This window comes from Leptidea sinapis, chromosome 18 (genome assembly GCF_905404315.1).
Source record: "Leptidea sinapis chromosome 18, ilLepSina1.1, whole genome shotgun sequence".
Lineage (NCBI taxonomy): Eukaryota > Metazoa > Arthropoda > Insecta > Lepidoptera > Pieridae > Leptidea > Leptidea sinapis.
Genome location: NC_066282.1, coordinates 6,819,601 through 7,958,476, shown reverse-complemented (window position 1 = coordinate 7,958,476; position 1,138,876 = coordinate 6,819,601). Strand labels below are relative to the sequence as shown.

General features: G+C 35.7%; 2 protein-coding genes and 2 long non-coding RNA genes across 4 annotated transcripts; 3 read left to right on the top strand and 1 right to left on the bottom strand.

Annotated features, from left to right (window-relative positions):
* The first annotated feature begins 192,612 nt into the window (after positions 1-192,612).
* Positions 192,613-836,063, top strand: LOC126969335 (protein eva-1 homolog C-like). The gene is made up of 8 exons (XM_050814691.1): positions 192,613-192,720; positions 213,263-213,449; positions 243,989-244,206; positions 257,343-257,481; positions 258,539-258,688; positions 277,004-277,147; positions 308,286-308,378; positions 835,903-836,063. The coding sequence occupies exons 2-8, from the start codon at positions 213,374-213,376 to the stop codon at positions 836,061-836,063; spliced, it is 981 nt and encodes a 326-aa protein (XP_050670648.1). The 5' UTR covers positions 192,613-192,720; positions 213,263-213,373.
* LOC126969420 (ecdysone oxidase-like) lies at positions 369,958-376,082 on the top strand. Its single transcript, XM_050814826.1, has 4 exons — positions 369,958-370,074; positions 372,503-372,639; positions 373,688-373,818; positions 374,453-376,082. The coding sequence occupies exons 1-4, from the start codon at positions 370,007-370,009 to the stop codon at positions 376,007-376,009; spliced, it is 1,893 nt and encodes a 630-aa protein (XP_050670783.1). The 5' UTR covers positions 369,958-370,006; the 3' UTR covers positions 376,010-376,082.
* Positions 710,382-713,050, bottom strand: LOC126969461 (uncharacterized). Its single transcript, XR_007730394.1, has 2 exons — positions 712,892-713,050; positions 710,382-710,723 (listed from the first exon to the last, which is right to left on the bottom strand). It is a non-coding gene; the product is annotated as an uncharacterized LOC126969461 (long non-coding RNA).
* A 47,411-nt stretch (positions 836,064-883,474) lies between the features above and the next one.
* Positions 883,475-888,274, top strand: LOC126969456 (uncharacterized). Its single transcript, XR_007730389.1, has 4 exons — positions 883,475-883,588; positions 886,004-886,140; positions 887,188-887,318; positions 887,971-888,274. It is a non-coding gene; the product is annotated as an uncharacterized LOC126969456 (long non-coding RNA).
* The last annotated feature ends 250,602 nt before the right edge of the window (positions 888,275-1,138,876 follow it).

Below are 1,138,876 nucleotides of genomic sequence, written 5' to 3'. Positions count from 1 at the left end.
GAGATCTCGCGACGCTTCTTTGACAAGGCGCCTAAACATCCCAACATCTTGGTTAGGAAGGCATGCGGGTACACCCCCCTTCACCATAGTCTCAACCCAATAAGACGTCCCAGACACGTAACGGTAGACCCGGATGACGACATCACCATCGCGAACGCGACACCCACACAAACACCGACACAGACACGCACACACCGCATTCGCAGGCGTAGGCGCGGTCAACCACCGCAAACCACTGGCACTCGTCGCTCTGACGATGGCCAGCGGCCCGCACCCTAGATACACCACACATTGTTTTGATACCCGACGAGACGTTAGTCCTCGTCCTGTAATCGCTTCACTACACTCACTCACACACAGACTGACTGACGGACTGACATACACCACTTACACAATCACAAAAACACTCCACAAACAGACACAACCATACATGCACACAAACATTTACACTACGTACATACATACAAACACACATACATACAATCATAAACACATACATACACTTACATACATTACACAAAACATCACCACACTCGCCGGCGAGTGTGTTCTTATCACCTTTTCATATTTCATCTTCATTTTCATTCTCTCTCCTTCCCACAAGCACACAGACGGTCTGAGGTTCGAGTCTCCTTAGGAGACGCCCCGCGACTGTTGTTGCGTAGTCTTTGCGGCCTCCACGGCCCACGTCCTACTTCGCTGTGAAAGCCAGGGCTGCTAACAGCACAGAGGAGGTTTTAGTCGGTATGGGGTGTCCGCTTACGCGGACACTCGAGTCCGACATATTACGCCCCGTTCCGGTGCGTAAATACGTAATAGTATTTCCTCCTCTAAAAAAAAAAAATCCTGGTGCTAAGGTGCGTGCGTGTTACTTCCTCTCGGCGTATGCAGTAAAAGGATTTTTGCGTTGCGTTTCACCGAGAAGATAACAATTAGGTCGTTGATTACTGATGAAGTCTTTTAAAGAATTTGCTTATGATATTAAACTTGTATTTATGCATATGTTTCGATTTTGCCTTCCAACTGTGTTGCTCGGAGACAATGTAGTTGTATTATTATAATAATAATAATAATAATAATAATAATAATAATAATAATAATAATAATAATAATAATAATAATAATAATAATAATAATAATAATAATAATAATAATAATAATAATAATAATAATAATAATAATAATAATAATAATAATAATAATAATAATAATAATAATAATAATAATAATAATAATAATAATAATAATAATAATAATAATAATAATAATAATAATAATAATAATAATCATTTATTTCAGGCATAACCCATAGAAAATACAAATTAAAATCAAAATTACAGTTAATTTACAACTAAATCGAATCAACTAACCATGCAAAAAAATTAAATTAAATAAATTACAAATTACTTACTTATATTAAATATCTTATTTTCTATTTTTATTAAGATGGATGTCCATCCATCTTTTGAAAATATCGTTATTATATACATTGTTAGAGACAGTCATCAGAATTCCGTTGGTGGAGCGTCTCATTCGATCCCAAAAAGAAGCAATTCGTGTGCGAATTATTGCGAAGAAGTCGGGCACTCTCGCTCTCGCAAACATACTTGCAGCACTGCAATACCTTGGAAGTTTCATAAGAGCTCGATAGGAATCATTATATTGCACTCTTAGTGAACTTAAGGTCTTGTTTGAATAATTACACCACAGTTGGCAGGTGTACATACACAGGCAATAAGTTTTAAATAGTGTTGTTTTCACCTCATTGCTGCACTTTGCAAACCTTCGTGCTATCATGTTGCTACGTACCGAGAGCGCCCTTCGCTCCCTCTCAATATCGCAGTCGTCTTTCAGATCTTCCGTTAAGATATGACCTAAATATTTGAATTGATTTACAATTTTTACACTATTCTCATTCAGATATACCCCAGGAATATTTTCTGGACCCTTTCCAGATTTAAATACCATAAACACGGTTTTATTAACATTATACTTCAATCCATGACTGTTAGCATAATTTTCGCATATTGATATTAATTTACGTAACCCTTTGATCGACGGACTCAGCAGGACCATATCATCAGCGTAACTTAAATTATTGATGCATATATTTCCCACATGACAGCCTATTCTGGCCCTCCTGAGTTCGACGATCAAATCGTTGATGTAAAGATTGAACAGATCAGGAGAAGTCAACCCTCCTTGTCTCACACCGCAATCTAGTCTGTAGCCACTAGATAGGGTGTCACCCCATTTAACGCAGTTTGTTTGGTTTCCGTACCAAAATTTTAATAAATTTATGATATCAGTAGGAGCTTTCGTAGCAGAAAGCTTTTTCCAAAGAATGTCATAATTGACCAGGTCAAAGGCTTTACTTAGGTCAAGAAAACATGCATATACCGAGGTTCTACGTTCTGTATAATAGCTCACACAACTCTTTAGTGTAACGATAGCTGAATCCGTTGTCAAACCTGGTCGGAAACCAAATTGTGCGTCATCAATATTGATAAATCTTTGCAATACCGGGTGAATTAGACGCTCCAGAACTTTACTAATAATTGTGCCAAGCGAGATGGGCCTGTAATTTGCAGAATCATTTAAATTGCCTGTTTTATTTTTAACGATAGGAACTACTAATGTTTTAGTTAAAGAAACCGGTAAAAATTCATATTTTATGCATAGATTAAAAAATGTACATAAATGATGGTATACTTTATCTGTACCCCACACTATGTGTTCGACACTAAGACCATCATGCCCAGGTGACTTACCGCGTTTAATAGATTTAACTGTATTTCTAATATCTTCAGGCGTAAACTGTATAAAACAACCGGAAGAATCTAACTCTGACCTTGGTACTTTTTTGGTGTCAACCACACAATTTGTGGTCAGGGGTTTGGCTCTAAATTTAGTTTTAAATATGTTGGCAATATGTGAAATTTCTTTAGACCCATCTATGGATACCGGCCTACATTCCTTACCCTGTAGTCTTTTGGTTGCATTCCAAAATTTTATAAAATTGTTTTCTTTCTGATGTGTTGCTAAAATATTCATTTTAATGGATTCTTCGTTTTGTTGGCTCCATTTAAGTTTATTTTTGAATTCCCTTCTACTTATTTTCATTTTCTCGTAAAGCTCCCCATTACTAGGTTTTCCCACACTAACCCAGGTTTTAAAATATAATCTTGCTAACTGATGACTGTCTCTGACATAGTAATTCCACCCCGTCACATGTTTTTTTTTAGTATGAAGGTGCGTCGGACGCGAACTTATTAATGCTGCCTTCTGCAATACATCAACGATAAAATTGTAGTACAGTTCTATACTCGAGAAGTATTCTTTATAATGCGAACAAGTTTTATGACTATTACAATTACAGTGAAATACACCTGGGAAATTGTCGAAGTGTTCATAGCAATACTTTTGATATTTATTTATTTGCTCATTACTACGTGACCCCCATTTTACCTTCACTAAACCATCATCACTGACAGTTACCACCGCAGGTACAACATTTTCAGGGATGCAACATGTAATACATATGGGATAATGATCTGACCACGTCACATCGTATAACATCTTTACGTCGGTTACAGTTTGTGACGCTGCACAAGTAGTGAGACAGTGATCCAGCCAGCTCTGAGAGCCGCTGGACTCGCTCATAAATGTAAAATGATTTGACTCAAGCCCTAAATAATTAATATCAATGCATTCCAATTCCATATCTTTACAAAATTTTATCATTTCTCTGCCGAAATTAGCCGAAGGGTGGGAATTAAAGTCTCCCAGCACATAAGCACACTCTACATTCGACTCTTCAATTATTGCACTAATCTCACCAAGACAATCTATGAACTCCGACATGTTGTCCGTGTGGTCGACGGGCATATAGACATTAATTACTAAAAATAATCTTGATCCCATATGTATTTTTACAGCCGCGATTCGATTACTACTACATTCAATCGGAGTTACTGCGTGGAATTTATTATTATTCCATAATATTGCAAGACCGCCGTAAGGCCGACCTTTTAACATTCCTACGGATGTATCAACTGACGATTTGGCAATACTACTAAAATTTTATTATTATTATTATTATTTTTTTATTTTTACTTATCTCATTGACGAAATTAAGATCATGTGGAAGGAGCCATGTCTCTTGAAGAACTACAATATCAGCTCTAATAGTTAAGTTCTTAACACATTGAATCGATCTTTTGATCGATTTACAGTTATACGATATAATAGAAAATTGAGTTGACTTATGGTCCATTATATTTCTTATTACTATTTAGTTTTTCTACCTTACCTTTCGGTATAAAGTCTCGATAAATTCTAAATTTGATCCCCTCTGGCCAAAAGTCCGGTTTCAGGAAGCGATCTAACTTGTTTTTACTTACAATAATTTTATAAGATGTGAATTGCGTTTCATTTTTTTGCGTTAATAATTCCACTTTCACACACTCCTCACCCATGTCTTTAATATACTCCCGGATGTCATCTGCCGAGGTCGATTTATTTACTCGAGAAACATACACTGCCGATGTTAAATCCGCCACTCTTAACTTGGTAGAAATCTGAGCTGTACCACTTGAGTTAACGAGCTTCTTTCTTTTTCTATGTTCCACTAGAACAAAGTTGTCATTTTCGGGCTTGGAAATATAACTTGGCTTTTTAAAATTCGTATTCACCGCTATATCTCTATACGATGGTGTATTAGTAGGGGTATCCAATGCCTTCATGGCGGTCACACTTGGATCGGAGTACGAATCCCTCGGAGTACTCTCAACACATATAGTGCCATTGGTTTTATTATCCGGCGCACATGGAGAAAACAAATGAACACTAGAAGCCTTAACAGATTTCTTAGAAACAGATTCTTGCGAGGTATTCTGTTGTTGTTTTTGATTTTTAGGGTCGCTATCATTGCGTTGAGATCGTTCACAGCTACTTTGTTCGGTTTGCAAGTTAAATTGCAACATACGTTTTACTTGTTCAATTTCTTGTTTCAAGTATTCAAAATCAGAATTCGATGTAAACTTGTCACTATTCAAAGATGTCGCCTTAATATTGGCTACCTCACTCTTTAATATTGACATTTCTTTTAAAAATGTAGTCACATCTATGTGATCAAAAGTAATTGGTGGTAGCTTGTTAAGATTTTTTGCCACAAATGTAGGCAAGCAATCCGGATCGTATTCTTTTATTAGTTTTATTATATCCTGTAGGCCCTTTTGTTCCGAGCCATCTCTCCTCCGCATGAATTTTTTTGTCGGTGCTAATAATTTGTATGCTATCAATCGCGCAGACTCGATTTCATCGCAACTGTATGCACTTAAACATATTTGTATGATACCCGTTTCTGGTAAAGTATCTATTTTATTACTCACAAAAGCCAATAGTTCATTTACCACTAATTTGCATTCCTTACATTGCACAGTATCACAAACAACAGTGTTATCACTTCCGCGACTCGCGGTATTGCGGGTAGGTGAACGAAACATAGGTATCGCGTTCGCAAAACAACCGTGCGCTGCGGGCAGCTGCGAGCGGGGTACTGGTATTATGCGGCGCAAGAGACAACTGTCATAAGTTTCGCCTCTCAGATGACAATGCGACTGTTGTCTATGGTCTTTCTTTATTTACATGAAATCGTCGGCGCTATAAATTGCCATAAACAAGTAACAAGAAAAGAAATAATTGCGGCGTATCCACATTACAAAAAAATATAAATTTTTACTTGTTCTTGCAATGAAATAATGGTACAGCAGAACTAAATAAAATCTGAAAGTAAAAAATATTAAGCACTTGTTACTTCACCAGTGGAAGGCTCCTTTACACAGTATGCCGGCTAGATTATGGGTACCATAACGGCGCCTATTTGTACCGTGAAGCAGTAATGTGTAAACATTACTGTTTTTCGGTCTGAAGGGCGCTGTAGCTATTGAAATTACTGGGCAAATGAGACTTAACATCTTATGTCTCAAGGTGACGAGCGCAGTTGCAGTGCCGCTCATAATTTTAGGGGTTTTTCAAGAATCCTGAGCGGCACTGCATCGTAATGGGCAGGGCGTATCAATAACCGTCAGATGGACGTCCTGCACGCCTCCTGCCTTATTTTCATAAAAAAAGAGAGATATTGGGTTAACATTTAAAAAAAATAAAACAATAAAATATTATTTTATACGTTGATATAAATAAAGCTAATTTACTACATTAAAAGTAAACATATTTTCTAAAATACAACTGATAGTAAAAGCTCAAATTTTATTAGTCCCCAGAGATAAGTAACACAGAACACAATTATAAATTTTAATTAAGTTTGTAGTTGAGCCCAAAATCCTTTCATGAGAGTTAATATTTCATGAACGAATATTATCGAAGTAAATAATTAACTCCTACAAAACTTAGAAAGTATACATATTATAATATTATGTATAGCTTTAATTGAAGCCTTTATTCTAATTAGATAAAGCTCTTAAAGTTATCCAATCAACTAATCTAATAAGATTGCTGTTGCTGTAAAAACCATAATTTACCGGCAGTCAGCCAATCAAATGTTTTAAGACGACCAATTTAAACTTTTCTTATTGGACACAATAGCCAGATACGAAGCCAGTGATTCGTGTAATTAGAATTTTTGTTCGATTTGAATATAGTTTATGGTGCGTGCATTGGATTTTTAGCAAGGTAGGCACTATAGATCTAACTAGTGTTAATTGAGCTTTGGTATATGTGGTCTGGAGATTTCTTACCGTAGGTGTTTAGTATCTAGCGTAAGAGTGTTCAATAGAAGTTTGGTTCTAAAATAACGGAACCAAATTAAGCTAGTTTTACTTTAACACTATATTAAATTAGATTCATAACGAGGTAGGCACTGCCTAATTTCCTATATGATATGCACGCACCCAGTTACGTACTTGTGTTTGATAGGAAGGTAATTTTTAAAGGGACGTTATCATTTGAATTCTCATTATTTTAAAGTCATTTCTTAGAATTCTAGCAATATGATATTCAAGTCTGTATCAAAATATATGGATGATATGGCAACTCGCGCCTCCAGAATCATTAGAGCGTTCGAATAGCGAGGTATTGAATCCCATATCACAAATTATTACAGAAAATTCGATATCATAATGTGAAAAAAATACACGGTTACACATAGTTCATTTAACACAGATGATTGAAAGCAAGTCAGTCATAAAATATAGTAATAGCAGCTCAGATTAGATATCAATTTACGTAGTTCACCAAGATGCAAAACCATAACCAATTTTACGATCACCATAAAACTACCCATATTTGTCCCATCCCGTACGATAGCTGACGCTCCAGTCATTAATGAACCGTTAAACATTAATTATTCATACTCATATGACTCAATTTATTCGGTGACAGGAGAAGAGGATATGTGAAACATGATCAATCATTCTTTTCCTTTAAATTCTCATCTCTCATTCTCACCATTTTATCGTGCTTATTTTCCTCGGTAAAATTTGTAAAGGGTTTTAATTAGAAACGAAGAGACATATTACATCAGATTTTCAAATCAACAATGATTGTTAATCGAATCATGATATTTTTTATGACAATAAGGGACGAGACGAGCTGGAAGTTCAGTTGATGGTAATTGATACGCCCTTACCATTACAATGCAGTGGCGCTCAGGATTCTTGAAAACTCTCGTCACCTTGAGATATAAGTTGTTAAGTCTCAATTGCCCAGTAATTTTACTTCAGACCGAAAATATATATAAATATAAAATACAATTTATGCTTACACATAACTGCTTCATGGCGGATACAGCCGCCGTTTTGGTATCCTTACAGGTACTACATCGGCGGTCAGCTAGAACCTCCCTCCTTTGCACAGGATACCGGTTAGATAGCCTCCCACTGCAAATAATAGTAATATAATACGAAGGTATAACATTTAAGACAGTGAATGTTTTATATTTATACTAGCAGTTGCCCGTGACGTCGTCCGCGCATAAATTCTGATTTCCTATGAAATTATTTTCGTGCTGGAATGGCAATCAAACTTATCGACAAAGTCCTACCGCAAGTAAAAACCGCACTTCATAGTTAGTCTAAAGAGGTCGCAATTTACAGTTTTTTTTGGAATAAAGTGCTGACAGTTCTATTTTTCCAAACTTCCCCGTAAACAAAATTTCAATTTACATATTGTTATAAGCGACCACGTACGTACAACTGGTCGTGATAGAAACAGTTTCTGAGATGTACACCGGCAGTTTTCAAAGTTTGATTCTGTCTTTATTATAATAACCCCCGAGGTGCCAAGCTCAGGCACACCGCGCGTTGCGCGTTGCGCTTATAGGGACAAGCGACTCCAAGGTCACCGCATGACGAAACGGGCTCGGAAACATAATTTATTGCTCTTCAACTGTTTGGGTTTCTTTCGGGTTGAAGAAAAATCTGGTAAACTGACTCTGGAGCACGTCACATACAACTGCCCATGCAAGAAATAATCAGTTCTCTGAGATCTATACCGGCTAGTTTCAAATATGGCCCTTAGCTTTTGCATCGTTTAACCGGGAATTGCAGACGTTTCAATTCAAATTGGTAATCCGATGGTATTAAGGGAATCCTAGGGCCAACTAAGAGGTATAGGATGTGAGGTGGTATTCCTGGTGGCTCAAGAGTGTGAAGAAACTAAAGAGTGTAAAAAAAACAGGATAATGCACAGCATCATCGACCTCCAATACAGAGTCTTAAGATTCATATTTTATTTGAACTAACTAAAAAATAATTAATACTGTTGGCTGAGTCGTTTCTTTGAGAAAGAATAGCTCTTTCACTCAGCCATACAGTGCAATTTACTCCAGATTGAACAAAATTGGGGTAGATTCTGTCCGTTAAGCTAGTCAGATCTCTCCTATCATGACCAAGATTACTGGGAATGTTTATTTTACCATCCCTCCTCCAAAATGTTTCCATCACCAATGTCTAGCAACAAAGTGGAGAACTCCTCCGCCTTTGAATCATGTTGAAGACAGACCACCATATTTACTTTTAAGGATAAAATATTAACTTTAGGCCATAGAACTGAAGACTCTAGGCATGCCTTCACTTGATCTTCCTGAAGCACTTGTGCCGTGTTCAGGATAAAAGGTAATTTGAAAGCAGAATGAGCCGAACTTCATAAGACTTTCGTCCAACATTTCAAACCCAATTTACCCTCTTAGGAAGGTTTTCTTTAAAATTTTCATTAGCTGATACCTACTCCCTAAAAAGACCTACCAAACTTCAATTTAACAATAATTAAAACTTTCCCATACATAATTTCATCCCATATTTAACCACCCTTAAGGGGAGATTTTCTAAAATAACGTATAGGTACAGATTTTCATTATTTATAGCGAGTAACCTAAATTACGATTTTTATGTCTCTAACTTCAAATACATAGGACTTTCATACAACCTTCCAATCCCCATTTCACCCCGTTTGGGGTGGAGGATTTTCATATCACCCTTTTTACTTGCATTTGCCCCCTATAAAGAACCCACATTTCGAATTTCAATTTGAAATAACTATATTTACAACTTTTCTAATCAAACTTTACCCCCCTATTTTACCACCCTTAAAAGGGGATTTTCCCAAAATGACTTACACAGATATTTATTGTTTAACGTTAATAATCTAATTAATGTTGATATTCACGTCTCTAACTTCAAAAACATAGGACTTTTAACTTTTATTCGACCCCCCCCCCCCCCTTATCATCCTCTTAGAGGAGGAGTTTCTCAAATTTAATTTTAATTATAATCAAAATTACAAGTTTGTAGGTTTTGTAGTTTCTTAGATTTCGTAATGAGTTAATTACCGGTGGAAATCTCTTTTATATATATTAAGATTATGGCTTTAATTTAGCATTTACCAGATAATATTGTCCAACAAGCTATATATTATCTAAATTAAATTCAAATATTCTTATTCAAAGTAGATTTTATATAACATATTGGATTGGAACCACCCATTCAAAAGTATATGTCGTCAGACCTGAGAAGAATGGGCGCAATAAACTCAGCGGGCATCTTCATCTTTTAATAGAATTTCATTACAATAAAATTAATAAATCAAACTAGTTGACCCGGCAGACGTTGTCCTGTACACACGTCTTAAATTTGAAAAATCGGTCCACCCGTTAAGAGGAGTTCGCTAACATACACATGAACAGGAGAATTATATTATATAGACGGAATTGAGGATCTAAACCAATCTCAAATTCACTGGACCACACAAAAAAATCATCAAAATCGGTCCAGCTGTTTAAGAGGAGTTTAATTACACAGAACAGACGCAAAAAAAAAATATATATATTAAGAATTAAGATGGCCTGAGAGCGTTCAACGTATTCGCAAGAATTGGTATCATTTAGTTATATTAGTAACATGAAAATATAAATTAGAAAACCGAAAAACACCAAATATTAAAAAACATAAGTAAAAACTAAAAGTTTAATTGATTTAAAACATAGCTTGTATCTAACATATTATAACTTGTAATCAATTGAAAAAAGTTTTTATCATTGTGAATCATGAGTCTCTTTAAAAGAACTTTCAAAACAGTGGTGCAAATGTTGCTACATTAAATAAAATTGTTTTTAAGCGTTGTTGTATATCCCTAAAGTCGGCTTAACTCGTCTCAAGCTAAAGCTGACTTATCGTCCCTTCGGATAGATTTACACCGGCCTCTTCAAAACAAAAGATCTCAGTGGATTTAACTAAATTTTCGTATAATTTTATAGGTGTTCTGCTGTGGCTAAATTAAGAGTAATATAAATATAAATACGATTTATATCTCTATGTTACTCATTATGTGGTCGGCTTACAGGTCTTATCATATTTATTAAATTTATGCAAAAAACGGAACCCTTTTCCTGTCTGTCTGTCCGTCCGTATGTCACAGCCACTTTTTTCTGTAACTATAATAATTATACTGTTGAAACTTGGTAAGTAGATGTATTCTGTGAACTGCATTAGGATTTTCACACACAAATAGAAAAAAATAATAAGTTTTGTGGGTTAATAATACTTAGAACTGAAACTCAAAAATTGTTTATCATTAAACCCGTTCTTGTGGGGTATCTATATATAGGTCTACAAAAATGATATTAAGGTTTCCAATATCATTTTTGAAAACCTATCTATAGATACATTTTTCTAAACTAAATAGTTTGCGTTTGAGACACTTCCAAAGTTGAAAAAAGTGCCCCCCCCCTGTAACTTCTAAAATAAGGGAATGATAAATCAAAAAAAAATATATGATATACATTATTACCATGCAAACTTCATAGATAGTTGGTTTCAACGAGATATAGTAGGTAGTTTTTGTAATCTATATATATATATATATATATATATAGATTACAAAAAGGTGAATAAATAGGAAAAAGCTCGGAATTAAATAAAAACAACAAATTTGTTTTTCCTTTGATGTTTGAATTATAATTTCTATGAGAGAATTTATTGACGCACGGATTGACAGTTCTGCTGAGAAACAATTTCATTACGACAGCAGGGTGCAAATTTTACGAAGTAATTCTTGGTGTTATGATATATTATTAACAAATTCATAAAAAAACACTATTTTATTTATTATATACAGAACAACGTCTGTCGGGTCAACTAGTACATAATAAATCTTATTATCAATTACTTATTTGAAAAAATAATACACTATTTTTAAAAAATCGATTAAAGTTACAACGAACTACAAGAACTTTTATATTCTGTTACTTGCTGCTACGGAACCCTTCACGGGCGAGTCCGACTTGCACTTGGTCGCTTTATATCACTTACGTGTTATACAAATTATTTAATTTTTCTTTAGTGTTTATTCCGCCAATATTTGTCTATAATACAATTCGACACGTGTTTCGCCTCTACACGAGGCAACCTCAAGACGGGTTGTCTCGCCAAAATCTGGCACGAAATTCGTGTTTCGCCTCTACACGAGTCATCCTCAGGACGCGTTGTCTCGCCCAAATCTGGCACGAGACTCGTTTGGCATTTTCAATTTTGGCACACGTGTCGAATTGTTTTAAAGACAAATATTGGCGGGATTAACACTAAAGAAAACATAAATCATTTGTATAATTATGGATTTCCGCAAAGTGACGCCTACTTCAATAAATTCACTTACGTGTTGGTAAACAGGTTTTTTTTATTCTTGTACAAGTGCTGTTACATCGTTATTAAGTACCGCCCGTTATTGTATGAATTGTCATATTATGTAATGAAATGTTATTGACTGAATTACTTGTATTGTTAATATATAGGTGTTTCTAAGTAAAAAAACATAAGTTCAGGATAAGTAATCACCAAATATGGTGACTGGTATAATATAATAATATTATACCAGTGGGAGGCTCCTTTGCACAGGATGCCGGCTAGATTATGGGTACCACAACAGCGCCTATTTCTGCCGTAAAGCAGTAATGTGTAAGCATTACTGTGTTTTGGTCTGAAGGGCGCCGTAGCTAGTGAAATTACTGGGCAAATAAGACTTAACAACTTATGTCTCAAGGTGACGAGCGCAGTTGTATCCCGCTCAGAATTTTTGGGTCTTTCAAGAATCCTGAGTGGCACTGCTTTGAAATGGGAAGGGGGTTAATTTCTTTATTAATTACCATCAGCTGAACGTCTGGCTCGTCTAGTCCCTTATTTTCATGAAAAAAAATAAACGTAAACAATCTCCGCTGTATCTTATGGTGCAAGTATTATTCCGATCGGTTCAGTAGTTTTTGCTGTTTATCTATTGTTCTAGGAAGAAAAAAAAGCGGCTCTCCATTTAGCATTAATAATAATAATATTGACACACTCTTAGACAAAGAAACTAGGCATAGCCTGTACTATGGGTGGAAGACAACGATATATTTAATACAATACACTTAATAAACATACATAAAAACATTCATATTCATCATATAAATAATTACACCTACTGGGATTCAAACCTTGGCCCTAAATAGATAGTAAATAAATCAATAGATTGTAAGGTTTAGGTCCAGCGCCATTTTTAAATTTCATTGAAATATTTAACCGCGGGCAACGCATAGCTTCTAGAATTTTCAGTGATTCAGTGATTCATGGGCGGCGGGCCCACATTCTCCTGCAATACTAGAGGAATCACAGGAGCGTTGCCGGCCTTTAAGGAAAGTGTACGCGCTTTTTTTGAAGATACCCATGTCGTATCGTCCGGGAAACACCGCACAAGGAAGCTCATACCACAGCGCGGTAGAAGACGCACAATGAAGCGACGTCTGTACGCAACGCCAATATCTGGATGTGTGGTGTTCCACAGTATCGTCTTCCTGGAAAATTCTTATACTTAATGGTTACAAATTGAAAGAAATAAGTCTGTTGTAGCATAGACGTTTTCATTTTTGCTCAATCATCTTAATCGGTAAACGCCGTAAATATGTCAGCATTCCTCCATTTGTATCGTTCACCATAAATAATTTGCCATGGAGTAATTAAACCCCAATGACTGACATAAAAATAATGCTATTAAATAATTGCACGAACACAGGATTTATTATTTCTATAGATAAGTTGGTTTACTTTTAGGTACAAGCTTAGATTAAGGATTGTTCTCCGCTTCGCTCCATCTAGATACCGTACTACCTAAAAACAATAGCTCTTTTATTATGGCAACTTTATATTGTTTTCTGTTTTGGCTATATTTTGTAAAGATGCTTGTGTGCGTGGCATCATGGCACTCAATGGCAACTTTCAAATTTGAGCTGACTAACTTATGTACGCTGCGTGTCATTTATATAGAAATTTATAAAATACCAAAACTTACTGAAGATATGTGACCCCAGTGTCTTTCTTATATCTTGTAGTATAAATTTTACGCCCTACGCCCGCCCACTTGGGTATAGTATTATTTGGAGCACTTTGCGACTACGCCTGCGGTATCTAGTTGCAGCGCAGCGGAGACGTATCCTTAACCTAAGGGTACAAGGGTAAATTGTTCTTTATAATAAACTAGCTGACCAGATAGACGTTGTTCTGCAGATAATTAAAAAAAAACTGTTTTATAGAAATTTGCCAATAATATTTCAAAACATCATGGATTATCCCTCTTGTTGTGATGAAATCGTTTCACAGCAGAACTGTCAAACCGGGCGTCAATAAATTCTCGCACAGATAATATGTACATACAAAACAAATATTGGAAATTAAAATAATTATGGGTCCCAAATCGAAATAAAAACTATCCTATCTCTCAAGTTGGAGTAAACTGCACTCCATGAAGTAATCCCCATTAAAATCCGTTCATTAGTTTAGGAGTCCATCGCGGACCAACAACGTGTCACGTAATTTATATATATTAAGATATTTATAGGTTAGTATCTTTTTATTCACTTAGGTACTCAGTCAATCTACTGTAAAAGCTGTTAAACACTATATTGTCAAGAATATTTTTAAGGAAAACTTTCTTATTTTAATTGCCGCTCAGGATTATTTATTGAACGCATAATTCCTAGCGGCATTACAATTGCGCTCGTCACTCAGATGTCACGAGACAAGATGTTAGGTCTCATTAGCGCAGTAATATCTCCCTCTCTTTTAGAGACCTTCAACGTGATCACCGTATTAATGCCACGCTGACATCTTAATGAAAATGTATTGCTTTTCTTAATGGTTGATTCATGTAAAAAACTTCATATCATCATCTTCATCATCATCAGGCGGAAGACGTCCACTGCTGGACAAAGGCCTCCCCCAGAGATTTCCACGACGATCGGTCCTGCACTGCCTTCATCCAACGTATTCCGGCGATCTTGACCAGATCGTCGGACCATCTTGTGGGGGGCCTATCAACACTGCGTCTTCCGGTACCTGGTCATCATTCGAGGACTTTACTGCCCCAACGGCCATCTATCCCTCGAACAATGTGCCTTGCCCACTGCTACTTCAGTTTCGCAATCATTTGGGCTATGTCGGTGACTTTGGTTCAGCGACGGATCTCCTCATTTATGATTCGATCTTGCAGGAAAACTCCCCTTTGATTTACGTGCTCTATTTTTTTTTGTATGGAAAAGTAGTAGGGACGAGCGTAGGGGTCACCCGGTGTTAAGTGATCACCGCCGCCCACTCTTGCAACACCAGAGGAATCACAGAAGCGTTGCCGGCCTTTGAGGAAGGTGCACGCGCTTTTTTTGAATGCACCCATGTCGTATCGTCCCGGAAACACCCCACAAGGAAGCCCATTCTCAAGCGCTGTAGTACGTGGAAGAAAGCTCCTTGAAAACCACACTGTGGAGGACCACCACACATCCAGATGGTGGGGTCCATTTATTACTATCTATAAAGCAGCTAATTATTGATGGATATATTTAAAAAAATGCATTTTTCTTTTAGTATTTGACTTGATGAATAGTTTCACGGATATACCTTTTTATTTATTATATAATTATTTATTTTGCAATAATTCAAAAGATCTCTCGTTTTACTTCCAGAGACTTGACCTTTTCTGTCTTTTTAATAAACGCAATGAAAAGTTACTCCAAGCTTAAAATTACTTCTCCCTGTTAAGTAATTCTGTAGTGACAAAGGTAAGATAAAGACAAAAACAAGTGTTAACTACTACCTCTATATAAGTTTATATATTATATTTTTGGTTGATATCAAGAAATATTTTTTTTTATGAAAATAAGGTACGAAACGAGCAGGACGGTCAGTTGCTGGTAATTGAGAGGCCCTGCCCATTTTAATGCAGTGCCGCTCAGGATTATTGAAAAACCCAAAAATTCTGAGCGGCATTACAACTGCGGTCGTCACCTGGAGACATAAGATGTCAAGTCTCATTTGCCCAGTAATGTCATTAGTAACAGGGCTAGTGTTAAATAGATCAAAACTGAAATTATTAACACTATTAGAAAAATATTGATTTTACTCAACAAACGAATATTTTCAAACGCAGTGATAACTGGCACCAATAAAATTTTTACCAATAATATTATATTTTTTGTGATTATTTTAACTACATTATCTCTTAGCATTTCATCATTTATTGTAATTGTGTATTGTAGGGTTTTTAGGTATGGCTTTACGTTGGTTAAATTAAATGTAGCAGTAATTATTGGTTGTGTTAGGTTTTCAATATTGTAAAGCAAAACCACAAAATATTTGCATATCTGTGAAGACGAAACAAGTGCCTGCTCTTAAATTTCTAACAACTTTACTTGTGAATGTTTCTGGCTAATACAGAACTTAGACTTCGACTTTCAGACCGAAACACAATAATGCTTACACATTACTGCTTCACGGCTGAAATAGGCGCCATTGTGGTACCCATGATCTAGCCGGCATCCGGTGCAAAGGAGTCTCTCACTGATAAATATTAAGTAACTAACTCAATTCTCGCATATTTTCTTTACAATTTAAATTAAAAATTATTCCTGTAGCCTGTTTGTGTAGAAAATATTGCGTAAGAAAAATAAATTTGAATCATTTTGTATAATTTTTGTTATCAAAGTTGTCCTATCTCGATGTTAGAGTTATTACTCCGGTTATTACGGTCATCAGAGTTAGCTTGCTTGTCACGTTTTGTGTAATATAAGGACAAAATATGTAACCTTAACCCATTTTGTTTTGATGAGGATCAAGATATTCAAATATTTTTACACAAGAATATAACTTTATTTTCGAATAAGCAAAATATTGATATTGACTTCATATTTAAGTAAATACAAATTTTATATATAAAATTCTCGTGTCGCGGGCTTTGTTACCAAACTCCTCTGGGCTAAGCCGGGCTGTTTGAAAATTTGTGTGTATATCGGGTTTGTTACCTAAAAACATTCGATTGGGTGAACCGATTTTAATAATTCTTTTTTCATTTGAAAGCTGGTGCTTCCCGTGTGGTTCCATTGTATTTTGGCCCAAATCTGACATTGGCATCCATGAGAAAGGCATAATCTTAAATTTGCTATACATAGATATAGCAAAGTGGATGATAAATTTACGAATAACTCAATATCGCGCCAACCGATTTTGATGATTCTTTTTTTATTGGAAAGGATATATATACTTCAAAGATAGTTTGGTTAGGTTCTGATTACGGAATCTATGACAAAGTAACGGAACTCTTCAATTCTTCGGAGTAAATTGACGATACTCGGCCGAATCTTATTTATACACATATTTAGACAAATTGTTAGTTAGTGTACTTCAAATTCACTAAAAATCAAAAAATATTTTTTTTTACCATAAACAACCGACTTCAAAACACTATTCAAAAACAATTGATAAAATGTGCACTATAAAGTATAAAAATAATTGCGTATTTTTATACAATCTAATTAGTTAATCTAATTCTAGTTACGATTATTGTAATTTTTCGAGTCATCCAAGATAGGTTTGTAAATACATACATAGTTATAGGTGGATGTGCTTGAGTTGTGAGGAGGCCAGAGAAGAGAGCGGGTCGCGGCGGAAGGACCGATTCCAAAAATAACAATAATCGTAACTAGAATTAGATTAATTAATTAGATTGTATAAGAATACGCAATTATTTTAATGCTTTTAGTGCATATTATATCTATTATTCTGGAATAGTGCTTATGAAAAGGTTGTTTTTTTGTTAAAATGTTTGTTAATTATTTAAGTTGTGATACAAAGACGAAAAAACAGGTTTTATAGGCACAATACTCCTGATAAAAGCAGGATATATTTTTGGGATTTAAGAATTATGATATGTTTTTTTAATAATGTGATAATCACAATATTAACACTAGGAACAAACATAAGCTTGTTATGCCTACTACTCGGTTAAGGTGTAGGTTGTAGTTAGTAAGTCTTTCGTTGAGCGTCGTATATGCTTATACAACTTGATCCCAAAAAATGTACAAAACAAATGTGTTACGATATATAAATGTATTGCTTAAAAACGTTTGTGTGGTAAAGGTTAATATAACATGACTTTCATGATATCGTAGATTGGGAATGGAATGACCGCCCTCAGTTTATTAAATAATAAAGTGTATGATATTACTTTGTAAAGATATTTTTTGAAATAAAAAAAAGAAGTCCGCTGAGTTTCTTGCACCAGTTTATCTCAGGTCTGAGGCTTACTTCTTCGAATGTGTGGTTGTTGGCGTTCAATAAGTGATTTTCAAACCTATTTTGTATTGTTTTTATTCAAAAAAATTCTTACAGCAGAATATATCGTTGATAAGACTAGATAGCAGTCGAAATTTTTTGGAGGTTTTTTGGAGGTTGTGAAAAGACAATGACTGAAAGTGGTGATCTCATGGTTTAAATTACGATTCTTGAAATTATGAATTATAATTGTAAATTGATTTAAATTATAATATAATATGTATTTTTTATGACAAAAGTTACGGTCCGAGAAAGACGTACCGTTCTTTGCTGACTTCTACTGGGCAAAAGGAATATTCCTATCAAATTTCAATTCTCTACGCCTTATTGTTCCAGAGATATCGTGATGAGTCAATATATATTTACCAGAGGGAGGCTCCTTTCTACATGATGCCGGCTAGATTATGGGTACCACAACGGCTATTTCTGCCGTGAAGCAGTTATGTGAAAGCATTACTGTGTTTCGGTCTGAAGGGCGCCGTAGCAAGTGAAATTACTGGGCAAATGAGACTTAACATCTTATGTCTCAAGTTGACGAGCGCAGTTGTAGTGCCATTCAGAATTTTTCGGGTTTTTCAAGAATCCTGAGCGGCACTGTATTGTAATGGGCGGAGCGTATCAATCATACCAATATACCATCAGCTGAACGTCGTGAACATAATATAGGTGGAAATCTCTTATATATATTATATATATAGATTTTGAAAATTTCATGGAATGATTAAATGAGAAAAAGTAATTCAAATCAAATCTTCATCTAATTCTCAAGAACTGCAAAAAGTATTGAAGAAATTTTGTGACACTTTCAAAGTGTTCACTTCCAGCTTAGTTAAATATTAAAAGTTAATTAACAAAGCAATCATCTACAAGGCACTTTATTAAGAGCCTTCAGTCACAAGTCTCATTGGCAGCAATTTAAATTGATTATTCAAGAAACTTCAAACAACGTATTAGATATTCATTCTTTATCTCACAAAGGCAGAGTAATGGCGGATTTGATTCATCCAAGTTCCATCTCCTATCGTTATTTATTGTTATTGTTTAGGCTACCGCTCGACTTGGCCGTTTCCCTCGTTCCCTGTTTGTTTTCGTTAAGCCTGGATATTTGACATTTATTTGTATATCCCAATTCAGTATAGTGGAAGCAATATTTGAGTTCACATGCTCAGTGATATGTTATTATTTTTTTATTAGATTGCTTACTGGTTTTTGTATCGTTAATCAAAGATGCTTGTTTTGTTTGGATTATTTAAGGATAGTATAAAGGTTTTGCAATATTTGTGTGTATACGACTACCAACATGCTGAGTTTGCATATGATTTGTTCTTGAAATATAAGTTTTTTTTTGTATAAAAATAAGAGATGAGACGAGCAGGACGTTCAGCTGATGGTAATTGATACGCGCTGCCCAGTACAATGCAGTGCCGCTCAGGATTATTTAAAAACCTCAAAAATTCTGAGCGGCACTACAACTGCGCTCGTCACCTTCAGACATAAGATGTTAAGGCTCATTTGCCCAGTAATTTCACTAGCTACGGCGCCCTTCAGACTGAAACACAATAATGCTTACACATTACTGCTTCACGGCAGAAATAGGCGCCGTTGTGGTACCCATAATCTAGCTGGCATTCTGTGCAAAGGAGCCTCCCACTGGTTATAAACATCTTTTATAATTAAATAAATTACTAAAATTATGTCGCTTAGGTTGGGTTGTATCAACTAACCTTAGCAATAACTAATATAAACCAGTCAAATGTCTGGATTTATATTAGTTATCCGGACTGGAATATGAATGATTATGTACCATCATGGGCATGATAATATAATACACTTAAAATTATAAAAAAAAATACTTATTAGTTTGATTGACGGTCATTTTAATAGAAAACGCTATCTCAGTCTTATGCTGAAGCGGCAATAGTAATAAAGATATTAAATCACTCTTTGAAGTCAAAAACTGCCACCCATTCAAAAACACATGCCTCAAATATGCAGACTATTTGTGCCTCGGATATTTTTGTGAAAAGAAAAATTGATGGCGGCGATTCCTTTATTCTAAAGGTGTAAATATAATAAATGTTATTATAAAATTTCAACATTTACGAACTAAAATGTTAACTTAACTTAATAACTTAACTGATGCTTAGTATTCTCAGCACAGATCTGAAGTAATAAGTGAAGTTGCTGTACAGTAGCGTACACAGATATTATGTAACGTGACGAAGGCTGATTGCTTCTTTTCTTAAATAAATGTTCGTTACAATAATATTAATTAATTAAACAACCTTAGTACGGTCGCTCCATTCTCAATCTATCGTATCATTAAGAAAGTCGTTTTTTTTCTTGTAACCTTTGCCACATAAATTTTTCTTAGAAATTCTTTTGATTTTCTTAACACATCATAACTGTATATTTTCTGGGATCATTTTGTAAAAGCATACTAACTCTAAAGAGTCCTCACCGAGTAGTGAGCTCATAACAAGTGTATGCTTGTTCCTGGTGTTAAACAATGATATTATAGTATTAAAAGAGGTAGATATGTCACTAGCGCGCCGAAAATCAATTGCCTACATGGAGTCAATTGGTTCCTTTGGTCGTAGTCGCTCTCTCGATACGAAAACGGTACACACGCGTTTGATATTGACAGAATTGCTTACAATTTGATATAGGTACCACATTAAAATGCCGTCTTGTGTTATGGGAAGATGCACTTATTACGAAAGTAAAAAATACACTATAATACTAATAAACATACCACAGTTAAGAAATCATGAATATAGAAATATTTGATTTCATTATTTATCTAACAAAATAAATATGTCGCCATGACAACGCCGATCGCCGCCAAGCCGTTCATAGATTAACGAACAGAAATGACGAAATATTCATGCTGTCTGATGCGGGATGATCGAGGTAGAATATTTTAGGAAATTATGTTAAAAAGTCGTTGTTGCAGTGAATGTAATACGAAGCGTAATAATTTTTATAAACAAGTGCGTATATAGGTAGCTGAACTATCAAACTACTAAAACAAGTTTTAGGGTAGGTAGCGGATGTAGACAGTGAGCGCTATTTGTTTACGTAGGAGTTTTTTCAGTAACACTGTTCCTTTCAGTATATCCCTTGCTAACTGCAGAAGAATCAATGGATCATTTTCTTCTTCTCCCATCACCTTATTGTAATAAGCCCTCAACAAAAAGACATTCATAAATAATATAAGATACAAAAAATAATAATTGTAATCTTAAAACTTTTTGGGAGCCGTCGTTAGAAAAATTGTAAAAATGAGACCCTTACTTTTTATTATTTTATGTTTAAATAATTGATATCATCATTGTGGCTATATATTATAATCAATATTAAATTATTTTTTTATAAAATCAATGACACATTATCTACCTAATTTCAATGCAGTTTTACTACTTTATAGCCTTTACTACATGAACTCATGAATGAATCGTAATTTAGGCATAAATCACGGTGTACGGTAAAAAATCATATCTGATGAATTAACTGTATTTTTTTCTATACAAATACGAAGCAATTAGCAAATTAGATCTATCTCTTTTTCGCTTGCGATAATTGCATTTACTATGCTTCTTTGACGTGTAATCGTAATGTAGTGTGCTATTTCAATGTTAAATTATTCATGTGTGCGTTAGTGTATCATTTTCAAACACCGAATGTTGTCTACGTAACCTATCTATACTTTTAAATATCATTGGTGTTAACATTGTAATAATCACAGCTTTAAGAAATTTTTCTAATGTGCCTATGTTCATACATTACATTTTCAAGAATATAATAATAATAATAAAACCTATTTATTTCCAATCTACTATTAAATTACATTCTTACAGTTATATTACAGTTATATCTATGATTACATCTATTATAATAAATATTACTTATTGTTAGCATTATTTACATAGCCCCTTCTTGGGTATAGGCCTCCTCCAGCTTGTTCCATGCCTGTCTGTCCATTGCTATCTTTTTCCATAAGTGTCCTGCTCTCGCTTGAATGTCTTCTATCCACCTTTTCCAAGGACGTCCTATTCTCCTTTTTCCTATTGGCCCTTCCCACATAGTTGCCTCTTAGGTCCATCTATTGCCTCTACATCTTGCTATATGTCCAGCCCACTTCCACTTCTGTTTCAGAGCGTAATACATCTACAACCTTTGTTTTTCTTCGTATCCCTTCACATTTTACTTTATGTATTCTTTTTATTTTTGGTACGCTCCTTTCCATTGCTTTCTGACATGAGACAAGTTTAGTTTTAATTTTTGTATTATACGTCCACGTTTGGCATGCGTATGTGAGATTAGGTAAAACACAGGTATCTACGACGGTTTTCTTTAGGTGGAGGGGAAATTCTCCTTTTAGGATTTCCTTAAGCGACCAGAACTTTTTCCAGCTGATGTTAATACGGCGCTCGACCTCTTGTTCTTCGTTTTTGTCATCGAATGATAATTGCTTACCTAAGTATATGTAGTTTTTAACATATTCAAGCGGCTTTCCATTCAAGTTGATTATGTTTGTGTGGCTGTTTGTCAATACCTTGGTTTTAGTTTCATTCATTTTAAGAACTACTTCTTCGCTTTTTGTGTTCAAAGTATTTAACATTTTTTCTAATCCCTTACTTGTTTCTGCAAATAAAACAATATCATCCACGAATCTGAGCAGAGTTACTCGATTTCGATTGATTTTGATCCCTTCCCACTGCCAGTTGAGATTATCAAAGATGTGTTGCATTACCATTATGAATAACTTGGGTGATAGGGGTCTCCTTGTCGCACTCCTCTGCAAATCGGTATAATATCTGGGCCTCGTGTCTCTAGTTTGACTTGGCTTACGCTTCCCTTATAGATGCTCTTTACCACTCGAATATACTTTTCGTCTATGTGACATTTATACAGAGCTTCCCAAATAGAGTCGTGGGAAGTCGTGTCAAATGCATTGGCGTAATCGACAAAAGCGATATATAGTGGCCTGTTCAACTCCTTGTATTTCTCTAACACTAATTGTTGCATTACTTGTATGTGGTCCGTTGTTGAAAATCCGGACCGAAATCCCGCTTGTTCTATCGGCTGGAGCTTATCGGTTGCTAGACTTAATCGACTTTGTAAGATTGACGTGAACAGTTTATACACACATGATAAAAGGCTTATAGGGCGATAGTTAGCTATATCTCGGGGATCTCCCTTCTTGTAGAGAAGTATTATGTCTGATCTCTTACACTGATCTGGTACCTTACCGGTGACAAGAATTTTGTTGAATAGGTATATAAGTGGGTGGGCTAGCAGGGCAGCTCCAGTTTTTAAGGCTTCGTTTTGTATACTGTCGGGACCAGGGCTTTTATCTGCCTTGAGTTTTAGGAGTGTTTGGTGACTTCCGTAATATTTACTGGCGGTGGGTTGCTTCTGTCTGGATGATATCCCATTGTTTTATCGATTGTAGTGGTACAATATGCTGAGTTTGATGATTTTTCATATAATTGCTTATAGAAATTTGTGGCAACGTTTATGATGTCTGGTCTAGTCTTGGTTTCTTCTGATTTTGTTTTTAAGTTTGTAATCCAGTTTTTGTGCGTGGTCAGTTTCTTATAGGCTTTTTTTGTGCTTCTGTGTTCTTTTAGACTAGTCTCAATTATTTTATTCCTGTGGTTTTTGTAGTCTTTATCAATAGCCCTGCTTGTAGCTTTAAGTAATCTGCTCAATTCTTCCTTCATTTCTTTCGATTTTTGTTTTGTTTTTAAAAGTTCAATTCGTCTTGTGAGGAGGGTTCGAGTAGATTCACTAAGTATTTTGTGGATGGTTTTTGATTCTTTATTTTTTGAATTACGTACAGGCTGGTGTTGATAATATTGACCAGTTTAGTGTAAAAAGTTTGAATATCTTCTTCTTCTTCTTCATGTTGTGTTTCCAGCTGACCTATGTTGGTTTCAAGGTTTATTATATACGATGATTTATCCTCTTCCGTCCTTAGAGACTTAGGTTGTGCTTTGAAGGATATTCTACTCTTTTTGCCTTGATCTAGTGTGTAGGTAGTTCTTACCAAGCGATGGTCAGATCTAAATCCTAATCCATGTAATATTTCCACGTTTCTTATCTGCTTAGGGCTGTTTGACAGAATAAAATCGATTTCATTTTTTATGTTGCCACAAGGGGAGAGCCACTTGTATTATTGTTAGCATGTGGTTGTCAAATTTCATTTTTAATACAACAACTCTGTCTGAAATCGCTGAGAAACTTACTATTTGATTTTTATGTTTCTTTATTAAAAAGCTAACTCCATAGAGGCCTAGTGTTTTGCCCTTGTAACAAAAGATGTAATCTTCATGTTCTTCAATTGCACAGCCCATTCTCCTAACCTCTGCTAGGCCTAATATATCAATTTTTATGTTGTGGAGCAGATATGTCAGTTCAATAAATCGTTTTGTTGTTGCCAAAGATCTTAAGTTAAATGTACCAATCTTAAGATTTTGTTGTGAGTATTTTATCATTGGAGTCGATATTTAAGTGTTCGCTGGAAGGTTGTGGTCTTTTTTCCCCACGGGGACCAGCCGGCTTGCGGAAGATTGTTACTTTTCTATTGATTCATTGTTATATTTTTTATTATATTTATGATTCCGATCAAGATTCAAGAATATATTGGGCATTAATTAGTTTAAATGTTTATTTTTAAGAATTTTTTCTTTTTTCAATTTATTCCACTCTCAAAATTTTAAGGGACTATTGCGGCTAATGAGATAGGGCCGTTGACAGACAAATGGACTGCAGATTGCAGAGCTAAGTAAGTGATAAGTTACAAAACATCATTGAAAAATACAAAACATTCTTTACTTAAAATTAATCTTAAAATAAAACAACTAAGGCGCTTCGTAAATCTGATTATTCAACATACAGAAGTGGCATATTAACGTAATTTTCGCAATTGATGATTTAACCGCGACTGACCAAATTAAAATCTCAACTTACTAAAATATTTAGTCTTAACAAAAATACTATAATTATAATGTAAGTTTTAACTTATCTTACAGCCGTTCCCAATATTCAGTATATCATCAGTCAATCGTAACTAGCGTTGACTTTTCTGTCCCAATAAACTTATCAACGGTAACTCACCTTATCCGTGCACGCTGCCTGTCAATGGGACGACGTTTAGCTTACCAGCAATATAAAGTTTGTATGGAAATTGGAATTCACGCGTCCCAATATATGACGATAAGAATGACTTATCGGGTATATTGGGAAAGCTTCAGATTATTGATAGCTAATTACTGATAGTAGAAGGTAGTAATTTATCTCTATCTGTAGATAGTATATTGGGAACGGCTGTAAGTTTACTTAATCGTACTTGAATGTATTGTTTTCAGATTATATTCGTACAGTGGTATCTTACGGCCGTACCTAATTTACTATCTACAGATAGAGATAAATTACTACCTTCTTCTGTCAGTAATTAGGGAACAGCTGTTAGTCAATTATATTTCGAAGTGGTGATGAAATGGCGTATTAAATGAAGATAAATACAAGAACCTCCTTTTAATCAATTTCAAATTAAACTATATGACGTAACAAATAAAGTACAAACGATTGAGATGACAAAATTACATCAAGAACACTGCATCAAATCTAGGATAAAGTATCAACCGGATTTTCCATGTGTCACATCCGAACGTACAAATAATCCTAAAATCTCGACAAAATAAAAAGCATTAACCATGCTGGACAAGCTTGGCCTTTGTTCCAAGAATAATAACTCCAGCTTACTTCTGACTTGGTGGAATAATTTATCAATTAGAATGATAATAAATAACATTATGACATATTATTTTTTCGTATGTACTGTACAATACGTACTAGCTGACCAATTTTTTTTAGTTTATTTAGTGGCACGGGATGTAAGTCAATAGGCCACTCTAGCTGACCCCGCAAACGTATTGCTATATTCAATGATATAAAAAAAAATTGGTAATAAAAACTTTTGGGGTAAGAAAAATTGTATTCGATTGCCTTCTTGCAACCCTATTGCGGATCTGTGGATGGAACAGAATAATATAAAATCGCGATACAAAAATAGGTGTTGCTCGAAGGTGTTTTCTTTTGTTGTCAAAAGTGTAAAAAAATATTAAGAGGTAGGTGTCGCTTATCATTAAGGGGTATGGAAAATAGATTTTGGCCGATTCTCAGACCTGCCGTTATGCACACAAAATTTCATACAAATTAATAAACACCGCGACACGTGAATTTTATATATTGGACTTATCAGAATATACTTTTACTTCCGTTTAGTGTGGCATTAATAGCCTTCTTATTTATAACCAACCCTTAAATTACTATCTCTCATGCAAAATTTACAAATAAATTACGATCACAACTGGCGTGTTGGTCGCAAGTGTATGTTGTTGTCTTTTCATCCATGCACGATAATTATTATTATTTCATGTCACATCCAGTTATATACTTCATCATAGCTTCAAATAAATTCACAAACAGCATACGTAAATGACATTTGTCAATTTGACAGCTGTCTTGGTCGAGAGAGTCGAGAGTTTGTCAAAATAGCTATGAATGTATAGTGTGCCATGCAGCCGAGGATATCGATTTATATGACGCCGAAGTAGTCTGCTTGGCATTGGTGAAAAGAATAAACTAAAATCATAGGTACTATTATATTATTAAGTATTTATTAGGAGCAACCATTAATTACGTGAGGGGATAATGGGGGAAGAGGGTCGAATCGAATCACATCAATCTTGTCACATATTACGTATTATATTTTTGAAGTGAAACTTTATGAAGTAGCGGTAGATTCAATAAGAAATATATTTTTTTGGCATTCATAAGTGTCATTACCGTTACCTATATGAATAAAGTGATTTTAATTTGATTTGGTTTTGATTTGATTTGTAACCCACCCGCGTGAGTGCAAGACTGTATTAGTTTGTCATGAGAGATTGTAATTTGATTAAAGTACATTTCTCGAAGTGTCGGACATTTTTTATTATATCCCCGTGCTAGTGAAAGAAACAAGTTGGTCCTTCGAGCCGGATCTGAACTAGCGACCTATGGATATATCCATTTAAAAAAACACTTTTAAAAGTTTATAAAGCGTATAATTGTTACTATTTTAGATTAGATTTTTGCGTAAGAGTTACATTGCAAAAATTTAATGTAAGAACAGTTACAATTACACACGTATTAATTCTTTAAAGGTGTTTTATTTAAATGTGTAACACTAGCGTAATCAAAGAAAATACTATGTATAGTCCAGTTTAAAGTCCTTTATTGAAATACAATATTTGGATATGCCTATTATATAGTAGTTAGAATTAATAATTTATTATACCAATAATTTTAGTTTTCTTTAGTGGTAATTCCGCCAATTTTTGTTTTTAAACAATTTGACACGTGTTTCGCCTCTACACGTGGCATCCTCAGGACGTGTTGTCTCGCCAAAATCTGGCACGAGACTGAGTTTGAGTCTCGTGCCAGATTTTGGCGGAATTAACACTAAAGAAAACTTAAATCATTGGTATAATTATGGATTTCCGCATAGTAACGCCTACTTCAATAAATTTTCTAATAATTGATTGTTCACTTGAGCGTAAGCCATTTCGTGATTCGTATAAATTTCAATGACATCCTGTAATAATGTGTAAATGAACAAGGCGTCAAGAAGCAACGTGCGCTAGTAATCAATCTCCTATGTGATCCACTGGATGACGTCACTCGACCTGATACGCCGCATCATCAATCAAAATGGAGCCGAACATTGATAAACTATACTGGATATGATTATCCACTTTATGACTACAATTAGAAATTTTATTCTTTGAATCGTTTTAATTAATTAGCAAATTAATTTATATTCCCAAATAATAAAATACTGTTTATTATTATTATTTGTATATTAAATATTAAAAAAAATTCACATACTTTTTAATAAAGTAACCGAGGCCAAAATACAGTTCTTAGAATTTTTGACAAACATGCTTTGTTTTGACATTTGAGCGCCAAGTCGCTCGAATATAAGCCCTTTCTTCCCACTTATTCTCACTTCACTTTTGAAAAGCGTCGCATAATCATATATTTTAGTGATCCTTTTCTCTTTTATTCTGTACTGTTACTGTTTGGTCACGCGTTACAACCATTGTTAGCTATTTTCGTATACATACTACATCATTTTTTATACAGCTATTTTGTGGGCTTAATTTGATTGTTATTTAGTTTTATATATTTTGATACTTATTTCATATAGTTTATAATATTCTTGGATTGGCGGTAGTTTTAAAAAATGCAATTGACTATTGTTTTAAAGAGGACTTTATTCTGGTCAAATTATAACTAAAAATAGAAGTGAGGTTACGTAAATTCTATCCCAGCCAAAAATTGGTACTGCTTACACAAAATTAATACTATTTCTTGTGCTAGCACGTCGCCAACTAGAGATAATGAGAGACGTATAGGTATGGCTAAAAATGCAATGTCCCAGTTGCATAGGATATGGAGAGACCGTAACATCACGCGAAAAACTAAAACCAAATTTGTGACTTCGCTTGTTTTTTCCATATTCCGTTATCTAGCAGAGACCTGGACACTGAAAAAGGCCGTCGGAGAAGGAGACCAAATAGACGCCTTTGAAATGTCTATTCTGAGAGAGCTAAATGTCAAAAATAGACTTTGCACTATATGCCTTCGTAGGGTGCTGGAATTCTTCGGATATATTGCTCGTAAAGAGGGTCACAATCTTAGACAGGTGACGGTGACAGGCAAGGTAGATGGCAAAAGTAGCAGCATATGGTCGGACCAAAAACGATCTTCTCTGAACATCAACTTCCACAATGCTATTAATGAAGATTAGAATCGCAGCAGATGGAGGGAAATCGCACGGGAGAAACTGATGCAGCGGGGGAGTCTCAACCCTCTGTAATGAGGAAAACGACGTGAGGAGATAAAGAACCTATATTGTCAAGTAAGTTGGGTATGAAATGAAAAGACTTAAATAGAATATTTCATAACTAAAAATATTGCAAGCTGTCCATAAGGCTCTGCTCGCATGTTATATCCGATAGTTGTTAGAGAGTATTTTCTAGAGCGTATTTTAAAACAGATAATCTGGCTTTAGTTCTGAAGTTACTTTTATGTACTGTAGTATTAAGAATTGCACCTGCAACTTAATATTTATTTTCTTTTAATATTATTGCACGGAACTTTATTTCATTTTTTGAAGTAAAAGTGTCTTTTATAAGCTCTTAGAATGATTGGCTAGATGTAGATTAGCTGGAATAAACAGACAGGTAGACATAGAAAAATAAAAAAAATGTTTCTTTATGAAATTTTTTTACGAAAATAAGGAACGAGACGGGCAGGATGTTCAGTTAATGGTGACCGATACGCCTTTCCCATTACAATGCAATGCCGCTGAAGATTTTTGGAAAACCCAAAATTCTGAGTGGCACTAGAAGTGCGCTTGTCACCTTCAGACATAAGATGTTAAGTCTCATTTGCCCAGTAATTTCACTAGCTACGGCGCCCTTCAGACCAAAACACAATAATGCTTACACATTACTGCTTCACGGCAGAAATAGGCGCCGTTGTGGTACCCATAATCTAGCCGGCATCCTGTGTAAAGAAGCCTCCTACTGGTAATGAGTGTAATTAATTCAAAACGACAGAATTAACAACTACATCAACTCGAGGCTAATAATAGAACCAATATCATTCATCATTTTTTTGTTCTGTATACATGAAGTGTAAACCTTTACAATATATTGATAAAGGTTTAGCTTTTTGTTTAATTAGGTAAATTAAGTGCTAAAATTACATACAGTTAACTATCAAAAAAGTAAAAAACTTCTATTTGAATGGCTGAAATACATGGAATACACTAAATCTGAAAACTTACTAAATGTTATAAGGTAAAAAATTTCTACAACACACACACCAAGTCACTACACACACACAAACACACACACCTACACTTAACCATCACCCACACTAACACCAATTACTTTCTTTATCTAAATAAGTTTTCATTATTTATTAAGTTTTATTAAAATATATTTATTTTTTGTACATCCTTAACCTCAATACCACGTGCTTTGGGGGCCCGGTGACTTGTAGCACAGGTATTCGTTACCTATTTCAAGCACCGGTATCTCACAATTAAAACAATGTTTAAATATAGATTTTAATATATTGTGTATATACTATGTATTTATTGTGAGAGAAAATAAATATATTTTGAATTGAATTGAATATTCACAACACGCTCACGGACCGTGATAGCTCAGTCTTATTCTCCCAAACACGGTTTCTAAAGTACGGAAGGAAACTTTTTACTTCAAAACTTGTTTTCTATTGGTAGTGCTGCGCAAATATTCACGTGTATGAAATAAGTAGTGGTTGTTTAACACAACAGATTTTGTATGCAATTGGACTTGATTCAAGTCATCAAAATACAGTGCAAATACTATAAAATACTCCTTCACACAAACAATGCCTGTTTATAGGGCGGAATAAATTTGGAATCCAAATGAGTTGGTAACAAAATACAACTGAAAATTCTGGGGATATTCAAGCTTGGAATGATGAACATGGAGTTTTGCTTATTGATTGGTACGACTCTTGGTTATTATATCAATTTATATTAGCCGAGTATTATCTCGAATCAAAAGCATTAAAGTTTTGTCAGTGATTCAATACACACTTATTGGTGTGTGTGTGTTTTTTATGATAATAAGGGACGAGACGAGCAGGACGTTCAGCTGGTGAATGCCGCCAGTTCCGCTCAGGATTCTTGAAGAAACTAAAAATTCTGACCGGCACTACAATTGCGCCCGGCTCCTTGAGACTCAAGACTCTGAGTCTGATTTGCCCAGCAAATTTACTACTTATGGTGCCTTTCAAACCGAAACACAATAATGCTTACACATTACTGTTTATACTGCTCCCACTGGTGAAGTCTAAGCAAAATCTAAGTACGCTCTAAGGATCTATCTTAAAGTCCAATAAATGCTCTTATAAGTTCATAGCTTGATACATATTTGTAGTAATAAGAAGAAGCTAAAAAGTTCTATTAACGGCCGTTTTCAACAACCTATTTATCCTTATTTTAACTTACTAGAGGTAGATAAATCTATTCTTTTACGCTTACTTACATATCAATAACCTAGCGACAGATAGCATTAGACTATAACTATATTGGACATAACTATGGATAGATAAGATCTTGTCATTAATCGGTGACAGCAATGTATCTGTAAGTTAAACTAAGGGTACATAGGTTATTGAAAACGGCCGCTAGTCAATTAAATCAAGTATTTTCATGCTACGTAATACATGCATCGTAAATAAAATTGTGATTCCCAAAACTCAAGATATAACTATATGTGACATAGCTATGGATAGATAAGATCTTGTCATTAAACGGTGATAGCAATATAACCGTAACTAGAGATACATTATTGAAAACGGCCGTTAATACTTTGTTCATATCTAGTATTTATACATCTATGTTTATTTACGACCCAATTCTGCCGCAACTAAATTCAAAGCCTTAACGCCCGATCACTATAAATTTAATTATAGTTAAATGATCGAAAATGATTAGCCTTTACTGAGAAATTATTACCATTAAATGGATATAGTGTTAAAGGGATTAGGAAATGTATTTGTGTAATTACTATTTACAATATTTTTAAAATAGTTTAAAAATATTGTAAATAGTAATTACAACTTACGCACATCTAGTACGTATATAGATACGTACTAGATGTGCCCCCAGGGATTCAGCTACTTGTACTCGGGTAGTATACCCGACCAGCTGACGCACCAGACGACCCAGCAGACGTTGTATTGCCTATTAAAATAATAAAAAAATAAATAATTAAAATTTTTGGGCTACAATAAATAGATGACGACGAAGATAATATAAAAATCGCAATCCAAACATAGGTGTTGATTGTAGACAGTTGAAAATGTATTTTTTAATGCTGAATCATAATGAAATAAAATTAAAAAAAGTCAGAAAAATAAAAATAAATATTTAATTTAGGAGAATGAAAAAAAGATATTGGCCGATTCTTAGATCTATTGAACATACATATAATATTTCACAAAAATCGGTCAAGCCGTGTCGGAGGAGTTTGGTAACAAAATTACAATATTTCATAGACGACAGATGCAGCTTAAAACTAGGTAGATTATACTGTTCCTCCTCACAAACCAACAAAATCCCTTAAGCTTTTTAATATATTATTAGTTGTATTCATTATAAAAAAATACTGTCAAGTCAGCGTGAAAATTCAGTTTTCTAAATAAAAAGTTGGATTCAATATTAAATTCCTAAGGATATAAAATTTTACTACGTAACCCTTGGACTAAGGACGCAGGTGTCCATCAGACCCTGGAGGCTAGTTTGCTGAGATCGAAAAAGAAAATCAGACTAAGCCATTAAATTTGGCTCAAAGTCCGTCCCAAGTTCATTTTCAGAATGAAAATAAGATTTGCTGATATAAAATGACTAATAGATATCAATAAAGTTCTGTTTTGATTAAAAAGTATCTAAAAATTATTAAAGTAATTTGTACAGTTTTTCATATATATTGTATCCTCAATTAGATAAAAAGAACTTTCGTCTTCTTTCTCCAAACTCAAACTCAATTATGAGTTTATTTCGTAAAAGTATTTGTAATTGTTAAATAACAAAGACGAATCATTCTCGAAAACTGCGGCTTTCGAAAAAAGAACTTTTTAAAACGTCCCTTTGGCTTTTTTTAATGGAAAACGAGGACAAACAATCATCTGGTTTTAAGTGATCAACACCACTCACATTCTCTTGCAACACCAGAGGAATCACAGGAGCGTTACAAGCCTATAAGGAAGGACTTTATAAGAAAAACGCTCTCCTGGGTTATAATTCAAATTCAAATTCAAAAACACTTTATTCATGTAGGTCACAAAAATGACACTTATGAATGTCAAAAAATATATATAAATATTGTTTCTTATTGAATTTACCGCTACTTCGTAAAGGGTTGAGCTAATGAGAAGAAGTAGCAAGAAACTCATTGCCACTCTTTTAAGTCAAGATTTACATTTTAGTTGTTTTACAAATCATTTCAATTACAATATATGCAAAGTGACGCAACAAAAATACTCAAAAGTCAAAAACTGAAAGGCTTACATGAGTAAGTCAAAAAAAGAAAAGAAAAGTAAATTAATACTTATAAACACAAGAGTTATTGAGTATAGTAGATGCATCAATCCACACATACCGTGAATAAATAGAGGCATTATGTGAGCATTTCATAAAATAAAATATATAATAACTTTAACTTTAAAGGAAATAATAATAATAAAAAAAAACACATCAAGCAGACCTCCCGGTAACAAGATCATCCAGCCCCCACGAGTAGCACCCGTTCACGAGCATGTCGCATGGACCAGCCATCGCCTCCCTCGACCATATTTTAGGGAAGGGAACGACCCGCCCCACGTCGCCGCCACAAGCAGAGGCATTTAAGCGAGCATGACGATACCTGCCACGAGAAATCTACCGAATAACAAAACAATTCAAGTTCATCTACATATTATGCAATACTTACTAAATGCCTCTATAACTTCTAAAATTATGAAAAAAATCCGAAAATGTGATCATATTGCTACTAAACTAGTAATACTTATTAAAAGGCTCACATGTTTTAAGATTCTTCTTGGTCTGGCCTTTTCCCGTTTTATTTGGGGTTGGCCCTCCGTATCATGTGTCTCCAGGTGGCTCGGTCCTGGGTCGTCTCTTTGTTTATGTGGGCTTCTTTCAGGTTCTTATTTACTATAGACATCCATGTGATTCGGGGTCTTCCTCGTCCTCGAGGTTTAGTTACTATATCTAACACTTTTCTGCTCATGTGGTTGTATGGTCGCCTCATAACATGTCCGTACCACCGCAGACGGATCTCCTGCAGTTTATCTAGTATAGGTCTTACTTTAAAGGTGCCTCTTATGTGTATGTTTCTGACCTGATCCAGCCTAGTTACACCACCTGCCCACCTGAGCATCTTCATCTCTGCGCAGTGCAATTGATTCGCATGTTTTAAGATTAATGTAGAATAAAAGATACTTCAATAAGAAGTAAATATACTATGGATGATTCTTACTTGAAATAAACTTCATATTTTTTTTATTTAAATCCAATGAGAGTGTATACGTTTACTTTTTTTTGGAAATTTTGCTTTTGTATTTAATTTAAATAAATGTTTATTAATAAATAACATAACTAAATTAATAGATACCTGAGCTTTGAACAATTTTATAATATTTAACAATGCTTATATTTTAGTTTGATATTGAGACTAACTCAAGTTAGTCATGCTGTTTGCATAGTTTTGCTGCATCGCATGCATGTTATTAAAATAATGTCTAAAATTATAAGCTGTAAATATTAGTCAAAAAGAGTATGCACTTCTTCTTTTTAAAGTTTTACCTTTTCCGAATGGGTCGTAAACGGTAAAATGTGTATCTTTAGTCATTCATAAGTGTAATTTTATGATCTCAATGATTAAATCAAAAATTTTGATTTTAAAAGCAGCTGTATTAAAAAGGTCATGTTTGAAGCTATTTATCATATTGTGAAGTAGAAAGTGCAAAGCTTGGGAACTATCGTAAGTCTTTTCGTACCACAAGCATAAATTCAACTTCAAGTCTACTTTGAGGAAATTTACAACTTACCCATGCTGCGATGTTTGGAGCTTAACCTAAGTTAGCATTCAACTTGTCACCCTGTCTGCGTAGGATTGAGATTAAAAAAGTTTGCCAAGTAACAGTTGAGCATTTGATAATGTTTTCAAATTACGTACGAAATAAATTTATTATTATCTCTCATAAATGTTGCGAATGAACATACTAAACTAATAAGGAATACATATATAAATATTATTAAATATTATAACATTATATATAAATCAGTTTCAATTAATTCAGCTAATGTAATATTATGAATTACTAAATATTTGTTAAAATTAAATATTATTGTCACTACAAGAGGAATCAAAATTGAAGAAGTTGGAAAAAAATATTCACAAAAAAAACTTCATGTATGCATACTTCAATACGAGATAACTTAAAATTAGTTTTTTTTTTTATGGAATAGGAGGACAAACGAGCGTACCTATTGTTAAGTGATCACCGCCGCCCACAATCTCTTGCAACACCATGTCGTATCGTCCCGGAAACACCGCACAAGGTGTTTTAAATTTTCTGTGCAAAATTTTTGGAATTTGACTGTTTTTTAATTGTTTGTTAGTTTATATCTCCGCTATTTATGGACTTATTTGAATTTAAAAAAGTGGTCTTATATCTTTGAGTAAATTTTGTTATTAGGTAAGTGTAGCTGATGAAGAAGACCAGAAATGGCTTCATGAAAGTTCATGTAGGTGTTTCACGGGTGGTAACAAGTTTGATAATCAAATATTTAACTAATCAAATTTGACGAGAATAACAATAGTGCCTTTGTACTGATCTGGTGATACTAGCCATGTAAATTATAGGCCTATAGTAATTGTAATGAGACGTACCCTTCCTATATCAATTATCAATCTTTCAAAAGAAAATTATTACTCAAATAGATTCAAAAGAAAATTATTACTCAGATTTAAAAACCCTGTTAAACTGAGGGAAAATTTGAGAAAGAATATCAGGAATATATATATAATACCAAAAATATGTAACTACTATGGGGAAAGATTAAGGGAATATGTTGTGCCAAAAATTTTTAATAGTATAGAATGGTTAAGAGAGGATAAAAAAGACTGTAAAGTAGTACTTAAGAAATAATTAAAAGGGCACTTTCTTAACGTCTCCACATAAGCCTTAATATTTAAAGTAGTATAGTTTAGTTATATGTATACAGGTAAGAATTTAATATGTTTTTAGGAATATTAACTAAGTAATGATATGTGTGTAATGTTATATGTGTATTAGTAATAGTGTATAATATAACGAACAAATTAGGTATAATTTATTATAGATGCACAATAGTATAATATTGTCTAAGAGCGTAAACTCGCCAACAAACTGTTGCAACAGTTTGGCGAGATGTAAAATTTAAGTACCAACTGTGCATATATTTATGATTAAATAAATTAATAAAAAAAAATATATAAATTCCCTTGAGATTGTTATGGTGTTGTCCACGTAACAAATAACACTTGTCCACGCTTCTTGTTGTATTTTCGTAATTTATAATATAGACTTAATTATCCTTAAATAATTTAAAAGATAAAGAAAAACTACAAAAGATATCGACTTCTTATAGGCACAACTCATCACACTAAGGTGAGTGTGTGCTTAACAGAAATTCCGGCTGAAGATTTTTGGCAAGTAAACAATCTGCTTGTCAAGATATATTTTATCTGCAATGCTACTAATATATTGTTATTTATGAAGAGGTGTGCGTATGGGTTTTAATCGTTCATTTCGTTCGTACGTGATGCGTGATTCTCACAGAATTCTTCGCTTTGGAATATAACTGCAGGCCGTCTCCTGCACTCGCATTCCGTGAACACTTTACTGACACGATTGTACCTACACGCTTTATTTCGACATGATTGTACCGTTTAGTATAATTATATTTAAGCGATGTCATATGTATCTTGTAAGACAACTAGTCACGTTAAAGAGGATGTTAATACTACGCAGCCTAGCGAAACTCTAAGAAAAAAGCGATTCACTCGATTGTATGAAATGTGCAGTCATTTATAGATTGGCAGATGACGGCTGTAATCTTGTAAAAAACGGAGATAGCCGAAATCCATTACAATTTAAGGCCATTTTCAATAACGTGTCTCTAGTTACGGATATATTGCTATCATCGTTTAATGACAAGATCTTACCTATTCATAGTTATGTCCAACATAGTTATATTATTAGTTATAGACCAATTCTATCGGTCGATAGGTTATTGAAATGTTAGTAAGCGTAAAAGGGATAGATTTGTCTACCCCTAGTACGTTAAACTAAGGATAGAAAGTTTATTGAAAACGGCCGTTAAGTAACTATTTACTTTCAAACTTAGCTGGATTATACTTCGTCGCCTATCGCCAAACTGTAATTACTGCTATTTCAAACTTTTGTCAAATCACTGTACGTTTTGGTATATGATACTACGTAATGAGAGGCAGGACTGCCTAAAACAAATTTAAATTAAGTTTAGTATGAAACGTGCAGTGAAATTCGACTTAATAATCAACTTCGATAATATCATTCAAATTTCGAACATCTCTGAAAAAAATAGATATTTAATTTGACCTCTTTTCTAATATCGAGATGACGTTTAGTTCGAATTAAAATATCAATTTGCTAACTTCAGATATCGAACCATATGATAATTGGGGCTTATTCTAGTATGACAGCTGCCAACTTTTTATTACCGCTATTACCGGTTAAAATTTATGGTGGTCATAATATGCAGCTCCTGAATGCATCATGGAGGCATTTGATTGATTGATTTATTTATTTAGGCATTAAAACACTTCATTCGCATAAACACATAAACAACTATTATGAGAAAATAAAATTCATAAGGCGGCCATCTTGTTTGTTATTTTGATTTTATAGCTATGGAGGATGAGGCAAGGAGAATCATCTCATATGGGAGCAAAAGTTGAAAAAGAGTCCAGTTTATGCTTATGTAAATAACGGTTCAAAAAGCTTCCAAAATGGCGCTACTGTACGCACAGGGCATGGTACGAAGTATGGTGAATGTAGCAATTGTAAACGAATTGAAGTATGCCGAGTTAAAAAAATAATATTATAGTTGACTAAAGTAGTTAATTATTGAAATTTCAACAAATCTGTTGTCCAAATCATATAGTAAATGTAACTTTACAGAATTATTATAGGGAAACGTGCACCTAGAGTGATTAGTAATATTTTATATTTGGCGCTTCTTTTAAGATCTACCCTGATGATAATGTAGCGCCACCCTTTGTACCAACCAGTGGGAGGCTCCTTTGCACAAAAAGCCACATTAATGTGTTTCTGTCTGAAGGGCGCCGTAGCTAATGAAATTACTGGCTAAATGAGACTTAACATCGTATGTCTCAAGGTGACGAGCGCAATTGTAGTACCACTCAGAATTTTTGGATTTTTCAAGAATCATGAGCAGCACTGCATTGTAATGGGTAGGGCGTATCAATTACCATCAGCTGAGCGTCCTTCTCGTCCCATCTCTTATTTTCATAAAAAAAACCCTAAGTTAACGCATTTTACCACAAACGATTTTACCTACCTCTACCCTCCATAGTTATACCGACAATATTAATACCTTCACATCACAGTTGTCTATTTCGAATTAAAAGATACAACAAAAAGGTTGCCCTTGGTTGTCCTTCGCCTACAGATCCCTCAAAATAACAAGTAAATTTTAGAAATACTTCCATTAATTAGTCGTGGCTCGCGTCTCAGTCCCCAGGCTGCCAGCTTTAATATCTCGATATTTATAAAGGAAATGACAACATACGAGTTATTATTGTTAACAATATATCTTGATATTTATAAAGTAAATGATAACACAGCAGTTGTTTTTCTTATCTTTCCAATTTATATATAAAATTGTTGCCAGTGATTTCATCTGAATTTAATAAAATGTGTGATATATTCATTATTTATTTATTTTATAAAACGAACACAAACAGAAATACATATACGGATAATCAGTGCGTTTGATGAATTATAATACATGTATTCTAGACCACGTGTTCTGCTTATTTTTAACAATATTGCGTTATCTACGCCTAATAGTATTATTAAAAATCAAGATTAAAAATAATATTTATTTATTAACACAGAGTAGGGATGGATACTTAGGTAATAGTGACATATTTACATCTAAAATATTCAAACAATAAAATACAAATACCTAACATACACATTACATTACATTATATCTTTAAACGAGCAATTTTTGTATAATATATATAAATTTAATCTCGGAAACGGGTCCTACGATTTTAATGAAATTTCGTCAGTATACAGGTAGTTTCGAGGGCAAGAAATCGATCTAGCTAGGTTTAAATTTAAAAAAATGTAGTTTTATCCGTGTTTTAATAAGAAACAGTTACAATAATATTAGAATACAAAGGTAAATTTCGCCGCTATAAACAAGACCATAATAGCTCAGATGGGGCATTGGGTGATCCGGAAAGCAGAAGACTCCGGTTCGAATCCATGATGTCCTAATAGTTTTTTTTTTGTTCAAGTTTTGTACATTCTTAAAAATCCGAGCAAGGCTCGATCGTCTAGATATAGTTATACATTAAAACATAATACGAGTATATATTTTATCTATATTATTCACATTAACTATAGCAAGGAAGTTGTACACATTTTGGCTGCATGTAGTTATTCTATGTATAGGTCATATTTTAATTTTGAAGTCGTTTTCTTGTTTCTTTCTTATTATTATAGTTAATAATATCTGTAACACATTAATTTTCAACATACCAACATAGGATTTATATGATACAAATGAAATTGAAAATTGTCAATACGGTGACTTTTATTTCGATTGGTATTTTTAAAATGGTCTCAAATTCGTTCTGCATCATACCTTATTTTAAAAATCTTTTATGAATTTCAACATCAGATGTTAAATTAAAAAGTGAAACTGGCATTTTGCATGAAACTTTTAGCCCTGCACAGCCTCTTCGTGGTATCAACCGCCAGCTGCAGTATCTCCGAACCATTGCGACTTACGGCCGTTCCCAATATTCTCTTACTTGAGAAAAAATCCTAACTATCGTTTACGTTTCTGTCCCAATAAACTTTTCGATGGTAACTCACGCTATCCGTGCACGCTGTCTGTCATTGGAACGACAGCTTATATAATAGCTTACCAGCGATATAAAGTTTGTATTGAAATTGCAATTTACACGTCCCGATATAAGGTGATAAGAATGACTTATCGGTTATATTGGGACAGCTTCAGATTATTGACTGCTAATAATATAGGTAGTAATCTATCTCTATCTGTAGATAGTAAATTACAGCCGTTAGAGACCTTCAAGCTTAGGGTATAGTCCCACCTTAAGGCCAGCAATGCATCTCCTGACCTCAGATAGTTTGCCACTTAAGTGATCACCGCACCCACTTCTCTTGAAACACCAGAGGAATCAGAGGAGCTTTGCCGGTATTTAAGGAAGGTGTACTACCAAGGGTACCCATGTCGTATCGTCGCAGTAACACCGCACAAAGAAGCTCATTCCGCAGCTTTGTAGAACTTGGAAGAAAGATCCTTGTAAAACCGAAAGTAGAATAATCAAGTGAAATAGCTCTTTAAAACATAGTAGTGATAAATGCGATAGAAAACACACAATGAAGCAACGCAACACCAAGTGATCCAGCCATTCACAGAGCACTGGCTCCCCGGGTTACATCACGTAGTAAGGATTTTTCGTCAACCATCTTAGGTATCACTAAAAATCCCAAATTTGTTTTAAGTTATTCCAATAACTTTGAATATAGTTCACTTCCTTCCATAGCTTTCTTTCGCCATCATTGACTATTATCTGGATGATCTCAAAGTAGTATCATGCTCCTTGGTAAAGTCAACTTCGAGATAAAAAGTACCCTATGTGTCTTTCTGATAAATATTTCATCATGGGAGGAGTTAAGGCGTGAAAGCGTAACAAAAAACTACTTTTCCCATTTATTACTTACACTTGTAAGAATAACATTTGATACCGGATCGAATGACAGAGGTATGTCAGCAATATTATAATATTGATTACATACCCCAAGTATGTTCCGATATGCACTGCGACCACTGTAGAGTGTGACGTCAATTTAGTATACTGTGAAGTCGTTCCTTTATAGCTATTTATACTCGTTACTATTTTAAACAGAACGCAATCCCGTATACTGTCAGCCGCATTTTTTGACGCAGCATTCAAATGAGTGTATAAAAGTTTTCTAGTTCATCAAAAAAAACTGTTGTTGGAGTATTGTCAAATTAAAAATATTTGGGATTAAACTGTAGGTATTGCTTATAAAACGTTAGGCATTCGAGTGGTTTTGACTGATCACGTGATCAAAGTACTGCGAGTACCTTACCTCGAAAACGCCAGTGCTCACAGTAGTATATGGGATTTAAGACGTCATATATTTCCCTAGGGTACTGCCGCAGTATACTGGTAGTCCATAACGTAACGAATTTTCTGCTCGTCGCAGTGCTCGCAGTGCATATCGGAACATACCCTTGATGTGTTAATAAGCTACCAATGTCATGAACTACCGTAAGATATTTCACATTTTTAACATTATTTGACATTATCAGTTCACGATATATGATTGTTTAGATTAGATTAGACATCCCAATTAATTATAACATTTATTTAACTACTTACTGTGTTAGTACTGTTTTAAATATCTATAATAGTATACTATATTCAATTCTTTGGTTAACTTGATTCATGTAAGCTGGTTGGCGCTACGGTAGTATAAATATATGTCGTCTCCTGCGCATTTATAGTCTTATTAATAAACACAGTGTAAGGTTACTCTCAGTTTAAAATTATTTCTCCCTGTTATGTAATTCTGTACTGACAAAGTTAAGAAAAGACAAAATGTTTTAAACTGGGAATAACTTGACTTCGCGTTAATTGACAACATATTGTCTTCCTGCGGTTCTTGTCTATAAAAATATTTCAAATTACATTGCCATGAAACAGATTTGTTTTGTTTTCTTTTTTTATAAAAATTAGAGATGAGACTAGCAGGACGCTAAGTTGATGCTTATTGATACGCCCCACCCAGTACAATGCAGTGCCACTCAGGATTCTTGAAAAACCCAAAAATTCTGAACGGCACTACAATTGCGCTCGTCACCTTGAGACATAAGATGTTAAGTCTCATTTGGCCAGTAATTTCACTAGCTTCGGCGCCCTTCAGACAGAAACACCGTAATGTTTACACATTACCCATAATCTAGCCGGCTTCCTGTGCAAAGGAGTCTCCCACTGGTATTCATAAAAAGTGTACTGTCATTTTTTTTTTATGGTATAGGAGGACAAACGAGCGGACGGGTCACCTGTTGTTAAGTGATCACCGTCGCCCACAATCTCTTGCAACACCAGAGGAATCACAGGAGCGTTGCCGGCCTTTAAGGAAGGTGTACGCGCTTTTTTTGAAGGTAACCATGTCGTATCGTCCCGGAAACACCGCACAAGGAAGCTCATTCCACAGCTTCGTAGTACGAGGAAGAAAGCTCCTTGAAAACCGCACTGTGGAGGACCGCCACACATCCAGATGGTGAGGACGATATCTTAAGTTGAGGCGTGTCGTGCGAAGGTGGAATTCGGCGGCAGGAATCAGGTTTAACAGCTCTTCGGAACACTCCCCGTGATAAATGCGGTAGAAGACACACAATGAACAACGACGTCTCTACGCAACGCCAAGTGATCCAGCCGTTCACAGAGCACTGGGTCCCCGACAATTCGAGCTGCTCTGCGTTGCACACGGTCAAATGGATCGAGCTGTTACTGGAGTGCGATACTGAGACCAGAGATGACAGCAATACTCCATGTGTGGCCGGACCTGCGCTTTGTAGAGCGCTAGTATGTGGGCCGGCTTGAAGTATTGCTGTGCTCTATTAATGACGCCCAGTTTCTTTTAAGCCAATTTGGCTTTGCCTTCCAGATGACCACGAAATTGGCAATCGCTCGAGATTTTGAGACCCAGTATTCCGATACTAGGCGAGGCATTGAGGGAAGTGTTGTCGAAGAGCGGTGATACGACAAATGGGGTTTTTTTAGCGGTAAACGCACAAACTTGAGTCTTCTGGGGGTTAAATTGAACCTTGAAATTTAGAAGGCTAAAGAGAGGACTCGATAGAAGACACAAGTTTCTCCCGGCACTGGTCGACGATTTCCCGAGAGAGACCTGCATGGCCCGTGTATACGGAATCACCAGTGCTGTCGTCTGCATAGCAATGAATGTTGGAGGTGTCCAACATATCATTGATATGCAGAAAAAACAGCGTGGGAGACAGCACACAGCCTTGGGGCACTCCAGCATTCACGGGCTTCGGGTTCGAGCAATATCCGTCGACAACGACCTGTATGCTGCGCCCAGTGAGGAAGCTGGAGGTCCACTTGCATAAGCTCTCGGGAAGCCCAAATGATGGAAGTTTTGCGAGGAATGCCTTGTGCCATACACGATCAAAGGCCTTCGATATATCCAGGCTAACTGCCAGGCCTTCCCCCTTGCTTTCAATAGCCGCAGCCCATCTATGTGTTAGGTATACCAGAAGATCACCTGCCGACCGACCATGACGAAACCCGTATTGTCGGTCGTTGATCAACTGGTGACCCTCTAGGTATACCAAGACCTGACGGCTAATTATGCTCTCTATGATTTTGGAGAGCAGGGAGGTAATAGCAATAGGCCTGTAGTTTGCCGGATCCGAACTGTCTCCTTTTTTTTGGATCAGATGGACAAGGGCTGACTTCCATGAGTCAGGGACTACGCCTTTAGAATAAGAGTGCCGGAATAAACGCGTTAGCACCAGCGTCAACTCAGGGGCACACGTTCTAAGCACGATTGGAGAAATGCCATCCAGCCCGCTTGACTTCCTGACGTCCAACGAAAACAGAGCTCGCCTAACAGTTTTCTGTCTGAACTGTACTTCAGGCATAGAGCTCTGACACCGCAGGATGGTCGGTAGTGTTTTTCCGTTGTCGACAAGAGTCGAGTTGGAGGCGAAAAGAGTGCACAAGAGATCGGCTTTCTCTTTTGCCGTATTGGCCAGGGTGTCATTCCTCATGTGCAACGGCGGCAAGGACGGCTGGCTGAAGTTACCAAGAGCAGCTTTCAACAACGACCAGAACTTGCGTGTTCCGGTCGAGTAACTGGAAAGCTGCTCGCCGATTTTGACGACATGTTTTGACTTTGCACGGGCGATTTTCCGCTTAAAAAATCTGGAGGCACGGTTGTATTTCCTCTTAAGAACTGTGCAGTTCGGATCCTTTGTGCCCAGCGCCGCAACCCAAGCTCGATACGTCTGTTTTTTGCAGTCACATGCTGCTTTAACTGACGCATCGAACCAGGGCTGTGATCTGCCACCGATGGGTACTACAGAGTTTGGTATAAAAATATTCATACCCTGTAGTATCACATCGGCTACTGCAACGACGCAGGCACTAGGATCATCCGAAGGGAAACAAACCCTGCCCCAAGGGTAGGATGCAAAAAAGGAACGCATCCTATCCCAATCTGCTGACTTGTAGTGCCCAACGCGGCGGGTCGCTGGTGGTCTGCGACGTTGGCGTCGGAATGGCACTACACTCCTGACCAGGTAATGGTCGGACGTTCCGAGAGGGGCGTCGACAAAGACCTGGTAACCATCGGGATGTGTAGTCAGCAGAAGATCCAATTAGGACGGCGTGTGGCTATCCACATCCGGGAGCCGCGTTGGCGACTCAACCAATTGGGACAGACCATACGCCAATGCAAAATTATGCACAGATCGCGCTGCGTAGTCTGTGGTACGTGATCCAAGCCATTCGGCATTGTGCCCGTTGAAATCACCCAAGACTACGATTTCAGCGGAGGAGATCTGTGCAAGCACGTCGTCAATTGCCGCTTGAACGCAGCCCATGAGATGATCGGTTTCTGCGTTACCACTATGGGACCTGTAGACACACGCATAGATGCGGATGCGGTCCTCTAAATCTACGTGGAGCCAGAGAGTGGACAGGTCCCTACCCTCAAAATTGCCGAGACGGCGACAGCAGATATCCTCCCTAACGTACACACATACCCCGGCATGAGGCAAAAAAATGTGCTCAATTTTGTACCCGGGGTACATTAAATATGACGTATCGCTAGGTCGAGATATCTGCGTCTCCGTAAGGAAACACAAGGCCGGCTGCGCCGTCTCAAGGTGGTGGTGGACGGCGTTTAAATTGGAGTGAATTCCCCTGATATTGCAAAAGTCCACATTAAGCTTGGAGCGGGGTGCCGTGGTGTTGCTGCCCTGTTTGTCCTGTGACATACGCGGTACTATGCCCTCCCCAGAATACGAGGGCAGCCCAAGCGCGAATGCTCGGGGAGGGATTCTCCGACTCTGGTAGAGCCGGTACCCTCCTGGGGTAAAATCTTTATGTTTAATTTAACATAATTTTTGATAATTATGTTTTTCTAGGGTTTAACCCAGGTGAAGTTAGGGTAATGGTGACCACGATTAATGCAATTGGATCGAAATATCGGCATCGAATATATAAAATATAAATCGTGAGTACCCGTCATAATAATTACAATGTTAGGGTAAGTTGATAATTTTGTAAAAAAAAAGTTTTTCATACAATTGTGAAACAGACCCTCCGAGATACTGCAGCGACCGTACTTAATAAACATTTAAATTATACTTAATAATTGGTAATAAGCAAAAGTTACAGGAGTTTGAATGATAAATACAATATTTTATTTGCATAAGGTTTCCGCTTTCCGAGAGCTTGAGACAACAAAGATTTGAACAAATAATTGTACACGGAAATATACAGCGAATTGTGAAAATTATATCTTCATCCGTTTTATTTATACGTAGAATGCAATTTTAATATAAACTTTTACTTAAATATTGCAAGCTTAACGTTATTTGAATATAATTAATAACATATTTTATTTCGTTCCCTATAATTGCAAAAAATGCTGAGTTTTCTTAAATACTTTATTTTTACAGGAGATAACAGGTGAATGAGTTTATATATTTGGGTTCTAAATTTACAAGAGATGGAAAGTATGAGAGTGATATTGAAAGAAGGGTGAATGCAGGAAACATGAAGAATGGAGCTTTGCACTCCTTTACGAACAGGCAGAAGGTGTCTAATAAGGCTCGTTTCGCTGTGCATGAGGGGGTGTTGGTTCCAACACTCATGTGAAAGTTGGGTATGGCAGAAGAAACATGAAAGCTAAATGAATAAAATAGATAGAATAAATGCAGTTGAGATGAGAGCGTTGAGAAGTATGATAGGAGTTAAACTGAGTGACAGGATAAGAAATAGTGAGATAAGGAAACGTTGTGGTCTGAAAAAAGATGTTGTGACAAAAATTGAGAAAAGTATGCTGAGATGGTTTGGACATGTCGAGAGAATGAATGAAGAACGATTGACGAAGAAAGTGTATAAGGCCAGTGTGAATGAAAGTGTTGGAAGGGGTAGACCTAGGTGGACGTTTCAAGATCAAATCAGGGACGTCTTGAAAAAAGGCCACTTCAAGAGTACCCTAAACCGGAGAGCATGTATGAAAGGAATAATGAAAGTGGACGAAGCGAAACAAGTATGTAAGGATCGTAGCAAGTGGAAAAAAGTGGTCTCTGCCCACCCCTACGGGAAAGAGGCGTAATTTTATGTATGTATATTATTATGAGTTAAAGTAATAAATTAGCTAAGTATCCAAATGTTTTCATACTTAGCTCATTTATTACTTTTTCTTTGGTATTAATTCCGCCAATATTTATCTTTTAAACATTCGACAGGTGTTTAGAACATCAAGGTGGAGACTCAAGGTCTCGTGCCAGATTTAGGCGAGTCAACATGTCATGAGGATGCCTCGTGTAGAGGCGAAACACTTTAGGTCCATTTTGATACTGTCTCAGTGTGGTGCGCCACCATGGTGTCACGGTGAAATATATCCCTTAATTGAATGTAATCTTAACATTGTAAATACAGTATGGCAAAAATATTAAGCAAATATTTGAATTTCATATGAAATTGAAATAAACAATAACATGACAACAATTAAAGAATCGTAGTAAATTATCGTAAAGAAAAAATAGTGTCGTTTTTTTTAGGAAAAAAAGGGACTAGACGAGCATGACGTTCAGCTTATGGTAATTGATACGCCCTGCCCATTACAATGTAGTGCCGCTCAGTATTTTTGATAAAACCAAAAATTTTGAGCGGCATTACAATTGCGCTCATCACCTTGAGACATAAGATGTTAAGTCTCATTGGCCCAGTAATTTCACAAGCTATGGCACCCTTCAGCCCAAAACACAGTACTGTTTACGCATTACTGCTTCACGGAAACAGATTTATTATATTTAATTAAACTCCAAAATACAAGAAAAGAAAAATGATGTTTGCTATCCGTATCACTGCAATACAACTAATATATGGGACCGAGCGGCTAGACTGTCACGCCAACTGAAAAGTGAAAGATTCGCGAGAAATGATGCGCTCTAAAAACGTTACTATCCCATTTGATGAGAAGGTTTTACTCTCCATATTTTTCTCATGCCAGGCGCCTTATATGAAAATTGATTCTTAAGGAGTAAACTCCAATAAACATTATGTGAAATGTAATAAAAGTTAAAATTTCACACTCTTCTAAAATTTATTATTAATTTTACAATCAACCAGAGAGAGGACCCAATGAAACCGCAGCAGTAAGGAATCGCTCCATACTATAGTCGTATATTGGAAAGTTACGAGCTTAATATCTGAAATGCCAAGTAAATCTGTTACCACTTTTGTACGCCGCAATATTGACGTGCATTATTCGATAATATTGGAAAATTAATCTTTTTGCAGCGTATTCTTGCAAAGATACTTTGATTAAACTTCTTGCAAGCAGGCGTGCGATCTAAAACATATTGAGTGCTTTAAATATTTTTATTCTTCTTTAATATGGTTATAACTTTTGTTATTTTTAAAAATAAACTATTCATTTCAGACAGGGTGTTTTTGAGGCATTAATAAATCCTTCATTTTGAAAAATGAATTGACAAAGTTTCCCTTGCACGATGCGGGTGTCTATAAACTGGACTATGTCTGTGCTCTGTCTCACATAAGCAAACCAAACGCAACATCTAAAGCCGTCTCAAAGAAGACATTGCGGATGATAAACACAGACGTCACTCTAAGTCAGCAGTATGTGTACGTACATTATACCGTTCAAACCACTACGTCATCCGCTTCGATGAAACAAAAATTTTGGCATTATAGAATACATTTTATCCACCAAACGCAACATCTAAACGACTATCCGACTTAAGGAAGACATTGCGGATGTTAAACACAACCGTAACTCTAAGTCAGCAGTATGTGTACATTCATTAGACCGACCAAACCACTATATCCGCTTAGACGAAACAAAAATGTTGGCGTTATAGAATAGATTTCTTCCAAGAATGGTACGTAAAGCCATTGAAATTTAAAAAAAAATCCAAAATTCAATAGAGAAGATGGGTTAAAATTATCTAACACCTGGAATCCAATAATCTCCAAATTAACACTCAAAACTATACATACCAAAAACAGGAGGACACTGTCAGTAAATTTTGCCAAATACAACCTCGGAGGTAACAAATGGTGTCATATCACATCATAATGACAACTAAAAAAAACTTGACAATGGCTCAATCGCTTATCGCGCGGAAACAAAAAACCAAGAAGAATGACACCCAATACCATTCTCGACTCCTGTCAACCGCTGTCCCCCTGAAAACGTGCTCGGCAAAGCTCTCGAAACGTCGGGTTGAATAAAATAATAATGTTGCTTTTACGCAATTACCTGATGTAAAAATACAGTGACACTCGTTTTAATGCTTTAAAAAGTATTTCATTTAATCATTTAAATTAGTATTTAAATGGTGTCATCACCATATTTATAGATTGCACAGAGTTGTAGCGGATCACTTAAAGAAAAGTGTTTACCGCCAACCATGCATTACAACACCAGAAGAATCACAAGAGAGCGCTTACAACATGGTCACATCTTGTTTTTTTTTATGAAAGTAAGGGACGAGACGATCAGGATGTTCAGCTGATGGTTATTGATACGCCATGCCCATTACAATGCAGTGCCGCACAGGATTTTTGAAAAACCCAATAATTCTGACCGGCACGACAACTGCGCTCGTCACTTTGAGACATAAGTTTTCAAGTGTCATTCGGCCAGTTATTTCACTAGCTACAGCGCCCTTAAGTCCGAAACCCATTAATGCTTAGACATTACTGCTTCACGGCAGAAATAGGCGCCCACTGGTATAAGTATCTATTCTTCAATAAATTGTTACTATAAAACCATATAAACGACTTGTGATTTCATTTTAAATATCACATATGCTCGAAACAATTAATCTCTTTAAAACTATAAAAAAAAATACACTTGGTGAACAAAATGAAAGCTTGTTTGTGCGCTACGTGTTAAAATCTTTTATCGCGAAATTTAAGTTCAAAGGAACCTTAACAAAGATAAACTATGTAAGCGAGAGTTTGCAAACTTTATTCTACTTCGCGTTTCTATATGCATTACTGTTGTACAAGCTTTACAAGAACAATGAATATGTAGAAAGTAATAAGTTATAGAAAAGTATTATAACTTTTTTCTTATGAAAATAAGGGACGAGACGAGCAGGACGTTCAGCTGATAGTAATTGATACGACTTGCCCATTACAATACAGTGCCGCGCAAGATTCTTGAAAAACCCAAAAATTCTGAGCGTCACGACAATTGCGCTCGTCACCTAGAGATATAAGATGTTTAGCTTCATTTGCCCAGTAATTTCACTAGCTACCGCGCCCTTTAGACCGAAACGCAGGAATGCTTACACATTACTGCTTCATGGCTAGCCGGTATTCTATGCAAAGGAGCCTTCCACTGGAACTAATGTTCAATTGAGATTTCAGAGGTTGAAATAATCGAGATCGCGTATTGTTAGTAAAATCAACTGTAAGTTTAGAAAAGTAAGTAATTTTAAATCATAAAGTCACTTACATTTCTTATTTTCAACCCTTCTAGCGTTTTGCAGGGTAATTGGCATCAAACGTATTAAAAGGGAAAAGAAGCTACATTAGAAGCGATTAACATGTAGGCTGTATTTTATAAAGTAAAAATATTTTCTCAAAATATGCTTTGTGTTTTTGTTTATTCAACACAACCTTGTAAATTTTAACGAGCCGTTTCTGTTGAGTATTTTTGTATGTATATTTTGTGAAATGAAATGAAAATTACTGCTTTTTTGGGGTAAAAAGACCAACAGAGCTAGTCTCACTGTTTCTTTTTTAATTCTACAATTTAATTCATCTATCAGTGAACTCACGAAGTCGAAATTTATCTGTTTATTATGCTTTATTTATAATTTATTAGGAATAATAAAGTTACAAAATAAGACTGGATTACTAGTATACATAAGTACATATTAATTATTGTGAAACCCACACCACATATTCCTTTAGGCAGATTATTCGATAATGTTCAATATCTTATTTACAAAAGCTTCCATTAGATACATATGGATACAGACATATTAGACCAAAGAATAGGAAGAAATAGAAATGAGAGAAAAAAAAAATAAATAACAAAAGAAAACAGAAAGACAACTCATTTATTAATTATTCTTGGTTCTTTATATTAATTAAATTGAAGTGAATAGAGATAATTAATACACCAGAGGCTCCATTACACAGGATACCGGCTAGATTATGAGTACCACGACAGTGCCTATTTCTGCCGCGAAGCAGTTTTGTTTAAGCATTATTGTGTTTCAATATAAAGGGCGCCGTAGCTAGTGAAATTACTGGGCAAATAAGACTTAACATCATAATATGTCTTAAGGTGATAAGCGCAATTGTAGTTCCGCTCAGAATATTTGGCTTTTTCAAGAATCCTGAGCGGCACTGCATTGTAATGGGAAGGGCGTAACAATTACCATCAGCTGAATGTCCTGCTCGTTCACCCCTTATTTTCATAAAAAAACTACTATCTTAAAATATTAAATAAGTTTTAAAATATTTTACGATAAAAAAAAACATCAAACAAGTTATTATTTATTGGATTAAGTCTTATATTTCTAAATTCATTAAAAGTTATATTTTGTTTGGATTAGTAGTTGCAATGTTATGTTTCAATTTAGTCAGAGTTGCTGAACGTTATACTAGCAAACACGATGCAGCTACGAAAACCACAATATGCTTTGAACCTCAACCTCCCCCGCAGTATTAACGAGGTATGTAAATTTAGAGATGCGGGAACACGTGCATGATAGGTCAATGTTAATTGGATGCAGTTAATATAGAATTGTTAGTTTATTGAGGACAGAACTAGATAGTATAGCTTCAGTTATTAGGTTATTGATATAATAAATGCTTCTTCTTCTTCTACTTCGTGGTTTATTGGCTCTGCGCGTTAAGCGATTGAGCCATTGTCAAGTTTTTCTTTATTTCTCTTTAAAACGGAAATTTTTGATAGGATCTGGAAAGGATGGAAAATAGTATATAATGGAATACTTATTACTTATTTACAGTTTAATATCATTTAATAGGATAAATGTGGAAAGAAGTTTATATACACAAGGTTTATCAGAGGACAAGAGGATGTCAACAGAAGTAGGAAGTGGGATATGACACTGAATAAGACCCGGGTATAACGATTCCCGGTTAAATTTTGGGCATGATAAAAATATATGGTTCAGGTCACCCAACTCACTACATTCAGACAGATCACTATTCACAATTCCAAATTTCGCCAGTTGAACAGGATAGCAAACGTGGCCCAAACGCATACGCGTCAAGATAGACGTCACTCTCCTGCTCAACACCAAACCTGAAAACCATGGCCTTAACGGAATACAGTTTTGAATTCTAGCAAATGTTCTGATTTTACTAGTATGAAGTCAGATACATAGAGGTGAGAATATCGAAACTTTAGATAGATCGATATTAATTGGACGGAGTGATATACTATTGTTACTTCTCAACAATCGGTACTCAAGCTTAGGGTGGACAGTTAAAATTCATGTGTAAGGAATCATTTGATTTGATTTTTCCATTCATCCAGGATTCGTAACACGGTATCAATTCTTCTTAAATAAAATTTCAACATGTGATAATATTGCAGTATATCCAGTTACATAGATTGTTCGTTAAACTTTTTAGTTAATTCGTTAATCTACATTAAGAATTGAAATGGAGGAAGTCGTGTCTTGCAATACAGGCACTAATTGCTTACCGGAAGACACTAGCCCAAATTATGTTAACGTTTGTTTTAAATAATGTAAATAAATATATTTTTGATTTTGATTTGATCAAAATGATATGGATCTAATAATCTATTTTAGATTTAATGCTTACGTATTTCGTCCTATCATAATGAAGTAAAAAATATGTTGTCGTTGGAATAAATAATCTCCACGCTGATATACCAATGAGATATCAATTAAAAAAAATATATTTTCAAATTTTAAAAAAAGCAGGCGTTGAAATGTACTTTCAACGAATTTTTTGCTAAAATATGCTAAAGTAAATTAATTACCTTCTACCTAAATATTAATTTGAAGTTAATTTTTATATTATTTCAAGGTAATTCTTAAAGTCTTATACAATTTGAAGAAGCTTAGATGCCGACAATCTAAATTCAGCCAGAATTTAAATCTTGCCAATATGATTTTTTGTTACAGAGTTAAGTTCATGCAAAACGTATTTAAGGTTGGAGTTTCTCTTCTCGGTTGATAATTTTAGTCGTTATTGTCAAGAAATTTTAATACGGGCAAATGTTTATGCGCTTTACAATTTCTAGCCATCTCTGTCTGTTAGAGCCGCCCACAGTAGATTTGATCTGATCGGCCCATCGTATAGGTGACCTTTTTGTCTAATGCCTTTCACTTTATCCTGAACAATAAGGCTATATATAATACGCTATTTAAAAAAAAATAAGGGATAACACGAGCAGGACGTTCAGCTTATGGTAATTGATACGACCTGTCCATTACTATGCAGTGCCGCTCAGGATTCTTGAAAAGCCCAAAAATTCTGAGCACTACAATTGCGTCATCTTGAGACATAAGATGTTTAGTCTCATTTGCCCAGTAATTCCACTAGCTACGGCGCTCTTAGACCGAAATACAGTAATGTTTACACATTTTTGCTTCACAGCAGAAATAGGCACCGTCATGATAGCCATAATCAAGCCGGCATCCTGTGTAAAGGAGCCTCCCACTGTCACGGTGTCATACGTGTCCAAAGAAGATGATTTTGCGGGATTGCACTATACAGAAAGGTTGGAGTTATTAGACAGCAATAATTATCATAAAACTTTTACGTGCTCAAATCGTCCCATAATCCTAAGATTTATATAAATTATTTGAATATAAAATAATTCTATCTGGCTACGTCATAATATATTTGTTGTACTTATATTTTTTTTAACTACGAGTTAATATTGGACGCAATAAGCTAAAACTGTTATCTGCTTTTGGAATTAATAATGAATAATTCTTTTTGCTTTTTTTTACAGAGAAAGATTGTTTTACACATTAAAACTCTGTTCGAAAGAGACATCCAATAAAAACTTTAAATGTGCCAACAAAAGATTGGAAAAAATATTAACTGCCCATTCCCATTTTCAATTTAACAATTGAAGTTGAATATATTCTAGAGAACAATGCCTTTTTTTAATAATTTGCTAGACATCAACCCACATGACACGGACGGATTTTCGCATTTTCGTGTTATGTACGGTGGTGGAAATCTGCTGCTAATTTCAACCCGAACAACTCCTATCAGTGATAAATGCGATAGAAGAGAGAACTTATGAATCAAGCCGTTTAGAGATGACTTCATCATCGACGATTCGAGCCGCTCTTCGTTAAACCAATGCGGTCAAATGGAACTGCTACTACTGGGGAGCGCCCACCCAGAGGTCAGTTCTCCATGTGAGGCCAAATTTGCGCCTTATATATTTGCAGGCGGTGTCTAGAAGTGAAGTACTTTCGCTTTACTGAGTACACTAAGATAAATAATCCAAGAAATAGAAATAGGTTTGTAGGAAGAATATTTGGTTGCGTAAATAATAGACTATATTAAATGGTATACACTAATAATGGTAATTCATCAATTCAGCCAAAAGACAAAGTTCTCTCCCAAAGATCTTCACGATGTTTGGTCCTGCGCTGCCTTCATCCAACCTATTACGACGATCTTGACCAGATCATTGGTCCGTCTTGTGGGGGCTTACCTAGCTCCTAAATGTGGCATCAAGAGAGTAGCACAGGTTTAGTTTGCCAAATCCTTAATGAATGGAATTGTGATTTCAATGTACACAATAAAAGTCATTTGTCAATGAATTGCTACTTTCGCGGGATAATGTTTAGACATAACTTTTTTTTAAGCGACTACAAAAAGGTAGATAGTTTATCAATTCGATCGGTATTTTTTATGTATTTACTACGATTACTCTGAGATTTATGATCCGATTTACGTAATATTGTAATAGTATATTTTATAATAGTAAATTTTACATAGTATGGCCCAGTAGTTTTCATTTTATGAACATTTATATAAAAATTTTCGTCTACCTGGATGACATAATTGTTCTCTGTGTACGGCTTTTTTTGGAGTTTTTATTCAGGTTTATTATATATTATTAACTGACACTAAAACATAAAAAATAAAACTAAGTTTAAAAAAACCGACTTCAAAAACTGAAAAGTATAAAATAACGAATAATTTTGGTGGCGAGTGTTGGTACGTTTATTACATTTGGCTTGGCACTGACTTAAATCCTATCAATAGGTAGCACATATAAATAATAGTATTTTATTAATTTTAAAGGTAAAGGTTTGCACAAGAGGAGTATTTAATAAAATTTTTAGTTATTTTATACTTTTCAGTTTTTGAAGTCGGTTTTTTTAAACGTAGTTTTTTTTTATTCATTATAAATTCAGTGATGGTAACTGATTTAGCTATTTGAGTAATTTTAAAATTATGGTGTAATATTTAGACAAGGAAAATTCACAAACAATTATATATTATTTAAATCTGAGCTTACCGACAGCTGTTACTCTGTTAAGAAAGGAGAAAAAAAAATCAAAATCTACAGGACTCATGTGTGTGCCAAGGCAGCGTTGTTGGTCCGATCCTCTATCTGACTTTTACTTCAGCCTTCCATGACAATTGGGGTCGTGAACGGAAATTTTGCCGATAACACAGCAGCCTTAACCCGGCGAGCATGAGGTGAAAAAAAGTTACATATAGAATGAGGCAGGGTATGACACACCCATACTTTGATGTATGGACATAGAACTTATTATTTATCTCTTAAATTTGTTGATCTTATTTAGTCAAATAATGAATAATTTTATACAGAAATATTTTTTAATTATTAATGTTTTTCTTACACTTAGTAATTACAGGAACTAAAATTTCGAGTTTCACATAAAATAAACACTATAAGAAAAATATTATTTTTGGACTTGTAATTCAACATCAAAAATAATCGATAATAAAATTCTGTTCGTTATAAAACGAAATTTTTTTACTGGACATATGATTAATTACTACTGTCCAGATCAGCACAGTTTTTGCAAATAAATTTTGCATGCTCCATGCAAATGGGCTTGGCACAACCATTGCAGGCATGCTTGATTTTTTTTTGTATTTACAATCCCGGCCTCTGATATTTTGTCCTGGTACATTCTCATGTCCAAGTGATGGTTCACCTAGCTGTTTCTCAATTTGCTGGCGGAGGTATGTGGGATTTTTTTTAATTTCTTGATTGCTAGTGTTCGTAAATCAGTATAAGCCCAAATTATTTTTTTCTCTTCTTTATTCTGAATTATATTCTCGATAAAACAAGCAATTATAGCTGCCATGTTCAAGAGGCCATAGAAAAGAGTCCATAGGCTATCGTTAACTGTTGCGAGAAAAGTTGTAATTGGCATTCAACTCATCAACCACATCAACACCAGCTTTGGTACAATCATAATTCGTGCTCGCTGGGTTTCATCTTCTGAACTGGACTCATCAGAATAATCACTTGATTCCTCCTCTAACAAGGCACGAATTCACTCTTTTTGTCTTTCAATATACATTTTGATCAAAAACTGTAAATAATAATAAAAACTCAACTAAAGAAACAAAAGACTATCAATATAGTAAATCATCAAAAAAATTACAATGGTTTATTAACATAAAACACTAATAAAAGTTAAAATTCATCAATGGAAAACTTACTTAAAAAATACGTCAAAAATGAGGCAGGGTACATACCCGTAACAGGTTTGCGCTCTAATATCCCGGCAGGCATCCCACGCCACACTGCGATCACGTCACTATCCTCTCCCTGACGCCCATGCCTCCTGCTATTGAGTGACCGAGGGCTGCCAGACAAAGATTTAAAAAAATACACTACTTTAAAACCTTACCAGGGTGTGAGATACCCTGGATCATACTCGCCGGGTTAACTGTAGATTTGAGTAAATCGAGTAACATGATCAACTAGCCTTTGTACTTGCCTCTTAATAGAACGGTGAAAGAATTTCGAAAAGTATTATTAAAACCATTTTGTATTTGACATGGACAGAACAAGTTTTTGATAAATAGCTCGGATTTATGATATCCAAACACTTGACATCATCTTGACATAGTCTCAATTAGGGTTGTTGAGTCTTAATTACAACTCAAGTTATCAAATGAATCTGTGATTTGCAACAGTCTGTAAGGATCTTCGGATCCATGATTGATGTTAGCTATAATCTATCTTACTCAAGTTAAACCTGAGCCTCCGTAATCAACACTTCAAGTGTCGCCTGATTATCGATCTGAATTTTTCCTCGTGATAGCTGCAGTTCAACCTCATTTGCTACATTAACATACTTAATTTATACTTGTAAATTGAATATTTGGCGCATGTATTAACGTTATAAGGAAGAAAATAAAACAAAAAATTCATGAAAAATAAATTACGGGCGATCTGAGGTCGGGAAGTGGCAAAGTTGTAGCTCTTTTTACTACCTACTTTTTTCTATAGGTCTTATAGTTGCGCTGGAAATCGAGAGTTTCCTTTCATTTTTGTTATATTCTCTTCCTTTTCCAATGGGTTTCATCCAACTATTATTTTTTTGGTTTAAAAAATTATCGACCTTGGTCTCAATAGCGAGAAAAACTCCCTTTATATCTCCATATACGTACGTCGTGGGTGTTGTCATTAACCCTTCGCGATCCAATCCCTCTTAGCTTCAAATCGGTTGATTACTGAGCGATTTTGGCGCGAGATTTTTACGCACCATAAAGTGTACCTATGCATTTTATTTTACCTGTAGCAATGCTTAAGCCGTAGACCGCTTCTTTGCCTGACTGCTTTTTCGTATTTTATATCATAATTTGTTATTTTCACTGTTATCTGACAAACTGTCCACGTCGTGTTTCTTTCCATCCCTGTTCATCTATATGTTCATTGCACCCTCGTAACATGACATGGTGTAGTAGGCAGACAAAAGGTGGACAGTGTTCTTAATATTATATATGTCGGGGGAAGGGCCGGTCATATGTTCAGGATCTTTGTGGTTGTCAGTCGTTGTGGGTTTTGCTTATGACAGCAAGTAACACACAGTCTCACAAACACACGGTTATAATAATCAGCAAGAAAAGTTTTACTTCACAGCTGTAATGGATTACGTTATAAGAAAGTAGTGTTCCCGGCACCACACCGCCTAGATCTGAGTGCCTGCTCTTTTCTTCTCTTCTCGCCCATACTCGCACCGCACGCCGATTACACACCAGCTAAGACGAATACTGAATCATTGTTCTCGCAAGAACTTCTTGGCTAAGACATATATCTATCTTATCTGCTTAAGTTGTATAATTTTATATATATGGAAAATAGGTTTTAAATCAAATTATATGGAACTGCTTAAAAACTATTTCAACAATTTTACAGAAATTCGACTGAGCCTTAAATTAATTTAAAAACAATACCTTAATTCCAACGCAAGTTATTGATAAAAGTCTTACGCAATTATAAATTCAACTCTGAAGGCCTACTCCAATTTGATTTGAAGAGAAAATTAAAGACAAGCGGCAAACAAAATCCAATAGAAATGTAGGCCTACAAGTTTTTCTTTTTATGTTGATAAATTGAGATTTTCAGTGATATTATATATTATATTATTTTACGTATTACTCAGATACAGTATGATTCTTTTACTTTATTACAGAGTGATACTGGCAAGTTTTTGTATGATAATAAGGGACAAGACGAGCAGGACTTTCAGCTGATGGTAATTGATACGCCCTGCCCATTATAATGCAGTGCCACTCAGGATTCTTGAAAAACCCAAAAATACTGAGCGGTACTACAATTGCGCTCGTCACCTTGAAACGTAAGATGTTAAGTCTCATTTGCCCAGTAATTTCACTACCTACGACGCCATTCAGATCGAAACAAAGTAATGTTTACACAGTACTGCTTCACGGCAAAAATAGTTGCCGTTGTGGTAACCATAATCTAGACGGGAACGGAGCATCCCACTGGTAAAAAGTGCTACAAATTCCGGATAAAAAATGTATTGAGAGACATAAATTTGTATAAAGAACACATTTACATAATATATCTAATATAATATAAAGTTCTCGTTTCACAGTTTTTGTCAAACTCCAATTGTTATGAAGTATTTATTGTATATTCGGTAGGTCTTGTCTTGTTGTAAACTATTTTTATACCCCTAAGTGTTCCTAGTGTATTTTTATTAATGAAGCCGCCTTTCCATTGAAACAGATGTATTTTTCTCTAAGTTTACTAAAGATACATCGTTTGTTTAATTTTGCAATTATACTTGCAAATTATTTAATACTGTACACAGTACAACAGTAATGCATCAGTAAATAAAAATAAAATAATTAAAGAATACATTGCTTAACTTAACACGACATCTTAAGTCTTGTTATTAAATTTCTGGAGCTGCGAGTTTGTATCCCAAATTGTACAAAGGACATAATATAATATGGTGTATGTATTTTATACATACAAAACAAATCCTCTAACCATAATTACAAAATTATTACTACATTAAATTAAAACTCTCATTACGCGGAAGCGTACCAAGAATACTGGCATCATTTCTGCGCTGGATAGCTAGGCTGATCCGCTAACCAAAATAGCTGCCAGTGCTTAGCTTTCCAGTAGTCTTATTGAGGCGCGAAGATAGTACTTTGTACATTCTCCGCGCCTCTGGGCCCCATGGGTCAAGTGTCTCGATACCAAACGGCACGTATGTAGGTTTGTATTTTATTATTTGGTTTATAACAATGAGTTTAAAGTTAAAAGTTTTCAAATTAAATGCCGAGTGGCTCCTTTTTTTAAACACAACGCGTTTTCATATTTTTTTTATTTTTAAGTTGCATCATTTTTGTTATATTTGTGTGTGTCTATATAAATGCTTTTCTTTCTTTCAAATACAGGCAAAAACATAATATAATACAATACATTGCAGATAACAACAATAACTTTTAGTAAATTAGTATCTACGGTAGGTATACCCTCCTAAAAGGCCAGTAAGTATCCTGTTTTTCCTCTGGTGTGCAAGAGATTGTTGGCGGCGGTGATCATTTATCACCAGGAGACTTCGTATGTCCATTTAAAAAAGAAAGTTGTTGACAGAATTGCTTACAATTTGATATAGGTACAACATTAAAATGCCGTCTTGTGTTATGGGAAGATGCACTAATTACGAAAGTAAAAAAAAATCATAGAATTACATACCACAGTTAAGAAATCATGAATTATAACATTTTATTTGATTTCATTATTTATTTAACAAAATAAATATGTTACCATGGCAACGCCGATCGCTGCTAGATAGATTAACGTACAGAAATGACAAAATATTGATGCTGTCTGTTGCGGGATGATCGGGGTAGAATATTTTAGGAAATGATGTAGAAAAGGTAATGGTTGCAGTGAATGTTATAATTTTTAATAAACAAGTGCGTACATAGATAGCTGAACTATAAAACTACTAAAAAAGTTTTAGTAGTTTGATAGTTTACGTAGGAGTTTTTTCAGTATATCCCTTGCTAACTGCAGAAGAATCAATGGATCATTTTCTTCTTCTCCCATTACCTTATTGTAATAAGCCCTCAACAAAAAGACATTCATAAATAATATAAGATACAAAAAATAATAATTGTAATCTTAAAACTTTTTGGGAGCAGTTGTTAGTAAAATTGTAAAAATATGACCCTTACTGTAGATACTTTTCGGTTTTGTTTTGGTGTCTGTATGTTTTTTATTATTTTACATATAAATAATTAATATCATCAATGTGGCTATATATTATAATAAATATTAAATAATTTTTCTATAAAATTAATGACACATTATCTACCTAATTTCAATGCAGTTTTACTACTTTATAGCTTTTACTAGATGAACTCATGAATTAATCGTAATTTAGGCATAAATCACGGTATACGGTAAAAAATCATATCTGATGAATTAACTGTATTTTCTCTATACAAATACGAAGCAATTAGCAAATTAGAGTTATCTCTTTTTCGCTTGCGATAATTGCATTTACTATCCTTCTTTGACATGTAATTGTTATGTAGTGTGCTATTGTAATGTTAAATTATTCATGTGTGCGTTAGTGTATCATTTTCAAACACCGAACGTTGTCTACGTAACCTATCTATACTTTTAAATATCATTGCTATTTGGCGTGAAATGCGCTATATATGCTCTCCAAACATTTAATTATGCGCATAGCTCATATAAATTTGTATCAACTATATTGATAATTCAATATTAAATAAATACAAAGCACTCATGTTTATATATACAATACATGTCATATTAATGTATGAATTGTAACTTACTTAGTACCCACGTGCTTATCAGATTTTCCGGTACTAGTATTTACACCGCTTTCTTCCATAATTTATAAAATTTTCACTCAAATTTATGAAAGTATAATAATAAATCAATGTCAATAATATAATAAAGCTTCAAAATACAAGAAAGTAAAAGGCGCGCGAGAAATGATGCGCACCAAAAACGTTACTATGAGATTTTGATGAGCAGGTTTTACTATCCATATTTTCTAGTACCGGCCGCCTTATATGAAAATCGATTCTCTCTCGAAAATCTCGAAAAGGAGTAAACTCCAATAAAGGTCCTAGGATTCAGCCTTGAGTAACTCCGGAGCGGGTTCGATTTATAAATTCCATATCTAATAAACTGCTGCCGATCACGGAGATAGTCAGACAAGAGATTACGAAGCTTTGGACAGAAGCACAAAGTATAGCAAGCAGGATGTCATTATTAACCCTATCGAAGGCCTTACAAAAATCAAAGTAAATCACATCTACTTGTAATCGTATATCTAATTGTGTTGATATAAATTCTGTTAATGTTAATAAATTTGAATTTACTGACCTTCTGCATTTAAAACCATGCTGATCATTATTAAGAAGTTTAAATACATGTAAACAAATTAGGCTGTGGGGAAAATTTTCAAATATTTCAGCTGGTGAAGATAGAATTTCTATGGGTCGAACTTTCAACATCGGATTTATCGGAACTCTTCGGTATAGGCGTTACACTAGTTGTTTTCCATTGGAGGGGATAGCAACTTGTTTGCAAAGATAAATTAAATATATGAAATAAAGGCAATGCACATCTTGAAATCCTTGAAGAGAAAAGATGGTAATGTGTCAGGTCCTACAGAACTGGAAGATTTTAATTTATTAATACCATAAAGAATATCCTGAGATGTGAATTTAAGTATATTTACATAGTTGCTATTATGAGAAGTGTCATTATTATTGGCTTGTGCTATATTTAGTTGGGGAATATTGGTAGAATACACACTTGCAAAGAACCTGGCAAATGCATCAGTAGCTGCAGCTCCCGTAAAACTCTCACCCTGTAACTTTACCGTTGGCTCAAAACCTCCTTTGGAACGAAGACTTGCTATGTACTTCCAGAATACAAGCGGATTAGATTTGATATTATTTTCTACGCGTATTAGATATGCTTTGTAAGCCTCAAACTTCTCATATCCGAAAAGGCCCGGAAGTCATCCAGCCGCTGGGTTTTCCTCCAATTTATATGTAATTTAAGTTTAAGTTTAGTGTCTTTTATAATATCAGCCAATATCAATATAATAAAAGTACTGCGTAACATAAATCATGACAACAGCGAGGCTAAATTTTGCAGAAATTGTTTTGTTCCAGCAAAATATTGCTCCGGCAAACAGGTCCACTGGTGCTATGGTTACTATTCGAGATGCTGGTTACGAAATACTTGAGTATTCTCCATATTGACTCAACTCTGAAATTAATAAAACATTAAAATTTATTTATAGATAATGCCTGAACAGTGGCTGGGACTTTAATTAAAAGTGTATACATTTATCCTTAAAGCTATAATGTATCTTATGAAAACTAATAGAATTTGTTACAAGTAATCCTTTATTTCTAGTGTTATAATAATGAAAATCACTATTAAGAGCAAAAAGGTGGCGATTTTTGTGAACGTATATTAAGTTTTCATAAATGTACTGACAATGAACAGTCTAAATATTTTTTTAATTTTTCTTTGAGAGACTGTCTATAACCAAGCTGATATATAGCACGAACAGCTCTCTTTTGCAGAGGAAATGCTATATCAATATCAGCAGCATGACCCCACAGTAAAATACCGTACGTCATAATGCTGTGAAAATAACTAAAGTACACTAATCTAGCGGTCGCAACGTAACGCATTGTAACTAACATTGCAACACTAATATTTCTAACTGCAAATGCCGCACAGCTCATTCTATCTGCTAGTTGGGCAATATGTGGACCCCCAGAAGCTTTTTATCTAACGTGATATCCAAGAAAACCGTAGTGTCCACAAGTTCCAATCTCTGGTCATTTATAAGTACGTTGGTTTGTACCTCCACTGTGTTTGTTTTAATGAACAAGTTCAATTGCAGATTATCTTTGAGAGTGCATTGTTTACCTCACCAAAATAAATAATATGTTTAAATATGAGGTTAATGAACAGGTTCACTCGATGGTACAGATTTCAATAGTTTTATTTTTAATTTAATCTGATAATAAATCTTTTCCATTTATATTTATTTTATTATGTCTCATGAAGCGTACTTTCTTTTATCTTTCATACCTGCTCTTTGTCTCTCTACGATAAGGGTAGACACTTAAGTGGCATATTAAATTATGCGAAATGTCGTCGACGAAAAAGGGATAATCCAGCAGGCTTAGTTTTATGTTTTTATTGGATATGGCATATTATATATTATTCAAATTCCAATCCAAAATGTTTGATACCAGCAAGTTAACATGCATGTTGATTACCATACTTAAATACTTTTTAATAGAAATTGCGTAAAAGTGATTTTTTTATATGATTCTGCATAGGTTACGAAACATACATTGATGTATTCATATTTCTTAAAAGAAAAAAGTTATCAGTTTGTTGAAGCGTACTGTCGAAACTTGATAAAATTTTATTGCGTGCGGTTATTTGATGTAAATGCTTGAAAATTTTCATTACAGAACAAGTTAATCATGATTTGCAGGATTCTTTAAGATAAAAATGCTCCACCGCATTCTACAGTTGCACGTTAGTGTGCCGAAATTGAAACATGCAACACCCATCACAGATCACCCTCACTCTGGTCTCTGGTCCCACTCCCTCTGGTAGTGACCTAACAAATGACTAAAAAATGATTCGGCAGCTAATCGTCACAGTACTTTTTTATAGCCAAAAAAAGATTTTGACTTGCAGTGTGCATGGCATTTTACATGAACGCTTAGGGATGAAAAACGTTACTGGGCGCTAGGTTCTCTGAATGCTATCACGTACAAAACATAAATGAGACTGAACATTTCTCGAGTTTCTTTGGAACTCATACATTCTGAACATCAGGTAAGAAACCTCAATTTACCATATTGAGCACAATTGAGTACATTGAGTCACAATTACAATCTAGTTTAGTGTTTACCAGCATGGCTTTATAAATGGTAGGTTGACTTGCACAAACTAGGTAAATTTTTCTGAATTATTAATAGATGCGGTTGATAAGAGGAAAAGAGTACATATTGTTATCTACACTAATTTAAGCATTCGATCTAGTGCCAATTACTCTTGAGTTATCTGTATATAGCATTGCTGGATCAATTTTCAATTTGTTAAATTCATACCTTACTGACAGATGTTTTTACGTAGTGGCTAATGGTTGGAATCTGTTAAATACGAAATAACATCAGGAGTACCCCAAGGATCGGATTTAGGTCCTCTCCTATTTAACATATTTATCAACGACCTTCCAAACTGCCTTAAATACTGCACACCATTTATGCTTGCTGATGACCTAAAAATTCTTAAGATCATCAATGGTCCCAATGATGTTAGCGTGTTGCAGTCAGACCTAAATAGTTTATTAATATGGTGCGAGCTTAATGGTATGATACTGAATAAAAATAAATGCATTCATTTAACGTTCACAAAATACAAAAGTAATATTACAACTACTATTTAGATAATATGCCTCTCAGTACAGTAGATACTATCAAGGATTTCGGTGTTATATTTGATAGCAAACTTACTTTTATACCGCACATAGACTTTATTGTAAGCAGAGCGTCTAAAATGCTGGGATTTGTAATTCGCAATGGCAAAGTTTTTAGGAACTGGCGGACGAAGGTGATCCTATATAAAAGTCTGCTTGTGAATATTTTGGAATACGGCAGTACCGTCTGGAGACCAAATCGCTTGCCATTTTCTCAGAATCAAAAGAATCCAGAAGCGTTTTCTTTATCACTTGGCTTTCTCAATTGGGAAATCTAGATCACGCGCAACATACTGTGAAAGACTTACATATTTTAATATACTAACTCTGAAACAACGTAGGGACATATTGGATTTACTTTTCTTATACAAAAGTATTAACAACATTTATGACAACTCCTTTCTTGAGTCTATGTTTAATTTAAGAGTGCCTAGATGCCCACGTAAACCTGTGAACTTATTTGAAAAACCTTCTCGCAGAACTATTTTGGGGATGAATTCACCTGTGTCGCAATTATGCAAAATTATTAACGATTATAAATGCTTAGTTCAGTGATTCATTGCCAAGGTTTCGCAAAAATCTATGGTAAATAAATAATTAATGAGTACTCTTGATTTGTTTAATACTTTATCTTGACTTATTTGGTAGATTTTTTTAACTTCTTATTTTCATTAAATCATAGAATGGTTGTTTTATAACTTATACTTATTTTGTATAACTATTTCACACATAATTTTTCATGCGGTAATCACCTTAGAATGTAATGCATTTAGTAATAAGACCCTTGTAAATTATCATAATTTTAAATGTATTATTGTAATTATCACTGGTGAATCTAAATAAATATATAAAATAAAATTACAATCTAGAAACAAAATAACAGGATACAACCTGGAAATACCATTACCTACGACCCATAAAAAAAAATAAGGGAAGTCGTTTGGCCGAAAAGGGGGGGATTTTGGGGGATAGTATAGGGGTAGTTTAGATTAAATATCTTAACTGTTACTGGCCCTGAAAACTGCGTAAAGAAAATTATAATAAATGATGAGGCAAAATTGAAGAAATTGTTTTGTTCCAGCGAAATATTGCCCCGCGCGGCTCACAGGTCTACTGGTGCTATGGTTACTATTCGAAATGCTGATTACCAAATACTTGAGCATCCTCCGAATTGACTCAATCTTACCCACATTCATTTTTATCAATCTAGGTTGAAGGGTTGTTTGAAATTCAAAGATTAAGTGAAAGACATTCGAAAATGTGAAGCCGTAGTACCTACATGATTTTTTTAGGTGTGCAAAATGAAGAGATTTTAAATTTTGATTGCCTTGTGCTTCCCGGGGCATAAAAAGAATAGGGAGTCGTCCCAGGCCCAATGATGTCGCAAGAGGCGACTTAGTGTATTTACCAGTGGTAGGCTTCTTTGCACTGGATGCCGGCTAGATTATGGGTACCAAAACAGCGACTTCTGCCGTGAAGCAGTAATGTGTAAACGTTTTTGTGTTTCGCCGTAGGGCGCCGTGGTTAGTGAAATTACTGGGCAAATGAGACTTAATATCTTATGTCTCAATGATTTTCAGGAATCCTGAGCAGCACTGCATTATAACGTACAGTACGTATTAATTACCATCAGCAGAACGTCCTACTCGTCTTGTTCCTTGTTGTCGTAAAAAAGGAAATTCCAGGCTTATTACGATTAAAGACCACTATATCGAAACAGAAAATTACATTTCATAATAATTTCCAGCATTATACGTATTATCAATGTTTACTGAATGCCTTAGGTATTTAACAGAAAACATGCAATTGTGAAAAACTGTTATATTTCATCGCGGTAGTTACGTACGAAGGATCCTTAACGAAGACAAACTATGTTACCAAGAGTTTTAGAACTTCATTCTGCTTCAAAGCTGTACGTTATTGTTATACAAGCTCAATAAGAACTCTGAACCCGCATTGTAAGAAAGTAAACATTTTTAGAATTTGCAGTTGAAATAAATTTAGTTCAAGTGAAGTTGCATAAATAGACCAGGGTCGATTTTTTTAGAACCCAAAAAAATAATATAGTACAATGAAATCCATTGGAAAAGGAAGACAATATAACAAAAATGAAAGGAAAAGTTTTTAAAGGGAAGTGTTGGGAAGGGGGGGATGTCTTAAGAAAAAAAAAACGTGGCAAAATTCTTAAGTCAAACTACAATTTTTTTTAATCGGTGTGTTTTTGTTTGTTGAAATCTCTAAATTCCGATACTATAAAAATAATAAGTTTCTATGGTAAATATTCTCAGAATATCCAAAAAACCTCAAAATCGATATTTTTTAATCGTTGTGTACAATTTTGAGCTATTTATTAAAACTTACACTTTAATCTAATGATTCAAAGGTCATTTAAAAAATATCATCTAAAACTGCTGTAATTTTTTTCAGTAAAAAAGTTGATCTATTAAATTCTAATGACATTTGTCATGGAAAATCCCATAATATAGAAATCACTTATCAATTAGTTATTCACTCTCTCATGGCTTTTGTCCATCGTTAGATGGCATTTTACACCATCAAGAAGTAGAGATCTCAATGAACAAAAAGCCCACCGACTTTTACAACAAAGTTAGAAAAGCTGAGGTTTTGCCGTGAGATTCTTAGATTGAAAATTAGGGCGCTTCTTCGATATTAAGTCAAATTAATCTGAAAAATTATATATTAAAATTATAAAGGTCAGTTTTTCGTTGATATTGTGGATTTTTTTTTATAAAAGATAAAAATAAGATAACAATATATTGGTTATTTGAATTTTTCACATAAATTTTGAGGTTATATGAAAAGAGATAGATCAATATTTTTCTACAACTTTCATGTATTTCAGAAGTATTTAACACGGTATTGCAACTGAAAAATCCATCAGTTTAGTTAATAAGAAAGACAGCTGTCTATTTTATGATCATTCATCATCTATGGAACACACAAAGAGTTAATAATATCAAGTCAATTAAAATACAATTTGAGTCCCATTCAAAATTACTAAGAATTGCCCAACGCAATTATTAATTCAACTCAGAAGGGTTATTCAAATCGGATTAAGGACGAAGTTGAAGACACCGTCAAACGAAATCCAAGGGAAATTCCGATCTTCGAGTTACCCATTATTATTTTACAATTGTGAGTCATTTAACTTTTGTCACAACTTACAGACGCTTGTTTGAATTAGAGATACTGAGACTTCAATCAGAATTATATCGTTGAATATTTTTTGATGAAAATTGCGGAGTCACCTCTATGTGAGTCATGTGGAACAATTGAGGATGTTGAGCACTTATTAAAGGAATGTGTCCGATTTCAGTCTAGTAGAGACAAAATTGTAGTACTTATGGGTTTGAACAGATTTGATACGGGCATGTTTGTAAATATACTTGCCCGTCCTGCATCTAAGGATGCCATAAGTCTGTTTGAATCCATAAGTCTTATTTGTTGAACACTATAGATATAACTTTATTAACTTTTTTTTTAGTTTGTCAAGTTAAGAATTTTGTTTTTATTTTGTCTTTTTAATATACTTAGATTATAATGGGGCTGACATGTACATACGTATAAAAGCCCCTAAATCAAAAAAGAAAAAAAAAATAAGTTTTGTCAAAATGTTTGTATTTTTGCAAAGCGTGCTTCGATTAGTTTGCCAATTGATGTTAATTAGCCAGCAATTAATATTTTCGTGGTATTCTTAATATTAGAAGAAATAGAGTATATTTGATTTCAAAGAAGGTAAGTAAAGAGTACTAGTAGAGCCTTCCAAAAAAAAGAGTATCATTTATTTTATATTTCTTAAATTATATTTTTTGTACATGACATTAGTGGCTGCGTTCAGTTCTGCGTTCGTCCTAATATGGCTTGAGGATTTAGGGATACCAACATGTTAACAGTAAATAGTAGACATTTTTGGTTATGATAATGGGTTTGCATAATTTTACATGACTGGCAATTCACCATGCTCCTTTGCACAGGATGCCGGCTAGAGTATGGGTGCCAAAACGGCGCCTATTTAAACATTACTGTGTTTCGGTCTGAAGGGCGTCACAGCTAGTGATATTACTAGGCAAATGAGACTTACGACTCAAGGTTGCGAGCGCAATGTTTGGGTTTTTCAAGAATGACGAATGAGCGGCACTGCATTGTATTGAACAAGGCGTATCAATTACCATCAGCTGAATGTGCTGCTCGTCTCGTCCCTTATTTTCATAAAAAAAATTGTAAGGTAAAATTTTTGTGAAAAGTAATATTTTAGCATACTCTATTAGTGTTATAGATTATTGAGTACGCCTACATGATATAGAGTACAATATTATACACAAATAAAATTTGAAAAACAAACTTTTAAGAACGATGTGGGACTCGAACCCACGACCTCTGGCGTTCCGTGCCAGTGCTCTAACCAACTGAGCTATCCGCTCGAGTGACGTATCGTCACAAAATCTAAGCTATAAAAGGGTCGTCAAATTGTATTGATGTGATTGAGTAACCAATATACCACATTTATAATATTAGTATAAATATCATTATCAAGTCGTTTCTTGCTAAACATAGGCCTTCTGCAAACACTAACAAACTTGGGCGGTCTGCATACCTTCTCGTTACCTTTATTAGGTCATAATAAGCTGATTCGATTGTATACACCTGGCAATTTTAGTCGTAGCAGAATTCACCGTCTTTTGGCGGTACCCGAGTGTCGCACGGTAGTACGCACTGCGGCACGGGCGCCGCACAACTACCGGCGTTGATATTGTTTAATCAGCTCGTAGAAGCCTGACCTGATTGTTATCTATTTACTACCAGACTTGAGGTGTTGGTGCAGTTGCTGCTCCAACTAATGTAATTGGTATTGTAACCGTTTAAATCAAAATAAATAAATAAATCATTCCATATTGTGGAGGCCATCCCATTCTTCGTCTTCCTACCCGTAGTCCCTATTCAAGTACCTGTTGAATCCATTGATTATCAGTTCTTTAAATTTTAATTCCGAACATAGTCCTCTTCATAGGTCGTTGAACGACTTTAAGCTTTTGTATTAGGCTAACATTGATCACTAGCATTTTGATTAGGTCCTCTAGTGTTTGAGTGATGTAGTCACCGTTGATGTCGATGCCATAACCTTTCCATTCCGAGAGATTGAACGTGTTCTACGCTAACTATGGTCCTTATGAGAAAGCTCATAGACGCTCAGAGGGCAGGAGAGGGCTATACTCGGAGTTTCCCTGCAAGATCGAATTAAAAATGAGGAGATCCGTAGGAGAACCAAAGTCTGACTAACAGAGCCCGAATGATTGCGAAACTGAAGTGTCAATGGGTAGGGCACGTAGTTTGACGACGGACAGATGGGTAGTAAAGTCCTCGAATGGCGACCACGTACCGGAAGACGCAGTGTTGGACAATATGGACCGACGATCTGGTCAAAATTGCCGGAATACGTTAGATGAGGGCAGCACAGGACCGATCGTCGTGGAAATCTTTGCTGAAGGCCTTTCTCCAGCAGTGGACGTCTTCCGGCCAGTGATGATGATGCACATATTCTACAGTGCCGCTATGAACAGATTCGTAGAATAATTCTTTGTCTCACACCTTTATGTAGCTAAATTGAATTCGAATTCTGAGTCATGGATAATAGTTTCCTTACCCCTCCTTCCTACTTCAGATAGCTCTTATATGTCCCAGCGTAACCTATCAGCAACTTCTTTTTGCTCTATTATCTTCTCACCCTCTCTCAGAATTTGAGCGTTATTATTAGTTTACCAAGTCCAGGTATCGATATGGATAGCAAGATCTCTTTCGTAGATTTTTTGCAACCTCTGCTCCACCGTTACTAAGTTCGCTACCGTAGCCTGCAGTAGTGGGTATTCCAGTGATTAGGGCCGTTACCTAGTTATATCTGTCATAATGGTGGGGATGGTTTGTTATAATCACCGTGCTTGTCATGCGGGTTGGTAACCGTAGTATTGTGAAATTCATTAAGCAGTGAACAGCTGCTGTCTATTACCTACTAATATTCCAGTCTTTTCCCTTTAAGAAGGTGAAGACACCAACGGGTAGAGGGTTCTATTTAGTTCTATCCATAATTAAGCAGAAGTTAATATTTTAATAATAATTTTATTTTAGGTTACGTTTATCTACAGCAATATATTAATATAAATAGAAATATCATTACTAATATTAAAATATTAGTAATTTATTTATATTAATCTGTAATATTTTTAGTGTGTCTAGATTGCCATGTGGATCCGATTGCTACGAGCCGATCTAATTCCTAGCCAAAAGATATGTTTGAAGCGTTTAAGCAAAAAGCAATCACTTTTAATGTCAATCCCTATAGAAGAAAAAACCTATAGAAGTTTTTTTTACATGTTTCTTTGTATTGAAGGTATTTTCTTGTTCAATTAACTATACTATGACTATAAAGTTTATCTTTAAATACCTGAAAATTTAATTCAGATTAGGATTCGAATGAAACATTAACTTCACTGTGCAATATTTTATGATCAGTACCTAGTTCGATTCCCTGTGGTAATTCATGGAAAAATTGTAAAATACATTCACCACTATTGCTTGTAAGATCGATAGTATCTCTCGAAAGATTAAAAATAAAAAAATATGTATAGGTTTTAAATAACTGCATGTGGTCGTTGCCTGTAGTTGCAATTATACTTAGATTTATTTAGAATAATATTTAATGTAATTAGTTAGTGATTATTGTGATTGCGCTGTGCTAAATAAATAAATCGATCGATCAGCTTGGCAAAATTCATTCATTCAATTCAATTTCGAAGAGATAAATACTTTCCATCAATAGAAAGTAAAATTTTTCCTGAGTGTTATACGAGTAGAATATATTTTAAACCTATAAATTTTGTTAAAGTGCAGGTAGATAAAGTTTTATCAATTACAGGAAAAAAGCAAACGGCGACTATTTCTGCCGTGAAGTTGTAATGTGTAAGCATTATTGTGTTTCGGTCTGAAGGGTGCCGTAGCCGGTGAAATTACTGGGTAAATGAGACTTAACATCTTATATCTCTAGGTGACGAGCGCAATTGTAGTGCCGCTCAGATATTTTGGGGTATACAAGAATCCTGAGCAGCACTGCATTGTATTACCATCAGCTTAACGTCCTGCTCGTCTCGTCCCTTATTTTCAAAAAAAAAACAAACATAGTGCATTCAGGCAAAAACTATTTCAAAGCACTTAGTGACTTGTGACTGAGAAACAATGTAGTGACAAGAAAGTCTTTGGAGCAAGCGCTATACAAGAGAAACTTTTACTTGTTACAGTTGAAACTACTTAAAACAAACCTATAAAATATAACGATACTGACAATTTATACACACGCGCTTCGAATTATAAATTAAACCCGTCGGATTTTAGAAGATTCTTTGTGTAATATATAATAATAATAAATAAGTAACTCTAGCAGAACTTGATCATTTTCGGAATTAGCACACAGGCTTTTAATTAAGTATAATCTGAAGCAAAACTTTGCTTACGAGTCTATTAAGCAGAGTTTTCGTTCAGTTGTGTTTCAACCGCACTTTGAATACAACACCACGCAATGATAAAGGGTTCAGTGAAAAAATGTTCAAATAATAGCATGTCCAAACATGAAAAGAGAGTAGTGTCGTATTGCAGGTAAGTGACCCTTAAAAATTAACAAAATTGCTTAACAGACTATAAACGTAAAAATATTTAATTTTAAAACTTTATCTGTGTAAAATACGACAAGCCGTCAAAATGTGGTCAGCCGTAAAAATTATCTGTAGCAGTCGATTTAAAAATTCTTTTTTGTATTATCTATGATGTTTCAGTAACTATTCTATGACTAATTAGTTACTTTGAAGTATGTTTTAGTTATAAAAAATTACTACATTCATTAGTCATAATCGAAATGTAATCTGTATGTTAATCTAAAAAAACATAAAAAATGCATAACAGCCCTACTTTAAACGAAATTTGTTTAAATTACGCAGTATCTATTGTTTATGTTATCTAACAAAGCGCTAGCTTGTTTAATAAGAAAAGCATTGACGTTCGTTTTTATAAACAAGCCGAAACACGTCAAAAGCAATAAATTTTATTGTAACACGGGCCCGTTGAAATTGGCGTCGGTAACGCGCAGCGGCTTAAGACGGGCATGAGCGCCACGCGCTTTGTGGCAGGAATAACTAACTTAAAGTTTTTAATCATTTTGCTAAATAATTACATTTTAATTGTTTAATCAAAATATTCTTGCGTCATGTTCACGTCCATCTAGAGCGTATTACTTGCTTGCTAAATCCTTAAACAGCCCATAGATACATTTTTTGGATTAAAGCAAATATGTTTGAATGTATGCGGTTTTAGTTTTCTTCAGTTTTAATTAGTTCACGCAGATTTAGTATTATTTATCAATGTCAATCAAAAGAAACTCATTGCCACTCTTTTCAATTATTAGTTAAATCTTCAGTCAAATCAATTTTAGTGTTTTTGAAGTCGGTTGCTTTTTGTTAATTTTTTTTTAATAAAATCAATTGGTTTCATTTAATAGTGTTTATGGTTTTATAATCAACTTTATGTGTTCTTTCTAAAATAAAACTAAAATAAACATGCTCAAACTCATTGCCACTCTTTTTAATTAAAAATTTTAAACTTCAGTTAAATCAATTTTACACAAGAAGTAATTGAATCATTGAAAACTTGGCTAACTTTCACGTATTTTATATTGTTGTAAGAAATAAACAATTTTATCACACATAATTAAGAACAAGCTCTGAATCACATAATATGAGGAAGCATAATTAAATTCAGCAATTCTTAGCACAGGTCATCTAAGAAACGTACAACTGTCTAATTAATTAAGGCGAGGGAGTTCCTGACAGAAATAGGGACTTAGATTGATATAGCCACGTTCACAATGAAATATCCGACTCTACGGTGATTTGTATTCAGAATAAATACAGCAGAGTCTTTAGTTAAAGTTGCAAATAATGTATTGCTGTGGCACAGGTGAGTGGCTTTGAATAACTTTCTTAGTAATTGAATATACTTGTAAAATATAATTTATCTTTAACATTAACGTAATAATAAATGTTTTTTTAATGAAAATAAGGGACGAGACGAGCAGGACGTTCAGCTGATGGTAATTGATACGCCCTACCCATTCTGGAAAATCCCAAAAATTCTGGGCGGCACTACAATCGCGCTCGTCACCTTGAGACATAAGATGTTAAGTCTCATTTGCCCAGTAATTTCACTTGCTACGGCGCCGTTCAGACCGAAACACAGTAATGTTTACACATTTCTGCTTCAAGGCGGAAATAGGCGCCGTTGTGATGATTGTGATGTAACGAAAAAACCATAAATACTAATAAGTAAAACCAATTAATTTTCATTGAAAAATCATACTCATTTATTTTACAATGTAACGGTTTTCTAACTTTATGTCGTGTGTATAAAATAATATAAAATACAATATTTTTGCAAGGTCTTATAGCTAGTTTCGATAGCTATTACATTCTTAGCATTCTTTTGCTACTCATAAAATAATAAACTTTAACGCGCGTAAAATTCGCGCGCCTAAACCGCCTGATAATCAACGGCGTTGAAGCTTAGAAAATCGGATCACGACAGGTTAAATACAAAAAGAAGAGAAATACCAGAAATATCACAAGAGATTTGCCAGCCCTTGAGTTGGGCTTACTCAATTTTTTAGGTCAATCCATAGTATACTGACTTAAAAACACTGCTAATAAGGAAGTGCGTTCATTAGATAGATTGTACGTAAAAGAAGTCACATCGAAGGGTGGATAATGGAGATGTCTCTTTGACACGTTTGTGTCAAAGAGTCAAAAGCAACGGTAGAATATTTCGGCAGAAGTAAAAACTGGCAAATTATTAAAAGGAATGCGCAATAATTGATGAACTAAAATGGGGTTAATTTTCTTCTTAATCAATTGCCATTCATTCTATCTACACCAGCACGAACTCTCTGTTATAATGGCTCACCTTAGAAGAATTCCAATTATTCAGAATATACACCATTCTATCAGCAAAAAAGGACAAATCATCACATATACACAAATATACCATACTAAATAAAAAGAAACGACACTCGCGCGTCCTCGCCCGCCACGTAGCAAAATGTTCTAGGATTTTAAATTTATTTATATGTTTTCTAAACGCTTCTGTTCGGCAACACTTGCGATTCCCTTGCACGCAAAATAGGTGAATAGACGTCGAATGGTGGGAAGAGGCACATACCATCACGTGTCTTCATTGTCAATAATTAAAAAAAGAAAACATTGCAAGCAAAATTATACAGAAGTCTGATTAAGTTCTATTTTTTTAACATATAATACAAACACCTGATGAAATAAACACACATTATGTTATATGTTTTTGATCAGCTATATCTTTCAAAAATATTTTCTTGTGTGACGTCGGACAATGCTAATGTCTCGATTGGAACTGTACCCCGAGGCTATGTCACAGATAATTTAAAAAAATAGTCATAGTATGAGGTTTTTTATATTGAACACATCCGCAGCGACCCCCTTAAATATTTGAAAATTTGAACGGATTTTGTGGACTAGAAGAGGAAAATACTGCTAAAATTCTGCTATGACACAAAGTCGCAAGGCTAGAATTATGTGATATAATTATTTATATACTAGTTGACCCAACAGAAGCTGTTCTGTCAATAGAAAAAAATTTAATTATTATAATATGTCGGAGAATTAGAATATTAAAGTAATATAGCCTGTATATATTCTATTCTGTGTATTGGGCTGAACTGTTGGCGAACGTAATCTGTAAAAGGGTGTTTGAAGTTGTCACTGTGTACGTCAATGTCTGTGACATGATTGAAATTAGTTATTATTGTCCATCAGTAGAGCGTTCATCTAGAAGGCGCATTCGTCTTCAAGCTAGCGCCCGCGCCGGTTGTGCGCACTAATCGACTTATAACAACATGGTGGATACCAATACCGTGACGCCCGATTTTAATTCCAAATAAATCTCCGAAATATTATTTGGAGAAAAAACTGTCGAACACTAAAATAAACTATATGGCAAAACAACGTTTGCCGGGTCAACAAAAAAATATTAAATAAGAATTAATATCATATTGGTGTAAACAGCTTTTACATAACCACTTTGTAATTGTCGAATTTACTAAAGTATTTAAATGGATATAGTATGTTATCCTTACGAGATAAATACATGCCTTCGCGGACTTTTCTGTAGACCTATAGAAGAAGGAATTGTGTATTCCACCATATATAACTTTGTTTTATCTCTGAGGGTTTAGACAGCGTTTTCGTTGAAAGCTCCCAGGCAGCTAATTAATTTCCAACACCTTCAACAAATACCGTTATATTTTAGCAAATGTATACAAAAACTTAACATATTGTGTACTAAAACCTTCCTCGAGAACCACTCTATCCGTTGGTGGAATCAGCATAAAAATCGGTGCAGTAGTTGACTTTATCGCGAACTAACGGACGCGGCGGAGGACTTTGTTTTATAATAATATGTAGTTATTATATATTACATCTTGTCTTAATATATAAAAACTACGTGTCAAGTTGTTTGTCCGCAATGGACTCCTAAACTGATGAACGGATTTAAATGGGGATTACTTCATGGAGTGCAGTTTAGTCCAACTTGTGAGATAGGAGTTTTTATTTCGATTTGTGACCCATAATGTGTTGACCCATGTTCTATGAGAGAATTTCTTGACGCACGATTTGACGATTCTACTGTGAAACAATTTCGTTTCAACAACAGCGACAACATTTTAGGAAATAATTCTTGATGTTACTAAATATTATTGACGAATTCATAACATCACACAATATATATATATCGGCGCAAATACTACAACACGAATTGAAAACACGTGCACGTGCACCGAGCCTCATAAATACGGCCGCACGATCGACACTTTAGTCGCCCAGTTTGATTCAGGCAGGCAACGCGAGCACACGTGCCGCGTTATCTGTCCTCCTTCGAATATTTTTATTACCTGCGTTATCGCACTATCTGCTCATGCCACCTGGGCTATCTATTGTTATCACGCGCCATTGTTCGGGACTCTTTGAGTCTCGCACCTGTTACGTTCCTTCGCGGAACGTAGCTTAGTTATTATCAGTGTTAATTACCCGGTTTTACGATCGTGTTAGTTAGCACCTGTGCTGTGTTTCGCGATTCTGCACGCTAATCGTGTGTGTTTGTGAGTTGCAGTTCGTGCCGTGTGTGTCTTCTCCGCGGAGGCCTGCACAGCGTGCATCGGGGTTCCGGCCCAGCCAGTCTACATCCAGCAAAGCTAAGTCTTAGGCTTGATTATTATTATTAATTTCTTTTAATTTTGCATATTTTACTATTATTAATATTATTTATTAATGTGCAAGTGTACAACTTAACTATTATATTCCCCCTCTGCCTGACTCGGGCAGCGGGGGTTGTCACCCGCTTAACCTAATAAATACACATGACAACCATGGCTTCACCAATGGTTCCCGACGAGGGCTTCTTCAGCGCTCTCTTAGAAAGATTATTTACGGAGAAGATCGCTCCGCTAATGAAAGAAACAATCAACGAGACAGTGGATGCCGCTATTAAAGCGAAATCCAACAAATATAACATGTCCTCTGACGTTTCGGGTTCCGACGGGGAATCCGAAATGGAATTAGGCAACATCTCCGATGTTAGTTCCGTGGCCTCGGTCAAACCGAGAAAAGTGATCACCCGATCAGCCCGCCCGCCTGTCCTTCAGCCTTAATTTGACGCGCGGGCGACCCCTAAGGTCCCCGCGGTCACTCCTGACCGCACGGAAGCCTCTCAGGCTTCCAGTGCTTCACCGGCCCAGCCAGAAACCGCTCTACCGTCGAGAGCGGAGAGTGTCGCGTCGGACACGGACGGCTTCACCACCGTGAGCCGTAAAAAGAAGCGCGGTCGCGAATCGCCATCTCTCAATGGCGCGCCCGCCAAGAAAGCCGCGGCCACGACTATCCCCACACCCGCGCCCGCGCCCGCTAAAGCCCGCGTACCGCCTCCGACCAAGCGCCCGCCCTCTTTTTTTATCGGAGACCGAGGCCGCTGGTTGGTGATCAAAAATAGGACCTCAAAGACGCTCTCCTTCCAGGCGAGGGCGTACCAATCTCTTATCAAATTAGAGACCAAAGAGGTAGCGGACCACCGCGCCTTGACATCTCTTCTTAGAGAGCTGAGTGTGGGTTTCCACACGTACGCCCTGCCTGAGGAGAAGCGTCTGAGGGTCGTTATTAGGAACGTCCCCAGAGAGATAGACGAGGCCGACATTCTGTCGGACCTCAAAGAGCAGGGTTACCCTGCACACGAGGTGCACTGTATGCGCGGCACCAACAACAAACAACCATTTAACATGGTTCTCGTCATCCTCGACCTCACGCAAGAGGGAAAGGAAATTTTTAATATAAAATCAGTTTGCTCCCTTCAGGGCATCCGGGCCGAAGCTACTCGCAACCGCGGGGGACCCGGTCAGTGTCACAGATGCCAGTTATACGGGCACTCGGCACGCAACTGCGAACACACCCGGAGGTGTGGGAAGTGCCTCGGCAAACACGGCACGCCGGAGTGCCCTCGACCAGCGCAATGCGTGGAGCCCCCGGTCTGCGTCTTGCGCGGGGAGAAAGGGCACCCCGCGAGCTATCGCGGGTGTCCCAAGGCACCCAAACACAAGCGTCACCCAGGGCGCCGCCAGCCGCAAGGCAGAGCAGAGAAGGTGGAGTTCACTCCGACCTTCAAAACTGCGCCGCCTCCTAAGGTAAACGCCTGGGCGAGGTCTCCTCCGGCTGCCAACGCGGCCACAGAGGCCACTCTCGCGGCCCCCGTGCCCCTCCGACCACCGCTAGCGTCCCGCCCGGCGGCATCGGTCCCGCGACCGAGGCCACCGGCACCCGCGTCCGCGTCCACAGGCAACCAAGGCGGCAGCGCCTTTGCATTCATGTTTGAGCTTTCAGAGCTGTTCGACATTGACGAAATCACAGCCCTGGCCAGCAGGCTCGAAGCTGTCCGGGACGACCCGCCGTCGCTCCTGCAAGTTATGGCAGACAACGCCAAAATATTCCGTGCCCTCACCGATATAGGGCGAAAGTATAAAAACATTCGCGATGCCTAATTACGTAAGCGGACGGGTTAAACCACATACGCTCCGTATAGCGTATTTTAACGCCCAAGGACTTAAGCCACAACTAGACTTGGTGAAGGAGTTCGCTCACGAAAATCAATTAGACCTATTCTTAGTGCAAGAGACATTTCTAAAACCACGAATACGTGATCCGCGTATCGCTAATTATAACTTAGTCAGGAATGATCGCACCACCCGTATGGGCGGTTTATTTTAAAAGGTCTCTACACTGCATACCTATAGATCCTCCGGTCCTCACTAACATCGAGGCCTCTGCCATCCGAGTCAGTATGGCGAATCACCGATCACTGTTATTTCAGCTTATCTTCCGCCTAACAAACAAGTATTAGACACAGATATAGAAGCATTACTCGGCCACGGGGCCGCAGTCATAGTGGGCGGCGATCTTAACGCCAAACACTCCAGCTGGAACAGTAGAGCCACAAATAGAAACGCAATCTTATTAGATTCGCTGACAGACACGCTGAACTTTTCAGTAATAGCACCCGACGAACCAACACGTTATCCGGATAGCGTCGCGCACCGACCCGACATTCTAGACCTTGCGTTACTTAAAAACGTAACGCTCAATGTAAATTCAATCGAGGTTTTTCACGAATTAGAGTCAGACCACCGGCCCGTCGTCCTAAATCTAGGCCCACCGGTTAACTTTCAACCACCGACGAAAACAGTGATCGACTGGCAACGGCTTGAAAAGGATCTCGATTCTATCAAGTCCGACGACCTTGACCTTATACCGGACGTCATCAACTCGGTCGACACGGCTCACAGTGCTATCTCTCATGTGACGTCACATATACAGAATAAGATCAAGGCCTGCTCCAGGCAGGTTCCGACGATGCAACCGCATCGCCTAAACCTACCTCCAGAGGTCAGGAACCTACTCACACAGAAGCACAGAGCCACTAGACTTTACGATAGGTATCCGTCGGTCGAGAATAGGCGCCACCTCCGCTACCTACAGCGGGTGGTACGGGAACGTATCGCGGAACTCCGCGGCAAACGTTGGGACCGCTTGCTCGGCATCCTTAAGCCATCACATGTGGCTTTCTGGAAGCTGCCTCGCGCGTTCAAACAGGAGCAGCCCACTGTCATGCCTCCTTTGGACAGACCGGGACTGCAGCCGGCACTCGATGACGATGAGAAGGCTGAATGCCTCGCCGATAGTCTCGAGAGTCAGTGCTCTCCAAATGCAGCAGCCGACCCGACACACGTTGACGAAGTTGATCGTAAAGTTGAACGTCGCTCCGCTCTGAGCCCTTCAGGCGATGTAATAAAACCCACCTCTTACGAAGAGGTGAAGCTTATCATTAAGGAGCTTCACTCCAAGAAGGCCCCGGGGCCCGACACTATAAACAATAGGGTTCTTAAAATCCTACCCTCGACTCTTATTACTTTATTGGTTACCATTTTTAATATTCTATTGTCTAATAGCGCGTTCCCCAAACAATGGAAGGATTCCATTGTTATCGGTATCCCAAAACCCAATAAACCTAAAGCTAATCCGAGTAGCTATAGGCCTATTAGCTTAATTAACTCGATCGGGAAACTTTACGAAAGATTAATTCTCGCGCGTCTTAATCATTACATCGCGGACCTTAACCTGATACCCGACATACAGTTCGGATCCAGAACCGCTCACTCGTGTCCCCAGCAGGCTCACCGACTCACCGAGTACATTCTCATACGGCGTCAATTTCACGCTACCATTGCAGCCGTGTTTTTCGATGTCGCGAAGGCCTTCGACAAGGTATGGCACAACGGCTTAGTATTCAAGCTGTATCAACTGGGAGTGCCAGACAGGCTCGTGCGCATCATTCAAGCCTACCTTACTGATCGCTCCTTCCGATATCGAGTAGAGGGCACCCTATCCTCACCCAGACCCATCAGGTCTGGCGTGCCACAGGGTTCGGTCCTCTCTCTCACTCTTTTCTCGCTCTTCACGAGCGACATTCCCAAGTTTCCGAGTGTCCAGCTAGCTCAGTACGCGGACGACACGGCACTCTACTTTGGCTCCAACCGCTCAACCTTGAGCAAGAACATTAAAGTGCTTCAAGCCGCCGTCGATGAACTAGGCAACTGGTTCAGAAAATGGCGGATTGAAGTGAACTCCACCAAGAGTGCAGCGGTACTCTTCGGTAACGCGAATAGCATCCACGCTAAACAACAACCGACCGACTTTATTAAACTGTATGAAACACCCATACCGTGGGTGAAGGATTACAAATATTTAGGAGTCACGTTCAACAGCAATATGAACTTCAAGAAACATATTGATACGGTATGCAATAGAGCCCGATTTGTCCTCAGTCGCCTTTATCCACTTGTGTGTGGGCGAAGCAAGCTTCCGCTCAAACACAAAGTGACGCTGTACAAAACCATCGTACGGCCCATACTGTCATACGCAAGCGTCGTTTTCGCGCACACCCGACCGAGCTACTTACGTCGTTTGCAAGTAGTTCAAAATAAATTCACGTGCATGGCAACCGGAGCCCCGTGGTTCATCCGAAACGTTGACACTTCCGACGATAGCTCAACACTTTATAGAGATCTCGCGACGATTCTTTGACAAGGCGCCTAAACATCCCAACATCTTGGTTAGGAAGGCATGCGGGTACACCCCCCTTCACCATAGCTCAACCCAATAAGACGTCCCAGACACGTAACGGTAGACCCGGATGACGACATCACCATCGCGAACGCGACACCCACACAAACACCGACACAGACACGCACACACCGCCTTCGCAGGCATAGGTGCGGTCAACCACCGCAAACCACTGGCACTCGTCACTCTGACGATGGTCAGCGGCCCGCACCCTAGATACACCACACATTGTTTTGATACCTGACGAGACGCTAGTCCTCGTCCTGTAATCGTTTCACTACGCTCACTCACACACGGACTGACTGACGGACTGACATACACCACTTACATAATCACAAACACACTCCACAAACAGACACAAACATACATGCACACTAACATTTACACTACTTACATACATACAAACAAACATACATACAATCATAAACACATACATACACACTTACATACATTACACAAAACATCACCACACTCGCCGGCGAGTGTGTTCTTATCACCTTTTCATCTTTCATCTTCATTTCATCTTCATTTTCATTCTCTCTCCTTCCCACAAGCACACAGCCGGTCTGAGGTTCGAGTCTCCTTAGGAGACGCCCCGCGACTGTTGTTACGTAGTCTTTGCGGCCTCCACGGCCCACGTCCTACTTCTCTGTGAAAGCCAGTGCTGCTAACAGCACAGAGGAGGTTTTAGTCGGTATGGGGTGTCCGCTTATGCGGACACTCGAGTCCGACATATTACGCCCCGTTCCGGGGCGTAAATACGTAACAGTATTTCCTCCTCTCAAAAAAAAAAAGTCACTTTAGTCAGTCGTGCTCGGGCTGTCGTACGATACGGACCTCTCTGGGACGTCGTAACGCTGCCCGTTGAATAAACGAAAGTAATAAAATACCTACTCGTGTAGTTTTCTTTAGAAGAACCACTGAGTGATCTTCAGCAAGATAGCAGTTGTGATGGCAACCTCACACGTCACACCTTTTAAAAACAATACAGAGGTTCTTTCCTCGTATATGACGAGTAAAGTGTATATATATATATATACATATCTGATATAATTAATTGTACCTCAAGTTTAATTTATCTCAATAATGGATTCCTAAGGTTATTACGATAAGCCTTTAGCAATCAAGTAATGCTTAATATATTCAAGAAATACACACTAAGGAAATACAAAATTAACGCGTAACTTGTAATCCGGCAAATAGCGTTGGGATCTGTGAATACTAAATTAATTGCTGAGGCCGGAGTCATGAAGATTTATTGCCTCATCAAATTGGTGCCCATCGACTAAAACAGACTGAGTCAATTAGAAATGAAAGAATGCCAAAAACAATACTGTAGTAACTGCTATGTTTAACTTTTCGAAAAGATGAGATGATCTTACTTTTTAAGCCATATAAAAGTGTAAACAATTTGATATATTTTTAAAGTGATAACCCTCACTTCTAGGATTAATACACAAATAAAATTTGAAAACAAAATTTTATGAACGATGCGGGTCTCGAACCCACGACCTCTGGCGATCCGTGCCAGTACTCTGCCATCTGAGCTAACCGTTCGAGTGACGTATCGTCATAAAGAGAGTTGAAGAAAGCATACAAGACTTTATTTTGTTTTCAAATTATATTTGTGTATTAAGTGAGGGTAAAAAGCACAATTCCGCGTTAGTTTCGGATATACATCATAGCACCTTGCCCTCGACAAATAACGCATATCATGTTACAACAAATTTTTCGGAATTATTAGGAAAATTAAAGAACTTGCCATTCATTCCGCCATAACAAAACTAAAATCAAAATTTAATGTTTGGTACTTGGATGATGGTACTTTGGGTGGTGAAGTGGACTCTGTTTTAGATGATTTGAAAATTGTAATAGAAAGTTTTAGCTCAATCGGCCTTGAGTTAAATTTTTCGAAATGCGAGCTTTTTATCGGCGAAAATTTCCAAATTTCAGACCGGGTTGATATTACCAATAAATTTAATGTTCTGGCCCCCAATATTAAAGTTTTGGATAAGAATTCACTTGACCTTCTTGGAGCTCCATTATTTCCTATTTCAATTCCAACGATCTTAAACGATCTCATTAAAAAATTTAATAATGTTTCGGACAGATTATTGAAAATTAATTCTCATATGGCCTTAACTATTATTCGGTCTTGTTTATTTGTTCCAAAATTTACGTACCTCTTAAGGTCTAGCCCGTTATGGAAATTTCCAAATTTGCTTGATGTGATTGATATTTCACTTAAAAATATTTTAGAAACCGTTTTGAATTGCGCGTTTACAGATCGTGCATGGTCTCAAGCCTCTTTGGCGTTGCCTTACCAGCATTTCTATCTTCAGTTCATAGTGCGCAGCCTTTGGTTACTAGAATTGTAAATCATGTACCAGGTAACTCAGAGATTGTGTATTTGAACGAAGCTAACAATGCTTGGTTAAATATTGCAAAAATTCAAAATTTTCCAGACGATTTAAAGTGTCAAAAAGCATGGGACGCACTTCTTTGTAAGTCAGCCTTTGATGATCTTTTGATCTCATCTACTGACATAATAGAGCGTGCTCGTCTTTTGGCCGTGACAGAAAATGAGTCGGGATTTTGGTTACAAGCCTTGCCTTCTGCGCCGATTGGAACGCTACTTGACAATATGACATTGTCAATATGCCTATCACTCCGGCTAGGTATAAAACTGAATGAACCACATCAATGTAGATGTGGCGTTCAGGTAGATGCTCTTGGACGCCACGGGTTATCCTGCCTAAAATCGGCAGGTCGTATCAGTCGTCACGCCAGCATTAATGAAGTCATCCGCAGGGCATTTGTCGCTCTTAATATACCAGCTGTTTTAGAGCCAAATGGTATTACCCGCCGCGATGGCAAGCGTCCTGATGGAATGACGCTGGTGGCTTGGGCAGGGGGAAGGGCGCTGGTGTGGGAAGCTACTTGCGTCGACACTCTGGCTCCTTCTCATGTCCAAGTTACGTCATTTGGTGCTGGGGCTGCTGCTTCGACTGCCGAAGACAGCAAGCGTCGCAAATATGTTGGTCTCAGTGAGTCATAAATCTTTGTGCCGTTTGGTGTCGAGACACTTGGCCCATGGGGCCCAGAGGCGCGGAGAATGTTCAAAATACTATCTTCGCGCCTCAATAAGGCTACTGGAAACCCAAGCGCTGGCAGCTATTTCGGTCAACGGATTAGCCTTGCTATCCAACGGGGTAATGCTGCCAGTATTCTTGGTACGCTTCCACGTAATGATAGTTTTAATTTTATGTAGTCGTAGTATTGTAAATATAGTTATAAGATTTGTTTTGATTAAATAAATAATTTTTCTGCAGTGAGGGTTATCACTTTAAAAACATAACACCTTATTTAGATTTACAAGAGCGACATTGATATTGAGGTTGAGCAGGTTATTAACAACTGTAAAGTAGTACCTGTTGATGAAGCCACAACCTGAGAGTTGAACAATGCATACAATGCTTACAACTAACACATAAGTTTGAAAAGTACACATTTGAGTTCATTAATAACATTGACACGTTGAAGACCTAAGTTTAAGAACTATCGTTAATCTTTTTTTTGTCGCACAAACATTACTTTCACTTAAAGTCTACTTTAACCAAACTTGCAACTTGTCCGGGCTGCGATGTGTGGAGCCTTTAGTATTCAATTTGTCACCATGTCCGCGAAAGATTGAGATTAAAAAAGTTCGATGAGAAACTATTGAGCATAGTTAAGGTTACAAGATGAACGTATTAATTTATTTTTGGTTATATCTTTTTGCGAAGAGATAAATCAGGAATGTCCAGATAAGAACACTTTTTGTTATATTTAATAACTGACTTCAAAAAAGGAGAAGGTTCTCAATTCATCAGTATTTTTATATATTTGTTACCTCAGTACTTTCAACTGGGTGAACCTATTTTGATAATTCTTTTTTATTTGCAAACTGGTGCTTCCCGTATGGTTCAATGTAATTTGGTCCAGATCTGACAATGGTATCCATGAGAAAACCTTAAGAATCGTAAATTTGCTATAGGTACGAGGGCGATAGATGGAAGAATAACTCAATATCACACCAACCGATTTCGATGATTCTTTTTTTATTGGAAAGGATATACTTCAAAGGTGAGAGTTTTATTCAGTGCTGACGAAGTAACGGAACTCTTCGATTCTTAGGAGCAAATTAACGATACTCGGCTGAATATGTTTATGCTATCCAGATATTTGCATCATCTACCGTAACGTCGTTATGGTCAAGTAATTTTTGTTGTCGAATATAATGATCAATGGAACTCCTTATCGACTTACAGTAAGGGGGCGATCTGTGGCAGAATTTCTGTCTGCTATCAAATTGCAATGCACTTTCGTTCATTGCTGCATTGCATAATTTTGTAGGTCTACACATATTTAGAGAAATTATTAGTTAGTGTTTAAGTAAGTTAGTTAAAAGATAAAAATAAAAATTAACAAAAAACAATCGTCTTCAAAAAAATACTATTCCAAAAACAATTTGCACTGAAAAGTAAAAAAAAATTGCGTATTTTTGTACAATATTTTTTTTTGTAATCTTACATACCTATATAATTCTCGTGTCACAATGTTAGTTACCTTACTCCTCCGAAACGGTTTTACTATTTTTACCAAATTTTATATGCATATACAGTAGGTCTGAGAATCGGCTACTATCTATTTTTCATTCCCCTAAATTAAGGGTAGTCCCCCAACAAATTTTTTGACAATTTATTTTTATTTTTATTTTATTATGATTCAGCATTGAAAAATACATACAAATGTAAATTTTCGCCCTTGTGCGATCTACAACTATTTTTGTATCACTATTTTTATATTATTCTGTTGCATCCACCAAACCGATATAGGGTTGCAAGATGGCAATCGAATACAATAATTGTAGTATGATATATTTGGTAGGTCTGAGAATTGGTTGCATCAAAATTTTAATAATTGAATTTTTTAAAGATGTTATATGGCAATAAGACGTTTGCTGGGTCAGCTAGTATTTACATAAAATGCAATGTAATTTATAGCTTAAAATATAATAACACACACTTGAACTTTAAGAAGCTTATCTGTGTGTGAAGCCGCTTAAAATACATAATATTTAAAATGCAAAGAAAAAATATTTCAATTACACTTAGATTACAACATATATTTTATTTTAGACAAAGTAATATAGGTATCCATAAAAAGCAAATAAAAAATAAATACCGACTAAACGTGAACAATTACAAATTAATTGTCTACTAAGCTTACTGCAAATAACATTATATTAAAGAAGAATTATGTAGAACGTACTTTCTTAACGATGACTTATATTTATTTTTATATATATATAGTTTTTGAATCTTTATGGGAGTTTGGTTTAAAGTATAGAGGAATGACGTAGTTGTTTCCCTAATATAATTAATTAATCTAATTCTAGTTACAAGTATTGTTATTTTTGGAGTCGTTAAGTCGGTAAGTAAAAAATAGTACATTCCATCAATAATATTTTTCTATGAAAATAAGGGACGAGACGATCAAGACGTTCAGCTGATGGTAACTGATACGTCTTGCCCAATACAATGCGGTGTCGCTCAGGATTCTTGAAAAACCCAAAAATTCAAGCCGCACTACAATTGCGCTCGTCACCTAAGATTTTAAGTCTTATTTGCCCAGTATTTCACTAGCTACGGCGCCCTTCAGGCCGAAACACAGTAATGTTTACACATTACTGCTTCAACACAGAAAAACAAATAGGCGCCGTTGTAGAACTCATAATCTAGCCGTCATCTTGTGCAAAGGAGCCTCCCACTCGTTAGACCTATGTTCACGAGATCTCCGACCTTCCAAAGTTAAACTCATGACTATTGTAATAAGTTTGCTCTGAAAAGATAATATCAATAGCACATAATATTATAATACAATCTATGCAAATTGGAAATTTTACAATGATTGTTCATGCATACAACCATGCGAAAAGCGTTTGTAAAATCTATTCTATTGTGATGGACGTTATTGTTTCAAAAAATGATTTAAAATGTGTTTTGATTGATTGTATTGTTGTCATAATTGTTGATTTGCAAACTTCCAATACAAATAGTTTTAGTCCCTAACGTATTAATATGGGTAAGGTATGGTAAAATATGGAAATGGGAATTCAACCATGATGGATCAATATTAATTGGATAATTTTCGTGATGTCTACGACGACTAATCTGACTTGGTTAGTGAATTTCAAGTTGTTTAGCAGAGCAGTGATAAGACCCTTAGTTAATTGAATAAATGAAATGGGCGTGATATTATGTAGAGTACACACTATGCTACTAAAAATAAAATCCAATTTGTCTTTGAGAACTTTAGTCTGTATTTTTTTTATGATAGTAAGCAAAGAGACGAGCTGGACGTTCAGCTGTTGGTAATTAATTCGCCCTGTGCATAACAATGTAGTGCTGCACGGGATTCTTGAAAAACCCAATAATAGCACTACAATTGCGCTCGTCATCTTGAGACATACGTTAAGTTTTGCCGATTAATTTCACTAGCTACGGTGCCCTTCAGACGGAAACACAGAAATGCTTACACATTACTGCTTCATGGCAGAAATAGGTGCCATTGTGCTAACAACATTGTTAGCACAATGGCACCTATTTCTGCCATCCAGGTTTCCTATGCAAACCCACTGGTATATCAGATGCTAAAGTATTTAATTGCTATATCAATGACACTGCAATGAACTGAGCTGTTTCTGCTGAATAAGTTCCACGGAGAGAACTCGCATTCAAAATTATTACTCTATTTCCAATGTTAATCTTTCCGTTAAAGCCGAAAGAAAAAGCCAAACTTAAACCTTCATTAATTCTTAGCGCCGAATTCTATCTTCATGCGACACGCCACAAATTAGAATACCATCCATACCGTCTGGATGTGTGGCGTTCCTCCACAGTGCGGTTTTCAAGGAACTTTCTTCCACGTACAGCGAAGCTTCCTTATCGTCGGTTTAAAGAGTCTGCAAGAACTCATTTACTGACAAAACCAAACTATGAATTAAGCTATTTTTAGTTTTAGTAATATTGTTTACCCTATGTCATCTTAAATATGATTATATGTAATATATCATTTATTATTAAAATCAAGTGAGTTTTTTAAATAACTTGTCATAATTTGAAAAAAAAATTTGTGTAGTTAATAAATTCTTGCCATTGGGCTTTCGATCGAGGTTTGAAATAAGTACTTCTTAAAAAAAAAGGCTATTTTAATATATATGTTATACCTATTTGAATAAAAATAATGTTTGTTTTGTGGAAAAAGAGGGCAAACGGGCATGAGGTTTACTTGATGGAAAGTGATCAATGGAAATGGAAATCACACATGGAAAACTACACCACCGGAGAGCTTGCAGATGCGTTACTGGCTTTTCAGGAAAAGGTGTGGGAAGGGAAGCAGAGTGGAGCTACGGGGCTCTGGGGAAGGAAAAGGAGGCAGACCTACGGGACTATGGTGGAGCTAAAGTAGTGGGCCTCCGGGACTCTCACTGACCAATCGAACCGCGACAACATAACTAGCACTTGTCGCCGGTTTTCTTTGCATGGAGATTATTATTATCTACAAATAATCCGAGCTCTCTTCAAGCAATGAAGCTACATTTCTACGCAACGCCAGGTGATTGATAGTGCACTGGGTCCCCGCCAATTCAAGCAGTCTTGTGTTGCACTCGGTCAATTGGTTTGAGCTGATACTGGAGTGCCAGACCAGAGAAAACAGCAATACTTTATATGTGGCACCTACGCTTTGAAGAGCGCTAGAATGTGGGCCGGGTTGAAGTATTGGCGTGCTCTTTTTATAACGCCCATCTTCTTCAAATCCAATTTTTGGCTTTCAATTAATGTCTTTGCCTTCCAGATGACCGCGGAATTGGAAATCGTTCGAGATTACAAGACCTAGTATTTCGATACTGGGCGAGGCTTTAAGGGAGGTATTGTCGAAGAGCGATGATACGACACATGAGGATTTTTAGTAGTAAACGCACAAATTTGAGTATTCTAGGGGTCAAATTGGACAAGGTTCATTTTACCCTATTCCTCGACCTTCTCAAGAGAGGACTCGATGGAAGACACAGGTTTCATCTGGCACTGGTCGACAATTTTCCGAGAGAGACCTGCATGGCCCGTGGCCTGTTGGAGATGTCCAACATATCATCGACATGCAGAAGAAGCAGGAAGAACAAACAGGGTAGGAGATAGCACACAGCCTTGGGGCACTCAGGCGTTGATGGGCTTCGGGCTTGAGCAATAATCATCGACAACGAGTGAGTAACTGGAGGTCCACTTGCATAAATTCTAGGGAAGCCCAAATGATCGAAGTTTTGAGAGATGCGCCTAGTGCCCTACACGATCAAAGGCCTTTGCTATATCCAGGCTAACTACCAGACTTTCTCCCTTCTTTTCAATAGCCGCCGCCTATAGTTCCTTTTTTTTTTTACTTTTCTGTTTGATATAGCTTATCTTACAGCATAACTAGGGGCGGCTGAAATATTTTAAACCTAAGGTACACTTCACACACTTTTGTCTGCAATGTGGCATTAAAATGCCCGTTCATCATAGTTTTTTAGAAATGTATCGATTAACAAAATCCCTTCACAATATCAAAAAACGTAGGCTATGGGTTTGGACACCGATTTTCGAGTTTGAACACCCCTGGCGGCTTTTGCCCCTTTTCTATGCACTACAATGACGCCTGTTTTGACTCTGGATCAAATTGTAGGATCCATGTTTCGTTAATTGTGACAATAAAAGTAAAAATATCAACAGATGTCCAAAAACTCCATTGTGCTCAGCGCTGCTTGTCCAGTGGCGTAAGCATTTTTGGCATCTAGCGCGAGCACACCTTTTGCGCAAATGATTATGCAAAATTCCACAGATTCGTTCCATACAGTTTCAGCTTTATGCCACAACTTAATTAAGTGATTAATATGGTTATTTATTAATTTAGTTTAGTTAAATTAAGTGACCGACTACCGAGCGAGTCGGCTGGTTGAAACAGTCGACCCCGTGCGTTATCCCCCGTTGCAGTTATCCCACCTCGCGTTTCATTCCTGAGCTAGAAAAACGCTACCTAAGCTAGAGTAGAGAGAGAGGAGAAAATTCACTAAATAATAATAGAGGGATAATGAATTCGATCATAAGGTACTAAACTGCTTTTAATCGATATAACAATGAGAGTTTGGTGAGAGTTTGGTTAGGTTCTGATAACGGAATTCAAGGGAAAAGTAACGGAACTCTTCAATGAAGCACTTACGTTCATTGCTACATTGAAAAATTTAGTATATCTACTCATATTTAAACAAATTCTTAGTTAGTTTACTTCGACTTCACTCAAAATAAAAAAATAAAAAAAAATTAACAAAAAACAACCGACTTCAAAAACGCTGTTCCAAAACAATAGATATAATATGCTCTTAAAAGTATTAAAATAATTTCGTATTTTATATAATCTAATTAAAAAATCTAATTATAGTAACGATTATTGTAAATTTTGGAGACGGTGTCATCCAAGATAGGTTTGTAACTACACACATAGTTATAGGTGAGATGGGTTTGAGTCGTGAGGAGGCGAGAGGCGAGAGCTGGTCGCGGCGGAAGGAGACCGATTCCGAAAATATCAATAATCGTAATTAGAATTAGATTGTATAAAAATACGCAATTATTTTAATACTTTTTAATGCATATTATATCTATTGTTTTGGAAGTCGGTTGTTTTTTTGTTGAAAAAGTTGTTCATTATTTCACTACTTTTTTTTTAAAAAGTTTACAAAGTGATTTAATGATTTTAATAGAACCAATAGTGCCAAAATTCTTCTAAAAAACTTCCAAATTAGAGCTCGTCAAGACGATGTTTGCGCAGTTATTAATTACTCTACTTTATGTAGTATTTAATGATTTTTTGCCTTTTATGTAGTATAGGTACCGATGTTATGCGGTATTTTCAAGGCGATACGACACCTTCACCGGGTACCTTCAAAAAAAGCGCGGACACCTTCCTTGAAGGGTGGCTGGCAACGCTCATGTGATTCCTCGGGTGTTGCAATCTGGAAGGCCCGTACGCTCGTTTGTCCTCCTCTCCCGTAAAAAACATTCTATTTAGATAGGTTAACATAAAATCAGTAGTCAATACTAGTTTTAATTAATTAATTATTCCTAAGCCCAAACACTGACAAATTATCTTAATTAATACCTGACTTAACTCTGCTTCGTCAAAGACAACATACTTTTGAACAAAAGTATTAATTCAACTTCTTCAGATCTAGGTTCGCAAAACAGGATTTAACTCCAAGTTAAAGACATCGTCAAACAAAATCCGATGTAAATTTCGATATTCCGGTTATCCTTTATTATTGTAAAATTGAGAGGTATTAAAACTTTCGTTATGACTTACAGAAGTTTAAATTTGAGGTAAAGGGACTCGGGTGTCAATCTAACTTCGTAGACTTCTAGAAGTTTCTCCAAACTGTTTGTAAACTTATGCAAAACGTGTTTCTCTATAGGGGTAATTAGCTAGCAATAAGTATTTAACCGACTTCAACAAAGAGGAGGTTTTTTTATGATATTAAGGGACTAGACGAGCAGGACATTTAGCTGATGGTAATTGATACACCCTGCCCATTACAATGCAGTGCCGCTTAGAATTCTCGAAAAACCCGAAAATTCTGAGCGGCACTACAATTGCGCTCCTCACCTTGAGACAAGATGTTAATCTCATTTGCCCAGTAATTTCACTAGCTACGGCGCCCTTCAGACCGAAACACAGTAATGCTTACACATTACTGCTTCATAGCAGAAATAGGCGCCGTTGTGATACCCATAATTATGAATATTTTTGTTATTATGTGTACGGCTTTTTTAAGAGTTTTCATTTAGGTTGATTATTTTTATTATAAAGTAGTAACCCGTGTTCCGATAAGTGGGTCTTAGTCAAAGGTTACACGCTCAGTCTCAGTCAGTCACGTCAGTCAATGATGGGAGAATTATCGTCTAACCGGTTGACTGACGGACCGATGGTCCAGAATGACAAAAATTAAATATTTTTCATCATTCTGTAGTGAATGACAGCAGACTGATGCCAGACTGATCGTGTAACCGCTCGAATCATTCTCACGTCAGTCAGTCACCGTCCCCGAATAGAGCAGACGTGCCAAGCAACGAAAATGGTTTCCAAATATGGTTTGACCATTTGCAACAAATGATCGTAGCAGGCTTCTTTCATTCGATAGTAATTTTGAAAGTCTTCTTCTTCATCCTGTTGTTGTATTTCATTTAATAAATTTAGATGCGTGTAATGTTCTCTTTTTTGTTGCCAGGTTTTCATCCATCGCTTCCTTTTTACGCGTTTCTTTAGCAGTAAAGCGATAATTATAATAGGACAGGCTCTTTTTTTCTCAAAATATCTATGGCTAGGCAGGATCTGGTGACTCACTTGACTGTCGTCTTCACTTTACGAATGATTACTAACGTAAGTTTTATCAGTCTGCTGTCATTCCAGACTGAGCGTGTAACGATGTTTTTCAGCCATCATTTTGGCATCAGTCTTAGCCGGACCAAACTGATGGACTGAACAGACGCCAGACTGAGTGTGTAACCTTTGACTTAGGTTACCTGTCATTCAAAGCTAACAAACGATAATTCAGTGTCTCACCAGAACGTGAAATAGAGTTACGAACAGCATTTTTTCGGAGTCGATTCCTTTTTTCCTTCCCCGTTTCTTGGGATATGTATTGTTTAAGGCGCGGGGCACCTTTTGTATACCTACTCATACGTACTTAAAAAAATATATTTTATATATGACGTAGTTTTTTTTTAGTTGTAACTTTTTTGTCAGACCTTCATAATGTTAGATTAAGTATACTATGTATATTTTTTATCCAGCATAAATGATAAAATTGTGACTTAATAAGTGATAGAAATATTTATTAGAGCTTTGTGTTAGAATAAGGCCTCTTTGGAACGGTTGCGTTGTGCCAAGATTTGAGTCTAAGCCGGTGAGATCTTTAAAGTGTACACACACTTTGCACAAACTTTACTTAGGTAAAAATTAGCTGATTGTGAGAAAACTCGATGTTGACTTTTGCATTGGGCTGTCTTAGCTTAAGCTCAGTATAATTTTAACTGTCAAATGATTATAAATATGAAATCAAAGATGATGCTAAACTTCACCCTTTAATTAATGTTAATTTTATAGTTATAATTATCTTTTAATATTAATTTTGTTACGAATAAGCTAATTTTAATAGATAAAAAAATCCATTGCACAATTACACATTATAGACAACATATAAAACATGTACGTATTTTTTCTAATTTTTTATATTTTTACTAATGTTCTAACCGTAGGTATAATTTTAATTTACTTCAACTGTTAAGTCGTTAGACACATCTAGTCATTCTTATTCCGTATAAATACAAATATGTTAAGCTTTTTTTTATGTAAATACCCTCATTTGTTGTAATTGTTCACTTTATTTGTTTTGCATGCTTAGTCACAGTAACCTAAAGTAATATTATATTGTATAATTATGTAAAATTCTCATATAAGTGATTTAATGTTAAATTTTATGAGAATAAATGTCTTTAAACCAAAAAATACTACCATACTAGCTAATGTTTTTTTTAAACATTATGTAACAGATGTTTAAATAACATAAATAAAGTGAAGTTTGCACTCGTATGTTCTACTCCTAGAACACAATATAACTTATGTCCGAGAACTTAACAATGTTTCTACTTAGAAGAAGTTTGAAGCTTTAAACTTTATACACGGCAAGAGTCTTAAGCGTGGAGAATGTACGTGTTTACTTATAACAATTGCAATAAATTTCAACGATCAAGTTATACTTGGATTTTTTTTATTAATATTTTATTAACACCTCCCACTGCTTTGGGATCCAACCTTATAACTAATAAAGATCGTATTTAGTAACAAATAACCGTAAAAAACTAATAAGTAAAAAATGTCTGTTATAATGGAAGAAATCTTAAACACTGAGGCCTTAATAAAACGGTCACGGCAACCACAGCTCCGTAGTCTGCCTACCTAAACACATACATATTACTTAAATGTAACAATGCATATGGTAGGCGGAAATGGGAGTATTTATTGCCAGGCACAGTAAATGGTATGCCAGCAAACGTTTTAGAAAGTATTGAGAAAAAATCGTAAAAGGCAAAGAATATATTAAACAAACAATTTTTAATGTAATTATGTGTATAATAAGGCGTGTTATTATAATTAGTATAAGATTTTAATATAATAATGTAAGTAATTAAGAGCGATCTCGTCCTCACGGATAAAACTTGCATGGTTTCTTGTGGGTGATTTTACATGTATTTTGTCTGTAATACTTTTTATTATGAACAAGAAAGAAAAAAAAAATTGAATTTAGAAAATTTAATCTACCACCCCGTACCGGTGTTACTACTTGAATGCCTGTATTCGTGGTCAACTGACAACGTCATTTTGGTGTTGTCAGTTGACTATCTACATTTTACATTTTAATAGATTATTACAATTCAATAATAAAATTGATAAGTAAATAAATCATGCTAATTAATTAAAAACAACCAATTAAGATTTAAATGAATTAAAATAATAAATATGTTGGTAACGCTAACAATAACGTATCAATTCCTTAAAGAATTTTAACTGTATGACTTCTTCTTGGAATTAATTTAATATTTAAATTAATCTTCTGTTAACAGAAGATTAATTTAAATATTTAAGTCGAACCAACTGTATTAAGTTAAGACACTCGCTGCCCGGGGTACTATAAATTACCTAGGCTTACGTGAATAATACTTTTTGTTGTCAGTGGTGTACCACGATGCCTGTCTTGCCATCTAGTTCAACAAAAAGTGATCCAGCCTAGCAAAACTCTCTAAGAAAAAATCACTCGATTGTATAAAACGTGCAGTCATTGATAGATTGACAGATGACGGCTATACTGTTGTAAAAAACGGAGATAGCCGAAGTCAACTACGTTTTAAGCAACTGTTCGCTTTCAAACTTAGCTGGATTATACTTCGTCGCCGATCACCATACTGTAATTACTACTATTTCAAACTTATGTCAATTGACTGCACGTTTCATACTAAACTGAATTTCAATTTTGTTTAGACAGTCCAGCCTCTTATTACGTAGTATTTACATCCTCTTTGGAGTGTTTGATAGGCAATGAGCTTTTGACAGTGTCAACAGAGTATTTGATTTAAAGTACATATAATAAGTTTTATTTATAACCACAGACCAGCGTTCGATTCGCTTTGGTTATCAAACTAAGTCATAAAATATAGATTATTTTATGACTCATCAATAATGTTGGTATTGATTCTCCAATATTGATTTGTATTGACAAATTTTCGATAGTTTGGTCTAAATTATTTCAGATATCTTAAGCTAATAAACATAAAAGACTTTTTTAAATTTTACTCAACTTTCAAAAAATATCATAAAAAAATAACAAACTTTAACTAACTTTTATCGCATGATTTGTCACAGGTACTTTTTTCGGAATATTCTGTTGAAACTTGGTAAGTAAATGTATTCTGTGAACTGTATTAACATTTTCACATAAAAATAAAATCACACAATAAATTTTTCCCCATATTTAGAACTGCAACTCAAAAAATTTTTTTCATCCAACCCATACGTGTGGATAGGTCATATCTATGGATAGGTCTTCAAATATGATATGAAGTTTTTAATGTCATTTTTTTCTAAACAAAATAGTTTGCGGGAGAGACAGAAAATGGTAAAATGTGACCTCCCCCCTCCTGTTACTTCTAAAATAAGAGAATGATAAAACTAATAAAAATATATAATGTATAATGAACGAGTTCCAGTAAGTAGTTTTTTTAATACGTCATAAGTTTTTACACACTTTTGTTTTTAGTCACAACGAACTTTAAGAACTTTTATATTATGTTACTTGCTGCTACGGAACCCTTTATGCAAGTCCGACTCGCACTTGGCCGCTTTTTCTTGTTGGTATTTCGAATCAATTTGGCCACCACATATTCTTAGAAACTTTATCAAGAATTAACATGTTTTTCAACTTACTGACTAGACTTAAGCGTTCTGTTAAAAAAAATATTTATGTTTTACATATACTCTTTTACTCATTATCACTCTATTATCTATTTACTATTTAATGATAATGTTCTTATCAACTTTACTTTAATTACATGATTACATACATACCTACTTATTTAAGTTATATATATTTTCTTCAATGAAAAAAATTCCGACTTCAAATAACAAATAGTTTACATTAAAGGACAAAATTTAAATAACTAAAATAAGTGTATGAATACTCTTAGTTGTTTGGCAATAGACACCACAATTGGTAATCTTTATTGTACGGTATAGATGCTTTAGTATACAAAAAATAAATAACAAATATAATTTTCAAACCTGTAATAGATTTATATCAAAAATTTCTTATATTTTTCCATTACTCTGCAATCGCGAATATGTTACGTCATATCCCGTCTGACGACAACATTGACAGATTGTATTTTACAAGTTCCAACAACTAAATTAGTTACTTCTGTGAATGTTTGCGCTTTGTGACTTTTGATTTTTCTTTTTGTTATTATTGTATTTGTGAAACATGTGTTAGGACGCATCTACATTTATATTTTGTGTCTCTTTCCTATATTGTTCAGTTCTTGTGATGTGTTTGTTATGTTTCCTTGTAATAATAAATAAATAAATAAACTTTTTATCCAAACAAAAACGAACTAAATATAATAGGGAGTTTTGCCCTAGTTTTAGTAGTAACTTTAACTTTGTAGTAACTTTGTAGCTTATAAGTAAATTACATTAATGAAATCTCAATGCGGATTTGTTTATATGACAATAAGGGACAAGACGAGTAGGACGTTCAGCTGATGGTAGCTGTGACATCCTGCCCATTACAATGTAGTACCGCTCGGGATTCTTGAATACCCAATAAATCTGAGGAGCACTACAACTGCGCTCGTTACCTTGAGACATAAGATATAAAGTCTTATGTGCCCAGTAATTTCACTATCTACGGTGCCCTTTAGACTGAAATACAGTAAAGGTCACACATTACTGCTTCAAGGCAGAAATAGGCGCTGTTGTGGTACCCTTAATCTAGCCGGCATCCTGTGCAAAGGAGCCTCCCACTGGATATTAGTAATCCATTAAATAATCCTACTTATGATGTATTGAGACCACTTTATTGTGAAAGAAAGCTTTATTTAAATACTATAGATTAAATAAAATCGTTATATTTTGAATCAAAAATAAATCAATTCAAGTTAAAGTCACTTTATTCATGTACGTCAAAGAAATGAAATTTATGAATGTCAAAAAATTTCCTTTTTTTGTTTATATTTACCACCAGGTCCGAAGAGGTGAGATGAAGTGGCAAGAAACACATTGCCACTCTTTTAAATCAATATTTACAGCTTCACCGTATTACAAATCATTTCAATTAGGTACAATATACTATGTAAAGTGATGCGACAAAACACTAAAACGTCAAGAACTGAAAGTCAACCGACTCAACAGTTAAGTAGTAAGTAAAAAAGCACAAGAGTTATTGAGTAAAGTCGACACACAGCAAAATCCACAAACAGCAAATAAATACAAGTATTATGCGAACAAATAACTGATACAATTATTATGATTGTTTCTAAAGTATTAACATTAATTCTGACACCTTTTGAAATCTGCATTATGGTTGAATTAAATGAATGATGATGCGAGGGAGTCAAAATGGGGTGCGGTGTAATGCTAGATGTCCAGGTTAAGTGAGGTTGCGGGTAATCTAGTTTGGCCTGTTCACAATCAATAAACATAAAACGCCAAGTGGCTGAAGTACTCACCTGATACTGGTCAGCCCTTTCCTCAGACAAGCACTTCACTTGGCACTACGATGATGCGAAAGAAGTAGTATAAAAAACCACGTGCGACAATGATGCTCGAATGCGTAACGCGGCGCGTGCGTGGTCAGCGGTGTCCACTCGAACAAGGTCAATCGGTAAGTGTCGCGTTGTAAGCGGCCAGAGAGTCGTTCAGCGCCCGATGCGAAGACCAGGGTGATGCCAATTGCTCGGATTGTACATCAGCCCCCCAGGTGGCGCTATATGCTATTGAATGCGAACAATAACGGCGCAAACAATGAAGTAAAATGGGTTGTTTTTAAATTACAAAAAAATAGTGATGACTATATAATAAATATATGAACCGTATTAAAACAACATAATCTTGATTTAAATATGTCTAACTCGCATAATAAAGTAATAATTTTTTGAAGAAACAATAAATTATAAAGGACAATACCAATTTCACAAATCTATTTATATATTATAAGTATCTACATATTATAAAATCATTCATTTCCGATGGCTTTAGACTATATAATTCTCGAATACTTAGGTACATTCTTAGATTAAGGATAGGTCTGCGCTGTACTCCTACTAGTTACCGTACAACTTAAGAACAATAACTTTTTTATTACGGTAACTCTTGGTAGTGTGTATTAGATATTTGTAAAGATGCTTGTGTGCATGGTATCTTGACACTCAATGGCTTCTTTCAAATTTTTGTCATTTTACATTTTTACATTGAAATTAATAAAATACAAAATACTTACCTACTGACGACTTGTGATCCCAGTGTCTTTCTTATTTCTTGTAGTATTCTTTTACATACACAGGTTTAGTATGCAACCCGGCTTTTAGCTTCAATTATTAGCAAAGCTTAACAGATATCATATGTGACAAGTCAAAGTCACAAATTCTTCAAAACTGGATCGAGTACGCCCACTTGGGCGTAGTATTAGTTGCCGCACTTTGCGACTACGCGTGCGGTATCTAGTTGGAGCCCAGTCCTTAATCTAAGGGTACTTATTTTTTTTGTAGTGACAGAACAGAGTCTGTCGTATCGGCTAGTTAACTATAAACACTTATTGCCTCAGATTGGAACAGTGAGAGGTTTCTGAGTACGGCTTGCCTTTGTGGCTACCTCCGCGGCACCTCTGACATCAATCGTGTGGAATAAATATTTTAGTATAATTTATTTATTTTAATTCAACTCAAGCCGGCGTGAAATAGCGGCTTAGTGCCGCTATGTTTCGCATAGGTTAGTGTCGAAAACCGGAGAGACACCAGAATATGACAGCGGTGCTTTAAGAGATTTAGAGATTTTACCCCAAGACGGTACCAGCTCTACCAGACTCGGAGAATCCCTCCTCGAGCATTCTATTTCGGGCTGCCCATCGTATTCTGTGGAGGGCACCACGGTAGAACCACGGATACCCGAGGACAACTTCCTTAAAGGCTGGTAACGCTTTTGTGATTCCTCTGTTGTTGCAAGAGAATGTGGGCGGCGGTGATCACTTTATACCAGGTGAACCGTACGCTCGTTTGTCCCTCTTTTCCATAAAAAAAATTTGAAGGCCGACGTTTTTAGTAAAATTACTAAGCTAAATAGAATTATAATTGTATATGTCAAAGTGACAAGGGCAAACAGCAATGCCGCTCAGAACGAGAATTTTTGAATTTGAGTTTTCCAAGAATCCCGATCGGCACTGATATGTAATGGTCCGGACGTATATCATACCATCAGTACATCATGCTCATCTCTCTTCTTCTCATAGAATACATGGAAACAGCTGCAATAATAGTACCTTATTACTAAACAACTTCTCCCTCATTTCTTAAATTGTTTTACTGGGAAATTTAATTTTCTTTACACAAGTTAAATGTTTGCACAACGGAACGTGGATGAAATAAATAATAATATTATGTTGTGCAAACATTTGTTGGCCTTTACTTATAATATAAGTATTTTTTTGTTTTTTTTTTTTTCTTTATTTATTTAGGGGCTTTTATGCGTATGCAGATGTCAGCTCCATTATAATCAAAGTACATTAAAAAAAGAAAAAGAAAATTCTTAACTAATCAAACTAAAAAAAAAAGTTTATAAAAGGAAAAGCAAGTTATACCTACAGTGTTCAACAAATAAGACTTATGGATTCAAACAGACTTATGGCATCCTTAGATGCAGGACGGGCAAGTATATTTACAAACATGCCCGTATCAAATCTGTTCAAACCCATAAGTCCTACAATTTTGTCTCTACTAGACTGAAATCTGACATATTCTTTTAATAAGTGCTCCACATCCTCAATTGTTCCACAAGAATCACATAGAGGTGACTCCGCAATTTGTAATTTTATAAGTATATATTATATATACCTAACTGAAGGATTGAATAAAGTAATCATTCAAATATTTTCATTGCATTGAATGGGCAAAAGTATTAGACAATATCTGGAGCGATAATTTAAATATTTTTCTTAATAAATTAGGCGCTGATAATTTCTAAGATTTAATTAATAAATTATAGTTCACACAGCTAAACCAACACGAATTATAAAAGAAGCAAATAATTTTCAAATATTGAGATCGACAGCGATCCACTGAGGTTTTTTAAGGACTTTTCAAGATAGGCTTGCATTTAGTTCTGTTGTGGTGGAAAATTGACAGCAGTTTCTTTACCTTATTGTAAAGGTTATTAATTACCTTGAACACAGAAGAATCTGTGGGAGAAACTAGTATTAAACAAAAATTTTTCAAAGATTGTATCTTTTCGTCGTTGAGTTTTTTTATCCGGATCGTAACTCATACGGCTATGTTTTTTTTAAACATCGTTTAAAAACGTTGTTCGTCCGCGATGGACTCCTAAACTTATGAACGGATTTTAATGGGGATTACTTCATGGTGTGCAGTTTGGTCCAACTTGAGAGATAGGATTGTTTTTATTTCGATTTGGGACCCATAATTATTTTTATATTCAATATTTGTTTTGCATGGGCATATTTTCTATGAGAGAATTTATTGACGCACGGTTTGACAGTTCTGCTGTGAAACAATTTCATTATAGTTAACAATAGGGAACAATGACGTTCTATACATAATATAGAACGACATTGACAGGGAGCATATTTTATAAAATAATTCTTGGTGTTATGAAATATTACTGACAAATTCATAATAAAACAGTATTTTATTTATTAAGCACAGAAAAACGTCTGTCGGGTCAGCTAGTAATAATATATTTTTTTTTATTTGACAGCACAACAGTGGGAGTAATTGAGATGAGATGTGGAACGGCTAAAACATAACCCTGTGGTATTTATAACAACAACATTATGTTAAAGGTACACAGTTGCTTTTGTCCCAAAACTTTGTTCACGTGAAACTTCGAGATCTGTGTGTGTATGACCTAAACTCTGCTAATGTTTTCTATATATTTGCATACATTTGTTTTTATTTCCAATTTTGTTACAACATGAATAATACTAAAAATATATACAATATATTGTATATATTTTAAAGGGGACAGCCTGAAGTCAGAATGGAAAGTTTTCTTTTATTTTTTTTTTCCCTTAAGCAGATTTTTTTAAAGGGATTGTAAATTGTAAAGCTTATTAATAGTTTCTTGCGTATACAACAAACAGAGAAATAAAATGAACACACGTCCACTGCTGGACAGAGGCCTCCCCCAAAGATTTCCACGACGATCGGTAGTATCTGTCATGTTCGGAGGAGTTTGCCATAAATATAAAAAATATTATTATTTTTAACCGTAATTATAAAAGAATATGAATATTTGAGTAAATAACTTATGTTTAAAAATTAAACATTCTTATGAGGGCGCTGCTGACGTAAGAGTTCTGAACGGCAACAGCGCGGCGTGGGGCAAGTAGGCGTCAGTGCCTACGGTACTGCCAACTACTATTGGGTGTGCTGGTGAGGAAAGATTTCCAGGGATGGAGGGAACTGACCGGGTAAATGCTGGTACTCCACTGCAGCCCCCGGGGGAATAAAATAGGCCTTTATGTTAATATTTTCTTCTATGTTAGTAATTCTAGGTCACTTAAATATCACTGATGGGGTTAGTTAGGTGGCGTGTCCGCCATTACATTAAGAAAAAGGGTCGTGAAGCGCTGTACATGCGTGTGAGCGCGTGATCCACCCACGAGAAAGTGTCAGCGAGGTAGGGGGAGAGGGCACGGGGTGCGGAAAGAGAGATGAGGAAGCGGGAAGTGGAAACGGGAACTTGTCAACTGACGTTGACGCTGACAGTTACAAGTTCGTTCCGACACGAGCATATGAAATATGGCGCCAACAACTAGATTACTTACAGGGCGTTCTGAAATGATATTACATACAATTGATTTATCTTTGTCATGTATATATTGTTTTTAATAATTATTTTATGATTTCGATTAAATAGTCGGTTAATTATAGCTCCACTTTGTGTAAGAACAATAATCCAGGATAAAATGCCAACAATATAACGTATAACGATGGATATTTTCTGAGAAAATTGTTTTGAAATTACCGAGAAAAGGCTGACGCGTAACGCCCATTGTATTAATATGTCAATGTTTCAAGATATTATTTTATATATAATATTACGGAAAAGGGTAAAACAAGGCCTGTCACTAGTGCCATCAAGGAAACAATGATATAATGTACGAGAAATTCAATATCTTTGATGAAAACACTGCGCAGTTACAAAAATAAGAAAAAAATAGTTAATATCTATCTATGTATATATTATAAAAAACCTATAGAGTTGACGTGCCTTTAGATTGGACATTTTTTCTAATAGTAGATATGTAGATGATAAAAGGAGTATTATAGCCGAACACAAAAATACAAATAAAAAAAAATATGTTTTCTAATTGTTTTTTTATAATAATATAATATAATTCCTTTATTTAAGGCTACAAGGCCCATAAAATAAATACCTTATAGTCTAACATACATATGATATATACAGTGCGTTCACAGTTATTTTACCTCTAGCCGTTAGGTTAGCTAACCTGAGCGTTATATTGCCATATTTAGCTTCAATCACTCCCTCAAACGACGAGTAAAATTTTACGGTATTGATGATTTTTTTTTCTTACAATATAATGATTTGAACGTAAAGTTTGTAATAAGATCTTTTGTTATCGTGACGGTTGAACGTATTTATATTTATATTTGGAGTCATTACAGAGATTTGCTTACCAAATTTTAATTTTTGTTATGTAAAGGTTAATTTTAAATAATAATTACATCATTGTGATATATTTATTACTATAGTCTATTTTGCCTAACTTCCTAACAAATGTGGCGTACAGAGAACCAGCTCGTACCAAGAGATAATTCGTACAGATAGGATCATCGTACGCATGAACAATTCAACTTAATGGTTTTTATGCGGTGAATGAATAGTATCGGGTAGAAGAGTAGAAATAATACGACAACTTATTTTAATAGTTTTATTATTCGGATTCCGATGATAAAAAATATACCTATCTTATAATATTATTTATACCTATCTTATCATATTAATTTCCGTTCGCTTTGTTATTTTATGTAAGACTATACCTTTATATATCTTTAAGAATATGCCTATCTACTAATATTATTTTAAAATAAAAAACAATTCAGTGATCGGTTGATTTCCGTCAGAAGCGAAGTTCATTATTCCATTTTAATAAACTGTTCAGTAAGATACGAAATGTTAATAATTACAATATGAAAATAACTCAAAAAATATGTGTAAGCTTATCAAAATGTTTTTAACTAGTACCAAAGGATTACCAACCCATTTATGAGTTGCTACTTTGTATCATAAAAAAGCACGTTTAGTGTATTAATTGTAAGCTGTCATTTGTTATTGTATTGGTTAGTTACACAGTAATAACCACAATATATTCATCGGGATAATTATCTTAATCGGAAATAAAGTAATCTATTTGCGTTTTAGGCTACCTGTCATTCATAGCTATCAAAGTTTTCACGATATTTCACTTTCTCACAAGAAATAGTGAAATAGAGTTTCGCACAGCATTTTTTCGTAGGTAGCTATAATTTTCCATAATGTAGTACGACCTCTACTAAAATTTATATAAATTTTTAACTCTGCTAAGAGTTTCCCCAAAGTCGGTACCTCCTTTCTAACGGTATACATTTCATGTATTTTATTTCGAACTGCACACAGATCAAAATCATCCAAAATATTTTTTTCTTGGATGTGTTTTTTTCTGGGCATAGAAATTTTTTGAAAAGTGGATGCAGCAACTTCGCCTTCTTTAGTTATGGTGCTTACGGTTTTTTCAGATAATCCTGAAACAGGAAAAAAGTTTTATTTTATAAAGCCGATTTTATTTCAAATTAAAAACAGCTGTGTATATATGTAGAGAGCTATTTCTTACCAATAATGTTCCTATTTACATTTTTACCTAATCGTATCAAATGCTACCAAACGAAAATTGTAGTTCTAACTAAAAAAAATAGAGGTCAGCTTGGCATTTATAATATTTATTTGTTCAAATTAAAACCACTCAAGGCGACTAATTGCCATTGAATACTCTATTAAATTATGAAATCATATAATATATTAAAAAGACAAATATAAAGAACATAGAACTTGTATATCAAATTGAAGCAAATGATTGATTATATTACTATAAAAATAAAACATACAAAAAACATCACAAGATAGTTTACTGTACTCGCAAGAACAACAACAAGCAGTCTAACATTTATGGTGAGAGAAAATCAAAGTTGACGCGACAGAAATTATGTACTGATGGCGGTAACGCTAGGACATCAATTTTCCGCTAAAATTGGGAAAAATACTAAAGATGGGTAACCCTAATTTACATACCCGTCATGGCGGCAAATCGTTGACGAACATTTCCAAATGGAATTAAAGGAGCATTATTTTCTTTTTCTCTTTCACAGAAATCACGCACCGATAGTATAATATTTCTTCCGCTACTTTAAATTCTTTTCGACATGTTAACAGATGAAATATCACAAATATGAAAGAAAAACGCTAGGAACTTCACAGAACGACTCGACAGGAACACCAACATAAAGAAAACATATAATGACTTCTCTCAGAGGTAAAATAACTGTGAACGGACTGTAACTTAAATCTACGTCACATTTTCGCGGCGATGTGAGGCGCGGGTTCGGTAGCTTCCGGCGGCGCTCGGCGACGTCCGCGATACTTGCGGAACACGACCCCCTTCGGCTACAGCTGCACGTCCAGGAAGGTCGATATATGTTCTGACGGGACGCGAACAACAAAAGAGTTGAAGTCTACTGCGGGATGCGTCACCAACTTTTCGACTCCCAACCGGAACCTTGTCTTCTCCACCAAGTACTGAACAATGTCGGAGGCCTTGGTGGTGTCGTGAAAGCGAGAGAATTAGATATACGTCGCTGGGATTACGGGACGCAGGAGCTGATTCTGTCCAATCGGTGCTGTGCCACATTGGTTATGACTAGGAGGCCTCCTCTTCTTCCGCTCCACCTTAATGAAGCCATCCTTGTCGGTCAGACCCTTCGACACAGTTCTACAAGCGGGTTCGTTGCGGGCGTGCCCGCTTCCACTTTCTGTCCTCAGCACTGTCCGCTTTCTGGGTTGCTGGCGAAACCACTTTTTGTACACTGTATCAGTTTTAATTCAGTGCACGGACAAAAAATTATGTTTTTTGTGTTGTTAACGGTAAAAAAAAGAATTTATACTAAAAGCAGTGGGAGGCTCCTTCGCAACCGGATGCCGGCTAGAATATGGGTACCAGAACAGCGTCTAATTCTGCCGTGAAGCAGTAATGTATAAGCATTACTGTGTTTCGGTCTAAAGGGCGCCTTAGCTAGTGAATTTCCTGGCCAAATGAGACTTAACCATCTTGTCTCAAGGTGACTAGCACAGTTCTAGTGCCGCTCAGAATTTTTAGTTTTTTCAATTATCTTGAGCGGCACTGCATTGTAATGGGTAGGCCGAATTAATTACCATCGGCTGAAAGTCCTGATCGTCTCGTCCCTTATTTTCATAAAAAAATGCGTCCAAATTTATCTGAACGAATCTTTACGAAAAACTTCTACTTAAGCGTAAAATAGACTCCCTTATAATTAAAGATTTATTTAAATTATCATGGATATGGGACTGCTGTACTAAAATTTTTTCATTAAAAATTTAAGTTGATACTTTTTTTCATAATTGTTCAGTAGGTACTCTTATTGTTTACATTCATTGTAATAAAACTGTCTATGCAGAATATGATGACATCAAAAATGCAATAAATTTCATTAATTTGCGGCCGAGGTGTACATTCAAGTACTGTAAGGTCAATAAAATTCTATTTTTTTTTAATATTCATAATTTGGGCACCAATTGGAATTTATAGGGTATTTTTTTGTGCACGTCATAACTGTACTACTTATGCTCCATACATAAATGTATACTTGTCATTCATTTAAAACTGTTATTCAGACTTGTAATCTTTCATCTTGTTTATTATTTAAATATTTATATTTTTCTTTGTCATATACGTGTCAACACAATCTCTTTTATCTGTTTTTATTTAGAAGAGGGTAGACACTGAAGTGGCATACTAAATTATGCGTGATGTCGCCTTGGACAGAAAAAGGATAATCCCACAATCCTTAATACATATTTTCTCGGATACTACGTTTATGTTTGTGTGTATGATCTGGTTTATATTTACAGTAAAATGATGAATATTTTATCAAGGCTCATTTATTAGCATTTCAATATTGAACGGGACGTGGTTCTTGATAATGGCGTCCGTTAATATGTATGTATGTGTATGTATGGATGCATGTAAACCTCTTATAACTTTTGAACGGCTCGACCGAATTTCTCGCCGTTGGCACCATTCGAAAGGGCTTAACTAAACTTAGATATTGAAATTTTTTTTTATCGATTGTTTTAAAAAAAGCTCTTAACATCAAATCGTTGGTCGCACCAAGCCGGTCAAAATTGGTTGATTCGTTCGTGAGTTATCGTTGACGAAAGAAAACCAAAAAAAGTGTTTTTTCGGAATTACTTCAAAATTCCGAGTTCGATCTCTTCAAATATTCTGTATAACACTCAACTGCGTCGAATGCCGCCAACCGCGTGAAAATCGGTTTATTCATTCAAAAGTTATTGCATTTTGAAAATTCAAAAAATAGTGTTCTGTTAAACTTTTTCCATACTTTTGAGCTCGAAGAGTTCAAAAACGGAATGCTAACTCTTTGAGCTCGAAGGGCTCAAAACAACAAAAATTATATCTTTGAGCTCCAAGAGCTCATCGTCATAAGTAGGTATAATTTGAAGCGTGAAGGTATGATATTACCGGGAAGTTGCAGGGATGGCCTTTAGGGTAAACCATTTTCTTAATTTTTTACAAATTATTTTAATGAAAAAATGTTACAAATATACTCAAACGTCATCATATACACAAGTTAAACATCTAGTAGATATATCAGTACAAATGCACTACACATAGAGTATGGCATTATGGGAGCATTAAATCAACGTTATGACTATAATATATATTATTATAACTCAAGTAATATTAAATAAAATATATTAAGCTTGAAATTAACAACATGAAGTATAGTTCCTGATGACAGGACTATCCAGCCACAACAAGTAGTACTCGTTCACGAGCATGTCACGTGGATCAAACATCACCTCCTTTCACTATATTTTAGGGAAGGAACTACCTGCCCAATGCCATCACCACAATTGATAACATTTAAGCGTGAAATGATGAAAATGACATTAAATAAGAAATATTTCAGTTTGTGATTCCGTTTGAGTCTTCGTTTGAGTATGATTTTCAAAACTGTCAATTAAAAAAGTGGTAAGGTAGTATTTTTAATTTTTAGCAACAAAGGATGATAAAGCATTATGCATCAACAAACTTCTTTAGAATCGTTGTGATTTGAAACTCGATTAAACGAAACAGCGAGAGATAAGAAAATTAAGATTAAGCCTACTGAGCTATAGGTCCCGGTAGGTGCAAACATTTATATGATGAATATGAATGTTTGTTTCGAAGCCATGGATGTTTATATGTATTAATGTATGTTTAAGTAAGTATATTGTATTAAATTTATCTTTGTCTTGTACCCATAGTACAGGCTATGCCTAATTTGGGCCAAGATAATTTGTGTAAAAGTGTATCAATATTTATTATTATATTTTTACTATAATACAGTGTTTTGGTACCAGGTGATCAAATTTGAAGAAGAGATTGTGTTATGTGTGACGCGAATATACCTTAATATATTCTGACGGCATGTGCTCGACGTATTACTACATAGACACCAAGAGAAAATAAATATGGTAGCGGTAGTAATGTCTTTCATAGCGGTTGAAATCATGTGTCATCATAGCAACATGTACCAGGATTTCATACGCAGTTTATAGGTTTCATGTAAATTTTGCATCAGATACAGCGATTCCATTGATTGAGTTTATGGACGCCAAATTAAATATGAAAATGTGCAGCAGACGCACTTTATCAACAACAAGATCAAAAAAAATTATGACGCAGTATTTCAAAGATTTATGGGCCATATTATTAAGATTGACGACCTGTATAGCCGAGTGGTTAGTGATCCTATATATTCTTTATATGATGAATATGGATGTTTGTTTCCGAGTCATGGATGTTTAAATGTATTTATGTATGTGTAAGTAAGTATATTGTATTAAATATATCATTGTCTTGTAACCCATAACACAGGCTATATATATGCTTAACTTGGGGCAAGATAATATGTGTGAAAAGTGCGTCAATATTGTTATTATTATTATTAAAATGTTTATTTCATAATAAGCTCTGGGTCTGAATAAATATAATATGTAAAATATACGAATAAAATGTAAATAAATTACCAAACATTATACCACTATGTTCATTACTAAAACCTACAATTATCCTCTTCCCGCAATTTTACATTCGTCTCATTATCTTGAAATCAAAATCTTCGAAGGTGTCACTTCTACCACGTGTGAATTACACATGTTTTTTTCTAAACATTGTATTTAGTTGAGTATGTAATATAACGTTTTTATTATTTATCCAACTAAACGTTTCGTAAATATTTTCAAGAGGATTACTGTTGACATGGATCGAGAAAGTATTTGACATAGTTATTATTGTAACGTTTAGTGCCATAAATTGCCTGAGAGGTGGAATTTTCTGTAGACACATGGGCTTTGGGAAAATTAAGTGATAGTATCCTCTTTTTGCATGTGTTGCTTTCTGAATAAACACCAAATTATTTCACACTACTACAATTTGAAAACAAAATTTATGAACTAACGGGACTTGAACCTACGGCCTCTGGCGGTCCATGCGAGCTCTCTTACAACCTGAGAGTTGAACAAAGAAAAAATTTACCAACGATACGTCACTCGAACGGTTGGCTCAGTTGGAAGAGCGCTTGCACGGAAAGCAAGAAGTCACGGGATCGTGTTTCGCATCGTTTATAAAATTTGTTTTCAATTTTTTTTGTGTAATTAATCCCAGAAGTGAGGTTATCTCTTTAAAAAACGCAACAAATTGCTCAAAATAATTTCCTCAAATCCTATCAACCACATTTCTCTGTTTATCAACCACATTTTCTCGTTTTCATCTGAAAACGATGACGCGCAAGGGTGATAAATTTCTTAAACGCCTTTTAATCCTTAAAAAAGTATTCAAACGAAGAATATGACACATATTAATATGTGTTCGATTTCCAAAATATAGAATGTCATGTTGAGTCATACATACACAAGCTGTTAATTCTTAATCAATTTAAAAGCGGCTTATTGAAAAGAGTACTCGCAAAAATCAAATAAAAAAAAAGCGTGTGTGTCAGCTCCGACACAGCACTGGAGTTTACTCCTGAAGAACGATTGTCTTTGAACATGTACTAAACAAAATCAAGTCCAATTGAGTCGGTTACAAAGAGACATACAGCAGAAGCTAATAAAAGCGTATTAATTAAAAAAAATATAGATATTAATAGATATTAAAAAAATAAAAAACTTCACAGGTAATACTGATTTTTCTTATGGTCATGCGCCATCTATCGAAAACCGTTATTTATTTATTTTGAATAAATTGGTTACAACACCAATTACATTGATCAAGTACATTATACTATTGCTAGACGCTATAATGCGAGGACTCACAAAGTTGGAGCAGCAACTGCACCAACATCTCAAGTCTATTAATAACTAGATCACAATCAGGGCGGGCTTCTACGAGGTGATTAAACAATTTCAAGACTCGCGTTACGGGCGCCGCAGTGCGTGCTAATGTGCGACACGCGGTTACCGCCAGCAGACGGTGATTTCTACAACGAATATAATTGTTAGGTGTATATAATCGAATCAGCTCATTATGAATATGAGGGGCATCTATTAAGCCCCGGCTTACTTTAAGCAAGTTAGTTGCCTGGTCGAGAGCCCGTCTGGTTTCCAGAGTGTTGTGTCCGAGGCAACCGGCGAGATACGCGGTTGGGTACAAGTACGGGTAAGTAACCCAGTTTCCACTTATACAGGAAACGCAAAAAAGCTTTTTGTACTTTCTCCAGCATAAGGGAATAGGTTACTTCGTCGGGATTCCATACGCACGAGCTCGCTTCAAGCTTACTACGCACAAGGGTAAAGCAGTTGTATTATATTGAAGTTGTGGATATCGCACGCATTTCTACGAACCCTAGTCTCAAAAAGGACTCTTGAGTGACTTTTATCGTGTCAGGTAAGCTTTTGTTCAAATGTCACACTTAGATCTTTCATTCTTTCATTGCTATGGGTCGATAACTTTCAACACCTAATTTATCAGAACTCTTCGGTATAGGCGTTACACGCGTTGTTTTCCATTGGAGGGGACAGCAACTAGTTTGCTAAGATAAATTAAATATATGACATAAAGGGGAGGCAATTCATGTCTTTAAATCCTTGAAGAGAAAAGATGGTAATCTGTCAGGTCCTACAGAACTGGAAGATTTTAATTTATTAATACCATAAAGAATATCCTGAGATGTGAATTTAAGTTTATTTACATAGTTGCTATTATGAGAAGTGTCATTATTGTTGGCCTGTGCTGTATTTAGCTGGGGAATATCGGTAGAATACACACTTGCAAAGAACCTGGTAAATGCATCAGCAGCTGCAGCTCCCGTAAAACTGTCACCCTGGAACTTTACCGTTGGCTCAAAACCTCCTTTGGAACGAAGACTTGCTATGTGCTTCCAGAATTCAAGCGGATTAGTTTTGATATTATTTTCTAAGCGTATTAGATATGCTTTGTAATCCTCAGCATCACGACGTTTTAATGAACTTCTCATATCCCAAAAGGCCCGGAAGTCATCTAGCCGCTGGGTTTTCCTCCAATTTCTATGTAATTTAAGTTTAAGTTTAGTGTCTTTTATAATATCAACCAATATCAATATAATAAAAAGTTATGTTGTCGTATTACTCGAAAGATTCAGCTGGGTCTGTGGTTCAACGCCATCTAATAAAGTTTAGGAAACTAACTTTCACTAGCCACACTTCGTAATGCAAAATAAGATAATTTTCAAAAGTAACGATAGGTGGCCGACAGGAAAATACAATGCTAATTGTTGCCTTATTTGTAAGCTGACGAAGCCTGTTTTTATTTAAATGAGAAAAACGTTACTATCAAATTTTAATGAGCAGATTTTACAGTCCATATTTTCTCATACCGGGCGCCTTATATGAAAATCAATTCTAAAGGAGTAAACCCTAAAAACATAAAGTTATGGTACAGTTAAAATAATATACGATCAAGACTTACTAATGTTATCGATTGAATGTCGTAGGTTTCGGAAGCTTAATTTGTCGATCGTTTGAGTGAAAGGATAGCTAGATCTCACGTACTGCAATGCTTGTTAGCAGCTCTGATCCTATTTACATTCCAAGGAGACTACCCCCATACATCATTAGGCCCAAATTGAAATTTCATCGGGGCCTCTCTTTGCAATAACCAATAATAATATTATATCAAAAGCCGTGAAAGTATACACAGGGTATTTTCTTTCTGTTAAAAATTTTTCTAAATCTTAAACTGCAACTCTTTTAATGTTTGGGTCTGATATATACATTTCTTGATATCTTATTTTTCTTACAATAGATTTGTTCTGTTATAGTTATCCTGTAATTTAATCTCATTTTCGTTATCAACTCTATACATATTTGGCATATGACATGTTTCTTTGGTCAATGAAGAAAAAGATTAGTTAATTTAATAATGAATACTCTGTGTGTAACTAAAAAAAAATTTATTGAAGTAAGCGTTACTTTGCGGAAATCCATAATTATACAAATGATTTGAGTTTTCTTTAGTGTTAATTCCGCCAATATTTGTCTTTAATTCGTCACGTGTTTCGCCTCGTGTAGAGGCGAAACACGTGACGAATTGTTTAAAGAAAACTCAAATCATTTGTTTTGATATTAACTGGCTAATTTGGAATTCAGCTTCAGACAACCAATATGTATAGAGCCTTACATATTTCAAATATTTAAAAAGTAGTATCTAGTAGATTTTTCTCTTGAATAATATGACCGTTAGATTTAGATGAACCGTGACAATGTGCGAATTTGGGTCATAACCAAGATCATAAATAGTAGTTAAAAAAACTATAAGACACGCTTTATATAGAAAGTCGAACTAAAAAATAGAATATATACATAAGATATATACTATAAGATAGTTGAAATTTATATAAGTTTTTTTTTATCAAATTAATGTATTGTCATCGATCCTCGATAAATCTTCGAAGTTTGAACGAAATCTGGCCGTTAAAAGTGGGTCAAACCGCGCTCAAATGAGTCGGTTACAAACAAACATACTACAGGTGAAGCTAATAAATAGTGTGTAAAACAGCAGTATTAGACTGGTTTGATTTCGTTAAAAGTGCATAAATCCACCGACATACCGTACATGAACTGCGAGTCACCCGTTGCAAATGCATAGAATGGTCATGTAAAAATTTCGTCACTAATCAGTACCGTCCTACTTACTAAAGTAATAAATAAACTAATATAATATATTTGATTTGCATAAATTCTTTGATCATCCTTAATTTTACATCAAAATGATGAGAGATATGGATTGTATGTTATTTAAGATTATGGTGAGACGTTTGAAATGGACAAATATAAAAAAATATTAACAGTAATTATCCAAAAATGATTAAAAAATGGAAGAAATCTGCTTTTGTGGCCCCATAAATTGTATATAATTTCTCATGCCCATGATTTCTAAGGAACATGGGATGGACATTTATTTCTGATTTTTCTGATGATGTTTCGGCTCGACGTTGAATTTTGGGACACCCTATAAATTTTAATTATTCAATAACTCATGAATATATTTATCACTTAGATATTATTTTATTATTTACTAGACTGAAGGCCGTTGAGCATCAACTCAATCTGTTATGTTTAATTATCGTTTATTCCATTTTCAAATTAATTTAAATAACATAATTTCTTTTCACTCTTTGCGGCCAACAGTGTAACAATGAGATCTCATATCACATCGATATACTAACATATTCCTGCTATTCGTACCTCTTTGGATGCGGCTATGTATAATGTCATGAAATGCTGGCTGTGAACTCTCAAGAAAATTCAATTTTCTGTATTCTAAGTGTTTGTTTGGTGACACATGATTTGATCCAAAGAGGATGTAAATACCATGAGTATGCTTACATGTCAGTCAACAAAATGCAAAAATATATTGTTTATGAATGCTATAATGAAATAATGTTTCACTGGAGGGGTGATTTGAATTCCTCTTTGAGATAGAATTAGAATAGGTATAACATTTATTTATGTATGTTAGTTAATTGTAGACTGTAAGTTGGTGTTGTAATAGGCAGCACCGTTGATTTCTCTGGTCGCCGGCCACCAATGTATTGTTGGATTTAAAATTCATATTACGAGTATTGTATACAACATTAGGCAAAGGATAAAACTGATAGATGCTCTTGAGTACGCTGTAACACAAAAGTGGCGCTGGGCAGGTCATGTGGCGAGATTCATGGACGAAAGATGGACAGTAGAAACGACAATTTGGGAAGGACCATCTGGCAAGCAAAAAGAGGCCGCCCAAGAAACAGATGGGTAGATGATATAATAAAAATAGCAGGAAAATAATGGAGAGGGACAGCACAGAAGAGGGATACATGGAGTGAGCTGGAGGAGGCCTATACCCACAGTGTGGTTCCAATAACATTATACGCTTAGTCTTAAGATTATATAATTATGTATTTGAAGGTTGTTGGAATTAACTAAAGGCTTATCATTATTATTGTATATGGGAGGTTTATATTCGAAAGGTGTCCGCTTATGTGGACACACGAGCCCGACGTATGGGCCCTGCTTATTTAAGCATTCGGGCTGAATGCGTAAAAGTATTTTCCACCTCTCGAGAAAAAAAAATAATCATAACATTTTTCTATCTTTATAACAATTTTTTAAGTCGTGTATTACCAACTTTTCTCTAGAAATACTAATAGCATTGAACTAATCCAATATATTTTGCACCATTACGTTTTTTTTCACTATAATGTTTATTTAATTAATTCGTTATAAACAAACATAACCATTTCTAATGCTAGCCACGTAATAATATAAATTATAGCTTAAGTGGCTCTAGTTGAAACTTGATAACAGGATTGGAAGCATCTAAACTCGGGCACTACAGAACGTGTGGCTGACTCGCCTTTGAGTCAAACGTTCGACAAATTAAGCTTCCTAAACGTTTTGAAACGCCCGCTCGCTTTTTGTTTTACTGTCCATTTGCCGCTTGGTTTTCATTTTCTAGAAAGTACCGACAGCATTCAATTTTATATCCATTGCTTATTTTACACGTTTTCCTTGTTTCACGATGTGTAGAGATAATTGTGTTGGTGAAATGGTTCATTGTTATGTTATAACTAGACTTTTAATCGAGTTTAAAGATAGGTATTAAAGTCGTTGGTATAATTTCATTTGTCTGAATCGCGTCAATTGGTTTATAATTAGTTACTGTTTTTCAAAAAGTCTTTTAAAATTTACAATTTATTCAAAATCAAAATTTTAAATAATATCATCGACTTTTACTTACCTTCTTCTTCTGCCTTCCTTAAATCCTATTATTTGGGTTGGGTCGCTTCTCACGCACTGCCGTTTTATATGTATATATTTTATATATGTTGACACACTTTTTACACAAATTATCTTGCCCCAAGTTAAGCATATATAGCCTGTGTTATGGGTTACAAGACAATGATATATTTAATACAATATACTTACTTAAACATACATAAATACATTTAAACATCCATGACTCGGAAACAAACATCGATATTCATCATATAAATGCTTGCACCTACCGGGATTCCAACCCGGGACCTCTAGCTTAGTAGGTAGGATCGCTAACCACTCGGCTATACAGCTCGTCATATACTACTATATATATATTTTACCGACTTTTACTAACATAAAATTGTGGAACTGTTTGTATTTTGAAATTTTTGCACTCCGCGAATATGGATGACTTAAGGTAGATTCACACTGTGACTTTTAATCTTGGGTCCATTACTTTTCACAACAAAAATTAAGAAACTATCAAGGATCAAGAAAAGGTAACCAACAGATATTTGATATCATGTGACGTCATCATGGACAACATGGTCGCCGTGTTTAGGTTGTTTAAATAAACAGATGAGAAATCGAAAATTAATTTAAAAAAATAAAATACTTCCAATTTTACAAAATAATTTTATAATTTTTCCGTCAGTGGTTATCTATTTTCAATAGCAATAGAAACATTAATTTGCATTTAATAAATGGTTATTTGGCGAAGAAAAAGTCATCGAAACATACTGTAGAAACTATATTTTATTCTTATTTTAAGTAACCTTACCTTAAAAATATATATCTTAAAGAAAATGTTTTTAAACTGGACATATTATTTTATTTATATATTTATGAAATAGTAGAATAAACGTGTCATTTAGAACTATATCTAACTGTAAAAAATAATATTTTAGTAATTAACCTAGTATCTAGTTGGATCGTGGATTTCAGAAATATTACAGATTGCAGTGAAATTCTCAGGGCACCTATAAAATCTGAATTTCAGGTACGGGCATCATTTCGTTAAAATTTGAGGTTGACGAAGTTTTAGTTTGTTTCTGACATAACCCATCCTCGGATACCATGTTGCTGTTTTTTACAGAAAGATTTTTAAAGGTTTTCGGCAAAATATTAAAATATTTTCATAGCGATATGCGGTTTATTATGAAATTCCAACTAAATCTTATTATTTTTATGGAATATGAGGACAAACGAGCGTACGGGTCACCTGTTGTTAAGTGATCACCGCCGCCCACAATCTCTTGCAACACCAGAGGAATCACAGGAGCGTTGCCGGCCTTTAAGGAAGGTGTACGCGCTTTTTTTGAAGGTATCCATGTCGTATCGTCCCGGAAACACCGCACAAGGAAGTTCATTCCACAGCTTTGTAGTACGTGGAAGAAAGCTCTTTGAAAACCACACTGTGGAAGACCGCCACACATCCAGAAGGTGGGAATGATATCCTAACTTGTGGCGTGTCGTGTGAAGGTAGAATTCGGCGGCAGGAATCAGGTTAAACAGCTCTTCGGAACACTCCCCGTGATAAATGCGGTAGAAGAAACACAACGAAGCGACATCTCTACGCAACGCCAAGTGATGCAGCAGTTCACAGACAGTTGACGGTAGTTGATACATCCTGCCCATTACAATGCAGTCCCAGTCAAAATTTAAAAATTCTGAGTGGCACTACAATTACGCTCGTCACCTTGAGACATTAGATGTTAAGTCTCATTTGCCCAGTAATTTCACTAGCTACAGTGCCCTTTAGACCGAAACACTGCTTACACCTTTCTGCTACACAGCTGAAATAGACAGAGTTGTGGTACCCATAATCGAGCCGGCATCTTGTGCAAAGGAGCCTCCCACTGTAATAATAAATAAATATTTAGACAAAAGAGGCTAAATTGATGCTCAAGATATGACATGGATAGCTTTTACCTTTCAATATAAAACATTAACGGCCGTTCCCAATATTCAGTCTATCTCCGGTTGTGGCCTTCTTGAGATAAAAAATCGTAACTATCGTTTTATGTCCCAATAAACTTATCGACGGTAACTCACCTTATCCGTACACGCTGTCTGTCAATGGGAGGACATAGCTTGCCAGCGATAGAAGTTTATATGGAAATTGCAATTCACTCGTCCCAATATAAGGCGATAAGAATGACTTATCGGGTATATTGGGACAGCCTCAGATTATTGATAGCTAATAACTGACAGTAGAAGGTAGTAATTTATCTCTATCTGTAGATTGTATTTTGGAAACGGCCGTTAGACAATTTATACGTCTAGATAGATAGTGACAGCTGACAACTCGAAAAAAATAGCAGTGAACTGTAAGCCTCTATTTTCAGCAACGCCCAAACACTAAAACAAAGTTACAATATATAAAACTATAATGTACACAAATTAAATTTGAAAAACAAAATTTTATGAACGATAGCACGGGCACGGAGGTCCTGGGTTCGAATCCCGCATCGTTCATAAAATTTTGTTTTTCAAATTTTATTTGTGTATCAATCCTAGAAGTGAGGGTTATCACTTTAAAAAAAATCATAACATATTGTTTAGATTAACAAGAGCGACATCTCAAGTCAATTTCCTAATATGCAAATATTGGGGTTGAGCAGGATGTCAACTGTAAAGTAGTTCCTGTAGATGAAGCCACAACCTGAGAGTCGAACAAACCAAACAGAACTTTATAACGAGGCGGTACTCGAACGGTTAACTCAGTTGGTTAGAGCACCGGCACGGAACGCCGGAGGTCGTGGGTTCGAATCCCTCATCGTTTATAAAATTTTGTTTTTCAAATTTTATTTGTGTATTAATCCTAGAAGTGAGGGTTATCACTTTAAAAAAAGACATAACATATTGTTTAACTATAATGTACTATTTGTTCACATTTTCTTGTATTTTATCGACTGTTATTCTCTATGAATGACAGTGAACACAATATATACATAAAGCTCGATAACATTATAACTATGATTGTCACAGACTAATCCCTTAGCAATCAAGGCCCGCTTAATGTACTTATACGCGTATCTACATGAAATACACGCAATGGAAATACGAAATTATCATGTTATCCGGCAAATAGCATTGGGTTTCGTGAATACTTAATTAATTGCTGGGGGTAGAATCGCAAAGATTTATTGCGTCAGAGTAAATCAATCTTTGTCAATTACAAAGTAAACAGATGGTTGTTTTTTGATAAAGAATTTATTATCATTTCGGTTGCGTTAAATGGTTGTTTTTATTTTATATGAAATTAAGGGATGAGACGAACAGGACGTTCAGTTGATGGTATTTGATACGATGCGACAGCGCCGCTCAGGATTCTTGAAAAACACAAAAATTTTGAGCGGCAATTGAAAAGCGCTCGTCACCTCGAGACATAAGATGTTAAGTCTTATTTGCCCAGTAATTTCACTAGATACGGCGCCCTTCAGACCGAAACACGATAATGTTTACACATTACTGCTTCACGGTAGAAATAGGCGCCGTTTTTGTACCCATAATCTAGCCGGTATCCTGTGCAAAGGAGCCTCTCACTCGTGACATTTTAGTAATTCGAATTATGACATACTAAACTCATTCATAACAATTCAACAAACCTCTCGTAATATGTCTCGAAGTTGAAAAGTGTCGCACAGAGAAAGAAAATTCGTGAATATTTTCCGTCTTATCCCTACACCGATGACAACATTGATGTATTGCATTTTCTCACTTCTAAGAAAGTTTATATCCAGGAGAATTCAAACTTAATATTATTATTATTTTAAATAGTGAGATTTGCAAAATGATAGCTTTGGTTCACATCTTTATTATAAATGTGAATACTTCAACTAAACAATTTGGAAAAGTATGAATACTTAAATTGTTGTTACAATTTTAGGTGACTTTTTTTATTTATGATAAAAATGGACGAGACGAGCAGGACGTTCAGCTGATGGTAATTGATACGCCCTGCCCATTACAATGCAGTGCCGCTCAGGATTCTTGAAAAATTCAAAAATTCTGGGCGGCACTACAATTGCGCTCGTCACCTTGAGACATAAGATGTTAAGTCTCATTTGCCCAGTAATTTCACTAGCTACGGCGCCCTTCAGACCGAAACACAGTAATGCTTACACATTAATGCTTCACGACAGAAATAGGCACCGTTGTGGTAACCATAATCTAGCCGGCATCCTGTGCAAAGGAGCCTCCCACTGGATCACGATTTATGATCAGTAAAATAATGAATGGACAGTTTCCTTTTAAATAATAAATTTTGAACTGAAATTTTATGACGTATGGGCCCTGCTTATTTAAGCATTCGGCCTGAATGCGTAAAAGTATTTTCCACCTCTCAAGAAAAAAAATAATCATAACATTTTTCTATCTTTATAACAATTTTTTAAGTCGTGTATTACCAACTTTTCTCTAGAAATACTAATAGCATTGAACTAATCCAATATATTTTCACCATTACGTTTTTTTTCACTATAATGTTTATTTAATTAATTCGTTATAAACAAACATAACCATTTCTAATGCTAGCCACGTAATAATATAAATTATAGCTTAAGTGGCTCTAGTTGAAACTTGATAACAGGATTGGAAGCATCTAAACTCGGGCACTACAGAACGTGTGGCTGACTCGCCTTTGAGTCAAACGTTCGACAAATTAAGCTTCCTAAACGTTTTGAAACGCCCGCTCGCTTTTTGTTTTACTGTCCATTTGCCGCTTGGTTTTCATTTTCTAGAAAGTACCGACAGCATTCAATTTTATATCCATTGCTTATTTTACACGTTTTCCTTGTTTCACGATGTGTAGAGATAATTGTGTTGGTGAAATGGTTCATTGTTATGTTATAACTAGACTTTTAATCGAGTTTAAAGATAGGTATTAAAGTCGTTGGTATAATTTCATTTGTCTGAATCGCGTCAATTGGTTTATAATTGGTTACTGTTTTTCAAAAAGTCTTTTAAAATTTACAATTTATTCAAAATCAAAATTTTAAATAATATCATCGACTTTTACTTACCTTCTTCTTCTGCCTTCCTTAAATCCTATTATTTGGGTTGGGTCGCTTCTCACGCACTGCCGTTTTATATGTATATATTTTATATATGTTGACACACTTTTTACACAAATTATCTTGCCCCAAGTTAAGCATATATAGCCTGTGTTATGGGTTACAAGACAATGATATATTTAATACAATATACTTACTTAAACATACATAAATACATTTAAACATCCATGACTCGGAAACAAACATCGATATTCATCATATAAATGCTTGCACCTACCGGGATTCCAACCCGGGACCTCTAGCTTAGTAGGTAGGATCGCTAACCACTCGGCTATACAGCTCGTCATATACTACTATATATATATTTTACCGACTTTTACTAACATAAAATTGTGGAACTGTTTGTATTTTGAAATTTTTGCACTCCGCGAATATGGATGACTTAAGGTAGATTCACACTGTGACTTTTAATCTTGGGTCCATTACTTTTCACAACAAAAATTAAGAAACTATCAAGGATCAAGAAAAGGTAACCAACAGATATTTGATATCATGTGACGTCATCATGGACAACATGGTCGCCGTGTTTAGGTTGTTTAAATAAACAGATGAGAAATCGAAAATTAATTTAAAAAAATAAAATACTTCCAATTTTACAAAATAATTTTATAATTTTTCCGTCAGTGGTTATCTATTTTCAATAGCAATAGAAACATTAATTTGCATTTAATAAATGGTTATTTGGCGAAGAAAAAGTCATCGAAACATACTGTAGAAACTATATTTTATTCTTATTTTAAGTAACTTTACCTTAAAAATATATCTTTTAAAGCAAAATGTTTTGTATGTAATGTAGAAGGTAGTAATTTATCTCTATCTGTAGATTGTATTTTGGAAACGGCCGTTAGACAATTTATACGTCTAGATAGACACACAGATAGACAGTGACAGCTGACAACTCGAAAAAAATAGCAGTGAACTGCTTACAGTACAGGCTTACCTCTATTTTCAGCAACGCCCAAACACTAAAACAAAGTTACAATATATAAAACTATAATATACACAAATAAAATTTGAAAAAACAAAATTTTATGAACGATAGCACCGGCACAGAACTTTAAATTTTATTCGTGTATTAATCCTAGAAGTGGGGGTTATCACTTTAAAAAAAAACATAACATATTGTTTAGATTAACAAGAGCGACATCTCAAGTCAATTTCCTAATATGCAAATATTGGGGTTGAGCAGGTTATCAACTGTAAAGTATATCCTGTAGATGAAGCCACAACCTGAGAGTTGAACAAACCAAACAGAACTTTATAACGAGGCGGTACTCGAACGGTTAACTCAGTTGGTTAGAGCACCGGCACGGAACGCCGGAGGTCGTGGGTTCGAATTCCTCATCGTTCATAAAATTTTGTTTTTCAAATTTTATTTGTGTATTAATCCTAGAAGTGAGGGTTATCACTTTAAAAAAAGACATAACATATTGTTTAACTATAATGTACTATTTGTTCACATTTTCTTGTATTTTATCGACTGTTATTCTCTATGAATGACAGTGAACACAATATATACATAAAGCTCGATAACATTATAACTATGATTGTCACAGACTAATCCCTTAGCAATCAAGGCCCGCTTAATGTACTATATACGCGTATCTACATGAAATACACGCAATGGAAATACGAAATTATCATGTTATCCGGCAAATAGCATTGGGTTTCGTGAATACTTAATTAATTGCTGGGGGTAGAATCGCAAAGATTTATTGCGTCAGAGTAAATCAATCTTTGTCAATTACAAAGTAAACAGATGGTTGTTTTTTGATAAAGAATTTATTATCATTTCGGTTGCGTAAAATGGTTGTTTTTTTTTTATGAAATTAAGGGATGAGACGAACAGGACGTTCAGTTGATGGTATTTGATGCGACAGTGCCGCTCAGGATTCTTGAAAAACACAAAAATTCCGAGCGACAATTCAAAAGCGCTCGTCACCTCGAGACATAAGATGTTAAGTCTTATTTGCCCAGTAATTTCACTAGATACGGCGCCCTTCAGACCGAAACACGATAATGTTTACACATTACTGCTTCACGGTAGAAATAGGCGCCGTTTTTGTACCCATAATCTAGCCGGTATCCTGTGCAAAGGAGCCTCTCACTCATGACATTTTAGTAATTCGAATTATGACATACTAAACTCTATAATTCATAACAATTCAACAAATCTCTCGTAATATGTCTCGAAGTTGAAAAGTGTCGCACAGAGAAAGAAAATTCGTGAATATTTTCCGTCTTATCCCTACACCGATGACAACATTGATGTATTGCATTTTCTCACTTCTAAGAAAGTTTATATCCAGGAGAATTCAAACTTAATATTATTATTATTTTAAATAGTGAGATTTGCAAAATGATAGCTTTGGTTCACATCTTTATTATAAATGTGAATACTTCAACTAAACAATTTGGAAAAGTATGAATACTTAAATTGTTTATAGCTTTTTTAGGTGACTTGAAGATTTATGAAAAGATATAAAGAATGGATAGTTTCTTTTTAAATTAAACATTTTATTTAAGTATAAAAAATATTATTTCTTCCTTCTCAAGGCCATTTCTTTCCGAACCCGTGGCAGCGTATTAGTTGTTAACGTCAAAAAGAAATGAAAAGACATTAATTTTGAGTACAAAAATAATTATTAGGAATGTAGGCATTCTGATACCATTTAAATTTAGATTAGTAATTATAATACTAGTAAAAATTATTATTTGTATAAAATCACTAGTAGTAAATTATCTAATTAAATATGATAAGAAAACTTCCGACGTAATATGATTATATTAAACTGATAGAGCACAATAATTTAATTCAAATAATATGATATAATTGTACGACTTTGATATACATGTTATTAGATTTAATGATTGCAATAAAAAAACATAATGCAGGAGACAGCATAAAGCCAGCAAAACACTTTATTTTGTTGTCACATTGAATTTTCTTCTTAATCTTAACTCTATTCTGAATTCAAATTCTACTTTGAACTATCATGTACTTAAGCTTTTATCTAGATATGCTTTTCAGAAACAATACGTTTGCAAAAATATAACAAACAAATAAATTTTTAAACTTAAATGGAATTTAAATTAGGTACAATTTAGAATATCTGGCGGCGACCGAGATTTTCTAGAGAATGTATGAAATTTTCCCAATAAAGCGGTAACACGTTTGGACATGTTCCAACAATAGCTGTTTCTTATCTAGACTCAGCTTGCCATTTACGTCGTGTTGCCACTTAATTAAGCCTTTATAAGCAGAGAATTAATGTTACAAGAACTTGGTAGTAAATTCTGGGCTGCCTTAAGCGATTATCCAATTTTAAAGGTTAAATTGATTTTGAACAATACTCTAAAACAAAATATTTTTGATATAATAGCATAAAAGGGAACTTAATTTTGTGAACTGACTAAAAGAAATATCAGAAATGAAATAAAAACTTTTTTTTTGGATTATTGTTATTCGTACTACAATTCCGTTATTTTAATGTTAAAGTCTGCTCTAATTCATAATATCTGGTTGATTTTAAATTCAAATTGAATATGTATTAGTTTTTTTTCTATTTTTTTTGTCCCATTCGGTGTCGAGATCCTTGGTCCGTGAGGTCCTAGCGCTATAAGGCTTTTTAAGGAAATAGCAAAAAGGTTAATCGACATCACAGGAGACTGAAGAGCTGGCAGCTGTCTTCAGAACCTTGCCTAAAGAGACTCCTTTTAAGAATATATTTCAGTTATTATATTATATTTTTAAGGTTTATAGTTTTAGCAAAAAATATTATTATATTTTTATTATTAGGTTATAGTTTTAAATGCATTAGTATTCAAGCCACCCAACCCAGATGAAAGCCGAGCCCTAATAAGAATAATGCCCAAATTTGTAAAAAATGTAAATATATCATCAGTGAATCACGTTTCACTGATTTGTCTGTGCCATCATTTTTTACACGCTTTTTATTAGATTCACCTGTATGTATGTTTGTTTGTAACTGACTAATATCGACGTGATTTTGGTCCACTAAAAACGACCAGATTTCGTTAAAACTTCGTAGATTTATCGAGGACCGATGACAATACATTAATTTTTGCTAATTTATATAATTTTCATCTATTGTATGTAAGGAAGGAATTGAAGTTAATTTTGAATTTCAACCACTATCTTTAACCCATTTATCTAATGTTAGGAAATTTTCGAATACCAAAGAGAATTTTTAATTCAGCAATGCAAATAATAATTAAGAGAAAAAAAAAGTCACGCCTCTATAAATAAACCAAACTAAAAAGAAGAAAAATTTGTTCTATTTTTTAGTTCGGTTTTCTATAAAAAGCCTGTTTTTTAGTTTCATATTAACTACTATTTATTTTACGTTATTTGACAGGCCAATAATATTTACAAATGTAAGATTATCAACGAGGAGACTTAAAACTAAAACACACATAGTAAAAATATCAACATCAACACTACAAATTTGACAAAGATAAACTATTATTATATTACTACAGATTTGTTAAAGATAAAATAATAGGCTATGAATATTTTTTTAAAAGATGAGCCGGTATTAAGAATGTTATTACTTTCTTATAAATATTAAATGTGTATCCGTAATCATCGCTACTCGAGTGCTCCAGCTAAGTGCTTTTGTAGGCAGAAATTTAATTTTCCAAGTGCCTCCATTACTGATCACCAACCATTCAACTTTGATCGTTAAGTTAATTCAAACTGGTGATTACAGTTTTCAGGCTACCACCCTGTAATTCCTTTATACGGACAGACCGACAAGGCTTGTTAAATTTAATTTATATAATTTACATTTGTAAGGCCACGCTATATCACCAAAAACATTAGCCACGCCTTATTAGTTGGGAGGCTCCTTTGCTCAGGATGCCGGCTAGATTATGAGTACCATAACGGCGCCTATTTCTGCCGTGAAGCTGTATTGTGTAAACATTACTGTATTTCGGTCTGAAGGGTGCCGTAGCTAGTGAAATTACTGGGCAAACGAGACTTAACATCTTATGTCTCAAGGAGACGAGTGCAATTGTGGTGCCGATCAGAATTTTTGAGATTTTCAAGAATCCTGAGCGGTACTACATTGAAATTGGCAGGGCATATCAATTACCAGATCAGTATCCCGCTCGTCTCGTCCCTTATTATAATAAAAAAAAACAATTTCTGTATTCAATCGAAATCCTTATGAAAACAGGCGAGCAGAACTTAATATTTTAAATCCATCTCCAGGTTTCCGCATTTCAATAACCAATCTACGGAAAATAATTTTCAAACTAACTCTGAGATAAATATTGATATTGTCACGTAGCAACGCTTCGACGTATATGACGAGAGTTGTCAAACTTCAAGACATCGATAATTTCAACAGCTCCGTCAGCAATACTCGTAGCTTTAGCGTAAAATAAGAGAAAGATAAAAAGAGAGCATAATTAGCCACCAGCTTTTAGTATACCTAGAGGGTCACCAGTTGATCAACGACCGACAGTACGGGTTTCGCCATGGACGGTCGGCAGGTGATCTTCTGGTATACCTAACACATAGATGGGCGGCGGCTATTGAAAGCAAGGAGGAAGGCCTGGCAGTTAGCCTGGATATAGCGAAGGCCTTTGATCGTGTATGGCACAAGGCGCTCCTCTCAAAACTTCCATCATTTGGGCTTCCCGAGAGCTTGTGCAAGTGGACCTCCAGCTTCCTTACTGGGCGTAGCATACAGGTCGTTGTCGACGGATATTGCTCGAACCCGAAGCCCGTGAATGCTGGAGTGCCCCAAGGCTGTGTGCTATCTCCTACGCTGTTTCTTCTGCATATCAATGATATGTTGGACACCTCCAACATGCATTGCTATGCAGATGACAGCACTGGTGATGCCGTATACACGGGCCATGCAGGTCTCTCTCGGGAAATCGTCGACCAGTGCCGGGAGAAACTTGTGTCTTCTATCGAGTCCTCTCTCGAGAAGGTCGCGGAATGGGGTAAATTGAACCTTGTCCAATTTAACCCCCAGAAGACTCAAGTTTGCGCGTTTACCACTAAAAAAACCCCATTTGTCGTATCACCGCTCTTCGAGAACACTTCTCTTAAAGCCGCGCCTAGTATAGGAATACTGGGTCTCGAAATCTCGAGCGATTGCCAATTCCGTGGCCATCTGGAGGGCAAAGCCAAATTGGCTTCGAAGAAGCTGGGCGTCATCAATAGAGCACGGCAATACTTCAAGCCGGCCCACATTCTAGCGCTCTACAAAGCGCAGGTCCGGCCACACATGGAGTATTGCTGTCATCTCTGGTCTGGTGCACCCCAGTATCTGCTCGATCCATTTGACCGCGTGCAACGTAGAGCAGCTCGAATTGTCGGGGACTCAGTGCTCTGTGAACGGCTGGATCACTTGGCGTTGCGTAGAGACGTCGCTTCATTGTGTGTCTTCTACCGCATTTATCACGGGGAGTGTTCCGAAGAGCTGTTTAACCTGATTCCTGCCGCCGAATTTCACCATCGCACGACACGCCACAAGTTAGGATATCATCCCCACCATCTGGATGTGTGGCGGTCCTCCACAGTGCGGTTTTCAAGAAGCTTTCTCCCTCGTACTACAAAGCTGTGGAATGAGCTTCCTTGTGCGGTGTTTCGGGGACGATACGACATGGGTACCTTCAAAAAAAGCGCGTACACCTTCCTTAAAGGCCGGCAACGCTCTTGTGATTCCTCCGGTGGTGCAAGAGAATGTGGGCGGCGGTGATCACTTAACACCAGGTGACCCGTACGCTCGTTTGTCCTCCTATTCCATAAAAAAAAAAAAAAAAAGTGTTTACTTTAGACGCTGTAGACCCGGGTTCGATACACCTACCAGTGTATGGAATTTTTTGGGTTTTGTAAAGTTAATGGCAATTTCTAGTAAGTTCAGGATCAAATCGAACAGAAAAAAAGGGAAGGAAAATGTGCAAGCAAGATAAAAATAGTTAAAAGAATTTACTAGTGAAATTTCAATTTAAAGATGGAATGGGAGAATCATTTGGAAAATAGAACAGATCCGGGGGTATATAAGCCGTACTAAGCGTGGCCTACGGCAGTTATAGTTCTGACTCGAAAGTGTAAAGAAGAAGAAGAAGAAAAGAAGAAGTAGTGAAAAGTGGAAGTGTTCCAAGAAGACGAAGATAGAAGAGACTTAGTGATCGGTGCGGTGTGACGCGTTGAAGGTACCGCCGCCCACAAGAGGAACAGCGGCAGACCGGCGAAGTGCAAGTTCAGAAAAAGTGCACGCAAATAAAGACTCGTTCTTATAAGCGGAGTATCATTTCCAAACCTGACCCACTCTCGTGTCAATATTATTAACTTGATATTTGAATGAAAGAGGAACTGTATTATTTTTGTATGGATTTGAAAATGAATTTTGAGTTATTGAAATGCAGATTCGGGATTGCTTGATAAATGACTTAATTAAAATTCAGGTTCATGTTTTATTATTATTCAAAATATAATATTTAAATCACTTATTGAACATCAAAATATACCCATTCGAACAAATATGCAGCAGACGAAATAGAAAAATAGACTGAATTGATTACTATTATAGAAAACACTAAGGGCTATGTGGGGTGAATGTCGAGAATGCTAAGGTATATCGAATCCACCAGTGGGAGGCTCCTTGCACAGGATGCCGGCTAGATTATGGGTACCACAACGGTGCCTATTTTTTTATGGAATAGGAGGACAAACGAGCTTACGGTTCACCTGGTGTTAAGTGATCACCGCCGCCCACATTCTCTTGCAACACCAGAGGAATCACAAGAGCGTTGTCGGCCTTTAAGGAAGGTGAACGAGCTTTTTTTGAAGGTACCCATGTCTTATCTGCATTTCTATGTTATTATTTTTATCTATATTTCTGCCGTGAAGCAGTAATATGTAAACATAACTGTGATTCGATACACTGAAAATCAGTATTGAGCTCATTATGTATGTATGTATACACAACTATACTCGTAATTGAGTGGACTCCAGTTTTGCAAGACCAGTGCCACATTTAGTACCTATTGCCTTTTTTATTTTGTACCTATTATTGAGTTAAGTAATTTAAGTACTAAGATTGAGCATATTATATTTTGTTTTCATTAACTTTTTTGCGTGAATGTGTCAGTTTTCATCCAAAGTAAATTCATTTTCATTTCAAGTTCATTTTAATTTCATTTCTTTCGGTTTTAAAGGGCGCCGTACTGATATTACTGCGCAAATGAGATCTAACATCTTATATCTCGTAATGGGCAGGATGTATCAATCAACATCCTGCTCATCTCTCCCTTATTTTCATAAAAAATAAAAAAAAGCATTTCCAAAAGCCACGGCAAAGGCATCCTGTGAGTCGAGGTTTTGTCTTGATGGAACAAAATTGAATGAAATGTAAAGAGTGGCCGTTGAGTTTCTTGTATATTCTTCTTACAGGCTCTACTTTTTCCGAACATTTAGTTGATTCAGTAATTTAAAAAAACATTTATAGTGAATATGAAAAGCGCTTAGTTTATAATAATGATATCATTTATTCCAGGCCATAGCCCATATAATGTTAGTAAAATCTTATTCTAGGGTTAGTAACACATTAAATACATTTATTTGAACACTTTTATTTTAACAGCCAATGTCTATTCATTATATTTTCAAAATTATTCATTACAATTAAAACAATATTGGAACTTTTACAAATGTGGTCTCTAATAAAAAAAGTCTTTTTTATAATGACTGCATAAAAATGATGATAAGGAAACACTACATTAACGTGCAAGACCATAAACTGTTATAATAATTGGCCTAATTGCATAAAGTTATTTTGACTTTGACTTAAATAATCTTCACTAATTTACCTCGCTATTTGTGACGAGAAAAAGACAAATTAGCAATAAATTCGTCAATTTCTCTACGCAGTTTTTGTATTTATTCTGCATGTTATTATAAAAAGCTAGGAATAATAGGTTTATATTCAAAATATTCAACCTATAGGGTTTACCAGAAAACAGAGCAGAACATGGTCTTTACGCCCAAACGACTGGCGATAAATTTCGAAGGAGTTGATGGTCACTTTAAGGTCATAAGACTGATTTTGTTTCTGGATCATATGCTGAAATCATGTCTTATTCATGATTGTAATTCGAGCTATACGAGTTAAATCTTATTTTTTTATTTATTTATTTACTTACACATCAACAGCATTACATTCAAAAAATTAAAATAATCATGGTCTTATAGGTACATAATCTGGTATGAATGCCAATTACTGGTGCATACACCACTCTCATTGGAAGACATTTAAATACAACATAAAGTAAAGAAGGATTTGAAGCAAATTATCAAAAATATTAGATGTAATAAAAATAAGAAATATCATTTGCGTGAATATCAACTATCATATTATTATTTACGAACAGGAATGTGCGGTGAGTTTTTTTTTCAGACTTGTCAGTGAGTCATGAAAAGTATCAAAATCTTTTATGGACGCAGAAAAGCGATTGTAGTCAGAACACATCCTTGATAATGGAGAATGTTTAAGGGCATTTGTCCTACTTACTGGTTCAATAAGTATGTTAGTAATGGGAATTCTTGGATATCTGTACGGGATTTTGAAATTTATTTTATCCAGTAATTTACTGCATGCTCTGTCCTGATAACTGCTTTTTGGGGAATGTTAGATCCAGTATTGTGCAACATTATTTTATCAGTGATCTAGTAAAGGATCTTTGTAGTCTCTCTAAACGTTAAGAAGGTGCTGCTTATTGGGGACTCCACACAACTGATGCAAATCTTGTTGTAAGAGTGCAAAAGAAGCTCGAAAAATTGTCACTCTTATTTGTTTCTGCGCATCGGTAAGTATTCTGGGAACCCAGCACTCGAAAAATATTTTCATTCCTAAGCGTTCATAATAAATTATATTCGTACAACCAGTTGAAAGTTTTGTTTCGTTGAAAGAAACGTTCTGTTATACGAGGATCTGCAAAATCATTTTTTCAACTTTTTTAAGCATTTTCTCACTAACATTGTTCGACACGAGCGTGGGTAATCTTTGGGGGATGTGCTTTCACGCTAAAATTCGATGCACCAACGTTCATCTACAGAATACAATGGAGCATTTTGTGCATAAAAATCCTGTAATTCTCCTTTACTTAATCCATATAAAAAATTTTCAAGTACAGAAACTTAATAACCTTACACAATATATCTTTACATTCGCGACCATACGCTTCTACAAAATATCTTTATCTCTTTTTAATCTTATAATTAATACTCCGGTTTTACCAACCAGTATTTACATCTATTGGTTTCAAAGTGTTTGTTTATTGAATGGCCAGGTTTGTATCATGTCTAAATTTCTTTAATGTGATGAAAGAAATTTAGACGTCATTGTCAAACCTAATAAAAATATTTTTCTCTTCCAATGAAAATCAAATCCCAAGGCAGTAGTCAAACATAGAATGATTTCATCAGTTTTTTCAAGCTTTTTATTTAGTCAAGCCAACAAAGAAAGAAACCTGACTGATTCTGAATAAGACCCTTTGACTTTTATGTTTGATTATTCAGTTGATACAACGCTATTAAGCCAAATACAAACGAGATACTCTTCCAGCGTTGGCAGTCAGGGCAATAACCGTCAAACAACATTAGTAGTTCGTCGTCCTTTTGGAAACGGCCACATTATGTGTAAGCACAGTGCGGATTTGTTTATAGATCCTAGGGGAATCACACGAGCATATCGTATGAAATGACATGTTTTGCATATTTAACTTTATCATTTACAAGCTTAACTTTCAGCAATTTTCACTCTCAACTCGTGTATCTAACTGTCCATTCAACTACCCACGTATCACACGTCTGGGTATTTTTGAAGTTATACTTCTTTTGGCGCGTAATGAAAAAATGATGAGAGTGACATTTTAAGATGCGCGCGCATCACTGTAACACAAAAGTAACAGGGTGAAGTCGGTTATTAAAATTTTCTGACGTTTGCAACATTCTTTATTTTGTTTTTTCGTTTCTTGCTCCATTATAAGGATAGGCAAAGGGTTCAAGCCCGTACAACCGCATTCGTTCTTTAATAATTAATTTTCAAAGCCATCGTTGCATGATTTTTACAAAATTGTTCTTTCTACAAACGTACTCATTCAAAATCATTTTGAACGTTTCAAGTTTAGAGTAGGATTTTTTTAATTATTGTTTTTGTTACTATTATTTATTTAATTCATCCACATGCCATACCACCACCTTACTACTTACATGTGTTGCTTTTAGAACTTTAGAGTACAAAATAATTGTGGAAAGAACTTCCTTAAACAGTTTCTCTTGGTCGATCTAAAATGGTTATTTTTAAAAACCTCATACACCTTTTTTAAGTGTTGACAATGCTCTATTCCTTCTGATACTGCAAGAACACTGTGTGCACATTAATATATCAATAATTGTGATAATTGTGCACAGTTTATTGGCCTTTGGAGTCAACCCACAGAATCAAGTATATGCCAGCACACTTTTATCTGCCGCATAACAACAGCACTCTTGTACTTTTAGGTTTCAATTTGAAGCTTGGATGTTGGTGTTATTATTAGCATAACTTTCCATCTTTATTTTAACTGCAACAAGATGCGGTCGTATTACTTTTATGAGAAAAGGTAACGAGACGAGCAAACTGATGGTAAGCGATACACATTGCCCTAATGGGCATTACAATCAACACTGTGCTACTCAGGATTCTCGATGAAACCATGAACTCTGAGTATCATTGCAATAAGGCACGTCATTTTAAGACTCATGAGACCAACAATTTCACTAGAACTTAAACTAAAATACATGGTTGCACGTTACTGCTTCATGACAGATAAAGGCGCCAATGTGGTAAACCCCAATAGCTGGTATTCTGCGCTAAGAAGTCTACCACTGATTAAATACCAGTCTTTAATCATTTTGAAATTTATTTGGACTTATATCATATTTGCACTGCTAGGGGCAGATGATGCGAAAAATATCATTAGGTGGATCCAAATGTGTGTTTGTATTAAAATTTGTATAAATCTTGCTATTTACCAGTTGATCAAACATTACATGATATGAGTTGGATCGTCGACGTTTATCTTCAAAAGCGTGGATTCAAAACCCGAATTTGTTCATTTATTATTCCTTCATTTTAACTTTGATACAACTATATATTTGAAACATTTTATTCCCAGAAGTGAAGGAAATCACTTAAAGTAATGAAATATGATCAGGTTGACCTTTTTCTAGCTCTATTATGACTTTCATAAACAATATCACTTAGTCTCTTGTTTCATTAAAATTGTATTACTTCAGGCAACTTCTTCGAAAATTAATGGAAGGGTTTTTTTTGTGAAAGGAATATTCACACAGGATAATCCAAACTTTGATAATATAATTGATTCTGAATGGGTGAAGTCGTAGAGAACTAGGAGATATTAGATTCAATAATTAATTTAATTAATTCAAGATTAACTAAGGAAATCCGTAGGAGAACCAAAGTTACCGACATAGTTCAAATGATTGCGAAACTGAAGTGGCAGTGGGCAGGGCACTTAGTTCGACAGACAGATGGCCGTTGGGGCAGTAAAGTCCTCTAATGGCAAACACGTACCGGAAGACGCACAAGATGGACCGACTATCTGGCCAAGATCGCCGTAATACGTTGGATGAGGGCAGTTGGGGGAGGCCTTTGTCCAGCAGTGAAAGTCTTCCGGATGACGATGATGAGTGAAGTCCTGTAACCATCGGGCTAACCTGAATTTTAATTGGCCTATAATAAAGATTTTCATAAAAGAACTTATTAGATTTTTTCATGCCTATTTTCTTTGATCATACCTATACCTAACCTCAAATTGTTGCAGATCCAGGCAATAATATAGCAAAAAACCATATTTTATCAGCGCATTTATTGCATTAATTTTTGTATATTACAGACATAGGTATAACATTAATATAGTATTCATAAACCTATCCTATAAAAGCAATGTAATAGAAATCAGAAAGCAAACGTGAACAATATTTTAGTCCGGGGTTGTAATAGGTGGTTAAAGTGCCCCCTAACACGTTATTGCTCGCCCAGGTGGTAGACACGCGTGCCTTTTGAGTTATGTCACTTTGCCTTGCTTTTTATTGCCGTATACTAAAATGTATTGAAAAACTAAAATTTATATATAAAATTTCGTTTACAAGTATTGAAACTGTTGATTATACACAATATGACGGTTTATTCAATGAGCTCTCAAATATGCAAAAAACTAAGGTTCAACGGTTTTTGAGTTACTGAGCTTTTTTTTGAAATATCGAAAATGTGATACCCCGCGTCAATTGTATGGTTGTTATTACCCTAAAATCATTGAAAGATCGCATATTTTCTGTTACACATTTAAATAAAACACTTTTAACGGATTAAAACGCGTGTAATTGTAACTGTGTTTTCACATTACATTTTTGCGTAAATATAACATTTTTGTTTTTGCTAACCCGTCGTTTCAAGACCTTTCCAGATCTCGTGTACGTGTGGGGGTCTCCGGAGACAGTCCCGCAAAGATCTAATGTAAAAAACAGTTAAAATTACACGCGTTTCAATTCTTTAAAAGTGTTTTATTTAAATGTGTAACACTCGCGTTAATCAAAGAAAGTACTATGTAATACGGACTGGAAAATCGCTTATAATTTCAAGCGTTTAAGTTCTCTACTATCAAAAAGTTGCTATGGGTTTTGGCCTTCGTACGGTGTGTGCAGTATTTACTTTTTATGTAATTTATCTCATGAAAATAAGGGAAGAGACGAGCAGGACGTTCCGCTGATGGTAATTGATACGCTATGCACATAACAAGGCAGTGCCGCTCAGGATTCTTGAAAAACTCTGAGCGTCACTACAATTGCTCACGTCACATTGAGACATAAGATGTTACGTCGCATTTGCCCAGTAATTTTACTAGCTACGGCGCCCTTCTTACCTGACCTTCTGAGCATAATAATGTTTACACATCACTGCGTGAAGCAGAAAACGGCGCCGTTGTGGTACCCATACTCTTTCCGGCATTCGGTGCAAAGGAGCCTCCCACTGGTAGTCTGATGAATGCAACCATAACAAACTATTCAAAAATAGTAATATAACACCATTCTATTTAAAGAACACTCCATTATAATTTAATGACTATAAGCGTACAATACCCGCCCCAACAGTAAAAAACAAGAAAACGCAAACGTCGAAAGACTGATTAATAGGATGTCTTACCCTAAAAATATGCATTCGCTATAGAAAAGACAGCGGTGTTAATTATAGACTAAAAAAATTCGAGGGTGACTAAATTTATCACAAAATCTGACGCTTGAGCGTGTCGTGAACATTTTTCCCTCTCACGAAATTGGAAGAAATAATTAAGAGATGAAGCGAAGTGTAATAAAACACTACGTTGAGTGACGGTGCTTTCTAACAGCCATATATAATTATGTTTTTAACTGTCCCCTGACTAGAAACACCTGTGCAATGATGGTGTCAAGTATCGTCTCATTGTTTCGTCGTGTTTTATTAGTTTTTGCACTATTAAGCGAGATTGACAAGCTTAAGCAGATTGATGGTAATAGTTTGGAACGTTTATCATCAGTAATAGACAATCATCATAGATTGGGAATGGAGCGACCACCCTCAGGCTATTAAATAATAAGATTAATTGTACGATATTACTTTGTAACCATGTTACCATTTAGAGGCATTCTTTTGGAATGGGTGTTAGTTTTTGACTTTCAATAAGTGATTATATATCCTATATATAAAGATTTTGAATAATAATATTTGAATATGAATTATAACTCTTAGATATTACTTTTATTAGGTAAAGATTAAATAGTGTATAGTGTCATTCTTCCAAGCCAAGTGCACAAGTCATAGATGCTTAATATTGCAAATTCGGATGAAATTCACTTAATATTATTGTATATTTTTATACTATTCTTAGATGTTAACTACTCTATTTGCTTGTCTATTGACAAAACCCTCTTCCAACTTCTTCCAATCTTTTCCATATTTAGCTGTCCTTAGATATAAATTACTCTATTTGCTTGTCTATTGACAAAACCCTCTTCCAACTTCTTCCAATCTTTTCCATATTTAGCTGTCCTTAGATATAAATTACTCTATTTGCTTGTCTATTGACAAAACCCTCTTCCAACTTCTTCCAATCTTTTCCATATTTAGCTGTCCTTAGATATTAATTACTCTTTTTGCTTGTCTATTGACAAAACCCTTTTCCAACTTCTTCCAATCTTTTCCATATTTAGCTGTCCTTAGATATAAATTACTCTATTTGCTTGTCTATTGACAAAACCCTCTTCTAACTTCTTCCAATCTTTTCCATCTTTAGCTGTCCTTAGATATTAATTACTCTATTTGTTTGTCTATTGACAAAACCCTCTTCTAACTTCTTCCAATCTTTTCTATCTTTAGCTGTCCTTAGATATTAATTACTATATCTGTTTGTCTATTGAAAAAAGCCTCTTCCAACTTCTTCCAATCTTTTCTATCTTTAGCTGTTCTAGACCAGGACTTGCCTGCTATCGTCCTTCGTTCTCCTGACCCTCTGTGTAATTGTCCTTCCCGTTTTCTTTTTAAATTTCTGGGATATTCAAATTCAAATATTTTTATTTAAAATAGGACATGACTTCACTTATTGAAATTCAAAAAATATCACCCATTCGAGCAAGTATTCGAATTTGTGTAAGTTTTAACTAGAAGTACCAGTCTGGGATATATTTACTCCTTTTGTCTGTGCCCGAAGTGTGAGCAATAATACATTTCATGCGTTTATTAATACGATAGTGTTAGTATATAGTTTTATACCAATAAGTAGATGTCTAAAATATGTAGATATTATTTCGAAATGGGTTATTAGAGGCAACTAACGCGGGTTTAGGTGCGAAGAGTCACTTCCCATGCGACCGAGGCTAGCGATAGACGTGTCGAGCATTTCAATTCGTATATTTTGTTAAGGCTCGGGACTAAGACAACGGCCTTGAGAAATCAAGCGTAGCAAGGTTACCTCTCTCGCACAAGTTCGCTATAGTTTTAATTCAGAATTAGAAGTATTTTTAGTGTATTACAAACATAATGCAATTTTCTTTACAAAGCTAACAAAACTATGTCATGTTAAACAGTATTGGTGTACAATTAATAAATTTCGAACAATTTTTATCTAGATTGATTTATAAGCATGGCCAACTGTAAAAGGTAGGGGTACTTTGGTGATTTTTTTTCGCATTCTTTATAAAAATAGAAATGTAATGAAAAAATGATTTTTTTGTTGTCATATAGATAGTAGATATATAATTATGTTTTATTATATAACTCATGAAGAAAGGGTTTTAACTATGCGCTATTTTGCCGATTTCTTGAGATAGCCTTAAGCAGACCTGTGTCTTAGCTGAATACAAACTTTTGAATGTGGTGAATACTTGTATTAGAATCACACATAAGTGGCTATTGAACCAAAGATCTGTTGCCTTCAATACAAATATAAACATATTTTTTTAATTAGAAAGTATCGAAAAGTATTCGCAACGGTGAGTTGTATTCTTTCATACAAAAACAAATCAATACGCGACTATTTCAATCATTCTACTTGGACTCTTAGATTATCACCATAATAATTAATTTAATATAATTGTAAGGAAGCGAAAGAAAATTTATATTTTTGCGTCAAACTCCTCCATTGAACGATAAATCGTTTTTCACTTCACTTGATTAGATTCCTATTATGGCTAATTTTTATCGCAAAATTCGATCGAAGACTTATGGTTTGCCACACCTGATGATACCCTAATATTGCTAGCGAATGGGAAGCCATTATTCGACGTCTGTTTCATGCTTAGCTGTTATTTCCGGTACCTCCATTTATTTGAGTTATTAGGTTAATTAAATTACATGATAGCTTGTAAGTCTCAGATTTTTCTATGTAATAACATTTTTATATGTTCGCAATTAAACCTTTTATATTTATTAACACCATTGGTAATAACATTTCTTATAGAAGAGGAGGTTCACGAGTCACTTGATGGTGTGTGATCACCAAAGGCTTTATATGAGATTTGCAATGAGTTAGCTTTATATTAGATTTGCAGTGAGATTCTTGCTACTTCTTCTCATTAGTTTAACCCTTTACGAAGTAGCAGTAGATTGAATTAGACAAAAAAATTTTTTTTTTGACATTCATAAGTGTCGTTTCCGTGACTTACATGAATAAAATGATTTTGATTCGATTTGATTTTATAAACTCAAGCGGCTTTTTTGGTATTTTATTATTTATATATATTGGTATTATTTTGTTAAGCTTTATATTGTATTTTCGTTTACGAACAATAAAATACGAAAAAATATAACATTAACTGTTATATCAAATGTCACACAAGAATATCGTAACAAGCACATAAAATAATATAAAATCGTTAGCGCACTGTGTCTGTACTTTTGTTTGTTCTTCTCGAAAATTTTTTTTTTGTGCACGCTAATCTAATAAACTGAATAATTAATTGGAATGCTGTTTTCAATGGAGTATTATGCAGTTTTCAATTAAAAAAGTTTTAATTGAAAACTGCATAATAATAAAAGAGACTGTTTTTTAAAAATAAGCTGAAATCTACGCGAACAAAACCGCGGACGCCCGTTAGTATAATACACTTGTATAAGCGCGTACGCGTACGTAGGAATACACAAAATATAAATAATTAAAATTTTGTTATGGCGAAACAATAGACAGACATACCTGAGGAGGTTCCGAGGAGAGATGGTCTGCTGGGGGCCAACGCTAATCCTCTAGGAACTCCCTGGCGTAGGTGCTAAAGTGTGTATCCGCTCGGCGTTTGGTAAATGAATGCGTTACACTGAGTATTTTGATGCGATGCAACTATAGCGGTGCCCACTGATGAATTAATGAATATGGTGACAATTCATTAAGGCGAGGAGTAAGCAGAAAACACGCAATCATGGTGTTTTTAGACAAGTTTTGTGGTGAAAGTATAGCATTTCGAGCTATGAACACTACTTAATCCTGTTACACATATCCTTAAGTCTTATTTGTAGGTTGCTAATGCTTGCTGTTGGTTATAGTTGGCACTGCCGAGCCTTTTTGAACTACCACATTTCTTTGAAGTTAAACAAGTTTTTTGGCATGGCGTGACGCATTTTTTTGGTACTTCTCTCAGAAAAGTTATTCTTATAGCTTGTACTTTTTTGTGTAGGTTCATTTATTCAGATTAGTAGTGAATAACGAGGATTATAAGCATATAAACTGTTTTCCACGCAAGAATTTTGAAAATATTGGCTTTGTTACATAGATGGCGGGCCGGCAGCCGTGAACTCATATCGCTCAAGGTCGCTGGCATTTAGTGTCGCCTTAAGATTAAGCGCGAGAGTCACAATTAGCATTAGATCAGCCAATGAGATACTAATGCGTCTGTTGTCTATATGCATCTCTCTATTATCTACAGGAATCTATCTGCACTATAGTTTGCCATAACAAAAGATTACAACAAAGAGAACAGGCAATTGCGGCGCAAACAACACTATTTAAACAAAGTAATAATATTAGTGCAACTGTGTCTCAGGCCTAAACACCAGTGGGAGCCTCCTTTGCACAGGATGCACTGCCGTGTAAGTATTACTGTGTTTCGGTCCGAAGGGCGCCGTAGCTAGTGAAATTACTGGGCATACGAGGCTTGACATCTTATGTCTCAAAGTGACAAGCGCAGTTGTAGTGCCGCTCACAATTTTTGGGTATATCAAGAATCCTGAGCGGCACTGCAATGTAATGGCAATATCAATTACCAACAGCTAAACGTCCTGCTCGTCTCGACCCTTATTTTCATAAGAATGAATTAAAATGGGTAGGAGGTTTTGACCAATAATAGGTAATAAGTGATTTGGAATCCTATATTGAATAAAAATATTTGAATTTAACACAGAATTCTTTTAATTTGTAGAATACTGTTGTTCTTATAATGATGACGGTTTTTTTTTATTTGAAATAAAATCTATTACAAAGATAACATTAATTTCAGCGTTAAAAGAAATATTTTGTCTTGCAGACAGACAGTAAATATTTTATCAAAACCATCTTAACAGTTGGCGTCGCAAAATAATTTATGAATATCCTTTCAGTTCCAAACTTCTTTTCAGACCCTTTTTGGTATTCACTAAAGTAACAAGAAAAAGAGTTTATGTACAAAGTAAGTTTTGGAAAGTTATTTGTGATGACGTTTTAAGAAATACCATTAGACTAGGCTTTTCGCAATTTGCATTTAAAATGAAGTTCAGATAAAAAATTTATTATTTTGCCGATAAGGTCGTCCCAAATATAGTTGAGATGAAAAGGCTAACGGTTAATATGAGAGCTATATTCAATCCTAATCCGAAATTGGCAAGCCAAGCTTAATATTTTAATCTATTACCTACTTTAAGAGCGTTGCCGGCCTTTAAGGAAGGTGTACGCGCTTTTTTTGAAGGTACCCATGTCGTATCGTCCCGGAAACAGCGCACAAGGAAGCTCATTCCACAGCTTTGTAGTACGTGGAAGAAAGCTCCTTGAAAACCGCACTGTGGGTTTTTTAGATATCTATTTTTTATTTTGATTTGACGCACTGTATGCAAACTGCACTGTACTATTTAAGTATTCACCACTAAAATTATTGATATGTTTGTTTCATACTTACATGTGTTTTAATAATTAAAACGAAAAAACGGATATGGCCAAGGCACAACATACCCTATGCACCTACGCCAGTACTATGTTGTAAGTACCTAGGACACATCAAGGAATTTTGTTATTTATGGAAAAGATAACTATTTTTAACCAAAACCGTTTTATTCTTTTAAATAATATATTTAACAAAAAATTACTCACAAAATCTAAATGATATTATAAGTTTCCTTTTCTTATGAAAAATAATAATAATTTAACTAACAAAATTTAACTTTTGTATATTGAAATAGTTAATGGTTTCCCGATATGACCTAAAGACATTTACGTCGTTAGCCGCTGTACTAAAATAAATCTTGATAGGCCCAAAAACTGACTTGTCTAATGGTCTCATATGTTACTAGTATGTTGATACAACATCTTAATGTACCTGGGCCACTAACCAAGGTACAGCTGATTGACATTGACCGAGGCACTTTTTTTATATGAAAAAACGGGACGAGACGAGCAGGACGTTCAGCTGATGGTAATTGATACGCCCTGCCCATTACAATGCAGTGCCACTCAGGATTCTTGACAAGCCCGAAAATTCTGAGCCGCACTATAATTTACAAGCGCTCTTCACCTTGAGAAATAAGATGTTAAGTCTCATTTGCCCAGTAATTTCACTAGCTACGGCGCCCTACCGAAACACAGTAATGCTTACACATTACTGCTTCACGGCAGAAATAGGCGCCGTTGTGGTACCCATAATCACACTACTCCAACTTCAACAAAACGGTGTATTTAAAATAATTTGAGGTTATTTATCTCGTAACTATATTATAGTTTTAATACTAGTTAATGAAAAGAACCAATGGTATTTAAAAGTTCAGGGGCCATTATAAAATGTTTAAAACTTTCAGACTTCATAGTATTTCATAATAATATTGACACACTTTTTACACAGATTATCTTGCCCCAAATTAGGCATATATAGCCTGTGTTATGGGTTGCAAGACAACGATATATTTAATACAATATACTTATTTAAACATACATATAAACATACATGTAAACATCCATGACTCGGAAACAAACATCTTGCACCTACCGGGATTCGAACCCGGGACCTCAAACTTGTAGGTAGGATCGCTAACTACTTGGCTATACAGGTCGTCATTATTAATAAAAAATACTAAAATAGACAACACCAAACACCGGCTTAATGACGGTAAGTGACTACATTCACGTTAAATAGTCAGTAGTAACTATTGACATACAGAAAACACTAGATAATAGAATTTTTAGTTAGAATTTTCAATGTAAACAATCGTTTTTTTTCTCCTAGATGCGATGTCTACACGCATCACGCACTTAACCTGCGTTAATAAACGCTAGTAGAGAAGATGTTCTACTTTTATCTAGTTCATTTTTAACAACATCTAAATCCTTTATGCTTGTTGAACAAATAAACCATAGACCGTGCTCAAAATTTCAGTTATTGTCATCGCCCGCTCTGTACATAGCAGGGGTGAAAGAGAACGAATGAATTGTAGACAGATTATTCTAACTCGATTTATGTCTATGGCGTTCGTGCGTTTTTAACCGACTTCAAAAACGGAGGAGGTTCTCAATTCGTCGGTATATTCTTTTTTTATGTTTGTTACCTCAGAACTTTCGACTGGGTGAAACGATTTTGATAATTATTTTTTTTATTTGATGGCTGGTGCTTCCCGTGTGGTTATAAGCTATAAACACTACTTAATCCTGTTACACATACCCGTAAGTCTTACTTGTAGGTTGCTAATGCTTGCTGTTGGTTGAACTTAACACTCCAGAGCTATTATGAAGTACCAGTTTTGTTTGCAGTTAAACAAGTTTTTTCTCGGCATGATGCATTTGTTTAGTATACTGCTCTCATAAAAGTTGTTCTTATAGCTTTTACTTTTTTGTGTTGGTACATTTATTAAGATTAGTAATCAATAATGAGAATTGTAGGCAATTAAACTGTTTGCGCCTGTTAAAATGTTCAATTTTCGATGCAAGAATTTTTAAAATATTGGCTTTGTTACATAGGAGCCGTGAACTCATATCGCTCAAGGTCGCCGGCATTTAGTGTCGCCTTAAACTGACCATCATTTTTAGTCCAACAGATTTATCTAGGCTACACAATCTTCTTTATTTTTAACCAAGCTTGGATATACCATGCCTTGTCCATGCTCACAATCTAGCTGAAAAATCCAAGGTACATTTTAAAAAACGTATTTCTAAGCAGATTTTTATTACAATTTAGGACTGTCTCTTGATACACTTTTACTAAACTCCATTTTCACAAAAAATATTCTTTGTAACTCCTTGATACTACTTTTTTAATGAAAATAAGGCAGGACTTTCAGCTGTTGGTAATTAATACGCCATGCCTATTAATGCGCTCGTCACCTTGAGACACAAGATGTTCAGTCTCATTTGCCCAGAAATTTCGCTAGCTACGGCGCCCTTCAGATCGAAACACAATAATGTTTGCACATTACTACTTCACGGCAGAAATAGGGGCCGTGATAACACTTCTTACCAATCCATGACTGGTGCAAGAGGATGAATAAGTGACACTTTTCTGCCACATGTGAAGTTTTGTTCTTTTGTTTGTTATAATGATCTTCAATCTTGAAAGAGACATCAGTGGTATGAATATTTCTGTTTTCAACAGAAATAAGTCTTTTAAGTTCTAACAGCACGCGGCCGTCCAAATTTCTTATAATCTTCAACAGAAAATGTGTTGGTTGATAGTACGATATCATCTATAGATAGCATATCTACGATGTACGAGTATGCGACTGATATCTAGCACTTTGGAGAGTCTTGAAAATTACCAACGGTTCCGTACCCAATGTTTTCTAAGCAATCAGTGCAGTTCTGTTTTCTTTAACTCCCTATTCTATTATTGTGAATTAATATTTACATGAGGCGGGCTTTAAATGGCGGGAAATGATCAAAGCGTCTAACATAATAAATGCGTTCTAAATTCAAAAATATTAAATATTAGTTTTTCAAATAATAAAAATATTTATGCCTAGACTAGTTATATTCTAGTTGGTATATAGAGATACATACACCTCTTGTACGATAAAAAGTATGCTAAGCTATTTGTAGACATGTTATTGATTTTCACACCTAGTGGTTAGCTTCCTCCATACTTCTCAATTTGATGTATATTTTATGAGATTTAATAACAAATTATTTGATAACTAACTGTTTCGTTATATTATATGTACAGAGAATAAGTATTATTTTATAATTTAGTAGAATAACATTGATTTCGCCTGTTCTGCGATCCCCTTTCCTGATTTTTGGAGAAAATGATAAACTTAAATTGGTGTTTAAAAAAACGAGACTTCATAAATAATAATCATATAATATAATATTGACTCACTTTAACACAAATTATCTTTTCCCAAACTAGGCAGGCTATGCCTAGTACTATCGGGATAAGACAACGATATATCGACCCCTGTAGCCCAGTGGTTAGTGACCCTGCCTAATGAGCTAGAGGTTCCGGGTTCGAATCCCGGTAGGTGCAAACATTTATATCATGAATATGAATGTTTGTTTCTGAGTCATGGATGTTAATAAGTATTTATGTATGTTTAAGTAAGTATATTGTATTAAATATGTCGTTGTCTTGTACCCACAGGCTATGCCTAGTTTAGGGCAAGATAATTTGTGTAACAGTGTGTCAATATTTATTGATTTATATATTTAATACAATATAATTACATAAACATACATAAATACATATTATCCATGAATATGGAAACAAAAGAAACAAAACAATTAATATAAGAGACAAGAAACAAAAAACAAAAAACACAATTGAAACTTGTTAGGTACATCTTATTATAACTAATCCATATTTCGACTTCAATAATCTCTCTCTAAATAAACTTGTATCAACTATATTAATAAACTCTCTAAATGAACACCGAAACGCCATTTTAATCAAAGGATCTTTATAATCATAAAAACAGGAGCAGAGGCGATAACTTATAGTTTAACAGGAGTTTTGTGGCGTGAAGCGTGTCAAGAAACAATTTGTCTTTGCATCCACCTTTTACAAAATTCAATTAATAATGAGTTCTCTAAACGGAAAAATAATGTTGATTACTGAAATACGATGTGAATACTTTGATGCTTTTTACAAATTGATTGAAAACTTGGGTGTGATTGCTTTGCTTGGATTGGTAAACGTTTTGATTTAGTTAGTTAATATATTTATTCATGAAAGTTACAGTTTATTTTTCACCATGCCCCGCAAAACTGCTTACGCAGTTTGACTGCAGGTAACTCGCTTTACATAAACATAGCTTATAAATTATTAAGTAAGTTATTGATACAATTAATTTACATAAATGGTTATAACGTATTTAACAAGTATTTTTTTAATAAACTTTTAAATTTAACAAGTCTAGGCTCACGTCTTATGTCCTCGGGTAAACTGTTGAGTAAGTATGGAACTCGTTTTTTTAATGTTCTATCTCCATAGTAATTTTGTACCATGGGTGTTTCAAATTAACCTTTGGACAATGACCTTGTGCCAGTCTTATGTTGCACCAAATTAGTGAAATGATCCTGTTTACTATAATTGTTTACAAGTAGAAGATATTTATGTTTCAGGCTAGCCGGTAAAATTTTATATAGTTTAGAGTAATCTCCTTTACATTGATTCTTTGTTTTTTATTTACAAGTAGTTTTAAAAATCTTGTTTGCAATGATTCTATTTTATCTATATATGTTTTAAATGTTAATCCATAGCAATCAAGAGTGTAACTTATTATAGAATCCACTAGTGCAAAATATAAACATTTTAGTATTGGTAAGGGGACTTTAATACTTAAATGATAAAACTTTTCTCGTAATATTCTTAATTTTTTACATACGTATTCTATGTGGGAATCCCAGGAAAAAGAGGTATCTATTTTTACTCCTAGATAATTTACACAATTAACTTTTTCGATAGGATTACACGTGCAGTTAATTTTCTTATTATGAAAGCAATCAAAGCCGTGTGCAATCAGAGGAGGTGGATTATCAATAGATCGTATATACGGGGAGTGAATAATAATCATCTTTGTTTTGTCAGCGTTTATTATGATGCCGTTATCATGTGACCATTTAACTACCGCATCCACATCCTCTTGAACCCGGCGACACATTTCCGCGAGGTCGGTACTAGCGCTCAGAGTACAAAGGTCATCGGCAAACATGTGGGCGGAGCAGTGACGTAATACTCCACAGAGGCTATTTACGTGCATCAGGTAGCACACGGGCCCACACACGTCACCCTGGGGGACGCCGCAGTTTACTTATTTCTCCTCGCTAAACGTGTCGCTGACGTTAACACGGTAAGAGCACGCTCTGAGATAGTCGCTGAACCAAGGATTCAGCGGCTGCCCCATGCCGCACTCCTAAATTCCATTTAAGAGGGTTTCAGTCTGTAGGGTATCAAAAGCCATTCTAAAGGCATAAAAAATAGCTACAATTTTTTTTTCCAAATGTGTATTAATTTCGTCTGTAAAATTGGTAATAAGTTGTTGGTGCTTTTATTTTTCTGGAAGCCATGTTGAAATTCCGTTAAGATATTATTTTTTTATAAAAAAGTTCCTATTTGATTGACAACACATTTTTCCATAATTTTATCAATACTTGATAGTATAATATATATATATATATAATAATATAAAAGACATTCAGATAAAATTACTACTTTATCTAATTTGATTGTGATGATAAATTAACATTTTAATCTAGCTTATTTTAAGAACAATTTTCTATTCCATGTGTAATTTTGATGTATTTACAAGCGCTAGGAAAGTCATTAACTCCTATTAGATATTCCAATTAACAATTACATTTATTTAACTACTAACTGTGTTAGTAATATTATTCAAATATAAATTCAAATATTTTTATTCAAAATAGGATTTACAATCACTTATTGAATGTCAAAATCTACCACCCATTCTTTTATATAACTATCACTATAATTCGAAATAACTTTAATAGCATAAAATATTCAGATCTTTAGTTAACTTGATTCTTGTAAGTTAGTTGGCACTATAGTAGTGCCAACAAACAGTTGGTAGCATCATCATGATAGACGGTCGTGCCCTATATAAGCCGTGCGCTAGGTTCGAGTGGGCATTAGATAGCAAATAGCCAGGTTTTCCCAGTTTCCTGGATTTTCCCCCACAAACCTTATGTATTCATTTTTTAAGCATAATAAAGTTTTATCCCTCAACACGTAGATAGATAAGGCTTAATTGTAAATTGCTTTAATAAGTAGATTATAAGTAATTTTGTATATTATATATGCCACTATCAATTATGAAATTTGGAATATGAATTTGAATTTTTTTTTTTCGAGTGGGCATTACTTATTGTCAATTCTAAGGGGTAACACTGCCCAAATTGTATTAAGTCAGTTATTATTATAATTAATAGTGGAAACTGTAAAATACAGATATTTCAATTTTATTTAAATTACCAACCTCTCGTACACATGTATGTTGTACAACAAACAGGAACAAAAGGGCCATATGATATATATCTTAATATATATAAATTACAAGACACGTTGTTTGTCCGCGATGGACTCCTTAACTAATGAACGGACCTTAATGGGGATTAGGTACTTCATGGAGTGCAGTTTAGTCCAACTTGAGAGATAGGATACTTTTTATTTTGATTTGTGACCCTTAATATTTGTTATGTCCAATATTTGTTTTGTATGGACATAATTTCTGTGAGAGAATTTATTGACGCACGATTTGACAGTTCTGCTGTGAAACAATTTCATTACAGTTAACAACAGGGACCAATGATGTTCTATACATAATATAGAACGTCATTGACAGGGAGCATATTTTACAAAATAGTTCTTGGTGTTATGAAATATTATTGACAAATTTATAAAAAACAAAATTTTGTTTATTATTATATACAGAACAACGTCTGTAGGGTCAGCTAGTATATTATAAATAAAGGCTACACTAACTATGCTTAGATTTTTTTGTCAAAAATAAATGAAAAACCGTGCCCGCATGAATTCAGTGTCTGTACTGTTGCAGAAGCCGATTTGACAATACAAGGCTTGGAAATTTAAAACAAGCTCTGTAGAACTGATCACTTGGCGTTGCGTAGACACGTCGCTTCATTGTGTGTCTTCTACCGCATTATCATTCATCAAGCAGAGAGAGAGAGCAACAGAGAAGAGCTGTTTAACCTGATTCCTGCCGCCGAATTCCACCTTCGCACGACACGCCACAAGTTAGGATATCATTCCCACCATCTGGATGTGTGGCGGTCCTCCACAGTGCGGTTTTCAAGGAGCTTTCTTCCACGTACTACAAAGCTGTGGAATGAGCTTCCTTGTGTGGTGTTTCCGGGAAGATACGATATGGGTACCTTCAAAAAAAGCGCGTACACCTTCCTTAAAAGCCGGCAACGCTCTTGTGATTCCTCTGGTGTTGCAAGAGAATGTGGGCGGTGGTGATTACTTAACACCAGTTGACCCGTACGCTCGTTTGTCCTCCTATTCCATAAAAAAAAACTGATAGGTGGCAAAACATAGCCATGGTTCGATGAGTCAGTTAAAGTAGTAGCTGACTGCAAAAAACATCGGGAATCTGAGCTGCGGCGCTAGGAACAAAGAATCTTAGCTTCACAGTTCTCAAGAGGAAAGTAATCGTCTCTTAAAATTTTTTAGACGGCAAATCGTCCATGCAAAATCTTAGTTTTTTACCAGTGAGAGGCTCCTTTTCACAGCAAGCCGGCTAGATTATGGGTACCACAAGGGCGCCTATTTCTGCCGTGAAGCAATAATGTGGAAACATTACTGTGTTTCGGTCTGTAGCTAGTGAAATTACTGGGCAAATGATACTTAACACCTTATGTCTCAAGGTGACGAGCGCAGTTGTAGTTTCACTCAGAATTTTTGGGTTTTTCAAGAATCCTAAGCTGCACTGCATTGTTATGGGCAGGGCGTATCAATTACCATCAGCTGAACGTCCAACTCGTCTCGTCCCTTATTTTCATAAAAAAAAACAATATATCTGAGATAATGCCGGTGCTAACGCGTTTATTCCAGCACTTATACATAAAAAGCGTAGTCCTAGACTCATGAATGTAAGGCACTATCCATCCAATCCTAAAAACGATAACAGAACGGATCCAGCAAATTATATTCCTAGTGCTATTGCTGCTTTACTCTCCAAAATCATGTAAAGCATATTCACCAGGATTTCGTATACCCTGTTCCAGGACGATCCAACAAATTCTATTTCTATTCTAAAAGGGCGTTAGCACATTTGATTCCTTGATCACTTAACATCTCGTGACCTGTACTTTCGTTTTACTTTGTCTTCCATACAAGAAGAACTAAACATTGCCAATTTGTGAGGGCCTACGGATCTATAAATATATTATAGCTATTATAGTGATTATATTATCTTAATAGTGATTTTCATTATTATAACACTAGAAATAAGGGATTGCTTGTAACTAATTCTAGTAGGCTTCATAAGATACATAATAACTTTAAGGGTAAACGTATACACTTCTATAATAGAGTCACTGTTCAGGCATTATCTATAAATAAATTTAAATGTTTTATAAAAAAAATAGCTCTGTCGTAAATCCTATTACTCCAATGCTGAATATCTAAATGATCGGACAGCGTGGGACTAGATTGTGATAATTTTATAGTGATAGAAATGACAGTACAACATTGTATATTTTTATTGAAAACAGTGCAAAAAAAGAATGCTAGGAGAGTTTCTTGCGCCGCTTCTTCTCTCTCAGAGCGCCATTTGTTTCCGAAGCGGTAGTAGTATGTAGTAGTTATTAGAAATGACATCAAAAAGAATTCTAAAGGAATCAATTTGAGAAAATAAATGCCTTTTATGCCTTTATAGCTATATTAAGTAGCTGATCCAGCAAACGTTGTATTGCCATATAAAATAATAAATAATGAAAATTATTGCGTATGAAAAATAGATGACGACCGATTCTCAAACCAAATATATCATAGATCCATAAAATTTATCGTACTACAATTGTTGTATTCGATGGCCATCTTGCAACCCTATTGCGGATCTGTGCATGGAACAGATATATGTATGTAGATATATAGATCGTAGTAGGGAAAAATACAAAAAAATAATACTTAATAGAAATATTTAGGCGTGGGTTACCCTTATCGTTTATGGGTATGATAACTTGATGCTGGCTGATTCTCAGACCTACCCGATATGCACACAAAATTTCAAACAAATCGGTTAAGCCGTTTCGGAGGAGTTTGGCAACAAACATCGCTACACGTGAATTTTATATATTAGACTAGTTGACCCGCCAGACGTTGTTCTGTATATAATAAATAAAATAATGTTTTTTATTAATTTGTCAATAATATATCATAACATCAAGAATTATTTCGTATAATATGCTCCCTGTTGATGTAATGAAATTGTTTCACAGCAGAACTGTCAAACCGTGCGTCAATAAATTCTCTCATAGAAAATATGTCCATACAAAACAAATATCGGACGACGGGGGACACATCAAAGGAAAAAAAAATGTAGTTTTTATTTAATTCCGAACACTTTCATATTTATTCACCTTTTAAACCTTCCCTGGACTTCCACAAATAATTCAAGACCAAAATTAGCGAAATCGGTCCAGCCGTTCTCGAGTTTTAGCGAGACTAACGAACAGCATTTCATTTTTATATATATAGATTGATATCATATTTTGATTATTCGATAAGCAGGCGATATGTAACTTCTTATTAAAAGCGTAGTCGTTATGTGATGAAATTGAGAAGTTTGTATCGACGTCACGTACTAACGAATTAGTCTAATCCTCAGGCATTAAGATCTCTCCCCCGTAGATTGTCGTAGTGACAACCGCAATAGGTCCCGATAATAGTTTTATACAAAAACGTTATAAAATGTACGTTCCGAATTATTTTATTCCTCATAGCTAAAACTTTTTAATTCCTTCCTTTTTTTTTAAATTGTCTAATAATCATCCGATCACGATATAAAAGTATTACGTTATTCAAGAGAATTGCTAAAAACGCTTGTGTGATAAAGGTTACTATAACATAAGTGACTTTCTTAACGATACCACAGATTGGGAATGGATCGACCGCCCTCAGGCTATTAAATAATAAGTTTAATTGTACAATATTACTTTGCAAACATATTTTTTTGATGAAAAAAAGCCCGCTGAGTTTGTTGCGCCCATTCTTCTCAGGTCTGAGGCATTCGTTTTGGAATGGGTGGTAGTTTTTTAAGTTTCAAAAAGTGACATCATATTTTGAATAAAAATATTTGAATTTGACATTGATATATTATAAAAACGATTGCACTAGAGGAAGAATCTTGTATGCAGATAGAATAATATAATAGAAATAGATATTGTGCGATCGACATACGTGGCTTTGCAGACGTGATCCTTTACCTAAGTAGTTTAAAGCAAAACTCTTTAGAATTTATTTTGCCCTGGTATTTTTCCAGCATAAAACTGATATATTTTGTTGTTATGTTATGAATTACCAGTGGGAGGCACCTTTGCACCGGATGCCGACTACATTTTAGAAGCAGTAATGTGTAAGCATTACTGTGTTTTGGTCTGAAGGGCACCGTGGCTAGTGAAATTACTGGGCAAATGAGACTTGTTATTCAAATTCAAATTTTTTGGGGATTTTCAAGAATCCTGAGCGGCACTGCTGTAATGTGCAGGGCGTATCAATTAACATCAGCTGAACGTCTTGCTCGTCTCGTCTCTTATTTTCGTAAAAAATCGTTACGTTCTTTTTTCTAAAGTAGCTGTTATAAATATTTATATTTTACTGTTATCTATCTATATATATATAAGAGAATGTATATTTGTATGTTCTCTAATAACTCCTAAACTATTCGACCGATCTCAATGCCATCTTTTGTAATAGATTCGTTGAAGCTCAAGGAAGGTTTACATATATAATTTATTTGGCAAAACAACGTTTGCCAGGTCAGCTGGTGTGTAACAAAACAAGAATCTAAAATGTTGTTTATCCAAATAATACGGATTTGCCATATAAGTGACGAGAAATTAGATTAAGGATAGGTCCCCGCTGCGCTCCAACTAGTTACTGCAGGCGTAGACGCAAAGTGCGGCAATTAATACTAACCGCAAGTGGACATAGTCGAGCCGGTCTCGAACAATGTTTGACGTTGACGTGCCACATATTCTGTTAAACTTTGCTAATAATTGAAACTTAAATGCCGGGTAGTAAAACCTTGTAAAAATAATACTACAAGAAATAAGAAAGACACTGGGATCACATATCATCAGCACGGACGAGTAAAAAAAGGAAGGACTCCGTGCCACCTTACATAACAGTGAAGCACCAAAACAGGCCGGTAAACGAGTACGCACACACTTACACTAATGCAAGCCGATCGGCCGCCATTGTGAGATTTGCCATCGTCTGACAAATCAGTTTGCGTCGCAATAAAATATTTTAAAAATGCCGTCGTACGTTGTGTACGATACTATAAAAGTATTTGTGGCCATATATGATTATTTAAGAGAGAACAAATTGTGTAAATGGTGTCCCCCGTAACCGCACACACACTAGCATAAAGGTGCTTCACTTGCTAATATCACGGCGTGGAGTCCTTCTTTTTTTACTCGTCTGTGATCATCAGTAACTATTGTATTTTATTAATGTCAATGTAAAATAACACGAAGCGTACTCGTACATTTGCCCACAAGCATTTTTACAAAATATTGGCACACTACAATACCGTTATAAAAAGCTAATGTTATTAGATAGTGTAGTATCTAGTTAGAGCGCAGCGGAGACTAATCCTTAATCTTAGAACGAGATGTATTTTGTCATAACATCAGGCCATAAAAGAATAGAAATGTTTTAGTCTGCCATTCCAGAGTCGATGGTTATCATTATCAGGCTGCACATTGAAGATTCATCAAACCCTCGATATTACATATTCAATATAAATGTTGATATCAAATATCGGAGCCAAATATTCAATAAAGCGACACCTGCATTGTTTTCATAAACATTTTATTGTTTCCATGCTAAAATTCGATTTGTTGCATTAGCATAATTCGATACATACGAATCGCACAACCACTGAATAAAGTTATATGCGATAGGTATTTTTAGCACTTTTACGTTTCTTTAATCTAGAGGTTTTTTATGAGGACAAACGAGTGTACACTCCTGCAATATGTAAATAAGTATATAAGATTTTGTTTTTATTCCGCGTTCCTTTTAGTTTCGTACCATTTATAAGTTTAGCTTTATTTTTTATCTAAATAATGGCCCAACGGAAGACCAGCGTTGGTTTTCAAACCAGCAAACATGTTTTGAATCGTATATAGAAGAAATGTTTCGGTCTTTTTGTTATTCTCTTGTTTATCAATCTTAAGTTTATTTTTATATATCTTTTGTATTTGTGTGTACATACTTCTTATATGTTTCAAAACAAATAAAAAGAAGCAAAATATTGGTCTTATTGTATCGTACAAAATTAATAAGAAAAAGAAAGTGCTTGTTTGATATCCATACAAATAAATAAATTTATCAAGTTAACGTCAAAATTATAACATTAATGACGTACAAACTTTTACCTAGTGGACAGCTGCCCGTATAACTTTTGTTCTAAGCTTTTTATAGTGCCCTGACCACGAGCGTGTTAATGGATTTGTCGCGTTCCTTAATGTGAAATAGTGAAAAACGACCAACCTAAAGCTCTCATTATGAGTAAGTTTCTCTTATACATACCGTTACATTCTTATCGTCGTAAAATATTCAGTCTCCCCAAATTTTAGCCAATGATTAAGCGAAATTAGTTCTTTTAGAGAAAAAATTTTCACGTTTTAAATGGGATATTTTTTTGAAAGACAAATTGAAAGAGCTGCCCTCCGGGATAATGACGGGAGGAGGTGGTGAATGCTGATGTATACCAACGCAGCCTATGACTGCTGCGTTATGTGGGACTCACATAAAAAATTAAGTACACCTTGGGCTGGCTTAGAGCAGGTGCCCTCTAAGCCTTAATCGAAGGCGACCGTCTCTTGGGGAGAAAGAGGTGTAAGTGGCACTTCCTTGGGAGTATCCGATGGGATATAACACAGAAGGTACTATCTACTTGGGACTAGCGATATCAGAAGGATGAGTAAAATAAGATATTAATGCAATGACGTTATATGGAACATGCCACAAATAACATCATAATAAGCCTCGACTGCTATATCTGTACATTGCCGCATTTACTCCAGGTGTTTAAAATATTCTTGATCAATAAGCAGCAATGTAAAACATTTATTCAGTTCAGGTTTGATTCGTACAATGACAGCTGTTGACACAAGACTAAGGAGAAAATTGTGCTTACATTGTCTTAAAGCACACTTTTGCCGTTCCGCTATCAGACTGCGAATGATATGTCCTTATATGTGTATAGAACGTCATTACAGATCATTGTATTTTTTTAATTTAAAATCTTAAAATTTGTTACATACACTTTTTCTTTACTTTAAAATCTTAAAATATGTTACATAATTAACACAACCATCTAAAATAATACGTTGATTTCAAATACTGCAAGTCACTGGGGACTTTTTCAATTTAGGAAACATATTTTCTTTTAACTCACTCAATTGAACCCGTGTTCCAACAATTCTTTGTATCCGTTACAAAGATGTTGGATCCTGTGGGATTCATCCAAGTTTCTTCTTGCTGGGATATATTAAGTTTAACAAGGTTAAAATTGAAAATAATATTGCCATCAGACGAATTTTTTTTATGGAAAAGGAGGACAAACGACCGTCACCTGGTGTTAAGTGATCGCGGCCGCCCACATTCTCTTACAATACCAGAGGAATTACCGGAGCGTTGCCGGCCTTTAAGGAAGGTGTACGCGCTTTTTTTAAGGTACACATGTCGTATCGTGCCGGAAACACCGCACAAGGAATTTCATTCCACAGCTTTGTAGTACCAATAAGAAGTTTTCCACCAAAATATGTTTTTGACGTAACATTTCTTTTGGCGCGTTAGGAAAATAGTGTCAGACTAAATTATTACGATGCGCGCGCACACCGTCACACAAATTCGACACCCTGACGTTAGCTGGTCAAAAAGACCATTTGTATCATACTTCAGCTACCAAACCTCTTGTAAATCATATGTCTACTGAATCAGAACCAATGAACGGGAATTAAATAACTTAACAAGTCTTAGCTTAAACAAATAGAGATTTTTGCAAGATTTTCAAATCTATTAAGAAAAGAAGTGAATGTTTGTAATAAAATCCTTCAAAATAAAGTTATTACTTTTAAATTCCGGTAAGAGCGTCAGGAATAAGAAATCCAACAGAACTGTAGAAACCTAATGGATTTCATCAAAAACAATGGAAAATAAAAATATCACGAAAGATATTATTTGTCTGCTTTGGAGCCTGGGACGCGACGTCCGCCTAACGGCATTAAAAATGATCCTCGGTTTATGCAAATATACCTTTTAAATAAATCTAAAAGGAAAATCTGAGAACTTCCTCGTATAATTATGATATAAGTATTAGAAAATTGAAATGTGTGTACTACAATTTTCTAAGCACAGAACATCAAAATAAATATTAAAGATCTTTCTTTAGGTTCAATATTTAAGAGGAAACAAAAGCTGAGGAGATTAATTAAGGATTGGTTTCCACTTGACTCGAAATAGATACGGTACTAGCTAAGAAAATAGCTTTTTTAAGGGCAACTTTATACCGTAGTCTGTATTGACTATTTGTAAATATGTTTGTGTGCGTGGCATCTTGATACTCAATGGATTATCAAGATCTATCTAATTTTGTATATACTCTTGTTTATGTACGTGTTATTTTACATTGAAATTAATAAAATACAAAATACTTACTGATCATTGTGATCCCAGCGTCTGTCTTATTTCTTGTAGTATTATTTTTACAAAGTTTTACTACGTAACCCGGCATTTTAGTTTCAATTAGTATTTTCTTTGAGTGTTACACATTTAAATAAAACACTTTTAAAGGATTAAAATGCGTGTTATTGTAACTGTGTTTTTACATTAGATTTTTGCGTGAAAGTTAAATTTTTATTATTATTTTAGTTAACCGGATCTCGTTTTCAGGGGGACTGCAGATGAAATGAGTCAAAATAGTATATCTAATGTAAGAACAAAGTTACAATTACACGTGTCTAAATCTTTAAAAAGTGTTTTATTTAAATAAGATTCAATTATTAGCAAAGTTTAACAGAACGTTGGCACCTCAAGGTCACACATTGTTATGATACTTACAGCCGAAAGCTTATATTTATAGTAAAGGGAATGTAGTCATAAAAGAAAAGGGAAAATTCGAGATATGAATTGTGATTACAAACTGTTAAAACACAGATTGTAATATAAAACTATTATTTCAAAAAGAAGACTCAGCGGAAATCAAGTTAAAATTACATTTATGAATATCGAAGCTATAAGCTATAAGCATTTTACTATCTATATTCACTTCGAAAAAGTTAAGATTTATTCAGAAGAAATATCAACTTTGTCACCCTTTTCAGTATCATCATTTTATAAGTTATTTATGCAAAAAAAAACGTTTCAACTGAGTGAGGGCACAAAATAAAAACATTATAAGTAAATCCTTATTAACTTTATAATATTATCAGAAAATCTCTAGATTTGTATGGGATTGGGTACAACGGATGCATGATTTTACTTACACTGTTCATGCATAAAGGTTTATGCAAATATTTTAAAAATATTTAAGGTATTTAAAGAAAATTTATTAAATTTAACAACAAAAGTTTTTTTCAAAAACATGGGTTTTCAATGACAGACAGACTATCCATTACTACCCTGGACCAAATTTTAAGAAAAGGAAATGACTTGCCTCACGACGCTATCACAAGCACTGTCATACATTCAAGCATAAAAAGGCATTTATTTTCTTAAAATTGTTTCCTTAAGAATTCTTTTTGATGTAATTTCTAGAATTGTGCTCTGAGAGAGAAGAAGCAGCGTAAGAAACGCTCCCAGCATTCTTTGTAATACATAACGAAGTCTCCATATTATTATTTGGTTTGACGTGCAAAATGTCAGAAAACATATTTAGAAGAACCTGATACTAAAAGACAGTCATAAGATACCATAATGTATATGTATAGGATAGGGATTCAAAATGTTAAAATGGATAAAATTGCATAACAAAGGCTAGATAAGTGACATAGAAATCTAAATAAGAAGATGATAGAAAGATATAGAATACACATAAAATTTATTTATTAAATATATTTCTCTACGTGAAAGTATATATAATATTCTAATTTAAGTATCTGTATGTTAAAAGTTTTGAGATGGACTTTTGTTCGTAAAACATATGATCTTATGATGTTGTACCGCTAGGACTTAATATACACTGGCTTTTGTACATTTTATTTATATTGTTTTGATAATAAAGATATTTTAAAATTTAAATTGAATTGATAGAAAGATTTGTGTATTAAGTGCAATTTTAAGGTTATGTCTGGTGCCTGTATACATACACATACACTAGCTGACCCGACAGACGCTGCTCTGTTAAATTGATGTAAGTGTTCGGGAATAATGTAAACTAAAGCCATCCGGAAATATGCAATCAAAGTTAATGAGTTAAAAATGAAACAAAAACATATTTCTGTATGATTTTATGATATTATGTAGTGAACAAATGAAAAGGATTAATATCGTATTTATGTAAATAGCTTTTATATTATCGGTTTATAATTACCATTTTTTTAAAGTATTAAAATGGATATAGCATGTTATCTTTAAGAGAAAATTGCCATTTGCCGTCGCGGGCTGTTCTGTAGACATATATGAGATACACAATTCGACCATACATTATTTTGTTATATCTCAAAGTTTTCGTTTCGACGTGTGGTTAAATGAATAAATGTTACTTTTGCGCAAATACCTTAAGTAAGAAATACAGCTACAATTTCGCGCGTTTTAATCTTTTTAAAACTATTTTATTTAACTGTGTAACTCTCCGTTCATCAAAGAAAATACTATGCTAATAACATTACCGACTCAGCAGTTAAACTTCAATACATTGTACTTTAAATATGTAGTTTATAATTTTTAAGCATTTATAAATGACTTGTAATGTCTGAAACGAGCCAGTATCAGTAAGCTAGCATGATAGATGGCGAATTTCAGGCGAAAATATGCTGTATCGGGGAATATTTATCACGAGCCATGAAATATGCTTGGAAATTTCAACCTCGCGAAATGTTTTACGTCTTAATCGAGAATTATTAAGGGGTTTGGAATAGTCTTACAGTGGTTTGTGTATATTGGTTAGAGCTTGTTACTGATAAATATTTTCTAGAAATGTAAAGGTTGTATTATATTTTATTTTGACATAAGATAGCAGGAGAGTGTTTTAAATTTATGTTCTTTATATTATGTATAGTCTGTTAAATGTTTGAAGAAATTCAAAGAGGGCGACAATGTAATTACAAAAGTCAGTACATAGACAAAACTATAAAACTCAATCTACGGTCGCATATTTGGAAGAAATAATGTTTTTTATGAAAATAAAGGTCGAAGAGGACGATCAGCTGTTGGTAATTGATACGCTCTGCCCATTACAATGTAGTGTCGCACAGGGTTATTGAAAAACCCAAAAATTCTGAGGGGAAACAACTGCGCTCGTCACCTTGAGACATAAGCTGTTAAGTTTCATTTGCCCAGTAATTTCACTAGCTACGGCGCCCTTCACACCGAAACACAATAATGCTAACACATTACTGCTTCACGGCAGAAATAGACGCCGTACCCATAATCTAGAAAAACTTTAAAAACATAACAAATTGTTTAAATATTTACTTAAATCTATTGAAGTGATCTCTTGAATGAAACGTTACAAGTAAATCTGTATTGCCATTCTGTTTATAGTCAAAACATTACATATATTGTATTTGCAGTAAGTCCATAGACAAGTCTGTTTCTCTTAAAGCAGCAACTCTATTCACCCCATTTAGCAGAACCCGTATAAAATATTCAAAGGGGTTTCAGTTTGAAATGTAAAACAACATTTTATTGTTCTGCATCAAAGTCGTAAGTCATTGTGGAGTGCTTTTTAATATTTACCGATGAAATAAATAAATTTTGCTACTGAATATTTTACTAGCCTTTGTATCTATGATTTGAAAAGGGTATAATTTGTATTCAATTAGCTATTCACGATATACCTGATTAATTATTGAAATGCTGAAAGAGTTTACGAGCATTTTTATTACAGTAAAATTCTTTTACGGTATTCAAAATAGGTATTTTGATGTAATTGAATTTATTTCATACTGGCCCCAAGATCTTAGTTTTCGTCAAATTATGGAATATAGTGTTGTGTTTGATTTGTTGAAAGAAAAATCAGTTTATTTATCGTTATTAAATGACAAATTTATTTGTATATTTTAACAAAATATTTTAGAGATGATGACGTAACGTAAGTAACGATAGCGAACAGAAGAGACAAAGAACATACAGCAATTAATGTCAATACAAAAAAAAATCCCTATCACCAATTAACTTGAACTTTATTTATCAGAAATTCAATAAATTATCATTTAACTACATTTTTTTTGTGGAATAGGAGGACAAACGAGCGTACGGGTCACCTGGTGTTAGATGATCATCGCCGCCCACATTCTCTTGCAACACCAGAGGAATCACAAGAGCGTTGCCGGCCTTTAAGGAAGGTGTACGCGCTTTTTTTGAAGGTACCCATGTCGTATCGTCCCGGAAACACCACACAAGGAAGCTCATTCCACAGCTTTGTAGTACGTGGAAGAAAGCTCCTTAAAAACCGCACTGTTTTCATAATAAAATAACAAAGTTTATTTACAATTTCAAAACAAAGTGAATAAATATCCGATCCATTATCATAACATTACATCCTTTATTATGAAAGCCTCGTTCCAATATAATTTTAACATTAAAATTATTTACAACGGGACGCGGTTAGGTGCGATTTTACCATGATTTGAATTGATCTGGAAACTCCTCTACTACATTAAATTTACATAAAAGTGCGTCGGTATCTGACCTATTTTTAGGAAAATAATATATTTCTTTATAGTGACTCAAATTGTTTCTTTTTTGTAGTAATGTAAGCGTGATATCATTTATAGAGATCCGAGCCAAATGGCAAAAAAATGGAACCCTTGGATTCGTCATGTCTGTTTGTTGAAACTTGGTAAGTAGATGTTTTGGTTGAACCGCATTAAGATTTGTACACAAAAATAGAAAAAAAAACCAATAACTTTTGGAGGTTCCCCATATTTAGAACTGATACTCAAATTTTTTTTTTCATCAAACCCATACGGATCTATGGATGGGTCTTAAAAAATTATGTCGCGGTTTTTAATATTATTTTTTTTCTAACTAATAAGTACATATATTAACTGAATAAAAACATTTTGCGCGAGAGACACTTCCAAAGTGGTAAAATGTATGCCCCCCCTGTAAATCTTCTAAAATAAGAGAACGATAAAACTAAAAAATTATGATGTACATTAACCATCCAAACTTCCACCGAAAATTAGTTTGATTAAGATCTAGTAAATAGTTTTTTTTAATATGTCATAAATCGTAAAAAGCAATTTAACTTTCATTCAATTAACTCGAATATTAAAAAAAAAAACATTATTAAAACATCGATCAAAGTTACAACGAACTACAACAACTTTTATAATATTATGTTACTTGCTGCTACGGAACCCTTTATGGGCGAGTTCGATTCACAATTGGCCGCTTTTTTAAATTTTATTTTATTTTAAATTCCACATCTTCGTTGAACGTCGAATAAAGTTCCGCAGTAGGGATGACACTCTAAATTGTGGCATGTCGTACAAAGGTGTAATTCGCCGCTCAGAAATTTTGGGTTTTTCAAGAATCCTGAGCGGCACTGCATTGTACTGGGTGAGGCGTATCAATTACCATCATCTGAGTGTCCTGCTCGTGTCGTCACTAATTTTCATAAAAAAAATGTATCCTTTTTGATGGTAAGGCCTTAATAATAAACAGTACTGAAAAAAGAAACAATAACAATATAAACATTTATTAAACTTATCCCACCATCGTCCGTAGTACATTCGGCTCTCCAACAATTACTCTTTTATTTTGCGAGTTCAATGCCCTATCTATCTGCCACTCTCGCAACGTTATTACCCTAGTCCCCGGAACAATATTTTCATCTTCGTACTTAGATTTATACAACTCATCCCGAAATATTAGCAACTGCTCTCGCATATAATCAACTGGTACTTTAGATATTGCTAGTAATCTCGGTTTGTAGCTATTAATATCGTCAAAATGTTCAGCCTCGTAGAGTTCGTATGTCAGATATTTGTCGTGTGACTCCGGCTTTTTGAGGAAGATGGCGTAATCTTTACCGACGTGAAGAAAGCCTTGTAAGTCATGTTCGGACTTGTACCCATCTATGTACTGGAATAGTTTGTGAAGACGGACTGCTTCCGTTATTGTTATGATAGCGAAGAATATTACTGGGCACATTATCTGTAACAAAATTAAATATCCATTTAGGTCACACATTAAGATTCAAGAATCCTGAGCGGTACTGCATTATAATGGGCAGGGCGTATCAATTACCATCAGCTAAACGTCTTGCTCGTCACGCCCCTTATTTTCATTAAAAATACATTTTTCTCAAGGTTTATTCACATTTTAATTTCAGTATGTATTTGCCATTTTAATCGAAGGCCTTTTGCAAAATTTAAGAATTTCTAATCAAAAAAACTCGACAAATAGACTCTCTTGACGTTATTCTGGCACTGTATAGATAATTCTGAAGAAACCGAAACAGATGAAAATCTGAAAATCAAGGCTTTAAGTATTAACACTTCCCTGAAACTTTATTTTTGCTAAGTGGCTAAGTTGCGTTTTGTGTAGTGTTATAGTGATAAAAGATTTTCTATTAATCAATTCTGTATACTTTTCTTAACTTCTTGCTTTTTATATCATCAGTTGTTAGCACTAAAAAGGCATTTATTTTTTCAAAATTGATTCCATTAGAATTCTTTTTGATGTCATTTCTGATATACTACTAGATACTACTACCGCTTCGGAAACAAATGGCACTCTGAGAGAAGCAGCGCAAGAAACTCTCCCAGCATTCTTTTTTTGCGCTCTTTTTATTGAAATATACATTATTGTACTGTCCGATCACTTAGATATTCAGCTGTGAAGTAGTAAGATTTACGACAGAGCCATTTTTTAATAAAACATTTAAATTTATTTATATAAATAATGCCTGAACATTGGCTGGGACTTAATTATAATAGGGTATATACATTTACTCTTAAAGCTATTATGTATCTTATGAAGCCTATTAGAATTGGTTACAAGCAATCCCTTATTTCTAGTGTTATAATAATGAAAATAACTATTAAGAGTAAAAAGGTGACTTGAGATCTGAATCAAAGGTTCTGCCCGGGGGTAATGACTCATAATGAATAATGCCCTACCAATTCCAACAACACACGACGTCATTTATTCCGAGTTAAACCGAGTTTTGTTTCAATACAATTTGTAAAACATGACCAACCAAGTACACCTTTTTCAGACACTCTTGTCGTATCTGGAGGTCTATTACCAAACCGAAAGCCGAAGTTTCGGTCTGAAACGAAAGAACGACGAACTTTGAATTAAACCAATGTACTTCGGATCCGAATAGGGCGGACGGATATCGTTTCGGTATCATAGACGTAACCATAAAAAGTAAAATTGTAGCTACTATCATAATAATGTCAAACAACGAAAAAGTAAATGCCAAGTGGACTTGGGAATAAGGTAAATGAAAGACAAAATGTCTAATCGCGAACTTCGGATCCGAAACACTTTCGTAATAGGAAAAAATGTACGATCCGTTAACCGAAACTTCGTATTTCGATATAGGTAATAGGGCTGCTGATCTGCTTTCCACCCTCCGTTTTCAATACGTTCAAAAACGGTTCGGTGCCAATTATAGGTCTCAATAAAGAATTGCAAATGAGTATACGGTTCACTAGGCTTTATTCAGTGAGTTTCACTTTTCCGCCGAAATTTCCACCGAAATATTGAACTTTCGAATACCTAGTCTTATATGGATCAAAACTGTTTGTGAGTGTGCTCCTAGTTCCTTTCTTCAGCTTTGTCTTTACTACTTAGGTCGTGTTTCACATAAATATCGTGTTTTTTTTTTAATTACGTCCATTAGATTCGTAGCAAAGCGAACAGAGTGTGGTGCATCGCAAACATCATAATTCTTAGAAAACGCTTAGAGTCTAAGATCAGCTTTGTGCTACTTACAATTTCTTTCCCACCTCGATGAAAAGCTGTTTTAGTCCCTGGTACGAGGGACAAAAGTGGCCGATTCTCTCCCGGCAAGACGACGAAAAAATCGTATACGTAATTGTCACTATTGCTCGGGTGAGAATTACCTACTTTTCTCCCTAGGTGCGTGATATACTATTCTCGTGGAGAGCGTTGCATTCATTTCTATATAATTCTAAATTCTTCATAAGGTTCCACTTATTTTGCTGATGATGATGGAAATAAAAAACAAATGAAAAATAGTTGGATACAATATTTTACATTTATTTTAAATGTAACAATTTAATTAAAAGTAGCCAGTCAAAAATAGGAAAGTTAAAGAGATTTCATTACAAGTTTATATATATCCTACTAGTATATACGAAGACATTTTCCCCTACCTACTTAATGTAACTGCTATTCTATGAATTCTATATCATAGCTATTTGACATATGTTTGCATTGAATTAAATATAAAGTAACCAATTAAAACCAGGCATGTAATTACTGGAATTCACAAATTATGAGAAAACACAAATTGTACCTATATAATTAAAAGTTGTAAATGTATAGTCGATTGTTAACCGAGAGCCGAAAGAATCATTTCCCGAGGTATTTAGACGCCCGAGCGCAGCGAGGCTATAGTCCGAGTAGGAAATGATTCTTTTACCCGTACTAAACACTGTACTTTTCATTTCGAATATGAGGAAAATAAAACTAGTTCTTTATCTAAACTTTTTATTTATAATATATAATAATATTAGTAACACCTATTTAAAATTAATTGTCAAATTAGGACAATTCGATAAATTAAAAATTACATTTTTGTTTGGAATGTTTATGCTCGTTTATATATTATGACAAATTTGGCTGTTCTGGATATCTGTAAAAGTGGGAGACTCTGGTATTTCATCAGACGATGGATTCCATGGCGGATACTCCCTGGAAGTTGTCGGCTGGGGCGAATTAGGGCGTATTTTTACAGTTTCAGTTAATTTGGTTGAAATTTTAGTTTTATTTTGGACTGAATCTTCAATGAAGCCTTCGGCGACTGTGCTGGATTTCCAGCCTCCATGTCTTTTTAACGTTGTCATATTTGCCTAGGCTACAAGTGTTGCTGACGTTCTTCTATAACAATGTCCGGTTTACTGCCCACAGTTTGGTAAATTCAAATATGTTGCTATCTGCTTCGGCATACCTGAGATTTTATTTTTACCGATCACTTGTTTATAGCATTTTTCCTTCTGATAGTTGAGAAAAACGGTACGTTTTTACATCACTAGGTCTCATTTTTTGATATTTCTTTACTATTTGTGCAAACTCTTCTTTTACTACAAACGAGCGCTTAATATTTGTTTTTGTTTTAGTCAATTTTACTAGTAATAATTGGCCTTGACTTTCAATGTCCTTAATTGTCAAATTTGTGTGTTCACTGCTTCTGCAAGCGCCGTTTATACCGAGTATCAATACCACCTATGAAACACGTAATTTTTTAGTATTTGTTTAATAAATACTTTCATTTTTAGAATAAATACATAAACACTTAGGGAAACTTACCTTCACTGCCAAGATATATTTGGCAGGAGCATCATTTAAAAAAAAAATCCACCCAATTTTTCCACCCAATAATCAGATCAAATCAACATTACTTTCCGAGTATGAGAAATGAAAAATATTTTTGTTAAAAAATAAAATAAGAATCAATACATACATAAAAATAACACTTTATTAATAGTCAATGTATTAAAATAACAATAAACATTGACGTTGTTATTACAAAAAAGTTAAACATGGTTTGAACACTTGTTTTAAAAAAGTTCTATTACAAACTGTCTCTTTCTCTTGTTTAGCGTCAATCTTTATACGTCGCTGGCATAGTTAGATACTGTTTAACAAAACACGTGTCGAAGCCATGTTTTTTTTAATTTATTATTATAACGGTGTTGTCTACGGTCTTCCTATAGTAAAGGTTTCATCAAACTTAAAATTTGCATTTTTTTTGACTGGGGTTGTTACTTTTGTTATGTTTATTGTAACCTTGTGTATGTGTACCTTCCTTAAAGGCCGGCAACGCTCCTGTGATTCCTCTGGTGTTGCAAGAGAATGTGGGCGGCGGTGATCACTTAACACCAGGTGACCCGTACGCTCATTTGTCCTCCTATTCCATAAAAAAAATTGAATATTTCAATAATTTTGCGTAACAGTGCGCGTCAATTAAATATATAAAAAAATATTTTGTATTACTAATGATTCCACCGAAATGACTATTTGCAAATAAATTTGTACTGTGACCAGCGTTGAATATTTAATTCAAATAATATTGTAGTAAATCGTGCTCAGACTAAAAAGTGGAACAATGTAAAGAGTAGCCGGGAATTGGATGTAATGGGTTCTCTGTCTACCCTTAAGATAAATTTATGATTCGAAGTGTTCCTACTTACGTTCACATGAAAATCAGCATCCCTAAATATTATAAATGTGAATGTAAGTTTGTTTGTTAGGATTTCACGCCTAAAATACCAGTGGCTCCTTTGCACAGGATGCCGGCTAGATTATGGGTACTACAACGGCGCCTATTAACGAAGCAGTAATGTGAAAACAATACTATGTTTCGGTCTGAAGAGTGTCGTAGTGAAATTACTGGGCAAATGAGACTTATCATCTTATGTGTGAAGGTGACGAGAATTTTTGGGTTTTTCAAGAATCCTGAGCGCTACACATTTTCACAAAAAAAGTACTGAATCGATGTTGATGAATGAATGATGAATCTCATTGCTTTATTTTTTTTATTTCGCGTAGCAAACGTGTATTTTATTTTAAAATAATACATCACGAGGGTTTCATTATTACATGAATAATATATTTAAGTTTATATATATATGTACATAAAAGGCAAATATGCTTTTTTTTTCTCAAATTAGATTCCTTTAGAATTATTTTTGATGTCATTTTTAACACTACCACCGCTTTGGAAACAAATGGCGCCTTGAGAGAGAAAAAGCGGTGCAAGAAACTCTCCCGCAACAGCATCCTTTTTTTGCGCTTATGGTTTGGGTAAGTGCATAAAACATTATAATTATTATTTTATTTTGCATCTCAATAATTTATAGTTTATTAATTACTCTAGATATGCAAAAATATATTTTCAATATTATCCTACGGACCCCCAAAGCACACTTACAGTAATTTAACATAAAATATTCACGTACCCAATTCATGACTTCACTACAATATTAATTTCGTCCAAAAATTACTTCGGAAATATGAAATCGCGAAACGACACATCAAACCATTTATGAATATTCAACATTTAACTCCGTGCGAAATAAAACTCCAATATTTTGTTTTACGACGATTAAAAATTTTACTGCTACAATATTATTTTGTGTTGCAACATTATAGCGATGGCATAAAGATTTCTATTTCGTTTCATTTAATTATTTTAATATATTTTTTGCAAATATGACGAGGAAAGAACCTCTGTATTGTTTTTAAAAGGTGTGACGTCATTACTGTTGACATCACAATTGCTATCTTGCTGAAGATCACTCATTGGTTCTTCTTAAGAAAACTACACGAGTAGGTATGTTATTACTTTCGTTTATTCATAGGGCAGCGTTACGACGTCCCATAGAGGTCCGTACCGTACGAGAGCCCCAGCACGACTGACTCAAGTGTCGACCGTGCGGCTGTATTTATAGGACCCGGCGCACGTGCTAATTCACGTGTTTTGATATGCGGCCGTATTTATGGGGCTCGGTGCATGTGCACGTGTTTTCAATTCGTGTTGTTTTTACAATAATTTCACATCACAATGAACTAATTTTAACTAAAATTAGTTAAACTGAATTATTTTCGTTTTTATAATAGGTGTGTTGTTGTATTTGCGCCGATATATATTAAATCAAAATGTTTTTGTCCCGGACGACATAAGAGAGACCTGAGTCGTGAAGTAAATTAGTTTCACCGGGAGTGCACGGTGTTTTTTTTTTATCACATAAGGGACGATACGAGCAGGACGTTCAGCTCATGGTAAATCATACGCCCCGCCCATTTCAATGAAGTGGCTCTCAGGATTCTTGGTAAGGCCACAAATTCTGAGCGGCACTACAATTATTGCGCTCGACTGAGACATAAGATGTTAAGTCTCATTTGCCCTGTAGCTATGGCATCCTTCAGACCGATACACATTACTGCTTCTCGACAGATATAGGTACAGCTGTGGTACCCGTAATCTTCATTTCTCGATTTTTTAGAGCACACAATTTTATTTTTGGGACATATTATGTGGGGGGTCAATAAAACCTTAACTCCAAGTTTGTGGAGTTGCAGCCTTGTCCCCCGGCCGCCATCTTGGAAAAAACTGTGCAAACACCTTTTTCGCGATATCTCGGAAACTATGCGTCCTAAAAAAAAATTACAGAAAAAATAACTTAGAATAATCTTGTTAATGGTCTTTTAAGGAAAATTGTCTGTGTTACCTTTTTTTTGATTTCCTTCATAAAAAGCCTGTTACAGTGCTCCAAGGTTGACCGGGTTCGTCAATGCTCATGAGAATCCGATCAAAACGAAATGTTTAACTAGTTTATGATCTTTTTTTCTATTGTAAATACATTATATATTTTTTTTAAATTAATCCAGTACAACTTTACTTGTTCACCCCTTTTTGTTTTCCTTTCTATAGAACTTACCAAATTATTGTTTCTTATTGTAATTTCTAAGAGGAGTATAGGAACACTTTCGAGCATTTAATTAACATCTGCCTGCTACTACACGTTTTCACAGTCTCCGAGTTTATCACCAGGTCCAGTTGTGGCTCGGAAGATATCAAAATACTGAAGATTGGGGCTGGAAAATGCATGCAAACATTTGGATGCCTATACAAGCTTCCCACACATGTCCCAAAAATAAAATGGCGACCTCTAAAAAATGCAAAGCTAATGTAACATTTCAATGGACTACTAGGCTTATCATACGGACGATTCATAGATTATTATTTATAAATATTGTTCCCATGTAAGTGACAGTTTATATGTTTTTAATGAGGATAAATGATCTTTTAACAGTACAATATCTTACCTGGATTTTAAATAATTATTCAAACAAAACAAATCTTATAACTATATGTACAATACTATGACGACATATTTATAACACATTATTATAACACTAGAAATAAAGGATTGCTTGTAACTAATTCTAGTAGGCTTCATATGATACATAATAGGGTAATTTAAGGGTAAATGTATACACTTCTATAATAAAGTCCCAGCCACTGTACAGGCATTATCTATAAATAAATTTAAATGTTTTATAAAAAATGTGATTATTTTATAGCTATAGAAATGACTGTACAAAATTTTATATTTTTATTGAAAAGAGCGCAAAAAAAAAGAATGCTGGGAGAGTTTCTTGCGCCGCTTCTTCTCTCTCAGAGCAGCATTTGTTTCCGAAGCGGTAGTAGTATCTAGTAGTTATTAGAAATGACAGCAAAAAGAATTCTAAATGAATCAATTTTGAGAAAATAAATGCCTTTTATGCCTTTTACTAATAATAAGGCAGTATTTCCCCGTTGGATAATAAAGGCTGATCCGTTGACCGAAATAGCTGCCAGCGCTTGGGTTTCCAGTAGCCTTAGTGAGGCGCGATGATAGTACTTTGTACATTCTCCGCACCTCTGGGCCCCACGGGCCAAGACGTACGTGTGTATTTTATTATTTGATTTATAACAATAAGTTTTAAATGAGTTGAAAGTTAAAAGTTTTCAAATTAAATGCCGAGTGGCTCCTTTTTTTAAACACAACACGTTTTCATATTTTTTTTTATTTTTAAGTTGTATTTTTCTGTTATTTGTGTGTATGTCTATATAAATGCTTTTTATTTCTTTCAAATACAGGCAAATACATAATATAATAAAATACATTGCAGACAATAATAATAACAGTTAGTAAGTTGGTATCTACGGTAGGTATACCCTCCTAAAAGGCCAGTAAGTATCCTGTTTTTCCTCTGGTGTGCAAGAGAATGTGAGCGGCGGTGATCACTTATCACCAGGAGACTTCGTACGTCTTCGTAACGTGTGATTTTTGAATTCATTTTATAAAATGAAAACGTATCTAAATACTTTATTAGTCGTGAAGTCCTGTCTAAATTGAGAGTTGCAAAAAAAAGATGCATCAAAACTGACCGACATGTTTGCGACGCTTGCTGTCATCTTTAAACCTTAAAAAAGATTTACAATCAAAAGTTTAAGATATAGTTGAATATCATATAGATGAAAGTAATAAATTGTTTTTTTTTTATGGAATAGGAGGACAAACGAGCGTAAAGGTCACCTGGTGTGAAGTGATCACCGCCGCCCACATTCTCTTACAACACCAGAGGAATCACAAGACGCGTTGCCGGCCTTTAAGGAAGGTGTACGCGCTTTTTTTGAAGGTACCCATGTCGTATCGTCGCGGAAACACCGCACAAGGAAGCTCATTCAACAGCTTCGTAGTACGATGAAGAAAGCTCCTTGAAAACCGCACTGTAGAGGACCGCCACACATCCAGATGGTGGGGATGATATTTGCGACGCTTTCTGTCATCTTTAAACCTAAATTAGATTTACAATCAAAAGTTTAAGATATAGTATATAATATTAATAAATCATTTATTTCAGGCATTTTACTCATAAATCTACAAACAATCTTAACTTAAATTACATTTTACTTTGATTTTAATAAAATTACAGATAAAAAAGAAAAGTTAATATATTATGTCATAATTACAATTAAAAAAGGAAATAATTAAATTATAGAAATAAAAATTATAAAATTGATATAGTCTAATACAATTATTCAATGATGTTTAATTTAATTTCAGTTCTTACATTATTTAAAAAAAATATATATATTATGTCAAATATATAACATAAATAAATTGTCACAGGTCACAGATATCATACTTACAACAGTCATACACAGAATTAATTATTAAATTAGAGCATTTTCTAATGCGGGGTCCATAAAGGAAGCGGCTCTTTTTCTTAACATGGCATAGAAATCGTCAACCCTATTCTCCGCAAACATGCCCGACGCGCTACAGCGCCACGGTAGTTTAAGCATTGCTCTAAAAGCGTTATTGTATTGCACACGTAGCGTATGGTAAGCTCGTTTTGTATAGTTTTTCCACAAGTAACTGGTATAGAACGACTGGCAATAAGCGCCGAATAAGGTTATTTTGACAGGTACACTACACCTAGCGAATCTGCGGGCTAACATGATACTTGTAGCGGCAATGGACCTCCTTTGTCTTTCAATGTCATCATCATCCTTCAAGTTATTTCTTATGATGTGCCCCAGGTATTTAAATTGAGAAACAATTTTGAGCTGAAATCCCGCCAAAGTGATAGCTGGGTTTGAAATCTGTGACCCGTCGTGCCTGAATACCATAATTTCTGTCTTATTTCGTTATACTTTAAAATATGTAATATCATATGGATGAAAGTAATAAATTGTAGATTAATAACAAAACATTGCAATGATTAGATAGAATGATAAACCAATTCCAAGTTTCACATGTATAAATGTGGCAAGGTATTACGTTGGGTTATCGTGTCCCCTTCCAGTTGAATTGCTTCTGACCCCCGCCTTATCGCTGTTTGATACAAATTTTCGGCCGCCGAAGCTTTTGACCAAGACAGATGTAGATTGATGAAGATCAAACGTGTTTTATGTGTAACTATAAATTGAATTTGCTTTCATTCATTGCTTTTGAGGCAATTTAATTTGTAGATAATTTTGGCTTCATAAAACCCTACTACTCGGCTAAGTCGAGTAAGTCTTTTGTGGCGCGTTGTTTAAGCATTTACAATAAGATCCCAGATAATGTTGAAAACAAATGTATTAGGAAATTCATAAGAATTGTGTTAAAAGGTTACTATAACATAAATAACTTTCTTAAAATACCACTGATTGGGAATAGAGCGATCGCCCACAGGTGATAAATAATAAATTTTATTGTACGATTTTACATAGTAACCATATTTTATAAAAAAAAGCCCGCTGAGTTTGTTGCGCCCGTTTTCTCCGGTTTGAGGCATACTTTTTGGAATGCGTGTTAGTTTTTAACTTTCAATAAGTGATTTATATCCTATTTTAAATAAAAATATTTGAATTAGGATAGCATGTCCTCATATGGCAGACTTGCTTATGTATGAATAGTTAGTTCATAGATTATTTAGTCTGTATAAATTTGCGGGTGGAAAAAGTCGAATTAATGGTTTATGATATTGTTTTGTTAGTGGGATTAATATAAAATATATTTCAAGTATTTATTCAGCTACAGAGAAGATATTATCTTAATATGTCTAAATTATATTTTATTATATGAAATAATTTATTTATCTGAAAGCGTTCATACACATTTAAAGAATTGAATGGTTTAGGTTTAAAGAGTTTATTTCTCAAAAATGAACAAAAGTTCACTTACATGAGAACAATGATTCTAAATTAATATAAAATAAATTATAAATTTTATAGTTTTATAGTTACGGTGACTTTAAAGTTAAACAAACAATAATAAATTAAAAACACGCTATGTTCTAAGGTAACAATCTATCTATTGTGATTGACAGTGCTTTTTTAATTTAGCTTTAAATTTTGGAAAAGATTTTTCCTCAAATATATCTTTCGGCAAGTCATTAAATAGTAGGGCTCCCTCAAACTGTATAGTTTTCGTACCATAATTTGTCCTAGCTTTAGTTAATTGTAGTTTATGTTTGTTTCGGGTACCATGTTTCTGTGATTTTGTCTTAAAACAAAGGTTTGATCAAACAAATAAAAAGACTGTATTTTATTTGTCGTGTGAATTATTAAAGAAAATTCTAGGCTATTCTAAATCTAGGCAATAAAATTATAAATTATTATTGTAATTGCTTAAACATAAAATCCACGCTATCTGAAAAGTTCATTAATTATTGGAGTAATATTTTTAATTTAAACAAGTCTTAAACACGATTTTATAACTCTACGTTTCTCGAACGGTTGGCTCAGTTGGTTAGAGCACCGGCACGGAACGCTGGAGGTCGTGGGTTCGAGTCCCGCATCGTTCATAACATTTTGTTTTTCAAATTTTATTTGTGTATTTTTAATTTTAATATTATAACATCTTGTAAGAGTTGAGACTTGTCTGAGCAAATTGTTACAGCTACAGCTTTACATTAATATTAGTAAATAAAAATGAAATTAGACATCATATTTAAATTATTATTAGGAATATGTTAGAGCCACTTACAACTTCACACCTTTATTATGCAAAAAAACCGTTACTAAAACTAGAACTGCATGTGAATGACAAGCATTTACCAGTGGGAGGCTCCTTTGCACTCCTGTCGGCAAGATAATGGGTACCAAAACGGCATCTATTTCTGCCGTGAAGCAGTAAAAAAACATTATCGTGTTTCGGTCTGAAGGGTGCCGTAGCTAGTAAAATTACTGGGCAAATGAGACTTAAAATCTTATGTCTTAAGGAGACGAGCCCAATTGCCATTCAGAATTTTCGGATTTTTCAAGAATCCTGAGCGGCACTTCATTGTAATGGGCAGGGAGTATCTGAAGGGCATAGCTGAACGCCGTGCTCGTTTTGTCCCTTATTGTCTGTCAGAAATAAAAATCAAAATGTTTTACTACATCAAATATCTACGTTTTTCAAACAAGCTTTCAAACTAAAAAGGTTGTATTAAATCCTGCTTAATCCGTCAGCTTAAGAGTTAAAAATCATTTACGCTTGGCTGGGTTGAAATAAAAATCGAAGGCAAGCCTGAAATCTATTTACACGGACTGAAGCGAACTGGCTGGCTCGAACTCGTTTCGGAAATAACGTAGAATAACAATGTTTAGAGTGCGCACATTTAAGAAGAGTTATTATATTTTTTGTGCTGCAGAAGAGGGCTATTCGCGCGATTTATAACCTAGGTCCTAAAGAATCATTAAGAGAAAAATTTAAAGAAATAAACATTTTGAATGTTACTTCTCAATACATTTTTGATAATGTTCTGTATGTTCATAAGCACATTGAGGAATTTTCTAGAAACTATGACATTCATAATGTTAACACGAGGAACAAACATGAACTTGTTATGGCTTCTACTCGGTTGGGTCGAGTTAGTAAGTCTTTTGTTGGGCGATGTATATGCTTCTACAATATGATCCCAGAAAATGTACAAATCCAAATGTGTTACGAAATTTAAAAGAATTGTTAAAAAACGTTTGTGTGGGAAAGGTTATTATAGCATAAAAGATTTTCTTAAAGACACCACGGACTGGGAATGAAGCGAACACCCTCAGGCTCTTTAATTATAAATGTTTATTGTCCGATATCACATTGTTATCCATATTTTATATTTAAAAAAAAAGACCTCTGAGTTTCTTGTGCCCATTCTTCTCAGGTCTGAGGCAGTCTCATTTGAATGGGTCAAATGGAAATCCTATTTTGAATAAAAATATTTGAATTTGAATTTGAATATAAAAATACCCAAGCTACAAATGTATACATTCAGTAGCGTGGGTGAAAAAATTGTTATAATACAGAAATAAATAATGATACTAATAATAATAGTTGTTTTATCTGTATTAATTTTCTACTGGTAAATAATATTATTTTGTATAAAACTTATTTTATTTATTTAAAACATTGTTGTACCTTTGCACAAATTGTCTATCTATTAATGTGTCACCCTTTTGAAATTATCATCATCTGAACGTCCTGCTCTCCTCGCCTCTCATTTTCATTAAAAAAAAAATTAGCTCAGATAGATAACTTACACACATTATATGAAAAAGTAATGAGCAATCTGTAATGTATGAGATAAATAAAATTGAACACGCGTCATCAATTTTAAAAACGGCCGTATAATCTTTTAGAACCAATAAAATGGGTGAAATGGAAGAAAATAATATTAACTTAATTGGTCACTTAAAGCATAATGGTCGTCATTGGAACCTGACGCTTGCAAAATAAAGCCATCAAATAAACAGGAATACTTAATAAAACGGACACGGGACGTTTTGAAAGCCATTACATGATTGTGTGAACAGAATTAATATCCGGTCATCGGGTACATAACGACTCGTTTTAAATTCTCATTTCCATTTGTACACTTCCGGTTACGTATGCCATTAATTCAAAAGGTTTCATATGTCTGTAGGACTTTTATCTACATTTTCAAATAGCAGGTATTAAGATAATATACATGAAATTTTGTCATCTAAGATTTTTTAACAAAATAATATTGTATTTATGACTTGCTATTATAATATTACATAAAATAACAAAGGAGTTACCGAAATCCACAACATTAATTTGAGAAACAAGAATAGATTACTTTTACATAGTAGCAACACAGCTTCGATGTATAGTTCGATGTAGTGTTCTTGAAATGGCGCCGAGAATATTTAACAAGATACCTACAACTATCACATAACTTAAGTTGACGAGTTTTAAAAAGCAACAATTTAATGTGCTAGTGACGTAATCGTACTATTCCATAAAAGACTTCTTTTCAAGTTTTCAAGAATCATTTTACTTAATTTAGTTTCTTTTTACCAATTTCACTTGTTATATGTTATTTCAAAATATTCAATTATTGATATGTATATCAATTAACTGTCATTGTGTATAAATATATTTGTTTGACTTGTTATTAATTACTATTTGTACGCCACAGCATGCGGGCAAGGAATGGAGAACTTTTATTGTGATTTGAAACATCTATGTATACCCATGACTACAAATAAATGATCTTATCTTATCTTACTATTTAAAATTTTTGCATTACTTGATGTATACAAAATACTTTTTAAGGGATTAAAACGCGACAATTTATTGAAGTAGGCGTTAATTTGCGGAAATCCATAATTATCTAAATGGTTTAGGTTTCCTTAAATGTTAATTCCGCCAATATTTGTCTTTAAACAATTCGATACACGAGACTTAAAGTCTCGTGCCAGAGTTTGGCGAGTCAATATATCCTGAGGATGCCTCGTGTAGTAGCGAAATACGTGTTGAATTGTTTAAAGACAAAAATTGTCGGAAATAACACTAAAGGAAACTCAAAACATTCGGATGACTAACGGCCGGTCTCATCTACCTTCAGTTAAAGTCGGTTAGCTACTAGAGTTTACTGGTAACTTCCAAACTATCTGTTACTGCCGTCTCAATAATAAAATTCTCGCAAGGTTAACTACAGTTAAAGACAGATAGGTCTTTGGTAAATGTCTCCCTCACACGCGTTCTGTTTTTATATTTTAACAAAACGGCTTCGTGTTACTTGTTTGCAAAATAATTTTAAGTAGTATTATGCTTATTTTTAAAGTTCTACTTAAAGTTTATACTTAAAACTAGCTGACCCGGCAAACGTTGTTTTGCCAAAATGATTTTTAGATTTAGATCGTTTCTTAGACATTGCAACATTACTTTATTTTTCTAAAATAAAAGACTTTTTCTAAACTAAACGTAGCCTAAGTTACTCCTTATTACATCAGCTACCTGCCAATTAAAGTCCCCTCAAAATCGGTCCAGCCATTTCAGAGATTAGCCGGAACAAACAGGCAGACAGACAGACAAAAATGGTAAAAAAATTATTTTGGTGTATGTACCGTATATTTATTCATATACATGTAGTAAAAAACGGTTATTTCAATATAACAAACGGACACTCCATTTTTATTTATATGTATAGATGTATAGATGAAGGCAAATTTCATACTAAACTAATTTTTACGTAGGTAAGTACAACAAAGACAAAGAGGCAGGGTACCTCTTGTATTAATTATAGCTGACCCGGCAAACGTTGTTTTGCCATATAAAGTATAGCGGCCCGTCCCGGCTTCGCACGGGTATTAAACATTACATTTAGATTTGTTAATTTTAACACATTCATAATAATAATAATAATATGACACATATTCATCCCATTTTTGCGTCGAGCTCCTAAAAAAGAGTAAATAAAAAAAAATAAGAATAATTAAATTCAGATATTATTTAATGATTTTTTTGTATTTATGTGTTTTTTTTTGTATATTTTTGGGGTTTTTTTTCTTTTTTTTTGATATATTTTTTTAATTTTTTGTTTTTTTTTTTTCAATTATTGAGGTCATAACCTTAAAAGAAAATACATTTATTTTGTTAGAGCTTCTCTGTAAACAATATTTGATGTTGTTTTATTTTGTGGCAGCAAAATAAATTGATTTTCAGGGGCTCCGACTCGCGATAGACCAACATACAGTTGACCATGAGTAAAACATTTCTTTCGCAGATCGATCCCTACTAATTCGAAGGTTTGGCCTTGGGACTTGTTAATTGTTAATGCGAAAGATGTTTTTACCGGAAATTGAAGTCGTTTAAATGGGATTGGCAGATCAGTTGGGATCATCGGTATCCTCGGTATATGAGCTAGTTGACCACCTGCTGGGCCAGTGATAATAGTTGCTACTATTAAATTGTCCTTTAACTCCTTAATAAGCAGCCTCGTCCCATTACACATGCTCGGAGGGTTTAAATTTCTTAAAAACATGATTGGGATTCCGATTTTTAACGTCAATTCATGGGGTGGCAGTCCAGAAGGGTTCAACGAATTTAAAAATTCCTGTGGATAATGGACTGCATCTTCAATATTCGTTACAGTGTCGATCGATTTGTATGTTTTTGTTTGGCCGGGGACTTTTTGAACAATCAGATTGTTTATTTCATTGACAGTATCATTCTTAGGTGATACTATAGCCCGAGAACACAGCCAATGGAAGTCTCTTTCGTGCAAATTGTCGATATCAGGGTATACAGAATCTATTAAATTTTACAAATTATGGAGTATTTGGCCTAGAGACTCATCCAGAAGAATGTCACAATGACCGCTTAAATTTGGAGTTGGAAAAATTCCTTCCCCAAGTTTTAGCAGTTGCTGTGGGAAATCGCTATCAGTGATTCCATGAAGATGAGCTCTCATATTTGTCCTTAATTTTAATGTTTCAATCGTAGTCCATAATTAAGACGATTTCAAGCATGCCTTGATGATATCTGCTCGCGTGCCTCTGTTAATAACGGGGAGAGTCTGTCGAAAATCTCCAGCAAATACAAAAGTAATCCCACCCATGACTGCAGAGGAGTTCCTTAGATCCTGTAAGGTTCTGTTCACGGCCTCTATATGTGCTCTATGGCTCATCGTGCATTCGTCCCACATAATCAATGAGGCGTCTTGTAGTAATTTACCAATAGGTCCATTTTTGCGGATGGAACATGTAGATTGTTGTTCAAGATTGACGGATAGTGGAAGTTTAAAAGTAGAATGAGCAGTTTTGCCATCCTTCAAGAGAGTTGCAGCAATTCCTGAGGAAGCAACTGCTATTGCTATCTTCCCTGATTGTCTTATCTTAGCAAGTATCAAATTTGCAAGAAACGTCTTTCCCGTTCCACCAGGTGCATCCAAAAAGAAAACTTTTCTTTTGTCATGAATGACGCTATCGACTATAGTTTCAAAAGCATGTCTTTGATCTGGGACTAACTTTGGCAGGTTTTCATTGACAAAAGCGGTCAAATTATTTGTATCATAGCGATGAGTCATAGTCTCTGCTGCATTGCTTTCTGTACGAACTGATGATGGTAATCCGAAATCACTTAGGCTTTTGTCATTTAATTGCAACAGTTTATTTTCTATTTGTATCAAACCTTCGTTATAAATGTCCTCATTGTATGGTAAGGTGATGTCTTGATTTTGCTGTCTGATTCTGTGTCTAATATCTTCACATAAATCGTCTTTGAAAATGTTCCATAATTTTAATGGTTCCGATGGCTGACAAAATAAAAGTATGACCACAAACAATTCTCTCAATTGTAATGGACATTGAGAAAGCCAAGCTTCTCTGAGAGTATTTTCCCAATGGTCATCGTTTTCTAGCAAACCTCTAGCACGGCAAGCAGCTTGATACGTTTCTTTCAGAACTCCGTCAACGGTTTTCAAGTACTGGAATGAAGTTGGACCGCGTACGTGGTGCAGCAACATCCTAAGATAGAAACACTCGGATTGAGAAGGATGGACACCGTAGACTCTACCTAAAGCGGAATCTTTTTTTATGCCTGGATAGCCAACTACATTCTCACCACGCTTCCTTCTGGTGAACTTATTATTGGCCCATGTGTATTATTGCGGGACTTCGTGGTAAAGAAGTGTTTTTGCGAATTCATCTTCATTACAGAGCTCAAAAAAAGCCAGCAATGTTGTTTTACGTGGATTTTGGGCCACTTGTACAGCCGTTTCTGTGGTAAAATACACCCTTTGGCCATTTTCTAAGTGGACAGCTAACTGCAAAACTGTAGGATGCCGCTCATGGATCGGGAATTCGAATATTCGCCAAGCAGCTTCGGAAGTACTTATGTAACGGCCATTTACGTAGTTTTCCACTTCATCATTTGGGTTTCTGACGCCAAATGTAGCTTGGTCCGATCCTTTATTTATGTATTTACAAATGTATTTGATGGCTTGAACTGAGTGACAGTACTCTACATTTATGTGAGCATTAAACGTCCTGCACAAAAGTGGAGAATATGGGACAATCCAACTATTATCTATAGTGAAATTTCTGCCTCTGATATTTAGCGAAGCGCTCAGTCCTCCATTTGCGGCATCACGACGACGATAAACTGGATATCCGTCCTCTCCAGTCTGAGTTTCGTTGACTAAACGTCGTGGGTATTTTTTTGTGCAAATACCGTTTTTCATACATGGTGCTGATAAGTTATGTTCTCCGCATGGTCCGTGCACCATATTTTTTGTTACGATATCGTACAATATCGGATCGTTTTGTTGATTGGGCAGTTCCGCAACTATGACGCTATCAATTTCGTCTGGTTGGATTTTTGTTTCTAGCCAAAACAGCAAATGACAGTGTGGTAAACCTCGCTTCTGCCATTCTACACTTGCCATGTAACATTTCACTTTGCCGAATATTTCATTTTTAACGAATAAATTTAAGAATTTCTTCATTTTCAAATGAAACACCCTTGAAATGATGTCATGACGATCGAAAGATCGCTGATCAGGTAGTAGTTCCGCTTTAATTTCAGGCCATTCGGGGTTGCACGTAAATGTGACAAATAAGTCTGGTCTCCCGTAATTTCGGACATAAGTCATCGCGTCTTGGGTTTTTTCATGCAGGTAACGCGGAGAACCTGTAAATGAAGATGGCAAGATTACGCGTTGACCGATATTTGATAGGTCAACATTTCCGTCTTGATTTAAAGCATCTCTGAGATGAATGTATTCTTCAGCCCTTAGTCTCTGTTGGTTACGACATATGTAATTCAATCGTTCCGATATCATTTTTGCCATCATATCGACAATATATTGACTAAATAAGTCCCTGTAATAATGTAATGCATTAAAACAGTTAGCTCTAACCATCAACCTAAATGCATAAAATTGCATGCACGTCACAGTTTTGTTACGCGCTGTACCTTCCTGCGGAATGGTTAAATAATAACCGTCTTCTCCTTTCACGAACATTAAGGGATACTGTAGTGGATCATACGATCGGTGTAACTCAGAGACCCTTTTAAGTTGGCCGTCTCTTCCGTGGAGCACTATATCTCTGGGGCCTTTTTCTTCGTCAACCAAGAGAACGGCTACCTCGTTTACAGCTGAACTGGAGCATTGTATCTACCCGGGTGTGCTGTCTGTGGTGGGCGGTCGGAATGAATAATTAATTTTAAATTATCCGAAGAATTGCGTTCTATGTTTTGTTTAAAGCTTCGTATATATACATTGTGGCTTTTCAGTGCGGTCTGTAGTTCGTTAATTAAATCTATTTTCAGCGTTGGAGCTATGTTTCACCTCAATGATAGCTGATCTGCGTCTGAAATGAAATATACCTGCAAGTATTGTGGATTTTGGCCTGGTGGTGGTAAAAGGCTACCAATAAGATGATATACCTGTCCCTCTATTTTAAAAGTTGGCATAAAATTACCCTCTCTTATTTCTTTGGCGCCAAACGAAGTCATTTGAAATAGGCTATTGTACTTACGGATGTTGGTTATGAAATGTCTAGATAGCGAATGATTATTTGTCAAAAGATTTTTTATTGGCTGTGGTGGTTCCTGAATACTGGGGAGACTAACTTTTCCAGAAGCACAGCACATGCCATTAGTTTCATCGACCCATTTTTTGGCTGAACACTTAGGGCAGATCTTATTCATGTCGCCGATTTGGATGGAAGACTGTTGAGCATAATCAATCTTTGGATCGTATCTAAAAGCCGATCTTTTACTGTGGGCTAAAACTTGATTGCGACTTCTCGCTCTTGACGTCTGTTGTCGTTCTCTCTGATCTTGAAGGCGTTGGAAACGCTCAGAGCTTGATTCCCTAGTGCGAGATTGAATATTTCTGATATTTTGCTCTTCAAGCCGCTGCAAACGCTGAGTACTTGACTCTCGCGCATGCACATGAGAGGTTCTTAGATTTTGTTCAGTAAGGCGCTGCGAACGCTCAAGACTGGACTCTCGCGCGCGTACCTGAGAGGTTCTCAAATTTTGTTGAGCTAGACGCTGTAAACGCTCAAGACTCGATTCTCGCGCGCGTGCTTGAGAGGTTCTCAAATTTTGATCAGCTAGTCGCTCTGAACGCTCAAGACTGGACTCTCGCGCGCGGACTCGAGAAGTCCTCACATTTTGTTCAGCGAGCCGTTGAGAACGCTGCAAACTGGATTCTCGCGCGCGTATTTGAGCGGTTCTCATATTTTGTTCAGCGAGCCGTTGCGAACGCTCGGTACTCGACTCTCTAGCACGCGATTGTGCCACATATTGTCTATGAATTGAAAGACGATTTTCAGTTTCTGATGAAGATTCTTCATTTCGACGTATTTTTGATGCCCTGGCCTGGAAACTATTTCTAGAAAGTTGAGATCTTGATCTTTTAGGCATTTCAAAATGACAAAAGAAAAAATGCCTTTGAACTACATTAGCATAACTGTAAGCTATATATGCTACTATATTACAACGTACACAACTACCTACTATTTATTAAAATTAAATTGAAAATCATGAAAAATATTCAAGTAATTTATTAGGTTAATAACTAAGTGAACAATATTTTATATAAATGGGTTTAGTTCTGAAAAGAACTTTTTAAATCGGTTTAGTTACTTACTAAACGAATTATTATCAAGCGTAAATTCCGCACACGTCCATCACGTAGGGAGCCGACCGCGCGAGTAAGCCGCGCGGCAAGTTTATTTCGTGATCTTAACCCCCCTCCCGTACCCCTGCCCGAGTGACGCCTACAACGCATAGCTAGCCGAATACAGTTTATTTTTTAATTTTTTTTAACTCGTGATATCTTTTGAATGGATTGTCAGAATCGAATAATTCAAAAAGTAATATAAAGATATTGAAGCAGTCTTAAATAATACATCATTTATTTTGATAAGGGTTAATACCAAGGTACAAATAAAGAGCTTTTTGTAGCGGTGGTATTTTAATTTCTTTTTTTCAATAAAAAAACGCTTATTGTGACATGACTGTAATAGTTAGAGATATGCTGCCGCTGATTTTTTGTAGATAATGGTGTGTTCTAAAAAAATGTAGTATATCATTTTGTTCTATCATCAATAGATTTCGCAGCGCACGCGATGTAAGGTAGTTTTTTGATATTTTTTTCACACCTTGGATTACGTTATCGTAATTTTAGTAAGGATGCCTATTTTTTTTGAAAATGAAATATAGCCTATGTCACTCAGAAATGATGTAGCTTTCCAACAGTGAAAGAATTTTTCAAATCTGCCAAGTAGTTTCGGAGCCTATTCAATTCATACAAACAAACAAACAAACAAAAAATCAAACCTTTCCTCTTTATAATATTTGTATAGAAAAACAACTTTAAATAACTAAAAATTTAATTTAATATACCTCTTATGCAAAACTTTACCTTTAATAATAATAAAAAAATTTATAATAAAGAAGCTATCCCGATTCCCGCTCAAAGTCACGCGTGGCGAGTGTAGTACCTACTATTACATTTGGCTTGGCTTTTAAAATTTTTAAAATTTTTAGTTATTTGATAGATACTATTCAGTTTTGAAGTCGGCTTTTTTAAACGTAGTTTATTATTTTATTTTTTACTTTTTATTGTCAGTTATTTATAATATATATAATCAACCTGAATAAAACTCCTAAAAATGCCGTACACAAAAAACAATTATATCATCCACGTAGACAAAAAAAAATCATAATAAATGTTCATAAAATTAAAACTACTGGGCCAAACTACGTTAAATTTTGATGAGACTAAATGGCATCTATTTCGCATCAAACGCAAGAAGAATTACGTAAATCGGATCATAAATCTCAGAGAAATAGGTGTATATACATAATAAAATTCCGATCAAATTGGGAACCTCCCCTTTTTTGTATACGGGTAAAAATGGTACAGTTCATAAATTAGATAATCTTTAAAATACTAAGGCTCAGAATAATCATACTCTCAAGTAATGTAATCACAACAAAGTCAACGAATGGGACTAATAATAAATTAAAAGACAGTATGAAATATATCGGCCTACAATTCATTATCACTGTCATCACTAAACAAATCTATTTTATATCTAACTAGCTGACCCGACAGACGTTGTTCTGTGTATAATAAATAAAATAATGTTTTTTTATGAATTTGTAAATAACATATAACATCAACAATTACTTCGTAAAATATGCACCCTGCTGTCGTAATGAAATTGTTTCGCAGAAGAACTGTCAAACCGTGCGTCAATAAATTCTCTCATAGAAATTATGTATGGGCACATCAAAGGAAAAACAAATTTGTTGTTTTTATTTAATTCCAAGCATTTTCGTATTTATTCACCTTTTAAACCTTCTCTGGACTTCCACATATAATTCAAGACCTAAATTTGCCAAATCGGTCCAGCCGTTCTCGAGTTTTAGCGAGACCAACGAACAGCAATTCAATTTTATATATACGTTTAAAGATATTTATTTCTCATTAAAAACATAATATTGTCACTTACATGAGAACATAAAAATATGATGTAATAATTTATCCGCCGTTCTTTAGATGTTCAGTACATACATGTTACACATTATAGTACTTATTCTTCTTCACAAAATTTAAGATTACACACTTTTACAGGGCACTGTCACATAACAAACAATTTCAGACATGTGTTTTATAAAAACTTTGAAACAATATAGTCTGATAGCTCACGTTTAAATGTTTTTAGTGACCTAATCTTTTTGAGAGATGAAGGTAGACTATTAAAAAGTTGTGCGCCCTCGTAAATAAACATACGCTTGCCGTAATTTAATTTAAATTTAATATATATAGATTAAATTCAAAGTTTTCTTTGGAATAGAGAAGCTAATCGAACGAATTCGAGAGATAAGATAAATTTTCGACTGACAGTATTAAAAACAAACAAAAGTTTACAGTCAAAATGTTACTGAAACGGTCTACGTCTTTTTTCTATAGCTCTTACTATCAATGGTAAGCGGTAAGCCCTCCCAAAGGTAGATCAAAGTTGAAAATATAAATTTCTATCTTTCCTAGATTATTGAAACGCAAAGATGCGGCTACAGCTATCTATGGTACTTAAATTAACAAACTGTTAAAGATAAGTAGGTTATCGACACCGGCCGTTAAACGCGTGTAATTGTTACTGTTTTTTTACATAAGTTATTTCATAAAAGCTACATTTTTTAAATTATTTATTTAACCCGACCCTTGCATAGCACGTTTTCCACCTGAAAAGTATTTTATTTAAATGTGTAACACTCGCGTTGATCAAAGGAAATACTTTTATGTTATGCACTACCAAAAAACGATTTATTACGGAAACTATTAGATGCTTGTGAGCGTGGCATCTTGACACTCAATGGCATCTTTCAAATTTTGAAACATACGCTTCGTGATATTTTATATTGAAATTGAAAAAATGCAAAATACTTACTGATGATATGTGATCCCAGTGTCTTTCTTATTTCTTGTAGTATTATTTTTACAAAATTTTAGTTTCAATTATTAGCAAAGTTTACTAGAACATGTGGCATGTCAAGGTCAAACATTTTTCGAGACTGGCTCGAGTACGCGCACTTGGGCGTAGTATCATCTGCCGCACTTTGCGACTACACGTTGGAGCGCAACTGAGACCAATCCATAATCTAAGCCTGTCAATTATGATAATCAAAGATGGCTTGTCTGTTATGGCTCAAAACAATGGATAAATGAAACACATATATTTTCATGAGAAAACAATTTACAGCCTATAAGTCTCTCATGTATCGGGAAATTGCCGGGTACAAGAAAGGTCGATCTAATTCAATGAGAACTCAATTCTCTTCGGATATTGTATATACTATAAAATGTATAGATATAAGTTTAGTTTTGTACCCACCATCGATAGATAGTTATGTTGTTATGTTATTTTAATTTTTTATTTCATAAACAAACGGCAATACAAAACTTTTTACAATTCATACTTAACATAACTTAAAAACCTTTAGTTTCCTTTACTTTTAAACATAATAAACATAAAAGTACATGGTAATTTTATGATTCAACAGTCTCGTGCCAGAGTTTGGCGAGTCAATATCTCCTGAGGATTCCTCGTGTAGAGGCGAAACACGTGTCGAATTATTTAAATTCAAATATTGGCGGAATGAACACCAAATAAAACTCAATACATTTGGATAAATATGGATTTCCGCAAAGTAACGCCTACTTCAATAAATTTTCGATGGTAATTTTAAACAAAATCCGATATTTGACATAAAAATGAAATATACTAAAATACTGTATTGTAAAAAATGTTATGTAAAAATAACTAATTTGTATATTATTGTAATCTGCAGCTTAGTTTTAGAGCAGCGCCTATTTTTAATTAAACCTTTTATATTATCTACAATAGCTTAATCTCGACGGCACTTTTTTATGAAATGTTGTATAACAGAATTTTCTTTGATTAACGCGAGTGTTACACATTTAAATAAAACACTTTTAAAGGATTAAAACGCGTGTAATTGTAACTATTTTACATTAGATGTTTGCGTAAAAGTTACATTTTAATTTTTATTTTAGTTAACCCGACGTTTCAAGACCTTTCCAGATCTCGTTTTCAGGGGGACTGCAGATGAATCTGTTTTTTTTTTTGTATTTGTTTTAATCATTTAAAAGTGTTTTTTTTTTAATGTTCTGTAACATGCACCTATTTTATATTTTATTTACCTATAACTTTAATGAATAGACATAGTCACCGATATAGCCCAAATGTTTGCGAAACTGAAGTGGCAGTCGGCAGGGCACATAGTTAGACGGACATGTGGCCGTTGGGGCAGTAAAATACTCGAATGGCGACAACGTACCGGAAGACGCAGTGCTGGTAGGCAGACAAGATGGACCGACGATCTGGTCAAGATCACCGGAATACGTTGGATGAGGGCAGCGCAGGACCAAACGTCGTGGAAAACTTTATGGGAGGCCTTGGTCCCGCAGTGGACGTCTTCTGGCTGATTATGTATAGACATTCCTTTGTTGTAGTTCCTAATTAAATATCCGCCAGTATAATAAAACAAATCTTAATATATATAAATTATTACGTGACACGTTGGTTGTCCGCGATGGACTCCTAAACTAACGAACGAATTTAAATGAGGATTACTTCATGGGGTGCAGTTTAGTCTAACTTGAGAGATATGATAGATTTCATTTTAAGACCCATAATTATTTTTATTTGTAATATTTGTTTTGTATGGACATATTTTCTACGAGAGAATTTAATGACGCACGGTTTGACAGTTCCGTTGTGAAACAATTTCATTATAACAACAGGGAGCATAATTTACGAAATAATTCTTGATGTTTTGAAATATTATTGGCAAATTCCTATAAAACAGTATTTTTTTTTATTATCTACAGAACAACGTCTTTTGAGTCAGCACAGCTTCAACAAAATTATATAATACTAATTATAAATATAATACTAATTATATAATTTTGTTGAAGCCTCAAATACCGAAAGCTTGTTCAAGATGTATGCCCCATTTAGATTTTGCCAATTATCATGAAACAAACAGTACAATTCGCAAGTTGAATATCATTTGAAGAATGGAAACTATTTAATCGGATTAGTTGTTCGGATATTCAGACGATAACTTTTGATGAACAAACACAAACAAAGCAGTTTCGAAGCTTATTAAATCTACTCTGTTATGTTACAAACGTAATTAAACGGAGGAATTTAAATTTGGAGTTAAATTAGATTTGTTACACGACTAACAGAATTACTATTATGTGTTTTTTTTTATTTCTAACTTGTTTTTTTTTATTACAGTAAGAGATGAGACGATCAGGACGTTCAGCTGATAGTATTTAATACGCCCTGCCTATTACAATGCAGTGCCGCTCAGGATACTTGAAAAACCCAAAAATTCTGAGCGGCACTACAACTGCGTTACCTTAAGGCAAGATATTCAGTCTCATTTGCCCAGAAATTTCACTAGCTACGGCGCCCTTCAGACCGAAACACAATATTGCTTGCGCATTACTGCTTCACGTCATAAGTAGGCACAGTTGTGTTACCCATAATTTAGCATCCTGTGCAAAGGAGCCTCCCACTGGTTGATTCATTGTGTTTTATGCATTTGGTGACATAATACACGAGTGAATATTTGGTTGATACCAGCATTACACCTTCGGACGACACGCCACAAGTAAGGATATCATCCCCACCATCTGGATGTGTGGTGGTCCTCCACAGTGCGGTTTTCAATGAGCTTTCTTCTTCGTACCACAAAGCTGTGGAATGAGCTTCCTTGTGCGGTTTTTCCGGGACAATACGACATGGATACGACCTTCAAAAAAAACGCGTACATCTTCCTTAAAGGCCGGCAACTCTCTTGTGATTCCTCTGGTGTTGCAAGAGAATGTGGGCGGCGGTGATCACTTAAAACCAGGTGACCCGTACGCTCGTTTGTCCTCCTATTCCATAAAAAAAGACGACAGAGCCATCAAGTTGACATCTGGCTACAGCTATGCGTTTTACGAGACACCTCTTGCCTCGCACAGCGACACTCGACACTCTCTAAGTAATAAGCGATTCAGTCGATTGTATGAAACGTACAGTAATTGATAGATTGACAGATGACGCCTATAATCTTGTTAAAAAGCCGAAATCCACTACATTTAAAGCAATTGTTCGTTTTCAAACTTAGCCGGATTATACTTCGTCGCTATATTGTAATTACTATTTCAAACATATGTCAAATCACTGTACGTTTTATACTAAACTAAATTTCAATTTTTACTTCGGCAGTCCCGCACCTTATTACGTAGTATTTACATACTCTTTGTTAAAGACCGGCAACGCATCTCTTGACTCCTGGTGCTGGGTTGCCTCACAACTTCCCATCGCGTGCGCCTCTTGACTGTTTGCCCCATCTGATTTACTAAAAACGAATCACAAAATTTGCAACTTTAATCTGAAATTCAATAAATAATACAAACTTATTTTCGAACATTATTTCTGAAAACGAATTAAAATGATATAATTAAATAATTATGGATTACTGCAAAATGCTCAACACAAGGAGGATAGATAAACTAAGACATTTTAAGATAAAAAAACCACCAATGTGACCAACGCTCTTACTTATGCATTAAAACTAAAATGCAAATGGGATGGCCATGTCGCGAGATGTACAGACCAGAGATGGACTGCGAGAGTATCATCGTGGAGCGGCCCAGCGGACAAGAGAAGCCGAGGGAGACCTGTGACGAACAGCTGGCCCTAACTCAATAGACATAGCAAGGACGGAGACGTTTGGGCATCTTTGGAGAAGGCGTTTACCCAATCCAGGGTTCTTCTAACTAAATCTTCTTATAATATTTAAAAAACTTTGAATAAACAAGAAATAAATGGCTTATTTATTTATTTATTTACTGCAAAATAACCCTCATGCAATTAATTTTCCAAAAAACTTATTAAATCATTTCTTTAAAGATTATCAATAGTATCCGGAGTTACATCACTCATTAATTATACAACTTAATAAATTTAATTTGCATTGATAATCGATTTTAAAAATTATGCAATAGTTATCTGAGAAACTCTATTTACTACAGGGTATTTCCAGACAAATGTGTGTTATATTCGTTGTAAATGAGGCCAGTGCGTCAATAACGCACTTGGCACAAAGCAATCTAGCTACAATGAGAATTTCACTCTATTTCCATGCAACTTGCAAGCCATTGGTGTAAATCGATTACACGAGCATTGATGTAGACTGTGAATTTAACTTGCTGGAAGACAATATAGTACAGAAATGAACGCCTTGTTCTAGAAACACTTACGGCCTTACAAATAAACTTGGTATAAACTTATACCTGAAAATAAACCAAGAATATGCAAAACTACAGACATAAACTGATGATGCCTACTACTCCGCTAAGTCTTTTGTGGGGCGATGTATATGCTTTTACAACAAGATCCCAGAAAATGTTCAAAACAAAAGTATAACGTTATTCAAAAGAATTGTTAAAAAACATTTGTGTGCTAAAGGTTACTATAACATAAATGACTTTCTTAATGATACCACAGATTGGGAATGGAGTGACCGCCCGCAGGCTATTAAATAATAAGTTTAATTGTACAATATTACTTTGTAAACATATTTTTTCGATGAAAAAAAAAGCCCGCTGATTTTGTTGCGCCCATTCTTCTCAGGTCTGAGGCATTCATTTTGGAATGGGTGGTAGTTTTTTGACTTTCAATAAGTGATGTCGCATCCTATTTTGAATAAAAATATTTGAATTTGAATTTGAATACAGACACACATTTTGTTTATAATTGGTTTATTTGGATGTACTATAACTTTTCCCGCATTTACTTGCAAGGCTGCTTGACATTTGGAAAACTTCAGAATTATATCTTAGTGGGCTTCTTTTTTTAATAAAATTTTGTAACAATTTCATAATATCGTACAAAAAAAAATATTATTACATAGCCTGAGGGCGGGAAAATCAAGAGAACGTTACAAACGTTTTGTAATAATTCTCTTGATTTTCATAATTCATTTGTTTTGTACATTTTCTGGGATTATGTTGTAAAAGCATATAAATCGCCCAACAAAATAGTTATTAAGGTATCACTAATTGTGTTTCGGTATGGAAGTGGTTATTAGTAGTAAAATTACTGGGCTATTGAGACTTATCGTTTTGTGTTTCGAGGTGAAGAACATCGACGGTGCCCCTTTTGAATTTGTGATTCCAAGAATCCTGAGCAGAATTTTAAATCATTTATAAAAATAAAATTATATAATAAGCAGAAAAAAACATTATAAAGATATACACAGCACTAATGTTGCACAATACGTCAGCTGTATAGCTACAGATATACTGCTTTAAGCATTTCGGTGACGTGAACTCATGAGATTTTACCTATCCAAAAAGTGTCAAACCACTATTTAAATTATTATTATTATTAAATTTAATATTATAATATTAACATTTATAGTAACCATAATATATATTAAAACTTATTTATTATTAATAACCACATATTTTATGATTTTTCCGTCGTTAAGATCTAAATGATCTTCTTTTAACGTTCATTTTTTATTTTTATTTATATATATTTTTTTAAGGGTTAAATTCAAAAATTAGATCTATACTGCATTTATTTATTTATATTCATAGACTTATAGTCATAATTATAATTTAAAAATTACTAGTCACTGCTACTCCCAGACTCAATAATGTTGGGGCTGCTGAAAACCAGTGCTACATTGGCACCACGCCATTGCAGCTTTTTACTGAGTTAGCTCCATTTGGTGACATTCACTGCCGCACAGTACCTTTTTCGTTTTAAGCTATAAATTGTATTATTTAATTTGTTTTATTTGTTAGTTCTAAGAAATTATTACTTATTTTGGTTTGTATCATTTTAATAATTGTGTGGTGGTGGTTTTTGTTATCAATAAATTTTTATTCTATTCTATTCTATATATTTATATTTTTTTTTTCATTATTCATTTATCGCGTGCGCCATAAGATTTTCCACAACTCAAAACTGTTCAACGCAGCTAAAGATGTTTTCGCTTCAAAAAATATAAAAATATATTATTTCATAGAATATTATATCTATTAGGTCCGTTCAAATCAAGACGTTGCAGATTCAGTTAACTTATTCCGCAGCAGCTGCTCAAAGTGGGTTACGGATTCTCACAACTCGCCCACTACAATTATATTTAGTGCATTTCTTGGATATTTGATAGGTTCCTCACTCCCGTTTATAATAATATTACTAATAAGGAAGCATGATTTATTTGCATGCAAAGTATTTACAACAAACTTATCATGCTTCTAAATTACTATCTACCATTTGTATTGACTCATTTTTAACAGACTTTATAATGGAGGTGGTTTTCAATTCCATTGGTATAGTTTTAGATTAGGCTGAGATTTCTGCTCCGATTTACGTGATTCTTCTTTGGTTTGATGCGGATTAGTTGCCATCACTCTCTCTGTTTTTGTTTCTCATGTCATCGGTTATGAATATTTTTTTTTACGTTGACGATGTCATTTTAGTTTGTATACAGCTTTTTCAGAAGTTTTCATTTAGATTAATATTATACTATTACTAGCTGACCCAGCAAACGTTGTATTGCCGATATTAAAAACGCGATACAAAAGTAACTGTTGATCGTAGATGGGTGAAAATTTGAAGTTGTATGTATTTTTTAATGCCGACTCATAATCAAACAAATTTAAAAAAAAAACATGTCAAAAAAATTAAAAAAAAAATCGTGTGTATCACCCTTAACATTTAGGGGGATGAAAAATAGATGTTGGCCGATTCTCAGACCTACTCAATATGCTCACAAAATTTCATGAGAATCGGTCAAGCCGTTTCGGAGGAGTACGGGAACGAACATTGTGACGCGAGAATTTTATATATAAGATAATTAACCCGTGTCCCGATAAGTAGGTCTTAAGCTACCTGTCATTTATAGTCAACAAACGTTCTTCACGCTATTTCACTGTCTTACAAGGACGTTAAATAGAGGTTCAAACAGCATTTTTCGAAGCCGATTCCTTTTTTTAATTAAGGCGCGTGGCACCTTTTTTTTGTAAAAGCCTCCTCCAAATAAATACTTTTATTTCTGTTTATCTATTACTGTTCAGTTCTGTTTATTATACATCACTATTTCATCTGCCCATCTAGCACAAGACCTGCATCCAGTTCTGGCGGCTCGAGGATCCCACTATTTTATTATTCTGTGTGTCCATCTATCGTCGGTGTACCTGGCCACATGCCCCGCTCAATTCTTTTTTCTCTGAAAGCCATTTACACCAGAGAAAACGTTATTGAAATAATAATTTTTTGGACATACAATTGAAAATTTATAATTAAATAGTAATTTGTTTGATCTTTTTTACAATTAATTCTTTTCAATATAGCAAAAGGTTTATTTTTATTTTTGAAGCTGTGGTTCATGGTTTTACTCGGGGTTTTTATAATGTTGTTTATATTAACTTACATCAACTTACATTACAATAACAGTGTCACCATACCATTCTGTCACGACAGAATGGTATCCATGACACGGGAAACGAAGGAAAGGTAGACAAATTGGAAGGTGGGAAGACGATTTTAAAAGGCTAGCAGGACCGGAATGGATTAGAGTAGCTAGAGACCGAATAAAGTGAATGTAATTAGAGGAGGCCTTTTTCGAAATACAAATTACAAGTTGAGATAATTTAAGTTTCACTTATATGAAAAAAATAAGATAGTAGTAATAATTAAGGATTATTTAATTATTATAATTAGATTGGAATAACATTGACGTCACATTATAGTATAAAATATTACGTTTAATTTTTTTATGAAAGATACAATCAAACGAGCATACAAACGGATACGGACAGCTATCTTATTACATTAGAATGACAAAGAGTTGTTGACTTATAAATCAATGAATAGTACAAATCAATTCAATATCACATTGGTATATGAATACCCTCTCTTATAACAACAGAAAATCAATGATGATCTGTAAAATAACAAAAGCTTTGTCGACTTATAAAGCGTCGAACATATAAATAACTAGCTCACTCGACATACGTTATTCTGCAGATAATAAAAAAATATTGTTTTATAGGAATTTGCCAATAATATTTAAAAACATCAAGAATTATTTTGTAAAATCTGTTGTTATCACAGAACAGTTTAAAGAGATGTCTTTTACCTGTTCTGTGGTTGTTATAGTGAAATTGTTTCACAGCAGAACTGTCAAACCGTGAGTCAATAAATTCTCTCACAGAAAATATGTCCATACAAAACAAATATTGAAAATAAAAATAATCATGGGTCCCAAATCGAAATAAGAACCATCCTATCTCTCAAGTTGGACTAAACTGCACTCCATGAAGTAATCCCCATTAAAATCCGTTCATTAGTTAAGGAGTCCATCGCGGACAAACAACGTGTCACGTAATTTATATATATAAAGATGAATTAAAAACAAAAACATATCTTACGTGGCGGGCGAGGATCGAACAGGGCAACATGTAGAGAGTCAACGGTTCTACGTATTGCGTTAACGTATCAAAATACGCCTAAAGACAATGACGTTCTGTACATATAGAGAAATCACGTCTCATAAAAACAAAGCCGTAACAAGCCACACCATAAAAAGCTTCGACTGCTTATTACATTACCGCATTTACTCCAGTTGCTTAAAATATTCTTGGTCAATAAGTAACAATGTAAATAAAACATTTATTTAGTTCAGATTTGAGCCGCTAAAGAAAGGGTACCCGAAATATCGAAACTCGTGTAATACGGTACTTAAAGTAGTTCCACTTAAATCTGGTCATCATTTATACGGATAAGTATTCAGGGGATAGCGATATTAATTTATATTTCATAAGTTAGGACTGCGCAGTTAGATGGCGCGGTTTCGTCTGGAGCATCTCAATGGGCCAGTCATCGGAGAGATTTCAGTAGTAACGCTCGTGTCCCGTCGCGAGAGCTATCGCCCAACTTTTCTTGATCGGATTTGTGTGTTGTGTTGAATAGTGATGTGACTGTTAACACTGTGATGTGTGATTTATTGATGTGAGTTTGTTTTACTATTGGGTGTTATTCGTAAGTAATATATTATCAATATTATTATAGTTATACTTTTCTCGTATTCCTAAAATTTGTATTTTTATATACTTAAAATGTATGTATATTTTTTAGAGAATTATGTTTTTATTTTATTAAGAGGAGTACAAACGAGTACCGGTATTTGATATGTGATAAATCCATAATATTATTGGAACTGATAATTTTTATTTATTTAATTATTATTAAAAGGAAAACGTAATGTATAAAAAGCATATCTCTTATAATTCGGTTTCATTGAGATTAACAGTTAACAAAAATAAATAAAGATTAACATTTTATTTAATCTTTATCAAAAAGCTCTTACTCTCTAGCAAAAATCAGAAAATCAAAATAGAAATTGCTGGTTTCTAAGTAAATTCACGTTCTTCGTTTCTTTTTTGACCAGGCAACAGAACATGCATTTAATATTTTTTTTAAATATAATGTCACAGTAAATAATGAAAAATGAATAAGTAGCCATAACAGTGGCCATAACGGTCGCATTAAGTGGACTACTAACGATAAACGGAACCTGCGGCATAAGTGATGGGTTTATAAGCCCAGTTAGGATGTATCCCACCTGAGACAACCTTACCTTTTGCTATCATTAAGTATATATGCAAATAAAGTATTTTTATCTTAAAATTTAATAATATCTTATATAAATAAAAACTGTGCGTTGAAAATTAAAAAAAAGAGAACACTCGCTATGTGTTCTGCAAGCACTTATACCGAATTCAAAAAAGTAGTTTATAGAATTTTGGGCATTTTGTCTATATGTATCTGGACGAATCTCAAAAACTAATGAATGGATTTAATTCAAATTTTGCTTGAATATTTGCAAGAGATCGGGACAACATATAGGCTACGTTATATCACGCTAGATGCAGATAATTTTTGCTGGTGATTTAATACCATTAGGAGTGATTTGGTTATATAGAGAGGATGGAATAGATAACTTGACTGCACTAATTTACTTGATGTTTCCATGTTAAGTTGTTTGGATGGTTATGGATTATAAATTTAATATTAGGAGGCTCCTTTGCACAGGATGCTGGCTAGATTAGAGGTACCAACGGCGCCTATTTCTGCCGTGAAGCAGTAATGTGTAAATATTACTGTGTTTCGGTCTGTAGAGCGCCGTAGCTAGTGAAATTACTGGTAAAATGAGACTTAACATCTTATATCTCAAGGTGACGAGCACAATTATTGTAGTGCCACTCAGAATTTTTGATTTTTTTAAAAGTCCTGAGCGGCACTACATTGTAATGGGCAGGGCGTATCTATTACCATCAGCTGTACGTCCTGCTCGTCTCGTCCCTTATTTTCTTTAAAAAAGCAGCTTTCGCACAGTTCACTGCAGTCCTCGTTCACTGCGATTGTGATCTATAGGTCACTGCTAAGATTGATTCTTTTCATGAATCTTATCATATCTTTGGCAGTGAGCTTTCGTATCTCAAGTGGTTGAATAATTGTACTCCCAAAAGATATGCTGCGTTTATACATAAAAGGAAATTTGTAGAAGATGTGTAAAGGGGTTTCATGTGCACTATTACATAATCTACAAGCTCTGCGATCTTTGAGGCCTAAGATTTAGAGGTGTTTGTTTAACCTGCAGTGCCCCATAAATTAGTCCATGTGGATAGAATTCGGTCTAGGCTTTCTATGAATGATTAATCTAGGAATACACTCCACAAACAGGTCTGTGAGGCAATGAAGAGGGACCAGATCATGATCAACAAGAATAAGAGAGTGGGGATACCGAATGAATTTGTCTGAATACTGGATACTCGAAATCTAGAGCGTATGCCAGTTCCGTGGTCAATGGTAAAACCAAATTGGCTTCAAACTGGGCGTCATAAATAGAGCACGGCAATACTTCAAGCCGGCGCACATTCTAGCGCTCTACAAAGCGCAGGTCCGGCCACATATAGAGTTTTGCTGTCATCTCTGGTCTGAGGCACTCCAGTATCGGGTTTAACGATTTGAACGCATGCAAAGCAGAGCTGCTCGAATAGAGAGAGATAGTTCTGAAGCGCTGTATGACCTGATTCCTGCTGCCTAATCCATCTTCGCTGACATTTTGAGGGAGTCGAAAATTACGTTCATACCAACTAATAAAAGAATTAATGAGTGAAGACAGGAATAAAGCAGGGAATACTATTTAAAAGGCATAAAAGGCATTTATTTTCTCAAAATTGATTCCTTTAGAATTCTTTTTGATCTAATTTCTAATATACTAGATACTACTACCGCTTCGAAAACAAATGGCGCTCTGAGAGAGAAGAAGCGGCGCAAGGAACTCTACCAGCATTCTGTTTTTGCGCTCTTTTTAATGAAATATACTTATACAATATTGTACTGTCATTACTATTGCTATAAAATAATCATAATCTAGTCCCGGGCTATCCGATCACTTAGATATTCAGCTGTGGAGTAGTAGGATTTACGATAGAGCCATTTCTTAATCAAAAATTTAAATTTAAATATATATTTATAGATATTGCCTGAACAGTAGCTGGGACTTTATTATAAAAGTGTATACATTTACCCTTATAGCTATTATGTATCTTATGCAGCCTTAGAATTAGTGACAAGCAATCCCTTATTAATTTAAATTATTGCACTGTAATCGGTGCTTGATAATAATTGTGCAAAATTGTAGTTCAATCTGACGTTTTTAAGTGTTTGAGTCGTAAAGGTTACCATAACATAAATGCCTTTTTATTTGTACCACTGATTGGGAATGGAGTGAGGCTATTTAAATAATATATTTTATTATAACTAAATTTTATTATAAAAAAGGCCACCGATATTCTTGCCCTCGTTCCTCTCAGTTCTGAAGTATTCATTTCCGAATTATTGGTAGTTTTTGATGTTAAATAAGTTATGTAAAATCCATATTTCAATAAACATTTTAATTTGTGTTTGATTGATGAAATTAAGTTTATAGTACTTATTTGAAACTTTTAATTGAAACTGTAATTTAATGTTTGTTTTGTGTGGCAATGGCAAGTTTAAATCAAGTTTAATTGTTGTTAGTTTTAATTTTAGATCCGAGTTTCACTATTTTTTGTGCTTTGTGCTCATAGAGAATTAATAGTTTGTACACCTTCGCGTGACAGGACTGTGCGTTAGTAGCACTCTCTGGGTTTCCACGAAAGACCAGCGTTGTGGATTCTTTCGAAACCACAACTATGCTGAGTTGGGGGCCCATTGGCGTCTATAGATCATAATTAGATTAGTATAACTTTAAGAACTACTATCAGAATGTATAATGACGTAAATAAACATTTTTTCTTTCTTCCTTTCATTTCTGGGAGATTATACAAATTATATTTGTGACCAAAATGTGACAACACTGCGGGACTCGAACCCGCGAGCTCTCGGGCTCCGTCCGAGCGCTCTTTCTAACTGAGCCAACCGTTCGAGTACGCATGAATCGTTAATCTAGTATGCTTTGTTCAACTCTCAAGTTGTGGCTTCATCTACAGGATCTACTTTACAGTTGATAGTCTGCTCAGCCCCAATAATTGCATATTAGGCAATTGACTTGAGATATCGCTCTTTCAAATCTAAACTATTTGTTATTTCAAATATTATACATATATTCATAGATACATACCATGCTAATTAACGCGTGTTAAAATACGAATTGATTATTTATATGACATTTTGAGTTTATTATTATCGATTTATTTATTATTTATTTAAAAGGACGAACAACAATAAGTACGATGACGTACTCTCGATTAAAATAAATATTTAGTTAAAATATCTAAAATGTTACGGTTGATAATATAATTCTGTTTTTTTTTTTTCGTAATTAAATAAGTTTTTATTATTAAGATTTAAATTATGAATAAATCTTCATATATTATTTTGCATGTCAATTGACGAAACATATTGGATTATCAATAGTATTATGTCAACATATTAAATACAATGTTTATTGCAAATAAAATCATTTCAATTTCAATAGAACACCACAGTGCGGTTTCCAAGGAGCTTTCTTACACGTGCTGCAAAGCTGTGGAATGAACTTCCTTGTGCGGTGTTTCCGGGACGATACGACATTCCTACAATACAATTCCTTAAAGGCCCTAAACGCTCCTGTGATTCCTCTGGTGTTGCAAGAGAATGTTGGCGGCGGTGATCACTTTACACCAGGTGACCTTTACGCTCGTTTGTCCTCCATAAAAAAAAGAAAAATAGAAGATTGAAGAATATTGCATAACTACCGTAGACATTTTCGTATCTAAATTGGTTATTAAATACTAATAATAATAGTTTTATAAAAAAATCTGTAACAGAGAGCTTTAAGGTGCTAAATTACATCCAGCTTCATGAGGTACATTTTATTTTTTAAATATACTCGCTGACCCGACAGACTCTGTTCTGTCAATAAAAAAAAAGATAAAATTTGAAAAACAAAATTTATTGAACGATGCGGGATTCGAACCAATGACCTCCGGCGTTCCGTGCCGGTGCTCTAACCAGCTGAGTTAACCATTTGAATGGTGAACGATGCGGGATGCGAACCCACGACCTCCGGCGTTCCGTGCCGGTGCTCTAAACAACTGAGCTAACCGTTCGAGTATCGCCTCGTTATAAAATTCTGTTTGCTTTGGTCAACTCTCAGGTTGTGGCTTCATCTACAGGATCTACTTTACAGTTGATAACCTGCTCAAGCCCAATATTTGCATATTAGGAAATTGACTTGAGATGTTGCTCTTGTTAATCTAAACAATTAGAGCACGGAACGCCGGAGGTCGTGGGTTCGAATCCCGCATCGTTCATAAAATGTTGTTTTTCAATTTTTATTTTTGTGTTAATCCTAGAAGTGAGGGTTATCATTTTAAAAACATAACATATTGTTTAAAAAAAGATGTACCTTCGGGAAAAATGTAGTCTGAAGCCATCGAAAATGATTTTACAATGTGTATTAATAAACTTATGAAGATAACTATCGTATTTGTGTAAAAAGCTTTTACATTACCGCTTTATAATTGCCAATTTCTAAAGTATTTAAATATATAATATGTTATTCTTAAGAAATAAATATATTCCATTCAAATTTTCCTGTAGAACTATATAAGATACACAATTCCTTCATACATTGTTTTGGTGTATCTCAAAAGGTTTAGACAGCGTTTACGTTGAAAGCTCTCAGACGGCTTATTTTTTTCCGACACCTCCTACAAATAACTTTAATGTATACAAAGTAAATACAAAAACTAAACAAATTGTATACTTAAACCTTCCTCAAAAATCACGCTATCCATTAGTGAAAATCACATGACAATCGATGCCGTAGTTTTTGAGTTTATCGCGAACAGACAGACAGGCAGAGGCGGATGACTTTGTTTTATATTAAGTAGTCAAGTCACAAACTTTACAAACTTTTAAGGTTGTAAAACTCATCCAAAACATTTTTGTTCACTTTTCACACACGACTGAGCTATTTTGTAAGTCATTTGAAAACAATTATGAATTGCGACAGAAATGATCGAACTTACATTAGAATATTCAATTTTATTTTTAGTGTTAAAATAGGCCGAGAGTTTTTAGTGATTGGAGCCGTCGAAGCCTTCACACCGAGTGCAAATTAATGACGGGAATGAATTTGAATTTCATTGAACCATTTTGTCGAGCACGGAATAATTTTTCGCGGTGGAAAAATGATCTTTGATTTGTCTGAGGAATATTATTATTTTGCGAAAAAATTTTAACGGATTTATACCTCAAGAATGAGCAAAATTCAACACAAACAGTAGGTACTTATTAAAAGTGTGTCAGATTTCAGTTGTTTCGGTGTTTTGAACCGTTAACCGACTTCAAAAGTTCTCAATGTGTCGGTTTTTTTATGTTAGTTACATTAAAACTTTTGACTGGGTGAACTGATTTTGATAATTCTTTTTTTTATTTGAAAGCTGGTGCTTCCAATACAATTTGGTCTGATTTCGAAGATTCTTTTTTTATTGGAAAGGATATGATTCAAAGGCCACTTCAAACCAAACTAGGTTAGGTTTTGACTATGGAACCCATGATAAATTAACGGCATTCTTCAATTCTTAGAAGCAAATTAACGATATTTTCAGATTCACTAAAAATCAAAAAATTTAAATATAAATTAAGAAAAAAACAACCGACTAAAAAAAACTATTCCAAAACAATAGATATGATATGCATTAAGAGGTAAAAAATGCGTATTTTTTTAAGTCGGTTCTTTTTTGTTTAAATTCATTTGAAAGACGTCATTAGCAAAAAGTTCATCTAATTCGATACGCCCTGCCTCTTACAGTGCAGTATCGAACAGGATTATTGATAGAACCCCAAATATTGCCGCATCACATATACGGTGTTTTTACAAAAAAAAAACATGGCTTAGACCCGTGTTTTGTTAAACAGTGTCTAACTATTGAGCGACCTCTAGATTGACGCTAAATAACATAAAGATACGGATTTCTAATAGAACTTTTTCAAAACAAGTGATCAACAAGTATTTAACTTTTTTGTAATAACACAGAATATGATGTTTAATCTCATCAACCCAGTAATTTCACTAGTTACGGCGCCCTTCAAACACGTCCTCCACAGTACGGTTTTCAATGAGCTTTATTCCACGTACTACAAATCTGTGGAAAGAGCTTCCTTGTGGAGTGTTCCGGGCCGATACGACATGTGTACCTTCAAAAAAAGCGCGTACACCTTGAAGGCCCGCAACGCTCCTGTGATTTCTCTGGTGTTCCAAGAGAATGTGGGTGGCGGTGATCACTTCACACCAAGTGACCCGTATGTTGTTTGTCCTCCTTTTCCATAAAAAAAAAACTCGCACCAGTGTGGCACCCGTAGACTTCCAATATAAACTAGCGTATATACAAACAATGCGTGCGAAAGAGAACAAGACCTCTAATGGAGATATAGCAAGATAGAAAATTAAATCGAATGTATTCTTACTGTAACCGATTAACTTGACAAGTCGTAGAAAGACAGCTTGGCTTAGCTTAGCTTAGTATTTTGAGTAATAAACCACTATATAACGCACACATTGATAAATCAAAATTGGTGAAACATTATCGGGCTGTCAAGTCGTCTTTACGTTAGTATATTTTAATATTTGTAAGATTATGGTGATACCGGCAAAAAAAATTGTGAAAATTACACTACCTACCACCGATAAAGCCGAATGGTAAGTGACCCTGACTACTAAGCTAGAGGTCCCGGGTTCGAATCCCGGTATGTTCAATCATTTACATTATGAATATGGATGTTTGTTTCCAAGTCATGCTTATGTATATTTATAGAATTTATAGTTTACTTAATTTTTAGTGGTTTATATTATAGTTTGGTTTATATTTGTATAATGGCGTGTTTTTTAGTTTTTTTTTTTTTTTAAATTGCACCTAATTTTCATTGTTGAATTAAAATTATCTTTGTTATTCGAATATTACCTAATATTAAGTAAATTGGGTAAAAGTTTTAACGAAATCTGGCCGTTTAAAGTGGGTCAAAACGCGTCCAAATAAGTCGGTTACAAAAAACCATACACACAGGTGAAGCTAATAAAAAGCGTGTAAAAATAGACGAAAATAACACAATAATTATTAAGAAATATACAAAAACATCTGAAATCACCGTTCCGATTCAAGATTTTCATCATAGATACATTAGCAAAGTTCATAGGTAGTCCAAATATCTTGGAATCATTAGTTTCCTTCCATTAACTATGTATAAAGGGTCGTTCTGGTAATATGGTAATGCAACATTTACATAATACGCTTGGCTTGTCACTACTGAACAGTGATTAATCATTCTCAAGTTCTCCACCCCTATATTTTGTACAAAAATAGCTATATTATACACAATTGGATGAAGTTGCCTTGACGTTGTTTGGTAATCCGTCATCTTAACTCGTACGATTTATTTCCCGACGGAATTAATCTACACCGTGGCTCAATTACGATATACCACTTTTTATATTTATTGGAGTTTTGTTCTTAAGGCGAAGGGTAAACAGAAAACATGCAAACAAGGTGTTTTTAAGACAAGTTTTGTGGTGAAAATATAGGATTTGGAGCTATGAACACTACTTTATCCTGTTACACATACCCTTAAGTCTTACTTGTAGGTTACTAATGCTTATTGTTGGTTAAAGTTAGCACTCCAGAGCTATTATGAACTACCAGTTTTCTTTGCAGCTAAACAAGTTATTATTCGGCATCATCCATTAGTTTAGTATACTACTATCATAAAAGTTATTCTTATAGATTTTACTTTTTTATGTAGGTACATTTATTCAGAATAGTAATCAATAGTGAGGATTGTAAGCAATTAAGCAGTTTGCGCCTGTTAAAATGTATCATTTTCAACCCAAGAATTTTGAAAATATTGGCTTTGTTACATAGGAGCCGTGAACTCATATCGCTCAAGGTCGCCGGCATTTAGTGTCGTCTTAAGACGCGGTCATACCTCAATATCCACAAAGAAAGTATTCCAACGCAAAAATACTGTGCACATATAAGGACTTAAAGAAAATTTTGAACGAAATAGAATATTTATATATAATTTGAAATATCCAATAAAAAATTTGGAAGTTGCTCCCCAAAAATAAACTTTTCAAATAAAAATCTCCGGATTTTCAGCTATAAGAACATTCTTTATTTAAATAATAGAATTAGTTCTTCTCTAAAACTTGAACCGAAGAATTTTTCAATTTTATATGTAAATTTTGAACAAACAAAAGAAAATCAGTAAAATAAATGCCCATTTGCAGCTTAGCCACATGATCAACACAATTTGTAGGGTTGGTTGTAGCATTTACAATCCTAGTCAGCCCGCGCCTTAATTTTTTTTTTTTATTTATTGTATAATCTACGACATCCAAGTAATAAATAGGTCGTGGCTTCGCATGCGATAGTTGCGCACATTGTTATACGAGGAATCAGAACAAATCTGGCTCAGCACAAAGTTGTGCAAATTCCGATGCATGGAACGTTAGTAACAAACTAAAAAAAAACAGATAAGAGTGACTCTGTTTCCCCCATCGAGAGCACCTTATAAATTTATAGTTTTCAGACTTTTTCTTATACTTGTAAGACGGTTGTATTTGCCAAATTGCATAGTTCTACGTCCATGGAAAACACCCTATAAATTTTGCTTCTCTTGAGAGTGTCGGCATACTTAAAAGATTTTCGAATTACTCAATTATCTTTACGTTAACTTAGAAGTTTGATTTTTCACAGCTTTAAGAACACTTGAGGTACAAGACCTAAAGACCCAAGAAAAAATAAATAATTATTTAATTTAACATTATATTGCTTAATATTTATAACAAACAAACAACAAACAAGCATTACAGTAGTGTCACCGAGCCCTCACCACAGGGCAGTAAAAATTTATAATTATATCCCAAACGAAATTAAAAATAAAGAGAACCCTGCTCTATATGAAAGATCTTAAAAATTTCTTAGTTTCGAAATGCTTCTACGATTTACCTGAATTTTTTTATTTCACTAAGTGTGAGAATTAGTAACAACATAGAAAGTTATACAGTATAACTATATAGTATATATATTTTAATATCTGTTTGAATAAATCTTATTTAATGCTGTGCCCTTGCAGGGCGTCACATAATGTCTACCCATTTAATGTACCACCCTTTTGTAAAATGTGACTTGCAATAAAATGTTTTGATTTGATTTGAAATTAAAGTTACGTATTACTTGATTTTCTTAAGTGTCAGTAAGTTTTCAAATAAAAAATTTCTAATTTTATTTATGTATTAACCTAGAATCACTTCGCACTCACAGGTTATCACTTTAAAAACATAAAATATTGTTTAGTAAGTTTTGTCCACCCGACTCTTTGACACGCGACTTCTTACCTCTAGCTTTGTTCGTAGCAGCGAGAACGATACATTCCACATAAAAAGGCAAAAATTTAACTCCATTGTTCAAGTTAATGACACACTTCTCTAGCTTTTTCACTTGCATCAAACCATTAATACAAGCTCCCTTATTTTTCGTTCTACTGACCTATCCCTTTTTACATTATACGCTATACTACACGCTTTTTATTAGCTTCACCTGTATGTATGCCTGCATGTATGTTTGTTTGTAACCGACTCATTTGGGCGCGATTTTGACCCACTTTCAACGGCCAGATTTCAAACTTCGTAGATTTGTCGAGGACTGATGACAGTAAATTAATTTGATAAAATTATTCTATTTTTCAATTTGCAAAATAAGAATTTTCCTAATTTATGCAATTTTTATCTATCGCCGATTAGGCTGGAATTAATGTTAATTTTAAAATTCAAACATTATCTTTAACCGATTTATCTTAATTTAGGAAATTTTCGAATACCAAAGAGATTTTTTAATTAACAATGCAAATAATAGATAATACAGGGTGGCGCAATAGAACGTGCATATTTTATTTTGTAGTATGACATAAGTGTTTTAACACCTAATTATCAACAGTTGCATACAAACTTTATACCCATAATATGAATCTTCTGTAGATTCTGAAACAGTTAGCTTACTGCTAACATTATAATTAATAGTAACCATAACAACATCCAAAGAAGTGTTATTATGAAAACGGATGATATAATGTTGTACTGAATTTCATTACAAAACTCGTTTGGATGATGTAATGGTGATTAGGACATAGGGTGTTTTAATATTGGCAATAAGCTAACTGTTTCAGAATCTTTAATAGAGGATATAAGTATGGGTGTAGATAAATATTTTTATGTTTAACATAAAAAAGTGTGAAGAAATCAGAAGAGCCTTGTTGAACTTATCTCGTAATTACATTTCACAAAGTTAACTATTTATTCTGCCCTAAGATTCTGAAACGAACAATAAATAAATTAAAAAGGGAAAATTGCTTAATGGAACATAAATAATCATTAGAAAAGGCTTTCGGGCTATTCCCACAAGAGACGAGCAGCTACGACGAAAATATTAATTAATACATCAGTTAATGTCTTCTAAAGCCTTGTCATTAACGATTAATCTTAGCCTAATGAATTCTATGCTTAAGTTATATTTACTTTGCCATTTGTGCGAGCTATTCTAGCATCAAATCACTAATGCCTATGGCTTAAATAAATATTTGAAGTCATTTTTTTTTTCAATGTTAAAGTTTGACTTCATAAATCTATCATATAGGATAGGTTTGGTGAGAAATCATTTAGCAAGTTGTGGATAAAATACCCGCAGAGAGTATTATTGGACATATTAAACAGAAATGTTTCAATTTCAATCTTTAAAAATAACTCAAACATCGGCGGAAGCTATGGAACTAAACCTAAAATGTTTCAATTTCAATCTTAAGAAATAACTCAAACATCGGCTGAAGCTATGGACTAAACCTAAAGAATCAACTATGGGTTCTGTTCGTTGTAGTTAGTATAGTGAATAAAAAAAGAAAAACACCTTTATCTGTCTTTAGAATTGAATAGAATCAAACTAAATCTTTTTTTAAATACACGCACCACTATCAAGATTCTAAAGGTAACAGGGAACGAAATTGGGATCATTTTTGAAATCCAATATGGATATCGATATCAAGGTTCTCCGGTAGCAGAAAACAATTTTTTGATCATTATTGAAATTCAAGGTGGATGCCATGAAACATGATCTTTGTTAGAATATGAATATTGTTACGAAACCCTTAAATTTGACGTTATAGTTAAAATATTATATCATTTTCTGTACCATATTTTTATTAAATTTCCAATTTGTTGCTTAGTTCGTTGGACCGTAGTTATTTTTTTATGGAAAAGGAGGACAAACGAGCGTACGGGTCACCTGGGTATTGAGTGATCACCGCTGCCCACATTCTCTTGCAACATCAGAGGAATCACAGGATTGTTGCCAGCCTTTAAGGAAGTTGTACGCGCTTTTTTTGCAGGTATCCATGTGGTATCAACACTGCACAAGGAAGCTCTTTCCACAGTTTTTTAGTACGTGGAACGTTAAATTTAACATGATAATTAACAGGGTATTATTTAAGTTTCTCTGTCTTAAATTTAATCAATGTTGGTCGTTCCTCTGTATTGCCAGTTATCATAAACAGCACCTACATGTAACACTACATATTCTTACAAAACTAAATCACACAATTTCGACACTTTAATATTGACACACTTTTACAGAAACTATCTTGCCCCAAAGTAGGCTTAGCATGTACTATGCGTGCAAGACAACGATTTATTTAATATAATATACTTACTTAAACATACATAAATACAAATAAACATCCATGACTCGGAAACAAACATATACCAAATCGAACCCGGGACCTCTAGCTCAATAGGCAGGGTCACTAACCACTGGGCTAAGGGGTCGCCGATATTTTATAAGTCTTTTTTTATTTATACTTCGAGGCAAACTGGGCGTTGACTAATTAGAATCTAAGTGAGTTTCTACTTTAAAGTACATTTGTAATGGACCACTCATTCCATTAATTTATTCAGCGGGGCTTAAAAACACGTCTACAATCTCCATCAGCGAAGTAAATTAAGGATTGTTCCCTCAAGGAGTAATTATCTTGTTCTGTTACAAATGTACTGATACTACAAAGACGTGAATTGCTCTTTTGTGTGAAAAAATGGAACATGAAACTGCTGACACGGTTTTAATTACACCGCGATTGCACGATACGAGTTCGTGATACGAGTACTTTAGTACGATACACATCGTCATTTGTTTTTCCGTTTATTTTCTATTGAGATAAATCTGTGGGCGCTTTTTGTATCAAAAACTGTCGTTTAGGGTTAAATGGTACTCACTTAATGACTAGTGATTACCTTCGCCCTACTAGATCATTAGTAATGTTTAAATAATAACATCAATTAGTATTGCAGTGACTTACGAAGTTGTCATCGTTCCGCTGTCGGAATTTACTTAATAGGTATTCATATACAAATTTAATTTGTTCCAAAATTTATGAACGATTTGAACACGCGTCTCTCGACATACGCCCCAGCGCTTATACCAACTATGGCAACTTTCAGCGTTACGCATGATCCGTAAATGTTGGTATGGTGCATTAACTGTCGGCCTGTGGCGCCATCTACAGGACCTAATTTACAGCCCATAACCTGCACAATCCCAAGTCTTTAGAATTGAAAATAATTAAATTTAATTTTTCTTAATACGCGCATCACCATCTCGCGAATTATAATTGAAATAACATTTTCAAGATTCTAACGTAACAGGAAACGAAATTGGTATAATTTTGGAAATCTGATATGGATATCGATATCAAGGTTCTACGGTACCAGAAAACGAATTTTTGATCATTATTAAAATTCAAGATGGCTGCCATGAAACTCATAACCTACTCAATCCCCATATATTCATATTAGGAAATTGACTTGAGACATCGGTCTAAGAAAAATTATATTCCTATTTATTTTATTTTTGTGAAAATAAGGGACAAGACGTGCAGGATGTTCAGCTGATGGTAATTGATACGCCCTGCCCATTACAAATCAGGTTCGCTCAGGATTCTTGAAAAACCCAAAAATTCTGAGGGTCACTACAATTGCTCGTCACCTTGAGACATAAGATGTTAAGTCTCAACTTCTTTAGGCGCGCTGAGCCCTTTGTATTATCGGTATTCAATATATTTGGACTGTTACGCTCGGATATGTAACGCAGTGTTCACTATAGAGAGCAATTTATACATAATTATAATAATGCTGTCAGTATTCTTGGTACACTTCCTCGAAATAATGTGGGCTTAAACTAACCTCTGTCTCTGTCTCTGTCCTACCAGACAAGGAAAAGTATAGGAATATATATATATATATCTAGAATTCAAGCGAAGAGACTATGAAGAGAAATATGACGCAATGAAATATGTAAAGAAACATTCTAAGTATTAGACTAAAAGAGAAAATAACAAAGAATGAAATACGAAACAAAGGACACTAAAAGACGTAGTTAATAAGAATTCCAATAACAATTAAATCGAATTGGGCAGGCCATATATCAAGGGCCATTAACGAAAGATGTATAGTGATACACCAACCACGAACTAGTAAACCCATTAGATGCCAAAAGAAGAAGTGGAAGACCTGGTATAAGAATACTCCCGCTCCCGTACAGTAAATAAAAAAACGAATGGATCAAAAAGGGCGAGGACTTTATCAGCAGTGGGATTGAACCTTGAAAAAGAATAAGGGAGGAGACGAGCAAGACGTTCTGCTGATGGTAATTGATACGCCCTGCCCATAACAATGCAATGCCACCCAGGATTCTTGAAAAATCAAAATATTCTGAGCAGCACTACAATAGCGCTCGTCACCTTGAGGATGTTAAGTCTCATTTGCCCAGTCATTTCACTAGCTACGGCGCCCTTCAGACCGAAACACAGGAATGCTAACACATTACTGCTTCTGAAATAGGCGCGGATGTGGTACCCATACTCTAGCCGGAATCCTGTGCAAAGGCGTGGGCAATGACTTAACATCTTATGTCAAGAATTTTCAATTTTCAAGAATCCTGAGCGGCATAGCATTGTATTGGGCAGGCCGTATCAATTACCATTGGCTGAACGTTCTGCTCGTCTCTTCCCTAATTGTCATAAAAAAATATAATAAATAAGTATATAGAATTAAATTCCACATCTGAACTAGCCTTATTTATATTGATTTTGTGAACTGAGTCAGGTGATAATGCGCTTCTTAACTACATTATCAGAGTGAGCTAGCGTAATGAATAGTGATCCGTTAATACAATGTTCTACAAAAAAGTTTCCTTAATTAATCTGGAAATAGTATATTTCATCACGAGTGCGGAAAGCCTGTCATTACAAAGAGTTCCGACAAATGTCTATAGGTTGACAGTCGGAACAAGTTGCAATAACGGTTCCGCACGTGTACTGAACAACTATTTTGAATACAGTTGCGAAAAAATTAAGCAATTTAATAGAATAATAATAACACAATAAACTCAACTAACTAAAATAACGCCAACCGTAAAAGAATATAAGCAGAGATTTTTTTTTATTTCTTCACCCATTTTGAGTAGGCAAAGCGTACTATGCCCATACAGCCAAGTCTTCAGTAGATTTTTTTTATTGATATGAAATGAAAATGAAATTTAATGAGATGAAATAAAACCTAACCTAACTCATTTAATCAAATCATTAAATCTGATATTGAACCAAATTAGTAGCTTCTATTTAGAAATATTTGCATAAATCATAAAAACTTCGTGGTTGGTTTTTTCTTTTTAATACATATTATTTTGACAGTTGGGAAAGAGAATGCACGAGTTCGGAAAAGGTAAAGAAAAACAACGAGTATGTAATAGCCCACATCCCGAACCTTATACGTTCCTGCAATACGCCACTTTTTGAGCAACTGTATTAAAAAAGTATTTTTTTAATTGCAAGTTTCAATACATTTAAGAAATTTCATATTTAAATCAGATAATTCCAAATTCCAACCCAAAGCGTAAAATGCTGATTTCATAACAAGTTTGTACAATTAAACACACCTTAACCCTTTATTTTGAGTTCAAAACTTAACTTTAGTCGATAATTTTATCGGTATAATTTACAAAGTTTCGTGTTATCATTCGTTTTCGTTTCAGTGAACACGTTAATTAGCGGTTTAATTTTGCGATTAGTTATTTTAATGCCCGTACCGCCAACGGAATTTGCAAGTATTTGTAATTTGCAACCTTATCAGGGAAGGAAGACTGTGAAGTGATATTTCTCTATCTTGGTTTATTTAAGTTACTCTGAAGTTAGTTTAAATGAGTTATGTTTTTGTTGTATTTTAAAGTGAAACTTTTATTACATCGTCTCAAACTTTTTCGTCTGTGTGTTGCATGTCGCGTGATGGTCGGGCGGCGCCTATAGTTCGCAGCAGCTGACCGTGTAGTGTATATAGACTATTACTCATTTGTGCCAGTGCCTCGCACTAATTAGTTTGTTTTTGTCAGTGTTTAATGTAACTGACACAGCTAGTGAGTCCGAAAAACTGATCAACGAGGAAAAAGCAGAGAATAGTGTTTAATAAGTTAGTTTCACTTTTACCGAGGTTTCATAAAGCCTTACAATCCTTTTTTTCTTTGAGTAATACAAGTGTTACATATTTATTTATCTACACCCATGGTGACCCAGTTTCGAAAATTTGAGTAATACAAGTGTTACATATTTATTTATCTACACCCATGGTGACCCAGTTTCGAAAACAGTTAGCTTATTGCCAACATTAAAACACCCAATGTCCTAATAACCATTACATCAACCAAACGAGTGTTGTAATGAAATTCAGTACAAGATTATATCATCCGTTTTCATAATAACACTCCTTTGGGTGATATAATTGTTACTAGGACTGGCTTTTTTAATGTTAGCAGGAAGCTGACTGTTTCAGAATCTTAGTAGTAGGATCTTACTAGAGGATTCATATTATGGGTAGGTATAAAGTCAATTGTTGATAATTAGGTATTAAAACACTCATGTAATACTATTATCACATTCATCTTCGCCTCATGAGATAAACCCACATTTTATAGTATATAGTATATAGTCATATTAATTTTTTGAATGGAATACCATAAAAAAAAATATGATTCATTCCTCCATTCCATGGAGGACAAACGAGCGTACGGGTCACCTGTTGTTAAGTGATCACCGCCGCCCACATACTTTTGCAATACCAGAGGAATCACAGGAGCGTTGCCGGCCTTTAAGGAAGGTGTACGCGATTTTTTTGAAGGTACCCATGTCGTATCGTCCCGGAAACACCGCACAAGGAAGCTCATTGCACAGCTTTGTAGTTCGTGGAAAAAAGCTCCTTGAAAACCGCACTGTGGAGGTCCGCCACACATCCAGATGATGAAGATTATCTGATTATTTAAGGGAGAAAAAATTCTGTAATTAGTATCCCCCGTAACCGCACACACACTAGCATAAAGGTGCTTCACTTATAATATCACGGCGCGGAGTCTTACTTTTTTTACTCGTCCGTGTGTGCAGTGCAATCTTTCTTGATGTTTCCAAAAATAAAAATGAGATTTCATAATCCGTATCGTTGGTGTGTTGCTAAAACCAAATTGTTACTGCTATAGTGACGTCACAGAGTGATGGTCGGCGTGACATACAGATAATAAAACAAGTATTTTACATTTGAAAATATAAATTATTCTTATGTTTTCCATAACAAATTAGTATTGAATTCTTATATTTTTCTTATGATAAAAACTCTATAAATAACACACTATCATAATTTAATTTTGATAGATGAAATTGACTTACGGCCGTTCCCAATCTATCTCTTACTTAAGATAAAAATCGTAACAATCGTTGACTTTTCTGTCCCAATAAACTTATCGACGGTAACTCAAATTATCCGTACACGCTGTCTGTCAATGGGTCGACGTATAGCTTACCAGCGATAGAAGTTTATATGGAAATTGCAATTGACGCGTCCCAATATAAGTCGATAAGAATGACTTATCGGGTATATTGGGACACCTTCAGATTATTGACAGCTAATTACTGACAGAAGAAGGTAGTAGTTTATCTGTATGTGTATATAGGGAACGGCCGTTGTCTTATGTGTTAAAATTACATTTACTGAATTATTTGTATTGCGAATATGGTTTCGGATAAGTAATCACTAACATATCTTAAACTAAAGCCTTCTCCGAATCACGCTGCATCTTACGGTATAAGTATTATTCCGATCGGTTCTGTAGTTTTCGCAGTATAACCGAAGGAAAAATTCTCTACATTTATTAGTATAGATGCATGAGGTAAATATATCAACGCAAGTTGCCCTGCTTTTAACTCTTTCAATACCTTTCAGTGAAGTTTTATAACAAAGTTTTACAATTAGTAAATTTTTTCCGTCCAACGCTTTCTTCAAGAGTTTTGATTGGAAAAATAAAACCTTCTACATAGTCTCGCTAAAACTCGAGAACGGCTGGACCGATTTGGCAAATTCATTATTCATAAGATAGGTCTTGAATTATTTGTGGAAGTCCAGAAAAGGTTTAAAATGTGAAAAAATAGGAAAATGCTGCTAAATTAAATAAAAACAACAAATTTGTTTTTCCTTTGATTTTCGTACATAATTTCTATGAGAGAATTTATTGACGCACGGTTTGACAGTTCTGCTGTGAAACAATTTCATTACGACAGCAGGGTGCATATTTTACGAAGTAATTTTTTATGTTATGATATTGACAAATTCATATAAAAATATTATTTAATTTATTATATACAGAACAACGTCTGTCGGGTCAGCTAGTTTATTAATATTTATTGTTTCTTGGAGTGGTCATGAAAAATTAATTAAATAAAAATGCTACTTCTTGATAAATTATCTATGTTACATATTTTGACTCAACTATGTTTTTTTTATATATAAGAGAGGGCAAACGGACAAGGAGCTTATGTTATGGGATGTGGTAAGGAAACCGCTCATGGACTCATGGGTGGCTCATGGAATGTGTGAGTATTATTGTGTTTCGTTCTGAAGGGCGCCGTAGCTAGTGAAATTACTGGGCAAATGAGACTTAACATCTTATGTCTCAAGGTGACGAGCACAATTGTAGTGCCGCGTACTTTTTTTTTATAGAAGGAAAAACATTTACGTATTGAAGACCCAGAAACGGGGCCCACATGTCGGGTCGGGTGTTAACATCTTCTACTGACTAAAAACCTTTTCTGTACTGATAGCCCTATAGGCTTTTACAGCGAAGCCGGGCTTGCCCTTGGAGGCCGATCTCGTACTATTACATATTCTAAGGGTGCACAGTATTTTTGAGCTTTTCAAGAATCCTCAGCGGTTCTGCATTGAAAGGGGCAGGGCGTATCAATTATCATCAGCTGAACGTCCTGCACGCATCTTCCCTTGTCATAAAAGAAAATTTGGACAACCGCTGAACCTGGAATTAAGAGATACGTTGATTTATTGATTATAAATAAAATACTTTATCTAAAATCCACTCTTTTCATTAAGTTACGTCCCAAAAGATATATTATTATGTCTTTTACACTGGCATTCCTATTAGTTTTACATAATCTTAATTGGTCATAATGCCATAATAAAGCCTTTGTAAAAATTAGATTATTTAACAATAAAATAATTTCTACAACAGAAAACAGATATCTGAAACATTGAAATTGCTAATTAACCTTTACTAAATATTGCCTTCCAACGTGATTGAGTTTAATTAATACCAGACAGGAGTTGGAAAGTTTCAATTTCAAACGGCAAGCCGATAAGTACTTAAGAACACTCTAGTCACAGAATGGAGACTTGTGAAAACACCTCTAACCTAGAAACCTAAATAAATCGCGAGGGCGTGGTGGAAATTGAAAGATTTAGCGATGCTATTTTGTTTTGGCAGTTCAAAGGATGGCTGAAACAAAAAGAGGAAAACGCACGGGGAAAGGTCGAGTTTTTGCCGATGGATAAATTGTTGGGCCTTTCGAACACTTCTGCTTGGTTTATTCAGCGAATTTATCGGTAAATTCGTTTTCATTGCGATACACAAAAGGCTTTTTTTGCGCATAAACTACGCAAAAAGGACGGGTGATCTTACCATCTTTATTTGTGCTACTATTTCTTTAGTATATTAAGTATCGATAACGAAACAGCACGATATTGAAAAAATGTAAACGAGTACATAAAAAATATTAAAATTATTTTTCTTGTAAGTATTAATTTGCAAACTTCACCAGCTTTACGATAAGTACAAAATATGTTTAAAGAATTGAAATAAAGTCGAGGAACGTTTCTGAGGAATACTTTTTAATCTGAATGGTCCCAGGACTTCAATGACTATTTTATTTCTTCTGTGATTCGCTTCCGTGACTTCGTTCGCATTGAGCCTTGTCAATGAACAAAGAATGATGCAAACAAAATCAAGATAAAGATCTTCCTTTGTACACTACTTTTTTTTTATTTGAAAATTTTCTTTCAGCGTCACCTAATTCGTATCGCGCTTCCACGTGAATTGTTAAAACATCATTACACAACTTATGTCAACCGTTTGACTAATGGTTTTTATGTGAAAATAACAGTGTTGTTTTTACCAGTAGAAGGCTCCTTTGCACAGGATACCGGCTAGATTATGGGTACGATAACAGCGCCTGTTTCTGCCGTGAAGCAGTAATATGTAAGCATTACTGTGTTTCGGTCCGAAGGGCGCGGTAGCTAGTGAAATTACTGGGCAATTGAGACTTGACATCTTATATCTCAAGGCGACGGGCGCAGTTGTAGTGCCGCTCAGAATTTTTGGGTATTTAAAGAATCAGAAGCGGCACTGCATTGTAATGGGCAGGGCGTATCAATTACCATCAGCTGAACATCCTTCTCGTCTGGACCCTTATTTTCATAAAAAAAACACACTCGAGCAGCCCATAAAATAAACTATACAGGTCTCTCTTTAGAAAGTATCTCTTCTAAAATGATTTATCTCCAAAGCATCACTTAATATTACTTTTCTTATCTTTACAGATACTGAAGCAAAGAATACAGCAATTACAAAATGAAGAAGTATCTAAGGGAACATTTTGAAAAGTATGAGTGTTGTGAAAATTAATGATATAGTGTTGTGACATTGTGAAAATGGCAATAGCAAAAAATACCGGATTATTATTTATGATGTGGGTGATAATACCATTGCATCGAGCTGATAATTTAGGTGAGTGTAAATATAATTATATATATTTTTTTAAATTGTCAAAAAAAAGTGCTAATATGAAAATATGAGTATTTTGCATGTCTAATATTAACAACAGATTAAGATGAAATTTTCAAACAAACTTGAGCTTAGTTTGGTGATTGATGGCCAAAGTAATAACAAACGACTAATCAACCGCATTTATCACGGGGAGTGTTCCGAAGAGCTATTTAACCTTTAGCCACAAATAAGAATATCATCCCCACCATCTGGATGTGTGGCGGTCCTCCACAGTGCGGTTTTCAAGGAGCTTTCTTCCACGTACTACAAAGCTGTGGAACGAACTTCCTTGTGCGGTGTTTCCGGGACGATACGACATGGGTCCTTGAAAAAAAGCGCGTACACCTTCCTTAAAGGCCGGCAACGCTCCTGTGACTCCTCTGGTGTTGCAAGAGATTGTGGTCGGCTGTGATCACTTAACAACAGGTGACCCGTACACTCGTTTGTCCTCCTATTCCATAAAAAAAACGAAGATGGACAAAATAGTATTGAGATCAGCAAATACTCTTTTAAGAAAATTGTTTTTGGATCCTTTTGAAGTCAAATTTTTTAAGGGGCTAGCGCAGTTTGTTGTAATTTACAAATAGATAAAAGCAAAATACCCTAAATGACGGCAGAAGCTTGATTATTATTGGTAGTTTTTTATTTGAAGAAGTTTGAATGCAAGAGGTAACAGGTATTTATTCAATAATAAAGCATATGTCACACACAGCGATAACTCGCTGCGAAAAAATTCCCTGCCCGCCTGTCACACACAGCAAGTTTTTGAATGTGCCCCAAATACAAATATGTATGTCGAATATTCGTCATCGCATGAAAGTGTCTTCGCTTGCATGTTTTAAAATTAATGCTATTTCTGTCCTAATATTTTCTATACACTTCGAAAAAATTAGTTATAGATACCATTATTTTCTCGCTTAAGACAATCTTTATTGGTTGACTATTTGTATATACGAGTTATATGCAGTGACAAAATGGTCTATAGCAGGGCCACATAGAATGTCTACAACAAGTACCCATTCATTCGCATGTGCGGATAATTGAATATGCACAATTTTAAATCGCTGGGTATTCACGCGGCGAATGTATTTGTTCACATAGAATAGCTTGTCACACACAACGAGTTGTCCCTGCAACTACATAATCGCGGCGTGTATTCGCTAAGTGTGAACGAGGTTTTATAATCATAACTCACTCAGCTTTCCCATGCCTTTAAATTTTTTTTATGACAATAAGGGACATTCTAGAAAAACCCGAAACTTCTGAGCGGCACTACAACTGCGCTCGTCACCTTGAAACATAAGATGTTAGGTCTCATTTTTCCAATAATTTCGCCCTAAAAACGCCCTTCAGACCGAAACACAATAATGCTTATAAATTACTGCTTCATGGCAGAAATAGGCTCCGTTGTGGTACCCATAATCTAGCCGGCATCCCGTGCAAAGGAGCCTCATTTCTGTATCATTTATATCATTTTCACTTTCACCATTGGGGAATGGTGAAATAAAATGAAAGTGTCATTTGCGTTACATTTTACATAATTATCTTCAGACACGAGCTTTAAATCATTTATCAAGTCGAGTGGGATTTTCTAAAAGATAAAAACATTTTGTACTTAGATTTAAAAATACTTTTGTAACTTGTAACTGGCTTACAAGCAACGCTTATTAAAGCAACTATGACGCATAGACCAGCCGTCGCCTCCTTCGCACGAAATACCATTAGAGTTCAAACGATTCATCGGGCGTTACCATGTGATTGATTCAGTTAAATATCGAATCAACATAACAAATGGCTCGAGTGAACACATAAAACCCACATTGATTAAAACAATGAAACTCAAAGTGAAATTCCGAAAGTTTAAAGCACTGTCCGCTGGTTAGTTCCTGATTCTGTCGTAACAAAACCGCCGATTCGGTAATTTAAATGAAATGTGAATTTAGAGTACTTCAAGAATTCTATTCGTGCAAAGGTAGATTTTACGCATGTCTGCAGCATTTAGCATAATTTAGATCCATTGTGTTTTCGATTGATCGAAACACTTAAAGTGGATAGAAAAATATTTTTTCTATATTAATATGTTCCTTTCGGGGATGGGTAAGAAAGTATAATAAACTACATTAAATTAATAACTATATTCAATTTATTTTACAAATAATATGCATGCCATGGCTGATAGGTATTTAATTCCTTTACGGCCGTTTTCAATAACGTCTATGAAAATAACGACTACATTGCCGTCACCGTTTAATGACAAGAACTTATATATCCATAGTAATGTCCAATATAGTAATTAAAGTCCAATGCTTTATGTCGATAGGTTATTGAAATGTAAGTAAGCGTAAAAGGATAGATGTATCTATCTCTAGTAAGTTAAATTAAGGATATATAGGTTATTGAAAATAGCCGTTAGTAAGCGTGCGCGACTGGTGACCGTCTTTGTGACACTGAGTGGGTTTATTTAAATTTAAACGATAAAAATGAAGCAAGAATGAATTATTTATTAATATTTCTTAGTTTAGTTTTAATTAAAATTTTAGTTTATTTTGAAAAAAACTCAGTCAGTTGTAGAGATTGCCGATACATGCGAAAACTTAGAGCTTTTAGTATTAGGGGTTATAGTATGAAATTGAAATTCTTTCTTTTAATTTAACATATTTATTCAATCAAAATTTATTATCTATACATTGCTACCATCTAATAGGAAGGTTATTTATGCCTTTGCAATAGAACTGTGGTGATCTAGATTCGACAAACTGTGTGAAAGTATTATTTACTGTCAGGAGAGAAGAAATCTTATTATCGCGTAGAAAATTGTCCAAATCATGAAAAACATCAAGGTCTGGCGAATACGCAGGGTGACGATTGGTTTCTAATTGCAGTTTCTGTAGAGGTAAAATGGTTTCTCGTGCTTGTACGAGGTCTCGCGTTATCGGGAGCAATAATGGTGAAGATCGATTCACGAGTCGGGGCTGTTTCACTACTATTTTTGATATCATTGTTTGAGGTTCGGCACAGTAGACATCTGTCGTTACTGCTTGACCGAAGTTATTGTGAATAACACTATGCTGAGACCACCAAACAGAAATCAATACCTTTGACTTGTTAAGATTTGCTTTAGGTGGCTGTTGCGGTGTTTGACCTGGAGTCAATTATTACATTTTTGCTTACGGTTATCGTAAAGAATCAACTTTTAATCGCATATTACAATTCGATCTAATATTTGTTCATTTCTGTATCGATTCAACAAGGCAACGTAACTGTGTGTGCTCCAGAACTGACGCCGGTCCTAACCCGTCTTTTCCGGCTCTCCTACTCATCAGGCGTAGTTCCAAAATTATGGAAGGCGGCTTTAGTGCACCCGATCCCTAAGTAAGGTGTACGCTCAGATCCGTCCAACTACCGCCCCATTGCCATTACCTCCACTTTCTCCAAAGTAATGGAGTCGATCATCAACCGCCAGCTCTTGGGATACCTAGAGGGGCACCAGCTGATCAGCGACTGCCAGTACGGTTTCCGTCAGGGTCGCTCAGCTGGTGATTTTCTTGCATACCTCACCCATAAATGGACGCAAGCGGTTGAGTCGAAGGGAGAGGCGTTGGCGGTGTTTAGTGTCGAGAGTTTGGACATAGCGAAGGCCTTCGATCGGGTGTGGCATAAAGCGCTTATAGATATGCAGAAGAATATATATATTATATATATATATTATATATATTCTTCTGCATATCAATGATATGCTGCAAATCAGCAATATTCATTGCTATGCGGACGACAGCACAGGGTATGCTTCCTACACCGGCCGTGCCAACATGTCCCGGGATAGCGTCGACGAGAACCGGAACAAACTTGTGTCTGAAATCGAGACTATGCTTTGCAAAGTCTCGGAATGGGCCCGACAAAATTTAGTCCAATTCAACCCCAAGAAGACACAAGTTTGTGCGTTCACCACTAAAAATTCTCCCTTGTCGTATCCCCTCGATTCGAGAACACTCCTCTAACTGCCACAGCCTGTTTTGGCATACTTGGCGTCGATATATCGAGCGACGTTCAGTTCCGTGGTCACTTGGAAGAGAAGGCCAAACTGGCCTCAAAAAAGCTTGGTTTACTAAGTAAGGCGAAACAGTACTTCACTAAAAGCCACCGCCTGCAACGTTATAAGGCGCAAATTTGGCCTCACATGGAGTACTGTTCTCACCTCTGGGCGGGTGCTCCCCAGTACCAGCTTCTTCCATTTGACCGCATACAACGAAGAGCGGCTCGAATCATCGACGATCAAGTCATCTCCAATCGGCTTGATTCTCTAGCATTGCGTAGAGATGTGGGTTCTCTCTGCATCTTCTACCGCCTTTCTCACGGGGAGTGCTCAGAGGAACTGTTCGGGTTGATTGCAGCGGCCGAATTCTACCACCGGACATTACGTGCAAAGTACCATCCGCATCACGTAGACGTCTGGCATTCCACAACCGCGCGTTTTGTCCGAAACTTCTAGCCTCGCACAGCCACTTTGTGGAATCAACTACCGGCAGCGGTCTTCCCGAACAGATACGACTTAGGGACCTTCAAGAAAAAGCATACTCCAACCTTAAAGGCCGGCAACGCATTTCTTGACACACCTGTTGTTGCGGATGTCCATGGGCGGTTGCCTCACCTCTCCCCATCCCGTGAGCCTCTTGCCCTTTTCCCCCCTATCATATAAAAAAAAAGTATCAACATGCGTTTCATTCTGCATATCAGTCAAATCATGAGATACCCATTTTTCATATTTTATTAGTTTGACGCACGTTTGAGTCAATATTGTATTAATGGTAAGGTAACGTTAAACCATGCTGCTAATTCCTGCGAAGTTTGGCTCGGATCAGCATCCACTATCTCTTTCGATTCATTGTTATTAACCTGTGTTCCAAGTGGTTCCTTCTTCAAATTAGTTTCCATCATGAAAGCGCTTCAACCAAAATCGCACGGTTCCTTCGCACCTTTCTTGTCTAAGCTGAATAAAAAAACCGACTCAAATTCGATAATAATATGTTCGGTGACGCGAACTCACGAGATTTTACCCATCCAAAAAAGTCTAACTATATACATTTATATATTTTTTAATTATTTATTTTTCGCGTGCGCCAGTCAAATCCATACATATCAAGTGCATATCGGTGACGCGAACCCATACGATTTTCTCCTACCAAAAAGTGCCCAACACGACTAAAATCGACACTTCAATAATAATTATATACTTATTATATTGAGGGTTAAGCACCCCTTAAGTACATTAACTTCTCAATAGTAATAATATATCAACATAATAATTCACAAGAGACATTCAAATAATTGATTTATTTGAGACCTAAAAGGGTAACTCGAGCGTCTAAGCACGCATGGAATACTGCCCACAAATACAGCCCCGGCTTAGTGATTCCTTTTCATGTGTGAAATAATACCAAAGGCACTCGTAACATGCTTCCGGAGCTCCCTATCGAGCAAGTACCATGTACGTGACAAGCGGCTTGGATAATTCTCGAAGAACAAAAGTACTCTTGGCTATATAATGGACCGATTTATCTGACTGGCAACGTTATCGAGTGGCTGTTGATAAACTGACTGCTTTATTAAGTTTTGTGAACGCACTCGTGTGGAAGTTGGCCTTTCCAATATTTTGTAATATTGCTTTTTCGGAGGTATTTGTTGTATAGATTTATTTGAAAATGACCTGTGTGTGTCAAGCTGCAATCAATGATGTCACTATAAAAGAACATACAGACAGAGACTCAGACAGTCAAAAATTTCAAAAATTGTCAGTCACTCATAAAATGCATATTTTTCACAAAATAATGATACAAGATAAATTTTAATATGAATACCAAATGAATACAGATAAATTTTGACAGAAATTTAATTTTCTTTTATATACATTATTATTTACTTATACCCAATGATATATTACTATGGGGCAATGTAGCCGATATAAATATCATCTTCGTGCTGCAGAATAGGGCTATTCATAACCTAGGTTCCAAAGAATCATAATAATATAAAATAATAAGCCGTCGAGAAATAGTTTCAACTAAGTGCCATTTTGGCGATTTCTTTGGAAAGAATAGCTTTTAATTGTCTGCCTTTGTTTCTTTTAAAGGCCACACTGTGACTATTGTGTGACTCTTGCTCCATTTGTCTATACTACGAACTTATAATATGTCCCCACTCCTCTTCAATGTTCTCCTTTTGTATACAACATTGAGATTTTATGACAATAAGAGACGAGACGAGCAGGACAGTTCAGGAGATGGTAATTGATACACCCATCCCATTACGTTGCAGTGCCGCTCAGGATTCTTGAAAAATCCAAAAATTCTGAGCGGCACTACAATTGCACTCGTCTCCCTGAGACATAAGATTTTAAGTCTCATTTCCCCAGTAATTTCATTAGCTACGGCGCCCTTTTGACCGAAACACAATAATGCTTACACATTACTGCTTCACGGCAGAAATAGGCGCCGTTGTACCTATAATCTAGCCGGCATCCTGTGCAAAGGTGCCTCCCACTGGTGAATAATAACAAAATTAGGAGAATACAGATGTTTGTGTGGTAAACTAATATAAAAAGAACCTAATGTAGTAAATATTTATTCAAGATGTGAGTGGCGATGAAAGTTTCACTACAATTGGGCACATTTCAACCCATCTCACGTTGTCACGTACATTTGTATGCTTAGTGAATGGACGTAGAGTTTTGGATGTTTGATAAAGCAGTTCAAATAGGCCTCTGAAATGTTAGTTCAACTAATTTTGCAAATATTTATTTTTGTCGAACTCATAGTCCAGCTTACGATGTCCTAGGTTAGTAAGCCTGACCTGGGAGCTAAGATTTTTTTTTGGAAGATGAGAACAAACGCACTAAACCAGTGGGAGGCTCCTTTGCACAGGAAGCCGGCAAGATTATGGGTACCACAACGGTGCTCATTTCTGCCGTGAAACAGTTCTGTGTAAGCATTACTGTCTTTTAGTCTGAAGGGCGCCGTAGCTACAGAAATAACTGGGCAAATGAGACTTAACATCTTATGTCTCAAGGTGACGAGTGCAATTGTAGTGCCGCTCAGAACTTTTGGGTTTTTCAAGAATCCTGAGTGGGACTGCATTGTAATGGGCAAGGCGTATCAATTTCCATCTGCTGTGTTCTCGTCCCGTATTTTAAAATTAAAAATGATTTAATGATAATTAACTTCCTAAGTTACGTCCATATTTTAAATAATAATTAATTACTGTTATAATTTGATAATAGATAATATATCTTATTCAACTCTAGCCTAAACAAGATAGTAATTGCTTTTAGTAAAGTTTTCACTTAGTGGAACAAACATGGGGCAAGTTCTCCAAACTTAACATTTGTTAGTTTGACTGTACTAATTATGAACAATTCCATCTCCTTTGATAACAACTTAATTGGATAATACTGAAATTCATATAACACCATTAACAATTTTTTTTAATGAAAATAAGAGACGAGACGAGCAGGACGTTCAGGTTATTTATATGCCCTACCCATAACAATGCAGTGCCGCTCAGAATTCTCGAAAAACCCAAAAATTCTGAGTGGCACTACAATAATTGTGCTCGTCACCTTGAGACATAAGGTGTTAAGTCTCATTTGCCTAGTAATTTCACTAGCTACGGTGCCCTTCAGACCAAAACAAAGTAATGTTTACACATTACTGTTTCACGGCAAAAATAGGCACCGTAGTGGTACCCATAATCTTGCCGGATTCCTGTACAAAAGAGCCTCTCACTGGTAATTCAGCTGATTTTCACTTTTACTCAGTGATATTTCTCAGTTCAGAAATGGGAATGTCTAAAAAAAATATTTGTGCCAAAATTATTTAAAATACAAAATTGTTTACATTTGAAAGCGCCATCTTAAGTACATTTTTAATACTCTTATTTATTTTACCTTGTTGGAAAAAAACATGAATTAGTACTATTTGCTAATCACATTACTTCGATCTTTGAAGTTTAACGTATACAAGTATTTGGTGACGATCTAAACGTGGTTATTTTGAAATAGTTTTATAAATATTGCAATAGCATAGGATAGCAAAAAAGATCTTTTTTTATGGAAAAGGAGGACAAACGAGCGTTCGGGCCCCCTGGTGTTGCCGGCATTTAAGGATCTAGTGCCAACAATTAATTATTTAATTAAAATAAAACTAAATGTGCCGGACTTTTATGCCCAACGTAAAAAGAGGCAAAAAAAAACATAATAAATTTTTATATGTAAGGAACTTATCATAAAAAAATAGCGTTTTGTATAGAAGGAATATAGTTTTCTTTGTAAAATATATTTAACTAATCAATGTATGTACAATTGTTATAAAAATACCATATTGTTTTCTTTTGCGACAATAGCGCCACTCACATCGTTAATCCTTCGAGCTGTTTCTGTAGCACTACTGCAACAGCTCGTACTCGTAAATAAAGCCATATTTCAACCGATATTTTCCATTGTGCGATATGAGTGACCCCAGAGAAAGAACTAAATAGCAAAGAGGATGTAAATACTACGTTATAAGAGGCGGGACTGGCTAAGTAAGAATTGAAATTTAGTTTATTATGAAACGTGCAGTGATTTGACTTATGTTTAAAATAGTTGTAATACAGTACAGTATTGCGATTGGCGACGAAGTATAATCCAGCTAAGTTTGAAAGCGAACCTATGCTTAAAACGTAGTGGATTACGGCTATCTCCGTTGTTTACAAAATTATAGCCGTCATCTGTCAATCTATCAATGACTGCACGTTTCATACAGTCGACTGAATCGCTTTTCTTTGAGAGTTGCGCTAGGCTGCTAAACAGAAAAAACGAATGACTGATTTGGAAATTCAAAATATATTCCAGTTTGATATGACGTCAATTTAATATTTAATAATCTAATATTATGTACGCAAGTTGTCGTGCAGAGTGAACTGTGTCCAGCACTGCGCTAAAAAAAATTCATAATCCGAAAAGCGTGAAAACCACCTCTCGTTTACTTTAATTACGTTTAAAGATATTATGGTCTGTTATTACCTCTTTGTATTCCAGAAACGACTGTTCATGCCATATATGACATAATAGGCTGAAAAATACAGTGCTTGAGGTGATCGATTTCCTCAATGGCGCTACGTATTTATGAGCATATAAAAATACAATAAAAGAAAATTAAGGCAAGAAATTATTAATAATATTTGCTTAGATAATAATTGTGTTACTTAAAACAACATGTACCTAGTTTTTATTTAAATATATTTCCATTACTTAACTCATGAAGTCTTTATGAACAGAATATCATTTCTTATATCTTTGTCGTCAAAAATAAATGTTCCAATTTTAGTAATTCATTTACCAATCTCACCATTTGGATATATGACATCTCCACATCATCATCAGTAAACTTTCTTCTACTATATTTCGAGTTAATTACACATTATTCCCTTACGAAAATTTTATTTCAAAAATTCTTGAGAAATCGCCGTGCTGACAAATTTCTTTTCATTCCTTTAGTGTTCTATCATTCATTTTAGAATACACTTCAGTAGTGATTTCTGAACGTTCAGTTAGATAATCAATTCACATATTATTTTAATATAAAGAATAAGACCGAAATACTACTAGTTTCATTTCTTTAGTATGTACAAACCAAAGTTCTTGAGGTGAACTATTGAAATACATAAACCTCATCAACACCTTAAAGTTCAGCCATGATGTGTATGACATGGGTAAGCTTAACTTCAACTTATGACCGCCTTTACGAATCAATGACCTTACTGAAGAAAGTTTAATCCTTTACTGTCATATCCACTCAAAGCCAAGATGAAATAAACTTTTTTCAATTAGGTTTTTTTATGAAAAAAAGGGACGAGAAGAGCAGGACGTTTAGCTGTTGGTAATTGATACGCCATACTCATTACAATGTAGTGTCGCTCAGAATTCTTGTTAATCCCCAAAATTCTAAGCGGCACTACAATTGCGCTCGTCACCTAGAGTCGACATAAGATGTTAATTCTCATTTGCCCAGTAACTTCACTAGCTACGGTGCCCTTCAGATCGAAACACAGTAATGTTACACATTATTGCTTCACGGCAGAAATAGGTACTATTGTGGTACCCATAATCTAGCCGGCTTCCTATGCAAAGGAGCCTCGCACTGGTATAGGTTTAAGCTTATGAATCGTCACTTGAAATTTCTTTTAAAGTACTGAATGTACCACACTTAATTATTTATTATTTACTAAAAGGCTTTACAATATTAAAACTATAATAAATTAAGTAACAATATTTTATATATCATCCCACTGCTGGGCGAAGGCCTCCCTCTTCTTCTTCCATTCGTCCTTATTGGTTGCTGTGCGTTTCCACTCCTTCGTAATTTACTAGACAGTCTCTCCATCTAGTACCAGGTCTACCTCTTCTTCTTCTTCTAATGGGTAGCAGTTTGTTGCTGTACTGCTCCATCTTTCGTTACTGAATCTACCAAATTATATTCGGAAAATGTAGAGCTTGTGAGAAGAACATACAAGAAACTCAACGGCCACCCTTTTCAACTATTAACAAAACTAAACATAATGGATATATTAAACAGTTTAAACTTGAATGAGAATATCTATGGCAGGCAATCGTAACACAACCAAACAAAATTAATGTACAATCAATAATTAATATTATATCTTAAGAAACACAACAATGGAGATGAAAGTGATATAATAAAAGTAATCAATTGGTAAAATTAAAAGCTGAAAAAATATTATTGTTGTTTAAATTCGCTTTTAAAGAAATGATATTTGGAATTTGTTATTACTTAAGTTCGTATAAAATCAGGTGTCACTATCATAAAAAGATTTGATATCTAGATTAATTGAAATTTTTGTATTAGTATCTTAGTTAAGAATATTATATTAAATTGTTATTTGCAACCGTGTGTTAGGTTTTTCATAATTTTCTACATACCTTAAGTTTAGCAACAGTAATAATTGTAATCTGATCCGTAAATGTAAAATTTTGTATCTAGTTAGTAATCATAAGGCCTATCGCAGATTACACACTTTTTTTGCTACAGAATCTGCGGCACACAAAAAGTCTTGCATTGTGCGCAAAATGTCTTTGGCAGATATTTCACAGACTCAACGCACACGACGTACACTTTTGGTCATTTTGTCGTCAGAAATGTAGGGATGTACACGCAATGGAAGTACAGAGATTGCGGTGGATTAATAAAGGGATTGTTTCATATTAAAAATTCAGTTCTCAAACTATATCCAAATTAAATTGCACACTTCATCCCACAATTTTCATTTTAAATTTTTGTCATGATACTCTTCTGCTGCTGTGCTGGTCTGTTTTCTATTTATTGAATCAACATCGATACATAATTGTCTAGCGCCATTATACACGTCATCGGCGCGGTGCGGCGTGGTCTGTCAGATCTACGAGGATATTTTGTGTGTCAGAATCGTTGCGCGTTGTTTGCGGTGCTGGATATAATTCTATATGTTTTATTACCATAGTCTAAAAAGTGCGTCACGTCTGCGATAGGCCTAAGTAAATTTGACAGTAATGAATAAATTTTGGAAATCATTAACAATGTTAAGAACTTATGATGAATTCCTATCTCTTCACATATACATTATGTTGAGAATAATATACAATTACAGAATGGAATCGCATGTTTAAGGAAACACAAACAGGTTGTTTTAAAAATACTTCAAAAGATTCGTCGTATATCCTAGATACTATCGATAAATTACTTCTGTGTCTTCGACCGTAATATATTGGGGTTATCACGTGCTGAATTCTTACCTACAAGCACGAAGCTTGTAGGTAAGAATTCACTGAAACCCTACCTAAATCCTGAAATATAAAAAAAGCGGCCAAATGCAAATTGGGCTCGCCCATGAAGGGTTCTGTAGCAACAAGTAACATAATAATATGAAAGTTCATGTAGTTCGTTGTAGCTTTGATTAAATGTTTTTTTTTATATATTTGAGTTGAATGAATGGTAAATTGCGGTTAACGATTCATAACGTATTAAAAAAAACTACTTACTAAATCTCGTTCAAACCAATTTTCGGTGGAAGTTTGCATGGTAATGTATATCATCATATATTTTTTTAGTTTTATCATTCTCTTATTTTAGAAGTTACAGGGGGACACACACATTGTACTACTTTGGAAGTGTCTCTCGCGCAAACAATTCAGTTTAGAAGAAATTTGAAACCTCAATATCATTTTTGAAGACCTATCCATAGATACCCCATGGGTTTGATGAAAAAAATTTTTGAATTTCAGTTCTGAGTAGAGGGAACCCCCAATTTTTTTTCTATTTACACCACGAACGATTTTCAACAATTCCTTTGAATTTCATAATTCGTTTGTTTTGAACATTATCTGGGATCTTGTTATATAAGATATGCTTATACAACACCCCACAAAAGACTTACTATTATATATATGTATAATTATTGAAACTTAGTTATTGATAATCCATACTTAACAAACCTTAGTAAAAACATTCTTCGAATAATAAAAAAATAACCGTTATTCCTAGATCTCGTTAAACTTCTAACCTGAAATCCAGCAGTTAACAAAGACAACGCTATAAGGACAATCCTGTAAATAAACAAAACAAAAATCACATTAATGTCCTCCAATAGTTTACAACATGGAATCCCAATAAATCGTAAAACTCGAACAAATGTCGACAGCTGCGTGTTTTTCAACTACGGGCAGTAAATCACTCGCTGCATTCTAGTATTGACCATGCTTGTAGCAATCGTAAAATCATTTGATGGAACATCTTAGGGCATTAATGTTGAAATCCTCTATCTGTCAGAGTTTTTTTCGTTGACGATCGTAAAGTGATCTCTTTGAGTGATTCCTGGGAAGATTGAGTTTCACATGACTTCAAAGACGTATAGTTCGCTTAAGAAAATATTTTTGTGGGGTGCATTTCATTCTAGTATCATCTCTTTGATGTGTGTGTTTCGATGTTTCTTGTAATGTTACATGTTTTTGTGGTTCTAGAGTATTTAAGAAGTCTTTTGATTTTATTAATTCAAACGGAGCCTTCCTTAAATTGAATTCGCTTCCGTGTTGATTTTCGACATTAATTAAAGGCAGTGGAGTTCTGTTTATGCATTCATTTTATGAATCAAATTTTACAACCATAATTGCTTCTATTATATTATTTTGATATGAGACAGGTGGTGTCTTTTCAATTAAAACCATGATATAGAATTCTAAAATGCCAGTCATGCACTTTTAAAATGTTTCTTTCACCAAAGTATTTAAAGGTATTAATACTTCATAATCGTTGAATTTAATGATACCGTCCCCTTCGTTTGCAAATGCGACTCACACTTCATTGTTTTTTTTTTTTTTTAATATAACTTGTAAAGGATCTACGCGATATGAACTTTTGAAAATTTACTTTTTTTGACTCACACGATCCGTCAGGTCACGAGATGATTAGATATAGTACTGATTTGTCGTCTAGAAATCTTTCAACGTCATTAGACACCCGATTAACTTAAATTTGCAAACTTATCAAGGGCAGATGACATAACAATATTTTATAACAACAACAAGGTCTAATAACAAGAAGAAAATTATTAAATTACTTGGGTCCATCCCATTTTGATTCCGGGTGAAATTCATACTCAATATATCTTTATTCACTGTAAAACTTTATAAATTATTAAGTGCAAGTCAGAATGAAGTACAAAAGTTACAATAGCATTCAAATGAGTATAACAATGTTCATTAACAATAAATTTAGAAACTCAACTATCATTATCATTCTAATAATCTTTCACATTTTAATAGGCCTTAGATGTTATTTAATTTAAGTTACTAGAGGTAGACAAATCTATCCTTTTATGCTTACTTACATTTCAATAACGTATCGATATAAAGCTTTCAACTATAACTATATTGGACATAACTATGGATAGATAAGATCTTGTCATTAAACGGTGACAGCAATGTATCCGTAACTAGAGATTAGAACGTTATTGAAAACAGCCGCAAGTCAATATAATGTTAATCAATCAAATATATTGTTATAAGCCTTTACGGTCGTTTGTCTTCCATAAAAAAAAAATGTTTTTTTATATTTTTTATGAGAACCATTAGCAAAAGGGCATGGGTTTGTTGATAAGTAATCAACCTCTCAAAATCATCAAGGTGAGGTTAACTGTTAACGTCTATATTGAGCAATGCACGCACAGTAACACAAAGTTATATACAAATCGCCAGTGTAAGACGTAGCTTGTCACGAACACTTAAGTAATAAACCTGGCCTGTTTTCATGGGTTGTCTAGCAGCAAGAGACTCTATCTAGACTTATAATTAATTCACAAATAAAATCTGAAAAACAAAATTTTATGAATGATGCGGGATTCGAACCCAATAACTCTGGCGTTCCGTAGTAGTTCCTGTAGATGAAGCCACAACCTGAGAGTTGAACAAAGCATACAAGATTTTATGACGATACGTCACTCGAACGGTTAGCTCAGTTGATTAGAGCACTGGCACATCGTTCATAAAATTTTGTTTTTCAAATTTTATTTGTTTATTAATCCTAAGTGAGTTGACTTAACAAATCGTTTATAATTATCTATGATATTATCTTAATATCAATTTTATCAATATAGTTTCTATATACATATATAGTATTCAGTATTTTCTCTGTTGTAATATTTTGAGCAAAGCATACCTACTACTGTAGGTACTACTACTAAAGCATACCTGTGTAACAATTCTTGTGTAACATACCTGTGTAACATACCTTATATATCTATGTCTATCCTAAGCGTAACCACTCAACCATACTCCATCCGTCGCAATCGATTGAACGGTCCTTTGATTACGTTGAAGGAGAGCTTTTGTTTCGACGTTACTGGAATTTACTAAACTTATTTGCAGACAAAATATTGTTTCTTATATAAAATAAATTTACTGATAAGTTATTTAATTGTTTTGTACTGTTGAAAAACCCAACGGAACGCTCTCAGTAATACTTATTACGAACAATTAAAACAATTATTTTTTTTTATCAACCGTCCTTATTGAAACAACATCAATAAAGTTGTGTGGTTTTCTTATTTAAGCTTCTTTTGTGTATGGAAAAGAAATTGATCATAAAAAATTTCAGTAGGATTCCATTGAATAGTATACTAAATTCAAAGACGTTCTTGTAGATAGAAAGTTATTGGCTAAATTCACGGACTAGTTATAAAATAAGGTCACCTTACATAACAGTGTAGCACCAAAACAAGCCGGTTAACGTGTAAATACATAGCCCTACGCACACACTTACAACACCTATCACGTCTGTGACAGATCAGTTTGCGACTCAATAAAATATTTAAAAAATGCCGTCGTGCGTTGTGATTAAGTGGAAAAACGGTACTAATAAGTATTTGTGGCCATATATGATTATTTAAGGGAGAAAAAATTGTGTAACTAGTATCCCCAGTAACCGCATACACACTAGCATAACTCACTTGCTAATATTACGGCGCGGAGTCCTTCTATTTTACTCGTCTGTGGCTAAATTATATAATTTAAAATGAGTGAATACATACAAAAACAAAAACCTCGGACTGGAGAGCTAACAATTTTTTTAGCTAAATATTTTTTTATTTTTAGCTCGAACTTAGCTTTTACATTTTAACAACACTATTTGAATATAAGCAAGACAGATTCCTGTAATTTCAGCCATTCCTTCCTCGACAGAGATAGATGACGTGTTAACAACGTCGTTATTTCGTTCAACTTTAATTATAATGTACCGTTGTATCTTTTACGGTACAAGTTACGCCTTCACATGTCATTTTTATTTATAGGCATTTTTGGGGAGGTTAGAACTACCAGACAATATTTTTACAGAAATATCTATCCAGAGATACAGACGCACCATGCGTGTGGTGTTGCAATGATATACTAGATAATATAGAATAATAATAATAATATTTCCGGTTGTTCTCGTCTTGCCAATGGAGACTATTTGCACAGATACAACCAAGTAGCCAGGATTATCCATCAGCAACTTGCTCTTCGATACAATCTTGTGCATTTTGAAGTTTCATATTATAAGTATACTCCGGAGCCAGTTCTGGAAAACAGCCGAGCCAAGCTCTACTGGGACCGATCTATCAACACGGACAGAACTATCATTGCTAATAAGCCTGATATTGTGTTGGTAGATCGGTTAGAGCGTCGGGCATTTATTGTTGATATCACCGTTCCGAGTGATTATAACCTTGTGAAAGCTGAAATAGACAAATTGTCAAAGTACCTAGACCTAGCACAGGAGGTTACTGACATGTGGGATGTTGATTCAACAATTAATTGTGCCAATAGTCGTTTCCATTAACGGTCTTATTGTAATGAGCCTCGACCATCATCTTTAGAGGCTCTCGCTTATTAACTAGATAAAGGGTCAATTACAGAAAGCAGCTGTTTTGGGAACGGCACGCATCGTGCGGAAGTTCCTCAGTCTGTCGCCCTAACCACCGGCGGAATTGTCGTGAACCAACGTCGGCGGGACTCTATTTTTTATATTTATATTTGTAATATTGTTTTTTATAAATATGTTATGTATATAAATGTAGAAAATAAGATGAAATTATAATAAAGAGAATAATAATAATAAATAATAATACGAAACAAACTATCTCTTACATCGTCTTAAACTACTAGAATTATTTACCAGTGGGAAGCTATTTTCACAGAAAGCCGGTTAGATTATGGGTACCACAACGGCGTCTATTTCTGCCGTGAAGCAGTAATATTTAAACATTACTGTGTTTTGGTCTGAAGGGCGTCGTAGCTAGTGAAATTACTGGGCAAATGAGACTTAAAATTTTATGTCTCATGGTGACGAGCGCAATTGCTGTGCCGCTCAGAATTTTTGGGTTTTTCAAGAATCGTGAGCGGCACTGCATTGTAATGGGTAGGGCGTATCAATTACCATCAGCTGAACGTCCTGCTCGTCTCGTCCCTTATTTTCATAAAAAAAATAAAGGAAACTCTTCACATCACCTTATAAAAAGCCGCCATTTTAAATACGTGCCGAATTGTAAGAAAGTTCTTGCAAATTAACGAACACCACATTTCACCCAACACATTAATTAACACACTACGCGCTGCATTTAGTTTTGAGCCGTAAATGCAGACAAACCATGTAAAGTTTCAGAAAAATTATCAAATATAATAATAATATTCTTTTTTTAAGCCCTTATGGTATAATAAGCATAATTGCAAGCAATATATGATTCTAATTAAAAGTAAACTTAAAAACTAGAAAACCATCACTGTGTAGGGGTGTGGTGTCAAAAATATAAAAATTCATATCATTTATTACAAGTTCAATTTATTGAAGTTATACTTCTTTAGGCGCGTTATGAAAAAATGATGCACGTGAAATATTAAGGTACGCGCGCATCACTGTAACACAAAAGTAACAGGTTGAAGTTGGCTCCTAAAATTTTCTGACGTTTGCGTCATTCGTTTTTTTTTGGTTTCATCTTCCATTATAAGCACAGGCAAAGGGTTCAAGCCCATACAGCGATATTATTATTTGAATAAGGTTTATTTGACTTAAGCTTTGACCTTGCATTGGCCTAATATATGACCTTGACTTGTATTGTCCTATTGACCGAAAGCTTTAATGCCTTTCAATATCTGAAGATTGCTTTAAGTACTGTAAAAGCGATATATTTAATTGGATATAATTATACTATTATAGATTATATAGATACATTATACGCCAAATAGAATCTCAAAAGTAAAGCTAATAAGTTTTTATAGAAAAAAGATATCCATTGAGATAATTCCCTCTTTCCATTTCATATTAGTTCTATCATAAGTTATTTTTATCGGAAGAAAATTAATTATGTTTTCATTTGTTGCTTTATAATAAAAAGCTTGGTAATTACAAAAGGCCGCAGGTGTATCTGTTAAATTAATTAAATATTTTACATTTCAAAACATTAAAAATACACTGTTATTTAGAAATTGTGAATGTACATGTTTCTTATTATTTAAGCCAATTCATAACCTATCTTCCATGAAACAAAATGAATTTATTAATTTTTTTATAGAATACACTTTTTACACGCTTTTATAATAGTATCGTCTTTATAACATTGCCCATAAAAGTTCATTATAAAGTTTCATAGTACATGTTTACCAATAGGAGCCTACTTCATATAGGAAGAGTAATTTGCGAACATTATTGTATTTTAGTACGAAGGGCACCATAACCAGTGAAATTAAATTAAAATGAAATGAAATTAAATCTCTGCATCGTATTTTTCAAACTGACAAGCGAAAATGCAGGGCCGCTTACAATTTTAGAATTTTTATTTAGAATTTTAGAATTTTTCGAGAACCCTGAGCGGCTTCGCTTTGAAATGGTGAACGAAAAACAAATGAAAAATCGAAGTCCTTGAAAAGTATACTGCAGAGGAACGCCACACAAGTTGCAAGAGAATGTGGGCGGTGGTGATCTAAGTGATCGCGAATATTTATCTACTTAAATACGATCTTTTATCGAATATCTAAAACAAAAAATCACAAAGTGATATCACCATATGATAGTTCTGGGTCTTTTCCACCTCTTGTTGTTCTGAACAAATTTCCACTTTTTCAATAGATTTTTAACAAAACCAACCACTCTTGCAACCAAATCGCAAGCTGGCACAACTTACACGTACAATGCGACGTTGCCAGCTTACATGAGCAAATTACAAAATACTCATACAAAGATCTCGAGAAATGGACAAAGATGACAATATACGATATAGTTTAAGAGAGACAACAACTCAAAGTGATATATAGATTGATACCTTTACTATACTCAAATTAGCCGTATTTTTATTTTATATTAGTAATTAAATATTAATTTTTTATTTTATGTTCGAATGTTTTTATTGCAATTCTTTACATAGATTGTAATTAAAAAAATAAGTAAAACTGTATTTTTTATAATGAAAATAAGGGATGAGAGGAGCAGGACGTTCAGCTGATGGTAATTGATACGCTATGCCCATTACAATGCAGTGCCGCTCAGTATTCTTGAAAAACCCAAAAATTCTGAGCAGCACTATAATTGCGCTCGTCACCTTGAGACATAAGATGTTAAGTCTCTTTTGCCCAGTAATTTCACTAGCTACGGCACCCTTCAGACCGAAACACAGTAATGTTTACATTACTGCTTCACGGCAGAAATAGGCGCCGTTGTGGTACCCATAATTTAGCTGGCAACCTGTGCAAAGGAGCCTCCCACTGGTAAAGCTGTGAAGCTGTAAATGTTTAAGTAAAAGAGTATAGCACAAAAATTTTTTCATTAAAGCTCAATCTTTCCGAAGTGGTAAATTGGAGTTAATTCGATTAAGATCTTAAGATGAAAAGTATTGATGAAGTAGTTAGATTTTCGTAAATGTTTTTTTTGGACTTTGATCATGGAGCGCTATATCGCTATCAGATGTAAAAACAAAACCTGTATATGTATATAATTTATTATAAACAATAAAGTTTGGGATAAAAGCACTTCATAAACATATCTTACGCTCTATCTTCTCACTTATAACAGGCAAGCCACGTGCGCTCTATTACTGCACATATGATACTCAACTAAAAATAGACTTACCCTTAATGACCCCTTGTTCATCACTTACGGCCAACAGTTGGCTCTTGTGTATAATTTTACATTTATCGCTTTACAGTGTGGTCATGCCATATGCTTGGCGTAAACATTTAAGATCTGATTTATATTGCTCAAGCTATCAGTGTTTTAGTATCGAGTTAATAGTTTCCAAATGTTTTATGCTTTGTTGCGGGAATTCTGAACGTTTAAAATTAATGTTTGATTTAATTGGCTGTTAGCGTGGAATAGGTAAACATGAAATTCTCTCACAAATATAATGAGCTATATAAATTAATTTTATTGAAGTTCACAATTTTTTGTTACTTTAGTTTAATTCTATTACTGTTAAAATTGTGTTACACATGTAACATTGGCATTGTACTCACTTGATACTTTAGATCTAATATATAAAATTCTAATGTCACGGTGTTTGTAGTTAAACTCCTTCGAAACCGCTTGACCGATTCTCATGAAATTTTGAGTGTATATTGGCTAGGTCTGAGAATCGGACAACGTCTATTTTTCATCCCCCTAAATGTTAAGGGTGGTCCACGCCAATTTTTTTTTAATTTTGTTTGACTATGAGTCAGCATTAAAAAAACATACAACTTAAAATTTTCACCCATCTACGATCAACAGTTACTTTTGTATCGCGATTTTAATATCGGCAATACAACGTTTGCTGGGTCAGCTAGTATTCTATAAAAAGAATATCTTACGATACTTTTAAGTAACATAACTATTGAAGAATTAATGAAACTATAGTATACAATATATGGAGAAGCAGTAACGTCTCAAACCCACAAAGACCAGGTCCATGCGAACGCTTTTCCTACCTATTTCTGTATGCTGGAGAATTTCCTTTTCACACTTCCTACAAACATCTCAATCAATACTGTAAGATACTGTAGGAAATAAATACCAAGCAGCGTTTATCTGTCATAGTGCAGTCCCGCATTCTTGCATTGTTTTCACATAATTATTGATGCGATACATCCAGTACATAGAAGGTATTGTCGTCCATGGTAAAGTGACCAATGGGAGGCTCGTTTGTACAGGATGCCGGCTAGATTATGGATACCACAACGGTTCCTATTTTGCCGTGATATAGTAATGTGTAAGTTACTGGACAAATGAGACTCAACATCAGCTCAGAATTGTTGGGGTTTCTCAAGAATCTGAGTGGAACTGCATTGTAATGGGCAGGGCGTATCAATTAGCGTCAGCTAAACATCCTGTTCGTCTCGTCCCTTATTTTCATAAAAAAACGTGACATTTTCGTAATAGATAGACCTCTCGCCATAATAGTATTTGCACGGTGGCAGTAGTACAGTATTCCCAAAATGCCAATACTTCACGTTGTTGGATCAACTGTCACGTCGTTCGCTTTTTGTTCCTGCTCTCAGTTTTTTGGGAACAATAAGGAAAGTCTGTATTTTTGTAACCTTTATATGTTTGGGTCCGCCAGGATAAAATGGCGAAAATGTTTATTTAAACTGACTCTTGTGATGTAATACTATGCGGAGTAATGTAAACAATAATTGTTTTCACTTGCAAGTTGAGAGTTTCCACCACGGGGTCAAGGTATGGCGATGTGAGTATAATTTTAAAGTCACTCAATTTCATTACTTTTGTTTCGTACTTACTCACATTTACACACAGATAACGTTTACACTTAAAACTTTGAACTGTAGTAACAAATTGAATTAATTATTATTCCACAAAATTAACGAATTTAATTATAAAATATAAGGAGCTAGTTTGCACGACTTCAATATATCGAAATCTATTATCTCTATTAGAAGTATCTAGGTCATTTTGAAAAATAAATGCTTCCATAACTTTTGAATACGAATTTATATAACTTTTGTATGTATGTATGTATTGTAATTTAATTTAATAGTGATTTAATTTTTAAAACAGAAATTTTTACTTTTTAATGTACTTGCTTTTTATATAAGAATGTTATTTGCGCCTATATATCTTCACCCAAAACTAAACACATAATATAATAATAATGATGTATATTCAAATCACATTTCCTGTACTATTTTTAATGTCTTTTATTAATAACCGTACTCTGTTTACTATTTAGATCTTTGTGCATGGAACATCATTCCTAATTGTATTCGGAGAAGGGCGTTGTTAGCTGCGCTGCAGTTTATACTTTTGCAGCTATCATCGTTTTTACTTGTTTGTATTATCTTTGTTAAATTGTTCCAAATAAAAGTTTTATTATTAAAAAAAAAAATTGAGGTAGCACTCAACTTGTATTTTTGTCTATACATATATATATTTTATGCTTGAATTAGTGTATACTTTGTTGGTGCTATAAATAAATAAATAACTTAATAAGCTCTTGGGCTTACTTATTAATAAGCTTAACATCATTGTAAATAGTATATTTATTAATAATCACAATATAATTATTTTACTAGTTAAATTTACATGTACCTACCTTCATGGATTAACGGTAATTATGCGGTTGAACGCATGATGTTTACACAAATTAAATACGGGCTTACGACTGATACTGAAATTTGCTCGAAACGTTTTTAGATCCTATTTGGAAGAACTCTAAACAATACAATACCATTGAATATATTGGACTCAATGGAATAAAATAAAATATCAAAGAGTTATTATAAAATTATTAGTAATTTGCATGCAGTTATACAAAAATACAAAATACTAGAAAAAATTATAATAAGAGTGACAGCTTCAGTTAACCGAAGCATATAAATACGGAATACGAATTTTTGTTCTTCATGCAATAACATTTACAATATATTGGCTTGGGAAAAAAGTTCTTTCTGTTTTTATATGAAAACTTTAGACATTTTTCTTAAAGTTCATCTACATTTAATTACTGTATTTATTTGTCATTTTATTCCAACATTTATTGTTGTAGAAATTTCGGGACTTCAGGTCAAAAAACGCGACAAGTTCTTTTAAATTCTTCTTTAGATGTTAATCTGACGCTGCCTTAAAATTTCGGAAAATACCAAAACAGGTAGAAATTTGAAGAAACAAGATCAGAACTACTTGGTTAATGCTATAACTACTCGGAACCAAACTCTCGTTACTTTTACTGAGTGGCTAAAGATGTTTGTTCTCTAGCGTTATCGTGATGAAACTCCGCACCTCTATTGATCAATTCCGGCCGCTTTATTTCAACTTCTTACTTAAATGTCATTATTTTTTGGAAATAGAGATCCAAACTACATGGCGGTAGAAGCTCATAATGAACAATACACTCCCAATCCCACCACACACTTCGGATCAGCACATTGCGAGTTAATCCAGGTTTTGCTTAAAGTAATTAACCCTCTTAGCATGAACTTTTTCGAACGCTCACATCAATCTCTTCAAAACGGTTCGGTTTCATTACGTCTCAATAAAGAATCGCAAATGAGTACACGGTTTATTAGTTTTCTTTCAGAGAGCTCGTATGGCATGATAATATAGAGCTTTTTTGTGTTCCATGCCTTTATGAAATGGGTTCAAACTATATTTTGTGAACAGTTTCCAGGACTTCAGCTATTAACTGTGTCATAACTACTGATACACCATTTTTAATAGTGGAGCACGTTTTTTCAAAATTGGCGCCCTTTACTGACATTGAATTAGGTCCAAACATTCTAATATCTAGCATTTCATTTTTCATGTTCTTGTTATTTTAAAATGTATCTAATGTCCTTTATGAACTCACTAATTTGGACAAAAAGAAAAACCAAATAAAAATAGTTGTAACAACATTTAACTATTTTTTTCTCAGGCTAACGAAACTCGCTAAGAAAAAAGCGATTCATATTGTATGAAACGTGCAGTCATTGATAGATTGACAGATGACGGCTATAGTCTTGTAAAAAACGATGATAGCCGAAATCCACTACCTGTTCGCTTTCAAACCGGATTATAATTCGTCACCAATCGCCTTATGGTAATAATTACTATTTCAAACTTATGTCAAATCACTGCACGTTTCATACTAAACTAAATTTCAATTTTTTCTTCGGCAGTCCCGCCTCTTATCACGTAATATTTACATACTCTTTGTTGTTTATTTTTTTAAATTTATTGTTTTTGTTACATGTCACCTTTGCATGCTTCTCGTTTAATTTTGAATTCTGCTGTTTCTTCATCTAGTTTATCATTAGCTTGGTTCCTTAGAGCTTGCCAGATCGTTTCATGCTCGACGCAATCATAACTCAACGGATCAATAGTGGCAAATATTTGATGCACTCTGCCCTTAAAATGCGTAATAGGACAAGACAGCAGGATGAAAATTCTTGGTTTTTTTAAATAGTCATTAAAATTTTTGCTAAGCGCCATTTGAAGTAAGTTATGGATTGGATGGAACCAAGATATCTATAACCTTCGCTCAAAGTGGGCAACAATAGTAGATGAACATTATGACAACACATTTAATACAAAAAATCAATTTTTTCAAAAAGCCTTGGCGCACCAATTCTTTGGTGATTCATTGATTGATACTTACCATCAGGTGTCCCTGAGCATCTTTATCATAGATATGAACACTCACAATTAGGATGTCTTTTTCCTGCACATAAACCAAATAAAAATTAAAATATTTTAATGCGGCGACAGTCTGCTCAATCGACATTTAAATGTAAATAATTCATGAACCTAAGCTTGCGACGAAGAGAGTAATTTATCATAAAAAAGACACAGAATTCAGATGGGAGTTACGATTGATCAATTTAGATTTACGATGTAAGACTCTTAGATTACATTACTTATTCAAATTACTTGGTATTCACAACACTGAGTGATCCTTCATAGATTTGATGAGACGTGGCTTATTGAAATCATTATGATATGAACATCTATTCTTTGTTCATTGTGGAGTTCAAAAGACAACACGAATATTTTCATGGGAACGTAATTGTTTCTCGCCATCAGATAGGTTCGCATAATGTCGGCTTTTACATCGTTCTCAAATTTCATGAAAAATTTTATTCCTTTGTACTGAAATAGTAATTTTTTCATCCAATAACATCCTTTTTGCTGTAATTTGCCACTAATTACCACTGCTGTAAAATGAGTTGGTAGCGTGGTTGACCTAAGCTAGTGATTACCAATAAGAATTAAAATTACCTAAATAAAGTGCAGTATACAAATCTTCATCAACTAAGCGGTATTGAAGTTATTAATTTAATTATTTATTGGCACTTCAACAGAATACATATTAATACATTTGCAAATTTAAACTGAACATTCTTTACAATTGAAATATGCACACCTATAAGAGAAGTGCACAGGATTGACTTGTAATAATAAAAAAAAAATAACAAATAAACCGATTTCAAAAACACTATTTCAAATCAATAGATATAATATTCACAAATAAAGTATAAATATCTGGACGACCGAGCCTTGCTCGGATTTTTAAGAATGTTCAAAACTTGAAAAAAAAAATACTATAGGACATCTGGATTCGAACCAGGGTCTTCTGCTTTCCAGATCACCCAATGTCCCATCTGAGCTATTATAGTCTTGTGTATATAATATATATATAAAACACGGATAAATTACATTTTTTTAATATTGAAACCTAGCTAGGTCGATTTCTCGCCCCCGAAACTACCTGTATACTAAATTTTATTAAAATCGTTGCAGCCGTTTCCGAGATTCAGAATATATATACAAGAATTGCTCATTTAAAGATATTAGATATAAAAATGAATTGCTGTTCGTTAGTCTCGCTAAAACTCGAGAACGGCTGGACCGATTTGGCTAATTTTGGTCTTGAATTATTTGTGGAAGTCCAGAGAAGGTTTAAAAGGTGAATAAATAGGAAAACGCTGCTAAATTAAATAAAAACAACAAATTTGTTTTTCCTTTGATGTGTCCATACATAATTTCTATGAGAGAATTTATTGACGCACGGTTTGACAGTTCTGCTGTGAAACAATTTCATTACGACAGCAGGGTGCATATTTTACGAAGTAATTTTTGATGTTATGATATATTATTGACAAATTCGTATAAAAACATTATTTTTATTTATTACATACAGAACAACGTCTGTCGGGTCAGCTAGTATTTGATAAAATATAAAGTTTTAAATATGGAGATAAACACATAGATAAACTATGTGTGTAGTTACAAACCTATCTTAGATGACACCGATTCCAAAAATTACAATAATTGTAACTAGATGTAGATTATTTAATTATATTGTATAAAAATACGCAATTATTTTTATACTTTTTAGTACATATAATATATATATATATATATACATATCTATTGTTATGAAATAGTGTATTTGAAGTCGGTTGTTTTTTAGTTATTTTTTTTTCTGATTTTTAGTGAATTTGAAGTACACTAACTAACAATTTGTCTAAATATGTGTAGATGTACAAAATTTTTCAATGCAGCAAACAATAACTAAACTAAATTAAATACCAGCAAACGTAAGCGCTTTGCAATTTGATTACAGACAGTAAGAAATTCTGTCACAGATCGCACCCTTACTGTAAATCACTGTACCTATGTTATGGTAGATGACTTAAATATCCGGATACCATAAAAAAGATTCGGCCGAGTATCGTTAAATTGCTCCATAGAATTGAAGAGTTCCGTTACTTTGTCATGGATTCCGTAATCAGAACTTAACTCTCACCAAACTATAGTTAGTTTAAAGTATGTTAGTATTTTATTCATAAGTGAGCCATGAGAGTCAGTAAATACAGGGTGGCGCAATAGAACGTGCATATTTAATATATTGATTAAAAAATAAATACAAAAGGTATAGTTAAAATAAAACTGAGGTATTATTAAGAAATAACTGATGTTTATTTTTTAAAAATAACATCGTCTAAATGATGACTCTCTCTACGACGACACTCCTCTAATCGCAAACGGAAGTTATTGAAAACTTTCTTCTGTAATGCTGGTGTAATTGCTGTAGACTTTGTTCTTGAGGTATCCCCACAAAAAAAATTCAGGAGGCGTCACGTCTGGACTACGTGGGGGCCATGGGATATCACCTCTTTTCGAAATCAGTCTGCCAGGGAACATCTGTTTCACAACCGCCATGGAGTCATTTGATGTGTGACAGGTAGCTCCGTCTTGTTGAAACCAAGTCCTAGAATTCACTATTCTTGAATTTTCAAGCTCTGGAGCCAAAAAACCTTCCAAGATCGCAACATAGCGTTCGGTATTAACAGTGACGTTTTGCCCCTGTGCATTTTCAAAGAAAAACGGTCCAATTATTCCTCTACCAGAGATATACAGAGCCCATACTGTCACTTTAGGACTATGGCAGTGGTTTCTGGTGCTTGAGTTTGGGATTCTCACTGTTCCAGTAACGACAATTTTGACGGTTTACGAACCCATTGATATGGAAGTGGGCCTCATCTGAGAAAAGGATATTGTCAAAATTGGAAAATCGATTAAGCATTTCATTAGCAAATGCGAGCCTTGCTCCGAAGTCAGACTCTTTCAATTCTTGTGTTAACTGCAGCTTGTAAGGATGCAGTTTAAGATCCAAGTTTAAAATTCGTTGCAAACTTCGTCTCGATAAGTGTAAGACAGACGATCTCTTGCGAGTAGACATTTGTGGATCTCCTCGTACAGACTGCATAAGTCTCTCAATATTGTCGTCGGTCCTAGATGTTCTTGGACGACCTTTTGCTTGTGGCTTAAACGTTGAACCAGTCTCTTCAAAACGCTGTACCCATATCTTAATTAAATTAGCACTCGGAGCTTCACTAATTAGCCGTAGTCCATATTCAGAACAATATAAACGCCTAGTAACGATGTATGAACGAGAGTTCTCGTAAAATGCGCGCACGCAAAATGCGCGACGCTTCCCGTCGAAGTGACTCATAGTGACTAAAACTCCATGAGCCCGCCTACCCAACGATGCAGACTCCCCCCGCCCGCGTACTTTCTACCCCGCGAAAAAAGGTGATGCAATATGCACGTTCTATTGCGCCACCCTCTACATTTAGGTGTTTTCTAACAAGCATGTAATATTGTTCTCTAGCTCTGATAATTGGGGGGCTTTGTCTTAAATTTGATTTTTTAAAAGGTCTGCTAAATGTATTATGGATACTTTTAAGCGGATACCTCTTTAACCTGATTCCTGCCGCCGAATTCCACCTTCGCACGACACGCCACAAGTTAAGATATCATCCCCAACATATGGATGTGTGGCGGTCCTCCAAAGTGCGGTTATCAAGGAGCTTTCTTCAACGTACTACAAAACTGTGGTAAGAGCTTCCTTGTGCGGTGTTTCCGGGACGATACGACATGGTTACCTTCAAAAAAAGCACGTACACCTTCCTTAAAGGCCGGCAACGCTCTTGTGATTCCTCTGGTGTTGCAAGAGAATGTGGGTGGCGATGATCTCTTAACACCAGGTGACCCGTACGCTCGTTTGTCCTCATATTCTATAAAAAAAATGACCTCGAAGATACGATGAAAGATATTTTATCGAGTAGCTCCGTATTACTGACATAATTGTTAACTATTTTGAATATAAGTAACATATCAATATATCTTTTAAATCCTGATAATGTAATGTATGTTCATAGGCACATAACTGAATTTACTAAAAACTGTCATAACCATAGTGTTAGCACCAGGAACAGATACAAACTTATAATGCCTGCTACTCAGCTTAGTCGAGTTAGTAAGTCTTTAGTGGGGCCATGTATATGCTTTTACAACAAGATCCCAGAAAATGTTCAAAACAAAATTATTACGTTATACAAGATAATTTAAAAAAAAAATGCAAAAATTGTGTGGTAAAGGTTACTATAACATAAATGACTTTCTTATGAATCATGAAAAAAAGTCCGCTGAGTTTGTTGCGCCCATTCTCCTCAGGTTTAAGGCATTCGTTTTAGAATGGGTGGTAGTTTTTGACTCTCAATAAGTGATGTCATATCCTTTTTTGAGTAAAAATATTTGGATTTGAATTTGAAACCTTTAATTTCACGTACAGTATAAAATTTGACCAAATTCGGCATTGTTACCATACCGATATGATACGGATATGTTAAATAAAGGTGCGTAAACACTTTTAACTGTGATAATATCCTTGTGATTCATCTTATAATGTAAGAGAATAAGAAATACCTTACTATAATGCATACCATAAATTCCTTTATATATGTATAATTATTACGATAGCAATTCAAAGTGTACACTTAGAACTTTTGAACGAGAAGAGTAAAACATGTAATCTGTCGAGAAATAAGAGCTTAAGCTATGGTAATTACGTTTTCATGCACTTAAGTTAAACAGTATAATGGCGCTGTCGAGCTTTCTAGTTATATAAAACTATTTTATTTAAATAAAAACTTTATATAACCTCTTTCATATATTAGTTATTTAGTTAGATAGTTTGAGTCAATGATAAATATTCAAACTTTTAAATTCTTCTTTAAAATATTCAAACTTAAACAACATCGCTCTGTCAATAGTCCTTTGTTAGGAGCAGATGTAATGTGTTCGCTCGTTTGTCCTCCTATTCCACAAAAAAAAAAAAAAATGCCCTTAACAATTTTGCACCATCTTTTTGGGTTAGAGACTTGATGTATGCTGATGATACTAAAATCTTTATAACAATCAAAGATAACTCAGACTGTTCCAAACTGCAAGCCGATTTATATAGACTTAGTTGTTATTATAATTGTAACCGCATAGGTGTCAACGATGAAAAATACTTCTATATCTCTTTCACGAGAAAAAGTTTCCCACAGAAATAAGTTACGAAGTTAATCAAGACCATATTGATAAATAACAAGTAATCAAAGATTTAGGAGTACATTTGGATGCTAAGTTAATATTTGGAGAAAAAATAGACACTATGTTAGTAAGTCATATAAAACTTTAGGCTTCATCTTGCGCGTAGGTAGCTCCTTTTCTGACTTGCACTGCATCAAGGTTTTGTATAACTCAAATATTATTAGAAGCATTCTTGAATACTGTAGTGTTATATGGAACCCTCAATATTCTATCTATATTAACAAATTAGAAAGAATTCAGAGAAAATATGTTAAACACCTTAACTTTAGTACTCACACTTATAATAAAGGTTGTGAAGAATCTTGTAAGCACTATCAAGTTATTAGTCTTGAAAACAGACATATTTTTCTTGACTTATCTCTTTTACATGGTTTGTGTCACGGTTATGTAGACTGTCAGGAACTAACTACTAAAACTTTAAATTTTTGTACTCCAAAAAGACGCTCTAGGCACACTTGCTTATATCCTATTCCTCTGGTGTCGTCAAATTATGCACATTATTTTATAATTTCTCGGTTACATAAAACTTATAATAATAAGTTTAGTTCGGTTGATATTTTCCACCTCAGTAAACTCAAATAAAAAATGAGAAGAATGAGATATTAAGAATATTAGCCGAAACATAATTTTATGATCTTATAAAGTTAGTTATCTTTTCATAGTTTAAATCCTGTATATTATCATATAAGAACGAATACAGACACACACACACCCACACGCTCATATATATACATTTGTGTATGTAAATATATATACTGACTAGCTTCCGTCTGAATACAATCATGGTGTTTTACTGTGTTGATTGTTTAAAATTCAGGCTTTTAAAATGTTCATATTTCCCTTTTGGCTGTCAGATCATATTAGTATGTATTTTTTGAATATTTTTAAGAGCTGTGGATTATGTATAAATAAATAAATAAAGAACATAAATGTCACTACATAAAACATTGTTTCATTATTAAAACTAAGTAATGTCTATAAACTATGAATATTTTCAAGTTAAAAAAAATACTAAACTGATTTAATATTTCTCAGAACTGCTCCTTGGCACACTCCGGACGCACCAGAAAGGCGCTTGTGACGAAGAGACAGTGACTCTTATATGTCCCAGAGGCACAACTATCAGCATACAAGTGGCGCAGTATGGGTCTTCAGCAACCCAGACATCGTGTTCTCCGGAGCTATTGGAGTATCCACCGGTGGCTGTTGAAGTGGTTGGGGACACGAGCTGTACTTGGCCAAATGCATTACAGGTGTGATTTTTTCCTTTGTATGTAGATTTACGGCTAATTAACATCGACACAAAACAGTATGGCTTATAGAAGGTGATTAACGGCTGTTTTCAATTACGTATCTCTGGTTATGGATATATTGCTATCACCGTTTAATGACAAGATCCATAGTTATATCCAACACAGTTGTATTATTAGTTATAGTCCAATGCTATCTATCGATAGGTTATTGAAATGTAAGTAAGCGTAAAAAGATAGATTTGTCTACCTCTAGTAAGTTAAGCTAAGGATAGATAGGTTCTTGAAAACGGCCGAAAGAGAACGTGGTAATATATTAGGATAATATATATATATATATATCACTATAATCCTAAAAAGGTGAAACTTGTTTAAATGCTCTGTACACTATTATAGTTCTGGTAAATTCTGTTTGAGTTGACTAAGGCAGACTTAAGTTAGACTTAACCATCCGTTACGGTATACGTATAGTAAATAAATAATATAGTATTTACCCATTCAAAAATAAATTCACACAAAAATACACAACAAAAAACTCAGTTTGGAATTAAAGTAGTATTGAATATACATATTCTTCTGTTATTTATTTATTAAAGGAAAACCTACAGATAATGAAACATTATATTATGTATTACAGAATATAAAACAAACAGCTAATTAACGGTTTTTACATATAAAAAAAGAAGAGAAAAAGAAAAACACAGTCAAACACTCATGGACTAGTAAAAAAAGGACTCCGCGCCGTGATATTAGCAAGTGAAGCAACTTTATGCTAGTGCGTGCGGTTATGGGGTATACACAATTTTCTCTCCCTTAGATAATCATATATCCACAAATACTATTATTGTTTTTACACTTTTTCAGAAGGCACAACGGCAATTTTTAAATATTTTAATAATCAGCAAGATATTGTCGCGTAGCAACGCTTCGACGTACATGAAGAGAGTTACGTTCCGGACGTTTTTACCGGTTAGGGTACCCCTCCGCATCGTCTCATAAGGAACTTCGTTCCAAAATTAATCAAAAATTGACTTTAATTTTTTTTCTTAACAACTTATCAACATTTTGTATTTCAAAATCAACTCGAGTAGAATACGCTATCTCCACTACTTCAAACATAAAATTTTTAGCAAATGCAAAAGCATTTAAACTTTGTAGTGTCTGCAATTTTGTGAAATATTTTACTCGTAATTGAGTACAGCTTTGTATTGTGTATCGTATCAGGTTTGATTTTTTTTATTCAAAAAACGAGAAATTTTTTCATTGCGCTGAAATATGGTGCCTTTTATATTTGAAATGTTTGAAGCAATTAGTAACAGAACACTGGTATACAAATAAAATTTAGTCAGCTTTCAGAAGATACATTTTTTCAATATTAAGTAATCAATTGTAATTTAACTTCTTCTAATTGAAAACATACGTCGGATTGGCATGAGTAGAACTAGGATTACAATGAATTTCTTACAATTTAAAAATTGGTAATTAGAAGCTAAAACTAAACAATCTTTAATTTTTTAGGTTTTTATCACAATATTTCATTTAATTTCAAGTAAGTGACAAGAATTCGATGTTTCTACTCTATAGATGCGCGTATATCTTGAGGTTTTTGCACCAAAAGCGCAGAGTAGCGTGTGCTACTCATACCCAAAAGGTCTTGGATCGCTATAGCACTTTCATCATTTGGACTTCCGACAGGTTATCTTTCCGTTCCAGGAAACTGTGATCGCGCGCGCTATGCTTCAGATCGGCGTGATTTTGGTGCAGCGTTCTATCAATGCCTATTATTTTACGTGTATTAATAGATTGCTTATAATTAGGATGATTTGAGTGAATGTATTGAAACAAGCTATAAGATCATGCAAACCATCTAAAAAACAAAATAAGGGTCAGAACTTGGTAAGGGAATAGAGTGCCGTATGGCACTTTCAATTCTGGTGTATCTGAAAAATCTAGTGCCCTGGGGCACTTGCCGATTTCGGAAGACTGATTTAGTGAATCACCAGCTTCGTCACTGGGCACAGGATACAAGTTGTAGTCGATAGATACTACTCGAGCCTGAAGCCCTTGTGTGATGACGTTCTCAAAAGAAATGTGCTGTCTCCTGCATTATTCCTTTTTGCATATTAATAATATGTTGGATGCCTCCAGCATGTATTGTTAGTCAGAGAAACTTGTCTCTTCTATTGAGGGCTCTCAAGCCTTCCGATTTGAACCAAACATCACTCAAGTGTGCGAGGTAACCACTAGGAAATCCATTTATCGTAACACCACTATTCGATAAAATCTCATCTAGAAGACAAATTGGCTTTAAAGTTTTTCGGTTTCTGGTTAAGCTTTCTGGACTGGTGCACTCCAGTACCAGCTCGAACCATTTAAACAACGCAGTGCTGCTCGAATTGTCGGTTATGTAAGACTCTGTGAATGGCTCTCTCACTTGACGTTGCGTGGAGATGTAGCTTCATAAGAACTTTTTAAATACAATATTCATTTATTGAAACTATCGTACATAACTATGACAATTTATATAGCGTACAAAATTTAACACGTCTTCAGAAATATTACAATTATTTTATACTAATAAGTTTATCTCAGAAAAATCAACTTTCATCCAAAATTGTAACGCGTCTTACGAATTTACGGTCTGGTCACGTCTCCTGACAACCTTAACATTTTAAACCCATCCCAAGAAAAGTGATCAACACCGCTAAAGGAGTTTTCACTTGAATAATCAGATATTACCAGTCTTACTATCTGGATGTATAGCATACCTCTACAATTTGGTTTTTAAGAAAATTTCAAGCACGTTCAACAAAACTGGGGATGAGCTTCCTTGTTCCTAAGAAACTTCTTAGACGATACGACAAGGGTACCATATAAAAAGCGCGTAGACCTTCTTCAAAGGTCGGCATCGCTATTGTTGTTGAAGTCATTCCTTTGGTGTCGCAAGAGAGTGTGAGCAACAGTGGTCACTTCAACAACATCAGGTAACAGGTATGCAAATTGGCCCTTATCTTCCATAAAATATACATTTTTGATGGTTTATTTGAAATTTAGGTAATTTGTTTCAATCGTCTTTTCACTCTTGTTTTATTTTGAATTATTGTAAAACAACAGGAAATAAAGCAGTATGTAAACAATTACTTTATGACACTGATTTTACATTTATAATCCTTGTAAAAAACTATTCTCTCTCCTCTCCTCACTCCTCCACTACTCTCCTCACACTTCACTAGCACTACCGCTCAAACATCCGTTTCTCACTTCTCTTTACTCGTTACATTATATGCTTAAAAATGCTATGTATAAAACCATCAGAACAACCCAAACAGTGACAATTAAAAGAAATACTGGGCCCTTTAGTATCTGTTGTTTTTAGCAAGACTTCTGATAAATTCTACAATTGAGAGAATCAGTGATCATTTTATTTTACTGATTTAATTGCTTTTTTTATGTCAATAAGGGACAAGACGAGCAGGATTTTCAGCTGATGGTAATTGATACGCCCTGCCCATTACAATGCAGTGCTGCTCAGGATTCTTGAGAAATCTAAATGCCTGAGCGGCACTACAACTGCGCTCGTCACCTTGAGTCATAAGTTGTAAAGACTCTTAACATCTTAAGCCTCATTTGCCCAGTAATTTCACTAGCTACGCCGCCCTTCAGACCGAAACACAGCAATGCTGACACATTACTACGCATAATCTAGTCAACATCCTGTGCAACGGAGCCTCCCACTTGTAAACTTGTTTTAAATACTTGGCGCTTATTCTGATTGTAATAGCTTTAATTCTATTAGACACAACTCATTTAGAGATAACTTCAAACTTTTTTTTAAATTTAAAAGCACAGAATAGGAATTTCACATTTGACGATATGTAAATGCTTATCTGTGTATTAATAATGATTATAAATAGAATTAATAATTACTTCAAACATAACTGTCAATTACTTAAGTAATTATTTAAAATTATACCTAAACAATTATCCATAATTATTCTGTTTGTGGTAACATTATAATATAATAACAAATATTACGTGGGATGACCGCAGAACAAAGTAGAAAAGGGTAAATTTATATAAACGCTAATGGAAGGGATATGTTTGCGGTGAGGCTTTATGTACCAGTTTTATTAAGAGCACTCAAAATTGTGCCTTTTATGAAATATAGTGAACTATTGAAGTACCGTACGCTATTTTGTTATGAGAAAAACTTTACCTCACTCTTTCGAAGAATTTATTGGGAGATGTTATACCTTTGATTGCTAGCTTCTGATAAAATATATGATGTTTTATGGTTTAGTTGATTAAGGTAGGGAATTGGAGTCGATCTTAAGATGACGATGTATCATAGAATCATTATAAAATTTGAAATACTTATATAAATAGTAAAATCGTATTGCGGTTGTCAACTAACTGACAGATTTATTAAAAACTCAACAAAATTGCAATAACGCCACAGATGGCACTAGTAACAAAAACGGCCAAGTGCGAGTCGGACTCGCCCATGAAGGGTTTTGTAGCAGAAAGTAACATTATATACAGTCGTGGTCAACTAATTAGGGACACTCTGTAGTTTAACCAAATTGTGAATTAATCTTTTATTTTCCAACGAGTCTAAACAAGATTTCATGTAAGTATAATTAGTCATTTATGTGCCCGATTATACAAACAATAATAACTTCCTAAACATTAAAACTCTTTAAAGTATAGCTGATAGATTATCACAGTGCTATTTGTTCAAAAAATGCTGGCTGGTCATTTAATTAGGGACACTGAGATATTATTGCGTTCTATTTTCAAAATCTGAATCTCAATATTTTTTTATTTCTTCTCCTATTGTTTCGTGGTAGTTTTGGCGTCAATCAAGATTATTAATTTTAAATTTTGAGAACTATTTTGAAGAAAAATGGGCAAAAATAAAAGTTGCGATGCAACACTACGAAAAATCATCATGAAGTTTGTCGAGCTTGGTTGGTCATACCGAGGGGTATTTAAATTGTTAAAAAACTATGGTGTGCAATGCAGTGCAACATTTCAGGCGCAACAACACAGCTTTAAATGTGCCCAGATAAAAAAGATGAGAGAAATACAACTCCGCAAGAAGATAGAATGATAACCAGGTTACCTAAGAAAGATCCATTTTTAGGCTCTGATTTAATTAAACACGAAGTGTTTGGGGCGGACGAAATAGCCGCTGTTACAGCGAGGACCGTTAGACGTAGCTCGCAAAGTACCGTTGTTGAAGAAAGAACATAGAAATGCTCGTTTGACGTTTGCACTTAAATATTTACATTGTACTTACGCCCGATGGCAAAATGTATTATTCTCTGACGAAGCCGAGGTTAATTTGATTTCTTCAAATGGAAGGAAATACGTACGGCGTCCTGTAAAAGCGGAAATGAATCCAAGATTCACAAAAAAGCAGGTGAAACCTGGTGGTGGAAACATTAAAATGTAGGGTTCATTTTCTGGACGTAGAGTGGGACCTGTGAGGAAAGTTCAGGGTAATTTAAACCAACATCAATACAAGTAGATTAGAGGAAACTATGCTTCCCTACGCTGAGGAACATCTCGCTATTATATGGACGTTTCAGCATGATAACGACCCGAAACATACCGCCCGTTCAGTCAAGTCGTTTCATAACAGTCAGTCGGTATCAGTGCTAGATTGGCCAGCAAATAGCCCGGACCTCAACCCAATCGAGCACCTTTGGCACGAAATCAAGAAAAAAGTTGCCACTTATCGTACCATATTTTTAGATAAACTTAACGAAGCTTTTAGTGAGGCATGGGCAAACATTCCTGTCGAAACATGTCAGAAACTGATAATGTCTATGCCACATTGGTGTCTAGCGATAATAACTAACAAAGGTTTTGCTACTGGGTTTTTTACACGTAATAAAATGGAGTTGTTAAAGAAATTAAAATACTGGAGATTACTAGTTTTGTTTACCTCTATTTTTAATTTTACTTTACTTTACTTAATTAAATGTCCAGCTACAGAATTATACCTTAAATTGTATACATGGTTAACCTTGGATATTAAACACTTTTTTCTATTCATTTAATATTTTATTTACAGCCATTTATTGCATAATAGTTGGACCAAACTATGCAAGTAATAGTTACTGAGAAATCAACAGGGTTTTATATTTATATGTACATAACCGGTTATTTCTCTTCACTATCTTGAATGTCCCTAATTAGTTGACCACGACTGTATACAAGGAAAATGATGTAAAATTATTTAAATGGAAAAAGAAAAAGAAAAGGCAAAAAATTTTTGCTAAAATCATACAGTGCAAATGAGCTCTCATCATTTATGCGTATTTGTAACAAAAGTACTTACTTACTTAGTTTTATCATTCTCTTATTTTTGAAGTTACAGGGGGGACACACACATTTTACCACTTAGGAAGTGTCTCTCATGCAAACTATTCAGTTTAGAAAAAAAGTGATATTAGACACCTCAATATCATTTTTGAAGACCTATCCATAGATATATGGATACACACCCAAACAGACGTATGGGTTTGATGAAAAAATTATTTTGAGTTTCAGTTCTAAGTATGGGGAACCCCCAAAATTTATTCTTTATTTTTCAATTTTTGTGTGAAAATGTTAATGCGATTCATCAACATACCAAAATTCAACAGTATAGTTCTTATAGTTTTGGAAAAAGTGGCTGTGACCTAAGGACGGACAAACAGACATGAAGAATCTATAAGAGATCCGTTTTTTGCCATTTGGCTACGGAGTCCTTAAAAGTACAGTGACAATACAACCATATATACAACTATAATGTTATTGTAGATATCAATTTAACAATTTAACTGATAGAATGAGAAAACTGGTGCCTCTATTTTGTTTCCTTCTGTTGTTGTACGAGCCTAGTCATAATAAAATATACTTACCATACTATTGATGGCACCGTGAAAATCCATATTAATATATTACGTACTTGGCAAAGAGCCTTAATCTGTCGATAGGGTATTTAAATGTAGTGATAGATTTGTCTACCTCAAAGTTAAACTAAGGATAGATAGGTTATTGAAAACGGCCGTAAATTTCAACGAGATAAAGTTACATTATCTATCTACTACACAATAAATGTTACACATGGCAATTACGGTTACAGATGTATAATGGTTCCCGGCTCGCTCCGGCACTATTGTGCGGAGGAGCAGAATAATTGCGACGGATATAGCTAACAAATAGACTTACCAAGCACTTAGTGTAGGATACATTTCATTCACATAATAACACAATATATCATTTCAGGCATTTGAAAGAAGAACGAAACACATTTTTTTATGATAATACGCAACGAGACGAGCAGGACGTTCAGCTGATGGTAATTGGTACAGCCTGCCCATTACAATGCAAATTCAAAAATTCTAAGCGGCACTACAATAGCGCTCGTCATACATAAGATGTTAAGTCTCATTTGCGCAGTAATTTCACTAGCTACGGCGCCCTTCAGACCGAAACACAGTAATGTTTACACATTACTGCTTCACAGCAGAAATAGGCACCGTTGTGGTACCCATGATCTGGCCGGCATCCTGTGCAAAGGAGCCTCCCACTGGTGAAAATGTGACCACATTGAAAAGTAGAGCTGCGAAATGCAGGCGTATTCTATTCTCCATATTTAAAACTTTATATTTTATCAAATACTAGCTGACCCGACAGACGTTGTTCTGTATGTAATAAATAAAAATAATGTTTTTATACGAATTTGTCAATAATATATCATAACATCAAAAATTACTTCATAAAATATGCACCCTGCTGTCGTAATGAAATTATTTCACAGCAGAACTGTCAAACCGTGCGTCAATAAATTCTTTAATAGAAATTATGTACGGACACATCAAAGGAAAAAAAATTGTTGTTTTTATTTAATTTAGCTGCATTTTCCTATTTATTCACCTTTTCAACCTTCTCTTTTTTCCTTCTTCCACAAATAATTCAAGACTAAAATTAGCCAAATCGGTCCAGCCGTTCCCGAGTTTGAGTTTGCGAGACTAACGAACAGCAATTGATTTATATACATATATATAGATAGATGTAGTAATGTGACTAAGAAATGTATTAACAATACATTTAGATTACAGTTCGTATTTTGAATTGAATAATTCAATACGAGACTATCATGCATCGACATTTATAATAAACTAAGTTTGTGGACTTTAATTTAATATTGTCATCATGTTATGCGTGTTTCCGCTCAAACAAATATGCTCGTTAATCCCAATTATATTGGAATGAATATTGAATACGTTACTTCGTCAAATTATAATAGGTAGTAGCTGTACCGGCAAAGCTTTCAGTGATATGACATAGCTTTTGTTAAATCAATTTCGGCATTTCATTATTGTTAGTTGAAATATGGAGTATATTGTCTGTTTTTGTTGGTATGATTTTTTTTCCACTCCACTAGCCAAAAGGTCTCATGCAAAATTAATATTATTACAGTAGGTACACTGCCAGTACATATACGATTTAAAAATATTTAAAAAGAATAGTGATGCCAATTTAAAAAGAATAGTGATGTACATAATGTCAATACTCAAAACAAACATAATATACTTGCAATTCCTTCTACTAGGCTCCGTAAAATTGCTAAATCTTTTAAAGTGGATTGTGTTATATTTTATAATAAACTCACAAATTATATTAAAATATTACTTGTTAAAAAATTTAAATGTATCGTAAAAAATAAATTAACATCTAAGGCCTATTATAATGTGAAATATTATTTGAATAATAAAGATAGTTGGAATTAATGTTTCTAAATTTTGTTAATGAATATTGTTATACTCATTTGAATATTATTGTAACTTTTGTACTTCATTCTAACTTGCACTAAATAACTTATAAAGTTTTACAGTGAATAAAGATTAGTTTTGAATTTTAATCAATCTGAACTTAATAAACTGAGTAATCTAAATAACAGAAAATCTGCGATTTGCCTCAATCTCTAATTTACATAGTATTCTTCCATCTAATGTATGTAGATGTTATAGCAACATTACTCAGACACACAAAAGCAATTCTAAATTTAATCAGATGACAGACACGCAAAGCGTAGAGCATCGCCCAGGGCACGCACATTCACCACATAACTGAGTCAATTAGAGATTTACAACAGGCATTCATCAAGTTAACTCATTTATTAGTCAGACGCTTTTGTGAATACATAAAAAGGAAGAGTGTTTATTTTATAAAGGCTTAATAGAATTTTAGAAATGATAAGTGTAAGTGTCTACAGATCACTTTGGTCGTAGTAAAACAAACTTTAAATACATAGTACATACTTATAATGGGTCCCGGCTTATTTTAACCATTAGTTTTTGGCCATTACCGGATTTGTTATGAGTCTTTTATAATAATCATGTACCACCTTTTTGCTTTTTGGTGATAATAACGACCAGAGAGCAATATTCTTATTTCTGACTAATGAATGATGTAATTTTTATAAATTTACTAGCTGACCCAGCAAACGTTGTATTGCCATATAAAGTAATTAAAAGAAATTCAATAATTAAATTTGTTGGGTATATAAAATATATGACGACTGATTCTCAGACCTACCAAATATATTGTTCAAAATGTATCGTACTACAATAATTATAATATTCGATTGTCATCTTGCATCCCTATTGCGGATCTGTGAACAGACTAGTATAAAAATCGCGATACATAAAAAATAGGTGTTGATGGCAGATGGGTGAAAATTTGCAGATTTATGTTTTTTTTAATGCTGAATCATAATAAAATAAAAATAAAAAATTATGTTTGGCGGTTATACCCGTTAATATTTAGGGGTATGAAAAATAGATGTTGGCAGAGTCTCAGACCTACCCGATATGTACACAAAATTTGGAGGAGTTTGGTAACAAACACCAGAACACGAGAACTTTATTATATGAGTTTGACTTCGTAAGGTTCTCTTATTAGATGTAAAAGTTTTAAATATTAATATTTATTAACTACAGAAATATTATCATTTTATATAATTGAACAAACACTGGAACACAAAACTTGGGCGTGAGTTACATAAATACCATTCATTAGCTCGTTCTCTGAAACTAATTAACAACATCAAATTTGAACTATCTATCAACGTTACTCATCAATGTTCTAATTAGTGTTATAGCAATCGTTATAGTAATAGTTATGTTTATAGCTTCAGTTGTAACGTTTTTTATATAAAAGGGCTCACGATATGACTAGTGGAGAGGCAATAACCCATTGACATCCGCAATTCATATTTTTTTATGAACATTAGGGTCGAGACGAGCAGGGCGTTCAGCTGATGGTAATTGATACGCGCTGCCCATTACAATGCAGTGCTGCTCAGGATTCTTGAAAAACCCATTAATTCTGAGCGACACTACAATTACGGCTGTCACCTTGAGACGTAAGATGTTAAGTCTCATTTGCCCAGTAATTTCACTTGCTATGGCGTCCTTCAGACCGAAACACAGTAATGTTTACATATTACTGGTTCACGGCAGAAATAGGCTGCCATTGTGGTACTTATAATCTAGTCGGCATCATGTGCAAAAATTATCCACAAGTTATTTTTAAGTAATCAATTATTGCACTGGAAACGTAGGTCCTAGCAAAATTTCAATTATATCGTTGTCCTGAAACTAAAAATTTCTAGAACTCCTCAAAATTATAGGGTAAAATAATGTTCCCGCTTTTGCAAGACTTCGTGTAGATCCATTGAATAGGTGGTAAAATCTAACTCACATTAACAACGATGTTATTGCTTAAAATAGATAATATTTTATCCACTACCCACTCAATAGGCTATTTCTGTATTTTTATGTAAAAGTGTAAAGTATATATTTTTTTATATATCTTGTTTAATTTAATAATACGGCCGTAGATAGATTTACACACCATTCAATACATAAGGTATTTTGTTGAGCTTAGAGTACTGGAAATTGATTGCATATCCGTACTATTACGGAAATAAGAAAATTAGCAATATCCAATGCTGCGATTCCGGTGCTAACTTCTTATTATTTACACCAATTAAATTTTACAGAGAGAAATTCTGATAGATTGGAAAGCTCTTGTGCCTTACAAGATTTTATTAAAAAAATTTTAACAAAAAACAACCGACTTCAAAATCAGTATTCGAAAACAATAGGTATAATATGCACTAAAAAGTATAAAATAATTGCGTATTTTTATACAATCAAATTAATTAATCTAATTCTAGTTACGATTATTGTTATTTTTGGAATCGGTGTCCTTCCGCCCACGACCCAAGCACTTCTCACCTATAACAATATATGTAGTAACAAACCTATGTTGGATGACACCGACTTCAAAAATTACAATAATCGTAACTAGAATAACATTAATAATTTAGATCGTATAAAAATACGCAATTATTTTTATACTTTTTAGTGGATATTATATGTATTGTTTTGGAATAGTGTTTTTGAAGGCAGTTGTTTGTTTGTTATTTTTTTTTATTTTATGGTTTCTAGTGAATTTGAAGTACACTAACTATCAATTTGTCTAAATATGTGTAAATATACAAAATTTTTCAATGCAGCAATGAACGTAAGTACTTTGCAATTTGATTACAGACAGTGTTCCGTTACTTTGTCATGGAATCCGTAATCAGAACCTAACCAAACTCTCACCAAACTATCTTTGAAGTATATGCTTTCCAATAAAAAAAAATCATCGAAATCACAACCAATTTCAATGATTACGTATACGAATAACTCGATAGAGTTATTCGTAAATTTATCATCCACTTTGCAATACATATGTGTAACAAAATTTAAGTGTTTTATGGTTTTCTCATGAATTCCATTGTCAGATCTGGACTAAATTACAATAGAACCACTCGGGAAGCACCAGCTTTCAAATAAAAAAAGAATTATCAAAATCGGTTCACCCAGTCGAAAGTTTTGAGGTAACAAACATTAAAAAAAAACCGACGAATTGAGAACCTCCTCCTTTTTTGAAGTCGGTTAAAAATCGGTTCGTTTTGTGCTAATTTTATGAAATTTTTAGCGTTTGCTACTTCAATAATTTTAAAAATCAAATAGACTGTTGTGTTTTTATAGTTTAAAGCCTCAGATTAAGAATTGGTCTCCGCTGCGCCCCAACTAGTACCACACTACCTAAGAACAATAGCTTTTTTACGGCAACTATTAGATGCTTGTTTACGTGGCATCTTACAAATTTTGTTACAAAATACTTACTTACTTGATGATATAATATGATCCCAGTGTCTTTCTTATTTCTTGTGGTATTATTTTTACAAAGTTTTAGTACGAAACCCGGCATTTTAGTTTCAATTATTAGCTAAGTTTAACAGAACAGTAAGTTATGGCACGTCATTGTCACAAATTGTTCGAGACTGGCTCGAGTTCGCCCACTTGGGCGTAGTATTAGTTGCCGCACTTTGCGACTACGCCTGCGGTATCTAGTTAATCTCATCCTTAATAAGTTTAAAACATTAATTTGTATGAACAGAATGTTACAATTATATAATTGTGACATTAGCTATAAAAACACTGATATCTTCTTTTCAAACTTTCTTAATTTTAAAAAATAAATTTATATTGCTCTCCAAACTTTATAGATTTTAGATTTTAAAATATCACATGTATTTCTCATAGTAATGTTGTGCCTACTTATAATTAAAGTACATTTAAACTATTTTATTATATTTGTTTAATTCTTAGTGCATAAGTTAATAAATTGTATTTAGTTGGTAAGCCTTTATGAATAAATAAATAAATAAATAGATACCGCTAAGCATCAGGTTCTCTACTCTTCTTGTTAATTATTCCTAAAAATTAATTGGTATTTATCCGAACAAACAAATCTCATAACTATATTTACAATACTATGACTATATAAAATTAAAACTATCATAACGTGGGAGCGTACCAAGAATATTGGCAGCATTACCGCGTTGGATAGCTAGGCTGATCCGTTGACCGAAATAGCTGCCAGGGCTTGGATTTCCAGTAGCCTTATTGAGGCGCGAAGATAGTACTTTGTACATTCTCTGAGCCTCTGGGCCCCACAGGCCTAAGAATACATAAAATTTTTCTCAAATAGGATCGGCATACTAACTGATATTACAGTATTCCTTGTTGCAGACAGTCGTCGAGGCGTGCCAGAAAAAACGACAGTGCAAATTCAACACGAGCCCTAAAGCTTTTGGTATAGACCCTTGTCCTGGTTCCAGAAGAATTGTTGAAGTAGCATATAAATGTCGTCCATGTAAGTACCATTCCTCAACAGCTATTTTGTATAAAAATAAGGGACGACACGAGCGTAATTGAACCGCCTTGCCCATTACAATGCAATGCCGCTGAGGATTCTTGAAAAACCCAAAAATTCTGAGCGCCACTACATTTGGGTTTGTCACGTTGTGACATAAGTCTCATTTGCCCAGTAATATCACTAGAAACGGCGCCCTTCAGACCGAAACACAGTAATGTGCACATTACTGCTTCACGGCAGAAATAGGTGCAGGTGTGGAACCAATAATCGAGCCGGCATCCTGTGCAAAGGAGCCTTCCACTGGTGAAATTTATTAATAAATAATTTATTCAAACAAAACAAATCTTATAACTTTATTTACTATACTAAATAATAATAATACTTAATACTATTTAATTTAAATATTTTAATTCTCTGTTACTGTGTTTCAGTCTGAAGGGCGCCGTAGCTAGTGAAATTGCTGGGCAAATGAGACTTAACATCTTATATCTCAGGTGACGCGCGCAGTTGTAGTGCCGCTCAAAATTTTTGAGTTTTTCAATAATCTTGAGTGGCACTGCATTGAAATGGGCAGGGCGTATGAATAACCATCAGCTAAACGTCCTGCTAGTCTCGTACCTTATTTTCATAAAAAAAATATAAAGATATTTAACATTTGAATTGAAACTTCTTTTTCCAGTATTTATTTAATTACTGCCGTTGAAAATAAAGTTTGAAATAAGCGGTGGCTTTAACTGTTCTAAAGTTAGTATCGTTCTAGCTGCAGAAAAACCAAGATTTTCAGCGGGTAGATTTTAAAATAGACTATTGTTAGGAACTAAAATACTTTTATTATCTACATTCGAAAATCTACTTTAGTACCTGAGGATAAAACTGACATTGTAAAACTGAGAGGAAAACCTACAACAGCACTCTCTGTCGTAGCAAAATGAATCTTGCTTTATTTGGGATAAGGTGTATTTTAGCTGTTACAAATTGTTAAATATAAATACTCATAATGTTTTATAGCTAATTTCCACCTTAACAAACTGTGATATGGTTGAATTTCCTACAGACGAGTTTCGAAGTAAAGTTGGCTGTGAGAACGACGTGCTTCATTTGAGCTGTAACCCACATTCAAGGGTTGCTATATACTCGGCACAGTACGGGAGGACTGAGTATGATTCAATACAATGCCCACAGCCTCGAGGGATGAAAGAAGAAAGTGAGTAAATTATTATTTATTGTCTTTATTAGCTTTGGGCAATGTGGACTATTCGTACAATATCGCCATATCATTGGTTCGAAAGATTGACTTGAATACTTTTTATTTACTTAAGACTGGGGACAGAGGATAAATCTGTTAAAATCAAATTTAAGCGAAAGAGTTCAGATAGTCGATGTAAATGGCAAACGGTCTTCGAGTAAACCTGTGGGAATAGGTGTTCCACAGGGTTCTATTCTCGGTCTAATCTAAATGATCGCACAGCCTGGGACTAGATTGTGATTATTTTATAGCGATAGAAATGACTGTACAATATTGTATATTTTTATTGATAAGAGCGCAAAAAAAGAATGCTGGGAGAGTTTCTTGCGCCGCTTCTTCTCTCTCAGAGCGCCATTTGTTTCCGAAGCGGTAGTAGTATCTAGTAGTTATTAGAAATGACATCAAAAAGAATTCTAAAGCAATCAATTTTGAGAATAATAAATGCCTTTTTCCTTTAAAGAATCGAGCGGAGCTAGGTTACCTCTCTCAGACAAGATCGCCATAGTTTTAATTTAGAATAAGAAGCATTTTTAATTTAACAAATATAAAACAATTTTCTTTACAAAAATAACAAAGCCATGTCATGTTTAATAGTATTGGTAAACAGTAAATAAATTTTCATACAATTTTTATTTAGATTGAATGATTAACATGGCTCCAACTGTAAAACTAAGGGGTACTGTAGTAATTTTTTTATCTCTTTGTATCCCCGTTTGGATGATTTGTTACGTAAATCAAATCAAAAATATTTATCTATTAGGCAAATTATATAACACTTGAAATATTTTTTTTTTCATACACCTCTTTGGAGGGCAGGTTTACTTAGAGAAGAACAGGCCAGAAACTCAAAAAAAAATGTTACTCTTTCCAAACAGATTAGGTATTACAAGTTCTTATTTTTGATGCAATTTACAAATCATTTCAATCACAATATATGAAAAATGATACAACAAAAATACACAAACGTCAAATACTAAATAGCTTACACGAGTAAGTAAAAAAAAAAGTAAATTAAAAATTACAAACAGGACTTATTGAGAAGAGAGATTAGATACATCAATCCACACATACCATAAATAAATAAAGGCATTATGCGAGCCTTTTATTAAATAAAATATAAAATAACTTTAATTATAAAATTATTGAACAAAGACATGAAGCAGACCTGTAATTAAATAGAAGAACCATCCAGCCACCACAAGTAGCACCCGTTCATGAGCATGACGCAAGGACCAGCCATCGCCTCCCTCGACCATATTTTAGGGAAGGGAATAAACCGCCCCACGTTGCCGCCACAAGCAGTGGCCTTTAAGCGAGCATGACGATGCCTGCGACGAGAAATTTACCAAATAACAAAAGAATGTAAGTTAATTTACTTGGGCACTAAAAGTACATCAATGAATTAAAATTTTTAATAAAAAAACTCTTTTTAAAACAAGCTTTTATTTAAAGAATTTTTACAAAAATAATAATTTTATGCAAGGTTTTTGCTGATGAATGTCTAACTTCAACTTAACAACTTAACTAAGGCACCAACCGAGAAAAGTGAGAATTCAAATTTAATGGGCTTATCTTGATTGTTTGAAGACTTGTTAACTTTGAGTTCCATCATTAGACTCTGTAAGCCCTTCAGTATAAAATTACTGTAAAAATCAGCATTTTGTTTCATCTTATCTTCTCGTAATTCTCATGGCCTTGTTATCCATGGCCAGCTCCATCATCAGTTCAGAAATCACTGTTTGCCAAGGCAAAACTAATAAGCCCAAACTCAATTGAATGTCTCGATCAACTTAAAACCAAGCTCTCATGCTACCTTTCAACTTCGTCATCAGGCACTACAAATAATTCAGTACCAAAGGCTGAGTCAAGACGAATAAAAAAGTGGCTCCTTTTCACAGGATGCCGGCTAGATAATGGGTCACAATGGAGCCTATTTCTGCCGTAGCTAGTGAAATTACTGAGCAAATAAGGCTTAACATCTTACGTTTCAAGGTGACGAGCGCAATTGTAGTGCCGCTCAGAATTTTTGCGTTTTTCAAGAATCCTGAGCGGCACTGCAATGTAATGGGTAGGGCGTATCAATTACTCTTCTCGTCCCTTATTTTCATGAACAAAACGAACAAATTTCAACTCGATGGGTATTTTATTCTAAGAGTTCCTATAGGCCACATCCAAACTCCATTATCAATATAACGGTTTTTTTTTCATTATTATTAATACATTTTCATCGAACATCCACAAGTATACCAAAACGCTAAATCCAACGTCAGAAAGTGGTTCTAATTTAACTTCCAAGATTTTACAAACACGGCTAGATAAAAGCTATTCCACCACTCGCAATTAGTATTATTAGCATACTCATAGGAAAAGGAACGGTGACCAAAAATCTATGAGTTTCTTTTGAAACACAACACAAAACTTATTAGATTTTTGTAAAATTAGTCCCAGGCCGAACAATTTTCGTGTTGAGAATATATGTCGGGAGCATTTCTTTAAATATACTCTTTTTGAAATAATTTCTTAGACAAATAAAGTTTGAAAACAATATTTTATGAACGATGCGGGACTCGAACCTACGACCTCTCGCGTTCTGTGCGAGTGCTCTTCCGCGTCATTCATAAAATTTTGTTTTCAAATTATTATTTGTGTATAATCCTAGAATTTCTTAGCAACTCATGACGACTGTAAAATGTTCATCTATTTCATTCTTTTTAATTTCATTAACTTATTCATTCACGCTTCAGGAAGAATCCGAATACTTTAAACAGTTCCGCCATTTTAGAATAGAATAGAATAGAATAGAATAAAAATTTATTGATAACAAAAACCACCACCACACAATTATTAAAATGATACAAACCAAAATAAGTAATAATTTCTTAGAACTAACAAATAAAACAAATTAAATAATACAATTTATAGCTTAAAACTAAAAAGGTACTGTGCGGCAGTGAATGTCACCAAATGGAGCTAACTCAGTAAAAAGCTGCAATGGCGTGGTGCCAATGTAGCACTGGTTTTCAGTAGCCCCAACATTATTGAGTCTGGGAGTAGCAGCGACTAGTAATTTTTAAATTATAATTATGAATATAAATAAATAAATGCAGTATAGATCTAATTTTTTAATTTAACTCTTAAAAAAAAAAAATATATGTAGTTAGAAGTTTTTCGTCAGAAGATCATGTAGATCTTCTAACGACGGAAAAATCATAAAAAATGAGGTTATTCATAATAAATAAGTTTTAATATATATTATGGTTAGTATAAATGTTAATATTATAATATTAAATTTAAAAGAGGTACAATCAGTTAAACAGGTTTATAAATATCATTAAGTAGGTAATTTTTAGTTTTTATTTTGAAATTTTGAATGGTATTACTAAGTTGAAGTGGAGGTGGCAAATCATTCCAGCACTTGGTGGCTTGATATCTAAAACTTCCCCGAAACGTAGCAGTTCGGTGGCTTGGAATAGCTAATATCCGAAAGGCTGACCTCGTATCCATATTCAAAGCTTTATGCTGTCCAAGCCATTCTAGCTTTTGATATAAATATGCTGGTGTTTTCCAAGCAATTATGCCAAAGAGTAACACAGCAAGATGTAAATGCCTTCTTCCGTCCATCTTGAGTACTTTTGCCTCTTTGAGATATGGTGTAACGTGACTACGGGGAGGAATATTCCAGCAAAATCTAGCGCACGCATTTTGCACTCGCTGTATGGCATTTTTAGTTTTACTAAGTAGTCGTGGGCCATAAACGGTGTCCATATAATTAAATTTAGAAAGGACGAGAGCATCACACAGACGGATGCGTGTTTCTAAATTTAAGTATTGTCTTAATTTATATAAGACTTTAAGACGATAAAAACAATTTGAAATTGTCAAGTTTATATATTTCTCGAATCGCAGACTTTCATCCATTATCAGTCCTAAATTTTTTGCTTCATGCACACGTTCAATTTTATAATTATTAATTTTTATATCAAGATTGTATCGCTCAATTGTATTTAAACCATTCTGTGTACCGAAAATCATATATTTTGTTTTAGCTGGGTTGAGAATTAATGAGTTTTTCTCTGACCATTTGAAAATTTCGTTTAAATCTGAATTAATTAAATTGATTGCATCAACTATGTCGTGAGGATTGAAAGATAAATATAGTTGAATGTCATCTGCATACATTTGATACTTACAGTGCTTTATATTTTGCAATATGTCCGCACTATACAAAATAAATAAAAGAGGGCCTAATATAGAACCCTGTGGAACTCCTCTTTTCATGTTACTACAGTCTGAATAGCGAACTTTACCATCTTCTTCTGTGGTTACAACTTTCTGAGTTCTATGACTGAGGTAACTATGAAACCATTGTATAGCATTTTCACTGAGTCCATAGTAGGCTAATTTTGATAGTAATAGAGTTAAATTTAAGGTGTCAAAAGCACGAGAATAATCAAGCAATACTAAAATGGTTACTTTACCCACATCCTGAGCTGCTAGAATGTTGTCAACTACGTCTAAGAGTGCAGTCATGGTACCTCTTTTCTTTCTGAACCCGGATTGATGTTCTGGTAAAATTTTATAGGTTTCTAAATAATTTATTAATTGCTTATAGACAATTTTTTCAATTATTTTAGAAGGACAAGGAAGAACACTAACGGGTCGGAGGTCTTTAAAGTCATCGGGGTTGTCTTTTTTTGGCACAGGACGGATAATAGCATGACGCCATAAGTTTGGAAATGAGTTAGTTTGGAAGGAGACATTTATTATATGTGTTAGTACGGATAGTATTTTAGGCATTGTCAGTAGTAACATGTCAAGTGAAATATCGTCAATACCAATCGCTTGCGATTTAAGTTCAAAAAGAGCTTTACGTACTATAATATCATCAATCGTTTTAAATTCAAATGTTGTATTACTGTGTCTGTGAAATTCATAGTAAGTCAGAGTTGATAATGTCACATGGCCAGTGCCTGGAATTTGAAGGAAGTGGGAATTGATTTTATTTGGATCATTAAGATGATGAGGTAAATTACAAATTTTATTTTTTAGCCTAATGTGGTCCTTAATATGCTTCCACAATATTTTCGGTTTTTTAATATTGGAGTTTATATATGTGTTAAAGTATACTTGTTTTTCACGACGCAGTGCTTGAGGAACATAACGTTTCAAGTCCTTATAAAACTGTACATGTGCTACATTATTAGTTTTACGAGCCCTTTTAAATGCTTCATCCCGCCTTTTCATGATCAATTTTATATTATACGTAATCCAAGGGTATTGAGTATCTCGAGTAAATCGTGTTGTATTAGGTGCATAAAAATCAAACAAAGATATAATAATACTAGTAAAATTGAGAACTATATCACTTACGTTATTCATTAATAATAATTTGTCCCATGTAATGCTGTCCAGTGATTGTTGAAAACTAACTCTATCAATATTTTTGAAGGGTCTGTAGGTAATAAATTTTGGTTTCATTTGATGCTTGGGAAAATCCAAGATACATGTGATATACGCATGAGAACTTAATGCCTCTATATGATCCACAACAACATGTGTGACAGAAAGTGTTCTGTTAGCACACACACAATCTAGTTGTGTTTCTGAGTGAGCAGTGAAATGCGTAGGTGTCGAGACGTGCTGTATTAGATTAAACGAATTTAAAAAAAGTTCCATTTTTTTAAAGTTCGGATGATTGTTACACAACCCATTAATATTGAAATCACCCAATATAACGACATTGTCACACCAGACAAACGATCCCAAAGATTCCGTTAACGCATCAAAAAATGTCTCAGGGTCCATCCACGGAGGGCGATATGCTGTACCGACTACAAGCTTATTACCACTTACCTCGACCTTGAGCCACATTTGTTCAACCGTAGGAGCAATAGGGTGCGACAGAATCCGCATCGAAATATCTTTCTTCACGTAAAAGCCAACACCACCCCCGCGCGAGCGCACGCTGGGAGGGCGCGGCACGTGGTGCAGTCTGTAGCCAGCCGGGGCTGGAGCGAGGCCCTCATGCCCAGCGCGCAGCCACGTCTCATTGATACACATCAGATCCACGTTGTGCCGATCCATTGCTACGAGAAACTCGTCGTGATTTGTGCCAAGGGATCCCGGATTAAGTAGCCCAATTTTTAATTTGTCCTTCCTATTTGGCATAATTTTTAAATATAATATTATATATAATAATTAAATAATATATAAATATATTTAAAGTAGTATATTGAATATGTGTAATAAAGTGATAAAATACTAATAAATAACGATCAAAAACTATAGCATTAAAGCAACCATACAATAACGAAACTTTTAAATTTATAAGATAATTATATAATATTATAAAAGAATAAAGCTCGTTTGATATATAACATTTAAACTGCATAATATAGCTGATTTTAGACCGCATTTTATTTTTGATGTAATTTATCTTAATAAAATTGAGAATATAATATAATAAATTTCTAATACGCAAAACGTGACTCATCACCCCATTTGAAAATTTAAAATTTAAATAATATTTAGATTTGCCGCACAGTACTCTTTTGTATAAATTCGATACTACTATATCATTCATAAAATTAAACACTCCTAAGAAACCTATGGAAAAAATATATAATATAAAATTAAAATGAAACATATAGAAATTAAAATAAATATTAAAAAAACTAACAAATCTGAAATCTAACTGACAATAACAAATATATATTAAACACAAAAAACCTTTTTTAAATCAGACTCTGATCGAATTATAAATTTTTTAGACGAACTGTCTCGTCTAGCATATATCTGACCATCACGAGTCCAGATAAAACGCCAATTTAGTTTTCGGCCTAGTTCACGCGACTTATAGAACAGGTTACGATTATCGAATGTTAAATGTTCGTTAACGTAGAACCTTTGCGGTTTGTGACCTATGCCGGTCCCCGACGTATCAGCGTGGCGCCGTACCCGGGCCGCGTGCAGCAGCTCGTCACGCAGGTGTCGGCGAGCGAGCCTACACACTAAAGCTCGCGGGCGCGTGCCCTCACCTCCCGCCGGCCCGCTCGACGTCGCCTCACCCCGCGCGGCTCGCAGGGCCCCGCGCCGGTGCACGTTGACGATGTCACGCTCGTCGATGGCTAGACCTATCTTCTGCGCTACGGTGATGACGACATGGAGGAGATTCTCGCCTCCACTTTCCTCTACTCCGGTAATTTCTACGTCGTTCAGTAGTCGCTCTTGTTCGCTATTATTGAGTCGCTTCCGTAACGCATCAAGTGAACTGTTCAGCTGAGCATTTTGTTGTTGGACGTCTTCGAATTTAATTAGATTTGAGGCGTCCTCAAGATTTGACACCCGTTGTTCTATTGTATCGAGCCTTGTATTAAATTCAGATACCAATGATGACAGTTTTGTCATCTCAACTCTAAAGCCCGACAACTCTGAGCGCAACAGTTGAATTTCTCGAATTAGACACGGGGTCTCGCTAGGTTCAGAATCGATGGTGACATCTTCGCCATCCTGAGACCGGTTACAGTCTACCCTTTTATTGTTTGATCTTCCTTTACATGACTTACATACCCATTTATTACTGATTCTCGAATCAGGACTGATATTGTTGCACTGTCGGTGATATAGAATAGAACACTTACTGCACTTAGAACTGTCAGCCACTGCGAAGAATTTCCCACAATCAGGACACTTGTTAGGCATTATTTGTTTTAGAAACTACTTAATATAATAATTATAATATCAGAACGTGTAACACTTTCAAAACAAATGTTGTGGGTACTTTAAAATAATTCGAAGTGCAATATATTTAAATATTAAAATTTAACACAACACAGTTAGAAAACACCAATAATAACACTTTTATTTAATTAATTAAGAAGTATTAACGTTGTACTATACTGTATATATTATATACATGGGTAAATACAAAACATTTAATAAAAGTTTTGTTTTAAATGTCGCTACTACGTGCTCTGTGCAGTTACGCTTATTGATGAGTAAATAAATAAATTACATAAACAGTTACACCTTGAAAGTAAGGATTGCTGGTTTGATTCCTGTGCCCGTGTTTTGTTTGCAGTATCATTGTTTTAACTGATATCATTTTAAAGATGATGAAAGTATTTCTTTTGTTTCGATGCTTAATACGATTTTCCTTAATTGGATTGAGGATCGCGAACAAGGAATAAATTATTTTCTGAAATGTTCACGGTACAAATAACTAAGTTAAAATCTTTTTAAAGTGTGTTCCTCGGGTACGCGGAGCACTTCTTTTGTGGATATTAAATAAGTTTTTTTTTAAAGAGGAAGCCAGGGTTTATGTGACGGGATTTACTGATGACGACAACCAGGGGTTAAGAGGAACATTATTGGCTTTTAAGTTGGGAGTATGCTCTGTTCTTGAAGGTAAATGCCCTAAGTCATATGGGTTCGAGAAAACTGAAGCCAGAAATTAATTCACCAAAGTGGCTGTGCGAATCAAGAAGTTTCTCACTAATTGATTACTAGAGGTCAGCATGAGACGGGTGGAATTTGATAACTTGACATAATGTCTGGTGGTGGAATTCGACGGCTGGTATCAACCTGAGGAAGTCATCTGAGGACTCCAATTACTATATGCAGTAGAAGATGCAGAGATAGTACACATTTCTACGCAACATCAAAAAATTTCGAGCCGCTCTTCGTTGTATGCATTCAAATGGAAGAAGCTGGTACGGGGGAGCGCCCGCTGAGACGTGAAAAAAATGCTCCATGTCAGGTCACTTTTACACCTTATGTAGTTGCAGGTGGTGGCTTGAAGTGAAGTACTGTCTAGCCTTACTGAGTACAACAGCATTCGTAAAGGCAAATTCGGCCTTTTTGCAAAGTTACCATGGAACTTAAGGCTGCTATACCAAGAAATCGCCAAAATAGCGCAAAACTTATATTTTTTCAAAAAAATAATTATATATCTACAGAACATGAGAAGAAACTTAATGAATTCATAACATTTGTATTTTTTATAGAGAGTAAAAAAATAAGACACCTAAATACCCTTACTTTTACAGTTGGAGCCATGCTTATTATTCAATCTAGGTAAAAATTGTACGAAAACTTATTAATTGTACACAAATACTATTAAACACGACAAAGTATTTAGTTTTGTAAAGAAAATTGTAATATGTTTGCAATAAACATAAATAAATGCTTCTAATTCCGATTTAAAACTATGGTGATCTTGTACGGGAGAGGTAACCTAGCTCCACTCGATATCTCAAGGCCGTTGGCTCGGTCCCTAGCCTTAATGTCGCTAGATATATGAACGCTTAGTACCGAGCACAATCGAGAAACGCATCGAACTATCGAGTAAGGGAGATCGCTCATTGAGCACAGTTGTATTTCCTTTTATTAACCTTGCTTTAATGAAATTCACACTTTTTTCGTATCGTTTTTGTTATTTATAAATATAATAGCAGAGAATTGTTTTTGTCTTTAATTTTACATTTTTAGTTTATCTTAATCTTTCGTTTTTAACTAAACTTACAATTAGCTAACTGATAATCAGATCATACTTTCTCCCTTATATTATTAAAGTTACAAGTTACATTAAAATCAATTTAAACCTTAATTACATTATTATTATCCTCTTTATTAAAATTTCATCTTATTTTCTACATTTATATATATAACATATTTATAAAAAACAATATTACAAATATAAATATAAAAAATAGAGTCCCGCCGGCGTTGGTTCACGACAATTCGGCGGTGGTTAGGGCGACAGACTGACGAACTTCCGCACGATGCGTGCCGTTCCCAAAACAGCTGCTTTTTGTAACTGACCCTTAATCCAGTTATCTTTTTATACATATATAACTCTTTGCTATAAGACCGTTTACGGAAACGACTATTGGGACAATTATTGTTGGATCAACATCCCACATCCACATCATGTAGCCTCGTGTGCCAGGTCCAGGTACTACGACAATTTGTCTATTTCTTATTATTATTGTTATTAACTGTAATTATATTTTATAAATGTACCTAAACTTCTTGCTGTATCTTGAACCACGTGTAAAATACAAGCAAAAATATAGTTATTATAATTTTATCTTAAAATAAATACTTATACCATAATAAAAATAATGTTATAATTAATATACTTGTTACTCTACTGTTTACCAGTACTGTTTACTTCCCTTTGCACAGGATGCCGGCTAGATTATGGGTACCACAACGGCGCCTATTTCTGCCGTGAAGCAGTAATGTGTAAGCATTACTGTGTTTCGGCCTGGCCCAGTAGCTCGTGAAATTACTGGGCAAATGAGACTTAACATCTAAAGTCTCAAGGTGACAAGCGCAGTTGTAGTGCCGCACAAAATTTTTGGGTTTTTCAATAATCTTGAGCGGCACTGCATCGTAATGGTCAGGGCGTATCAATAACTATCAGGTGAAGGTCCGGCTCGTCTCGTCACTTATTTTGAAAGTTATAAAACACAACACATTACAAGTAAGATAGTACAAACTCCTCGAACAATATTGAATTTCGTTATCATAATCTTCGTTTCTTTTCGAACTATTAAGTTACATACAAAAATATTAATAAGTTGAAGAAATAACTTACATTTTCCGAGTATGTTTATAAAAGATAGTGGGGCTTGTGTTATTATGTTCAAGCCGGACATTGGGTCGAGCGAACACTTTCCTGGCTTGATCCTATAATAACTGTAAGTCTGATTTAGAACAATATTCGTAGCAAATCCTAATTGGAAAATGCTATTATCTTCTTTGCAGCGGAAATTATTAACAACACAAGCCAGCTAACGTTGTTTCATATTAAGTACGTGACTATAATAATTAATGAACGTGGTTCATTATTAAATGATAATAAAATACTTCCAAAATTTTTCTTGGATGCACTTTGTATAGAAAATCTGTAGTAAATACTTAGCGTTCAGATAATATGCCACGGTCTTTATTCTTTTTATGTCAATAAGGGATGAAACGAACAGGATGTTCAGCTGATGGTAATTGATACACCCTGTCCATTATAGACAACCTGTATAGCCGAGTGGTTAGCGATCCTACCTACTAAGCTAGAGGTCCCGGGTTCGAATCCCGGTAGGTGCAAGCATTGAATATGATGAATATGGATGTTTGTTTCCGAGTCATGGATGTTTAAATGTATTTATGTATGTTTATATGAATTTATGTATGTTTAAGTAAGTATATTGTATTAAATATATCATTTTCTTGTAACCCATAACACAGGCTATATATGCTTAACTTGGGGCAAGATAATTTGTCTAAGAAGTGTGTCAATATTATTATTATTACAATGTAGAGTCACTCAGGATTCTTGAAAAACCCTACAATTCTGATCGGTAATACAATTACGCTCGTCTCCTTGAGACATAATTGATAAGTCTCGTTTGCCCAGTAATTTCACTAGGTACGGGGCACTTAAGACCCACACATATAAATACTTACACATTACTGCTTCACAGCAGAAATAGGCGCCGTTGTGGTACCCATAATCTAGCCGGTATCCTGTGCAAAGGAGCCTCCCATTGGTGAAAATGACAAAAAGTGACGAGACGATCAAGGCATTGGTGGCCGCACAGGATTATTGAAAACTCTAAAATTCTGGGTGTTTATTGCGCGCGTTAATATTAATAAGCCCAGTAATTTCACTACGGTGCCCTTCAAACCGAAATACTTTCACATTACTGCTTGATAGCAGAAAACACTTTGGTTCCTATTTAGATCCGAATTCTAAAGTCTGTATCACTTTTATCACGGAACTTAAGTAGGTAGGTCATTATGATGTGGTGTTCATCTGAAATGAACATTGAACACTTCGAAATAAAGCGATCATGTAAGGAATTGGCAGGGCCCTATTCATAGAAAATGAATAAGATTTTATTAAGCGATAGAGGTTTATATAGAGCAATGCAGAAAAAAATAAGTAGCCTGCATTAAAACTTTGTTAATTAGCATTAAAAGGTGCAGGTCTTGCTTTGAATTGCCCAGTACCATATCAAACAATTTGACCAAAACAAAGCTAATTGGACTATCGGGAATCGGAGACATTACTACCATCTATATCACCTGAAGGCTCTTAAGTTGTTTTAATGATGTCTTCTTCCGTAAATCAATCAGATTAACTACGATCTTCTCTTCGATCGTTTTCCTTCGTCGTGCTCTTCGTTTGGATCCTTGCATCCAAGACGACATGTTTCCCAAGTTACGATTTAAGACCATTATTTCTCTGAAGAATATTACAATATTCACTTAAGACACTGAGAAAATATATTCTAATTACTATATATAATATTACGCGAGAGAATATAACAATATCTATATATCGATTATTTTTCCTGTTTATATATAAATATTAACAAAGTCAGTAAAGTGGCAAAAAAACAGTGAGCACACACTAGATGAAACCCTTAAAAAAATAACTATTCAAATTATAATCAAAAGAGCATTTATAAATAAGTTACCTACATTACACTAAATAATATCAACTAAAGACACACTACATACAATAATACAAAAACTTTAGTGAATTACGCGACCGAGCGGCGCAATGCGCAGACCGACACTCACAATTTGTAAATATTATAAAGGCATGACTACACTGCAGCAACAAATATTCGTTAATTTATTTTAAATCATAATATAAGCACATATCTTTAAATATTGTGTTCTTTTAATATTTTTTAAAAGTATTAGAAGTTTTTTTTAATGAAATAATAAAAAAACTAATGCTCTCAGTACTTCCAAAAACAGAAAGAGTTTCTAACATATTGTGAGGCGTATTGTCTTAGGGAACAACAAGATGAGAGCGTATTATCAAATAAAACCTCGACAACGCATCTATATCAACTCTAGCTCTGGTAGTGGTGGTCACACCTCTTCTGATAAGGTCAGAATTAAAGCGATCGTTGTGATTGTTATTAATTGGATACAATTAATTTTAATTCAATTTTATATTCAAAAGAAAATCCTACCAAGTTTCTTACGCTTCGCTTCTTCGCTTTTCTCAGATCTGACGCATTGCGTCTTGAATGGGTATTAGATTCTGACTTTCAATATGAGATTTAAAATTATATCATAGAATATTTAAATTTAAAATTGGAACAAAAGAAAGCGGATATATACGAGTCTATAATGTGATTCAGATAGGAATAGAAGTTCAATGACCTCTCTGTGTCAAATGTTAATTGAAGTGTACAGTTTGCAAAAAAAATTATTTGTATAGCAATAATAATAGTCGTACACCAAATTTTAATAAAAACGTTCAATACAATAATACCATATAAATTACTTGAATATAATATTAAATAAAAGTTATAATATGACTCAGTGGCATCACAATATAAAGCAAAGTAGATACTCATTTGAATATATCTGACGTTCCATACTTAAACGTTACTCATTATCGAGTGCCAACTTTATAAAACGACTTCAAAGTTCAAATATAATTTACTTATAACAAGGTTACTAAAATATATATTTAAAATATAAATTATTACAGGTAAAGGTGAATATATACTACTTGAAGTTTATTGCATTAACTAAAAAATTGTGAAATCGGTCTTTAAATGGCAGACCTCTCAGGTAAAATCTTCAACTCTGTTGAAAACTAAACTGAGATTTTATAATATTTACATTAACCCTGTTAGTTGTTCAAATTTTATTCAGATAATTTGCTACTTGAGCAAGGTTTTAATGAACTAAGTACAAAGTAATGAAGATAAGGCTAGTCTCTTGAACATCTTAACTTACTCTTCAACGTGGAAGGTCTGAATCACTAATGAGAATTGACTCGTGAGAGCTCTTGAACTATTTTTCGCAAAATTTGTGATAAATTTTTGTTTTTGTCTGTTATAAGGTTATCGTATTGATAAAACTCCTTATTATGTGATTTCAAACATTGTTTTGTTTAGAATAGCTTGTAGAAGATGGTAGTAATAAATCATCTACCCGTACACTTATCAACAGAGATACCACAGGGATCAATTCTGAGACCTCTGCTTTTTCATTTGTACAGTTCATTTATTATGATCTCAAATATTAAAAATAGTAAATATCATATGTTCGCTGATCCAAGACCCAACAATATCTCATAAAAAATTAAGGATACTTCGAATTTCTATTTGGTCACATCGTAATTCATTAATTCTTAATCCTTCTAAAACAAAATGTTAAGGTAGTCCTTGGCAGCCTGTATCTGTGGGAACAAGTGAGCCGGATAATCCGAAGTTGCAAATAAATCATGTAAACATCGAACGGGTTGACGAAGCTCGTAACTGGGGATTAATATTTGATGAAAACTTGCGTTGCAAGAATGTATAAGCATGGTCATATCGAACTGTGTCTACAGATCATATGTTCTCTACATAATATGACAGTATGTGACTACAGAACTGTTAGTCATTAATTTAAGTTAATGCCATCATTGTCGTTCCATGCTGTATATAATATTTTTATGTGAAGCGAAAACAATCCATGCTCTGTTTTGAAAGCTTGAACGGATCTAATGAAGCTGCGAATATCTAATGATTTGTGCTATGAAAATACCACTAAACGAATACTGAATAAAGAAATAACAGCACGTATAACGTTAATTACAGACAAGCATTATTGACGTAAGTGTAATGAAATAGATACCAATGATTTCCTTACTGTGAAAGGTTTTCCTTATTCTTCTCAATTAGTGTACAATCGTATTCGGTTACATGTAATAAAATACAATGTTTATTTTATATATTGGATGCAGTACTTTACTGTGTGTGTGGTGTCACACCAGAATAACATCACCACACCTATTCCCGTGGGTGTCGTAAGAGGCGACTTAGGGATACAAAGAACGGAAGATGGGCAGCAGTATCATCAGCATCTCTATCTACTAATATCGCCTACCCGTCTGCCTATTTTGGCAAATATCCCTAAAATACGACTATAGCGTACTATTAAGTGTGTTACTATCGCAAGGAAGGACGATGGAAACCTTGGGGGGCTCATTGTGGTTGGCAAAATAGATGGGAAGAGGCCTCGTGGACGCAGTCCAACACGATGCTCCGACTAGATCCGCTCCGCCCTCCACTCTACGCTTCACAATGCCTTTTACACCGCCAGAGACAGGAATAGATGGAGAGCGATCATACGTGAGAAAGTGATACAGAGGGGAGGTCACGACCCTCAGTACTGAGGATTACGACGCAGGGAGGAGGAGGAAGTGTACTACAGCGGCCCGTTCGTGGTGGCCATTGTAGCAATCACATAAGCGCTGACTTTTTATTACCCCTTGTGTTATGAATACCCGGGTTTGAAAAACTACCACAAATAAAGACACAGCGGATGAACGAGACGTTCTAGGAGCTGGAGAAGCAGCTCGAGCAGACTTCGATGGCATGTCATGGAGTCGTCTGAAGTTTCTAAACAGGTTGAGGACTTTATAGCATTAAATTCCCGGCAAATGCTTTACTTCCGCAAGGGTGACCAACTGTCCCTAGTTGTATCGGGGTCCTCATACGCAAGTCACCTTCTAGGTGACAGTGGATTTGGCGATCGCTAGAGATTTTGTGGCTCAGTATAATTCCGATACTAGGGAGGCTTTAAGGAAGTTTTGACGAAGAGCGGTGAAGTTCGTCACTTTTGAGCCATATACATATATAAGTTGTTTTCTAGGTCTATCATAAATCATCTCTTGTGCAGGTTTTGACGACTTCAGCGTCACGAAGCCAGATTCTGAAAAGGCTTTAGCACCATAGGCCACATAAATACGATGGGGCAGAAGACGGAGAAATACCAGCCACTATGCTTGGGGTTTATGGATTATGAGAAAGTCACATTAATTATCGGTATATTGAACCGTTGAAGTATTTGTATGAAAAGGCCCATATACGGCCGTCTCCAGGTTTAGAATTTGAACCCTATATGATTGCAGCGAGGAGTCAGACAAGGCGAAGTCATATCACCGCTGCGTTGGAAGAAGTATTTAAGCTTCTGGATTGGAACGGACTGGGCTTCAAAATCAATGATGAAACACGACTCGCTTTGCAGACGATATTGTAATCATGGCCATAGTCAAGGGACTACAAATTATAATACATTTTAGAGTATTACATATTCCCTCAAGATTACTAAAGGGACTAAAAATTACAATCCAGAGGGCTAGGATCGCGACTAGATAAAGTCAGATACGATCGTTTCATACAGTGTTTGGATCGAGCTTGGCGTTGAGACTTATTACTTATGGACAATTCTTAGTTATAGAACACCCAACCAAAGAATCGCTGAAGTTTTATAGTATTCGTTTTATACTTTGCGGGTTAGTGTAGACGCTTCTTAATTTCTTAATAGCGCAATAATAACACAAATTGACGCGAAAATAAGAAAACACAATTAATATTCATAAAAGTGTGTACATTTTTCTAAAAGGCTGGCAACGTTGAGAATGTGGGCGGCGGTGATCACTTAACATCATCAACACTCATTTGTCCTCCGCTTCCATAAAAAATATAATAATGGAAATGATTCTAAAAATAAACGTCACAGCGTTTCAAGTATCGGAAGATAGTTTATAAAATATTATTATAAATATATCTTATACGTAGAGAACGCTATTACTTTTAAGTTACAGCCATTCATATTCTACTTTATGTCTTTGAGAGATATTTGCAGCGTGGATTCAAAATGACAACGCCGTCTCCGAATTTGAATAGCGTAATTTAATTCAAAGCCTTCATAGAAATAGAGTTAAGTTGCAATATTGCAGTTAAAATGGGAGTATTTTGTCTAAATATGGTATTCTTGTTTTTATCTTTACAGTGGCGATTTTCTGCTAAGTAATTTATAACTCTTTTACGAAAATATTAAGCTAGTTATGATATTGTAGGTATATGAAATCTTACTAAAATTGACTATCACATGAAATGACAATACAATATGATAATTGCCAGTATCTACGTAAAATATTCAAATTTAGAAACAAAATCAATAAAAATATAACGTTTCTGTTCGTTTCATAGCAGTTAAGTAGTCATTGAGTATAAAATAGGTCAGTGTATAAAATTAATCTTCTTTCACTCAATCGAATACTTCGATGACATTTTGTGCTCTAACTTCAAGAATAAAACATTTAATTTTATAATAGTTATTTATTGAAGTAAAATTAAACTAATAAAGTATTATTGATGACCATGTTTTTAACACATTTGCCGGTTATGTAATGACCCTAATGGCCTTGGATATGGCGCTGGTGTAGGACGTGGCTTGCGTTGACACATAGGCTCCTTCTCATGTCCAAGCTACGTCAGTTGGTATCGGAGCTGCTGCTTCAACTGCTAAAGATATAAAACGTCAGAAATATATTGGTCTCAGTGAGTCTTACATCTTTGTAACGTTTGGTTCCGCAACACTTGGTCCAGAGGCGCGGAGAATTTGCAAAGCGAAAAAACCTACGTGCCTCAATAGAGCTACTGGAAACCTAAGCGCTGTCAGATATTTGGGCCAATGGATCAGCCTAGCTATCCAACGCGGAAATGCTGCTAGTATCTTGGTACGCTTCCTTGTAGTGATAGTTTTTAATTTCTATAAGCATATACAGTTTTGTTTTTTTAGTTTTAAGCATTGCATGCTTCTATAGGACGCGTTCAACCCCTAACGTTAGGCCGTTTTATCCTGCATGGAGAGTTAGGCATTTATTTCTCAAAACTACCTTTAGAATTCTTTTTGATGTTATTTCTCATATACTAGATACTACTACCGCTTCGGAAACAAATTGTGCTCTAAGAGAGAAGAAGCGGCCTAAAAACCTCACCCAGCATTATTTTTTGCGCTCTTTTTAATATAATTTACAATATTGTACTGTCATTGCTATTGCTATAAAATAATCATAATCTAGTATCAGGCTGTCCGATCACGGAGATATTCAGCTGTGGGGTAGTAAGATTTACGACAGAGCCATTTTTTTAATAAAACATTTAAATCTATTTATAGGTAATGCTGAATAAGCCTACTAGAACTATTTGCAAGCAATCCCTTATTCCTAGTGTTATAACAATGAAAATCACTATTAAGAGCAAAAAGGTGACGATTCTTGTGAACATATATAAAATTTTCATAAATGTAACTGAGAATGAACAATCATAATATTTATATATTTAAATTTTTCTTAGTTACAAAACTAAGCAGAGTTAAAACTTAAGAGAACTTATTAATAACATTTAAATAATTATAGTATTAAATTTTCTTAGAAAGTAAAACATGAAATTATTTCAGCATGCCTAGAACCATACGCAACGGAGACAGCTATGCGAGAATGTCATGGAAAGAGACGGTGCGTTCTATCGGCTGACAGCAACATGTTCGGCAAACCTTGTCGAACGGGAAGCAGGACTTATCTTAAAGTTGTCTACACATGTGGTAAGTGCTTAGAGTTATAATATTTGACGGCGCAATTTAATTATTTTGTCGAAGTTAGGTTAGTTTGTCATCTGTCATTGTTGCCAACATTGACGGATGACGTAACACCGGAGACTGGGGCGGCGGCCATTACAGGGTATATAAGGCAATGTTTAATTTCTCTAGGGTCATTTTGGATTGAGCAACGAGAGTGTAAAGACTAAGTGTAGCTCTCTGAGTCGCTTTATTTTTAAAGCTACCCTCAGAAAGCGCCGCGCCATCATCCGTGGTGCGAGGACGCCGTCACCAACTCCGATCTCCGGCGACGTAGCTGCCCTCCAGGCTCAGTACCTACTACCCGGCTTCCCACCAGCGGGATCCCCCGGAGAACGGCACAACTGCAGGGAGGGATGTGCTGCTGGCCTTGAGCAGTGAAGTACGGTCCCAGCTCCACCGACGTTGGAGCCCGACGCCATGTCATCAAAGAAGTCAAAGAAAAAGGAAGCCGTCCGTCGTGCAACCACAATCGCCGATGGACACGACGCCTATCGCCTCCGCGCCGCACATCAGCGCAGAACCGCCGCGAGTGCCCGCCGCGTCTAAAACACGCGTTGCGCCCAACAAGACGCCACAGCAGACCCGCGACGACACGCCCGTCGAGACCATCCAGTGCGCTCCCCTGAAGCCCAAGACCGAATCCCTAGCACACAACATTATGTTGTGTAGCCAGAGCATGCTCAACTTCGCAGTTGCGTACTGTGGTCTGGGGATCAAGGTCGCGGGTGTTAAGGCGGAATATGCGCGTCTGGTCACGACCGCATGCCACGCGGTTGAAAAGAAGCTCTCTCCAAACTATCATTCTATTAGTGTGGAGAGCATCCTCGAGGAGATGCAGACCTACAACGCACCTCCATCAACCTGCAGCCAGCGCTCATCAACAGATGAGCACACCCGTATACGGGTGCGCACACCTGAGATGCCGCCACAGAATACATCCCCAACTGCGAGCTTCGCCGCAGTTGCATCGTCTCCCGGCCGCCAAATGGAGACGCAGACTGCCCCCACGGCCGCCGCCACCACCCGAAAGGGAAAAATACCGACGCTGACGATTGAAGAAATGCCCGTATGGATCCCACACCTGAAGATCTTGCTCGAGAAGTTGGGTCGGAACGCAAACGCCCGTCCATACCGCAGAGGGATCCGCTTCCTGCCAGCGGACGAAGAAGAATACAGAGTGGTACAGCAGTACCTCTCAAGTCAAGAGGATCTCACGATCAAGGAGATACAGACCTACAGTGCACCTCCATCGACCTGCAGCCAGCACCCATCAACAGGTGAGCACACCCGTATACGGGCAAGCTCACCAGAGATGCCACCACAAAATGCATCCCAACTGCGAGTTTCGCCGCAGTAGTATCGACTCCCGGCCACCAAATGAAGACGCAGACTGTCCCCACGGCCACAACCGGCCCCACGGCCGCCGACACCACCCGCAAGGGAAGAATGCCACCGCTGGTGGTTGAAGAAATGCCCAACTGGATCCAACCCTTCAAGATCCTGCGCGAGAAGTAGGGTCGGCCCCCAAATCGCCCTTTCGAAAAAGGGGTCCACTTCCTGCCAGCGGACGAAGCAGAATATAGAGTGGTACAGCAGTACCTCTCAAGTCAAGAAGAAACCGCGAAGCTCCCCTGGTTCAGTTACGCGTTGCCGGTAGATCGCAGACTTAAGTTTGCGATTCGGGGCCTGCCGGTCGACACTGAACCAGCAGATATTGAAGACGCTTTGCGCTCACGGGGTTACAGTCCCGAGTACTGCCGGCGAGTGCAAGCAAGAAGAGGCCGGCCAGGATGTATATATTTTATAATCCTGAAGAGATCTCCTGCATCAAGGTAGAACTGTGGCGCTCGAAGAAAGGGCCAGCACATTGCCACCGCTGCCAGGGCTTCCGACACTCGTCGCACGGCTGCCATCGGCAGCAAGCTTGCGTACGATGTGGCGGACCGCATCCAGCCAGAGACTGCAGCCGTCCACTGACGGAACCCGCCACCTGCGTAAACTGCGGTGGACCCCACCCGGCAAGCAACACAAGCTGCCGGGTCTACAAAGAAGAGGCTCGCAACAGACGCGCAAGCACGGTTACGCGCACCGGCTCCAGAAAGCCTGTTGCCTCCCCCACGCCGCCCCTCCCACAAGTCGAGGAAAAAAATGAGGAATATGAAACTACCCGCAATGAGTTTTTTGTAGATACCCGCAACAACCATGAAGAGTTGTTGCGTCCAGAAAGAAGCGATCCAGAGCCTAACCCACGATCAGAAGACGTGGCGGCAGACGAATCCATACCCGGCAAATCAAGCCCTGCCTCGAGAGGCCAAAGGAAAAAAGAAACCAAAGAGTACCCGCATAATGGAAAAACAACCATTGCGGATTGAGGACATAAGTGATGAGGCATTTGGAATGTTGGGCACCCTCATAAAATCATTCCAACTAGAACACTTAGTCCCGGAAGTCTTGAAGGCAATAATCCTCGCCGACCAGCTAATCGCCCCGTGTATCCTTCCTACGGGGCTCGATCGCTCGGGACAAGCGGGGGCGTCAACCCAGAAGCCAAATGAAGAAAGTAACGATGAAAAACGGAAGGAAAAACGTCATGGGGGACGCAAGAACCCCACCCCAACGACTTGGACATAGTCATGTCCAGCGCTGATACCTGATGGAGGAGGCTATCGCCTCGATCATCATCCCCCACGCGCCCTTCGGGCGCGCGTGAGATGACATCACATGTGTGTCTAGGGTCAGTTTGGATTGAGCAACGAGAGTGTAAAGACGTTGCGCACGCTCCCCACGTTCAGGTGGAACGACGGTTATAATAAAGTGATCGTTCTACATCCAATTGATCTGTCTGTATTATAATTAGTGATTGTTAAATTTGTAATCAGTAAAGTAGTGTCTTGTAGATCTACCCCGTACTTTTATTATAATGAAGCCCTTGATCTCCTCGCCCGCCTACTCACGTGAATCATGGATACTTCACAAGGAAACCCTAACGTGTAACTTATATTTATACTCTTAGATCATTTATACGTCTAGATAGACCAGAGATTATCAAACTTATTTCTTTTACCGCACCCTTTGAAAATTAATTATTTTTCAGTGCCCCCAATTATTTTTACACTTCAAGTACAAGTATATCTAGTTTTGTACCAACATACAAGGCAGAAATATAACTATTTAGTCTGGGCCCTTTAACGCCCCCCTTTAGGTCACTAACGCCCACAAGGGGGCGTTATATACGTTATGAATGTGATAAAGTTGTGAAGAGTTTACAATTAACCTCTGTTTTGAGCAATGAACGCACACAAACACAAAGTGTCTGCCAAATCGCGAGTCGAAGAAGTAGCTTGTCATGCACACTAAAGTATGAAACCTGGACTGTTGGCCTCATCGGTTGTCTAACAGCAAGAGACACTATCAAGACGTATAAATTATCTTAAATCATAATTATTTTTTCCTTTTTTAAATAGAAATATGACCCAAGTAAAGGTTTTATTGTTAAAAAAATACTTCTGATTGAATGCAGAAGAAACATCCAATTCATAATAAAAACCTCTTTTTAAGATGTTTCAATTAAAACTCCTCCAAGTATGACCAGATATTTAAAAATATCTATGCTCAATTGTGTATAGTCAGTCTTATTATTCTTATTTTAAAATTATTTTCCTCTAACTGTGCTAACTTGAGAGTACAACAGAAATTATGGTGATGGTACGAGTATGTTTCCTATATGACAGAGAGATATTCGGTGGCTCATGAAAAGTTATTTAATCCAATACAAACATTTTGTGAGGAGCTTATTGATAACATAGTTATATATATATATATATAGTTATTATCTGCAAGTCTTATGGATTATTATAATGGATGTAAGCATTGCTGTCATCTCTGACCTGGCAAGTCCCAGTACCAGCTCGAACCATTTGACCGCTTGCAACGAAGAGCTGCTCGAATTGTCCGGTGCTCCATGAACGGTTAGACCACCTGGCGTTGCGTACAGATGTCGCTTGATTGTGTGTCTTCTACCACATTTATCACGGGGAATATTTCGAAGAGCTGTTTCACCTGATTCCTGACGCCGAATTGCACCTTTGCACAACACGCCACAAATTAGGATATCATTCCCACCGCGTTCCTCCAAAGTGCGATTTTCAAATAACCTTCTTCCACGCACAACAAAGCTACAAAATGAGCATCCCTTGTGCAGTGTTTCCGGGACGATACATTACGGGTACATTCAAAAAAGGGCGGCGGTGACCACTTAACTCTAGTAGACCCGTATGCTCGTTTGTTCTCCTTTTCCATAAAAATATGCTGCCAATGATTTTATTTATATATCGGGAAACAAAGAAAATCCTGCTTTTGACTTCAAACACGTTACGCATACTTGAAACAGTAGAAATATATCAATAGATATGTGCCTGGCATTAGTTCACTTGTGATTTAAGGGCATTGCAATAGATTTGGAGCAAAGTTCAGCAGAGCATACGATGTATTCGATTATATGCTCTATTGCTAGAGCTATGTAGGAATGTACGTTGCTATACCGCATGCTTTAATTTTTATATGAAATATATATAGTCTTGGATCATTTATACGTCAGACAGACTGTGACAGCTGTAAAAACGTCGAGAAAAAGAGATTGACTGTTAACCTCTATTTTGCGCCAAACAAGGAAGGGCCTGTGCTATGGTTTGCAAGACAACGATATATTTAATATTATTTACATACTTACATAATATGACTAAGACTCGGAAACAAACATCCAAAATTATTAAGAAAATATTTGCACCTACCTTTATTCGAATCCGGAACCTCTAGTTTAATAGGCAGCGTCTCTAACCACTGGATTTTTTGAACAATTTTAATTTATATCTTTGTGTTAAGTTATTAATTAGAGAAATATTTTAAATAGCTTATACCCACAGCTGAAGATTTGATAATATTTCTTTCGGCCCGTGAAGTAGTAATGTGCAAGTATTATTGTGTTTCGGTCTGAAGCGCGCCGTAGCTAGTGAAATCACTGGGCAAATGATACTAAACATCTTATGTCTCAAAAAGACGAGCGCAATGAAGTGCCCATCACAACGTTTGGGATTTTCAAGAATCCTGAGCCGCTGTAATGGGTAGGGCGTATCAATTACCATCATTTGACCTGCTCGTCTCTCCCCTTATGTTAAAAAAGTCCCTTACTGTCTAGAAAACAAGTGTGATTGGAACTAGTCTTATCGGAGATTACGCCCCCGTTCCAGCTCAGTGGTTGAAAAAAACGGGAATAATTGAATACACTGAATGAAAAAAAATATTAAGAAATATATTGAACAAGTTTATGTTAATTTAATTTTATAAAACAAATGATTTATGTTTTCTTTAGTGTTAATTCCACCAATATTTGTTTTTAAACAATTCGACACGTGTTTCGCCTCTACACGAGGCATCCTCGGACGTGTTGTCTCGCCAAAATCTGGCACGAGGCAAATATTGGCGGAATTAACACTAAAGAAAACTTAAATCATTTGTATAATTATGGATTTCCGCAAAGTAACGCCTACATCAATAAATTTTCTTAATTTTATAACTTTGATTATGAGTTAAGTACAGAAACCATCGTAGAGAAATTTAAATACCTAGGTTCCGTGCTCACACCTGATGCTAATGTTAAAGCTGATGTGATCCACAAAAAAACATTGCATTGCAAAAATGGAGATAGCTCACTAGTGTGCTGTGCGATCCATTTATACCCTACAAATATGAATTCCATAAACAATAAACCAAGAATATGCAAAATGTTTACAAATAGCCATTTTGCTTACGATTTATTAATATCAGACGTATAACGTTTTCCGCGTTTATTTTCAAGGCTGCTTGACATTCTGAAATCATCAGAATTATCATTGTATTGATAGTGTTCATCGATATAGTCAACATTTTGCATTTTCTTTGTTTATTCTCAGGTATAAATTTATGTCAAGTGTATTTGTAAGGCCGATAAAATCTAAGGGTAAAGTTTATAAAACGGCAGACCATCCTGCACTATTATATGGGTCTGAATTGTGGACTACAAGGAAGACGCATGAATTTAAAGATACCAATATACATACCAATGAATGCTTAGGTGGCCACCTAAGGTGAGAGGTGTAACACGGCTGGAAAAAATTCGTAATGAATACACAAGCTTCAAGGTTGCACAAATTGTCTTCAAAATCACCGAAAACCATCTTTGTCGACATGAATATGTTAAAAGACGAGGTAAAGACCACGTAGTGCAAATTGCTCTAAACCTACCGGAAGAGAAAAGAGGTAGAGGGCGCCCGTCATCGACTTAGTGGTCTTACATAAGACGAGACCTTAAGAAAGCCCAATCGTCAGAACCGACAACCCAAGATATTTCGACTTGGCGCAGGAAAGTGAGGAGATCCGACCCCATTTAATAAGATTCAGGCAGAAGAAGAAGAAGGGATTATAAGTTAAGTCAATCAAATAAAAGCTTATTATATTATTTTTTCTCATTAATTCCATCACTCCCTAGTTTTAAAGCACATCACGTAGAAATTCCATTAAAAGGTGATTTATTTTTATGTCTTAACGTAACAACATCTCGGCGCTCCCGAGAAATCAGAGGATTTCATCCAATCAGTCGCAATATTGCTGCCTGTTTTTGTTGCCTCAGGGGAGTTTACGAATGTTACTGGAAAACATATTAACTTACATTCAGAATACTGTTGAAAATTATAGAAGTGAAAACTTCTTTAGCATCGTTGTGATTACAAGTTGATGAAACGAAAAAGCGGCTCATAAAATCATATAATATAACGTGGGAGAAAGTGGGAAAAGTTCTCCACAGTGCGGTTTACAAGGAGCTTTTTCCACGTACTACAAAGCTGTGGAATGAACTTCCTTGTGCGGTATTTCCGGGACGATACGACATGGGTACCTTCAAAAAAAGCGCGTACACCTTCCTTAAAGGCCGGCAACGCTCCTGTGATTCCTCTGGTGTGGCAAGAGATTGTGGGTGGCGGTGATCACTTAACAACAGGTGACCCGTACGCTCATTTGTCCTCCTATTCCATAAAAAAAAATGAGATAGGAAGCAATATGCAGTATTTTGGTACCAGGCGATCATAGATAAAGAAGAGTTTGTCCTATGTATGACGCGAGTATACTTTTAATATATTCTGACGTCATGCGCACGTTGTATTACTACATAGACACCAGAAGAACATAAAAATGGGAGCGCTGATAGTAATGTTTTTGATAACATTATCATCAAAGCAACACCTAGTACACTAGAACTACACTTGCAGCTTAGAAGTCCTTGCACAATGCAGGTTTGACGTATTTTGTACGGACGCAATTTTTTTTTAAAGAGAAACAGTGGTGAGACGAATAAGAATTTCACGTTATGGTAAATGATGCGCCTTGTCCATTGAATTGCAGTGTTGTTATACCTGAGAATAATCCAAGAATATGCAAAATGTTGACTATTTCACCGACAACACTGGTTGTGTTCAATGTCAAGCAGCTTTTCAACTAAACGCGGAAAACGTTAAACGCCCAAATCAACCGAAGATGTCTAGTTTCATTGACCCAGTAATTATTTCTCTTGCTAATAGTAGTTGAAGTTTGTGTAGAACAAAATCGTCACACATGAAAAAAGTCTAAGCAAAACTAATTGATTTTTAATTTTGCAGATTTTGTTTTATTTGTTTCTATTCTACATATTTTTTCCATTGAGTATTTTTTGTTGTTTTGTTTTTTTTTTTTTGTTTTTTTTTGTTATTTTTTTTGTTTTATTTGTTTCTATTATATTTTATCCATTGAGTATTGTACTAATTTCGGTAGGTACGTAAACACTTATTTATCAGGCTTATGCGACTAATGATTATCGGTACAAATGAACGAAAATGAACTTTGCTAGTGTTATGGTTATTTGCACTGACCTGTATAAATACCACTGGATAGGCTGTTCCATATGTTTGACAGCAATTTTTTGTGCCTATTTGAAGCGCCACTCGCGAGCGTCCAGAGAACTAATTTTGACTTATAACACAAATGGCTGCGAAGGAACGTACTATACTCTGAAGTATTTTTCATTATGAATTAATTTCGTTCGTTTTCCGTGTTATTTACACATCAAGAATCAACGTAATAAAGTACAAATTTGTTTTTTTGTAAATAGTTTCCCACCATCTATCCATGTTTGCTGAGGTTGTCATCACTAGTTTTAGTACCGCAGACTCTCATTACATTGTCAACAGCGCCAAAATGTCGAATATCAAACAGGCACAAAAGTAGTTTGACGGCCGCCAGTCCAGTGGTATATAGTAGAGCTAACCCACACGTTATTTGACATTCCAATAAGTACCAACATTCAGTAGACTAATTTAGTACCGTCGTACCGTCGTCGTTTCGTAGTAGTGTAGTAAGAGTAGATAATTTCAATAGACTAATTTGTAACCTGTTAACATTAGGTATATTGTTTTAGTTACTATAATATTATTATGAATGTTCTTACTAATTGTAATATTATATTTACATGCAATATCTTAGTGATGTCACTTTATTTTGAAGTTGGTTGTTTCATATTATCAAGTTGGTTAAAATACTGTAACTGTGAAATTATTGAATATAATATATTCAATTCAAGTGGATCGTAGAACTGTTTATTATACTAGTAAAATCAAAAGTCATCTTCTAGGCAGTTGGATTAAAGCTGATTCATTCTTCTCGACTGCTTAAAATTTGCCTGCATCGATTATATATGAAATTCATAAATTGATATCGTCCGGGATCCACAGATATTTCAGCTGCTATTTTGTTGAAATTCCATCTATATCTTTCTGAACACATCAACAATTGTGACGTCACACCTTTTAAAAACAATACAGAGTTTCTTTCCTCGTCATATATAAAGTGAAATTTATAAGAAATATTCTTTCCGAAACAACAAACTCCTTTGCAAAATGCATCAAACTTAATGTAGATAGTTTAAAACGAAACAAAGTTAGTTTGTTTAAATAACAAAGTAACAACCGTAGCGAAAATCTCCCATTTCTACGCAATCCTTTGTTTAAAAGTGTATCAAGTAGAAATACTGTTAAAACGAGATGCTTTATTTACGTTTTGCTATTACGAGTCTTCAAGAAGTAATGTTTAAATTTCAAAATTTTGTCTGATCATCTCGATCCGAGCAGGTGAAAGCTTTCTAATATTGTATCCTGATTCCTGCCGCTGAATTCCACCTTCGCACGACACGCCGCAAATTAGGATATCATCCCCACCATCTGGATGTGTGGCGGTCTTACTTCAAAGCTGTGGAATTAACTTCCTTGTGCGTTGTTTCCGGGACGATAGGACACACGCGTACACCTTCCTACGCCGGAAACGATCCTGTGATTCTTCTGGTGTTGCAAGAGAATGTGGGTGGCGGTGATCACTTAACACCAGTTGACCCAACCCGTACGCTCGTTTGTCCTCCTCCTCCATAAAATATAAAAACTCAATGACCATTAGCGGAATGTCCTTCTAGTCTCGTCCCTTACTATCATAAAAAAAAGTAAAAACAATCGATAAAAATTCTTTGATGCTGTTTTGAGACTAATAAATTGGATAGTAAGTATATAAGGTGTTAATAAATCTTATAATCATACATGGGGCACATTATAAGTTTTTCACTTCTAGCTTATCGGAATTATTTGAATTTCAAATGTTATATTTTTGAGACGTTGCAACCTGCAAAGTTAGGCAGGCATAAAACTTTGGTAAAAAAAATGATCCCATTTTTTTCTCAGCTACGGGTCCCATCTGCACAATTCCACTTAAAGATCAAAAGAGTGAGGCGGTACTCGAACGGTTAGCTCAGTTGGTTAGAGCAACGGCACGGAACGCCGGAGGTCGTGGGTTCGAATCCCGCATTGATCATAAAATTTTGTTTTTCAAATTTTATTTGTGTATTAATCCTAGAACTCCACTTTAAAAACATAACATATTGCTTAGATTTACAAGAGCGACATCTCAAGTCAATTTCCCAATATGCAAACATTGGGGTTGAGCAGGTTATCAACTGTAAAGTAGATCCTGTAGATGAATCCACAACCTGAGAGTTGAACAAAGCAAACAGAATTTTATAACGAGGTGGTACTCGAACGGTTAGCTCAGTTGGTTAGAGCACCGGCACGGAACGCCGGAGGTCGTGGGTTCGAATCCAGCATCGTTCATAAAATTTTGTTTTTCAAATTTTATTTGTCGATCAAAAGAGTGTTAATGCCGAGTGGTGTTCTACCATTTGTTTATCCAGGGTGTTAAAAAAAGTTCGCGACAGACAAACAAAAAGCCGCGTTCTCCTACATCATGACGACACTTCTTCACACACGGCCAACAAAACTAACTCATTTTTAGCTTCCGAAAAAGTACAACTCGTCACTCTTCTTGCACATAACCCCGACCTAGCACTGCGATTTCTGTAATTTCCCTAAATTCAAAGATTGATGAGAGGTTTCACTTTTACCAATACCGAAGAGGCAGTGATAGGGTTCAATCAGCACACAGAAAACATGCCTTCAGAACTGTGGTCCTCCTGTTTTAACAGATGATTCGATCGCTTAAAAACATGTTTAAAATGTAAGAGTATTTTGAAAATCAATCAACATTATATTTTGGTTACAAATCATTTTTTTAAGTCACGCAAAACATTTACTGTGACCTACGTAAACTGTACACTAATATAAAATTCTCAATAACAATAGAAAACGCCAAGCTATTTCTTGTGTAGATTTCGTTATTATTTAATTATCTTTTATATAGGTCAGAAGAAATAGCAGCTGAGAATAAACAATACAGAATATGAAACTCAATTATCATTTTTAAATATTTGCTTGTTAATGGCGTCGGCTAAAATATTACTCAGCACTTTGTTTTGTGCTTTATATATGAGAAAAACCTTACTGCCTCTACTTAATCATTATAAAGCGTTCTTAAAAATTCTGTTATGAACAATTTGTTATGTTTTTAAAGTGATAACCCTCACTTCTAGGATTAATACACAAATAACATTTGAAAACAATATTTTATGTACGATGCGGTTCTGTTATGAACTTGAATAATAATTCTGAGTGTTGGGCAGAAGTTGTACTTGTAGCGGTAAATAATAAAGCCTACACTTATTTTTACTTTATGAAAATAAGGGACGAGACGAGCAGGACTTTCAGCTTATGGTAATTGATACGCCCTACCCATTATAATGCAGTGCCGCTCAGGATTCTTATTATTTGAAAAATGATCACGAAATCGTTGTCTGCACCCTCGAGAACCTCGGATACGATACCCATAAAGGAGTTATCATACTTTTGAGCGGCGGCTATATTGGATTTCAAAAATGATCCCGAAACCATTCTCTGCACGCTGAAGAATTTCGGACACGATATCCATATTGTTGAAATCATAATTTTGTGCGACGGCCATCTTGGATTTGAAAAATGATCACAAAATCGTTGTCTGCACCCTCGAGAACCTCGGATACGATACCCATAAAGGAGTTATCATACTTTTGAGCGGCGGCCATATTGGATTTGAAAAATGATCACAAAATCGTTCTCTGCACCCTCGAGATACTCGGATACGATACCAATAATGTAGTTATCATAATTTTGAGCGGTGGCCATCTTGGATTTCAAAAATGATCACAAAATCGTTCTGTTCACTCTCGAGAACCTCGGATACGATACCCATATTTTTGTGATCATAATCTTGCATGGCGGCCATCTCGGATTTGAAAATGATCCAAAAAATGTTTTCTGCACCCTCGAGAACCTCGGACACGATATCCATATTGCTGCAAACATAATTGTTTGCGGCAGCACTCTTGGATTTCAAAAATGATCACAGAATTGTTCTCTGCACCCTCGAGAACCTCGGACACGATATCCATATTGCTAAAATCATAACTTTGTGCGGCGGCCATCTTGGATTTGAAAAATGTTCACCAAATCGTTCTCTGCACCCTCGAGAACCTCGCATACGATGTCCATATTGCTGAAATTATAATTTTGTGCGGCGGCCATCTTGGATTTCAAATATGATCACAAAATCGTTCTCTGCACCCTCGAGAATCTCGAATACGATACCCATAATGTTGTCATCATAATTTTTGCGCGGCGGCCATCTTGGATTTCAAAAATGATCCCGAAACCATTCTCTGCACCCTGAAGAATCTCAGACACGATATCCATATTGTTGAAATCATAATTTTGTGCGACGGCCATCTTGGATTTGAAAAAAACCGAAAAATTCTGTGCAACACCACGATTGCGCTCGTCACCTTGAGACATAAGATGTTAAATCTCATTTGCCCAGTAATTTCACTAGCTACGGCGCCCTCCAGACCGAAACACAATAATGTTTACACATTACTGTTTCACGGCAACGGCACTTACAAATAATGTGGCTTTATATTGGTAAGAGAATTAAACAATTTGTTATGTTTTTAAAGTGATATATCACTTCTAGGATTAATACACAAATAAAATTTGAAAAAAAAACAAAAAACCTGAGAGTTGAACAAAGCTTACAGGATTTTGTAACGATACGACACTCGAACGGTTAGCTGTGGATAGTTTGTTAGAGCACCGGCACGGAACGCCAGAGCTCGTGGGTTCGAGTCCCGCATCGTTCATAAAATTTTGATGTTTTTCAAATTTTATTTGGGTAATAGAATAATTGCTATTACTAGATATTACTAGATACATAATTATAGGTGTGATGTGCTTGAGTCGCACGCGCGATGTGAGGAGGCTAGAGGCGAGAGAGGGGCGCGGCAGGAGGACACCGATTCCAAAAATAACAATAATCGTAACTAGAATTAGATTAATTAATTAAATTGCATAAAAATACGCAACTATTTTTATACTTATTAGTGCATATTATATCTTTTGTTTTTTTTGTTAAATTTTCTTAGAGACTGAGAACGTGTAATATATTCTATATAATTTTCTCGCTGGCTGATTCTTATACATTCACCTGTTTGTGTCTCTATCGTCTCGCTTTTTTTTTCATCGAGTTTCAAATCACAACAATTCTGTAGAAGTTTCACTTCAAAAAAAAAACGGTGAATGTGGTTTGGTTTTGAAAAATTCTGGATGTCATTAGATTAACTAGTATTAACCAGCCTATAGAAAAAAATGAAAAAATAAAAGAGCCAGTTCAATGGTTACAAACACTATACATAGGACGGATGTAATAATATATATAATAATATAATATTGACACTCTTTAACACAAATTATTTTGCCCCAAACTAGGCATAGCTTGTATTATGGGTACAAGGCAACGATATATTTAATACAATATACATAAATAAACATCCATGACTCGGAAACAAACATCCATATTCATCATATTATAAATGATTGCTCCTACCGGGATTCGAAATCGGGACCTCTAACTAAGGAGTCAGGTTCACTAACCTTTCGGTTATATAGGTCGTCGTATATAATTATTGCTATTATAATAATATTTGGATTTACTATTATAAGGAATATTGCAGCCGCTAACTTGTGAATAAGCCATGTTATATAATATGCTAAAGTATTTGAAGCCAAAGCGCTCAGCAGAGCATGGTAGCTATTTGATTATTCGTGCTCGGATGCCTGAACTATGCATGATAATATACAAAACCTCATATCGTGGCTTACATTAGTACGTTAATTAGTTATTAAGACTGAATATGTTCTCATGTTTATAAACCTTTTGAAGATATGCATTTTTTTCTCCTAACTGTTGAGTTACAACAATTTTTTGGGCCTGAATTATCATACTCGCGCCCACTGCCCACTGCCACTCCAGTTTCGCAATCATTTGGGCTGTGTAGGTCGGTGACTTTGGTTTTCTTACGGATCTCCTCATTTCTGATTCGATCTCGCAGGGAAACTTCGAGGATAGCCCTCTCTAGTAATAATATTTATAATTAATATGAGTGATAACAAAATTCCGAAAATAAGAATAAGTAACCAGCTTTGTGAGAATATGACGTGACTTTTTGTTTGTAATATTAAACATTAAAGTGACATACATACGGCACAATTAGTTTTTAATAAAAATAATTAAATTACTTATTTGATATAATATGTCCTATGGTATATTGTTATGGGGCAATGCAGCCAATATTAATACCATGTTTTTCTGCAGAATGAGGCCAATCGCGCAATTTAATATACCAATATCTAATAATATTAATACTACGAACAAACATAAACTTGTTATGCTTACTACTCGGTTAAGTCGAGTTTGTAAGTCATATTTTGTACACCCAAAGTAGAAGGAATTTAAAAGAATTTTTAATAGCAGTTTGTGTAGTTAATGTTTCTATAAGATATTTTTTTTTAATGAAACCATTGATTGGGAGTGGAACCACAATCCGTAAGCTATTTTTTAATTAATTTTATTGTACGAAATTAAAAAAAGGGAAAAAGCTCGCTAAGTTTCTAGCGCTTGTTTTTCTCGCCTCTAAAGCGAAAATTTTCAATTGGATGATAAATCAAATCAAATCAAACTCACTTTATTCACGTATGTCACGGAAATGACACTTATAAATGTCAAAAAAAATATTTTTCTTATTGAATCTACCGCTACTTCGTAAGGGGTTGAGCTAATGAGAAGAAGTAGCAAGAAACTCATTGCAACTCTTTTATATCAAGATTTACATTTTCATCGATCTATAAATCATTTCAATTACAATATAATATGTAGAATGATGCAACAAACTTTTATATACATTGGCGATAGGTTTTGGCATTTAAAAATATTTATTAGATATAAAACTTTCCTTTTATTAAATGTTTCTAGGGTGTACAAAGAAGATATAAAATAAAAATTGTAAATATAAGCTATTGATTATTCTTAAATTTTTCCAAAATGTTAATTTTTTTTTCAAATAGTTTCAACTTAAATCAGTAATATACTTTTACTTCAATTTTGTAACTTTTCTCATTATTGGAGTATATATTATATTAAAAATAAAGATTCAAAGTTTAAAAAAATATCAAAAATCTTAAGATACCTATTTCAAAAACGGCACTTACAACAGCTGCGACGAGCATTTTCTACACGGAACAGAAAAATTTCCATTTACCGGACACGTAAAAAGCCTTATTGCAGAAGAAAGCTTTAATTATATAAAATACTTTTAAAAAGTTTTAATTTGTATGAGCTTAAGTGAATTTAAAGATGACGATAATAGAAAAATAACATTACTTATAACGCCAACGTTTTAATTACAGTAGGTATCCTCAGGCATCCGTGGTAATTACTCAAATTACCACGCATTGTAATTGTAATTCCTGTCGAAAGAAGTTACATGATCTATATTTTATATTATTATGTTATATATTGTCTATAAAACGGCTCTAAATAAGAAGAGTTGGTAAAATCTAGAAGAGGCCTTTACACGTAGAGAGATGAGTATAATAACAATGATGATAAACTGACATACTAATTAACAGATTTATATTTATATTATAAAATTATTAAATTTTCACATTAACTAATAAATATTACCTGGTACAAACACAGCTCAATTAATTTATATAACTGTGAATTTAAATTTTTTCATGTTCCTATAATGTCAAAAAAATATTAAAATGCACGTGTTAAGTTTTACTTATAAATATGTAAACAAATTATGAAATGATGAATAAAAGGCTTTTTTATTTTATTTTTTATTTTTATTTATCTGATTTATAAAGTTTATTAATATTCATATTCAAAATTGATTTATTCATGTGATGCAACATTCCATGTTTGCATGCAATGTACCTCCAAATAAACTAAAACAATGACGTAGATAAAAATTAAGTCGGCCATGACAGACACAACATTTTATTGGAACAACCTTAAATCTTCAATATCATCATAATATAATAAATAAGCATCCGGAGATCTGAAATCTGGCAGCAAAAAGCAACAAAAAAAATCAAAAATTTCTGTCTGGCCAAATAGGATTACTCTAACAGCAATTATTGGAAATTACGAACGATATTTCTTGGAGACTCATCCTGTTGTGATGTGAAAACGAATATAAATCGCGTTTTAAATGTTAGTTCTACGTGATCCGTTTTAAAGCAAGGGATTTCGTTGTAATTTATAAGAAACTTGCCCTTCAGTTGTGACCTTGCTGTTTAATTAAAAAGACTTTATTAAATGCTCAACATTTATGTATCTTTTTAATACTTTAAATGTGTGTGGAGTGCTTGTCGCCACGTTTATGTACGGAAGTGAGACTTGGGCATGGCAGAAAAAGCATAAAAGCAGAATTAACGCAGTTGAGATGCGATCACTGCGTAGTATGTGTGGGGTAAGACTGAAGATAGAATTCCGAATGCAGTAATACGAGCGCGAAGATGTTGTGACAAGGACTGAGAATGGAATGCTGAAGTGGTTTGGACACGTGGAGCAAATGAGTGTAGAAAAAATAGACGCATCACATATATAAGGCAAGTGTGTGTGGGCAAGTCGGTCGCGGGAGACCTAGTAGAACATTCGTCGACCAAATTGGGGACGTTTTGAGAAAAGGAAATGTCCCGCAACCGTCGAGCATTAAGAAAAGAGAAATGAATGTAGAGGAAGCGAGGTTTGTAAGGATAGAAGCAAGTGGCATTCTATTGTCTCTGCCTATCCCGACGGTAAATAGGTGTGAGTGTGTGTGTATGTGTGTGTACTTAAGATGTATGCTTTCGCACACGAATCCGTACTATGGTACCATTGTATTAATTTGTAGTACTACTTATTATTCGAAAAAAAATTAGCGGTCATTTCGAATTAGCCTAATTGGTTTTTATCATACACTTAGACATAATAGCGTATAGAAGAACTGACAGCCCAATAACGCATGATCAATTATTATATTCACCAGTAGGAGGCTCCTTTGCACAGGATGCCGGCTTGATTATGGGTACCACTATGGCGCCTATTTCTGCCGTGAAGCAGTAATGTGTAAACATAACTGTGTTTCGGTTTGAAGGGCGCCGTAGGTAGTGAGATTACTGGGCAAATGAGACTTAGCACCTTATCTCTCATGGTGACAAGCGCAATTATAGTGCCGCTCAGAAGTTTGGTTTTTTCAAGAATCCTGAGCGGCACTGCATTGTAATGGGCAAGGCTTACGTTAGACACCATCATCTGAACATCTTGATCGTCTCGTCCCTTATTTTCATAAAAAAAATATTTGTCAGTAGGTCCGATAGCTAAGGAGCCACTGTCAAGCATTGCTGACTGTTGACGACTTGTCATTCAAAATCAGTTACTGTAACGATACATTCGCTGTCCTTTTCTATCTTTTCGTATCTCCGTTAGAGATGTACTTCTCTCTCGCTCGCTTTGTTGTCTCTACGCTAGAATAATGAAAGTCTGTTTGTATTACTACAAACTTTTGTTGAGAGTTTATCTTTCTGACTATTTTGATTTATGAGATATCTCTATATCTCTTTGAAAGACAGACAATGATAGATGGATTGACGATAATGCTTAGTAACAGAGTTTCCCTTGGCTATCCTTTGCTTACGTAACCCTAAAAATTTTCACTTACAAAAATACATCAAACAAGAGCGTTAACAATAACTGAACTGCTGCTGTAGCAGTTGAAATTAGAATCAATTATGATAAATATACTCGTATCAATAGTGTGAAGTCATATAAAATACTATCCACTATTCTTTCATCAAATTGTAGAACTTCTTAAGTAAGGCTCAAGTCTTGGCATCCTCTGAAATACAATGGATACATGTTTAAAATTTTAATTGACTAAATAATACGGAGTGTTAAATATTTATTTATTTAAAACATCACAAAATCCATAGAACTTAAATTAGGTTATAATAATACTATTGTAGAACTTACTTCTGATAATGGATGTACAATATTTATAATAAGAGGTGGTATTGTGGTTTGGTGAGAGTGTGAGTGCGTCTGTTGTGTGTCTGTGTGCGTGTCTGTGTGCGTGTGTGTGTGTGTGTGTGTGTGTGTGTGTGTTTGTGAATTACTTTTAATTTAGATTTTTATTAACATATAAGTCATCAAGCAATTGATATGTTTTATGTGCATACTTTAGATAGATATGTTAAGGCGTCAATCCAAATAGAATGAGCAATCGCTCATATTTTAGGAGCTTCATCAGGAATTAACATGTTGTTGAATTTGTTGAGTATGCTATTTTAAGACGAAAATTGTTAACGTAAAATAAATTATCTGATGTTGAATTTACAGTCAAGATGACGTTGATCAGACGTTCTCGGTCAGTTGAGTACCAGGGCTTTAGAATTGCTTAAACCAAGAAACACTTTCATTTCGTTAGTAATACGAAAAGGGGTGGTAGAAGAAAAGATGTTCTTTGTGTTGGTTTGCAACAAGAAAATAAATCGTTACCATTTTAAACTTGATAAGAAGTTAACAGATATGTTATATTCACCTATATAAACATGTATTATATTGCTACGTATTCTTGCAATGCTCCGGTTATTTATGGTCTTGTGCAGCAATGGTTTGCAAAATTACTTAAATTATCTTAGTGAAAAATGATCAGCATAATATATCTCATTTAAAATCAGAAGTTTCTATTAAATTGATGTAGTCTTTTAGTTGCAGAAGTGTTTGTTGTTATTTACTTGTTGTTTTGAGATCAATACTAATATCAGAAATGAGGAGATCCATAGGAGAACCAAAGTTACCGACATAGTCCAAATGATTGTGAAACTGTAATATAAAAATAGTTCGACGGACAGATGGCCGTTGGAGAAGTAAAGTCCTCGAATGGCGACTACGTACCGGAAGACGCAGTATTGGTAGGGCCCCCCAAGATGGACCGACGATCTGGTGAAGATGGCCGGAATACGTTGGATGAGGGCAGCGCAGGACCGATCGTCATGGAAATTGAAAATTTGGGGGAGGCCTTTGTCCAGCAGTGGACATCTTCCGGCTGATTATAAATGATGTTGAAAAAAAGATTGTCACCTGTAAGTCATCTGTGAGGTGGAATGTCCTTATTTACACTTCTATGATGTATACCATAATTGAAAGCTATTTGCAATAACAGTGGCAAGGACGTTGGCATAAACAAGCCTAAGAACAAAATAATTTTAACTATACAAAAATGCAGGCAAAAATCCTTAAAGTAATTATTGTGTGCCGTTGCGTTGTGGTTAAGAGCGTCATCGTGCCTAAATATTTTTTCTTTGTTCAAACTTTTTTATTAAAAATATTAAAAACTGACTGGAATTAATTTACTTGTGTCCCCAAAATGCTTTATTTGAGACAATTTATGACATGATGTCTAGTCTATAAACCAAATCTAAAAAAAGGATAGTGTGGTTTTATGAAACCACGGTAAAAGTTTTTCACATTATAGTCATTTAACTAAAAATTATAATATATACTATAGTATATACTATAGTCGTGTATACACGACACGGTCAGCTGCTACGAACTATAGGCGCCGCGCAACCGTCACGCGCCATGCAACACACAGACTAAAAGTTTGAGACGATGTAATAAAAGTTTCACTTTAAAAATCAAATCGCTTGCTCTTTTTCTTTCAAAAGAGCGTCTAATAATAAAGAAGATTTATTGATGAATAGCTGTTCTATAATTGACTCAGTGGTAATTTTACCGATGGAGTAATGTACGGCGCTTTGCGTGCCTATTATCAGATTACATTTGGTTGGCTTTTGCAGGTCTCAAAAAGGTGACTTTAGCTACAAATGTGTAAATGTATACACTTTTATAATAAAGTCCCAGCAACTGTTCAGGCATTATCTATAAATAGGTTATATTAAAAAAATGGCTCTCTCGTAAGACCTACTACTGCACAGCTAAATATCTAAGTGATACGACAGCTTGGGACTAGATTATGATTATTTTATAGCAATGACAGTATAATATTGTATACTTCATTGAAAAGAGTGTAAAAAAAGAAGCCATGGAGAGTTTTTTGCGCCACATCTTCTGTCTCAGAAAGCCATTTATTTCCGAAGCTTTAGTAGTATCTAGTATATTAGAAATGACATCGAAAAGAATTCTAAAGGAATAAGTTTTGAGAAAATTTGCCCTTTATGACTTTTCATGATGTTGGTATTTGGCGTTGAAAGAGAAAAATGTTCTCAACAGATTGCGTCAGTTGTATTACTTAATTTATTTCAAAATAACGAGTTATTTTGCTTGCAAATAGAAGCGTTATATTATGTTGTTATGTGAATGAAACATATCCTACACTAAGTGCTTGGTAACACTAGCTGGCAACAATTATCCTGTTTTTCGCACAATAGTGCCAAGAAAGCCGGGAACAGTTGAATATCTGTTACCGTAATTAGCTTCTGAAGTACTACACATTCTATCGAAATTCTTTGCAATTTTCAAATTGAGATATAACAGACCATTTTTTAACGCAAGAATGTTTGCACTATTCCTGTAATTATTTTAGATAATACTTCTTTAAAATTATCATTATTTTGTGTATAAATGAATGAATGAGTTTCATTTGTTTTTTTTGCATACAATTATCAAGGAATGTTATAAAAAACAAATAACATTAGAATAAAAAAATATAATTCAAATAACTTAATATATATATTTCTTGTGTGCGTGTGTTTTTGTGTGTGATTTTGATGATAATTTGTGTGTTCCTGTGAATTTGAGATTGGTGTGTGTCTTCAGGATTCGAGAATGGTTTAGATTCACGATTAAACTACCTCCTAAACGGCTGGACCTATTTTGATGTTTTTTTTGTTTGTTTCAGTGAATTTGAGATTGCTTTAGATTCTCAATTCCGTCCATATTATATAATTCTCCTGCTCATGTGTATATTAGTGAACTCCTCCTAACGGCAGGACCGATTTTTCAAATTTAAGACGTGTGTACAGGACAACGCCTGTCGGGTCCACTTTATTTATCATCATAATCTTATTAAATTATAATCTTATTTTACTTACCTATATTAACATTTTTTGTATGATCTGTGAATTTGTTTGTTGATATTATGCTCATTTCATTTCTCACACCCACATTCTCCTGTAACACCAGAGGAATCACAGGAGCGTTGTCGGCCTTTGAGGAAGGTGTACGCTTTTTTTTAAGGTACCAATGTCGTATCATCCCAGAAATATCGCAAAAGAGAGCTCATTTTTACACCAAATTTCTTCACCTGAAACATTAAGATATTGAATAAACAAAAATCTTTCGGCAATATGTTTACGAAGCGACTGAAAAGCAATAATTCGACACAAAATTTGGCAATTTGATGTCTAGACAGGATTGTATTGATATGATAATGATTTTAATATAAGAATATGGGTCAGTATGAAATGCGAACAGAAGTATATAAGTTAAATACATACGGATGTAGTATATTGTATTACTCATGGGGGAAAAGTATCTTCGCGCTCGCTGTTGCGGTTGAAAAAGAGCCGTTTGCCCATTTTAAAAATACGCGTGATTTTGTTTGCTGAATGATACTGTTGTTTGAGTGTGAAAAGTTTACTTTACACACGCAAATTTACATAAAATTGCTAAGATAAATAAAATAATTACAAAAAGAAACACAATCGAAATATCAAAACTGAATTGAGGTTGACGCGTCTCACGGTTTAATTTAATAAAATTATAATTTGAGTTACAAAAGTTTAAAAACAAATATGGAGTCGGAAATAATACATAAATTTTCGCATTTGTAAAACAAAATAGTATTCTATTCACAAGTATTTTCTGAAGGCACATAAAACTCAAGGCGTTTGATCGAAATGTACATAGTATAAGTTTTTTTATCAGCCATTAACGGCCATGAATAGATACGTGGTCACCATCACCTGTGCCATCTACTAAATTAATAGAAGCTGTAATTTAGATAATTAATCAGTTGAATTTTGCTCCGTTAATATCACAATAAAAGTTCCGTTTACGTAAAACCAATAATTTTTGCATCTATTTAAAAATGTTTTTTTTTATGGCAATAAGGGACGAGACGAGCAGGACATTCAGCTGATGGTAATTGATACGCCCTGCACATTTTAATGAAATGCAGCTCAGGATTTTAAAAAAAAACATTATAATTCTGAGCGGCACTACAGTTGCGCTCGTCACCTTGAGATAAAAGATGTTAAGTCTCATTTACCCAGTAAATTCACTACATACCCTTCAGACCGAAACACAATAATGTGTACACATTAGTGCTTCACGGCAGTAATAGACGCCGTTGTGGTACCCATAATCTAAACGGCTTCCTGTGCAAAGGAGCCTTTCGCTGCTATTCAAACGGCATGCTATAACTAAACTGTGTATAAGAGAAATATTGTAAACGTATTCTTAAAAAAATAAAACAGAATAAACAGTGATACAGTGAGCACAGAGTATAATTCCAGAACAGGATATATTTTTTCTATGACGTCAGAGCACTCGTATGTCTTCGACAAAAAATATCGTTAACAGTTTCCAATTTCAGTTTGAGAATTCCAATACGATCAGTCAAAAAGTTTGTTCATTTCTCAGTTGCCTTTTTTGCTGTCTCGGGTTTGGATACCCGGATGTTTACGAGTGATACTCCTGATAATAAGAAATATAAAAGAAAATATCAGCATTTTGTATCCTTTTATATGTCCGTAGCCATGGCAAAAAACGGAACCCTTATAGATTCGTCATGTCTGTCTGTCTGTCCGTGTATGTCACTTGGTAAGTAGATGTATTCTATGAACTGTATTAACATTTTCACACAAAAATAGAAAAAAAAAACAGTAAAAGTAAATTTTAGAGGTTCCTCATACATAACTCAAACTTAAAAAAATTTTTTCGTCAAACCCATACCCATCTATGGATAGGTTTTTAAAAATGATATTTTTTTTCTAAACTGAATAGTTTTCGCGAGAAACACAAAGTGGTAAAATATAATATGTCCCCACCTCTGTAACTTCCAAAATAAGAGAATGATAAAACTAAAAAAATATATACTATCATGTACATTACCAAGCAAATTTCCACTGCAAAATTGGCTTGAACGAGATTTAGTAAGTAGTTTTTTTTAAAACGTATAAATGATGAGAGTTCATTTGCACTGCATGATTTTGAGCAAAGATTTTTGAATTTTCCATTTAAATAATTTAATATCATTTTCCTTTCTATATAACTTTTATATTATGTTACTTGCTGCTACGGAACCCTTCATGGACGAGTCCAACTCGCCCTTGGCCGCTTTTTTACGTTTATTTTTATTTGAGGCTTCAATTCTATAAAATATGCTGATGTTATAATATCTATGTTTTTGCTTAAAATCTCACATGAAATTTAGATTGCATTGCATAGTTCATTAAATATTATATTTATTTGAAATGTTCTTTTCTAGGAACTCCGACTGGTGAAGTCGGAGGCTCCTTTGCACACGCCGACTAGATTATGGGTACCACAACGGCGCCTTTTTCGGCCGTGAAGCATTAATGATGAAATTACTCGGCAAATGAAACTTTGCATCTTATGTCTCAAGGTTACGAGCGCAATTGTAGTGCTGCTTAGAATTTTTGGGTTTTTCAAGAATCCTGAGCGGGACTGCAATGTAATGGGCAGATCGTATAAATTACCTTCAGCTGAACATCCTGCTCATCGCGTTCCTTTTTGTCATAAAAAAAAAGATTATTATCTATTCCTTTGTATTTTATCACCTCCTTGCAATAATTGTGTATTAAAATTTCGTCTGTTATTGTTACTGGTGTTTTTAAGGGTGTAAAAAGTATGTTTCTTAAATAAGGAGTATATTTTATGCTTAACGTGCATACGTGGTGATTTATACGTCAAAAATGTTAATGTTTAAGATATGCTTAAAGTAAAATGGTATGAATCAATCGCATATATCTAACCTTTATACCGCTTCATCTTATTTCCAAACTATTTCCTCGGATGAAAGGATTGTTGAATGGCTACTGAACAGCACTTTATATATACATGTTGGTAAATCTTGGTTGAAGGATTATATTTAAGCTTGCTCTAATAACATAGAAGCTATTGCAAACTTATAGTTATTCTTTATTAAATGTTCTTCAAAACTGTAATAATAAGGAGTTATGACAGAATTGGGCTCTCTTTTAGATTTTGAATTACAGTAGCTAATATCGTTGTTTTCTTAGATTAAGGATTGGTCTCCGCTGCTCAACAACTAGATACTATACCTCAGGCGTAAGTGCGGCAACTTAGACTACGCCCAAGTGGGCGTACTCGAGCCAGTCTCGAACAATGTGTGATATCGACGTGCCAAATGTTCTGTTAAACTTTGCTAATAAGTGAAACTAAAATTCCTGTAAAACTTTGTAAAAATCATACTAGTAGAAATAAAAAAGACACTGGAATGACATATTATCATCAGTTAGTATTTTGTATTTTATTTATTTATATGTAAAATAACACGAAGCGTATGTTACAAAATTTGAAAGATGCTATTGAGTGTCAAGATGCCATGCACACAAGCATTTTTAGTTGCCGTAATAAAAAATAATAAAAGATGCCTCTTTATTTTATTACTATATTTGGTAATTTTATAGTAAGAAATAGAACCATAGATTAAAAAGTAACAATCCACGCAAAATTAAGTTACGATACACGAACAGACGCCCAACAGATATTTTTTTTATAAGGGATGAGACGAGCAGGACGTTCAGCTGATAGTAATTGATACGCACTGCCCGTCTCATTTGCCCAGTAATTACACTAGCCACGGCGCCCTTCAGACCGAAACACAGTAATGTTTACACATTACTGCTTCACGGCAGAAATAGGCGTCGATGTGGTACCCATAATCTGGCCGGCTTCCTGGGCAAAGGAGCCTCCCACTGGTATCTCTATAATATTTGCAATCATTTATATGATGAATATAGATGTTTGTTTCCGAGTCATATATCTTTAAATGAATTTATGTATGTTTAAGAATATATATTTGCACAGGATGCCGGCTATATTATGGGTACTACAACGGCGCCTATTTCTGCAGTGAAACAGTAATGTATAAACATTACTGTATGTTGGTCCAAAGGGCGCCGTAGCTTCTGAAATTACTGGGCAAATGAGACTTAATATCTTATGTCTCAACGTGACGGGCGCAGTTGTAGTGCCGCTCAGAGGTTTTGGGGTTTTCATGAATCCTGAGCGACGCTGCATTGTTATAGGCAGGGCGTTTCAATTACCATTAGCTGAATGTCCTGCTCGTCTCGTCTCATAATTTCACAGAAAATTTCGTTGTCTTGCACCCACAGTACAGGGTATGCCTAGTTTGGGACAAGTCAAAAATGTGTCAATATTATTATCATAATTTACAAAAATAAGAACTTGAAAAAGAACTACAGCAAACTACTTATTTATGCACGTGCTGATTAAAATTTTGCCATGAAAATTACGACACTAAAACTATATCGTATGACAAAGGAGCTATTTCTTAATAATAACATAATTAGTTAGTTTTATTTTTGCACACAACACAGTTGTTATATCTATAAAAAACGTGAATGAAATTTATCTATCTTGAAAGTGCACGAGAACTCTAGCTAGCAATATCCGTTCCAATTACGCGAACATACTCTGTCTTCTTAAGCCTTGTCTTCTGCAATTATAGAGCAAGATATTATTTATTTGCCCCTTAATTGGATTTTGTAGCTTTTATTTATCAGTTAAAAATAAATAATCTGATAGGTGACAGACTGATTAACTCAAGAAATTATCTTTATTTAATAATAGTATGTCCTTACAAATTAAGTTTATTATACAAATAGACTTTTTGCTTATGATTGGTTTATTCGGACGTATAACGTTTCCCGCTTTGTCTGCAAGGCTGCCTAATATCGGAAAACTTCAGAACTATCATTGTATTCACAGCGTTGTCAACGATATAGTCATTATTTTGCATATTCTTGGTTTATTAACAAGTATAAATTTGTAGCAAGTTTATTTATAAGGCCGTTACTGTCGATCCAGGTTGTTGAGACTGCAACCGATTCTAACAAATTGAAATGTTTTATTATTAAAATAAATGTTGGCTTAACCCTAAGGAAAATATACTTTAAAATCAGTTAGTGGGTTTTCGGATAAAAAGATTCAAGACAATAGACAATCAGACAATAAATCTAAAAAAAAAAACACAATAATAGAATTTTATTATTAAACAGTCATTATAGTACCAAAAGATGTTATGATGAGTAATAGTTCTATATATATAAATGGAAGAAAACTTTTTTGTGTAATATTTAATTTATTTACGAAAAAAGTGACTAGATGAATATTACGTATTTCCCTGATTAAAGTGATACGCCCTGCGTATTACAATGCAGGGCCACACAGGACCCCAAAATAATAACCCATATTTTGGGGTCCTGTGTGGCCCTGCATTGTAATACGCAGGGCGACTGCAATGAACTCAATATTGCAATAGCGCTCGACATTTTGATGAAAGACTAACGTCTTTCATCAATTTTATTATTAGTCTAGTAATTCCACTAGCTACTTCAAACCGAAACACTATTATGCTAGTAATAAACAAATTGGATTTGTACAAAAATTTATAAACGATGCGGGATCCGAAAAAACGTCTCTCGGGGTACGTATCAGAGCTCTTATGGTGCGTACAGATTGGTGAAACGTTACATAAAATGTATATAATGAAAGAATTGGCCGAACACATCGCTGTAATGTATCATGAAAAGTTTGTAACCATTTCTCATAGTTTAGACGTATTGAGTGCGCAAAATGTTCATTTCACGCGCACGCTACGAGCATTACAACCCGCGCGCATAGCGACTCGTGATTTGTAGGTTTTTCGAACGAACACAAAGTAGAGCATTGCTGCTGAATGGCGAAAATAAGGGAAAAATGTACGCGGGAGGTTTGTCGTGAATGCACGAACATGCAATGAAAGGTAGAATGATACATTTCATGTCACGTATCACTAGTCTGTACGCACCATTACCAAATAAGCTAACCGTCAAGCGGACGATGCGGCATGCTGGACCCAAGGGACGCGAGTTTGAATACCGAATCGTACATAAATTTTTGTAAAAATTTTTACATACTGGGATTAAGTAGGAAAGAAGTGAGGCATACCACTAAAAATAACAAAATGCTTGCAATTACAAAGGCTCCGCTGTGGTTTAGTGTGTCTGTGCCATTACTTGGAATTTTCATATAAAGAAATATTTAAATGAACAGAAGATATACATAAAAATTGTAATTACATTATGTTTTGACAGCTGTTTCCGAGAACAAGTAAACTATAACTCTCGGGTAAATGGCTGAACAGGCCAACAGGTAAGAATGGACTTTAGGACTTTGAATAAAGTTGAGGGTAAGGGTCGCGGTTAAGTGGCTTCGTGTTGTAAGTTATTAGAAGAAGCACCCTCTTGTACTTATAACTTTATGTTTTACTAAGAATGAGGGGACTTAATTATGTTTCGTTTTTTTTTTTTCATTTTGGGTGTTCGCTAGTCTTATTTATAATTTACTCGTCCCGACTTAACTTTCAACTTATGTACTTCACCTCCTAGGGTTTTAAATATATATACATCTATGTCTACACAATATCAGGAATAAAATGTTTTTTTTTTTTTTTTTCAATTTGAAAATTGTAGACCTGCAACTGTCAATCCTTTTAATTCTCATACAGAACCCAGTACTGGATCTGCGTTGATTATTAGCCAATCAGTCAGGAGAAATGATTTATATTATATTAGATTTATACCGCAGTATAAAAATACTTGGGATGTCCATGTAATGTCGGAAATATTATTAATTTTATACTTTTTCTGGGTTTCACAAACAATTAGACGATGGATCTTGAGATGATTTTTGCAGATATATTATTTTATCTTACTTGGGAACATGCTAATTATAATAATTAATGATGTGTAGAGGACTTATAAAACTATAACCAGTGGGAGGCTCCTTTGCACTGGATGCCGGCTAGATGGAGCCGGTACCACAACGGCACCTATTTCTGCTGTCAAGTAGTAATGTGTAAACATTATTGTGTTTCTTTCTGAAGGGTGCCGTAGCTAGTAAAATAACTGGGCAAATGAGACTTAACATGTTATGTCTCAAGTTGACGAGCGGAATCGTAGTGCCGCTCAGAATTTAGGGTTTTTCAAGAATCCTGACCGGCACTGGATTGTAATGGGCAGGGCTCGTCTCGTCCCTTATTGTCATAAAAAATATTATATAGTTTTGAGGGTGGGTAATGAAGGGAACCCTATTATTGCAACTATTGACTCCACTGTCTGTATTATAAATAATATCCAATCATATTACATCCTGTTTCTAGAAAGTTTTCTCGAGTGGAAGTAATCTTGGATGGCTACTGAAGTGCACTTAACGGCGAATACGTCTTGAGAAATCCGTTCGTATTTCGAGGATTATTCTTTAACTTGCTCTATTTTCATAAAGGTGTTGATCTTAAGGCTTGCTCTATTTTTCCAAGGTTTCATTTACCTTGCAAGCTTTTGTTTTGTATAGGTAAAATCTTGCAATTGTATTTATACGAACTTTTTGAAATCGTTTATTACAGTATAAAAATAATGTAATAATAATATTGACACACTTTTACACAAATTATCTTGCCCCAAACTAGGCATAGCCTGTACTATGGGTACAAGACAACGATAAATTGAATAAAATATACTTACTTAAACATACATAAATACAAATAAACATACATTCATAATATAAATTATTGCACCTACCCTCCCGGGTCTAGCTCAGTAGGCAGGGTCACTAACCACTGAGCTATAGGGGTCGTCAAAATCGGAATAAAGACACAGGAAATTAAACATAGATTTATGTTGCTTTTGTAAGTTGTCAAATATTTAATAATAACTTGTTTTTATTAATTACACATATAATGCTCTATGTGTTCTCAATCACGCATCAATTTTAAGAGGAATATTCACATAGCTAGTGATGATAAATTATAATGTTAGTATTCATTTGATTTTGTGCTTATAAAATTGCTTTTAAAATCTTATGTATAAAATTCTCGTGTCGCGGTGTTTGTTGCCAAACTCCTCCGAAACGACTAAACCGATTTGTATGAAATTTGGTGTGCATGTCGGGTAGTTAGGTGAGTATCATCCAACATTGAGTTTTAATACCCCTAAATGATAAGGGTGACCCACCCCTAAATATTTCTTTTTATATTTTGTCAAAAATTGTTATTTTTATTTAAAAAAACATATAAGTAGGTTAAAATTTTCACCCGTCTACGATCTACACCTATTTTTGTATTGCGATTTTTATGTTATTCTGTTGCATCCACAGATCCGCGATAGGGTTGCAAGATGGCAATTGAATATAATAATTATTGTACTACGATAGATTTACGATATAATATTTGGTAGGTCTGAGAATCGGTTATAATAAATTTTTATACCCCAAGAATGTTATTTATCGAATTTTTTGTATTAATTTATATGTCAATACAACGTTTGCTGGGTCAGCTAGCATTATATAAATGTTCCTCCGTCTGGTTATCTTTAAGTCGGTGAGGACCTACACTTTACAAATATTTACAATAAGTGTTAAGATTAAATATGTTTCGATAGTAATATTATGTAGTAAGAGGTTATGGTAAGTTTTTAAAAAAATCTGAGCGGCATGGGCAGGGTGTATCAATTACCATCAACTGAGCGTCTAATCACTTAGTATCTTTAAAAAAGAGGAAATCTAAAATTGAAACCAATACTATAGATTTGTAATCAGAAAACGTAAATATAAATGTCATACAATTATACTAAATATCTGTGTACAAATGAAGAAAATAATTTAACCGTTAAATTAATTCCTGTCTCTTATTAATTCAGTAATACAACATACAAGATATTTATAACGCTATTGCCTCAAATAATTAATCCGTACTCAAGCGACGAAAATGCATAGACATCATACGCTGACAATGCGGTTTTTGTGTTAGTGCTGTGCTTGATTTGAAATAAAACATAAACGAATTAAGATTATTAATTACAGTATGTGGGGTACGTATTTACCAGTGGGAGGCTCCTTTGCACAGGATGCCGGCTATATTAATAATTAATTAATGTGTAAACATTACTGTGTTTCGGTCTGAAGGGTGCCGTAGCTAGTTAAATTACTGGGCAAATGAGACTTAACATTTAATGCTTCAAGGTAACGAGCACAGTGGTAGTGCCGCTCAGAATTGTTTGGTTTTTCAAGAATCCCGAGCGGCACTGCATTCCAATGGACAGGGCATATCAATTATCATCGGCATTACATTCTGCTCGTCTCATCCTTTACTCCAATAAAAGAAAAAGTACGGCATTGCATTAGAAAACAAATAATGAATTTGATATGCGTTTTCTAATTAAGGTGGATGGGTGGGTTAACTGAGAAAATTGGATGAATTAACTTTTTCCAACAAAGTGTTTTCAAAAAGTATTTTTAGATCTGTAGATGGACTTTTATATGATTTGAATAGAATTATCTTTGTTTTAAGCAGATAAGTAGTGGAATTGGGAATGGAATTCTATTTTAATCCAAAATCATTCAAATTTTATACTACTTACGTAGGCAACTTTTATCCAATTCCAAGATTTTTTTCTTGTCATTGGTATTTGCCAATATGGTCAATGCTGAACGTCCTGCTCGTCTCGTCTCTTATTTTTTTAAACAAATAAAAAAAAATATATAAAAAAGTACAGGATAGCTATTGATATGGTACTTATTCTTTTGAATGTAAACTTTCTACTCCTATGAATGTTATAAAGTTCAGTTTCACGTTTATTTGACTATGACTAATAATAATATTTCTTTTAAATTACTGAGGTTACCATATTTTCGTAAAAAATATATGTAATTTATATTCACATTAATATTGATGTAAGTGGAGACAAATTTAAGTGTTTCATAGATTCAATACAAGTCATGGTATCACGTACCACTTTACTAACTGCTGTAAAAATAAAAAGCTTTTAACGGTATCTGTAGTAAGCTCCTTACAGTAGTATCACCCTCATTCTAAAATTAAAGTAACTTGAGCATTTTGTTATTGATATGCAATTAAGTTTGATTCTTACTCCTCTACAATAAAGTTTAATATTGTTTGTAGTGCCGCAGACAGTGTTGAAGGAGAGGTACGAGAGTGCTCCTGAAGAAGACGAGGTAGCCCACGTGGTGCCTGATCTTGAGCACGAAGATATTGGTGAGTGTATCTTTATATAGTTTTACTAGCCGTTCCCGCCCGCTTCGCTGGCCGAATTTTAAAAGGAAATAAAATAAATTTTACTCATCTTAATACAAATACAATAAAAAAATAGGTAGCCCTAAAGCATGTAGGATAAATTTCGCATCGAATGGTGATTGAGCCTCAAACAAAGACCATTTTCATTATATATAAGTATAAATATTATAAAGATAGATAGAAAAAGATATATAATAATAAAAGTTCACGGACGATGCGGTCCTCACACCCCCGCCTCTCGGGTTCCGTCCGAGAGCTCTTACCAACTAAGCCAACCGTCCGAGTGATGCATCGACCGAAATGTTTTATTCAGCTCTCAGGTTGTTGCACCATTCATGTGAATTTGATTTTTTATTTTTATGAAAATAAGGGACGAGACTAGAAGGAGGTTCAGCTTATGGTAATTGATACGCCCTACTCATTACAACGCAGTGTCGCTCAGGATTCTTAAAAAACCCAAAAATTCTGAACGGCACTACAATTGCACTCGTCACCTTGAGGCGATAAATGTTAAGTCTCATTTGCCCAGTAATTTCACTAGCTACAGCATCGTTCAGAACGAAACACAGTATATATATATATATATATATTTTTTTTTTATTAATTAAATAACTTACCGAATTTTAATATCTTTTATGTCTGAAAAAATACATGAGGCAAATAAATTAAAGTAAATATTATAGAATAACAAATTCTATCTCTGAACTTTTTATTGTGTTTGGCTGTATGGCTCATTTTCTTTGCCTCAATATAGATACATTTATGAGTAGATACGTTACTGCACTTGTACACAAAAATCGATGTTGTGCAGCCTATATCGTGCACAAAAAGGCAATTTCAGAGCATGAGAAGTGAAAAAGTAATTTTGTCTAGTAAATACGTTAGTATTGAGATAATTACTTGTAATTGTGAATTACTCAACGTACCTACATCTTAAAGTGAAGTGCAAATTTTAATTTTGTACTACAGTTTTTTACATTGCAATTTACTTCATCTACGGCGAAAAATTTGTTTTTATTTAAAGTGACACCCGTGTAAGGGGGATTAATTATATATCATCAAAGGGATTTATGCTTGCTTTTGTTTAAAAATATATGCATTTGTATTTTCAAAATATCTATTATTTATATATTACGTCAAGTATTAGACAATTTGCCATAATATAATATTTGATAGGCCAATACCTATCCGAGCAAAATATACATAATATTATCTTAGATTAAGGATTGGTCTCCGCTGCGCTCCAACTAGAAACCGCACTACGTAAGAACAATAGCTTTTTTATTACGGCAACTATTGATTAGGTGCTTGTGTGCGGGGCATCTTGACACTCAATGGCATCTTTGAAATTTTGTAACATACGCTTCGTGTTATTTTACATTGAAATTAATAAAATATCTACTTCATTATGATATGTGATCCCAGTGTCTGTCTTATTTCTTGTAGTATTATTTTTACAAAGTTTTACTACGCAACCCGGTATTTTAGTTTCAATTATTAGCAGTTCAACAGAACATGTAGCTCATCAACGTCAAACATTGTTCGAGACTGGCTCGAGTACGCTCATTAGACGTAGTATTAGTTGCCGCACTTTGCGACTACGCCTGCGGTATCTTATCGTCGGTCGGAAACCAATCTTTAGGGATATTAAGTATAATTAGCAAGTCTAAGCTGGTCTCAACAGTCTGAAAGTGGTTGAATTAAGGTCTGTTGTAGATTTTTTATGTAAGGAATTCAAGAAATCAAGAAAGAATAAAATCCTTAACTAAAATCGTTGATCACAAAACTGACATGCAGTTCAAATATTATCTATGACAGTACCTTCATATAAACTTCTGTACCAGCTGTGACAAGTGCAGAAACAAATTTCCTCTAAACATCTGAAACCTGGCTGAAACTAAAAATATATAAAAAAGCGAGTTCATTAGCAATTTTATTCATGACTATACCCATTCAAGATAAAACGTGCTTATAAATGGCTGTCATATAATATACAAATTTCATTAAAATGATAACAAAACGGCACAAGCGCTATCGAGGCACCATCGTTCTATGTAATTCTCTCTTCACTCATAATGAGAGCTTTGTGTAACACTAAAACCGCAATGTAGTACAGTCGCGGCCATAACAAACTTTATCATATAACGGTATACGGGGGATGAGTTTACACAAATTACGAACTAACTGGCATCATTGCTTTGAACTGTTTTTTATGGCTTTATTTATTGCAATACTAACTTTAAATGGAGTTTTCGAGATATTATTTGAGTTTTCTAGTTTTCTGAGTTCTGAGCAGTTCTGTTATAAGCAGAATATTTCGTGTAAATATTATTAATTAATAATTCGTTTGAGCTTTCTCTAAGGTGATGAGAAAACTCGTGGTCGCTCAGAGGGTAATGGAGAGGGCTATGTTCGGAGTTTCCTTGCGAGATCGAATCAGAAATGAGGAGATTCGTAGGAGAGCTAAAGTCACCGATATAGCCTAAGTGATCGTGAAACTAAAGTGGCAGTGGACAGGGCACATAGTTCGACAGATAGATGGCCGGCGAGGCAGAAAAGTCCTCGAATGGCGACCGCGTAGCGGAACATGCAGCGGTAGGAGGGACACAAAAGATGGACCGACGATCTGGTCAAGATCGCCGAAATACCTTTGATGATGATGATAATGATATGGTTTGATTTTCTTAATATCAGCGTGTTACTTAGTGATGCACTTAATTTAAAACAAATTCGACTTTATAACCTTTTGTGTGAAATAAATCTAAGTCCTAAAAAGTCTGTTTTGACATAATCCAGTATGAGGTCAAACCATACCAGTCTGCAATGCAGAGTTTCTTCAATTAGCGAAGATCCAGTGCTCTGTGAACGGCTAGATCACTTGACACTACGTAAGGACACCGCTTCATTGTGTGTATTTTACCGCATTTTAATCACGGGAAGTGTTCTGAAGAGCTGTATGACCTGATTCCTAAATTCCGTCTTCGTACGAGATGTCACAAACATGGATGTAATCCTCACTACACAGATGTCCCTCTTCAGTAAGCTTCTCAAATTTTTCAACTTTTTTTTTTTTTATAAAATAAGGGACGAGACGAACAGAACGTTCAGCTAATAGTAATTAAAACGCCCTGTCCATAATAATACACTGCCACTCAGGATTCTTTAAAAACCCAAAAATGATGAGCGGCACTACAATTATGCTCGTCAACTTGAGACGTAAGGTGTTAAGTCCTATTTTCCCAGTAATTTCACTAGCTACGGCGCCCTTCAGAGTGAAACACAGTTATGTTTACACATTACTGCTCGACGCAAAAATAGGCACCGATGTGGTACCCATAATCTAGCCGGCATCCTGTGCAAAGGAGCCTCCCACTCCACGACAGCAAGACTATGAAATGAGCTTCCTTGCGTGGTGTTTCCAGGATGATGCGACATACATGATGAGGGTACCTTCAAACAAAGAGCACGGCCATGCTCCTCTATTCCAGAGTCTAGTGTTTCAGAGAAAATGTGGGTTGCAGTGATCACTTAGCACCAGGTTACCCGTACGCTAGTTTTTCCTCCTCTGCCATAAAAAATGTCTTACAACCATTCAAAAAATAAAATAAAAAATGACCATGAGACCATTCTTCATCTATCATCTAAGCTTACTAAACTATCTTATTTAAATGTGGGAATGAAATGAACAGTTCAATAAATATATCAAATATATCGAGAAAACTTTTCCACTTTGCTAAGAATGTAAATAGTTTATATTATTAAACCTCCTGACTATATAACAACACTCTCGGGTCAGATTCGTGTTATCTCAGTATACGTCGAGCAATCCCATCAACGATAAAACATTTTGACGCGAAAAAAACTCCCCGAATGTTTCAACCTCTATCAAAGAGCATCGTCAAAAGACATAGTTATTGCAAAATATAATCTTGAAATGTATTGTACAGAATAAAGATGAACTGAAATAGTTGCGAATGGAAATAAACAGGAAATCGTAATATTTATTTTAACATTGTCTTTGTTTTTTCTTTATATTTATGGAAAAAAGGGGGTTACATTCACCCGCCTTGAATTTATCAAAGTTCTTCGTTTTAGTTCTTTAAAAGAATTGTTGATATTTTAATCTACTTCTTGTGAGTATTTTTGTTATTTTGTCAAAGAGCATGTCGAAAGTACAAATAATCACTGCATATTATAAAACAAAGACATTCGCCGCGTCTGTCTGTCTGTCTGTTCGCGATAAACTCTAGTAGTTTCTAGAAAGTTTTTATAAACACATATATACATTAACGATATTTGTTGGAGGTGTTGGGAAAAATTAAACTGTCTTAGAGCTTTCAACGAAAACGTTGTCTCAACCCTTTGAGATATTATAACAAAATGATTTATGGTGGAATTGAGTACCTTATATAGTTGTACAGAAAAATCCGCAATGGCATATGTCTATCTCTTAAGGATAACATGCTATATAGCTTTTAAAACTTAAAAAATGGCAATTATATAGCAATAATGTAAAAGCTGTTCACAACAAATACGATATTAATCCTTATCATTTTATTACTACTACATATTATAAAATCATTCAGAAATACGAATTTCCGGTCAAGTTATTATAATTTAATAATATTCAGTTATTTAAAGGAAAGCCCTTGTAGTAAGATTGAGAAATATTTAGCAAAATATGAACCATTTAAAAAGAACGCTGCGAAAATCTTTCGAATTGATGACTTACAAAGGTGTTCATAATAATCAAAAAAAAAATCAAATTCAAGATTTCTATATTTGGTATTAAATACATTTTACAAAATTACTTAAATCTACTTATTAAAGCAATTTACAATTAAGCCTTATATATGTAGGTATCAGAAAACTTATTTCTACAACCCTATCTACGTATTGAGGGATAAAACTTTATTATGCTTAAAAACTAATACATGAGGTTTGTGGGGGGGGGAATCCAGGAAACTGGGAAAACCTGGCTATTTGCTATTGATATAACGTAATATTAATCGTAACCTAACACTTAACCTAACTTAAGACTAATGACTAGAACTTAAAACTAACTTAAAAACTAAGGTAAATAAATACATAGATATGTATACATACATATATAACATAAATATAAGAGGGGGGGGGGGAGGGGGGGATCTTGGGAAAGGGAAGGAGGGAGAGGGAATAGGAGGCCAGTTTTCGCCGTTATTTAATTCTTATAACTAAACCAATTTACAATATATTGGTTTTACATTTATTCAGACCTAGCTAGAACTCTGTGTGCGTGAGTGTGTGTTTGTCTATACGCTAGTGTTCTGTGAGCTCTAACCAGTTGTGATGTGGTAATGCATGTTTATAACGTTTTATGCTGAGGCAGTACTCTGTGAGTGACTTACGACTACAAGTCGACCGGAGGGCGGGGTTTATTCCGTCCTTCAGTCGGCGTAGCCCTCTGTAGAAGTTATGAGATATCTCTTGTATGTGTTGTTCTAGTGTTGGGATGTTTTTCTTTACATGAAGTCGTTTAAGATTTGTACGCGGGTGGGTCCGGTAGATGGTTTTAAGGGATCTATTTTGCACAGTTTGTAGTTTACGATAATTGTTTTGATTTGTGTTAATCCATACCGGACTTGCGTATGTCATGACCGGGCGTATGTACGACTGGTATAGTAGACGCTTGTTACTAGTTGAGAGAGTGGAATTCCTATAGAAAATGGGTCTCAACAGGCTCAAGGCAGTAAGTGCCTTAGAGCGGGCGTAATTAATATGAGGCGTGAAGGAAAGTTTCCGGTCGAGGATAAGTCCTAGGTATTTAGCCTGTGACTGCCATTCGACCGGGTGGTTATTAATATGTGGCTTTAAAGAGGTATTGAGTTTACGGGAAGTTTTGTATGAGAAAAGAACCGCCTCGGTCTTTGTGTCATTGATTTTAAGCTTCCACTTAGAGAAGTAGTTGCTTACACAATGTAGGGCTGTATTAAGGTGTGAGACTATAGATTTGATGTTCTTACTGCTGCACATATAAGCTGTGTCATCAGCGTACAGGGCGAGGACCGTGTTCGGAGGTTTTGGGATGTCTCTCATATAGAGTAAAAATGCCCTCGGTGAGATGATGGAGCCCTGTGGAACACCTGCTACTACTGGATGTGGGGAGGATAAACTATTTTTGACTCTAACTCTAAGAAATCTATTCGTAAGGAATGATTTTATTATTCTACAATATTCAAAGGGGACTTGTGCTTCGAATAATTTGTGAACTAAGGCATCATGCCAGACGGTATCGAAGGCTTTCTCAAGGTCGAGTAGAACCATACCAGTCTGGTGTCTCAAGTTAAATTGGTGTGTTATATGTTCGACTACGCGCGCCAGTTGGTGAGTAGTCGCGTGTGACCTTCGGAAACCGAATTGTTCGTCAGGTAGGTTTGACTCTATAAGTGTGTTTATTCTATTATTAATTAAAATTTCTAATATTTTACTTTGTGTGCAAAGTAAACTAATTGGTCTGTAGTTCGCGGGGGAGGTGGGATCTTTTCCCGGTTTGTGTATCGCGGTGATTACTGCTATTTTCCAGGACGAGGGAAAATAGGTAAGACGAAGGCACGCATTAAATATATTAACTAGGGTGTCTATTGCTTTTGACGGGAGGTGTTTTAGAAGTATGTTCTGTATGTCGTCGTGCCCGGGGGCTTTTCGCGGTTTACAGGTTTTTAGAATTAATTTGACTTCGCGAGGTACAACTGGCGTAGGTGCGGTCGGTCCGTTTATTTTGTAAAGGTGGTCTAGAGACCGCGACACCTCGCGTTCGGTGTCGGGGTCGCTCAGATCCACGGTGAGTCTATGCTGTCGCTCGAAGTGTGTACCTAGGGCATCGGCCTTTTCAGCGTCCGACCGGGCGGGGCCCGAGGGGGTGCTGAAGCAGGGTAGAGGGGTGTGTACGTTTTTGAGGCGTCTCGCGAACTGCCAGAGGGAATTGTCGCGGGTGTCAAGCGATTCGAGCTTTTTGTTCCATTCGTTGGAAGTGAGAGATTTTATTTTAAAAGATATTTGGTTTTGAAGTGAATTAATAATCGTGTTAAACCGACGCGTATGGAGTCTCTGTGCGTGATGTCGGTATTGGTTTTTTAGTTTGATAAGTCTTGTTATGTCGTGTGGAAGTTTGTTTGTTTGTTTCGGTGTGAACGTCGGGATGTTCGCGTTACGGGCTTTGATTATAGCGTCAGTCAGTGTTTGTATGGCGTTGTCCACTAATTCGGGTCGGTGTAATTTTAAGGAGCCGGGGGAGGGGAGGACTTCGTTAATCTGTTTTTTATAAGTGTCCCATTTAGCATTACCGTATTTAAAAATAGGTCGCGAGATGCGCGGGATGAGGCTATTAATTTCGAAAATAATGGGACAATGGTCCGAGATAACGTCGTAAGTCAGTGGGTCTGTAACGTTTGTGATATTTTTGGCAAGGGTGAGTTGTAATTTAGCGGCCGAGTGCCTAGGGTTGGAGGGGAGGTGGGTCGCTTTGTCCGGAATTAAAATATTATATTCGTGACCTGCAAAGTGATTAAAAAGACGCGATCCATTGGAATTTGCTCGATTGCAATCCCAGTGTCTATGGCGGGCGTTAAAATCTCCGGAACAGATGACGGTGTTGCCGAGAGAGAGAGCTTTTGCGATGGCTGTCGTGATTCTACTGTCTTGCTTAGGGCAATAAAAGTTAACTATTGTGATGGGTGTCTGTCCGCGGTGAGACTCTAATCTAATTGCAATTATATCGCATATATCATGCTCCACCGGTGGGAGTGAATGATGCGATATATTTGACTTGACAAAAATTGCGACGCCACCTCGGGCGCGGTTGTCTGTCTGTCCGTCACGTCTGTAGCAGGTGTAACCGGGAATTGAAAAACGTCGTGCGGGAACGAGGTGTGTTTCTTGTATGAGTGTAATGTCGATGTTGTGTGTACCTAGGAAATGTATGAGTTCTCTTTTCCTACTCACAATACCGTTTATGTTAAGCGACGCTACTCGTAGAGGACGAGCAGTGCCAGTCGGGGGAGGGGTCGCCGTCTCTTCATCCATGGATGCTCAGGAACTCGAATACTGTGATGATTTGCTCCTCGTAGCTCATGCTACGGCGGAGCAGAGGCTTCAGCTGACCTGCGATTTTAATTAATTTTATAATTTCATGTGTTGACATTTCCTCCGAGTCTGGCTCTTCGGTTGTTTTAAAGGCGGCTGAGTCTGTCTCGACTCTTTTAAAGCCACCTGGCATAGGGCCAGTGGGCCTAAGGCCTGGGAAGATTTGTCTTCCGGACTGGGTGCCCGTGAGGGGCAGCGGTCCGGCAGTGGACCGCGTTGTGGGTGGCTGAAGGCCCTGTGGCTGAAGGCCTGACGGTGACGGGGCGTTCCCTGTCATAACTGAGTTCCACCCGCGGCCGTTCGCCATGTTCGATTTGAACATGCGGGGCTGGGGTGGTGCGCTTTGGCGGGTCTGGAAGCGCTCCTGGCGCTCCTTGACGGCCGCAAGGTAGATGCGGCGTTGGGGGCACTGGCGGTACGAGGCCGCGTGCTCTCCGCCGCAGTTGCAGCACCGGACTGGAGCCTCCTCCTTCCGGTCGCACTCCGCTGTGAGGTGGGCTCCCGTGCACTTGACGCAGCGGGCGGCCCGGTTGCAGTTCCGCTCTGCATGTCCGAAAGTCTGGCACCTGGAACACATGGTGCCGTATTTATTGTTAGGTTTATATTTGTAGATACGCACCGATTGGTGGCAAATATATTTAATTTTCCTGAAGGCACCGATATCAGTGCTCTTCGGGAGCGTCACTTGGTACCTTGGTACCAGTGCATCGCCCTTGAAGGCGACAACTTTAGTGGGTTTGAACCCCAGTTCTAGGAGTGCACTACCTAGCTCCTCTGCGGAGCTGTAGTACAGCCCTTGGACGACAGAGATGTGAGCTCTGTCGTCCTTATCTGTGTATGTGTGGAACTGCAAACGTTCCACACCTTTGAGCGCTGCAAGGGCCGATTCTTTATCGGCCTTTGTCTTGCAGGACAGCTGTGCCATATGTGGCTGGATGTTGAAGTTAAAATTTTTGATGCCCGCGGCGATAAGCGCCGCTCGGCATCTTTCAAAGTCGAAATTCTCCTTAGAGATAACAATTGGAGTCGGCCTCGCCTGTGAGGGCTTGGCCGTTACCTTGGCTCCCGGTGTTCATAATAATCTAATTTATAAATTTTCTAATAGAATATAGCACTCGAAGAGAATTAGAGAGCTATTTATTAAGATGCAAGATAATAGGACATTTATTTAATCGTGTAATGATTTTAGTTTTGAGAGATTTGTTTGGTTACGTTCTGTGGCTTACGTGTTTGTTAAAATGGATTAGGAGACAGGATCAAAAATACGACATTTCACGGGAAACCATCTTAGCTATTAGCGATGTCAAGTAAAGATTATGCGGTGAGTATTTTGTTTACGAAATACTGTGTCGAGCACGATTTTAAGCCGGTTTAATGATACTAGAAATTGCTTTGAGCTCTTAACATTGTTCTTCTTGTGCAATTTGCTGTTTTCAGGCTTAAATTTTGGTAAAAAGGCATAAAATACATTTATTTTCTCAAAATTCATTCCTTTAGAATTCTTTTTGATGTCATTTCTAATATACTAGATACTACTACCGCTTCGGAAATAAATGGCGCTCTGAGAGAGAAGAAGTGGCGCTAGAAACTCTCCCAGCATTCTTTTTTTACGCTTTTTTCAATAAAAATATATAATATTGTACAGTCATTTCTATCGCTATAAAATAATCATAATCTAGTCCAAGGCTGTCCAATCACTTAGATATTCAGCTGTGGAGTAATAGGATTTACGACAGAGCCATTTTTTATAAAACATTTAAATTTATTTATAGATAATGCCTGAACAGTGGCTTTACTATAAAAGTGTATACATTTAACCTTAAACCTATTATGTATCTTATGATTCCTACTAGATTTAGTTACAAAGAATCCCTTATTTCTAGTGTTATAATAATAGTAGTAAGTACGTAAGTAATTAAATCAAAAATTTTCACCAAAACCAAAGAAGACAAAGTATGATAACGTAATATACTGATTTTTTATTTCAAATTTCAATAATTTGAATTTCTGATCTGAATGATTAAAGAACTTATAACTGAAAAAAATTATGTTACCATTGATAAGAATCTAAAATGAGTTTTAAAAATTTAATCATTAATTTTTTCTTTTATCATAGATGACCCAGCAGACAGATGGTGGGGTGAAGCAGTGCCGCCTGCACCAGCTGTGGCTGCTGTACCACCTCAACGGCCAGCACATTCCACTAATGCGACCAGAGAAGAAACTTCAGTTATACCACCACAACAGCACTTGCCAAAAGAAGGTAAGAAAGTGTGAAGGCTGCTTCAATATATTACGTATCATCAAAGATACCAGATATCACATTCATCAAAAAAGCTATAAGTATGGTTTATATTTCATTAGTCGTAGAAACAATTGTCAACCATATCGATTTCTGATTTTTAATCTTCACCGTATCAGGTTATAAAGTATTTTAAACAGTTGATGCAAGCTAAAAAAAAGTGTTTGTGTCAGCTCCGACGCACGACTGGAGTTTTCTCCTCAAGAATTGTCTTTGAACAGGTACTAAACAAAATCACGACCAATGGAATCGGTTACAAACATACGTACAGCAGAAGCTGATAAACCCATGTGCTTATCAGATTTTCCGGCACTATTATTTACACCACTTTCTCCCAAAATTTATAGAATTTTCACTTAACTTTCTGAAAGTATATTAACAAACAATTTCAATAATATAATAAATCTTCAAAATACAAGAAAGTGAAAGGTGCGCGAGAAATTATGCGCACCACAAAACGTTACTATGCCATTTGATGAGTAGGTTTTACTCTCCATATTTTTTTCATACCGGGCGCCTTATATGAAAATAGATTCTTAAGGAGTAAACTCCAATAATAAATAAAAGTCTCCCTTTGTCGTATCATCTAGATTCGAGATCACTGCTCTAACTGCCACAGCTTGTATCGACATACTTGATGTAGAATTATATTAAGCAACGTTCAGTTCTGTGGTCACTTAGTAGAGAACGTAAAATTTATCTCTCAAAAGCTTGGTACATTCTCTTTTTTCTTCGTAATCACTTCAAGCCACCCTCTATCTTTATATAAGGCGCAAATTGGGCCCCACACGGAATACTGTTCTCACATCTAGGTGGGTGCTTCCTAGTACCAGCTTCTTCCATTTGAGCGCATACAATAATATTATCAACGACGATCAAGTAATCTGTGATCGGCTTGATTATTAGGCGTTGCGTAGCGATGTGGGATGGGATCTCTCTGTATCTTTTACATCATATATCACGGGTACTGCTCAGACAAGTTGTTCACGTTGACGTGTTGCCAAATTTCACCACCGGAGATTAGGTCAAAATACGAAATTCCATCTGCATAGACGCCTGGCATTCTAAAGCCTCCTGTTTTGTTATGTACAGCCACTTTGTGAAATCGATAACCAGCTGCAGTTTTTCCCAAAAACAATGCAGATACGATCAAGATATCCTCTGGTGTTGTGGATGGCCATCGGCCCATTGCCCTATCATGAGAGGCCCTTGATTGTTTTCCCCATTTATATAAAAAATACAAAGTCATTTAGCAATAGCCTAAACAAAATAAAAACGTAATAAGTAGTCCATGGTACTGGTCTCACTTCTGGGTGGGTGCTCCCTAGTATCAGTTTCTTTCGTATCGAGCGCATACACTGTCACGATCAAGTCATCTCTGATCGGCTTGATTGACAAGTTATTCACGTTCACCTGTAGCCAAATTTTACCATTCTAAGCAGCCGTTTTTCTAAACGATAATGCAGATATGATCAAGAGATCCCCTGGTGTTGTGGATGGCCATGGGCCATCCTCCCTATTCATTGCCCTATCCTGCTGCCCGTTTTCCCGTTTAATATAAAAAAAAACAAAGACATTAAGCAATAGCCTATCCCAAATACAAACGTTGTTAAAAACCTACTGTTTTGACAGCACAGGAAGTAATGAACGCGATCTTTTTCTGAATTCAGCACATTCATTAACGAAGCTATATAATATTAACAAACAACGTCATTCCCGAAACAAAATCACCTTCCTGATCCCAAATGTAACCGCAGAATGCTCGGCAAAATTACAAGGGTAACGTTGGACAGAACATAGAAGAATTCAGCCAAACGTTTATTGGAATTCATTAATGTATTTGTGGGTTTTTATTTGGTTAAACTTACGTAAGAATTATTAATGATTACCTAAAATTTAAGTGATATACAGGTTATACGGGTACCAGTGGGAGGTACCACAACGGCGCCCATTTCTGCCATGAAGCAAGTAATGTGTAAACATTGCTGTGTTCCAGTCTGAAGGGCGCCGTAGCTAGAGAAATTACTGGGCAAATGAGACTTAACATCTTATGTCTCAAGGTGACGAGTGCAATTGTAGTGCCACTCAGAATTTCGGGTTTTTCTGGAATCCTGAGTGGCACTGCATTGTAATGGGTAGAGCGTATCAATTACCATCCGCTGAACGTCCTGCTCGTCTCGTCCCTTATTATCATAAAAAATGATTGCTGTTATATTTTGTTTATTAAATTGGAAAAGCAATTATTTAGTGTATAATGTATCATAGTGCTTATGATTTTTATCAATTCTATGCGAGTCACCTTATGATAAAGGATCACACAAGCTCTTCAATACTTGTGTTTGTTCCAGTATTACTTAAAAATTATATTCGCCTCTTCAAATTAAACTAATCAATAACCCACAATAGAGCACGGCAATACTTCAAGTCAGGCCACATTCTAGCGCTCTACAAAGCGCAGGTCCGGCCACACATGAAGTATTACTGTCATTTCTGGTCAGTATCAGCTCGATCCATTTGAGCGCGTGCAACGTAGAGCATCTCGAATCGTCGGGGACCCAGTGCTCTGTGAACGGCTGGATCACTTGGCGTTGCGTAGAGATGTCGCTTCATTGTGTGTCTTCTACCGCATTTATCACGGGGAGTGTTCTGAAGAGCTGTTTAACCTGATTCCTGCCGTCGAATTCCACCTTCGCACGACTGCCACAAGTTAGGATATTATGCCCACCATCTGGATGTGTGGCGCTCCTACACAGTGCGGTTTTCAAGGAGCTTTCTTTCACGTACTACAAAGCTGTGAAATGAGCTTCCTTGTGCGGTGTTTCCGGGACGATACGAAATGGGTACCTCCAAAAATAGCGCGTACACCTTCCTTATAGTCCGGCAACGCTCCTGTCATTCCTCTGGTGTTGCAAGAGATTGTGGGTGGCGGTGATCACTTAACACCAGGTGACCCGTACGTTCGTCCTCCTATTCCATAAAAAAAAGAGATAAATGGGTATTTCGAACATTCTGGTGGTCATTACTATTTAACTTTGTTTTTTATTATTTTTCTGGAAACTCTTGCTTTTTATCAGGTGCTGCTGTTCTTTTACTTTTAGTTTTCTATGTTTTAATAATTGGATACTAATAAACAATTATTATCTTTTTGTTTACAGATCAATTCGACGTTATGTATGTATATATAGTCGCAGGTGTGGCTGCTCTCTGTATTCTCTGCATGATTATTGGAGTCATTCGTTGTGTGATCCGCAAACAAAATGCTGAACAACCAAAGGGACCTGATGTTTCTGCAACCACAGATATTCCGAACGGCTTTAACGATAGCATATCAGAAGTAGACAACGATATAAACATAACCAGTCTCTCAGGACCTGTGGACTTAGATTCACATGTGAAACAAGACGTGCAAATTGCCAATGTAGCTCTCAGTCCGAATATCAATCGATATGTCGGTCGGCCAGTTCCTAACACATATCCTCATGTAAGTAGTAACATGTATGGACAGGTAGCTGAATTCCCTATAGAAATGCCCCTTCGAACTATGCCACATGGCACATTAGGCCGAGGAGTTGCGGTTAAAACCCTTCCGAGAGTTCATATGCAAGCAGAAACAGATCATAACACAAGGAGCTTATACCGATATTCGAACGCTCAGTACTATTTTGGGTGACAAAACAGTGGACATAGTGTTGATGTTGCAAGAACTTACTGTTTCTAGATCGTGTAGATGTATTGTCCTACTTTTAAACACAACTGTGATATTAATTGAAACTACAATTATTGTAAAATGTTCTTAAACTATAGACACGGACAAGCTCTGCTCAAGTTCTGCTATATACTTGAGATATATTTTGTCGGATGTTTCAAAGTACTTTTTTTATCAATGCAAGATTTTAACCCAAGGTCCTTAAGTGTAGATTTTAATAAAAATTTTCTTAATTTTAATTATAAAATACTTATATAATAGTTACATTTTACTTATTTTATTTTTGCATGAGAAATGCAATAGTTCTATACAAAAAAACTGTTGTTGAAATTATCTGATAAAAATTAAAATAATGTTAATTTTTTTATTTAATTGTGCTGGAAATAGGTAATGTTGGGTGGTTTTTTGTGTCTCAAAGTTTAGGAACATTTTCAGTGTTATTTATCAATATCCAAATAAGTGCAAATTGGATATTGTTCTATATTTTCTAATTAAACTTATTTTATTCAAATTCATTTTCAAATTAAGTCACGGCAATGCTCAATTCAATATAGTCTGTTTAATTATTGACGTTTTAATTTTCTTATAGTTTTTAATAGATACTATAAATTCAAAATTTTAAGAACATTGTGATTACTAATGTTAAAGGAAGATCAACCAATGCAGTTATTATTATCCTCATTTTAACGTCACAAAAATGAATGAAGCAGAGAAATTATTCTAGAGTCTAGACGACGTTGAAATTGATGTATGTAAAACCCTCACTTCTGGTATTAATTACACAATAAATTTTGAAAACAAAATTTATGAACGATGCAGGTCTCGAACCCGCGACCTCTCGCGTTCCGTGTGAGCCTTCCAAGAAAGCCAACCGATCGAGTGACGTATCGTTGATAAATTTTGTATGGTTTGTTCAACTCTCAGGTTGTGGCTTCATTGGAAGAGCGCTCGGTCGGAAGAGCGAGAGATCGCGGGTTCGAGTCCCGCATCGTTAATAAATTTTGTTTTCAAATTTTATAGGCTAACTTTACTGAGATAAGAAATAAGATTTTTATTTAAAATAAATAATGTACATAAATACAAATATTATTGAAGTTTGTACTTATTTGGATATTACAATATAGATGGTTACTATAACTGTATGTAGTTTGTAGACTGATTTTATTTATAAATTTTAATAAACTTCAGTGTTATTTTTAACTAAAACAAAAGTGTTTTGTAAATATCTAAGTTAACGTTGGCTTCTGTATATTAATTAAAATAGTTTGAATTGTACATAATAGATGATAATTAGTTGAATAAACTTCACGAGATCCTGATACCCTGGTACAGCAATATACATTTGAAAGTATAGAGATTACATATTATGGTGCTGCAGATGTATATACCGAGGGTAGTATATAAAGTTGCTCTGTCTATCGATGAGTAAGCCATTAGGTACTAATCACCAATCCAAAAATAAATTATTGAATATTTGGAACTTCGAAATTACGTTGTTAAAGTTAAAATGCTGCCAAATCACGCATACATTTCTTTAAATGATTATGGCGTATGAATTTAATATGAGTTTTCATGAATTTCGTTTCTTTTAATGTAATTTAAATTAATCATAACATAGCATGGAAATTTTATTTTTGAATACATTAAACAGCAACTTTAAAGCACTAAATTTAATTTTTCATGTTGTTTATTAAATGTTAGTTGTTTGAGTTTAATATTATATGGAACCATTGTTTTTATAAATATTGTGTTTTTTTCATGTCATTTTAATAATTTAATTGAGCTCTTGTAAAAATATCATTCATGCTTTTGATTGTAAAAAATATTCAATAATTTTATGAATGTCTGAACAAACGATGAATTTAATGTTCTGGATATTTTTGTGTTGACTGTGTATAAATAAACATTTTTTATTACAATTTGTTATTTATCTAATACCATACTACAAGCAAAATAAGTCCAAAATCTATAATTAATATAAAGTAGGCGACACTTATTGATTAAAAATTATTTACAAATAGAATCGAGTGAATCGCTTTTTTCTTAGAAAGTTTCTGATGTCATTAGTTTCTGTTGTGTAGGTAAGTGTTTATATTAAAATTTATTTGGTAAGCAAGTATACAATAAAAGATATCAAAGAGGCAGAAGTTTACGTGAAATGTCTTGTAGATTTTATGTTAGTGAAGCTACGAATAAATAAGATCGATCGAGCGTTAGTTCGTAGATGCGATGTCGACACCACTACAGACACGCCTCTAGTGTTAAACCTGCGTGAATCAATACCAATAGGGAAGATGTTCTACTTACTTGTACTAGGCCCTTTCAAGTTCTTTGCTACAAACATGAATGAGTGTCGTTTCCTGTACTTTTTAACCGACTTCAAAAAGTTTTAAGTTTTTTAAGTTTGTACACTTTTTTTATATTATGACCCGATTTACGTGATTCTTTAGTTTGATGCGGAATAGTTGCTATTTGGTCCGATAAAAATTTTCACATAATTTGGCCCAATTGTTTTCATGTTATGAACATCATAATGATTACGTGGACGATGTAATTTTATTTTGTGTACAGCTTTTTTAGAAGTTTTTATTTAGGTTGTATATTGGAACGAAGTTCCTTACGGCAGGCTTGGAGGAGGTAGGGATTTTGCTGTTATTAGTATTAGCTCGTATCCCGATAAGTGGGTCTTAGGCTACCTGTCATTTATATCTAACAAACGTTCTGTATAATATTTAATTATATCACAAGACCGTCAAATAGACCAGCATTTTTCGGAGTCGGTGCCGAGCCAAATGTAATAGAGGTACCTACACTCTCCACGCGTAACATTGAGCGCGAGAGCTTCGTCTAAAACGAATCAACCCAAGTGGGCAGACGTCGTTGATAATTACAGTAAGTAAGCTGTTTATAATATTAAGTTTTTTTAGTTTACGGCTTGGCACTGACTTAAAATCTATCAATAGGTAGCACATACAAGTAATAGTATTTCTTGAATATTAAGAGAATTTGCACATTTGCATTTTTAAATTATTTTATACATTTTAGATTTTGAAGTTGGTTTTTTTACCGAACCGTTTTCAACGAAGATTTTTCGTATATCTAATACTAATTAATATATTAGTAATGACGTTGACATTTACAATATTGATGATGTATCAGAAACTATTTTGTTCATACAAAATGTTGATTGCATTGCGACTTTATGGCTATGAACATTACGCTGATTTGGAGCACATGAATTTATAATGAGGTAGATAAGATGGTTCAAACCGAGATTAAGATGATCAACATAATGTTGATTTAAACTTGGTTGTTACATGGCTCCAGTATGATGAACTCTTACCATGAGTCAAAGGACTTGTTTCTGTATGATCACGAACAAAAAGATGATGAAAAAAACAAATAAGTCGGTGTCAGGTTTGTAACTACATAGAATGTTATAGGTGAGATGTGCTTGTGTGGCACGCGCGACGTGAGGAGGCGAGGGGTGAGAGCGGGGCCGCAGCGGGAGGACACTGATTCCAAAAATAACAATAATCGTAACTAGAGTTAGATTAATTAGATTTTATCAAAATACGCAATTATTTTTATACTGTTTAGTGCATATTATATCTACTGTTTTGGGATAGTTTTTTGAAGTCGGTTGTTTTTTTGTTAATTTTTTTAATGTGACGTAAGAAATAATAAAAGGCTCCTTTAATGTAATGGCCGCATAATATTTTTTAATAGTGTATGTCCATTGATGCATCAACTGTACTAAGTAACTCTTGTGGTGTTTGAGAATTTTAATGTATCACTTTACACAGATTTTTTATTAAAATAATATATTATAATACAATGAATCTATAGACTTTGATTTATAAGAGTGACAACGAGATTCTTGTTCATTATGACCATCTCTTCCGGAAATATGATAAAGGGATATCTAACTTTCAATATTCATAGTTGTCGGGTCTTTGATCGTAACGCATTTAGTGATATTAATTTGATTTGATACTAAATATTAGTCTGAGTTGACTGATTAAAATATATTCAAATGAAAAAACAGGTGGTTAGTATATAATTTACATTATAACAACTCTAAAACCGTTTATTCATTAATATTAAAAAACAAATTCTTAAAGAATTGACAACACAGAATACAATTTTTACCAGTTTTTCCACTATGTTGGAGCAATAACAGATGAAATGATCGAATAAAGGATGAGACTGTCAATCTGTCTGATAAGATTATTTCACTACAATAGCCAGAAATGGGTAAAGGGATTACTGTTGACTGCAGTGTTATTCAATTCCGGTGTATCATTATTGAACAAATTTACTCTTTATATGTACTCCCGCATATATTTAATTACGTATTTATTTAATCAAAACAATTACCATTATTTAAATGGCTGCCATCTAATACGAAGGTCATTTATGTGTTTGCTATAGAACTGTGGTGATCTAGATTCGACAAACTGTCTGAAAGCATTTTGTTCTGCCACCTGGGAAGAAAACTTTTGATTATGATTGAGAAAATTGTCCAAATCACGAAAAAATGGTAGTTCAGTCCGTGAAGCAAGGTCTGGCGGTCAAAGTATTACGGAGGGTGACGAATGGTTTCTAATTGCACTTCCACAATAGGTTTCGCGTTATCATGGAGCAATAATGGTGAAGATCAATTCATAAGTGGGGTCTGTTTCACTGCTAGTTTTGCTATCGGTACAACAGACATCAGCCGTTTTTGCTTGACCAGATCGCAGAAAGCTATATATATCTATATATATATATATATATATATATATATATATATATATATATATATATATATATATATATATATACAGTATATACACCTTATTTATTTGTAAGCTTTGCTTAAGGACACAGTGGTGGCGTTTGACCTGGGGTCAGCCATTGCGTTTTTCGCTTACGGTTATCGTTAAGATTAATACACTTTTCATAGCATGTCACAATTTGATCAAATATTCCTTCATTTCTGTATCGATTCAACCAGGAACCCAAGTTTCAACACGCGTTTCTTTCTGCAAATCAGTCAAATCATGAGGCACCAAAAAACATTTATTTATTTTATTTATTTGACGCAAATGAGTTAATATTGTTGGTAAGCTAACGTCAAACCATGCCGCTTATTCCTGGGTAGTTTGGCTCGGGTCGGCTTCCACCATCTCCTTCGATTCATTGTTATTTATTTGATGTTACCTGTGCGGGCGGTCTCCCACGTGGTTCATTCTTCAAATCAAAGTTTCCATCACAAAAGCGTTTAAACCAAAATCGTACGGTGCGTTCATTTGCAGTCCTCTCTCCAAACGCAAAATTGATATTGCGAGCTGTTTCTGCCGCGTTAGTTCCGCTTCGGAACTTGTTCTCAAAAATGACTCGAAGTTTCGAAATATCCATCTTTCTTTTCTAAGCTGAATAAAAAAAACAAGTGAAAGTCTATAATCGACAGTTGCACATTTTTCAAAATAAGATCTACAAAGGTACCATGAAAAAAAATTTCACTCAAAAATCTCAAATCATGAAGGTTCTATGTCAATTCGAAGTACCTATTACAATAAAAGGGCAATTTCATACTTTTACCCCTTTTATAATTATTTATACAGAAATATTATATAAAAGTACAATATCATACAATATCTTACTACCTTAATAGTAAAAATTTCAAGATTATACAGTACCAAAATATGTATGACGATTTTAAGCATTAATTAAAATGAAAAACCACCATGAAAAATGCTTAAGTGCCCTTTCTGTAAAATTGTGATGACAGGAACACGTACGGTAAACAAAAGAATTTTTTCTAGAAATTTTTGACGGCAGGGAAACGTTCATAAATCACTAGATGCGACATCTTGATATATTACAGCTTTACGCCAGCCTAAAGTGGAACTAAGCGTTTTATTTCACTCTGTAACTGTCCTTGGTAATATAATATTACGTTGATATTATTAAGAACATATTTGTCTCTTTTGTTATTGGTCTTCGAAAACAATGATTGCCGGTAGGAGATCTACCCAACGCTGTATTGTCTTTATGGTTAAAAATACGCTTATAATTTAAGCCATAGATGATGAAAAAATATATTCTGATCATCATTATCATCGAAAACTTTTTATTAATTAATAAACATAAGCCCTTGTTTATTATCGCATCGCTTTGAAAATCAGTATTTTAGTCCCAACAAGAACGCAAAGATCTGAAAATCTAAAAGATTCTTATTTCTATAGGGAACAAAGAGTTGCAGCGACAATTACAGCGGAGCTATAATTGACGTCACTTAATATTAATTACCTAGTATTGAGCGACAGTGAACGATCTAGTTGAAACAATACTTGATTTCTAGTAGGTCACTAAACTTACTTTTTCATAGGTGTGTCAAGTGGACATATACAGGGAGTATCTTGTTATTAAGGACTATCTTGTTATTAAGGAATTAAGGCGTTTATTGGTATAGTGAGTACATATAAATATCGATTTTGAGGAAATAATGACATTGAAAAATACCGAAAAAGAAAAGTAATGACGTACCCAATCATAAAAGTTTTGACACCTCTGCCGGCGGCCATTTTAATTTTTCCCCGTCCACCCATTTCATTCGTGTACCTGCGAAGGGCGCGTGCCGTACTCTTCCTGGAGATACTCTCGAACGCCGCTGGGCTATGCCCGAAGTGTATTTTCGCATGTACAGGCGCAGGAAAGTATTGCAAGACGGCAACTCCAAACCGAGCGGAAAATTGTTTGTTTTTTCTTTGTTCGTAATACCATAGTGATTACTACTACGGCGTAGTTACAATTATTGCGCCCTACACATATGAGCATGTTAAAATACTCTTCATTTGAGTACATGACGAACAAACTAACAAACTATATATAAATTTGCATAGGCGATCCTGACGCGAGGTGACGGGTAACTGAGTGAGTGTAAGTTGTAATTTTGCAAAACAATAATTATGATTTCTGTGATTGACGTTATCGGACAAAGGACAGTGGCATAACTTATTTGTTTGAACCGCCGCTCAGCTGATGCTAGCTCTACGTCATTGGACCGAGTTCAGGGCGATGACCTTAGTTTGGTAACTGATAAAATAAATAAGTCAGGGTTTCTCTTGATTTTTGGACCATTTAATATGAAATGTTCTATTTACTGTTGTAGCATTTTGATTTTTATTTTTATTTTGTGGGGTCTCCGCATTCTATTTCATATCCGTGTCAATTATCGTACAGGGATTTTTAATCACAATGTACATAATATATAAGTCTATAGTCAAAGTCAAAGTCAAATAAATTTTATTCAATTAGGCTTAAGCTAGGTGCTTTTGAATAGTCACAATATATATTACTTTTAAATTACTGAATTTACCATATTATGCATGCTCGGTTAAGGCACCCAGCGGATACTTCATAGGGAGTGCCTTTTGCGCCTCTCTCTCCCCAAGAGAAGGTCACCTTCGATGAATGCCTAGCGGGCACTTGCCCAAAGCCAACCTCAGGTGGTGGTTGGTGGGTAGGAACTTAGGTTTTAAGTGAGTCTCACATTACCAACACAGACTTAAGCTGAGTTGGTATGGATGAGCATTCACCAGCTATCTCCCGTCGCTATCCCGGAGGGTAGCCCTTTCCCTTTGTCTGGGCGCAAAAAAGAAATGGGAAATAGTTGAGCTCGTGAGAAGAAGCTCTTGTCAATGAAATAGAAGACTTTACAATCGCTGTAATATACACAACAAATTAGTTTGTAAGGTGCTGCATCCAATATTTCACACAAAGTGATAAAGAATAAAGTGAATATTGCCTTATTAAACCATTTCGATAAGGGAAAGAATACAATACTAAAAACTCAACAAACATACAACAGTCTTCTTACTTTTCAAATAAACTAGTTTAGATCGGGGGATTTAGTCATACCTTTATTTGAAAAGCTTAAAATACACAATGATTTGTGTATTTTAAGATTTTGTTGGGCGAAATATATGCTTGTACAACATGATCCCAGAAAATGTTCAAAAAACAAATCTGTTACGAAATTCAAAAGGCCTTCATGTCGTTAAGGTTACCAAAAAATTTACTTTTTTAATGATACAACAGATTGGGAATTTAGCGAAATGAATTGATTTACCTATTCTTCAACTATGCATTATGTCAATCAACATTATCAATTTGTGTAAAAGTGTGTCAATATTATTATTATTATAATTATTAATATAACAGTTCATTATATTCTACTTCAAGGGATTCCACAACGTACTCCTAGCAATCTAAAGATGATTTGGTTAAAGCTGACTAGACTTGGAAGAAAGAAAATTAGTAGAATTAGGTGTAATTTATGAGAAAACTATTGATTAGGTACACTCTCATTGCAGCGTTTGGCGAGTCACTTATAGAACCAATGTAAATAATATTGCGTTTATTATTTGCATGTACGAATTATTTCAATAACCTAGTACTGCTTAAACTATTTCCAGATAAAGTAGAGGGAACGCAGTAAATAACTTAAAGGAGATTTCGCATTTATAGAAGTTATAACGTTAATAAAATAGGCTTTGCGGTAACATGCCTTGCGGTGGAACGGTCAAGCAGATCGACAATTTAACGATTTTTATCGCAACCTTTTAGAGGGTCAGGAAAATTTACCTGTATATTGTACAGTCTCGCACGATTTGGCCGTTTTCTGCCATCAAATTTATCGAAGAGCTTTCGTATAATTTCAGTCTAAAGGTTAAACAATATATTATATAAATATGTATAATATATTATTTTTAAATTGAGTCTAATCGGAATTTTAACCGCTTAAACATTCTGAAAGAGATTTTCAAGTACACACATTAAACATTTAATAATAATAATAATATAAGCCTTTATTCAGATAGTATCATTTACATATATACTTACAAACTATCTTTAACTAAGTATCTATCAGTATCTGGTTGTCTATTGACAAAGGCCTCTTCCAACTTCTTCCACTGTTTTCTATCTTTAGCTAACCTATACCATGTCTTGCCTGCTATCGTCCTAAGTTCGTCTGACCATCTCCTGTACTGTCCCCCCGGTTTCCTTTTTAAGTTTCTGGGATACCAGTCTGTGACACATTTGCTCCATTTGTCTATACCCCGAAGGGTGTGTCCCGTCCAGCGCCATTTAAATTTTCTTATAGCATTAGTGACATTAGTGATTTTTGTTTTCTGTCTTAAGTCTGTGTTTCGAACTTTACGTGTTACATTAAACATTTATAAACATATCGACTCAATTCTTTCTAAACACATTACATTAGTCTCTTATTCAATTTAACTATTAATATAGTTAACATTTTCTCAACAAGAGTTATACATAATACAGTTACGTCATTGCCAATGTTCATGTAAAACGGCCTAAGTGAGAAATAATACATTATTATAACTATTTGGTTTTCTTTAAGATTACAATATTCTTTGGTAAGATTCTAGCACATTATTATCACAGAAGTACCGACCATCTCAATATTATTTATTTTTGTAAAATAATATAATGCAACCAAACATGAGTAAATCTATACCCACAGACTTTATTACAATGCAAGAAAACAACCAAAAACTAGCTCCATGGGCTGAATATTCACGAGACCGAGAATTTAATAAAATAAAAATTCTATAAATCTTTCATCCCTTATTTCAACCCCTTTATGCCCTTTCTAACTACAAAGGGCATCTTATTTGTCCATTTTTAAACCAAATTAGTCTCGTCTCGTCCCTTATCCTATTCGTCTCGTCCCTTATTTTCACAATAAAAAAAATTTAAGTGATCTAAAACATAAACAGTCATTTATTATTTTTGAGGACTGTACTCAAAAGCAAAATTTGTATTAAAAATTTATTCCAAATATAATACGGAAAATGCGACGGTTGTTTGGCAACACTGCCAATATTAGAAAACAGTTATTTTGAGAACGACGGCTACGATTCATTGACCTGAAAAGTATCTCATCTGAACTTTATGTTATTTTGTATATTATTTTTTGCAATTTCTTGGGATGGATATAAAATGTTAATCTTGCGTCCGGACAAGTGACCTAATCAAAAATTATTAAATATAAAATGAGAAAACTCAATGAACAATCATATAAAAATTAAGATTCCAAATTCAATTGTAATAATATTGTTTATTTTTAATTGTAACAGTAGGTATTTATGGCCAAACTAAGTATATATTTATATCGCGTGCGCCAGTCATGAGCATGTCGGTGTTGCAAACCCATAAGATTTTTCCCTTACCAAGTGTCCAACGTGGCTAATGAAGTATTCACTACAAAAACAAGCAGAAATATAACGATCTGTCTGTGTTCAGTTACTGTTTTTAAAATTAAAATTTTCGAATGTTTTAAGCAATTATATTTTTAGATAACTAGTGCTCATTTTTGAAACAATTAATGTCATTACGCTGTCAATAAAATGACTTTACTTATAAATTATAATAATAGAAAACGTTACATAAATGTTCATAAAAATAATTTCTAAAGGTTAATTATGGTTTATTACTCTTATTAAAAATTTATTGCAAATCCATGATAAAATATAAACGTACTAGCTGACCCGGCAAACGTTGTATTGCCATAGCTAATAAAATACTGTTTTTTATGTATTTGTCAATAATTTTTCATAACTGTGAAACCGTGCGTCAATTAATTCTCTTACAGAAAATATGTCCATACAAAACAAATATTGGAAATGAAATAATTATGGGTCCCAAATCGAAATAATAAGTATCCTATCTATCAAGTTGGACTAGACTGCACTCCATGAAGTAATCCACATTTAAATCCGTTCATTAGTTTAGGAATCCATCGCGCTAACACCGGTCACGTAATTTATATATATTTAGATAAAAATAATGACAAGTAGCAAGATTCATTTGTAGAGATAATATTCCCGTAAGTGGAGCGTATGTTACAAAGCTTACTAACTGTTCCACTAATTTACAATGAAAGTGCCTACAACGTACAGGTGTCATATTAAAATGGACGGTATACGAGAAATAGTAATGAACTGCGGTGTGGATGAAACAAAGGACTTACCCAGAGAGCTCAAGAAGTACATGTCCGCTTTGGTGCAATTGTTTTCAGACGAAATTGTAATCTAATATATAAAATTCTCGTGTCATGGTGTTAAACATTGAACTCCTCCAAAACGGCTTCACCGATTCTCATGAAATTTTGAGTGTATATTGGGTAGGTCTGAGAATCGGACAACATCTATATTTCATCCCCCTAAATGTTAAGAGTAGTCCACACGAATTTTTTTTATAAATTCTTTTGGCATTTTTTTTAAATTTTAGTTTGATTATGAGTCAGCATTAAAAAACACATACAACTTCAAATCTTCACCCATCTACAATTAACGGTTACTTTTGTATCGCGATTTTAATATCGGCAACACAACGTTTGCTGTGTCAGCTAGTCATCTATATAAGTTCTGGTAACTTTCATCCCTACAACCTACATGAAACTTTCGATGATTTAAATACATACTTAAGTACCTTAAATTAATAATTATACTTATTATTATATTATTAAACTTATTATTTATAAGATAATCGTTCAATTATTATTCTTGAGCGTCTACTGTAAATAATTCCAAGAATATTCAATAAGTTAAAATCAATAAGAGTTTTTATAAAATCTTTTTCATTCTCTTTATAGATATTTTAGTGTTTATACATGTATTACTAATGGCACCTTTTTTTAAACAACTTCAAAAAAGGAGGAGGTTCTCAATTCGTCGGTAAGTTTTTTTTTATGTTTGTGATCTCAACTTAACTTTGGACTGCGTGAACCGATTTAGATAAATCTTTATTTGAAAGCTATTGCTTCCCGTGTGGTCCCTATGCAATTTGGTCCAGATCTGACATTGGCAGCCATGAGAAAACCATAAAAGTCTTTAATTTGCTTTAAGTATGTGCACGACAAATTTACGAATAACTCAATATTGATACCGATTTCGATAATTCTTTTTATTGGAAAGGATATACACTGGCCTGCAAAAGTAAGTATCACACTTTTCAAATTATTTTTTTTTCTTAACTATAGAAGGTAGAGATTGATTAAAAACATTTGTTGCAAATTTTATAGGCTTTAATTCTTAGAAACGAAAATTATAAATTAGTACATTTTTAACTTAAAAAAGAAAAAACAATGAAAATAGACATTTTTTGTTTAGTGTAAAAAAATTCAACTAAAATGTATTACATCGTCGCAAGAAGGGCAGAATTACTGAAGCGCCAAAATAGGCATATTGAGTTATATAGATATTCGGAATCAGCGTTTTTTTTTGCGTCGGTCAGTCTAGGTCCCATAGCGATACGAGCACTATTTTGACGTTTCAGTAAATGAAGAAAAAGGGGATTTTTCATCAGCCAGAGTCCTTAAACGACACTTTTTTGGCATTTTATTCGTGCCTGTCACCTAAGTATATTTGGACTACTTGAAACAAACATAAAAGTTGGTATAAAAAATTTTGAATTGAAGTATTTATAATAAGTAAGGCTTGTAAGAATATAAGTCTTTCCATTTTTACGCAGGAAGCGGCGTATACATAATTTTGCCTTACTGTTATTGAGCAAGTTTTTGACTTTCAGTATCTTTACTATGAAGTAATATTTTAGCAAAAGTTATAGAAGTAAAAATAGAAAGCTAGTCAATACGTCATTTACGTCCCTAAAGTAAAAAATATGGAATACTGCAATACTGCAAAACCTGACTAACCCGCACGTACGCCGCGTATCAGTCAGTCTGCTCGACAGAGCCACTGAGAGTGTGTACACGTGTGTCGGTATTTGTAACAAGGACATAGATTTTAAATGCATGGAAGATTTCAAAGAAAGATATTATTAATTTACAGTAAAATGGAAAAATAACCGCTGAAATTAATTTTATTAACATAGGAATGAATATACAGGAAGACCAAAAAAGCTATGAAGGAGAGATTTGTAAAGATAGGAAAATACCTGAAATAAATGAAACAGTACAAAATGAATCGCATATAAGCGAAAACGCCAATTTGGATAATAAGATAAGTGGAGATGAAAAAGATGAGATAAGAACTGACAATCACAAAGATAGTAACCAAGAGAAGCATGAAAATGTTACAAAAAATGATCATGATGAATACATAAAAAATAAGCGTTTGAGACAACAAACAAGAGAGAAGTACGTACTCTTTGTCAGATAATGAAGATTTTGTATGGAGTTCTTCGTCATGGGAACATTCATCATCTGGATCGGTATCCGATGGTACGAAGAAAAGTAAGAAATCAAAGAAGAAAAATGAGAGAGCTAAGAAGACTACGAAATCGAAGATTCAAGAAGAGGAGAATAAAGTTTCTGAAGTTGAGGGTAGACAAAAGAAGAAATAGAAGAACAAAAGAAAACAAAACAAAGCAAAAAAAGATTCCGGGCCAAATGAGTATGTAAATTCTAAAGGAAAAGTTATTACAGCCAAAGAAATGAAACAAAATCACTCTAATTCACAAAATTGCTCTAACGCATGTTACGAAATAACTGATGAAAAGAGAAAAGCGATATTTTTACATTTTTGGGGTTTATCGTCTGAAAGACGTAAAGACTGGTTGGTAAGCCATTCTAAAAAGATGGGTGTAAAAAGAAAGCGAGCAGATACGGCTAAGCGTACCAACACTTTTAATTACTTTATTACCGATGGTGAAGGGCAAGCCCAAGTGTGTCAACAATTTTTGACTTGTACACTAGATCTCAAGCAAAAAACATTGTACAATACAGTAAACAACGCATCATTTGGTAGAGTAAAAGAAGATATGCGTGGAAAACCCGAACCCCAAAATAAAACCCCAAATTTAGTTACCGAAAAGGTACGAACATACATAAAGGAATTACCAGGTTTGCCTTCACACTACTGCAGGAAAAGAGCACAAGAACAGAGAAGAGAAGAAAATAGCAGAGAAGAGACTCAGCTTGCAAATGGCAACGCCTATGCTGGAGAAAAACTTTTTAAAATAATATTCAACACTGAATTTAATATTGGATTCCATTTCCCCCGCAAAGATAAGTGTCAAGTGTGAAATGTGCACAATATGAGAATAATAAGAGTTTTGATGATGAAGAAAAACGGAAACTCTTAACTGACAGAGAAGAATCTGCTGAAAGGTTTAGCACATCAAAGTATTCATAATAAAGACAACAGTGTTTTATGCGCATCAGTTGACCTTCAAAAGGTGTTGAACACGCCCCATGGTGAAAAAATGATGCTGTATTACTCGAACAAAGTGGCTGTCTATAATTTAACATTCTATGAATCAGGCACTAGAAACGGGTTCTGCTAAACATGGTCAGAAAATACTGGAATAGGGGGTGCCAATGAGATATCATCAATTTTAGAGAAGTACATCAATAATGTGGATCTAAGGGGTACAGTGAAACATTTATTACTATATTGTGACTCAAAAATTCCGGGGCAAAATAAAAATAAGATAGTAATAACATGTTTAAATGAAATACTTAAGAAGTGTAACACTCTTCTATCAATTTAAATAAATTATTTGCTCCCGGGGCATACCTATATTCCGGTCGACTCTATGCACTCCATTATAGATAAAAGCTTATGAGGCATTATAGTGTGGGCACCGTCGCAGTGGAGCACAATTTTTACTATGTCTAGGAAGTCACCAAGACCATATACCACCAATTATGCTGATTTTAACAAATGGGACACAGTTGCTGAAAAATATTTTAAAGGTAATTTAACAGGAAAAATTAGCAATTTGAGGACAGTACATAACATTTAAGAAATCGGTGGCAAATATGGCTTTTGTGAAATTGTGCTCAAATAATGTGATATCAACTGTGTATCATACGAAATATCGAAGTATGAATAATGATCCCAAAGTTCAAAACTGCATGGCTGAAACAGACGAGGAAGATGAAGTATTGGCCTAAGATTAAAATGGATCCAACTCACCATTTGCTATTTTATACTGGTTTTTTTTAAATACCGTCGAAAAAGTTTATTAGTTAATGAAGATTGTATTGATTAGAAATTTATTTTATTTTATTTTTAAATTTCAAACACTGAAAGAAATGTTGATTCTCATTTTTTTTATTTCAGTAGTTGATAATTTTTTGTAATAGGTAGGTACTTAGATACCAATCTTTTTTTTTTTATGGAATAGGAGGACAAACGAGCGTACGGGTCACCTGGTGTTAAGTGATCACCGCCGCCCACACTCTCCTGCAACACCAGAGGAATCACAAGAGCGTTGCCGGCCTTTAAGGAAGGTGTACGCGCTTTTCTTTAAGGTACCCATGTCGTATCGTCCCGGAAACACCGCACAAGGAAGCTCATTCCACAACTTCGTGGTACGAGGAAGAAAGCTCCTTGAAAACCGCACTGTGGAGGACCGCCACACATCCAGATGGTGGGGATGATATCGTAACTTGTGGCGTGTCGTGCGAAGGTGAAATTCGGCGGCAGGAATCAGGTTGAACAGCTCTTCGGAACACTCCCCGTGATAAATGCGGTAGAAGACATACAATGAAGCGACGTCTCTATGCAACGCCAAGTGATCCAGCCGTTCACAGAGTACTGGGTCCCCGGCAATTCGAGCTGCTCTGCGTTGCACGCGGTCAAATGGATCGAGCTGATACTGGGGTGCGCCAGACCAGAGATGACAGCAATACTCCATGTGAGGCCGGACCTGCGCTTTGTAGAGCGCTAGAATGTGGGCCGGCTTGAAGTATTGCCGTGCTCTATTTATGACGCCCAGTTTCTTTGAAGCCAGTTTGGCTTTGCCCTCCAGATGGCCACGGAATTGGCAATTGCTCGAGATTTCGAGACCCAGTATTCCGATACTAGGCGAGGCTTTAAGGGAAGTGTTCTCGAAGAGCGGTGATACGGCAAATGGGGTTTTTTTAGTGATTAACGCGCAAACTTGAGTCTTCTGGGGGTTAAATTGGACAAGGTTCAACTTACCCCATTCCGCGACCTTCTCGAGAGAGGACTCGATAGAAGACACAAGTTTCTCCCAGCACTGGTCGACGTTTTCCCGAGAGAGACCTGCATGGCCCGTGTATACGGCATCACCAGTGCTGTCGTCTGCATAGCAATGCATGTTGGCGGTGTCCAACATATCATTGATATGCAGAAGAAACAGCGTGGGAGATAGCACACAGCCTTGGGGCACTCCAGCGTTCACGGGCTTGGGATTCAAGCAATAACCGTCGATAACGACCTGTATGCTGCGCCCAGTGAGGAAGCTGGAGGTCCACTTGCATAAGCTCTCGGGAAGCCCAAATGATGGAAGTTTTGCGAGGAGCGCCTTGTGCCATACACGATCAAAGGCCTTTGCTATATCCAGACCAACTGCCAGGCCTTCCCCCTTGCTTTCAATAGCCGCCGCCCATCTATGTGTTAGGTATACCAGAAGATCGCCAGTCGACCGACCATGGCGAAAGCCGTATTGCCGGTCGTTGATCAACTGGTGACCCTCAAGGTATACCAAGAGCTGGTGGTTAATTATGCTCTCCATGATTTTGGAGAGTAGGGAGGTTATAGCAATAGGCCTGTAGTTTGCCGGATCCGAACTGTCTCTTTTTTTTTATCTCTAAGATTCTAAATATTGTTAAAAAAAATACGAATTAACAGCTGTATTTTAATTTATTTCTCGAAACTATTTCCCTGTTAACTCAAATAGGAGGCCTTTGCCCAGCTATCTATCCAATTTAAGAACTGAGCTCTTATCAGAGGAGGCAGCCCGGCTCTAGCCCATCTCAATGCCCTACTAATTTACGTAACATTATTAAAAAAAAAGGAATTTTCATAATCTTAAGCAATTAAGACTTTACTCTTATACATTAGTAATGGAGTATACGTTATTAATTATGGTTCAAGTAACTTTAATTTTGGCACTACAGTATTTAAGTAGCTCTTATTGTGTATTTACTGAAGTTATAAGTAGTTTTAAAGGTGTGACTAGACAAAAGTAATTATCTCTTACGTCTTTTTACTCGAAAAACTAAAACAATAACCTACCTTTAAGGATTTTTAGTGATTCAACATAATGAGCCGATCACTTTTTAAGTTGTTTTAAGATGATGAAACCAGACTTGTAAAAGTCCTTCCAGTAACTTAAGATTACGAACATTACATTATTGTTATAGTTCCAGAAATTTTGTCGTTTTCCAATTTATTAATAGAGTTATAAGTAATTTTGATTGCTATAAATATTTGAATCAAATGGCGGTTAAGAAATTTTGCTTTACTGTAAATAGAAGTCATTTTTACTTAAGCGCCACTATATCACAAACCAACAGTCCAATTAATATGGTTTGTACTTCTGGACATAGAAAATGATAAATTAATAAAAGTTTACCTTGACGTCATCAAAATTCGTGTGCTGGGAAAAAAGTTATGAATTACAAACGAAAAAAAAAACTTTAAATGGCTTTTTCTCGAAATGGTCATTTGGAGCTTCAGTAAATTTGCCTTCCTGCGACGACATGTTATTTAATTTTTAATAACTGGTATTGCCTCCTCGAGCTCTGATTACAGCTTCAAGCCAGCCGGTTTGGCATACTGAACACTAGTTTTCGGAGCCGATGTTGGGGAATATTCTCCCATTCTTCTACCAGGGCCTGCTTTAGTGCCCTGAGGGTAGTAGGTGGTGGTCTGCGATTTCTGACAAGCCTCCCAAGCTCATCCCAGACGTCTTCAATCGGGTTGAGATCAGGACTTTTTGATGGCCAAGCCATCACGCTGATATCCACCTCCTGAATATACTCTTGTACGATATGAGCCGTGTGTGGCCGGGCATTATCATGCATCAGTATCGATCCATCACCCATATTTGCTAAATATGGCCCTGCATACTCATTGAGAATCTCTTGAGCATATCTTTGCCCAGTGAGGGTGCCATTTTCTATGGCTACTAGCTCTGTGCGACCTTCTGAAGATATGCCAGCCCATACATGTACACTGCCTCCACCGTATTGGACTCTTTCTGAGATGCAGGCTTGAAGGTATCGCTCACCAGGTCGCCTGTAAACACTTCGCCTTCCATCAGAAGTGTAAAGGGAGGATCGAGACTCATCTGCAAACAAAATTCTTGACTATTCTTCTTCATCCCACTGCATGTGTTCACGGGCGTATCGCAGTCTCGCTACTCGATGCTGTCTCTCGAGTTTTGGGCCACTCGCTGGTCTTCGGGGTTTCAAATTTGCTTCAGCAAGTCTTCTTCTCACTGTATTGTCACTAATGTAGTCCCTCCGGGTCTGAAGTAGCTGTTGCTGGACTTCAACTGCATTTTGGTGGCGATTTATTAACACAGTGGAAATAATATAACGATCTTCTCGGGCACTGGTACACCTGGGTCTGCCATTACAAGGTCTCCTCTGATGGTGTCCAGTCTCTTCGTACCTTCGCTTTACCTTCTGGACCGTTCGTACCGTCACACCCACCATTCTTGCAGTGCGACGCATACTGATGCCTAGTTCCAGAAAAGCCATGATCCTAGCACATTCTTCAACTGAAAGAGGCATGATAAATAAATGCTATGTGCTTTTTAGCATACATTTTTAAAACTTGACCAATCGATCTTGAAAAAAATTTAAAACAAAAAGAAAATTTGAATGGTAAAATTGTAATTCGGAAACGTCCACTTTGAAAAAGGAATGGTTTTGTTTTTGAAGTTTTTTTTCAGCCAATTCTTAAAAGAAGGTTACCGACTATAAAGTTTTTATGTACAAAATCAAATTCTCTTTGGATTCCTTTTTATTTCGAAAGTATATCTTGTGAACTTAAAATGTTATCCCAATTTTAAAAGTGTGATACTTAATTTTGAAGGCCAGTGTACTTCAACGGAAGTTTGGTGAGTATTTGGTTAGGTTCTGATTATGGGATCCATGACAAAGTAACGGAACTCTTCAATTCTTAGGAGCAAAGTAACGATACTTGACTATATCTTTTTATGCTATCCTGATATTTGGGTCACGTACCGTAACGTCGTTATGGTCAAGTGGGTGTCGTAGTCAAATATATAACTCCTTAACGAACTGACGACGACAGCGACTGCATGAAAAATTTAGTAGATCTAGTCAAATTTAGACAAATTGTTAGTTAGTGTAGTTCTGATTCACTAAATATCTAAAAATAAAAAATAAATTAACAAAAAAACCGACTCCAAAAACACTATTCCAAAGCAATAGATATAATATACACTAAAAAGTATGAAAATAATTGTGTATTTTTGTGCAATCTAATAAATTAATCTAATTCTAGTAACGATTATTGTTATTTTTGGAGTCAGTGTCAGCCAAGTTAGGTTTGAAACTACATACGTAGTTATAGGTGAGATGTGCTTGAGTCGCACGCGCGACGTAAGGAGGCGAGAGCGGGGCCGCGGCGGGAGGACACCGATCTCAAATGTAACAATAATCGTTACTAGAATTAGATTGTATAAAATAGTGCAATTATTTTCATACTTTTTAGTGCATATTATATCTATTACTTGGGAATAGTGTTTTTGTAGTTGGTTGTTTTTGTTATTTTTTTTAATTTGTTGGAATTAAAAATCTTACAAGGCCTAGAACAATTTATTAACACCTTAAGCCTAATATTAATTAAAACACGTACAGGCGCGTTCTGACTACATGTCGAGCTACCTAATAATAACTCCGTGATTGCAGTAACTAAATGTTGTAAATCCTAAATCTTACGGGAGTCTTTCTTAATTCGTCTTAAATCTTGCAGTATTACTTAGTTCACTACTCAAAATGGTATATTGTTTCGGATTATGACTGAAATTAAACAAATCACAAGGCATGCTAATGCCAACGAGACTGGCTCGGGTACGTCAACTTCGGCGTAGTATTGTTGTTGCATTTTATAAGTACGCCGGCGTTATCTAATTAGACCGCGTAGGGAGATAATAAACTAAGTAAGATCTTTATTAAGGCTTTTGTACATGACGCTGAAGCCGCAGTGGTGCTGAGTACAATTTTCAATAAACGAATAAATACCACGCAAGAGCGGCAACGTCGCCGCGCTAGTGCCTGTTTATGCTGATTTTTAAACGTACATTTCAATATTCACTATTATCGTTGAAAAACAAGAATGTAAAAAATTATGATTCAAGTCCGCATTGCAGAAGTCGTCTCCATACGTTATCCGCGATAAGTATGTTTTGTCACTGTCTTCATAACTATAGATAAAAGAGACAAAATACAGAGTTGATGATGGTTGACGTATTGAGGCACCTTCTAGTAAACAGGCCTTACAGTATGAAGATTTTATCTACTAAATAAAGAACTATCAAATGTAATTTTTTTTATAGAAAAAAGGAGGACAAACAAGCGTAACTTAGTATGCGGCGGTGATCATTTAACACCTGGTGCTTAGTGCTCACCGCCGCCAACATTCCCTTGCAACACCAGAGGAATCACAGAAGCGTTGCCGGTCTTTAAGGAAGGTGTACGAGCTTTCTTTTAATTCAAATTCAAATATTTTTATTCAAAATAGGATGTGAAATCACTTATTGAAAGTCAAAAAAAACTACCACCCATTCCAAAGTGAATGCCTCAGGCCTGAGAAGAATGTCGTATCGTCCCGGAAATACCGCACAAGGAAGCTAAGTAGGACATGGAAGAAAGTTCATAATAATCTGTTTAATTATTTGAAGAGTATTATTGCAGAAATGAAATTAATTTCTTGAGGAGTAAATTTTCTTGATTATTCTTCGTTGGATTGGATTCTTGAAAAACTTAAAATAATTAGCAGCATCGCTATTGTGCTGATCAATTTGTTAAGTTACGTTAAGTCTCACTTGCCCAGTTATAATATTTTATTATCTACGGTGCTCTTCAAACAACACACCATAATGCTTGCACACTACTATATCTAGCCGGTTTGGTGCAAAGAAGCCTCCGACATCCTGAAATTCTATGTGCAATTAGGTCATCACTGAACAGAACATGCAGGTTATTCTCACAAACAACACGTCAAACTCGAATAAAACTTTCCCTGTGACAACACAAGTGTCTCACACTGTTGTTGTTGTAAATAATGCGCCCGTGCATTCCAACAAGTAAGTTAAAACAAAATATACAGAAGTAATGGGCTTATTTTTGCATAATATGTAAATTTTATTTGTAAACAACAATAAAGCTATCTACGATAGTTAAATAGACGTCTGCCAAAAACTCATACATACAAAGTTTCCTAATAAAATTACATATTACTAGGTCACTTTGGCATACTTAGTACCTTCTTCGGGTACTATTTTACTTTTTCAGGTCCACTATCAGATTTTGTTATTTTTATCCCCTGGGATTCCTACTGGAAGAATCTATTAAAATTTATAATCATAAAGCTAACCCCATAGGATAGTAATAGTTCTGTAACGTGCAGTTATTTTGCGTGATACCCCTTCAAAGTAATGGCGTTTTTATTCACAGATTATTTTTTTACCAGTCGGAGCCTCCTTTGCACAGGATGCCGCCTAGATTATGAGTACCACAACGGTGCCTATTTCTACCGTGAAGCAGTAATGTGTAAACATTATCGTCATTCAGGCTGAAGGGCGCCGTAGCTAGTGAAATTACTGGGCAAATGAGACTTAACATCTTATGTCTCAAGGTGACGAGCGCAATTATTGTAGTGACGCTCAGAATTTTTGGATTTTTCAAGAATCTTGAGCGTCACTTTATTGTAATGTACCCATTATATCAATTACCATCAGCTGAACGTCCAGCTCGTCTTGTCCCTTATTTTCATAAAAATAAGAAATTACTTAGATAATTTATGCACTCTATAAGTCGTTATAAATTTTTGTTTATTGGTCTACTGGACAAAGTAGTCTATTGTATAAAAGTAAAGTAAGTATGGTATAAATATGATATAAAAAAATCAAAGTGTTGGATATTTTTTTATGAAAATAAGGGACGAGACGAACAGGACGTTCAGCTGATGGTAATTGATACGCCCTACCCATTACAATGCAGTGCCGCTCTGGATTCTCGAAAAACCCAATAATTCTGAGCGGCACTACAATTGCGCTTGTCACCTTGAGACATAAGATGTTAAGTCTCATTTGGCCAGTAATTTCACTACGGCGCCCTTCAGACCGAAACAAAGTAATGTTTACACAGAATGAATTTATGGAATTAAGAAAACACATCAATCTAATCTTACAGCTAAGTTTAGCAATAGTCACTCTTTGGTCGCCCCATGTAAGCTTTATTACTCGTAAGCAGGTCAGCATTACTGACCACCTGGCAGAGGCAATATATCTACTTTCCGAGAGCAGCTCAGAATACATAAACGTATCATAAAATTAAATTATCCAAAAATATTTATAGCAAATGCATCTCAAATACGCTGGTTTTAAAGGCAATTTTGCTGCAACGTTAATGAAGCAAATCATGTTTTATTAACGATCGACTATTGTTTGCTTTGGTCCCAGTAGATTACGGTTTTCATGCGTAAATAGATTTATTTTATGGATAGTTAAGACACTTTTCGGATATTCTGATGCCGTTAACATAATTATAAAACACTAGCTGACCCGACAGACTTTGTACTGCTTCATTGATAAATAAAAGACCTAAACTTTTGTACAAAATAAACTTAAAACAAACAAAAGGGATACGTTTTAAAAAAAAATGCTCGTTATGAATGAAATTTAAATAATTATTTTGAATGAATGATGCTTATTTACAAAACAGAGTTTTCCTGTAATACTGGCTATTTATTAGGTTTTCAATCAATCAATCAATTTTAATCGATATTGACAGACACACACAGTTATGATACAGTCGGTTAATCAGTTTAAAGCTTTTTGATAAACTATATTTTTTGTTTTGTGGTGCGGTTATTTAATGACAAAACTTAAGATTTATTAATCCATACATGGTTTGTTGTCAAATGTCAAATAATTTTGCGTTCAGAAATTTAACTTGTGAAAAAACTTAAGATTTATCAATCTACATAAAAATAATCTCATAGATAGTCAAAAACTGTAGTTAATCTACCTACTAAAGTTACCTTAAATTAAGTTTATTTTTTACCTCCTGAGAAAGTTAGAAAGATATAAAAATTCTAATTAGTTATTCAATTTAAACTATTATTTGATTTCCGATCGACCAGGGAACACATCAAAGGAAAATTAAAATCGTTGTTTTTAATTAATTCCTAGCGTTTTCATATTTATTCATCTTTTAAACCTTTCCTGGACTTCCACAATTAATTTGAGACCAAAATTTGCCATATCGGTCCAGTCGATCTCGAGTTTTACAGAGACTAACGAGCAGTAATTCATGTTTATATCTATACTAATATTATAAAGCTGCAGTGTTTGTTTGTTTGAACGCGCTAATCTCTGGTACTACTGGTCCGATTTGAATGATTCTTTCAGTGGTGGGTAGTCCATTTATCGAGGAAGGCTATAGGCTATGTTTTTTTTTTTTCAAAATTAGGGATCCTTAATAAAATTGCTATTTTGTAACACAAGGTGTAAAATCGAAAACCTATTTTTGCGTGCGCTGCAAAAACTATCGACAATAGAACAAAATGATGTACAGGCTATAATATAAGCAATATTTTATTACTTATAAAACTATCGCGTGAATTATACTTTATATGGCAAAACAACGTTTGCCGGGTCAGCTAGTATATAGATAAACGGCTTAGGTTTTTCATTCTTTCTTCGTACGAAGATATTTTTGGCAATTTATTTTCGTCAAATTAACTAAAATTTTGATAAAATGAATCTTGCACATACTATATTTGAATAAGATAACGGCTTATTATAACTACCGCACCCAAGTCAACTTTTTTACGTGTTGTAACAAAAACAGCATCAACAATCAGGAAATAAAGATTAATAAAGAAAAAAAGAACAGAACAGGAAAAAAGGAAAAGAACCATTTGGTGTTGCGGAATTTTGTGGACTGTATGCGCTGGTTCAAATTAATGTGGAATAGTCATTTTTAGATTTAAGTTTTCTATTTTATTGTTTTATTGCACCTTGGTACAGTAGCAGTAAGTATTGTTTTCAAAAGGTTGTAAATAAAGGGATTGAGGAAAATTCCCAAATAACAGATGTTTAGTTAAGATATTTTAGAAAGCGTGGGAACGTAAGTATAGTTTTGTCTCGTGGCAAAAATGTACATTATAAGTACTGAGAGTGTAAGGACGAAGTATGACTGATGCGGGGGTGAGAACCCAGGTAGTAAGTAAGATATAATTGTATGGGACTCAAGCGGGCAGTTTCTACTTAACTTCGATGTACGACAGACCTCTGTCCCTTAACTCTGTCAAAGAAAATTAAAGGTGTGTAATAGACGCGTCGGTGTTGTGTGAAAGTTTCGTATAAGTGCGCCAGTTAGTAAGCCATAGAAGACGTAATTGACCAGGTTGTAAGAGGTGTTGCCGCGGCGGATTGAAAGATGACCAACTTCCGCGACTGAGAGTCCTACAGCTCAGAGAGGAGCTAAGGCGCCGGAACCTCCGTGTGACAGGTCGAAAACCAGAGTTGTTGGCGAGGCTAAGAGCTGCACTATTGGTGGAACGGGATCATGTAGCCGACGATGATGAAGAAAATATTGCAGACCTTGTAGACGACGAAGAATAAGACGACTTTGAAGACGCTCGAGCTGTCAATGTTGAGGGACTCCCAGGCAGAAGAAACCGTGATGTACGTATTCAAAATCCTGTTAATGATGGCCGAGGACACCACGACGAAGACGACGACGATGGCGCAAATAGTGAGCGTGCCAATCGTACTCCAGTGATTCGAAGACGTGAAGAATCACGAGTATTACTTACCTTTAAAGACGTTGAAGGTTCGTTAGAGAAATTCAGTCGGGATGACCACACAAACGTCCAGCAGTGGTTAGATGATTTTGAGGAAACGGCGGAGCTTTGCAAGTGGAACGAGATCCAAAAGATTGCATACGCCAAAAGGTTATTAGACGGATCAGCAAAAATGTTCGTGAGCTATGAAAAGTGCGCGAAAACATGGAAGAAGCTGAAAGAATCTTTGAAAGAAGAGTTCGAGGAAGCTGTCGATTGTTTGAAAATTCATCGAGAGCTGAGTAAGAGAAAGAATAAGAGTGAGGAAACTCTGCAGGAATACGCATATAAAATGTTGCAGATTGCATCACCAGCGAAGTTAAAGGTTCAAGATGTCATACAATACATAATAGAGGGTATTCCTGACGATGTCGTAAATAAAGCTGTGCTATATGGAGCTAAAGATTTTAAACAGCTTAAAGAAAAATTTGGACAGTACGAGAAAATGAAACAGGAGATGTCCAAATCAAAAGCACGACCACCAGAGAGGAAGCTAGAGAAGATAGGACGGCCACAGAGCTTCAACCAAGGAAGAAAAGGAAGTCCAGGAGGTGCCGTTTCAACTTCAAGAAAGAAGACGAGTACCAAGTCTTACAACTGCGGAGGAGAAGACCACGTGAGTGTGATGTGTCCCGAAAAATAAAAAGGGAAAAAGTGTTTTAAGTGCGGAGAATTTGGGCATATAGCCTCCGAGTGTCCACCGAAGTCGAAGGAAGTGTATTTAATGTCGCGTCCTGCTAAGGAAAAATACCAGAAGGAAATCAAGATTAAAGACAGTAAGATTTTAAGCATTAGTAGACACTGGTAGTGATTTAACGTTAATGAGTATGAAAGAGTATAAAAATCTAGGATCACCACCTTTGTGTGACAAACAGGTATGTTTTGAAGGTTTGTGAGCTGAGATCACTGAGACCTTAGGTATGTTTACTACCAGCATGATGGCAGAAAATTATAATTTTGATGTAGATTTTCATGTTGTACCCGACTCAATACTTAGACGTTCGGTTATACTAGGCACTGACTTTTTAGACCAGGTAGAACTTAGAGTTAGACGGGGCACAGTTACCCTTTTTAAATTAGACGCTGATGAAAGTACAGACGACGAGATAAAGCCTTACATTTATAAAATAAACACCATAGACGAGACGAAAGAACTTGAACTATCACACATTAAGGAGGAGCATTTTCGGGAAGAAATTAAAAAGAAATTTAAACTATAAACCAGAAGCTACGCGTGATATTGGTATACGGGCGAGTATAATCTTAACATCAGATTAAAACTTCGGAAGAGCATTTGGAAAGAGTAAACTTAGTGATTAAAGTCGCGGCTAAGTATGGGTTATTCATAAAGTGGGAGAAATGTCAATTTTTTAAGACGACTGTTGATTATCTAGGGTATGTGATATGCCGAGGTGCTGTTCGCCCGTCCGAGGCAAAGACATTAGCTGTACGAGATTTTCCTCGACCTACGACAGTAAAATCGGTTCAAAGCTTCTTGGGACTGACAGGGTATTTCCGTAAATTTATACCTGGATATTCACTCATTGCCCGACCATTGACTCATTTACTGAAAAAAGACGTTAAATTTGTATTTGGTATGAGAGAAATAGGAACTTTCGAGAAATTAAAAGCTGCATTAGTGTGTGAGCCTGTTTTAAAATTATATCGTCATGGTGCAGAGACCGAGCTACACACAGATGCATCTCGTTTAGGGTATGGTATGATATTAATGCAAAAAGATTGTAACGACGGCAAATATCATCCTGTATATTATGCGAGTGGCAAAACGACGGATGCTGAATCTCGATATAGTAGTTACGAATTAGAAGTATTATACATAAGTTAGTAAGTATACCTCGTCGATCGACTGTCAAATCGTAAACATAATTGTTGAGTAGCTCCTTCTTTTATCGAGTTTAAAAATATACTTACCGTTACAAATATAAACTGCGATATAAATTGTGATTCTGTGAGTTCTGGGAAAATAGATTACACTTCAATCCATTAATCGTAACAGTGATATGAAGCAGATTTCATTTCTCAAGCACAGTGTTCTACAAAGCTGAAAAGTAACACTTGGAAAAGACAAGGATAGAATATCAACATCACAAAGATATCAGAATAATTATAGAAGGAAATACCGAAAGAAAATAGCCAAAAAACAAATTGGATCAACAAATTTACTACAAAGGTACAACTTGGAATATTTATCTTCATAATATTATTTTAATTGCATTAGGAGTCAATGTCAAAATCCATTTAAAATAACATCTTAACAGGTGACATCCGTCAAATTGACACTGATCGACATTAAAATAAACATCATAAGGGACAGACTATAAAAATCAGACACGGTACTGTGCAGTTGAGTTGCCAACTGACAAAAACATTTTGATAGAAGTCAAGCGACGTTCCGTAACTCTGTGTTACATTAAAAAATGACAACAAAAATGTCTGAAGAAATGTCACTGTATTTAAAATGGTGAAACAGGAAATGGAAAAACAAACTTCTGTAATAACTGATGCTATAACAGAGCGAATTATGGAAAAAATAGACGGAATAATAAAACCAATAGCACAAGAAAATAAAAACCTTAAATTAGAAATTGATACCTTAAATAAAAAAATAAATATGCTAGAAAATACTAACAGGAAGAATAATATAATAATTCACGGTCTCAATGAAACAGAAAAAAACTATACGGAACTTAAAAAAACAATCATACAAACAATTCGGAAACTGGGTGTAAAAATTGAAGAATTCGAAATCAACAAAATACAAAGAATTGGACAACTTAAATCAGGAAAAATAAGACCAATACTTATCTCCTTTACAAGCTATAATAAAAAAATTGAAATACTTAAAGACAAAAAGAAAATGCCTGGAAACACCTACATTACAGAGGATTTCTCTAAAGAAACTTTACAAAAGCGCATAGAACTCCAACAAGAACTGAAACAAGAAAGAGAAAAAGGAAATATAGCATTTATAAAAAACAATAAGATTATTATAAAACCCAAAGAAATAGAGAAAATGAAACGAGACAGCTCGATATCACCACAGGCACTTTCGCAACAAGATGGTGAGAAAACTTTATTAGCACCAACGAAACTACACAAAACCGATCCATTTGCATATATGAGATCCAGATCCCACTCTTTAAGTGACAAAACAATAACCCAAAAAATGGCATAGGAAACAGCAGACACCGGCAACAGAAGAAAGATACAAATGAAAAACAAGCAACAAAATATTTACACAATACTCCCCAATCCGGCTGGTCACCGTGGGGATAGAGACCACACGCCCCAGTTTTGCTCACAAAAACCAGAAACGAAAAAAATAAAATGAATAAAGAAAGGAACACAAGTATATACATAGGAACTCTAAATACAAGAACACTAAAAACACAAGAAAGATTATACGAACTAGAACATGCATTAAAGAACATTAAATGGGATATAATCGGCCTGAGCGAAATACGAAGATCTGACGAGCAAATCGAAAAATACAATGAATATATATTCTATTACAAAAATAAAACCCCAGGTCTTTATGGAATTGGGTTCTTGATAAAAAAATACCTGAAAAATTGGAAAATTGTAATCTCAGACAGAATAGCAATACTCAACATTGACCTGTTTTGTAATAAGCAAGCTATTTCTATAGTGCAAGTTTATGCTCCAACAGAAAATGCAAAAGAAGAGACAAAAGACGATTTTTATAATAGTCTAAAACGAACTATGGAGAATTTACACAAAACAGTGATAGTAATGGGAGACCTAAATAGTCTAATTGGTAAACGCAACAGCAATGAAAACAAATGCTTAGGCTTATTTACATCCGGAAAACGAAATTCAAATGGAGAGAAACTAATTGAATTTGCTCAAGAATATAACTTACGGATAATGAATAGTTTTTACAATAGGAAACTTCAACATAAGTGGACATGGATTTCACCAAACGGAATTTTCAAAAACGAAATAGATTTTATACTTACTAACAATCCAAATATATTTTTGAATGTTAATACTATAAAACAGCTGGACTTCAACACTGATCATCGAATGGTGCGCGCCGAAATCAGGATCTGCAATTAAAAACACTCAAGAAAACACTTGAAATCTGGCGGACAGCGACCAAATATACCTGTACCAGATAACATGTTGGAATATGTTAAAACAACACTAAAAGAAAAAAACAAACGCAATACAGAGCGTACAAGAACAGTATGATGTTTTAGTTAGCGAATTAAAAAAAGCAGAAAAAACACTCAGCTCAGTTAACTTGATAAAGGATAAAATTGGAAAAGAAGCCCACGACTTAATCCAAACAAGACGAAATATGAGACAGCAAAAAGCAATAAATAGACAAGAGATAGCAATTATAAGCAAACAAATAAACACATCAATTCGAAAACATAAAGAAAAGATAAGTATAAATATAAGTATATAATATAAGTTTCAAAATTGTAATACTCCTAAATTTAATTACCTATCTTTACAACAGCGTAGAGAATACAGAGATCAAGTTTTCTTTTTCAAAATATTACATGACTTAATTGATTCCAATCGTATTTTAAGTAACATTAAACTTAACTGTCCAAAACATTATACACGTTCTATAGATACATTCTTTATCCCTGTTCGTAGAACTAATTATACTAGCAATTGTTTTATTATAAGAGCATGCAACACTTATAATAATAATTATAGTCACTTAGACATTTTTCATAGCAGCTATCCAACTTTTACTAAAAAAATTAAAGAATATCTTAAACATTCTTAAAATATGTCCAACCGATAAATTTGATAAATTTTGTTTCATTTGTATTTTTGTGTACTTTTTTCGCCTTATGTTTAATTGTATATAAAATCGTTATATTTTGTATTATATTCACTCCTACTTTGTTTATATTTAAGTGGAAACTTTATTGGCTTGTGTAATATAAATTATGTGTTACAATGTGTATATAACTTAAGCTGTTTGTTTTCCAATAAATAAATAAATAAATAAGAATAGAAACCATTAAATACCACATAGAAAAAAGTTAAAAAAGCACAAAGATAACTGCAAGAATATACAAATTGGATACCAGAAATGAGCAAACACAAGAATAAAAAGAATAAAACCAAACGACAGGATATATTAGATATAGCAACATTCTTCTTCCTGAACTTGTACAAGGATGACACGATATATTCAATAAAACACCTTTTTTATACAGAACAAGAAGAAGCGATTCCATTAATAATGAGGAACGAAGTTGTAAAAGCGTCAATCGCTTTATCACACAAAAAAACCAAAAATCACCTGGAGAAGATGGAATTTCAAATGAACTGCTTAAAGGGTTAAAGAACGCTGTATTGGATAACTTAGTGAATCTGTTTAACGAGATTCTAAAGAAGGAACAAATACCCTTCCAATGGGCAACATCAACCATAACTTTAATTCACAAAAAAGGTAAAAAAAGACGATATTGGCAATTATAGACCCATTAGCCTCATGTCAAACCTTTACAAGATATTTTCGAAGATATTATCGGATAGAATCACGAACGTGTTAGAGGAAAACCAACCGAAGGAACAAGCTGGTTTTAGAAGCGGGTTTTCTACTATAGATCACATACATACAATAAAACAGGTCACAGAAAAATAGAAAGAATATGGTCTACCCTATTATCTAGCGTTCGTTGACTATAACAAAGCATTTGACTCTCTCAAACATGGACCGATATGGAAAGCATTAGCTGACCAAGGAGTACCAAAGAAATACATAAGAATTCTTGCAAATGTTTATAAAAACATGACAGCTAAAATAAAAACTGAAAGGGCGGGAGATCAATTCCAAATTAAAAAGGTGTAAGACAAGGAGATCCTCTTTCCCCCAAACTATTTTCGGCTACATTAGAACATATATTTCGCAAATTAAATTGGACAAAATATGGGATACGAATAAACGGGATGATGCTGAACCACCTCCGATTTGCCGATGATCTGATAATAATTACAGACAAACCAAGTAAACTGCAGGTCATGCTCAAAGAACTAGAATCAGAAAGCGAAAAGGTGGGCCTGCAGATGAATACAAAGAAGACCAAGCTGATGACGAATAGTTTAAGATCACCGATTGAAGTAAACAGCGTAACAATAGACTACGTCGACGAATATACTTACCTCGGCCAGATAATCTCCCCTACGAATACTACCTCAAAGGAAATACATAACAGAATAATTTTAGCATGGAAACGTTACTGGTCCCTAAAGAAGATTATGAAAAACCCGTCAATACCACTAGAACTCAAAAGTATTGTTTACAACACCTGCATACTCCCAGCCATGACGTATGGATGTCAAACATGGGCACTAACCAACGATAATCTCAACAAACTAAAAACATGTCAACATAAGATAAAATGAAGTATACTAAGGATTAAGAAAAGCGATAGAATAAACTTAAAAGAAATAAGAAAAAGGACAAACATTGCAGACGTATCACAAGCTATTAGTAAACTCAAATGGCAATGGGCAGGACACCTAATACGAGCAAACAAGAAAAATGGGCCAAAATAGTAACAGAATGGTATCCTAGAGAAGGAAAAAGAAAGAGAGGGAGACCGAGTCGTAGATGGAGCGACGATTTAAAAGATGCCGCTGGTGTGACGTGGAGCAGATCATGTCATGACCGAGAACAGTGGAAGAGCCTAGGGGAGGCCTATGCGAAAGCAAAACAATCTGTGCTGATGTCTACTGCAAACTAAATGTAAATCGAAAACTATGTAAAGATTGTTATTAAAGGCTATTATTAATTAATTATTAATTATTAATATTATGCGAGTGGCAAAACGACGGATGCTGAATCTCGATATAGTAGTTACGAATTAGAAGTATTGGCTATTGTAAAAGCGCTAGAGAAATTTAGAGTGTATCTGATTAATATAGCGTTCAAGATTGTAACCGATTGTCAAGCCTTTACTAATACTGTAAGTAAAGAGAAAGTATGTTAACGGGTTGCGAGATGGGTAATTTTGCTTGCTGATTTGCATAGAGCATAGACCAGGTAAAAATATGCCACATGTTGACGCACTGAGTAGACATTCTTTACCTGAAGTATTGTACGTTTGTGAGAATAACGATGGGTTGATTGCGCGATTAAGAAGTGCACAAGACAAAGATAAATGTCTTAAACAAATTATAGATGCTGCATCGCACAATGAAGCCAACGGATATTCGTTAAGAAACAAATTATTGTACAAAAGTGTGATTGGTGAACCGTAAGTAGTTGTACCGAAGAGTATGGAAGCGCAGGTAATCAAGAGAGCACACGAGAGAGGACATTTTGGCGTTACCAAAACAGAAGCCATTGTGAAAAGGGACTTTTGGTTTAAAGAGATGCGTCTAAAAGTTGAGCAGGTAGTCACAAATTGTATCGACTGTATATTAGCCGAAATGAAACAAGGTAAACAAGAGGAATTATTGCATCCTATTTATAAAGGTGATACTCCACTCGACACTTATCACATTGTCCATGTTGGGCCAATGACTAATACCGCTAAGAGATACAAACACATATTTGTGGCTGTAGATGCTTTCAGTAAATTCGTGTGGCTGTATCCAACTAAATCAACGGACACCGCTGAATTGCTTCATCGACTGCGTAGTCAGTCTAGTATTTTCGGGAATCCTCGAAGAATCATCTCGGATCGAGGTACGGCTTTCACATCAAGAGATTTTCAGGAATACTGTGAAAGTGAAAAGATTGAACATTCGCTAAGAGTAACGGGTATTCCAAGTGGAAACGGACAAGTCGAAAGAATTAATCGAACTCTTATTCCGATTCTCACCAAGATGGCCGCTCCAACGCCGGAAAGCTGGTATAAGCACGTGGAAAATGTGCAAAAGTATCTCAACGCAACTCCAAGCCGCAGTACTGGACAAGCAACCTGCCAGTTGTTATTTGGAGTTAACATGCAGCTCAAGGACGACTGGAATTTGAAAGAACTGCTAGAGAAAGAGTGGACCACGCAGTTCGAAGAAGACCGAAAAGAACTCCGAGAAAAAGCAAGAAAGAAGATACAAAAAACCCAAGAGGAAAATCATCGAGGGCTTAATAAACATCGTAAACCAGCAAATGTTTATGAGGAAGGAGATTAGTAGCTATCCAGAGGACGCAGTTTGGGCCAGGCTTAAAGCTTAAAGGAAAGTTTTTGGGTCCCTACCGCATTACCAAAATGGTAAGGGGTGATTGCTACGTAGTTGAGAAAGTAGGCGAGCACGAAGGGCCTCAACATACATCCACAGCAGCCGATCACATAAAGCCATGGGGATTGGGTTCGGAGGAAAGCTACAAAACAACAGATGTGGAAACAGACGATGACAATTGAGGGCAATTGTCGATGCAGGATGGCCGAATGTGGAATGGTCATTTTTAGATTTAAGTTTTCTATTTTATTGTTTTATTGCACCTTTGTACTTAGCAGTAAGTATTGTTGAAAATTTATTGAATTAGGCGTTACTTTGCGGAAATCCATAATTATACAAATTATTTAAGTTTTCTTTAGTGTTAATTCCGCCAATATTTGTTTTTAAAACAATTCGACACGTGTTTCGCCTCTACACGGCACGAGTCGTGCCAGATTTTGGCAAGACAACACGTCCTGAGGATGCCTCGTGTAGAGGCGAAACACGTGTCGAATTGTTTTAAAAACAAATATTGGCGGAATTAACACTAGAGAAAACTTAAATAATTTGTATAAGTATACTTACTTATTGTTGTTTTCAAAACGTTGTAAATAAAAGAATTGAGAAAAATTCCCAAATAACAGACGTTTAGTTAAGATATTTTAGAAAGCGTGGGAACGTAAGTATAGTTTTGTCTCGTGGCAAAAATGTACATTATAAGTACTGAGAGTGTAAGGAAAAAGTATGACTGATGCGGGGGTGAGAACCCAGGTAGTAAGTAAGATATAATTGTATGGGACTCAAGCGGGCAGTTCCTACTTAACTTCGATGTACGACAGACCTCTGTCCTTTAACTCTGTCAATTTTTTCTAATAAATATACTCACTTTAAATTAACCGCCCCGTGATTCCTTAATTATAACATCTTAATAAACATTTAGTATCCTATCCATTGAATTTCGATACTACATTAAGAAAGTAGGAAATAAGTATATACTTCAATTAGGATTATATTGTAATATGGCGGAAGAAAGGCAACGTACCTACTTTGTTTGATGAGCTCGTTCTGTCTCCAGCTGATCTTCAAGTAGGTAACACTATGACTAACACTTGACACATACACAGGTATTTAATTATTTTATAAAGTTAGTGCGGTGATTGCGCGAATCTCATTATAATGCGTGCGGCGGCGCAGCGGTGTCACTCAGCGGCACTTCGAAGGCAATAATGGTCGTCCTTCGATTCACCTCGCGTAATTAGCGGATTTGAAGGCTTTTGCGAACGACTAGCGCCATCTCTGTGGCCTTGTACGCTGCCATTAGGAAATGGAATATAAGAGCGGTAAAGCGGATACTGAAGGTGGAGTAGGATAATAGGAAATAAATATAAATACATATATTCCGCGCAACCACCATTCAGATGAAGGGATTAGTAAAAAATATTATTGCGACACCAAAAATCAACTAGAAGGACTTTACTAATCTTTCAATTTATATGGATTGTCTTAATTGTGTATGCATTGGCTTATAAAATGATGTTAATAAATAAGTAAAAAAAATCACACTTTAGAATGTAAAAAACAAATTACGGAGTGTTCGTTATATAGATACATAAATTCTTAAAAGTAAAGTAGTAAATGAAATGATACACCTTTCCTTTACGTAGATAAAGATAGTTAAAAATTAAAATTTTACTCATGGTCATCTAAGAAAGTTCAAATTATCAATTTTAATGCTACTAATGAGACACAAAAAGCACACGCTTCCAGAATTCCATACGAAGATGAGGAAAAATATTAGAGTCCTTGTTTCAAGTTATAATTGAATTGTTTTCTCTTCGCTTATCTGACAAACTAAGCCAGAGTTCCCGAAGACATTAAGCACACAAGCAGAGCAAACCTATTTGGCTCCGCGCCATTATAGAAAATAGACGTCTGTGATGACGACTCATCCTTATAAAGATGGAATGATAAAGGCAAATGATATCATTACGAGGGTCGAAGCATTTCTGGAAATAATTTTCTTTTCATTGCCTGAAGGTGCCTGCTATTATCAGTATTATTCGCCGTTTGTATTTTACTTAGCTAATGAGCTGCGTATTGTGTTTTATCAATTGTTAGCTTTTGTCCTCTGCCCCTGTTATTAGTATATTGTTATTAATTTATTTTAACCTTTTTTTATGACAATAAGGGACGAGACGAGCAGGACGTTCAGCTAATGCTTATTGATGTGCCCTGCCCATTACAATGCAGTGCCGCTCAGGATTCTTGGAATATCCAAAAATTTTGAGCAGCACTACAACTGCGTTCGTCACCTTGAAACATAAGATATTAAGTCTCATTTGCTCAGTAATTTCACTCGCTACAGCGTCCTTCTGACCGAAACACAGTAATGCTTACACATTACTGCTTCACGGCCGAAATAGCCGCCGTTGTGGTACCTATAATCTAGCCGGCATGCTGTGCAAGGGAGGCTCCCATCGGTATGATATTATAACCTATGTTACTCCTGAAGGGTGTAAGTTTAAGCTGGTTACAATTTTTTTAATTTATAACACAAGCGTATATTTGGGCTCGGTCTATTGTTGTAATTTCTAGCTGCCTTTATTTTATTTTATTTGATGCCCAAGTTTGTGGTCTGAATCTTTTAACATTCAGCTAAACATAATCTTCTTAATGACTGCGGGATCAACAGACAACAAAAAACGGAAAAAGGCGAATAATGATTTGAAAGAAATTTTATTCTCAGTCCTTGGAATAAAATTACCGCATTTTATAAATCTCAACTTCAGTCGAGACATTGCCGTGACACCCACATGTGGCGTGTCGCATGTGTGCTTCGCCGCACCCCAGCTGTCACTCTTCGTCACGGCCTGTCAGGAACACAGTCGCCCGGATCAGTTGCTCTCCAAACGGCAAGCAAACTCGAATTACTCAATTTGCCTTTTTCTTTGAACTTTTCGCTGCCGTGATTTGCGATGTTGTTCAACTTGTTTGACTTTCAATAATTGATTGATCAAATAAGAATTTTCCGTCGGCCAATTTTGGCCAACTTAAGAATATTTTTTAGGTGCGTGAAAACTATTTTACTACTATAATATTATCTATAGAACTAAATAAATTTTATATTGTAAATATTGTTTGGCTTTTTACCCACATCCACAGATTTTTGTTCTTTTTATTATTATGTCGAGCGCTGTTATAGTGCTCAGAATTTTTGTGTTTTACGAAAATCCTGAGCGGCACTACATTGTAATGTGCAGGGCATATCAATACCCTTATTGTTATAAAAGAGTTTATAATACTATATTCATAAATAATTTTTCCAGACATATTATTTTGAGCACTATTTTGCACTTTTATCTTTTTGTTTGCAAATAGCTTAGTCGCCCTCTACTTATCGTAATCATAATAAATAAATTCCAATATCTTGGAAAAATTTGAAAATTGGAAATTGATGGGTAAAAGAATAATAATATGTTATTTTCTTTTTATATTATGCGTTAATTTTAATACATAATGTTAGTGTTTAGTAGTAGTGTGTAGGTAACTTTTGAATCCTTTCCTTTGCATTGCGTTTATTCCATACACATGTGAGTTTATGTTTTTTCCGATCCAGGCTATGCTATTAGTCTGTCATTCATTCTGTAGTCATTTCCTAAGCATCAAAATATATGTTTTTTATTTTAATTTTTTTTAGTATTTTTATCAAAAAAAAAACCTTTTTAAACCAACTAAAGTCGAGTGACTGGGGTTGGGCATATTTTTGTCATAGTGTGATTTCTTAAAACTGAAATATTTATTTTAATTAATTTACTTTTATTGGAAACTATTAGCGAAATTGGGGATTTGAGTACATAATATAGCGAGTATACTTTCAACACAGTTTAAGGTACCCAAAATTAAATAACGCTAGGTACTAGATTGAAAGTCAATAGTAACAAAATAATTGACAGGTTACAACGCATAAAATAAAGATTATTTCCTTGAATTTATCTATTTCCTTAGAAAATCCCATTTAATTTTAAACTTGTACAGTTTTCATTAGCTTATTAAAATTATTTATTTACAATTATTTCTATTGCAAGTGTTGATTTGAGTGTTAGTTGCTTTTTGTGCTCTCATATACACTGCGCAAATAGCACACTGTGGAGATAAGCCAGAATTCTAATCTCTAAAACGGCATAACAGGCATTTATATTCTCAAAATTTATTCCTTTAGAATTCTTTTTGATGTTATTTCTAATATACTAGATACTACTACCGCTTTCGAAGCAAATGGCGCTCTGAGAAAGAAGCGGCGCAAGAAACTCTCCCAGTATTTTTTTCCTGCGCTCTTTTTAATGAAATATACAATATAGTAATGTCATTGCTATTGCTATTAAATAATCATAATCTAGTCCCAGGTTGTCTGATTACTAAGATATTCAACCGTGGAGTAGAAGGATTGACAACAGAGCCACTTTTTATATAAAACATTTAAATTTATTTATAGATACTACCCGAACAGTGGCTGGGACTTTATTATAAAAGTATATAAATTTACCCTTAAAGCTATTATGGATCTGACGAAGCTTATTAGAATTAGTCAAAAGCAACGCCTTATTTCTAGTGTTATTTATAATGAAAATCACTATTAAGAGCAAAAAGGTGACATAATATCATATATGTATATTATAAGGGGTAAGTAAATCTTTTGTTTCAACACAAAATCATGTCACATTACAATATAAATGAAATCTACCCTTATATTATTATAAGCATAATCGTAGTATACAATTTAATATAACCGTATAGCTCCATTTATTATGGAATCAGTGAACTCAATATTCAAACAATCATATAAAATCGACACGGTAATCAACAGTTCGCTTGTGTAAATAAATGTCAACACTTAATTGGGCATGCGAATGAGAGTTTGCGTTTTTATTATTAATCCATGGCTAAGTTCAATCGTCAAATAATTTAACGTTAACTCATCTTAGAAACCTAAATCTACTGACGACCGAATAATTTCCCGTGTAGATTGATATAACTATAATATTGATTTTCATCATATTACATCGAGCTAAACCTCACTGTTCCAACCTCTCAACCAAACCTTCCCTCAAATATCTGCGAAGGGAACGATGGCTGGTCTATGTGCCAACTCATGAAAGGGTGCTCCTTGTGGTGCCAGGTCGACCTGTTATAGTTATCAAATCACTATTGATTGCTAATTATGACAGTAATTACGACCATCATGTTCACGAAGCATCCTTACACAAATAATGAATTCAAGCTCTAAAGGTTGATGCATCTAATATAGGATAATTTATATTTATACAGCTTATTCTTTATTACAGCCATTGTAAAATACCCTCTTTGATTGAAAATATTGGCCGTTGAGTTGTATGTTCTTCTCACGAGCTCAACTTTTTTCGAACACATGGTAGATTCAGTAATTTCAAAAAAATATTTATAGTAACGATTAAAAAGCGCTTAATTTAAGCCTAATTCAATAAAGTTTATTTGACTTTGACTTTGAAAGTCATACGAGAGCCTTCAAGAAATATAACCCTTTTCTTTGTAACTATGCAGGATCTAATTTAGGCTATTATTTTTATTACCAGGGAATATAAAAGACATCACGATGACATATTTGATTTGAATTTTAAAAAATATAGTTATTTCAACGGTTCTTTTAAGGGTGGGATGAATTCAATCTATTTTTGCGTTAATTTACACTTAGATTACATTATTAGATATATTATAGTCCTTATTTTATTTTGTAGCTTAATTTAGTGGAATAGCATTTTCGCCTATAACTGAGGCATCACTTACTTTAAGAATGTTATTGCTGTTGTATTATACTGTGTTTGTAGTTGTGTAAACCTTGTTAAAAGAATTTGTTAAATAAATATTTAACATAATATATAATATTGTTATGAGCCATATTCTGACTATTAAACCAGATTTTGTTACTGGGATATTTGACATTTCGATCGCAAGTACTAAGTTTGTGTTGAATAAGTTCTGACTTTCTAAGTCTAATCAAAAACTGAAGTATAAGATTTTTAATTATAACATTGAAAACTTTCGCCTGTTTTGTAGTAAAAGTTAAATAATTGTTCGAAATTAATGCTTATGTATAGCCGTAAACCACTGTGTATATGTATTTATTTATTTATTAATTTACTCATGATACACTATTATTACTACACTAAACATTTTAATCACAACTTTAACTATAATTCTCAGTAAGTAATAATAAATAATTATATTATAATCTATATACATTAACCATATAGCTCAGTGGTCAGTGACCCTGCCGACTGAGCTAGAGGTCCCGGGTTCGAATCCCGATAAGTAAGGCAAACATTTATACGATGAATATGGTATGGTATATATGTTTGTTTCCGAATCATGGACGTTCATATGTTTAAGTTTTTTTTTTTATGGAATAGGAGGACAAACGAGCGTACGGGTCACCTGTTGAGAAGTGATCACTGCCGCCCACAATCTCTTGCAACACCAGAGGAATCACAGGAGCGTTGCGGCCTTTAAGGAAGGTGTACGTGCTTTTTTTGAAGGTATCCATGTCGTATCGTCCCGGAAACACCGCACAAGGAAGCTCATTCCAGAGCTTTGTAGTACGTGGAAGAAAGCTCCTTGAAAACCGCACTGTGGAGGACCGCCACACATCCAGATGGTGGGGATGATATCCTAACTTGTGGCGTGTCGTGCGAAGGTGGAATTATGTATATCTAAGTAAGTATATTATATTAAATATATCGTTGTCGTGATCCCATAGTACTGGTTATGCATAGTTTGGGTCAAGATAATTTGTGCAAAAGTGTGTCAATATTATTACTATCGTATTTTGAATGACTTCAAATATACAGGACTGGTGAAATCCATACTTATAAACAGCTTTAACAAATTCGATATATGAAAAACGTTTCTCACAAGACAAATTAACGTATTTCAAATCTCAACCAATAATATAAATCAGCAACACTTTTGTGATTCCTCTAGTGTTATAACAGAGGCTGCGGGGTTCACTTACCTTCAGCGGTATAGTATATGTTGACAAGTGGGAGGCTCCTTTGCAAAGGAAGCCGGCTAGGTTATGGGTACCACAACGGCGCCTTTTTCAGCCGTGAAGCAGTAATATGTAAACATTACTTTGTTTCGGTCGGAAGGGCGCCGTAGCTACTAAAATTACTGGGTAAATGAGATTTAAAATCTTATTTCTCAAGGTGACGAGTGCAATTGTAGTGCTGCTCAGAATTTTTGGGTTTTTCAAGAATCCTGAGCGGCAATACATTGTAATGGGTAGAGCGTATTAATTACCATCAGCTCAACGTCCTGCTCGTCTCGTCCCTTATTTTCATAAAAAAAAAAAAAAACAAAATTAAGATGACCCCTATCCTATACTCATTTGTCCTCCTTATCCATAACAGATGAAATGTTTTACCTTTTTAGTTACAATCAACATGAATCCGAAGTGTAATATAAAAAATCTGAGACACGCATGAGTCATGAAGCTCCGAGATATATCACCGCTTATCTGTGTCATTCACATTTCGCTCCAGACTATCTAGCGTCAAATCTTTGGGAACTTTAATCAGGGGGAGATGAAAAATTGGTCTTATTTGTTACTGTCACCGCAAAATATGCATGTAGTAATACACCACTATATTGGATTACGTATTCAAACAAAAATTAAATAGTTTTTGGTAATTATTAAACGACAAATTAGTAAGATTATACGTTTCAAATTTATCTACAAAAAAAACTGTATTATTTGTACAAAATATTATGCTTACATGTTAAAGTGTTTTTTTATTAGAAAAACAATATTTTTTGTCTTTGGAGCAATGGGCGTACATTTTATTATTTTGCTTGTCACACTTTTTAATAATATTTATCTTCAAAAGAATATGTGAAATGGCGAGAAATTATCGAAAAAAGAACGCTACAGCTTTTTTATTTCATTAAAACTCCTACAGGAGTATACATATATACATACATATATACAGGATATATATATACAGGAGTAGGAAAATAAAAATTTAAGAATTTTAAGTTGTTACAATATTGATGACGAGAAAATAGGATGTCCCTTTTAAGAATTTTCTAGTTTTCTATTTTATAATTTATGTAAAAATATACAATATGTGTCGCCTCAGGCATTTCTAACTTGAAATACGTACAACTAATTTTAAAACTTATGTACCTATTCTCGAACGTATGCATGGAAACTATATGTTTCCTACAAAATTTCTTCAGGGTACAACTCCCTCGAGGTTAGGCGAAAACGACAGCAGCTCACAGTTATGTGCAGTGTTCTCAGAGGTGATATAGATGCGCCAAGTTTGCATGTTGAGCTGTGTAGCGTCTCTATACCGGACAATTACTGTTCGAGGCGCAGGCATAGATTGTTCCCGAGTCCGACACATCGTACTGTGGCTCGCACCAACTCACCTATACGGAGGTCTCTCTCTGCTCTCAACGCTCTTCTCGAAGCCAACCCTGCTTGTAATTTATTTGCGGATGGATGGCAGACGATTTTAACAGAATGTTTGCGTTTTTGTGAGAGGAATGGATGAACGGTATTTGGATGTTAATTAATTGTTAGTTATTTACAGTAAACTTTGTTTTTATTAACTATTATTTGCGTAATATGTTTAGTTTGTAATTAATTCTTTTTTTAATATTGTAATTAGATTGCACCGATTTAGATATGAGTAAATAAATAAAATAAAATAAAATAAATGTAATCTCGTTACATACATTACGTATATGTATATAAAAGGACAGTTTAACTTCTTTCAATATCAGAAATAAGACAAGCACTCTCTATCACTTCGATCTCGAAGGCGTCGTTAACCTCGTGCAATAATCACGTGGCTATCGTAAAACGTTTTACTGGAACACAATAAACTAACGTCGCTTACTGCAAATAAATGAGTGGAGCAATCTTATTTCTTTGCTATCTTTGAATAATATACAGGGTGCTATAAAATAATCTAAACATAAACCAGATTATTTATAGCAGTGGGAGTCTCCTTTCCACTGAATGCCGGCTAGATTATGGGAACCACAACGGCGGCTATTTCTGCCGTGAAGCAGTAATGTGTAATGTCTGAAGGGTGCCGTAGGTAGTCAAATTACTGGGGAAATGAGACTTAACATCTTATGTCTCAATGTGACGAGCACAATTATTGTAGTGCCGCTTTTGAATTGCTGAATTTTAGGGGTTTTCAAGAATCCTGAGCGGTACTGCATTGTAATGGGCAAAGCGTATCTGTTACCATCAACTGAACATGCTGCTCGTCTTGTCCCTTATTTTCATAAAAATAGAAAAGGACTTGTCTTGTGCTGTTAGCTTAGTTTTGACATTCAATGAATTCAATAATTAACAGACATAGATATGGCGCGACTAGTTTACTTAAGTTATTTCCATAGTATTATGTCCTATGGTATATTACAATGAAGCAAAACTGTTGATATTAATACAGTCATTGTGCTACACGAGAGGGCTATTCGCGCTATTTATAACCTAGGTCATAAAGTTTCATTGTATCTGTGATGGCTGTTAATGACGAACTGCATTGCCAATTGTGATAATGATTATGTTAAGGGTGGTGAGCTGTCGATAAGATACCATCAAATTCTAATTCAAATAATTTTATTCAAAATAGGATGTGACATCACTTATTGAAAGTCAAAAACTACCACCCAATCCAAAACGATGATCTTAGACCTGAGAAGAATGGGCGCAACAAACTCAGCGTGCAGGCTTTCGTCCAAAAAATATGTTTACAGACTAATATTGTACAATAATTAAACTTGTCATTTAATAGCCTGATCGCTCCACCCCCAATCTGTGGTATCATTAATAAAGTCATTTATGTTATAGTAACCTTTACCACACAAACGTTTTTTAACAATTCTTTTGAATAACGTATCACTTTTGGTTTGGACATTTTCTGGGATCTTGTTATACAAATGATTTAAGTTTTCTTTAGTATTAATTCCGCCAATATTTGTTTTTAAAACAATTCGACACGTGCACGAGACTCGTGCCAGATTTTGGCGAGACAACACGTCCTGAGGATGCCTCGTGTAGAGGCGAAACACGTGTCGAATTGTTTTAAAAACAAATATTGGCGGAATTAACACTAAAGAAAACTTAAATCATTTGTATAATTATGGATTTCCGCAAAGTAACGCCTAATTCAATAAATTTTCTGGGATCTTGTTGTAAAAGCATATGCATCGCCCCACAAAAGACTTACTAACTCGACTTAGCCGAGTAGTAGGCATTATATGTTTATGTCCGTTCCTGATTTCAATTTCACAAATTCACTTATGTGCCTATGAATATACATTACATTATCAAGAGTATATTGAGAAGCAACAGTCAAGATGTTAATTTCTTTGAATTTTGCTCTCAATGATTCTTTAGGACCTCGGTTATAAATACTTTGCCCTTTTTCTCTCGGTCAAATATAATACATTTCTCATAATTTATTATTTACTATGAAATGCTATAATTATTACTTTTACATTTATATTGTATATTGTTGATGAAATTTGTTGTTGATGTCCCTTCAATTTTTCTCCCGTCTATTTCAATATTTTTTTCTAATTTAATAATGTTTTAATATTAATTTTCTTAAACTTATGTGATGCGCTGTTTATGTCTGTTTTGTTACTTTATTTTGATTTGCATCTATAATTTAAGTGGCACCTAAAGAATATTAGCTAGTTATTAGAAATTGTATTGGTGCTCACCCTAATAAATAAATTTGAAACACATTATGAGATTCGAATAAGGATCGATTATGAAAAATTATTCATGTAAGAAGGTTGCAACTTTTCAAAAAATATAAAATTCGAAATTCGACTTTCCTTTTTGTGAATCAAGCTGCTGCCTCGTTTGTTATCATTCTAAGTTATTAAAATAATCCTTCCATGTTTATGCATTTATATATTTTTTTTATTGTTTTGTAACATTTGTACTGTTATTTTTTCTTTTATTCATATAATGTTAATTGTTCATTCTATTGTATTTGTAAAATATTTGGTGGCAGTTTTCGCAAATAAAGATTATTATTATTATAATTAATAATTTACAACATATCGCCCTTAGTACCCAAGCTTAGATAGAATGAACTTTTCTACAACGAGAAAACAAACTCTCCTTCAAACCCTACCCCAAAAATAAGCTACTAATTTGAAATAATTATTAAGCATGGGAGATTTGCGTAGTAACAAGTTCTAGAGTCAGACATTCAAAGTAAAGCCGGTTTACGTACATATAAAATGCTATCTTGTTTCATTTAACAAAAACTACGAACGTCGTTTAATTGAAATTGAAATGAATTTTTTACTAGTAGTATGTGAATTATTTAAAGGTAAATAAATAGCCTCGAAACAGTGCAGAGGTAAGAATTATTTAATCAACTATAATGTCGATAGAATTCAAAGCAATATAATTCAAAGCAATTTATTGTGTTATCAGTATATCATGATTTGGTTTTACTGGTAATATGTTCATTTATATTTTAATAATATTTTATTAAAACATCAATAAAAAATTTTTGTTTAAATAATATTTTGAGGTGGCGAGAAAATTGCTTGCTTTGCCCACTATTTCAGCAGTGTTTCTGTGTAACGATTTTTTTTTATTTACACCAGTGTATTGGTTTTTGAAAATTCGGCGTGATCTCAGCTTAATTTTATAGTTATCTATAAATGAAACCGCAACCAATGTCCCTCTCTTATCTACAATAATACTTCTCTGTATCATCATCATCACCTCAGTTGGAAGACGCCCACTGCTGGACGAAGGCCTCCCCCAACGATTTCCACGAGGATAGATCCTGCGCTGCCCTTGCCCGCCTTCCAGCGATCTGGTCTAGATCGCTGGAAGGCGTTGGATAATCTTGTGGATCATCATTAGTATCCATCATCATCTCCATCTCATCTTCATCTTCTCTGTATACCTCGATGTAAGTCAAATTTGTATGAAATTTAAGTTACCAATATGAAAAAGACCAATGTAAGGTAAAAAAAAAATATTCACTCTCAAATGTGCGGAAACTTTTGTCTTCGCATTTTTATGTTCATTGCGTAACGCACTGGGCAATAATGCTGCAGATGAACTATCAGAAAGGCGATCCGAAGCTGTAGCATATGGACCGGAGCCATTGCTATCCATACCTCAGGCTCAAATTAAAAAGTGACTGCGAGAAACAACGGAACATTTCAACTAACAGAATTGAGAAACAGCAAAGGATGCAGTCAAATAAAGAATACGGCTCCGGTGCCCTCAAAGAGGTTCGCCCGCAACCTGATAAGACTACACAGGGACAATATACGTACAATTGTGCGTGTATTCACAGGTCACTGTCCCTTAAACAAACATCTATCTATCACAGGTGTAACAGAGAGCCCTTTGTGCAGATGATGCATGGAGTGCAGGAGTGTGGCCGTACAACGGACATAAATACTACCAATCACCAGCATCGCTTCCGGATGCTTGCAGAAATGTAAAAAGACTGCTAGAGTTCTGGAATGATCTGGGCTGGTTGCAGTAAGAAGGCAAACAAAACTCTCGAAATATTCCACTCAGGATCCTCAAATGCTGTATACATCATCGTATCAGGTGACAAATCCTGTATATACGCGTACGAACCCGAAACAAAAAACCAGTTGTAAATTTAAATTTCGAGTTTGGGTGTTCAAAAATGGGTTAAAGCCAACAAAAATTTTTCGTTCACGGAATGTTGCAAAAAAAATGGTGGCCACGTTTGTCTCCAAAACCGGCCATGTTGCGACTATTCCTCTTGAGGGACAAAGAACGGTTAATGCAGAATGGTATGCTAGCATTTGTTTGCCACAAGTCGTTTCTGAACTCCGTAAAGAGAACTGCAACCGCCGCATCATCCTCCATCACGACAATGCGAGTTCTCACACCGCGCACAGAACAAAAGAGTTTTTAGAGCAAGAAAACATAGAATTATTAGACCATCCGCCGTACAGCCCCGAAATTCCCTAAAATAAAGAATTAATTGCGTGGTCAGAGATTTTCAGTGTGGTGTCATTAGGAAAATCGTTTATGCTATAAGAACCTTTCCCACACACACGTTTTTTAACAATTCTTTTAAATTTCGAAACACATCGGTTTTGTACATTTTCTGGGATCATATTGTAGAAGCATATACATCACCCAACAAAAGACTTACTAACTCGACCCAACTGAGTAGTAGGCATAACAAGTTTATGTTTGTTCCTCGTGTCAACATTATGAATGTCACAATTTCTAGAAAATTCCTCAATACAGAACATTATCAAAAATGTATTGAGAAGCAACAGTCAAATTCCCTCTTCTGCAGCACAAATATGGTATTAATATCGGCCGCACTGCCCCATAACAATAGACCATAGGACATAATACTATGAAAATAACTAAAGTATACTAATCTCGCCGTATCTATGTCAGTTAACCGTCTTATTTTCTTAACCGCATATGCTGCAGAACTAAGCCTATTCGCCAATCCTTCAATCTGGGGGCCCCACTGCAATTTGGAATCAAGAGTAATGCCAAGAAATACAGCAGATTCCACTGGTTTTACCACCTCTCCTTTTAATAAAATATTCGCATCTACATTTTTGACATTTGGCGCGGTGAATTTAATATATTTGGTTTTATTACTATTTAACAATAAGTTATTGGCGCTTAACCAGTACACGATGTCAGATAGAGCATTGTTTACTTCTTCATATAAAACTTGGCTTCGTTTCACTTTGAATATAAGTGAAGTGTCATCCGCAAACAATACCACCTTGTGTTTTTTTTTCTACAAGGTTAGGTAGATCATTTATATAAATTAGGAAGAGGAAGGGTCCAAGAAAAGACCCTTGTGGTACCCCCATACCGAGAAGAGTCCCAGGAGATCTCCTGCCATTCACCTCGTTCTCTGTATCCTATTTTTTAAATATGAGATCAGAAGATCGAGTGCAGATCCTCGTATACCATAGTGACATAGCTTCCTGACCTGCGTTGAATGTTGAACACAATCAAAAGCCTTAGATAAATTACGGAAGATACCAAGTGCATTCTGTGATTCCTCCCAGGCCTCAAAAATATTTCTGATGAGTTCAACAACTGCATCCGTAGTCGAGCGTCCCCTAGTAAATCATAAAGTTGTGTCACTTCCTTGATTCCCGAAAATTTCAGTGCCGCCCTCGTAAATGCTTGTAAATTTAAATTTTGTGTCTAATATAAATATAAAATATTGCAAAAATCACTACTAAATACTTATCATAATTGATATTATGTCGCATGTAGCTATTTAATGATATAATATGTAATTTCAAATTAACTTCAAACGAACAACTTCTAACATTAGTATAGTACATTTTTCTATGCTGCTCAAATATGAGCGTGTACTACTTTTTCTTGCTTTGTGTTATATTTGTGGTACATCCAAATCATGTTATTTGTAGGTGAGTATATTATAACTTTTACAAAAATGACTTAAACGCCGTTATAACTTCTTAGATGTGGTACTAAACTATAATTTCAGTACTGGCACAGTCATAGATATAAAAATCAGCAGGTAGGGAAGGAAGAAGACAAGCAATAAGTGCTATTCCTAGCGGGATAACTGTCGCCCTATGTATACATACATTACATGCGAATATTAAGGAAATGTGCAGAAATTATGTGCAAAATTAAATTTCTAATAAATTAAGAATTTAATATGTCTAGCTCATAGTGGGGACCAGGGTGCCATTTTTTATCTGAAGCAGCGGCTAAGACGGCTGACTAAAGTGCCAAGGGATATCAACAAAGCCCGTTGAAAGAATCTGGCAAGGCAAGGTTGTATTTCCTCTTCTCAACTTTGCAATTCAGATCCTAGATGACCAGCGCTGCAGCCCAGGTTCGATTAGCCTGTTTTGCAATCAACTGCTGCTCTATCTGACGAATTTAACTAGTAAATATGGCTGTGATATGCCGCTGTTCTGTTCTGTTCAGCGTGGTATGAAAATATCCATGCCCTGAGTCTCACAGGCCACTGAAATGGGACCAACTAAAGGGATACAAATTCTGCCCCAATCTGCTGACTTGTAGTACCAATCGCGGCAAGTCACTTGTGTTCTCAGATTGGTACTACACTTATATATTTGGGTAATTAATGGTGGGAAATCCTTAAAGAGGTCTTGAGAAGTGTCTCCTGAATGTGGACAGTTGCAACATAACATTCGTTGCAAATGTCCACATTAAGCGTAGAGTGAGGTGCCACGTTGTTTCCACGTTTTTCCTCGGTGGTGACAGTACTTCTTACTGTGCCCTCCAGAATACGAGCATAAGCATGTGGGCAACGATTCCCCAACTCTGGCAGAGCCGTTAGCCCCCTAGAGTATTGTGGTAGAATGATAGAGGATAGGGAGGAATGGGTGCCGGTTGTCGACACTAACCTGTACGAAACACAGCGGCGCTAGGCCACCAGTAAAGTCTGGCACGGTTCTAGTGTCATCGTAAGTTAGGAGCGTGACTCTCTTATATCGAAAATCATCTGAGTGAAACCCTTGGGCCTGAAACTATCCCTATTCTTTTACGCCCCGGTACAGCACAGGGATTTTAGAAAATAATATTGATGAAACGTAATATTTTATATGGTACAGTTACAGGCTTTTGAAGAGTTTCCCTAGTCAGATATAGTGACATTTCGATTGATACTTAATCACTACATAGTTACTGGATTTACTTTGGCCCGTATTTAGTATAATTTGTGGAATATCGATAAAATTAATTTAGTACAACTATCAATCTTCTTATTCGTAAAAACACCAACCGCTTATTGAATCGATTTTATGATAGTAAGACAAAACTGTTTGATAACTAAAATAGATTTAATTGTGGATAGTTATTATTACTAATATTGTTAAGAGGACGGGTTAAAGGAAACATTTTCTCGACTTTTCTACTTCTTTTTTAAGTGAAACGCCCTGCCCCTTATAATTAAGTTCCGCTTAGGCTTCTTAATTGAACCAAAAATTCTGATCGGTATCGCATTAACATTAGATGGATAGGCATGAGGTCATAATCAGTAATTTTAATACGGCGTCTTTCAAACCAAAATACAAATATACAAAACCTTGCACATTACGGCATCATATCAGAAAATGGCGTCGCAGTCGCATGTATCGATTGTTACTTGAGGTATTCGACTCAAAAAAAATCTCAAAAAAATCTCAAAAAAAAATCTGAACTTTAAAGTTCAATAGAGGACTGTCCATTATGATTGAAAACTGCTCGAGTGCAATCATACATATCTTCGAAAACCAGTGAAAACCCACGACCCTCCTATCGGTTATTTAATGATGCATTGGTACTATTAACACGCTGGACGAAGAAAAATTATATTCTGAACATACTTCTTCAATTAAATGGACTCTTGAAGTAAGCAAAAAGACATTGAAGAATATACTTACATTTTTTCCACTGTACTCATCATCACCCAGAAGACCACTGCTGGGCAAAGGCCTTCCCCAAAGATTGCCATGACGATCGTTCCTGCGCTGCCATCATCTAACCTAGCGATCTTGACCAGATCGTCGGTCCATCTTGTGGTCCTACCAACACTACGTTTTCCGGTACGTGGTCGCCATTCAAGGACTTTACTGCCCTAACGGCCATCTGTCCGTCGAGCTATGTGCCCTGCCCACTACCACTTCAGTTTCGCAAACACCTGCACATGAACAAGATGTTCAGCTGATGGTAATTGATACGCCCTGCCCATTAGAATTCGGATTCTTGAAAAACCCAAAAATTCTGAGCGGTAGTTTAGGTTGGCACTACAGCTAATTAAATAAATCAGTGAGTTTCCAAGACAGCAGTTATTACATATTAATATCGCATGTTTTGCAGCCAAACATACAATGATACAGAATGCCCAAAAATTACCCCTGGATCGGCATCTTCCACCTTCACTGCTGCACTGAAGTATTTTGCAGGAGAGCAATGCAATGTTTACAGTGATGTCCATCCCAAGTCAGAAGTTAATGGTAAGTTATTAGTTAAACAAGTATTCATTATGAAACTCATTTAAAGGCTTCAAAATCATTAAATGGCTTTCATTGTTATGTAAATCAGCGTTATAATTAATAAATTGATGCTATTTATACATACATTCCTATAAGATATTATGTCTAATATATAAAATTCTCGTGTCGCGATGTCTGTTAACAAACCTTTTTATTAATTTGCCAAATACAACGTTTGCCGGGTCAGCTAGTAACATTTAGATTTCTTTAGTTATTTCATACAAAATGATGCTCAAAGACATCTAGTTAGGTCCATTCCAGACTAGCATCTTAAAATAGAAAATTTTTTTGAATACCTATTCTTATAAAATTGCATTTAAAATTAATTTATTTATTAAATCAATCTGAGAAAGAGGTAAACAAAAATGAATTCAGCTGAATAAAAGTTTTAAAATATAAAATCACCAATTACTTTAAATTAATAAGTAAGCAACTATTTTCAAGCTCATTTATGTTACGTGTTACTTTAAGTTACAAATTATTCTATGAATTGTTAAAAAACGTTAGTGTGGTAAATAAATGACTTTCTTAATCATGCCACAGATTGGGAATGGAGCGACCGCGTTCAGGCTATTAAATAATTAGTTTAATTGAACAATATTACTTTGTAAACATATTTTCATGATGATAAAAAAAGCCCGCTAAGTTTGTTGAGCCCATTCTTCTCAGGTTTGAGGCATTCGTTTTGGAATAGGTGGTAGTTTTTCACTTTCAATAAGTGATGTCACATTCTAATTTGAATAAAAATTTGAATTAGAATTTGAGATATCTTATTGCATTATCTTTATTTGTAATAAATATCATGATTAAAATCAAGATGTAGAAAGTCGATTTGAATGTTGCCATATTATGTCTGGCTTTCTGTTATCACAAAGATGAAATTTATTTTTCGTTGTCGTGATTCATGAGATTAACATTTTACTTATAAAAATTTGGTAATTTATCTCAACGATGTGGCAATTGCTTGGTTGGCTTAGTATGATAAATGAGATATGTTTAATGTTTGTAGATCATGAAGAATTCGATTTTATAATTGTTGGCGCTGGAACTGCTGGGTGTATTGTAGCAAGACGTCTTGTAGATCAAAATTTCAATGTTTTACTTCTTGAAGCTGGTTCAGACCCACCTGTCGAAGCAAAGGTGATTGTTATTATTTGATAATAGATAGATAAGATATAAAAATATTTCTACCAATAATTTATTTATTCATGTATAGGAAACAAACAGTATTAGAATAATAAATATTAACAGAACTTAAAACTCACACTTTCACAATTGAAGTTTCCAAAAATTATGCTACACTTTTAGTTAAAAGGTAACTATAAAAACAATAACAAATTTATAAAGAATCACTAAGTCATATAAGTTACACAATACTCTACACTCCTATTATACAGTACTAAAATGAGTTAAGGATTCAGGAAAAAATATATATCATATTATACTTCCTAAATGTATTTTATTTTGTCGGAAACTATAAATTACATAATTTTATTAAGTTTGCTGCATATTATAAAGAAACATACACAAAATATGTTTTAAAATTATATAATTTCCCAATAAAACAATATTGAAATCTGTTGGCAGTACAATCAACCTATTTATTCTGTTATTAATATAAGAACTACCCTCTCATAGACGATTCAAGGACGCGCCACCAATTATCTTTCAGTAAGATTATTTCACTGTGTTCGATTGTGTGGAACATATTCACACTGGACACTTTGTTAAAATATCACATCATTTTGATTTCTACATCAATGATTTGTTTCAGATTCCTAATTTGGTCACCTCAATTTATAAAAAGAAATATGACTGGCAGTATTCAACTGTTAACAATGGTCGAACAAGTCAAGCACTGATTAATGGAAATACGTACTGGCCTCGTGGAAAAATGCTTGGTGGTAGTCACCAACTAAATATGATGTTCTACTACAAAGGAGCAGCACATGACTATAAGTCTTGGGAAGAACTCGGTAATAATGAATGGAGCGAACAAAACATTAAAAAATTTTTCAAGAAAGCAGAGAGCTTACAAAGTCAAAAATTACTAAATAATAATGAAATAAAAAATTTCTATGGTCTTGATGGTCTTCAAGTCATAAATACAGTAAATTTTACATACGATCACATTATTGACAAAGTACTTGAGTCATTTCAAGAAATAGGAATAGAAAATAAAGAAGACATAAATACTGCAAATTTAAGTGGATCGAGTAGAAGTACAGTGACAGCTGCAGATGGCACGAGAAAAACTACATACGCCATGTACGTAGAGCCAATAATATCAAGAAAAAATTTCAAATTGATAAGTCAATCATACGTGACGACGATATTAATTAATGATATGAAAGCTAATGGTGTGGCAGTTAATTTTGATGGAAAAAATATGACTTTTAATGCTAAATTAGAAGTTATTTTAAGTGCGGGTTCAATTAATACACCCCATTTGCTAATGCTTTCAGGTGTAGGTGACAAAAAACATTTAGAGTCAAAAAATATTAAATGTAAAGTCGACCTGCCAGCAGTCGGTCAAAACTTACAGGACCATGCGGCGGTGGGGATCCCTATAATGCTGGACCTACCACCTGGCACATCAGAAAGGGACACAAATTTTGACGTTATTAAATATTTATACAACCGTACTGGGTACCTAGCCCAGTTAAGCGTAACAGATATAGGTGCTTTTTATTCACATAATAAACATCTCTCTTACCCGGAATTTCAAAACGTACTTTCTATAGTAAATAATCCATTGCGACTCAGCTTTTTAAGCTATAAAGATGTTATGATGAAGTCATTAATACAACAGGCTCAAAATCGTTCAACTTATGTATTTGAAGTCGTTTTACTGCATCCTTACTCCCGCGGATCAATCACATTAAATTCTTCAAATCCGTATGATTATCCTATAATAGATGCAAATTATTTTGGAGAAGCGCGAGATTTGAAATTAATTACACAAGGTATTAAAATATTAACCAAAATAATAAAAACGGACTATTTCAAGTCTAATAACGCGTTTCTTCCGAGATTGAAATGGCCTGATTGTGATAAATTTAAATTGGATAGTGCAAATTATTGGAAATGTATAGCAAATAATACAGTCACTACAATTTATCACCCTGTTGGAACATCAAGTATGGGCCCCGACCCTAAGAAGTTTGTAGTTGATCAACGACTTCGAGTGCACCAAATAAACAATTTAAGAATAATTGATGCAAGCATTATGCCAAATATCACAAGCTGTAACACAAATGGACCGACTATAATGATTGCTGAAAGAGGCTCTGATTTTATCATTAAAGATCACCTTAAATATAAGAATTAAATATTGTGTTGAATCTCTCCTTTGAATGATACAGTTTTATTTAAAAATAAAATAAACATTTAAATTGTTAAAATACTTGTTTATCTTGTACAAAAGTTTATTTCCCTTGTGATCGATGATGTGACTTTTGAGCCTTTTTTGAAGTGGTAACTTGGAAACTTCTCCGGAATAACTAAAAGTATATAAAGATAGACCTTTAATGCATGTTGAGATATGTGAGAGTTATTCGGAAATATGGGTCTTCTTGGTGTAAGAACATCTATTACCTATCAACCTATTCATCATCAGTTATGTTAATAGATTGATTAAGGAGCTAGGATTTTAAAAATTAAATGGCACCTACAAGATTCTTTTAGCAACCAAAAGGGGCTCTTGTTAATTAAAATTTAATACGCACATTTAAAAAAATGTAATGTTTATTAATTGTATATACCTATAGGTACATAAACAAGATAATCTAGTTTGGATATTATTCAAAACATGATGACCGTAGTTTGTTTAGTATTTACCAAGTTCTTATTTAAGTTTTATATATGATCTTTTTAAATCTTTAAATATTCTTTGTACATACTTCATAACCAAAGCCTTAATTATAATTATACAGGAAGGAAAATATATCTGCAATCGATATGCTCTCATGAGCTGATTTTTAATATAAAAAAGAATGATTGAAGTTGTTTCTATGGCAATACTTTAAATTTATTGTTCTGCGATGAACGTGGTTAAAGAATTTAAGTACTTGAGCCACTTTTTCTATGGCCATCAAGGACGCACCCGAAGTCGAACGTACTGGGTGAAGGGCACTTGCAGTGAGAAGCCACATGTTCGCTCGGAAAGTATCGTAATTAATGTTAATAATATTACATTGCAATTTAAATAAGAAAAAGGTAGCTTAAATAGTTCATTAGTTCCTTCTAAGTTCTAGCTAAGTATAAATGAATACAAGTAGATTATATTAACACATATGGAACAATATTATAATTATAATATTTAGATTTTTTTTTAATAAAATGAGAAAAATATAGATAAAATAAGTTTGTATGTATTTATTCACTATCGTTTAATAATTTCTGCTCAATTACACTTTATTAAAACGCCATCTATGCCTGTTAAAGGAAACTAACATGTTAAAGGCATGTCTCTCCTAAAATCTCAATCGCTCATCAAACAATGTAACAACATAACCACTGTGGCTATTTATACGTGATTCTGAAGTAGCACAGGCTGATGTACCTTAGCTTATTCATATACAATAACGCTTTTGGATACATTCCATGTTTTGAATTAAATAAATAATATCCAGAATTTTTTTATACAATGGATAAAAATATTATGTGAAATGATAAAGTGGGACCTCAAATAGGTAATTAATGGACCAGAAAGCAGACACCGACTTTATCTGAATTAATGAAATAAATTTCATATTAAATTGTATATTATATTTTCCTTCGTTAAGAACAAATTTCCATGTTTCGTATCCCCTGGTTGCGTTATTGTATCAGTAGTGCTTTGAGTCTCCAATCAGGTTGCATCACATCACGGCATTCGAATGAACACTTCCCAAAACAGTTACTTTGAATTTGAAAGCTAATGGTAATTGGTTTACTATACCACTGCCACTTGTCAGTAGACGGGGGGACAGTGACTAAAATACTGAGTCTATCAAGTTATATAAGTTATGGAGGATGCGTAAGAACTGCTATGGATAAATTGAAAAAAATATGGATGAACAGGAACAAACAGCTACGAAAATCCGCCTCGTCCAATCACTTGTTTTTCAAGAAAATTGATGTTCTGCTAATGTGGTGCTGGAGGAGAATGCTGGTACTTTCGTGGACCAAGTTTCGCAACAAAGTCTCCATTCTCTAAGAACTTGGCATAAAACAACGCCTTTCGGTGTTAGTACAGAGTTACATTCCTAAGCTCTTCGGACACATCTCCCGACGCGAGAGTTAGTCCATCGCCTTGTCGTGCAGGGCAAAGTGGAGGTCACCAGAGGGCGAGGAAGGTTACCCATGCGATGGACCGACCAAATTAAGTCTGCTGTGGGTGGTCCATTGTTCGAGTGTACCCGACAGTCGGCCAGTAGGGAAAAGTGATGAATGCACGTGGGGCAAATCACAACTGCCCCAAGAGATGTTACTTCGTGATGACTACGACCGCTCTGCCAAGAGTGTAACGAAGAAGAAGAAGATCAAGTTATAATATGATAGATACACGATATTATGACGCATGTAATATTCGTGACGTCACAAGTGACTTCTTTTATGACCGGATGTTGGCTCTACTCTTGCCAGTAGACATTCCTTTAACTGCTTTACCAGGAAGTGGTATGATGAGTTGGATAAGATATTCGTAAAATTGTTATTTTGAATACACCGAGATTTCGAAAGATTCTTATAAAGTGATATTGGTTTTGAGAAGAGGATAAAAAAATGGTTTTAAAATGAATGAATATTCATACGTGGCTGATAAAACTATTATTAGTATGTTATATTAGGTAGCAAAACAAAAACGAGACTTACCTTTTTTTTAAGTATTGGTGCTTCACTAACGTGAGGGTCGAGCATAACTAGTTTTAAGCCATAAACACATGATTGGATTTGGTACGGCCGAACCATTGGACGCGGTCCGGGAGCGGACCATATTCGATGGTATATCTGAATAATAATAAAAACAACAAAAAATTGATAATCGAATATTGCACATTTTTTAAAAGAAGAACTACATAGAAAAGTTTCACTCAAAACTCTCTCATGAAGAAAAACTCAAACCATGAAGATTATATGTCAATTTAAAGTACCTATTACAATAAAACGGCAATTTCATATTTTATCCCCTATTAGATTTAAGTATAATAAACAGTGACAATACAAACAAGACAATGACATCAAGACGTGCCTTTCAAGATTATGATTTGTATATATTTTTGTTTTATTTAATATTTGGAGTAAGCCAATGATATCTAAAAGTATACTTAAATATCATTGGAGTAAGCAAGTATTGTTTGAAAGCAAATAACATATTTAGGAAAGCCAACTTTACAACGAGAGGCGAAATAAATGAAAACGGACTATATAACTGAACTAATGGTTAAAATATACCTGGATAGACCTGGATTGTATGTTCTGACAGACGCATGGATTAATGTTATTCATTTATCGCCGGACTGACACTAATGACTGATGATAATATACGTAAACCAAACACAAACATCCGAACGTAAATAATAGGATTAACGGTATTGTAACATAAATCGTTTTTATTTTAAATGTTCTGGATTCAATGTCAGTGGTAGCGATAAGGCTATTCAATGATATTACTTATTCAAGGTAGAATTTTAAATATCTTATTGAACATCAAAAACTAAGAGGATGTAAATACTTTTTAATACGTATAAAGAAGCAGGACTGCCTAGCTTAGAATTGAAATTTAGTTTAGTATGAAACGTGCAGTCATTTGACATAATTTTCAAATAGTAGAAATTACAGTATGACGATTGGCGACAAAGTACAATCCGGCTAAGTTTGAAAGCGAACAGTTGCTTAAAACGTAGTTGATTTTGACTATCTCCTGTTTTAAGAAGATTATAGCCTTCATCTGTCAATCCGTCAATGACTGCACGTTTCATACAATCGAGTGAATCGCTTTTTTCTCAGAGAGATTCGCTAGGCTGGTCAAAACTACCACTCGTTAGAAAATTTATGCTTCAGAAGAAACTCAGCGCGTTTTTCCTTGGTGATATAAATTTTGCTACCAATATAAATTTATAATCAGCCTAAAGGGTAGTTGCTCCATTCCCATTCTTTGAGAAATGAATAAATTATGAGAGAAATATATAAAATTACAGACATTAATTAATACTTTTTTTTTTTCATTTACCAGATCGTGTCATATAAGTCTTATTAAAACAAGTACGTGCCAAAATCAGTGAGCTCACGGTTCGTTAAGTTAGCCCGCCTTGCGAGTACAACGGATTTAGTATCGTTTTACTCGAAATGAATCACATGCGAATAACAAGTGTGGTAAACGTAAGGCTTGTACTACATATGTATTAAAAATAAATTATTACAAGAAGTAATTACAGAAACATTACATTACATCCAAAATCATGGAGAGCATAATTAGCCGCCAGCTCTTGGTATACCTAGAGGATCACCAGTTGATCAACGACCGACAGTACGGCTTTTGCCATGTTCGATCGGCAGGTGATCTGCTGGTATACCTAACACATAGATGGGCGGCGGCTATCGAAAGCAAGGGGGAAGGCCTAGCAGTTAGCCTGGCTATAGCGAAGGCCTTTGATCGTGTATGGCACAAGGCGCTTCTCGAAAAATTCCCATCATTTGGACTTCCCGAGAGCTTATGCAAGTGGACCGCCAGGTTCCTCACTGGGCGCAGCATACAGGTCGTAATCGACGGATATTGCTCAGATCCGAAGCCCGTGAACACTGGAGTGCCCCAAGGCTGTGTGCTATCTTCTGCATATCAATGATATGTTGGACACCTCCAACATACACTGCTATGCAGACGACAGCACCGGCGATGCCATATACACGGGCTATGCAGGTCTATCTCGGGAAATCGTCGACCAGTGCCGGGAGAAACTTGTGTCTGCTATCAAGTCCTCTCTTGGGAAGGTCCCGGAATGGTGTAAGATGAACCTTGTCAAATTTTACCCCCAGAAGACTCAAATTTGCGCGTTTATCACTAAAAAAAAACCCCATTTGTCATATCACCGCTCTGCGACAACACTTCCCTTACAGCTTCGCCTAGTATCGGAATTCTGGGTCTCGACATCTCGAGTGATTGTCAATTCCACGGCCATCTGGAGAGCAAATCAAAATTGGCCTCGAAGAAACTGGGCGTGATAAATAGAGCACGGCAATACTTCAAGCCGGCCCACATTCTAGCGCTGTACAAAGCGCTGGTCCGGCCACAAATTGTTGTCATCTCTGGTCTGGCGCACCTCAGCTTGATCAATTTGACCGCGAGCAACGCAGAGCAGCTTGAATCGTAGGGGACCCAGTGCTCTGTGAACGGCTGGATCACTTGGCGTTGCGTAGAGACATCGCTTCATTGTGCGTTCTCTACCGCATTTATCATGGGGAGTGTTCCGAAGAGCTGTTTCACCTAATTCCAGCCGCCAAATTCCACCATCGCACGACACGCCACAAGTTAGGATATCATCCCCACCATCTGGATGTGTGGCAGTCCTCCGCAGTGCGGTTTTCAATGAGCTTTCTTCCACGTACTACAAAGCTGTGGAATGAACTTCCTTGTGCGGTGTTTCCGGGACGATACGACATGGTTACCTTCAAAAAAAGCACGTACACCTTCCTTAAAGGCCGGCAACGCTCCTGTGATTCCTCTGGTGTTGCAAGAGAATGTGGGTGGTGGTGATCACTTAAAACCAGGTGACTCGTACGAGCGTTTGTCCTCCTTTTCCATAAAAAAAAAAGAAACACTATTAAGATAACAATGGTATGTGTTTTTTCATGCCAATTAGGGACAAGACGAGCAGGACCTTCATCTGATAGTAATTGATACGCCCTGTCCATTGCAGTGCTGCTTAGGATTCTTGAAAAACACAAAAATTCTGAGCGGCAATATGTCACCTTGAGAAATAAGATGTCAAGTCTCATTTGCCCAGTAATTTCACTAGCTACCGCGCCCTTCAGATTAAAACACAGAAATGCTTACACATTACTGCTTCACGGCAGAAATAGGCACCGTTGTGGTATCCATAATCTAGCCAGCATCCGGAGCAAAGGAGCCTCCCACTGGTAGAATGTTTATTTATGTATCTAGTGTTTAACTTAATACTACTACATGCATTTGCTCCAGACGTACGAGCAATACAGGTACAGGTATATTCTTTACAAGATTTTATGTTTACGGTTTTAGTACTAGGCCTTTTATTTTGAATTGTTGCCGTACGTGTTATTGCCGCCAGTTCTCTCTGGCGTTCTGTCGTCTTATCTCCGTACCCGCAGGCGAGGATCATAAAATATTATTCGATTAGTCAAAATAATGTATCTAAATAATTTAAGATTGCGATGAACACAAAACTAGTAACTTCCACTTTCGTCAAAAATATTACAATATACTACATAGGCTGCACTTAAAGTATCGGGAATGGAATATTTCCACTGTTCCTGTCATATTAAAATCTTTTTAATTAAAAACTCCTTGGTTTAAAAAATCGAATACCATTTATTTATTTAAAAATATATTCTCGGTCTTGTCACAAGGTCTTGTCAAACTTGTTTAGTCGTTGAGACAATGGAATTGACTCGAGAAAATTTTAGAGCAATGATTTATTATAACGTTCGAAGTGGCTTAACACAAAAACAGTGTGTTGACCGGATGATTTCTGCATTTGGTGATGAAGCCCCATCCAAAACCACAATTTATCGCTGGTTTGCTGAATTTCAACGTGGACGTGTCACGCTCAGTGATGATCCCCGTCAAGGTCGTCCAAAAACTGCAGTCACCAAAGAAAACGTTGATGGTGTGCGTAAGCTGATTGAGGAAGATTGACATGTAACATACCGCGACATAATTCAGGTAACTTTAGACATTGGCATGAGTCAAATACAAATAATCTTGCATGAACAATTAGGTGTAAAAAAGTTGTTTTCCCGATGGATACCGCATTTGCTCTGTGAAGAGCAAGAAGCGGCTCGCGTTACTTGGTGCGTCAGAACTCTCGAAAGATTCCACGCAGGATCGTCAAATGCTGTAAACAACATCGTATCAGATGAGGAATTCGAAACCCCATACAAAAAACTAGTCACGAGTTTGGGTGTTCGAAAATGAGTTAAAGCCAACAAAAATTGTTCGTTCACGAAGTGTTGCAAAAAAAATGTTGGCCAAGTTTGTCTCCAAAACCGGCCATGTTGCAACTATTCCTCTTGAGAGATAAAGAACGGTTAATGCAGAATGGTATGCTAGCATTTGTTTGCCACAGGTTGTTTCTGAACTCCGTAAAGAGAACTGCAACCGCCGCATCATCCTCCATCATGACAATGCGAGTTCTCACACCGCGCACAGAACAAAAGAGTTTTTAGAGCAAGAAAACATAGAATTATTAGACCATCCGCCGTACAGCCCCGACCTAAGCCCTAATGATTTCTATACCCTAAAATAAAGAATAAATTGCGTGGTCAGAGATTTTCATCACCTGAAGAAGCTGTGGACGCCTACAAAACGGCCATTTTGGAGACCCCAACTTCCGAATGGAATGGTTGCTTCAATGATTGGTTCCATCGCATGGAAAATGTGTCAAATTTCGCGAAGAATACTTCGAAAAGCAATAAATACATTTTTAAATAGTAATGTTGTGTCACTTCCTTGATTCCCGAAATTTTCAGTGCCACCCTCATATAAAGAAGATTGGGATAATAATGATACTTTCCTACTTATGTCAGGTTTATACGGATGGCTCAGTGGAAAGAGTGCTCGCACGGAACGCATGTGACAGCGGGTTCGAATCCCACAGAGTTCAGAAATTTTGTTTTAATTGTGTAACAATTAATCCCAGTAGTGAGGGTTATCAATTTGAAAAAAAAATTAATTGCTTAGATTAAAATTATAGCGATCACATGTGTCTTTACCCTAAGTTCGTAACAAATAAAATAGAACTAACACATTGTGGAGCGTTTTGTATTTTCTTATAGATGTTGGTTTGCTAATGTGACGTGAGATATAACAGTCATTTTGTCAGGAATGTCTTGATTCTTGCACTTTGAAGTATCATCGCAATATATGACTGAATATATTTAAGATCTTAGAACTAGCTGTAAAATTGCTCAATGTATTTAAAGTTATAGTTGACGATATTTTATTATATGATTTATTCTTATTATAAACCGATCCCCACCATCTGGCTGTATGGCATTCCTTCGCAGTGCAGTTTTCAAGGATCTTTCTTCCAAGTACAACCAAGCTGTGAGTTAAGCTTCCTTGTGCCGTGTTTCCAGGACCATACGTCATGGATTCCTTAAAAAAAGTGCGTGCATTTTCCTAAAAGGCCGGCAACTCTCCTGCACTTCTTCTGTTGTTGCAAGAGAATGTGGGACCCGTACGATCATTTGTCCTCCTCGTCAAATCTAGTGATGGCTATACATAAATTTCTCTACTTATCAGGATATGGGAGACAACACTAGATCCTGGCTATGGTGTGCAAATACAATTTGTTTTGAAGATCACCGTAGTTAGTGAAAATACTGAGCTAAGGAGACTTAACATGTAATGTCTCGAGTATTTTTTTTTTATGAAAGTAAGGGACGGGACAAGCAGGACGTTCAGCTGATTGTAATAGATACGCCCTGCACATAACAATGCAGCACCACTCAATATTATTGAAAAACCCAAAAATTCTGAGCGGCACTACAACTGCGCTTATCCCCTTGACACATGAGATGTCAAGTCTCATTTGCCCAGTACTTTCACTAGCTACGGCGCCCTTCAGACCGAAACACAGTAATGATTACACATTACTGCTTCACGACAGAAATAGGCGCCTTAATCTAGCCGGCATCCGGTGCAAAGGAGCATCCCACATTAATTAATTTTACTATCGAATTCCTGTCAACAAAGAGAATTAGATTCAAAAGTTTTAATGAGCACTTTACTGAGCATCTGAATAAAAGTTTACATTCAAAGATGATCTTCGATTTTGAAACGTACTTAAATTGTAAAATGCACTTTCAAATGTCCACTATCTCGAGTTATTAACTTTTATGGCAGTTGGAAATTCAGTTGGTACTTAAGCGTAGAGTAAATACTATTTGCTATGGCCAAACTTAACTTAAATATTCATTGCTTTTGGTAATCTGAATAACTAAGTAATATACAAAACCTATGACAAATGACAATGATGCTTAAAACAAAAACTTGATAACTACAAGAACACTTAAATACTTGTTTTAATCACTTAAATTTAACAAAAACATGTCAAGTACAAGTGCGGCTCGGTACAAGTTACCTTTGAAAAAAAAAACAGCTGTTCTTCCAGCATTGGGGCTTCGATATTCATTATCGAATTCACGTCGAATTTGGGGTTTTTATTTTTGTTTTTTTTTTCAACAGAAATAATAACTACACTCACTCTCAACATATTAGCTGTCTAACTATTACAGCTTATGAGATACAGCCAAATAACAGACTAGTTTCTTTATTCAGATCTTAACTAACATAGATAACTAACAATACTCGAAAATAAACATAAACCATTTAAAACAAAATAACTTATTCTAGTATTTGTTCTTTTTTTTGTGGATCTATTTGCCAATGGGCAAAGGCCTCATCCAACCGTTTCTATTCGTGTCTTTCTTGAGCCACTCTGTTTCACGTTACTCCTGCCACTTCCCATTATATCGTCATTCCATCTTTTCTGGGGTCTACCTCTTTTCCTTTTCCCTTCTTGTCACTTTCTTACTCCATTTGTTATGTCCTCTTGGGCACATAGTAAGAGGACATATCAAGAAAATAAGGGAGGAGACAAGCAGGGCGTTCAGCTGATGGTAATTGATACGCCCTGCCTTTGTAATGCAGTGCCACTCAGTATTCTTGATAATCCCAAAAATTCTGTGCGGCACTACAATTGCGCTTGTCACCTTGAGACGTAAGATGTTATATGTCTCATTTGCCCAGTAATTTCACTAGCTACGGCGCCCTACACACCGAAACACAATAATGCTTACACATCACTGCTTCACGGAAAAAGGCGCCATTGTGGTACCCATAATCTAGCCGGCAACTGATAAAATGAAAAAGAAAGTGATGGTATTACGAGTATATTATTTAATGAAATAATAACTTTAAGGATGCTTTCTGCAACTAGCGGTATTACACTTTATAAACTTATTTGATTTCCGCTAAACGAATATTTAATCTTTCTCTAGGTGGCGTTGATGATAAACTGTGGTTATCTGTTGTGAATGTCACATACGTAGGTATTGCTTACTGGTACTCTTTTTGTCAAATAAGAGCTAAGTTAGATATTAAGGCTAAGTAAGTCAAGTCTAAGCAAAGTCCGAGTACGCCATAAATAGATGTAAGCCTAAGCGTATTTGTAGAATGTCCTGAATTTAGAATTGTTTCTTATCGACAGTCGTGAAAAACTTATCATAGAGAAATTCAAGTACAATTTTTTTGTATTCAGCATCAGTTTCACTACACCCATATAAATAAAAAACGGCCAAGTGCGAGTCAGACTCGCCCATGAAGGGTTCCATAGCAGCAAGTAACATAATATACAAGTAATATAGAAAGGAAAATGATATTAAATTATTTAAATGGAAAAGGCAAAATATCATTGCTCAAAATCATACAGTGCAAAAGAGCTCTCATCATTTATACGTATTAAAAAAACTACTTACAAAGTCTCGTTCTAACCAATTTTTGGTGGAAGTTTGCATGGTGTAACTAGCTATCTATACATCATATATTTTTTTAATTTTATCATTCTTTTATTTTAGAAGTTACAGGGACACACATTTTACCACTTTGGAAGAATCTTCGGCGCCGACTATTCAGTATAGAAAAAAATGATATTAGATACCTTAATATTATTTTTGAAGACCTATCCAAAGATTTGAACGTGAACGGGTTTGATGAACAAAAAAATTGTGTTTCAAATCAAAGTATGAGGAACCCCCAAAATTAATTTTTTTATTTTTCTATTTTTGTGCGAATTTGTTAATGCGGTTCACAAAATACATCTAATTACCGAACAGTATATAGTTCTTATAGTTTTCGAAAAGAGTGGCTGTAACATACACGGATAGACAGACAGACATGACGAATCTACATAATATAAGGGTTCCGTTTTTTGAATTTGGCTACACAACCCTAAAAGAAAGACTACTACATAATTACATACCTAAATATATACAAGCTTTACATTGACACGTAGACGAAGCTATCCGCAGCTTGTTTTGTAAAGATCAGATGCTCCGAGTTTTACGACGTACATACGTGGGGATGCCAAATAGCCTCATGAATAAGAACCCTACTATTGTTAGTATTTTGCGAAGTACTTACAAAGTAGATATTTATACGGTGTCAGATTGTTAATGTCTTTAAGCTATTTAATTATGGAAGAGGAGGAAACGAAAGGCATAAAAGGTATTTATTTTCTCAAAATTGATTCCTTTAGAATTCTTTTTGATGTCATTTCTAATAACTACTAGATACTACTACCGCTTCGGAAACAAATGGCGCTCTGAGAGAGAAGAAAGAAGAAGGCTAATAAACTCTCCCAGCATTCTTTTTTTGCGCTCTTTTCAATAAAAATAAACAATCGCTATAAAATAATCACAATCTAGTCCCAGGCTGTCCGATCATTTAGATATTCAGCAGTGGAGTAATAGGATTTACGACAGAGCCATTTTATATAAAACATTTAAATTTATTTATAGATAATGCCTGAACAGTGGCTGGGACTTTATTATAGAAGTGTATACATTTACCCTTAAAGCTATTATGTATCTTATGAAGCCTGCTAGAATTAGTTACAAGCAATCCCTTATTTCTAGTGTTATAATAATGAAAATCATTATTAAGAGCAAAAAGGTGACGATTTTTGTGAACGTATATTAAATTTTCATAAATGTACTGAGAATGAACAGTCATAATATTTATATTATGACTGTTCATTCGCTTCATATTTATATTATGAACGTACGGGTCGCATGATTGTAAGTGATAACCACCGCCCACATTCTCTTGCAACACCAGAGGAATTACAGGATCTTAGCCGGGCTTTTAGAAGGGTGTACACGCTTTTTATTTGAAAGTGTCTTTTCATTCCGGAAACGTGGGAAAAAGTTCTTTGAAAACCCACTGTGGAGGAACACACACATCTAGATGGTGGGGATGATATTGTAATTTGTAGAGTATCTTTATACTAATCATAAAGAAAGTATTTCTTTTACAATAATGATTTTTTTGTACAGCAAAATAATGCTAGTTATATTTAAAGCATTTCCTTGTATGATAGCTATGATGATGTTAGAGATCGGGTTTCTAATAGCTCTATAGAAACACCTAGATAGTATTTTGTATATTTTTAGAACCTCTGGCCCACACGAGCTAAACGTGTACCACCAAATGGCACAAAGAAGTAAGACTCACTGACAAATATTTATGATGTTTTCGATATCAGTGGTCAAAGCAGCTGTATCTAAAACAAAACAGAATGATTACAAAAAGTGAGGCCAGTGGTAATTCACATATTTAAATTCATATATTTTTATTCAAAATAGTCTTCTAATATTCTACTAAACGTCAAATACTATCATCTCTTTGAAAATATATATGTCAGACCAACGAATTTTTTCGTGTATTGACCACATAATGCGAAGGGGTAACGAGAGTCTGGAGAAATTGATCGTAGTTAGGAACAAAAATGGCAAGCGAGCCCAAGGCCGATCTCCTGCCATATGTAACGACCAAATAAAAGATTTCAGGTCTCCGAGGTTTAGCTTCGTCGTCATATAGATACGACAGACAGAAGCTGATGAAAACAAATAGTTCACTCCATGTGTGGACCGCTTGTTGATGACCACGATCCTCAGTCATGAGGGAATGACTAGAGAGAGAGCCACAGACCTGTGAAGAACGGGCGCAAAAAATTATGACACAAATAAAATTTGAAAAACAAAATTTTATGAACGATGCGGGACTCGAACCCACGAACTCTGGCGTTCCGTGCCAGTGCTCTAACTAACTGAGCAGACCGTTCGAGTGACTTATCGTCATAATACCTTGTATGCTAAAAAAATATTATTTTAATAGCTGGAGGGTGGCCGACCGCTTAGTTGCCAAAGTGACATTAATAAAATAATTTAAGTTATACTAATTATTTATACATACGTATTATTACAATTCATTTGATTTTCTAATATTTTAAGATGATAATATTGTAAAACCGTTTAATGGTATAAACCGTCTACTAAAAGCATTAAGATTTCATTTTATTGATGAAATATTTCTGTTATACAAATCACAATACAAGAATAGTATATTGTTGCGAGCATTCATTATAGACTGTGATTTATGAAAGCTACGTGGATTGACGCTACAAATCTCATTTCTATTAAATCTGTAGTGACGTTATAAAGCTGGGAGGATTATTTTTTCATTGATCGTTTAAACGAACTTTTCTCAGCATCTACCAGTTATATTTGAATGATTGTTTTTGTGTTTGACAGTCACCTCAGACAGACTTCATGAGGAATAGCATAGGAGATACATTAGGCTTTATCACAATACATCTTGAATCATTTTTCTGCATCACTTTAAGTATTCATTAAAATCAATGTCAAACAATGAAACTGTAAATTTTTATTTAAGAGCGAGATGGTAAAAGTTTATATCTTTCTCAATACTATATTACCTAGAATAGTAATGTTCTATATTATGTTCATAAGCACATTGAGGAATTTGCTAGAAACTGTGACAATCATAATGTTAACGAGGAACATACATAAACTTGTTATGCCTACTACTCGGTTAAGTCAAGTTAGTCCAGCGTTTTATTGGGTGATGTATATGCTTTTACAATATGATCCCAGAAAATATACAAAATAAATGCATTACTAAAAACTGAAATTAAAAAGAAATTTAAAAGAATTGTTTAAAAAGATTTGTTTGGAAAGGTTTGTTATAAAGTAAGTGATTTTCCGACCCGACATACGCTGTCTTGTCAGTAAAAAAAAATATGTAAGTAACTAAGTATTCGGGAATAATGTTATGTAAAGCCATCGGAAATGAATAATTTTATAATATGTAGTACTAAAATAATAGGATTAATATCGTATTAGTGTAAAAAGCGTTTACATTACCGCTTTATAATTGCCAATATTTAAAGCAATAAAATGGATATAGTATGTAATCCTTAAGAGATAGACATATGCCATCGTGGACTTTTCTGTAGAACTATATAAGGTTCATAATCCCACAATACATATTTTTATTATGTCAGCGTTTTCATTGAAAACTTCCAAATGGCTTATTTTTTTCCGACACCTCAAACAAATATCGTTATTGTATACAGAAGTTTATACAAAAACTTGACAAATTATATATTTAAACCTTCCTTGAGAATCACGCTATCCATTGGTGAAAATAGCAAGAAAATCGGTACAGTAGTTTTTGAGTTTATCGGGAACAGACAGAAACACAGACGCAGCGGAGGACTTTGTTTTATAATATGTAGTGAAACACAGTAAAATATATATAGTTAAACACAATATAATGAGAGCACGGGTCGATCAAGTCGGTCCACTAGCTTAAGATAAAATACTATATCTCTTGAAAATCACTTCTTCAATAACCATAATAATTGGTGTTACTCGATACTGTGTAGGAACTTTATTTAGCTCTTGACACACAAATAAAATTTGAAAAGCAAAACGGTCAGCTCAGTTGGTTACAGCCCCGGCACGGAACGCCGGAGGTAGTAGGGTTCGAGTCCCGCATCGTTCATAAAACTTTGTTTTTCAAATATTATTTGTGTATTAATCCTATAAGTGAAAGTTATCACTTTAAAAACATAACAAATTGCTTAGCTCTTGATATTGAAGTTTGTCACTAACACTAACCAAGTCCCTACACTATCTTTAAACTCGTAACAAGAAGCAAGCCCATAGTTCCAACAAAGATATAGATAAAGTACTTCATACAGCTTGTAAATACTAGTACAATGTTTTGGAAACTATCTAGGGAGTAGATAAGGAAGTTTCCTACAAAGTATGAAGCTTTAGTAAACGTAATGCAAGTTATATTAAGTCCAAGTAGAGCTGATGCACCGAGAAGTCCATAAAATATAAAAATATTGTGTACGTTAAGTCTTTAGATTTATTTAAATTTAGTTAGAAAATAGATAATTCCTTTAACATATTTGTTATATTTGACTCCATGAAAAAACAATAATATTAAAAGGAAACCAAAGAAAAAACAACTAAGTTAACGGGATGCTTAGTCCAAAATAGATTAAAAGCTTTTTTAAGTTTTTGAAGTAAAAAAGCAGGGAGTAAGCTGATGAATGCGTGACGAGAGCGTTACGAAAAGTGTGATCGGACGAGGCGAACGGAAGTTGAGAGGGATATATAAGTTTGTGAAGATAGAAAAAAGAAAGAAATACGTTTCATATTTTAATGGATAGTATCATTCTTCTAAACAATCCCGTTAAGGGTATTCTGAATTCAAAATGAAAGACAGTCATATTAAGTGTTATCAGAAATAGTGCAGAGAGGAGCAATACCACAGAACAGGTAAAAGAGGTCATCACGTGTAATTTGTATGAGAACCGCTGTCACCTCAAGCAAGAACTTTAACCTGATACGAAATGACACATCCTGCCCAATGATGCATTTGCTCTGGATTGCAGAGGCATTTACACTCGACACTTTAGTAGACATATAAGTTTTCAAGCTTAAATTAAGTATTGGTCTCCGCTGCGCACCAACTTGATACCACACTACCTAATAATAATAGCTTTTTTATTACGGCACTATTAGATGCTTGTGTGCGTGGCATCTTGATACTCAATGGCATCTGTCAATGTTTGTTGTAGCACACGTGTTATTTTACATTGAAATTAATAAAATACAAAATATGTGATCCCAGTGTCTTATTATTTATTGTAGAATTATTTTTACAAAGTTTTACTACGCACCCCGGCATTTTAGTTTAAATTATTAGCAAAGTTTAACAGAATATGTGGCACGTCAACGTCACACATTGCTCGAGACTGGCTCGAGTACGCCCACTTCTATAGTCTATAGCCTACTTATAGTTGGAGCGCAGCGGAGCCACCTGTCCACCAATCCTAAATCTAAGTAACTAGCTAAGGCACCCTTCAGACCGAAACACACTAATGCTTGCACATTCCTGCTTCACAGCACAATAACGCATCAATGTAGCACTAACCTAGGAACCCTGTGCAAGAAAGTCTCCCCTAGCATTAAACGTTGTAATTCAAATTCAACTTATTTTTTTTATATAAAATAAGATTTAAAATCACTTATTCAAAGTCAAAAACTACCGCCCATTCCAAAACCTTTGCCTCAGAACTGAGAAGAACGGGCGCAAAAAAATTTAACGGGCTCTTTTCTCATCGAAAAAATATGTTTACAAAGTAATACATAATTGTACAATTAAACTTATTATTTCATAGCCTGAGGGTGTTCGCTCCATTCCCAATCTGTGGTATCATTGAGAAATTCATTTATGTATTTAACAATTCTTTTAATTTTCGTATTTGTTTTGTACATTTTCTGGGATCATGTTGTACAAGCTACAACGCCCAATAAAAGACTTAATAACTTAATTATTAAGTTATTAAACAAAGTTCATTAATATTAAAACATGTTTTTATTAATAATCTTCCTTTCAATTTTATGTTGGAAAAAGATTTTAATATTATGACCAGTTTCCATTTTAAATTCAGAATATCCTTAACGGGATAGATTAAAAATGCAGTTAAATGAAAATCAAATTATAAGGATCGCTGTTCTATACGTATATTGGTACTCCAAGCAACGATCATTTAATTTATTTGTTCAAAAAGTTACATTTTCATTGAAATTTATTGCGCCTTTGAATGTTTGTTCTCCCCTGAAACTGTTCAACACTCCGAAAGAAATATTCTATTCGTACTGTTTTTCGCTAAAAATTTTAAAAACTCAGATGCAATAATTCTGTTGGTAAGTTAGAACGCCCATGTGACGTCCGTTGTATAAAGGATTATCCAGTGCGGTTACAATGAGACTCAGACTGGCATGGCTCGTTCGGATATACTGGATATACTTCGTAGCAATATATTGTTCAATGCAAAAACAGTTTCATTTTTAAACTGCAATGCGTTTATTTTTGTATAAATGATATGTTTGTCATTTTTTTTAGTTCTTAGGGCTCCATACAGAAAGGATAAAAAGGAACCCTATTACTACGACTACGCTGTCCGTTTATCCGTCTGTCGCCAGTCTGTACCTCATGAACCGTGATAGTTAGACAGTAGAAATGTTCACAGATGATGTGTTTCTGTTGCTGCTATAACAAAGAATACTAAAAAATATAATAAAATAATATTTAAAGGGGCTCCCATTCAACAAGCGTGATTTTTATATATGATATTTTTATAGATCAAGGATACGGATGTAGACTACTATATATTTATTTTTTATGTCAGCCATGAATATTACAGGCGCTTTATTAAATATAGTTACCCAAGATATTCTTCTTAACCTAACTTCAGTGAGCATTCCAGAGTATATTTAAATATCATAGAGATGAGTTGATAAAAGTACTTTCAGATAATGGTCGAAAAGAGCGTACCACTTAGCTTGAGAAACTATAAATTGCGTATGCCAAGAGATGAAACACATTTTCACACTGATCCACTTAAATCGGAACATCTACCGATCAATAATTTTAAAGTGAAACTTCTATTACATTACGTCAAACTTTTCGTCCACCTATCGCATGTCATTTTAACAGATGGCCGCGGAGTAGAGGCACAATACAGTAATAAAACAGTACTTCAACTTCATACTAGAGCGTCCGAATTGACGTACGCGCACATACCCGGCCGCCGCAGAGACTGGTCACTGTCCGAGTTAAATAAGCTGCGCCGCACCGTACGCGTCGTCAATCATTTTGTGTGTATCTTACAAGTTAATGAAAGGTAACGACACATCGTGAGCTTCACAGATGATTTGAAGCACCTACCTATTCGGGCACAGGCACGGGAATCTTCTCGGAAGATCTAAATATCAGCATATTCGAATCCTTGTATAAGCTTACCACTTTATACAAGGCAGAATGCATAGGGATTCTGCTAGCTGCCAATGGCCAGAGATATTCAAGATCACACCATCGAAATACTCTCTGATATCAAATCCGTAATGAATTCTAGCCTATTACTTAAATGCCACTCAGTATTAAATGGGGTCGCAGGCAAAAACAACATACTAACACTTCGGTAGATCACAATGGGGTCAGGGGCAACGAGGTGGCAGACCAATTGGCTAGAAGGGGTTCTGACCCCAAGAAGACGAATCCAGTCGGACTAGAACCACATAAATCAAAAGATAAAGGTACTACATCAACAATACTGGAATAACCTTGAGGAGTGCAGGCAAGCCAGAGCAACTTTACCTTTCGCCGACTTGCGTTTCACCAGGGCAATCTTACAACTTAGTCGGTGTCATAGGTCACGGCAATTTTAACAGGCATCTTTTAAATATACGTATCACAGACATGTGCCCCTATGCAGCGGATGCTTGGAGGCAGAAGAAACAGCTGCGCAAGTTCTGCTGGAATGCAGAGAGGTGGCAAACTACAGGGCGAAGCACCTGGGCTCACCAGGTGCTCTTCGGGAACTCTTCATCAACGTTAAGAAGTTGGAGCTTGGCTCATGGGGTTGTATTGGCGAGAAACCAGCGGAACAGAATACAAAGTGACGCTTAAATAATCTTTGAATACTCTCAACTCGTTGTATGTATGACCGGCCCAATGCCATTTTAGTTTCAATGCGTGGGTCAGTGCATCTTTTATTTTTGTTCTTTGTCTAAGTAGAACATTTCTTATCTTTTGAATTTTTCTTATTTTCAATTTCTAATTTTTTCTTTTACTTTATTCGTGAAAGTCCATGTTTGACATCCGTATAGAAGACAAGGTAATAAGCATGTCTCAACTACAGTTTTCTTCAGCTTCAGATTGAAATCTCCCTTTAGAATTTCTTTCAAAGACAAAAATTTTTTCCAGGTTAGATTCCTTCTTGTTCGTTGGAATTTTTATCAAATGATATTTGTTTGCCTAGATATATATTTTTCAACGTATTCAATTTTAGTGCCACTAGTGGTGATGGGTATTTGAAAACTGTTGGTCATCACTTTGGTTTTATTGAAATTCATTTTTAATTCAATTTTTAAACTTTCTTTGTCTAGTGAATTGATCATATTTTCTAGGTCTTTTGGAGTTTCTGCTAGTACTACTATGTCATCAGCGAACCTTAGATGACTCAAGAAACAGCCATTAACTATTATGCCTTTATTTACCCAGTCAATTTGTCAAAATACATAATCCAGTACCATAATGAAAATTTTTGGGGACAAAGGGTCTCCTTGTTTTACTCCGCGTTTGATTTTTATTGACTCTCCTCTTGTTTCCAATTTAACATTACTGGTACTATTAGAGTAGATGTGTTTTATTATGTTCTGATATTTTTGAAGCACATAAAGGGATTTAAGTGCTTTCCAAATTGAATCATGACTAATACTATTGAATGCTTTGTTATAATCAATGAAAGCTGCGTAAAGCGGACTATTGTACTCTTTATATTTTTCGAAAACTTGTTTTAAGGTATGAATATGATCCATTGTACTGAAACCTGAGCGAAATCCAGCTTGTTCTACAGGTTGTTCGTTATCAATTTGTTGTGTTATCCTTTTTAAGATTATTGAGGAAAATAATTTATATATGTTTGCCAGTACATTAATAGGCCTGTAGTTCTCTATATTGTTAGGATCGCCTTTTATATATAATAATATGATATCTGATGCATTCCATTATTTCGGTACTACTTCTGTCTCAATTATCATATTAAATAGCTTTGTCAGATGAGGAACAAGAATGAGTGCATAAATTTTAAGTATCTCATTACTTATGTTGTCCGGGCCTGGGCTTTTATTTGTTTTTAGGTTTTTAATATTGTCATATACTTCTGTTTCTTGTATTATAATATTATTTTTCTATGTACATTAATTATTTGTATGTTTTGTTATTTTAGACCTCAGTTCCTCTTCCCCTGTTTTACGATATAATTCTTTATAAAAATTTGATGCTTGATCCATTACATTATTTCTAGTATTTGCTATGGTTCTTTTATTTTCAATTTTGGGGATCCATGTTTTATGAGTACACAATTCTTTGAACCATCTTTTTACGCTTCTGTGCTTTTCTAAATTTTTTGTGATAATATTTTTCCTTTGAGTAATGTAATCTTTTTTATCGATTTTTTAGTTTCTTTGTAAATTTTACTCAATTCTTCTTTAAGTTCTTTATTCTTATTTTTTGTATTTATCAATTCTGTTCTTTTTTTAATTAGATTGTCTATTTTTTCACTTAATATTCTGTTCCAGATTTTCTTTATCTGCACTTTTTGTGGTATAGGTCTTTGTAATATAGCCTCTACTAGAAAATTATAATAAGTTTGTGCATCAATTTCTTTTTCCCATTCCCCTTGTTTCTTTTCCATGTAACATTTACAGTGTTCTAAGTAATTCTTTGTTTCTTCTTCTGTTTTAGGGATGGGAAGCTTTGTTCTGTATGACCTCCTACTCTTCTTGATAAAACTTAATATAAAAGTTAGTCGTAACAGTCTATGATCCGACGGAAAATTTAGTTTACTTAAGACCTCAAAGTTTGTAACAGATTTTTGTGAATTCCTCAGGGCAAAATCGATTTAATTTATGACGTTTTGATCTGGCGACATCCACGTCCATTTATTTTTAAATTTTTTATTAAAAAACGTATTAGTTAATGACAGTTTGTGTTCAAGAGCATATTCTATTAATCTTTCTCCTCTTTAGTTTCTTTGTCCAATACCATATTTTCCCATGACCATACTTTCACTTGTTTTAGGTTAACCTATTTTTGCATTGATACATATGAGATGTGAATTTCAGCTTGTTATCTATAAAAACGTCTAAATCTGTCATTTCAGATGTTGCAAGATATGTCTGATAATTATGTCCGTCAACAACAACGCACTCAGGTTGATTCTGTGATTAGGATTCAAACCACTTCAACAGCGAACCATGTTATGTTGTGAGAAGATGTTTCACTTTAATCGCGATTTCATAAAACCACAAAATTCCTTTTTTCATTTTTGTTTAAATTTTTATCTTTGGATATTTAATGCTTGAACGATATCGTTGTTTTAAACAATGTTTATCCGAAAACTTAGTCAATGTGGTTGCCGAACAAACGTTACTTGTATCTTTACATTTTTGTGTATATTATGGGGAACGACCTTTTATATTTAGCTAATCTGTTTTTACGTGAACAGTTTATTAAACTATATAAAATCTAACAAAATAGAATGATATTTTAATTGAGTAATTTTCAAACTTTTTCCCAATATATTTCCATCATTTCAAATAGCGTTATTTACCAACAACTCAGCAAGCCGAGAATTATAAATTTGTTGTAGAGTTTTTGCTGGTGGAATCTAGCTCGGGAATTTAATTACGTTGAATCTTGATTACATTTCCAAGGTATAGATTTACTTTTAAATAAGTTTAAGGTTATAGTAAATAGTAATTTTAATTGCTTAATACTCTGTGCCTTAAAGGTAAGTTCTTCTCGAGGTATCCTAAGAGCTGGTGGTTGATGATCGATTCGAGAAAAAGGGGTTGAGTAAGAGACATGAGAGGGCAATAGTGGGATGGATCCGAGCGTACTAATATTTTTAGGTAAGGGTGGTGTAGCAACTCGATCATCTAGAGTCGAGTTGGTTGCGAATAAAGATACCTGAGTTTTACTTTCTCTTTTGCCTTGTGAGCCAACGTTTAAACGTCCCTGTGTAGGACGTGTGACGTGTAACGAAATAGTAAGCTGACAGAAGTTTCCTTGGTCAGCGTTGGCGAGAGATCAGAACGCACGGTTTCCTGAAGGAAGCCACACAAGTCTCTCGCCAAATCTATCAATTTGATTCGACTTTGCCATAGAAATAATACTCTTTTATAATATAACACTCTTTTATATCTTCAGAAAAAAAATGCTGTATAATGCAACAGAAATACTCAGCATGTTTTGACTTAAGTGATTTAAGGGAAAGAAATATATTCATTGACCAAAGGAAGTGACTATAACATAACTTAATGCGACATTATTAGGTAAACGTCATGAAGCCACATCAGTTCATAAAGGGGCTTTGATATGGGGAGAAGAATTGATAAGAAACTCCCAGCCCATCTTTTTAATCACATAACATCTTAGCCCACTTAATATAACGTTATACAATTTTAGCTGACCTGCGCAGAACCAGACAAAAACCATGCATCATTATCCTCTATATAATCTACTAAATTATAGTAAGCCTTTTGTGTTAAAGAAACTATGATACTTTCTTTACATCTTAATAAATTAAATAAATGGAAATAAAATTTGAGAATAAATATAACTCTAACCATATTTATGAGAAGTTATAGGATTATAAAATGTAAGCTTTACAACGAAAATACATATTTCGAAAGCAATAAATTTTGATCTCTCACTCAAATTTTAAATTATTCAAGAGTTTTTAGCGATATACTAGACTTGAATTTAAAATGAGGTTTTTCATGTTATAAAATCTTAATCATACTCAATACAATTTTTTTGATGTAAAACGTCTATCTCTCATATCGAAACAATATACCAGTACTACAATACCAGGACTAAAAAATTGTTCGTTACGAATACGAAATTTGAGATATTACTTACCTTATTAATAACAGTTTATCTGAGAAATCCATGCGGACGGCGCAATATTATAAAATTCCGGTACCTATTTGTAACGTTCATCACCAGTTTAACTTCACCAAATGATACTTTATGAATACAAATACTAGTTTTATTGTTAATAAACAAAGATTGTACTTGTGTATTTGACTGTGTTGCGACGCGGTTTTAAAATGGAGGAATTCAATGAAAATTATCTTTTAGAAAAGGTGACCCGCACGCTCTTGACTTTGATAATAATGTGTTGTGAAGTGAATGAGGAATACCACAAATTTTGCCAACGGAGATTTTCAATGTTAAGAATTTGTAAGGCGGCTGGTGGTATGTAGCTAAGCAAAGTTGATCAGCCAAAGAGAGACTTTTGAAAATCGTGACTTCTGTCGCAAGTGATAATTGCATATCATTATAGTACTTTTTATACCTACGAGATAAATCGAAAGCAAATAAATATCATACATTTTTCAATTTGCAGGTTTACAATATGCATCTATACAATATTTTTGCTCTCATATTTGTTCGAAATATTGGTGTGATAGCTGGTTGGACCAGCTATCAATATACAAAGATGCTTTCCGTGAAGACTAAATATAAACCATCGCGGTGCTATTACAAAAAAAAATATTTAAACATGGCTTAGACAAGTGTTTTGTTAAACAGTGACTTACTACAACAACGTCAGCAACCTAACAATAACAACGTTTTAAATGGAGTTTATCTTTTTGCTATTACAAAACAGTGTTTAGCTTGCTTGTGTTTAACTGAAACGTTGTTACGTACAATATAAACAGGAACTAAAGGAACGGAACGCATTTTTGACAGCTGTCAACTATATATCAACATATATTCTAATATTTTTTTATGGAAAAAGGAGGACAAACAAGCGTACAGTGGTGTTAAGTGCCGCCCACAATCTCTTGCAGCACCAGATGAATCACAGGAGAGTTGCCGGCCTAGGAGGGAAGGTGTATGCGCTTTTTTTGAAGGTACCCATGTCGTATCGTCCCGCAAACACCGCACAAGGGAGCTCATTCCAAAGCTTTGAAGTACGAGGAATAAAGTTCCTCTAAAACCGCACTGTGGAGGACCGCCACACATCCAGATGGTGGGGATGATATCCTAACTTGTGGCGTGTCGAGGTGGAATTCAGCGGCAGGAATCAGGTTAAACAGCTGTTTGGACCACTCCCCGTGATAAATGCGGTAGAAGACACACAATGAATCAATGTCTCTACGCAACGCCAAGTGATCCAGTCGTTCACAGGGCAGAGGGTCCCCGACAATTCGAGCTGCTCTGCATTTCACGCGGTCAAATGGATCGAGCAGCTACTGGGGTGCACCAGACCAGATATGACAGCAATACTCCATATGTGGCTGTACCTGCGCTTGGTGATGACCACGGAATTGGCAATTGCTCGAGATATCGAGAACCAGTATTCCGATACTAGGCGAGGCTTGAAGGGAAGTGTTGTCGAAGAGCGGAGATACGACAAATTGGGTTTTTTAATGGTAAAGACGCCAGCTTGAGTCTTTTGGGGGTTAAATTGGACAAGGTTCAATTTACCCCAGTCCGCGACCTTCTCGAGAGAGGACTCGACATAAGACAAGTTTAACCCGGCACTGGTCGACGATTTGGCAAGAGAGACCTGCATGGCCCGTGCATACTACATCACCAGTGCTGTCGTCTGCATAGCAATGTATGTTGGAGATGTCCAACATATCATTGATATGCAGAAGAAACAGCGTTCACAAGCTTCGGGTTGGAGCAATAACCATCGTAGACGACTTGTATGCTCAATAAATCTCAAGTAAAATCATTCAGAAATACGTTTTTATTTCATTTTTCATCATTAACTTTGATTTCTTGTTTCCGCCGGCCTTAGACTATTTATTCCTAATACCTATAACGCTTTTTTTTCTATTGACAGTACAGCGCCTGTCAGGTCCACTATTTTTATTCATTTAAATTATTATCAATCTAAAATCCTGTTTGCTGATCCTATAGCGGCAACGTGGGACGGGTCGTTCCCCCATACTCGTGAACGCCGCTACTTGCGGTGGCAGGATGATCCTGTAGCCGGAAACTCTGATTCATGGTTTTAAAATTAAAAATTATATTTTATATAATTGCTAATAAAATGATCGCTAAATACCTTTATTACTTTATTTACGGTGTGTGAATGATGCATCTACTGTACCATGGCCTACTATTATTGTTGATACGGTAGTAGTCGGCCGTGACTGTACTCAATGACTCTTGTTTTTACGTATTAATTTACATTTTTCTTTGGGGATTTGTAGTTTGAGTGTTATTGTTGCATCACTATACATATATTGTAACTGAAATGATTTGTGAGTGAGTGATAGTCACAATGAGTTTCTTACCACGTCTTCTTATTAAAGCTCAACCCTCAAAGGCGGTGGGAATATAAAAAGAAAAGTCATTTCCATGACCTGTATGAATGTAGTGATTTTGATTTGATTACCCTAAAGGTAAAAGCTCAATAGCTTTTGATTACTGTAAGTAAAAATATAATATTAATTTATAATATTAATTACAAGTTTAAGCAGAATTGTCAAATTGTAAGAAGAGGTATTTGGTGAGTATTGCATGATATGTAGATTAGGATTATTTTATTGTTGTTTGCTTGAGTTCTCGTAACAGGTTTCGTCATGCTCGCTTAAATGTCACTGCTTGTGGCGGCGACATGGGACGGTTTGTCCCCTTCCCTAAAATATGGTTGAGGGAGGCGATGGCTGGCTCATGCGTCATGCTCGTGAACGGGCGCTGCTTGTGGTGGCAGGATGATCCTGTTACCGGAGACTCGGTTTCAGATTCTTAAAAGTTTTATTTTAGTTCTTAAAAGTTATTAATAATATATATATATATATATATATATATATATATACTTAAAAAATTCTCACAGAATACCTTTATTTATTTACGGTGTGTGTGGATGATGCAGCTACTGTACTCAATAACTTTTGTATTAATTTACATTTCCTTTTTTGACTTACTCGTGTAAGACATTGACTATTTGACGTTTGAGTATGTTTGTTGCATCATTTTACATATTATATTGTAATTGAAATTATTTGTAAATCGATGGAAATGTAAATATTGATACTAAATATACAAGAGTGGCAATGAGTTTCTTGCTATTTCTTCTCATTAGCTCAACCCTTTACGAAGTAGCGGTAGATGCAATAAGAAAAATATTTTTTTGACATTCATAAGTGTCATTTCCGTGACCTACATGAATAAAGTTATTTTGATTTGATTTGATTTGATTATACTCGTATATACATATTGCTATGTAGTGACATTTCAGATGATACATTGTTTATTTATATGTCAAAAGAAGAAAATGGATAAAAAATATCAACATTGTATCAACAATTGAGGATTGCGACATGAATATGAAATGTAATATATTCAAACTAATATTGGCAGTTAGATAACATATTAAATGTATATGATATTATACTTAAGAAAGACAATCAAAGATAAAATATATAAATATATTGTCCTTGAAAAATCGAAATGTTGTAAATCGTTGAATTAGTTTCGTCTCCCTTAAATGGGTGAACGTTTAAAGTATTACCAGTTATATATCACCGTTACGCGTGAAGTCAAGCCTAAAAAAGACACATTTTCGCTGAAAAAGTTAAAAGAAAATCTTGGTAAAAGGCGGTCACTGTATTATTCAGTAGATAGATTTGGACACTTATCGTGTTAGTTGAGTGAATACAGCTGAAATTTCGAAGTAAGGTAAAGTTATGGTGCTAGCTGGCTTAGATTAAATCGTTTATTTCTCACAGATTAAGTGTACCATTTACTGGTGATAGTAATGCCATCAACAAATTCTCTCCTGGGTATAAATCTGTTGTTGTCTTTGTCCATTTTCCGGAACAGGTCCGTAAGTCTTCTTGTGGTTCATGAATTTGAGAAATTAACTTTTCACATTTAATGACAGCCTCATTACAGACCACTCGTACCATATACTTACAATACAACTATATATATTTAGAACCAATACCCAATTTATTTAGATGAAGGCGTATTATTACTTTCAAAGATGTTAAAATATAAAAAAAGTTTTATGTACCTGTTAGTTTTAAGGGTTCCATAGCCAAATGGCAAAAAAATTAACCCTTATAGATTCGTCATGTCTGTCTGTCTGTCCATCCGTATGTCACAGCAAATTTTTTCGAAACTATAAGAACTATACTGTGGAAACTTGGTAAGTAGATGTATTCTGTAAGCTCAATAAGACAATTCACACAAATATAGAAAATAAAGATTAAATTTTGGAGGATGGCCATACTTACAACTAAAACTCAAAAAAATATTTTTCATCAAACCCATACCTGGGGTGGGGTATCTATAGGATGGGCTTCAAAAACAAGATTGAGGATTCATATATATATTTTTTTTCTAAACTGAATAGTTACACTTCCAAAGTGGTAAAATGTCCCCCCCCCCGTAACTTTTAAAATAAGAGAATTATAAAACTAAAAGAAATATAGTGAGTATTTTTTTTTAATACGTCATATATCGTAAACCGTAATTTACCTTTCACTCAATTAACTCAAATAAAAAAAAAAAAATTCCATAAACATAAGCCTAACTACTAAGTTGCTACCATACACTGCTAAGGAAACCTTCATGGGCGAGTGCGACTCGCACTTGGCCGCTTTTTTATAAATTTGAAACATGGTTGAACCGTTGACTCTCACCACGTAACCACCGGATCGATCCTCGCCCACCACGGTCCAATGTGCATTCAGTTTTCGTATTCATATAATGTTCGATTATAAGGTTTAACGCTTTGTAAGGTTGTCAATACTCTTTCGATTCCCTTGGTGGACAAAAGTGATAATCACATATCATCAAGTATGTTTCTCAAAAAGTATGAATAAAGTTTAAATCAATTTATCAAAATTCTGGAAGTAATCAAAAAAAAGTATTCTGGTAGTAATCAATAATATATATCGAAATTTTGTCAGTAATAATGCCGTTAAGTCGAGTTTTGAATAGAACAATTTAAAGATGTTAATGGTTTCCAAAATCTTTAAATTTTCTATTAAGATTGCCTTATTCCCTATTCTTAGAAGAGCATTTATTAATTAATATAATTATTATTAAATTATTTCCATATTATAATATTCATCTTTACAGTTTATAAATTTTATAATTATAACATATTTATTTTGTTCAATTATTTCACAGCTGATGTTCAAATAGATTGTCATAATATTATATCAAATCCATATTTTGTTATTTGTACATGATATAAACATTCTAAAACAGAGATGAAATTTTCGGAGCAGATACAAATTGCAACTTGTAGAACTTACTTCTGAGTTTCAAATAAAGGCTTAATACCGTAACAATAGTCTACTGAATTCAGCAGTTCAACTTAATTGTTTAAGACCACAACGATGTAACTTCTTGGTATCAGGAATTACACCCGCTCTCTATGGTAACTTCGATCCCGAAGGCATCGTTAACTCCGTACAGTAATCACGTGGCCCTCGTAGAACGTTTTACTTAACCACAAATAAACTATCTAAGGCATTAATCGTCAATCGCAATAACTAAGTGGAATGCCCGTATTTGAACAGGTTTTATGTTGAAATGTAAAGTCAAATTCAAATATACTCAATTAGGTTTTAAAATCACTTTTGAATCGTTAATAAATAAATTAAATGCAGAAATTTCTCTTTTAATACCATAATCATATAAATAGGTATATATTTCGGAAGAGACACAAATTGTAACTTGTGGAACTTACTTCTTACTTAGGTCTTAAAGTGAAAGTCAAATAAACTTTATTCAATTATGCTTAAGCTCTTTTGAATTGTCACTACAAATATTTCTTTTAAATTTCTGAGTTTGCCATATATTCTTAAGTTTTACCTCGCAACCCGGCATTTTATTTCCAATTATTAGCGAAGTTTAACTGAACTTGTGGCACGTCGCCTGTGGTATCTAGTTGGAACGCAGCGGAGACCAATCCTAGATGCAGTTTATATATAACAATTCTCATTCGGTATTAATAATGGAAGTGTAAAAGAGTCAATCTCTAATAACTTCGCTTCGGTAATATACGGAACACATCTAAATTAGAATTTTGTTAAGAGTATAATTAATTGAAGAATGAAGTACCTCTAAATTTTCGAAAATTCAAAGAATTTCATTATTGTTCACGAATTTCCTCCAAGTTTAACGTCAACTTAAGCTCGTGTTTTCAACGACTTGTGTTGAAACTTCTTTAACTGAATAAATAGAATGATGTAAACAATTGAGTTTATTTACATTTGATTATGATCTAAAGTCTTAATTATAATAATTTCAATTTTTAGTATGAATAAGTAATCTAGTAGTTAAAAAACTGAAAAACACACTATTTATAGAATACTAATAATAATAGAAAAAAATAGAACTTTTATTTTAAAACTTTAAATTAACATCAATTCCTGCTTTATAGAAGATACATAAAAATTATATTAACTAAAAAAATCTTATTTTGCAAATTGAAAAATGGGATAATTCTATACAATTCATTTATTGTCATCGATAAATCTACGAAGTTTGAACAAAATCTGGCCGTTTAAAGTGGGTCAAAATCGTGTCCAATTAAGTCAGTTATAACAAACATACCTACAGGTGAAGCTAATAAAAAGCGTGTAAAATATTTAACTTTCAGCAGAAACAGCTGGTTACAATAAAATTCAAATTGAAAAATGAGGTGACACTCCAAACAACGTTATACAAATCGGACCACATTATTATAATTCCCAAATGAGGTTATATATTATAAGTGCTATATTAGAATTCTTAGCCAAACAAAAATTATTTTGATTTGAAATGGCCAGTAGGTACGAACGGCAATTTCATAGGTAGAGCGCGTACACCTTCCTTAAAGGCCGGCAACGCTCTTGTGATTCCTCTGGTGTTGCAGGAGAGTGTGGGCGGCGGTGATCACTTAACACCAGGTGACCCGCACGCTCGTTTGTCCTCCTATTCCATAAAAAAAAAAAAAAAAAAAATAGAGACCTATTATATAAAAATATTTGATTTTGTTATTTTTTTAGTTTGTTATCAATAAAAACTAATGATCTACGTCTACTTTCTTATATTATGCTTCCGAATTGAGAATAATGAGCACAATAAATTGACCGAGCCACTTTATTCTTAACAGAATTTCTTTATGATAAAATTTATTCATTATGGCGGTCCCAATCTTTTGTATCTATATATTAATATAAAGTAAGTTATAAATTTATATGGGATCAATTTTGAGGTTTATCCTATCCAATAAATCAGACTTATCAAAATAGACGTCATTCTTTACAATCAGTGAGTGAACAAGCTGTCTTCCCTGTTTTCTTCCCTTGAGTTTCTTTTATGAAATCTACTTTGTAGTAAACTATTTTCAATACAAAAGGATTTATCTAAATCGTACTGCTCTGTAAAAGTTATACGTGGTCATTTATATAAAACAAATTACGTGTCGACTCATTTTTCTCCGTTTTTATTTGTCGGTTAAAAAACAAGCCTTTATCCAACAACTAAGACTAAAAAACTATATTTTTTCATAAAAATAATTTTACTTCTATATTTTATACTTAATAATAATATAATATAAATTTAATCAAAACGACAAAAGCCCCTCACTTAAGTTTTCCACAGAACAGAAAAGCAGAAAACGTCTGAAAAGCACAGGTGGCTTAATTTCTTACCGTTTATGTTAAATCTATTTTTATTCCATTCCCTCATTCCCAGAAAAGATTTGAATCGCTTATATTACATTATTACATTATCATTCAGACGGAAAAAAAATGAAACGATCTCGGAGTGGGACGAAGCAGTACAACTGCGGCTTAAAATTAACGTTTAAATTATCTTGATTGGTCGTAGTTGTAAGCAACATACCTGTTACCTCGAATAAAAAGAATATACAAACATAATATTGTGGCTGACATGAAGCTTAATGTTTATTTATTGAAATTTCTAACTTCTCAACAAGGTATGCTACCTTCAACAACACAAATACACTTACGCAATCGCTACGTGCTTGCTACGAGTTTTGAACCGTAGGTAATCATAATAATAAAGATAAACACAAACTTTACCTGGTTCACTACAGAATGTTATTTAAGTTTGTAATGTTGTGTAAGTATTGTCACGTAAGCTTATTGAACGTTGATGACATTCATAAATTGATGCCGAAGTGTGCTATCGAACTTTACGAAACCCACATATTTTTTCATTAGCTTTTTATACCATTGTTATTTGTGTATTAAACACGTTACTGAGGCTAAGAAAGTTTATCAGCTGTTAAACTTTAAAAAAATGAAATTAAATACAAAATGAAAAGAAATGTAACTAAATGAAATTCATTTATTTGTGTGAATCGTGGTAACATAGTTCATAACAATTGGTAGATGGACAGCACAATTATTTATACGGCATACAAATATATTATGATTGTCAATATTACAATTATTATATTTATACGTCACATATTTATAATTCAATAATTCTATTTAGACAATAAGGCTACTAGAAACCCAAGTGCTGGCAGCTATTTCGGTCAACGGATCAGCCTTGCTATCCAACGCGGTAATGCTGCAAGTATTCTTGGTACGCTTCCACGTAATGATAGTTTTAATTTTATGTAATAATAGAGTTGTAAATATAGTTGTAAGATTTGTTTTGATTGAATAATAAATATACATGTCATTAGACAATAGGAAAATGTATTAATCATAATAAAATGAAATCCACAATCAGAGAAGTTAAGAAGTTATTGATTGTTGATAAACAGTTTATAGTATTTGGGTCAGTACGTATATATCGGACATCAAGGGAGATCGTAAAACTCAGGTGGAATAAAAGTTCGTCCCAATTTTTTTACTGTTACGTTTACTCGTTAAATAATATAGCAATTTCACCATTATTACTGATATGATGAAATATATGTATATAAAATATAAAAAATATCTTAATATATATAAATGCAGTGTGAGTGTAGCGGCGTTAATCACTTTTCTTGGGATAGGTATAAAATGTTCAACTCGAGTCAGGACACGTGACCTGATCGAAAATTCGTAAGTCAGTCGTTGAAATTATTGGTGAAAGTTGATTTATCTGGGAGATAATTTACTGTAAAATGATTGTAACAGTTTTTTAAGTGTTAATAATCTTTATGTAATATAAATTGTCATATGTCTAGTAATAATAGTCCTATATGCGCAGTAAATGAATATTGTATTTAACCTCATATATTATGCTAGTACTTTTATTCTGATAAATAAAGTGATTTGTGTGAAACTATTCCATAATATTAAAAAATGCACAACGTTAATGTTCAAGTTTTAACTTCCGGAATGCAACCCATATTTTTTTTTTGTAACAACAAAGAGGTTTTATATCGCTAATAATTCATTTACATTTTTGGAATAAATAAGGGTGTCCCTTATTAAGACGAAAAACATTTGTAATTATGAAATTGCTTATAATTCACAATAATTTATCATAAAATACATATATGCATTTTAGCCCTAAAATTATAAGTAAATGTAGGCTTTTGGTATCATAAAAAAATACTTGCACGCCATTTCCCATATTTTTTTTATTTGTTTTTTTTTTTATGGAATAGAAAAAAATACTTGCGCGCCATTTCCCATATTTTTTTTTTATTTGTTTTGTTTTTTTTTTTATGGAATGGAAAAACGAGCGTACGGGTCCCTGGTGTTAAGTGATCACCGCCGCCCACATTCTCTTGCAACACCAGAGGAATCACAAGAGCGTTGCCGGCCTTTAAGGAAGGTGTACGCGCTTTTTTTGAAGGTACCCATGTCGTATCGTCCCGGAAACACCGCACAAGGAAGCTCATTCCACAGCGTTGTAGTACGAGGAAGAAAGCTCCTTGAAAACCGCTCTGTGGAGGCCCGCCACACATCCAGATGGTGGGGATGATATCCTAAATTGTGGCGTGTCGTGCGAAGGTGGAATTCGGCGGCAGGAATCAGCTTAAACAGCTCTTCGGAACACTCTCCGTGATAAATGCGGTAGAAGACACACAATGAAGCGACGTCTCTACGCAACGCCAAGTGATCCAGCCGTTCGCAGAGCACTGGATCCCCGACAATTCGAGCTGCTCTGCGCTGCACGCGGTCAAATGGATCGAGCCGATACTGGGGTGCGCCAAACCAGAGATGACAGCAATACTCCGTGTGTGGCCGGACCTGCGCTTCGTACAGCGCTAGAATGTGTGCCTGCTTGAAGTATTGCCGTGCTCTATTGATGACGCCCAGCTTCTTCGAAGCCAATTTGGCTTTACCCTCCTGATGGCCACGAAATTGGCAATCGCTCGAGATTTCGAGACCCAGTTTTCCGATACTAGGCGAGGCTTTAAGGGAAGATTTGTCGAAGAGCGGTGATACGACAAATGTTTATACAAATTGTTTGTTTTTTCCTTGCAAGTGTGTTGAAAAAGTGCGTATGAAACTTGTGAGCAAGCTCATTAGACACTCGGCTGATTAACGCCCTCGCCTGCGCCTCGGATTGAAGATAGGTTGAAGGTTGCAGCCTTCAACCTCCTGTATAATGAGCTACTTAGCTCACTTGTTTCATAATAAACTATTATCCAACTAACTAACTAGAACTTCTTACAAACTTTAATTTACTTAGAATATTTGTATAATATCTCCTATCATGACCTGTTATAAGGCAATAAGGGCTTTCTTATTTATGTAACCATTTCATCAATAAAGGCGTAAAAAAATCGAATTAACGAAATAACAATAAAAATTGCTATCTACAAATACCATTCATGTTACAATTGTGACTTTAACACAGGTTTTCTCATAAACTTTATAAACCAAACTGTTCAAGATATTTTATAATCATCCAACAGCAAAATGATACTCCCTGTGAAAGTTTAAATGATGCTCCCAACGATCGAGTGACGGTAAACGGTTCGTTTTAATTTCTTTACTTTTAGTAGAAGAAACATCTTTATTAATTTTATTTGGTAGTTTCACTTGTTCAAGGATATACCTTGCTAATTAGTGTATTTTGGAATCCGTGCTCGTGCCGATATACACAATTTAACTAGTAAATTAAGTTCAGCAGATTTTGCTGTAAACAGAATACGAGAACTTACTGACATAGATATAGCAAGAATTGTCTATTTTAGCTAATTTCATAGCGTTATGTCGTATGACATTATACTATGGGGTAGTGCAGCGGAAGTAAATAATATCTTCATACTTCAAAAGAGAGCTGTACGTGCCATGAACCAAATGAGCTCACGAGAATCTCTGAGGGAAAAATTCAAAGATATTCATATTATGACAATGTACGGCCAATATATTTATAGCAGTCTCCTGCACGTGCATAAACATTTTAATTTATACAGTAAAATAAACGACAAACATAATTTAAACACTAGAAATAATTACTAGCTACCTACTAGGCTCTGTAAAATAAACCATTATTTCGCATGCATTACCAAAAAGTGTATCTGAATTATCAATAAATAATTTTAAATATTTTATTAAACGCAGACTTAGGTCAAAGGATTATTACAATATTGAAGATTGCGTAAGCGATATTAAAATATCGAATTGAATGGCCTTTTTTGTTTTACTGGATTGCATTATTTTAAAAATATGTATATGTTTAAAGTTTTGTTTAGTTAACATTTATCTGAATTGTATTGTTAGTGATTGACGTTAACGAGCAATCTTTTGATTTTATGGCATTGACTTTGACTTTGACTATAACCCTCTAAAAATATGTTACATAATTCGATAGTAATAATAATATTGTCACTATTGAGGGCCTTGCCTTTTTAGTTTTTATCTTTATAACTAGTTGTTAACTTTTAGTTATTTATGTAATAGATAATTTATATAACTTGTTATGTTTTTAAAGTGATAACCCACACTTCTGGGATTAATACACAAATAAAATTTGAAAACAAAATTTTATGAACGATACGGGACTCCAACTCACTTTAATTTAATCAAATTTTCGTATCACCCCATAGTGAAATTATTAGAAAGCGTTAATTAACTAATATTAAAAAAAAATAACTGTTTGTCCAAGTAATGGACAAAGAAATAAAAAAAAATGATTCATGTCATTGATGATTCAGTGTGATATTCCTCATCAGGCCAATAAAAATCTTCGAATGAGAACTCTTTACAAAGATCTTTGCTGTGACATTATTCAAAGTAATGTAAATGTTCCAAAATATTCAAATTATTTGACTCCCTTGGGAAGTAGTAGGTGTATAATTATAATATCTTATTTTAGAAATAAAATCTTGCTGTACTTTAACATTTTGTAACATATAATTGGACATTGTCGAGTCTAGTATTTAAATATGGATATTTGGTTCATTAGCTCCAACTACATATAATAGAAAAGCCCTTCTCCTGTCCCAAAAACTCCCAAAGATTTAATTTTAAACTTAGCTCCTAGCCTATAATACTTTAAAACTGCGTTGTAGATGAATGACTCTAATTGAAGACAATAATACGATAATATTAAAAATGAGGAGAATATATTTTTCTTCGTCCCACTTTAACACACTGAAACATTAAAATATAATTACTAATTTTATAAATTTCCTGTAAGACTCGGAAAATTCCAATATAAATACTTTACTTTGATGTCATTGAGCCACTTAAATTTGTGAAGGAACATTCGATTTAAAACTTTTCCAATAAAGCCAACAACTTCGCATAACAATTTTATTAATATGGGAACGAGTGACGCAAAAGACGCATCGAAATTCATTTAAATTGTTTTTAATGTTGAGCGAATTAGAATTTTGTTTTATTTATTTTAAATTGATAACTTATATTTCATTATTTGCCACAATATTTTGAATCTGTTTTACAATACAATTAGACTTTGTCGGAAAAATACTTGTTAAATGATATATCTGTAAATATTGATTTAAAATAATATTCATGTTTTCCGAAGTGGTGATAAATGTAAAAATGTTATTAAAACGTAAATATCTAATTTTTAATTTTGATTTTTGAAGTAAAAAGTACGTTTCTTAGGATGGCTATAAAATGTTAAACTCGCGTCAGGACACGTGACCTTATCGAAAATTCGAAAGACAGTCGCTGAAATTATGAATGAAAGTTGATTTTTCTGAGAGATAAAGTGTAATTTTTTTATATAATATAAATTGTCATTTTTGTGTACAATAGATAAATGAATATTTCATAACCGATCCTACCTACTAAGCTAGGGGTCCCGGGTTCGAATCCCGGTAGGTGCAAGAATTTATATGATGAATATGGATGTTTGTTTCCGAGTCATGGATGTTTAAATGTATTGATGTATGTTTATAATATGTATTTATGTATGTTTAAGTAAGTATATTGTATAAAATATATCGTTGTCTTGCAACCCATAACACAGACTATATATGCTTAATTTGGGGCAAGATAATTTGTGTAAAAAGTGTGTCAATAATTTAACCACAAAATGCTAGTACTTTTATACTGATAAATAAAGCAGTTAGTGCGAAATTATTCCATAACCATTCCAAAATATTTAAAAATGCACAACGTTAATGTTCAAGTTTTCACTTCTGCTGGCACTCCCGGGGTGTATCTCGTTTTATTTTTAGTATAGTCTATATATAGTTCAAATTGAGGATTGATTTATTAGGTGTTCACTTTTAACCACAAATTAATTTAACCCAAAAAAATTGTTGACTGTATTGTGTAATTATGTGCAGGACCACTTTATTCTTAAATTACGGAATCTTTCAATCCTTCTTTTACGTAATTAAAGTCTGAGCAAACTCTTAGTATGCTCTCTAGATCTCAGCCTTAATTCCCCACGAACAGCAATCAGACCTGAGGCAGTGATTTATTGAATGAGTAATTAGAAATAACCCAACCTTTTGTAAGGACAATATTTCATTAATATGGATTGCGCGAAATAGTTGCATTAGTTTTAATTATTATGTTATATTTAACATAAATAAAACTGAAAACAAATTTTATGAATGATGCGGGACTCGAACCCGAGACCTCTCGCATTCCATGCGAACGCTCTTTCCAACTGAGCGATTCGAGTGACGTATCGCTTAAAAAAATATTAAGCTTATAAAACTGTATGCTTTGTTCAACTCTCAGGTTGTGGCTTCATCTACAGGATCTACTTTACAGTTGATAACCTGCTCAATCCCAATATTTGCATATTAGGAAATTGACTTGAGATGTCACTCTTGTAAATCTAAACAATTTGTTATGTTTTAATGTGATAACCCTCACTTCTGGGATATATTAGATTTCAACTCTCAGGTTATGGCTTCATTCATCGTTCATAAAATTTCATTTTAGTTTAACTCGTGTAATTTATCGCAGTTGTGTAGGTTATAACTTTAAAAACATAACAAATTGTTTTTATTATTTTAGTTATACCTACAGTGGTAGGTGCTGTTAATAATGAATGGCAACTAAATTATGCTACAATAATTCTTATCAAACTAAAATACACGTGAATATCTCTGTCTAGCCAATAATGTTACGGTTAATGTGTAAAGTTCAACTCCATGGAGCAATATTGATTGTAAGCGGAGGATTATGGATTAGAGTTTGGTGCAAGTCATTAAGTCCTGAAACTGTCTCCAGAATTTATTAACTGTATGAGCAATTTAAATTGATGTATATTTATCTAATAGTATTTAATTTTCACGAAAAAGTGTTTAATAGAGAAATAGTGTCCATTACAATAGCTTTGGCACACACGATGAAAAAAAAAATCCTTCCTTTTCTCAGTACTATTGATGTTCTTTTCAACACTATAAATTAAGTTGCGGTTTATTAAAAACAAACAATACTCTCTGTAAGTATTTATACTATATTTAATTAATAAATATGAGGAGTTTGTTCCATAGAGATATTTCGTGGTGGTTAATTTTAAGATAAAAACTAAATGAATATTATATATTTTAATCTTTACATATGTCGCCGCGAGCTTCCATAAAACACTAACGGCCTTACAATTAAACTCGACATAAAGTTTTACCTGAGAATAAACCAAGAATATGCTAAATGTTGACTATATGGTTGACAACCCTGTAAATACTATGATAATTCTGAAGTTTTCTGAATGTCAAGCAGCCGTGCAAATAAACGCGGGAAAGGTTGTACGTCCAAATAAAGCAAAATGTTTATTTGTAAATATTTTGCACATTTTTTTGTTTATGCTCAGGTAAAACTTTATGCCAATTTTATTTGTAAGGCCCTAACATTTTAGTTTGGTGTTAAGTGGATTTTATTTCAAATTATTTATCACTGTTTGCTTATAACAATTGATATTTAGCGTTCCACGATTTACAATAACAGCAATAAAAACATGCATACTGCTAGTGTAAGTTTAACAAACTTATTCTCGCTTTAGAAATGTAAAAAGATCTATTGCAATTTTACTTCGCTCTTTGTTACTATCGGTTTGTATGTGATGTGGAAATATACTTATTTGTTTACACAAGAAAATTGCAATGTGTTATTCTTCATTTACTTTGAATACATGCAGATATACTCTATTTTACACAGAACTACAATATATTTGCGAAAGCGAAACAAGAAACAGAAATGTAGAGAAAGATGTTATCGATTGAAGCTCTGTTTTATAAAAAAATAATCCGGTTTACACTTCGGGAGTTCTTGCATAGGTGGTCATCACCGGTGGGAGGCTCCTATGCACAGATTTAGATTATGGGTACCACAACGGCGCCTTTTTCTGCCGTGAAGCAGTAATGTGTAAGTATTATTGTGTTTTTGAAGGACGCTGTAGCTCGGGAAATTACCAGGCAAAAGAGACCTGACATTAATATGTCTTTAGGTCTCTTTTGCTCTTTTAGTCTCAAGGTGACCAACGTAACTGTAGTGCTTCTCAGAGTGTTTGGATTTTGCAAGAATCCTGAGCGGCACTGCATTGTAATGGGCTAGACGTATCAATTATGATCAGCTGAACGTCCTGCTTGTCTTCTCCCTAATAGTCATAAAAAAAAAGAAAAAAGGTTCGGCGCTAAAAAAGTGCAAAAAAAACTTTCTCCGTATCATTTTTGCACTTTTTAAGGAGTGCTTTAAGTTATTTTTGCTTTTTTAGTTTTTTTAGTTTTGCTTTTAAAACACTTATAATCGTGGTAAGGAAATTGAGATAGAGTAATTCTATGAATGCATTGGTAAATAAATGCTTGCTTAATAAATGTGCAAAATTCAAAATTTATCCGACGTTTAGAAGGGGTTCTCAAATTATATTTACAGCTATGTACGTTACATGCAAACAAACTTACATACCAAGTTGATAAAAGTAGGATTGACAATTTTAATTATTTTATAGTCATCTTTCCTTGATAAGTTTGAGAACTGACAATTAAATCCAACTTTTTAAATGGGTGAAAATCAGATTAAGAGATTCCTTTACACAGATATGTAGATACATACATACCAAGCTAATAAAAGTGTGTTATAAAAGACACAAAAGCCAACAATTTATGTTCTGTATCCGGCAGCGGAGGTAAAAAACTTTTATCTTGCTTCACTGAATTCTGGGAATCATAAATCAAACAATGCGCAAAATTTTCATTATAATTATATATAATATGAATACTTTAATAATTCATTAATAACTTATTATGTAATTGAGCATTTAACTGGACTAAAAGTAAGATGTAAAACATAAAAAATTGGCTGTCTATAAAGTCGGTTTACGGACAATAATAATATTACGCGATAACTTCATAAGAAAAAATATTTTTATACGATCATTTTAATAGTAACTTTACTTTATAGTCAATATTGTAATATAACTTATTATTACTGTACTGGCCGACCGTTGCTACTTTTTTAAGATTCCGTAGTCAAATGGCATAAAACGGAACCCTTATAGATTCTTCATGTCTATCTGTCTGTCCGTCCGTATATCACAGCCATATTTTTCCAAAACTATAAGAACTGTGCTATTGAAACTTGGTAAGTAGATGTATTCTGTAAACCTATACGTCGTCCCATTGACAGACAGCGTGCACGGATAAGGTGAGTTACCGTCGATAAGTTTATTGGGACAGAAGTAACAGAAGGGACAAGTAAGAGATACACTGAATATTGGGAACGGCCGTTAAAGGGTAAAAGCTAGTTAGAAATAAATCATTAATTTTTATTGTATTTATGGTCTCTATTTTGGCGATAATGGCTTGCATATTTAAGATAGTATATGTAACCGCGGGATTATTTGTAGGACTATTTAAGATAAACATCTCCATTATATATCATATACTTGTAAATGTAAAGGTTCTTGTAGAACACGCTAGAATAGCTCGCAAGCCAGAATTTTTTACACTTACCGTTATATTTTAGGTGGCCTATGTGTTAGTTTAATGTTAAAGCTACATTATTGTATTGTCTTATTAAATTCATTCACTAGTTTTTGCTTGAAAGAGAAGCAAATATCCATATATAAAAACTTTAACGTTTATAATATTAGAAAAGATTTTGGTTGAGAAAGTCATAAAAACCAGTGAGAGGCTCTTTTGCACAGGATGCCAGCTAGATTACAGGTACCTCAACGCTGCCTGTTCTGCTGTGAAGTAGTAATCTGAAAGAATTATTGTGTTTCGGTCAGAAGGGCGCCGTAGCTAGTGAAATTAGTGGGCAAATGAAACTGAGCATCGTATGTCTCAAGGTGACAAGCGTAATTGTAGTGCCGATCAGAATTTATGGGATTTCTAAGAATCCTGAGCGGTACTTCATTTTATTAAATACCATCAGATGAACGTCCTGCTCGTCTCGTCCCTTAATGTCATAAAACAAAAGATAATTTTCCATTTTTTTTAAATTACAATGAAAACAACGGGAGAACATTAAACTAATAAAAATTAAAACATTTCTAGAGATTACAATAACTCATGCGTTTCAACAAATTTTAAGGTTGTGAGGTCTTTTATGGTTACTTCAACATACGTTAGCATAGTTTATCTTTCATAAAAACGAGAACGACTTTCTTTGTTCGTCTACCCTTTTTATTGAACTTTTAACGTAGAGCTTACTTTAAAAGCATGTACACGAAAAAGTTTTAGCTGTCATGAAAATATTGTTACAGATTTACTTCGATATTGTATTATACATAGACTAAGTATAGATTTATACCTCGATATCATAGTATTTATGTATTTTGCTATATTTTAAGTTAAATGTTTTTATAAACATATAAACCGAATAAGGGTGGAAATGTTCGATTTCACAAAAACAATAATAATATTATGTTTGGTAACTATGAGCATTTTAATATGCGAAAGCATTAGAAATAGTCTATTACGGCTGGGAGAAACTTGTGTCTTCTATCGAGTCCTCTTTTGTGAAGGTCGCGGAATGGGGTAAACTGAACCTTGTCCATTTTAACCCCAGAAGAAGTTGAAGTCAAGTTTGCTCGTTTACCACAAAAAAACTATTTGTCGTATCACGGCTCTTCGACAACACTTCCCTTGAAGCCTCGCTTAGTATCAGAATACTGGGTCTCAAAATCTCGAGCGATTGCCGATTCCGTGGTCACCTAGAAGGCAAAGCCAAATTGGATTCGAAGAAACTGGTCGTCATATACATAGAACACCTCAATACTTCAAACCGGCCCACATTCTAGCGCTCTACAAAGCACAGGTCCGGCCACATGTGGAGTTTTGCTGTCAACTCTGGTCTAGCGTACCCCAGCTCGATCCATTAGACCGCATGCAACGCAGAGTAGCTCGAATTTAAGGTGGGAGTATGCTTTTTTCTTGAAGGTCCCTAAGTCGTAGTTGATTCCACAAAGTGGCTGTGCGAGGCAAGAAATTTCGGACAAGACGCGCGGTTGTGGAATGCGAGACGTCTACGTGATGCGGATGGTACTTTGCACGTAATGTCCGGTGGTGGAATTCGGCCGCTGGAATCAACCCGAACAGCTCTCTGAGCACTCCCCGTGATAAATGCGGTAGAAGATGCAGAGAGAACCCACATCTCTACGCAATGCTAGAGAATCAAGCCGATTGGAGATGACTTGATCGTCGATGATTCGAGCCGCTCTTCGTTGTATGCGGTCAAATGGGAGAAGCTGGTACTGGGGAGCACCCGCCCAGAGGTGAGAACAGTACTCCATGTGAGGCCGAATTTACGCCTTATAAAGTTGCAGGCGGTGACTTTTAGTGAAGTACTGTCTTGCCTTACTTTTTCAATGAAGTTTGAAGGCAGAATGGTGTGGAAAAAAGTATAAAAATCAAACATTACTCTCGCCGGGTAGACATAACCAATGCAACTTGAATTAAAAAAAAATACTCTTTATAACTCATAAACTACAAAGTTTTTTTTTTTTGAAAATTACTTTCGTGAGTGTTAAATTCATTTCATTTCTTCAGGAATATATTATTCTAATATTCTTTTCTTCTTTAAATAGCAACAAACCAATGTCTTAATTCAAATTCTAGCTTTATGCAGAATATAGACAGAGTCTAAAACACATTGTAATCTCGCTGGTAGCTAACTTTGTAGCTTTGGAAGCTTCCGTAACAGACTGCATCATTACAAGTTTTGTGAAGTTTTGGAACCTAAATCATTCTATATCTTTTGATAAAACTAATTTACAGTTTTATATAATAATAATTTACTTCACAGTAGTATGTTAAAAATGTTTCTGAACATATAAATCTAATCTATAGATATTCATTTTTTTTAACACCGTACCGTTAGGTTCATTATTACACTTTGTTTTAACAACTTTAATGAATTAAAAATTAAATTATGCTTTAATAATTTCGAAATAATAATTTACAGTGACAGCAAATGAATAAAAGTATGTCTTGTGGAACACAGAATAATTATTTAAACATTAAACAGAATTAATCAAATTCAAATATTTTTATTTAAAATAGGATATTAAATCACTTATTGAAAGTGTGGTGAATCATTTCAATAGGAATTCCGTATTATCCATATTATTTACTCAGGGTGTTGAACATTCTATATTTAAATAAAACACTTTAAAGGATTAAAACGCGTGTAATTGTAACTGTTTTTTCATTAGATTTTTGCGTAAAAGTTACATTTTTATTTTAGTTAACCGGACGTTTCAAGACCTTTCCAGATCTCGTTTTCAGGGGGACTGCAGATAAAATGGGTCAAAGATAGTATTTGTCATAGCTGTCATTATGAAGTTTAGTGCCGTTTATTGCCTACTTAATTCTCTAGTTTGCAAGTATGTGAAATAAATACAGTAAGAGGTGGGAAGTAAATGTTACATCAAACAAATAAACATGTTTGTATTTACTGGATCGTGTCAAATGAATCCTATTAAAACAAGATCGTGTCAAAATCAGGTAGGTCACGGCTCGTTAACTTAGCTCGCCTTGCAAATGAACAACGAATTTAGGTGCGTTTTACGCGGAATAAACCACATGCATATAACAAGCGTGGTAAACATTTAGCTTGGACCATATTATTTGGCTTTTTAAATGCATGTTCAGTAACCACCATGAATTCAACAGTGCGAGGCTCCTTTGCACAGGATGCCGGCTAGATCATGGGTACCACTACGGCGCCTATTTCTGCCGTGAAGAAGTAATGAGTAAGCATTACGCAGGGCGCCGTTGCTAGTGAAATTTCTGGGAAAATGAGACTTGACATCTTATGTCTCAAGGTGACGAGCGCAGTTGTAGTACCACTCAGAATTTTTGGATATTTCAAGAATCCTGGCACTGCATTGTAATAGGCAAATGATTGATATTGTTGCGTAGCAACGCTTCGACGTATATGACGAGAGTTGTCAAACATTATATCGTGCAGCAACGTTCATGACGAGAGTTGTCAAACTTCAAGACATTGATAATTTCAACAGCTCCGTCAGCAATACTCGTAGCTTAGAGTATTATTTCCAATCCCCGACCCACTCCCGTGTCAATATTCATATGCCATCAGCTGAACGTCCTGCTCGTCTCGACCCTTATTTTGATATAAAAAATATCGAAACTATGTCTGATATCAAAATGTTCTCTCCCTCCGCAAGAATGTGCCGCTTGTCTTCAAACTGTTTTTGGGAGAGAAGCCGCTTGCTTGAGCACCGTGAGGCGATGGTTTGCTGGATTTGAGAGAGGTCGGGTTTCTTTACATGATGAATTTCGTGAGGGGTGGCCTTCAACTGCCGTCAACGAACGATAGGTACTGTTAAGCGGCTAATTGAAGAAAACCCGCGGATTACCTATGAGACAATTTAAGGACTATTGGGGATTGGTATGAGCCAAATTCAGAAAATTTTACACGAAGACTTGAAAGTTCGGAAACTTTTTTGTCGTTGGATCCCTCGTGAACTGACAGCGGAGCAGAAGCGGGCTCGCGTGGAACGGTGCTCACAGATGAATCTCACAATGAAGTACTACGACCACGGTCATTGTACCTAATGGTGTTTATGAAATTATCATAGGAGACGAAACGTAGATTGATTGTTTTGGACCCGAAAAAAAAACAGCAATCTTGTGAATGGGTGTTTGAAAATGAGAACTGGCCAACAAAAGTGAAGCGAGAAACGTTGGTAAAAATGTGATCGCATTTTTTTCTCAGCTACGGTTCCCATCTGCAAAATTCCACTTGAAGATCATAAGAGTGTTAATGCCGAATAGTATTCTACCATTTGTTTACCCAGGGTGTTAAAAAAGTTCGCGAAAGACGACCAAAAAGCCGCGTTCTCCTACATTCTTAGCTTCCGAAAAATACAACTCGTCACCCATCCTGCACATAGCCCCGATCTAGCACCCTGTGATTTCTGTTTTTTCCCAAAGTCAAAAATTTTGATGAGAGGTTTCACTTTTACCAATTCCGAAGAGGCAGTGATAACGTTCAATCAGCACGTAGAAAACATGCCTTCAGATCTGTGGTCCTCCTATTTAAAAAAATGGTTCGATCGCATGAAAAAGTGTTTAAAATGTAAAAGAGAGTATTTTGAAAACATAATATTTTGGTTATAACATGTTTTTTTTTTTTTAAGTTACGCAAAACTTTTAGTGTGACCTACGTACAATAAAAGTACTATTCATCATATTATGGAAAAAAACATTCTAACATATAAAACTTCAAGCTCTTCTAAATAGCTTAAGGCTTAAATAATTCACATTGGATTTTCAAAATAATAAAATGTAGATTGGAGTCTGTGAATCGTTAATATTTTCAAGAATGAGTTGCTCGTAAATATCCTTACTTACCTTGAAAGTTTAAACTGTTGGTTTTGACGTTTGTTTTGAAACTTCTGTAACTCAATAAAGTACAGAATTGAAAGAATAATACGAACCATATTTTTCTTAATTTTATTTTATTTATCAGGAAAACCAACAGGCTTAAAAACATAAATGATACTTTAGATAATGACAGATAGCTAATTATAGGTTTCCACAATTAGTGCTAGAGTAGGAAAATGGAACTGACAACGTGAGCACATAAAATTCGAAAATTACAATTTACATGATCAATTATTAAGTTAAAGTTAACGTAACAACTTAAGACTATTTAGGGTTATTAGTAAAAAAATTGTTGGCTAAGGTACGACTTACAGAGTCTACACTTGAACAGACGAGATCTAGATTATTATCACTACTTAACAGATTGTTGAAGCTTTGATTGATTGCTTGCTTGACAAGTAAAAATATTTTATTTATAGTTTAGGTTAGTGTGTTAAAGTCATAGTAAATCATGTTGTCGTAGTAATCTAACAGCGATATTGAACTGAAGAGTAATGCTTGAGAAGTAGCCAAAGAAATAAAGGAATAAATACTACTACTACTAAAAATTTTGTTGATTAATTAATAGAAGTTAAGATAATATGCTCAGCACTGGGCAGTTTAAACAGTGTAAACATGTTGGAAATTACTAAAATTGTTTTAAATAGTACGTACAGTTTTAAATATTTTGTGCTAACTTCAAACAAACATTCTTTACCTGTATACAGGATGTTATCGATAAGAGTGACCAGGCGATTATTCTTATTAGAGATATCAAACAACTTTAAACTGATATGGAATAATCTCATATTAAATGTATTAATTATCGTCTGGCATTCCACAACCGCGCGTTTAGCAAGAAATTTCTTGCCCGCACAGCCACTTTGTGGAATCAATTACCGGCTGCGGTTTTCCCGAATCGGTACGACTTATGGACCTTCATGAAAAGACCATACTCCGGCAACGCATCTTTTGACACTTGTTGTTGCAGATGTCCATGGGTAGTTGCCTCACCTCTCCCCATCCCGTGAGCCTCTTGCCCGTTTGCCCCCTCTTATATAAATAAGTTATTAATGCCATTTTACTGATTAGGTAACGTACTTTCAATATCAGTTTAAAGTTTTGTTGATATTTGTAATAGTTTTTTTTTTATGAAAATAAGGGACGAGACGAGCAGGAAGTTCAGCTGTATAATAGGGAATAATGGTCACACTTAACGATAACACTTATATAAAATATTGCGATAGTATAAATTGAAGCTATGCTTATGAGTTGCATTAACAAAGTGGAGATTGTATTAAGTAATCACTGCTGCCCACATTCTCTTGAAACATGAGTGGAATCACAGGAGCGTTGCCGCCCTTTTAGAAAATGTTCTTGGGACTTGCACTTTGGGAAGTGTTCGCGCTTTCTTTGAGGGAACCCATGTCGTATCGTCGTGGAAACACCGCCCAAGGAAGCTCATTCAACAGCTTGGTTGTACGTTGAAGAAAGATTATTGAAAACCGCACTGTGGAGGAACGCCACACATTCAGGCGGTGGGGATGATATGCTAATATGTTTCATATCGTGTGAAGGTGGAATTCGGCGGCAGGAACCTGGTCAAACAGCTATTCGGAACATTCCGTGTGATCAATGCAAGTAGACATACATTGTGTTATATATAAAGAGGTCAAAGTGAGCAAAAAGAGTCAATACGGTTAATAAATAAAAATAAGCATAGTATTGACACCAGACAAAGCCTTTACAGCTGGTTTTGCAAAAATCAGAAGCTCTATATCATAAGTGAGGTTGCCAAAAGACCTCATGAACAAGGGCGAATAAATAACCATATTACGTCATATAATCAGTAATGGGCACAATATAATTAATTTATATGTTTATATACATGAACAGTTTATTTGAAAAGGTATCTGCCAATCAAATCTTTGAAAAACTTTACACTTAGTACGGCTAATTAATAAATATCAAAACCATAGATTCTAAAAACTTTTATATAATTATTATGGTAGATTCGTTTTTGCAAAAACTGTTCTTCACATCAAAATTAAATCAAATCAAAATCAGAAATAACTTTTCAATTGGCTCAAACAAAGACACTTTAAACTGGTTGTTATTGTTATCTCATGTTGATATACCTCGATATTATCAAACATTGAAGTATTAATTTTAAAAATGAATTCTTTGCATACACTTTGTCTGAAAATAATTTCTAAAGCTTTCCGCGCAGGAATAATGCTGACAATGCAGAATACTTACAAAACCAACAGAATTCTCCTTGTTAAAGCAAACAAATTAAAGTAAAACATTTTCTTGTTTGCACTTTGCAATAAACCCGACGCGGACCTGCTCAGATGTTGGTGCATAGAGAATATAAACCTCTCTACAATGAAACCATGTTGAATTATATTATATATTTTATTAGATAAACATAAAATGGTTTTATAAGTCAATTTACTGTTGTTACCTTTTTTATAAACAATAATCATAATATTGTAAGATTGCTTTCGCACTACGTTCGATCCAAACCCGATTCGTATCCGTGAAAACACGGTCCGAAGTAGTCGTAGAACTAAATATTTCTATTGTAATTTACGCACTAGATCCCGCTTCCGTCAACCGTTACAAATAGTTCTACGAAGACCCCGGGCCGTATTATCACGGAAACGGATCGGACGTAGTGCGAAAGCGCTCTATGTGTATATTATGTGTTAATGTGAGTGAATACGAGTTCAACTGTTTTTCTTATGGAAGAGGAGGATACACAAGCGTACGGGTCACCTGATGTTAAGTGATCACCGCTGCGTACATTCTCTTGCAACACCAAAGGAATCATAAGAGCGTTGCTGGCTTTACAGAACGGTGTACGCGAGTTTTTTTGAAGTCATGTCATACCCATGTCGTATCGTCCAGAATACATAGCACAAGGAAGCTCATTGCACAGCTTGGTTGTACGTGGAAGAAAGTTCCTTAAAAACCACTCTGTGAAGGAACGCTACACATCTAACTTATAAGTGCATTGGTGGTGCAAACGGATCTATCATTGACTCTCACCGCGGAGTCTTCGGCTAGATCCTCGCCCGCCATGTACCAATGTGTTTCGGTTTTTCACTTGTGATACAAGATACTATGTGCTATATACATACATGTATAAAGATCACACTATTGATAACACACGACAACTGATTGAAACTAATAAAAAAATTATATTCCAGACATATTCGTACTTTGTATAAGTACATTTCTATGTACACCTTAAAGGTTTTGAAGCTTTGCACTCAATTGAAACTTCGGAAATCGGCAAGTTCCCCGCGCCGCGGTATGCCTTAGATCGGCGTGATTTTTGCACGCGCGCAGCGGCTTGAGAATGCGTATTATTTTACGTGTATTAATAGATTGCTTATAATTATGATGATTTGAGCGAATGCATAAGATAGCCATTGAAACAAGCTATAAGACCATGCAAAATAAACCATCTTATAAACCAGACGAAATTCAGAACTTGGTAAGAGCGTAGTGTGCCGAACGGCACTTTTAAAAATCTAGTGAAATATTGCACTTCCCGATTTCGTAAGGTTAAAATAATAAATACTATTACTAAAATTATAAATACCTAAAATATAATTTTCTTTGATTAACGCGAGTGTTACACATTTAAATAAAACACTTTTAACTGGGGGACTATCAGTCCCCCTGAAAATGAAGATATGGAAAGGTCTTGAAACGTCGGGTTAACTAAAATAAATGTAACTTTTACGCAAACATCTAATGTAAAACCGTTACATTAACACGCGTTTTGATCCTTTAAAAGTGTTTCATTTAATACCTAAAATTATAAATACTATATGAATAATTATTTAATTCTAACCTTAATAATTTAATGTTAAATGAACTCTCCATATTTAAAAATATTTTCCTTTCATAGCTCAAAATCAATAGTAGTTAGACAACATGACTTCACGCATATTTGCTGGGTATAAACGTGAAGTTGACATTGTTTATTAGAGCATTCTGCTTACACAAGTCATATCCGAGTCTGTTACACCCAAGGGACAATGAGTGTTATCAGAAACAATAACGTTTATCGTGAACTGATTAAACTTTCATGTTATTGTAGTGAGTCTCATATTTTTGCCTTAAGAATAGTTTACCAGTGGGAGGCTCCTTTGCACAGGATGCCGGCTACATTATGGATACCACAACGGCGCCTATTTCTTCCATGAAGCAGTATTGTGTAAGCATTATTGTTATTCGGTGCCGTAGCTAGTGAAATTTTTGGGCAAATGAGACTTAACATCTTATGTCTCGAGGTGACGAGCTCTTTTGTATTGCCACTCAGAATTTTTGTGTTTTTCAAGAATCCTGAGCGGCACTGCATTGTAATGGGCAGGGCATATCAAATACCATCAACTGAACGTCCTGCTCGTCCTTTAATTTCATAAAAAAACAACATTTTCAGGATAATTAGATCTCGTGTTGCGTGATTCAGGAAGAGGTTGTGATCGTCCAAATATACCTCTTTTATTCATCACCTGGTGCATGAACTGGTCTGCATTGAACGGCAAATAAATATTGTTATAGTTGTTATTGACTTATAATATGATGTTTCTTTATAGTAATCTATTTTAATTTAACAACAAAAAAAAATGTAGTATGGGATATTATAACTGAGATAAATATTTTTTATTTTATTAATTTATATTAGCATTTATATGAAGATCACCTGAAAAGAGATAATTGATTATGAAAAGCAATTAGACAAAATAAACAATGTAACAATATCTGTGGAGTAAAAGCTGGCAACAACAATACAAAAATAACAATATTATCATTTATAAGTTAAATATTAGGCTCACAAACAGATTCATTACGTATTATAAAACAAAGTTTTGTTTTGTTCGCGATAAACTCAAAAACGACTGCACCTTTTTTCATGCCCTTTTCGGCAGTTGATAGCGTGGTTCTCGAGGAAAGTTTTAGTGCATAATTAATTAAGTCTTTGTATACATTAACGATATTAATTGTAGATATCGGAAATAAATTTGCTGTCTAGTAGCTTTCAACAAAAACGCTGTCTAAACCCTTTGAGACATAATAAAATAATGTATCGTGGAATTTTGTATCTTAAGTCTTTTTTTTTTTTTATGGAATAGGAGGACAAACGAGCGTACGGGTCACCTGGTGTTAAGTGATCACCGCCGCCCACACTCTCCTGCAACACCAGAGGAATCACAAGAGCGTTGCCGGCCTTTAAGGAAGGTGTACGCGCTTTTCTTGAAGGTACCCATGTCGTATCGTCCCGGAAACACCGCACAAGGAAGCTCATTCCACAGCTTCGTGGTACGAGGATGAAAGCTCCTTGAAAACCGCACTGTGGAGGACCGCCACACATCCAGATGGTGGGGATGATATCGTAACTTGTGGCGTGTCGTGCGAAGGTGAAATTCGGCGGCAGGAATCAGGTTGAACAGCTCTTCGGAACACTCCCCGTGATAAATGCGGTGGAAGACACACAATGAAGCGACGACTCTTCGCAACGCCAAGTGATCCAGCCGTTCACAGAGTACTGGGTCCCCGACAATTCGAGCTGCTCTGCGTTGCACGCGGTCAAATGGATCGAGCTGATACTGGGGTGCGCCAGACCAGAGATGACAGCAATACTCCATGTGAGGCCGGACCTGCGCTTTGTAGAGCGCTAGAATGTGGGCCGGCTTGAAGTATTGCCGTGCTCTATTTATGACGCCCAGTTTCTTTGAAGCCAGTTTGGCTTTGCCCTCCAGATGGCCACGGAATTGGCAATTGCTCGAGATTTCGAGACCCAGTATTCCGATACTAGGCAAGGCTTTAAGGGAAGTGTTCTCGAAGAGCGGTGATACGGCAAATGGGGTTTTTTTAGTGGTAAACGCGCAAACTTGAGTCTTCTGGGGGTTAAATTGGACAAGGTTCAACTTACCCCATTCCGCGACCTTCTCGAGAGAGGACTCGATAGAAGACACAAGTTTCACCCGGCACTGGTCGACGTTTTCCCGAGAGAGACCTGCATGGCCCGTGTACGGCATCACCAGTGCTGTCGTCTGCATAGCAATGCATGTTGGCGGTGTCCAACATATCATTGATATGCAGAAGAAACAGCGTGTGAGATAGCACACAGCCTTGGGGCACTCCAGCGTTCACGGGCTTGGGATTCGAGCAATAACCGTCGATAACGACCTGTATGCTGCGCCCAGTGAGGAAGCTGGAGGTCCACTTGCATAAGCTCTCGGGAAGCTCAAATGATGGAAGTTTTGCGAGGAGCGCCTTGTGCCATACACGATCAAAGGCCTTCGCTATATCCAGACCAACTGCCAGGCTTTCCCCCTTGCTTTCAATAGCCGCCGCCCATCTATGTGTTAGGTATACCAGAAGATCGCCAGTCGACCGACCATGGCGAAAGCCGTACTGCCGGTCGTTGATCAACTGGTGACCCTCAAGGTATACTAAGAGCTGGCGGTTAATTATGCTCTCCATAATTTTGGAGAGTAGGGAGGTAATAACAATAGGCCTGTAGTTTGCCGGATCCGAACTGTCTCCTTTTTTTGGGATCGGATGGACAAGGGCTGACTTCCATGAATCAGGGACTACGCCTTTTGAATAAGAGTGCCGGAATAAACGCGTTAGCACCGGCGTCAACTCAGGGGCACACGTTCTAAGCACGATTGGAGAAATGCCATCCGGCCCGCTCGACTTCCTGACGTCCAACGAAAACAGAGCTCGCCTAACAGTTTTCTGTCGGAACTGTACTTCAGGCATGGAGCTCTGACACCGCGGGATGGTCGGCGGTGTTTTTCCGTTGTCGTCAAGAGTCGAGTTGGAGGAAAAAAGAGTGCACAGGAGATCGGCTTTCTCTTTTGCCGTATGGGCCAGGGTGTCATTCCTCATGTGCAACGGCGGCATGGACGGCTGGTTGAAGTTACCAAGAGCAGCTTTCGACAACGACCAGAACTTGCGTGTTCCGGTCGGGTAACTGGAAAGCTGCTCGCCAATTTTGACGACGTGCTTCGATTTAGCACGGGCGATTTGCCGCTTAAAAAATCTGGAGGCACGGTTATATTTCCTCTTCAGAACTTTGCAGTTCGGATCCTTTGAGCCCAGCGCCGCAACCCAAGTTCGATACGCCTGTTTTTTGCAGTCAGATGCTGCTTTAACTGACGCATCGAACCAGGGCTGTGATCTGCCACCGATCGGTACTACAGAGCTTGGTATAAAATTATCCATGCCCTGCAGTATCACATCGGCTACTGCAACGGCGCAGGCACTAGGATCATCCGAAAGGAAACAACTGTGGTACGTGATCCAAGCCATTCGGCATTGTGCCCGTTGAAATCACCCAAGACTACGATTTCAGCGGAGGGGATCTGAGCAAGCACGTAATCAAATGCCGCTTGAACGCAGCCCATGAGGTGATCCGTTTCTGCGTTACCACTATGGGCAGGTCCCATAGTGGTAACGCAGACACACGCATAGATGCGGACGCGGTCCTCTAAATCTACGCGGAGCCAGAGAGTAGACAGGCCCCTACCCTCAAAATTGCCGAGACGGCGACAGCAGATATCCTCCCTAACGTACACACATACCCCGGCATGAGGCATGAAATTATGCTCAATTTTGTACCCGGGGTACGTTAAATATGACGTATCGCTAGGTCGAGATATCTGCGTCTTCGGAAGGAAGTCTAAGGATAGTCCGCGATGGTATATGTATTTGCTAAAGATAAAACACTGTATCCATTTTAATACTTTAAGTAATTGGCAATTATAAAGCGGTGATGTAAAAGCTGTTTACAAAAATACGATACTAACCCTTATCATTTTATTACTACATATTATAAAATCATTTATACATAATAGGTTTAGGGGTAAATGTAAACACTTTTATAATAAAGCCCCAGCCACTGTTCAGGCATTATCTATAAATAAATTTAAATGTTTTATGAAAAAATGGCTCTGTCGTAAATCCTATTACTCCACAGCTGAATATCTAAGTGATCGGAAAGCCTGGGACTAAATTATGATTATTTTAAAGAAATAGCAATGACAGTACAATATTGTATATTTTTATTAAAAAGAGCGGAAAAAAGAATGCTGGGAGAGTTTTTGCGCCACTTCTTCTCTCTCAGAGCGCCATTTGTTTCCGATGCGATAGTAGCATCTAGTATATTAGAAATGAAAAAAAGAATTCTAAAGGAATCAATTTTAAGAAAATAAATGCCTTTTATGTCTTTTATTCAGAAATACAATTTTGCTTAACCTTTAACTTTGATTGCATATTTCCGACGGCTTTAGGCTACATCGTTCCCAAATACTTACATAACATATTTTTTTTCTATTGAGAGAACAGCATCTGTCGGGTCAGCTAGTTATATAACAAATACAAAAATTGAGCATACAGTAATATTAAATTTCCAAGTTAGAATGGTGATCCTATTATAGGCAACAACAACTTGAATTTTTAAGATCTATTTCGTACTGAATAAGGAGAAAATCAAAATTAAAACACAAAATCGAAAATTATTAAAGGAATGCTTTTTTGTATTAAACACTAGCTAATCTGGCAAACGTTTTTTTGCCGTATTAATTATATATATATAAACCTTCCTCGAGCTTCAACGAATCTATTACAAAAGATTTCATTGAGATCGGTCGAATAGTTTAGGAGTTATTAGGGAACATACAAACATACATTCTCTTTTATATATATATAGATAAGATATTAATCTGAATTTTGTATTGTACGATAGTTTAACTGCTATGAAATATGTCGGTTTTTATTTTTGGTAAACACTGTAGCGATGGAGGATTTAACTGGTGGCATCGTGATAAAGTCTGCATTTTTACCTTTTGTGCCTCTGGCTCTTTAAATCATCAACAATAATTTAAATCAAAATTTTAACAAATAAACAACAGTCTTCAAAAAGTCTATTCCGGAACAATAGATATAATATGCACTAAAGAGTATAAAAATTATTGCGTATTTTTATACAATCTATTTAATTAATCTAATTCTAGTTACGATTATTGTTATTTTTTGAGTCGGTGTCAACCAAGGTAGGTTTGTAACTTGAAATTCGTAAATTTCGCTCACAACTACAACTAAGTCTGTGTGTTATAACGCAATTTATGTCGTAATCTAAATTCTAAACATAACTTTATCATCATCATCATCAGCCGGAAGACGTCCACTGTTGGACAAAGGCCTCCTCCAAAGATTTCCACGACAATCGGTCCTGCGCTGTCCTCATCCAACTTATTCCGGCGATCTTGACCAGATCGTCGGTCCGTCGTGTGGGGGCCTACCAACACTGCGTCTTCCGGTACGTGGTAGCTATTCGAGGACTTTACTGCCCCAACGGCCATCTGTGGCTGCGGCGAACTAAGTGCACTGCCCTCTGCCAATTCAGTTTCTCAATAATGTGGACTATGTCGGTTACTTAGTTATATACCTGATGATAATTTATATAGTTTTAGTCAAAAGTGTTATAAAACAAATGATGGAAAATTGCGACCGCCAGGTTCAATAGACCAGTAAATTTCGAAAAAAAAATATTATTTCCGTTTCGTCTGCTAATATAAGTTTCCTCTGTAATTCTACTTCATTTCTTTGGATGAAATAATCTTTGTAGTAACCTAAGCTTTGTTAGTGATCCATTAGGCTGTGTTGGTCCGTTGGTCGAAATTATTTTGATTTTCGCATTGCTCGGAAGCGAAATTGATATCCGCAGGAGATGATTGAAGGCCTTTGTTAACATTGTTTTGAAGCTCGTCGAAATTCATTTATCTTGCATTACTGTCGAATAGGATTTGCTATATTAACCCGAATAAGTGGGGAATAACGTTCAGATTATCATAACCATCACTTGCAAGGCAATAGCAACTATTGTAATTATCATGACGGGTACTCACGATATATATTTTATTAATTTCATGCCGATATTTCGATGAAATTGCATGAATCATGGTCGCAGTGGAATTTCCGACAATTACAGTGGTTAAGTTCCGCGATGATAAGGGTTTAAAACAAATAGCAACTGTATTAGATATAGATAAACTTAGATAATGGTTACCACAACGGCGCCTATTTCTGCCGTGAAGCAGAAATGTGTAAACATTACAGTGTTTCGGTCTGAAGGGCGCCGTAGCTAGTGAAATTACTGAGCAAATGAGACTTAACATCTCATGTCTCAAGGTGACGAGCGCAATTATTATAGTGCCGCTCAGAATTTTTGGGTTTTTCAAGAATCCTGAGTGGCACTGCATTGTAATGGGTAGGGCGTATGAATTACCATCAGATAAACATCCTGCTCATCTCGGGCCTCATTTTCATAAAAAAAATATATCTACATCATTAAAAAGTGATTATAATGATATAAAAGTAATCATTGTAATCCGTGAAAAAGGTATTTTAAAAAAACAACGGAATGGAACGGATGGAAAACAACTTCTGACTGTAGCTACATCAATATCATTTCAAATGCTTTGTGATACATTCACAATATAGAGATTCCACCAATTTGAATAAACATAAATCATGTCATGCTACAGTAATCCGTAAAACTAATAAATTTCCGTGTCTCATACGGAAATCTGATTAATCTGCTTGCACGCAAGATTGCTGAAGGAGTTATTCGGTGCCGTATCTACGTGGCCTATCGTCTGACCTCTTTATTACTGATGTGCGCCTGGTACAGTTGGGATAATTGTATAAATATTTGGATATAAATATATAAATTTATGAAATCATAATTGCAAGTTTTGAGAAACTGTACATTATTTTGAAATATTATTTTAAATTAATGCTTTTTCCAATATTTCTCATCTCAGTACTCAAAAGTGCACATAATTACATCCAGCAAAACGAATGAGAACGTGATAGAGTAGGTATTCAGTTGACCGGAATAACTGTTAGTTCTTACTTTTATCGTTATCTTCGTTTATTCTATCGTTTTATCATTACTCGTTGATATAATGGTAAAATAATATTAAAACTTATTTTTTGGCCATCATTAATTATAATTAAGTTCTGAATCGACTGGTTCAAATTTCTTTCCACAAGTTGTTAGTTGTTGTTAGAACGTAGCTTAAAGCCGTAAACACTGTCATACAATATCAATAGGTGATTAAAAAAGATGAATAATTTGTTATTTCCATAGAATAAGACGGTACTATAAATCTACAGCCTACTTATACAGGTGTAGCATGTGAGGTGACATCACATGTGACCTGCTGACCATCAGCGAGTATTAATCGGAACGTCGGACGCCAACGTATGCTATTTTACTGTTTCTAGAAATAGTAGTTCTTGTAAAAAAAAATTGGTTGATTTATAATTCCGGTATCGTATGTAATAAAGCCAAACCACTTCTATGATTTGGCTTGATTATGAGTTTTAGAGGGTAGTTTTAGACTTGCAATTTAATCGAGTATCAAAGATAAATAAAATTAGCTATGAGCATTGTGTTGTCCTGAGTTACCTCAAATAATTACTATCAATTCAGCTAATTGAGGACATGCATTATTTTTTTAAATGCAACTTCTTTGGAATCGTTGTGATTTAAAACTCGATGAAACGAAAAAGCGTGTCGATAGACACACAAACAGGTAAATGTATGGGATACAGGCAGCGAGAGGATGAGATAGAATACATTACATGTTTACTATTAAGAAATAATTAAAAATACCGAACGGATTGAGAAACTCCTCCTTTTTGAAGTCGGTTAAAATACAAAAATATTTTAATATTTAATTTAATATTTTGATCAAGAACCTTGCAGAAGTTTCACACATTATTATTATTATTTTGTACCTACGCAAAATTTAATACGCACTTTTAAATTATCATAGTCCTATTACTACTACTCTTACTACGACCAATAACCAATTTCTGAGATATATGTAAAGATTGTATAGATATTTGAGCATTTATGAAATCCGAGTAATTTTATCACCACTCTCTAAGAAAGGAAATAGTTATTTTCCAACCTTTCGTCGACGAGATTATACGATGCTCTCGGGTCTGATTCGTGCTATCTCGGTATACAGCCAATTCTTTCAACGAAAAACATTTTCACACGATAACAGAACGTAAAATAAATGTAAAGTAATTATAATTTAGATATGCTAAATCAAATGAAAAAAATATCTTAGAAGAAAATGAAAAATAAAAAATACTTTATACTTTCCAACTTTTTAATGTTGTCAACACTATTATACCACAAAGTAGGGGTGGATACTTGATTATACTCATGATTAAAAATTATTAAAACAATGATTTTTAAACTTTGATTGAGGATTGGTCTCCGCTGCGCTGCAACTAGATACCGAACTACCTAAGAACAATTATAGCTTTTTAATTACGGCAACTATTAGATGCTTGTGTGCGTAACATACGCTTCGTGTTATTTTACATTGAAATTAATAAATTACAAAATACTTTACTTATGATACATATATGTGATTCCAGTGTCATTCTTATTTCTTGTATTATTTTTACAAAGTTTTACTACGCAACCAGGCATTTTAGTTTCAATTATTAGCAAAGTTTAAAAGAACATGTGGCAAGTCAACGTCACACATTGTTCGAGACTGGCTCGAGTATTAGACGTAGTATTCTTGATTCAAAAGAGTTGCAATGAGTTTCTTACTAATTCTCCTCATTAGCTCAACCCTTTACGAAGTAGCAGTAGATTCAATAAGAATTTTTTTTTGGACATTCATAAGTGTCGTTTTCGTGACCTTCATGAAAAGTGATTGTGATTTGATTTTGATTTATTAGTTGCTGCACTTTCAATGAGCGCAGCGGAGGCAAATCCTTAATCTATCTTCTTAATAGTAACAGCGACAAAAGCAAACTAAGCATGCTAATAATTGCTAAAACATTGTGCATCATATTTTAATAAATGCAATTAAAAATAGAAATATTGATCGCGTTACCCACTCATTAATTATAACAATAATACAGCTATTTTTATTCCTTAATTTCCAGCTTATGTATTTAAAGTTGAGGAAGTTCCACTTTTATCCGTTCACTTTTACGAATTTCATCAAACCCCGAACAATTTCAGTTCAGTAAATTTTTTCAGCCATCGAGAAACTTTTCAGCGATTATATTACTGTTTGCATTGTGTAGGGTTGGCACTGGTTGCTAAAATATCAATTTTTAAGTCCTGAGAGGTGAAAAAAGCATACAAGATTTTATGACGATACGTCACACGAACGGTTAGTTCAGTTGGAAGAGAACTCGCACGGAACACGAGAGGTTTCGAATCCCGCATCGTTGATAAAATTTTGTTTTCAAGCTTTATTTGTGTTTTCATAAGATGTTTAGCATGATTGTGTGTGTTTTGAATTGAATTGAGCTATCACGCTCGCCTTTGTTTCGCTTGTTCTATTCAGCTAGAGTCGATAATGGGAGACTCAGAAGTTCTCACTTTTGTCATTTGCATCTTATTTTTTTCAATTATTCTGATCATTTATCCGGTTCTCAAGACGACATTAATTTAAATAATTTTATTTTAAGGGTTTAATGAATAACAATAATGATCCAAAATAGCTCTTGATATTAAAATGATTTTTTTTTATTTTTCTTTGGTCATTATAACGGTAAATGGAAAAGAATTTTCCTGTTTAATAACATAATTGATTTTACAAACAATTTTAATGCTGTAATTATATATTATACTTTTTAATCTTGTTAGTTATAATCGATTAAATAAATAGAACTGTTTTTGAAAAAAAAGATGATGAAATATCGATATTGATAGGAATTCATTTGTTAAGGCCGCTATCGCAAGAAATCGCCAAAATAAGTGAAACCATTCCTTATCGGCGTATATAAAGCATTTATTTTTACAAAAAATAATTATATGCCTACAGAGTATGAGAAGAAAACTCACGTTTTCTTTATATTTCTATCTTTAATAGATATCGAGATAAAATACTCTTACTTTTACAGTTGGTGCCATGTGAATCATTCAATCTAGATGAAAAATTATTTACTGTTTACTAATACTATTTAACATGACATAGTTTTGTTATTTTTTTAATGAAAATTGTTTTATGTTTCTAATAAATTAAAAATGATTTTAATTATGAATTAAAACTATGGCGATCTTGGGGCGAGGAAGGTAACTTAGCTCCGCTCGATTCCTCAAGGCCGTTGGCTCGGTCCTCAGCCTTAAGACGTATGATTATTTACTATCGTTTTTTGTGATGTTCAATTATTTTCATGCGCCTTTATATTATCAACATAATATATTATGATTGACTCTATTCCTTTTTACTGAATATTTGTGTTGTCCCTTAGCAAGTTGATATTTGCTTTGTAAAACACTCGATGAAGCTAACATAAAAACAGAAATATAAAAATCTCAAAGTCCATACACAATGCAACAATATTCAACATACAAAGCAATTATAAATGTTGATCGTTCTCTCGAATCTTAAATTATTCAAGAGCCTTTGACGATATACAATGAAGTATGGATTCTACAGATTGCTCATGTAATATATAATACATCATTATAGTACTGATTTTGGTGCTTTTTAAAATTATTTTGATACTAGCTAATGCTCTTGGCCGTGTAGATAAAGAGTTTTTAAAATAATAAGAAAGTTTGCAATTAAAGATTATCTCATGTCCTATTCCAGTTCCGGTTCCCGTTTTCGCTCCCGTTCTTAACATATTATATGAACCTTATTTCGGGGAAGAAAACTAAACCTACCATTGGTATTAGTTATAGCTCATCGAAATGAATTTCATGTGGAAACCATGGAATTTTCTGGTATTAAATGTAGCCTATGTCATTTCTCAAGCTCTGGTCTATCGCTGTACCAAATTTCATCAAAACCGTTCATTAACCCCGCTGTAAAAGCGTAACAAACAAACTTATGTTCACATTTATAATATTAGTAAGAATTTTTTTATGACAGTAAGGGACGAGACGAGCAGGACGTTCAGCTGACGGTAATTGATACGCCCTGCCTATAACAATGCAATGCCGCTCAGGATTCTTTAAGAACCCAAAAATTCTGAGCGGCACTACAATTGCGCTCGTCACCTTGAAACATATGGTGTTAAGTCTCATTTTCCCAGTAATTTTACTAGCTACGGCGCCCTTCAGACCGAAACATAGTAATGTTTAATGTTAATCATCACTGCTTTACGGCAGAAATAGGCGCCGTTGTGGTATCCATAATCTAGCCGGCATCCTGTGCAAAGGAGCCTCCCACTGGGATTGCTTTATTATAAATATAATATTGGTATTTTCATAATTAGCTCGCTGAGATTTCACTTTGATGTCAATTAAATTACTAACACCGCTTCGGAAACAAATAACGTTCTGATGCAGAAGAAACGGCGCAAAAGACTCTCAGTATTATTACTTATATCAATTTTTAATAATATTACTATTATAATATAACAATACAATAGAATAAACAAGACAATCATAGACTAAAAACAATAAAAATATATATTGAAATTTTCAAAAATGACAACTAACAAAATTGAAAAATATGGCGATCAGCCATGTATATTGAAACATAATGACGTCACGCCTCACCTTGTCGCTTGAGGTTTTGGTTAATATAATAAGCGCTATAATTGATTTCAGAAGCGTTACATCATAATCGTCCACCATGACACTAACAAGCGTTTCCGCGCGTAATTCAAAGTTGATTGATAAAAATAGAGCAATTTCAATCAAGTATACTTCTAATACAATGCAAATAAATAAGATACTGAAATGAATGGGTACCCCCTATCTCGTTTCCCTCTCCTTCCATCCAAGCACGCAGTCGAGCCGAAGTTTGTGTCCCCTTAAATAATATAATTATGTGTATATAACGTGTAAGTTTCATGTGTCTCTCATCATGAAGTTTACATGTTTATCCCTACTAATACTATAAATGTGAATGTATTATTGTATTTGTTACGCGTTAATTGAAAGACGTTTCACGTCGAAATCTCTAAAATGATTTGGATGTAATTTAGTACAGAAATAGATTAGAACTTGGAAAAGGACATAGGCTACCTTTTATCTTGAATAAGGGTTTGAAGGGGTTGAAATAGGGGAAGTTTATATGGAAGTTCGTCATTATCACAGATGCCACCATGAAACTTTGTGTTTAGGTACTTGATAAGAAATAAATAAATATTTATTCTAGCGTTTTTAAAAGGTTTGAAATAAAGGATGAAAGTACAAAAATAGAACGTTTAAAATCTAACAGGATACTTTAAGAAAAAAAAAATTTCCACTTGGAAACTTATGTGGCGGGTTCTGTACCTTAGTAATACACGAAATTTTTATATGTAATAGAATGAAGGGAAAAGGAGTTAACGAAGTATTTATAGTGATCATAAAAAGTATATACAACAACAGCTCTTTGGCGAAGGCCTTTAGCCAAAGTTAGTTTCTTACTCAATAAAAATAAATTTATAAACTAAATTAACAATTATTATAGCTAAGTCTACTAACACATATATTTATAAATAACGAGTAATACAAGAAATAAGTTAAGACTATTATATTTTTGTAAGAAATAGAAGGCTTTTTATTTAGAGTTGTCTGTTATTTTGTCTTTTAATAAAATTATCTGGATAACTTCGTGAGTTATGCGTGATTTAAAATTTTCTTATTACAAACGATATTGAAATATTATCCGTACACTGATAATGCATTAAAAATTTCCTCCAATAAACAACAGGAAAGCAAAGATTGTTTGGCAGCATTGCCAATATATAAGCAAAACTTTGCTCTAGGAATGAATCTGAAACGATTCACTGAACTTATATTATTTAAACTTTCGTGAGATATTATTAACTTTACTTAAATCGGCTTCACTTACGATTCATCGGTGTTAGTAACGACTAGTTTGATAAAAATCAACGCTGCCCTAATTTCAATAGTGCCGATGATTACATAGTGGACATTGGTGAGAACGTTTTGTGCCGCGCAGTACGAGCGCAAATCTGGAGTGTGAGGCGGGAATTCACCGCGAAAGTGATTTCTGGATTGTAGTGATACACTTAATAATTTCTAAACATAATTATTATTAAGTGTTACTTCAATCGCGCGTTAAGATTACACGCACACACTTTTTTTTGTCATAACTATATGATGTGTAATAAGTGATTCAATGGCGTCATTTAATGGCAATGAATGATAAGTCATGTTGTTTCCTTTATTTGAGTAATGGGCCGGACCTTATTTATATGAATATTATTGTTAATTGAAGATTTTAAGCGAGACAGTACTTCACTATAAGCCACTGCCTGCAACTTTACGTGAGTACTGTTCTCACCTCTCGGCGGGTGCTCCCCAGTACTAGCTTCTTCCATTTAACCGCATACAACGAAGAGCGGCTCGAATCATCGACGATCAAGTCATCTCCGATCGGCTTGATTCTTTGACATTGGGTCGAGATGTGGGTTCTCTCTGCATCTTCTACCGCATTTATCACGGGGAGTGCTCAGAAGAGCTGTTCGGGTAGATTCTAGCGGCCGAATTACACCACCGGACATTACATGCAAAGTACCACCCGCATCACGTTGACGTCTGACATTCCACAACCGCGCGTTTTGCAAGAAATTTCTTGCCTCGCACAGCCTTTTTATGGAATCAATTACTGACTGCGGTTTTCCCGAACAGATACGACTTTGGGACCTTCAAGAAAAAGCATACTCACCACCTTAAAGGCCGCAACGCCTTTCTTAACACCTGTTGTCGCGGATGTCCATGGGCGGTTGTCTCACCTCTCCCCATTCCGTGAGCCTCTTGCCCGTTTGCCCCTCTCATATATATAAAAAAAAAAATGTTTTTTGTTGCCAATAAAGTTATTTCTATTCTATTTAATAAGCGACTACCTCAGTACATACATCTAAATTTTCTTTCAAGTGTCTTTTGTAAACGTCAACAATAATTGAAATAAAATGTTTTTTTCTCTGTCTAGACAGACATCATAAACATTATCGAATAAAGCTTAACATGTAAAGAAGTGATATAATGCTAAACGAAGAAAGTCGACAAATTCAAAATTACCCTATAAAAACCAAATGTGAATGTGACGCTCACACGAAGGTTCCATACCATCGTACAAAATATATAAAATTTTGGAATGGGTGGTCAGATTTTGACGTTTTATAAGTGAGTAAATTCCTATTTTGAACGAAAATATGTATATCTGCTTACATTACAAATTACCCATATATTGGTTAAAAATATTATCGTAAAAAGTCACCATGTAAATAATATCCATGTATATTACAAAAATTACTATGCAAGGACTGAAGAAAAATTCACATAATGATGAATATTATAATTGAAATAACAACTCTAAACATATACATGCTGTATATGAAATATTATGTCCATACAAGTTCATTTCAATATATTATTTAAAACTGAATTACATTTAAATGTACAAGACGCTGTTTATTTTTAAAATTTGTATTGCGTTTCGCTTACCTAATTACCTAATATAAAACTGTGACTTTAATAAATAGAATGAAAAGCTTTAATCAACTAAGAGGAAATTTTTGCAAGCAAAAACTCTAAAAATATTTTGTAGCAATATTTTTAGTAATCAGCTGTAACCTATTAAAGACTTTCAATCATATTTAAAAGAAGATTTACGTTGGGGGTCACTTAAATTTTTTTATTATTCGGCGTTTTATTCTTCTTATCGAGTCGACAGTCACTTCAAATACGGGCAGCCCAAAAGGCTGCAACTGCGATAGCTTGGTTGTTAGCCTCGTGTAGCTCCTGTAGCTCCTCGCTGCTGCACTCCGTATCATATCTAGAGATGAAGCCGCACCTTGCTAAGTTCGCCCGTTTTATTTACTTAACAATATCACTTACACTCAGCAAATGGAACGGCTAGAGCTTCAAAACCAATTTCATAAAAAAACGGCCAAGTCACACTTGGTCCGACTCGTCCATGAAGGTTTCCGTAATAATATAAGTAACTGTTTTAATATAAGTAAATTATTTTTTTCAATTAAGTTATTGATAAAAAGATTTATGACGTATTAAAAAAAACTACTTACTAGATCTTGTTCAAACTAATTATCGGTGGAAGTTTGCATGGTAATGTACATCATATGTTTTTTTACTTTTGTCATTCTCTTATTTTAGAAGTTACAGTGGGCGGGGGACACCTTTTACTACTTTGGAAGAGTCTCTATCTGTCTTCATTACTATCAAACTATTAATTTCTAATATCATTTTATTCTAAGCTATATAGAAACCTCAATATCATTTTTGAAGACCTATCCATAGATCCATAGACCTATCCACACGTATGTGTTAGATGAAAAAAAAATTTTTAGTTTCAAGTCTGGGGAACCCCTAAAATTTATTGTTTTTTTTTTTGTATGAAAATCTTAATGCCATCCACCAAATACGTCTACTTACCAAGTTTCAATAGTATAGTTCTTATAGTTTCGGGAAAAGTTGCTGTGACATACGGACGGACAGTCAGACAGACAGACAGACTTAACGAATCTATAAGGGTACCATTTTTTGCCATTTGGCTACGGATCCCTAAAAATGATTAGCAAAGTCACTTATTAGTGCCGGGCTTTCAACAACTATAACTTGTGACGTATACATAGCTTAACTTAAATTTTTCATAAATACAGAAACATTACTAATTATACCTACATAAAAAAAACTACATATAAACTTACGATCTATGTAAGATAATACATTTATAAGCCATAATCTTATATAATTTATACCTGTAGATAGAGCCTCTTGCTGTAAGACAACCACTGAAAACAGGCTAGGTTATTACTTTAATGTGCTTGACAAGCTATGCCTGATTATATCATATGATAATAGGTACCACAACGTCGCCTATTTCTGCCGTGAAGCAGTAATGTGTAAGCATTACTGTTTCGGTCTGAAAGGTGCCGTAGGTAGTGAAATTACTGGGCAAATGAGACTTAATATCTTATGGGAAGGAGGTGGATATAAAAAGAAAAGTCATTTCCTTGACCTGCCTGAATAAGGTGATTTTGATAAGTTTACCCTAAAGGATTGAGCTTTTGATTACAGTTAGTAAAAATATAATATTAATCACAAGTTTAAGCAGAATTGTCAAATTGTAAGTAGAGGTATTTGGTGAGTATTGCATGATATGTAGGATTATATGGATGTATTAGGATTATTTTATTCTTGTTTGTTGAGTTCTCGTAACAGGTTTCATCATGCTCGCTTAAATGTCACTGCTTGTGGCGGCGACATGGGACGGGTCGTCCCCTTCCCTAAAATATGGTTGAGGGAGGCGATGGCTGGGTCATGCGTCATGCTCGTGAACGGGCGCTGCTTGTGGTGGCGGGATGATCCTGTTGCCGGGGACTCTGTTTCAGATTCTTTAAAGTTATTGTGTATACATATATATGTATGGATATATACATGTTTATTTATTTATAATCGCTTATAAAATGCTCACAGAATACCTTTATTGATTTATGGTGTATGTGGATGATGCAGCTACTGTACTCAATAACTTTTGTATTAATTTACATTTACTTTTTTGACTTACTCGTGTAAGACATTGACTATTTGACGTTTGAGTGTATTTGTTGCATCATTTTACATATTATATTGTAATTGAAATGATCTGTAAATCTTGATATAAAAGAGTGACAATGAGTTTCTTGCTACTTCTTCTCATTAGCTCAACCCTTTACGAAGTAGCGGTAGATTCAATAAGAAAAATATTTTATTTCTTTTGACATTCATAAGTGTCATTTTCGTGACCTACTTGAATAAACTGATTTTGATTAGATTTGATTTATGTCTCAAGGTGACGAGCGCAGTTGTAATGCCGCTCAGAATTTTTGGAGTTTTTCATGAATTCTGAGCGGCACTGCATTGTAATGGGCAGGGCGTATAAATTAATATCAGCTGCACGTCCTGCTCGTCTCGTCCCTTATTTTCATAAACAATAAAAATGTGTTGCACTCGCGATTTTTATGTCACTTTGTGTTATTGTGCGTGCTTTTCTTAAAATAGAGGTAAACTGTTATCCTTATTATTTGTCGACGCTTTCACAGCTGTCAAAGTGAATCTAGATGTTAATATACATATGAAATTGAATTTTTATATTCAAGGATGTTTGAGCTCCTTCAATAACTTCTAGTAATTTCAAACGTCTACAGAATTTCTCATTAAGTATTTATGTTATTATTATTATTAGCCGAATGGTTAGTGCCCCTGACTACTAAGCTAGAGGTCCCGGGTTCGAGTCCCGGTAGGTGCAATCATTTATATGATGAATATGGATGTTTGTTTCCGAGTCATGGATGTTTATGTGTATTTATGTATGTTTTTGTATTATATATATCGTTGACGATTCAAAAGTTAGCTTAGTTTAAGCCTAATTGAATAAAGTTTATTTCACTTTGACTTTGAAAGGAAATTCATTGGATTAATAAAACAGTCCTTATCACTAGGCACTAATACATTGGTGTTATTCAAAGTTGCTTCACAACTATGTTGTTAGTATGACTACCAATGGGCAGCAATGAATCTAAAATACAATAAAGTCAATCACGGCTATCTCCCAATGATACTACAACACAATACAGTTAATCAGGATATGTAGCAGAGATTACTGCTTTACGGGCTTTACCCACTTGTTAACCTGTTCATACAATTTATTTCATGGTATGTGTGACCCCCATTTTAATTCATCCATTCATCCATCAATTAGCGAAGATCAAAACATGACCTATACTAACCTAAGCATTTGACTTTGAACTCAAAATTGGTGCAGTGGACATACTTTTAACTATCCTCCTAAGATAACCTTATCGCTGAAATATTCCGATATCAAAAAGATATTACATCGTCAACAATGAAACCAGTTGTTACATTTATTCAAAAAAGAATCTTGCCTAATTTGTCACCACCAATTTATACTTCTTTACAAATTTTGTGCAATGCTGCAACACTAAAATTATATGCTTAGTTTTCAAATTCATTTATAACCACAAATACGTAATACACATTGTACATTAACATACTAAAGTAACTGATTATATAATATGTATGCTTATAAGAATACTAAATAACGGTATATTATTTATTGCTAGAACCATTTATAGCTCTTGAGCTACTCAACCATTTGTTAAAATATCATTATATGATTGGGTTTCTTTCTCCAAGTTGTTGTCTTATCAGACCTTCTAAGCTATTCCTCAAAAAAGAATGATCATCGCTTTCTAGGTTTTATTACCATTTATGTATGCAATACATATTAATTACCATTTGCAACGTGCAGCAGACGAGAGTGGCGCGGGACCCTGTGCTCAGCCTACGTGTGTCTACCCGGAGACCCATGCAGAGTGGAACCCGAACCCAGGATGACAACTCCCACGTCAATCTCTAATAAGGCTGCAAGGGGAGCTGCCAGAAATCCTCAAGCTAAATCTGAAACTCTCATCAGCCACTCCTCCTTGGCAAGTCGAAATACCAGGCCGGTGTGTCCAAGCTCGGTGGTATCGTAATGAGGGACAAACTTCACAGGAGATAAGCAAAATGAAATCAATGAATTCAATAGCAAAACAAGTAAACCCATTATTTATTACTTCTATTCTATTTTGAATATCACTATCAAACACTTTAAGCTCTTTAAGCGATTTTATTCAAAACTAGTTCCAGAGTCCCGTAATCTAAAACACAAGATGCGGAAGTTCAGAACGAGAATCTCATTGTCCTTGCATAAAGCAAACAAATTAAAGTTGAACCGGAACTATTTTATTGTGTACACGTCTGAATAAAACTGGTGTGAATTTGTTGAATACCGCGGACAAAAGAGAAATGGGAAAGCAAATTATATGTCTATATACAATATTTTCAGACGCGCCGACAGACGACATTTCTATTTTTATGAAGTTCGATATGAAAACTTCGGTTTTTATTTTGAATTTTCGGATTCATTATAGAAATTAAATTTATAACCAAACTTTATGAACGATGCGGGAATTGGTATGTCTTGTTCAACTTGCAGGTATGGCTCAATCCAACCCCTGCATCTGTAACCAAAATTAGAACTCCGACTAATACAGCTCACGCTCAATCCAACCAATATAGAACTATTAACTAAGAACCACTTCCTTACTAGGCTGGTGATTTTTACTACGATATAATATTAAAACGAATATATTCGTCAGAATATGCAATGGATCTAAAAGCTTGAAAGTACTTAATTGGAGAGTATTATCGAAATTAAATTAAATTCATTAATTCAATCGTACTATCAACAATAATTAAAAATCTGAAAAACAAAGTATCAAATACCACACCATTACCATCCTAAAGACGTTATAATTGGTACAATGACCGGTCTCACCCCGTTTTGATAGCAACAATAGAATCAATTTCTAATAGCTAATAAAAATAATAAAATACAATAGCTCTTCTACGATAAGTATCAGAACGGGAATGATACAAAGGATCGAATTCTAAGAAGTAATGTAACATAGGAGAAAATTAAGAAAAAATTCGAATTTAACCGCTTCTAACATCTAGTGTCAATATCAATTAATGGTAATTAATACTGGCTATTTCTTTTTTTCAAAATCCACGGTTTCGATTCCTCGTTGAAAAATTCAACCTGCATTATATGCCAACGATTGAAAATTTTCTTTTACTCCTTTTTCTTTTTTACTCCTAAAACAGCGTCCTAAATTTCGTCTTTATATATTGTATGTATAATGAATCGATAATTTGAAATAACGTTAACTTAATTTTGTATTGTTTTTGTTTAAATCAGCTAATGATTTAAATCCGCGGAACCGACGTGATCCACAAAGACTCGTTCTACATGATGTCCCTAAAAAATATAATAAAAGTTGTGTATGTGTTTATAAAAAGTTACCGAATAGCATTAAAAATTTAAATTCTAGATTATTTAAGAAATTTTTTCACGTCGTCAAAATCGGCGAGCATCTTTCCTGTTACCCAACCGGAACACGCAAGTTCTGGTCGTTGTCGAAAGCTGCTCTCGGTAAGTTCAACCAGCCGTCCATGCCGCCGTTGCGCACGAGGAATGACACCCTGGCCCATACGGCAAAAGAGAAAGCCGATGGGCCTCCAACTCGACTCTTGACGACAACGGAAAATCACCGCCGACCATCCCGTGGTGTCAGAGCTCTATGCCTGAAGTACAGTTCAGACAGAAAACTGTAAGGAGAGCTCTGTTTTCGTGAGACGTCAGGTAGTCGAGCGGGGCGGATGGCATTTCTCCAATCGTGCTTAGAACGTGTGCCCCTGAGTTGACGCCGGTGCTAACGCGCTTATTCCGGCACTCTTATTCCAAAGGCGTAGTCCCTGACTCATGGAAGTCAGCCCTTGTCCATCCGATCCAAAAAAGGAGACAGTTCGGATCCGGCAAACTACAGGCCTATTGCTATAACCTCCCTCCTCTCCAAAATCATGGAGAGTATAATTAGCCGCCAACTTCTGGTATACCTAGAGGGTCACCAGTTGATCAACGACCGACAATACGGCTTTCGCCATGATCGGTCGGCAGGTGATCTTCTGGTAAACCTAACACATAGATGGGCGGCGGCTATTGAAAGCAAGGGTGAAGGCCTGGCAGTTAGCCTGGATATAGCGAAGGCCTTTGATCGTGTATGGCACAAGACGCTCCTCTCAAAACTTCCACCATTTGGGTTTCCCGAGAGCTTATGCAAGTGGACCTCCAGCTTCCTCACTGGGCGCAGCATACAAGTCGTTGTTGACGGTTTTTGCTCGAATCCAAAGCCCGTGAACGCTGGAGTGCCCCAAGGCTGTGTGCTATCTCCCACGCTATCTCTTCTGCATATCAATGATATGTTGGACACCTCCAACATACATTGCTATGCAGACGACAGCACTGGTGATGCCGTATACACGGGCCATGCAGGTCTCTCTCGGGAAAACGTCGACCAGTGCTGGGAGAAACTTGTGTCTTCTATCGAGTCCTCTCTCGAGAAGGTCGCGGAATGGGGTAAATTGAAGCTTGTCCAATTTAACCCCCAGAAGACTCATGTTTGCGCGTTCGTCACAAAAACACCATTTGTCGTATCACCGCTCTTCGATAACACTTCCCTTAAAGCCTCGCCTAGTATCGGAATACTGGGTCTCGAAATCTCGAGCGATTGCCAATTCCGTGGCCATCTGGAGGGCAAAGCCGAATTGGCTTCGAAGAAGCTGAGCGTCATCAATAGAGCACGGCAATACTTCAAGCCGGCCCATATTCTAGCGCTCTACAAAGCGCAGGTCCGGCCACACATGGAATATTGCTGTCATCTCTGGTCTGTCGCACCCCAGTATCAGCTCGATCCATTTGACCGCGTGCAACGCAGAGCAGCTCGAATTGTCGGGGACCCAGTGCTCTGTGAACGGCTGGATCACTTGGCGTTGCGTAGAGACGTCGCTTCATTGTGTGTCTTCTACCGCATTTATCACGGAAAGTGTTCCGAAGAGCTGTTCAACCTGATTCCTGCCGCCGAATTCCACCTTCGCACGACACGCCACAAATTAGGATATCATCCTAACCATCTGGATGTGTGCGGTCCTCAACAGTGCGGTTTTCAAGGAGCTTTCTTCCACGTACTACAAAGCTGTGGAATGAGCTTCCTTGTGCAGTGTTTCCGGGACGATACAAAATGGGTACCTTCAAAAAAAGCGCGTACACCTTCCTTATAGGCCGGCAACGCTCCTGTGATTGCTCTGGTCTTGCAAGAGAAAATGGGCGGCGGTGATCACTTAAGACCAGGAGACCCGTACGTTCATTTGTCCTTCTTTTTCCATAAAAAAAAATCTAGTTTAGGTTATCAATATTAATAAAGTCCGTTATAAAATGTAATTTTGAAATTTATACAGAAGTGTTGGTATTTAGGCAACTTTTATAAAACTTTAATGCAACCTTAACACAACATGAATTTTCTTAGTATTTTCTTTGATTACGGCGAGTGTTACACATGCTATGCTTAAACATTCCGCGTGCCCACAGTTGCCATCTGCTAAGCTGTTTTTGTGCCAAATCCAGCCTGGCCACTTGAGACGCTTTAGCCACTTGTGTTTACAATAGCCGAGGTATCATTATGCGGTTAATGTAACGGTTTGCTAGATAAACAAGCTCAGTTGTATTGTATTGTATCAAAAATGCTGATATTTTGTGATAGATTCGTGCAGTGATATCGCCGCTCTTTCAGAGTTGTTCGAGAAATTGTGACTATTTTGCTAAACGCGTCGAAATAAAAATACTACAATTGAATTATATTTATATATAATTTTTTCAAATTCGAATTAGATTAGAATTCTTTCTTGTATACTACAAGAAAGAATTCTTCTATTTTTATAAAATTTTACTGTGCAACCCAGCATTTTAGTTTCAATTAATAGCAAAGTTTAACAGAAAATGTGGCACGTCAACGTCACACATTCTTCGAGATTGGCTCGAGTACGCCCACTTAGGCGTAGGCGTAGTATTAGTTTGCGCACTTCGCGACTACGCCTGCGGCATCTAGTAGGAGCACAGCGGAGACGAAAACTTAATTAGTTGTGATATCAACCATATCATTAGCCACAGATGAAATATACATAAAAGATAAACCTTAGTTCTTATATAAATATTTGTAGTGTATAAAAGTCTCACTACACAGCCCTATATATTGGAGAATATAAAGGTCCTATTAACGAATTGTTGTGACTTTTGAAACTTACATTATCCTTTTTTTTTTTTATGGAATAGGAGGACAAACGAGCGTACGGGTCACCTGGTGTTAAGTGATCACCGCCGCCCACATTCTCTTGCAACACCAGAGGAATCACAAGAGCGTTGCCGGCCTTTAAGGAAGGTGTACGCGCTTTTTTTGAAGGTACCCATGTCGTATCGTCCCCGAAACACCGCAAAAGGAAGCTCATTCCACAGCTTTGTAGTACGAGGGAGAAAGCTTCTTGAAAACCGCACTGTGGAGGACCGCCACACATCCAGATGGTGGGGATGATATCCTAACTTGTGGCATGTCGTGCGATGGTGAAATTCGGCGGCAGGAATCAGGTTAAACAGCTCTTCGGAACACTCCCCGTGATAAATGCGGTAGAAGACACACAATGAAGCGACGTCTCTACGCAACGCCAAGTGATCCAGCCGTTCACAGAGCACTGAGTCCCCGACAATTCGAGCTGCTCTACGTTGCACGCGGTCAAATGGATCGAGCAGATACTGGGGTGCACCAGACCAGAGATGACAGCAATACTCCATGTGTGGCCGGACCTGCGCTTTGTAGAGCGCTAGAATGTGGGCCGGCTTGGCCATGCTCTATTGATGACGCCCAGCTTCTTCGAAGCCAATTTGGCTTTGCCCTCCAGATGGCCACGGAATTGGCAATCGCTCGAGATTTCGAAACCCAGTATTCCGATACTAGGCGCGGCTTTAAGAGAAGTGTTCTCGAAGAGCGGTGATACGACAAATGGGGTTTTTTTAGTGGTAAACGCGCAAACTTGAGTCTTCTGGGGGTTAAATTGGACAAGGTTCAATTTACCCCATTCCGCGACCTTCTCGAGAGAGGACTCGATAGAAGACACAAGTTTCTCCCGGCACTGGTCGACGATTTCCCGAGAGAGACCTGCATGGCCCGTGTATACGGCATCACCAGTGCTGTCATCTGCATAGCAATGCATGTTGGAGGTGTCCAACATATCATTGATATGCAGAAGAAAACAGCGTAGGAGATAGCACACAGCCTTGGGGCACTCCAGCATTCACGGGCTTCGGGTTCGAGCAATATCCGTCGACAACGACCTGTATGCTACGCCCAGTGAGGAAGCTGGAGGTCCACTTGCACAAGCTCTCGGGAAGCCCAAATGATGGAAGTTTTGAGAGGAGCGCCTTGTGCCATACACGATCAAAGGCCTTCGCTATATCCAGGCTAACTGCCAGGTCTTCCCCCTTGCTTTCAATAGCCGACGCCCATCTATGTGTTAGGTATACCAGAAGATCACCTGCCGACCGTCCATGGCGAAAGCCGTACTGTCGGTCGTTGATCAACTAGTGACCCTCTAGGTATACTAAAAGCTGGTGGCTAATTATGCTCTCCATGATTTTGGAGAGCAGGGAGGTGATAGCAATAGGCCTGTAGTTCGCCGGATCCGAACTGTCTCCTTTTTTTTGGATCGGATGGACAAGGGCTGACTTCCATGAGTCAGGGACTACGCCTTTGGAATAAGAGTGCCGGAATAAACGCGTTAGCACCGGCGTCAACTCAGGGGCACACGTTCTAAGCACGATTGGAGAAATGCCATCCGGCCCGCTCGACTTCCTGACGTCCAACGAAAACAGAGCTCGCCTAACAGTTTTCTGTCTGAACTGTACTTCAGGCATTGAGCTCTGACACCGCGGGATGGTCGGCGGTGTTTTTCCGTTGTCGTCAAGAGTCGAGTTGGAGGCGAAAAGAGCGCACAGGAGCTCGGCTTTCTCTTTTGCCGTATGGGCCAGGGTGTCATTCCTCATGTGCAACGGCGGCAAGGACGGCTGGTTGAAGTTACCAAGAGCAGCTTTCGACAACGACCAGAACTTGCGTGTTCCGGTCGGGTAACTGGAAAGCTGCTCGCCGATTTTGACGACGTGCTTAGACTTCGCACGGGCGATTTGCCGCTTAAAAAATCTGGAGGCACGGTTATATTTCCTCTTAAGAACCTTGCAGTTCGGATCCTTTGTGCCCAGCGCCGCAACCCAAGTTCGATACGCTTGTTTTTTGCAGTCAGATGCTGCTTTAACTGACGCATCGAACCAGGGCTGTGATCTGCCACCGATCGGTACTACAGAGCTTGGTATAAAAATATCCATGCCCTGCAGTATCACATCGCCTACTGCAATGGCGCAGGCACTAGGATCATCCGAAGGAAAACAAACCTTGCCCCAAGGGTAGGATGCAAAAAAGGAACGCATCCTATCCCAATCTGCTGACTTGTAGTGCCAAACGCGGCGGGTCGCTGGTGGTCTGCGACGTTGGCGTCGGATAGGCACTACACTCCTGACCAGGCAATGGTCAGACGTTCCGAGAGGGGCGTCGACAAAGACCTGGTAACCATCGGGATGTGTAGTCAGCAGAAGATCTAATAAGGACGGCATGTGGCTATCCACATCCGGGAGCCGCGTTGGCGACTCAACCAATTGGGACAGACCATACGCCTATGCAAAATTATGCACAGATCGCCCTGCGTAGTCTGTGGTACGTGATCCAAGCCATTCGGCATTGTGCCCGTTGAAATCACCCAAGACCACGATTTCAGCGGAGGGGATCTGTGCAAGCACGACGTCAATTGCTGCTTGAACGCAGCCCATGAGATGATCGGTTTCTGCGTTACCACTATGGGACCTGTAGACACACGCATAGATACGGACGCGGTCGTCTAAATCTACGCGGAGCCAGAGAGTAGACAGGTCCCTACCCTCAAAATTGCCGAGACGGCGACAGCAGATATCCTCCCTAACGTACACACATACCCCGGCATGAGGCAAAAAGTTGTGCTCAATTTTGTACCCGGGGTACGTTAAATATGACGTATCGCTAGGTCGAGATATCTGCGTCTCCGTAAGGAAACACAAGGCCGGCTGCGCCGTCTCAAGGTGGTGGTGGACGGCGATGAAATTGGAGTGAATTCCCCTGATATTGCAAAAGTCCACGTTGAGCGTGGAGCGGGGTGCCGTGGTGTTACTGCCTCGTTTGTCCTCGGTCATGCGCGGTTCTGTGCCCACCCCAGAATACGAAGGGCGGCCCGAGCGAGAGTGCTCGGGGAGGGATTCTCCGGCTCTGGTAGAGCTGGTACCCTCCTGGGGTAATATCTTTTTACGGACCGCTCTCATAATTTGTGTGGGGGGGGGGGGGGGGGAAGGGATGGCCACCGGTCCTCGACACTAACCTATGCGAAACATAGCGGCACTAGGCCGCTACTTCACGCCGGTATTTTGTGCGAGTGTGGTAATTAACCCGGACGAGTCTGGCCCGATTGTGCTGACGTCATAAGACGGCAGCGTGACTCTCCCTATTCTAAAAAGCCCTTAGTCGCCTCTTACGACACCCATGGGCCTGGGACTCCCCTATTCTTTTTACGCCCCGGAGAAAGTACAGGGCAAATCCTACGTCAGCCGTAGATTTTAAAATGATATCTCAGTGGGAGGCTTCTTTGGACGGTAAGAGTAGATGCTGTGGTACTTATTTTTACTTATTTTTTATCTTACACATTTTTACTGCCATCCAGTAGAAATGTGCAAGATAAAAAATATTGTCAATAATTTGTAATCTTACCTAGTAATTATTTAGTATCAAAATTTAGATTTACTAGTAATAATTACATGCGTTCTTTATATATGCATATTCTATAAATATGTATAACATATTATATATACTGGGCAATCATGGGCAAAAGTAACCTAAATTACTCTTAATAGTCTACAGTACACTATTAAAAGGCATGAAAGGCTTATTTTTTCTGAACATTTATTTCTTTAGAATTCTTTTTGATGTCATTTCTAATAATATACTAGATACCTTTCGAAAATAAATGACGCTCTGAGAGAGAAGAAGCGGCGCAAGAAACTTTCCAGCATTCTTTTTTTTGATATTGTACTATCATTGCTATTGCTATAAAATAATCATAATCTAGTCCTAGGCCATCGGATAACTTAGATATTCAGCTATGGAGTAGTAGGGTTTACGAAAGAGCTGTTTTTTAATAAAATATTTAATTTATTTATAGATAATTCCGGAACAGTGGCTGGGACTTAATTTTAAAGTGTATACATTTACCGTTAAAGCTTTTATGTATGTTATGAAGCCTAGTAGAATTAGTTACATGCAGTCCCTTATTTCTAATGTTATAATAATGAAAATCACTATTAAGAGCAAAACGGTTACGATTTTTATGGATCAAATTAATATTAAACGGAATAAAACAAAGTTACAACACACGTTAGACGTAATAGAAAAATAATGGAAATATGTCTATTCATAAACCATTTATTTATTAACCCGAAGGTTGATGAGAAAAAGAGATGTTAGTTGATACTATCATTGTAGAACTCCTATATAATAAATATCAGCAATAACCTGTATAATAATCTTTTTTTTTTCAAGTCATCAATCAGCCGCTGCTGTCACTGGATCAACGGGAGTCCATCGTTGATTTTCATCGCTGATTTTCCCATATTAAAAAGATATTTCACCGCGATATTTCGAAACCCTCACATACATATCAAATGAATGTGATCAGCTTAATAATAATTGAACTAAATTTATATTTATCGATGATCGCTTTTCAATTACATTTATTTCTTCGGCAGAAATAGAAAAACATAAAGATTTTTTTTTATTTGTAACGTTAAGAACCAACATGTAAATAGGACTTAAAAATTTAATTGAAACAAAATTTGTCCGCGGTTCGTCAGAAAGAGTCCGAAAGAGAAGCATATGAGTAAGGAAGACAAGGCAATAGTCACATAACGAGATTGCGGGTGAAATAAAAAGCCAATTAGAGTTCTTTTAAGGATACTTTCATACAATCAGGCCCCCGTAGAATATTAATTAATAGCTGTTTATAAAAATTAAAAAATAATTCCAACCCTTAAAAGAACTATTACTAATCTTTGTAATTGACTAACTGAAGAACAAAGGCTGCTTAAATTGACATTATTCAACTGTTATTCAAATCTGCTGGAAATAAAAGGGTTTTAAATTCTTACTTAGTTATAATTATATAACTATAAACAGTAAAATACCAGTTACTTAAAAGGAAAATAATTAATAATTCATTAAACGCATGACCTAGTGAAGAATAAAAGTTGGAAAATCGATTCTCAGGCCCTAATTCATTACGACTAAAAATAAATTGATACCAAAAACTACCTCACGCCCATAGAACATCTCGCAAAACATTGTAATAAAAGTAAGTACAAGTGAAACATACGGGATATTGTTAGTTTAACAAAAGTATCAACTATCACAACTTTAAGTATATCAGCTAAACAACAGATCTTTCAAGAATTCCCGAACATTTCCGACAGAACTTGAAGTTTCCCTTGAAGTTTTAAATAATCCAGTATCGTGCTCTATTTACGTGGAGCTAACAGAATCGATATTAAAAATGTATACAAAATATCCAGTAAAGGCGAAATTACAAAGAATTAAACTATAAAGAATTATAGGAAACGAGGATTAATTTTAACTGAATTATGGTCCTAGAAATTTAGATATCATGTATTAGTTTAAAGGTACCACGCCTTACTAACGGGAAAACTATCACGAAACGCCCGCTGTCCACCTGTTCGTCTTCTGGTTTGCAGAACATCAATCACTACAGCTGAAATTTAGATAAATTGTTGCTATAATATGTACCAAAAAGGCAAATACCAATGCTGTCATGCAAAATACGAACTATAATTAGTTACAATTATAAATCTTTCATCCATAATTTCAAAGACTGTCTTACGAATTTTCGATCAGGCCACGAGTCCTGGCGCGATTTTAACTTTTTTACCCATCCCAAGAAAATTGCTCAACGCCGCTAACCAAGTTTTCACTTCAAAATAATTATAATTTTTATCAACATTTTCACCAAATATTTATTATGACAATTTCGTCATAATTACTAGCGCTCTTTATAAAGGTATATTCTTTAACTGTACCTAAATAACTCTTAGTAATCTCCAGGGTACAATTTGATATAAAACAATGATTCTGTACGTAATGTAATAAGTAGACATAAGATGGTAAGTCTAATTTGCCCAGTAATTTCACTAGCTATGACGCCCTTCAGACTGAAATTCAGTAATGTTAGACATTACTGCTTCACGGCAGAAATAGGCGCCGTTGTCCGGAATCATATGCAAAAGAGCCTCCCACTGGTTATATGGCTTATATATAACCATGTATTTCTTCGTATAAACGAAACTGATTCAACAAGTTGTAAGTTTATAACACTCCTTTTTAACACTAATGCTTATAAATGATAGCTATACAAGCCTTTTTATAATGTCACTATTTACAATAATGAGACTGCACGTCTTTGGTGAGTCAAATTTATCACCGAACTGGTGCGATCCGTATCGAAGGTGTAGTATAAGCTTACGCTCCAGAATATCACTCGATAATTAATATCGAGCGTGTAGCACTTGCCTGCGAGTGACGGAATCTTGTGGTAACAATATAATAAAACAATAACATGAATTGAGAGTTTTTACGTCTGTTGATGAGCCAATCAATGGGACGTTAGATGTTTAGTGGGCAAACGTGATAATTTACCTTCAAATGACGCCCATTCATACTATTCCAGAGTGGCGTTTCATTCCATAACACTTGCTTAAATGTTCATTATAGTAATAAAGCACTCATTGTAACGTCTATGTTCAACGACTCTGAGCCCTTCAAATAGTTTCTAACAGCGTTCGTTAGCGTTTCTACCCTCATTTACAATTAAGGGGGTTTTTTATAGCTAGCTCTTACTGTCAGCTAATGTAATATAATACTGTTAATTTTATTAAGGGTAGATGTTAATTTCAAAGTTAATGTACATATTATAAGTAATGTATATGTCGTAGTCAAGATTGTCGAGTCAAGAGCGAGTACGAAGATGTTTCGGTACTTGTCTTGGTTCGGATATGATGGGCGTGCGGTGCGAGTGTGATCGAGATCGGGCACCAAACGGGCAGTCAGGCAAGAGCTGTCTTGCTGGGCACTTGTGTCGCACGCGCATGCGAGGAACACTACGTTCTTATTATTATCATATTATTGATAACCTCCTCCTTTTTTGAAGTTGGTTTAAATACCGTTAAAATAGTATAATAAAATTTATTATTAGCCTGAGAGTGGTTTAAACTTCATAAAAAACTTTATGAAATAAAAAAGGACATAAGTCTAAATACGTACAGGGTACTTAAGTTTATTTAGTTTGGAAAATATATTAATTTTTGTATAATTCCTTCAGTAGAAAAGTCATCAAACATAAACAAGACTGGGATCTGTTCTTGATATATAACGTTGTCAACATTTGAGCATACGATGATAATTTCTTCATTATTTTACTATATGACTAACGTATTAATATATATACTATGTACTATGTAGTAGCATTGTTTTATTGCGCATTAATAATAATAAATAGTAATCTTTTTATTTTCTGAAGGAATGCAAGATAAGTCATGAATAGATACATAATGGTGACTCTACCAGGAACACATAAGTTACACAGAGGTAAGATGGCGTCGTTACGAGACCGCAAATTTCGGTCAGCGATCTTGCGGTTAAGCGGATTAAGCAGATTGCCATATGACACTTGAAAATTTATTACTTTAATACACAGCTAAGGGTTAAGTTACCTGCTTTAGAAGATTTATAAATTATAAAGTATACCAGGTACGAACATGCAGCTCTTAAAGTTATTTAATCCAATATGAATAATTATTACTATCGTACAATTTTTGTGGATATGCCTCAAAAAATTTTACGTTGTTAGTATTATTTGTGAAACGATACCAGTTATAAGTCACTACTATTCAACAATCATAAGTACTTTTTATCTACACACATGCTTTAAATCCTCATTCGCACGACACGCAACAAGTTAGGATATCAGCCCCACCATCTGGATGTGTGGTGGTCCTTCACAGTGCGGTTTTCATGGAGCTTTCTTCCACGTAATACAAAGCTGTGGAATGAACTTCCTTGTGCGGTGTTTCCAGGACGATACGACATGGGTACCTTCAAAAAAAGCGCGTACACCTACGTTTAAGGCCGGCAACGCTCCTGTGATTCCTCTGGTGATGCAAGAGATTGTGGGCGGCGGTGATCACTTAACAACAGGTGACCCGTACGCTCGTTTGTCCTCCTATTCCATAAAAAAAAAAAAAATTTTCCAAACTGAATAGTTTGCGAGAGAGACACTTCCAAAGTGGTAAAATGTGTCCCCACGCCTGTTACTTCTAAAATAAGAGAATGAAAAAACCAAAAAAAAAATTGTACATTACCATGCAAACTTTCACCGAAAATTGTTTTGAACGAGATGTAGTACATAGATTTTTTTAAATACGTCATAAATTATTACAACGAACTACAAGAACCTTTATATTATGTTACTTGCTGCTACGGAACCCATTATGCGCGAGACCGACTCGCACTTGGCCGCTTTTCACTATTAACTTTTGACAGAACGAAGTCTGTCCGGGCAGCTAGTGACATATAAATATTATCCATTTGACAAGGTCAGCAAACCAGTGTATGAAAAGATGAATATATTCAAATATATTGAAAAATGTAAAATTCCGAGAAGTTAAAATGTAAACTAAGCTCATTTATCTCTAACATAATATTCTAGTCGCAGATATCACATGGCTGAACGCATTTAAAGCGAATGTCTTTCGGGAATGCAGTTAGTTGACTACAATTCTGCGGCATGTAAGATTCATTGTTTTTGATTACAAATGTTTTATTATTCTTGGATACTGACGTAAATAGTATTATTAATTAAATATTATTGGATATTACCTGGTTAACTGCAGAGAACGAATTTGGGATCATTTTTAAATCAAAGATGGCCGCCGCGCAGAATTATGTCTTCAACAATATGGATATTGCATCCGAGGTTCTCGAGGGTGAAAAAAACGAATTTGAGAACATTTTTTAAATCCACGATGCTCGCCGCGCGTAATTATGATTTCAACAATATGGATATCGTATCCGAGGTTCTCGAGGGTGCAGAGAATTAATTCGGGATCATTTGGAAATCCAAGATGGCCGCCGCATAAACTTATTATTTCAACAACATGGATATCGTATCCGAGGTTCTCGAGGATGCAGAGAATGAATTTGGGATCCTTTTTAAAATTCACTAGTATATAAGCAGTTGCAGCTAATAAAGATATAATCATTTGAATACCTGAACCTCCAACATCGCACTAGTTTGGTAACTTACGGGCACCACTGTGGCGTCACTAGTTGCTCCACCGTGGTGTCCCGGTGATATAATATAGCCCTAAGTGTGTCCTGTCACATTTGTCACGAGGAGTGTTCCGAAGCACTATTTTACCTTATTCTCGTCGCCGAATTCAATGACACGCCACACACTTAGATATCTGCATTGTTTTTTTTTTTATGAAAATAAGGGACGAGATGAGCAGGACGTTCAGCTGATGGTAAATTTGACCAGTACACTAGCTACGGCGCCCTTCAGACTGAAACACAGTAATGCTTACACATTACTTCTTCACAGCAGAAATACACGCCGTTGCGGTACCCATAATCTAGCCGGCATCCGGTGCAAATATGCCTCCCATTGGTAAATCGCTATTCCGAATATAAAAATTTAAAAAGTATCAGCTTACGTCATAATCCTATATTTTCAATACAAACTAGAGTTATGAGTATTGTTTCATTGAGTAATTCAAATACATCAAATCTAAATAAACTACAAAATGTTTTTCTTTGTTCTCAACTAAACCAGTTTGTTCTACTACTATTAAATGACTCTCAGTCAGACTGCTGAAGAACAAAATGACTTTAAAATAGAATAACAGAGTTCACTTGTATTCTGGTCATTAATTTAACCTTAGATAAATTATACGTCTAGAGAGTCTCTTGCTGTTAGACATACGATAAAAACAGGCCAGGTTTAATACTTTAGTGAGCGTGACAAGCTACGTCTTACACTCGCGATTTGTATCACACTAATTTGTGTTAGTATGCGTGCATTGCACGAAATACAGGTAAACTCTAACGGCCGTTCCCAATACACTATCTACAGATGGAGATAACTTCCTACCTTCTACTGTCAGTAATTAGCTGTCAATAATCTGAAGCTGTCCCAATATATCCGGTAAGTCATTCTTATCGCCTTATATTGGGACGCGTGAATTGCATTTTCCAGACAAACTTCTATCGCTGGTAAGCTATACGTCGTCCCATTGACAGACAGCGTGTACGGATAAGGTAAGTTACCGTTGATAAGTTTATTGGGACAGAAAAGACAAAGATAGTTTCGATTTTTATTACAAGTATAGTATAGACTGAATATTGGGAACGGTCGTAAAAGCAATGTTTTTCGACGTCTTCACAGCTGTCATAATCTGTCTAGACGTAATAATGATCTAAGATTTTAGCAAACAATGGAACCTTTATTTAATAATAATAATATTGACACACTCTTACACAATTTATCTTGCCCCAAACTATGCATACCCATAGAAGACAATGATATATTTAATACAATATACTTACTTAAGCAAACAACTTTTGCCCTGTACTTTCTCCGGGGCGTAAAAAGAATAGGGGAGTCCCAGGCCCATGGGTGTCGTAAGAGGCGACTAAGGGCTTTTTAGAAGTGGGAGAGTCACGCTGCCGTCTTATGACGTCAGCACAATCGGGCCAGACTCGTCCGGGTTAATTACCACACTCGCACAGAATACCGGCGTGAAGTAGCGGCCTAGTGCCGCTATGTTTCGCATAGGTTAGTGTCGAGGACCGGAGGCCATCCCTTCCCGCCCCCCCCCACACAAATTATGAGAGCGGTCCGTAAAAAGATATTACCCCAGGAGGGTACCAGCTCTACCAGAGCCGGAGAATCCCTCCCCGAGCACTCTCGCTCGGGCCGCCCTTCGTATTCTGGGGTGGGCACAGAACCGCGCATGACCGAGGACAAACGAGGCAGTAACACCACGGCACCCCGCTCCACGCTCAACGTGGACTTTTGCAATATCAGGGGAATTCACTCCAATTTAATCGCCGTCCACCACCACCTTGAGACGGCGCAGCCGGCCTTGTGTTTCCTTACGGAGACGCAGATATCTCGACCTAGCGATACGTCATATTTAACGTACCCCGGGTACAAAATTGAGCACAACTTTTTGCCTCATGCCGGGGTATGTGTGTACGTTAGGGAGGATATCTGCTGTCGCCGTCTCGGCAATTTTGAGGGTAGGGACCTGTCTACTCTCTGGCTCCGCGTAGATTTAGACGACCACGTCCGTATCTATGCGTGTGTCTACAGGTCCCATAGTGGTAACGCAGAAACCGATCATCTCATGGGCTGCGTTCAAGCAGCAATTGACGTCGTGCTTGCACAGATCCCCTCCGCTGAAATCGTGGTCTTGGGTGATTTCAACGGGCACAATGCCGAATGGCTTGGATCACGTACCACAGACTACGCAGGGCGATCTGTGCATAATTTTGCATTGGCGTGTGGTCTGTCCCAATTGGTTGAGTCGCCAACGCGGCTCCCGGATGTGGATAGCCACATGCCGTCCTTATTAGATCTTCTGCTGACTACACATCCCGATGGTTACCAGGTCTTTGTCGACGCCCCTCTCGGAACGTCCGACCATTGCCTGGTCAGGAGTGTAGTGCCTATCCGACGCCAACGTCGCAGACCACCAGCGACCCGCCGCGTTTGGCACTACAAGTCAGCAGATTGGGATAGGATGCGTTCCTTTTTTGCATCCTACCCTTGGGGCAAGGTTTGTTTCCCTTCGGATGATCCTAGTGCCTGCGCCATTGCAGTAGGCGATGTGATACTGCAGGGCATGGATATTTTTATACCAAGCTCTGTAGTACCGATCGGTGGCAGATCACAGCCCTGGTTCGATGCGTCAGTTAAAGCAGCATCTGACTGCAAAAAACAGGCGTATCGAACTTGGGTTGCGGCGCTGGGCACAAAGGATCCGAACTGCAAAGTTCTTAAGAGGAAATATAACCGTGCCTCCAGATTTTTTAAGCGGCAAATCGCCCGTGCGAAGTCTAAGCACGTCGTCAAAATCGGCGAGCAGCTTTCCAGTTACCCGACCGGAACACGCAAGTTCTGGTCGTTGTCGAAAGCTGCTCTTGGTAACTTCAACCAGCCGTCCTTGCCGCCGTTGCACATGAGGAATGACACCCTGGCCCATACGGCAAAAGAGAAAGCCGAGCTCCTGTGCGCTCTTTTCGCCTCCAACTCGACTCTTGACGACAACGGAAAAACACCGCCGACCATCCCGCGGTGTCAGAGCTCTATGCCTGAAGTACAGTTCAGACAGAAAACTGTTAGGCGAGCTCTGTTTTCGTTGGACGTCAGGAAGTCGAGCGGGCCGGATGGCATTTCTCCAATCGTGCTTAGAACGTGTGCCCCTGAATTGACGCCGGTGCTAACGCGTTTATTCCGGCACTCTTATTCTAAAGGCGTAGTCCCTGACTCATGGAAGTCAGCCCTTGTCCATCCGATCCAAAAAAAAGGAGACAGTTCGGATCCGGCGAACTACAGGCCTATTGCTATCACCTCCCTGCTCTCCAAAATCATGGAGAGCATAATTAGCCACCAGCTTTTAGTATACCTAGAGGGTCACCAGTTGATCAACGACCGACAGTACGGCTTTCGCCATGGACGGTCGGCAGGTGATCTTCTGGTATACCTAACACATAGATGGGCGTCGGCTATTGAAAGCAAGGGGGAAGGCCTGGCAGTTAGCCTGGATATAGCGAAGGCCTTTGATCGTGTATGGCACAAGGCGCTCCTCTCAAAACTTCCATCATTTGGGCTTCCCGAGAGCTTGTGCAAGTGGACCTCCAGCTTCCTCACTGGGCGTAGCATACAGGTCGTTGTCGACGGATATTGCTCGAACCCGAAGCCCGTGAATGCTGGAGTGCCCCAAGGCTGTGTGCTATCTCCTACGCTGTTTCTTCTGCATATCAATGATATGTTGGACACCTCCAACATGCATTGCTATGCAGATGACAGCACTGGTGATGCCGTATACACGGGCCATGCAGGTCTCTCTCGAGAAATCGTCGACCAGTGCCGAGAGATGTTGGAATTGGGGTGATCCTTATTTCAATTCTAAAAATGCTGAGTGGGTGTCCATTAATGACATCCTATTTTAAATTTGTTAATATTACTATGTATATAATGTTTTGTATTGTCATGAAAAAATGCATACTTTACTTTACATATACATTCTCATTAATAGGGACTCCTAAGCCACAATTCATAATAGTTACAAAAAGACAAACAAAAACACTAACGGGATTAATATAATAATAAAATAGTAATATGTCTGAAATATCCGTAATCGTAAATTTTATTGCCAATAAACCGTTTATTGACGGGCTTCTATATAATGATATATACTCGACATCCAAACACATTAACTAAGCTCAGGTGGAACAATATACTCTTATAAGTTGATCCAAGTTTGGTCGTAAAAATTATCACTGCTGAAGACCGAACATGATCTTTTAATTAGCCATTCAATTCCGATTCAGTTCAGTTTAGGTACCTAAGCTGAATTGAGCCAAACCATTGAGCCGTTTTTAGTACATATTAAATAATATGAATATATATATTCTTTAAATTACACATTAAAGTTTTGCGGACACATACCTAACATATTAACGGTAGATAAACTACCAAGGTCTAATGTTATTATTATAAAAGTGAATTTTGCTCGTTTTGAACTTAATGAATGACTGCAATGTTAATTTCTAGAGATAACCAAATTATTAGCAGTTAGTCTCGTTCAAGATGTTCAAATGTGTTTGTGGTTTTAAAATTCATAAGTACGTTTTTTCGTCGCTTTTAAAGATCGCACACGCTTTTGTGAATCTCTGTGACTGAGTCTGTATGCTTGATTGCTAAGCTCTTCTATAAAAAAAAAGTCAAAATATTATTTCATACAATTCAAACGAAAAACGAAAGCTGCAACCAGCTCCTCAGGTATTTTCAATTACGTAAAACTTAATTTCCATCTCTGATCTGTGATCTGACCCAAATTCAATCTCACTCAGTTCGTTAGTACAGATGGATATTCGAATAATTCTTGCTTATATTTTGCTTTGGCATCGCATAATCTGTACACATATTAATCTGTAGGTAGCGTATGTATATATATCAGCTTGGTTATAGACTGTTCATTGTCAGTACATTTAAGAAAATTTAATAGACGTTCACAAAAATCGTCACCTTTTTGCTCTTAATTGTGATTTTCATTATTATAACATCAGAAATGTGGAATTCTAGTACACTTTATAAGATACATAATAACTTCAAGGCTAAATGTATATACTTTTATCAAAAAGTCCCAGCCACTGTTCAGGGATTATCCATAAATAAATTGAAATGTTTTATTAAAAAATGGCTCTGTTGTAAATCTTTCAACTCCAATGCTGAATATCTAAGTGATCCGACAGCATGGGACTAGAATATCATTATTTTATAGCAATAGCAATGACAGTACAATATTGAATTGTTGATTTAAAAGAGCGGAAAAAAAGTGTGGTGAGAGAGTTTCTTGCACCGCTATTTCTCTCTCAGAGCGCCATATTTTGTTTCCGAATTGGTAGTAGTGTCTAGTATACTAGAAATGACATCAAAAGTAATTCTAAAGGGAACAATTTTTTAAGAAATAAATGCCTTTTGTGCCTTTTCATTCAAAAATCAAAAAAAAAAATGATTAGCAATAAACACACTAGACTGTGAACATTTTTTTAAACATGACGTAGCTGAAAAATGCCAACATCAACTTTAAACATTTATAAAATTGCAAATTTATCTCATATTACTTTTCTATATTGAATAGGCATACCTAATAATTGTGTAGTTCTTTATAAACTTGTCAAACAGATTGCAGAATAGAGTAAGGGTTCCATAAAATATGGTAATTGGAAAGAAATAGTAATAACTTCTTCGTGATTGTTAAGTTGAATTTTTATAATATGTAGTTACGATTATGGTTGCTACGAGTTGGCTACGAAACCTCTACACGCTACAAACCCATGAAAAACTGAAGTTCCTTATTATAAAAATATTGATTTTAAGTTCTATTTGAGTTATAAAGAAAACAATTATTCGGGAATACATTTTTATTATAATTTTTTTATTGATAAAAATATAAAAAAAAATAGTTACAAAGTTACAAACTTTTATTTTATTTACAATGATTTATAAAAAGTAGATTATAATAATATGCAAAGAAACAGCTATTTATATGAATAATTATAACTAAGCCTAATTATGTTTTAATAAATTATAAGGGGCTTCCCGGTTACCCTAACCGGGAAAAAACGTCCGTTAATGATACTGCTCTATGCAGATGATACAAAGATACATAAAATAATCAAATCTCGAGAAGATTGCGTTCAGTTACAATCAGACTTACAAAGATTTGAATTAATAAATGTTCATAAATACTGATAAATGTTATTCAATAACATTTGCCCGGAAACGTTATTTAATTCTTTTTGATTACTTTCTTTCTAGTAAGAAACTACAACGAGTCAACAGTATTAAGGACCTAGGTGTAACCCTTGATTCTCAATTAAACTTTAATCTACATATCGACAACATTTCGTCTAAGGCTTAGAAGCAATTAGGAATGGTATTATTTCTGTCAAAACCATTTAGGCAACCAAATACACTCAAAATTCTTTACTACGCTTTCATCCGCAGTATCCTCGAGTTTGCTTGCGTTATTTGGAAGCCTCAGTACGAGGTTCATATCGCTCGTATTGAAGGTATACAAAATAAGTTCTTAAAATCAATGGAGTTCCGGACTGGGCATATTTTTATCGATTATGCCACTACAATACAATTATACAACAGCACATAATATCCCCACTAATTAACAGAAGAAACTATGTCGATCAAATTTTTCTATTTCAAATTATTAACAGTAAGTTGACTCAGCATCCTTGTTAAATCTAATTAAATTTATAGCATCGCGAATCTCCTCTCTTTCTAAGATTACTTTTTATGTATCACCTTATTAAAGCAATTATGCAGGAAATACATTTGTGAGGCGCTCTTGTAGTTTTTACAATATACATCTTACTGAAATTGATATATTTTCATTAAATATACAAAAATATAAGAAAATAGCAGGTGATATTATACTCAATGTAAGAAATTGTTAACTCTAAATAATGAACTCATTATCCTGTTCTTAACTATACTCTTATAACTGTTTAAATTTTCGTTTTGTATATTGTATTTTTGTAGTTTTCACTTTAGGTTTATGATATCTTTGTTGTTTTTTGTTTTGCATTATTGTCCATTGTAAACATAATTAGTATTTAATTTATGGAATTGTTTTGTCTTCTAGTTTATGTATATTTGTAACGTTTCTGTTGTAAAATACTGTTTTGTACCTGAATAAATAAATAAATAAATAAATAAAATTTCAACCCTTAAATAATCCATTACTATAATACGAAACTAACTAACTGAAGAATAAAGAGTGCTTAAATTGACATTTATTCAACTGTTATTCAAATATACCGGCAATAAAACCATTTTAAATTCTTACTTATTTATAATTATATAACTATAAACAGTTAAATACCAGTTACTTAAAAGGAAAAGAATTAATAATTCATCAAACGCATGACCTAGTGAATAAAAGTTGGAAAATCGATTCTCAGGCCCTCATTCATTATCACTAACCTTAAATTGATACCAAAAACTGCCTCACACCCATAGAACATCTCGCAAAAGATTGTAATAAAAGTAAGTACAAGTAAAACGTACGAAATATTGTCAGTTTAACAAAAGTATCAACTATCACAACTTTAAGTATACCAGCTAAACAACAGATCTTTCAAAAATTCTCGAACATTTCCGACAGAACTTGAAGTTTCCGTTGAAGTTCTAAATAATCCAGTATCGTGCTCGTATTTACTTAGAGCTGACAGAGTCGATATTAAATGTATACAAATGATCCAGTAAAGGCGAAATTACAGCTTCGAAAAATCTATTAAATAAATTATAAAGAATTATAGTAATTGAGGAGTAATTTAACTGAATTATTGAAGAATTTTAGATATTATGTATTTGTTTTAAACTATCAAGAAAATCCCGCCGTCCACGTGTTCATCTTTAGGCTTGCAGAACGTCAATCACCACAGCTGAAATTTTGATAGATTATTGCTATAATATTTACCAAAAAACATACCGTCGAATTGAGAACCTCCTCCTTTTGTGAAGTCGGTTAAAAAGGAAATGCTGTCAAGCAAAATAAAAGAAAAAATATTTTGCAATAGAATTTTAGACGTATAGCCGAACTATAATTAGAAGTATAAAATCTTTCGTTCATAATTTCAAAGACTGTCTTACGAATTTTCTATCAGGCCACGTGTCCTGACGTGATTTTAACTTTTTTACCCATCCCAAGAAAATTGCTCAACGCCGCTAATGTAGTTTTCTCCTCAAAATAATTATAATTTTTATCAATATTTTCACCAAATATTTATTATTACAAATTCGTCATAATTACTATTTTTTTTTTATGGAATAGGAGGACAAACGAGCGTACGGGTCACCTGGTGTTAAGTGATCACCGCCGCCCACATTCTCTTGCAACACCAGAGGAATCACAAGAACGTTGCCGGCCTTTAAGGAAGGTGTACGCGCTTTTTTTGAAGGTACCCATGTCGTATTGTCCCGGAAACACCGCACAAGGAAGCTCATTCCATAGCTTTGTAGTACGAGGGAGAAAGCTCCTTGAAAACCGCACTGTGGAGGACCGCCACACATCCAGATGGTGGGGATGAAATCCTAACTTGTGGCGTGTCGTGCGAAGGTGGAATTCGGCGGCAGGAATCAGCTTAAACAGCTCTTCGGAACACTCCCCGTGATAAATGCGATAGAAGACACACAATGATGCGACGTCTCTACGCAACGCCAAGAGATCCAGCCGTTCACAGAGCACTGAGTCCCCGACAATTCGAGCTGCTCTACGTTGCACGCGGTCAAATGGATCGAGCAGATACTGGGGTGCGCCAGACCAGAGATGACAGCAATACTCCATGTGTGGCCGGACTTGCGCTTTGTAGAGCGCTAGAATGTGGGCCGGCTTGAAGTATTGCCGTGCTCTATTGAGGACGCCCAGCTTCTTCGAAGCCAATTTGGCTTTGCCCTCCAGATGGCCACGGAATTGGCAATCGCTCGAGATTTCGAGACCCAGTATTCCGATACTAGGCGCGGCTTTAAGAGAAGTGTTCTCGAAGAGCGGTGATACCACAAATGGGGTTTTTTTAGTGGTAAACGCGCAAACTTGAGTCTTCTGGGGGTTAAATTGGACAAGGTTCAATTTTCCCCATTCCGCGACCTTCTCGAGAGAGGACTCGATAGTAGATACAAGTTTCTCCCGGCACTGGTCGACGATTTCCCGAGAGAGACTTGCATGGCCCGTGTATACGGCATCACCAGTGCTGTCGTCCGCATAGCAATGAATGTTGGAGGTGTCCAACATATCATTGATATGCAGAAGAAACATAACGTATATTCTATAAATGCACCTAAATTACTGTTAAAATCTCCAGGGTACAATTTTATACAAAATAATGATTCTGGTAATGTTGGTACCATAATTTAGCGAAAAAACGTTTTTAAAACCCGCGAGAAACAAAAGAAATATAAAGGGAATGTGGATGGTCAAACATTTATTTATTTATCCAAAGGTTAATGAGAAAAGGCTTTACTGGATGATATATGTTTATTCAACTTACAAGATTAATCTGATTTCCTTTCAGGTCAATATGCTGTTGTCAGCTAATTTACTCATTCAAAAAATATCTCTTCTTCATTTTTTATACTTATAAAGGATGAGACTTTCAGCTGATGGTAATTGATACGTCCTGCCCATTACAATGCAGTGCCACTCAGGATTCTTGAAAAACCCAATTATTAGCGGCACTACAATTGCCCAGTAATTTCACTAGCTATAGCGCCTTTCACACATTACTGCTTCACGGCAGAAATAGGCACCGTTGTGATACCCATAATCATAAACTCATATTTCCAATGAACATGAAGAACTAATTAACCTATAATCACTTCTCAACTACTTTTATGTCTTTGTTATGTAGAAATAGTAATCATCAAATAATCTTTTCAATATGAGTATTTCAATTACCAATAAGGGTTTACGGGTTCTGAACCCGAGGAGTAGCCAACGGTAACCCTCATACACATATATACATAGTTCAATATTAGACCTTTTTATAATGGAAGAAAAACTTACAATAAACTATAAATGGCCACTCTTTAAAATCAATGCGAATTTTACAATAGTTGTCATATACTTACATAACAAATTGGTATGTAAAAGGCTGCATACAATATTTGAATTATCTTAAAAGTTTAAAAGCGTTTTTAATTTAAAAAAAACTGTATTTATGATAATGCAACTGTAATGAATAAACCTTTAGAGCTTTAATTCATTGTTTGTCTGTGGTTTTTTCATGAACATAATGTTCGTGATAACTGTCATAACTAGTAATGGCGCCCAGCAGCCTTATGATTTGACGCATGGATATATGATTTGAGGGAAGGAGATGAACCGGTGCAAACAATGCCAATTTAGATTAAAGAAGAACTAAGAGAATAACTAGATGGCGCAGTACTTCAAAAATAAGAAACAGAATAACAGAATTATGACTGAAATTTAAGCATTACTATACCGTTTTGGATAAAAGTTGCAAAGAACAGACACATTTAGAGCTCTTTTAAGAAAGCCTTCACCCACTCAGGGGTTCCTCGAGAACAGTAAATTACTACTAATGTTTGTAATCACTCTAACCAAAGAACTAAGCCTGTTTAAATTGACAATACTTGATGTTTTTAATTCTTATTTATAAATATATTTTTTTAACAAAAAACACCTAACTTCATAAAAACTATTCAAAAACAATAGATAATATAATATGCCATACAAAGAATAAATTAAATGTGTATTTTTAAACAACCGTATGTTAATGTAATTCTAATTAGGATTATTGTTATTTTTGGAATCGGTGTCCTTCCGCTGTGACCCGCTCTCGCCTCTCGCCTCTTCACGACTCAAGCACATCTCATCTATAACTATGTATGTAGGTACAAACCTATCTTGGATGACACCGACTCCAAAAATAATAATAATCGTTACTAGTGATTCTAGTGATTCTTTGATTAATTCATTAGTTTCTCACAAAAATATAAATAAGAAAGGAATATAAGTAAAACGTACGGGATATTTACAATTTAAGAAAAGTATCAACTATCGCAACTTAATTCTAACAGCCAACCCAGATCATTCAAGAATTCTCGAACATTTCGACAGAAAATGAAGTTGCCGTTGAAGTTTTAAATAATCCAGTATCGTGCTCTATTAACGAGGTGCTGGCAGAGTCGATATTAAAAATGTACACGAAATATCCAGAAATGGCGCTCACAGTAATTGTGACGCCGGACCGCAATAACAGCTTCGAAATCTATTAGAATTTTTGGAGTCGCGGATTAATTTGAACTGAAATATGGTTGCAGAATTTTAGAGAACATGTACTTTTAATGTGGCATGCCTTACCGACGGGAACCTTGAACTAAGACTCTACTGTCCGTCCATCCGTCTGTCTATAGGCTGTGCCATAAACTTCAATAATTTAACAGCTGAAATCAAGTGTTGCTGTTGTAACAAATAATATTTACATACTAAGAATTATAACCGTATGATATTATACAAATTAATACCATTCGAGTGACGTATCGTTCATAAAATAATAAAATTTTGTTTTCAGTTTTATTTGTGTAATTTACATAGTAAGAAATATAACGCTATTATACAGTATACTAGTAAACTGTTATTGCTTGTGATAGATTTGTGTTCCGGGTTACGAGAACTATTTAAAAGTGTTGTGGTTAAAAAGAGTTCAGAGAACAAATGCTGCATTTGGTTATTGTTCGCTATCCTATTATAATGTATTAATCGTTTTATTTTTGTCATGTTATTTTTACTTTTTACAGTTTTTAAACTATAACGATAAAAGTATCATTTAATATAAAGAAATATGAAACTCATGAAAATTGTTGCTGGCTAAATACGATAATTTTCTAATATAATTTCGATAATATTTGTCTCCTGACAATTTTACGAACTACGATTGTTTTGTATGTTCAAAATAGACATTTTCCAGTCGGTAAATTGTGATGTTGCATGTGACGAAACAAAAAGTGCACGATAATTATTTTAACGAATCACTTGTTTTTCTCCCACTCCCCAATTGCCATTATTATCCCCTGGCGGGTGAAAAACAAGTGAAGCCAAAAACAGATATTCCCCGAATACTACAAAATTTCCAACACGATTCGTTGACACTTTAAATAACCCAGCATCGTGTTGTATTTACCTTGCACTGGCTGGTGAGGCAAGAGGTTTTTGTAACCAATGCGATCACAAAGCTACACATCAATGTATTGCGGTTGAAATTTCGCCTATAGACGTGTTGTCGATGATACTACACTGACCTAAGCAACTTATCCGCAAACTCTCCATCAAATATGTGTTAGAAGAAGCAGAGAAATCCCACATCAATAAATCATTTTACTGTTTGTTACGTTGCTTAAGATTATTAAAATAATCTGTAAAACAGGTAAGAATCAAAAGCTACGCAATGAATTGCACACAGAATATCACGGAAGAAAATCCATAAAATGAGTCCTCAGAGGTAGTTAGAAATAAAAGTAAAATTTAAATCTGCAATATTTATTATTATATTAAACATCAAAAATCTAATTACAATTAAGTATGTCCTCAGATTATTGTTGTATTAACAAATAAGTTAGTTCTTACTAGACCGAAAATCCCGGTAAACCAAAACCGACGCTAAAATGTAATTGCAAGTTGGCAGTTAAATAAAACTACAAGGGAAAGTTTAAGCAGTCCTCTTAACGATGGAACGACCGTTACCAATTTATTGCGAACATTTTATAAGGTTATTATAGTTGTTGACTCCTTCATAATAATTCTGTAACTGTAGAACTAACTTTATGTCGAATAATCGTTTAGCGAAGGACTACCACACCTATTTCTACTGTAAATAGCGATTCACTTATTTTGTTGTCTTCCGGCCATCAATATAGAATAATCCTAGATACATAATTCCATACAAAATTTTAAACTTAAAACTGTCCGCATCAACATGAATAATGGGTTAGGATATATAATGGTTCTATTAAGGTCAGATGGCAACCTTGCAGTTTCATCACCAGATCACTTCGATGGCACTATTTTCGTAAGATCCCCTTAAATTTTGTTGCTTAAAATCGGTACGATTTTTTTTCAAAATATTTTGCAGTAATTTATATTAATTATTTATTCCAAACAAATGATACAGTTTAAGCTAAACGTTCTGTTTGCTCACGTTGCCATATGGTAATGGCATGAGACCACCGTGTAGTACGCTGCTATGAAGTTAGCACATAAGACATAAAACTATTTAACTTAAGAACCGAGTTACGTAAGCCCGTTACAAAAGAAATTATAATAAATAATACAACTAAGGGTTTGAATCTACCCTCTGCACTAGTTTTATAAACTATATTAATGCAATTTCGTCGCCATCCGTGAAAATACTAAAATATAATTTTATAATTGATAAGCTCTAATGGCAATTTGTAGCCTTCTTCATCGATTCCACTTCACCGTATGATATGCTGCTATTTTATGATTGGTTTGTTATTAAAAGTAACAAACAAGCTATATTAGGCATACTTATTAAAAATGAGGATTTTATTCAATGACTCCTAGACTACATAACGTTACAACCTAGGAGTTTTACTGATTCTTTTATTATTTGTTCGAGAAATGGTGGAGAGGCAGCAAACATAAAAAAAATCTCTCGAAAAGATGTTATAAATGTAAATTAGTTATTTTTACAAAGACTCCATTCGTTCGCAGAATAGTATTATCAAAGTATAATCGAGTTCTCAATATTTGCATATTCACTGTTTGGACTCAAATACTACGATTGAGAAAATACACAAACCTTCTCTTCTCTTCTGTAATCGATAATAATATCATCACTGGTGTCAATAAATAAATTAAATTAAATATTAAATTATACGTTTTAATGTGGTTATATTTTTTATAGAGTCACTTAATGATTGTAAATGACACGCCCTGCCTGTTACGATGCAGTACCGCACTCTTGAGTAACTCCAAATTCTGAGCGTCGCATCGTCGCAATTACGCTCTTCATTTTGAAAGATGAAATGTTGTCTCGATAGCTCATTCAATATACTTTAAAAGTATTTTTTATGAACTTACTTCAATAAATATATTTGAAATTTGACTTGTAGTTTTATTTTTTGTGAAAATTCTTTGAAGAAACTGTCACTTACTATTATAATACCGGGGCACACAGTGAACTGCTGTTCACTCTCAATCCTGGGGCGCAAATCCATTTTATACATTTTAGTTTCTTAGTTGTATATATCTATATGGATGTAGAGTAGTTGTATTAGGATGTAGAGTTTCATGCATCTTTATAAGTATTGAGTAAATTTGTATTTATAACAACTAGCAAATCATTTGATATTAGTTTTATTCAAACAAAATAAATCTTGTTACTATATTTTCAATACCATGTATTGATTAACTACTAAAACTACAACTATAGACTACATAAAATTAAAACTATCAGTACGTGGAAGGGTACCAAGAATACTGGCAGCATTTCCGCGTTGGATAGCTAGGCTGATCCGTTGACCGAAATAGCTGCCAGTGCTTGGGTTTCCAGTAGTCTTATTGAGGCGCGAAGATAGTATTTTGAACATTCTCCGCTCCTCTGGTCCCCACGGGCCAACTCTCGACACCAAACAGCACAAAGATGTATGATTTGATGTTATCTTTGTATTTATTTAGAATTAATTATTGGTAATAATACCGCAGTGTTTACTCATTGGCGAATACACATTCAATATTTATCGCGATATTTGGATTTCGATCCAGGATCACGACATTTATCGAGTGTATAATATAATGTATCACGGATCGTGATACGGATCACTGGATTTCTAAAAATCCAGATAACTTCGATCTATATTAAGTATCATCGATAAATGTCGAGCGTCCAGTCTCTGGTCGATATTTATCCTGTTAGTGATGGAGGAGGACACGCTCAACGAGACCGCGACCTCCGCTGCAGCACTTACGAGCCATGAATTCTGTTCAAAACAATTTTTTTTATGAAAGTAAGCGACGAGATGAGCAGGACGTTCAGCTGATGGTACTTGATACACCCTTCCCATAATAATGCAGTGCCACTCAGGATTCTTGCAAAAACCAAAAATTCTAAGCGGCACTACAATTGCGCTCGTCACCTTGAGACATAAGATGGTAAGTCTAATTTGCCCAGTAATTTCACTAGCTACGACGCCCTTCAAACCGAAATTCAGTATTGTTAGACATTACTGCTTCACGGCAGAAATTGGCGCCGTTGTGGTACCCATAATCTAGCCGGAATCCTGTGCAAAAGAGCCTCCCACTGGTTATATGGCTTATATATAACCATGTATTTCTTCGTATAAACGAAACTGATTCAACAAGTTGTAAGTTTATAACACTCCTTTTTAACACTAATGCTTATAAATGATAGCTATACAAGCCTTTTTATAATGTCACTATTTACAATAATCAGACTGCACGTCTTTGGTGAGTCAAATTTATTACCGAACTGGTGCGATCCGTATCGAACGTGTAGTAGAAGCTTGCTCTCCAGAATATCACTCAATAATTAATATCGAGTGAATTATATCGAGCGTGTAGCACTTGCCTTTGATTGACGGAGTCTTGTAACAATATAATAAAACAATAACATGAATTGAGAGTTTTTACGTCTGTTGACGAGCCCATCAATGGGACGTTAGATGTTTAGTGGGCAAACGTGATAATTTAGCCTCAAACTACGCTCATTCATACTATTCCAGAGTGGCGTTTCATTCCATAACACTTGCTTAAATGTTCACTTTAGTAATAAAGCACTCATTGTAACGTCTATTTTCAACGACTCTGAGCCCTTCAAATAGTTTCTAACAGCGTTCGTTAGCGTTTCTACCCTCATTTGCAATTAAGGGGGTTCTTTATAGCTAGCTCTTACTGTCAGCTAATGTAATATAATACTGTTAATTTTATTAAGGGTAGATGTTAATTTCAAAGTTAATGTACATATTATAAGTAACGTATATGTCGTAGTCAAGATTGTCGAGTCAAGAGCGAGTACGAAGATGTTTCGGTACTTGTCTTGGTTCGGATATGATGGGCGTGCGGTGCGAGTGTGATCGAGATCGGGCACCAAACGGGCAGTCAGGCAAGAGCTGTCTTGCTGGGCACTTGTGTCGCACGCGCATGCGAGGAACACCACGTTCTTATTAATATCATATTATTGATAACCTCCTCCTTTTTTGAAGTTGGTTTAAATACCGTTAAAATAGTATAATAAAATTTATTATTAGCCTGAGAGTGGTTTAAACTTCATAAAAAACTTTATGAAATAAAAAAGGACATAAGTCTAAATACGTACAGGGTACTTAAGTTTATTTAGTTTGGAAAATATATTAATTTTTGTATAATTCCTTCAGTAGAAAAGTCATCAAACATAAACAAGACTGGGATCTGTTCTTGATATATAACGTTGTCAACATTTGAGCATACGATGATAATTTCTTCATTATTTTACTATATGACTAACGTATTAATATATATACTATGTACTATGTAGTAGCATTGTTTTATTGCGCATTAATAATAATAAATAGTAATCTTTTTATTTTCTGAAGGAATGCAAGATAAGTCATGAATAGATACATAATGGTGACTCTACCAGGAACACAAAAGTTACACAGAGGTAAGATGGCGTCGTTACGAGACCGCAAATTTCCGTCAGCGATCTTGCGGTTAAGCGGATTAAGCAGATTGCCATATGAGACTTGAAAATTTATTACTTTGACATACACAGCTAAGGGTTACGTTACCTGCTTTAGATGATTTATAAATTATAAAGTATACCAGGTACGAACATGCAGCTCTTAAAGTTATTTAATCCATTATGAATTATTATTACTATCGTACAATTTTTGTGGATATGCCTCAAAAAATTTTACGCTGTTAGTATTATTTGTGAAACGATACCAGTTATAAGTCACTACTATTCAACAATCATTCTTTTTATCTACACACATGCTTTAAATCCTCATTCGCACGACACGCCACAAGTTAGGATATCATCCCCACCATCTGGATGTGTGGCGGTCCTCCACAGTGCGGTTTTCATGGAGTTTTCTTCCACGTAATACAAAGCTGTGGAATGAACTTCCTTGCGCGGTGTTTCCAGGACGATACGACATGGGTGCCTTCAAAAAAAGCGCGTACACCTACCTTAAAGGCCGGCAACGCTCCTGTGATTCCTCTGGTGTTGCAAGAGATTGTGGGCGGCGGTGATCACTTAACAACAAGTGACCCGTACGCTCGTTTGTCCTCCTATTCCATAAAAAAAAAATCCTCTATTAAATATTCTAAGACAGCATATTGCCAACATTGAAACACGCAATGTCATTCATTCAGTACAATAATACAACACTCGTTTGGATGATGTAATGGTTACTAGGACTGGCATTTTTAATGTTAGCAGCAAGCTAACTGTTTCAGAATCTTTTATAGAGGACCCGTATTACGGGTGTAGATAAAGTCTTGTATGCAATTATTGTTGATAATTAGGTATTAAAACACTCATGTGATACTATTATCAAACTCGGCTTCTTGTCATCCGTGTTTTAATACCCCTTATTACACAACAGTTGTATAAATAAGTATTACTTCCGAAATATATTTTACGTAATATTTTATCTGTTTGCTTCCAATAATACCATACTGTACGACTTGCGGTAGTAATAACGAAAAAAAATAGAGTGAACTTTTTCCACCTGACTTTTATGATCTGAAGTGAAGTGATCCAACTATAAATGGCTTATAAACAATAAATCTTTATTATATGAAAGCAGATTTATGAACGCTATTGTGTTTATTACATAGTATATGTATGTATCTAAAACATTGATTTATTGTGTAAGTTGTAAGTTATTTGTTAAGAACTGGTTGTTTTAATAATCTACTTGCTAACCCATCAAACTTTGTATTGCTATATTAAGTAATTTAAATAAACAATTTAATTAAAATTTTTGGGATTTAAAAAAAGATGCAACCGATTCTCAGACCTAACAAACATATTGTACTACAATTATTGTATTTGATTGCCATCTTGCGACCCCTCTAACGGATTTATGGATGGAACAGAATCATACAAATATAGTTGTAGATCGTAGGAGGGCCAAAATTTTAAGTTGTATGTATTTTTCAATGCTTAATCATAATAAAATAATAATAAACAAAATTGTCAAAAAAATAAAAAATATATATTTAGGGGTGGGTGGTTATCATTTAGGGGTATGAAAAATAGATTTTGGCCGATTTTCAGACCTACCAGATATACATACAAATTTTCAAACAAATTGGTTAAGCCGTTTTATATATAAGATATTACAGTGCGCATAAATAAAACAATATCACTACACAGTATAAAACAAAGTCGCTTTCTGCTATTAGTCCCTATGTATGCTTAGATCTGTAAAACTACGCAACGGATTTTGATGCGGTTTTCTTTTAATAGATAGAGTACTTAAATATTAGTATAATATAGTAGAGAATCACTGTTAGAGGTTTATAATATTATGATGTCGTAAATGAATACATTTTTTACGTTAACATTGTAAACGCTGAGAGAGATAGATCAAAATAATATACTACAGTATTGTACACCTTAAAAAAGTCTATAAAAAAGTAATGCCTGTCTCTTAGGGTAAGCCCACCGTAACCATTTTTTATTCTTTACTTTTTACGAGAAATAATGGCTTATTTACGAAGCTATTCTAAGCAATACAGCATTATTTCTTATCGAATTAAGTACGTTAAATACAATGTGCATTTAATAAAGCTCAATATGGCCCTTTACAGTATTTAATTTAAATAAATACTTACGAAGATATTATAGATTTAAAATGTTTGTTTGTCTGTCCGTCCGTATGTAACAGCCACTGTTTTCTGAAACAATATGAACTATACAGTTGATACTTGGTTAGTAGCGGTATTCTGTAAATCGCATTAAGAGTTTCACACAAGAATAGAAAAAAAAATTTTGGGTTCCCGGTACTTAGATAGAAACGCAAAAATTTTTTTCATCACACCCATACGTGGAAAGGTCTTCAATAATGATATTAATTTTTTTCCAAACTGAATAGTTTGCGAGAGAGACACTTCCAAAGTGGTAAAATGTGTCCCCCCGCCTGTAACTTCTAAAATAAGAGAATGAAAAAACCAAAAAAAAAAAATAACATTACCATGCAAACGTCCACCGAAAGTTGGTTAGAACGAGATGTAGTACATACGAGTTTTTTTAATACGTCATAAATTGTTACAACGAACTACAAGAACCTTTATATTATGTTACTTGCTGCTACGGAACCCTTTAAATCAAAGATGGCCGTTGCGCAAAATTATGATTTCAACGATATGAATATTGCATCCGAGGTTCTCGAGGGTGCAACAAATGAATTGGGTTTTTTTTTTAAATTCAAGATGGCCGCCGCGCAGAATTATGTCTACAACAATTTGGATATTGCATCCGAGGTTCTCGAGGGTGAAAAAAACGAATTTGAGAACATTTTTAAATCCACGATGCTCGCCGCGCGTAATTATGATTTCAACAATATGGATATCGTATCCGAGGTTCCCGAGGGTGCAGAGAACAAATTCGGGATCATTTTGGAAATCCAAGATGGCCGCCGCGTAAACGTATTATTTCAACAATATGGATATCGTATCCGAGGTTCTCGAGGATGCAGAGAATGAATTTGGGATCCTTTTTAAAATTCACTAGTATATAAGCAGTTGCAGCTAATAAAGATATAATCATTTGAATACCTGAACCTCCAACATCGCACTAGCTTGGTAAGTTACGGGCACCACTGTGGCGTCACTAGTTGCTCCACCGTGGTGTCCCGGTGATATAATATAGCCCTAAGTGTGTCCTGTCACATTTGTCACGAGGAGTGTTCCGAAGAACTATTTTACCTTATTCTCGTCGCCGAATTTAAACTTCGCATGACACGCCACACACTTAGATATCTGCATTGTTTTTTTTTTTTATGTAAATAAGAGACGAGACGAGCAGGACGTTCATCTGATGGTAAATTTGCCCAGTACACTAGCTACGGCGCCCTTCAGACTGAAACACAGTAATGCTTACACATTACTTCTTCACAGCAGAAATACACGCCGTTGCGGTACCCATAATCTAGCCGGCATCCGGTGCAAATATGCCTCCCATTGGTAAATCGGTATTCCGAATATAAAAATTTAAAAAGTATTAGCTTACGTCATAATCCTATATTTTCAATACAAAATAGAGTTATGAGTATTGTTTCATTGAGTAATTCAAATACATCAAATCTAAATAAAAAACAAAATGTTTTTCTTTGTTCTCAACTAAACCAGTTTGATCTACTACTATTAAATGACTCCCAGTCAGACTGCTGAAGAACAAAATGACTTTAAAATAGAATAACAGAGTTCACTTGTATTCTGGTCATTAATTTAACCTTAGATAAATTATACGTCTAGAGAGTCTCTTGCTGTTAGACATACGATAAAAACAGGCCAGGTTTAATACTTTAGTGAGCGTGACTAGCTACGTCTTACATTCGCGATTTGTATCACACTAATTTGTGTTAGTATGCGTGCATTGCACAAAATACAGGTAAACTCTAACGGCCGTTCCCAATACACTACCTACAGATGGAGATAACTTCCTACCTTCTACTGTCAGTAATTAGCTGTCAATAATCTGAAGCTGTCCCATATATCCGGTAAGTCATTCTTATCGCCTTATATTGGGACGCGTGAATTGCATTTTCCAGACAAACTTCTATCGCTGGTAAGCTATACGTCGTCCCATTGACAGACAGCGTGTACGGATAAGGTAAGTTACCGTTGATAAGTTTATTGGGACAGAAAAGACAAACATAGTTTCGATTTTTATTACAAGTAAGAGATAGACTGAATATTGGGAACGGTCGTAAAAGCAATGTTTTTCGACGTCTTCACAGCTGTCATAATCTATCTAGACGTAATAATGATCTAAGATTTTAGCAAACAATGGAACCTTTATTTAATAATAATAATATTGACACACTCTTACACAATTTATCTTGCCCCAAACTATGCATACCCATAGAAGACAATGATATATTTAATACAATATACTTACTTAAACAAACATGAATACATATAAACGTCCATGACTCGGAAAAAAAACATCCATATTCATCATATTATAAATGATTGCACCTACCGGGATTCAAACCCGGGACCTCTAGCTTAGTAGTCAGAGTCAGTAACCATTCGGTTATATGGGTCGTCGTCTATTTGTTTTGCTTCTTATAATAATTTTTTTCATTGTTTAGCATGTTTATAAAATCATACCTACTTATATAACGATTCTGTGAAAGGAGATTACTCAATAAGGAAATATATTTTAACAGAGTGAAACGATTAATTAGCGATATTATCGTCAAAAAAATCCAATTATCTTCGGATTAAATCGGGATTAAATACTCGTTAAGCCATTTGTGTTTCGCAATAAAGAATAAAATCAGCGCTACTTTACATAGTTTAAAGCTTAACTTTATTTTTTAATAAAGAATATTAAAATCTGTTGTTTTGTTTAAAATCTCGAAATCTAGTAATGATTTAAAGAATTTATCCGTAAAATGAACACTTCATAGTATAATCTAGAAAAACTATCCCACTTCGGATAATTTAATTCACGCACAAAGCGAATTTTCCGGATGGACTGAATGAGTTCAGTCCCAGCATTAGTGTTGGAAAGTGTATATTATATATTACTCGTGTATTATTATCATTATTTAGAAAAGCGGAGTCTGTTTTCTTGTGTAATGTAAGTTATAATTCATCAATCTGTTTAAATTTAACTTTCAATTCAGAAACAGAACTCATGGAAGCCGCGTTACTACATTGAGAGAAAAAACGGTAAAAAAAACGTTTCTTACGAACACTACCTTAACTATGAGAGATATAATATGATTGTTTTGTATATATGCATGTGGCAGCATATAATACTAATTAATATGGTTACACTTTTTTTTAATGAAAATAACGGACGAGACGAGCAGAAAATTCAGCTAATGGTAATTGATACGCCCTGCCCATTACAATGCAGTGCCGCTCAAGATGATTGAAAAAGCCAAAAATTCTGGACGGCACTACAACTGCACTCGTCAGTTTAAGACACCAGATGTTAAGTCTCATTTGCCCAGTAATTTCACTAGATAATGCTTCCACATTACTGCTTCACGGCAGAAATAGGCGCAGTTGTGGTACCCATAATCTGGTAGGCATCCGGTGCAATAAAGCCTCCCACTGGTAAATACGGTCGAAGTCGCGGGTAATAGATAGTTTCAAATATATCAGTATGTATTGGTGGATACTTTCGTACAGTATATGATTAAGTATTGTCTCTAAAAGCAAACTTCTACAAATTCTAGTTTTTACGGTACCATACCATACCATACCATACCATAGCGTTACGTTTGTCATTAACATCTTACATTATCAACATCAAAGCTACGGCCACACCTGCGCATCAAGTAAGTGGGAAGCAGGAACCTGATGTGGGAGCGTTAATGACGCGAATCTATACGTACCTACATAACTACGACGCGAATTGCGGACCTCATTGTTGGTGCATTTATGCTGAAGTTTCAGGTCGTTTTACTGGAATTTAAATTGTGGTTATGTCATTCTCGTACTTAACAACGGAGTCTGATTCAGACGATGAAAACCTTTTATTGTAAGCCGTTGCGGTACAAACCACACGGTAAGTACGGTTGTAAGATATAATGTTTTAATAGCATATACCCGCGACTCCATTCGAGTGGATTTAGGTTTGTTAAGTATACAACAGGAACTACACGATTCTGGGATAAAATATGTCCATGCTCACTGAACACTAGAAGCATGCGTCACTCACGCCCTGTGTGAGGGCGGAAGGAGGGTGTCAGGGCGGAGCCCTATACCCTCGCACTTCTTCTCCTAAGACATTGGGAGAGTTGTTTGGTATTATTGGGGTCGTGGCTACTTGCTCGGGTACAATTTTTTTTTGTTTTTGTTTTTTTTTCGTTGTGAGTACGCTTTATTTTTAGTTTACCCTCTTCGCCCGAGGGTCTTGTAGGTGTGTACGACACCATTTAAATATCATGGGAAGCAACCGCCGCACGGCTAAAGTTCCCGCTTAGCATTCGCTTTGCTTGCACAGGTTTGGCCTTAGCTTAACTCTCAACATTTTTTTATAATGTGCGAAAAGCCGTAGAACTTCAAGTACCTTATACGTTGATCGACACTTTTCAACCGACTTCAAAATGGAGGAGGTTATCAAACTGACTGGGTGTTTGTTACGTCATATCTCCGCCGTATTTTATTCTTCTTGGTCGTGTCAATCATGACTAAATTACTATCCATTCCTCACCATATCATAAAATTTTGGACAGGATAGGCCTCTTAGCAGTTCATGATGGTCTTCAGTATTTCCAACAACCATTAACCTCTAAACTTTATCCTGCCTTCTTTCCATTGTAAAATAGAGTGATGGAATCTATGATTAATTGAAAATACCCCCAATTTTTATACGTATTTTCGTTTTCTCATCAACAAATACCAAAAGATGTGTTACCAAATTCAAAAGAATTGTTAAAAACGTTTGTGTGATACAGGTTACTATAACATAAATGTTTTTTTAATGATACCACAGACTGGAAAAAGAGCAAACGCCCTGAGGCTCTTTAATTATAAATGTTATTGTACGATTCTACTTATATTATAACTAAAATAAGAAAAAAAGTTCTAGTTTCAGAAAAAAGCGCTGAGTTTCTTGCTCCCTTTCTTCTCAAGCCTTAGGCATAATATTTCAAATGGGTGATAGTTTTTTGACGTTGAATTTGTGAAATAATAATAACAAATTGTTTAGGAACGTAATATTTGCTGCCAAGATATCTAGCTTAAGCGAAAGAAATTGCAGAACGTGAGATGAGAGAGAGTCGTTATTGAAGAAAATGTTATGGCATTTCTTACCTCTATTCATTTCATTTTCACAAATGAAAGGAAGCCTTATTGCGTTTTCCCTGCAAATTATACCTTTGTCTTAGACACTATGACTGGAGTTATAATAAAGTACAACGTCGATAAAACAATATTAAGCAAAGGAGAAACTGCAAAAATGTCGGTTATATTTTAAAGCTAGATTCGAAGGAACTCAGAGGTCATGAAGGTAATTCAATTAATTGCAAATATATATTATGATTGATTATTTTTGCTTAATCGCTTCAAATATATCGATTAAAATAATATAATATTATTATAATTTAATTTTCTAATCGTCATCATCATGGCGGGTATCGTGTTTTGCTACAACATTTTCAAATTAAGTAATTCCTTTGTTTCCCTACAATTATTTATGAAATATTTTTGTTTAAAACAGTACACAAGGCAAGGCACAGTTCGTTGTGATCAAGAAAATACCGTCTTACGCTTTGCTTTCATTGCATTGTTATGACTCAAATAATAATGTCACTGTTATTTGTCAGTTTTCATCACCAATTTCTAATTGCTTTCGTAACTTACTTAAAATAATAAAGCAAAAATCTTTTAAATTATTTATTGCTGCTATTCTACGTTTGTAGAAAGAACATTATTGTAAAAATCTTGCAAAGATGGCTTCCACAATTAATTATTAAATAACGAATAAGGTTCTATGGGCTTGAACCCTTTGCCTGTCATAATAATAGATGAAGAAACTAAAAAAAAAACAACGAATGTCGCAAACGTCAGAAAATTTTAGGAACCAACCATACCAACTTCACCCTGTTACTTTTGTGTTACAGTGATGCGCGCGCATCTTAAAATTTTACCCTCTTATTTTTTTATAATGCGCCTAAAGAAGTATAATTTCAAAAATTATTACCAAGGAGAGAATTCCTGCGAAGGTGTAACTTGTAGGCATGAAATGAAGAAGAATATGAAGGTCAAGGTGAATGAACGGTGAATGTTTCAATACACCCAACTAGTACAAATATCTCAACTAGCCTATTTAGAGAAGCTAAAAGAAATTGGAATTGAATTTCAAATACTTAGAGTTATTTGAAGTGTATTTGCACCCCAATTGTCTATTTATTCCCTTTGTTATAATTTTTTGTTAAGGCATACTGTAGTTTAGATAGCTTCCTATAGGAAATAGAGAGATACCTATAGACCACAGACGCATTAGTATCTAATTGGCTGAACTGAACCATTTGTGACTCTCGCACCGGTTAACGGTCGCATTTATGCATCGCATCAAAAGTACTCTGTGCATAGCATTATTTATTCACCAAATGCCGGACAGACACACACTTCTTTAGCCTACGCCAGGCGGTTCCTAGAGTATTAGTTGGGGCCTCCAACAGTCCAGCTCTCTTCGAAACCTCCTCAGGTATGTCTGTCTATTGTTATGCCACAACAAATTTTCATTTTTTAATATTGTAACAATTAAAATCCACTAGATAATATTATACAAGTCATGGATTTTAAATTATTTTATCTAACCTCTAAGCCAGGCGACTAATGCAGTTCCATTTAAATTTTAGCTCGCATAGTTAAATGAAAAAAGTAGCATATTAGGTTCTACTGGTTCACATATAAATTGGAAGGAATTTCCGAGGTTATTATTATTTGTAAATTATAATTCTTTTGACTGTTTATTGTTTATAAATAATCGGATACCAATATTGTTTATGATGGTTCAGTTGGCAATTAGTGATACGACAACACTCAACCTGGTTTTAATATTGTTGTGTTACGTTTCAAATATTTAATGACTTTATTAAGTGTAATTGTCATGTAAGTGTAACATATCTATACAAACCTACATATATATAAAGTAAAGTTTAAATTTATTTACGAAAGTGCTTACTTATATTTGACGTATTTGGTGATTTAAAAAAGGTGCAAATATTTGAACATAGAAGATGAAAATTGAAAAACGAACTTGTTGTTTTTAACATTTAATTATTATAGCAATCGATATTAAATCTGTAATTCTATTATTTTTTTTATTTATGTTATGTTTCCAGTAAATATGGGATGCTGCTCGTAATAAAGTTCACGAAAGCTCAAAATACTTCGTATGAATGGCCCGAAGATGATCGTACATCGTAGGAATATCGGTACAAGACAATCCAGTTTCACAAGGCGTTCGAATCCATAGACTCTGTGTTGTTACTTCAGCAAATCCATTAGAAGCCTATTGGAAAGATAAATACGACTTAATCAAGATCCACGGAATAGGAGACTCGTATAATGTCAATAACGTTCTAACCTTCGAAAAGTTGTATGGTAATTTGTATGGCAGAGATGACGTATGGGTCCAAACTGGATTTCAGCGATCACATAGTCCAATTCACGACCTGATAATATTAATATTAGCTGCCTCAACGCCGGATAGTTCTCATATTGGAAAAATATCAAAAAGTTCTTTCAAACCTCGCAAGCCAGGAAGTTGGACTATTGCTGGGTTTGGATATATAGATAAGGAGCACGTGAGAACAAACACAATATTGGATGTAACTGACTTGGACAATGGTGTTCTTGTTGACTGTGACGAATACATACCACGGGAATGGGGACGTTTTATTTGTATAACAGATGTCGGTAGTATTGTTGGTATTCCATCTGGCGGTTCTTTAGTGAACCAGAGAGATACCTCACAAATATATGGTCTTGGTTGTTTTTTGCTAAGGAAAGGGAATGAATCAATTGCCGTCTTCACAGATTTGACTGTGTATGAACGTAGCCTTATAAAGTTCGAAAAGAAAATCCTCAATATGTCACAAGTAGATAATTAATTTAGCTGTTATGTCACAGGTAGTATTAATTTAAACAGAGAGCATGCATCATATTAATTCAGTCAACTTTTATAATTTACTACGCATATGTGAACAAACAGTGGATATGCAAATATTTTGAACTGAAATAATTATTAATTACGAATACAATTTCAAATACGTGCAGCTCTATATTTATTATCGTCTAATGATATTTATAACAAGCATTTTCACATTTTTGTATCACAGAACAAATTTGTATATTATGGCTTTATAACCTCAATCAAAAGTGTTAACACAATAAATTTAACAAAATTTGGTCTCCATTTTACACACTGAGAATAATAATATGTTATATGGATCAATTAAAACATGAATTTATTTATATTAATTATAAAATATTAAATAATTATGTCATTGTTCTATAAATTTAATAGACTTGTTATTCAATATACTTAGTTACATTTGATTTTTATCTTTACTGGTTGATTGCTTTTCGTTGTAAATTAAGTGTATACTGTACATAAAGACATCCATATTTCTTTCTCATTTTTTTTTTATGGAATAGGAGGACAAACGAGCGAACGGGTCACCTGTTGTTAAGTGATCACCGCAGCCCACAATCTCTTGCAACACCAGAGGAATCACAGGAGCGTTGCCGGCCTTTGAGGAAGGTGTACGCGCTTTTTTTGAAGGTACCCGTGTCGTATCGTCCCGGAAACACCGCACAAGGAAGCTCATTCCACAGCTTTGTAGTACGTGGAAGAAAGCTCCTTGAAAACCGCACTGTGGAGGACCGCTACACATCCAGATGGTGAGGATGATATCCTAACTTGTGGCGTGTCGTGCGAAGGTGGAATTCGGCGGCAGGAATCAGGTTAAACAGCTCTTCGGAACACTCCCCGTGATAAATGCGGTAGAAGACACACAATGAAGCGACGTCTCTACGCAACGCCAAGTGATCCAGCTGTTCACAGAGCACTGTGTCCCCGACAATTCGCGTTGCTCTGCGTTGCACGCGGTCAAATGGATCGAGCTGATACTGGGGTGCGCCAGACCAGAGATGACAGCAATACTCCATGTGTGGCTAGACCTGCGCTTTGTAGAGCGCTAGTATGTGGGCCGGCTTGAAGTATTGCCGTGCTCTATTAATGACGCCCAGTTTCTTTGAAGCCAATTTGGCTTTGCCTTCCAGATGACCTCGAAATTGGCAATCGCTCGAGATTTCGAGACCCAGTATTCCGATACTAGGCGAGGCTTTGAGGGAAGTGTTGTCGAAGAGCGGTGATACGACAAATGGGGTTTTATTAGTGGTAAACGCGCAAACTTGAGTCTTATTATTATCTTATATATATTATATAGATCTATCTCGACATAGATGGAGCGTATTATAAAAAGATCGGCACAATCTTGCTGTATTCGCTTTGACATAAAATATTGTCTTTACATAGAAGTAATAGTTGATGGTTAAAAAAAATATTATGTTGCATTCGAATAAAATTGAATTAAAGTGTCTTTTTAGGGTTCCGTATGCCTATAAAAAGAAAACAATGAATTATAATTTATCAATAGTTGTCAGTGTGTGTATGAAGACACTTTTCCTTAAGAATAGAAGTTGCAATTATTATTCATAGATATAACAATGATGAATAATTAATGTATATTGATTTATTGAACTAATCACATTACATACATTTAAAAATGCGAACACTAAAAATGGTATCGCACGAAAACTGTTTTTGTTTTTACTGTCGTTACACTTGTGAAATGTGGTTGGTTCACATTTTGTTAAATGGCAAATATTTCTGGAAATATTAATCAGTAGTTTGGGTTTCGGGAAACAGAGTTTCTTAGTAGTTGGGATATCGAAGTGACTAAATATTGGTGTCCACGTTGCATTGTAATAGGCGGCACTTGCTATCAGGTAAAAGTATTGGTCGTCTTGTCACTTTTTTTTTCATTAAAAGTGTATTTAACCGGCAGCATTCTGCCTGATAGGCAAATACGTATACCACCAAACAATATATTATGTATTATTTAAAGTATTTTATATCCCTTTAAAGCTATGGCTTAGGAGTTTATCAGAACTGAATATAAAAATAAAATTGATTTAACAATCCAGCAATTAGTAACGATACGATTTCTTTTTAATTTTCTTTCCAACTCCAAACAATACCCTGAGGAAAATATAATGAAGGAAGGATTTAGCTTTAACGAAGTCTTTTATACTTACAAACTAAATGAGTTATTAAAATTTCAACGTCGTGATTGCGTTATGGACAGACAGCTTCGTAATTAATATTAAATAAAGTAAACAATGATTAACGCTGCTAAACGCTATTTGAATAAATGACTCTATTCATTATTATGCTGATAATGACAAGGTATTCATAAATAATAGACTGGTTGCAAAATAATATATAAGTTGAAGTCAAGAACGTCGAGCCACGAGCGAGTATGAAGGTGTTTCGGTACTTGTCTTGGCTCGGGTGTAATCGGCGTGTGGTGCAAGTGCGGTCATGATCGGGCGCCGGGAGAGTGGCAAGCAGGCAGTCAGGGAAGAGCTATCGAGCGAGGTGGTTGTGTCACTGGAAACACCACGTTCTTATTACGTTACCGTTATTGCTGTGTTTGTAAAGTGTACCTTCTTTTACAATTTTTCTTTGAGCCCAGACAAAGGGAAAGGGCTACCCTCCGGGATAACGACGGGAGTCAGGTGGTGGTTATGTGGGACTCACGTTAAACGCAATTGCCTACCCACTAAACTCCATCTAAGGTTGGCTTTAGGCAAGGCCCTCTAAGCCTTCATCGAAGGCGAACTTCTCTTGGGGAGAGAGAGGCGCAAGCGGCACTCCCTATGGAGTATCCGCTGGGATAAATCATTTACGATTGTAACCTTAAAACTTACGATTATAATACCATGTGTTTGTAAGTCTGTGTTTTACTTGGTGTCGTGTCAAACGCCCACAATAATGGATAACCACGTAGGTCCTGACCATGTGATTTGTCTTTGGCCTTGTCTCGTCATAATATAAAAGTTAATTTTCCGCAACAGTACATTTGAATTTAATTTATAAGCAATAAATTAACCCTGTATACTCAACTCTTGACTACTTTATATACCTGCATATTATATCAATTGTTTTGGAATAGTTTTATTTTAAGGTCGGTTGTTCTTTTGTTTAAATTTTGTTTTAGAATGACATGACATTATGGTATGTTCCTTTTTCATTTAGATAGAACGTAAGAATCAATAATTTTGTGTAACATTGCATTTGCAAGACTGTTCTGTCAAGAGTATATCGACCGAGTCGAAGATCTAGAGAAAAAGGCGTTCAAAGAAACGAACAAATGAAACCATTTTTAGAAAATGTGACTGAGGGTTTTTTTGTTTTCAATTTTTGAAAGCTCTCTTTTTCCAAATATATTGTTTGAACATGATAGAGTGCGTAATGGAAGATCTAATTATCATCATCATCATCATCAGCCGGAAGAGGTCCACTGCTGTACAAAGGCTTCCCCCAAAGATTTCCACGACGATCGGTCCTGCGCTGCCCTCATCGGCGCCTCAGCGCGATCTTGACCAGATCGTCGGTCCATCTTGTGGGGGATAGTAGTTCATAGTCCAAACGATTGCGAAACTGAAGTGGCAGTGAGCAGAGCACATAGTTCGACGGACAGATGGCCGTCCGGGCAGTAAAGTCCTCGAATGGCGACCACGTACCGGAAGACGCAGTGATCTAATTATAATAAGTACTAATTATATAATAAAATTGCGAAGATACATGTCCTTAGAATTGTAGCAGCTATGACGTCACTGCTCAAAACTCATTTTTATTTATCAAGAAGTAGTCGCACGTGTTCATAATATGCTGTTTAGTTTAAACAACGTATCATGGATAAACACGATCTGAGAGATGCGGTGTCGGAAGTAATTAAAAATAAAACCGCACACAAAAAAAACATTGTTCACATCTGCTAGAGTATTTGCTTTCGGGAATCACCCGGTTTTAAATCTTAATGTTAACCTCAATGAAGTTTTGATTAAAGTTTAAAAATGCACTCTGTTTCTGGAATGAGAAGGCCGGTGTTTGCATATTGTTTAATTAAAGAAGTACGCTTAATGGAATTTTAGACGTTAAATAACTCTAACAAGTTTAAAATAATAATTAATATGTTATATTTTTAAAGTGATAACCCTCACTTCTAGAATTAATACACAAATAAAAATTGAACACAAAATTTTATGAACGATGCGGGACTCGAACCCACGACCTCTCGCGTTCCGTGCGAGTGCTCTTCCAAATGAGCTAACCGTTCGAGTTGGCTGAGCCACCTGAGAGTTGAACAAAGCATACAAGATTGTATGACGAAATGTCTCTCAAACGGTTAGCTCAGTTGGAAGAGCACTCGCACGGAACGCGAGAGGTCGTGGGTTCGAGTCCCGCATCGTTCATAAAATTTTGTGTTCAATTTTTATTTGTGTATTAATTCTAGAAGTGAGGGTTATCACTTTAAAAATATAACATATTAATTATTATTTTAAACTTGTTAGAGTTATTTAACGTCTAAAATTCCATTAAGCGTACTTCTTTAATTAAACAATATGCAAACACCGGCCTTCTCATTCCAGAAACAGAGTGCATTTTTAAACTTTAACTTTATGAGGGCAGCGCAGGACCGATCGTCGTGGAAATCTTTGGGGGAAGCCTTTGTACAGCAGTGGACCTCTTCCGGCTGATGATGATGATGATGATAATTAGATCTTCCATTACGCACTCTATCATGTTCAAACAATATATTTGGAAAAAGAGAGCTTTCAAAAATTGAAAACAAAAAAACCCTCAGTCACATTTTCTAAAAATGGTTTCATTTGTTCGTTTCTTTGAACGCCTTTTTCTCTAGATCTTCGACTCGGTCGATATACTCTTGACAGAACAGTCTTGCAAATGCAATGTTACACAAAATTATTGATTCTTACGTTCTATCTAAATGAAAAAGGAACATACCATAATGTCATGTCATTCTAAAACAAAATTTAAACAAAAGAACAACCGACCTTAAAATAAAACTATTCCAAAACAATTGATATAATATGCAGGTATATAAAGTAGTCAAGAGTTGAGTATACAGGGTTAATTTATTGCTTATAAATTAAATTCAAATGTACTGTTGCGGAAAATTAACTTTTATATTATGACGAGACAAGGCCAAAGACAAATCACATGGTCAGGACCTACGTGGTTATCCATTATTGTGGGCGTTTGACACGACACCAAGTAAAACACAGACCGAGACACGACAGAGTGCCGCATCGTTAATAAAATTTTATTTGAAAATAATAATTATTTTTTAGTATAAAATCAAAAACATTTAATTTAATTTGTAATAGTTAAACTTTATCAAAATTATATTACTCTATAATTGATATCTCCATAAATTAAGGATCGATTGAGCGGTTGGTATGCAGGGCCAGGTGGAGGGGAAAAGAGCGACTCACCCACGCGATGGACGAATCTGATCAAAGGAGTAACCCAGACACCTGTTGTGGAGTGCTCCCGCAATGCTTCAAACAGCCAAAAGTGGAGGAGCATCGTGCGGTAGGCAGTGCGACCCAAAACTAAGGGGACCAACTACAACTAATGTCGCATCATCTTACGGCGGTTCCCAATATTCAGTCTATCTCCAGCTGTGGCCTACTTGAGATTATAATCGTTACTATCGTTGAATAAATTTTACATTTTTATTTTAGTTAACCCGACGTTTCAAGACCTTTTCAGGTGGACTGCAGATGAAATGAGTCAAAGATAGTGTTTGTCATAGTTTAGCGCCATTTATTTCCTCGGAGGTGGTATTTGTAAAACCATCTGTCTACAGCGTCGGGTTAGCTAAAATAAAAATGTAACTTCCTAATCCTATAAAAGTGTTTTATTTAAATAATACGATTCCTCACACTCGAGTTAAGTGAGGACATTTATTTACACCAATCAACGATTCTGTATTTAACGCATTAATTGTATGTGTGCTAATGTTTATTGCTCAACGGATTTTATTGGTTTTGCCCACATATAATTAAAATTATATCCACAACAAAGGATATTATGATGAAGAAAATCACGCCATTACGTCACAAAAATAATAAGGCGGTAATGTTTAGTTTTCGAACTAATATATGCATTTATTCGATACTTTAGAAGGTCGGCAACGCTCTTGTGATTCCCCTGGTGTTGCTGCGGTGATCACTTACCATTAGGTGACAGACCAGTGCTGAGGCCTTTGAAAATGTTAAAAAGTGAAAAAAATAATAGAAGGATGAAACTTATTGGAAAAGGAAGAGAATATAACAAAAATGAAAGGAAAAATAAATAACGGACGATCTGATGTCGGGAAGTGGAAAAGGGGGGGTGTTTAAGGGTAAGAAAACGTTTTATCTCGATATCCGGAAAAACTACATTAAATGGCAAAATTGTAGGTAATAAAAAGATCTACAACTTATTTTTTCACACTTTTTTCACATAACCTCAAAATTTATGCGAAAACTTCAAAAAACCAAGTTTTTGGTGTGTGGAGTTATCATAATATACTTCGTATTACTCAAGCGGGAAAAGTAGTATCTTGGCAATCGCTGTTGTGGTTAAAAAAGAGCCGTTTGCCCATTTCAAAGAAAAATGCTAAAATAAATAAAATAATAACAAAAAAAAAAACACAATCGAAATATCGAAACTAAATTGAGTTTGACGCGTCTGACAGTTTTATTTAATAAATAAAATTATAATGTAAGCTACAAAAGTTGAAACACGAATATGGAGTCGGAAATAATACATAAATCGTCGCATATAGTATGTGCAATTCGTGCACAATATACTATATCGCACTTGTATTGAAATATACTATTATTTTCTTTAATATTATTTAATTAATTACCACGTTTGATTGTATAATATGCCTGAAAACGTGATTTATACCATCATAATTTACAAATTCATTTCATATGAAAAATAAACTTTTCAAGTTGGTCAAAGAACGATGGGTTTATGAGGTGGCAAACATAAAAAACACACAGTACTTCATAACCTCTCTCTTTGTGTGAAGTCGGTTGAAAGAGTAAGCTAATTTTTTGTGCCGTTTTCTTTTCTTTAGGTTTCACGACAAATAGAATGTTGTAATGATTTTCTTGTACGATATTTTAGTAATAAAATTGTTATTTGTTGTGGGATACTAATGCTTCACTGTTTCCCCAGAGATAGCAATAAATTTGATTACATTTTCTAATGATCTAAATGGAATCTCAATAACTGAAAGTGATTTTATTATCTATATAAAACGAATCAAGCCGTGCACGAAAACCTTAATCCAATGGGACCAAAACAAACAACGGTCGATCGTTATTATATCATAAAAATTCTCTGTTGTAGCAATACTACCGATAAAGAAAGGTACCTAGCGGATTTATGACGCCTCGTTATAAGTTTCTGTTATTTTTTTAAATAAAATAAGGGACGAGATGAACACGTCCAGCTGACGGTAATTGATACCCCCTGCCCATTACAATTCAGTGCCTCTCAGGATTCTTGAAAGACCCAAAAATTCTGAGCGGCAATACAACTGCGCTCGTCACCTTGAGACATAAGGTGTTAAGTCTCATTTGCCCAGTAATTTCATTAGATACGGTGTCATTCAGACCAAAATACAGTAATGCTTTTACATTACTGCTTCACAGCAGAAATAGGCGCCGTTGTGGTACCCATAATGTAGCCGGCTACCCGTGCAAAAAAGCCTCCTACTGGGTACTACTACTGATATATTATTTATTAGGATTGTCCCGCATAGTTCGTAAAATTTTGTTTTCAAATTTTATTTGTGTATTAATCCTAGAAGTGAGGGTTATCACTTTAAAAACAAAACAAATTGTTTAGATTTGCAAGAGCAAGTTATCAACTGTAAAGTAGATGAAGCCACAACATGAGAGATGAACAAAGCATACAAGATTTTATGCCGATACGTCACTCGAACGGTTAGCTTAGTTGGAAGAGCACTCACACGGAACGTGAAAGGATGTGAGTTCTAGTCCCGCATCGTTCATAAAATTATATTTGTGTATTAATCCTAGAAGTGAGGGCTATCACTTTAAAAAGATAACAAATTGATTATATTTTATTAATGGAAACTTCTTTCGTCACAAGGGGTGCTTTTGGCTTGAGAAAAAAAAGCACTGAACTATGTGGTCTGTTAGTGTAAAAAAAATACGACAAATTATTATTATTATGAAAACGTTGAAAATATAATAATTAAAAAATGTTACTTTCAAAGTATTCACTTCTAATGAGCAGTTCTGCTATTAGCATTTATTCTTCATTATTACCTAACACTTAAAATTACTATATTATGACGTGTTATGAATTATTCCTACTAATATTATAATTATTATGATGGTAAGTTTGTTAGTTACGCTTTTACGTTGGAGCTACGGAACCGATTTTGATGAAATTTGGTACGGTAATTTACAAGAGCTTGGGAAAGAACATAGGCTACATTTTATTCCGGAAAAAACCATAATTGCCGCGGGATTTGTGAATAATTGAATTTCACGTTGATGGGCTATAACTATAGTTATAGGTATAGGCAAACTAAGCCTACTATTGGTATACCAATAGTAGGCTTAGTTTGCTATAGCAATCTTCCTCGAAATAAGATTCAAATAATATGTTGGGAACGGCAGCGAAAACGGGAACCGGAACTGGAATAGGACAACAGATAATAAAATATAAGATAAAAACTCTTTATCTACGCGCATGAAGTCGCGGGAATCAGCTAGTATTACATAAAGTAACGGCCATCGATAACAGTTTTTCGCTTCACTGCTTACAACTTTTCTGGCTATGTCGTGTTCAATTGTTGACGCCGTCCATTTTAGCTTGACACCTGCACTTTGCGAGTGTTTGGCAGAATGCCTAGTATCATTGTGTTTTAACGAAACAATCAGTTGGCTGTATCGCTCATATGCTCCACTTACAGATAAGATAAGTGGATATGACTAACCTTTTAAGTATCTTTTGTTCATTTGAATCATCTTAAAATATTATCTTGTATTTAGATTAATAACATTTACTAAACTGTAGTAATGGATTTCATAAAATTTAATATGGTCAATACTATGAAAGTATTTATTTATATAAACGACCAAAATTTACCCACTACTTTGAAAAAGTTGTCAGCACCATCCGGTAATTGACTACACTGTACTTTACCCCATTCTTATGACATAGAGTGTACTAGTCAAATCTGGAATCCTGTATATATGATACACAGTAATACAATTGAACAAATAAAGAAAAAAAATACTAGATTTTTAAAAATTATAAGTTTAGAATTCCCAAAACAGATTACAAAACGCGGTGTACTTGACTTCATCTCCTACCATTAACACTCCGTAGATACATGGCCGATATTACGACTATTGTGTCCAACCTTATTATCTAAATTAAACCTCAATATTCCGTACCAACATTCTAGAAACAAGTGTTTCCTTCATATTCCACTCATGCGCACAAATCACACTCCTTTTTATCACGTACTTCGAATAGTTTTAACAAAGTAAAATCATCCGAAATATCTTTTTTGTTCCAGTTTACCTAGTACTAAAAATCATATTATACATGATTATTTGCAGGTCACAGAAAACTAATATAATGACAAATAAGTGTATATTTGAAGTTATAGCGCGTAGCAACATACCCGCTCGTCCCCCTCCCCTCAGACGCTCCCCTCGTAATCGTGTACCAGGCGGTGCCATGCGCCGACCCGAAGTCCCAACGGTCCGGCGCGGGCGCGGACAGCCGGGCAGTTTGAGTCAGGAGCAGGGGGGTGTAACTTCCCTACATTGGCACATGAAAAAAATTTGCTTTGAAAGTGCTGCCACCTATTCTATTATGTATGCAACTTCACCATGATGGCGATAATTTAACATACATGATAGATGGATAGATGGAGCTAGTGATAGCAAAAAACTCACTTAACTTACTTATTAAAACAAGACTTGAATATCGTGTTGTAATCATCGAATGCCTCTCCTTATGCAAAAGTGACTGCTGAACTTAATAAACGAATAATAAATTCCACCCACACAAAACAAACACCAATATGCATACAATACGGTCTACAACAACAGTAAAAACTATAAATATAATTAGCGCCATCTAGCGACGGTACGCTAAGAGCGTAAAATAACGCAGCGCCATCTCTTGGCCTGGGTACACTGATTTTACATCTATATTTACATATATTATCTATGGTCAGGACCCGCGCTACGTCACACGTTGCTGTGTTACCCCGACGTACGTCACTCAACCTCTCGTAATTGCAGTGCTTTGTAATTATTTAATTAGTGTTAGAGTATATTGATTTAACGACCCCCTCTAATAAGTTGGAATATAATATAATCAGTATTGTCTCATGGTTCTTTTGTTTTAATGATTGCCTCCCTATAAAGTCAATTCAAATTGCAAAAATGCGTAAGTTACCTACCTAGTACATAGTAATGCCTTTAATTTGTTTAAGCTGTGTATTTGTAAAACCGTTAAAAAACTATTTAATAGCTATTTGTGGAGACTTTTAAGAAGCCCATATGTAAACACGAAGATATATGTATTTGTATTGATGGCTGTTAGCCTATAGCCCTATGAAAATAAAATAATACGAGTATTATCCAAAAACTGCAAACATTTTTCTTTTATAAACCATTCACAGTCCACTTGCTCGTTGGATTACATGGCATGTCAATATTTGCGGCAGTGACATGGGGCGGATCCTTGCAGTAGCGTAACTCAGCAGTGTCCTTGAAATTTATACTTACGTCTTCACGAAGTGCTCGTGTTGCTACATTCAAAACAATTGACGACACGACCAGTCTAAGCGGCGTCAATAGTTTAGTTTAGTTGTCTTCCCAAGATTGCTTAGATGCCGTGTAAATCGTGTGTAAGTGCGCCAATTCGGGCGCTCTAGTATGCGTTAAAGTACTGTTCTATTTATTATATTGTGGCATAGCAGCGACAATCAACGGTCTCAGATATATCGCCACCCAAGATTCAATACACGTATCAATCATGGATCGTGTAAGTTGTTTGTTAGCTTTCATTTGGTTCTAAAACGATCTCTGTATTCTACGTAATTTTATAGAATTATAATATTATGTCATTGAACTGTCTGATTTCTTTTGAAAGGTTTTGTATTACTTTCGGTTGTATGTAACGATATCTCTAAATATCAAAAAAATTAAGACTTGACGAAGAGAATCAATTATAATATCAAGTCCATACGTCATACATACTTGTGAAACTCTCTAAGAAAAAAGTGATTCACTCGATTGTATGAAACGTGCAGTCATAGATAGATTGACAGAAGACGGCTATAATCTTGTAAAAAACGGAGATTGCTGAAATCCACTGTGTTATAAGCAACTGTTCGCTTTCAAACATAGCCGGATTATACTTCGTGGCCAATCGTATTTCCGTAATTACTACTATTTCAAACTTATGTCAACTGCACGTTACATACTAAATTAAATTTCAATTATTACTTAGACAATCCCGCCTCTTATTACGTAGTATTTACATCTTCTTTGACCAGCGTTTCTTAGAGTGGCTTATTGATCCTGTCAAATTTAACTTTACATAATTTTTAAAATAATTAACGATTTTTATAGTGCTAACATACTAATATTGTTTATTTACTTACACGTTTGAAGATTTTTCATGATTTACTTACATTTATTAAATAATAATTTACTTAATTAAGGCGAAACATCCAAGTATTTGTATCTTGCAGAGATTGTATTAAGCGTTTGTGAAATGGTGAAACTGTAAATGAGGATTTTAATAAGTGACCATAAGTTTCTTAACACTTCTTTTCATTAAAGCTCGATTATTTCAAAGTGGTAGTAAATTGTAAGATCTATCTACAGTTTTGACTTTGAATAACCGATTTTTATTGGAGCTATACTTTAATAAAACAAGGAATTTTATCGGTTGGGCTCGTCCAACGATCTAAAGGGCCAATGAGCTAGTGAAATTACTGGGCAAATGTGACTTAACATTTTATGTATCGAGGTGACGAGCGCTATTGTATCGCCGTTCAGATTTTTTGTGTTTATTAAGAATCCTGAGCGGCACTGCATTGGAATGGGCAGTATTAAATACCATCAACTGAACGTCCTCCACCACTCGACCCTTAATTTCATAAAAAAAAAGTTACATTGAAAGTGTTTTAATTATTAATGTATAACCCCATTTTTCTCAATTGATATTTTGTAAATGGTGTACTTAGATAACCTTGTTAATTAAACCAAATACAAAGATGTTCAGTTTAAAACAATTAAGATTTAAGATAAAAATTTATAGTATGAGTAATCCAAACAATCTTAATTTCATAATTAAACATAATATTATGTATCGTAAAGGACTCTTGAATAATTTAAGATTGGAGTAAGCGATTATTTATTGCTTCGTATGCGTAATATTGTCGCACTGCGTATACTCAAAATAAGATTAAATAAGATTATTATTGTTTTTTGATACTTAAATCAATAGATTAGTTTCCAAAAGTATCAGTAGGTAAATAGTAAAAGATTCGATACGAATGAATTGTTCGATAAGAATGAATTGTGAATCCTCAATTATTAGCTGCTGGCCAACCTTCCACATATATATTATATTATCTTTTAGCAGACAGCAATTAGGCATAGAAATAAGATACAAATGATTTGACCGCATACAACGAAGAGCGGCTCGAATCATCGAATATCAAGTCATCTCCGATCGGCTTGATTCTCTAGCATTGCGTAGAGATGTGGGTTCTCTCTGCATCTTCTACCGCATTTATCACGGGGAGTGCTCAGAGGAGTTGTTCGGGTTGATTCCAGCGGCCGAATTCCACCACCGGACATTACGTGCAAAGTACCATCCGCATCACGTAGACCTCTGGCATTCCACAACCGCGCGTTTTGTTCGAAATTTCTTGCCTCGCACAGCCACTTTGTGGAATCATCTACCGGCAGCGGTCTACCCGAACAGATACGACTTAGGGACCTTCAAGAAAAAAGCACACTCCCACTTAAAAGGCCGGCAACGCATTTCTTGACACACCCGTTGTTGCGGATGTCCATGGGCGGTTGCCTCACCTCTCCCCACCCCGTGAGCCTCTTGCCCGTTTGCCCCCTCTCATATAAAAAAAATATTGATTGAACAATAGGTATTGATGACTATTACACACATCAAAAAAGTCTAAGCAACATGTACTAATTTAAATTTAAGGATGGTTTTTCACATTATAACGTTGTATTTTATATTTATATAATATTTTTAGGGTCCTACGATGTAAAAAATAACAGATGTTGTGTTTATAAGTTCTTTTAATAACAAAAATTAACAATATTAGAATATACTGCAGAAACTAAGGTTTATGTACCTTACATACGCAACTAAAAATTTTTTTAAGAAAATGAATTTATTGTGAAAGAAAAGGATAATTTAATTCAAAGTATGGCCTCCTCTGCTATTCAGAACTTGTCGGCAATGATTATTCATTGAATTAATGAGACTGTTTATGTCATCTTGCGGTATTCGCTCCTAATGGAAATGAAGCAAATCCTTTAGATGTTGGGTTGTTGTCAGTCCGTCCAAGTCCTTCAAAGCACGTCTCTGGAACATGTCCCATGCGTGCTCGATGGGGTTGAGGTCTGGTGATTGTGCAGGCCAGGGCAATACCCGGACGTTCTCCGTTGCCAACTGGTTCGCCGTCATGCATTCACATAAAATTGGAGCCAAAGGTTTGTGCAAATGGATGGACATAAGGTCTGAGAATATCCTCAACGTAATATTCAGCGTCCAAGTTTCCATTTACAAAAACGAGCTCAGTTTGCCTGTTCTTCATAATATCCGCCCATACCATAACTGTTGAGCCGCTGTATGGATGAACTTCCTGAATGCACCTGAGCCTTTCAGTATTTCCGGACCGATATTTTGGTATACTCACACCCTTCTTGTGGCCTTGACCCGAATCGCGACTCATCGGAAAACATAATTTTATCCCATTGTTCCTGGGTCCATGTTCTGCGTTCTCTACACCATTCATTTCGACGAACGCGATTCCTGTGACGGTTTCGGTTACCACCTTGTTGGGCATCGAGCTCGTGGGCCGTACTCATGCAGTCGATTTCGCACAGTTTGGGGACTAACATCAACAAACACCACTTGAATTTTGTAGCCTCAAACTTATCTCTCGAGCGGTTAACATCGGCTGGCGTCTTGCAGTAAGTTGTATGTATCGGTCTTGCCGAGTGGTTGTACTCCTTTTACGCCCTGAATACTGTTTAGCGGGTCCCCTTGTATTATTGTAGCGCTGCTAAAGACGAAGAATAATACTTCTATGAATAGCAAAATGCCGAGATACCTGAGCATCATCCCTACAGCTCTTTGCATTTCATTTGCCGTCAAATGACGTCGCCCCATGACGTAAAGAATATCTAACTATTCAATTTTGTCACTAACTTTATTTAAATGGTTGGTAAAATTATAAAACCAAGACTAAACGTAGCAATAAAAACGCACTTAAATTCAAACCACAAAAAAACAAAACCACCAACAAAAACAACCAGTTTGTCATCAATAACAAAAAAGTTTACATACCTATGTACTTTGAGTGAATAAAGACTAAGAAATTAATTCATATAAATAGTAAATTTGTAATGTCATTCATGTTGCTTAGACTCTTTTTAATTTGTGTAATTTTAGGTTATATCTTACTTTTAGATATATCTTTTTTCTCCCACTTTTTTAGACTTACTTACGATTTGCTTTTTTCTTAGTTTTGTTACGTTCTACAATTATCAGTAAGTTTCCATGATGTACGCCACTTCTTTCAGTGGGTCCAAAAATACATGCATTCTCGCCATCCTCCTTTGTTCATATTATACAGCTTTTAAAGAATCTTGAATATTTTATATCGTCGACACAATGCAAATATTATATATCCAGAAAATTCTGGTAACATTAATTATAATGTGGATTATATTAGATAGGCGATTAAATAACATACCCAAATGACGCACTTATAATTGAAATAATAATAATAATAATATTGACACACTCTTACACAGATCATCTTGCCCCAAACTAGGCATAGTCTGTACTACGGGTACAAGACAACGATATATTTAATACAACATACTAACTTAAACATACATAAATACATATTCACATCAAACATCCATATTCATCATAATATAAATGATAGCACGTACCGGGATTCGAACCCGGGACATCTAGCTTAGTAGTCAGGGTCACTAACCATTCGGCTATATCGGTTGTCAATGTTAAATCATTGCACGGTAAAGGTCTAATATGAAAAAGAAAATGCGTACCATCAAACGAAACACATTTGCTTATGAAAATGACTGTAAAAATATATAATTTTAAATAGCTTTAAAATTGTTACCTGTGGGAGGCTCCATTGCACAGGATGCCGGCTAGATAATGGGTACCACAAAGCGCCTATTTCTGCCGTGAAGCAATAATGTGTAAGAAGAGAGTTCTTAAGAGAAGAGTTTTCAAGAATCCTGAGCACTGCATTGTAATGGGCAGGGTGTATCAATTACCATCAGCTGAACGTCCTGCTCGTATTGTCCCTTATTTTCATGAAATAAAAAAATAGCATAACTATAGTTCAATAATTAAGCATGTGTGTTACAAAGCGTCATATAGGCTTGTTGATCAGATTTATTTAATTTTACATAATTGGATTGGAGTCGAATAATTTTATAAATATCAAAACAATAAGTACATATCATACAAAATAAATGTATCGTATGCAGAGCTATATTTTGTCAATGACAGTACGTGTTTGAGATCGAAGAGGGAATATGCAAATATTGAGAACTCGATTGTTCTTTGACTACGAATACCATTGCACAAACGAATGGTTCTGTGTATATCTTGCATTTGCATCAGTTTTAATTTTGTTTTTTTTAGAATTTGAGGTTTGTTTAACAGACTGTTACGATATCTTTGATAATTTCATTTCTTATAATAAAAATGTTTGCTTATTCATTCATTTCAACCGAAAGACATCCACTGCTAGACTAAGACCTCCATCAAAGTTCGCCATGACGATTGGTCCTGCGCTTATAATGTTTGCTCAATTGGAAAAAATTGTATTTGGATAAAGCAAGAGTTAGTGCTATCCAAAAACCGCGACAAATATTTTGAACACGTCGGGCATTTGTTAAGTATCAACTGTAAAGTAGATCCTGTAGATGAAGCCACAATTAAAAGTTCGTAATATTTTTTTAAACAGGGAAACTTTTAACTCTAATCTCCCACTGCATATATAAATTTGTCATCCATTTAAAATAAAGTACTGTATTCTTCTTAGATAATCTATTGTATAACAAATTATTATTCGTTTTAAAGGCACTCATAATAAAATCTGATATAATGGATTATATTTTTTTTCCAATATATTCGTTTCTGTACTTTTAATCCTCTGCATTTTATACACAATTTTTTCATCTTTGATTCATTCAATCTCTTTTTAAGAATCCTGAATATATGTCTATCTATAGTTAACTAAAACAAAATTTCTAGAATACTTTAACAATTCCATCAGAATTCATTGCCACTATAGTATCACATATCCTGTAAAATGTAGTCATCAAGGGCCCGTTGCCAGAGTTGATATTAATTATGTATACGGAATATCCAGTAAAGGCATACTCATAGTACAATGGCCCAAACCATAACCGCTTCAAATATGAGTTTTATGAATTTTTAGTTATAAAGTATTCTACTATGTAAAAAAGCGGCCACGTGCGAATCGGACTGGCCCATGAAGGGTTCCGTAGCAGCAACTAACATAGTATAGAATTTATATAGAAAGGAAAATGATATCAAATTATTTATATGGAAAAGGCATAAAATCTTTGCTCAAAATTATTCTGCGCAAATTAACTACTTACTAGATCTCGTTCAAACCAATCTTCGGTGGAAGTTTGCATGGTTAAGTACAACACAAATTTTTGTAGTTTTATCATTCTCTTATTTTGGAAGTTACAGGGGTGGGGGACACATTTTACCACTTTGGAAGTGCCTCTCGCGAAAACTATTCAGTTTTGAATAAAAATGATAGTAGAAATCTCAATATAAATCTTAAAAAGCCATCCATAAAATATACCCCACACTGTACTTATGTACTCATCTTTTCTCTATAATTATAATTAATATTTGCATAGCTATCTACGAAAACAACTTTGATATACGCTCAGCGCTTACAAAAATACCGCATATGACATTTTTGCAGAATCTGTCGCGTCGTATATTCACAAATTATTCAAATTGTTACGCAATATTGTTGGCTTTATTGGAAAAGTTGAAAAGTGGAAAGTTTTGTTGTTAATTTGAATAGCTCAGTGACAAAGTGATGTTTTTATTTAACTTTACCGCATCTTATAGCATATTTCAGAAATTAATTACATTAGACGAAAATGTTTACGATATGAATAGGTAGTATTGCAATTTCTGAGAAAATTCAACGTGAAACCCGATGAGACTGAGCTGAGAGACAATATAAATATCTTGAACTATTATATAATATTTAAAATGGGCGATCAAAATTATAAATCGAAACGAAACTATATAGATATAGTATAAAACGAAACCACTAAAATATTTACATGTCTGTCAAGACGAAAGATATGCCTACTCTTAAATTTGTAACAACTTTACTTGTGAATGTTTCTGGCAAATAAAGAACTTTGACTTTGAATTTTTTTTTATTTAATAGAAGGACAAACGAGCGTACGGGTCACCTGGTCATAAGTGATAGCCGCCGCCCACATTCTCTTGCAACACCAGAGGAATCATAAGAGCGTCGCCGGCCTTTGATTGCTTCCTCATAGGCTGTTGATGTGTTGCGTAAGTTATAAGTGACTTCAAAAAAGGAAGATTGAATTCATTTGTATTTTTATGTGTTACTTGACCTTGTGATTTGTGAATCTGAATAATTCTTTTTTACCGTGATTAATTACACAATAAAAATTATAAATGTCGTAAAAATGCATAAAATAGTAATTTGTTTATTCACAACAAAACAATATTTAGAATAAACATGAGTGAAATGATTAAAACCTATTAAGTATTAGTTGCAAATGTATTTACTTAAATTGATGAGCCTCACGCTTGTTGGTAGTTAAAAAATAAAATTTAATATTTTATTATAAATTGAAGAAAATATATTTTATAACTAGAACATGATTTTGCATTATTGCATGCATTGCGATCATCTGTGAATATGTGTTTTTAATTTGGGTTTCGAAGTATTTCATGATTTATTATTATTTTGTTAACAAGTATATATAAACGCAATTAATGCTTAAGCATGCTTAAGCTTAAAAATGCTTAAGCATTAATTGCGTTTATATATACTACAGAGTTATACCATCGAGCGAGCTACCTTCTGGATGCGACGTTACGCCACAGAATATAGATGGTTGAACCGAGAAAGTCACAATAAATGCAAATAAAATTGTATAGTAGATAGCGTATTTAAGTGGTGGGACAGCTACGAGGTCACAGAATGGCTCAAGCGGAATATCGGCGCTGGACATGCATAATATTTGTGTCAGCATATGCTGAGCTTGTGCCTATTTGCGGCTGACGTCTACCTAGTTTTATTTTATTACGTATGGAATGTTTTGTTTTTAAATTATTAAGTATTGTTCTATTTTTAACCGACTTCGAAAAGGAGGAGGTTCTCAATTCGATTGGTATTTTTTTTATATTGTATGCACACCGATTACACTGTGATTTATGATCAGATTTTCGCGCTTCTTGTTTAGTTTGGTGCGAAATGTTTTTTTATAAATATTTTTTACGTGGATAGTTGACTCTCATAGTGGACGTATCATAGTTTGTGTACAGCTTTTTTAGGAGTTTTCATTTAAATTGATTATATATTATTATTATTTACCAGTTTACTGATAAGTGGCTCTTAGGCTGCCTGTCATTCATAGCTAACAAACACTCTTCACGATATTTCAGTGTCTCACAAGAACGTGAAATAGGGGACCTATATTGTTTAAGTCACGCGGAACCTTTCGTAGGCCTAGCCATAGCTACCTAAAAATATACTATTTAATATAATATGACGATGAAAAACCTAAAAGTAAAAAAAAACTACTAAATCTTTATTACGTTTATTTTATACCTTTCAGTTTTCGAAATCGGTTTTTTAAAGGTAGTTTTTTTGTACTAAGTGGATTCTAGCTGCAAATAAAATATTTTATTATTACTATTATATGTCAAGCAAGTGTCCTTCTCGTTACAACATAAACCAGACAATTTGCTGCACCTATCTCCACAGATTATTGTTCTAGAGTATTATTTAACTTCATTCTTATCGGAGGATTTTGTCCATTAATAAAAACATTTAAACGTCATGTGAAGACAGTAATTGGTTGTATTTAAGAGAAATTGGTGTCTGATTTTTATCATAGTCGGTTATGTTTTTGATTTTCTAATGATTTTCATTCCAAGATGTACCTGCCTCCCAATGAACATAGCCCATGCGTCTATTATACTTTTTCTTGTTTGTTTAGCATTAAATGTGATTTCAAACAAGTTTCATTGAGGTGGTCAAAATAAATACCAAAAGTATACACGTTAACAACTTTAAAAGTAGAATCAAAAGAAATTGGTTATGACATGCAACGAAAACTTTCGACTGCTAACTTGTTTCGAGAAGTAAGTGTTTCTTGTGGCTAGGGCCTCTAAACCAACGATTACCAATTACTTATATATATATATATATATATATATATATTACATACATATATCACCATGCGATCTTTTTGTGAAGAGAGAGTGCATAGTAATTTATGGATACCAAGTTCTTTCAAAATTAAATACTACTAGAAACTCAAATCAACTCACCTACTCGTCCTGGAATTTGGTATTCTGGTCCAGCTCGAAGGACCAAAATATCTTCGTTCTTCAACACAATATATTGAGAGAAGCATGATCATCATATGAAGGCAAGTGATAAGCCTCAGGTTAACACCTGATAGGATCTGGCAGGCTTTTAAAAAACCCGAAACTTTGAGCGATATAGCAATCACGCTCATCACTTGTGTTCAGTCTAAAAGGATAGTGAATGAGAAGAATAAAGTGCCTGGGGCTTCCACCTTATCGACGTTAGAAGCTAATTGCTGATGGTGTGCTACTAGTCTTGCATGGTGGGCATCATACACTTATATTCTTATTCAAGATCTCTTTGAGTCGATAGTTTAATTTTGCAGATTTACACATTGTCACGATTTTCTGGCTGTTGCATCTTGCATCCTCAGTTCATAGATAAAAATATGTAACTACGTAAAATATGGAATTGTCGTCGGCTTCTATATCCGACCTAAGAGTTATATAACTGCATTGTCTTCTTCATAGATAAATACGATAACCAAATATTGTCGCTCTGAAAGCATTTTACTGGCCTCTAACATAAACATTGCCGTGTCTCTGAACTTGATTGAAATTTGTTTTAAGTATTATGAAGAAATATGAAGCAATTCTAAAGCTATCCAGAATAAGTATGTGTTAACATCATCTGTAACCTGTGTAAATATTACAATAGTTGGGTTCCTTTTCTAATAAAGTTTCTTAAGCTTTCTTTAATGATGAACTGGTCTAATACCAACTTATATTAATACAAACTCTTTAATTAGTGAAAAATCTTAATTCCAGGGCGAAGGTTATTTGCATAGGATTCCGCTGTAAGTTTAATTAATTGAAACTGTATTTTGGTTTAAAGGATGCCAAATGCAATTAAACTTTGGAATAACTTGGCCAATTATATCTTAATGACGAGCCCAAAAGAGATGCTGTTTAGAATATTTGATAAATAAATAAGGAATCTTGAAATAGATGCAGGCTTCATAACAGGCAGTGCTCCACTTTTTCTAATATTAAAATAAATACATTTGATAATATTTCTTGTTAACTTAAGGTCGGCCGGTTATATCTTTAAAGTGTGAAAATATTTTAGGTGTTGGTTTCCGGTGCAAGGCTAATGAACCTTCTGATCACGTCTTGATCTTAAATTATCACAACTGCACATGTTCTCTTTCAACGCTAGAGGAATTACAAAAACAGGGTAACCTTTGGTAGGCGCGCGTACTTTCTATAAGCGAATTCGGACAAAGGAGGTTGGTTGTTCTCGATTTTAATGGTTCCTTTAGTTAGCTTTGATATCTAAAACTAAAAAAATAAACTAATGAATTTCAATTTAAAAGGCATCTTACTCTTACCAGTGGAATCACCGGCATCCTGTGCAAAGAAGTCTCTGCTTTGCACAGGATGCCGGTGCCGATGCCGGCTAGATTATGGGTACCACAACGGCGCCGATTTCTGCCGTGAAGCATTAATTTGTAGCGGTCGGAATGGCGTCAAGTGACCCAGTGCTCTGTGAACGCCTGGATCACTTGGCGTTGCGTAACGTCGCTTCATTGTGTGTCTTCTACCGCATTTATCACGGGGAGTGTTCCGAAGAGCTGTTTAACCTGATTCCTGCCGCCGAATTCCACCTTCGCACGACACGCCACAAGTTAGGATTTCATCCCCACCATCTGGATGTGTGGCGGTCCTCCACAGTGCGGTTTTCAAGGAGCTTTCTCCCTCGTACTACAAAGCTATGGAATGAGCTTTCCTGTGCGGTGTTTCCGGGACAATACGACATGGGTACCTTCAAAAAAAGCGCGTAAACCTTCCTTAGAGGGCGGCAACGTTCCTGTGATTCCTCTGGCGTTACAAGAGAACGTGGGTGGCAGTGATCACTTAATACCAGTGACCCGTACTCTCGTTTGTCCTCCTTTTTACATAAAAAAATATATTTTGTTAAGTTTACCTATTTGAGCTCAAACGGTGGATTGCACATATTGAGAGCTTAATTGTTCTTTGAGTAAACTTTTGTGGAAATTAAAGACTATATCTATCGCTTTATGTTAGTTTTCACCGAATTCAGTATTTTCAAAGTGTCTGTTTCGTACAACATAGATAACAGTCATCATATGTTATTTTATCCTCAGTTACCTTATGTTAGTTAGACTTACCTATACAAACAATTTCTTATGTTTTAAAGTGATAATCCTCACTTCTGCGATTAATTACACAAATAAAATTTGAAAACAAAGTCGTTTCTTGAAAACCTCTCGCGTTTCGTGCGAGCACTGTTACCGACTGAGCCAACCGTTCGGTGACGTATCGTTGATAAAATCTTGTACGCTTTGTTAACCTCTCACATATACAAACCATTAAATAAAAAATAATAAAAAAGGTTAAGACATAATTTTTAGACAATCTGTATATCTTAATATATATAAATTACGTGACACGTTGTTTGTCCGCGATAGACTCTTAAACTAATGAACGGATTTTAATGGGTGGGTGGGGGGCTTCATGGAGTGTAGTTTGGACCAACTTGAGAGATATGATAGTTTGTATTTCGGTTTGGGACCCTATAATTATTATTTTATATAATTATTTTTATTTGCAATATTTGTTTTGTATGGACATATTCTCTATGAGAGAGTTTAGTGACGCACGGTTTGACAGTTCCGCTGTGAAACAATTTAATTATAACACAGGCATTATTTTTTACGAAATAATTCTTGATGTTTTGAAATATTATTGGCAAATTCCTATAAAACAGTATTTTTTTTATTATCTACAGAACGACGTCTGTCTGAGCAGCTAGTATATATATATCATAGTTTGACGATAGGAAATTAACAACGAAAATTAAATCAACATTGTAGTAATATGATGGTATTCCTAGGTGAATATTTTTTATTATTTATTTCAGAAACAAACGGTTATACAAAACTTTTAACAATTTACACTTAACAATACTTAAAAACGTATAGTTTCCTTTATTTTTAAACATAATGAACTAGATTTGCGCTACATAGAGGTAATAATATTAAACAAAATTGGGTACTTGACATAAAAATGAAATATACTTATATTTAAAGAGATAGAGGATATTATAAAGATACAAATAGATTAAAGCATTAAATTAACAAATCAAGAAAGAGTTTATTTGAAACATTTTTTTAAGGTCGACAATTTATCAAAGAAAACATCTGTGTCCACTAGATTTTCATTATCATTAAAGTGTTTACAAGCACGCTTAATAAAAGAATTTGCACCATAAAGTGTTGTACTACGTGGTATATAAAACAAATTTTTAATACGACAACGACGCTCACGCCTGCGAGGCACTCTTAAATGTATCCGATTTAGTAGTGAGGGGACGTCAATATAGCTATTAACAATTTTGTATAAAAGGATGGATTCAACACAATTACGGCGGGATTCCAATGGCTGAAACTTGTGACGATTCAGTGATTCAGAGTAGTCAACATAATTATGTCCTGTGCTGTGGTCCAAAGATTTTACAAATTTTCGTTGTATTCTTTCTAAGCGGTTAATATGACATTTAAAATAAGGGATCCATACCGCACACGCAAACTCAAGATGACTTCTAACGAAGCAATTGTATAGTATCTTGTAGGTGAGGGAGTTCTTAAATGGTTTACCAATCCTTAGTATTAGTCCTAATTGCTGGTACGATTTAGATATAATGGAATCCATGTGAGGTATAAAGTCAATTTAGCATCCATGATAACACCAAGATCTCTAATTTGAGTAACTTTTTATATTTTGTGATTATACAGAGTGTAATCGTAATCTATAATAGTTTTATTTTTTGAGAAATTAATATATTTACTCTTACCAAGGTTTAAAAGTAATTTATTTTCCGTACAATAAGTTTCAAAATTTATTAAATCACGTTGTAACAATTCACAGTTCCTGGTATCGCGTATCACTCTGTAGATCTTGGTGTCATCGGCGTAAAGTAACGACGAGGGGTATATTAGGTGTTTTGTGACGTCATTTATGAACAATGTGAATAACAAAGGCCCTAAATGAGACCCCTGGGGTACCCCAGAATGGACCTGTTTTGGCAATGATTTGTCACAGGACTACTGATTGACTTCTCCTTTCAACATAAGACTTGAGCCATCTAAAGAGATCGCCGTGTACACCGAGTCGCCAGAGCTTTGCCAAAAGTGTGTTGTGGCAAATTTTGTCAGAACATTTGGCAAAATCAGTGTTAATGGCATCAACCCGGCAACCGTCCTCCATGGCATGCAATATATCTTCTGTGAATACAAGTAGATTTGTATCCACAGAACGACCTCTGAAAAATCCATGTTGATTGGTCCTAATGTGGCAACGTGTCACCGCTGCAAGCTCATCTCTTAATGACGTAATACAGTCCATGTGTGGTGGTTGTCATTTATCATTAGGTATCCTGAATGCTTGCAACTTCATAAACGTAAATTCAAGTTATCTGCGTCCCAAATTTCGTCGAAGACACAATCATTGAAGGCTGGGGACCAAGCCAAGGCTAGTAAAAATTAAATTATAACAATGGTTATTGTTAGTCATCCCCACGAAATAGATATATACCGTTGGGGACAGTTTTGTAGACCATTTTAAGGTGTATAATACTGTTGTACATTATTGAAGTTATACTTCTTAAGGCGCGTAATGAAAAAATGATGAGAGTGAAATTTTAAGATGAGCGCGCATCACTGTAACACAAAAGTGACAGGGTGAAGTTGGTTATTAAAACATGTCTTTTAAACATTGACAATTAACAATAATTGACATTTGACAAATTTCTGACAAATTACATTGACTGTTTGTTTTATTTATTTAGAGCATTGATTACAAGACTAAATCAAACCAAAATACAATAAAAGAATATTTAAATAGGTTTATAACTGCAATATTACATTGACATAAAAGCAAAACATTATGACGTTTGTACCAATTTGATGTTATTTAAGATGAAACTTCTTTGACTATTACGTTGCGCGCGCACTACAACATCAAAAAATCTTCTTAAAATAAAAGTTTTCAGAACTTTTCTGTCGTTTGTGACATTAATTAATTTTTTTGATTTCTTCGTCGATTATTAGGACAGGCAAAGTGTTCAAGCCACTACAGCCGTAATTGTTAATATTCAATAATTTATTTCACGATTTTTATAATATTGTTCTTTCTACAAACATAGAATTGAACGACGGATAAATAATTTTAAGGATTTGTATTGTTACGCCAAAGAAGTATAACTTCTTGCGTGCATACATAAGTATATACATTTTTGATCTATCTCGTAGGGTTCAGCCAACGTTTGCAATGTAAGAAATAATTTGTAGATTTACGACATCACATTAGATACCTCTAAAGTTATCAGTGTTTGTCTACTATATATTGCATGTATATTTAATATATTAAAATTTTCGTCTTGAATCACTATTTATTGAAAAAACCGCATCAAAATGCGTTGCATAGTTTAGAAGATCTAAGCATACATAGGGACATACAGCGGGAAGTTGTTGTACTGAAATGTTTTGTACTATGTAGTGATAATTATTAGATAAAAACTAAACATAAATATTAATACTTAATATTTACGATAATAAAAAAAATTTTAGCTGCAGTACGCTCCTAAACATCTATTATCAATTCTTCTTGGAATTCTTGTACATTTCGTGTAAATTGAAATATCGATTCCCGGAATAAGCTCAAGTTTACTTCAATTCTGCAGTGAAAATATCACGATACTGGTTCATTTAACTTCGGCAAACACTTTATCAAAATGTAATATAATTCTTATAAAAACTTTTTATGATTGCTTCGTAGTATACGGAATATAAAACATTCTGTAGTTTATACTTTTATACAATATGACGACCCATAATAGCTCATTTTTTAGTGACCCTGCCTGCTGAGCTAGAGGTCCCGGGTTAGAATCCCGGTAGATGCAAACATTTATGTGATGAATATGGATGTTTGTTCCCGAGTCATGGATCTTTTTAAGTATTTATGTATGTTTAAGTAAGTATATCATATCAAATTTACCAGTTACAATAGTAGGCTCCTTTGCACAGGATGCGGGCTAGATTATGGGTACCACAACGGCGTGTGTTTCGGTCTAAAGGGCACCGTAGCTAGTGAAATTACTGGGCAAATGAGACAACATCTTATGTCTCAAGGTGACGAGCGCAATTGTAGTGCCGCTCAGAAGTTTTGGGTTTTCAAGAATCCTGTGCGTAACTGCATCGTAATAGACAGTGCGTATCATTCACCATCAGTCCCTTATGTTCAAAAAAAAAATATATCATTGTCTTGAACCCGTAGTACAGGCTATGCCTAGTTTGGGTACTAGATAATTGTATCCAATCTGAACTTAAATGAGTGAGTCTTAGTACTTCAAAATACAAACGAAGAGATACGCACTGCTGTTTCATATAACAAAACAAATGAATTATATCACCCAGCATCTCCTTATCAGAACGAGCTTCGAATAAATATATAAAGGTTTTATGACTTTGCACATTGCCTCTATATTTCTTATGTTTCTCGTGTATTTCGTGAATGTGTTTTATTCCACTCAATTACGGTAACAACATAATCGGAATCCCTGTTTTGTTTCAAGTTGTTCCCTAAGGTGTTGCGTAATTGGTGTTTTATTGAGGCTATTAAGAGTCATTTCGGTCAGCGTTTTTTCATTTCATTCTTCAAAAGAAGAACAGATCATACCGGAGGTTACTTAAGGTGATAAATGATCAACATCGGCTAAGTTCTCTTAGAACGTCAGGAGGAATCCGAAGACTGTTACCAGTCTATAAGGATGTTTATGTTTAATTCATTGGTTATTTTCTTTAACTCGACGTCGAATATGCGCTTATTTTGATTTAAAGGAACCTGGGTTCAAGTGCTAGTATGCCCACTGCGAGTTGAATAGGGCATACTAGAGCCAATTTTACGCACAACCTTTAAATGTCTCAGCAGAAGTGTAGTTTCCTTGCGAGATCGAATCAGAAATGAGGAGATGCGCAGGAGAACCACAAGCACCAACATAGCCCAAATGATTGCGAAACTGAAGTGGCAGTGGGCAGCGCACATAATTCGACGGAAAGATGGCCGACGGGGCAAGAAAGTCCTCGAATGGCGACCACGTACTGGAAGACGCAGTGTTGGTAGGCCCCCCACAGGATGGACCGACGATCTGGTCAAGATCACTGGATGAGGGCAGCGCAGGATCGTCGTAGTGATCTTTGGGGGAGGCCTTTGTCTTCCGGCTGATGATTTTATTAACACATAATAATATATTTTAAATTTTCGTATCTCTTACTTCTTTTCTCTTATTTTTTAATAGATTATTTATCGCCTCGGTCATTCACCAAATTGTAACGCAATATTGTCGGCTTTATTGAAAAAGTTGGAAAGTTTCTTCGCTTTTGTAGTTCAGTGACATCAAAATCGAGGCTATAATATCCTTTAGTATATTTCCTAATGTTAGAGATTAAACCTTAATTATACATGTAAAATATAGTATCCAAATATATGTAAACAAATTAATATTTCAAATAATATTTCGTAAATCTAATATGTATAAATACAAAATTATTTTTTGGGATTATTTATAATCTTAGTTTATATTCATCGACTTAGACGTACTTAACTTATTCGTGGAAAAATGTAAATCATTTAAATGGATACTTTTCTATAAGTTGTATAGAAAAAAAGTTTATTGCTACATAATATTGATAGTAAATAACTAATTACAAAATCTTTTCCATTGATACAACTTGTATCAAGGCTTAAATTGATAGGATATAACACCCATGCTTAGCTTAAACGAAACAAAATCCGGATCGAAGGACCATGTAAAAAGCACTTAGGGGTAGATATATAAAGTAGTTTATGTGATAATGATTATTTTTAATTATTTAAGGTATTAAACTAAACTATAAAACTTATTAAATTACTATATTTTAGTAGTATAGTAACCATTTCGTGTTGAATTAAAAAAAATCAATAGTACAAGATGACAGATGTCAGACCCTTCTGCATGTAGATTGAACATGAACACCAGATTTTTAAAATGTTCGTACCAACAGAAGTATCTTTACATCATATTCGTGCAACAACTAGATCATGTTACATTCACCACAGTCGTGGACATAACTAGGTCCAGTTCCAAGAGTTGATATTAAAAATGTACAGGAAATATCCAGTAAAGGCACTCACCATAATGGGCTCCGGTCTGCAGTAACAGGTACGACGAAATTCAGTTGAAATGTTATGGTTTTATTTCAAACAGACTTTGCTACGGAGAATTTTTTGAATACTTCATTCTAGCGTCTTGTCAAAAATTCATAGTCATACCATTAATATAAATTGATATAAATAAAATGTACGAAATACCTTGACGTTGAAAGAAAATAATATTATATTTGAATTATACGGGCGTTTTTTTCATATGAAACCAATAAGTACGACTATTGAAACGCAGATTATGATTGTATAACTTTTTATTTTTGTCGCTTACAAACACTCGGGATATTAAGCACTAGGTAACCGAAACGCAATAATGCTTACACATTACTGCTTCACGACAGAAATAGGTACCGTTGCGGTACCCATAATCTAGCCAGCATCCGGTGCAAAGGAGCCTCCCACTGATGTTTTTATAATTGCTTATGTCTTAATTATGTAATTGCTTCAATGATTTGGTTTATCTATTTTTATAAATAATAAAATTTAGTAACAATAAAAAGCAATTGAGTATAATTTGACCAACTATTTTTAACCGAACGCGTTTATTTTACATGGAACCACGTCACTAAAACAGAAGCGATGAAGTAATGCTGGAATGAATTAATATTCCATTTGAACTTTGTAATTTGATTGATATCCGATATAATACGCAGGGATCCTAATAGAACCGGATTATATACAGTAAATCCATTATCTCTGATTGCGGATTTGACTCACGTTATGATAATAAGATTGTGTTAAATTAATTAATGTTGTATTGTGCTGTTAGAAGTTCGTTGGTTCGTTTACCCTTATAAAAGAAAATCAAATATTGGTTACTATTAAAATAAAGTCAATACCATAAAATAGCCACGAGACTTTTTTTTTCTATATTCCAACAGATTTACTATAACACAATATTTAATAGCGTTAGTGAAAAATATTATATTACTCTTATTCTATATGTTATCCCAGTTTTCATATATGGCAATATTAATCATAACAATGTAAAAACTATACACTTTTTGGAATACTTGATATTTGTTTTACTTACAATATCAAAGTCAAAATGTAGATTATAGAATTTTAGTCTGTTTGTATGTAAGTATATCTAGGCAAAATGCAAAAACAACTAAATATAATTTTATATATTTTCACACTTCATACACAATAAACTACGATTTTGCTGCTTACAGCATCTACGCGATTGGAGGGGCAGCAGCAAGTTATTAATAAAAAACAAATGGAAAAAAAATATCTCTACAAATGCTTATATTAAATGAGTAACGTATTATATAATTTAAATATAAAATATATATAAATGTACATTATAACTTCTTCATTTAATATTTAACAATTTTTATAAACAAGCTGCATAATGCTGTGCTACGAAAATAATAATTATGGATATGTAATGTTTTTTTTATTTTAAATTCATTTATTATGAAAAATAGAATTACAATTTATTAATATACTCGTATAACAGGTCAAAAAACGTAGAGGTTTTTCCGGCATGTTAGAAAAAATACTATTATCGCGTACAATAAATATTGATATTAACTTATAAATACAAAATTTATTTTAATTGTAGCACCTGTAGCGGGCTGTAGCGTTTGCGTAGTCATAGATTGATAACGTGCTCTACGACAACGGTGACCTGCTTAGGTAGGCTACACATTCACGGTGCAAAACTATGCAAAAGCCAGAAGTACGAATTGTGTTCTCGTTCTACGATTAGAAACTTTTATGTGTGCCGCAACTAACGATTTGCGATTCTTTTTCGTCAATGTAGGAATTGATAAGTTGTAGCGTTACTTTAATATTGCGCTATATTTTTGAAGTGAAAACTTATTTAGCAGCGTTGAGCACTTTGAAATTCGTTAAATCCGCATCAGGACACGTGGCCTGATCGAGAATTCGTAAGAAAGTCATTGAAATCATGGATTAAGATTTATACTTCTAACTAATTATAGTTTAACTTAATGATTATACGGTCATTGAACCAGTGGTTGAATTATTGATATTTCGAAGCCGAAACATCGCGAGGTTGAAGGATTGAATCTCATCCGTGAAATATTTTTTCAGTTAAATTATGTGGTTTTTAAGCTTTGACATTAGCGAAGACTCTTCCTAAGGCGATAGTTATACTTGTATTTCTTTGTTCTCATTCTCTAGTGTACATAAAAGTTATAATTTTGCCGTTAAGAAATAAGAAATTAATTAAGTAATTTATTTATTCATGAAATTATTTCCGAACCATTCCAAAATATTCAAAAATGCACAATGTTCAAGTTTTCTACTTCTGCTGGTAGTGCCTTAGTGCAACCCGTTATTTTGTTATTATTAATATAAAACAGTGAAACTCAAAACTCGTTATTATTAAGCTAATTGCCTCAACTTTTTAACTCTAAGACATTTCACTTTTCGCTATGAAAAAAATGATTTCCGCAAAATAACGTCAATTTTTTTTTAATATGACTCAGTAGCTTTAAGTTATTATAAAATAACAAAACTTTTCAATTAAAGTCCTAAACGTGAAACTTTACGGTGAACAACTAACGATGTGTCTAATGTTTCCCGACCAAGATATTAAATATATAATGCAGCGTGAAAACGGTCATTAAAGTAATGACTCTAATGAACCTTGTACGGCAGAGTAAATGTGTACGCGATTGCAGGCTCTGTACATAATATTTCGTAAATAATTTTAGTTTTTCTTTAAAATTCTCTAAAACCTAATAGCCCACAGACGCCTGATGAAACACAGATACATCAACACTTCAATCAACGGAGCCTATTTCTGCCGTGAAGCAGTTATGTGTAAGGATTTTTGTGTTTCGGTCTGAAGGGGGCCGTAGGTAATGAAATTACTAGGCAAACGAGATTTAAAATCTTATGTCTCAAGGAGACGAGCGCATTTGTAGTGCCACTCAGAATTTTTGGATTTGTCTCAGTCTCGTGCCGGATTTTGGCGAGACAACACGTCCTGAGGATGCCTCGTGTAGAGGCGAAACACGTAAAAAGCAAGCAAAGACAAATATTGTCTGAATTAACACTAAAGAAAACTCAAATCATTTGTATAATTATGGATTTCCGCAAAGTAACGCCTACTTTAATAATTTTTTGGATTTTTCAAGAATCCTGAGCGGCACTACATTGTTATGGGCAGGGAGGATCAATTAAAGTATTTCAAATCAGAATGCATAGCCGAACAAAATAGTTTTTATTTGAAACGACTTGTATATTATGTATACCTTGTAAACCTTGGCAACACTTTAATTCGGGCAAAACATTTCAATCTGTACACTTTTCTAAAAAACTAAATGTGATTTAAAAAAAACATAGAGAGCAACTCTGCAAAAAAAAGGTTCACTTTTTAATGAAGCATAAACAGTTAAGTTTCCTATGCTAAAATATTGTTAGAGCGCTCACGGACTGGTGGATTAAGTATATTATTCACTGTGCTATTACAAAAAAGATAAACATGTGTTGAACACTTGTTTTAAAAAGGTTCTATAACATGTCGGTGTCTTTCTATTCTTTAGCTCTGAACTCTGTCTAAGGTGAGTCTAACGGGTAAATTATATTCATATGTAAGATTTAGATTATAATTATGATAAGAGATAACAGTTGACAAATATTGCGTTCCGTTCCCTTAATTGTTCCTGTACACTAATTCAGTTTATGTTGTGCATAACAACGTAATAGTTAAACACAACCTAAACACTGTTTTGTTATAGAAAAAAACTCCATTTTAGACGTCGTTATTGTTAGGTTACTGACGTTGTTATAGTTAGGCCACTGTTTAACAATGTAGTACTTTTTCCCCAATGCACATTAAATTCCACCACAGTAATTATGGCTTAAACTCTCCTCTACAGCTAATGTTATAATTATGTAATAGTAATTTCAATATAGATGAAAAGATTGATTTCTTATTTTCAAATTTTCTTAATTTAAAAAAAAAAAATATATTCCTCTCCAAAATTTGTAGATTTTATAATTTTAAAATATCTCATGTATTTAGTATTGCAATGTTGTGCCTACCTATAATTTTACTACATTTAAACTATTTTATAATATTTGTTTTTTGGTGACTGAAAATATTTGTATATTTTCAGTCAGTCATTTATTTATTTATATAAGTTATATAATAATATACTTATATAATATATTAATACAAATATTTATTGTCCTGTTGGTGAGAGCTCTTAACACATACAACAGCTCTACACGTCACAAACAATACTCATGTCAACCAAACGCCCAACATTTCGACCTGAGCATTTGCATATCGCCTCAACTCAAACAAAAAACACTGGAATAAATTTCTCCCGTTCACAGGAACTCTTTTAAAATACTGGTATTTACAAGCAGGGGTTGGTAAAATGTTGGTCGATTTCAATGTTCAGTTACTGAATTTAATATTCTATTACTGAATAAAAATCTTTTAAAAAGTATACATCGTAGTATAAGAATTAAGTTTTCATATCATCTCCATACATCATACATAACCAGCCTAAGGTTTAGACTTAAAGTAACTGAATAAATCTCCTGATTAATAATAATCTATTCAGCTGGCGTCGTGACCGTAACTGGTTTTTAACCTTATCAATATTAGAAGAATTTAATACTTTCGTTCAGGTAGACAGTTTCCAAAATATCATGATAAATAATATACATTTGTGGCCGATACATACAGTAACACGTACACTATACCTACATACATTTACACAACACATAACTGTTATTACTATCTATTTTACTATTTATTATTACTAATTATTATTATCTATAATATATATTGTCTTACACTACAATAACTACAATATTAATATTCACACTTAACTATATTAATTAAAACACACTATACACAAACATACAGATTAATATTAACAATAATCCCACATAAAATATTCAGTATTGTGCAGTGGAAATCCACCGCTTGTAACCGGTGAATATTGCGCCTGCGCAGAACGAATATCGTTCAACGACCCGCGCCCGCGCCGGTACAGCAGTCGTGTCTTGATCATTCGCCGCGAAGCCCGTGTCGCTTGTCTATAAGATTTACCTACTTTGCAACTGTCGTGTCGTAATATACCTCTAATTACTGTGTTTTCTCCTTCTTTCTATATTGTAATGGTTTAACTTCATGTGTATCAGTCTACTTAATGTGTGTGTGATTTGGTAAAGTATATTAAACTGTCATAGTGTTAGAATTGAATTAGTTTTATTAAATCGCCATCAATACCACCATATCACTACTGATAGCCACTCAACGACCATACATTTATGAGTACAAAAATTTTAGTAAACATAAATTTTCTAGCGCTATAGTTCATCAATATTGTATTAAAGAACTAAAGTTTTTATAGATAGATTCCCTTACATTGGTAGGCTTCTAGGATGTAGTATCCCTTTCAGTATTCTAAAATTCAGTTTAGTTTAAGAAACTAAAAAAAACTGCTGTATAAACTTTTGACTGATTTAAATTTAATTATGCGAAGCATCGAGATCAAATCAGAAATGAGGAGATCAGAAAGTTACTGACATAGCCCAAAGATCGAAACTTAAGTGGCAGTGGGCAGGGCACATAGCTTGACGGACAGATGGCCGTTGGGGCTCTAAGTCCTCGAATGGCGACAACGTACCGGAAGACACAGGTAGGCCTCCCACAAGATGAACGACAATCTGGTCAAGAATAAAATTTTCAGGGATCTTCTAGCCCACAGAGTGATTCAATGAAGATTGCGCGCTTGGATCAATAGTCTTTTTTCGAATTACTCTGCAAAAATAAAATCACTATAAAAGTGAGTCACAGCGAATCGTAGATGGTTGAAGTAGTAATAATCAGAATAATATTGTATAAGGACTATAATTAACATATAAGTAATAAATATATGACGCAATACAATTTTTTGCAGCAATTTTTTTCTGTGAATTGAATTAATAAATTGTAGGCACATAAAACGTTTCTCCTTCAATACTCGAACATTCGCTGTAATGACATTGCAGCTTCTAAGTGTAACTTGGCCGTAAACTTTCAAATTAAGACTTGGTTCCGTTCCTTCATTTCATGGCTTCTTACAATCGGGCCAAATAGTTCGATTCAATTGCGGTTCTTTAACAGGGCAACTACATTTAAACTTTTTAACATTGGGACTACTTTTAAGAAATGATTTATTCGAATAAATAAGAGAAGGTTTCCTACTAACATTGCAGCTTCTAAGTGTAACTTGGCCGTAAACTTTCAAATTAAGACTTGGTTCCGTTCCTTCATTTTATGGCTTCTTACAATCGGGCCAAATAGTTCGATTCAATTGCGGTTCTTTAACAGATCAACTACATTTAAACTTTTTAACATTGGGACTACTTTTAAGAAATGATTTATTCGAATAAATAAGAGAAGGTTTCCTACTAATATGTATTTATTGTATTCAACGGTGATTCCTTTGTTATATTTAATACATAAGTATAAGTATCAGCTACGGACATTATAATAAACAAATATTTAATACAGACATAACTGACAGCCTCCTGTGCAGGACCTCCATGTTGGCAAAAGAAACGGCTGCGCATGTACTTCTGCATTGTTCAGGTGTAACAGCTTACCGTGCTCGTGAGTATATTTATACTCCCGGAAGTCTTTGGAGTAGAGGAGGTCTGAGGTTTATAGGGGTGGCAGGAATAGCAAGTATAATTTTCCTACTCACGCAAAGCCACAACCTGAGAGTTGAACAAAGCACACAAGATTTTATACGACTGAAAATATCCTTATTATCCTGTTGGTAAGCGCTTAACATATCCAACAGCTCTACACGTCAGAAACAATACTCATGTCAACCAAACGCCCAACATTTCGACCTGAGCATTTGCATATCGCCTCAACTCAAACAAAAAACACTGGAATACATTTCATCCGTTCACAGAAACTCTTTTAAAATACTCGTATTTACAACCACGAGTTGGTAAAATGTTGGTAGACTTCAACATTCAGTGAGTGAATTTAATGGCATATTACTCAATAAAAATATTCAGAAAAGTATACATCGTAGATTTCATTTTTTTTTTATGGAATAGGAGGACAAACGAGCAACGAGGTCACCTGTTGTTAAGTGATCACCGCCGCCCACACTCTCTTGCAACACCAGCGGTATCACAGGAGCGTTGTCGGCCTTTAAGGAAGGTGTACGCGCTTTTTTTGAAGGTAACCATGTCGTATCGTCCCGGACACACCGCACAAGGAAGTTCATTCCATAGCTTTGTAGTACGTGGAAGAAAGCTCCTTGTAAACCGCACTGTGGAGGACCGCCACATCCTATCTTGTGGCGTGTCGTGCGAAGGTGGAATTCGGCGGCAGGAATTAGGTAAAACAGCTCTTCGGAACACTCCCCGTGATAAATGCGGTAGAAGACACACAATGAAGCGACGTCTCTACGCAACGCCAAGTGATCCAGCCGTTCACAGAGTACTGAGTCCCCGACAATTCGAGCTGCTCTGGGTTGCACGCGGTCAAATGGATCGAGCTGATACTGGGGTGCGCCAGACCAGAGATGACAGCAATACTCCATGTGTGGCCGGACCTGCGCTTTGTACAGCGCTAGAATGTGGGCCGTCTTGAAGTATCGCCATGCTCTATTAATGACGCCTTGTTTCTTTGAAGCCAATTTGGCTTTGCCCTCCAGGTGGCCACGGAATTGGCAATCGCTCGAGATTTCGAGACCCAGTATTCCGATACTAGGCGAGGCTTTTAGGGAAGTGTTGTCGAAGAGCGGTGATGCGACAAATGGGGTTTTTTTAGTGGTAAACGCGCAAACTTGAGTCTTCTGGGGGTTAAATTGGACAAGGTTCAATTTACCCCATTCCGCGACCTTCTCAAGAGAGTACTCGATAGAAGACACAAGTTTCTCCCGGCACTGGTTGACGATTTCCCGAGAGAGACGTGCATGGCCCGTGTATACGGCATCACCAGTGCTGTCATCTGCATAGTAATGAATGTTGGAGGTGTCCAACATATCATTGATATGCAGAAGAAACAGCGTAGGAGATAGCACACAGCCTTGGGGCACTCCAGCATTCACGGGCTTTGGGTTCGAGCAATGTCCGTCGATAACGACCTGTATGCTGCGCCCAGTGAGGAAGCTGGAGGTCCACTTGCACAAGCTCTCGGGAAGCCCAAATGATGGAAGTTTTGCGAGGAGCGTCTTGTGCCATACACGATCAAAGGCCTTCGCTATATCCAGACCAACTGCCAGGCCTTCCCCTTTGCTTTCAATAGCCGCCGCCCATCTATGTATTAGGTATACCAGAAGATCACCAGTCGACCGACCATGGGGAAAGCCGTATTGCCGGTCGGACCCCCAAGGTATACCAAGAGCTGGCGGTTAATTATGGCCTCCATGATTTTGGAGAGCAGGGAGGTAATAGCAATAGGCCTGTAGTTTGCCGGATCCGAACTGTCTCCTTTTTTTGGATCGGATGGACAAGGGCTGACTTCTATGAGTGCCGGAATAAACGCGTTAGCACCGGCGTCAACTCAGGGGCACACGTTCTAAGCACGATCGGAGAAATGCCATCCAGCCCGCTCAACTTCCTGACGTCCAACGAAAACAGAGCTCGCCTAACAGTTTTCTGTCTGAACTGTACTTCAGGCATAGAGCTCTGACACCGCGGGATGGTCGGTGGTGTTTTTCCGTTGTCGTCAAGAGTCGAGTTGGAGGTGAAAAGAGCGCACAGGAGATCGGCTTTCTCCCAGCGCCGCAACCCAAGTTCGATACGCCTGTTTTTTGCAGTCAGATGCTGCTTTAACTGACGCATAGAACCAGGGCTGTGATCTGCCACTGATCGGTACTACAGAGCTTGGTATAAAAATATGCATGCCCTGCAGTATCACATCGGCTACTGCAACGGCGCAGGCACTAGGATCATCCGAAGGGAAACAAACCCTGCTCCAAGGGTAGGCTGCAAAAAAGGAACGCATCCTATCCCAATCTGACTTGTAGTGCCAAACGCGGCGGGTCGCTGGTGGTCTGCGACGTGGGCGTCGGATAGGCACTACACTGCTGACCAGGCAATGGTCGGACGTACCGAGAGGGGCGTCGACAATGACCTGGTAACCATCGGGATGTGTAGTCAGCAGAAGATCCAATAAGGACGGCATGTGGCTATCCACATCCGGGAGCCGCGTTGGCGACTCAACCAATTGGGACAGATCGTACGCCAATGCAAAATTATGCACAGATCGCCCTGCGTAGTCTGTGGTACGTGATGCAAGCCATTCGGTAAGCCCGTTGAAATCACCCAAGACTACGATTTCAGCGGAGGGGATCTGTGCAAGCACGTCGTTAATTGCCCCTTGAACGCAGCCCATGAGATGATCGGTTTCTGCGTTACCACTATGGGACCTGTAGACACACGCATAGATACGGACGCGGTCCTCTAAATCTACGCGGAGCCAGAAAGTAGACACTTCCCCACCCTCAAAATTGCCGAGACGGCGACAGCAGATATCCTCCCTAACGTACACACATACCCCAGCATGAGGCAAAAAATTGTGCTCAATTTTGTACCCGGGGTACGTTAAATATGAGGTATCGCTAGGTCGAGATACCTGCGTCTCCGTGGGAAATGGCCTCCGGTCCTCGACACTAACCTATGCGAAACATAGCGGCTCTAGGCCGCTACTTCACGCCGGTATTCTGTGCGAGTGTGGTAATTAACCCGGACAAGTCTGCCCCGATTGTGCTGACGTCAAAAGATTGCTGCGTGACTCTCCCACTTCTAAAAAGCCCTCGGTCGCCTCTTTCGACACCCATGGGCCTGGGACTCCCCAATTCTTAGCCCCGGGGAAAGTACAGGGCAGGTTCATTTAGTTTTCATATCATCTCCATACATCATACATTACCAGCCTACCGGTTTGACTTAAAGTAACTGAAGAAATCTCCTGATTAGTCTATTCAGCTGGTGTCGTAACCGTAACTGGTTTTTGAAGTAATGAATATTAGATGAATATTTTAATACTTTCGTTCAGGTAGACAGTTTCCATAATATCATGATAAATAATATACATTTAGGAGAACAAAAATATTTAGTATACATATCTTCTAGCACAAATAGTTTATCAATTGTGTATTAAGGAACTAAAGTTTTACCAATAGCACAAATAGTAAGTCAATATCCCAACGGCCATTAAAGAACTAAAGTTTTATCAATAGATTCCCTCGCATTGGTGGGCTTCTAGGATGTAGCAACTCTTTCATTATTCTAAAATTCAGGTTAGTTTAAGAAACTAAAAAAACTGCTGTATTTAAATTTGACTGATTTAAATTTATTTAGCGAAGCATCGAGATCAAATCAGAAATGATGTGATCCGTAGGAGAACCAAAGATACTGGACATAGCTCAAATTTCGAAACTTAAGTGGCAGTGGGCAGGGCACATAGCTTGACGGACAGATGGCCGTTGGGGCACTAAGTCCTCGAATGGCGACAACTTACCGAAAGACGTAGGTAGGCCTCCCACAAGATCAACGACAATCTGGTCAAGAATTAAATTTTCAGGGATCTTCTAGCCGACAGAGTGATTCAATGAAGATTGCGCGCTTGGATCAATAGTTTTTTTTCGAATTTCTCAGCAAAACTAAAAGCACTATAAAAGTGAGTCACAGCGAAGCGTAGATGGTTGAACTAGCAATAATCATAATAATATTGTATAAGGACTGTAATTAACATATAAGCAGTAAATATATGACGTAATACTATTTTTGGCAGTACTGTGAATTGAATTAATAAATTGTAGACACATAAAACGTTTCTCCTTCAATATTCGAACATTCGCTGTAATAACATTACAGCTCCTAAGTTCGCTTCGCCGTAAACTTTCAAATTAAGACTTGGTTCCGTTCCATTTCATGGCTTCTTAAAATCGGGCCAAATAGTTCGATTCAATTCAATAGTGGTTTTTTAACAGAGCAACTACATTTAAACTTTTTAACATTTGGACTGCTTTTAAGAAATAATTAATTCGAATAAATAAGACAAGGTTTCGTACTAATATGTATTTATTGTATTCAACAGTGATTCCTCTGTTATATTTTATACGTAAGTATAAGTATCGGTCACGGACATCATAATAGACATCTATTTAATACAGACATAACTGACAGCCTCCTAAGCAGGTCCTCCATGTTGGCAGCTTACCGTGCACCATATCTTGACACCCCGGGAGTATATTTACCCTTCTTTCGGGAGTATAAATATACTCCCGAAAGTCTTTGGGAAGTAGAGGAGGTCTAAGGTTTCTGGAGGAATAGGGGTGGCAGGAATAACAAGTATAACTTTTCTGCACACGCAAAATAGGAGCAAAGTCGTCGAATTGAAAAAATAGCCCGAAAATTACTGTATTTGTACATCCCTACTCTGTGGTTATATCCATAGACAAATTATAGATAGCTCACAGCAAAGACAACAGCAGAAGCAACTTAGTTGACTGAATCTGCATAAAAAACGAGTATGTAATTCACTTTCGATAAAGCGTTTTAGGTTGCGATGTTCATACTCTTCAATATTGTTTAAAGTGCACTATAATGAAGAGGCCTTGTTTAGTTTCGAGAGATGTAGTACCAATACCGTAGCGTCCACCCTTGACTGCATTAGTTATTAGAAAGGGGTTACTAATAATAATATATTTGGTTCTAAAAATTAATTCGCTGAAATATACCACACCCAGCGGCAATTTTCAATCTCATTGGTTCATCTTATTAGTCGTACACTCTTGACAGAGTGGTAGTCTTTACTATCAATGCTCACTCTCTTGACAGTTCTTCGCCACTCATCGCGTATCCAACTTTCGGTATTTCGTCCAATGGTTCCTGTATCTTTTCCTTTATTATAAGGTGTTAAATTGATATCTCTTCTCGTCGTGAAAAGTGTCCGAAAAATGTGAGGTTACGGGATTGTATAGTGAACTATAAACATTGCTTTTGTCGATAAATTTTGTCAATAAATTAATATTTAAATTTGTGTTAAATTTTTGCATGCTTTTAATATAAGCTGGATACATACACATTGTAATATTTAAGATCTGTACATACCCTACTTCAAAGAAAAAGATATAATTTCATTTCATTTAGAGTTCTTGGAGTGTGTACGATTGATGTGGCATTCTGACCATGATATCTCATGATTTATTTTCCAACACAACATCTCGAGATCTATCCGCTTCTACTATACCATATAGTCCAGGTCTATACGGCAGAGATAAAGTGGGATCACTAACTATCCCTCGCACGAGCTGGGCTTTAGTTGCTTTTGTTACAGATTGGTTTCTCAGTCCATCATCATCAAATATTGGTAAAATTATTAATCCAACCTATCCTGAGACCAAAAATTAATTAAGCTGAAATAATGATTTGTAATATTAAACTTAAGTTACATCACGTTACGATAGGCCAAGTGCGACTTTCTATAATAGGTAGAATCGATGATTTTCTCTTAGTTGAAGTATTTAAAATATACTCTCATACCTACGAGTATAATCTGGGGTAAGTAATGTTTTAAGTCAAGTAATGGGCGTGAGAAAAATGTTGATGAATCAAGGGATAAATAGTTTCAAGGGATTAAAATTATATTCTATTATTTAAAGTACCTAATAAATACTGAAATCAGCCATGTTAATTGAGACATGAAGGACGCCAGACCTTAATGACCATTACCGTATCTCTTGTAAATTTGATTGTTAAATCATTAATTGCTTTACGTCATAACTAGCCACCATGACATCTACGTGTACACATACTACATTGTCTGGACCTGACGTCGATGACGTCACAATGTCCCTTTATTACGGTGTGCAAAACAAGCATCACTAAGATATTATTATTAATTAATAAACAACTATTAATTATTATTATTTCAATATTACAGATTGATTTAAAGGTTTTGTGTTGTGATGCTGACTATTTTTATTAAAATGAGGAAAAATATAATATTATGAAAGAATCTGGTTAAAGAAAAAAAGTACATACTTTTCTGGCAGTACTGTTATAGCGACAGAGAGCATCAGAAACGAAAGGACTATTAACAACTAAAGTGACAATAAAACTTCAAATACAAAGCAGTGATAGCCAAAAAATATTGTACATAGGTAATGTATTACCTAAAGGTAATGAAACTGCAAACCGTACTTACGCAACTGAACGAGCGCGAGGGGGTGAAAGGGGAACGGTAGAGGGCTTCGCGTTACACCGAGGTCCAGTGATAATATGGCCGTGTAGTAATTCAAACCAGCTTCGAAATACATTTTATAACTGTATTTTTTTTTAAACTGATAGAAGTTCACCAACATAATAGATGAGATATCTAAAATCTGTCATCGTGCCTATTTCATAAAAGCCGGTGATTTCCTTTTGGATTCACTTCAAATCTAAAATGTTTTTTTATGAAAATAAGGGACGAGACGAACAGGGCGTTCAGCTAATAGTACTTGATTCGCCCTGCCTATTACAATACAGTGCCGCTCAAGATTCTTCGAAAAAGAAGAAAATCCCGAAAAATTTTGAGCGGCAATACAATTTCGCTCTTCACCTTGAGATATTATAACATGGTAAGTTTCATTTGTCCAGTAATTTCACTAGCTACGGCGCCCTTCAGACCGAAACACAATAATATTTACACATTAATGCTTCACGGCAGAAATGGGCACCGTTGTGCTACCCATAATCTAGCCGGCATCCTGTGCAAAGGAATGGTATGTAAAACAAACCCATAATAATATTATTTAGTTGAGAACACTGCGCATTAGTTTGATGAAACTCTCTAACCTTACAAAACCACACAATACAGCCATAGTCTGTTGTTGTCCTGTTCAAAATAATGTTATTATTATTTTATTTACCTGTTTGTCAACAAACTTCATTTTATATATATATTTTATGAGTGTTTGAGTCATTTACGGGAATCTTGGCCGCTTTTACGATGTAAAAATCTCATTGATATCATTTGATCTTGTTGTTGTAATAAAATCTTCCGCTGATGTCATTATCCCCCTGGTTCTATTAGCAATAATAATTATTGAACTCTATTGGCTATACGAAACTATAATACATATTATTAAAAATAAAATAAAAAAGCCTTTTATTCCCACACTAACCTACATAATTAAATTAAACTAAATTTAAAAAAATTTAATCAAACTTATAATTATTGTTAGTAAACTTAACTTAACTTAATATTGCAAGATTAACGCCTAATATTGTAAGAATTAAATAGAGAAAAAGTTTTGTGTTAATAAGTTTTGTATCTATTTCTTAATAATTATTAATGTATTAATTAGTAGTATGGACCCCTCTTTGGGTGAAAGCCTCCTCCATTTTCTTCCACACTATACGGTCTTTGCCCAATATTAGCCAGTCTTTTCCAGCGTTTTCAATCACATCATCATCTCAATCACGACTCACAGACAAGAGATGGAAGATACAGAGAACGAAATGGAAAGGGCCGGTGGGCATTACAAAAGTTGGAAGACCGTATAAGAGCTGGGCTGATAATGTTTAAAATATAAATACGTAAAAGATGTCATTGTTTTTTAATTTAAAAAAAAATGTATTTATGTCCATATGATAAATGAAGTATCTCATGACTGCTGTTGATACAATTTGAAACAACTGTCGGTCGATTTAAATTTTAATGTATTGTATTTTTGTCTGAGGAGGGGGAGGAACAAATAACACCTCTTAAAATAGTAAAGAACGCAAATAGTTGTGCTTATGCATAGAAAAAAATGTTCTAAATACACAACCCTCGTACGTTTTGAAGACATCTATTGATAACTTCTTCCTTTTTGAAGTAGGTTTAAAAGTTATATATACATACATATAAATAAAATTGGAGTGTCTGTTTGTAATATTGAAAAAGCCAATGTATATGAATATATATATACGGTACTCACACCAAAATAACATTTTTCACAATTTTTGTCTGTCTGTCTGTTTGTTCCGGGTAATATCTGAAATAGCTGGACCGATTACGACGGGACTTTATTGGCATGTAGCTGATGTTATAAGGAGTAATACTACGTTTATTTTATTTTAGAATAATACAGTAATGATACAATGTCCAAGAAACGGTCTAACTATAAAAATAATTTATATGGCAAAACAACGTTTGCCGAATCAGCTAGTAATATATAGAAATTCATATTATGAAACCTCCTGTAGCACTTAACAGAACAGCAATATGACAATAATAATGAATCTTGGAATTATGTGGACTGTATTTTGAGTGCTAAAACTGAAAACGTGATGCCGACCTTGATCAATTAAACGTTCTTATATAAGCCACATGGTTCAATGAACTAATGTTGTGGCAGATAATAATAATTATTATTTGAATATATTATTGTACGAAATGTTCGTTAATTACAACTTTATTTATTTGAATTAAATGATTAATGATTTATTTGGCTACATTTACTGCAGTTTATATTACCTATATAAAAAACAATAAGATGACGAGCCTTATCAATGAAGAATGATATCGTACGTATAGTCTTTGAAGACTATTAAATAATAGTCTAATAAACATTTATTCTATATAAAAAAAACACAACCGATAAAAAAAATCCAAAACCAAACATATAATATTATGCACTAAAAAGTAAAAAAATAATTGCGTATTATTATACAATCTATTTAATCAAATTAATTAATCTTATTCTAGTTACAATTATTGTTATTTTGAAATACGCAATTATCTTTTACCTTTTAGTGCTTATTATTATATATGTACTAGAGGACCCGACAGACGTTTTTTCTGTACACACGTCTTAAATTTGAAAAATCGGTCCAGTCATTAGGATGAGATCAGTAACATACACATGAGCAGGAGTATTATAAGTTAATAAGTTAATAAATTAATAAGTTAAAATCATATTTAAGTGAAACAGTTCAGATAGTCGATGTAAATGGCAAACGGTCCTCGGGTAAACCTGTGGGAATAGGTGTTCCACAGGGTTCTCGGTCCTTTCTTATTTCTTATATATATTAACGATCTACCGTTTGTGGTAGATGATAGCCATGAGATTGTATTGTTTGCCTGTGATACTTCACTTATTTTTAAATTGAAGTGACGTGCAGATATTGATGACGAGGTAAACAATGCACTCTCAAAGATAGTGCGTTGGTTTGAGACGAATAATCTGCACTTAAACAGTAAAAAAACAGAGTGTTTACGATTCGTTACACCAAACGCAGCGGAGGTAGAAACCATCGTACTTATAAATGACCAGAGATTGGAACTTGTGGACACTACGGTTTTCTTGGGTATCACGTTAGATAAAAAGCTTCAGTGGGGTCCACATATTGCCCATCTAGCAGATAGACTCAGCTCTGTGGCATATGCAGTTAGAAAGATTAGAGAGTACACGAATGTTGCGACTGCTAGATTAGTGTACTTCAGTTATTTTCACAGCATCATGACGTACGGTATTTTACTATGGGGTCATGCTGCTGACATTGATATAGTGTTTGCTCTGCAAAAGAGAGCTGTTCGTGCTATATATCAGCTTGGTTATAGACAGTCTCTAAAAGAAAAATTTAAAGAAATAAATATTATGACTGTTCATTCTCAGTACATTTATGAAAATTTAATATACGTTCACAAAAATCGTCACCTTTTTGCTCTTCATAGTGATTTTCATTATCATAACACTAGAAATAAGGGATTGCTTGTAACTAATTCTAGTAGGCTTCATAAGATAAAAATAATTTCTACGTGCTTAGTTTTTCACATTTACATTTAGAGCGCTTTCATACGTAGTCCAAAGTAAAAAAAATTGGTTAGGGATGAGATTTTTGTTACAACTGAGCAACATTTTAACAAACAAAATGACTGAATTTGTGCTCAAAGCTCTAAGGAAGCACCCCAATTAGTCGACAGAGTGCAACGTGGGCGCTATCCGACTTCGGTGATGGTTTGGTACGGTACTAGCTATGAAGGAGTGACCAAGCCATACTTTTGTGAAAAAGGAATCAAAACATCGGCACAAGTGTATCAAGATAACAAGCCCCTTAACAACACCATGTTCAATAACCAATAATAAATTATAATAATAATATAAGTCATATCGCTCGGTCTACGCAGTCTAGGTTGGGAACGAACGTTTCGGGCCTCATCAGAGCTGAAGACTGGCCGTCGTCTAGCCCCGGTCTTAGTACGCTGGATTATGATTTACGGCCAGTTTTAGAGAGTACGACTCGCTCTAAAAGCTATGATAATTTGGAGTCCCTAAAACACGATTGGCAGTGAAGAATTTTCCGATGGAAAGAGTGCGTACTTCTATTGATAACTGGCTTGAACGTTTATAGGACTGTAATGTAGCCAATGGAGACCACTTACGAATAAACTTATATATTTTAATTTGTATTATATTTATGTCTTAAACTAACACACTGTAAAAGTAGCAAACTGTCATTTAAAATCGAATTTATTTTTCTTTGTTTCAGTATCAATGTCAACACTAGTTATATATCTATTTATCCCAATTTTCTCCAAAGTCTTCTAGTAAGGCATTAAAAGGAACGATTTGTGATATTGAAAATCAAATAATAAAGAAACTGTAATATTTGAGGTGTGCATGATTTTTGTATAGTTGGCTAGAGGGTGGCATAGTAAAGTATATCAAAGTTTTGGTGACAGGTCTAGGGAATTATATACTTATTTTAATAAAACTGTTGAGTATAACAATAACCCTAGGGTTTATACTGCAGGTTTGAACTGGATTAAATTTTTCCAGCCCCATTATTCCCCCATGACTCACACAAAGGTTCAATTTTAGAAAAAAGTTTGTTCCGGTTCTCGTCGACGGTATAACGAGAGATGTTATTAGCAGGGCTGGTGTCAAAAGCATATCGCTGTCATCTTTGCAGCAATGAATGGGTCTTCAACCATTGGTAAGATAAATCCTTTATTTTATCTTTTTAATTATTCCCCAAGCACGCTTTTACTCTAACAATTTTATTCTCCTCCTTTTTAGTTTTATTACATATCGAAATGTTTGAATTTAAAAACATTTAATAACGTGCTCAGCGAAAACTCAGAAGCCCCAAACACACTGTGATACGCCATCATTATTTGTAGCGATACCTATTTGAGACACACGGTCAAGAAAACCAAAAATCAAGTAATGCGTAATATGAAATTAAAATGTACATAATAATTATAAGATGTATACTAAGGTATCAGAATTAGCAATAACAATAATTTATAAACAGGACTTTACTTCTAAATTATTTTTAGAGAAAGGAAATATTCAAACAATAAGTAAAAAATATTAGGTATGTACCGTGACAGCGATGAAGGAGAATCAGTGTTCGCTGATACTGAAGAAATCAAGAAGGCTTACATCACATGAAGCAGTAATGTGTAAACATTACTGTATTTCCTGCCGCTCAAAACTTTTGGGGTATTTCAAGAATTCTGATCGGCATTGCATTATAATGGGCATGGCGTATCAATTACCATAAGCTCGAACGACCTGCTCGTCTCGTCCCTTATTTTTATATATAAAAAAAAAAACAGAATGAAATAGAAATTTTAACCATAATATCTTCCATTTACTCAATTAAAAGAAGGCATATTATTATCTATTAAACGCTTAATTAAAAACCATTTCGGATCAAAACGATATTTGCTAGATCGAAAGCGAATATAAAAAATAATAAATAAAAATACTTTAAAGGTCTTTACATATTATAAGTAGTTTGAATAATAAGTACTTTAAAATATACACTACTTTTAAATAATATACAGCAACACAAATTATCTTGCCCCAAACTAGGCATAGCCTGTACTATCGGTACAAGACAACGATATTTTTAATAGAATATACTAACTTAAATGCATAAATACACCCATCCAAATATATCCATGACTTGAATTGATTCCACAAAGTGGCTGTGCGAGGCAATATGTTCCTCGCAAAATACGTGATTGTAGAATGCCAGACTTCAACATGATGCGGGGATCTATAGAATGCATTCACCTCTTATTAGGTCACGGCTGAAACGTCTTTAGGGCTACGAGTATATTATAAGTGTGATACAATTTTGCATAAAATAATTCAATAGGAATATCCATTTCGTATTTGTAAATATATTTCTTTAAATTGGCAGTTAAATCGTTCATATTCTTTCATTATCACTGAACGTTAAATTAAACAGTATTAAAAGGAGATATTTTACAAAAATGTTTAAGGTTAACGTTTAACACTAGTAAGAACAACTTTTTCCACGCTTCATCAAAATCATTTAACTTCTTTGTAACGTTTTTTACATTCAAAATATCCTCAAAGGACTACCACTGTACTTCATTATGAGAATATTGTAAGAATTTAATAAAAGACGGCATAAGGAAGTTATGACGTAGGGCGTATTGCCCTGAAGTATATTTCTAGACATTATTCGGGCCTCAAATAGACTTATATTATTCTGTTATTATCGTAAAACCTTTTCAGTTACATACGAAACTCGTATCATGAAGATTTATGTTGGAGAATATGATAGAATGATTGTGAATGATTGCGAAACTGATATGGCAGTAGACGGGGCACATAGTTTGATGAACTCGAACTCGAATGACGACCACGTACCGGAAGACGCAGTGTTGGTAGGCCCCCTACAAGATGGACCTTCGATGTGGTAAATATCGCCGGAATACGTTGGATGAGGGCAGCGCAGGACCGATCGTCGTAGAAATCCTTGGGAGAGGCCTTTGTCTAACAGTGGACGTCTTTCGGATGATTATGATGATATAATAGAATGTCACTTTATAAAACTGGCCTTGCTTAGTAATTAGAAGAAACCAAAAGTACAACATATTGTTGAATATATTCTTTATAAAGAGTTGTATTGATGGCTCATATTATTAAGCTTATGAGATGACTTTGACATTCGATTATTGTCGACATTAGTATCAAGAAGATAGCCAAATTAAATAAAAATCTCACGCACTTGTTTTATTTTAATTTATTTGACAAACCAATTACTTATGAACGTCAAAAGTTTTCTTTTCTATTTAAATTTAACACCATTTTAATCAGAAGAAATGGCAAGAAACTTAACGCCACTCTTTTTAATCAACATTTACAGCGTTATCGTTTTACAAATCATTTCAATTTCAATATTTGTAAAGTGATGCAACAAAAATACTCGAACGTCAAATATTAAATGCCTTACACGTGTAAATCAAAAAATTAAATGTAAATTAGTAAGTAAAAACACAAGAGTTATAATTGAGTACAGTAGTTGCATCAATCACACATACCGTCAATAAATAATGGTATTATGCGAGTCAATATCCAAAATAGACCAATAATTTTAGATTGACCAACCTGGGGAGCCTACCAACAATTTATTGAGCGAAGCGAAGCGGAGCTCTCACCGGGTGACTCCAGTTGATTTCAGTGTTAAATAGTTTCTAGGCCATTTCTGGACCGATTTAAAAAAAAATTGAACTCATAGAAAGCTAAAGCAAAATGTTCTAGGGTATGGTCGAGCCAGAATTTTGAATTTCGACTTGATTCAATTATTATAATTAAACACAAAAATGATTTACAAATTATTCTAAATTAGCACGCCCTATTTATATTTATTTAAAAATTGACCCGATTGATCAAATCTTGTTTGATTAATTTTGTTTTGTTCTTGTGTACAGACTTAGTTTACCTTGCTTCGCGCAAATTTATGCCGCAGCCGCGGTACGACGAGCGATTGCAGCAACCTAGTTTAATATATTAATTATGATATAATAATTATTACACCAAAACGTAAAAAATATATCTAACCCTAGGGTACACCGACTTAGACTGTCAAACGCTGAATAATTTTAGCAGCTTACCGAAACTCTCTAAGAAACAACTGATTCACTCGATTGTGTGAAACGTGCAGTTATTGATAGTTTGTCAGATGACGGTTATAAAATTGTAAAAAACGATAGCCGAAATCGACTACGTTATTAAAGCAACTGTTAGCTTCACTTAAATTCGATAGTCACCAACTGAAACTATTGACTTTGACTTTTCCTAAGGTCAGACCTGAGGTTTGACTAGCAAAACCTAGAAGCGATGGAGCTTCTTAATTTGATTGTAACATAAAGTACATATTATACTAATTAATTTCTATTATTTATGTAACATATAATAATAATAATAATTTTCGAAGTACCTAGACCTAGCACACGAGGTAACTGACATGTGGGATGTTGATAAAACAGTAATTATCCCAATAGTGGTTTCCGTAAGCGGTCTTATAGCAAAGAGCCTCGACTATCATCTCAAGAGGCTCTCGCTTAATAACTGGATTAAGAGTCAGTTAGAGAAAGCAGATGTTTTGGGAACGGCACGCAATGTGCTGAAGTTCCTCAGTCTGTCGCCCTAACCACCGGCGGAATTGTCGTGAACCAACGCCGGCGGGACTCTATTTTTTATATTTATATTTGTAATATTGTTTTTTAAAAATATGTTACATATACATCAATGTAGATAATAAGATGAAATTATAATAATAATATTGACACACTTTTGCATTATATACATATCTTTTATAATTTCCCAAAACAAAATATAAGATCCACCGAAAACTTCAGTGAATATTAAATTCGACCGATAAAGGACGAGAGAAACGCTTTGAAAGTCAATAAAACACTATGAACGTTGCATTTTACATTAGATGCCAATTGCTACCGACCCTGGTTAATGTTCGCTTCAAATACGGCCGCATCTCACACCGTCTCGTAATCAATGTATTATATAAATTTAAACGTTTGAATCCTTTGCGAAATTGCAAAACTTAGGTAATACCCGTAACTAAGATACATTATACGTCTAGAAATGGTCTCTTACTGTTAGGAGCGCATGACAACAGGCCAGGCCTATGACGACTAGGATACGAAATATATTTAATACAGTTTCTCAAATAGTGGCGTATTGCAGGGACGTATAGCGTTCGGGATGTGGGCGAGTTTGTGGCGAGTAACGCCTTGTGACGCCGCGTAAAGTTTTGGGCAACAACTGGCATTCATGGGCAACAGCTGGCATTCTGGGCAACAGCTGGCATTCATAAGAACAGACAAAGGCTATATGAACTATATAGTGAGAGATCATTGTATAATCATGATGCATCTTTTCTCGAGTACGATAAAAAATACTCTAAATTATTTAAAAGTGTTTGTTCTATTGCAAAGCCTATGCATATCAGACAACTAATTAAAAATGCACCAAATAAAATTAAGATGACTTGGAATGTTATTAACTGGGAATCTGGAAGATTGAAAGACCGCAACATTGAATATAATCTATCAATAAACAATACAATAATTCAATCTCAGCAGGAAGTTGCTACTGTTTGAGAATTTTTTTTCTGAGATTCCAGTTTCTATCACAAACACTCTTGTCTGCTCCACCAGTGTTGCTGAGTCACTTCTTCTGGAAAATGTTATAGGATATCAACAAAGTTCCAATTTTAGTTTTGTTAGCCCTGGAGAAATAATTAAAACTTTTAAATCTCTAGACATGAAAAAACTGCTGATATATGGGGCATTTCTGTTAAAATAATAAGTTCAATAATTGATGTCATAGCACCATATCTTGCAATAGTATTTAATAATTGTATTAATCCTGAATTTTCTGAAACATAGTACAATTACACCAATATTTAAGTCGGGATGCTCTTCTGACCCGAACAACTATCGTCCTGTGTCGGTTTTGCCGACCCTTAGTAAAATTTTTGAAAAAACAATTTTAAGCCAAATGCTTACTTACTTTAACTCTCATAAGTTACTTCATTTGAAACAATTTGGCTTTACTAGGGGACGTTCAACAACGGATGCAGGTGTTGAGCTGATCAAGAATATTTTTGATGCCTGGGAGGATCTCAGAATGCACTTGGCATCTTCTGTGATTTATCTAAGGCTTTTGATTGTGTTCAACATTCAACGCTGGTCAGGAAGCTATACCACTATGGCATAAAAGGAACTGCGCTGGATCTTCTGACTTCATATCTAAACAATAGAATTCAGAGGGTCGACGTGAATGGCAGGAGGTCTCCTGGGACTCCTCTCAGTATGGGGGTACCACAAGGGTTTATTCTTGGACCGTTCCTCTTCCTTATCTATATAAATGATCTTCCTAATCTTATCGAGGAAAATAAGGTAGTATTGTTTGCGGACGACACTTCAATGATTTTCAAAGTGAAAAGAAACCAAGCTACGTATGACGAAGTGAACGATATTTTATCTGACATCGTGTACTGGTTTAGCGCTAATAACCTATTGTTAAATAGCAAGAAAACTAAATTCAAATGCAAATGTTTTGTTAAACGGAGAGGTTATAGAACCGGTGGAATCTGCTATATTTCTTGGCATAACTCTAGATTCCGAATTACAATGGGGCCCCCATATTGAAGGATTGGCGAACAGACTTAGTTCTGCAGCATACGCGGTTAAAAAGATTAGATAATTAACTGACATAGATACGGCGCGACTAGTATACTTTAGTTATTTCCATAGTATTATGGTCGAGGTTTTCAATGCTAAAAAGTATGCTGAAAATAAGGGACAGCGTGGATATAAGTGAATACCCAAAACTAAATGCTTTCTTAAAACGACAATCAGACGGTTTTACAACTAAAAAGTCGAAAATATGAACATCGAATGAAGTGGAAAGGTCGACCGAAGCTCCCGATGATCGTTATTTAGCCACAAAGGTAATTTATTAATAAGCTTAACTTATATTTTTTTAGTATTCAGTTTACGAAAGCAGTCAGCAAAATACAGTCAACATATTATTTAAAAAAAGATTAAATCAAATCCTTTTTTTGTAGGTTGCGCTGATTTTTGGCGTTGTTGGAGCTTTCCGCAGAGAGGAGTTAGCCAATATTACTTCAAAAGATATTGAAGCGGATGAAAAATTTCTACTAATCAAGATACCGAATACAAAAAATAAGATACCCAGAAGATTTGTTGTTAAAGGAGATTTTCTTAGAATAGTGCAAAAATATATGAATCAGTGGTCCCAAAAAATAAAACCCGACTGTTTTTTCCAAAATTATCAAAGGGAAGTGTACAGCTCAAGCGATCGGTATAAACAAATTTGGTAATATGCCAAAAAGAAATAGCTACGTTACTTGGTTTGCCTGATGCTGACAGTTATACTGGGCACAGCTTCAGGAGGACGTCTGCTACATTATTGGCAGATTCAGGAGCTAATTTGGACTTCCTTAAAGCAACTAGGAGGTTGGAAGTCAGACAAAATTGCAGAAGGCTATATTGCTGATTCAGTAAACAATAAACTAAAAACTGGGTAAAAAGTCACACAATCCATTGATTTAAAGTCCAGTCCGTCTCCTTTACATGATAATACTGCAGAGAACGTTCGTCCATCTACCTTCGTTGATAATGATAATTCATCATATCAACTAGCAAACGCCATTGTATAACACCTTTCACAAATATACATGAACAATCATACGAAATTAATAATTGTTTGTCTCAAACAGTAAATATGCAACCTAAAACTTGTCCAGTTGGTATAAAATACTGTACCAATTTCAATGTATATGAGGATTATAACTTTTATAAGAATTAAATGATTAGTTAGTTGAGTTTATTGTGTTTTTATTATTTTATTAAATTGCTTCATTTTTTCGCCACTGTATAGAAAATAGTTGTTCAGTACACGTGCGGAACCGTCATTGCAACTTGTTCCGACTGTCACCCATCACCTTCGGCTGCTCATCGGCTCGGATAGACATTTGTCGGAACTCTTTCGAATGACAGGCTTTCCGCACTCTTAGTGAAATATACTATTACCGTATTACTACAATACAATGCAATACATGAAGGAAAAATGTCTTTGAATTGATTATAAATCATATTATGTTAATGTAACTTTAGCTTAAGGACGCGTTTACGAATTCGACAAAAATAAGATATTTTTCGGTAGAGTTTGTGATGAAATGAAAATAAATCTAACAAAACTAAAAATTGCCAAAAATAGATTACTTCTATATTTCCAATTAGCGGGAAATATTTGCTTTAAAATTTTGATATTTTATGTAGTAAAAACGATTATCCGTTATCTCTTCACACAAAATTAACGAAATGGGGCTTCATTCAGGATCAGTTTTCCTGTTACTACTTACATAATTTGTCTCTTAAAATTACGTAGGGAAAGCAGATATAATATTTTCAAAAATATGGGAAATAAATTAATGAATATGTTATAAATAATCTCAGAAAAAAATAAAAATGAATCGTCTAAAATTCATATATTTTTCTGATAAGCATGAGCTTTAAAGTGTTGTATTAAGGGTTATTTTATTTTGTCCCTCCGTACGCATTGCACAGAGAGATCTATCGAAACAACGTCAGTCCGCGCTCGGCCGCTGTCGTGGGTAGACACTGTGTCGGTTGTAAGTAGCAGCTCGTACTCGGAAAGATCGCTGTACGAACATGAATATTTTTTATAAGCTCTACAATACTGTCCTTTATACATATTTTGTACGCAGTCCGATTTTCAAAAAAATATGTTTCTGTATTTTTTTAAAGAATTAGTGATTTATTTTCATCTCTAAATGTTAGGTCTATATTAAATCGAAATCCAAGATGGCGCCTATGAAATTTACCAACTTCTCTTCATGGGTGTCATTTTTATGGTTTTCGGGGTCAACAACGAATATCGGGTCAAAATCGAAATCCAAGATGGCGCCTATAAAATCTACAAAATTTTCTTCATGGGTGTCATTTACTTCGCCTAAATTGGAATTTATTCATAAACTTAAATTATATTAAAAAAGGCCTGTCTAAAAATATCCCACATGCTAAATTAATACTTCATTCCCTGAAAATATAGAAATATTTTACGTTTCAACTTTTCACCCACAATATTTACAAAACACATTCCGTTACCAATCTAATTAAAAAATCTCAAAATTTGATTTTGAAAGACCTATCTAACGATACCTATATCTTACATAAATGTAACGTATATCTTCCTAAATCCCGCATTATTTTCTAAAGACCATAAATGTAAATGTAAATTTAATGTATCAAACTTTCAAAGACCTATCCAACGATACCCCACAAGGTATGTCTCCAGTATTTTTTCAACTCCACTTTTAGGGGAGGTGTCCTCAGGGGGGAAGTTACGTTCAAAGCACCAGGCAACACAAAAAATGGCGTGCGTACAAAGTAGGTACACGTGTCAGAAGTGAAACTTATTTGTGAATACCTCGTTTATATTAATTATTATCCTAATCTGTTCTCTAAACCAATGGATTTTTGTCAATATTAGAAATTATTAGATGTTTTACTAATTATTATTACTCATTAAACCTGCACAATACAAAGCTAGTAGGGAAGATGTTCTACATACCCGCAGCCGCACGCTAAACCTGTATTATACAACACTAGTAGTGAAGTTGTTTTACTTTATAGCGGTACTGTCTGCTTCTTGCCGTCGGTTACTTAAATAAAAATATTGTGCTACATTCGAATTTCCTCACTCTATCTCAATCAGACTCAATCTCCCACCCCTCTTCTTGGAAAAAAACGTCATTCATTTTCGTGACACTTTATTCCGTTTCATCTGTAAAAATTTTACCTTCAAGCGGGCAAAGAAGTTTCACTTCAATAATGATCCCAAAATCGTTCTCTGCACCCTCGAGAACCTCGGATATTTTTGCGCGGCGACCATTTTGGATTTCAAAAATGATCCCAAAATCGTTATCTGCACCCTCGAGAACCTCGGATACGATACCCATATTGTTGAAATCATAATTTTGTGCGGTGGCCATCTTGGATTTCAAAAATGATCCCAAAATCGTTCTCTGCACCCTCGATATCCTCGGATACGATACCATATTGCTGAAATCATAATTTTGCGCGGCGGCCATCTTGGATTTCAAAAATGATCCCAAAATCGATCTCTGCGCCCTCGATAACCTCGGATACGATACCCATATTGCTGAAATCATAATTTTTCGTGACGGCAATCTTGGATTAAAAAAAACTGCGTTCACTGCACACGATGTTATGCGACAGAATTGACATCTAAAGTTCTAATATTTAACTACTAAACGAATACATCGTAGTCCAAAATAGATAGGTATTAAAAAAAAACAAAATTCAAACTTGCTAAAGTATCAAATTCATTTGATTCCCGCAATTAACTTTAAATTCGTGTATGTGTTTGAGCGGTGTCAGTGTAGTGGTGCGATTCGATACCTCTCTGTTTTGAGAACGCGTCCTTAAGGATTGGATCCGCTGCGCTCCAACTAGATAGCGAACTACCTTATAACAAAAGCTTTTTTATTACGGCAACTATTAGATGCTTGTATTAAATACTTACTGATGATATGTAATCCTTATGTATTTCTTATTTCCTGTAATATTATTTTGACAAATTTTTACTACGCAACCCGGCATTTTAGTTTCAATTATTATTCAAGTTTAACAGAACATGTGACACGTCAAGGTCACACATTGTTCGAGATTGGCTCGAGTACGCCCACTTTGGCGTAGTTTTAGCTGTCGCATATTGCAATGACGCCTGCGGTATCTAGTTGGAGCGCAGCGGAGACCAATCCTTAATCTAAGGTAACTTAACAAAACTAGATATTCAAAAATTCAATCAATATTAATTAATATGCAACGCTCACGTACTATTTTTCTTGAAATTACGCGCAGTTACTAAAATCACCTTTAAAGGTATTATTAATATTTAAAACCCTTAACTACGAGTATTGTAACTAGATTCATAAACAAGGTCTGAAATATGCAATCCAAATTCCTCAATTTGCTGGAATTTATTATAATAAATGCATTGATCCCAGCGGAACAGACGAGGAAGTTCTTAAAACTTCGCGTCACGGTGTGATTGAGGATCCAGAAGGCCAGGCTTGCATTCAACGAAGTTAAAGCTGTCTGTTTTCTAGAAGAGGGTACTTACTTATTAATAAAAGATTGGATTAGACACAAAGTCTCGACTCAAGACAATTCTTAATATCGGAAAATACTCTACAGAATCGTCGTTCTCCAAAGCGGCTTTAAGATTGCGATTTAAGGATAAATATTACGATATTAAACCCATAGACATAGAATAAATACACTTGCGTATAGGCGACCTGACAGCCCGATAATTCATCACTAATTTTGATTTGTCAATGTGAGCTAGGCTTGAGCTTTCACCAGTGGGAGGCTCCTTTGCACCGGATGCCGGCTATATTATGGGTAACACAACGGCGCCTATTTCTGCCGTGAAGCAGTAATATGTAAGTTAATCTGTCGTTGCTATGTTTCGGTGTGAAGGGTGACGTAGCTAGTGAAATTACTGGACAATAAGACTTGACATCTTATGTCTCAAGGTGACGAGCGCAGTTGTATTGCCGCTCAGAATTTTTGGGTTTTTTAATAATTTTGAGCGGCACTGCATTGTAATGGGCAGGGCGTCCAATTACCATCAGCTGAACGTCCTGCTTAGAAAAAAATAGAATGTTCATCTTATGTATATCATACGTATAGATAAAAAATTAAATCAAATACGAAGGTGCTATTCTGTCAAGCGAATCAATTTAAATGTTAAGACTAAAATTCAACATGTGTATTATTAAAGTGAGCTGTTAACACGAATATGGCAAACTTTATGAATATATAATTCCGGAGGATTACTTTTAAGTGCCTTCAAGTCACGACTCACTGTTGTATTAATTATGAAAGTAGTATTATTTTGCACGCATATTCCATATTAATTACTTACTCAAGGAAGTAGGTAATTAAAAAGTTCACGAGTTTAATTACTTCAGGTCTTGTGATGCAGTGTAGTCACTTTTTTAGATGTTGTTTATATATTATCATGACGATTACGTGAACAACGTAACATTCGTCTCAAGTGGCCGTGGCGGGTTTGGCGTCAAAACAGCTCAGCAGGTGGCTTCTGCAGACGCGCGGGCATATTAGCGGTTAATCAACAGTGGAGAAAGTAAGTTTTTTTTAATGACAATATGGGACGAGACGAGTAGGACGTTCAACTGATGGTCATTGATACGCCCTGCACATTACAGTGCAAATATTACAAGTAAAGTCTCATTTGCCCAGTAATTTCACTAGCAGTAGATTCACGGCAGAAATAAGCGACGTTGTGGTAACCGTAATCAAGCCGGCCTCGGTGCAAAGAAACCTCCCACTGGTAAAAGGGTAGAGTAATTCTACAAAGCGCTCAACATATATTTATTTTGTGTTTAACAGAAAGTGCTATTATAATTGGATTATATTTTTTTACATATAGAACCTATAACTAGGTATTTTTAATTAACCCGTTTATCTACGTACGTATCCAGGAATAATAAAACATTTGTCCAGGACATTGAATTTAACATGCCACAGAGTTGGAGACAACCAGCTGCATTTCCGTTCAGAGTCGATTTTAAAAATAAAAATTTAATATTCAGTAAAGACACTCGCTTTAAATGCGGTCAACTTTGTAATATCTGATATAAGAAACCGTTACAGATAAATGAGTTGAGGTTACATTTGAACTTCTACTCTTTTGTAATAATATTTAAATATACGTGTCTTTTCTCAAATTCTTATGCTACCTGTCAATTGAACAATATAATATTGTGTAATTATGTATAATAATTATGATCGGCAATGTGAAATAATATACAATAATATACAATAATATAGTGAATCAGTTCGTTTTGTTTTACTGCTTCAATATTTGATTATATTTACAATTATTTTCAGTTGTTCCAAAAGTATTCATTCAATTATGTACGCACGTTTAGCTCGCAACCCTTGCAACTGCGCAGCCCTTGTCCAATATGGCTCCAAAGTTGGGGCATATATCGTCCTCCCATCTTATCATTGTCATAACTGCTTTATGTGACATCTCTTAGACTCCGAATCGTAACTCTCTTAATCCATTTGTATGTTGTACAACAGCATATATCCATTACAGCTCCATTTCTGTTGCTTATTGTAAGTAATTATGTCGGTGACTCGAGTTTCATTAGAGAGTAACTACGCAATGTGTATAAAATTATTTAATCATCTACCTTTAGAAATAAAAAGTTACCACAGGAAACAATTTATACTGAACTCCTGTTTAAACGGTTAATAGACAAAAATGTTTATAGTGTTAATTTAATTTTTGCAAGCTATTTTAAACTACACAAATAAAATTTGAAAAACAACAGACCTTTATGAACGATGTGGGACAAATCTCAGGTTGTGGCTTCATGAACGAGAGTTGAACAAGGCATACAAGATTTTATAACGACACTCGAACGGTTAGCGACATCTCAAGTCAATTTCCTAATATGCAAATATTGGGGTTGAGCAGGTTATCAACTGTAAAGTAGATCCTGTAGATGAAGCCACAACCTGAGAGTTGAACAAGGCATACAAGATTTTCGATACGACACTCGAAAGGTTAGCTCAGTTGGCAGCTCAGCTCAGCACGGAACGCCGGAGGTCGTGGGTTCGAGTCCCTCATCGTTCATAAAGTTTTGTTGTTATTTAAATTATATTTGTGTATTAATCCTAGAAGTGAGGGTTATCACGAAAACATAACAAATTATTTTAAATTAGCCGAATAGAAGACACTACAATAAATTTAATATCTATAATATATACTGTATTTGACGCAATAAATAAAAATCATTTAATTTCATTTCTTATGCCTGTATTTCTAATCTCGTCCCGAAGTCTTTATTCCAATACACATGGCATCTCCGTTGCAAGTTGACATTTTGGTAATTTCTTTTGATTGTTATCTATAAAGGATCAAGTTAAGTCAATAGTGAGAGTATGAACATTCTTACAAATAAAACATCTTAATAAATATATACAAATCATACTGACATATCTAAAACTATCACACACACACATACACACAAATTCTTAGAAGTTACACTTTTATTTTATTTTAATTTTAATCTAAATTTTGTACTTCGACAGTATTTTTATTTTATTTTATCTGATTTTGTTAATTTGTTTTGACTTTGTAGGTAATTATGTCTGGTACCGAGAAGTCACTGACAGCTGAGACACAGTTCATACTAGTTTAGCTGTTTTTGCTCCCTAACCTAACTGGAAAATTTCGCAGTGAACTTAAAACAACAGAATTTCAAATTAAAGTAAAGCAAATTAATAATTCTAATAACGTAATAAATTATACGGCACACCATTTATGAATATTGTAACCTCACAGAACACAGGTCAGTGGATTAATTAGGTAAGGGCTACCCAAAATTTATCAAATTTAATAACCCATAATTGTTATTTATGATAACTAGATAAAATATTTAATAAGCCAATTTATTTGAGAGGTCTGATCTGATGAGATCTGTAGGAGAAAAATGACCTAATCGGACTAGGATATTTTTTTTTAAATACTGACACACTTTTAACACAAATTATCTTGCCCCAAGTTAAGCATATATAGCCTGTGTTATGGATTACAAGATAATGATATATTTAATACAATATACTTACTTAAACATCCATGACTCGGAAACAAACCTCCATATTTATCATATAAATGCTTGCACCTACCGGGATTCTAACCCGGAACCTCTAGCATAGTAGGTAGGATTGCTAACCACTCGGCTATACAGGTACATTATAATATGCAAAAGGAGATCTTTTAGGAACTTCAGTATATTTGTACATATTATTGTTTTTTTAGTGTATACAATAGTTTATACATTTCTATTATTGTGTTTTATAGACCTACTTGAATAATTGACCTACTTTATAACCCTGTTTCGTGACACCTAATCCCCCGCCCCGTTACTGTAGTAATCAAAATCAGTCAGTAACTTGAAGAACTACACTTTCATTAAATTCAATCGAATATCGAGATTGATTGAAGATCGAAGTAGCATTATCTACTGTTTAACTGGCTGGCTTATCGTTGGCTAGCCAATTAGATATAGCTGATAAGTGTAGGGATAGGAATAGAATTTAATTTTCGCTGTTAGTGTTAGTAAAATAAAACTAAGCGTCGATAAAAAATATTTTATGGTGTTGTGTGCTGTTTTGCAGTAAATAAATTGAAGTGAGGTTACTTCATCATCTAGCAAAGCTTATTCATTAATAATCACTTTGACGAATTGGCTTAGCGAGTGGATTTTACCAGTGGGAGGGACTCCTTTGCACAGGATGCCGGCTAGTTTATGGGTACCACAACGACGCCTATTTCTGCCGTAAAGCAGTAATGTGTAAGCATTACTGTGTTTCAGTCTGAAGGGAGCCATAGCTAGTAAAATTACTGGGAAAATGAGACTTAACTTCTTATGCCTCAAGGTGACGAGCGTAATAATTGTAGTGCCGCTCAGAATTTTTGGGTTTTTCAAGAATCCTGAGCGGCATTGCATTGTAATGGGTAAGACGCATCAATTACCATCAGCTTAACGTCCTGCTCGTCTCGTCCCAACTTTTCATAAAAAAAGCGATGTTTTTCTGGCAGTTCATTCCTTTTTTATTTCTATGAATATGTTAAAAGTTTCACATATTGTGAATAGTTACAAAGATGTTCCAGACAGGTAACTTTGGTATCTTACTATTCAAATTATTTATTATCCTATTTACAAAATTATAATAATACTAACGATTTAACCTATAAAATCTGTTAAAATTGTGAAATCTGTGTGTTATAAAAGTAAACAGAAAGTCGGCTCAAAATGTAAGTGTAACTCATATTGCCAACCAGCAGTTATATGAAACTACAAGTGAAAGTTTTAACGATCGAGTGACGGTAAACGAATATACTTAGTAAGGCGAATAGGTTTCTCATTTTTATACTTTTTAATATAATCTAAACCTTCTAATATAACTTATGAATATATATTCCATCTCATTGCTATACTGTTGGCTGAAAAGAAATAAAATAATTTAATTAACATTTGAAAGAAGTCGATGATGCGAAGAGAAACAGTAGAGTTGAGATATTGAAGTGAGTTTGTGTTAGAATGGACGGTTTTATATTAAATATAATACAAAATATATTGTAACAAATCAAATGATATAATATTATAAGATAACTAATCACGTTCTAATGTGACCACCGCACTTTACAATTGAATTCATCGATTTATTGCGAACATAAATTAATATTATTGAAAACAATAATATTATATTATATAACTATCACATGTTGTTTTCTCTTAAGAAAGTCAAATATTCAGTAGAAAAATATTCCACCAGACAAAAATATGATCACATGGAACTGAAAAATCGCATCCAACTTTTACATGTTGGTTTGTTGAACAAGACATAACAAGATTTATGAACCAGACGTCACTCAAACGGGCCTGGAACTCGAGAGGTCGCGGGTTCCAGGCGCATCGTTCATATATTTTTGTTATAAAGCTAATTTGTATAATTCATCCCAGAAGTGAAGAATATCGGTTTAAAAATAACAAATTGTATGTATGGATTAGTTACAAAAATAATTTTTTATCATATTGAAACATAAATAGTCATTTCTTACAGAATATGTCGTCACATTCTAGAATCCTACGTAAACTAAGTAAAAATCATAATAACGTAAGTTAATTCGCTTTCAGATATTAAAGATTTATTGTTGATAAGCCATTTATAGTTGGGTCACTTTGTATTATATCCGACATCAAAGCAGATCATAAAAGTCAGGTGAAATGAGTTTGGTCTATTTTTTCGTTATTGCTACCGCAAGTCGTAAAGTATGGTATTATTGTTATTGGAAGTGAACGGATAAAATATTACTTAAATTATATTTCAGAGGTAAAAAGTACTTTTATTTGTTGAATAGAAATGAATTATAAATGTAATCCTTTCACAAATCAACCGGAATATGTGTATAAGGGGATGTTAATTTAAACGCACATAATAAAATTGAAATATCTGTATTTTACAGTTTCCACTAATAATCACAATATTGGCAGATTAGAAGGTTAGAACCTTAGAATTCACAATAAGTTATGCCCACTCAAACTTAACGCACTGGCGTCTACCGTAATGATGCTACCAACTGTCAGTTGGCAATGCTATAGTGCCAACTAACTTACACGAATCAAGATAACTAAAGATCTAAATATTATATGCTATTATTGTTATTTATAATCATAGTGATAATTATACTAAACAGTATTTAAATATTAACAGTAGTTAAATAAATGTAATTATTAATTGCGATATCTTATGGCAGTTCATGACGTTGGTAGCGCTTGTTAACACATCAAGCGGAGATGTGTTTTATATTTGCAGATGACTTAACAATTATGTTGTTTATTAAGGAAGAAAAGTACAAACGACACTCAAACGGATCATCAGATGGAATGTGATTACCGCGACCCATTCTATCTTATAACTCCAGAAGAATCACAAAAGCATTGTCGATCCTTTTTTATGAAAATAAGGGACGAGATGAGCAGGACGTTTAGCTGATGGTGATTGATACGCACTGCTACACAAGATTCTTGAAAATCCCCAAAAATTCTGAGCGGCACTACAATTGCGCTCGTCACCTTGAGACATAGGATGTTAAGTCTCATTTGCCCAGTAATTTCACTAGCTACGGCGCCCTTTAGACCAAAACACAGTAATGTTTACACATTACTGCTTCACGGCAGAAATAGGCGCCTTTATAAAGAATATCAGCCTTTATCAATAATATGTCGCATACAGGTCGTCGTATCATAAATGAATGTTGGGAGAATAGTGATCAGTCGATGTCTTAATGAAACCAGTGTGATTTGTCCGCAGCCCCGAGTAGAGAGAGCGGTTCGTGCTATATATCAGCTTGTTTATAGATAATCTCTCAAAGAAAACTTTAAAGATATAAATATTATAACTGTTCATTGTTCGCAAAAATCGTCACCTTTTTGCTCTTAATAGTGATTTTCATTACTATAACATTCAAAATATGGGATTACTTGTAACTAATTCTAGTAGGCTTCATTATATACATAATAGCTTTAACGGTAAATGCATACACTTTATAATAAAGTCCCAGCCACTGTAGAGGTATTATCTATAAATAAATTTAAATGTTTTATTAAAAAATGTCTCTATCGTAAATCCTACTACTCCACAGCTGAATATCTAAGTGATCCGACAGCCTGGAACTAGATTATGATTATTTTATAGCAATAGCAATGACAGTACAATATTGTATATTTGACTAAAAAGAGCGCAAAAAAAGAATTCTGAGAGAGTGACTTGCGCCGCTTTTTCTCTCTCAAAGCGCAATTTGTTTGCGAAGCGGTTGTAGTGTTAGAAATGACATGCCTTTATGCCCACCAGCAATGCCTACGTGTTATTTTAGTCGTGATAATGTTTTTAAATCGATGAACGACGGCTGCACGCACGAAAAAGTGTCACGTTCCGACGAGCGTGCAAGCGAGAGCGCTGAACAAGTGATAGAGAGGCAAGATGATCGATATTGCGGTCAGTGAGTGACACATCTATCTTCTTTCGACTCAGACGCATCATTCGATGTTTTCGATTGTAAAATACAACAACAAATGCAACAAAAAAATTAATTAATTATTGTATTTTAAAAAATTGACTAGCGATATAATTTCATTTTGTTTTTTGAATAATAAAAAAGGAGCATCGTTTGGCGAGTGCAATAATGATACAATTGCATTGTTATATTACAATTGTGACTATTTAGTCAAAAATCAGGTGACCTCAAATTGTATTAAAAACTGTTAAATGTAACAACAATAATTATGTAATTGTAAAGTTAAAAATAAAATAATTATGATCAAAATCTAATCAACGAATTGCTCAAATTTTCACTCCTACGTTCAAATCAAAGGATGATTCAGGAAACTGATTAAATTAACAAAATAGACAGTATTCAAACTTCTGTGTTCTAAACTCGTATCTGTCACGATTAATTAACATGCATTGTTTTGATAATCATATAAAGTGGTGGTGGTCAAGGAGCTTTCTCCCACATACTACAAAGCTGTGGAATGAGCTTCCTTGTACGGTGTTTCCGGGACGATACGACATAAGTTCCTTAAAAAAAGCGCGGTCTACGCGCTTTTTTCCTTAAAGGCCGGCAACGCTCCTGTGATTCCTCTGGTGTTGAAAGAGAATGTAGGCTGCGGTAATCACTTAACACCAGGTGATGCGTACACTCATTCAAACCAAATCAAAATCAAAATCACTTTTTCGTGTAGGTCAAGGATATGACACTTATGGATGTTAAAAAAAATATTTTTTCTTATTGAGTCTAATGCTACTTCGTAAAGGGTTGAGCTGATCAGAAGAAGTAGCAAGAAACTCATTTGTCCTTTTTTTCCATAATATAATAGCAATCGAAAAAAAAAAGCATTTTTAAGATATATATAAATAAAAAGAGCCAGATTATTATTAGCACGTAATTTGAAAGCGATTTAATTGGGATGCTTAAGGAGTAAATTAACAAAAGCCGACTTCTTTTGACGTTAACAATGCCTTTAATTAGCTTGCTTCAATAGTAGGAGTAGTAGTAGAAAACTCTTAACACAGGTAAGAAGTATAAAATACTTAATACAAAATCAAATAAACTTTATTCAATTAGACTTAAACTAAGCGCTTTTGAAACGTCACTACAAGTATGTCATTTAAATTTTTCAAAATCAGTAATTTTACCATATGTTCGTAAATGATTGAGCTCGTAAGAAGAACATAATATAGGAAACTCAACGGCCACTCTTTTCAATCAAATAGAGTATTTTACAATGGCTGTAATATACATAAAAAATTTGTTTGTAAGGTGCTGCATCATGAGTGGTGTTTAAATAATATAAAATATTTCATAAATAGTAATAAAGAATTAACTATATAAATTATCGTATATTGGATGCGTTCCTTTTTTGCATCCTACCCTTGGGGCAGGGTTTGTTTCCCTTCGGATGATCCTAGTGCCTGCGCCGTTGCAGTAGCCGATGTGATACTACAGGGTATGGATATTTTTATACCAAACTCTGTAGTACCCATCGGTGGCAGATCACAGCCCTGGTTCGATGCGTCAGTTAAAGCAGCATCTGACTGCAAAAAACAGGCGTATCGAACTTGGGTTGCGGCGCTGGGCACAAAGGATCCGAACTGCACAGTTATTAAGAGGAAATACAACCGTGCCTTCAGATTTTTTAAGCGGCAAATCGCCCGTGCAAAGTCAAAACACGTCGTCAAAATCGGCGAGCAGCTTTCCAGTTACCCGACCGGAACACGCAAGTTCTGATCGTTGTCGAAAGCTGCTCTTGGTAACTTCAGCCAGCCGTCCATGCCGCCGTTGCACATGAGGAATGACACCCTGGCCCATACGGCAAAAGAGAAAGCCGATCTCTTGTGCACACTTTTCGCCTCCAACTCGACTCTTGACGACAACGGAAAAACACCGCCGACCATCCCGCGGCGTCAGAGCTCTATGCCTGAAGTACAGTTCAGACAGAACACTGTTAAGCGAGCGCTGTTTTCGTTGAACGTCAGAGAGTCGAGCGGGCCGGATGGCATTTCTCCAATCGTGCTTAGAACGTGTGCCCCTGAGTTGACGCCGGTGCTAACGCGTTTATTCCGGCACTCTTATTCTAAAGGCGTAGTCCCTGACTCATGGAAGTCTGCCCTTGTCCATCCGATCCAAAAAAAAGGAGACAGTTCGGTTCCGGCAAACTACAGGCCTATTGCTATTACCTCCCTGCTCTCCAAAATCATGGAGAGCATGATGGAGCAAAATCATGGATGAGCCGTCAGCTCTTGGTATACCTAGAGGGTCACCAGTTGATCAACGACCGACAATACGGGTTTCGCCAAGGTCGGTCGGCAGGTGATCTTCTGGTATACCTGACACATAGATGGGCTGCGGCTATTGAAAGCAAGGGGGAAAGCCTGACAGTTAGCCTGGATATAGCGAAGGCCTTTGATCGTGTATGGCACAAGGCGCTCCTCTCCAAACTTCCATCATTTGGGCTTCCCGAGAGCTTGTGCAAGTGGACCTCCAGCTTCCCCACTGGGCGTAGCATACAGGTCGTTGTCGACGGATATTGCTCGAACTCGAAGCCCATGAATGCTGGAGTGCACCAAGGCTGTGTGCTGTCTCCAACGCTGTTTCTTCTGCATATCAATGATATGTTGGACACCTCCAACATTCATTGCTATGCAGACGACAGCACTGGTGATGCCATATACACGGGCCATGCAGGTCTCTCTCGGGAAATCGTCGACCAGTGCCGGGAGAAACTTGTGTCTTCTATCGAGTCCTCTCTTGAGAAGGTCGCGGAATGGGGAAAATTGAACCTTGTCCAATTTAATTCCCAGAAGACTCAAGTTTGCGCGTTTACCACTAAAATAACCCCATTTGCCGTGTCACCGCTCTTCGAGAACACTTCCCTTAAAGCCTCGCCTAGTATCGGAATACTGGGTCTCGAAATCTCGAGCAATTGCCAATTCCGTGGCCATCTGGAGGGCAAAGCCAAACAGGCTTCAAAGAAACTGGGCGTCATAAATAGAGCACGGCAATACTTCAAGCCGGCCCACATACTAGCGCTCTACAAAGCGCAGGTCCGGCCACATATGGAGTATTGCTGTCATCTCTGGTCTGGCGCACCCCAGTATCAGCTCGATCCATTTGACTGCGTGCAACGCAGAGCAGCTCGAATTGTCGGGGACCCAGTGCTCTGTGAACGGCTGGATCACTTGGCGTTGCGTAGAGACGTCGCTTCATTGTGTGTCTTCTACCGCATTTATCACGGGGAATGTTCCGAAGAGCTGTTTAACCTGATTCCTGCCGCCGAATTCCACCTTCGTGACCCGTACGCTCGTTTGTCCTCCTATTCCATGAAAAAAAAAATCAAATGAAAAAAAAAATTAAAATTTCTATATTTGATAGTAAAATATATATACAAAATTACTTATAATCTAGTTATTAAAGCAATTTACAATTAAGCCTATAAATAAAGCAAAATATGTATGTAGTTTACGGGATGTTTTGTATGAGAAAAGTACCGCCTCGGTCTTTGTGTCGTTGATTTTAAGCTTCCACTTGTAGAAGTAGTTACTCACAGAATGGAGGGTTGTAAGGTGGGATACTATAGAGTTGATGTTCTTACTAGTGCACAGATAAGCTGTGTCATCAGCGTACAGGGCGAGGACCGTATTCGGAGGTTTTGGGATGTCTCTCATATAGAGTAAAAATGCCCTCGGTGAGATGATGGAGCCCTGTGGAACACCTGCTACTACTGGATGTGCGGGGGATAAACTATTTTTGACTCTAACTCTAAGAAATCTTTTCGTAATGAATGATTTTGTTATTCTACAATATTCAAAGGGGACTTGTGCTTCGAATAATTTATGAACTAAGGCATCATGCCAGACGGTATCGAAGGCTTTCTCAAGGTCGACGCCACCTCGGGCGCGGTTGTCTGTCAGTCCGTCACGTCTGTAACAGGTGTAACCGGGATTTGAAAAAGGTCGTGTGGGTACGAGGTCTGTTTATTGTATGAGTGTAATGTCGATGTTGTGTGTACCTAGGAAATGTATGAGTTCTCTTTTCCTACACACAATACCGTTTATGTTAAGCGACGCTACTCGTAGAGGACGTAAAAATGCCCTCGGTGAGATGATGGAGCCCTGTGGAACACCTGCTACTACTGGATGTGCGGGGGATAAACTATTTTTGACTCTAACTCTAAGAAATCTTTTCGTAATGAATGATTTTGTTATTCTACAATATTCAAAGGGGACTTGTGCTTCGAATAATTTATGAACTAAGGCATCATGACAGACGGTATCGAAGGCTTTCTCAAGGTCGACGCCACCTCGGGCGCGGTTGTCTGTCAGTCCGTCACGTCTGTAACAGGTGTAACCGGGATTTGAAAAAGGTCGTGTGGGTACGAGGTGTGTTTCTTGTATGAGTGTAATGTCGATGTTGTGTGTACCTAGGAAATGTATGAGTTCTCTTTTCCTACACACAATACCGTTTATGTTAAGCGACGCTACTCGTAGAGGACGTAAAAATGCCCTCGGTGAGATGATGGAGCCCTGTGGAACACCTGCAACTACTGGATGTGCGGGGGATAAACTATTTTTGACTCTAACTCTAAGAAATCTTTTCGTAAGGAATGATTTTGTTATTCTACAATATTCAAAGGGGACTTGTGCTTCGAATAATTTATGAACTAAGGCATCATGCTGAAGCAGGGTAGAGGGGTGTGTATGTTTTTAAGGCGTCTCGCGAACTGCCATAGGGAATTGTCGCGGGTGTCAAGCGATGCGAGCTTTTTGTTCCATTCGTTAGAAGTGAGAGATTTGACATTAAATGATTTTTGGTTTTAGAGTGAATTAATAATCGTGTTAAACCAACGCGTATGAAGTCTCTGTGCGTGATGTCGGTGTTGGTTTTTTAGTTTGATAAGTCTTGTTATATATTGTGGGAGTTTTTTTGTTTGTTTCGGTGTGAAAGTCGGGATGATTGCGTTACGGGCTTCGATTATAGCGTCAGTCAGTGTTTGTATGGCGTTGTCCACTAATTCGGGTCGGTGTAACTTAAAGGAGCCGGGGGAGTGGAGGGCTTCGTTCATTTTTCTTTTATAATTCTCCCATTTAGCATTACCGTATTTAAAGATAGGTCGCGAGATGCGCGGCATGAGGCTATTTATTTCGAAAATAATTGGACAATGGTCCGAGATGACGTCTTGAGTCAGTGGGTCTGTAACGTTTGTGATGTTTTTGGCAAGGGTGAGTTGCGATTAAGCGGCAGAGTGCCTAGGGTTGGAGGGGAGGTGGGTCGCTTTGTTGGGAATTAAAATATTGTATTCGTGACCAGCAAAGTGATTGAATAGACGGGATCCATTGGGATTCACTCGACTGCAATCCCAATGTCTATGACGGGCGTTAAAATCTCCGGAACAGATGATAGTGTTGCCGAGAGAGAGAGCTTTCGCGATGGCTGTCGTGATTCAACTGTCTTGTCTAGGGCAATAAAAGTTAACTATTGTGATGAGTGTCAGTCCGCGGTGAGACTCTAATCTAATTGCAATTATATCGCATATATCATGTTCCACCGGTGCAGTGGAAATGAATGATGTGATATATTTGACTTAACAAAAATTGCGACGCCACCTCGGGCGCGGTTGTCTGTCAGTCCGTCACGTCTGTAACAGGTGTAACCGGGATTTGAAAAAGGTCGTATGGTTACGAGGTGTGTTTCTTGTATGAGTGTAATGTCGATGTTGTGTGTACCTAGGAAATGTATGAGTTCTCTTTTCCTACTCACAATTCCGTTTATGTTAAGCGACGCTACTCGTAGAGGACGAGCAGTGCCAGTCGGGGGAGGGATCACTGTCTCTTCATCCATTGATGCTCAGGAACTCGAAAACGTTGATGATTTGCTCCTCGTAGCTCATGCTGCAGCGGAGCAAAGGTTTCAGCTGACCTTCGATTTTAATAAGTTTAATTATTTCATGTGTGGACATTTCCTCAGAGTCTGGCTCTTCGGTAGTTTTATAGGCATAGGGCCAGTGGGTTTAAGGCTTGCTGACTGAGTGCCTGAAAGGGGTGGCGGTCCGCAGTGGACCGCGTTGTGGGTGGCTGAAGGCCTAACGGTGACGGGGCGTTCCCAGTCATAATTGAGTTCCACCCGCGGCCGTTCGCCATGTTCGATTTGAACAGGCGGGGCTGGGGTGGTGCGCTTTGGCGGGTCTGGAAGCGCTCCTGGCGCTCCTTGACGGCCGCAAGGTAGATGCGCCGTTGGGGATACTGGCGGTACGAGGCCGCGTGCTGTCCGCCACAGTTGCAGCACCGTACTGGAGCATCCTCCTTCCGGTCGCACTCCGCTGTGATGTGGGCTCCCGTGCACTTGACGCAGCGGGCGGCCCGGTTGCAGTTCCGTTCTGCATGCCTGAATGTCTGGCACCTGGAACACATGGTGCCGTATTTATTGTTTCGTTTGTATTTATATATTTGCACCGATTGGTGACAAATATATTTAATTTTCCTGGATGCACCGATGTCGGTGCTCTTCGGGAGCGTCACTTGGTACCTTGGTACCAGTGCGTCGCCCTTGAAGGCGACAACCTTAATGGGTTTCAGTTTCCCCAGTTCCTGCAGTGCCTTGCCTAGCTCTTCTGCGGAGCTGTAATATAAACCTTGGACGACAGAGATGTGGGCTCTGTCGTTCTTATCGGTATATGTGTGGAACTGTAAGAGTTCCACACCCTTGAGCGCAGCTAAGGCCGATTCTTTATCGGCCTTGGTTTTGCACGACAACTGAGCCATATGCGGCTGTATGTTTAAATTAAAGTTTTTTATGCCCGCGGCTAGAAGCGTCGCGCAGCATTTCTCAAAATTGTCCTGCGACACAGAACCAACACTCGTATTAACTCTTCACTGCTTCGAATAGTTAAAAGCGCGCCAAAGGGGCTTCTCCTTCTTAACGTGCCGTCTCCTTGCGAAGGTTGGCAATCATTAGGGCAATTTCAACTTTCGACACAGCTGCTCTAAATAAAGATCTTGTGCTCTTCCCAAACCATTGGTGCAAATTTTTAAGCCACTATATCCTTCTGCGGCCAGGCCTCCTCCTGCCTGCCACTTTCCCTTGCATGATTAGTTGAAGGAGTTCATATTTCTTGGCATTACGCATCACATGTCCAAAATATTCTAACTTAATAGACGTAAGTATCTCTGTAGCCTTTCCCATTCTCTCTAACACGATGCTATTCCGTACGCGCTCTGTCCAAGAAATTCTCAGCATACGTCTGTACACCCACATCTCGAACGCTTCCAGTTTTTTTGTCATAGCTTCTGTCAGCGTCCAAGCTTCTACGCCGTATAGGAGTACAGAAAAGACATAGCACCGCGCTATGCGTATACGAAGAGAGATGTTTAGGTTCCGGTCACAAAGTACTTTTTTCATTTTTGAAAAGGCGTTGCGTGCTTGCTCTATTCTGCATCATATTTCGAGGCTGTGATCTCCTGAGTCGTCAACCATTGTGCCTAGATATCTGAACTTGGCAACCCTTTCAAGACTTTGACCATTGACGGATAAAGAAGTGGTAAGCTCAGGTGTACGGCTTATTACCATGTACTTCGTCTTTTTGGTGTTGATGTTAATACCATACTCAGCACTGACGGAAGCTACGGAGTTGACTAGACTTTGAAGGCCCTCAAGACTGTCCGCGATTAATATCGTGTCGTCTGCGTACCTAATATTGTTTAACATTTTGCCATTAATTGATATTCCGTCTGTGCTGTTATCAAGCGCTTCCGAAAATATGGCTTCAGCATACAATTTAAAAAGTAAGGGTGACAAAATACAGCCTTGTCGTACGCCCCTTTCTATCTCGATGTATGATGAAAGTTTCCCGTTGACCCTAATGTTTGCACGCTGTTTCCAATATAAGTTTCTGATGAATCGACAGTCTTTAAAGTCCAAGGCAATTTTCTGGAGCACTTCCATCAATTTGACATGTTGAACTCGGTCAATGGCCTTTTCATAGTCAATGAAGCAGACAAATAGATCTCTATTCATATCCCAGCATCTTTGTACCAGTACCTGATAGCCGAAAAGTGCATCTCTTGTTCCCAAACCGCTTCTAAAACCAAACTGGGTATATGATAGTAAAGACTCACATTTCGAGTAAATTCTGCTATGAAGTACTTTTAAAAAGGGCTTCAAAACGTGACTCATGAGTGAAATTGTGCGGTAATCACTGCATTTTTTGGGATTATTTATTTTTGGTAGGGTGATAAATGTCGATTTGAGCCAGTCAGAAGGAATCGTGCCCGAGTCGTAGATAGCATTAAAGAGGTTAACGAGATAATCTAGATTAGACTCTTCGATTTCTTTAATAATCTCGACTGGTATGTCATCGGGACCACAAGCTTTTCTTGTTTTTGCATTTCTTATGGCATTATAGACTTCACTTTTCGTAATGGCTGGTCCCTTGTCAAATAACAAACGAAATCTATAGGATCTGATCGAGTGTCATGAAACAGTCCGTAACATATTGTTCCCATGTTACTAACATGTCATCGGTGGAAGATGCATAATTGCCATATTTATTGAGAAGAGTTACTTGTCTGCGTCCTTGATGCTTAGGAGATATAAGCTCTTTAATCTTCTTATGCATATTAAAACAGTCAAACTTCTTATCCAGTTTCTCTATCTCAGAACAAAGATCACCATACCATGTTTCATTTGCCTGTCTTATTTTTTTCCGTATTAAAAGTTTTATTGTGTCATACTTTTCTTTGTTCTTTTTTTTTATGGAATAGGAGGACAAACGAGCACGTGTTGATAAGTGATCACCGGCGCCCACAATCTCATGCAACACCAGAGGAATCACAGGAGGGTTGCCGGCCTTCAAGGAAGGTGTACGCGCTTTTTTTGAATGTACCCATGTCGTATCGTCCCGGAAACACCGCACAGGGAAGCAAATTCCACAGCTTTGTAGTACGTGGAAGAAAGCTCCTTGAAAACCGCACTGTGGAGGACCGCCAAACATCCAGATGGTGAGGATGATATCCTAACTTGTGGCGTGTCGTGCGAAGGTGGAATTCGGCGGTAGGAATCAGGTTAAACAGCTCTTCGGAACACTCCCCGTGATAAATGCGGTAGAAGACACACAATGAAGCGACGTCTCTACGCAACGCCAAGTGATCCAGCCGTTCACAGAGCACTGTGTCCCCGACAATTCGAGCTGTTCTGCGTTGCACGCGGTCAAATGCTGAGCTGGGGAGAATTGAGCTGATACTGGGGTGCGCCAGACCAGAGATGACAGCGATACTCCATGTGTGGCCGGACCTGCGCTTTGTAGAGCGCTAGTATGTGGGCCGGCTTGAAGTATTGCCACGCTCTATTAATGAGGCACAGTTTCTTTGAAGCCAATTTGGCTTTGCCTTCCAGATGACCACGAAATTGGCAAACGCTCGACATTTCGAGACCCAGTATTCCGATACTAGGCGAGGCTTTGAGGGAAGTGTTGTCGAAGAGCGGTGATACATGGGGCGACAAATGGGGTTGTTTTAGTGGTAAACGCGCAAACTTGAGTCTTCTGGGGGTTAAATTAGACAAGGTTCAATTTTCCCCATTCCGCGACCTTCTCAAGAGAGGACTCGATAGAAGACACAAGTTTCTCCCGGCACTGGTCGACGATTTCCCGAGAGAGACCTGCATGGCCCGTGTATATAGCATCACCAGTGCTGTCGTCTGCATAGCAATGAATGTTGGAGGTGTCCAACATATCATTGATATGCAGAAGAAACAGCGTGGGAGACAGCACACAGCCTTGGGGCACTCCAGCATTCACGGGCTTCGGGTTCGAGCAATATCCGTCGACAACGACCTGTATGCTGCGCCCAGTGAGGAAGCTGGAGGTCCACTTGCACAAGCTCTCGGGAAGCCCAAATGATGGAAGTTTGGAGAGGAGCGCCTTGTGCCATACACGATCAAAGGCCTTCTCTATATCCAGGCCAACTATCAGGCCTTCCCCCTTGCTTTGAATAGTCACCGCCCATCTATATTTTAGGTATACCAGACGAAATCGCAAGTCGACCGACCATGTCGAAAGCCGTACTGCCTGTCGTTGATGAGCTGATGACCCTCAAGGTATACAAAGAGCTGAAGGTTAATTATGCTCTCTATGATCTTGGAGAGCAGGGAGGTTATAGCAATAGGCCTATAGTTTGCCGGATCCGAACTGTCTCCTTTTTTTGGATCGGATGGACAAGGGCAGACTTCCATGAGTCAGGGACTACGCCTTTAGAATAAGAGTGCCGGAATAAACGCGTTAGCACCGGCGTCAACTCAGGGGCACACGTTCTAAGCACGATTGGAGAAATGCCATCCGGCCCGCTCGACTTCCTGACGTTCAAAGAAAACAGCGCTCGCCTAACAGTTTTCTGTCTGAACTGTACTTCAGGCCGGAGCCAGAGCTCTGACGCCGCGGGATGGTCGGCGGTGTTTTTCCGTTGTCGTCAAGAGTCGAGTTGGAGGCGAAAACTGTGCACAAGAGATCGGCTTTCTCTTTTGCCGTATGGGCCAGGGTGTCATTCCTCATGTGCAACGGCGGCATGGACGGCTGGCTGAAGTTACCAAGAGCAGCTTTCGACAACGACCAGAACTTGCGTGTTTTTTTTTTTTTGAGAGGAGGAAATATGGTTACGTTACGCCCCGTTCCGTGGCGTAATATGTCTGACTCGAGTGTCCGCGTAAGCGGACACCCTATACCGACTGAAACCTCCTCTGTGCTGTTAGCAGCCCTGGCTTTCACAGCGAAGTAGGGCGTGGGCCGTGGAGGCCGCAAAGACTACGCAACAACAGTCGCGGGGCGTCTCCTAAGGAGACTCGAACCTCAGACCGGCTGTGTGCTTGTGGGAAGGGGACTTGCGTGTTCCGGTCGGGTAACTGGAAAGCTGCTCACCGATTTTGACGACGTGTTTTGACTTTACACGGGCGATTTGCCGCTTAAAAAATCTGTTCGTTTTATTTGCACGTCTTTTATCCATTAAGTCCAATATTTCGTCAGTAATCCATTTCTTTTTCTTCGTTCGTGGCGTCGATGTCAGGATCTTTTCACTTGTGTCAAGTATTGTCGTCTTAAAACTATGCCACGATTGTTCCATGTCCGAGAAACCAGGATTAACATTGTTTCGTTTTAGCCTACACATGTCGTCATTGATGGCTAAATGAAGTTGTTTTTTGGATTCAGAGTTTTTCAATTTGTCAAGGTCTATTCTGGTAATTTTTGGTTGTTGTTGGATTTTCTTTAACTGAACCTTTATTACGGCCACAATAGGATTGTGGTCAGATCCAATATCGGCTCTGGGATATGTTTTAGCAGATTTTATGCTATTCCTATGTCTTCTGCTGACCAATATGAAATCTATTTGATTACGTACCATCTTCTCTGGACTATCGGCTGGTGAACGCCAAGTGTAAAGTTTTCTAGGTGGTAACTTAAAGAATGTATTAGTGATGACAAACTCACGCTCCTGGCAGAACTGCACCAACCTTTCTCCTCGATCGTTTCGAACCCCAAGCCCAAAAGTGCCAACAACATCGGGTACTAGACCTTTTCCAATTTTGGAGTTAAAATCACCCGTAATTATTGTTGTATCATGTTTTTTAGTTATTTTGAGGGCTGTTTCTATGTCATCGTAAAATTCCTCATTCATATCGTCACTTTTGTCTGCAGTAGGTGCATAAACTTGGATTATGTTGATGTTAAACGGCTTAGCTTCAAGTTGTAATAACATTACCCGGTTCGAAATGGGAAGAAAATTCCTTACAGTAGATCGTAGAGCGTCTTTTGTAATTACTGCAACACCATTTCTATGATGTTGATTATCATTGCTACCCGAATAGTAGACTGTAGCATTTTCTGAAGTTACTATACCATTCCCTTTCCATCTTAATTCACTTATTCCAAGAATATCAAGCTCTAATCTATTCATTTCCATTAAAACATTTTCCTGTTTACCGTCTTCATACAAGCTGCGGACATTCCAAGTTGCGATCTTTATGGCTGATCCGGAGATTCTTCGCACCCTCTGACCATTTAAGGTCTGCCGGGGACTAAGGGCCATTGTTATATTTGTCTCAGCCATAATGATTTATCCTAGGAAATTAATAATGTGGTGGTTTTCCGTGGCCTTCCACATCGCTGTTTGCTGCTTTCTGTATCTGGAATTCATAGGACAACAATATAACTGGTGACTGTACAGGCTTGTCCAGCTCCCACTCACTCAATCTACCACCTACGCAGCTGCCCGCAGTTGGACTCCTCCAGCATTAATCTCCATTAATGCTTATTTACTGGCGGCATTGACTCGCCATGTCACAGGGTTTTCATTGGGTCTTTGTAGTTTTTCCATAGAATAACCTTTCCTAGGGGCTCTACACGCTACACCCTCTAATCCTGCCGGTGTGTGGTCGTGGCCTGCCGAAGCAGCTAGCCATAATATCTTACAGCCGTTCCACTATCCGCCACCTGTGGACCCCGGTAGTAGCTCAAACCTTAGCCCTACCCAAAAGCCAAAGGGGCACATCTAGTTAATTATACAAGAAATTGCGATAATTATAATTCCACGAAAACCAGCGCGCAAACACGTCTCGTCCGTTCGAGCGCAGGTACCGGAATCTACTAAATCAAATGAGCCAGAAGCCACTCTTTTATACCCTCGTCCCATGAAATGACGCGCTGTGCGACTAGATTTAACATTAACAGGAGTAAATAATAAATTAGAATTCCAAATATATAGGAAGCCGTCATATACAGATATTGCTATTCCCACCTAATCTTGCCACCCCATACAACATAAACTAGCAGCCTTCCGCTGGTATGTTCACAGATTAATGTCAGTGCCACTGTCCCGTGACAACTTCGCGAAAGAACTTAATACAATATACCAAATCGAGGTTTCCAACGGCTATACAAAACAGTAAGTGAACAAATTAATTAAAAATAAACAAAAACATTTCATTAATTCAGAACTTAATCCCGTCCCACCACAATCAAATACCAAATATGTGCGTAGTTTGACATATATTGGTCCAATATCAGATAAAATAGCTAAAATATTTAGAAAAAACAATATTAATGTGTCCTTCCGAACGAATCACAATGTCAATCGAATATGTAATGGCAAAGATTGATTAATTAATTCCCAAAAATCCGGTGTTTATAAACTAACCCCCTTTTAACGTATATAGGTCAAACAGGGTGAAATTTCGAAATTAGAACGAAGGAACATATTGCCGCATTTAGGAATAATCGTCCCGAAAAATCACACTTCGCGAAACATTTAATTGACACCGGTCACTAATTCGGAAACAATAATCATTTTAATATTTTACATACATGTGAAAAAGGATGTCGCTTAAATGTGTTAGAGCAATTAGAAATAATAAAACACAAAAATAACATGTTTACATTGTTGAATGAACAAACAAATTTACTCCCATCACCTTTGTTGAATATATATTTGACTGTCACGCCTAAACCCCTGCAACAATTTTGATAAAATTTAGTACAGAGATAAACTAGACCTAGGAATAGGACATAGGCTAAATTTTATCGTTAATAAGGGGTTTGGAGGGATTGAAATTTTATGGAAATTCGTCGTTATCAGAGATTGTTTTTCCCACGGGTCACTTTATGTATAGTATCAATCCGTAAAATCTTCATGTTTTTGCAAAACATGTGGTAACAAAAAAACATAGTTTATAAAAAAGTATTAACCACAGCAGTTTGTATACGTAAACTTGCAAAGTAAGTATCTTAAAAAATAAAAAGATTTCTAAGACCGGATAGATAATCAGTCAACTCTACTTACAGCCGTTCCCAATATACTATCTACAGATATAGATAAATTACTATCTTCTACTGTCAGTAATTAGGTGTCAATAATCTGAAGCTGTCCCAATATACCCGATAAGTCATTATTATCGCCTTGTATTGGGACGCGTGAATTGCAATTTCCATACAAACTTCTATTGCTGGTAAGCTACACGTCGTCCCATTGACAGACAGCGTGTTTACATTTTTATCTCAAGTAAGTGATAGACTAAATATTGGGAACGGCCTTTGGGGAATTGTCTAATTTTGACGTTACTTCCTGATCATATAACACTCATTTTTATTTAAAATGTAAAAATTATTATTTTTTTTTGTTTATAATATTATTGTTTTCATGTAAAACTATATACATTTAAAATTTTCTAGTCTAAGGAATTCTACAGCTTCAGTTACTTTTACTTCTAATATATAATTGAATTCAATTTGTTATTTATTTATACATAAAATTAATAAATAGAAATCCTACATAATAATAATACTAACAACGTGAAAAGTTTTTCAAAAAATATCAACAAAAGCTTTAATGATAATAATAATAATTTATCAAGGTTTATAATATTACTTTAAGAGCAGCATGTCCGTACCATGATATACTTTATAATTTATAAATCTTCTTAAGCAGGTAACTTAACCCTTAGCTGTGTATTAAAGTAATAAATTTCCGAGTCTCATATGGCAATCTGCTTAATCCGCTTAACCGCAAGATCGCTGACGGAAATTTGCGCGAAACGATGCCGTCTTACCTCTGTGTAACTTATGTATACCTGGTGGAGTCACCATGTATCTATTCATGACTTATCAACATCAGACATCTATTAGATGCTTGTGTGCGTGACATCATGGCACTCAAACGGCATCTTTCAAATTTTGTAACATACGCTTTACATTGAAATTAATAAAATACAAAATACTTGCGGATGATGATATGTGATCCTAGTGTCTTTCGTATTGTATTATTCGTACAACGTTTTACTTCGCACGCCCGACATTTTAGTTTCAATTATTAGTAAAGTCAAACAGAACATGTGGCACGTCAACGTCACACATTGTTCAAGACTGGTTCGGGTATGCCTTCTTGGGCGTAGTTTAGTTGGTGCATTTTACGACTACGCCTGCGGTAGCTAGTTGGAGCGCAGCACAGACCAATCCGTAATCTAAGACGTTGGCCATAAAGTAAAGAAATGAAGACATTATCATCGTATGGTTAAATGTTAACTACATATATTACGAACAGATCCCAGTCTTGTTTATGTTTTAAGACTCTTGTACTGAAGTAAATAAACGAAAAATGATATTGTTGCGTAGCAACCCTTCGAAGTATATGACGAGAGTTGTCAAACTTCAAGACATTGTTAATTTCAACAGCTTCGGCAGCATTACTCGTAGCTCAGCGAAAAAGTGTTTACTTTAGACGCTGTAGACCCGGGTTCGATACACCTACCAGTGTATGGATTTTTTTGGGTTTTGTGAAGTTAAAAGAAATTTCTAGTTAGTTCAGGACCAAATCGAACAGAACAAAAGGGATGGAAAATGTGTAAGCAGGATAAAAATAGTTAAAAGAATTTTCTAGTACAATTTAAATTTAAAGATGGAATGGGAGAATCATTTTGAAAATAGAACGGATCCGGGGGTATATAAGCCGTACTAAGCGTGGCCTACGGCAGTTCTAGTTCTGACTCGAAAGTGTAAAGAAGAAGAAGAAGAAAAGAAGAAGTAGTGAAAAGTGGAAGTGTTCCAAGAGGAAGAAGATAGAAGAGACTTAGTGTTCGGTGCAGTGTGACGCGTTGAAGGTACCGCCGCCCACAAGAGGAACAGCGGCAGACCGGCGAAGTGCAAGTTCAGAAAAAGTGAACGGAAATAAAGACTCGTTCCTATAAGCGGAGTATTATTTCCAATCCCTGACCCACTCCCGTGTCAATATATTTATTCAAACTAATTTCAGTATTTGGTATTGTCGCGTAGAAACGCTTCGGCGTATACGATGAGAGTCGTCAAACTTCTAGTACAATTTCAATTTAAAGATGGAAGAGAATCATTTTGAAAATAGAACATACACGGGGGTATATAAGCCGTACTAAGCAACGCCTATGGCAGTTCTAGTTCAGACTCGTAGGTGAAAAGGAAAAGAAGGAAGAGAAGAAGGGGTAGTGAAAAGTATGAAAAGTGGAAATTGATTCAGTGAGGAGAAGATAGAAGAGAGCGAGTGTTCGGTGCTGTGTGATCTGGTGAAGGCAACGCCATCTGAAGAGGAACAGCGGCAGACCGGCGAAGTAAAAGTCCGTGGAAATGAACGCAAATAAAGACTTGTTCCTATAAACTGTGTATTACTTTCAAATCCCTGACCCACTGTCCTGACAGTATTATTCAAATGGTGCTTTTATTAAGTAAATTTTTCTTTAAGAATTCGGAAACACGGAAAATTCATAATACTAATGGAGTATAAAACGAGACGAGTACATTTTGTTGCTTATATTGGTTGGGTAGAAGAATGTTGCATAACTGAAATTTCCGTAGCAGTATAAAAAACTATTTTTTATTGTTTAATATTGCATCTATTAATATTTTTATCACTATCATCAAATAAATAACAATAAATTTCACAATCTAAGAATGCATTAAGATGATTAGATTGCTTTGCGGTCAGTACTGACCGGAACCACAGTATAGGAAAGTCGGTCTATGGACGTCTACGTCAGACGGTAGGATAATTCAACATTTTAAAATAACTAAAGCATTTGAATGTCCTCCTGGTAGTGTAAATGTGTGGTAAAATAAAATAGTTAAAAGGATAAATGACGATATTATATTTCCCATAAAATCGCTCAAATTCAAAACATTTTTCTCAAAATAGGTTTTTTAGTGAAATTCAGAATCTAAAAGCAGTTGAGAGTTGAACAAGACATCAAGATTTATGAACGATACGTCACTCGAACGGTTGGCTTAGTGGAAGAGCGCTCGCACGGAACGCGAGTGACGTGGAGTGAAGCGATCGTTCATTAATTTTGTTTACATATTTAATTTATGTAATTAATCCCAGAAGGTTCCTTAAAAAAAGTGCTTAGATTTGAAAGAGCGACATCTCAAGTCAATTTCCTAATATGCAAATAGTGGGTTTCAGCAGGTTATCAACTGTAAAGTAGATCCTCTAGATGAAGCCACAACCTGAGAGTTGAATAAGACATATCAACATTTATAAACGATAAGTCACTCGTACGGTTGGCTCAGTGCTCGTACGGAACGCGAGAGGTAGCGGGTTCGATTCCCGCATCGTTCATAAATTTTGTTTACAAATTTAATTTGTGTAATCTAATATCAATTTTAGAAACATCATTTTAATTTCTCATCGTCTCACTGGTACCCAAACACTTCAATCCAGAAGACAAAATTAGAAAACACTACGCTTTTGGACCAGAAATAAACACTACGCACCAGAAAAAGTCATTGTTGTATGATAGACCGGACTGTAAGAAACAGTTAGTTCAACTGCTACTGTTATTTATATTATAATACAGAAAATATTAATTTTGTTTTATTTAATCTTATTCGTGAACTGTGGTCGTCTTCTTCTAAGATAACTTTGAATGAAATAGTTTGTCGCCGAGCTAAGATTGGAAGGGTTCCAATCCGGTAACAGTATTTGATATACATTATACGAAAATTTTGAATTTTCTTATTTTTATACACTATGGTTGATATGAATTACAAAAACATTCATACCAAACGAATTTTTATGATTAACTAACTAAGTAACTTGGCAGTCAATGTCACAGTGATAAATATTAATAGGTAAATATAAAGAAAAAAATCTGTTTTTGTTGGTTGGTTGGACATTAGTAGGGAATAATGAATATAATAATAGAGAATAGGGCTTTTTTATGATAATAGATGTAAACAGCAAGACGTGCGTATATGTCTTATATTTGCCAGACCTTGCTCCAACGGACTTAAATATTTTTCGTGATTTGGACAATTTTCTACTTGATTTTGGCAGTACAAAATGCTTTCACAGTTTGTCGAATCTACTCGTAGATCACCACAGTTGTATCGTAAAATCTTAAATGACCTCCCTATTAGATGGCAGCAATGCAAATAGATAATAATGGTAATTATTTTGATTAAATTAATATGTTAAATTTAAAAAAAAATAATTTCAATTTTTCAGTACAAAACAGCAATTTCATACTTTTACCCCTAATATACAATTAAATGTATAATTCTGAAATTAATAGTAATTGTACATATAAAATGGTTTTACACTTTTATACAAATTTATTGATTAGTAATTTGTATTTTTCACTTAAGTACTACAGGTTAAAAATAAAAAACAAACAACTCGCTAAAGTTGTTATTAAGCCTTGTATAAGTTAATGTAAAGTTAATATAGGTTATGTTGTTAAATTCAATGCGTCAATAGATCCGTAGGAGAACCTAAGTCATTGACATATGATTGCGAAACTGAAGTGGCAGTGGGCAGGGCACATAGTTCAACGGACAGATGGCCAGTGTGGCAGAAAAGTCTTCGGATGGCGACCAGGTACCGGAAGACGTAGTGTTGGTAAGACCCCCTCAGGATGGACCGATGATCTGGTCAAAATCACCGGAATACGTTGTATAAGGACAGCGCAGGACCGATCGTCGTGGAGATCTTTGGGAGAGGACTTTGTCCAGTTGTGGACGTCTTCCAGCTGATGATGATGATAAGTCAACAGTAATATTTAATATTAGTCACTTTGAGACGTAAGATTTCAGTCTTGTTAGCCCACCAATTTCAAACAAAAACAGAATATCTGTTTCTGTTCTATGTGTAAATATTGTTATACTTGCACATGTTTTGCAAGGCACCGCTTTGGTTCCCATTTAGCCGGCATATAGAAAACGGCATGTAATTATATTATTTATTAAATAACCAGTTAATAGTAAGAATAATAGTGGAAATAGTGTCAAAAAAGACATTTAATTAGCATTATGTGACAACGTAATTAACATTGAACATAACAACTACGCAAAATAAATTAACGATGATAAATTATAATACTTGGTAGCAATAAAGAACCCCCGTAATTGTAACTGAGGGTAAAAACGCTAACGAATGCTGTAAGACACTATTTGAATATAGATGTTACAGTGAGAGGCTTACAATGGTAATGAACATTGAAAAAGTCTTATGAAATGAAACGCTACTCTAGAATGGCATTATGCGAGTCATTTGAAGCTAAATGATCACTTTTGTATGCATGCGGTCAATTGGTTCGAGCTGATACTGATGTGCGCCAGACCGCATATGACAGCAATACTCCATATTTGGCCGGACTTATGCTTTGTAGAGCGAAAAAATAATCTTCTAAGTTTTTTTTATGGAATAGGAGGACAAACGAACGTACGGGTCAACTGGTGCTAAGTGATCATCGCCGTCCACATTCTCTTGCAACACCAAAGGAAACACAAGAGCGTTGCCGGCCTTTCAGGAAGGTGTAAGCGCTTTTTTTGAAGGTACCCATGTCGTATCGTCCCGGAAACACCACATAAGGAAGCTCATTCCACAGCTTTGTAGTACGAGGAAGAAAGCTCCTTGAAAACCGCACTGTGGAGGACCGCCACACATCCAGATGGTGGGGATGATATCCTAACTTGTGGCGTGTCGTGCGAAGGTGAAATTCGGCGGCAGGAATCAGGTAAAACAGCTCTTCGGAACACTCCCCGTGATAAATGTGGTAGAAGACACACAATGAAGCGACGTCTCTACGCAACGCCAAGTGATCCAGCCGTTCACAGAGCACTGGGTCCCGACAATTCGAGCTGCTCTGCATTGCACGCGGTCAAATGGATCGAGCTGATACTGGGGTGCGCCAGACCAGAGATGACAGCAATACTCCATGTGTGGCCGAACCTGCGCTTTGTAGAGCGCTAGAATATGGGCCGGCTTGAAGTATTGCCGTGCTCTATTGATGACGCCCAGCTTCTTCGAAGCCAATTTGGCTTTGCCCTCCACATGGCCACGGAATTCGCAATCGCTCGAGATTTCGAGACCCAGTATTCCGATACTAGGCGAGGCTTTAAGGGAAGTGTTGTCGAAGAGCGGTGATACGAAAAATAGGGTTTTTTTAGTGGTAAACGCGCAAACTTGAGTCTTCTGGGGGTTAAAATGGATAAGGTTCAATTTACCCCATTCCGCGACCTTCTCAAGAGAGGACTCGATAGAAGACACAAGTTTCTCCCGGCACTGGTTGACAATTTCCCGAGAGAGACCTGCATGGCCCATGTATACGGCATCACCAGTGCTGTCGTCTGCATAGCAATGTATGTTGGAGGTGTCCAACATATCATTGATATGCAGAAGAAAAAAACGTGGGAGATAGCACACAGCCTTGGGGCACTCCAGCGTTCACGGGCTTGGGATTCGAGCAATAACCGTCGACAACGACCTGTATGCTGCGCCTAGTGAGGTAGCTGGAGGTCCACTTGCATAAGCTCTCGGCAAGCCCAAATGATGGAAATTTAGAAAGGAGCGCCTTGTGCCATGCACGATCAAAGGCCTTCTCTATATCCAAGCCAACTATCAGGCCTTCCCCTTTGCTTTGAATAGTCACCGCCCATCTATATATTAGGTATACCAGAAGAAATCGCATGTCAACCGACCATGTCGAAAGCCGTACTGCCTGTCGTTGATGAGCTGATGACCCTCAAGGTATACCAAGAGCTGGCGGTTAATTATGCTCTCTATGATCTTGGAGAGCAGGGAGGTTATAGCAATAGGCCTGTAGTTTGCCGGATCCGAACTGTCTCCTTTTGTTGGATCGGATGGACAAGGGCTGACTTCCATGAGTCAGGGACTACGCCTTTTGAATAAGAGTGCCGGAATAAACGCGTTAGCACCGGCGTCAACTCAGAGGCACACGTTCTAAGCACGATTGGACAAATGCCATCCGGCCCGCTTGACTTCCTGACGTCCAACGAAAACAGAGCTCGCCGAACAATTTTCTGTCTGAACTGTACTTCAGGCATGGAGGTCTGACGATGCGTGATGGTCGGCGGTGTTTTTCCGTTGTCGTCAAGTCGAGTTGGAGGCAAAAAGAGTGCACAGGAGATCGGAATTCTCTTTTGACGTTTGGGCCAGGGTGTTATTCCTCATGTGCAACGGCGGCATGGACGGCTGGTTGAAGTTACCAATAGCAGCTTTCGAAAAAAATTAAAGACCATAATATTTGCTGGTTTTGAATAAATTACTATAATTATTAAGCTGTTATACAAACAAGTATTGACTCAGTACTTATTGCAGACTCTTTACATGCCAATGAAAAAAAGAACTAAAACTGCGTCAACAAAATTTTGCTATAGCTTTGCTAAAACGAATAATTTTAGGAAGCCAATTATATAATTTATTATCTTATTTATAATTTCTAATTTATAACAAAATTTATCTCATTTTTTTTAATTTACTTAAAACCTCAAGAAACGTGTTTTCATCTCCAATCTCGTGTAGCAATTTTCATCTCTTGAATTAATAGAGATATACTGGTTCGAGTTTGAAAGAATGATTTATGTTGACTACGAATTTAAAATTAATGTTTCTTTAAATTCAATACATTTTAAGTGACGTCTGTTTGTTGTTTGATCTACAGATGTTAACATAAATGGCTTGTTTTGTATTTTCGTTCCTCTTCTTATCTTTTGTGTGCAATTTGGAGATCTTTTCAACTGTAAAATTGTTTGATTCGGGGTTTCCATGATGTTAAATAAACAAAATATTGTTAAGCAATCATATTGATGAAACGTCACTTGTTAACATTATTTATTTAATTATTATTACTGTTCGATATTAGAAATGGATTGTTTATTGTTTGGTCGGCGTAATAAAAACATGTAAAACTGTAGATAAAAGAACAGTGCTTATACCTCCTACCTTTAAGTAATTTAAAGTAGTTTATAAGACAATAGAGGATGTCTCTAGCATTAATAAGCTACAAAATAAATCAGTTAAGACTTATCCTCTAGCCACATCAAAACAAATAACAATGTATGTAATTCAAAAATTAGCAAAGGAAAAGTAATTACAAATTTAGTACATCAAAACATCCATTGTTTAAGAGGCAAAGATAAGACGTAGAAAAATTTTGAACAGCAATGATATTGATATTTTATATATTACCGAACATTGGCTAAGAGATTATTAGCAAATGTTTAATTTTAGAAATCACATAGTTGGAAGTTCGTTTAGTAGAACCAACTTTATTCACGGTGGATGTTTGATTATAGTCTATAGTAATATTATATAATGATGACAAACTTGATGTAGTAGAAACGACAACATTCCTAGGCATTACATTAGACTTTAAGCTACAATGGAGCGCTCATATAAAAAACTATTATATATTATGTAATCAATTAAAATCTGTAGTATGTGCTATAAAAAATTAGGCAGCTGGCAGATGTTGAAACAGCTAGACTTGTATATTTCAGCTACTTTCATAGTGACATGTCCTACGGAATTACATTGTGGGGTAGGGCCGCAAATATTGACAACATATTTGTGTTACAGAAATGGGCAATTCAAGCTGTCTTTAAAATGTGTTCAAGGGATTCATTGAGAGAAAAGTTATGTGAAATTAATATAATGACAGTTCACTGCCAGTACATATACTAGAACCTCCTGTACGGTCATAAGCATACTAGCCAATTTAAAAAGAATAGTGATGTACATAAAGTCAATACTCGAAACAAACATAAACTCGCAATTCCATATACTAGGCTCCGTAAAATTGCTAAATCTTTTAAAGAGGATTGTGTTAAATTTCATAATAAACTCCCAAATTGTATGAAAATACCAGCAATTAAAAAATTTAAATGTATCGTAGAAATAATCAAACATCTAAGGCCTATTATAATGTGAAAGATTATTTGAATGATAAATATAGTTGCAATTAATGTTTCTCAATTTATTATAAATGAATATTGTTATACTCATTTGAATGCTATTGTAGCTTTTGTACTTCATCCTGACTTGCACTAAATAACTTTTTTTTTATATGAGAGGGGGCAAACGGGCAAGAGGCTCACGGGATGGGGAGAGGTGAGGCAACCGCCCATGGACATCCGCAACAACAGGTGTGCCAAGAAATACGTTGCCGGCCTTTAAGGTGGGAGTATGCTTTTTTCTTGAAGGTCCCTAAGTCGTATCTGTTCGGGAAGACCGCTGCCGGTAGTTGATTCCACAAAGTGGCTGTGCTAGGCAAGAAATAACGAAGAAAACGCGCGGTTGTGGAATGCCAGACGTCTACGTGATGCGGATGGTACTTTGCACGTAATGTCCGATGGTGGAATTCGGCCGCTGGAATCAACCTGAACAGCTCCTCTGAGCACTCCCCGTGATAAATGCGGTAGAAGATGCAGAGAGAACCCACATCTCTACGCAATGCTAGAGAATCAAGCCGATCGGAGATGACTTGATCGTCGATGATTCGAGCCGCTCTTCGTTGCATGCAGTCAAATGGAAGTAGCTGGTACTGGGGAGCACCCGCCCAGAGGTGAGAACAGTACTCCATGTGAGGCCAAATTTGCGCCTTATAAAGTTGCAGGCGGTGGCTTTTAGTGAAGTACTGTCTCGCCTTACTGAGTACACCAAGCTTTTTAGAGGCCAGTTTGGCCTTCTCTTCCAAGTGACCACGGAACTGAACGTCGCTCGATATATCGACGCCAAGTATGCCAATACAGGCAGTGGCAGTTAGAGGAGTGATCTCGAATCGAGGGGATACGACAAAGGGAGACTTTTTAGTGGTGAACGCACAAACTTGTGTCTTCTTGGGGTTGAATTGGACTAAATTTTGTCGGCCCCATTCCGAGACTTTGCAAAGCATAGTCTCGATTTCAGGCACAAGTTTGTTCTGGTTCGCGCCGACACTATCCCGGGACAAGTTGGCACGGCCGGTGTAGGAAGCATATCCCGTGCTGTCGTCTGCATAGCAATGAATATTGCTGATTTGCAGCATATCATTGATATGCAGAAGAAACAGCGTAGGGGATAGCACACAGCCTTGCGGGACACTAGGGTTTATGGGTTTTAAGTCGGAGCATGCACCGTTGATAACAACCTTGATGATCCGATCAGCCAAAAAGCTAGTGACCCATTTGCATAACTTCTCGGGAAGCCCATAGGATGGCAGTTTCGCTATAAGCGCTTTATGCCACACCCGATCAAAGGACTTCGCTATGTCCAAACTCACCGCCAACGCCTCTCTCTTCGACTCAACCGCTTGCGCCAATTTACGGGTGAGGTACGCAAGAAGATCACCAGCTGAGCGACCCTGACGGAAACCGTACTGGCAATCGCTGATCAGCTGGTGCCCCTCTAGGCATCCCAGGAACTGGCGGTTGATGATCGACTCCATTACTTTGGAGAAAATGGAGGTAATGGCAATGGGGCGGTAGTTGGACGGATCCGAGCGTACACCTTTCTTAGGGATCGGGTGCACTAAAGCCGCCTTCCATAATTTCGGGACTACGCCTGATGAGTAGGAGAGCCGGAAAAGACGGGTAAGGACCGGCGCCAGTTCCGCAGCACATGTCCGCAGCACTATCGGGGGAATGCCATCGGGCCCGCTCGATTTGTGAATGTCCAAGGTGAGAAGCGCCTTAAGCACGGCACCATGCCGGATTTTTACCTCCGGCATATATGAATCGCACCGCGGAATATGCGGTGGTGGTGCACCTGGGTCATCCAGAGTCGAGTTGGACGCGAAGAGGGAGCCCAGGAGATCAGCTTTCTCTTTTGCGTCATGGGCCAGCGAGTCATCATCCCCGTGCAGTGGCGGAATGGCTGGCTGGCAGAAGTTTCCTTGGACAGCCTTGGCGAGCGACCAGAACGCACGAGTTCCCGAGGGAAGGCGTGCAAGTCTCTCGCCAATTCTGCCAATGTGCTTCGACTTCGCGTCAGCAATAACTCTTTTGAAGGACCTCGAGGCATGGTTGAAGTGTTTTTAAGTTCGCTGGAATTCACATCCTTAGATACCACCGCATTGACCCAAGCCTGATAGCACTCCTGCTTTCGGCGAGAGGCCATTTTGCAGGAGCGGTCAAACCATGGTTGGGACCTGCCACCGATAGGCACAGAGGAGGATGGAATGAAGAGTTCCATACCTTGCAGTACCACATGAGCAACAGCGTCAGCAGCGGCATCTGGATCTCCCAGCGAAAAACAGATCTGCCTCCACGGGTAGGATGCAAAAAAGCACCGCATCTCGTCCCAGTCTGCTGACCTATAGTGCCACACGCGGCGAGAGCCTAAGAAGCGGGGCCGTGTTAGGCGCGTGATCGGCACGGTGCTCCGGATCAGGCAGTGGTCCGACGATCCCAGAGAAGGGTCAACGGAAACTAGGTAGCCGTCCGGATGTGAGGTCAACAGAAGGTCCAACAATGAAGGTGTATGATCTTGCACATCTGGGATTCGCGTTGGCGCAATTACCAGTAGCGTCAGACCATATGCTAAGGCGAAGTCGTGAACAGATCTCCCTGCATGATCGGTGGTACGGCCTAGCCATTCGGCGTGGTGGGCGTTAAAATCGCCAAGAAACACGATCTCTGCAGTGGGGATCTGCTCCAACACGGAATCTGTAGCCATTTGGATGTGTTCGAGGAGCCGGTCAGTCTCTGCGTTACCGCTATGGGACCTATACAGGCATGCGTAGATTCGCGGATGGTCATCGCAGTCTACACGCAGCCAGATGATGGATAGGTCCTGTCCTTCAAGAAAACTCAGGCGTCGAGAACAGACATCCTCCCTGACGTAAACGCACACGCCAGCCCGTGGTATAAAGGAGTGTTCCAAATTATACCCCGGGTAGGAAAGGTAATATGAATCAGCCAAGGAGGATATCTGTGTCTCGGTTAAAAAGAGCAGGGCCGGCTTCGCCGTCTCCAGGTGATAGTGGACGGCATTTAAATTTGAGCGAAGCCCCCTGATGTTGCAAAAGTCCACAGCGAGTGTAGAGGAGGGTGGTTTGAGCCTCCTGCTCTGTTTGCCCCGAGTCACCGCAGTTTTGCCCCCTCCAGAATACGCGGGGCAGCCTGGGCAACCACTGTTAGGTACAGGCCCTAATTGTGGACGCCCAGGGACGGATTCTCCAGGGCTGCATAGCCTGGTACCGTCCTGGAGTAGTCTCTATAGTCTGTGCTGCCATTTGTATTTGGGAGGGGGGGTGTAGGCCTCCGGATACCCCACTCACCGGTCGAAACACAGCGGCATAGCCGCTCTTTCACGCCGGTTTCGAGTGGGGGAGTGGTATTTCTCCGGGCGTGCCGGCCCAATTCGGTTGTGTCCGTGAGGGCCCAACATGGCACTACCACTCCCAGAACTTAATATGAAGTTTAATTAAAATAATTGTTACAAATATCTCGGTTTGTTACTGCAAATAAGTTGAAAGTGACAATTTTATAGAAAATTTTAATCCCTATATTTTTCTTGGAAAGAAATCAAGTCGGTGGAGTAACGACGGAGATGTAAGGCAAAAACATAAATAAATTCTCACGAATTGATAGTATACGGATGACATAGATGTAAATGTTAGTTATTTATACAAAGACTCCATTCGTTTGCACAATCGTATTTGTAATCAAAGTACAATCGAGTTCTCAATATTTGCATATTCACCGTTTGATCTCAAATACGTACTACGATTGAGAGAATAAAGTTATTTGAACTTTTCCTTCATTTCCTTATGTTATCTATAATATCATCACTGGCGAGAATAAATAAAATTATAAGTGTATACGAGGTTATAAGTAATCGCTTAGCACATCACATTTTTTATATTTTGAAGGAATGTTCTTCTCAATTAATAAATTACTTGTTACATTTAACGTGCAGTTCAATGTAAAACTAAAATTTCTTTACAACCTTTTGAGGTTGGTGCCTATATTGGCACTAATTAAACTCGTAATTATAAATTACGACATTCTATATTAAAACTGATAATATAATATTTAATGTAACTATGGAGATATGATACCACTATACTCGATTTTATATTGGCTCATCTATTAAATTTAAATTGCATTTAAAATAAATCAAAGACGCCTGTCTACTCTCTGGCTGCGCATATATAGGTATTTTGAGCATTGCATCCGCATCAATGCGCATGTCTACAGGTAACATAATGTAACGTTGAAACAGATCAGTGTACGGGCTTTGTTCAAACGACAATTAACATAATTGCACAAATCCCTTCCACTGAACTTTGCGAAATCGGCAAGTGCCCAAAGGCACTAGATTTTTCAGATACACAAAAATTGAAAGTGCCGTATGGCACGCTACGCTTTGACCAAGTTCTGACCCTTATTTTATTTATAAGATGGTATATTTTGCATGACCTTATAGCTTGTTTCAATAGCTTTCAGATACATTCACTCAAATCATCCTAATTATAAACAACGTAAAATAAAACGAATTGAAAAAACCGCTGCGCGCGCGCCTGAATCACGCCGATATAAGGCATACCGCGGCGCCCCGCGCCGCGCACTTGCCGATTTCAGAAGGTGAAATCGTGTGAGTTCAACGACCAGTAATTTCCGCATAATACTTTTTTGTACTCATTCGTAATAAGGAAACGCCATCTACGCGAAAACAATGATGCTTTTTCTATCATTATCTTTACTTGACTATGCGCTGCTTTTAAGACATCTTTTTATCAATTGATCTTTTCGTGAAAGTGGGACATATAATTTGCATTAATAAATTATGTTGATGCGTATATTTATTATTTAAAATTTTATATGGATTTGTGTATCTAAGATTATTACATATCGATGGCCGGAACGCAACAATACAAGTGATTCGCTATAAACAGTAGAAATAGGTGTAGAAGTGCTGCGCTAAGCGAATATGCCTCATAAAGTTAGTTCTACTGTTGCAGAATTATTATAAAGGAGTCAACAACTATAATAACCTTATAAAAGGTTCGCAATAAATTGTTAACGGTCGTTCCATCGTTAGGAGAACTGCTTAAACTTTCCCCTGTAGTTTTATTTAACTGCCAACTTGCAATTACATTTTAGCGTCGCTTTTGGTTTACCAGGATTTTCAGTCTAGTTAGAACTAACTTATTGTTAAAATGATAATCTGACTATTTTCTTAATTACAGATTCTATGTTTATTATAAAAATCTTGAAACAGCCTACTACCTTTTTTACACGCTTTTTATTAGCTTCACCTGTATGTATGTGTGTTTGGGCGCGATTTTGACCCAATTTGAAACGGCGAGATTTTAAGCTTCGTTGATTTATCGAGGACCGATGACAATACATTAATTTGAAAAATAATTCTATTTTTCAATTCGCAAAATAAGATTTTTGTTAATTGGCAGGAATGTATGTTATTTTTAAATTTCAACCATGATCTTTTCAACCAAAGCGTGTTTTTTTGCTTTTTCAAACTATTTTCTTCTATGATATTCTGTGTGCAGTTTTAGTTCAGCGTTTGACTCTTATGAGTTTTACAAAGTTATTAAAATATTTATAAATAGAACAAAGCAACAAACAAAAGACACATTCTTCATTAATTTCTTTAGATAAGGTACGTACAGATGGATAATACATAATGAAAATCCTATTACTAACAATATTTAATTCATATTTTCCAAAGGTCGAGAAATACATAGGCTACAAGTTGTAAGGACGCGACTAGCACACAATTAGAAATTAAAACTAAAGAGTTGCTGTTCTTTTTAAAATGCCCGGGGAAAAACAATTTATATATTGTATTTTGTGTACAGAAAGTCATTGCCGGTGAACGTGAACGGCTTAATATAAGAAGGTGAACAATTACAAACTGTTTTCACGGTATCATAAACGTACCGTAACCAGGTGATTAGTGATACTTGTTTCAAAGCGAAAATCTGCAAATGTTAATCTTATTCAGCATTCCTTTCGAGTCTGATAAATCAAATTTAGATGTTTAAAAAGCACCTTGTTTCGCACCATGAGGTCAGTAATGACTAATAATACAAGATCTAAGAATGCTATCATTCAAGTTTGCCGGTCATATATTATGTATAGCCTAAACAGCGATTACTAATTTGTGTATAGCGGGTTGTTATGCTTTATGCATCGGATATCTTCGTGATAAATGCCAAAACAAAAAACGTCGATATAAACAATTTGTTATTTTTGTAAAATGATAACCTTCACTTCTGGGATTAATTACCCAAATTAAATTTGAAAACAAAATTTGTTAACGATGTGGGAATGTTTAGATTTGAAAGATCCACATCTCAAGTCAATTTCATAATATGCAAATATTGTGGTTGAGCAGCTTATCAACTGTAAAGTAGATCCTGTAGATGTAGCCACAACCTGAGCGATGAACAAGACATACAAGATTAGTCACTCGAATGGTTGACTCAGTGGAAAGAGCGCTCGCACAGAAAGCGAGAGGTAGCGGGTTCCAATCAACTCAATGGTGGCAAATTCATGCTCAAAAACTATGATAAAACAAATATAATTATATTGTTTTGAGTTTAGAATAGATATTACTACAAATAAACGTGTCTATAGTGAAGGACTCACTAAAGTAATTCAGATTAAATTCGCGACAACAGCACAATGTAGGTCGAGTGTCTTTACTGTAAATTCAGTATATACTACATAAAATCAGCTGTGGCAACTCGATCTTATTGACGTCACTTCACGGTAACTATAACACGATGCTGGTTTATTTTAAGTGTCAACGAATCTTGTTACACATGTTGAAGTGTTCGAGAAATTTCTGTTTCTTCGTACATTTATTTTTCACTGGCGAGCGAAGAATATAGGCGGTTGGGGAGCGAGTGAAAAACAAATGATATCATCAATCACCAAACATTGTGCACTTTTCCTTTCGTCACATGCAATGTCACAATTTGCCGCATGGATAAGGTCAGTTTATAAGCCCACGGTAAGTGGTAAGTGGGAGGCTCCTTTGCACAGGATGCTGGCTAGATTATGGGTATACATACACAATACACAACGGCGCCTATTTCTACCGTGAAGCAGTCATGTGTAAGCATTATTGTGTTTCGGTCTGAAGGGCGCCGTAGCTAGTGAAATTACTGGGCAAATGAGACTTAAAGGACGAGACGAGCCGGACGTTCAGCTGATGGTAATTGATACGCCTTCCCCATTACAATGCACTGCTGATCAGGAACCTTGAAAGAAAATTCTGAGCGGCACTACAATTGCGCTCGTCTCTTTGAGACAAGTCTCGTTTTCCCAGTAATTTCACTAGCTACGGCGTCCTTCAGACCGAAACACAATAATACTTACACATTACTGCTTCACAGCAGAAATAGGCGCTATTGTGGTACCCATGATCTAGCAACATATTACAAAATACAACGATTAATAGATATTAGCACTGTACACTGTTTTGATATCAAAGGTTATAATTATTAAAGATCGTATATTAAGATCGTAGTTAGAAACAAAATTACTGTCATTATAGAATTTAAAACATTTTAATCGACCACCTCGTACCGGTGTTACAGCTTGAATACCTGTATTCGTGGTCAACTGACAACGTCATATTGGTGTTGTCAGTTGTCTGTCTATATTTTACATTTTAATAGATTATTACCATTTAAAAATAATATTGATAATTAAATAAATTATGCTAATTAAATAAAATCCACCAAATATAAAAATTTTAATGAATTAAAATTATAAATATGTTGGTAACGCTAATATACATGATAAAACGACAGCGAACTATCAACACAGGCACCATTCTTTCACGTAAGGTTAACCCGAAATACAACTCCACCACAAAAGCAAGTAATGTCATTTTAATAGTAGGTATACGGTTATACTTCTTGCTACGTAAAACTTATTTGGTACAACTGCATCACTTGATTATAAACTTGCACTATTAAATAAGTTTCATTGAATAAGTACTTCAAGTTCCAGCAGTAAATAACTTAGTCCAAAGTCCTATCCGCAATCCCACTGACATTCAATATTACCACACGAAGTATAACTTAACACATTAACCTTCACATAGTCGTCTGCATACAGATAAAACCTATTATCAAGATAGATTGTCTAAATTTCAAATTCACTATCCTTACTAAAAATATCGAGAGGTTTTTTTTATGAAAATAAGGGACGAGACGAGCAAGACGTTCAGTTGATGCTAATTGATACGCCCTGCCTATTACAATGCAGTGCCGCTAAGTATTCTTGAAAAACCCCAGAAATTCTGAGCGACACTACAAGTGCGCTCGTCACCTTCAGACATAAGCTGATGTTAAGTCTGATTTGCCCAGTAATTTCACTAGCTACCGCGCCCTTCAGACCGAAACAGTAATGCTTACAGATTACTGGTTCACGGCAGAAATAGGCACCGTTGTGGTAACCATAATCTAGCCGGCATCCTGTGCAAAGCAGCCTCTCGCTGGTAAAAGTTATGTTTGATCAAAGAAAATAATCTTTAAAAGTGCCCTTTAAATTTTGGAAGATTATTTATGAAAATTTTGAATTTACCTTAAATAAGTGAATGGAGAACATTTCAAAACATTCTATGATATTGTAAGCTCTTAACAAAGAGATATTTGAATCTTATAATTTTGTATAATAATCAAACAATGTCTGAAATTAACTAAAAAAGATTGTCTACTAAAGGCAAAGCAAATTAAATTCGGTAAGCTTTATTTACGTTAAGGAGTAACTCTGTAATTGTGTTTTTTATTTTCAATTACTTCGCTTGTACGATAGAACGTAAGCTTTATTGTATTTCACTTACAAATTTTTACCTTTTTACAAGAAAATTTGCCTGAAAGAATCAAATGGAAAACATCAGTTTTATAGTAACAAAACGAAACAATGAAAAATTTTGCTAATTTTCTATGGTTTTGAAGCAAAATTTCAGTCAAATATTGATAAGTTATAGTATTATTTAGTGATGAATAATTTCCAACTACTTCTAAATTTGTATAGTGTTTTTATTTGTATTCTTGAAAATTCAAATAAGCCATCGTTTATTTTAATTGTGGGTTTTGTGGAAACCATTTAATCAAATGATTTATACATGTTTTGTTATAAGTTTCACTTTTTTTATATTTTGAGTTTCGCTAAAGAAGTTAAGTTATTTGGAAAGCGAATGTAAAAAAAATAAATCACTGAGGTTTTTTTTTTCACACTGTCAATAAAAAATAGAATTGTTAAGAAAAAAGGAATTTTCTTCTCATAATTATTTGTTGTAAAAATATAAGGTTAATGTAAACCGCCAAGAAATGGTTTCAGTAATGCGCTGTTTTGGCGGATTCTTGCGATAGCGGCCTTAAAGACTTATGATATAACTTGGGGGCTATGAGCTACAGGAATCGCACACAGGAAGCATCACAATGAATACAATATATAATATTAAATTAATTGTAAATTATAGCTATTTTATACATGATAAATAATAATATACATTAATAGTAAAAAAGCGGAGGAACTAACTGAAAAAGTAAAAACTTCTGAGATTGTATACTTGACCCGAGCCGATATTATGCAGACAAGATTCATAGCTGAGCGTGACGGCTCAGTTTCATTCAAAACTGACAAATAGTATTTAGAGCGCCTTAAGATGTTATCACTATAATATTAATATTTAAAGCAACCGAGAGACAACCCTACACAAAACAAATAACACCATAATCGCTGAAAAGTTTCTCGATGGCTGCAAAAATTTACCAAACTGAAATTAGGCGTTTTGTGATGAAATTTGTAAAAGTGAACGAATAAAGGGGGACTTCCTCAACTTTTAATATTTAGGCTGAAGATTCAGGAATACAAATTGACTCTTATTTATAACTGAATTGTTGTTTTAATAAGTGGGTAACGAGTTAAATATTTCTATATTTATTTTGTGCATTTATGATAATACTAGCTTTTACTCACGACTTCGTCCACGTGCAATAGTTATTTTGGGCAGCATTTTTTATTTTGTAAATATACTCACATTGCACACAAATTGTTGTGGTTTATACAAAATGTAAAAAATACTTACTATAGAACTTTCATCCCCATTTTCATCTCCTTACATGTCAAAATTTTACAAAGTTTCACGGTGTTATCTTCGACATTGACGAACTTTCATACAAACTTCCATACCTATTTCAACTCGGCCAAGCCTTTTATTCGCGATTAAAGGTTACCTATGCCCTTTCCCAAGCTCTTGTCTATCTTTGTACTTAATTTCATCAAAATCGGTTCAATGGTTTAGGTATGAAAGTGTAACAAACTTACTTTCACATATCTTATAAAATAAGTAAGGGTTCTGAACACAAGCTGTTAGGAATCATTAGCCTGCTTTCACGCCACAGATTGGGAATGGAGCAACCGCGCTCATGCTATTAATTACTAAATTATATACGATATTACATTGTAACCAAATTTTTATGAAAACAGCTCGCTGAGTTTCTTGCGCCATTCTTCTCAGGTCTGAGACATACTTTTCGGATGGGTGGTATTTTTTGAATTTCAATAAGTGATATCATATCGTATTTAGAATACAAACATTTGAATTTGATTTCTTTTAACACATTTTTATTAGACAATTTGTTTAGATGAGCGTAAAACACCAAAAATTGGCAAAATATCAATAAAAGCGTTATTCAGTGCTCAATCAAGAACACAAAGAAGAGAGTTCGGAGCAAATGTATTTTGTCAATTGTATGTATTTGAGATCAAACGGTGAATATTCAAATATTGATAGCTGAGTTGTTCTTTGATTACGGATACTATTCTGGAGTCAAGAGGCTTGCTTTATTATCATTTATTATTAGCTTTATTATTTTTTTCTCCTCGTTCAAGTCTTAACAAATCCGCTGTTTAACACGATTACTAACATAAGAAGAGCTAAAGTAATTTAATCACCTAATTTTATATTATTTATATTTTCTATCAAGCATACCAAATAGGCAAAAAAAAATACAAAAAGGGGGTTAATTATGAATGTTCTTAAATAGCTTGCAAATAAGCTACGCTAGGCATATTCTGTCATTCGAAAAAGTTTTCTACGAAAAAAATTGACTTATACCTGTACTGTAAAACAAATTTTCAACCTTAGATTAAGAATTTGTATCCGCTGATCTCCAACTAGACACTAAACTACCTAAGAACAAAAGCTTTTTTGTTACGGCAACTGTTAGATGCTTATGTGCGTGGCACCTTGACACTCAATGGCATCTTTCAAATTTTGTAACGTATGCTTCGTGTTATTTTACATTGAAATTAATATAATACAAAATACATACTGATGATATGTGATCCCAGTGTCTTTCTTATTTCTTGTAGTATTATTGTTATAAAGTTTTAGTTTCAATTATTAGCAAAGTTTAACAGAACATGTGGCACGTCAACGTCACACATTGTTCGAGACTGACTCGAGTACGCCCACTTGGGCGTAGAATTAGTTGTAGCACAGCGGAGACCAATCCTTTATCTATATTAATACTTTATGCAACTAATAAATTAAGAAGTTGGTGGCAAGAGTTGTCTTGTCAGTGGTTAAAGAGTTCATCGCAGACAAACAATATGACACGATTTTTTTATATATCATCTAATTATAGGATAGTGAGACGTGAGTAGAGCGAATACCAAATATGTTGGATGTTTATCTTATAATATAGTAATTATCATTAATCAACTGTTTAAGAACATCCTCTTCTTCTAACCTATCAAAAAATATGTATGTTTTAAAAACTTTTGTAAAATCTTTTTTTTTATTTTACAAAAGTCAATAATTTCAGCTATGAAATTTTTGACGTTCTGCAAACCGACAGACGGACAGGCAGACAGCGGGGCCGATAATATCATGATCATGATACCAAAAATTCTAGAACTATATTTGAGTTGAAATGGGTCCTTTTTTATGACAATAAGGGAAACGTTCAGCTGATGGTAATTAATACGCCCTGCCCATTACAATCCTGTGCCGCTCAGGATTCATGAAAAACCCGAAAATTCTGAGCGGCACCACGATTTCGCTCATCACCTAAACAAACAGAAATAAGATGTTAAGTCTCATTTGCCCAGTAATTTCACTAGCTACGATGCCCTTCAGATCGAAATACAATAATGCGACATACATAACTGCTTCACGGCAGAAATAGGCGCCAATGTGGTACCCATAGTCTAGCCGGCATCCTGTGCAAAGGAGCCTCCCATTTTGAGTGTATAACTATCTCCTACACGCTCCAGTATCTGGATCTAAGTTTATTGTCTCGACTTGTAATAACGCGTGGACTGGATCATTTCGTGTACATTTTTAATATGAACACTGTCAGTTCCAAGTTAATAAAGCACGATACTGGTTTATTTAAAACTTCAATTACTATCGGAAATGTTCGAGAATTCTCGATACTTCTGTTGGTTAGCTAATACAGTGAAAGTTATGATAGTTGATACTTTTATTGAATTAACACATTCCCTTTTTTTCCCTTTTTCTACTTACTTCTTATAATCATTTTATACGAGATGCTCTATTGGGGTGAGGTCATAATTGGTATCAATTTATGGTTAGTGATAATGAACTAGGGCCCTAGGGTCGATTCTGATTTTGATATTTATTTTATTCATCACTGGCTAGTGCGTTTGATGTATTTTTTATTTATTTCCTTTGAAGTAACGGGGATTTGACTGTTTGAAATAATTTTATTAAGTAAGAATTTAAAACCCTTTTCTGTCCTGTAGATTTGAAATGTGAGGCAGTCTATTTTGAATGGATGGTAGTTTTCGACGTAGTAAGTGATTTTGAATCCTATTTTGAATAAAAATATTTGAATTTGAATTGTGTTGTAGCCTTATTATGAAAAGGTGCTCTTATCCTATCCTAACCCATAAGGCATTCAAACAATTGAATACGCCCTGTAAATTTAAATAGTAAATTAAAATTAAAACCCCCTTTGATCTTATTTCCTAGAATATATTAACGTTGCATTCCTCTTTGATATATGTTTTCTTTTATTTTAATTTTCCTGTGTTTAAAGTCAGAGTCACCTTTGTACAGGATGCCGACTTTATTATGGGTACCACAACGGCGCCAGTTTCTACCGTGAACCAGAAATGTGTAAGGATTATTGTTTTTCGGTCTGAAGGGCGCCGTAGCTAGTGAAATTACTGGGCAAATGAGACTTAACATCTTACAAGCTGAGGATCGCAATTGTAGTGCCGCTCAGAATTTTTGAGTTTCTCAAGAATTCCGAGCGTTGTAATGAGCAGTTCGTTTCAATTACCATCAGCTGAACGTCCTGCTTGTCTGTCATAAAAAAATATGGTATCCATATTATGTCAAGTACGTATTGTGGCTTGACTTCATTAAATTTGTTTTAATAACTGTAGGAATGTTGCCTTTAAATATCTCTTACATACTCCATTATGTAATGTATGTGTATTATTGCCTTCTCTTATTTATTTATATAACAGAGATATCTATTTTCAATTTACTGCAATTTCTAGATTGCTGGATGATGGTTGACAGGCAAGTCCCGAATGTAGTTGTGTGCAGTGCTGAACTCTAGAAATTCAAACCAGATCTTTGGACGTCAATCGTCATTAGCATTACCTAACTCAAATTCTTGTATGCTTGATTTATTACTGTCTATAAATATTTTATTATAATATATATCATATGCTCATGTTATAAATACCGGTTCAAATTCAAATATTTTTATTCAAAATAGAATATGATATCACTTATTATAAATCAAAAACTACCACCCATTCCAAAAAGTATTTAATAGCCTGAGGGCGATCGCTCATTTCCAATCAGTGTTATCATTAAGAAAGTCATTTATGTTATAGTAACCTTTACCACACAAAGGTTTTGAACAATTGTTTTCAATTTCGTAATAAATTTTCTGGTATCGTGTTGTAAAATCCTATACATCGCCCACAAAAGACTTACTTACTCGACTTAGCCGAGTAGTAGGCATTATAAGTTTATGTCTGTTCCTGTTGTTAACATTATGCTTATGACAGTTTCTAGTAAATTCATTTATGTTCCGATGTACTACATCCATTACATTATCAAGAATATATTGAAAAGCAACAGTCAAGATGTTAATTTCTTTAAATTTTGCTCTCAATGATTCTTGTATATTAGATAACGAAATAAAATCACAAAATCTTCATTACATCATATAGTTAACCACACCATTATAACTATAAAACATCCACTAATAACAATTCCAATTTCGGGCTGTTTACTATTTCCATTATTAAATTTTGTGTATTATTAAACGATTGTGATTTAAAAGTCGGTTACCCTTCGGGTTCAGAACCCGTTAAACCTTATTGGTAAGTGAAATGGTTTAATTTTATTTGTCAATTGTCTGTTACTATTTCTACATTAGAAAGAAATGTTTGTACTTGATATGATAAAAAGTTTTTGTCAAATAAATATTCTAAGTTTATTGGACGATTTTCAATTACAATATCTGTATCACAAAGAAATATTCGTAGTTGAAAGGCGATTATAAGTGTATATAATATTTTACTACAATTAATATTTTGCTGTTTAAATTCATTGGTATTATAATTATATATTTTTTATGATAATAAAGGACGAGACGAGCAGGACGTTCAGCTGATGGTAATTGATACGTCCTGCCCATTACAATGCAATGCCGCTCAGGATTCTTGAAAAACCCATAAATTCTGAGCGGCACTATAATTGCGCTCGTCACCTTGAGATGTTAGATGTTAAGTCTCATTTGCCCAGTATTTTCACCACCTACGGCGCCCTTCAGACCGAAACACAGTAATGCTTACACATTACTGCTTCAAGGCAGAAATAGGCGCCGTGGTGGTAACCCTTAATTTAGCCGGCATCCTGTGCAAAGGAGCCTCCCAATGGTATATACTGGTATAAATACAACCAATGAATTTGAACATCTCATATATATTGATATGAGATATCGAAGTATCGCAGTGAGATATATTTTTTTTAATGAAAAAATTAGACAAATGAAGGACTGCTATTGTTCTAGTGACAGTCGCAGTGGACGAACAGTTTAAATAGATATATTTATTATACATTATTTAAATAAAGATATTACATCCTGTGTTTTCTGTTCCCATCGACCGAACGACCTCGATAAATGAAAAATTGTTTTATGATTATACTTAAGGCCTTTATATTTCTTTTGCTTCTCACGTATTTGAATCCGCGTAATTACGGTACCAACATTATCAGTAACATTGTTTTGTTTAACATTGTGCCCTAGAGACGATTAAGAGTAATTGAGGTCAGTTTTTGTAAACATATAGCACACCATTGCCTAGCTCTATATAAAATTATAGAAATTTCTCTTCATAAAAAAGATATAAATTCGATTTTTTTTTATCTGTTTTTAAGAAGTAAAGTACCTAGATGAGCAAGACTTTCAACGATGGTTGCCTTGACCCTTTACGTCGTGTCAAACCCTAAATCTTATGCGTCATCACAAATTGCGCTCGTCACTTTGAGACCCTTAATTTTAATATAATTAGCCTAACAATTTGCACTGGCTACGGTGCCCTTCAAACCGAAACACAAATCTAGCACATTATTGCTTAGTGTGACAAAAAAGTCCTGCTATGGTGAGTACTACAGCACATACAAAGTACAAAAAAGTCCGAAGAAGTTAGACGTAAGCAATAATATGCGATACCTAACCATAGTACTTGTGGAAAATAATGATATATTATTTACAGCATATATAATGTTATACGACAACTAATATTGGTAAGCTGTGCAGGCTGTGTTTTATAAAATTAATATTTCTGTTTGTTGTTCGTTTGTGTGTCGCTTAGTTTGGCATGATAAACCATCAAAGCAAAATTTTGTCCAAATATCACAATCGGATAAATTAAATCCAAGTTGTTATCCAAAAGTCACAAGAATCAGTTAATAGGACCATTGTACTTTATCTTCTCCAATATCTAGGGCTGTCAGAATTTTATATACTACAAATACTATATCAGAACTTCACAATACAGAACAAACTATAAACGGTCAACGCTTTCAATAGTAAGGCGGTGTAAGCTATGCCGAAATAATGTAAATTAAATTTGTAACCAAAATTTATGAACGATGCGCATCGCGGGTTCCGTCCGAGCGCTCTTACCAACTGAGCCAAACAATCGTTCGAGTAACGCATCGATCGAAATTTTGGTATGTATTGTTCAACTCTCAGGTTGTGGCTCCATCTACTACTTCATAGTCGATAATCTGTCAAGCACAATAATCGCTTATTAGGAATTATTACAATTATCGCTTACTGACTTCAGGTTTCAAAGCAATTTTTTATTTGAAATTTAAATACCTCACTTCTGGGATTAATTATACAAATTAAATTTGTAACCAAATTTTTTGAATGATCCTTTTTTATAGGTTTTCCTTTAATTTATAATTAAAGACTATTTCGTCAAATTTAATTTAAGAAAGCTTATTACGAAGTATCAGTATTTAAAATATATGTAATTAAATATTTTAAAAATATTTATTTGAGACAACATGTTCAATTTTTTATATTTTCCTGCAAAATTTTATTGAAGTGAAAAAATTAGTCGAGTTGGGTAATTTTGGAAAGGCAAAAAAAACACTTAAATCACGAGGTTAAAGCGAGATTTTAATTTTATATATATATATATATATATATATATATATATATATATATATATATATTATAATTACATTAAATAGCCAAGCGCCAACCCTACACAATACAAACAGTAATATAATCGCTGAAAAGTTTCCCGGTAGCTGAAAAAATTTACTGAACTGAAATTGGGTGCGTTTTGAAGAAATCTGTAAGAATGAATGTATTGAAGGGCGAACTACCAAATCTGTAAGAATGAATGTATTAAAGGGCGAACTACCTCAACTTTGAATATTTAGATTGGAAATACAGGAATTCAAATTAACTCTTGAAAATAACTGAATTTTTGTTACAACGAGTAAGTAACGGAATCAATATATTCTTCTTTTACTATCAGCACAATCTATTAGCAACAACATGCACGATAAGTTTACTTTTGTCGTATTTAATGTTTAGTATTTGTGGCTTTAACAAATTAAAATATTAAATACGTAAGGATTTTCACATTATTAAAAAATACCGATCGAATTGAGAATCTCCTTCTTTTTGAAGTCGGTTAAAATTTGGGAAGTGGAAAAAGTTTTTAAATAGTATTATTTCTTATAGACTTTTACATTTTATTTGGCATGCCGGATGGCAGTTTTACCATCATGCTCAGAACATGTTCTTCTGAGTTGACGCCGATGCTAATGTGTTTATTCCGGTACTCATAGCGAAAGGCAAAAATTCGGACCCATGGAAGTTAGGCCTTGTCCGAAACCAAAAAATGACACAGTTGGTGTCTGACCAAATATTACTCCAAAATTATGAAATGTATAATTAACATACAGCTTTTGGCCAACCTAATGGTCCGCGAGTTAATCAACGATCGACGGTAAGACTTTCGCCATGATCAGTCTTCAGACCATTTTCTGATATTTTAATATCTAATACATAAATGGACAATGGCTATCGAAGGCAAGGGAGAAGTATGTCTGGATATAACGATCCTGTATCTAGATATAATCAACGAGCATGTATGGAGCAAGGCGTTTCTCTCGAAATTTCTACAGTGGAACTTCGTAACTGTAGTAGCATATAGGCCGTTGTCGACGTATATAACCTGATATCCTTGAACGCTGTTATTTCCAATATAAACATTAAACATTTTCTATAGAATAGAAGTACTAACATGCTTATGGATAACCTGAAGTGATTGCAACTGATCACCGATGTCTATATCTGCAGTAGCACTAAATATTCTGTCTCTTTGGTGAAGATACACTGATAAAGAAACCTTAAAATGGCCTCTGAGACTGCTTAATCATTAGTTCATAAACAACGTTTAATAAACACATTATAACAACGTTTAATAAACACAAATAACTCAAAGAATGATGTTAATAATTCTAAAATCTAGTTCTGCTATTTGAGACTATTATTTAAAGGAATAAAATTTTGTACATTTTTTGAGCATTTGACAGAAACGCTTTCAGGCAGTAAATAAATGTAATGATAATGTTAGGTTTACTATTAACTCTAAAATTGAGAGAATGTGTAACATTGTCTTACATTTATATGTCTTAGCTACTCAATAGATGATCATTAAATTTCGCATAAAAATTAAGAAAGCGTGACATGATTAAAAACAAAATTGCGAGAAGTTCTTGTGAAGACCTGGGTGCGAGCGCTCTTCCACTGAGCCATGAACATTCGTGAACCTTACTAGGTCCAGTTCCAAGAATTGATATTAAAAATGTACAGGAAATATCCAGTAAAGGCACTCGCCATTAATGTGCTTCTACACTACAGTAACAGCTTCGGCGATATTCTGTTGAAATGTTATTGTTTTATTTCAAGCAAACTTTGCTACTGAGAAAATATTTATTTTATATTTCAACTTAGTTTCCTGTTGAAAATTCATAACCCAAGAAGGAAAATAAAATGTACATTTATAATTAGGACATATTTTACATTTATTTTAGAGCGAGCCTTTGACATCGCATCGAAGATTTTGTTAACCTGGCAATCTAACAAAATAAAGGCTTTCAAATTTTTATATAATTTGTTTAACATCTTTCTGTGTGTACAAAACCCATAATCAGACCAGCCCTTATTATTTTTTTTGTAATAAACCATAATACTAATTATTATTATAATATATGATATTAAATAGCTTGCAAGGATTAAGAAAAACCGACGCATCCTTTCTCAATCTGCTGACTTGTAGTGTCGATCGTGGTGAACGTATACACTGTGATTGTGCCTTCGCTTGCCAAAAGTATTTGTGAAATCTTTCATTCCCAATAGTTAATTTCACTTTACATTCACATAATGAATAAATAATTAACATAAAATAAAAATAAAAACACCTTTTATTTCTTCCAGAACATGCTAGTTTACAAGTTAATTAGTTTTGTTAGTATGAAGAAAACTTTTTTGTAGTTTAATATTTAATGGTTATTAGTTTCAGTTTTTATATAAAGAATACATAATAGTAATAATAACATAATAATAAGAATGTACACATAGATATAGTATACACCTATATCTAATAAATTTATTCTGCAAGAACCCCTCTGCAGGTAAAGGTCTCCTCAAATTTAGCTAGATTTCCCTGGATTGTGCTGTTTGAGTCCAGTTAGGACCCGCTATGCGTTTGATTTCATCTTCCCATCTGATGGAAACTCTCCCTTTCATTTTTTTGCCCTTGTCAAAAGTATTTGTGAAAACTTTAATTCTAAAAACATTAGTTCAATACACATACTCAAAACCTATTTATATGCAATGTTATTTATCAATCAAAATATTATGGGTTTCAATGTTTCTTTACAATAGGTACAACATTTATACGAGTGAGTATGCTTGATATTTCTAAATATTCATAAGCCACATATTCTTCCCGAATAGCACAAGGAGTTTCTTCCTATAAATGGACGAATATGCTAATGTTTTAATGCAAATTTACATTACAGAGAGGAAATTTTATTGGAACTACCTTGGCTGAGTGAAAAATAATACTTACTTTATTTTACTTTTCTCAGTTTTCATTGAAAGAAAATATTTATAAAAACTACATAATTCTTAGATAATTTTTTAACACAGAGGTAGTGTTGCCAGCTTCATAGGCAACTTCTTGCCGATCGTGATCTATTTAATTTTTATATCACTTGATGAATATTGCTTATTAAACAGTCTGTAATGTAAAAAAACGAAATTGTAATCAATCTCTCTACAATAAATAATAGTCTGTTTGCGTCGGCTCATCTCCGAAAGTGTTGGATAAATTTTGACAAGACTTTGACTGCCTGATACTTCATGTTATTAAACTTTTTAGGTCGCTTTTGTTGTTAAAGGCCGAGTCCATATAGCCAAGCCCGGTGAAAAATACTAAGGAAGGCTAAAAAGAGTGACTTTTTGCCACTCGTTATCTATTTTTTTTCGTACCTTACCAAGGCCAAAGACAAATTAGGATTGTGCAGCAAACACAAATCCGTAATTTACATACAAAATCTTATCTGATGATTAGAGTGCCAACACAATATACAAATTAAATCAATTAGACTCGGACTAAGGCTCAGATCTAGGCTGTACTTAGACTTTGCTCCAATTTTTTTTATGAAAATACGGGACGAGACGAGCAGGACGTTCAGCTGATGGTTATTGATAGGCCCTGCCCATTACAATGCAGTGCCGCTCAGGATTCTTGAAAAGCCCAAAAATTCTGAGCGGTACTACAATTGAGCTCGGCTTCTTGAGACATAAAATGTTAAGTCTCATTTGCCGAGTTATTTCACCAGCTACGGCGCCCTTCAGACTGAAATACTTCAAAGTATACAAATTACTGCTTCATAGCAGAAATAAGCACCGTTATGGTACCCCTAATCTAGCCGGCATCCTGTGCAAAGGAACCACTGGTCTGAAACTTAGCTGAAAACGGGTACTTGAATTTTATATTGGGCTGTCTTAGCTTAAGATGAGTATAATTTAGAGTTCCAATACAATACACAAATTAAACCAATTAGACTAAGACTAAGGCTCAGATATATACAATCTACTAAAACTTTGCTCAAAATCTTAGCTGGGTGTGATAAAAAACTGAGCATTATTTCATATCTGTCAAATGACTATTAAAACAATATCAAAGACTATGTTAAGCTTACATTCAGCTAAGTTTTACGTATGTAAAGTCTGAGCAAAGGCTAAGCACGCGCTATATATCTCAGCTATAGTCGCACGCCCACTGGTGTGATATAAAATACGTAAATTTAGTGATCCGGTACGGCTTTTTAAACATGTCACTTAAAAAATAAGGAATAGGAAATTTGATATGTTCTCATCTCACATATCGTTACACTTAATAACGAAGAAATTCTGTTCAGAAGTGACGCACGAATGTCATGGAAAAGCAATCAATGCTCAGGTCTAAAACCGACAGTTAAATGTCTGATTTATTTTAACATTTGGTTTCTTGTAATATGATTGTTAGGTATTATTGCCCCATAGTACAATATTTGTTTGGATAGTCAATGAGTGTGTAAAAGTATTAATGAAAGAAATGGTTATTGTCAGGCAGATATACAGATATTAACAATAATATTTTTTTAATAATATTGACGCAATTTTTCACAAATTATATTGCCTAATATAATGCATATTTGCGACGCTTGCTGTCTTCGGCAGTCGAAGCAGCAGCCCCAGCACCAACTGACGTAACTTGGTATATATATATATCTTAAGGTTTAACTTTCATACTCCATTTCGTTTTACAATGTACAAACATTTCATCATAAATTATCTAACTAATGGTGAGAAACTTATAAAAATTCCACAACAATCAATCAAACACAAACAATAGACATTGGAAAGCAACTTTGATTTATTCCAAACAAATGTAACATTTTTATCTAGCAATATGTTTTAAAATTGAAATTGAACTGTGTGTAGCAGCACTAAGTTACGATTATCAATATTACTTGTTACGGGTTTGTAGCACATAGCGGTCTCGTAGCAACCGCACAGGAGATCGGCTTTCTCTTTTGCCGTATCGGCCAAGGTGTCATTCCACATGCAACGGCGGTAGGGACGGCTGGTTGAATTTACCAAAAGCAGCTTTAGACAACGACCAGAACTTGCGTGTTTCGATCGGGTAACTGGAAAGCTGCTCGCCGATTTCGACGACTTGCTTGGTTTTAGCACGGACGATTTGCCGCTTAAAAAATCTGGAGGCACGGTTATATTTCCTCTTAAGGACTTTGCAGTTCCGATCCTTTGAGCCCAGTGATCAGTCAGATGCTGCTTTAACTGACGCATCGAACCAGGGCTGTGATCTGCCACCGATCGGTACTACAGAGCTTGGTATAAAAATATGCATGCCCTGCAGTATCACATTGGCTACTGCAACGGCGCAGGCACTAGGACCATCCGAAGGGAAACAAACCTACCCAACCCAAGGGAAGGATGCAAAAAAGGAACGCATCTTATCCCAATTTGCTGACTTGTAGTGCCAAACGCGGCGGGTCGCTGGTGATCTGCGACGTTGGCATCGGATAGGAACAACACTCCTGACGAGGCAATGGTCGGATGTTCCGAGAGGGGCTTCGACAGAGGCCTGGTAACTATTGAGATGTGTAGTCAGCAGAAGATATAATAAAGACGGCATGTGGCTATCCACATCCGGGAGCCGCGTTGGCGAGTCAACCAATTGGGACAAAACATACGCCAATCCAAAATTATGCATATATTGCCCTGCATAGTCTGTGGTACTTGATCCAAGTTTGCAAATTTGGCATTGTGCCCGTTGAAATCACCCAAAACTACGATTTCAGCGGAGGGGATCTGTGCAAGCACGTCGTCAATTGCCGCTTGAACGCAGCCTATGAGGTGATCCGTTACTGTGTTACCACTATGGGATCTGTAGACACACGCATAGATACGGACGTGGTCCTCAAAATCTATGCGGAGCCAGAGAGTAGACAGGTCCCTACCCTCAAAATTTCCGAGAGAGCGACAGCAGATATCCTCTCTAACGTACACACACCCCGACATGAGGCAAAATATTGTGCTCAATTTTGTACCCGTGGTACGTTAAATATGACGTGTAGCTGGAGGTCCAGATATTTACGTCTCCGTAAGGAAACACAAGGCCGACTGTACCATCTAAAGGTGGTGGGGGATGGCGTTTAAAATGGAGTGAATTTCTCTGATATTGCAAAAGTCCACCTTGGGCGTCGAGCGGGGTGCCGTGGTGTTGCTGCCTCGTTTGTGTTGGACATGCACGGTTCTGTGCCCTCCTCAGAATTCGACGGGCAGACCAAGCGACAATGCTCGGTGAGGGATTTTTCCAACTCTGGTAGAGCCGGTACCCTCCTGGGGTAAAATCTCTTTTAGTTTCGCTGTCAAATTCGGGTGGAGGGGGGGATGGCCTCCGGTCCTCGACAACAAACCTATGCGAAACATACCGGCACTAGGCCGCTACTTCACGCCGCTATTCTGTGCGAGTGTAGTAATTAACCTGGATGTGTCTTGTCATTTAATGATTGGGCAACAGCTGGCATTCATAGGAGCAGACAAAGGCTATATGAACTATATTATAGTGAGAGATCATTATATAATCATGATGCATCTTTTCTCGAGTATGTTAAAAAATACTCTAAATTATTAAAAAGTGTTTGTTCTATTGCAAAATCTATGCATATCAGACAGATAATTAAAAATGCACCGAATAAAATAAAGATGACTTGGAATGTGATTAACTGGGAATCTGGAAGAATGAAAGACCGCAACATTGAATACAATTTATCAATAAACAATACTATAATTCAATCTCAGCAGGAAGTTGCTTCTCCTTTTGAGAAATTTTTTTCTGATATTCCAGTTTCTATCACAAGCACTCTTGTCTCCTCCACCAGTGTTGCTGAGTCACTTCTTCTGGAAAATGTTAAAGCATGCCAACAAACAGCCCTGGAGAAATAATTAAAACTTTTAAGTCTCTCGACATGAAAAAAACTGCTGGTATATGGGGCATTTCTGTTAAAATAATAAGTTCAATAATTGATGTCATAGCACCATATCTTGCAATGGTCTTTAATAATTGTATTAATCGTGGCGTGTTTCTTGGCCTTCTGAAACATAGTAAAATTACACCAATATTTAAGTCGGAATTCTCTTCTGACCCGAACAACTATCGTCCTGTGTCGGTTTTGCCGACCCTTAGTAAAATTTTTGAAAAAATAATTTTAAGCCAAATGCTTACTTACTTTAACTCTCATTTATTACTTCTCATTAAGTTACTTCATTTGAAACAATTTGGCTTTACTAGGGGACGTTCAATAACGGATGCAGGAGTTGAGCTGATCAAGAATATTTTTGATGCCTGGGAGGAATCTCAGAATGCACTTGGCATCTTCTGTGATTTATCTAACGCTTTTGATTGTGTTCAACATTCAACGCTGGTCAGGAAGCTATACCTCTATGGCATAAAAGGAACTGCGCTCGATCTTCTGACTTCATATCTAAACAATAGAATTCAGAGGGTCGACGTGAACGGCAGGAGATCTCCTGGGACTCCTCTCAGTATGGGGGTACCACAAGGGTCTCTTCTTGGACCGTTCCTCTTCCTTATCTATATAAATGATCTTCCTAATCTTATAGAGAAAAAACATAAGGTAGTATTGTTTGCGGACGACACTTCACTGATTATTAAAGTGAAAAGAAACAAAGCTATGTATGACGAAGTGAACGATATTTTATCTGATATTGTGTACTGATTTAGCGCTGATTTCCTATTGTTAAATAGCAAGAAAAAATTAATACAGTAAATTTACCGTACCAAATGTCAAAAATGTAAATGCAAATGTTTTGTTAAACGTAGAGGTGATAGAACCGGTGGAATCTGCTATATTTCTTGGCACAACTCTAGATTCCAAATAACAATGAGGACCCCATATTAAAGGATTGGCGAACAGACTTAGTTCTGCAGCATACGCGGTTAAAAAGATTAGACAATTAACTGACATAGATACGGCGCGACTAGTATACTTTAGTTATTTCCATAGTATTATGTCCTATGGTATATTGCTATGGGGCAACGCTGCCGATATTAATACAATATTTGTGCTGCAAAAGAGGACTTTTCGCGCTATTTATAACCTAGGTCCTAGAAAATCATTGAGAACAAAATTCAAAGAAATTAACATCTTGACTGTTGCTTCTCAATATATTCTTGATAATGTAATATATGTTCATAGGCACATAAGTGAATTTGCTAGAAACTGTCATAACCATAATTTTAACACCTGTAACAGACATAAACAAGATACCTACTACTCTTCGGCTAAGTCGAGTTAGTAAGTCTTTTGTCGGGCGATGTATATGCTTTCACAACAAGATCCCAGAAAATTTTCAAAGCAAAAGTATTACGTTATTCAAAAGAATTGTTAAAAAACGTTTGTGTGGTAAAGGTTACTATAACATAAATGACTTTCTGAATGATACCACAGATTGGGAATGGAGCGACCGCCCTCAGGCTATTAAATAATAAGTTTAATTGTACAATGTTACTTTGTAAATGATACTTTAATTGTAAAACATATTTTTGATGAAAAAAAAAGCCCGCTGAGTTTGTTGCGCCCATTCTTCTCAGGCCTGAGGCATTCATTTTGGAATGGGTGGTAGTTTTTTTGACTTGCAATAAGTGATTTCACATCCTATTTTGAATAAAAATCTATGAATTTGAATCTGAATTTGAATCTGGCCCGATTGTGCTGACGTCATAAAACGGCCAAAGCAAAAATGTAAGTTAGCATTACTCGAATGTCCATCTGTACTTACGAACTGAGTGAGGCATTGGATTTGAGTCTTAATATCAGAGATGGAAGTGAAATAGTGAACTTTTACGTAATTGAAAAACAGAAATCTTGTTTGCATTGTACGTAAAAATATTTAAACTGTAACTATTTTTATGGAAGAGTAGAACAAAAGAGGTTAGGTTTTTGTATATATGAACTGTAAGTGGTTGGAGGTTTCAGAAAAAACATTAGCCGTCTGGGAGCTTTCAACGAAAACGCAGCGCCTATTTCTGCCGTGAAGCAGTAAGGTGTAAGCATTACTGTATTTCGATCTGAAGGGCGCCGTAGCTAGTGAAATTACTGGGCAAATGAGACTTGAGTTACTGGGTAAATATCTTATGTCTCAGGGTGACCAGCACAATTATAGTGCCGCTAAGAGTTTATGGGTTTTTCAAGAATCCTGAGTGGCACTGTATTGCAATGGGCAGGGTGTATCAATTACCATCAGTTGAACATCCTGCTCGTCTCGTCCCGTATTGGCATAAAAAAAGGTTACATACATTACACAAGATGAATCATAAAAGCGTGTGCGACCTTTTAAAGTGTTGAATAACAGAGAAGAATAAAACATTGATACATGTAGGCGAGGATAGAACCGGGGCTCCTTGATACCTTTTTGCCCTGTGCTGCCTCGGGGCGTAAAAAGAATAGGGTAGTCCCAGGTCCAAGGGTGTCGTAAGAGGCGACTACGGGCTTTTTGAAAGTGGGAGAGTCACGCTGCTGCCTTATGACGTCAGCACAATCGGGCCAGACTCGTCCGGGTTACTTACCACACTCGCACAGAATACCGGCGTGAAGTAGCGGCCTAGTGCCGCTATGTTTCGCATAGGTTAGTGTCGAGGACCGGAGGCCATTCCCCCCCGTCCTTCCCCCCCCCCCCCCAACAAAATATGAGAGCGGTCCTAAAAAATAAATTACCCCAGGAGGGTACCGGCTCTTGTAGAGCCGGAGAATCCCTCCCCGAGCATTCGCGCTCGGGCTGCCCCTCGTATTCTGGGGAGGGCACAGTACCGCGTATGTCACAGGACAAACAGGGCAGCAACACCACGGCACCCCGCTCCACGCTTAATGTGGACTTTTGTTACATCCGGGGAATTCACTCCAACTTAAACGCCGTCCACCACCACCTTGAGACGGCGCAGCCGGCCTTGTGTTTCCTTACGGAGACGCAGATATCTCGACCTAGCGATACGTCATATTTAACGTACCCCGGGTACAAAATTGAGCATAATTTCATGCCTCATGCCGGGGTATGTGTGTACGTTAGGGAGGATATCTGCTGTCGCCGTCTCGGCAATTTTGAGGGTAGGGGCCTGTCTACTCTCTGGCTCCGCGTAGATTTAGAGGACCGCGTCCGCATCTATGCGTGTGTCTAAAGGTCCCATAGTGGTAACGCAGAAACGGATCACCTCATGGGCTGCGTTCAAGCGGCATTTGATGACGTGCTTGCTCAGATCCCCTCCGCTGAAATCGTAGTCTTGGGTGATTTCAACGGGCACAATGCCGAATGGCTTGGATCACGTACCACAGACTACGCAGGGGCGATCTGTGCATAATTTTGCATTGGCGTATAGTCTGTCCCAATTGGTTGAGTCGCCGACGCGGCTCCCGGATGTGGATAGCCACATGCCGTCCTTATTAGATCTTCTGCTGACTACACATCCCGATGGTTACCAGGTCTCTGTCGACGCCCCTCTCGGAACGTCCGACCATTGCCTGGTCAGGAGTGTAGTGCCTATCCGACGCCAACGTCGCAGACCACCAGCGACCCGCCGCGTTTGGCACTACAAGTCAGCAGATTGGGATAGGATGCGTTCCTTTTTTGCATCCTACCCTTGGGGCAGGGTTTGTTTCCTTTCAGATGATCCTAGTGCCTGCGCCGTTGCAGTAGCCGATGTGATGCTGCAGGGCATGGATATTTTTATACCAAGCTCTGTAGTACCGATCGGTGGCAGATCACAACCCTGGTTCGATGCGTCAGTTAAAGCAGCATCTGACTGCAAAAAACAGGCGTATCGAACTTGGGTTGCGGCGCTGGGCTCAAAGGATCCGAACTGCAAAGTTCTGAAGAGGAAATATAACCGTGCCTCCAGATTTTTTAAGCGGCAAATCGCCCGTGCGAAATCGAAGCACGTCGTCAAAATTGGCGAGCAGCTTTCCAGTTACCCGACCGGAACACGCAAGTTCTGGTCGTTGTCGAAAGCTGCTCTTGGTAACTTCAACCAGCCGTCCATGCCGCCGTTGCACATGAGGAATGACATCCTGGCCCATACGGCAAAAGAGAAAGCCGATCTCCTGTGCACTCTTTTTTCCTCCAACTCGACTCTTGACGACAACGGAAAAACACCACCGACCATCCCGCGGTGTCAGATTTCCATGCCTGAAGTACAGTTCCGACAGAAAACTGTTAGGCGAGCTCTGTTTTCGTTGGACGTCAGGAAGTCGAGCGGGCCAGATGGCATTTCTCCAATCGTGCTTAGAACGTGTGCCCCTGAGTTGACGCCGGTGCTAACGCGTTTATTCCGGCACTCTTATTCAAAAGGCGTAGTCCCTGATTCATGGAAGTCAGCCCTTGTCCATCCGATCCCAAAAAAAGGAGACAGTTCGGATCCGGCAAACTACAGGCCTATTGCTATTACCTCCCTACTCTTCAAAATTATGGAGAGCATAATTAACCGCCAGCTCTTGGTATACCTTGAGGGTCACCAGTTGATCAACGACCGGCAGTACGGCTTTCGCCATGGTCGGTCGACTGGCGATCTTCTGGTATACCTAACACACAGATGGGCGGCGGCTATTGAAAGCAAGGGGGAAGGCCTGGCAGTTGGTCTGGATATAGCGAAGGCCTTTGATCGTGTATGGCACGAGGCGCTCCTCGCAAAACTTCCATCATTTGGGCTTCCCGAGAGCTTATGCAAGTGGATCTCCAGCTTCCTCACTGGGCGCAGCATACAGGTCGTTATCGACGGTTATTGCTCGAATCCCAAGCCTGTGAACGCTGGAGTGCCCCAAGGCTGTGTGCTATCTCCCACGCTGTTTCTTCTGCATATCAATGATATGTTGGACACCGCCAACATGCATTGCTATGCAGACGACAGCACTGGTGATGCCGTATACACGGGCCATGCAGGTCTCTCTCGGGAAAATGTCGACCAGTGCCGGGTGAAACTTGTGTCTTCTATCGAGTCCTTTCTCGAGAAGGTCGCGGAATGGGGTAAGTTGAACCTTGTCCAATTTAACCCCCAGAAGACTCAAGTTTGCGCGTTTACCACTAAAAAAACCCCATTTGCCGTATCACCGCTCTTCGAGAACACTTCCCTTAAAGCCTCGCCTAGTATCGGAATACTGGGTCTCGAAATCTCGAGCAATTGCCAATTCCGTGGCCATCTGGAGGGCAAAGCCAAACTGGCTTCAAAGAAACTGGGCGTCATAAATAGAGCACGGCAATACTTCAAGCCGGCCCAGATTCTAGCGCTCTACAAAGCGCAGGTCCAGCCTCACATGGAGTATTGCTGTCATCTCTGGTCTGGCGCACCCCAGTATCAGCTCGATCCATTTGACCGCGTGCAACGCAGAGCAGCTCGAATTGTCGGGGACCCAGTACTCTGTGAACGGCTGGATCACTTGGCGTTGCGTAGAGACGTCGCTTCATTGTGTGTCTTCTACCGCATTTATCATGGGGAGTGTTCCGAAGAGCTGTTCAACCTGATTCCTGCCGCCGAATTTCACCTTCGCACGACACGCCACAAGTTACGATATCATCCCCACCATCTGGATGTGTGGCGGTCCTCCACAGTGCGGTTTTCAAGGAGCTTTCTTCCTCGTACCACGAAGCTGTGGAATGAGCTTCCTTGTGCGGTGTTTCCGGGACGATACGACATGGGTAACTTCAAGAAAAGCGCGTACACCTTCCTTAAAGGCCGGCAACGCTCTTGTGATTCCTCTGGTGTTGCAGGAGAGTGTGGGCGGCGGTGATCACTTAACACCAGGTGACCCGTACGCTCGTTTGTCCTCCTATTACATAAAAAAAAAAAATACGAGTCAACTTTTGCACCACTTCTAATACTTTTAAACTGACTGTTACTAATCTGATATTTTATTTGAAACTTAGGGACGAGACGAGCAGGACGTTCAGTTGATGATAATTCATAGGTCCTGCCCATTACAGTGCCGCTCAGGATTCATGAAAAACACAAAATTTCTGAGCGGCACTACAATTGCGCTCGTCACCTTGAGACGTAAGATGTTAAGTCTCATTTGCCCAGTAATTTCACTAGCTACGGTGCTCTTGAGCCCGTAACACAGTAATGCGTAAACATTACTGCTTACGCATTACTGTGTTACCTATAATTTAGCCGGCATCCTGTGCAAAGGAGCCTTATCCCCTTATCTGGTGAATCTTCTCCCTTTATCTTATAAAACTATATTTGCAATCATAAATCAAGTTCAAAACGAGCAAAACTCACTTTAATAATTTACAATGTAAGAACTTTATGGATTAATGTTTGATGTGTGGCGGCCTTATTTCTTTTTCGCTGCCAATATCTATATTGATACTTTTTACGATCAGCTGTAACAATAAGGGTAAACTTGGATCAGCTTATTAGAGTTTATGTTCTACCTGAGCTTAGATAATTCGTTTTGATGTCAACTATATATAACATACCCATCAATAAATGGTTTATCGGCAATAAATCCTACGTTTCCGATTGCAGATGTTACGTACTTATTACTATTTTATTATAGCGTCTGTCGGGTCAGCTAGTATAGCTGACCCGACAGACGCTGTTCTATCAATAGAAAAAACAAATCACGACCCTCAGGAATGAGGAATACGACGCGAGGAGGAGGAGCAGGATTGCAACACTAAATAATAGCTACTGTGTAGGGACTCCATTCTTTCTAGATTCTAGAAAGAATGGAATCCCTACACATTTCAAAACTTCTTTATCCAAGTATTATTCCTTTGCAACATCTAATGAATTAATTTTAACTTCATAACTGTAATGCAGTTTTAAATAAGTTTGAAGATTTATTAAAGTGAAGTCGGGCGACATCAAGAAGTATAAACTTAAACTTAACTACTGCTGAATTCCGACTTGTCATAAAGTTAGAACCCTAACCAATATCAAGACCATGAAAATATTACAGTCCATTTAACAATTCAAATAGTTCCTGTCTGAATGTTGAGTTACATCTATGTGTAATGTCTAGACCATAATGTATAAAACTTGTTAATCTATATTCGTTTGTTAACGTGAGTTGTCTCGAGGAAAAACCTGCTTTGTTTTCTCGAAAAACAAAGTTTTATAATTAAAAATAGTGAGTGGTTTTTGTTTACCGTACAAAAGATTTTTAATTTTATCATATTAATAGAATTACTATCGCTCTTGTAATAAAGGTAAATAATAAGAAGCAAAAATATTACTACTTAAATATTTTTCAAACTTACTCATGTTAGTTGTGAGGTTTGAGTGTTTTTGTAGCATCGGTTCACATAGATCGTAATTAAAATGATTATGAAAAATTATGTATTTGAAAGTACCTCATTTTTATTGAAGAGTGGTAATGAGGTTATTGTCACTTATTCTAATTAGAGCTTTTCCGAAGTGAAGGTATGTGATAAAATATTTTATATCTAACTTCAAATTATTATTTTTAACAGTTTGCTGTATTTATGAATATGCTTAGCAGATTTCCAGCCAATCAATCTTGCCTCGATATCATATAACCGGCTCATGTCAAAGCTCCTTTAAGAACTTATGTAGCTTCATGATATTTACTAGTTGTTGTTCTATTTTTCAGGTCTATCATCATTATCATCAGCCGGAAGACGTCCACTCTCCTCAAAGGCCTTCCCCAAAGGTCTCCCCCAAAGATTTCCAGGACGATCGGTTCTGCGCTGCCCTCATTTTTAAGTTTCTTATTTTTTCATTTTCAAGTCTATATAACACTTTAATTCATACATTTTTTTTTATAAATATTTGGTATATAAAAAATTATATTAAGTGGTACACTGTCTTTTAATGTCAGTGCGCCCATACCGAACATCTACTTTTGACGTTGAATTAACAAACCTACTATAAATAGTAGGGGTACAGATCCGGAGGTCAGTACTTATTCCTTGAAATTTCCTAATCTTGACACGTTGAGAGACACTTCTCCAGACGTCGAATGAGATAGGTATCGCTTATATTTCTTGGGAACTTTGTACTTAAATAAGCTCGTAAAAAAGTTAGTTTCCTCATTAATGTTATTTTGGAATGCCAATTCACGAGCTACGAAGGCTCCAGGCGACTCTACAGCTTTGCCGAACCTATTGCCCAGCTAGTGGATCAGGCGGGTATGAAATAAAAAATGGACACGTTCCGTCCATTATTTCTCACAGGGGGATAAAAATGATATTATTCGCGACTGCCAAAGATGACAACGTAAATTTTTTTAATTGGCAATAGTTCGGTATTTAAACAAAACAAATCTTATAACTACATTTCCAATACTATGATTACATTAAATTAAAACTATCATTACGGGGAAGTGTATAAAGAATACTGGCAACATTTTCACGTTGTATAGTTAGGCTGATCCGTTGAACGAAATAGCTGCCAGCACTTGGGTTTCCAGTATCCTTATTGAGGCGCCTAGATAGTACTCTGTATAATCCCTGCGCCTCTGGGCCCCATGGGCCAAGTGTCTCGATACCAAACGGCACAAAGATGTAAGACTTACTGGGACGAACATATTTTCGACGCTTGCTGTATTCAGCAATTGAAGCAGCAGCCCCAGCACCAACTGACGTAACTTGGACATGAGAAAGAGCCAGAGTGTCGACGCAAGTTACGTCTCACACCAGTACTCTTCCCAAGCCACCAGGGTCATTCCATCAGCACGCTTGCCATCGCGGTGGGCAGTACCATTTGGCTCTAAAACATCTAAAAATATTAAGAGCGGTAAATGCTCTGCGGTTGACATCATAACTGCTGGCGTTAAGACTAGTACGGCCTGCCAATTTGAAGCAGGATAGCAAGAGATGCCCAAGAGCATCCACCTGAACGCAAAATCAGCTAATATAAACATATTTTTTTTTGTATAAATAAAATCCTTCTTTGTGTCTATTCTAATCCCCATCAGATTCTCCTATACATATTATTTTAAAAATATAATTTAATTGATTGTTATTGATTTTATCTAACCTATAAGTAGAACACTAGTCTCGTGAAGCCAAACTTTAATTTCACATGTTTCCAAGTTTCACCTTTGGTTTTGACACCTTCCAACCTTTCAAGCGTATCAAGTACAAGGGTACTTGATACGCTGTTTGGTAATACTCAGTGGCTGATATGAACTTACCAGGAACATGCGATAAACTTTCCACCTTTGAAAGAGTATAACCTCCTGTCATTCATAATAGCAACATCATCACAATCGGCAAGCAGCTTTCAGCTTCCCAGTCCGGAACACAGTCTTAATTACTTCAACTAGCCATCCCTCCCGCCTCTGCGCATGGAATATGACACCATAGCTCATACGCCAAAGGAGAAGGATCTTCATGAAACTATATTTGCCTTTACGCCCTACTTTTTACCCTAAGCACCAATACATTGACACCACGAACCATCCCCCAGGGTCACGATTACTCTATTGCTTCAAACAGAAAACTGGTTGCTGACCTTTGAGGGTGTGGACTCCCTTCGGGCTTAAAATAACCTGGGTTGATTCTTTTGATATCCTGAATTTATCACAAGGAGTGTTCTGCAAAGCTGAATATCTTTATCTTGATATCTATTATATCTTATTATATATTATCAATATCTTGATATTTAAGTGCCGAAATCCCAGTGGAGCACCACACGCTTCAAACTAATCATCATAACCATCTGGATTGGGGCCAATTCAAAAAAGCCAAAAATCAAAAAGGTTGTGGGTTAATTTAAATAATTTATTTCAATCGCAAGAAGTCACGGATGCTCAAAGACGTGGCAAAGGGAGGTTCATAATTAACCCAGCCTTAAATATTATCTGAACCCGGTGTTTCTCTACAGTGCGGTTTTCGTGAACTTTACAACAAAACTGTGGAATAAGCTTACTTTTACGATGTATCTAAGTTAATGCAACATTATTTTTAAGGAAAAAGGACAAACGAGCGTAACCTGGTGATCACCGCCGCCGACAGTCTCTTGCAACACCAGAGGAATCACATGAGCATTGCTGGCCTTTAAGGAAGGTACCCATGTTGTATCGAAAACACCGCAAAAGGAAGCTCATTCCACAGCTTTGTAGTACGTGGAAGAAAACTCTTTGAAAAGCGCACTGTGGAGGACCGCTTGATTACTGGAATACAAGACTTGTACGATCGTGTGTCCATCTATTCCATAATAAAGAGCCCTACTCTGTTACAATATATAGCGTTTTAAAGTAGATAGGTATCTTATTTTAATCTTCAGCAACGTTTTAATTTAGTCAAAGTGTATGTCTACAAACGGTTTTCAAGTGAACTTCGGTTTCAAAGTAAAAGTGAAAAGCAAGCGTACAAAGTAAAATGTTCTCGTATCAGTCAAGAAATAACTATGTTACCGTATGCTGGTAATACTATTAAAGCACTCACAGACGGGTGTAAAAGTCATCAGTAGCTCAAGGTACTTTTTTTATGTTCTTTACTTTTTATATAATTCTATATATCTTTTCTTTATATTATAGATTAAAAGTAGTAGAAATGTAGTTAAGTAGTAAAATGCCTACGACTATTATCACATTTACTTATCATCTCAGTATATGCTATATAATAATTATGGACCATTGCATTAATCAATAAAAGATATAAAATAAATAAATATAAACATATTTTAGTCTTCAAATACAAAGACAATTCCAAATATGGACATTAAACTTGATAGTCTTAACAAGTTTAAATTAAAGCTCATAAAGTGTGACATATCTAAAGCCTCAGAATATATTATTTAGGTAGTCCTTAATAATAAATTGGTTGGAATATTACATTCACAGAACTGTAATTAATATAAATAACTCTAAATTTACTAATTATAACAATATTTTTCTAGATTTTTCCTTACTAATAATTTTTGTAACACAAAGCATGCTGTGATTACCTTTAACTGTAGGAAAAGTTAAATTTTATAATTAATGCTATGCAATTATTAAGACTGTGACTACTGTTTCTTATGTTGGTGATTCATTAAAAAAAATCTGCGCATATAAAAAAATATATCCTAGAGCTAATAGTCTTTATATATAAAACAAAGTCGTGTTAGTTACACCATTTATAACTCAAGAACAGCTAGACCAACTTTTCTGTTGTTTGATTTTATGGGTTTCTCTTAGTCCGGAATAATAAGTAATAAAATATCAAAAAAATCACATAAAAATATAATTATAAAAACATTTATTTTCTGATACATTTTGTTTGGGTTGACATTATCATGACATCTCGAGAATAGAAAGAATTCAATGAAGTTTTTTGTTAGTTTCACGCTACATGAGTAATAAAATACAACTGACAGTGCACGTCATGTTATTCAAGTTGACTGGTGGGTGCAATGACGTTCTTATGTATAGAAAGTCATTGGGTGGGTGTGTTTGTTTCAAGTTTCTATTAGCTTATTGTGCCATCTTTCCCGACATAGACGTAATGCAACTAGGATTCGAAACATTGCGAATTGGACTGACGAAGAACAAGAAATTGCAGATTAAAAGCACCGCGTTAGTATGGGCTCGACGTTATGTTTCTAAATCACAAGAGCAAAGCGGGGCAGGATTTTACGAAATTATAGAATTTACGCCGATAGCGGCGAGAGTTTTTTTTAACAGAACAACGTCTGTCGGGTCCGCTAGTTTTGGATATTTTAACAGTCTTTTGCAATTCTGATATAGTCCAAGAGCCTATCGGAAGCGATCTTTACCCATCCGTTTAATTGATGAAAATAAAATAACATTTCTGTCAATGTTGTAATGTATAAAAAAACAACTGGGATACAAATCAGAATTTTTAGCGCTCTTCTACGATACAGCGGACATCCCTTGTCAATGTGGTCAGTCTCTTTAATAGTATTTCCTTGCAAACTTTAATCTCCTATTTCATCTCCATGTGAGTCAAACTTTAAAGAATTCTTGATCAAATACTTATAAATTACTTCTTTTCAAATGACTAAATACAAAGTTTTGTGGTGTCATCTTCGATAATGACGAACTTCCATACAAACTGCCATCCCCTATCTAAACCCCTCCATTTATTTTTTAAAAGGAGCCTATGTCCTTTACCAAGCTCTAGTCTATCTCTGTACTAAATTTCATCAAAATCGGTTCAGTGGTAAGCCGCGTGAAAGCGTAACTAACAAACTTACATTCACATTTATAATATTAGTAGGGATAAGGTTTATTTAATAAACAGATGTCGACTCACCAATTTAAGCCTGCCCTCAGCTTAAATTATCTTCTAGGTGAAGTGAGACAGTTAAGTTGAGACTTGAGTAAAGCGAGGACTTTAATACGCCCAAGAGTTTATTCCAGAGGTTAATACTCACACATTCTTCGAAAGAAAAGGCTACGAAAATAAGCATTTATTCAGTTAATGATTTGTATCAAAATAAACAGAAATAATAGTAGGTCATTGCCCGATGCAGGCAAGCAGAGACGAAAAGTAATGAATGAAATAAGCCATTGTTCCAAACGGCTACAAACATCGAAAACTTTCATCTGCACGTTTTATTTACTCAATAATTTAATTGTCGCTTTGGCTAGTGAGATCGTAAGCAATTGTTTCTTTTATATATGAAGTTATACGTGCGTTGCGTGTGCGTATTTTAGTAACCGAGGTTTTGGACTCTGATGGGTTTGGAATAAAAATATTTGAATTTGAAATTTTATACGAATTGGGGACCTGTAAGTTTAAAGCATAAGAGCAAATAAAAGGCCAGCAACGCATGATTTGGCCTCTTGTATTGCGTCCTGGTATATCTCCATGGTTGATTGGTTTTTCACTTGCCATTACGTGAATGTCTTGTCCCCATTTAATGGTAATAGTCCTGTTAGGTTCAATCGTTTTGTGTGATTCCGCTTCAAAGCACTATCGTTTTTACTAACACATTATACATAGGTTTTACGAGTGAAATTTGCAAACAAAGTTAGGGGTTCTCATTTTTTATTCATCCACACAAATATACGCCATGTTATTTCATTAGCGGATTTCCATAAAGGATGACAATGTTATTCAGGTTGAGTATACTTGAACGTCTTCGCTTGGCTTTTATCATGAATATTTTTATGTGGGACTGTTAAACTTTATTTTTCAGTATTAATATATTATATTCACTTATTCGTATTGGCTCTGGTACGTATTAGTTGATAATACTTAATTAAAACTGAAATTTATTAAAATTTTAGACAAGCTTTTTGTACTCAGGGCGAGAGTAAGGCATACAATTTCGATTTTAATCATATTATAATATAAATGTTCATTTCTTAAAAATAATTTCTTCTCGCAGCGCCGCGCTTAGCTGCCGCTGATGGCGGCAACGTCATGACCGGGCTGTTAGCACCATTTGACGCGGTCCAAATAATTCTATTCTTGGTACATCTCCCATCATGAAGTCGAGCTATATGCCCCGCCTACTTATACATGATTTCAGCGCTGTGGCAATTTATTTATTTATTCGGAAACCCAACAATTGTACACTAATACAAAACAAAACAAAAAATAAAAAAATATATATTTAAGTGTACAGATAACTTACAAGGTTTACACATCATTCATTAGTTACTTACCACATTATATATTACAACTTGGATTACAATAGTTAAATATGTTAGTAAAATTACAGTTTATCTAAATATAATATTTAAATTAAAATTAAGTCCGAAACAAAACATCAGTATTTACTCCTAATGAATTTTAGTACATTTATTTATAAATTTTGTAAGCCCATCTGCACCAATGACCAAGTCTGGTATTTTATTAAGGTACTTAAGTAACTTTGACGACCTCAAAGAAGACCATTCGCTTCCCTACCACTTGAAGATGAAGACCTCAATAGGGACCAAGTCGGACACATTTTTTATCTTTTTGTTTCTTTACAGTTTTCTTGTGTGAAGCGTGCGTTCCATACCACGTTGATAAGTACTTATTTCCCACTCTCCAAAGAACATTACTTGCGATTTATTTTCACATTATTTAAATGAGACTCGGTTTATTATTCAAGTAGGAAGTAAATAAGATCGCCCCGCTCATTAAATTCCAGAGAGATTTGTTTGTTTTTGCAATATAAAAATCTCTTTAGTTTTTTTTGTATGTCTGTCTATATTTAATGGAAACTTATATTATGCTCTGTTTATTTATAGTTAAAGATTTTCTTTCATTAACGCGAGTGTTACACATTTAAATAATACACTTTTTAAAGGCGTGTAATTGTAACTGTGTTTTTTTTACATTAGATTTTTGAGTAAAAATTACATTTTTATTATTATTTTAGTTAACCAGACGTTTCAAAGCCTTTCCAGATCTTGTTTTCAGGGGGACTACAGATAAAATGTGTCAAGATAGTATTTGTCAAAGTTATCATTTTGTAGTTTAGCGCCATTTGTTGCCTCGGAGGTGGAGTTTGCTGTAGACAGATGGTTTTTGGCAAAATACAAAATTTGTGCTGCAGAAGAGGGCTATTCGCGCTAAATTTATAACCTTGGACCTAAAGAATCATTGGGAGCAAAATTCAAAGAATTTAACATCTTGACTGTTGCTTCTCAATATATTCTTGATAATGTAATATATGTTCATAGGCACATAAGTGAATTTGCTAGAAACTGTCATAACCATAATGTTAACACCAGTAACAGACATAAACAAGATACCTACTACTCTTCGGCTAAGTCGAGTTAGTAAGTCTTTTGTGGGGCGATGTTATATGCTTTCACAACAAGATCCCAGAAAATTTTCAAAGCAAAAGTATTACGTGGCAAACGTTTGTGTGGTAATATAAAAACATTAATGACTTTCTTAATGATACCACAGATTGGGAAGGGAGCCATCGCCCTCAGGCTATTAAATAATAAGTTTAATTGTGCAATGTTACTTTGTAAATATATTTTTTCGATAAAAAAAAAAAGCCCGTTGAGTTTGTTGCGCCCATTCTTCTCAGGTCTGAGTCTGTCAAATTATCGAATATTGGATGCATTAATCTTTAGAGATTGAATTAATTGTTTGTGTAAGTATGCTTCATGATTACTGTCATAATTGGTAAGAGTATCCAACAAATACAATGACGTAATGAATTAACTATGTGAGGTCGGCCTGGCACGACAAGCAGTTCGAGTTGACGCATGCACCAGCCATCGTTCCCTTTTTTTATGGAAATGGAGGATGAACGAGCGTGCGGGTCACCTGGTGTTAATTGATCACCGCCGCCCACATTCTCTTACAACACCAGAGGAATTAATGGAGTGTTGCCGTCCTTTAAGGAAGGTGTACGCGCTTTTTCTGAAAGTACCCATGTCGTATCGTCCCGGAAACACCGCACAAGGAAGAAAGAGTCCTTACCGTTCGACAATTATTTCTACACTGCTTAATAATCGACCAGCACAAAAAGCCCTTCGCCTTAAAGAAAATTTCTCTATACCTTCTCTTAGATTCAAAAATATTTAATGTGTTCCGAAGTTCAATCTTGTCATGTGTCGAAATCATGCTAGCTTTCTAGGACCTTCAATATATAACCAAGTAAATAATAATATAAAAATAGCGGACCTCTCTTCTTACAAAGTAAGATCTACAGTACGAGAGTGGCTTTTACAATTTAGCTATGATGAAACCGAGAAAATTACTAACTCAAAAATAATGTAACTTTATATATTTAATGACGAATATTTGTTTATAACTATTTGCTTTATCTACATAACTATTTGCTTCACCTATTATTATTTAATTTTTATTTATTTATTTATTAATTTTATACAGTTCTTATTATAAGATAGGTATGCTTTAAAGTTAGATAAATATTGTTTAAGTGTCAGTCTTAGTTCTGTTTCATTAATTATTAACATTAAATAAAATTACATAGCAGACGGCAATCACTGGTTGGCTCTGCACAGGGTTTCGTAGTGAGCCATCCAGAGGAATTTAATTTAAAGGTTCCTCTTTCTTTCTGGTTTTGAGACTGAGACTGTAAATTTTTATTAGGCATGAAGAACAATGTATTTAATTATAATTAATAATAAATAAATGTAATGAAAAAAAGGACCAAATGCATAGTTTACGTTTAACTACATTTGTTAATTAACTTTATATCTTAAGCTTCAAGTGAGTTTAAAGTTAAATCCAAGCCGCAAAAGTTCTAGCAGATAATATTAAAACTTTGACCATTGGCTGAACTTTTGATTCAACATTGACGACTTTTAAAGGTGACGTGGATTTAAGTGGATGACATTTATTGATATCGAGGAGAATTCTTTGTTAAATTTCTAATTTCACTTTGACGTCACTTCAAAACGTCGGATTAAATTGATTATTTGCAAATTTTTAAAGAATAGTAAGAAATACAAAAAAAAAACATTCTCTTTATATTTTATATTGACTCGCATACAATATAAAAAGAAATCGAGTGTTTTATTTATATAAAGTTATGAAACTGTTTTGGGAGTAAAACAAAGATAATAATCAATAGTTTACCAGTGGGATGCTCCTTTGCACAGTGAAGCATTATTGTATTTCGGTTTCAGACCGAACCGACCGGACACCGTAGCTAGTGATATTAATGGGCAAATGAGACGTAACATCTTATGTCTCAAGGTGACGAGCGTAGTTGTAGTTTCGCTAAGCATTTTTGGGTTTTCCAAGAATCCTGAGCGGCACTGAATTGTAATGAGCAGTGCATATCAATAAACATCAGCTGAGCGAACTGCTCTTCTCGTCGATTACTGTGTTAAAAAAAGACAGGCTGAATTTTTCAGTCACAAATCAAACCCATTTATTATAATATAATAAAAAAACAGCTATTTGATGTTGCAGTAATGTAGTCAAAGGTGGAGGATAGTGGAGATAGATAACACCAGATCAGCAAAAAATTTTCGAATAATATCGACAACAACGCCTAAATTTATAGAACATATAGTGTAGACTGAAGAGTATATGAATAAGCAAAATAGCATTCAACAAATGTCAGTCTTTATTGAACACATGCGTGTAGATGCACGTCCGTTTATGTATTATATTTTTATGTATAATAACTATACTAAATAACTAACGAATCTTACTTACCATGTCGCTAGATTAGATCTTCGATTTGTACGTATTAATCGAGTAATATTTTTTTTTGTAATTTGCTAGTAAATATCTGTGAAAACTTGTAAATAGCCTTCTATGTAAATATTTTCAAATCTTTTACTGTATTTAGCTACTAAATAAAATAGTCAAAGTCAATGTCTGTGCCAACTGCACAAATTTTCTCACTTCGGATATTTACGATCCCAATCTAGTGGTTCTTTTGTAGACATTTCACGAATTAATTAAGGATCACGATTTGAAAAGGTAAAAGCGAATGAGTAGAGCCAATATAGCAGCAATCTCTACCTACAGCCTGATTGAGTGTATTGTGTTGTTGTATCACTGGGAGATAGCTGTGATTGACTTTGTTGTATTGTAGTCATTGATTTCCATGGTTAGACATACCTACAATATAGATGTGGCGCAAATGTGCTTTGAACATTAGTGTTTAGAGATATATATAATATAACATATTACTACAATTATTAACATCCTTATAACACGGACTAGTAAAAAAAGAAGGACTCCGCGCCGTGATATTAGCAAGTGAAGCACCTTTATGCTAGTGTGTGTGCGGTTACGGGGTTATACCAGTTACACAATTTTTTCTCCCTTAAATAATCATATATCCACAAATAGTTTTAAAGTATTGTTTTTACAATTTTTCACAACGCACGACGGCATTTTTAAAATATTTCACAGACGATGGCAAATCTCATAATGACAGCAGATCGGCTTGTGTTAGTGTAAGTGTATGCGTGGGGCTATGTATTTACACGTTTACCGGCTTGTTTTGGTGCCACACTGTTATGTGAGGTGACACTGAGTCCTTATTTTTTTTCTCGTCCGTGCCTTACAATTAAGTTTATTATTTTAACAGCATTGTAGCAACACAATAATATTAACATTATTTTAATTTATTCAGTTGATATGATCACTAGAAGAAATGATAAAGTAGAACTCCCAGCATTACCGTCCGCGCTACATTTTCTGAGCGCCAGTTTGGCTGTCTGTCAGTGTAATTATGTAATAAAACTAGCTGACTCGGCAAACATTGTTTTGCCATATAAATTATTTTTAGAGTTAGACCGTTTCTTGGACATTGCAGCATTACTTTATTTTTCTAAAATAAAAGATTTTTTCTAAAATATACGAAAGCTGAGTTACTTCTTACTACATCAGCTACCTGCCAATAAAAATCTCGTCAAAATCGGTCCAGCCATTTCAGAGATGAGCCGGAACAAACGGACAGACAGACAGACAAAAATTTTGAAAAAATATTATTTTAGTGTATGTACCGTATATATTCTTAATATACGGTTATTTCAATATTACAAACAGACACACCAATTTTATTTATATTATGTATATAGATAAAGCGTGACCTAAAAATATACCCAATGACATTACGTCTTTACAAAAAAAGCTATTAATGTGACTAATTTTACTTACAGTGAAGTGGAAGTCTTCTCATCAGACTAACCCGAGAAGGACACGCAGTCTAAAGATGGAACCCACTTAAAGGCCCAAATACACACTCACACATACACGCCCACCCTAAATATAGATTTTCAGATTTGTCTTAAATGTGCGATATTTTAAATTATCTTTTTAATCATTTCTGTTATTTGTAAATTGTTTAGTAAGCATCCGCTTAGGAAGTTGCGAGGCATTCCCAACAAAATATCATAAGATAACTTACCCGGAAGCCACAGCCACTAAACGACGAGCAGAACGTTCAGCTAATGGTAATTAATACGTCCTGCCCATTACAATGCAATGTCGCTCAAGTTTACTGAAAAACCCAAAAATTATTTGCGGCACTACAACTGCGCTCATCACCTTGAGACATAAGATGTCAAGTCTCATTTGCCCAGTAATTTCACTAGCTACGGCGCCCTTCAGACCGAAAGACAATAATGCTTACTGCTTCACAGTAATAGCAGAAATAACGCCAATGTGGTACCCATAATCTAGCCGGCATCTGGTGCAAAGGAGCCTCCCACTGGTAATCCCATCTAAATTATTTTATTATTATATTATATGCCCCGCCTACTTATACATGATTTCAGCGCCGTGGCAATTTATTTATTTATTCGGAAACCCAACCATTGTACACTAATACATAAATTATATACAAAAAATAAAAAAATATATATCTAAGTGTACAGATAACTTACAAGGTTTACACATAATTCATTAGTTACTTACCACATTATACAACTTGGATTAAAATAGTTAAATATGTTAGTAAAATTACAGTTTATCTAAATATTATATTTAAATTAAAATTAAGTCCGAAACAAAACATCAGTATTTACTCCTAATGAATTTTAGTACATTTATTTATAAATTTTGTAAGCCCATCTGCACCAATGACCAAGTCTGGTATTTTATTTAGGGACTTAAGTAACTTAATTAATAGTACATTGACGGCCCACCTTATGACGACCTCGAAGAAGACCATTTGTTTCCCTACCACTTGAAGATGAAGACCACAATAGGGACCAAGTCAGACACATTTTTTATCTTTTTGTTTCTTTACAGTTTTCTTGTGTGAAGCGTGCGTTCCATACCACGTTGATAAGTACTTATTTCCCACTCTCCAAAGAACATTACTTGCGATTTATTTTCACATTATTTAAATGAGACTCGGTTTATTCTTCAAGTAGGAAGTAAATAAGATCGCACCGCTCATTAAATTCCAGAGAGATTTGTTTGTTTTTGCAATATGAAAATCTCTTTAGTTTTTTTTGTATGTCTGTCTTTATTTAATGGAAACTTATATTATTATGCTCTGTTTATTTATAGTTAAAGATTTTCTTTCATTAACGCGATTGTTACCCATTTAAATAATACACTTTTTAAAGGCGTGTAATTGTAACTATGTTTTTTTTTTACATTAGATTTTTGAGTAAAAATTAAATTTTTATTATTATTTTAGTTAACCAGACGTTTCAAAGCCTTTCCAGATCTTGTTTTCAGGGGGACTACAGATAAAATGTGTCAAGATAGTATTTGTCAAAGTTATCATTATGTAGTTTAGCGCCATTTGTTGCCTCGGAGGTGGAGTTTGCTGTAGACAGATGGTTTTTGGCAAAATTCAAAATTTGTGCTGCAGAAGAGGGCTATTCGCCCTAAATTTATAACCTTGGACCTAAAGAATCATTGGGAGCAAAATTCAAAGAATTTAACATCTTGACTGTTGCTTCTCAATATATTCTTGATAATGTAATATATGTTCATAGGCACATAAGTGAATTTGCTAGAAACTGTCATAACCATAATGTTAACACCAGTAACAGACATAAACAAGATACCTACTACTCTTCGGCTAAGTCGAGTTAGTAAGTCTTTTGTGGGGCGATGTATATGCTTTCACATCAAGATCCCAGAAAATGTTCAAAGCAAAAGTATTACGTTATTCAAAAGAATTGTTAAAAAACGTTTGTGTGGTAAAGGTAACTATAACATAAATGACTTTCTTAAGGCCTAAAAAGTAACATTTTTAAAAATCTACTTAAAATACATCTACAAATACTACGGTTCCAATTTTTTGACATGTTTATATTCATTTCTTTATCTAAATTATCGCTGTTTCGAAAACACGATTACGAAAAAAAATCTCGATTGATTTTTTTTTTTGAGAAATAGTCTTTTTTATTTGAATTGTTTATATTATCATAAAACTATGATAGCTATAAAGACAAAACTTATTTTATTCGATAGTTTATTAGTATTTATAAGTTTTCACTGTGGGATTTATCAATACGCTTTATGAATTATTTTATATTACTTTTTTCGTAATAAACCAAACGCGACGCCTTGGTTGCATGCTCGCTCAAGCCAGCAGTACGCCCGTAACCACTGTCAAGGAAGGTACTGTGTTCGTGTCTCTCGGGCTCACATTACGTAAGATTTTTAGCAAACAAGTACAAAGCGGGAATCATAGTAAAAAAATAATGATGATGCGACAGCGTATTTTTTGAAATATATCGGTAAATGTAAGTCGGAAAGTACTAAAATAAAATTTACGTAATATGATTTTGAATATTATGCCACGCGGGATTTTTGTATATATGTACTTTAGGGAAGTTAGATAAATCCAAGATGACCGCCGCACAAAATTATGATTTCAGCAATATGGATATCGTGTCCGAGGTTCTCGAGGGTGCAGATAACGATTTTGTCATCATTTTTTAAATCCAAGATGGCCGCCGCACAAAATTATGATTTCAGCAATATGGATATCGTGTCCGAGGTTCTCGAGGGTGCACAGAACGATTCTGTGATCATTTTTGAATTCAAAGATGGCCGCCGCTCATAATTATGATTTCAGCAATATGGATATCGTGTCCGAGGTTCTCGAGGGTGCAGAGAACGATTTTGTGATCATTTTTGAAATCCAAGATAGCCGCCGCACAAAATTATGATTTCAGCAATATGGATATCGTGTCCGAGGTTCTCGAGGGTGCAGAGAACGATTTTGTGATCATTTTTGAAATCCAAGATAGCCGCCGCACAAAATTATGATTTCAGCAATATGGATATCGTGTCCGAGGTTCTCGAGGGTGCAGAGAACGATTCTGTGATCATTTTTGAATTCAAAGATGGCCGGTGCTCATAATTATGATTTCAGCAATATGGATATCGTGTCCGAGGTTCTCGAGGGTGCAGAGAACGATTTTGTGATCATTTTTGAAATCCAAGATGTCCGCCGCACAAAATTATGATTTCAGCAATATAGATATCGTGTCCGAGGTTCTCGAGGGTGCAGATAACGATTTTGTGATCATTTTTGAAATCCAAGATGGCCGCCGCTCATAATTATTATTTCAGCAATATGGATATCGTGTCCGAGATTCTCGAGGGTGTAGAGAACGATTTTGTGATCATTTTTGAAATCCAAGATGGCCGCCGCACAAAATTATGATTTCAGCAAAATGGATATCGTGTCCGAGGTTCTCGAGGGTGCAGATAACGATTTTGTGATCATTTTTGAAATCCAAGATGGCCGCCGCTCATAATTATGATTTCAGCAATATGGATATCGTGTCCGAGGTTCTTGAGGGTGCAGAGAACGATTTTGGGATCATTTTTGAAATCCAAGATGGCTGCCGCACAAAATTATGATTTCAGCAATATAGATATCGTGTCCGAGGTTCTCGAGGATACAGATAACGATTTTATGATCATTTTTGAAATCCAAGATGGCCGCCGCTCAAAATTATGATTTCAGCAATATGGATATCGTGTCCGAGGTTCTCGAGGGTGTAGAGAACGATTTTGGGATCATTTTTGAAATCCAAGATGGCCGCAACACAAAATTATGATTTCAGCAATATGGATATCGTGTCCGAGGTTCTCGAGGATGCAGATAACGATTTTATGATCATTTTTGAAATCCAAGATGGCCGCCGCTCATAATTATGATTTCAGCAATATGGATATCGTGTCCGAGGTTCTCGAGGGTGCAGATAACGATTTTGTGATCATTTTTGAAATCCAAGATGGCCGCCGCTCATAATTATGATTTCAGCAATATGGATATCGTGTCCGAGGTTCTCGAGGGTGTAGAGAACGATTTTGGGATCATTTTTGAAATCCAAGATGGCCGCTACACAAAATTATGATTTCAGCAATATGGATATCGTGTCCGAGGTTCTCGAGGATGCAGATAACGATTTTATGATCATTTTTGAAATCCAAGATGGCCGCCGCTCATAATTATGATTTCAGCAATATGGATATCGTGTCCGAGGTTCTCGAGGGTGTAGAGAACGATTTTGGGATCATTTTTGAAATCCAAGATGGCCGCCACACAAAATTATGATTTCAGCAATATGGATATCGTGTCCGAGGTTCTCGAGGGTGCAGATAACGATTTTGTGATCATTTTTGAAATCCAAGATGGCCGCTGCACAAAATTATGATTTCAGCAATATGGATATCGTGTCCGAGGTTCTCGAGGGTGCACAGAACGATTCTGTAATCATTTTTGAATTCAAAGATGGCTGCCGCTCATAATTATGATTTCAGCAATATGGATATCGTGTCCGAGGTTCTCGAGGGTGCAGAGAACGATTTTGTGATCATTTTTGAAATCCATGATGGCCGCCGCACTTAACTTATCTTGGATTCCAAAAATGATCCCAAAATCGTTCTCTGCACCCTCGAGAACCTCGGACACGATATCTAAATTGCTGAAATCATAATTAAGTGCGGCAGCCATCATGGATTTCAAAAATGATCACACAATCGTTCTCTCCACCCTCGAGAACCTCGGACACGATATCCATATTGCTGAAATCATAATTTTGTGCGGCGGCCATCTTGGATTTCAAAAATGATTCCAAATTCGTTCTCTGCACCCTCGAGAACCTTGGATACGATACCCATATTGTTGAAATCATAGATTTGCGCGGCGGGCATCTTGGATTCAAATGCCCTGTACTTTCCCCGGGGCGTAAAAAGAATAGGGGAGTCCCAGGCCCATGGGTGTCGTAAGAGGCAACTAAGGGCTTTTTAGAAGTGGGAGAGTCACGCAGCCGTCTTTTGACGTCAGCACAATCGGGCCAGACTCGTCCGGGTTAATTACCACACTCGCACAGAATACCGGCGTGAAGTAGCGGCCTAGTGCCACTATGTTTCGCATAGGTTAGTGTCGAGAACCGGAGGCCATCCCTTACCCCCACCCCCTCCCCCCAACAAAATATGAGAGCGGTCCATAAAGAGATATTACTCCAGGAGGGTACCGGCTCTACCAGAGCCGGAGAATCCTTCCCCGAGCACTCTCGCTCGGGCTGCCCTTCGTATTCTGGGGTGGGCACAGAACCGCGCTTGACAAACGAGGCAGAAACACCACGGCACCCCGCTCCACGCTCAACGTGGACTTTTGCAATATCAGGGGAATTCACTCCAATTTAAACGCCGTCCACCACCACCTTGAGACGGCGCAGCCGGCCTTGTGTTTCCTTACGGAGACGCAGATATCTCGACCTAGCGATACGTCATATTTAACGTACCCCGGGTACAAAATTGAGCACAATTTTTTGCCTCATGCCAGGGTATGTGTGTACGTTAGGGAGGATATCTGCTGTCGCCGTCTCGGCAATTTTGAGGGTGGGGAAGTGTCTACTTTCTGGCTCCGCGTAGATTTAGAGGAGAGCGTCCGTATCTATGCGTGTGTCTACAGGTCCCATAGTGGTAACGCAGAAACCGATCATCTCATGGGCTGCGTTCAAGCGGCAATTGACGACGTGCTTGCACCGATCCCCTCCGATGAAATCGTAGTCTTGGGTGATTTCAACGGGCACAATGCCGAATGGCTTGGATCACGTACCACAGACTACGCAGGGCGATCTGTGCATAATTTTGCATTGGCGTATGGTCTGTCCCAATTGGTTGAGTCGCCAACGCGGCACCCGGATGTGGATAGCCACATGCCGTCCTTATTAGATCTTCTGCTGACTACACATCCCGATGGTTACCAGGTCATTTTCGACGCCCCTCTCGGAACGACCGACCATTGCCTGGTCAGGAGTGTAGTCCCTATCCGACGCCAACTTCGCAAACCACCAGCGACCCGCCGCGTTTGGCACTACAAGTCAGCAGATTGGGATAGGATGCGTTCCTTTTTTGCATCCTACCCTTGGGGCAAGGTTTGTTTCCCTTCGGATGATCCTAGTGCCTGCGCCGTTGCAGTAGCCGATGTGGTGCTGCAGGGCATGGATATTTTTATACCAAGCTCTGTAGTACCGATCGGTGGCAGATCACAGCCCTGGTTCGATGCGTCAGTTAAAGCAGCATCTGACTGCAAAAAACAGGCGTATCGAACTTGGGTTGCGGCGCTGGGCTCAAAGGATCCGAACTGCAAAGTTCTTAAGAAGAAATATAACCGTGCCTCCAGATTCTTTAAGCGGCAAATCGCCCGTGCGAAGTCTAAGCACGTCGTCAAAATCGGCGAGCAGCTTTCCAGTTACCCGACCGGAACACGCAAGTTCTGGTCGTTGTCGAAAGCTGCTCTTGGTAACTTCAACCCGCCGTCCATGCCGCCGTAGCACATAAGGAATGACACCCTGGCCCATACGGCAAAAGAGAAAGCCGAGCTCCTGTGCGCTCTTTTCGCCTCCAACTCGACACTTGACGACAACGGAAAAACACCGCCGACCATCCCGCGGTGTCAGAGCTCTATGCCTGAAGTACAGTTCAGACAGAAAACTGTTAGGCGAGCTCTGTTTTCGTTGGATGTTAGGAAGTCGAGCGGGCCGGATGGCATTTCTCCAATCGTGCTTAGAACGTGTGCCCCTGAGTTGACGCCGGTGCTAACGCGTTTATTCCGGCACTATTATTCCAAAGGCGTAGTCCCTGACCCATGGAAGTCAGCTCTTGTCCATCCGATCCAAAAAAAAGGAGACAGTTCGGATCCGGCGAACTACAGGCCTATTGCTATCACCTCCCTGCTCTCTAAAATCATGGAGAGCATAATTAGCCGCCAGCTTTTAGTATACCTAGAGGGTCACCAGTTGATCAACGACCGACAGTACGCCTTTCGCCATGGACGGTCGGCAGCTGATCTTCTGGTATACCTAACACATAGATGGGCCGCGGCTATTGAAAGCAAGGGGGAAGGCCTGGCAGTTAGCCTGGTTATAGCGAAGGCCTTTGATCGTGTATGGCACAAGGCGCTCCTCTCCAAACTTCCATCATTTGGGCTTCCCGAGAGCTTGTGCAAGTGGACCTCCAGCTTCCTCACTGGGCGTAGCATACAGGTCGTTGTCGACGGATATTGCTCGAACCCGAAGCCCGTGAATGCTGGAGTGCCCCAAGGCTGTGTGCTATCTCCTACGCTGTTTCTTCTGCATATCAATGATATGTTGGACACCTCCAACATACATTGCTATGCGGACGACAGCACTGGTGATGCCGTATACACGGGCCATGCAGGTCTCTCTCGGGAAATCGTCGACCAGTGCCGGGAGAAACTTGTGTCTTCTATCGAGTCCTCTCTCGAGAAGGTCGCGGAATGGGGTAAATTGAACCTTGTCCAATTTAACCCCCAGAAGACTCAAGTTTGCGCGTTTACCACTAAAATAACCCCATTTGTCGTATCACCGCTCTTCGAGAACACTTCTCTTAAAGCCGCGCCTAGTATCGGAATACTGGGTCTCGAAATCTCGAGCGATTGCCAATTCCGTGGCCATCTGGAGGGCAAAGCCAAATTGGCTTCGAAGAAGCTGGGCGTCATCAATAGAGCGCGGCAATACTTCAAGCCGGCCCACATTCTAGCGCTCTACAAGGCGCAGGTCCGGCCACACATGGAGTATTGCTGTCATCTCTGGTCTGGCGCACCCCAGTATCTGCTCGATCCATTTGACCGCATGCAACGTAGAGCAGCTCGAATTGTCGGGGACTCAGTGCTCTGTGAACGGCTGGATCTCTTGGCGTTGCGTAGAGACGTCGCATCATTGTGTGTCTTCTACCGCATTTATCACGGGGAGTGTTCCGAAGAGCTGTTTAACCTGATTCCTGCCGCCGAATTCCACCTTCGCACGACACGCCACAAGTTAGGATTTCATCCCCACCATCTGGATGTGTGGCGGTCCTCCACAGTGCGGTTTTCAAGGAGCTTTCTCCCTCGTACTACAAAGCTATGGAATGAGCTTCCTTGTGCGGTGTTTCCGGGACAATACGACATGGGTACCTTCAAAAAAAGCGCGTACACCTTCCTTAAAGGCCGGCAACGATCTTGTGATTCCTCTGGTGTTGCAAGAGAATGTGGGCGGCGGTGATCACTTAACACCAGGTGACCCGTACGCTCGTTTGTCCTCCTATTCAATAAAAAAAAAATCCCAGATTAGTTCTCTGCACCTTCGAGAATCTCGGATACGATATCCATAATGTTGAAATCATAATTTTGCGCGTAATATAACATTTCTCTCATACGTCGATAAAAAAGATTTACTTCAAAAATGCATAAAAAATATTATCACAGTAATTCCGTACTCTAGCATAACTGTAAGTTTTAAAAAATATTACGCGGTCCTTTTGGGTCGGCGGTCGTTGACCCGCATCGCTCGGTTCGTTCTCAGCCATGCCCGACGCCCGTGTCCATGCGTACCTATCGAATCTAACGTTCGCGCAATTTTTACCTAAAGTGTTGGGAAAACCTCGCCTTAATGATACCACAGATTGGGAATGGAGCCATCGCCCACAGGCTATTAAATAATAAGTTTAATTGTACAATGTTACTTTGTAAATATATTTTTTCGATAAATAAAAAGCCCGCTGAGTTTGTTGCGCCCATTCCTCTCAGGTCTGAGTCTGTCAAATTATCGAATATTGGATGCATTAACCTTTAGAGATTGAATTAATTGTTTGTGTAAGTATGCTTCATGATTACTGTCATAATTGGTAAGAGTATCCAGCAAAAACAATGATTTAATGAATTAACTATGTGAGGTCGGCCTGGCACGACAAGCAGTTCGAGTTGACGCATGCACCAGCCATCGTTCCCTTTTTTTATGGAAATGGAGGACGAACGAGCGTGCGGGTCACCTGGTGTTAAGTGATCACCGCCGCCCACATTCTCTTACAACACCAGAGGAATTAATGGAGCGTTGCCGTCCTTTAAGGAAGGTGTACGCGCTTTTTTTGAAAGTACCCATGTCGTATCGTCCCGGAAACACCGCACAAGGAAGTTGATTCCACAGCTTTGTAGTACGGGAAGAAAGCTCCTTGGCAACCGCACTGTGGAGGTTCGCCACAATCCAGATGGCGGGGAAGACACGCCACAAGTGAGGATATCGCCCCTCATCAATATCAATATAAATAAAAGAAGAAGAAAGAGTCCTTACCGTTCGACAATTATTTCTACACTGCTTAATAATCGACCAGCACAAAAAGCCCTTCGCCTTAAAGAAAATTTGTCAATACCTTCTCTTAGATTCAAAAATATTTACTGTATTCCGAAGTTCAATCTTGTCATGTGTCGAAATCATGCTAGCTATCTAGGACCTTCAATATATAACCAAGTAAATAATAATATAAAAATAGCGGACCTCTCTTCTTACAAAGTAAGATCTACAGTACGAGAGTGGCTTTTACAATTTAGCTATGATGAAACCGATAAAATTACTAACTCAAAAATAATATAATTTTATATAATATTTAATGACGAATATTTGTTTATAACTATTTGCTTTATCTACATAACTATTTGCTTCACCTATTATTATTTAATTTTTATTTATTTATTAATTTTATACAGTTCTTATTATATGATAGGTATGCTTTAAAGTTAGATAAATATTGTTTAAGTGTCAGTCTTAGTTCTATTTCATTAATTATTAACATTAAATAAAATTACATAGCAGACGGCAATCACTGGTTGGCTCTGCACAGGGTTTCCTAGTGAGCCATCCAGAGGAATTTAATTTAAAGGTTCCTCTTTGTTTCTGGTTTTGAGACTGAGACTGTAAATTTTTATTAGGCATGAATAACAATGTATTTAATTATAATTAATAATAAATAAATGAAATGAAAATAAAGGACCAAATGCATAGTTTACGTTTAACTACATTTGTTAATTAACTTTATATCTTAAGCTTCAAGTGAGTTTAAAGTTAAATCCAAACCGCAAAAGTTCTAGCAGATAATATTAAAACTTTGACCATTGGCTGAACTTTTGATTCAACATTGACGACTTTTAAAGGTGACGTGGATTTAAGTGGATGACATTTATTGATATCGAGGAGAATTCTTTGTTAAATTTCTAATTTCACTTTGACGTCACTTCAAAACGTCGGATTAAATTGATTATTTGCAAATTTTTAAAGAATAGTAAGAAATACAAAAAAAAAACATTCTCTTTATATTTTATATTGACTCGCCTACAATATAAAAACAAATCGAGGTTTTTTATTTATATAAAATTATGAAACTGTTTTGGGAGTACTAATACAAAGATAATAATCAATAGTTTACCAGTGGGATGCTCCTTTGCACAGTGAAGCATTATTGTGTTTCGGTTTCAGACCGAACCGACCGGACACCGTAGCTAGTGATATTAATGGGCAAATGAGACGTAACATCTTATGACTCAAGGTGACGAGGCTAGTTGTTGTTTCGCTAAGCATTTTTGGGTTTTCCAAGAATCCTGAGCGGCACTGAATTGTAATGAGCAGTGCATATCAATAAACATCAGCTGAGCGAACTGCTCTTCTCGTCGATTACTGTGTTAAAAAAAGACAGGCTGAATTTTTCAGTCACAAATCAAACCCATTTATTATTATATAATAAAAAAACAGCTATTTGATATATGGGAATGTTGCAGTAATGTAGTCAAAGGTGGAGGAAAGTGGAGATAGATAACACCAGCTCAGCAAAAAATTTTCGAATAATATCGACAACAACGCCTAAATTGATAGAACATATAGTGTAGACTGAGTATATGAATAAGCAAAATAGCATTCAACAAATGTCAGTCTTTATTGAACACATGCATGTAGATGCACGTCCGTTTATGTATTATATTTTTATGTATAATAACTATACTAAATAACTAACGAATCCTACCTACCATGTCGCTAGATTAGATCTTCGATTTGTACGTATTAATCGAGTAATAATTTTTTGTAATTTGCTAGTAAATATCTGTGAAAACTTGTAAATAGCCTTCTATGTAAATATTTTCAAATCTTTTACTGTATTTAGCTACTAAAATAAAATAGTCAAAGTCAATGTCTGTTCCAACTGCACAAATTTTCTCACTTCGGATATTTACGATCCCAATCTAGTGGTTCTTTTGTAGACATTTCACGAATTAATTAAGGATCACGATTTGAAAAGGTCAAAGCGAATGAGTAGAGCCAATATAGCAGCAATCTCTACCTACAGCCTGATTGAGTGTATTGTGTTGTTGTATCACTGGGAGATAGCCGTGATTGACTTTGTTGTATTGTAGTCATTGATTTCCATGGTTAGACATACCTACAATATAGATGTGGCGCAAATGTTCTTTGAACATTAGTGTTTATAGATATATATAAAATAACATATTACTACAATTATTAACATCCTTATAACACGGACTAGTAAAAAAAGAAGGACTCCGCGCCGTGATATTAGCAAGTGAAGCACCTTTATGCTAGTGTGTGTGCGGTTACGGGGTATACCAGTTACACAATTTTTTCTGCCTTAAATAAACATATATCCACAAATACTTTTATAGTATTGTTTTTACACTTTTTCACAACGCACGACGGCATTTTTAAAATATTTTATTGCGACGCAAACTGATCTGTCACAGACGATGGCAAATCTCATAATGACAGCAGATCGGCTTGTGTTAGTGTAAGTGTATGCGTGGGGCTATGTATTTACACGTTTACCGGCTTGTTTTGGTGCCTCACTGCTATGTATGGTGACACTGAGTCCTTATTTTTTTTCTCGTCCGTGCCTTACAATTAAGTTTATTATTTTAACAGCATTGTAGCAACACAATAATATTAACATTATTTTAATTTATTCAGTTGATATGATCACTAGAAGAAATGATAAAGTAGAACTCCCAGCATTACCGTCCGCGCTACATTTTCTGAGCGCCAGTTTGGCTGTCTGTCAGTGTAATTATGTAATAAAACTAGCTGACCCGGCAAACATTGTTTTGCCATATAAATTATTTTTAGAGTTAGACCGTTTCTTGGACATTGCAGCATTACTTTATTTTTCTAAAATAAAAGATTTTTTCTAAAATATACGAAAGCTGAGTTACTTCTTACTACATCAGCTACCTGCCAATAAAAGTCTCGTCAAAATCGGTCCAGCCATTTCAGAGATGAGCCGGAACAAACGGACAGACAGACAGACAAAAATTTTGAAAAAATATTATTTTAGTGTATGTACCGTATATATTCTTAATATACGGTTATTTCAATATTACAAACAGACACACCAATTTTATTTATATTATGTATATAGATAAAGCGTGACCTAAAAATATACCCAATGACATTACGTCTTTACAAAAAAAGCTATTAATGTGACTAATTTTACTTACAGTGAAGTGGAAGTCTTCTCATCAGACTAACCCGAGAAGGACACGCAGTCTAAAGATGGAACCCACTTAAAGGCCCAAATACACACTCACACATACACGCCCACCCTAAATATAGATTTTCAGATTTGTCTTAAATGTGCGATATTTTAAATTATCTTTTTAATCATTTCTGTTATTTGTAAATTGTTTAGTAAGCATCCGCTTAGGAAGTTGCGAGGCATTCCCAACAAAATATCATAAGATAACTTACCCGGAAGCCACAGCCACTAAACGACGAGCAGAACGTTCAGCTAATGGTAATTAATACGTCCTGCCCATTACAATGCAATGTCGCTCAAGTTTACTGAAAAACCCAAAAATTATTTGCGGCACTACAACTGCGCTCATCACCTTGAGACATAAGATGTCAAGTCTCATTTGCCCAGTAATTTCACTAGCTACGGCGCCCTTCAGACCGAAAGACAATAATGCTTACAAATTACTGCTTCACAGTAATAGCAGAAATAACGCCAATGTGGTACCCATAATCTAGCCGGCATCTGGTGCAAAGGAGCCTCCCACTGGTAATCCCATCTAAATTATTTTATTATTATATGCCCCGCCTACTTATACATGATTTCAGCGCCGTGGCAATTTATTTATTTATTCGGAAACCCAACCATTGTACACTTATACAAAAATTAAATACAAAAAATAAAAAAATATATATCTAAGTGTACAGATAACTTACAAGGTTTACACATAATTCATTAGTTACTTACCACTTTATACAACTTGGATTAAAATAGTTAAATATGTTAGTAAAATTACAGTTTATCTAAATATTATATTTAAATTAAAATTAAGTCCGAAACAAAACATCAGTATTTACTCCTAATGAATTTTAGTACATTTATTTATAAATTTTGTAAGCCCATCTGCACCAATGACCAAGTCTGGTATTTTATTTAGGTACTTTAGTAACTTAATTAATAGTACATTGACGGCCCACCTTATGACGACCTCAAAGAAGACCATTTGCTTCCCTACCACTTGAAGATGAAGACCTCAATAGGGACCAAGTCAGACACATTTTTTATCTTTTTGTTTCTTTACAGCTTTCTTGTATGAAGCGTGCGTTCCATACCAAGTTGATAAGTACTTATTTCCCACTCTCCAAAGAACATTACTTGCGATTTATTTTCACATTATTTAAATGAGACTCGGTTTATTATTCAAGTAGGAAGTAAATAAGATCGCCCCGCTCATTAAATTCCAGAGAGATTTGTTTGTTTTTGCAATATGAAAATCTCTTTAGTTTTTTTGTATGTCTGTCTATATTTAATGGAAACTTATATTATGCTCTGTTTATTTATAGTTAAAGATTTTCTTTCATTAACGCGAGTGTTACACATTTAAATAATACACTTTTTAAAGGCGTGTAATTGTAACTGTGTTTTTTTTACATTAGATTTTTGAGTAAAAATTACATTTTTATTATTATTTTAGTTAACCAGACGTTTCAAAGCCTTTCCAGATCTTGTTTTCAGGGGGACTATAAAATGTGTCAAGATAGTATTTGTCAAAGTTATCATTATGTAGTTTAGCGCCATTTGTTGCCTCGGAGGTGGAGTTTGCTGTAGACAGATGGTTTTTGGAAAAATACAAAATTTGTGCTGCAGAAGAGGGCTATTCGCGCTAAATTTATAACCTTGGACCTAAAGAATCATTGGGAGCAAAATTCAAAGAATTTAACATCTTGACTGTTGCTTCTCAATATATTCTTGATAATGTAATATATGTTCATAGGCACATAAGTGAATTTGCTAGAAAGTGTCATAACCATAATGTTAACACCAGTAACAGACATAAACAAGATACCTACTACTCTTCGGCTAAGTCGAGTTAGTAAGTCTTTTGTGGGGCGATGAAGAAGAATTGTTAAAAAACGTTTGTGTGGTAAAGGTTACTATAACATAAATGACTTTCTTAATGATACCACAGATTGGGAATGGAGCTATCGCCCTCAGGCTATTAAATAATAAGTTTAATTGTACAATGTTACTTTGTAAATATATTTTTTCGATAAAAAAAAAAGCCCGCTGAGTTTGTTGCGCCCATTCCTCTCAGGTCTGAGTCTGTCAAATTATCGAATATTGGATGCATTAACCTTTAGAGATTGAATTAATTGTTTGTGTAAGTATGCTTCATGATTACTGTCATAATTGGTAAGAGTATCCAACAAATACAATGATTTAATGAATTAACTATGTGAGGTCGGCCTGGCACGACAAGCAGTTCGAGTTGACGCATGCACCAGCCATCGTTCCCTTTTTTTATGGAAATGGAGGACGAACGAGCGTGCAGGTCACCTGGTGTTAAGTGATTACCGCCGCCCACATTCTCTTACAACACCAGAGGAATTAATGGAGCGTTGCCGTCCTTTAAGGAAGGTGTACGCGCTTTTTTTGAAAGTACCCATGTCGTATCGTCCCGGAAACACCGCACAAGGAAGTTGATTCACAGCTTTGTAGTACGGGAAGAAAGCTCCTTGGAAACCGCACTGTGGAGGTTCGCCACAATCCAGATGGCGGGGAAGACACGCCACAAGTGAGGATATCGTCCCTCATCAATATCAATATAAATAAAAGAAGAAGAAAGAGTCCTTACCGTTCGACAATTATTTCTACACTGCTTAATAATCGACCAGCACAAAAAGCCCTTCGCCTTAAAGAAAATTTCTCTATACTTTCTCTTAGATTCAAAAATATTTAATGTGTTCCGAAGTTCAATCTTGTCATGTGTCGAAATCATGCTAGCTTTCTAGGACCTTCAATATATAACCAAGTAAATAATAATATAAAAATAGCGGACCTATCTTCTTACAAAGTAAGATCTACAGTACGAGAGTGGCTTTTACAATTTAGCTATGATGAAACCGAGAAAATTACTAACTCAAAAATAATGTAACTTTATATATTTAATGACGAATATTTGTTTATAACTATTTGCTTTATCTACATAACTATTTGCTTCACCTATTATTATTTAATTTTTATTTATTTATTTATTAATTTTATACAGTTCTTATTATAAGATAGGTATGCTTTAAAGTTAGATAAATATTGTTTAAGTGTCAGTCTTAGTTCTGTTTCATTAATTATTAACATTAAATAAAATTACATAGCAGACGGCAATCACTGGTTGGCTCTGCACAGGGTTTCGTAGTGAGCCATCCAGAGGAATTTAATTTAAAGGTTCCTCTTTCTTTCTGGTTTTGAGACTGAGACTGTAAATTTTTATTAGGTATGAAGAACAATGTATTTAATTATAATTAATAATAAATAAATGTAATGAAAATAAAGGACCAAATGCATAGTTTACGTTTAACTACATTTGTTAATTAACTTTATATCTTAAGCTTCAAGTGAGTTTAAAGTTAAATCCAAACCGCAAAAGTTCTAGCAGATAATATTAAAACTTTGACCATTGGCTGAACTTTTGATTCAACATTGACGACTTTTAAAGGTGACGTGGATTTAAGTGGATGACATTTATTGATATCGAGGAGAATTCTTTGTTAAATTTCTAATTTCACTTTGACGTCACTTCAAAACGTCGGATTAAATTGATTATTTGCAAATTTTTAAAGAATAGTAAGAAATACAAAAAAAACCATTCTCTTTATATTTTATATTGACTCGCATACAATATAAAAAGAAATCGAGTGTTTTATTTATATAAAGTTATGAAACTGTTTTGGGAGTAAAACAAAGATAATAATCAATAGTTTACCAGTGGGATGCTCCTTTGCACAGTGAAGCATTATTGTATTTCGGTTTCAGACCGAACCGACCGGACACCGTAGCTAGTGATATTAATGGGCAAATGAGACGTAACATCTTATGACTCAAGGTGACGAGCGTAGTTGTAGTTTCGCTAAGCATTTTTGGGTTTTCCAAGAATCCTGAGCGGCACTGAATTGTAATGAGCAGTGCATATCAATAAACATCAGCTAAGCGACCTGCTCGTCTCGTCGATTACTGTGTTAAAAAAAGACAGGCTGAATTTTTCAGTCACAAATCAAACCCATTTATTATTATATAATAAAAAAACAGCTATTTGATATATGGGAATGTTGCAGTAATATAGTCAAAGGTGGAGGATAGTGGAGATAGATAACACCAGCTCAGCAAAAAATTTTCGAATAATATCGACAACAACGCCTAAATTGATAGAACATATAGTGTAGACTGAGTATATGAATAAGCAAAATAGCATTCAACAAATGTCAGTCTTTATTGAACACATGCGTGTAGATGCACGTCCGTTTATGTATTAAATTATAATGTATAATAACTATACTAAATAACTAACGAATCTTACTTACCATGTCGCTAGATTAGATCTTCGATTTGTACGTATTAATCGAGTAATAATTTTTTTTGTAATTTGCTAGTAAATATCTGTGAAAACTTGTAAATAGCCTTCTATGTAAATATTATCAAATCTTTTACTGTATTTAGCTACTAAAATAAAATAGTCAAAGTCAATGTCTGTGCCAACTGCACAAATTTTCTCACTTCGGATATTTACGATCCCAATCTAGTGGCTCTTTTGTCGACATTTCACGAATTAATTAAGGATCACGATTTGAAAAGGTAAAAGCGAATGAGTAGAGCCAATATAGCAGCAATCTCTACCTACAGCCTGATTGAGTGTATTGTGTTGTTGTATCACTGGGAGATAGCTGTGATTGACTTTGTTGTATTGTAGTCATTGATTTCCATGGTTAGACATACCTACAATATAGATGTGGCGCAAATGTGCTTTGAACATTAGTGTTTAGAGATATATATAATATAACATATTACTACAATTATTAACATCCTTATAACACCGACTAGTAAAAAAAGAAGGACACCGCGCCGTGATATTAAGAAGTGAAGCACCTTTATGCTAGTGTGTGTGCGGTTACGGGGTATACCAGTTACACAATTTTTTCTCCCTTAAATAATCATATATCCACAAATACTTTTATAGTATTGTTTTTACACTTTTTCACAACGCACGACGGCATTTTTAAAATATTTTATTGCAACGCAAACTGATCTGTCACAGACGATGGCAAATCTCATAATGACAGCAGATCGGCTTGTGTTAGTGTAAGTGTATGCGTTGGGCTATGTATTTACACGTTTACCGGCTTGTTTTGGTGCCTCACTGTTATGTATGGTGACACTGAGTCCTTATTTTTTTTCTCGTCCGTGCCTTACAATTAAGTTTATTATTTTAACAGCATTGTAGCAACACAATAATATTAACATTATTTTAATTTATTCAGTTGATATGATCACTAGAAGAAATGATAAAGTAGAACTCCCAGCATTACCGTCCGCGCTACATTTTCTGAGCGCCAGTTTGGCTGTCTGTCAGTGTAATTATGTAATAAAACTAGCTGACCCGGCAAACATTGTTTTGCCATATAAATTATTTTTAGAGTTAGACCGTTTCTTGGACATTGCAGCATTACTTTATTTTTCTAAAATAAAAGATTTTTTCTAAAATATACGAAAGCTGAGTTACTTCTTACTACATCAGCTACCTGCCAATAAAAGTCTCGTCAAAATCGGTCCAGCCATTTCAGAGATGAGCCGGAACAAACGGACAGACAGACAGACAAAAATTTTGAAAAAATATTATTTTAGTGTATGTACCGTATATATTCTTAATATACGGTTATTTCAATATTACAAACAGACACACCAATTTTATTTATATTATGTATATAGATAAAGCGTGACCTAAAAATATACCCAATGACATTACGTCTTTACAAAAAAAGCTATTAATGTGACTAATTTTACTTACAGTGAAGTGGAAGTCTTCTCATCAGACTAACCCGAGAAGGACACGCAGTCTAAAGATGGAACCCACTTAAAGGCCCAAATACACACTCACACATACACGCCCACCCTAAATATAGATTTTCAGATTTGTCTTAAATGTGCGATATTTTAAATTATCTTTTTAATCATTTCTGTTATTTGTAAATTGTTTAGTAAGCATCCGCTTAGGAAGTTGCGAGGCATTCCCAACAAAATATCATAAGATAACTTACCCGGAAGCCACAGCCACTAAACGACGAGCAGAACGTTCAGCTAATGGTAATTAATACGTCCTGCCCATTACAATGCAATGTCGCTCAAGTTTACTGAAAAACCCAAAAATTATTTGCGGCACTACAACTGCGCTCATCACCTTGAGACATAAGATGTCAAGTCTCATTTGCCCAGTAATTTCACTAGCTACGGCGCCCTTCAGACCGAAAGACAATAATGCTTACAAATTACTGCTTCACAGTAATAGCAGAAATAACGCCAATGTGGTACCCATAATCTAGCCGGCATCTGGTGCAAAGGAGCCTCCCACTGGTAATCCCATCTAAATTATTTTATTATTATATGCCCCGCCTACTTATACATGATTTCAGCGCCGTGGCAATTTATTTATTTATTCGGAAACCCAACCATTGTACACTTATACAAAAATTATATACAAAAAATAAAAAAATATATATCTAAGTGTACAGATAACTTACAAGGTTTACACATAATTCATTAGTTACTTACCACTTTATACAACTTGGATTAAAATAGTTAAATATGTTAGTAAAATTACAGTTTATCTAAATATTATATTTAAATTAAAATTAAGTCCGAAACAAAACATCAGTATTTACTCCTAATGAATTTTAGTACATTTATTTATAAATTTTGTAAGCCCATCTGCACCAATGACCAAGTCTGGTATTTTATTTAGGTACTTTAGTAACTTAATTAATAGTACATTGACGGCCCACCTTATGACGACCTCAAAGAAGACCATTCGCTTCCCTACCACTTGAAGATGAAGACCTCAATAGGGACCAAGTCAGACACATTTTTTATCTTTTTGTTTCTTTACAGTTTTCTTGTGTGAAGCGTGCGTTCCATACCACGTTGATAAGTACTTATTTCCCACTCTCCAAAGAACATTACTTGCGATTTATTTTCACATTATTTAAATGAGACTCGGTTTATTCTTCAAGTAGGAAGTAAATAAGATCGCCCCGCTCATTAAATTCCAGAGAGATTTGTTTGTTTTTGCAATATAAAAATCTCTTTAGTTTTTTTTGTATGTCTGTCTTTATTTAATGGAAACTTATATTATGCTCTGTTTATTTATAGTTAAAGATTTTCTTTCATTAACGCGAGTGTTACACATTTAAATAATACACTTTTTAAAGGCGTGTAATTGTAACTGTGTTTTTTTTACATTAGACTTTTGAGTAAAAATTAAATTTTTATTATTATTTTAGTTACCCAGACGTTTCAAAGCCTTTCCAGATCTTGTTTTCAGGGGGACTGCAGATAAAATGTGTCAAGATAGTATTTGTCAAAGTTATCATTATGTAGTTTAGCGCCATTTGTTGCCTCGGAGGTTTGCTGTAGACAGATGGTTTTTGGCAAAATACAAAATTTGTGCTGCAGAAGTGGGCTATTCGCGCTAAATTTATAGCCTTGGACCTAAAGAATCATTGGGAGCAAAATTCAAAGAATTTAACATCTTGACTGTTGCTTCTCAATATATTCTTGATAATGTAATATATGTTCATAGGCACATAAGTGAATTTGCTAGAAAGTGTCATAACCATAATGTTAACACCGACATAAACAAGATACCTACTACTATTCGGCTAAGTCGAGTTAGTAAGTCTTTTGTGGGGCGATGTATATGCTTTCACAACAAGATCCCAGAAAATGTTCAAAGCAAAAGTATTACGTTATTCAAAAGAATTGTTAAAAACGTTTGTGTGGTAAAGGTAACATAAATGACTTTCTTAAGGCCTAAAAAGTAACATTTTTAAAAATCTACTTAAAATACATCTACAAATACTACGGTTCCAATTTTTTGACATGTTTATATTCATTTCTTTATCTAAATTATCGCTGTTTCGAAAACACGATTACGAAAAAAAATCTCGATAGATTTTTTTTTTGAGAAATAGTCTTTTTTATTTGAATTGTTTATATTATCATAAAACTATGATAGCTATAAACACAAAACTTATTTTATTCGATAGTTTATTAGTATTTATAAGTTTTCACTGTGGGATTTATCAATACGCTTTATGAATTATTTTACATTAATTTTTTTCTTAATAAACCAAACGCGACGCCTTGGTTGCATGCTCGCTCAAGCCAGCAGTACGCCCGTGACCACTGTCAGGGAAGGTACTGTGTTCGTGTCTCTCGGGCTCACATTACGTAAGATTTTTAGCAAACAAGTACAAAGCGGGAATCATAGTAAAAAAATAATGATGATGCGACAGCGTATTTTTTGAAATATATAGGTAAATGTAAGTCGGAAAGTACTAAAATAAAATTTAAGTAATATTATTTTGAATATTATGCCACGCGGGATTTTTGTATATATGTACTTTAGGGAAGTTAGATAAATCCAAGATGACCGCCGCACAAAATTATGATTTCAGCAATATGGATATCGTGTCCGAGGTTCTCGAGGGTGCAGATAACGATTTTGTTATCATTTTTTAAATCCAAGATGGCCGCCGCACAAAATTATGATTTCAGCAATATGGATATCGTGTCCGAGGTTCTCGAGGGTGCAGAGAACGATTTTGGGATCATTTTTGAAATCCAAGATGGCCGCCGCACAAAATTATGATTTCAGCAATATAGATATCGTGTCCGAGGTTCTCGAGGGTGCAGATAACGATTTTGTGATCATTTTTGAAATCCAAGATGGCCGCCGCTCATAATTATTATTTCAGCAATATGGATATCGTGTCCGAGATTCTCGAGGGTGTAGAGAACGATTTTGGGATCATTTTTGAAATCCAAGATGGCCGCCGCACAAAATTATGATTTCAGCAAAATGGATATCGTGTCCGAGGTTCTCGAGGGTGCAGATAACGATTTTGTGATCATTTTTGAAATCCAAGATGGCCGCCGCTCATAATTATGATTTCAGCAATATGGATATCGTGGCCGAGGTTCTCGAGGATGCAGATAACGATTTTATGATCATTTTTAAATCCAAGATGGCCGCCGCTCAAAATTATGATTTCAGCAATATGGATATCGTGTCCGAGGTTCTCGAGGGTGTAGAGAACAATTTTGGGATCATTTTTGAAATCCAAGATAGCCGCCACACAAAATTATGATTTCAGCAATATGGATATCGTGTCCGAGGTTCTCGAGGATGCAGATAACGATTTTGTGATCATTTTTGAAATCCACGATGGCCACCGCACAAAATTATGATTTCAGCAATATGGATATCGTGTCCGAGGTTCTCGAGGGCGCAGAGAATGATTGTGTGATCATATTTGAAATCCAAGATGGCCGCTGCACAAAATTATGATTTCAGCAATATGGATATCGTGTCCGAGATTCTCGAGGGTGTAGAGAACGATTTTGGGATCATTTTTGAAATCCAAGATGGCCGCCGCACAAAATTATGATTTCAGCAAAATGGATATCGTGTCCGAGGTTCTCGAGGGTGCAGATAACGATTTTGTGATCATTTTTGAAATCCAAGATGGCCGCTGCACAAAATTATGATTTCAGCAATATGGATATCGTGTCCGAGATTCTCGAGGGTGCAGAGAACGATTTTGGGATCATTTTTGGAATCCAAGATGGCCACCGCTAAAAATTCGTCCTCGACAACCTCGAGAACCTCGGACACGATATCCAAATTGCTGAAATCATAATTAAGTGCGGCGGCCATCATGGATTTCAAAAATGATCACACAATCGTTCTCTGCACCCTCGAGAACCTCGGACACGATATCCATATTGCTGAAATCATAATTTTGTGCGGCGGCCATCTTGGATTTCAAAAATGATTCCAAATTCGTTCTCTGCACCCTCGAGAACCTTGGATACGATACCCATATTGTTGAAATCATAGTTTTGCGCGGCGGGCATCTTGGATTCAAATGCCCTGTACTTTCCCCGGGGCGTAAAAAGAATAGGGGAGTCCCAGGCCCATGGGTGTCGTAAGAGGCAACTAAGGGCTTTTTAGAAGTGGGAGAGTCACGCTGCCGTCTTATGACGTCAGCACAATCGGGCCAGACTCGTCCGGGTTAATTACCACACTCGCACAGAATACCGGCGTAAAGTAGCGGCCTAGTGCCACTATGTTTCGCATAGGTTAGTGTCGAGGACCGGAGGCCATCCCTTACCCCCACCCCATCCCCCCAACAAAATATGAGAGCGGTCCATAAAGAGATATTACCCCAGGAGGGTACCGGCTCTACCAGAGCCGGAGAATCCTTCCCCGAGCACTCTCGCTCGGGCTGCCCTTGGTATTCTGGGGTGGGCACAGAACCGCGCATGACCGAGGACAAACGAGGCAGAAACACCACGGCACCCCGCTCCACGCTCAACGTGGACTTTTGCAATATCAGGGGAATTCACTCCAATTTAAACGCCGTCCACCACCACCTTGAGACGGCGCAGCCGGCCTTGTGTTTCCTTACGGAGACGCAGATATCTCGACCTAGCGATACGTCATATTTAACGTACCCCGGGTACAAAATTGAGCACAATTTTTTGCCTCATGCCGGGGTATGTGTGTACGTTAGGGAGGATATCTGCTGTCGCCGTCTCGGCAATTTTGAGGGTGGGGAAATGTCTACTCTCTGGCTCCGCGTAGATTTAGAGGACCGCGTCCGTATCTATGCGTGTGTCTACAGGTCCCATAGTGGTAGCGCAGAAACCGATCATCTCATGGGCTGCGTTCAAGCGGCAATTGATGACGTGCTTGCACAGATCCCCTCCGATGAAATCGTAGTCTTGGGTGATTTCAACGGGCACAATGCCGAATGGTTTGGATCACGTACCACAGACTACGCAGGGCGATCTGTGCATAATTTTGCATTGGCGTATGGTCTGTCCCAATTGGTTGAGTCGCCAACGCGGCACCCGGATGTGGATAGCCACATGCCGTCCTTATTAGATCTTCTGCTGACTACACATCCCGATGGTTACCAGGTCTTTGTCGACGCCCCTCTCGGAACGTCCGACCATTGCCTGGTCAGGAGTGTAGTGCCTATCCGACGCCAACGTCGCAGACCACCAGCGACCCGCCGCGTTTGGCACTACAAGTCAGCAGATTGGGATAGGATGAGTTCCTTTTTTGCATCCTAGCCTTGGGGCAAGGTTTGTTTCCCTTTGGATGATCCTAGTGCCTGCGCCGTTGCAGTAGCCGATGTGGTGCTGCAGGGCATGGATATTTTTATACCAAGCTGTGTAGTACCGATCGGTGGCAGATCACAGCCCTGGTTCGATGCGTCAGTTAAAGCAGCATCTGACTGCAAAAAACAGGCGTATTGAACTTGGGTTGCGGCGCTGGGCACAAAGGATCCGAACTGCAAAGTTCTTAAGAAGAAATATAACCGTGCCTCCAGATTTTTTAAGCGGCAAATCGCCCGTGAGGAGTCTAAGCACGTCGTCAAAATCGGCGAGCAGCTTTCCAGTTACCCGACCGGAACACGCAAGTTCTGGTCGTTGTCGAAAGCTGCTCTTGGTAACTCCAACCAGCCGTCCATGCCGCCTTAGCACATGAGGAATGACACCCTGGCCCATACGGAAAAAGAGAAAGCCGAGCTCCTGTGCGCTCTTTTCGCCTCCAACTCGACACTTGACGACAACGGAAAAACACCGCCGACCATCCCGCGGTGTCAGAGCTCTATGCCTGAAGTACAGTTCAGTGGAGCTATGGAATGAGGAAGCTCATTCCATAGCTTCAAATAAAGCGCGTACACCTTCCTTAAAGGCCGGCAACGCTCTTGTGATTCCTCTGGTGTTGCAAGAGAATGTGGGCGGCGGTGATCACTTAACACCAGGTGACCCGTACGCTCGTTTGTCCTACTATTCAATAAAAAAAAATCCCAGATTAGTTCTCTGCACCTTCGAGAATCTCGGATACGATATCCATAATGTTGAAATCATAATTTTGCGCGTAATATAACATTTCTCTCATACGTCGATAAAAAAGATTTACTTCAAATATGCATAAAAAATATTATCACAGTAATTCCGTACTCTAGCACAACTGTAAGTTTTAAAAAATATTACGCGGTCCTTTTGGGTCGGCGGTCGTTGACCCGCATCGCTCGGTTCGTTCTCAGCCATGCCCGACGCCCGTGTCCATGCGTACCTATCGAATCTAACGTTCGCGCAATTTTTACCTAAAGTGTTGGGAAAACCTCGCCTTAATGATACCACAGATTGGGAATGGAGTCATCGCCCACAGGCTATTAAATAATAAGTTTAATTGTACAATGTTACTTTGTAAATATATTTTTTCGATAAAAAAAAAGCCCGCTGAGTTTGTTGCGCCCATTCTTCTCAGGTCTTACCTTTAGAGATTGAATTAGTTGTTTGTGTAAGTATGCTTCATGATTACTGTCATAATTGGTAAGTGTATCCAACAAATACAATGATTTAATGAATTAACTATGTGAGGTCGGCCTGGCACGACAAGCAGTTCGAGTTGACGCATGCACCAGCCATCGTTCCCTTTTTTTATGGAAATGGAGGACGAACGAGCGTGCGGGTCACCTGGTGTTAAGTGATTACCGCCGCCCACATTCTCTTACAACACCAGAGGAATTAATGGAGCGTTGCCGTCCTTTAAGGAAGGTGTACGCGCTTTTTTTGAAAGTACCCATGTCGTATCGTCCCGGAAACACCGCACAAGGAAGTTGATTCACAGCTTTGTAGTACGGGAAGAAAGCTCCTTGGAAACCGCACTGTAGAGGTTCGCCACAATCCAGATGGCGGGGAAGACACGCCACACGCCACAATATCGCCCCTCATCAATATCAATATAAATAAAAGAAGAAGAAAGAGTCCTTACCGTTCGACAATTATTTCTACACTGCTTAATAATCGACTAGCACAAAAAGCCCTTCGCCTTAAAGAAAATTTGGCTATACCTTCTCTTAGATTCAAAAATATTTACTGTGTTCCGAAGTTCAATCTTGTCATGTGTCGAAATCATGCTAGCTATCTAGGACCTTCAATATATAACCAAGTAAATAATAATATAAAAATAGCGGATCTCTCTTCTTACAAAGTAGGATCTACAGTACGAGAGTGGCTTTTACAATTTAGCTATGATGAAACCGAGAAAATTATTAACTCAAAAATAATATAACTTTATATAATATTTAATGACGAATATTTGTTTATAACTATTTGCTTCACCTATTATTATTTAATTTTTATTTATTTATTTATTAATTTTATACAGTTCTTATTATACGATAGGTATGCTTTAAAGTTAGATAAATATTGTTTAAGTGTCAGTCTTAGTTCTATTTCATTAATTATTAACATTAAATAAAATTACATAGCAGACGGCAATCACTGGTTGGCTCTGCACAGGGTTTCCTAGTGAGCCATCCAGAGGAATTTAATTTAAAGGTTCCTCTTTGTTTCTGGTTTTGAGACTGATCTGTAAATTTTTATTAGGCATGAAGAACAATGTATTTAATTATAATTAATAATAAATAAATGAAATAAAAATAAAGGACCAAATGCATAGTTTACGTTTAACTACATTTGTTAATTAACTTTATATCTTAAGCTTCAAGTGAGTTTAAAGTTAAATCCAAACCGCAAAAGTTCTAGCAGATAATATTAAAACTTTGACCATTGGCTGAACTTTTGATTCAACATTGACGACTTTTAAAGGTGACGTGGATTTAAGTGGATGACATTTATTGATATCGAGGAGAATTCTTTGTTAAATTTCTAATTTCACTTTGACGTCACTTCAAAACGTCGGATTAAATTGATTATTTGCAAATTTTTAAAGAATAATAAGAAATACAAAGAAAACCATTCTCTTTATATTTTATATTGACTTGCATACAATATAAAAAGAAATCGAGTGTTTTATTTATATAAAATTATGAAACTGTTTTGGGAGTACTAATACAAAGATAATAATCAATACTTTACCAGTGGGATGCTCCTTTGCACAGTGAAGCATTATTGTGTTTCGGTTTCAGACCGAACCGACCGGACACCGTAGCTAGTGATATTAATGGGCAAATGAGACGTAACATCTTATGTCTCAAGGTGACGAGCGTAGTTGTAGTTTCGCTAAGCATTTTTGGGTTTTCCAAGAATCCTGAGCGGCACTGAATTGTAATGAGCAGTGCATATCAATAAACATCAGCTGAGTGACCTGCTCGTCTCGTCGATTACTGTGTTAAAAAAAGACAGGCTGAATTTTTCAGTCACAAATCAAACCCATTTATTATAATATAATAAAAAAACAGCTATTTGACGTTGCAGTAATGTAGTCAAAGGTGGAGGATAGTGGAGATAGATAACACCAGATCAGCAAAAAATTTTCGAATAATATCGACCTAATTTATAGAACATATAGTGTAGACTGAAGAGTATATGAATAAGCAAAATAGCATTCAACAAATGTCAGTCTTTATTGAACACATGCGTGTAGATGCACGTCCGTTTATGTATTAAATTTTTATGTATAATAACTATACTAAATAACTAACGAATCTTACTTACCATGTCGCTAGATTAGATCTTCGATTTGTACGTATTAATCGAGTAATAATTTTTTTTGTAATTTGCTAGTAAATATCTGTGAAAACTTGTAAATAGCCTTCTATGTAAATATTTTCAAATCTTTTACTGTATTTAGCTACTAAAATAAAATAGTCAAAGTCAATGTCTGTGCCAACTGCACAAATTTTCTCACTTCGGATATTTATGATCCCAATCTAGTGGTTCTTTTGTCGACATTTCACGAATTAATTAAGGATCACGATTTGAAAAGGTCAAAGCGAATGAGTAGAGCCAATATAGCAGCAATCTCTACCTACAGCCTGATTGAGTGTATTGTGTTGTTGTATCACTGGGAGATAGCCGTGATTGACTTTGTTGTATTGTAGTCATTGATTTCCATGGTTAGACATACCTACAATATAGATGTGGCGCAAATGTGCTTTGAACATTAGTGTTTAGAGATATATATAATATAACATATTACTACAATTATTAACATCCTTATAACACGGACTAGTAAAAAAGAAGGACTCCGCGCCGTGATATTAGCAAGTGAAGCACCTTTATGCTAGTGTGTGTGCGGTTACGGGGTATACCAGTTACACAATTTTTTCTCCCTTAAATTATCATATATCCACAAATACTTTTATAGTATTGTTTTTAGACTTTTTCACAACGCACGACGGCATTTTTAAAATATTTTATTGCAACGCAAACTGATCTGTCACAGACGATGGCAAATCTCATAATGACAGCAGATCGGCTTGTGTTAGTGTAAGTGTATGCGTGGGGCTATGTATTTACACGTTTACCGGCTTGTTTTGGTGCCTCACTGTTATGTATGGTGACACTGAGTCCTTATTTTTTTCTCGTCCGTGCCTTACAATTAAGTTTATTATTTTAACAGCATTGTAGCAACACAATAATATTAACATTATTTTAATTTATTCAGTTGATATGATCACTAGAAGAAATGATAAAGTAGAACTCCCAGCATTACCGTCCGCGCTACATTTTCTGAGCGCCAGTTTGGCTGTCTGTCAGTGTAATTATGTAATAAAACTAGCTGACCCGGCAAACATTGTTTTGCCATATAAATTATTTTTAGAGTTAGACCGTTTCTTGGACATTGCAGCATTACTTTATTTTTCTAAAATAAAAGATTTTTTCTAAAATATACGAAAGCTGAGTTACTTCTTACTACATCAGCTACCTGCCAATAAAAGTCTCGTCAAAATCGGTCCAGCCATTTCAGAGATGAGCCGGAACAAACGGACAGACAGACAGACAAAAATTTTGAAAAAATATTATTTTAGTGTATGTACCGTATATATTCTTAATATACGGTTATTTCAATATTACAAACAGACACACCAATTTTATTTATATTATGTATATAGATAAAGCGTGACCTAAAAATATACCCAATGACATTACGTCTTTACAAAAAAAGCTATTAATGTGACTAATTTTACTTACAGTGAAGTGGAAGTCTTCTCATCAGACTAACCCTAGAAGGACACGCAGTCTAAAGATGGAACCCACTTAAAGGCCCAAATACACACTCACACATACACGCCCACCCTAAATATAGATTTTCAGATTTGTCTTAAATGTGCGATATTTTAAATTATCTTTTTAATCATTTCTGTTATTTGTAAATTGTTTAGTAAGCATCCGCTTAGGAAGTTGCGAGGCATTCCCAACAAAATATCATAAGATAACTTACCCGGAAGCCACAGCCACTAAACGACGAGCAGAACGTTCAGCTAATGGTAATTAATACGTCCTGCCCATTACAATGCAATGTCGCTCAAGTTTACTGAAAAACCCAAAAATTATTTGCGGCACTACAACTGCGCTCATCACCTTGAGACATAAGATGTCAAGTCTCATTTGCCCAGTAATTTCACTAGCTACGGCGCCCTTCAGACCGAAAGACAATAATGCTTACAAATTACTGCTTCACAGTAATAGCAGAAATAACGCCAATGTGGTACCCATAATCTAGCCGGCATCTGGTGCAAAGGAGCCTCCCACTGGTAATCCCATCTAAATTATTTTATTATTATATTATATGCCCCGCCTACTTATACATGATTTCAGCGCCGTGGCAATTTATTTATTTATTCGGAAACCCAACCATTGTACACTAATACATAAATTATATACAAAAAATAAAAAAATATATATCTAAGTGTACAGATAACTTACAAGGTTTACACATAATTCATTAGTTACTTACCACATTATACAACTTGGATTAAAATAGTTAAATATGTTAGTAAAATTACAGTTTATCTAAATATTATATTTAAATTAAAATTAAGTCCGAAACAAAACATCAGTATTTACTCCTAATGAATTTTAGTACATTTATTTATAAATTTTGTAAGCCCATCTGCACCAATGACCAAGTCTGGTATTTTATTTAGGTACTTTAGTAACTTAATTAATAGTACATTGACGGCCCACCTTATGACGACCTCAAAGAAGACCATTCGCTTCCCTACCACTTGAAGATGAAGACCTCAATAGGGACCAAGTCAGACACATTTTTTATCTTTTTGTTTCTTTACAGTTTTCTTGTGTGAAGCGTGCGTTCCATACCACGTTGATAAGTACCTATTTCCCACTCTCCAAAGAACATTACTTGCGATTTATTTTCACATTTTTTAAATGAGACTCGGTTTATTATTCAAGTAGGAAGTAAATAAGATCGCCCCGCTCATTAAATTCCAGAGAGATTTGTTTGTTTTTGCAATATAAAAATCTCTTTAGTTTTTTTTGTATGTCTGTCTTTATTTAATGGAAACTTATATTATGCTCTGTTTATTTATAGTTAAAGATTTTCTTTCATTAACGCGAGTGTTACACATTTAAATAATACACTTTTTAAAGGCGTGTAATTGTAACTATGTTTTTTTTACATTAGATTTTTGAGTAAAAATTACATTTTTATTATTATTTTAGTTAACCAGACGTTTCAAAGCCTTTCCAGATCTTGTTTTCAGGGGGACTACAGATAAAATGTGTCAAGATAGTATTTGTCAAAGTTATCATTATGTAGTTTAGCGCCATTTGTTGCCTCGGAGGTGGAGTTTGCTGTAGACAGATGGTTTATGGCAAAATACAAAATTTGTGCTGCAGAAGAGGGCTATTCGCGCTAAATTTATAACCTTGGACCTAAAGAATCATTGGGAGCAAAATTCAAAGAATTTAACATCTTGACTGTTGCTTCTCAATATATTCTTGATAATGTAATATATGTTCATAGGCACATAAGTGAATTTGCTAGAAACTGTCATAACCATAATTTTAACACCTGTAACAGACATAAACAAGATACCTACTACTCTTCGGCTGAGTCGAGTTAGTAAGTCTTTTGTGGGGCGATGTATATGCTTTCACAACAAGATCCCAGAAAATTTTCAAAGCAAAAGTATTACGTTATTCAAAAGAATTGTTAAAAAACGTTTGTGTGGTAAAGGTTACTATAACATAAATGACTTTCTTAATGATACCACAGATTGGGAATGGAGCCATCGCCCTCAGGCTATTAAATAATAAGTTTAATTGTACAATGTTACTTTGTAAATATATTTTTTCGATAAAAAAAAAGCCCGCTGAGTTTGTTGCGCCCATTCTTCTCAGGTCTGAGTCTGTCAAATTATCGAATATTGGATGCATTAACCTTTAGAGATTGAATTAATTGTTTGTGTAAGTATGCTTCATGATTACTGTCATAATTGGTAAGAGTATCCAACAAATACAATGATGTAATGAATTAACTATGTGAGGTCGGCCTGGCACGACAAGCAGTTCGAGTTGACGCATGCACCAGCCATCGTTCCCTTTTTTTATGGAAATGGAGGACGAACGAGCGTGCGGGTCACCTGGTGTTAAGTGATCACCGCCGCCCACATTCTCTTACAACACCAGAGGAATTAATGGAGCGTTGCCATCCTTTAAGGAAGGTGTACGCGCTTTTTTTGAAAGTACCCATGTCGTATCGTCCCGGAAACACCGCACAAGGAAGTAGATTCCATAGCTTTGTAGTAAGGGAAGAAAGCTCCTTGGAAACCGCACTGTGGAGGTTCGCCACAATCCAGATGGCGGGGAAGACACGCCACAAGTGAGGATATCGCCCCTCATCAATATCAATATAAATAAAAGAAGAAGAAAGAGTCCTTACCGTTCGACAATTATTTCTACACTGCTTAATAATCGACCAGCACAAAAAGCCCTTCGCCTTAAAGAAAATTTGGCTATACCTTCTCTTAGATTCAAAAATATTTACTGTGTTCCGAAGTTTAATCTTGTCATCTGTCGAAATCATGCTAGCTATCTAGGACCTTCAATATATAACCAAGTAAATAATAATATATAAATAGCGGACCTCTCTTCTTACAAAGTAAGATCTACAGTACGAGAGTAGCTTTTACAATTTATCTATGATGAAACCGAGAAAATTACTAACTTAAAAATAATATGACTTTATATATTTAATGACGAATATTTGTTTATAACTATTTGCTTTATCTACATAACTATTTGCTTCACCTATTATTATTTAATTTTTATTTATTTATTTATTAATTTTATACAGTTCTTATTATAAGATAGGTATGCTTTAAAGTTAGATAAATATTGTTTAAGTGTCAGTCTTAGTTCTATTTAATTAATTATTAACATTAAATAAAATTACATAGCAGACGGCAATCACTGGTTGGCTCTGCACAGGGTTTCCTAGTGAGCCATCCAGAGGAATTTAATTTAAAGGTTCCTCTTTGTTTCTGGTTTTGAGACTGATCTGTAAATTTTTATTAGGCATGAAGAACAATGTATTTAATTATAATTAATAATAAATAAATGAAATGAAAATAAAGGACCAAATGCATAGTTTACGTTTAACTACATTTGTTAATTAACTTTATATCTTAAGCTTCAAGTGAGTTTAAAGTTAAATCCAAACCGCGAAAGTTCTAGCAGATAATATTAAAACTTTGACCATTGGCTGAACTTTTGATTCAACATTGACGACTTTTAAAGGTGACGTGGATTTAAGTGGATGACATTTATTGATATCGAGGAGAATTCTTTGTTAAATTTCTAATTTCACTTTGACGTCACTTCAAAACGTCGGATTAAATTGATTATTTGCAAATTTTTAAAGAATAGTAAGCAATACAAAAAAAAACATTCTCTTTATATTTTATAGTGACTCGCATACAATATAAAAAGAAATCGAGTGTTTTATTTATATAAAATTATGGAACTGTTTTGGGAGTACTAAAACAAAGATAATAATCAATAGTTTACCAGTGGGATGCTCCTTTGCACAGTGAAGCATTATTGTGTTTCGGTTTCAGACCGAACCGACCGGACACCGTAGCTAGTGATATTAATGGGCAAATGAGACGTAACATCTTATGTCTCAAGGTGACGAGCGTAGTTGTAGTTTCGCTAAGCATTTTTGGGTTTTCCAAGAATCCTGAGCGGCACTGAATTGTAATGAGCAGTGCATATCAATAAACATCAGCTGAGCGAACTGCTCTTCTCGTCGATTACTGTGTTAAAAAAAGACAGGCTGAATTTTTCAGTCACAAATTCATCAACATCAAACCCATTTATTATAATATAATAAAAAAACAGCTATTTGATATATGGGAATGTTGCAGTAATTTAGTCAAAGGTGGAGGATAGTGGAGATAGATAACACCAGCTCAGCAAAAAATTTTCGAATAATATCGACAACAACGCCTAAATTTATAGAACATATAGTGTAGACTGAAGAGTATATGAATAAGCAAAATAGCATTCAACAAATGTCAGTCTTTATTGAACACATGCATGTAGATGCACGTCCGTTTATGTATTAAATTTTAATGTATAATAACTATAGTAAATAACTAACGAATCTTACTTACCATGTCGCTAGATTAGATCTTCGATTTGTACGTATTAATCGAGTAATAATTTTTTTTGTAATTTGCTAGTAAATATCTGTGAAAACTTGTAAATAGCCTTCTATGTAAATATTTTCAAATCTTTTACTGTATTTAGCTACTAAAATAAAATAGTCAAAGTCAATGTCTGTGCCAACTGCACAAATTTTCTCACTTCGGATATTTACGATCCCAATCTAGTGGTTCTTTTGTAGACATTTCACGAATTAATTAAGGATCACGATTTGAAAAGGTTAAAGCGAATGAGTAGAGCCAATATAGCAGCAATCTCTACCTACAGCCTGATTGAGTGTATTGTGTTGTTGTATCACTGAGAGATAGCTGTGATTGACTTTGTTGTATTGTAGTCATTGATTTCCATGGTTAGACATACCTACAATATAGATGTGGCGCAAATGTGCTTTGAACATTAGTGTTTAGAGATATATATAATATAACATATTACTACAATTATTAACATCCTTATAACACCGACTAGTAAAACAAGAAGGACACCGCGCCGTGATATTAGCAAGTGAAGCACCTTTATGCTAGTGTGTGTGCGGTTACGGGGTATACCAGTTACACAATTTTTTCTCCCTTAAATTATCATATATCCACAAATACTTTTATAGTACACACTTTTTCACAACGCACGACGGCATTTTTAAAATATTTTATTGCAACGCAAACTGATCTGTCACAGACGATGGCAAATCTCATAATGACAGCAGATCGGCTTGTGTTAGTGTAAGTGTATGCGTGGGGCTATGTATTTACACGTTTACCGGCTTGTTTTGGTGCCTCACTGTTATGTATGGTGACACTGAGTCCCTATTTTTTTTTCTCGTCCGTGCTTTACAATTAAGTTTATTATTTTAACAGCATTGTAGCAACACAATAATATTAACATTATTTAAATTATTCAGTAGATATGATCACTAGAAGAAATGATAAAGTACAACTCCCAGCAGTATTGTCCGCGCTACATTTGCTGAGTGCCAGTTTGGCTTTCAGTCAGCGTAATTATGTAATATAACTATCTGACCCGGCAAACATTGTTTTGCCATATAAATTATTTTTAGAGTTAGACCGTTTCTTGGACATTGCAACATTACTTTATTTTTCTAAAATAAAAGATTTTTTCTAAAATTAACGAAAGCTAAGTTACTTCTTATTACATCAGCTACCTGCCAATAAAAGTCCCGTCAAAATCGGTCCAGCCATTTCAGAGATGAGCCGGAACAAACGGACAGACAGACTGACAAAAATTTTGAAAAAATATTATTTTAGTGTATGTACCGTATATATTCTTAATATACGGTTATTTCAATATTACAAACAGACACACCAATTTTATTTATATTATGTATATAGATAAAGCGTGACCTAAAAATATACCCAATGACATTACGTCTTTACAAAAAAAGCTATTAATGTGGCTAATTTTACTTACAGTGAAGTGGAAGTCTTCTCATCAGACTAACCCGAGAAGGACACGCAGTCTACAGATGGAACCCACTTAAAGGCCCAAATACACACTCACACATACACGCCCACCCTAAATATAGATTTTCAGATTTGTCTTAATTGTGCGATATTTTAAATTATCTTTTTAATCATTTCTGTTATTTGTAAATTGTTTAGTAAGCATCCGCTTAAGAAGTTGCGAGACATTCCCAACAAAATATCATAAGATAACTTACCCGGAAGCCACAGCCACTAAACGACGAGCAGAACGTTCAGCTGATGGTAATTGATACATCCTGCCCATTACAATGCAATGTCGCTCAAGTTTACTGAAAAACCCAAAAATTATTTGCGGCACTACAACTGCGCTCATCACCTTGAGACATAAGATGTCAAGTCTCATTTGCCCAGTAATTTCACTAGCTACGGCGCCCTTCAGACCGAAAGACAATAATGCTTACAAATTACTGCTTCACAGTAGTAGCAGAAATAACGCCAATGTGGTACCCATAATCTAGCCGGCATCTGGTGCAAAGGAGCCTCCCACTGGTAATCCCATCTAAATTATTATTATGGATTATCTTTAATTACTACCTATAAGGCGCATATATAATCAAGCTTCTAGTAACTAAATACATTATTTTTCAAATACACCAGTGTTACCAGTGGAAGGCTTTTTTGCACAGGATACCAGGATGAGGCTAGATTATAGGTACCACAACTGCGCCTATTTCTATCGTGAAGCAGTTATGAGTACATATTATTATGTTTCGGTCTGAAGGGCGCCGCAACTAGTGAAGTTACTGGGCAAATGAGACTTAACATCTCATGTTTCAAGGTGACGAGCGCAATTGTAGTGCCGCTCAGAATTTTTCAAGAATCCTAAGCGGCACTGTATTTTAATGGGCAGGGCGTATCACTTATCATCATCTGAACGTCCTGCTTGTCTCGGCCCTTATTTTCATAAAAAAAATGAGTACACAACACAAAATGATGTTTTGTTGCAAACATAAAATCACGGGGTGAACCTATTTTCACAATGATAGATAAAATCGAAGGTACTTCTGACAGAACGTGTCTGTAATATTTATTCAAATATGACGTGACCCACATTGTAGGAATTTTTTCCCCAACAGAAACTAGAGATCCGTTGTTATAATGAACAAAATTGAAATAGTTAAATATCGCAATAGTAAATGACAAATTCTGTGCATCAACAGTTACTTTTGTACGTTTTTAAAGATGAATTATATTAAAATTGTAGTTCAAGAATAACGCATACTGTTTTTACAATAGAAATTGTGTTTCATTTTGTTTTCTGATAGCTATAGTTATTTTTAATGATTATCGATTAGATTAAGGATTGGTCTTCGCTGCGCTCCAACTACATACCGTAATACCCAAAAACAATAGCTTTATTATTACAGCAACAACAATTGTAGTGTGTATTGGCTATTTCTATAGATGTTTTTGTGCGTGGCATCTTGACACTCAATGGCATCTTTAAAAGTTTGTAACTTATATTATACGCTTCGATTTTACATTGAAATTAATAAAATACAAAATACTTAGTGATGATATGTGATCCCAGTGCATTTCTTATTTCTTGAAGTATTATTTTTACAAAGTTTTACTTCGCAACCCGGCATTTTGGTTTCAATTATTAGCAAAGTTTAAAAGAACATGTAGATTGTAGCACGTCAAAGTTACACGTTGTCTGAGACTGGCTCGAGTACGCCCGGGTTTTCGAATTAATTAAATTTTTACCTAGATATACCGTTTTAGTGAAATTATATCGTAAATAAATATGATTGTATATTAAAGTGATAAAATATTAAAGTTAATTTTTGAAAGTCAGTAAAATAAGAACCATTTTTCTTATAATATTTATTTATTCCAATGGATGAGTGCAAGCTGAATTATGCAGTAAACAAAACGCCAGAGAAGAAAAGATTATGAAGTAATCCACAAAATCAGCAACATTTTCATTAAAAATAATGGAAAGTCTTTTAAGGTAAAACAGCTGATTACTTAAAAATTTTTGGCATAAAATATTCAGAGATTGCATTTGCAGAACTTTTCTCTATAGTAGATATTATTCTATAAGATGATAAAAAGAAAAATTGGAACGCGAAATGCAACTACAGTTTATTTTATTTTATAAATTAAAACAAACGCGAAAAAGAGTTTTTGAGATACAAAGAGTTTGTATATATATTTTAGTTCTTTTTGTATTTAGTATTTTATTTTAAACTGACTTAAAAAGTTAAGACAACAATTTGACAAAAATATTATCACAGTAATTCCGTACTCTAGCACAACTGTAAGTTTTAAAAAATATTACGCGGTCCTTTTGGGTCGACGGTCGCTGACCCGCATCGCTCGGTTCGTTCTCAGCCATGCCCGACGCCCGTGTCCATGCGTACCTATCGAATCTAACGTTCGCGCAATTTTTACCTAAAGTGTTGGGAAAACCTCGCCTTAATGATACCACAGATTGGGAATGGAGCCATCGCCCACAGGCTATTAAATAATAAGTTTAATTGTACAATGTTACTTTGTAAATATATTTTTTCGATAAAAAAAAAGCCCGCTGAGTTTGTTGCGCCCATTCTTCTCAGGTCTTACCTTTAGAGATTGAATTAATTGTTTGTGTAAGTATGCTTCATGATTACTGTCATAATTGGTAAGAGTCTCCAACAAATACAATGATTTAATGAATTAACTATGTGAGGTCGGCCTGGCACGACAAGCAGTTCGAGTTGACGCATGCACCAGCCATCGTTCCCTTTTTTTATGGAAATGGAGGACGAACGAGCGTGCGGGTCACCTGGTGTTAAGTGATTACCGCCGCCCACATTCTCTTACAACACCAGAGGATTTAATGGAGCGTTGCCGTCCTTTAAGGAAGGTGTACGCGCTTTTTTTGAAAGTACCCATGTCGTATCGTCCCGGAAACACCGCACAAGGAAGTTGATTCACAGCTTTGTAGTACGGGAAGAAAGCTCCTTGGAAACCGCACTGTGGAGGTTCGCCACAATCCAGATGGCGGGGAAGACACGCCACAAGTGAGGATTTCGTCCCTCATCAATATCAATATAAATAAAAGAAGAAGAAAGAGTCCTTACCGTTCGACAATTATTTCTACACTGCTAAATAATCGACCAGCACAAAAAGCCCTTCGCCTTAAAGAAAATTTGTCTATACCTTCTCTTAGATTCAAAAATATTTACTGTGTTCCGAAGTTCAATCTTGTCATGTGTCGAAATCATGCTAGCTATCTAGGACCTTCAATATATAACCAAGTAAATAATAATATAAAAATAGCGGACCTCTCTTCTTACAAAGTAAGATCTACAGTACGAGAGTGGCTTTTACAATTTAGCTATGATGAAACCGAGAAAATTACTAACTCAAAAATAATATAACTTTATATATTTAATGACGAATATTTGTTTATAACTATTTGCTTTATCTACACAACTATTTGCTTCACCTATTATTATTTAATTTTTATTTATTTATTTATTTATTAATTTTATACAGTTCTTATTATAAGATAGGTATGCTTTAAAGTTAGATAAATATTGTTTAAGTGTCAGTCTTAGTTCTATTTCATTAATTATTAACATTAAATAAAATTACATAGCAGACGGCAATCACTGGTTGGCTCTGCACAGGGTTTCCTAGTGAGCCATCCAGAGGAATTTAATTTAAAGGTTCCTCTTTGTTTCTGGTTTTGAGACTGAGACAATAAATTTTTATTAGGCATGAATAACAATGTATTTAATTATAATTAATAATAAATAAATGAAATTAAAATAAAGGACCAAATGCATAGTTTACGTTTAACTACATTTGTTAATTAACTTTATATCTTAAGCTTCAAGTGAGTTTAAAGTTAAATCCAAACCGCAAAAGTTCTAGCAGATAATATTAAAACTTTGACCATTGGCTGAACTTTTGATTCAACATTGACGACTTTTAAAGGTGACGTAGATTTAAGTGGATGACATTTATTGATATCGAGGAGAATTCTTTGTTAAATTTCTAATTTCACTTTGACGTCACTTCAAAGCGTCGGATTAAATTGATTATTTGCAAATTTTTAAAGAATAATAAGAAATACAAAGAAAACCATTCTCTTTATATTTTATAGTGACTCGCATACAATATAAAAAGAAATCGAGTGTTTTATTTATATAAAATTATGAAACTGTTTTGGGAGTACTAATACAAAGATAATAATCAATAGTTTACCAGTGGGATGCTCCTTTGCACAGTGAAGCATTATTGTGTTTCGGTTTCAGACCGAACCGACCGGACACCGTAGCTAGTGATATTAATGGGCAAATGAGACGTAACATCTTATGTCTCAAGGTGACGAGCGTAGTTGTAGTTTCGCTAAGCATTTTTGGGTTTTCCAAGAATCCTGAGCGGCACTGAATTGTAATGAGCAGTGCATATCAATAAACATCAGCTGAGTGACCTGCTCGTCTCGTCGATTACTGTGTTAAAAAAAGACAGGCTGAATTTTTCAGTCACAAATTCATCAACATCAAACCCATTTATTATAATATAATAAAAAAACAGCTATTTGATATATGGGAATGTTGCAGTAATGTAGTCAAAGGTGGAGGATAGTGGAGATAGATAACACCAGCTCAGCAAAAAAATTTCGAATAATATCGACAACAACGCCTAAATTTATTGAACATATAGTGTAGACTGAAGAGTATATGAATAAGCAAAATAGCATTCAACAAATGTCAGTCTTTATTGAACACATGCATGTAGATGCACGTCCGTTTATGTATTAAATTTTTATGTATAATAACTATACTAAATAACTAACGAATCTTACTTACCATGTCGCTAGATTATAATTTTTTATCTTCGATTTGTACGTATTAATCGTGTAATCATTTATTTTGTAATTTGCTAGTAAATATCTGTGAAAACTTGTAAATAGCCTTCTATGTAAATATTTTCAAATCTTTTACTGTATTTAGCTACTAAAATAAAATAGTCAAAGTCAATGTCTGTGCCAACTGCACAAATTTTCTCACTTCGGATATTTACGATCCCAATCTAGTGGTTCTTTTGTAGACATTTCACGAATTAATTAAGGATCACGATTTGAAAAGGTAAAAGCGAATGAGTAGAGCCAATATAGCAGCAATCTCTACCTACAGCCTGATTGAGTGTATTGTGTTGTTGTATCACTGGGAGATAGCTGTGATTGACTTTGTTGTATTGTAGTCATTGATTTCCATGGTTAGACATACCCACAATATAGATGTGGCGCAAATGTGCTTTTAACATTAGTGTTTAGAGATATATATAATATAACATATTACTACAATTATTAACATCCTTATAACACGGACTAGTAAAAAAAGAAGGACTCCGCGCTGTGATATTAGCAAGTGAAGCACCTTTATGCTAGTGTGTGTGCGGTTACGGGGTATACCAGTTACACAATTTTTTCTCCCTTAAATAATCATATATCCACAAATAGTTTTAAAGTATTGTTTTTACAATTTTTCACAACGCACGACGGCATTTTTAAAATATTTCACAGACGATGGCAAATCTCATAATGACAGCAGATCGGCTTGTGTTAGTGTAAGTGTATGCGTGGGGCTATGTATTTACACGTTTACCGGCTTGTTTTGGTGCCTCACTGTTATGTATGGTGACACTGAGTCCTTATTTTTTTTCTCGTCCGTGCCTTACAATTAAGTTTATTATTTTAAAAGCATTGTAGCAACACAATAATATTAACATTATTTTAATTTATTCAGTAGATATGATCACTAGAAGAAATGATAAAGTAGAACTCCCAGCATTACCGTCCGCGCTACATTTTCTGAGCGCCAGTTTGGCTGTCTGTCAGTGTAATTATGTAATAAAACTAGCTGACCCGGCAAACATTGTTTTGCCATATAAATTATTTTTAGAGTTAGACCGTTTCTTAGACATTGCAGCATTACTTTATTTTTCTAAAATAAAAGATTTTTTCTAAAATATACGAAAGCTGGGTTACTTCTTACTACATCAGCTACCTGCCAATAAAAGTCTCGTCAAAATCGGTCCAGCCATTTCAGAGATGAGCCGGAACAAACGGACAGACAGACAGACAAAAATTTTGAAAAAATATTATTTTAGTGTATGTACCGTATATATTCTTAATATACGGTTATTTCAATATTACAAACAGACACACCAATTTTATTTATATTATGTATATAGATAAAGCGTGACCTAAAAATATACCCAATGACATTACTTCTTTACAAAAAAAGCTATTAATGTGACTAATTTTACTTACAGTGAAGTGGAAGTCTTCTCATCAGACTAACCCGAGAAGGACACGCAGTCTAAAGATGGAACCCACTTAAAGGCTCAAATACACACTCACACATACACGCCCACCCTAAATATAGATTTTCAGATTTGTCTTAAATGTGCGATATTTTAAATTATCTTTTTAATCATTTCTGTTATTTGTAAATTGTTTAGTAAGCATCCGCTTAGGAAGTTGCGAGGCATTCCCAACAAAATATCATAAGATAACTTACCCGGAAGCCACAGCCACTAAACGACGAGCAGAACGTTCAGCTAATGGTAATTAATACGTCCTGCCCATTACAATGCAATGTCGCTCAAGTTTACTGAAAAACCCAAAAATTATTTGCGGCACTACAACTGCGCTCATCACCTTGAGACATAAGATGTCAAGTCTCATTTGCCCAGTAATTTCACTAGCTACGGCGCCCTTCAGACCGAAAGACAATAATGCTTACTGCTTCACAGTAATAGCAGAAATAACGCCAATGTGGTACCCATAATCTAGCCGGCATCTGGTGCAAAGGAGCCTCCCACTGGTAATCCCATCTAAATTATTTTATTATTATATTATATGCCCCGCCTACTTATACATGATTTCAGCGCCGTGGCAATTTATTTATTTATTCGGAAACCCAACCATTGTACACTAATACATAAATTATATACAAAAAATAAAAAAATATATATCTAAGTGTACAGATAACTTACAAGGTTTACACATAGTTCATTAGTTACTTACCACATTATACAACTTGGATTAAAATAGTTAAATATGTTAGTAAAATTACAGTTTATCTAAATATTATATTTAAATTAAAATTAAGTCCGAAACAAATCATCAGTATTTACTCCTAATGAATTTTAGTACATTTATTTATAAATTTTGTAAGCCCATCTGCACCAATGACCAAGTCTGGTATTTTATTTAGGTACTTTAGTAACTTAATTAATAGTACATTGACGGCCCACCTTATGACGACCTCAAAGAAGACCATTCGCTTCCCTACCACTTGAAGATGAAGACCTCAATAGGGACCAAGTCAGACACATTTTTTATCTTTTTGTTTCTTTACAGTTTTCTTGTGTGAAGCGTGCGTTCCATACCACGTTGATAAGTACCTATTTCCCACTCTCCAAAGAACATTACTTGCGATTTATTTTCACATTTTTTAAATGAGACTCGGTTTATTATTCAAGTAGGAAGTAAATAAGATCGCCCCGCTCATTAAATTCCAGAGAGATTTGTTTGTTTTTGCAATATAAAAATCTCTTTAGTTTTTTTTGTATGTCTGTCTTTATTTAATGGAAACTTATATTATGCTCTGTTTATTTATAGTTAAAGATTTTCTTTCATTAACGCGAGTGTTACACATTTAAATAATACACTTTTTAAAGGCGTGTAATTGTAACTGTGTTTTTTTTACATTAGATTTTTGAGTAAAAATTACATTTTTATTATTATTTTAGTTAACCAGACGTTTCAAAGCCTTTCCAGATCTTGTTTTCAGGGGGACTATAAAATGTGTCAAGATAGTATTTGTCAAAGTTATCATTATGTAGTTTAGCGCCATTTGTTGCCTCGGAGGTGGAGTTTGCTGTAGACAGATGGTTTTTGGCAAAATACAAAATTTGTGCTGCAGAAGAGGGCTATTCGCGCTAAATTTATAACCTTGGACCTAAAGAATCATTGGGAGCAAAATTCAAAGAATTTAACATCTTGACTGTTGCTTCTCAATATATTCTTGATAATGTAATATATGTTCATAGGCACATAAGTGAATTTGCTAGAAACTGTCATAACCATAATTTTAACACCTGTAACAGACATAAACAAGATACCTACTACTCTTCGGCTAAGTCGAGTTAGTAAGTCTTTTGTCGGGCGATGTATATGCTTTCACAACAAGATCCCAGAAAATTTTCAAAGCAAAAGTATTACGTTATTCAAAAGAATTTTTAAAAAACGTTTGTGTGGTAATATAAAAACATTAATGACTTTCTTAATGATACCACAGATTGGGAAGGGAGCCATCGCCCTCAGGCTATTAAATAATAAGTTTAATTGTACAATGTTACTTTGTAAATATATTTTTTCGATAAAAAAAAAAAGCCCGCGGAGTTTGTTGCGCCCATTCTTCTCAGGTCTGAGTCTGTCAAATTATCGAATATTGGATGCATTAACCTTTAGAGATTGAATTAATTGTTTGTGTAAGTATGCTTCATGATTACTGTCATAATTGGTAAGAGTATCCAACAAATACAATGATGTAATGAATTAACTATGTGAGGTCGGCCTGGCACGACAAGCAGTTCGAGTTGACGCATGCACCAGCCATCGTTCCCTTTTTTTATGGAAATGGAGGATGAACGAGCGTGCGGGTCACCTGGTGTTAAGTGATCACCGCCGCCCACATTCTCTTACAACACCAGAGGAATTAATGGAGTGTTGCCGTCCTTTAAGGAAGGTGTACGCGCTTTTTATGAAAGTACCCATGTCGTATCGTCCCGGAAACACCGCACAAGGAAGTTGATTCCACAGCTTTGTAGTACGGGAAGAAAGCTCCTTGGAAACCGCACTGTAGAGGTTCGCCACAATCCAGATGGCGGGGAAGACACGCCACACGCCACAATATCGCCCCTCATCAATATCAATATAAATAAAAGAAGAAGAAAGAGTCCTTACCGTTCGACAATTATTTCTACACTGCTTAATAATCGACCAGCACAAAAAGCTCTCGCCTTAAAGAAAATTTGGCTATACCTTCTCTTAGATTCAAAAATATTTACTGTGTTCCGAAGTTCAATCTTGTCATGTGTCGAAATCATGCTAGCTATCTAGGACCTTCAATATATAACCAAGTAAATAATAATATAAAAATAGCGGATCTCTCTTCTTACAAAGTAGGATCTACAGTACGAGAGTGGCTTTTACAATTTAGCTATGATGAAACCGAGAAAATTACTAACTCAAAAATAATATAACTTTATATAATATTTAATGACGAATATTTGTTTATAACTATTTGCTTCACCTATTATTATTTAATTTTTATTTATTTATTTATTAATTTTATACAGTTCTTATTATACGATAGGTATGCTTTAAAGTTAGATAAATATTGTTTAAGTGTCAGTCTTAGTTCTATTTCATTAATTATTAACATTAAATAAAATTACATAGCAGACGGCAATCACTGGTTGGCTCTGCACAGGGTTTCCTAGTGAGCCATCCAGAGGAATTTAATTTAAAGGTTCCTCTTTGTTTCTGGTTTTGAGACTGATCTGTAAATTTTTATTAGGCATGAAGAACAATGTATTTAATTATAATTAATAATAAATAAATGAAATAAAAATAAAGGACCAAATGCATAGTTTACGTTTAACTACATTTGTTAATTAACTTTATATCTTAAGCTTCAAGTGAGTTTAAAGTTAAATCCAAACCGCAAAAGTTCTAGCAGATAATATTAAAACTTTGACCATTGGCTGAACTTTTGATTCAACATTGACGACTTTTAAAGGTGACGTAGATTTAAGTGGATGACATTTATTGATATCGAGGAGAATTCTTTGTTAAATTTCTAATTTCACTTTGACGTCACTTCAAAACGTCGGATTAAATTGATTATTTGCAAATTTTTAAATAATAATAAGAAATACAAAAAAAACATTCTCTTTATATTTTATATTGACTCGCATACAATATAAAAACAAATCAAGGTTTTTTATTTATATAAAATTATGAAACTGTTTTGGGAGTACTAATACAAAGATAATAGTCAATAGTTTACCAGTGGGATGCTCCTTTGCACAGTGAAGCATTATTGTGTTTCGGTTTCAGACCGAACCGACCGGACACCGTAGCTAGTGATATTAATGGGCAAATGAGACGTAACATCTTATGACTCAAGGTGACGAGCGTAGTTGTAGTTTCGCTAAGCATTTTTGGGTTTTCCAAGAATCCTGAGCGGCACTGAATTGTAATGAGCAGTGCATATCAATAAACATCAGCTGAGCGACCTGCTCGTCTCGTCGATTACTGTGTTAAAAAAAGACAGGCTGAATTTTTCAGTCACAAATTCATCAACATCAAACCCATTTATTATAATATAATAAAAAAACAGCTATTTGATATATGGGAATGTTGCAGTAATGTAGTCAAAGGTGGAGGATAGTGGAGATAGATAACACCAGCTCAGCAAAAAATTTTCGAATAATATCGACAACAACGCCTAAATTTATAGAACATATAGTGTAGACTGAGTATATGAATAAGCAAAATAGCATTCAACAAATGTCAGTCTTTATTGAACACATGCATGTAGATGCACGTCCGTTTATGTATTATATTTTTATGTATTATAACTATACTAAATAACTAACGAATCTTACTTCCCATGTCGCTAGATTAGATCTTCGATTTGTACGTATTAATCGTGTAATCATTTATTTTGTAATTTGCTAGTAAATATCTGTGAAAACTTGTAAATAGCCTTCTATGTAAATATTTTCAAATCTTTTACTGTATTTAGCTACTAAAATAAAATAGTCAAAGTCAATGTCTGTGCCAACTGCACAAATTTTCTCACTTCGGATATTTACGATCCCAATCTAGTGGTTCTTTTGTAGACATTTCACGAATTAATTAAGGATCACGATTTGAAAAGGTCAAAGCGAATGAGTAGAGCCAATATAGCAGCAATCTCTACCTACAGCCTGATTGAGTGTATTGTGTTGTTGTATCACTGGGAGATAGCTGTGATTGACTTTGTTGTATTGTAGTCATTGATTTCCATGGTTAGACATACCCACAATATAGATGTGGCGCAAATGTGCTTTTAACATTAGTGTTTATAGATATATATAAAATAACATATTACTACAATTATTAACATCCTTATAACACGGACTAGTAAAAAAAGAAGGACTCCGCGCCGTGATATTAGCAAGTGAAGCACCTTTATGCTAGTGTGTGTGCGGTTACGGGGTATACCAGTTACACAATTTTTTCTGCCTTAAATAAACATATATCCACAAATACTTTTATATTATTGTTTTTACACTTTTTCACAACGCACGACGGCATTTTTAAAATATTTTATTGCGACGCAAACTGATCTGTCACAGACGATGGCAAATCTCATAATGACAGCAGATCGGCTTGTGTTAGTGTAAGTGTATGCGTGGGGCTATGTATTTACACGTTTACCGGCTTGTTTTGGTGCCTCACTGTTATGTATGGTGACACTGAGTTCTTATTTTTTTTTCTCGTCCGTGCCTTACAATTAAGTTTATTATTTTAACAGCATTGTAGCAACACAATAATATTAACATTATTTTAATTTATTCAGTAGATATGATCACTAGAAGAAATGATAAAGTACAACTCCCAGCATTACTGTCCGCGCTACATTTACTGAGCGCCAGTTTGGCTGTCAGTCAGTGTAATTATGTAATATAACTATCTGACCCGGCAAACATTGTTTTGCCATATTAATTATTTTTAGAGTTAGACCGTTTCTTGGACATTGCAACAATACTTTATTTTTCTAAAATAAAAGATTTTTCTAAAATAAACGAAAGCTAAGTTACTTCTTATTACATCAGCTACCTGCCAATAAAAGTCCCGTCAAAATCGGTCCAGCCATTTCAGAGATGAGCCGGAACAAACGGACAGACAGACAGAGAAAAATTTTGAAAAAATATTATTTTAGTGTATGTACCGTATATATTCTTAATATTCGGTTATTTCAATATTACAAACAGACACACCAATTTTATTTATATTATGTATATAGATAAAGCGTAACCTAAAAATATACCCAATGACATTACGTCTTTACAAAAAAAGCTATTAATGTGGCTAATTTTACTTACAGTGAAGTGGAAGTCTTCTCATCAGACTAACCCGAGAAGGACACGCAGTCTAAAGATGGAACCCACTTAAAGGCCCAAATACACACTCACACATACACGCCCACCCTAAATATATAGATTTTCAGATTTGTCTTAATTGTGCGATATTTTAAATTATCTTTTTAATCATTTCTGTTATTTGTAAATTGTTTAGTAAGCATCCGCTTAGGAAGTTGCGAGACATTCCCAATAAAATATCATAAGATAACTTACCCGGAAGCCACAGCCACTAAACGACGAGCAGAACGTTCAGCTGATGGTAATTGATACGTCCTGCCCATTACAATGCAATGCCGCTCAAGTTTACTGAAAAACCCAAAAATTATTTGCGGCACTACAACTGCGCTCATCACCTTGAGACATAAGATGTCATGTCTCATTTGCCCAGTCAATAATGCTTACAAATTACTGCTTCACAGTAGTAGCAGAAATAACGCCAATGTGGTACCCATAATCTAGCCGGCATCTGGTGCAAAGGAGCCTCCCACTGGTAATCACATCTAAATTATTAAATCTAATTATTATTATGGATTATCTTAAATTACTACCTATAAGGCGCATATATAATCAAGCTTCTAGTAACTAAATACATTATTTTTCAAATACACCAGTGTTACCAGTGGAAGGCTCTTTTGCACAGGATACCAGGATGAGGCTAGATTATAGGTACCCCAACGGCGCCTATTTCTATCGTGAAGCAGTTATGAGTACATATTATTATGTTTCGGTCTGAAGGGCGCCGCAACTAGTGAAATTACTGGGGAAATGAGACTTAACATCTCATGTTTCAAGGTGACGAGCGCAATTGTAGTGCCGCTCAGAATTTTTCAAGAATCCTAAGCGGCACTGTATTGTAATGGGCAGGGCGTATCACTTATCATCATCTGAACGTCCTGCTTGTCTCGGCCCTTATTTTCACAAAAAAATGAGTACACAACACAAAATGATGTTTTATTGCAAACATAAAATCACGGGGTGAACCTATTTTCACAATGATAGATAAAATCGAAGGTCCTTCTGACAGAACGTGTCTGTAATATTTATTCAAATATGACGTGACCCACATTGTAGGAATTTTTTTCCCAACAGAAACTAGAGATCCGTTGTTATAATGAACAAAATTGAAATAGTTAAATATCGCAATAGTAAATGACAAATTCTGTGCATCAACAGTTACTTTTGTACGTTTTTAAAGATGAATTATATTAAAATTGTAGTTCAAGAATAACGCATACTGTTTTTACAATAGAAATTGTGTTTCATTTTGTTTTCTGATGGCTATAGTTATTTTTAATGATTATCGCTTAGATTAAGGATTGGTCTTCGCTACGCTCCAACTACATACCGTAATACCCAAGAACAATAGCTTTATTATTACAGCAACAACAATTGTAGTGTGTATTGGCTATTTCTATAGATGTTTTTGTGCGTGGCATCTTGACACTCAATGGCATCTTTAAAAGTTTGTAACTTATATTATACGCTTCGATTTTACATTGAAATTAATAAAATACAAAATACTTAGTGATGATATGTGATCCCAGTGCATTTCTTATTTCTTGAAGTATTATTTTTACAAAGTTTTACTTCGCAACCCGGCATTTTGGTTTCAATTATTAGCAAAGTTTAAAAGAACATGTAGATTGTAGCACGTCAACGTTACACGTTGTCCGAGACTGGCTCGAGTACGCCCGGGTTTTCGCATTGATTAAATTTTTACCTGGATATTCCGTTTTAGTGAAATTATATCGTAAGTAAATATGATTGTATATTATAGTGATAAAATATTAAAGTTAATTTGTACGTTATAATTTGTTTTTGAAAGTCAGTAAAATAGGAACCACTTTTCTTATAATATTTATTTATTCCTGTGGATGAGTGCAAGCTGAATTATTCAGTAAACAAAACGCCAGAGAAGAAAAGATTGTGAAGTAATCCACAAAATCATCAACATTTTCATTAAAAATAATGGAAAGTCTTTTAAGGTAAAACAGCTGATTACTTAAAAATTTTTGCCATAAAATATTCAGAGATTGCATTTGCAGAACTTTTCTCTTAGTAGATATTATTCTATAAGATGATAAAAAGAAAAATTGGAACGCGAAATGCAACTACAGTTTATTTTATTTTATAAATTAAAACAAACGCGAAAAAGAGTTTTTGAGATACAAAGAGTTTGTATATATATTTTAGCTCTTTTTGTATTTAGTATTTTATTTTAAACTGACTTAAAAAGTTAAGACAGAACAATTTGTATAGTCATAATATTTAATAGACTTTTTCTTAGTACTTTGAATAAATAAATTAGCAAATAAATTGAGTTTTTGATTATAATATAATGTGAATTAGTAATTTTTCTCACCATCTGACCAAAAACTATTTTCGATAATTTTTTTCAATACTTAATTACATTCTTCATATATAATCCCTGCTAATTAATATTATAAATGAGAATGTAAGTTCATTTGTAACGCTTTTACGCCGAAGCTTTTAACCGATTTTGATGAAATTTGGTACAGCGATAGAGAAGAGCTTGGGAAAGGACATAGGCTACATTTTATCCCGGAAAAATCCATGGTTCATGCGGGATTTGTGAAATTCACGTCGATGAGCTATAACTATACCAACAGTAGGTTTAGATAGCCAAAGCAATCTTCATCGAAATAAGATTCATATAATATGTTGAATGAAAAGCTGTTACAACTTTGTACGTACAATTAAAAGGACTAAAATATAGTTGGAATATTTCCAAGTGCAAACAATTGGTTTCGATGTTGTGAGTTTCGTATTTCGGTTGCGTGAATTCTTTGTCAACGTGGTTGATCTGTATATACTTAAGGTTTGAGGTACTAATGACAAAATTAAACCAATTTGAAGGTTATTAGTGAAATACGCATAATATATCTCGGATGAGCCATTAAAAACTCAATAAGAGAAAGTAATTCGAGTTAAATATAAAACAAAATATTATATTAAAACTATTACAAGTGCACCTTGGTGTTCATTTGTAATTTCACTAGCTACGGCGCCCTTCAGACCGAAACGCAATAATGCTTACACATAACTGTTTCAGAGCAGAAACAAGTGCCGTTGTGGTACCCATAATCTAGCCGGCATCCTGTGCAAAGCAGTCACTGGTAACTAATACTGAAATACACGAACACCTAGGCATAACTACAATCAAGCATGAAATAAGGCTAGCCTCAGAAAGATATAAGAGTAGATAGTCTTGCTACCGCAATTCTTTAGTAACACTTCTTTTAGACGTTATCTATAATAATATAATATAATAATAATATTGACACACTTATTACACAAATTATCTTGCCCCAAATTAGGCATATATAGCCTGTGTTATGGGTTACAAGACAACGATATATTTAATACAATATACTTACTTAAACATACATAAATTCATATCAACATAAATAAATACAATTAAACATCCATGACTCGGACACAAACATCAATATTCATCATATAAAATTCGGATTCGAACCCGGGACCTCTAGCTTAGTAGGTAGGATCGCTAACCACTCGGCTATACAGGTCGTCGTTTCTATAAGAAATGCTTTAATCGCTATGATGTGCAAACACTTGACTCCAGAGATTAAGTAATCAGGATGAGTAGATGTTTCCGCGGGGAAGCACAGTCTGCACGTGAGAAATGGGAACACATCTGATAACAGTCTTAGACTGATTTCATATACACAAAAATGTGTGTACTTATGTATGCACGCATGAAGCTATACTTCTTTGGCCTAATGAAGCAAAAATCATAAAAATATTTGTGATATTCTCCGTTCTTAGAAAAAAAAATTGTAAAATCTTGCGAAAAGGGCCTTGACAATTAATTATTGAAATGAATACGGCTGTATGGGCTTGAAGCCTTTGCTTGTCCTAATAATGGATGAAGCAACCAAAAAAAAATAACGAATGACGCAAACGCAGCAAATGTTAGGAACCAACTTCATCCTGCTACTTTCGTACAGTGATGCGCGCGCATCGTACGAGTATAATTTCACTCTCATCATTTTTTCATAACGAGCCTAAAGAAGTATAACTTCAAGAATATCCAACAACTAGTGACTAAACTAAGCACCCCAATCCCCTGCTTAAGGAGGCTGTGGATTTAGCGCCCCGCTCCTTCCCGTTACCGACTCTGGAGGCCTACAAACGCGCTCGCCGATCCCCCTAACAAACTCTCGTCTGATCTGGATGGCCTCTTAGAATCCGGAAACAACCATAAAAATGTAGACTCACCTCCCGTTTGTGATCATACTTCTGATGTCACTATTTCCAATTACATAGCACCTTCTGTGTTACATCCCGGATACTCCTAAGAGAGTGCCGCTTGCTCTCTCCCCAAGAGAGATGGCCTCCGATGAAGGCTTAGCGGACACTTACCCAAAGCCAACCTCAGGTGGTGTTAAGTGGGTAGGCACGTAGATTCTTGTGAGTCCCACTATACCAATGCAACCGGCTGCGTTGGTATGCATGAGCATTAACCACCTCCCTCCCATCGTTATCCGGAAGGTAGCCCTTTCTCCTATGTCTGGGCGCAAAAAATAATACTACTTTGAAAAGTAGAAATTCACCTGCATTTTTTAAATATGTGCCACTATAATAATTAATAAACTTACCTTATATACAAAACATGATATGGTATATAGTCTTAACGAAAATAATATCTACAGCACGCCATTATCTTGTCACGTAGAAATTCGTGGCCGTTGAATGGATGAGATTGGCTTCCTAAATTGAGCTATCAAACGTTGTGTAAAGTAATAAACTATAGCGAGCTTGGTTGGAGCTGAAAAAATGTGTTAGCTTTAACCGCAATATTCAACTATTAGTTAAGTGAAGTATTCAAGTGATTTCTAAATATGAGAAATTGAATTTTATTTAACAGAATAGTGTCTACGGATTCTGTACTTATATATCAGTAGCAGAATAATAAATAAATGTGATTTATGCTTCGATCAAATATCTTTTTTTTATGACAATAAGGGATGAGACGATCAGGATGTTCAGCTGTTGTTATCAATAACAATGCACTGCCGCTCAAGATTCTTGAAAAAATTCTGACCGGCACCATAGTTGCACTCGTCGCCTTGAGACATAACATGTTGAGTCTCATTTGCCCAGTAATTTAACTAGCCGTAGCGCCCTTCAGACCGAAACACAGTAATGCTTACGCATTACTGCTAGATTTAGGCCTGTATCCCAAGAGATCACTAAAATAGCGCATAATTGAAACCATTACTTAACGGTGTATAAAAAGCTTTTATTTTTACAAGACGAAAATTAATTTTTTCTTTACATTTCTATCTTTAATAGACATTGCGAAAAACAATTACCAGACTACCCCCAAGTTTAACAGTTGGAGCCATATTAATCATTCAATATAGATAAAAATTGTGAAAAATTATTAACTGTTTACCAATACTATTTAATATGACATAGTTTTGTTATTTTGTTAATCAAAATTGTATTATGTTTGTAATAAATTAAAAATGCTTCTAATTATGAATTAAAACAATGGAGATTGCTCAAGGCACTGTCTTGGTCCCCAGGTCCTTAAGTGACAGCCTTTAAAATGGCAAAAGAAATTGTATAGGGCCTCCGAATGGCAAGACTAAAGTGATTGCACTGCTCCTCAATGTAATTGTTCATTTTTTTTAATTCACTAAGTCTGTTTTAATTATTTTTTATTTATGTTTATAGTTTTAGTTAACTTTACATTTAGGAGCTGTTTCACAATGTCCAAGTAGCAGATTGTCATAGGTTCTGATATATAGGATCCATGACAAAGGAACGGAACACTTCAAATCTTACGAGAAAATTAACGATACTCGGCTGCATGTTTTCTATGCTGTCTGGATATTTGAGTCATCTACCGTAATGTCGTTATGGTCAAGTAATTGTCGTAGTCGAATATGATGATCAATGGAAATTGAATTAGATTAATTAATAAGATTGCTTAAAAATAGGCACTATTTTATTTATACTTTTTAGTGCATATTATATCTATTGTTTTGGATTAGTTTTTTTTTTACGTCGGTTGTTTTTTTGCTATAATATTATGATCATACACTTTTTTGCCTTCCGAAAATAATTATTATTCGTACCTTTATTTTTGCTTAAGCTTGTAATATTAAGTATCTTAACATACGACTGATTTTATTTTCAATCACAACGATACCAGTTTATCGATAAATAGCACATTCCACATAAATTTAAAGCAAATATTTCTGCTTAATTCTGTTATGGAAGTCATTGTCGCTTTTAGCTTATCGTAATTTCTGTTGTTTGTCACATTATAATCCGGTATTGATATTACTAGACTAATCATAATAATGTCATTAAATTACTGTTTAATTATAGACCACTATACTGCCCCTGTGCGACTAATGCGTTCACTCGTCTATTAATTAATAAATAATGAGGTACTTATGCAACTTTATGAAACGTATGAAAGTACTAGCTGATCCGGCAAACGTTGTTTTGCCATATAAATTATTTTTAGAGTTAGACCTCTTCTTGGACATTGGAACATTGCTTTATTTTTCTAAAGTAAACGTAGCCTGAGTTCCTTATTACAACAGATACCTGCCAATAAAAGTCCTGTCAAAATCGGTCCAGCCATTTCAGAGATTATCCAGAATAAACAGACAGACAAAAACTGTAAAATTGTATTCATATACATGTCGTAAAAACGGCCGTCCCCTAAAATATCGCCATGACGATCGGTCTTGCGCTGCCCTCATCCCACCTACTCCGGCGAACTTAACCAGACCTTAATGCCCCACCGGCCATCTGTCCTTCGAGCTATGTGCCCTGCCCACTGCCACTTCAGTTTCGCAACTATCAAGGCTATTTCGGTGACTTTGGTTTTCCTAGTTAACTGTAACACATATCTTAATATATATAAATCTCGTGTCACAATGTTTGTCCTCAATGGACTCCTAAACTAATGAACGGATTTTAATGGTGATTACTTCATGGAGTGCAGTTTGGTCCAACTTGAGAGATAGGGTAGTTTTTATATCGATTTGGGACCCATAAATATTTTTATTTTCAATATTTGTTTTGTATGGACATATTTTCTATGAGAGAATTTAGTGACGCACGGTTTGACAGTTCCGCTGTGAAACAATTTCATTCTAACAACAGGGAGCATTCTTTACGAAATATTTCTTGATGTTTAGAAATTTTATTGGCAAATTCCTATAAAACAGTATTTTTTTATTATCTACAGAACAACGTCTGTCGGGGCAGCTAGTTACATTGTAATTATCGTAATATAAATTGTATCGCTAATAAGTGTCATGGTGGACTATTATGACGTCACGCATCAGAAATCAATAATTATAACCCGTATTATAATAACCAAAACTTCAAGCGACGCGGTGATGTTAATTGAATTGTGACGTCATTCGTGTTTCAGATAACATGCGTCGATTCCGTATTTTGTAACTTTATTAGATTAGGCCATTTTTACAAAAATAAAATTTGAAAACATAATTTTGTGAACGATGCGGGACTCGAACCCGCGACGCGTTCTGTGCGAGCGCTCTTACCAACTGAGCGATCCGTTCGAGTGACGTATCGTTGATAAAATCTTGTATACTTTGTGCATCTCTCAGGTTGTGGCTTCATCCCGCTCCGTATATAAATGTTGTTTTCAAATTTTATTTGTGCAATTAATCCCAGAAGTGAGGGCTATCCCTTTAAAACATAACAAATTATTTGGGGAATTTTTTCTAATGCTTTCATCAAATATTTTCTTTAAACCATTTATTCTTTGACTGTCTAGTGTATTCGTCATGTCCATTATTTATGTATTGTGATAGTAATATTATTAAAAATGGATACAAATATGAATACTGGCAGAGTTTCTTGCGCCGTTTCTTCTCCTTCAGAACGCTATTTCTCTCCAAAGCGGTGTCAGTGATTTAATTAACATCAAAGGTAACTCTGGAGGAATCAATCATGAAAATAACTATTTTAATGACATTTACAACGAAACTACGTTGACTTATAATTTTGATTATTGTAGTTTTGTTGTTATATCTCTATATCTCTCTATATATATACATAAATGGTCATTGTTTCATGCCTAAACCACTGATCGTATCGACATGAAACTACCACTATTCGACGCGAAATTTATCCTACATGGTTTATGGCTTATTATTTTACGAATTCCATTGTTCCATCCTTTAAAATTCGCCCAGCGAAGTGGGCGGGAATGGCTACTAATTATATAAAATCATTATTAAAAAGTATCAATACCACAATTATATTAAGTTTTTATAGCATGAGGATTCTGCAAAATCCTCACTTCACAATATAGCATTGTGTATCGTCAAAGACTCTTGAATAATTTAAGATTCGAGTGAACGATCAACATTTATTGTTTCGTATGTCGAATATTGTCGCATTGCGTATGAACTTTACGATTTTCATATTTCTGTTTTTATGTTAGCTTCATCGAGTGTATATTTCAAATCAAGTATCAATTAGTCAAAAGACAACACAAATATAGAAGTATTCAGTAAAATGGAATAGCGTCAATCACATACAGTGAAATCTTTTCCGTTATTTACATAATATTAAATAATAATAATATAAGCCTTTATTCATATAGTAGAATTTACATATATATTAACATACTATAAACTAAGTATCTATTACTATCTGTTTGTCTATTGACAAAGGCCTCTTCCAACTTCTTCCACTCTTTTCTATTATAGAGTACAGCAAACTATGGGCCTTATGAGGAAGCTCACTGTCGCTCAGAGGGCAATGGTGAGGGCTATGTTGAGAGTTTCCCAGCTAGATTGAATCACAAATGAGGAGATCCGTAGCAGAACCAAAGTCACCGATATAGCCCTGATGTTTGCGAAACTGAAGTGGCATTGGGCAGGGCACATAGCTCGATTGACAGATGGCCGTTGGTGCAGTAAAGGCCTCGAGTGGCCACCACGTACCGGAAGGCGTATGTACGTTGGTTCTCGTGTTGACTATTGACAAAGGTCTCTTCCAACTTCTACTACTCTTTTCTATCCTGAGCTATCCTGGACCATGTCTTGCCTGCTGTCATACTAAGTTCGTCTGACCATCTCCTGTATCGTTCCCCCCGTTTCCTTTTAAGGTTTGTAACATAATGTGAATTACACTTGGAATCAGCAAATGATGAAAAAGCATCAATTTAATTAATGTTATTAATCTCAGTGATACTAAGTTAAGTATTCTCAATGGACACTTATATATATCTAATCTCATAATACCATTGTAAGCACATATATTTGTAATAATCTATTGATTACTGCGTAATTAGACTCTTCTTTTCTTTTTTTAATTTAACGTTTATGTCTTAACCCGTGGACATTATCGTAGGTTTTGCACTTCGTACTACTTAGCTTATTTCTGTTTCTAATGTAACCATTGTGTCCCAAATGAAATAAAATAAAAATAAAATATTCATCTAAAATTGGCGCATGTAAATATTTGCACATCACAAACATTGAACGTCTTTTCATACAAATTCCTCAGAATTACGATAACATTCATCTTATCAAAAATAGTTTTAAATCGAACAAACTTACAAGATTCTAAGTCTTTAAATTACAGCATTTGAAGTTGTTGAATATTATAATTCGAAATCGCGATAGCAGGAAAATTATTTTCCACTTTCTGTTTTATTCCAAAAATACGAGTAATAAAAATGTAACATCACTAGTTAAGGTGAATTTGATGTCTTACATTTTAACAAAATATATTTTGGTTTATCATTATTCTTCGTGATGCCCTTAAAACAATTTTTAATAAAGTCGTTTTGGGAAAAAGTTTTAAAGTCCGAAATCTGTTATCGCGTCAAAATGTTTCTCGTTGAAGGAATTGGCTGTATACCAAGATTGCTTGAATCTGACCCGAGAGCATTGTATAATCTAGTCGATGTTCGACGAAAGGTTGGAAATTTTAAACTATTTCCTTTGCTCAAAAATTAAATATTCTTAGAAACTCAAGAAAATTATCAAGACGTATACGTAGACGTACTTGCAGCCGACAGACTGCTTTATAAGCGATATATAGCAGAACAGTTGGTGACGATTACTTCGTTTGTCGTCGGACTGTAAACATCTCACCGAAACTCTGTCCGCTTTCGTATTGATTGTTTGTAGTGAGTAATTATTTAAATTGTGTTGACAGTGACAGGTGGACAGGGTGAAGACGTCCATTAAAGGCGACGTCTCCCTAGCGCCGACACATTTTCGCTGCAACCGTTGACTAGTTAGGACGTTACTCTGCCCGATTTCTATTCGAATATTAGTCTTTTGTTTGTGTTGTTTGAAATTTATTCTTAGAAGCTTAAAAACCCTTTTTGATCTTATTTCCTAATTAAATTAACAGTTTTTTTTTTCAGTTTGTTAGTAATGTAAGATATTTGGAATCATATTGCTATGATAATTTAAGTCTTATTATATTACACGTTCAATATGCGAAAGACATTTTTTACTCTAATACTTACGTCTATGGTCGTTACAATTCGATGTGAGTTTCTGCCATGCAAAGAAGGATAATTCAACCACTGGTGGTGAAAACGCTTAATTTTTGTGTAAAATATACATCAAAATTGTTTAGTCACTCTCTCATCATGAATGTATTTGATACAAATAAAATTTGTATTTTATATTCGCAGAGAGAGAGAAATCTAATAAAAATAGTACATCGTCTTATATAAAATTTGAATGAAATACTTACACATAATAGTTTTTTGTTACCGAATAAAAGCTATCAATATAATATACTAGCAGACCCGTCAGACGTTGTTCTGTACACACGTGTTAAATTTGAAAAATCGGTCCAGACGTTAGGAGCAGATCACTAACATCCGTATCCTACGTAAAACGTTTTAAATTACGCAAAACATTTAGTGTGATGTTAGAGGTAAATATTTATTGTTTGAAGTTTGCGCAAAATCTTAAATAAATCCGTAAAAATCCAAATTACGTCATGGCTAAAATAAGATTGAGTTATTTGAATTTCTTTATTTTTCGGTTATTGTTAAAATTTTAAGAAAAGTGATGTTATTATTATACCTTCAATAATTAAGCAATACTTTGAGTTACAGCAGTTTGAATACAAACGTCAAAATAACACTTCAAACTTTCAAGATTACAAGGATATTCACGATGAGTTTATTCAAGAAAATAACAATGAATGCCAAATGCCAATTCCGTCCTACATTTGATATTTTAAAATCATTATGTGAGTTTAAATCTCAGCTAAAAGCTATAGAATAAAAGTTTGAACTTTTGTATGTTGGAATCTTGTTTGCAATAATGGTGTGATGAGTATTTTTAATAGTTAATTACTATAATTAGCTCCACATAACAAAATAATTTATAATAATAAAATAATTTTCACTGACACCAAAAATTACATGTAAGTACCTACAATGAAAATTTAACTACAAGGGACACAAAAGTTTTGGTGGTGCATCGCTAGTGCCTGTGGCAGAAAATAAATTAAAATATACTGGTAAGCAAGATAAAATTTTCGATTTTTACACAGCGGCTGATAAACTCTCAAAAAAGAAATTATAGGGAAAGAAAATTTGTCAATAGAACATGATGACAATATTTAGTTGAAAACTAGAAAAGAAAAACTCGTAACATACACTTCTCAACAGAACTAACTATGTATAATTACAAGAACAAGCTGCATGATCAAAATTGTAACAAATAAAACATTATATTGTATTCAGGATACAGCAGGGAATGCGCAGGTTCGGTGCCCGTTCTAGCGTGCTCCACGCTGATGCTTGTAAGCATTTTCCAACAATTTTTTTAAGAGCACTGAAAACATCTAACAATTCTTAACATTTTTAGCAAGTATTAGTGTTTAGAAATGTTTGAAAACATTTTATAACGTCGGTGTGGGAGCGGCTTAAGAACACAATATTATATTATATAATATTATTTATGTATAAATTACATTGGTAAAATTTATTCTGACTAATCGCGCCATCTGTACTCTGTTGTCAAGTGTGATAATCTATTACCTCCTGCATTTAGGCTTATTTCTACTGAAGTTTTCACCTTAACTTCAATAAATATTAATTTAGATATTCATTATTAGTTATTTTTTTTTTCATCATGACCGTTGAAATCTACCATAATAATTTCGGTTTGTTATCATTCAGCTAAAAATCCACAGTTGATCCAAGCTTAATGTTTACCATACTATCGTTACATGTATAATCATATATATAGAAATCATTCTACCACGTAAAACGTTACGAAATACGTTGTTCTCAAAAGGGTGGTGAGGCAAACGAACCGTGAGCTCACTGATTTTGATACGAGCTGGATTTAAAAGGATTCGTTAATAGGATTAATTTGATCTAGTAAATACAAATAACTGTGACTTATTCCTTTCATTTGTTTATTTCTGTTTCACCTTTTATCATCTCATTTGATACACTTGCCTACGAAAATAATTACAGTTTTTAAACAATTTGTTATGTTTTTAAAGTGATAACCCTCACTTCTAGGATTATTTACACAAATAAAGCTGAATACAAAATTATATGAACGATGCGGGATTCGAACCCGCGACCATCGCGTTACGTGCGAGCCGTCTTTCCAACCGTTCGAGTGACGTATCGCTTATAAAATTTTATTGTCAGTTTTATTTGCGTAATTAATCCCAGAAGTAACCGCACACCAGGTGACCCGTACGCTCGTTTGTCCTCCTATTCCATAAAAAAAAAAGTGTGTGTGTCAGCTCCGACGCACGACTGGAGTATACTGCTCAAGAACGATTGTCTTTGAACAGGTACTTAACAAAATCAAGTCCAATGGAGTCGGTTATAAACATACATACAGCAGAAGCTAATATAAAAGCGTATTAATTTAAAAAAAACTTATAGATATTAAAAAATAAAATAATAGGTTAGGTTAAAAATTGTCTATTTGGCGTGAAATAATTGATAATTCAATATTAAATAAATACAAAGCACACATGTTTATATATACAATACATATCATATTAATGTATGAATTATTGTAACATACTTAGTACCCACGTGCTTATCAGATTTTCCGGCACTAGTATTTACACCCCTTTCTTCCATAATTTATAGAATTTTCACTTAACTTTATGAAAGTATAATAATCAATCAATTTCAATAATATAATAAAGCTTCAAAATACAGGAAAGTGAAAGGTGCGCGAGAAATGATGCGCACCAAAAACGTTACTATCACATTTTGATGAGCATCCATTATCCATGAGCATTACTATCCATATTTTTCTCATACCGAGCGCCTTATATGAAAATCAATTCTTAAGGAGTAAACTCCAAAAAGTGAGGGTTAACACTTTAAAAACATAACAAATTGTTTAGATTAGCAAAAGCGACATATACTGGGGTTGAGCAAGTTATCGACTGTAAAGTAGATCCTGTAGATGTAGCCACAACCTGAGAGTTGAACAGAGCATACAAGATTTTATAAACAATACGTCACTCGAACGCTTGGCTCAGTTGGAAAGAGCGCTCGCACAGAGATCGCGGGTTCGAATCTCGCATCGTTCATAAAATTTTGTTTTCAGTTTTATTTGTGTATGTATAGTTTTTCTTATTATATCCCCTATTATAAGAAAAACTATACAAACGAGCAAGATGCACACGTGATGGGGGGCCCAGAGATGCGTTGCCGGCCTTTATTAATTCGTAAGCCTTCCTTTTAAATCATTAAATTGATATATATCTACAGGTTTCACTATAATAGGGAATGTAAGTTTTGAACATTTAAAATATAGAATGTTCATCACTATAACAAAATAATCATTTACTCTATGTAAATGGAATTTCTATTGAAATTCTATGCATTTATTCCGTTTTTTAATTAAAATTATTATTCAGTGTTCTGCAGGAGGTATATTCATTCGATGTTAAGCATTTTAAAGTATTGGATTTATTATTATTATATTACTTACATATTTATAATTATTATTTAAGTGTAATTACATCTTTTCATTTTAGATGATTAAACAAAAGCTGCGTATAACTGAATACAAACAAATACTATTACACTAAAAATATTATTATGATTATACCGAGTGGTTAGCGATCCTATCTACTTAGCTAGAGGTCCCGGGTTCGAATCCCGGTAGGTGCAAGCATTTATATGATGAATATGGTTTGTTTCCGATGTTTAAATGTATTTATGTATGTTTAAATGTATTTATGTATGTTTATATGTATTTATGTATGTTTAAGTTAGTGTATTGTATTAAATATATGGTTGTCTTACATCCCATAACACAGGCTGTATATGCTTAATTTAGGGCAAGATAATTTGTGTAAAAAGTGTGTCAATATTATTATTTTGTTCGAATCGATTTTTTTTAAATTCGAAACGACTCAATAACATAAGATTGAGGTATTAAATACAATCATGCAGAACTAACGGAAACTAGTTTTATTAACAGATATAGAACGATTACAGTGCCAAAACTTTACGAAGCTTTTAATGACGTCTGTTAGGGAAGCCTCCAGAGCTACAAAGCTTAGAACAACTGCTATAATACTAGCGAGATTACAATGCGTATTAGACTGTATCTATATTCTGCACAAAGCTAGAACCCAAAATATTGACATAGGTTAGTTGCTATTTAAAAAGAATGGAATAATTGAATAGAAAGTTATCTATTCTCGTTTCTTGTAATTTTGTTATGGCAAATTATAGTGCAGAAGATTTCCTGTCGACTCATTATCATCTGAATGGCGAAAAAAATTACAGTTGTCTCTTGCGCCGCATAATAATCCACCCGCGGCGTCTGTCACCGAGTAACACAGTTCGCGCGCAAATCTATACTAATATTATAAAGCTGCAGTGTTTGTTTGTTTGCTTGTTTGTTTGAACGCGCTAATCTATACTACTGGTCCGATTTGAATGATTCTTTCAGTGTTGGGTAGTCCATTTATCGAGAAAGGCTATAGGCTATGTTATTTTTTCAAAATTATGGATCCGTAATAAAATTTGCTATTTTGTAACACAAGGTGTAAAATCGAAAACCTATTTTTGCGTGCACTGCAAAAACTATTGACAATAGAACAAAATGATGTACAGGCTATAATATAGGCAATATTTTATTACTTATAAAACTATCGCGTGAATTATACTTTATATGGCAAAACAACGTTTGCCGGGTCAGCTAGTCTCAATATAAGCTTCATTGCATCAAGAAAATTGAGACTTCATCATTAACAACCTAATCGTTAAGTTGTCGGTGTAACGAAACGAACAGATCCTTTTCCTAAACACACCGAGAGGAAGTAACACGCACTTTAGTACCAGGAGTTTCTAGAGAAATAGCGGGGCCCCACAGCTGCAGACAATCGCGCTTCGGAATCTCAGGTACGTATGGCCTATTATTTAGCCATAACTGATTGAAATTTTAATAATATAATATGTGTACCTACGCACGCGCTAATATAAATAGAATTTATTCCTAAAGAAACGAACGGAATTAGACACTAGCGAACGTAATTATCAAATAAGTGTGATAATTAGACATTTTGGCTTAATATTTTTATTATGTTATCAAAGGTGCATTTTTTTTTATGGAAAAGGAGGACAAACGAGCGTACGGGTCACCTGGTGTTAAGTGATCACCGCCGCCCACATTTTCTTGCAACACCAGAGGAATCACAAGAGCGTTGCCGGCCTTTAAGGAAGGTGTACGCGCTTTTTTTGAAGGTACCTATGTCGTATCGTCCCGGAAACACCGCACAAGGAAGCTCTTTCCACAGCTTTGTAATACGAGGAAGAAAGCTCCTTGAAAACCGCACTGTGGAGGACCGCCACACATCCAGATGGTGAGGATCATATCCTAACTTGTGGCGTGTCGTGCGAAGGTGGAATTCATTTTGTCTGCCTGGAAAAAATGTGTTTCGGTCTGAAGGGCGCCGTAGCTAGTGAAATTACTGCGCAAAAGAGACTTAACATTTTATGCCTCAAAGTGACGAGCGCAATTGTAGTGCCGCTCAGAATTTTTGACTTTTTCAAGAATCCTGAGCGGCATTGCATTACAATGCGCAGGGTGAAATTATCATCAGCTAAACGTCCTGCTTGTCTTGTCCCTTATTTTCCTTAATATTAATAGAAACATAATTATTCTACGTAAAATCGATGCATAATACAATATAGTAAAACTGTTCCAAATTTTCATGAAGGCTTAACATTTTTAGCCTACAAGCCTTTAAAGTAAGCTCCGATTTAAAAAAAGAACAAAAAGAATAACAATTCAAAGAAAACCGTTCTCGCTTTTATGAAACATAAACTATGTTAACGTATGTTGAAATAACCATAAAAGACCTCACAGACCGGTGCTAGGGTCGCCTAACAAAAAGCATTTGAAATGCAGCATGAGTTATTGGAATCGCAGATTTTTTTTTTTTGAGTTTAATATTCTCTTGTTCTGTTGAATGTAATTTGAACAAATATATATACTTATCAGTTTTATGACTGCCACAAGCTAAATATGATATATATGACTGTAAATAAAACACTTTTAAGGGATTAAATCGCATGTAATTGTAACTTTGTTTTTACATTAGATTTTTGGATAAATATTCCATTTTTATTATTATTTTAGTTCAGCCGACGTTTCAAGACCTTTCCAGATCTCGTTTTCAGAGGGTCTGCAGATAAAATTAAAGTATATATTTTTGCATGCTATTTTTAAATTAATATTTAAGCTGGATAGAAGATACATTGTAATATTTAAGATCTGGACATACCCTATTCTAATCTCAATATATTTTTGATAATGTTCTGTATGTTCATAAGCACATTGAGACATTTTCTAGAAATTTTCACATTCATAATGTTTACACGAGGAACAAACATGTTATGTGAACAACTTGTTATGCGTACTACTCGGTTGGGTCGAGTTAGTAAGTCTTTTGTTGGGCGATGTATATGCTTCTACAATATGATCCCAGAAAATGTACAAAACAAAAGTGTTACAAAATTAAAAAGAATTGTTAAAAAACGTTTGTATAGGAAAGATTACTATAGCATAAACGATTTTCTTGATGACACCACGGACATGGAATAAAGCGAACACCCTCAGGCTCTTTAAATATAAATGTTTATTGTACGATATCACATTTTAATCCATATTCTTATATATAAAAAAGCCCGCTAAGTTTCTTGCTGCCATTCTTCTCAGGTCTGAGGCAGTCTCTTTTGAATGGGTGGTAGTTTTTGACGTTCAATAAATTTAATTAATGTGATTTTAAATCCTATTTTGAATAAAAATATTTGAATTTCAATTTATTCCAAAGCAAAATAATTTAATTACCTAAGTAATTGTAAATAAACCTAATAAATAAATACAGCATAGTTCTGAACTATGTTAACATCAAGAATGTTCACTTTGCTTCGTGACCTGTGTGGTAGCGCTTTTATCTCTTTTACCCGTACTTACGTGTCACACACAATACTTTTGTAAACGAAACGTTTAGCATTTCGCCTTCACTATTATACGTCATCGCAACTCAAACAAAAAATACTTACACTGTATTTATAGGAAATAGGTAAATTCATATTCTGTTATAGGTTAGTTTATTTTTTATGAAAATAAGGGACGAGACGAGCAGGAAGTTCAGCTGATGGTAATTGATACGCGCTGCCCATTACAATGCAGTGCCGCTCAGGATTCTTGAAAAACCCAAAAATTCTGAGCAGCTCTACAATTGCGCTCGTCACCTTGAGACATAAGATGTTTCGTCTCATTTGCCCAGTAACTTCACTAGTTAGTTAGTTTCGGTGCCCTTCAGACCGAAACACAGTAATGTTTACATATTACTGCTTCATGGCAGAAATAGGCGCCGTTGTGATACCTATGGGTAGATTATGATCTAGCCGGCTTCCTGTGCAAAGGAGCCTCCCACTGGTGAAGGTTAGTTACTCAGTCTGATCAAGTTTTCTGAGTGTATACTTAAACTGGTTCTATCTTTGGGAAAGTTAATGTCATACACGGCTCAATGCAATATTGGCATGATTTCAAAATTTTATATTTAAACAATAGAATACTTTCTGGTACCGATATTGTATAAGTATTCTGGCATTATTATAGTGCCGATGAAATTACCGATTCTAATCGGTTAAATGCATTCTGACCTTGCTTTCTGGGACATGGAGCAACACCTCATATTTTTATGTGATATGTAAAAATAGTGACAATATTTGTTACTTTGTGCCATTTCGTATTTTATGAATTTAATTACAATAATTTATTGAGTCAGGTTAGTGGACAGTAAGTTGTTTCCATTGATGACATATGGAACGTAGACGTGGTCGCTAACTATGGGCCTTATGAGGAAGCTCATTGTCGCTCAGCGGGCATTGGACAGGGCTATGCTCGGAGTTTCCCTACGAGATCGAATCAGAAATGAGGAGAACCGTATGAGAACTACAGTCAGCGACATAGCCCAAATGATTATGAAACTGAAGTGGCAGTGGGCCGGGCACATAGCTTGACGGACAGATGGCCGTTTGGGCAGTAAGATCCTCGAATGGCCCTCGATGAGGGCAGCGCAAGACCGATCGTCATGGCGATCTTTGTCCAGCAGTGGACGTCTTCCAGCTGATGATGATGATGTTGATGAATGAATGAATGATGTTTTTAATAGTATATTGTTCACTAAAGGGAGAATGGTGTAATATATATAGGGCAGAGAGCCATTTTAACTCTTATTGGCCAAAATTTAAAACATTTCATTTATAGCTGCCACCAAAATCAAACTATTTTCATAAACTATTCAATGCATATTAAAACTCAAATAAAAAGCACGTTGTGAATGAAAATATTAAAATTTCCGTAGGCGCTTTACAAGTGGTACGAAAATAAAACTGTTTAATTAATAAATATAATGAAAACTATCGCACAAAAGGTAGTTTATTTATTGCTTAAGCACATAAACATATTCTTTCAACTGAAATATACAGTAGCTGTAATGAATTTAATTTTTCTTAAATACAGCTAACTTCAATAGAACGCCGTTACGCTTCATCCTTTCTCGCAATAATTCTGAATAGTATTATTCGGGTAAAACGGAACCCTTATAGATTCGTCATGTCTGTTTGTCTGTCCGTCCGAATGTCATAGCCATTTTTTTCGAAACTATAAGAACTATACTGTTGAAACTTGTTAAGTAGGTGTATACGGCGCATTAATATTTTCACACAAAAAAAGAAAAACAATTCAATTTAGATCCTGTAGATGAAGCCACAACCTGAGACAACAACCTGAACAAAGCATACAAAATTTTATCAACGATAAGTCACTCGATCAGTTGGCTCAGTTGGAAGAGTGCTGTCAGGGAACGCGAGAGGTCGCGGGTTCGAGTCCCGCATCGTTCATAAAATATTGTTTTAAAATTTTATTTGAGTCCCAGAAGTGAGTGTTATCACTTAAAATAAAAACAAATTGTATATTTTATTTTTTAACACGACCAAAATTTAAGCAAACAAACAAATTAATAAAACAGGTAAAAATATTCAGATTCTGACACTTACACTACCACCAGATCCACTAGGTATTCACATAATTATTTCAATGCTGATCGACAATTATTGGATATACATATTTATACATCTCTATTTCTTGCAAACTATTTAATTAATCTACTCCAATTTAATTTGCTCATACGGTTAATAAATTGTAGAGACAGTTTCAGGACTTAATGACTTGCCCCAAACTCTAATCCATAAGCCTCCGCTTACATTCAATATTGCCCCATGGAGTTGAACTTTACACATTAACCGTTACATTGTCGGCTAGACAGAGATACTCACTAGTGATTTAGTTCGATAAGAATAGATATAACCAAAATAATAAATGTGTGCAATTGCACACGTGGTACAATTGAGAACTTCAAAAATTTTGGCTTCAAGATAATGAGACGAATGTAAAATTTCAGGAAGAGGATAATTTTAGGTTTTAGTAATGATCATAGTGATACAAAGTTTGATAATTATTTAACATTTTATTCGTATATATTACATAGATTTATTCCGACTCAGAGCTTACATTTTCGATAAATGATACAAGATGCTTATGGTAACTAAAATAATGAAATAAATACTTTGGTCTTAATATGGTCAATAAATCTTTAGAATATTGCGTAAATTTCTGTTTTTGATCTTGTTGTTGATACAGTGCGACTGCTGCACATTTTCAAATTAATCTGGCATCCAAAATCTCAATTAATGTAATCGCTGTATTCGATGCAAAATTTTCATTAAACCTCTAAACAGCACATGAAGTCCTGGTACATGTTGCTAGAATGACACATGATTTTAACCGTTATTGAAAGACTTTACTATCACCGTTACCATATTTATGTTCTGGTGTCTATGCAGTAATACGTCGTGCGTATGACTTTAGAATATATTAAGGTATACTCGCGTCATACATAAGACAATCTCTTCTTCAATGATGATCGATTGGTACCAAAACATATTACAATGCTATCTATCTCATTTTCTACCACGTTATATAAATCTTATGAATTTATTTGTGTCTATTTTAACTTTCGCTTTAAATCATTTTTAAGAGACCGCGAACGTGTAATGTTTTCCATCTTATTCTATCATCTCGCTTTTTCGTTTTATCGAGTTTCAAATCACAACGATTCTAAAGAAGTTTCACTTCAAAATTAAAAAGGAATAGTGACTCGTGGGCGGCTTAACAAAATTTTATGAATAAAACTAAATGATAGATAATTATATAATAATAATAGATAAATATTTTGCAGTTTAAGACGCTTTTTTACTGGAAATAATTATGGATTCAATGGAATGGTTTCAAAATACACAAATCTAATTAAATTTACAATCCAATATGAATGGTTTTTAAAATTTTAATTAGATGAGATGAAGTCAGCATCTTATGTATTGTTTAAAATTGAATAAATTGACCTTTCTTAATTTACGAACATAATAATTTCAAGTAATATTTCTTTAGTATCGTATCAAAAGGAACAAACATATTAAACTTTTTATACCTGCTACTCTGCTTAGTCGAGTTGGTAAGACAACAAGATCCCAGAAAATTTATAAAACAGTGGTAGAGGTTACTATAACACAAATGACTTTCTTAATTATACCATAGATTGTGAATGGAGCGATTGCCATCAAGTTATTTAAATTATAAAATTGATTCTATCGAAATTTTATAAAAAAAGAGTTTTGTGTGAGTTTCTTGCGCCGGTTCTTCTCAGTTCTGAGGCATTTATTTCCGGATCGGTAGTAGTTTTTGACTTTCAATTTGTGATTTATTTTCCTATTTTAAATAAAACTATTTGAATCGTAGCGATTTTAAGTAATCTACAGGGTGGTCCAAAAGTCTGTTATCATTGTGTGTGAGGGTCATTTATAATTACTGATTCCATATATCACACACTTACGACGTATTGATCTTCGTCGGGACTTAAGTCTTAATTACCAATGCCCTTAATAACGTGAATTGGTTCAATAACTTGACTCAGAATAAACAGCCTGAGATCTTCGTACAATATAGCCCAGTAGTTAGTGAACCCTGCCTGCTGTGCTAGAGGTCCCGGGTTTGAATCCCGGCTGGTGCAGACATTTATATGATGAATATGGATGTTTGTTTCCGAGTAATAGATGTTTATTTGTATTTATGTATGTTTAAGTATGTATTTCGTATTAAATACATCGTTGTCTTGCAACCCATAGCACAGGCTATACCTTGTTTGGGGCAAGATATTTTTTTTAAAAGTGTGTACATATTATTATTATCTTATTATATTCCTAACTATGGACTGATAAGAAAGCTCATGGTCGCTCAGAGGTCAATGGAGAGGGCTATGCTCGGAGTTTCCTAGCGAGATCGAATCATAAATGAGGAGATCCGTAGGAGAACCAAAATTACCGACATGGGCCAAATGATTGCGAAACTGAAGTGGCAGTGGGCAGAGCATATAGTTCGACGGCCAGATGGCCGTTGGGGCAGTAAAGACCTCGAATGGCGACCAAATTATTTTGATGTGTCTTTTGTATCACTCGTTCCCAGATTGATAAAATTTATTATTATTAATAAAACATTTAGCATTAAAGGAACGTGTACGCGATTTTTTGGTTGTACTTATGTCATATCGTACTGGAAACATCATTTAAGTAACTGTTTAGATCGACAAATATTTAACTAAACTAATAAGCAAATAAAATTTGAAAAACAAAATTTTATGAACGATGCGGGACTCGAACCCACGACCTCCGGCGTTCCGTGCCGGTGCTCTAACCAACTGAACTAACCGTTCGAGTGACGTATCGTTATAAAATCTTGTATGCTTTGTTCAACTCTCAGGGTGTGGCTTCATTCAACCTGATTTTCAAGAGCGACATCTCAAGTCAATTTCCTAATATGCAAAATATTGGGGTTGAGCAGGTTATCAACTGTAAAGTAGATCCTGTAGATGAAGCCACAACCTGAGAACCTTTCATAAAATTTTGTTTTTAAAAATTTTATTTGTGTATTAATCCTAGAAGTGAGGGTTATCACTTTAAAAACATAACAAATTGATTAAAGGAATAAGGTTTTATTTAATTAGTAAGTCGTCTGACTCACTTATTAAATAAGCATAATAATAATAATAATAATAATAATAATAATATTGACACACTTTTTTTAGTATAGGCAGATGTGTCTTAAATCGAATTGAATCAAAGAAGCGAACTAGCAATTTTGATATTGATTTACGGCCGTTTTAAATAACCTATCTATCCTTAGTTTAACTTACTAGAGGTAGACATATCTATCACTTTACGCTTACATACATTTCAATAACCTATCAACATAGATCTTGTAAGTAAACGGTGACAGCAATGTATCCGTAACTAGAGATACGTTATTGAAAACGGCCGCTAGACGTATGAAATATACCCGATACATGTGCAAAATTCAAGTAAATCAGATGTCTTGTAATGGGAAAATTGTTTGGTATGCGAAAATATGCAATTTATTGGAAAATTTTTAATCGAAAGTTCCTTCACAAAAAGTGGCTCAATGACATCAAGGTAAAGTATTTGTATTGGAATTTTCCGTGTCTTTAAGGAAATTTATAAAATAAATCATTATATTTTAACGATACAGTGCGCAGCTAAAAATATCTTCAAATCATTTATGCTGTTTGAGTGAATTCACTTTAAATTCGCTTTACAAAATATAAAATATTCTCCTCATCCTTAATATAACAGGCCCATTACCAAAATCGAAGTACGAAGTTTCGGTTAACGGGTCGTACATTTTCCTACGAAAGTGTTTCGGATCCATAGATCGATACGAAGTTCGCGATTAGACATTTGTTTTTCGTTTACCTTATTCCCAAATTTACTTGACATATACTTTTTCGTTGTTTATCATTATTATAATCGTGACTACAACTTCACTTCTGATTGTTATGTCTATGGTTTCGAAACGAAATCCGTCCGCAATATTAAGTTCGTCGTTCTCTTGTTTCGGACCGAAATTTCGGTTTTTGATTTTGGTAATAGCACAACACTATAACAACGCCTTCAGAGCACCGTTAGAGCTGCCACGTTTTTGTTGCGCTTCAGCTATGTCTGCAGAGGTCTGTTACTCTAGTACCATTCTACACAAAAAATCTGCTTCTCTACTTTGCGCGAATACGAGGCAAAAGTAACAGTTATCTGAAGGCGATAGTCGATCCTATCCGTATGTTGGGCCATTTAATAAAAATAAATAATATGTCTCTTCGTAGTTATAATTACTAACACAATTAGATTATAAATTTGCTAAAAATGGATAAAAGTGGCCTGAAGATAAACGCTTTTTTATTAATTGTTTCTTATCTTCAGCACGTATCATTCATCTCCAACGCGGTTTTCAAGTATAGGCTAGGAGCTAGGAGTGTTATTACACTCAAATGAGACATTATATCGTTAAGGTCATTCCAGAGAGAGTTAAGAGACAAATTAGGTTTGATTACGGAATACGGATTGAGACGCTTTCTGCAATACGTGTTATATGCTTCGTAAAGACTGATATCATATTGTCACTGTTGGAGCATTTGGTGACGTCATCAGCCTATTCATCTTCTACAATCATTAAGACCTTCCCTCGCCTGACCACCAATTGTCCTGTCCATAAATTGAGTTTAAAAATACCTAACTGTTAATTTGTAAAATTAATTGATTAATTGATGGATGCGATAAAGTTGATAGTGATTACTTCAATATTTCTGAGTGTAGATAGATACGCTATATCCCTGTAAATGGAGGGGATAACCACTAAGTACTCGATATTAAAAATTAAGTCTACTGTTGCACGAAATGTATTTCACTATCTGCGGCCAGGTAAAGTTTGTGTTTATCTTTAAATATTGTGTTACAAAACTGGTAGCGAGCTCGTAGCGATTCCGTAAGTGTATTTGTGTAGAAATAACGCAGCCTTGTAGTAAAGTTTGAAATTACAATAATATAAATATACTTAATTCACGTATTATACTATGATAATGAATAAAGTAAAAGGTAAACAAACAGGTAAGTAGTTTACTAGAAGTGAAGTGAAAACAAACCAGGGTTTAATGAAATACTAAACAGTTAGGTATGGTAGGTTCATACAAATATTAGATAATATGTAGTACATACTTACTATATTACATACATAATATGAAGATATGTTAATATCATTAGACTAAACATTTTAATGTCAACTTAAGAAAACAACTTGTTAATATAATATGCCATGATGCAGCTAGGCATATTTGGTTACTTTAAATTTTCCCGCATTGGCTGTATGGGTGTACCTTTGCCATTCCTTGATTAAAAAATGAAACCACTTACCAGAGGTATGTATACAATATATTTCTCGCCCATTTAAGCGGCTATTCGAAAACTTGTGATATCTATTTGATTGTTTTATTTAAAATTACCTAGTCGTAGAAAACTTTTTGTATGCGACACTATAACAAAAAACACGAGTGGTGCGGGTCTATTCGCCTACGGCTCACATCGCAATGAATGACGACACGAGCGTTACTAACCCTCATTATACAACTGTTGCATATCTAATATATAAAATTCTCATGTCGCGGTGTTTGTAGTTAAACTCCTTCGAAACGACTTGACCGATTGTCATGAAATTTTGAGTGCATATTGGGTAGGTCTGAGCATCGGACAACATCTATTTTTCATCCCCCTAAATGTTAAGGGTGCTCCACGCCAATTTTTTTTAAATTTTTTGACATTTTTTTTTTAATTTGTTTGATTATGAGTCAGCGTCAAATATACATACAACTTCAAATTTTCACCCATCTACGATCAACAGTTACTTTTGTATCGCGATTTTAATATCGGTAATACAACGTTTGCTGGGTCAGCTAGTAATACTATAAACCCTAGTTTTGAATACAAATATGAGAATTTCAAAATGAAAGAATTAGTATAAATGAAGTCCTCACAAACAACGTACATAATTATATTAACTCAAATATTTTTTATATATTTAAAATTGATTAAAATGTGGTCTAATTTGTATGACATTCTTTTGTCAACCACTTTTTTTTAAGACACTGTTTCTACCGAAAGGTAACTCGAAATATTATTATGATAAGAATTGATATTATTATAATTAAGATCATAATACTACGTTGATGTGAAATGTAAATGTACTCAATTGTTTACATCATTCTATTTATTGAGTTAATGAAGTTTCAACATAAGGCGTTGAAAACACGAGCTTAAGTTGACGTTCAAGTTGAAGAAAATTCGTGAACAATAAATTCTTTGAATTCTCGAGAAGTTGGCGGAACTCCATTCTTCAATAAATTATACTCTCAACAAAATTCTAATTTAGTTGCTTCCCGTTTAAGACAAAAGTGTAAGTGGTGTATAATTTGTTCTAAATAGTCAGTAATGAATATCGAATGAGAGTATAATAATGTAATATTCTTATACAATTATTAATAATAAAAAATAAAAAAGATGATTCGCGGGCAAACTGCATCTATCCTTGTTCGTCTATGTTGCGTGACCAAAGCTTAGAATTTCTTCGGAAAAATGTTTAGGTTTCCTCACTGTGTTTAAAAAAAAAATTACAACCTTTAGTAGTGTGAATGTAGTCAACGTTTGAAACTGATTTACTTCTTTATTACTTTTATTTTATGATGATAAGGGACGAGATGAGTAGGACATTTAGCTGATAGTAACTGAAACGCTCTGTCTGTTACAATGCAGTGCCACTCAGGATTCTTTAAAAAATCAAAAATCTGAGCGGCATTACATCTGCGCTCGTCACAGTTCTTTTTTTTCTTTCCGTATTATCTTTGAATGGTAAGTTCCATTCCATAATACGAATCCTGTCTAGACCAAAGTGTCATTAATAATACTTAAAAATTATACTGTTTTATTATATTACATAGTACTGAGGCTGAGTGCTGAGGAAAACAATACAATTTCGCAATTAATTTATTACACTTCGCAGCAGTCGATAATATACTTCTAACATTTATATGATGAATATGGATGTTTGTTTCCGAGTCATGGATGTTTATATATGTTTAAGTAAGAATATTTTATGTCTTGTACCCATAGTACAGGCTATGCCTAGTTTGGGGCAAGATAATTTGTGTAAAAAGTGTGTCAATATCAAATATCAATATCAATAACTTGTAACTCGTTACACACTGTTACTGAAGATCAAAAGCACACTAGAAGTTGTATCGCTGTATATCGCACTGAATGTTCACCTTATCGATTAAATCCTAACTGTGTGTTCCTTTTATACAAGTCAGGATTTTTCTCAAATGTTATCGAATAGTGTATGTAAGAACATGAAAGAATAACAACATTTTTCAAACAAATTTTTTTACCAAACAGGTAGGCATGTTAATTGTTTGGATAAATTTAAGTCATATTAAGCGAATTTTACCCAGAAAATGAAATGATCAGGCGAATAATGTTACTATTAGTGACTATTTCCATGCTATTTTATTGTTTTATGCGGCTTTTTTAATAAGTTTATTTTTAATTTTATTGGGTTATAACTGTTTTGTCCTTTATAGTAGGGTTTTGTATAAAGTTATTTTTAAAAAGAAGAATCTTAAGTTTATTGCGGATTCTTCTCAACAAAAGCATTTGTAAGATTTTTTTTCGAAAATAAGGGACGAGATGAGCAGGTAGTTCAGATGATGGTAATTGATACGCCCTGCCCATTACAATGCAGTGCCGCTCAAGATTTTTGAAAAACCCCAAAAATTCAGAGCAGCACAACAACTGCATTCGTCATCTTGAGACATCCGATGCACAGGAGCCTCCCACTGGTATCTAATAATTATTAGTTGGTTATTCATAAGTGTTTTTGAAAGCTACTTGAATAAAAATATCTGACATTCACTTAACTTTAACATACGAATTTTTCAAATACGACCACTTCACTATTTAATTGCTATTGACAATTTTACTGACTTTTAATTTTAATTTTTTATATTTTATTTTGCGAAGTGACTATCTCTGAACGAATAAGTTATATGTATTCGTACATGTATTCATTGCTTTTAATTTACAACATATTCCTCAGGTATATTGTCAAAGCCGTGTTATTATAATTAAACGGTAGATTTTAATCGACTTCATTTCTTACAATTTAACGGCCTGGTTTTAGTGACATTATAATTTCACGGTTACACTATAGTGATATTGTAAGACAATTATTTTTTGACTATTTTACTGTTCGTTAGTTTATAAGGATGTCGCTGATTGATATGTTTCTTGTATTTATTGTATAGATATTATTAAAAGGCATAAAAGGCATTTATTTTCTTTCTTCTTCAATTTCTTTAATTCTTTTTGATGTCATTTCTAATATACTAGATACCACTACCGCTTCGGAAAGAAATGGGTCTCTGAGAGACCTCCCAGTATTCTGTTTTGCGCTCATTTTTAATAAAAATAAAAAATATTGTACTCTCATTGGTATTGCTATAAAATAATCATAATCTAGTCCCAGGCTGTCCGATTATTTAGATATTCAGCTGTGGAGTAATAGGATTTACGACAGAGCCACTTTTTTATAAAACATTTAAATTTATTTATAGATAATGCCTGACCAGTGGCTGGGACTTTATTATAAAAGTGTATACATTTACCCTTAAAGCTATTAAGTATATTATGAAGCCTACTAGAATCCCTTTTTTCTAGTGTTATACTAATGAAAATCACTATTATGAGTAAAAAAGTGACGAAATATTAAATACAATTAACAGACCTAATATGTATTTCTTCAAATTTTTCTTTGAGAGACTGTCTATAACCAAGCTGATATATAGCACGAACAGCTCTCTTTCTTTTTTTTTTATAGTTCCTACAGTATTTTGACAAAACAGTTCATCGTAAAACCTTTTCAAGTACAGCAATTCTACTTAGTTATTGCGATTGACAATTAATGTCTTAGATAGTTTATTTGTGGTTAAGTAAAACGTTCTACGAGGGCCACGTGATTACTGTGCGGAGTTAACGATGCCTTCGGGATCGAAGTTACCATAGAGAGCGGGTGTAATTCCTGATAGCAAGAAGTTACATCGTTGTGGTCTTAAACAATTAAGTTGAACTGCTGAATTCAGTAGACTATTGTTACGCTATTAAGCCTTTATTTGAAACTCAGAAGTAAGTTCTACAAGTTGTAATTTGTATCTGCTCCGAAAATTTCATCACTATTTTAGTATCATACAAAATCTACCGTACATAAATCTAGTATGTTGTGAATTGTATATTTATTATTACAATAAGTTTAAATATATTTATTAAAATGTTATTAGAAAAAATATTTAAAATAATTGTAATTATTAACTGAAGGGGTTACATTTTTTAATTTTTTTTATTAAAAAACAGTGGAAGGCTCCTTTGCACAGGATGCCGGCTAGATTATGGGAACCACAACGGCCCTATTTCTGTCGTGAAGCCGTAATGTGTAAGCATTAATGTGTTCCGGTCTGAAGGGCGCCGTAGCTAGTGAAATTACTGGGCAAATGAGACTTAACATCTTATGTCTCAAGGAGACGAGCGCAATTGTATTGCCGCTCAGAATTTTTGGGTTTTTCTGAATAATTGAGTTTATCATAAAATAAATGTTAGAATTATTGTAACGTCTGATAATTTCGAAACAAAATACACGTTGAAATAAATTAATTTCTTCTTTAAATCCAACCAAATGATCGGAAAAATATGCGTGGGTATGAACAAAATACGATTTCTCATCCACGGGTCTAACATAAGTGGGGTATTTTGATTACATGGCAACAAGATGGCAATTAACATATTCGATTTGTGTAAAACGGATGATTGATTGATTTTAGAATGTCTAGTGAATATTCGATACATTATTTTTCACTAAGAGGATTTCGTTTCAATAAAATTGACTAAAATAAAGAGAAATATTATAAAACCTAATAATGTACTGCTAAATAAAAATGAGGGTAGATAGTAAAACCGTGACAGATAAAAGTTCATCAAAGACAATGTCAAATTTTCTCGCAGCAGGAGCATTTTTTTTTTTTTTTTTTATCTAACTGTACATAAAAAAAAACAATATTAGAAAATAGAACCTGCTCATCCTATCTTATCTGCAATTCCTATCTGACACCCGATTTGTGCTGCGCGTCATAGCTGACGGGACTTATCTCAAGTTCAAAGTATATTTATAACGCTAAGATTTATTATAGAGCATACTTAGACATTGCTAAGACTTTACTTACCTACGTAAAACTTAGCCGAATAATTGATACGCCCTGTCCATTAAAATTCATTGCCGCTCAGGATTCTTGAAAAATCCCAAAAATTTTGAGCGGCACTACAACTGCGCTCGTCACCTTGAGACATAATATGTTAAGTCTCATTTGCCCAGTAATTTCACTAGTTACGGCACCCTTCAAACCGAAACACAGTAATGCTTACACATTACTGCTTCACGTCAGAAATAGGAGCCGTTTTCGTACCCATAATCTAGCTGGCTTCCTGTGCAAAGGTGGCTCCCGCTGGTATGGTACGATGAAGTGTTGAATGCAAAAAATACCGTCCTCAATATAAATTTTATAACGTCGCTACCCATAACTCATTTGTATTTATTTCCCAGGACATTGTCGATTGTGTTCCCAACTCTTTATTATTTATTAAAACATAGGACGGTTCAACATGAACTCAGATATAAGGTGTCGGTAGAAAATAAAAATGAAACCACATACAACAAAAATAAGAAAATTTATTGAAGTAGGCGTTACTTTGCGGAAATCCATAATTATACAAATGATTTAAGTTTTCTTTAGTGCTAATTCCACCAATATTTGTTTTTAAACAATTCGACACGTGTTTCGCCTCTACACGAGGCATCCTCAGGACGTGTTGTCTTGCCGAAATCTGGCACGAGACTCGTATTGGCGGAATTACCACTAAAGAAAACTTAAATCATTTGTATAATAAAAAATAGTTAAACTCACATTTGCCAGAGAATATACTTTAAATCTTAATCTAATGCTTGGTGAGGTTTCAATTTAGATTTTAAAATGCATGCAGGAAAACGAAATTTCACTATATTTTAACACAAAGTTAAGTTTCTCTTTATTTTAAAGTTTTTTGGAACAATAATTGATCAACTCGGAATAGCGCAGATTTTGAATTGCTTAACCCGGGGTTCATCGCTAGGCAAGTATACAAATACTCCCTAGCGGGTCAAACATACCACAATGTTTATATATGCCTAATTTATTTGATATTAATTATTTATATTGAAGTTTATAGCATTATTGCCTTTGTTTATAGTATTAGTTATAAATTAAATACATAATTAATTATTTTTATTTAAGGCACATACGTTGCAAGGAACCAAATTCTTAACATTTTTCTTATTAAACTCAAAAACTTAAAAAAATAACACTTTCTTCTTTAGATTCATGCAAAATTAGATCAAATCTTAAAACTAGATAAAATACTTTTGTAACTTATAAAAAATATAGATTTTTTTTTAAATCTCCTAACCGGGTATTTTTCACCCATACTCACATCACACGTCCGTGGCGTCGAGTGTGTGACGCTAACTGTCAGCCACGGGAGGTGTCTCTTGTTTCTATGCAAAAAGGTACTTAAAATGGCAAGTTGCTCGATTGCGTAGAAAAAGAAATATGAGTATTTTTATTACCCATGTGGTATGTTTTACCCGGTAGCGACGAATGTCGGGTTAAAAAAGACGCGGTAATGGAGTCATCTGAATATTTTATATTTGTTACCTTATATAATTTATACGTCTAGACAACCGATGAAAATAGGTCAGGTTTATTACTCGCGTGACAATCAACGTCTCAAACTTGCGATTTGTGTATCAATTTTTTGATTAGTCAATATAGAGGTTAACTAAGGAATTCGAAGACTGATTATACATTGGTACGTGGCGAGCAAGGAATCGCCTCAGCATTAAGGTTATAGTCAAGGCGCGAAGATAGGACTTTGTACATTCTCCGCGCCTCTGGACTCCACGGGCCAAGTGTCTCGACACCAAACGGCACAAAGATGTATGACTCACTGAGTCCGACATATTTGCGACGCTTGCTGTCTTCGGCAGTCGAAGCAGCAGCCCCAGCACCAACTGACGTAACTTGGCATTTAATTAAAATTGTATTGATCTTACAACATTTTGTGATATAGTATATTTTAGTATTCGTATTTCGTATAACCGTTTGTGCATTTTTCGGTGACGTGGCCAAATGATACTAATTTTTTATTCGTCCCTCGAGGTTCTTTATTATCTAATCTGGGATATCTAATACGGGTCTCAACTAAAAGGTGAAAGATATTGATAAGCAGTAATATTTCTTGATGTTTCATTAGCATCTAAATATAAAATATTATGTTCGTAAATATCCGTAAGTTTTTTACTGATTGTTTTTGATTAGATTCAAACTCTCTTACAAAACCTGAGGATATGGATTTTTTAACAACTAACCCGGCCCTCCAATCGACAGTTCCGTGCAGTATGTAAGCTAATAAAACTCAGCGGAATTAACACCTAAAAACCTGAATATCACTTGATTAAATAATATTTAATCCCGAGAGTCTTAAAACTTGTATTTGATTCATAAATGTGTTTGAATTATTAAAATTTGAGAATCTTATATCATTAAACGAGCAATTCTTGTAGGTATATGTACATATATAATCTGAATCTCGTTAAAGGCTCCAACGATTTTCATAAAATTTACTAGATTTCGATCGATAAATCGATCAAGCTAGGTTTGTAAAATGTAATGAATATTAATTCATTACATTTTAAATAAATATGTATTTCCGCAAAATAACACCTATATCAAACTATTTCACATTAAAATACGGATAAAACTACATTTTTTTAAATTGAAACCTAGCTTGATCGATTTATCGATCGAAATCTAGTAAATTTTATGAAAATCGTTGGAGCCTTTAACGAGATTCAGATTATATATGTACATATACCTACAAGAATTGCTCGTTTAATGATATAAGATTCTCAAATTTTAATAATTCAAACACATTTATGAATCAAATACAAGTTTTAAGACTCTCGGGATTAAATATTATTTAATCAAGTGATATTTATAAATCATCAACCAAATTATGAACGTAAAAATATTATGGTTATTGTGTTTTTCGAATTACTCGTATGGATATGACCAAGGGCTGTCGAATAATTAAATGCGATCCTTCATCCAAACACTCATTTAAGTGGATGGACACATTCATTTACACACGAGTCGATAATTAACGCGCAGATTATTTGCTTCGATTTTAATTTAATGTTTGAATATAGAGAATTGGAAGTTATGTTGCGGAAATTCATATTTTCATTTCAGATTTGTTTGTCAACATGCAGAATGAATTTAAAGCTCAACCGCACGGCTTAAGGCCGCTATTTAAAGAAATCGCCAAAATTGGTTTGTATGAAGCTTTAATTAAAAAAAATGTTATAATATTTCCACAAAGCATAAGAAGAAAATTAATTTTTTCTAGACATTTCGAAAAAAAATCACCAACTTTTATAGTTGGAGCCATGTTAGTCATTCAATCTAGATAAAAATTGTACGAAAAATTATTTACTGTTTACCAATACTATTTAACATGACATAGTTTTGTTATTTTTATAATGAAAATTGTGTTATGTTTGTAAGAAATTAAATATACTTCTAATTATGAATTAAATCTATGGCGAGAGAGGAAACCTAGCTCCACTCGATTGCTCAAGGCCGTTGGTTCGGTCCCCAGCCTTATAGTAGTGTTTATATGCGTCCTCCAACGAAGAACCGCGCCCTATACTGAACCCAGACTGAATGACCGTGTTTATTGGCAACGTCAACCTATGCTTCAACCAGTTTGACACGTATTTTCCTCTATACGAGGAATCCTCAGGAGATACATGATGAGACATATGATTCACCAAATTCTGGAACGAGACAGAATTGTTCGTTCTGTCACGATATGTAACTTTGTTTTATCGTTGTCAACGCTCTTATCATTCTTCTGGTGCTACAAGATAGTTTAGGTGACCCGCGTGTAAACTCGTTTGTCCTCCTCTAATATAAATAACAATTACATACACACACATATTCACACCTTGTTTCCGTCGGGGTAGGCAGAGACAGTTGAATGCCACTTGCTTCTTTCATTACAAATATCACTCGCTTTCTCTACATTCATCACTCTTTTCATACATGCTCGACGGTTGCGAGTACTTCGGATCTTTTCTTTTCTCAAAACGTTCTCAATTTGGTCGACGAATGTTCAACGAGGTCTCCCGCGACCGACTTACCCACACACACTTGCCTTATATCCTACTAATATTATAAATGTGAAAGTTTGTATGTCTGCATGTATGTTTGAACTTCTTTAACGCTAAATCTACTGAATAGATTTTGATGAAACTTTACAATAATATAGCTTACACACCAGAATAACATATAAGCTATAAAAGAATTCGGTTCCAGTAGTAAAGCGAATTCCAAAAGGGGCTCGCATTACTGTTGCAACTGCACTCTCCAAAGTCATTCGATCTACAGTAAACCAAAATTCAAAAGATAGTTGGGAGCATTTGTTCATGTTCGCATATTCAACTTTACATGCTAAAAAAGATGACCACAGTTCACTCACACAGAAAATAAAATCAAATTGTTCTGACCCAAATATCTTTGGCAATATTTTAAATAGTAAACAAAATTCAAAATTCAACATTTTTCGAAAAGTAGAACAGAAAGTTAATGACGGTGACGTGAAAGGTGCTGCATCTATACTTTTTTCAAATGATATCCTGGCACCCGACTCAAATGAAACACTTTTGGCTTTACAAAGTAAACACCCATCACCAGATGCTAATTGTGATATTCCGGAACCATCTTTTTCCGATAATCATCTACGGGCTAATGATGGTGATGTACTAAAAGCAATAATGTCCTTTAAGACTGGTTCTGCCGGCGGCCCCGATGGACTGACACCCCAGCATCTTAAAGATCTGGTATGTCCTTCCACAGGGGATGCGGGTAGAGCGTTGCTTGAGGACATTGTTCTCTTAGTAAATCTCATGCTTTCTGGAAAAGTTAATACCGAAATTACCGAAATTTTATATGGTGCGAATATATGTGCTCTTAAGAAAAAAGATGGTGGTATTCGTCCTATAGCCGTGGGCTGCACATTTCGACGCCTTGTTTCTAAAATTTGTTGTAAACATATTTCTCCTTTCCTATCAACTAAATTCATTCCAACTCAGTTGGGTTTCGGCTGCAAAAGTGGTTGCGAAGCTGCAGTCCACGCTGCGCGAACTTTTTTGGAGAGGAACTCTGATGATGTCTTTTTAAAATTAGATGTGAAAAATGCTTTTAACTCTGTTGATAGGGGAGCTCTGCTGAGAGAAGTTAAAAATTCAATTCCTTCAATCTATCATTATATTTGGCAATGTTATAGTAAACCATCAAAATTATTATTCAAAACTCATAATATTTGGTCTTCTGTTGGCTGTCAGCAAGGCGACCCTCTTGGTCCAGCAATATTTAGCCTTGCCATTCATTCCGCCATAACGAAACTAAAATCAAAATTTAATGTTTGGTACTTGGATGATGGTACTTTGGGTGGTGAAGTGGACTCTGTTTTAGATGATTTGAAAGTTGTAATAGAAAGTTTTAGCTCAATCGGCCTTGAGTTAAATTTTTCAAAATGCGAGCTTTTTATCGGCGAAAATTTCCAAATTTCAGACAGGGTTGATATTACCAATAAATTTAATGTTCTGGCCCCCAATATTAAAGTTTTGGATAAGAATTCACTTCACCTTCTTGGAGCTCCATTATTTCCTGTTTCAATTCCAACGATCTTAAACGATCACATTAAAAAATTTAATAACGTTTCGGACAGATTATTGAAAATTAATTCTCATATGGCCTTAACTATTATTCGGTCTTGTTTATTTGTTCCAAAATTTACGTACCTCTTAAGGTCTAGCCCGTTATGGAAATTTCCAAATTTGCTTGATGTGATTGATATTTCACTTAAAAATATTTTAGAAACCGTTTTGAATTGCGCGTTTACAGATCGTGCATGGTCTCAAGCCTCTTTACCGATACGGTTTGGTGGTTTGGGTACTCGCAAAGTTTCGGGCGTTGCCTTACCAGCATTTCTATCTTCAGTTCATAGTGCGCAGCCTTTGGTTACTAGAATTGTAAATCATGTACCAGGTAACTCAGAGATTGTGTATTTGAACGAAGCTAACAATGCTTGGCTAAATATTGCAAAAATTCAAAATTTTCCAGACGATTTAAAGTGTCAAAAAGCATGGGACGCACTTCTTTGTAAGTCAGCCTTTGATGATCTTTTGATCTCATCTACTGACATAACAGAGCGTGCTCGTCTTTTGGCCGTGACAGAAAATGAGTCGGGATTTTGGTTACAAGCCTTGCCTTCTGCGCCGATTGGAACGCTACTTGACAATATGACATTGTCAATATGCGTATCACTCCGGCTAGGTATAAAACTGAGTGAACCACATCAATGTAGATGTGGCGTTCAGGTAGATGCTCTTGGACGCCACGGGTTATCCTGCCTAAAATCGGCAGGCCGTATCAGTCGTCACGCCAGCATTAATGAAGTCATCCGCAGGGCATTTGCCGCTCTTAATATACCAGCTGTTTTAGAGCCAAATGGTATTACCCGCCGCGATGGCAAGCGTCCTGATGGAATAACGCTGGTGGCTTGGGCACGGGGAAGGGCGCTGGTCTGGGACGCTACTTGCGTCGACACTCTGGCTCCTTCTCATGTCCAAGTTACGTCAGTTGGTGGTTGGGGCTGCTGCTTCGACTGCCGAAGACAGCAAGCGTCGCAAATATGTTGGTCTCAGTGAGTCATACATCTTTGTGCCGTTTGGTGTCGAGACACTTGGCCCGTGGGGCCCAGAGGCGCGGAGAATGTTCAAAATACTATCTTCGCGCCTCAATAAGGCTACTGGAAACCCAAGCGCTGGCAGCTATTTCGGTCAACGGATCAGCCTTGCTATCCAACTCGGTAATGCTGCCAGTATTCTTGGTACGCTTCCACGTAATGATAGTTTTAATTTTATGTAGTCGTAGTATTGTAAATATTGTTATAAGATTTGTTTTACATATATGTTTAATATCATATAAAATACAAAAATAGCTATAATTTGTAAAAATATAGTGTGCATTATACAAAATATAAAAGAAGTGTGATTGTTATTAATGAATACAACTAGCGCCATCTCTTATGAACTAGCAAGCAAAATATCAAAACAATTTATATGGCAAATCAACGTTTGCCGGGTCAGCTAGTATTTGATAAGTCATTATTTCTTCACTCATTCGCTCTTCTCAATAAAAAAAAATTCTGTGGTATATATTTTGTGCTGGTTCTCTGTCTAATCTCAACGATCTATGCTAAGTCAAAGTTATTCGTACTGTAATTAGTTTACTGAACTCGCCGCTACATTGTTCCCGTGTTGGAGAAGTTCTCATGCGACAATTAATTAATTAACATTCAGAAACTATGTCTAAATTGATTGATGATGAATTCGCATGAGAGAATATGCATGAGTATAGGTCATTTGTTCTGATACTCCAATATTATAATGACCATAAAACGAATGAAATAATGTCTCATTAAGTAATCTCCAGGATATAGGCGTTTTTTATTATTATGCCACCGATATTTGTACGATTTTCAAGCTAATTCAAAAATAGGAAGAGTTTCTTTAGTGAACTGTATTTTTTTGTAAATTTGCCTCATTTGTATAAGTTATATTTGCCCATTAAAGAAAAACATTTGTTGGGTAAATTCCTGAAATGGTCCAGTTTAAAAAATCAGATCTGATGATGTAGTTAATGAGTAACTCCTCATAATTTATTAGCATAAATTATTGTTTTTTATCTTTTAAAAGGTATCATTTGGTGAAGTTAAAACTGATGATAATGGCCACAAACGGTCATCAGAATATTATAAGGTAAGTATTTTACGTATTGTGACTTGGTAATTTTTTTTATGGAAAAGTAGGACTAACGAGCGTACGGGTCACTTGTTGTTAAGTGATCACCGCCGCCTCATTCGTTTGGTTCAACACCTTAGGTATCACAGGAGCGTTGCCGGCCTTTAAGGAAGGTGCACGCGCTTTTTTGTAGGTATTCATATGGTATCGTCCCGGAAACACCGCACAAGGAAGTTCATTCCACAGCTTTGTAGTACGTGGAAGAAAAGCTGTTTAACTTTGTATAATTAATTTGTTTGTGTAATTAAACAACTATAACCAACTAAATTCCAAATTGCAATTATTTACCAATTTATTACGAAATCAAGCAAATTATTATTAAACGAATGGGATATAAAGCATGTTAAAAGGTGATTTAATATCATTACAAAATTTACATTGGCAGCTTTAGGATGCCTCTAATACTTGCTCTGTGCTGCACGATAAAGTAGATATTTATGTTATGTTTTCTTATAGCACAAGCTAGAGGTTAAAATGTTTAGTTATTTTTTCACCACTCTTCGACAACACTTCCCTTAAAGCCTCGCCTAGTATCGGAATACTAGGTCTCGAAATCTCGAGCAATTGCCAATTTCGTGGCCATCTGGAGGGCAAAGCCAAAGTGGCTTCAAAGAAACTGGGCGTCATTAATAGAGCACGGCAATACTTCAAGCCGGCCCACATTCTAGCATTGTACAAAGCGCAGGTCTGGCCACACATGGAGTATTAAAAGAGAGGGTGGTGATTACCTAACATCGGGTAACCCACCCGTACCCTCGTTTGTCCTTGAGGGCACAATTCAAGGTCAGAGCGAAGCAGCATAACCTGCGGGGTATATCACTTGCATAAGGTGAACGAAATGTTCGTCTTGTCACTTTTTAACATAAAATATAAACATAGCATTCAAATACTAAAGTATTGTAATATTTCCAATCAATATGGCGTACGGCAAGAACTGTTACGTTTTGTAACTTTTTTGTTAGCCTTTGTATAGAGTGTTCGAATCTATCTGTTGAAAACTATACCTACATTATTCACCTTCATTCTATTATAAGTTCAAAGGGGAATAGCATTTCCTAAAAACAAGAAATCGAATGAGGGATATGGATTTAGTCATTAATGGCCGTTTTCAATATTGTATCTCTAGTCACGGATTCATTGCTGTCACCGTTTAATGACAAGATCTTATCTATCCATAGTTATGTTCAATATAATTATAGTCCAATGCTTTATGTCGATAGGTTATTGAAATGTAAGTAAGCGTAAAAGGATAGATTTGTCTACCACTAGTAAGTTAAACTAAGGATAGATAGGTTATTGAAAACGTCCGTAAGTCGATCGACTTACTCCGATGCATACTGTATAGTCGCATACTAATATAATATATCTATTTTAAAAACTAATCGAACACAATATTAATAGCTACTGTTAATTAAATTTCTGATAAAACACACTACTTAACCATCCCTATTGAAAGGGTTACTTTACTTTGTGGTTATATTCTCTCGACGTCCATTCATTAAACTCTGTTAACGCATTCCTTTAATTAAATAAACTTTGAGTACGAAATTTGAATAGGTAATCGTTTTAAACAGAATCAAAGGATTAAAACGCCTGTTATTATAAACTAGTTGCGACCCGCGACGTCATCCGCGTGGAGGGTATGAGCCTTAAAAATACTATATCTGCATTTGCCGGTATATGATGGTATAGCCTATATTCTGTACCGGCATTTTGTTAATTGATGCAAAATTTAAATCAAATCTATTTAGAAGTTTTTGCGTTTTTCCGAACAGACAAACACACGAAAATTCTGTTAATAACTTTTTGGGCTGCGGAATTAAAGAGATACTAGAGAGAAAAGTTTGTTTCTTATATTAATAAAGTGAAATTGATATCGAGTTACAATCCTTTTAAATTAAATTACTTTTGGAATGGTAGTGCCATGTTGGGTCCTCACGGACACAACTGAATTGGGCAGACACTCCCGGAGAAATAGGGGAGTGCCCCCACTCTAAACCGGCGTGAAATAGCATATATGGCACTGTGTTTAAAAAATGAACGGTCTAGAAATAGACTAATCCAGGACGGTACAGGCTGTAGTCCTGGAGAATCCGTCCCTGGGCGTCCACAATTAAGGCCTGTACCTAATAGTGGATGCCCAGGCTGCCCCACATATTCTGGGAGGGGACAAACCTGTGCTGACTCGGAGCAAACAAAGTAGGAGGCTCCACCACATTAGCTGTGGACTTTTGCATCAGGGGGCTTCGCTCAAATTTAAATACCGTCCACTTTCACCTAGAGACGGCAAAGCCGGCCCTGCTCTTTTAAACCGAGACACAGATATCCTCTCTGGCTAATTCATCTTACCTCGCATACCCGGGTATAATCTGGACTGGTCCTTTATACCGCGGGCTGGCATGTGCGTTTACGTCAGGGAAGATGTCTGTTCTCGACGCCTGAGTTTTCTTGAAGAACAGGACCTGTCCATCATATGGGAGAGTTTTTTGCGCCGGTTCTTCTCTCTCAGAGCACCATTTTGAAATTACATCAAAAAGAATTCTACAGCGATCAATTTTGAGAAAATAAATGCCTTTTATTAGTTTGGCGATAGCAAACATTATTTACTTTTAGCTAAAGTACCATCTGAATTTCGAACTGCCATAAAAGTTAATACCTCGACCAATATCAAGATAGTGAACATTTGAAAGTGCATTTTCCAATTTTATTACCTCTCAAATGCAAAGATATCTTTGAATGTAAACTTATATTCATCGGTGTCGAATACTCACTGAAGTGATCTATAAAACTTTTTAATCTATTAGACTTTCTTTATTTTTGACTTTCTTTATTTTTAAAAGATATATTTTAACCCATTATCTATAATATACTAGCTGACCTGACAGACGTTGTTCTGTACATGCATGATAAATAAAATACAGTTTTTTTATGAATTTGTCAATAATATTTCATAACATCAAGAATTATTTCGTAAAATATGCTCCCTGTTGTTATAATGAATATCGTTTCACAGCAGAACTATTAAACCGTGCGTCAATCTCTCAAATTCTCTCATAGAAAATATGTCAATAGAAAACAGATATTCTAAATAATAATAATTATGGGTCCCGAAATAAAATTTATTCTATCCCTCAAGTTGCACTAAACTGCACTCCATGAAGTAATTGTCATTAGTTTAGGAGTCCATCGCGGACAAACAACGTCACATGTAATTTATATATATTAAGAATATGACACACCTTGTATGTTATTACCGCTTGTCATCTTGATAGTTGAATCATAAGATGTTAAGTGGCATTAGCCCAATTATAATTTCACTAACTACGACACCCTTCAAACCAAAACACAATTAATACTCCTTGCACACTATAGCAGGCATCTAGTGCAGTGAAGCCTCCCACTGGTTTTATTGATTTTTTTTCTCATAATTGATTCCTTTATAATTCTTTTTTATATTTATATTAATCGTAATTTTTCACAACTGCTATGAAAATAAGTTTCATGAAGCGCCTTTATTAAAACAATAAGCGAACCGTGGCAGAATATTAAACAAATTTTTCTGACAATATATTATTGTGACTTACCCGTTAAAGTAGTGCAATGGCATTGAATCTCAAAACTAAGCTAAGATAATAATTTTCAGGAAACGCCTTCATTAAAAACATAAGGAAAATATCAATGAAATTTAAGTTCGAGAGCCGTGGAAGAACATTAAGAAAATTTTTCTGATATTTTATTATTGCGACTTACCCGTGAGAGAAATGCAATAGTTTTGAATGTCAAAACTAAGCTAACAGCACAACACAAGCCAAAACCCTCTCTAGCTAAACGAGACAATATCTGGATTTTGTTTAAATTATTTAATAGCACTCTATAATGATATTATTCAAAAATAGCGAAGAAATAAGATTGCTCTACTCATTTATTTGCAGTAAATGCCGTTAGTTTATTGTGTTCCAGTAAAACGTTTTACGATGGCCACGTGATTACTGCAGGAGGCTAACGACGCTTCTGAGATTGAAGTGATACAGAGTGCTTGTCTTATTTCTGATAGTTAATGAAGTTAAACTGACGTTTTCAGTATATGTGGTTGATGCATAGGTATGTATATAACGGCATTAGATCCATAACTAGTTATTAGTATTCCAAGTGAAATGCTTGAGACAACATAAATCAAATCTTAAGCAGATTGATTAAATGACACAAAGTAATTTTGTGTCATTATTGCTTTGAAACACTAAAATTTAAAAACATAATATTATATTTTGAATACAAATCTCACTAATAACATCGTTTTTTATAATGATGATAATAACATTGGTAAGAACGAATACTTTAATAAGGTAACGCAAAATAAATACACGTTATTTATTTAAAACACGAGCTATAAAGTCTTAATACAATTAACTCTATATAATAACACAATAATATGATTCATAAAAGTTATTAATGATTAAATACTTAATTAAAATTTCGTCTTCCTCGCGTGGGTTTCAGAGCGCTTTCTCACTACGTCCGATCAGAGTCCGAACCGTATCTGTGAAAACACGGTCCGAAGTAGTCGTAGAACTATATCTACGACTAAAGGAAAGAAATCGGATGACGGAATCCGGATCTAGTGCGTAAACTACCACCACTATCAGGATGTTTTATTGTCTTTTATTTGACCTAAAATAATTTACATATTGTCCTCTGTCACACCAACTGCTATAACCGATTATGTGTTCCTGATCAATTATATTATTATAATTGGCTTTTTTAAAGTTGTAGTACTTAAGAGGTTATTTTAGATTATTATGATGTTAGGAGTTCCATGGGTGGTTTTTAATTAATTTGAAATGAGTACATTTAATTAAAATAGAGAAAAGTAGAGAAATTAAATTAAATTTTAATATATTCATAACATATATTTCCTGCCGCAATGACTCTGGTGGCTAGTAGTTTTAATTTAATATATTCAATTATTATATTATTCATTGTATTGTAAATGTAATTGATAAGATTTGTTTTGTATGAAAAAAAACATCTATTCTGATATTATGAGTGATCTTCTATTACCAGAGCAGAGCCTCTTTCAGCAATCATTAAAGTGGGTCCATTTATATTACAGCTGGTGATATTTGGTATTATACTTGCATCTATTATTCTTAAGTTTTTCATAAGATGAACTCGTAGTCGATCATCAACCACAAATTGTTTTGGGTCGGGGCCCATACTTGCAGTACCAGCAGGATGATATAATGTAGTAACTGTATTCTTTGCGACACATTTCCAATAATCTCCACTATTTAATTCAAATTGATCACAATCAGGCCATTCCACCCTTGGTATAAATGCATTATTAGACTTGAAATAGGCCGTATCTATTATTTTGGTTAATATTTGAATCCCTTCAGTAATAAGCTCCAAATCTTTCAATTCTCCAAAATAATTAGAGTCGATTAAAGGGTACTCATAAGGATTTGAAGAATTTAATACGATTGATCCGCGGGACAGAGGATGAAGTAAAGCTACTTCAAATACGTAAGTTGAATGATTTTGAGCCTGCTGTTTTAATGAATTTATCACCCTTTCTTTATATTTTAAAACGTTGAGAAACATTTCAAGTTCCGATGGAGTGTTAAATATAGCAAGCAAGTTTTGAAATTCTGGGTACGAGAGATTTTGAGTTTTTGAATAAAACGCACTTATATCTGTAACGCTTAACTGTGTTAGGTATCCAGTACGGTTGTATAAGTATTTAATGACATCAAAGTTAGCGTCCCTTTCTGATGTGGAGTTTTGTGGATCCAGCATAATAGGGATCGAAACCGCCGCATGGTCCTGTAAGTTTTGACCGACTGCTGGCAGGTGGACTTTACATTCAATATTATTTGACTCTAAATGTTTTTTGTCACCTACACCTGAAAGCATTAGCAAATGTGGTGTATTTATTGCACCCGCACTTAAAATAACTTCAAATTTAGCATTAAAAGTCATATTTTTTCCATCAATATCAACTTCAACACCATAAGCTTTCAAATCATCATCAATTAATATCTTTGTCACGTATGCTTGATTTATCACTTTCAAATTTTGTCTTGATATTATTGGCTCCACATACATGGCGTATGTAGTTGTTCTTATTCCATTTGCAGCAGTCACTGTACCTCTACCCGAACCGCTTAAATTTGCAGTATTTAAGTCTTCTTTATTTTCTATTCCCATTTCTTGATATGACTCGAGTATTTTGTCAATTATATTACTGTATGTAAAATTTACTGTATTTATGACTTGAAGACCATCAAGGCCATAACTATTTTTTATTTCATCATTATTTAATAGTTTTTCACTCTGTAAGCTCTCTGCTTTTTTAAAAAACTTATTGATAATTTCTTCACTCCAATTGCTGTTACCAAGATCTTCCCAAGATTCATAGTCATGTGCTACTCCCTTGTAATAAAACATCAAGTTTATTTGATGGCTGCCACCAAGCATTTTTCCACGTGGCCAGTAAGTACTTCCACCTACTAGTGCTTGACTTGTTAGGCCATTGTCAACAGTGTAATACTGCCAATCATATTTTGTCATATACATGGATTTATCCAAATTAGGAATCTGAAATGAAACGTTTCAGTAAATAAATATCTCAGCAAGGTATTTATACTGATTTTGGTGTTTCAATGTATCGTAAGTGAAAAATATCGATAATAAGCGTTTATCGATATCTTAATATTATTTAATTTATGTACTCTTTGTAGACATTAATTTATTGATAGTTACAGCTATTATTGATAGTAAACATCAATGGCAATAGAAATTAATTTAATTTATTTTTAATTTTATAGATTTATCAAAAATACATTATATAATTTAAATACAAGCTCTTGCACGTACACATGCTCGAGGATCAGATTTATATTAAATAGCCCCTTTTACATACTTCAAACACCTTCATAAAATATAACCAACAATATTTGTTGTTGTAAATAAATCATATAAATGTAACGAATTAAAAGTTGTTGACCCTTATGCCTTTTACTTCAAATCTGGCATTGGTTTTCTAGCAAGGTAGGTACTGTAGACCTAACTAGTAGTAGTTGCGCTTTAGTCCGACAGTACGACATAAGTTGTATGAAACGCTGCTTGCTTCGTATATGTAATCTGTATACTGCCTGCCATAGGGGTAGTAAATTAATTTAAACACTAGTGCTATATTTATTGAGGTTCATAACGAGGTAGGCACTGCCTAATTGCCTATATGATATCCAAATATTTACTATTGGAACTTTACATAATTTCTTACTGTAACCGTTAATTCATCAGTATGGACTTCAATCTGTAACATTGCTTTAGTGTTTGATATTGAGCATATTATAGAGTGTGGACTGTATTCAATAATGACTGAGTGAATCCGCAGCCAATTATAAAGTACCTCTTCTCTGTATGCACATAGAATTTATTAGCGAAATATTTTATAGCCTAAACACAATATGATTGGATTTGCTACGGCGGCACCAACGGACGCGGTTTAGGATAATAATCGATTCCATCGCACAAAATTATTATTATTACCACCCGGACCGTACTGAGTAAGACGCCGGACCAATTGATGCAAGGCGCCTACCGGTTCGTCCGTTTATCCGGCCGTAGCGAATCCGACCATGTGTTTAGGCTATTAGAGCACGAAAAGCAACTCACATTTAAATCTACGTTTTTAATGACAAAATTTTGTCCTTGTGCATATTATAGTAACTGCGTAACATAAACTCACATGAAACTATTATAAATTAAATAGAAAATTATTAGGTAAAAGATTATTTCGAGGTGTAAAGAAACTATATTAAGTATACTGCAATAAATAATATTTAATGCCGTTATTTACTTTTGGGCAACCTTTAATGTACCGAAACTACAAGATACTAAAATTGCCGTATCAAACTAAATCAAATTTTATACTAAAACCTTCCTCGAGAACCACGCTATCCATAGCTGAAAACAACATGAAAATCGGTGGAGTAGTTTTCGAGATTATCGTGAACTGGCAGACAGTATTTTCAAAGCGTTAGAATTTATTTCTTATAATTACCGTTATTAGTGGACACAGCTGTATTTATTGTATTTAAGTCAAGACTGGTTGTTACAATAATTACAAATGATAATAGTGAAAAACATAAATCAAAATATATATCAATTAATATATCAGTTTTTTAAGTTCCCGCTAAGAAAATTGAAAATTTTCAATAATTCGGGAAGTTATTGGTTTTACCCAGTTTTTAGTGAATCTAGTTTCCGTCAGATCTCGACGTATTAAGGTCCTAGGAAGCTTCCCTGACTATTCCCGCGATAGTGTCCGTACGTCTGTATGTATGTGTGTGTAAACCTCTTATAGCTTTTGAACTGCTCGACCGATTTCATGGAGGTTGGTACCATTCGAAAGGGCTTAACTAAACTTAGATTTTGAATACAATTCGGACCGACACGGAGCGGTAGGTTCAAGGAAATCTCAAAACAGTTTTTTTTTAATAACTATTAAACGCCTAATCGGTACGATTGACTCCAAAAACTATTCAGCATTAAGTGCATCAAACTCAAACCACGTCGATCGACACCAAACCGGTCAAAATTGGTAGATTGGTTCGTAAGTTGTTCGTAGTAGTGTTTTATTAAAACATTTACATAAAACTTTGTTAAATATTACCAAAATATGAAGTAAAATCTGTTAATTCATTCACAAAATATGCATTTTTTTTCTATAGTGGATCATAAAAATCACCTTTGCTTCTACGGGTGGCTCTGGTCCAGCTTCAAGGAGCAATACGTTATAATTTTGGTCTACAAGACGTCTTGCTACAACACACCCAGCTGTTCCAGCACCAACAATTATAAAATCAAATTCATCTTGATCTGCAAACAAACCTCATCTGTTACTAAAAGGTTAATTTTTGATAATTTTACAATAACGTAATGCAATTATGACATTGTTGTGAATGTGGCTATTTTTTTATAAGAATCTTTTTCTTAACTTTTTTGAGGTTTTGCTGCAATAATTTAAACAATTATTCATTGGCTGAAATAATGTATCATAAGAAATATACAATTTGTACAGAATAATCGTATTAATAACAAACCGATTGTATTAAATTTTTATCTTCGTTTATTTACGTTAATATCTACACCATTATGTGAATTTCATATAACTCGATATTAAACTTACCATTTACATCTGATTTGGGATTAACATCATTGTTAATGTTGCATTCACCTTTTTGAAAAAAGTTTAATGCATCATTGAAGATGGAAGCTGCCATGCCTGTCGTTGGATTAGGGCAGTCTGTATTATTAGTGCTGTAATTATTTACAATGTTATAATCAGAAAATTGCTATTTTATGGAAAGAAATTTAAGAAGGCAAAGAAATTTGCTGGTTACTTTACAGTGAGTGAGCGCGCCGACAATCATGTTTTCTAAGTTTTTTTTATGAAAATAAGGGACGAGACTAGCAGAACGTTTAGCCGATGGTAATTGATACGCCCTGCCCATTACAATGAAGTGCCGCTCAGGATTCTTGGAAAACCTCAAAAATAGCGACATAAGATATGAAGTCTCATTTGCCAGTAATTTCACTATTACGGCGCCCTTGAGACCGAAACATAATAATGTTTACACATTAGTTATTATTTCACGGCATAATCTAGCCGGCACCCTGTGCAAAGGAGCTTCCCACTGGTTAACACTTAAATATATCAAAATTCAATTTCACCAATTACCACTACTTCGGAAAAGTTGAGCTGCAATGAGAAGTAGTGGCAAGGAACTCATTGTCCCTCTTTAAAATCAATATTTACAGTTTTACACTTTCCCACTGGTAAAGTTGATGTTCCTATTGAATAACAATAACTCTATAGGCTCTTGAAAAATTTGTAGTGGAAATGGTCCTGGAACCATCACGCCCGGAAGTTCGGTCGTAAAGCTTTTATAAGAAGATATGGAGGTGAGTAATGACTTGGTTTGAGTCAGCGGTAAATTTATTTTTAAAAGATGATATCAAACTGTTGAACAGGTCTTATATGATTTCAAAACGTAGCCGCCCCAATATCTTATGGTATTTGACATAGGATGTACATCTATCGATAATACGATATACGAATATAGGACTTTACGCCCTTGAAGTGTCTTGAAAATGACAGAGAAGGCAATCTCTGCAATTTAGTTTTCTTTAACATTTCATTCCATTATTTTGATTCAATATTTTGAAGCACATAAGAAGTTTCGAACACAATAAACGCGTTAAAAATTGTTAAAATATTTTTAAATTTAACAATTTTATGGCCATTCTAGTTATTCTGATAACAAATAGATCAGAGATGAACGGAATACTCTATGTGTAGCTGGATGTATTTTAGACTGACACATGTGTTATAGACCAGTGCTTAAGCCTTTTAAAATCATAAAAATTTAAGAAATAATAATAGTCAATCATAAAAATTAAAAATTAAAAAAATAATGAAACCTATTGGAAACGGAAGAGAATATCACAAAAATGAAAGGAAAAATAAATTACGGGCAATCCGAGGTAGGGAAGTGGAAAAGGGGGGGTTATTTTAGCAGCAGTTTTACACATATATTTTGAGTTTATCTCAAAAAAGTGTGAATACATAAGTTGTAGATCTTTTTATTACCTACAACTTTGCCGTTTAACTTTTTTCCATAGGACTTGTAGTTTTGCCGGAAATCGAGATAAACCGTTTTTTACCCTAAAACACCCCCTCTTTTCCACATCCCGACCTCAGATCGTCCGTAATTTATTTTTCCTTTAATTTTTACTATATTCTCTTCCATTTTCATTAGGTTTCATCTCACTATTTTTTTTTGTTGAAAACTTATCGACCCTGGTCTATTTCATTTAGTTTCTTCAAAGCAATTATACATCCTGAGAATATAATATAATACAAGAAAATAAATTTCTTATTTTAAATTAAGACTAATAAAATTTACTTACCAACACATAGCATGATAAGATTGTACCATGAATGTACCACAAAATAATAAAAACTTGTTAAGAGTCATCTTTAGAGCTACATATAAGTAATAGAATTCGGCAGGAAGTAATTGGATCGAGGTAAATTCTAAATGACTGACTATTTATAGCTCTAAGTAATATTTAAATACATTATGGTTAGTATTAAGAGCATTCCACACGCCATGTGTATTTATTCAATAATTTATTTAAATATAATACTTACAAGAAGTTTTAGTGGATAAGTTAATGTGATAAATTAGCATTAAGTCAAAATGTTTTATTATGAAAATTATTAAGGGGCGTTAAAACTATTGTAATAACATTTTATTATAATTAAGTATACACTGAATTAAGTGTATTTTTCATTGTCATTTCATTTTTCCCCCGTCTTTACTAAACACGTATTTTTTTTAAAAACGAGGACAATAGAGCGCTTGGGTCACCTGTTGTAAAGTGATCATTGCCGCACACATTTTCCTACTATACCAAAGGAATCACAAGAACGTTGCCGGTCCTTTAAAAAATTGTACGCGCTTTTTTGATTCTGTTCGGGACTTCTCGTCCCTTGCAGCAAGTTACACTCGCCACATGTGGAGACGGGTGGGTCATTAAGGTGGGAGCGGTTGCTCCCTACTGTCCTCTTCTTCATCTTAAGTAGTTATTTCTGTTCGGGGAGCAGATGAGGTCATCTTTTGGAGCTAAAGGAGCACTTGTTCTCACAGCTCCATTGTCAAGTCCGGTGAGTTGACTCAAGTTTGCGCGGGTCCTGGCGATAAGCCCCGAAGAAGAGGAGGACGATCAGCCGGCCCGGGCGCAAACACGTCGCTCTTCTTCCTCGTCCCGCATGAGATCGCACGGGTAGCGGAGACCGTCAAGTGGCCGAGCATTCCAGAGGTCCAAATCTCGCCGCAGATGATGAATATATGACGCGTCGGTACGTGCGTACATGTTCACGGTGAGACGACGAATGAAGTCGCCCAGGCTCTCGACTCTTAGGTCCCTCTGGATTGTTTGGTTCCTCACTTACCATGGTGCGCCCGTGATTCGCCCGCGGACGATCGTGTTCTGAATGGTTTGTAGCCTTTTCCGATTAGTTTGGGTCACGAGCGCATACCATGCATGCGCGGCGTACATGAGTCGGCTGCGTAGGTGGGTCTTGTTCACCAAGACCTTCACCCTCAGAGGGAGGCTTGAGGAGAGCACTGGACGAAGTAAGGCTATCACGGCTTTTGTTGACGCGATGGTCTTCGTGACGTGCTCATACATGTTGAGCCGGCGGGGTATGGTGACCCCGACGTTATATGATGAAGTATGTAGATTGTTTAATATAAACCCACTGAAACTACGCCGAAACCAACAAGGTGTAATGTTTCTGCATGCTCTATTGTCAGGCAATTAAAACTGTTCAGAATTATTGAGTGCCCTATCGTGTATTGTACCACAATATAGAAAAACGTCATACGAAACTCCTGGGTCCACCACGTCCTAAAACGAACTTTTATAAAAACTTGATTATATGTAGGATTCAAAATAATTACAATAATAACTATGATATTCTAGATATCTTCTTGTTAGAAAAAGATAAATTGAAGCGTGAAATTACACCAGTCTAAAGCAGTGCCTTACTTATTTGTTTAAAATATATACATATTATTATCAACTAAATACATACATACGCATTCACACCCACACAAAAACATACACACAGAGAATAAGAAACACACGACTCACGAGGCAGCTGTTATTCTGTAATACAGCTTGTTCTTAAACTATTGTAAAATAATATTAACAATATGAGTAATCTATAATAGCCTTAAGAATTAAGTTTTATAATATTGTTTATATAATTACTGTAACGCTATTGATTCATCATCATCGTCCATCAATCATTTCATCTGTTAATTACCAATATATAAATAAATCTTCGACTGGGTCAAATTCAAATATTTTTATTCAAAATAGGATGTGACGTCACCTATTGAAAGTCAAAAACTACTAGCCATTCCAAAACGAATGCCTCAGACCGTAAAAGAATGGGCGCAACAAACTCAGCAGGCTTTTTTTTATCGAAAAAATATGTAGACAAAGTAATATTGTACAATTAATCTTATTATTTAATAGCCGAGGGCAGTCACTCCATTCCCAATCTGTGGTATCGTTAAGAAAGTAATTTATGTTATAGTAACCTTTACTTTTGTTTTGAACATTTTCTGGGATCGTGTTGTACATATACATCGCCCCACAAAATACTTAATAACTCGACTTAGCCGCCTGAAAAGTGATGGGCTGGTAGCCTTATGCCAGTGCGGTTTCTTTTCCCGGGTTTGGGATCATAATGACGAGGCCTTCCTTCCAGATATTTGGAAAGTGCCCCGAGTGCAGGGTGCCATTGAAGAGCCGCGTCATCGCCGCGATGGTTTGGGAAATCATGATTATAACTGACCATATTTACGTCTATAATAATAATAATAATAAATCTTTATTTCGAGTATCATGACTCATATTAATTGTTAGTAATACATCAAACTTATTTTCTATGTTAGTACTTATCCTGAACCTATTACTTATTAAGTTACAGATGTGTGTCACCGCTGCACCATTCCGTTAGAAATACTGCAGCAATGACCCACATATCTGCAATCCAACCTGCTCGCAATCATCTTTAGAATGCTGTTGGTACTGCCCCGCACTCTGCTCACCAGGGATCCACATCTTTTGCGTACAGTCGCATAAAAACAGTCGACCCGTGCTTCCGCGAACATCCCTGATGCGCTACAAAATCGGGGCAGCCCCATCAGCACCCTTAAAGCATTGTTATATTGAACACGAAGCGCGTTGTAGGATTTTTGAGTGTACATGGCCCACATGGTTGCACGTGTAGAAAGTTGTACAAAAGGCTCTGAACAGCGTAATCTTGACGCTGTTTGAGCAACGCACGAATCTGCGAGCCAGCATATTCGCTCTCACCGACAACGCCCTCCGTTCTCTCTCGATTTCCGTGTCGTCCTTGAGGTCGGAAGTCAACATATGACCAAGATATTTAAACGTAGATACTCTCTCCAACGCTGTACCATTGAGCATTACAGGTGGTACTTAATTTGGTGTTTTACCACCGGCCTCAAAGACCATCACTTTGCTTTTTCTAGCGTTATAGGCAAGACCATGTCCTCCCACATAAGCCTCACATATGGCCATCAGTTGTCTGAGACCACAAAAAGACCCACTGAGCAGCACCATGTCGTCTGCGTAGCTTATATTGTTGACACAAGTTCCGTCTATGAAGCAGCCGACCCTAGTGCCACTGAGCTCGTCAATCAAATCATTTACATATAGGTTGAAGAGCGTTGGTGAGCTCAATCCGCCCTGCCTCACCCCGCACTCCAACCCACATGGACTTGACAAGATTCCCGCCCATCTGACATGGCTGACCTGGTTTTCATACCAAAATTTGAAAATATTGATGATCTCAGAAGGTATTCCAACCTCTCCCATTTTTTGCCATAAGATATCGTATGAAACCAGATCAAACGCCTTCGACAAGTCAAGAAAACAGGCATAAACTGGAGTCTTGCGCTTAGTATAGTATGTGACAGCACTCTTAACACACAGTATAGCACTCTCTGTAGACAATCCAGGTCGAAATCCAAACTGGTTGTCATGAAAGGCTTTATAAACTTATTTAACTGCATATTAAGCATGCTGTCAAACACCTTTGAGATGACCGTAGCCAATGAAATTGGTCTATAGTTGTTTTTATCAGCCAGGTCGCTGGTTTTGTTTTTTACAATAGGCACAACTATTGTACGTATCATCTCGTCCGGCATAAAACTATGACTCACACAAAAGCTGTACAGCATTGACAAAACCCTGGGAAGATGTTGCCCAGCGTATTGAAGATGCTCAATGCTCAGTCCGTCATGGCCTGGAGATTTACCTCTGGTCATATGTTTGATGGTATGTGCTATTTCTTTATACTTGAAATTGATACCAATTTCCATGTTGGACTGAACATTCAGCACCGATTCAGAAGTCCCCCGTAGCGGCTTAACGCGAAAGTGGTCCATAAACATATGAGATATAGTTTCAGGCTAACACACGCCACCAACGCTCACAGGGAGGGACGGCTTACTGTTCATTCTGTTGGTATTCTTCCAAAACCCGCGAAAATCCTTTTTCGAATGGTGCAAAGCTAGAATATCCATTTTAATTTGATCCTGACGGTTTTGACACCATTTTAAACGAGATTTGAAAATTCTTCTAGCCTCGCACATTTCCCTATAAACATATCCTGAGGTTGGCTTCCCATACCACAGCCACCACTGAAACTTTTGCCTTGCCTCCCCGTGCGCTTCGGCTACATGCTTATTCCAGCCTATCACTCTATTTTTGGCTACACGGTACATACTCTTTCGACCCGCCCCGGAAGCCTCAACTAAAGCTTTAACGATGTCACTGTACAACTTAGTTATGGCATTTCTATGCTCAGAGTCGTTACAAGTATGGTCACAGCAATACTGAAGCCCATGTGGGAAGTCAATTAGTCTTAGCCTTTCATGACATTCCCTCTGGTATGTATTTATTTGCACTTGGCTTCTCTCTCCCCAATAAACCTCATTTAGAGAGGTATTTTTACAAACTTTCTTTGGTAATAACACGTTTAAATTACATTCTACGACCAGAGGAAAGTGGTCAGACCATAATACATCATATAATACATAAACGTTACTCACAGAGTCAAGAGCGGCTTTAGTAGTTAAACAATGATCGAGCCACCGCTTGGATCCGTGAGCTTCACTTATAAATGTATATGTCTCGGACCGTAAACCTAATATCTCAGTATCAACACAAGTCCACTCTTGTTCTAAGCAGAACTGAGTAAGTTCATGGTAAAACTGCTCAAAAGGGTGTGCATTGTAGTCCCCAAGTATGTATATGTAGTTTTCCCCATAACTGTCAATAATAGCACTTACCGAACTTAGTACGTCCGTAAAATCCATTAGGTTTGCAAGTGAATCCGTAGGCATATATACACTCATCACTACGAACGATTTCTCTTGTAACACTACTTTGATAGCGCAAATACGCGGGTTATTACACTGAATAATGGACACATTTTGAAAAACACTACGCTTCCACAATAGCGCAACGCCTCCGTATGGTCTCCCACGTAGAATACCAGTAGACGTGTCTATCGCAGATACTCCTGTGGAGCTGAAGTCCTCGCTTATTGTGTCAAGGAAACAAAGCTCCTCCTTGAGCAACCAGCATTCTTGTAAAGCGATTAAATGTGAGGATATACATAGCTCACGAATACATTGTGCAGAACGCTTTACATTCTTACAATTAAATGAAACAAATTTACATGTTATGTTTTTATCCATTAACAATAGGCAAGTTTCTCAGCGCCACCTGTGTGATAGGTGTTTCATTTGATTTTAATTTGGGTTTAAGCTTAAAGTGCACAAATCGTCGAAAAATAATTCCCTGTGGCCATAGATTCTCATCAAGGTACAAAGGTAGCTTGCTTTGTGAAACAAAAATCTTATAAGCGTCGTGTTCACATTGCCGTTTAATTGAAATTTTCTCTAGACTCACAATACTTTCCTGAGGTTTATTCTCGATATATTTAATTATATCCGATTCTGCTGTGTCTTTATGTACGTTTGTTATAAATAAGGGTATATTTCTATCGGCCGCCCTGAATTTTTCGTCTGATTCTACCACAAAATTTCCTATTTTGCTTAGATAAACAACTAGTTTTATTTTTCTCATATTCGAAATGAAAAATAGAGTGTTTAACACGGGTAAAAGAATAAATTCCTACTCGGACTATAGCCCGGGAAATGATTATTTCGACCCACGGTTAACAATCTACTATTTCACAACTTTCTAATTCGATACCTCATATCGACCATTCAGTTCAATGAAAGGGGATTTCATGTTGCTTGATTTTCAATGTCGCTCATGTTTTCTTCGTCATAAGGTTGTAAATCATACAAAAGGTATGGGTTATTTTAATGTAAAAGAAGTTTGTTGATATCATGTTCTATATGATTCCACTCCATTTTTCCTAAAAGTAACAAAATCATTTTGTAAATGAAGCTCCGCTAATTCCAACAAACTGAGATTACATGGGCGCGCAAAACTGTAATGTTTTTTTATGAAAATAAGGGACGAGACAGGCAGGACGTTCAGCTGATGGTAATTGTTACGCCCTGTCCATTACAATGCGTATGCGTTGCGCTCAGGATTATTGAAAAACCCAAAAATTCTGAGCGCTCGTCACCTTGAGAAATAAGTTGTCAAGTCTTATTTGTTGTTGTAGTACCGATAATCTAGCCGGCATCCGGCGCAAAGGAGCCTCCCCCTGTACACACGTTTCGATATAACGCTTTTTTATTTTTGTGGGGTCTAAATGGACGATTCTGTTCAGGGTTAAGATTTTAAAAATAAGTTCTGAAAAGTTTGATGATAGCTATTGATGAGTATTTTGCTATGCTCCCTCAAACAGTGGCACTTTTTAGGACAGAATCATCAGACCTAGACATAATGTCACATATGAGTCTTGGTCCCACATCTTGTATGTGACGCAAGTTGGCACCTAAGAACTTCTCTTAGGGGTGTTCCTTTTTTCTCTTTTATTTCAAAAAAACGTCTTAAATAATAAATCTTAAACATGGGTATTTGAAGGATTCTTTCGTTGTCCATTTAGCAGTCTCTATAAAGAAACTTACGATCGCTGCCGATTGACGATTAGAGATATTTTTTTTATTATTGAACCAAAAGCACACAAAAATTAAATTATTTACAAAAAAAATTTGCGATTTTGGCAGCGAAATATTGGCAGTCGGCCGCCAATTACAGGTACACACTATTTATGGTACAACATTTAATGCTCTAATTACACTATGATTAAAACAAAATAAAAAAAAATAACTTACAAAGATAAAGATTTTGTGTGTATGTGCGAATGTCTTAAGTTCTGAACTCCTCGATTACAACATACTTAAAATAATTTACTTTTTAAAAGAGTTTTTAGTATGGATGAATATATCTGTTGGTAAGAAATTCAAACTAATATGTAAATGTATGTGTTACATCGGTAAGTAATTGGCAAAGCGGGTACCACCTAGTAACACAAATAGCTGTATTTCCCAAGACTCATTTGTTAATTTAACATATCAAGGTTGCAACACGAACCCAGTGATACGATGTCGGATGCAATTAAAAATCAAACTGCGCACAAAAAAAAACAATCGCTGACATCTGCGAGAGTATTTACTTTCAGGAAAGACCCAATTTAAAATGCCCAAGTATAATGTTGGTCTCAATGAGATTTAAATTATAGTTTGTTCTTGAAATACAACGTATGTTACACTGTATTTCAAGAACAAAGTCATTGTTCATACAGTGGATGAGTGCAGCGCAAGACCGATCGTCATGGAGATCTTTGAAGGAGGTCTTTGTCCGGCAGTGGATATCTTCCGGCTGATAATGATGATACTTATCTGGTGAGTAGTTTAATTTTTAATTCAAGGAATGGCAATGGTACACCCATACAGCCAACGCAGCAAATGTGAAAATTACAGAATATGCCTACCAGCAATCGGCAAATAATATTAAAAAATTTTTTCTTAACATGAAAAATGTTTAGTCTAAATTAAACACGTATATACTATACTAACCTACCTATATTTAGCTGTCTGTGCAACAAAAAAGTGTGCTTTTTGGCGACTTTATATTAGAATTCATTGGACTTAATAGTATATTAACAACAAAAAATACTACGTATCGTTTTTATGTCCGTAGTATAGTACACATATTACACCTACACTGATATTATAATATCAGTGTAGGTGTAATATGTGTGGCCGGGGCAGGCCTGGGTATGTGAAGGTGTAAGTTTTCCTAGTGACTTGTCTTGCTTTATGGGTACCATAACGGTGCCTATTTCTGACGTGAAGCAGTAATGTGTAAACATTATTGTGTTTCGGTCTAAAGGACGCCGTAGCCAATGAAATTACTGGGCAAATGCGACTTTACATTTTATGCCTCAACTCTCAAATCATCAGCTGAACGTCCTGCTCGTCTCGTCCCAAGTTTTGTGGGATAATATTGTGAAAAAAACTGTTACAAATGTGTTCAGTAATGGTTATTGATATTTATGGCAATTTTAAAATACTGTGTAATAAAATAATATAAAAAAATGAAAAGGCTGATGAATTTCAACCATAAAATCGTTAGAAAAAAATTGTTGAATAAGCGCATTGCTTATTTGAATTCAGTTTAAACATTATATTCATGCGCAGCAATATATTTTGTGAGCCCATTTAGAAACAGTAAAATTAATATTTTAAATGCTAACATGCAAAAATGTTTCAAAAATAACAAATCATCTGAATAAACACAAAAACTAAGTTATTAATATTGTTTCATTATAACAAGTGTTCTATTGTTTTTGCAGCGACAATAAAATATAAGATTCGCTTGCCAAAAATTCATCAAACAATATTAACAATACCATTTTATAAATAGAATTGTATAATTCAATATTTCAAGGATCATTCGTTATTATAAAATAGATACTTGCAGACCCAGCAAACGTTGCATTGCCATATAAAGTAATTAAAAAAAACTAAGGTTATAAAAAACAGATGCAACCGATTCTCAGACCTATCAAATATATCGTACTGTAATTATTGCATTCGATTGCCATCTTGCAACCCTATAGTGGATTTGTGGATTGAACAGAATAATATAAAACAAAAAAAACTTAGGGGTGGGTCTCCCTAACTATTTAGGGGTTTAAAAATAGATGTTTCCTTATCATTTAGGGGCATTAAAAAAGATGTTTCCAAATCTCAGAACTACCTGATATGCAAATAATATATTCAGCCGTTTCGGAGGACTTTGGTAACAAACACCGGGACACGAGAATTTTATATATATTTTTTTTTAGGTTAGGTAAGAATTAAAATTTAAGTTGCCTATTACCGAAATATCAAAAATATTAAATACTTTTACCGTCGCACGGAACAGTTACTTTGAGCAGCATTTTTTTATTATTGATATTGGATACTTTGCAAATAATACACATACAAACTTCTCTTTTCGCTGCCGGCGCGGCGCTCTTCTACGATACAGATAATATCCCTTGTCATTGTGGACAGTGACTTCTATAGCATGTCCCTGCGAGCTTTAACACTGTATTTCATCCCCATGTAGTTCTAAGTTTATAGAATGCTCGAACTAATGTGTTATAAACTACTGTTTTATGACGGGATGAAACGAGTAGGACGTTCAGCTGATGGTAATTAATACGCCTTACCCATCACAATGCAGTGCCCTCAGGTTTCTTAAATAAACCAAAAATTCTCAGCAGCACTACAACTGCACTCGTCACCTTGAGAAATAACATGTCAAGTCTCATTTGCACAGTAATTTCACTAGCTACGACGCCCTACAAACCAAAACACAGTAATACTTAAACATTACCGCTTAACGGCAGAATGGCCGTTGTAGTCAATGGCACCTGTTTCTATTATATGGGTACCAACCCATAATCTAGCCGGCATCCTGTGCAAAATAGCCTCCCATTTCTTATCAAGTGCCTAAATTCCATGGTTCTATCTCCGAAAATGACGAATTCCTTATTTCAACTAGTTTTTGAACCTTTTATCCTCTAAAATTTTACTATACAAGAAGTTAAATGTACTATTTCAGTTCAATATCACCAAATTTACATTTTAATCAAACAGTTTTCATACCTAAACCACTATTGTAATTGTATGTTAATTATTGTTCCCTGACAATTTCTATATCATTGATGACTCTCTAGTCTCTATTTTTACATATTCATTAACAACATTTACACAGCATAATGAACGCACTTATTCATTATCATCATAATTTCAGCCGGAAGACGTCCACTGCTGGACAAAGGCCTCCCCCAAAGATCGCCATGACGATCGGCCGTCCGCTGCCCTCATCCAACCTATTCCTTCGATCTTGAACAGATCGTCGGTCCATCTTGATGATTGGTGATCGCCATTCGTGGACTTTACTGCCCCAACGGCCATCTGTCCGTCAAGGTATGTGCCCTACCCACTGCGACTTCAGTTTCGCAACCATCTGGGCTAGACATAGCATAGTATAGACCAACTGGTAACTTTACGCGAGGTGATCTAGTCACACATATTTAGCCACTCAGCAAAAGAGAGTTTTGCTGGAAGATGTTAATGCATTCGCCACAGCCCTTGCAGCTTCTGTTTTGGTCTCTTTAGAAATCTTTAGGCAGTGTCAGGTTTTCATCAAGTGAGCATTGCCAGATTTACTTGCCGCAATTTTTAATCTGAGTCCCCAAAATTGTAACAGCGTCGAACAAATTGGCACATAATATAATAATATAGTGTATTTAAATGTATATAAACATTGAAAAAAAGTCTTACGGCCTTACAAATAAAATTGGCATAAAGTTATAACTTAGCACTATATGACGTATCACGTTTCCCGCGTTTATTTGACAGGACTACTTTGATTAGGACATTTGGAAAACTTCACAATTATGATTATATTGACAGTGTTGTCAGCGATATAGTCAACATTTTGCATATTCTTGGTTTGTTCTCAGTTATAACTATATACCAAGATTATTTGTAAGGCCCTTAGAGTTTTCATATAAAATGCGAAGAAAATTTTATCCCCAACCTATTATTTAAAATTAATAGTTTATAATACTTTGTAGCTCTTTAGCTTTTAACGCCTTATTACATAGTCAGTCGTTATATTTTATATATAGCCTGGGTAGAAAGGGACTTAGAGTACATTTTGTCCAGAGATTTGTAGAGTTGGGAAGATCCGCGAAAACAAATCTAATGCGGACAAAGTCACGGTCAGAATATACATATAATAATAATATATCCTATCCATTTGATAAACTAGTCTAACAACACCCAAATTTTATCAAGATCTTACGAAGGACATACAAACAGAGAGACAGATTGACAGACAAAAATTTCAAAAATCGTAGAATTGGTGTCAGTGGATAAAACGTATCTTTACATTACAGAAGTGTAGATTTCGCGTAAATTCCAAAATATTTTAACAAATGATGGCAACCAGAGAGTTCTTATTTGTTGAATCAGTTATTTAAAGCGAAAAAATGTGAATCACAAACTAAAGGTTTTACCTCAATAAAATGTTTAAGTATGATGTATGATGTAGTATGTATGATGCACGCCAAGAAAGGGAAGATATTAGTAGGACAAAGTGGAGCACATTTTACTTTGTTTATCTTTCTAATTTTTAATAAAACTTCTTTCCATTGCTCTTTGATTGTTAGCAATTATCTGCTTGACTTTTTCTGTAAAGGTCCACGTTTGGCATTAGTAATTGTCGTTTGAGTATTTTAGCATTACTTTGCATATTATTGTAATTGAAATGATTTATAAATTTAATTTAAAATAAGAACTTGTAAATCCATTCTGTTTTAAAAAGGGCAACCTTAGAGTTTCTTGCTCGTTCCTTCAAAGGAAATCAGCCTTCCAAATGAGCTGAATGAAAAAGTAACATATTTTAAGTGTAATGCAATTTACCTACGAAATAAAATATTTTTGATTATTTTTGACAGCGGTACAAAAAAAAATGGTAGGACCAATGACGTTCTATACATAAGAACATAAAATAAGATCCAGCACCCCCTCCCATTTCTTGCTATTGCTGTAATTTCCTGTCTAAAACATTTCTGCTGGTTCAGCATTAATCACCAAAACTGTCCAATGTTTATATGTTATAGATTATAATATCCTTACGTTAGTTATTTGTGGACCTTCAAAGATAAACGCTTAAGGCTGTTCGGTCACATCAAAGGCACCCAGAAGATCATATTATTGTGATGCTTGCCATGCCAGTAACGAAGCGTACGCGTGGAAGTCCACCCTCCTCCTGGTTGACGACGGTCCAAAAAGACTTGAAATAAGCTAATTTAATCGCTAACATGGCGCAAAACCATACCGAATGGAAAAAAAAATTCAAGGTAGGCTGACCCCAAGTAAATGAGAAAAGGTCTAGGAGGAAGAATAAAAGTTTTTTGTGGACCAGTACCTTAGTGGAACTGCGTTATAATATAACTACAAATAATAAATTTAAAATTGTTTACTTAGTCTTATCGTGTTTTTATTTGTACTTATAATAGCTTACCTTTTTGGAACAGACTTTTTTTACTTATGTGTAGGCAATGTCCTTGTTTTTATTCTGGTGCTGCAGGAGAATGTAGGTGACGGTGATCACTTTACATCAGATGATATCGCTAGTTTGTCCTCCCCGTCATAGAAAAGGAATTCGTGGAAAAGAACTAAGTAGTGCAAATCTTTCACAAACTATGTTCTGCTTATTCATAGTTACTCTATGAAAATAAAAAGTTATAAAATATCTATTTCCTTTGTTACATCAATAATATCTAAAACATTTGAGATTATCCAAGAAGATGTTTTATAACAGTTTATTTATTTTCATATTGATCAAAATCTAAAAATATTTATCTATCCAGTACAAATTGATTTATCCTGGACAAATGCCTCCCTCCAAGATTTCAACGACGATCGGTCCTGCGCTGCCTTCATCCAACGTATTCATATGGTATACTTCATAAAAAATAAGTATTTCAAGGAAAATGACAATTTTGGTAAAAATCTTACAAAACTCAAATGGAAAACACGTGCACCCACAAATAAAACAAATTACTATAAATAATAAAGGCAGAGGACAAAAGCTAACGATTGATAAAACACAATACGTAGCTCATTAGCTAAGTAAAATACAAACGGCGAATAATACTGATAATAGCAGGCACCTTCAGGCAATGAAAAGAAAATTATTTCCAGAAATGCTTCAACCCTCTTAATGATATCATTTGCCTTTATCATTCCATCTTTATAAGGATGAGTCGTCATCACAGACGTCTATGTCCTATAATGGCGCGCAGCCAAATAGGTTTGCTCTGCTTGTGTGCTTAATTTCGACTAAATTTTTAACTTTAATGAATTGAAAACGATTCAATCATAACTTGAAACAAGGACATAAATATTTTTCTTTATCTTCGTATGGAACTCTAGGCACTGTAAGCGACTCAGTCAGGTGGCAACCAGCCGTAAAACACATACAGTCAACAAATTCCTCCCCTCACATGATATGGACAGTCAAATGAAGTATGTGCAGTGTGAAAACTATAGGGCATTAAATTAACTTCACATTCTTTGAAAATATGGATAATAGTTATCAATAAACGTCTTACAAGTATTACAGAAATATCTCCAAATCAGTTTGGCTTTACAGCATCCACGTCAACCATTGACTGTGTACAGACAATCAGCATCTTGCTGAAAAAGTATAGAGTGAAATTGAAAATATCTACATTTAGTGACCTCGTAACAGCTTTCGATCGAGTGCCCCGTAAACTGGTGTGGCAGGCTCTACGTGTCCAAAACTTACCAGAATATTATGTAAAACTTTTACAAGATATGTACACCAATGTCCGCACAAGAGTCCGTACCTTAGCAGGCATCAGTGAAGCATTCGTGGTCAAAGTAGGCGTGCATGAGGGGTCCGTGCTCAGCCCGCTTCTATTCAGTCTGATCTTAGACTATCTTACCATAATTATACCGACTCCACTGCCATGGACTGTGCTATACGCGGACGATATAATTTTAGCTGCTGACACCGCAAGACTCTTAAATAAGTGGACGCACGCACTAGAAAACTAAGGCCTGAAGGTTAGCAGGAGTAAAACCGAATACTTGAAATGTCTTTAATCGGTTTGAGGATTTTAAACGACTTTTAGTTTCAAAATAGAATTTATTACACTATAGCACACACAGAAGAATTGACAGTATTACGATTGAAGCACATATATACATACTAGCTGACCCAGCAAACGTTGTATTGCCGATATTAAAATCGCGATACAAAAGTAACTGTTGATCGTAGATGGGTGAAAATTTGAAGTTGTATGTAATTTTTAATGCTGACTCATAATCCAATAAATTTGAAAAAAAATGTCAAAAAAATTCAAAAAAAAAAATTCGTGTGGACCACCCTTAACATTTAGGGGTATGAAAAATAGATGTTGGCCGATTCTCAGATCTACTCAATATGCTCACAAAATTTCAAGAGAATCGGTCAAGCCGTTTCGGAGGAGTACGGGAACGAACATTGTGACACGAGAATTTTATATATAAGATATATATTTAATGACTGCATTAATCGTTATAACAAAGTTGTGTCCGCTGTGGTTGTTTGTGCGTCGACAATTAAAATATCTTTAAATTTATTTATTAATATTAATTTTATTTTTACAAAGTTTCACTACATGCCATTTTAGTGGAAACGATACATCTAAGACCATCTAAATAAGGTTAATACCTATTCCCACCGTAGAGAAATTTAAATACTTAGTTTCCGTGCTCACACCTGATGCTAATGTTAAAGTTGATGTGACCCACAGAATAAACGTTGCGTGGCAAAAATGGAGGTTACTCACTGGTGTGCTGTGACCCACGTAAAATCTAAGGGTAAAGTATATAAAACGGCAGTCCGTCCTGCACTATTCGCCATTCTTGTCTCGGCCCCCGCGCCGAGCAGACAACTACACGCGCCTGTGCTCACGCTCCGCTACGCCGCCACGCTACGCCCAGTGCTACGCTACGCAGCTCCGCTACGTGTGGTACGAGTACGTATACTACGCAAAGTTCGACTGGTTACGTCGAATTCGTTCCGGCCCGCAGCTTGCTTACAGCAATTTTTGTTGTAGTAAGTGAGTTGCGTGCCATCGCGGTTGAGCTGAAGGATACCTAACGGTGATAACTAACTCGGCTAACGTTGACCCGGTGCGTTTCTCAGGCCTCCTGACCTGAGAGAAACCGGACGACCCGATCCCATTGCACTTGGGCTTTCCCAAGGGTGACGGTTCGCGGCTATAACCATTAGGGATAGCCGCGCCACCACTTCCAACCCCCGTTGCTCCCTGCCCTCGGCGGGGAGGCTTCTTCAACAGTATGGCTCCATCAACGGACCCTCGCAGCGCCCTCATAGTCCAGATTGCGACTTTGATTAAAGCCGCAAATATCAATATCGACCAGTCGCTGGTCGATAGCATCATCTCCACCGTGGTCAACACTCCAAGTCAGCCCCTTGCTGACTCTCCCGCGTCCCCCGATGAGCCCTCCGCTCACAAACCCGCGTCCGAGGACATGGAGTTCTCCGACTCCGCCTCCTGCGGCCGAAAGCGGCCAGTCCAGTCCTCCTCTGAGGACTCTGACAACGGAACCGTCACTGGCTCCGTTGTCAACACCTCCCGTTGTCCCTCTGGAGAACCTTTCAAACTGGTTCAATCCTGGAAGAAGCGCCAGTCCAAGCGCTCAGCCACCACGTCGGACAACGTACTCTCCGCGGTAACCCCTGTCCCTCTAATGTCTCTCGACATTAGCTTGCCCGAGGTCTCTGTCACCTCTTCTATGAAGCCAGCCACGCGCTGCACGCCTGTCCTCCCTGCTAATAAGCCCCCACCGCCTATCTTCATACGAGACAAGGCAAAGTGGACTTATGTTGCTCAGCTCTGCGCCGACAAAAAGGTGCAATACACCCGTGCCACAAACACGGGTGAAGCCATCCGCGTAGTCGTCCCGACTACGGAGGACTTCCGAGTCCTCACTCGCCTCCTCACTCATAAGAGTGTCGCTTATCACACATATGCGCTCCCGGAAGAGCACAAAGTGAAAGCAATCCTACGTGGCGTCCCATATGAACTCCCCAGTGAGATCATCCTGGAGGACCTGACCAAACAAGGGTTCAAGGCCGAGGCTGTACACAAAATGTACAGCCGATCCGGCAGGAAATACCCACTGGCTCTGGTCATCCTCACCAATGTCCCCGAGTCGAGGGAAATCTTCAAGAGAGAGCTCATCGTATGTGGGCTCTCAAACATCCGTGTTGAAGCTCCACACAGACGGGGCTTCCCAGGGCAGTGCCATCGCTGCCAGCTTTATGGCCACGCAGCTGCAAACTGCTCAGCCCCGCCTAGGTGCGTCAAGTGCCTAGAGCCACACACAACCAAGGAGTGCAAACGCACCCGCGATGCGGAGACTCCTCCAGCTTGCGTCCTTTGTGGGCAGGAAGGACATCCCGCGAACTACCGCGGATGTCCCCGCGCCCCTCGTCCCTCAACATCGAAGCCTGCTAAGAAGCAGGCTTCTAAACCAGGGCCACCTCCGGCCACTGGCACGAACTTCCCTCAACTGAGGAAGAGGACAACCGGGCCTTTACTCTCCACTTCTTGGAGACAAGCAGCCCCGGTCTCCCAGACATCAAATGTCAATTCCCGCCCTGTGCAAGTCACCCCGAGTGGCCGCAGATGGGCAACACCTACGCAACCAGACTCAGGAGTGCAAAACCCCCTGAGTTTCTTGAAGAATGGAGAATTCGATATTAAAGAATTCAACATTCTCGCCAATAAATTTAAAACAGCTAGGTCTCCACATGAGCGCCTTATTGCAATGATAGAGCACCAAGACCTGGTGAACTCTATGTATTAATGTCCCAATCGCGTAACGCTTCAACACCGAACATGGGGCGAGTGAAGCCTCAGGGCTTAACACTTGTCTCATTCAATACGCGCGGCCTGCGCACCAACCTCCCAGAGATTAAGGAATTTGTTCGCAATAAGGACATCGACCTATTGCTTATCCAAGAAACATTCCTTAAACCCGACGCTTCAAAGGGATTATCGATCCCTTCCTATTCTCTTATACACAATGGCAGAGCCGACGACCGTCGTGGCGGAGGCACAGCCATTTACTATAAGAGATCCCTTCATTGCTCGCAAATCGCTACTCCAGTGCTTACCAACATGAAAGCAACCGTCTGTCAGTTGGGCATGTCAGGTCATCCGTCTCTGATCATAGCCTCAATCTACCTCCCTACTCTCAAGATCCCTCTCCAGAGCGACCTTGAGACTCTCCTCTCTCTAGGTGACTCAGTCATCTTGTTTGGGGACTTCAACTCCAAACACACTGACTGGAAGTGCCTATCCACAAATGGGAATGGCATCAAGCTCCGCCGTCTAGTTAGGTCTATGGACTTAGACGTCCTAAGTCCCACCTCTCCAACACACTACCCGGATAACGTAGCACACTCTCCCGATATTCTAGACATCGCCTTGGTCAAGAGTGTCGCTCTTAATTTAAGGGCGATTGAACCACTCGATGACCTGGGCTCCGACCATCGTCCAGTCTCCCTCAAGCTCGGGCCCCATGCCCCCACCCCTACCACCATACACCCTAAAACCCTCACCAACTGGGAGGGTTATAGGGAGTCTCTTGCATCAACTTTTGATGTCCACAATTCACCGTATGCAATCTCGTCCAACTATTTCGATAGTACGGATAAGATTGACATCACGGTAAAAGCACTTACTCAAACAGTGCAGTCCGCTCTCCATGACAACGAGCGGGTGGTTAAGGTTAACAGCCATAAGCTCCCGCTTGATGTCATGAACCTCATTAGAGCCAAGAATGCAGCTCTCAGAAGAGCCGCCAAGTACCCAACGCCCAACTATAGGTCACGCGCTAACTTCCTCCAAAGCCAAGTTAGGTTACGTCTCTCCGAATTGAGGAATTCCAATTGGGATTCACTCATGGAGAACATATCCCCTTCACACCAGGCGTATTACAAAGTGGCGAAAGCCTTTCGTACTGACGCAATACTCCACACTCCGCCTTTGATACGCCCCGACGGCAGCACAGCTTTCGAGGACAGGGATAAAGCGGAGTGTTTTGCTGAAAGCATTGCTTCACAATGCTCACCCAGCACTTCTTCTTTCGAACCCCTCCACGTAGCGTCGGTGGAGAATGAGGTCAGCCGTCTGAACTCAATGCCTCTCACCGACGATCCCATTTCAACTTCTGTAGAGGAGGTTAAATCCATCATCCGTGGATTAAAACCTCGCAAAGCTCCAGGAGCCGATGGTATTTCCAACCTGGCGCTCAAACACTTCCCCGAGCAGGTGATCTTCTTTCTTGTCCTCCTCTTCAACGCCTGCCTCGACCACTACTTCTTTCCAACCGCTTGGAAAGAGGCCATAGTTATAGGGATCCCTAAACCAGGAAAACCCCTCAATATCCCCTCCAACCATCGCCCCATCAGCCTCCTCAAGGCTATGGGGAAAGTTTTTGAACGGGTTATTCTGTTCCGTATGAGAAAGCATCTCTTTCCAACGGACGGCCCTCCCTTAATAATAAATCAACAATTCGGCTTTCGTGCTAAACACTCTTGTCCTCAGCAAGTCCACCGCATTGTAGAGTACATCTACAGCGGGTTCTATCCCAAACGTAAGAAGACAATCGCTGTCTTCTTCGACGTCGCCAAGGCTTTTGACAAAGTCTGGCACGAAGGCCTAATATATAAACTCCACGCTCTAGGCCTCCCATCCCGATTAGTCCGCATAGTAACTTCTTATCTCCACAAACGTACCTTTCGTTTCAGACACGAAGGTGTCCTCTCCTCCCCTCGCCTGCTCACGGCTGGGGTACCACAGGGCTCAGTGCTCTCACCACTTCTATACATATCGTATACCAACGATATTCCCATCCCTAGAAATGGAGTCCAACTCTCTCTTTTCGCTGACGATACCGCTCTCTACGTCCAGTCCCAACAGATTTCTTCAGTCCTCTCCAGGCTCCAACGCTCAGTTAATGAGCTAGGTGACTGGTTTAGGAAATGGCGTATTGAGGTCAACCCGGATAAAAGCTCCGCAGTCCGTTTTGATTTTAAGCGCAGACGCTTCTGCCGGGATCGACCCATTCATCTATTAGGCTCCCCTATCCCCTTCAGGTCCACAACCAAGTACTTGGGTGTGACCCTCGACTCCCAACTCACCTTCAGGCCTCACGTCAAGAAGGTGACCGGAACCGCCCGCTTCTATCTGTACCGCCTAAACAGTATGTTAGGTAGGCACAATAAAATGTCTTTTAGGAACAAGCGAACACTCTTCAAGGTTTGCATTCGACCGGTTTTGACTTACGCCGCTCCAGTTTTCGCTCATGCGAAACCCAATATTATAGACAAATTACAAACAGTTCAATCCATTTTCTGCCGTAAGGCTGTCAATGCCCACTGGTGTGTTAGAAACGCAGACCTTCACCGGGACTTAGAGCTCCCCACCATCCAACAACACCTTAAGTGCTTGTCTGAAACTTTCTTTAAGTCCTCAGACAATCACCCAAATCCCTTGATTAAGGAGGCAGCGGATTATACCGCCTCCCCTCCTTCACGTCATCAAGTCAGGAGGCCCAGACACGCCCTCTCCGATCCCCCTAACAAACTCTCGTCTGACCTGGAACGCCTCTTGGCATCCGGGGACAATCAGACGCACTCACCTCTATTTTGTGATCATCCTTCTGATGTGACTAGTCCCAATTAGATAGCACCCTCTGTGCAATATCCCAGCGGAAACTCCATAGGGAGTGCCGCTTGCGCCTCTCTCTCCCCATGAGAAGGTCGCCTTCGATGTAGGCTTAGAGGGCACCTGCCCAAAGCCAACTGCAGGTGGTGTTTAGTGGGTAGGCACCTAGGTTTCACGTGAGTCCCACATAACCAACGCAGACTTAGGCTGCGTTGGTATGCATGAGCATTCACCACCTCCCTCCCGTCGTTATCCCGGAGGGTAGCCCATTTCCTTGCTTGGGCGCAAAAAAAAAAAAAAAAAACCTGCACTATTAAATAGGTCCGAATGCTGGACTACAAAGAAGAAGCACGAACAAAAGATACATACCAACGAAATGAAGATGGACCAAATTCGTAATGAATACATACGTGGTTGTTTCGAGGTTGCACCAATTTTCGACAAAATAACCGACAACGACCTTCTTTGTTATGGACATGTCAAAAGAGGAGGAAAAACCCACGTAGTGCAAATTGCTCTAAACCTACCGGAACAGAAAGAGGGAGGGCGCCCGCCATCGACCTGGTGGTCTAACATAAAACGAGACCTTAAGAAAGCCTAATTGCCAGAACCGACACCCCGAGATCGTTCAACTTGGCGCGGGAAAGTAAGGAGGCCCGACCCCAAATAATAGGATTCCGGGAAAGCAGAAGAAGACAAAGATAATATATTACGGGGGTAGTATTATTCTCCTTCACAATGCCAAAAATAAAAATATAAAATGAAAAACGCAAGTCATTAACAGTTTGTAATTTTGTTAACGATCTCAAAATATCCGAAAAGTGTTTTATTATAATAAATCCTTATGATAAATCTATTCACGCTTGAAAACCGTAATCTATTGGGACCAAAACAAACAATAGTCGATCGTTAATAAAACATGATTTGCTTCATTAATGTTGCAGCAAAATTGCCTTTAAAGCCAGCGTATTTGAGGTGCTTTCGCTATAAATTTTCGGATAATTTAATTTTATGAGACGTTTATGTATTCCGAACTGCTCTCGAAAAGTAGATAAATTGCATCTGCCAGGTGGTGACTGGTAGATGCTGACCTCCTTATGCGTAATAAAACCTACATGGGGTGACCAAAGAGTGTAGGGTTATGGCAGAATTCAGGTTAAGATTACATTTAGGCGTTTTCTTAATTTCACTAACCAAGACTATAACGTAGCCTATTTTGCCAATTAGACCAATAACCAAACACTGTTCTCCATGGAAATATGACAGTGGACTAGGTAGAGTAAAATTGTATGGTAGAAGGAACTGGGTATGCCAGATTGAGTTAGTAAAATAGGGCATTATGTTAGCACATAAAAAAAAATTGGTTTGTATGAGATTTGAGCAGACGTCTGCAAAACTTGTTTGCCTATAAAATTAACATATTATGCAAAACTAAAGCCACTACTTCTGTGTATTTTGTTTTAACTTATACACAAGCCTTCTGATTTACAAAGGCAATAATCTGCGATTTCGATGCTATTGCGTTTTCACAGGGAATGTTTCGTTGTCAAGCGTAGGCACGGTAGTGAAATTACTAGTTGAACATAGTATTTTCTTTGATAAACAAGAGAGAGACATTTTCAAATAAAATACTTTAGGATTAAAACGCGTGTAATAGCAAATGTGTTTTTACATTAGGTGTTTGCGAAAAAGCAATATTTTTATTATTATTTTATTTAACCCGACGTTGACGTTGCGTGACCTTTTCAAAGCATGTTTGCCATCCCCCTGTATTAGTAATATTCTGATCGGTTCAGTTGTTTTCCTTGTATAACCGAAGGCAAAAGCGGTTTTCCATTTATTTGTATAGATTTAGAGTATATGATATACAGTATGTAATAAAATTTTACTAAAGTGTCAGGATAATAATTGTCAGGGTGAAGAAGTTCGCAGTAATTAAGAACTCACTATAACACTAGAAATAAGGGATTACTTGTATCTAATTCTAGTAGGCTTCATAAGATACATAATAGCTTTAAGGGTAAATGTATATACTTTTATAATAAAGTCCCAGCCACTGTTGAGGCATTATCTATAAATAAATTTAAACGTTTTATTAAAAAATTGTCTCTGTCCTAAATCCTACTAAATATCATAGTGATCGGACTGGGACGAGATTATGATTATTTTATAGCAATTGCAGACAGTACAATATTAAAAATTTTATTAAAAAGACCGCAAAAAAAGAATGATGTTAGAGTTTCTTGCGTTGCTTCTTCTTTCTCAGAGCGCCATTTGTTTCTGAAACGGTGGTAGAATCTAGTATATTAGAAATGACATCGAAAATAATTCTAAAGGAAACAATTTTGAGAAAATAAATGCATTTTCATTTCGATTATTACAGCTTTGATTGAAAACAATTCCATCAAAACGGACACAGATAATATATTTGTGACATCTCTGCATAAGTTCTTTGTTTCGTCCACATTGTAGTTCATTACTATGATCGTCCATTTTAATATGACACCTGTGCATTGTAGACTCTTGGCAGTCTGCCTAGTTGCATTGTGTTTTAGTGGAACAGTTAGTCAGCTTTGTAACTCATATGCTCCATTTCACTACAAATGAGTTTTGCGACTTGTCATTATTTTAACACGTTCTGAGCATTTTCATGCACATTTATGCAACACTTTATTCTATTGTGTTATTTTTGGTCACTTGTGATTTTAAAAATCTTCTTGATTTCAAACTTTTATAGAAACAGGAACCATATAGCGATAATTCTTTGCATTTCTGCTTGTCCTGTTGTTTTGATAAACGCGAGGCTGCATCAGTTTATGAATTGAAAACTTCTTAAGCGGCTTTGAGCACTTTTCTTGGGATGGGTATAAAAAGTAAACGTGCGTCATGATACGTGTCCTGATCAAAAGACAATTTTATACAGTGTTTTGTTACCAGGCAATCATAGTTGAAGGAGAGATTATCTTATGTATGACGCGAGTATACCTTAATATATTCTGACGTCATTCGTACGAAGTGTAGACACCAGAAGAACATGAATATGGTAGCGGTCATACCGTAGATAGAAGATAAACAATACATGTATCACGAAAATAACAAAAATAATGTGACAGAGACACATAAATTAGATTGGTATTGAGAATAAGCGAGATACATTACAATATTTGCTATCCCTTTCACAAAATAAGCGATTTTTTGTTTGGACCCAGTACATCGGCTCCCAACAAACAATGGTTGTTATGGTAAATTCAGTTATTATTAAAATATGGGACGTTGTTGTCTATAACATTATACAAATCGTCCAGAACGAGAACATAACACACATCGCAGACTATTGCTATCTCATTTACATACAGTGAATCTGGTGTCCATCTTCCATCTACGGTTGATAGTAATGTAACATAGTATCCATCCCTACTACTAAATAGATTTCTTATTTTGCATGAATAAATAATAAGAAATCGGGACTGCATTACAGCATGTACGCGGATGACGTCGCGGGCAGCAGCTACACCCTATAAATTTTGATTCCTTTGAGAATGTTGAAATAAACGTTTCTGCGGCAAACGTATATTTGAACTTATATCTTTTTTACGTTTACGTAGTACTTTGATTTTTCAATTTCAACTCGATGCCTCCACGCGTTCCCGAGATAAATCTTGACAGACAGAACTCGAACGCTCCGAATTAATTAAGTTAAAACGTGGGTAATTAAATGACATGATTCAATGATGAATTAAATTAAATGAATGTAATTAAGTGAATAATTACTTGAGCCTCAAAAAAGCTATTGAGTACAATAGGTCCATCCAACTACGTTGTATCAATATTTGAATTAAAATGGATGAGAACCATCTTCATGCCTGTTAATGTCCACTCTCAATGAATCTTTTCCACTCAAATAAAAAAACAACCAAGTAATATAATATACCAATATAAATAAAATGATAGAGGTTTTCATTTGTGCGTGCATCATGGAAAACCTATTGGATATGTTTTAATAATTAAGTCTTCTTAGTTTTAGAAATTAGACACTTACCAGTGGGAGGCTCCTCTGCTCCTTTTTCTGCTGTGAAGCAGAATTGTGTAAGCATAACTGTGTTTCGGTCTGAAGGGCGCCGTAGCTAGTGAACTTACTGGGCAAATCAGACTTAATATCTTAAGTCTCAAGGTGACGAGGGCAGTTGTAGTGCTGGTAATAGGCAGAGCGTATCAATTACCATCAGCTGAACGTCCTGCTCGTCTCATCCCTTATTTTCATAAAAAACTTACCTAATTCTTCCCATACGCGTCAGTTCATAGTCCTTTAAAGTTATCCCGAAAATTTCCAGTCAAATCTATTAAATATGCTAGTTTATGATATTCTAGTAATCGGTTCTGATAAATATAAAAGTTATTAATTTTTTACTTAGATTGTTCTACAATGTGTGACGTTGACGTGCCACATGTTCTGTTAAACTTTGCTAATGATTAAACTAAAATGCCAGGTTGCGTAGTAAAACTTTGTGAAAATAATGCCAATACAAGAAATAAAAGAAAGACACTGAGATCATATATCATCAGTTAGTATTTGGTATTTAATTAATTTCAATGTAAAATAACACGAAACGTTTGTTACAATATTTATAAGATACCGTTGAGTGTTAAAATGCCACGCACTGTTATATATGCACATATGTATGCTTTAATGCAGACATAACATTAGCGTCAGCACTTTAAGACCAAGGCGTCACTTAATAAAATATAAAGGCAGTCAGTCTCCTTCCGAATCCTGAGTCACTCATACATTTCAATTATATTTTCTAGTTCTAAATAAATTTCTTTTTTAAAAGTTCGTTTTTAATATTCCGTCTAACAAATGGTGGCAGCGCAAAGGATTTAAAATTTTATAAATCCGCGGTAAACGCCTCAAGTGAAAAGTTATAGTGATACCAAAAAGTGTAAAAGTGAAAATAATATCTGTGTTGGTTGGTTTTAATAAGTGGTTAACAAAATAGTACTAATCCAGAGTACTATACAAATCTTAGTGACCGCCTGAATCCAATGGTTGTGAACTGCTAACAAGCTTCGACCTGCTATACCGGAAAGAAATAACTATCTACGTGGTGCTCTCCAACATCGCTGAATCTTCTTCTCTTCATCAACGCCGAGTCCTCTGGTACCTAACGATTTACCATAAATTGAGCCAATTATGACTCGATTTGAATTCGCCGTGAATATCGCCGTGGTCCTGTAAGTCTTCAAATTTTAAATATTTCAAGTGTGAAAGTGCAAAACCCATAATAACTGAGATATTAAATAGACATATTTCTAAAACTACAGTGAAAGTGCAAGGTGTGAGGTCTAACAATACTTTATCCAAAGTTTATTGCATAAATCTTATACTAAAGAGCGTTATTGTCATCTACATTCTAATTTAATTACATCATCTTAGGTTCCGAGAACATTTTGTCGAGTAGCTTATCGCATCGAATTTATAAACAATCTGGGTGGCCGTCTATCACACCGTAGTACATTTTAAATTTTATAAGTGAATATTTTATTTATTTAAACATGTCGGTTAAAGAATCTCAAATTAAACATGAAAAAAACGAGTTACAAATTAGCACTTTATTCAAATTCACTAGTCCTTTTGATGGGACACGCGAAAAATTAAATTCTTTTATTAATAATTGCAATAATGCTATTGGACTAGCACCGGATTCTCAAAAATCGATTTTATTTAAATTCATACTTTCTCAACTTGAGGGCAAAGCGGAATTAGCTTGCTCTATTAAGGAATTCGACAATTGGGATCAACTTAGCGATTTTCTCAAAACACAATTTGGAGAAAGAAAGCATTATGCACACAAAGGTGTGAACTGCAGGAATGTCAACAAAATAACACAGAATCAGTGTCACAATTTTCTTTACGCGTAGAGACATGTCTTTCAAAACTTTTAACAGAAGTAACTATATCGAATAAGAAGAAATCAGAGTTAACCGGTCGAATGGCAGTCATGGAAGACCTAGCTCTCCATACCTTTTTATTGGGTCTTAAACCCGAAATTTCAAATTTAGTTCGTTGTAAAGATCCACTAAATCTCAATGAAGCAATTAACCTAGCAGTCTCAGAAGAGAAAATTTTAAATTTATTTCATAAAAGAAGTTCTCAGCAATTATCATTGCACCGATTAATTCCTAAACCCCAACAGCCATTTAGTGGTACTACACATAATAATACCCAAAAATTTCAAACCACAAGGCAGTTTGAGAATAGAAGCCCATTCTGTCGCTATTGTAAAAAAGAAGGTCATTCAATAGAAAATTGTTTTAGACGACAATTTAATAACAACAAACTACAACCAACCAGACCCAGAGCAGATAATGTTAATTTTGTCAAAAATGAAAACTTAAATAGTGATAACTCAGAGCCAAGACAACTATGCTCTAATGATAATAATGACCAACAGCTTACCCATTTAAACGCGAAGTGGGCTCGCGAAGGTGTCACGCGAAGCCCTGCAGTAAAAATCTCAAATCCAAAAATTATTTCGACACCATTCTCACTTTCAAGGCTGCACTACAGGGTAACCAGCCCCAAAACGGAAGCCTAACGCTCAAGGCTACACGACAGGGTAACCAGCCCCAAAACGGAAGCCTAACTCTCAAGGCCACACAACAGGGTAACCAGCCCCAAAACGGAAGCCTAACTCTCAAGGCTACACAACAGGGTAACCAGCCCCAAAACGGAAGCCTAACTCTCAAGGGTATACGACAGGGTAACCAGCCCCAAAACGGAAGCCTGAAGTCAAATCCTCTAAATCCAATACCTAAAAAAGAAGAAAAAGTATTATAATCTTACAACGTTAACACAAATCCATTAAAAAATTACTTACCTTATATTGAAATCCAAACATCTCTCTCCTCAGAACCCTTTCGACTCCTGGTCGACAGTGGAGCTACAATCAGTCTTATTAAAATGCATATAATAGAAAATATGCCCGAGGTGAATAAAAATATTATAACATTCAGTGACTTAGGAAATACCGACAATCCAATCAATTCGTTAGGTTGTATATCTATTGAAACTAGTTCAATAGAACATGATTTCCACCTCATACCTTATTTCGACTTTCCATACGACGGTATTATCGGAAATGATTTCCTTTCTTTACATAAAAGTAAAATAGATTATACTTTGAAGGAACTTAGTATTGATGACGTAAAATTCAATTTAAAATTTAATAACCCCATTTATACAATTGCGCCTAGAACCGAAACGGTAATAGAATGCTCAGTACATAATCCCGAAATCAAAGAAGGTCTCATTCTAGATCAACATATGATGGATTCTCTATTAATCGCTAACTGTATTGTTAAAGTAAAACCTAATTCTAGAATTAATATATCCGTGGTAAATACATCCGAAAATCAAATAGAGATAAATTCAGACCTCAAATTAATAATTAATCCTTTAGAGTACAATGAAAATAACTCTATATTTTATTCGAATATTAATGATCAAAATATTTCAGATAGAACTGATAAAATTTTAGATCTTTTGAGAGTATCCCATTAAAATTGCGAAGAAAGAGACGCTCTGTTTAATTTATGTTCCACATTCTCTGATATATTTCATTTGCCTAGTGATAAGTTAACTTTTACAGAAGGTATTCAGCATGAAATTAAAACATCCTCCTCAATCCCTATACATACAAAATCCTATCGATTCCCTGACATTCACAAAGGTGAGGTTCAATCACAAATTAACAAAATGTTAGAAGAAGGAATTATTAAACCTTCAACATCCCCTTGGTCATCTCCAATCTGGGTCGTCCCAAAAAAGATGGATGCATCCGGAATAAAGAAGTGGCGGGTAGTAATCGACTACCGCAAACTAAATGCTATCACACTCGGCGATTCTTATCCTATCCCAAACATATCCGATATATTAGACCAGTTGGGCAAATGTAAGTATTTCAGTACTCTTGATCTCGCGTCGGGCTTCCATCAAATTAAAATGTCGCCCCAGGATGTACCCAAAACAGCCTTCTCAGTTCCACAAGGTCATTTTGAATTCACTAGAATGCCCTTTGGACTAAAAAATGCACCTGCAACATTTCAAAGACTTATGAATTCTGCCCTATCTGGGTTACAAGGTATACAATGCTTTGTCTACTTGGATGACATTGTAATCTGCTCCTTCGATCTTGATCAGCACATAAACAACCTCTCTAATGTATTTGACAGGCTCCGCACCTACGGGTTAAAGTTGCAACCTGACAAGTGCGAATTTCTCCGCAAAGAAGTTTCCTACCTTGGACATATCATTACTGAAGACGGGGTAAAACCGAACCCAGAGAAAATCAAAGCTGTGGCAGACTTTCCTACACCCCAGTGCCCTAAGTACATAAAGTCCTTCCTTGGATTAGTTTCCTATTATCGCAGGTTCATTCCTGAAATGTCAAAACTAGCTAAACCTTTAACCAATCTCCTTAAAAAGGAAGTCCCATTTCTATGGAATAATGAACAGGAATTATCTTTTAATAAATTAAAAAATTCTCTTATTTCCGCACCTGTTCTAGCTTATCCTGATTTCACTAAACCCTTTTTACTTACATGTGACGCTTCAAATTTCGCAATATCTGCTATACTTTCACAAGGATCCATTGGCAAAGATCGCCCCATTGCATTTTCTTCAAGAACATTAAATAAAGCTGAATGCAATTACAGCGTCCCTGAAAAAGAATGTCTAGCGATCATTTATGGTACTAAAGTTTTCCGTCCCTACCTCTATGGTAGACGATTCAAAATTATAACAGATCACCGTTCACTCAAGTGGCTCTTTAATTGTAAAGACCCGGGCTCCAAGCTCGTTAGATGGAGGCTCAAACTTGAAGAATTTGACTACGAGATTGAATACAAAAAGGGTAAAATAAACACTAACGCAGATGCATTGTCACGATACCCAATTAATCCATTAATTTCTAAAGATCCAACTGATAATGGTGAAAATGAAGTCAGAGATCAAAGACCAAATTCACCCCATCTATCTATCCCTAGTTTGCCAGATCAAAACCTTGAAGATCTATTATCAACAGATTTTGACCCAGCTAATTTGAGTCCTTTAAATTTATCGCCCTCTGCGATTCCATTCTTTACGTCAGACAATTCACCTCATGAAACTTATTCTGATCCACAACCTTCTACTAGTAACCAAAATCCTGAAAACTTACCTTCACATATTCCTAATGACACCGATCTCCTTCAATCTTTACCTGAAAACTTACCTGTATCCGCTAGTCCATCAACTAGCGTCACTAGCCAGATAGCTGAAAATCAAACAAATATTAGTGAAGATTATTCCAATTATTTAAAAATATATTAAAGATAAAAACAAGATTTTTAATACATATATAAAAGAGCACAACGAGAGCCTTCTTAAGAGTTCTGCAAATGTAATTCTTCTTCCAGTATCAATAGACTTTGATGGGTCGAATCCTTACCTTTCTGACTTAATCTCTGCCTCAGAAAATGTCAATGTTGTAGAAGGAGAACGTGAACTGCATTCGTTTAAAATATCTGAAATCAATGGTAAAATTTACTATTTCCTATTTACTAAAGTTTATTTCTTTGATACTTGTACCTACCCTGATATATTTAAAGCATTAAAATCTGCTAGAGACAGTATTCTACTTACCCGCACAATCAATGAGATAGCTATTTCCGACTTTAGGAATTCATTTGAACAACATTCATTTGTAAAAATATATAGTATGCTCATGTATCTTTTTGATGGTACAAATATAACAGTCAATATCCATCACAATAGTATAATATATCCCGTGCCTACAGAAATTACAAAAATCTTGAAGGAGAACCACGATATACCAATAGCGGGCCATTTAGGGTCAAACAGAATGTTTAATCGCGTAAAAGAACGTTATTTTTGGAAAAATATGAGATCAGACATAGAAAACTATGTAAAAAATTGCAAGTTTTGCCAAACCAATAAAGCCTTAAGAAAAATTAATAAATTACCTATGCAAATCACAACAACATCTTCTAGACCTTTCGATAGAATAAGTCTCGATATAGTGGGACCTTTGCCTGAAGCTGGAATTTATAAATTAAAATTTATACTTATTTTACAAGATGACTTGACAAAATTTTCTATAGCTTACCCAATATCTAATGCTACGGCTGAAGAATCATGTGAATGTCTCGTTCATTTCATATCTTTATTTGGAATACCTAAGTCAATTTTAACAGATGAAGGAACAAACTTTACAGCCGAACTTTTTAAGGAAACTTGTGAATTTTAAAAAATCAAGCAGATTTGGTAATCTCCCTATCACCCTCAGACGCAAGGTGATCTGGAGAGAAGTCATTCCATTTTAAAATAATATTTAAAATCTTATATTAACGAAAACCAAACAAATTGGCATAAATATGTATTTACTGCCATGCTCACATATAATAGCACCGTCCATACAACTACCCAATTTACACCTTTTGAACTTATTTTTGGGCACAAGCCCTACATTCCCGATTCCGTTTTTGATTTACGATCTGACGTCACATACCCAGAATATATTAAGATGCTTCACCATCGCCTTAAACTGTCTAGAGAAAAGGCCATACAAAATATAAACTCTTCAAAAGAAAAGTCAAAACATTATTATGATAAACATACTCGCCCAGTACAATATAAAGTTGGTGAATATGTCTATATTAAAAATCATGTAAGACTTCGTAAGGCACTATTCCTATAAGGAAAGGTCCATATAAGATCGTCAAAATACATGGCAATAACACCTTATCTCTTCTTATAAACCGAAGATATGTAAAACATCATTATGATGAAGTAAAACCTGCATACAACGCGGATACGTAACTAATTCTTCTTTTATTAATTATTAAGTTAAGTTTATTAATACTTATTTCATTTTATACAGCTACATTTTATTATATTATATTTTTATCATATACAAAATTATAGGTTTATTTACATAAGCATGATAGTTTAGTTTAGTTTTGTCATTACAGAATGGTTAATACAAACTGCGCCATAGCCGCTAGCAAGAATGAGTATATTAAATACATCAAGGAAGGTCCTGGCTTGCTCTTCGACCCAGTGGGCACTCTGAAGCTCATAGATGATTATCTTCATATAGTTATTCCGATAGATGTTACTTCTTTTGATCAAAATATTAAGTACATACAAGTACAGGATGTTTTAACCATTGTTAAATTATAGTGTCAGGAAAGTATAGAGATAGATATTTCCGTCTGTCAAAATATAATGCAACCCTTGGATTCACTCTATAATGATATACTTCGTGACTATAATTCCATATCTCATATCATCTCTAGCGAGAGACCCAAAAGATCTGCATGGTTCTCTGGCGTCGGTGTAGTCTTTAAGCATATATTTGGCACCCTTGATGAAGACGATGCGATAAATTACAATAGACCAATAGAAACATTGTATGATAATGATAAACGGTTAGAGAATTCGATAAAGAAAACTATTCTAGTTTCGAAATCTGCTATTTCTAATATTAACCAATCTGTCAATGAAATATTGGAGAATCAATTTAAACTCAATGATGCCATTAATAGTTTATCTACAAATGTGAGAAATATATCGAATTTAGTTACTATAGATAGTTTCAAAGTAAAACTAATAAACATTTTAAATTGTCTTCAATCACATTTGTTGTATGTTTTATCGTAGTTTTTATATGTAAGAAATTATGTATCCTACTTTCAAAATATTTTGTAAGGGCTAAGGATTCTGAAGAAATAGATTTTGAGTTTCAATCATCACCACCTCCACCTCCACTGCAACTTAGAGTTGGTTAAAATATTCTGAAAACTTATCTTTATTATTTCCGATAAGTTTCCTCTTAAAGGGGGGGTTGTTATATATGCACATATGTATGCTTTAATGCAGACATAACATTAGCGTCAGCACTTTAAGACCAAGGCGTCACTTAATAAAATATAAAGGCAGTCAGTCTCCTTCCGAATCCTGAGTCACTCATACATTTCAATTATATTTTCTTGTTCTAAATAAATTTCTTTTTAAAAGTTCGTTTTTAATATTCCGTCTAACAGCACACAAGCTACTAATAGTTGCCGTAATAAAAAAGCTATTGTTCTCACGTAGTGCGGTATCTTGTTGTAGCGCAGCGGAGACCAATCCTTAATGTAAGATTTATTATAAAAATTCTATCACTCTTTTAAGTCATATACAAGAATTACAAAATTCTTTTATAATAAGTAACACTGCATTAATATTGTGTCGCATGATGCTACAAGCTTTATTACCTTCGTAACGAGCTGATGGTATATCTGATGTTGTGATATTTCATCTGCCTATAATATTGAAAATATGATCTGACTTATTTAGTCATTATCAGAGAGCCACCAAAAGCGTAGGTTTGGTTATTCTCATTAAAAAAATTATTTTTTACTTTATTTTAAGACACCGATAATAAAACTATAGATACAGTATAAGTAGATATCAAATAGCTTATATAAAAGTACACAATAGTATATAATATAAAATAAAGAGTAAATTTGTTCAGTAATGAGACACTGGTATTGAATAACACTGCAGTGAACAGTAATCCCTTTACCCATTTCTGGCTATTGTAGTAAAATAATCTTATCAGACAGATTGACAGTCTCATCCTTTATTCGATCATTTCATCTGTTATTTCTTCAACGTAGTCGAGGCTAATAAAAATTGTATTCTGTGCTGTCAATTCTTTAACAATTTGTGTTTTATTATTAATTAATAACCGGGTTCAGAGTTCTTATAATGTAAAGTGTAAACCATATACCTACCAAGCACCTGTTTTTTATTTGGAGATAATATTATTCAGCCGACTAAGACAATAAGTTACTCTTATATATCAGTATCGAATCAAATCCATATCACTATATACGCTTAAGTCAAAGACTAGAAACTTATGAATTCCAAAGGAGATACATTTTATCATTTGCCACCACTGAGGAAAAGGTGGAGTGGTAAACCACATTAAAAAATTACGATATACCTTATAGAATAATCATCAAAAAGTTATGTTCGCACTTTACACTTCTTCAATTCTTAATGTTAAACGTAGGTAAGTATGTGTTGAATTCGCTCGCGGCAGGTCTACGACTGATGCTGGTTTTTTTTTTATGGAATAGAAGGACAAACGAGCGTACGGGTCACCTGGTGTTAAGTGATCATCGCCGCCCGCATTCTCTTGCAACACCAGAGGAATCACAAGATCGTTGCCGGCCTTTAAGGAAGCTGTACGCGCTTTTTTTGAAGGTACCCATGTCGTATCGTCTCGGAAACACCACACAAGGAAGCTCATTCCACAGCTCAGTAGTACGAGGAAGAAAGTTCCTTGAAAATCGCACTGTGGAGGACCGCCACACATCCAGATGGTGGGGATGATATCCTAATTTGTGGCGTGTCGTGCGAAGGTGGAATGCGTTCACTAGAGAATATTTATAATCCCGGGGAGAAGTCATATGAAGCTTATGGTGTTTTTTGTGACTTATCTAAGGCTTCTGATTGCGTCCAGCATCAGACGTTACTCAGTAAACTACACCATTATAGATTCCGTGGTGTTGCTCTGAATTTTTTAACAACCTTGAAGGTGATTGAATTCAGAGAGTTGAGTGAAGAGTATAAATGGTAAATTATCATCTGCTTCATTTGTAACAACGGGGGTACCACAGGGCTCAATATTAGAACGTTTCTGTTTCTCATCTATATTAACGATCTACCTTACCTTGTAGAAAATAATCGTGAAATATTAATGTTTGCAGATGACACTTCCTTGATCTATAATGTTAAACATAGACAAGCATCCTGTTGAGTCTCAGGGGGCGCAACGGGTGACTAAACGAGGCAGGCGCACGTGGCTGTTCTGCGCTGGTGACCGGAATGTTTCTTGAACCAATCTGCAATATAATATGCTGAATTTCTTCATTTGTTTTCTTCAGTAAAATTTTTCACTGCCAGCACATTTTGCTCGGCAACAGCCGTCGTCGAATGGTCGAAGTCGACAATTTTGTTTGAAAAACGAAATTCGAACGAACGAAACGAATTCGACGGAATGGTTGGATATTTGAAATTCGAATGATGGTTTTTTTACTCATAAAATATAATCACTTACTTTTAAAGAATCACAATTAGCCAGAGCTTCATAAATATACTTTTTGTCGGTTTACTGATTGATAGACGGAACAACTTTATATACTTTTTGTTGCATTCAACGGCCAGATTTCGAACTTCGTAGATTTATCTAGATATATTATGTTTATGACAATACATTAATTTGATAAAATTATTCCATTTTCAATTTGCAAAATAAGTATTTTGTTAATTTATATATTTTTTATCTATCGTTGATAAGGCAGGAAATGATGTTAATTTTAAATTACAACCATTATCTCTAACCGATTTATCTAATATTAAGAAATTTTCGAGCACCAATGAGAATTTTATGCTTTTAAGCGTGTTTTTTTAAACTATAATAAAATATTTTTCCGTTTTCATTTTAATAGACATAATTGTAACATCAACCTGTTTAATACTTTTTTAAGACAAATTTTAGGTAATAATTAATATTTCTTACTTAAGTATAACAATACGTAAGTATCCATCCCTACTCTGTAGTTTAACTAAATAAAAACCCAGAAATACAATATTGAAATTTTCACTTAATGTACACCTTAATTCTTATATTATATTTTGTTTAACGCTACCCTTGTAATTTTGCCGAGCATTCTGCGGTTACGTTTGGGATCAGGAAGGTGATTTTATTTCGGGAATGGCGTTGTTTGTTAATATCATTTAGCTTCGTTAATGAATGTGCTGAATTCAGAAAAGGATCGCGTTCATTACTTCCTGTGATATCAAAACATTAGGGGCGTTACAATGATTTTATCTGGCTATTCCTATTAGGTTTCTTAGGCTTTAGGCTATTTCGTTTGTAAGCAATTTGATATTTTTAAAGTGATAACCTCCACTTCTATACACAAATTAAATTTGAAAACAAAATTTATAAACATTGCGGGACTCGAACCCGCAATATCTTGATATGTGTCGTTCAACTCTCACGTTGTGGCTTCATCTATAGGATTTATTTTACAGTTGATAGTCTGCTCAACCCCAATATTTGCATATTAGGATTTCCTAAATTGACTTGAGATGTTGCTCTTTCAAATCTAAGCAATTTGTTATTTTTTAAGTGATAACTCTCAACCAAAAAATATTGAATCCGGATAAATAATCACCAACATATTATCGCTTATCCTATACTAAAACCTTCTCCGAAAACGCTGCATCTTATGATGTAAGTATTATTTCGATCGGTTCAGTAGTTTTCACAGTATAACAGAAGAATCAAAACGGCTCTCCGTTTATTAATATATAGATTGTTTTATAGCCACGCCATTATACAAAAATTCACAACGATAAATATGTCAATGCTAAAACTTAAGGCAAGTACACAACAAAATGCACAAGAAAATAACCTTAAGAGCTCAAAGCAATTTTAGTATCATTAAACCGGCTTAAAATCTTACTCATAGCAGTATTTCGTAAACAAAATACTCACCGCATAATCTTTACTTGACATCGCTAATAGCTAAGATGGTTTCCCGTGAAATTTCGTATTTTTGATCCTGTCTCCTAATCCATTTTAAGAAACACGTAAGCCACAGAAAGTAATCAAACAAATCTCTCATGGATAAAATTATTACAGGATTAAGTAAATGTCTTCTTATCTTTTATCTGAATTCGTAGCTCTCTCACTCTCTTGCTGTTCCATATTTTATTCAAGATTTATAAATTAGATTATGATTCTCAGAGTTGAAGTAAGTTATCTAGATATTAATATCTTTGTAGATTATCAATTCGAAGGGTTTTCTCAGCGTACGTTTAAATTTGTTTATATTTTGTTGATAAATTAAATCTGACAAAAGCCTTCTTATAAACATTTGAATATTTAGGCAATTTGATTTTTTTAAATGATAACTCTAACTTCTGGAATTAATAATTACTAAAATTAATCGTGAAAAAAATTATGAACGATGCGAGTTATTATGCCACAAGGTCTTGATATGCCACGACCTGAGAGGTGAACAAGACACACAAGATTTATCAACGATACATCACACGAATGGTTGGCTCAGTGGAAAGAGCTCTTGCACGGAACGAGAGAGGTCACGGGTTCGAGTTCGCATTTACTTCCATCAGAACAAAATACAGAGTTACCGTCAAGTCGCGCCTAAAGAAATTTTACTTGAAAAATATTTAAATGCGTTCTGTACTCTATTATTTTTCGCTCTGGTATATCTTGTGTATCTTTTCCTCATTGAAGTATCTTATCTTAGATACAACCCCGAAAACAGCTAAAAAAATAAACTGCTTCTAACTCATATGGGCTGCATAAAATATACAACAATTTTAAGCGCCAATGTGTGCATTTTTATAATTATGCACCTGCCTATTTTGAAACTATTTTGAAAACAGTTCAACTGTAACTTTCTTTATAAATATTGACACACTTTTATACAATTCATTATCCTCTATGATATTATATTTATTTATCAACTATGCATGCTTAGATATACGATATAAATACTTAAACAAAAGTCAATATCCTTAATCAACTCGATGTTACCATAAAATATTTTATTTATATTATACTAGCTGACCTGACAGATGCTGTTCTGTCAATAGAAAAAATGATGTTAGTACTCGGGAATAATGTAATCTGAAGCCATCGGAAATGTGTCATCAAAGTTACTGAATTAAAACGTATTTCTGAATGATTTTATAATATTTAGTAAAAAAATGATAAGGATTTATATTGTACTTGTGTAAACAGCTCTAACAATACCGCTTTATAATAATTGCCAATTTTTTAAGTAATTAAATGGAACCTTAAGAGATAGCCTAAGGCTCTCGCGGACTTTTCTGTAGACCTATATAAGATACACAATTCCACATCTCAAAGGGTTTAGACAGCGTTCTCGTTGGAATCTCCCATACGGCTTACTAGTTTTTGAGTTTATTGCGAACAGACAGACAAACAGGCGCGGCGGAGGACTTTGTTTTATAATTCTAATAGAGTGCAAAAAACAATACTGTTTACAATTTCTTCTCCCCACAGCACGTTATATTTTAGAAGTTAGTACTGATGAAATGACTTCAAAAATCATTTTCATGGACCATTGACATGGTCTTGGAAAAATTTACATTAATACTCTCAAGAAATAGGTAAATATAGCTGCAATTGATTTAAAGAAACTATAATGAAGTACTTTGAAGGCAGGCGAATGAATCCAATTTTATTCCTTTAAGAAAAACCAAAGACAATGTTAAAATGAATATTACAATTTCCTGTTTATTTCCATTCGCAACTATTTCAGTTCATCTTTATTCTGTACAATACATTTCAAGATTTTATTTTGCAATAACTATGTCTTTTGACGATGCTCTTTGATAGAGGTTGAAACATTCGGGGAGTTTCTTTCGCGTCAAAATGTTTTATCGTTGATGGGATTGCTCGACGTATACTGAGATAACACGAATCTGACCCGAGAGTGTTGTTACATAGTCAGGAGGTTTAATAAGATAAACTATTTACATTCTTGGCAAAGTGGAAAAGTTTTCTCGATATATTTGAATGTTTAATTGAACTGAGTTATGTTCAACTCATCTCCACAAATTCAAAATAAATATTTTTATTTAAAAAAAAGGATTTTGTGGTTTTATGAAACCACGGTGAAAGTAAAACTTTTTTTCACATTACAGACATTTAACTAAAAATTTTTTAGACTAATATCCCATTAAGGGTATAAAAATCGCTTTATCAAACTTAATTCTATACGTAAAAAATTGGAATGATAATGGGAAATAATAAAAGTAGACCAAGTCTCCAACTTTTATTGAACTCTGTGTTAAGACTATTGGTGTTTACTATGGTTAAAAATATTGATTGAAAAGGATTAAAAATAATGAAATTTTAAGACCTTTGAATCCTTTCAATTATTTTTCATGTATATATATATATATTTGTGTGTGTGTATACACAGTTTACATGGGGTGACTGATTCCTAATACTTTTCAATCAATATGTTTAATCAGGGAGAGTACGACATACATAATAATTAACAATTATTAAGACTATATACACATATTAAAAAACTGAAAACAATATTTTTAACGGTTTCATTCAATAGTCTATACACTACACGGTCAGCTGCTGCGAACTATAGCCACCGCCCGACTGTCACGCGACATGCAACACACAGACGAAAAAGTTTGAGACGATGTGATAAAAGTTTCACTTTAAAATAGGATATAAAATCTATTGTTGAAAATCAAAAACTACCCATTTCAAAAAGTATGTGAGACTTGAGAAGAATGAACGGAACAAACTCACCGGGATTCTTTTTTTTATAAAAATATGGTAACAAATTAAAATCGTACTTATAAATTCTGCACACTGCGCACGGAGCCTCCCACTCGTAGATCATCTGATATTGACTGATCACTGATGCACATGTTACACATTCCATACTTTGGTTGTACGTGGAAGAATTTTCCCTGCGAACCTTACTATAAATAGTGAGGATAAAGCTCTTTTCATACTACACTATAATATAATAAATAAATATATATTGACACACTCTTACACAAATTGTCTTGCCGCAAACTAGGCATAGCCTATACTATGGATATAAGACAACGATATATTTAATACGATATACTTACTTAAACATACATAAATACTTATAAACATCCATGACTCAGAAACAAACATTCATATTATGTTTGCACCTACCGGGATTCGAACCCGAGACCTCTCTAGCTCAGTAGGCAGGCTCACTAACCAATGGGCTATAGGGGTCGTCAATATCATATAGTTCATATAACAACAGTATCGCGCACCATACATTATTATGGATACGTTCACAATGTGCACTGTAAATTATATAATTAGCTTACTTTACGCAATAAAATTGAGCTTGTGTAGAGTTCATGCTGTGCTATAGCTCGATATATCGCCACCCTATTCCTCCTTCTTTCATCTTCAAAAAGTTTGAAATCACCACGTTCTCCTCTGAACTTTATATGATTTCATATCCATGGTCTGGCATTTTTCTTCTTTCGTAGCATTAATGACAAGATAGTGTCAAATTCCGCATTGTCATCACCGCTCCATGAGCTTTCAAGACTATCCAGTATTAAATCCATTGTATCGATTATGTGCACACTCTTCTTTGATCGCGGTCTATTTAGCTTGCCATATACTATAAATCTATAATAAATGCACTATAATACATATATTTATATAAAAAATATAAATATAATAATAACGCTATATAGCATTAGGTCCTTATTTGCTACATGTATATCACATTAGTATAGCATAGTCTGAAAAGAGCTTTATAGCGATGTTCATGAAGGTGGATTAAGGCAGCAGGCAATAATCCAAATAGATCATTGTAACGCTTCCCGTGATAAATGTGATAGAGACACACAATGTAACGACATCTCTACGCAGTGCCATGTGAGCCAGCAGTTCACAGAGCCTTGGGTCACTTCAAAAATTAGAACCAGTACTATTTAATAGAAATATACTATTTAATATTAATTTCCAAATATATCAACATGTGAATTATTGACGTCAATTCATGAAGACGTGAAGTAATTGAACTCGTGAACTTTTGAATTACTTCCTTGAGTTAGTTATTAATATTGAATATGTGTGCAAAATCATATTACTTTCTTAATTAATACAACAGTGAGTCGTGACTTGAAGGCACTTAAGAGATCCTCCAGAATTATATATTCCTAAAGTTTGCCATATTCGTGTCAACAACTAACTTTCATAAAGCGCTTACACGTGTTGAATTTCAGTCTCAACATTGAAATTGAGAAAATTTAAAATGTTCAAAAATTCGGGTAATAAATAGTTGTACCCTGTTTTACGTAAATCGATTTTATCAGATTACGACGTTCTATGGCCCTAGGAAGCTTCTGTATGTCTGCCTGTGTGTGTGTGTTGCCATTCGAAAGGGCTTGACCAAACCGAGATATTTAATACAATGTAGACCGGTAGATTTTGAGAAATCTCAAAACAACTACGAAAAAATAATACTAAATGTGTTTTTTTGGAATATTTTTTAAACGGCTTTACCGATAGACTGAAAACTGCCTGAAAATCGGTTTATACATTCAAAAGTATTTGTGTTTTAAAAGCTTATAAAATAGGGCTTTATTTCCGTACACGGCGTGAATACATTGACAAATCGAAATTGTATACTTTTCAGGGTAGCCATATTTAAGTTTAAATATTACTGGTAAATCGATGGTTTTGTCTTTTTTAGTTATTTTTATATGTATCTAAGTAATTTAATCGGAACTTTCAAATGAAGTAGGTATAATAGTAAATTAACATTTTAATCATCGAAATACATGACATAACATGTTCACCAACGACATGTCAACGTATTCACCTTAGTAATTAATGAAAAATCGATAAAGTAACTAAGATTGACGGCATAAAAAATAGTAAAATATAGTTTTTTTTACTTTAGTAATAGACAGTTTGTACTCTCTTTAATTATGTTAATATAAAAATATAAGATAAAACATATTTTTTTTACATCAAAGTATTTTATATTAATGCAAACATAAATGATGAAACAATAATGATTGTCGGAATTTTGTTGTACTTACTCTTCTCCATTTTCCTCTAAGTATGTATCCAAATCAGGATCAATGTTCACTGTGTCATTGTCAGTCTTTACGATTTTAAAAAAATCATAAAATGCCGGATCTATTAATGTTAAGAAATCCATTAGATCCTTCTTTTCCTCTATATTTATAGACAAAATCTCTTTGGAGACTATTTCTGAGTACAAGGTCCGTCTTGAAACGTATTTCTCCACAGGGCTTTTGATATTGCAGCTATATTACAGGTTGCCATAAAAAATTTCAGTGCATTTTTTTAAAATCGTAAATGGCCCTTTTTTTAAGATAATTCTGTTAAGTTTAGGATATTTTACAGCTTCATTGATACAACGTCGTATGCAATTTTTTATCTTGCAGCCAGTCATTAAAATGGTTAATTTTAAGTTGGATCCTTCTTTTGGTTCTCTTTATTAAGGCATGATTCGAGTCATGTCCCATGTATTCTTTGGCCACTAATAAGAAACATGTGATCATCATCATTGCAAACGTATTATTTTTGTTTTGGCCACGACATGTATCGGAATAAAACGTGACCTGAAGGCATTTTCTTCAGAATTTCTATGGAGAAACGACGCAATTTGGTTAGTTCCAGGAGCACTTATGGTCATATCTCACATGTAACATCAGTTGCTAAATTATGAATTGCGAGATTTTAAGACCGTCTTTTTTCTCCGACTGTCTCTTATAAAAATAAAACAGAAGTTTTCAGATAGGGGGTGGGTAAGCTTCACTGCAGATCAAATGTAAGTCGTCGATCGAATGGATGGGTTACTCTTTGCTTCATCTCTGTCCTTCCTTTTTACAGAATATGCTTTTTCAGCTAATGATTGGTTTTCAAGCGCGGCTTTCAAAATGAAGTTTTCGTCTCCCTGTGTTAACAAATCTTATAAGGTCACACGTGTGAAATGTTAACTGTTTTGGCTGGCTGGCACTGGCTGTACAATTTCAGAGGCAAGAAAAAAGATTAGCGCAAATTTCTTTACAAACGATACATGGCCGCTATGGAAATTTGAATGAATGTTCGTCCAAATCATTATTTTTTGTACTTTTTTTCGGAACTGTATTCTTGAAAAATCTACCGCCTTACGAATCGGTATCGTATATAGATATTAATTGTGTTGTTTAATAACAATATTTTAAATAAGTAAACAATAATTGCACAATACAAACTTAATTGATCAAAGACGCGGAAACTACTAAAAAAATATTTGATTGCTTAGAAGAGGACAGTGCCAAAATAAAAGCTATTATAATAAATTATTATTCTTCTTCTTCGTCGGATTACTCTTGACAGAGCAGTCGTGGTCACGTCGAACGACGAACGAAAATTATTATTAATCCTTATCTTATATATCGCTTTGTCTAATTAGATACAGCGGCAAATTTCGCAAATGATTTACTTATCACATATTGCATCGCACTTTTGTGCCGTTAATAACTTGACATCTCAATATGTATATTTGGGAACGCAGTTATGGGTTATCTGAACAACTGACCATCTCAAGCTGTGCTGTTAGTTAATTCGAGTATCTCGCGTAAATAACTTAGCATGTTGAGTTGTATAAATAAATAATATAAGTATATTTAGACATCTCCAGATGTCATATTTATCTCGTAGGCAACAGAGTTGTTTAATTATTAACAAGAGTGATACACCAAAAATGAGTGAGTTTATCGACTTACTCATTTACTCCCCATATAAAGCAAAAAATCCAGAACTAAAATTTGTCGAGTTGTCAATGTATTCACGCCGTGTACGGATTTAACTTAACAGACTTTTAAGCTTGTGGTAATACTTACCACATTATTAGTGAATGATGAATGAATTAAAATGGAAGTTCAAGATTTTATTTTTCGTAATTTTTGTAGATTGCCGTTTATTAAAGTATTGTCAATAATACGTAACATTCAGAGTATTGGTAGAAACATACTCATCACCCCCTCTTAAAAAAATCATTTAAAAACAATCTTTCTTTGAATAGGTTTCACTTTTTCAAAGTCAATATTCTTTTCATATTTTTTTTAAATTTAGAATCACACAGGGTTACTTACCTTCACCACAGAGTAGGATTCTTACTAAACCGAATAAAAACAGACAGTGTTAATTACATTTCAAATATGTAACTTGCACTGCAAATTTAATGGCAGTTCAATTCATTATTTCTTATAATAATACGGCAGATATTTGATGAAAAATAGAAAATCCTACAGTATTTGCATATTGAAATTCCATATTTTTAATGAGACGTCTGCCGAAAATTCAATTTACACAATATTGAAATATAATCAGGAATTTATTCGAGGGTTAGGTTTAATCAAAACAAAAATTTATTCTTAAATCGCGATCTTAAAGCCGCTTTGGAGAAAGACGATTCCGTAGAGTATTTTCCGATATTAAGAATTGTCTTGAGTCGAGACTGTGTCTAATCCAATCTTTTATTTATATGTAAGTACCCTCTTCTAGAAAACAGACAGCTTTAACTTCGTTGGATGCAAGCCTGGCCTTCTAGATCCTCAATCACACCGTGACGCGTAAGTTTAAAATTTCCTCGACTGTTATCAAAAGTATTATACCCGTAATAAATAATAATAATATAATATTATACCCTTTACAATGGCTGGCGAGTGCGATTCCCGCTGTGACCATTGCATGTTTAATAATAAATTCCGGCAGAAAAAAGTACCGTACTGAGACTTTATTTACACTGTTTTATAAGTATAGTTCCATTGTTTAAATGATATATCCACAATCCTATAGGTCCCGTGTAGTATATGCTTCAATATTTTCGGGTCTGAAACACACGCGCCCCCTCACTTCCGTCGCTCACAGCGAACTGACTGAATCACGAACGCAAGTGCGCTAGAGATGACATAATGTTTCCTTCTCTTTCACTCACATACACTACAACGAGTACGTTAACTTTGACAACTAGCTTTTAGATGACGTTTCAAGGCTATCGTGAAGTCGCATACACCACATCCCGCAAGATATGCCAGAAAATATAGATAAATTAAGACGCCATTTTTTGAAGATTATCCCATTATATTATGGAGGCAGCTTGATAAATATATCAGGAATAAATGGTTTCATAGGTTCTGTTTCTTCTGGTTCCCGTTGCTCGACCAACACTTGAAGCTGACAGAGCAAATTATTTAAAAATAATCCAAATAATTTAATGAACTTTAGACTTTTAAATACTTATTGGAAACAGGCCATTAGAGAATATTTAAATACTTCAAACATTGAAATTTTTTAAGCTTTATGTTAAGAATATGATTTCGATACGGTGTGAGATACAGCCGTATTTGAAGCGAACATTAACCAGGGTCGGTAGCAATTGGCATCTAATGTAAAATGCAACGTACATAGTGTTTTATTGACTTTCAAAGCGTTTCCCTCGTCCTTTATCGGTCAAATTTAATATTCGCTGAAACTACGGTTGATGATTAAACAGCCTAGCGAAACTCTTTAAGAAAAAAGCGTTTCACTCGATCGTATGAAACGTGCAGTCATTGATAGATTGACAGAAGACGGCAAAAACAGAGATAGCTGATATCCACAACGTTTTAAGCAACTGTTTGCTTTCAAACTTAGCCAGATAACACTTCGTCATCAATCCCCATACTGTAATTAAAACTATTTCTGTAAATAAAACTTATGTCAAATCACTGCACGTTTCATGCTAAAGTAAATTTAAATTTTACTCATATTACGTATTAAGAGGTAAACTACCTCTTAATACGTAATATTTACATCTTTTTTTAAATGTGAATATCCCTCAGAATTTTGTGTTTCCAAACCTATCTATCTCGCCTATATATCTCTATAATATATCTCGTGATATTTATAGAGATATTTTGTAGAGTCTTACCACATAGTAGGGATGGATACTTACGTATGTTTTACTATTAAAATTACGAATACTTAATCCAGCAGATTTTTTTAAAGCCGACAATTTCAAAATGAGGGAGCGATAGAAGTATGCGTGACGCCAGGAGCTGTCTAACTAATAGTGGTTTATGAATTTACAGCTTGCTAATTAGTTAATAAGTTAATGAACATAAGATCGGGCTTACTGCTTACTTTTCGGATACGGAAACCTGAAAAGGGATCCAATATTTCGCTTCACTTTATTAATTATAATTTACTTAGTATTGTTAAAGTAAAGTTAAACAATTATTAAGATTATGAAAATACTAATAAAATATATTATATTGTACAATACCTTCTATGCGACTTACGATGACTTGAGTAAAAATTTATTAAATATTTTTGAGTAACCTTTTCTTCAAAATGAGAAATACATCTTATAAAGACTGATATATTTTAATTCTCAGCACTAAAATAATCAATAACTGATTCATATTCTGTAGAAGTTATAATGAATATTAAATCTATTATTTCGTTAATTACATTTGTGAAATCTCTTATAACACACAGCAATTATTCACATCCATTCGAAATTAAGATATCCATTTACGTGCTACTAAAGATTATTATAATAACTGAATAGTTAACAGTATAACGTGAATATCGCTTGTGTAGTGAATAAATAATATATAAGAAATAATAATTTACTAAGCCAAAATATTTCACAACGAAGTTATTTAAAAAAACATTTTAAGTTTGAAATGAAAAATGTTTTGGTGAGTATGAGTTATATCAATTCTATTATTTGTTGCTTTGTAGAAAATGCTATTAACTTTTGGATTTACTTTCTATTTTGCTATTCATAAGATGTTTACTATTTCCTACAGTGCATGCAGAATTTGTATTTATTTTTATGACTTTCCAATGTAACATCCCAAAGAAGCGGTGTTTCTGTTATCAATTGTATAAAATTTTTTTGTTCCACTCCATCAGAGACAAACTGAATAGAATTATCGAACTTACTCGATATTCTTACGAACGAAACTTCGAATGATACATCTTCATTCAGTGAACTCTTATACATTATACGTTAATTTCCCTCCGCTGGCAAAAATGGCATCCTTAGAAATATATCAAATGCCCCATGATCCCTAAAAAGCAACGAAGTTCATGAAGAACTAAATTTAAAACAATGAAGGAAGGATCGGATGGGAATCAAACAATATTCTTCAAATTACAAAGAATGCCTAGCAATTCATTCAAACCTATTGGCAGTGGAGTTACTAACTTTAAAGCATCTAAAGAGACTCAAGCAAAATAGCATTGTCGAATTTAACTCAAAGTAAAGGGAAGATAGATCGATGGACCACTGTTCCCACAAAATTTTTGATGTCCAACACATCTGCTCATAGTTTGGGGACTGATTGCAGATATAAAAAAAAATCCCTCCCCGCAGACGAACGCGAGTGATGTTATCCATTTGTCGCAGTAAACTTTTTAAGATGTGTTGTTTGCTTTTGCTATGCCCCTAATCGGTTTATAAAACATGTTATTGTGTTAACAAACACGAAAACCCGGCGCAGCGGACCCGGCTTAAGGTCGGCAACGCTCTTGTGATTTCTCTGGGGTTACAAAAGAGTTTTGACCGTATGCTCGTTTGTCCTCCTTTTCCATAAAAATCACCCTTTCTTCAGGAAAACACTTAAGGACTCACAAAAAACTCAATGAGTTCAGCTTATAGAAATAACTTCGTACAAAATTTGAACCTTCTAGTTAGAACAATTTTCAAGATGAACTTTAAAATTTTAATTTAATAAAATGCTTGAATTAATCGTTATTATTATATATATTGTGATTGTTTATAAATGTTTTAGCGCTAATAATATATCTGCAACCACGGGCAGAGCTCCAGAAATATTTTCAGCTGCCTTAAACTTCTTCGCTGCTTCCCAATGCCTTCTTTCAGAGAGATTTCAGCCTGACATTATAAAAGGTAAGAATTTGTAGAACTAATCCAAATATTTGTTCAAATTTAGTAATATATCATTCAAATAAGATTTGAAAACAAAATTTTATTAACAACGCTGGACTCGAACCTATGACCTCTCGCGTTGCGTGCGAGCGCTCTCCCAACTGAGCTAACCGTTCGAGTGACGTATCGTCATAAAATATTGTATGCTTTGTTAAACTTTCAGTTTGTGGCTTCATCTACAGGATCTACTTTACAGTTGATAACCTGCTCAATCCCAATATTTCCACATTAGGAAATCGACTTGAGACGTCGCTCTTGCAAATCTAAACTATTTGTTGTTTTTAAAGTGATAACCCTCATATATAATATATCATTACTCATAATTATTCTATTTAATATTTACTTATTCAAATAATATAAACTAGAGTTTGAAATATATTTTTATTGGCACAAAGTAATATAGTATATTGACAAAAATCTTACAAATTATTCTGTTGCTATAGATCGAGAAACATACGATTTTATTATTATTGGTGCTGGGTCTGCTGGAAGTGTTGTAGCTAATCGACTAAGCGAAGTCAATCATTGGAACATACTTCTTCTTGAAGCGGGGCCAGATCCACCAATAGAATCGTTGTAATGATTTATTTATATCGAGTAACGACCAATTATTTATTTAAAAATTAAGTTGACAAAAGTAAAGACACACCTCAGAGAGAAACAGCCAAATAGTGTAAGAGTGGATCTATTGACATAAAAATACTTCCAATAAGAAAATTCTCAATTATCCTTCGGAAAAACATCGATCACTTTACTGAATTTGAGATGGTTTGGATAGTGGGTAATATGGGTAATTATTTGGAAATAATGATGTGCATTTTATATTTCAGATACCCCGCTTTGATTCTTCACTATATGGCAGTTATTATGACTGGAAATACCTTATGAAACGGGGAGATGATTCAAGCCTTGGATTTATTGGTGAGAGAGTGCCATGGCCACGCGGGAAAATGCTCGGCGATAGTAGCTCGATTAATGGAATGGTTTATATGAGAGAAAAATCTGGTGATTACCAACGTTGGGTAGATGCTGGAAACCCAAGTTGGACGCCACAAAACACATTATTCTACTTCAACAAAGCGGAAAACTTTCAAGATAGAGAATTACTGAAAAATCCGTATATAAGTTATTATTACGGCCATGACGGTCCTCTCATTATTGATACATTTAATAGTTCCTTTAGTGATATAACAGAGACTGTACTAGATTCTTGGGATAGAATTGGTTTCGAGAAAGTAGATGATTTGAATACAGCACCAATACCGAACAATTTGGGAGTAGCAGGCGTATTTAGAGCGACAGCAGCAAATGGTCAGAGACAAAGTACTTATGAAGCTTATATAAAGCCTGCACGGCATAGAAAAAATTTAAAAATTATAATTAATGCCTTTGCTACGAAACTATTGATAGATAGCGATTTACGAGCATACGGTGTCGAAGTTAACGTAAGCGGTAAAATAATAAACATTTGTGCATCACGTGAAGTTATTCTTAGTGCTGGATCTATAAATACTCCTCAATTACTCATGTTATCTGGACTAGGACCACAAGAACACCTTGAAGAAATTGGTATTGAAACAAAATTAAACTTACCTGGAGTAGGAAAAAATTTACAAGATCACATATATGTCCCCATTCCAATTTTTGGGGATGAACCTGGACCCGAAGATAAAGGAAAAATGTATTTCGATGCAACCAGATATCTTTATGATAGATCTGGTTATTTGGGAGAGGTCAGTTTTACAGATATTATAGCTTTCTTTTCTCGCTCTCCAAATGCTCTTTATCCAGAGTTTCAAAGTCATTTTACATTGTATTTTCAAAATTCAACTGAACTTAAAAGTCTTTTTAAAGCTTATAAGGAGTCGGCGCAAAAATCTCTTCTTGAATCTAACAAAAACAAAGCACTCTATCTATTTTCGTTTCACCTCCTTCATCCATTTTCAAAAGGATCAATTTACTTAAATAGTAGTGATCCTTACGATTATCCAGTAATCGATGGTAATTTCTTTAGCGATCGCAGAGATTTAGAATCAAGTATTGAGGGTATACGCTTGCTCACTCGTATACTTGAAACACCATATTTCAGATCTATAAACGCGTTTTTGCAACGGATGCAGCTGCAAGAATGCGATGAATTACAATTCGAAAGTAATGATTATTGGAGATGTATACTAGTTAACCTATCTAGCACTCTATTTCATCCAATAGGAACCGCAAAAATGGGTCCTGACCCAGAAAATTCAGTTGTTGATAATTATTTAAGGGTACACGGTGTTCGTAATTTACGTGTGATAGATGCTAGTGTAATGCCTGATTCGCCAAGTGGAAACACGAATGGTCCAACCATAATGATAGGAGAAATGGGATCCGATATGATTAAATCTCATTACAGTATACCTTTATAAATAATTTGTGTCAGTAATTTTTACTTTCTAATTACTGGTAATAAAAATTCAGTCGCTGAATTTGTTGTAGTTTTTTCAACGTCGTCTTTAATTTAATAATTATGATTCAATTTCCTAGGTTTTTATATTTTACTGAGAGTAAAAACTGAAAGAGAAACGTAGAGCCACCTGGCACAAGTGTTTTTTATATCTTTTTTATGAAAATAAGGGACGAGACCAGCAGAACGTTCAGCTGATGGTTATTGATACGCCTTGCCCACTACAATGCAGTGCCGCTCAGGATTCTTGAAAAAACCCTAAATTTTGAGCGGCACTTCAATTGCGCTTCTCATTTTGAGACTTAAGATGTTAAGGCTCATGTGCCCAGTAATTTCACTAGCTACAGCTACATTATTATTATTGCACTCCCTTCAGACCGAAACACAATAATACTTGCAAATTTCTGCTTCACGGCAGGAATAGGCTCCGTTGTGCTAAGCATAATCTAGCCTGCATCCTGTGCATAGAAGCCTCCCATTGGTAAAATGTGATTTATATATTTATTAGTTCTTTTATTCTCTACACTTACTAAGGAGAATATGTAAAAAGCAATAAGTATATTACTACGGCACCCAGTAAAAGAGGCATAGATGGACGAACGCGTAAATACGTAGTACCATATCATACGTAAAATCATCAGTGCCAAGTTATGGACAAGGCTTGTATAGAACTATTCTTAAATATCTCGCAGAAATTAAAACTTAACGGATTTTGCCGGCTCTCTTATTTCAGGTGGCGTAAAAGTAAGTTCATCACAGTCATTGTCTTCACATGAACTCATTTTTGTCAAATACAATAACTTCGAAACCAATTACGAACACTTTATTTGGTCGTTAAACCATGACAGATATGGATTTTTATACAACTTTTGCAGACTGCTGCTGAGAAGGCACATGTAAGTACATATTAGGCCAGTTCTGCAATTTCTATTTATCTTGAAGAAGGTTCCATAAAATAATGGTGAAATTTTCGAGCATGTTTGATAACAAGTATTTTTATTTATTAATTCTTTATATTCGCTTTTGATCGAGTAAAATTGAGGACAAACGCGTTATAAGTCTCATGTAAGAAATAGTACCTTAGTACAAGCAATGAAATTATATCTATTCAATGTAACGATTTTATCTGATTTGGTTTGAAGCGAATGATAAATAGATATTGTAAATACCTATTTGCTAGTGAGTAAATGGAAGATGTTTTAGTTAAAATAAATGTCTATTTAATTCTGTGTAACCAAACCGCAATCACTTAAGCTGATGTAACTGCGGGTATCACTTAAGGATAGTCCTGTTATCTTAATAGGCTCAGGATCCCGGTCGTCGTAGATTTGACTACTAGTTTAGGCTACACACAGTTTCTCCCACAGACGAACACTATTACAATTTATTTTTCGAAACTGACGACTTCAAAATTATTTTAACTGACATTAATTAAAATACTGCCACTGCATCGGATTTAAATAGCGCTCTCAGAGAGAGGAAAGTCTTTACCTAGTATTATTTAATGTGTTCTTTTAAATCAAATCAATTTCGTCAATCAAAATCGTTGTATTCATAAAACAACATAAATTTCTTGAAGCTGAATAAAAATGTGTAGTAATTTTCATTTTTAAATTTATTGGATTATTATTATTGCATGTATGATATGTTATTGATTTTAATATCGGAATCACTATTATGTCACCAGAGAAATGATAGGAGCGTTGCCGGAATTTGAGGAATCAAGTATTTGTATCCAAAAAGAATCATTTTATGAGGTGGAACTGAAGTGGATGATATGTGATCCCAGTGTCTTTTTTATTTCTTGTAGCATTATTTTTACAAAGTTTTCCTAGGCAACCCGACATTTTAGTTTCAATTATTAGCAAGGCTTAACTTAATAATATGTATTTTTTTTATGTTAATAAGGGACGAGACGAGCAGGACGTTCAGCTGATGGTAATTGATACGCCATGCCCATTACAATGCAGTGCCGCTCAGGATTCTCAAAAAATCCAAAAATTCTGAGCGGCACTACAATTGCGCTCGTCACCTTGAGACATAAGATGTTAAGTCTCATTTTCCCAGTAATTTCACTAGACATTTTACATTACTGCTTCACGGCAGAAATAGGCGCCGTTGTGGTACCCATAATCTAGCCGGCATCCTGTGAAAAGGAGCCTCCCACCGGTGAACGTACGTAATGTAAGTATTACTACTCTAGTCTGTGGTTTAACAGAACATGTGGCACGTCAACGTCACACATTATTCGAGACTGGCTCGCGTACGCCCATTTGAGCGTAGTAAAAGATGCCGCACTTTGCAACTACGCATGCGATATGTAGTTGGAGCGCAGCGGAGACCAATATAAGGTGTATAATTTTGTATAGCTTATATAGTTAGTGTAAAATTGCTATGGCAAATAGAACCAGTGGGAAATTGACATCAAATGAAGATTTCATTACAACAACGACAAGATCAAATAATATCAATGAGATTTTTACATCGTAAAAGCGGCTAAGTTTCTCGTAAATGACACAAACACTCGTAAAATAACTATAAAATGAAGTTTGTTGACAAACAGGTAAATAAAATAATAATAACATTATATTGAACAGGACAACAATAGACTACTGTGTTTGTTTTCTGTGTAGTTTTCTGAACCTTTCGGTATTTTATTTTGATAGTTTCATCAAACTAAAGCACAGTTCTATTAGTATTATAACTATGGGCTTATTTAACATTATAGATTTCATGTGAATCCAAACGGGAATCATCAGCTCTTTTATGTAACAGGCACGATTACTGATTTTGAATTTCTCATCTATTAAGTAGGTGAACATCTATTAGATTAAAATAATCTGTAGTTCAGCAATAATTAATGTATTTTTACGAACCTGCTTTGAATTGCTCGTAAAAACCCCGGTAGCTGTCATGGTGGCCGATTATGAAAGTAACGCCTTAGGAATCAATAATTTTCAAGGGACGCGGTGATGATAATTGAGGTATGACGTGATTCATGTTTCTCAATCTTAAATATCTTATTATTGTCAATGTTTAAATCAAAATTTGATTCATTTTTTAGAATCTGCTTATAAAATATTTTATCTATAGGCTATTAATTATTCCTTGATTCATTAATACTTTCATCATGGCCATTACTTGATTTAACATTACCTACTTCCACTCGTAAGTTTGAGAGTATATTGTAAACATTCCATCGAAAAGAATTTACTGGCGCGATCGGTTGTTCTTTAACGACCGTATTCAATAGCCTATCTATCCTTAATTTAACTTACTAGAGGTAGACAAATCTATCCTTTTACGCTTACTTAGATTTCAATAAACTATCGATATAAAGCATTGGACTATATTGGACATAACTATGGATAGATAAGATCTTGTCATTAAACGGTGATAGCAATGTATCCGTAAGTATTGAAAACTGCTGTAAGAAAATCATGTATGTTATAATAACCTTTACCACATTAACATTTTTTTAACAATATTGACACACTTTTACACAAATTATTTTGCCCCAAGTTAAGCATATGTAGCCTGTGTTATGGGTTACAAGACAATGATAATATTTAATACAATATACTTACTTATACATACATAAATTCATATAAACATAAACATCCATGACTCGGAAATAAACATCCATATTCATCATATAAATTCTTGCACCTACCGGGATTCGAACCCGGGACCTCTAGCTTAGTAGGTAGAATGGCTAACCACTCGGCTGTACAGGTTGTCCCACCCCTTTTTTAAATTTCGTAACACATTTATTTCGTACATTTTCTGGGATCATGTTTTAAATTTTATCACCCAATAAAAGACATACTAACTCGACTTAACCGAATAGTAGACATAACAATTTTATATTTGTTCCTTGTGTTAACGTTATGCGTGTCGCAGTTTCTAGCAAATTAATTAATGTGCTTATGAACATCTAGAACATTATCAAGAATATATTGAGATGCAATAGTCAAAATGTATATTCTGTAAATTTTTCTCATAACGATTCTTTACGGCCTAGGTTATAAATAGCACGAATGGCCCTCTTCTGTAGCACACAGATGGTATTAATATCGGCTGCACTACCCCATAACAATATACCGTAGGACATAATACTAAAAAAAACTAGCCCCACCGTATCTATGTCAGTTATGTCAGGTCTATTTTTACCGCATATACTGCAGAACAAAGCCTATTCGCCAATCCTTCAATATGGGGGCAGTATTGGAATTTTGAATCAAGAGTAATATAGCAGATTCCACCGGTTTTACTGTTTTCCGTTTAAAAAAATATTCGCATCTACATTTATTGCAGTGTTCTTTTTTTTATATTTAGATTTATTACTATTTAACGATAGGTTATTGGTGCTAAGCCAGTAGATGATCTCAAATAGAGAATTGTTTACTTCGTCACATAACATTGTCTTCTTTTCACTTTGAATATGACTATTTTCACTATGAAAATAGTACTACTTTGTGTTTTTTTTTCTACAAGGTTAGGTACATCATTTATGTAAATTAGGAAGAGGAACGGTCCAAGAATAGATCTTGTGGTACCCCCCGACTGAGAGGAGACCCATTGAGAGACATTGGATAGAACACTGTACGAATGCATTGGCAGGGTAGTACGTGACGAGTAGCGAAGAACTGCCAAGCGAAATAAGGGATAATACAACGAATGACTAATAAGACGAAGCAACAAGATTGAAAACCACTGCTTGTTTTGTCAAATTCAAACAAATACAGCTATTTATGGAACCGAAATTAATATTGTTAGTAGCCCCAACGATTCGGTGACTAAACCGCCAAGTATATAATCAGTGCGCTCAAGCACCCTTGAGCCACCCTTGTGCTCAAGCACCACTACCGCAGCATCCACCGATGCTGCGGTAGTGGTACTCCACGTGTCCACACTTAACAATGCCCCTTTATGATAACGCACTTTAAGCATAATATATGGAAGAGTGTTTGAACTTCCCAACCCAGAACGCTTTTCCGATAGTAACTATGTTCTCAATGACTTAAATAAACTTGTTATATTGCAGATTCAATTAACTAAGGTATTTGTAATATCTTCTGTATCTATTCCGCAGGCTAACTATTAACAAAACAAAGGAAAACTGTAGAAGAAAACATAAGTAAAATTTCTGTACAAATATATTATTGAGATGTTTTTAAAAGTTGTCCAAATTTCACAAAGTTTAAATGTAATTGCTCTGTTAAAGTACCACAATTGAATCGAACTATTTGGCCCGATTGGAATAAGCCATGAAATGGAACGGAACCAAGTATTAATTTAAAAGTTTATGGCGAAGTTACACTTAGAAGCTGCAATGTCATTACAGCGAATGTTCGAATTTTGAAGGAGAAACGTTTTATGTGTCTACAATTTATTAATTAAATGCACAGCACTGCAAAAAAATAGTATTGCGTCATATATATACTACTTATAGATGTTAATTTCAGTCCTTATATTATATTGAGATTGAAGTCATGATAGATCTAAAAGTATAAATTTTTACATTTATATAATTTGTATAGATATAGTATATTTTAGCAGGAATTTCTGCCCACGACTTCGTTCGCAAAAACCTTATATAATTTATTCGTTTAGATAGATTGTGGCATGTGCACACGTCGAAAAAAAATAGCGGAATAGAACTTGTTACCTCTATTTTCACCAAAGCACGCACACTAAAATCCTTAGGTTCAATCCTTGACCGCCATATACCGAAATGTTTACGGTTCTCGACTTCATATGTATGTTTATTCGACGTTTTATAAGATGGGCAACGATCGCGATATAACAATACGATACGCCATAGATTTGTAACGTGTCACGCGTTACGTTACAAAAAGTCATATTATGATAACTATCAGAGAGTTGATGTAAAAATATTGATATGCAAAGAGTCCATGTATGCTACTACTAACTACACTAAAATAAATAAATAAAATAAAAAAGCCATTTACTCTACTACCACCTACACTAATTATCAAGTTTGCAATATATATATATATATATTAAATGTAAAATATATTTATGAATCAAATCTAAATAAAATAAATTAGAAAAATATATCACAGTGCAGTAAAAATAATATCAAATAAAATAAAATAAAATTGATGTTAATGATTCATTCAAATTGCATTACAATTATTAAAATCCTATTAAATCCTATCCTATTTTGAACAAATATTTTTATTCAAAATAGGATGTGAAATCACTTATTGGAAGTCAAAAAAACTACCACCCATTCCAAAGTGAATGCCTCAGGCCTGAGAAGAATGGGCGCAACAAACTCAGCGGGCTTTTGTTTTTCATCAAAAATATGTTTTACAATTAAAGTAACATTGTACAATTAAACTTATTATTTAATAGCCTGAGGGCGGTCGCTCCATTCCCAAACTGTGGTATCATTAAGAAAGTCATTTATGTTATAGTAACCTTTACCACACAAACGTTTTTTAACAATTCTTTTGAATAACGTAATACTTTTGTTTTGAACATTTTCTGGGATCTTGTTGTAAAAGCATATACATCGCCCCACAAAAGACTTACTAACTCGACTTAGCCGAGTAGTAGGCATCATCAGTTTATGTCTGTTCCTGGTGTTAACATTATGGTTATGACAGTTTCTGGCAAAGAATTAAACCATAATTAAATTTAAAAAAAAATGTCAAATTATTGGAAGTGAATTATTTTATCATTAAGTAGTAGTCCCCTCTTCGGCGTAGGCGCTTCCAACCCTTTCCATCCCTGGTTCTAATCATCCAGTGCGATCCCAGTCTTTGAATGAATACGTCAGTCCCTTTTCTTCTGGCATCCACGCAACTTTATTTCTTCTCTTGGAATCCATACTGTTACTCTTTTTTTGTCCATCAACTGATAACAATCAGCAATCCGACATATATGACCCACCCAGTTCCATATTAATATCCTCACTCTTTCCACAAAATACACTAGGATCATTCAAATTCGAACAAGCTGACACCATTGTTAACAATACAAAAGCTACCAACTCCTGCTTCTAACTAGGAGTATTTTAAAAGAGTTCCTGTGAACGGGACAAATGTATTCCAGTATTTTTTGTTTGAGTTGAGGCGATATGCAAATGCTCAGGTCGAAATGTTAGGCGTTTGATTGACATGAGTATTGTTTGTGACGTGCAGAGCTGTTGGATATGTTAAGAGCACTCACCAACAGGAGATAAAAAAGTATATTTTTAGATATCAAACCTATACTAATAAATGGGAAGCCGTTTTTTCCCTTCGTGGAAGTGGGAGGGTGGGCACTTGTAGGAGGCTCCTTTACACAGGATAATGGCTAGATTATGGGTACCACAACGGTGCCTAAGCAGCCGGCGCTCGATTACGATGAGAAGGCTGAATGCCTCGCCGACAGTCTCGAGAGTCAGTGCTCTCCAAATTCATCAGCCGACCCGACACAAGTTGACGAAGTTGATAGTGAGGTTGAACGTCGCTCCGCTATGAGCCCTTCAGGTGATGTAATTAAACGCACCTCTTACGAAGAGGGGAAGCTTATTAATAAGGAGCTTCCCTCCAAGAAGGCCCCGGGTCACACATTTAACCACTATGAAATTGTCTCTCGCGCAAACTATTAAGTTTAGAATCGCGCATTTAGAAAATCTTATTACGGTTCACAGAAAACTTACCAAGTTTCAACAGTATAGTTCTTATAGTTTCAGAAAAAAGTGGCTGTGACATATGGACAGACAGACAGACATGATGAATCTATAAGGGTTTCGTTTTTTGCCATTTGGCTACGGAACCTTAAAAACGGTAAATAATAACCTACTCCAATTTTATACCAGTCTGTGAGCGCTCTAACAATATTTTCAGCATATGAAAATATAATTTATCCTTCACTTAGTCGTGAACGATTTTCTTTTTAGTTCTGCTCTCTTTGTTCTACTCTTAAATCACACGAGTTGTCTTGAAAAGCGTGCAGATTGAAATGTTTGGCTCGCAAATTAAAATGTTGCCAATCTATTTGACAATATACAGCTCTCTATATTTCAAGTACTCTCACTAGTGATTTCAAAATATAATAGCTATATTTGATTGGCTACACATAGGCTGCACTAAAAGTATCGGGAATGGAATATTTCCACTTTTCCTGTTATATTAAAATCATTTTAATTGAAAACTCCTTGGTTTTAAAAATCGAATACCATTTATTTATTTAAAAAAAGATTCCAGGTCTTGTCACAAGGTCTTGTGAAACTTGTTTAGTCGTTGAGAAAATGGAATGACTCGAGAAAATTCTAGAGCGATGATTTATTATGACTTTCGAAGTGAACAAACAGTGTGTTGAACGGATGATTTCTGCATTTGGTGATGAAGCCCCCTCCAAAACCACAATTTATCGCTGGTTTGCTGAATTTCAACGTGGATGTGTCTAGCTCAGTAATGATCCCCGTCAAGGTCGTCCAAAAACTGAAGTCACCAAAGAAAACGTTGATGCTGTGCGTAAGATGATTGAGGAAGATCGACATGTCACATACCACGAAATTCAGGCAACTTTAGATATTGGCACGAGTCAAATACAAATAATCTTGCATGAACAATTAGGTGTAAAATACTTGTTTTCCCGATGCCGCATTTGCTCTGTGAAGAGCAAAAAGCGGCTCGCGTTACTTGGTGCGTCAGAACTCTCGAAAGATTCCACGCAGGATCCTCAAATACAACATCGTATCAGGTGATGAATCCTGGATATACGCGTACGAACAAGAAACAAAAAACCAGTCACGAGTTTGGGTGTTCAAAAATGAGTTAAAGCCAACAAAAGTTGTTCGTTCACGGAGTGTTGCAAAAAAAATGGTGGCCACGTTTGTCTCCAAAACCGGCCAAGTTGCGACTATTGAGGGACAAAGAACGGTTTATGCAGAATGGTATGCTAGCATTTGTTTGCCACAGGTCGTTTCTGAACTCCGTAAAGAGAACTGCAACCGCCGCATCATTCTCCATCACGACAATGCGAGTTCTCACACCGCGCACAGAACAAAAGAGTTTTTAGAGCAAGAAAATATAGAATTATTAGACCATCCGCCGTACAGCCCCAACCTAAGCCTTAATGATTTCTATACTTTCCCTAAAATAAATAATAAATTGCGTGGTCAGAGATTTTCCTCACCTGAAGAAGCTGTGGACGCCTACAAAACGGCCATTTTTGAGACCCCAACTTCCGAATAGAATGGTTGCTTCAATGATTGGTTCCATGGTATGGAAAAAAAAAAATTTCGCGGAGAATACTTCGAAAAGCAATAAATACATTTTTAAATAGTAATTTTGAGTCACTTCCTTGATTCCCGAAATTTTCAGTGCCGCCCTCGAATTTATTTATTTACTCATACTATGCCTGCAATATTTATTTTTATTTTAGGAAACAATCTGACGATCAGAAATGAAAAAAATGGAGTTAATAAATATATAATTGTATGAATAATAACGGGACATAATTTGTTCTTATCTGGTATCCCTCGTAACTGCACACACACTAGCTTAAAGGTGCTTCACTTGTTAATATCACGGCACGGAGTCTTTTACTCGTCGGTGTGTACCAGTAATTATTTCTTTAAGTATCGTTTTGGAAACCTGATTTTATTTGACTCTCCTGTTAAATTTTCAGACGTGTTTATTCAACATAATTTTTATCCAGAGATAAAGGCTGGCAACGCTCCTGTGATTACTCTGGTGTTGCAAGAGAATGTGGGCGGCGGTTATCACTTAACACCAGGCGGCCCGTACGCTCGTTTGTCGTCCTTTTGTCATAAAAAAAGAATAGCCTCTAGAAAATTGTGATAATGATTTTAACTGAATGACAGTTTTTTTGTCATTAATAATTTTTCAATGATTTTATTATATTATTCTGCTATTCGAGACGGAAGAATCCAATAAATTAAGAATCATGAAAATCGGTCCAGCCGTTCTCTAGATATGTGTTCGAACAAATATATTATTTTGTTATGCATGTGAATTTAAATATATTTTTATGATGATCTCACTAATGGGTAAACGCTATAGTTTGTAAGAATAGACAGGTACGGATGTATGTTTATGATAATTGATAGTAATGCAAAAGTTATAGGTAGCTACTGCAATATACTCCTATATAATAGTATAAATTAACATAGGTTAAGTGATTTATTTCAGTCAGCATAAGCATGCAGAGTTTGTGATTTAGAAACGTCACGCGTTTCTAGCAAGCCACGTAGAGTTGGCCGTAGGAAAAACATGGCATGCCCAAATGTATGCCCGCATCTTTTAAGGTCAAACCTGCGATTTGTAGATATTCATTGAAAATGCAACTTTTAATTGGAGCTGCAGGCGCTTAAAATTAATAACTCCTCCTTTCGCAGTCGTCCGGTCGCCCGTAATTCCGTCGCACCGCCAGCCACCGGACCCCACCATAATATCGCGCACTCGGTTGTTTATCATCATCGTCATAATAATTCAAATATTTGTATACTAGAACTAGGATTACTAGGACTAGGACTGAGACTAGGATTATGTACAGAGCCTTATGAAAACAAACATTTACTGTGCAGTTCAAAGTTCATTGGAGTCATTACTTTAATGACTGTTTTCACGCTGCAGTATACAATTATATTTGTTATCTTGGCGGGGAAACATTAGACACATCGTTAGTTGTTCACGAAGTTGAAATTTCACGTGGAGAGCTTTAAATAAAATGTATTTTAAATTTGATGATATCTTATGGTTACTGAGGCAAATAATTAAAACCAAATAAACTATTATGAAAAGGTGTTATAGTTTGCTTATGTAAATGAAGTATTTATTTATTATTTCAATATCACTCTTTTCCTAATCTGTGTCTAGATTGATCAATTAACGTGCTAAAACAATTTTGTTCTATTGTAGTGAATAATGTTAATAAATTATTATTTTCAAAGTTTTACTTATTCCTTATTTAAAGAGGTATTGTCAAAAAAATAAAATACAGTCCATCATCATTATCACAATTTTCTGGAGGATAATCTGCGATCTACTGAAACGATTTTGAAAATTCTGTTACCAACAGAAGGACATATTAATTGTGAGTGTCATACATAGGTTAAGCCGAAAAATGAAAAGAAATTTTCGGGGTAGTCGAATTTAAAAAGTAAATCGAAAAAAACGGTCGTACAATAAAAATAGTTTATATGGCACAACAACGTTTGCCGAGTCAGCTAGTATTAAATAAATTATCTCCGTCGCGAAGTGTTTTTTCAAACAAAACCATAACATTTCAACTGAATTTCGTCGTACCTGTTACTGCAGACCGGAGCACATTTATGGCGAGTGCCTTTACTGGATATTTCTTGTACATTTTTAATATCAACTCTTGGAACTGGACCTAGTTATGTCCACGACTGTGGTGAATATAACATGATCCAGTTGTTGCACGAATATGATGTAAATATACTTCTGTCTGTTTATACATTTCATATTTCTTGTGTTTTGTGTTTTGTTATTCTATTTACAAGCAGTATGATGTTATATACCATCATAGAGACCACTAAATAATGGTATCAACACTTAAAAATATCAAAGAAATAGGACAATTCGACAGCAATTACCTAAAAATGATTCCGAGTTGATACGAACTATCAACGATACCCGCCAGGATACGCAATTTACTGCAATTTTTGTTAAATTCCGACTACGTCTTAAATTTGAATTTGGAATACAACTTTTTATGTATAACAACACTTCATAAATGTGCCAGTAATATTCTCAAATAATTAAAACCTGTTTTAGTAGGTATTGTATTATCTAAATGACGAAAAAATTGAAACCACCCGTTTTTTTGCAAATGAGTTTTTTTTTTAGAAAAGGAGGACAATCGAGCGTACGGGTCACCTGGTGTTAATTGATCACCGCCGCCCACATTCTCTTGCAACACCAGAGGAATCACAAGAGCGTTGCCGGCCTTTAAGGAAGGTGTACGCGCTCTTTTTGAAGGTACCCATGTCGTATCGTCCCGGAAACATCGCACAAGGAAGCTCATTCCACAGCTTCGTAGTACGTGGAAGAAAGCTCCTTGAAAACCGCACTGTGGAGGACCGCCACACACCCAGATGGTGGGGATGATATCCTAACTTGTGGCGTGTCGCGCGAAGGTGGAAGTTTATTATTATCGTGCAAGAAGCGGATCATGCTATATTCATATTCGTTCGTTTACTTTAGAATATAGCCTGAATTCTTATCTGAAATCATATATTTTTATTCAAAATAGGGTATGATATCACTTATTGAAAATCGTAAACTACCACCCGACCGAGAAGAACGGGCGCAAGAAACTCAGCTGGCCTCCTTTTTTTTTTCATAAAGATATGATTACAGTATAATATCATTTATTATTTAATAGTCTGTGGGTTGTCGCTCCATTCCCAATCTGTGGAATCATTAAGAAAGTCATTTATGTTATAATAACCCGTTACGGACAAGTTCATAATGTTCCAAAAAATGGTATATATCATATTATATTCTAGGAAATAAGATCAAATGGGCTTTTAATACAAATTTTAATACCACCATTCTAAATAATTAACTGTAAAATTAAACAGAATATTTTTCTCAGCTTCTAAGAATCAATTTCAAATAAGACAATGTCTAATATTCGAACAGAAATTGGGCATAGTAACGTCGTCTCGTTTGCACTCGTCAACGGTTGCAGCGGAAATGTGTCGACGCCAGGGAGACGTCGCCTAGCTGTCACACAATATGTAATAAAATAATTAATATCTAGTTTTTAGTGTAATTATTCTAAGGTAAGTACTTAATAATTAGGATACTATAACACGCAACAACGACAAAAGCGCCACCATTTAAACTCAAACTTATCTAAGCGATGAAGTTTCTAACAATAAATTTGTAAGTTAGAAAGCTCACGTGAAGTCTGTCACGTCAGGGATTATCTTATCTACTGCCGTGACAGTATATTGTGCACGTCACGTTCAACGAAATACACATCCTGAAAATACTGAGGTCCATTGCAGATGCTGGTTTGTTTCGTTAAAACTAAGCATGGAGCTTGAATCAATGTAAACCTGGATACGACTTGTTGTTATAAATATTCTTTGTCTAATAAGCAGCAATGTTGAATATTTATTCAGTTTAGTTTTGATTTGGAGTGTGACAGTTTTATTTTTTTATTATATTTTATATATTTGAAGAAAAAAAATAGAACAATTATCTATAATCTAAGTATATAATAATCTATAACCTATGAACAATAGCTTTATTATTACGGCAGCTATTGAACTTCGAAGACTACCCATTCAAAATAGTGTGCCTCAGACCTGAGCGTAACGGGAGCAAAAAACTCAGCGCTTTTTTTATATAAAAATATGGATTCCAATATAATATCGTACAATTAAATTAATTTATAATTAGAGAGCGTGAGTGCTTCCGCTCTACGTATTCCTAATCTATGGTATCATTAAGAAAATAATTTATGTTATAATAACCTTTACTTACTTACTTACGTTACTTTCGTAACACATTTGTTTTGTACATTTTCTGGGATCATGCTGTTTTACAGCATATACATCCAGAGATTTACTAACTCGACTTAACCGAGTAGTAGGCATAAAAAGTTTATGTTTGTTCCTCGTGTTAATATTATGATCGTTGCAGTTTCTAGCAAATTCCTTAGTTTGCTTATGAATGATAGCATGGAAATAAAACGAAATCTGTGAAAGAGAGATCCGTTCAAATCAGATTGTCTCGTAAGGCAACATGCGGGTAAAGCCACAAGCGTCTGCTCGTTAGGAAATGGAAATTGTACTGGGCCTCCGGTTCGATCGCCACGTACTAATGTGTTTTTGGTTTTCTATACGTGCGTTTATTCCACACTCTTAGAACGCTTTCGTACTACGTCCGATCCGAATCCGATACGTACCCGTGAGAATACGGTCCGGTGTAGTCGTAGAACTATTTCTAACGGTTGACGGAAAGAAACCGGATGACGAAAGCCGGACCTAGTTCGTAAACTACAATAGAAATAGTTCTACGACTACTTCGGACCGTGTTTTCACGGACACGAATCGGATTCGGATCGGACGTAGTGCGAAAGCATTCGTACGGCGAAGGAAAATATCGTGAGGAAAACCTACAAACTACTGAGAAGACATACAAAGATTGTGAATAAAATTGACCAACTAACACTGGGTATACATGAGCTTAAACCCACCCCTTTTAACGCACAATAACACAACAGTCTTCAGATTCCCTCTGATGTTGTAGAAGAACAACGTCCGCAATGGATTTTTCTTCTATTTTAAATAAAATGAAATGAATGAACGCTGACCGAAATGACTCTTAATAGCCTAAATAAAACCCCAACGCAACACCTTAGGGAACAACTTGAAACAAAACAGGGATTCCGATTATGTTGTTACCGTAATTGAGTGGAATAAAACACATTCACGAAATACCCGAGAAACATAAGAAATATAGAGGCAATGTGCAAAGTCATAAAACCTTTATATATTTATTCGAAGCTCGTTCTGATAAGGAGATGCTGGGTGATATAATTTATTTGTTTTGTTATACGAAACAGCAATGCGTATCTGTTCTACTTTTGTAATTCAAAGCTGTAAATAAATAAAAAATAAAAAAAATTGTTTAAAAAACTAAAAAACACGCTATGGTTGAAAAGATAATGGTTGAAATTTGAAATTAACATTAATTACTGCTTTATCGACGATAAATAAAAAAAAATATATGAATTAACAAAAATCTTATTTTGAAAATTGTCAAATGGAATTATTTTATCAAATTAATATATTCTTAGAAACACAAGAAAATTTTCATGACGTGACGTCAACTCTCCCCACTTGCAGCCGACAGACCGCTATATAAGCGGTAGCAGAACAGTTGGTGACGAACACTTCCTAATCTTATTATCATCGCTAATAATAATAAATAATAAATCTACGATGTTTGAACGAAATCTGGTCGTTTAAAGTAGGTCAAAATCACGCCCAATGAATCGGTTACAAACAAACATACATACAGGTGAAGCTATTAAAAAGCGTGTAAAAAAGGTCTTTTATTCCCATACTAAAATACTTACATAATTAAATTAAACAAAATTTAAAAATTTAAAGCTTATAATTATTGCGAGTTATCTTAAGTTAACTCAAGCCTAATATTATACGAATTAAAAAAGAGAAAATGTTCGTAGGTTTTTGTCTATTTGTAAATCATTAATATTTTAATTAGTAGTATGAGCCCCTCTTTGGGTGAAGGTCTCCTCCATTTTCTTCCACACTATACGGCCATTGCCCAGCGTTCTTTTCCAGCGTATTCCAGTACATCATCAGCCCACATCATTATGTAATATAATTGCGCAATTTGTGATGAAAATACATGCCGTATGTGTTCATAAAGAGAAGAAATTTATAGATACTGTATTAAAATAAATAAAATCAATAGTATAAGATAAATTAAACATTTACTTGGAAGTTTAATCACTGATACTTATTAATCAATCAACTGTTTCGGAAAGAAAATATTTTAACGAAGGCCTGCTTTATGAAAGAAGTATAATTTAAAGATTAACGAGTAGCTGTCAAATATTTTTTAAGACTTAAAAAAGCAAGATAAAACCTTTCGTATCTATAAAAGTATGCGTGTTCAAAGAACAATCAATGTTTGCATATTCACCGTTTCATCTAAATAGGTAAAGTTGACAAAAATATTTGCTCCAAACTCTTTTTGCCTTGTTTTTTTTTTTATTTATTTTTACATTTAGATGCACAAATAAGGTTAAAATTAATATCTCGCAAAACTGGACAACCAGTTTGATGGCGAGCTGGCGGTCTTATAAAAAAATTAAAACCTAATAAACCTAATTACAATTTTGGAAAAAGAAATAAAATAGGAAAAAAAAATAAACCAAAAAGCCAAACTAACGATTAAAAATAATAATAATAGTCAATCAGTGAAAGAAGTTAATAACAACTTCCTTTAGTTTATTAAATTGTGTTATTGTTAAAAAGTGAATGATCCTTTTGTTAATTTGTAGCAGTTTATTTGTAACGTTTAAAACACTTATTTTTTACATACACACGCTGTATGAAACGACATAGTGTCAGCCAAAATTAAGAGAAACAGCCTCTGAGTTAGCGCTTGGCATATTAAGCAGACTGCGTGATAAATAACTTTCAGAAGTACGCGAGTGATGGAAAAGTTGCAAATTGAAATTCGACTTCCAAATTCGATTGTTATCAATATAATAATTGTTATCAATTACAACGAGTCCTGATTTACAAAATTAACTATGAAGTTAAATATAGTCTTTTAGAGTATTTATTAATAACATTGTTAATGTTATTTTCTGGTTAACAGTTAATATTAATTGTTATAATTTTTAGCACCCACCACTAATCAGAAGATATACAACATAGAACTTTTCAATGCTGGATCTTTCTGGAAGCAGTGCGTTTAGTTAATGAAAAGTGTTGCCACAAATCATTCATTCCTTTATTTTTCATAAGAGGTTATTAAAGTTCCTTTGTTTGACTCGTAATTACTAAGAACTAGGTGAATTTGTAAGTAAAACGCAATAAAGTTTCCTTTTTGTAGTGACGAAGAAACGAAGTAAAAGACCCAATTAGAGAATGCCTCGTTAACGCACATTAATTTAAAGAGTTCCAATTTTCTCTTGCTCGGGTGGGACAATCGATTTCTTTACGCTAGATTGGCGTACAAAATTTAAATAAAGTTCATTAAATTAATACTTAAGTCACACAGAATTGGACAATAAGAGAAAATACAAACAAATATTTTTAAAATATATATTTTGTGTAAAGAATCGTCGTTGAGTTGCCTTCTCATCCCCTGGTGGAGGCGGAAGGAGGTAGAGGAGGTACCTTGTACCCTAGCACTTCTTCACCCAACACGTTGGGAGAGTGATTGGGAGTGGTGGCTTTGTTGCTATTTCGCTGGGATCACAACTGTAATTTTTTTTTGTTTCCACGGTCTTTGCCCAAAATTAGCCAGTCTTTTCCAGCGTATTCCAGTACATCATCAGCCCACATCATCATGTAATATAATTGCTCAATTTGCGATGAAAATACTTAATTGTGTTTGTAATGTTAATTATGGTTTTTCAGTTGTGTCCCATTTTTTAGCTTTGTGTTTAAGGCTTAATGTTGCTCTTCTTCCAGGTAGTCTCTTGAGTTGGTCTTGGACTTCCATTACTCGTATTCTCTCTCGTCCGAAGGCCTCGCGTTTAAATCTTCGGTGATTATAGCGTTCCAATCACAGCGATTCTTTTTATCAGCTCCATTTTAATATCACAAAATATTGTACAATTTATTGACGCCAAAATGCGAAAACTCAATGAATAATCATATAAAAATTACAGATTCCAAATTCAAATGTAATATTTTGTTTATTTTATTTATGGCCAGGCTAAGTATATAATAATAACACATGATGTCGTCACATCCTGGATTTCTTAAGAATTGCTTCTTGTTTGTAATACTTATAACAAATAATAAAAACGATACGTCTAAAGTTCAGACAGTACTGTTCACGACACGGCATTACGTTTGTGTTAGAGGCCACTAAAATTAGTTCAGAGCGACCGTATTTAGCTAGTGTTCCTTTTGTCTATGACGAAGACAAATGGTTATTCAATTTTTATCTCAAAAGTTTAGACCTATAATGATGGATAGTGTAACTCAAAGAGATCAATGAATACATGTATAAATAATAAGAATAAATGAAGGCTCTAAAGCAGAACACCATCAAGACTGAATTTTTACCGTGGACAAGGTAGCAGCTCCAGCCAGTTTACTTCTTTAATTCCTTAATTATTTACCTGGCCTTATACACATACGGTGTGGTAACCAGTGGGAGGTTTCTTTACATAGGATACTGGCCAGGGTACCAAGCTGCACGTCTTTCTGCCGGGAAGCAGTTTTATGCAAGCATAAACTTCTTTTGGCTCGTAGGGTATCGAAGCTAGTGAAATTACCGGGCTAATGAGACTCAACATCTTGTGTCTCAAATTGACAGCTTAAGCAGCCCTGGATTATAAAAACTCTGGTATATCAGTTGCCATCAGGTGAATGTCTTACTACTCTCGTCAATTATTTAAATTTAAAAATATATCTTGCTGAATATCAAAGATATATAGATCCGTCGAGCCAGATAACAGAAATATGGGTGCGTCAATTTGGATATCTTTTTTTATGTAAGAGGGAGACAAACAAGCGTACGGGTCGCCTGATTTGCCTCTTGCAACACCAGAGGAATCACAAGAAGAAGGTAGGTGTACGCGTTCTTTTGAAAGGTATGTTCACCTTCAAAGTGAACAAGTGATGGTAAAACTACACAAGAGAAGTCATGTCTTATCATAACAGCTTGGTATTTCTTAGTTAGTTTATAGTGGAAACTATATTTTAATTAGTAGGTGTTGCATGAAGATGGAAAGCGCCGGCAGGAATCAGGCCAAACAGCTCATCGGAATACTCCGCGTGATAGATGTGGTAGAAGATCGCCAGGCAATTTAGCTCTTCACTAAGCACTGGATCCCCGACAATTCAAGCAGCGTGTTACTATTATAATGGTTACCAAAATTGTCCAGGCGAAAATCCAACTTTTCGGTACTTATTTTAAGCAAAAACAATAAACAATGTTTAAGCAACCACAAGCACTGTATCTGGATATGTTTAACTGAGTATAATAAACTGTAACCATAAACTGAATAAAACTTTTCTAACTGGGCACTCAAAAGAAGAGAGACACAAAAAATACCACATGGGTGAAATAATATTAATTATTATTAATCGCTGGTTTAGAGGCCTTCGCCACAAGAAACGCTTAACCTTTCGAAACAAGTTTCAAGTAAATGCTGAAACTTTTAGTTGCATGTCGTAACCAATTTCTTTTCCTTATATTTTTAATGTTGTAAAGGTGTTCAAGAGTTAAGAAGAACTGCTTGTTATATAATGATTATAACAATCTCGATGCGAAAATATGAGATTTTTATTTTGTGACACCACAAGCAGAGAACATGTACATAGACGCCTCGTCTGTGTTCTTCGGAAGGCAGGTTCATTTTGGAATGAGAATCATTATAATATCAAAAATATCAAATTTTAAACTTGAATGACAATTTGTACTTGTGAATTTTTGAAAATATAAAAAAATAATTTTTCAATTCAATTAGTGTTATACACAAGATTTTTTTTTCCCAAAGATTCCCAATAATACTTCTTAACCTAACGGCTAAGACCAACGTTTCCCATTTGCCGGGATCGCCACCTGGAACCGGGTCTTCAAAATAAAATACCGGGTCGCAACATTCTCGCCTTGTTTTAAAAATATTTCGAGTTCCTACTATCGATCGACGCATTTGAAATATTCGCAAGCGGTGACCAATTTTTGGTTATGTTGTCGTCAAGAATACACAAAATTATCTCATCAAGCATTAATGCCTTTATTCTTCATTAATGTCTTCGGCAGTGGAAGCAGCAGCCCCAGCACCAACTGGCGTAACTTGGACATGAGAAGGAGCCAGAGTGTCGACGTAATTCGCGCCCCTTTACCTTAAATATAAATATTAAAGCCGGCTTGAAGTGGAGCCATACCTTAGGATAGGATTTTTCGTAATTTTTGCGAATTTAGTAAAAAAAATATAATGTAGTGACAAAATAGACGTTACCAAAGTATGTAGTACGAATATAGCCTAAAAACTAATAATAAATGTGTATGATTTTACCTAATGGTTAGGTTTAAAAGTATTATTATATTAGTAGGATCACGAAGGGGCCATGGAAGAACAATGTTTGAGAAACACTGGATTAGATAACAATTTCTCTTAAATACAATTTTAACAAAATCACTATCTTCACATGACATATACATATTTTTACTAATACGTTAGTATCCAGTGGGAGGCTCTTATACACAGGATACCGGCTAGATTGTGGGTACCATAACGGCGCCTATTTCTTCCGTGAAGCTGTAATATGTAAGCATTACTGTGTTTCGGTCTGAAGGGCGGCGTAGCTAGTGAGATTACTGGGCAAAGACTTAACATCTTATGTCTCAAGGTGACGAGCGCGAATGTAGTGCCGCTCAGACTTTTTGGGTTTTTCAATAATCCTGCGCGGTACTGCATTGTAATGGGCAGGGTGTATCAATTACCATCAACTAAACATCCTGCTCTTCTCGTCCCTTATAAAAAATCCATCGCTAATCTGTGCTAATGGAGACAATCCGTCGATATAAATTCTCAGTGATAGATTTAACTTCATTTAATCATAATATTAAGAATTCTCTTTCAAATTAAAATTTATAATTAGATTATAATTGAAATTGTGTGTAAATTACTCTGTTACACTGACGGCAAAAGAAGGTTCAAATTACAATCGAATTCAATCTTCCTCTTATGAAAAATTTCCACAATTTATTTATTTAGCAAGCAATTAATTTTAGTCGCTCACTCAATTATATTATAATTCTAGAGAAAATAATACTGTAAGTAAATTATTTAAAGTCACTGTTTCAGTGGGTTTCACGTTTTATTTTCCCTAAGACGAGACGAAAAATCTGCACTTAAATAGTAAACAAATATTCTAATAAACAAACATACTCAAATTCAATGTCTTTCGTTATTAATTTCTGAAATATGCTATAAGATGCCGTAAAATTTAATAAAAACATCACTTTGTAAGTGAGCTATTCAAATTAGCGACAAAACTTTCCACTTTTCAACTTTTCCAATAAAGCCAACAATATTACGTAACAATTTGAATAATAAGTGAATAAACGCGACAGATACGACAAAAATTTCATATACGTTATTATTGTAAGCGCTGATCGAATATCAAAGTTGTTTTCGTTATGACTATGGAAACATTGTATTTTCCAAGCCGACTTGAAGAACACATTGGGGGTATCAAACACAGACTGACGTCTCTAAGTCAGCTGTATGTGAACACATAACAAACCGTCCTAACCACGGATTGACCAACCAAAAGTTTTAGTAAAGAGAATAGTTTCTCCCAAAACGTACGTGAACCCATTGAAATTTAAAAAACACCCAAATTCCATTAGAGAAGACAGTCTAAGATTATCTAACACCTGGGATCCAATAATCTCTAAATTAAAAACCATAACTACACATACCAAAAAGGAAGAGGGCACTGTCAGTAAATTTTACCATAAACCATCTGTCTATAGCAAATACCACCTCCGAGGCAATAAATGGCGCTAAACTTCATAATAACAACTATGACAAATACTATCTTTTACTCATATTTTGATCTGCAGTCCCCCTGAAAACGAGAAAATCAACAAAAATCTATCTATCATATATACATGCGCTTTAATTCTTTAAAAGTGTTTTATTTTAATTTATTTAAAGATGGAAACATTACTTTTCAGTACAATTATAGAGCGAAAAACATGAACACATAATATAAGACTAAATAGAAGATTTAAAGAGATTGTTACTTAGTAGAAGTAGAATAAATAATAAAAAATCGGAAAAATGTTGAAAGCGGTTAAGGCATAGAGTGTTCTACGGTGAGTGCCTTTGACGGTATATTTTGTGTACATTATTAATATGAACTCTGGCAACTGGACCTTGATGACGTCATTTAACAGGAAATGTAACAAGGGTTGCTGGGTTATTTAAAGTGACACTGAATCCTGTTGGAATCGTGTATAGAGTATTTGTTTTAGTCAACAATATATACTAATCTTTCGTAATCGGGAAGGGCACTAGATTTTATGAATCTGAAGTGCCGTTTGGCACAAATTCAAATTCAAATTCAAATATTTTTATTCAAAATAGGATTTAAAATCACTTATTGAACTTCAAAATCTACCACCCATTCAAAAGAGACTGCCTCAGACCTGAGAAGAATGGGCGCAAGGAACTCAGCGGGCTTTTTTTTTTAATATAAAATATGGATTACAATGTAACATCGTACAATAAACATTATAATTAAAGAGCCTGAGGGTGTTCGCTTTATTTCCAGTCCGTGGTGTCATTAAGAAAATCGTTTATGCTATAATAACCTTTCCCACACAAACGTTTTTTAACAATTCCTTTAAATTTCGTAACACATTTGTTTTGTACTTTTTCTGGGATCATATTGTAGAAGCATATACATCGCCCAACAAAAGACTTACTAACTCGACCCAACCGAGTAGTAGGCATAACAAGTTTATGTTTGTTCCTCGTGTTAACATAATGAATGTCACAGTTTCTAGAAAATTCCTCAATGTGCTTATGAACATACAAAACATTATCGAAAATGTATTGAGAAGCAACAGTCAAAATGTTTATTTCTTTAAATTTTTTGTGAGAGTTGATTTTTAATACCAGGAGTAGTGGGAGCCCTGACAGATTGAGCAATTGCTTTACTGTTACTTTCTTTGCCTGAAGGGCCTGTGGAAAAGTGACAATTACAATTACTATACATTTTAGAAATTGAGTTTAAACGCTCTGCATTATAGTTACTTAATTCAATTAATCCATTCATAGCCGTGATGTGTTCGGCTATGTCTTTCTGTGAAATCTCATATTGTTTTGAGACATGATCCAGATTTTGATGTTAGGCTAGTAACTCAGCCTGAAGAGAGCTCACACTTCCCTTATAGTCTTTTTTGATATTTTCCAAATCTATACAGAGTTCTTTAGCTTGTATTTTAAGTTGATTTCTTTCCCTGTATAGTTTGGAAAATTTAGCACATGTGATGTATTTTTTATTAACAATGTTATTGTTTTTTTTTTTAATAAATTTACATAATCTTGCATATTTCTTTGATTTATTTTTGCTTAAAAGAGCCGGGTGGAAAGCCACAGAGTCCACACCAACTTCTGGGGCACATCCAACCAACTCATTGAATAGGCACTGGGTTTGAGAGGTCTTGAAACTTTGATCTGCTGTTTTAAAGGATCTTATAACACAACACACAACGCCCTGACCAAGTTCTGACCCTCATTTGATTTATAAATGGCTGCGCCCGCGCCAAATTTCGCGCCGATCTAAGGCATACCGCAGTGCGGGGGCTTTTGCCGATTTTGGAGTTTATGATTGGTCGTAGAGTATAAATAAGACACCATATTTATTGTAATTTACTGTTAAGAGAAATATGGCTACGTTGATATACGATAATAGACCTTACTTGGTGGTAGGTAACTACCTACTATAAACTCTGAGGTTCGGATTGATTTTTAATGTTCGTGGTAAGCAATAGTTTCGTTTTTAAGTTTTAGTCTATATTTAATAATAAAAATAATGATTATTTGTAGTAAAGGTTTTGTTTCCCTTTGGAAAATGCCTGGCTTATCCCAATGCCTGTAGTATATCATGTGATACCCATCAGTACCATCAGTAGTATATCACAGAACTGGCTCGATAACCCCTTTGGATCCAAACCAGATTCTCAGGAGGAAATACAATCATGCGTCCAGATTTCAAGCAACAAAAAAAATCAATTTCACCAGTAAGAGGCTCCTTGGCACAGGATGCCGGCTAGACCATGGGTACCACAACGTCGCCAATTTCTGCCGTGAAGCAGTAATGTGTAAGCATCATTGTGTTTCGGTCTGAAGGGCGCCGTAGCTAGTGAAATTACCGTCCAAATAAGACTTAACATCTTATGTCTCAAGGAGACGAGCGCAATTGTGGTGCCGATTACAATTTTTCGGATTCAAGAATCCTGAGCGGCACTACATTGTAATTGGCAGGGCGTATTAACAACCATCAGATGAACGTCCTGTTCGTCGCGTCCCTTATTTTCATTAAAAAAAATCCAAGCTTGTAAATTAATGGTATAATCAAGGTATAATTTTACCACGACTGTTAGATTTTAAATGTTATTTCTAAATAATTTTGAAGTTAGCTGTGTATACAGAAAATAGACTGTATAAAAGAATGAATCAATTAATTAATATTTCACATAACAGTAACAATTTTGCTTACTACGTAAGTAAATACCATCAAGCAAGCGTAAAAATATTATAAGTGATGTAGCATGAGTGAAAGATAGCATAGATGGTAATTTTTTTTTTGTTTATATTATTCGATCTAACACTTTTTATCATGTCGCGTATAGAGACCACTTGCCATTCCACTTTCTACTATAACTAACGGCACGCTATGATCGCCGTTCTGACATATTATGTGAATTTGCCAGAAACTGTCATAACTATAATGTTAACACCAGGAACAGGCATAAACTGATGATGCTTACTACTCGGCTAAGTCGAGTTAGTAAGTCTTTTATGGGGCGATGTATATGCTTTTACAACAGGATCCCAGAAAATGTTCAAAACAAAAGTATTACGTTATTCAAAAGAATTGTTAAAAAACGTTTGTGTGGTAAAGGTTACTATAACACAAATGACTTTCTTAATGATACCATAGATTGGGAATGGAGTGACCGCCCTCAGGCTATTAAATAATCAGTTTAATTGTACAATATTACTTTGTAAACTTATTTATTCGATGAAAAAAAAAGCCCGCTGAGTTTGTTGCGCCCATTCTTCTCAGGTCTGAGGCATTCATTTTGGAATGGGTGGTAGTTTTTGACTTTCAATTAGTGATGTCACATCCTATTTTGAATAAAAGATTTGAATTTGAAGTTGAATATAATAGTGATGTGAAATGTCAATTTATTCTCGAAAAAAATATAATCAATTCTGTTAGTTTTTGTTGCAAGTAGTACCTGATTAAAAAGGTTTAATAAAACAAAAATATAAATGTTTACTTAATATATTTGAAAGAACTGAATATTGGAATAAAAATGAATGAAACATATGAATACAAAAAGAGACCAAAAAAAGGTGTAACAAAAGGCCAGATTTAATCAGATTCGTCCATACTGCTGTTTTCACCGTCGTCACTGCTATCATCACCTCCATTAATTATTATAAGTCCGTTTTCTAAAATATTATCTATTTTCACATCTCTTTCATAATCTTCCCTTATTATTTTAACAGTTCTCTTCACAACCTTTTCCCAATCTCTAAAAAAATTTTTTATACAATCTGATTTATTAATCTAATTCTAGTTACGATTATTGTTATTTTTGTAACTTGGATTTTGTAACAAACATAAGAAAATACAGTCAATTAAAAACTCCTTTTTTGAATTCGGTTAAAAATCAAATGCAGAGCAAAACTGATGCAGTTGCAAGCTATACACAGAACAATTCGTTTGCGAAATGGTATTCGCAATCAAAGAACAATCGAGTTCTCAATATTTGCATATTCACTGTTCCATCTCAAACTCGTACTGCCATTGACAAAATAAACTGTATTTAGGGTTATGTTATTATTAAATCTTATTCAAATTGCACGAAATTATAAGAAATTCTATCTGATCAGCGAGTATAGACACTACGTTACATACCCGCTGAAGTGATTTGTTTTAATATTATTTAAAAATATATATTTTCAGTCATTTTCGTAAGCAAATGGGGATCACTTGATGGCAAGCATCTTTTCATTCATAATTTAAAATATTATACCATCACGGTTCAATGATGATTTAACATTTCAGTCACAGGTGCGTTAATTACATAATATGTATTGTTTGAGATAATCTATGATTAATTTGAAATATTCCCAGAATTTTCATGATATAAATAAAAATATAATTGAAATGCGTCACCAATACCATGTTGAGTGTGGCTATTGATAAGCCTGACTGCCCAATTGGATACACACACATGTACACATAGTTAGTGCCTCAGTATGTCGTGGCAAGTATTTAAATTCAATTTAAGAAATTAAATTAAATTAAATTAAATTTTGTTAACAAACAACGTTTTGTTAAATTAAATTATGAAATGTAAAATGTATACTAACATAGTTTCTAAGATATACTCTAACACTTATGAGCCAACGGTCTGAAGTAAAAAGATTTTATTTTATTTATTATATTTTTTTATTACTAAAATATTATAACGTGAGTAAAGCCGTATTTATAGATAATTAAATAATGACTCACGAAAGTTTTATAAAAATTCTGTTCATTTTTATAATAAAAAAAAACATTTCATATTCATGATGTTGAATCTATATATAAAAATGATCTATAATAATAATAGCCAATTTAATACACAATGTTAGTACACAATGCGACAATATTCGACATATAAAGCAACAAATGTTGATCGTTCTCTCTAATCTTAAATTATTCAAGAGACTTTGACGATACACAATGATATATGATGAAATGAATATTCGTCGGATTACTCGTACTATAATTTATCTATAAAATCTTTAGATTTCTAAAGATTTTATAGATAAATCTTTAACTTAGCTTTGTATTTTAAAACTATCGTTATTTTACAACATAATTTACATAATATCAATTTAGATATTATATTTTACACTCATCAAAAAAATCTAAATTCAAAAATAAAAATACTTAATTAACCAGAATAAAACAATTTTCTATAATATCTTTTCGGAACATCCTGTAAGTAGTGTACTAGTCACGACCTAGCGTAGGCACTGACAGCTACCTCTACTACGCCGCATGGTAGACGTCAGAGCTCGTAGGTGAATAGCACGTAATAATAATAGTAGTAGTCGCGAGCTAGCGTAGGTACTGACAACTACTTCTTCCACGCCATGCCGTAGCTATCAGAACTCGTAGGTGAATAGCGCCCATGTAAGAATGATTAAATTTTTCCTTTAAGTAGTGTAGAAGTCGCGAGCTAGCGTAGGCACTGATAGGTAATTCTTCTACGCTACGCCGTAGATGTCCGAACTCATAGGTTAATAGCGCCTATGTAATTGTGGTATAATTTCTTTGTTTCAGAATTTCAAAATTTAAATTAATAACTTAATATTTTTAAATATTTTTTTTTATCAATATTTGCTTAATATAACCTAGAACAAAATATGGAACGAGAAATATAATGTACGAAGGGGCAAAATTGTATAACAACCTACCAAAAGATATTAAAGAATTACAATCATTAATTGTTTCTAAAAAGACTTTAAAACACCACATTTTGAAGGATTTTTCATAACTTTTTTGTTAGACCGCTTCCGGCTTTGACTATGAACGTGACCTTAAGAAACAAATACCCTCATAGCTGTAATTATAACAAAATATAATAAAATAGTGTAGGTATTTCATTCATTACTGTAAACATTTATTTTATACGTTACCCACCTATTTCGTTATTAATGTATCTAGCTAACGAATATTTATTGTAACTTTAAATATTACAACTACTATTATGTATAGTATATACACTACGATTTGCCGCTCAATAAGTGTATCATGTTAGTTTAAGTATCTCAGTAATTGAATTTATATTCTTTTTGAGATAATAAATATTCTGAAATCAATCAATACGGTTAATTAGTAGTAGTACTCTCCCCGTGTGTGCATTTAATGTTGCTACTGTAGCATCACCCTGTAGAAACAATTAAATAATTTGGTATATCAATTAGGAAAATTATTAGTAAACATAAATTATATATTTTAACTATTTTATAAACATTTTCGTTGCAGATTGCTGATGTTAGGTATCGGTTAACTATGTGTTATATATAATAAGTAACATACATTATTGTTGACTTAGTTTTATAGTAAAAACTTTTATTATAAAAATATTTGTGGCACTTACTTTTCATTTACGTCTTAAACTCCACTAAGCGTACTTCTTAATTTAAACATTGTGACCGGCCATCTCATTCCTGAAACGGAGTGCATTTTTAAACTTTAATTAAAACTTCATCGAGGTTAACATTAAGACTTAAGACCGGGTGTTTCCCGAAAGCAAATACTCTAGCAGATGTGAACAGTGTTTTTTTTGTGTGCGGTTTCATTTTTAATTACTTCCGACATCGCGTGTCTGAGATCGTACTGAACTGTGATACGATTAATTAACAAAACAGCATTTGAACACAGAACACGTGCAATGACGTCTTAGTAAATGATGTTTGAGAAGTGACGTCAAAGCTCTTGCAATTTGTGCGACATGTCGGTTATTAGCACAATCATCTTATGATCAATTTGTTATATTAAAAGTGATAACCCTCACTTCTGGTATTAATTACACACATTAAATTTGAAAACAAAATTTATTAACGATTCGGGAATGGAATCTGCGACCTCTCGCGTTCCGTGCGAGCGCTCTTTCCACTGAGCCAACCGTTCGAGTGACATATCGTTGATAAATCTTGTATGTCTTGATCAAATTTCAGGTTGTAGCTTCATTTATAGGATCTACATTACAGTATATAACCTGCTCAACCCCAATATTTGCATATTAGGAAATTCACTAAAGATGTCGCTCTTTCAAATATAAACAATTTGTTATTTTTTAATGTGAAAGCCCTCACTTCCAGTATTAATTACTTACACAACTTACGACTCAAACCCCAGACCTCTCGCATTCCGTACCGACGTATTGTTGATAAATCTTTTCGTTTCCGAGTCCCACATCGTTCATAAATTTTGTTTACAAATTTAACTTCTGTCCTATTATGATTTAATTCCAACGAACTTCCTTAACACACTTTGTAGTATGATACTATTAACTTGACAAAGAGAGCCTTATTTTGTTTTAAATATGTGGTATATTTAATGTACATATCAACAATGGTGTTTATGTATGTTCATACCTTTGAATGCGCTTAACTTTTGTTTTTACTGTATGAAATTAAGGAACGAGACGAGCAGGACGTTCAGCTGATGGTAATTGACACGACATGACCATGACAATGCAGTGTCGCTCAGGATTTTTGAAAGTCCCAAAAATTCTGAGCGGCACTACGATTGTGATCGTCACCTTGAGACAAGATGTTAAGTCTCAATTTCCTAGTTATTTCACTAGCAGCGGCACTCTTCAGACCGAAAAATAGTCATATTTACAAATTACTGCTTCGCGGCAGGAATAGGCACCGTTGTGGTACCCATAATCTAGCCAGCATCCTGTGCAAAGGAGCATGCTTTTGTCAGAGCGGTCGTGGTTGTCATGAAGTATTGTTACCGTGCTGAAACTCAAAGGAAGAAGATTGCAGTCGTTTCTCTTCGCCTTCTGTATCGGACTGTTCTGGGGATATATAAGCTTTAAGATTGCTGAAGCCTCTTCTGATCACATGTGTGGTAATACCACCACTACTGTAGCCAGTGCCTCATGTGTTATCTAGCAGGGAGTCCTACCGCCGGAACTAGACTCGCGTGAAACTGCAGCGCGTTCTGGTGAAGATGTCGGTTGGGATTAGATACATCATTTCCACCCTTACGCCCATATCTCTATCTAGATATACTAATTCGATTGTTGAATAATTATATTTTATATGACAGTCAAAGTTTTGATGAAAAGTAAAGCGTATACCATTGGGCACCAAATAATTCTTTTTTTTGTAAGTAAGTAATAATTATCTATTAAGTCGGAAGAAAAAGCACTCCCAAACTAGGTACTTTATCCGCTTGCACCGATACATACAATGTTGCATACATAATTGATCCTTATGTAATGATAATGAGGTATTGCCAAAAATAAAATTGATAATTAAAAATAATTTGCAAGCACTATTATAAGCATGACATATTCATCGTTACGAACTAATTTAACTTTGTCTTATAAAGAATCCTACACTGTAGTTGTTTATACCAGTGGGAGGTTACTTTGCACAGGATGCCGGCTAGATTATGGATACCACAACGGCGCCTATTTCTGCCGTGAAGCAGTAATGTGTAAGCATTACTGTGTTTCAGTCTGAAGGGCGCCGTAGCTAGTGAAATAACTAGGAAATTGAGACTTAACATCTTGTCTCAAGGTGACGAGCGTAGTTGTAGTGCCGCTCGTGTGCTTGCTTGGGGTTTTTCAAGAATCCTGAGCGGCACTGCATTGAAATGGGCAGGGCGTATCAATTACCATCAGCTGAACGTCCTGATCGCCTCGTCCCTTATTTTCATAAAAAAACAGAACACATTGTCTTCTTTCTGTGTTCTGTCGCATCTTATATGGACACACAGCTTAGGAGATGGTAAAAATAATTTAAGACTAGGCTTACCAGCTCTTTGAGTATAAAGTGATAATTTATTATAACATAAATTAATACAAAGTGTATTATTGCGGGAAATTAACGTTATTTATATATTTGCAGGTAGTCGTCTGAAACGTGTTTCATAAAAATACACACTATTATTTGTAAATTATCTACCTTATTTTCTTTAAAACAAATGGTTGTTTGAAGAAAATTTATAATTTACTTATTTATGAGTAAAGCTTAGATAATTTAAACTAGACAGAGTCTCCTGCTGTTAGACAACCGATAAAAACAGGCCAGGAATATCAGTTTAGTGTGCGTGACAAGCTACGTCTTACACTCGCGATTTGTATGACACTTTGTGTTGGTGTGCGTGGATTGCTCATAATAGAGGTTAGTTCTAAATACAATATTTTTATACTTTTTCACAGCTGTCATAGTCTATCTAGATAAGTAGAGGATTCCAATCAGATAGCGTTTAGGAGCGTAAATCATTGTTTACTTTATTTAATATTAATTACGAAGCTGTCTGTCCATAACGCAATTACGACATAGAAAATTTAATAACTCATTTAGTTTGTAAGTATAAAAGACTTCGTTAAAGCTAAATCCTTTTTTCATTATGATTTCCTTAGCGTATTGTTTGGAGTTGGAAAGAAAATTAAAAAGAAATCGTACCGTTACTAATTGCTAGGCTTTTAAAATCAATTTTACTTTTATATTTAAGGAGATATGTGGGATATGGAAGTGTGTACGTTCTCACAGCGTTGGTATCCTCAACCCGAAATTTACATTACTCAAATGGGCTTCGTCAATATATTCTATAATTTCCCACATATTATGTTCGGCAAACAATAACAATAGAGAAAAAACCGTACCAGACACACCGGCTACTATTTCAATACTAATAATTATTTTAAATTATTTGTAGTTAATAAAACTTATTACTTCCTACAGTACTGCATTCAAATCAAATCTGTATTCAGCAGAACTCGAACCTGTATAATATTCATTCGAATTGGAAATTAACTAAATTATAATTTATTATATAATTTATCAAATAACCTTTATAATCACTTCTTGTTTTAAAATATTATGTGTTTTCTAAATTACTTTCCAACCCTGTATCACAATGAAGGTACTATTACCGTATTACTACAAAACAACACAATACTTGACGGAAAATGTATTTTGGTAGAGTTGTTTAATTATTGTATTGTATACAACTCAAAAAATAGATCTTCACTTGATTAATTTAGGTTTACTTGCTCACAAATTGAAACAATATAATGCGTCGTAGTTTATCATTTTCCACGTTATTAGGATTCAAAAAGAGATGAGTCAAAAACCCTTAACTTGTACTATGGTAACTAGAACAATAAATAAGATCTAAATTATGCAATCCACATTCCCCGGTGCTTGACTCCGTTGGAAATTATTAAATAATTCCAACGGGATTCGCACAAGTCAGCCCTTTTAATAGATAAAATAAAAACCTTATGTATAAACAAACAAATAAACACAATACACATCACAAACACACTCACTCACAAAAACACACAGATACATACACATCGTAACACACACACCCACACCTTATGTATAGATATGGAAGAGTGAGATCTTCTGACACAGGTTTTGTGACCTAAAAGAAGATTACAATAAATTATATCACGTTTTACTTTTGGTACCAATAACTAAATTTGAATTTGAAAATACTCTTTTGAGAACAGTCGAGAAAATTCTAAAAATTTCGCGTCACGATGTGTTTAAGGATCCAGAAGGCCAGGTTTGCATCCAACGAAGTTAAAGCTGTATGTTTTGGTAGAAGAGGGTACTTACATATAAATAAAAGATTGGATAAGACACAAAGTCCCGACTCAAGACGATTCTTAATATCAGAAAATACTCTATGGAATCGTCGCTCTCCAAAGCGGCTTTAAGATCGCGATTTAAGAATAAATTTGTGTTTTGATTAAACCTATCCCTCGAATAAATTCCTGATTATATTTCAATATTATCTAAATTGACTTTGCGGCAGAGATCTCATTAAAAACACGGAATTTCAATATCCAATAGCTGTCTATTTTTCATCACACTTTGGCTGAATTTTAATAAAAATGAACTCCCATTCTATTTGCAATTCAAATCATAGATAGGTTTAAATAAAATTTAATAACGCACTCTGTTTTTAATCAGTTTATGTACCTAGGTAGCCCTGCATGATTCTAAAAAAGAGATTATGGACAAAATATTGATACTAAAACACTGTTTATGAAATCAGCGTTCTATTTAGGTAATGGAAGATATTTTCAAAATATTTTTTTTTAGAATAGAGTGCTTTTGCTAAGTTGCAACAACGAGAAGGAGAATTGTCGAGAAGGACAACAACAACTCTCAGGAACAATTCCGGCCTTGTGTTTCTATTATATAGTAAATTTAGTATTACGTGGTGAAAGGCGCACGGACTCCCGAAGCTTTTAAAGCATTGACATAGGTTTGTTTTGGTGATGGTTAACAGTAGATACCTCTAGTTGTGGTCTCTATAGTTATGGTTTTTTTCTTTTAATCAAATTGGTATAGTGATAAAACTAGTACCAATTCTTCATTTGAAATTCAAATATCGTATGTGTATCGGTGGGGTGTATACAGACCTGTAAACCCTGTAAAGGATAAGTTTCAAATATATATTTTGAAAATAATGTCCATTCATGCCGATACATCGCTGGATCCGATGGAACCACTGAGAAAATCACGAAGCCCATTCGTGTCGTACTTAGAAGTCTTCGACCGCCTTTTGAAACGAAGCCACAGAGTTTACCTCGTAGTTTTACTTTTACTTCCCTAAATAAATAAAATTACCAAGTCGGAAAGTCGGGACTATATGGTCGTTTCTTCCGAACTTTTTCTAAGATAATGGTCAAACAATTGTTAGTATACCACTTTGGAGTAACTTTCTTTCGATCACCTGAAACAGTTTTCCTCCCGAAGATCTAAGCCATCATCTTTTCTCCTACGTTTCAGCCTATCTTCACTTTAGTTGGTAACTCCTTGGTAGTAAACACTCACTAAGCATAGTGTCTTTTAGTTTCGGGATCAAAACAGTAAATGCAGCTTTCGCCGCTCGTAAGTACCTATATCCAATATAGCATTTGAATAGAATATAGCACCTCCATTAAATCCTTGTAACAATTTCACTTGACTCATACCGATGCGTAAGCTTCTCCGAACCTGCTGGTAGGTCACTATTTTATAAGTCTCTATTATACGCAACATAATACTGATGTTAGCTGCAAACGCTGCCGTAGAAGGCCGTACCTCACGCAGATGATCAATGAGATTAGTGCAAGCAGGTTTTAACTCATTAAAGAACTTGGAACACGTTTCCAGAGATAGGCTTTCTACGTTAAATGGCAATCGTAGTCTATCATATATTTAGTCTTTTTGATTTCAAATTCATAAATCAATTATGAAAACGAATATTTTCTCGCGTTAAATTCATGCTGACGTGACACAGACAATTTTCAATTCACCCAATTCATAAAACAAATACAAATTAATATAACAATAACAATACATACTCCATAATATTGGCAAAGCGTTTATACTGGGTTTATCTAAAAACATTCTGTGTCACCCTCGTGTAGACGGACGTGAAGGGTCCTTCCTATTAATGAGAATGTATATCATGCAATGTACAATACCTTACTAAGTAACGTTAGGAACATAATTTTAGAGGATTAATTACTGATTCTTCAAGTTACTTCCGTCGTGTTAATTATGAAAGTAATATGATTACGCACTCATTTTCCATATTAATTACCTACGCAAGGAGTGCTTGCTGGGTAATTTCAATAATCGCGAGTTCAATTGCTTCAGGTCGTCGTACATTAACTTCATTAATTCACGTGATAGAAGTGAAGACTTATATTATATTAAGTACATTATTCTCCAAGTGGAAAAATGAACCGATTTCTAAGGAGGCTCGAATATCAGAGAGCCTAAATAGGTACACCCGTTCAAAAGTTAAAAAGTACTTACACCAGGCATATCGACTGATACACAAAAAGATAAACTTACAACTTCAAAGAAAAAGAAAGCAAAGAAGCTTGAAATAGAAGTTGCCACATTATGTTCTATTAGAAATATAGTCGAGTCGTTGCGAAAGTCGAATTGAACTCTTCTGGAAAGAAAACTTCAATAAGACAAATACTTAAAGAAAGTCTAGGCAACAGTTATAGATAGTTATAGATAAAAACGACCGACTTTTGCATCACTTAAGGAAGATATGCAGAAGTTGTTACGTGACCAAAATATTACATTTGAAGCAAAAATGACCAAAAAAGAATTTTAGTCATAATCAAAAAGTCTCTGTCACCTAAAACATTTGGGTGACTAATTGTTGAAAAGCCATGACCACGAAGTGAAGCACTTTGCGACCGTATCTCTGCGACTTAAATGAGATAGAGTACCTACGTAGAATTTAATGAAACATCTCGTCATAGATAAAAATGTAACTCACTCCCAAAGGGATATTTTAAACATAATCGAAAATGCTATCACTCCAAGCGACAGTAAAAAAGAAGTCAACCACGTGGGTCGCTTGCGTCAAAAGTATTGGGAAGAGGAGAGGTTGGGGAAAATTTACTTAAGAGAGGTTATTATTTTTGTAGGGGAAAACAATGATAGCGATTCCACTAAAAATGATACAGTTAACATAACAAGATAGGACTCTAATGATTAAACTATTATTTTTCGACTTAGTTTCATTCATTCATTAAATATGAATAAATAATAATGTTAACTATTCAATAACAACACAATAATGACAAGTTTTTTTTACTATAATATTTTCCCTTAGTCGCCTTTTTGATACACATGGGAAGAAATTGGTGGGCAGATTCGGAGATTTTTCTAATTCAGGCCTCATATAAAGTAAGTATATACGTTAATAAATTAAAATTCTTAAAATATTTATTTCAACAACGACTTAAGTAACCTTACAACATGTTAACTCTACCGACCAATAGATGTTTGACTCATGAGGCTATCGGGAAACCATCTGCGCACTAGTAGTATGTTCGTAGAAAAAAGATCTTAGAACTATGATCATTCTATTTATAGACAAGTTCGTTGCCAGCAATTCATCTTTGGATCATTTCTCCGTTATAGTTTTCAGGATGTTGGAGATAAATAAAAGCAAATTTACTCATTTATTTAAACTAATAAATGGATAGCCGGTTTTTTCCATCGGTAGATACTATTTGTACCATAAGATGCAGCGTGTTTGGGAGGTTTGAGTATAATATGTTGGTGATTACTTATCCCGAGCCTATATTTTGTTGAATTAAAAATACTTAACTTCTAATGTCAAGGACATTTCATTATATATGAAAATTAATACAATGCATCAGCGGGCGCGGGGTACGTAGATACAAGGCAGGTACTTTATTTATATGGCAAAGCACCAATTTTTTCAACCACCACCAAAACATAAAACGAGTTTTATGATAGATTCGTGCTGTGATATTGGCGCTCTTTCAGAGTTGTACGAGAAATTGTGACTATTTTGCTAAATGCGTCTAAATAAAATATTACAATAATTAAATTATTTGTATTGTTTTTACTATAGTGGACACGCTATATGATCTTATAGTTTCTTCCAAAAAAAAAAATTTTTTCACAAAATAAAACGTAGTTGTCAAGGCTTTAAAAAAATACGGCCACGTTGCGGCTGTCATACTTTATACATAAATAATTGTATCAAATATGTATAATGTTTAATACTGTAGTCTTATTTTACTTCTGTTAGCTTGTATCTCTGCCAGTATTGGTAATTAATATTCTCTGATGCGAAACAACTGTTTTATAGCCTCGTCGTTAAATTGATACAATAATAATAATACACACCGGAACCGAAAGACGTAGTGTTGGTAAGGCCCACACAAGATGGACCGACGATCTGGTCAAGATCGATGATTAGGTTGGATGAGGTCAGCGCAGGACAGATCGTCATAGCGATCTTTGGGGGAGGCCTTTGTCCAACAGTGGACATCTTCCGGCTTCTTTCATGGATAATGATGACTAATATAAGTTCTGAATTAATATTTATGCCTGATATATAATAATACCTGAAACAGCCTCACATATCTATATGTCACGGACATCGGAGTCTTAGTGATACGTACATTTCCCGTTGGTTAGCCATTAGATGCAGAGCCCTAGGAATAAACAAAATGTTTTTTGTAACGTACATAACCCATTTGTTATGTTTTTAGTGATAACCCTCACTTCTGGAATTAATTACACAAATAAAACTGAAAACAAAATTTTATGAACGATGCGGGACTCAAACACGCGACCTTTCGCGTTCCGTTCGAATGCACTGCCAACTGCGCCAACCGTTCGAGCGCCGTATCGTTTATAAAATCTTGTATCTTTTGTTCAACTCTCAGGTTGTGGCTTCGTCTACAGGATCTACTTTACAGTTGATAACCTGCTCAACCCCAATAGTTGCATATTAAGAAATTGACTTGAAATGTCGCTCTTGTAAATCTAAACAATTTGTTATGTTTTTAAAATGATAACACTCACTTCTGGGATTTATTGCACAAATATTTGTTTAACGTATATAACATTATGTAAGATGATCTTATCACATGATTTAATTTAATTCAGTAATAAATGATGTGTAAAACATCTAACTATAGTCATAAAATACACTAATATTTAATTGTTTAATGTAGTATAACTGTTCCGGCGTCCTCGTCCTACAAATGGCGTGTCGTATGTTTCAAAGTATCTTTTAACCGGGCGATCTCTCTTCGACTTTACCCAAACTGCAACCTCCAGCTGGTCCACTAATTCCACTGTACTCGTACTAATCCTGGTCTCCTGGACGAAGCTGAAGAATGAAGCCTGTTCTATGTCGAGGATGTTTGATACCTACAAAAGATTAATTATAGAAATCTGTATTTACTTTCTACGGCTACTATTATCGGGGACTAAATAGGTATATAATTTTCTGTTCAATAACCTTAAAATATAAAAAAAACCCTCGAAAGTACAGTATTAAACAAAAAAAGGGTATTTAGCGAAAAACTCAATGCCATCTTTATTAATAATAACAATTGCGTGCTTCGATACGTTTTCTAGAGGTCATTACCAAATCGAATGAGCTCATATTTTTTGGAGCTTTATCAAGAATTAACATGTATTTGAACTTGTTAATGAGCCTAACAAGAAATACTTAATCTGCTATTTCTTATACCAATACCTTTGCCTTGTATTGTATATTTACCTCTAACTTATGATCTTGTTATTTCAGTACGTAAGCCATGATACACTCTCTTGTCTGCTTTTGCAAATACAGGGTTACAAACAGGCAAGTGACACATTAAGCAGTTTTAATCACTGTTTGAAGCAATCTAGCACTCAAAATCAAAATCAAAAATCAAAACGTTTATTGAACTCATAACATTGATTTACAATGGCTTAAGTTCAGTCATACACTAAATTTCATAATAATAAATAAATAATATCAAACAGATAAAATTAAAATCAAACAAATCAAATAAGTAATATAAATAACATCAAACAATTAAAATCACACTTTAAGTAGATCAATTCAATTCCAGGCTGCTTTATCATTTAAATAATCTTGGATATTGTAATAGCCTTTGCTGCTTAATTTACTTTTTGTGTAGGCTTTGAATTTATTTATAGACATATTTGCTATATGTTCGGGGAGTTTATTATAGAAGCGAACACACTGACACCTAAAGGAATTACTGACTTTATGGAGTCTTGTGGCAGGCATGACAAGTCTACCCCTATTTCTAGTATTAATACTATGTAAGTCACTTAGTTTTGTGAACTTATTTTTATTCTTTTGTACAAACATCAAATTCTCGTAAATGTATTGTGAGGCCACTGTCATAATACCTATTTCTTTAAACTTATTCTTTAACGAAATTCTAGATCCCATGTTATAAATGGCTCTAACGGCTCTCTTCTGCAGCACAAATATCGTATCGATCTCAGCAGCATTACCCCATAAAAGGATACCATAGCTCATAATGCTGTGGAAGTAACTAAAATATACTATTCTGGCCGTATCTATGTCAGTCAGTTCTCTTATCTTCTTAACCGCATATGCTGCAGAGCTTAATCTGTTTGCTAAGGCAGATATATGGTCACCCCACTGAAGCTTCTCATCTAGAGTTATACCCAAGAACACTGTCTTATTTACAAGATCCAACATTTCTCCATTTAATTTAATATGTGTGTTAATCTTTTTTACATTTGGTAATATGAATTTTAAGCATTTCGTTTTCTTACCATTCAAAAGAAGATTGTTTACTTTGAACCATTGTTCTACCTTAGAAATAGCATTATTTACATGTTCAATAGTAGTTGCATGTCGATTAACTTTAAATAATAGTGATGTATCATCCGCAAACAATACTATATCATGTGTGTTCTTTATAAGATAGGGTAGGTCATTGATATAAACTAAAAACAGAAATGGTCCGAGAATTGAACCCTGCGGGACACCCATTCCTAACACGGAGCCTGAAGACCTTACACTATTAACTTCAACATACTGTATCCTGTTATTCAAATATGAGATTAATAAATTTAATGCACTTCCTCTTATGCCATAGTGTTGCAATTTCCTGATTAGAATTTCATGTTGGACGCAATCAAACGCTTTGGAAAGGTCGCAAAAGATTCCTAAAGAATCTTGTGAATCCTCCCAAGCACTAAAAATATGTTCCATTAATGCAACACCTGCGTCAACAGTTGAACGTCCCCGAGTGAATCCAAATTGTTTATCATGTATAATTTTATTTATGTTAAAATGAGCGCGTAGTTGACACAGTATTAGTTTTTCAAATATTTTACTCAGGGTAGGCAAAATTGAGATAGGCCTATAATTAGAGGGATCTGATGAGCAACCCGACTTGAATAAAGGTATTATTTTGCTATGCTTCATGAGGTCTGGAAATGTGCCACAGTCTATACATTTGTTAAATATTAGGGCTAGATCAGGCGCTATTATATCAATCAGAGAGCCTATTACTTTAACAGATATACCCCAGAGGTCAGCTGTCTTTTTAACATTAATCTCTTTAAATGACTTTATGATATCCGAGATATTAACATACTTAAATTGGAAATTATTTGAACATTTAGTAACATTTGCAGAAAGTAATGATATTGCCCTGGTTGGACATAAATTTAAATGTTTAGTGGTAGATATGGGAACATTGGTAAAGAAATTTTCAAAAGCTCTAGCTCGCTCGCTAGCTCTAATTTTACCAGTTTCATTATTAATAATTTTCCAAGTAGTTTTGATTTTATCGTTAGAATGTCTTATTTTATTTCTTAAGTATAAAGATTTTGCTGCTTGACAAACATGTTTAAATGTTTTTGAATATTTTTTTACATATTCCAGAAAGAGTGGATTATGGTTGAAAGTTTTTTCATCATAGAGGCTGTAGAGCCTCATTCTACTCTTATGAATTCCAGTTGTAGCCCATTCACTAAATTTGGTATTAGTATTAATTGTAATGGTCTTCGATGTAAATATTTTTTTAAATTCAGTATTAAATAAATTAAAAAAATTATTATATAGAACATTGGGGTTATTTTCCTCTAAAGGCATTACTTGCAATTTATTAAATAGGTAAGATTTAAATAAATTCAGACGGCCCTGTGTAATTGGTACAACAGTGATGTCTTTAGTTATAGTTTTCTTTGTCGGCCAATCAAAACTAATAAGTTGTCCACAGTGATCTGATTCTAGTTGATTTATTATACTTTTGCTGTTAGGCTTTATATTTGTAAAAATGTTATCTAGACAAGTAGCTGTGGTCAGTGTTATTCTAGTTGGCTCTATAAACAAGTTACTGAGATTATATGACATGAACAGACTTTTAAACTTAGTACACATGGAGGAATGTTCTAAAAGATTAATATTAAAATCTCCACAAATCAGAACCCTTTTGTTGCCCTTACAAACTCTAGACAAGACTGCATCCATCACATTTTCAAAATCCTCATATGGTGCTGATGGAGGTCTATACACACTTATAATAATGAACTGATCTAATTGTATACAAGCTATCTCGGCCACTAGTTCCACAGAGAGGCTCACAATGTCCTTTCGTTCCTTGAATTTAATATTTTTATTAATTAATATTAATGAGCCACCATGTATTGAATTAACTCGGCTAAATGAACTACCAACTCGGTGATTAGTGAAGTTAAACATGATGTGATGTGATTTAAGCCAGTGTTCAGTAATACAGAGTATATGTATGTTATTGCAATTCATGTATATTTCAATTTCAAGTTCCTTATTTAACATACCCTGAATATTTTGGTGTACCAGATTAACAACATTATTACAACAAATAAATTTTGATTTGTTTGATACTATACTATAACATGGTTCATTGCAAGAGGTATTCCCTTTTGTCTTATAAATTAATTTAAATTGTTTGGAATAATTTCCAAAGTTTTATTTTTATTATCAATGTCAAATTTAGACTGCTCAATAGAAGCAGTGTGATACACCAAGTTTTTGGCTGATTGTATAAAATAAAATGATAGCGATATAGCTAATCGTTGTTTTAAATATATTGGAATAATATTTCTCATAGAGAAATTAGATTTAATATAATTATTTATATCAATCAAATGGAATTTATTTCTATTATTGCATATCAACATGTCAAGTGATAAATTCAATTTATATCTGATATCATTTTCAGATTGTGACAATCTGTGACCGTAGGGGAAAGTAAACAAAACAACATTCTTTATGTTTAGAGAATCTAAACACTCAAACTGTTTGATTAGCTGTGTTCTGTTTGTATTTCCTCTGTTTCCAATTAATAACATTAAGGTAGTGTCAGGGGTGAAGTTAAATTTAGATAGCCTTTGCACAATCTGTGAAAAGGTTAGTCCTGGTAAACAATAATTTGTTACTGCCTGTCCCATCTCGCTTGAAATAAGCCGGCCCATACCTTTACCTAAGTTATCACTAAACATTACAATTTTGCTATTCACATTATTTGGTTTAAAGGAACTGATAGACTTAGTATCAGATGAGCTTGTGTTTTGATTATATTTGTGTGAAGGTAATTGCTGATTAGCAAGAAGCTCACAAGTAGGCTCAGATTTCTTCTCTAAGTTGTAGGTAACACATTTGTGGTGTCTTGTCACGGACTCCTTGTTTATAAGAAGTTCATCTAAAACCAGTACTTGATCCTTCACTTGTTTGTTTGTAACATTGTATCTGTTATTCATTGTTTCCAATGATTTCTGCAGATTTAGGATTTCATTATTTAATTTATTTATATCTGATTCATATTTTAATTGGTTCTTTTGAATTGTTAATGAGTATAAATTTAATTGATTAATTAGATCTATTCTTTCTTTACTAAATTTTACATTTTTGTTCATTAATTTTTGCTTATTTACTAATTTATTTGTCTTTTTTATGTATTTATTTATTTTAATATACTTTTTCAGCTTGTTTCTGCTACATTTAATTCTCTTAACCTCTTTAGATGAATTCAGGTGACTATTGTGACTTGTAAGGTTAATTATTAAACTATTGTTGGAATTAGTCTTAGCAGAAACAACTTCAGGAGCGCTACAGACCAACTCATCAAATAAACTTTGGTTATGTGAGGGAGTCAAATTGGATTTATAGATCTGAAAATTACTGATTTCATTTTTAGCATAATGCAATTCAATTTCTAACTCAGTGATGCGCTTCAGGGCCTCTTCATATGCATCACTACAGTTCCCAAAACCTTCTAATATCATTTGAAGTTGGTCACGTTCCCCAATAGCATTTGAACATTTCTCATCCAACTCAGCCATCTCGCTTTTCAACTGTCTATTCCTGGCTAGCATATCAATTAATTCCTTTTCATTTTCATCCCTTTCCTTATGCAACTGCAGGATTTCCTCTTTAGCTGCCTTTAATTGCTGCAAAGTCAGTTGGAGGTTAATCTCCTCCTGACGAGCTAAGGCTCCGCGAGTCATCATTTTGGTCGTTTTATACAAAACAATATCCAAAAACAATGACTTACAAGGTTATAAAATAGTAGAAGTTTATAAAATAAAATACAAAGACAAAAAAAAAAAATTAAAATTATTGAAGTAATATCATGTAAAGTAGTTTTATGTGGTGTATAATATATTATAGTGTGTTAGTTATTTTGTTATTTTGAAAAGAAATACTCCCTGAGATTATTTTGAATTCAATCTTCTGGTTCCTTTTGTACAGTTTAAAATCCGACCGTTAGCACGAACTATTTTAAGTACACCGGACACCCGTCTGCACTCTGCAGCTGTTGAACTTTATACACTTTTATTTAATAGTTTACCGACATTAAAATTTACTTGCATAACATAATATTTTATATTTTGAAGTCTTAAAATTATTTTAAAATAGAAAATAAAAACACTTACAAAAATGATATTTAAAAAATATATCGATCTAATTTTAATTGAGGATTAAAAGCCAAGGAGCCGAGGCTTTTTGTGGAAAAACTGCTCTAAAGAGAATAAAGAGCTTGTTGTTTCATCTAGCGCCATATTTAAAAAATAGGCAAAAAGAGAGGGATACTATCCGCACATTTGGTAAACTGCACCGATCATTCGAAAAAATGAGTTTGCAGAAATTTCATAAAACTCTAGTCAGGAAATATGTGTTTTTGTTAGCCTACATAATTAACGGCCAAAGTTCAGGTAAAATTTGTGTAACAGCAGATTTTAAGAGGCGTATACTAAATTTGTTTAATTGAATTTGTATTTGCTTGTATAGAAACCCAGATACATTGTACAAGATACCAATTAGATAGAATACTTCAAAATAAGATGTGTTAAAACGCTTCAGGTACGTAAGCCTTTGTATGAGCATGAAGGGTAAAGAAAGAGGATGTTAATACAATAAAAGAGAGCCATGCTGTTAACATCTGTACGTTTGTGTTGGACTCCAGCAGTACTAGTTGTTTCGTGGGATCGCTGTTCCACGAAAGGGCTTGCGGCTATTGTCATGAGCTTGGCGTGATTCAGCTGGTTTTCTATAGGAGATCCATGTTTTTAACATAGCATTAACCGGCCAGACATTTGGAGATAAGCAAGATTCATAGTAAGCACTGGGCACGCCTATCTTGTATGATTTATAGCTTCCTCTCGTGTTAAGTTCTTCCACAGTAATTGTACCACTGGGACAGAGTTGACGGATGTACTCACGAATTTCATCAACTCCAGACTCCATATTCCACAGGTGGATGTACTTGCGAGCCTCTACCGCTCTAAGCGACGTAACATCTGGACCAGCAGTTCCGGACAGCGAAAGCGGTCATCAATTACGCTGTACTACCTCCGTGTTCTGTTGTAAACTGGTATGTGAGCTAGGTACCGATAGTGTAGATAGCGGCCCAGCACTAATCTGAATATCGGTAGGTGGATTCTGGAATGATACTGCTTTTGAGAGCTTAATTCCAGTTACGCTCACTGATCTGCTACCAGCATTCCTAGTGAGCTTGGACTTAGTTCGCTTAGCTCCAGGCTGCGTGGGTACTTGCCCTCGTTTGATTTCAAAGTTACCGCCTTCAGCTGTTTGTAGTAGATCCATGACCAAAGGCGGCGTTGACAGCTCAGTTACGGATTCCTCGGCTTGTGGGTTGTGTTTGGTGACCGTGGCCATGGTTTTAATGAAAGCCTCACGTATCTACGTTAATCGTGAAGACATTCAATTTTAACAGCTAAACTCATAAACATTGATACGTACTTAGCTATCAGATCGATTGCACTGCTGAGCTGGATATCCAGTACCACCATTTCTTCGCGAAGGCTGCGTATTTCAGCTGACAGGTCAGGAGTAACCTCATGCATTCTCGTACTAATAGGAGGGATTTCCTGCTTTTCGGTACTGAGAGGAGATATTTTCTTTTTACGGAACGTAACATTTGGGTCCGCGGCTTTTTAGAAGCGCCGACAGGCGTTAAACTATTGTCACCACCCACCTTAGCAGCACAACGGCATTCAGGGCAAGCCCAAGTATCAGTAGACTCTGTCGGCTTCATTCCGTCGGCGCACAGAGGGTGATATGTTTTATTGCATAATTCAATAGAGCAACGCAAAAGAACTTCACTGTCAAGTATATCACTATAGCAAGCTGCACAACTCATACTGACGTAGGCGCTCGAAATTATTGCAGAAAAAAAATGCAAGGCAAGCGTCTTAAGTCTGTAGTAAATAGCAGTCAGTTTGGCGAAGCAGTCCGGTGACTCACCTCATTGACTGGCAGTAGCAATTATTTTACAAATAAATACGGAGCAAACAAAAGAGCTGTTACCTCCACGGACGCTTCGCGGTACTCGTGCGTGCGTCGTGTGTAGTGTCTTTAAATTAGGTTCTATTGTCTATTGTATCTGGTTGCGCCAGGGAATTTAAAGTAGACTGTATTAATAAAAGGGGTACTTAGGTGAACAGAACATTAATCATTGAAGTAAAGGGAATAGCCGGTACTCACCTCTTCTGCAAGATCCTGGGTTCTTCTTTATTCGCCTGAGTGTGCTGGCGAACCACAATATATATATCGCGGGACACTTAACGAAGAAATCACTACGATCTCACGGCGGCAAATCAACAGGAATACGAGGATTTCCTGGATTTATACTTAAATGTTGCGGGAGCTCAACCTTCGCGTGCGGGTACATGACGAAATGTGTGTTACGCCATACGACCATGGATGTCGCGGCTCGCGGTTATTCTTAACTTCTACCGGCTAAGTTGCTAGGATAAAGGTGTAAGGGATTAAGGAAAAGGTTGTGCGTTATTGGGCAATTTGGCGTTACCAGTATCTGTATGTCAAACTTCAAATGCCAATCAAGCAAACTGTCGCTTGAATGACACTTTGCAGTGACTATAGCAATAATTGACAGAATAACTTTCTAGTTCAATTTTTAATTTCAATTAATTTGATTTGTTCCGTATGAATTTCACTGTTTATTATATCTTGATGAACTTTCACTCTTCAAATATAATATATCTTTTTGTTGTTTTGCAAATTAATTTCAGTTTTTGAATATATAAGCGGAGCGGACGATAGAAAAAAAGTCATCTGTCAACCTATCAATGACTACACGTTACATACAATTGCTTTTTTCTTAGTTTCGCAAGGCTGCGGGTAAGAACTACCGAGAGAAGGAAGATGATAACTTTAGTAGAGCCACTTCTTACGTGAACGTAAGTTTCTTAAAAAAACATAACTGAGAGGTGTCGCAAGTGCGCGCTTTGAGACACAGCATGTTTAGTCTCAGTTAGAGCGCTTTCGCACTACGTCTGATCCGTATCCGTGAAAAACGGTAACTATTTCTAACGGTTGACGGAAAGAAATCGGATGACGGAAGCCGGATCTAGTGCGTAAACTACAATAGAAATTGTTCGACTACTTCTGACCGTGTTTTCACGGATAGCTGTAGTTTTAAAAAAATTTCATATTTCAAGTGTAACGTGATTTACTTACGAAATAGAACATTTTTGATTTGATTTACGGTGCTCTTAAACTGAAACACGAATACCGCTAGCACACCATATACTTACAATAGACAAATGTATGAACATATAAGATTTACCATTGGGAGGCTGCTTTGCACAGAATGCCGGCTATATTATGGGTACCATAACAGCGCCGATTTTTGCCGTGAAGCAGTAATGTGTAAACATTTCCGGGCACCGTAGCTGGTGAAATTACTGGGCAAATGAAACTTAACATCTTATGTCTCAAGGTGACGAGCGCAATTGTACTGCCGCTCAGAATTTCAAAGAAATGAAAAAAAAAGTATCAATATCAAAAAAAGGGGCAAACTGTTAACGTCTATTTTAAGCAAAACACGCACACTAACACAAAGTGACATACATATCGCGAGAGATCACGCACACTCAAGTAATAAACCTGGCCTGTTGTCATGCGTTGCCTAAGGGCGGTCTTATATTGGAAGCGGAGTCGGTCTGGCCAGCAGGTACCACCCGGCCATACCAGACCAGTTCGGACTCGGCGCTACCGCACTGCAGCTAGACAGGGGCGGACGAACCAGTCAGAATCAAGAGTCAGTACTTACACAATATGTCAGAAGTGAAACTTCTTTAGAAAACTATTTTTTAAATTTCGTTTTTATGAATTATCCTAATCTGTTCTCTAAACCAAATGTTTTTTGTCAATATTAGAAATTATTATTCTACTTACTCGTGGCCACGCGCTAAACCTACACGATACAACGCTAGTAGGGAAGATGTTCTACTTTTTCGCGGTCGCGTGCTAAACCTGCACGATACAACGCTAGGAGGGAAGATGTTACACTTACTCGAGGCCGTGCGCTAACCCTGCACCATACAACACTAGTAGGGAAGATGTTCAACTTACTAGCGGCCGCACGCTAAACCTGCACGATACAAGTAGGGCAGCCCGAGAGTAAGAAATACTTTTCCTCAGTCGGTGTCAATCGCTCTCTTCCATGAACAAAAACCTCCTCCTCTTCTTGAACAAAAACGTCTCAAATTTCCGACGTAAAGAAGTTTCACTTCAATAATATGCATAATGTTGACTATATCACAGAGAACACTGTTATTAATTATCTTATGTTTTCCAAATGTCATGCAGCCTTGCATATAAACGCGGGAAACGTTAAACGTCGAAATCAATCAATCATAAGCAAAATGTCTATTTGTAAATATTTTGCATATTCTTGGTTTATTATCAGTTATAACTTTATACCAAGAAATATGTAGGTCCGAAGATGTCTAGTCTCATTGGCCCACTAATTATTTTAAAGTCTAAGCAAAACTAATTGATATATAATGTTTTTAATTTTAGTATTTTCTTTAATTAACACGAGTGTTACAAATTTAAATTAAACACTTTTAAAGGATTAAAACGTGTTTAACCGCTACCGTTGTTCATTTTGCAGATTTTGTTTTATTTGTGTCTATTCTATTTTATCCATTGATTATTATTTGTGTGTTCTAATTTCGGTAGGTTCTTTTAAACACTTATTTATCAGGCTTATGCGACTAATGATTATCGGTACAAATGAACGAAAATGAACCAGTGTTATGGTTATTTGAGATTCCAAATAGTACCAACATTCAGTTATGATAATATTAATAGAATAATTTGTAAGCTGTTAATATTAGGTATATTGTTTTAGTTATTATATTGAGTATGTTCTAACTAATTGTAATATTATATAATTACATGCAATATCTTAGTGATGTCACTTTATTTTGAAGTTCGTAGTTTCGTATTATTAAGTTGGTAATATTGTAACTGTTAGGAATTGCTGTCAGCTATTATGCATTTCTTGTTGGGGCAGTAAAAGTGGTGGACGTGATGGCTGCTAGTCAGCCGACTGCCCTAGTATAATGTATAGTGTTGTGATCATAGTGAAATTATTGAATATATATTCTATTATCTATTAAATCTCCTGGATTAAAGCTAATTCATCGCATTTTGTTCTCGACTGCTTAAAATTTGCCTGCATCGATTATATATGAAATTAATTAATTGATGTCGTCCTGGATCCACAGATATTTCAGCTGTTTTTTTGTTGAAATTCCATAAAAAACAATACAGAGGTTCTTTCCACGTCATATAAATGTGCAATTTATGAGAAATATTCTTTCCGAAACAACAAAATCCGTTGCAAAATGCATCAAACTTAATGTAGATAGTTTAAAACGAAACAAAGTTAGTTTGCTTAAATAACAAAGTAACAACCGTAGCGAAAATCTCCCGTTTCCACGCAATCCTTTGTTTAAAAGTGTATCACGTAGAAATACTATTAAAACGAGATGCTGTATTTACGTTTTGCTCTTACGAGTCTTCAAGAAATTATGTTTAAATTTCAAAATTTCGTCCGACCATCTCTATCCGAGCAGGTGAAAGCTTTCTAATATTGTATCCTGATTCCTGCCGCTGAATTCCACCTTCACACGACACGCCACAAATTAGGATATCATCCCCACCATCTGGATGTGTGGCGGTCTTACTTCAAAGCTGTGGAATTAACTTCCTTGTGCGTTGTTTCCGGGACGATAGGACACACGCGTACACCTTCCTACGCCGGAAACGATCCTGTGATTCTTCTGGTATTGCAAGAGAATGTGGGTGGCGGTGATCACTTAACACCAGTTGACCCAACCCGTACGCTCGTTTGTCCTCCTTCTCCATAAAATATAAAAACTCAATGACCATTAGCGGAATGTCCTTCTAGTCTCGTCACTTACTATCATAAAAAAAAGTAAAAACAATCGATAAAAATTCTTTGATGCTGTTTTGAGACTAATAAATTGGATAGTAAGTTTATAAGTTGTTAATAAATCTTATAATTATACATGGGGCACACTATAAGTTTTGCACTTCTAGCTTATCGGAATTATTTGAATTTCAAATGTTATATTTTTGAGACGTTGCAACCTGCAAAGTTAGGCAGACATAAAACTTTGGTAAAAAAAATGATCCCATTTTTTTCTCAGCTACGGGTCCCATCTGCACAATTCCACTTTATGATCAAAAGAGTGAGGCGGTACTCGAACGGTTAGCTCAGTTGGTTAGAGCAACGGCACGGAACGCCGGAGGTCGGTCGGGTTCGAATCCCGCATCGATCATAAAATTTTGTTTTTCTAATTTTATTTGTGTATTTTTATTTATATTATTATCCAAAAGATTTATTAATATTCATATCCAAAATTTATTATTTATTTATTCATGCGAACAACATTCCATGTTTATTTGTGTATTAATCCTAGAAGTGAGGGTTATCATTTTAAAAACATAACATATTGCTTAGATTTACAAGAGTGACATCTCAAGTCAATTTCCCAATATGCAAACATTAGGGTTGAGCAGGTTATCAACTGTAAAGTAGATCCTGTAGATGAAGCCACAACCTGAGAGTTGACCAAAGCAAACAGAATTTTATAACGAGGCGGTACTCGAACGGTTAGCTCAGTTGGTAGAGCACCGGCACGGAACGCCGGAGGTCGTGGGTTCGAATCCCGCATCGTTCATAAAATTTTGTTTTTCAAATTTTATTTGTCGATCAAAAGAGTGTTAATGCCGAGTGGTGTTCTACCATTTGTTTATCCAGGGTGTTAAAATGAGTTCGCGAAAGACAAACAAAAAGCCGCGTTCTCCTACATCATGACGACACTTCTTCACACACGGCCAACAAAACTAACTCATTTTTAGCTTCCGAAAAAGTACAACTCGTCACTCTTCCTGCACATAGTCTCGACCTAGCATTTGATTTATGTATTTTCCCCAAAATCAAAGATTTGATGAGAGGTTTCACTTTTACCAATTCCGAAGAGGCAGTGATAGCGTTCAATAAGCATATAGAAAACATGACTTCAGATGTTGTGTGGTCCTCCTATTTTAAAAACGATCGTATCGAAAAAATGCGTAAATTGTATTTTGAAATTATATTGTACTTTTTTAACTTACGCAAAACATTTACTGTGACCTACGTAAACTGTACACTAATATAAAATTCTCAATAGCAATAGAAAAAGCCAAGCAATTTCTTGTTACATCAAAATTAAATTTTTATTTCATTATATTTTCTATTTAGGGAAATATAGGTCAGAAGAAATAACAGCTGAGAATACACAATACAGAATATGAAACTCAATTATCATTTTTAAATATTTGCTTGTTAATGGCGTCGGCTAAAATATTACTCAGCACTTTGTTTTGTGCTTTATATATGAGAAAGACCTTACTGCCTCTACTTAATCATTATAAAGCATTCTTAAAAATTCTGTTATGAAAAATTTGTTATGTTTTTAAAGTGATAACCCTCACTTCTAGGATTAATACACAAATAAAATTTGAAAACAATATTTTATGTACGATGCGGGTATTCTGAGTGTTGGGCAGAAGTTGTACTTGTAGCGGTAAACTTATTTTTTCTTTATGAAAATAAGGGACGAGACGAGCAGGACTTTCAGCTGATGGTAATTGATACGCCCTACCCAGTACAATGCAGTGCCGCTCAGGATTCTTGAAAAACCGAAATATTTTGAGCAACACCACGATTGCGCTCGTCACCTTGAGACATAAGATGTTAAATCTCATTTGCCCAGTAATTTCACTAGCTACGGCGCCCTCCAGACCGAAACACAATAATGTTTACACATTACTGCTTCATGGCAACGGCACTTACAAATAATGTGGCTTTCTATTGGTAATAGAATTAAACAATTTGTTATGTTTTTAAAGTGACAACAAAAAACCTGAGAGTTGAACAAAGCTTACAGGATTTTGTAACGATACGACACTCAAACGGTTAGCTGTTGATAGTTGGTTAGAGCACCGGCACGGAACGCCAGAGCTCGTGGGTTCGAGTCGCGCATCGTTCATAAAATTTTGTTGTTTTTCAAATTTTATTTATAGAATAATTGTTAGTCTTGGAGTCGGTGTCAGCCAAGGTAGGTTTGTAGGTGTGATGTGCTTGAGTAGCACGCGCGATGTGAGGAGGCTACAGGCGAGAGAGGGGCGCGGCAGGAGGACACCGATTCCAAAAATAACAATAATCGTAACTAGAATTAGATTAATTAATTAAATTGCATAAAAATACGCAATTATTTTTATACTTATTAGTGCATATTATATCTTTTGTTTTTTTTGTTAAATTTTCTTAGAGACTGAGAACATGTAATATATTCTATATAATTTTCTCACCGGCTGATTCTTATATTTTCACCTGTTTGTGTCTCTATCGTCACGCTTTTTGTTTCATCGAGTTTCAAATCACAACAATTCTGTAGAAGTTTCACTTCAAAAAAAAAACGGTGAATGTGGTTTGGTTTTGAAACATTCTGGATGTCATTAGATTAACTAGTATTAACCAGCCTATAGAAAAAAATGGAAATATAATGGAGCCAGTTCAATGGTTACAAACACTACACATAGGACGGATGTAATAATATATATAATAATATAATATTGACACTCTTTAACACAAATTATTTTGCCCCAAACTAGGCATAGCTTGTATTATGGGTACAAGGCAACGATATATTTAATACAATATACATAAATAAACATCCATGACTCGGAAACAAGCATCCATATTCATCATATTATAAATGATTGCTCCTACCGGGATTCAAAATCGGGACCTCTAACTAAGGAGTCAGGTTCACTAACCATTCGGCTACATAGGTCGTCGTATATATGTAACTCAATAACGTAATTATTGCTATTATAATAATATTTGGATTTACTGTTATAAGGAATATTGCAGCGGCTAACTTGTGAATAAGCCAGGTTATATAACATGCTAAAGTATTTGCAGCCAAAGCGCTCAGCAGAGCATGGTAGCTATTTGATTATTCGTGCTCGGATGCCTGAACTATGCATGATAATATACAAAACCTCATATCGTGGCTTACATTAGTACGTTAATTAGTTATTAAGACTGAATATGTTCTCATGTATAAATCTTTTGAAGATATGCATTTTTTTCTCCTAACTGTTGAGTTACAACAATTTTTTGGGCCTGAATTATCATACTCGCGCCCACTGCCCACTGCCACTCCAGTTTCGCAATCATTTGGGATGTGCAGGTCGGTGACTTTGGTTTTCTTACGGATCTCCTCATTTCTGATTCGATCTCGCAGGGAAACATCGAGGATAGCCCTCTCTAGTAATAATATTTATAATTATTATGAGTGATAATTTTTTTTCCGAAAATAGGAATAATTAACTAATTTTGTGAGAATATGACGTGACTTTTTGTTTGTAATATTAAACATTAAAGTGACATACATACGGCGCAATTAGTTTTCTTTACTTATTTCCTATAGTCCTATGGTACATTGTTATGGAGCAATGCAGTCAATATTAATACAATGTTTTCCTGCAGAATAAGGCCAATCGCACTATTTAAAACCGACCTAGGTTTTAGGCCTAAAGAATCATTAAGAAAATAAATTAAAGATTTTAACTGAAGCCTTTCAATATATTCTTGATAATGTATGGACATACATACATTATCAAGAATATATTGAAAGATTAACACATACATAATATGTTCCTAGACACATTAGCGACTTTTCTAGAAACTGTGATAATTATAATTAATACTACGAACAAACATAAACATGCTGTGAGTCAGTGAGCTTGTGAGTCAGATTTTGTACTCCCAAAATACAGAAGTAATTTAAAAGAAATTTTAATACCCGTAAATGTTTCTATAAGATAAGTAATTTTTTAATGAAACCATAGATTGGGAGTGGAGCCACAATCCTCAGGCTATTTTATAATTACTGTTATTGTACGAAATTAAAAAAAAAAGAATAAGCTCGCTATGTTTCTTACGCCTGTTTTTCTCGGCTCTGAAGCGTAAATTTTCAATTGGATGGTAGGTTTTGGCATTTAAAAATATTTAGTAGGTATAAGACTTTACTTTTATTAAATGTTTCTAAGGTGTGCACATGTATAAAGAAATAAATATTTCAGGCAAATAAAAATTGTAAATATAACTGTTAATATTTCTTACATTTTTGAAAAAAGTTAATAATTTTTCAAATAGTTTCAACTTAAATCACTAATATTCTTTTACTTCAATTTTGTAACTTTCTCATTATTGGAGTATATATTATATTAAAAATAAAGATCCCAAGTTTAAAAAATTATCGAAAATCTTAAGATATTTCAAAAACGGCACTTACAACAGCTGCGACGAGCATTTTCTACACGGAACAGAAAAACTTCCATTTACCGCACTCGTAAAAAGCCTTATTGCAGAAAAAAGCTTTAATTATATGAAATACTCTTAAAAAGTTTTAATTTGTATGAGTTTAAGTGAATTTTAAGATGAAGATAATAGAAAATTAACATGACTTATGATGCCGACGCGACGTTTCAATTACAGTAGGCATCCTCAGGCATCCATGATAATTACCACGCATTGTAATTCCTGTCGAAAGAAGTTACATGATCTATATTTTATATTATTATGTTATATATTATCTAAAAAACGGCTCTAAACAAGAAGAGTTGGAAAAATCTAGAAGAGGCATTTACACGTAGAGACATAAATATAATAACAATAATGATAAACTGATGCATATTAACAGATTTGTATTTTAAGATTATAAAATTATTAAATTTTAACATTAACTAATAAATATTACCTGATACAAACACATCTCAATTGATTTATATAACTGTGAATTTTAATTTTATCATGTTTCTATAATGTCAAAAAAAAAGATTAAAATACACGTGTAAAACTTATAAATTTGCAAACAAATTATTTTTTAAGGATGACAAAAAGGATTTCTTTTTATTTTTTATTTATATTATCTATTAAGTTTATTAATATTCATATTCAAAATTTATTATTTATTTATTCATGCGATGTGACATTCCATGTTTTCATGCAATGTACCTCCATTATATGAACTAAATCAATGACGTAGATTAAAATTAAGTCGGCCATGACAGACACAACATTTTATTGGAACACAGATATCCCTTAAATCTTCAATATCGTCATAATATAATAGATAAGCAACCGGAGATGTGAGATCCGGCAGCAAAAAGCAACAAAAAAAATCTGTCTGGCCAAATAAGATTACTCTAATAGCAATTACTGTAAATTACGAACGATATTTCTTGGAGACTCATCCTGTTGTGATGTGAAAACGAATATAAATCGCGTTTTAAATGTTAGTTCTGCGTGATCCGTTTTAAGGCAAGGGATTTCGTTGTAATTTATAAGAAACTTGCCCTACAGTTGTGATCTTGCTGTTTAATTAAAAAGACTTTATTAAATGCTCAACATTTATGTATCTTTTTAATACTTTAAATGTGTGTGGAGTGCTTGTCGCCACGTTAATGTACGGAAGTGAGACTTGGGCATGGCAGAAGAAGCATAAAAGCAGAATTAACGCAGTTGAGATGCGATCACTGCGTAGTATGTGTGGGGTAAGATTGAAGATAGAATTCCGAATGCAGTAATACGAGCGCGAAGATGTAGGACTGAGAATGGAATGCTGAAGTGGTTTAGACACGTGGAGCAAATGAGTGTAGAAAAAATGACGCATCACATATAGGTATAAGGCAAGTGTGTGTGGGCAAGTCGGTCGCGGGAGACCTAGTAGAACATTCGTCGACCAAATTGGGGACGTTTTGAGAAAAGGAAATGTCCCGCAACCGTCGAGCATTAAGAAAAGAGAAATGAATGTAGAGGAAGCGAGGTTTGTAAGGATAGAAGCAAGTGGCATTCTATTGTCTCTGCCTATCCCGACGGGAAATAGGTGTGAGTGTGTGTGTATGTGTGTGTACTTAAGATGTATGCTTTCGCACACGAATCCGTACTATGGTACCATTGTATTAATTTGTAGTACTACTTATTATTCGAAAAAAAATTAGCGGTCATTTCGAATTGGCCTAATTGGTTTTTATCATACACTTAGACATAATAGCGTATAGAAGAACTGACAGCCCAATAACGCATGATCAATTATTATATTCACCAGTAGGAGGCTCCTTTGCACAGGATGCCGGCTTGATTATGGGTACCACTATGGCGCCTATTTCTGCCGTAAAGCAGTAATGTGTAAACATAACTGTGTTTCGGTTTGAAGGGCGCCGTAGGTAGTGAGACTTAGCACCTTATCTCTCAAGGTGACAAGCGCAATTATAGTGCCGCTCAGAAGTTTGGTTTTTTCAAGAATCCTGAGCGGCACTGCATTGTAATGGGCAAGGCTTACGTTAGACACCATCATCTGAACATCTTGATCGTCTCGTCCCTTATTTTCATAAGAAAAATATTTGTCAGTAGGTCCGATAGCTATGGAGCCACTGTCAAGCATTGCTGACTGTTGACGACTTGTCAATCAAAATCAGTTACTGTAACGATACATTCGCTGTCCTTTTCTATCTTTTATTATCTCCGTTAGAGATGTACTTCTCTCTCGCTCGCTTTGTTGTCTCTACGCTAGAATAATGAAAGTCTGTTTGTATTACTACAAACTTTGTTGAGAGTTTATCTTTCTGACTATTTTGATTTATGAGATATCTCTATACCTCTTTGAAAGACAGACAATGATAGATGGATTGACGATAAAGATTAGTAATAGCATGAAATAGAGTTTCCCTTGGCGTATCCTTTGCTAATGTAACCCTAAAAATGCATCAAACAAGAGCGTCAACAATTACTCGCACTTGAAATTAGAATCAATTATGATTAATATATTAATAGTGTGAAGGCTTATAAAATACTCTCAACTATTCTTTCATCAAATTGTAGAACTTCTTAAGTAAGGCTCAAGTCTTGGCATCCTATGAAATACAATGGATACAAAGGTTTAAAATTTTAATTGACTAAATAATACGGAGTGTTAAATATTTATTTATGTAAAACATCACAAAATTATAATAATACTATTGTAGAACTTACTTCTGATAATGGATGTACAATATTTATAATAATAGGTGGTATTTGTGCGTGTGTGGTTTGGTGAGAGTGTGAGTATGCGTGTGTCTGTTGTGTGTCTGTGTGCGTGTCTTTGTGCGTGTCTGTGTGCGTGTGTGTGTGTGTGTGTGTGTGTGTGTGGGTGGGTGTGTGTGTGTGTGTGTGTGTGTGGGTGTGTGTGTGTTTGTGAATTACTTTTAATTTAGATTTTTATTAACATATAAGTCATCAAGCAATTAATATGTTTTATGTGCATACTTTAGATAGATTTGTTAAGGCGTCAATCCAAATAGAATGAGCAATCGCTCATATTTTAGAAGCTTCATCAGGAATTAACATGTTGTTGAATTTGTTGAGTATGCTATTTTAAGACGAAAATTGTTAACGTAAAATAAATTATCTGATGTTGAATTTACAGTCAAGATGACGTAAATCAGACGTTCTCGGCCAGTTGAGTACCAGGGTTTTAGAATTGCTTAAACCAAGAAACACTTTCATTTCGTTAGTAATACGAAAAGGGGTGGTAGAAGAAAAGATGTTCTTTGTGTTGGTTTGCAATAAGAAAATAAATCTTTACCATTTTAAACTTGATAAGAAGTTAACAGATATGTTATATTCACCTATATAAACATGTATTATATTGCTACGTATTCTTGCAATGCTCCGGTTATTTATGGTCTTGTGCAGCAATGGATTGCAAAATTACTTAAATTCTCTTAATGAAAAATGATCAGCATAATATATCTCATTTAAAATCAGAAGTTTCTATTAAATTAATGTAGTCTTTTAGTTGCAGAAGTGTTTCGGAATTAAGATATACTGAAATACATCATATTTACTTGTTGTTTTGAGATCAATACTTATATCAGAAATGAGGAGATCCATAGGAGAACCAAAGTTACCGACATAGTCCAAATGATTGTGAAACTGTAATATAAAAATAGTTCGACGGACAGATGGCCGTTGGAGAAGTTAAGTCCTCGAATGGCGACTACGTACCGGAAGACGCAGTGTTTGTAGGGCCCCCCAAGATGGACCGACAATCTGGTGAAGATGGCCGGAATACGTTGGATGAGGGCAGCGCAGGACCGATCGTCATGGAAATTGGAAATTTGGGGGAGGCCTTTGTCCAGCAGTGGACATCTTCCGGCTGATGATGAATGAAGATGAAAAAAAGTTGGTCACCTGTAAGTCATCTGTGAGGTGGAATGTCCTTATTTAGACTTCTATGATGTATACCATCATTGAAAGCTATTTGCAATAACAGTGGCAAGGACGTTGGCATAAACAAGTCTAAGAACAAAATAATTTTAACAATACAAAAATGCAGGCAAAAATCCTTAAAGTAATTATTGTGTACCGTTGCGTTGTGGTTAAGAGCGTCATCGTGTCTAAATATTTTTTCTTTATTCAAACTTTTTTATTAAAAATATTAAACTGAATGGACTTAATTTACTTGTGTCCCCAAAATGCATTATTTGAAAAAGACAGTTTATGACATGATGTCTAGTCTATAAACCAAATCTAAAAAAAGGATTGTGTGATTTTATGAAACCACGGTAAAAGTTTTTCACATTATAGTCATTTAACTAAAAATTATAATATATACTATACACGACACGGTCAGCTGCTACGAACTATAGGCACAACCGTCACGCGCCATGCAACACACAGACTAAAAAGTTTGAGACGATGTAATAAATGTTTCACTTTAAAAATCAAATCGCTTGCTCTTTTCTTTCAAAAGAGCGTTCTAATAATAAAGAAGATTTATTGATGAATAGCTGTTCTATAATTGACTCAGTGGTAATTTTACCAATGGAGTAATAATGTTCGGCGCTTTGCGTGCCTGTCATCAGATTACATTTAGAATTGCTTTTGTAGGTCTCAATGATGTTGGTATTTGCGTTGAAAAAGAAAATTGTTTTTAACTGATTGCGTCAGTTACTTCATTTATTTCAAAATAACGAATTATTTTGCTTGCAGAGAGAAGCGTTATATTATGTTGTTATGTGAATGAAACATATCCTACACTAAGTGCTTGGTAACACTAGCTAGAAACAATTATCCTGTTTTTCGCACAATACTGCCAAGAAAGCCGGGAACAGTTGAATATCTGTTACCGTAATTGGCTTCTGAAGTAATACACATTCTTTCGAAATTTATACCTAACTCTTTGCAATTTTTGAATTGAGATATAATAGAACATTTTTTAACGCAAGAATGTTTGCGCTATTTCTGTAATTATTTTAGGTAAAACTTCTTTAAAATTATTATTATTTTGTGTATAAATGAATGAATGAATTTCATTTGTTTTTTTGCATATATTCGCATAAAATCAAGGAATATTATAGAAAACAAATAACATAAGAATAAACAAAAATATAATTCAAATATCTTTATATTAAAATTATTTATCTACAATAATCATAATCTTATTAAATTATAATCTTATTTTACTTACCCATATCAACATTTTATGTATTATCTGTGAATCTGCTATTGATCTTATGCTCATTTCATTTCTCACACCCACATGCTCTTTTAACACCAGAGATTCCTCTGGTACGTTGTCGGCCTTTGAGGAAGGTGTACGCGTTTTTTTATGGTACCCATGTATCGTCCCAGAAATATCGCAAAAGAGAGCTCATATTTACACCAAATTTCGTCACCTGAAACATTAAGATATTGAATAAACAAAAACTTTCGGCAAATGTTTACGAAGCGACTAAAAAGCAATAATTCGACACAAATTTTGGTAATTTGATGTCTACACAGGATTGTATTTATATGATAATGATTTTAATATAAGAAGATGGGTCAGTATGAAATGCGAACAAAGGTATATGAGTAAAATACATACGGATATAGTATATTGTATTACTCATGTGGGAAAAGTATCTTCGCGCTCGCTGTTGCGGTTGAAAAAGAGCCGCTTGCCCATTTTAAAAATACGCGTGATTTTGTTTGCTTAATGAAACTGTTGTTTGAGTGTGAAAAGTTTACTTGTCGCACGCAAATTAAGATAAAATTGCTAAGATAAATAAAATAATTACAAAAAGAAACACAATCGAAATATCAAAAGTGAATTGAGGTTGACGCGTCTCACAGTTTAATTTAATAAAATTATAATTCGAGTTACAAAAGTTTAAAAACAAATATGGAGTCGGAAATAATACATTAACTGTCGCATTTGTAATACAGAATAGTATTCTATTTACAAGTATTTTCTGAAGGCACATGGAACTCAAGGCTTTGATCGAAATGTACATAGTATAAGTTTTTTTATCAGCCATTAACGGCCATGAATAGACACGTGGTCACCATCACCTTTGACATCTACTAAATTAATAGAAGCTGTAATTTAGATAATTAATCAGTTGAATTTTGCTCCGTTAATATCACAATAAAAGCTCCGTTTACGTAAAACCAATAATTTTTGCATCTATCTAAAAATGTTTTTTTTTATGGCAATAAGGGACGAGACGAGCAGGACATTCAGCTGATGGTAATTGATACGCCCTGCACATTTTAATGAAATGCAGCTCAGGATTTTTAAAAAAACATTATAAGTCTGAGCGGCACTACAGTTGCGCTCGTCACCTTGAGATAAAAGATGTTAAGTCTCATTTACCCAGTAAATTCACTACATACCCTTCAGACCGAAACACAATAATGTGTACACATTAGTTCTTCACGGCAGTAATAGACGCCGTTGTGGTACCCATAATCTAAACGGCTTCCTGTGCAAAGGAGCCTTTCGCTGCTATTCAAACGGCATGCTATAACTAAACTGTGTATAAGAGAAATATTGTAAACGTATTCTTAAAAAAATAAAACAGAATAAACAGTGATATAGTGAGCACAGAGTATAATTCCAGAACAGGATATATTTTGTCTATGACATCAGAGCACTCGTATGTCTTCGACAAAAAATATCGTTAACAGTTTCCAATTTCAGTTTGAGAATTCCAATACGATCAGTCAAAAAGTTTGTTCATTTCTCAGTTGCCTTTTTTGTTGTCTCGGGTTTGGATACCCGGATGTTTACGAGTGATACTCCTGATAATAAGAAATATAAAAGAAAGTATCAGCATTTTGTTTCTTTTTTGATTTCCGTTTCCAAATGCCAAAAAACGGAAATCTTATAGATTCGTCATGTCTGTCTGACTGTCCGTGTATGGCATACAGACAGACACACACACACAACCACTTTTTTTCAAAACAATAAAAATTATACTTTTGAACTGGGTAAGTAGATGTTATTCTATGAACTGCAAAAAGTAACTTTTAGTAAACTTAAAAGTAACTTTTAGGGGTTCCCTAATACTTAGAACTGAAACTAAAAAAATTTTTTTTTTGATGAAACCCATACATACCCATCTATGGATAGGTCTTTAAAAATGATAATTTTTTTTCTAAACTGCATACTTTGCGCGAGAGACACTTCCAAAGTGGTAAAATATAATATGTCCCCCCACCTCTGTAACTTACAAAATAAGAGAATGATAAAACGCAGTATTTTTTAATACGTATAAATGATGAGAGTTCATTTGCACTGTATGATTTTGAGCAAAGATTTTTTGCCTTTTCCATTTAAATAATTTAATATTATTTTCCTTTCTATATAACTTTTATATTATGTTACTTGCTGCTAAGGAACCCTTCATGGGCGAGATCAACTCGCCCTTGGCCGCTTTTTTTCGTTTATTGTTACTTGTGGTCTGAACTCTATAAAATATGCTGATGTTATAATATGTGTATTAATTTTTGCTTAAAATCTCACATGAAATTTTGATTGAATTGCATAGTCCATTAAATACTATATATATTTGAAATGTTCTTTTCTATGATCCACCAGTCGGAGGCTCCTTAGCACAGGCCGGCTAGATTATGGGTACGCCTTTTTCGGCCGTGAAGCAGTAATGATGAAATTACTCGGCAAATGAAACTTTACATCTTATGTCTCAAGGTTACGAGCGCAATTGTAGTGCTGCTTAGAATTTTTGGGTTTTTCAAGAATCCTGAGCGGGACTTCATTGTAATGGGCAGATAGTATCAATTAGCATCATCTGAACATCCTGCACGTCTCATAAATATAAAATATAATTATTATCTGTTTCTTTTAAGTTACCACATGGTTGTCACCTTCTTGCAATGGTAAATTATTGTGTATTAAAATTACTTCTATTATTATTAGTGGTAATTTAAAGGGTGTAAAAAGTATTTTTCTTAAAAAAGGAGTTTATTTTATGCTTAACGTGCATACGTGGTGATTTATACGTCAAAAATGTTAATGTTTAAGATATGCTTAAAGTAAAATGGTATGAATCAATCGCATATATCTAACCTTTACACCGCTTCATCTTATTTCCAAACTATTTCCTCGGATGAAAGGATTGTTGAATGGCTACTGAACAGCACTTTATATATACATCTTGATAAATCTTGGTTGAAGGATTATATTTAAGCTTGCTCTAATAACATAGAAGCTATTGCAATCTAATAGTTATTCTTTATTAAAGGTTCTTCAAAACGTTAATAATAAGGAGTTATGACAGAACTGTGCTCTCTTTTAGATAATAAATTACAGTAGCTAATATCGTTGTTTTCTTAGATTAAGGATTGGTCTCCGCTGCTCAACAACTATATACTATACCTCAGGCGTAAGTGCGGCAACTTAGACTACGCCCAAGTGGGCGTACTCGAGCCAGTCTCGAACAATGTGTGATGTCGACGTGCCAAATGTTCTGTTAAACTTTGCTAATAAGTGAAACTAAAATTCCTGTAAAACTTTGTAAAAATCATACTAGTAGAAATAAAAAAGACACTGGGATCACATATTATCATCAGTAAGTATTTTGTATTTTATTTATTTCAATGTAAAATAACACGAAGCGTATGCTACAAAATTTGAAAGATGCCATTGAGTGTCAAGCAGCCATGCACTCAAGCATTTTTAGTTGCCGTAATAAAAAATAATAAAAGATGCCTCTATATTTTATTACTATATTTGGTAATTTTATAGTAAGAAATAGAACCATAGATTAAAGGTAACAATCCACGCAAAATTGAGTTACGATACACCAACGGACGCCTAACAGATATTTTTATAAGGGATGAGACGAGCAGGACGTTCAGCTGATAGTAATTGATACGCACTGCCCGTCTCATTTGCCCAGTAATTACACTAGCCACGGCGCCCTTCAGACCGAAACACAGTAATGTTTACACATTACTGCTTCACGGCAGAAATAGGCGTCGATGTGGTACCCATAATCTGGCCGGCTTCCTGTGCAAAGGAGCCTCCCACTGGTATCTCTATAATATTTGTATGTTGTATCTGTATTTTGGTCCAAAGGGCGCCGTAGCTTCTGAAATTACTGGGCAAATGAGACTTAATATCTTATGTCTCAACGTGACGGGCGCAGTTCTCAGAGGTTTTGGGGTTTTCATGAATCCTGAGCGACGCTGCATTGTTATAGGCAGGGCGTATCAATTACCATTAGCTGAATGTCCTGCTCGTCTCGTCTCATAATTTCACAGAAAATTTCGTTGTCTTGCACTCACAGTACAGGGTATGTAGTTGTAGCTAGTTTGGGACAAGTCAAAAATGTGTCAATATTATTATCATAATTTACAGAAATAAGAACTTGAAAAAGAACTATAGGAAACTACTTATTTATACACGCGCTGATGAAAAATTTGCCATGAAAATTACGACACTAAAACTATATCGTATGACAAAGGAGCTATTTCTTAATAATAACATAATTAGTTAGTTTTATTTTTGCACACAACACAGTTGTTATATCTATAAAAAACGTGAATGAAATTTATCTATCTTGAAAGTGCACGAGAACTCTAGCTAGCAATATCCGTTCCAATTACGCGAACATACTCTGTCTTCTTAAGCCTTGTCTTCTGCAATTATAGAGCAAGATATTATTTATTTGTCCCTTAATTGGATTCTGATGCTTTTATTTATCAGTTAAAAATAAATAATCTGATAGGTGACAGACTGATTAACTCAAGAAATTATCTTTATTTAATAATAGTATGTCCTTACAAATTAAGTTTATTATACAAATAGACTTTTTGCTTATGATTGGTTTATTCGGACGTATAACGTTTCCCGCTTTGTCTGCAAGGCTGCCTAATATCGGAAAACTTCAGAATTATCAATGTATTGACAGCGTTGTCACCCATATAGTCATTATTTTGCATATAGCTGGTTTATTCTCAGGTATAAATTTATAGCAAGTTTATTTGTAAGGCTGTCGATCCAGGTTGTTGAGACTGTAACCGATTCTAACAAATTGAAATGTTTATTTATTAAACTAAATGTTAGCTTAACCCTAACGCGCACACCAGGAAAATATATACTTTAAAATCAGTTAGCGGCTTTTCTTATAGAAAGACAATCAGACAATAAATCTAAAAAAACACAATAATATAATTTTATTATTAAACAGTCATTATATTACCAAAAGATGTTATGATGAGTAAATTTTTCTATATTCAATTACTGTTACATTAGCTAAGTTTATAATAAAAATTTCAAATATAAATGGAAGAAAACTTTTTTGTGTAATATTTAATTTATTTATAAAAAAAAGTGGCTAGATGAACAATACGTATTTCCCTGATGTAAGTGATACACCCTGCGTATAACAATGCAGTGCCACACAGGACCCTAAAATTGTAACCCAATATTCTGATTTCTGACTACAATCGCAATAGCGTTTGTTATTTTGAAGCAAAAGACGTTAAGTTTTATTAGCCTAGTAATTTCACTAGCTAGTTCAACCCGAAACACAATAATGCTAGTAATATACAAATTGGATTTGTACCAAAATTTATAAACGATGCGGGATCCGAAAAAACGCCTCTCGGGTTACGTATCAGAGCTCTTATGGTGCGTACAGATTGGTGAAACGTAACATAAAATGTATACACATCGCTGCAATGTATCATGAAATGTTTATAACCATTTCTCATAGTTTAGACGTCTTGAGTGCGCAAAATGTTAATTTCAGGCGCATGCTACGAATATTACAATGCATGCGCATAGCAACTCGTGATTTGTCGGTTTTTCGAACGAACACAAAGTGGCGCATTGCTGCTGAATGGCAAAATTAAGGGAAAAATGTACGCGGGAGGTTCGTCGTGAATGCACGGTATGAGCGCACTACGCGTCTACGCTTGGATTGAACATGCAATGAGAGGTAGAATGATACATTTCATGTCACGTATCACTAGTCTGTACGCACCTTTACTAAATAAGCTAACCGTCAAGCGGACGATGCGGCATGCTGGACCCGAGGGACGCGAGTTTGAATAACGAATGGTCCATAAATTTTTGTACAATTTTTTACATACTGGGATTAAGTAGTAAACAAGTGAGGCATATCACTTAAAAATAACAAAATGCTTGCAATTACAAAGGCTCCGCTGTGGTTTAGTGTGTCTGTGCCATTACTTGGAATTTTCATATAAAGAAATATTTAAATGAACAGAAGATGTACATAAAAATTGTAATTACATTATGTTTTGACAGCTGTTTCCGAGAACAAGTAAACTATAACTCTCGGGTAAATGGCTGAACATGCCAACAGGTAAGAATGGACTTTAGGACTTTGAATAAAGTTGAGGGTAAGGGTCGCGGTTAAGTGGCTTCGTGTTGTAAGTTATTAGAAGAAGCACCCTCTTGTACTTATAACTTTATGTTTTACTAAGAATGAGGGGACTTAATTATGTTTCGTTTTTTTTTTTTTATTTTGGGTGTTCGCTAGTCTTATTTATAATTTACTCGTCCCGTCTTAACTTTCAACTTATCTACTTCACCTCCTAGGGTTTTAAATATATATACATCTATGTCTACACAATATCAGGAATAAAATGTTTTTTTTTTTCAATTTGAAAATTGTAGAACTGCAACTATCAATCCTTTTAATTCTCTTAAAGGTGAAATTTTCGGAAATCCCTTCTTAGTCCTCACTGACGTCATACAGAACTCAGTTCTGGATCTGCGTTGATTATTAGCCAACCAGTCAGGAGAAATGATTTATATTATATTAGATTTATACCGCAGTATAAAAATACTTGGGATGTCCATGTAATGTCGGAAATATTATTAATTTTATACTTTTTCTGGGTTTCACAAACAATTAGACGATGGATCTTGAGATGATTTTTGCAGATATATTATTTTATCTTACTTGGGAACATGCTAATTATAATAATTAATTATGTTTAGAGGACTTATAAAACTATAACCAGTGGGAGGCTCCTTCGCACTGGATACCGGCTAGATTATGGTACCACAACGGTGTCTATTTCTTCCGTGAAGCAGTAATGTATAAACATAACTGTGTTTTAATCCAAAGAGCGCCGTAGCTAGTAAAATAACTGGGCAAATGAGACTTAACATGTTATGTCTCAAGTTGACGAGCGGAATCGTAGTGCCGCTCAGAATTTTTGGGTTTTTCAAGAATCCTGACCGGCACTGGATTGTAATGGGCAGGGCTCGTCTCGTCCCTTATTGTCATAAAAAATATTATATAGTTTTGAGGGTGGGTAATGAAGGGAACCCTATTATTGCAACTATTGACTCCACTGTCTGTATTATAAATAATATCCAATCATATTACATCCTGTTTCTAGAAAGTTTTCTCGAGTGGAAGTAATCTTGGATGGCTACTGAAGTGCACTTAACGGCGAATACGTCTTGAGAAATCCGTTCGTATTTCGAGGATTATTCTTTAACTTGCTCTATTTTCATAAAGGTGTTGATCTCAAGGCTTCCTCTATTTTTCCAAGCTTTCATTTAAATTACAAGTATTTGTTTTGTATAGGTAAAATCTTGCAATTGTATTTATACGAACTTTTTGAAATCGTTTATTACAGTATTGTAGGACAAGAAATAATAAAAATAATAATATTGACACACTCTTACACAAATTATCTTGCACCAAACTAGGCATAGCCTGTACTATGGGAACAAGACAGCGATATATTGAAAAAAATATACTTACTTAAACATACATAAATACATATAAGCATACTCGTACAGGACTCGGAAACAAACATTCATATTCATAATATAAATTATTGCACCTACCCTCCCGGGTTAAGTCAGTAGGCAGGGTCACTGACCACTGAGCTATAGGGGTCGTCAAAATCGGAATAAAGACACAAGAAATTAAACATAGATTTATGTTGCTTTTGTAAGTTGTCAAATATTTAATAATAACTTGTTTTTATTAATGACACATATAATGCTCTATGTATTCTCAATCACGCATCAATTTTAAGAGAAATATTCACATAGCTAGTGATGATAAATTATAATGTTAGTATTTATTTGATTTTGTGCTTTTAAAATCTTATATATAAAATTCTCGTGTCGCGGTGTTTGTTGCCAAACTCCTCCGAAACGACGTAACCGATTTGTATGAAATTTGGTGTGCATGTCGGGTAGGTAGGTGAGTATCAGCCAACATCGAGTTTTAATAACCCTAAATGATAAGGGTGACCCACCCCTAAATATTTCTTTTTATATTTTGTCAAAAAATGTTATTTTTATTTTATTATGATTCAACATTAAAAAAACATATAAGTAGGTTAAAATTTTCACTCGTCTACGATCTACACCTATTTTTGTATTGCGATTTTTATGTTATTCTGTTGCATCCACATATCCGCGATAGGGTTGCAAGATGGCAATTGAATATAATAATTATTGTACTACGATAGATTTACGATATAATATTTGGTAGGTCTGAGAATCGGTTGTAATCAATTTTTATACCCCAAGAATGTTATTTATCGAATTTTTTGTATTAATTTATATGTCAATACAACGTTTGCTGGGTCAGCTAGCATTATATAAATGTTCCTCCGTCTGTTTATCTTTAAGTCGGTGAGGACCTACACTTTACAAATATTTACAATAAGTGTTAAGACTAAATATGTTTCGATAGTAATATTATGTAGTAAGAGGTTATGGTAAGTTTTTAAAAAAATCTGAGCGGCATGGCCAGGGTGTATCAATTACCATCAACTGAGCGTCTAATCACTTAGTATCTTTAAAAAAGAGGAAATCTAAAATTGAATACTATAGATTTGTAATCAGAAAACGTAAATATAAATGTCATACAATTATACTAAATATCTGTGTACAAATGAAAATAATATTTTAACCGTTAAATTATATTCCTGTCTTTTATTAATTCAGTAATACAACATACAAGATATTTATAACGCTATTGCCTCAAAGAATTCAAAACTCAAGCGACGAAAATGCATAGGCATCATACGCTGACAATGCGGTTTTTGTGTTAGTGCTGTGCTTGATTTGAAATAAAGCATAAACGAATTAAGATTATTAATTATAGTATATGGGGTACGTATTTACCAGTGGCAGGCTCCCTTGCACAGGATGCCGGCTATATTAATAATTAATTAATGCGTAAGCATTACTGTGTTTCGGCCTGAAGGGCGCCGTAGCTAGTGAAATTACTGGGCAAATGAGACTTAACATTTTATGCTTCAAGGTGACGAGCACAATTGTAGTGCTGCTCAGAATTATTTGGTTTTTCAAGAATCCCAAGCGGCACTGTATTCCAATGGACAGCATCGGCATTACATCCTGCTCGTCTCACCCTCTACTGTTTAAAAGAAAAAGTACGGCATTGCATTAGAAAACAAATAATGTATTTGATATGCGTTTTCTAAGGTGGGTGGGTGCGATCTTTGTATTAACTGAGAAGATTGGATGATTAAACTTTTTTAATACAGTGTTTTGTAAAATTATTTTTAGATCTGTAGAAGGACTTTTATATGATTTGAATCGAATTGTCTTGGTTTTAAGTTGGTAAGCAGTGGAGTTAGGAATGGAATTCTTTTTAATCCAAAACATTCAAACTTTGATACTAACTATTTAAGTAGGCACTTTTTATCTAATTCTAAGATATTTTTATGTATTCTGAGTTCGGAAGATATCAATGACCTTAGCAGTTGTAGCATTGTTACATATGTCAATATATAACAAGAATAGGATAGCTATTGAGATGCCACTTATTCTTTTGTATGTAAACTTTCCACTCCTATAAATGTTATTAAGTTTAGTTTCACATTAAATATCAATTTTCTTTATTAAAATACATTTGGAATATCGATTAACTGTATTTGAACAAAGTATTTTCTTTGGTTAACGTGAGTGTTAAACAATTAAATAGAACACTTTTTAAGGGATTAAAACGCGTGTTATTAACTGTAATTGTAACTTGTGTCCTTTGCAACGGATGCCGGCTAGACTATGGGTACCATAACGGTGCCTATTTCTGCAGTGAAGCAGTAATGTGTAACCATTACTGTGTTATGGTTTGAAAGGCGCAGTAGTTATTCTCAATTACTGAGCAATTGAGACTTGACATCTTATGTCTCAAGGTGACGTGCGCAGTTGTAGTGCCGCACAGAATTTATGGGTTTTCAATAGTCCTGAGCGGCTGGCAGGATCACTAACCACTGGTCTATATGGGTCGTCAATTATCTGTAATTGAATAAAGTTTATTTGACTTTAACTAAGGTTTAAAAAAAATATTATTATAAAAAAATATATTTTCAATTTTGATGTGAAATTCCTTTTTGACGATACCTCTCTTATTATCTTCGGGGTATACCTTTCTTTATAGATTTTTATACACATACGAGTACAAAAACAGTTTCTATGAAACAATGTAGTTCTACAGCAAGGTACTTGTAGTTTTGTGGTGTCCTAGATAGAAAAAGAGAAGTGTTTTTATATTTACTAAATTCGCAAAAAAAATTCCGAACAAACACACAGCACTCAAATATGTATAATTCAACAATTGTTAATAGGTTATATTTTTTAAATACGGGTCTGCATTGCACCACGTAAGGAGACAAATTTAAGGGTTTCATTGATTCAATACATAGTGTACTATCGTCATAGATACTATATCACGTACCACTGCACTTTACTAACTGCTGTAAAAATAAAAAGCTTTTAACGGTATCTGTAGTAAGCTCCTTACAGTAGTATCACCCTCATTCTAAAATTAAAGTAACTTGAGCATTTTGTTATTGATAAACAACTAAGTTTGATTCTTACTCCTCTACAGTAAAGTTTAATATTGTTTGTAGTGCCGCAGACAGTGTTGAAGGAGAGGTACGAGAGTGCTCCTGAAGAAGACGAGGTAGCCCACGTGGTGCCTGATCTTGAGCACGAAGATATTGGTGAGTGTTCCTTTATATAATTTTATTATTATTAAGATTCATGGATGATGTGGGACTTGAAACCGCGCCTTTCGGGTTCCGTCCGAGCGCTCTTACCAACTGAGCCAACCGTCCGAATGACGTATCTACCATAATTTAGGTATGACTTGTTAAGCTCTCAGGTTGTGGCTCCATCCATGTGTATTTGATTTTTTTTTCTATAAAAATAAGGGACGGGATGAGCAGGATGTTCAGCTGATGGTAATTGATACGCCCTACCCATTACAATGCAGTGCCGCTCAGGATTCTTGAAAAACTCATAAATCTGAGCGGCACTACAATTTCACTCGTCACCTTGAGACATAAGATGTTTACACATCACTCCACGGCAGAAATACGCACCGTTGTGGTACATATAATCTAGCCTGCGTCCTGTACAAAGGAGCCTCCCACTGGTTAGAGTTACAGTTACAATAACACTGCGACGGAAATAGCCTCCCACTGGATGCGATGATTGCACAAGAACTAAAAGAAACACTGCTAATGGTGTTTGTTGACATAAAATTACTTTTCTGGAATCTATTTTTGGTGCATATACATTCAATTCATGTAATTTTTGAAATATGAGAAAAAAAATTATTCAATATATATTCATTCATAGCAAATAAAAATATAAAATCTTTCCACTTTTTAATATTAGAATAAGTTATTTTGATGGTAAATACCACTAAGTTATTTGTTAGTCTACGTACAGAATGCATGCATGTACCCGCATGGCCTTGAGTTAGGGGTTAAACGCGTCTTCTGTCGAACACTCATAAGAGACTCAATGTCCTTCTGAACCCCCGACTGAACAACCGGGTTAGTTGGGAAATAAAACTCTTTTGCAACCAATTCGACGGGTTTCACTACACGAGGCAACATCAGGAGTTATCACTTAGATTAGTGCGTTTGAAATATAATTAATTGTAAACTTCAAGATGATTTTTTGCACTGTTCGCAGTATTAGCGCAGAATTATGTACAAATAATACTGACACACTCCTACACAAATTATCCCAAACTAGGCATAGCCTGTACTATGGGTTCAAGACAACAATACATATAAACATCCATGACTCGGAAACAAACAACCATATTCTTCATATAAATGATTTTATCGGGATTCGTACCGGGGACCTCTAGCTCAGTAGTCAGGGTCACTAACCATTTGGCTTATGGGTCGTCAAATAAGACTATTCTTAATATAACCTTGTTGGAGTAGTAGCTTCTCTTCAACTTAATTAAAAGCTATTATTCATAAATTCTTGCGCGAGCCATTCTAATACAGAATTCCTGCGGCAAAGGCTTGTCTCTGTGACTCTATAAATCTTGAGACTTCTGTATTATTCATAAGATATAAGAGTATGAAAAATAACGCCTTGTTAATTTATACTTCAATGTTTATTATCCTATGATCCTATGAAGGAAAAATAAAGTCTATACTTTATTTTTCCTTTCCTTTCCGTTCCAATTCATAACCATATTCATTTACCAATGGGAGGCTCCTTTGCGCAGGGTGCCGGCAAGATTATGACGGCGCCTATTTCTGCCGTGAAGCAGTACTGTAAACATAATTGTGTTTTGGTCTGAAGGGCGCTGAAGCTAGTAGAAATTACGGGGCAAATGAGACTTAACATCTTATGTCTCAAGGTGACGAGCGCAATTGTAGTGTAACCGCTCATAATTTTTGGGGTTTTTAAATAATCCTGAGCGACACTGCATTCTAATGGGCTGGGTGTATTAATTACCATCAGCTGAACGCCTCGCTTGTATCGTCCCTTATTTTCATAAAAAAAAGTGCGGCGCAGCTAAAGTGTCTGTAATTAAAAAACTGTATTTGAAATAATGTAAAATTCATCAAATTATAATGAATTATGAAATTATAAAAAGTATGCTGGTGTGCTATCGAGTTATGCCTCTACTCAATTGACATGTGGCCGCAAGTTTGAGGGGAAATAAGCTAAAAATATATAAAAAATCCCAATTATTTGCTTGAAATATGATAAAACTTAACTCTACAAAAAGATGGAAATACAGCGGTTAGTTGACAGTGTAAATAATCTCACCGTCAGTACAAACAGACCCTATAGTTATAATTACCAGAAGCTCTGCCACAGATTCTTAAAAGTTATATTTTTTTTATAATCGCTCATAAAATGCTTGCAAAAAACCTTAATTTATTTATGGTGTGTGGATGATGCAGCTACTGTACTCAACAACTTTTGTTTTGTATTAATTTACATTTATAGTTTTGACTTACTCAAAATTCAAATTCAAATTCAAAAACACTTTATTCATGTAGGTCACAAAAATGACACTTATGAATGTCAAAAAATATATATAAATATTGTTTCTTATTGAATTTACCGCTACTTCGTAAAGGGTTGAGCTAATGAGAAGAAGTAGCAAGAAACTCATTGCCACTCTTTTAAGTCAAAATTTACATTTTGGTTGTTTTACAAATCATTTCAATTACAATATATGCAAAGTGACGCAACAAAAATACTCAAAAGTCAAAAACTGAAATGCTTACATGATAAGTCAAAAAAAGAAAAATAAAGTAAATTAATACTTATAAACACAAGAGTTATTGAGTATAGTAGATGCATCAATCCACACATACCGTGAATAAATAGAGGCATTATGTGAGCATTTCATAAAATAAAATATATAATAACTTTAACTTTAAAGGAAATAATAATAAAAAAAACACATCAAGCAGACCTCCCGGTAACAAGATCATCCAGCCCCCACGAGTAGCACCCGTTCACGAGCATGACGCATGGACCAGCCATCGCCTCCCTCGACCATATTTTAGGGAAGGGAACGACCCGCCCCACGTCGCCACCACAAGCAGAGGCATTTAAGCGAGCATGACGATACTTGCCACGAGAAATCTACCGAATAACGAAACAATTCAAGTTCATGTATATATTATGCAATACTTACTAAATGCCTCTACTTACAATTTTGTTTCAAATTACATAACTCATGATAATGATTATTAAAATTTATTAAAAAACAGAAACAATATTAATATTTAAATTATAATAATAATATAATGACATTTATCAAACTAAGACAGACATGTAACAGCCCAGCAGCTCAGTCCCAAGGGTTCCTTAGATCCAGATATTCAGATATTTTATAGTACCCTTTTGTATACAACTTTTTCTTTAGCACTGATTTATATTCATTTAAAGGTAAGTTCTGAATGTCAATAGGGACCTTATTATAAAAACGTATACACAGACCTCTGAATGAAGTTGTGACATTTTGGAGTCGACTTACATGAACAGCAAGCCTATCCCTATTTCTAGTATTGACATTATGAGTGTCACTAATTTTTTTAAACGAATTTATATTTTTTTTACATAAACAAGGTTTTCATATATGTATTGCGATGTCAAAGTCAAAACTTTTATTTCCTTAAATTTTTCCCTTAGTGACACTCTTGGTCCTTATTTATAGATGGCACGAATAGCTCGCTTCTGCAGTGTGAAAATGGTGTTAACATCGGCAGCATGTCCCCAAAAGTAAAATACCGTATGTCATCAGACTATGAAAATAGCTGAAGTAGACCAACCTCGCGGTATTTTCATCCGTAAGTTGCCGAATTTTTTTAACTGCGTATGCTGCAGAACTAAGCTTTTTTAAAATTCAGGTAATCCCTAAAAATACGGTTGTATCTACAGGTTTCAACTCATCGTCTTTTACTACAATATTTGTGTCAACCTGTCTAACATTAGGCAGGGAAAGTTTAATACATTTGGTTTTTTTTTTCATTAAGAAGGAGATTATTCGTAGTGAACCATTCCACTACTTTGGAGATAGCATTGTCGCACAGATAGCACGTCATCAAAAGCAGTATGCTATCTATGTAGTTTAAAAAGTAAAGAAGTATCATCTGCAAAAATAATAATACTATCTCATGTTTATTTTGTACAAAGTATGGTAAATCATTTATATATACAAGGAATAGGAATGGCCCAAGAATCGAACCCTGCGGAACGCCCATGGTAATGGGAGATCCAGCTGACCTCTTACTGTTCACTTCAACCATCTGAAACCTGTTGCCCAAATAAGACTTCAGACGGCCAAGTGCTTCTCCCTTGATACCATAATGATGTAGTTTCCTGATTAAGGTTTCATGATGAACACAGTCAAATGCCTTGGATAAATCACAGAAAATGCCAACGGCATCCTGACAATTTTCCCAGGCTTCAAAAATTTGCTGAATAAGCTCAACACCAGCATCTGTTGTTGAGCGACCCCTTGAAAAACCAAATTGTTTAGTGCTCATTAAATTGTTACGATAAAAATGATTAAGCAATTGTTGTAAAATAAGCTTTTCAAATATTTTACTTAGCGTCGGTAGAATAGATATTGGTCTAAAATTTGTGGGGTCAGAAGAACTACCGGCTTTGAATAATGGAATGACTTTACTCTGTTTCATCAAATCAGGAAACACACCATTGTCAACACATAAGTTAAATATGACAACCAAGTATGGAGCAATACAATCAGCTATGGAGTGAATTATTTTAACGGATAAGCCATCAAGATCAGCAACCTTTTTCAATTCTACTGATTTAACTCTCTGATTTTACTCGTGTACGGCATTGACTATTTGACGTAAGGATATTTTTGTTGCATCACTTTACATAGTATATTGTAACTGAAATGATTTGTAGAACGATTAAAATGTAAGTATTGATTTAAAAGAGTGGCAATGGGTTTCTTGATTCTTCATCTCATTAGCTCAACCCTGTATGTAGTAGCGGTAAATTAAATATGAAAAATTTGTTTTTTGACATTCATAAGTGTCATTTCCGTGTCCTACATGAATAAAGTGATTTTGATTTAATTTGAGTATTTTTATCTAAATGTCTTTTTGAAAATGGGTACTTATAAAGAGTAATTATAACCAAAAGTGTAAAAATGGCTGTAAAGCTTGAAATTCATTCCATACTAGAACCAATACTGGAGAGTACGCAAATAACTATAGGTAGTGCATATTTCGTTGAGTCGTATGAATGTTTAACATGACATCAGATATCCTCTTACAAAAGAAAAAAACATGTCTATGTGTTTGTAACGATCGACGTAACGCAAATGTTGATGACATTAAGTGTGCACTGTAAATTTAAGTCTAAATTGAAATTTTAAAGGAAAAATAGATCGTTCGTAGGTGATCAATGACGTCGGATTGTTCGCCAAGATATGAGATATAACTATACGCCTTACAAATGTTTTTGAGTGCCAAAAACAAACATTGTAACAGAAACTAAGATTTAATAGTAATACTTTTGAAATTCAATTGAAGTGGGACGCTCCTTTGCACAGGATGCTGGCTAGATAATGCATACCACAACGGAGCCTATTTCTGCCGTGAAGCAGTAATGTGTATGCATTACTGTGTTTCGGTCTGAAGGGCGCCGTAGCTATTGAAATGACTGGGCAAATGAGACTTAACATCTTATGTCTCAAGGTGACGAGCGCAGTTTTAGTGCCGCTCAGAATTCATATAAACTTCTGTACCCGCTGAAACAGGTGCAGAAACAAATTTCTTCTAAACATTTGAAACCAGGCTGAAACTAAAAATATATAAAAAAGCGATTTCATTAGCAATTTTATTCATGACTGTACCCATTCAAGATAAAACGTGCTTATAAATGGCTGTCATATAATATACAAATTTCATTAAAATGATAACAAAACGGCTCGAGCGCTATCGAGGCACCATCGTTCTATATAATTCTCTCTTCATTCATAATGAGAGCTTTGTGTAACACTAAAACCGCAATGTAGTACAGTCGCGGCCATAACAAACTTTATCATATAACGGTATACGGGGGATGAGTTTACAGAAATTACGAACTAACTGGCATCATTGCTTTGAACTGTTTTTTATGGCTTTATTTATTGCAATACTAACTTTAAATGGAGCTTTCGAGATATTATTTGAGTTTTCTAGTTTTCTGAGTTCTGAGCAGTTCTGTTATAAGCAGAATATTTCGTGTAATTATTATTAATGAATAATTCGTTTGAGCTTTCTCTAAGCTGATGAGAAAACTCGTGGTCGCTCAGAGGTTAATGGAGAGGGCTATGTTTGGAGTTTCCTTGCAAGATCGAATCAGAAATGAGGAGATCCGTAGGAGAGCTAAAGTCACCGATATAGCCTAAATGATTGCGAAACTAAAGTGGCAGTGAAAAGGGCACATAGTTCGACGGACAGATGGCCGGTGAGGCAGAAAAGTTCTCGAATGGCGACCACGTAGCGGAAGACGCAGCGGTAGGATGAACACAAAAGATGGACCGACGATCTGGTCAAGATCGCCGAAATACGTTTGATGATGATGATGATGATGATATTTGGTTTGATTTTCTGACTATCAGCGTGTTACTTAGTGATGCACTTAATGTAAAACAAATTCGACTTTATAACCTTTTGTGTGAAATAAATCTAAGTCCTAAAAAGTCTGTTTTGACATAATCCAGTATGAGGTCAAACCATACCAGTCTGCAATGCAGAGTTTCTTCAATTAGCGAAGATCCAGTCCTCTGTGAACGGCTAGATCACTTGACACTACGTAAGGACACCGCTTCATTGTGTGTATTTTACCGCATTTTAATCACGGGAAGTGTTCCGAAGAGCTGTATGACCTGATTCCTAAATTCCGTCTTCGCACGAGATATCACAAACATGGATGTAATCCTCACTACACAGATGTCCCTCTTCAGTAAGCTTCTCAAATTTTTCAACTTTTTTATTTTTTTTATGAAAATAATGGACGAGACGAACAGAACGTTCAGCTAATAGTAATTAAAACGCCCTGTCCATAATAATGCAGTGCCACTCAGGATTCTTTTAAAACCCAAAAATGATGAGCGGCACTACAATTATGCTCGTCAACTTGAGACGTAAGGTGTTAAGTCCTATTTTCCCAGTAATTTCACTAGCTACGGCGCCCTTCAGAGTGAAACACAATTATGTTTACACATTACTGCTCGACGCAAAAATAGGCACCGATGTGGTACCCATAATCTAGCCGGCAAAGGAGCCTCCCACTCCACGATAGCAAGACTATGAAATGAGCTTCCTTGCGTGGTGTTTCCAGGATGATGCGACATACATGATGAGGGTACCTTCAAACAAAGAGCACGGCCATGCTCCTCTATTCCAGAGTCTAGTGTTGCAGAGAAAATGTGGGTTGCAGTGATCACTTAGCACCAGGTTACCCGTACGCTAGTTTTTCCTCCTCTGCCATAAAAAATATCTTACAATCATTCAAAAAATAAAATAAAAAATGACCATGAGACCATTCTTCATCTATCATCTAAGCTTACTAAACTATCTTATTTAAATGTGGGAATGAAATGAACAGTTCAATAAATATATCAAATATATCGAGAAAACTTTTCCACTTTGCTAAGAATGTAAATAGTTTATATTATTAAACCTCCTGACTATGTAACAACACTCTCGGGTCAGATTCGTGTTATCTCAGTATACGTCGAGCAATCCCATCAACGATAAAACATTTTGACGCGAAAGAAACTCCCCGAATGTTTCAACCTCTATCAAAGAGCATCGTCAAAAGACATAGTTATTGCAAAATATAATCTTGAAATGTATTGTACAGAATAAAGATGAACTGAAATAGTTGCGAATGGAAATAAACAGGAAATCGTAATATTTATTTCAACATTGTCTTTGTTTTTTCTTTATATTTATGGAAAAAAGGGGGATACATCACCCGCCTTCAATTTATCAAAGTTCTTCGTTATAGTTCTTTAAAAGAATTGTTGTTATTTTAATCTACTTCTTGTGAGTATTTTTGTTATTTTGTCAAAGAGCATGTCGAAAGTACAAATAATCACTACATATTATAAAACAAAGTCATTCGCCGCGTCTGTCTGTCTGTCTGTTCGCGATAAACTCTAAAAGTACGACACTGATTTTCATACTGTTTCCACCAAAGTATAGCGCGGTTCTTGAGGATGGTTTAAGTATATAATTTGTTAAGTTTTTATAAACACATATATACATTAACGATATTTGTTGGAGGTGTTGGGAAAAACTAAGCTGTCTTAGAGCTTTCAACGAAAACGTTGTCTAAACCCTTTGAGATATTATAACAAAATGATTTATGGTGGAATTGTGTACCTTATATAGTTCTACAGAAAAATCTCTTAAGGATAACATGCTATATAGCTTTTAAAACTTAAATAAATGGCAATTATATAGCAATAATGTAAAAGCTGTTCACACAAATACGATATTAATCCTTATCATTTTATTACTACTATTTATTATAAAATCATTCAGAAATACGAATTTCTGGTCAAGTTATTATAATTTAATAATATTCAGTTATTTAAAGGAAAGCCCTTGTATTAAGATTGAGAAATATTTAGCAAAATATGAACCATTTAAAAAGAACGCTGCGAAAATCTTTCGAATTGATGACTTACAAAGGTGTTCATAATAATCTAATTTATAAATTTTCTAAAAGAATATAGCACTGGAAGAGAATTAGAGAGCTATTTATTAAGATGCAAGATAATAGGACATTGATTTAATCCTGTAATAATTTTATTTTTGAGAGATTTGTTTGGTTACGTTCTGTGGTTTACGTGTTTGTTAAAATGGATAAGGAGACAGGATCAAAAATACGAAATTTCACGGGAAACCATCTTAGCTATTAGCGATGTCAAGTAAAGATTATGCGGTGAGTATTTTGTTTACAAAATACTGTGTCGAGCAAGATTTTATGCCGTTTTAATGACACCAAAAATTGCTTTGAGCTCTTAAGATTGTTCTTCTTGTGCAACTTGCTGTTTTCAGGCTTAAATTTAGGTAAAAAGGCATAAAATACATTTATTTTCTCAAAATTCATTCCTTTAGAATTCTTTTTGATGTCATCTAATATACTAGATACTACTACCGCTTCGGAAATAAATGGCGCTCTGAGAGAGAAGAAGTTGCGCTAGAAACTCTCCCAGCATTCTTTTTTACGCTTTTTTCAATAAAAATATATAATATTGTACAGTCATTTCTATCGCTATAAAATAACCATAATCTAGTCCCAGGCTGTCCAATCACTTAGATATTCAGCTGTGGAGTAATAGGATTTACGACAGAGCCATTTTTTATAAAACATTTAAATTTATTTATAGATAATGCCTGAACAGTGGCTTTACTATAAAAGTGTATACATTTAACCTTAAACCTATTATGTATCTTATGATTCCTACTAGATTTAGTTACAAAGAATCCATTATTTGTAGTGTTATAATAATGAGAATCACTATTAAGAGCAAAAAGGTGACGATTTTTGTGAACTTATATTAAATTTTCATAAAAGTACAGACAATTTATTGACAGTCACCGTTGTAATTTTTTTTATAAAGGCTTGGCTATATAACATTCCTACTAATATTTTCCCTTTCTAAGCGTGCGTCCGTGCAGAATGGGATGTCGCTATGCCATCTTAATGGCTGACAGGTTGTTCTGCATGTTTCAGTATGACAACTCTCTCCGTTAATGATTATTCTCATATATAACATTATATTGAGAAAAAAACTTTTAATGGGAATGCAATGGGAAACTTTTTTTTTAATGAAAAAAAGGTAAATGAGCAGGACGTTCAGCGGATGGTAATTGATTCGCCCTGCCGATTACAATGCAGTGCCACTCAGGATTCTTGAAAAATCCAAAAATTCTGAGCGGCACTACAATTGCGCTCGTCACCTGGAGACATAAGATGTTAAGTTTCATATTCCCAGTAATTTCACTAGCTACGGCGCTCTTCAGACCGAAACACAGTAAAGTTTATACATTACTGCTTCACGACAGAAATAGGCGCCGTTATGGTACCCATAATCTAGCCCGCATCCTGTGCAAAGGAGCCTCCAACTACTAGTAACCTTATATTTTGTATACAAATACAGTTACATACACACACATTTTATATACATTATACGCACGCCGTGCTGCCTGGCCGTTGCTTAAGTAATTACAAATTTTTAGATAAATTTAGATTCTTCGAACAACAAAAATATATTTTCAGGATATCGTGTCAAATTACTTCAGAACTAGGACTCTAAATATTCATGATGATGATTAAAATAAAATATCACTATACTACCCCTTAGTTACCCTACCCGGTTTTATAAATACCATACACCATTACCCTTCACAGTCGGTGAAATTACTTTTTATTCAAAGTATGTGAAGTAGTATTACATCTCAAGCTCATAAAACATCGCAAAATGTAGTTTAAATTAATATTATACACAATTTAAAAAAAATACTAAAGTTTAGAACCAAAAGGTAGTAAGTACGTAAGTAATAAAAACAAACATTTTCACCAAAATCAAAGAAGACAAAGTATGATTACGCAATATACTGATTTTTGATTTCAAATTTCAATATATAAATTTGAATTTCTGATCTGAATGATTAAAGAACTTATAACTGAAAAAAATTAAATATCCATTGATAAGAATCTAAAATGAGTTTTAAAATTTTAATCATTAATTTTTTCTTTTATCATAGATGACCCAGCAGACAGATGGTGGGGGGAAGCAGTGCCGCCTGCACCAGCTGTGGCTGCTGTACCTCCTCAACGGCCAGCACATTCCATTAATGCGACCAGAGAAGAAACTTCAATTATACCACCACAACAGCACTTGCCAAAAGAAGGTAAGAAAGTGTGAAGGCTGCTTCAATATATTACGTATCATCAAAGATACCAGATGTCACATTCATCAAAAAAGCTATAAGTATGGTTTATATTTCATTAGTCGTAGAAACAATTGTCAACCATATCGATTTCTGATTTTTAATCTTCACCGTATCAGGTTATAAAGTATTTTAAACAGTTGATGCAAGCTAAAAAAAAGTGTTTGTGTCAGCTCCGACGCACGACTGGAGTTTTCTCCTCAAGAATTGTCTTTGAACAGGTACTAAACAAAATCACGACCAATGGAATCGGTTACAAACATACGTACAGCAGAAGCTGATAAACCCATGTGCTTATCACATTTTCCGGCACTATTATTTACACCACTTTCTCCCAAAATTTATAGAATTTTCACTTAACTTTCTGACAGTATATTAACAAATCAATTTCAATAATATAATAAATCTTCAAAATACAAGAAAGTGAAAGGTGCGCGAGAAATTATGCGCACCACAAAACGTTACTATGCCATTTGATGAGTAGGTTTTACTCTCCATATTTTTTTCATACCGGGCGCCTTATATGAAAATCGATTCTTAAGGAGTAAACTCCAATAATAAATAAAAGTCTCCCTTTGTCGTATCATCTAGATTCGAGATCACTGCTCTAACTGCCACAGCTTGTATCGACATACTTGATGTAGAATTATATTAAGCAACGTTCAGTTCTGTGGTCACTTAGTAGAGAACGTAAAATTTATCTCTCAAAAGCTTGGTACATTCTCTTTTTTCTTCGTAATCACTTCAAGCCACCCTCTATCTTTATATATGGCGCAAATTGGGCCTCACACGGAATACTGTTCTCACATCTAGGTGGGTGCTTCCTAGTACCAGCTTCTTCCATTTGAGCACATACAATAATATTATCATCGACGATCAAGTAATCTGTGATCGGCTTGATTATTGGGCGTTGCGTAGCGATGTGGGATGGGATCTCTCTGTATCTTTTACATCATATATCACGGGTACTGCTCAGACAAGTTGTTCACGTTGACGTGTTGCCAAATTTCACCACCGGACATTAGGTCAAAATACGAAATTCCATCTGCATAGACGCCTGGCATTCTAAAGCCTCCTGTTTTGTTATGTACAGCCACTTTGTGAAATCGATAACCAGCTGCAGTTTTTCCAAAATACAATGGAGATACGATATCAAGATATCCTCTGGTGTTGTGGATGGCCATTGGCCGTTGCCCTATCATGAGAGGCCCTTGATTGTTTTCCCCATTTATATAAAAAATACAAAGTCATTTAGCAATAGCCTAACCCAAATAAAAACGTAATAAGTACTCCATGGTACTGGTCTCACTTCTGGGTGGGTGCTCCCTAGTATCAGTTTCTTTCGTATCGAGCGCATACACTGTCACGATCAAGTCATCTCTGATCGGCTTGATTGACAAGTTATTCAGGTTCACCTGTAGCCAAATTTTACCATTCTAAGCAGCCGTTTTTCCAAACGATAATGCAGATATGATCAAGAGATCCCCTGGTGTTGTGGATTGCGATGGGCCATCCTCCCTATTCATTGCCCTGTCCTGCTGCCCGTTTTCCCGTTTAATATAAAAAAAAACAAAGACATTAAGCAATAGCCTATCCCAAATACAAACGTTGTTAAAAACCTACTGTTTTGACATCACAGGAAGTAATGAACGCGATCCTTTACTGAATTCAGCACATTCATTAACGAAGCTATATAATATTAACAAACAACGTCATTCCCGAAACAAAATCACCTTCCTGATCCCAAATGTAACCGCAGAATGCTCGGCAAAATTACAAGGGTACCGTTGGACAGAACATAGAAGAATTAAGCCAAGCGTTTATTGGAATTTTCATTAATGTATTTGTGGGTTTTTATTTGGTTAAACTTACGTAAGAATTATTAATGATTACCTAAAATTTAAGTGATATACAGGTTATACGGGTACCAGTGGGAGGTACCACAACGGCGCCCATTTCTGCCATGAAGCAAGTAATGTGTAAACATTGCTGTGTTTCGGTCTGAAGGGCGCCGTAGCTAGTGAAATTACTGGGCAAATGAGACTTAACATCTTTTGTCTCAAGATGACGAGTGCAATTGTAGTGCCACTCAGAATTTCGGGTTTTTCTAGAATCCTGAGTGGCACTGCTTTGTAATGGGTAGAGCGTATCAATTACCATCCGCTGAACGTCCTGCTCGTCTCGTCCCTTATTATCATAAAAAATGATTGCTGTTATATTTTGTTTATTAAATTGGAAAAGCAATTATTTAGTGTATATTGTATCATAGTGCTTATGATTTTTATCAACTGTATGCGAGTCACCTTATGATAAAGGATCACACAAGCTCTTCTATACTTGTGTTTGTTCCAGTATTACTTAAAAATTATATTCGCCTCTTCAAATTAAACTAATCAATAGAGCACGGCAATACTTCAAGTCAGGCCACATTCTAGCGCTCTACAAAGCGCAGGTCCGGCCACACATGAAGTATTACTGTCATCTCTGGTCTGGCGCACCCTAGTATCAGCTCGATCCATTTGAGCGCGTGCAACGTAGAGCATCTCGAATCGTCGGGGACCCAGTGCTCTGTGAACGGCTGGATCACTTGGCGTTGCGTAGAGATGTCGCTTCATTGTGTGTCTTCTACCGCATTTATCACGGGGAGTGTTCTGAAGAGTTGTTTAACCTGATTCCTGCCGTCGAATTCCACCTTCGCACGACTGCCACAAGTTAGGATATTATGCCCACCATCTGGATGTGTGGCGCTCCTACACAGTGCGGTTTTCAAGGAGCTTTCTTTCACGTACTACAAAGCTGTGAAATGAGCTTCCTTGTGCGGTGTTTCCGGGACGATACGACATGGGTACTTCCAAAAATAGCGCGTACACCTTCCTTATAGGCCAGCAACGCTCCTGTCATTCCTCTGGTGTTGCAAGAGATTGTGGGTGGCGGTGATCACTTAACACCAGGTGACCCGTACGTTCGTCCTCCTATTCCATAAAAAAAAGAGATAAATGGGTATTTCGAACATTCTGGTGGTCATTACTATTTAACTTTGTTTTTTATTATTTTTCTGGAAACTCTTGCTTTTTATCAGGTGCTGTGCTTTTACTTTTAGTTTTCTATGTTTTAATAATTGGATACTAATAAACAATTATTATCTTTTTGTTTACAGATCAATTCGACGTTATGTATGTATATATAGTCGCAGGTGTGGCTGCTCTCTGTATTCTCTGCATGATTATTGGAGTCATTCGTTGTGTGATCCGCAAACAAAATGCTGAACAACCAAAGGGACCTGATGTTTCTGCAACCACAGATATTCCGAATGGCTTTAACGATAGCATATCAGAAGTAGACAACGATATAAACATAACCAGTCTCTCAGGACCTGTGGACTTAGATTCACATGTGAAACAAGACGTGCAAATTGCCAATGTAGCTCTCAGTCCGAATATCAATCGATATGTCGGTCGGCCAGTTCCTAACACATATCCTCATGTAAGTAGTAACATGTATGGACAGGTAGCTGAATTCCCTATAGAAATGCCCCTTCGAACTATGCCACATGGCACATTAGGCCGAGGAGTTGCGGTTAAAACCCTTCCGAGAGTTCACATGCAAGCAGAAACAGATCATAACACAAGGAGCTTATACCGATATTCAAACGCTCAGTACTATTTTGGGTGACAAAACAGTGGACATAGTGTTGATGTTTCAAGAACTTACTGTTTCTAGATCGTGTAGATGTATTGTCCTACTTTTAAACACAACTGTGATATTAATTGAAACTACAATTATTGTAAAATGTTCTTAAACTATAGACACGGACAAGCTCTGCTCAAGTTCTGCTATATACTTGAGATATATTTTGTCTGATGTTTCAAAGTACTTTTTTTTATCAATGCAAGATTTTAACCCAAGGTCCTTAAGTGTAGATTTTAATAAAAATTTTCTTAATTTTAATTATAAAATACTTATATAATAGTTACATTATACTTATTTTATTTTTGCATGAGAAATGCAATAGTTCTATACAAAAAAACTGTTGTTGAAATTATCTAATAAAAATTAAAATAATGTTCATTTTTTTATTTAATTGTGCTGGAAATAGGTAATGTTGGGTGGTTTTTTGTGTCTCAAAGTTTAGGAACATTTTCAGTGTTATTTATCAATATCCAAATAAGTGCAAATTGGATATTGTTCTATATTTTCTAATTAAACTTATTTTATTCAAATTCATTTTCAAATTAAGTCACGGCAATGCTAAATCCAATATAGTCTGTTTAATTGTTGACGTTTTAATTTTCTTATAGTTTTTAATAGATACTATAAATTCAAATTTTAAGAACATTGTGATTACTAATGTTAAAGGAAGATCAACCAATGCAGTTATTATTATCCTCATTTTAACGTCACAAAAATTAATGAAGCAGAGAAATTATTCTAGAGTCTAGACGACGTTGAAATTGATCTATGTAAAACCCTTACTTCTGGTATTAATTACACAATAAATTTTGAAAACAAAATTTATGAACGATGCAGGTCTCGAACCCGCGACCTCTCGCGTTCCGTGTGAGCCTTCCAAGAAAGCCAACCGATCGAGTGACGTATCGTTGATAAATTTTGTATGGTTTGTTCAACTCTCAGGTTGTGGCTTCATGAGAAGAGCGCTCGGTCGGAAGAGCGACAGGTCGCGGGTTCGAGTCCCGCATCGTTAATAAATTTTGTTTTCAAATTTTATAGGCTAACTTTACTGAGATAAGAAATAAGATTTTTATTTAAAATAAATAATGTACATAAATACAAATATTATTGAAGTTTGAACTTATTTGGATATTACAATATAGATGGTTATTATAACTGTATGTAGTTTGTAGACTGATTTTATTTATAAATTTTAATAAACTTCAGTGTTATTTTTAACTAAAACAAAAGTGTTTTGTAAATATCTAAGTTAACGTTGGCTTCTGTATATTAATTAAAATAGTTTGAATTGTACATAATAGATGATAATTAGTTGAATAAACTTCACGAGATCCTGATACCCTGGTACAGCAATATACATTTGAAAGTATAGAGATTACATATTATGGTGCTGCAGATGTATATATCGAGGGTAGTATATAAAGTTGCTCTGTCTATCGATGAGTAAGCCATTAGGTACTAATCACCAATCCAAAAATAAATTATTGAATATTTGGAACTTCGAAATTACGTTGTTAAAGTTAAAATGCTGCCAAATCACGCATACATTTCTTTAAATGATTATGGCGTATGAATTTAATATGAGTTTTCATGAATTTCGTTTCTTTTAATGTAATTTAAATTAATCATAACATAGCATGGAAAATTTATTTTTGAATACCTTAAACAGCAACTTTAAAGCACTAAATTTAATTTTTCATGTTGTTTATTAAATTTAGTTGTTTGAGTTTAATATTATATGGAACCATTGTTATTATAAATATTGTGTTTTTTTCATGTCATTTTAATAATTTAATTGAGCTCTTGTAAAAATATCATTGATGCTTTTGATTGTACAAAATATTCAATAATTTTATGAATGTCTGAACAAACGATGAATTTAATGTTCTGGATATTTTTGTGTTGACTGTGTATAAATAAACATTTTTTATTACAATTTGTTATTTATCTAATACCATACTACAAGCAAAATAAGTCCAAAATCTATAAGTAATATAAAGTAAGCGACACTTATTGACTTAGAAAGTTTCTGATGTCATTAGTTTCTGTTGTGTAGGTAAGTGTTTATATTAAAATTTATTTGGTTAGCAAGTATACAATAAAAGATATCAAAGAGGCAGAAGTTTACGTGAAATGTCTTGTAGATTTTATGTTAGTGAAGCTACGAATAAATAAGATCGATCGAGCGTTTGTTCGTAGATGCGATGTCGACACCACTACAGACACGCCTCTAGTGTTAAACCTGCGTGAATCAATACCAATAGGGAAGATGTTCTACTTACTTGTACTAGGCCCTTTCAAGTTCTTTGCTACAAACATGAATGAGTGTCTTTTCCTGTAGTTTTTAACCGACTTCAAAAAGTTTCAAGTTTTTTAAGTTTGCACACTTTTTTATATTATGACCCGATTTACGTGATTCTTTAGTTTGATGCGGAATAGTTGCTATTTGGTCCGATAAAAATTTCACATAATTTGGCCCAATTGTTTTCATGTTATGAACATCATAATGATTACGTGGACGATGTAATTTTATTTTGTGTACAGCTTTTTTAGAAGTTTTTATTTTGGTTGTATATTGGAACGAAGTTACTTACGGCAGGCTTGGAGGAGGTAGGGTTTTTGCTGTTATTAGTATTAGCTCGTATCCCGATAAGTGGGTCTTAGGCTACCTGTCATTTTTATCTAACAAACGTTCTGTATAATATTTAATTATATCACAAGAACGTCAAATAGACCAGCATTTTTCGGAGTCGGTGCCGAGCCAAATGTAATAGAGGTACCTACACTCTCCACGCGTAACATTGAGCGGGAGAGCTTCGTCTAAAACGAATCAACCCAAGTGGGCAGACGTCGTTGATAATTACAGTAAGTAAGCTGTTTATAATATTAAGTTTTTTTAATTTACGGCTTGGCACTGACTTAAAATCTATCAATAGGTAGCACATACAAGTAATAGTATTTCTTGAATATTAAGAGAATTTGCACATTTGCATTTTTAAATTATTTTATACATTTTAAATTTTGAAGTTGGTTTTTTTACCGAACCGTTTTCAACGAAGATTTTTCGTATATCTAATACTAATTAATATATTAGTAATGACGTTGACATTTACAATATTGATGATGTATCAGAAACTATTTTCTGCATACAAAATGTTGATTGCATTACGACTTTATGGCTATGAACATTACCTGTGCTAATTTGGAGCACATGAATTTATAATGAGGTAGATAATATGGTTCAAACCGAGATTAAGATGATAAACATAATGTTGATTTAAACTTGGTTGTTACATGGCTCCAGTATGATGAACTCTTGCCATGAAATGGAAAAATTGATGAAAAAACAAATAAGTCGGTGTCAGGTTTGTAACTACATACAATGTTATAGGTGAGATGTGCTTGTGTGGCACGCGCGACGTGAGGAGGCGAGGGGTGAGAGCGGGGCGCAGCGGGAGGACACTGATTCCAAAAATAACAATAATCGTAACTAGAGTTAGATTAATTAGATTTTATCAAAATACGCAATAATTTTATACTGTTTAGTGCATATTATATCTACTGTTTTGGGATAGTTTTTTGAAGTCGGTTGTTTTTTTGTGACGTAAGAAATAAAAAAAGGCTCCTTTAATGTAATGGCCGCATAATATTTTTTAATAGTGTATGTCCATTGATGCATCAACTGTACTAAGTAACTCTTGTGGTGTTTGAGAATTTTAATGTATCACTTTACACAGATTTTTTATTAAAATAATATATTATAATACGATGAATCTATAGACTTTGATTTATAAGAGTGACAACGAGATTCTTGTTCATTCTGACCATCTCTTCCGGAAATATGATAAAGGGATATCTAACTTTCAACATTCATAGTTGTCGGGTCTTTGATCGTAACGCATTTAGTGATATTAATTTGATTTGATACTAAATATTAGTCTGAGTTGACTGATTAAAATATATTCAAATGAAAAAACAGGTGGTTAGTATATAATTTACATTATAACAACTCTAAAACCGTTTATTCATTAATATTAAAAAACAAATTCTTAAAGAATTGGCAACACAGAATACAATTTTTACCAGTTTTTCCACTATGTTGGAGCAATAACAGATGAAATGATCGAATAAAGGATGAGACTGTCAATCTGTCTGATAAGATTATTTCACTACAATAGCCAGAAATGGGTAAAGGGATTACTGTTGACTGCAGTGTTATTCAATTCCGGTGTATCATTATTGAACAAATTTACTCTTTATATGTACTCCCGCATATATTTAATTACGTATTTATTTAATTAAAACAATTACCATTATTTATAAATGGCTGCCATCTAATACGAAGGTCATTTATGTGTTTGCTATAGAACTGTGGTGATCTAGATTCGACAAACTGTGTGAAAGCATTTTGTTCTGCCACCTGGAAAGAAAACTTTTGATTATGATTGAGAAAATTGTCCAAATCACGAAAAAATGGTAGTTCAGTCCGTGAAGCAAGGTCTGGCGGTCAAAGTATTACGGAGGGTGACGAATGGTTTCTAATTGCACTTCCTGCATACCTAGTTAAAACGGTTTCTCGTGCTGTATGAGGTTTCACGTTATCATGGAGCAATAATGGTGAAGATCAATTCATAAGTGGGGTCTGTTTCACTGCTAGTTTTGCTATCGGTACAACAGACATCAGCCGTTTTTGCTTGACCAGATCGCAGAAAGCTATATATATCTATATATATATATATATATATATATACAGTATATACACCTTATTTATTTGTAAGCTTTGCTTAAGGACACAGTGGTGGCGTTTGACCTGGGGTCAGCCATTGCGTTTTTCGCTTACGGTTATCGTTAAGATTAATACACTTTTCATAGCATGTCACAATTTGATCAAATATTCCTTCATTTCTGTATCGATTCAACCAGGAACCCAAGTTTCAACACGCGTTTCTTTCTGCAAATCAGTCAAATCATGAGGCACCAAAAAACATTTATTTATTTTATTTATTTGACGCAAATGTGTTAATATTGTTGGTAAGCTAACGTCAAACCATGCCGCTTATTCCTGGGTAGTTTGGCTCGGGTCGGCTTCCACCATCTCCTTCGATTCATTGTTATTTATTTGATGTTACCTGTGCGGGCGGTCTCCCACGTGGTTCATTCTTCAAATCAAAGTTTCCATCACAAAAGCGTTTAAGCCAAAATCGCAAGGTGCGTTCATAAGCAGTCCTCTCTCCATACGCAAAATTGATAGTACGAGCTGTTTCTGCCGCGTTAGTTCCGCTTCGGAACTTGTTCTCAAAAATGACTCGAAGTTTCGAAATATCCATGTTTCTTTTCTAAGCTGAATAAAAAAAACAACTAAAAGTCTATAATCGACAGTTGCACATTTTTCAAAATAAGATCTACAAAGGTACCATGAACAAAATTTTCACTCAAAAATCTCAAATCATGAAGGTTCTATGTCAATTCGAAGAACCTATTACAATAAAAGGGCAATTTCATACTTTTACCCCTTTTATAATTATTTATACAGAAATATTATATAAAAGTACAATATCATACAATATCTTACTACCTTAATAGTAAAAATTTCAAGATTATACAGTACCAAAATATGTATGACGATTTTAAGCATTAATTAAAATGAAAAACCACCATGAAAAATGCTTAAGTGCCCTTTCTGTAAAATTGTGATGACAGGAACACGTACGGTAAACAAAAGAATTTTTTCTAGAAATTTTTGACGGCAGGGAAACGTTCATAAATCACTAGATGCGCCATCTTGATATATTGCAGCTTTACGCCAGCCTAAAGTGGAACTAAGCGTTTTATTTCACTCTGTAACTGTCCTTGGTAATATAATATTACGTTGATATTATTAAGAACATATTTGTTTCTTTTGTTATTGTCTTCGAAAACAATGATTGCCTTTAGGAGATCTACCCAGCGCTGTATTGTCTTTATGGTTAAAAATACGCTTATAATTTAAGCCATAGATGATGAAAAAAAATATTATGATCATCATAAGTATCGAAAACTTTTTATTAATTAATAAAGATAAGCCCTTGTTTATTATCGCATCGCTTTGAAAATCAGTATTTTAGTCCCAACAAGAACGCAAAGATCTGAAAATCTAAAAGATTCTTATTTCTATATGGAACAAAGAGTTGCAGCGACAATTACAGCGGAGCTATAAGTGACGTCACTTAATATTAATTACTTAGTATTGAGCGACAGTGAACGATCTAGTTGAAACAATACTTGATTTGTAGTAGGTCACTAAACTTACTTTTTCATAGGTGTGTCAAGTGGACATATACAGGGAGTATCTTGTTATTAAGGACTATCTTGTTATTAAGGAATTAAGGCGTTTATTGGTATAGTGAGTACATATAAATATCGATTTTGAAGAAATAATGACATTGAAAAATACCGAAAAAGAAAAGTAATGACGTACCCAATCATAAAAGTTTTGACACCTCTGCCGGCGGCCATTTTAATTTTTCCCCGTCCACCCATTTCATTCGTGTACCTGCGAAGGGCGCGTGCCGTACTCTTCCTGGAGATACTCTCGAACGCCGCTGGGCTATGCCCGAAGTGTATTTTCGCATGTACAGGCGCAGGAAAGTATTGCAAGACGGCAACTCCAAACCGAGCGGAAAATTGTTTGTTTTTTCTTTGTTCGTAATACCGTAGTGATTACTACTACGGCGTAGTTACAATTATTGCGCCCTACACATATGAGCATGTTAAAATACTCTTCATTTGAGTACATGACGAACAAACTAACAAACTATATATAAATTTGCATAGGCGATCCTGACGCGAGGTGACGGGTAACTGAGTGAGTGTAAGTTGTAATTTTGCAAAACAATAATTATAATTTCTGTGATTGACGTTATCGGACAAAGGATAGTGGCATAACTTATTCGTTTGAACCGCCACTCAGCTGATGCTAGCTCTACGTCATTGGACCGAGTTCAGGGCGATGACCTTAGTTTGGTATCTGATAAAATAAATAAGTCAGGGGTTCTCTTGATTTTTGGACCATTTAATATGAAATGTTCTATTTACTGTTGTAGCATTCTGATTTTTTATTTTATTTTTTGTGGGGTCTCCGCATTCTATTTCACATCCGTGTCAATTATCGTACAGGGATTTTTAAACACAATGTACATAATATATAAGTCTATAGTCAAACTCAAAGTCAAATAAACTTTATTCAATTAGGCTTAAGCTAGGTGCTTTTGAATAGTCACAATAAATATTACTTTTAAATTACTGAATTTACCATATTATGCATGCTCGGTTAAGGCACCCAGCGGATACTTCATAGGGAGTGCCTTTTGCGCCTCTCTCTCCCTAAGAGAAGGTCACCTTCGATGAATGCCTAGCGGGCACTTGCCCAAAGCCAACCTCAGGTGGTGTTTGGTGGGTAGGAACTTAGGTTTTAAGTTAGTCTCACATTACCAACACAGACTTAAGCTGGTTTGGTATGGATGAGCATTCACCAGCTATCTCCCGTCGCTATCCCGGAGTGTAGCCCTTTCCCTTTGTCTGGGCGCAAAAAAGAAATGGGAAATAGTTGAGCTCGTGAGAAGAAGATACAAAAAACTCAAAGGCCACTCTTGTCAATGAAATAGAAGACTTTACAATCGCTGTAATATACACAACAAATTAGTTTGTAAGGTGCTGCATCCAATATTTCACACAAAGTGATAAAGAATAAAGTGAATATTGCCTTATTAAACCATTCCGATAAGGGAAAGAATACAACAGTCGTCTTACTTTTCAAATAAACTAGTTTAGATCGGGGGATTTAGTCATACCTTTATTTGAAAAGCTTAAAATACACAATGATTTGTGTATTTTAAGATTTTGTTGGGAGAAATATATGCTTGTACAACATGATCCCAGAAAATGTCCAAAAAACAAATCTGTTACGAAATTCAAAAGGCCTTCATGTCGTTAAGGTTACCAAAAAAATTACTTTTTTAATGATACAACAGATTGGGAATTTAGCGAAATGAATTGATTTACCTATTCTTCAACTATGCATTATGTCAATCAACATTATCAATTTGTGTAAAAGTGTGTCAATATTATTATTATTATAATTATTAATATAACAGTTCATTATATTCTACTTCAAGGGATTCCACAACGTACTCCTAGCAATCTAAAGATGATTTGGTTAAAGCTGACTAGACTTGGAAGAAAGAAAATCAGTAGAATTAGGTGTAATTTATGAGAAAACTATTGATTAGGTACACTCTCATTGCAGCGTTTGGCGAGTCACTTATAGAACCAAAGTAGATAATATTGCGTTTATTATTTGCATGTACGAATTATTACAATAACCTAGTACTGCTTAAACTATTTCCTGATAAAGTAGAGGGAACGCAGTAAATAATATAAAAGAGATTTCGTATTTATAGAAGTTATAACGTTAGTAAAATAGGCTTTGCGGTAACATTCCTTGCGGTGGTACGGTCAAGGAGATCGACAATTTAACGATTTTTATCGCAACCTTTTAGAGGGTCAGGGAAGTTTACCTGTATATTGTACATTTACCTGTAGATTTGGCCGTTTTCTGCCATCAAATTTATCGAAAAGCTTTCGAATAATCTATACTAATATTATAAAGCTGCAGTGTTTGTTTGTTTGTTTGTTTGAACGCGCTAATCTCTGGTACTACTAGTCCGATTTGAATGATTCTTTCAGTGTTGGGTAGTCCATTTATCGAGGAAGGCTATAGGCTATGTTTTTTTTCTTCAAAATTAGGGATCCGTAATAAAATTGCTATTTTGTAACACAAGGTGTAAAATCGAAAACCTATTTTTGCGTGCGCTGTAAAAACTATTGACAATAGAACAAAATGTTGTACAGGTTATAATATAGGCAATTTTTTATTACTTATAAAACTATCGCGTGAATTATACTTTATATGGCAAAACAACGTTTGCCGGGTCAGGTAGTTTCAGTCTAAAGGTTAAACAATATATTATATAAATATGTATAATATATTATTTTTAAATTGAGTCTAATCGGAATTTTAACCGCTTAAACATTCTGAAAGAGATTTTCAAGTACACACATTAAACATTTAATAATAATAATAATAATAATAATATAAGCCTTTATTCAGATAGTATCATTTACATATATACTTACAAACTATCCTTAACTAAGTATCTATCAGTATCTGGTTGTCTATTGACAAAGGCCTCTTCCAACTTCTTCCACTCTTTTCTATCTTTAGCTAACCTATACCATGTCTTGCCTGCTATCGTCCTAAGTACGTCTGACCTTCCCCCGGTTTCCTTTTTAAGTTTCTGGTATACCAGTCTGTGACACATTTGCTCCATTTGTCTATACCCCGAAGGGTGTGTCCCGTCCAGCGCCATTTAAATTTTCTTATAGCATTAGTGACATTAGTGATTTTTGTTTTCTGTCTTAAGTCTGTGTTTCGAACTTTACGTGTTACATTAAACATTTATAAACATATCGACTCAATTCTTTCTAAACACATTACATTAGTCTCTTATTCAATTTAACTATTAATATAGTTAACATTTTCTCAACAAGAGTTATACATAATACAGTTACGTCATTGCCAATGTTCATGTAAAACGGCCTAAGTGAGAAATAATACATTATTATAACTATTTGGTTTTCTTTAAGATTACAATATTCTTTGGTAAGATTCTAGCACATTATTATCACAGAAGTACCGACCATCTCAATATTATTTATTTTTGTAAAATAATATAATGCAACCAAACATGAGTAAATCTATACCCACAGACTTTATTACAATGCAAGAAAACAACCAAAAACTCCATGGCTCCATGGGCTGAATATTCACGAGACCGAGAATTTAATAAAATAAAAATTCTATTAATCTTTCATCAATTATTTCAACCCCTTCATGCCCTTTCTAACTACAAAGGGCATCTTATTTGTCCATTTTTAATCCAAATTAATCAGCTGAACGACCTAATCTCGTCCCTTATTTTCACAAAAAAAAAATTTAAGTCATTTATTATTTTTGAGGACTGTACTCAAAAGCAAAATTTGTATTAAAAATTTATTTCAAATATAATACGGAAAATGCGACGGTTGTTTGGCAACACTTCCAATATTAGAAAACAGTTATTTTGAGAACGACGGCTATGATTCATTGACCTGAAAAGTATCTCATCTGAACTTTATGTTATTTTGTATATTATTTTTTGCAATTTCTTGGGATGGATATAAAATGTTAATCTTGCGTCCGGACAAGAGACCTAATCGAAAATTATTAAATATAAAATGAGAAAACTCAATGAACAATCATATAAAAATTAATATTCCAAATTCAATTGTAATATATTGTTTATTTTTAATTGTAACAGTTGGTATTTATGGCCAAACTAAGTTTATATTTATATCGCGTGCGCCAGTCATGAGCATGTCGGTGTTGCAAACCCATAAGATTTTTCCCTTACCAAGTGTCCAACGTGGCTAATGAAGTATTCACTACAAAAACAAGCAGAAATATAACGATCTGTCTGTGTTCAGTTACTGTTTTTAAAATTGAAATTTTCGAATGTTTTAAGCAATTATATTTTTAAATGACTAGTGCTCATTTTTGAAACAATTAATGTCATTACGCTGTCAATAAAATGACTTTACTTATAAATTATAATAATAGAAAACGTTACATAAATGTTCATAAAAATAACTTCTAAAGGTTAATTATGGTTTATTACTCTTATTGAAAATTTATTGCAAATCCATGATAAAATATAAACGTACTAGCTGACCCGGCAAACGTTGTATTGCCATAGCTAATAAAATACTGTTTTTTATGTATTTGTCAATAATTTTTCATAACTGTGAAACCGTGCGTCAATTAATTCTCTTACAGAAAATATGTCCATACAAAACAAATATTGGAAATAAAAATAATTATGGGTCCCAAATCGAAATAATAAGTATCCCATCTATCAAGTTGGACTAGACTGCACTCCATGAAGTAATCCACATTTAAATCCGTTCATTAGTTTAGGAGTCCATCGCGCTAACACCGGTCACGTAATTTATATATATTTAGATAAAAATAATGACAAGTAGCAAGATTCATTTGTAGAGATAATATTCCCGTAAGTGGAGCGTATGTTACAAAGCTTACTAACTGTGTCACTAATTTACAATGAATCTAGGCAGATGGCCAAGTGCCTACAACGTACAGGTGTCATATTAAAATGGACGATATACGAGAAATAGTAATGAACTGCGGTGTGGATGAAACAAAGGACTTACCCAGAGAGCTCAAGAAGTACATGTCCGCTTTGGTGCAATTGTTTTCAGACGAAATTGTAATCTAATATATAAAATTCTCGTGTCATGGTGTTAAACATTGAACTCCTCCAAAACGGCTTGACCGATTCTCATGAAATTTTGAGTGTATATTGGGTAGGTCTGAGAATCGGACAACATCTATATTTCATCCCCCTAAATGTTAAGAGTAGTCCACACGATTTTTTTTTATAAATTCTTTTGGCATTTTTTTTTAATTTTAGTTTGATTATGAGTCAGCATTAAAAAACACATACAACTTCAAATCTTCACCCATCTACGATTAACGGTTACTTTTGTATCGCGATTTTAATATCGGCAACACAACGTTTGCTGTGTCAGCTAGTCATCTATATAAATTCTGGTAACTTTCATCCCTACAACCTACATGAAACTTTCGATGATTTAAATACATACTTAAGTACCTTAAATTAATAATTATACTTATTATTATATTATTAAACTTATTATTTATAAGATATTCGTTCAGTAATTATTCTTGAGCGTCTGCTGTAAATAATTTCAAGAATAATCAATAAGTTAAAATCAATAAGAGTTTTTATAAAATCTTTTTCGTTCACTTTATAGATATTTTAGTGTTTATACATGTATTACTAATGGCACCTTTTTTTAACCGACTTCAAAAAAGGAGGAGGTTCTCAATTCGTCGGTAAGTTTTTTTTTATGTTTGTGATCTCAACTTAACTTTGGACTGCGTGAACCGATTTAGATAAATCTTTATTTGAAAGCTATTGCTTCCCGTGTGGTCCCTATGCAATTTGGTCCAGATCTGACAATGGCAGCCATGAGAAAACCATAAAAGTCTTTAATTTGCTTTAAGTATGTGCGCGACAAATTTACGAATAACTCAATATCGATACCGATTTCGATAATTCTTTTTATTGGAAAGGATATACACTGGCCTGCAAAAGTAAGTATCACACTTTTCAAATTAAATTTTTTTCTTAACTATAGAAGGTAGAGATTTAAGATTAAAAACGTTTGTTGCAAATTTTATAGGCTTTAATTCTTAGAAACGAAAATTATAAATTAGTAACATTTTTAACTTAAAAAAGATAAAACAATGAAAATAGACATTTTTTTGTTTAGTGTAAAAAAATTCAACTAAAATGTATTAGATCGTCACAAGAAAGGCAGAATTACTGAAGCGCTAAAATAGGCATATTGAGTTATATAGATATTCGGAATCAGCGTTTTTTTTTGCGTCGGTCAGTCTAGGTCCCATAGCGATACGAGCACTATTTTGGCGTTTCAGTAAATGAAGAAAAAGGGGATTTTTCATCAGCCAGAGTCCTTAAACGACACTTTTTTGGCATTTTATTCGTGCCTGTCACCTAAGTATTTTTGGACTACTTGAAACAAACATAAAGGTTGGTATAAGTAATTTTGAATTGAAGTATTTATAATAAGTAAGGCTTGTAAGAATATAAGTCTTTCTATTTTTACGCAGGAAGCGGCGTATACATAATTTTGCCTTACTGTTATTGAGCAAGTTTTTGACTTTCAGTATCTTTACTATGAAGTAATATTTTAGCAAAAGTTATAGAAGTAAAAATAGAAAGCTAGTCAATACGTCATTTACGTCGCTAAAGTAAAAAATATGGAATACTGCAATACTGCAAAACCTGACTAACCCGCACGTACGCCGCGTATCAGTAAGTCTGCTCGACAGAGCCACTGAGAGTGTGTACACGTGTGTCGGTATTTGTAACAAGGACATAGATTTTAAATGCATGGAAGATTTCAAAGAAAGATATTATTAATTTACAGTAAAATGGAAAAATAACCGCTGAAATTAATTTTATTAACATAGGAATGAATATACAGGAAGACCAAAAAAGCTCGAAGGAGAGATTTGTAAAGATAGGAAAATACCTGAAATAAATGAAACAGTACAAAATGAATCGCATATAAGCGAAAACGCCAATTTGGATAATAACATAAGTGGAGATGAAAAAGATGAGATAAGAACTGACAATCACAAAGATAGTAACCAAGAGAAGCATGAAAATGTTACAAAAAATGATCATGATGAATACATAAAAAATAAGCATTTGAGACAACAAACAAGAGAGAAGTACGTACTCTTTGTCAGATAATGAAGATTTTGTATGGAGTTCTTCGTCATGGGAACATTCATCATCTGGATTGGTATCCGATGGTACGAAGAAAAGTAAGAAATCAAAGAAGAAAAATGAGAGAGCTAAGAAGACTACGAAATCGAAGATTCAAGAAGAGGAGAATAAAGTTTCTGAAGTTGAGGGTAGAGAAAAGAAGAAACAGAAGAACAAAAGAAAACAAAACAAAGCAAAAAAAGATTCCGGGCCAAATGAGTATGTAAATTCTAAAGGAAAAGTTATTACAGCCAAAGAAATGCAACAAAATCACTGTAATTCACAAAATTGCTCTAACGCATGTTACGAAATAACTGATGAATAAAAATAACCGTTTATCGTCTGAAAGACGTAAAGACTGGTTGGTAAGCCATTCTAAAAAGATGGGTGGAAAAAGAAAGCGAGCAGATACGGCTAAGCGTACCAACACTTTTAATTACTTTATTACCGATGGTGAAGGGCAAGCCCAAGTGTGCCAACAATTTTTGACTTGTACACTAGATCTCAAGCAAAAAACATTGTACAATACAGTAAACAACGCATCATTTGGTAGAGTAAAAGAAGATATGCGTGGAAAACCCGAACCCCAAAATAAAACCCCAAATTTAGTTACCGAAAAGGTACGAACATACATAAAGGAATTACCAGGTTTGCCTTCACACTACTGCAGGAAAATAGCACAAGAACAGAGAAGAGAAGAAAATAGCAGAGAAGAGACTCAGCTTGCAAATGGCAACGCCTATGCTGGAGAAAAACTTTTTAAAATAATATTCAACACTGAATTTAATATTGGATTCCATTTCCCCCGCAAAGATAAGTGTCTGAAATGTGCACAATATGAGAATAATAAGAGTTTTGATGATGAAGAAAAACGGAAACTCTTAACTGATAAAGAAGAATCTGCTGAAAGGTTTAGCACATCAAAGTATTCATAATAAAGACAACAGTGTTTTATGCGCATCAGTTGACCTTCAAAAGGTGTTGAACACGCCCCATGGTGAAAAAATGATGCTGTATTACTCGAACAAAGTGGCTGTCTATAATTTAACATTCTATGAATCAGGCACTAGAAACGGGTTCTGCTACACATGGTCAGAAAATACTGGAATAGGGGGTGCCAATGAGATATCATCAATTTTAGAGAAGTACATCAATAATGTGGATCTAAGGGGTACAGTGAAACATTTATTACTATATTGTGACTCATAAATTCCGGGGCAAAATAAAAATAAGATAGTAATAACATGTTTAAATGAAATACTTAAGAAGTGTAACACTCTTCTATCAATTTAAATAAATTATTTGCTCCCGGGGCATACCTATATGCCGGTCGACTCTATGCACTCCATTATAGATAAAAGCTTATGAGGCATTATAGTGTGGGCACCGTCGCAGTGGAGCACAATTTTTACTATGTCTAGGAAGTCACCAAGACCATATACCACCTATTATGCTGATTTTAACAAATGGGACACAGTTGCTGAAAAATATTTTAAAGGTAATTTAACAGGAAAAATTAGCAATTTGAGGACAGTACATAACATTTAAGAAATCGGTGGCAAATATGGCTTTTGTGAAATTGTGCTCAAATAATGTGATATCAACTGTGTATCATACGAAATATCGAAGTATGAATAATGATCCCAAAGTTCAAAACTGCTTGGCTGAAACAGACGAGGAAGATGAAGTATTGGCCTAAGATTAAAATGGATCCAACTCACCATTTGCTATTTTATACTGGTTTTTTTTAAATACCGTCGAAAAAGTTTATTAGTTAATGAAGATTGTATTGATTAGAAATTTATTTTATTTTATTTTTAAATTTCAAACGCTGAAAGAAACGTTGATTCTCATTTTTTTTATTTCAGTAGTTGATAATTTTTTGTAATAGGTAGGTACTTAGATACCAATCTTTTTTTTTTTTTATGGAATACAAACGAGCGTACGGGTCACCTGGTGTTAAGTGATCACCGCCGCCCACACTCTCCTGCAACACCAGAGGAATCACAAGAGCGTTGCCGGCCTTTAAGGAAGGTGTACGCGCTTTTCTTTAAGGTACCCATGTCGTATCGTCCCGGAAACACCGCACAAGGAAGCTCATTCCACAGCTTCGTGGTACGAGGAAGAAAGCTCCTTGAAAACCGCACTGTGGAGGACCGCCACACATCCAGATGGTGGGGATGATATCGTAGCTTGTGGCGTGTCGTGCGAAGGTGAAATTCGGCGGCTGGAATCAGGTTGAACAGCTCTTCGGAACACTCCCCGTGATAAATGCGGTAGAAGACACACAATGAAGCGACGTCTCTACGCAACGCCAAGTGATCCAGCCGTTCACAGAGTACTGGGTCCCCGGCAATTCGAGCTGCTCTGCGTTGCACGCGGTCAAATGGATCGAGCTGATACTGGGGTGCGCCAGACCAGAGATGACAGCAATACTCCATGTGAGGCCGGACCTGCGCTTTGTAGAGCGCTAGAATGTGGGCCGGCTTGAAGTATTGCCGTGCTCTATTTATGACGCCCAGTTTCTTTGAAGCCAGTTTGGCTTTGCCCTCCAGATGGCCACGGAATTGGCAATTGCTCGAGATTTCGAGACCCAGTATTCCGATACTAGGCGAGACTTTAAGGGAAGTGTTCTCGAAGAGCGGTGATACGGCAAATGGGGTTTTTTTAGTGGTAAACGCGCAAACTTGAGTCTTCTGGGGGTTAAATTGGACAAGGTTCAACTTACCCCATTCCGCGACCTTCTCGAGAGAGGACTCGATAGAAGACACAAGTTTCTCCCAGCACTGGTCGACGTTTTCCCGAGAGAGACCTGCATGGCCCGTGTATACGGCATCACCAGTGCTGTCATCTGCATAGCAATGCATGTTGGCGGTGTCCAACATATCATTGATATGCAGAAGAAACAGCGTGGGAGATAGCACACAGCCTTGGGGCACTCCAGCGTTCATGGGCTTGGGATTCGAGCAATAACCGTCGATAACGACCTGTATGTTGCGCCCAGTGAGGAAGCTGGAGGTCCACTTGCATAAGCTCTCGGGAAGCCCAAATGATGGAAGTTTGCGAGGAGCGCCTTGTGCCATACACGATCAAAGGCCTTTGCTATATCCAGACCAACTGCCAGGCCTTCCCCCTTGCTTTCAATAGCCGCCGCCCATCTATGTGTTAGGTATACCAGAAGATCGCCAGTCGACCGACCATGGCGAAAGCCGTATTGCCGGTCGTTGATCAACTGGTGACCCTCAAGGTATACCAAGAGCTGGCGGTTAATTATGCTCTCCATGATTTTGGAGAGTAGGGAGGTAATAGCAATAGGCCTGTAGTTTGCCGGATCCGAACTGTCTCTTTTTTTTATCTCTAAGATTCTAAATATTGTTAAAAAAAATACGAATTAACAGCTGTATTTTAATTTATTTCTCGAAACTATTTCCCTGTTTACTCAAATAGGAGGCCTTTGCCCAGCTATCTATCCAATTTAAGAACTGAGCTCTTATCAGAGGAGGCAGCCCGGCTCTAGCCCATCTCAATGCCCTACTAATTTACGTAACATTATTTAAAAAAAAAAGGAATTTTCATAATCTTAAGCAATTAAGACTTTACTCTTATACATTAGTAATGGAGTATACGTTATTAATTATGGTTCAAGTAACTTTAATTTTGGCACTACAGTATTTAAGTAGCTCTTATTGTATATTTACTGAAGTTATAAGTAGTTTTAAAGGTGTGACTAGACAAAAGTAATTATCTCTTACGTCTTTTTACTCGAAAAACTAAAACACTAACCTACCTTTAAGGATTTTTAGTGATTCAACAAAATGAACCGATCACTTTTTAAGTTGTTTTAAGATGATGAAACCAGACTTGTAAAAGTCCTTCCAGTAATTTAAGATTACGAACATTACATTATTGTTATAGTTCCAGAAATTTTGTCGTTTTCCAATTTATATACGAAAGAGTTATAAGTAATTTTGATTGCTATAAATATTTGAATCAAATGGCGGTTAAGAAATTTTGCTTTACTGTAAATTGAATTCATTTTTACTTAAGCGCCACTATATAACAAACCAACAGTCCAATTAATATGGTTTGTACTTCTGGACATAGAAAATAATAAATTAATAAAAGTTTACCTTGACGTCATCAAAATTCGTGTGCTGGGAAAAAAGTTATGAATTACAAACGAAAAAAAAAAACATTAAATGGCTTTTTCTCGAAATGGTCATTTGGAGCTTCAGTAAATTTGCCTTTCCTGCGACGACATGTTATTTAATTTTTAATAACTGGTATTGTCTCCTCGAGCTCTGATTACAGCTTCGAGCCAGCCGGTTTGGCATACTGAACACTAGTTTTCGGAGCCGATGTTGGGGAATATTCTCCCATTCTTCTACCAGGGCCTGCTTTAGTGCCCTGAGGGTAGTAGGTGGTGGTCTGCGATTTCTGACAAGCCTCCCAAGCTCATCCCAGACGTCTTCAATCGGGTTGAGAACAGGACTTCTTGATGGTCAAGCCATCACGCTGATATCCACCTCCTGAATATACTCTTGTACGATATGAGCCGTGTGTGGCCGGGCATTATCATGCATCAGCATCGATCCATCACCCATATTTGCTAAATATGGCCCTGCATACTCATTGAGAATCTCTTGAGCATATCTTTGCCCAGTGAGGGTGCCATTTTCTATGGCTTCTAGCTCTGTGCGACCTTCTGAAGATATCCCAGACCATACATGTACACTGCCTCCACCGTATTGGACTCTGTCTAACTGCATGTGTTCACGGGCGTATCGCAGTCTTGCTACTCGATGCTGTCTCTCGAGTTTTGGGCCACTCGCTGGTCTTCGGGGTTTCAAATTTGCTTCAGCAAGTCTTCTTCTCACTGTATTGTCACTAATGTAGTCCCTCCGGGTCTGAAGTTGCTGGACTTCAACTGCATTTTGGTGGCGATTTCTTAACACAGTGGAAATAATATAACGATCTTCTCGGGCACTGGTACACCTGGGTCTGCCATAACAAGGTCTCCTCAGATAGTGTCCAGTCTCTTCGTACCTTCGCTTTACCTTCTGGACCGTTGGTACCGTCACACCCACCATTCTTGCAGTGCGACGCATACTGATGCCTAGTTCCAGAAAAGCCATGATCCTAGCACATTCTTCAACTGAAAGAGGCATGATAAATAAATGTTATGTGCTTTTTAGCATACATTTTTAAAACTTGACCAATCGATCTTGAAAAAAATTTAAAACAGAAAGAAAAATTTGAATGGTAAAATTGTAATTCGGAAACGTCTACTTTAAAAAAGGAATGGTTTTGTTTTTGAAGTTTTTTTTCAGCCAATTCTTAAAAGAAGGTTACCGACTATAAAGTTTTTATGTACAAAATTAAATTCTCTTTGGAGTCCTTTTTATTTCGAAAGTATATCTTGTGAACTTAAAACGTTATCCCAATTTTAAAAGTGTGATACTTAATTTTGAAGGCCAGTGTACTTCAACGGAAGTTTGGTGAGAATTTGGTTAGGTTCTGATTATGGGATCCATGACAAAGTAACGGAACTTTTCAATTCTTAGGAGCAAAGTAACGATACTTGACTATATCTTTTTATGCTATCCTGATATTTGGGTCACGTACCGTAACGTCGTTATGGTCAAGTAAGTGTCGTAGTCAAATATATAACTCCTTAACTGCATGAAAAATTTAGTAGATCTAGTCAAATTTAGACAAATTGTTAGTTAGTGTAGTTCTGATTCACTAAATATCTAAAAATAAAAAATAAATTAACAAAAAAACCGACTCCAAAAACACTATTCCAAAGCAATAGATATAATATGCACTAAAAAGTATGAAAATAATTGTGTATTTTTATGCAATCTAATAAATTAATCTAATTCTAGTAACGATTATTGTTATTTTTGGAGTCAGTGTCAGCCAAGTTAGGTTTGTAACTACATATGTAGTTATAGGTGAGATGTGCTTGAGTCGCACGCGCGACGTAAGGAGGCGAGAGCGGGGCCGCGGCGGGAGGACACCGATCTCAAATGTACCAATAATCGTTACTAGAATTAGATTGTATAAAATAGTGCAATTATTTTCATACTTTTTAGTGCATATTATATCTATTACTTGGGAATAGTGTTTTTGTAGTTGGTTGTTTTTTGTTATTTTTTTTTTAATTTGTTGGAATTAAAAATCTTACAAGGCCTAGAACAATTTATTAACACCTTAAGCCTAATATTAATTAAAACACGTACAGGCGCGTTCTGACTACATGTCGAGCTACCTAATAATAACTCCGTGATTGCGGTAACTAAATGTTGTAAATCCTAAATCTTACGGGAGTCTTTCTTAATTCGTCTTAAATCTTGCAGTATTACTTAGTTCACTACTCAAAATGGTATATTGTTTCGGATTATGACTGAAATTAAACAAATCACAAGGCATGCTAATGCCAACGAGACTGGCTCGGGTACGTCAACTTCGGCGTAGTATTGTTGTTGCATTTTATAAGTACGCCGGCGTTATCTAATTAGACCGCGTAGGGAGATAATAAACTAAGTAAGATCTTTATTAAGGCTTTTGTACATGACGCTGAAGCCGCAGTGGTGCTGAGTACAATTTTCAATAAACGAATAAATACCACGCAAGAGCGGCAACGTCGCCGCGCTAGTGCCTGTTTATGCTGATTTTTAAACGTACATTTCACTATTCACTATTATCGTTGAAAAACAAGGATATAAAAAAGTATATTTCAAGTCCGCATTGCAGAAGTTACGCGATAAGTGTGTTTTGTCACTGTCTTCATAACTATAGATAAAAGAGACAGAACACAGAGTTGATCATGGTTGACGTATTGAGGCACCTTCTAGTAAACAGGCCTTACAGTATGAAGATTTTATCTACTAAATAAAGAACTATCAAATGTAATTTTTTTTTATAGAAAAAAGGAGGACAAACAAGCGTAACTTAGTATGCGGCGGTGATCACTTAACACCTGGTGCTTAGTGCTCACCGCCGCCAACATTCCCTTGCAACACCAGAGGAATCACAGAAGCGTTGCCGGTCTTTAAAGAAGGTGTACGAGCTTTCTTTTAATTCAAATTCAAATTCAAATATTTTTATTCAAAATAGGATGTGAAATCACTTATTGAAAGTCAAAAAAAACTACCACCCATTCCAAAGTGAATGCCTCAGGCCTGAGAAGAATGTCGTATCGTCCCGGAAATACCGCACAAGGAAGCTAAGTAGGACATGGAAGAAAGTTCATAATAATCTGTTTAATTATTTGAAGAGTATTATTGCAGAAATGAAATTAATTTCTAGAGGAGTAAATTTTCTTGATTATTCTTCGTTGGATTGGATTCTTGAAAAACTTAAAATAATTAGCAGCATCGCTATTGTGCTGATCAATTTGTTAAATTACGTTAAGTCTCACTTACCCAGTTATAATATTTTATTATCTACGGTGCTCTTCAAACAACACACCATAATGCTTGCACACTACTATATCTAGCCGGTTTAGTGCAAAGAAGCCTCCGACATCCTGAAATTCTATGTGCAATTAGGTCATCACTGAACAGAACATGCAGGTTATTCTCACAAACAACACGTCAAACTCGAATGAAACTTTCCCTGTGACAACACAAGTGTCTCACACTGTTGTTGTTGTAAGTAATGCGCCCGTGCATTCCAACAAGTAAGTTAAAACAAAATATACAGAAGTAATGGGCTTATTTTTGCATAATATGTAAATTTTATTTGCAAACAACAATAAAGCTATCTACGATAGTTAAATAGACGTCTGCCAAAAACTCATACATACAAAGTTTCCTAATAAAATTACATATTACTAGGTCACTTTGGCATACTTAGTACCTTCTTGGGGTACCTACTATTTTACTTTTTCAGGTCCACTATCAGATTTTGTTATTTTTATCCCCTGGGATTCCTACTGGAAGAATCTATTAAAAATTTATAATCATAAAGCTAACCCCATAGGATGGTAATAGTTCTGTAACGTTCAGTTATTTTGCGTGATACCGCTTCAAAGTAATGGCGTTTTTATTCACAGATTATTTTTTTACCAGTCGGAGGCTCCGTTGCACAGGATGCCGCCTAGATTATGAGTACCACAACGGCGCCTATTTCTACCGTGAAGCAGTAATGTGTAAACATTATCGTCATTCAGGCTGAAGGGCGCCGTAGCTTGTGAAATTACTGGGCAAATGAGACTTAACATAGTCTTATGTCTCAAGGTGACGAGCGCAATTATTGTAGTGACGCCCAGAATTTTTGGATTTTTCAAGAATCTTGAGCGTCACTTTATTGTAATGTACCCATTATATCAATTACCATCAGCTGAACATCCAGCTCGTCTTGTCCCTTATTTTCATAAAAATAACAAATTACTTAGTTAATTTATGTACTCTATAAGTCGTTATAAATGTTTGGTTATTGGTCTACTGGACAAAGTAGTCTATTGTATAATAGTAAAGTAAGTATGGTATAAATATGGTATAAAAAATCAAAGTGTTGGATATTTTTTTTATGAAAATAAGGGACGAGACGAACAGGACGTTCAGCTGATGGTAATTGATACGCCCTGCCCATAACAATGCAGTGCCGCTCAGGATTCTCGAAAAACCCAAAAATTCTGAGCGGCACTACAATTGCGCTTGTCACTTTGAGACATAAGATGTTAAGTCTCATTTGCCCAGTAATTTCACTAGCTACAGCGCCCTTCAGACCGAAACACAGTAATGTATATACAGAATGAATTAATGGAATTAATAAAATACATGAATCTAATCTTACAACTAAGTATAGCAATAGTAACTCTTTGGTCGCCCCATGTAAGCTTTATTACTCGTAAGCAGGTCAGCATTACTGACCACCTGGCAGAGGCAATATATCTACTTTCGAAGAGCAGCTCAGAATACATAAACGTATCATAAAATTAAATTATCCAAAAATATTTATAGCAAAAGCATCTCAAATACGCTGGTTTTAAAGGCAATTTTGCTGCAACGTTAATGAAGCAAATCATGTTTTATTAACGATCGACTATTGTTTGCTTTGGTCCCAGTAGATTACGGTTTTCATGCGTAAATAGATTTATTTTATGGATAGTTAAGACACTTTTCGGATATTCTGATACCGTTAACATAATTATAAAACACTAGCTGACCCGACAGACTTTGTACTGCTTCATTGATAAATAAAAGACCTAAACTTTTGTACAAAATAAACTTAAAACAAACAAAAGGGATACTTTAAAAAAAAATGCTCGTTATGAATGAAATTTATATAATTATTTTGAATGAATGATGCTTATTTACAAAACAGAGTTTTCCTGTAATACTGGCTATTTATTAGGTTTTCAATCAATCAATCAAATTTAATCGATATTGACAGACACACACAGTTATGATACAATCGGTCAATCAGTTTAAAGCTTTTTGATAAACTATATTTTTTGTTTTGTGGTGCGGTTATTTAATGACAAAACTTAAGATTTATTAATCCATACATGTTTGTTGTCAAATGTCAAATAATTTTGCGTTCAGAAATTTAACTTGTGAAAAAACTTAAGATTTATCAATCTACATAAAAATAATCTCATAGATAGTTAAAAACTGTAGTTAATCTACCTACTAAAGTTACCTTAAATTAAGTTTATTTTTTACCTCCTGAGAAAGTTAGAAAGATATAAAAATTCTAATTAGTTATTCAATTTAAACTATTATTTGATTTCTGATCGACCAGGGAACACATCAAAGGAAAATTAAAATCGTTGTTTTTATTTAATTCCGAGCATTTTCATATTTATTCATCTTTTAAACCTTTCCTGGACTTCCACAATTAATTTGAAACCAAAATTAGCCAAATCGGTCCAGTTGATCTCGAGTTTTAGCGAGACTAACGAGCAGTAATTCATGTTTATATCTAAACTATATAATATAATATTATAATATATTACTATAAAGCTGCAGTGTTTGTTTGTTTGAACGCGCTAATCTCTGGTACTACTGGTCCGATTTGAATGATTCTTTCAGTGTTGGGTAGTCCATTTATCGAGGAGGCTATGTTTTTTTTTCAAAATTAGGGATCCGTAATAAAATTGCTATTTTGTAACACAAGGTGTAAAATCGAAATCCTATTTTTGCGTGCGCTGCAAAAACTATTGACAATAGAACAAAATGATGTACAGGCTATAATATAGGCAATATTTTATTACTTATAAAACTATCGCGTGAATTATACTTTATATGGCAAAACAACGTTTGCCGGGTCAGCTAGTATATAGATAAACGGCTTAGGTTTTTCGTTCATTCTTCGTACGAAGATATTTTTGGCAATTTATTTTCGTCAAATTAACTAAAATTTTGATAAAATGAATCTTGCACATACTATATTTGAATAAGATAACGGCTTACTATAACTACCACACCCAGGTCAACTTTTTTACGTGTTGTAACAAAAACAGCATCAACAATCAGGGAATAAAGATTAATAAAGAAAAAAAGAACAGAACAGGAAAAAAGGAAAAGAACCATTTGGTGTTGCGGAATTTTGTGGACTGTATGCGCTGGTTTAAATTAATGTGGAATAGTCATTTTTAGATTTAAGTTTTCTTTTTTATTGTTTTATTGCACCTTTGTACTTAGCAGTAAGTATTGTTTTCAAAAGGTTGTAAATAAAGGGATTGAGAAAAATTCCCAAATAACAGATGTTTAGTTAAGATATTTTAGAAAGCGTGGGAACGTAAGTATAGTTTTGTCTCGTGGCAAAAATGTACATTATAAGTACTGAGAGTGTAAGGACGAAGTATGACTGATGCGGGGGTGAGAACCCAGGTAGTAAGTAAGATATAATTGTATGGGACTCAAGCGGGCAGTTCCTACTTAACTTCGATGTACGACAGACCTCTGTCCTTTAACTCTGTCAAGGAAAATTAAAGGTGTGTAATAGACGCGTCGGTGTTGTGTGAAAGTTTCGTATAAGTGTGCGAGTTAGTAAGCCATGGAAGACGTAATTGACCAGGTTGTAAGAGGTGTTGCCGCGGCGGATTTGGAAGATGACCAACTTCCGCGACTGAGAGTCCCACAGCTCAGAGAGGAGCTAAGGCGCCGGAACCTCCGTGTGACAGGTCGAAAACCAGAGTTGTTGGCGAGACTAAGAGCTGCACTATTGGTGGAACGGTATCATGTAGCCGACGGTGATGATGAAAATATTGCAGACCTTGTAGACGACGAAGAAGAAGACGACTTTGAAGACGCTCGAGCTGTCAATGTTGAGAGACTCCCAGGCAGAAGAAACCGTGATGTATGTATTCGAAATCCTGTTAATGATGGCCGAGGACACCACGATGAAGACGACGACGATGGCGCAAATAGTGAGCGTGCCAATAGTACTCCAGTGATTCGAAGACGTGAAGAATCACGAGTATTACTTACCTTTAAAGACGTTGAAGGTTCGTTAGAGAAATTCAGTGGGGATGACCACACAAACGTCCAGCAGTGGTTGGATGATTTTGAGGAAATGGCGGAGCTTTGCAAGTGGAACGAGATCCAAAAGATTGCATACGCCAAAAGGTTATTAGACGGATCAGCAAAAATGTTCGTGAGCTATGAAAAGTGCGCGAAAACATGGAAGAAGCTGAAATAATCTTTGAAAGAAGAGTTCGAGGAAGCTGTCGATTGTTTGAAAATTCATCGAGAGCTGAGTAAGAGAAAGAAGAAGAGTGAGGAAACTCTGCAGGAATACGCATACAAAATGTTGCAGATTGCATCACCAGCGAAGTTAAAGGTTCAAGATGTGATACAATACATAATAGAAGGTATTCCTGACGATGTCGTAAATAAAGTTGTGCTATATGGAGCTAAAGATTTTAAACAGCTTAAAGAAAAATTTGGACAGTACGAGAAAATGAAACAGGAGATGTCCAAATCAAAAGCACGACCACCAGAGAGGAAGCTGGAGAAGATAGGACGACCACAGAGCTTCAACCAAGGAAGAAAAGGAAGTCCAGGAGTACCAAGTGTTACAACTGCGGAGGAGAAGACCACGTGAGTGTGATGTGTCCCGAAAAAGGAAAAGGGAAAAAGTGTTTTAAGTGCGGAGAATTTGGGCATATAGCCTCCGAGTGTCCACCGAAGTCGAAGGAAGTGTATTTAGTGTCGCGTCCTGCTAAGGAAAAAATACCAGAAGGAAATCAAGATTAAAGACAGTAAGATTTTAAGCATTAGTAGACACTGGTAGCGATTTAACGTTAATGAGTATGAAAGAGTATAAAAATCTAGGATCACCACCTTTGTGTGACAAACAGGTATGTTTTGAACGTTTGTGAGCTGAGATGACTGAGACCTTAGATATGTTTACTACCAGCATGATGGCAGAAAATTATAATTTTAATGTAGATTTTCATGTTGTACCCGACTCAATACTTAGACGTTCGGTTATACTAGGCACTGACTTTTTAGACCAGGTAGAACTTAGAGTTAGACGGGGCACAGTTACCCTTCTTAGATTAGACGCTGATGAAAGTACAGACGACGAGACAAAGCCTCACATTTATAAAATAAACACCATAGACGAGACGAAAGAACTTGAACTATCACACATTAAGGAGGAGCATTATCGGGAAGAAATTAAAAAGAAATTTAAACTATAAACCGGAAGCTACGCGTGATAATGGTATATGGGCGAAAATAATCTTGAAATCAGATAAGCCAATAGTATCACGACCGCGCCGATTGGCTCCTTCAGAGCGAAAAGAAGTAAATGACTTGATGAATTCAAGAATTCAAGTTGGAAGAGGGTATTATTCGTCCCTCTACTTCGGAATATGCAAGTCCGATTGTTTTGATTAAAAAGAAGGACGGTACGCTTAGAATTTGTGTAGATTATCGGAAGATAAATGCTATCATGTTAAGACCTCTTTCTCCATTACCACTTATTGAAGACTCAATAGATGCTTTAGCCGAAGACGTTTGCTTTACATTAATAGATTTAAAAAACAGATTTTTCCATGTCTGGATGGACGAAGGTAGTATCAAGTATACAGCCTTTGTAACTCCTGACGGTCAGTATGAGTTTGTTAGATTACCGTTTGGTTTATGCATTGGTCCAACGGTATTCCAAAGCTATATTAATTGTATTTTTAAAGATTTAATACGTGAAGGAATTGTAGTAGTGTATATGGATGACATTATCATTAAAGCTAAAACTTCGGAAGAGCATTTGGAAAAAGTAAAGTTAGTGATTAAAGTCGCGGCTAAGTATGGGTTAGTCATAAAGTGGGAGAAATGTCAATTTTTTAAGACGACTGTTGATTATCTAGGGTATGTGATATGCCGAGGTACTGTTCGCCCGTCAGAGGGAAAGACATTAGCTGTACAAGATTTTCCCCGACCTACGACAGTAAAATCAGTTCAAAGCTTCTTGGGACTGACAGGGTATTTCCGTTAATTTATACGTGGATATTCACTCATTGCCCGACCATTGACTCATTTACTGAAAAAAGACGTTTAATTTGTATTTGGTATGTGAGAAATAATAATGTGATGTGAGAAATAGAAACTTTCGAGAAATTAAAAGCTGCATTAGTGTGTGAGCCTGTTTTGTTGTATGATCATGGTGCAGAGACCGAGCTACACACAGATGCATCTCGTTTAGGGTATGGTATGATATTAATTCAGAAAGATTGTAACGACGGCCAATATCATCATGTATATTATGCGAGTGGCAAAACGACGGATGCTGAATCTCGATATAGTAGTAACGAATTAGAAGTATTGGCTATTGTAAAAGCGCTAGAGAAATTTAGAGTGTATCTGATTAATATAGCGTTCAAGATTGTAACCGATTGTCAAGCTTTTACTAATACTGTATGTAAAGAGAAAGTATGTTTACGGGTTGCGAGATGGATAATTTTGCTTGCTGATTTTAATTATACAATAGAGCATAGACCAGGTAAAAATATGCCACGTGGCACACAAAAATATGGCACTGAGTAGACATTCCTTACCTGAAGTATTGTACGTTTGTGAGAATGACGATGGGTTGATTGCGCGATTAAGAAGTGCACAAGACAAAGATAAATGTCTTAAACAAATTATAGATGCTGCATCGCACAATGAAGCCAACGGATATTTGTTAAGAAACAAATTATTGTACAAAAGTGTGATTGGTGAACCGTTAGTAGTTGTACCGAAGAGTATGGAAGCGCAGGTAATCAAGAGAGCACACGAGAGAGGACATTTTGGCGTTACCAAAACAGAAGCCATTGTGAAAAGGGACTTTTGGTTTAAAGAGATGCGTCCAAAAGTTGAGGTAGTCACAAATTGTATCGACTGTGTATTAGCCGAAAGGAAACAAGGTAAACAAGAGGAATTATTGCATCCTATTTATAAAGGTGATACTCCACTCGACACTTACCACATTGTCCATGTTGGGCCAATGACTAATACCGCTAAGAGATACAAACACATATTTGTGGTTGTAGATGCTTTCAGTAAATTCGTGTGGCTGTATCCAACTAAATCAACGGACACCGCTGAAGTGCTTCATCGACTGCGTAGTCAGTCTAGTATTTTCGGGAATCCTCGAAGAATCATCTCGGATCGAGGTACGGCTTTCACATCAAGAGATTTTCAGGAATACTGTAAAAGTGAAAAGATTGAACATTCGCTAATAGTAACGGATATTCCAAGAGGAAACGGACAAGTCGAAAGAGTTAATCGAACTCTTATTCCGCTTCTCACCAAGATTGCCGCTCCAACGCTGGAAAGCTGGTATAAGCACGTGGAAAATGTGCAGAAGTATCTCAACGCAACTCCAAGCCGCAGTACTGGACAAGCAACCTGCCAGTTGTTATTTGGAGTTAACATGCAGCTCAAGGACGACTGAAATTTGAAAGTACTGCTAGAGAAAGAGCACGCAGTTCGAAGAAGACCGAAAAGAACTCCAAGAAAAAGCAAGAGAGAAGATACAAAAAACCCAAGAGGCAAATCATCGAGGGTTTAATAAACATCGTAAACCAGCAAATGTTTATGAGGAAGGAGATTTAATAGCTATCCAGAGGACGCAGTTTGGGCCAGGCTTAAAGCTTAAAGGAAAGTTTTTGGGTCCCTATCGCATTACCAAATTGCTAAGGGGTGATCGCTACGTAGTTGAGAAAGTAGGCGAGCACGAAGGGCCTCAACATACATCCACAGCAGCCGATCACATAAAGCCATGGGGATTGGGTTCGGAGGAAAGCTACAAAACAACAGATGTGGAAACAGACGATGACAATTGAAGGCAATTGTCGATGCAGGATGGCCAAATGTGGAATGGTCATTTTTAGATTTAAGTTTTCTATTTTATTGTTTTATTGCACCTTTGTACTTAGCAGTAAGTATTGTTTTCAAAAGGTTGTAAATAAAGGGATTGAGAAAAATTCCCAAATAACAGATGTTTAGTTAAGATATTTTAGAAAGCGTGGGAACGTAAGTATAGTTTTGTCTCGTGGCAAAAATGTACATTATAAGTACTGAGAGTGTAAGGACGAAGTCTGACTGATGCGGGGGTGAGAACCCAAGTAGTAAGTAAGATATAATTGTATGGGACTCAAGCGGGCAGTTCCTACTTAACTTCGATGTACGACAGACCTCTGTCCTTTAACTCTGTCAATTTTTTCTAATAAATATACTCACTTTAAATTAACCGCCCCGTGATTCCTTAATTATAACATCTTAATAAACATTTAGTATCCTATCCAATAAATTCCGATACTACATTAAGAAAGTAGGAAATAAGTATATACTTAAATTAGGATTATATTGTAATATGGCGGAAGAAAGGCAATGTACCTACTTTGTTTGATGAGCTCATTCTGTCTCCAGCTGATCTTCAGGTAGGTAACACTATGACTAACACTTCACACATACACAGGTATTTAATTATTTTATAAAGTTAGTGCGGTGATTGCGCAAATCTCAATATAATGCGTGCGGCGGCGCAGCGGTGTCACTCAGCGGCACTTCGAAGGCAATAATGGTCGTCCTTCGATTCACCTCGCGTAATTAGCGGATTTGAAGGCTTTTGCGAACGACTAGCGCCATCTCTGTGGCCTTGTACGCTGCCATTAGGAAAAGGAATATAAGAGCGGTAAAGCGGATACTGAAGGAGGAGTAGGATAATAGGAAATAAATATACATACATATATTCCGCGCAACCACCATTCAGATGAAGGGATTAGTAAAAAATATTATTGCGACACCAAAAATCAAATAGAAGGACTTTACTAATCTTTCAAATGATGTTAATAAATAAGTAAAAATCACACTTTAGAATGTTAAAAACAAATTACGGAGTGTTCGTTATATAGATACATAAATTCTTAAAAGTAAAGTAGTAAATGAAAGGATACACCTTTCCTTTACGTAGATAAAGATAGTTAAAAATTAAAATTTTACTCATGGTCATCTAAGAAAGTTCAAATTATCAATTTTAATGCTACTAATGAGACACAAAAAGCACACGCTTCCAGAATTCCATACGAAGATGAGGAAAAATATTTGAGTCCTTGTTTCAAGTTATAATTGAATCGTTTTCTCTTCGCTTATCTGACAAACTAAGCCAGAGTTCCCGAAGACATTAAGCACACAAGCAGAGCAAACCTATTTGGCTGCGCGCCATTATAGGAAATAGACGTCTGTGATGACGACTCATCCTTATAAAGATGGAATGATAAAGGCAAATGATATCATTAAGAGGGTCGAAGCATTTCTGGAAATAATTTTCTTTTCATTGCCTGAAGGTGCTGCTATTATCAGTATTATATTATTAGCCTGCTATTAGCCGTTTGTATTTTACTTAGCTAATGAGCTGCGTATTGTGTTTTATCAATTGTTAGCTTTTATCCTCTGCCTTTGTTATTAATTTATTGTCATTAATTTATTTTAACCTTTTTTTATGACAATAAGGGACGAGACGAGCAGGACGTTCAGCTAATGCTAATTGATGCACCCTGCCCATTACAATGCAGTGCCGCTCAGGATTCTTGGAATACCCAAACATTTTGAGCAGCACTACAACTGCGTTCGTCACCTTGAGACATAAGATATTAAGTCTCATTTGCTCAGTAATTTCACTAGCTACAGCGCCCTTCAGACCGAAACACAGAAATGCTTACACATTACTGCTTTACGGCAGAAATAGCCGCCGTTGTGGTACCCCTAATCTAGCCGGCATACTGTGCAAAGGAGCCTCCCACCGGTATGATATTATAACCTATGTAGGTAGCTATACTCCTGAAGGGTGTAAGGTTATGCTGGTTAAAATTTTTTAATCTATAACACAAGCGTATATATGGGTTCGGCTCACGTGGTGGTTTTGTTATATTGTCTAGCTGTCTTTATTTTATTTGATTTGATGCCCAAGTTTGTGGTCTGAATCTTTTAACATTCAGCTAAACATAATCTTCTTAATGACTGCGGGATCAACAGACAACAAAATACGGAAAAAGGCGAATAATGATTTGAAAGAAATTTTATTCTCAGTCTTTGGAATAAAATTACCGCATTTTATAAATCTCAACTTCAGTCGAGACATTGCCGTGACACCGTGTGATTTTTTAAAACTGAAATATTTATTTTAATTTACTTTACTTTTATTGGAAACTATTAGCGAAATTGGAGATTTGGGTACATAATATAGCGAGTATACTTTCAACACAGTTTATTAGGTACCAAAAATTAAGGAACGCTAGGTAGTAAGTAGATGGAAAGTCAATAGTAACATAATTATTGACTGGTTGCAACGCATTAGAAAATGTTTTTTTCCTTGAATTTATCTATTTCGTTAGAATATCCCATTTAATTTTAAATGTGTACAGTTTTCATTAACTTAATAAAATTATTTATTGACAATTATTTCTCTTTAAAAGTGTTGATTTGAGTGTTAGTTCCTTTTTGTGCTCTCATATACACTGCGCAAATAGCACACTGTGGAGATTAGCCAGAATTCTAATCTCTAAAACGGCATAACAGGCATTTATATTCTCAAAATTGATTCCTTTAGAATTCTTTTTGATGTTATTTCTAATATACTAGATACTACTACCGCTTTCGAAGCAAATGGCGCTCTGAGAAAGAAGCGGCGCCAGAAACTCTCCCAGTATTTTTTTCCTGCGCTCTTTTTAATGAAATATACAATATCGTAATGTCATTGCTATTGCTATTAAATAATCATAATCTAGTCCCAGGTTGTCCGATCACTAAGATATTCAGCCGTGGAGTCGTAGGATTTACAACAGAGCCACTTTTTTTTATGAAACATTTAAATTTATTTATAGATACTACCCGAACAGTTGCTGGGACTTTATTATAAAAGTGTATAAATTTACCCTTAAACCTATTATGTTTCTTATGAAGCCTACTAGAAATAGTTACAAGCAACGCTTTATTTCTAGTGTTATTATAATGAAAATCACTATTAAGAGCAAAAAGGTGACATATCATATTCATTATGAGGGGTAAGTAAATCTTTTGTTTCAACACAAAATCATGTCACATTACAATATAAATTAAATCTACCCTTCTATTATTATAAGCACAATCATAGTATACAATTTAATATTACCATATAGCTCCATTTATTATTGAATCAGTGAACTCAATATTCAAACAAACATCGTTACCTATAAAATCGACACGATTATCAATGGTTCGCTTGTGTAAATAAATGTCAACACTTAATTGGGCATGCGGATGAGAGTTTGCGTTTTTATTATTAATCCATGGCTAAGTTCAATCGTCAAATAATTTAACGTTAACTCCTCTTAGAAAACGAAATCTCCTGACGGCCGAATATTTTCCCGTGTAGATTGATATAAGTATAATATTGATTTTCATCATATAACATCGACCTAAACCTCACTGTTCCAACCTCTTAACCAAACCTTCTCTCAAATATCTGCGAAAGGAACGATGGCTGATCCATGTGTCGGTCTGTTATAGTTAATAAATCACTACTGATTACTAATTATGACAGTAATTACGACCATCATGTTCACGAAGCATCCTTACATAAATAATGAATTGAAGCTCTAAAGGTTGATGCATCCAATATACGATAATTTATATTTATACAGTTTATTCTTTATTACAGCCAATGTAAAATACCCTATTTGATTGAAAATAATGGCCATTGAGTTGTATGTTCTTGTTGTGAGCTTGTGCTCAACTTTTTTGGAAAACAAGGGTGGGTAAGAGGCGACTAAGGGCTTTTTAGAAGTGGGAGAGACGCGCTGCCATCTTATAACGTCAGCACAATCGGCCCAGACTCGTCCGGGCTAATTACCACACTCACACAGAATACCGGCGTGAAGTAGCGGCCTAGCGCCGCTATGTTTCGCATAGGTTACTGTCGAGGACCGGAAAACGTACCCCGGGTACAAAATTGAGCACAATTTTTTGCCTCATGCCGGGGTATGTGTGTACGTTAGGGACGATATCTGCTGTCGCCGTCTCGGCAATTTTGAGGGTAGGGACCTGTCTACTCTCTGGCTCCGCGTAGATTTAGAGGACAGCGTCCCCATCTATGCGTGTCTCTATAGGTCCCATAGTGGTAACGCAGAAACCGATCATCTCATGGGCTGCGTTCAAGCGGCAATTCACGACGTACTTGCACAGATCCCCTCCGCTGAAATCGTAGTCTTGGGTGATTTCAACGGGCACAATGCCGAATGGCTTGGATCACGTACCACAGACTGTCCCATTGGTTGAGTCGCCAACGCGGCTCCCGGATGTAGATAGCCACATGCCGTCCTTATTAGATCTTCTGCTGACTACACATCCCGATGGTTACAAGGTCTTTGTCGACGCCCCTCTCGGAACGTCCGACCATTGCCTGGTCAGGAGTGTAGTGCCTATCCGGCGCCAACGTCGCAAACCACCAGCGACCCGCGGCGTTTGGCACTACAAGTCTGCAGATTGGGATAGGTTGCGTTCCTTTTTTGCATCCTACCCTTGGGGCAAGGTTTGTTTCCCTTCGCATGATCCTAGTGCCTGCAACGTTGCAGTAGCCGATGTGATACTGCAGGGCATGGATATTTTTATACCAAGCTCTGTAGTATCGATTGGTGGCAGATCACAGCCCTGGTTCGATGCGTCAGTTAAAGCAGCATCTGACTGCAAAAACCAGGCGTATCAAACTTTGGTTGCGGCGCTGGGCACAAGGGATTCGAACTGCAAATTTCTTAAGAGGAAATATAACCGTGCCTCCAGATTTTTTAAGCAACACATCGCCCGTGCGAAATCGAAGCACATCGTCAAAATCGGCGAGCAGCTTTCCAGTTACCCGACCGTAACACGCAAGTTCTGGTCAATGTCGAAAGCTGCTCTTGATAACTTCAACCAGCCATCCCTGCCGCCGTTGCACATGAGGAATGACATCCTGGCCCATACGGCAAAAGAGAAAGCCGATCTCCTATGCGCTCTTTTTGCCTCCAACTCGACTATTGACGACAACGGAAAAACACCGCCGACCATCCCGCGGTGTCAGAGCTCTATGCCTGAAGTATAGTTCAGACAGAAAACTGTAAGGCCAGCTCTATTTTCGTAGGACGTCAGGAAGGCGAGCGGGCCGGATGGCATTTCTCCAATCGTGCTTAGAACGTGTGCCCCTGAGTTGACGCCGGTGCTAACGCGTTTATTCCGGCACTCTTATTCAAAAGGCGTAGTCCCTGACTCATGGAAGTCAGCCCTTCTCCATCCGATCCAAAAAAAGGAGACAGTTCGGATCCAGCAAACTACAGGCCTATTGCTATTACCTCCCTTCTCTCCAAAATCATGGAGAGCATAATCAACCGCCAGCTCTTGGTATACCTAGAGGGTAATCAGTTGATCAACGACCGACAATACGGCTTTCGCCATGGTCGGTCGGCAGGTGATCTTCTGGTATACCTAACACATAGATGCGCGGCGGCTATTGAAAGCAAGGGAGAAGGCCTGGCAGTTAGCCTGGATATAGCGAAGGCCTTTGATCGTGTATGGCACAAGGCGCTCCTCTCAAAACTTCCATCATTTGGGCTTCCCGAGAGCTTGTGCAAGTGGACCTCCAGCTTCCTCACTGGGCGTAGCATATAGGTCGTTGTCGACGGATATTGCTCGAACCCGAAGCCCGTGAAAGCTGGAGTGCCCCAAGGCTGTGAGCTATCTCCTACGCTGTTTCTTCTGCATATCAATGATATGTTGGACACCTCCAATATACATTGCTATGCAGATGACAGCATTGGTGATGCCGTATACACGGGCGATACAGGTCTCTCTCGGGAAATAGTAGACCAGTGCCGGGAGAAACTTGTGTCTTCTATCGAGTCCTCTCTCGAGAAGGTCGCGGAATGGGGTAAATTGAACCTTGTCCAATTTAACCCCCAGAAGACTCATGTTTGCGCATTTAACACTAAAAAAATCCCATTTGTCGTATCACCGCTCTTTGAAAACTCTTCTCTTAAAGCCTCGCCTAGTATCGGAATACTGGGTCTCAAAATCTCGAGCGATTGCCAATTCCGTGGCCATCTGGAGGGCAAAGCCAAATTGGCTTTGAAGAAGCTGGGTGTCATCAATAGAGCACGGCAATACTTCAAGCCGGCCCACATTCTAGCGCTCTACAAAGCGCAGGTCCGGCCACAGGTCAGGTCATCTCTGGTCTGGCGCACCCCAGTATCTGCTCGATCCATTTGACCGAGTACAACGCAGAGCAGCTCGAATTGTCGGGGACCCAATGCTCTGTGAACGGCTGGATCACTTGGCGTTGCGTAGAGACGTCGCTTCATTGTCTGTCTTTTACCGCATTTATCACGGGGAGTGTTCCGAAGAGCTGTTTAACCTGATTCCTGCCGCCTAATTCCACCTTCGCACGACACGCCACAAGTTAGGATATCATCCTCACCATCTGGATGTGTGGCGGTCCTCCACAGTGCGGTTTTCAAGGAGCTTTCTTCCACGTACTACAAAGCTGTGGAATGAGCTTCCTTGTGCGGTGTTTCCGGGACGATACGACATGGGTACCTTCAAAAAAAGCGCGTACACCTTCCTTAAAGGCCGGCAACGCTCTTATGATTCCTCTGGTGTTACAAGAGAATGTGGGCAGCGGTGATAACTTAACACCAGGTGACCCGTACGCTCGTTTGTCCTCCTATTCCTTAAAAAAAACACATGGTTCATTCAGTAATTTCACAAAAATATTTATAGTAACGATTAAAAAGCGCTTAATTTAAGCCTAATTCAATAAAGTTTATTTGACTTTGACTTTGAAAGTCATACGAGAGCGTTCAAGAAATATGTCCCTTTTCTCTGTAACTATGCAGGATCTAATTTAGGTTATTATGAATAGGGATTACCAGGGAATATAAAAGACATCATGATTTGAATTTTAAAAAAATTAATTATTTCAACGGTTCTTTTAAGGGTGGGATGAATTCAATCTATTTTTGCGTTAATTTACATCAATATTATATTATTAGATATATTATAGTCCTTATTTTATTTAATGGCTTAATTTAGTTGAATAGCATGTCATTTTCGCTTATAACTGAGACATCACTTACCATAACTATGAATGTTGTTGTTGATGTATTATATTTGTTTGTATAAGTGTATACCTTGTTGAGGAAATTTATTAAATAAATAACATAACATATTATAATATTATTATGAGCCATATTCTGACTATTGAACCAGATTTTGTTATTGGGATATTTAACATTTCAGCTTTACTGCGAGTGCTAAGTTTGTGTTGATTAATTTGCCTGTCTTTCTAAGTGTAATCAAAAACTGAAGTTTAAGGTTTTTAATTATAACATTGAAAACTTTCGCCTGTTTTGTAGTAAAAGTTAAATTATTGTTCGAAATTAATGCGTAAGCATAGCAATAAACCACTGTGTATATGTATTTATTTATTTATTAATTAACTCATGATACACTATTGATACTACACTAAACATTTTAATCACAACTTTAACTATAATTCTCAGTAAGAAATAATAAAGAATTTTTATTATGATCTATATACATTAACCATATAGCTCAGTGGTCAGTGACCCTGCCGCCTGAGCTAGAGGTCCCGGGTTCGAATCCGATAGGTAAGGTAAATTTATACTATGAATATGGATATTTGTTTCCGAATCATGGACGTTTATATATATTCATGTATATTTAAGTATATTGTAATAAATATATCATTGTCTTGAACCCATAGTACAGGCTATGCATAGTTTGGGTCAAGATAATTTGTGGTAAAGTGTGTCAATATTATTATTATCATATTTTGAATGACTTCAAATATACATAACTTGAGAAATCCATAACAATAAACAGTTGTATCATATTGAATATATGAATAAAGTTTCTCATAAGACAAACTAACGTATTTCATATCCCAACCAATAATATAAATCGGCAACTCTATTGTGATACCTTTGGTGTTAAGAGAGGCTGCGGTGATCACTTACGTTCAGGGGTATAGTATATGTTGACTAGTGGGAGGCTCCTTTGCAAAGGAAGCTAACTAGATTATGGGTACCACAACGGCGCCTATTTCAGCCGTGAAGCAGTAATATGTAAACATTACTGTGTTTCGGTCAAAAGGGCGCCGTAGCTACTGAAATTTCTGGGTAAATGAGATTTAAAATCTTATTTCTCACGGTGACGAGCGCAATTGTAGTGCTAATCAGAATTTTTGGGTTTTTCAAGAATCCTGAGCGCCAATACATTGTAATGGGTTGAGTGTATTAATTACCATCATCTCAACGTCATGCTCGTCTCGTCCCTTGTTTTCATAAAAAAAAAAACAAAAATAAGATGACCCCTATCCTATACTCATTTGTCCTCCTCTATACCATATTAGATGAAATGTTTTACCTTTTTAGTCACAATCAACATGAATCCGAAGATAGTGTAATATAAAAAATCTGAGACACGCATTAGTCATGAAGCTCCGAGATATATCACCGCTTATCTGTGTCATTCACATTTCGCTCCAGACTATCTAGCGTCAAATCTTTGATAACTTTAATCAGGGGGAGATGAAAACTTGGTCCCATTTGTTACTGTCACCGCAAAATATGCATTCACCACTATATTGGATTACGTATTCAAACAAAAATTAAGTAGTTTTTGGTTATTATTAAACGGCAAATTAGTAAGATTATACGTTTCAAATTTATATACAAAAAAAACTGTATTATTTGTACAAAATATTATTCTTACATGTTAAAGTGTTTTTTTATTAATAATACAATATTTTTTGTCTTTGAAGCAATGGGCGTACGTACATTTTATCATTTTGCTTGTCACAATTTTTAATAATATTTATTTTGAAAAAAATATGTGAAATGGCAAGAAATTATCGAAAAAAGAACGCAGTAGAAATTTCAATGAAATAAAATAAAAATTTAAAGATTTTAAGTTGTTACAATATTGATGACAGGAAATAGGATGTCCCTTTTAAGACTTTTTAAGTTTTCTCGTCTAAACGATAATTTATTTAAAAATATACAATATGTGTCGCCTCAGGCATTTCCAAGTAGTAGTACTCGGCTAAGTCGAGTTAGTAAGTCTTTTGTAGGGCGATGTATATGCTTTTACAACAAGATCCCAGAAAATGTTCAAAACAAAATTATTACGTTATTCAAAAGAATTGTAAAAATACGTTTGTGTGGTAAAGTTTAATATAACATAAATGACTTTCTTAATGATACCACAGATTGAGAATAGAGTGACCGCCCTCAGGCTATTAAATAATAAGTTTAAATATACAATATTACTTTATAAACATATTTTTTGGATGAAAACAAAGCCCGCTGAGTTTGTTGCGCCCGTTCTTCTCAGGTCTGAGGCATTCATTTTGGAATGGGTGGTAGTTTTTGACTTTCAATAAATGATGGCACATCCTATTTAAATAAAAATATTTGAATTTGAATTTAATTTTAAATCTAATACCGTTACATACATCACTCTTATATGCTCTGAAAAGGGCAGTTTAACTTCTTTCAATATCAGAAATAAGACAAGCACTCTCTATCACTTCGATCTCGGACGCGTCGTTAACCTCGTGCAGTAATCACGTGGCTATCGTAAAACGTTTTACTGGAACACAATAAACTAACGTCGCTTACTGCAAATAAATGAGTGGAGCAATCTTTTTTCTTTGCTATCTTTGAATAATATACAGGGTAATAATAAACATAAACCAGATTATTTATAGCAGTGGGAGTCTCCTTTCCACACAATGCCAGCTAGATTATGGGTACCACAACGGCGCGTATTTCTGCCGTGAAGCAGTAATGTGTAAACATTATTGCGTTTCGGTCTGAAGGGCGCCGTAGGTAGTGAAATTACTGGGGAAATGAGACTTAAAATGTAACGCCTCAATGTGACGAGCACAATTATTGTGGCGCCGCTTTTGAAATGCTGAATTTTTGGATTTTTCAAGAATCCTGACCGGTACTGCATTGTAATGGGCAAGGCGTATCAATTACCATCAACTGAACATGCTGCTCGTCTTGTCCCTTATATTTTCATAAAAATAAAAAGGAATTGTCTTGTGCTGTTAGCTTAGTTTTGACATTCAATGAATTCAATAATTAACAAACATATATATGGCGCGAATAGTTTACTTTAGTTATTTCCATAGTATTATGTCCTATGGTATATTATTATGGAGCAAAGCTGTTGATATTAATATAATCCTTGTGCCGCAGCAGAGGGCTATTCGCGCTATTTATAACCTAGGTCATAAATATTTGGCTGTTGATGATGGACAGCATTGCCAATGGCAATAATGATTATGTTAAGGGTGGTGAGCTGTCGATAAGATACCATCAAATTCATATTCAATTATTTTTATTCAAAACAGGATGTGACATCACTTATTGAACGTCAAAAACTACCACCCATTCCAAAACAAAGACCTCAGATCTGAGAAGAATGGGCGCAACGAACTCAGCGGGCTTTCATCAAAAAAATATGTTTTCAAAGTAATATTGTTAATAGCCTGATCGCTCCATCCCAATCTGTGGTATCATTAAGAAAGTCATTTATTAAATTATCTATTAATACGGCTTTACTCACGTTTTTGTCGGTGTCGGTACCGACTAGTTTCGGACCATTCGGAGGTCCTTTATCAAAAAGCCGTATTAATAAATAATTTAATGATGACTCACGAAAGTGGTTTGTTACTTGATTTTAATTTGCATCTATAATTGGAGTGACACCTAAAAATATTAGTTAGTTATTACAAATTGTATTGGTTCCATTGTATTGGTTGTATTGGAGCAATAAAAATAGATAAATAAACACATGGAAATAAATAAATATGAAACACATTTTGAGATTCGAATAAGTATCGATTATGAAAAATCATTCATGTAAGAAGGTTGCAACGTTTCAAAAAATATAACATTCGAAATTCAAATAGTTCCGATTAGCTAGAAGTGCAAAACTTTGAGTGTGCCCCATGTAACGTGTAGATAGTGCTAATGTACGTAAATGTGTGTTTTAACATCACTACCTGATATTTCTTTTCTTTTCAGATTTATAAATTAATAAAATTTTGAGTTTTGTTGGATATATGGTTCGACAAACATTTAAATATTATAAATATTTTACATACATCACTGCCACGATAGTTTGCACCGAAAAAAAATCTAGGAACTTCATATAGCAGTGTTAGGAATTTACGTCCTAACGTTTGCTGAGAACTTTCCTTTTTGCCAATCGGGCTGCTGCCTCGTTTGTTATCATTCTAAGTTATTAAAATACTCCTTCCATGTTTATGGCATTTATATATTTTTTTATTGTTTTTTAACATTTGTACTGTTATTTTTTCTTTTATTCATGTTAATTGTTCATATCTATTGTATTTATAAAATTTTTGGTGGCAGTTTTCGCAAATAAAGATTATTATTATTATAATTAATAATTTACAACATATCGCCCTTAGTACCCAAGCTCAGATAGAATGAACTTTTCTACAACGAGAAAACAAACTCTCCTTCAAACCCTACCCCAAAAATAAGCCACTAATTTGAAATAATTATTAAGCATGGGAGATTTGCGTAGTAACAAGTTCTAGAGTCAGACATTCAAAGTAAAGCCGGTTTACGTACATATAAAATGCTATCTTGTTTCATTTAACAAAAACTACGAACGTCGTTTAATTGAAATTGAAATGAATTTTGTACTAGGAGTATGTGAATTATTTAAAGGTAAATAAATAGCCTCGAAACAGTGCAGAGGTAAGAATTATTTAATCAACTATAATGTCGATATAATTCAAAGCAATTTATTGTGTTATCAGTATATCATGATTTGGTTTTACAGGTAATATGTTCATTTATATTTTAATAATATTTTATTAAAACATCAAAAAAAAATTTGTTTAAATAATATTTTGAGGTGGCGAGAAAATTGCTTGCTTTGCCCACTATTTCAGCAGTGTTTCTGTGTAACGATTTTTTTTTTATTTACACCAGTGTATTGGTTTTTGAAAATTCGGCGTGATCTCAGCTTAATTTTATAGTTATCTATAAATGAAACCGCAACCAATGTCCCTCTCTTATCTACAATAATACTTCTCTGTATCATCATCATCACCTTAGTTGGAAGACGCCCACTGCTGGACGAAGGCCTCCCCCAACGATTTCCACGAGGATAGATCCTGCACTGCCCTCATCCAACGCCTTCCAGCGATCTAGACCAGATCGCTGGAAGGCGTTGGATAATCTTGTGGATCATCATTAGTATCCATCATCATCTCCATCTCATCTTCATCTTCTCTGTATACCTCGATGTAAGTCAAATTTGTATGAAATTTAAGTTACCAATATGAAAAAGACCAATGTAAGGTAAAAAAAAAAATATTCACTCTCAAATGTGCGGAAACTTTTGTCTTCGCATTTTTATGTTCATTGCGTAACGCACTGGGCAATAATGCTGCAGATGAACTATCAGAAAGGCGATCCGAAGCTGTAGCATATGGACCGGAGCCATTGCTATCCATACCTCAGGCTCAAATTAAAAAGTGACTGCGAGAAACAACGGAACATTTCAACTAACAGAATTGAGAAACAGCAAAGGATGCAGTCAAATAAAGAATACGGCTCCGGTGCCCTCAAAGAGGTTCGCCCGCAACCTGATAAGACTACACAGGGACAATATACGTACAATTGTGCGTGTATTCACAGGTCACTGTCCCTTGAACAAACATCTATCTATCACAGGTGTAACAGAGAGCCCTTTGTGCAGATGATGCATGGAGTGCAGGAGTGTGGCCGTACAACGGACATAAATACTACCAATCACCAGCATCGCTTCCGGATGCTTGCAGAAATGTAAAAAGACTGCTAGAGTTCTGGAATGATCTGGGCTGGTTGCAGTAAGAAGGCAAACAAAACTCTCGAAATATTCCACTCAGGATCCTCAAATGCTGTATACATCATCGTATCAGGTGACAAATCCTGTATATACGCGTACGAACCCGAAACAAAAAACCAGTTGTAAATTTAAATTTCGAGTTTGGGTGTTCAAAAATGGGTTAAAGCCAACAAAAATTGTTCGTTCACGGAATGTTGCAAAAAAAATGGTGGCCACGTTTGTCTCCAAAACCGGCCATGTTGCGACTATTCCTCTTGAGGGACAAAGAACGGTTAATGCAGAATGGTATGCTAGCATTTGTTTGCCACAAGTCGTTTCTGAACTCCGTAAAGAGAACTGCAACCGCCGCATCATCCTCCATCACGACAATGCGAGTTCTCACACCGCGCACAGAACAAAAGAGTTTTTAGAGCAAGAAAACATAGAATTATTAGACCATCCGCCGTACAGCCCCGAAATTCCCTAAAATAAAGAATTAATTGCGTGGTCAGAGATTTTCAGTGTGGTGTCATTAGGAAAATCGTTTATGCTATAAGAACCTTTCCCACACACATGTTTTTTAACAATTCTTTTAAATTTCGTAACACATCTGTTTTGTACATTTTCTGGGATCATATTGTAGAAGCATATACATCACCCAACAAAAGACTTACTAACTCGACCCAACCGAGTAGTAGGCATAACAAGTTTATGTTTGTTCCTCGTGTCAACATTATGAATGTCACAATTTCTAGAAAATTCCTCAATACAGAACATTATCAAAAATGTATTGAGTAGCAACAGTCAAATTCCCTCTTCTGCAGCACAAATATGGTATTAATATCGGCCGCACTGCCCCATAACAATAGACCATAGGACATAATACTATGAAAATAACTAAAGTATACTAATCTCGCCGTATCTATGTCAGTTAACCGTCTTATTTTCTTAACCGCATATGCTGCAGAACTAAGCCTATTCGCCAATCCTTCAATCTGGGGGCCCCACTGCAATTTGGAATCAAGAGTAATGCCAAGAAATACAGCAGATTCCACTGGTTTTACCACCTCTCCTTTTAATAAAATATTCGGATCTACATTTTTGACATTTGGCGCGGTGAATTTAATATATTTGGTTTTATTACTATTTAACAATAAGTTATTGGCGCTTAACCAGTACACGATGTCAGATAGAGCATTGTTTACTTCTTCATATAAAACTTGGCTTCGTTTCACTTTGAATATAAGTGAAGTGTCATCCGCAAACAATACCACCTTGTGTTTTTTTTTCTACAAGGTTAGGTAGATCATTTATATAAATTAGGAAGAGGAAGGGTCCAAGAAAAGACCCTTGTGGTACCCCCATACCGAGAAGAGTCCCAGGAGATCTCCTGCCATTCACCTCGTTCTCTGTATCCTATTTTTTAAATATGAGATCAGAAGATCGAGTGCAGATCCTCGTATACCATAGTGACATAGCTTCCTGACCTGCGTTGAATGTTGAACACAATCAAAAGCCTTAGATAAATTACGGAAGATACCAAGTGCATTCTGTGATTCCTCCCAGGCCTCAAAAATATTTCTGATGAGTTCAACAACTGCATCCGTAGTCGAGCGTCCCCTAGTAAATCATAAAGTTGTGTCACTTCCTTGATTCCCGAAAATTTCAGTGCCGCCCTCGTAAATGCTTGTAAATTTAAATTTTGTGTCTAATATAAATATAAAATATTGCAAACATCACTACTAAATACTTATCATAATTGATATTATGTCGCATGTAGCTATTTAATGATATAATATGTAATTTCAAATTAACTTCAAACGAACAACTTCTAACATTAGTATAGTACATTTTTCTATGCTGCTCAAATATGAGCGTGTACTACTTTTTCTTGCTTTGTGTTATATTTGTGGTACATCCAAATCATGTTATTTGTAGGTGAGTATATTATAACTTTTACAAAAATGACTTAAACGCCGTTATAACTTCTTAGATGTGGTACTAAACTATAATTTCAGTACTGGCACAGTCATAGATATAAAAATCAGCAGGTAGGGAAGGAAGAAGACAAGCAATAAGTGCTATTCCTAGCGGGATAACTGTCGCCCTATGTATACATACATTACATGCGAATATTAAGGGAATGTGCAGAAATTATGTGCAAAATTAAATTTCTAATAAATTAAGAATTTAATATGTCTAGCTCATAGTGGGGACCAGGGTGCCATTTTTTATCTGAAGCAGCGGCTAAGACGGCTGACTAGAGTGCCAAGGGATATCAACAAAGCCCGTTGAAAGAATCTGGCAAGGCAAGGTTGTATTTCCTCTTCTCAACTTTGCAATTCAGATCCTAGATGACCAGCGCTGCAGCCCAGGTTCGATTAGCCTGTTTTGCAATCAACTGCTGCTCTATCTGACGAATTTAACTAGTAAAATGGCTGTGATATGCCGCTGTTCTGTTCTGTTCAGCGTGGTATGAAAATATCCATGCCCTGAGTCTCACAGGCCACTGAAATGGGACCAACTAAAGGGATACAAATTCTGCCCCAATCTGCTGACTTGTAGTACCAATCGCGGCAAGTCACTTGTGTTCTCAGATTGGTACTACACTTATATATTTGGGTAATTAATGGTGGGAAATCCTTAAAGAGGTCTTGAGAAGTGTCTCCTGAATGTGGACAGTTGCAACATAACATTCGTTGCAAATGTCCACATTAAGCGTAGAGTGAGGTGCCACGTTGTTTCCACGTTTTTCCTCGGTGGTGACAGTACTTCTTACTGTGCCCTCCAGAATACGAGCATAAGCATGTGGGCAACGATTCCCCAACTCTGGCAGAGCCGTTAGCCCCCTAGAGTATTGTGGTAGAATGATAGAGGATAGGGAGGAATGGGTGCCGGTTGTCGACACTAACCTGTACGAAACACAGCGGCGCTAGGCCACCAGTAAAGTCTGGCACGATTCTAGTGTCATCGTAAGTTAGGAGCGTGACTCTCTTATATCGAAAATCATCTGAGTGAAACCCTTGGGCCTGAAACTATCCCTATTCTTTTACGCCCCGGTACAGCACAGGGATTTTAGAAAATAATATTGATGAAACGTAATATTTTATATGGTACAGTTACAGGCTTTTGAAGAGTTTCCCTAGTCAGATATAGTGACATTTCGATTGATACTTAATCACTACATAGTTACTGGTTTTACTTTGGCCCGTATTTAGTATAATTTGTGGAATATCGATAAAATTAATTTAGTACAACTATCAATCTTCTTATTCGTAAAAACACCAACCGCTTATTGAATCGATTTTATGATAGTAAGACAAAACTGTTTGATAACTAAAATAGATTTAATTGTGGATAGTTATTATTACTAATATTGTTAAGAGGACGGGTTAAAGGAAACATTTTCTGGACTTTTCTACTTCTTTTTTAAGTGAAACGCCCTGCCCATTATAATTAAGTTCCGCTTAGGTTTCTTAATTGAACCAAAAATTCTGATCGGTATCGCATTAACATTAGATGGATAGGCATGAGGTCATAATCAGTAATTTTAATACGGCGTCTTTCAAACCAAAATACAAATATACAAAACCTTGCACATTACGGCATCATATCAGAAAATGGCGTCGCAGTCGCATGTATCGATTGTTACTTGAGGTATTCGACTCAAAAAAAATCTCAAAAAAAAATCTGAACTTTAAAGTTCAATAGAGGACTGTCCATTATGATTGAAAACTGCTCGAGTGCAATCATACATATCTTCGAAAACCAGTGAAACCCACGACCCTCCTATCGGTTATTTAATGATGCATTGGTACTATTAACACGCTGGACGAAGAAAAATTATATTCTGAACATACTTCTTCAATTAAATGGACTCTTGAAGTAAGCAAAAAGACACTGAAGAATATACTTACATTTTTTCCACTGTACTCATCATCACCCATAAGACCACTGCTGGGCAAAGGCCTTCCCCAAAGATTGCCATGACGATCGTTCCTGCGCTGCCATCATCTAACCTAGCGATCTTGACCAGATCGTCGGTCCATCTTGTGGTCCTACCAACACTACGTTTTCCGGTACGTGGTCGCCATTCAAGGACTTTACTGCCCTAACGGCCATCTGTCCGTCGAGCTATGTGCCCTGCCCACTACCACTTCAGTTTCGCAAACACCTGCACATGAACAAGATGTTCAGCTGATGGTAATTGATACGCCCTGCCCATTAGAATTCGGATTCTTGAAAAACCCAAAAATTCTGAGCGGTAGTTTAGGTTGGCACTACAGCTAATTAAATAAATCAGTGAGTTTCCAAGACAGCAGTTATTACATATTAATATCGCATGTTTTGCAGCCAAACATACAATGACACAGAATGCCCAAAAATTACCCCTGGATCGGCATCTTCCACCTTCACTGCTGCACTGAAGTATTTTGCAGGAGAGCAATGCAATGTTTACAGTGATGTCCATCCCAAGTCAGAAGTTAATGGTAAGTTATTAGTTAAACAAGTATTCATTATGAAACTCATTTAAAGGCTTCAAAATCATTAAATGGCTTTCATTGTTATGTAAATCAGCGTTATAATATAAAATTGATGCTATTTATACATACATTCCTATAAGATATTATGTCTAATATATAAAATTCTCGTGTCGCGATGTCTGTTAACAAACCTTTTTATTAATTTGCCAAATACAACGTTTGCCGGGTCAGCTAGTAACATTTAGATTTCTTTAGTTATTTCATACAAAATGATGCTCAAAGACATCTAGTTAGGTCCATTCCAGACTAGCATCTTAAAATAGAAAATTTTTTTGAATACCTATTCTTATAAAATTGCATTTAAAATTAATTTATTTATTAAATCAATCTGAGAAAGAGGTAAACAAAAATGAATTCAGCTGAATAAAAGTCTTAAAATATAAAATCACCAATTACTTTAAATTAATAAGTAAGCAACTATTTTCAAGCTCATTTATGTTACGTGTTACTTTAAGTTACAAATTATTCTATGAATTGTTAAAAAACGTTAGTGTGGTAAATAAATGACTTTCTTGATCATGCCACAGATTGGGAATGGAGCGACCGCGTTCAGGCTATTAAATAATTAGTTTAATTGAACAATATTACTTTGTAAACATATTTTCATGATGATAAAAAAAGCCCGCTAAGTTTGTTGAGCCCATTCTTCTCAGGTTTGAGGCATTCGTTTTGGAATAGGTGGTAGTTTTTGACTTTCAATAAGTGATGTCACATTCTAATTTGAATAAAAATTTGAATTAGAATTTGAGATATCTTATTGCATTATCTTTATTTGTAATAAATATCATGATTAAAATCAAGATGTAGAAAGTCGATTTGAATGTTGCGATATTATGTCTGGCTTTTTGTTATCACAAAGATGAAATTTATTTTTCGTTGTCGTGATTCATGAGATTAACATTTTACTTATAAAAAATTGGTAATTTATATCAACGATGTGGCAATTGCTTGGTTGGCTTAGTATGATAAATGAGATATGTTTAATGTTTGTAGATCATGAAGAATTCGATTTTATAATTGTTGGCGCTGGAACTGCTGGGTGTATTGTAGCAAGACGTCTTGTAGATCAAAATTTCAATGTTTTACTTCTTGAAGCTGGTTCAGACCCACCTGTCGAAGCAAAGGTGATTGTTATTATTTGATAATAGAGATAATAATATTTCTAAGATATAAAAATATTTCTAATAATAATTTATTTATTTATTTATTCATGTATAGGAAACAAACAGTATTAAAATAATAAATATTAACAGAACTTAAAACTCACACTTTCACGATTGAAGTTTCCAAAAATTATGCTTCACTTTTAGTTAAAAGATAACTATAAAAACAATAACAAATTTACAAAGAATCACTAAGTCATATAAGTTCCACAATACTCTACACTCCTATTATACAGTACTAAAATGAGTTAAGGATTCTGAAAAAAATATATATCATATTATACTTCCTAACTGTATTTTATTTTGTCGGAAACTATAAATTACATAATTATATTAAGTTTGCTGCATATTATAAAGAAACATACACAAAATATGTTTTAAAATTATATAAATTCCCAAAAAAACAGTAACGAAATCTGTTGGCAGTACAATCAACCTATTTATTCTGTTATTAATATAAGAACTACCCTCTCATAGACGATTTAAGGACGCGCCACCAATTATCTTTCAGTAAGATTATTTCACTGTGTTCGATTGTGTGCAACATATTCACACTGGACACTTAGCTAGAATATCACATCATTTTGATTTCTACCTCAATGATTTGTTTCAGATTCCTAATTTGGTCACCTCAATTTATAAGACGAAATATGACTGGCAGTATTCAACTGTTAACAATGGTCGAACAAGTCAAGCACTGATTAATGGAAATACGTACTGGCCTCGTGGAAAAATGCTTGGTGGTAGTCACCAACTAAATATGATGTTCTACTACAAAGGAGCAGCACATGACTATAAGTCTTGGGAAGAACTCGGTAATAATGAATGGAGCGAACAAAACATTAAAAAATTTTTCAAGAAAGCAGAGAGCTTACAAAGTCAAAAATTACTAAATAATAATGAAATATAAAATTTCTATGGTCTTGATGGTCTTCAAGTCATAAATACAGTAAATTTTACATACGACCACATTATTGACAAAGTACTTGAGTCATTTCAAGAAATAGGAATAGAAAATAAAGAAGACATACATAATGCAGGTCATGCATACAATGTCGGTCAAAACTTACAGGACCATGCGGCGGTTGGGATCCCTATAATGCTGGACCTACCACCTGGCACATCAGAAAGGGACACAAATTTTGACGTTATTAAATATTTATACAACCGTACTGGGTACCTAGCCCAGTTAAGCGTAACAGATATAGGTGCTTTTTATTCACATAATAAACATCTCTCTTACCCGGAATTTCAAAACGTACTTTCTATAGTAAATAATCCATTGCGACTCAGCTTTTTAAGCTATAAAGATGTTATGATGAAGTCATTAATACAACAGGCTCAAAATCGTTCAACTTATGTATTTGAAGTCGTTTTACTGCATCCTTACTCCCGCGGATCAATCACATTAAATTCTTCAAATCCGTATGATTATCCTATAATAGATGCAAATTATTTTGGAGAAGCGCGAGATTTGAAATTAATTACACAAGGTATTAAAATATTAACCAAAATAATAAAAACGGACTATTTCAAGTCTAATAACGCGTTTCTTCCGAGATTGAAATGGCCTGATTGTGATAAATTTAAATTGGATAGTGCAAATTATTGGAAATGTATAGCAAATAATACAGTCACTACAATTTATCACCCTGTTGGAACATCAAGTATGGGCCCCGACCCTAAGAAGTTTGTAGTTGATCAACGACTTCGAGTGCACCAAATAAACAATTTAAGAATAATTGATGCAAGCATTATGCCAAATATCACAAGCTGTAACACAAATGGACCGACTATAATGATTGCTGAAAGAGGCTCTGATTTTATCATTAAAGATCACCTTAAATATAAGAATTAAATTTTGTGTTGAATCTCTCCTTTGAATCCTACAGTTTTATTTAAAAAAAATATATAAATAAACATTTAAATTGTAAAACTACTTGTTTATCTTGTACAAAAGTTCAATTCCCTTGTGATCGATGATGTGACTTTTGAGCATTTTTTGAAGTGGTAATTTGGAAACTTCACCGGAATAACTAAAATTATATAAAGATAGACCCTTAATTAAGTAGCATATTGAGATATGTGAGAATTATACGGAAATATGGGTCTTCTTGGTGTAATAACGTCTATTACCTATCAACCTATTCATCATCAGTTTAAGTTAATAGATTGATTAAGGAACTAGGATTTTAAAAATCAAATGGCACCTACAAGATTCTTTTAGCAACCAAAAGGGGCTCTTGTTATTTAAAATTTAATACGCACATTAAAAAAATGTAATGTTGATTAATTATATACCTATAGGTACATAAACGTGATAATGTAGTTTGGATTTTATTCAAAACATGATGACCGTTTGTTTAGTATTTACCAAGTGTATATTTAAGTTTTATTTATGACCTTTTTAAATCTTTAAATATTCTTTACACATACTCCATAACCAAAGCCTTAATTATAATTATACAGGAAGGAAATTTTTATGTCTGCAATCGATATGCTCTCATGAGCTGAAATTTATTATAAAAAAGAAAGATTGAAGTTGTTTCTATGAAACAGAACAATAAATGTAAAGTATTGCACTTTACATTTATTGTTCTGGGACAAATGTTGTTAAAGAATTTAGGTACTTGAGCCACATTTTCTTTGGTGTTCAAGGGTGCTCGCTAAGTCGAACGTACCTACTAGATGAAGGGCACTTGCAGTGGGAAGCGACATGTTCGCTCGATAAGTATCATAATTAAGGGTATGTTTATAATATTGCATAGCAATTTAGATTAGATTAACGTAGCTTATATAATTGAAACTGCTAGTCCCTTCCAAGTTCTAGCTATGTATAAATAAATACAAGTAACTAGATTACATTATTAACAATATTGGCAAATATGGAACAATATTTTAATTATAATATTTAGATTTTTTTTTAATGGAATCTGCTTATTAAATGGGAAAAATATAAAAAAATATAAGTTATCCATGTATTTATTCACTATCGTTTAATAATTTGCGCTCAAGTACACTTTATTAAAACTCCATCGACTCCACTCCAGTTGCGTTATTGCATCAGTAGTGCTTTGAGTCTCCAATCAGGTTGCATCACATCACGGCATTTGAATGAACACTTCCCAAAACAGTTACTTTGAATTTGAAAGCTAGTGGTAATTGATTTACTATACCACTGCCACTTGTCAGTAGACGGGGGGGACAGTGACTAAAATACTGAGTCTATCAAGTTATATAAGTTATGGAGGGTGCGTAGATAAAGTATGGCGCTGTATGGCGGTAGCAAGAACTGCTATGGATAAATTGATAAAAATATGGAAGAACAGAAACATAACAAAAGCTACGAAAATCCGGCTCGTCAAAACACTTGTTTTCCCATATTTTTGTATGACGTGGACTTTGCGACAACTCAAGAAAAAGAATATTGATGCTCCGCAGATGTGGAAAAGTGATGAATGCTCGTGGGGCGAATCACAACTGCCCCAAGAGATGTTACTTCGTGATGACCACGACCGCTCTGCCACGAGTGGTGAAGTTATAATATGAAAGATACACGATATTATGACGCATGTAATATTCGTGACGTCACAAGTGACTTCATGTATGACCGGATGTTGGCTCTACTGGCAATCTTCATGCCAGCTGACATTCCTTTAACTGCTTTACCAGAAAGTGGTATGATGAGTTCGAAAAGATATTCGTAAAATTGTTATTTTGAATATATCGAGATTTCGAAAGATTTTTATAATATATATTGGTTTTGAGAAGAGAATAAGAAAATGGTTTTAAAATGAATGAATATTCATACGTGGCTGGTAAGAACTATTATTACTATGTTATATTAGGCAAACCTGCCAGCAAAACAAAACCGAGACTTACCTTTTTTTTTAAGTATTGGTGCTTCGTTAACGTGAGGGTCGAGCATAACTAGTTTTAAGCCATAAACACATGATTGGATTTGGTACGGCCGAACCATTGGACACGGTCCGGTAGAGGATCATATTCGATGGTATGTCGCATCGTCTATTGCACACAATTTTTCTTTTAACCATCCGGGCTGGGTACGGCTCGGAAGAGTACGAAGGCGGACCCATAGGTGCGAGGCGCCCACCCACGCTCACCGGACCGTCCGATGGTCCAGCCGCACCAAATCCGACTATGTGTTTAGGCTGCTAGATATAATCTATAAATTTGTCCTATTTTGTACTATCCTGATAGTTCAGGATAGTACAAAATAGGACAAATTTATCGATATCGAAAAGAGAGAGAGAGAAAGTGATAAGATATTTAAACGGTGTTAAATGTGGTGTTGTTGAAGTTAACTCAAATTGGCAAGAGGCTCACGGCGTGGCAAGTGGTGACGCAACCGCATAGACATCTGCAACATCAGGTGTCAAGAGATGTGTTGCCAGCCTTTAAGGTGGGAGTAGATGCAAGACTCGTTGTCTTAATTTGTTTACTACGAAAAAACTTTGTTTATTTATTTCGAAAACTTCAGTTTCAATTATATTCTTGATATAAACATATTATTAAGTTTTTTAATCTACCACCAGTTTAATGGTTTGAAATTCGAAGTTGGAATAGTTATTAACATAGATTACGTCATTCGATTGAAAGTCAACTTGAATAGGGGATATTTCGAATGTATTTGATTCCTTACAATTCCGCACAATATGTTACGCAGTAACCATAAAAAAGCACAAGCATAGCAGCCAGGCGAAGCTTCGAGTGTTTCTGGAAATTGAACTTCTATTTTGATATTCATATTAGTGCTATTGGAGATTATAGTGGCAGCCTAGCATTGCTTGCGGCTTCACATTAGCAGGATAGCACATAACGTGCCCAATCAACAAATAATGGTTCAAATTGTCATTCTAGGATACAAACAAAGCCATGTTTTGTTTTATCATGTATTAAAATGCCAATATATTAGGTTAGGTTTAAGTATGAAATTGCCCATTTGTACTGAAAAATTAAAATAAGTTTTTTTTTTAAATTTAATTTTTAAAGGTTGGTCATTTATGACATTTCCGATAGAACTGTGGTGATTTACATTCGGCAAACTGTGTGAAAGCACTATCTACTGCCTCCTGAGATGAAAACTTTTTATCACGTAGAAAATTATCAAAATCACGAAAAAAATTGTAGTCCGTTGGAGCAAGGTCTGGCGAATACGGAGGGTGACGAATGGTTTCTAATTGCAGTTACTGTAAAGTAAAAAAGGTTTCTCGTGCTGTATGAGGTGCCGCGTTATCATGGAGCAATAATCGTCAAGATCTATTCATGAGTCGCGGCTGTTTTTTTGCTAGTTATGCTATCATTGTTCGCAGTCCGGCACAGTAGACATCTGCCGTTATTGCTTGACCAGATCGGAGAAAGCTATAGCGAATAACACCATGCTGACACTACCAAACAGTTACCATTACCTTTCTTTTGGTAAAGCAATTGTGGACACTGTTCCGTCGGCTGACCTGGTGCAGACAAAGCATTTTTCGCTTATAGATATCGTAAAGAATCCACTTTTCATTGCATGTCACAATTTGATCCAATTCCTATTACTTTATTTTTGTATCGATTCAACTATATAACACAAGTTTCAAAATGCGTTTCAGATCAGCCAAAACATGAGGCACCCATTATTCATATTTTTCTATTTAATTAATTTCACGCAAATGAGTCAAATGTTAAACCACGCCGCTAATTCCTGGGTAGTTTGGCTCGGGTCGGCAATCTCTTTCAATTCGTTGTTATTCACCTGTGTGTCTTCCACGTGGTTCGTTCTTCAAATCAAAGTTTCATCACGAAAGCGTTTAAACCAAAATCACATGGTGCGTTCATTAGCAGTCCCGTCTCCAAACGCAACATTGATATTACGAGCTGCAGAAATGCCGCGTTAGTTTCGTGCCGGAACTCGTATTAAAAAATAACTCGAGTTTTCGAAGTATCCATTTTCTTGTCTAAGCTGAATAAAAAAAAAACAACTTAAAGTTGATAATCGAATATTGCACATTTTTTAAAAGAAGAACTACATAGGTACCATGTGAGAAAAGTTTCAATTAAAAATCTCTCATGAAGAAAAACTCAATCCATAAAGATTCTATGTAAATTCAAAGTACCTATTACAATAAAACGGCAATTTCATATATTAGCCCCTTTTTTATTAGATTTAAGTCTAATAAACAGTGAGAATACAAACAAGACAATGACATCAAGACGTGCCTTAAGATTATGATTTGTATAATATATTTTTGTTTTATTTAATATTTAGTATTTGATAGTAAGCAAGTATTGTATGAAAGCAAATAATATATTTAGGAAAGCCAACTTTATAGCGAGAGGCAAAATAAATGAGAACGGACTATATAACTGAACTAATGGTTAAAATATACCTGGATAGACCTGGATTGTATATTCTGACAGACGCATGGATTAATGTTATTCATTTATCACCGGACTGACACTAATGACTGATGATAATATACGTAAACCAAACACAAACAACCGAACATAAATAATAGGATTAACGGTATTGTAACATAAATCGTTTTTATTTTAAATGTTCTGTATTCAAAGTCAGTGGTAGCGATAAAGCTATTCAATGGTATTTCTTTATCAAGGTAGAATTTTAAATATCTTATTGAACATCAAAACCAAAGAGGATGTAAATACTTTTTGGTACGTAATAAGAGGCAGGACTGCCTAGCTTAGAATTGAAATTTAGCTTAGTATGAAACGTGCAGTCAATTGACATAATTTTCAAATAGTAGTAATTACAGTATGGCGATTGGCGACAAAGTACAATCCTGCTAAGTTTGAAAGCGAACAGTTGCTTAAATGTAGTTGATTTTCACTATCTCCTTTTTCCTTTTTTAAGAAGATTTTAGCCTTCATCTGTCAATCTGTCAACGACTGCACGTTTCATACAATCGAGTAAATCGCTTTTTTGAGAGTTTCGTTAGGCTGGTCAAAACTACCACTCGTTAGAAAAATTATTCTTCAGAAGAAACTCAGGGGATTTTTCCTTGTTGTTATAAATTTTGCTACCATAATAAATTTATAATCAGAAAGGAGAAACTACCCTTTAGGTAGTTTCTCCATTCCCATTCTTTTAGAAATAAATTATGAGTAAAATATAAAAATAATTACAGACATTAATAAATACTATTATTTTAACCAGATCGTGTCATATAAATCTTATTAAAACAAGTACGTGCCAAAATCAGTGAGCTCACGGTTCGTTAAGTCAAGGCGGGCTTGCGAGTACAACGGATTTAGAATCGTTTTACTCGAAATGAATCACATGCGAATAACAAGTGTGGTAAACGTAAGGCTTGTACCACATATGTCTTAAAAATAAATTATTACAAGAAGTAATTACAGAAACATTATTTTATGAAATGAGTTGAAAATAAAATTATTGTTGCTAATCTTGCACAAATAACAATAATGTGGATTGAAGTTTACGTTGCTAGGTCTAGAATCCTGATTCTTGACGACAAAGAAAAAACACCGCCGACCATCCCACGTTGTCAGAGCTCTATGCCTGAAGTTACAGTTCAGACAAAAAACTGTTAGGCGAGCTCTGTTTTCGTAGGACGTCAGGAAGACGAGCGGGCCGGATGGCATTTCTCCAATGGTGCTTAGAACGTATAATAATGCATCATAATGCATCCTACGGATAATGTAACTATGTCATGTATGTAAAAACATTTAGTAAACTCCCTCCAAGCTTACGTGTATTACCGATCCAACGATTTAAGAAGGATATTTTTACATGGTTTATAGATAAATGATTTTATTCCATAAATGAAATGCTTACACATTAGATTAAATTAAATTGACTTAAAAAAATATTAATTCTAGTCTTTAAATAACGACATCAAAATAATAATTATAATTTTAATTGATCTAAGTGCTTAAAACAACGAGTTTATACTTGTTAAATCAATTATAATAATAAGTAGAATTTTGTAATGAAATGAAAAATGAATTAATATTTAATAATAATTTTGCATGCCAGAAATAGCCGTTAACATTGATACCTTAAAACTATTTACACTCATTGTAACACGTTTTCTAGGAACATAAAGGATTTATGATTTAACGTGTACCCCGTGTGAAGTGACGCCGGTGCTAGCGCGTTTATTCCGGCACCCATATACAAAAGGCGTAGGCGGCGTCCCTGACTCATGGAAGTCAGCCCTTGTCCATCCGATCCAAAAAAAGGAGACAGTTCGGATCCGGCAAACAACAGGCCTATAGCTATAACCTCCCTGCTCTCCAAAATCATGGAGAGCATAATTAACCGCCAGCTCTTGGTATACCTAGAGGATCACCAGTTGATCAACGGCCGATAGTACGGCTTTTGCCATGTTCGATTGGCAGGTGATCTGCTGGTATACCTAACACATAGATGAGTGGCGGCTATCGAAAGCAAGAGGGAAGGCCTGGCAGTTAGCCTGGATACAGCGAAGGCCTTTGATCGTGTACGGCACAAAGCGCTTCTCGCAAAACTCCTATCATTTGGACTTCCCGAGAGCTTATGCAAGTGGACCGCCAGGTTCCTTACTGGGCGCAGCATACAGGTCGAAATCGAAGTATATTGCTCGGATCCCAAGCCCGTGAACGTTGGAGTGCCCCAAGGCTGTGTGCTATCTCCCACACTGTTTCTTCTGCATATCAATGATATGTTGGACACCTCCAACATACATTGCTATGCAGACGACAGCACGGGCGATGCCATATACATGGGCTATGCAGGTCTCTCTTGGGAAATCGTCTACCAGTGCCGGGAGAAACTTATGTCTTCTATCGAGTCCTCTCTTAAGAAGGTCGCGGAATGGGGTAAGTTGAACCTTGTCAAATTTTACTCCCAGAAGACTCAAATTTGCGCGTTTATCACTAAAAAAACCCATTTGTCATATCACCGCTCTCCGACAACACTTCCCTTACAACCTCGCCTAGTATCGGAACTCTGGGTCTCGATATCTCGAGTGATTGTCAATTCCGTGGCCATCTGGTGAGCAAAGCCAAATTGGCCTCGAAGAAACTGGGCGTAATAAATAGAGCACGGCAATAATTCAAGCCGGCCCATATTCTAGCGCTATACAAAGCGCTGGTCCGGCCACATATGGAGTATTGCTGTCATCTCTGGTCTGGCACACCCCAGCTTGATCAATTTGACCGCGTGCAAGTGCTCTGTGAACGGCTGGATTACTTGGCATTGCGTAGAGGCATCGCTTCATTGTGCGTCCTCTACCACATTTATCATGTGTTCCGAACAGCTGTTTCACCTAATTCCAGCCGCCGAATTCCACCTTCGCAAGACACGCCACAAGTTAGGATATCATCCCCACCATATGGATGTGTGGCAGTCCTCCACAGTGCGGTTTTCAAGGAGCTTTCTTCCACGTACTACAAAGCTGTGGAATGAACTTCCTTGTACGGTGTTTCCGGGACGATACGACATGGGTACCTTCAAAAAAAGCGCGTACACCTTCCTTAAAGGCCGGAAACGCTCCTGTGATTCCTCTGGTGTTGCAAGACAATGTGGCTGGTGGTGATCACTTAACACCAGGTGACCCGTACGCGCGTTTGTCCTCCTTTTCCATAAAAAAAAGAAACACTATTAAGATAAGAATGCTGTGTCTTTTTTTTGCCAATTAGGGACGAGACGAGCAGGACGTTCATCTGATGATAATTGATTCACCCTGTCCATTGCAGTGCTGCTTAGGATTCTTGAAAAACACAAAAAATTCTGAACGGCAATATAATTGCGTTCGTCACTTTGAGAAATAAGATGTCAAGTCTCATTTGCCCATTAATATCACTAGCTACGGCGCCCTTCAGACTGAAATACAGAAATGCTTATGCATAGTAATGCAGTAGTAACTTCACGGCAGAAATAGGTGCCGTTGAAGAACCTATAATCTAGCCAGCATCTGGAGCAAAGGAGCCTCCCACTGGTAGAATATTTATTTATGTATAGTGTTAAAATAAATACTACTACATGTATTTGCTCCAGACATACGTGCTATAGAGGTACAGGTATATTCTTTACAAGATTTTATGTTTAAGTTTTTAGTATTAGGCCTTATTTTTTGTATTGTAACCGTACGCGTTATTACCGCCTGTTCTCTCTGACGTTCTGTCGTCATATCTCCGTACCCGCAGGCGAGGATCATAATATATAATATTATTCGATTAGTCTATAGTACATATAGTACATCTTCAAAATAATGATTCTAAATCATTTTAGATTGTAATGAACGCCAAAATAGAAACGTCCACTTTCGTCAAAAATATTACAATTTACTATAAAGAAGATTGGGATGATAATGATACTTTCCTTATTATGTCAGGCTTATTGGTAATGCATTCGAATCGTCGAACGGTTGTCTCCGTGGAAAGAGTGCTCGCACGGAACGCAAGCGTAAAAGCGTTCATAAATTTTATTTTCAATTTTTTTTTGTCTAATAATTAATCCCAGTAGTGAGGCTTATCACTTTGAAAAAAAAATCAAATTGCTTAGATTAAAATTATAGCGATCACATGTGTCTTTACCCTAAGTTCGTAACAAATAAAATGGAACTAACACATTGTGGAGCGTTTTGTATTTTCTTATAGATGTCGGTTTGCTAATGTGACGTGAGATATAACAGTCATTTTGTCAGGAATGTCTTGTTTCTTGCACTTTGAAGTATCATCGCAATATATGACTGAAGATATTTAAGATCTCACAACAGCTGTTAAATTTCTCAATTTATTTAAAGTTATAGTTGACGATATATTATTATATGATTTATTCTTTTTATAATCCGATCCCCACCATCTGGCTGTGTGGCGTTCCTCCACAGTGAGGTTTTCAAGGAACTTTCTTCCACGTACAACCATGCTGTGGAATGAGCTTCCTTGTGCGGTGTTTCCAGGACCATACGACATGGGTTCCTTCAAAAAAAGTGCGTGAACTTTTCTAAAAGGCCGGCAACGCTCCTGCGATTCCTCTGGTGTTGCAAGAGGATGTGGATACCGCTGACACCAGGTGACGCGTACACTCATTTGTCTTCCTTTTCCATAAAATAAACATAAAGTCTCTACATAAGGTTTTTAGTAGTTAAAAAAGGTTGTGTAGATAGTGAAAATACTGAGCTAGTAATTTTAACATCTCATGTCTCGAGTTATAACACTAATGAATTTTACTATCGAATTCCTGTCAACAAAGAGAATTAGATTCAAAAGTTTTAAAGAGCACTTTACTGAGCATCTGAATAAAAGTTTACATTCAAAGATGATCTTCGATTTTGAAACGTACTTAAATTGTAAAATGCACTTTCAAATGTCCACTATCTTGGGGTATTAACTTTTATGGCAGTTGGAAAATCAGTTTGTACTTAAGCTAAGAGTAAATACTGTTTGCAATCGTCAAACTTAACTTAAATATCATAGCTGTTGGAAATTTTAACAACTAAGTCGTATACAAAACTTATGAGATAAAAAGACAGATGCTAAAAACAAAAACATGATATCGAAAAGTACACTAAAATACTTGCTTTAATCACTAAAATTTAACGAAAACCTGTCAAGTGCAAGTGAAGGCTCGTTACAAGTTACTTAAAAAAAAAACAACTTTTCTTTCAGCATTGCGTTGATATTTATCGAATTCGCATTGATTCTTGGGTTTGTTTTTTTTTAATTCTTTGCTGTCTAACTATTACAGCTTATGAGATACACAGTCCAATAACAGACTAGTCCTGTTGGTTATCCCTTAAGTGCGATAGATAAATAAATGGTTTTATTTTTTTAAGAAAATAAGGGACGAGACGAGCAGGAAGTTCAGCTGACGGAAATTGATACGCCCTGCCCATAACACTGCAGTGCCGCTCAGGATTCTTAAAAAACCCATAAATTCTGAGCGGCACTACAATTGCCCTCGTCACATTGAGACGTAAAATGTTATAATATCTCATTTGCCCAGTAATTTCAGTATCTACGGTGCAGTTCAAACCGAAACACAATAATGTTTACGCATCACTGCTTCAAGGCAGAAAAAGGCGCTGTCGTGGTACCCATAATCTAGCCGGCATCCTGTGCAAAGGAGCCTCCCACTGGTAAAGTATCCTATAGAGTAAAATGTTAATAAAAATGAGGGGTTCCGTATTTTATTTAAATGGAAAAGGCAAAAAATCTTTGCTCAAAATCATACAGTGCAAATAAGCTCTCATTATTTACACGTATTAAAAAAACTAGTTTCTAAATCTCGATCAAAACCAATCTTTGGTGAAAGTTTGCATGGTAATGTACACCATATGTTTTTTTTAGTTAGTTTTAACATTCTCTTATTTTATACGTGACGGGGGGGGGGCACATTTTACTACTTTGGAAGTGTCTCTCGAGCAAACTATTCAGTGCAGAAAAAACTTATAATATCAGAAACATCAATATCATTTTTGAAGACCATACGTATGGGTTTGAGGAAAAAAAAAATTCAGTTTCAGTTCTACGTATGGGCAACACCCATACTTTATTGCTTTTTCTATTTGAAACTGAAAATGTTGATGCGGTTCACAGAATACATCTACTTACCAAGTTTCAACAGCATAGTTTTTATAGTTTTCGAAAAGAGTGGCTGTAGCATACACGGACAGACAGACAGTCATGACGAACCTTTAAGGGTTCCGTTTTTTTGGAATTTGGCCATAGAACCCTAAAAATACATAAAACTACATAATTACATACTTAAATATATACAAGCTTTACATTGACACGTAGACAAAGCTATCCGCAGCTTGTTTTGTAAAGATCAGATGCTCCGAGTTTTACGACGTACATACGTGGGGTTGCCAAATAGCCTCATGAATAAGAACCCTACTATTCTTAGTATTTTGTGAAGTACTTACAAAGTAGATATTTATACGGTGTCAGATAGTTAATGACAAAAATATAGAGGATTTATCTTATTTTTTGATGGAAGAGGAGGTAACGAACGTACGGGTCACATGATTGTAAGTGATAACCTCCGTCCACATTCTCTTGCAACACCAGAGGAATTACAGGATCTTAGCCGGGCTTTTAGAAAGGTGTACACGCTTTTTATTTGAAGTTGTCTTTTCATTCCGGAAACGAGGTAAAAAGTTCTTTGATAACCCACGGTGGAGGAATACACACATCCAGATGGTGGAGATGATATTGTAATTTGTAGAGTATCTTTGTAGTTATCATAAAGAAAGTATTTCTTTTACAATAATGATTTTTATGTACAGAAAAATAATGCTAGTTATATTTAAAGCATTTCCGTGTAGGAAAGCTATGCTGATGTTAGAGATCGGGCTTCTAGCAGCTCTATAAAAACACCTAGATAGTACTTTGTACATTCTTAGCACCTCTGGCCCACACGGGCTAAACGTGTACCACCAAACGGCACAAAGAAGTAAGACTCACTGACACATATTTATGATGTTTGCGATATCAGTGGTCAAAGCAGCTGTATCTAAAACAAAACAAAATGATTACAAAAAGTGAGGCCACTGGGTAATTCACATAATTAATTTTTTTTTTACAACATACGATTCATATTCAAATTCATATATTTTTATTCAAAATAGTCTTATAAATATTATACTGGACGTCAAATACTATCATCTCTTTGAAAATATATGCGACAGACCAACGAATTCTTTCGTATATTGAACACATAATGCGAAAGGGTAATGAGAGTCTGGAGAAATTGATCGTAGTTGGGAACAAAAATGGCAAGCGAGTCCAAGGCCGACCGGCCCTGCCACGGTGTGGGACTCGAACCCATGAATTCTGGTGTTCCGTGCCAGTGCTCTAACCAACTGAACTAACCGTTGGAGTGACGTATCGTCATAATACCTTGTATGCTAAAAAAAATTTATTTAAATAGTTTGAGAGTGGCAGACCGCTTAGTTACCAAAGTGACATTAATAAAATAATTTAAGTTATAGTAATTATTTATACATATACGTATTATTACAATACATTTGATTTCTAATATTTTAAGATGATAATATTGTAAAACCGTTAAATGGTATAAACCGTCTACTAAAAGCATTAAGATTTCATTTTATTGATGAAATATTTCTGTTATACAAATTACAATACAAGAATAGTATATTGTTGCGAGCATTCATTATAGACTGATTTATGAAAGCTTCGTGGATTGACGCTACAAATCTCATTTCTATTAAATCTATAGTGACGTTATAAAGCTGGGAGGATTATTTTTTCATTGATCGTTTAAACGAACTTTTCTCAGCATCTACCAGTTAAATTTGAATAATTGTTTTGTGTTTGACAGTCACCTCAGACAGACTTTATGAGGAATAGCACAGGAGATACATTAAGCTTTATCACAATACATCTTGAATCATTTTTCTGCATCACTTTAAGTATTCATTAAAATCAATGTCAAACAATGAAACTGTAAATTTTTATTTAAGAGCGAGATGGTAAAAGTTTATATCTTTCTCAATACTATATTACCTAGAATAGTAATGTTCTATATTATGTTCATAAGCACATTGAGGAATTTGCTAGAAACTGTGACAATCATAATGTTAACGAGGAACATACATAAACTTGTTATGCCTAATACTCGGTTAAGTCAAGTTAGTCCAGCGTTTTATTGGGTGATGTATATGCTTTTACAATATGATCCCAGAAAATATACAAAATAAATGCATTACTAAAAACTGAAATTAAAAAGAAATTTAAAAGAATTGTTTAAAAAGATTTGTTTGGAAAGGTTTGTTATAAAGTAAGCGATTTTCCGACCCGACATACGCTGTCTTGTCAGTAAAAAAAAATATGTAAGTAACTAAGTATTCGGGAATAATGTTAGTAATGTAAAGCCATCGGAAATGATTAATTGTATAATATGTAGTACTAAAATAATAGGATTAATATCGTATTAGTGTAAAAAGCGTTTATATTACCGCTTTATAATTGCCAATATTTAAAGCAATAAAATGGATATATCCTCTCTTAAGGATTACATACTATAGTATGTAATCCTTAAGAGATAGACAGACTTCTACAGACATCTACAGACTTTTCTGTAGAACTATATAAGGTTCATAATCCCACAATACATATTTTTGTTATGTCAGCGTTTTCATTGAAAACTTCCAAATGGCTTATTTTTTTCCGACACCTCAAACAAATATCGTTATTGTATACAGAAGTTTATACAAAAACTTGACAAATTATATATTTAAACCTTCCTTGAGAATCACGCTATCCATTGGTGAAAATAGCAAGAAAATCGGTACAGTAGTTTTTGAGTTTATCGGGAACAGACAGACACACAGACGCAGCGGAGGACTTTGTTTTATAATATGTAGTGAAACACAGTTAAATATATATAGTTAAACACAGTATAATGAGAGCACGGGTCGATCAAGTCCACTAGCTTAAGGTAAAATACTATATCTCTTATATTTGAAAATCACTTCTTCAATAACCATAATAATTGGTTTTACTCGATACTGTGTAGGAACTTTAATTAGCTCTTGATACACAAATAAAATTTGTAAAACAAAATTTTATAACGATACGTCACTCGAACGGTCAGCTCAGTTGGTTAGAGCCCCGGCACGGAACGCCGGAGGTCGTGGGTTCGAGTCCCGCATCGTTCATAAAATTTTGTTTTTCAAATTTTATTTGTGTATTATTCCTAGAAGTGAGGGTTATCACTTTAAAAACATAACAAATAGCTTAGCTCTTGATATTGAAGTTAGTCACTAACAGTAACCAAGTCCCTACACTATCTTTAATGGAGTAGATAAGGAAGTTTCCTACAAAGTATGAAGCTTTAGTAAACGTAATGCAAGTTATATTAAGTCCAAGTAGAGCTGATGCACTGAGAAGTCCATAAAATATAAAAGTATTGTGTACGTTAAGGCTTCAGATTTATTTAAATTTAGTTAGAAAATAGATAATTCCTTTAACATATTTGTTATATTTGACTCCATGAGAAAACAATAATATTAAAAGGAAACTAAAGAAAAAACAACTAAGTTAGCGGGATGCTTAGTCCAAAATAGATTAAAAGCTTTTTTAAGTTTTTGAAGTAAAAAAGCAGGGAGTAAGCTGATGAATGCGTGACGAGAGCGTTACGAAAAGTGTGATCGGACGAGGCGAACGGAAGTTGAGAGGGAGATATAAGTTTGTGAAGATAGAAAAAAGAAAGAAATACGTTTCATATTTTAATGGATAGTATCATTCTTCTAAACAATCCCGTTAAGGGTATTCTGAATTCAAAATGAAAGACAGTTATATTAAGTGTTATCAGAAATAGTGCAGAGAGGAGCAAGACCACAGAACAGGTAAAAGAGGTCATCACGTGTAATTTGTATGAGAACCGCTGTCACCTAGAGCAAGAACTTTAACCTGATACGAAATGACACATCCTGCCCAATGATGCATTTGCTCTGTATTGCAGCGGCATTTACACTCGACACTTTGAGACATATAAGTTTTCAAGCTTAAATTAAGTATTGGTCTCCGCTGCGCACCAACTTGATACACTACCTAATAATAATAGATTTTTTATTACGGCACTTGACACTCAATGGCATCCGTCAATTTTTGTTGTAGCACACGTGTTATTTTACACTGAAATGAATAAAATACAAAATATGTGATCCCAGTGTCTTATTATTTATTGTAGAATTATTTTTACAAAGTTTTACTACGCACCCCGGCATTTTAGTTTAAATTATTAACAAAGTTTAACAGAATATGTGGCACGTCAACGTCACACATTGTTCGAGACTGGCTCGAGTACGCCCACTTCTATAGACTATAGCCTACTTATAGTTGGAGCGCAGAGGAGACCAATCCTAAATCTAAGTAACTAGCTAAGGCATCCTTCAGACCGAAACACACTAATGCTTGCACGTTCCTGCTTCACAGCACAATAACGCATCAATGTAGCACTAACCTAGGAACCCTGTGCAAGGAAGTCTCCCCTAGCATTAAACGTTGTAATTCAAATTCAACTTATTTTTTTTTATATAAAATAAGATTTAAAATCTCTTATTCAAAGTCAAAAACTATCACCCATTCCAAAACGTTTGCCTCAGAACTGAGAAGAACGGGCGTAAAAAAATTCAGCGGGCTTTTTTTTCATCGAAAAAAGATGTTTACAAAGAAATATTGTACAATTAAACTTATTATTTAATAGCCTAAGGGTGTTCGCTCCATTCCCAATCTGTGGTATCATTGAGAAATTAATTTATGTATTTAACAATTCTTTTAATTTTCGTATTTGTTTTGTACATTTTCTGGGATCATGTTGTATAAGCTACAACGTCCAATAAAAGACTTACTAACTTAATTATTAAGTTATTAAACAAAGTTCATTAATATTAAGACATGTTTTTATCAATAATCTTCGTTTCAATTTTATGTTGGAAAAAGATTTTAATATTATGACCAGTTTCCATTTTGAATTCAGAATATCCTTACGGGATAGATTAAAAATGCAGTTAAATGAAAATAAAGTTATAAGGATCGCTGTTCTATACGTGTATTGGTACTCCAAGCAACGATCATTTAATTTATTTGTTCAAAAAGTTACATTTTCATTGAAATTTATTGCGCCTTTGAATGTTTGTTCTCCCCTGAAACTGTACAACACTCCGAAAGAAATATTCTATTCGTACTGTTTTTCGCTACAAATTTTAAAAACTCAGATGCAATAAATCTGTTGGTAAGTTAGAACGCCCATGTGACGTCCGTTGTATAGAGGATTATCCAATGCGGTTACAATGAGACTCAGACTGGCATGGCTCGTTCGGATATACTGGATATACTTCGTAGCAATATATTGTTCAGTGCAAAAACAGTTTCATTTTTAAACTGCAATGCGTTTATTTTTGTATAAATGATATGTTTGTCATTTTTTTTTTTAGTTCTTAGGGCTCCATACAGAAAGGGTAAAAAGGAACCCTATTACTACGACTACGCTGTCCGTTTATCCGTCTGTCGCCAGTCTGTACCTCATGAACCGTGATAGTTAGACAGTAGAAATATTCACAGATGATGTGTTTCTGTTGCTGCTATAACAAATAATACTAAAAAATATAATAAAATAAATATTTAAAGGGGCTCCCATACAACAAGCGTGATTCTTATAAATGATATTTTTATAGATCAAGGATACGGATGTAGACTACTATATATTTATTTTTTATGTCAGCCATGAATATTACAGGCGCTTTATTAAATATAGTAATCCAAGATATTCTTCTTAATAAAGCCTAACTTTAGTGAGTATTCCAGAGTATATTTAAATATCATAGAGACGAGTTGATAAAAGTACTTTCAGATAATTATCGAAAAGAGCGTACCACTTAGCTTGAGAAACTATGAATTGCATATGCCAAGAGATGAAACACATTTTCACACTGATCCACTTAAATCGGAACATCTACCGATCAATAATTTTAAAGTGAAACTTTTATTACATTACGTCAAATTTTTCGTCCACCTATCGCATGTCATATTAACAGATGGCCGTGGAGTAGAGGCACAATACAGTAATAAAACAGTACTTCAACTTCATACTAGAGCGTCCGAATTGACGTACGCGCACATACACGGCCGCCGCAGAGACTGGTCACTGTCCGAGTTAAATAAGCTGCGCCGCACCGTACGCGTCGTCAATCATTTTGTATGTATCTTACAAGTTAATGAAAGGTAACGATAGTTTCCTTACACATCGTAAGCTTCACAGATGATTTGAAGCACCTACCTATTCGGGCACAGGCACGGGAATCTTCTCGGAAGATCTAAATATCAGCATATCCGAATCCTTGGATAAGCTGTATAACCACTTTATACAAGGCAGAATGCATAGGGATTCTGCTAGCTGCCAATGCATTCAGGCCAGAGATGTTCAAGATCACACCATCGAAATACTCTCTGATATCAAATCGGTATTATAAACCCTTAAAAGCAAGGTAATAAATTCTAGCCTATTACTTAAATGCCACTCAGTATTAAATGGGTTGGCAGGCAATACTAACACTTCGGTAGATCACAATGGGGTCAGGAGCAACGAGGCGGCAGACCAATTGGCTAGAAGGGGTTCTGACCCCAAGAAGACGAATCAAGTCGGACTAGAACCACATAAATCAAAAGATAAAGGTACTACATCAACAATACTGGGATAACCTTGAGGAGTGCAGGCAAGCCAGAGCAACTTTACCTTTCGCCGAATTGCGTTTCACCAGGGCAATCTTACAACTTAGTCGGTGTCATAGGTCACGGCAATTTTAACAGGCATCTTTTAAATATACGTGTCACAGACATGTGCCCCTATGCAGCGGATGCTTGGAGGCAGAAGAAACAGCTGCGCAAGTTCTGCTGGAATGCAGAGAGGTGGCAAACTACAGGGCGAAGCACCTGGGCTCACCAGGTGCTCTTCGGGAACTCTTCATCAACGTTAAGAAGTTTGAGCTTGGCTCATAGGGTTGTATTGGCGAGAAACCAGCAGAACAGAATACAAAGTGACGCTTAAATAATCTTTGAATACTCTCAAATCGTTGTATGTATGACCGGCCCATTGCCATTTTAGTTTCAATGCGTGGGTCAGTGCATCTTTTATTTTTGTTCTTTGTCTAAGTAGAACATTTCTTATCTTTTGAATTTTTCTTATTTTCAATATACTTCTTTCTATTGCTCTCTGTGTCGTTCTAATTTTTTCTTTTACTTTATTCGTGAAAGTCCATGTTTGACATCCGTATAGAAGACAAGGTAATAAGCATGTCTCAACTACAGTTTTCTTCAGCTTCAGATTGAAATCTCCCTTTAGAATTTCTTTCAAAGACCAAAATTTTTTCCAGGTTAGATTCCTTCTTGTTCGTTGGAATTTTTATCAAATGATATTGGTTTGCCTAGATATATATTTTTCAACGTATTCAATTTTAGTGCCACTAGTGGTGATGGGTATTTGAAAACTGTTGGTCATCACTTTGGTTTTATTGAAATTCATTTTTAATTCAATTTTTAAACTTTCTTTGTCTAGTGAATTGATCATATTTTCTAGGTCTTTTGGAGTTTCTGCTAGTACTACTATGTCATCAGCGAACCTTAGATGACTCAAGAAACAGCCATTAACTATTATGCCTTTATTTACCCAGTCAATTTGTCAAAATACATAATCCAGTACCATAATGAAAATTTTTGGGGACAGAGGGTCTCCTTGTTTTACTCCGCGTTCGATTTTTATTGACTCTCCTCTTGTTTCCAATTTAACATTACTGGTACTATTAGAGTAGATGTGTTTTATTATGTTCTGATATTTTTGAAGTACATAAAGGGAATTAAGTGCTTTCCAAATTGAATCATGACTAATACTATTGAATGCTTTGTTATAATCAATGAAAGCTGCGTAAAGCGGACTATTGTACTCTTTATATTTTTCGAAAACTTGTTTTAAGGTATGAATATGATCCATTGTAATGAAACCTGAGCGAATGCCAGCTTGTTCTACAAGTTGTTCGTTATCAATTTGTTGTGTTATCCTTTTTAAGATTATTGAGGAAAATAATTTATATATGTTTGCCAGTACATTAATAGGCCTGTAGTTCTCTATATTGTTAGGATCACCTTTTATATATAATAATATGATATCTGATGCATTCCATTGGTTCGGTACTACTTCTGTCTCAATTATCATATTAAATAGCTTTGTCAGATGAGGAACAAGAATGAGTGCATAAATTTTAAGTATCTCATTACTTATGTTGTCCGGGCCTGGGCTTTTATTTGTTTTTAGGTTTTTAATATTGTCATATACTTCTATTTCTTGTATTATAATATTATTTGTCTATGTACATTAATTATTTGTATGTTTTGTTATTTTAGACCTCAGTTCCTCTTCCCCTGTTTTACGATATAATTCTTTATAAAAATTTGATCCATTACATCATTTCTAGTATTTGCTATGGTTCTTTTATTTTCAATTTTGGGGATCCATGTTTTATGAGTACACAATTCTTTGAACGCTCTTTTTACGCTTCTGTGCTTTTCTAAATTTTTTGTGATAATATTTTTCCTATGAGTAATGTAATCTTTTTTATCGATTTTTTAGTTTCTTTGTAAATTTTACTCAATTCTTCTTTAAGTTCTTTATTCTTATTTTTTGTATTTATCAATTCTGTTCTTTTTTTAATTAGATTGTCTGTTTTTTCACTTAATATTCTGTTCCAGATTTTCTTTATCTGCACTTTTTGTGGTGTAGGTCTTTGTAATATAGCCTCTACTAGAAAATTATAATAAGTTTGTACATCAATTTCTTTTTCCCATTCCCCTTGTTTCTTTTCCATGTAACATTTACAGTGTTCTAAGTAATTCTTTGTTTCTTCTTCTGTTTTAGGGATGGGAAGCTTTGTTCTGTATGACCTCCTACTCTTCTTGATACAACTTAATATAAAAGTTAGTCGTAACAGTCTATGATCCGACGGAAAATTTAGTTTACTTAAGACCTCAAAGTTTGTAACAGATTTTGGTGAATTCGTCAGGGCAAAATCGATTTAATTTATGACGTTTTGATCTGGCGACATCCACGTCCATTTATTTTTTAATTTTTTATTAAAAAACGTATTAGTTAATGACAGTTTGTGTTCAAGAGCATATTCTATTAATCTTTCTCCTCTTTAGTTTCTTTGTCCAATACCATATTTTCCCATGACCATACTTTCACTTGTTTTAGGTTAACCTATTTTTGCATTGATACATATGAGATGTGAATTTCAGCTTGTTATCTATAAAAACGTCTAAATCTGTCATTTCAGATGTTGCAAGATATGTCTGAGAATTATGTCCGTCAACAACAACGCACTCAGGTTGATTCTGTGATTAGGATTCAAACCACTTCAACAGCGAACCATGTTATGTTGTGAGAAGATGTTTCACTTTAATCGCGATTTCATAAAACCACAAAATTCCTTTTTTCATTTTTGTTTAAATTTTTATCTTTGGATATTTAATGCTTGAACGATATCGTTGTTTTAAACAATGTTTATCCGAAAACTTAGTCAATGTGGTTGCCGAACAAACGTTACTTGTATCTTTACATTTTTGTGTATATTATGGGGAACGACCTTTTATATTTAGCTAATCTGTTTTTACGTGAACAGTTTATTAAACTATATAAAATCTAACAAAATAGAATGATATTTTAATTGAGTAATTTTCAAACTTTTTCCCAATAGATTTCCATCATTTCAAATAGCGTTATTTACCAACAACTCAGCAAGCCGAGAATTATAAATTTGTTGTAGAGTTTTAGCTGGTGGAATCTAGCTCGGGAATTTAATTACGTTGAATCTTGATTACATTTCCAAGGTATAGATTTACTTTTAAATAAGTTTAAGGTTATAGTAAATAGTAATTTTAATTGCTTAATACTCTGTGCCTTAAAGGTAAGTTCTTCTCGAGGTATCCTAAGAGCTGGTGGTTGATGATCGATTCGAGAAAAAGGGGTTGAGTAAGAGACATGAGAGGGCAATAGTGGGATGGATCCGAGCGTATTAATATTTTTAGGTAAGGGTGGTGTAGCAACTCGATCATCTAGAGTCGAGTTGGTTGCGAAAAAAGAAACCTGAGTTTTACTTTCTTTTTTGCCTTGTGAGCCAACGTTTAAACGTCCCTGTGTAGGACGTGTAACGTGTAACGAAATAGTAAGCTGACAGAAGTTTCCATGGTCAGCGTTGGCGAGAGATCAGAATGCACGGTTTCCTGAAGGAAGCCACACAAGTCTCTCGCCAAATCTATCAATTTGATTCGACTTTGCCACAGAAATAATTCATTTCAGGGATATAAGCCAGACATGTAACACTCTTTTATATCTTCAGGAAAAAAATGCTGTGTAATGCAACAGAAATACTTATAATATAATTTAAGGGAAAGAAATATATTCATTGACCAAAGGAAGTGACTATAACATAACTTAATGCGATATTATTAGGTAAACGTCATGAAGCCACATCAGTTCATAAAGGGGCTTTGATATGGGGAGAAGAATTGATAAGAAACTCCCAGCCCATCTTTTTAATCACATAACATCTTAGCCTACTTAATATAACGTTATACAATTTTAGCTGACCTGCGCAGAACCAGACAAAAACCATGCATCATTAACCTCTATATAATCTACTAAATTATAGTAAGCCTTTTGTGTTAAAGAAACTATGATATCTTTCTTTACATCTTAGTAAATTAAATAAATGGTACTAAAATTTGAGAATAAATATAACTCTAACCATATTTATGAGAAGTTATAGGATTATAAAATGCAAGCCTTACAACGAAAATACATATTTCGAAAGCAATAAATTTTGATCTCTCACTCAAATCTTAAATTATTCAAGAGTTTTTAGCGATATACTAGGCTTGAATTTAAAATGAGGTTTTTCATGCTATAAAATCTTAATCATACTCAATACAATTTTTTTGATGTAAAATGTCTAAGACTCATATCGAAACATACGGGTACCAGGACTAAAAAATTGTTCGTTACGAATACGAAATTTGAGATATTACTTACCTTATTAATAACAGTTTATCTGAGAAATCCATGCGGACGGCGCATTATTATAAAATTCCGGTAGCTATTTGTAACGTTCTCCACCAGTTTAACTTCACCAAATGATACTTTATGAATACAAATACTAGTTGTATTGTTAATAAACAAAGATTGTACAAGTGTATTTGTGTTGCGACGCGGTTTTAAAATGGAGGAATTCAATCAAAAGTATATTTTAGAAAAGGTGACCCGCACTCTCTTGATATTGATAATAATGTTTTGTGAAGTGAATGAGGAATACCACAAATTACCAACGGAGATTTTCAATGTTAAGAATTTGTAAGGTGGCTGGTGGTATGTAGCTAAGCGACGTTGATCAGCCAAAGAGAGACTTTTGAAAATCGTGACTTCTGTCGCAAGTGATAATTGCATATTATTATAGTACTTTTTATACCTACGAGATAAATCGAAAGCAAATAAATATCATACATTTTTCAATTTGCAGGTTTACAATATGCATCTATACAATATTTTTGCTCTCATATTTGTTCGAAATATTGGTGTGATAGCTGGTTGGACCAGCTATCAATATACAAAGATGCTTTCCGTGAAGACTAAATATAAACCATCGCGGTGCTATTACAAAAAAAAATATTTAAACATGGCTTAGACAAGTGTTTTGTTAAACAGTGACTTAACTACAACAACGTCAGCAACCTAACAATAACGACGTTTTAAATGGAGTTTATCTTTTTGCTATTACAAAACAGTGTTTAGCTTGCTTGTGTTTAACTGAAACGTTGTTACGTACAATATAAACAGGAACTAAAGGAACGGAACGCATTTTTGACAGCTGTCAACTATATATCAACATATATTCTAATATTTTTTTATGGAAAAAGGAGGACAAACAAGCGTACAGTGGTGTTAAGTGATCACCGCCGCCCACAATCTCTTGCAGCACCAGATGAATCACAGGAGAGTTGCCGGCCTAGGAGGGAAGGTGTATGCGCTTTTTTTGAAGGTACCCATGTCGTATCGTCCCGCAAACACCGCACAAGGGAGCTCATTCCAAAGCTTTGAAGTACGAGGAATAAAGTTCCTCTAAAACCGCACTGTGGAGGACCGCCACACATCCAGATGGTGGGGATGATATCCTAACTTGTGGCGTGTCGAGGTGGAATTCAGCGGCAGGAATCAGGTTAAACAGCTGTTTGGACCACTCCCCGTGATAAATGCGGTAGAAGACACACAATGAATCAATGTCTCTACGCAACGCCAAGTGATCCAGTCGTTCACAGGGCAGAGGGTCCCCGACAATTCGAGCTGCTCTGCATTTCACGCGGTCAAATGGATCGAGCAGCTACTGGGGTGCACCAGACCAGATATGACAGCAATACTCCATATGTGGCTGTACCTGCGCTTGGTGATGACCACGGAATTGGCAATTGCTCGAGATATCGAGAACCAGTATTCCGATACTGGGCGAGGCTTGAAGGGAAGTGTTGTCGAAGAGCGGAGATACGACAAATTGGGTTTTTTAATGGTAAAGACGCCAGCATGAGTCTTCTGGGGGTTAAATTGGACAAGGTTCAATTTACCCCATTCCGCGACCTTCTCGAGAGAGGACTCGACATAAGACAAGTTTAACCCGGCACTGGTCGACGATTTGGCAAGAGAGACCTGCATAGCCCGTGTATATGGCATCGCCGGTGCTGTCGTCTGCATAGCAGTGTATGTTGGAGGTGTCCAACATATCATTGATATGTAGAAGAAACAGCGTTCACGAGCTTCGGGTTGGAGCAATAACCATCGTAGACGACTTGTATGCTCAATAAATCTCAAGTAAAATCATTCAGAAATACGTTTTTATTTCATTTTTCATCATTAACTTTGATTTCTTGTTTCCGCCGGCCTTAGACTATTTATTCCTAATACCTATAACGCTTTTTTTCTATTGACAGTACAGCGCCTGTCAGGTCCACTTTTTTTATTCATTTAAATTATTATCAATCTAAAATCCTGTTTGCTGATCCTATAGCGGCGACGTGAGACGTGTCGTTCCCCTATGCTCGTGAACGCCGCTACTTGCGATGGCAGGATGATCCTGTAGCCGGAAACTCTGCTTCATGGTTTGGTTCTTCATGTACCATGGCCTACTATTATTGTTGATACGGTAGTAGTCGGCCGTGACTGTACTCAATGACTCTTGTTTTTACGTATTAATAAACATTTTTCTTTGGGGATTTGTAGTTTGAGTGTTATTGTTGCATCACTTAACATATATTGTAACTGAAATGATTTATGAGTGAGTGATTGTCACAATGAGTTTCTTGCCACGTCTTCTTATTAAAGCTCAACCCTCAAAGGCGGTGGTAATATTAAAAGAAAAGTCATTTCCTTGACCTGCATGAATGGAGTGATTTTGATTTGATTACCCTAAAGGATTGAGCTTTTGATTACTGTTAGTAAAAATATAATATTAATTTATAATATTAATTACAAGTTTAAGCAGAATTGTCAAATTGTAAGTAGAGGTATTTTTTGAGTATTGCATGATATGTAGATTAGGAATCTTTTATTGTTGTTTGCTTGAGTTCTCGTAACAGGTTTCCTCATGCTCGCTTTAATGTCACTGCTTGTGGCGGCGACATGGGATGTGTCGTCCCATTCCCTTGCTAGCCGTTCGAGTACCGCCTCGTTATAAAATTCTGTTTGCTTTGTTCAACTCTCAGGTTGTGGCTTCATCTACAGGATCTACTTTACAGTTGATAACCTGCTCAACCCCAATATTTGCATATTAGGAAATTGTCTTGAGATGTCGCTCTTGTATCAAATCTAAACAATATGTTACGTTTTTTTTTATTAAAGTGATAACCCTCACTTCTAGGATTAATACACAAATAAAATTTGAAAAACAAAATTTTATGTACGATGCGGGATTCGAACCCACGACCTCCGGCGTTCCGTGCCGGTGCTCTAACCAATTGAGGTCGTGGGTTCGAATCCCGCATCGTTCATAAAATTTTGTTTTTCAAATTTTATTTGTGTATATATATATATTATTTATAATCACTTATAAAATTCTCACAGAATACCTTTTGTATTAATTTACATTTCCTTTTTTGACTTACTCGTGTAAGGCATTGACTATTTGACGTTTGAGTATGTTTGTTGCATCATTTTACATATTATATTGTAATTGAAATTATTTGTAAATCGATGGAAATGTAAATATTGATACTAAATATACAAGAGTGGCAATGAGTTTCTTGCTAATTCTTCTCATTAGCTCAACCCTTTACGAAGTAGCATTAGATTCAATAAGAAAAATATTTTTTTGACATTCATAAGTGTCATTTCCGTGACCTACATGAATAAAGTGATTTTGATTTGATTTGATTATACTCGTATATACATATTGCTATGTAGTGACATTTCAGATGATACATTGTTTATTTAAATGTCAAAAGAAGAAAATGGATAAAAAATATCAACATTGTATCAACAATTGAGGATTGCGACATGAATATGAAATGTAATATATTCAAACTAATATTGGCAGTTAGATAACATATTAAATATATATGATATTATACTTAAGAAAGACAATCAAAGATAAAATATATAAATAGATTGTCCTTGAAAAATCGAAATGTTGTAAATCGTTGAATTAGTTTCGTCTCCCTAAAATGGGTGAACGTTTAAAGTATTACCAGTTATATATCACCGTTACGCGTGAAGTCAAGCCTAAAAAAGACACATTTTCGCTGAAAAAGGTAAAATAAAATCTTGGTAAGAGGCGGTCACTGTATTATTCAGTAGATAGATTTGGACACTTATCGTGTTAGTTGAGTGAATACAGCTGAAATTTCGAAGTAAGGTAAAGTTATGGTGCTAGCTGGCTTAGATTAAATCGTTTATTTCTCACAGATTAAGTGTACAATACCATTTACTGGTGATAGTAATGCCATCAACAAATTCTCTCCTGGGTATAAATCTGTTGTTGTCTTTGTCCATTTTCCGGAACAGGTCCGTAAGTCTTCTTGTGGTTCATGAATTTGAGAAATTAACTTTTCACATTTAATGACAGCCTCATTACAGACCATTCGTACCATATACTTACAATACAACTATATATATTTAGAACCAATACCCAATTTATTTAGATGAAGGCGTATTATTACTTTCAAAGATGTTAAAATATAAAAAAAGTTTTATGTACCTGTTAGTTTTAAGGGTTCCATTGCCAAATGGCAAAAAAATTAACCCTTATAGATTCGTCATGTCTGTCTGTCTGTCCATCCGTATGTCACAGCAAATTTTTTCGAAACTATAAGAACTATACTGTGGAAACTTGGTAAGTAGATGTATTCTGTAAGCTCAATAAGATTTTCACACAAATATAGAAAATAAAGATTAAATTTTGGAGGATGGCCATACTTACAACTAAAACTCAAAAAAATATTTTTCATCAAATCCATACCTGGGGTGGGGTATCTATAGGATGGGCTTCAAAAACAAGATTGAGGATTCATATATATATTTTTTTTCTAAACTGAATAGTTACACTTCCAAAGTGGTAAAATGTCCCCCCCGTAACTTTAAAAATAAGAGAATTATAAAACTAAAAGAAATATAGTGAGTATTTTTTTTAATACGTCATAAAACGTAAACCGTAATTTACCTTTCACTCAATTAACTCAAATATAAAAAAAAAAAAATCCATAAACATAAGCCTAACTACTAAGTTGCTACCATACACTGCTAAGGAAACCTTCATGGGAGAGTGCGACTCGCACATGGCCGCTTTTTTATAAATTTGAAACATGGTTGAACCGTTGACTCTCACCACGTAACCACCGGGTCGATCCTCGCCCACCACGGTCCAATGTGCATTCAGTTTTCGAAATCATATAATGTTCGATTATTATACGCTTTGTAAGGTTGTCAATACTCTTTCGATTCCCTTGGTGGACAAAAGTGATAATCACATATCATCAAGTATGTTTCTCAAAAAGTATGAATAAAGTTTAAATCAATTTATCAAAATTCTGGTAGTAATCAAAAAAAAGTATTCTGGTAGTAATCAATAATATATATCGAAATTTTGTCAGTAATAATGCCGTTAAGTCGAGTTTTGAATAGAACAATCTAAAGATGTTAATGGTTTCCAAAATCTTTAAATTTTCTATTAAGATTGCCTTATTCCCTATTCTTAGAAGAGCATTTATTAATTAATATAATTATTATTAAATTATTTCCATATTATAATATTCATCTTTACAGTTTATAAATTTTATAATTATAACATATTTATTTTATTCAATTATTTCACAGCTGATGTTCAAATAGATTGTCATAATATTATATCAAATCCATATTTTGTTATTTGTACATGATATAAACATTCTAAAACAGAGATGAAATTTTCGGAGCAGATACAAATTGCAACTTGTAGAACTTACTTCTGAGTTTCAAATAAAGGCTTAATAGTGTAACAATAGTCTACTGAATTCAGCAGTTCAACTTAATTGTTTAAGACCACAACGATGTAACTTCTCGCTATCAGGAATTACACCCGCTCTCTATGGTAACTTCGATCCCGAAGGCATCGTTAACTCCGTACAGTAATCACGTGGCCCTCGTAGAACGTTTTACTTAACCACAAATAAACTATCTAAGGCATTAATCGTCAATCGCAATAACTAAGTGGAATGCCCGTATTTGAAAAGGTTTTATGTTGAAATGTAAATTCAAATATACTCAATTAGGTTATAAAATCACTTTTGAATCGTTAATAAATAAAGTAAATGCAGCAATTTCTCTTTTAATACCATTATCATATAAATAGGTATATATTTCGGAAGAGACACAAATTGTAACTTGTGGAACTTACTTCTTACTTACGTCTTAAAGTGAAAGTCAAATAAACTTTATTCAATTAGGCTTAAGCTCTTTTGAATTGTCACTACAAATATTTCTTTTAAAGTACTGAGTTTAACCATATATTCTTAAGTTTTACTTCGCAACCCGGCATTTTATTTTCAATTATTAGCGAAATTTAACAGAACTTGTGGCACGTCGCCTGTGGTATCTAGTTGGAACGCAGCGGAGACCAATCCTAGATGCAGTTTATATATAAGAAATTCTCATTCGGTATTAATAATGGAAGTGTAAAAAAGTCAATCTCTAATAACTTCGCTTCGGTAATATACGGAACACATCTAAATTAGAATTTTGTTAAGAGTATAATTAATTGAAGAATGAAGTACCTCTAAATTTTCGAAAATTCAAAGAATTTCATTATTGTTCACGAATTTCCTCCAAGTTCAACGTCAACTTAAGCTCGTGTTTTCAACGCCTTGTGTTGAAACTTCTTTATCTCAATAAATAGAATGATGTAAACAATTGAGTTTATTTACATTTTATTATGATCTAAAGTCTTAATTATAATAACTTCAATTTTTAGTATGAATAAGTAATCTAAAAAGTAAGTAAATTCATTTATTGTCATCGATAAATCTACGAAGTTTGAACAAAATCTGGCCGTTTAAAGTGGGTCGAAATCGTGCCCAATTAAGTCAGTTATAACAAACATACATACAGGTGAAGCTAATAAAAAGCGTGTAAAATATTTAACTTTCAGCAGAAACAGCTGGTTACAATAAAATTCAAATTTAAAAATGAGGTGACACAAGTCAAGAGTGAACAAGCTGTCTTCCCTGTTTTCTTCCCTTGAGTTTCTTTTATGAAATCTACTTTGTAGTAAACTATTTTCAATACAAAAGGATTTATCTAAATCGTACTGCTCTGTAAAAGTTATACGTGGTCATTTATATAAAACAAATTACGTGTCGACTCATTTTTCTCCGTTTTTATTTGTCGGTTAAAAAACAAGCCTTTACCCAACAACTAAGAATAAAAAACTATATTTTTTCATAAAAATAATTTTACTTCTATATTTTATATTATATTTTATATTTTATACTTAATAATAATATAATATAAATTTAATCAAAACGACAAAAGCCCCTCACTTAGTTTTCCACAGAACAGAAAAGCAGAAAACGTCTGAAAAGCACAGGTGGCTTAATTTCTTACCGTTTATGTTAAATCTATTTTTATTCCATTCCCTCATTCCCAGAAAAGATTTGAATCGCTTATATTACATTATTACATTATCATTCAGAGGGAAAAAAAATGAAACGATCTCGGAGTGGGACGAAGCAGTACAACTGCGGCTTAAAATTAACGTTTAAATTATCTTGATTGGTCGTAGTTGTTAGCAACATACCTGTTACCTCGAATAAAAAGAATATACAAACATAATATTGTGGCTGACATGAAGCTTAATGTTTATTTATTGAAATTTCTAACTTCTCAACAAGGTATGCTACCTTCAACAACACAAATACACTTACGCAATCGCTACGTGCTTGCTACGAGTTTTGAACCGTAGGTAATCATAATAATAAAGATAAACACAAACTTTACCTGGTTCACTACAGAATGTTATTTAAGTTTGTAATGTTGTGTAAGTATTGTCACGTAAGCTTATTGAACGTTGATGACATTCATAAATTGATGCCGAAGTGTGCTATCGAACTTTACGAAACCCACATATTTTTTCATTAGCTTTTTATGCCATTGTTATTTGTGTATTAAACACGTTACTGAGGCTAAGAAAGTTTATCAGCTGTTAAACTTTAAAAAAATGAAATTAAATAAAAAATGAAAAGAAATGTAACTAAATGAAATTCATTTATCTGTGTGAATCGTGGTAACATAGTTCATAACAATTGGTAGATGGACAGCACAATTATTTATACGGCATACAAATATATTATGATTGTCAATATTACAATTATTATATTTATACGTCACATATTTATAATTCAATAATTCTATTTAGACAATAAGGCTACTAGAAACCCAAGTGCTGGCAGCTATTTCGGTCAACGGATCAGCCTTGCTATCCAACGCGGTAATGCTGCAAGTATTCTTGGTACGCTTCCACGTAATGATAGTTTTAATTTTATGTAATAATAGAGTTGTAAATATAGTTGTAAGATTTGTTTTGATTGAATAATAAATATGCATGTCATTAGACAATAGGAAAATGTATTAATCATAATAAAATGAAATCCACAATCAGAGAAATTAAGAAGTTATTGTTGATAAACAGTTTTTAGTATTTGGGTCAGTACGTATATATCTGACATCAAAGGAGATCGTAAAACTCAGGTGGAATAAAAGTTTGTCCCAATTTTTTTATTGTTACGTTTGCTCGTTAAATAATATAGCAATTTCATCATTGTTACTGACATTATGGTGAAATTATCTTAATATATCACAAATTATCTTAATATCTATATAAATGCAGTGTGAGTGTAGCGGCGTTGAGCACGTTTCTTGGCATGGGTATAAAATGTTCATGAGGACATGTGACCTGATCGAAAATTTGTAAGTCAGTCATTGAAATTATTGGTGAAAGTTGATTTATCTGGGAGATAATTTAATGTAAAATAATTGTAATAGTTCTGAAGTGTAAATATTTTTTAATGTTATATAAATTGTCATATAACGATAGCGCAGTAAATGAATATTGTATTTAACCTCATATATTATGCTAGTACTTTTATTCTCATAAATAAAGCGATTTGTGTGAAACTATTCCATAACATTAAAAAATGCACAACGTTAATGTTCAAGCTTTAACTTCCGGAATGCAACCCATATTTTTTTTTTGTAACAACAAAGAGGTTTTATATCGCTAATAATTCATTTACATTTTTGGAATAAATAAGGATGTCCCTTATTAAGACGAAAAACATTTGTAATTATGAAATTGCTTATAATTCACAATAATTTATTATAAAATACATATATGCATTTTAGCCCTAAAAATATAATTTAAAGTAGGCTTTTGGTATCATAAAAAAATACTTGCACGCCATTTCCCATTTTTTTTTTATGGAATAGAAAAAAATACTTGCGCGCCATTTCCCATATTTTTTTTATTTGTTTTGTTTTTTTTTTATGGAATGGACAAACGAGCGTACGGGTCACCTGGTGTTTAGTGATCACCGCCGCCCACATTCTCTTGCAATACCAGAGGAATCACAAGAGCGTTGCGGGCCTTTAAGGAAGGTGTACGCGCTTTTTTTGAAGGTACCCATGTCGTATCGTCCCGGAAACACCGCACAAGGAAGCTCATTCCACAGCGTTGTAGTACGAGGAAGAAAGCTCCTTGAAAACCGCACTGTGGAGGACCGCCACAGATCCAGATGGTGGGGATGATATCCTAACTTGTGGCGTGTCGTGCGAAGGTGGAATTCGGTGGCAGGAATCAGGTTAAACAGCTCTTCGGAACACTCTCCGTGATAAATGCGGTAGAAGACACACAATGAAGCGACGTCTCTACGCAACGCCAAGTGATCCAGCCGTTCGCAGAGCACTAGATCCCCAACAATTCGAGCTGCTCTGCGTTGCACGCGGTCAAATGGATCGAGCCGATACTGGGGTGCGCCAAACCAGAGATGACAGCAATACTCCGTGTGTGGCCGGACCTGCGCTTCGTACAGCGCTAGAATGTGTGCCTGCTTGAAGTATTGCCGTGCTCTATTGATGACGCCCAGCTCTGATGGCCACGAAATTGGCAATCGCTCGAGATTTCGAGACCCAGTTTTCCGATACTAGGCGAGGCTTTAAGGAAAGATTTGTCGAAGAGCGGTGATATGACAAATGTTTATACAAATTGTTTGTTTCTTCTATGGACACTAGCAGTAGACGAACTACTTAGTAAGCTGGCAGAACTCAGAATTGATGCACTAGGGTACGCAGACGACCTAGTTATTATCGTCAGAGGTTTCTGCCAAAGCTTACTAAGCTCTATATTGCAAAAGGTGCTAAACACCATCTCACAGTGGTGTACAGCCAACAAACTGTCAGTCAACGCAGGAAAGACTGTTATTGTGCCATTCACGAGGAAACGGACACTTAACAAACTGAAGTCTCCCACCTTGAACGGCTCTACTTTGGAATTCTCAGCTGAGGTTAAGTATCTGGGAGTCACATTCGACCAGAAACTCACATGGAATTCTCACATCGACAAAGCCGTGAAAAAGGCTAAAACAACCTTGGGTGTATGTCGACGTCTGGTAGGGAGACATTGGGGAATGCGCCCCAAGATCCTCCTATGGCTATTCAAAGCAATTGTGAGACCAACAATCACATACGCCTCCATTGTGTGGTGGAACAAAGCCAACCAGAAAACAACTGCAGACAGACTAAATAGCCTGCAGAGACTTGCCTGTATGTTGGTAACCGGAGCCATGACGTCTACTCCTGGTGCGGCCATTGAAGCAATGCTAAACCTACCGCCTCTTCCACTGTTCATACAGCAAGAGGCGAAGGCAAGCATGCTGAGGGCAATCGCCCAGGGGGGTTCATGTAACTGGATGTCGCAAACGCTTAGGACCTTAGAGGACTCAGTTCTGCGAGACCACATATTAGGCATGTTACCTGATCAGATGATTCCACAATTAATCTCTGTTAAACACTATATCGTGGAACTACCTTCCAGGGACGACTGGATGAACAACAAAGTCACGTGGAAGGACGGGAGCCTCATGTAGTTCACCGATGGGTCCAAAATGGAAAATGAAGTCGGCTGTGGGGTCTATGGAGAACGCCCCAGGTTTAAATCCAGCACAAACCTGGGAAGCTTTACCTCCATATTTCAAGCAGAGGTGTACGCCATCCTGGAATGCGCGGAAACTAATATCCAAAAAGGCTACTTCAATCATAACATATACATTCACTCTGATAGTCAGGCAGCATTGTTGGCTTTAGACGCTGACTTGACGTCGTCTAAGTTAGTCAATAATTGCGTTGAATGCCTGAATTCATTAGGCATGAAAAACAGAATGATTCTCAGATATGGTCCGGAACCCATTTGTGGACTGCCCAAGAGCGCCATCCGACACACCCTGAGTAACCAATGTAAACAAGAAGCACTTAAACGCTGGAACAACTCTTCAGGTTTAAACCACTCTAAAGCACTGATAAGGGCATTCAACAGTAGCTATGCGAATGAAGCCCTATCATTGAACAGGAAAAATCTATGCATACTCACTAGGATGCTAACCGGGCACTGTCGCCTAAACAAGCACCTCAGTGTGGTCGGCATCAGAAGCGACAAAGCTTGCAGGTTCTGCCTTGAGGATGATGAAACACCTATTCATCTACTCTGCGACTGCGGCTCACTAATGCATAAGCGTAACACAATCTTTGGTAACTACTTCGTACCACCAGATAGTGTTTGCAACACTCGCGTCAAGGAAATACTGCGGTTCGTAAAGGCGGCAGGGCTTGACGATGAGCTTTAGTATGAGTGGCGAACACAATAGTCCAATTCTGGACGCGGTGTAACTAGGAACCTTTTAGGACCAGGAAATAGCCACCCTCTTCAAATAATAATAATAATAATAATGAGAATAAAGACAGACCTCTTTTACCATTTATATGTTTAAGTAATTGACATTGGCAATCAAAGCCTGGAAACAAGTTTTAATCTGTAGATAAAAGATAATTTCATTTGAATATGTATTTTTTGTAATTATATGTGATATTTATTATTGTGTTATACCGTAAGTATCCTTCTCTACTCTGCGGCAATACTGACCTCACCTTTATGAAGATTACACTTCTGTCGACTAGCCTTTTAGCACACACCCTTTTTATGGTGAAATATTAATAAGAGAATTAACATTAATGGAATAAATCAGAGTTTTGACTCTTTTACTAAGTTATTGTGCGTAAATATTATTAGTATATTTAACAATCCATCAATATATACAAAATATGATTTGATTTACATTTTTGATAATGTTTTGTATGTTCATAAGCACATTGAGGAATTTTCTAGAAACTGTGACATTCATAATGTTAACACGAGGAACAAAAATAAACTTGTTATGCCTACTACTCGGTTGGGTCGAGTTAGTAAGTCTTTTGTTGGGCTATGTATATGCTTCTACAATATGATCCCAGAAAATGTACAAAACAAATGTGTTACGAAATTTAAAATAATTGTTAAAAAACGTTTGTGTGGTAAAGGTTATTATAGCATAAACGATTTTCTAAATGACACCACGGACTGGGAATAAAGCGAACATCCTCAGGCTCTTTAATTATAAATGTTTATTGTACGACATTACATTGTAGTACATATTTTATATTAAAACAAAAAAAAAGCCCGCTGAGTTTCTTGCGCCCATTCTTCTCAGGTCTCAGGCAGTCTCTTTTGAATGGGTGGTAGTTTTTGACGTTCAATAAGTGATTTTAAATCCTATTTTGAATAAAAATATTTGAATTTGATTAAAAGTTTCCATGTTAACTAAGTCTTTATGTTGCGATTTGCTTTTTGAATTGCCAGCAATTAAGCAAACAAGCCCTGCCTACTGCCACTGTCGCACATAGTTTGACAGACAGATGGCCGGTGTGGTAGAAAAGTTCTCAACTGACGATCACGAACCGGAAGACCCAGTGTTGGTAGGACCCCACAAGATGGACCGACGATCTAGTCAAGATCGTCGGAATATGTTGGGTGAGGGCTGTGCATGACCGATCGTCGTGAAGATCTATGGGGGAGACCTTTGTCCAGCAGTGGACGTCTTCCGGCTGCCACTGACCGTCATTTTATCTATTTATTTCATAATATAATGTTTCTGAAGATACCATTAATGTCTAGCACCTGCACTGTTCAATCTATTAAATAATAAAAATAATTAAGTACATTGTACAGCAAACAGTATTTATTAAATTAATAAAATCCTGCTTATTTTATTTATAACATCCTGTATAGCAGCAGGTTGACGTTGCACTGTTGATTGAATAATAATTTCTGTTAAGAAGTTTAAGTTACGTTTTCTCGTCTTTAATATTACTTAAGTGTGCGTGACAAATTACGTCCTACACTCGCGATATACCTGTTTAAGTTAGTGTGGGTTCTTTGCTCAAAATAGAGGCTAACTGCCAACCTAAATTTTTTTCGACGTTTTCTCAGCTGTCACAGTCTATCTAGTCTAGATGTATAAATTATATAAGTTTTCACGTGTAGGGTTATTTCGTTTTCAATCAAATATTGTCAACTGTCTCATTGGCAAATAGATTAGGATACATATTTGAATATTTTAAGATCTCATTAACATATGGGTCAGGATTGATCATCATCAAATATTACTTTTTTTATATTTTATGATGTTAGGCTAAATACACGTGGCGCACTAAAAGTTTTGCACTTGTAGCTAATCGGAACTATTTGAATTTCGAATATATTATTTTTTGAAACGTTGCAAACTTCGTTCATCCGTCAATTGTTTTTTTATCTACGCAATTATTTACGCAACGAAAATGGAATTAAATCGAAATGTTTTTAGAGCGATGTTTTTTTATGATTTTAAAATGTTCTCTCCCTCCGCAAGAATGTGCCGCTTGTCTTCAAACTGTTTTTGGGAGAGAAGCCGCTTGCTTGAGCACAGTGAGGCGATGGTTTGCTGGATTTGAGAGAGGTCGGGTTTCTTTACATGACGAATTTCGTGAGGGGCGGCCTTCAACTGCCGTCAACGAACGATAGGTACTGTTAAGCGGCTAATTGAAGAAAACCCGCGGATTACCTATGAGACAATTTAAGGACTATTGGGGATTGGTATGAGCCAAATTCAGAAAATTTTACACGAAGAATTGAAAGTTCGGAAACTTTGTTGTCGTTGGATCCCTCATGAACTGACAGCGGAGCAGAAGCGGGCTCGCGTGGAACGGTGCTCACAGATGAATCTCACAATGAAGTCAAAAATTTTGATGAGAGGTTTCACTTTTACCAATTCCGAAGAGGCAGTGATAACGTTCAATCAGCACGTAGAAAACATGCCTTCAAATCTGTGGTCCTCCTGTTTAAAAAAATGGTTCGATCGCATGAAAAAGTGTTTAAAATGTAAAAGAGAGTATTTTGAAAAGCAATAAACATAATATTTTGGTTATAACATGTTTTTTTTTAAGTTACGCAAAACTTTTAGTATGACCTACGTACAATGAAAGTATTATTCATCATATTATGGAAAAAAACATTCTAACATATAAAACTTCAAGCTCGTCTAAATAACTTAAGACTTAAATAATTCACATTGGATTTTCAAAATAATAAAATGTAGATTGGAGTCTGTGAATCGTTAATATTTTTAAGAATGAGTTGCTCGTAAATATCCTTACTTACCTTGAAAGTTTAAACTGTTGATTTTGACGTTTGTTTTGAAACTTGTGTAACTCAATAAAGTACATAATTGAAAGAATAATACGAACCATATTTTTCTTAATTTTATTATAATTTACCTGGAAAACCAACAGGCTTAAAAATATAAATGATACTTTAGATAATTACAGATAGCCAATTATAGGTTTCCTCAATCAGAGTAGGAAAATGGAAAGTTAACGTAACTAACAACTTAAGACTATTTAGGGTTATTAGTAGAGAATTTGTTTGCTAAGGTACGTCTTACAGAGTCTACACTTGAACAGAAGAGATCTAGATTATTATCACTACTTGACAGATTGTTGAAGTTTTGATTGATTGCTTGCTTGCCAAGAAAAAGTATTTCTTTTATAGTTTCGGTTAGTGTGTTGAAGTCTTAGTAAATCACGTTGTCGTAGTAATCTTACAGCGATATTGAACTGAATAGTAATGCTTGAGAAGTAGCCAATGAAAATTTGTTGATTAATTAATAGAAGTAAAGATGATATGCTCAGCACTGGACAGTTTAAACCGTGCAAGCATGTTGATAATCACTAAAATGGTTTTAAATTGTACGTACAGTTTTAAAGATTTTGTACTAACTTCAAACAAACATTATTTACCTGTATACAGGATGTTATCGTTAAGAGTGACCAAGAGATTATTCTAATTAAAGATATCAAAAAACTTTAAACTGATATGGAATAATCTCATATTAAATGTATAAATTATCGTCTGGCATTCCACAATCGCGCGTTTAGCAAGAAATTTCTTGCCTCGCACAGTCACTTTGTGGAATCAATGAACAATCAACCGGCTGCGGTTTTCCCGAATCGGTACGACTTAGGGACCTTCAAGAAGAGAACATACTCCTAGCTTAAAGGCCGGCAACGCATCTTTTGACACTTGTTGTTGCGGATGTCCATGGGTAGTTGCCTCACCTCTCCCCATCCCGTGAGCCTCTTGCTCGTTTGCCTCCTCTTATATAAATAAAAATGTGTAAATCGTTTGATTTATAAAAAGTTATTAATGCCATTTTACTGATTAGGTAACGTACTTTCAATATCAGTTTAAAGTTTTGTTGATATTTGTAATAGTTTTTTTTTTTATGAAAATAAGGGACGAGACGAGCAGGAGGTTCAGCTGTATAATAGGGAATAATGGTCACACTTAACGATAACACTTATATAAAATATTGTGATAGTATAAATTGAAGCTATGCTTATGAGTTGCATTAACAAAGTGGAGATTGTATTAAGTAATCACCGCTGCCCACATTCTCTTGCAACATAAGAGGAATCACAGGAGCGTTGCCAGCCTTTTAGAAAGTGTTCTTGGGACTTGCACTTTGGGAAGTGTTCGCGCTTTCCTTGAGGGCACCCATGTCGTATCGTCCTGGAAATACCGTGCAAGGAAGCTCATTCAACAACTTGGTTGTACGTTGAAGAAATTTTCTTGAAAACGTCACTGTGGATGAACGCCACACATACAGACGGTGGGGATGATATCCTAATATGTGGCATATCGTGTGGAGTTGGAATTCGGCGGCAGGAACCGGCTCAAACAGCTCTTCGGAGCACTCCCTGTGATAAATGCAAGTAGACATACATTGTGATATATATAACGAGGTCACTGTGAGCAAAAAGAGTCGATTAATAAATAAAAACAACCATAGTATTGACACCAGACAAAGCCTTTACAGCTTGTTTTTCAAAAATCAGAAGCTCTATATTATATGTGAGGTTGCCAAAAGGCCTCATGAATAAGGGCGAATAAATGACCGTACAACGTCATATAATCAGTAATGGGCATTATATAATGAATGTATATGTTTATATACATGAACAGTCTGTTTGAAAAGATATCTGCCAAACAAATCTTTGAAAAACTTTTCACATAGTAGAGCTAATTTATAAATATAAAAACCATAGATTCTAAAAACTTTTATATAATTATTATGGTAGATTCGTTTTATGGCAAAAACTGTTCTTCACATCAAAATCATCAAATCAAAATCAGAAATAACTTTTCAATTGAGTCAAACAAAGACACATTAAAACTGTTGTTATTTTTACCCCATTTTGATATACCTCGATATTATCAAACACTGAAGTATTAATTTTAAAAATGAATTCTTTGCATACACTTTGTCTGAAAATAATTTCTAAAGCTTTCCGCGCAGGAATAATGCTGACAATGCAGAATACTTACAAAACCAAAAGAATTCTCCTTGTTGAAGCAAACAAATTAAAGTAAAACATTTTCTTGTTTGCACTTTGCAATAAACCCGACGCGAACCTGCTCAGATGTTGGTGCATAGCGAATATAAACCTCTCTACAATGAAACCATATTGAATTATATTATATATTTTATTAGATAAACATAAAATGGTTTTATAAGTCAATTTACTGTTGTTACCTTTTTTATAACCAATAATCATAATATTGTAAGATTGCTTTCGCACTACGTTCGATCCAAATCCGATTCGTATCCGTGAAAACACGGTCCGAAGTAGTCGTAGAAGTAATATTTCTATTGTAATTTACGCACTAGACCCGGCTTCCGTCAACCGTTACAAATAGTTCTACGAAGACCCCGGGCCGTATTATCACGGAAACGGATCGGACGTAGTGCGAAAGCGCTCTATGTGTATATTATGTGTTAATGTGACTGAATACGAGGTCAACTGTTTTTTTTTATGGAAGAGAAGGATAAACAAGCGTACGGGTCACCTGATGTTAAGTGATCACCGCTGCGTACATTCTCTTGCAACACCAGAGGAATCATAAGAGCGTTGCTGGCTTTACAGAAAGGTGTACGCGAGTTTTTTTGAAGGTCGTATCGTCCAGAATACATCGCACAAGGAAGCTCATTGCTCATCTTGGTTGTACGTGGAAGAAAGTTCCTTAAAAACCACTCTGTGAAGGAACGCTACACATCTAACTTATAAGTGCATTGGTGGTGCAAACGGATCTATCAATGACTCTCACCGCGGAGTCCCCGGCTAGATCCTCGCCCGCCACGTACCAATGCGTTTTCAGTTTTTTGAATTAACTCGTGATACAAGAGACTATGTGCTATATACATACGTACATGTATGAAGATCACCCGGCGACAGCTGTTATTAAAACTAATATTGATAACACACGACAACTGACTAAAACTAATAAAAAAAATTATATTCCAGACATATTCGTACTTTGTATAAGTACATTTCTATGTACACCTTAAAGGTTTTGAAGCTTTGCACTCAATTGAAACTTCGGAAATCGGCAAGTTCCCCGCGCCGCGGTATGCCTTAGATCAGCGTGATTTTTGCACGCGCGCAGCGGCTTGAGAATGCGTATTATTTTACGTGTATTAATAGATTGCTTATGATTTGAGCGAATGTATAAGATAGCCATTGAAACAAGCTATAAGACCATGCAAAATAAACCATCTTATAAACCAGACGAAATTCAGAACTTGGTAAGAGCGTAGTGTGCCGAATGGCACTTTTAAAAATCTAGTGAAATATTGCACTTCCCGATTTCGTAAGGTTAAAATAATAAATACTATTACTAAAATTATAAATACCTAAAATATTATTTTCTTTGATTAACGCGAGTGTTACACATTTAAATAAAACACTTTTAACTGGGGGACTATCAGTCCCCCTGAAAATGAAGATCTGGAAAGGTCTTGAAACGTCGGGTTAACTAAAATAAATGTAACTTTTACGCAAACATCTAATGTAAAACCGTTACATTAACACGCGTTTTGATCCTTTAAAAGTGTTTCATTTAATACCTAAAATTATAAATACTATATAAATAATTATTTAATTCTAACCTTAATAATTTAATGTTAAATGAACTCTCCATATTTAAAAATATTTTCCTTTCATAGCTCAAAATCAATAGTAGTTAGACAACATGACTTCACGCATATTTGCTGGGTATACACGTGAAGTTGACATTGTTTATTAGAGCATTCTGCTTACACAAGTCATATCCGAGTCTGTTACACCCAAGGGACAATGAGTGTTATCAGAACACAATAACGTTTATCGTGAACTGATTAAACTTTCATGTTATTGTAGTGAGTCTCATATTTTTGCCTTAGGAATAGTTTACCAGTGGGAGGCTCCTTTGCACAGTATGCCGGCTACATTATGGATACCACAACGGCGCCTATTTCTTCCATGAAGCAGTATTGTGTAAGCATTATTGTTATTCGGTGCCGTAGCTAGTGAAATTTTTGGGCAAATGAGACTTAACATCTTATGTCTCGAGGTGACGAGCTCTTTTGTATTGCCACTCAGAATTTTTGTGTTTTTCAAGAATCCTGAGCGGCACTGCATTTTAATGGGCAGGTCATATCAAATACCATCAACTGAACGTCCTGCTCGTCTCGTCCTTTAATTTCATAAAAAAACAACATTTTCAGGATAATTAGATCTCGTGTTGCGTGATTCAGGAAGAGGTTGTGATCGTCCAAATATACCACTTTTATTCATCACCTGGTGCATGAACTGGTCTGCATTGAACTGCAAATAAATATTGTTATAGTTGTTGTTGACTTATAATATGATGTTTCTTTATAGTAATCTATTTTAATTTAACAACAAAAAAAAATGTAGTATGGGATATTATAACTGAGATAAATATTTTTTATTTTATTAATTTATATTAGCATTTATATGAAGATCACCTGAAAAGAGATAATTGATTATGAAAAGCAATTAGACAAAATAAACAATGTAACAATATCTGTGGAGTAAAAGCTGGCAACAACAATACAAAAATAAAAATATTATCATTTAAATATTAGGCTCACAAACAGATTCATTACGTATTATAAAACAAAGTTTTGTTTTGTTCGCGATAAACTCAAAAACGACTGCACCTTTTTTCATGCCCTTTTCGGCAGTTGATAGCGTGGTTCTCGAGGAAAGTTTTAGTGCATAATTAATTAAGTCTTTGTATACATTAACGATATTAATTGTAGATATCGGAAATAAATTTGCTGTCTAGTAGCTTTCAACAAAAACGCTGTCTAAACCCTTTGAGACATAATAAAATAATGTATCGTGGAATTTTGTATCTTAAGTCTAATGAAAGTCCGCGATGGCATATCTATTTGCTAAAGATAAAACACTATATCCATTTTAATACTTTAAGTAATTGGCAATTATAAAGCGGTGATGTAAAAGCTGTTTACAAAAATACGATACTAACCCTTATCATTTTATTACTACATATTATAAAATCATTTACACATAATAGGTTTAGGGGTAAATGTAAACACTTTTATAATAAAGCCCCAGCCACTGTTCAGGCATTATTTATAAATAAATTTAAATGTTTTATGAAAAAATGGCTCTGTCGTAAATCCTATTACTCCACAGCTGAATATCTAAGTGATCGGAAAGCCTGGGACTACATTATGATTATTTTAAAGAAATAGCAATGACAGTACAATATTGTATATTTTTATTAAAAAGAGCGGAAAAAAGAATGCTGGGAGAGTTTCTTGCGCCACTTCTTCTCTCTCAGAGCGCCATTTGTTTCCGATGCGATAGTAGCATCTAGTATATTAGAAATGAAAAAAAGAATTCTAAAGGAATCAATTTTAAGAAAATAAATGCCTTTTATGTCTTTTATTCAGAAATACAATTTTGCTTAACCTTTAACTTTGATTGCATATTTCCGACGGCTTTAGGCTACATCGTTCCCAAATACTTACATAACATATTTTTTTTCTATTGAGAGAACAGCATCTGTCGGGTCAGCTAGTTATATAACAAATACAAAAATTGAGCATAGAGTAATATTAAATTACCAAGTTAGAATGGTGATCCAATTATAGGCAACAACAACTTGAATTTTTAAGATCTATTTCGTATTGAATAAGGAGAAAATCAAAATTAAAAAAAAAATCAAAATTAAAAATTAAAAACAAAAATAAAAATTAAAAAACAAAATCGAAAATTATTAAAGGAATGATATTTTGTATAAAACACTAGCTGATCTGGCAAATGTTGTTTTGCCGTATAAATTATATATATATAAACCTTCCTCGAGCTTCAACGAATCTATTACAAAAGATTTCATTGAGATCGGTCGAATAGTTTAGGAGTTATTAGGGAACATACAAACATACGTTCTCTTTTATATATATATAGATTAGATATTAATTTGAATTTTGTATTGTACGATAGTTTTACTGCTATGAAATATGTCGGTTTTTATTTTTGGTAAACACTGTAGCGATGGAGGATTTAACTCATGGCATCGTGATAAAGTCTGCATTTTTACCTTTTGTGCCTCTGGCTCTTTAAATCATCAACAACAAATTATATTAAAATTTTAACAAATAAACAACAGTCTTCAAAAAGTCTATTCCGAAACAATAGATATAATATGCACCAAAGAGTATAAAAATTATTGCGTATTTTTATACAATCTATTTAATTAATCTAATTCTAGTTACGATTATTGTTATTTTTGGAGTCGGTGTCAACCAAGGTAGGTTTGTAACTTGAAATTCGTAAATGTCGCTCACAACTACAACTAAGTCTGTATGTTATAACGCAATTTATGTCGTAATCTAAATTCTAAACATAACTTTATCATCATCATCATTAGCCGGAAGACGTCCACTGTTGGACAAAGGCCTCCTCCAAAGATTTCCACGACAATCGGTCCTGCGCTGTCCTGATCCAACTTATTCCGGCGATCTTGACCAGATCGTAGGTCCGTCTTGTGGGGGCCTACCAACACTGCGTCTTCAGGTACGTGGTAGCCATTCGAGGACTTTACTGCCCCAACGACCATCTGTGGCTGCGGCGAACTATGTGCCCTGCCCTCTGCCACTTCAGTTTCGCAATCATGTCGACTATGTCGGTTACTTATTTATATACCTGATGATAATTTTTATAGTTTTAGTGATAAGTGTTATAAAACAAATGATGGAAAATTGCGCGACCGCCAGGTTTAATAGACCCGTAAATTTCGAAAAAAAAATATTATTTCCGTCTGCTACTATAAGTTTCCTCTGTAATTCTACTTCTTCGTTGGATGAAATAATCTTTGTAGTAACCTAAGCTTTGTTAGTGATCCATTAGGCTGTGTTGGTCCGTTGGTCCAATTTTCGCATTGCTCGGAAGCGAAATTGATATCCGCAGGACCCGGCCTTTGTTAACATTGTTTTGAAGCTCGTCGAAATTCATTTATCTTGCATTACTGTCGAATAGGATTTGCTATAATAACCCGAATAAGTGGGGAATAACGTTCAGATTATCATAACCATCACTTGCAAGGCAAAAGCAACTATTGTAATTATCATGACGGGTACTCACGATATATATTTTATTAATTTGATGCCGATATTTCGATGAAATTGCATGAATCATGGTCGCAGTGGAATTTCCTACAATTACAGTGGTTAAGTTCCGCGATGATAAAAGTTTAAAACAAATAGCAACTGCAAAAGTGGTTGCGAAGCTGCAATCCACGCTGCGCGAACTTTTTTGGAGAGGAACTCTGGTGATGTCTTTTTAAAATTAGATGTGAAAAATGCTTTTAACTCTGTTGATAGGGGAGCTCTGCTGAGAGAAGTTAAAAATTCAATTCCTTCAATCTATCATTATATTTGGCAATGTTATAGTAAACCATCCAAATTATTATTCAAAAATCATAATATTTGGTCTTCTGTTGGCTGTCAGCAAGGCGACCCTCTTGGTCCAGCAATATTTAGCCTTGCCATTCATTCCGCAATAACAAAACTAAAATCAAAATTTAATGTTTGGTACTTGGATGATGGTACTTTGGGTGGTGAAGTGGACTCTGTTTTAGATGATTTGAAAGTTGTAATAGAAAGTTTTAGCTCAATCGGCCTTGAGTTAAATTTTTCGAAATGCGAGCTTTTTATCGGCGAAAATTTTCAAATTTCAGACCGGGTTGTATTAATGTTCTGGCCCCCAATATTAAAGTTTTGGATAAGAATTCACTTGACCTTCTTGGAGCTCCATTATTTCCTGTTTCAATTCCAATGATCTTAAACGATCACATTAAAAAATTTAATAACGTTTCGGACAGATTATTGAAAATTAATTCTCATATGGCCTTAACTATTATTCGGTCTTGTTTATTTGTTCCAAAATTTACGTACCTCATAAGGTCTAGCCCGTTATGGAAATTTCCAAATTTGCTTGATGTGATTGATATTTCACTTAAAAATATTTTAGAAACCGTTTTGAATTGCGCGCTTACAGATCGTGCATGGTCTCAAGCCTCTTTACCGATACGGTTTTGTGGTTTGGGTACTCGCAAAGTTTCGGGCGTTGCCTTACCAGCATTTCTATCTTCAGTTCATAGTGCGCAGCCTTTGGTTACTAGAATTGTAAATCATGTACCAGGTAACTCAGAGTTTGTGTATTTGAACGAAGCTAACAATGCTTGGCTAAATATTGCAAATATTCAAAATTTTCCAGACGATTTAAAGTGTCAAAAAGCATGGGACGCACTTCTTTGTAAGTCAGCCTTTGATGATCTTTTGATGTCATCTACTGACATAACAGAGTGTGCTCGTCTTTTGGCCGTGACAGAAAATGAGTCGGGATTTTGGTTACAAGCCTTGCCTTCTGCGCCGATTGGAACGCTACTTGACAATATGACATTGTCAATATGCGTATCACTCCGGCTAGGTATAAAACTGAATGAACCACATCAATGTAGATGTGGCGTTCAGGTGCAGGATGCTCTTGGACGCCACGGGTTATCCTGCCTAAAATCGGCAGGCCGTATCAGTCGTCACGCCAGCATTAATGAAGTCATCCACAGGGCATTTGCCGCTCTTAATATACCAGCTGTTTCAGAGCCAAATTGTATTACCCGCCGCGATGTCAAGCGTCCTGATGGAATGACGCTGGTGGCTTGGGCACGGGGAAGGGCGCTGGTGTGGGACGGTACTTGCGTCGACACTCTGGCTCCTTCTTATGTCCAAGTTACGTCAGTTGGTGCTGGGACTGCTGCTTCGACTGCCGAAGAGAGCAAGCGTCGCAAATATGTTGGTCTCAGTGAGTCATACATCTTTGTGTCGTTTGGTGTCGAGACACTTGGCCCGTGGGGCCCAGAGGCGCGGAGAATGTTCAAAATACTATCTTCGCGCCTCAATAAGGCTACTGGAAACCCAAGCGCTGGCAGCTATTTCGGTCAACGGATCAACCTTGCTATCCAACGCGGTAATGCTGCCAGTATTCTTGGTACGCTTCCACGTAATGATAGTTTTAATTTTATTTAGTCGTAGTATTGTAAATATAGTTATAAAATTATAATATTGTAAAATAACCCTTGATACCACAATTTAAAGCTTATGCTTATCAGAAAAATAGCAACTGTATTAGATATAGATAAACTTATGGGTTGGTGGTGTTGCAAGAGAATATGGGCGGCGGTGATCACTTGACACCAGGTGACCCGTACGCTCGTTTGTCCTCCTATTCCATAAAGCAGCATCAGCATCCTGCCGTGAAGCAGTAATGTGTAAACATTACAGTGTTTCGGTCTGAAGGGCGCCGTAGCTAGTGAAATTACTGAGCAAATGAGACTTAACATCGCATGTGTCAAGGTGACGAGCGCAATTATAGTGCCGCTCAGAATGTTTGGGTTTTTCAAGAATCCTGAGTGGCACTGCATTGTAATGGGTAGGGTGTATGAATTACCATCAGATAAACGTCCTGCTCGTGCCTCATTTTCATAAAAAAATATATCTAAATCAATAAAAAGTGATTATAATAATATAAAAGTAATAATTGTAATCCGTGAAAAAGGAAATTTAAAAAATTTTGGAAAACAACTTCTGACTGTAGCTACATCAATATCATTTCAAATGCTTTGTGATACATTCATAATATACAGATTCCACCAATTTGAATAAACATAAATCATGTCATGCTACAGTAATCCTTATGTATGTAAAACTAATAAATTTCCGTGTCTCATACGGAAATCTGATTAATCTGCTTCCACGCAAGATTGCTGAAGGAGTTATTCGGTGCCGTATCTGCGTGGCCTATCGTCTGACCTCTTTATTACTGATGTGCGCCTGGTACAGTTGGGATAATTGTATACATATTTGGATATAAATATATAAATTTATGAAATCATAATTGCAAGTTTTGAGAAACTGTACATTATATTGAAATATTATTTTAAATTAATGCTTTTTCCAATATTTCTCATCTCAGTACTCAAAAGTGCACATAATTACATCCAGCAAAAAGAATGAGAACGTGATAGAGTAGGTATTCAGTTGACCGGAATAACTGTTAGTTCTTACTTTTATCGTTACCTTCGTTTATTCTATCGTTTTATCATTACTCGTTGATATCATTGTAAAATAATATTAAAACTTATTTTTGGCCATCATTAATTATAATTAAGTTCTGAATCGACTGGTTCAAATTTCTTTCTACAAGTTGTTAGTTGTTGTTAGAACGTAGCTTAAAGCCATAAACACTGTCATACAATATCAATAGGTGATTCAATTCTTGTACAATTTTATTTTAAGAGTAAACCAATGGAACGCTTAATTTTAAAAAGATGAATAATTTGTTATTTCCATAGAATAAGACGGTACTATAAATGACAGCCTACTTATACAGGTGTAGCATGTGAGGTGACTTCACATGCGACCTACTGACCATCAGCGAGTATTAATCGGAACGTCGGACGCCAACGTATGCTATTTTACTGTTTCTAGAAATAGTATTTCTTGCAAAAAAAAAATTGGTTGATTCATAATTTCGGTATCGTATGTAATAAAGCCAAACCACTTCTATGTTTTGGCTTGATTATGAGTTTTAGAGATTGTATAGATATTTGAGCATTTATGAAATCCGAGTAATTTTATCACCACTCTCTAAGAAAGGAAATAGTTATTTTCCAACCTTTCGTCGACGAGATTATACGACGCTCTCGGGTCTGATTCGTGCTATCTCGGTATACAGCCAATTCTTTCAACGAAAAACATTTTCACACGATGACAGAACGTAAAATAAATGTAAAGTAATTATAATTTAGATATGCTAAATCAAATGAAAAAAATATCTTAGAAGAAAATGAAAAATAAAAAATACTTTATACTTTCCAACTTTTTAATGTTGTCAACACTATTATACCACAAAGTAGGGGTGGATACTTGATTATACTCATGATTAAATATTATTAAAACAATGATTTTTAAACTTTGATTGAGGATTAGTCTCCGCTGCGCTGCAACTAGATACCGAACTACCTAAGAACAATTATAGCTTTTTAATTACGGCAACTATTAGATGCTTGTGTGCGTAACATACGCTTCGTGTTATTTTACATTGAAATTAATAAATTACAAAATACTTTACTTATGATACATATATGTGATTCCAGTGTCATTCTTATTTCTTGTATTATTTTTACAAAGTTTTACTACGCAACCAGGCATTTTAGTTTCAATTATTAGCAAAGTTTAACAGAACATGTGGCAAGTCAACGTCACACATTGTTCGAGACTGGCTCGAGTATGCCCACTGGACGTAGTATTCTTGATTCAAAAGAGTTGCAATGAGTTTCTTACTAATTCTCCTCATTAGCTCAACCCTTTACGAAGTAGCAGTAGATTCAATAAGAATTTTTTTTTGGACATTCATAAGTGTCGTTTTCGTGACCTTCATGAAAAGTGATTGTGATTTGATTTTGATTTATTAGTTGCTACACTTTCAATGAGCGCAGCGGAGGCAAATCCTTAATCTATCTTCTTAATAGTAACAGCGACAAAAGCACTTTTGTCATTTGCTTCTTATTTTTTTCAATTATTCTGATCATTTATCCGGTTCTCAAGACGACATTAATTTAAATAACTTTATTTTAAGGATTTAATGAATAACAATAATGATCCAAAATAGCTCTTGATATTAAAATGTAGGATTTTTTATTTTTCTTTGATAATTATAACGGTAAATGGAAAAGAGTTTTCCTGTTTAATAACATAATTGATTTCACAAACAATTTTAATGCTGTAATTATATATTATACTTTTTAATCTTGTTAGTTATAATCGATTAAATAAATAGAACTGTTTTTAAAAAAAAGATGATGAAATATCGAAATTGATAGGAATTTATTTGTTAAGGCCGCTATCGCAAGAAATCGCCAAAATAGCGCATATGTGAAACCATTCCTTATCGGCGTATATAAAGCATTTATTTTTACAAAAAATAATTATATGTCTACACAGTATGAGAAGAAAACTCACCTTTTTTTTTATTTCTATCTTTAATAGATATCGAGATAAAATACTCTTACTTTTACAGTTGGTGCCATGTGAATCATTCAATCTAGATGAAAAATTATTTACTGTTTACTAATACTATTTAACATGACATAGTTTTGTTATTTTTTTAATGAAAATTGTTTTATGTTTCTAATAAATTAAAAATGATTTTAATTATGAATTAAAACTATGGCGATCTTGGGGCGAGGAAGGTAACTTAGCTCCGCTCGATTCCTCAAGGCCGTTGGCTCGGTCCTCAGCCTTAAGACATATTATGATTTAGTATCGTTTTTTGTGATGTTCAATTATTTTCATGCGCCTTTATATTATAAACATAATATATTATGATTGACTCTATTCCTTTTTACTGAATATTTGTGTTGTCCCTTAGCAAATTGATATTTGCTTTGTAAAACACTCGATGAAGCTAACATAAAAACAGAAATATAAAAATCGCAAAGTCCATACACAATGCAACAATATTCAACATACAAAGCAATCATAAATGTTGATCGTTCTCTCGAATCTTAAATTATTCAAGAGCCTTTGACGATACACAATGAAGTATGGATTCTACAGATTGCTCATGCAATATATCATACATCATTATAGTACTGATTTTGGTGCTTTTTAAAATTATTTTGATACTAGCTAATGCTCTTGGCCGTGTAGATAAAGAGTTTTTAAAATAATAAGAAAGTTTGCAATTAAAGATTATCTCATGTCCTATTCCAGTTCCGGTTCCCGTTTTCGCTCCCGTTCTTAACATATTATATGAACCGTATTTTGCGGAAGAAAACTAAACCTACCATTGGTATTCGTTATAGCTCATCGAAATGAATTTCATGTGGAAACCATGGAATTTTCTGGTATAAAATGTAGCCTATGTCATTTCTCAAGCTCTGGTCTATCGCTGTACCAAATTTCATCAAAACCGTTCATTAACCCCGCCGTAAAAGCGTAACAAACAAACTTATGTTCACATTTATAATATTAGTAAGAATTTTTGTATGACAATAAGGGACGAGACGAGCAGGACGTTCAGCTGACGGTAATTGATACGCCCTGCCTATAACAATGCAATGCCGCTCAGGATTCTTTAAGAACCCAAAAATTCTGAGCGGCACTACAATTGCGCTCGTCACCTTGAAACATAAGGTGTTAAGTCTCATTTGCCCAGTAATTTTACTAGCTACGGCGCCCTTCAGACCGAAACATAGTAATGTTTAATGTTAATCATCACTGCTTTACGGCAGAAATAGGCGCCGTTGTGGTATCCATAATCTAGCCGGCATCCTGTGCAAAGGAGCCTCCCACTGGGATTGCTTTATTATAAATATAATATTGGTATTTTCATAATTGACTCGCTGAGATTTCACTTTGGTGTCAATTAAATTACTAACACCGCTTCGGAAACAAATAACGTTCTGATGCAGAAGAAACGGCGCAAAAGACTCCCAGTATTATTACTTATATCAATTTTTAATAATATTACTATTACAATATAACAATACAATAGAATAAACAAGACAATCATAGAATAAACAATAAAAATATATATTGAAATTTTCAAAAATGACAACTAACAAAATTGAAAAATATGGCGATCAGCCATGTTAATTGAAACATAATGACGTCACGCCTCACCTTGTCGCTTGAAGTTTTGGTTAATATAATAAGCGCTATAATTGATTTCATAAGCGTTACATCATAATCGTCCACCATGACACTAACAAGCGTTTCCGCGCGTAATTCAAAGTTGATTGATAAAAATAGAGCAATTTCAATCAAGTATAATTCTAATACAATGCAAATAAATAAGATATTGAAATGAATGGGTACCCCCTATCTCGTTTCCCTCTCCTTCCATCCAAGCACGCAGTCGAGCCGAAGTTTGTGTCCCCTTAAATAATATAATTATGTGTATATAACGTGTAAGTTTCATGTGTCTCTCATCATGAAGTTTACATGTTTATCCCTACTAATACTATAAATGTGAATGTATTATTGTATTTGTTAGGCGTTAATTGAAAGACGTTTCACGTCGAAATCTCTAAAATGATTTGGATGTAATTTAGTACAGAAATAGATTAGAACTTGGAAAAGGACATAGGCTACCTTTTATCTTGAATAAGGGTTTGAAGGGGTTGAAATAGGGGGTGGAAGTTTATATGGAAGTTCGTCATTATCACAGATGCCACCATGAAACTTTGTGTTTAGGTACTTGATAAGAAATAAATAAATATTTATTCTAGCGTTTTTAAAAGGTTTGAAATAAAGGATGAAAGTACAAAAATAGAACGTTTAAAATCTATCTAACAGGATACTTTAAGAAAAAAAATTTTCCACTTGGAAACTTATGTGGCGAGTTCTGTACCTTAGTAACACACGAAATTATTATATGTAATAGAATGAAGGGAAAAGGAGGTAACGAAGTATTTATAGTGATCATAAAAAGTATATACAACAACAGCTCTTTGGCGAAGGCCTTTAGCCAAAGTTAGTTTCTTACTCAATAAAAATAAATTTATAAACTAAATTAACAATTATTATAGCTAAGTCTACTAACACATATATTTATAAATAACGAGTAATACAAGAAATAAGTTAAGACTATTATATTTTTGTAAGAAATAGAAGGCTTTTTATTTAGAGTTGTCTGTTATTTTGTCTTTTAATAAAATTATCTGGATAACTTCGTGAGTTATGTGTGATTTAAAATTTTCTTATTACAAACGATATTGAAATATTATCCGTACACAGATAATGCATTAAAAATTTCCTCCAATAAACAACAGGAAAGCAAAGATTGTTTGGCAGCATTGCCAATATATAAGCAAAACTTTGCTCTAGGAATGAATCTGAAACGATTCACTGAACTTATATTATTAAAACTTTCGTGAGATATTATTAACTTTACTTAAATCGGCTTCACTTACGATTCATCGGTGTTAGTAACGACTAGTTTGATAAAAATCAACGCTGCCCTAATTTCAATAGTGCCGATGATTACATAGTGGACATTGGTGAGAACGTTTTGTGCCGCGCAGTACGAGCGCAAATCTGGAGTGTGAGACGGGACTTCACCGCGAAAGTGATTTCTGGATTGTAGTGATACACTTAATAATTTCTAAACATAATTATTATTAAGTGTTACTTCAATCGCGCGTTAAGATTACACGCACACACACTTTTTTTTTGTCATTACTATATGATGTGTAATAAGTGATTCAATGGCGTCATTTAATGGCAATGAATGATAAGTCATGTTGTTTCCTTTATTTGAGTAATGGGCCGGACCTTATTTATATGAATATTATTGTTAATTGAAGATTTTAAGCGAGACAGTACTTCACTGCCTGCAACTTTACGTGAGTACTGTTCTCACCTCTCGGCGGGTGCTCCCCAGTACCAGCTTCTTCCATTTAACCGCATACAACGAAGAGCGGCTCGAATCATCGACGATCAAGTCATCACCGATCGGCTTGATTCTTTGACATTGCGTCGAGATGTGGGTTCTCTCTGCATCTTCTACCGCATTTATCACGGGGAGTGCTCAGAAGAGCTGTTCGGGTAGATTCTAGCGGCCGAATTACACCACCGGACATTACATGCAAAGTACCACCCGCATCACGTTGACGTCTGACATTCCACAACCGCGCGTTTTGCAAGAAATTTCTTGCCTCGCACAGCCACTTTATGGAATCAATTACTGACTGCGGTTTTCCCGAACAGATACGACCTTGGGACCTTCAAGAAAAAGCAAACTCACCACCTTGAAGGCCGGCAACCAATTTCTTGACACCTATTGTTGCGGATGTCCATAGGCGGTTGCCTCACCTCTCCCCATCCCGTGAGCCTCTTGCCCTAGGGGACAAACACCCCTCTTATATATATAAAAAAATGTGTGATTTTTGTGGCAAATAAAGTTATTTCTATTCTATTTAATTAGCGACTACCTCAGTAAACATATTTAAATTTTCTTTCAAGTGTCTTTAGTAAACGTCAACAATAATTGAAATAAAATGTTTTTTATTATATACGTCATTAACATTATCGAATAAAGCTTAACATGTTAATAAGTGATATAAAGCTAAATACTTGAAAATTACGACACATTCAAAATTACCCTATAAAAACCAAGTGTGAATGTGACGCTCACACGAAGGTTCCATACCATCTTACAAAATATATAACTTTTGTTGATTTTTTTTTATAATAGAGTCCCAGCCACTGTTCATTATCTATAAATAAATTAAAATGTTTAATTAAAAAATGGCTCTGTCGTAAATCTAAGTGATCGGACAGCCGTCGGACTAGGATATGATTATTTTATTGCCATGACAATGACAGTACAATATCGTATACTTCATTAACTAGAGCGCAAAAAAAGAATGCTCTCTCAGAGCGCCATTTCTTTCCGAAGCGCTGGTAGTGTTAGAAATTACATCAAACAGAATTATAAAGGAATCAATTTTGAAGAAAATAAATGCCTATTTCTACGGTGGCACTGAACACCGAAATTCTCACGACCGTTCTTCTCAGGGTGAGGCATAAATTTTTGAATGGGTGATATGTTTTTGACGTTTTATAAGTGAGTAAATATCCTATTTTGTATGAAAATATCTATGTGAATATAAACTTCTGTGCTTACTATACAAATTACCCATAAGTTGGTTAAATATTATCATAAAATAGAGTCCCCTTGTATAATTAATTATAACAATGTTTAACACAAAATTTACTACTGGACTGAAGAAAAATTCACATAATGATGGGTACTACAATTGAAATAACAACTCTAGATAGCATGTATATAAAATAATATTGTGTCTATACAACTACTTTTTTACAAAAATCGACTATTAAAAGAAAAGGAATTGAATTAAATATAAGACTATTTAAATGTACAAAGCGCTGTTTGTTTTTCAAAATTTTATTGAGTTTCGCTTACCTTTAACCAGTGGGAGGCTCCTTTGCACAGAATGCTGGCTAGATTATGGGTACCACAACGGCGCGTATTTCTGCCGTGAAGCAGTAATGTGTAAATATTATTGTGTTTCAGTCTGAAGGGCGCCGCAGCTAGTAAAATTACTGGGCACATGAGACTTAACATCCTATGTCTTAACGTAACGAGCGCAATTGTAGTGCCGCTCAGACTTTTTGTATTTTTCAAGAATCCTGAGCGGCACTGCATTGTAAGGCAAGGCGTATCAATAACCATCAGCTAAACGACCTGCTCATCTCGTCCCTTATTTTCATAAAAAAATGCAACCCTTGAGGTCCCGTCGCAAAAAGCACGACTTATTATTTCTTTATAAATTAATGAATGGGGAAATTAACTGTATTTACATACAAAATGAAATATCGCTTTCACTTCCATTCAAAATCCCTAGACAGCCGATGAATAACATTTACCCCTACTCTAGAAAGTATAAAGTAGTTCGTTAAAAAACATAGTTATAGAATAAACTTAAAACTTAATATAAAACTCTGACTTGAATAAACAGAATGAAAAGCGTCATTAAACTAAGAGAAAAATTTTGCAAGCACAAACTCTTAATATTTTGTAGCAAGATTTTTAGTAATCAACTGTAAAAACCTTAAAAGACTTTCAATTTTATATTATATTATAGATTACTTAAATTGTTTTTATACTTTAGCGTTTTATTTACGGAACAATATACCTTACATTCAATAACTGGAATAACTAGAGGTTTAAAAACAATATATATATGTATGGATATATACATATTTATTTATTTATAATCGCTTATAAAATGCTCACAAAATATCTTTACTTATATTTTATGGTGTATGTGGATGATGCAGCTAACTTCAATAACTTTAGTATTAATTTACATTTACTATTTTGACTTACTCGTGTAAGACATCGACTATTTGACGTTTGAGTGTGTTTGTTGCATCATTTTACATTTTACATATTATATTGTAATTGAAATGATTTGTAAATCGATGTAAATCTTGATATAAAAGAGTGGCAATGAGTTTCTTGCTGCTTCTTCTCATTAGCTCTACCCTTTACGAAGTAGCGGTAGATTCAATATTTTTTTTTTTTGACATTCATAAGTGTCATTTCCGAATAAACTGATTTTGATTTGATTTATAAATAAAAAAATGATCAACAAAGAAACTTAATAGCGCCGGTCTTATAACAACTTAAAACGTATACATGCTAATTTCAATATTTTATAATAACAGAAAAATTAATTATTATAACTACATAAAAAAAAACTAAATCTAAACTTAAATGATCGATTTAAGATACATTTATAAGACACTAGCTGACCCAGCAAACGTATTGCCGATATTCAAATCGCGATACAAAAGTAACTGTTGATTGTACTTGGGTGAAAACTTGAAGTTGTATGTATTCTTTAATGCTGACTCATAATCAAACAAATTTAAAAAAAAATGTCAAAAAAATTAAAAAAAAAATGGCGTGGACCACCCTAACATTTAGGGGGATGACAAATAGATGTTGTCCGATTCTCAGACCTACCCAATGTGCACTCAAAATTTCATGAGAATCAGTCAAGCCGTTTCGATGGAGTTTAACTACAAACACCGCGACATGAGAATTTTATATATTAGATAAACTTACATAATTTATACGTGACAACCGATGAAAACATGTCAGGCTATTAGTTTAGTATGCGCGGCAAGCTATGTCTCACACTCGCGATTTGTATGTCACTTTGTGTAAGTGTGCGTGCTTTTCGCAAAATAGAGGTTAACTGTCTACCGGTTATTATCTTTCGACCTTTTCACAGCTGTCATAGTCTATCTATAGTCTAGACGTTAATATTGATATCAAATTGAATTTTTATATTCAAGGATGTTTGAGCTTCTTCAATAACTTTTAGTAATGTCAAACGTTCACAGAATTTCTCATTAACTATTTATGTTATTATTATTATTATTAGACGAGCGAATAGCCGAATGGTTAGTGACCCTGAATACTAAGCTAGAGGTCCCGGGTTCGAGTCCCGGTAGGTGCAATCATTTATATGATGAATATCGATGTTTGTTTCCGAGTCATGGATGTTTATATGTATTTATGTATGAAATATATCATTGTTTTCTACCCATAGTACAGGCTATGCCTAGTTTGGGGTAAGATAATTTGTGTAAAAGTGTGTCAATATTATTATCATTAATATGTTCTCTTTCAAATATATGAATTAGAAATATTTCAATTTCATCCATTATAAAAACGGGTCTGGTTGGTATTGAGGAAAAAATTCTGTCCTTTAATATGGGTCAAGAATATTTGAATAGAAATTGCAGACATGTTCCGTCAGATAGTCCTTCGATTTTATCTATCATTGTGAAAATGGGTTTACCCGTGATTTTATCAGAACATAATATTAAATTGCATAAAAATACAACCGTGTTGTTATTGAGTGTTATATTATGTAGGTAATAATAATATTGACACACTTTTTACACAAATTATCTTGCCCCAATTTAAGCATGTATAGCCTGTTGGTGTTGTGGGTTACAAGACAACGAAATATTTAATACAATAAACTTACTTAAACATACATAAATTCATATAAACATACATAAATACATTTAAACATCCATGACTCGGAAACAAACATCCATATTCATCATATAAATGCTTGCACCTAACGGGATTCGAACCCGGGACCTCTAGCTTAGTAGGTAGGATCGCTAACCACTCGGCTATACAGGTCGTCAATCAAATAATAGTGCGAGTAATTCACAAAAATATAAAATTTGGAAACAACTGCCAACTAAGCTAGCCTTAAATTAAAAGGTTAGCTCAGTTGGCAGACCACTCGCACGGAACCCGAGAAGTCGTCGCTTTGAGTACCGATCGTTCATAAGATTTTGTTTTCAAATTTTATTTGTGTATTAATCCTAGAAGTGAGGGTTATCACTTTAAAAACATAAAAATTTGTTTAGTGCGAGTAATTTTCACGATTACAAAAATAATAATAAATAAATGGAATATATCAGTAGAAAATAAATGGATATATTCAGTAGAAGATTGAATAATTAAAGTGCTTTATATGTAGTAATGTAAGATATTAATAATTTAGATGGAGATTATTATATTATATATTTAATACATTAACACTAAATTTTATCCGTATATTAATTACTGTTCAAGTTTGAAACATTAAAATTATATGAAATTTTAAATCATCTGAAATAATTAAGAAAGTTAATATTATGGAATCTGCATCTGTGTTAATATACTTATTTATAAGGAATTTTATAAGAGCAATAAAACAAGCCGTATTGAAACTTAAAAATATATAATATATATATGAATTTATATTAGCAAAAATAAATACTAAATCCTACTATTGTTAACATTATGGAGTTAGTATGAATGGTGCGTAACCTTTATTAATATACTTACTTACATATAAGAGATTCATTGTAGCAATAAAACTGTCCGTATCAGTCAAAGTTGCTCCTCAACTATATTATAATTATGCCTACTAATGGGCGGCAGCAATGAATCTAAAATACAATTAAGTCAATCACAGCTCTCTTCCAATGATACTACAACACAATAAAGTTAATCAGGATATGTAGCAGAGATTACCGCTTTACGGGCTTTACCCACTTGTTAACCTGTTCATACAATTTCTTTCATGGTATATGTGACCCTCATTTTAATTCATCCGTTCCTTCTTTAATCAAATCGTGAATTAGTGACGATTAAAACACGACCTATACTAACCTAAGCATTCGACTTTGAACTCAAAATTGGTGCAGTGGACACACTTTAAGCTATCCTCCTACAATGGACGTTATATATATATGAACATACCATTCGCAGTCTGATAACGGAACGGCAAAAGTGTGCTTAAAGACAATGTAAGCGCACTTTTCTCCTTAGTCGTGTGTCAACTGTGTGTCAATCAACAAGCCTGAGTGTGTTATAAAAAGTGCTTAAATAATACATTTTCGACTCAAAATAAATAAGGTGGGACTAATCATCCTTAAGGTTATTTTATTTATATGTATTAGATTGATATGAAAAAAGCGTAAGTAATTTAATAAAAACGAAGATTTCTTGATAATAATTGTACCATATTTAATGAAAAAATGACAGATGAAAGGATACAGTCAGAAATGGAAACAATAGAGTCGCTCTTTTTAACCGACTTCAAAAAAGGATGAGGCTCTCAATTCGTCATGTTTTTTTATGTTTGTTACCTCAGAACTTTCGACTGGGTGAATCGAATTTGATAATTCTTCTTTTATTTGAATTTTTTATTTGAAAGCTGGTGCTTCCCGTGTTTTCCTTCCCGGGGTTCTCCATTGCAATTTGGTCCAGATCTAGCAATGGCAACCATGCGAAAACCATAAAAGTCTTAAATTTGCTATAAGTATGTGTGCAACAAATTTACGATTTCGATAATTCGTTTTTTATTGGAAAGGATATAATACTTCAAAGGTAGTTTGGTGATAGTTTGGTTAGGGTCAGCTTGTGGGATCCGTGACAAAGTAACCGAACTCTTCAATTGTTAGGATCAACGATACTAGGCCGAATCTTTTTTATGCTATCCGATATTTGAGTCACCTACCGTAACGTCATTATGGTCAAGTAATTGTCGTAGTAAAATATGATGATCAATGAATCTCCTTAACGACTTACAGTAAGGGTGCGATCTGTGAAAGAACTTCTAACAGTCTGTAATAATATTGTAATGCGCTTACGTCTATTGCTGCATTTCAAAATTTAGTAGATCTACACAAATTTAGACAAATTATTAGTAAGTGTAGTTCAGATTCACTAAAAATCTAAAAATAAAAAAAATAACAAAAAAACAAACGAGTTCAAAAACACTTTTAGAAAACAATAGATATAATATGCACTAAAAAGTATAAAAATAATTGCGTATTTTTATGCAAAGTTTTTTGGATTTAACCATAGTTAAAATTTGACAGAACCTGACATACAAATATATGTTGATGTCTGCTTACACTTCATATACCAAAAAGATACCCTGGAAAAGATATCTAAGTCTAAAAGACAAATTTTATTTAATTTACGAAACCCAACATTTAATTTACCAGTTTATCTAATTAATTATTTTATGTGAATAAAAATATTATATTTTAGAATTAGTTTCTCTCATTCAAGGTAACCTTAACTTATTAAATCTAAATCCCTTCAGAACGCAAAGAAGTAACAAATATGAACACAATAAATGAACATACAAACTTTCCCTTTATAATATGAAAGTGATTTTTGATTAAAAATGTAAAAAACCTCCGACTGAACAGATCTTGATCGGAAAATAATCTTTATTTTACTCATAGCTAGAACCATTTATAGCTCTTGGGCTACTCAATCCTTTGTTAAAATATCATTCTATGATTGGCTTTCTTTCTCTCCAAGTTGTTATCTTATCAGACTTTCTAAGCTCTTCCTCAAAAAAGAACTGTCATCGCACTCTAGGTTTTATTACCATTCATTTATTGCACAAAATCATTTGCTCTATAAATATATCTAATTGAAAAACCCAAAGTATTTTTATCAATAACAAGACGTATAAACCCATTATTTATTACTTCTATTCTATTTTGAATATCACTATCAAACACTTTAAGCGATTTTATTCAAAATTAGTTCCAGAGTCCCGTAATCTAAAACACAAGATGCGGAAATTCAGAACGAGAATCTCATTGTCCTTGCATAAAGCAAACAAATTAAAGTTGAACCGGAACTATTTTATTGTCTACACTCTACACGTTGGAATAAGACTGGTGTTAATTTGTTGAATACCGCGGACAAAAGAGAAATGGGAAAGCAAATTATATGTCTATATACAATATTTTCAGACGCGCCGACAGACGACATTTCTATTTTTATGAAGTTCGATATGAAAACTTCTTTGTTTACACGCTTTTTATTAGCTTCACCTTTATGTATGTTTCTTTATAACCGACTGATTTGGGCGCGATTTTGACCCACTTTAAACGGCTGCATTTTGTTTAAACTTCGTAGATTTATCGAGGACTAATGACAATACATTAATTTGGTACAATTATTTATTTTTTTCAGTTTGCAAAATAGTTTTTTGTTAATCTATATAATTTTTTTATAATAAGGCAGGAATTTATGTTAATTTTAAATGTAAACCATTATTTTCAACCAAAGCATATTTTTTATTTTCTTTAACTTTTTTTATCATCTTTTTATTTTATATTTTTGTAAATTATTATTTTCAACAATTTGTTATTTCAAAGTGATATCCCTCACTTGTGGCAATATACAAATTAAAATTGTAAGCAAAATTTATGAACGATGCGGGAATGTCTTGTTCAACTTTCAGGTTGTTGCTCCATCTACAGGATCTACTTTACAACCACTGCAGCTATAACCAAAATTACAAATTTAATTTTTATAAAATGTTCCCGGAAGAGAGGGGGTTATCGCTTTAAAATAACAAATTGTTGAGATTTGAAAGAGCGACATCAAAGTTAATTTCCCAATAAGCATTTATTTAATATAAATATAATTTGTATTACTAATATGTTAATAAAAACTCATTCTTGATTATACGTTTCGTTAAATTCCAGTCCAAATTAAATAAAATTCGGTTGTATGTTATTTACATGCAAAATTACAACCCCGACATAATATACAGCTCCCGCTCAAACCCACCAAGCTAGTAATACCACTTTCTTACTAGGTTGGTGATTTTTACTACAATATATAAATACGAATATATTCGTCAGAATATGAAATGGTTCTAAAAGCTTTGAAGTACTTAATCGGAATTCAATTAATATAAAATGTTTCATACAATCAAGTATTTCATCCTAAAGACGGTACAATGACAGGTCTAAGCCCTTTTTGATATGAACAATAGACACAATTTTATAATAGCTATTTTATAGGTAAAAGAAATAATATTCTCAATAATAAAATTCAATACCTATTCTACAATAAGTGTCAGAACGGGAATCATACAATGGGTCGAATTCTAAGAAGTAATGTATGTTGTTAAGAAAAATGTTGAATTTTAATAAACCACTTCTAACATCTAGTGTCAATGTCAATCAATGGTACAATACTGGCTGTTATATATATCTTCAAAATCCACGGTTTCAATTCCTCGATGAAAAATTCAACCTGTATAATATAATATGAACCATTGATTATTTTCTTTTACTCCTTTTTCTTTTACTCCTTCATATATCATTTCACTCCTCATCCTTCTTTACTCATCAATAGTTTGAAATAACGTAAACCTAGTGTTGTATTGTTTTTGTTTAGATCAGCTAATGATCTAAGTCAGTGGAACCGAGGTTATCCACAAAGAGTAGTTCCACATGATGTTCCCAAAATTATAAATAGTTATTTATGCAACTGTTGTGTAATAAGGGGTATTAAAACACGAATGTGGGTTTATCACACGAGGCGAGCAGATATTGGTATCACATGAGTGTTTTAATACCTAATTATCACCAGTTGCATACAAGACCTTATCTATACCCAGAATATGAATCCTCTAAAAGATTCTGAAACAGTTACCTTACTCCTAAAATTAAAACAGCCAGTCCTACTAGTAACCTAATATCATCCATTACTGATTATGTACAAATAAACTAAGTATTAATAAAATAATGATTTATTTTAGTAGTATTTTACATTTTGTATAGTGCACTTATTCAAATTCACTTGAATATTATGTTATTTTGCAGCGTTTAAAATATTTGGCGGTGTGCTATCAAAACTTGAATCGCTCATTTTTTGAAAATAAAACAATAAAAACATAGAAGAAAAATGGCGGGGATTCAAATAACCTACTTTTTTATACGGTGCGCAACGTCCTGGTAGTGTGGAACGCGCGTAAACGAAGACGTCATTGTTTTGAAATTCATACAGATACCACGCATCGAGCAATAAGAATGTGGCTGTTTGTTGAATATCTTTGTGCATGAAGAGATCGAAAAAAACGAAACAAAGGAGTGTTGTTATGAAATTCAATACAACATTACAACACTCGTTTGGATGATGTAATGGTTATTAGGACATTGGGTATTTTAATGTTGGCAATAAGCTAACTGTTCCAGAATCTTTAATAGAGGATTTAAAGCATGGGTGTAGATAAATATAATAAAAGTTGTGTTTGACGTAATTGTGTTCTTGTTTATAAAAAGTGACCGAGTAGCATTAAAAAATTAAATTCTAGATTATTTAAGAAAATGCTAAATAATTGGCTAAATGCATATAATTTTTATATTGTTAAGGAATTCATGGATAAGAAATTCTGATATTAATTGTATTAAGTTAAATATTTGCATGCTATGAATAGTGCTAGCAAAACATAAGCTCATTATTATAATATTTTACCATTGTTTACTATGATTTTTGCATCTATAATTATTCAACTTTATCCGACGTGTTTAGGTGGATGCAAATTAAAAAAAATATTCAAAGATACCGTTTGTACAAAGTGTGTCAATATTCAATATGTAAATTTCCTTCATTCAATACATGTCATACACTTAAATACACAACACTTTTAAAAAGTACTCAATGTAAAACTCAAAAGTTCAGCCAATGGACGAACTTTTATTATTCTCTGCTAGAACTCTTGCGGTTAGGATTAAACTTTTAGCTCACTTTAAGCTTCAGATGTAAAGATAATTAACAAAAGCAGTTAAACTTCTACGATATTATGATAGCAGTATTTGTGTCTAGATCATGATAATACAACTTTTATTGAGGTTCTGTCTAAATAAGATGCTGTTAGAAAATCTCAGCGGTCCGTCCGACAGTCTGTCAGCGATATTTATTTCATAAGCCGCAACGGTAACACAGCTGAAATTTTGACAGAGTGAGTAATTACTATTGTCTATATAACAACAAATAATAAATGACAATACATAAAAATTCATTGAATTAGACGTTATTTTGGGGAAATCCATAATAATGTGTATATACACATATAATTAATACAGAATATTAATTGTACTTAATCAATTAACACTAAAGAAAACTCAAAACATTTGGATAATTCTGATAAGGTTTGTAAACAAAATTTGTCTTTAAACAATTCGACACGTGTTTCGCCTCTACACGAGGCATCCACAGGAGATTTTGACTCGCCAAACTCTGGCACGAGACTCGTGCTATGTCTGTATAGAGGCGAAACATGTGTCGAATTGTTTAAAGACAAATATTGGCGGAATTAACACTAAATAAAACTCAAAACATTTGGATAATTATGGATTTTCGCAAAGTAACGCCCACTTCAATAAATTTTCTAAGCAGAATTGTCAAACTGTAAGTATTTGGTGAGTATTGCTATGTAGATTAGGATTCTCCCTTTTTGTTTGGTTGAGTTCTCGTTACAGCCTTCGTCATGATCGCTGAAATGTCACTGCTTGTGGCGGCGACATGGGACGAGTCTTCCCTTGCCCTAAAATATAGTTGAGGGAAACGATGGCTGGCCCATGCGTCATGCTCGTGAACGAGCGCTATATATATAATCGCTTTTAAAATTCTTGCTAAATACCTTTATTTGTTTACGGTGTATGTGCATGATGCAGTAACTGTACACAAAAACTTATGTTTTGTATTAATTTACATTTACTCGTGTAAGGCATTGACTATTTGACGTTTGAGTGTGATTGTTGCATCACTTTACATTATATTGTGATTGAAATTATTTGTAAAACGATGTAAAAGTAAATGTTGATTTAAAAGAGTTGCAATGAGTTCTTGCTACTTCTTCCCATTAGCTCAACCCCTTACGAAGTAGCAGTAGATTCAATAAGTTTTTTTTTGCCATTCATAAGTGTCATTTCCGTGAACTACATAAATAAAATGATTTTGATTTGATTTATATCCAAATGAGTTTTTCTTAAGTGTTAATTCCGCCAAGCTTTGTATTTATTTCACCAAATCTACACGTGGTTAGCCGAACGAAAAGCGCCGGAACTAAACGAGACTCAAGTCCCGTTTTAGAATTCGGCGAATCAACATCTCCTCAATATGCATCATGTAGGCAAAAAACGAGCCGAATTGTTGAAAGACCAACCTAAGCGGAATTAATACCAATATTACAAATTCAAAATGGCCGACTTGCAAATAAAAAAAACCGTTGTAAAAAGCCTTTTAAAAGAACATTCATTCCTATATAGAACACTTTTTAATGGATTAAAATGCGTGTAATTGTAACTGTGTTTTTATATTAGATTTTGCGTAAAAGTTAAATTTTTATTATTAATTTAAGTAACCCGACGTTTCGAGACCATTCCAGATCACATTTTTAGGGGTCCCCCCCCCCTGTTTTATTTACATATTATTGTGTGAAAAATTTTTAGAAAAAAGCATTTTTTTTTAAAGAACCATAAGATCATATTATAACGTGTCCACTATAGTAAAAATAATACAAAGAATTCAATTGCAGTATTATTATTTTGACGCGTTTGGCAAAATAGTCACAATTAGATATCCGCGGTGCGCTCGTTCGCTACGGACGTCTCGTTTCGGTTTCTTAACAATTTTTATTCAATATTTTAAAGTGAAGGTCAATTAAATTTCTGCTTTAAGCTGTTACAATAAGTCACAAAATTGTTTGATATAGTTTGCAATTTGAATCTCACGCTCGCCCAGTATCTCTTGGCACTGTGATCATAGAACAACGGAAAATACACAGAATCAACATGTCGACGATGCGATCACCGCCTCATCATTATAACTCAGATTCAGATCTGTCGAAAGTGAAAACTGATGATCCTGTGTGCAGTTTAGTGAGAAAGCGAAAACACGGGGATGACTTCACAGTAATTTTCAAGCAGTTCAGTGTGGAATTAATGAATAATTTCAAAGTCTTCAAGCAGGAAATACAAAAAGAAATCTCAGAAATTAACAACAATCTTAACTCTGTCATCAAAACTGACTTACAGAATTTAAGCTCTAACATCACAGAAATGAAAAAAGAATGTAAAGGTATGTCTGTCTCTATACGTGAATTAGAAGGTCAGCATCGATCAATGCAGTCCAAGATAGATGAAATTCAAAATTCAGTGCAGTTTACGTGCAATAAAGTTGATGATTTTGAGATTAAAATACAAAACTTAAGTAAAGAATCTAAGAAAATCATCAACTTGGAAAAAGAAATACCGGATATCAAAGAGCAAAACCGTCACCTGAGAAACGACATTAATAATAAAGAACAACAAGACAGGAACTGTAATTTAGAAATAGTCGGATTACCCGAATTCAAGAACGCAAATTTGATGAGCATCTTTCTGAAAATAGCTGCGGTCACTGGAGTCGCTCTCGACGAGAAAAATATCGTTCATATAAACCGAGTTACACCCAAAGTTAAAATACAAGGACGACACAACAACATCGTAGCAAAGGTCAGTTCCCGCTTACTACGAGATGTTTTAATATCGAAACTTAGGAAACTTCGACTGACAACCAAGGACATAGACCTGCCTATAGACCCAAAACCGATTTTCTTTAACGAACACCTAACCCCGTATAATAAACAACTATACAAGAAATGCAGAGATTTAGCGAAACAGAGGCTGTATCAATTTGTTTGGACAAAAAACGGAAGGATTTATACCAGAAAAAACGACACCACTCATGCTATACAAATAGTGGCCGAAGAGGACCTGAAGAAAATTGTAAATTCCTAATGCATAATAACAGGATCACCCAGGTTATTTTTTCACTTTGTATAGGTCGTTTTATAATTGAAACATATACTTTTATTTTATTCATTTTTATGTTATCAAACTTATCTCTCTATTATCCATACACCTTTATACAATTTATCTATTTCGATGTACAAGTAACTCAAAATTCTGTCGCCTCTCTATTTATAATTACCACTCTTTGACGCCACTGACCAGAAGGTATTGTATTAAGTGCATAAACAAGTTATGGTTCACGCGCTTTGTATTGGTGCGATCTTTGATTTTACACAATAATTATTGCAGCACCAGATTTCTTGTGACATGGTATATTTCTCACATGGTTATATTGGTACATAGGATAATTATTTGGAATATAGTTTATATTTTTTATTTTCTCCTTCTTAATATGCAACAAAATTTTCAATTGAACTGTTTATCAAAGTCTATTTTTATGAAATCAACGATTTATAACTACTTAAAAAATACATTAAATATTTTTAAACACAAATTACTACCTGCAACACATAACAGTCTCGCACCATTATTTAGTGAGCGGAGTATAATACTATTAATTTATTCACTGAATGTATTTCTGACTATTTTGTTGTTCTACCTACCTGATTCTGCTAAAACATTGCGATCATCTGTATACTATTTTGATTATTATAGTAACACACGTAAATACTATTATCGTTTACGTGCCTTTGTATATATCTCTGTAGGTATTTCGAATTTTTGTCGCATACCACTTGCGTATATTGCGGAGAATTATTTGTGTATGTACTGTTTAAAAAGTTTAATGAACTTGACTTTATTGTATGTAGTAAATTACACACTCCTGTTGTTTCCGGGCCTGGTTGGAGTTACTATGAATGCATTAAGATTAATAATTATAGAATTTGGTATTATACAAAACCAAATATTACATATAATTATTACTATATTAATTATGTTTATCTTCTAAAACTGCCTAATATTACAAAGCTATCTGACTTTATTTTATGATTCTGTTGCAGCTCAAATTATGAAAAATCTCTCACTTAAGCGTATGTTTAAAAAATATATGAAATTGTTTTTTAACATTAACCAAAACGGAAACATGATTCATAGATATATTTTAGAAATCGGTATATGCTTTTTACAGACACGTCTATCCTTTAACGTTTTCAAAAATTGTAATAGTTATACAATTTAGTCGTTTTACGTCGTCATAATGAACAATAAGGACTTAACCGTGTACTACCAAAACGTACGCGGACTTAGGACGAAGTGCTTAGAACTGCGGCAAAGTATTTTATGTAACGATTTCGACATTATCATAGTTACAGAGACATGGCTGCATGACGGAATATTTGACGCCGAGATTTGCGACGACCGGTACGACGTGTTCCGAGCGGACCGCGACCTAGCTTCTACTGGCAAGAGCACTGGGGGCGGCGTCATGATATTAACGCGAAGAACTTTAGGTGTCACACTGTTGGAACTCGACTCGAGCGCGTCTATTAAGCCTATCGCTGTCGAGTTGATATGGGTTTCGTTGTCTATGCGTGTCTGCGGTTCTCATTCGGATTTAATTATTTGCGCTGTTTATATACCAAATGAACCACGATTAATGTCCGATAATATAAATGCTTTAGTAGAACAAGTCTTGTTTGTTAATAATTTACATACTAATTCAAATTATCTAGTCATTGGAGATTTTAATTTAAGCGGTATTTCCTGGGAAAATTATTGTCCTTTATTCTTAAAAAAAGGCCCCAAAGAAGTGCAGGCTGCTGGCATGCACTTACTGGAGGAGTTAGAATTTATAAATTTAAAACAATTTAACTTTCTTAAAAACTACGCAGGCAATACTTTAGATTTATGTTTTTCAAACCTACCACTTCTAATATGTCATAACTATACTCCGCTGGTTAACGTAGATCGTGCTCATCCTCCTTTTACAATTAACATAACAGACTTAAACATACAACCACTACGTGAATCTTTAATTCCTAGGAGAAATTTTTATAAAGCTGATTACGCCAGTATTAGTGAAAATTTGAGCGCACATGAGCTTATTGCGAACAGGCACTATCGATGAGGCGGTTGATGTTTTTTATGATATTTTGTATACTTGTGTAGATAAGTACGTCCCTTTACGTAAATCAAAACCGAGTAGATCGTACCCTAAGTGGTACAGTTCTGCTCTTATAAAAATTGTCAGGGAGAAGTACAAAGCTCACCAAAGATGGAGGAAATACGGTAACCCAACAGACTATGACGAATTCACATTGCTTCGCTGTAGGGAGCGACGTGTACAAAAACAATGTTTCAATAACTTTACTTCAAATTGCCAGGTCAATATCAAATCGAATCCTAAATTATTTTGGACTTTTGCTAAAGCTCTTCGAGGGGGTTCCAGTTACCCTGAGTCTTTAAGTATGGGCAACGACAAATTTGTGGATGGGAAAGAGATTTGCGATGGTTTTAACTCATTTTTTAAAAACGCTTTCGTTAATCACCATAAGACGGATCAGTTTCCAGAGAACGTCTCTCATAGGCTAGACGCACACTCTTGTGTACGAACAAATCCCACCATTATTCTTAAGATGCTCCAAAACCTTAACACTAGGAAAGGCGTTGGTTGCGACGGTATTCCTTCCACATTCTGGCACTTGTGTGCAAAAAGTCTTGCCCTGCCCTTAACAATCATATTCAATCGCTCTCTAAGTGAAGGTATCTTTCCACACAGATGGAAAACAACATACATCGTGCCTGTTCACAAAAAAGGTAGCAGGACAATGATTGAGAACTATAGGGGTATCTCAATGCTATGCACTGTAGCTAAGTTACTCGAACTTATCGTATACAATTCAATTTATCATATAATTGCTAAATCCATTCCTCATGAACAGCACGGTTTTCTCAGGAGGCGATCGACTTCTACGAACCTGGCGTGCTTCACCGATTATGTACTTTCTAACATGCAACGTGGTGGTCAGGTTGACGTGATCTACACTGATTTTGAAAAAGCTTTCGATCGTGTGGATCATGTCATCCTTCTCCACAAACTGCAGCTCCTTGGAATTCATGGAGATTTACTTCGTTGGGTACAGTATCTTTCAAATAGATCTCAAGCGGTTGTGATTGGTGGTTACATGTCTGATCTCGTTGATATTCCCTGCGGTGTACCACAGGGTTCGCATTTAGGACCATTGTTTTATAATGCATATCTCTATGATATCGGTTCCTGCTTAGCTAACTCTGAATATCTTATGTATGCTGACGATAAGAAGATATATCGTAGTATAAAATCTATAAATGATTGTCAGTTGATGCAAAAGGATCTCGACTGTCTTTTCGAATATTATAAAAGAAACAACATTACAGTCAACATACTCAAATGCGTGCAAATCAGTTATACGCGTAAATCAAAGCCCTTTGACTATAACTACACCTTAAATGGCACACTTTTACAGAAATCCAAACTTTTTCGCGACCTCAGAGTATATTTTGATCACAAAATGTTACTCTGCGACCACATTAACAACATAGCAAAAAAAAGCATAAGAAATCTGGGCTTTGTCTTGCGCACGTGCAAACCATTTTCTGATATAGAACCTATTAAAGTTATCTACTATGCATATGTCAGGAGTATTCTGGAATATGCTTGTCCAATATGGTCTCCACAATATATAATTTACAATGAACGCTTGGAACGTATACAGAAAAAATTCTTAAATCACCTAAACTACCGTAAAAAATTACACACCGGCTCTTATTATGACAGTTGTAAGGCGCACAAACTATTAACGTTGGAGCAGAGACGCATTTTACTTGATATGAGCCTACTATTTGATATTGTGAACAGCTTTGTTGACTGTGATAAATTGACCTCTAAAATATCATACTGTACACCGTCAACCCGCACGAGGCACACGAATCTACTATATGAACCACTACACTATACAAACTATTCCAAAAACACTTTCATATCACGGGCAATACATACTTACAACACAACCTTCAGTCACGTAGATCTTTTCAGCATAAATAAATCTAAATTCAAATCAGAACTCATAGCTACTTTCAATGATACATCTAAGTAAGTAAGTAAGTAAGTATACATATTTATGTATTACCTTTTATGTATATATTTAGTAACAGTTTTTTTTTTATGTAATGAAACGACCTATATAATCTCAAGATAAATCTCATTTTTGTTTAGTAGGTATTGCACCATGTTGAAATTTTTCGGAAACCGTAATTTAATTTAATATAATATAAGGGAAACCTGTTATTGGCATTATTATTGTAAAATATTATTAGTTATTTATCTAATCTGTAACATGCTGTTGGTTTTCTTAATAAAATAAAATAAAATAAAATTTCTTGTTCAACTCTGAAAGAGCGGCGATATCACAGCACGAATCTATCATAAATCAGCTTTTTTGATACAATAACTGAGCTTGTTTATCTAGCAACCCGTCACATAAACCGCATTATGATACGTCGGCTAATGTAAACACAAGTGGCTAAAGCGTCTCAAGTGGCCGCGCTGGGTTTGGCGCCAAAACAGCTTAGCAGATGGCAACTGTGGGCAAGCGGAATGTTTAAGCATAGCATGTGTAACACTCGCCTTAATCAAAGAAAATTCAAATTATGTTAAGGTTGCACCGTACTCAAATATAATTCATTTAAGTTTTATAAAAATTGCCTAAATACCAACACTTCTGTATAAATTTCAAAATTCCATTTTATAACGGACTTTATTACTATTGATAACCTAAACTAGAAATATTTTTTTTTATGGAAAAAGGAGGTCAAACGAGCGTACGGGTCACCTGGTGTTAAGTGATCACCGCCGCCCACATTCTCTTGCAAGACCACAGGAGCGTTGCCGGCCTTTAAGGAAGGTGTACGCGCTTTTTTTGAAGGTACCCATTTTGTATTGTCCTGAAAATACCGCACAAGGATGTTCGCTCCACAGCTTTGTAGTACGTGGAAGAAAGGTCCTAGAAAACCGCACTATGGAGGACCGCCACACATCCAGATGGTGGGGATGAAATCCTAACTTGTGGCGTGTCGTGGGATGGTGGAATACAGCGAAGAATGGAAGAAGTTTATGGCACTGCATAGTGAGAGCATTAAGCTAAATTACAAAGTTCTTCATTCTTCACCGCTCATATAATAATAATTCTGTTAAAAAGTGGAAAAGTATGATGTTTTCAACACAATATACATGTGAATTTATGACTATTATCATAAAAGCAGACAAATTACTGAGTTTACTTAAAATTTACTCAAAATTACAATATATTAGAGAAAGGAAGTATAATGATAAATAACACAATAAGACGTCAACATTTTTTTAGTACAAAAAAACAAACAAATTTATTTATTTATTCTTAGAACAGTTCACACGGTAGAAGAATTACCAATTGTGAGTACCAATAACAGATGCACACAACATTCATAGTTATTGCTGTGACAATTACCAGTGGGTTCCTTTGCACCAGATGCCGGCTAGATTATGGGTACCACAAGGGCAGCTATTTTTGCCGTGAGGCAGTAATGTGTAAGCATTACTGTGTTTCGGTCTTCGAGTGAGACATCTTATGTCTCAAGGTGACGAGCGCAGTTGTAGTGCCACTCTCAATTTTTGTTATTTCCAATAATAAGCGGCACTGCATTGTAATGGGCAGGGCGATCAATTACCATCAACTGAACGTCCTGCTCGTCTCGTCACTTATTTTCACTAAAAGAAAAAAAAAACATACCTATCTTAATACAGAATCGAAGCAAAGTAAAAAATGCTTATCCAAAGTTTTGCTCTATTCTAATGCATTTCAGTTTAAATTAAGTATGTTACTTGGTTTCATAAGACCCACGAGTACCAATAAAAATACAAAAATAAATATATATTACCGTTGAAAAATAAAGTTTAACAGTCCCACATAAAAGTATTCATGATAAAAGTCAAGCGGAGACGTTCAAGTATACTCAACCTGAATAATATTGTCATCCTTTATGGAAATCCGCTAATGAAATAACATGGCGTATAATTTTATTTGTTTTGATGAATAAAAAATGAGAACCTCTGTTTGCAAATTTCAGCTGTAAAATTTATATAATATAATATGTGAATAAAATCGACATTACTTTGAAGCGGTATCACGCAAAATGTCTGAACGTTACGGAACTATAATGTATAACTATTATATATATTTGATGGAAAGTGAAAAACAACAAACTACGGAGATATACCAGAATGCAAGCAATGCCAGAGGGCAAGAGATGCGTTATTGGCCTTTAAGGTGGAAGATACTCTTAGCTTACAATGCCTAATTCGTATCGCTTCGGGAGCACGAGATTCAGGGATACGGATGGATTTCGCATGATATCACTGGTGGTGAAATTCGGTCGTCAGTTTTAACCTGAATATCTTCTCTGGGTACTTCCCGATATATTTGTGGTTGAGGATATAGGGAGAATAAAGCTGATCGGTGATGATTTAGGCCACCTTTCGCTGTAAACAGCCAAATTGAAAAAACTGTTAAAAGGGAAGCGCCTGGAGGTGAGAATAGTAACATTATAGGTTTGAGCTTTATTAATAATTGCAATCGGGGATTGAAGTCAAGTACTGTCTCGTCATATTGCGTACATCATGATTTTCAGCTTTCTCTTCCAAGTGGAACTGAAAGTCGCACGATATATCAACTCCAAGTATGCCGATACAGAAGGTGAAAGCAAAGGAAGACTTTTTTCGTATGCCTTAAGATTTTGTTTGGCTACCTATTTTTGGATTCTAATAGTATTGCAAACGCTTACCCTGCCAGTTTTTAACCAACTTCAAAAAATTAGGAGGTTCTCAATTCGTTAGTATCTTTTTTTATGTTCGTTACCTCAGACTTTCGACTGGATGAACCGATTTTGATAATTCTAATGAAAGCTGTACTTCCTGTGTGCTCCCAATTTGGTCCAAATGTGACAATGGCATCCATGAATGAAAACCATAAAAGTCTTAAATTGGCTATAAATATGTGCGCGACAAATTTACTAATAACTCAATATCGCGCCAACCGATTTTAATGATTCTATCTTTATTGCAAAAAAATATACTTCAGAATTAGGAATAAGAAATTACTTTAGTTTTCTCATGGATGCCATTTTGAGATCTGGATAGACAAATTACAATAGAACTATACGGGAAGCGCCAGCTTTTAAATAAAAAAGAATTATCAATCAAAATTTCTTTCTGAAAATCCTTTCGTGAACCAGACGTGCATGCAAACTGCTTGCCTACCTTAATAAATTGTTTAGTTTATGCTTTGGTTGTATTGGCTGAAGTCATGATTGTATTTCCTACAGGGTAGAATCTCAATAACTTTTAATTAAAAAATAACCAGTTCTGTACCCGTCAGAATCCGAAACTCTTTCACTTATAATACGCAGCCTGTATAACTTTATTAATAAAAAAAGGATTGTGTGGTTTTATGAAACCACGGTAAAAGTGAAACTTTTTTTCACATTATAGACATTTAACTAAACATTTTCGGAATAATATTCCATTAAGGGTATGAAAATAGCTTTATCAATCTTAATTTTATACTTGGAAAATTGGACTGATAATGGGAAATAATAAAAGTAGACTAAGTCTCCAACTAATATTTTATCTTAATAAATATTAAGTTTAAATACTACACGGTCAGCTGCTGCGAACTATAGGCGCCGCCCGACCGTCACGCGATATGCAACACACAGACGAAAAAGTTTGAGACGAAGTATATGAAGAAAAAGATGAAGAAAACGAAATATATAAAGCTTACCGTACCAAATGTCAAAAATGTTGATGCAAGTGTTTTGTTAAACGGAGAGGTGATAAAATCGGTGGAATCTGCTAAATTTCTTGGCATTACCCTGGATTCCTATTAACAATGGGGCCCCCATATTGAAGAATTGGCGAACAGACTCAGTTCTGCAGCATACGCGGTTAAAAAGATTAGACAATTAACTGACATAGATACGGCGCGACTTGTATACTTTAGTTACTTCCATAGTATTATGTCCTGTGGTATATTGCTGTGGGGCAGCGCTGCCGATATTAATACAATATTTGTGCTGCAGAAGAGGGCTATTCGCGCTATTTATAACCTAGGTCCTAAGGAATCATTGAGAGCAAAATTCCAAGAAATTAATATCTTGACTGTTGCTTCTCAATATATTCTTGATAATGTAATGTATGTTCATAGGCACATAAGTGAATTTGCCAGAAACTGTCATAACCATAATGTTAGCACCAGGAACAGACATAAGCTTATAATGCCTACTACTCGACTAAGTCGAGTTAACAAGTCTTTTTTGGAGCGATGTATATGCTTATGCAACAGGATCCAAGAGAATGTTCAAAATAAAAGTATTACGTTATTCAAAAGAATTGTTAAAAAACGTTTGTGTGGTAAAGGTTACTATAACATAAATGACTTTCTTAATGATACCACAGATTGGGAATGGAGCGACCACCCTCAGGCTATTAAATAATAAGTTTAATTGTACAATCTTACTTTGTAAATGATACTTTAAATGTAAAACATATTTTTGATGAAAAAAAAAGCCCGCTGAGTTTGTTGCGCCCATTCTTCTCAGGCCTGAGGCATTCATTTTGGAATGGGTGGTAGTTTTTTGACTTTCAATAAGTGATTTCACATCCTATTTTGAATAAAAATATTTGAATTTGAATTTGAATTTGAATTTGAATTTGAATGTAATAAAAGTTTCACTTTAAAAATATTTGGACGATCTAACAGCCAATGCAAAAATCAAAATGATTTTCTAAATAAAAGATTCAGGGAAAAGTTTACGATGTTATATGTATTATTGCAGTGCTTAATATATTTTGTTTTGAACGGAATATAATTCTAGAACCCGTCAAATAGAAAATATAATCTTAATGTTATATAATTGTACCGAGATGATAAGAAAATCTCATTTCAATGGAAAGTATTTAAAAAAAATCTATTTTAAAACACGTAATAATATATAAAACAGTTTTAAACTATGTATACAGAATAAAATAGAAAACAATTAATGATATCTGAAAAACTGTAAGGATCTTTCAAAAATACCGTGAGCGTATAACTGATGCTTATAAAACGTTCAATATTTACTTAATCCAGTTTTACACCCGTCTGTGAGCGCTTTACAAGTATTCTCATAATACGTTAACATTTTATAGTTTTTTTATTCTTCACAGATACCAGAACGGTTTACTTTGTACGCTTGCTCTTTTTGTTTTACTTTGAAATCGAAGTTCACTTGAAAGGCGTGTTGACTCAAATTCTAAATCAACCTAATGAAAAAGTTGCTGAAGACTAATGAGGTACCTACCTACATTATAACGCTTTGCATTCTGATAGTGTAGGACTCTTTATTTTCACATAATTTTATCAGAGGGAGGCTCCTTTTCACAGGATTGCGGCTAGATTAATTGTACCATAACGGCGCTGCCGTTAAGCAGTAATGTGTGAGCATTACTGTGTTTCGGTCTGAAGGGCGCCGTAGCTAGTGAAATTACTGGGCAAATGACCTAACATCTAATGTCTCAAGAAGACGAGCGCAATTATGGATGATGTAAATCTTTCAACTCCAACGCTGAATATCTAAGTGATCCGACAGCATGGGACTAGAATATCATTATTTTATAGCAATAGCAATGACAGTACAATATTGAATTGTTGATTTAAAAGAGCGGAAAAAAGTGTGGTGAGAGAGTTTCTTGCACCGCTATTTCTCTCTCAGAGCGCCATATTTTGTTTCCGAATTGGTAGTAGTGTCTAGTATACTAGAAATGACATCAAAAGTAATTCTAAAGAGAACAATTTTTAAGAAATAAATGCCTTTTGTGCCTTTTCATTCAAAAATCAAATAAAAAATATGATTAGCAATAAACACACTAGACTGTGAACATTTTTTTAAACATGACGTAGCTGAAAAATGCCAACATCAACTTTAAACATTTATAAAATTGCAAATTTATCTCATATTACTTTTCTATATTGAATAGGCATACCCAATAATTGTGTAGTTCTTTATAAACTTGTCAAACAGATTGCACAATAGAGTAAGGGTTCAATAAAATATGGTAATTGGAAAGAAATAGTAATAACTTCTTCGTGATTGTTAAGTTGAATTTTTATAATATGTAGTTACGATTATGGTTGCTACGAGTTGGCTACGAAACCTCTACACGCTACAAACCCATGAAAAACTGAAGTTCCTTATTATAAAAATATTGATTTTAAGTTCTATTTGAGGTATAAAGAAAACAATTATTCGGGGATACATTTTTATTATAATTTTTTTATTGATAAAAATATAAAAAAAAAAACTACTTTACAAAGTTACAAACTTTTATTTTATTTACAATAATTTATAAAAAGTAGATTATAATAATATGCAAAGAAACAGCTATTTATATGAATATGTAATTATAACTAAGCCTATTTATGTTTTAATAAATTATTAGGGGCTTCCCGGTTACCCCAACCGGGAAAAAACGTCCGTTAATGATACTGCTCTATGCAGATGATACAAAGATACATAAAATAATCAAATCTCGAGAAGATTGCGTTCAGTTACGATCAGACTTACAAAGATATGAATTAATAAATGTTCATAAATCCTGATAAATGTTATTCAATAACATTTGCCCGGAAACGTTATTTAATTCTTTTTGATTACTTTCTTTCTAGTAAGAAACTACAACGAGTCAACAGTATTAAGGACCTAGGTGTAACCCTTGATTCTCAATTAAACTTTAATCTTCATATCGACAACATTTCGTCTTAGGCTTATAAGCAATTAGGAATGGTATTATTTCTGTCAAAACCATTTAGGCAACCAAATACACTCAAAATTCTTTACTACGCTTTCATCCGCAGTATCCTCGAGTTTGCTTGCGTTATTTGGAAGCCTCAGTACGAGGTTCATATCGCTCGTATTGAAGGTATACAAAATAAGTTCTTAAAATCAATGGAGTACCGGACTGAGCATATTTTTATCGATTATGCCACTACGATACAAAGGCACAGAATATCCCCACTAATTAACAGAAGAAACTATGTCGATGAAATTTTTCTATTTCAAATTATTAACAGTAAGTTGACTCAGCATCCTTGTTAAATCTAATTAAATTTATAACATCGCGAATCTCCTCTCTTTCTAAGATTACTTTTTATGTATCACCTTATTAAAGCAATTATGCAGGAAAAACATTTGTGAGGCGCTCTTTTAGTTTTTACAATATACATCTTACTGAAATTGATATATTTTCATTAAATATACAAAAATATAAGAAAATAGCAGGTGATATTATACTCAATGTAAGAAATTGTTAACTCTAAATAATGAACTCATTGTCCTGTTCTTAACTATACTCTTATAACTGTTTAAATTTTCGTTTTGTATATTGTATTTTTGTAGTTTTCACTTTAGGTTTATAATATCTTTGTTGTTTTTTGTTTTGCATTATTTGTAAACATAATTAGTATTTAATTTATGGAATTGTTTTGTCTTCTAGTTTATGTATATTTGTAACGTTACTATTGTAAAATACTGTTTTGTTCCTGAATAAATAAATAAATAAAATTCCAACCCTTAAATAATCCATTACTATAATACGAAACTAACTAACTGAAGAATAAAGAGTGCTTAAATTGACATTTATTCAACTGTTATTCAAATATACCGGCAATAAAACCATTTTAAATTACTTACTTATTTATAATTATATAACTATAAACAGTTAAATACCAGTTACTTAAAAGGAAAAGAATTAATAATTCATCAAACGCATGACCTAGTGAATGAAAGTTGGAAAATCGATTCTCAGGCCTCATTCATTATCACTAACCTTAAATTGATACCAAAAACTGCCTCACGCCCATAGAACATATCGCAAAAGATTGTAATAAAAGTAAGTACAAGTAAAACGTACGGAATATTGTCAGTTTAACAAAAGTATCAACTATCACAACTTTAAGTATACCAGCTAAACAACAGATCTTTCAAGAATTCTCGAACATTTCCGACAGAACTTGAAGTTTCCGTTGAAGTTTTAAATAATCCAGTATCGTGCTCGTATTTACTTAGAGCTGACAGAGTCGATATTAAAAATGTATACAAATTATCCAGTAAAGGCGAAATTACAGCTTCGAAAAATCTATTAAATAAATTATAAAGAATTATAGGAATCGAGGAGTAATTTAACTGAGTCATTGAAGAATTTTAGATATTATGTATTTGTTTTAAACTATCAAGAAAATCCCGCCGTCCACGTGTTCATCTTTAGGCTTGCAGAACGTCAATCACCACAGCTGAAATTTTGATAGATTATTGCTATAATATTTACCAAAAAAACATACCGTCGAATTGAGAACCTCCTCCTTTTTTGAAGTCGGTTAAAAAGGAAATGCTGTCTATCAAAATAAAAGAAAAAAATATTTTGCAATAGGATTTTAGACGTATAGCCGAACTATAATTAGAAGTATAAAATCTTTCGTTCATAATTTCAAAGACTGTCTTACGAATTTTCGATCAGGCCACGTGTCCTGACGTGATTTTAACTTTTTTACCCATCCCAAGAAATATGCTCAACGCCGCTAATGTAGTTTTCTCCTCAAAATAATTATAATTTTTATCAATATTTTCACCAAATATTTATTATTACAAATTCGTCATAATTACTAGCGTTTTTTGTAAAGGTATATTCTATAAATGCACCTAAATTACTGTTAATAATCTCCAGGGTACAATTTTATACAAAATAATGATTCTGGTAATGTTGGCACCCTAATTTAGCGAAAAAACGTTTATAAAACCCGCGAGAAACAAAAGAAATATAAAGGGAATGTGGATGGTCAAACATTTATTTATTTATCCGAAGGTTAATGAGAAAAGGATATACTGGATGATATATGTTTATTCAACTTACAAGATTAATCTGATTTTCTTTCAGGTCAATATGCTGTTGTCAGCTAATTTACTCATTCAAAAAATATCTCCTTTTCATTTTTTATACTCATAAAGGACGAGACTTTCAGCTGATGGTAATTGATACGTCCTGCCCATTACAATGCAGTGCCACTCAGGATTCTTGAAAAACCCAATTATTAGCGGCGCTACAATTGCCCAGTAATTTCACTAGCTATAGCGCCTTTCACACATTACTGCTTCACGGCAGAAATAGGCACCGTTGTGATACCCATAATCATAAACTCATATTTCCAATGAACATGAAGAACTAATTAACCTATAATCACTTCTCAACTACTTTTATGTCTTTGTTATGTAGAAATAGTAATCATCAAATAATCTTTTCAATATGAGTATTTCAATTACCAATAACGGTTTACGGGTTCTGAACCCGAGGAGTAGCCAACGGTAACCCTCATACACATATATACATAGTTCAATATTAGACCTTTTTATAATGGAAGAAAAACTTACAATAAACTATAAATGGCCACTCTTTAAAATCAATACGTATTTTACAATAGTTGTCATATACTTACATAACAAATTGGTATGTAAAAGGCTGCATACAATATTTGAATTATCTTAAAAGTTTAAAAGCGTTTTTAATTTAAATAAACTGTATTTATGATAACGCAACTGTGATGCATAAACCTTTAGAGCTTAAATTTATTGTTTGTCTGTGGTTTTTTCGTGAACATAATGTTGGTGATAACTGTCATAACTAGTAATGGCGCCCAGCAGCCATATGATTTGACGCATAGATATATGATTTGAGGGAAGGAGATGAACCGGTGCAAACAATGCCAATTTAGATTGAAGAAGAACTAAGAGAATAACTAGATGGCGCAGTACTTCAAAAATAAGAAACAGAATAACAGAATTATGACTGAAATTTAAGCATTACTATACCGTTTTGGATAAAAGTTGCAAAGAACAGACACATTTAGAGCTCTTTTAAGAAAGCCTTCACCCACTCAGGGGTTCCTCGAGAACAGTAAATTACTACTAATGTTTGTAATCACTCTAACCAAAGAAATAAGCCTGTTTAAATTGACAATACTTGATGTTTTTAATTCTTATTTATAAATATTTTTTTTTAACAAAAAACACCTAACTTCATAAAAACTATTCAAAAACAATAGATAATATAATATGTCATACAAAGAATAAATTAAATGTGTATTTTTAAACAACCGTATTAATTAATCTAATTCTATTTAGGATTATTGTTATTTTTGGAATCGGTGTCCTTCCGCTGTGACCCGCTCTCGCCTCTCGCCTCTTCACGACTCAAGCACATCTCATCTATAACTATGTATGTAGGTACAAACCTATCTTGGATGACACCGACTCCAAAAATAATAATAATCGTTACTAGAATCAGATTAATTCATTAGTTTCTCACAAAAATATAAATAAGAAAGGAATATAAGTAAAACGTACGGGATATTTACAATTTAAGAAAAGTATCAACTATCGCAACTTAATTCTAACAGCCAACCCAGATCATTCAAGAATTCTCGAACATTTCGACAGAAAATGAAGTTGCCGTTGAAGTTTTAAATAATCCAGTATCGTGCTCTATTAACGAGGTGCTGGCAGAGTCGATATTAAAAATGTACACGAAATATCCAGAAATGGCGCTCACAGTAAATGTGACGCCGGACCGCAATAACAGCTTCGAAATCTATTAGAATTTTTGGAGTCGCGGATTAATTTGAACTGAAATATGGTTGCAGAATTTTAGAGAACATGTACTTTTAATGTGGCATGCCTTACCGTCGGGAGCCTTGAACTAAGACTCTACTGTCCGTCCATCCGTCTGTCTATAGGCTGTGCCATAAACTTCAATAATTTAACAGCTGAAATCAAGTGTTGCTGTTGTAACAAATAATATTTACATACTAAGAATTATAACCGTATTATAATATACAAATTAATACCATTCGAGTGACGTATCGTTCATAAAATAATAAAATTTTGTTTTCAGTTTTATTTGTGTAATTTACATAGTAAGAAATATAACGCTATTATACAGTATAGTAGTAAACTGTTATTGCTTGCGATAGATTTGTGTTCCGGGTTACGAGAACTATTTAAAAGTGTTGTGGTTAAAAAGAGTTCAGAGAACAAATGCTGCATTTGGTTATTGTTCGCTATCCTATTATAATGTATTAATCGTTTTATTTTTGTCATGTTATTTTTACTTTTTACAGTTTCTAAACTATAATGATAAAAGTATCATTTAATATATATAAGGAAATATGAAACTCATGAAAATTGTTGGTGGCTAAATACGATAATTTACTAATATAATTTCGATAATATTTGTCTCCTGACAATTTTACGAACTACGATTGTTTTGTATGTTCAAAATAGACATTTTCCAGTCGGTAAATTGTGATGTTGCATGTGACGAAACAAAAAGTGCACGATAATTATTTTAACGAATCACTTGTTTTTCTCCCACTCCCCAATTGCCATTATTATCCCCTGGCAGGTGAAAAACAAGTGAAACCAAAAACAGATATTCCCCGAATACTACAAAATTTCCAACACGATTCGTTGACACTTTAAATAACCAAGCATCGTGTTGTATTTACCGTGCACTGGCTGGTGAGGCAAGAGGTTTTTGTAACCAATGCGATCACAAAGCTACACATCAATGTATTGCGGTTGAAATTTCGGCTATAGACGTGTTGTCGATGATACTACACTGACTTAAGCAACTTATCTGCAAACTCTCCATCGAATATGTGTTAGAAGAAGCAGAGAAATCCCACATCAATAAGTCATTTTACTGTTTGTTACGTTGCTTAAGATTATTAAAATAATCTGTAAAACAGGTAAGAATCAAAAGCTACGCAATGAATTGCACACAGAATATCACGGAAGAAAATCCATAAAATGAGTCCTCAGAGGTAGTTAGAAGTAAAAGTAAAATTTAAATCTGCAATATTTATTATTATATTAAACATCAAAAATCTAATTATAATTAAGTATGTCCTCAGATTATTGTTGTATTAACAAATAAGTTAGTTCTTACTAGACCGAAAATCCCGGTAAACCAAAACCGACGCTAAAATGTAATTGCAAGTTGGCAGTTAAATAAAACTACAAGGGAAAGTTTAAGCAGTCCTCTTAACAATGGAACGACCGTTACCAATTTATTGCGAACATTTTATAAGGTTATTATAGTTGTTGACTCCTTCATAATAATTCTATAACTGTAGAACTAACTTTATGTCGTATAATCGTTTAGCGAAGGACTACCACACCTATTTCTACTGTAAATAGCGATTCACTTATTTTGTTGTCTTCCGGCCATCAATATAGAATAATCCTAGATACATAATTCCATACAAAATTTTAAGTTAAAACTGTCCGCATCAACATGAATAATGGGTTAGGATATATAATGGTTCTATTAAGGTCAGATGCCAACCTTGCAGTTTCATCACCAGATCACTTCAATGGCACTATTTTCGTAAGATCCCCTTAAATTATGTTGCTTAAAATCGGTACGATTTTTTTTCAAAATATTTTGCAGTAATTTATATTAATTATTTATTCCAAACAAATGATACAGTTTAAGCTAAACTTTCTGTTTGCTCACGTTGCCATATGGTAATGGCATGAGACCACCGTTTAGTACGCTGCTATGAAGTTAGCACATAAGACATAAAACTATTTAACTTAAGAACCGAGTTACGTAAGCCCGTTACAAAAGAAATTATAATAAATAATACAACTAAGGGTTTGAATCTACCCTCTGCACTAGTTTTATAAACTATATTAATGCAATTTCGTCGCCATCCGTGAAAATACTAAAATATAATTTTATAATTGATAAGCTCTAATGGCAATTTGTAGCCTTCTTCATCGATTCCACTTCACCGTATGATATGCTGCTATTTTATGATTGGTTTGTTATTAAAAGTAACAAACAAGCTATATTAGGCATACTTATTAAAAATGAGGATTTTATTCAATGACTCCTAGACTACATAACGTTACAACCTAGGAGTTTTACTGATTCTTTTATTATTTGTTCGAGAAATGGTGGAGAGGCAGCAAACATAAAAAAAATCTCTCGAAAAGATGTTATAAATGTAAATTAGTTATTTTTACAAAGACTCCATTCGTTCGCAGAATAGTATTATCAAAGTATAATCGAGTTCTCAATATTTGCATATTCACTGTTTGGACTCAAATACTACGATTGAGAAAATACACAAACCTTCTCTTCTCTTCTGTAATCGATAATAATATCATCACTGGTGTCGATAAATAAATTAAATCAAATATTAAATTATACGTTTTAATGTGGTTATATTTTTTATAGAGTCACCTTATGATTGTAAATGACACGCCCTGCCTGTTACGATGCAGTGCCGCACTCTTGAGTAACTCCAAATTCTGAGCGTCGCATCGTCGCAATTACGCTCTTCATTTTGAAAGATGAAATGTTGTCTCGATAGCTCATTCAATATACTTTAAAAGTATTTTTTATGAACTTACTTCAATAAATATATTTGAAATTTGACTTGTAGTTTTATTTTTTGTGAAAATTCTTTGAAGAAACTGTCACTTACTATTATAATACCGGGGCACACAGTGAACTGCTGTTCACTCTCAATCCTGGGGCGCAAATCCATTTTATACATTTTAGTTTCTTAGTTGTATATATCTATATGGATGTAGAGTAGTTGTATTAGGATGTAGAGTTTCATGCATCTTTATAAGTATTGAGTAAATTTGTATTTATAACAACTAGCAAATCATTTGATATTAGTTTTATTCAAACAAAATAAATCTTGTTACTATATTTTCAATACCATGTATTGATTAACTACTAAAACTACAACTATAGACTACATAAAATTAAAACTATCAGTACGTGGAAGGGTACCAAGAATACTGGCAGCATTTCCGCGTTGGATAGCTAGGCTGATCCGTTGACCGAAATAGCTGCCAGTGCTTGGGTTTCCAGTAGTCTTATTGAGGCGCGAAGATAGTATTTTGAACATTCTCCGCTCCTCTGGTCCCCACGGGCCAACTCTCGACACCAAACAGCACAAAGATGTATGATTTGATGTTATCTTTTTATTTATTTAGAATTAATTATTGGTAATAATACCGCAGTGTTTACTCATTGGCGAATACACATTCAATATTTATCGCGATATTTGGATTTCGATCCAGGATCACGACATTTATCGAGTGTATAATATAATGTATCACGGATCGTGATACGTATCACTGGATTTCTAAAAATCCAGATAACTTCGATCTATATTAAGTATCATCGATAAATGTCGAGCGTCTAGTCTCTGGTCGATATTTATCCTGTTAGTGATGGAGGAGGACACGCTCAACGAGACCGCGACCTCCGCTGCAGCACTTACGAGCCATGAATTCTGTTCAAAACAATTTTTTTATGAAAGTAAGCGACGAGATGAGCAGGACGTTCAGCTGATGGTACTTGATACTCCCTGTCCATAACAATGCAATGATTGCCACTCAGGATTCCTGCAAAAACCAAAAATTCTGAGCGGCACTACAATTGCGCTCATCACCTTGAGACATAAGATGGTAAGTCTAATTTGCCCAGTAATTTCACTAGCTACGACGCCCTTCAGACTGAAATTCAGTAATGTTAGACATTACTGCTTCACGGCAGAAATAGGCGCCGTTGTCCGGAATCATATGCAAAAGAGCCTCCCACTGGTTATATGGCTTATATATAACCATGTATTTCTTCGTATAAACGAAACTGATTCAATAAGTTGTAAGTTTATAACACTCCTTTTTAACACTAATGCTTATAAATGATAGCCTTTTTATAATGTCACTATTTACAATAATGAGACTGCACGTCTTTGGTGAGCCAAATTTATCACCGAACTGGTGCGATCCGTATCGAACGTGTAGTATAAGCTTACGCTCCAGAATATCACTCGATAATTAATATCGAGCGTGTAGCACTTGCCTGCGAGTGACGGAGTCTTGTGGTAACAATATTATAAAACAATAACATGAATTGAGAGTTTTTACGTCTGTTGATGAGCCAATCAATGGGACGTTAGATGTTTAGTGGGCAAAGGTGATAATTTACCTTCAAATGACGCCTATTCATACTATTCCAGAGTGGCGTTTCATTCCATAACACTTGCTTAAATGTTCATTATAGTAATAAAGCACTCATTGTAACGTCTATGCTCAACGACTCTGAGCCCTTCAAATAGTTTCTAACAGCGTTCGTTAGCGTTTCTACCCTCATTTACAATTAAGGGGGTTCTTTATAGCTACCTCTTACTGTCAGCTAATGTAATATAATACTGTTAATTTTATTAAGGGTAGATGTTAATTTCAAAGTTAATGTACATATTATAAGTAATGTATATGTCGTAGTCAAGATTGTCGAGTCAAGAGCGAGTACGAAGATGTTTCGGTACTTGTCTTGGTTCGGATATGATGGGCGTGCGGTGCGAGTGTGATCGAGATCGGGCACCAAACGGGCAGTCAGGCAAGAGCTGTCTTGCTGGGCACTTGTGTCGCACGCGCATGTGAGGAACACCACGTTCTTATTAATATCATATTATTGATAACCTCCTCCTTTTTTGAAGTTGGTTTAAATACCGTTAAAATAGTATAATAAAATTTATTATTAGCCTGAGAGTGGTTTAAAATTCATAAAAAACTTTATGAAATAAAAAAGGACATTAGTCTAAATACGTACAGGGTACTTAAATTTATTTAGTTTGGAAAATATATGAATTTTTGTATAATTCCTTCAGTAGAAAAGTCATCAAACATAAACAAGACTGGGATCTGTTCTTGATATATAATGTTGTCAACATTTAAGCATACGATGATAATTTCTTCATTATTTTACTATATGACTAACATATTAATATATATACTATGTACTATGTAGTAGCATTGTTTTATTGCGCATTAATAATAATAAATAGTAATCTTTATATTTTCTGAAGGAATGCAGGATAAGTCATGAATAGATACATAATGGTGACTCTACCAGGAACACATAAGTTACACAGAGGTAAGATTTCGTCGTTTCGAGACCGCAAATTTCCGTCAGCGATCTTGCGGTTAAGCGGATTAAGCAGATTGCCATATGAGACTTGAAAATTTATTACTTTGACATACACAGCTAAGGGTTACGTTACCTGCTTTAGATGATTTATAAATTATAAAGTATACCAGGTACGAACATGCAGCTCTTAAAGTTATTTAATCCATTATGAATTATTATTACTATCGTACAATTTTTGTGGATATGCCTCAAAAAATTTTACGTTGTTAGTATTATTTGTGAAAAGATACCAGTTATAAGTCGCTACTATTCAACAATCATAAGTACTTTTTATCTACACACATGCTTTAAATCCTCATTCGCACGACACGCCACAAGTTAGGATATCATCCCCACCATCTGGATGTGTGGCGGTCCTCCACAGTGCGGTTTTCATGGAGCTTTCTTCCACGTAATACAAAGCTGTGGAATGAACTTCCTTGTGCGGTGTTTCCAGGACGATACGACATGGGTACCTTCAAAAAAAGCGCGTACACCTACCTTAAAGGCCGGCAACGCTCCTGTGATTCCTCTGGTGTTGCAAGAGATTGTGGGCGGCGGTGATCACTTAACAACAGGTGACCCGTACGCTCGTTTGTCCTCCTATTCCATAAAAAGAAATCCTCTATTAAATATTCTAAAACAGTTAGCATATTGCCAACATTGAAACACCCAATGTCATTCATTCAGTACAATAATACAACACTCGTTCGGATGATGTAATGGTTACTAGGACTGGCATTTTTAATGTTAGCAGCAAGCTAACTGTTTCAGAATCTTTTATAGAGGACCCGTATTACGGGTGTCGAAAAGGTCTTGTATGCAATTACTGTTGATAATTAGGTATTAAGACACTCATGTGATACTATTATCAAACTCGGCTTCTTGTCATCCGTGTTTTAATACCCCATATTACACAACAGTAGTATAAATAAGTATTACTTCCGAAATATATTTTACGTAATATTTTATCTGTTTGCTTCCAATAATACCATACTGTACGACTTGCGGTAGTAATAACGAAAAAAAATAGAATGAACTTATTCCACCTGACTTTTATGATCTGAAGTGAAGTGATCCAACTATAAATGGCTTATCAACAATAAATCTTTATTATATGAAAGCAGATTTATGAACGCTATTGTGTTTATTACATAGTATATGTATGTTACTAAAACATTGAGTTATTGTGTAAGTTGTAAGTTATTTGTTAAGAACTGGTTGTTTTATTAATCTACTTGCTAACCCATCAAACTTTGTATTGCTATATTAAGTAATTTAAATAAACAATTTAATTAAAATTTTTGGGATTTAAAAAAAGATGCAACCGATTCTCAGACCTAACAAACATATTGTACTACAATTATTGTATTTGATTGCCATCTTGCGACCCCTCTAACGGATTTATGGATGGAACAGAATCATACAAATATAGTTGTAGATCGTAGGAGGGCCAAAATTTTAAGTTTTATGTATTTTTCAATGCTTAATCATAATAAAATAATAATAAACAAAATTGTCAAAAAAATAAAAAATATATATTTAGGGGTGGGTGGTTATCATTTAGGGGTATGAAAAATAGATTTTGGCCGATTTTCAGACCTACCCGATAAACATAAAAATTTTCAAACAAATTGGTTAACCCGTTTTATATATAAGATATTACAGTGCGCATTCATAAAACAATATCACTACATAGTATAAAACAAAGTCGCTTTCTGCTATTAGTCCCTATGTATGCTTAGATCTGTAAAACTACGCAACGGATTTTGATGCGGTTTTCTTTTAATAGAAAGAGTACTTCAAGTGTATGAAATATTAGTATAATATAGTAGAGAATCACTGTTAGAGGTTTATAATATTATGATGTCGTAAATGAATACATTTTTTACGTTAACATTGTAAACGCTGAGAGAGATAGATCAAAATAATATACTACAGTATTGTACACCTTAAAAAAGTCTATAAAAAAGGGTATAGGGTGTATAGGGTGTATAGGGTTAGCCCACCGTAACCATTTTTTATTCTTTACTTTTTACGAGAAATAATGGCTTATTTACGAAGCTATTCTAAGCAATACAGCATTATTTCTTATCGAATTAAGTACGTTAAATACAATGTGCATTTAATAAAGCTCAATATGGCCCTTTACAGTATGTAACTTAAATAAATACTAACGAAGATATTATACATTTAAAATGTTTGTTTGTCTGTCCGTCCGTATGTAACAGCCACTGTTTTCTGAAACAATATGAACTATACAGTTGATACTTGGTTAGTAGCGGTATTCTGTAAGCCGCATTAAGAGTTTCACACAAGAATAGAAAAAAAAAATTTTGGGTTCCCGGTACTTAGAATAGAAACGCAAAAATTTTTTTCATCACACCCATACGTGGAAAGGTCTTCAATAATGATATTAGAAGATATTTTAGAAGTGCGAGAGTCACGCAGCCGTCTTTTAACGTCAGCACAATCGGGCCAGACTCGTCCGGGTTAATTACCACACTCGCACAGACTACCGGCGTGAAGTAGCGGCCTAGTGCCGCTATGTTTCGCATAGGTTAGTGTCGAGGACCGGAGGCCCCCCCCCCCCATCCCCAACAAAGATTATGAAAGCGGTCCCTAAAGAGATAGTACCCCAGGAGGGTACCGGCTCTACCAGAGTCGGAGAATCCCTCCCCGAGCACTCTAGCTCGGGCTGCCCTTCGTATTCTGGGGAGGGCACAGTACCGAGCATGACCAAGGACAAACGAGGCAGTAACACCACGGCACCCCGCTCCACACTCAACGTGGACTTTTGCAATATCAGGGGAATTCACTCCAACTTAAACGCCGTCCACCACCACCTTGAGACGGCGAAGCCGGCCTTGTGTTTCCTTACGGAGACGCAGATATCTCGACCTAGCGATACGTCATATTTAACGTACCCCGTGTACAAAATTGAGCACAATTTTTTGCCTCATGCCGGGGTATGTGTGTACGTTAGGGAGGATATCTGCTGTCGCCATCTCGGCAATTTTGAGGGTAGGGACCTGTCCACTCTCTGGCTCCGCGTAGATTTAGAGGACCGCGTCCGCATCTATGCGTGTGTCTACAGGTCCCATAGTGGTAACGCAGAAACCGATAATCTCATGGGCTGCGTTCAAGCGGCAATTGACGACGTACTTGCACAGATCCCCTCCGCTGAAATCGTAGTCTTGGGTGATTTCAACAGGCACAATGCCGAATGGCTTGGATCACGTACCACAGACTACGCAGGGCGATCTGTGCATAATTTTGCATTGGCGTATGGTCTGTCCCAATTGGTTGAGTCGCCAACGCGGCTCCCGGATGTGGATAGCCACATGCCGTCCTTATTAGATCTTCTGCTGACTACACATCCCGATGGTTACCAGGTCATTGTCGACGCCCCTCTCGGAACGTCCGACCATTGCCTGGTCAGGAGTGTAGTGCCTATACGACGCCCACGTCGCAGACCACCAGCGACCCGCCGCGTTTGGCACTACAAGTCAGCAGATTGGGATAGGATGCGTTCCTTTTTTGCATCCTACCCTTGGAGCAGGGTTTGTTTCCCTTCGGATGATCCTAGTGCCTGCGCCGTTGCAGTAGCCGATGTGATACTACAAGGCATGGATATTTTTATACCAACCTCTGTAGTACCGATCGGTGGCAGATCACAGCCCTGGTTCGATGCGTCAGTTAAAGCAGCATCTGACTGCAAAAAACAGGCGTATCGAACTTGGGTTGCGGCGCTGGGCACAAAGGATCCGAACTGCATAGTTCTAAAGAGGAAATATAACCGTGCTTCCAGATTTTTTAAGCGGCAAATCGCCCGTGCAAAGTCAAAACACGTCAAAATCGGCGAGCAGCTTTCCAGTTACCCGACCGGAACACGCAAGTTCTGGTCGTTGTCGAAAGCTGCTCTTGTAACTTCAGCCAGCCGTCCATGCCGCCGTTGCACATGAGGAATGACACCCTGGCCCATACGGCAAAAGAGAAAGCCGATCTCCTGTGCGCTCTTTTCGCCTCCAACTCGACTCTTGACGACAACGGAAAAACACCGCCGACCATCCCGCGGTGTCAGAGCTCTATGCCTGAAGTACAGTTCAGACAGAAAACTGTTAGGCGAGCTCTGTTTTCGTTGGACGTCAGGAAGTCGAGCGGGCCGGAAGGCATTTCTCCAATCGTGCTTAGAACGTGTGCCCCTGAGTTAACGCCGGTGCTAACGCGTTTATTCTGGCACTCTTATTCCAAAGGCGTAGTCCCTCACTCATGGAAGTCAGCCCTTGTCCATCCGATCCAAAAAAAAGGAGACAGTTCGGATCCGGCAAACTACAGGCCTATTGCTATTACCTCCCTGCTCTCCAAAATCATGGAGAGCATAATTAGCAGTCAGCTCTTGGTATACCTAGAGGGTCACCAGTTGATCAACGACCGACAATACGGGTTTCGCCATGGTCGGTCGGCAGGTGATCTTCTGGTATACCTAACACATAGATGGGCTGCGGCTATTGAAAGCAAGGGGGAAGGCCTGGCAGTTAGCTTGGATATAGCGAAGGCCTTTGATCGTGTATGGCATAAGGCGCTCCTCTCTAAACTTCCATCATTTGGGCATCCCGAGAGCTTGTGCAAGTGGACCTCCAGCTTCCTCACTGGGCGCAGCATACAGGTCGTTGTCGACGGACATTGCTCGAACCCGAAGCCCGTGAATGCTGGAGTGCCCCAAGGCTGTGTGCTATCTCCTACGTTGTTTCTTCTGCATATCAATGATATGTTGGACACCTCCAACATTCATTGCTATGCAGATGACAGCACTGGTGATGCCGTAAACACGGGCCATGCAGGTCTCTCTCGGGAAATCGTCGACCAGTGCCGGGAGAAACTTGTGTCTTCTATCGAGTCCTCTCTTGAGAAGGTCGCGGAACGGGGTAAATTGAACCTTGTCCAATTTAACCCCCAGAAGACTCAAGTTTGCGCGTTTACCACTAAAATAACCCCATTTATCGCATCACCGCTCTTCGACAACACTTCCCTAAAAGCCTCGCCTAGTATCGGAATACTGGGTCTCGAAATCTCGAGCGATTGCCAATTCCGTGGCCATCTGGAGGGCAAAGCCAAATTGGCTTCAAAGAAACTGGGCGTCATTAATAGAGCACGGCAATACTTCAAGCCGGCCCACATTCTAGCGCTGTACAAAGCGGAGGTCCAGCCACACATGGAGTATTGCTGTCATCTCTGGTCTGGCGCACCCCAGTATCAGCTCGATCCATTTGACCGCGTGCAACGCAGAGCAGCGCGAATTGTCTGGGACCCAGTACTCTGTGAACGGCTGGATCACTTGGCGTTGCGTAGAGACGTCGCTTCATTGTGTGTCTTCTACCGCATTTATCACGGGGAGTGTTCCGAAGAGCTGTTTAACCTGATTCCTGCCGCCGAATTCCACCTTCCCACGACACGCCACAAGTTAGGATATCATCCTCACCATCTGGATGTGTGGCGGTCCTCCACAGTGCGGTTTACAAGGAGCTTTCTTCCACGTACTACAAAGCTGTGGAATGAACTTCCTTGTGTGGTGTTTCCGGGACGATACGACATGGGTACCTTCAAAAAAAGCGCGTACACCTTCCTTAAAGGCCGGCAACGCTCCCGTGATTCCTCTGGTGTTGCAAGAGAGTATGGGCGGCGGTCATCACTTAACAACAGGTGACCCGTACGCTCGTTTGTCCTCCTATTCCATAAAAAAAAAAAAAAATCGAAACTGAATAGTTTGCGAGAGAGACACTTCCAAAGTGGTAAAATGTGTCCCCACGCCTGTAACTTCTAAAATAAGAGAATGAAAAAACCAAAAAAAAAATTGTACATTACCATGCAAACTTTCACCGAAAATTGTTTTGAACGAGATGTAGTACATAGATTTTTTTAAATACGTCATAAATTATTACAACGAACTACAAGAACCTTTATATTATGTTACTTGCTGCTACGGAACCCATTATGCGCGAGACCGACTCGCACTTGGCCGCTTTTCACTATTAACTTTTGACAGAACGAAGTCTGTCCGGCAGCTAGTGACATATAAATATTATCCATTTGACAAGGTCAGCAAACCAGTGTATGAAAAGATGAATATATTCAAATATATTGAAAAATGTAAAATTCCGAGAAGTTGAAATGTAAGCTAAACTCATTTATCTCTAACATAATATTCTAGTCGCAGATATCACATGGCTGAACGCATTTAAAGCGAATGTCTTTCGGGAATGCAGTTAGTTGACTACAATTCTGCGGCATGTAAGATTCATTGTTTTGGATTACAAATGTTTTATTATTCTTGGATACTGACGTAAATAGTATTATTAATTAAATATTATTGGATATTACCCGGTTAACTGAAGAGAACGAATTTGGGATCATTTTTAAGTCAAAGATGGCCGTTGCGCAAAATTATGATTTCAACGATATGAATATTGCATCCGAGGTTCTCGAGGGTGCAACAAATTAATTGGTTTTTTTTTTTTAAATTCAAGATGGCCGCCGCGCAGAATTCTTTCATTCTTGTCTCGGCCCCCGCGCCGAGCAGACTACTTCACGCGCCTGTGCTCACGCTCCGCTACGCCGCCACGCTACGCCCAGTGCTACGCTACGCAGCTCCACTACGTGTGGTACGAGTACGTATACTACGCCAAGTTCGACTGGTTACGTCGAATTCGTTCCGGCCCGCAGCTTGATTACAGCAATTTTTATTGTAGTAAGTGAATTGCGTGCCATCGCGGTTGAGCTGAAGGATACCTAACGGTGACAACTAACTCGGCTAACGTTGACCCGGTGCGTTTCTCAGGCCTCCTGACCTGAGAGAAACCGGACGACCCGATCCCATTGCACTTGGGCTTTCCCAAGGGTGACGGTTCGCGGCTATAACCATTAGGGATAGCCGCGCCACCACTTCCAACCCCCGTTGCTCCCTGCCCTCGGCGGGGAGGCTTCTTCAACAGTATGGCTCCATCAACGGACCCTCGCAGCGCCCTCATAGTCCAGATTGCGACTTTAATTAAAGCCGCAAATATCAATATCGACCAGTCGCTGGTCGATAGCATCATCTCCTCCGTGGTCAACACTCCAAGTCAGCCCCTTGCTGACTCTCCCGCGTCCCCCGATGAGCCTTCCGCTCACAAACCCGCGTCCGAGGACATGGAGTTCTCCGACTCCGCCTCCTTCGGCCGAAAGCGGCCAGTCCAGTCCTCCTCTGAGGACTCTGACAACGGAACCGTCACTGGCTCCGTTGTCAACACCTCCCGTTGTCCCTCTGGAGAACCTTTCAAACTTGTTCAATCCAGGAAGAAGCGCCAGTCCAAGCGCTCAGCAACCACGTCGGATAACGTACTCTCCGCGGTAACCCCTGTTCCTCTAATGTCTCTCGACATTAGCTTGCCCGAGGTCTCTGTCACCTCTTCTATGAAACCAGCCACGCGCTGCACGCCTGTCCTCCCTGCTAATAAGCCCCCACCGCCTATCTTCATACGAGACAAGGCAAAGTGGACTTATGTTGCTCAGCTCTGCGCCGACAAAAAGGTGCAATACACCCGAGCCACAAACACGGGTGAAGCCATCCGCGTAGTCGTCCCGACTACGGAGGACTTCCGAGTCCTCACTCGCCTCCTCACTCATAAGAGTGTCGCTTATCACACATATGCGCTCCCGGAAGAGCGCAAAGTGAAAGCCATCCTACGTGGCGTCCCATATGAACTCCCCAGTGAGATCATCCTAGAGGACCTGACCAAACAAGGGTTCAAGGCCGAGGCTGTACACAAAATGTACAGCCGATCCGGCAGGAAATACCCATTGGCTCTGGTCATCCTCACCAATGTCCCCGAGTCGAGGGAAATCTTCAAGAGAGAGCTCATCGTATGTGGGCTCTCAAACATCCGTGTTGAAGCTCCACACAGAAGGGGCTTCCCAGGGCAGTGCCATCGCTGCCAGCTTTATGGCCACGCAGCTGCAAACTGCTCAGCCCCGCCTAGGTGCGTCAAGTGCCTAGAGCCACACACAACCAAGGAGTGCAAACGCACCCGCGATGCAGAGACTCCTCCAGCTTGCGTCCTTTGTGGGCAGGAAGGACATCCCGCGAACTACCGCGGATGTCCCCGCGCCCCTCGTCCCTCAACATCGAAGCCTGCTAAGAAGCAGTCTTCAAAACCAGGGCCACCTCCGGCCACTGCACGAACTTCCCTCAACTGAGGAAGAGGACAACCGGGCCTTTACTCTCCACTTCTTGGAGACAAGCAGCTCCGGTCTCCCAGACATCCAATGTCAATTCCCGCCCTGTGCAAGTCACCCCGAGTGGCCGCAGATGGGCAACACCTACGCAACCAGACTCAGGAGTGCAAAACCCCCTGAGTTTCTTGAAGAATGGAGAATTCGATATTAAAGAATTCAACATTCTCGCCAATAAATTTAAATCAGCTAGGTCTCCACATGAGCGCCTTATTGCAATGATAGAGCACCAAGACCTGGTGAACTCTATGTATTAATGTCCCAATCGCGTAACGCTTCAACACCGAACATGGGGCGAGTGAAGCCTCAGGGCTTAACACTTGTCTCATTCAATACGCGCGGCCTGCGCACCAACCTCCCAGAGATTAAGGAATTTGTTCGCTATTGCGAACAAATTCCTTAATCTCTGGACATCGACCTATTGCTTATCCAAGAAACATTCCTTAAACCTGACGCTTCAAAGGGATTATCGATCCCTTCCTACTCTCTTGTACACAATGGCAGAGCCAACGACCGTCGTGGCGGAGGCACAGCCATTTACTACAAGAAATCCCTTCATTGCTCGCAAATCGCTACTCCAGTGCTTACCAACATGGAAGCAACCGTCTGTCAGTTGGGCATGTCAGGTCATCCGTCTCTGATCATAGCCTCAATCTACCTCCCTACTCTCAAGATCCCTCTCCAGAGCGACCTTGAGACTCTCCTCTCTCTAGGTGACTCAGTCATCTTGTTTGGGGATTTCAACTCCAAACACACTGACTGGAAGTGCCTATCCACAAACGGGAATGGCATCAAGCTCCGCCGTCTAGTTAGGTCTATGGACTTAGACGTCCTAAGTCCCACCTCTCCAACGCACTACCCGGATAACGTAGCACACTCCCCCGATATTTTAGACATCGCCTTGGTCAAGGGTGTCGCTCTTAATTTAAGGGCGATTGAACCACTCGATGACCTGGGCTCCGACCATCGTCCAGTCTCCCTCAAGCTCGGGCCCCATGCCCCCACTCCTACCACCATACACCCTAAAACCCTCACCAACTGGGAGGGTTATAGGGAGACTCTTGCATCAACTTTTGATGCCCACAATTCACCGTATGCAATCTCGTCCAACTATTTCGATAGTACGGATAAGATTGACATCACGGTAAAAGCACTTACTCAAACAGTGCAGTCCGCTCTCCATGACAACGAGCGGGTGGTTAAGGTTAACAGCCATAAGCTCCCGCTTGATGTCATGAACCTCATTAGAGCCAAGAATGCAGCTCTCAGAAGAGCCGCCAAGTACCCAACGCCCAACTATAGGTCACGCGCTAACTTCCTCCAGAGCCAAGTTAGGTTACGTCTCTCCGAATTGAGGAATTCCAATTGGGATTCACTCATGGAGAACATATCCCCTTCACACCAGGCGTATTACAAAGTGGCGAAAGCCCTTCGTACTGACGCAATATTCCACACTCCGCCTTTGATACGCCCCGACGGCAGTACAGCTTTCGAGGACAGGGATAAAGCGGAGTGTTTTGCTGAAAGCATTGCTTCACAATGCTCACCCAGCACTTCTTCTTTCGAACCCCTCCACGTAGCGTCGGTGGAGAAAGAGGTCAGCCGTCTGAACTCAATGCCTCTCACCGACGATCCCATTCCAACTTCTGTAGAGGAGGTTAAATCCATCATCCGTGGATTAAAACCTCGCAAAGCTCCAGGAGCCGACGGTATTTCCAACCTGGCGCTCAAACACTTCCCCGAGCAGGTGATCTTCTTTCTTGTCCTCCTCTTCAACGCCTGCCTCGACCACTGCTTCTTTCCAACCGCTTGGAAAGAGGCCATAGTTATAGGGATCCCTAAACCAGGAAAACCCCTCAATATCCCCTCCAACCATCGCCCCATCAGCCTCCTCAAGGCTATGGGGAAAGTCTTTGAACGGGTTATTCTGTTCCGTATGAGAAAGCATCTCTTTCCAACGGACGGCCCTCCTTTAATAATAAATCAACAATTCGGCTTTCGTGCTAAACACTCTTGTCCTCAGCAAGTCCACCGCATTGTAGAGTACATCTACAGCGGGTTCTATCCCAAACGTAAGAAGACAATCGCTGTCTTCTTCGACGTCGCCAAGGCTTTTGACAAAGTCTGGCACGAAGGCCTAATATATAAACTCCACGCTCTAGGCCTCCCATCCCGATTAGTCCGCATAGTAGCTTCTTATCTTCACAAACGTACCTTTCGTTTCAGACACGAAGGTGTCCTCTCCTCCCCTCGCCTGCTCACGGCTGGGGTACCTCAGGGCTCAGTGCTCTCACCACTTCTATACATATCGTATACCAACGATATTCCCATCCCTAGAAATGGAGTCCAACTCTCTCTCTTCGCTGACGATACCGCTCTCTACGTCCAGTCCCAACAGATTTCTTCAGTCCTCTCCAGGCTCCAACGCTCAGTTAATGAGCTAGGTGACTGGTTTAGGAAATGGCGTATTGAGGTCAACCCGGATAAAAGCTCCGCAGTCCGTTTTGATTTTAAGCGCAGACGCTTCTGCCGGGATCGACCCATTCATCTATTAGGCTCCCCTATCCCCTTCAGGTCCACATCCAAGTACTTGGGTGTGACCCTCGACTCCCAACTCACCTTCAGGCCTCACGTCAAGAAGGTGACCGGAACCGCCCGCTTCTATCTGTACCGCCTAAACAGTATGTTAGGTAGGCACAGTAAAATGTCTTTTAGGAACAAGCGAACACTCTTCAAGGTTTGCATTCGACCGGTTTTGACTTACGCCGCTCCAGTTTTCGCTCATGCGAAACCCAATATTATAGACAAATTACAAACAGTTCAATCCATTTTCTGCCGTAAGGCTGTCAATGCCCACTGGTGTATTAGAAACGCAGACCTTCACCGGGACTTAGAGCTCCCCACCATCCAACAACACCTTAAGTGCTTGTCTGAAACTTTCTTTAAGTCCTCAGACAATCACCCAAATCCCTTGATTAAGGAGGCAGCGGATTATACCGCCTCCCCTCCTTCACGTCATCAAGTCAGGAGGCCCAGACACGCCCTCTCCGATCCCCCTAACAAACTCTCGTCTGACCTGGAACGCCTCTTGGCATCCGGGGACAATCAGACGCACTCACCTCTATTTTGTGATCATCCTTCTGATGTGACTAGTCCCAATTAGATAGCACCCTCTGTGCAATATCCCAGCGGAAACTCCATAGGGAGTGCCGCTTGCGCCTCTCTCTCCCCATGAGAAGGTCGCCTTCGATGTAGGCTTAGAGGGCACCTAGGATATACCTATAGGATATCTTATCCGAGGTTCTCGAGGGTGCAGAGAACAAATTCGGGATCATTTTGGAAATCCAAGATGGCCGCCGCGTAAACGTATTATTTCAACAATATGGATATCGTATCCGAGGTTCTCGAGGATGCAGCGAATGAATTTGGGATCCTTTTTAAAATTCACTAGTATATAAGCAGTTGCAGCTAATAAAGATATAATCATTTGAATACCTGAACCTCCAACATCGCACTAGTTTGGTAACTTACGGGCACCACTGTGGCGTCACTAGTTGCTCCACCGTGGTGTCCCGGTGATATAATATAGCCCTATGTGTGTCCTGTCACATTTGTCACGAGGAGTGTTCCGAAGAACTATTTTACCTTATTCTCGTCGCCGAATTCAAACTTCGCATGACACGCCACACACTTAGATATCTGCATTGTTTTTTTTTTATGAAAATAAGAGACGAGACGAGCAGGACGTTCAGCTGATGGTAAATTTGCCCAGTACACTAGCTACGGCGCCCTTCAGACTGAAACACAGTAATGCTTACACATTACTTCTTCACAGCAGAAATACACGCCGTTGCAGTACCCATAATCTAGCCGGCATCCGGTGCAAATATGCCTCCCATTGATAAATCGGTATTCCGAATATAAAAATTTAAAAAGTATCAGCTTACGTCATAATCCTATATTTTCAATACAAACTAGAGTTATGAGTATTGTTTCATTGAGTAATTCAAATACATCAAATCTAAATAAAATACAAAATGTTTTTCTTTGTTCTCAACTAAACCAGTTTGTTCTACTACTATTAAATGACTCCCAGTCAGACTGCTGAAGAACAAATTACTTTAAAATAGAATAACAGAGTTCACTTGTATTCTGGTCATTAATTTAACCTTAGATAAATTATACGTCTAGAGAGTCTCTTGCTGTTAGACATACGATAAAAACAGGCTAGGTTTAATACTTTAGTGAGCGTGACTAGCTACGTCTTACACTCGCGATTTGTATCACACTAATTTGTGTTAGTATGCGTGCATTGCACAAAATACAGGTAAACTCTAACGGCCGTTCCCAATACACTATCTACAGATGGAGATAACTTCCTACCTTCTACTATCAGTAATTAGCTGTCAATAATCTGAAGCTGTCCCAATATATCCGGTAAGTCATTCTTATCGCCTTATATTGGGACGCGTGAATTGCATTTTCCAGACAAACTTCTATCGCTGGTAAGCTATACGTCGTCCCATTGACAGACAGCGTGTACGGATAAGGTAAGTTACCGTTGATAAGTTTATTGGGACAGAAAAGACAAAGATAGTTTCGATTTTTATTACAAGTAAGAGATAGACTGAATATTGGGAACGGCCTTAAAATCAATGTTTTTCGACGTCTTCACAGATTAACATCTAAGATTTTAACAAACAATGGAACCTTTATTTAATAATAATAATATTGACACACTCTTACACAATTTATCTTGCCCCAAACTAGGCAGACCCTGTACTTTAGGTAGAAGACAATGATATATTTAATACAATATACTTACTTAAACAAACATGAATACATATAAACGTCCATGACTCGGAAAAAAAACATCCATATTCATCATATTATAAATGATTGCACCTACCGGGATTCAAACCCGGGACCTCTAGTACTTAGTAGTTAGTAGTCAGAGTCAGTAACCATTCGGTTATATGGGTCGTCGTCTATTTGTTTTGCTTCTTATAATAATTTATTTCATTGTTTAGCATGTTTATAAAATCATACCTACTTATATAACGATTCTGTGAAAGGAGATTACTCAATAAGGAAATATATTTTAACAGAGTGAAACGATTAATTAGCGATATTATCTTCAGAAAAATCCAATTATCTGCGGATTAAATACTCGTTAAGCCATTTGTGTTTCGCCATAAAGAATAAAATCAGCGCTACTTTACGTAGTTTAAAGCTTAACTTTATTTTTTAATAAAGAATATTCAAACCTGTTGTTTTGTTTAAAATCTCGAAATCTAGTAATGATTTAAAGAATTTATCCGTAAAATGAACACTTCATAGTATAATCTAGAAAAAATATCCCACTTCGGTTAATTTAATTCACGTACAAAACGAATTTTCCGGATGGACTGAATGAGTTCAGTCCCAGCATTACTTCCAGTGTTGGAAAGTGTATATTATATAATACTCGTGTATTATTATCATTATTTAGAAAAGCGGAGTCTGTTTTCTTGTGTAATGTAAGTTATAATTCATCAATCTGCTTAAATTTAACTTTCAATTCAGAAACAGAACTCATCGAAGCCGCGTTACTACTTTGAGAGAAAAAACGGTAAAAAAAAACGTTTCTTACGAACACTACCTTAACTATGGATTGTTTTGTATATATGCATGTGGCAGCATATAATACTAATTAATATGGTTACACTTTTTTTTAATGAAAATAACGGACGAGACGAGCAGAAAATTCAGCTAATGGTAATTGATACGCCCTGCCCATTACAATGCAGTGCCGCTCAAGATGATTGAAAAAGCCAAAAATTCTGGACGGCACTACAACTGCACTCGTCAGTTTAAGACACCAGATGTTAAGTCTCATTTGCCCAGTAATTTCACTAGATAATGCTTCCACATTACTGCTTCACGGCAGAAATAGGCGCAGTTGTCGTACCCATAATCTGGCAGGCATCCGGTGCAATAGAGCCTCCCACTGGTAAATACGGTCGAAGTCGCGGGTAATAGATAGTTTCAAATATATCAGTATGTATTGGTGGATACTTTCGTACAGTATATGATTAAGTATTGTCTCTAAAAGCAAACTTCTACAAATTCTAGTTTTTACGGTACCATACCATACCATAGCGTTACGTTTGTCATTAACATCTTACATTATCAACATCAAAGCTACGGCTACACCTGCACATCAAGTAAGTGGGAAGCAGGAACCTGATGTGGGAGCGTTAATGACGCGAATCTATACGTACCTACATAACTACGACGCGAATCGCGGACCTCATTGTTGGTGCATTTATGCTGAACTTTCAGGTCTTTTTACTGGAATTTAAATTGTGGTTATGTCATTCTCGTACTTAACAACGGAGTCTGATTCAGATGAAGAAAACCTTTTATTGTAAGCCGTTGCGGTACAAACCACACGGTAAGTACGGTTGTAAGATATAATGTTTTAATAGCATATACCCGCGACTCCATTCGAGTGGATTTAGGTTTGTTAAGTATACAACAGGAACTACACGATTCTGGGATAAAATATGTCCATGCTCACTGAACACTAGAAGCATGCGTCACTCACGCCCTGTGTGAGGGCGGAAGGAGGGTGTCAGGGCGGAGCCCTATACCCTCGCACTTCTTCTCCTAAGACATTGGGAGAGTTGTTTGGTATTATTGGGGTCGTGGCTACTTGCTCGGGTACAATTTTTTTTGTTTTTGTTTTTTTTTTCGTTGTGCCTTTGCTTGTAGCTTGGTCAGTCACTCTGTCAGTTTTCTTCGTTTTCGAGGTCTTGTGGAGTTGTTGTCATACTCCTCTTCACTAATGCAGTCCCTTGATTACGCTTTATTTTTAGTTTACCCTCTTCGCCCGAGGGTCTTGTAGGTGTGTACGACACCATTTAAATATCATGGGAAGCAACCGCCGCACGGCTAAAGTTCCCGCTTAGCATTCGCTTTGCTTGCGCAGGTTTGGCCTTAGCTTAACTCTCAACATTTTTTTATAATGTGCGAAAAGCCGTAGAACTTCAAGTACCTTATACGTTGATCGACACTTTTCAACCGACTTCAAAATGGAGGAGGTTATCAAACTGACTGGGTGTTTGTTACGTCATATCTCCGCCGTATTTTATTCTTCTTGGTCGTGTCAATCATGACTAAATTACTATCCATTCCTCACCATATCATAAAATTTTGGACAGGATAGGCCTCTTAGCAGTTCATGATGGTCTTCAGTATTTCCAACAACCATTAACCTCTAAACTTTATCCTGCCTTCTTTCCATTGTAAAATAGAGTGATGGAATCTATGATTAATTGAAAATACCCCCAATTTTTATACGTATTTTCGTTTTCTCATCAACAAATACCAAAAGATGTGTTACCAAATTCAAAAGAATTGTTAAAAACGTTTGTGTGATACAGGTTACTATAACATAAATGTTTTTTTAATGATACCACAGACTGGAAAAAGAGCAAACGCCCTGACGCTCTTTAATTATAAATGTTATTGTACGATTCTACTTATATTATAACTAAAATAAGAAAAAAAGTTCTAGTTTCAGAAAAAAGCGCTGAGTTTCTTGCTCCCTTTCTTCTCAAGTCTTAGGCATAATATTTCAAATGGGTGATAGTTTTTTGACGTTAAATTTGTGAAATAATAATAACAAATTGTTTAGGAACGTAATATTTGCTGCCAAGATATCTAGCTTAAGCGAAAGAAATTGCAGAACGTGAGATGAGAGAGAGTCGTTATTGAAGAAAATGTTATGGCATTTCTTACCTCTATTCATTTCATTTTCACAAATGAAAGGAAGCCTTATTGCGTTTTGCCTGCAAATTATACCTTTGTCTTAGACACTATGACTGGAGTTATAATAAAGTACAACGTCGATAAAACAATATTAAGCAAAGGAGAAATGGCAAAAATGTCGGTTATATTTTAAAGCTAGATTTGAAGGAACTCAGAGGTCATGAAGGTAATTCAATTAATTGCAAATATATATTATGATTGACTGTTTTTGCTTAATCGCTTCAAATATATCGATTAAAATAATATAATATTATTATAATTTAATTTTCTAATCGTCATCATCATGGCGGGTATCGAGCTCTGCTACAACATTTTCAAATTAAGTAATTCCTTTGTTTTCCTACAATTATTTATTAAATATTTTTGTTTAAAACAGTACACAAGGCAAGGCACATTTTGTTGTGATCAAGAAAATATCGTCTGACGCTTTGCTTTCATTGCATTGTTATGACTCAAATAATAATGTCACTGTTATTTGTCAGTTTTCATCACCAATTTCTAATTGCTTTCGTAACTTACTTAAAATAATAAAGCAAAAATCTTTTAAATTATTTATTGCTGCTATTCTACGTTTGTAGAAAGAACATTATTGTAAAAATCTTGCAAAGATGGCTTCCACAATTAATTATTAAATAACGAATAAGGTTCTATGGGCTTGAACCCTTTGCCTGTCATAATAATAGATGAAGAAACTAAAAAAAAAACAACGAATGTCGCAAACGTCAGAAAATTTTAGGAACCAACCATACCAACTTCACCCTGTTACTTTTGTGTTACAGTGATGCGCGCGCATCTTAAAATTTTACCCTCTTATTTTTTTATAATGCGCCTAAAGAAGTATAATTTCAAAAATTATTACCAAGGAGAGAATTCCTGCGAAGGTGTAACTTGTAGGCATGAAATGAAGAAGAATATGAAGGTCAAGGTGAATGAACGGTGAATGTCTCAATACACCCAACTAGTACAAATATCTCAACTAGCCTATTTAGAGAAGCTAAAAGAAATTGGAATTGAATTTCAAATACTTAGAGTTATTTGAAGTGTATTTGCACCCCAATTGTCTATTTATTCCCTTTGTTATATTTTTTTGTTAAGGCATACTGTAGTTTAGATAGCTTCCTATAGGAAATAGAGAGATACCTATAGACCACAGACGCATTAGTATCTAATTGGCTGAACTGAACCATTTGTGACTCTCGCACCGGTTAACGGTCGCATTTACGCATCGCATCAAAAGTACTCTGTGCATAGCATTATTTATTCACCAAATGCCGGACAGACACACACTTCTTTAGCCTACGCCAGGCGGTTCCTAGAGTATTAGTTGGGACTCCAACAGTCCAGCTCTCTTCGAAACCTCCTCAGGTATGTCTGTCTATTGTTATGCCACAACAAATTTTCATTTTTTAATATTGTAACAATTAAAATCCACTAGATGATATTATACAAGTCATGGATTTTAAATTATTTTATCTAACCTCTAAGCCAGGCGACTAATGCAGTTCCATTTAAATTTTAGCTCGCATAGTTAAATGAAAAAAGTAGCATATTAGGTTCTACTGGTTCACATATAAATTGGAAGGAATTTCCGAGGTTATTATTATTTGTAAATTATAATTCTTTTGACTGTTTATTGTTTATAAATAATCGGATACCAATATTGTTTATGATGGTTCAGTTGGCAATTAGTGATACGACAACACTCAACCTGGTTTTAATATTGTTGTGTTACGTTTCAAATATTTAATGACTTTATTAAGTGTAATTGTCATGTAAGTGTAACATATCTATACAAACCTACATATATATAAAGTAAAGTTTACATTTATTTACGAAAGTGCTTACTTATATTTGACGTATTTGGTGATTTAAAAAAGGTGCAAATATTTGAACATAGAAGATGAAAATTGAAAAACGAACTTGTTGTTTTTAACATTTAATTATTATAGCAATCGATATTAAATCTGTAATTCTATTATTTTTTTTTTATTTATGTTATGTTTCCAGTAAATATGGGATGCTGCTCGTTATAAAGTTCACGAAAGCTCAAAATACTTCGTATGAATGGCCCGAAGATGATCGTACATTTGACTTCGTCGTAGGAATATCAGTACAAGACAATCCAGTTTCACAAGGCGTTCGAATCCATAGACTCTGTGTTGTAACTTCAGCAAATCCATTAGAAGCCTATTGGAAAGATAAATACGACTTAATCAAGATCCACGGAATAGGAGACTCGTATAATGTCAATAACGTTCTAACCTTCGAAAAGTTGTATGGTAATTTGTACGGCAGAGATGACGTATGGGTCCAAACTGGATTTCAGCGATCACATAGTCCAATTCACGACCTGATAATATTAATATTAGCTGCCTCAACGCCGGATAGTTCTCATATTGGAAAAATATCTAAAAGTTCTTTCAAACCTCGCAAGCCAGGAAGTTGGATGATTGCTGGGTTTGGATATATAGATAAGGAGCACGTGAGAACAAACACAATATTGGATGTAACTGACTTGGACAATAGTTTTCTTGTTGACTGTGACGAATACATACCACGGGAATGGGGACGTTTTATTTGTATAACAGATGTCGGTAGTATTGTTGGTATTCCATCTGGCGGTCCTTTAGTGAACCAGAGAGATACCTCACAAATATACGGTCTTGGTTGTTTTTTGCTAAGGAAAGGGAATGGATCAATTGCCGTCTTCACAGATTTGACTGTGTATGAACGTAGCCTTATAAGGTTCGAAAAGAAAATCCTCAATATGTCACAAGTAGATAATTAATTTAGCTGTTATGTCACAGGTAGTATTAATTTAAACAGAGAGCATGCCTCAAATTAATTTAGTCAACTTTTACAATTTACTACGCATATGTGAACAAACAGTGGATATGCAAATATTTTGAACTGAAGTAATTACTAATTACGAATACAATTTCAAATACGTGCAGCTCTATATTAATTATCGTCTAATGATATTTATAACAAGCATTTTCACATTTTTGTATCACAGAACAAATTTGTATATCATGGCTTTATAAGCTCAATCAAAAGTGTTAACACAGTAAATTTAACAAAATTTGGTCTCCATTTTACACACTGAGAATAATAATATGTTATATGGATCAATTAAAATTTGATTTTATTTATATTAATTATAAATATTAAATAATTATGTCATTGTTTTATAAATTTAATAGACTTAGTTTGTTATTCAATACACTTAGTTACATTTGATTTTTATCTTTACTGGTTGATTGCATTTCGTTGTAAATTAAGTGTATACTGTACATAAAGACATCCATATTTCTTTCTCATTATTATCTTATATATATTATATAGATCTATCTCGACATAGATGGAGCGTATTATAAAAAGATCGGCACAATCTTGCTGTATTCGCTTTGACATAAAATATTGTCTTTACATAGAAGTAATAGTTGATGGTTAAAAAAAATATTATGTTGCATTCGAATAAAATTGAATTAAAGTGTCTTTTTAGGGTTCCGTATGCCTATAAAAAGAAAACAATGAATTATAATTTATCAATAGTTGTCAGTGTGTGTATGAAGACACTTTTCCTTAAGAATAGAAGTTGCAATTATTATTCATAGATATAACAATGATGAATAATTAATGTATATTGATTTATTGAACTAATCACATTACATACATTTAAAAATGCGAACACTAAAAATGGTATCGCACGAAAACTGTTTTTGTTTTTACTGTCGTTACACTTGTGAAATGTGGTTGGTTCACATTTTGTTAAATGGCAAATATTTCTGGAAATATTAATCAGTAGTTTGGGTTTCGGGAAACAGAGTTTCTTAGTAGTTGGGATATCGAAGTGACTAAATATTGGTGTCCACGTTGCATTGTAATAGGCGGCACTTGCTATCAGGTAAAAGTATTGGTCGTCTTGTCACTTTTTTTTTCATTAAAAGTGTATTTAACCGGCAGCATTCTGCCTGATAGGCAAATACGTATACCACCAAACAATATATTATGTATTATTTAAAGTATTTTATATCCCTTTAAAGCTATGGCTTAGGAGTTTATCAGAACTGAATATAAAAATAAAATTGATTTAACAATCCAGCAATTAGTAACGATACGATTTCTTTTTAATTTTCTTTCCAACTCCAAACAATACCCTGAGGAAAATATAATGAAGGAAGGATTTAGCTTTAACGAAGTCTTTTATACTTACAAACTAAATGAGTTATTAAAATTTCAACGTCGTGATTGCGTTATGGACAGACAGCTTCGTAATTAATATTAAATAAAGTAAACAATGATTAACGCTGCTAAACGCTATTTGAATAAATGACTCTATTCATTATTATGCTGATAATGACAAGGTATTCATAAATAATAGACTGGTTGCAAAATAATATATAAGTTGAAGTCAAGAACGTCGAGCCACGAGCGAGTATGAAGGTGTTTCGGTACTTGTCTTGGCTCGGGTGTAATCGGCGTGTGGTGCAAGTGCGGTCATGATCGGGCGCCGGGAGAGTGGCAAGCAGGCAGTCAGGGAAGAGCTATCGAGCGAGGTGGTTGTGTCACTGGAAACACCACGTTCTTATTACGTTACCGTTATTGCTGTGTTTGTAAAGTGTACCTTCTTTTACAATTTTTCTTTGAGCCCAGACAAAGGGAAAGGGCTACCCTCCGGGATAACGACGGGAGTCAGGTGGTGGTTATGTGGGACTCACGTTAAACGCAATTGCCTACCCACTAAACTCCATCTAAGGTTGGCTTTAGGCAAGGCCCTCTAAGCCTTCATCGAAGGCGAACTTCTCTTGGGGAGAGAGAGGCGCAAGCGGCACTCCCTATGGAGTATCCGCTGGGATAAATCATTTACGATTGTAACCTTAAAACTTACGATTATAATACCATGTGTTTGTAAGTCTGTGTTTTACTTGGTGTCGTGTCAAACGCCCACAATAATGGATAACCACGTAGGTCCTGACCATGTGATTTGTCTTTGGCCTTGTCTCGTCATAATATAAAAGTTAATTTTCCGCAACAGTACATTTGAATTTAATTTATAAGCAATAAATTAACCCTGTATACTCAACTCTTGACTACTTTATATACCTGCATATTATATCAATTGTTTTGGAATAGTTTTATTTTAAGGTCGGTTGTTCTTTTGTTTAAATTTTGTTTTAGAATGACATGACATTATGGTATGTTCCTTTTTCATTTAGATAGAACGTAAGAATCAATAATTTTGTGTAACATTGCATTTGCAAGACTGTTCTGTCAAGAGTATATCGACCGAGTCGAAGATCTAGAGAAAAAGGCGTTCAAAGAAACGAACAAATGAAACCATTTTTAGAAAATGTGACTGAGGGTTTTTTTGTTTTCAATTTTTGAAAGCTCTCTTTTTCCAAATATATTGTTTGAACATGATAGAGTGCGTAATGGAAGATCTAATTATCATCATCATCATCATCAGCCGGAAGAGGTCCACTGCTGTACAAAGGCTTCCCCCAAAGATTTCCACGACGATCGGTCCTGCGCTGCCCTCATCGGCGCCTCAGCGCGATCTTGACCAGATCGTCGGTCCATCTTGTGGGGGATAGTAGTTCATAGTCCAAACGATTGCGAAACTGAAGTGGCAGTGAGCAGAGCACATAGTTCGACGGACAGATGGCCGTCCGGGCAGTAAAGTCCTCGAATGGCGACCACGTACCGGAAGACGCAGTGATCTAATTATAATAAGTACTAATTATATAATAAAATTGCGAAGATACATGTCCTTAGAATTGTAGCAGCTATGACGTCACTGCTCAAAACTCATTTTTATTTATCAAGAAGTAGTCGCACGTGTTCATAATATGCTGTTTAGTTTAAACAACGTATCATGGATAAACACGATCTGAGAGATGCGGTGTCGGAAGTAATTAAAAATAAAACCGCACACAAAAAAAACATTGTTCACATCTGCTAGAGTATTTGCTTTCGGGAATCACCCGGTTTTAAATCTTAATGTTAACCTCAATGAAGTTTTGATTAAAGTTTAAAAATGCACTCTGTTTCTGGAATGAGAAGGCCGGTGTTTGCATATTGTTTAATTAAAGAAGTACGCTTAATGGAATTTTAGACGTTAAATAACTCTAACAAGTTTAAAATAATAATTAATATGTTATATTTTTAAAGTGATAACCCTCACTTCTAGAATTAATACACAAATAAAAATTGAACACAAAATTTTATGAACGATGCGGGACTCGAACCCACGACCTCTCGCGTTCCGTGCGAGTGCTCTTCCAAATGAGCTAACCGTTCGAGTTGGCTGAGCCACCTGAGAGTTGAACAAAGCATACAAGATTGTATGACGAAATGTCTCTCAAACGGTTAGCTCAGTTGGAAGAGCACTCACAGTGAATGAGAGAGGTTGTGGGTTCGAGTGCCGCATCGTTAATAAAATTTTATTTGAAAATAATAATTATTTTTTAGTATAAAATCAAAAACATTTAATTTAATTTGTAATAGTTAAACTTTATCAAAATTATATTACTCTATAATTGATATCTCCATAAATTAAGGATCGATTGAGCGGTTGTTATGCAGGGCCAGGTGGAGGGGAAAAGAGCGACTCACCCACGCGATGGACGAATCTGATCAAAGGAGTAACCCAGACACCTGTTGTGGAGTGCTCCCGCAATGCTTCAAACAGCCAAAAGTGGAGGAGCATCGTGCGGTAGGCAGTGCGACCCAAAACTAAGGGGACCAACTACAACTAATGTCGCATCATCTTACGGCGGTTCCCAATATTCAGTCTATCTCCAGCTGTGGCCTACTTGAGATTATAATCGTTACTATCGTTGAATAAATTTTACATTTTTATTTTAGTTAACCCGACGTTTCAAGACCTTTTCAGGTGGACTGCAGATGAAATGAGTCAAAGATAGTGTTTGTCATAGTTTAGCGCCATTTATTTCCTCGGAGGTGGTATTTGTAAAACCATCTGTCTACAGCGTCGGGTTAGCTAAAATAAAAATGTAACTTCCTAATCCTATAAAAGTGTTTTATTTAAATAATACGATTCCTCACACTCGGGTTAAGTGAGGACATTTATTTACACCAATCAACGAGTCTGTATTTAACGCATTAATTGTATGTGTGCTGATGTTTATTGCTCAACGGATTTTATTGGTTTTGCCCACATATAATTAAAATTATATCCACAACAAAGGATATTATGATGAAGAAAATCACGCCATTACGTCACAAAAATAATAAGGCGGTAATGTTTAGTTTTCGAACTAATATATGCATTTATTCGATACTTTAGAAGGTCGGCAACGCTCTTGTGATTCCCCTGGTGTTGCTGCGGTGATCACTTACCATTAGGTGACAGACCAGTGCTGAGGCCTTTGAAAATGTTAAAAAGTGAAAAAAATAATAGAAGGATGAAACTTATTGGAAAAGGAAGAGAATATAACAAAAATGAAAGGAAAAATAAATAACGGACGATCTGATGTCGGGAAGTGGAAAAGGGGGGGTGTTTAAGGGTAAGAAAACGTTTTATCTCGATATCCGGAAAAACTACATTAAATGGCAAAGTTGTAGGTAATAAAAAGATCTACAACTTATTTTTTCACACTTTTTTCACATAACCTCAAAATTTATGCGAAAACTTCAAAAAACCAAGTTTTTGGTGTGTGGAGTTATCATAATATACTTCGTATTACTCAAGCGGGAAAAGTAGTATCTTGGCAATCGCTGTTGTGGTTAAAAAAGAGCCGTTTGCCCATTTCAAAGAAAAATGCTAAAATAAATAAAATAATAACAAAAAAAAAAACACAATCGAAATATCGAAACTAAATTGAGTTTGACGCGTCTGACAGTTTTATTTAATAAATAAAATTATAATGTAAGCTACAAAAGTTGAAACACGAATATGGAGTCGGAAATAATACATAAATCGTCGCATATAGTATGTGCAATTCGTGCACAATATACTATATCGCACTTGTATTGAAATATACTATTATTTTCTTTAATATTATTTAATTAATTACCACGTTTGATTGTATAATATGCCTGAAAACGTGATTTATACCATCATAATTTACAAATTCATTTCATATAAAAATAAACTTTTCAAGTTGGTCAAAGAACGATGGGTTTATAAGGTGGCAAACATAAAAAACACACAGTACTTCATAACCTCTCTCTTTGTGTGAAGTCGGTTGAAAGAGTAAGCTAATTTTTTGTGCCGTTTTCTTTTCTTTAGGTTTCACGACAAATAGAATGTTGTAATGATTTTCTTGTACGATATTTTAGTAATATAATTGTTATTTGTTGTGGGATACTAATGCTTCACTGTTTCTCCAGAGATAGCAATAAATTTGATTACATTTTCTAATGATCTAAATGGAATCGCAATAACTGAAAGTGATTTTACTATCTATATAAAACGAATCAAGCCGCGCACGAAAACCTTAATCCAATGGGACCAAAACAAACAACGGTCGATCGTTATTATATCAAAAAAATTCTCTGTTGTAGCAATACTACCGATAAAGAAAGGTACCTAGCGGATTTATGACGGCTCGTTATAAATTTCTCTTATTTTTTTAAATAAAATAAGGGACGAGATGAACACCTTCAGCTGATGGTAATTGATACCCCCTGCCCATTACAATTCAGTGCCGCTCAGGATTCTTGAAAGACCCAAAAATTCTGAGCGGCACTACAACTCCACTCGTCACCTTGAGACATAAGGTGTTAAGTCTCATTTGCCCAGTAATTTCACTAGATACGGGGTCATTCAGACCAAAATACAGTAATGCTTTTACATTACTGCTTCACGGCAGAAATAGGCGCCGTTGTGGTACCCATAATGTAGCCGGCATCCCGTGCAAAATAGCCTCCTACTACTACTTATTTAAGAACAAAACTACTTATTAAAGTCATAGTACTTATTTAGGAACAAAATTAGTTTTAAAGTGAAACTTTTATTACATCGTCTCAAACTATTTCGTCTGTCTGTTGCATGTCGCGCGACGGTCGGGGGCGCCTACAGTTCGAAGCAGCTGACCGTGTAGTGTATAGACTATTACTCATTTGTGCCAGTGCTCCACGCTATTTTGTTTGTTTTTGTCAGTGTTTAATATAAATGTTGTTATATATTTAGTTAAAGGTCTATAATGTGAAAAAAAGTTTCACTTTTACCGTGGTTTCATTAAACCACACAATCCCTTTTTTGTAAATTATATTATGTCTGTTTTATATAGTTAAAGTACAAGTTATTGATTTTTCACATCAGATTAGAAATAAAAACCCATGATATGGTGAACAAATGGGCCAGTGTTCGTAGTTGATGAGATTTATATTATTTGTAGGATTGTCCCGCATAGTTCATAAAATTTTGTTTTCAAATTTTATTCGTGTATTAATCCTAGAAGTGAGGGTTATCACTTTAAAAACAAAACAAATTGTTTAGATTTACAAGAGCGACATCTCAATTTCCTCATATTCAAATACTGGTGTTGAGCAGGTTATCAGCTGTAAATTAGATCCTGTAAATGAAGCCAAAACCTGAGAATTGAACAAAGTATACAAGACTTTAAGACGATAAGTCACTCGAACGGTTGGCTCAGTTGGAAGAGCACTCGCACGGAACGCGAGAGGAGGTTAGTTCGAGTCCCGCATCGATAATAAAATTTTATTTGTGTATTAATCCTAGAAGTGAGAGGTTATCACTTTAAAAACATAACAGGTTGTTTATATATTATTAATAGAAACTTCTTTCGTCGCAAGGGTTGATTTTGGATAGAGAACAAAAAGCACTGAACTGTGTGGTCTGTTAGTGTAAAAAAGCGAAAGAAAACGACAAATTATTATTATATGAAAACGTTGAAAATATAATAATTAAAAAAAATACTTTCAAAGTATTCACTTCTAATGAGCAGTTCTGCTGTTAGCATTTATTCTTCATTATTACCTAACATTTAAAATTATTATTATGACGTATTATGAATAATATCTACTAATATTATAATTAATATGAATGTAAGTTTGTTAGTTACGCTTTTACGTTGGACCTACGGAACCGATTTTGATGAAATTTGGTACGGTAATTGACAAGAGCTTGGGAAAGAACATAGGCTGTATTTTATTCCGGAAAAAACCATAATTGCCGCGGGATTTGTGAATAATTGAATTTCACGTCGATGGACTATAACTATACCAATAGTAGTTAAATTTTTATATAGCAATCTTCCTCGAAATAAGATTTATATAATATGTTGGGAACGTGAGCGAAAACGGGAACTGGAACTGGAATAGGACATGAGATAATCTTCAATTCCAAACTTGCTCATTATTTTTAAAAAACCCTTTATCTACACGCACGAATTCGCGGGCATCAGCTAGTATTACATAAAGTAACGGCCTTCGATAACAGTTTTTCGCTTCACTGCTTACAACTTTTCTGGCTATGTCGTGTTCAATTGTTGACGCCGTCCATTTTAGCTTGACACCTGCACTTTGCGAGTGTTTGGCAGACTGCCTAGTATCATTGTGTTTTAACGAAACAATCAGTTGGCTGTATCGCTCATATGCTCCACTTACAGATAAGATAAGTGGATATGACTAACCTTTTAAGTATCTTTTGTTCATTTGAATCATCTTAAAATATTATCTTGTATTTAGATTAATAACATTTACTAAACTGTAGTAATGGATTTCATAAAATTTAATATGGTCAATACTATGAAAGTATTTATTTGTATAAACGACCAAAATTTACCCACTACTTTGAAAAAGTTGTCAGCACCATCCGGTAATTGACTACACTGTACTTTACCCCATTCTTATGACATAGAGTGTACTAGTCAAATCTGGAAACCTGTATATATGATACACAGTAATACAATTGAACAAATAAAGAAAAAAATACTAGATTTTTAAAAATTATAAGTTTAGAATTCCCAAAACAGATTACAAAACGCGGTGTACTTGACTTCATCTCCTACCATTAAAACTCCGTAGATACATGGCCGATATTACGACTATTGTGTCCAACCTTATTATCTAAATTAAACCTCAATATTCCGTACCAACATTCTAGAAACAAGTGTTTCCTTCATATTCCACTCATGCGCACAAATCACACTCCTTTTTATCACGTACTTCGAATAGTTTTAACAAAGTAAAATCATCCGAAATATCTTTTTTGTTCCATTTTACCTAGTACTAAAAATCATATTCTACATGATTATTTGCAGGTCACAGAAAACTAATATAATGACAAATAAGTGTATATTTTAAGTTTTAGCGCGTAGCAACATACCCGCTCGTCCCCCTCCCCTCAGACGCTCCCCTCGTAATCGTGTACCAGGCGGTGCCATGCGCCGACCCGAAGTCCCAACGGTCCTGCGCGGGCGCGGGCAGCCGGCCTGTTTGAGTCAGGAGCAGGGGGGTGTAACTTCCCTACATTGGCACATGAAAAAAATTTGCTTTGAAAGTGCTGCCACCTATTCTATTATGTATGCTGCAACTTCACCATGATGGCGATAATTTAACATACATGATAGATGAATAGATGGAGCTAGTGATAGCAAAAAACTCACTTAACTTACTTATTAAAACAAGACTTGAATATCGTGTTGTAATCATCGAAAGCCTCTCCTTATGCAAAAGTGACTGCTGAACTTAATAAACGAATATTAAATTCCACCAACACAAAACAAACACTAATATGCATACAATACGGTCTACAACAACAGTAAAAACTATAAATATAATTAGCGCCATCTAGCGACGGTACGCTAAGAGCGTAAAATAACGCAGCGCCATCTCTTGGCCTGGGTACACTGATTTTACAAAATAAAAACATTTGCAGTTGTACATCTATCTCTAGTATATAGTGTATTATCTATGGTCAGGACCCGCGCTACGTCACACGTTGCTGTGTTACCCCGACGTACGTCACTCAACCTCTCGTAATTGCAGTGCTTTGTAATTATTTAATTAGTGTTAGAGTATATTGATTTAACGACACCCTCTAATAAGTTGGAATATAATATAATCAGTATTGTCTCATGGTTCTTTTGTTTTAATGATTGCCTCCCAATAAAGTCAATTTAAATTGCAAAAATGCGTAAGTTACCTACCTAGTAAATAGAAATGCCTTTAATTAGTTTAAGCTGTGAGTAATTTGTAAGACCGTTAAAAACTATTTAATAGCTATTTGTGGAGACTTTTAATAAGCCCATATGTAAACACGAAGATATATGTATTTGTATTGATGGCTGTTAGCCTATAGCCCTATGAAAATAAAATAATACGAGTATCATCCAAAAACTGCAAACATTTTTCGTTTATAAACTATTCACAGTATATTCCACTTGCTCGTTGGATTACATGGCATGTCAATATTTGCGGCAGTGACATGGGGCGGATCCTTGCGTTACCTAAGACTTGACGAAGAGAATCAATCATAATATCAAGTCCATACGTCATACATACTTGTGAAACTCTCTAAGAAAAAAGCGATTCACTCGATTGTATGAAACGTGCGGTCATTGGTAGATTGACAGGTGACGGCTATAATCTTGTAAAAAACGGAGATTGCTGAAATCCACTGTGTTATAAGCAACTGTTCGCTTTCAAACATAGCCGGATTATACTTCGTGGCCAATCGTATTTCCGTAATTACTACTATTTCAAACTTATGTCAACTGCACGTTACATACTAAATTAAATTTCAATTATTACTTAGACAATCCCGCCTCTTATTACTTAGTATTTACATCTTCTTTAACCAGCGTTTCTTAGGGTGGCTTAGTGATCCTTTCAAATTTAACTTTACATAATTTTTAAAATAATTAACGATTTTTATAGTGCTAACATACTAATATTGTTTATTTACTTACACTTTTGAAGATTTTTCATGATTTACTTACATTTATTAAATAATAATTTACTTAATTAAGGCGAAACATTCAAGTATTTGTATCTTGCAGAGATTGTATTAAGCGTTTGTGAAATGGTGAAACTGTAAATGAGGATTTTAATAAGTGACAATAAGTTTCTTAACACTTCTTTTCATTAAAGCTCGATTATTTCAAAGTGGTAGTAAATTGTAAGATCTATCTACAGTTTTGACTTTGAATAACCGATTTTTATTGGAGCTATACTTTAATAAAACAAGGAATTTTATCAGTTGGGCTCGTCCAACGATCTGAAGGGCCAATGAGCTAGTGAAATTACTGGGCAAATATGACTTAACACTTTTTGTATCGAGGTGACGAGCGCTATAGTATTGCCGTTCAGATTTTTTGTGTTTTTTAAGAATCCTGAGCGGCACTGCATTTTAATGGGCAGTATCAAATACCATCAACTGAACGTCCTCCTCCACTCGACCCTTAATTTCATAAAAAAAAGTTACATTGAAAGTGTTTTAATTATTAATGTATAACCCCATTTTTCTCAATTGATATTTTGTAAATGATGTACTTAGATAACCATGTTAATTAAACCAAATACAAAGATGTTTAGTTTAAAACAATTAAGATTTAAGATAAAAATTTATAGTAGGTATGAGTAATCCAAACAAACCTAATTTCATAGTAAAACATAATATTATGTATCGTAAAGGACTCTTGAATAATTTAAGATTGGAGTAAGCGATTATTTATTGCTTCGTATGCGTAATATTGTCGCATTGCGTATACTCAAAATAAGATTAAATAAGATTATTATTGTTTTTTGATACTTAAATCAATAGATTAGTTTCCAAAAGTATCAGTAGGTAAATAGTAAGTAGTAGTAGATTCGATACGAATGAATTGTTCGATAAGAATGAATTGTGAATCCTCAATTATTAGCTGCTGGCCAACCTTCCACATATATATTATATTATCTTTTAGCAGACAGCAATTAGGCATAGAAATAAGATACAAATGATTTGACCGCATGCAACGAAGAGCGGCTCGAATCATCGACTATCAAGTCATCTCCGATCGGCTTGATTCTCTAGCATTGCGTAGAGATGTGGGTTCTCTCTGCATCTTCTACCGCATTTATCACGGGGAGTGCTCAGAGGAGTTATTCGGGTTGATTCCAGCGGCCGAATTCCACCACCGGACATTACGTGCAAAGTACCATCCGCATCACGTAGACCTCTGGCATTCCACAACCGCGCGTTTTGTTCGAAATTTCTTGCCTCGCACAGCCACTTTGTGGAATCATCTACCGGCAGCGGTCTTCCCGAACAGATACGACTTAGGGACCTTCAAGAAAAAAGCATACTCCCACCTTTAAGGCCGGCAACGCATTTCTTGACACACCTGTTGTTGCGGATGTCCATGGGCGGTTGCCTCACCTCTCCCCACCCCGTGAGCCTCTTGCCCGTTTGCCCCCTCTCATATAAAAAAAAATATTGATTGAACAATAGGTACCTATTGATTAATACACACATCAAAGAAGTCTAAGCAACATGTACTAATTTAGATTTAAGGATGGTTTTTCACATTATAACGTTTTATTTTATATTTATATAATATTTTTAGGGTCCTACGATGTAAAAATAACAGCTGTTGTCTTTATAAGTTCTTTTAATAACAAAAATTAACAATATTAGAATATACTGCAGAAACTAAGGTTTATGTACCTTACATACGCAACTAAACATTTTTTTAAGAAAATGAATTTATTGTGAAAGGAAAGGATAATTTTATTCAAAGTATGGCCTCCTTTGCTATTCAGAACTTGTCGGCAATGATTATTCATTGAATTAATGAGACTGTTTATGTCATCTTGCGGTATTCGCTCCTAATGGAATTGTAGCAAATCCTTTAGCTGTTGGGTTGTTGTCAGTCCGTCCAAGTCCTTCAAAACACGTCTCTGGAACATGTCCCATGCGTGCTCAATGGGGTTGAGGTCTGGCGATTGTGCAGGCCAGGGCAATACCCGGACGTTCTCCGTTGCAAACTGGTTCGCCGTCATGCATTAACATAAAATTGGAGCCAAAGGTTTGTGCAAATGGTTGGACATAAGGTCTGAGAATATCCTCAACGTAATTTCAGCGTCCAAGTTTCCATTTACAAAAACGAGCTCAGTTTGCCTGTTCTTCATAATATCCGCCCATACCATAACTGTTGAGCCGCTGTATGGATGAACTTCCTGAATGCAGCTGAGCCTTTCAGTATTTCCGGGCCGATATTTTGGTATACTCACACCCTTCTTGTATCAGGCCTTACCCCGAATCGCGACTCCCCATATCCCATTGTTCCTGGGTCCATGTTCTGCGTTCTCTACACCATTCATTTCGACAAACGCGATTCCTGTGACGGTTTCAGTTGCCACCTTATTGGGCGTCGAGCTCGTAGGCTACGGCCTACGATGACCTCATGCAGTCGATTTCGCAAAGTTTGGGGACTAACATCAACACCACTTGAATTTTGTAGCCTCAAACTTATCTCTCGAGCGGTTAACATCGGCTGGCGTCTTGCAGTCAGTTGTATGTATCGGTCTTGCCGAGTGGTTGTACTCCTTTTACGCCCTGAATACTGTTTAGCGGGTCCCCTTGTATTATTGTAGCGCTGCTAAAGACGACAAATAATACTTCTATGAATAGCAAAATGCCGAGATACCTGAGCAACATCCCTACAGCTCTTTGCATTTAATTTGCCGTCAAATGACGTCGCCCCATGACGTAAAGAATATCTAACTATTCAATTTTGTCACTAACTTTATTTAAATGGTTGGTAAAATTATAAAACCAAGACTAAACGTAGCAATAAAAACGCACTTAAATTCAAACAAATTCCCTTTCATTTAATTTTATGAAAAAAACAAAACATAATCGTTTTTTTTTACAACCAACCAGTTTGTTATCAATAACAAAAAAGTTTACATACCTATGTACTTTGTGTGAATAAAGACTTAGAAATTAATTCATATAAATAGTAAATTTGTAATGTCATGCATGTTGCTTAGACTTTTTTGATGTGTGTAATTTTATGTTATATCTTACTTTTAGATATATCTTTTTTCTCCCACTTTTTTAGACTTACTTACGATTTGCTTTTTTCTTAGTTTTGTTACGTTCTACAATTATCAGTAAGTTTCCATGATGTACGCCACTTCTTTCAGTGGGTCCAAAAATACATGCATTCTCGCCATCCTCCTTTGTTCATATTATAAAGCTTTTAAAGAATCTTGAATATTTTATATCGTCGACACAATGCAAATATTATATATCCAGAAAATTCTGGTAACATTAATTATAATGTGGATTATATTAGATAGGCGATTAAATAACATACCCAAATGACGCACTTATAATTGAAATAATAATAATAATAATATTGACACACTCTTACACAGATCATCTTGCCCCAAACTAGGCATAGTCTGTACTACGGGTACAAGACAACGATATATTTAATACAACATACTAACTTAAACATACATAAATACATATTCACATCAAACATCCATATTCATCATAATATAAATGATAGCACGTACCGGGATTCGAACCCGGGACATCTAGCTTAGTAGTCAGGGTCACTAACCATTCGGCTATATCGGTTGTCAATGTTAAATCATTGCACGGTAAAGGTCTAATATTTTATATTATGAAAAAGAAAATGCGTACCATCAAACGAAACACATTTGCTTATGAAAATGACTGTAAAAATATATAATTTTAAATAGCTTTAAAATTGTTACCTGTGGGAGGCTCCATTGCACAGGATGCCGGCTAGATAATGGGTACCACAAAGCGCCTATTTCGGCCGTGAAGCAATAATGTGTAAGAAGAGAGTTCTTAAGAGAAGAGTTTTCAAGAATCCTGAGCACTGCATTGTAATGGGCAGGGTGTATCAATTACCATCAGCTGAACGTCCTGCTCGTATTGTCCCTTATTTTCATGAAATAAAAAAATAGCATAACTATAGTTCAATAATTAAGCATGTGTGTTACAAAGCGTCATATAGGCTTGTTGATCAGATTTATTTAATTTTACATAATTGGATTGGAGTCGAATAATTTTATAAATATCAAAACAATAAGTACATATCATACAAAATAAATGTATCGTATGCAGAGCTATATTTTGTCAATGACAGTACGTGTTTGAGATCGAAGAGGGAATATGCAAATATTGAGAACTCGATTGTTCTTTGACTACGAATACCATTGCACAAACGAATGGTTCTGTGTATATCTTGCATTTGCATCAGTTTTAATTTTGTTTTTTTTAGAATTTGAGGTTTGTTTAACAGACTGTTACGATATCTTTGATAATTTCATTTCTTATAATAAAAATATTTGCTTATTCATTCATTTCAACCGAAAGACATCCACTGCTAGACTAAGACCTCCGTCAAAGTTCGCCATGACGATTGGTCCTGCGCTTATAATGTTTGCTCAATTGGAAAAAATTGTATTTGGATAAAGCAAGAGTTAGTGCTATCCAAAAACCGCGACAAATATTTTGAACACGTCGGGCATTTGTTAAGTATCAACTGTAAAGTAGATCCTGTAGATGAAGCCACAACCTGAGCAATGATACGGCACTCGAACGGTTGGCTCAGTTGGTAAGAGCGCTCGCACGGAACGCGATAGGTCGCGGGTTCGAGTCCCACATCGTTCATAAAATCTTGTTCTCAAATTTTATTGTGTAGTCAACATTGATGTAAAAGTCTTTTGTAAACAAATTGCAGCGAATTTGGAAATTTGTTTTATTTTTATACTTGGAGCTATGACGTTTAAAGATTAAAAGTTCGTAATATTTTTTTAAACAGGGAAACTTTTAACTCTAATCTCCCACTGCATATATAAATTTGTCATCCATTTAAAATAAAGTACTGTATTCTTCTTAGATAATCTATTGTATAACAAATTATTATTCGTTTTAAAGGCACTCATAATAAAATCTGATATAATGGATTATATTTTTTTTCCAATATATTCGTTTCTGTACTTTTAATCCTCTGCATTTTATACACTATTTTTTCATCTTTGATTCATTCAATCTCTTTTTAAGAATCCTGAATATATGTCTATCTATAGTTAACTAAAACAAAATTTCTAGAATACTTTAACATTTCCATCAGAATTCATTGCCACTATAGTATCACATATCCTGTAAAATGTAGTCATCAAGGGCCCGTTGCCAGAGTTGATATTAATTATGTATACGGAATATCCAGTAAAGGCATACTCATAGTACAATGGCCCAAACCATAACCGCTTCAAATATGAGTTTTATGAATTTTTAGTTATAAGTATTCTACTATGTAAAAAAGCGGCCACGTGCGAATCGGATTGGCCCATGAAGGGTTCCGTAGCAGCAACTAACATAGTATAGAATTTATATAGAAAGGAAAATGATATCAAATTATTTATATGGAAAAGGCATAAAATCTTTGCTCAAAATTATTCTGCGCAAATGAACTACTTACTAGATCTCGTTCAAACCAATCTTCGGTGGAAGTTTGCGTGGTTAAGTACAACACAAATTTTTGTAGTTTTATCATTCTCTTATTTTGGAAGTTACAGGGGTGGGGGACACATTTTACCACTTTGGAAGTGCCTCTCGCGAAAACTATTCAGTTTTGAATAAAAATGATAGTAGAAATCTCAATATAAATCTTAAAAAGCCATCCATAAAATATACCCCACACTGTACTTATGTACTCATCTTTTCTCTATAATTATAATTAATATTTGCATAGCTATCTACGAAAACAACTTTGATATACGCTCAGCGCTTACAAAAATACCGCATATGACATTTTTGCAGAATCTGTCGCGTCGTATATTCACAAATTATTCAAATTGTTACGCAATATTGTTGGCTTTATTGGAAAAGTTGAGAAGTGGAAAGTTTTGTTGTTAATTTGAATAGCTCAGTGACAAAGTGATGTTTTTATTTAACTTTACCGCATCTTATAGCATATTTCAGAAATTAATTACATTAGACGAAAATGTTTACGATATGAATAGGTAGTATTGCAATTTCTGAGAAAATTCAACGTGAAACCCGATGAGACTGAGCTGAGAGACAATATAAATATCTTGAACTATTATATAATATTTAAAATGGGCGATCAAAATTATAAATCGAAACGAAACTATATAGATATAGTATAAAACGAAACCACTAAAATATTTACATGTCTGTCAAGACGAAAGATATGCCTACTCTTAAATTTGTAACAACTTTACTTGTGAATGTTTCTGGCAAATAAAGAACTTTGACTTTGATTTTTTTTTTTATTTAATAGAAGGACAAACGAGCGTACGGGTCACCTGGTCATAAGTGATAGCCGCCGCCCACATTCTCTTGCAACACCAGAGGAATCATAAGAGCGTCGCCGGCCTTTGATTGCTTCCTCATAGGCTGTTGATGTGTTGCGTAAGTTATAAGTGACTTCAAAAAAGGAAGATTGAATTCATTTGTATTTTTATGTGTTACTTGACCTTGTGATTTGTGAACCTGAATGATTCTTTTTTACCGTGATTAATTACACAATAAAAATTATAAATGTCGTAAAAATTCATAAAATAGTAATTTGTTTATTCACAACAAAGCAATATTTAGAATATACATGAGTGAAATGATTAAAACCTATTAAGTATTAGTTGCAAATGTATTTACTTAAATTGATGAGCCTCACGCTTGTTGGTAGTTAAAAAATAAAATTTAATATTTTATTATAAACTGAAGAAAATATATTTTATAACTAGAACATGATTTTGCATTATTGCATGCGTTTTTAATTTGGGTTTCGAAGTATTTCATGATTTATTATTATTTTGTTAAGCATTAATTGCGTTTATATATACTACAGAGTTATACCATCGAGCGAGCAACCTTCTGGATGCGACGTTACGCCACAGAATATAGATGGTTGAACCGAGAAAATCGCAAAGAAAAGCGTCTTCACAATAAATGCAAATAAAATTGTATAGTCCATAGCATATTTAAGTGGTGGGACAGCTACGAGGTCACAGAATGGCTCAAGCGGAATATCGGCGCTGGACATGCATAATATTTGTGTCAGCATATGCTGAGCTTGTGCCTATTTGCGGCTGACGTCTACCTAGTTTTATTTTATTACGTATGGAATGTTTTGTTTTTAAATTATTAAGTATTGTTCTATTTTTAACCGACTTCGAAAAGGAGGAGGTTCTCAATTCGATTGGTATTTTTTTTATATTGTATGCACACCGATTACACTGTGATTTATGATCAGATTTTCGCGCTTCTTGTTTAGTTTGGTGCGGAATGTTTTTTTATAAATATTTTTTACGTGGACAGTTGACTATCATAGTGGACGTATCATAGTTTGTGTACAGCTTTTTTAGGAGTTTTCATTTAAATTGATTATATATTATTATTATTTACCAGTTTACTGATAAGTGGCTCTTAGCCTGCCTGTCATTCATAGCTAACAAACACTCTTCACGATATTTCAGTGTCTCACAAGAACGTGAAATAGGGGACCTATATTGTTTAAGTCACGCGGAACCTTTCGTAGGCCTAGCCATAGCTACCTAAAAATATACTATTTAATATAATATGATGATAAAAAACCTAAAAGTAAAAAAAAAACAACTAAATCTTTATTACGTTTATTTTATACCTTTCAGTTTTCGAAATCGTTTTTTTTAAAGGTAGTTATTTTTGTACTAAGTGGTTTCTAGCTGCAAATAAAATATTTTATTATTACTATTATATGTCAAGCAAGTGTCCTTCTCGTTACAACATAAACCAGACAATTTGCTGCACCTATCTCCACAGATTATTGTTCTAGAGTATTATTTAACTTCATTCTTATCGGAGGATTTTGTCCATTAATAAAAACATTTAAACGTCATGTGAAGACAGTAATTGGTTGTATTTAAGAGAAATTGGTGTCTGATTTTTATCATAGTCGGTTATGTTTTTGATTTTCTAATGATTTTCATTCCAAGATGTACCTGCCTCCCAATGAACACAGCCCATGCGTCTACTAAACTTTTTCTTGTTTGTTTGCATTAAATGTGGTTTCAAACAAGTTTCATTGAGGTGGTCAAAATAAATACCAAAAGTATACACGTTAACAACTTTAAAAGTAGAATCAAAAGAAATTGGTTACGACATGCAATGAAAACTTTCGACTGCTAACTTGTTTCGAGAAGTTGCGGCTAGGGCCTCTAAACCAACGATTACCAATTACTTATATTATATCACCATGCGATCTTTTTGTGAAGAGAGAGTGCATAGTAATTTATGGATACCAAGTTCATTCAAAATTAAATACTACTAGAAACTCCAATCAACTCACCTACTCGTCCTGGAATTTGGTATTCTGGTCCAGCTCAAAGGACCAAAATATCTTCGTTCTTCAACACAATATATTGAGAGAAGCATGATCATCATCTGAAGGCAAGTGATAAGCCTCAGATTAACACCTGATAGGATCTGGCAGGCTTTTAAAAAACCCGAAATTTTGAGCAATATAGCAATCACGCTCGTCACTTGTGTTCAGTCTAAAAAGATAGTGAATGAGAAGAATAAAGTGCCTGGGGCTTCCACCTTATCGACGTGAGAAGCTAATTGCTGATGGTGTGCTACTAGTCTTGCATGGTGGACATCATACACTTATATGCTTATTCAAGATCTCTTTGAGTCGATAATTTAATTTTGCAGATTTACACATTTTCACGATTTTCTGGCTGTTGCATCTTGCATCCCTAGTTTATAGATAAAAATATGTAACTACGTAAAATATGGAATTGTCGTCGGCTTCTATATCCGACCTAAGAGTTATATAACTGCATTGTCTTCTTCATAGATAAAAACGATAACCACATATTGTCGCTCTGAAAGCATTTTACTGGCCTCTAACATAAACATGTTGCCGTGTCTCTGAACTTGATTGAAATTTGTTTTAAGTATTATGAAAAAATAAGAAGCAATTCTAAAGCTATCCAGAATAAGTATGTGTTAACATCATCTGTAATCTATGTAAATATTACAATAGTTGGGTTCCTTTTCTAATAAAGTTTCTTAAGATTTCTTTGATGATGAACTGGTCTTATACCAACTTATATTAATACAAACTCTTTAATTAGTGAAAAATCTTAATTCCAGGGCGAAGCTTATTTGCATAGAATTCCGCTGTAAGTTTAATTAAGTGAAATTGTATTTTGGTTTAAAGGATGCCAAATGCAATTAAACTTTGGAATAACTTGGCCAATTATATCTTAATGACGAGCCCAAAAGAGATGCCGTTTAGAATATTTGATAAATAAATAAGGAATCTTGAAATAGATGCAGGCTTCATAACAGGCAATGCTCCACTTTTTCTAATATTAAAATAAATACATTTGATAATATTTCTTGTTAACTTAAGGTCGGCCAGTTATATCTTTAATGTGTGAAAATATTTTAGCTGTTGGTTTCCAGTGCAAGGCTAATGAACCTTCTGATCACGTCTTGATCTTAAATTATCACAACTGCACATGTTCTCTTTCAACGCTAGAGGAATTACAAAAACAGGGTAACCTTTGGTAGGCGCGCGTACTTTCTATAAGCGAATTCGGACAAAGGAGGTTGGTTGTTCTCGATTTTAATGGTTCCTTTAGTTATCTTTGATATCTAAAACTAAAAAACATAAACTAATGAATTTTAATTTAAAAGGCATCTTACTCTTACCAGTGGAATTCAAGAAAGCAGAGACTTCTTTGCATAGGATGCCGGTGCCGATGCCGGCTAGATTATGGGTACCATATGGAATGAGCTTCCTTGTGCGGTGTTTCCGGGACGATACGACATGGGTACCTTAAAAAAAAGCGCGTAAACCTTCCTTAGAGGGCGGCAACGTTCCTGTGATTCCTCTGGCGTTACAAGAGAACGTGGGTGGCAGTGATCACTTAATACCAGTGACCCGTACTCTCGTTTGTCCTCCATAAATTTTAATAAAAATTTTTTTCCATAAAAAAATATATTTTGTTAAGTTTACCTATTTGAGCTCAAACGGTGGATTGCACATATTGAGAGCTTAATTGTTCTTTGAGTAAACTTTTGTGGAAATTAAAGACTATATCTATCGCTTTATGTTAGCTTTCACCGAATTCAGTCATTCAGAAGTGTCTGTTTCGTACAACATAGATAACAGTCATCATATGTTATTTTATCCTCAGTTACATTATGTTAGTTAGACTTACCTATACAAACAATTTGTTATGTTTGAAAGTGATAATCCTCACTTCTGCGATTAATTACACAAATAAAATTTGAAAACAAAGTCGTTTCGTGAAAAACCTCTCGCGTTCCGTGCGAGCACTGTTACCGACTGAGCCAACCGTTCTAGTGATGTATCGTTGATAAAATCTTGTATGCTTTGTTAAGCTCTCACCTACAAACCATTTAATTAAAAATAATAAGAAAGGTTAAGAAATAATTTTTACACAATCTGTATCTTAATTTGACAATAGGAAATTAACAACGAAAATTAAATCAACATGGTAGTAATATGATGGTATTCCTAGATGAATATGACGTAATATAGTCCATGTGTGGTGGAGGTCACTTATGATTAGGTATGAATGCATAAATAATAAGATAAATGATTTTTCTTCATGCATTTCGTCCAAGACACAATCATTTAAGGCTGGGGACCGAACCAAGGCTAGTAAAAAGTAAAGGATAACAATGGTTATTGTGATTCATCCCTACGAAATAGACATATACCGTTGGGAACAGTTTTGTAGACCATTTTAAGGTGTACAATACTGATGTACAATATTGAAGTTATACTTCTTTAGGCGCGTAATGAAAAAATTATGAGAGTAAAATTTTAAGATGAGCGCGCATCACTGTAACACAAACGTTACAGGTTGAAGTTGGTTATTAAAATATGTCTTTTAAACATTGACAGTTAACAATAATTGACATTTGACAAATTTCTGACAAATTACATTGATTGTTTGTTTTATTTATTTAGAGCATTGATTACAAGACTAAACCAAACTAAAATACAATAAGAGAATATTTAAATAGGTTTATAACTGCAATATTACATTGACATAAAAGCAAAACATTATGACGTTTGTACCAATTTGATGTTATTTAAGATGAAACTTCTTTGACTATTACGTTGCGCGCGCACTACAACATCAAAAAATCTTCTTAAAATAAAAGTTTTCAGAACTTTTCTGTCGTTTGTGACATTAATTATTTTTTTTTGATTTCTTCGTCGATTATTATGACAGGCAAAGTGTTCAAGCCACTACATCCGTAATCGTTAATATTCAATAATTTATTTCACGATTTTTATAATATTGTTCTTTCTACAAACGTAGAATTGAACGACGGATAAATAATTTTAAGGATTTGTATTGTTACGCCAAAGAAGTATAACTTCTTGCGTGCATACATAAGTATATACACACTTTTTTTGATCTATCTCGTAGGGATCAGCCAACGTTTGCAATGTAAGAAATAATTTGTTAATTTACGACATCACATTAGATACCTCTAAAGTTATCAGTGTCTGTCTACTATATATTGCATGTATTAAATATATTAAAATTTTCGTCTTGAATCACTATTTATTGAAAAAACCGCATCAAAATGCGTTGCATAGTTTAGAAGATCTAAGCATACATAGGGACATGCAGCGGGAAGTTGTTGTACTGAAATGTTTTGTACTATGTAGTAATAATTATTAGATAAAAACTAAACATAAATATTAATACTTAATATTTACGATAATAAAAATATTTTAGCTGCAGTACGCTCCTAAACATCTCAATTCTTCTTGGAATTCTTGTACATTTCGTGTAAATTGAAATATCGATTCCCGGAATAAGCTCAAGTTTACTTCAATTCTGCAGTGAAAATATCACGATACTGGTTCATTTAACTTCGGCAAACACTTTATCAAAATGTTATATAATTCTTATAAAAACTTTTTATGTTTGCTTCGTAGTATACAGAATATAAAACATTCTGTAGTTTATACTTTTATACAATATGACGGCCCATAATAGCTCAGTTTTTAGTGACCCTGCCTGCTGAGCTAGAGGTCCCGGGTTAGAATCCCGGTAGGTGCAAACATTTATGTGATGAATATGGATGTTTGTTCCCGAGTCATGGATCTTTTTAAGTATTTATGTATGTTTAAGTAAGTATATCATATCAAATTTACCAGTTACAGTAGTAGGCTCCTTTGCACAGGATGCGGGCTAGATTATGGGTACCACAACGGCGTGTGTTTCGGTCTAAAGGGCACCGTAGCTAGTGAAATTACTGGGCAAATGAGACAACATCTTATGTCTCAAGGTGACGAGCGCAATTGTAGTGCCGCTCAGAAGTTTTGGTTTCAAGAATCCTGTGCGTCACTGCATCGTAATAGACAGTGCGTATCATTCACCATCAGAATAACGTCCTGCTCGTCTCGTCCCTTATTTTCAAAAAAAAATATATCATTGTCTTGAACCCGTAGTACAGGCTATGCCTAGTTTGGGTACTAGATAATTGTATCCAATCTGAACTTAAGTGAGTGAGTCTTAGTACTTCAAAATACAAACAAAGAGATACGCACTGCTGTTTCATAGAACAAAACAAATAAATTATATCACCCAGCATCGGGCGGGGGTATCGTCAATGAATTTCTCTCACGGACCTTGGTTGACGCAACCCCTACTCCCAGCATCTGTCCGATGCTGGGTTTGGCGAATGGTTTAGAGGAATATCAATACAGCGACCCTCTAAGCAAGGCCAGTGGACTATCCTTCTCGAGGTTGCCGCCCGTTTTTTGGCCAAGTGCCTCCATAGAGTCATCAAATAATTTACACTAAGGTAATTGGCAGAACAGAAACCTCTGGCCGCCGTCCCCCAACCTACCCACACAATCCTTTCCTCCTTCACCTCACCTCGCGTGATCGAGAGGTCGAGGGCTCACTAACATCAATGAGTACGGAACTTGCGATCACCCACGTGTTTGTGCCGTGCGTGGATACCCGTATGGAGGGAGTAAGGAATCCTGGTGGTTGAGCGGATAGCGGTCGGTCAGTTACCTGCTTGATGCAACACGCCTCTTTGGCCCTGATCTTCCTCTTAAACGGGCGGTCGGGGACTAGCCATTCTCGATCAATCGGCTGTGGCTTCCCGTCAGAGGGCTGCCGGCGAGTGACCCAAATCCATGTGGGTGCCTATGGCCCGGTCGCGGATGTTGAGGTGAGCGCGGGAGGCTCTCTTCCTCACGTATGCGGCTTCTACATTACTCGGCCGTCAGTCATCAGGTATTCACGGTGAGGGTTACTATATCCTCGCAGTAGTCCTGGCGGACATGTACATCAAGGTGCATGACGTCCCCTACTGAGGCTCCAAGGCGGGTGGGGCACTGACGAGGATGAATCTTAATAAATCTCTACCCATGGACCAAAAGAGAAACTTCGACCAAAACAAACGAGCTGCTCCCTCGGGAGCGCTTAGCCAATCAGTCCAGACTACGGCTGCTCCCACAGCGCCGAAAGAGTCTTCCTCGCTGGATCTTTCCACCCTAAAGGAAGCCATACCGGCAACTACCTTCACGGACGATGCCTGGACGCTACCCATCAGGAAGGGAGATGCCAAGCCTACATACAAGGCACCTAGCAGGACCGCACGAAACCGCGCGCGAGCCGAGGCTAGGAAAGCGAGAATAAAAGCCGCTAAAAGCAACCCCCCCAAACCCAAAGAGGTTCAGGTAAACAGCGCTACTGGAGATAAAGGCAAGCCCGCAGGACAGCCGACTATCGAACCAGTAGCAGGTGGTAGTAAGCCCCTAAAAAGGCCACGAGGGAAACGCGCTGGCCGAAACGTTCAGGAGAGGGCGGAAGCTCGTGCTGCTTCCGGGCAAGGTCCACACCTACCCAAGGGCAGCAAAAGAGCTCGCCCGGATGACACTCTGTCACCCCGCGAGGACGTTAAGCGTACGCGAACGAACCCGCGGCCCACTCCCAAAAAGGGCTCCGTAAATTACGCCGACATGTGTAAATCTAACGATTTACTAGTCGCGATCATGCATGAGCCCTTCAGGGACATAAAAGTCGAACAAGCCCAGGCGATACAGTCGGCAATAGAGGGTGCGATAGACGCAGAAGTCTGCGCCGCCACCTCTTCCACTGATCCCTTCAGGCTGCCCAGCTTCAGAGGCAGAGCCAACCATGGTGAGGGTACTCTCAAGCTTTGGTGCGAGGACACTTACACCGTGGAATGGCTTAAGAAGACTGTCTCCAAGATCACTTCGCCACTTCCACACACCAGACTCGTGGTCAAACGCCAAGCCGACATCCCTAGGAAAGTCAAGGCGACCATGATCATCCCGAGGTTTTCTAAGGACGAAAATCTTAGCATGCTGCAGACCAGATTCGCCGGGCAGAATCCGTGGTACAACGTCCGCACTTGGAGCTTGTACCACATCCCAGAACCGGACGAAAGTGGCAGGGTGCGCATAGTCCTTGGGATACCTGAGGCAGATGTAGCTGAGCTCAAGAAGCGAGATCGCAGGGTCTCGTACAAATGTGGCTCAGTGTACGTAAATTTCCCCGAAGAGGAGGGTAAAGGCACAAAGCGAAGCACCGAAACCAAACCCGGACGTGGCAGCGCAGCCGAAAATTCCAACCTCGACCGCTCTTGAGGCAGCGCCCGACAACCGCATGGATGTCGTGCCGGAAGGAGGGCAGCAGCCCTCAGGTGCAGCCCCTGATGCTACACATCAGAAGAAGACCGACGGTGTCTCTATGACCGCCACTTGTAAAGAGGTTCGGACTCCCATAGAGACCAAATCGCGCTCCATAGACTGGTGGCAGCAAGGGGCCGGGGAAGAGGATCAGACAAAGGAGTTGGAGGACAGTCTACTGCACAGCGATGGCAGCCCAGACCGATCCACCTCCACTCCTTAAAGTCATACAAATCAACCTCCAGCACAGCTACACCGCGACGGCTAACCTGTGACGTTTGCTGGAGGGAAACACCGAGACCATAGCCCTAATCCAGGAGCCGTGGATTCGGAAAGGCAATATATGTGGTCTCAACAACATCGGAGGCAAACTTTTAACTGCTACCGAAGGTAAACCACGTTCATGTATTTATACTCCACGACATGTAACGACCACCATTATAAATGAGCTATGTTCCAGAGATCTAACCGCTGTGAAGCTCCAGGCAGATGACCGCCTAGGCCTATCAGACGTGGTCATAGCGTCGGTCTATTTTGCGGGGGAAGAGGAGGTACCAACACCGGAGCTCACCGCGCTAGTCAGCTACTGCGAGACAGAGAGGCTGGAACTAATCATCTCCGCTGACTCCAACGCACATCACACCATCTGGGGCAGCCAAAATACCAATAAAAGAGGTGAGGACTTACTTACATACCTTTTCTCAACTAACCTTAATATACTTAACAGGGGCTCCGAGCCTACCTACGTTACGGCGCGAGCCCAAACTATAATCGACCTAACACTGGCAACCGACCATGTCTCTTCTCTCGTCAATGACTGGCACGTGTCAGACGAACCTTCATGCTCGGATCACAGATGGATATGGTTCAACCTTCGCTTAAACATCAAACCTGCCCTGCCAGGCGGAACCCGCGCAAAACGGACCGCACCAAATACGACAGATTGGTGAGAAATGAGCTTATGGCCATTTCCCTACCAGACGATTATAACGGTACCGCAGGTATAGAAACTCATGTAACTAACATAACTCAAACACTTATCAACAGCTATGAACAGACGTGTCCTCTTACTTCGACAAAGCCCAACTCAATCGACAAAAGTGTGTGGTGGGGTCCAGAGTTAGATAGGCTGCGCTGCAAAGTAAGGAAGCTGTTCAACAGAGCCAAAAATACTCAGGCACCAGACGACTGGGATGCATATAAACAGGCCCAATATCGTTTCAAGAGGCGCATCCGCGAAAGGAAGAGAATGGGGCCGCTAGCAGCGCATTTAACTGCTATCTATAGGGCATGCCTGGCCTACAAATACATACCGCTCCAGTGGAGGGAGGTAAAAGTGGTATTTATCCCTAAGCCCAGCAAAAGTGATTACACAAATCCCAAATCGTACAGGCCAATCAGTCTCACATCATTTTTGTTGAAGACTCTAGAGAGACTCTGCGATAGAGATATTAGGGAAAATGCCCTCATACAAAAACCGCTACATGACAACCAACACGCCTATACTCAGGGCAGATCAACCGAATCCGCACTCTATTGCGTAACATCTCTCGCAATGAAAGGATTATCACGTAAACAATCAACCTTAGGTGCTTTTATTGATATCCAAGGCGCCTTCGACAAAACCCCTTTCACTAGCATAGGCCGAGCGCTAGCCGCTCATAATGTAGATCCTACAATTGCCGGGTGGATAGACAGCATGTTGAGGCATAGGGCGATACGATTTACTGTGAACACCAGTACTAGATGTGTGGTGGCAACGGGCTGCCCACAAGGAGGGGTACTCTCGCCGCTGCTCTGGAACCTTGTGGTAGATGAGCTCATCACAAGGCTAAAAAAAAAGAAACTGTACACGTTGGGCTATGCTGACGACCTCGCCATTCTAATAACAGGACCAGTCGAGAACGTCTTATGTAGCCTCATGAGATCTGCTTTTAAGATTTTGGAAGAATGGTGCGCGCAACACAAACTCACAGCTAATCCGTCAAAGACGGAACTAATACTATTCACTAACAAACGCAGCCTTGGTAATCTAACATTACCAAAGCTGTTCAACACTGAACTAAGCCTTACTAAAGAAGTTAAATACCTGGAGGTTATACTGGATAGTAAGTTGCTTTGGAACAAACACCTTGAAAACAAGCTGGAAAAAGCATGCATCATCTTTTGGCAGTGCAGAAGACTCATAGGCAGAACCTGGGGTCTTGCTCCAAAGATAAGCAGATGGCTCTATACAGCAGTCATCAGACCAATTATCTCCTACGGAGCAATAGCGTGGTGGCCCAGGACAGAGCTTGTGACAGTACAAACCAAGCTGCAGCGTTTCCAGCGGCTGGCCTGCACAGCCATAACAGGATGCATGCGCACCACGCCTTCCTCGGCCCTTGAAACTATTCTAAGGCTAACACCACTCGACATACACTTTCAACAAGAAGCGACAATGGCGACTCTACGTCTAAAGCTGTTGGGTGTATGGAAGAATGAAGACGGCCTAACAGATAAGCTCTGGAATACGGTAACAAAGGATTATCCACTCTGTGAGGCACCATGTGATAAGATAACTAAAACAAATACCTTCCATAAAAACTATCACATACAGCTATATGAGAAAGATGCTGACCAGTCGGGTGTAAACGAATTAAGAATTTACACAGACGGCTCGAAAATGGCTACTGGAACTGGTGCCGGCATATTCTCACAGGAACTAAACATAAACATTTCCATACCCTTCGGCACACACAGCTCCATCTTCCAATATGAGTGCGTAGCCATCAAGGAAGCCGCCAGCGCTATATTAAGAAGAAAGGTACATGGCCACAACATCAGATTTCTTTCTGACAGTATGGCGGTACTAACAGCGCTGAAGGGTACCACACACAACTCAGCACTAATACACGAATGTCACCAAACCCTGGAGCAAGTTGCCTCTTATAACCAGGTAACTCTGCAATGGATCAAGGGACATAGTGGTTCGTTGGGTAATGATGCAGCGGATGAGCTTGCGAGGCGGGCATCGGCAAATACAGTGTCTGGTCCATTGCCACTTCTGCCACTGCCCTTCAGCCAAATGCGCTCATGGATACGCTCTCTCACCAACGACCTACACAACACCCGATGGATGAATGTCTCAAGCTGTAGACAGTCGAAGGTGGCGATACCTGCACTATCGCCCAAACTGACACGTAGACTTATGAGCCTCAACAGACATGACATCCGTATAATGGTGGGCACCCTAACGGGTCACACATCACTAAACAAACACCTTTTCACAATCGGCGTAACGGACAGCCCTAAGTGCAGAGGTTGTCTGACCGAAGACGAAACGGTCGCTCACGTAATCCTGGAATGTGCGGGGGTGGCCAACCAACGGGCAAAAACCTTAACCAGTACAAGGTCGCTCCAAGAAGTCTGTGAACACCCCAGGAATGTTCTGAACTTCTGGAAGGAGCTGGGCTGGTTGGAGTAACCGGCCATTACTGCACGCAAAATGGACCCATGCTAGTGGTTTAATTGCGGAAACAGGAGCCCTATACCATACCATACCATACCATCACCCAGTATCTCCTTATCAGAACGAGCTTCGAATAAATATATAAAGGTTTTATGACTTTGCACATTGCCTCTATATTTCTTATGTTTCTCGGGTATTTCGTGAATGTGTTTTATTCCACTCAATTACGGTAACAACATAATCGGAATCCCTGTTATGTTTCAAGTTGTTCCCTAAGGTGTTGCGTTGGTGTTTTATTGAGGCTATTAAGAGTCATTTCGGTCAGCGTTTTTTCATTTCATTCTTCAATAGAAGAACAGATCATACCGGAGGTTACTTGGTGATAAATGATCACCATCGGCTAAGTTCTCTTGGAACGTCAGGAGGAATCCAAAGACTGTTACCAGTCTATAAGGATGTTAATGTTTAAGGCATTCATGGGTTATTTTATGTAACTCGACGTCGAATATGCGCTTATTTTGCTTTAAAGGAACCTGGGTTCAAGCGCTAGTATGCCCACTGCGAGTTGCATAGGGCATACTAGAGCCAATTTTACGCACAAACTTTAAATGTCTTAGCAGAAGTGTGGAATAAACGCACATATGATTGCGGAATCGCTCACGGCGCAATGGAGAGGGCTATTCTCGGAGTTTCCCTGCGAGATCGAATCAGAAATGAGGAGATCCGTAAGAAGAACCACAGTCACTGACAGTCCAAATGATTGAGAAACTGAAGTGGCAGTGGGCAGTGCACATAGTTCGACGAACAGATGACCGGTGGGGCAAGAAAGTCCTCGAATGGCGACCACGTACTGGAAAACGCAGTGTTGGTAGGACCACAAGATCGACCGACGATCTGGTCAAGATCGCTGGACGAGGGCAGCGCAGGACCGATCGTCGTGGTGATCTTTGGGGGAGGCCTTTTGTCTAGGTGTGGACGTCTTCCGGCTGATGATGATGATTGCGGAAAACCGAAAACAGAGTGGAATTGAAACGGTGCTTTAGTACGATTTCTATTTCTTATGATATAATCTGATTGCTGTACTCGCATTTTACCTTGGAAGACAATCTGATATAGACGGATTTATGTTTCATAGAATTGAATTTATTTCTGCAGAACCGTAACACATTTATTAAAATGAAAGTATCCTTATCCATTCTATCCGCCAGTGAATGTGCTGTCCAGCAAATTCAGTTAGCTAAAATATACAGCCAAACAGACAGTCAAATTGGTACTTTGGTATAAGTATCAAATTATTCACATTAACTTTTTAACCGACTTCAAAAAAGGAGGAGGTTCTCAATTCGTCGGTATGTTCCTTTTTTATGTTTGTTACCTCAAAACTTTCGACTCGGTGAACCGATTTCGATAATTCTTTTTTTATTTAAAAGCTGGTGCTTCCCGTGTGGTCCGATTGTCCGTGTCCGTGTGGTCCCACCCATTTGGTCCAGATCTGACACTGGCATTCATGAGAAAACCATAATAGTCTTAAATGTTCTATACATACGTATAGCAAAGTGGATGATAAATTTACGAATAACTCAATATCGCCCCAACCGATTACGATGATTCTTTTTTTATTGGAAAGGATATACTTCAAAAACAGTTTGGTGATAGTTTGGTTAGGTTCTGATTACGAAATCCATGACAAAGTAACGGAACTCTTCAATTCTTAGGATCAAATTAACGATACTCGGCCGAATCTTTTTTTTACTATCCGGATATTTAAGTCATCTACCATAACATAGTTATAGCCAAGTAATTGTCGTAGTCGAATATGATGATCAATGGGACTCCTTAACGACTTGCTGTAAGGGTGCGATCTGTGGCAGAATTTCTGTCTGTAATCAACTTGCAAAGCACTTGTGTTCAGTGCTGCATTGAAAAATTTAGTATATCTACACATATTTAGACAAATTGTTAGTTAGTGTACCTCAAATTCACTAAAAATCATAAAATAAAATAAAATAATGGCGTATTTTTATACAATCTAATTAATTAATCAAATTACTAGTTACGATTATTGTAATTTTTGGAGTCGGTGTCATCCAAGATAGGTTTGTAACTACATACAAAGTTATAGGTGAGATGTGCTTGAGTCGTGAGGAGGCGAGAGGCGAGAGCGGATCGCGGCGGAAGGACACCGATTACAAAAATAACAAAAATCGTAAATAGAATTAGATTAATATTAATTACATTGTATAAAAATACGCAATTATTTTTCTACTTTTTAGTGCACATTATATCTATTGTTTTGGAATAGTGTTTTTAAATTCGGTTGTTAAAATTTGTTAAAATTTTTTTCATAATATTTAGGAAGCTTTATTTTTTAATAAAACGACTGTATGATAAATATAAATTGAAATATTATTAACACATAATAATATATTTTAAATTTTCGTGTCTCTTACTTCTTTTCTCTTATTTTTTAATAGATTATCTATCGCCTCGGTCATTCATCAAATTGTTATGCAATATTGTCGGATGTTAGAGATTAAACCTTAACTATACATGTAAAATATATTAGCCAAATATATGTAAATAAATAATTATTTCAAATAATATTTCGCAAATTTAATATGTACAAATACAAAATTATTTTTTGGGATTATTTATAATCTTAGTTGATAGTTATCGACTTACACGTACTTAACTTATTCGTGGAAAAATGTTTTAAAATCATTTAAATGGATACTTTTCTATGAGTTGTATAGAAAAAAAAGTTTATTGCTACATAATATTGATAATAAATAACTAATTTCAAACACGTAAGCCTTGATACAACTTGTATCAACGCTTACATTGATTGGTTATAACCTCCATGCTTAGCTTAAACGAAACAAAATCCGGTTCAAAGCACCATGAAAAAAGCACTTAGGGGTAGATATATAAAATGGTTTATGTGATAATAATTATTTTTAATTATTTAAGGTATTAAACTAATCTATAACACTTATTAAATTACTATATTTTAGTAGTATAGTAACCATTTCGTGTTGATTTAAAAAAAATCAATAGTACAAGATGACAGATGTCAGACCCTCCTGCATGTAGATTGAACATGAACACCAGATTTTTAAAATGTTCGTACCAACAGAAGTATCTTTACATCATATTCGTGCAACAACTAGATCATGTTACATTCACCACAGTCGTGGACATAACTAGGTCCAGTTCCAAGAGTTGATATTAAAAATGTACAGGAAATATCCAGTAAAGGCACTCGCCATAATGTGCTCCGGTCTGCAGTAACAGGTACGACGAAATTCAGATGAAATGTTATGGTTTTATTTCAAGCAGACTTTGCTACGGAGATTTTTTTTGAATACTTCATTCTAGCGTCTGGTCAAAAATTCATAGTCATATCATTAATATAAATTGATATAAATAAAATGTACGAAATACCTTGACGTTGAAAGAAAATAATATTATATTTGAATTATACGGGCGTATTTTTCATATGAAACCAATAAGTACGACTATTAAAACGCAGATTATGATTGTATAACTTTTTATTTTTGTCGCTTACAAACACTCGGGATATTAAGCACTAGGTAACCGAAACACAATAATGCTTACACATTACTGCTTCACGGCAGAAATAGGTACCGTTGTGGTACCCATAATCTAGCCAGCATCCGGTGCAAAGGAGCCTCCCACTGATGTTTTTATAATTGCTTATGTCTTAATTATGTAATTGCTTCAATGCTTTGGTTTATCTATTTTTATAAATATTAAAATTTAGTAACAATAAAAGCAATTGAGTATAATTTGAACAACTATTTTTAACCGAACGCGTTTATTTTACATGGAACCACGTTACTAAAACAGAAGCGATGAAGTAATGCTGGAATGAATTAATATTCCATTTGAACTTTGTAATTTGTTTGATATCCGATATAATTCGCAGGGATCCTAATAGAACCGGATTATAAACAGTAAATCCTTTATCTCTGATTGCGGATTTGACTCACGTTATGATAATAAGATTGTGTTAAATTAATTAATGTTATATTGTGCTGTTAGACGTTCGTTGGTTCATTTGCCCTTTTATAGAATATCAAATATAGGTTACTATTAGAATACAGTTAATACCATGAAGCCACGTGACTTTTTTTCTGTATTCCAACAGGTTATATTTATAACAATTCTTCGAGCATCGAACAAATAATTATTTTTAGGTTGATTAGCTGTTCGTTCGATCAGGAATCTGAACCGCGTAAGTCGGCCGTTGTGCCGGCCGCACTGCGGCAAGCAGTTCACTCACAGCAGCGACCGATTGCTTTCTTTCATTACATCAGCTCATATATAGACTTAATTTAGCAGTATTTTAATAAAATCATAGTTAAAATTAGCACAGTTATGCTCTATCTAGTAGCGACCTAATACAGTCCATTAAGTAATACGTAAACCGTACAACAATATTTAATAGCGTTAGTGCAAAATATTATATTAATCATATTCTATTATGTCATCCTAGTTTTCATACCATGAGCCGATATTTAAAAAAAAAATATATAAATAAAATTAATTTTATTAGAACACTTGATGTGTACACTAACCATATCAAAGTTAAAAAGTAGATTACAGAATGTCAGTCTACTTGTATGTAAGTGTATCCGGGCAAAATGCAAAAACTACCAAATATAATTTTATATATTATTATTTTCACACATGATACAGACATAGTGTTTTGCTGATTACAGCGTCTACGCGACATTGGAGGGGGGGCAGCAGCAGCTATTTATTAATAAAAACAAACCGAAAAATATGTTATCTCTACAATTAATGCTCATATTAAATGAGTAACATTTTAAATAATTTTACTTTAAAATATAAATAAATGAACAATATATCTTCTTCATTTAATATTAAACAATTTTTATAAACAGGCTGCATAACGCTGTGCTACAAAATTAATAATTATGGATATGTAATCTGTAGCTATATATCGGGCTGTAGCGATCGCGTAGCTTGATTGATGACGTGCTCTACGACCACGGTGACCTGCTTAGGTAGGCTACACATTCACGGTGCGAAAGTATGCGAAAGCCAGAAGTGCGAGTTGTGTTCACGATCTACGATTAGAAACTTTTCCGCAACAAATGATTTGCGATTCTTTTACATCATTGTAGCAATCGTTGTGTTGTAACGTTAATTTAATATTATCCTATATTTTTGAAGTAAAAACTTCTTTACCGGCGTTGACCACTCTTAAACTCGTTAAACTCGTATCAGGATACGTGGCCTGATTGCAAATTCGTAAGACAGTTGTCGAAATTATGGATGAAAGATTTATACTTATAACTAATTATAGTTTGGCTATAACAACTACGTAGGTACTATGTACGGTCATTGGACCAGTGGTTGAATAATTGTGATTCAAAACACGAAACACCGCGAGGTCGAAGGATCGAATCTCAGCCGTGAAATATTTTCACAGTTTAATAATTTGGTTTTTAAGCTTTGTAATGACGCTAATGAGCGAGAACTCTTTCTAAGGCGATAGTCATACTTGTATTTCTTTGTTCTCATTGTCTATTGTACTATTGCACATAAATGTTATGACTTCGCCGTTAATTAATTTATTCCCGAAATTAGTTCCGAACCATTCCAAAATATTAAAAAATGCACAACATTAATGTTCAAGTTTTCACTTCTTCTGGCAGTCCTTTAGTGCAACCCGTTATTTTTTTATTATAAATAGAAAATTGTGAAACTCAAAACTCGTAATAATTAAGCTGATTGCCTCAACTTTTTAACTCTAAGACATTTGACTTTACACTATGGAAATAAACCAAATAAACCAAATAACTAAATGAAAGAGTGACATATATATATATATATCTAACTAATGTATTCCACGTCGGTGACTGCATCTCGTACGACAAAAAACTTACTTCGATTTCTCACTACGGAATAAATTAAAGTTTGAATATTAAAATTAATTTACCGTATTGACTACAAAAAATATAGATTAAACCTTCTGAAATCGGCAGTGCACTAGATATTTCTCTTTTCTTTTTTTCCTATCTGTCTCTTTTTACTGTCGCGCTTTTTCGTTTCATCGACTTTGAAATCACAACGATGCTAAAGAAATTTACACTTCAGAAACTCATAACAGTGGATAATAATGGATTTACGCAAAATAACTTCAATTCAATTACTTTTTATAAGTATGACTTAGTAGCTATAAGTTATTATAAATTTAAAAAACTTTTCAATTAAAGTCCTAAACGTGAAACTTCACCGTGAACAACTAATGATGTGTCTAATGTTTCCCGACCAAGATAATAAATATATAATGCAGCGTGAAAGCGGTCATTAAAGTAATGACTCTAATGAACCTTGTACGGCAGAGTAAATATGTACGCGATTGCTTTCATAAGGCTCTGCACATAATAATTTATAAACAATATTTTGATTTTCTTTAAAATTAATAATAGTATTAGTGTTTAGTGATGATGGTCATGAACCCAATAGCCCACAGACACCTGATGAAACAGAGATAAATCAACACTTCAATCAAGAAAGTGCTCTAACAATAAATAAATTCGATGGTCTTAAATCTTACTGCTATTGATAAATCCCATAAGAATATTTTAACGATCAGACAGCCTGGGACTAGATTATGTTTATCTTATAACAAAAGCAGTGACTTTAGAATTGAGATTTTTGGGTCGTTTAATCTCTCCCAGAGCATCATTTCTTTCCTTAGCAGTGGTTGCAAACGATTTGTTTTTGTTTTTATCTCAAGGTTTTTTATTTTGTATTTCTTAAGTGGCGTAGCAGAGTTCAGTGACAGAGGATCAAGCCTTTATCACTTACAAAATACTTGCAGAGGATAAGCAATGTAGAAATCCGCTATTACTTAGCCAGATGTATATTTAGGAATATGAACGCTTAGAAATAATATGTATAAGTACATTATCAAAATAGTTTCATTACATATTTTAAGATATTTCTTTATTTACTATTTAAGATTTTGCACTGTGCATCCCCGGGGCGTAAAAAGAATAGGGTAGTAAGGGTATCGTAAGAGGCGACGGGCTTATTGAAAGTGGGAGAGTCGCGCTACCGTCTTTTGACATCAGCACAATCGGGCCAGACTCGTCCGGGTTACTTACCGCACTCGCACAGAATACCGGCGTGAAGTAGCGGCCTAGTGCCGCTATGTTTCGGATAGGTTAGTGTCGAGGACCGGAGGCCATTTAACGTACCCCGGGTACAAAATTTGAGCACAATTTTTTGCTTGTCTCGGCAATTTTGAGGGTAGTGACCTGTCTACTCTCTGGCTCCGCGTAGATTTAGAGGACCGCGTCCGCATCTATGTGTGTGTTTACAGGTCCCATAGTGGTAACGCGGAAACCGATCATCTCATGGGCTGCGTTCAAGCGGCAATTGAAGACGTGCTTGCACAGATCCCCTCCGCTGAAATCGTAGTCTTGGGTGATTTCAACGGGTACAATGCCGAATTGCTTGGATCACGTACCACAGACTACGCAGGGCGATCTATGCATAATTTTGCATTGGTATATGGTCTGTCCCAATTGGTTGAGTCGCCAACGCGGCTCCCGGATGTGGATAGCCACATGCCGTCATTATTGGATCTTCTGCTGACTACACATCCCGATAGTTACCAGGTCTCTGTTGACGCCCCTCTCGGAACGTCCGACCATTGCCTGGTCAGGAGTGCAGTGCCCATCCGACGCCAACGTCGCAGACCACCAGCGATCCGCCGCGTTTGGTACTACAAGTCAGCAGGTTGGGATAGGATGCGTTCCTTTTTTGCATCCTATCCTTGGGGCAAGGTAGTTTCCCTTCGGATGATCGTAGTGCCTGCGCCGTAGCAGTAGCCGATTTGATACTGCAGGGCATGGATATTTTTATACCAAGCTCTGTAGTACCAATCGGTGGTAGATCACAGCCCTGGTTCGATGCGTCAGTTAAAGCAGCATCTGACTGCAAAAAACAGGCGTATCGAATTTGGGTTGCGGCGCTGGGCACAAAGGATCCGAACTGCAAAGTTCTTATGAGGAAATAGAAAGCCGAGCTCCTGTGCGCTCTTTTCGCCTCCAACTCAACTGTTGACGACTACGAAATAACACCGCCGACCATCCCGCGGTGTCAGAGCTCTATGCCTGAAGTACTGTTCAGACAGAAAACTGTTAGGCGAGCTCTGTTTTCGTTGGACGTCAGGAAGTCGAGTGGGCCGGATGGCATTTCTCCAATCGTGCTTAGAACGTGTGCCCCTGTGTTGACGCCGGTGCTAACGCGTTTATTCCGGCACTCTTATTCCAAAGGCGTAGTCCCTGACTCATGGAAGTCAGCCCTTGTCCATCCGATCCAAAAAAAAAAGGAGACAGTTCGGATCCGGCGAACTACAGGCCTATTGCTATTACCTCCCTGCTCTCCAAAATCATGGAGAGCATAATTAGCCGCCAGCTTTTAGTATACCTAGAGGGTCACCAGTTGACCAACGACCGACAGTACGGCTTTCGCCATGGACGGTCGGCAGGTGATCTTCGGGTGTACCTAACACATAGATGGGTGGCGGCTATTGAAAGCAAGGGGGAAGGCCTGGCAGTTAGCCTGGATATAGCGAAGGCCTTCGATCGTGTATGGCACAACGCGCTCCTCTCTAAACTTCCATCATTTGGACTTCCCGAGAGCCTATGCAAGTCGACCTCCAGCTTGCTCACTGGGCGCAGCATTCAAGTCGTTGTCGTCGGTTTTTGCCCGAATGCTAAGCCCGTGAACGCTGGAGTGCTCCAAGGCTGTGTTCTATCTCCCACGCTGTTTCTTCTGCATATCAATGATATGTTTGACACCTCCAACATACATTGCTATGCAGACGACAGCACTGGTGATGCCGTATACACGGGTCATGCAGTTCTCTCTCGGGAAAACGTCGACCAGTGCGTGTGAGAAAGTCGCGGAAAGGGGTAAATTAAACCTTGTCCAATTTAACCCCCAGAAGACTCAAGTTTGCGCGTTTCCCACTAAAAAAACCCCATTTGTCGTATCACCGCTCTTCGATAACACTTCCCTTATAGCCTCGCTTAGTATCGGAATACTGGGTCTCGAAATATCGAGCGATTGCCAATTCCGTGGCCATCTGGAGGGCAAAGCCAAATTGGCTTCGAAGAAGCTGGGCGTCATCAATAGAGCACGGCAATACTTCAAGCTGGCCCACATTCTAGCGCTCTACAAAGCGCAGGTCCGGCCACACATGGAGTGTTGCTGTCATGTCTGGTCTGGCGCACCCCCGTATCAGCTCGACCCATTTGACCGCGTACAACGCAGAGCAGCTCGAATTGTCGGGGACCCAGTGCTCTGTGAACGGCTGGATCACTTGGCGTTGCGTAGAGACGTCGCTTCATTGTGTGTCTTCTACCGTATTTATCACGGGGAGTGTTCTAAAGAGCTGTTTAACCTGATTCCTGCCGGCGAATTCCACCTTCGCACGACTCGCCACAAATTAGGATATCATACCCACCATCTGGATGTGTCGCGGTCCTCTACAGTGCGGTTTTCAAGGAGCTTTCTTCCACGTACTACAAAGCTGTGGAATGAGCTTCCTTGTGCGGTGTTTCCGGGACGATAAAACTAACTACATACATAATTGTAATTAATACAAAATTGAAGGTACCCATTCAAAAAAAGCGCGTACACCTTCCTTAAAGGCCGGCAACGCTCTTGTGATTCCTCTGGTGTTGCAAGAGAATGTGGGCGGCGGTGATCACTTAAGACCAGGTGACCCGTACGCTCATTTGTCCTGCTATTCCATAAAAAAAATTAAATTATTGAATTATGAGATTGTTCACAATTACTTTAATTTTAATTAATTAATGGTAGTAAGCAAATTCGAATTCATACATTTATAGCCAAAATATAAAGTTAAATTATGCTTATGGATAAAAAGCGCATTAATCATTTTAAAAGGTCGACAACGCTCCTGTAATTCCTCTGATATTGCATGAGAATGTAGGCATCACTTCACATCAAGTAACCTGGTCCCTTTCATACACGACAGATTTTGATACATTAATTACACATACAGAATATAAATACGTATTTCAAATCAGAATGCATAGTCAAACAAAATAGTTTTATTTGAAATGACTTCTCTATTAAGTATATCTAGTAAGTCGTGCCAACACTTTAATTCGGGCAAAACATTTCAATCTGCACTCTTTTCTAATTAACAAGTGATTTGAAAGAAAAGCAAAGAACAAAAAAAACGGTTCACTTTTTAATGAAGCATAAACAGTTATGCTTTCGTATGCTGAAAATATTGTTAGAGCGCTCACAGACTGGTGGATTAAGTATATGTTTACTGTGTTATTACAAAAAAGATAAATATCTGTTTTTTTATAATGAAAATAAGGGACACGTCTTGTCCCGTGCAGGACGATGTCTTGTGCAGGTCGTTCAGCTGATGGCAATTGATAGGCCCTGTCCATTAAAATGCAGTGCCACTATGCCTATAAAAACCCAAAAATTCTGAGCGGCACTACAATTGCGCTCGTCTCTCGTAAGATGTTAAGTCTCAATTCCCCAGTAATTTCACTAGCTACGGAACCCTTACGGCCGAAACATAGTAATGTTTACACATTACTGCTTTGCGGCAGAAATAGGCGCCGTTGTGGTACCCATAATCTAGCCGGCATCCTGTGCAAAGGAGCCTCCCACTGGTAAACACTTATTTTAACAAATCGGTATCTTTCTGTTGTTTAGCTTTCAATTATCTTTAGATTAGCACATTAAATTATCGTGAAAAAGGAAATCGAGCCCACTATAATGATTTGTTGCTTAAATACAACTTTCTTCAGCTATGTCAGCGCCGCACTATAACAACTTTAAAGAAAATATGTACTAGTGAGCTGACATCTTCTGAGCTCCTCCGTCTCGTAGGCTTTCACGTCCCAGCCAGGTCTCTCCGCACATACGCATTACTTTTGAGCTATCGTCCCCAAGAACAAACATTGGGTTTCGCGCGCCATTACACAGAATGTGTAAATCTTACAACAATAGTTTTCTCGACATAGACATATTTTCGTGCTCCCCTGCTGTGTTCAGACACAGTTTAGAATTAAAATTGAAATCGTTCTTATCGTTGCCCCAAGTTTAGTTTTAATTAATTACATTTGTCTACATCTTTTAAATTCTTAAATACTTCTGTGAATGTTTGCGTTTTGTGATACCTTTGATTTTTCTTTTTGTTATTATTGTATTTGTGAAACATGTGTTAGGACGCATCTACATTTATATTTTGTATCTCTTTCCTATATTGTTCAGTTCTTGTGATGTGTTTGTTATGTTTCCTTGTAATAATAAACAAATAAATAAATAGATATTGCTTAGAACACTGTCTAAGGTGTGTCTAAAGGATAGATTATATTCATATGGAATTCGATTATTTGATGAGAGACAGATAACAGCTGACAAAAATTGTGTTCCGTTCCTATATTTGTTCCTGTACACTTCAGTTTTTGTTGTTCTTAACGATGTTTTAGTTAAACAGAAGCTAAACACTGTTTTAATTATTTACCATACAATCATAAACACTTTTAAACAAAACAAATTGTTTTTCTTGAAAATCCTCGCTTATTCCCAAATATAATGGGTTTTCAACTTTTGTCTAAAGAAAAGTCTATGTAAAATAAACAAAACTACAAATCAAATAATTTTTACTTATTATCAAAGATTGTTTCACTAGCATTCAGATAAATTCACTGAAATCGCCGTAACTATAAGCATCCTTTTGCTACACGTAAAATAATATGCGGGTTTAAATCGCGTGGTAAACAAGCGACATTCAATGTTTAGAGAGCACGGAACTCAAAAGGTAATTTTGCTAAAACATTTTCAGGGGTGAAAATGGGTGAGAAAGCTGTGGAAGATAAGAGAATCATTTCAATAGTTATCGAAATGGTGTAAATTTAAAACCATACTAAATAATGACATCAATATATTATTTATAATATAGTTTAGGGGTGTAGGACGAATTTGGAATCATTTTTGAAATCCAAAATAGCCGCGGTGCAAAAGTATACAAAGTCAAAAATATTTTATTGCCATGAAATCAAAAGATTGCTCGTCAACGTCAATCACAAAAAATACAATTCTGATACGTAAATATTAATTAGACAAAAGATTAAACATATACATATTTTTAAAATAATGCAATCCAGTAAAACAATACAATGCTGAACCATAAAATCCATAAAAAAAAAGTATAATACTATTCAATTCCATATTATAATATCGTTTACGATATCTTCAATTCTGTAATAAAACTACGACATAATTCTGCCTGTGATAAAAGATTAAAATTTATTTATTGATAATTCAGATACACTTTTTTATTTCAACAAAATACATGACGTTTTGAAGGTTCAACATATTCCACATCTTTCACACACAATATGATATACTATCAAATATTCCCGAGGGAACGTGATATGCATTTATACTAGTTGTATATGTTATTAAACAAGTCTAATATTTGTTTCTTTCTGTTACTCTAGTCCACCTCCTGTCAGTATACACGTTGGAAGGGGCCAACATCAGGAAAACGAAATGTAGAAAGACCAATAAAACGGTGGGCTGATGACATAGTACAATCAGCAGTAAAATAATGGATACAGAAAGCACTTAACAGAAAATTGTGGATGAAGCTGGAGGAAGCCTTTACCTAATCTGGGAGCCATATCTAAGAAATTGTAAAAAAAATACAATTGGGTTTTTGAAAAAAATTTTTTTTTGTGATAAATGGAAACATTATATATTAGTTTTATAACAAAACTATTTTTTTTTTCGGAATAATTCAAAAGTTATTTCAAAATAAAAATAAATTTTTGAATCCAGTACCGAAGACACGCCGACAACTCCCGAACAAACCCGAGCGCGTGTGACGTCATAATGTTAGTTTTCACTCATTGCAGTTGATAGAAAAATAATAAATACAGTGTTTTGATCTATTTAATTTTGTTGTTATTATTAAATATTTAAATTTATATTAAAAATGTCGAACCTCAAAAGTTATCGTTCTTGTTTTGTACCATTATGTAAGAATACTACAAAGGCAACTCCTGATAAAATGTTTTTAAATGTTCCCCAAGATGACAAACGTCGAAATAAATGGTTTCAAGCAGTGCACCGTGATAATCCCCAAACAAAATCGAATTTTTTTTGTTGTGAAGATCATTTCGATGTAAGTATTTCTTAATACCATTTTTATTAATTATTATTTATCTAAGTATATAAATCAAATAATTATTATATATTTAAGTAAAGTTCAGTAAATAATTTTTTTTAACTGGACTCCAAATCATAACCTTTAAAATCATAGCATTAAAAAAATTTTTTATTGATAAAATAAAGTGCTTAAATAATAAATTTATGTATCTTTATCTAATGATTGGGATTCAATTTGATATATTTATAATTTTATAACGTTCGAAGTTATGTATTTGACTATAGTATGAAATTTTTTAAATTTTATGTTATGGTGGTTTTTCTGTTGTTATAATAACATATAAATAATTCTTATGATTTCTGTTTTTTTTTTTAGTTGAAAGATGACATGGAAAATTACATTTATTATACAACGATGGGAGGTAAAGCAAAGATTAAAATTGATGTGGTACCACACAAGTTTGACTGTGAACCTAATCGTAAAAGACAAGGCACTACAACGGTTCTTAGACCAGCTGCAGAAAAACGACGGAGACAACAAATCATTAAACCGAACGTCATTTTTTAAAAAATCGGTGATCATAAATATATCAACATCAGGAATATTATCAGACTTTGCCTTAATAAATCCTTTATCACACATAGCTAATCGAAACCAACTAACAACTCGTATTTTAGCAATAATTTTTTAATATTATTGTCTAGACACGTGTAATAGCCGTAAACGCTGTACTGTTATTAAATAGCTATAACATTATGACGTCACAACTATGGTGACCAATCATGGCGCGTTTATAGTCACGTGATTTTTATTTAAATTTCATCAATTTTTAATTGTTTATAATTAATTGAAAAAAAATTTTTTTGAAGTTTTTTGCATTAAATATCAATATTATTAATAATAAAGTTTTAAAATACATAAAAAAATCAATTTTTTTTTTTTTCAAAAACCCAATTGTACTAAAAACCTAGATTAAGCAAAAAAATATTAACATACAACTAACAATATTTCAAATGTACACTTTTTCTAGAGATATGGAATAAATGGCTCTATTATTATTAATATTTGTTTTTTGATGACTGAAAATATACGTCATATATAACATACTTATATAATATAGTTAGTTATATTTATTATCCTGTTGGTAAGCGCTTAACATATCCAACAGCTCTACACGTCACAAACAATACTCATGTCAACCAAACGCCCAATATTTCGACCTGAGCATTTGCATATCGCCTCAACTCAAACAAAAAACACTGGAATAAATTTCTCCCGTTCACAGGAACTCTTTTAAAATACTCGTATTTACAACCACGAGTTGGTAAAATGATGATAGACTTCAACATTCAGTGAGTGAATTTAATGGTATATTACTCAATAAAAATATTTAGAAAAGTATACATCGTAGATTTCATTTAGTTTTCATATCATCTCCATACATCATACATTACCAGCCTACCGGTTTGACTTAAAGTAACTGAAGAAATCTCCTGAGTAATCTATTCAGCTGGTGTCGAAACCGTAACTGGTTTTTGAAGTAATGAATATTAGATGAATATTTTAATACTTTCGTTCAGGTAGACAGTTTCCATAATATCATGATAAATAATATACATTTAGGAGAACAAAAATATTTAGTATACATATCTTCTAGCACAAATAGTTTATCAATTGTGTATTAAAGAACTAAAGTTTTATCAATAGCACAAATAGTTTATCAATAGTGTATTAAAGAACTAAAGTTTTATCAATAGATTCCCTCGCATTGGTGGGCTTCTAGGATGTAGAATCTCTTTCAGTATTCTAAAATTCAGGTTAGTTTAAGAAACTAAAAAAACTGCTGTATTTAAATTTGACTGATTTAAATTTAATTATGCGAGGCATCGAGATCAAATCAGAAATGAGGAGATCCGTAGGAGAACCAAAGTTACAGACATAGCTCAAGTTTCGAAACTTAAGTGGCAGTGGGCAGGGCACATAGCTTGACGGACAGATGGCCGTTGGGGCACTAAGTCCTCGAATGGCGTAAACGTACCGGAAAACGTAGGTAGGCCTCCCACAAGATCAACGACAATCTGGTCAAGAATACAATTTTCAGGGATCTTCTAGCCGACAAAGTGATTCAATGAAGATTGCGCGCTTCGACCAATAGTTTTTTTTTTCTTCAAATTACTCTGCAAAAATAAAAGCACTATAAAAGTGAGTCACAGCGAAGCGTAGATGGTTGAACTAGTAATAATCAGAATAATATTGTATAAGGAATGTAATTAACATATAAGTAGTAAATATTTGACGCAATACTATTTTTTGCAGTACTGTGAATTGAATTAATACTCGTAAATTGTAGACACATAAAACGTTTCTCCTTCAATACTCGAACATTCGCTGTAATGAGATTGCAGCTCCTAAGTGTAACTTGGCCGTAAACTTTCAAATTAAGACTTGGTTCCGTTCTATTTCATGGCTTCTTACAATCGGGCCAAATAGTTCGATTCAATTGCGGTTCTTTAACAGAGCAACTACATTTAAACTTCTTAACATTTGAACTACTTTTAAGAAATGATTTATTCGAATAAATAAGAGAAGGTTTCCTACTTATATGTATTTATTGTATTCAACAGTGATTCGTTTGTTATATTTAATACATAAGTATAAGTATCAGCTACGGACATTATAATAAACAAATATTTAATACAGATATAACTGACAGCCTCCTGTGCATGACCTCCATGTTGGCAAAAGAAGCGGCTGCGCATGTACTTCTGCATTGTCCAGGTGTAGCAGCTTACCCCCTTAGCTTGCACCCCGGGAGTATATTTACCCTTCCTAAAGACTTCCGGGAGTATATTTATACTCCCGGAAGTCTTTGGGGAATAGAGGAGGTCTGAGGTTTATAGGGGTGGCAGGAACAGCAAGTATAATTTTCCTACACACGCAAAGCCACAACAACCTGAGAGTTGAACAAAGCACACTAGATTTTACGTACGGAACGCGAGAGGTCGTGGGTTTGAGTCCCACATTGTTCATAAAATTTTGTTTCCAAACTTTATTTGTTGATAATAGATATACAGAGAGAAGACGCGTGTGTTTAAAGTGAAGAGACGTGCAGATATTGATGACGAGTTAAACAATGCACTCTCAAAGATAGTGCGTTGGTTTGAGACGAACTGCACTAAAACAGTAAAAAACAAAGTGTTTACGGTTCATTACACCAAACACAGCGGAGGTACAAACCAACGTACTTATAAATGACCAGAGTTTGGAACTTGTGGACACTATGGTCTTCTTGGGTATCACGTTAGATAAAAAGCTTCAGTGGGGTCCACATACTGTCCAACAAGCAGATAGACTCAGCTCTGCGGCATATGCCGTTAGAAAGATTAGAGAGTACACGAATGTTGCGACCGCTAGATTAGTGTACTTCAGTTATTTTCACAGCATCATAACGTACGGTATTTTACTATGGGGTCATGCTGCTGACATTGATATAGTGTTTGCTCTGCAATAGAGATCTGTTCGTGCTATATATCAGCTTAATTATAGACAGTCTCTCAATGAAAAATTTAAAGAAATAAATATGATGACTGTTCATTGTCAGTACATTTATGAAAATTTAATATACGTTCACAAAAATCGTCACCTTTTTGCTCTTAATTGTGATTTTCATTATTATAACACTAGAAATAAGGGATTGTTTGTAACTAATTCTAGTAGGCTTCATAAGATACATAAAAGCATTAAGGGTATGTAAATGTATACACTTCTACAATAAATTCCCAGCCACTGTTCAGGCATTATCTATAAATAAATTTAAATGTTTTATAAAGAAAATGGCTCTGTCGTAAATCCTATTACTCCACAGCTGAATATCTAAATGATCGGACAGCCTGGGACTAGATTGTGATTATTAAATAGCGATAGAAATGACTGTACAATATTGTATATTTTTATTGAGAAAAGCGCAAAAAAAGAATGCTGGGATAGTTTCTTGCGCCGCCGCTTCTCTCTCAGAGCGCCATTTGTTTCCGAAGCGGTAGAAGTATCTAGTATATTAGAAATAAATATATCAAAAAGAATTCTATTGGAATCAATTTTGAGAAAATAAATACCTTTTAGACAACAGCAGAAGCAAAGTTTAGTATAGAATAGCAGGACCAATACCGTATCCTGCCTTGACTGCATCAGTTATTAGGTAGGGGTTACCAACAATTCATTATTATATTTGGTTCCAAAAATTAATTAGCTGAAATCTATACTAATATTATAAAGCTGCAGTGTTTGTTTGTTTGAACGCGCTAATCTCTGGTACTACTGGTCCGATTTGAATGATTCTTTCAGTGTTGGGTAGTCCATTTATTGAGGAAGGCTAAAGGCTATGTTTTTTTCAAAATTAGTTAGGAATCCGTAATAAAATTGCTATTTTGTAACACAAGGTGTAAAATCGAAAACCTATTTTTGCGTGCGCTGCAAAAACTATTGACAATAGAACAAAATGATGTACAATATATATATAGGCAATATTTTATTACTTATAAAACTATCGCGTGAATTATACTTTATATGGCAAAACAACGTTTGCCGGGTCAGCTAGTATAACATAACCAGCGGCAAATTTCAATCTCGTAGGTTCTCATTATTTAGTCGCACACTCTTGACAGAGTGGTTATCTTTACATTCAATGCTCGCTCTCTTGACAGTTCTTCGACACTCATCACGTATCACAAACCTACCAGTGTCTTCTTTCAGTATTTCGTCCAATGCTTTCTGTGTCTTTTCCTTTAGTATAAGGTGTTCAATTCGTATATCTTCTCGTAGTGAAAAGTGTCCAAAAAATATGAGTATACCGCATTGCACACTAAACTAATGCATTTTGTCGATAAATTAATATTTAAATAATTTAGTGTTAAGTTTTTGCATGTTTTTTATATTAGCTGGATAGAGGACGCATTGTAATATTTAAGATGTGGACTTACCCTATTCAAAAGCAGAATAATTAATTTCATTTCATAACATATTTAAAAAGGTCAAGTGTGACTTTCTATAATTGGTAGAACCGATCGTTTTCTCTTCGTTGAAGTATTTATAATATACTTTCATACCTACGAGTGTAGTCTGGGGGAAAGCAATGTTTTAAACCAAGTAGTGGGCATGAGGAAAGTATTGATAAATCAAGGAATGAATGGTTTCAAGGGATCAATAATATATTCTATTATTTAAAAGTACCAAAAAAATACTGAAATCAGCCATGTTAACTGAGATATGAAGGACGCCAGATCTCAAAAACCATTATGTCATCTCTTGTAATTTTGATTGTTAAATCAATCATTGCTTTACGTCATAATTGGCGACCATCACATGTACGTGTACACATTCTTCATTGTCTGGACCTGACGTCGATGACTTCACAATGTCCCTTTATTACGGTGTGCAAAACAAGCATCACTAGGATATTATTATTAATAAATAAACTACGATTTATTTTTAAAATATTATTAATAATAATAATCATTTATTCAACTAATAATATGTGGTACAAAATGTTTTGTGCCCTACTCTGTGCGATAGGATACCCTGAGTTGCAGAAAGGCTTCCGAAAGGCTATACATTATTAAACAAAATTAGCAAATTCACTAAAAAGAGGTATGTGTGTGTGCGTGTGTGTGTAAATGTGTGTGTAAATGTGTGTGTGTGTTTGCGTGTGTGTGCGTTTGTTTTATTTATTTTTATTAAGTCTTTGTTAGTATGTCAAACAAGGTATTTGTTAGATTAAATAAATGTTAGTAATTCAATATTAAGTTTTAATTTTAAGAACGTTTTCTGTATCGTCGTATTTTTATACTACTAGCCATGATTTCAAAGATTTTGTTAAAAAGTATTTATTTATTTTACTTATATTTTTATTATATTTACTGAAGTAGTTATACGCGTATGCCGAATTAAATTCATATTGTGACTGCAAAGCCTGTTTTAGTGATTGGGGTACGAAATGTGGTTATTCTGTTATTATCATTACTGTTTATATTACTTTTTACATGAAATCTTGAAATTATACCATAAATATATTGCTGACGGACACTAAGAAGTTTACTCTCTTCTTGTAATTGGTTGGTTGGGTACCTAAACGGCTTATTGAAAATTGTTTTTACTAGAGTTCTGTGCGCTCGTTCTAACTGAAGCACAAACGTTTAGCCAGCCTCCACCCCATGCACAAATGCAATAGGTCATGATTGGAACGTCATGAGTGGAATTGTCAGAGAGATTGATACACCATCATAGTTGTCTCGACTGGGGCCACGTCTCTTAGATTTCTAAATAGTGGAATGAGACGTTTTATTTTATTTTTTGTATTATAAATGTGGGTCGTCCAATTGAGGTGTTCGTCTAGCGTAACACCAAGGTATTTCATGGTTTCCTCTTTGGCTAGGATGTTACATTTACAATAAGATCGATTGTTTTTCCGGTTATAAGGATACGTGTGTATTGGGAGAGTAAATTGTCCGTCATGATTATTTCTGTTGGAGAGATTGAAGCACATATATTTAGTCTTAGCGGTATTGACAGTTAGTAAACTATTTTCCAGCCAAGACGTGATTTGGATCAATACTTCTTCAGCTAACGATTTCACGTCATTTCACTGATTTCCATGAAATAAAACCACAGTATCATCGGCAAAGCAAACGATACGTCCTGACGTGGGAGAAATCTTACAAAGAGGGTTAATGTAAGCTAGGTATAGTGTAGGGCCCAAAACACTTCCCTGGGGAACTCCATAGTCATTATTGATTGATGTAAAGGTGTTGTGTTGTAACGCTGATTATTATTATTAAAATGATGAAAAAAATAATATGAAAGAATCTGGTTAAAGAAAAAAAAAGTTTTTGCTTTTCTGGCAGTATATCCGAGTATATTTTCGGAATGAGTATATACGAGGCACCTTTAAAATTGCTATACATCTTTATGATGTATGCAGGAAGGCCGATTAGGCTTAGATTGATTAGTAATATAGCCATAGGCATGTAAAGCGTAGGAACGAACACCACATGACGAGTTATAGATATGGATGAGGTGAAGGGAGGCAGAGGCCGCCCACCAAAACAAAGACATGACGATGCTAGGCCTCACGCCAGCAATGACCCAAGATCACAAACAGTGGCGATGTAGTATCAGGAGGGCCGACCCCAAATAGGGAATGTGCCAAGGGAATATATACTTTTCTGGCAGTACTATTATAGCGACAGAGAGCATCAGAAACGGCAGAACTTTTAACAGCAAAAGTCAAAACGTAACAATGAAAACTTCATAAACAAAGCAATGATACCACAAAAATATCATGACATGTACCTAACGGTAATGAAACTGCAAACCGTACTGACGCAACTGGACCAGCGCGAGGGGGTGAAAGGGTAACGGGAGGGGGTTTCGCGTTACAGTGAGGTCCAGTGGTAATGTGGCCTGTAGTAATTCAACCAGGTTCGAAATACATTTTATAACTGAAATATATATTTTTTTTAAAACTCATCATCGTGCCTATTTCATAAGAGAGACTCCCGTTTGAGCAAGGCGTTCAGCTCATGCAGTGCCGCTCAAGATTCTTGAAAAATTCCAAAAATTCTGAGTATCACTACAATTGCGCTCATCACCTTGAGATATAAGATGTTAAGTTTCATTTGCCCAGTAATTTCACTAGCTACGCCGCCCTTCAGATAGACACACAATAATATTTACACAAAAAAGGAGCCCTCCTGGTACGTACAACAAACCCATAATAATATTACTTAGTTGAGAACACCGCGCATTAGTTTGATGAAACTCTCAAACCAAAAGGCTTAGAAAACTCCATAACAGACCCATAGTCTGTTGTTGTCCTGTTCAAAATAATATTATTATTATTTTATTTACCTGTTTGTCAACAAACTTCATTTTATAGTTATATTACGAGTGTTTGAGACATTTACGAGAAACTTGGCCGCTTTTACGATGTAAAAATCTAATTGATATCTTTTGATCTTGTTGTTGTAATAAAATCTTCCGCTGATGTCATTATCCCCTAGGTTCTATTAGCAATAATAATTATTGAACACTAACTCTATTGGCTATACGAAACTATAATACATATTATTAAAAATAAAATAAAAAAGACTTTTATTCCCAAACTAAACTACATAATTAAATTAAACTAAATTTAAAAAAATTTAAAAAAACTTATAATTATTGTTAGTAAACCTAACTTAACTTAAGCCTAATATTGTAAGAATTAAATAGAGAAAAAGTTTTGTGTTAATAAGTTTTGTATCTATTTCTTAATAATTATCAATGTTTTAATAAGTAGTATGGGCCCCTCTTTGGGTGAAAGCCTCCTGCATTTTCTTCCACACAATACGGTATTTGCCCAATATTAGCCAGTCTTTTCCAGCGTTTTCAATCACATCATCATCTCAATCACGACTCACAGACAAGAGATGGAAGATACAGAGAACGAAATGGAAAGGGCCGATGGGCATTACAAAAGCTGGAAGTCCGTGTAAGAGGTGTGCTGATGATGTGAAATATACAAATAAGTTCAAGATATCATTTTTCTTAAAAAATAAAAATACATGTATTTATAGCCACATGATAAATGAAACCTCCTGTAGCACTTAACAGAACAGCAATATGAAAATAATAATGAATCTTGGAATTATGTGGACTGTATTTTGAGTGCTAAAACTGAAAACGTGATGCCGACCTTGATCAATTAAACGTTCTTATATAAGCCACATGGTTCAATGAACTAATGTTGTGGCAGATAATAATAATTATTATTTGAATATATTATTGTACGAAATGTTCGTTAATTACAACTTTATTTATTTGAATTAAATGATTAATGATTTATTTGGCTACATTTACTGCAGTTTATATTACCTATATAAAACACAATAAGATGACGAGCCTTATCAATGAAGAATGATATCGTACGTATAGTCTTTGAAGACTATTAAATAATAGTCTAATAAACATTTATTCCATATAAAAAAAACACAAGCGATTAAAAAAAATCCAAAACCAAACATATAATATTATGCACTAAAAAGTAAAGAAATAATTGCGTATTCTTATACAATCTATTTAATCAAATTAATTAATCTTATTCTAGTTACAATTATTGTTATTTTGAAATACGCAATTATCTTTTACCTTTTAGTGCTTATTATTATATATCTACTAGTGGACCCGACAGACGTTGTGCTGTACACACGTCTTAAATTTGAAAAATCGGTCCAGTCATTAGGATGAGATCAGTAACATACACATGAGCAGGAGTATTATAAGTTAATAAATTAATAAGTTAAAATCATATTTAAGTGAAAGAGTTCAGATAGTCGATGTAAATGGCAAACGGTCCTCGGGTAAACCTGTGGGAATAGGTGTTCCACAGGGTTCAATTCTCGGTCCTTTCTTATTTCTTATATATATTAACGATCTACCGTTTGTGGTAGATGATAGCCATGAGATTGTATTGTTTGCTTATGATACTTCACTTATTTTTAAAGTGAAGCGACGTGCAGATATTGATGACGAGGTAAACAATGCACTCTCAAAGATAGTGCGTTGGTTTGAGACGAATAATCTGCACTTAAACACTAAAAAAACAAAGTGTTTACGATTCGTTACACCAAACCATCGTACTTATAAATGACCAGAGATTGGAACTTGTGGACACTACGGTTTTCTTGGGTATCACGTTAGATAAAAAGCTTCAGTGGGGTCCACATATTGCCCATCTAGCAGATAGACTCAGCTCTGTGGCATATGCAGTTAGAAAGATTAGAGAGTACACGAATGTTGCGACCGCTAGATTAGTGTACTTCAGTTATTTTCACAGCATGACGTACGGTATTTTATTATGGGGTCATGCTGCTGACATTGATATAGTGTTTGCTCTGCATAAGAGAGCTGTTCGTGCTATATATCAGCTTGGTTGTAGACAGTCTCTCAAAGAAAAATTTAAAGAAATAAATATTATGACTGTTCATTCTCAGTACATTTATGAAAATTTAATATACGTTCACAAAAATCGTCACCTTTTTGCTCTTCATAGTGATTTTCATTATTATAACACTAGAACTAAGGGATTGCTTGTAACTAATTCTAGTAGGCTTCATAAAATAAAAATAATTTCTACGTACTTAGTTTTTCACATTTACATTTAGAGCGCTTTCATACGTAGTCCGAAGTAAAAAAAAATTGGTTACGAATAAGATTTTTGTTACAACTGAGCAACATTTTAACAAATAAAATGACTGAATTTTTGCTCAACGCTTTAAGGAAGCACCCCAATTAGTCGACAGAGGCCAACGTGGGCGCTATCCGACTTCGGTGATGGTTTAGTACGGTAAAACATCGGCACAAGTGTATCAAGATAACAAGCCCCTTAACAACACCATGTTCAATAACCAATAATGGTGCTTCCAGCAAGACTCTACGCCGGATCATATCGCTCGGTCTACGCAGTCTAGGTTGGAAACGAAATTTTCGGGCCTCATCAGAGCTGAAGACTGGCCGTCGTCTAGCCCCGATCGTAATACGCTGGATTATGATTTACGGCCAGTTTTAGAGAGTACGACTCGCTCTAAACACTATGATAATTTGGAGTCCCTAAAACACGATTGGCAGTGAAGAATTTTCCGATAGAAAGAGTGCGTACTTCTATAGGCTTGAACGTTTATAGGACTGTAATGTAGCCAATGGAAACCACTTACGAATAAACTCTTATATTTTAATTTGTATTATATTTATGTTTTAAACTAACACACTGTAAAAGTAGCAAATTGTCATTTAAAATAGAATTAGTTTTCTTTGTTTCAGTATCAATGTCAACACTACTTATATATCTATTTATCCCAATTTTCTCCAAAGTCTTCTAGTAAGGCATTTAAAGGAACGATTTGTGATATTGAAAATCAAATAATAAAGAAACTGTAATATTTGAGGTGTGCATGATTTTTGTATAGTTGGCTAGAGGGTGGCATAGTAAAGTATATCAAAGTTTTGGTGACAGGTCTAGGGAATTATATACTTATTTTAATAAAACTGTTGAGTATAACACTGATTAGGGGACGATTTGGCTAAGTAGGCCGATAATAACCCTAGGGTTTATACTGCAGGTTTGAACTGGATTAAATTTTTCCAGCCCCATTTCAAGACTCACACAAAGGTTTAATTTTAGACAAAAGTTTGTTCCGGTTCTCGTCGACGGTATAACGAGAGATGTTATTAGCAGGGCTGGTGTCAAAAGCATTTCGCTGTCATTTTGCAGCAATGAATAGGTCTTCAACCATTGGTTAGATAAATCCTTTATTTTATCTTTTTAATTATTCCCCAAGCACGCTTTTACTCTAACAATTTTATTCTCCTCCTGCTTAGTTTTATGACATATCGAAATGTTTGAATTTAAAAACATTTAATAACGTGCTCAGCGAAAACTCATAAGCCCCAAACACACACACTGTGTTACGCCATCATTATTTGTAGCGATACCTATTTGAGACACACGGTCAGCAAAACCAAAAATCAAGTAATGCGTAATACGAAATTAAAATGTACATAATAATTATAAGATGTATAGGTACTAAGGTATCAGAATTAACAATAACAATAATTTATAAACAGGACTTTACTTCTAAATTATTTTTACAGAAAGGAATTATTCAAACAATAAGTAAAAAATATTAGGTATGTACCGTGACAGCGATGAAGGAGAATCAGTGTTCGCTGATACTGAAGAAATCAAGAAGGCTTACATCACATGAAGCAGTAATGTGTAAACATTACTGTATTTCCTGCCGCTCAAAACTTTTGGGGTATTTCAAGAATTCTGATCGGCATTGCATTATAATGGGCAGGGCGTATCAATTACCATAAGCTCGAACGACCTGCTCGTCTCGTCCCTTATTTTTATATATAAAAAAAAAACAGAATTAAATAGAAATTTTAACCATAATATCTTCCATTTACTCAATTAAAAGAAGGCATGTTATTATCTATTTAACGCTTAATTAAAAACCATTTCGGATCAAAACGATATTTGCTAGATCGAAAGCGAATATAAAAATGAATAAATAAAAATACTTTAAAGGTCTTTACATATTATAAGTAGTTTGAATAATAAGTACTTTAAAATATACACTACTTTTAAATAATATACAGCAACACAAATTATCTTGCCCCAAACTAGGCATAGCCTGTACTATCGGTACAAAACAACGATATTTTTAATAGAATATACTAACTTAAATGCATAAATACACCCATCATAAATATATACATGACTTGAATTGATTCCACAAAGTGGCTGTGCGAGGCAATATGTTTCTCGCAAAATACGTGATTGTAGAATGCCAGACTTCAACATGATGCGGGGAATCCATAGAATGCATTCACCTCTTATTAGGTCACGGCTGAAACGTCTTTAGGGCTACGAGTATATTATAAGTGTGATACAATTTTGCATAAAATAATTCAATAGGAATATCTATTTCGTATTTGTAAATATATTTGTTTAAATTGGCAGTTAAATCGTTCAGATTCTTTCATTATCACTGAACGTTAAATTAAACAGTATTAAAAGGAGATATTTTACAAAAATGTTTAAGGTTAACGTTTAACACTAGTAAGAACAACTTTATCCACGCTTCATCAAAAATCATTTAACTTCTTTGTAACGTTTATAACATTCAAAATATCCTCAAAGGACTACCACTGTACTTCATTATGAGAATATTGTAAGAATTTAATAAAAGACGGCATAAGAAAGTTATGACGTAGGGCGTATTGCCCTGAAGTATATTTCTAGACATTATTCGGGCCTCAAATAGACTTATATTATTCTGTTATAATCGTAATACCTTTTCAGTTACATACGAAACTCGTATCATGAAGATTTATGTTGGAGAATATGATAGAATGATTGTGAATGATTGCGAAACTGATATGGCAGTGGGCGGGGCACATAGTTTGATGAACTCGAACTCGAATGACGACCACGTACCGGAAGACGCAGTGTTGGTAGGCCCCCCACAAGATGGACCTTCGATGTGGTAAATATCGCCGGAATACGTTGGATGAGGGCAGCGCAGGACCGATCGTCGTGGAAATCCTTGGGAGAGGCCTTTGTCTAACAGTGGACGTCTTTCGGATGATTATGATGATATAATAGAATGTCACTTTATAAAACTGGCCTTGCTTAGTAATTAGAAGAAACCAAAAGTACAACATGTTGTTGAATATATTCTTTATAAAGAGTTGTATTGATGGCTCATATTATTAAGCTTATGAGATGACTTTGACATTCGATTATTGTCGACATTAGTATCAAGAAGATAGCCAAATTAAATAAAAATCTCACGCACTTGTTTTATTTTAATTTATTTGACAAACCAATTACTTATGAACGTCAAAAGTTTTCTTCTCTATTTAAATTTAACACCATTTTAATCAGAAGAAATGGCAAGAAACTTTACGCCACTCTTTTTAATCAACATTTACAGCGTTATCGTTTTACAAATCATTTCAATTTCAATATTTGTAAAGTGATGCAACAAAAATACTCGAACGTCAAATATTAAATGCCTTACACGTGTAAATCAAAAAATTAAATGTAAATTAGTAAGTAAAAACACAAGAGTTATAATTGAGTACAGTAGTTGCATCAATCCACACATACCGTCAATAATTAATGGTATTATGCTAGTCAATATCCAAAACAGACCAATAATTTTAGATTGACCAACCTGGGGAGCCTACCAACAATTTATTGAGCGAAGCGAAGCGGAGCTCTCACCGGGTGACTCCAGTTGATTTCAGTGTTAAATAGTTTCTAGGCCATTTCTGGACCGATTTAAAAAAAAATTGAACTCATAGAAAGCTAAAGCAAAATGTTCTAGGGTATTGTCGAGACAGAATTTTGAATTTCGACTTGATTTAATTATTATAATTAAAACAAAAATTATCTACACGCCCTATTTATATTTCTTTAAAAATTGACCCGATTGATCAAATCTTGTTTGATTAATTTTGTTTTGTTCTTGTGTACAGACTTAGTTTACCTTGCTTCGCGCAAATTTATGCCGCAGCTGCGGTACGACGAGCGATTGCAGCAACCTAGTTTAATATATTAATTATGATACAATAATTATTACACAAAAACGTAAAAAATATATCTTACCCTAGAGTACACCGACTTAGACTGTCAAACGCTGAATAATTTTAGCAGCTTACCGAAACTCTCTAAGAAACAACTGATTCACTCGATTGCGTGAAACGTGCAGTTATTGATAGATTGTCAGATGACGGTTATAAAATTGTAAAAAACGATAGCCGAAATCGACTAGGTTATTAAAGCAACTGTTAGCTTCACTTAAATTCGATAGTCAACAACTGACACTATTGACTTTGACTTTTCCTAAGGTCAGACCTGAGGTTTGACTAGCAAAACCTAGAAGCGATGGAGCTTCTTAATTTGATTGTAACATAAAGTACATATTATACTAATTAATTTCTATTATTTATGTAACATATAATAATAATTATAATTTTCGAAGTACCTAGACCTAGCACACGAGGTAACTGACATGTGGGATGTTGATAAAACAGTAATAGTCGTTTCCGTAAAAGGTCTTATAGCAAAGAGCCTCGACCATCATCTCAAGAGGCTCTCACTTAATAACTGGATTTAGAGTCAGTTAGAGAGAAAGCAGCTGTTTTGGAAACGGCACGCATTTTTTATATTTATATTTGTAATATTGTTTTTTAAAAATATGTTACATATACATTAATATAGATAATAAGATGAAATTATAATAAACTAAAGTATTATAATAATATTGACACACTTTTGCATTATATACATATCTTTTATAATATCCCAAAACAAAATATAAGATCCACCGAAAATTTCAGCGAATATTAAATTCGACCGATAAAGGACGAGAGAAACGCTTTGAAACTCAATGAAACACTATGAACGTTGCATTTTACATTAGATGCCAATTGCTACCGATCCTGGTTAATGTTCGCTTCAAATACGGCCGTATCTCACACCGTCTCGTAATCAAATGTATTATATAAATTTAAACGTTTGAATCCTTTGCGAAATTGCAAAACTTAGGTAATACCCGTAACTAAGATACATTATACGTCTAGAAATGGTCTCTTACTGTTAGGAGCGCATGACAACAGGCCAGGCCTATGACGACAAGGATACGAAATATATTTAATACAGTTTCTCAAATAGTGGCGTATTGCAGGGACGTATAGCGTTCGGGATGTGGGCGAGTTTGTGGCGAGTAACGCCTAATGACGCCGCGTAAAGTTTTGGACAACAACTGGCATTCATGGGCAACAGCTGGCATTCTGGGCAACAGCTGGCATTCATAGGAGCAGACAAAGGCTATATGAACTATATAGTGAGAGATCATTGTATAATCATGATGCATCTTTTCTCGAGTATGTTAAAAAATACTCTAAATTATTTAAAAGTGTTTGTTCTATTGCAAAGCCTATGCATATCAGAAAATTAATTAAAAATGCACCAAATAAAATAAAGATGACTTGGAATGTTATTAACTGGGAATCTGGAAGATTGAAAGAACGCAACAGTGAATATAATCTATCAATAAACAATACAATAATTCAATCTCAGCAGGAAGTTGCTATTGCTTTTGAGAAATTTTTTTCTGAGATTCCAGTTTCTATCACAAACACTCTTGTCTCCTCCACCAGTGTTGCTGAGTCACTTCTTCTGGAAAATGTTATAGGATATCAAGAAAGTTTCAATTTTAGTTTTGTTAGCCCTGGAGAAATAATTAAAACTTTTAAATCTCTAGACATGAAAAAACTGCTGATATATGGGGCATTTCTGTTAAAATAATAAGTTCAATAATTGATGTCTTAGCACCATATCTTGCAATAGTATTTAATAATTGTATTAATCCTGACCTTCTGAAACATAGTACAATTACACAAATATTTAAGTCGGGATGCTCTTCTGACCCGAACAACTATCGTCCTGTGTCGGTTTTGCCGACCCTTAGTAAAATTTTTGAAAAAATAATTTTAAGCCAAATGCTTACTTACTTTAACTCTCATAAGTTACTTCATTTGAAACAATTTGGCTTTACTAGGGGACGTTCAACAACGGATGCAGGAGTTGAGCTGATCAAGAATATTTTTGATGCCTGGGAGGAATCTCAGAATGCACTTGGCATCTTCTGTGATTTATCTAAGGCTTTTGATTGTGTTCAACATTCAACGCTGGTCAGGAAGCTATACCTCTATGGCATAAAAGGAACTGCGCTCGATCTTCTGACTTCATATCTAAACAATAGAATTCAGAGGGTCGACGTGAATGGCATGAGGTCTCCTGGGACTCCTCTCAGTATGGGAGTACCACAAGGGTCTATTCTTGGACCGTTCCTCTTCCTTATCTATATAAATGATCTTCCTAATCTTATCGAGAAAAATAAGGTAGTATTGTTTGCGGACGACACTTCAATGATTTTCAAAGTGAAAAGAAACCAAGCTACGTATGACGAAGTGAACGATATTTTATCTGACATCGTGTACTGGTTTAGAGCTAATAACCTATTGTTAAATAGCAAGAAAACTAAATTCATTAAATTTACCGTACCAAATGTCAAATATGTAAATGCAAATGTTTTGTTAAACGGAGAGGTGATAGAACCGGAGGAATCTACTATATTTCTTGGCATAACTCTAGATTCCAATTACAATGGGGCCCCCATATTGAAGGATTGGCGAACAGACTTAGTTCTGCAGCATACGCGGTTAAAAAGATTAGACAATTAACTGACATAGATACGGCGCGACTAGTATACTTTAGTTATTTCCATAGTATTATATCCTATGGTATATTGCTATGGGGCAACGCTGCCGATATTAATACAATATTTGTGCTGCAGAAGAGGGCTATTCGCGCTTTTTATAACCTAGGTCCTAGAGAATCATTGAGAGCAAAATTCAAAGAAATTAACATCTTGACTGTTGCTTCTCAATATATTCTTGATAATGTAATGTATGTTCATATGTACATAAGTGAATTTGCCAGAAACTGTCATAACCATAATGTTAACACCAGGAACAGACATAAACTGATGATGCCTACTACTCGGCTAAGTCGAGATAGTAAGTCTTTTGTGGGGCGACGTATATGCTTTTACAACAAGATCCCAGAAAATGTTCAAAACAAAAGTATTACGTTATTCAAAAGAATTGTTAAAAAACGTTTGTGTGGTAAAGGTTACTATAACATAAATGACTTTCTTAATGATACCACAGATTGGGAATGGAGGGACCGCCCTCAGGCTATTAAATAATAAGTTTAATTGTACAATGTTACCTTGTAAATGTTACTTTTATTGTAAAACACATTTTTGATGAAAAAAAAAACCACTGAGTTAGTTGCGCCCATTCTTCTCAGGCCTGAGGCATTCATTTTGGAATGGGTGCTAGTTTTTAGACTTTCAATAAGTGATTTCACATCCAATTTGAATAAAAATATTTGAATTTGAATTTGAATTTGAATTTAGTATTACATACTCGATTATGATTCAAGCAAATATTTCTAAAAAGAAGCAACTAATCTGTTTCAATATCAAATTTAATGATATGATTCTATGAGTTAGGTTAAGTTTCATTTCATCTCATTAAATTTCATTTTCATTTCATATCAATAAAAAATTCAACTGAAGACTTGGCTGTATGGGCATAGTTCCCCTTGCCTACCCAGACTGGGTGAAGAATAAAAATCTCTGCTTATATTATTTTACGGTTGGCGCCATTTTCCAAAGATTTTCTTTGCGAGTTTAGTTGTTTATTGCACAAAATAAGTAATTTCGATATTTTATCTGAATTAACACCACCACCATCAGTATAATTCCACAAAATGCTTCGGAAAACATTTTACCGGAAAAGTCAAAAAGTCGCTACATATCTACATACGACGAATTTATTGCGTGGAGAGAATAGAAAAAAGCAAATAGTTTTTTAGAAAATGTTATGTTAGCATACTTCTCCGAACTCTCAGCAAAATTAAAACCTTCTACGTTATGGTCGAGGTTTTCGATGCTAAAAAGTATGCTGAAAATAAGGAACAACGTGGATATAAGTGTTTACCCAAAACTAAATGCTTTCTTAAAACGACAATCAGACGGTTTTACAACTAAAAAGTCGAAAATATGAACATCGAATGAAGTGGAAAGGTCGACCGAAGCTCCCGATGATCGTTATTTAGCCACAAAGGTAATTTGTTAATAAGCACTTATAATTTTTTTTAGTATTCAGTTTACGAAAGCAGTCAGCAAAATACAGTCAACATATTATTTAAAAAAAGATTAAATCAAATCCCTTTTTTGTAGGTTGCGCTGATTTTTGGCGTTGTTGGAGCTTGCCGCAGAGAGGAGTTAGCCAATATTACTTCAAAAGATATTGAAGCCCATGGAAAAATGCTACTAATCAAGATACCGAATACAAAAAATAAGATACCGAGAAGCTTTGTTGTTAAAGGAGATTTTCTTAGAATAGTGCAAAAATATATGAATCAGTGGTCCCAAAAAATAAAACCCGACCGTTTTTTCCAAAATTATCAAAGCTCAGCTCAAGCGATCGGTATAAACAAATTTGGTAATATGCCAAAAGAAATAGCTACGTTACTTGTTTTGCCGGATGCTGACAGTTATACTGGGCACAGCTTCAGGAGGACGTCTGCTACATTATTGGCAGATTCAGGAGCTAATTTGGACGTCCTTAAAGCACCTAGGAGGTTGGAAGTCAGACAAAATTGCAGAAGGCTATATTGCTGATTCAGTAAACAATAAACTAAAAACTGGGTAAAAAGTCACACAATCCATTGATTTAAAGTCCAGTCCGTCTCCTTTACATGATAATAATGTAGAGAACGTTCGTCCATCTACCTTCGTTGATAATGATAATTCATCATATCAACTTGCAAACGCCATTGTATAACACCTTTCATTTATTTTATATTTCATTTCATACGAAATTAATAATTGTTTGTCTCAAACAGTAAATATGCAACCTAAAACTTCTCCAGTTAGTATAAAATACTGTACCGATTTCAATGTATATGAGGATTATAACTTTTATAAGAATTAAATGATTAGTTAGTTGAGTTTATTGTGTTTTTATTATTTTATTAAATTGCTTCATTTTTTCGCAACTGTATAGAAAATAGTTGTTCAGTACACGTGCGGAACCGTCATTGCAACTTGTTCCGACTGTCAACCATCACCTTCGGCTGCTCATCGGCTCGAATAGACATTTGTCGGAACTCTTTGGAATGACAGAAATTCAGAAAAATGTCTTTGAATTGATTATAAATCATAATATGTTAATGTAACTTTAGCTTAAGGATTGGATCCGCTGCGCTCCAACTAGATAGCGAACTACCTTATAACAAAATCTTTTTTATTACGGCAACTATTAGATGCTTGTATGCGTGGCATCTTGACACTCCTTGGCATGTTTCAAATTTTGTAGCTTACGCTTCGTGTTATTTTACATTGAAATTAATAAAATGCAAAATACTTACTGATGATATGTAATCCTTATGTATTTCTTATTTCCTGTAATATTAGTTTGACAAAGTTTTAGTGTGCAACCCGGCATTTTAGTATAAATTATTATTCAAGTTTAACAGAACATGTGGCACGTCAAGGTCACACATTGTTCGAGATTGGCTCGAGTACGCCCACTTTGGCGTAGTTTTAGTTGTTGCACATTGCGACGACGCCTGCGGTATCTAGTTGGAGCGCAGCGGAGACCAATCCTTATACTAAGGTAACTTAACAAAACTAGATATTCAAAAATTCAATCAATATTAATTAATATGCAACGCTCACGTAGTACCTATTTTTCTTGAAATTTCGCGCAGTTACTAAAATCACCTTTAAAGGTATTATTAACATTTAAAACCCTTAACTACGAGTATTGTAACTAGATTCATAAACAAGGTTTGAAGTATGCAATCCAAATTCCTCAATTTGCTGGAATTTATAATAATAAATGCATTGATCCCAGCGGACCAGACGAGGAAATTCTTAAAACTTCGCGTCACGGTGTGATTGAGGATCCAGAAGGCCAGGCTTGCATCCAACGAAGTTAAAGCTGTCCGTTTTTTAGAAGAGGGTACTTACATATAAATAAAAGATTGAATTAGACACAAAGTCTCGACTAAGACAATTCTTAATATCGGAAAATACTCTACAAAATCGTCGTTCTCCAAAGCGGCTTTAAGATTGCGATTTAAGGATAAATATTACGATATTAAACCCATAGACTTAGAATACACTAGCGTATAGGCGACCTGACAGCCCGATAATTCACCACTAATTTTGATTTGTCAATGTGAGCTAGGCTTGAGCTTTCACCAGTGGGAGGCTCCTTTGCACCGGATGCCGGCTATATTATGGGTAACACATCGGCGCCTATTTCTGCCGAGAAGCAGTAATATGTAAGTTAATCTATCGTTGCTATGTTTCGGTGTGAAGGGCGCCGTAGCTATTGAAATTACTGGACAATAAGACTTGACATCTTATGTCTCAAAGTGACGAGCGCAGTTGTATTGCCGCTCAGTATTTTTAGGTTTTTTAATAATTTTGAGCGGCACTGCATTGTAATGAGCAGGGCGTATCAATTATCAGAACGTCCTGCTTCGAAAAAAATAGAATGTTTATCTTATGTATATCATACGTATAGATAAAAAATTAAATCAAATACGAAGGTGCTATTCTGTCAAGCGAATCAATTTAAATGTTAAGACTAAAATTCAACATGTGTATTATTAAAGTGAGCTGTTAACACGAATATGGCAAACTTTACTAATATATAATTCTGGAGGATCACTTTTAAGTGCCTTCAAGTCACGACTCACTGTTGTATTAATTATGAAAGTAATATGATTTTGCACACATATTCAATATTAATTACTTACTCAAGGAAGTAGGTAATTAAAAAAATCACGAGTTTAATTACTTCAGGTCATGTGATGCAGTGTCGTCCCTTTTTTTAGATGTTGATTATATATTATCATGACGATTACGTGAACAACGTAACATTCGTCTCAAGTGGCCGCGGCGGGTTTGGCGTCAAAACAGCTCAGCAGGTGGCTTCTGCAGACGCGCTGGCATATTAGCGGTTAATCAACTAGTGGAGAAAGTAAGTTTTTTTTATGACAATATGGGACGAGACGAGTAGGACGTTCAGCTGATGGTAATTAATACGCCCTGCCCATTACAATGCAGTGCCGCTCAAAATTATTAAAAAACCCAAAAATTCTGAGCGGCAATACAACTGCGCTCGTCACCTTGAGACATAAGATGTCAAGTCTCATTTGCCCAGTAATTTCACAAGTTACGGCGCCCTTCAGACCGAAACAAAGTAATGCTTATTACACATTACTGGTTCACGGTAGAAATTAGCCATAGAATTAACCATAATCAAGCCAGCCTCGGTAAAAAGAAGCCTCCCACTGGTAAAGCGATAGAGTAATTCTTCAAAGCGTTCAACATAAATTTATTTTTCTGTTTAACAGAAAGTGCTCTCATAATTAGGATTTTATTTTGAAGAGACATATTAAAAAAAAATTTGAAGATTCAATTTTATAATCTTTTTTTACATATAGGTCCTATAACTAGGTACTAATTTTTAACTAACATAATTTACGTTAATTCTACGTACTTATCCAGGAATAATAAAACATTTGTAATCCAGGACATTGTATTCAACATGCCACACAGTTGTAGTCAACTAGCAGCACTTCCGTTCAGAGCCGATTTAAAAAATATAAATTTAATATTGAGTAAAGACACTCGCTTTAAATGCGGTCAGCTTTGTAATATCAGCTACCAGAATACGTTAGAGATAAATGAGTTGAGTTTACATTTAAACTTCTAGACTTCATAAAATTTTCAATAGTATTATATTTGAATATATAATATCTTTTCTCAAATTGGGTTGTTTAGCTTGTCAATTGGACAATCATCACTACATACTATGAACAGAGTCCTTCGCCGCGTCAGCTGTCTGTCTGTTCGCGTATTTTCATGTTGTTCACCAATAGATAGCGTGGTTCTCAAGGATAGTTTTAAGTATATAATTTGTTAAGTTTTAGAATATGTTTTTGTATATATATACGGTATTTGTTGGATGTGTCGAAAAAAAAGCCATCTGGGAGCTTTCAAAGAAAACGCAAACTCTTTGAGATGTAACAAAATGTATGTTGGAATTGTATATCTTATATAGGTCTACAGAAATGTCCGGGATGGCATATGTCTATCTATTACACAAATAAATTCCTGCATCGATCATAAAATTTTGTTTTCAAATTTTATTTGTGTAATAAATTTAATTTTAGAAGTGAGGGTTATCACTTTAAAACATAACAAATTGTTTATATGTCTATCTATTAAAAATAACATACTATATCCATTTTTTTTTCTATTGACAGAGTAGCGTCTGTCGGTTCAACTAGTATATTATATATGTATAGTCATTATACTTGGTAATGCGTAATAATAAACAATAGTATGATGAATTATTATTGCTTCCAATATTTAATATAATTTTTTCTAAATTATTCATTCAATTATCAACGCACGATTGGGTTCTATTCTTCGCTACCCTTGTCCAATATGGCCCCGTAGTCGGGGAATATGTCCTCCCATCTCATCATTGTCATAAATGCTTTCTGTGACATCTCTAGTACTCCAAATCGTAACTCTCTTACTCCATTTGTATGTTGTACAACGTAGTATATGTCCAGTACAGCTCCATTTCTGTTGCTTATTGTAAGTAATTATGTCGGTGACTCGAGTTTCATTAGACAGTAACTACGCAATGTGTATAAAATTATTTAATCATCTACCTTTAGAAATAAAAAACTTACCACAGAAACGATTTACTGGAACCCTGTTTAAATGGTTAATAGACAAATATATTTATAGTGTTAAGGATTGTTTAAATTTTAAGTAAAATTTTTGCAAGCTATTTTAAATTACACAAATAAAATTTGAAAAACAACAAAACTTTATGAACGATGCGGGACAACTCTCAGGTTGTGGCTTCATAAACGAGAGTTGAACAAGGCATATAAGATTTTATAACGATACGACACTCGAACGGTTAGAGACAGCTCAAGTCAATTTCCTAATATGCAAATATTGGGGTTGAGCAGGTTATCAACTGTAAAGTAGATCCTGTAGGTGAAGCCACAACCTGAGAGTCGAACAAGGCATACAAGATTTTATAACGATACGTTACTCGAACGGTTAGCTCAGTGGGTTAGAGCACCGGCATGGAACGCCGGAGGTCGTGGGTTCGAGTCCCGCATCGTTCATAAAGTTTTGTTGTTATTTAAATTATATTTGTGTATTAATCCTAGAAGTGAGGGTTATCACTTTGAAAACATAACAAATTATTTTAAATTAGCCGAATACAAGACACTACAATATACTTAATATCTATAATGTATACCGTATTCGACGCAATAAATAAAAATCATTTCATTTCATTTCTTATCCCTGTATTTCTAGTCTCGTCCCGAAGTCTTTATTCCAACACACATGACATCTCAATTGCAAGTTGACATTTGGGTAATTTCTTTTGATTGTTATCTATAAATGATCATATTAAGTCAATAGATAGAGAATTAAAATTCTTACAAATTAACACAAATATGATTTAATATGGAAACTGGAAAATTTCGCAATGAACGTAAAACAACATTATTGCAAATTAAAGTAAAGCAAATTAATAATTCTAATAATGTAATAAATTATACGGTACACCATTTATGAATATTGTAACCTCACAGAACACAGGTCAGTGGATTAATTAGGTAAGGGCTACCCAAAATTTATCAAATTAAATAACCCATTATTATTATTTATGATAACTCGGTAAAATATTTAATAAGCCAACTTATTTTAGAGGTATCTGTATGAGCAAAATGACCTTATCGTACTAGGATATTATATGCAAAAGGAGATCTTTTAGAAACTTCTGTATATTTGTACATATTATTGTTTTTCTAGTGTATACAATAGTTTATACATTTCTATAGAATTCATATTGTATTTTATAGAACTACTTGAATAATTAACATACTTTACTACCCTGTTTCATGACACTTGATCCTCCGCCCCTCTTAACTCTAGTACCCGTTACTCTAGCAATCAAAATCAGTCAGTTACTTGAAGTACTACACTTTCATTAAATTCAATCGAATATCGAGATTGATTGCAGAACGAATTAGCATCATTCATTGTTTAACTGGCTGGCTAATCGTTGGCTAGCCAATTAGATATAGCTGATAAGTGTAGGCAGTCGAATAGAATTTAACTTTCGTTGTTAGTATTAGTCAAATAAACCTAAGCGTCGATAAAAAATATTTTATGGTGTTGTGTTCTGTTTTGCAGTAAATAAATTGAACTAACCTCATCATCTAGCAATGCTTATTCAATAATATTCACTTTCACGAAGTGGCTTAGCGAGTGGATTTTACCAGTACGGAGGGACTCCTTTGCACAGGATGCCGGCTAGTTTATGGGTACCACAACGATATTCCTGCCGTTAGTAGTAATGTGTAAGCATTACTGTGTTTTAGGCTGAAGGGCGCCGTAGCTAGTGAAATTACTGGGCAAATGAGACTTAACTTCTTATGCCTCAAGGTGACGAGCGTAATAATTGTAGTGCCGCTCAGAATTTTTGGGTTTTTCAAGAATCCTGAGCGGCACTGCATTGTAATGGGTAAGACGCATCAATTACCATAAGCTGAACGTCCTGCTCGTCTCGTCCCTACTTTTCATAAAAAAAGCGATGTTCATTAATATCTAGTTATATGTTACATACAAAGTAGTGGGTTAGTTATTTTTCTGGCAGTTCATTCCTTTTTTATTTCTATGAATATGTTAAAAGTTTCACATATTGTGAATAGTTACAAAGATGTTCCAGACAGGTAACTTTCGTATCTTACTATCCAAATTATTTATTATCCTATTTACAAATTTAAAATAATACTAACGATTTAACCTATAAAATCTGTTAAAATTGTGAAATCTGTGTGTTATAAAAGTAAACAGAAAGTCGGCTCAAAATGTAAGTGTAACTCATATTGCCAACCAGCAGTGATATGAAACTACAAGTGAAAGTTTTAACGATCGAGTGACGGTAAACGAATATACTTAGTTAGGCGAATAGGTTTCTCATTTTTATACTTTTTAATATAATCTAAACCTTCTAATATAACTTATGAATATATATTCCATCTCATTGCTATACTGTTGGCTGAAAAGAAATAAAATAATTTAATTAACATTTGAAAGAAGTCGATGATGCGAAGAGAAACAGTAGAGTTGAGATATTGAAGTGAGTTTGTGTTAGAATGTACGGTTTTATATTAAATATAATACAAAATATATTGTAACAAATCAAATGATATAATATTATAAGATAACTAATCACGTTCTAATGTGACCACCTCACTTTACAATTGAATTCATCGATTTATTGTGAACATAAATTAATATTATTGAAAACAATTATATTATATAACTATCACATGTTGTTTTCTCTTAAGAAAGTCAAATATTCAGTAGAAAAATATTCCACCAGATAATAATATGATCACATGGAACTGAACAATCGCATCCAACTTTTACATGTTGGTTTGTTGAACAAGACATAACAAGGGCCTGGAACCCGAGAGGTCGCGGGTTCCAGGCGCATCGTTCATATATTTTTGTTATAAAGCTAATTTGTATAATTCATCCCAGAAGTGAAGAATATCGGTTTAAAAATAACAAATTGTATGTATGGATTAGTTACAAAAATATTTTTTTATCATATTGAAACATCAATAGTAATTTCTTACAGAATACGTCGTAACATTCTAGAATCCTACGTATACTACGTAAAAATCATAATATCGTAAGTTAATTCGCTTTCAGATATTAAAGATTTATTGTTGATAAGCCATTTATAGTTGGGTCACTTTGTATTATATCCGACATCAAAGCAGATCATAAAAGTCAGTTGGAATGAGTTTGGTCTATTTTTTCGTTATTGCTACCGCAAGTCGTAAAGTATGGTATTATTGTTATTGGAAGTGAACGGATAAAATATTACTTAAATTATATTTCAGAGGTTAAAAGTACTTTTGTTTGTTGAATAGAAATGAATTATAAATGTAATCCTTTCACAAATCAACAGGAATATGTGTATAAGGGGTTGGTAATTTAAACGCACATAATAAAATTGAAATATCTGTATTTTACAGTTTTCACTAATAATCACAAATTTGCCGGACTTCTAACATTAAAATAGTTTTTTTACTTACAATAAGTATTGCCCACTCGAACTGAGCGCACTGACTTATATAGGGCACGACCGTCTACCGTGATGATGCTACGAACTGTCAGTTGGCAATGCTATAGTGCCAACTAACTTACACGAATCAAGTTAACTAAAGATCTAAATATTATATGCTATTATAGTTATTTATAATCATAGTGATAATTATACTAAACAGTATTTAAATATTAACAGTAGTTAAATAAATGTAATTATTAATTACGGTATCTTATGGCATTTCATGACGTTGGTAGCGCTTGTTAACACATCAAGCAGAGATATGTTTTATATTCGCAGATGACTTAACAATTATGTTGTTTATTAAGCAAGAGGAGTACAAACGACACTCAAACGGATCATCAGATGGAATGTGATTACCGCGATCCATTCAATCTTTGAACACCAGAAGAATCACAAAAGCGTTGCCGATATTTTTTTTATGAAAATAAGGGACGAGACGAGCAACACGTTTAGCTGATGGTGATTAATCGAACTGCCACACAAGATTCTTGGAAACCCCCAAAATTTCTGAGTGAGACATAAGATGTTGTCTCATTAACCCAGTAATTTCACTAGCTACGGCGCCCTTCAGACCGAAACACAGTAATATTTACACATTACTGCTTCACGGCAGAAATAGGCGCCTTTATAAAGAATTCGAAAATCGAAGACACACTCATTGGTATTTTGAGGGAGAGGATCAAATCGGGAGAAGCGCAGTGATAGTTAACGATCATAACAATTGTGCCACTGACGTTTTTTTACAACTAAATATTAATTAACAAAGGCTTCAAAAATATTTTGCATACATGTCTTCGTCACGGACGAGTAAAAAAATAAGGACTCCGTGTCACCTTACATAACAGTGAGGCACCAAAACAAGCCGGTAAACGTGTAAATACATAGCCCCACGCATACACTTACACTAATACGATCGGCCGCCATCATCGTCTGTGACAGATCAGTTTGCCGTCGCGCGTTGTGAAAAAGTGCAAAAACTAAAATATAAATGTATTTGTAGATATATGATTATTTAAGGGAGCAAAATTGTGTAACTGATATACCCCGTACCGCACACACACTAGCATAAAGGTGCTTCAATTGCTAACATCACGGCGCGGGGTCCTTCTTTTTTTACTAGTCCGTGGTCGTCGTATCATAAGTGACCGTTGGGAGAATAGTGATCAGTCGATGTCTTAATGAAACCAGTGGGATTGGTCCGCAGCCCCGAGAAAAGAGAGCTGTTCGTGCTATATATCAGCTTGGTTATAGAAAGTCTCTCAAAGATAAATTTAAAGAAATAAATATTATGGCTGTTCATTGACAGTACATTTATGAAAATTTAATATATGTTCACAAAAATAAAGTATGTCACCTTTTTGCTCTTAATAGTGATGTTCATTATTATAACATTAGAATTAAGGATTTTCTTGTAGTTAATTCTAGTAGGCTTCATAAGATACATAATAGCTTTAAGCTTAAATGTATACACTTTATAATAAAATCCCAGCCGCTGTTCAGGCATTATCTATAAATAAATTTAAATGTTTATTAAAAAATGGCTTTATCGTAAATCCTACTACTTCACAGCTATATATCTAAGTGATCGGACAGCCTGGGACTAGATTATGATTATTTTATAGCAATAGTAATGACAGTACAATATTGTGTATTTTACTAAAAAGAGCGCAAAAAAAGAATTCTGAGAGAGTGACTTGCGCCGCTTTTTCTCTCTCAAAGCGCAATTTGTTTGCGAAGCGGTTGTAGTACTAGAAATGACATCAAAAACATTTCTAAAGGAATCAATTTTGAGAAAATAAATGCCTTTATGCCCACCAGCAATGCCTACGCGCTATTTTTGTTGTGATAATGTTTTTAAATCGATGAACGACGGCTGCACGCACGAAAAAGTGTCACGTTCCGACGAGCATGCAAGCGAGAGCGCTGAATAAGTGATAGAGAGGCAAGATGATCGATATTGCGGTCAGTGAGTAACACATCTATCTCCTTTCGACTCAGACGCATCAGTCGATGTTTGCCATTGTAAAATACAACCACAAATGCAACAAAAAAATTAAGTAATTATTGTATTTTAAAAATTGACTAGCGATATAATTTCATTTTGTTTTTTATATAATAAAAAAGGAGCATCGTTTGGCGAGTGCAATAATGATACAATTGCATTGTTATATTACAATTGTGACTATTTAGTCAAGAATCAGGTGACCTCAAATTGTATTAAAAACTGTTTAATGTAACAACAATAATTATGTAATTGTAAAGTTAAAAATAAAAAAATTATGATCAAAATCTAATCAACGAATTGCTCAAATTTTCACTCCTACGTTCAAATCAAAGGATGATTCAGGAAACTGATTAAATTAACCAAATAGACAGTATTCAAACTTCTGTGTTCTAAATTCATCCGTCACGATTAATTAACATGCATTGTTTTGATGATCATTTAAAGTGGTTTTCAAGGAGCTTTCTGCCACATACTACAAAGCTGTGGAATAAGCTTCCTTGTACGGTGTTTCCGGGACGATACGACATAGGTTCCTTAAAAAAAGCGCGTAGACCTTCCTTAAAGGCCGGCAACGCTCCTGTGATTCCTCTGGTGTTGAAAGAGAATGTAGGCTGCGGTGATCACTTAACACCAGGTGATCCGTACGCTCATTCAAACCAAATCAAAATCACTTTATTCGTGTAGGTCAAGGAAATGACACTTATGAATGTCAAAAAAAATATTTTTTCTTATTCAGTCTAATGCTACTTCGTAAAGGGTTGAGCTAATGAAAAGAAGTAGGAAGAAACTCATTTGTCCTTTTTTCCATAATGAAATAGCAATCGAAAAAAAAAAGCATTTTTAAGATATATATAAATAAAAAGAGCCAGATTATTATTAGCACGTAATTTGAAAGCGATTTAATTGGGATGCTTTTATGGAGTAAATTAACAAAAGCCGACTTCTTTTGACGTTAACAATGCCTTTAATTAGCTTGCTTCAATAGTAGGAGTAGTATAGAAAAGAGATAGTAACAAACTCTGTGCTCTTTGAAGTTATAACGAGAAAACTCTTAACACAGGTAGAGAAGGAGTATAAAATACTTAATTCAAAGTCAAAGTGAAATAAACTTTATTCAATTAGGCTTAAACTAAGCGCCTTTGAATCGTCACAAATATTTCGTTTAAATTTTTCAAAATCAGTAATTTTACCATATATTCGTAAATGTTTGAGCTCGTAAGAAGAACATAATATAAGAAACTCAACGGCCACTCTTTTAAATCAAATAGAGTATTTTCCAATGGCTGTACTATACATAAAAATAGTTTATAAGGTGCTGCATCATGAGTGGTGTTTAAATAATATAAACTATTTCATAAATAGTAATAAAGAATTAACTATATAAATTATCGTATATTAGATGCATCAACTTTTAGAGCTTGAATTCATTATTTTGTAAGGATGCTTCGTGAACATGATGGTCGTGATTACTGTCACAATTAGTAATTGCATCCAACAAATACAATGATTTATTAACTATAACAGGTCGACCTGCCAAGCAGCACCTTTCACGAGTTGACGCATGGACCAGCCATTGTAACCAAATCTCGATGAAAACAGCAATATGTGTACGTAGACACGTACACTGCCTTGTCGACAGCACAATTCATGCCGATTTATTTTCTAGTGCTGTAACACTGTTACGATTGTGTTTTAAGTACATCACTACTAATATTATAAAAGTGATTATATATTTATACAATTGATTTGAGTTTTCTTTACTGTTAATACACACAACTCGAATCAACACGTGTTTCGCCTCTACACGAGGCATCCTCAGGACGTGTTATCTCGCCAAAATCTGGCACGAGACTAAATCAAATGAAAAAAAAAATCTATATTTGATAGTAAAATATATATACAAAATTACTTATAATCTACTTATTAAAGCAATTTACAATTAAGCCTTATATATGTATGTAGTTTATGGGATGTTTTGTATGAGAAAAGTACCGCCTCGGTCTTTGTGTCGTTGATTTTAAGCTTCCACTTGTAGAAGTAGTTACTCACAGAATGGAGGGATGTAAGGTGGGATACTATAGAGTTGATGTTCTTACTGGTGCACAGATAAGCTGTGTCATCAGCGTACAGGGCGGGGACCGTGTTCGGAGGTTTTGGGATGTCTCTCATATAGAGTAAAAATGCCCTCGGTGAGATGATGGAGTCCTGTGGAACACCTGCTACTACTGGATGTGCGGGGGATAAACTATTTTTGACTCTAACTTTAAGAAATCTTTTCGTAAGGAATGATTTTGTTATTCTACAATATTCAAAGGGGACTTGTGCTTCGAATAATTTATGAACTAAGGCGTCATGCCAGACGGTATCGAAGGCTTTCTCAAGGTCGAGTAGTACCATACCAGTCTGGTGTTTTAAGTTAAATTGGTGTGTTATGTGTTCGACGACGCGCGCCAGTTGGTCAGTAGTCGCGTGTGACCTTCGGAAACCGAATTGTTCCTCAGGTAGGTTTGATTCTATAAGTGAGTTTATTCTATTATTAATTAAAATTTCTCTCTTTGCACACAAAGTAAACTAATTGGTCTGTAGTTCGCGGGGGAGGTGGGGTCTTTTCCTGGTTTGTGTATCGCGGTGATTAATGCTATTTTCCAGGACGAGGGAAAATAGGTGAGACGGAGGCACGCATTAAATATACCAAGGTGTCTATTGCTTTTGAAGGGAGGTGTTTTAGAAGTATGTTCTGTATGTCGTCATGCCCGGGGGTTTTCGCGGTTTACAGGTCTTTAAAATTAATTGGACTTCGCGAGGTACAACTGGCGTAGATGCGGTCGGTCCGTTTATTTTGTAAAGGTGGTCTAGAGACCGCGATACCTCGCGTTCGGTATCGGGGTCGCTCAGATCCACGGTGAGTCTATGCTGTCGCTCAAGTGTGTACCTAGCGGTCTCGGCCTTTTCAGTGGTGCTGAAGCAGGGTGTGTACGTTTTTAAGGCGTCTCGCGAACTGCCATAGGGAATTGTCGCGGGTGTCAAGCGATTCGAGCTTTTTGTTCCATTCGTTAGAAGTGAGAGATTTGACATTAAATGATTTTTGGTTTTAGAGTGAATTAATAATCGTGTTAAACCGACGCGTATGAAGTCTCTGTGCGTGATGTCGGTGTTGGTTTTTTAGTTTGATAAGTCTTGTTATGTCTTGTGGGAGTTTTTTTGTTTGTTTCGGTGTGAAAGTCGGGATGTTCGCGTTACGGGCTTCGATTATAGCGTCAGTCAGTGTTTGTATGGCGTTGTCCACTAATTCGGGTCGGTGTAACTTAAAGGAGCCGGGGGAGTGGAGGGCTTCGTTAGTATTTTTTTTATAATTCTCCCATTTAGCATTACCGTATTTAGAGATAGATCGCGAAATGCGAGGTATGAGGCTATTTATTTCGAAAATAATGGGACAATGGTCCGAGATAACGTCAGTGGGTCTGTAACGTTTGTGATGTTTTTGGCAAGGGTGAGTTGCGATTAAGCGGCAGAGTGCCTAGGGTTGGAGGGAAGGTGGGTCGCTTTGTCGGGAATTAAAATATTGTATTCGTGACCAGCAAAGTGATTGAATAGACGCGATCCATTGGGATTCGCTCGACTGCAATCCCAATGTCTATGACGGGCGTTAAAATCTCCGAACAGATGATAGCAATTGCAATTATATCGCATATATCATGTTCCACCAGTGCAGTGGAAATGAATGATGCGATATATTTGACTTAACAAATATTGCGACGCCACCTCGGGCGCGGTTGTCTGTCAGTCCGTCACGTCTGTAACAGGTGTAACCGGGATTTGAAAAAGGTCGTGTGGGTACGAGGTGTGTTTCTTGTATGAGTGTAATGGCGATGTTGTGTGTACCTAGGACATGTATGAGTTCTCTTTTCCTACTCACAATACCGTTTATGTTAAGCGACGCTACTCGTAGAGGACGAGCAGTGCCAGTCGGGGAAGGGATCACCGTCTCTTCATCCATGGATGCTCAGGAACTCGAAAACGTTGATGATTTGCTCCTCGTAGCTCATGCTGCGGCGGAGCAAAGGTTTCAGCTGACCTGCGATTTTAAAAAGTTTAATTATTTCATGTGTGGACATTTCCTCAGAGTCTGGCTCTTCGGTAGTTTTATGGGCATAGGGCCAGTGGGTTTAAGGCTTGGGAAGACTTGTCTTCCTGACTGAGTGCCCGAGAGGGGTGGCGGTCCGGCAGTGGACCGCGTTGTGGGTGGCTGAAGGCCTGACTGTGACGGGGCGTTCCCTGTCATAATTGAGTTCCACCCGCGGCCGTTCGCCATGTTCGATTTGAGCAGGCGGGGCTGGGGTGGTGCGCTTTGGCGGGTCTGGAAGCGCTCCTGGCGCTCCTTGACGGCCGCAAGGTAGATGCGCCGTTGGGGATACTGGCGGTACGAGGCCGCGTGCTGTGAGCCACAGTTGCAGCACCGTACTGGAGCATCCTCCTTCCGGTCGCACTCCGCTGTGATGTGGGCTCCCGTGCACTTGACGCAGCGGGCGGCCCGGTTGCAGTTCCGTTCTGTATGCCCAAATGTCTGGCACCTGGAACACATGGTGCCGTATTTATTGTTTCGTAAGTATTTATATATTCGCACCGATTGGTGACAAATATATTTAATTTTCCTGAAGGCACCGATGTCGGTGCTCTTCGGGAGCGTCACTTGGTACCTTGGTACCAGTGCGTCGCCCTTGAAGGCGACAACCTTAATGGGTTTGAACCCCAGTTCCTGCAGTGCCTTGCCTAGCTCTTCTGCGGAGCTGTAATATAAACTTTGGACGACAGAGATGTGGGGTCTGTCGTTCGTATCGGTATATGTGTGGAACTGTAAGAGTTCCACACCCTTGAGCGCAGCTAAGGCCGATTCTTTATCAGCCTTGGTTTTGCACGACAACTGAGCCATATGCGGCTGTATGTTGAAATTAAAGTTTTTAATGCCCGCGGCTAGAAGCGTCGCGCGGCATTTCTCAAAATTAAAATTCTCCTTCGAGATAATTATTGGAGTCGGCCTCACCTGTGAGGGTTTGGCCGTTACCTGAGCTCCCGGTGTCTCCCATACCGGGAGCGGTTTGAACACGTTGGCCGTCGCCAACAGCTTGGGGCAGCCGCTGTCCGGGCGCGGCTTGGCTGCACGTCGTCGCGTCACGGCGATCCAGTCGGGCCGCCGTGCAGCCGCTGTCTGGATTCGGGCTCCGGCGGCGAGGCCGGGCTGTCGAACTCCATCTCGGCGATCATCATCGCCGAGGGTTGCTCAACGGGGCTAGGGCAGCCCCTCTTCATGTCCTGTGACACAGAACCAACACTCTTATTAACTCTGCACTGCTTCGAATAGTTAAAAGCGCGCCAAAGGGGCTTCTTCTTCTTAACGTGCTGTCTCCTTGCGAAGGTTGGCAATCATTAGGGCAATTTCAACTTTCGACACAGCTGCTCTAAATAAAGATCTTGTGCTCTTCCCAAACCATTGGCGCAAGTTTTTAAGCCACGATATCCTTCTGCGGCCAGGCTTCCTCCTGCCTGCCACTTTCCCTTGCATGATTAGTTGAAGGAGTTCATATTTCTTGGCATTACGCATCACATGCCCAAAATATTCTAACTTAATAGACGTAAGTATCTCTGTAGCCTTTCCCATTCTCTCTAACACGATGCTATTCCGTACGCGCTCTGTCCAAGAAATTCTCAGCATACGTCTGTACACCCACATCTCGAACGCTTCCAGTTTTTTTGTCATAGCTTCTGTCAGCGTCCAAGCTTCTACGCCATAAAGGAGTACAGAAAAGACATAGCACCGCGCTATGCGTATACGAAGAGAGATGTTTAGGTTCCGGTCACAAAGTACTTTTTTCATTTTTGTAAAGGCGTTGCGTGCTTGCTCTATTCTGCATCGTATTTCGAGGCTGTGATCTCCTGAGTCGTCAACCATTGTGCCTAGATATCTGAACTTGGCAACCCTTTCAAGACTTTGACCATTGAGGGATAAAGAAGTGGTAAGCTCAGGTGTACGGCTTATTACCATGTACTTCGTCTTTTTTGTGTTGTCTTTTTGTTCATCGTGTCGTCTGCGTACCTAATATTGTTCAACATTTTGCCATTAATTGATATTCCGTCTGTGCTGTTATCAAGCGCTTCCGAAAATATGGCTTCAGCATACAAATTAAAAAGTAAGGGTGACAAAATACAGCCTTGTCGTACGCCCCTTTATATCTCGATGTATGATGAAAGTTTCCCGTTGACCCTAATGTTTGCACGCTGTTTCCAATATAAGTTTCTGATGAATCGACAGTCTTTAAAGTCCAAGCCAATTTTCTGGAGCACTTCCATCAATTTGACATGTTGAACTCGGTCAAAGGCCTTTTCATAGTCAATGAAGCAGACAAATAGATCTCTATTCATATCCCAGCATCTTTGTATCAGCACCTGATAGCCAAAAAGTGCATCTCTTGTACCCAAACCACTTCTAAAACCAAACTGGGTATATGATAGTAAAGACTCACATTTCGAGTAAATTCTGCTATGAAGTACTTTTAAAAAGAGCTTCAAAACGTGACTCATGAGTGAAATTGTGCGGTAATCACTGCATTTTTTGGGATTATTGATTTTTGGTAGGATGATAAATGTCGATTTGAGCCAGTCAGAAGAAATCGTGCCCCAGTCGTAGATAGCATTAAAGAGGTTAACGAGATAATCTAGATTACACTCTTCGATTTCTTTAATAATCTCGACTGGTATGTCATCGGGACCACAAGCTTTTCTTGTTTTTGCATTTCTTATGGCATTATAGACTTCACTTTTCGTAATGGCTGGTCCCGTGTCAAACAACAAACGAAATCTACAGGATCTGATCGAGTGTCATGAAACAGCTCAGTAACAAATTGTTCCCATGTTACTAACATGTCATCGGTGGAAGATGCATAATTGCCATATTTATTGAGAAGCGTTACATGTCTGCGTCCTTGATGTTTAGGAGATATAAGCTCTTTAATCTTCTTATGCATATTAAAACAGTCAAACTTCTTATCCAGTTTCTCTATCTCAGAACAAAGTTCACCATACCATGTTTCTTTTGCCTGTCTTATTTTTTTCCGTATTAAAAGTTTTATTGTGTCATACTTTTCTTTGTTCGTTTTATTTTCACGTCTTTTATCCATTAAATCCAATATTTCGTCAGTAATCCATTTCTTTTTCTTCGTTCGTGTCGTCGACGTCAAGATCTTTTCACTTGTGTCAAGTATTGTCGTCTTAAAAGTATGCCACGATTGTTCCATGTCCGAGAAACCAAGATTAACATTGTTTCGTTTTAGCCTACACATGTCGTCATTGATGGCTAAATGAAGTTGTTTTTTGGATTCAGGGTTTTTCAATTTGTCAAGGTCTATTCTGGTGATTTTTGGTTGTTGTTGGATTTTCTTTAACTGAACCTTTATTACGGCCACAATAGGATTGTGGTCAGATCCAATATCGGCTCCGGGATATGTTTTAGTAGATTTTATGCTATTCTTATGTCTTCTGCTGACCATTATGAAATCTATTTGATTACGTACGATCTTCTCTGGACTATCGGCTGGTGAACGCCAAGTGTAAAGTCTTCTAGGTGGTAACTTAAAGAATGTATTAGTGATGACAAACTCACGCTCCTGGCAGAACTGCAATAACCTTTCTTCTCGATCGTTTCGAACCCCAAGCCCAAGTGCCAACAACATCGGGTACTGGACCTTGTCCGATTTTGGAGTTAAAATCACCCCTAATTATTGTTGTATCATGTTTTTTAGTTATTTTGAGGGCTGTTTCTATGTCATCGTAAAATTCCTCATTCATATCGTCACTTTTGTCTGCAGTTGGTGCATAAACTTGGATTATGTTGATGTTAAACGGCTTAGCTTCAAGTTGTAATAACATTACCCGGTTCGAAATGGGAAGAAAATTCCTTACAGTAGATCGTAGAGCGTCTTTTATAATGACTGCAATACCATTTCTATGATGTTGATTATCATTGCTACCCGAATAGTAGACTGTAGCATTTTCTGAAGTTACTATACCATTCCCATTCCATATTAATTCACTTATTCCAAGAATATCAAGCTCTAATCTATTCATTTCCATTATAACATTTTCCTGTTTACCGTCTTCATACAAGCTGCGGACATTCCAAGTTGCGATCTTTATGGCTGACCCGGAGATTCTTCGCACCCTCTGACCATTTAAGGTCTGCCGGGGACTAAACGCCATTGTTATATTTGTCTCAGCCATAATGATTTATCCTGGGAAATTAATAATGTGGTGGTTTTCCGTGGCCTTCCACATCGCTGTTTGCTGCTTTCTGAATCTGGGATTCATAGGACAACAATATAACTGGTGACTGTACAGGCTTCTCCAGCTCCCACTCACTCAATCTACCATCTACGCAGCTGCCCGCAGTTGGAGGAAATTAATGCTTATTTACTGGCGGCATTGACTCGCCATGTCACAGGATTTTCATTGGGTATTTTAAGTTTTTCCATAGAATAACCTTTCCTAGGGGCTCTACATGCTACACCCTCTAATCCTGCCGGTGTGTGGTCGGGGACTGCCGAAGCAGCTAGCCATAATATCTTACAGCCGTTCCACTATCTGCCACCTGTGGACCCCGGTAGTAGCTCAAACCTAAGCCGTACCCAAAAGCCAAAGGGGCACATCTAGTTAATTATACAAGAAATTGCGATAATTATAATTCCACGAAAACCAGCGCGCAAACACGTCTTGTCCGTTCGAGCGCAGGTACCGGAATCTACTAAATCAAATGAGCCAGAAGCCACTCTTTTACACCCTCGTCCCATGAAATGACGCGCTGTGCGACTAGATTTAACATTAACAGGAGTAAATAATAAATTAGAATTCCAAATATATAGGAAGCCGTCATATACAGATATTGTTATTCCCACCTCATCTTGCCACCCCGTACAACATAAACTAGCAGCCTCCCGCTGGTATGTTCACAGATTAATGTCAGTCCCACTGTCTCGTGACAACTTCGCGAAAGAACTTAATACAATATACCAGATCGAGGTTTCCAACGGCTATACAAAACAGTTAGTGAACAAATTAATTAAAAATAAACAAAAACATTTCATTAATTCAGAACTTTATCCCATCCCACCACAATCAAATACCAAATATGTGCGTAGTTTGACATATATTGGTCCAATATCAGATAAAATTGCTAAAATATTTAGGAAAAACAATATTAATGGGTCCTTCCGAACGAATCACAATGTCAATCGAATATGTAATGGCAAAGATCGATTAAATAATTCCCAAAAATCCGGCGTTTATAAACTAACCCCCTTTTAACGTATATAGGTTAAACAGGGTGAAATTTCGAAATTAGAACGAAGGAACATATTGCCGCATTTAGGAATAATCGTCCCGAAAAATCACACTTCGCGAAACATTTAATTGATACCGGTCACTAATTCGGAAACAATAATAATTTTAATATTTTACATACATGTGGAAAAGGATGTCGCTTAAATGTGTTAGAGCAATTAGAAATAATAAAACACATAAATAACATGTTTACATTGTTGAATGAACAAACAAATTTACTCCCATTATCTTTGTTGAATATATATTTGTTTGTCACGCCTAAACCCCTGAAACAATTTTGATAAAATTTAGTACAGAGATAAACTAGACCTTGGAATAGGACATTTTATCGTGAATTTTATCGGTCTGGAGGGATGGAAATTTTATGGAAATTCGTCATTATCAGAGATTGTTTTTCCCACGGGTCACTTTATGCATAGTATCAATCCGTAAAATCTTCATGTTTTAGCAAAAGATGTGGTAACAAAAAAACATAGTTTATAAAAAAGTATTAACCACAGCAGTTTGTATGCGTATACTTTCAAAGCAAGTATCTTAAAAAATAAAAAGATTTCTAAGACCGGATAGATAATCAGTCAACTCTACTAACAGCCGTTCCCAATATACTATCTACAGATATAGATAAATTACTATCTTCTACTGTCAGTAATTAGGTGTCAATAATCTGAAGCTGTCCCAATATACCCGATAAGTCATTATTATCACCTTATATTGGAACGCGTGAATTGCAATTTCCATACAAACTTCTATTGCTGGTAAGCTATACGTCGTCCCATTGACAGACAGCGTGTACGGATAAGGTGAGTTTCCGTAGATAAGTTTATTGGGACAGAAAAGTCAACGATAGTTACGATTTTTATCTCAAGTAAGTGATAGACTAAATATTGGGAACGGCCGTTGGGGAATTGTCTAATGTTGACGTTACTTCCTGATCATATAACACTCATTTTTATTAAAAATTTAAAATTTTTTTTTTTTTTGTTTATAATATTATTGTTTTCATGTAAAACTATATACATTTAAAATTTTCTAGTCTAAGGAATTCTACAAGCTTCAGTTACTTTTACTTCTAATATATAATTGAATTCAATTTGTTATTTATTTATACATAAAATTAATAAATAGAAATCCTACATAATAATAATACTAAGAACGTGAAAAATTTTTCAAGAAATATCAACAAAAGCTTTAATGATAATAATAATAATTTATCAAGGTTTATAATATTACTTTAAGAGCAGCATGTCCGTACCATTATATACTCTATAATTTATAAATCTTCTAAAGCAGGTAACTTAACCCTTAGCTGTGTATTAAAGTAATAAATTTCCGAGTCTCATATGGCAATCTGCTTAATCCGCTTAACCGCAAGATCGCTGACGGAAATGTGCGGTCTCGAAACGATGCCGTCTTACCTCTGTGTAACTTATGTATACCTGGTGGAGTCACCATGTATCTATTCATGATTTATAAACATCAGACATCTATTAGATGCTTGTGTGCGTGGCATCATGGCACTCAAACGGCATCTTTCAAATTTTGTAACATACGCTTTACATTGAAATTAATAAAATACAAAATACTTGCGGATGATGATATGTGATCCTAGTGTCTTTCGTATTGTATTATTCGTACAACGTTTTACTTCGCAGGCCCGGCATTTTAGTTTCAATTATTAGCAAAGTTAAACAGAACATGTGGCACGTCAACGTCACACATTGTTCAAGACTGGTTCGGGTATGCCTTCTTGGGCGTAGTTTAGTTGGTGCATTTTACGACTACGCCTGCGGTAGCTAGTTGGAGCGGAGCACAGACCAATCCGTAATCTAAGACGTTGGCCATAAAGTAAAGTAATAAAGACATTATCATCGTATGGTTAAATGTTAACTACATATATTACGAACAGATCCCAGTCTTGTTTATGTTTTAAGACTCTTCTACTGAAGTAAATAAACGAAAAATGATATATTTATTCAAACTAATTTCAGTATTTGGTATTGTCGCGTAGCAACGCTTCAGCCTATACGATGAGAGTCGTCAAACTTCTAGTACAATTTCAATTTAAAGATGGAAGAGAATCATTTTGAAAATAGAACATACCCGGGGGTATATAAGCGTACTAAGCAACGCCTATGGCAGTTCTAGTTCAGACTCGTAGGTGAAAAGGAAAAGAAGGAAGAGAAGAAGGGGTATTGAAAAGTATGAAAAGTGGAAATTGATTCAGTGAGGAGAAGATAGAAGAGAACGAGTGTTCGGTGCTGTGTGATCTGCTGAAGGCAACGCCATCTGAAGAGGAACAGCGGCAGACCGGCGAAGTAAAAGTCCGTGGAAATGAACGCAAATAAAGACTTGTTCCTATAAGCTGTGTATTACTTTCAAATCCCTGACCCACTGTCCTGACAGTATTATTCAAATGGTGCTTTTATTAAGTAAATTTTTCTTTAAGAATTCGGAAACACGGAAAATTCATAATACTAATGGAGTATAAAACGAGACGAGTACATTTTGTTGCTTATATTGGTTGGGTAGAAGAATGTTGCATGACTGAAATTTCCGTAGCAGTATAAAAAACTATTTTTTATTGTTTAATATTGCATCTATTAATATTTTTATCACTATCATCAAATAAATAACAATAAATTTCACAATCTAAGAATGCATTAAGATGATTAGATTGCTTTGCGGTCAGTACTGACCGGAACCACAGTATAGGAAAGTCGGTCTATGGACGTCTACGTCAGACGGTAGGATAATTCAACATTTTAAAATAACTAAAGCATTTGAATGTCCTCCTGGTAGTGTAAATGTGTGGTAAAATAAAATAGTTAAAAGGATAAATGACGATATTATATTTCCCATAAAATCGCTCAAATTCAAAACATTTTTCTCAAAATAGGTTTTTTAGTGAAATTCAGAATCTAAAAGCAGTTGAGAGTTGAACAAGACATCAAGATTTATGAACGATACGTCACTCGAACGGTTGGCTTAGTGGAAGAGCGCTCGCACGGAACGTGAGTGATGTGGAGTGAAGCGATCCTTCATTAATTTTGTTTACATATTTAATTTATGTAATTAATCCCAGAAGGTTCCTTAAAAAAAGTGCTTAGATTTGAAAGAGCGACATCTCAAGTCAATTTCCTAATATGCAAATAGTGGGTTTGAGCAGGTTATCAACTGTAAAGTAGATCCTCTAGATGAAGCCACAACCTGAGAGTTGAATAAGACATATCAACTTTTATAAACGATAAGTCACTCGTACGGTTGGCTCAGTGCTCGTACGGAACGCGAGAGGTAGCGGGTTCGATTCCCGCATCGTTCATAAATTTTGTTTACAAATTTAATTTGTGTAATCTAATATCAATTTTAGAAACATCATTTTAATTTCTCATCGGTACACTGGTACCCAAACACTTCAATCCAGAAGACAAAATTAGAAAACACTACGCTTTTGGACCAGAAATAAACACTACGCACCAGAAAAAGTCATTGTTGTATGATAGACCGGACTGTAAGAAACAGTTAGTTCAACTGCTACTGTTATTTATTTTATAATACAGAAAATATTAATTTTGTTTTATTTAATCTTATTCGTGAACTGTGGTCGTCTTCTTCTAAGATAACTTTGAATGAAATAGTTTTTCGCCGTACTAAGATTGGAAGGGTTCCAATCCGGTAACAGTGTTTGATATACATTATTCGAAAATTTTGAATTTTCTTATATATACAATGGTTGATATGAATTACAAAAACATTCATATCAAACGAATTAACGAATTTTATGATTTACTAACTAAGTAACTAGACAGTCAATGTCACAGTGATAAATATTAATAGGTAAATTTAAAGAAAAAATCTGTTTTTGCTGGTCCAACTAGACATTAGTAGTGAATAGAGCTTTTTTTATTAAAAAAAAAGAATTTCAATTTTTCAGTACAAATCAGCAATTACATATTTTTACCCCTTATATACAATTAAATGTATAATTCTGGAATTAATAGTAATTGTACGTATAAAATGGTTTTAAACTTTGATAGAAATTTTTATTTTTCACTTAAGTACTACAGATTAAAAATAAAAAACAAAAAACTCGCTAAGGTTGTTATTAAGTCTGGTATAAGTTAATGTAAAGTTAATATAGGTTATGCTGTTGAATTTAAATTCAAATATAAGTCAATAGATCTCCGAGATCGAATCAGAAATGAGGAGATCTGTAGGAGAATCAAAGTCACTGACATATGATTGCGAAACTGAAGTGGCAGTGGGCAGGGCACATAGTTCAACGGACAGATGGCCAGTGTGGCAGAAAAATCTTCGGATGGCGGTAGTGTTGCTAAGTCCCCCCCAGGATGGACCGACGATCTGGTCTTAATCACCGGAATAAGTTGGATGAGGACAGCGCAGGACTGGTCGTCGATGTGATCTTTGGGAGAGGCCTTTGTCCGGTTGCGGACGTCTTCCAGCTGATGATGATGATGATAAGTCAATAGTAATATTTAATATTAGTCACTTTGAGGCGTAAGATTTTAGTTTCGTTAGCCCACCAATTTCAAACAAAAACAGAATATCTGTTTCTGTTCTATGTGTAAATCTTATTATTCTTGCAAATGTTTTGCAAGGCACCGCTTTGGTTCCCATTTAGCCGGCATATAGAAAATGCCTTATAATTATATTATTTATTAAATAACCAGTTAATAGTAAGAATAATAGTGGAAATAGTGTCAAAAAAGACATTTAATTAGCATTATGTGACAACATAATTAACATTGAACATAACAACTACGCAAAATAAATTAACCATGATAAATTATAATACTTGGTAGCAATAAAGAACCCCCGTAATTGTAACTGAGGGTAAAACGCTAACGAATGCTGTAAGACACAATTTGAATATAGATGTTACAGTGAGAGGCTTACAATGGTAATGAACATTGAAAAAGTCTTATGAAATGAAACGCTACTCTAGAATGGCATTATGCGAGTCATTTGAAGCTAAATGATCACTTTTGTATGCATGCGGTCAATTGGTTCGAGCTGATACTGATGTGCGCCAGACCGCATATGACAGCAATACTCCATATTTGGCCGGACTTATGCTTTGTAGAGCGAAAAAATAATCTTCTAAGTTTTTTTTATGGAATAGGAGGACAAACGAACGTACGGGTCAACTGGTGCTAAGTGATCATCGCCGCCCACATTCTCTTGCAACACCAAAAGGAAACACAAGAGCGTTGCCGGCCTTTCAGGAAGGAGTACGCGCTTTTTTTGAAGGTACCCATGTCGTATCGTCCCGGAAACACCACATAAGGAAGCTCATTCCACAGCTTTGTAGTACGAGGAAGAAAGCTCCTTGAAAACCGCACTGTGGAGGACCGCCACACATCCAGATGGTGGGGATGATATCCTAACTTGTGGCGTGTCGTGCGAAGGTGAAATTCGGCGGCAGGAATCAGGTAAAACAGCTCTTCGGAACACTCTCCGTGATAAATGTGGTAGACGACGCACAATGAAGCGACGTCTCTACGCAACGCCAAGAGATCCAGCCGTTCACAGAGCACTGGGTCCCGACAATTCGAGCTGCTCTGCATTGCACGCGGTCAAATGGATCGAGCTGATACTGGGGTGCTCCAGACCAGAGATGACAGCAATACTCCATGTGTGGCCAGACCTGCGCTTTGTAGAGCGCTAGAATATGGGCCGGCTTGAAGTATTGCCGTGCTCTATTGATGACGCCCAGCTTCTTCGAAGCCAATTTGGCTTTGCCCTCCACATGGCCACGGAATTCGCAATCGCTCGAGATTTCGAGACCCAGTATTCCGATACTAGGCGAGGCTTTAAGGGAAGTGTTGTCGAAGAGCGGTGATACGACAAATAGGGTTTTTTTAGTGGTAAACGCGCGAAACTAGAGTCTTCTGGGGGTTAAAATGGATAAGGTTCAATTTACCCCATTCCGCGACCTTCTCAAGAGAGGACTCGATAGAAGACACAAGTTTCTCCCGGCACTGGTCGACGATTTCCCGAGAGAGACCTGCATGGCCCATGTATACGGCATCACCAGTGCTGTCGTCTGCATAGCAATGTATGTTGGAGGTGTCCAACATATCATTGATATGCAGAAGAAACAGCGTGGGAGATAGCACACAGCCTTGGGGCACTCCAGCGTTCACGGGCTTGGGATTCGAGCAATAACCGTCGACAACGACCGGTATGCTGCGCCCAGTGAGGAAGCTGGAGGTCCACTTGCATAAGCTCTCGGCAAGCCCAAATGATGGAAATTTAGAAAGGAGCGCCTTGTGCCATACACGATCAAAGGCCTTCTCTATATCCAGGCCAACTATCAGGCCTTCCCCCTTGCTTTGAATAGTCACCGCCCATCTATATGTTAGGTATACCAGAAGAAATCGCAAGTCGACCGCCGTACTGCCTGTCGTTGATGAGCTGATGACCCTCAAGGTATACCAAGAGCTGACGGTTAATTATGTTCTCTATGATCTTGGAGAGCAGGGAGGTTATAGCAATAGGCCTGTAGTTTGCCGGATCCGAACTGTCACCTTTTTTTGGATCGGATGGACATGGGCTGACTTCTATGAGTCAGGGACTACGCCTTTTGAATAAGAGTGCCGGAATAAACGCGTTAGCACCGGCGTCAACTCAGGGGCACACGTTCTAAGCACGATTGGACAAATGCCATCCGGCCCGCTTGACTTACTGACGTCCAACGAAAACAGAGCTCGCCGAACAATTTTCTGTCTGAACTGTACTTCAGGCATGGAGGTCTGACAATGCGTGATGGTCGGCGGTGTTTTTCCGTTGTCGTCAAGAGTCGAGTTGGAGGCAAAAAGAGTGCACAGGAGATCGGAATTCTCTTTTGACGTTTGGGCCAGGGTGTTATTCCTCATGTGCAACGGCGGCATGGACGGCTGGCATGCAGAACTTGCATGTTCCGGTCGGGTAACTGGAAAGCTGCTCGCCAATTTTGACGACGTGCTTCGATTTCACACGGGCGATTTGCCGCTTAAAAAATCTGGAGGCACGGTTATATTTCCTCTTCAGAACTGTCCTCCTCAGACTTCAATACTTGTGTGTCTGTTATGCAATATTTGTTACCCCAGAACCCCATTTACGTCATAAATATCCTTTAACTTAGGTGAAGTGAAATTAATATACCAAATTTAAATCATTCTAAAAAAAATTAAAGACCATAATATTTGCTGGTTTTGAGTAAATTACTATAATTATTAAGCTGTTATACAAACAAGTATTGACTCAGTACTTATTGCAGACTCTTTACATGCCAATGAAAAAAAGAACTAAAACTGCGGCAACAAAATTTTGCTATAGCTTTGCTAAAACGAATAATTTTAGTAAGCCAATTATATAATTTATTATCTTATTTATAATTTCTAATTTATAACAAAATTTATCTAATTTTTTTTAATTTACTTAAAACCTCAAGAAACGTGTTTTCATCTCCAATCTCGTGTAGCAATTTTCATCTCTTGAATTAATAGAGATATACTGGTTCAAGTTTGAAAGAATGATTTGTGTTGACTACGAATTTAAAATTAATGTTTCTTTAAATTCAATACATTTTAAGTGACGTCTGTTTGTTGTTTGATCTACAGATGTTAACATAAATGGCTTGTTTTGTATTTTCGTTCCTCTTCTTATCTTTTGTGTGCAATTTGGAGATCTTTTCAACTGTAAAATTGTTTGATTCGGGGTTTCCATGATGTTAAATAAACAAAATATTGTTAAGCAATCATATTGATGAAACGTCACTTGTTAACATTATTTATTTAATTATTATTACTGTTCGATATTAGAAATGGATTGTTTATTGTTTGGTAGGCGTAATAAAAACATGTAAAACTGTAGATAAAAGAACAGTGCTTACACCTCCTACCTTTAAGTAATTTTAATTAGTTTATAAGACAATAGAGGATGTCTCTAGCATTAATAAGCTACAAAATAAATCAGTTAATACTTATCCTCTAGCACCATCAAAACAAATAACAATGTATGTTATACAAAAATTAGCAAAGGAAAAGTAATTACAAATTTAGTACATCAAAACATCCATTGTTTAAGAGGCAAAGACAAGACGTAGAAAAATTTTGAACAGCAATGATATTGTTATTTTATATATTACTGAACATTGGCTAAGAGATTATTAGCAAATGTTTAATTTTAGCAATCACATAGTTGGAAGTTCGTTTAGTAGAACCAACTTTATTCACGGTGGATGTTTGATTATAGTCTATAGTAATATTGTATAATGATGACAAACTTGATGTAGTAGAAACGACAACATTCCTAGGCATTACATTAGACTTTGAGCTACAATGGAGCGCTCTTATAAAAAACTATTATATATTATGTAATCAACTAAAATCTGTAGTATGTGCTATAAAAAATTAGGCAGCTGGCAGATGTTGAAACGGCTAGACTTGTATATTTCAGCTACTTTCATAGTGGCATGTCCTACGGAATTACATTGTGGGGTAGGGCCGCAGATATTGACAACATATTTGTGTTACAGAAATGGGCAATTCAAGCTGTCTTTAAAATGTGTTCATGGGATTCATTGAGAGAAAAGTTATGTGAAATTAATATAACGACAGTTCACTGCCAGTACATATACGAGAACCTCCTGTACGGTCATAAGCATACTAGCCAATTTAAAAAGAATAGTGAAGTACATAAAGTCGATACTCGAAACAAACATAAACTCGCAATTCCATATATTAGGCTCCGTAAAATTGCTAAATCTTTTAAAGAGGATTGTGTTAAATTTCATAATAAACTCCCAAATTGTATAAAAATATCAGCAATTAAAAAATTTAAATGTATCGTAGAAATAATTAAACATCTAAGGCCTATTATAATGTGAAAGATTATTTGAATATATGAATATAGTTACAATTAATGTTTCTGAATTTATTATAAATGAATATTGTTATACTCATTTGAATACTATTGTAGCTTTTGTACTTCATCCTGACTTGCACTTAATAACCTTTTTTTTTTATATGAGAGGGGGCAAACGAGCAAAAGGCTCACGGCATGGGGAGAGGTGAGGCAACCGCCCATGGACATCCGCAACAACAGGTGTGCCAAGAAATATGTTGCCGGCCTTTAAGGTGGGAGTGTGCTTTTTTCTTGAAGGTCCCTAAGTTGTATCTGTTCGGGAAGACCGCTGCCGGTAGTTGCTTCCACAAAGTGGCTGTGCTAGGCAAGAAATTTCGAAGAAAACGCGCGGTTATGGAATGCCAGACGTCTACGTGATGCGGATGGTACTTTGCACGTAATGTCCGATGGTGGAATTCGGCCGCTGGAATCAACCCGAACAGCTCCTCTGAGCACTCCCCGTGATAAATGCGGAAGAAGATGCAGAGAGAACCCACATCTCTACGCAATGCTAGAGAATCAAGCCGATCGGAGATGACTTGATCGTCGATAATTCGAGCCGCTCTTCGTTGCATGCAGTCAAATGGAAGAAGCTGGTACTGGGGAGCACCCGCCCAGAGGTGAGAACAGTACTCCATGTGAGGCCAAATTTGCGCCTTATAAAGTTGCAGGCGGTGGCTTTTAGTGAAGTACTGTCTCGCCTTACTGAGTACACCAAGCTTTTTAGAGGCCAGTTTGGCCTTCTCTTCCAAGTGACCACGGAACTGAACGTCACTCGATATATCGACGCCAAGTATGCCAATACAGGCTGTGGCAGTTAGAGGAGTGATCTCGAATCGAGGGGATACGACAAAGGGAGACTTTTTAGTGGTGAACGCACAAACTTGTGTCTTCTTGGGGTTGAATTGGACTAAATTTTGTCGGCCTCATTCCGAGACTTTGCAAAGCATAGTCTCGATTTCAGACACAAGTTTGTTCTGGTTCTCGCCGACACTATCCCGGACAAGTTGGCACGGCCGGTGTAGGAAGCATACCCCGTGCTGTCGTCTGCATAGCAATGAATATTGCTGATTTGCAGCATATCATTGATATGCAGAAGAAACAGCGTAGGGGATAGCACACAGACTTGCGGGACACCAGCGTTTATGGGTTTTAAGTCGGAGCATGCACCGTTGATAACAACCTTGATGATCCGATCAGCCAAAAAGCTAGTGACCCAATTGCATAACTTCTCGGGAAGCCCATAGGATGGCAGTTTCGCTATAAGCGCTTTATGCCACACCCGATCAAAGGCCTTCGCTATGTCCAAACTCACCGCCAACGCCTCTCCCTTCGACTCAACCGCTTGCGCCAATTTACGGGTGAGGTACGCAAGAAGATCACCAGCTGAGCGACCCTGACGGAAACCGTACTGGCAATCGCTGATGAGCTGGTGCCCCTCTAGGTATCCCAGGAACTGGCGGTTGATGATCGACTCCATTACTTTGGAGAAAATGGAGGTAATGGCAATGGGGCGGTAGTTGGACGGATCCGAGGGTACACCTTTCTTAGGGATCGGGTGCACTAAAGCCGCCTTCCATAATTTCGGGACTACGCCTGATGAGTAGGAGAGCCGGAAAAGACGGGTAAGGACCGGCGCCAGTTCCGCAGCACATGTCCGCAGCACTATCGGGGGAATGCCATCGGGCCCGCTCGATTTGTGAATGTCCAAGGTGAGAAGCACCTTAAGCACGGCACCATGCCGGATTTTTACCTCCGGCATATATGAATCGCACCGCGGAATATGCGGTGGTGGTGCACCTGGGTCAGCCAGAGTCGAGTTGGACGCGAAGAGGGAGCCCAGGAGATCAGCTTTCTCTTTTGCGTCATGGGCCAGCGAGTCATCATCCCCGTGCAGTGGCGGAATGACTGGCTGGCAGAAGTTTCCTTGGACAGCCTTGGCGAGCGACCAGAACGCACGAGTTCCCGAGGGAAGGCGTGCAAGTCTCTCGCCAATTCTGCCAATGTGCTTCGACTTCGCGTCAGCAATAACTCTTTTGAAGGACCTGGAGGCATGGTTGAAGTGTTTTTTAAGTTCGCTGGAATTCACATCCTTAGATACCACCGCATTGACCCAAGCCTGATAGCACTCCTGCTTTCGGCGAGAGGCCATTTTGCAGGAGCGGTCAAACCATGGTTGGGACCTGCCACCGATAGGCACAGAGGAGGTTGGAATGAAGAGTTCCATACCTTGCAGTACCACATGAGCAACAGCGTCAGCAGCGGCATCTGGATCTCCCAGCGAAAAACAGATCTGCCTCCACGGGTAGGATGCAAAAAAGCACCGCATCTCGTACCAGTCTGCTGACCTATAGTGCCACACGCGGCGAGAGCCTAAGAAGCGGGGCCATGTTAGGCGCGTGATCGGCACGGTGCTCCGGATCAGGCAGTGGTCCGACGATCCCAGAGGAGGGTCAACGGACACTAGGTAGCCGTCCGGATGTGAGGTCAACAGAGGGTACAACAATGAAGGTGTATGATCTTGCACATCTGGGATTCGCGTTGGCGCAATAACCATTTGCGTCAGACCATATGCTAAGGCGAAGTCGTGAACAGATCTCCCTGCATGATCGGTGGTACGGCCTAGCCATTCGGCGTGGTGGGCGTTAAAATCGCCAAGAAACACGATCTCTGCAGTGGGGATCTGCTCCAACACGGAATCTGTAGCCGTTTGGATGTGTTCGAGGAGCCGATCAGTCTCTGCGTTACCGCTATGGGACCTATACAGGCATGCGTAGATTCGCGGATGGTCATCGCAGTCTACACGCAGCCAGATGATGGATAGGTCCTGTCCTTCAAGAAAACTCAGGCGTCGAGAACAGACATCCTCCCTGACGTAAACGCACATGCCAGCCCGCGGTATAAAGGACCGGTCCAGATTATACCCCGGGTATGCGAGGTAAGATAAATTAGCCAGAGAGGATATCTGTGTCTCGGTTTAAAAGAGCAGGGCCGGCTTCGCCGTCTCCAGGTGAAAGTGGACGGTATATAGATTTGAGCGAAGCCCCCTGATTTTGCAAAAGTCCACAGCGAGTGTAGAGGAGGGTGGTTTGAGCCTCCTGCTCTGTTTGCCCCGAGTCAACGCAGTTTTGCCCCATCCAGAATACGCGGGGCAGCCTGGGCAACCACTGTTAGGTACAGGCCCTAATTGTGGACGCCCAGGGACGGATTGGCTGCGGAGTAGTCTCTATAGTCTGTGCTGCCATTTGTATTTGGGAGGGGGGGTGTAGGCCTCCGGATACCCCACTCACCGGACGAAACACAGCGGCATAGCCGCTCTTTCACACCGGTTTCGAGTGGGGGAGTGGTATTTCTCCGGGCGTGCCGGCCCAATTCGGTTGTGTCCGTGAGGGCCCAACATGGCACTACCACTCCGAGAACTTAACATGAAGTTTAATTAAAGTAATTGTTACAAATATCTCGGTTCGTTACTGCAAATAAGTTGAAAGTGACAATTTTATAGAAAATTTTAATCCCTATATTTTTCTTTGAAAAGAAATCAAGTCGGTGGAGAAACGACGGAGATATAAGGCAAAAACATAAATAAATTCTCACGAATTGATAGTATACGGATGACATAGATGTAAATGTTAGTTATTTATACAAAGACTCCATTCGTTTGCACAATCGTATTTGTAATCAAAGTACAATCGAGTTCTCAATATTTGCATATTCACCGTTTGATCTCAAATACGTACTACGATTGAGAGAATAAAGTTATTTGAACTTTTCCTTCATTTCCTTATGTTATCTATAATATCATCACTGGCGAGAATAAATAAAATTATAAGTGTATACGAGGTTATAAGTAATCGCTTAGCACATCACATTTTTTATATTTTGAAGGAATGTTCTTTTCAATTAATAAATTATTTGTTACATTTAACGTGCAGTTCAATGTAAAACTAAAACTTTTGAGGTTGGTGCCTATGTTTGCCCTAATTAAACTCGTAATTATGAATTACGACATTCTATATTAAAACTGATAATATAATATTTAATGTAACTATGGAGATATGATACCACTGTACTCGATTTTATATTGGCTCATCTATTAAATTTAAATTGCATTTAAAATAAATCAAAGACGCCTGTCTACTCTCTGGCTGCGCATATATAGGTATTTTGAGCATTGCATCCGCATCAATGCGCATGTCTACAGGTAACATAATGTTACGTTGAAACAGATCAGTGTACGGGCTTTGTTCAAACGACGATTAACATAATTGCACAAATCCCTTCCACTGAACTTTGCGAAATCGGCAAGTGCCCAAGGGCACTAGATCATAGTTCGATTCAGGCAGGCAACGCGAGCACACGTGCCGCGTTATCTGTCCTCCTTCGAATACTTATTACCTGCGTTATCTCAGGCCACCTGGGCTAGCTATTGTTATCACGCGCTATTGTTCGGGACTCTTTGAGTCTCGCATCTGCTATGTTCCTTCGCAGAACGAAGCTTAGTTATTATCAGTGTTAATTACCCGGTTTAAGATCGTGTTAGTTAGCACCTGTGCTGTGTTTCGCGATTCTGCACGCTAATCATGTATGTTTGTGAGTTGCAGTTCGTGCCGCGTGTGTCTTCTCCGCGGGGGCCTGCACAGCGTGCATTGGGGTTCCGGCCCAGCCAGTCTACATCGAGTAAAGCTAAGTCTTAGGCTTAATTACCATTATTAATTTCTTTAAATTTTGCTATATTATATTATTACTAATATTATTTTATTAATGTACAAGTGTCCAACTAAACTATAGTTGTCCACTTAATCATTATATTCCCCCTCTGCCTGACTCGGGCAGCGGGGGTTGTTACCTTTAAATTAACATAAACCAACATTATATGAACCATGGCTTCACCAATGGTTCTTGACGAGGGTTCCCTCAAGGCCCTCATGGCTCAACTGGCACCGCTCATAGCGGATCAGATAAATAAGATGGCAGCCACCACCAAAACCAAAAATTACGCCTCGGCATCCGATAAGTCGTCGGATGACGAATCGGAAATGGAAGTCGGAAGCATTTCTGACGCGAGCTTCGCGGCCTCGGTTAAACCGAGGAAAATGATTTTAAGGTCAGCTCGTCCGCCTGTTCTACAGGCATATTTTAACGCCCAGGCGACCCCTAAGGTCCCGGTAGGTACTCTCGACCGCACGGAAGCCCCTCAGGCCTCCAGTGCTTCACCGGCCCAGCCGGTTACCGCTCTTCCGTCGAGAGCAGAGAGCGTCGCGTCGGACACGGATGGCTTCACCACCGTGAGCCGTAAAAAGAAGCGGACAAAGGAAGCGTCTAGCGCTCCTTCCTCCCCGCCGCCCGGAAAACGCGCTCCGCGCGACCATCCGCAAGCCGTGCGGCCCCCGCCTCTTTTCATAAGCGACAGGGCCCAGTGGCTTGCAGTACCCAGCGCGATACCCTCATCGCTTCAATACACGGCCAAGGCTTATACCAGCTCTATTAAGATAGAGCTGAAGACAATTGCGGACCACCGCTCTTTAACATCTATACTCAGGGAGCTACGTGTTGGCTTCCACACGTACGCCCTCGCTCAGGACAAAAAACTGTGGGTCGTTCTTAGGAACATCCCAAAGGAACTCGACATTAAAGAGATCCACGCTGACCTCAAAGAGCAGTGCTACCCTGTGAATGAAGTCCATCGCATGCACAAACGAATTGATAGGTCGCCGCTGAACCTGGTGCTGGTCGTTCTCGACCTCACTAAGGAGGGCAAGGCAATATTCAATCTGAAGGCCGTGTGCTCTCTACACGGCATCAAAGTGGAGGCTCCGCACAAAAGCGGCGGTCCAGGGCAGTGCCATCGCTGCCAGTTATACGGCCACTCTGTCCACAACTGCGAGGAGAAACCTCGCTGCGTCAAGTGTCTTGGCAACCATGGAACTCCTGAGTGCACCCGCCCTACAGTGTGCGCGGAGCCTCCGGCATGCGTGCTCTGTGGTGCCGAAGGACACCCTGCAAACTACCGCGGGTGTCCCAAGGCACCCAAACCGAAGCGCAAGGGCCCGCCTAGGCTTCGTCAGGCCCAGGGGCCGAACAAGAAGCCAGAGGCCTTCATTCCGGCCCCACCGCCTGGGAAAAGTCTCCTTTCAAGGAGACAGCACCAGCGCCTACCACGGCCCCCGCGCCCCTCCGGCCACCGCTAGCGTCCCGCCCGGCGGCGTCGGTCCCGCGACCGAGGCCACCGGCGCCCGCGTCCGCGGCAACAGGTAACAAAGGCGGCAGCACCTTTGCCTTCATGTTCGAACTGTCAGAGCTGTTCGACATTGATGAAATCACAGCCCTGGCCAGCAGGCTCGATGCTGTCCGGGACGACCCGCCGTCGCTCCTGCAAGTTATGGCAGACAACGGCAAAATATTCCGTGCCCTCACCGATATAGGGCGAAAGTATAAAAACATTCGCGATGCCTAATTACGTAAGCGGACGGGTTAAACCACATACGCTCCGTATAGCGTATTTTAACGCCCAAGGCCTTAAGCCTCAACTAGACTTGGTGAAGGAGTTCGCTCACGAACATCAATTAGCCCTTTTCTTAGTGCAAGAGACATTTCTAAAACCACGTATACGCGATCCGCGTATCCCTAATTATAACTTAGTCAGGAATGATCGCACCACCCGTATGGGCGGTACCCTCATTTATTTTAAAAGGTCTCTACACTGTATACCTATAGATCCTCCGGTCCTCACTAACATCGAGGCCTCTGCCATCCGGGTCAGTATGGCGAATCACCAGCCGATCACTGTTATTTCAGCTTATCTTCTGCTCAACAAAAAAGTATTATACACAGATATAGAAGCATTACTCGGCCACGGGGCTGCAGTCATAGTGGGTGGCGATCTTAACGCCAAACACTCCAGCTGGAACAGTAGAGCCACAAATAGAAACGGAATCTTATTAGATTCGCTGACAGACACGCTGAACTTTTCAGTAATAGCACCCGACGAACCAACACATTATCCGGATAACGTCGCCCACCGACCCGACATACTAGACGTTGCGTTACTTAAGAACGTAACGCTCAATGTAAATTCAATCGAGGTTTTTCACGAATTAGAGTCAGACCACCGGCCCGTCGTCCTAAATCTAGGCCCACCAGTTAACTTTCAACCACCGACGAAAACAGTGATCGACTGGCAACGGCTGGAAAAGGATCTCGAGTCTATCAAGTCCGACGACCTTGACCTTATACCGGACGTCATCGACTCGGTCGACACGGCTCACAGTGCTATCTCTCATGTGACGTCACATATACAGAATAGGATCAAGGCCTGCTCCAGGCAGGTTCCGACGATGCAACCGCATCGCCTAAACCTGCCTCTAGAGGTCAGGAACTTACTCACACAGAAGCACAGAGCCACTAGACTTTACGACAGGTATCCGTCGGTCGAGAATAGGCGCCACCTCCGCTACCTACAGCGGGTGGTACGGGAACGTATCGCGGAACTCCGCGGCGAACGTTGGGACCGCTTGCTCGGCAACCTTAAGCCATCACATGTGGCTTTCTGGAAGCTGCCTCGCGCGTTCAAACAGGAGCCGCCCACTGTCATGCCTCCTTTGGACAGACCGGGACTGCAGCCGGCGCTCGATGACGATGAGAAGGCTGAATGCCTCGCCGATAGTCTCGAGAGTCAGTGCTCTCCAAATACAGCAGCCGACCCGACACACGTTGACGAAGTTGATCGTGAAGTTGAACTTCGCTCCGCTCTGAGCCCTTCAGGCGATGTAATAAAACCCACCTCTTACGAAGAGGTGAAGCTAATCATTAAGGAGCTTCACTCCAAGAAGGCCCCGGGGCCCGACACTATAAACAATAGGGTTCTTAAAATCCTACCCTCGACTCTTATTACTTTATTGGTTACCATTTTTAATATTCTATTGTCTAATAGCGCGTTCCCCGAACAATGGAAAGATTCCATTGTTATCGGTATCCCAAAACCCAATAAACCTAAAGCTAACCCGAGTAGCTATAGGCCTATTAGCTTAATTAACTCGATCGGGAAACTTTACGAAAGATTAATTCTCGCGCGTCTTAATCATTACATCGCGGAGCTCAACCTGATACCCGACATACAGTTCGGATTCAGAACCTCTCACTCGTGTCCCCAGCAGGCTCACTGACTCACCGAGTACATTCTCGTACGGCGTCAACTTCACGCTACCACGGCAGCCGTGTTTTTCGATGTCGCGAAGGCATTCGACAAGGTATGGCACAACGGCTTAGTATTCAAGCTGTATCAACTGGGAGTGCCAGACAGGCTCGTGCGCATCATACGAGCCTACCTTACTGATCGCTCCTTCCGATATCGAGTAGAGGGCACCCTATCCTCACCCAGACCCATCAGGTCTGGCGTGCCAAAGGGTTCAGTCCTCTCTCCCACTCTTTTCTCGCTCTTCACGAGCGACATTCCCAAGTTTCCGAGTGTCCAGCTCGCTCAGTACGCTGACGATACGGCACTCTACTTTGGCTCCGCTCTATTGAACCGCTCAACCTTGAGCAGGAACATTAAAGTACTTCAAGCCGCCGTCGATGAACTAGGCAACTGGTTCAGAAAATGGCGGATTGAAGTGAACCCCACCAAGAGTGCAGCGGTACTCTTCGGTAACGCGAATAGCATCCGCGCTAAAAAACGACCGACCGACGTCATTAAATTGTATGAAACACCCATACTGTGGGTGAAGGATTACAAATACTTAGGAGTCACGTTCAACAGCAATATGAACTTCAAGAAACATATTGATACGGTATGCAATAGAGCCCGATTTGTCCTCAGTCGCCTTTATCCACTTGTGTGTGGGCGAAGCAAACTTCCGCTCAAACACAAAGTGACGCTGTACAAAACCATCGTACGGCCCATACTGTCATACGCAAGCGTCGTTTTCGCGCACACCTGACCGAGCTACTTACGTCGTTTGCAAGTAGTTCAAAATAAATTCACGCGCATGGCAACCGGAGCCCCGTGGTTCATCCGAAACGTTGACCTTCACCGCGACCTAGAGCTTCCGATGATAGCTCAACACTTTAAAGAGATCTCGCGACGCTTCTTTGACAAGGCGCCTAACCATCCCAACATCTTGGTTAGGAAGGCATGCGGGTACACCACCCTTCACCATAGTCTCAACCCATAGACACGTAACGGTAGACACGGATGACGACATCACCATCGCGAACGCGACACCCACACAAACACCGACACAGACACGCACACACCGCCTTCGCAGGCGTAGGCGCGGTCAACCACCGCAAACCACTGGCACTCGTCGCTCTGACGATGGCCAGCGGCCCGCACCCTAGATACACCACACATTGTTTTGATACCCGACGAGACGTTAGTCCTCGTCCTGTAATCGCTTCACTACACTCACTCACACACGGACTGACTGACGGACTGACATACAACACTTACACAATCACAAACACACTCCACAAACAGACACAAACATACATGCACACAAACATTTACACTACGTACATACATACAAACACACATACATACAATCATAAACACATACATACACACTTACATACATTACACAAAACATCACCACACTCGCCGGCCAGTGTGTTCTTATCACCTTTTCATCTTTCATCTTCATTTTCATTCTCTCTCCTTCCCACAAGCACACAGCCGGTCTGAGTTTCGAGCTCCTTAGGAGACGCCCCGCGACTGTTGTTGCGTAGTCTTTGCGGCCTCCACGGCCCACGTCCTACTTCGCTGTGAAAGCCAGGGCTGCTAACAGCACAGAGGAGGTTTTAGTCGGTATGGGGTGTCCGCTTACGCGGACACTCGAGTCCGACATATTACGCCCCGTTCCGGGGCGTAAATACGTAATCGTATTTCCTCCTCTCAAAAAAAAAAAAGGGCACTAGATTTGTCAGATACACAAAAATAGAAAGTGCCGTATGGCACGCTATGCTTTGACCAAGTTCTGACCCTTATTTTATTTATAAGATGGTATATTTTGCATGGCCTTATAGCTTGTTTCAATAGCTTTCAGATACATTCACTCAAATCATCCTAATAATAAACAACGTAAAATAAAACGAATTGAAAAAACCGCTGCGCGCGCGCCTGAATCACGCCGATATAAGGTATACCGCGGCGCCCCGCGCCGCGCACTTGCCGATTTCAGAAGGTGAAATCGTGTGAATTCAACGACCAGCAATTTCCGCATAATACTTTTTTGTATTCATTCGTAATAAGGAAACGCCATCTACGCGAAAACAATGATGCTTTTTCTATCATTATCTTTTCGTGAAAGTGGGACATATAATTTGCATTAATAAATTATATTGATGCGTATATTTATTATTTAAAATTTTATATGGATTTATGTATCTAAGATTATTACATATCGATGGCCGGAACAACAATACAAGTGATTCGCTATTTAGAGTAGAAATAGGTGCAGAAGTGCTGCGCTAAACGAATATACCTCCTAAAGTTAGTTCTACTGTTGCAGAATTATTATAAAGGAGTCAACAACTATAATAACCTTATAAAATGTTCGCAATAAATTGTTAACGGTCGTTCCATCGTTAGGAGAACTGCTTAAACTTTCCCTTGTAGTTTTATTTAACTGCCAACTTGCAATTACATTTTAGCGTCGCTTTTGGTTTACCAGGATTTTCAGTCTAGTTAGAACTAACTTATTGTTAAAATAATAATCTGACTATTTTCTTAATTACAGATTCTATGTTTATTATAAAAATCTTGAAACAGCCTACTACCTTTTTTACACGCTTTTTATTAGCTTCACCTGTATGTATGTGTGTTTGTAAGCGACTCATTTGGGCGCGATTTTGACCCAATTTGAAACGGCGAGATTTCGTTTAAGCTTCGTTGATTTATCGAGGACCGATGATAATACATTAATTTGAAAAATTATTCTTTTTTTCAATTCGCAAAATAAGATTTTTGTTAATTGGCAGGAATGTATGTTATTTTTAAATTTCAACCATGATCTTTTCAACCAAAGCGTGTTTTTTTGCTTTTTCAAACTATTTTCTTCTATGATATTCTGTGTGCAGTTTTAGTTCAGCGTTTGACTCTTATGAGTTTTACAAAGTTATTAAAATATTTATAAATAGAACAAAGCAACAAACAAAAGACACATTCTTCATTAATTTCTTTAGATAAGGTACGTACAGATGGATAATACATAATGAAAATCCTATTACTAACAATATTTAATTCATATTTTCCAAAGGTCGAGAAATACATAGGCTACAAGTTGTAAGGACGCGACTAGCACACAATTAGAAATTAAAACTAAAGAGTTGCTGTTTTTTTTAAAATGCCCGGGGAAAAACAGTTTATATATTGTATTTTGTGTACAGAAAGTCATGATGCCGGTGAACGTGAACGGCTTAATATAAGAAGGTGAACAATTACAAACTAGTGCTGTTTTCACGGTATCATAAACGTACCGTAACCAGGTGATTAGTGATACTTGTTTCAAAGCGAAAATCTGCAAATGTTAATCTTATTCAGCATTCCTTTCGAGTCTGATAAATCAAATTTAGATGTTTAAAAAGCACCTTGTTTCGCACCATGAGGTCCGTAATGACTAATAATACAAGATATAGCAATCAAGTTTGCCAGTCATATATTATGTATAGCCTAAACAGCGATTACTAATTTGTGTATAGCGGGTTGTTATGTTTTATGCATCTTCGTGATAAATGCCAAAACAAAAAACGTCGATATAAACAATTTATTATTTTTGTAAAGTGATAACCTTCACTTCTGGGATTAATTACCCAAATTAAATTTGAAAACAAAATTTGTGACGATGTGGGAATGTTTACATTTGACAGATCCACATCTCAAGTCAATTTCATAATATGCAAATATTGTGGTTGAGCAGCTTATCAACTGTAAAGTAGATCCTGTAGATGTAGCCACAACCTGAGCGATGAACAAGACATACAAGATTAGTCACTCAAATGGTTGACTCAGTGGAAAGACCGCTCGCACAGAAAGCGAGAGGTAGCGGGTTCCAATCAACTCAATGGTGGCAAATTCATGCTCAAAAACTATGATAAAACAAATATAATTATATTGTTTTGAGTTTAGAATAGATATTACTACAAATAAACGTGTCTATAGTGAAGGACTCACTAAAGTAATTCAGATTAAATTCGCGACAACAGCACGGCACTACAATTGCGCTCGTCTCTTTGAGACAAGTTTCGTTTTCCCAGTAATTTCACTAGCTACGGCGTCCTTCAGACCGAAACACAATAATACTTACACATTACTGCTTCACAGCAGAAATAGGCGCTATTGTGGTACCCATGATCTAGCAACATATTAGAAAATACAACGATTAATAGATATTAGCACTGTACACTGTTTTGATATCAAAGCTTATAATTATTAAGGATCGTATATTAAGATCGTAGTTAGTAACAAAATTACTGTCATTATAGAATTTAAAACATTTTAATCGACCACCTCGTACCGGTGTTACAGCTTGAATACCTGTATTCGTGGTCAACTGACAACGTCATATTGGTGTTGTCAGTTGACTGTCTATATTTTACATTTTAATAGATTATTACCATTTAAAAATAATATTGATAATTAAATAAATTATGCTAATTAAATAAAATCCACCAAATATAAAAATTTAAATGAATTTAAATTATAAATATGTTAGTAACGCTAATATACATGATAAAATGACAGCGAACTATCAACACAGGCACCATTCGTTCACGTAACGTTAACCTGAAATACAACTCCACCTCAAGCAAATAATGTCATTTTAATAGTAGGTATACGGTTATACTTCTTGCTACGTAAAACTTATTTGGTACAACTGCATCACTTGATTATAAACTTGCACTATTAAATAAGTTTCATTGAATAAGTACTTCAAGTTCCAGCAGTAAATAACTTAGTCCAAAGTCTTATCCACAATCCATTGACATTCAATATTACCTCACGAAGTATAACTTTACACATTAACCTTCACATAGTCGTCTGCATACAGATAAAACCTATTATCAAGATATATTGTCCAAAGTTCAAATTCATTACCTTTATTAAAAATATCGAGAGGTTTTTTTTATGAAAATAAGGGACGAGATGAGCAAGACGTTCAGTTGATGGTAATTGATACGCCCTGCCCATTACAATGCAGTGCCACTCAGGATTTTTGAAAAACCCCAAAAATTCTGAGCGGCACTACAAGTGCGCTCGTCACCTTCAGACATAAGATGTTAAGTCTAATTTGCCCAGTAATTTCACTAGCTTCGGCGCCCTTCACACCGAAACAGTATTGCTTACAGATTACTGCTTCACGGCAGAAATAGGCGCCGTTGTGGTAACCATAATCTAGCCGGCATCCTGTGCAAAGCAGCCTGGTAAAAGAAGTTATGTTTGAACATACAAAATAATCTTTAAAAGTGCCCTTTCAATTTTGGAAGATTATTTATGAAAATTTTGAATTTACCTTAAATAAGTGAATGGAGACTCTATTCCATTTTAATTCCTTGAAATCTGTTTTTCAAAACATGCTATGATATTGTAAACTCTTAACAATGAGATATTTGAAACTTATAATTTTTCTATATAATCAAACAATGTCTGAAATTAACAAGAAAAGATTGTCTACTAAAGGTAAAGCAAATTAAATTCGGTAAGCTTTATTCACGTTAAGGAGTTACTCAGTAATTGTGTTTTTTATTTTAAATTATGTCGCTTGTACGATAGAACGTAAGCTTTATTGTATTTCGGTTACAAATTTTTACCTTTTTACAAGAAAATTTGTCTGAAATAATGAAATGGAAAATATCAGTTTTATAGTAACAAAACGAAACAATGAAATTAAAGCTAATTTTCTATGGTTTTGAAGAAAAATTTCAGTCAAATATTGATAAGTTATAGTATTATTTAGAGATGAATAATTTCCAACTACTTATAAATTTGTATAGTTTTTTATTTTTATTTTTGAAAATTCAAATAAGCCATCGTTTATTTTAGTTGTGGGTTTTGTGGAAGCCATTTAATCAAATGATTTATACATGTTTCGTTATAAGTTTCACTTTTTTTTATATTTTGAGTTTCGCTAAAGAAGTTAAGTTATTTGGAAAGCGAATATAAAAAAATAAATCACTGAGGTTTTTTTTTTCACACTGTCAATAAAAAATAGAAATGTAAAGAAAAAAGGAATTTTCTTCTCATAATTATTTGTTGTAAAAATATAAGGTTAATGTAAGCCGTCAAGAAATGGTTTCAGTAATGCGCTGTTTTGGCGGATTCTTGGGATAGCGGCCTTAAAGACTTATGATAATTTGGGGGCTATGAGCTACAGGAATCGCACACAGGAAGCATCACAATGAATACAATATATAATATTAAATTAATTGTAAATTATAGCTATTTTATGCCTGATAAATAATAATATACATTAATAGTAAAAAAGCGGAGGAAGTAACTGAAAAAGTAAAAACTTCTGAGATTGTATACTTGACCCGAGCCGATATTATGCAGACAAGATTCATAGCTGAGCGTGACGGCTCAGTTTCATTCAAAACTGACAAATAGTATTTAGAGCGCCTTAAGATGTTTTCACTATAATATTAATATTTAAAGGAACCGAGAGACAACCCTACACAAAACAAATAACAACCATAATCGCTGGAAAGTTTCTCGATGGCTGCAAAAATTTACCAAACTGAAATTAGGCGTTTTGTGATGAAATTTGTAAAAGTGAACGAATAAAGGGGGACTTCCTCAACTTTTAATATTTAGGCTCATTCAGGAATACAAATTGACTCTTATTTATGACTGAATTGTTGTTATAATAAGTGGGTAACGAGTTAAATATTTCTATATTTATTTTGTGCATTTATGATAATACTAGCTTTTACTCACGACTTCGTCCACGTGCAATAGTTATTTTGGGCAGCATTTTTTATTTTGTAAATATACTCACATTGCACACAAATTGTTGTGGTTTATACAAAATGTAAAAAATACTTACTATAGAACTTTCATCCCCCTTTTCATCTCCTTACATGTCAAAATTTTACAAAGTTTCACGGTGTTATCTTCGACATTGACGAACTTTCATACAAACTTCCATACCTATTTCAACTCGGCCAAGCCTTTTATTCGCGATTAAAGGTTACCTATGTCCTTTCCCAAGCTCTTGTCTATCTTTGTACTTAATTTCATCAAAATCGGTTCAATGGTTTAGGTATGAAAGTGTAACAAACTTACTTTCACATATCTTATAAAATAAGTAAGGGTTCTGAACACAAGCTGTTAGGAATCATTAGCCTGCTTTCACGCCACAGATTGGGAATGGAGCAACCGCGCTCATGCTATTAATTACTAAATTATATACGATATTACATTGTAACCAAATTTTTATGAAAACAGCTCGCTGAGTTTCTTGCGCCATTCTTCTCAGGTCTGAGACATACTTTTCGGATGGGTGGTATTTTTTGAATTTCAATAAGTGATATCATATCGTATTTAGAATACAAACATTTGAATTTGATTTCTTTTAACACATTTTTATTAGACAATTTGTTTAGATGAGCGTAAAACACCAAAAATTGGCAAAATATCAATAAAAGCGTTATTCAGTGCTCAATCAAGAACACAAAGAAGAGAGTTCGGAGCAAATGTATTTTGTCAATTGTATGTATTTGAGATCAAACGGTGAATATTCAAATATTGATAGCTGAGTTGTTCTTTGATTACGGATACTATTCTGGAGTCAAGAGGCTTGCTTTATTATCATTTATTATTAGCTTTATTATTATTTTCTCCTCGTTCAAGTCTTAACAAATCCGCTGTTTAACACGATTACTAACATAAGAAGAGCTAAAGTAATTTAATCACCTAATTTTATATTATTTATATTTTCTATCAAGCATACCAAATAGGCAAAAAAAAATACAAAAAGGGGGTTAATTATGAATGTTCTTAAATAGCTTGCAAATAAGCTACGCTAGGCATATTCTGTCATTCGAAAAAGTTTTCTACGAAAAAAATTGACTTATACCTGTACTGTAAAACAAATTTTCAACCTTAGATTAAGAATTTGTATCCGCTGCTCTTCAACTAGACACTAAACTACCTAAGAACAAAAGCTTTTTTGTTACGGCAACTGTTAGATGCTTATGTGCGTGGCATCTTGACACTCAATGGCATCTTTCAAATTTTGTAACGTATGCTTCGTGTTATTTTACATTGAAATTAATAAAATACAAAATACATACTGATGATATGTGATCCCAGTGTCTTTCTTATTTCTTGTAGTATTATTGTTATGAAGTTTTACTTCACAACCCGCCATTTTAGTTTCAATTAGTTTCAAAGTTTAACAGAACATGTGGAACGTCAACGTCATACATTGTTCGAGACTGACTCGAGTACGCCCATTTGGGCGTAGAATTAGTTGTAGCACAGCGGAGACCAATCCTTTATCTATATTAATACTTTATGCAACTAATAAATTAAGAAGTTGGTGGCAAGAGTTGTCTTGTCAGTGGTTAAAGAGTTCATCGCAGACAAACAATATGACACGATTTTTTTATATATCATCTAATTATAGGATAGTGAGACGTGAGTAGAGCGAATACCAAATATGTTGGATGTTTATCTTATAATATAGTAATTAGCATTAATCAACTGTTTAAGAACATCCTCTTCTTCTGACCTATCAAAGATATGTATGTTTTAAAAACTTTTGTAAAATATTTATTATATTTAACAAAAGTCAATAATTTCAGCTATGAAATTATTGATGTTCTGCACCGACTGACGTTCTGCTATGAACCGACAGACGGACAGGCAGACAGCGGGGCTGATATTATCATGATCATGATACCATAAATTCTAGAACAATATTTGATTTGAAATGGGCCCTTTTTTATGATAATAAGGGAAACCTTCAGCTGATGGTAATTAATACGCCCTGCCAATTACAATCCTGTGCCGCTCAGGATTCATGAAAAACCCGAAAATTCTGAGCGGCACCACAATTTCGCTCATCACCTAAACAAACAGAAATAAGATGTTAAGTCTCATTTGCCCAGTAATTTCACTAGCTACGATGCCCTTCAGATCGAAATACAATAATGCGACATACATAACTGCTTCACGGCAGAAATAGGCGCCAATGTGGTACCCATAGTCTAGCCGGCATCCTGTGCAAAGGAGCCTCCCATTTTGAGTGTATAACTATCTCCTACACGCTCCAGTATCTGGATCTAAGTTTATTGTCTCGACTTCTAAAACTGTAATAACGCGTGTACTGGAATAATTCGTGTACATTTTTAATATGAACACTGTCAGTTCCAAGTTAATAAAGCACGATACTGGTTTATTTAAAACTTCAATTAATATCGGAAATGTTCGAGAATTCTCGATACTTCTGTTGGTTAGCTAATACAGTGAAAGTTATGATAGTTGATACTTTTATTGAATTAACACATTCCCTTTTTCTACTTACTTCTTATAATCATTTTATACGAGATGCTCTATTGGGGTGAGGTCATAATTGGTATCAATTTATAGTTAGTGATAATGAACTAGGGCCTTAGGATCGATTCTGATTTTGATATTTATTTTATTCATCACTGGGTAGTGCGTTTGATGTATTTTTTTATTTATTTCCTTTGAAGTAACGGGGATTTGACTGTTTGAAATAATTTCATTAAGTAAGAATTTAAAACCCTTTTATGTCCTGTAGATTTGAAATGTGAGGCAGTCTATTTTGAATGGATGGTAGTTTTCGAAGTAGTAAGTGATTTTGAATCCTATTTTGAATAAAAATATTTGAATTTGAATTGTGTTGTAGCCTTATTATGAAAAGGTGCTCTTATCCTATCCTAACCCATAAGGCATTCAAACAATTGAATACGCCCTGTAAATTTAAATAGTAAATTAAAATTAAAACCCCCTTTGATCTTATTTCCTAGAATATATTAACGTTGCATTCCTCTTTGATATATGTTTTCTTTTATTTTAATTTTCCTGTGTTTAAAGTCAGAGTCACCTTTGTACAGGATGCCGACTTTATTATGGGTACCACAACGGCGCCAGTTTCTACCGTGAACCAGAAATGTGTAAGGATTATTGTGTTTCGGTCTGAAGGGCGCCGTAGCTAGTGAAATTACTGGGCAAATGAGACTTAACATCTTACATCTCAAGCTGAAGATCGCAATTGTAGTGCCGCTCAGAATTTTTGAGTTTCTCAAGAATCCTGAGCGGCACTGCATTGTAATGAGCAGTTCGTATCAATTACCATCAGCTGAACGTCCTGCTTGTCTTTCATAAAAAAATATGGTATCCATATTATGTCAAGTAAGTATTGTGGCTTGAGTTCATTAAATTTGTTTTAATAACTGTTGGAATGTTGCCTTTAAATATCTCTTACATACTCCATTATGTAATGTATGTGTATTATTGCCTTCTCTTATTTAATGATATAACAGAGATATCTATTTTCAATTTACTGCAATTTCTAAATTGCTGGATGATGGTTGACAGGCAAGTCCCGAATGTAGTTGTGTGCAGTGCTGAACTCTAGAAATTCAAACCAGATCTTTGGACGTCAATCGTCATAAACATTACCTTACTCAAATTCTTGTATGCTTGATTTATTACTGTCTATAAATATTATATTATAATATATATCATATGCTCATGTTATAAATACCGGTTCAAATTCAAATATTTTTATTCAAAATAGAATATGATATCACTTATTATAAGTCAAAAACTACCACCCATTCCAAAAAGTATTTAATAGCCTGAGGGTGATCGCTCATTTGCAATCAGTGTTATCATTAAGAAAGTCATTTATGTTATAGTAACCTTTACCACACAAAGGTTTTTAACAATTGTTTTCAATTTCGTAATAAATTTTCTGGTATCGTGTTGTAAAATCATATACATCGCCCACAAAAGACTTACTTACTCGACTTAGCCGAGTAGTAGGCATTATAAGTTTATGTCTGTTCCTGTTGTTAACATTATGCTTATGACAGTTTCTAGTAAATTCATTTATGTTCCGATGTACTACATCCATTACATTATCAAGAATATATTGAAAAGCAACAGTCAAGATGTTAATTTCTTTAAATTTTGCTCTCAATGATTCTTGTATATTAGATAACGAAATAAAATCACAAAATCTTCATTACATCATATAGTTAACCACACCATTATAACTATAAAACATCCACTAATAACAATTCCAATTTCGGACTGTTTACTATTTCCATTATTAAATTTTGTGTATTATTAAACGATTGTGGTTTAAAAGTCGGTTACCCTTCGGGTTCAGAACCCGTTAAACCTTATTGGTAAGTGAAATGGTTTAATTTTATTTGTCAATTGTCTATTACTATTTCTACATTAGAAAGAAATATTTGTACTTGATATGATAAAAAGTTTTTGTCAAATAAATATTCTAAGTTTATTGGACGATTTTCAATTACTATATCTGTATCACAAAGAAATATTCGTAGTTGAAAGGCGATTATAAGTGTATATAATATTTTACTACAATTAATATTTTGCTGTTTAAATTCATTGGTATTATAATTATATATTTTTTATGATAATAAAGGACGAGACGAGCAGGACGTTCAGCTGATGATAATTGATACGTCCTGCCCATTACAATGCAATGCCGCTCAGGATTCTTGAAAAACCCATAAATTCTGAGCGGCACTATAATTGCGCTCGTCACCTTGAGACGTTAGATGTTAGGTCTCATTTGCCCAGTATTTTCACCACCTACGGCGCCCTTCAGACCGAAACACAGTAATGCTTACACATTACTGCTTCAAGGCAGAAATAGGCGCCGTGGTGGTAACCCTTAATTTAGCCGGCATCCTGTGCAAAGGAGCCTCCCAATGGTATATACTGGTATAAATACAACCAATGAATTTGAACATCTCATATATATTGATATGAGATATCGAAGTATCGCAGTGAGATATATTTTTTTTAATGAAAAAATTAGACAAATGAAGGACTGCTATTGTTCTAGTGACAGTCGCAGTGGACGAACAGTTTAAATAGATATATTTATTATACATTATTTAAATAAAGATATTACATCCTGTGTTTTCTGTTCCCATCGACCGAACGACCTCGATAAATGAAAAATTGTTTTATGATTATACTTAAGGCCTTTATATTTCTTTTGCTTCTCACGTATTTGAATCCGCGTAATTACGGTACCAACATTATCAGTAACATTGTTTTGTTTAACATTGTGCCCTAGAGACGATTAAGAGTAATTGAGGTCAGTTTTTGTAAACATATAGCACACCATTGCCTAGCTCTATATAAAATTATAGAAATTTCTCTTCATAAAAAAGATATAAATTCGAATTTTTTTTATCTGTTTTTAAGAAGTAAAGTACCTAGATGAGCAAGACTTTCAACGATGGTTGCCTTGACCCTTTACGTCGTGTCAAACCCTAAATCTTATGCGTCATCACAAATTGCGCTCGTCACTTTGAGACCCTTAATTTTAATATAATTAGCCTAATAATTTGCACTGGCTACGGTGCCCTTCAAACCGAAACACAAATCTAGCACATTATTGCTTAGTGTGACAAAAAGTCCTGCTATGGTGAGTACTACAGCACATACAAAGTACAAAAAAGTCCGAAGAAGTTAGACGTAAGCAATAATATGCGATACCTAACCATAGTACTTGTGGAAAATAATGATATATTATTTACAGCATATATAATGTTATACGACAAATAATATTGGTAAGCTGTGCAGGCTGTGATTTATAAAATTAATATTTCTGTTTGTTGTTCGTTTGTCTGTCGCTTAATTTGGCATGATAAACCATCAAAGCAAAATTTTGTCCAAATATCACAATCAGATAAATTAAATCCAAGTTGTTATCCTTTCAAAACTCACAAGAATCGGTTAATAGGACCATTGTACTTTATCTTCTCCAATATCTAGGGTTGTCAGAATTTTATATACTACAAATACAATATCAAAACTTCACAATACAGAACAAACTATAAACGGTCAACGCTTTCAATAGTAAGGCGGTGTAAGCTATGCCGAAATAATGTAAATTAAATTTGTAACCAAAATTTATGAACGATGCGGGACTTGAATCCGCGCATCGCGGCTTCCGTCCGAGCGCTCTTACCAACTGAGCCAAACAATCGTTCGAGTAACGCATCGATCGAAATTTTGGTATGTATTGTTCAACTCTCAGGTTGTGGCTCCATCTACTACTTCATAGTCGATAATCTGTCAAGCACAATAATCGCTTATTAGGAATTATTACAATTATCGCTAATTGACTTCAGATTTCAAAGCAATTTTTTATTTGAAATTGAAATACCTCACTTCTGGGATTAATTATACAAATTAAATTTGTAACCAAATTTTTTGAACGATCCTTTTTATAGGTTTTCCTATAATTTATAATTAAAGACTATTTCGTCAAATTTAATTTAAGAAAGCTTATTACGAAGTATCAGTATTTAAAATATATGTAATGAAATATTTTAAAAATATTTATTTTTGACAACATGTTCAATTTTTTATATTTTCTTGCAAAATTTTATTGAAGTGAAAAAATTAGTCGAGTTGGGTAATTTTGGAAAGGCAAAAAAAACACTTAAATCACGAGGTTAAAGCGAGATTTTAATTTAATAATTATATATATATATATATATATATATATATATATATATATATATATATATATATATATATATATATATTATAATTACATTAAATAGCCAAGCGCCAACCCTACACAATACAAACAGTAAAATAATCGCTGAAAAGTTTCCCGGTATCTGAAAAAATTTACTGAACTGAAATTGGGTGCGTTTTGAAGAAATCTGTAAGAATGAATGTATTAAAGGGCGAATTACCTCAACTTTGAATATTTAGATTGGAAATACAGGAATTCAAATTAACTCTTGAAAATAACTGAATTATTGTTACAACGAGTAAGTAACGGAATCAATATATTCTTCTTTTACTATCAGCACAATCTATTAGCAACAACATGCACGATAAGTTTACTTTTGTCGTATTTAATGTTTAGTATTTGTGGCTTTAACAAATTAAATACGTAATGATTTTCACATTATTAAAAAATACCGATCGAATTGAGAATCTCCTTCTTTTTGAAGTCGGTTAAAATTTGGGAAGTGGAAAAAGTTTTTAAATAATATTATTTCTTATAGACTTTTACATTTTATTTGGCATGCCGGATGACAGTTTTACCATCATGCTCAGAACATGTTCTTCTGAGTTGACGCCGATGCTAATGTGTTTATTCCGGTACTCATAGCGAAAGGCAAAAATTCGGACCCATGGAAGTTAGGCCTTGTCCGAAACCAAAAAATGACACAGTTGGTATCTGACCAAATATTACTCCAAAATTATGAAATGTATAATTAACACACAGCTTTTGGCCAACCTAATGGTCCGCGAGTTAATCAACGATCGACGGTAAGACTTTCGCCATGATCAGTCTTCAGAACATTTACTGATATTTTAATATCTAATACATAAATGGACAATGGCTATCGAAGGCAAGGGAGAAGTATGTCTGGATATAACGATCCTGTATCTAGATATAATCAACGAGCATGTATGGAGCAAGGCGTTTCTCTCGAAATTTCTACAGTGGAACTTCGTAACTGTAGTAGCATATAGGCCGTTGTCGACGTATATAACCTGATATCCTTGAACGCTGTTATTTCCAAAATAAATATTAAACATTTTCTATAGAATAGAAGTACTAACATGCTTATGGATAACCTGAAGTGATTGCAACTGATCACCGATGTCTATATCTGCAGTAGCACTAAATATTCTGTCTCTTTGGTGAAGATACACTGATAAAGAAACCTTAAAATGGCCTCTGAGACTGCTTAATCATTAGTTCATAAACAACGTTTAATAAACACATTATAACAACGTTTAATAAACACAAATAACTCAAAGAATGATGTTAATAATTCTAAAATCTAGTTCTGCTATTTGAGACTATTATTTAAAGGAATAAAATTTTGTACATTTTTTGAGCATTTGACAGAAACGCTTTCAGGCAATAAATAAATGTAATGATAATGTTAGGTTTACTATTAACTCTAAAATTGAGAGAATGTGTAACATTGTCTTACATTTATATGTCTTAGCTACTCAATAGATGATCATTAAATTTCGCATAAAAATTAAGAAAGCGTGACATGATTAAAAACAAAATTGCGAGAAGTTCTTGTGAAGACCTGGGTGCGAGCGCTCTTCCACTGAGTCATGAACGGTTGGCTCAGTGGATGAGTGCTGTGCTTCATTCTACTTAAAGTTTTTTTTAAATACAAATAAAATTTGAAAAAAAAAATATGAACGATGCGGGACTCGAACCTACGACCTCTCGCGTTCCGTGCGACTGCTCTCCCAACTGAGCTAATCGTTCCAGTGGCGTATCGTCATACAATCTTGTATGCTTTGTTCAACTCTCAGGTCCTGGCTTCATCTACAGGATCTATCGATTCACTGACATATTTATAGAATGGCAACAGAACTATGTATAGGTATATATTCGTGAAACAACATACATGATCATGTTATATTCACCACATTCGTGAACCTTACTAGGTCCAGTTCCAAGAATTGATATTAAAAATGTACAGGAAATATCCAGTAAAGGCACTCGCCATAAATGTGCATCTACACTACAGTAACAGCTTCGGCGATATTCTGTTGAAATGTTATTGTTTTATTTCAAGCAAACTTTGCTACTGAGAAAATATTTATTTTACATTTCAACTTAGTTTCCTGTTGAAAATTCATAACCCAAGAAGGAAATTAAAATGTACATTTATAATTAGGACATATTTTACATTTATTTAAGAGCGAGCCTTTGACATCGCATCGAAGATTTTGTTAACCTGGCAATCTAACAAAATAAATGCTTTCAGATTTTATATAATTTGTTTAACATCTTTCTGTGTGTACAAAACCCATAATCAGACCAGCCCTTATTATTATTATTTTTTGTAATAAACCATAATAATAATAATTATTATAATATATGATATTAAATAGCTTGCAAGGATTAAGAAAAACCGACGCATCCTTTCTCAATCTGCTGACTTGTAGTGTCGATCGTGGTGAATCGTATACACTGTGATTGTGGCTTCGCTTGCCAAAAGTATTTGTGAAATCTTTCATTCTCAAAAGTTGATTTCACTTTACATACACATAATGAATAAATAATTATAAAATAAAATAAATCTAAAAACACCTTTTATTTTTCCAGAATATGCTAGTTTACAAGTTAATTAGTTTTGTTAGTATCAAGAAAACTTTTTTGTAGTTTTATATTTAATGCTTATTAGTTTCAGTTTTTATATAAAGAATACATAATAGTAATAATAGCATAATTATAAGAATATACACATTGATATAGTATACACCTATATCTAATACATTTATTCTGCAAGAACCCCTCTGCAGGTAAAGGCCTCCTCAAAATTTAGCTAGATTTCCCTGGACTGTGCTGTTTGAGTCCAGTTAGGACCCGCTATGCGTTTGATTTCGTCCTCCCATCTGTTGGAAGGTCTCCCTTTAATTATTTTGCCCTTGAAAAAAGTATATGTGAAAACTTTCATTCTCAAAAGTATGTTTCACTTTACATACTTTACTACTTTTACTCATAGCCTATTTATATGCAATGTTATTTATCAATCCAAATAGTATGGGTTTCACTGTTTCTTTACAATAGGTACAACATTTACGAGTGAGTATGCTTGATATTTCTAAATATTCATAAGCCACATATTCTTCCCGGACAGCACAAGGAGGTTCTTCCTATAAATGGACGAATATGCTAATGTGTTAGAGAGGAAATTTTATTGGAACTACCAGTGCTGAGTGAAAAATAATACTTACTTTATTTTACTTTTCTCAGTTTTCTTTAGTGATCCGGTACGGCTTTTTAAACATGTCACTTAAAAAATAAGGAATAGGAAGTTTGTTATGTTCTCATCTCACATATCGTTACACTTAATAACGAACAAATTCTGTTCAGAAGTGACGCACGAATGTCATGGAAAAGCAATCAATGCTCAGGTCTAAAACCGACAGTTAAAATGTCTGATTTGTTTTAACATTTGGTTTCTTGTAACATGATTGTTAGGTATTATTGCCCCACAGTACAATATTTGTTTGGGTAGTCAATGAGTGTGTAAGAGTTTTAATGAAAGAAATGGTTATTGTCAGGCAGATATACAGATATTAACAATAATATTTTTTTAATAATATTGACGCAATTTTTACACAAATTATATTGCCTAATATAATGCCTAATTTGTACATTACCTGTAGTATAGGTTGCAAGACAAAGATATATTTAATACGATATACTTACTTAAACATGACTCGGAAACAAACACTCGGCTATGTAGGTCGTCAAGATATGCCACCGTGAAGTTTTTGTAGGATTTTAGAAGAACAGTACATTATTTCTATTTACCTCTCAAGGTTTAACCTACGTACTCCATTTCGTTTTACTATGTGCAAACATTCCATCATAAATTATCTAACTAATGGTGAGAAACTTATCAAAATTCCTCTCTTGGCTTAGAAGCGTTTAGCCCGTAAACACAAACAATAGACATTGGAAAGTAACTTTGATTTATTCCAAACAAATAACATAACATTAACATTTTTATCTAGGAATATGTTTTAAAATTAAAATTTAACTGTGTGTAGCAGCACTAATTTACGGTTATCAATATTACTTGTTACGGGTTTGTAGCACGTAGCGGTCTCGTAGCCAACTCGTAGCAACCGCACAGGAGATCGGCTTTCTCTTTGAGTGAGAGTGTCATTCCTCATGTGCAACGGCGGTAGGGACGGCTGGTTGAATTTACCAAAAGCAGCTTTCGACAACGACCAGAACTTGCGTGTTCCGATCGGGTAACTAGAAAGCTGCTCACCGATTTCGACGACGTGCTTGGTTTTAGCACGGACGATTTGCCGCTTAAAAAATCTCGAGGCACGGTTATATTTCCTCTTAAGGACTTTGCAGTTCGGATCCTTTGAGCCCAGTGTTCAGTCCGATGCTGCTTTAAGTGACGCATCGAACCAGGGCTGTGATCTGCCACCGATCGGTACTACAGAGCTTGGTATAAAAATATGCATGCCCTGCAGTATCACATCGGCTACTACAACGGTGCAGGCACTAGGATCATCCGAAGGGAAACAAACCTTGCCCCAAGAGTAGGATGCAAAAAAGGAACGCATCTTATCCCAATCTGCTAACTTGTAGTGCGAAACGCGGCGGGTCGCTGGTGGTCTGCGACGTTGGCATCGGATAATAATAATAATAATCCTTTATTTAACTAATAATATGTGGTACAAAATGTTTTTTGTGCCCTACCCTCTGCGATAGGATACCCTGAGTTGCAGAGGCTAGGTAAACATAGTTAGCAAACTCACTAAAAAGAGGTATGTGTGTGTGCGTGTATGTGTATGAGTGCGTGTGTGTGTGTGTGTGTGTTTGTGTTTTTTTTTTTTTAAGTATTTGTTAGTATGTCAAACTGTGCACAAGATTAAATGTTAGTAATTGAATATTAAGTTTTAATTTTAAGAACATTTTCTGTATCTTCGTATTTTAATACTATTAGCCATGATTTTAAAGATTTTGTTAACGAGAATTTATTTATTTTACTTATATTTTTATTATATTTACCGAAGTAGTTGTGAGCGTATGCCGAATTAAATTCATACTGTGACTGAGCAAAGCCTGTTTTAGTGATTGGGGTACGAAATGTGTTTATTCTGTTATTATCATTAGAATTTATATTACTTTTTACATGAAATCTTGAAATTATTCCATAAATATATAGGATAGGAACTACACTCCTGACCAGGCAATGGTCGGACGTTCCGAGAGGGGCGTTGACAGAGACCTGGTAACTATTGAGATGTGTAGTCAGCAGAAGATCTAATAAGGATGGCATGTGGCTATCCACATCCGGGAGCCACGTAGGCGAGTCAACCAATTGGGACAGACCAAACGCGAATCCAAAATTATCCATAGATTGCCCTGCGTAGTCCCAGTCCCTGTCGTAGATCCAAGCCATTTGGCATTGTGTCCGTTGAAATCACCCAAAACTACTATTTCAGCGGAGGGGATCTGTGCAAGCACGTCGTCAATTGCTGCTTGAACGCAGCCTATGAGGTGATACGTTACTGCGTTACCACTATGGGATCTGTAGACACACGCATAGATACGGACGTGGTCCTCAAAATCTACGCGGAGCCAGTGAGTAGACACGTCCCTACCCTCAAAATAGCCGAGACAGCGACAGTAGATATCCTCCCTAACGTACACACACCCCCACATGAGGCAAAAAATTGTGCTCAATTTTGTACCCGGGGTACGTTATACGTAAATATGACGTGTCGCTGGAGATAGATATTTACGTCTCCGTAAGGAAACACAAAGCCGACTGTGCCATCTCAAGGTGGTGGGGGATGGCGTTTAAAGCGTGGAGTGAATTTCCCTGATATTGCAAATGTCCACGTTGAGCGTCGAGCGGGGTGTCGTGGTGTTGCTGCCTCGTTTGTGTTGGACATGCGCGGTTCTGTGCCCTCCTCAGAATACGGCAGCCCAAGCAAGAATGCTCGGTGATGGATTCTCCGACTCTGGTAGAGCCGGTAAAATCTCGTTTAGTTTCGCTGTCGCATTCGGGTGGAGGGGGAGGGGGGATGGCCTCCGGTCCTCGACAACAAACCTATGCGAAACATAGCGGCACTAGACCGCTACTTAACGCCAATATTCTGTGCGAGTGTGGTAATTAACCTGGATGAGTCTGGCCCGATTGTGCTGACGTCATAAAACGGCCAAAGCAAAAATGTAAGTAGCGTTATTCGAAGATCCATCTGTACTAACGAACTGAGTGAGGCATTGGATTTGAGTCTTAATATCAGAGATGGAAGTGAAATAGTGAACTTTTACGTAATTGAAAAACTAATATCTTGTTTGCATTGTACGTAAAAATATTTAAACTGTAACTATTTTATGGAAGAGGAGAACAAAAGAGGTTAGGTTTTTGTATATATGAACTGTATTTGTTGGAGATTTCAGAAAAAACATAAGCCGTCTGGGAGCTTTCGACGACAACGCGGCGCCTATTTCTGCCGTGAAGCAGTAAGGTGTAAGCATTACTGTATTTCGGTCTGAAGGGCGCCGTAGCTAGTGAAATTACTGGGCAAATGAGACTAAATATCTTATGTCTCAGGGTTACCAGCACAATTATAGTGACGCTCAGAGTTTTTGGGTTTTTCAAGAATCCTGAGTGGCCCTGTATTGCAATGGGCAGGGTGTATCAATTACAATCAGTTGAACGTCCTGCTCGTCTAGTCCCGTATTGGCATAAAAAAATGTTACATACATTACACAAAATGAATCATAAAATCGTGTGCGACCTTTCAAAGTGTTGATTAACAGAGAAGAATAAAACATTGATACATGTAGGCGAGGATAGAACCGGGGCTCCTTGATAAGAGTCAACGGTTCAACTTTTGCACCACTTCTAATACTTTTATACTGACTGTTACTAATCTGATATTTTATATAAGACTTAGGGACGAGACGAGCAGGACGTTGAGTTGATGGTAATTCATACGACCTGCCCAATACAGTGCCGCTTAGGATACTTGAAAAACACAAAAATTCTGAGCGGCACTACAATTGCGCTCGTCACCTTGATACGTAAGATGTTAAGTCTCATTTGCCTAGTAATTTTACTAGCTACGGTGCCCTTCAGACCGAAACACAGTAATGCGTACACATTACTGCTTCACGACAGAAATAGGCGCCCTGTGGTACCTATAATTTAGCCGGCATCCTGTGCAAAGGAGCCTAATCCCCTTATCTGGTGAATCTTCTCCCTTTATCTTAAAAATGCATTTGCAGTCATAAATCTAGTGCAAAACGAGCAAAACTCACTTTAATAATTTACAATGTAAGAACTTTATGGATTAATATTTGATGTGTGGCGGCCTTATTTCTTTTTCGCTGCCAATATCTATATTGATACTTTTTACGATCAGCTGTAACAATAAGGGTAAACTTGGATCAGCTTATTAGAGTTTATGTTCTACCTGAGCTTAGATAATTCGTTTTGATGTCAACTATATATAACACACCCATCAATAAATGGTTTATCGGCAATAAATCCTACGTTTCCGATTGCAGATGTTACGTACTTATTACTATTTTATTATCATACTAGCTGACCCGACAGACGCTGTTCTATCAATAGAAAAAAAAAATCACGACCCTCAGGAATGAGGAATACGACGCGAGGAGGAGGAGCAGGATTGCAACACTAAATAATAGCTACTGTGTATGGAATCCATTCTTTCTAGATTCTAGAAAGAATGAAATCTCTACACATTTCAAAACTTCTTTATCCAAGTATTATTTCTTTCCAACATCTAATGAATTAATTTTAACTTCATAACTGTAATGCAGTTTTAAATAAGTTTGAAGATTTATTAAAGTGAAGTTGGGCGACATCAAGAAGTATAAACTTACACTTAACTACTGTTAAATTCCAACTTGTCATAAAGTTAGTACCCTAACCAATATCAAGACCGTGAAAATATTACAGTCCATTTTACATTTCAAATAGTTCCTGTCTGAATGTTGAGTTACTTCTATGTGTAATGTCTAGACCACAGTGTATAAAACTTGTTAATCTATTTCTCTTTGTTGACATGAGTTGGCTCGAGGAAAGACCTGCTTTGTTTTCTCGAAAGTTTTATAATTAAAATTAGTGAGCAGTTTTTGTTTACAGTAGAAAATATTTTTAATTTTATCATATTAATAGATTTACTATCGATCTTGTTATAAAGGTAAAGAATAAGAAGCAAAAATATTACTATTTAAATATTTTTCAAACTTACTCGTGTTAGTCGTGAGGTTTGAGTATTATTGTTGCATCGGTTCACATATATGGTATTTAGAATTTGAAAAATTATGTAGCTGTAAGTGTCTGATTTTTATTGAAGAGTGGTAATGAGCATATTGTCACTTCTAATTAAAGCTTCAACATTTTCCGAAGTGAAGGTATGTGATAAAATACCTATATATCTAACTACAAATTATTTTAATTCACAGTTTGCTGTTTTTATGAATATGTTTAACATATTTCTAGCCAATCAATCTTACCTCGATATCATATAACCGGATATGAAAGAAAGAAAGAAATCATAACATCATAGTATAACGTGTCCAATATAGTATAAAATTTTATTCTTACGCATTTAGCAAAATAATCACAATTTCTCGTACAACTCTGAAAGAGCGGCGATATCATAGCAAGAACCAAGCTTGTTTATCTAGCGACCCATAACATGTACCGCATAATGATACCTCGACTATTTTAAACACAAGTGGCTATAGAGTCTCAAGTGGACGCGCCGGGTTTGGCGCCAAAACAGCTAAGCAGATGGACAAACTGCGGGCGCGCGGGACGTGTTTGCAAAACAGAGGTTAAGGTTAAATGCTATAATATGTAAGTTCACATTACGAACGTTTTTTCTATATATATTTGTAAATAATAAAATATTGTTTCTTTAACTGAATTGCAGCACATCAAGTTTAAGTTAACGGAACTATTTCCTAATCTATTTTATTAAAATATTTTCTCTACATTATATGGGGTACAGATAATACAACATTATTGAGGCCTGAACTGACTGTGAATACCCAAAATTCACTCTAGTTAAAACCGTTTCTTTCTATATTAATAAAACTAACAGTTTTAAGGAAAAATATATTATGGTGTATGATATAATACGTCAACTGGTTGTTGTACTGAATCCATCTTTTCTAATCACATCTTGTAACAAAAAATCATAAACTGAAGACGGAATAATAGGGGTTTAAAGAAGGTATGAATTTGCCGTTTTATTAAATAGTTCTTCTTTTAAAAAATGTGTAACATTCGATTGACGACTTTCAGTTGTTGTTTTATTCAGCGTAGACAAGAAAGATAGATGCTTCGAAAATTCGAGTGATGTTTGAATACGAGTTCTGACGGGGAACTTACGCGGCAGAAATAGCTCGCAATATCCATGTTGCATTTGGAGAGGGGACTGCTAATGAACGCACCGAGAAATTTTGGTTTATGTAATCTTTGATTTGAAGATCAAACGCCGTGGAAGAACGTCTATATACTAAATCGGAAAAAGTCGACTCCCACTGGAGCACAACGCACACTTCAAAGTAATCATCATAACCATCTGGATTGGGGCCAAATCAAGAAAACCAAAAATAAAAAATAAATGTGTGAATAATTTATTTCAATCGCAAGAAGTCACGGATGTTTAAAGACGTGACAAAAGGAGGTTCGTAATTAGCACAAACTGAAAAATCATCCCCATCATATGGATGTCTGGAGTTCCTCTACAGTGCGGTTTTCATGAACTTTACAACTAAACTGTGGAATAAACTTACTTTCAAGATGTATCTAAGTTGATTCATCATGATTTTTTTAAGGAAAAAGGAGGAGAAGCGAGCGTAAGGGTCACCTGGTGTTAAGTGATCACCACCGCCCACATTCTCTTGCAACACAAGAGAAGTCACAGGAGCATTTCCAGACTTTAAGGAAGGTGTACGCGCTTTTTTTGAAGGTACCCATTTTGTATTGTCCCGGAAACACCGCACAAGGCAGCTCATTCCACAGCTTTGTAGTACGTGGAAGAAAACTCTTTGAAAACCGCACTGTGGAGGACCGCTTGATTACTGTAATGCAAGACCCGTACGATCGTGTGTCCATCTATTACATAGTAAAGAGCCCTACTCTGCTACAATACATAGCATTTTAAAGTAGATAGGTATCTTTTTTTAATCTTCAGCAACGTTTTAATTTAGTCAAAGTGTATGTCTACAAACGGTTTTCAAGTGAACTTCGGTTTCAAAGTAAAAGTGAAAGAGCAAGCGTACAAAGTAAAATGTTCTCGTATCAGTGAAGAAATAACTATGTTACCGTATGCTGGGAATACTGTTAAAGCGCTCACAGACAGGTGTAAAAGTGAACTAAGGAAATATTAAACTCTATAAAAGCATCAGAAGTGACTACTGTTTCTTATGTTGGTGATCCATTAAATAAATAAATCTGCACATATAAAAAAATATGTAGAACTAATACTTTAAGACTTTATTTTAACAGTCTTTTGCAATTCTGATATAGTCCAAGAGCCAATTAGGAAGCGATCTTTACCCATCCGTTTAATTGATGAAAATATAACATTTATGGCAATGTTGTAATGTATAAAAAAATGGGATACAATTCATAATATCTGGCGCTCTAAACCGCTATCCCCTATCTTAACCCCTCCATTTATTTTTTAAAGTAGCCTATGTCCTTTACCAAGCTGTAGTCTATCTCTGTACTAAATTTCATCAAAATCGGTTCAGTGGCCTAGGCGTGAAAGCGTAACTAACAAACTTATTAATTATTAACTACATTTATAATATTAGTAGGGATAAGGTTTATTTAATAAACAGATGTCGACTCACCAATTTAAGCCTGCCCTCAGCTTAAATTATCTTCCAGGTAAAGTGAGACAGTTAAGTTGAGTCTTGAGTAAAGCGAGGACTTTAATACGCCCAAGCGTTTATTCCAGAGGTTAATACTCACACATTCTTCGAAAGAAAAGGCTACGAAAATAAGCATTTATTCAGTTAACAATTTGTATCAAAATAAACAGAAATAATAGTAGGTCATTGCCCGATGCAGGCAAGCAGAGACGAAAAGTAATGAATGAAATAAGCCATTGTTCCAAACGGCTACAAACATCGAAAACTATCATCTGCACGTTTTATTTACTCAATAATTTAATTGTCGCTTTGGCTGGTGAGATCGTAAGCGATTGTTTCTTTTATATATGAAGTTATACGTGCGTTGCGTGTGCGTATTTTAGTAACCGAGGTTTTGGACTCTGATGTGTTTGGAATAAAAATATTTGAATTTAAAATTTTATACGAATTGGGGATCTGTAAGTTTAAAGCATAAGACCAAATTAAAAGCCAGCAATGTATATTTTGGCCTCATGTATTGCGTCCTGGTATATCTCCATGGTTGATTGGTTTTTCACTTTCCATTACGTGAATGTCTTGTCCCCATTTAATGGTAATAGTCCTGTTAGGTTCAGTCGTTTTGTGTGATTCCGCTTCAAAGCACTATCGTTTTTACTAACACATTATACATAGGTTTTACGACTGAAATTTGCAAACAGAGTCAAGTTTCTCATTTTTTATTCATCCACACAAATAAAATTATACGCCATGTTATTTCATTAGCGGATTTCCATAAAGGATGACAATGTTATTCAGGTTGAGTATACTTGAACGTTTCCACTTGGCTTTTATCATGAATATTTTTATGTGGGACTGTTAAACTTTATTTTTCAGTATTAATATATTATATTCACTTATTCGTATTGGCTCTGGTACGTATTACTTGATAATACTTAATTTAAACTGAAATTAATTAAACATTTTAGACAAGCTTTTTGTACTCAGGGCGAGAGTAAGGCATCTAATTTCGATTTTAATCATATTATAATATAAATGTTCATTTCTTAAATATTCTTTCTTCTCGCAGCGCCGCGCTTAGCTGCCGCTGATGGCGGCAACGTCATGACCGGGCTGTTAGCACCATTTGACGCGGTCCAAATAATTCCATTCTTGGTACATCTCCCATCATGAAGTCGAGCTATATGCCCCGCCTACTTATACATGATTTCAGCGCCGTGGCAATTTATTTATTTATTCGGAAACCCAACAATTGTACACTAATACATAAATTATATACAAAAAATAAAAAATATATATCTAAGTGTACAGATAACTTACAAGGTTTACACATAATTCATTAGTTACTTACCACATTATACAACTTGGATTAAAATAGTTAAATATGTTAGTAAAATTACAGTTTATCTAAATATTATATTTAAATTAAAATTAAGTCCGAAACAAAACATCAGTATTTACTCCTAATGAATTTTAGTACATTTATTTATAAATTTTGTAAGCCCATCTGCACCAATGACCAAGTCTGGTATTTTATTTAGGTACTTAAGTAACTTAATTAATAGTACATTGACGGCCCACCTTATGACGACCTCAAAGAAGACCATTTGCTTCCCTACCACTTGAAGATGAAGACCTCAATAGGGACCAAGTCAGACACATTTTTTATCTTTTTGTTTCTTTACAGTTTTATTGTGTGAAGCGTGCGTTCCATACCACGTTGATAAGTACTTATTTCCCACTCTCCAAAGAACATTACTTGCGATTTAGTTTCACATTATTTAAATGAGACTCGGTTTATTATTCAAGTAGGAAGTAAATAAGATCGCCCCGCTCATTAAATTCCAGAGAGATTTGTTTGTTTTTGCAATATGAAAATCTCTTTAGTTTTTTTTGTATGTCTGTCTTTATTTAATGGAAACTTATATTATGCTCTATTTATTTATAGTTAAAGATTTTCTTTCATTAACGCGACTGTTACACATTTAAATAATACACTTTTTAAAGGCGTGTAATTGTAACTGTGTTTTTTTTACATTAGATTTTTGAGTAAAAATTAAATTTTTATTATTATTTTAGTTTACCAGACGTTTCAAAGCCTTTCCAGATCTTGTTTTCAGGGGGACTACAGATAAAATGTGTCAAGATAGTATTTGTCAAAGTTATCATTATGTAGTTTAGCGCCATTTGTTGCCTCGGAGGTGGAGTTTGCTGTAGACAGATGGTTTTTGGCAAAATACAAAATTTGTGCTGCAGAAGAGGGCTATTCGCGCTAAATTTATAACCTTGGACTTAAAGAATCATTGGGAGCAAAATTCAAAGAATTTAACATCTTGACTGTTGCTTCTCAATATATTCTTGATAATGTAATATATGTTCATAGGCACATAAGTGAACTTGCTAGAAACTGTCATAACCATAATGTTAACATCAGTAACAGACATAAACAAGATACCTACTACTCTTCGGCTAAGTCGAGTTAGTAAGTCTTTTGTGGGGCGATGTATATGCTTTCACAACAAGATCCCAGAAAATATTCAAAGCAAAAGTATTATGTTATTCAAAAGAATTGTTAAAAAACGTTCGTGTGGTAAAGGTAACTATAACATAAATGACTTTCTTAAGGCCTAAAAAGTAACATTTTTAAAAATCTACTTAAAATACATCTACAAATACTACGGTTCCAATTTTTTGACACGTTTATCTTCATTTCTTTATCTAAATTATCGCTGTTTCGAAAACACGATTACGAAAAAAAATCTCGATAGATTTTTTTTTTTGAGAAATAGTCTTTTTTATTTGAATTGTTTATATTATCATAAAACTATGATAGCTATAAACACAAAACTTATTTTATTCGATAGTTTATTAGTATTTATAAGTTTTCACTGTGGGATTTATCAATACGCTTAATGAATTATTTTATATTAATTTTTTTCGTAATAAACCAAACGCGACGCCTTGGATGCATGCTCGCTCAAGCCAGCAGTACGCCCGTGACCACTGTCAAGGAAGGTACTGTGTTCGTGTCTCTCGGGCTCACATTACGTAAGATTTTTAGCAAACAAGTACAAAGCGGGAATCATAGTAAAAAATAATGATGATGCGACAGCGTATTTTTTGAAATATATAGGTAAATGTAAGTTGGAAAGTACTAAAATAAAATTTACGTAATATTATTTTGAATATTATGCCACGCGGGATTTTTGTATATATGTACTTTAGGGAAGTTAGATAAATTCAAGATGACCGCCGCACAAAATTATGATTTCAGCAATATGGATATCGTGTCCGAGGTTCTCGAGGGTGCAGATAATGATTTTGTGATCATTTTTTAAATCCAAGATGGCCGCCGCACAAAATTATGATTTCAGCAAAATGGATATCGTGTCCGAGGTTCTCGAGGGTGCAGATAACGATTTTGTGATCATTTTTGAAATCCAGGATGGCCGCCGCTCATAATTATGATTTCAGCAATATGGATATCGTGTCCGAGGTTATCGAGGATGCAGATAACGATTTTATGATCATTTTTAAATCCAAGATGGCCGCCGCTCAAAATTATGATTTCAGCAATATGGATATCGTGTCCGAGGTTCTCGAGGGTGTAGAGTACGATTTTGTTATCATTTTTGAAATCCAAGATAGCCGCCACACAAAATTATGATTTCAGCAATATGGATATCGTGTCCGAGGTTCTCGAGGATGCAGATAACGATTTTATGATCATTTTTGAAATCCAAGATGGCCGCCGCTCATAATTATGATTTCAGCAATATGGATATCGTGTCCGAGGTTCTCGAGGTGTAGAGAACGATTTTGGGATCATTTTTTAAATCCAAGATGGCCGCCACACAAAATTATGATTTCAGCAATATGGATATCGTGTCTCGGACATCTTGGATTCCAAAAATGATCCCAAAATCGTTCTCTGCACCCTCGAGAACCTCGGACACGATATCCAAATTGCTGAAATCATAATTAAGTGCGGCGGCCATCATGGATTTCAAAAATGATCACACAATCGTTCTCTGCACCCTCGAGAACCTCGGACACGATATCCATATTGCTGTAATCATAATTTTGTGCGGCGGCCATCTTGGATTTCAAAAATGATTCCAAATTCGTTTTCTGCACCCTCGAGAACCTTGGATACGATACCCATATTGTTGAAATCATAGTTTTGCGCGGCGGGCATCTTGGATTCAAATGCCCTGTACTTTCCCCGGGGCGTAAAAAGAGAAGGGGAGTCCCAGGCCCATGGGTGTCGTAAGAGGCAACTAAGGGCTTTTTAGAAGTGGGAGAGTCACGGTGCCGTCTTATGACGTCAGCACAATCGGGCCAGACTCGTCCGGGTTAATTACCACACTCGCACAGAATACCGGCGTGAAGTAGCGGCCTAGTGCCACTTTGTTTCGCATAGGTTAGTGTCGAGGACCGGAGGCCATCCCTTACCCCCACCCCCTCCCCCCAACAAAATATGAGAGCGGTCCATAAAGAGATATTACCCCGGGGAAGGATCTGGTAGAGCCGGAGAATCCTTCCCCGAGCACTCTCGCTCGGGCTGCAAAATTGAGCACAATTTTTTGCCTCATGCCGGGGTATGTGTGTACGTTAGGGAGGATATCTGCTGTCGCCGTCTCGGCAATTTTGAGGGTGGGGAAGTGTCTACTCTCTGGCTCCGCGTAGATTTAGAGGACCGCGTCCGTATCTATGCGTGTGTCTACAGGTCCCATAGTGGTAACGCAGAAACCGATCATCTCATGGGCTGCGTTCAAGCGGCAATTGACGACGTGCTTGCACAGATCCCCTCCGATGAAATCGTAGTCTTGGGTGATTTCAACGGGCACAATGCCGAATGGCTTGGATCACGTACCACAGACTACGCAGGGCGATCTGTGCATAATTTTGCATTGGCGTATGGTCTGTCCCAATTGGTTGAGTCGCCAACGCGGCACCCGGATGTGGATAGCCACATGCCGTCCTTATTAGATCTTCTGCTGACTACACATCCCGATGGTTACCAGGTCTTTGTCGACGCCCCTCTCGGAACGTCCGACCATTGCCTGATCAGGAGTGTAGTGCCTATCCGACGCCAACGTCGCAGACCACCAGCGACCCGCCGCGTTTGGCACTACAAGTCAGCAGATTGGGATAGGATGCGTTCCTTTGTAACTTCAACCAGCCGTCCATGCCGCCGTAGCACATGAGGAATGATACCCTGGCCCATACGGCAAAAGAGAAAGCCGAGCTCCTGTGCGCTCTTTTCGCCTCCAACTCGACACTTGACGACAACGGAAAAACACCGCCGACCATCCCGCGGTGTCAGAGCTCTATGCCTGAAGTACAGTTCAGACAGAAAACTGTTAGGCGAGCTCTGTTTTCGTTGGATGTCAGGAAGTCGAGCGGGCCGGATGGCATTTCTCCAATCGTGCTTAGAACGTGTGCCCCTGAGTTGACGCCGGTGCTAACGCGTTTATTCCGGCACTCTTATTCCAAAGGCGTAGTCCCTGACTCATGGAAGTCAGTTCTTATCCATCCGATCCAAAAAACAGGAGACAGTTCGGATCCGGCGAACTACAGGCCTATTGCGATCACCTCCCTGCTCTCTAAAATCATGGAGAGCATAATTAGCTGCCAGCTTTTAGTATACCTAGAGGGTCACCAGTTGATCAACGACCGACAGTACGGCTTTCGCCATGGACGTCGGCAGGTGATCTTCTGGTATACCTAACACATAGATGGGCGGCGGCTATTGAAAGCAAGGGGGAAGGCCTGGCAGTTAGCCTGGTTATAGCGAAGGCCTTTGATCGTGTATGGCACATGGCGCTCCTCTCCAAACTTCCATCATTTGGGCTTCCCGAGAGCTTGTGCAAGTGGACCTCCAGCTTCCTCACTGGGTGCAGCATACAGGTCGTTGTCGACGGATATTGCTCGAACCCGAAGCCCGTGAATGCTGGAGTGCCCCAAGGCTGTGTGCTGTCTCCCACGCTGTTTCTTCTGAATATCAATGATATGTTGGACACCTCCAACATTCATTGCTATGCAGACGACAGCACTGGTGATGCTATATACACGGGCCATACAGGTCTCTCTCGGGAAATCGTCGACCAGTGCCGGGAGAAACTTGTGTCTTCTATCGAGTCCTCTCTCGAGAAGGTCGCGGAATGGGGTAAATTGAACCTTGTCCAATTTAACCCCCAGAAGACTCAAGTTTGCGCGTTTACCACTAAAAAAACCCCATTTGTCGTATCACCGCTCTTCGAGAACACTTCTCTTAAAGCCCCGCCTTGTATCGGAATACTGGGTCTCGAAATCTCGAGCGATTACCAATTCCGTGGCCATCTGGAGGGCAAAGCCAAATTGGCTGCGAAAAAGCTGGGCGTCATCAATAGAGCACGGCAATACTTCAAGCCGGTACACATTCTAGCGCTCTACAAGGCGCAGGTCCGGCCACACATGGAGTATTGCTGTCATCTCTGGTCTGGCGCACCCCAGTATCTGGTCGATCCATTTGACCGCATGCAACGTAGAGCAGCTCGAATTGTCGGGGACTCAGTGCTCTGTGAACGGCTGGATCTCTTGGCGTTGCGTAGAGACGTCGCTTCATTGTGTGTCTTCTACCGCATTTATCACGGGGAGTGTTCCAAAGAGCTGTTTAACCTGATTTCTGCCGCCGAATTCCACCTTCGCACGACACGCCACAAGTTAGGATTTCATCCCCACCATCTGGATGTGTGGCGGTCCTCCACAGTGCGGTTTTCAAGGAGCTTTCTCCCTCGTACTACAAAGCTATGGAATGAGCTTCCTTGTGCGGTGTTTCCGGGACAATACGACATGGGTACCTTCAAATAATAATAAAAAATATTATCACAGTAATTCCGTACTCTAGCACAACTGTAAGTTTTAAAAAATATTACGCGGTTCATTCTGGGTCGGCGGTCGTTGACCCGCATCGCTCGGTTCGTTCTCAGCCATGCCCGACGCCCGTGTCCATGCGTACCTATCGAATCTAACGTTCGCGCAATTTTTACCTAAAGTGTTGGGAAAACCTCGCCTTAATGATACCACAGATTGGGAATGGAGCCATCGCCCACAGGCTATTAAATAATAAGTTTAATTGTACAATGTTACTTTGTAAATATATTTTTTCGATAAAAAAAAAGCCCGCTGAGTTTGCCCGCCCATTCCTCTCAGGTCTGAGTCTGTCAAATTATCGAATATTGGATGCATTAACCTTTAGAGATTGAATTAATTGTTTGTGTAAGTATGCTTCATGATTACTGTCATAATTGGTTAGAGTATCCAACAAAAACAATGATTTAATGAATTAACTATGTGAGGTCGGCCTGGCACGACAAGCAGTTCGAGTTGACGCATGCACCAGCCATCGTTCCCTTTTTTTATGGAAATGGAGGACGAACGAGCGTGCGGGTCACCTGGTGTTAAGTGATCACCGCCGCCCACATTCTCTTACAACACCAGAGGAATTAATGGAGCGTTGCCGTCCTTTGAGGAAAGTGTACGCGCTTTTTTTGAAAGTACCCATGTCGTATCGTCCCGGAAACACCGCACAAGGAAGTTGATTCCACAGCTTTGTAGTACGGGAAGAAAGCTCCATGGAAACCGCACTGTGGAGGTTCGCCACAATCCAGATGGCGGGGAAGACACGCCACAAGTGAGGATATCGCCCCTCATCAATATCAATATAAATAAAAGAAGAAGAAAGAGTCCTTACCGTTCGACAATTATTTCTACACTGCTTAATAATCGACCAGCACAAAAAGCCCTTCGCCTTAAAGAAAATTTGGCTATACCTTCTCTTAGATTCAAAAATATTTACTGTGTTCCGAAGTTCAATCTTGTCATGTGTCGAAATCATGCTAGCTATCTAGGACCTTCAATATATAACCAAGTAAATAATAATATAAAAATAGCGGACCTCTCTCCTTACAAAGTAAGATCTACAGTACGAGAGTGGCTTTTACAATTTAGCTATGATGAAACCGAGAAAATTACTAACTCAAAAATAATATAACTTTATATCATATTTAATGACGAATATTTGTTTATAACTATTTGCTTCGCCTATTATTATTTAATTTTTATTTATTTATTTATTAATTTTATGTGTATGAGTGCGTGTGTGTGTGTGTGTGTGTTTGTGTTTTTTTTTTTTTAAGTATTTGTTAGTATGTCAAACTGTGCACAAGATTAAATGTTAGTAATTGAATATTAAGTTTTAATTTTAAGAACATTTTCTGTATCTTCGTATTTTAATACTATTAGCCATGATTTTAAAGATTTTGTTAACGAGAATTTATTTATTTTACTTATATTTTTATTATATTTACCGAAGTAGTTGTGAGCGTATGCCGAATTAAATTCATACTGTGACTGAGCAAAGCCTGTTTTAGTGATTGGGGTACGAAATGTGTTTATTCTGTTATTATCATTAGAATTTATATTACTTTTTACATGAAATCTTGAAATTATTCCATAAATATATAGGATAGGAACTACACTCCTGACCAGGCAATGGTCGGACGTTCCGAGAGGGGCGTTGACAGAGACCTGGTAACTATTGAGATGTGTAGTCAGCAGAAGATCTAATAAGGATGGCATGTGGCTATCCACATCCGGGAGCCACGTAGGCGAGTCAACCAATTGGGACAGACCATACGCGAATCCAAAATTATCCATAGATTGCCCTGCGTAGTCCCAGTCCCTGTCGTAGATCCAAGCCATTTGGCATTGTGTCCGTTGAAATCACCCAAAACTACTATTTCAGCGGAGGGGATCTGTGCAAGCACGTCGTCAATTGCTGCTTGAACGCAGCCTATGAGGTGATACGTTACTGCGTTACCACTATGGGATCTGTAGACACACGCATAGATACGGACGTGGTCCTCAAAATCTACGCGGAGCCAGTGAGTAGACACGTCCCTACCCTCAAAATAGCCGAGACAGCGACAGTAGATATCCTCCCTAACGTACACACACCCCCACATGAGGCAAAAAATTGTGCTCAATTTTGTACCCGGGGTACGTTATACGTAAATATGACGTGTCGCTGGAGATAGATATTTACGTCTCCGTAAGGAAACACAAAGCCGACTGTGCCATCTCAAGGTGGTGGGGGATGGCGTTTAAAGCGTGGAGTGAATTTCCCTGATATTGCAAATGTCCACGTTGAGCGTCGAGCGGGGTGTCGTGGTGTTGCTGCCTCGTTTGTGTTGGACATGCGCGGTTCTGTGCCCTCCTCAGAATACGGCAGCCCAAGCAAGAATGCTCGGTGATGGATTCTCCGACTCTGGTAGAGCCGGTAAAATCTCGTTTAGTTTCGCTGTCGCATTCGGGTGGAGGGGGAGGGGGGATGGCCTCCGGTCCTCGACAACAAACCTATGCGAAACATAGCGGCACTAGACCGCTACTTAACGCCAATATTCTGTGCGAGTGTGGTAATTAACCTGGATGAGTCTGGCCCGATTGTGCTGACGTCATAAAACGGCCAAAGCAAAAATGTAAGTAGCGTTATTCGAAGATCCATCTGTACTAACGAACTGAGTGAGGCATTGGATTTGAGTCTTAATATCAGAGATGGAAGTGAAATAGTGAACTTTTACGTAATTGAAAAACTAATATCTTGTTTGCATTGTACGTAAAAATATTTAAACTGTAACTATTTTATGGAAGAGGAGAACAAAAGAGGTTAGGTTTTTGTATATATGAACTGTATTTGTTGGAGATTTCAGAAAAAACATAAGCCGTCTGGGAGCTTTCGACGACAACGCGGCGCCTATTTCTGCCGTGAAGCAGTAAGGTGTAAGCATTACTGTATTTCGGTCTGAAGGGCGCCGTAGCTAGTGAAATTACTGGGCAAATGAGACTAAATATCTTATGTCTCAGGGTTACCAGCACAATTATAGTGACGCTCAGAGTTTTTGGGTTTTTCAAGAATCCTGAGTGGCCCTGTATTGCAATGGGCAGGGTGTATCAATTACAATCAGTTGAACGTCCTGCTCGTCTAGTCCCGTATTGGCATAAAAAAATGTTACATACATTACACAAAATGAATCATAAAATCGTGTGCGACCTTTCAAAGTGTTGATTAACAGAGAAGAATAAAACATTGATACATGTAGGCGAGGATAGAACCGGGGCTCCTTGATAAGAGTCAACGGTTCAACTTTTGCACCACTTCTAATACTTTTATACTGACTGTTACTAATCTGATATTTTATATAAGACTTAGGGACGAGACGAGCAGGACGTTGAGTTGATGGTAATTCATACGACCTGCCCAATACAGTGCCGCTTAGGATACTTGAAAAACACAAAAATTCTGAGCGGCACTACAATTGCGCTCGTCACCTTGATACGTAAGATGTTAAGTCTCATTTGCCTAGTAATTTTACTAGCTACGGTGCCCTTCAGACCGAAACACAGTAATGCGTACACATTACTGCTTCACGACAGAAATAGGCGCCCTGTGGTACCTATAATTTAGCCGGCATCCTGTGCAAAGGAGCCTAATCCCCTTATCTGGTGAATCTTCTCCCTTTATCTTAAAAATGCATTTGCAGTCATAAATCTAGTGCAAAACGAGCAAAACTCACTTTAATAATTTACAATGTAAGAACTTTATGGATTAATATTTGATGTGTGGCGGCCTTATTTCTTTTTCGCTGCCAATATCTATATTGATACTTTTTACGATCAGCTGTAACAATAAGGGTAAACTTGGATCAGCTTATTAGAGTTTATGTTCTACCTGAGCTTAGATAATTCGTTTTGATGTCAACTATATATAACACACCCATCAATAAATGGTTTATCGGCAATAAATCCTACGTTTCCGATTGCAGATGTTACGTACTTATTACTATTTTATTATCATACTAGCTGACCCGACAGACGCTGTTCTATCAATAGAAAAAAAAAATCACGACCCTCAGGAATGAGGAATACGACGCGAGGAGGAGGAGCAGGATTGCAACACTAAATAATAGCTACTGTGTATGGAATCCATTCTTTCTAGATTCTAGAAAGAATGAAATCTCTACACATTTCAAAACTTCTTTATCCAAGTATTATTTCTTTCCAACATCTAATGAATTAATTTTAACTTCATAACTGTAATGCAGTTTTAAATAAGTTTGAAGATTTATTAAAGTGAAGTTGGGCGACATCAAGAAGTATAAACTTACACTTAACTACTGTTAAATTCCAACTTGTCATAAAGTTAGTACCCTAACCAATATCAAGACCGTGAAAATATTACAGTCCATTTTACATTTCAAATAGTTCCTGTCTGAATGTTGAGTTACTTCTATGTGTAATGTCTAGACCACAGTGTATAAAACTTGTTAATCTATTTCTCTTTGTTGACATGAGTTGGCTCGAGGAAAGACCTGCTTTGTTTTCTCGAAAGTTTTATAATTAAAATTAGTGAGCAGTTTTTGTTTACAGTAGAAAATATTTTTAATTTTATCATATTAATAGATTTACTATCGATCTTGTTATAAAGGTAAAGAATAAGAAGCAAAAATATTACTATTTAAATATTTTTCAAACTTACTCGTGTTAGTCGTGAGGTTTGAGTATTATTGTTGCATCGGTTCACATATATGGTATTTAGAATTTGAAAAATTATGTAGCTGTAAGTGTCTGATTTTTATTGAAGAGTGGTAATGAGCATATTGTCACTTCTAATTAAAGCTTCAACATTTTCCGAAGTGAAGGTATGTGATAAAATACCTATATATCTAACTACAAATTATTTTAATTCACAGTTTGCTGTTTTTATGAATATGTTTAACATATTTCTAGCCAATCAATCTTACCTCGATATCATATAACCGGATATGAAAGAAAGAAAGAAATCATAACATCATAGTATAACGTGTCCAATATAGTATAAAATTTTATTCTTACGCATTTAGCAAAATAATCACAATTTCTCGTACAACTCTGAAAGAGCGGCGATATCATAGCAAGAACCAAGCTTGTTTATCTAGCGACCCATAACATGTACCGCATAATGATACCTCGACTATTTTAAACACAAGTGGCTATAGAGTCTCAAGTGGACGCGCCGGGTTTGGCGCCAAAACAGCTAAGCAGATGGACAAACTGCGGGCGCGCGGGACGTGTTTGCAAAACAGAGGTTAAGGTTAAATGCTATAATATGTAAGTTCACATTACGAACGTTTTTTCTATATATATTTGTAAATAATAAAATATTGTTTCTTTAACTGAATTGCAGCACATCAAGTTTAAGTTAACGGAACTATTTCCTAATCTATTTTATTAAAATATTTTCTCTACATTATATGGGGTACAGATAATACAACATTATTGAGGCCTGAACTGACTGTGAATACCCAAAATTCACTCTAGTTAAAACCGTTTCTTTCTATATTAATAAAACTAACAGTTTTAAGGAAAAATATATTATGGTGTATGATATAATACGTCAACTGGTTGTTGTACTGAATCCATCTTTTCTAATCACATCTTGTAACAAAAAATCATAAACTGAAGACGGAATAATAGGGGTTTAAAGAAGGTATGAATTTGCCGTTTTATTAAATAGTTCTTCTTTTAAAAAATGTGTAACATTCGATTGACGACTTTCAGTTGTTGTTTTATTCAGCGTAGACAAGAAAGATAGATGCTTCGAAAATTCGAGTGATGTTTGAATACGAGTTCTGACGGGGAACTTACGCGGCAGAAATAGCTCGCAATATCCATGTTGCATTTGGAGAGGGGACTGCTAATGAACGCACCGAGAAATTTTGGTTTATGTAATCTTTGATTTGAAGATCAAACGCCGTGGAAGAACGTCTATATACTAAATCGGAAAAAGTCGACTCCCACTGGAGCACAACGCACACTTCAAAGTAATCATCATAACCATCTGGATTGGGGCCAAATCAAGAAAACCAAAAATAAAAAATAAATGTGTGAATAATTTATTTCAATCGCAAGAAGTCACGGATGTTTAAAGACGTGACAAAAGGAGGTTCGTAATTAGCACAAACTGAAAAATCATCCCCATCATATGGATGTCTGGAGTTCCTCTACAGTGCGGTTTTCATGAACTTTACAACTAAACTGTGGAATAAACTTACTTTCAAGATGTATCTAAGTTGATTCATCATGATTTTTTTAAGGAAAAAGGAGGAGAAGCGAGCGTAAGGGTCACCTGGTGTTAAGTGATCACCACCGCCCACATTCTCTTGCAACACAAGAGAAGTCACAGGAGCATTTCCAGACTTTAAGGAAGGTGTACGCGCTTTTTTTGAAGGTACCCATTTTGTATTGTCCCGGAAACACCGCACAAGGCAGCTCATTCCACAGCTTTGTAGTACGTGGAAGAAAACTCTTTGAAAACCGCACTGTGGAGGACCGCTTGATTACTGTAATGCAAGACCCGTACGATCGTGTGTCCATCTATTACATAGTAAAGAGCCCTACTCTGCTACAATACATAGCATTTTAAAGTAGATAGGTATCTTTTTTTAATCTTCAGCAACGTTTTAATTTAGTCAAAGTGTATGTCTACAAACGGTTTTCAAGTGAACTTCGGTTTCAAAGTAAAAGTGAAAGAGCAAGCGTACAAAGTAAAATGTTCTCGTATCAGTGAAGAAATAACTATGTTACCGTATGCTGGGAATACTGTTAAAGCGCTCACAGACAGGTGTAAAAGTGAACTAAGGAAATATTAAACTCTATAAAAGCATCAGAAGTGACTACTGTTTCTTATGTTGGTGATCCATTAAATAAATAAATCTGCACATATAAAAAAATATGTAGAACTAATACTTTAAGACTTTATTTTAACAGTCTTTTGCAATTCTGATATAGTCCAAGAGCCAATTAGGAAGCGATCTTTACCCATCCGTTTAATTGATGAAAATATAACATTTATGGCAATGTTGTAATGTATAAAAAAATGGGATACAATTCATAATATCTGGCGCTCTAAACCGCTATCCCCTATCTTAACCCCTCCATTTATTTTTTAAAGTAGCCTATGTCCTTTACCAAGCTGTAGTCTATCTCTGTACTAAATTTCATCAAAATCGGTTCAGTGGCCTAGGCGTGAAAGCGTAACTAACAAACTTATTAATTATTAACTACATTTATAATATTAGTAGGGATAAGGTTTATTTAATAAACAGATGTCGACTCACCAATTTAAGCCTGCCCTCAGCTTAAATTATCTTCCAGGTAAAGTGAGACAGTTAAGTTGAGTCTTGAGTAAAGCGAGGACTTTAATACGCCCAAGCGTTTATTCCAGAGGTTAATACTCACACATTCTTCGAAAGAAAAGGCTACGAAAATAAGCATTTATTCAGTTAACAATTTGTATCAAAATAAACAGAAATAATAGTAGGTCATTGCCCGATGCAGGCAAGCAGAGACGAAAAGTAATGAATGAAATAAGCCATTGTTCCAAACGGCTACAAACATCGAAAACTATCATCTGCACGTTTTATTTACTCAATAATTTAATTGTCGCTTTGGCTGGTGAGATCGTAAGCGATTGTTTCTTTTATATATGAAGTTATACGTGCGTTGCGTGTGCGTATTTTAGTAACCGAGGTTTTGGACTCTGATGTGTTTGGAATAAAAATATTTGAATTTAAAATTTTATACGAATTGGGGATCTGTAAGTTTAAAGCATAAGACCAAATTAAAAGCCAGCAATGTATATTTTGGCCTCATGTATTGCGTCCTGGTATATCTCCATGGTTGATTGGTTTTTCACTTTCCATTACGTGAATGTCTTGTCCCCATTTAATGGTAATAGTCCTGTTAGGTTCAGTCGTTTTGTGTGATTCCGCTTCAAAGCACTATCGTTTTTACTAACACATTATACATAGGTTTTACGACTGAAATTTGCAAACAGAGTCAAGTTTCTCATTTTTTATTCATCCACACAAATAAAATTATACGCCATGTTATTTCATTAGCGGATTTCCATAAAGGATGACAATGTTATTCAGGTTGAGTATACTTGAACGTTTCCACTTGGCTTTTATCATGAATATTTTTATGTGGGACTGTTAAACTTTATTTTTCAGTATTAATATATTATATTCACTTATTCGTATTGGCTCTGGTACGTATTACTTGATAATACTTAATTTAAACTGAAATTAATTAAACATTTTAGACAAGCTTTTTGTACTCAGGGCGAGAGTAAGGCATCTAATTTCGATTTTAATCATATTATAATATAAATGTTCATTTCTTAAATATTCTTTCTTCTCGCAGCGCCGCGCTTAGCTGCCGCTGATGGCGGCAACGTCATGACCGGGCTGTTAGCACCATTTGACGCGGTCCAAATAATTCCATTCTTGGTACATCTCCCATCATGAAGTCGAGCTATATGCCCCGCCTACTTATACATGATTTCAGCGCCGTGGCAATTTATTTATTTATTCGGAAACCCAACAATTGTACACTAATACATAAATTATATACAAAAAATAAAAAATATATATCTAAGTGTACAGATAACTTACAAGGTTTACACATAATTCATTAGTTACTTACCACATTATACAACTTGGATTAAAATAGTTAAATATGTTAGTAAAATTACAGTTTATCTAAATATTATATTTAAATTAAAATTAAGTCCGAAACAAAACATCAGTATTTACTCCTAATGAATTTTAGTACATTTATTTATAAATTTTGTAAGCCCATCTGCACCAATGACCAAGTCTGGTATTTTATTTAGGTACTTAAGTAACTTAATTAATAGTACATTGACGGCCCACCTTATGACGACCTCAAAGAAGACCATTTGCTTCCCTACCACTTGAAGATGAAGACCTCAATAGGGACCAAGTCAGACACATTTTTTATCTTTTTGTTTCTTTACAGTTTTATTGTGTGAAGCGTGCGTTCCATACCACGTTGATAAGTACTTATTTCCCACTCTCCAAAGAACATTACTTGCGATTTAGTTTCACATTATTTAAATGAGACTCGGTTTATTATTCAAGTAGGAAGTAAATAAGATCGCCCCGCTCATTAAATTCCAGAGAGATTTGTTTGTTTTTGCAATATGAAAATCTCTTTAGTTTTTTTTGTATGTCTGTCTTTATTTAATGGAAACTTATATTATGCTCTATTTATTTATAGTTAAAGATTTTCTTTCATTAACGCGACTGTTACACATTTAAATAATACACTTTTTAAAGGCGTGTAATTGTAACTGTGTTTTTTTTACATTAGATTTTTGAGTAAAAATTAAATTTTTATTATTATTTTAGTTTACCAGACGTTTCAAAGCCTTTCCAGATCTTGTTTTCAGGGGGACTACAGATAAAATGTGTCAAGATAGTATTTGTCAAAGTTATCATTATGTAGTTTAGCGCCATTTGTTGCCTCGGAGGTGGAGTTTGCTGTAGACAGATGGTTTTTGGCAAAATACAAAATTTGTGCTGCAGAAGAGGGCTATTCGCGCTAAATTTATAACCTTGGACTTAAAGAATCATTGGGAGCAAAATTCAAAGAATTTAACATCTTGACTGTTGCTTCTCAATATATTCTTGATAATGTAATATATGTTCATAGGCACATAAGTGAACTTGCTAGAAACTGTCATAACCATAATGTTAACATCAGTAACAGACATAAACAAGATACCTACTACTCTTCGGCTAAGTCGAGTTAGTAAGTCTTTTGTGGGGCGATGTATATGCTTTCACAACAAGATCCCAGAAAATATTCAAAGCAAAAGTATTATGTTATTCAAAAGAATTGTTAAAAAACGTTCGTGTGGTAAAGGTAACTATAACATAAATGACTTTCTTAAGGCCTAAAAAGTAACATTTTTAAAAATCTACTTAAAATACATCTACAAATACTACGGTTCCAATTTTTTGACACGTTTATCTTCATTTCTTTATCTAAATTATCGCTGTTTCGAAAACACGATTACGAAAAAAAATCTCGATAGATTTTTTTTTTTGAGAAATAGTCTTTTTTATTTGAATTGTTTATATTATCATAAAACTATGATAGCTATAAACACAAAACTTATTTTATTCGATAGTTTATTAGTATTTATAAGTTTTCACTGTGGGATTTATCAATACGCTTAATGAATTATTTTATATTAATTTTTTTCGTAATAAACCAAACGCGACGCCTTGGATGCATGCTCGCTCAAGCCAGCAGTACGCCCGTGACCACTGTCAAGGAAGGTACTGTGTTCGTGTCTCTCGGGCTCACATTACGTAAGATTTTTAGCAAACAAGTACAAAGCGGGAATCATAGTAAAAAATAATGATGATGCGACAGCGTATTTTTTGAAATATATAGGTAAATGTAAGTTGGAAAGTACTAAAATAAAATTTACGTAATATTATTTTGAATATTATGCCACGCGGGATTTTTGTATATATGTACTTTAGGGAAGTTAGATAAATTCAAGATGACCGCCGCACAAAATTATGATTTCAGCAATATGGATATCGTGTCCGAGGTTCTCGAGGGTGCAGATAATGATTTTGTGATCATTTTTTAAATCCAAGATGGCCGCCGCACAAAATTATGATTTCAGCAAAATGGATATCGTGTCCGAGGTTCTCGAGGGTGCAGATAACGATTTTGTGATCATTTTTGAAATCCAGGATGGCCGCCGCTCATAATTATGATTTCAGCAATATGGATATCGTGTCCGAGGTTATCGAGGATGCAGATAACGATTTTATGATCATTTTTAAATCCAAGATGGCCGCCGCTCAAAATTATGATTTCAGCAATATGGATATCGTGTCCGAGGTTCTCGAGGGTGTAGAGTACGATTTTGTTATCATTTTTGAAATCCAAGATAGCCGCCACACAAAATTATGATTTCAGCAATATGGATATCGTGTCCGAGGTTCTCGAGGATGCAGATAACGATTTTATGATCATTTTTGAAATCCAAGATGGCCGCCGCTCATAATTATGATTTCAGCAATATGGATATCGTGTCCGAGGTTCTCGAGGTGTAGAGAACGATTTTGGGATCATTTTTTAAATCCAAGATGGCCGCCACACAAAATTATGATTTCAGCAATATGGATATCGTGTCTCGGACATCTTGGATTCCAAAAATGATCCCAAAATCGTTCTCTGCACCCTCGAGAACCTCGGACACGATATCCAAATTGCTGAAATCATAATTAAGTGCGGCGGCCATCATGGATTTCAAAAATGATCACACAATCGTTCTCTGCACCCTCGAGAACCTCGGACACGATATCCATATTGCTGTAATCATAATTTTGTGCGGCGGCCATCTTGGATTTCAAAAATGATTCCAAATTCGTTTTCTGCACCCTCGAGAACCTTGGATACGATACCCATATTGTTGAAATCATAGTTTTGCGCGGCGGGCATCTTGGATTCAAATGCCCTGTACTTTCCCCGGGGCGTAAAAAGAGAAGGGGAGTCCCAGGCCCATGGGTGTCGTAAGAGGCAACTAAGGGCTTTTTAGAAGTGGGAGAGTCACGGTGCCGTCTTATGACGTCAGCACAATCGGGCCAGACTCGTCCGGGTTAATTACCACACTCGCACAGAATACCGGCGTGAAGTAGCGGCCTAGTGCCACTTTGTTTCGCATAGGTTAGTGTCGAGGACCGGAGGCCATCCCTTACCCCCACCCCCTCCCCCCAACAAAATATGAGAGCGGTCCATAAAGAGATATTACCCCGGGGAAGGATCTGGTAGAGCCGGAGAATCCTTCCCCGAGCACTCTCGCTCGGGCTGCAAAATTGAGCACAATTTTTTGCCTCATGCCGGGGTATGTGTGTACGTTAGGGAGGATATCTGCTGTCGCCGTCTCGGCAATTTTGAGGGTGGGGAAGTGTCTACTCTCTGGCTCCGCGTAGATTTAGAGGACCGCGTCCGTATCTATGCGTGTGTCTACAGGTCCCATAGTGGTAACGCAGAAACCGATCATCTCATGGGCTGCGTTCAAGCGGCAATTGACGACGTGCTTGCACAGATCCCCTCCGATGAAATCGTAGTCTTGGGTGATTTCAACGGGCACAATGCCGAATGGCTTGGATCACGTACCACAGACTACGCAGGGCGATCTGTGCATAATTTTGCATTGGCGTATGGTCTGTCCCAATTGGTTGAGTCGCCAACGCGGCACCCGGATGTGGATAGCCACATGCCGTCCTTATTAGATCTTCTGCTGACTACACATCCCGATGGTTACCAGGTCTTTGTCGACGCCCCTCTCGGAACGTCCGACCATTGCCTGATCAGGAGTGTAGTGCCTATCCGACGCCAACGTCGCAGACCACCAGCGACCCGCCGCGTTTGGCACTACAAGTCAGCAGATTGGGATAGGATGCGTTCCTTTGTAACTTCAACCAGCCGTCCATGCCGCCGTAGCACATGAGGAATGATACCCTGGCCCATACGGCAAAAGAGAAAGCCGAGCTCCTGTGCGCTCTTTTCGCCTCCAACTCGACACTTGACGACAACGGAAAAACACCGCCGACCATCCCGCGGTGTCAGAGCTCTATGCCTGAAGTACAGTTCAGACAGAAAACTGTTAGGCGAGCTCTGTTTTCGTTGGATGTCAGGAAGTCGAGCGGGCCGGATGGCATTTCTCCAATCGTGCTTAGAACGTGTGCCCCTGAGTTGACGCCGGTGCTAACGCGTTTATTCCGGCACTCTTATTCCAAAGGCGTAGTCCCTGACTCATGGAAGTCAGTTCTTATCCATCCGATCCAAAAAACAGGAGACAGTTCGGATCCGGCGAACTACAGGCCTATTGCGATCACCTCCCTGCTCTCTAAAATCATGGAGAGCATAATTAGCTGCCAGCTTTTAGTATACCTAGAGGGTCACCAGTTGATCAACGACCGACAGTACGGCTTTCGCCATGGACGTCGGCAGGTGATCTTCTGGTATACCTAACACATAGATGGGCGGCGGCTATTGAAAGCAAGGGGGAAGGCCTGGCAGTTAGCCTGGTTATAGCGAAGGCCTTTGATCGTGTATGGCACATGGCGCTCCTCTCCAAACTTCCATCATTTGGGCTTCCCGAGAGCTTGTGCAAGTGGACCTCCAGCTTCCTCACTGGGTGCAGCATACAGGTCGTTGTCGACGGATATTGCTCGAACCCGAAGCCCGTGAATGCTGGAGTGCCCCAAGGCTGTGTGCTGTCTCCCACGCTGTTTCTTCTGAATATCAATGATATGTTGGACACCTCCAACATTCATTGCTATGCAGACGACAGCACTGGTGATGCTATATACACGGGCCATGCAGGTCTCTCTCGGGAAATCGTCGACCAGTGCCGGGAGAAACTTGTGTCTTCTATCGAGTCCTCTCTCGAGAAGGTCGCGGAATGGGGTAAATTGAACCTTGTCCAATTTAACCCCCAGAAGACTCAAGTTTGCGCGTTTACCACTAAAAAAACCCCATTTGTCGTATCACCGCTCTTCGAGAACACTTCTCTTAAAGCCCCGCCTTGTATCGGAATACTGGGTCTCGAAATCTCGAGCGATTACCAATTCCGTGGCCATCTGGAGGGCAAAGCCAAATTGGCTGCGAAAAAGCTGGGCGTCATCAATAGAGCACGGCAATACTTCAAGCCGGTACACATTCTAGCGCTCTACAAGGCGCAGGTCCGGCCACACATGGAGTATTGCTGTCATCTCTGGTCTGGCGCACCCCAGTATCTGGTCGATCCATTTGACCGCATGCAACGTAGAGCAGCTCGAATTGTCGGGGACTCAGTGCTCTGTGAACGGCTGGATCTCTTGGCGTTGCGTAGAGACGTCGCTTCATTGTGTGTCTTCTACCGCATTTATCACGGGGAGTGTTCCAAAGAGCTGTTTAACCTGATTTCTGCCGCCGAATTCCACCTTCGCACGACACGCCACAAGTTAGGATTTCATCCCCACCATCTGGATGTGTGGCGGTCCTCCACAGTGCGGTTTTCAAGGAGCTTTCTCCCTCGTACTACAAAGCTATGGAATGAGCTTCCTTGTGCGGTGTTTCCGGGACAATACGACATGGGTACCTTCAAATAATAATAAAAAATATTATCACAGTAATTCCGTACTCTAGCACAACTGTAAGTTTTAAAAAATATTACGCGGTTCATTCTGGGTCGGCGGTCGTTGACCCGCATCGCTCGGTTCGTTCTCAGCCATGCCCGACGCCCGTGTCCATGCGTACCTATCGAATCTAACGTTCGCGCAATTTTTACCTAAAGTGTTGGGAAAACCTCGCCTTAATGATACCACAGATTGGGAATGGAGCCATCGCCCACAGGCTATTAAATAATAAGTTTAATTGTACAATGTTACTTTGTAAATATATTTTTTCGATAAAAAAAAAGCCCGCTGAGTTTGCCCGCCCATTCCTCTCAGGTCTGAGTCTGTCAAATTATCGAATATTGGATGCATTAACCTTTAGAGATTGAATTAATTGTTTGTGTAAGTATGCTTCATGATTACTGTCATAATTGGTTAGAGTATCCAACAAAAACAATGATTTAATGAATTAACTATGTGAGGTCGGCCTGGCACGACAAGCAGTTCGAGTTGACGCATGCACCAGCCATCGTTCCCTTTTTTTATGGAAATGGAGGACGAACGAGCGTGCGGGTCACCTGGTGTTAAGTGATCACCGCCGCCCACATTCTCTTACAACACCAGAGGAATTAATGGAGCGTTGCCGTCCTTTGAGGAAAGTGTACGCGCTTTTTTTGAAAGTACCCATGTCGTATCGTCCCGGAAACACCGCACAAGGAAGTTGATTCCACAGCTTTGTAGTACGGGAAGAAAGCTCCATGGAAACCGCACTGTGGAGGTTCGCCACAATCCAGATGGCGGGGAAGACACGCCACAAGTGAGGATATCGCCCCTCATCAATATCAATATAAATAAAAGAAGAAGAAAGAGTCCTTACCGTTCGACAATTATTTCTACACTGCTTAATAATCGACCAGCACAAAAAGCCCTTCGCCTTAAAGAAAATTTGGCTATACCTTCTCTTAGATTCAAAAATATTTACTGTGTTCCGAAGTTCAATCTTGTCATGTGTCGAAATCATGCTAGCTATCTAGGACCTTCAATATATAACCAAGTAAATAATAATATAAAAATAGCGGACCTCTCTCCTTACAAAGTAAGATCTACAGTACGAGAGTGGCTTTTACAATTTAGCTATGATGAAACCGAGAAAATTACTAACTCAAAAATAATATAACTTTATATCATATTTAATGACGAATATTTGTTTATAACTATTTGCTTCGCCTATTATTATTTAATTTTTATTTATTTATTTATTAATTTTATGTGTATGAGTGCGTGTGTGTGTGTGTGTGTGTTTGTGTTTTTTTTTTTTTAAGTATTTGTTAGTATGTCAAACTGTGCACAAGATTAAATGTTAGTAATTGAATATTAAGTTTTAATTTTAAGAACATTTTCTGTATCTTCGTATTTTAATACTATTAGCCATGATTTTAAAGATTTTGTTAACGAGAATTTATTTATTTTACTTATATTTTTATTATATTTACCGAAGTAGTTGTGAGCGTATGCCGAATTAAATTCATACTGTGACTGAGCAAAGCCTGTTTTAGTGATTGGGGTACGAAATGTGTTTATTCTGTTATTATCATTAGAATTTATATTACTTTTTACATGAAATCTTGAAATTATTCCATAAATATATAGGATAGGAACTACACTCCTGACCAGGCAATGGTCGGACGTTCCGAGAGGGGCGTTGACAGAGACCTGGTAACTATTGAGATGTGTAGTCAGCAGAAGATCTAATAAGGATGGCATGTGGCTATCCACATCCGGGAGCCACGTAGGCGAGTCAACCAATTGGGACAGACCATACGCGAATCCAAAATTATCCATAGATTGCCCTGCGTAGTCCCAGTCCCTGTCGTAGATCCAAGCCATTTGGCATTGTGTCCGTTGAAATCACCCAAAACTACTATTTCAGCGGAGGGGATCTGTGCAAGCACGTCGTCAATTGCTGCTTGAACGCAGCCTATGAGGTGATACGTTACTGCGTTACCACTATGGGATCTGTAGACACACGCATAGATACGGACGTGGTCCTCAAAATCTACGCGGAGCCAGTGAGTAGACACGTCCCTACCCTCAAAATAGCCGAGACAGCGACAGTAGATATCCTCCCTAACGTACACACACCCCCACATGAGGCAAAAAATTGTGCTCAATTTTGTACCCGGGGTACGTTATACGTAAATATGACGTGTCGCTGGAGATAGATATTTACGTCTCCGTAAGGAAACACAAAGCCGACTGTGCCATCTCAAGGTGGTGGGGGATGGCGTTTAAAGCGTGGAGTGAATTTCCCTGATATTGCAAATGTCCACGTTGAGCGTCGAGCGGGGTGTCGTGGTGTTGCTGCCTCGTTTGTGTTGGACATGCGCGGTTCTGTGCCCTCCTCAGAATACGGCAGCCCAAGCAAGAATGCTCGGTGATGGATTCTCCGACTCTGGTAGAGCCGGTAAAATCTCGTTTAGTTTCGCTGTCGCATTCGGGTGGAGGGGGAGGGGGGATGGCCTCCGGTCCTCGACAACAAACCTATGCGAAACATAGCGGCACTAGACCGCTACTTAACGCCAATATTCTGTGCGAGTGTGGTAATTAACCTGGATGAGTCTGGCCCGATTGTGCTGACGTCATAAAACGGCCAAAGCAAAAATGTAAGTAGCGTTATTCGAAGATCCATCTGTACTAACGAACTGAGTGAGGCATTGGATTTGAGTCTTAATATCAGAGATGGAAGTGAAATAGTGAACTTTTACGTAATTGAAAAACTAATATCTTGTTTGCATTGTACGTAAAAATATTTAAACTGTAACTATTTTATGGAAGAGGAGAACAAAAGAGGTTAGGTTTTTGTATATATGAACTGTATTTGTTGGAGATTTCAGAAAAAACATAAGCCGTCTGGGAGCTTTCGACGACAACGCGGCGCCTATTTCTGCCGTGAAGCAGTAAGGTGTAAGCATTACTGTATTTCGGTCTGAAGGGCGCCGTAGCTAGTGAAATTACTGGGCAAATGAGACTAAATATCTTATGTCTCAGGGTTACCAGCACAATTATAGTGACGCTCAGAGTTTTTGGGTTTTTCAAGAATCCTGAGTGGCCCTGTATTGCAATGGGCAGGGTGTATCAATTACAATCAGTTGAACGTCCTGCTCGTCTAGTCCCGTATTGGCATAAAAAAATGTTACATACATTACACAAAATGAATCATAAAATCGTGTGCGACCTTTCAAAGTGTTGATTAACAGAGAAGAATAAAACATTGATACATGTAGGCGAGGATAGAACCGGGGCTCCTTGATAAGAGTCAACGGTTCAACTTTTGCACCACTTCTAATACTTTTATACTGACTGTTACTAATCTGATATTTTATATAAGACTTAGGGACGAGACGAGCAGGACGTTGAGTTGATGGTAATTCATACGACCTGCCCAATACAGTGCCGCTTAGGATACTTGAAAAACACAAAAATTCTGAGCGGCACTACAATTGCGCTCGTCACCTTGATACGTAAGATGTTAAGTCTCATTTGCCTAGTAATTTTACTAGCTACGGTGCCCTTCAGACCGAAACACAGTAATGCGTACACA

What these genes read in the sequence shown, in the direction of transcription:
- LOC126969420 (XM_050814826.1), top strand. Translation starts at nt 370,007, where the DNA reads ATGAGCGTGTACTACTTTTTCTTGCTTTGTGTTATATTTGTGGTACAT. An exon ending in TCCCAAGTCAGAAGTTAATG is followed by an intron (nt 372,640 to 373,687) that starts GTAAGTTATTAG and finishes TAATGTTTGTAG; the next exon opens with ATCATGAAGAATTCGATTTT. An exon ending in ACCCACCTGTCGAAGCAAAG is followed by an intron (nt 373,819 to 374,452) that starts GTGATTGTTATT and finishes GATTTGTTTCAG; the next exon opens with ATTCCTAATTTGGTCACCTC.
- LOC126969335 (XM_050814691.1), top strand. Translation starts at nt 213,374, where the DNA reads ATGGCAATAGCAAAAAATACCGGATTATTATTTATGATGTGGGTGATA. An exon ending in TAAAGTTGTCTACACATGTG is followed by an intron (nt 277,148 to 308,285) that starts GTAAGTGCTTAG and finishes TATTGTTTGTAG; the next exon opens with TGCCGCAGACAGTGTTGAAG. An exon ending in TCTTGAGCACGAAGATATTG is followed by an intron (nt 308,379 to 835,902) that starts GTGAGTGTATCT and finishes CTTTTATCATAG; the next exon opens with ATGACCCAGCAGACAGATGG.